Here is a 1,007,522-nt window from a genome sequence, read left to right on the forward strand (position 1 = left end):
TATAAACTGAGTGATATACATTCCAGTACTCAAGCATTTTTTTCCTATCCGTCCTGGTGGCTCACACTCTATTTAATGTACCTGGAGTAATGGGGGATTAAATGACTTGTAAATCAAAAACAATGTATGTAGGATAAAGAGAGATCAATCATAAATCCACAAAAATACCTCCCTTATATTTTTGACTTTGAAATGAGCAACTTTATGGCTAATGACATTTTAACAGTGATCATCAGTTTCCTATTCAAAGAATAGTAGGTGCAAGCCCTTTCAGACTATTGGATGATGCAATTAGGCTCCTCCCATGTGATGTCATATGTTAGTAGTATAAAACTGGGCAGTTCAGAGTGGCGGCCATCTTTGCCATTGTGAGCGTTCATACATTTGCCGAGTAAGTAGAAGTACTTTAATAGCGCTGTTTTTTTGCATTATTTTCACGAGTCCTCTGCCTTGACGCAGCTATATAGCAAAACGCCAGCTAGCTTTACGTTGGCAGGAACAGACCGCAGCAAAAAAACCCAGAAGCTGAGAGATATAAGAACTCCCTGCCTAATTGAAGCTAAGTTCATTATCAGTTTTTTTTAGAGTTTTTGATATACATCATCTTAAAATTAGGCAGGAGGGGAAGAGTGCCGATGAGATTAGTTCCCTATCTAGTGCTGTTGTATAGTTAATTACTGGCCATGCACGGGGATCTGAGGCCTCTCCTCTATAAAGAACTTTAAATGTGTGATTAGTGGAGAAAGTCTGATATGAGCAAACTTCATCACTGTTTCTAATTAAGAATTTGAAAATTGAATAGAAGGGAGGTATTTTTGTGGATTAAATGACTTGCCCAGGGTCAGAAAGGAACAGTGTGCGATTTGAACCCAAAACCTTAGGGTGCAGAGGCTGTAGCTCTAACCACTGTGCCATACACTCCACGTACGTGCATCTCTCTAGCCATTAAACTTAGCTGATCAGCCAATGAATATTGGCGGTGAGTGGGCTAGCTGTTAAGTGCTAATATTCAGCCGCTATCTCACACGGCCAGGAGCCGTTCCTGACTGGTTAAATAGCTTTGAATATTGGGCAGACTGTTTCTTTTTACTGGAGTTTCCTACATGCTAAATTGCATCCTGTCCTACTCCATTCAAATTTGGGTAGTTATTTTGCTCCCAGACTTTCTCAACTCCTTTTTTAAAATAATTCTTTTCAACTTTGGTTGGGGGGGGTGGAAAAAAAAAAAAGAAAGGGATAAGACAGAATCGTGTACACAGCCCTCCACCATTAAGTGAAAAAGACTACGGGCTCCTTTTACTAAGCTGCGTTAGGGCTACATCTTAACGCCAGCATTGAGCTGGCGTTAGTTCTAGAAGCGTAGCGCGCGGTAGTTTCCTGTGCGCGCTAAAAACGCTTGCGCACCTTAGTAAAAAGAGCCCTATGGCTCCCCCCCCCCTCCAACTTTAATGACGTGTTTGGAAATACAAACATTAAGGTTGTCATTATTGTGCTTCTTGCCATACGATTCACTGGGCAATCTTCAGTTTTTCAGGCAGGCAGAGAAAACTGGCTGCAGAATCCAGGCTGCCTAGTTCTCAAACCTAAAGAAAAGGTTTATGGGTTTGTCCTGTTGTGGCCAAATGAATCCGAGCTTTAGTGTTCGATGCCCTGGATCTGACTGAAGACAGACGTAAATAAGCTTTGAAAGGTTGTAATAAGAATGGCTTCTGGGGGTGGGGGTGGAACTGAAGCGCCCGCAGTCCATCAGCAGGCAGGCACTTGCCAGCTCTGTCCTTGAACAGATGCACAGTGACCTTGCCTGGGCCAGAGAATGCACGTTGCATATCAATGGTAACCTAAAGCATCGTTGCCAGACCTTCCAAAATGCCGTTTTGTTTCTCCTTTCGAATTTGGTGTGACCGAATCGCCATCCCTAAAGGGGCATCGTGAAGTGCTTTTTTCCATGCGGGTTGCAGCATTAGCACACCCCAGTCGTGGCTCCTTTCACGCAATCCCCCCCCCCCTCCCCACCTTGGAATCGCCGAGCTGGGACAGACTCGAGCTGCCGGAGGCACCCCGTGTTTCCAGAACTAATCTTTGTGGCATCCCCCCCCCTCCCCCCTTCATCGCAGGAGCCTGGAGCATCACACTGGAATCGGAGGGGAGGGCAGTCGGGGCACAACGATTCTCCAAGCGATCGGGGGGGGGGGAGGCGGAGCGGCTTATTTTAGATGTCAACCCACGTCTCCCGCTCCTGGAAACTTTAGCCTGGGCTATTGGCCGCTGCGCACGCTTCTTGGCAGTCGGGCGGGCTCACTGCGCGGGGGGCGCCGCGTCCTTGGGATCCCCGCGGCCGGGCTCCGGCGTTTCCTGCCGCCGATCTGAAAGGACGGAGGGGCGTCCGCCGGCCACGATGCTGAAGGGATCCGCTGGACTTTGACCTCTTCGAGGATGGGCTACGCTGACCCCTCCGCCGGCCGCGACCTCCTGGGGACCCGAACTTTGTTCTTCATCTTTATCTGCGCCTTCGCCGTGGTCACCTTGCGGCAACAGATCCTGTATGGGGGCAAATACTTGAAGAGGTAAGGCGACCGAGCTGCAGAGGTGGCCCTGAGCCCGGGGAATCCGAGGGCACGTTTCCCCCGGCCAGTTTTAAATAATTGTCTCCCTCTCCCCTCCCCCCCAAGGATTTGTAGAATGACGTTTAGGAAGAGAGCTAGGATATAACCAGCTAAACCCCACACCGAAAGGCTTCAGATCTGGAGTCTAAACTTTGCCTAGAGATCAAATATTTGATTATTAATCGGTGTAGCATTTGCATTTCCAAAACTCCGGCTAAAACAATATTCTATATAAGGCGCCTAAATAATGGGCGGCGTGTGGACGGGGTCCACAATTATGCAGTAAATGATAGTGTACCATTATACATGTGTGAGGTAGCAATTGAGGCATGAGCACATACATCAGGTCCTTGGCTAACCTAAATTACATTTGGACATGTAATCTTTGACACTACTATTTCTATATAAAGAAAAGTAGACGTCTACTGTCCTTTATAGAACTGATGCCACATAGGTGCAGTGTTATAAAATTGCCTTCCATATGCATATATACATTTGTTTTTATAATAATGGAGCATTAATATTACTTGCTGTACCAGAACTGATTTTTCTGACGTCAGATGTAACCATGTGCTTGTGTCCTTTTAAAGGCAATAGTAATATATTCAGTAGAAGCAAGGCAAAATATATTTTTTTTCCCCAGTAAATTAACACAATTAACAAATGTGTACATATGTTTCTATTTCTTTCCAAATCAACAGAAGTTGGAAAGAATTTAACAAAAAGAGTTGAGAATGTCTACATGTTAGTGCAGGAAAAAGGCATGTCTAGTTCAAAAATAGATTTGTTCTGCAGGTTCAAAAGGAATAAGCCCCTCCCCCCCCAAAAAAAAATAAATAAAAATAAACATTGCGTGAAACAGCTACCTCCTTTCACACTAAACTAAACCTTAAGTTTGTATACCGCATCATTTCCATAAAGATAGAGTTTGGCACAGTTTACAGGTAAATTCAATGAGGGGAGGACATAAGAAGAAATTTGAGGTTATGAAGAGGATAGTTAGCTTTACATTTTAAATAGATAGCTTTACGTTTTGGAGAAAATCCATGTTTTCGGAATAATTGGAATGAGCCTAGGTTCCGCAGCGGGGCAGGGAGGTTATTCCAAAGCTCAGTGAATTTGAAGAAAAGGGATTTCCCTAATTTACCTGCATACATGACGCCTTTTAACGAGGGGAAAGAGAGTTTGAGTATGTGGGAAGATTTGGTAATGTCAGGTCCAGGGCAGGATTAATTCGTCGAGGGCCCCTAGGCACACAAGTACACTGGGCCCCCCTGCCCCGCCCCACCCCACCAAGCGCCCAGGCGGAAACAGGAAGTTGCGTCAGAGGGAAGCTTGGGCAAGCAGCACCGCTTGCACAATTACAGTTCCCATTGCCTTTCTTACTCGTGTTGCTTGCTTGTCTTACTTTCCATCGAGGTGGGGCCCGCGTTGCCGATCAATGCTGGAGGGGCCCATTGCTGTTTGGAAAAAACAATGTTGATACCCTCCTTCATCTGGCCCCCTTGACCATTTCAGGCCCTAGGCACGTGCCTACTTGGCCTATTGGTTAATCCTGCCCTGGTCAGGTCTTGAAGAATTCTAGGATAGTGGGATTAGGGGAGGAAGAATGCCATGTAGGATCTTGAATGTTAGGCAGGTACATTTAAAGTGAATCCTAGAAATCACTGGAAGCCGTTGAAGTTTTAACAGAAGCAGGGAAACATGATTGAATTTGCTTTTTGCGAAGATCAACCTAGCCGCATAGAAACATAGAAATAGACGGCAGATAAGGGCCACGGCCCATCTAGTCTGCCCACCCTAATGACCCTCCCCTACCTTTCTCTGTGAATAGATCCCACGTGTCTATCCCATTTGGCCTTAAAATCAGGCACGCTGCTGGCCTCAATCAAGCAGTGTTCTGGATCCGCTGAAGTCTTTGAAGATTTTTCTTGGTTAGACTTAGATAGATGGAATTACAATAGTCCAGTCTGGAAAGAATGATTGATTGTACAAGGACAGCAAAATGTTGTTGGCGGAAGCAGGATCTCACTTTCCTCAACATGTGAAGACTAAAAAAACATTTTTTTTTACCAGAGAGTTGAGATGATCATTAAAGGAAAGTGTAGAGTCAATAATGATGCCCAAAACTTTGCTTGAGAATTCGATCTGCAGTGTGGGTAGTGGAATGAGCATGGGTAACTGATCTAATTTTGGGCCAAGCCAGAGTACACTACCTCACTATATTCTCTATTCTCCCAAACGTCCAAACTGCCCCATGCAAAAATACTCCCTACAACTATCCCTTCACCCTGCAGACTGCCTCACCCCTAAAATCTACTCCCTATAACTGCACCACCTTCTTGCTAACTGTCTTACCCTAAAAATACCCCTCTAATTTCCACACTACCTCAATCAACCTCCCCAAACTACCCTACAACTACGCTGCCATTTTGCAAACTGCATCATACCCAAAGAATATCTCCCCAAATGCCACATATTAAAAAATTACCCCTGCAACTGCCCCATCCACAAAAATAATCCAACTTCTCCACTAATTGCAAACTGTCCCACCCCCAAAAAATATCCCTTTACCACTGCCACACTTCCTCAAAACTATCCCCAGCATATATTTCTTCACACCACAAAAAACCACGTCCTTAAAAGCTCTCTATGCAACTGCTTCACCACCCCGAAAACTCCTCTATTCTCAAAATACCCTGCAAATGCCCAAACGTAATCTATCCAGCCCCAAAATACTACTGCTACAATTGTCCCACAATCCTATAAACGTCCCCAACCCCAGCATATAAGACCCATAACCACTATAAGCCCCAAAACCAGGTCTCTCTCTTACCAAGACACCACAAGCATGTGTTTCTGTGGGACACATCCCAAGGGTATTTGTGAGTTCTGCCTCTGCAGCATCCTTAGCTAAGCTGACTCGGGGAGGGGAGGCTAGCATGTGAGTTAAATCCAGGTCCTTTTCATGCTACTGAGTCAAGTTGCTTGAGATTGAAACCATTTTTCCCTCTTTTTTTTTTTTTGTTTGGTAAATTGATCTATGATTACTGTACATTGAAAATGAGATAGCTTGTAAATTATTTATGAGCCTTTTAATATAATGTAAATGAAATGAAATAAACATATTTAGCCTTAGACATGGTGATGGAAATGCTGATGGTGGCTTAGATCAGTGGCTCCCAAACCCTGTCCTGGGGGACCCCCAGCCAGTCGGGTTTTCAAGATATCCCTAATGAATATGCATGAGAGAGATTTGCATACCTGTCGCTTCCATTATATGCAAATCTCTCTCATGCATATTCATTAGGGATATCTTGAAAACCCGACTGGCTGGGGGTCCCCCAGGACAGGGTTTGGGAACCACTAGCTTAGATTATCAAGGAGATAGTATGTATTAGCTTAATGCTCTGTGGTCCACTTAGCATATCATTTGTCCCCATCCCCACAGGATCTATCTCCACCCCCGTCCTGTCACCGCAAGTTCTGTCCCTGCCCCATCTCTGCAAGCTCTGTCCTCATCTGCACAAGCCTTGACCAGGATGTAACATTAAAAGGAGAGCTGAGGCCAGTTTGAGCGGCAGGTACGAGAATCTACTCGCTGCCGGCAAACATTTGAAGAACTGAGTGGGTGGAAGGGTGCCAGCGCCCCCGCCAAGATGGCTCCCAGGGCGGTCTGCCTCCCACCCCGCCCCTCTCACTATGCCACTACTGGCATGCAAAATTAGGTATGAAATGCATGCTGTAAGGATATTTGGTGCAAAGTGGCCTTCACAGAATACCAGCTTGGTGTCTAATTTGGGGCACCATCCATTGAATCTAGCTTTATGCTTTTAAGTGTTTCTAAAAGCCATTTACTAGGGCAAATAGGCTTATTGAAACCAGTACACCTTCCTTGCAGTTAAAAGTACACATTGATGCTTCTTTCTGTTAGTGCCAGGATGAACTGTTTTGCTTTGGTTATAGCTGCTTTTTGCTGGTCCCAGAAACTTCTACTGTAGGCAACTGCCTAGTATGCATAATAGACATGTTGGTACGGCTGCTGCAAGGTAGTAGACTTGAGCTACGTGCAGAACAGGAGAGAAGCACAGCTTTCATTTGTGAATTTCTCACTGGAGCAGTGAAAGAAAACCACTGATTCTAACAAAACTTTATTTTATTGGTATAAGAAATTGGATCAGCATTCTAAAACGTTTCTTAAGATTCTTAAAACAGTTGTATGTATTCCTCAAAATGTCATGCTGACCGGTGCTAGACTCAGTTACAGTTTTCTCATTTGCTCTTACTGCCTTCTGTTTTGTCAAACGGTGTCACTTCCACAGCAGGACAAGCCCAGATTTTAACCTGGTCAAGGTTTCAGTGGTTTACAGTAAGCCTGTTATTTCTTGTCTGCAGAAATCTGACTCATCCTTCTTGCAACATATTGGCTTAAGGGCAAACTCATGAACCTTCCAGAGTAGTGTTCTTAGAAAGCACCCCCAGGGTATTTTTGCCCATACAGTACGTTACTTTGAATATACAGTACCTTGTTCCGTATTTGCCAGCACACTAGATAAGAACATAATAAGCATTGCCATACTGGGACTCAATTCCCCCCATTGCATGAAATGTTGCTACTCTTTGGGATTCCGGAATCTTGCTATTCTTTAGGATTCTGAATGGAATGTTGCTACTCTTTGGGTTTTGGCCAGGTACTAGGGACCTGGATTGGCCACCGTGAGAATGGGCTACTGGGCTTGATGGAAACATTGGTCTGACCCAGTAAGGCTGTTCTTATGAATGTCCATCAAGCCCAGTATCCTGTTTCCAACTGTGGCCAATCCAGGTCACAAGTTCCTGGTAAGATCCCAGATGAGTAAAACTGATTTTATGCTGTTTATCCTTTTAAAAAAAAATCCAGTGGCTTTCCCAAATCCATCTTAATAATGGCTTATGGACTTTTCATTAACTGCTTTTACCGCATTCTCTGCCAACATATTCCAGAGTTTAATTACACGTTGAGGGAAGAAATATTTTCTCGGGTTTGTTTTAAATTTACTGCTTAGTAGCTTCATCGCTTGAACCCTAGTCCTAGTACTTTTGATTGAGCAAACCTGTGTTCTGAGGCCCATTTTGGCTTCTGGGGGACACATTTTATAATGCCCATCTTGCTGGAAATCATTCAATTGCTTTTCACTCCACAGACTTTTGCAGGATTCTCAAAGTCAAAGTACCTATACACCATGGACTTTGTCCCAGGAAAAGGACCTATTCACATTTACACTTATTAACATGAGAGGGGGGGAGAGTGTAGCGTAGTGCATAAAGCTACAGCCTCCACATCCTGAGATTGTGGGTTCAAACTCACGCTGCTCCTTGTGACCCTGGGCAAGTCACTCAATCCCCCCATTGCCCCAGGTACATTAGGTAGATTGTGAGCCCACCAGGACCAATAGGGGAAAATGCTTGAATACCTGAATAAATTCATGTAAACTGTTCTGAGCTCCCTGGGAGAACAGTATAGATAATTGAATAAATTTGTCTGAGTAAAAATATTGTAATAGAGCAGAATGGGTGATGGGATTTGAAATTGCATGAATTTTTATAAAAGCTCATTTCTGCTTCGAGAAGGATGCCAGTCAAAAATACTCATTTAACTTCTCGTGGGGCCCTTTTACGAAGCTGTGGTAAGCACTAAAGCTTTTTTGCTGCAGCTTAAAATGACACCATGGGGCATGCATCCCGCAGTAAGGTGATCATGTGCGCATACTACCCATGCGCTAAAAAAAATATGTTATTTTTTAGCCGAAGGGACATGTCTGGGGAGTGAAGAGTGAGCATGTCTGCACTAATCTGTACAGCCATGTTGCCATGTACTAACCGATTAGCATATGAATTCTTACCGGCTACAAAATTGGTGGCAGGAGGCTGACACACTTAAGGCACATTAGCATGTGGCTGTTAATTTAGAAAATTGGCCATGTTCCAGCTGCAGTAGAAATGGCCTTAGCATGTGGGAAAGGCACTAAGGCCACTTTTTGCCGCAGCTTTGTGAAAGGATCCCCTGTGCCTTTTATGAGATTTTTCATTTTATTCAAGGTTAAATGTTTTTTTTCTCATTTAATTGCTCAGTTATTGATCAATAGCACATGTTGTGCACTACTGCACTTATTGATAAATAGTGCACATCGTTGAGCAGTAGTGTACACTATCCCCCGAATTCTGTATATGACACCTAAAGTTGTGTGCGTACATCAGTGCACATAGCAATGTGTGCACAAAACTTAATTTATTAATTGGGCTAATTTGCACTAATAATTGACAATTAATGCCTCATAATTGACTTCATGACTTCATGGCTCTGGGAGAGATGGTGAAGCAGACAGCTGCACAGGTAGTCTAGTCAAACCTCAATGTTGAGGGCCAAGGCAGAGAAGCTTGCATCGTGGAGATTAAGCATGTTTTCGAGAGCATTTTGGCTTCCTGGACCGTGGGATGATTTTCCAAGGGTTGCTGAGCAGAGATGGTGGTACACAGGGCTCACTAGTGTGCCTCAAGGTTTGGTTCTTTGGACTGTTCTTTTTACCATATTTTTGTAAGTGATATTGCTGAAGGGATATCTGGTAAGGTTTGCTTCTTTGTGGATGATACCAAAATCTGCAGTAGGGTAAAGTCTCCTGACGGTGTGGTTAACATGAGGAATGACCAACAAAAAGAGGTACTGGAGATGTCTAAACCAACTGAATAGTTACGAGTCCTTTATTAAAAATCAAACATCTAAAAATTAAAACAAAGTCATTCCAACCATGGGATGATGTCCTTAGCTTGTCATTCAGAACGTTAGGAATGGCCTAGTGAAGCTTGAAGAATGGTCTGGAATTTAGAAGAAAAAATTTAATGCTAAGAAATGCAGGGTAATGAATTGGGCTGCAAAAACCTGAGGGAAGGGTACAGTTTAGGGATGAAGAACTTATGTGTATGAAAGAGGAGCAGAAGTTGGGTGTGATCGTAATTGATGATCTTAAGATGGCCAAACAGGTAGAAAAGATGACGGCAAAATCTAGAAGGATGCTTGGGTGCATAGGGAGAGCAATGGCCAGGAAGAAGAAGGAGGTAGTGATGCCCCTGTATAAGATTCTGATGAGACCTCATTTAGGCCCTCTTTTACTAAGCCACAGTAGAAGTTTCTCCGAAAGACAGAGATAGTAGGGAAACTTGGTAAAACTGCCTTAGAGACCCATTAGGAATGCCACCATTTTTAAGTCTCCTATGACCTCCCGTCTGTACTCATCATACTTCAAGGCCCCTAGTACGGTCTTCATACTGTTCTAATTTTTAAAATGCCCTGAGTTGTCCAGTGGAAAAGAGGGGTATTTGTTCCCATTATGGAGCAGCATGGTTTTAATGCTCCTGGATGAGCTGTCAATGAAAAGAACCACTCTTTCAGGTTACAGGCAATTCCAATTGCCTCAAACAGACTAGTTACATTGTGGCAGAAGCAGAGCCCATCTTGATGGGTGAAGAAGGTAGAAAAAGCTTGGTGACGCTTCCTCTGATCTGTGACTTGCACACTTTAAACCAACAAGTTCCACTGCTTGAGCCTAGATGTCAAAAGCTCAACATTGGATTTGATGAGACCAAGATCTCTGATCAAGTCATTGAGGTCTTTTTGGTTTGAATAGTTTGGGTTTCTCTCATCAGCTGCACCACTGATATTTTAAACTGGATCTTCAGTGTCTCCCTCACTCTCTGACTTGCTCCTCTCTTCTGAAGACAGCTGTTCTCTGGGGGAGTAGGTATTGAGGAAGAATCGGGAGTAGGACCTTTATGAAAATGTGGGTGCAGCCTCTGTGAGACCCCAAAAAGTTATATTTTGAAGAGAGACATGCTATTGAATTCTAGTTTCTGAACAATTATATCTTTCCCTGTCAACAAGAGACAATATTCTTATGTGAGAAGTTCATCTCGGCCCCAATAACTGGGAAATATCTGCTGACTAACATCCTTGGATATTTTAGGACTTTCCAGAAGACGACGAACCCAAAACAAGAACAAGAAGATAAGCCCAGGCACCATTTCTACAGGATAAGATGTCCTATCAAAAATTATCTAAACTATTAATGAAGGACAATGAAGCTCAGGAGGGAAGGGGGCCTGCTCTCAGAAATTATTGACCTTAGTATTAAGAATGCATTGTCAGGGAAATAGAGAGGAGTCAGATTTTGATACTGGGTGATATCATGCTTCAGATGGGTCAACCCAATAGAAAGTGGATATGTAATCTGTAACTAGGTGTTACTTTTAGTTACTGAACTAAAGTAAATAAGTAGCAGACTGGCTGCCTTAGACTTTAGGATGGATATATATCAGAGCAGGCCACTTTGTATTTTATCCATTGGCTCAATGTGCTGTACTTTGTTTTCATGAAAAATGACTTTTGTCTATTGCTAATAAATCTATATTATATACAGCAATTGGGTTGTTGCAAGGTTAGTATTATGAGAAGGTGAGCAGCCGCCTTCTCAGTATGGAGAGCTCAGGACAATGTGGCACTGGAGCAATGGATGAAGGAATGTCCATATACTGTATGTGATTACTGATGCATGCTTGCCAGTTTGACATTTGGAAGGGTCCACCATGCAGAAGTAGCAGTTGCTTGAGTGGTCAGTGGGTTCTTGCCATATTCTTGGGATAGCAAATTTCATGGCTCTCTTTTCCCCTCTATACCATCCTGCAGAAGAACAAAATGAAATTGTAGTAATAAAAACAATAAATGTATTTCATTTCTGACTAATGTATATGCGATTCTCACGACATATTTCATATATTTTCAAGTAGCACTGAAAATTTTACAAATTTAAATATAAAAAAAAAATTAAGATTCTAAGAAATGTTATAACAGAAAATTCCACAATCCTAGTGAGAAACAAAATTGTCTTTACCTTCCATAGTGTTTTTTAGGCAGTGCTTGCATGTGAAGTGAGGTGCCTAAAGGTTTGTCTTGATCCCTAACAAGTATGCCGAAATATGCCTTGTAGGCATCGCACATCTTAGCAGATGCTTCTATGGAGTACTTTTTCCCTCTTGTCTTGATAAATTGGCCACATGCAAAATGCATTGGCCGGATGTTTGCCCCTTAGTACAAGGGCCCCTAAGTTTACTCAGCTTGGAATCAATCTGGAATATTCTGCAAAAAAGGTAAATTTCAAAATATCAATGTCCTGGTCACAAACGCAAAGTATGAGGCGAATGATAGCCATTTTCTATACTTTTGTGGCAAAGGCAATTAAGAAAGAATACTTATTACCCAGGAACAAAAAATGAAATAAAATTTTGTTACATAGTGTTAATCAGAGGACCAAACCAAGAACTTATGCCATTGTGACTTCTTAGATTGGGCAGTTGGTCTTTGATGTGGTCTGTAACCCAGCACTCCTTTGAGTTCAAGGATGTCCTCAGAGAGATTGGTTTTAACTTTGGTCTCCAGACTTAGAAGTAACACTATCCCTGAACTGCATGTTGCACCTCTGCAGCCTGCTGTAGGAAGTGGGTGAGCCAGCAAAGCTAGTGGGATTTTGAATTTAGCTCATGCCTTTTTCAGTTTTAGGCTCCAAGTGTGTTACATTCAGATGAAAGAGGTACATCCCTATCTCTGGAGGGTCAACAATCTAAGGGGTTCTTTTATTAACTTGTGGTAAACCCAGCCTGTTAAGTGTTCAAAGTGTGATTAAAAAAAAAAATATGGTGAATGTTTAAATAAAAAAAAAATTATTACAGTAAGACATATTGCCATTAATCCTCCTCAAAATACTCCCTCTTGCTTCCAACACATTTATCCCATCATTCTTGATTCCGTTCAGATATAATTTGGAAACGCATTTCTTAATTGTAGCGCAGCAACCAAAAAGATACAGCCTCGGACAAACAAATATGTTGAAGAGAATGAAGCGTACGAGGTGGTATGTGGGGGAATTAGGTAATTTTCTAAGTAAGAAGGAGATCCATTAACTCGAGTTTTAAAAACTAGAAGTAAGATCTTGTATGTTAATCGGTGTTTGATAGGTAACCAATGTGCTCATTTTAATAATGGTGTGACAGGGTCAAATTTCTTTTTCCCAGTGATCATTTTTATTGCAGAATTTTGTACCAATTGGAGATTATTTAAATCTTTTTGTTTGATACCCTAATAAAAGAATTACAATAATCTAGAGTACTGCATTTTTTGCTCTATAAGACACAATTTTTCCCCCAAAAAAGTGGGTGAAAAAAAGGGTGCATCTTAAGGAGCAAATATAGCCTCCTGTCTCGCTAGACAGCTGCCTCGCTGATCGGTTCCCCTGCTCTCTTCTAGCAGTGGCAGCGGCAGAGCGGTGCACAAGGCAGGTACACACTTTTTGCGTGCCTGCCTGGTCCCATGCCGCACTCCGAATGGCTGCTGTCAGTTATCGCGCCTGCCTCATATACCGCGCTGCCGCTGCCGGAAGAGAGCAGGGGAACCGATCAGTGAGGCAGGAGCGCAGAAAGCGCGCTGGGCCACCGGGTTGAAGAAAAAAGGTACTGGGGGGCTGGCTGGCTGCCACTAGACGTGCCTACCATTAGACGTGCCCTGTACCCTGTCCTGGCCTACCACTAGACCATCAGAGGGGAGATAGGGTACAGGGAACATCATTTGGTTCAGAATTTTTTTTTTCTTGGTTTTTCCTCCTCTACAGGTGGGTGCGTCTTATGGTCGGGTGAGTCTTATAGAGCGAAAAATACGGTACTTATAACAAGAATATTAATAGCAGATGGAAGCAGAAGATGTGATGTTGAGTGTATTAAACATAGTTTGTAATAACTTCTTTGTATTACAAATTTGCGGTTGAAATGACAGTTTTGAATCGAAAATTAATCCTAAGATTTTTATTGTAGTAGACAAGGGTTTCCTCATAAAATAGGGAGTTAGCTGAGTAGGAGAAGCTCCTATCAAGATAACTCCCGCTGATCAGATTTAACCCACATTTTACGTGACACATAACTGGATAGTGTTGTTGAAAATATGATAAATCACTATTTTTTGAAAAAAAATAAATAAATAAAAGCACCTTGTACTGCTAGAGCGAAGTTGGGGCAGAGCCAGGCATTATCAGATATTGCCAGTATCGCATACAGTTCAAGATCTTATTGCTGACCTACAAGTGTATTTATTCTGCTGCCCCTCACCATCTCTCCTCACTTCTCTCTCCTTATACACCTCCCAGAGAGCTCCGTTCCTCAGATAAGTCACTTAGCGTTACCCTTCTCCTCCACTGCCAATTCCAGACTTCGTTCCTTTCATCTAGCTGCCCCCTATGCCTGGAATAAATTACCCAAGTTTGTCCGTCAAGCCCCTTCCCTTGTTTAAAAGCAGATAGCTTTCAACCCTTAACCCTACTCCTCTGCTCTCCAACCCAGCCCGCTGATTAACCTTTCCCCTTAACTGTATCCATGACATCCTGTTTGTCTTGCCTGTTTAGACTGTAAGCTCTTTTGAGCAGGGACTGTTTTCTTATTCTTTGTGACTCTGTACAGTGCTGCGTATTTCTGGGAGCACTATAGAAATGATAGTAGTAGTAATAGTGACAGTAACCAGATAGTTACCCAGTTCATGAAGGATTACCTTTTCTCTGTCCTATCTTAATCGGAAAGCTATCCAGGTACTGCTTCTGACTAATGATGGTACCTGGGCAATTCCCAGCAATTGCCCAGTTCCTGGATATTCAGCACTGGTGCCATAATAGGGGCTGGCATTGAATATTTGGGTCTAATACAGCCAGGGGTGGCCAATTAAAAAAATAAAATAAACATCCCTGATTTCTGCTGGCTGCGTATTGAGCAGATAGTCTCCCTTCCTCTCCTTCACCCCAATTCCTCCTCTTTTCTTTCCCCCACATGTGCAACATCTTTCCTCCCCTCTTACCCATCCCCTTGTGCCTTCCCTCTGCAGCATCTTTCTATCCCTCTATCTCTCCCATCCTCCTTTGCAGCAGAACCCTTGTCCAGCTTCCGTCCTTCCCTCCCTCCCATCCCTCGTGCAGCAGAACCCTTGAGCACCTGCCACCACCACCCCTGCACAGTCGAACCGCCGATGACCCTCCATCCTTCCCTCCCAACCGATCCCCGCTGACCGCAACCATAAATACCTTGCTGCAGAGAAGCATTTGGCCAGCAGCTCTCACAAGTTTCAAGTTTTATTTTAAATCGCTTATTCGAAATTTGCTAAGCGAATTACAATAAAATAAAAATAAACATAAATTTAGACATACTATTTAAAATTTACATATAATGGGCTAGACCGACAAACTTACAGACAAACTTGATACACAAGGAGTGAAGGGATAAAGTTACAAAGTTAGTGCCTTCTCGCTGGGGCTTTCTGTGTACTGATGATATCATCAGTACACAGAGAGCCCCCAACAAGAAGGTTGCGAAACGCCTGTGAGTGCTGCTGTCCCGGCGCTCCTCTGCAGCAAGATATTTATGGTCGCGGTTGGCGGGGATCGGTTGGGAAGGAACGATGGAGGGTCAGCAGGGGTTTGGCTGCGGGGGCAGGGTGAGGGGAAGCCCGGCTGCCTAGGGCTTGTTTTCGGGGGTAGGGCTTAAATGAAGACCTACCCCGAAAATCATGTTAGGGCTTATTTTCAGGGTAGGTCTTATTTTCGGAGAAACACAGTATTTGGGTTTCTGCCAGGTAATTTGTGAACTGGATTAGAGAATGACACGGGGAAAAATTCTGTCCCCATCACTGCCCCGTCCCCGGACCATCATCCTCTTCACTGCCCCGTCCCCTTCACTGCCCCGTCCCCGCCGTCCCCTTCACCGCCCCGTCACCGTCCCCGCTGTCCCTTTCACCGCCCCGTCCCAGTCTTCAGCGTCTTCTCCTCTCCATCCCCCCACCCCCAGCACCCTTCACGCGGTCCAGCAGCTCCCTCCTGCCGGCCAGCCGTGCATTTCTCTTCCTCCCTCCCTCTTACCTTCTCTTGTGGCGAAACTGGCAATTTGTATAAGGCTATGCGCTGTATTACAGCCGAAGCCTTGAAGTTGCGTCGGGTTGCCTGCTAGAAAAGTCTCCTCTGATGCAACCGGAAACAGGAAGTTGCGTCAGAGGAGATTTTTCCAGCAGGCAACGTGACGCAACTTCAAGGCTCCGGCTGTAATACAGCTCATAGCCTTATAGAAATCGCCAGTTTCAACAAGAAAAGGAGGGAGGGAGGGAGATGCATGGCCCGCGGGAGAGAGGGAGCTGCCGGATCGAACGCTCGTTCACTGCGCGTGCTAACCATTCACCGCTCCACGGGGCGGTGAATGACCTTGTCCCCAATCTCGCGGTGACCTTTTTTTTTTTGGTCACTGTTTTGGCGGGTTAACCGCGGCTAGCCGCGGGTAACAACCACCATGTCATTCTCTAACCTGGATTGTCCAGAGCTAGAAGCAGGATACTGGGTTAGATGGGTTTATTATCTCAGTCTTTCAAATTCACTGCTAACTTGACCATAGTATCTGCATTGAGCAAAAGAGAGCCTCTTTTCGGATGGAATATATGTAGGCTCCTATGTGTGTGCTTAGAGATGGATTTTGACCAAACCTTTAGCACCCAGCATAATAGGAAATATTTCTGTATCTTTCTGTCACGTTTTCTTGGTAGCATCTGACCTGTATTTCTTGGTTGCTGAGGATTTTCTCTCTTTCCATGTGAGGTTTTTGATTATTTTCCCCCCACTTTTACAAAACCATAGCGTGTTTTTTTTTTGTGTCAGCCGTGGCGGTAACAGCTCCGATGCTCATAGAATTCCTACGAGCGTCAGAGCTGTTACCGCCATGGCTGGCGCTAAAAATTGCACTATGGTTCTGTAAAAAGGGGGGAGGGGAGTTATGCAGAAGTGCTTTTGTTGTTGATATTTTAGATCTGTACCATGTTTTTGTCTTTTGCTGCTGAAGTGTATTAGAGATGACTAAAGTAAAATAAATTGTTGAGTCAGTAGAATTCCCATATCTGAAGACTGTCTTTAACGGAAGATCACATGAAAAACAATACTGTTATACCACTTATAAAAACTACAAGAAGAGCCTAATAGAGTGGGGGAGAATGTGGCGCAGTGGTTAAAGCTAGAGCCACAGCACCCTGAGGTTGTGGGTTCAAACCCATGCTGCTCCTTGTAGAAAAAGAGAGATTGTACACCCTCTCCAAAGTGAAGAGAACGAGAGGGCACTTGCTAAAGTTAAATGGGGATAGATTCCGTACAAATGTAAGGAAGTTCTTCTTCACCCAGAGAGCGGTAGAAATGTGGAATGCTCTTCCGGAGGCTGTTATAGGGGAAATCACCCTTCAGGTATTCAAGAAAAGTTTGGATAAGTTCCTACTGGAACAGAACATATTAAGGTAAGACTAGACTCAAATAGGGCACTGGTCTTTAACCTAATGGCTGCCGCGTGAGTGGACTGCTGGGCACGATTGATCACTGGTCTGACCCAGCAGCAGCAAATCTTATGTTCTTATGACCCTGGGCAAGTCACTTAATCCCCCCATTGCTCCAGGTACATTAGACAGACTGTGAGCCCACCAGGACAGACAGGGAAAAATGCTTAAGTACCTGAATAAATTCATGTAAACCATTCTGAGCTCCCTGGGGAGGACAGTATAGAAAATTTAATAAATAAATAGTGTGAAAAGGTTCAGCCTCTGATAACCAGAACTGGTGTTGTGACATCACAATGCCTCATTCCACCAATGCCTAAGAGCCAACCTCATCAGTGATGTCACAATACCAGTGATGTCACAATACCCTATCAGTGATTGTCCTATACTTGGCTCACTTTCATTACATTTTGATTTCTAGAGTTAGTGCAGTGGTTAAAGCTACAGCCTCAGCACCATGAGGTTGTGGGTTCAAACCCATGCTGCTCCTTGTGACCCTGCACAAGTCACTTAATTCCCCCATTGCCCCAGGTACATTAGATAGATTGTGAGCCCACCAGGACAGACAGGGAAAATGCTTGAGTACCTGAATAAGTTCATGTAAACCGTTCTGAGCCCCCTGGGAGAACAGTATAGAAAATTAAATAAATATATTTATTTTTTTGTTTATTTTTATTAGGGTTCTATATTTATTTACACACCCAAGGCAGTGCACTGCAAGAATAAGTCAAGCTTAGGCAACGGACAATTACAACAGTAAAAATATTCATATCACAGTACATAGTATGCTACTTTACAAAAAAGATACAAGGATAACAATTAACCCCCCCTTTTTTTTTTTTTTTTTTTACAAAACTGCAGAACCGGTTTTTAGCGCAGGCTGCCACACTGAATGCTCTACGCTGCTCCCAGCGCTCATAGGAACTCTATGATTGTCGGGAGCAGCGTAGAGCAATCATTGCACTGGCCTGCGCTAAAAACCGCTTCTGTGGTATTATAAAAGTTATAAGTTATCAAATAACTATTCAAAAAATATATTATGTCGTGGTCACTGAAAGGCAGATAACAAGGGTTTAAATGGAATGCCTTTCAGTAACCACAACATAACAATATATTTTTTGAATAGTATGCTACTTACAATATCAACACAATACACATTAAAACATTTTAAAATCCAGCAACTGGTTTAAAGTAAAGGTGGAACACATAGAAAAGACAGGCTCACAGGAGTAAAAAAAAAATAATAATAAGGGGACTAATTTAAAGAAAGTTGCACGTGAAATCAGAAAGGTACATGAATGTAATCTCAGCTAGGACAAGAATGGATAAATAAATCCTGCAAGAAAACGATGTCCAAGGTGACGGCTTTATTAAAACAAACACGTAATCCACATAAATACATCTAGGGCCGGAACCTCTAGAAATATATGGACCCTACACGGTCCGTGTTTCGACACTATTGTCTTCTTCAGGGGTCCCTACTAGTCCTAAAAGTAACCTTGTGGATTAAAGCGAGGTTTCCTACGTAAAACTAATGCATGAATCGACAGGGTCCATATGTTTCTAGAGTTTCCGGCCCTAGATGTATTTATGTGGATTACGTGTTGGTTTTAATAAAGCCATCACCTTGGACAATGACTCTCCACAATTTTTTGTTTTCTTATGTGTTTCTTGTGGAGTGAACAGGGTCAATTTCTTTTGTTGCTTAAATAAATCCTGTAACCGTGTGTGCAGCTAATGTTAGTTCTTGTGTATGTGTGACTAATCAAGTTTGTTTCTACTTCCATTAAAAGCTTGGGTAAGGGTTACCAGATTTTTGTCCGGAGAAACCCGGACACATGGCCTCACCCCATTCCGCCTCCACCCCCACCCCCGCAAAGTCTCGTCTTTGTTTTCTGACCTCCAGGCTGTGTCTGGAGGGTCTCCAAGCATGCACAGATGCGTGTGACGTCATCCGTGCATGCTCAGAGGCCCTCCTGACGTGGCCGGGAGGTCGGGGCTTTCCAAAACCCAGACAAACTACCGGGTTTTGTGAAAGTCCATCTGGGCACAGAGACAGTCCTCTAAAGAGAGGACACATCTGGGTTTTCCTGGACATCTGGTAACCCTGGTTCATAGACAAAACCGCGGAAGACAAAGGCGCGCGCCGACAACTGAGCGTAAGACGGAGGCGCGCGCCGAAGAAAATGACAGTTTTTAGGGGCTCTGACGGGGGGTTTTGTTGGGGAGTTCCCCCCCACTTTACTTAATACAGATCGTGGCGGCGTTGTGGGTAGTTTGGGGGGTTGTAACCCCCTCTCATTATACTGTAAATTTAACTTTTCCCCTGTTTTTAGGAAAAAAGTGAAGTTATCAGTAAAATGTGGGGGGTTACAACCCCCCAAACCCCCCACAACGCGGCACGATCTGTATAAAGTAAAGTGGGCACCACACACCCCCATTGGAGCCCCTAAAAACAGTTATTTTCTTCGGCACGCGCCTCCGTGCTGCGCTCAGTTGTCGGTGCGCGCCTTTGTCTTCCACGGTTTTGACCTGACACCGGTAACCCTAAACTTGGGAGAAGAGCCAAGCTTTCACCTGCTTCCTGAAATAGAGATAGTCTTCGTTGAATGAAGCCTTTCAAGGAATACTTCCTGAGGGTTGGCTCTACACTAGAGAGCGCTCACTGGCAGGGTGTGGTTAGCAATGCTCTTTGGGAGGCCCTTACAACTTGCAGGTGTGTTGTAGAAGAAGATTTTGTTCTTCAAGTACTCTGGTCTATTTCCTTTAAAAGTAACCTGCTCTAAGCAGTACTTGGAAAGGCAGGATGTAAATCAATAAAAAATAATTAAGCAATCAGGATTAGTTGATATGGTAGAATCAGCTTTTTTTGTGGATCATGACAGATATCTCTAATTTTGGTGTGAAATAGGAGCTGCCACTGCTTTAATTGATTCAAGAAGTGAATATATTTTTCAACATGCGTTGCATAGTGTTTGAATCAAAATTTTAGGCACAATATTATTCATTTAGGCTGCCATTCAAAGCAATTTAAGTGGGCAGCTAATGCTCCTGTCCACTTAATTTGCTCAGGGCCCCCCAACCACTAATATTCAGCAGCTCTTAACCAGGCAGTGCTGCTGAATATGGGCCTGAGCAGCCAACACAAAGGTGGGTAGGTCAGGGCGGTGCAGAGGATGACATTGGGGAAGAGCCTGCAGTTATGCGGGCACTGGCAATATTCAGTGCCAACACCCACATAACTTTAGCAGCTTGGACGATCAGATCAGCAGGACGTATAATTAGACGATTTTCGAAAGAAAAAAAAAGTTGGATGTATCTTTCGAAAATGTGTCCTAGGCTCTTTTTAACTTCGGACGACTTGCGAGATGGCGTAAACGGACTTAGACGTCCCTTTTGATTATGCCCCTCCACCTATTTTTTTCTGAGGCCCTCCAAGTCCCTACAGATCCAAAATGTGGCCCTGCAAAGGCTTTGAGTTTGAGACCACTGCTCTAAAGCAATTCCGCGTATGTTATGGAGATCTTGACGCGGTGCTGTCTGTGTGTGTGGAAGGTGGGGAGTCTTACATTGCGGCTTTTCCGGCTGCTCAAAAGCTGTCCTAAATTCAGGTGCTTAGCTATTCGGCCTCTGGCTGAATATCATCTGGGACCCACATTAAAAAAAAGTCATAGGCCCTCCCATACCCCCTCCAGTCCTTATCCCCTTTCCATGAAAAACTCCCCCAGCCCCTCCTTTCCCGCCAACATGCAAGATAGTCCCCTCCCCCTGGACCTACCTGCAGTTTTTGGTGGGGGCTGTGGAGGAAGGAGCAGATCCCACTCACTCCTACCCCTAGTGGCTGCCTTTCCAAGATGGGATTGATGATTAGAATGAGAGAAACAGTTTGTTGTTTGAAGTTGTACTGTTTAGTTTTCTTTGGGTTTCAATTCTGCTCTCTTCTGTGTGTGATGGTATTGAACTGCCAGGTGCGATCCCAAAGTGTCAACGATTACCAGGAATATTAACTGTCAGAGTAATTTCACTGCACTCTCTGAAGAGAGTTTTACGCTTTACTTTGTTGCATGCTGCTATAAAGGGATTCACTATGCACCCATGCACTGGCCCTGTCTTACTTTAATACTTGCTGCAGAGACAGATATTGTAGTGTTATTTATTTATTGAAACTCAGTTGCCAAAAGAAGAAGAGGTTCTTATACTAAACTGTGGCAAGCACTAGCATGCGCTTATCACATATTAAGAGGCTTACCAGAGGATGTGTGCTGGCATCTCACAGTAAATTTGCCTCTTTATGCACATACACCGCATGGTAAAATATATTTTCTGTTTTTCACAAAGGGGGATGACATTTAATTTGGACCTATGCAAAGTAATGCACATTGGGAAGAATAACCCAAATCACAGTTACCGGATGCTAGGGTTAGCGCCCAAGAAAAGGATCTGGGTGTCATCATAGACAATACGATGAAACCTTCCGCTCAATGTGTGGCGGTGGTCAAAAAAGCAAACAGGATGACAGGAATTATTAAAAAAGGGATGGTTAAAAGACTAAGAATGTTATAATGCCCCTGTATCGCTCCATGGTGCAACCTCATCTGGAGTATTGGGCTCAATTCTGGTCTCCTTATCTCAAGAAAGATATAGTGGTTCTAGAAAAGGTTCAAAGAAGAGCGACCAAGATGCTAAAAGGGATGGAACTACTCTTGTATGAGGAAAGACTAAAAAGGTTAGGGCTCTTCAGCTTGAAAAAGAGAAGGCTGAGGGAAGATATGATTGAAGTCTACAAAATCCTGAGTGGAGTAGAACAGGTAAAAGTGGATTGATTTTTCACTTCGTCAAAAATTACAAAGACTAGGGGACACTCCTTGAAGTTACAGGGAAATACTTTTAAAACCAATAGGAGGAAATATTTTTTCACTCAGAGAATAGTTAAGCTCTGGGACGCATTGCCAGAGGTTGTGGTAAGAGTGGATAGCGTAGCTGGTTTTAAGAAAGGTTTGGACAATCTCCTGGAGGAAAAGTCCATAGTCTGTTACTGAGAAAGACATGGGGGAGCCACTGCTTGCCCTGTATTGGTAGCATGGAATATTGCTACTCCTTGGGTTTTGGCCAGGTATTAGTGACCTGGATTGGCTACCGTGAGAACGGGCTACTGGGCTTGATGGACCATTGGTCTGACCCAGTAAGTCTATTCTTATGTATTTGTGGGGGTGGAGAGTGAATATGACGGCACTAATCAGTTAGAGTGTGAGGTACTGGCTTGTGCTAATTGATTAGCGTGCGGTTAGCATGTGATCCCCCTACCGCCTATAAAATAGTTATTTGTAGGGGCTCACACAGTAACTTATTTTTAATGGTCATGCACCAATGACGAAATTAGCGCATAATCATTCATTTGGAAAATGAAAAAGACAGTCATTTTCTGGTCGCAGCACAAAGTAGCCTTAGTGCATGAGAGACACATGTAAGCAGTGGGCTAAGGCCATTTTTGCCATGGCTTTAGTAAGAGGCCCCTGAAGTGAGGTAATGACAGAAAACGATGAAAATAGGAACCAAAATCACTTTTTTTTTTGATGGTGAGTATCTGCTAAGGGGAAAAGAAAACTCCACTGGAATATCTTTCCTATTGGCATTCAGATTTGGGAAAAGGTAAAACTTGGTTATTTCATTGTCCTTCTCTTTTACTTTTTTCATTCAGTACTCTGATTTTACAGCAAATTTAGTTTAGGCAATAGTTTAGCCTTTCGGAGCTTCTCTTACCTCTCACGATGCCAACTACTAAGATGGGAAAAATTGAGGCAGCATTTGCAGAATTCCAGCGCTGAATGTTTGAAAGTGGATCCTCCTTCATCAAAATCTTATCCAGAACATGTTGAGGGGGACAATATGGCTGAGATCATGGAGCAATCACGTCACATTACCACTATGCTCTCAGAAAGTAAGGAGGACATTAAATCTATTAAAGTTGAAATGACAACTGTTACTTCTACACTGTCAGACCTGCACACCAGAATAGAAACTCTGGAGAGAAAATCAGATTGCCTTGATGAGGTCTCTGCTAATCAAAAAAGTGGATCGAAAGGCCTTGTCTTCTGTCGAGATGCAGCTGGAGGACTTTGGTAACCGATGTTGCCGTAACAACATAAGCATTGTAGGGCTGCTTGAAGGTGTGGAAGGCACCAATCCCTGCAAATTCTTTGAATCTTGGCTTCCTACGGTTCTCTCCTTGAAGTTTGACCGCCCGCTCGAAATCAAGTGAGTGCACCATGTGCCAGCGAAGCCTCACCCTGGACATGCTAAACCACATCCGATTGTCATGAAGATCTTGTGCTTTCCTCAAGTAGCTTCTATCTTAGACAAGATGAAAATCCTGCATAAAATCACCTGGCAAGGACAATCGATCTTCATCACTGCTGACTTCACCCGGAATACTGTTGTGCTGGTATAACTCTTCCCGGTTATGGTTGTCTTATGTGGCATGAACTCCAGAAACAATAGTCCTTCATCATCCCAGAAGACAGTTGCCATGACTTTTCCTGCAGATATTTCTGTCTTGAACTTTTATGGGGTGGAGGATGACTTGGGCTTCCACTGCATTGACTCCATTTTGGACTCAGGATCTCTGTGAAAGACCCAAGTCTGATCTCCAGTCACCAAACGATGAAAAACATTCACTTGGTCTTCACAGAGCATCTCCAAGTTCTCCTGACAGCACTGGAGCCTCGTGGCCTTCTGACATGGCATCAGCATTCTTAGAAGTAACACAATATAAGCAAAAGGGCAAATCAATTACCATTCAGAATTAAATAAATATATTTGTTCAGCATAAAAATGTGAGACCTAACTCAAACAACCTCATAAAAGCTTCTAAGACATATTGATAGAGATAAATCAATGTCAAAACACTTTCAAAGAGAATTTCAAATTGCGTATATCTGTAAGGATTGTAAGAACTTTATAACAACCACGTGAGATATAAACAACTCTTAACAAAGTGGGTATATCATGCTTATGACACTCAGATCATAGGATCTCTTATAACATATATGTTATTTCAGATCCCCATCCTGGGACCATGGCTTTAATTATGTATACACCACCCTGTCTTCCTCTAAACAAAACAGGTGCTTTGCCAAATACTTATTGCCGTTTATATTTGTGTTAATTAAAACAGCACTAAACCCAGCATTGGCAACACTTAGGGGTCCTTTTATCAAGCTGCTCTAGCGGGGTTAGCGCGTTGGACATTTCATCACGCGCTAACCCCCGCGTCCGGCTAAAAAACTAATGCCTGCTCAATGCAGGTGTTAGCGGCTAGTGCGGCAGGCGGTTTAACATGCGGTATTACACGTATTCAATCCCTACCGCAGCTTGATAAAAGGACCCCTTAGCGCTGGCAAGACTCAAAAGACTCTCAACACTGTCTCTCAAATGAGTGTTTCAATCATAACGATCTTCTTCGGGGGAACTGTGCCTGCGTTGCCAAACTAATGGCTATGTGTAACGCAGCTCATTTGCAAGTGGGGCTTATCACAGGAGTTGGGGAACAACTGTCTCTTTTGATTCATGCTATTCACATTTTAGTTGACACAAGTCTAGGATCCTTGATTCCAGGTTCTGGAGGGCTCAGCTAGAGAAAAAAAAACCCAAAAAACACTCTAGAAGCCTGAACGTGTAAGGGGGATGGTCTCTTTCAGTCAATAAGCACCTACAGGGCAGATAGGGCAGAGTCCACAGTTACACATACTTGTGAGAAGCTTTGATAAAAAGCAAAGACAATTTAAAAATAATATATAATAAAAATATGGCAAGGCCTCCCTAAAGCTCTGTCAGTATTCAGCATGGTATAAGTGGACTGCCATTCGCCAATATTCAGGAGCACTTAACTTGGAAGTGCCACCTGGCAACAGCTGCGGTATTGTCCCACTGGGCAGTTCAGGGACAGATTCAGGGAAGAACCCGCAGTTATGTGGACACTGCCTTATTCAGTGCTGATGCAGTCCTCTCTTTGCCTGCTTAGCTATGTGGCTGCCGGTTAGCCCCTGACCCCGAATATTCAAAAGTGGTGCATGGGTTCACTCTTTTTATTCACTCAAGACCCGTTGAATATCTGGTATTAAATCTGCCTGCAGATTCAGGTGGGGGAGGGGGGTGGGAATTCATTAAAGGGCACTATGGTGTTAGCTCGTGCTAAACACTAAAGATGCCGACAGGAATATAATGGGTGTCTTTAGCTAACGCATTATTGTAAACTAACACAGTATCATCCTCTGATGAATTCCCCTATTAGTGGCTTAAAAACTGCTGACCATTGTACGCTGAATATTAGCTCAACAGAAGAAAAATGATGGTAGATAAAGACCACATAGCAGGCTCATCCAGTCTGCCCATCCACACTAACTATTGAGTCCTATAATCCCTTCTCCCTCAAGGATCTTTTTTATGTATGTAAGTATTTTATTTACAAAATTTATAACCTGCACTTATCACAGATCAAGGCAGGGAACAAAGCAACATGCACAGTAATTGCAATAAAAGCAAGATAATGCAAAACATGCATGGTAATTAATAAACACACACACACAAAAAACATGTTTTTTTTTAAATTCAGATCTGTCCAGAGAGGCACATCTGACCACCACAGACCAAATGAGTATGAGCATAATGGAGAGGAGAAATAGCAGGAGTTATTCATAAATTTATTCAATAAATCCAAGATCAAATAAAGGCGGGAGCCCCACAAAGCAAGTTTCCATTATTTCCTATGGGGAAACTCGCTTTGATAAACAAGCATTTTGGATTACGAGCATGCTCCTGGAACGGATTATGCTCGTAAGAAATAGTCATCTCGTTAGGGTTATATGTTTCTAGCCTCAAAATAATGAGAATACTACAAGGAATACAATTACCAAGATAAAAAAAACCTTTCAGCCATGTGATATGAAAAATTTCAGCTGCCACAAAGTGTAAATATGCCTTTGAAAATATTACTCATTCTCAGGCGATATGGTTCTAGTCTCCAACAAATCGGAAAGAGGTTTAGCGTATAATGATGCAAAAGAAAGCGACAGCTAAAATAAAATAATGAAAAAAAAACTTCTCAGCTGAGCAGTGTAACAAAGTGCAGTCACCGTAAATGGGGGGGGGGGGGAATGGTTGTACATTAATGTCTGTAAGTTAATGTGCATTTCGTGCAAACTTATGTATATTGAAATTGTTTGTTTGCACTATGGTACTTTGGAAATTTAATAAAGATTTATAAAAAAAAAAAAAAAAGTATAATAGGTACCTGAAAAAATAGTCCTGGAGCCAGCCACACCTTGTCACAGATATCAAAGGATTCAACAGCTCCAAAGCCGTGCTGAAAAATGCCCTGCACTGTCCCCAGTGTGGGCCTTTCTTGTACACTGAAGCCATTTTGGGGGGTTCTTTTACTAAAGCTGCAGCAAAAATTGAATCTAAGATTTGTGGATCACTTTATGCCTAAGAAGGAGCAAGGCGATTTACAATGTTAAGAGCCAATGTAGATCATGGGGAGCAAACAGGAGCTAACTTACACGCACACAGCGGTGCACAGAGTCACAAAGGGTAACAAAACAGTCCCTGCTCAAAAGAGCTTACAATCTAAACAGGCAAAACAGACAAACAAGATGTCATGGATACAGTTAAGGGGAACGGTTAATCTGCTGGCTGGGTTGGAGGCCAGAGGGGTGTACAGGACAATCAAGCCATTGTGACATCACTGATGAAGTTGGCTCTTATTGGTGGAATGAGGCATTATGACATCACAATCTTAGCTCTGCTTCCCGAAGACTGAAACTGACAGCACTGTCATTTGCAGCATGTGACAATAAAGTGATCTACAACTCTGGAATTGCCAAACTTCACTTGTCTTTTGCCATTTGTGGGACAAAGACCATAGAAGTTTCTATGGTGTCAGTCTTAGTTCATTAGAACATAAGAATAGCCATATTGGGTCAAATCACTAGTCCATCTAGCCCAGTATCCTTTTTCCAACAGTGACCAATCCAGGTCACAAGTACCCGGCAGAAATCCAAATAGTAGCAATATGCCATGCTGCCAATTCCAGGGAAAGCTGTGGCTTCCCCCCATGTTTGTCTCAATAGCAGACTATGACATTTCTCTCCAGGAAATTATCCAAACCTTTTTTAAACCCAGCTAGGCTAACTGTTGTTACCTTACCTTCTGGCAATGAGTTTCAGAGCTTAAGTATTTGTTGAGTGAAAAAATATAGTGAAAAAATATTTCCTCTTATTTGTAATTTCATTGAGTGTCCCCTAGTCTTGTAATTTTTGAAAGAGTGAAAAAATCAATTCACTTTTATTCGTTCTGCACCACACAGGATTTAATCATCTTCAATCATACCCTCTCCCCCTGGCACCTCTTTTCCAAGTTGAAGAGTCCTAACCTCCATACGAGAGGAGTTCCATTCCCTTTATCGTTTTGGTCACTCGTGCTGCATTTGGCGAATCTTCTTTCAGTCTTTTGCCCTTTGCAGGACACGGACCGCATCGGCCTTAGTTCCACTGTGTCGGATTTGACGTATCTTCTTTCAGTCATCGCCATTTGTAGAGCGGACACAAACTTTGCCGCTAAAAAAAGGAAAACATATTGTCATCCCACATCTCATACCTGGACTACATTTTGGCAATAAGAAAAAGAGGCTTATCTGGGAATAACATAGCTTATCCTATTACACATAGAAGACAGAGGTAGAAGGAGTTAAGTTTTTGGATATCACTTGATCTCTTTAGCAATGTTAAATTTTTTTTTCTCTTGGTCTGCTGGCTGTGAGAGCTTAACACAGAAGCAGTGTAGGTGTGAATATGCTTGTTAGTTTTGAGCTAGCAGGTGATGGATGCTGGGATTGCTAGATGTTGAGGAACGGATCTTTTGTTCTTGCTACTGTTTGGTGTTTACAGTATTGAATACAAAAGGGAAGCAGGGGAAGTAACATTGAATGTATGCAAACCACGGCTTAGATGCACAAAGCTCCAACACTATGGTACAAAATGCTGTGGTGGGAGCGATTTTTCTTTTTCTAGTGATGCTTAGCACCATAGCATGCTATTCATATGGAGAATTGCCGGTAAAAGGGGGAAAGAACTGTGCCTGGCATTTGCTCAGAAGAACAATCTCTCTAACACAGCTCCTCCTCCTACTCACCCTGTCAAAAAACAGCAGCTCTTGCTAAAAAAAAAAGTAGCCCTTGGTCTCCCTGCCTGCTGGTTCAGCTGATTGGGGCAGCTGCAGGCTCAGCTGATCGAGGATTTCCCTGCCCCGATCAGCCGAACCAGCAGTCAGGGAGATCAGGAGCTGCTTTTTTAAATGGGCGCAGCTTTTATTTTTTTTTTTTTTAATGGGCTCCCATTAAAACCTTGTGGCCTGGTGGGCCATATCCCTCCCGTATCTTAAAATTGAAGAGCGGCAGGAGGGATGCCCACTCCTTCCTGCTGGCAGGCCCTCTTCAAAATAGCGGGCATTTTCTTTCCATCCTGGGATGCACTTGGAGGGGCCTTAGGCCTGTGTCATTGCATCCTGGAATACACTGGGAGGGGCCTAAGGCCATGATTGGCTCAGGTACCTAAAACCCCTCTCGGGAAGGGGCCTTAGGCATTTGAGCCAATCGGGGCTTAGGCCCTTCCCAGTTTATCCCAGGATGCAGCGGGAAGGGGAAGGCCCTCAATTTTGAAGAGGCGGGCCTGCCAGCAGGAAGGAGTGGGCATTCCTACTTCCAAACTTAAAAAATAAGGTACTTGGTGAGGTGGGGGTGCCCTGGGGGTCGTATCCCGGCCCTGTGTCAGGAGTGGGCATCCCTCCTGCTGATTTTTTTTTTTTTTTTTAAACTGCAGGGGTCAGGGGGTGGGGACACGGGGAGAAGGTTCTCAGTATGGGGGTCCTGGTGTGATGGGGGGGGGCATGGACAGCTAGAGGGGATCAGAAGGAGGGAGGTTGGGGTCTTTTTTTCTTTTTAATTTGCTGGGTGTGTGGTCTGAGTTGTCAAAGCCTTACCTTCCTGTCAGTGCCTGAGCCATTCGGTGCTCAGTCACTGACAAGAAAGTAAGGCTACGACAGCTCAGATCCTGCTGGAAATGGTTTCCCGTAAAAAGTGAGCCAAAATTATAGAGCACTACACAAGAGTGCTCATTTATAATACTAATGAGATCCTTGTAATGTATTTGCATAGGGTTCTTTGTAGCTGCTATGACGTTCGATAGCAGTCATGGGAAGAGAGCTTCCTTGCAAGTAAGACTGGTTTAAACCAAGTTGCAAGGAGATGCAGCACTGGTGCTGGGCCTTTAAACACAGGTCCAAGATCATGACCTACCATTCCCACTGTCTCCCCAACACTATTCCCTGGCTCTTCTGTGCAGGTACTTGCATAGCCAAGTGGCGAGATAGGATGGCACAAAAGGCTGCCCTACCATCGGTCACTTAGCTATGCAGGTGTTGACCCTGAATATTGGCTGGCACTTACATAACTTCCGAGTTGCAGCTACCAAATGCCAATCCAATCTCCCCCCACCCCCCATAAAACACTCCCTTAATGCTTCCCAAGTGGTATGTGCTAGGGGTCAGCCTTCCATATAAGGGTTTCACCTGACTAGGTAAGTTACACCTTCAACAAGGTACTCCCCGATGCCCTCCTCACCCATCCTGGGGGACTGATCTGGGGGGGGGGTCATTCCTGATGATGTAGTGGTAGGGGCGGGAGCAATCCCCTTCTGCTCCCACCCTTCTAACTTAAGGTGCAAAATGGCAGTAGTGCTGTTGGTTCTCAGAGGCTGGCAGAGATAAAAATATTTTAAATATGGAAAGCTGACTCCCACCGGTAGTACTTTGAGGGTTTCCTGAATGGAAAAATCTTAATAATCAACATAGTTTGGAATTCTTATGCTTTCAGGTGGACTTCCTGGGACATCAGGCCGCTCAGTGGTACAAATTAATATCTGGATTTATGAATAAAAAACCAAATACTGGTCTTCAGGACATTTGGAGTATTGAGATTAAGCATCAAATTACTGCATCTCAATGGCCACAAATTTGGTCTTGGAGGATGAGATGTACAATGTCTGCATCTATGAGACAAACATGGTTTTTCCTGTTGCATAGAGCATTCTGGACCTCTGTTCATTTACAAAAATTAGATTGCTCTAAGTCTGATAGATGATGGCATTGTCATCTCGAAGCTGGGACTTTAGATCATTTATTGTTCTATTGTCCATTTATTATGGATTTTTGGAAATTAATTTGGAGCCAAATTAATAATTTATTAAAAAATCATGTGGCATTATCATATGATACAGTATTATTTGGCATGTCTATGAGAGTTAAGAGTCAAATCTCTTCCACAAATAATAAACTCTTACTTATTTTAACAGGGGTCGCCATACAACAAATAACAATGGGAGGTAGATGATCACATTATATGGTTTAGTTTTTACAATTAGTTAAAATGTTTGTTTATCCTACATTAATGACTGTGACTTTGTAATCCGTATAGATAATATACGGTATATAAATTTTTAAAATATATTTTAATTTTTGAAAATAAACACGCCTTTTTAGGTGAAGGCTGGAAATGAAACCGATATAAGCGAAAATGTCCTCTTGGTGCATAGCATTTTTTATCTAAATCTTATCGACCCTCCTGGTGTGACATTGTGAACTTAGATGACATACGGTATGCTGAAAGAGTTAATAGCTGAGTGACATGAAATATCACCTACCTCATTCTCTTATTAGAGGACTGCAGTTTAGCTGGCAGAGTGGCGAGGAGTTGGGAAATTGGACCGGGACCTTTAATTTCACGGATGAAGGAGCAGTGAAGACTGGCAGTGATGCCGGCAGCAGGTACAGACACACAGAATGATAATGTTGAGGAGATCAAAGTAGCCAATGATGTTTTTCCCCACTACATACTGGGGCTTTTCAAGACATGAAGCATTTATTCTATCCCATCTTTACCCATCTAGAGATCTAACTCTGTGCTTCTATCTACCATGTTTCCCCGAAAATAAGACAGTGTCATATTCATTTGGGGTTCAAAAAATGCACTAGGGCTTATTTTGGGGGATGTCTTATTTTTTTAATGTACAACAATCATCTCTCCCTTCCTCTCCTTCACCCCAATTCTTCTTTTCCTTTCTACCCCCCTATGTGCAACATCATTCCTTCCCTCTCACCCATCCCCCTGTACAGCAGAACCCTCCCAACCCTTCCACTGTGAGACTGGCATGGCTTCGCTCCGAGGCCTCCTAAAGTAGCAGGGGTGGGGTTGCTGAATTGACAAGTCCAATTTTTTCAGCAAATCAGGCAGCACTAGTGTCAGGAATGGAGTCAGGGAGTGTCAGGGACATTCAGGGAGGGGGGGCTTCGGGGGTCGATCTTAACTAGAGCTTATTTTTGGGGTAGGTCTTATTTTCAGGGAAATGGTACATCTCACAAACTCTCAATCTCTCTTATATAAGTATTTTCCTACATTCGTCCACTGAAATACTCGTAAAGAGGGAATGCTGGGAGACCAGAGTAGACCCTGTATCATTTTTTGTTTATAATTATATATGCTTTACATGTTTATATATGGTTATTTGTACGGCTATCTCTTTCTGTAGTTCTATGCCTGTCTTTCACTTCCAGTCCTTGTCCTTACCCATATCTGTATACCTATCTCCTCTATGCCCCTCTGGTCATGTATTTATATTTCTATTTTCATCTCAAAAGTTTGTCTCTTTACAATCTGGTATATTCTCATTCTGAAAGAGGAGAGTATTTTCTTTCAATACGTTATGCACTGTTTGTAGTCAAGCAGGATGTGAGGAACATTGCCAATATTTTTCTCCTGTGATATATTTTTGGCACTACTGTCAATTTGTTGGCACTTGACACAGCTATTTTTTGACTAATTAAAACTCGACATCCATTATAAGGTGATTTAGCTGATCTGATGTATGATGGGTTCATAACATGATGGCTTTTGCAGGTTTCAAAAGCCATTTACCTGGGTACAAGCCAATTTAAATGGGTAAATTATTTTAGAAATTATGCATGGGGATCAAGAATACATGAACTTTTACCAAGGTAATGTAGGGGTGATTCCTTCCTTCCTCACACCTAAGGTTAGGCCTCTCTCACTGATGTCAAGAAGCATGAACCATCTTCTGCAAGAAAAATCATCTCTGCTGCCTGCCAGGTGCATTCTGGGCTTGTTTACAAGAAGTATGTGCATCTGCCCTGCTCAGCTCCTGAGAAAGTTGGAGGAGGCATGAGCTGCTAGGATCGGTATGTGTCTCTCTTGTCTACTGAGACGCCTCTCTTTCAAGGCCAGTGCACGAATATACACAAAAGGGCTATTAATTGGGGTTGTTTCTGGATTGGTCCGAGGGAGGTCATCTGATGAAAACTAAGGAGAAGGTGTCTAATTAATGAGCAGTCTATGCTGGGATGTAAGGAAGCTTGGATCTTCACATAGGTTTCTCTACACACCTTCTAATAATTAGAAATTGATAAGTACCTCTTGTTACTTAGCTCTCAGATAAGATTGTAAACAAAGAACTGCTTTCGAAACAGATCTGGTTTTACATTACATAAGGAACTTTAGCATATATATCTTACAGCTTGCTCCAGTAACAAACTCAAAGGAATTTTCACATCTGCTGCGCTGAAGGAAACGGACAAATTCCATCTCCCTGTTCTGAGGAGGCATAACCTTAAAGGGGTGAGAATAAGGAACTATCTATCTTATCAACTGGGCTAGATAAAATTCTATTGTTTTGGGATAAGGAGAGTTAAGGTCCCATGGGGATAAGCTATTTTTAGATTGCTGCTATAATCGGGAATTTATTATTAGTAGGAATTACCTAGTGTGTAAGAATTAGTTATGCTTACTCATTTACTTATGGATTATTGTGTAATAATTATGTAATGAGATATATATATATATATATAATATGTATTCAGATATTTTGTGAACAATAATTGGTTATTATTTACTGCTGGCTTGTGAATTATATTTTTCTATTTCTAAAATAAAAATATTTCATATAGCTCTGGTCTTTGTATTTGTATAAGTAGGCAAAAATCTGAACCCTGGATGAGGTGTTTATGGGTTGCTCTAGAAACTAGATATGCATGTGACTTGTTTGTGTAGCAATAATTTGTTATACCCATAAATCTACCTACAGTAAGTAGACTTTCCATGGGGTTGTTTACGTCAGGGGCAGGCAATATTACTAATACAGGCAGTCCCTGAGTTTACAGACACCTGACTTAAGTAAGACTCGTACTTAAGAACGCGGTTGCAGATTCATTTGATGTCACTGAGCAGTATTTCCAGTGGCATAGATTCTTACACTTCTGTAGCAGATTCAGGAATCATGCATGGCCACATTAAGAACAGTGTGTGGTTGTGCATGCTGTACCTTAGAGGGAACATTTTTGTCAGCTGTGAGAAGAGGTAAGCAGCAAGAATCTTAAAATCTACAAGTTCTGAATTACATACAAATCTGACTTAAGAACAGCTTTAAAAACTTAACTCGTTCTTAACCCGGGGATTGCCTGTATTACTAATAGCAAATGAACGGTCAACAGTCTAGCATCAATGGTCTAGCACCTGAGGATGCCCAAGTATAAATACTTGGGCATCCTAGAAACATCAAATATTATGTACAACTTGATAAAGGAAAAAATAATGAGACTCTATTGAAAACAATTAAGGAAAATCATAGACTTGGTAGCCTATACAATCAGAGCTATCAGTTCACAGAGAATACCAGTACCAGCCGCTAGCACAGCTTTGTAGAAGAGGGGGTAAGCCTCCTTTAAATTTTGCTAGATTTTGTTTTACTCAAAGATAAATGGGCAAGGCGCTCCAAATTGTGGGGGCAGTAATTGAAAATATTGTTGTTTGGCGAGTGTTTACAATTTTCAATGAGGGGACTCAAAGCAGGTGTTGATTGGAAGATCTTAGGGATCTATTAGATTCATACGGGATCAGATGTTTATCAATAAATACCGGTTCCTTCGATTTGAGCATTTTAAATATTAACATGGCAATCTTATAAGTTATTCTGTGTTGGACGGGGAGCCAGTGAGCTTTCTTTAAGAGGGAGGTAACGTGCTCAAATTTTTTTGTGTTTGTGATGACTTTAATAGCTGTATTTGTATTAGTTGTAGGCGTCTAATGTCTTTCTGACAAATTCCCTTATATAGGGAGTTACAGTAGTCTATCTTTGAAATTATAAGAGAATTAGATCTCTCAGTATTCTTAATACATAATTTGTATTTTTCATAGCATAAGCTTTTGCTAATCTCATTGAACTTACGGCTATGTGGTCTAGAAATTTGTTGTTATGGTATGTTACTTAGAGTCCCCGCCCATTTCTTATCTATTTTCTTTCGGTATCCTCTCTGGGTTTCCAGTCTATCAGAGAACCCACACTGGAAGGGGGGGTGGCAAGGCCTGTGAATGTTCACCGACTCACAGGCCGCATTCTCAAGTCACTACTGGATATAGGTCTTAGAGGAGGTCCAAAGGAAGAGGGAGCACTCATATCTGTGATGCCACTTGGGTTCCTGATTCACAATTTGGGAACCATTGCTGTATAGAGTTTGTGCAGATAAATGTTTTCTTTCAAAGTGCTCATTGAATATCCAGGGATAGGCTCCTGTATTGCAGATCCTGCAGTCAACCTTATTCTGCTATCTGGACATAAGTGTGGGGGGTGGAGGGGGAGGTGAAGCTGTTAAAGTCAATGGAAGCAGAAGTAGACAATTACCTACTAATGTGAAGGTCCTTGTGCTACGGATGATGAGTCCAAAGAGTGAGATTTACCATGCAAAGGAGTGAGATTGAAGGCCCGAAGAGTGAGATTTTTCAGCGAGTACATCAAGGGTATAAATCCTAGAATGATTTAAGTGTAGTATTGCTTTGCAAATAAATTATGATGTTGACTTGTCTTTGGAAGAATCCAGACAAAGTGGTGAACAGTTTGGGTAAATTTTTTTAGATGAAAATTGTCTTCCGCCCAGTAGTTAAAAGTATGTACATCAGTTTCAGAACACATGCAAAGGGAAAAGGGACAGGGCGAGGGGAAGCAGTAAGCAGGAAGATGTGTTCAGGTTTCTTCCCCCTGGTTGGACCACTTGGCTTACTTCTCTAAGGCTTCCCTCTAATGAAAGCAGTGATCTAGATAGTGCACAGGTACTGAAGTTCTGATGAGTGAGAAATGGGGCTCAAAGAGTATGAGAGTAAGAAAATTTTCAAATGAGTATGACCAGGGCCAGTTTAACGGGTAGGCCCAGTAGGCATGTGCCTAGGGCCCAAACTTTTCAGGGGGGCCCGCTGAAGCAACAACAGACGATTCCAACTTTTTTTGTTTTCAAATGGGCCCCTGGGAAAATCGGCAATGCGGCTACCCTCCCCCACCAGCATCAGCGGCGAACGTTCTGTTGCAAGTGGTGTTCAGCCAAAAGCTTTCACTCTGACGCAGTTTCCTATTTCCGCCTGGGTGGTTTGCATCAGAGGGCAGCTTTGGCCGAGCAGCAGCACTGCTTGGAACAGAACGGTTGCTGCCTCATGCTTTCCTAGCTGCACGCGCATAGAACGCCGGCCCATATCATCCATCTGGAGGCAACACACTGTTGCTGCAGCCCCCTGACCTAGCAGTAGCATGTGTGCTGCTCCTCGCTCGTTTTACCCTTAGCCTCTTCCGTCCTGGAGAGCCCTTAAAGTAAGGAAGAGGGGAAATGTACTGCACATGAAGGAAAGGGAAGAAGAAAAGGTAACCAGATTTGAGAAGGAGGCAGAAAAATTGAAGAAAACTGAATGTGAAAGATCCATTTCCACCTTTTGTCTGTCTGTTTGGCACTGAAGAAAAAAAGGGGTGAGAAAAGAAATAGCAGATGGAAAGGAGGCCTAGGGGAAGAGAGATGCCAAGACCATGGGAGGGAGGGACAGGAAGGAAGGAAAGGAGATACCAGACCATGGAGGGAGAAGCAGAGATAGAAGAGAAGAGAGATGCTAGGGAATGAGGGGAGGGAGGGAAAGTAGATAGAGATGCCAGACCAGAAAAATGGAGAGGGAGTGAAGCTGAGATGAATCATGTACAAAAGGGAGAAGGGGCACAGGATAGACAGTTTATTTAAGGGAAATAGAAAGAGGGAAGATGTCATATGGAAGAGAGAGAGGGCAGACAAAGGATGGAAGTAAGAAAATGATGAGAAGATGAGGAAAGCAGAATCCAGACAACAAAGGTAGAAAAAAAATTCTATTTGTTTTATATATTAATTTTTGCTTTAGGATAAAGTATTATTTTAGCTGTGTTGATAATCGTTATTAATAGAAAATGGAAATAAGGTGATCCTGTTTATTGGCCTAATTTTAATACATTTTTTTACTGATTTAGAGACCATAACTCCTTTCCTCAGGTCAGGACAGGGATATACTGTAACTGACCTGAAGAAAGAGGTTTTAACCTCTGAAAGCTAATTGAGAAATATATTAGCCCAATAAAATGGTGGGCACTAAATTTTCTTCCCGCCATGCCCCATGCCTCCTACCCAAATGCAAAATATAAATTGGTGGGCTTCCCAAAGCCCTGCCAGCTGACGATCTCTTCCTCTAGGAAGGAAGGGGGTTGCATAGAAAAAATCTGCACTGGTATGGTAATCTTTGTTATTTGTTTTGAATTTTAAAATAATAGAAATAAAGTGGAAATAAAGAAGTAAATAAGAAAATGGGTAAATAAATGGGGGTGTGGCATGGGGTGTGGAAGGGGGGTGGGGCGTGGCAAGGGGCCCAGTGGACTTGTGTGCCTAGGGGCCCTCGACGAATTAATCCTGCCCTGAGTATGACACACTCCTGTTGAGTGAGAGTTAGCATCTCTGGAACTACTGTATACCTGGAAGTGCAGATAAATCACACAATATTTCATTGGAACTTCCCACCCTGACAACATCATGCTGAACAGTAACATATTCAGATGTGCTCTAGTTTCTTTTGATCATTAGGCAAGATGTTCCTGTGAAGGGTTACCAGATTTTCCTTTCGGAAAATCCAGACACGTGGCCCCACCCCCAGAACCGCCCCAGCCTCGCCCCAGATGACATCCACGCATGCACAGACCCGATTCAATGACTTTGCGCACACGTGATGTCACACTGTTGCATCCACGCGGATGTCCCTTCCTGACGCGATTTTGTTGGGAAGCATCTCAAAACCTGGACAAAGTGCCAGATTTTGAAAAGCCGTCTGGGAAAATCCAGGTAACCCTATTCCTGTGACTGACTCCGTAGCTAGTGTTTTTCATCTGAAGTGAATTCACAAAAGAAATCTTTGTAGTCACCTCAAAGTTATGCAGTCTTATGTTAAACTGAACAAAAAAATCCCTTTTCTTGGCTGAGGTCATTCAAGTGTGACCCTCCTCTCCCAGGTCCAGTGGAAGGTGGAGACGGGATGGGGCTGGAGACTGCTCTGTCGGATGAGAATGTGTTGCAGGCACAAACACCCAAAGGAATGCTCTGGCAGAGTAGTGCTGGCTGGCTGCCTCTTTTTGACAGTCGGGCAAGCATTCATAAACTGCTTCCTCTTGCCTTTGAAATACGATCAGATGTACAACTGTAGCATGGAGTGATTACTGGCATCCTTTGCATAATCATTCAGTCGAAGCAGTTTAATATCTGTGGAGGCTCTAGTGTATGCTATTTTGGGATAACAGACTTTAGTCTTGATATTTGCTTTTCAGTTGGCTAGCACTAATGTCTGTATTAGAGGACTATAAAATACTGAGCAGTGTGTAATAGGTAGAAGGACTAGGGGGGGCGTGCAATTTAAAAACAAATCGGAGAAAATATTTATTCATTCCATGTGTAATTAAACTCTGTTGCCAGAGAATGTATTAAAAGCAGTTAGTTTAGCAGGGTTTTAGAAAGTTTTGAAAATGATTGGGGGTGCTCAACTCAGAACAAGGTTCCCCTTACCTAGCCAAAAATAAAAAGGAAAAACAAAGTGCATCTGGTAATGAATGGTAGTGATGACCAACCTGTATCCAAATGTCAAGAACAGGGGCAGGGAATATGGATGAAATAAAAAGCTAGGTTCCAGCCACTCTCACCTTCCCCACCTAGCGTGTCGGCTCTTTCATTCCTTCCCTCCATTCAAGCCATTTATAGCACTACTAGTGTTTTAGCCTGTTACATTAACGGGTGCTAGACGGAAACCGGCCAGGCAGTGGCGTACCAAGGGGGGGCGGTCCGCCCCAGGTGCAAGGCCCGAGGGGGAAAGAAAGAAGCCGGTGCCGAATTCTCCCTCCCTGCTGCTTCTCCAATCGCTGCCTGGCTGGCCCGGAACGTCCTCTCCGACGTTAGAATTGATGTCGGGCAGCCAGAGTTGGTCAGCCCGCGGGAAAAGAAGGAGGGCAAATTCGGCGCCGGCCTGATTCCGATGGCCAGTGGTAGCCTTTCCCCGGCGGTGATGGCAGCATGGTGGTGGTAGCAGTGGTGGCATGGCGGAGGGAAGGGAGAAAGAAAGAAGGGGGGGGGGAGCCAGGGAGCCAGAAAGAAAGTAAGGGGGCAGGGTAAAAGAAAGAAAAAATGGGGCATGGGGAAAGAGAGAGAAAGACAGACATAGAGAAAGAAAGGGGGCATGGAGAGAGAAAGAAAGAAGGGGCAGGGTGAAAGAAAGAAATGGGGCACGGAGAGAGAGAGAAAGAGACAGACATACAGAAAGAAAGGGGGCATGGAGAGAGAAAGAAAGAAGGGGACAGGATGAAACAAAGAAAAAGTTGGGGGAGGGAATGAAGTCTGGAGGAGAGGAAGCATACAGGAGGCTGAAAGAAGGGAACAAATATTGGATGCACAGTCAGAAGAATAAAGTGCAACCAGAGATTGATGAAATTACCAAACAAAGATAGGAAAAATGATTTTATTTTCAATTTAGTGATCAAAATGTGTCCGTTTTGAGAATTTATATATGCTGTCTATATTTTGCACTATGGGCCCCTTTTACTAAACTGCAATAGCAGTTTTTAGTGCAGGGAGCGCTGAGAGCAGCGTGGGGCATTCAGCACAGCTCCCTACGCTAAAAAATGCTATCACAGTTTAATAAAAAGGGAGGGGGTATATTTGTCTATTTTTGTATAGTTGTTACTGAGGTGACATTGCATAAAGTCATCTGCCTTGACCTCTTTGAAAACCCGCGGAATATAAATGATAATTAACATTTTCTCTGCGTATAATGTGCTTTGTGTTTTTAAAATTTTATTGTTGGTAGATCATTTTGACTTGGCCACGAAGGTAACGGGGAGGGAGGGAGGGGAGCTGCTGAAAGACATCTAGTAATCCTTGCAGGCTTGACTGCAGGGAATTATTTTTGTAAAATCATGTTTTGTTATGTGACTGGCATTATTTAGACTTTAATTTCTATGAATGAATAGAATGAAAATGATATAAAATTACTTGCTTGTTTTTATGTGCGTGCGCTGAAGGAAAGTGGAGAGAGAGTGGGCTGAGGACACTGAAGGGAAATGGGGAAGAGAGAGTGGGGAGAAGCTGATTTATAAATTGACAATTGTACAGAATATTGTTTCTTTTTATACTTTAATATAATAAGTTCAATATAAAACAATTCAAGGTTTGTGTGGATGGAATCAGTTGGTTTGTGGGGATGAGGACCGAGCTTACGGGGATTAGTCCAATAAAATGGTATTTTCATATTTCTCATTATTTGTTTTATTTTTATTTGTTAATTTGTAAAGTGGTGATTGTTATGTATCAGTTTTTCAAATTTACATCTACTATCTTTATATTTTGCACAGTATTAGAGGACATGTATTACTGTTTTTGTGGTGTTGTGGTGTTGCATTGTATGCAAAGTCTGGTTTCTTGGCAGTTCAGTTTAACTTTTGTCTACATATTTCTATTTTTAGTTTGTGATTATTCCATATTGGGCAAAGGTGAATCTGTCTGTGTGTATGAAAGGGACATGGCTTTCTGATAGCATCGACTGTACTGGATCAATTGACTGTGCAGGATCTGGTTTGTTTAGTTTTGCAATGTATGTGTTGGTGTTCTAGTGCTCACTGCAGTGTTTAAGATGCTGCCTTTTCCTAGGTACACTCTTGTTGTGGGATTATGTAGATTGTTACTAAAAATCATATTTTTCATATAGATGGGGGGGGTGTCAAAAAATGATGGGCCCCGGGTGTCACATTTGCTAGGTACGCCACTGCGGCCAGGGCGCCTGGCTGCAACTGTCCCAGTCCACCTTAAAAGGCTACCTTCTTAAAAGCCCACCTCTGCGGCGACGACTCCCGCCTGCGTGCCCAGATGTCAGCCGCGCTCGCACCCTGCGTCTCCTCCTCATCGATATGGCGGGCCGGCCGCCGCCGCCTCTCCCCCTGTCCCTGGCGCCGACCCCCCGCTACCAGGAATGGATCCTAGACACTCGAGTCGCTGACCTGGAGCGCATCTGAACTTTGTCTGGCTATGCGTGGTAAGCGCGCATGCGTACTCTGCCGGCCACGGAACTACAGATCAGGTAACAAGGCGGTGCGACTGCGCATGCGTGCTTAGCGTTTTATTATAAGAGATTCCATAACCAGTCCCTCTTTTTCCTTAGCCCATCTACACCATCCTCTATTCCCCCAATTTCTTTTTTCATTATTCCCTAATTTCATCTCTTCCCTCTGCACCTTTTTTTTATTTTGTCTCCTCTTACAGAGGCATAATTTGATGCTTCATATTTGGAGCCAGGGAATTAACTGCTCTATTCCCTAAAGGCTCCTTTTACGAAGGCGCGTTAGGGCCTTAACGCACGGAATAGTACGCACTAAAATGCCGCAGGCGCTAGCCACTACTGCCTCCTCTTGAGCAGGCGGTAGTTTTTCGGCTAGCGTGCACTAATCCGGTGCGTGCGTTAAAAACGCTAGCGCACCTTCGTAAAAGGAGCCCTAAATCTTTTTACCTGTTCTGTTTCTCATTTTCCCAGACTTCAGTTTCCCTCTTCTCCCCGGTAAGGTCCAATGCACTTTTCCTTAGCTAGTTGCCATTCTGTGCCGGTTTAGCTCACCTATCCCTTTACCGATTCCCACTTCTCACTTTCCTTTGCAGGTGAGACTTCCTTTGGTTTGTAAATTTAACTCATCTTCAATTTGTGACTCCCCTTCAATCCTCTTAGAAAGGGTTACCAGACATGGATTTCCACAGAAATGTCCTCCTTTTGAGGACTTGTCCGGGGGTCCAGATGGCTTTTCAAAACCTGGCACTTTGTCTGCACAAACAGGTTAAGGGGGGGGATGGTGGTGGGCTGGGGAAGGACACAGGGATGGGGTGGGCCTGGGGGCGTGGCCACGAGTCCGGATTTTCCTTTGGGAAAATCTGGTAACCCTACCCTTGGATCATTTCCTTGCTCTGCTCTCCCTGACTCCAGGCACTTTTCTTGTTTTTTTGGGACTGGTTCCTCATCCCTTTTTGCACTGCAGCACTTACCCTGGCACTTAGATTCCAGACCACTGGCCACCTTTCTGCAGAGTCCACATCAGATTCTTTGCCACATGCTCACACCGAGCTTTGGAACCCCAGCAAGGATCATAAGAACATAAGAAAACCCTTGGGTCAGACCAATGGTCCATCAAGCCCAGTAGCCTGTTCTCACAGTGGCCAATCCAGATCACTAGTACCTGGCCAAAACCTAAGGTGTAGCAACATTCCATTCAGAATCCTAAAGAATATCAAGATTCTGGAATCCCAACGAGTAACAAAAGATTCCGGAACCCCAAAGAGAAGCAACATTCCATGCTACCAATACAGGGCAAGCATAGTGAGTGGGAGAACATGTTCTAGCAGCCCAGGGCATAGGAGAAATCACATACTAAACCACTGTGTTCTGGGCTGCCTGCAGAATATTGCTCCGGTGGCCAAGGAACAAACATGCAGCTCAAGGAGCTAAGTTGACATCTGGAATGTGGTTGCAGAGTTTTACCAAGAAAATAAGAGGGAAGCAAGGATTCTGCAATTAAGCAAGAAAAAAACCAGGGAGCCAAACCAGGAAACACACAGTTTGTGAGACACGCTGTTCCTTCCCTCCCCCATCCGCAATATTGCAAATGGTCTCCTGCCACTCTTCCTGCTGCAGCTACTACTATTACTTATCACTTATATTGTGCTGAAAGGAGTACGCAGCGCTGTACATTTTGACATGTATAGACGGTCCCTGCTTGGAAGAGCTTACAATCTAACTTGGACAGACAGACATGACATATAGGGTTCGGGATGCAGAACCCAAGGTGAGAGGAGTTAGGAGTCGATAGCACCCCCATAGGGATTCGGGCAGCTTGATCCAAGCATATGGCGCAGCAAGGCAGACGGGACGGAGTCTGGAGTTGGCAGTTGAAGAGAAGGGCACAGATAGGAGGGACTTACAACTGAGTGGAGTTCATGGGGAGGGTGGGGGGGTGGAACACATCCTTAGACTTGGCGTTAATGTACTTGAGTATATTTAGGCATTCCAATGTTGGTTTATGCTAGTATTCTATACAGACACTTTGGGGCTGATTCTGTAAGTGGCGCTTGCTGCAGGGGGAACCTCAAAAATGAGCATCTGCTACAGGCCTACATTTCCAGCGTCTAGGATCCTTGCAGAATCGCAGCCAGCAGTGCCTTATGGACACCAAAGTCCGACGCCACTCCTAAACACGCCCGCTTTCAGGCTTCGATGTTACTAGGCGCTGGTCCCGGAGAGCACCTAACGATGCGTCATTTATTATTTTTTTTAATGAGTTTTTAATTGTTTTTTTTTAATGGCACGACCAATTATCGCGCCACTTAAAACCAATTAAAACACTACCGGCGCCTAACCTTTGGCAACTTTTTGATAATCTGGCTCTTTGTGCGTAAGCGTTGTTACAGCTTAGGCGCGCTGCCCATATAAATATATCATATACCCATTCAACACCCACTATTACTAAGACTCCAATAAATTAAATTAATAAATGTTTGAAAAATTGGAGTCTTGGTAATAGTGGGTGTTGAATGGGTATATGGTATATATAGATGACGCTATTTATATATTATAATTAGCCCCTCCATTCTCAGGTGATTGGTGTATCCAGAATATTAGGAGGAATGACAGTCCTGGGGTGGGAATCCAAATCAGGGTTATCAATTGATAGAATAGGAGCATTGTTGGGGGGGGGGAATAGATTATTTGAAATGAATGATAATGAAATAGTAGAAGCAATTAATTGGAAAGAAACTGAGAAAAAGAATAAATATTTGATTAGGACTGAATTGCCTTCAGCAACTCTAATTGAATATTGTAAATTACAAAGAGTCCCTAGAGGATTAAGAATAGCAAAAGAACCAAGGTTTTTAGATGAGGGGGAATACGTACAAAGATGGAATGAAGTATTAAGTAGGTGCTCTCTTGATCTGATGTTAACGGTGGACATTTTGGACAAGAAAAGGAAGGAGACTCGTGAAGCAGCAGAAGACTTTGATTCCAGATGAGACCTTTGAAATTCAGCTATTAGAATTTAATCAAAATATGCAAGTGCATAGAACTGACACTAGACAGCAAAAAATTAAAACGTTTAAAAGGGATGAATGTGATTACACTAAAGGCTACATATATACGTGGATGAGTAAAAATCATAGATCATGTAGGATGATTGCTGGAAAGAAAAAGGTCATGTATATTAATTCCTCGAGCGCGTCATCAGCAGAGGATATCAGCACTAATGTAAGCCCTAGTGGGAATACTGAAGGTAATCATATACAAGGTTTAGCAGCAGATTTTTTTTACGTCTCATCCCCCCAAAGCCAGTTATGAAACCTGCCCAGGCAGGGGTGAGACAAATCAAAACCAGGAGGCAGAAAAATTAGTGAATGTGATTAATTTATCTGACCTTAATTTAACTAGAGATGAGATATCTGTTTTATAATTCGGTATGGCCTTTGTGCCTTATGCTGCTTATGATTCCTTCAAAACTAAGAGTGCAGTTATATATAAGGTGCCTATAATTGACTATTTGATTTAGTCCAGCAAATTTGTTAACTTTTCCCTACCCTAATGTACTTTCCTTTTATGTATCTTTCCTTGATAAATATTGTAGTTCTCCCCTCCCTCCCCTCCCACTGTACCACTAAGGTCTTAATAGTTAAATAAGAAAACTGTCTGACTTATTTGTTTGTCTATAAAAGTTTTTATTATCATTGTACAACGCTTAGTATCCTAAGATAAGCGTTTAATCAAATATATGAATAAACTTGAAACTTGATATAAATTTTTTTAGGAAATTGCGTTTACGTGTACATTTTGGAGAGCAATAGCGTCAGGAAAGTGATCATCAAGGGAGAGCTTTTTGTGATAAATATAAAGTTAAATCACGGTGGTTACCACCGGGTCAAAATGATCCGGTTGTAGAGACATTTCAGAAGCTTGTCCTACAGGAAGTAGATTTGATTGAAGATGTACAGGTAAAACCTTCTTATAATTTAACAATTTGTCAGAAACAAGCTTTGGAGAGATTGAAATGTAATGAGTCAATAACTATAACAAAGGCAGATAAGGGAGGTGCGGTGGTGGTCCTCAGGAAGAGCGATTATGAACAAGAAGCTTTTAGACAACTAGGGGATGTGGAATATTACTGTGATTTGGGACATAATGATCCCACTATTGAGTTTAGTCATAAGATTTTACAACAATTGAATGAGGCCAGGGAACAGGAATTGATTACAGCCAGTGGCGTACCTAGGGTATGTGACACCCGGGGCCCATTATTTTTTGACACCTCTGCCATCATTTTTGACCCCCCCCCAATGTAAAAATATATTTTTAGTAATGTTCCCCACAGGTGCAAGCCATGAGGGGGGTGTTCCCAGCCTGGAAGTCATGGTCCGGGAACTTCCCTTCTCACGGCCTGGTGCCAAGGCTCTGGGTAGACCCGTGGCCCAGCATATTCCCAGCCTTCTCTCCTGTCCGATGGCCCTTTACCTTCCGTGAAGCTGAAAAAACTGCCGGCCTCAGCAGTGATTCAGCTACATCACCCGCGGCTCCCTTTCCTTCTTTCCGTGTCTGCCTCTGCTGCAATCAACCCGGGCGGAAACAGGAAGTTGCATCATTGGCAGATGCAGAAAGCAGGAAGGGGAGCCGCGGGCGACGTAGCTGAATCACTGCCGAGGGCAGCAGTTTTTTCAGCTTCATGGAAGGAAAAGGGCCATCGGACCAGACAGGCGACAAGGCTGAGAACATGCTGGGCCACAGGGACTACCCAGAGCCTTGGACTGGGCCGTGAGAAGGGAAGTTCCTGGACTATGACTCCTAGGCCGGAAACACCCCCATCATGGCTTGCACCCAGGGCGGACCTCCCCCTCCCCCCCCCACTTGGTACAACACTGACTACAACAAAAGAGTATAAGTATCTATGGATGGAATAGCCAAAAATACCATTTGTATATATCATCCCCAAGATACACAAGTCTCTAGAAGCTCCCCCTGGCCGTCCAATAGTTAGTAGTAGAGGGTCATTATTTCAGCCACTGTCACAGTATGTGGATTTTCATTTACAGGAAGTAGTACATAGGATTCCATCATTTATAGAGGACGCCACACACTTGATACAAGAATTGGGGAAAATTGAAATAGGTATCCCAATAATATTGGTATCTATGGATGTAAAGAACTTGTATGCCAATATTCCTCAACTTGAGGCAGTAGAAGTAATAAATGAATCACTCAGGGATATATTAAGCCTAAAAGCACTAAACAAATTACAAGAAAATCATATTTATCTCTCTGCCAACATAAGTAGTTTCTGTAAGAAGATCTATCTTTGCCCTAGAAGCTGGTACACAACTTATGACAAAGACAACATTGGACTTTCCGAGAAAAAGGCTTAGGTCATGGAAAGGAAATTAACACACCCCATTCACCCCCCCCCCCAATCAAAGAAGTGAAATGGAAAAAACTATATGATGGCCTCCTAGACACTCAAGCAGTAAAACTAGATAACCAGATCTCCAATCTACTGACAACTACCCCAGACTACAAGATGTTCAGAAAATAAATAAAAACTATACTCTTCAAGAAATTCCTGAAACAGTCCTAACATCACATCCTTCCCCCCTCCCTCTTACCGCCACACTGAAACTACCTGACTTACTCTTTACCTCTCTAGAAATGACAAATGATCTTCCATTGTAACCTACTGTTTATAATTCTTTTGTAATCCGCCTTGAACCGCAAGGTAATGGCGGAATAGAAATCTCTAATGTACTCTAATGTAATGTAACTCCAGGTCAAGTTGACTTACCAGAAATAATATCAACCACAAAGATAAAAATTGATAAATGTGCAATTAAGTTCAGGAATAAGGGTGGGCCTTGCCAGCGATCCTCACCCCAAAGTGTCGCGGTTCGGAGGGCGATCACCATTGCCGGCAGGAGAGATGAACCGTCTCTCCCTTTTGCCCCGATGGTGTCGGAGGTTCTGAGTGTCGCCGGGCAAGAGGGCTTGGGCTCCCTCCTGCCCTATCGTAATCGCCGGGGGAGGGCTTATCGCTGCAGGAGAGAGGGTTCATCTCCGTCCTAGACAGCATCGGGGCTAGAGGGAGCCCAAGCCCTCTTGCCCCGGCGATCCCCAACCCCCCCTCCCCACCCCGCCGATTACGATGGTGCGTCGAGGGCAGGAGGGCCTGGAATCCCTCCTGCCCATATTTTAGTGGGGGTGGGGGATAGTGGGTTCACCTGGGCAGGAGGAGTTGGGCTCCCTCCTGCCCGATCTTGTAGTTGGGCTCCCTCCTGGCCCCATCGTAATCGGCGGGGGGGGGGGGGGTGGGGGGGAGTTGGGGATCGCAGGGGCAAGAGGGCTTAGGTTCCCTCTTGCCCCGATGCTTGTGGGGACGGTGGGGGCTGGCGGGGGCAAGAGGGCTTGGCCTCCCTCTTGCCACGATCGTTGTGTTGGGGGGGGGTGGATTCTGTAACCGGTGTTGTTTTTGACAGACACTGGTTACAGAATCCAGCTTTTAGGTGAAGGACTGGCTCTTCCTTTGCCTAAAAGCCCTTGTTTTGGACGTTTGGGACTTAGACTTTTTTTAGGTTGAATATATGGTGTTAGTGTAGATGTAGTGGTGGTCTGGGTGTTTAAACAGCTGAACGTAGAGGCAGGCCATTATCAAAAAAACCTCCTTTTGGATGTTTTTTTTTTTATAATGGACATTTCCCCTGCTTCTACTTTCAACATTTAAGGCCTTAGGCCAAAAGGGGACTTAGACGTTTTTTTTTATTATTATGCCCCTCCACATGGTTTATATTCAGGTACGCAAGCATATCTTAGTATAAAAAATAATAATCATAAACATCATTTTTATATATTGTCTATAACAGTGGTCTCAAACGTGCAGCCCGCCAGGTCCTATTTTGAGGCCCTCGGTATGTTTATCATAATCACAAAAGTAAAATAAAACAGTTTCTTGATTATATCTCTCTTTAGCTATAAATTACAATATTATTAATAAGACTTAGCCAAAAGGAAAGGTTTATACACTATAAAGAGTTTTACCTCATGCAAAATTGTCATTTCTCTAATAAGACCCACAAATCCAAAATGTGGCCCTGCAAAGGTTTTGGGTTTTAGACCACTGGTCTATAACCATTAGCTGAAAGGTCTGGTAATATGGCCTCATTTAAGGATGTTTGGAGCCCTTTGGAGGGTTTCGTTAAGCAATGTGTGTGATGGAATGATTGACCTGCCAGACAAAGGGAGGGAGGGTAGGGGGTAGGGTGTGGGTTGGGATGAGAAGGGAGGGATGGGTAGAAAATGACATGTTTCTGTTACGAATTTCCTACTGTGTGTTTACATATATTTATAATATATTTGTGTGTGTTGCATTTTTTTTGTAAGATGTTAAACCTTAATAAAGATTGAACTAAAAAAGATGGTTCACAGAGCAGCTAACCTAAAAATAAATGCTAATCACCGCAGGTTGAATATTGGCTGGTATAATTTTAAATGGTAACTCTTCCTTCAGCCCATTAGATGTTCCTGGGCCATTGGTGCATGTGATGAATTCCACGTCCCTTGCTGGAAGAAATACAAATACAGCCCGGTCTTTTCTCTCTCCTTGGTTGTTTCACTGGCTACCATCACCTTTTCTCTCTTCCATCTGCAAAGGGTTGTAAATTTTAAAAAAATTCCAGGAGTGTCTATTGTCTTTTCAAGTGGCCTTATGGGCTAAGGATCTAAATTATGTATTTACATCTTCCAACTCCTACCAACAGTTTCAACATGCTTTAAAAACGCATCATTTTATAGAATCCTTTGGAAGTTAGAACTTTCTTGAGGTACACAGCAGTTAAATTGATTTACGGATTGAAGAAATACGATCGTCTTACGTTATTTTATTGCGAATTGTATTGGTTGCCTGTGGAAGCTCGGGTATTGTCCAAGTTGGGCTGTTTTTGTTACAAGGTTTTATATGGTGCAGCCCCTACTTATCTGGCTAATAGTTTTTCCTTAGCTACGCACAAATGCAGTAGAAAAACTCATGCTCTGTTCAATTTCCCTTCTGTAAAAGGTTGTAAAAGCAAGAAATTCCTAAATCACTCTTTAGCATCTCAGGCAGCTTCTCGTGAAAAAGAATTTCGATCATTGTTGCTCACAGCTGTTTCTTGCAGACATTTTAGACAACTAAAATCCTATCTTTTCTCCAAATGCCTGACTAGCTGACTCATTTAAATATACGATTATGTTTAATGTTTATAATCTTTTGTAAACTGCATAGAACTTTTCGGTAACGTGGTCTATAAGTATTATGTTATGTTATATTATGTTATTCACCTGTATTCTTTATTTTTTGTGAACCGCATAGAATTTAGCGGTATTATTGGAATACAAGCGAGTTTTATTTTATGTTATATGCTCCTGGATCACTCCTCAGTCTTGGTATACCAGCTACAGTGGCACAGCATCCAGTCTGTAGAATGGTTTATAAGACTAAGCTTAGGGTAGGGTCAGCTGTTGAGACAAAGGACTAGATTCACAAAGCAAACCGAGTGTGTACTGCGACCCCTTTGCAACCCGATTTTACTCCGGCCCGATTCACTTACCTCTCTGCTGATCCAATTCGGATCCGCGCATGCAAATGAGGGGAAAGGCATGCATAGTAGGCAGGGACGCGATTCACTAAACAAATTTTGCAAACCGACTGGGCTGGCCGATCAGCCCAAGAAGTGACTGCTGGGGACCAGTCGCAAATGTCCTTTTCCACTCTCCAGCTCCATTGCCGCCCTGCTCTCTGCTGCCCCAATTTGGCTGCCTTTATTCTGCAGAAGCCCCGGGGGGAGGGGAGGGGGGAGAGCAGTGGCTGTTGGCTGCATTGTTTAGCTCCTCTCACTGCCCTGACTCACCGCCCTGCTCTCTGCCCCAAATCCAAACTCCCCCCCGCTCTCTGCCACCCAGACTGATCTCTGCTGCCCCGACTCTCTTGCAGGCTCGCACTGCAGGGAAGGCGGCAGAGAGCAGGAGAGTCAGGGCCAGTGAGTTTTAGCCTTTTAAAGAGGCTGCTGCCGCCGGGGATCGGCCTTCAAGACAACTTTTAGAGAGTTGAAGAGATAGAAGGAGAGTTGGGCCCCCCCATAACAAACAAACAAAAAAAAACCCCACAGCAAAAACGAACACGAACGCATGCGCAGACCATCTACAGGGAAAGCAGATGGTCTGCGCATGCGTCTGGATCACACACTAGCAATCCGTGTCGGTGGATGGGGGCCTTCCTCCAATCGCCCCATTAGAATAGGTTCATAGACAACGGCGTGAAAGACAAAAGCGCGTGCCGACAATTGAGCGCAGCGCGGAGGCGCGCGCCGCACAAAATTACAATTTTTAGGGGCTCCGACGGGGGGTTTTGTTGGGGAACCCCCCCAGTTTACTTAATAGACATCGCGCCGGCGTTTTGGGGGGTTGTAACCCTCCACATTTTACTGTAAACTGAACTTTTTCCCTAAAAACAGGGAAAAAGTTCAGTTTTCAGTAAAATGTGGGGGGTTACAACCCCCCACACCCTCCACAACGCCCCCACAATGACCCCACAATGCGACGCGATGTCTATTAAGTAAAGTGGGGGGGTTCCCCCACACCCCCCCCCGAAGGAGCCCTAAAAACAGTAATTTAGAGCGGCGCGCGCCTCCGCGCTGCGCTCAGTTGTCTGGGCGCGCCTTTGTCGCGGCGCGCTTTTGACCTGACACCTTAGAATATTATTGATTTCTGAATCCATCGGACCTGCCCGGATTGGACACGGATCGGTCACGATCGGGCAGGTTCGTAAATCTAGCCCAAAGTCAGCTAAGCCTAAATGAAACAAGGTTTATTTCTAAGGACACATTTTGGCTGTGCTTTTAATCTGCTCACATATGTTTTTTGCATACGGGAAAGGCAATGTCTCGTACTCTAAAGACAGGAAGCAGGCAAGTAGAGAGAAGGTAACGAAGTACTAATTTAGCCCAGTCTAATTCCTGTACTTTCTGAATTCAGTCTTTGGATTTATTGCATGGGTAAACAGGAAGCTATCAAGTGATGCCTCTGTGACTCTAGAAATTGAATATCTTGGCACCTCCACCTCGGATTGAATATGTTTATTTGAAACCTCTCTCAAAGGTGACCGTAGCCTTTCCATTTGATAGGGAAATGAATTGCATAAGTCACGATTTGTTTCTCTGCATGTGAAACAGTTTTCCTTTAATTTAATAACATTTGGTGAGGGAAGAAGCTAATTATTGTGAAGATTTGGAAAACATGCGCTTTTAAGACTTATAAGATCATGAAGGGCATAGAGAGAGTAGAGAAGGATAGATTCTTCAAACTTTCAGAAAATAAAAAAAACAAGAAGGCATTCGGAAAAGTTGAAAGGGGACAGATTTAAAACGAATGCTAGGAAGTTCTTCTTTACCCAACGTGTGGTGGACACCTGGAATGTGCTTCCAGAGGACGTAATAGGGCAGAGTACGGTACTGGTTTTCAAGAAAGGATTGGACAATTTCCTGCTGGAAAAGGGGATAGAGGGGTATAGATAGAGGATTACTGCACAGGTCCTGGACCTGTTGGGCCGCCGTGTGAGCGGACTGCTGGGCGTGATGGACCTCAGGTCTGACCCAGCGGAGGCATTTCTTATGTTCTTAATATCTTTCAACTCATAACTCATTAAATGCATGGGTCAAGTGATAAAAATGGCATATGTTTATTAAGACTTAGGGCTTTTTAAAAAAATTTAGAAGGGATAGGATAAATGGGCTCCATCTACCGTAAATCGAGAGCAAACTGAACTGCTGGCACACAGATTTAAATATGTTACAGATGAGATTTTAAAATTAAAGTCCGGGAGGTTAGCTGACAAGTGCAGAAGAGCCCATGATCATGATCTGTTAGAGAGGATGTCACAGTAACTCTGCATCTTTTTACAGAGGATTGAAAAGAATTTAAAAATGTCCATAGAGCAAAACCTTGGCATCTTGAGACAAATGGAGGACTTGTTTTGCAGGACACACTAAAATAAGTCACCGGTTAAGGACAAGGGGCGTAATTCTAAATACAGTCGCCTAGTGTTTGGCAGCAAGAATGTGCGTAAATGGTGGTAATCTCATCACTTACATGCGTAAGTGTCCCATCTGCATGTAAATGGCCTGTTACAGAATACTGGAGAGAATGGCACAGTGACAAAATTCATCACCGTTCCTGTCCCCATGGTTAACTGCGGGAAACCCTCCCCATGTCATTCTTTAAGGGGAGAGGGAAGAATCAGAGTATGAATGGTCACAATCAGTGACCCTCAAGCCTTGCATTGAACAATGCTGGTGTAGAAGGACTGAGCTTGAGACAGACACTAAAGAATGACAGTCTCTGGTATCCAGAGCAGATATTGTGATGTCACAATGCCTCATTCCACCAGTGCCTAAAAGCCAATCACATCAGTGATCTCAAAATGGCTTCATTGAATCAGAGTATGAATGGGCTCAGCCACTGACCCTCAAACCTTGCATTGAAGAATGTAAATGTAGAAGGACTGAGGTTGAGATAGACACTAAAGAATGACATTCTCTGGAATCCAGAGTAGATATTGTGATGTCATAATAGTCTCATTCCACCAATAAGAACCAAGCTTATCGGTGATGTCACAATGGCTTCATTATCTTATACTTGGCTCACATAAGAATCAGAAATTAGAAAGTCAAGCACTGGAATCATACAGAAAAAAAAAGAGATAAAAGTGACAGAGGCAATTGGCATCTTATACTGTAAGTCCAAAATATCCTCCTGCCTCTGTCATGTGTGTTACTCCAGACTAATATGGTTGCCCCAGGTAATACGTAGTGATAAATACAACTTACTTCACCGTCCCTTAAGCACCAGGACATTGAAAAGGCTTACAATAAATGAATTAAAAAAAACCAAATTCAGTAAGATATAAAAACATAAGAATTGCCTTACTGGGTCAGTCCAAAGATCCATTTAGCGCAGTATTCTGTTTCCAACAGTGGCTAAACCAGGTCACAAGTACCTTATAGAATCCCAAAAAGTAGAAGGATTCCATGCTACTGACCCCAGGAGTAAGCAGTAGATTTCCTGCATCTGCCTTAATTAGGGTTGCCAGATTTTCCAATCGGGAAATCAGGACCCCTAGACCCTCCCCAGGCCCACCCAGTTCTGCCCATCCCTGCCCTGTAATGCCCTAATCCTGCCCCTAGTCTTGCCCTAGCCCCGCCTCTTGCTGCCTGCTCTTGACAGGCAGGGAAGTCCACGCATGTGTGGATGCCACGCGATGATGTCACGCACGTGTGCATGTGATGTCATCGCATGGCGTCCGCACATGGACTTCCTCCCTGCTCGATGCGATTTGAGGAGGCTTTTCAAAACCCGGACAAAGTGCTGGGTTTTGAAAAGCCGTCCGGACCCCCGGATATATCATCAAAAGGAGGACCTATCCGGGGAAAACCGGACGCCTGGTAGCACTAGCCTTAATAACAGTTTATGGACTTTACCTCCAGGAATTTATCCATCCCTGCTTTGACACGCTGCTGCTGCTGATTGGTAAGGCCCGACTTTAGTGCAAGAAGAGGCGGTCGGAGCATACAGCGAGTAATTTCCTTCATTCGCCGGTGCTCCGGCTGCTCTCTCCTGCCTCTCCAGCTGTCCTCTTCTGGTCGGCAGTCGCGGTTGGAAAATACCGCGAATGACTGGGACCGCGAACCGCCGACCGCGAATGACCGGGGGAACACTGTAGTGGGGGACTAGCCTAACAGAGCAGCAGGCTGAGAACCAGAGAAGCCTGGTTCAAGTCTAATCTAATTTTCCATTTGTGCGTCGCGCAGAGAGAAGAAGGTAGAAAAAGAGCGGAACAGAGTCAGGCAGGAAGGGGAAAAGGAGGAGAATGAAGGGAGAGGTATCAAAGAGAAGGGTTTTCAGTCCCACTTTGACCCCTTGTAACCTTGGGAAAGTCATTGAACTCTCCATTGCTTCGTATACAAACTTAGATTGCAAGCCTTCCACAGACAGGTGCGAGCTAAATCCAGTGGTAATGCATTCCACAATGAGGGTGCCAAGTAAGCAAATGATGACTATCCCGTGCAGTCCAGCCAAATCCTTACTGAAGATGGTACTACCCTTCAAGAGACGTAAGACGAATGCAAAAATCTTACAGGGTTATATGGAATCAGCCAAGTAGCTAAACAATGAGGTATGAGGTTGATTCCCACAAGAGGCAAACTATCCATCTCCCTTTTGATATGACCAAAGATAATATTATAAACTTGCCCTCCCTCTTTTATGAAGATGCCTAAAGGCTTTTTTATCACTGGTCACGGCGGTAAAAGCTCCTACGCTCGTAGACTTCCTATGAGCGTTGGAGCTAATACCACCACGGCCAGCGATAAGAAAGCCTAATGCGGCTTCATAAAAGGGGGCCTTGGTTAGTGATACTATAATGTTAATGGAAAAATGGGCTAAGTTTTGCTTTAGACCAGGGGTGCCCAAATGGTCGATCATGATCGACCAGCAGATCACAAAGGCAACGCGAGTCAATCACATTGCCTTTGCGATCTTGCTCTACCTGCCTCCCCGAGCCAGGCCAGGTGCATACAAGCGCCGGACTCGCAAGTCTTTACCGCCGACGTCAATTCTGACGTCGGAGAGGAAGTTCTGGGCCAGCAAATCGCTGCCTGGCTGACCTGGAACTTCCTCTCCGATGTCAGAATTGACGTCGGAGGTGAAGGTTTGTGGGTTCGGCGCTTGTACGCGCCAGGCCTGGCTCGGGGAAGCAGGGAGAAATCGGCGTGGTGGCTTGGGGGAGGGGGGCAGGGAAAGAGAAAGAATAGGGGAAGTGGAGAAATTGACGTCGTGGCTTGGGGGGTGGAAGGAGAGAGAAAGAAAGAGAGACAGAAAGAAAGAAAAGGGGAGGGGGCAGAAAGAACGAAAGGCAGAACGAAATAAATATTGGATTTACAGAAGAAGGAAGTGCAACTAGAGACTCATGAAATCACCAGACAAAAAGGTTGGAAATGATTTTATTTTCAACTAGCTGATGCCCCGGCATTGCACGGGTATTTAATTATAGCAATAACACTGTAAATGGATTCAAATAAAGATACTTTATAGTGGTGAATGAAATTATTTTTTTACAGCTTTATAAAAAGTACAATATTCAAATTATAATGTGAAATATTTGACAAAATGAATACAATACAACTAACACAAAACTTGATTATAAACAACATTTTTAGTTTCACCTCCAGGAGCAAGAACATATAAATTGTTGGGTGAACCCACCCTTGAGCAAGCAACATAGAGTTGTCCATGGGAAAAACAGGGGGATCTTAAATCCACTCCACAGTATGTAATAGTCTGTCCCTGTGATTTGTTGATTGTGATAGAGAATGCAAGTCTCACTGGAATTTGCAATCTCTTAAACTGAAAAGGAAGATGTGTTGCAAGTTTCGTTCAAATCGGGCAAGACGTTTTTGCGTTGGCAGCTTTTTACATTTTTGCCAGTGACATGAATGGGTGAAATCTGATTTTCAGTTTGTAGCTCCGCCCACGTGTGCAGGTGGGCCGCGAGACCCCCAGAACATATACCCCAGGTAGTGAGGGATCTGCATACCAAGTTTCGTTAAAATCGGTCAAGCCGTTTTTGCGTGATTGCGGCACATACACACACACACACATACATACATACATACACACATACATACCTCCGATTTTATATATATAGATTTAGTGATCAAAATTTATCCATTTTGAGAACTTATATCTTGCTATCTATATTTTGCACTATGGACCCCTTTTAGTAAACTGTGATAGTGGTTTTTAGCGCAGGGAGCCTATGAATGTTGGGAGCTGTGAGGGGCATTCAGCACAGCTCCCTGCGCTAAAAACCTCTATTGTAGTTTAGTTTAAGGGGAGGGGGTATATTTGTCTATTTTTGTATAATTGTTACTGAGGTGCCATTGCATATTTTAAAGTCATCTGCTTTGATCTCTGAAAAAAATCCTGAATGCAAATGATAATTAAAATTTTCTCTGCGTACAGTGTGCTTTGTGTTTTTTAAAATTTTATTGTTGGTAGATCATTTTGACTTGGTCATTTTAAAAGTAGCTCGCAAGCCAAAAAAGTGTAGGCACCCCTGCATTAGAGTCAACCCCACTTAAGAGGTACAATTTAAATTTCAAGATAAACATTTGAAATTAGAATCTGAATGTAAAATATTGAGAATTGTTAATAGTTATTTAACTTTGGAAATTCAGTTGCACGCTTGGTTAAACGAACTTTGAACTGAGAAAATTGAGGAGAATCCATTATTGTTTTAATCGAGATAATTTTATGCTGTTGGTGCAGTCCATTGTACTATCTCAAATAGATTATTGCAACATAGTACACGGAAGAGATTGCAAACTATTCAAAATGTTTCCTCAAGACTCAATTTTTCAGTGTCAAACTATGAGAAGGTAACATTTATTTGAAATTATGATGGGGGTGCTGAAACGTTCTCAGCCCAACCAAACAACTTCCTAAATTCTGAATGTTATGATGCCACTGTAGCTGAAAAGAGTGCCATCTTATTTCATCAAGTGCCAATTTGCAGAAACAAAATTCTATGTGTTGACATTGTTTCGGATCATTGATTGAATCATATCCACATCATTCTCTTCTTAGCTGGGCTGGGGCTGGGCTTGGCTGTGCTGGCAACCAGAGCTGAGATTCTGATGTCATAATGCCTCATTCCACCAATAAGAGCCAACCTCATCAGTGATGTCTCAATGACTTGATTGTCCTATACTTGGTTCAGTTTTATTACATACCAGGAGGTGCATTCAGTGTATCTACTGCGCAGTATTGTCGACAGGAGAATTTTGCTGCCTGTCTCTCAAAACATTCTTATTTGAGGATGTTTTCGGATAAAACTGTCCTTTTTAGGGCTAAGCCAACAATAGTCCCTCTCCCAACCTATTGTTTTAATCCTTAAGTGTGCTTTATTTTAAATATTGTAATTCAACCCTACTTTCCTAACTGTGTGTAGTTTGTATATGTGTCTCATGTCAAAGTCTATTAACCAAATATCATATTGTACTATATTTTAATACCCATTTGTGTTGTTTCTTTTTAAGATATCTTTTTATTAATGCTGTACACCGCTTTGAAACTTGAGTTAGTGGTATAAAAAATGTTTTAATAAACTTGAAACTTCAATTGCTGTACTCCATATGGTTCTCAAATAGAAATGAAATGAGCATCATGGACCCCTGAGGAAGAAATTTTATAACCCACTTGAAACTTAAATGGTTTGGACAAGTTCCTAGAGGAAAAGTTCATAGTCTGTTATTGAGAAAGACATGGGGGAAGCCACCTCTTGCCATGGATTGGTAGCATGGAATGTTGCTACTCTTTGGGGTTCCGGAATCTTTTGTTACTCTTTGGGATTCCAGAATCTTGCTATTCTTTAGGATTCTGAATGGAATGTTGCCACTCCTTGGGTTCCGGAATCTTTTGTTATTCTTTGGGATTCCAGAATCTTGCTATTCTTTAGGATTCTGAATGGAATGTTGCTACTCCTTGGGTTTTGGCCAGGTACTAGTGACCTGGATTGGCCACTGTGAGAACAGGTTACTGGGCTTGATGGACCATTGGTCTGACCCAGTAAGGCTATTCTTATGTGATCCTTCCGACGCGATGGTTTGATTTTTACACGCTTTGGAGAATGGTGCTGACAGCTTCAATCATAGCTTGTCGCCCTTATAAATGTGATCTTCTAGCAATCCCCGCTCCCGAGGAAGGTAGCGAAACAGAGCTCTGTTGAGCGGAGATTCCTACCTACTCGCAACGCACAGAGTGGAGATTTCTATTCATTCTCGACAAACATTGAGCTAAGTAACAGTTCAGGATGAAATTTCACGGATAATTTCATGAATTGCTCTAAAGAATGTGAATTTTCAATTGAATGAACTATTTATTACTCTTATGAATTTCATGAACTTTATTTATGCACTATTTGGATTATATTTGTCTATTTATCGTAGATATTTCTAGCATTCATCTATTTTGATACGGACTGTTTTTTTTTTTATTTATGCACTATTTGGATTATATTTGTCTATTTATCGTAGATTTTTCTAGCATTCATCTATTTTGATACGGACTGTTTTTTTTATATTTATACAATGCACGATAGCAGGGCACAGTCTTTGGTATTGTTTCAATTTGAAAATTTTTTCAACACGATTGCACTTGTGCTTTAACTTAAAAATCTTTTTAAAGTTTTGTAAGACTTGCTATTAACACTTTTATCAGCACTTTACCTCATTACATTTTGAGAGATAACTTATTCACCACTCTTTTGGATTTAGCGTCTTAGTATATAATTTTTTGATATAATTTTTCCTGGAGCAAATGTTTGGCAGTGATTTAAAGTATATATATGTATTTTTTGACTACATGAATCACAGGACAACATGATGTATGAGGCAATCTTTATTTAGACTTGTGTCTGGTGCTAGTCACCTAATAACTACTGCCTGAGCCGCTAATTCCTTCGTGTGTAACCAGAAAGGCTCATACTGATGTCCATTATTTAAAAGTTTATTTAAGTCTTTTGAGCCTTCCTTTTCAAACACTTTCTCCAGGGAAAACACTAGTGTTGTCCAATTCCCCTTTGGATTATTCTTATGTGAACCAAGTATAGGACAATCAAGCCATTGTATGAGGCCTGCTCTGAGGCACTGTGGGATGAGGCATTATGACATCACAATCTCAGCTCTGGAATGTTGCTCTCGTTGGGGTTCCGGAATCTTGCTTTTCTTTGAGATGCTGGAATGTTGCTACTCCTTGGGTTTTGGCCAGGTACTAGTGACCTGGATTGGCCACCGTGAGAACGGGCTACTGGGCTTGATGGACCATTGGTCCGACCCAGTAAGGCTATTCTTATGTTCAAACGTGAACCAAGTATAGGACAATTAAGCCACTGTGACTCACTGATGAGGTTGGCTCTGAGGCACTGAGGGATGAGGCATTATGACATCACAATCTCAGCTTTGGAATGTTGCTCTCATTGGGGTTCCGGAATCTTGCTATTCTTTGAGATGCTGGAATGTTGCTACTCCTTGGGTTTTGGCCAGGTACTAGTGACCTGGATTGGCCACCGTGAGAACGGGCTTGATGGACCATTGGTCTGACCCAGTAAGGCTATTCTTATGTTTCTTAATAAATCATATCCATTACACACATATCTATAACACATGCTTCATTACTCTAAAATATTACATCGCACAAATATCCATAAATAATATTCATTGTTATCAATATCTCTTTAACGCAAGCTTTAACATGAACAGTTCAAACTGGCATGACGGCGGCGTCTCATCTGCTGCTTTCTCTTCAAACTCATCAGCTGATCACATGCCCACCTACGAGCTGGTTACGAGCACCCGACGTCCAATCCACCATTTGTAATTCTACACCAAAGAGCTCATGCCAGCGTCAACCAATCGATTTCTTCATTTAGTCCTGCGGGAATTAGAGCATTCAAGTCGAATATCCATTGCTGTCCCTTCCGATTTAGTTCCCGCTTGACTAAATGAAGAAATCGATTGGATGACGCTGGTATAAGCTCTTTGATGTAGAATTACAAATGCCGGATTGGACGTCGAGTGCTTTTAACCAGCTCATAGGTTGGTCTGTGATTAGCTGAAGAGTTTGAAGAGAAAGTGGCAGATGGGACGCTGCTGTTATGCCAGTTTGAAATGTTCATGTTAAAGCTTGCAGTAAGGAAATATTAACAACATTGAATATTCATTACATTAAAAGATACTACTAAAGCAGTATCTTTCACCAGTGTGATCTCCACTCAAGGCTTTCCACTTTTACATAGGTAATATATAGAAATAAAACAAAACATAAAGGAGATAAGGCGATACCACTTTTATTGGACTAAATGCATTTTTTGATTAGCTTTCAAAGGTAGCCCTTCTTCAGATCAGAAATAAGCAAATGTTGACAAATATCGGTATATATAAGTGAAACATGAGCGCGTTTCAGTGATAGTTTCACAGGAAGATGAAGGCGTGAGCAAGGTGAGAAACAGAGAGGGCTGAGTGGGTGGGAGACAGAGAGATATGGAAGGTGACAATGCAGTTTAAATTCATGGTTTGTAATGCGAAAGAAAACCAAGGTCTTTGTTAAGTTACATTACATTACATTAGGGACTTCTATTCCGCCTATACCTTGCAGTTCAAGGCGGATTACAAAAGAGCTAACTGGACATTTCCAGTGAAGTTACAACAGTTTTGGGGTTTTTTTTTTGGTTACAAGGGAGGAGAGGTACCTGGATTAATTGGATATTAAATTGACTGTACGTTACTGTGTGATATAATAAATAGATTACAGTTAGAGTACAAATAAGATTATGTTACATTTCAGGGATCTGAATACTTGGTTGGTGTTTTGGGGAGGAAGAGATTATTTAAGTGGAGGTTTTGGGGGAGAATTTATCTAGGAGGAGGGGGAAGGGTTGGGTTAAGATATCTGGATAAATTTTTTGAAAAGTAGGGTTTTGATTTCTTTTCGAAAAGTTTTGAAGTCGCCCGTTGCCGTCAACAGGTTGGAGATGGAGTGGTTAAGTTTTGCTGCTTGCGTCGCCAGAAGGTTATCAAACATCTTTTTGCGCTGAGTGCCCTTGAGTGGAGGGAAGGCAAAAGGGTTCGGAGTTCTTCTTTGTCTTGAGGTGAGGATCTGGTTTAGGCGGTTGTTTAGATAGGGAGGGGGGCGGAGCCGTTTAATGCTTTGAATAATAGACAGTAGAATTTGAATTGAATTCGTGCTTGCATAGGTAGCCAGTGAGAGTCTAGGAAGGCAGTTGTAATATGATCATATTTTCTCAGGGAGTAGATCAGTCTGAGGGCAGTGTTTTGTATAGTCTGAAGTTGTTTTATCATGTTAAACATAGAAACATAGAAGATGACGGCAGAAAAGGGCCATAGCCCATCAATTCTGCCCACTCTAACGACCCCACCCCCTTGAATTTAACCCCTCTAGGGATACCACATGTGTATCCCATTTCCATTTTTACCCCCTAGAGATCCCACATGTGTATCCCATTTCCATTTTTACCCCCTAGAGATCCCACATGTGTATCCCATTTCCTTTTAAAATCTGGCACACTGCTGGCCTGAATCACCTTAATTGGAAGTTCATTCAAACGATCGACCACCCTTTCGGTGAAGAAGAACTTCCTGGTGTCGCCATAAAATTTCCCACCTCTGATTTTCAGCGGATGCCCCCTTGTGGCCGAGGGACCCTTAAGATAGAAGATATCATCCTCCACCTCAATACGGCCCGTGATATATTTAAACGTCTCTATCATGTCTCCTCTCTCTCTACGTTCCTTGAGTGAGTATAGCCGCAACTTATTCAGCCTTTCCTCATACGGGAGGTCTTTGAGTCCCGAGACCATCCTGGTGGCCATTCGTTGAACCGACTCAACTCTCAGCACATCTTTTTGGTAATGTGGCCTCCAGAATTGTACACAATACTCCAGATGAGGCCTCACCATGGATCTGTACAACGATATTATAACTTCGGGTTTCCGGCTGATAAAACTACTACGAATACAACCCATCATTTGTCTTGCCTTTGATGAAGCCTTCTCCACTTGATTGGCAGTCTTCATGTCTTCGCTAATGATTACCCCCAAATCACGTTTCGCCTTGGTCCTAACTAAGGTCTCACCATTAAGTGTGTAAGTTTTGCATAGATTCCTGCTGCCAAGGTGCATGACCTTACATTTTCTAGCATTGAAGTTTAGCTGCCAAGTCGAGGACCAGTGTTCCAATAGAAGTAGGTCCTGCGTCTTACTGTCTGGTAAAGTGTTCTCACTTACTATGTTGCATAGTTTGGCGTCATCGGCGAATAATGTGATTTTACCCTGAAGCCCCTGAGTCAGATCTCCCACAAATATGTTTTAGAGGATCGGGCCCAAGACCAAGCCCTGAGGCACTCCACTGATCACCTCTGATGTTTTTGAAGGGGCACCATTTACCACCACTCTCTGAAGTCTACCGTTTAGCCAATCACTGACCCATGTAGTTAATGTCTCTCCCAGTCCCATTGATTTCATCTTGCTTAATAGTCTGCGGTGTGGGACACTATCAAAAGCTTTACTAAAGTCCAAGTACACGACGTCTAGGGACTCACCCACATCCAGTTTCCTTGTTATCCAGTCAAAGAAACTAATCAGATTGGATTGGCAGGACCTGCCCCTGTTAAATCCATGTTGGCGGGGATCCCGTAGATTATTCTCGTCCAGGATCGTATCCAATTTATGCTTAATTAGTGTTTCCATGAGTTTACTCACTATGGATGTGAGACTCACCGGTCTGTAATTCTCAGCCTCTGTCCTGCAGCCCTTTTTGTGGAGTGGGATTACATTGGCTGTTTTCCAGTCCAAGGGGACTCTTCCCACCCTCAAGGAAAGATTGAAGAGCACAGATAACGGCTCTGCCAGGACATCACAGAGCTCTCTAAGCACCCTGGGGTGTAGATTGTCTGGTCCCATGGCTTTGTTCACTTGGAGTCTTGATACTTCACAGTAGACGCTGCTGGGAGTAAACTCGAAATTCCAGAATGAGTCTTCTGATCTTTGCCTTGCTTGCAACTGTGGACCGGACCCCGGTGCCTCGCAGGTAAAGACTGAGCAGAAGTATTCGTTTAGTAGTTCGGCTTTATCGGAATCTGATTCTGCATAAGTCCCGTCTGCTTTCCTAAGACATACTATCCCATTTGTGTTTCTTTTCCTATCACTGATGTACCTGAAGAAGGATTTGTCCCCTTTCTTAATGTCCTTTGCTAGATTCTCTTCTATTCGAAGCTTGGCCTCTCTGACTGCTGTTTTGACAGCTTTGGACCTGGCCAGATAGTCTTCTTTTACTTCTCCTCTTCCTGATTGTTTGTAGGAACAAAGGTTTTTTTTCTTTTTCTTAACGAGGTCCGAGATTTCTGTAGTGAACCATTGGGGTCTGTTATTTCTCCGTCGTTTGCTTACTGTTTTTATATAGCGATTGGTTGCTTCATGTAGGGTAGATTTCAGGTTTGCCCACATAGCCTCTACATTATTGGTTTCGGCATGGTCTTGTAGTGTCTGACGGACGAAATCTCCCATGCGTTTGAAGTCAGTGCCCCGAAAATTAAGGACCTTTGTTGTTGTGGTCGATCTGGTGAAACCTTTCCTAAGGTTGAACCAAACCATGTTATGGTCGCTGGAGGCCAGCGTATCACCAACCGAAACTTCCGATACACTTTCTCCGTTGGTGAGTACCAAGTCTAATAACGCTGGTCCCTAGTGGGCTCCAATACTAATTGTTTGAGCCGTGCACCCTTTATGGAGGTTAACAACCTTCTGCTGCCGCTAGTTTGTGCGGTAAGTGCATTCCAATCTGCATCGGGCATATTGAAGTCCCCTAACAGTACTGTGTCCCCACGCAAGGTGATGTTTTCGATGTCTTCGATTAATTCCACATCCTTGTCCACCTGTTGTCTTGGAGGTCTGTAAATCACACCAAGATACAGGCATTTTTCATTTCCTCTAGCTAGGTTCACCCAGAGGGATTCCCCGGTGTACTTGACATCTGTGATTATGGTAGTTTTGATGTCTTCTCTAGTGTATAGAGCTACCCCTCCTCCTAACTTGCCTTCCCTGTCTCGTCGGAGTAAGTTGTAACCCGGTATAACCATATCCTACCCGTGTGAGTCCGTGAACCAGGTTTCGGATATCGCCACTACGTCTAGGTCAGCGTTCATTATTTCCGTCTCTAAATCCAGAATTTTATTGCCCAAACTGTGTGCATTGACATACATAGCTCTCCATACCTTATGTTTGCTAAGTCCCTGCACAGAGTTCCCCGCCTGAGTTAGTGTGACCCCTAATGTATTGTTTACAGTGTGTGCACTTACCTTGGACTCAGAGTGGCGACTCACCTCCTCAGGATAGTTACTTACTGCTCCAGAGTATGAGTGGGTACCCTCCCCCAACTTACCTAGTTTTAAAGCCCTTCGAAGTAGGCGGGCTAGTCGACTTCCGAAGACGTTCTTACCTCTTCTGGTCAGGTGGAGTCCGTCTGGCCCCTGAAGTCCCTGCAGTGCCTCTCCATGGTCCAGAAATCCAAAGTTCATCTCCTTGCACCATCCATGTAGCTACTCGTTAGTCCTCTACCCTTGCCTCTTACCGGAAGGATTGATGAGAAGACCACCTGCGCTCCCAACTGCCTCAGCTTCTCACCCAGGGCTCCAAAGTCTTTGGGTATGGTCTCCGGGGTGTTCCTGGCAGTGTCATTCGTTCCGACGTGGATGAGAAGCATGGGGAAGTGGTCCTGCGGTTTGAGAAGGCTATCTAGACAGTTGGTGACATCCCGGATTCTTGCTCCAGGCAGACAGCAAACCTCCCTTGATTGTATATCCGGTCTGCAGATTGGTCCCTCGGTGCCCCTTAGCATGGAGTCCCCAATGACCACCACCCTGCGCTTCTTTGGAGGGAGCTGTTCAGTCGTCCCTGGAACTGGGGTCATGTGTCGGACGTCTTCCTGTACCTCATCTGCAGTCCCTTCCTGTAAGATCTGGAATCTGTTCCTCAGGGCGATTTGTGGGGTTGATGAAAAACTGCCATGTTTGAGAGAAAAGGAAGAAGATGAAGAAGAAACTGAGAAAGGGGGGGTCTTCTGTGCTTGCCTGTGGAGGAGGTTACCAGCTGCCAGGAGTCGGCGTCCCCAGCCATTTCCTGTACCCCAGTCGTTGGTTTCAAAGCTGAGGGTTTGGGTGTCACGAGGATGGACTCGTCCGGTGCCTGCTCGGAGATTCGGGACAGCTCCTGGGCGACACCGTCGATGGAGGTCTCATCCTCTCTGATGCTTCTCAATCGCCTCACCTCCTCCCTTAGGCTCATCAGTTCCTGTAATATGTCTTCTTCCAGCTGTCCCACCTCCTCTGTCTGTGTAGAGACCGTAGTGTATTGCTGGGGGGGGATGGCCTCGGTCTGCACACAGGTCTCTGTCCACCGTCCAGGGTCATCCTCCGTCTGTACGTAGGCCATAGCCATCCCCTGGATCCCTCCGGTGACTGGAATGCTGGTCTTGATTGTAGTCCTGATGCTTCTTGTTCTCCCTGCCATTTCAAATTGTTATTTAGGTATGCCTGCCTGTTAGTTAGTTGAAAAAAGCCTGCCTGTGGCAGGACAAGGTAGATAGAGGGAATTGCAATAGTCCAGTAGACCTAAGACTAGGGATTGGACAATTAGCTTGAATTGTGCTGGATCGAAGAATTTTCTTATTTTACATAGATTTCTCATAATTAAAAAAGCTTTCTGGGATGTTTTATTGATTTGGGACTGCATTGTGCAGCATCTGTCTATCGTTACTCCTAGGAGTTTGAGTTCGGGCTGTATTGGGTATTTGGTGTTTTTAATTTTCAGTTCTGTAATGGTGGGAGTTTTGGTCTTTTCGAGCAGAAGGAATTTTGTTTTATCTGAGTTTAGTTTCAGTTTGTGGTCTACCATCCATTTTTCCACTGCATCTAGGGTTATTTCCAGTTTTGCTGTAGTGGTGGGCTTTGATGGGTCGAAGGGGAGGAGTATGGTGATGTCGTCTGCATAGCTGAAGGATGTAACATTTAAGTTATCTAAAGTGGTTCCAAGGGAGGAAATAAAGAGGTTGAAAAGCGTCGGTGATAGAGGTGATCCTTGTGGAACTCCGCATGGGTTGGACCATGGTTCTGATTTGATATTATTGGACTTTACCCTGTAGGATCTTGATATGAGGAATCCTTGGAACCAATTGTAGACCTTGCCTGAGATCCCAATGGCGTCAAGTATCTGTAGCAGTATGGAGCAAATGCTGCGGAGAGGTCAAGTTGGATTAGCATCTTTTTTGTCTTGTGGGTGTCTAAATAGTTTATTATTTTGATTTCAAATGTCTTACGTTCCTGGATTGTCTTAAAATTTTCTTTTAGCATTTTCACCAGAAAATTCTTGATGCAGTGTTCTGTTTTCCAAAGTGTTGTCTGACAGAGGTGACATCCTGGTTGGAATTACAATTTTTAATTTGATGTTTCAAGTTTATTTAAAATTTCTTATACTGCCCAGTCAAGCCTTCTAGGCGGTTTGCAAAAACCTCAAAACAATGTGCCAAATAAAATACAATTTAAACAGAAACAGACAATGGGAAATGACAATATTTAAAGATATTGATGAACGGGAACAAAAGGAAAGAAGAGTTTGACTACAATTGATAGAGAGAAAGAGAACACATAAGGGAAAGAATGACAAAGGGAGGGGGAACTGAAGGTAAAACCTTTCTTGAATCTAAGTCGTCCTTAAAGGACAGTCTAAGTTGCAAAAGCATCAAGGAAGAGAAATGTCTTTAACTTCACCTTAAAATTAGCAAGAGTTGTTTTTTCGCGTAGGTAATTTGGGATACTGTTCCAAAGAGAGGGGGCATTAACAGAGAAAATTTATAGTCCTCATTGTGCTGATATGTTTCAATGAGGGGATGGTAAGGAGGTTGTGAGTTGTAGATCTTAATGTCCTAGTTTGGTTATATGAGATAAGTAGGTTATTAATAAATTCTGGCTGGTTATTTACTCTGGTTTTAAAAGTTGGTAGAAGAATCTTATGGGTGATCCTATGTTCTATTGGTAACCAATGAGCTTTATGTAAAAGAGGAGTAACATGGTCGTATTTTTTTGCATTAAATATAATTTTTACTGCCGTATTTTGTACTGTTTGGAGTCTTCTTATTTCCTTTTTTGTTATGCCTTTGAGGAGGGCATTGCTGTAATCTATGCACGAAATAACAAGGGAATAGATTAAAATGTTCAGGGACGCGGGCTCTAACAATTTTGCTAAAGCTTTAATCATGCGCAATCGATAGAAGCAGCGTTGGACCACAGTACTAATATGTAAATGATAAGTAAGTTTGCAATCGAATGCGACTCCCAATAACTTTAAAGAAGGTACCACTTTGATAGGTAGATTTTTGAGTTTGGAAGGGGTTTGAAGAGAAAGGCCATCTTTGAATGGAAAAATCATTAATTTCGACTTATTTACATTCAAGAAGAGCATATAAATTGATCCAAGTCTTTAGAATCTTTAGAATTGTTTTAGAATTGTCTTTAGAATTGTTTAACGTGACGGCCGCACTTGGGCGGACTTCCTCCCTGCCCGACACAGCTTTTCAAAACTTGGACGAAGTGGCGGGTTTTGAAAAGCTGTCGGGACCCCCGGACATGTCCTCAAAAGAAGGACATGTCTGGGGAAATCCGTACATCTGGTAACCCTAGGCATTGACCTAGCACTGTAAGGCTCCATTCTGTTACTATGTTTCTATGGGTGACTGGTCAAAAGCGCGCGAGGACAAAGGCGCGCAGACAACTGAGCGCAGGGTTTAATCGCGCCAAAGAAAACCCGTATTTTAAAGGGCTCTGACTGGGGGTGTGTGGGGGGGAACCCCCCACTCTACTTAATAGGGATCGCGCTGACTCACGCTGCCATGTTGGGGGGAGGGTGTGGGGGGTGTAACCCCCCACATTATACTGAAAACTTAACTTTTTCCCTAAAAAACAGGGAAAAAGTTAAGTTTCCAGCATAATGAGGGGGGTTATAACCCCCCAAACCCACCACAACGCCAGCGCGATCTCTATTAAGTAAAGGGGGGGGGGGTTTCCCCACCAACACCCCCTTAAAAATACGTTTTTTCTTTGGCGTGATAAAGTACTGCGCTCAGTTGTCCCCGCGCGCTTTAGATTATGAATTGTTTCTATGATCCCTTAAGCAATAAGTCTGTTAGGGTAACTGGCATTCCAGGTTCTGGGACAAACCAGTTCCCTCTTAGTACTTAGGTTCACTTGAGACCCATGGAGACCTCTTACTCTAAAGAACTATCTCCTCCTGCTTCCACAAACAGTCTCTCCTTCCTAGGATCTGGTTCCACACAGGTGCTTACAAGCAGGAATAACCCTCTGTAGTCCAATTCCTGAGCGGGGTTTCTCCTTCCTGGATCCTGCTGGATTGAAGCAGGGCCAAGCAATTGCTCCACTCCTCTAATGAACTTCAGGCAGAGGATTGGGGTAAAACCTTTGACATTCACATCACACTGAACTCAGACTTTAAAAAAGGTCAAGGGATTCTCCACACAAGACCAAACAAAGAGGCCCAGGAGCTGGGTCCTAACATACATAGGCTCCATTAAGGAGTCTTACTCAACAAGAGTGCACGTAGAATAAATCTATTCAACTTTCCCTCTTTAAAATCCTGCCAATATAAGAAGTTTTTTGACAAAATTTTTTCCTTCCAGGCCGTCAAACTGAATATGTGGCTAGGAAAACCTATATTAGAGGCCACTTCATATTTTGATTTTAGGAAAACATTAAAGGCCCGTCTGTTTGACATGTCTATATCCTAGTACTACAACTGTTTAACTCACTTTTGTTTCTTAACTGATGCATTTCAATTCTAACTGATTCTTAATTGAGGAATTCCAATTTTAATTGATAGTTTCTATTATGTCATTTCAATTTTATTGATTGTATGTATTTTATTTTGTTGTGAACCACTTCGAACCTTTTCTGGTATAGCGGTATATAAAAATAAATTATTATTATTCATAGTGTTTGGTTTTTTTAAAAAACTTTCGTTTTTAATGCCAACAAAAAGTGCAATACAATTTATATACAAATAATGATAATCAACCAAACACTTATAATCAATCAGTATCTATACAAAAGATAAAAATGCCCTCCGCCATCCATCATTACCATCAGGAATAATACCAAAACAAAAGATATACCCCCTCCCGCTCCCATCCCCCCCCCCCCCGGATGTGTGGGTGAAAAACAACAGAAAATAAAAATAAAGGACAACTATAGCAAATCTACAGACGTCAATGGACCCCAAACTAATTTAAATATCTTATTATGCCCCAGCATGTCAGCATTCATTTTCTCATATTTATAAGTTAAACATAAGCTCAGCGCCCACCAAAAAGGAAAACTAAAGTGATCCCAATTCTTCCAATTGCGAGTAATCATTTGCATGATTAAACTCCCCCCCTCCCCCCATAGTGTTAATATAAGATGTAAAGATGGAACCTAACTAACGAGTGTATCTTGATAATCAAATCATAAGGGGGGGGGGGGGAACCTCATAGAGTGAAACAACTGCTTATTGCAAAAAAAACTTTCAGCAGTGTTATATTCGCCAACTCTATCTAATCATGGGTCCAAAAATCCTCCATATCAATATAGTTCTTAAATTCCTTAAATATACCATCAATGGCAAGAAATGAAAACTTAATCACAACACTTATCTTGAAAAAATCCCAACGGAGTGCCCGTTTCACCAGCGGCTTCTTCAGGGGAAATAAAGCTGTAAGTGGATAATTATAATGACAGTGAACCTTTCTGAAAAAAACAAAGAAAATCATAAGTGAGGGGTGTGTTGCACAGTGGTTGGAGTTGCAGCCTTAGCACCCGGGGGTTGTGGGTTCAAAGCCCGCGCTGCTCCTTGTGACCCTGGACAACTCACTTAATCTCCCCATTGCCCCCGATACATTAGATAGATTGTGAGCCCACCGGGACAGATAGGGAAAATGCTTGAGTACCTGGTTGTAAAAACCGCTTAGATAACCTTGATAGGCGGTATATAAAAACCGAATAAACTTGAAACTATCATTGATTCTTAATAAGATTTCAGGCTGCTTGTGGTCACTGGTATATTCAGCTAAACAGCACTTACAATTATAATCTCGGCATACAATTCAACACTTCCCAAGCCATGTCTGTAAAATGGCGCTGTGGATTCAAAGGCCAATCAGCAGTGGACACGTCATGCCAATGACATATCGACCTCATTGTATCCTATTAATAGAACGCTGACACACCACTGGAATGTCCTCAACATCACTGGCTTTTTTTTGTACCAACCAGGCATTTTCAGCAGTGATAACCAGTTAAATGCCACTGAAAATGACCGGTTAGCCGCCCAGATGCAAGTTGCTGGTTGGCAGCCATTCCCAACTGGTTAACTCATGCTGAATATCGGCTAGTGGATTTTCTTCATTAGGCCAGTCATGTAGGACTCTAGTAGCTCTGTTGATCTTGGCGCAAACTAGAGTCTTGTAGACTTTGATTGATCCTTTAAAACAGTGGTTCCCAAACCTGTCCTGTGGGACCCCCAGCCAGTCAGGTTTTCAAGATATCCCTAATGAATATGCATGAGAGAGATTTGCATACCTGTCACTTCCATTATATGCAAATCTCTCTCATGCATATTCATTAGGGATATCTTGAAAACCTGACTGGCTGGGGGTCCCTCAGGACAGGTTTGGGAACCACTGCTTTAAAAGGTATTTACAGAAACTCATGTACCCATCACAACAGGTATATATGAGAGCAACTGAAGAACGTACTCAGGTTTTTAAAAAACAAGGGTTGTGGACACAGGGAAAAAATATATTCCTTTCTTCTCCCTCACCTTTGCTTCAGGCTGCCTCTGCTTTAATGGCTGGTAGGGAGGCCATGCCCCGCCAAAGATGTCTCCTGTGCAAGTCTCATCTGTGCCAGCGCCAACTATATTGTGCATGCTAAGTTCAGCAAGTGAACTAAGCATGCATAGGACTGCCAACATCAGCGGCTGAGGTATGCCACCGCTGAGCGCTGCTCTGGCAGCACATGTGGGACTGGCACAGGAGGCATCTTCAGCTGGCAGGGCTTGGCATCCCCACCAGCACCAGTATATTTTAACATGGTGGTGGCAGTAGGGGAAGGAGGGGGGAAGGAGAGAGAATACCTGTCCCCTCCCCCAGCCAAACTTTAGGATCCCTCCTCCTTAAAATGCTCCCCCCCCCCACTAAAAGAAGTGGGGGGAAAAAAATATATTAGGGTAGAAAGTAGAAAGAGAGTGACTGCAGAATAAGAGCCAAAGGCAAGGACTTCTGGTGGAGCCACGGAACTGTGAGGATGTCTCCACAACAGCTCCACACTGAAATCAATCGAATCTAGGATCTCATAAGAGCCAAAGGCAAATCGGTGTTTTATAGGATCTAGCCCAGTCCTCGAGAGCCGAATTCCAGTCGGGTTTTCAGGATTTCCCCAATGAATATGCATTGAAAGCAGTGCATGCAAATAGATCTCATGCATATTCATTGGTGAAATCCTGAAAACCCAACTGGAATACGGCTCTCGAGAACCGGAGCTCCCTACCTCTGATCTAGCCGATACTGTTGCTTTAATGAATGGAATTGATGCTGGTGTGCTTAATATGTAAATTAATGCTTGCATACATTGAATGATAAGTTCTGCTGTTTTCCTTGTCTGAATATGATGATGTAGGACAGTGGTTCTCAAACCAGCCAGTCAGGTTTTCAGGATATCTCTAATGAATATGCATAAAAGAGAGATGTCTAAAATCATGTTTTTTATTTTTATAGTGAATATGCCGACAGTGTAGAATGCAGGCAAATCCTCTATAATAAAACCCTAAGCGCGCATGTGCGCTTAGGGTTTTGTGATCCCTGCCACCGTGCTGTGTGCCTCCATGCCAAATTCAATTGGTGGCAAGTGGGGTGGCTTGTGGAGCAGCTTCGGGTGGTTTGCGGTGCGTGCAGCGATTTCAGCGGCGGTGGTGGTTTGACTCCTGCGCTGCCGCTGCCGGGTCGCCTCTTCTCACCTCCGGACCAGCAAACGCAGCAGCCGTGGGGCATTTGCTAGGCTGGCCCACTTCGATAATGCGAGGTGGGCCAGCCTTGCAAAAGCCCCGAGGCTGCCCGGGCTAGCGGATGCTGGATAGGGGGAGCAGGGGTAGGAGAAGGCCTACTGCTGAATAGCAGGATCAGGTAAAAGGTGCTGCTGGACACGGGGGAGGTAAAAGGAAGGGAGAAGGCCTACTGCTGGCCAAGGGGGAGCAGAGAAGAGGTGCTGCTGGACAGGGGGGAGGTTAAATGAAGAGAGAAGGGCTGCTGCTGGACAGGAGGAGCAGGGAAAGGGTGCTGCTTGACACTGGGGATGTAAAAGGAAGGGAGAAGGGCTACTGCTGGATAGGGGGAGCAGGCAAGGGGTGGTGGTAGACAGCCGAGGAAAGAGAGAGACAGAAAGAAAGAAAGACAGACAGAAAACGACCAAGGAGAGAGAGAGAAAGAAAGACACACACATCTATTCTAGCACCCGTTAATGTAACGGGCTTAAAGAGTAGTAAATAAATAAAAGTATGGAAATCCTGAACACCCAACTGACTGGTGATCTTGCAGGACAAGTTTGGGAACCACTGTTGTAGAATCTTCATAATCTGATAAGTGAATTTGTAGATTTCTTTGGTCTGTTTTAGTCTTGGTTGTTGCCAGAAGGTATTCAAAACAGAAGCCTGAGAAAGATCTTGTCTATTACTTTTCTTCAGGTACTTTGAATTTTATGAAGGTCCTTTTGAATTCAACTCTACAAAATGTCTGGAACTAAGGCGAGACATTATGAATGTCAAAGGGCTTGCCATGTAAGTAAACTGATAAATATATAGTCAAACAATGACAGCTCAAAACAAATGATATTGAAATCAACAAATGATATTGAAACAAATGATATTGGATCAAACACACTAGGTGTACAGCAGTCCCTCAATATTTACGGGGGTTAGGAGCAGATCCGGCTCACGAATAGGGAAAATTGCAAATAATTTTTTTGGGCCGACTCTGACCCACTGCCGCCTCCTTCCTGCCTTCCTCCATCCCTGACCTTTCCTGGTAGGCTAGCAGCGATGCGGGGCAGGAGCGATCTTCCTACGCTCCTGACCCATGCAGAGCCATCATCAAAATGGCTGCCGTGAGTTCCCATTGAGACTACAACGGAAACTCACATCAGCCATTTTGATGACGGCTCTGCACGGTGCAGGAGCGTAGGAAGATCGCTCCTGCCCTGTGTCGCCGCTAGACCATCAGATACGATCTGGGGGATGTCCGGGACAGCGTTTCTGAATTAAAAATCAAGGAGCAAAAAAGTCGCGAATAACCGAATTTGCGATTGGGTAAACCGCAAATCAGGAGGGGGAGAAAAAAAGAGACTTCAGGTGCTCACAGGTTCTGAACGTTTTTTTTTGTCAGATCACCCACTCGTAAACTATCTCTAGTCTCAATAAAACTCCCCTATGGTATTAAATTACACCGCTACTTATCAAATTTTTTCAATTATTTCAGTTATTGTCAACCTTCAGTAGCGAGTAAAGTCCTTAACCATTTTTGGAAATTGCAAGAAAAGTTTATTTAGCTTGAGCAGGAAACAATCAATCCTCAAGCTAAGTAAACTTTTCTTGCAATTTCCAGAAATGGTTATGGACTTTACACACTACTCAAGACTGAAAATAATTGAAATAATTTGATAAGTAGCGGTGTAATTTAATACCATAGAGGAGGTTTTTTTTAGACTAGTGATAGCTCACGAGTGGGTGATCTGACTACAAAACGTTCAGAACTTGTGAGCACCTGAAATCTTTTTTCTCCCTGGTATATGAACTATAGTACTGCATAAGAATGATCTAAGTACACCTAGTGCAGGGATGCCCAGAAGGTTGATCGCGATCAACTGGTAGATAGCGAAGGCAACGCGAGTCGATCGCATTGCCTTCGCGGTCTACTTGCTTCCCGACTCAGAAGCGCCGAGCAGACCAACTTCCCCCACCCGATGTCAATTCTGAAGTCAGAGAGGAAGTTCTGGGCCAGCCAATAGCTGCTTGGCTGGCCCAGAACTTCCTCTCTGACTTCAGAAATGACGTGGGGAGAGGAAATCTGGTCAGCTCGACGCTTCTTTGTGAAGAAGCAGGGAGAGCTTGGGGTGGCGGTGGTTTGGAGACCTGTTCCCCGATGGCAGTGGCAGTGGCTTGGGAGCAGACAGGGAGACAGAAAGAATGGGGAAAAGGGAGACAGAAAGAAAGAAGGGAAAAAAAAAGAAAGAAAGTGGGACAGAAGACAGAAAGAAAGGGGGCATGGAGAGAGAAAGGAAGACAGAAAGAAAGAGGGGCAGGGAGACAGAAAGAAAGAAATGGGAGGGGACAGGGAGAGAGGAAGAAAAAGTTGGCGGAGGACATGAGGTCTGGAAGCATACAGCAGGCTGACAAAAGGGAAGAAATTTTGGATGCACAGTCAGAAGAGTAAAGTGCAACCAGAGATTCATGAAATTACCAGACAACAAAGGTAGGAAAAATGATTGTATTTTCAATTTAGTGATCAAAATGTGTCTGTTTTGAGAATTTATATCTGCTGTCTATATTTTGCACTATGGCCCCCTTTTACTAAATCGCAATAGTGTTTTTTAGTGCAGGGAGCCTATGAGCATCGAGAGCAGCGTAGTGCATTCAGCGCAACTCCCTTCGCTAAAAGCCACTATCGCGGTTTAGTAAAAAGGGATGGGTTATATTTGTCTATTTTTGTATAGTTGTTTCTGAGGTGACATTGCATAAAGTCATCTTCCTTGACCTCTTTGAAAACCCGCAAAATATAAATGATAATTAACATTTTCTCTGCATACAGTGTGCTTTGTGTTTTTTAAAATTTTAGTGTCGGTAGATCATTTTGACTTGGTCATTTTAAAAGAAGCTCGCAAGCCCAAAAAGTGTGGGCACCCCTGACCTAATGGGTTTGATCCAACGATTTTCCATATCATTTGTATTGAGTAAACTGATAAAACCATATTATGGAAAACTGTTGTCTGTATCCAGCTACTAGGATTTTTAGGGCTTAAGGGAGGAAATCAGCAGTTCACTGATTTCATTGGACAGTGAATGCCCTATCTGATGACACAATCAGCTCTGAGCGTTAGATTCTGTGTGGCACACAGGAAGATCGGAGGGTTTCAGCTTTGCATGGTGAAATCTATCAACAAAATAGAAATCTCATGTCATTTTGGGGCTTAGGTGCCAGATTCAGGGGTTTACGATGCTCACTTTTGGCGATGTGTACTTTGATTTCAAATATTTTTATTGAAACTTTTCCAAATAGAACAGAACACGTGACACAGGCACGGTGGATGCCAATGTATGAATACAAAGATGTGCAAATAATATTTTCAGGAAAACATAAACATAACATGTAATCGCACAAGGCAACTCCGTAGGAGTCAAAAGTGAAACCTGGAGATGGAGGGGAGGATACCAGACTCAATCATTAAGGGATAATAACGGAGTGTGTGCATTTTGTAGAACTTTCAGTGTATGTTGGTAGCACACCTTTGCTGTTGATTTTTGGCTAGTTAATGAGGGAAAGGCATTGCAGTCTTTTAATACCTCTTCCTTATAGGAGAAAGGCTTATGGATATTTTCATTTCTTTATCAAGAGTTACATTCTTCAATGATGCTATTAGATGTACATGCGGAACTGTACATGTACCTAGATTTCCATGGAAACAAACCACTTTTTTGTGACTCTTAACAGTAATAACACTGAATGTTAATTGTAGTTTTGTAGCATGCTAAGATGAGAAAAGGATAGACTATTTCTGTAGTAAAGTTATTCAAAAGCACATTTTGTTGAATTAATTTGCTTTGAAATTTGAGAGCATTGTCTTGGTGCATAACAGTTGTTACCGTATACAGTATACTTAAATATAAACCGGGATTTTTGGGCCAAAAAAATTAGCCCAAAAATTGGGGGGGTCCCGGTTTATATTCGAGCCAACGCCCCCTCTCAGAATTATTTCCGGCCGCCGTCGCCAGGCTCTTCACCCTGCCCCCTCCCTGCCTAGCCTCATCCCTCATTTGCCGATCCCAGCAAGCAGCCTGGTGACAGTCGTAATATGGTTGTACGGTACGGATACTATAATTTTCTACGCATCCCACCTCTCGGACCCGCCATTCCCCACGCGTCAGTTGGGACACCATTTTGCAGGCGCTGTTTGGCATCCCTGGCCGGCTTACGGAGATGCGTGCGCTGCGTCGCCACTGCTTCAGCGTGCGAAGTGAGCTGCCGCGCGCCGGGTTACCAGAGAACCATTATTCGGTGCCTCGCCCCCTCACGCTCCAATTCCCATTCTTTGCCGAAGCAGCAGCAGTAGCAAGAAAGGCAGCGTGGCTTCCTCCGGAGGGGAGGCCTTAGCACCTGCGGAGGTGGTAAGAGAAGAATTGGGAGAGGGAAAGTACTATCCAGTCGGTGCATGTTACATTTTTAAAATAGAGAGGTCAGGGGCACTCGCAGCATCTCTCAAAAGGTCGGAAATAGTGCCTTGTTCCCCTCTAAAACCAAAGCTTTCTTTCATCATCTGTATTTATATAGAGAGGACAATTCCTTGCCATTTTGCAAAAGCTCCCATCCCTCACTCCCAACAGTTTTATGCCTTTTGAAAGGCTCATGATGTGCTAGCTCCCCAACTATTGCATTTATAGAGAGGCCAAAGATAGACACTTTTTCCTTAATTTTTGTATTGATAAGCTCAGAACCCTTCTCTCCACCTTCGTCTATAAAGAATAAGAACATAAGAATTGCCGCTGCGGAGTCAGACCAGTGGTCCATCATGCCCAGCAGTCCGCTCACGCGGCGGCCCTCTGGTCTAAGACCAGCACCCTAACTGAGACTAGCCCTACCAGCGCACGTTCTTGTTCAACAGAAACTTTTCTAACTTTGTCTTGAATCCTTGGAGGGTGTTTTCCCCCATAACAGCCTCTGGAAGGGCGTTCCAGCTTTCTACCACTCTCTGGGTGAAGAAGAACTTCCTTACGTTTGTACGGAATCTATCCCCTTTCAACTTTAGAGAGTGCCCTCTTATTCTCCCTACCTTGGAGAGGGTGAACAACCTGTCCTTATCTACTAAAGTCTATCCCCTTAAGTACCTTGAATGTTTCGATCATGTCCCCTCTCAATCTCCTCTGTTTGAGAGAGAAGAGGCCCAGTTTTTCTAATCTTTCGCTGTACGGCAGCTCCTCCAGTCCCTTAACCATCTTAGTCACTCTTCTCTGGACCCTTTCGAGTAGTACCGTGTCCTTCAGGTACGGCGACCAGTGCTGGACGCAGTACTCTAGGTGAGGGCGTACCATGGCCCGGTATAGCCCAGTGCCTCTCAAACTGTGTGCCACAAAAGATTCCAAATTTTCACTTTTATTATTAAAAATTAACTTCATAAGTATACACTAGGATAGATGACATGTACATTGCGTACGCAAGAGTCTGTCAATGTTATAAGCATCTGGGTGCGTAAAGATACAACCACCCAGACAATCATCATTCTTTGATGTGATTGGTCTTTGAAAACTAACTGCAAGTAATTTTATTTTTATTTTTTAAGCAGTAGTTATCCTAACTTGAGCAACAAAACAATCAAGGCTTTGTTAGAGTTCGGATTTTATCTTTGCAAACTTAGATTTTCAGTTCTAACAGAAATTAAATTTAAAAAAAGAACGACGGCAGATAACAGATGATGAAATGTATGTTTGCTTGTTGACTATTGAGCCGGGGATCGGCAGATGAGGTATGAGGCTAGGGTAGGGAGGGGGGTAGGGTGCAGAGCCTGGGAGGGAGGGAGGGTGCAAAGTATGACAGAGAAGGAAGGAAGGGTGCTGGGTGCAGAACCTGACAGGGCAGGGCACTTGAATATTAAGCCGCCCGACTTATATTCGAGTCAACCATTTTTTTTCCTCCTATATGGGAGGAAAAATGGGGTCTCGACTTATATTCAGATTGACTTATATTCAAGTATATACGGTACCCTCTGACCTTTCTAGGAGCGTATCAGACTAATGCTGCAGGGCGTGTGCACCCTTTGATTGACTCTGCCAGAAGCAGGGCAGATCATTGTACGGAAAGTGAGATTTCCAGTCACCTGTCATTGAAGGACTAGATTTAAGATTTTGGAGCCCATAGGCAGGGTTGAAATTGAGGGCAGGGATCTTCTACGGGAACATGTACAGCCCAGAGGAGTAAGGATACCATATTTGTAAAGAAAAAAAAGAGGACACATGGCCCATCCCCTTTTTCTTTCCCCATTTTTCCATTTAGCATGTCGTCCTCTCCCCCTTTTCCATCCAGGCCCCCTTTTTCTCTCCCATCCTTCCATTTAGCATGGCCCCCTCTCTTCCCTCCCCACCATCCTTCTGTAACCAGTGAAAAAAATAAATTTTAAACCCAACTGGGGTCTGGCTGTTGGGGCTGGAGGCTTTCCCACAGTCCTGTCATGGCCCATGGATGGATGTGGCATTGCTGCTTCAGAGGGGTTGGAGCGCAGTAGCAGGAGGCAGGCAGATCAGCTGATCTCTCTCCCGGTTGCAGCACTTGTTGATTTTGCATGCCAGCCGCCAGGGAATGGGAGGAGATGTGCGCTCATTTTGGTGCATGTGTGATAATGAGGAACGGGGCTGGAGAGGAAGCCTAGTACATATGGGAGTGCATCAAAGATTAGGAAGGGGCCAGGAAGAGCAGAGAGGGCTTTCGGACTGCCACTGATAGTGGCTGAAATGTGAATGGACCATGGCTGGATGGAGGCTGGGGTCTGGAAGAGTATTGGGCCCTGGCTGAGGCGGCCATGGCAGGGTCCCAACAGGCATGTCAACGAGGGCTCTGATTGGCTGCTGGCAGTGGTGGAGGTCCTGCAGGACCCTGGCAAGGAGCAGGCCAGAGTTCAAGAGTAGGGTTACCAAATGTCTGGGTTTGCTTGGACAACAATAGTAAGAAAAAAAGCTGTCCAGACTTTTGACAGAGCCCTCAAAACTAGGACATGCCCAGGAATACCTGGACATCTGGTAACCCCACAGGAGTTCCCTGGAAACTGTAAACCAGGGGTGGAGGGTATTGGACCAGAGTGCCATTGTGGTGCCTCTTTGAAGAAACACTAGTGGATGATCCTAAATTAAGCAGGAGAAGACTCCTTTTGGGCCTGGATACTTGGTGTTTTCAATATTTGTCAGTTGTCTGTGTTGGCATATGCTCAGTGGCATACTAAAGGGGGAGGGGTGGTCTGCCCCAGATGCAGCCCATAAGGTGGTGCTGTGACAACTCCTCCGAGGGCCAGTGCCGGTGTCAAGAACCTCTTCCCAACAGCAGCAGCAGCAGCATTCACAATTCACTGCTCTTGTCAGCTTCAGGTCTTCGTCTCTGCTGGGTCCTGCCTTCAAGGAAACAGGAAGTAGGTGCACTGCCGACTAGAGGGTGACAAAGAGAGGGAGGGAGGGGAGGGGGAGAGAAATGCTACACCCAATTGGGGAGAGGGAGGGAGGAAGAAGGAAGACCAAGGAAGGGAGAGACAAATGAAAGAGAGATGCCAGACCATGGGGAAGGAAAGGATGGAGGGAAAAGAAGGAAGGAAGGAAAGGAGATGCCAGGCCAAGGAGAGGGAGGAAGAGATTTCAGGGCATGTGGGGAAGGGAAGGGAATGAGACAGAGATACCAGACCAAGGGGAAAGGAAGGAAGGAGGGAGGGAAAGGAAGGAGAGGAGATGCCAGAGCATGGACTGGGAGGGAGAGATGGAAGGGAAGGAAAGGAGAGATGCCAGGCAATGGGGTGAAGGAAGGGAAGGAGACAGAGATGCCAGACCATCAGGAGGAAAGTGAGGGAGAGAAGAGAAGGAGATGAGATGCCAGAGCATGGAGGGAGAGGGAGAAATGAAAAGAGGAGAGAGATCCCAGGGCATGAGGGAAGGGAAGCAGATACCAGATCATAGGGTGAGTTGGGGTGGGAAGGAAGGAAAGGAGAACAGAGAGATGCCAGAGCATGGGGAAGGGAGTGGAGACAGACAGAGAAAAATGGAAGGGACAGAGAAAGAGGGTGGACACTGGATGGAATGGAAAGGGAAGAGACGATGAGGAAAGCAGAAACCAGAGTTGACAAAAGGTAGAACAAAGATTTTTTTTGTTGCTTTACAATAAAGTAGTATTGTAGCTATATTCATAAACATTTATAAATAGAAAATGGAAATAAGTTAATCTTTTTATTGGAGTAATTTTAATATATGTTTTTACTATCTTTTGAAGACCAAAATCCCCTTCCTCAGGCAGTGGCATACCAAGGGGGTGGCGGTCCACCCTGGGTGCAGATCTTAGGGGTGCTCTTTCGATCCCTTTAATATAGGGGGAGGGGTTAAATAAGATCGGCCCCAGGTGTCACATGCCCTTGCTAAGCCACTGCCTATGCTTAAATCTAGGACTATTGGAAGGTGCCTTAAAGCCAGATGGCCCTGTTTGGAATTCTTTACCTTTCATATGTGCTATCTGGCTTTAATACAGAAGTGCTCAGCAGTGCTTATATTTTGAACTTGCAATGGGCAAGCATTATGGTTGATTCACAGATGTTTTGCCATAGTTGGAGTGATCAGCTGACATCATTTATTTATTTATTGCCAGTAGACTAGTTTGGTCTTGATTTTAGTTCATAGCATGTATAGACTTGTGGTTCTTGCTTTTCTTTGGGGAAATCAGAGCTGCAAATCCATACACGCAGTGTTTTAAAAGTAGAACTGGACCAGACCATTGGTGGAATAAAGGAATTAGCTGGCTCTCCTAGCTACAGTATGTTGAACTGACACTGTAAGTTTCAGTGATTCTATTGGTGCATTTTAGGAAAAAAGTACAGACTCCTAAATTCTATAAAAATTGCACACACAATGTAACTGGAAAACATAGAAACATGATGGCAGATAAAGGCCAAATGGCCCATCTAATCTGCCCATCTGCAGCATCCACTATTTCCTCCTCTCCCTATTGGCTAAGGCTCTTAACATTTGCATCTCCTCTTCCTATAGGCTAAGTCTCTTTACACCTGCATTGTGATGTCATAGAGCTTCATGGTTATAGACACATAGAAACATGATGGCAGATAAAGGCCAAATGGCCAATCCAGTCTGCCCATCGGCAGCATCCATTGTCTCCTCCTCTCCCTATTGACTAAGGCTCTTAACATTTGCATCTTCTTTTCCTATAGGCTAAGGCTCTTTACACCTGCATTTTGATGTCATAGAGCTTCATGGTTATAGACACATAGTAACATGATGGCAGATAAAGGCCGTATGGCCAATCCTTTCTGCCCATCAGCAGTAACCGTAAGCTCTTTCTCTCTCCGAGAGATCCCACGTTTCTATCCCAGGCCCTTTTGAATTCAGACATAGTCTCTGTCTCCACTACCTCTTCTGGGAGACTTTTCCATGCATCTACCACCCTTTCTGTAAAAAAGTACCGTATTTCCATAGATTACTCTGGAGCTTATCACCTCTTAACTTCATCCTATGCCCTCTCATTGCAGAGTTTCCTTTCAAAATCAAGCTAATTAGCATTGAGAATTGGCATTTTAACAATTATTGGTGCTAATTAAAATCAATTTAAAATTATGCATGCAAATTTAGGCATGAGCCAAAGAAAGGGGGAACATAAAAGGGTGGATCATGGGCAGATCGGGGGCTTTAAGTTGCGTGTATAATTTTAGAATAAGGGCATCCATACCTAAATTGAGTTGCAGGCATTTGCATCATGGTTAAGGGGCTGGAGGAGTTGCCGTACAGTGAGAGATTAGAGAAACTGGGCCTCTTCTCCCTTGAAAAGAGGAGACTTGAGAGGGGACATGATCGAAACCTTCAAGATAATGAAGGGAATAGACTTAGTAGATAAAGACAGGTTGTTCACCCTCTCCAAGGAAGAGAGAACGAGAAGGCACTCTCTAACGTTAAAAGGGGATAGATTCCGTACAAACGTAAGGAAGTTCTTCTTCACTCAGAGAGTGGTGGAAAACTGGAACACTCTTCTGGAGGCTGTTATAGGGGAAAACACCCTTCAGGGATTCAAGACAAAGTTAGACAAGTTCATGCTGAACCAGAACGTATGCAGGTAAGGCTAGTCTCAGATAGAGCACTGGTCTTTGATTTAAGGGCCGCCGCGTGAGCGGACTGCTGGGCAGTTCTTATGTTCTTATGTTATGTTTTCGTTGGTACATATGACTGTGCCAAAATTTAGCTGCGGTTCCTGGGCATAAGTGCTATTCTATAAACTGCGCCTAACTTTAAGCCTGGCTTATAGAATAGCACTTTCTTCTATAGAATGCAGCCCAGATTGTTTACAAATGACTTCAAGATGGGGTTTGTGCGTTTTTGGAGGGACACGATGGGGGGACAGGGATGTTTTCTTTGTTAGCTTGCCCACGCTGAAGAACCACAGCGTGTAACATATTGGAAGAATGAACCCTTGAACTTGGTCACTGCATTTGTTTGAAACCCAAAAAAACTAAAAGTTATACACAAAAAGACTCCAAAATGCATATATTATATATCCTTAATTTATTTTCAGGGTGAAGCAATCAGATTTGTTTGACAGGTGGAAAAGTCTAGCGATATGCAAGTGGGAAATGAATGTGACAGAAGCCAATGTCTTCAAGTAAGTCGGACTGTCTGTGAATTTACCGTAATACTGATGGCATCTTTCAGAAGGTCATAAAACGGGTAGAGCAAACCAGAGAGACAATAGTCATATGTGCACATGTTAATGTTCTGGGTCCTTCCGAGCCAATCCCTTTATCTACATTATGCCACTGGGAAGGGGGTGCAGGTTACGTTAGGAAGTCAGTGGTTGGCTGTAGGTAGGTTTTAAAGAACTGTGGAAATAAAACTCAGAGGTGTAAAAACTGTGTTAATGTAACTTGTGAAGGGCAGTTCTATAACCTACGTGGCTGCATTTATGCATGCGTTATCCTCTGGATTCTATAAAAAAATCACCCAAATTTATGCGCCCAAAATTGGGCACAATCCTGACATGCGTGCGCAACTTAATTGGTTAATGAGCCAATGAATGGTAATCATTGGGCGCAAACAATCAAGTAATGATGATTGCACCAATTTGGGATGCTTTTTGATGACATCCACAACTTCTTCCACCTTGTCTCCAAAAAGGATATCGCTACAGCGGGAGATGCCGGTTAGCTTTTCCTGAACATGGAGCCAGGAGAGTCTCCGTATCCTGATATACAAAGCAGAGAGCTTAGATGTCGTATCAAAAAAAAAAAAATTCCCTTAGCTAGATGTTTTCTGTACTCCTGCTGCTTACTGATCAAATAGCAAAGTTGAGCAGCCTGCTCCGAAAGTAGAGTATCCATAAACTCTAGTCCAACTAGGGACCAAGAACTGACAGGCCTGGATACTGGAAAAGAGCATTGAGGCTTGAAAAGCTTTTCTCCCAAAGAATTCAAGGTTGCTGAGACATGGGACTGTGAACTCTGAGTCTTGGTGCACTTCAGATCACATTTGGCCACTATTGGAATGGTGGGACAGCTGCACCTTCTCGAACCCAGGAGCTTTTTGGATGCTCTACATCTGTCTTCTTAGGAATGACCTTCACAAAGAGCAGAGTCTCCCATTGCTTCATCTGTGCATCCTTAAGCATGTTGTGAACAGGAACGTTCACAGCATCCCTAGGTGGAGAATCATAGCCCAGAAGCCCCATCAACTCAGCTCTGGACTCATTCTTCAATTCCAACTTAAATGGACAGGCAACCGCCATCCACCATAGAAAACTAACAAAGGAGAGATCCTGTAAAGAGAATTTATGCCTCTCATGTGGCAGGGAGGGGTCTGGAGATAGACTCAAGGACCTCTCCTTTGGGAAGTCCCCTGGCATCTCCTCAGACATTGAGGAATGATCAGACTCAGACTCGGCAAAGTACTCATCATGAGTCTCTTGAGTCCTTATCTGCCTTGGTCTACTGGCAGCAGCTTCCTCCCCTGATGGGCTGGAAAGTGTGACTGCATCAATTCTGCCAGCTTTTGAGGCACTGGCGTTGATGATTGTCCAACAGGCCAGGCAAGGGCATCCAGAACGAGCTGAAGTGCTTTGAGAGACATCACAGATGCCCACAATATCTTGGCTCTACATAGTCCAAAAATGAGCTCCAACTCCTCCTGGAGCATGGCCTAGATGTGTTCCTTAAGGACCGTATCAGAAAAGACTAGGGAAGCACTAGAGTGGCCACTGCCTGCAAAGGCATCAGCGATGTATTGAGAATGGGGCCCAGATTCGGGGAGACTGGTTGGTTGGCATTGCTTCTATGAATCTGATCATTTCTTGGTCTTCATGGAGCTGATGCTTCTCAGGTGATAATGATTCTTACACCTCAGAGCTCCTGGCATTGTGTTGAGGAGGACTTATGCTGATGCTTCTTTGCCTTCATTCGATGCTTGGCATAGGGATCCTTTGGTGCCAAAGAGAACACTGCTGGATTCAGGTGCTTCCTCAGTGTCAGATCTGAGTGAACTTGACCTGCTGGCCCACTACTGGCACTTAATGTCAGGACAGGCAGAGATCCCCTTGATGCTGGAGCATTGCCAGCGTTTGGTGGAGCTCCAGTGGACCATAGGGACTGAGTTGTCAATACCAATGTGGAGGAATTAGATTTCTGGAGGGCAAAGATCACCTTTCTGAACTTCATGGTCCTCTTGTGCATAAAGAAGAAAAGATAGTGAGTCATGGTCCATTCCCAGACACTTTGGACATTCATCATAGGGTTGGTGACCGTCATGATCTGAGTACAGAAGGAACACTTCTTGAACTCACTGGCAGGTTTCTGGGACATTGTGGGGAAAATAACTGCAGAGAAATCAAACAACTCAATGTCGCAGAAAAGTTAAAATAAAACGGGCTCTGCACCGAAAGAGTACCTGGCCGGGAGCCCAGGCTTAAAATGGCTGAGGGCTGCGGAAAAGAAATTAAATCTAGAGTGCTGAAAAGACTACCAAAGGATTAGGTATAGAGAATAATCACTCAGAAAGGGCAGCAAACTTAGGAAGGCACAGAAAAATAAAGAACGATCAAAAATAAACCTTTCAGGTAATCATGCCGCTAGAAAGACAAGTCTTGTTATCAAGACTGTCATGCCTGTGTGACTCCGGCTAGTGGGAAAGCACTTGTGTATGGCATGCTGCGGGCCTGCTAAAGCAGTGGTTCTCAACCCTGTCCTAGGGGACCCCCCAGCCAGTCTGGTTTTCAAGATATCCCTAATGAATATGCATGAGAGAGATTTGTATATAATGGAAGTGACAGGTATGCAAATCTCTCTCATGCATATTCATTAGGAATATCTTGAAAACCCGACTGTCTGGGGGGGTCCCCTAGGACAGGGTTGAGAACCACTGTGCTAAAGGCTTCTTAAAGTAATAGGAATGCTGGGTAGCATCCATACCAGGGCTCCATTGGAGATGTACCCACAATGTGTGAAACTATGTCCTGCTTGTCCTCGGAGAAAAATATTTGCCAATAGTGCTGATAGGTAGGGTTACCCTATGGCTCCAGAAAAAGGAGGATGGATTGAGACATCCGGGTTTTACTTCCATTGAAAGCAAAACCCGGATGTCTCAATCCACCCTCCTTTTTCTGGAGCCATATAGTAATCCTACTGATAGGGATTGGATATTGCAACAGAACCAAAAGAAAAGGAAGGTCCAACCTTGTCTGCAGTAAAAAACCAACCAGGAACAAACAAACCAAAACTGCAGATGTGTACAACGATGTAGGCAAAATTTATTGTGACAACTAAAGTATATCTAAAAACCTTTTTACCAAACAGGGGACCCAACACGGTCCGTGTTTCGGACAACCTTCATCAGGGGTCCATGGTAGAAAAGGAAAGAAAAATATGTCACAAAAAATTGCAGTAGCAAAAAAACGGATTGTATGTTTCGCCAAGAGTCACCAAATATTTTAGAGATTTCACAATATTTGGTGACTCTTGGCGAAACATACAATCCGTTTTTTTGCTACTGCAATTTTTTGTGACATATTTTTCTTTCCTTTTCTACCATGAACCCTGATGAAGGGTGTCCGAAACACGGACCGTGTTGGGTCCCCTATTTGGTAAAAAGGTTTTTAGATATACTTTAGTTGTCACAATAAATTTTGCCTACATCGTTGTACATATCTGCAGTTTTGGTTTGTTTGTTCAGGGATTGGATATTGAAACTATACTTTTGTAATAGGAAGAAGCAGTCTATGTGGAGTAAGTTAATGGTCTTACCTGATGTTTCTAGGGAGACACAGAAAAGACAAATAGTTTTTACTGCTGCATCTTGGGGTTCTCCAATTGGGAGACTCTTTTCTATTTAAAATTCCCATATAACTGTATAATAATATTTCAATCTGTGAAATGGAGTGCTGAGGTGGCTTAGTGGTTTCTACCATGAACCCTGATGAAGGTTGTCCGAAACACGGACCGTGTTGGGTCCCCTGTTTGGTAAAATAATATTTCAATCTGTGAAATGGAGTGCTGAGGTGGCTTAGTGGTTAGGCTGCAGCCTCAGCACCCTGAGGTTTCAGGTAGAGAATGACACGGGAACAAATTTGTCCCCAACCACTCAGTAACTCAATTTCCCTGCCCCGACCCCAGGAGTTTTGTCGCTGTCCCTGTCCTTGCCCCATTCCTGTAAGCTCTGCCTTAACTGCACAAGCCTCAAACACATAGGATCTTAAAGTGTATGAGACTTGTGCAGGTGAGGACAGAGCTTGCAGGTATGGGGCAGGGACAGGAAAAGAGCTTACCGGGATGGGACGGGAAAATGAGTTCCAGCGGGGACGGGGAAAAATTTGTCCCTCGTGTCATTCTCTAGTTTCAGGTTCAAGCCCAGCACTGCTCCTTCTGACCCCGGCCAAGTCACTTAATACTCCGTTGCCCCAGGTACATTAGTCAGATTGCGAGCCGGCCGGGACAAATGGGGAGAATTACTTAAGCACCACTTAGGGCGTTTTTGGATCCTGGAATTCTGCAGAGCTTGCCTGTCCCTCACTATCAAAAGATTTTAGTCAAGCTATTCATCGTTTGCCTAAAATTATTAAGGGTTATGTCTGGAGGGAATGTACGTATAGAGTTTTGCATAGGGCTTATTTCTCACAGGTACAAGCATTTCATGCAGGATTAGTTAATTCTCCTATTTGCATCAAATGTGAGAAAGATAAGAATATTTTATCTCATGCATTATGGCAGTGTCCTCTTATTAAATCATTCTGGTCTGCCATTTTATTATTTTTAGGTTCATTATGGAATTGTCAATTGGTGGAATCTCCAAGTGGGTGATATTTGGTAAAGCTGCGGCTTGTGGGGTTTTTGATCAGGGAAGAAGTAGTCTATTTCAAAAGGCATGTATGATTGGTTATAAATGCATTTTGCAATATTGGTTACAGAAAGATCCTCCTAGTTATTGGCTTTGGAGGAACCAATTCCATCGTTTAATTTTATTTGAGGTTTGGGAGGTTCATAAATTTCCTAGACGAACTCGACTGAGAGAGGTTCATGGGATACTGAGAGAGGTTCTGGGATGTAACACAGGTATAGAAAGCTAACCAGGTAATAAGTATAGAAATCCAACCAGGTCGTGCATGTGCAAGACCGGAGGGTTAGGACTTCGATGGGAAGATAGGACTCAATGGGAAACCAAGGTGGCAAGGGGGCCCCTTCTGGTGACTCAGACAGGCCGTGACCTGTTCGGGCCGCCGCGGGAGCGGACTGCTGGGCGGGATGGACCTATGGTCTGACCCGGCGGAGGCACTGCTTATGTTCTTATGTTATGTTCTTATGATTCTTTTTGAAAATTTGGGACCCTTATATTCAAAATCTATCCTCTAGAGCAGTGGTTCCCAACCCTGTCCTGGAGGACCACCAAGCCAATCAGGTTTTCAGGCTAGCCCTAATGAATATGCACGAGAGAGATTTGCATATAATGGAAGTGACAGGCATGCAAATCTGCTTCATGCATATTCATTAGGGCTAGCCTGAAAACCCGATTGGCTTGGTGGTCCTCAAGGACAGGGTTGGGAACCACTGCTCTAGAGCACGAAGTATGATTCTTAATGTTTTATATTGACGCTTTGGAAACATTCATTGCTTTTCAACATCTGGTAATTTGTGGCACCTTCCATTCTGGGGGAGGGGAGGGATTAGGAGGGATGATTTGAATTGTATATTTGCTTAATTCATTCATTACAATGTTATTGAAAATAAAAACAATGGGGGGGAAAGGGAGGGGAAAAAAGGGGGAAGGGGAAGGGAGGAAGGGAACAGGGGGAGTGTATAGAGGTATGAAATAGGTAATATGGAAATATATTTTGGAGGAATGATAGAAATATGTATGAAAAATTAGTATTTTGAATATAATTGTAATGAATATCTTATTGTAGATTTATTTGATTCCTTCAATAAAATGTTATAAATTAAAAATGTGATAGTGAAACAGCACCCTCCCCATTTCAGTCCTCAAGAATTAAATTTGAGGACCACTGCTCTAAAGAGTGCTCAGAGTCTCCCTCCAACCTACAGCGGGAAATTAGATTTTAATATCATTGTTTCCGGAACTCTTTCTCCTTAACATTTTTTTCCCAAACTTGGGTTTTTAGGTCCCCTCTAACACTTATTTCTGTTTTTGGTAGGTCTTCTCTCTCCAGATGTTGCAATGCACCTTCTTTTATGTTCACCACCCAAAAAAACACTCCTCTGGGAACAAAGCTGAAGTATGAAGTGGACAGCAGTGGGATATTTCACATCAATTCTGAAGTCTTTCAGATCTTTCCAAAGGTGTTTTGAATGCCTCTTCATGATCCATTATATTATCACATACTGTTTTGTTTAGGGATTGTATACAATCCCCCTAATTGTATAAATTTGTGCGCACAAGAGGGGGTGTGGCTAGGGGAGGAGCATAGGCGGTTCCTAAACGTTAGATGCAGTGTTAAAGAATATGCATGATCCACGCACAACTTACCCCCTCTTTTACTAAGGTGCGTTATGTTTTTTTGCGTGCGATAAATATCGCACGCTAAACGCTAACATGTGCATGTTATCCTATGGACGCGTTAGCGGTTAGCACATGCATTGATTTAGCGTGCGCTAAACACGTGCTAAAACGCTTAGCACACCTTAGTAAAAGTAGGCCTTAGGTGCAGGTATTTAGGCCTGGTTTTCATTGGCCTAAATGGAATACTATGACTTATGCACCTGACAGCATCCATTGAGCTAGCAGAAGTGCTTGCCCGTAAATGAGTGTTATAACTGCCGATGTACCCTAGTATTATAGAATGACAATTATGTGTGTAATTGATGTTATGGAATTCACACTTGGCGTGCACCATCAGGCAACCTGTAGAAAATTACCCTCAAAGGGGACAATTCTGTAAGGGGACAATAGGAAGGAGCATCAGTGGGGCATAGTGTGCTGGTGGGCCTGTGCCCGGGCAGAGTTCGGGCAGAATAAGGGTGGAGTGCACAAGTTCATGCAAAATGCAACAGCTCGTATGCTGAATGGTCAGCAATAGCGGCTATAGGAAAGGATCAAGCCGAGAGCTTAACAAATTCCGCGCGTCCAGTATCCCCGACCCTGAAGAAGAATGAAACGCGGCGGGGGGAACTGGTGCAGCAACGCTAAGAGCTAAGTTTTCCATTTAACTCAGTCTAATGATAAGATTCATACTTTAGGATCAGTCATGAAGTTTTCAAAGAAAATCTAAAAATAAATTTTTTTTTTTAAAGTATATAATGAAAAATTTGTGATAGAGTTATTATAACTCACGCCGTAAAAAAAAAGGGAACCAGTGAGGAGTGCTGCCATGCCAGTCAAGCAGATTTTGGGTGGCGCTCTGAGGTCCCTCGGTGTGAATGAACGATTTATATGCCAGAAGTGCACAGCGCTAGTGATTGTTGTGGTCGCCAAAAGGGTCACATATTTCTCCTGTATCGAAAGAACTTCACTGGCTTCCAGCTGTGCGGTGTGTGAAATTTAATTCACAAGGGGCTGAACAATGAAGCACCTGGTGTTCCGCAGGGCTCGGTGCTCGGGCCGCTGTTATTTAATATATTCATAAATGATCTAGAAACAGGGACGAAGTGTGAGATAATAAAATTTGCAGATGACACCAAACTATTTAGGGGAGCTCGGACTAAAGAGGACTGTGAGGAATTGCAAAGGGACTTGAACAAACTAGGAGAATGGGCGACAAAATGGCAAATGAAGTTCAACGTTGAGAAATGTAAAGTATTGCATGTGGGAAGCAGAAACCTGAGGTACAACTATACGATGGGAGGGATGTTATTGAATGAGAGTACCCAAGAGAGGGACTTGGGGGTAATGGTGGACAGGTCAATGAAGCCGACGGCACAGTGCGCAGTGGCCGCTAAGAGAGTGAATAGAATGCTAGGTATAATCAAGAAGGGTATTACAGCCAGGACGAAAGAAGTTATCCTTCCGCTGTATCGGGCGATGGTGTGCCCACACCTGGAATACTGTGTCTAGTTTTGTTCGCCATACCTTAAGAAGGATATGGCGTTACTCGAGAGAGTTCAGAGAAGAGCAACACGTCTGATAAAAGGGATGGAAAACCTTTCATACGCTGAGAGATTGGAGAAACTGGGTCTCTTTTCCCTGGAGAAGAGGAGACTTAGAGGGGATATGATAGAGACTTATAAGATCATGAGGGGCATAGAGAGAGTAGAGAGGGACAGATTCTTCAAACTTTCAAAAAATAAAAGAACAAGAGGCCATTCGGAAAAGTTGAAAGGGGACAGATTCAATACAAATGCCAGGAAGTTCTTCTTTACCCAAAGTGTGGTGGACACTTGGAATGCGCTTCCAGAGGACGTTATAGGGCAGAATACAGTACTGGGATTTAAGAGAGGATTGGACATTTTCCTGCTGGAAAAGGGAATAGAAGGGTATAAATAGAGAATTACTGCTCAGGTCCTGGACCTGTTGGGCGGCCGCGTGAGCGGACTGCTGGGCAAGATGGACCTCAGGTCTGACCCAGCAGAGGCATTGCTTATGTTCTCATGTTCTGTCAGTTTGGCTCCTCTTTGAGGATATACAGTGGTACCTTGGTTTACGAGCATAATCCGTTCCAGGATCATGCTCGTAATCCAAAATGCTCGTTTTGCAAAGCAGAGTTCCCCATAGGCTTTAATGCAAACTCAGAAGATTCGTTCCACAACCGGTTTGCAATGGTGGCCCAGGGGCGAGTACCTGCCTGCGGGTGCTTCACAGCGATTCGAAAGTGGTGCCTTCCTTGCCTCGGGGTCCCCATGCGGCTGCCCTCCTGCTTCGGCGATGCCTCTGCCGTCCGTCAGCGCTCTCCCGGCTCCCATCTAAGCCGGCCGTCAACCTGAATGAGCATGCGCGACTTCACCTCTCTCCTCTCCTAAGTCAGACGCTGCCCCGACAACACGGCTCACCACGTACAAGCACGCATGACGTGAAGAGGAGAGAGGTGAAGTCGCGCATGCTCATTCAGGAAGGCGGCCGGTTTAGATGGGAGATCCACAGGCTAAAGCTTTTTTTTTTAAATAAATAAATTTGTGCTAACATCTAAAAACATAAGAATAGCCTTACTGGGTCAGACAAATGATCCATCTAGCCTAGACACCCGTCCTCACGGTGGCTAATCCAAGTCACTAGTACCTGGCCAAAACCCAAGGAGTAGCAACATTCCATACAATCTCAAAGAATAGCAAGTTTCCGGAATCCTAGAGAGTAACAAGATTCTAGAATCCCAAAGAGTAGTAACATTCCTTGCTACCAATCCAAGTCAAACAGAGGTTCCCCCCATGTCTGTCTCAATAACCAACTATGTACTTTTCCTCCAGGAAAACCTGTCCAAACCTTTCTTAACACCAGCTACGCTATCTGCTCTTACCATAACCTCTGGCAATGCGTTCCAGAGCTTAACTATTCTCTGAGTGAAAAAATATTTCCTCCTATTGGTTTTAAAAGTATTTCATTGAGTGTCCCCTAGACTTTGTGATTTTTGACGGAGTGAAAAATTGATCCGCTTGTACCCATTCTACTCTCCTCAGGCATTCACATCAGCTAAGGAATTGTGTAAATGATTGTGCCATAATGTATGTGTTTTTCTCCATTTGCCTAGTATTCCATAAAGAAAATTTGGCACCTACTTCTCTGCACGAATAAGCTTTAAATAGGCACCACAACCAGTATCTGTAGTAGGAGCCCTGCTACAGAATTTACCCTCAGTGTGAGCTCTCCTTGTGAATGCTGGACATAAGCGCTTCAAATGGGCACCTACGAGCTCTCCTTGTGAATGTGGGACGTAAGCTCTTCAAAGGCACCATTCCTGAAATGTGGCCTCTGCCTTGTTTTAAAAATAGAACCCCTTGCAGAATTTCAAAGTGGCAGAAGTAGCCTAGCAAGTGGATTTCTCCATGCAGCAGGAAGTTAAATAATAAATAATAATAATAATAATTTTATTCTTATATACCGTCATACTGAAAAAGTTCTAGGCGGTTCACAACAAGGTGAGCTAATACATGGGATACAGATAAAATACAAATTAGAATAATGGACTTAAAAACAGATAAAGACAGAAAGCATTTACAGTATAATGCAGAAAAGAAAACAACAGTTTAAAATTGGGGAAGCATTGTTGACAGTTTAAAAAGAACTGTTAAATGCCAGCCAGAGAGGCAATAAAATACTTGCATGGCAGGGAAAGAAGTAATACATAGAACAGATAAAATACATCAAGTTGAATATAAGGAACTTGAATGAAAAAATGAAGCAGAATGCATTAAGATACCAGCCTATCAAAGAGTTGAGCCTTTAACAATTTTCTAAAATGAAGATAGGAAGAGACATCTAACTTAATTTTTCCAAGCCGTACATTCAATTTAGCGGCTTGAAATGAGAGGGTTCTCTCAAGGAACTTCTTATAACGACAGGATTTTATGGAGGGATATGAAAACAAGTTCATTCTACGTGTGGTCTTTTTGGCGTGACTCAAACAAAAATGAGACACAAGATAACCTGGTAACAAACCCGAAACTGATTTATAACAAATACAAGGAAATCTGAACAGAATTCTTGACTATCGGCAACCAATGGAGTTTCAAATAAAAAGGAGTGATATGCTCCCATTTTTTTAAACCAAAAATGAGGCGAACGGCAGTATTCTGAATCACTCTCAATTTTTTGAAAATTTTCTTGTAAGCACCTAGGTATATAATGTTACAGGAATCAAGAAACCCTGCAGCAGTGCAGACTCTGACCTGCTGAGTATGCGGAAGGAGCGAGATCATTTATTTATCACGTAGATTTGCTGTACAATGCTCGGTCTCAAGGGCACATAGGACGCTGGAGCCTTAAGTGTCAGATGTGCTGTAGTGTGGTAATTGAGCCCTGTGCTGGATGCATCCTAGGGTAAATCTGCAGGGCAGGACGGGATTTTCCTCTGCCATCTCCAGTTACCGTTTGAAGATGGTAATAATATCCATGATTGAATGAGCTCTCGTTTGTAGTAAGCCTCCTGGGAGCTTTCCGAGCTGGGCTGGAGATTTTTTCACTTACTTTATGCTAGATGCTTGAAGAATATTGCATTAACTAATAACAAAGTGGGTCAATATTCAAAGTGATTTAATCAGGCAGGAGAGGCTCTTGCCTGGCTAAATCGCCTGTGCGGAGCGATCCATCGATATTCATCAGCACGGATAGTGTGGATGAATGTTGGCACTAACCATCAAATTCTATAGAGTCCACGTAAAGTAAGGTGCCTAGCCAATGTAGGTGCCCGATAGGCCAAATCTGTGCAGAATAATCGGCACGTAACACCTCATAATTAATGTTAATTGGAATTAATTGACAGGCATCTAGCTTGGTAGGCATGATTCTCTAAAAGATAGACGCCTTGTCTAAAGCCCCTACCCAAAAGTGGATACGGTTAGGATCAGATTGTGGGTGTGTTTCAGACTTGGGTGCACACGCATTTAGGTCAAGAAAACCCTGGCATCAATATGATGCGGCTAAAAGTTAGGATGCCTAGCGATGCCTAACACAGCTTAGGTGGCACTGAGCCTGATTCTGCATAGTATGCAAAACGTTTATGAACGTGCCAATTCTTTAGATGAGTTCCAGTGGCGCAGTGAGGGTAGGAGGTGACCCCTGTGCCATCCTCTCCGCCCTCCATGCCACACTCGCACCCTCCCTTCCCCCGTTCCTCTTTAAATCTTCACCAGTGCGAGCAGCTTCTCCATCCTGCCCTGTGACCAGGAAGTGATTTTAGAGGGGAACCAGGCTGTCCAGAGAAGCTGCTCGCACTGGTGAAGATTTAAAGAGGTGTGGGGGGGAGGGGCAAGTGTGGCATGGAGGGGCGGAAGGGTGCCGGCACCCCAACAAGATGGTGCCCAGGGCAGTCTTCCCCCCCCCCTCTTTACTATGCCACTGATGAGCTAAATAGAATCGGGCTCTAAGCATCTAAGCCAGAACCAGTCTGAGAATGGAGTTAGTACTTAACCAGTTAAGTGCCAAAAATCAGCCCTTAACCTGTTCAGTTAGCTGGCCAAATAGGACAGCCTAAAAAGCTGATTTATGTAACTTAGGGCTAGATACACAAAGCAAACCGATCATGTACCGATCGGTTTGCGACCCCTTTGAGACCAGATTTCCCTCGGGCCCCATTCACTAACCTCTCCAGTGATCCGCTTCGAATCCATGCATGCAAATGAGGAGAAACGCATACAAAGTAGGCAGGGACGCGAGCCACAACACAAATTTGGGACACCGATTGGGCTGGCCGATCAAGAATAGAAGCAACTGTTTGGGACCAGTCGCACAGGTATCTGCCGACTCTCCTGCTCCATTGCCCTGCTCTCTGCCCCGATCTTGCTGTGTAGGAAGAGGTTTCAGGCACCGGGGTAATCGTGCAGCTCCTGTCCATGCTCTGCTCTCTGCCCTGAGCTCTGCTTTGGAGCTGATTTTTAACCAATAGGGAAAGAAAGAAAAGGCAGGAAGTGTGACTCTCTCTGCCGCCTTCCCTGCATTGGGAGCCCGCAGGTTTAAAGCGGGGCTGCCTGTTCTCCGCCCCAACCATGCCTACTTTTCGAGTAGGCTTCGTTAGGTGTCAGAGGGTGCGTTCACTAAGGCATCAGTAGGTGTCCTAAGAGTCCGGCCCCGAACTCTTAATTGCGCATTTTTTTTAAACAAAATTTTTTTTGATTGGCTGAAAACTAGTGTGGTCAATTACCACGCCAATTTAAAAAAAAAAAAAAGAAGTTGAGTGTGGATGTTTAAATTTCTATATTTTACCCTTTTATTTTTAACTACAGGAAATGCCATACTACCGCTCCCAGTTTAAGAAGTGCGCTGTTGTTGGCAACGGAGGAATACTAAAGAACAGTCGATGTGGAAGGGAGATTGACAATGCTGATTTTGTCTTTCGGTAACTCAGCTTGTGCAGTGCTTCTTTTAACATTGGGAATCCTACTAAGATGGTTATTTCTTCAATAGTACTGTAACTTGGAATCGCATATAGCTCATAAATACCTCTTATTCCAAATGATAAATATCCGTTGTGATATATGATTCAACCACTCTTAATAGCTATAAATTTCATAACTTTACTGAAGCTTCGGATTCAGCTAAGTCATAAACCATTCATATGTAAAAGCATTTGACTAGCACTTTAAGGCACTTTTTAAGCACTTTGAAACTGTTGCACTTTAAAAACTGCACTTTAAATATTGAAATCCATTTAGGATAAAAAAAAAGTGGGCCAGTGAGGAGACAACACGTCAAGCTTATCGCTGTGATAAACATTTGAGTGATGAGTGGTGTTTCTGAGGTCTGAAGCTTCAGTAAAGTTATGAAATTTATAGCTATTAAGAGTGGTTGAGTCATATATCACAACGGATATTTATCACGTGAAATAAGAGGTCTTTTAATGTTGGGTCACATCTCTCTACTCTGCTATATGTTCGCAGAGAGAGCGAGGGAGTGTGTGTGTGTGTTTTGAAGTTCCAAGCGACGCAATGCCAGGGATGAACAGTTCTTTTTCCAGTAATTTTTTGCTCAACTGTCATCTTGCTATTATGGTACTATGAATTGTTTTATTGTTTCGTGAGACAGTAATTGGTCTTTGGTTTAGAAGAACAAGCGTGTGATTGTGTGGATGTGAGGAAACACGCAATGTTCCATTCTGCTCGGGTTCACAGAAGCATCGTAGAATGCATCTTGTGTGAGTTGATGTTAGGTCTTCAGCCCCATCTAGTGACTGAAGAGCCATTGTGCATTATATAAATGTTTTCTCATAGGAACCCTTTAATTAATTAATTAATTAACTGCAGCATATAAATTGTTAATTTAAAGTGATCATGGAAACACATATTAAAGCTGAATATTTTTTGATTTTACAAATCGAAGAAGTCGCCCTCTCGGTGGATTGGAAAAACCAACCAACCAAACAAACAAAAAAAAAAACCCAAAACAAAAATGCTGCCAGATAAATATATTTAGGGCTCTTTTTACAAAGGTGCGTTAGGTCCTTAATGCGCAGAATAGCCCGCGCTAGACCTTAATGCCAGCTTTGAGCTGGCATTAGTTCTAGAAGTGTAGCGCGGGTTTAGCGCACGCTAAAATCCTGCGTGCGCTAAAAACGCTAGCGCACCTTAGTAAAAGGAGCCCTTAGTGTTTCCCAAGTCGGTCCTGTAGTCAGGTTTTCATAGAAACATGACGGCAGATAAAAGCCAAATGGCCCATCTAGTCTGCCCATCCGCAGTAACCATTATCTCTTTCTCTCCCCAAGAGATCCCACGTGCCTATCCCAGGCCCTCTTGAATTCAGACACAGTGAATATGCATGAAATCGATATGCATACACTACCTCCATTATATGCAAATCTCTTTCATGCATATTCATTGTGGATATCCTGAAGACCAGACTGGCAATGGGGTATTCCAGGATCAACTTGGGAAAGACTGATATAGATAATTGTCAATGAACACACGATGGGCAGGATTATAAACAGAATCAGTGCAAACGCGAAAGCACTTCTGATTGCTTCTTCCTTTATCTTGTGATTACATTGACTTATAATGATATTTATATCTGAGACTTCAGTACATTTACAAGAGGAAGTTTTTAGCTTACTGTATATACTCAAATATAAACCTAGATTTTTGGGTGAAAAAAATGGCTCCAAAATGGGGGGGTCTCGGTTTATATTCAAGTCTTCACCATCTCAGATCCATTACAGGCCTTTCCTACCGGAAGCCCTGCTTATCCAGTGGTGAGCCAGGGCAAGAGTGGTCCACCATGCCTCTGGCATGACTCAGCAGAATGGGGAGGAGGGACAATAGGCACACTGCCTAGCCCTCCCTCTGACATGACTCAGCAGAATGTGGAAGAGGGACAGTAGGGGCAATGCCTAGCCCTCCCTTTGTCATGACTCAGCAGAATGGGGAGGAGAGACAGTCGGGGCACTGCCTAGCCCTCCCTCTGTCATGACTCAGCAGAATGGGGAAGAGGGACAGTGGGGGCACTGCCTAACCCTCCCTCTGACATGACTCAGCAGAATGGGGAGGAGGGACAATAGGGGCACTGCCTAGCCCTCCTATGCTCCTGCCCCATGCAGTCTCACTACTCAAAATGGCTAATGTGAGTTCCCACAGTGGTTGCTGTGTTTTATTTACCACCTTTTCATGTAGAGATTCAACCAAAGTGGTTACAATACATTAAATAGTAATCAGGTACTCTTAGGTATATTCACCATCTGTCCCTGCAGGGTCACAATCTAACTGTGGTCCCTGGAATAATGAAAGGACTAAGGCCCAAATTCTGTAACCAGCGCCTAAAGTTAGGCACCTATTTCGGAGGCGGCCAACTAGATAGGCGCCTGTCTAAATCGAATAACAAGCTCAATTAAGCTTTTTAATCAGCACTGATTGAAACATAGGCGCCTATCAAGAAAGCGCGATTCTGTAACACGGCGCCTCTAAAAATTTAGGCGGCCTTCAAAAAAATAGGCGCTATGCATGTTAGGCGTGGGCGTGGCTACATGTTGGGCGCCTTGTTACAGAATCACTGCTCTTAAGCGTTACTATGCGCTCAGCTAGGCGCCTAACTTTTAGTTGTGCCTAGAGCTGGCCTATTTCTTGGGCGCCTCCAAAATAGGTTCCGTTAGCGTGATTCATGAAACAGCACCCAATTTTACTTGAATCGCGCTGAACAGTGCCTAACTTTTGGGCGCTTCTTATAGAATTTGCCCTTAAGTGACTTGCCCAGAGTCACAAGGAGTAAGCTAGGCCAAGCTCATCTTCGCTAAAAGTAAATTTGACCATGTCTCCCCGCTCCTGGCCAAGCTCCACTGGCTTCCGATATTCGCCAGGGTCCACTATAAATGCGCCTGTTTAACTTTCAAAATCCTATATGGTATCCTCCCTCCCTTTATCCCTCTTTCTTGGAATTCCTCAAACCCTAATACCACCAGATCCTCCCACAAATTAAAACTATCCTTCCCCTCGCTAAAAGGCATTTCCCACACAGGAAAGCTAGGGACCTCCCTCCACTTCAAAATCACTGAGCTCTGGAACAACCTTACCTCCCCTCTTCGGAACTTGAGCTCTCTCCAAGTTTTCCGCAAACATCTGAAAACCTGGGTTTTCTCAAAAAATGTAAGTCTCCCTCCAACTTAGGAATCAAGGAAACTCTTATATCTTGGCATCCCAAGTCCTCTAAATTTTCTTCACACTTCTACCTCTAACCCTCTGTTGTAGTTCCTTCCTATTTCTCCTACTGTAAACCGCGTTGAGCTCTACGAACGTGGAGATGATGCGGTATACAACCTAAGGATTAGATTAGATTAGGATTGAATTCACAACCACAGGACTCACAGAAGCATTGGGAAGTAAAAAAAAAGTAGTGCTGTATCCCAGAATGCAATAGTCAAAGGCTGCCATTGCTCTTATGCCATTTGGATTTTGTAAATGGTTCGCCAGTAAAGGACTGCTATAGGGTGAACTTCCATGAATACTGAATGTGAGCAGGATTGTGACTTTTCTATTTTTGTGTTTTTTCTATTGTTGATTGAGGCACTTAAAAAATTTTGTTGCGCTGAAGTGGAGGTTTTTTTTCTAACTCATGATGATAAGTGAACTTACTTGCTTTCAGCAGTAGCTGTTATGTTAAGTTCCATGTTATTATGTGAGGTCTTTTTTCTCCACTTAGGTGCTTTGTGTCAATTGCCTCATTCTCAATAGAAGAAGACAGTTATTGTGTATTTTATGACCGTATATCTTCCTAATTTGACTAATATCCAGCTCCACCCTTAGTCTGCCCCAGCATTAGCTGGATTGTGCCATTAAAGATTAAAGGAAAGGGCCCAGTCAGCGTCAATTATCCAGTTTGCTGGTGGTGCTTTATTAAGGTTACCATATTTTGAGCGGTAAAATCCCAGACATATGGGCCCGGCCTGTTGTGCCCTAGCCACGCCCAGTTCCGCCTCCAGCCCCGTCCTGTTCTGCGCTCAGTCCTGCCCCCACAAAGCCTCCTCTCATCATCCTCGACGAGCTCCGACCGCATCCGGAGGGCCTGGAGCAGGGGTGTCAAAGTCCCTTCTCGAGGGCCGCAATCCAGTCGTGTTTTCAGGATTTCCGCAATGAATATGCATGAGATCTATTTGCATGCACTGCTTTCATTGTATGCTAATAGATCTCATGCATATTCTAAACTAAACTAAACTAAACCATTAGGTTTGTATACCGCACCATCTCCGCATGCGCAGAGCTCGGTACGGTTTACAGAGGTTAAGAGGAAAGGAATTACAAAGAAGGGGTATAGGAGAGGGACTGAGAGGATAGAGAGGGGCAGGGTACTAGAGAACGGGAGGAGATTAGATTTTTGAGAAGAGCCAAGTTTTCAAGCGTTTACGGAAGGATTGGAAGGAGCTAGAATTTCTGAGCGGGGATGAGAGGTTGTTCCAGAGTTCATTGGGGAAATCCTGAAAACCCGGCTGGATTGCGGCCCTCAAGGAAGGACTTTGACACCCCTAGCCTGGAGCATGCGCGGATGTGTTTGATGTCATCCGCACATGCTCAGAGGCCCTCTAGATGTGGCCAGAGCTCGTCGGGGCTTTCTAAAACTCGGACAAACTGCCAGGTTTTGGAAAGTCCATCTGGGAACCGGGACAGTCCTCTAAAAAGAAGACATGTCTGGGTTTTCCCGGATGTCTAGTAACCCTATTCTTTTTTGGATAGGTGCATTTGAACATTGGGCCCCTTGTTGACAGGAATCGTTTCCACTCCTTGAGCTGAGATGCTGCAATAGTGAAAGCCCTTTTGTTCTTTTAGGTGCAACTTGCCTCCCATATCTGACAAGTATGTGCTGGATGTTGGCTTAAAGACGGACGTGGTGACAGTCAATCCCAGTATAATCACTGAAAGGTCAGTATTGCTTCTGTTGGGCTTCTGAACTTTGTGGTTAAGATCTGTATGCAGAGTCTCGGCTATTAGCTGAGGATGGCCCCTTCTTGATCTTTTTTTGCTAAAACTGAGAATATGTAAAATGTAGGGAAGGGGTTTGGGGGGGTTAGTACCCTGCTAACAGATTCTCACCGGCGATACATTGTTGTTCTTTTTAAAATAAATTGTTTCTGGGTGGAGTCCTGATTTATTGCAGCTTTTAATCAATTAGATTGAAGATCCCTGACCTCAAGTAAAGTCCACCTAACCACGAAAACAAAGAAAATATAGGTAGATAAAGACAATATGGCCTATCTAGTCTTCAGATCCATACCATCTGTTGGGTGTCAGGTCAAAAGCACGCCGGGACAAAGGCACGCCCAGACAATTGAGCGCAGCGCGGAGGTGCGCGCCATTCTAAATTACTGTTTTTAGGGCTCCGACGGGGGGGCATGGGGGAAACCCCCCCACTTTACTTAATAGACATTGTGCCGCGTTGTGGGGGGTGTGGGGGATTGTAACTCCCACATTTTACTGAAAACTTCACTTTTTCCCTGTTTTTAGGGAAAAAGTTAAGTTCACAGTAAAATGTGGAGGGTTACAACCCCCCAAACCCCCCACAACGTGGCGCAATGTCTATTAAGTAAAGTGGGGGGGTTTCCCCCATGCCCCCCCGTCGGAGCCCTAAAAACAGTAATTTAGAGCGGCGCGCGCCTCCGCGCTGCGCTCAATTGTCCGGGCGCGCCTTTGTCTTTCGCGCCGTTGTCTATGAACCCATCTGTTGTTCCTTCCTCTTTCTTGGAGTGCTGATTTATTTATTTATCGGAATTTATTAATCACCTGTTTAAAGAGATTCAGCTATAGTCTTTTTTTCCACCACCTCTATCGGGAAGCCATTCCGTGTATTCTTCACCCTTTCCATGAGAAGTACGTATTTCCTCGAGTTATTCCTGAGTCTGTTCCCTTTCACTTTCATCCTATGCCCCCTCATTCCAGAGCTTCCTTTCAATCGAAAGAGACTTGCCACGGAGGTATTTAAGCATCTCTATCAAATCTCTCTCCTCCTCCTCTTTCTTCCAAAGTACGTTAAAAATATACAAAAACTCTCCACTTCAAAAAGCCAAATAGCTTCTACACCATTCACACCAATAGCAAAGGAAAAAGCCTCAGATCTTAGGTGAGCCTTCTAAATAGTGCTGTACCTAAAAAAAATGGGTGATGCTGCCACTGAACTTTCCCCTTAGCCCTGATGAAGTGGTGTTGACCACAAAATGCTTGCCAAGGTTCATAGACCACAACGCGGAAGACAAAGATGCGCGCCGAAGATGGAGGTGCGCGCCGAAGAAAATTACTGTTTTTAGGGGCTCCGACGGGGGGTTTTGTTGGGGAGCACCCCCAGTTTACTTAATACAAATCGCGCTGGCGTTGTGGGGGGTTTGGGGGGTTGTAACCCCCCACATTTTACTGTAAACTTAACTTTTTCCCTAAAAACATGGAAAAAGTGAAGTTTTCAGTAAAATTTGGGGGGTTACAGCCCCCCAAACCCCCCACAACGCCCCCACAACGCGGCACGATCTGTATTAAGTAAAGTGGGGGGGTTCCCCCCCCACACCCCCCATCGGATCCCTAAAAACAGTAATTTTCTTCGGCGTGCGCCTCCACACTGCGCTCAATTGTCTGCTCGCGCCTTTGTCCCGGCGCACTTTTGACCTGACACCGCTTGCCAATGTCGGGAGGACTATCTTATGTTTCAGCACACTAAGGGGCACATTCTATAAATGGCATCCTGATTGTAGGTGGCGGTAGGTGTCATACCGCTGTCTAACCAGCCAATTGGGACGCACGTTTTCTAAAAAAAAACCAAAAAAACCTGAGGCAGGTGCCTACACTGTAGGTGTTGATTGCAGTTAAGGGAGATGTATCGGGACACTTAAGCTTGCCCAAGGCAGCCTCAGGGCAATGGGTCCTAGGGCACCAGTAACAAAAGAAAGCTCTTGTGAGCCGCTACAGGCTGCACAAGGAAAGAAAAAAGGCCCTCATAAGAGAACACCACAACACCAGGCAAGTGTATTGCATCAAGCAAGGTCTGGATTTATCCACAAAACAAAATAAAACCATTAAGACCAGCCTGCTTGCCTAGAGTTCAACAGTTCCACATTGGAAGTGAGAAAATCAATCTTGTCAGGATGTTCAGAAATATAAAGTATAGTTCAAAGCAAACAAACTGTAATTCCAAACAGTCCCTGGATTAGTGCCAGCCCATAAAGTTCTTGGAAACCCTTTTCCTTGGATCCCTCGGTATTAGGAACATAATCAAATTCAAAAACTCATAATTCAGGCTTTTCAAAGCTGCCGCTGGTTCTCCAGCAGATTAATGGTTCACAACTTTCAGTCTTTTGGGCTGATATCACTACCTCAGCCTGTGCTAGTAGTACGGCACTAGGCCCCAGCATCTGACTTGCTGGCCAGGAAGTGTGCTCTGTGTGTTCTCAATAATAAATTGTGGTATTGATATATTTCAGATGGATTTTTTTTTTAATGTATACATCTTTATTGATATACAAGTTCTATTCTTTCCCCCAAGTGTTAGAGTAGATTTTCTCTCTTCATTCACTCTTAATTAATAGCTCGTAACATACTGTGGGCTAGATTCACAAAGCAAACCGATCGTGTACCGATCGGTTTGCGACCAGATTTCCCTCCGGCCCGATTCACTAACCTGTCTTGTGATCCGCTTCCAATCCGTGCATGCAAATGAGGGGAAACGCATGCAACGTAGACAGGGACGTGATCGCCAACGAAATTTTTTAAAACCGACTGGGCTGTCCGATCAACCCAAGAAGCAACTGCTGGGGACCAGTCGCAAACGTCTTTCTGACTCTCCAGCTCCATTGAAGCCCTGCTCTCTGCACACCCCGCTCTCTGCTGCCCTGAATCTCTCCTGCCTGCCTCCCTGATGCGCTTCCCCGATCTCCCCTGCCTGCTCTGCCCCAAATCGCCGCCCTGCTCGTCCCCGGATCTCTCCTGCCTGCCATCCCAAATCTCTCGTGCCCTTCCCCACAGTGCGAGCCCATGGTTTTATCCCACGGGTTTAAAGCGGGTTAAAACCACAGTTTCACTGGGCTAAAAAGTTAACCCCCTCCCCCCTCCCGAAAAAAAAGTCTCGGCTCAGACGGGCATGTGCAAACTATCTACAGATGGTCTGCGCATGCGTCGGGATCGCACACCAGCGATCCGTGCCGGCAGATGGTGGCGTTCCTCCGATCGCCCCCCATCTGCATATTGGAGCTTGAAGAATCTATCGGACCTGCCCAGATCGGTCCCGATTGGGCAGGTTTGTGAATCTAGCCCTATATTTTTTCAGATCGCACTTTAATCACGACCTCGGAAACACAACTCGCTGCTCACAGTGTGATCATAGCAGTTAGCTTAACATGTTGCTTCCTCACGGGTCTGTTGTTCCTTATTTTCTATAACTTTGTTTATGAAGCACTTTAACGAAACTATCTTTCCCCTCGTTAAAAGGCGTCATGTATGCAGGTAAATTAGGGAAATCCCTTTTCTTCAAATTCACTGAGCTTTGGAATAATCTCCCTGCCCCGCAGCGGAACCTAGGCTCATTCCAATTATTCCGAAAACATGGATTTTCTCCAAAACGTAAAGCTATCTATTTAAAATGTAAAGCTAGCTATCCTCTTCATAACCTCTAATTTCTTATTATGTCCTTCCCTCATTTATTGAATTACCTGTAAACCGTGTCAAGCTCTATCTTTATGGAGATGATGCGCTATACAAACTTAAGGTTTCGTTTAGTTTAGTTTCTCTTTCTCTCTTATTTTCTCTCTCTTCCTCTCTCTTTTTTTCTCTCTCTTCTCTCTCTCTTCTTTTTTCTCTCTCTTTTCTCCCTCTCTCTCTTTTTTCTCTCTCTTTGTGTCTCTCTTTTTTCTCTCTCTCTTCCTCTCTCTCTTTTTTTTTCTCTCTCTCTCTCTTCCTCTCTTTTTTTTCTCTCTTCCTCTCTCTTTTTCTCTCTCCTTTTCTCTCTCTCTCTCTTCCTCTCTCTTTTTTTTTCTCTCTCTCTTCTTTTTTTCTCTCTTTCTTATTCTCATTAAAAGGCATCATGTATGCAGGTAAATTAGGGAAATCCTTTTTCTTCAAATTCACTAAGCTTTGGAATAACCTCCCTGCCCCGCTGCGGAACCTAGGCTCATTCCAATTATTCCGAAAGCATTTGAAAACCTGGCTTTTCTCCAAAACGTAAAGCTATTTATTTAAAATGTAAAGCTAGCTATCCTCTTCATAACCTCTAATTTCTAATTATTTCCTTCCCTCATTTATTGAATTACCTGTAAACCGTGTCAAGCTCTATCTTTATGGAGATGATGCGCTATACAAACTTAAGGTTTAGTTTAGTTTAGTGAGAAAAGTGTTATCTGAAAAAAATATAGGGCTAGATTCACTAAGCAAATCGATCGTGTACCGATCAGTTTTGCGAGCCCTTTGCGACCCGATTTCCCTCTGACTCGATTCACTAACTTCTCCTCTGATCCGATGCCGATCCGTGCATGCAAATGAGGGAAAACGGCATGCAAAGTAGGCAGGGACGCGATTCACTAAACTTTTCAAGGAGCACCGACTGGGCTGGCCGATCCAAAAAGAAGCGACCGGTGGGGACCAGTCGCTCCCGACCTTTCCTGCTCTCTGCCGACTTCTCCTGCCCTTTTCAGCCCCGACTCTCCTCTTGCCGCACTGCGAGCCCATAGTTTTAACCTGTGGGTTTAAAGCGGGTTAAAACCACGGGCTCGCGGAAAAAAACCCCAAAACAGATTAAAAAAAGCAGCTTGCAGCTCCGTAAGCATACGCAGACCATCTATAGTTGTTCTGCGCATGCTTCTGGATCACTCACTAGCAATCCATGTGGTCAGTAGGGGGCATTCCTCCGATTGCCCCCCTTTGCATGCTGAGCTTTGGCGAATTGATCGGCCTGCTGCAGATCGGACACGAATCAGGCACAGAGAGGCAGGTAAGTGAATCTAGCCCATAGTATGTTACAAGCTATTAATTAAAAATAAAGTTATTATTATTATTAAGAGTGAATGTAGAGAGAAAATCTACTCTAACACTTGGGACTAGTGGAAATGTTATAACAAGTTTATGTGGACCCAAGTTTGAATATCTGATTGGGATTCTTTTCCTTCTTTGTGCATGTTTTCGACTCCTGATGCAGGCCTTGCGAGACAAAACACAGCCTGCGTTGAGTCAACAAGAATCAATAAAGCTGTTTTTCACGCATCTCCACTGGTTTTCTTTTTATGAAATTTACCGCCATAGTGGGCTGTGATGACTGCTATATTCAGTGCCATGCTGATAGTAGTGCAGAATAGAAGTAGTTTGTTTAAATACCACAGCCGACATTTTATAAATATGCTGACTGCAGTGTTTGGGGCTTTGTTTTTTTTTCCAATGTTCCCAATTTAATTTTATGGCATTGACAAGAAACATAATGCTCTCTTAGGCTTCCGCGGCTGGTGTCATGATTATTGAAGTTGTCCAGATCGTGCCACATCTGGGTAGGTACAACTGACATTTTGGCTGAAACCAGTGGCGTAGTAATGGTGGGGGGAAGTGAGTGGGGGTCAGGCGCTGACACCCCTCCTCCTCTCTACCCCACTGTTTCTTCCCATTCCTCCCCTCCACCCACTTGACCCCCTTCCCCCGTACCTCTAGGGGAAGTTGCTGTTCATAGCTGTCAACAATATACTCTTTGCGACCCCGTCGGCTCTCACGTGGGTGCCGCACATAGGACGTGAGGTCAGAGGGAGAGACGACGGGGTCGTGGGGAGCACGTTGTTGACCTCCGCGAGGTAGAACTTCAACTAGAGGTACGGGGGGAAGGAACATGGAAGGTGGGATAGGAAAAGAGCGGGGGGCGGAAGACTCTCACCCTTGCTACGCCATTGGCTGAAACCTTGATTCTACCTACCCAGAAGCGGCGAGACCCAGACAACTGCAACACTCAAGAGACACGATGGCTGCTCTGATGACTTGTTCTTTTTCTTTTGTTGATGTTTTAGATTTCACAAGCTGGAGAAATGGAGGAAACCTTTTTATGAAGCGTTGCAGGTATACGAAAATGCCTCTGTCTTGCTGCCTGCATTCTACAACACTCGTAACACAGACGTCTCCATTCGGGTCAAGTATGTGCTGGATGACTTTGAGTCCCAGCAGGCCGTGTATTACTTTCACCCGCAGTATCTCATCAACGTGTCACGCTTTTGGTTCATTCAGGGAGTGCGGGCCAAGCGGATCAGCAGTGGCCTGATTCTGGTTTCCGCAGCGTTGGAGCTCTGTGAGGAGGTGCACCTCTTTGGTTTCTGGGCGTTCCCCATGAACCCCTCAGGAATTTTTATCACTCATCATTACTACGACAACGTGAAACCCCGGCCTGGTTTTCACTCCATGCCATCAGAGATCTTCAATTTCCTGCACATGCACAGCAAGGGTATCTTACGGGTTCACACAGGTCCTTGCAGCTGATGAGAAGGAGAACTCAGCTGGGAAGGCCTCTGACAGGATACGTTCTTGAAAGAGGTTTGATGGCATTGCCTTCTGACAGAAAATATGCAATAATTGTTGGACTTAATGTTCTCAAGATGTAACTCCCACTCCATGCTGGATTTCCCCCGCTGGACAAGCAGGTGAAATAATTGTGTGGCGCACCGATCAGAGGAATATCAGCACTGCCCTGGAAACTACGAGGAAGGAAGCACATCTGACAAACTCAAGAAACACTCCCGGTTGCAAAACACACATCCACACCGTCCTAACTCCACACGTTCATATGCTCACATACACACACCTCACACCACATCAATCGACACCCCCCCCCCTTCACTTGCATATACTCATATAAATACACACATCTCACTACACCCCCCCCCCAGTGCTTTCCTACACACACACAAACTACACTTTCATATGCTCATATAAATATACACTCCCCAGCACTTTCCTATATTCACATACACACGCACACATACGGATAGCACATTTTGTAGTTTTCATATTTTTAACATTAAGAATAAGCACCAATTAGAACTCATGAGGTAGTTGCTGTAGGTTTTTTGGACTCACGCCTGCACTTTGTTCATTTGCACACACAATGATATTCCCTCGTGAGGGGTACTTTTTAATTACACTTCTACTTCTAAAGGGCAGGCTTGTAACAACGGACGGTTTTCAGCAATACCGTTTTGGCGCTAGTGAAAAGCTTCTTTTATCTGTACTTAAGCTGCTTGCCATTTACTTCAGGTGCCCCCTCCCCCCATTAACTAACTCCTTTAGCACATGCTTTGAAAAGACCAGATGGTCGAAGTCTAATTCCCGGTGGTTTTACTTTTTGTAGCTCAAATGCAGTAAGTCTTAATAGGGTTAGATTATAAGGCAGCCGGTCTTATCACTGGCTTGCTTGACACTGTGAAAATGCTAATTAGCCTTTCCCGTTGCGGTATGGCAAGAGATCTGGCTCTGAGAAAGTAATGTGCTGGAGGGGGCTCCTGGAGGCTCTCTGGAGACCCTGGTAAATTATATTTATGAAAAGAGAGGACAGCCGAGCTGGCAGACCCCTTGATGAGAAATTGGCAGTACCCCATTGCAAAGCATCCAAGTAATGAAGAGCTTGCTGTAGGCGGTTAATAGATTTCACGAGTGATGTATTGCTCGAGGAAGGCACCATTGCAATCTCAGAAGCTTGATTCCTTCTGTGTGCTTTAGGAGTGTTTATCTTTCGAGCTTCCCAAGATAAATTGTCTTGCCCTGCTTGAGTCAAAGCTAGTGTGAAGAGCAAGTGATGTGCCATCTGGAACTAAAGGCTGTGGACCTGATAGTCAGTCTGCGGAGTAGCCAGAATAAGTTAAATGCCAACCCCGGCCCTATCTGGATAAATTTTGCAGCCTGCCTTCGCTAGGGTTATGGGACGTCCGGATTTCCCCGGACATGTCCTCCTTGTCGAGGGGGTCCGGACGGCTTTTCAAAACCCAGCACTTTGTCCGGGTTTGGAAAAGCTCACTCGAAATTGCGTCGGGCAGGAGGGCACCCGCGTGTGCCCGGAGGCTGCGCGATGACATCGTACGCATGTGCGCCTAACTTCATCACGTCGCCTCAGCGCACGCGGAGGCCCTCCTGCCCGACGAGAGCAGGCAGCGGCGGGCAGGGCTAGGGCGGAACTGGGGCATAACAGGGCGGAGATGGGTGAAACTGGGTGGGCCTAGGGGCGGGCCTGGGGGGGGGTCCAGATTTTACTAGAGTAAAATCTGGTAACCCTAGCCTTCGCTCCACCCTCCATCTGCCTCTTTCTTATACGAGTAGTATCAGGCTGCTCTGTTAAGTTTTCAGCTCGATATTTTCTGTACAATGGCTGCAAATTTTTGCAAAAGTCAGTTATAAGTTTAGACCCAAATTCTATAGGGCACACCTAAAACTTTGACGCCGACTAATAATAATAATAACTTTATTTTTGTATACCGCCATACCCCCGAAGAGTTCTAGGCGGTTCACATTGGTTAGACAGAGATTACAAGTGGTTACATATCAAATTGATCGTAGAGTTGCGAATAGCAAGGAGAGAAGAAGGGGGGGGAAGGAGGGAGACGGGGGAGGGGAGTGGGTCAGAAGGGGGGAGGCGGAGGATAGAAAAGGGGAATTAAGGGTCTTGGTCTCGAAATAGGTGAGTTTTGAGTAGTTTTCTAAAGTCAAGGTAGCTGGCGCCGACTAGTGTGGCACTAAATGTGGTTCTGCGTATAAAAGCTATGTGCAAGTTATAGAATCATGCTTAGCGCTGGCTAAGCACGATAACTTTTAGGCGCACCCATCTGTCCCAGCAGGCTGACAATCTGGAGTTCTAAGTGACTTGCCCAGCGCCCCAAGGAACAGGCTGGGATTGGACTCGCGACCTTAGGCTGCTGAGCAGCAGCTCTAACCACTAGATCGCCCTTCCATGTGTAATTGGGCAGTCCTAAGAGTGCCAAGTGATGTGTTTAACTGGAGACAGGACCATGGTTTCAAGTTTTATTTAAAATATTTGATATAATCGCAATATCCAAAATCCAATGCGATTTACAAAAGTTAAAAATAGAAAAGATAGAATATCCGACCAACAGGACATTAAAAACAAATTATGACATAAAAATACAATTGTGAGGGGGGGGGCTAAAAAAAATTGGATTAAATACAATTCCAAAACAAATGAAAAAGGAAACATCCATGTATAAACTCCTATGCCGTTATGTGCTAAGGCCCTCTTTTTCTACGGTGCGTGAAATCAACGCATGCGCTAACCGATAATGCGTCCATAGGATAACATGCACGCATTAGCATTTAGCACGTTTACTGCGTGATAATATTTACTGTGCGCTAAAAAGCATAGCACACCCTAGTAAAAGAGGGGGGTTGGTACTACCTTGTCGAATAATGCACATTTCTTCATAATTACCAATTATTGGCTACTGTGGAATCATATAAGTGGTGGGTACATCTAAGCATCAGTTTACAGTACTCTCCCGATATTCGCGAGGGTTCCGTTCCAAGAACCCCTACGAATCTTGAAAAACGGCGAATATGTTTTTTCGTGGGGGAGACTGGAGAGGGCAGCGGGAGAGGCAGGAGAGAGCAGCCGGAGCGCCGGTGAGTGAAGGAAATCGCTCGCTGTGTGCTCCGACCGCCTCTTCCTGTACTAAACTCGGGTCTCGCCAATCAGGAGCTGGTTGGCGGTTCGTGGTCAGAAAATACCACGAATGACCGGGACCGCCGACCACAAATGACTGGGGGAACACTGTATATAATTACCTTTATTATGGGCAATGGCCTGACCCCCGTCCACTTTGAGTTCATTACCCCCCCCCCAAACTATAGTACACTGGCTGGCTGGTGGGGATGCCCAAACCTCTCCAGCCAAAGAGTTCCGTAGCCCAGACCTCCCCTGGTGTGCTTTTCAGCCTTTGACCCCGACACTCCTTGCACATGCTCAGTTCATGCACATGAGCTGAGCAAGCACCATAAGTGCCGTGTCAACAGCTGGAAAGCATGCTACTGACTACTTCTCGGTCCTTTATAGAATACTAGTTTAGCGCACATTTCATGCCTAACTTGGGCACGAGCGTTTATGCCTGCCAAAAGCTGGTGTAAACGCTCACATACAACTTCTGTAGGTCAGGTGGGCAAATTCAAGTTTTTAACCATGTGCCTAAATCCTGGGAACACCTCTTCTAGTACGACAGAACTTGTGGGTGTTGAATCCCCTCTTGCGAGCATTCTTGTTGGGAGCTTCATTTGCATACTTTTTTGCTTCTCCTCTCTTACCTCTGGGGGCTGTTCTTCAACTCCTTAGTTCTACAAGTGAGACAGTAGGAGCTTGTCTTTTCTGCTGGTGTTTATTTTCTTTAAATCAGAGTCTTTTTCGCTCAGTTCTTTTGAGAGGCTTTTAATGCTGCAAAGAAGTGTGGGATGAACACAGAGGATCTAGAATCAGAGAATAATATTTATTGAACTAAGGTCAGTACTAGGCAGACTTGCACGGTCTATGTCTGTATATAGCCATTTGGTGGAGGATGGGCTGGGAAGGGCTATTAATGTAGAACATAATCTTTTCCAGAGAAAGGAAAATGGTAAAACCAGAGGACACAATTTGAGGTTGAGTGGTGGTAGATTCAAAGGCAATGTTAGGAAATTCTACTTTACGAAGAGGGTGGTGGATGCCTGGAATGCGCTCCCGAGAGAGGTGGTGGAGAGTAAAACTGTGACTGAGTTCAAAGAAGCGTGGGATGAACACAGAGGATTTAGAATCAGAAAATAATATTAAATATTGAACTAGGCCAGTTACTGGGCAGACGGTCTGTGTCTGTGTATGGCCGTTTGGTAGAGGATGGGCTGGGGAGGGCTTCAATGGCTGGGAGGGTGTAGATGGGCTGGAGTAGGTTTTAACGGAGATTTCGGCAGTAGGAACCCAAGAACAGTACAGGGTAGAGCTTTGGATTCTTGCCCAGAAATAGCTAAGAAGAAAAAAATTTAAAAAGTTTAAATTGAATCAGGTTGGGCAGACTGGATGGACCATTTGGGTCTTTATCTGCCATCATCTACTATGTTACTATGTTTATCCCTGGGACACCTCTGGCTGCGGGAGAGCGCAGGCTACAAGGGCTAGAGTCTGCTTCAAAGGGGCAGGCCGCTCTGCAGTGCAACCCACTTGAGCAGCCTGCACTAACAGTTTGAGGGCTCAAGGACCGTTCCCTTGGAAGCACCACTCGCTCCAGGTTCATCCGCAGTGGGCTTGAGCACAGGCTTTAAGGCTCCGTGATGGTTTTCCAGGATCAGGGCCGACTGCTTTCTCCCCCTCCCCCCATTTTGGCATACTTGAGGTCTGTAGTGAGGGTGAGCTCTCTGGCCTGTGGGTTGGGCCTGAGAAGCAGTCAGAAAACAGCAATAAATCGGCAATAAATATAGAAAGGGCAAAACCCTGGGGAGAGTGCAAAAAATACAACAACAACAAAAAAACCCTCAATAACAATAAACAACCTAAATGATCTCACCCCATACATCATAATGTCTCCTCTGTAGTGAAAATTTTTATTTTGTAATGCACTCTAACCCATTGGACTCCCACAGGGACCCTCCTCTAGCCCACGGGACTCCCACGGGGACCTCCCTCTAGCCAACGGGACTCCCACGGGGATGGAAGGCTTTGGAAGCAGGGATCGTCCATATAATATAATGGACATGTCAGCCTTAGTAAAAGAGGGGGTTTATAAGTTAATTACCTGAACAGAAAACAAAAAAAGGGTTCTACCAAAGAGATTCCACATGGAAAACAGCAGCGCAAACACAAAAGAAACTGTGGAATTGATGATCCTGTCAGAAGTAATTGCTGCTTTTTATGGGGACGGGCGGGGATGGAGGTAATTCCTTGCGGGGATGGGTGGGGACGGAGAGGATCCTGGCGGGGACGGGTGGGATTTCTGTCCCCGTGCAACTCTCTAATTTAGACAGGACATTTCGTGGTTGGGGAGATTATGGTAGAGGAAATGATACAGCCTAAGTGGTTTACAGTTAGATACTCAACTATTTCTCCCTATCGGTCCCAGTGGGCTCACAATCTGACTATATTGTATTGTTTTCAGAATTTTGTTTTTAGGATTTGACATTTATGTTTATGTATTAGTTTTTATTAGTTGTTCAATGTATTTTAATGTGTATTGGATGTTTTTAAAATTTTTATTCATGTATACTGTCTTGGTGTGCTGCTCAAAAAGCATAGCAACATAGTAAATGACGGCAGAAAAAGACCTGAATGGTTCAAGCAGTCTGCCCACCAGCCACACTCATTATCCACTCATGATTAAATTGTCTTTCTTTGGCATTTCTGGGACATAGCCCATAAAAGTGCGCCTGGCACTATTGTTAAGGCAGTTAGTTAAATTTTCATAAATGTAACTCATGTAATACTTGAAATTACGATATATGAGAATGGCGTACTAATATAGAAATTGCCTATCACATCATTATTAAATTAAAAGCAAGGAGGAACAATCCACCAAATGCTTAAATGGAGATCTTCTACAACTCAGAGCAGTACTAGAGATTTCATTAACATTAAAAGCTCCAGATGCAGGTGCAAAATTGCTTCCAGCATCACATCCAGTCATGCAGCTCTTAAAGTACTTGAATACCCACTGTAGCCATGGTAACTAGGTTTCTGTGGAGTAACTGGAAGGTAGACAATAGCCTCCATTTTGTTGTTATAGAGGCCCGTGAATAAAAAGGAAACTATTAGGACTCGTAATGTAAACATTACATCTGTAAAAGATAAAATGCTACTTGTTTCTACCTATTTAGTTATACGGTGTAGGTTTTGGCTTCAAAAATACTTTAAACCAAACTGAATTAGCACCAAGACATACCACACTGATCTAATGTGTTGTTTTGGGCCCGGCAGCCTTCTCCGTCACAGTAGGAGTACTTTTTAGAAGTCGTTAGATTCTATTTACTTGCATAAAAAGTGGTTTTGTGTGTGTCTCATTGGCATATAACATAAGAAGTGATTTTAAATAAGGTTTCAAGGAAGCATATGGGAGTAATTTTATAACAAGTCCTTTATGAGTGAAGGCCAGGTCGATGCCTGTTTTATTATGGAGCTACTATGAGTCTCTCAGACTTCTGGCTAACTTCTAGTGTAGGGTGAAACGGACAGCTAGCGTAACGTTGGCGAAGGGACTAGCGCAGAGACAGCAGGAAATATTGAATAACAACGATTTTCACTGCCTATTTTCAACAACACCCTGCCCGGGATCTAAAAGTTAAGTCCTTGTTTAAAAACCATAAGTTTAAGAACTAAAAGTGTTTTTTTTATTAACAGGGCAGGAGGGGAGCATGAGCCAGTGAGGTTAATTCCCTTTCTAGTGTGCTTGTGAAACATATACAACATACGGGGATCTGAGGCTCAGCCCCTTAGATAGTAACCAAAAAGGAATTAAGTTTATGAGCTATTCATAGTGGATTTACACCTCTGGATAACTTTGATTAAGAAAATTGAAATGACATTTGAGAAGGGTATTTTTTGAAATAGATCAGGGGTGTTCCCAGAAATTAGGCACGATGTTAGAATACCCGCATTTGCACGCCTAATTGCCATCAGTTAGGTGCAAGCAATTACGCCAGCTTTTGGCTGGCATAAGTACTTACGCCCAAAGTTAGGCACAAGGGGCCTGATTCTATAAACGGTGCTTAACTCCTAGGCGCCACTCAGCATGGTTGTCAATCAACCGCTAGGTGCCATTTACAGAATCACACCTAGCGGTTCTTAAGCAGGCTTAGACATTGATAGGCATCCTAGCGGCAGGTGCCATTACATTAGGCCAGGGTTTTCCTGGCCTAATTTATCAGCGTCTAACCACACAAGCCTAACGATGCCTACTTTTCAGATAGGCATTGTTAGGCACTGCTAGGCACCGTGACTCGTGCGTTGCTAGGCGCCTTGCGGAATTCTGTAAACGACTTTAATGGTTTAAAAAAAAATTTTTTTTTTGTTAAATTAGTTTTTAATGGTGTGGTCAATTGCCATGCCAATTAAAATCAGAAAAATTAAGTTGCGTGCAAATTTCGGCTAGGCATTGCTAGATGTCACCGATTAGGGCGCCTAGCGGCACCTAACCTAGGTGCCATTTATAAAATTCTCTCCAAGAAGCGTACCAACAAATATTCTGTAAAGGGCACGCTGCGAGAATACTATCTTTATGTGGATCATAACGGGGGCCATTTACTGAATCTGGTCCTTAGAATACTGTGACAAGACTCGGTCATAAAGTCAAGCCTGACTTATCCACAGTGAAAGTTCATAGACATAACCGCGGAAGACAAAGGCGCGCGCCGACAACTGAGCGCAAGACAAAGGCGCGCGCCAAAGAAAATGACTGTTTTTAGGGGCTCCGACGGGGGTTTAGTTTGGGAGCCCCCCCCTACTTTACTTAATACAGATCGCGGCAGCGTTGTGTGTGGTTTGGGGGGTTGTAACCCCCCACATTTTACTGGAAACAACTTTTTCCCTAAAAACAGGGAAAAAGTGAAGTTTTCAGTAAAATGTGGGGGTTTACAAACCCCCCCCAACGCCCCCACAACGCGGCGCGATCTGTATAAAGTAAAGAGGGGGTTCCCCATGCCCCCCCGTCAAAGCCCCTAAAAACAGTAATTTTGTTTGGCGCACGCCTCCGCGCTGCGCCAAATTGTCTGCGCGCACCTTTGTCCCGGCGCGCTTTTGACCTAACACCACAGTGAATATTCATGGCACTAGATAGCACTAGTACATACATCAATTTTCAAAAGAAATTACTTTCTATTCTCTGTTCACTAGTACATCTTTTTTCATATTAGAATGTTTACCTAAAATGATGGCAATACAGGTTGATACAAATCTAAGAGACATATTTATTGAAGTGTGCTAAGCCAGTGGTCCCCAACCTTGTCCCGGAGGACCACCAGCTAGTCAGGTTTTCAGGATAGCCCTAATGAATATGTATGGAGCAGATTTGCTTGCCTTTCACTTTCAATATATGCAAATCTCTCTCATGCATATTCATTAGGGCTATCCTGAAAACCTGACTGGCCGGTGGTTCTCCAGGACAGGGTTGGGAACCACTGTGCTAAGCAAATGCTCAAGGGATTTAGTGTGGGCTTGCATTAATGACTACCACATGCTAAAAGTGGCATGCTAAGAGGCCATTTTACTAAAGGGCAATAAGCCCTAACGCACTTAACGCGTGAAAAACAGGCTACCGCAAAATGCGTTAAAGCATTTCATAGCGGTTTGCTTCTTTGCACAGTATAACCCTTGGGCTAGGTATTTTTGGGAAATATTTTTTGAGGGGGTGAGACTTGGGTGGAGAATGGTCCTGGAAGCATTCATATTACTGTGGGCCGTCTAATGCAGAGTTAATGTGGGAGCAGTTTACCACTTCCTATTTTTTAAGGGGTATGGGATTGGATATGTGCTGCCTTTCTGTGGTTATAATCAAAGTGGTTTACGTATTGGGCCCGATTCGATAAATGGTGCCTAAATCAGTAGACACTGTTGAAAATGGCAGCTACCACTTCAAAGTTGTTAAAACACACTCGGATTAGGAAATTGGAGGACTGGGCGTCCAAGTGGCAGATGAAATTTAATGTGGACAAATGCAAAGTGACGCACTTTGGGAAGAATAACCCAAATCATAATTACCGGATGCTAGGGTCCACCTTGGGGGTTAGCGCCCAAGAAAAGAATCTGGGTGTCATCGTAGACAGTACAATGAAACCTTCCGCCCAATGTGTGGCAGCGGTCAAAAAAGCAAACAGGATGCTGGAAATTATTTTAATAAAGGATGGTTAACAAGATTAAGAATGTTATAATGCCCCTGTATCGCTCCATGGTGCGACCTCATCTGGAATATTGCATTCAGTTCTGGTCTCCTTATCTCAAGAAAGATATAGAGGCGCTAGAAAAGGTTCAAAGAACAGCAACCAAGATGGTAAAGGGGATGGAACTCCTCTCGTATGAGGAAAGACTAAAATGGTTAGAGCTCTTCAGCTTGGAAAAGAGACGGCTGGGGGAGATATGATTGAAGTCTGCAAAATCTTGAGTGGAGTAGAACGAGTACAAGTGGATCGATTTTTCACTCCATCAAAAATTACAAAGGAGGGGACACTCAATGAAGTTATCGAGAAATACTTTTAAAACCAATAGGAGTAAATATTTTTTCACTCAGAGATTAGTTAAGCTCTGGAACGCGTTGCCAGAGGATGTGATAAGAGCGATTAATGTAGCTGATTTTAAGAAAGGTTTGGACAAGTTCCTGGAGGAAAAGTCCATAGTCTGTTATTGAAAAAGACATGGGGGAAGCCACTGCTTGCCCTGGATCGGTAGCATAGAATACTGCTACTCCTTGGGTTTTGGCCAGGTACTAGTGACCTGGACTGGCCACTGTGAGAACGCGCTACGGAGCTGGAGGGACCATGTAAGGCTATTCTTATGTTCTTATTTAAAGTTAGATGCCATTTACTGAATCGTGCCTAGCAATGCCTAACTTGAGTTAGGCCTTTCTAGGTGTGTCTAACTTAGGTGCCAGTATATTAGGCCAGGGTTTTCTTTTCACGCCCAAACTCCACCCTTAACCACATCTACTATTCGGGTAGGCTCTTCACCTATAAGGAGCCTACTGAGTTAGGTACTTAAACTTGAAAAAAAAATAATTCTTAATTGTCTACTGACGCTGGAGTGCACATTGCTTAGCGCAGGATACATACCATATGCTGTCACTTGTGCTGTTATTGTGGGTGCACTTTTTACCTCTTCAAGTTAAAGCGCATCCATGCTAATTGGAAATAAATAGCCCATGATAAAGGGGAAAGGGACTGGGAATTGTATACCGCCTTTTTGTAATTTTACAACCATACTCAAAGCGGTTTACATACAGGTACTTCAGGCAGTTTTCCTGTGTGTCCCAGTGGGCAGCGGAGGATTAAATGACTTGCCCAGGATCACAGGGAGCAGCGCGGGGTTTGAACCCCCAACCTCAGGGTGCCGAGGCTGTATCTCTAACCACTATACCCCACTCTTCTCCGCTAGAGCATATATGTGCAGGGGACCTTCTGGGCATGCTCCTAACAGCACACAATTTGAACTTGCCACGCATTAGTGTTTGCTGTTAAAAAATTAAATTACTTACTGCATTTCAGTTTACGGATTCCTAAAATGTCTGTACGGGTGCTGAGTACTGGGCATCGCAGGCTGTGTCTACAATAGCCCACACTAGCCATTGTTAATTCCACATTTGCCATTGCAAAGGACAATAAAAAAAAAAAAATACTTGTTTATAAAGTCAGAATAGTGAAGTCGTTTATTACTAGTGATGTCAAAGGACCTTGAACTGTGCCATATTGTAATCTCCATGAATCTTTTGCAAGGAAAGTGCTAGATGCAACCTGAAAAAAGCTCAGTTAAGACTACCCTGTGCACCCAATGTCAGTTTTCTAAAGCCTGTAGCCTTTTAATAGCTTGCTTCTTGTTTCTAGACTGTAAGCCTCTCAATGTAAGCCATAACGGAAAGAGTAATCAGGGTTCCTTTATGTCTATGTCACTGTGCTTGAAAGAAAAATTGTGTCTCTTAAATAAAAAGGTCTAACCATTTTCTTGGCAAATAAATTTGTCCTTAAAATGTATTTATTTATTGTGTTTATTGGGATTTATTAACCACCTTTATGAAGAGATTCACCCAAGGTGGTAATTTTAGAGGTTTGCTGTGATCATTTTGTTCTGCTATGCGGTGGCATAGCGAGGGTGAGCAGTGCCCCGGGACGGTGGCATCTCTTCCCATCCACTTCTTCCCCGCCCCCTCCAGCCGCAGGCACACACCCCTTCCCTCGTACCTCTTTAATGTTCCCGGTGCAAGCAGCAACTCCAACGCGCCAGGGTCGGCTCTTCCTCTGACGTCACGTCCTAGGCGCGGGTCCGGGAAGCGATGTCAGAGAAAGCCTACGCTGGTGCGAGCAGCAGGTTGGAGTTGCTGCTCGTGCCAGGAACCTTAAAGAGGTACGAGGGAAAGGGTATGCGCGTGGTGGGGGGGGGGGGGCATAGAGGACGACGAACTTGTGAATTGCTAAACAAAAGACAATTAACACTCCTTGGTACCATGTCCCCAAATCTATTGAAATAGCATTGTTTTCATCGAATTACGAAAAATCTGGAGAGAGAGAAAAGAGTTCTAATATAACTAGGAATTTCATTCCAAATCGTCGTAAAGCTGTACGAAAAGGAGCGAGAGATATTACCTACAAGCTATATCCATTTCACTGAAGGGCATGAAAGTTTGTACTTCTGAGAATGCCTTGAAACAACAGACCGAAGAGAATTCCATGTTAGAGGGACTATAGGCAAAAATAGACCATGGATAATTCTGAATATCATACAGGCACATTTAAATCGGATTCTTAGATGAACAGGGAGCCAGTGAAGATTTCGCAGCAATGGAAGTACATGATCAAATTTCCTTTCACACAGATCGGCCTTGGTTCCCCCTTGCCCTGAATTTCCGTCATGATAAAACACTACCTCTCAAATTCTGTAAATGGTGCCTAAGGTTTACATGTATGAGTGCGTGTAGCCAAAGTACATGCACAACTTAATTGAATAATAGGCCTAATCAGCGCCAATGATTGGTAATTAACGCCTCATAATTGAAATTAATTCGACGTTCCACCTGTAACTTAAACATAGAAACATAGAATATGACGGCAGAAAAGGGCTGTAGCCCATCAAGTCTGCCCACGCTAATGACCCACCCCCAGACTTCACCCGGCTAGAGATCCCACATACATATCCCATTTCTTTTTGAAATCGAGCACGCTGCTTGATAGGTGTGATTCTATAAAAGTTATGCCTGAAAAGGGAACGTGGTTGGGGGCAAATCATGGGCACCATTTTAAATTATGCAAAATTTATAAAATATGTGCCGATGTGTGCACCCAACTTAGGCGCAACCATGTAGGCTTGGTTTTAGCTGGTAAATGACTGCACCTAAGTAATGCGTTACACAGCAGTATTTTGAGCGATTCTATAAAAAGGTACATGCACTTTGTAGAATTGCACTGTTCTAATTGACGCTGATTTTTTAAGGCTATATGTATATATACAGTATCTAATATAATAAAACGGTAAGCCGCGCATGCGCACTTCCTAAGCGTGCGTCCGTTTTCTGTGAGCTGTAGCACACATAGGAAGTGCGCATGCGCGGCTTATGGTTCTTTCAAAGACGCAGCGGTGGCTCCTCTCACGATCCCTGCCTGCGTCGGACTTCCGACGCAGATGGGGATCATGAGAGGAGCCACCGCCGCGTCTTCCAACTTAAAAAACAACAACTCGCTTTTAAAATCTTCAGCCGCGAGCGACAGCTTGCCGCACGTGCCCCAACTTCCCAACGCCAAGCGCCCTTTTAAAATCTTCAGGCGCGAGCGGCAGCTTGCCGCACACGCCCTGACCTCCAAACCCCCCTGCCGGTATCTATTTTTCCTCCTCCTCCATCTCGCATGCTCACAGCGTTTAAATGAAAAGCGCTGCGCTGTGCTGCCACTGGCCTCAACATCTCCTCTCCACTGCGGCCCGCCCTCTCACAACTTCCTGTTTCCGCTAGGGTTGGCCGCACTGTAGAGAAGACACCGAGGCCAGCAACAGTGCGGTGCAGCGCTTTTCTGTGAGGCAAGTAAATTTCTGTGGGGCATATGCACAGGGGGAGCAGGAAATGAATGCTGCTGGACGGGGGAGGGAAAAGGAAGGGAACAGGGGGAGCAGGCAAGGGGTGGGTGCACAGGGAAGAGGGGGAATGCTGCTGCTACACAGGGAAAGGGGGAATGCTGCTGCACAGGGAAGGAGGGAATGCTGCTGCTGTACAGGGAAGTGTGGGTGAATGCTGCTGTACAGGGAAGGGGGGAATGCTGTTGCTGCTACACAGAAGGGGAATGCTGCTGTTGCTGCACAGGGAAGTGGGGGAGGGGGGAAAGGGAAAGCAGGCCAGGGAGCAATCTTGGTTTACTTTGGGGGGAGATAAAAGGGGGCCATGGAGCGAGACAGAAAGATAGGCAGGCAGCGCACGAGAATGAAAAACAGACACACAGAAAGACAGCAGGCAGGGAGAGAAACAGAAAGAAAGAAACACAGACAGGCAAAGGGGGCCAGGAAGAGAAACAGACAGAAAGAGGGAGAGAGACAAAGAAAGGAAGAAAGAGACAGGGGCAGGGAGAGACACAGAAAGAAAGAAAGACAGATAGACATATTCTAGCACCCGTTAATGTAACAGGCTTAATGACTAGTATATATATATATATATATATATATATATATATATATATATATATATATATATATATATATATATATATATATATATATATATACATACAGGCCCTATATGTCTCATGCTAAATATATGAAAGAAGCCAAAAGACCAGGATTCTAGAAACAAAGTTGGAGGGAGACACTTTTAAAGGAACCTATTGAGAGATGCTTGCTTGGAACTGATAATGGACAAAGTACTACACAAGATGAGGGTCAAATTTTGAAGCTATTCACATGGGTAAATAGTTGCTCACCTATGTAAAAAAAATCACATTGAATGTTGTCTACCTCCATTTCTGCTTAAAAAAAACTCATGCTGATCAAAGCATGGGCACCTTTACTAGCTAGGATAAAAAGGGGCAGAGTTGAATGTAAGAAGGTTGGAGGGTCAGATGGAGGGAGGTCTGGGGAAAAAGGAGGCGACTCAGTTGAAAAGAAATTGAAGGCCAAATGGCAAGAGGCCTGGGGAAAAAGGGGGAGTCATATGGAGGGAGGCTGAGGGTCAAATGGAAGGAGATCAGTTATGGAGAGAACTTGGGAATCAAATGGAAGGTCTGGGAAAAAAAAGTGGCTGAATTGGATGCAGGGAGGTTGAGGGTCAGATGGAGTGAAGTCTAGGCAAAAGGAGGGTAAGTCAGATGGAGGGAGGTTTGGGGTCAACTAGAAGGTCTGAGGAAAAGAAGGTAAATCAGATGAAGGGAAGTTGAGGGTCAGATGGGAGGTCTGGGGAAGGAAGTTGATGGTCACTACAAAGAAGCTTAAACTGCTTTATCAACCTCTCTGTGCAATGTGAAACTGGATTAGGCCATGCACGATAATTATTCCCCGCACTATCACAGAAAGTGGTTGTTTGACTGAACTTCAAAGTCTTTGTGGAACTTCTCTCCAGGGCGTCTATACACCAGATGAGCATGATCATCAAGGATTTGCATTATGCTCTCATCCAAAAAGACAACCTGTACAAATACAATAATGGCACAACATGATTTCACTATCACTTGAGCAATTGGAATGCATAATAAAAGTTTTAAAATTAAATATATTAAGTGTTTTTAAATGTTCAATTATTAAACAACATTTCCTGTACTTGATTTTAAGATATGAAATGAATAAAGATTTAAAAAAACCAAGAAAATAAAATTAAGTATTCAAAAGGAAGTGATTCTGAAGCTGTGAAAACTTTAAAAATTTTAAAAATCGCCTTGGCCTAGTCTTCTGCAGTCAAGGATGAATGTTCATTGGTCCAGGATAATCTTTTCTTCTTCATGGCTTCTTTGAGCAATGGCTTTCTCAAAAGAGTGCATGCCTTAAACTCTGCTCAAAAAGGGCAACAATGAATAGTTCTCACACTTGCTGTCACTGCTCGTTATCTCCACTCCTGCTACAAGCGCTGCCAAGTCACACTCCTGTTGACCAATACTTGGTCATCCCTAGCACTGGACAAGGATTTCCGACCACAGGCAGAAATTATTCTTGGCAACAAAGTTTCACCTCTTGCCAACTTTTCTCGACAGAGGAGAGACTAAAAAGGTTAGGGCTCTTTAGCTTGGAAAAGAGAAGGCTGAGGGGAGATATGATTGAAGTCTACAAAATCCTGAGTGGAGTAGAACGGGATCAATTTTTCACTCCATCAAAAATTACAAAGACTCAATGAAATTGCGGGGAAATACTTTTAAAACCAATAGGAGGAAATATTTTTTCACTCGAATAGTTAAGCTCTGGAACGCATTGCCAGAGGTTGTGGTAAAAGCAGATAGCGTAGCTGGTTTTAAAAAGGTTTGGACAAGTTCCTGGTGGTCTAGAAAATGGATTTAGAAATGGTCTTTGTATTTGTGGTCTGTTTCCTTACAGGTCCCAGAAAATGTTCAACTAGTTTGAGATATAAGATGTGAATCTGTCAAGGAGAAGAGGAGAGATGGCTGGTAGAAGAGGTCTGGCCTCTAGCCTGAAGACCACAGGTACGTGAGGAGAAGTGAAGATTCTAAAGAGCTGGAGATACAGGGGAGAATGGACAAGAACCCAGGGGATCTACTGAGCATTCATGTGTTGTTATCTGAGCTGAAGTATATTTTTGATTTTGTGTATTTTTTGAAGAAACTGGTTAGTATGGCATCTACAAATATATTAGGCATATAATAAACTATATTTTTCCAAGGTTTTATTATCAGATATCAAAAAAACCATAAGCAACCTTAGATATTTTCAGTTATAACCCGTTTAAAGACTTCAGCGGTGCAAACTAGAGGTTTGCACAGGAACGTGAATCGCGGTAATCCCCCCTAACCCACGGGACTCCCATGGGGATCCCCCTCTGGCCCACGGGACTCCCACGGGGACCCCCCTCTAGCCAACGGGACTCCCACGGGGATGGAAGGCTTTAGAAGCAAGGTTCGTCCATATAATATAACGGACACATCAGCTTTAGTAAAAGAGGGGGTTTTTAAGTTAATTACCTGAACAGAAAACAAAAAAGGGTTCCATCTGAGAGGAAAAGGAAGATAAAAAGAAGAAGAAAATCATGGAAAATTCTGGTATAAAGTCCTTGTAAGTCCTTGTATGATACAGGTGAAGCAGGATAAGTCCTTTGGATAACAGTAAAGGTGAAGAAACCAGACCACAAAGAAGAAATCCCCCCCCCCCTTTTCTCCCTCCTGCTTTAATAAACTCAGTATATTAACAATGAAAAAAAAAAAACATTTCATAACCCACTTGCCAGCTGGCATATTAAGCGAAACTTGTAAGAAACAAGACTTAACTCTGATGCATGGCAATAGGGCTCGCACCTGGCAAAGATGAACACATCTCATGGTCAGAAAATAGAATTCTCAAGAATATCATTTAGCAAGACATGTCTTGTGATAACACAGCAGGGAGGGGGTTGAGACTCGGAATTGCTTATATGGTAAAGGAAAGGGGCATTTGCGGGAAAAGGTTAGGCCTTACGGTAAACTGAACAGACGTATAGCATGACACAAATGTATAAGCCAATAAATGAATCTACTTATGTAATGACGTATAAGAAAATAACCAATAAAGATGTATCAGGTGATTTAGACCAACGTGGTGTTGACCACCAAGAAATGTATAAAATCAGGCCTGTAAGCGGAAGTAAGCAGAACAGACATCAGAGGATCCTCAGGCCTGAAGATCACATTCTGTTACTCTATATACTGAATGATTTATTCTTGTAAGCTGTTACTGATTGCTAATAAATATATATTTGTTGATTAACACCAGTATATAGTGTGTGAGGTCTCCATTTCGAGGTAGGCCTAGACAGCGGTCTACTTCACATCAAAGAGATTCCACAGGGAAAACAGCAGCGCAAACACAAAAGAAACTGTGGAATTGATCCTGTCAGAAGTAATTGCTGCTTTTTATGGGGACAGGCGGGGATGGAGGTAATTCCTTGCGGGGATGGGTGGGGATGGAAAGGATCCTGATGGGGACGGGCAGGGATGGGTGGGATTTCTGTCCCCGTGCAACTCTCTAGTGCAAACTGTGTGTAGATTTCATTCACAGGTTCACTAGCACCAAAATCTTCATCGGTCTATTTTTTTATAGTTTTTCGTTTTTTTAAATTGAATCCAATTTTCAACAACTATATTTTATTCCAAAACTCATCTCTTTTATGAAGCATTGCAGGGGATCTTCATCCAACATAGGCTATGTTTCGCCCAGGGAGCTTTATCAAGGTATTTCCCCTGACAATAAAAAAAGAGATATCGATAAATATAACTCGACCATAGCTAGTCTTAAAAATTTTTTTGACTACCCCACAGAAGCATAGCTTAAAATCTATTAAGGTAATCTCATTAGATATACTTCAATATACTTAAACCCATGGAGGGACATAATAAAAAAAAGCGTCTAAGTCCCCTTTTGGCCTAAGTCTTTAAACATTCAACCCAGAAGCAGGGAAAGTGTCCATAACCAAAACAAACGTCCTTGTTTTGATTATGGCCTTCCTCTGCCTAAACGCCCAATCACCACTACATCTAAAAGTACACCCACACCACGTCTACACTTTTCAGCCATAATGGAACAAAAAAATGCCTAAGCCACAAATGTCCAACAGAAGGGCTTTTAGGCAAAGGAGGAGCCAGTCCTTCGCCTAAAAGCTGGATTCTGTAACCGGTGTCTGTCAAAACACCAGTTACAGAATCCCCCCCTCCACAACCATCCAGGCAGGAGGGTGCCCAAGCCCTCCTGCCATGTCAAACACGACCCCCCCCCAACAACATCGGGCAGAAGGGAGCCCAAGCCCTCTTGCCCCGCCGATTAACATCGAGCCAGGAAAGAGCCCAAGCTCACCTGGCCCCAGCGACCCCCTTCCCCCCGCAACTGGCTTGGGCCAGGAGGGAGCCCAAGCCTTCCTGGCCCTGGCGACCCCCCCACTGCTACTCGATTGGGCCAGGAGGAAGCCCAAACCCTCCTGGCCCTGGCGACCTCCCCCCCCCCCCGCCGCTACTCGATTGAGCCAGGAGGGAGCCCAAACCCTCCTGGCCCTGGCGACCCCCCTTGCCGCTACTCGATTGGGCCAGGAGGGAGCCCAAGCCCTCCTGGCCCTGGTGACCCCCTACCCCCACCCCCACTACATTATGGGCAGGAGGGATCCCAGGCCCTCCTGCCCTCGATGAACCCCCCTCCCCCCAACGTCCACCCCCCCAGAACCCCCGATCGGCCCCCCCAGCCGACCCGTGACCCCCCGGCCGACCCCGCAACCCCCTACCCCCACCCCCTTCCCTGTACCTTTTTAACGTTGGCCGGACAGATGGGTGCCAAACCTGTCTGTCCGGCAGGCAGCCCACAGCAGAATGGGGCTGGATTGGCCCAGCCCTCCCAAAGCCACGCCTACAGTTGGGGACTAAGGCCTCCTGGCCCAATTGAGTAGCGGTGGCGGGGGGGGGGTCGCCAGGGCTAATTGCGGCAGGGAAATCCCCAATTGGATGAGCCTGCAGGACTTCTTGAAGCCACGCTTGTGGGGAGTCCTGCCAGCTCAGCTGATCAGGAATTCCCCTGCTGCAATCAGCTGATGACTATATTCAGGATACCCGGCAAAGACAGGCGCTGGAAATGTAGGCTAGGGGTTTCCAGGCCTACACTTCCAGCGCTTATATTTGCATAAATCGCATCTAAGTAGGTGCTTTAAGCCACCTAATGCCACTTCCGGTGTTGACCACATCTACTTTGGCATTTGGCAGCCTAAAGCACCTACGTAGACGTGATTCCAGTGCCCTTTATTTGGGTGCTGGTAGGCGCTTCAACCTCACAAATTTTTGCCATTTCTAATGGCGTTCTTACATTAATTTAGGTTTCAGGTTTTATTAAAATTTGATAAAAACGCTTTCAAAAAAATTTCAAAGCGATTTACAACAGAATTGAAATAATCTTTGAAACATAAAACAAAAGACATTACTCATAATGTACTTTGGGGAGGATAGAGGGGAGAACTACAATTTAGACAGGAAAGCACAAAAAAGGGAAAAAAAACAACAGGAAGGGGTCAGCAATTACCTAGAAAGAATTGCGGTTTAAAATGTGCCTGAACTATGAGAGATAACTGGGCTACCCAAGTATTTATTATCTTTCAAAAGCGTCTGTGCAAAGATAACATTGAGTGAACCCTTGAATTTCTCCAGGGTGGATTCTTCTCTAAGGTAAAGAGGTAAATGATTGCAGATTTGAGGAGCGGTGATCGAGAAAATTTCCACACTGGTAGGTTTTAGAATTCCACACCATTCCTCAGGAGTGGGGTGATCACTTAGGGACCCACCCCACAAATTTCTAACTTCAGGAGAACCGTCATATAGCGCATGACATCTCATTCCCTACATTCCTACCAGAACTCACAGATCCATTTATCACAATCAATTAATTTCCCCGTCATACAGTGCACAAACATATCTGTCAATCGATTTTCTCAGTTCACAGCCCCCAATTCTAGAACCCTCTTCCCTTATCCCTAAGACTGCAGACTTCGTTGGAATAAATCAGAGCTAAAGACATTCCTTTTTGTAGATGCCTATTTCTAATCTACCTCTCAGCTCTGTTTTATTCACTTCCTGGTTGAATACAGAATGCAATGCACAAATGCCCTCTTCTTCTATCTCCCCCCTCTTTTCTATCAAAAATTTTAGTTCTACCCCCTGCCCTCACTTTCATGTCAATGTTTTCTCACAGATTCCTCTCCCTTTCCCTAAAGTTAGATTGTAAACTGCTTAGGAGGTAACTACTTTAATGCAGGATAGCAAATACAGTGCTCCCCTGTGAATTCGCGGTCTGCGGTTCACAGTCCCAGTCATTCACAGTATTTTCTGACCACAAAGGGGAGACAGGAGAGGGCAGCTGGAGAGGCAGAAGAGGGCAACCGGAGCGCCGAGTGAAGGAAATCACTCGCGGTATGCTCCGACTGCCTCTTCCTGTACTAAAGTCAGGCCTCACCAATCAGGAGGCGGTCGGAGCATACAGCGAGTGATTTCCTTCACTTGCGGGCGCTTCAGCTGCCCTTTCCTGCCTCTCCAGCTGCCCTCTCCTATCTCCTCTGCCTAAAAACTATATTCGCGATTTTTCAACATTAGCATATCGGGGGAGTACTGTATATAATAAACTTGGAAACCTGGGCTTTTCATTAATACTCGGAGATCATGGGTCCATTATAGTAGGCAGTTGAAAAAGGGCTGGTACTCAATACCTCCAAGTGCTGTATCAGGAAAAGCCCTGTTTTTAGGACTGTTGTTTTGGATTCAGAAGTCCAAAGAACAAAAGAAGGACTGTGGAATGCAATGATCTTGACAAGGCATTTATTAATGAAACACTCAATAACTAAATTAGGCAAAGTCTTCTTTACCAAAAACAAGCACAACAGTCAAAACTGAAGACTAACATCAAGAGGAGTTCTTGCTCTTGTCGCAATACCGCTCTCAGAGACCTGTAATGGTTAAACACAGCTGTGTTTTAAAACCACTTTAACAGGTAATTGGTATCATTCATTGAGCCGGTATATATATATTGTATATTTTTTGTGCACACTACTGCAAACAACTATAAAGCTCTTATAAAGTGCAAAGTGTAATAAATATTTAAAACGTATATCAAAAATTTGTATCAAAATTACTTAGAAATTGCACTTATCTTATAAAAGCTGGTTTGTAGTTAACAAATGGCTAAACGCCCTACGGGACCCATTTCACCATATGTATTGGCTTCTTCAGGGGTCATATCATTGAAAACTACAACAAAAACAGAAAAACAATATTTTAAAAAACTTACTACAACAGTGCTAGAACAGATAATAAGTGAAGGAATGGACATACTCACAGTGCGACGTAGATTTCGTCTGCACATGAAAAAATGGCGCTGGCAATTTTTGAACGCCGCGCATGCGCCCTTTATCCTCTTAATCGCGCATGCGCCTTACTAGAATAACATTCACCAAATTTCCTATTTAGAAAAATATGCTATTTTTAAAAAAAGGATTTAGAAAAATTTAGAAAAACTTTAGAAAAATTTAGAAAAATTATTAGAAAAATTTAGAAAAATGAATACCAGTCTATGTTAGAATTTAACCCCTGTGGTTTTAACGTATTTAACCTAAAAATCCATCGAGATTCTCGCTGGTGTAACCTCCGTTGTCTATCGCCCCCCCCTGATGTTATGTATTTACAATCAAAAATATTATAGACAACGAAAAGGGGTGGCCATGGGGGCAGTATTTGCCCCCTCTATTGCCAATTTATATATGGCAGATTTTGAGGCCCATTGGATAAAACATTCCCCCTTCAAAGAAGTGCTGTATAGCTGGCACAGATATATAGATGACATCTTGGTGTTGTGGAAGGGTGATGTGAGGACCCTTGATGAGTTTTTGCTCTGGCTTAATAGCCGCGATGTGAATTTGCATTTCACTATGAATTGGTCTCATTCTGAAATTGCTTTTTTGGATTTGTTTATTTTGCAGAAGGAAGATCATTTTGTGTATGATGTTTTTACTAAACCAACAGATCGTAATACATTTTTAGATTACCGTAGCTGCCATCCCATCAGTTTGAAAAATAACCTCCCCTTTTCGCAGTTTCTGAGGTTAAAGAGGAATTGTTCTTCGGAAAAAACTTTTAAAACAAGAGCTCAGGAGTTGACAGTTAAACTAGAAGAAAGGGGATATCCGAAAGCTACTTTAAAGAAAGCGCTTAAGCGCACTAAAAATTAGCATAGAGAGTGGTTATTCCTTAAAAAACCTAAAGATTTGTCCTCAGATGATTCGATCATGACCTGTGTATTACGTTATTCAAATGAGGGGAATCCGATCGCGCACATTTTGAAAGAGAATTGGAAAATCTTGAACACCAGTTCTCTTTTTGAAGATGTGCAGTTGAGGATAGCTTTTTCCAGAAATAGGAATTTAAGAGACATTCTTTCTCCAACTAGATGTGGCATTGTCGAAACCCCGAGTCCTTCGCGGGTTGGCTTTGTGGCATGTGGACATTGTAATATTTGTAAACTCACTATTTCGCAATCAGAGTTCACAAACCCTCAGGATGGTAAAATGTATAAAATCAAACATTTTTTAACATGCTCCACCGATTACGTTATCTATGTGATAGTGTGTCCTTGCAACAAGTTTTATGTTGGCATGTCCACAAGATCATTGAAAATCAGGATGGGAGAACATAAATCTAATATTAAGTGTCTCCGACGGAATGCCCCTCTGGCAGAACACTGTATGCAGTTGAAACATGTTTTTTCAGATTTGAAATGTTTTGGGATTGACAGGGAAGTACATAACATCAGGGGGGGCGATAGACAACGGAGGTTACACCAGCGAGAATCTCGATGGATTTTTAGGTTAAATACGTTAAAACCACAGGGGTTAAATTCTAACATAGACTGGTATTCATTTTTCTAAATTTTTCTAAATTTTTCTAATAATTTTTCTAATAATTTTTCTAAATTTTTCTAAAGTTTTTCTAAATTTTTCTAAATTTTTCTAAATCCTTTTTTTAAAAATAGCATATTTTTCTAAATAGGAAATTTGGTGAATGTTATTCTAGTAAGGCGCATGCGCGATTAAGAGGATAAAGGGCGCATGCGCGGCGTTCAAAAATTGCCAGCGCCATTTTTTCATGTGCAGACGAAATCTACATCGCACTGTGAGTATGTCCATTCCTTCACTTATTATCTGTTCTAGCACTGTTGTAGTAAGTTTTTTAAAATATTGTTTTTCTGTTTTTGTTGTAGTTTTCAATGATATGACCCCTGAAGAAGCCAATACATATGGTGAAACGGGTCCCGTAGGGCGTTTAGCCATTTGTTAACTACAAACCAGCTTTTATAAGATAAGTGCAATTTCTAAGTAATTTTGATACACATTTTTGATATACGTTTTAAATATTTATTACACTTTGCACTTTATAAGAGCTTTATAGTTGTTTGCAGTAGTGTGCACAAAAAATATACAATATATATATACCGGCTCAATGAATGATACCAATTACCTGTTAAAGTGGTTTTAAAACACAGCTGTGTTTAACCATTACAGGTCTCTGAGAGCGGTATTGCGACAAGAGCAAGAACTCCTCTTGATGTTAGTCTGTAAGGCATTTATTAAGACAAGTCAATTCACAATAATAACAAAAGATCAAAAATAAAATAATCTCCACTTCATGAGTAACTGTTGTGTGATGTGATGCGGACCCATGTTTCGGCACAAGAGTCTTCTTCAGGGGTCCAGGTCAGTATTCACCCAATGGTATAAAAGATAGAGATTAAATATGGATAGAACCTTGTCCTTGAAGACGTTGAAATCAAACAAAAGCACTTCTGCCATTACTCCTGCCTCGCAGAAGTGCTTTGTTTGATTTCAGCGTCTTCACGGACAAGGTTTTATCCATATTTAATCTCTATCTTTTATACCATCATGATTGAAATAGAGCAATGGACAACCAATTTTAAACTGAAATTGAATACAGAAAAGACAAAAAAATTTTTTTTGCAAATCCAAATGACTAAATAACTAAGACATCGCTTCACCTTAATGGTCATGATTACCCAATTTTAAAAACTATGCAAATATTAGGAGTCACTTTAGACTCCCATCTAACTTTGGATGAACATATGAATTTGGTGGTGAGAAAGTGCTTTTTTGCACTATGGAAATTAAAGACCATCAAAAAATATTTTGACCCTTTATCTTTTAGATTGTTGGTGCAGGCATTGGCACTATCTATATTGGACTACTGTAATATCGTTTATTTGGGCGCACCAAAGAAAGTTGTGAGAAAATTCAGTCCTTATTATCGATTATTACACTGGTTGCCAGTGAAAGCACGAGTAATGTTCAAATTTTCATGCCTTTGTTTCAAGTTGGTCTGGGGATTGGCCCCTACCTTCTTGTTATCTCATATCATGCTATATAACCCCGTAAAAGAAATTAATTTCCCCGTATTATTAGTATTATTTGATAAATTAATCTCTTAATTTGATGTTTTCTTCCCAACATAATAATTTTACTACATGAACTTACATTTTTATTGTCCTTTAGTTAATATGCTGTATTCTTACTATTAATATTTTGTATTTTGCTGATTGTCTAGTTTTTTCTCTTTTGTGTAAACCGCCTAGAATTCTTTTGATTGAGGCGGTATAGAAAGATAAATTTATTTTATATATAATACTGACCTGGCCCCCTGAAGAAGGCTTTTTGCCGAAACACATGTAGGGTCCGCTTCACATCACACGTCAGTTACTCATGAAGTTTAGATTATTTTATTTTTGCTCTTTTATTATTATTTTGAATTGACTTGTCTTAATAAACGCCTTGTCCAAATCATTGCATTCTACAGTCCTTTCTTCTTTTGTTCTTTGGACTTCTGTTCCTTGACTGTGGAACATCTGGGCTCTTGCTTTGTTTGGTTTTGAGGTCAGAGCCAGGATCTGCTGGAGCTGGGAGGCTCAAGGGCACTGTAATCCACTCACTCAGTACTTTCCTTTTCATCCAATAAGTTACTCCAGGCCAGAGGTTGCAGTTCTAAACCACAGGTTTTCTTGAACTTTTATGAGGCAGAAAATATGGGATAATTTTTCAGCATTAAATATATCCAGTCAGTAATAGAATAAAGCAGTACTCGGTCACAAGGGGGCATCCATTCAAACTCAGAGGAGGGAAATTCGATAGTGACATAAGGAAGTATTTCTTCACAGAAAGGGTTGTAGATCACTGGAACAAGCTTCCAGAGCAGGTGATCAAGGCCACCAGCGTTATTGACTTTAAGAATAAATGGGATGCCCTAGTAGGATCCTTACGAGGGTCGAGTTAAGGAACTAGGTCATTAGTACTCAGACTTAATGGGGTGGGTCAGTAGAGTGGGCAGACTTGATGGGCTATAGCCCTTTTCTGCCGTCATCTTTCTATGTTTCTATGTCTTTCTTTTGATTATGAACAACAACCTACAGTATCATCTAGACCTGGGGTCTCAAAGTCCCTCCTTGGGGGGCCGCAATCCAGTCGGGTTTTCAGGATTTCCCCAATGAATATGCATGAGATCTATGTGCATGCAGTGCTTTCAATGCATATTCATTGGGGAAATCCTTAAAATTCGATTGGATTGTGGCCCTTAAGGAGGGACTTTGAGATCCCTGATCTAGACATTTTCCAGGTTCCTGGAAACAGGCTCGTGTTTGTCCCTTTATGAAGAAACCTACTCTTGATTCATCCACTCCACTCATTATTTTGTAGACTTCTATCATATCACCCCTGAGCCGTCTCTTCTCCAAGCTGAAGAGCCCTAGCCGCTGTAGCCTTTCTTTATAGGATAGTTGTCCCATCCCTTTTAACATTTTTGTCACCCTCCTCTGTACCTTTTCTAATTCCACTATATCTTACATTACAGAAGTTCATGTAAACTGCTCTGAATGGACTTCCCAGCCATTAGTAGCGGTATAGAAGCTTTCAACAAATTCTGAGTGTTATTTTGCCACAGTAGCTTAAAAGAGTGATTTCTTAGTTCGTTAAGTGCCAATTTGCGGAAACAAAATTCTATGTTTTGATATTGCTTCTGATCATTGATTGAACCATATCCAAGTCATTCTGTTCTTGGTTGGGCTGAGAATTTTTTAGCACCACCTCATAGTGTAAAGAGGTTCAGTCTCTGGTAACCAGAGCTGAGATTGTGATGTCATTATGCCTCATTCCGCCAATAAGAGCCAACCTCATCAGTGATGTCACAATGGCTTGATTGTCCTATACTTGGCTCGCTTTTATTGCATACCAGGGAGTGCTGAAAAGTTCTCAGTCCAACCAACCAACTTCCTAAATTCTGAGCGTTATTTTGCCACTGTAGCTGAAAAGAGTGTTACCTTATTTTGTTAAGTGCCAATTTGCAGAAACAAAATTCTCTGTTTTGATATTGCTTCTGATCATTGATTGAACCATATCCACGTCATTCTCTTGGTTGGGCTAAGAACCTTTCAGCACCCCCTTGTAAGCTGCTTCCAATTCTTTGCTTTGTCTCGCTACAGCTTGTTACCTGTTTTCTTGCCGTATTTCCCCTGCTTCCTGTCTTTGGTTGTACCTACCTTAAAGACTGGCTGATTCACCTTTTGCCTGGAGCTGTTTAGCAACTCGTGCTTTTGCGTCCTTAGCAACTGCTTTCAACAGGGCAGTTCCCTCCCAGGCTGCAGCAGCACACACATAGCTGTAGGTTCTCACTGACGGTACATCTCACTCAGACTACTCTCACCTTGTTTCACAGGCATAATAACATGTAGAATCACTGTACCAGTCGGAACAAGCGTTAATCCCAGGTATGTGGCAGTCGCTGAGCAAGAAGAGGCGGTGGTGAGAAAGGAACCAGTTCTAGAATTAAGTTGTACTTGGCATAAATACATGCTGGCCATAATCTCCCACAGGTGGGTCAGATGAATGCATCTGAATGCATCTGAATGCAAATGATTTTCCAGGCCTTCCAACCTAATAGACGAAATAGTTTATGCAGCAGCTGTAACATATTCCGTAGCCTATGAACAATTTGGTATCACAGTAATGATATGAGTTGAACTGAATAAGCAACGTGTGTTAATAGATGTTAGTAGATGCCTGGAATGCCCTCCTGAGGGAAGTGGTGGAGATGAAAACAGTGATGAATTTCAAAAACGCGGGCGATAAACATAGAGGATCTCTAATTAGAAAATTAAGAATGTAAATTAAAGAGCAAAGGCTCTACACCAAGGTGTCTACTGGCAACATAAGAACATAAGAAACGCCTTCACCGGATCAGACCTAGGTCCATCTACTCCGGCGATCCGCACACGCGGAGGCCCAGTTAGGTGCTCCCTGTTGGAGACCCGGATTTCCCATATCCCCCGATATGATTTGCAAGAAGGTGTGCATCCAACTTGCGCTTGAAACCCTGAACACTAGTCTCCGCCACAAGCTCCTCTGGGAGAGCATTCCAAGCGCTCACCACTCGCTGTGTGAAAAAGAACTTCCTGACATTTGTCCTGAACCTGCTGCCACACAGTTTCAGGCTATGACCTCTTGTCCGTGTCACATCTGAAAATGTCAGTAACGCTTCTTCCTGGTCTATTATGTCAAATCCTTTTAATATTTTAAAAAGTCTCTATCAAATCCCCTCTCAATCTTCTCTTTTCGAGGGTGAACAGTCCCAGTTTTCTGAGGTGTTCTTTGTAGCTCAAATTCTCCATACCTTTGACTAGTTTCGTGGCTCGCCTCTGCACCCTCTCCAGCAGAGTTATATCCTTCTTGAGGTATGGAGACCAGTGTTGGACACAGTATTCTAAGAAGACATGGCACGCCTAGCCAATCTAAATGCCTAATTTAATTTTTTTAATTGGCACTGATAATAGAAAGTGCCATTATAAACCAATTTCGTTTGAAATAATTAATTAGCTGGTAGGTGCCTATCACGTCAATGTAGGCATCAACATCAAGTCACCTACCAGCAATTAGGCATGGTTAGTGGCAAATTTGGGGCAGAGTTTAGGCATGGATTGAGTTAGGTGCCTATCTTAGGCTCCAGTATTATAGGCCCCGAAAACTCTAGCTTAATCTAGCTGCGTCTAAGGTGTATGCACCCTAACAGTTCCTACATCAGTTGAGGCACCGCTAGGTGCAATTCTACAAATGGTACCTAACTTTGACATACGATAGCTGCTGCTTTTCTAGGCACCTACCGAATTAGGCACTATTTATAGAATCTGGCCCATACAGCCAACAAATCAGCAATTTTCCGGCTACAGTAGAAATGGCCTTAAGTAGGGAAGACCTGCATAAGAGTGTAGGATTGGGCTGGGGAGGGCATCAATGGGAACTCCACTAAATCGGAACATGAGGATGTTACTGGCCAGACTTTATGGTAGATATCCTGTAAACAGGATGGTTGGGTAGGCTGGAGTGAGCTTGGACGGCAACTTCAGCATTTGGAACCTAGGACAATACCAGGTGGACTTTACTGTCTATGACCCAGAAATATCAAAGAAGAGAATTTAATCATGTATTTGTAATGGGTATAACTAATGGGCAGACTGGATGGACCGTTCAGGTCTTTATCTGCTGTCATTTACTATGTTACCTGGCAGAAACCCAAAGAGTAGCAACATTCCAGAGCTGAGATTGTGATGTCATAATGCCTCATTCCACCAATGTCTAAGAGACAGCCTCAGCAGTGATGTCACAATGGCTTGATTAGATGGCAACTTCAGCATTTGGAACCTAGGACAATACCAGGTGGACTTTACTGTCTATGATCCATCGACCCAGGGCAAATAGAGGCTTCCCCCATGTCTTAATAACAGACTACGGACTTTTCCTCCAGGAATTTGTCCAAACCTTTCTTAAAACCAGCTAAGCTATCCGCTTTAACCACAACCTCTGACAACGCGTTCCAGAGCTTAACTAGTCTCTGAGTGAAAAAATATTTCCTCCTATTGGTTTTAAAAGTATTTCCCTGCAATTTCACCTCATGCGCTTTTATGCCTCGTAGATATTTAAACATATCTATCATATCTCCCCTCTCCCGCCTTTCCTCCAGCATATACACATTGAGATGTTTAAGATTGTCCCCATATACCTTATGACGAAGACCACCGATCAATTTAGTAGCCTTCCTTTGGATCAACTCCATTCTGTTTATACAGGGGCATCAATACCTTTTTTCTACTGGCCATTTCTTTTAATTTTCACCGTCACCGTTTCCACTTGTTTGGCCACACTGTTAATGATAGTACCCTGAAACAACCTCCCTCCCTAAAATGACAAATCCTGTAAATGATATGGGTCTCTAAACAAAATACACCCCTAGCCCATGGTTGAATGTTCCACACTGCCATGTGGGCCACAGGTTTTTTTTTGTTTTTTTTAAAAAGTACCCCCATGGATAAGCCCTGCTCCGGTATCTTCTCCTCGCCCTGTTTTCTAAACTGTAGTCTCCCTTCTGAATACCTACCCTGTCAGCCTTCAGGCCACCCTAGTCTCGCTATTTAGTCCCTAGTCTGGGCTATTTAGTGTTCTAGTGGAAATATGAACGGTCCTACCTACTCTCTTTTTACACCGGCATCATTTTTGGAAAATATAGAAACATAGAAACATGATGGCAGATAAAGGCCAAACGGCCCATCTAGTCTGCCCATCTGCAGTAACCATTATCTTTTTCTCTCTCTCTAAGAGATCCCAAGTGCCTATCCCAGGCTTTCTTGAATTCAGACACAGTCTGTCTCCAACACCTCTTCCGGGAGACTGTTCCACGCATCTACCACTCCTGAGCCTGTCACTTCTTAACTTCATCCTATCATTCCAGAGCTTCTTTCAAATGAAAGTGACTCGACTCATGCGCATTTATACCACATAAGTGTTTAAACGTCTTTTATCATATCTCTTCTCTCCCTCCTTTCCTCCAAAGTATACAGATTGAGATCTTTAAGTCTCTCCCCGTACGCCTTATGCTACCATTCTGATTATAACGCTGGTTGGTCCATGTTTGTGGAGAATAGGTCAATATAAAGGAAATGAAGAGACCTAATTCAGAACTTTTAAATGTCCTCTAATGTATCTGCTTGCATTTTTATTTTTTTTTTTTTTTAGGAGCTGGGGAGTTACAAAGTGGAAGCTGGACTTCTGTTCCTCACCACTCATTGGTCTTGCCGCATCATTTTATACATGCCACATTTCTAGCTGATAATGCCCACGCAAATTCAGTATTATAACTCATCTCCCTCGGTCACTGGTATTCTGCAGCCTCAAATTTCACATGGCCACTCTGGAGCCATTAGGCCCATGGACGCCTATCCAGCCAATACTGCGCCACGCATTCGACCCTCCACAGGTAAGTTTATTTATTTGAGTATTTATACACCACATTCAGGTATTTATTTATTTACTTCAATTTCTATCCCGTTCTCCCAGGAGCTCAGAACGGGTTACAAGTAGACATTCAAAATCGTTTGAAAACAGACTAGTCATGACAGCAAATAGGTTTCAGTAGACAATAACAGAGCTTATTCTAGATACCATACTGGTCATAGTGAAGAGTACTATAAAGCTATAAACGGAAACAGCCCTTCCTACTGGAACAATCGACTAACTCACTCCACCTCAATCAGACACAGGAGAACCCACACAATATTCACACACCCGCCAACCAAAAATGTCAAACGAAAAAAAAAACATGACAACCTTCTGGCCACCAGAGCAGCAAAACTGGACCGACAACTCACCTATCTGCTGACTTCAACCACAGACTACAAAACTTTCAAAAAAGAAACAAAAACCTTACTCTTCAAAAAACACATAAAACCAATATAACTTTACCAACAAAGTTCCAAACTCCATCGCCAATCTACTCCTTAGCAAATTAGAAAATGTTCCTATATAATCTTAAGCATTAAGATCATAACAATTCTTATGTAATCCGCCTTGAACTGCAAGGTAAAGGCGGAATAGAAGTCACTAATGTAATATAATGTACAAGGAGAAATATATTAAGGAGGTACTCAGGTATTTCTCCCTATCTGTCCAGGTGGGCTCTGAATCTGACTAAGGTACCTGGAGTGTTAAGTGACTTGCGCAGGGTCACAAGGAGCAGGTGCCCTCTAGTCCTTGCAAAAATGCTTATGTTCTTATGTACAACACTCTGATATAATAATAATAATAAACTTTATTCTTCTATACCGCCACAGTCGAATGACTTCTAGGTGGTTCACAGGCTAAATAACTGCTCCAGGGGTCCTTATACTGAGGCACGCTAGCCGATTTAGCACACATTAAATGCTAACGCGTCCATTATATTCTATGGACGCATTAGCGTTTAGCGCACCTTAGCCCCACCCTCGGCACACCACTGCTATCAGGCCCTCTGAAGCAATCACGGGGGAATCTGGGGTTTCTTTCTATGTATATTAATTACCGTATGTACCTTGTATTCAGCCACCTCAGCTCCATTACTTGCCCAGCGAACGGAGTTCATGAGGGAGCCTAGGAGGAGATAAGTGAGGAGAGATATTGAGGGGCTGTGGGGTAAGTGCACTTGTAAGTCAATAAGAGGAGGCTGAATTGTATGTTATACCTTTTACCGCCTGTTCATACTACTGTTCCAAGCGGTTTGCAATCTTAAAATATAACGACTACAAAAAAAAGAGAAGATGAACTCCATATAAATATAGACTAGACCAGTGTTTTTCAACCTTTTTACACCTATGGATCGGCAGAAATAAAAGAATTATTCTGTGGACTGGCAGTTGAAGAACACTGGGCTAAGTCGTGGGCCAGACTCCGCCCATCTCTACCCAATCTCCACCCCCAGACCCCGCCCCCATAATAGTACTAATTGCACCTTGCACGTCCCGTGCCTCATCTGGAAGCCTTCCCTCTGACTTTGCAATGTCAGAGAGAAGGCTTCCGGTTCAAGCGCAGGACGCCCGTAGGAGCCATTGCCCGTGGCTTTGTGCACCGAATCAGTGAGGAAGAGGGAGCTGGCTCGAAGATAACACCGCATCGATCGCACCGTGGACCGGCGGTTGAAGAACACTGTTTTGGGCCTGATGCACGTAATGGCCCTGTGGACCAGCAGGAAATTTCTGTGGACTGGCACTGGTCCATGGACCGGTGGTTGAAGAACACTGGACTAGACCTTTCCATAAACAGCTCATGAGACAAAATAGCATTCTTTCCAACACCGACTTCCTCCCCAGAACCCCATTTTCACTTTTCTTTAATATACATGAGAATCTTGAACTGGATCAATCCCAAAGGCTTCCTTAAAATGGTTTTAATGGGGGGGGGGGGGGGGGAGAAAGAGAATCACTCTGGCCCCTGCCACCTTTTTCGGTTTCTTCACTGCCAGTTTCTTTTACTCACCAGACTCTTGACGGCCAGCTTCGGACGACTGTCGTTCTTCTCTACATCGTAGCCGGATGCCGCCAGAGTCTTCTTCAGGGTAGCCCCAAGGACATGCCGCTGCGCTCCTTTGATGCCGATACCGCCTTCAGGATCAGCTCGGAGATGCTGGGGCCCAAAGCCTTGCATGCTTTTGCCGCTCTCGCTGGCTTCTTAGCCTTTTTTTGGGCAGTGCCTGGAGCAGGAGGTGGCACAGCGACGGATGCTGCTGCTCAGTCTTACACGAACCCAAGCCCCCCCAAAAACTCCCCACAAGAAAGTTCAGCGGTCCCTAGAACCTAGAAATGAAGCTGCTTCTCCCTCTATTTAGAGTAGATCCCACCCCCTGACTGGCTGCCGGCTCATCGCTTGCCTGCTACAGACACTCTGGGAAAAGGTTCCTCTCTTCCTTGTGTTTCTTACGACCCCTGAATTAACTTTTTATTCTAAACAAACATTAGTTTCCAAGTACGTCGGCGGGGGTGGACCTGCAGCCACACTGAGGTGCAGGTCCCAGGAGGTTCCAGACCCAGCCGACTGTGCACCCTCCTAGGATGTGCACCTGGGGCAGTCTGCCTGCCCGCCCCACCCTTGGTACACCACTGGCTATCTGTATAGCCATCGAGATACTTTTAGGACAGCTTTTGTGCACTCTAGGTGTGCTGAATATTGGCTGGTATACCGTATACGTATTTAACTGGCAGACACATCCATGGCTTGCCCAAACTCCGCCCACTTGAACACTTCCCCTTGCAGTTAGGCACTGTGCTATTTTACAGAATAGCACCTAGGCCCGGATTCTCAAACCGGCGCCGATATCGGCGGCTGCCTTAAAAAGATGCTGCCGATCGTGTTGACAATCGTGCATCAGCACCAGTTTTGGAATCGCGCTAACGTGAAAGATAGTCGCTGGAAATGTAGGCCAGGGTTTTCTGGCCTCCATTTCCGGCCCCTATCTTCATGTGAATCGTGCCTTTGGGCTGCCTAACGCCACTTTTGGCGTTGGCCGCGACTATTTTGGTGTTCGTCAGCCTATGGTACCTACGTAGGTGCGATTCCAGCACTGATTTTCTAGGTGCTGGTATACGCCTCAAATCTCGGTTAAAAACACTGTTTGGATGGCATTTTTAATGGATGTAAGGGCCCCTTCCGATGCCTAGAAAATTGGTGCCGGTTCAAGAACCTGGGCCCTAGTGCATATAGAACTTCGATGCACGTGATGCCTATCTCTAGGAACCAGTTTATAGAATAAGCTCACTTTGGTGGTACCACAGAAAGGTGGTATACCAAATGCATCACCCTGGTTTCCCTGAGTCTCAGCCTGCTTAGGGTTCCAGATGTCCGGATTTCCACGGTCATGTCTTCCTTTGGAGGATATGTCTGGGGGGTCGGACGGCTTGTGAAAACCTGGCACTTTGTCCGGATTTTGAAAAGCCTCCCCTAAATTGCGTCGGGCAGGAGGAAATCCGCGCATGCATGGATGCCACACGATGACATCACATGCATGCATGTGTGCATGTGACATCATCGTATGGCATCCATGCATGTGTAGATTTCCTCCTGCCTGATGAGAGTGGGGGGGGGGCTTGGGTAGAGCTAGGGCGGGACTGGGACATAACAGGGCGAGGCTAGGTAGAACTGGACAGGTCTGGGGGGTCCGGATTTTGCTAGAGTAAAATCTGGCAACCCTAAGCCTGTTGCTCTAATCACTACGTCAGTGTTCTATTTGTTGTCTAAACCATTACATTACATTAGAGATTTCTATTCCGCCATTACCTTGTGGTTCAAGGCGGATTACAAAAGATTTATGAATGGGGGTTACAATGGAAGAACATTTGTCATTTCTAGAGTTGTAAAGAGTAGGTCATTTGTCAGTTCTTGAGTGGTAAAAAGTGTTGAAGAGTAGATATTTATGAGTGTGGGGGGGGGGTAACAAATGAAGATCATTTGTCATTTCTCAGGTTGTACAGAGAAGGCCAGGTAGTTTCAGTGTGGAGGGAGGAGGGAGGGAGGAATGACGGAGTAAGTGAAGTTAGGACTGTTTCAGGAATTTCTTGATCAAACATGCCACTCCTATAATTCAAGAAATGTACAGTAATTATTGATTGTTTTGGAACCATTTTTTCTTCTTACACCATCTCTGCCTGCCCCTTGATGCCACTCTTTGGCCAGCATGAACTTCTTATAGAAGTAGCAACCCTCTCTCTCTCTTTCTAGTGCTCAGGCATATAACTATTATAGAACACCCTTAACCTCTGCTAGTCCCATAAGAAAAGAGACTCAGACATAAATATCCCGTACCAGAGAGCTAACCTAGGGAAGAGCTTTTCAAAATGCAGAAAAAAAAACATTTTACCTTAATAATAATGTCCTCGGATGGCTTGTTAGTGGATTGCTACAAATTCTGACCTTAGTCAAACTTCTTTATTAAAAAAAATATATAAATAAAATCCTTCGTTAGCATATGGGAACCGAACGGAGCTGTGAGGTGTTTGCTTTGACTTTAACTTATTTTGATTTATCGTGACCTATTGTATTTACTTGTTTTTAATTTTTATGTTGAGCAGAGTGTTTCTTGCAATTGTGTTTCTACTTTCCTGTCATACATTGTATGAGTCTTTTCTACTTAATCAAAATTTGGGATATTGCAAGCTGCTTCAACCTGCATGCCATCTAAGGCAGTCTATCAAATATCAATAAACTATAAACCATAAATGTAGCCCCTTTGATTGTCTTGCAGGATTTCAGTTCCGGGATATTTCTCCCCCACGGGGTAAGCCTGATTGGAATGATCCACGTAACAAGCCTGAGGTCTGGAAGAACTCTCTGCGAAGATACAAAGTCAATTTAAACCACAGACCAACTGAAACCAGGTTGAGTAAACGGGCTCCGTTTGCCGGTAAGTATTCCTGTTTTCATAGGGATTTCAGTGATCCTGATCAGGGTAACTTACCAAACCCTGCCCTTAGTTGCCCGGGAATAATGATAATTGCACAAATGTTTCCAAGCCAATGTTATTTTTTATTATTAAAAATTAACAGCAAATCTCGATTCATTAGGCCATTTGTACAATGGGGTTCATATAGCCAGGCATGTCAAAATAAATCTTTCCTGGTGAATATGAACTCCGAAAATCAACGCCTCAAAGTTTACATATATACTTTTGCAGTGCTTAGCATGACATCACACCTGTCAACCAATCAGCCAACAGAGAGGCCATCCATAGGTATGAACAAAGAAATTCATTTTAACATAGTTACCAGGCTTATGAAAAGTTCTACAAATTATACACAGCAATTTTTGAATGCATAACACATTAAAGGAAATGTTTGAATCCAAATCCAGTTCTCTATCAGGAACTCGTGCTTTGGAAAAATCTGACAGCTTCAAATTTCACTGACACACACAACAAAAGAAAAACCCAGACCCCCCCTTACTGAGAATTTCCTAATATGGGCTTAAAGGAGCAATATAACAGACAACAGGCCTCCTGGAATGTCACAGAGTAGAGAGAATTGTCTAGCTTAAAGGTCAGAGAGGTCAAACTGCAGATGTCTTTCAGGATTTCTTCAGGTTTAAAATATATAAAAATACAATTTTCAAAACCAATTCTCATGTTTAAACATACATTCACACACATAATCAAACACGTTCTCACACACATTTTGGGGCCCCAAACATTCATAAACCACATGACATATTTCATTCATAAATTAATACTGTTTTCAAAGCCTATTCAAGAAAGATTTTCTTCTATACCCAGCATTGGAATGTGACATCAGTTATCCTCCTAGCTAACTAGCTCAAAAACATCTGTTATCAATTAGGCCATGAGGATCTTTTGGCGCAAACTCTTTTAACAAAGAAAAAAAGGACAGAAACAAAATGGAGGCAGATTAATACAAAATGGGAGTTATTAATACCTCTATAAGTGTGTTATGTATATCTAATACTGAATTTCCTCTATGATCTGGCTTAATAGCAAAATACATATACTTTTCCCCTCCTAGTAAACCCTAGTGTTTTCCTTTTATTCTCTAATGTCATTTTTCTAGCCTTTGCCACAATCTATATTCAATTTGTTTAAATTTGTGTACCAACGTTTCATAAGTTTCTATTGGGCATGGCCTTAACTATCACATATGCATCTAACTAGATTTACCCAGAACCATATGAAAAGCAGGTGTCATATGTAGAAAAATCTACAACATATTCCGCAAACATATCTTGCACACTATCCATTCCATTTTTTTTCACTCAGAGAATAGTTACGCTCTGGTATGCATTGCCAGAGGATGTGTTAAGAATGGATAGTGTAGCTGGTTTTAAGAAAGGTTTGGACTAATTTCTGGAGGAAAGATTGACAAAGATAGGGGGGAAGCCACTGATTGCCCTGTATCGGTAGCATGGAATATTGCTGCACCTTGGGTTTTGACCAGGCACTAGTGACCTGGGTTGGCCACCTTGAGAATGGGCTACTGGGCTTGATGAACCATTGTTCTGACCCAGTAAAGCTATTTTTATATTCTTATGTTTTTAGAACAATAAAAAAGCTCAAATATTAATACATAGTCATAGTGTGAATTAAATTATATTTGTGAAAATAAACCCCCCCAAAACATTGGTGCCACAATTATTGATGGCACTCTTTAAACATTCATGAATCAAGCACTCCCTCCCCCCCTTTTATCAAGCCATGTTGAGATAAAAACTCTAACACAGCTTGATAAAGGAGGGAGGCATTTTAATTATTTATTCTAATTAGGGGCCCTTTTACGAAACTGTGTTGAGATTTTATATCCCGCTTTAACCCCAAAAAGGGTTCAGAGCAGGTTAACAAAATTAAGGAAGTGATCTCATATACCAAACTGGGAGGGAAACAACAGTAGAAAGCCCCCCCCCCTTAATATAAAATATACTTACAAAGGAAATGTCTTCAGCTGATTGTGAAGCTGCATATAAGAAGAAATTAATTAAATTTCTTGAGGTACTGTTTGATAGAGAGACTTCCCATGAAAACTTATGCATGAAGGACAATTATAGAGACCACCCCCGGCAAAAGAAAAGATGTGATAGTAGTAAAGGCTGCAACATAAGCAATATCAGCAACTCATTTCTTAGTATTGCAACGGAAAGTGAAACGACACAAAAATCCATACGAAAAAGGAGATTATCGCTGAAAAATAGCTGGAAAGCGATGACCACAAATGCTCGCAGTCTAAGCAACAAAGTTCATGATCTGCAAGCCCTGATGTTAGAGGCAGATCTAGATATTGTTGCTATCACAGAGACATGGTTCAGTGAATCACATGGATGGGAGGCAAACATACCGGGATATAATCTTTTTAGGAAGGACAGAGATGGTCATAAAGGTGGAGGAGTAGCTCTCTATGTAAAGATCAATATCCAAGCGACCGAAATGCAAGGGACCTGGGGAGAGGAAGAAGCGATATGGATTGCTCTGAAAAGAGAAGATGGAACTTCTATCTACGTGGGTGTAGTCTATAGACCTCCGACTCAATCGCAGCAAATTGATAAGGATCTGATTGTGGATATCCAAAAGTTTGGAAGGAAAGAGGAGGTTCTGCTGTTGGGAGATTTCAACCTGCCGGATGCGGACTGGAATGTTCCGTCTGCGGAATCGGAAAGAAGTAGGGAGATTGTGGATGCCTTTCAAGAGGCTCTGCTCAGACAAATGGTGACGGAACCCACAAGGGAAAAAGCGATATTGGATCTGGTCCTCACAAATGGAGAGAGTATCTCTAATGTTCGAGTGGGTGCTCACCTGGGAAGTAGCGATCATCATACGGTTTGGTTTGATATAACGGCTAAAGTGGAGAGCGGCTGCACGATACTTAAAGTCCTAGATTTCAAACGTACGGACTTTAATGCAATGGGAAAGTACCTGAAGAAAGAGCTGTTAGGATGGGAGGACATAAGAGAAGTGGAAAGACAGTGGTCTAAGCTGAAAGGAGCGATAAAAATGGCTACGGACCTTTATGTGAAGAAAATCAATAAAAACAAGAGAAAAAGGAAGCCGATATGGTTCTCCAACCTAGTGGCTGAGAAAATAAAGGCGAAAGAGTTGGCGTTCATGAAATATAAAAAAAACCAAGAAGAGGAGAGCAGAAAGGATTACAGGGTGAAACTGAAAGAAGCCAAGAGAGAGATACGTTTGGCGAAGGCACAGGCGGAAGAACAAATGGCTAAAAATGTAAAAAAGGGAGATAAAAATTTTTTCAGATATATTAGTGAAAGGAGGAAGATAAAAAATGGAATTGCTAGGCTAAAAGATGCTGGGAACAAATATGTGGAGAGTGATGATGAGAAAGCAAATGTGCTAAACAAATACTTCTGTTCTGTGTTCACAGAAGAAAATCCTGGAGAAGGACCGAGATTGTTTGGCAAAGTTACACGAGAAAATGGAGTAGATTCTGCGCCGTTCATGGAGGAGGGTGTTTATGAGCAACTTGAAAAACTGAAGGTGAACAAAGCGATGGGACCAGACGGGATCCATCCCAGAATACTAAGGGAGCTCAGAGAGGTTCTGGAGAGTCCTATTAAAGACTTGTTCAACAAATCTCTGGAGACGGGAGTGATTCCTGGGGATTGGAGGAGAGCGGATGTGGTCCTTATTCATAAAAGTGGTCACAGGGATGAAACAGGAAACTACAGGCCGGTGAGCCTCACTTCAGTTGTTGGAAAAATAATGGAAGTGTTGCTGAAAGAAAGGATAGTGTACTTCCTTGAATCTAATGGGTTACAGGATCAGAGGCAACATGGCTTTACAAAAGGTAAATCGTGCCAAACGAACCTGATTACATTTTTTGATTGGGTGACCAGAGAGCTGGATCGAGGACATATGCTAGATGTAATTTACTTGGATTTCAGCAAAGCCTTTGATACAGTTCCTCATAGGAGGCTGTTGAACAAACTTGAAGGGCTGAAGTTAGGACCCAAAGTGGTGAACTGGGTCAGAAACTGGCTGTCGGACAGACGCCAGAGGGTGGTGGTTAATGGAAGTCACTCAAAGGAAGGAAAGGTGACTAGTGGAGTCCCTCAGGGTTCGGTGCTGGAGCCAATCCTGTTCAATATGTATATGAGTGACATTGCTGAAGGGTTAGAAGGAAAAGTGTGCCTTTTTGCAGATGATACCAAGATTTGTAACAGAGTAGACACCGAAGAGGGAGTGGAAAATATGAAAAAGGATCTGCAAAAGTTAGAGGAATGGTCTAATGCCTGGCAACTAAAATTCAATGCAAAGAAATGCAGAGTAATGCATTTGGGGATTAATAATAGGAAGGAACCGTATATGCTGGGAGGAGAGAAGCTGATATGCACGGACGGGGAGAGGGACCTTGGGGGTATAGTGTCCGAAGATCTAAAGGCGAAAAAACAGTGTGACATGGCAGTGGCTGCTGCTAGAAGGATGCTGGGCTGTATAAAGAGAGGCGTAGTCAGTAGAATGAAGAATGTGTTGATGCCCCTGTACAGGTCATTGGTGAGGCCCCACTTGAAGTATTGTGTTCAGTTTTGGAGACCGTATCTGGTGAAAGACGTAAGAAGACTTGAGGCGGTCCAGAGGAGGGCGACGAAAATGATAGGAGGCTTGCGCCAGAAGACGTATGAGGAGAGACTGGAAGCCCTGAATATGTATACCCTAGAGGAAAGGAGAGACAGGGGAGATATGATTCAGACGTTCAAATATTTGAAGGGTATTAACGTAGAACAAAATCTTTTCCAGAGAAAGGAAAATGGTAAAACCAGAGGACATAATTTGAGGTTGAGGGGTGGTAGATTCAGGGGCAATGTTAGGAAATTCTACTTTACGGAGAGGGTAGTGGATGCCTGGAATGCGCTCCCGAGAGAGGTGGTGGAGAGTAAAACTGTGACTGAGTTCAAAGAAGCGTGGGATGAACACAGAAGATTTAGAATCAGAAAATAATATTAAATATTGAACTAGGCCAGTTACTGGGCAGACTTGCACGGTCTGTGTCTGTGTATGGCCGTTTGGTGGAGGATGGGCAGGGGAGGGCTTCAATGGCTGGGAGGGTGTTGATGGGCTGGAGTAAGTCTTAACAGAGATTTTGGCAGTTGGAACCCAAGTACAGTACCGGGTAAAGCTTTGGATTCTTGCCCAGAAATAGCTAAGAAGAAAAAATTTAAATTGAATCAGGTTGGGCAGACTGGATGGACCATTCGGGTTTTTATCTGCCCTCATCTACTATGTTACTATGTTACTATGTTATATTAAACCTTTTACGGAAGAAAAATCCAAAAGCAAAAGATCCCCATTATGATGAGAAGAACCAAAACGTAGCACACTTTAGTTAAAGGACATCTTCATTTATATTCAAATTATTCCCTCATTTTCTTTGTTCAGAATCTACCAACAAGCGATTCTCAAACACAGAGACAGAAAAAACATGCAGTTAGATGAAGACCATATGGCGTATCCAGTATGCGCAACCATACCATCCTTTCCTCTCCCTAAGAGATCCTATGTACTTATCCCAAGTTTGCTTAAATTCAGATACTGTCCTTGTCTCCCTCACTTCCACTGGGAGGTCGTTCCATAAATGCACCACTCTTTCTGTGAAGATGCATTTCTACAGGTTATTCTTAAGAGCTCCTTTTACTAAGGTACGCTTGAGGTTTTAGCGCATGCTACAATACCACATGCGCTAAATGCTAATGCCTCCATAGAGCTTGCCTTAGTATTTTTCATTTAGCGTGTGGTTAGCGCGTGCTAAAATCACTAATGCACCTTAGTAAAAGGAGCCCTAAGTCTTTCCCCTTTCCTCTTAATCCTGTGTCCCCTCATTCCAGAGCTTTGACACGCAGCTCCTGATTGGTGAGGCCCGAATTTAGTGCAGGAAGAGGCGGTTGGAGCATACTGCGAGTGATTTCCTTCACTCGCCGGCGCTCCGGCTGCTCTCTCCTGCCCGGTCATTCGCGGTCGGAAAATACCTTGCATGACCGGGACCGCAAATCGCCGACAGCGAATGACCGGGAAGCACTGTATTATATAAGAACGCAAATAAAAGTATGTCCTAGTTATTGATTAATGCTTCAATTTTTTTTTCTTTTTCCTATGTTCATAGCGCGTACCTCAAGTGCCACTTCAAGGGGTTACCAATACAGAAATGGCCACCTGGATGTGCTCCCACTGTATAACTCAATGAATGACCCTCACATGTATGATTACTTTGCAAGAAAGTTTGGACTGCAAGTGAAACCACAACCTCCCTCAGCTGTATGTAGCACTTTCTATGTCATGATAAAGCCTGGTTGGAATTTAGCAATTTTTCTAAGCTGTTTGCATATCACCACTAAGGTGACGGGACTAAATCGCGCGAGACAACGGCGCGCCGACAACTGAGCGCAGACAACTGAGCGCAAGGTTGATGGGGCGCCGAAGAAAAGCACTATTTTAAAGGGCTCCAACAGGGGGTGTGGGGGGCAGTGTTCCCGCTAAGCTGCGCTGGCGTGCGCTGGCGCACAAAATTGACATCGCTGCGCACAAGTTTCTCGTCACAGCGCACGGCGTACGGCAGATGGCAGGGCGGCTAGAGGAGAATCGGGCGAGTTGGCTCATAACTTGCTGGCTTTTAGCGCACAGCGAAAAAAGTTTGCTCACAACACCCGCCCACTTAGAGGGAGCACTGGTGGGGGGGAACCCCCCCACTTTACTTAACAGACATTGCGCTGGCGTTGTGGGGGGCTTGGGGGGTTGTAACCCCCACATTATACTTAAAAACTGAACTTTTTCCCTAAAAAACAGGCAAAAAGTTCAGTTTCAAGTATAATGAGGGGGGGTTACAACCCCCCAAACCCCCCCCAACGCCAGCGCGATGTCTGTTAAGTAAAATAGGGGGGTTCCCCACCAACACCCCCCGTCGTAACCCTTTAAAATAGTGCTTTTCTTCGGTGCGCCGTCAACCTTGCGCTCAGTTGTCGGCGCGCCGTTGTCTCGCGCGATTTTGTCTATGAACCCACCACTAACTGGCTAACTCCAGGAACTGCTCTAGTTTCACCCACAGACTGCCCCGGTGCTCTCCAGATAGCGCTGGGACAGTCTGCAATGATTTTCAGTGCTATTATCTGAACAATGTTACTGAAAATCAAGGGATGGTCCCAGTCAGCAGCACTTATCTAACATAACATAACATCATTAAGCTTTAGAAAACTATTTAAAACAAACCTGTTCAACCGATTTGTAACCAAGAACTCTTGCCTTATCCCTGTACTCTACTTACATGTACTCGATGTCTCTACACTGTGTCTATTACTCTGACTTTCTTCCTCTCTACTTGTATCCTCCCTCTCTACATGTATTTGACAACTTCATTGTAATTATTTTCGCTGATTGTCCAGCTCTTCTTGTTGTAAACCGCCTCAAACTACTATGTCTTTGGCGGTATATAAGAATAAAATTATTATTATTATTATTATAATTATTTATTTATATATTGCATAAGCCTTACAGTTCTAAGCGGTTTACAAGGATATAGTAAATAAAATTTGTATATATGGAGTAAAAAAAAAAATGGAAGAATTTTTAGTAACAGGAAAAGTTATTTTAAATTAAGATTGTTTATTTTGAGAAAAGAGATGTTTTTAAGGATTTTCTAAAATGCATTGAGGTTGAGGAGCAAACTAAATGGCTCCAGTCTGGGTCTCTTGAAGCAGCTTGATTGGTAATGAGTTTGGACACGAATCGTTTGTGGGTAATACCTTTAACTGGTGGAAAGGAAAAAAAACTGAGTGAGGTCTTGCGGTTCGACCTGGTCTGGAGAAGCAAAATTGGTTTGTAAGGTAGGAGAGTAGTAATCTAGGTAGCATGGCGCTCTCTCGAAGCAAAGAGATGTCTCAAAATGGCCAAAAAGAGCCCATCTGCCGAAAACTTCCAAATTGCGATTTTTGAAAGGCAGAATTTGGACATTTTACACCGCAGTTCACCCAAATAGCAAGTTTCAAGTTTCAAGTTTATTAAATGGCTTGATTAACCGCTTAAACCAAGGGGGGGGCATATTGGAGGCATGCTTTGGGCAGGAATAGGGAGGTTCCAAAATTAGGATATCTTTCACCAATAATAGATGTACCGATCAACAGAAGATAAGTTGAAAGTTTTTTCTCCTATCATCCAGCACTGACAGCCCTGCTCAAGGTTTTTACATTTTGGGAGTGCAATGGAGGTTTTTTGCCAGTGAGGTTATCACCTAACCACCTGTTAACCACCTTTGTGGAGGAGGGAGGGCTCCAGTCTGAGGCTTTTTCCTCCATTTTTCATGGCACATCCCTCTTATACCTATGCAGTACTGTTTATGTTCCATGTGACATTCATATATATTATTTTTGTGAAAGTGTGTTTTGGATTTCACCAATAATGGAACAGGAAGACATGTCCAAGACAAAAAAGAGGAATGTTTTTATCTAGACCTATTTCAATCATGCCCATGATACTAAAAGGTGCCCTGGTTGTGCAGCTGACCTCTAGAGGGATGAAGATATGACTCCCTCCTTCATCTCCCAGGGGTTATTCATCCTCAGCACCGCCCCCACCCCTAAGAAGTAAAAGGTACGGTGGATACCAGGCTCTATGACAGTTTCATGCATTATGGCCATTCCTAACAGAGCAGCCTAGTGGTCACTGCAGTGGACTTTGAACAATGGGACCCAGGTATAACTCCCACTTTAACTCTTATTTCTGTATAGATATATAAACCTTTCTGGAACATATAAATACCTACATTATCCCTGAATTTATAAGACACCTGAAAGCATGATGGCTATTGTAGAGGTGTACCTTTACTTGTTACTGCGATCTCTTGGAGGGCTTACAAAAATGTATAAAAGAATTAAAGGGAGATTTGTACATAGGTCCTGTTTAAAGTTCACTGCACTGACTGACCACTAGGCTGCCCCTCTAGGGATGTCTGTGTGGTCATTTTTACACAAACGATGTCTGACAGATGCTTTTGTGTTTACTTTTTTGGTATTCATATTTTAGACATTTCATTTTGGAAAATGGTGGCTCATTGTGGACATTTTCAGTGCAAGAACTCATTTTCAGCCCAGCGAACCCATGGCTTTAACTCGCTTTAAACCCGTGGGTTAAAACCACGGGCTCGCAGTGTGGAGAAGGTAGGAGAGATTCGGGGCGGCAGGCAGGAGAGATTTGGACATATATTTTTGAACAAGAAATCCTGACCTTTTTCCTGTTCAAAAATGGCTCTGAGATGGATGTTATGAGCAGGACATCTCAATTCTGACTTGGACATTCTTTTGAAAATGTCCCTTGACCAGGGGCTGCCTGACCTGGTGATTGGGATAGGAGGGAAAATTCCCTCCTGCCTTTTTTTCAGGTGGTGGTGGGGGAGGAGGGGAGGGGAGGGAGTTCCTTCAATGGTGGGAGGGTGAACGGTGGCTCGGGGTGCCAGTGCAGGGTGGCAGGGCATGGCATGGGGGGGGGGGGAGGCTTGTGCATGTTTAACTCGCGCACAACATCTGTTCCATTAAAAAAAAAAAAAAGCAGAAGTCCTAACAGCAATGACAGGAGGCTGTCACTACTGTTAGGGCTCTGCGCATGTGTGACTGAATTGGTGCATTTGCACGCAAACTTGATAGTGCATCGATCGCTGTTGGAGAATCGGTCAACAGCGATCGAGTCGCTATCTTTAGTGCATCAAGCCCAAAGTGGCAGTTCTTAGTCTTGGCAGAAAAAATAGTCAACTTCTTAGGACAGACACTATGCTTTATGGTTACCAGCATAAGTAAGAAAACAATTGCAAAACTTTCTTTCAATCTCCAACAGTAAGAACAGCTTTTCACTTGCCTTTAACAACCAACATACGTCCATATCCTGGAGGCTGCTGTTGTATAGCCTCCCAGGAAAATTCCACTTCCATAAGTGAATATAATTAACTCTCTCAGGGTTGCTTCCTTCTCCAATGTCCTTCTCCCATCAGTCTCCAGTCAATGTCCCTGCTTCTCTTTCTCTCTCTCTCCCAGGGTTGCTCGTTCCCTCTTAAGGACCCATAACCCAGCCCCCAAGCTTCAGGTGCGGGCAATTCCTGTAGTGTCTCCTGGCAATCGGAAAAGTTCCTGCAGTGTGCTATGTATGGTGTTGTCTTTAGACTTATTGTATTGTAGTATATTTAGACTCGTTGTATTATATTGTACTGTGTTGTATACACTCATTGTATTGTATTGTACTGTATTGTATTGTTTTGTCTTGTATTGTATGTTGACTTATTGTATTGTATTGTGACCTTGTTATTCGCTGAATGTCCAGCCTTCTTACAGTGTGAACCGCCTAGAAGTCACCTGACTATGGCGGTATAGAAAAATAAAGTTATTATTATTATTATTATTATGTATGGGTGGTCCTAGGTGAGAGAGTAAAGCTGCTCCCCCTAGTGTTCCAGACGTGAACAGCACCAAATTGGTCACAATGTGCTTTTAAATGCGAGGCTAACATTGTGGGAGCTCCTAAATGCCTTGCTATCACTGGGCTACTGCTAGCAGGCATAGGCTACTCACCACAATACGAAGCCATGAAGTCCACCATACACAGGGTACTTTTTGCAGCCTGATAATTCTTAGTTTAGACCTCTGTGAGTAAAACCATGTGTTTTTAGTCTAGACCAGGGGTAGGCAATTCTGGTTCTCGAGAGCCACAGGCAGGTCAGGTTTTCAGGATATTCACAATAAATATGCATTGTATAGATTTGCATTAGAGAATGACACGGTGACAAAATTCATCACCGTCCCCGTCCCCGAGGATAACCGCGGGAAATAATCCCATGTCATTTTCTAGTATCTATTTCAACCTCAGTCCTTCTACACCAGCATTCTTCAAAGCAAAGCTTGCGGTTCAGTGGTTGTGGCCATTCATACACTGATTCTTATGCGAGCCAAGGATAACGAAGCCATTGTGACATCACTGATGTGATTGGCTCTTAGGCACTGGTGGAATGAGGCATTATGACATCACAATATCTGCTCTGGATACCAGAGACTGTGATTCTGTAGTGTCTGTTTCAACCTCAGTCCTTCTGCACCAGCATTCTTCAAAGCAAAGCTTGCGGGTCAGTGGTTGTGGTTATTCGTACTCTGATTCTTCCCTCTCTCCTTAAAGAATGACATGAAGATGGTTTCCCGCGGTTATCCGCGGGGACGTGGACGGTGATGAATTTTGTCACCGTGTCATTCTCTAATTTGCATCTCAAGGAGGCAGTGCCTGCAAATCCATCTCAAACATATTCATTGTGGATATCCTGAAAACCTGATCTACCTGTGGCTTTCAAGGACCGGAATTGCCTACCCCTGGTCTAGACTGAAATCCTAGAGAATTTAAGTTTTTGGGGATCTTGTCAGGTACTTGTAACCTGGATTGGTCAATGTTGGAAACAGGATATTGGGCTTGCTTGATGAACCATCGGTCTGTATGGCAACTCTTATATTCTTAAGGCTTTAATCATATTTCTCCTTGATTAACAGAAGCGTTCCAGAAATGCTCTTTGCAGCCGGTCTAAGAAGTCTGATAGTCGGCCTAATTCTGCGGCTGGTACGAGAGTGCTGTACAAAGTGACTGTGAAGACCGGAGATAAGAAAAGATCGGGGACTGATGCCCGGGTAAGAACCTTCACTCACTCAAGATGGTCATGAATGAGTAAGCGGCCCATTATCAAAAAATATAGACGTCCAAATAGCATCCTAAATCAGCACTTGGATATCCTAATCGCCAGGACGTCCAAGTGCTGATAATCAAAGCCGTCTTTCTATACGTCTAGTGAGGTGTTCCAGCCTCTACTTTCAGAGCACGAGATGGGCGTGGTGGAGGCGTGTTATGGGCGGGCTTTGGGCAGTCTCAAGGTCAGGTTAGACATGGACACCTTGCAGTGATAAACATTTTTCAAAACATCCTGGAACTTATACGTTTGGAATTAGACCTTATTTAAGCGCCAAAAAGGTGTCCATCCACACTGACCAGATGATCACTGCATGTATCTACATAAGACACCCTCACACTCCCTCAGTGTTCACTGACACCCACAAATTTCAGAACATCAGCACCCGGAAAGCTTAGTAAAGCTGCACACAGGTGTCTTAAGTAGCCTGGTGGGTAGGCTAGTGAACCATAGAGAGGAGTAGCAAGTCCCATAAGCATCTAAGCATGACAAACGTCTCTACATTCCGCCTTCACGTGCGCATCATGGCTCTACTCAAAATTTACCAGTCTGTGTTTTAACTCCACTTTTGTGGAATTCATTTCCTAGGTGTGTTTGCCTTAAATCCTCTTTGACAAAATTTAGATCTGGACATATGGCATTTTTCTTCTCTCAGGCCTTTGGTGATTGAATTCTCAAGTGCCGTGGGAGACTACAACTGATCACTTGACTGTTTCAGTTTCTTACTATATAATAGTTGTAATTATCTGGTAAACCCAAAGATACTATTTGGGTTTTGGATTGGCCTCCGTGAAGACGGGCCATTGGTCTGACCCAGTAAGGCTATTCTTAAGTTACTCTAACCACCACATTCATGGTGGAAAATGTAAGCACACCCAACCCTACTCTATTGCCATTTAGGTGCCACCTGCAGCTATAAGGGCTATTGGGGTTGTAGACAGGTGGGTATAGTGGGTTTGGGGAGGGGCTCAGGTGGGTATAGTGGGTTTTGGGGGGGGGCTCAGGTGAGTTGTTTATCTGGCACCCTTTATGTGAAGTTCATAGCAGTTCCTTCTAAGGTGCCTCACTGCTCTGTTGCCATGTCTGGGTGACTACAGGACTGGCCCCTCCCATGTCCAAATGGTCTTGTTCTGAGCATTTGGGACTTGGATGAAATTTTGGTTGAAAATATGGTATAAATATCCAGGCGCTTTGGGCGTCCCAATGGCCTGGAAGTCCAGATAGAGGCTTTTCAAAAAAAATGATTTCTAAACGTATGATGGTTTGTCTTTCGAAAATAGGCATTTTCTTACTACTGACTTTGGATGATTAATGCCATACGTCCAAATCGGACTTAGATTTATGTTTTGAAAATGCCCCTCCATGTCAATTTCAGAAGAACATTAAGGGAGGAAGGTAGTCTTCATGGTGTGATAGCTAAGTTCTAGTAAGATAAGTTCTTTCTCTGTAATCCCTGCAAATCTTACCAGTTTGCAAACTAGCATGGATGAGTTTTTCCTGATTTTTATCAGCTATAATGGAAGATATTTTGATTTTTCCCTCTCTTGTATGTTAATGTAAATCATTTTCCCATTTTATTTACAAATACTATTAAGAACAGTTAACAGGTAAGAAGGAAACAATGTAATGATAACATAATATGATCCCTTCCCTATTCTCTGTCACCTATGAAATATAAATAATTATTTAAAAATTTATATACTGCATAATAACTATGCGGTTTACAAAATTACATGCATGCATATTTAACAAATGCTAAACATGTCTCAACAAGACAAACACAGGAAGACATTAACAAACTGTATCATTATCAAAATCTTTAAATTCATTGTACAAGATGGAAACACAAGATCCCATAAAATCATTTACAGGACAGGAAGGCATTAACAGAGAATAGCATTAGAACAGGAAGGCATCGACAAATAATTGCGTTTTCAACGTTTTCGCAAAGTTCAATCTCCCATCACAGAATCGCAGAATCCCAGGCAGCGCATTCCAGAGCTTTACGCCAGCCACAGACAGCATAGTTGCTCCGATCTTAACATGAGAGACTAACATCTTACCCTCCAAACTCAGTTTTATACTATTTTCAGATCGCAGACATTTTCTGGGTTGATAGATTTTTTTTTTTAAAAAAACACCCTTTAGTACCATTGGAGAAACGTGATATAATATTTGCTGTATGATTGAGAGAATCTTAAATTGTACTCTCTGCTGCATAGGTAACCAATGCAATTGTTTCAACACTGGGGTTATACGAGTCATTCTTGAAACCATCTTACAGCAGAGTTAATTAAAATCTGCAGTGCCCTCATCTTCACTTTAATAACCCCCAAATAAAGAGAATTGCAATAGTCCACTCTACTCAGTATTAATGCTTGCACCACACTATGGAAATCATATGCTGGTAACATAGGTTTTAATCTATATAACAATTGCAATTAACAATAGGTTTTAATCTATATAACAATTGGGAAAAAGAGTTCTGGGCTTGATAAAACCAGTGTTACAACACTGCCAATGAAGCATCTGGCCAACCTAGGAAGTAACAACAAAACAACCCCAAGTCTTCCAGTGTTGAAAATCCTTAGTGCTTATAACATAGCTTAGTTTTGTGTCTTAAAAATAGAAATATAGAAACATGATGGCAGATAAAGGCCAAATGGCCCATCCAGTCTGTCCATCCGGAGCATTCACGACTCCTCTCCTTTCCTCTTGTTGTGCACACAGCTTTTTGTATTGTTTTTGTATTTTTAAGCTTGTGGCTCATAGCAAGACTGGACCCCGTTGTCACAACTGAAACACGGCCCGTATCAGGTCTATGCCACAATTATACTGTGCATTACGTGTCATTGTACATTTCAGTGTGTATACTTCTGCAACATTTTCAAATAAACTGTATATCAAAATATCAGCTCGAAAATGATTGTTTTATATATTACTTGTGTAATTAATAGTGCGCTTTATGTAGTATTTATGTTCAATTAATTGCACTGTCAAAGTTTGAAAATTAATAAAATTAAAAAAAAGAAAAAGATATCAGCTCCACTTTTTCGCCTTTTCGCCCACTGCTACCACTATAGGTAGATCTTTCTTATGCATGTTCATTAGGGATATCCTGAAAACCTGGTCTGTTTGCGGTCCTTGAGGACTGAACTTGAACAAGCTTGCCTTTGCCCCACCATCCCCTTATCAGCATCTTCCCTCTACCATCCTATTTCTTCCCTCTATCATGTCTGGTGCACAGCATTTTCCCTTTGTCATCCTCCTCCTCTGGTGGCTCAACATGTGTCCTCCAGCCGTCCATCTCTTCCCCACTCAGTCTGGTATCAACATTTCCTTCTGGTACCACGGGCCAATTACAGTGCATCAACCCCTCCTCCCTGGAGCAGCAGCTGATGCAGGAAGCTCAGGACCTTTAGCGCCTGGCTGCCTAGAATGTTCAGTCAAGTCCCTCCCCTGTGCAGTCTCTCCATTTCTATGGAGATGGGACGCGACTGAGCCTTCTGCACAGGCTCAAGTTTCAAGTTTTATTTTAGTTTGATGAATCGCTTATTTCGTTTTACTAAGCGAGATACAACATTAATAATAAAAAAGCATATATTTAAACATATCGTTTAAAATTTTTAAAATTTAAAATAATGGGTTAGATCGACAGACTTACAGACTAATCAATACACAAGGTAAAGAAGGACAGAACTACAATTCAATATTTTAAAGTACAGAAGAGAACCATAAAAGGAAAGAATATTAGGGAGGGAAAAATGGAAACCTGAAAGAAACTAATGTAAAATTTGAACATAATTTAAAGATTACCATAGGGGCTGCATGTCCAGGGGAGTGATATGTTGTGATCAGCCCATGGCACTGGAGGTGAAAGTTGATACTGGACTAGGAGGGGAATTTGAAGGCAGAGGAGGCGATAGCCACTGCCATAAAACAGACATTTCCATTGGCCAGTTTTCCACCCTGTCAGTCATGGCCTTCTATGAAGACAACTGGCCAGGCCAACCAAACCCAAACTGGCTGGCGAGTCTAATTCATAGCTCAATAATGTCTGTACAGGTCTATGCGGTTTCTCTGCCTTTCCTAACTTTTTGTAAACCGCATAGATCCTCACGGTTATGCGGTCTATACATTGATTTTATGTTATGTTTCTTCAAACCTCCTGTGTCAGGTGCTGCAGTAGTGCTCTGGTCCAGTGGTATAGCGAGGGTGAGCGGCACCCGGTGCGTGGTGCCCCTCCCCTCCTGCTGTGCATGTACCCCCCCCCCCCATCCCAGCACCTTTTTAACTTTGGCACGAGCAGCCATCAATTTACTGCCCGTGTCAGCTTTGGCGCTCTCTCTAATGCCACGTCCCAGGTGCGGGCCCTAGAAGTGATGGCAGAGAGCACCAAAGCCGACATGGGCAGCAAGTTGTTGGTTGCGCGTGCTGAACTTAAAAAGGGACGGGGAAGGGAAGGGGTGTGGGGGAGGGTGGGAAGGGAGGGGCAGAGAGGAGGAGGGGTGCTGGTGCCTTGAGCAAGATGGCGCCCGATGCGGATCACCCCCCTTACTACACCACTGTTCATGACATCAGTGCTTTAGGTTAACATAACATTATGCTGAGAAGAGTCACTGTGTGTTCTTAGGTGTTTCTTCGGATGAAGGGTTCAAAAGGAAAATTCAATAAGACACGTCTCTACAAGAAATCAGGATCTAATATGTCTGGGAAAAGTGCTGTTTTCACATTCAGCAAAGGGTCTATTCATACTTTTAAGACCTATAGTCCAGAAATTGGAGAAATCAAAAGCATCACATTAGAGGTAAAGCCCCCTTGCTCTTTTTTTTTTTTTTTTTTTTAATTGTATTCTACAATTCTACATGAATATAACTAACTAATACTAAATATATATACACTTCTTCCTCCGTATTCACTGTGATAGGGGATTAACAGATTAACAGGGATTAACTTTTTCATATGTTATTTGCTGTTTTCTATTAAAAACTATCGTGAATATGATGAAACCACAAATAACATGGTGGTAGACCTGGCCTGTTCCTGAAGGAGAGGCAAAACACGGTGAAGAAAGTGCTGGGAATCAGCGATTTTCTCTGTAAACGCTTGGAATCAGCGATTTCTCTATGCAAGCTGATGTAATTTGGGGGAGGGGGGGAGGAACCAGCAAGCTATAAACCGCAAATAATCAAAACCACGATTGCTGAAACCGCAAATACGGAGGGAGAAGTGCATATAATATAAATAGAACTAACCATCTTGGTTCAGTGTTTTTGTTAATTATCACTAACTGTTCATTGTCTATTGTTTCATTTAATGATCGGTGTGTCTGTTGTAATCCGCCTAGAACTTTGGACAGTGCGGAATAGATATGTAGAAATAAAATAAAATAAAAAAAAAGAAATATGTATAGGTACACCAGAGGTTCTCAACCTGATCTCCAGGAGTCACTCAGTCAATCTAGGTTTCAGGATATCCACTACGAAGATATGATGGATTTGTATCTATTGCCTCCGCTGTCTGCAAACATACAGTAAAAACCTGACTAACTGGATTTGTCTCAATGAATGAGTCAAAAAACAACTGGGAAAAAGTTGCTGCGTCAAATTTTGCATCATGTCTTCAATGATGTCGAATCGCTTTCCTTTCAGCACGGATTTAAGTTTAGGAAACAAGAAGAAGTCAGCAGGGACCAAGTTAGGAGAGTAAGGTGGTTGGGGAAGAACTGTCATCATGTTTTTTTGCACAAAATTTGCAGTTGTACTTCCGGTCGTTGGTCGTCAACTGTGGAATAAACTTTGCCGCAACGCAAGGCATCCTCAGCTTCTCTCTTAGAATGTTGTGGCATGAACTAATGGAGATGTTGCTTTCCTCTGCCAATTCTATAACAGACTGAAAAGGATTAGGTCCCAATTCCTGCCCCATACTTTCTCTGTCTCTGTCATTTGAAAGTCAGATGCATCTGGGGACATATTGTAGAGGCAAGAAATGATCTCCAAACATGTCCAAGTTTATTGTCAGCTTCACATCTCTTTTATATTATTCTACATGAATCAGTGTTGTCAGCATGTGTCAGCATGTGACGTAAACACAAACCATATATGGACACAGGTCACATGAAACTTTAAAGACATCAGCATTTTTTCTATCTCTGGCTGAAGTCCAAAAGGTCAGAAGAGCCTTTTTTCTTATCTAAAGCTGTTTGTAAATACGGCTTAACAAAACATTGAATTCACTTCACAACAAGTTAAGAACATATCTTTTCAAACATAAATGTCCTTGTACTATCTTCAAAGAAAGAAAGACAAACAGGGTCTGGATTTACAGCTTTAAACAACATATGCCTAAGGAAAATTACCAAGGTTCATGATACGTGTCCCTTCAATCCCCTCTTACGTCATGAAAATGACGTCATAAATACACAGCATGAGCTGTAAGGGAGTGATACTCTAGATATGTCTCTCGAGGAGGGTTTTTTTTAGGAGCTGTAATACGAATAACACAGTACATGAGCAGTCAAGACAAGAGTGCAAATAATAAGAGATTATAACAATAAAAAGGTCTTTTACCCAACCCTGCATTCAACTAAAGTGCTGATCCCAAGAATTAGATAAATCTGAGTTACATTTGAGCTCAGCAAAGAGGTCTGCTAATTTCTGAATGGCCATAGTAGGACCTATATTGTCAGAAATAAAAATACAACAGCATAAAATACTGGGAAGAATTTTACAGAATTCTTAGCTAGAATCATATCTAGGGCCACACGATTTTGAAAACCATCTGAGAAGTGGAGCCTAATTGATCAGCAATACTCCTTGCAAGGCGTCCCTAGAATAGTTCACAAAGCGTTGCTGATTATAATAAATTTAATTAATCCGATCAACATTCTTATTAATAGTAATAAAGGGAATAAGGAACTCAAACCCAGCCTTAACCTGAGCTCGGGCCTTAAATTCATCTGGGACCCCTCTTGGGACCCCTATAGCATCTATGTATACATGTGATCAGATTTATATCAAGACAGAAAAGAGGAAAAACCATGTGAATAGGAAGGATGCCTTTCAGAAAGAATATGCAGAAGCATGATAACCTTAGCTAAAGTGCACTGGCCTATCCACTGGCTGGGTAGCTTAACAGGGAGCCAAAAGTCTCCATAAAGCCAGTAAATATCAAATCTGATGCAGCAACAATGGGGCATACCTATGAGCCAAGACAGAACAATAACCTGGGGGTAAATTACCTACAAAACTACCCTATGTCAGATAAGAAACATGACATGTGTAATTACCCTTATAGATGGTAACGGCAATATCAAGCTTTTGCTGTCCTGGCAACAAAAGGTATTTAGAACACCACAGTGCACAAAGGGAATAGGTAAAATTAGAGGAGGTAGATAGATCCCATAAGAAAACTGATAGGTCGGATAGCTAGACCCACCCTTAAACCACATGCCCATAATGTACATACCTTCATCAGTAGGTCTAGGGTTGTCAATAGTAAGAAAAAGCTTAATAATTTGTGCAGGAACACTTTTCCTATAACAATTTCCAACCTTATGAAAGGTCATACAAATAAGCAGTGATTTACCATTTTGGTCCACCTTTTTTCAGAGTATTTTCTGATTTATAAGCCCAGTCAGTATCAATATTCCACCCTACCGCTCCTCAGAATGCACACTTATCCCCCCAACGTGAGTCAGTAACATATATATATATATATATATATATATATATATATATATATATATATATATATATATATATATATATATACATATGTCTTTAGTTTTAGGAATCTCTGAGGACCAATGGCACAGCCTTGGGATATCAATTGATGAACAGTCCACAATGTCACAATACTCAAAGGAGAAGGTGGCAACTTGCACACTGCTGGAATTATACCAAAAGGTAGTATACTGTCTGTCTTTCTGGATTCCAATTGAAGGGCAGCACTTGGAAGGGAGTCCAGCTTGATGTCATGTTCACAAAGAGATGCCGGGGGTACTGTTTACAGAAGGCGTGTCATTTACAGATGGGTATGGGCAGAAAGTGTCGTGGACCCAGAACACATCATCTCTGTAGACCCAGTTAGAAATGATCCATACAGGGAGAAAAACTAGCAGCAGTGTTGCCAGTAAGAGAATGATAAAGTTGGTAGAATGCTGCAATGAGATCATCATGTTGTTCCACTGAAGGAGGTGAAATCTGCGCAGGGAAGACTTGCTTCTGGGGTTTTAGGTTAACCCTCTTCAAGCGACTTGCGTGGATCCAAAAGGAAATTCCTCAGTGAGTGCAGCGGGCCTGGTCACAGCGATCACAGTAGTGGGAAGGCCAAAGGAGAAATCCGTCTGCTTCCTATCCTTGGAAAGCTTCTGGACAATCACCAGGCTGGAAAAAATGGGTAGGAATCTGTGGAGAGAAAGGAGAAGTGCAAGACACGTTTCTTTGAACAAGCCCTAATATTTCAATGAGCTTTTGGACGTATTCCTTCTGTATCAAAGGAAAATCACTCCTCTCAACTATTGAGGGTTTGTCTACCCATGGGGCGGGGAAAGGTCATCCCGTGAGAATCTCAAAGGGAGAGCAGCCAGATGTCTGTGCATACAGAAAGAGATACTTGAAAAGAGATGCTTGAAAAGCATTCCAAATATCATTCAGCAGCTGTACTCCAATGTGATCCAAATAAGAGATAGAAAACAAAAGAGAAACCATGTTGCCTGTACTAAATGTGGCAACATGTAACAATACCAATTCATTTACTTGATATAGCTATGGCAAAAGAGAGACAATACTCAGTTATTTAAGGTTCTTAATTGAACAATCCAAAAAGATATGTTTTTGCGTGCTGCATATAACTATTATGCACTTCAGAGAGACCATACTGATGTACTGAATGTATTCAGAAATGTATACTGAATGGATCATATGTAGGGAACACCACGAAATAAATGCTGTATAAAGTAAAGCTTTTTCTTAAACATATAACCCTTAACTAAACTATATTCAGAATACAAAAACTATAAGTAAAAGAACATTGCGCAGTTAGGCTAGTAAGAAGTGGAAAAAGAGCTCTAAAAATGGCCAATATTATGTATCCTGGGGTACCCACTAAACTAAAACAAGTAGACATGACACAGACAAAACATAAAGTTTTAAGCGTGGAGCTATTACTCCATCTGTCAAGTGTGCAGGGCTGAATTTAACTCTGCAAATAAACACATTAATATAAAAAACCAAAACTACAAATAATGTATATCATAACCATCTCATATTTGGAAAAAGGCATAAAGCTAATGTCTCTTTGGAGCGTCTCTATCTCTGCAGTGATAAAGAGGACCCTTGGAAAACATTAGAAATATCTGTGCCAAGACTGATCTGGGATGGCTATGTATACATCCGGAAAAAACATTTTAAATTAGCAACATCCTAGTTTCAGCTAAAACAATAGAAAGGAATTGTGTTTTCCAATTTGTTTTCAATTCACAAATGTGCCAGCTGTAATTATCGAGCTATATATATCTGTATCAAGGAGCAAAAGGTCAAGAATGAAAATATCACTAGCAAGAAGTTAAAATGTCGAGCGAGCACTACGATAACCAATACCATGATATTGGGCAATGAATAAGGGAGAGCTAGCAGCTGGTATCCAGGGTTTCCCCTCTTTGCACCAAAGTCCGTCCATAAGGGCGGCTTTGGGCACCTGCCAAACGCCAGGCATCAAATTCAGAGGGGGGGTAACAAAGGACTGAAGCTGTGAAAAAAGAGAGGAAGAGAATATTCACCCGTGAGACCCAGGAGCCCATTTAAAAGAAGGGCTTGGACATCGTGAAAAGTGTGAAGGGTAATGGGGTGACCAAGGGTCAGAGGAGTAACCATCTCTACCACCATAGCACAAGCAGCCAGGGCATTCTTGAACAGGAGTGACTATAGAAAAAAAGGCAACAGAGCGTAACTTACCGCCATGTTCTCCCTTCATGGTGTTACAATAGTCCCAAACAAAGAGATAAAACATAGGGGCATAAGCAGGAGAACCCAGACTTGAGCTAGAAACCAAAGCACATCTCAAATATCCAACATTTCATGAGTCCATCTGATAAGAGCAGTCATTTCAGAAACCAGGGTCTGTCTCAAAATCTGGTCATAGAAGGAACAAGCAGAGATCCATTGGCGGCAGTGACCAATCATATCAAGAAAAGTAAGCATGTCTTTCTTGGTAGCTGGGCGGGGCAGACCCAGAACAGCAGCAGTGCGGAAAGTGCAGATTTTCCTCTGACCATGAGACAGGACAAAACCCAGGTATTTCACTTCAGATTTACACCAGTGCAGTTTATGTTGTGACACCTTGTGACCACACACAGACAACCATAGTAAAAGGTGCAAACTTTCAGCCTGACAGGTCTCCTGAATTATAGAACACAAAAAGAGGTATAGAATGAGGACAGGACCATGAGGGGCAGTGCATGACTATAGAATAGTCCGAAGGACAATGGAGTCAACATAGCCCTGGGGCATTCCACACCAGGTATACTGTTGTGTAAAGGTGAAGGCAAAAAAGAGCTGAAAAGCCTCACCAACAGGGACTAAAATAAAACATTCTTTAGGACAATGACAGAAAAAAAAACATTGGCTGCCGGTGGAATGGAGGAGAGGAAGAAAAAAACCTCAAGGACAATGGGTGCAATGAGAATTATCAAAACATTAACAGCTCTAAAGTCTGGGATGAAGCGGGGGATGCCATCAGCTTTGACAACAAGAGCGATAGGCGTATTAAGAAGAGATGGTGGTTTTGATAATGCCGGAGAAAAGACAAGTGACAAGCAGTGGAATCTCACCATACTGCTTGATAAAAACAAGAATGAGTAACTTCAAAGAAACACTATAGGGGGTACATGAAATACAACATTGTCAATGAAAGCCCAAAAACCGGGAAGTCTGGGGGGAGGGACAAAAGCATTCATGCACGGACCCTGATAATGAAAGCTGCTTGTGTACAAGCTGCGAAGGAAAGATCTTAGACTGATTCAAACAGCACTTGCAATGCATTCCACATAACAGCATGTCCTACCTCAGTGTTCATATAAACGGGAAAGGATTGATGACACAGAAAGATGTGAGCTGAAGGAAGAATGTCACACACACACAGCCGTACAAGTCTCATCTGTCTAGGAGGGAGAGAATCCTAAGTGCCTTTATGACTCATTACAAAAACAATATAACAATGCAAAAATATTCGCTTATCTTACCTTATAAGCGAGGTACAGTAATAAGAGACAATAAAATCTTATACTCTATAAAAGTTTTAACCTTACAAATGACAGAGTGGGCAGGGGGGTTCTATAAATAATTTCATTCTTCCTGAAAGAATGGCAGCTGCTTATATTCATGAGGGATGCTTACCGAAAGTACCCCGAGATTTTTTCCCAAAAAAACTCCATAATAGAACCCAAAGCTTGAACTTAAAATAAAGGGTGGGTACAGGTCACCACTACCTAGTGAGTATTAAAGAACAGAAAAAATTCAGAAATACTCACAAAATATCGGTGATATCATCTGCCCATCCCAGACAAGCGCCCAACTGAAAAGGATTAGGTCCCAATTCCTGCCCCATACTTTCTCTGTCTCTGTCATTTGAAAGTCAGATGCATCTGGGGACATATTGTAGAGGCAAGAAATGATCTCCAAACATGTCCAAGTTTATTGTCAGCTTCACATCTCTTTTATATTATTCTACATGAATCAGTGTTGTCAGCATGTGTCAGCATGTGACGTAAACACAAACCATATATGGACACAGGTCACATGAAACTTTAAAGACATCAGCATTTTTTCTATCTCTGGCTGAAGTCCAAAAGGTCAGAAGAGCCTTTTTTCTTATCTAAAGCTGTTTGTAAATACGGCTTAACAAAACATTGAATTCACTTCACAACAAGTTAAGAACATATCTTTTCAAACATAAATGTCCTTGTACTATCTTCAAAGAAAGAAAGACAAACAGGGTCTGGATTTACAGCTTTAAACAACATATGCCTAAGGAAAATTACCAAGGTTCATGATGCGTGTCCCTTCACAGTTGATCGCGCACAAGAACCTTCATCAGTTGATGTTGATGGTCTTCCAGTTCGTGAATTGTCTTCCACGGATTCACGACTTTTACAGTGTGAATGCCACTGAAAACACCTTCCACGACTCATGACATGTTCCCCGTAAGCCACTTTCAATATTTCATTAGTTTCTGCAGCGCTCTTACCTAATTTAAAACAGAATTTCACGCTATGGCGCTGCTCATTGAGGTTGCACATGATGAAAAACAGCCGATCACGATAACACACTTTCACAAAAACTGCTGTAGCTCGGAGATGAAAATGGATATCAACAAACAGAAAAAAAGGTTTCAAGCTACTCGACGTCGCCTAGCACGTCTCAAAAGAACTTCCTGTCGGTGCGCAATTCTAACTGTCCTGGATCTTTTTGAACAGACCTTGTATTGTGTCAGGGTGTTTTGGGGATTTGGGGGATAAAGTGCAACCCACCCCCCACCCAATAAAAACCACCCAAAACAACACAAAAACCAGTGACATAAATTCCTTTATAAATAAAAAAAATATATATATACTTTACTGTATATTAACTGAAGGTAATTTCTGAAATGAGCAGTTGGACCATCTAAATCGCTATACTACTCACCATACTCCCCAAAACTAGCACTCACTGAGCGCAGTCAGCAAAATAGCTGTCCTAACTTGTCCAAATAGTTATCCGGATACTTGTGCTGAGGATCGGCAGCATCCAGATAATTTTCAGCGGTCGCCTTATACCCAGCACTGGTATCTGGGTACAGCTGATGCAGAATATCCAGGTAAACAAATTCTATTGTTACCTCAGTATTTATTTTCTACACTATCCAAAGTTCTAATCTAGGCGGATTGCAACATATATACACAGCATTATGTGAAACAACAGGCAATGAACAGTTAGTGATAATTAACAAAAACACCAAACCAAGATGGTTAGACAGGGCACACTCATGAAGACCCCATAGGCAGTAACGGTAAGAGTTCTGGAAAATGGCTAATAAAGTCCCAGGGAGCAGAATCCTATTCCTTATGCCAGGGTAGCTATCATCATTATTAGTGATTATACCACTTTTGTGGATAAGCCCATTCAAAGTGGCCTAGTGGTTTGAGCTGCAGACTCAGGACCCTGAGGTTATGAGTTTAATCCCAGCCTGCTCCCTGTGACTCTCGGCAAGTCACTTAACCCTCCGTTGCCCCAAATACGAAACCACCTTGGGTGAATCTCTTCCTAAAAAAGGCAATATAAGATAGAACAAAAGAAGATACCTTTCAGAAACTTTCAAGCCTCATCCAATCTCTCAGTTAAACAATTAATAAGACAAAAGGGTATCGTGTATTTAAAAAGTATAGGGTCAATAGTCAGCTGCCGGCAGAGGAACCTGTGCGGGTTTTGGTTTGAACATCCAGTTATTTTTAGCCAGCTAACATATAGCTGCTTAAGTTGATATGTAGCGCTTAAGCGGCTTTGGGCTACCGCACATCGATAGTGCCATGATTTATGCAGTCCCATTTATGCTCTAAACCAGGGCCACATAAGTGCTGAATATTGACTCAAGTAGCTATATCAATATCAGAGTTTCAGTGGCCAAATGCTGACCCTGCTCCCGGAACACCCCTAAGACGGCTGGCTTTCTGTTTGGCGCTAATCATGATATTCAGCAGCACTTAGCTGATTAAGTGCTGCTGAACAGGGCTGGTTTAACCTATGAACCAGGTGAGACTCTGGCCCAGGGCACCAAAGGCCGGCGCTGTGATGTCACCAGCCCATAAGTTTATTTATTTATAAAAATTTATATACCGTTTAAAACTAAGCGGTTTACTATGCAGCTTGAACACTTCCTTCCTCCTCCTGATGCTGATGCCTGATCCCACGAGGAAGTGCTATTCTTCCCTCCTTCCTCTTCTGACATTACTGCTTGACACTGACCCTGGCCCTCTCTTCTCGCTACGGCAACTGGTCTATGAAGCTGCATCCTGCCAGGATCGGGCAGTAGCATTTCAGGAGTGAGGAGGGAACTGGGGGAAGGGGGGGGATGGGACACGGCATGGGACAGAGGCACTGTAATCTCTTGAGGCCCCCCCTCCCGATTATTAGCGGCCAGCCCTTACCAAGTGATATAACCAGTCAGTGGCCGGCTAAACCGCTTTGAATATCGGGGGGTCTAGGTTTTTAAAACCTTCCTATAAAAAGCTATCCGTTTTGTCCATAGGTAGAAGCAGCTGTGTGTATTATAGTCAATTGTGTAGTGGTTATGCCACTGATAACACGTTTATACTCACTTAAGATTATTCAGTTCAGTTTATGGCGATGATGGACCACAGCAACTGCAATAATATGCCGTTGTAATTAGTCACTGTTGCCCCTGTCATCTTCTATAATCCATTTTAATGACATTTATTAGCAGACTAGAAGTTTTATAAAAATGAAATAAAACTTTGGTTTCATTGTGCATTATACACCAAGTTTTACCACTCCTCATTTTCCCCAAAGCATGATGGCCTAGAAGAGCAGCAGGCCTGGTACGTAGAGGAGATTGTCGTAACCAACGCAAAGAAAGAGAAGAGCTGGCACTTTCCCTGCCAAAGCTGGCTCTCGCTGTATCACACGGATTGCCAGCTCAGCCGCACTTTCACCCCTGAGAGCAGTCATGCACCATCTGGCCTCCACAGAAGACCTGACTACACTGGTGAGTCGCTGAGTTGTGGTTCTGTAGCTGGGGGGTGGTTTGCACCCTACAGCACAGATATTCTGTTGTGGGGGTTTTGTTTCCATTTGATTATTCTTTTTTTGGAGAAATGTTATTATTTTTGGGGTGCTGTCCCTTTTGAAAGAGTGGATTAGTGATTAAAAAGTTAAATAGTAAGCCTGAAACCATCATCCAATCTAATGCATTATGGGACTCGCAGCACTGATTTTAATGGGCAGGATCAGCACTACAAATCCCACACTGTTTTGGGATGCAAGTTCAAAACCAGGACTGGCCAAAAAGTCTTCATCCTGGAACTGGGTAACATGTCATTTCTGCCTACATACACAGTAGATGAAGGCACAGGCATAGAAATCTGTTTTTCTCTTGAGGAAGAGGGAGGAATATGGAATCAGTGGCGTAGTAAGGGGGGAGGGACAGGTAGTGGCACGACACCTGTCCTCTCCAGTCCTTATGAGGCCTGCGTTTGTATTATCCCGCTTAGACTATTGCAATGCACTACTAGTGGGCTTACCCACAAAAACCCTCTCCCACCTGCAAGGTGTACAAAATGCAGCCATTTGCCTCCTGAAAAACCTAGGCTTCTGAGACCATGTCACCCCAGCACAAACATCAATGCATTGGTTACCTATCCAAAAACGCTGTGCCTTTAAAGCCTTGGTCCTAGCCTTCAAAACCTTCCACAAGCTGACACTGAACTACACTTCCCCCTCCCCATTCGCGGTTTCGGCAAACGCGATTTCACATATTCGCGATTTTTTTGGGAGGGGGAAAAAAGAAAAAAAAAAACCATCGCTAAGTGTTCCCCCGGCATCCCAGCCTTACCTGGTGGTCTAGCGGGCTTTCGGGGCAGGAGCGATCTTCCTACGCTCCTGCCCCGTGCAGATCTCCCCAAAAGCCCGCTAGACCACCAGGTAAGGCCGGGAAGGCGGGGGTGGGTCAGAGCCAGATATTCACGGTTTTTCGCCATTCGCGGTCCAGCTCTGCCCCTATCCCCCGTGAATCCGGAGGGAGAAGTGTACATGACATCAAAACTACAAATTTACATCCCAAACAGAGCACTGAGATCTCAAACAGAAAGATGGCTCACACTACCACCTGGTCATTCATTCAAAACTGAAACAGCCCACAAACGCTCTTATTCAGAGTTTATACCCAGATTCTGTCACACAATCTATGGAACTTCAAGAAAGCCGGGAAAACCTTCCTCTTCACAAATCCAGCTCCTTAATGTCCAACGCTACTCATGAGCTCCATAATGAACGTCGTTACTCATGGGACCTATACTGCCGACCATCAATCATGTACTCGCTTACAACACTAAAACCTTAGTACAATTATGTTCTGTTCTGTTAGTACAGTGAATGCTGTCCTAAATCTATACTATCTGGAATACACTTTCACAAGAGCAATATGCAATGTCAGGTGGAAAATAGACAGCGCAGCTTAGGCTTAATTATAGTGTGCAGTTAAAAAATTGGAGGAAAAAGCCTCAGACTGGGACCTTCCCACCTCCATAAAGGTGGTTGACAGGTGGTTAGGCGTTAACCTCACTGGCAAAAAACCTCCGTAGCACTCCAGAATAAAAAAACTTTAAGCAGAGCTGTAAGTGCTGAACGATAGAAGAAATGACTTTCCAACGTATCTTCTGTTGATTGGTACACCAACGGTGGCCAGTGGTTCACAAGTCTGCTGCCTCAGGGTGTAACATATCCGATCAAACTATGCCATGTAATTTCTTCTACGAATGCCGCAAATTGTTCTAAGCTATGTCTGCCAAAAATGTCTTTAAATAATTTTGTCCTTCTATACTGTGAATGTACCTTTGTAACCCGTTCTGGGATCCTTTGGGAAGACGGGCTAAATAAATAAATAATCAGTTTCCTTAGGGGAAGAGGGGAGGGAACGAATAAGGTAGGCTCTTGGGGTGCATGGAAGCCTGGTTTTGTTTGTCAATGTGGATTGCGGGCATGAGGTCTTCTGTTAAGCGGTTCTGTCACTATGGGCTGATTAATGTGGAGAAACCTGATTACAGATTGGATGAGTGTTTCTTACTTGAAATTGAACAAAGTTAAAACTACATTTTCACTAATTGGTTCTAAAGACATACAAGAGGAAGGTTCTTAAAGTAGATGGAATTCCTTATAAGTTAGAATCATCTTTAAAACTATTAGGAATTATTCTGGATTGCAAATTGACTATAGAAACTTAGATTAATTATCTTGTTAGAAGTACTTTTTGGACTTTAAGAAATCGTAACATACATAGTAACATAGTAGATGACGGCAGATAAAGACCCGAATGGTCCATCCAGTCTGCCCAACCTGATTCAATTTAAATTTTTTTTTTTTTTTTTTTTTCTTCTTAGCTATTTCTGGGCGAGAATCCAAAGCTTTACCCGGTACTGTGCTTGGGTTCCAACTGCCGAAATCTCTGTTAAGACTTACTCCAGCCCATCTACACCCTCCCAGCCATTGAAGCCCTCCCCTGCCCATCCTCCTCCAAACGGCCATACACAGACACAGACCGTACAAGTCTGCCCAGTACAAGTCGTAGCAGTATTAGGAAATATTTGCCAAAAGATTGATTTAGATTCGTTGTGCAAACACTAATATTAAGTAAATTAGATTACTGTAGCATAGTTTATCTAGGAATTCCTAAGTATCTGCTTAGATTTTTGCAGTCAGAACAGAACTCAGCTGTTGAGTTAATTTATAAACTACGAAAATCAGATAGAATTATACCATCGTACTAGTATATAGCTTTACACTGGTTGCCAATTGAAGGCACAGTCTTGTTTAAATTATGCTGTTTGGTGTTTAAAATATTATATGGTTTGACTCTATATATGAACAATTTAATTTGCAGGCCATTGGTTGGACAATATTATAATGTTCGTAATACTTTGACTTTACGTAAGAACATAAGAATTGCCGCTGCTCGGTCAGACCATTGGTCCATCGTGCCCAGCGGTCTGCTCCCACAGCGGCCCCTAGGTCAAGGACCTGAGCCCTAACCGAGTCTAGCCTTACCTGCGTACGTTCTGGTCTAGCAGGAACTTCTCTAACTTTGTCTTAAATCCCTGGAGAGTATTTTCCCCTACAACAGCCTCCGGAGGAACGTTCCAGTTTTCCACCACTCTCTGGGTGAAGAAGAACTTCCTTAGGTTTGTACGGCATCTATCCCCTTTTAACAGTCTGTCTTTATCTACTTTGTCTTGAGTCCCTGGAGGGTGTTTTCCCCTTCAACAGCCTCCGGAGGAACGTTCCAGTTTTCCACCACTCTCTGGGTGAAGAAGAACTTCCTTATGTTTGTACGGCATCTATCCCCTTTTAACTTTAGAGAGTGCCCTCTCGTTCTCCCTACCTTGGAGAGGGTGAACAGTCTGTCTTTATTTACTTTGTCTTGAGTCCCTGGAGGGTGTTTTCCCCTTCAACAGCCTCCGGAGGAACGTTCCAGTTTTCCACCACTCTCTGGGTGAAGAAGAACTTCCTTAGGTTTGTACGGCATCTATCCCCTTTTAACAGTCTGTCTTTATCTACTTTGTCTTGAGTCCCTGGAGGGTGTTTTCCCCTTCAACAGCCTCCGGAGGAACGTTCCAGTTTTCCACCACTCTCTGGGTGAAGAAGAACTTCCTTATGTTTGTACGGCATCTATCCCCTTTTAACTTTAGAGAGTGCCCTCTCGTTCTCCCTACCTTGGAGAGGGTGAACAGTCTGTCTTTATTTACTTTGTCTTGAGTCCCTGGAGGGTGTTTTCCCCTTCAACAGCCTCCGGAGGAACGTTCCAGTTTTCCACCACTCTCTGGGTGAAGAAGAACTTCCTTAGGTTTGTACGGCATCTATCCCCTTTTAACAGTCTGTCTTTATCTACTTTGTCTTGAGTCCCTGGAGGGTGTTTTCCCCTTCAACAGCCTCCGGAGGAACGTTCCAGTTTTCCACCACTCTCTGGGTGAAGAAGAACTTCCTTATGTTTGTACGGCATCTATCCCCTTTTAACTTTAGAGAGTGCCCTCTCGTTCTCCCTACCTTGGAGAGGGTGAACAGTCTGTCTTTATCTACTTTGTCTTGAGTCCCTGGAGGGTGTTTTCCCCTACAACAGCCTCCGGAGGAACGTTCCAGTTTTCCACCACTCTCTGGGTGAAGAAGAACTTCCTTATGTTTGTACGGCATCTATCCCCTTTTAACGTGCCCTCTCGTTCTCCCTACCTTGGAGAGGGTGAATAACCTATCTTGATCTACTAAGTTAAAGGGATTCGTATCTAAAAGATGGTATGCCATCTCCTTTCCTTAACAGGCTGCTTCTGTGTGGTCTCTCTTGCCAGTTCAAATATGATCTATAGTAATGCTTACGATCTTTAAAAAAAAAATCACTCAAAACATCCTTGTTTCAGAAATTCAATCTTAGTAGTTAATGATTAGGATAATATCTTGCTCTATATGGATTGGGACTTGTATATGGCCTTTTTGTAGTTTTACAGCTACACTCAAAATGGTTTGTGTACAGGTACTTCAAGTATTTTCCCTCTCTGTCCCAATGGGCTCACAGTCTACCTAATGTAACTGGGGCAGTGGAGGATTAAGTGACTTGCCCAGGGTCGCAGGGAGCAGCGTGGATTTGAACCCACAACCTCAGGGTGCTGAGGCTGTAGCTCTAACCACTAGACATGAAACAGATCTCAGGATTTCTTCTCAATCCCGACTCTAACCTCTCACCATTAGGCTTTGCCTCCTCTCTTCAGACTATGGAAGCAGTTAATTTCATTTGAGAATGAACTGTAGATCGTTTGCATTCTCCTTCCCCAGTCAGTCTTGGGAACCTCTGACCTTCATCCTCCAGTCAGTCCTGGGAGCTTCTTATATAACCTTACTAGTCTTATAGCCCGTTACATTAACGGGTGCTAGAATATATGTGTGTGTGTGTCTGTCTTTATTTCTATCTCTCTCTCTCTCCTTAGCCTGTTTCTGTATTTCTGTCTTTCTTTTTCCTCGGCTGTCCACCACCACCCCTTGCCTGCTCCCCCTGTCCATTCTCCCTTCCTTTTACCTCCCCTGTGTCCACCACCAACCTCTTCACTGCTCCCCTTATTTACCAAGCCTGAATCATCTTTATCCTGCTACCTGTCAACTTTTTTTTTTTCTCTCTCTCTCTCTCTATATATATATATACATGCAGTTCTTGCCCATTTTTCATTTGCAGGCTTGGCTTTTCCCTGTCCATCATTATACCCCTTTCCCTTGCAAAATCTTATTTTGCAGAGCCAATAGACAGTCCTACCTTCCAGGGTCACTTCTTTGCCGGCTTTCTTCAGCGCCTGACCAGTTTGAGAGCCAACTAAGTGGCTGCTGCTGGCGGGCTGGCATGTGTTCGTGGGCTCACCGTCTCGCGCAGAGGGCAAGGGAGCACGTGCTCGTCGGTTCTCACTCTTGCGCAGGTGCACGCTGGCAGGCCGGCGCACAGCCGACCGCTTGTTCGTTCGGACGGAACGCTGTGACTGACTGTGGTTGTGTGTGAGGAGGAGCAGGGAGGAGACGGAGAAACTGCATTGCCGCCTGGGACCGGGACTGCCAGTGCCTGTTTTTCTGTCTGGGTTGGAGCCGCGCGATCGGGATTTAATCTTATACCAGGGAGGCGAAAACTCAGGAACCACGTCCGCACAGCCAGCCGGGGCCTTGGTGAGGCGGGGAAGGGGGGGGGTCTTGCCTGCCATTCCTATTTAAAATGGCCTGCTGAGGTTCGCGGCTGGCTGTAGCGAACCTCGCAGGCCACTGTTCACCTCAGTAGCATGTTCCCTCTGACGCGATCGCGTCAGAGGGAACGTGCTACCATGTGGAGAGCAGTCTGCGAGATTCGCTACAGCCACTTAGTATAATCTATATTCACTGGGAATCCTCTTTGGCAGCCTTCAGCAGACTTGAAATCCAATCAGCATTTAATTTTCTGATGTTATAGCCACCCTAGATGAAGTAATAACCTGTTCTTTCATTTTTATCTCTTTAGAAAATTAATTATCCCAATAGCCGTTGCTCCGAAAGGGAAGTTTAGATCAGCAGGGAACATAGCATCACTCTTAGTTCTGGCTGTGTAGTATTTGAAAACCTCCGGGTTATATTTATCATTTACATATGTAGCTCAAAATCTACCGGGCTTGTTAATTATTTCATAACGTGCTGGGAGTGGGGGCTTTCTTCTGGAGTCCTAATCAAGCTGTGGTGTTTAGCTAATATTTGATATTTATATAGATGGTTGTGAAGGAAAACCTCTGGGGTGACAAGACTGCAGGATTTTATTTATTTAAATTTAGATCCTATCTATTAACTAGGCGGGTTACAAAAAAATCTCAAGTAACTCAACTATACAAATATACAGTTCTAAAATACTGCCCACACGCACACAAAAATACATCTGAATAACCTATTTCATAAAAATAAACTAAGGGCTCCTTTTACCAAGGTGCGTTAGGACCTTAGCACGCGGAAAAGCATGCGCTAAAATGCCACACACGCTAGCCGCTACTGCCTCCTCTTGAGCAGGCGGTAGTTTTTCGGGTAGCGTGCGCTAATCCGGGGCGTGCGCAAAAAACGCTAGTGCACCTTTGTAAAAGGAGCCCTAAATCCCCAAATACCAGAAGAAACAGAAATGCTTTCAAATGTTTCTTAAAACTGTCCAAACACTGAAGAACATAAGAACATAAATAGTGCCTCCACTGGGTCAGACCTGAGGTCCATCGTGCCCAGCAGTCCGCTCACGCGGCGGCCCAACAGGTCCTGAACCTGTGCAGTAATCCTTTATCTATACCCCTCTATCCCCTTTTCCATCAGGAAATTGTCCAATCCTTTCTTGAAATCCAGTACCGTACTCTGCCCTATTACGTCCTCTGGAAGCGCATTCCAGGTGTCCACCACACGATGGGTAAAGAAGAACTTCCTAGCATTCGTTTTGAATCTGTCCCCTTTCAACTTTTCCGAATGCCCTCTTGTTCTTTTATTTTTTGAAAGTTTGAAGAATCTATCCTTCTCTACTCTCTCTATGCCCTTCATGATCTTGTAAGTCTCTATCATATCCCCTCTAAGTCTCCTCTTCTCCAGGGAAAAGAGTCCCAGTTTCTCCAGTCTTTCTCTATCTCTCTCTCTCTCTCTCTCTCTGTCTCCCTTTCTCTTTCTCTTTCTGTCCCTCTCTACTCTCTCTATGCCCTTCATGATCTTGTATGTCTCTATCATATCCCCTCTAAGTCTCCTCTTCTCCAGGGAAAAGAGTCCCAGTTTCTCCAGTCTTTCTCTCTCTCTCTCTCTCTCTGTCTCCCTTTCTCTTTCTCTTTCTGTCCCTCTCTACTCTCTCTATGCCCTTCATGATCTTGTATGTCTCTATCATATCCCCTCTAAGTCTCCTCTTCTCCAGGGAAAAGAGTCCCAGTTTCTCCAGTCTTTCTCTCTCTCTCTCTCTCTGTCTCCCTTTCTCTTTCTGTCCCTCTCTACTCTCTCTATGCCCTTCATGATCTTGTATGTCTCTATCATATCCCCTCTAAGTCTCCTCTTCTCCAGGGAAAAGAGTCCCAGTTTCTCCAGTCTTTCTCTCTCTCTCTCTCTCTCTCTCTGTCTCCCTTTCTCTTTCTCTTTCTGTCCCTCTCTACTCTCTCTATGCCCTTCATGATCTTGTAGGTCTCTATCATATCCCCTCTAGGTCTCCTCTTCTCCAGGGAAAAGAGTCCCAGTTTCTCCAATCTCTCAGCGTATGAAAGGTTTTCCATCCCTTTTATCAGACGTGTCGCTCTCCTCTGAACCCTCTCAAGTAACGCCATATCCTTCTTAAGGTACGGCGACCAATATTGGACGCAGTATTCCGGTTGCGGGCGCACCATCGCCCGATACAGCGGCAGGATAACTTTTTTCGTCCTGGTTGTAATACCCTTCTTGATTATACCTAGCATTCTATTCGCTCTACAATCGCAGACGCAATTCATTTCCTATATACAGTATACGATTTAAGTGGCTTTTAAGGGAGTATGTGGTGCAGTAGTTAAAGCTACAGCCTCAGCACCCTAGGGTTGTGGGTTCAAACTAGAGAATGACACGGTGACAAAATTCATCACCGTTTCCGTCCCCGCGGATACCTGCGGGAAATAATCCCATGTCATTTTCTAGTGTCTATTTCAGCCTCAGTCCTTCTACACCAGCATTCTTCAAAGCAAAGCTTGAGAGTCAGTGGTTGTGGCCTTTCATACTCTGATTCTTATGTGAGCCAAGGATAATGAAGCCATTGTGACATCACTGATGTGATTGGCTCTTGGGCACTGGTGGAATGAGGCATTATGACATCACAATATCTGCTCTGGATACCAGAGACTGTCATTCTGTAGTGTCTGTTTCAACCTCGATCCTTCTACACCAGCATTCTTCAAAGCAAAGCTTGCGGGTCAGTGGTTGTGGCCATTCATACTCTGATTCTTATGGGAGCCAAGGATAATGAAGCCATTGTGACATCACTGATGTGATTGGCTCTTAGGCACTGGTGGAATGAGGCATTATGACATCACAATATCTGCTCTGGATACCAGAGACTGTCATTCTTTAGTGTCTGTTTCAACCTTGGTCCTTCTACACCAGCATTCTTCAAAGCAAAGCTTGAGGGTCAGTGGTTGTGGCCATTCATACTCCGATTCTTCCCTCTCTCCTTAAAGAATGACATGAAGATGGTTTCCCGCGGTTATCCGCGGGGACGGGGACGGTGATGAATTTTGTCACCGTGTCATTCTCTAGTTCAAACCTATGCTGCACCTTGTGACCCTGGGCAAGTCACTTAATCCCCCATTGCCCCAGGTACATTAGACAGAGTTTGAGCCTGCTGGGACAGACAGAGAAAAATGCTTGAGTACCTGAATAAATTAATGTAAAATGTTCTGAGCTCCCCTGGGAGAACGGGATAGAAAATTGAATGAATAAATAAATACTTATTTATTTATGTGACATTTTCTACTCTTACAAATTCCACAAATAAAAATGACAAAATCAAATATAAAAACTAAGGACTCCTTTTATCAAGCCGCGCTAGCGGTATAACGCGCGTAATAGCGCGCGTTAAAACCACCGGCCGCGCTAGCCGCTCCCGCCTCCTCTTGAGCAAGCGGTAGTTTTTGGCCGGCGCAGGGGTTCGCACGCGATGAAAAGCCACGCCCGTTAACCCCCAGCTTAGCGCGGCATGATAAAAGGAGCCCTAAAAGACTTCAATTTTTTTTAATCAAATTGTCTTATATCACCATTTGCTTCCCTCAAACCAGTACCAAAAAAAATAATTTTGGGTTAGAAACCTCCTAGAAATAAACCCAAAAAAAGGCATCTTAAAAAAAAAAACCAGTTCATGTCGTATAATACAGACCTGAAGAGAATCCTGGTCTCGGCTCACTATATGCCTATAGTGGGAGCCTCATTATAGGGGCCCTGATGCAGCACAGTGAGTGCTTAATCCATCAAAGAAGATATACCATCACTGCTGCACTGGCTCCCATTGATAATCACTTTCAATATGTGGAACTCGAGAAGTGTGGGGGAGAGAGTGATCAAAAGTAGTGGGCAAATGCACAACAGACGAAGATTCAGTGCCCGACAACATGATGCACGACCTACTCCTACTGGAGCGATGGTCTAGGACATGGCAACTCAACTTCAATGCCAAAAAATGCAAAGTTATGCACCTGGGCAGCCAGAATCCATGCAAGTCTTATACCCTTAATGGCGAGATCCTAGCAAAAACGGTAGCAGAACAAGACTTGGGGGTAATTGTCAGTGAGGACATGAAGTCTGCCAATCAAGTGGAGCAGGCTTCGTCCAAGGCAAGACAAATCATGGGCTGCATACGAAGGGGTTTCGTCAGTCGTAAGGCGGAAGTCATTATGCCATTGTATAGATCCATGGTGAGGCCCCACCTGGAATACTGTGTGCAATTCTGGAGGCCGCATTATCGCAAGGATGTGCTGAGACTGGAGTCGGTGCAAAGAATGGCCACCCGGATGGTCTCGGGACTCAAGGATCTACCATACGAAAAACGGCTTGACAAATTACAGCTATACTCGCTCGAGGAGCGCAGAGAGAGGGGGGACACGATCGAGACGTTCAAGTATCTTACGGGCCGCATCGAGGCGGAGGAAGATATCTTCTTTTTCAAGGGTCCCACGACAACAAGAGGGCATCCGTTGAAAATCAGGGGCGGGAAACTACGAGGTGACACCAGGAAATTATTTTTCACTGAAAGAGTGGTTGATCGCTGGAATAGTCTTCCACTACAGGTGATTGAGGCCAGCAGCGTGCCTGATTTTAAGGCCAAATGGGATCGGCACATGGGATCTATTCACAGGGCAAAGGTAGGGGAGGGACATTAAGGTGGGCAGACTAGATGGGCCGTGGGCCCTTATCTGCCGTCTATTTCTATGTTTCTTCTATGTTTCTATGTTTCTAAATGCGAACCCTCGAAAAGAAAACAAATTGTCTTTTTAGAAAGAGAGAAAAATGAAGGCCGATAAAGACCATGTGGGCCTATTCAGTCTGTCCATCTTGCCATCTTTGCTCCTTTTCTCTCCCTTAGAGATCCGATGTACTTGTCCCAAGCTTTCTTGAATTCAGATTCAGTTTTCATCTCCACCGACAGGGCCATTCCATGAATTCACCACACTTTCCATGAAGAAGTTGTTCCTGAAGTGACTTCTGAGTCTGTCCCCTTTCATCTTCATCCTAATGTTTCCTGAAGCCTGTACATAGGCATTTAAACGTCTAGATCAGTGGTCCCCAACCCTGTCCTGGAGGACCAACAGGCCAGTTAGGTTTTCAGGCTAGCCCTAGTGAATATTCATGAGAGAGATTTGCATATAATGGAAGTGACAGGCATGCAAATCTGATTCATGCATATTCATTAGGGCTAGCCTGAAAACCCGATTGGTCTGGTGGTCCTCCAGGACAGGGTTGAGGACCACTGGTCTAGATCACATCTCCCCTCTGCTGCCTTTCTTCCAAAGTGCACATTTTGATATTTTTAAGTCTGAAAACTGACCAGTTTAGTAGCTGCCCCCTGGACCGATTCCATCCTGTTGATATCTTGTTGAAGGTGTGGTCTCCAGAACGGAACCCATCTTTTTTCACAGTTCCCTAAAATTGTATCTTTTTCTTCAGTTACCATGTTAAAGGAGAGATTTCACCTTCTTTTTTGCTACTCTTTTGGATTCTGTCAGGTACTTGTGACCCGGATTGGCCACTGTTGGAAGCAAGATACTCGGCTAGACAGGCCATGGGTCTGACCAGTATGGTTATTCTTATGTTTGTATGACAGATAACAGATTATGGGGTTCTTTTATCAAGCTGTGGTAGGGGTTTAACGCGTGTAATAACGCGCGCTAAACCGCCTGCCATGCTAGCCACTAACGCCTGCATTGAGCAGGCATTCGTTTTTTTAACCGGCCGCGGGGGTTAGCGTGTGATGAAATGTCCATAGCGCTAACCCCACTAGCGCGGCTTGATAAAAGGACCCCTATATTGCAGCAAACATCTGTTTTGTATGTTTTGCAAAGTGTTGTGTTTTCAATTAATTTGATTACAGTTATCCTTTGGGGGGATAATTTTACAAAGGTGTTTTTTTTTTTTAAAGGCAAATGCTGTTGTATGTCATAAAAAGTCTCATAAAAATTACCACAGATTTACAAACTTAGTAACATAGGGGTCCTTCTATGAAAAGGGTTGAGTTTTGGGCTTAATGCATACTAGGCCCAAAACTAAACCATGACGGGACATTCCCATTCTCTTTTACTGAAGGCTGTGTGTTAACATTCAGAGGAACACATAATACAAGGGCTGGTGACTGCTAAGACCTCCTAGTAATTTTCCCAACGTTATATTGAATGCAATTGACCCTCAGAAATGCCACCAACCACTCAAATATGTTTCATTGTGGTTGGATTTATACATTACATCCTCACCGGGTCATTTTTGTTTTGTTGTTAAATTTGTGAATATCTTAGTTTTTCATAAAGTGCAACAGTGCCAAAGTAAAACTTATTGTAAATAAGAGCTAATACTTAGCTTACCTATAATGGTCCATTCTAAGGGATACTATCACCAACATGTTTCACCCAACACGGGTTTCATCAGGGCTGTGATCCCTAGAATTTTAAAAGACATTTAGAAACTGTATTAAACTCTAATATTCTTACAAACACTTTAAAACCATTCACCTCTGAATAACTAAAGTATTTACCTCGATTAGAATGTGTTTCCCACGACGCGACCACTCCATAAGTTTTAAAATGGCCGCGGCGTGTAGTAACTGCTATTTAAATAGCCCCCCACCGGGGAGCCGGAACCGCCCCCAACCCGGGTCAGCAGAAGCCCTGCTGATGTCTGCAAGTGGGCGGGGCGGCTGCCCGGAGGCAGGGCGAAAAGATTTCATAATTTCAAAACCCCATAACGGGATCTTACAAAAATCTTTAAGCACTCCCTCCTTTCTATATTAAAATTGAAATTGAAAATGAAGGGGAAGAAAGCATAATCAGGCAAGACCTCATATAAGCGTTTGCCATTCCAGTTCCAGATTAAGGCCCCAAGGGGTAACTGTATTGAGACGGTATATCCACCTCTGCTCAAGGAAGGTGAGGATGTAATGTATAAATCCAACCACTATGAAACATATTTGAGTGGCTGGTGGCATTTCTGAGGGTCAATTGCATGCAATATAACGTTGGGAAAATTACCAGGGGGTCTTAGCAGTGATCAGCCCTTGTATTATGTGTTGATTTCTACTTTCCCTTATAGACTTTTTCAACTATATAGTTTGCACTAAAACATTCACAGGAAAGCATGATACCTGTTTCTGGTTAACACAAAATCACTTACCGCCTGCTGGGAGGCAGAAGAGTGAGGAACCCCTAACTTGACTGCACAAGACAAGTGCAAGTGAGCCGAGCCATCAGTGAACCATACACCGAGCTTGACCCTGAAGGACGAAAAGGGAATTTCACCCTAAAGCATCCCCCTAGCCAACCACTGCTCCTTCTGCAGTTATCGAAAGATTTGTGGCATCATATGCGTATTGCTCCCAATGGACCACGGAGACTTCTTCATAACCCTTGAGGCAGGCAATTTGCTGAACACAGTAACATAGTAGATGATGGTAGATAGAAAGACCTGTATGGTCCACCCAGTCTGCCCAGGTTTTTGCCATTCTCAGGGGACAGACATAAGAACATAAGAAGTTGCCTCCACTGGGTCAGACCAGAGGTCCATCGCGCCCAGCGGTCCGCTCCCGCGGCGGCCCATCAGGTCCATGACCTGTGAAGTAGTTTCTGTCTAATCCTATAACCTACCTCTACTTCTTTCTGTACCCCTCAATCCCCTTATCTTTTAGGAACCTATCTAGACCTTCCTTGAACCCCTGTAGCGTGCTCTGGCCTATTACAGCCTCCGGGAGCGCGTTCCATGTGTCCACCACCCTCTGAGTGAAAAAGAACTTCCTAGCATTTGTTCTAAACCTGTCCTTTTTCAATTTCTCCGAGTGCCCCCTTGTACTTGTGGCTCCCCACAGCCTGAAGAATTTGTCCCTGTCTACCTTCTCTATGCCCTTCATGATTTTGAAGGTTTCTATCATGTCTCCCCTAAGTCTCCGCTTTTCCAGGGAGAATAGCCCCAGCATTTCCAATCTGTAGAAGTCTGCCTGGCGTTGCCCTGGAACATTGGCTGCGACGGGTTCCTCGTTTTCAATAAACTTTGTCTCCACTACCGGTTCCGGCCTATTCTGACAACTAAGTGTAAGAAAAAAAAACGTGGCTGCAATAATTATCCCATCTCCCTCCTGAACCTGTGCTAAACTTTTTAAAAAAGCCAAAAGAAACCTGGGAAATGTCTAACTGTTCTTGATCCTCACCCTTTTTAGCAAAGGGAGCGAATTAATACATTCCAGCAACAGGAGGAAGGGACGATTCTAATATATATATATATATATATATATATTTTTTTTTTTTTTTTTACAAATCTCAGGCATCTCTGTCCTTAGGAACTCTGAAAGTAGCTGCAGCTAATTTAGGGAAATGTGAACACTTCAGTATAAGAGAACTTGCCTAGACCTATGAGGAGTTAACATCTAAATATCCCCGCTAAGAAAATTGGGCGGAGGAGTGGTGTTTCTGAGGTCTCTGGTGTATGAAATTAGACAAATGAATTGAATGAAAATCTGTTCTAACTTAGAGTGATGATATTAGGTGACTGCATTTACTGCTCTAAGTATAAATAGAGTTTTAGACCATTTCAGAGCACTTCAATATTTGGCATCTAATTACATTTGCTAATTGCTCAGTTTTTAATACACCAATAAAAAGTTTGTTTAAAAAATCCTCTTGCTCTTCAATTTTCTTTCACATTAACTTCCAGGTTAGGATATTTCAACCAAAGAGTTGTGGACAAGGGTTGAAAGGTTGTTAATTTGTGTTACCACAGCCTTCTCTGACCCAGTAATAGCAACTGTGCTTACTTAGAATTGTGATTAAACCAGAAACGATAGCAGAAACCAAGCCTGTCTCCAGCTGACCTGACTTGCTCATTAATTCCTCTTGATCTCCTCCAGCATGAACTCCTGAGGTTGCAGTAACCAGTGCCATTCTTTCTTCCTTCGGTGGAACCAACTCTTCTACTGGGCTACAATAGAGGCAGCTGCTAGGCCCAATCTTTCTACCTCATCTCTCTTGCTGCTCTCTATAGTCCAGAGACACCAGGAAGCAGTCTGGAAGGTTCTGGGGGAGGAGCATACACATGAGATGCATTAGGCAGCTCTGCTCGTAGACTAAAGTTGGATAGTGATAAGAACATGAGAAGCCTTACTGGGTCAGACCAATGGTCCATTAAGATCAGTAGCCTGTTCTCACGGTGGTCAATCCGGGTCACTAGTACTTGTCCAAATCCAAGGAGTATAAAGAAAAAGGAGGTAATAAGATGTTCATACAAGGCTACATGTGCTACTAATATAAATGCCATTCTACACTCATTCCAACAAGTTCTCATTGAAATATCATCTTATATCAATTTTATAAAAGTTTCCATTCAAAAGAATTATGTAAATTTTTCACTTGGGATCTGAGGTGAGCATATCATACTGTACTGGATGATCAGATCATAGGACCTCTTATGATCTATATTTCATTCCAGGTCCACATCCTGGATTGAAATGTTGTAATCATTTATGCTACAATCCTCCTACCTACCACACAAATACTTTATCCACAAGTGCTGAAAAAAAAAAATGTTTTCTGTGTAAATAGTGTAAAACCCTATCTTTCAAAATCCTTCAAATTGCATGACAAGGGTGAAATATACCAAAGAACACCATGATATCATTTAAAACACGCTTAAAGAAAAAGGCAAAACTTATCTGAGTGGAACCAACCACCACCAGCGCTGGTATTAATCAATGCTACTCCCGACGCTCACTGGTAAGGGGATAAATCAAAAGAAAGTGCCTTTCCCTATGAGCAATTCAAATGCAAATCAATGCTTAGTGAAGGGGTCAATGCTGTGACCGAATGGTCTGTGAATCTTAGCAATATTCCATTCAGAATCCAAAAGGATAGCAAGATTCTAGAGTCCCAGAGTAAGAAAAGATTCTGGAACCCCAAACAGTAGCAACATTCCATGCTACCACTCCAGGGCAACCAATGGCTTCCCCCATGTCTTTCTCAATAATAGACTATGGACTTTTCCTCCAGGAAATTGTCCAAACCTTTCTTAAAGCCAGCTACGCTATCCGCTCTTACCACAACCTCTGGCAATGCGTTCCAGAGCTTAACTATTCTTTGAGTGAAAAAAATATTCCCTGTTTTTTATTTAAAAGTACAAGGGGATGCTGAAAAGTTCTCCTTCATGGTTGTAAATGAGCTCTCAGCGAAGAAAGTGGTTGATATCTTCAGTTGGTGTCGGGAATTGTGCTTTATTTGGGTACAAACAAATCTTTCTTTTCCACTTCATCATTGATGACTCATAAATGAAGAAATCAAAAAAGGAATCGGTAGTATTCAAGTATTTCAGTAAACATATACACTTCTTCCTCCATATTCGTGGGGGATGCGGGCACAACATAGCCGTGAATAACAAAAAACCGCAAATAACTTTTTAAAATGTTATTCGCAGTTTTTTGTAAAAGTTAGCATTTTTTTGCATTGAAACCACGAATAACGTTTCAACAGTTATTCGCGGTTTGGGGAAATAGGCACAAAATGAGAAAAATAATTTTAGGAATCAGACTACCTTAAACTCTTTCAAATACTTTTAAAAGTAAAATTGGTATTAAAATAAATAAAAGCACAGCTGCTGCTTCTCATAATTTTCAAGCTTTACGAAACTGTTAAATCCAATATTATTAACAGTATCTATAGCATAGGGAGTGCCATTACGGTGCGATTGAGGAAGTAGGAAGGCACCTCCGATTATCGGGAGCACAAAAGAACCGATCCATGGCAAAATACTGCAAGCGGATGGGCTTTACTGCAGTGAGGGGTACTGCCATCCTCTGCCCCCGTAACAAAGTCCACCATGCCCTTTCTAGCACCGAAGTGCCGTTCGGACCAGCAACACATTCCCCTCCTCCGGCTAACCGAACCAAAGCTTCCCTTCCCCTCCTTCCATTAAGAGTCATGTCTGCCCATGACATACCTCTGTCTCTCTTGGGGCTGGGTTTGCAGCTCTTCCCAGCTCAGCGCCCCCCCCCCCCCCCCCCCCGTCCCTGATCTAAGACGCCTTCGCAGCAGCGATTCTTTACCCAGAGCTGTAAACAGAAAAAGAACTTTAGTGATGATGTAATATATGGGGGCGGAGTCAGCAGCTGAAAAATTGCGAATAAGTGAAACCGCAGATATGGAAACCGTGAATATGGAGGGAGAAGTGTAATATCTGGCTCTGCCCTACCTCCCGTGATTCACTGCTAGGGCTGCAGGACTGGTAAAAGGAACTGATTGCATGCAGATCTGTATTAATCTGCCGTACCCTGGTGTGCCCTGTGCTCCTTTCCTAACAGCCTGGCAGCAGGTGGCACAGCCTGGTACCTCTGACCATGTGCATCCCTGTGGAACAGTCTCCAGTAACGGCAGCCAAGAATCTCCCATTAATAGTCACTGGATAAAGCCAAGCAATTAATTGGAGGACTGAATAAATCAAGCAGCTTTGATGCAATGAATCTCCACAGAGATTCTGAGGCTCTTCTTGATCCACGCCTTAGCGTGATCAGTGTTGGCCCATCTGCTGAAAAAGCAGTTCTGTTCATGGTATATTGGTAGGAAAAAGGCAATTCCTACCAGACTTATAGTACATAGATGATTGGAGCATAACGGTATTGCATTATAAACATAACATAGATTCTATATAAGCAATGACCTCACGGTTCTGTGTGGTTTACAAATCAAGAAATACTAACAGCATGGCAGATCATAATGACTTAATCATAATATTTACCAAAGAGATATGTTTTTACAACATTTTTCTAAAAGCTGAATAGTTGGTGAAGAATGATATATATGCACTAATTTGTTTTTCCCACCGAGCCGCCCGATATGCCAACATTTTACCAAGGAAACGTTTGTAGACACAACCTTTTACTGATGGCAAGGATATTGGTAAACTAGTACGAGCTCTAAGGGAAAACATAGTATTTTTATCTCTTTTGTTGTTTTTTATGTGTTTGTATTGTGGTGTTTTTATGTTATTACTACATATTTTTTTAATCTCAGCCATGAGCTGTGGTATGTGTGGGTTATACATTTTTTGAATATACTATAGAAACAGGATGACAGATATAGGCCAAATAGCCCGTCCAGTCTGCCCATCCACAGCATCCACAATCTCCTCCTCTCCCTAAGAGATCCTACATGTACAGTCTTTGTCTACACCACCTCTACTGGGAGACTATTTCACTCATCTACCACCCTTTCTATAAAAAACTTGTTTCCTTAGATTACTTCTGGGCCTAGAGGTTTCCTTCACTTGAAAAAGACTCACCACCTGTACATTAACATCATGGAGATATTTAAATGTTTCTATCATATCCCCTATCTCCCATCTTTCTTCCAGAGTATACATATTAAGGTCTCTTCGTCTGTCTTTATACATTACATTACATTAGTGATTTCTATTCCGCCATTACCTTGCGGTTCAAAGCGGATTATAAAAGTAGTTATCTGGCCATTTCCAGAGGAATTGAAGAGTAGAGCGAGTTGCTTCAGAGAATTGGGATGAGACTTGCAGTGTTAGTTTGTCTTCAAGGATTTCTTGAATAGCATGGTTTTTATTTCTTTTCTGAACGATTTGTAGTCTGGGGTCATTATCAGTAAATTGGAGAGTTAGTAGTCTAGTTTTGCTGCTTATGTGGCTAGAAGGTCATCGTACAGTTTTTTTCATTTGACGTCTCTGATGGGGGGATGCGTGAACTGTTTGTGGGTTCTCCTATATCTAGTAAGGTAGTTTGGATTAGGCGGTTGTTTAGGTAGGCTGGGCTGTCTCCGTTTATGGTTTTAAATAGTAGGCAGTAGAATTTGAATTGTACTCTTGCTTGTATTGGGAGCCAGTGTGAGTCGAGGTATGCTGCCGTGATGTGGTCGTGTTTCCTCAGTGAATAGATAAGTCTTAGCGCTGTGTTTTGAACTGTTTGAAGTTGTTTTATCATGATTGCGGAGCAGGGGAGATAGAGTATGTTGCAGTAGTCTAGAAGACCTAGGACTAGGGACTGGACCAAGAGCTGGAATTGTGTTCTGTCAAAGAATTTTTGAACTTGCCTTAAGTTTCTCATGACCGCAAATGATTTTTGTATTGTTTTGTTGATTTGTGGTTGCATGGTACAGCATCTGTCTATCGTCATTCCTAGAAGTTTTAGAGTGGGTTGTATGGGGTATGTGATTGAGTTTATTACTAGATTTGTTATGGTTGGGGTTTTATTATTTTTGAGGAGAATGAATTTTGTCTTGTCTGGGTTCAGTTTCAGTTTGTGATTTTTCATTCATGTTGCTACTGTTTCAAGTGTCCTGTGTAATGTGTCTGTCATGGAGGATGTTGGTTGGTAAAAAGGAAGGAGAATGGTGATGTTGTCTGCATAGCTATTAGCTATAGGAGGTTAAGCCTAATTTGTCCAGGCAAGTGCCGAGGGATGCAATGATAGAGATTGAAGAGAGTTGGGGATAGTGGAGATCCTTGGGGTACACCATGGTTCCTTGGGCCATGGTTCTGATTTTTCTTTGTTCAACTTTACTCTGTAAGTTCTGGATTGTAAGAAACCTTGAAACCATGTGTGTACCTTGTCTGTGATTCCTATTGTATCTAGTATTTGTAGTAGGATGTTGTGGTCCACTAGGTCAAATGCTGCGGTGAAATCCAGCTGTATAATCAGCATTTTTCTATCTGTGCTGAGGTGTTGTCTAGCTTTGTCCAGGAAGGAACCTAGTAGTGTCTCTGTGCTGTAGTTAGAAACATAGAAACATAGAAAATGACGGCAGATAAGGGCCGCGGCCCATCTAGTCTGCCCACCCCAATGACCCTCCCCTATCTAACTCAGCGTAGAGATCCCACATGACGATCCCATTTCTTCTTAAAATCAGGCATGCTGCTTGCTTCGATCACCTGAAGTGGAAGTTTATTCCAGCGATCAACTACTCTTTCGGTGAAAAAGTATTTCCTGGTGTCGCCGTGCAATTTACCGCCCCTGATTCTCCATGGATGTCCTCTTGTCGCCATCGGACCTTTGAAAAAGAAGATATCCTCTTCTACCTCGATACGGCCCGTGAGGTATTTGAACGTCTCGATCATGTCTCCCCTCTGCGTTCCTCGAGTGAGTATAGGCGTAATTTATCTAGCCGTTCCTCGTATGGGAGATCCTTGAGTCCCGAGACCATCCGGGTGGCCATCCGCTGGACTGACTCAAGTCTCAGTACATCCTTGCGGTAATGAGGCCTCCAGAATTGTACGCAGTACTCTAGATGGGGCCTCACCATGGATCTATACAACGGCATGATGACTTCAGGCTTACGGCTGACGAAACTCCTACGTATACATCCTATGATCTGCCTAGCCTTAGATGAAGCCTGCTCCACTTGATTGGTAGTCTTCATGTCTTCACTGATGATTACCCCTAAATCCCGTTCCGCAACAGTCCTTACTAGGATCTCGCCATTTAGGGTGTAAGTCTTGCATGGATTTTGATTGCCAAGGTGCATGACTTTGCATTTTTTGGCATTGAAATTCAGTTGCCAGGTCCTAGACCATTGCTCCAATAGGAGTAGGTCGTGTATCATATTGTCCGTTGTGCTCTTACCTATTATATTACATAGTTTGGCGTCATCGGCGAATAACGTTATTTTACCCCGAAGCCCCGAAGCCAAGTCCTTTATAAAGATATTGAAAAGGATCGGGCCCAAGACCGAGCCCTGCGGCACTCCACTGATCACTGCAGTCGTTACGGAGGGGGTGCCGTTCACCACCACCCTCTGAAGTCTACCACCAAGCCAGTCTCCAACCCATTTTGTCAAAGTGTCACCTAATCCTATAGAACTCATTTTGCACAACAATCTGCGGTATGGGACGCTATCAAATGCTTTGCTGAAGTCCAAGTATACAATGTCCAAGGACTCTCCAACATCGAGCTTCCCCGTCACCCAGTCAAAGAAGCTGATCAAGTTGGATTGGCAGGATTTCCCCTTGGTAAATCCATGTTGACGGGAATCCCGTATATTCTCCACGTCCAGGATCTTATCTTATCTAGTTGGTTCTGAAACCAGATTGTGTAGCATGGAGTATGTTGTAGTCTTCTAGGTAGTTGATGAGGAGTTTGGTTACGAGGCTTTCCATTGGTGTGATATAAAGTGGTATTGAGGCTATGGGTCTGTACTTGGATGGTTGATCTGTTGCTCCTTTAGGGTCGTTTAGGATTGGGGTGACGATGATTTTGCTAAGGTCTTGCGGGAAAAGACTATCTGCGAGCATGGTCTGTATCCATTGTAAGAGGAGAGTGCGGAATTTGGTACTGGAGGATTTTAATAGGTATGGAGGGCAGTGGTTGAGGTCGCAGGCTGTGTGGCTGTATTTTTTGTAGAGTTTGTTAAGATTGGACCATTGTATAGTGGGGAAGTGGGACCAAGTTCTGTCTGCCGCAGCTGATTCTTTTTCTGGGGGGGGGGGGGCATTGTGATCTCTTCTATGTGGGTTGGGGGTTCCGGTGAGGGTAGTCCTGGCAGTTGTGATTTTGTTTTTAAAGTATTCGGCTAAAAGGGTGGCTGAGGGGTGGAGGGGTATTGCTATTGGCCATATAGGGTTTGGTGTCTGTGAGTTCTTTTAGTATTTGGAATAGTTTTTTTGTGTCTTGGGCTTCTTTGCCTATTAGGTTGGTGTAGTGTGTCTTTCTTTTTTCTTTTAGTTTTAGCTTGTATTGTTGGTTTAGTTTTCTCCATGCTGTTTTTGTGGGTTCTTAGTTATTCTTTCTCCATTTTCTTTCTAGTCGTCTGCATTGTCTTTTGAGTAGGAGTAGTTCATTATCTAACCATTTGTCTGATCGTCTGCTAATTCTGATGAAGTCCTTGGGGTTGCATTCTTGGATTTTTGTATCTGTTTTAGTCCAGAATATGAAGGGTTCGATGTATTTACGTGAGCTGTAGGTTGATCTTTGGGGTTTTGGTTTGGTTATGTCTTTGGCCCAGTTGATGTTGAAGGAGTATGTGTAGTGGTCTGAACAGAGGGATCGAGACTACTCTCCATTTGATGTTTGAATCTCTGGCAGTAAGGGCTGTTGGGTCATGAAGGCTGCGATGCCTAGTTGGTGACCTTTCTCATGTGTGGTTTGTGGGTCTAAAATCTTGTCTGTTAGGGCTTCGAGGAATGACAGTAGGTTTTCTACTTGTTTGGAGGATTGGTCTTCGAGAAGGAGGTTTAGGTCTCCTAGGATTAGGTTGTAGATTGCCCTTAGTGAGTTTCGGTATATAAAATCTTCAAATTCAGGTCTTGCTGTGTTCCACTTTCCTGGTGTTATGTAGCAGAGCATGCAAGTTAAGGATCCTTTTAGTGTGGTGCATGAAAGTTGGCAGGCTAGTAGATCCATGTAAGGGGTGGATGTATTGTCTAGTATATTCAGGTTTAAGGAGTTTCTGACTAAGATGCTAGACCTCCTCCTCTTTTTTTCCCCCTGCAGACCACTGTTATTTTGCATCCCTTAGGGCAGACTTCTGCTATCCTGGGATCTGAGTCTGCTGTAAGCCAGGTTTCTGTGAGGAAGAAGCATTTTCTAACCGGTCTTTTATATGTTCTGTCTTTGGGCCTAGAGCTCTGATGTTTATGTAGGCACATGTAAGTGTGGTGTATTCTGTTTGTGCACTATTTATTGTTTTTGGGTAGATGAGTGTTCTTGGGTGAGGGTGTGGTTTGGTCTTAGAGGGGTTTGTTGGTCTTCTTCCCCATATTGGTGTGATGGTGTGGTGTGTATAGATCTGGCAATTTATGTTCCTGTCCACTGTGAGTCTCCTGGCTGGGTGGTGAATTTTGATAGTAGTTGAAATAATTGGTATTGGGGAGATGTTGTTTGCTGCTGCCTTTCAGTTGGTTAGGAGCAGGATGATCAGTAGGATAGTTTGCGTTTGTTTTTGTGTTGTAGATTTCATTGTGAAAGATAGGAGGTAGGAGAGGAAGTTCCAGGCCATTCAATCCTGGCGGTAGGCATCAGCAGCAGTGGGGGGCTGGTCCAGGGAGGGGCAGGCTTTGGCGCTGGAGGGAGGCAGGCAGGCTGGCTAGCTTCAGGGGAGGGGGTAGAACAAAGGCTAGAAGACAGTGAGGGGGACATAGGAAGGAGCACTGGGGGCACTAAAGACATGGGAAGGAGGCACTGGGGGCACTAAGAACATAGGAAGGGGCACTAAGGACATGGGAAAGAGGCACTGGGAGCACTAAGGACATAGGAAGGGGCACTAAGGACATAGGAAGGAGCACTTCGGGCACTAAGAATATGGGAAGGAGGCACTGGGGGCACTAAGGACATGGGAAGGAGGCACTTGGGGTACTAAGGACATAGGAAGGGGCACTATGGACATGGGAAGGAGGCACTGGGGACACTAAGGACATAGGAAGGGGCACTAAGGATATAGGAAGGAGCACTGGCGGCACTAAGGACATGAGAAGGAGGCACTGGAGGCACTAAGGACATAGGAAGGGGCACTAAGGATATAGGAAAGAGCACTGAGGGCACCAAGGACATGGGAAGGAGGCACTGGGACACTAAGGACATAGGAAGGAGGCACTGGGGGCACTAAGGACATAGGAAGGGGCACTAAGGACATGGGCAGGAGGCACTGGGGGCACTAAGGACATAGGAAGGGGCACTAAGGATATATGAAGGAGCACTGGGGGCACTAAAAACATAGGAAGGGGCATTAGGGATATGGGAAGAAGGCACTGAGGGCACTAAGGACATAGAAAGGGGTACTAAGGACATAGGAAGGAGGCACTGGGGGCACTAAGGACATAGGAAGGAGGGAGGGAATAGAAAGGGACAATTATTGTGCCTGAGTGCAGAAAGAAATGAAAGAAAGGATGCACAGTTAGAAGAAAACGCAACCAGAGACTCATGAAATCACCAGACAGCAAAGGTAGGAAAAATGATTTTATTTTCAATTTAGTGATCAAAATGTGTCAGTTTTGAGAATTTATATCTGCTGTTTATATTTTGCACTATATTTGTCTATTTTTCTATAGTTACTGAGGTGACATTGCATATTTTAAATCTGCCTTGATATCTTTGAAACCCCCCAAATATAAATGATAATTAACATTTTCTCTGCATATAGTGTGCTTTGTAGTTTTTTAAAATTTTATGGTTACCATTATGAAATAAGATATTTTGTGTACATGAAAAATGAATGGAAGAAATTGGGGGCAGGATTAGGGGCGGGGCTAGGGCGGGATTGGGGGCGGGACTGACCATTAATAGATGTCCCGTTTTGATAAATGGTCACGTTAATAATGACCAGAGAACAAAATGTAGAAAAAATGATTTTATTTTCTGTTTTGTAATTACAATATGTCAGATTCGAAATTCCTGTCAGAGCTGGTTTTAGACGGGGAGGGAAAGGGGGACAGAATACAGAGCCTGGCAGGGAGGGGGGACAGGGTGCAGAGCCTGATATATATTAGTACAGAATTTGGTTCAGAATGGTTTTCCTCCTCTAAATCTAAGGTGCATCTTATGGAGCAGAAAATACAGTACTTGGAGGGCCTCAGAAAAAATAGTTAATATCTTATTAAAGAAATGAGGTAAAACTCATTATAGTTTATAAATCATTCCTTTTGGCTAAGTCTTAATAATAATATTGTAATTTATAGCTAAAGAGATATGATCAAGAAACTGTTTTATTTTACTTTTGTGATTATGATAAACATACTGAGGGCCTCAAAATAGTACCTGGTGGACTGCATGTGGCCCCTGGGCTGCATGTTTGAGACCACTGCTCTAAAGGACTCCAAATGCTGCCATATTCCCTGATCTTTCTATTGGACTAATTCATTTAGGACACAAATTAGAATTATTATGGCTTATTGTCAATACATTTCCCCCTCCGAATCCACGGTTTCAACATCCATGGATTCGGTTATTCGTGATTTTAAACCAAAAAAAACATTTTAATTTTTCAAGTTATTTTAAGACCTGTAAGCTCCCACCCTTAAGCCTTACCTGGTGGTCTAGTGGGTTTTCGGGGCAGGAGCGATCTTCCCACGCTCCTGCCCCGTGCAGATCGCTCACAGGAAATGGCTCGAGAGACTATGGGAGCTCAAGGCAGCCATTTTCTGTGAGCGATCTGCACAGGGCAGGAGCGTGAGAAGATCACTCCTGCCCCGAAAACCCATTAGACCACCAGGTAAGGCTTAAGAGGGAGGGGGGGGGCTTACAGGGCTTAAAATGACTGGGGGGAAGTGGGGGTTAGGGGCAGAACTGGCCCGAATATTATTCGCGTTTTTTAAAATATTCGTGCCCCTGGATACGGAGGGAGAAGTGTAAGAGCTTTCAGAGAAAGTGAGCCCTTTCAGATTATGAGGTTTGTTTATAATTCAGAGGTAGGGAACTCTGGTCCTCGAGAGCCATATTCCAATCGGGTTTGCAAGATTTCCCCAGTGAATATGCATGAGATCTATTTGCATGCACTGCTTTCAATGCGTATTCATTGGGGAAATCCTGAAAACCCGACTGGAATACGGCTCTCGAGGACCGGAGTTCCCTACCCCTGGTTTATATTATCAAGAAGAGGATGTGAGGGAGTTCACTGGTAAGTGTGTCGTGGTGTGTTTGATCAAGATAACCTCAGATTTTGTGCTAATGCTAGTCAGTTTAAAAAACATTTAAAACATTTTTACTTTATGCAACCTTACTCAGCTAAAGCGTCAGAGCTGCCATGTTGCCTGGTTCCAGGAAGAAGACTTTTTGGCCGGTCCTGTTTTTAAATTTATATCCCAAAGCAGTTTGAGATTTGCAGGCCTTGATTCCACTCATTTTAATCCGTGCTGCAGGTCCCACAATGCAACTGATGAGATTGTCAGGAATCTGGAACTGGTCCAAGATCTCCCTCCTGGAGCTGGGTAACTCGGTAGCTTTGTTAAAGTGGGAGTATATAGATTTTAAGATGTTTGCATTGGCTCCTGTCAAATTTAGAATTCGGTACAAAATATTGTGTCTCTTATGTAACAGCGTACGCTGTGAAATGTTGTCTTATTCGTATTTTAAACAAGTGGTAAAGATGTTTGCTTCTAAAAGATCACTATGGATTAATGATAAGAAAGTACTGTAGGAGAGCCTGTTTTATTGTGTTTGTTCTGTCAAAACATGTTTTAGTATTTTTAATATGTATGCATGTAATTTTGTAAACCGCATAGTTTTTTTGCAGTACATAAATTTTTAAATAAATAAATATTTTATTTATTCAGTTTCTATACTGTTCTCCCAGATGAGCTCAGAACGGTTTATATGAATTTATTCAGGCACTCAAGCATTTTCCCTGTCTGTCCTGGTGGGCTCACAGTCTATCTAATGTACCTGGGACAATGGGGGGATTAAGTGACTTGCCCAGGGTCACAAGGAGCAATGTGAGTTTGAACCCACAAACCCAGGGTGATGAGGCTGTAGCTTTAACCACTGTGCCGCACTATTACCATTAATTGCACTTTTTCAATTGTGGGCTCAAAACTATAGGATACTCTCCCAAGTACACTGCGGGGCTATTTATCCTTTCTGCAGGTTAAGAAAAATTTGAAAACATATTTCTTTAAGCAGTCTTTCTTAATTTAAGGGGCAAGACTTTTTGGATGGTGGTGACAGCCACGGTTGAAATATATATATACCGTATTTGCCGGCGTATAAGACGACTTTTCAGTACCTTAAAATCCTCCCCAAAGTCGGGGGTCGTCTTATACGCCGGGTACTGTTTACGTGCCGGTCCGCAGAAAATTCCTGCCGGTCCGCACAGGACCGGCGAGATGGACCCGTTAAATTTTCTGCCCCGATGGTGTTTGCAGAAATCTTCTGTTCCTCCCAGCCTCGGGCGATCAAGACAGGCGGTCATTCCCTCTGTGAGTCTCGCCTATGCGGAAACAGGAAGTTGAAACAAAATAGGCGGGACTCAGAGGGAAGGTCCCGACGTTTGCAGCCTGTCTTGATCGCTGCCCCTGCTGAGTCGCCGAAGAGGGCCGCGGGGAAAGTGCAGGCAGAGAGAAGATGGTCAGCGTGCGCGGGGAGGTCAGCGTGTCGATTGGGGCCATCAGCAGCGTTTGTGCTGAGTCTGCCCACGTGCAGGATGCGGCGGGTAGGGGCCTCCGACTCATCTTGGGCGGCTGGGCCTGCGGTGCAAAGCTGTTTTTGCCGGCTTGGGGAGGGGGGTCGCGAATCGGAAGAAGGGGTAGTCTTATACGGCGAGTATATAACAAACTCTATATTTTAACTGTAAAAGTTGGGGGGTCGTCTTATACGCCCAGTCGTCTTATACGCCGGCAAATACGGTATATATATATATATATATATATATATATATATATATATATATATATATATATATATATAGTTTTTCCTTTTAGTGCTGTTTAATTTGTTGTGTATGTAAAAAAAATTTGTACACCGCTTAGTTGTAGGCAGTTTATAAATGTAGTTAATAAATTAATAACCCCCTCCACCTTTTACATAACTGTAGCGTGGTTTTTAGTGCCTGCTGCGGTGGTAACAGCTCCAAAGCTCAAAGGAATTCTATGAGTGTCAGAGCTGTTACCGCTGTGGCCGGCGCTAAAAACCACGCTACAGTTTTGTAAAAAGGGGGGATAAATAAATATATTCAGCTAAACCCCCCCCCCCACACAAATAAATCATTTTTAGCTTATTTCTGGTAATAAACAAAAAAATTCACTTCCAAAGGTAAACGCTGTGAAAAATCACACAGTAATTTTATGCCATGCCTCAGAGACCAAGTATTCAAGCAGAAACTGCTAGATACAGCTTTCAGTCAAAGTCTCAATCATTGGCCAATGGCATGTACCTGATGGAGACAAAAAGGGAGTGGTAAAGGAGGAAAAAGAGATAGCTGACAGGTTAAATAAGTTCTTCACGCCAGTCTTCACGAGGGAGGACACATCCAATATTCCGGAACCGGAGGACATCGTAAATGGGGATTGGGATGAAAAGCTGGCCCAACTAGAGGTAAGCCAAGAGGATGTCCTCAGGCAGATAGACAGACTAAAGAGCGACAAATCGCCAGGTCCGGACGGCATTCACCCAAGGGTACTCAAGGAACTAAGGAATGAAATAGCAGAGCCACTTCGCCAAATATGTAACCTATCCTTAAAAACTGGAGAGATCCCGGAGGACTGGAAAATTGCAAATGTCACGCCCATCTTCAAGAAGGATTCAAGGGGGGACCCGGGAAACTACAGGCCGGTGAGCTTGACCTCGGTCCCGGGAAAGATGATGGAAGCACTGATTAAGGACAGCATCTGTGAACACATAGAAAACAATGGACAGCTAAAGTCGAGTCAGCACGGCTTCTGCAAGGGTAGGTCATGCCTCACAAACTAATACTGGACCTGATACTTACCAATGGAGAAAGTGTCACAGAGGTCTCGGTGGGCGACACATTGGCCTCCAGTGACCACAACATGGTATGGTTCAATATCAGGAAAGGTTTCACTAAATCTACTACACTAACCAAAGTCCTCAAATTCAAGGACACAAATTTCAAAGAAATGGGAGACTTCGTTCACCAGGCGCTACAAAGCCAAGAAGAAACCGATAACGTGGAAGACATGTGGTTGACTTTGAAAGCAACCATACAAGAAGCAACAAACCGCTATGTAAAATCAGTAAGTAAACGGCGAAGGAACAATAAGCCACAGTGGTTTACTGCGGAGATCTCAGACCTGATCAAGGAGAAGAAAAAAGCATTCATCTCTTACAAACAATCAGGGAAGCAGGACTCTAGAGCAGACTACCTGGCCAAATCAAAAGCCGTCAAAACAGCAGTCAGGGAGGCTAAATTCCTCATGGAGGAGTCTCTAGCAAAGAACATCCAGAAGGGAGATAAATCCTTCTTCAGGTATATCAGTGATAGAAGAAAAAACTCAGGCGGGATTGTACGTCTTAGGAAACCAGACGGAGACTATGTGGAAAAGGATTCGGAAAAAGCCCAACTATTAAATGAATACTTCTGCTCAGTCTTCACCCGAGAAGCGCCAGGGCTCGGCCCTCAGCTACAGACAAGGGTTGGCTCAGTTGACCCGTTTAGTAACTTTGAGTTTACGCCCAGCAGTGTCTACGGTGAGCTGTCAAAGCTCAAGGTTAACAAAGCAATGGGGCCGGACAACCTGCACCCCAGGGTGCTTAGGGAGCTGAGTGATGTCTTGGCGGAGCCACTGTCCGCGCTCTTCAACCTCTCCCTTAGTACAGGCAGCGTCCCGTTGGACTGGAGGACGGCTAACGTCATTCCACTCCACAAGAAAGGCTCAAAGATGGAGACAGCAAACTACAGACCAGTGAGTCTAACATCGATAGTGAGCAAACTAATGGAAACTCTAATCAAATACCAATTAGATAAGATCCTGGATGAGGAGAATCTACGGGATCCCCGACAACATGGATTTACTAAGGGGAGATCCTGCCAATCCAACCTGATCAGCTTCTTTGACTGGGTAACGGGGAAGCTGGATATAGGGGAGTCCCTGGACATCGTGTACCTGGACTTTAGCAAAGCATTCGATAGCGTACCACACCGCAGGTTACTGAGCAAGATGAGTTCTATAGGATTAGGTAACACATTGACGAAATGGGTTGGGAGCTGGCTTGGAGGTAGGCTCCAAAGGGTGGTGGTGAACGGCACCCCCTCCGAAATGACGGAGGTGATTAGTGGAGTACCACAGGGCTCAGTCTTGGGCCCAATCCTATTCAACATCTTTATAAGAGACTTGGCAGAAGGGCTTCGAGGTAAAATAACATTATTCGCCGATGACGCCAAACTGAGTAATGTAGTGGGCAAATGCACAACAGACGAAGATTCAGGGCCCGACAACATGATGCACGACCTACTCCTACTGGAGCAATGGTCTAGGACATGGCAACTCAACTTCAATGCCAAAAAATGCAAAGTTATGCACCTGGGCAGCCAGAATCCATGCAAGTCTTATACCCTTAATGGCAAGATCCTAGCAAAAACGGTAGCAGAACGAGACTTGGGGGTAATCGTCAGTGAGGACATGAAGTCTGCCAATCAAGTGGAGCAGGCTTCGTCCAAGGCAAGACAAATCATGGGCTGCATACGAAGGGGTTTCGTCAGTCGTAAGGCGGAAGTCATTATGCCATTGTATAGATCCATGGTGAGGCCCCACCTGGAATACTGTGTGCAATTCTGGAGGCCGCATTATCGCAAGGATGTGCTGAGACTGGAGTCGGTGCAAAGAATGGCCACCCAGATGGTCTCGGGACTCAAGGATCTACCATACGAAAAACGGCTTGACAAATTTCAGCTATACTCGCTCGAGGAGCGCAGAGAGAGGGGGGCATGATCGAGACGTTCAAGTATCTTACGGGCCGCATCGAGGCGGAGGAAGATATCTTCTTTTTCAAGGGTCCCACGACAACAAGAGGGCATCCGTTGAAAATCAGGGGCGGGAAACTACGAGGTGACACCAGGAAATTCTTTTTCACTGAAAGAGTGGTTGATCGCTGGAATAGTCTTCCACTACAGGTGATTGAGGCCAGCAGCGTGCCTAATTTTAAGGCCAAATGGGATCGGCACATGGGATCTATTCACAGGGCAAAGGTAGGGGAGGGACATTGAGGTGGGCAGACTAGATGGGCCGTGGGCCCTTATCTGCCGTCTATTTCTATGTTTCTATGTTTCTATGTATTGTACTTCTTTGAGGGGGTAAACAGCCAGGTGGATAAAGGGGAATCCATTGACATCATTTACCTTGACTTTCAAAAAGCCTTCGACCAGGTACCGCACGAAAGACTGCTTAAAAAGCTGTGGAAACACGGGGTGCAAGGGGAGGTCCACCGATGGATCAAAAACTGGCTGGCAGGCAGGAAACAGAGGGTTGGCTTAAAGGGCCATTACTCAGACTGGCAATTGGTCACGAGCGGAGTTCCGCAGGGGTCGGTGCTGGGACCGCTCCTGTTCAATATATTTATTAATGACCTGGAGGCGGGAACAAATTGCGAAGTTATTAAATTTGTGGATGACACCAAACTCTACCGCAGGGTTGAAACCATGGAAGACTGCGAAGATCTGCAAAGGGACCTAACGACACTAGAAGAATGGGCCAAAAAGTGGCAAATGAGCTTTAACGTAGGGAAATGCAAGGTCATGCATGTAGGGAAAAAGAACCCGATGTTCAGCTACAAAATGGGGGGGGGATCACTGCTAGGGGTAAGTAACCTTGAAAGAGACCTGGGAGTGATGGTAGACACAACTTTGAAGGCGTCGGTACAGTGTGCCACAGCCTCAAGAAAAGCCAACAGAATGTTGGGTATCATTAAGAAGGGTATCACGACCAGGATGAAGGAGGTCATCCTGCCGCTATATCGTGCAATGGTGCGCCCACATCTGGAATACTGTGTCCAGTACTGGTTGCCGTACCTCAAGAAGGACATGGCGGTACTTGAGGGAGTCCAGAGAAGAGCAACGAAACTGATAAGAGGTATGGAAAACCTCTCATATACTGACAGACTGAAAAAGCTGGGGCTGTTCTCCCTGGAAAAGCGGAGACTTGGAGGAGACATGATAGAAACCTTCAAGATCCTGAAGGGTATAGAAAAGGTAGACAGGGACAGATTTTTCAGATTATGGGGAACAACAAGTACAAGGGGGCACTCGGAGAAATTAAAAGGGGACAGGTTTAGAACAAATGCCAGAAAGTTCTTTTTCACCTAGAGGGTGGTGGATACATGGAACGCGCTTCCGGAGGCTGTGATAGGCCGGAGCACATTACAAGACTTCAAAGAAGGTTTGGATAAGTTCCTAGAGGTTAAAGGAATTGAGGGGTACAGATAGGAGTAGAGGTAGGTTATAGGGATAGTCTGGGACCACTGCTCAGGCAATGGGCCTGATGGGCCGCCGCGGGAGCGGACCGCTGGGCGAGATGGACCTCTGGTCTGCCTCAGCGGAGGCAACTTCTTATGTTCTTACTAATTAAATTTTATACTTTTTCTATTTTTAAATAATTTTTAAATAGATTGTTTAAATATTTTTCTAAGAAAGATGTAAAAAACATCTTGCGTCAGACATCAAACATCATAAAAATTATTTAGATAGTGCACATATTCAAACAAAGCACTTATCTTAATCAGATGCCAGCACTGTATTCAAAACCCGACGGGGCCACCGTTTCACCTGGACTGGCTTCGTCAGGGGAAAACATAAACAGTGCCTGAAAAAGATGACAAATACATAAACATTTTCAAGATATTTGAAATCATAAAGAGATTAAAAATCAGTGTTTAATGCAGCAAACCTACGGAGCCAAAAATTACCTGATTCCTTAGCAGATATTTCTCAAAAATGGCGTCGGTCACTGAAGACGCTAAGCCATTTAAATCACCCAATGAGGGGCTACCGGCAAAAGATGTCATTCACGTAACAACGTGATGACGTGTAAAGGATGACACAACAAAAGGGCACACAAAAGCTTTTGTTGATGTTTGATGTCTGACACAAGATGTTTTTACATCTTTCTTAGAAAAATATTTAAACAATCTATTTAAAAATACAAAAAGTATAAAATTTAATTAGTACTACAGGTGCATGCCATTGGCCAATGATTGAGACTTTGACCGAAAGCTTTATCTAGCAGTTTCTGCTTGAATACTCGGTCTCTGAGGCATGGCATAAAATTACTGTGTGATTTTTCACAGCGTTTACCTTTGGAAGTGAATTTGTTTGTTTATTACTTGATTCACACTTCTTTAGTATTTGATTTTTGGTTTTAGCTTATTTCTGGCCCATACTCTGGACAAGTTCCTGGAGGAAAAGTCCTTAGTCTGTTATTGAGAGAGACATGGGGGAAGCCACTGCTTGCCTTGTATTGGTAGCATGGAATATTGCTATACTTTGGGGTTCCGGAATCTTTTGTTACTCTTTGGGATTCCAGAATCTTGCTATTCTTTAAAATTCTGAATGGAATGTTGCTACTCCTTGGGTTTTGGTGAGGTACTAGTGACCTGGATTGGCCACCGTGAGAACAGGCTACTGGGTTTGATTTACCATTGGTCTGACCCAGTAAGGCTATTCTTATGTTCTTATGTTTATATTTAGGCATAGTGTAATTATTTTTTATATGTATGTGTTGGTTATTGTTATTTTGTGTCGATTTTATGCATGTTTTTATTGCAATCTACTTTGGATTTAAAGCAAAATATAAATGCACATAATTCACAAGCAAGAAAATGCATAAATAACAGGGGCAATTATGCTTTTTCCACCTACATTTGCATATTAGAAAGGATAACTTGGATAGAGAATATGTGAACCAAAAGCTGTATTTCAGAGAGGACATACTATAGCAAAGTGGTTAGAGCAGGAAACTGAAGAGCAGGGAAGCCAGGGTTTGAATCCTGCTGCCAAAACTGATATCCCTTGTACCTTGCTTCTTCTTCAGGTATAGTCTAAGTCAGGGCTACTCAATTTCGGTCCTCAAGGTTCACAGGCAGACCAGGTTTTCAGGATATCCGCTATAATAAAACCCTAAGCGCGCATACGCACTTCAAACTCTGTGTTCCGTGCCTCCGTGGTGCCGTGCCACGCATGCGCAGTAGAAGGAACCAGCAGCGGTTTTCCCATCGCCCTCCCTGGTCGACGCCGGCTCCTTTTACTGCGCATGTGAAGGCACCTTAAGCACGGACGCACAGAGCCGGCGACCATGGCGGCAACTCCCCCCTCCCGCCCTCACTCCATCTAATAGGACCAAGGAAAGCATAAAAATAATGGAAGCAGGCATACTGGATTGTGGTTGGCGGTTATTCAGGCTGGGGAGGAGGCAAAAGGAGTGATTTAAGGGTAGGTGGGAGAAGGGGGCTGGAGCTGAAGCGTCTCAATGCATAAGAACGAAAGACAGACAGACAGGGGGCCAGGAGAGAGACAGACAGAAGGAAAGACAGACAGCAGGAGAGAGACAGAAAGAAAGGTAGACAGTGGGAGGGAGAGAGACAGAAAGAAAGGAATAAATAAAGAGACAGGGACAGGGAGAGAGACAGAAAGAAAGAAAGACAGACAGACATATATTCTAGCACCCGTTAATGTAACGGGCTTAAACACTAGTCCATAATAAATATGCATCCAATAAGCTATCTCGGGAGAGTGTGGCGCAGTGGTTAAAGCTACAGCTCAGTACCCACGCTGCTCCTTATAACCCTGGGCAAGTTGCTTAATCCTTCCATTGCCCCAGGTATATTAGACAGATTGGGAAAAATGCTTGAGTACCTGAATTAATTCATGTAAACCGTTTTGAGATCCCCTGGTAGAACGGTATAGAAAACTGAATAAGTGGTGTGAAAAGTTTCAGCCTCTGCTAACCAGAGCTGGTATTGTGACATCACAATGCCTCATTCCATCAATGCCTAAGAGCCAACCTCATCAGTGATGTCACAATGGCTTGATTGCCCTTTACTTGGCTCACTTCTACTACACTTTGATTTCTAGAGTGGCGCAGTGGTTAAAGCTACAGCCTCAACACCCTGAGGTTGTGGGTTCAAACCCACGCTGCTCCTTGTGACCCCGATATAGTCACTTAATCCCCCCATTGCCCCAGGTACGTTAGATAGATTGTGAGCCCGCCGGGACAGAGAGGGAAAACTGCTTGAGTACCTGAATAAATGCATGTAAACCATTCTGAGCTCCCCTGGGAGAACGGTATAGAAACTTGAATAAATTATTAAACTTTAATAGTTCCAATTATTGCTTACATAATATCATAGAAAGAGAACTAAAATTACAAACACTCTTTATTAAACTTCATCAATATTTTATTTCTAACTTCACTATTTTCATATATAAATGCACTTTACGACTATTAAATCCAAATCTCATTAATAATTTAAACATCAACAAAATCATTCACACCTAATTCATACACAAACCATATTATTACATAGTAACATATACATAGCACCAACACAATATTGATAAAAAAATTTTAAATTTTTTTTTTGTTGTGCAAGACCTGTATGTGCAAGACATATGAACAGCAAACTGTCCTTATCGTGTAATCCACTCTTTCTTTATGTACATTGCATATGTTCAAAGACCTTTTGTAACTCCAATGAGTGTTCAGGGGTATACAAATCTCTCTCATGTATATTCATTGTGGATATTCTGAAAACCTGACCTGCCTGTGGACCTCGAGGACTGGAATTGAGTAGCCCATGTCTAAGTGGACACTTTATAGTGTAAGGCAGTGGTTCTAAACCTGGTCTTGAAGTCACTCCAATCAGTCAGGTTTTCAGGATATCCGCAATGAATATTCATGAGAGATAATTGCATGCACTGCCTCCACTGCATGCAAATCTCTCTTATGAATGCTCATTGTGGATATCCTGAAAACCTGACTGACTGGGGTGTCTTCAGCAAAACAAGGAGAAAAGGGAGGTCCCGACCTAAACGGCAGTAAAAATCAACCGAGAGCAAACAAAACAAAACTGCAGATCTGTACAAGACGTAGGCAAAATTTATTGTGACAAAATAATTATATGCAAACCCTTTTACCAATCAAGGGACCCGACACAGTCCGTGTTTCGGACAAACCTTCGTCAGAGGTCCATGGTAAAAAAGGAAAACAAAAAAAGTCACAAAAAATTGTAGCAGCAAAGTGTCGCACTTTTTGCGACGGTTCATTGCAGTTGGTGAATCTTGACGTCGCTAACACTTTGCTGCTACAATTTTTTGTGACTTTTTTTGTTTTCCTTTTTTACCATGGACCCCTGACGAAGGTTTGTCCGAAACACAGACCGTGTCGGGTCCCTTGATTGGTAAAAGGGTTTGCATATAATTATTTTGTCACAATAAATTTTGCCTACGTCTTGTACAGATCTGCAGTTTTGTTTTGTTTGCTCTGGGGTGTCTTCAGACCAGATTTTGGAACTATTGGTCTAAGGATTTAGGGGTGAGGCAATACTTCCTTTTTAACATGCCTTTGAGAAAGGGAAAAAATTAATAACATATTGGCATGCTTGTATTTTTGACGGTACTTGAAACCAAAGACCATTGAATAAGAAACTGAATTTTTCCAGCAGAGGGCAATCTCTCCTTATATGTGAGCCTGAAGAAACAGTCAGACTGCATTAAAAAAAAAAACAAAAAAAACCCCACAGTCTGAGGCCAATATTAGGAACTGTTTCTGGAATAGACCATGTATACATCATAACTGTGATATACATGTAAAATGTTTTTGTTGGAAATTTACAGAACACAAACACAGGATTGGACACCTGGAATGCACTTCCAGAGGACGTTATAGGGCAGCGTACGGTACTGGGATTTAAGAAAGGATTGGACAATTTCCTGCTGGAAAAGGGGATAGAGGGGTATAGATAGAGGATTACTGCACAGGTCCTGGACCTGGTGGGCTGCCGTGTGAGCGGACTGCTGGGCGCGATGGACCTCACGTCTGACCCAGCGGAGGCATTTCTTATGTTCTTATGATTGTCCAGGATTCGTTAGGTATTAGAGATCAATGTCCAGGGATCCAAGCAACTCTGTAGAAAAAATTCACAGGGAATTCTCAAGATAAGTCCAGATTCATCTAGTTATTTATCAGTTTCTCACTCACTTCCTGTATTCCCGGGGACCACTGTCCAGCCATTACTATGAACAGAAACAACCAACTAGTTTTACAATTTTAAAAATAAATTTTGGAGGGGGGGATTTTTTTTCTAAGGCAGAATAAATGTATCAGCCATTTCCAAAGCCTCTGTTTTCCTGTGATTCTGCAGATGCTACCGGATTTTTACCTTTGCCCCAAACCATAGTAAATTAGCCACCTGCCTGGCAGTTCAAATATGACCTGCCTACAACAGCAGTTACAACTAGAGAATGATACGGGGACAAATTTTTCCCCGTCCTCACGGGAACTCATTCTTCCATCCTGGTGAGTTCTTTTCCTGTCCCTGCCCCATTCCTGCAAGCTCTGTCCTTATCTACACAAGCCTCAAACACTTTCAAATCATAAGTAGCAACATTCTAGAGCTCAGATTGTGATGTCATAAAGCCTCATTCCACCAAAGCCTAAGCTCCGTCCTCATCTGCACAAGCCTCAAACACTTTTAAATCATAAGTGTTCAAAGCTTGTGTGTTTTAGGCAGAAATGTGACAGCGACATAACTCACGGGGATGGGACTGGGAAATTGAGTTCCTGCTGGGATGGGGAAAAATTTGTTCCCGCGTCATTCTCTAGTAGAGAATGACACGGTGACAAAATTCATCAGCGTTCCCGTTCCCGCGGATAACCACGGGAAACCATCTTCATGTCATTCTTTAAGGAGAGAGGGAAGAATCAGAGTATGAATGGCCACAACCACTGACCCGCAAGCTTTGCTTTGAAAAATGCTGGTGTAGAAGGACTGAGGTTGAAACAGACACTACAGAATGACAGTCTCTGGTATCCAGAGCAGATATTGTGATGTCATAATGCCTCATTCCACCAGTGCCTAAGAACCAATCACATCAGTGACGTCACAATGGCTTCATTATCCTTGGCTCACATAAGAATCAGAGTATGAATGGCCACAACCACTGACCCGCAAGCTTTGCTTTGAAGAATGCTGGTGTAGAAGGACTGAGGTTGAAATAGACACTAGAAAATGACATGGGATTATTTCCCGCGGTTATCCACGGGGACGGGAACGGTGATAAATTTTGTCACCGTGTCATTCTCTGTCTCTAGTTACAACCCTAAAGGAAGGTTAATCTATATGAAGTGGCAATTACAATCCTAGCCACCTTACTAAATAGACAGTTGTAGGGTTACCATATGGCTCCAGAAAAAAAGAGGATGGATTGAGATATCTGGATTTTACTGCCATTGGAAGTAAAATCTGGATGTCTCAATCTGTCCTTTTTTCTGAACATGTACAATAAAAGTGAGGTAGCACCAAAGTGAAACTATAGCTATGTTTATATTATTCGCTGACTTTAAACCATGTATTTAGGGGAGGAAAACAGACCTCAGACACCCATTGAACTCTCTCACATTTAGCTATACAAGCCTATTGAGTGGGACATCCTCAATCATTGGTCAAAAAAACCCCTCCATATAATATTAACTGTCATAAATGCACAATTTGCCAAAACAGCATGACGTATCTTAAAGGGTCGTAATCCCAACGGGACCCGTTTCACATTAGGCTTCTTCAGGAGATCAGATAATGAAACTTGCTGTCCTGAGGAACCATCCGTCCAATATGCACCGGCTCAAGCGGTTTCCATTTCTTCATTGAAATCCTCTTTACTTTCCGACTGGCCCATGTCCCTCTCAGGCTCCCATCCCATGCCTTCCTTTTTCTTAAAAAAATTTAAAATGAAATAGAGCAGCAACAGAGATGGTGTAAGAGTTAGAGTGCCTTGGTAGTTAGGGTCTTCTGAAGCAGCAGATAGCGAAATGTGTCAGGACCCCAGACTTGTAACGTACTGCATGAATATCGTGTTGTACTTTTTGTTAGTAATGGAAAATCAATAAAGACTTAAAAAAAAAAAAAGAAATCTTTACCAAGGTGCGCTAATGCATCAATAGACTAACATGCATGCGTTAGTGTTTAGCACGCACTAATTCAATTAGCGTGCACTAATCGGTTAGCGCAGTGGTTCCCAACCCTGTCCTGGAGGACCCCCAGGCCAGTCGAGTTTTCAGGATAGCCCTAATGAATATGCATAAGAGAGATTTGCATATACTGGAGGTACCAGGTATGCAAATCCACTCCATGCATATTCATTAGGGCTATCCTGAAAACCTGATTGGCCTAGGGGTCCTCCAGGACAGGGTTGGGAACCACTGGGTTAGCGCACCTTAGTAAAAGAGGGTCTTAGTCAGTGTTTTCCAACCCTGTCCTGGAGGACCACCAGGCCAATCGGGTTTTCAGGCTAGCCCTAATGAATATGCATGAGAGAGATTTGCATATAATGGAAGTGACAGGCATGCAAATATGCTTCATGCATATTCATTAGGGCTATCCTGAAAACCCGATTGGCCTGGTGGTCCTCCAGGACAGGGTTGGGAACCACTGGTCTAAGTCTTTTCTAATATCATCTAAGTCTAAATGCAAGGCGGACTGGGTCTGATGTCTCAGTGAAAGCACTGTATACTGTGAGGCAGAAGAGCTGAGTCCAGTTTCCATGTCGGGTCTCCCGCTACCTCCAAGCACTGTATATAAGTGAACATTCTAAGTCAGACATGGGCAACTCCGGTCCTCCAGGGCCGGAATCCAATCAGGTTTTCAGGATTTCCCCAATGAATATGCCTGAGTTCTATTTGCATGCACTGCTTTCAATGCATATTCATTGGGGAAATCCTGAAAACCCGATTGGATTTCTGCACCCAAGGACAGGAGTTGCCCATGTCTGTTCTAAGTAATATAGTCCAAAAATATTTGCATTCAAAATATCGCTGATGCAAGAGATAACCACAAAAGGTTAAATTGGTGGAGAAAAAGACCTCAATGGCATGCAGGATATGACAATCAGCATATCCTGGAGACAAACTAACTTCAAAGAAAAATTTGAAGTAGAAGACACATCCCTGGTCATAAAAAAACTCAACTTCAGACTATCAAATCTCTTGTTTTCAAGGCCATCATCTTAATTATTCACATGGCCTTGAAAACTTGAAAGGCAGATCGTTTTTGACGAACTTGCTGCACTTCTTTGAGGGAGTAAACAGACAGAAAGACAAGGGCGACCTGGTCGACATTGTATATCTGGATTTTCAGAAGGCATTTGACAAGGTTCCCCATGGACGATTACTTCGGAAAATTGCAAGCCATGGAATCGAGGGTGAAATACTCACGTGGATTAAAAACTGGCTGAAGCATAGGAAACAGAGAGTGGGGGTAAATGGACAATACTCAGACTGGAAGAGCGTCACCAGTGGGGTGCCGCAGGGCTCGGTGCTTGGACCCGTGCTCTTCTACATCTTCATAAATGATCTGTGAGGTGATTACATTTGCGGCAATACGAAGTTATTCAGAGTAGTAAAGACACAGGCGGATTGCGAAGAACTGCAACGCGACATGATCAAGCTCGAGGAATGGGCATCAACATGGCAGATGAGGTTCAACGTGGATAAGTGTAAAGTGACGCATGTAGTAACAAAAATCTCATGTACGAATACAGGATGTCCGGGTCGGTACTTGGAGAGACCTCCCAGGAAAGACACTTGAGAGTTCTGATGGCCAAGTCAATGAAGCCGTCCATGCAATGTGCGACGGCGGCGAAAAGGGCGAATAGAATGCTAGGAATGATAAAGAAGGGAATCACGAACAGATCGGAGAGGATTATCATGCCGTTGTACCGGGCCATGGTGTGCCCTCACCTGGAGTACTGCGTCCAGCACTTGTCGCCATACATGAAGAAGGACATGGTACTACTCAAAAGGGTCCAGAGAAGAGCGACTAAGATGGTTAATGGGTTGGAGGAGTTGCCGTACAATGAAAGATTAGAGAAACTGGGCCTCTTCTCCTTTGAACAGAGGAGATTGAGAGGGGACATGATCAAAACATTCAAGGTACTGAAGGGAATAGACTTGGTAGATAGGCAAGGTAGGGAGAACAAGAGGGCACTCTCTAAAGTTGAAAGGGGATAGATTCCGTACAAACGTAAGGAAGTTCTTCTTCACCCAGAGAGTGGTAGAAAACTGGAACGCTCTTCCGGAGTCTTTCATAGGTGAAAACACCCTCCAGGGATTCAAGACAAAGTTAGACAAGTTCCTGGTGGACAAGAGTGTACGCAGGTAGGGCTACTCTTAGTTAGGGCGCTGGTCTTTGAACAGAGGACCGCCGTGTGATCTGACTGCTGGGCACGATGGACCAGTGGTCTGACCCAGCAGCGGCAATTCTTATGTTCATATGTTAATTGCAGTCTCCGGTGTACCTCTTATTGCATCCCAACAGACAAAAGTACTTGCTGTTTTGCTTATTTATAAAACTGCTTCAGGGGAACTCCAAAATGTTTCATCCCCAATGATGATATAGTCTCAGGGTTAAATCAGCTATTGAGCCCTTGAGTACTTAATGATTTGAGGTCTTTTTCCCTCCACATTTGTTTAGTTTGGATTGGATAGAATTTACCCTTGCTAGATCTATAATAATAATAATAAATTTTGTTTTTATACCGTAGTACCTCTCAGTTGTATGCGATTAACGATAATGAAAAGCTGAGCAAAAACAGCGATAGTACAGCAGGCGAATTTATCAGAAAGATAAGCTTTAACATTTTTCCTAAAAGTTTGGTAGGAATTAGCAGCCACAATCAAACCACTTAAGAAATCTTGTATACATGCATCCTTTAAAGATGGAAAAGAGAAAAAAAGAACAGCTACGTCTACGGCGTTCATTACCTGAAAGTCTGAAATGTTTCAACATGGTGCATTTCCAAGTAGAGTCTTTTAACTGATACGAGCAAATCTGAAAAGTATTCTTGCTTCAGCAGGAAGCCAATGCAATTTCCTAAACTAACTAAACTAAACTAAACCTTAGGTTTATATACCGCATCATCGGTACGGTTTATAAGAGTTGAGAGAGAAAGGAAACTCCAAAGAGGTTAAAGGGAATAGTGAGAGGGATATTTGGGGGGCTTAGGAGGCCAAAGAAGGGGGTAAGTGTTACATTTTTGAAAAGAGCCAGGTTTTCAGATGTTTGCGGAAGAGTTGGAGGGAGCTCAGGATCCGGAGGGGGGAGGTAAGGTTGTTCCAGAGCTTAGTGAATCTGAAGGGGAGGGAGGTCCCTAGTTTTCCTGCACGGAAAATGCCTTTTAATGAAGGAAAGGATAATTTAAGTTTGTAAGTGGGTCTGGTGGTATAAAGATTTAAGGAGTTCCAGGAGAGTGGGATGAAGGGAGGGAGGATGCCGTGAAGGATTTTGAAAGTTAGACAGGTGCATTTAAAGTGGACCCTGGCAATAATCAAGAGCCAGTGAAGCTTGGACAGGAGCGGTGATACATGGTCGAATTTACTTTTTGCAAAGATGAGCTTGTCCGCGGCATTCTGGATCCGCTGGAGTCTACGAAGGTTTTTCTTGGTAAGGCTTAGATAGATTGAGTTGCAGTAGTCCAGTCTGGACAGGATGATAGATTGGACAAGAACGGTAAAGTGATTTTGATGGAAGTAGGATCTTACTTTCCTCAGCATGTGAAGGCTGAAAAACCATTTTTTTTGCCAAGGAATTGAGGTGATCGTTGAAGGACAAAGTGGAGTCGATGATGATGCCCAGAACACTGATTGAGGACTCCAGCTGCAGAGTGGAGCCAGATGAAAGGAGGATGGAGGTGGGAAGTTGGTCTAGTTTAGGGCCGAGCCAGAGTAGTTTAGTTTTGGACTCGTTCAGTTTCATTTCCTAAGATAAGGTGTTATGTGTACAGATTTCTTCAAATTATAGATCAGACGAACCGCCGTATTCTGGACAACTCTCATCTTCCTAATAGTTTTCTTATAGGAGCTCAAACAGACAATATTACAATAATTTAGTAGGCCCAAAACCAGAGACTGCACCAAGAGTCTGAAAGAGATGAAATCAAAATACGACTTAATAGTATGGAGTTTCCAGAGAACAAAAAAGCTTTTTTTTAAACCAAGGCATCTACTTGAGCATCAAATGTCAGAGCACAATCTAAGATGACTCCCAATATTTTAATATCCACTGTACCTTCATCAGTGCACATCTAATATTTTATTTTCTTTGGATTATTGCACTCAACACATTTATATGTACTACATTTGACATTAAGTATCATCAGTAACTTGTTTGCTGAGCTTTACTGCCACATGAATGAAAAAAAAACCTGGCATTATTATAGCTTTGTGATTTTTCAGTATTCATGTCCTGGAACTTATGGTTTATTAGGATTTAAGGTACCGCCTTTCAAAGCAAGCAAATAGCAAAGCAGTTTACAATAATGCAATTAAAAAAACCCTCCATCATAATGATAGGACCTCACTGACATACAGTAGAGCTGGGGTAGGGAACTCCGGTCCTCGAGAGCCGTATTCCAGTCGGGTTTTCAGGATTTCCCCAATGAATATGCATGAGATCTATTTGCATGCACTGCTTTCAATGCATATTCATTGGGGAAATCCTGAAAACCCGACTGGAATACGGCTCTTGAGGACCGGAGTTCCCTACCCCTGCGGTAGAGGTTAGAGGCCCAGCACAATTCAGTAGCACAGAAACATTGGACAGAACAGCTGGTGTTTATTATCTCCTAGGGCAGCGGTAGGCAATTCCGGTCCTTGAGAGCCGGAGCCAGGTCAGGTTTTCAGGATCTCCACAATGAAGATGTATGAGATGGATTTTCATGCTCTGCCTCCTTGAGATGCAAATCTATCTCATGCATATTTATTGTGGATATCCTGAAAACCTGACCTGGCTCCGGCTCTCGAGGACCGGAATTGCCTGCCCCTGTCCTAGGGGAAAACTGGGGTGAACTGCTTCCTCTGTAATAGGGGAAGGGATTTTGGATTTGGCTCACATCTTTCAAGTTGTAGTTCAAGAGGAATTACGTACTTGCAAGTACAGTATAGTAGAAATTTTCATGTCCCAGGAGGGCTTACAACAATGGTTTTCAAACCTCTCCTGGGGTGGGGAGAAACCCAGCTTGTCAGGTTTTCAAGATATCCACAATGAATATACATGAGATCAATTCGCATAGGCTGCCACCTTGGTATACAAATCGATCTCATGCATATTCATTGTGGATATCCTGAAACCTTGACTGGACAGGTTTGGGAACCCTGGCTCATTTATTTATTTGGTTTTATATTTCGTTCTCCCCAAAGAGCTCAGAATGGGTTACAGTTATACATTCAAGGTGCTACAATGTACCATTACATAAGTTTCAGCTTATCAGCAAGGGTTATGACTTTACAAAATTACAAGATTACAAATGTACAAAAAGGATAATATTCAAACATGGGGTTACAGGTTGTCCTGCATAGGGAATGACTTTAAAATCGAGTGGAAGATACAGGTAAGGTGAGTGGTAAAAGGAGACTGTCTAATAATACGCATGTGAGACATATGCTTCGGCCGCCTTGTTTCCCAGGCTCTGGGCATCGATTGTACATAAATGATCAACATCTTCTAGTATCAGATACCTTAGTCACAATTTGAGGTTAAGGTTTGAGGTTAAGGGATGAGGCTAAGGGTTCCTTTTACTAAGGTGCGCTGGCGTTTTTAGCGTGGGGTTATTGCGCGCTACATTGCCCCGCGCGCTTGATGCTAACGCCTCTACTAAGTCTATTCCCTTCATTATCTTGAACGTTTCGATCGTGTCCCCTCTCAGTCTCCTCTTTTCAAGGGAGAAGATGCCCAGTTTCTCTAATCTCTCACTCCGGTCTATCCAAACCATTTCATTTGCGGGATTCAGACCATGATCTGCCCATGGCTATTCTAATTAGAGATCCTCTGTACTCGCCCCACGTTGGTTTTTTTAAATTCCGTCAGTGTTTTCCTATTGATCGCCTCCTTCAGGAGGACATTTCAGGCATCCAACACCCCAGGGCAGGATTCATTCATCGAGGGCCCCTAGGCACACAAGTACACTGGGTACCCTGCCCCTCCCCACCCAACCCTGCGCCCAGGCAGAAACAGGAAGCTGTGTCAGAGGGAAGCTTTGGACAAGCAGCACCGCTTGCACAATTACAGTTCCCGTTGCCTTTCTTACCCGCGTTGCTTGCTTGTCTTACTTTCCGTCAGTGGGGGGGGGGGGGGCTGTGTTGCCGATCGGGGGGGGGGGGGGAGGCCGCGTTGCTGATCGATGCTGGAGGGGCCCATCGTCATTTGGGAAAAAACAATGTTGATGCCCTCCTTCATCCCTGACCATTTCGGGCCCTAGGCATGTGCCTACTTGGCCTATTGGTTAATCCTGCCCTGCACCACCCTCTCCGTGAAAAAGAATTTCCTAACATTACTCTCAAGTCAGCCTTAATTTATGTCCTCTAGTTTTACCAATTTTCCTTCTCTGGAAAAGATTTGGTTCTACGTTAATACCATTTAACCATTTAATTGTCTGTACTTACCTAATATCCCCCCCCTCCCCTGTTGTACTAAACTGTGATAGCGGTTATTAGAGCAGGGAGCCGCGCTGAATGCTCCATGCCACTCCCAACACTCATAGGAACTCTATGAGTGTCGGGAGCAGTGCGGAGAATTCAACGCGGCTCCCTGTGCTAATAACCGCTATCACGGTTTAGTAAAAGGTGTGTGGGGGGGAGGGGGGGATTATGTTCCATTCTCTGCCTGTAGGAAGAAAAATCCTTAGAAAATAAGGCACTGAAAAGTTAAAGAAAGAGACTGCAGAATTCATTTGTGTTTTTCAGGCTTAATTCTCTACAAACTCAATTCATTGTAAAGGAAACAATGAAGTAATAATATTGGCGATGAAGACTTGAAGTTTGCACTGGTTTTATTGTGCCATAGAAAGCTAGTGAACCGTAGCCATGCTGTAAAATCCAGTAAAGCAGAGACATCCCTTATTTGTAAGTTGATCCTCACGCCATGAATAATGGAAAGGAAATGAAATCCAGTAAGATAAAGTAGCCTGGCAGATCTCCTTTTTCATTCTGCTTCCTCTTCTGTTCATACGAACCAAATAAGGATAAGTAATTTTTCATGAGAGATCAAACTGCAGCAGGTAGTGAGAGAGAGAGAGGATAGACGTTGCGAGGTCTTAAGAGAAGAAAGAGTTTGGCCTATTTAACGAAGAACTATTGCCTTGATTGGCTAGTTCGGGCATTTTAGACCCGACTGTTACTTGATTCTGGTCTAGGGGCAACTGAGAACCTAAAGAAAGAAATCTCTTCATGTACACACCGCATGAATAAATCATGGCGCCCAAAAAGAAGAAAACTCCGGAGCCAGAAGAAATAGAAGACGAGGAAGAGGAGGAAGATGTGGAACAGGCACAAGTGAAGCCAAAGAAGAAAAGCAAAGCCGTTGCTAATGGAGTTGGCAATGAAAAGGGAAAAGGCAAGGGCACGCGAACGCAAAGTGTCTCAGATGGGGAGAATTCAGACCTAGATCCTGAAGAGTTTGAAGAGCCAGTTCAAAATCCCAAAATGAAAAAACAGGATGAGGGTACAGAAACTAAGAAAAAAGGCAAGAATAAGCCATCTAAAGGCGAGAAGGCTGAAGAAGATGTTCCAGCTAAGGATATCAAAAAGAGTAAGGAGAAAAATAACAATGATATGAAAGAGAAAAATAAAAAGAACCGAGCAAGGGAGGTGGAGGAGATTGAACTGGAAGAAGAAGACAAGGAAGTCATTGGGAAGAAAAAGGCAAAATCCTCATCGTCCACGAAAAAGAAATCTAAGTCTAAGGAATGGGTGGAGAATGAGGACAAGGAGGAAGATGAAAAAAAGCAGAAGAAAAAAGAAAAGAAGGGCAACGAAGAGACACTGGACAAAAAGAGGGGTAAAGCTGAAAAACCAAAGAAAGGGAAGAAATCATTGAGTTATCTGGAGATGTACGAGCAGGATCTCCTGCAGTATCAGTCAGCCTCTTCTGATGAGGACGACGAAGAGGAATATAACAAGAAGAAAGGTAAGCTGCAGGCTTTCTGTTTCATTCTTTGGAACCAGACTTTTTTTTTTTTTTTTCTCCATAAATTTTCTTGAAAAGTTTTCCTTTTGAGTACAAATACAATTACAAAAGTGAACAAAATTTTTTATTTACTTGCCCTGTATTGGTAGCATGGAATATTGCTACACCTTGGGTTTTGGCCAGGTACTAGTAACCTGGATTGGTCACCGTGAGAACGGGCTACTGGGCTTGATGGACCATTGGTCTGACCCAGTATGGCTGTTCTTATGCTCTTACGTGTGCCAAGTATAGGATAATCAAGCCATTGTAACATCACTGATGAGGTGGCTCTGAGGCATTGTGGAATGAGGCATTAAGACATCACAATCTCAGCTCTGGAATGTTGCTCTCATTGGGGGTTCCGGAATCTTGCTATTCTTTGAGATGCTGGAATGTTGCTACTCCTTGGGTTTTGACCAGGTACTAGTGACCTGGATTGGCCACCATGAGAATGGGCTACTGGGCCTGATGGACCATTGGTCTGACCCAGTAAGGCTATTCTTTTGTTCTACAATTCTATGCAGATTACAAATTATTCAGGTACTCAAGCATTTTTCCCTATCTGTCCCAGCGGGCTCACACTTTGTCTAATGTACCTGGGGCACTGTGGGATTAAGTGACTTGCCCAGGGTCACAAGGAGCAGTGTGTGGCTTGAACCTATAACCCCAGGGTGATGGGTCTGTAGCTCTAACCACTGCCCCACACAAACCAATAAAAACTGGACAAAGAATGATTTTTAATTGCCATTATTTCTTCATATATTCTAATGAAATAGAGATAATTCCACAATTCAACAGAGGTAAGATGTGAATTGTCTTTCCAGTTACAGATAAGTAGATGGATTTGCCAAGGCCATCATAATGCTGTAAATCTTGACATATGATGGATAAATGACAATATCTGGATGTGAGGAGCGCAGTATGATGATTTTATAAGAAAGATGCGAGGGAGCGTCTGTTTTTAGTATAGCTAAGATTTTGTTCCATATCTCATTCCAATAGGATTGAACATTTGAGCATGAAAAGAGAATATGCATAAAGAGTACCAGGTTCCTTAGAGCAGGACCAGCATAAGTTTGAGGATTTACAAAACCTTCAAGAAAGAAACTAAAACCCTACTCTTCAAAAAATACATAAAACCTATTTAACACGACCAGTTCCTACCCAAACCCCACCAACCCACTCTATACCCTTAACATACTCTAATTTGCTTCTAATTACCCAACAAACTCTAATATGCTTCTAATTACCCAACATCATCACCTCAAGATCTCGACAAATCTTTGGTAATTCTTGTGTAACTCTTATGCCATGTCACTATTCTTGTAACTCTTATGCTATGTAACTCTTATGACATTCTTGTAACTCTTATGACATCTCTTATGCTATAGTCACAATTCTTGTAATCTCCTGAAAACTCTTATGTAACCCACCAAAGTATGGGCGGAATAGAAATCTCCAATATAATGTAATGATTTATTTATATATTTATTGATTTTCAATCTAGATACCAAGCATAACTTATACAGAAAGCATATTTAACCAGTAATTTATACATTACGTAGCATAATATATCCACACTTTAAACAAAGCATAGAAAATGAAGAAATAACATAATTAAATTAGCTCAAGTCCTCTATTATGAATCCAAGAGGTTCTTACAAGCGAGACAAAAGAAAGGTATAATTCTATACATCTAAGATATGCTATAGAATACAGAGCTGAAGCTGGAGTACCAATTTTAACCTATAGAGCTCAAGATTTATCTCTGTCCATACGGGATAAAGCCAAAGTTTTTGGATTTGTTATGAAGAATCTTAGACAGCTTCAAAGGTGGCCAGAAGGCTTTATGCACAATGAAGTAGGTGGATTGACAAATGGAGGCTGACAATGAAGGCCGAGCAGAAATGTTCCAAAAGGATGCCCAGACATTTTCGTGTCCAAGTATATTTGTGGAGGCCCGGGTGATTTTCAGGTTGGGATGTTTATATTATAAAGTTGCTTTTTGGTGTTGCCCCATCATATCTTGTTGATAGATTTGTTATCGTGACACATGAGAGGAGTAGAAAATCTCATGCCCTATTTACGTTTCCTTTAGCAAAGGGCTGCAAAAGTAAGAAACACCATGGGCATTGTCTTTCTTATCAGGCTGCTTCCTATGACAAAGATTTCCGTCCATTACTGATTAGATCTATATCTTATAAACATTACAGAAAACTTTTGAAGACTTTTCTTTTCTCAAAATTTTTGGCTAGCTAAATTTCTGTGCATTACATTATCTCTGTATTTTCCCATATCATAATCTTTTGTTAACCGCATTGAACTAAAGGTTATGTGGTCTAGAAATTTGCTATTATGTTATGTTATGACTACAAAAAAAAAAGACATCAACAATAGAATACATGAAATAACAGGACATTTAATTTAAAACATTTATATTTTACTAATCCTTGTTGTTCTCAGTCTCTGAACAGATTAATGAAAAAGATTTATAGAATTCCTCATCTCTGTTTTAATTTTAATTTTAGGAGTGGTTAGGTAATAGGTTGATTTTGATTAATCTTTTAACAAACCCCCTACTTTAGAAAGCGGCGGCGGTAACAGCTCGGATGCTCATAGGAATTCTGTGAGCATCAGAGCTGTTACTGCGGCGGCCGGCACTAAAAACGCAAGCGCGGCTTTGCAAAGGAGGGGGGAAAGCAATTTAAAGATGCAGCTGGTCAATAAAGTGTCTTCCATTGTCTGAGCAAAGGACCCGAGTAGTCAGGAAAGATTGCCTATTTACACTTTGGTTGACCTTGAAAATGTGATGTTTAACCAATTAATCTAGTTAGTTTTTCATTTAATTTTGGGCCGTTTTACTAAGGGCTACCATGCACCTAACGCAGCTTAAAATGGCATATTGAGGGACGCCAAAAATGTATGTGCTGACCACATGCTATAAATATATTTAGTTCAGTTTTACAAGTGATATATCTGGGGGGTGTAGAGAGAAAGAGTTCCTGTGCTAATAAGAACATAAGAATAGCCTTACTGGGTCAGACCAATGGTCCATCAAGCTCAGTAGCCTGTTCTCACGGTGGCCAATTCAGGTCCCTAGTACCTGGCCAAAACCCAAAGCGTAGCAACATTCCATTCAGAATCCTAAAGAATAGCAAGATTCTGGAATCCCAAAGAGTAACAAAAGATTCCGGAACCCCGAGGAGTAGCAACATTCCATTCAGAATCCTAAAGAATAGCAAGATTCTGGAATCCCAAAGAGTAACAAAAGATTCCGGAACCCCGAGGAGTAGCAACATTCCATTCAGAATCCTAAAGAATAGCAAGATTCTGGAATCCCAAAGAGTAACAAAAGATTCCAGAACCCCAAACAGTAGCAACATTCCATTCAGAATCCCAAAGAATAGCAAGATTCTGGAATCCCAAAGAGTAACAAAAGATTCCGGAACCCCGAGGAGTAGCAACATTCCATTCAGAATCCTAAAGAATAGCAAGATTCTGGAATCCCAAAGAGTAACAAAAGATTCCAGAACCCCAAACAGTAGCAACATTCCATTCAGAATCCCAAAGAATAGCAAGATTCTGGAATCCCAAAGAGTAACAAAAGATTCCGGAACCCCGAGGAGTAGCAACATTCCATTCAGAATCCTAAAGAATAGCAAGATTCTGGAATCCCAAAGAGTAACAAAAGATTCCAGAACCCCAAACAGTAGCAACATTCCATTCAGAATCCCAAAGAATAGCAAGATTCTGGAATCCCAAACAGTAGCAACATTCCATGCTTCCCCTATGTCTTTCTTAATAACAGTTAGTGCAGCTATATTTTTCTTAATGGTTGAACTTTACTCATATCCCCCTCCCACCTCCCCCCACACACACTTAGATCACGGGTAGCCTGTAGAGGATGCATAGGACCTCATTTCTATATGCCAGTAAGGACTGAAAAGTGGGATCATGAGTGAGCGACACAACTGCTCATTGCTAGGCAGGCCCTAACTTAGATGCTCACACATATGCACTCATCCCTCCACATGCACAGATTGTTCCCCCACAACTCTCACACACCCTCTACCATGCAAATCTCCCTTCCCTCTATCCATACCCTCGCCAGACACAGCTGTTGTGCTGCCGTGTGCACTTTCCAATATTTTGATGGTCTGGTCTTTTAAAGTAGAGGTGGGAAGGGCAGGGGGCTGACAGCCTATTTAGAAAAAAATTGAAATGGAAACTGCTCAGTGTATAGTGATCATAAAGCTTCTGGATTTGAAAACTAATAGCTTCCATACTATTCATTTGTGGTTAAGTTCACTTACAAGATAGTCAAACGTTTCAAGTTACACTTTGATTAGGGTTACCAGATGCCTGGATTTCTCCGCACATGTCTTTTTTTGAGGACATGTCCGGGAGTACGGACAACTTTTCAAAACCCGGCACTTTGTTCCGAGGAAGTTCGCCTAGTGGATGATACCGGTGGTTGCGGGAGGACTCTTGAAACAGCCATATGCGAAACATGTCGGGTCCAACCCTCCCGAATCGAGTTACTAAATTAAACAAATGAATAATTGATTGAATCTATCCTACAAAGAACATTTGCTACCAAAGCTAAGTTTATTTATTTGAATATGAAGTGAATATAGTGTGATCAAGCACTAAGCACTTTAAAAGAGGTTCTGAGTTAAGTAGCACGAAGCACGGTGCGCTTTAAAAGAAATTGGTTAAACAGAATGTCAATATAATAGGGAGCCAGTGACGATAATAACACATAAAGCTCACCGCTATGAAAGTTATTTGATGCGGTGGAGTGGTAGGGCTGAGGCTCGGTAAATTATATAAAAAATATTTCAAAAGTGGATGGTTGCTTGGAGTGTGAATTAAAAGTTTTTGATAGATTCCTCCAGAGGCACAAGTCAGATGCCTATATTGTAGGCATCCTCTGTGTGATTTATTTATTTTTTTATTTTTTTTAAACATTCATCCCAGTTGGCTAGTGAGACAGTGGTAGGACAACTAACGCCACCTACAATTGAGACGCTGTCTATAGAATCAGCCCCTGGATTTCAAAGGGAGAGGAAGAGATAGTAGATGACATGAATAAGCACACTACATAGGCCATATGGATTTGCCTTCATTTTTCTCTGTTTTCAAACTTTGTTCTCAATCTCATTGAGGCTGTTTTGATATATTTGCAGCTCTAGGGGTTGGTTTTTTTTTTGTGAATGTTTGTTTGGGTTTTTTTTTGTATGCATGATTATTTATGTTTTCCGTAAACATCTGAAAACTTGACTTTTTTCAAAATTGTGATCTTCGTTTCCTTCTATATTATCCCTTTTCTTATTGTATTTTGTCTTTAATTTTCTGTAAACCGTGTCGAGCTCTAGTCTTTATTTTATTTTATTTATTTATACATTTATAATTGAAATAAAAGGCAAGCAAAAATTCTTGTTTAAGTAAATCAAAAAGAAATAGTCATAAGGAATCACATTTAACAAGTTAGAAATCGATAATTTCTTCTTAGACCTACACATGAAATCTACGGGGAAGTAGCCCATAACCTTAGGGACTTATAGCATAAACAAGAAAATCATCTACTATAATAAAACCCTAAGCGCACATGCGCACTCTTACCTGCGTGTTCCGTGATCTGTATGTCCATGGCTGGCAAGAGTGTGCATGCGCGCTTCGCCCCCCCCCCCTTCACTCACTGTAAGGAAGGAAGGCAGTTCGTCATCGTTGACCCCCCCCACCGCACCCAAACCCCCGTTGAGCCTCACATCCGCTCCTCCCACCACGAAACGACTACAAACCTCTGCATGTTTCCATCTCCCCCACCCCGCCACTACCGCCGCCGTGCAGCCGATCCCACTGACCCTCCCATCCGCCCCTCCCACCGCGAGACAATCTACAAACCTCCCGGCACCAGCAGCGTCTCCAACACTTTAAACACGCTGCTTTGCGGCCTTCTACTGATGATTTCCTCTGCCGTGTCTCTGTCTTGAAGGACAAAATAAGAAATTAGAGGTTATGAAGAGGATAGCTAGCTTTACGTTTTAAATAGATAGCTCAGTATGTAGTGGCAGGTAAAAAAGCAAATAGAATGTTAAGAATTATCAGGAAAGGAATGGAAAACAAAGATGAGAATGTGTGCAATTCTGGTGACTACATTTCAAAAAAGATACACCGGAATTAGAAAGGGTATAGGGAAAGATGATGAAAATGATAAAAGGAATGGAATGACTTCCCTATGAGGAAAGGTTAAAGTGGCTAGGGCTTTTTTAGTCAGGAGAAGAGATGGCTCAGGGAAGATATGATAGAGGTCTATTAAAAAACAGAGGGGAGGGGGTCTTTTACTAAGGCACACTAGCCAATTTAGCATGTACTAAATGCTAACGCATCCATAGAATATAACGGGCGCGTTAGCATATAGCGCGTGCTAATATTTAACACGCACTAAATCAGCTAGCGTGCTTTAGTAAAAGACCCCCAGAGTGGAGTGAAACGGGTAGATGTGAATCACTGGTTTACACTTTTCAAAAATACTAGAACTAGAGGGCATATGACAAAGCTACAAACTAGTAAATTTAAACAAACCAGAGAAAATATTTATTCTCTCAATGTACAATTAAACTCTGGAATTCATTGCTGTAGAATGTGGTAAAAGTGGTTAGCTTAACAGGGTTTAAAAAAGGTTTAGATAATTTCCTAAACAAAACTTCGGAAGCTGCTATTAAGATACACTTGGAACTCTTATGTTCTTATATATGGCTCAGATTTTTGTGCCTAGGAATACACTCACAAATCGAGTAATAAATCCTTAATTATCTTTAATTGGGTGCTAACAACAAATTATTGAAATTAATTGGCATTCGTTAAAATTTGCGTGCACATCTGGCTGTGCGCTATTCTATAAGGTGTGGACCCTAACTCTTCTAGTCCATAACTCATAATGGGTGTGGCCATGGGCATATCAGGAGTGTTATGAAAATCTGGACCCATGGCCACGCCCCCATGCCTGCCCAGTTCTGCCCACGTCCCACCCCGCCCCACCCTTCTTAACCTGTTCATGCATCGGGATGACATCCGCACATGTGCGGAAATGATGCAATGACATCATACGCATGCATGCATGTGCGTGGGACATCACTATATTGCATCCGTGTGGTCGCGGATACCGTCCCGACGTGGGAAGCTTTTCAAAACCCAGACAAATTGCTGGACCCTTGGACGTGTCCTCAAAAGGAAGACATGTCTGAGGAAATCCGGATGTCTGGTAATCCTAGTTTTGGAGCTCCTTTCTAAATTTCTGCCCTGGGCCCCAGCATGTTTAGCCATTGATCTCACCTAATCTGGCAATTTTGGCCCTGATTCTGCAAATTGCCTCCCGATTTTAGGCAGCTGTAGGCGTCCTACAGCTGTCTAATCAGCCAATTGGGATGTACGCTTTTTAAAAAAATGCTCCCCAGGCAAGCCGCCTATATTGAAGGCGCCTCCAGGAGCCTAGGGAGGCCTGCAAGATGCCTAAGCTCGCCTAAGAGCCTTAGGCAAACCTAGGTGGCCCTACGCATCTCCCTAGTAGAGGAAGAGATGCTTACAATGTAGGCCAGCAAAATGCTGGCCTACATTGTAAGTAGACACGGCCGCTATACTTACTGCGGCAAGGGATCTCCCTGCCGCAATAAGTATAGCGGCCGCCTGTCCGATCGCTGGCAGGAGGGTGCCCAGCCCCTTCTGCCAGCAAGCTGAACCCCCTCCAGACCCCCCACGCTAACAACCCCTCCCATGCTACCTCCCCCCAACTAACCTCTACAGTGTTGGCCGGCCAGGCAGGTCTTGCTGCCATCCAGCCAGCAGGCCCGCCTCATCGAAATGAGGCGGGCCCGCCCCTTCCTGGCCCATCCCCACTAAGTCTAAGGCCTGATTGGCCCAGGCTCTAGAAGCCTGGACCAATCAGGCTGTAGACATAGCGGATCCGCCCATCCCCACTAACCCTAAGATCTGATTGGCCCAGGCGCCTAGAGCCTGGGCCAATCAAGCCTTAGGCTAGTTTATTCTTTTCTCTTGGATACAGTTTCTAATTTCTGAGTGTTTCAAGGTTTCTGGCTTGCAGATGTACCACAATTCTGATATTCATTTCTCCGTCCCCAGTTTATGAAGTGGTGACTGTGTCTGGAGACATTCGAGGAGCAGGCACGGATGCTAATGTCTTTGTGACTCTCTTTGGAGACTTTGGGATAACTCCTAAGATCCATCTAACCAGCAAGTAAGCAAAAGATATTTCTTGTGGCTTTACAGCTTTTTTGCACCTGTTATGAATGCATATGTACTGGGCTGAGTGTCTTTACTGACATCAACATATTAGATGCAATTTGATTATGGGGCTCATTTTCAAAAAAGATAGACATTCAAAAGACAGCAAAAATTGGCACTTAGACGTCTTACCAGTCAAAACGGCCAAGTGGGCATTTTCGATACTGACTTTGTAGACATCTTTCTGGTCGTTTTGTTTCCAGTGTGTCTTAAACTTAAGGGTGCATGTTAGAGGTGGGTTTTGAGCAGGATTAGAGCGGGTTTAGCACTTGGACATTTTTCAATGATAATCATTTTACATAACATCCAGGGCACAATTAGGACGTTTTGGGCTAGACTCTCCCACCTAATAAAAGGTGAGAATTCAAGTATTTATAATGCATAGCATATCTACGATAACTCGGAAATAAGGCCCTTATATTAGTTGTTTGGGTTCTTCTTGTTATAGGTTATAAAATGGATCTGAGTGAAAAAATTTAAAATGGAATTTGAATATTAGTTGGCAGAACAAAGGAAACCCAAGGAATCCGCAGTTGGAAAAGGCGAAACCAACAACAAGAAGGAAAAACTGCGGAGTAGGTGTACGTGATGCAGGCTTTTATTCAGTTGATAAGACACATCCATAAGTTTTCCACATCAGTTTTGGGTAAGGAATGTTTATGTAACATTCAAATACGTCACGGGACGAATTGAAGTGGAGGAAGAAATCTTTTTTCTAAAGGGACCCACAGCGACAAGAGGGCATCTGCTGAAACTCATGGGGGGAAGATTTCATGGAGACACCAGGAAATACTTCTTCACCGAGCGGGTGATTGATCTATGGAATGCTCTTCCACGCCAGGTGGTCGAGGCCAGTAGCGTGATCGACTTCAAGAATCGATGGGACAAACAGGTAGGGGTACCACAGAGTTATGCTTAAAAAAATGGATACCCCAGGGAGGGAGGGCTAGTCTTGAGTGGGCAGACTTGTTGGGCCGCCGGCCCTTATCTGCCGTCATACTCTATGTTTCAAGTTTATTCCGGTTTTTGATTAAACGCTTGTTCAAAATGCAAAGCGATTTACAAAATATGAAAAAATAACATATAAACAATTAAATATTAGACATACTGAACATACTTGGCCATGATAACAAATCTACTGGTGATTTGTCAAGTAAGACGTACATGACTAATTACAAGTACATACTGGGTAGGTGGAACTGTTGAGCCCCGAGAAACAAATAGGGAAGGGGGGAGAAATACAATCGTCATAGAAAGAGAGAAAAACAATTAAGGTAAATACAAAAGGGAGATGGGAAGATAAGAATGAGAAGCAGAAAGAAGTAAATTGTGGACAGTTTCCCCGGTGGTGAATGTAACCATTCAACATTATTAAGAATCATATGGTCAGCTGAAGGCATCTTTAAAAATAAAGCACTTTAGGCTGCTTTTAAATTTTTGTAAGTTTTTTTTCGGTTCTTAAGTATAAGGGAAGAGAATTCCAAGTCATAGGAGCGGTCACAGAAAAGATTTCTAACACAGTCCGTGTTTTGAAAAAATATGTTCCTCAGGGGTCCAGAGGAATCTAAGTTTGGATGTAAAAGTCAAAAGTGGATTCAAAAGGGATGATACCTGATTTTGTCGAAATCGATGGATTGTCTTGAAAAAGCCATCCAGCGCACTGCTCCACAGCTTTGCACTGGACGGCTTTTACATCCGAACTTTAGATTCCTCCGGACCGCTGAGGAAGATATTTTTTCGAAACACGGACTGTGTTGGGTCCTTACCCACAACTTGATGTGGAAAACTTATGGATGTGTCATATTAACTGAATAAAAGCCTGCGTCATGAACACCTACTCTGCAATTTCTCCTTGTTGTTATTCGAATATTAGTTGCCAAACTTGTAATTCTGTACGGGTTCAAACAAACCTAACCAGTCTAGTTTTGAGGATTACAAATGAAATTCATGGGATAGGTTTATCTTGCCTACTACTACTACTACAATTAACATTTCTATAGTGCTGATAGACGTACACTGCACTGTTCATCAACAAATTTAAGAGACGGCCCCTGCTCAGTAGAGCTTACAATCTAATTAGCAAACAACAGGACAAGTAGGGGCTTAGGGAGTTTGTCAGGGTTATGAGTTAAATGCATTCTCAAAGAGGTGGGCTTTTGCAGGTAGTCTGGATTTAAATAGTTCCTGAATACCTTGGAGCCCCATTTTATGATAATTTATCTTATACATGTTTATAACCAGCAAGGGGTGAATCACTACTTGCTAGGTGAGCCAGCTTGCCTGACTGACTAGTCACATGACATTCTACGATACTCTCTCTTCTCCCGCCCCAACCATTTCCCTCCAAAGCACGATAGTGCGGACACCTTTTGAAGAACCCTCGTCTATCATGCATTTCAACTGTGGGTGTTCTGTGTATCGGACCAACTGGGAAAGCCAGCAGGATTGGGATCAGAACTAAAGGAAACAAATGCTGGTTAAATAATTTGGAATCGTTAAGAGAGGTTTCTGTTTCTCAGACTTGTATTGCATTACAATACGATACAATCTGCCAACTCCAGACTCCGTCCCTTCTACCATGGGCCGTATGCTTGAAACAAGCTGCCTGAATCTCTATGGTGGGCTCTGTCTCTGGCACTGTTCAAGGCCCAGTTAAAAGCCCACCTCTTTGAGAGCGCTTTCAGTTCCTAACTCCTCTCACCTTGGGCTCTGCTTCCCCAACCCTATATGTCATGTCTGTCTGTCCAAGTTAGATTATAAGCTCTTCAGAGCAGGGACTGTGTATAAATATCAGCCCACCTCTTTGAGAGCACTTTCAGCTCCTGACTCCTCTCACCTTGGGCTCTGCATCCCCAACCCTATATGTCATGTCTGTCTGTTCAAGTTAGATTGTAAGCTCTTCCGAGCAGGGACCGTCTATAAATGTCAGCCCACCTCTTTGAGAGCGCTTTCAGCTCCTGACTCCTCTCACCTTGGGCTCTGCATCCCCAACCCTATATGTCATGTCTGTCTGTCCAAGTTAGATTGTAAGTTCTTCCGAGCAGGGACCGTCTATTAATGTCAAAATGTACAGCGCTGCTTACGCCTTTCAGCGCTATATAAGTGATAAATAATAGTAGCAATTACAATAGTTCTTGTTATTATAATGGTATTTTCTCTCCTTTAGCTCATCTAGCAGTTAATAAAAATGACAATATTTTACCTGCTTGAACTAGGAATGAATTGGTTCTTTTGATGTCGCTACCTCTGGCTATGCTAAATTTTTACAAAGCTCCCATGCTAAGTGGGATGTGATTATAATATTATGGGATGTTACAGCATGTTATCCTTTCTAGTATGCCTTAGATGTGTTTCTCTTAATTGAGGATTGCAGCCGCTGTTTTCGCAATGTCATAACATCATGTTTTGTCCATTTCTACAGCACAGAGAAGAGGTACCTGCGCTAATTTACATTATAACCTCAAAAGACCATTTTCCTCTTCATGAAGCGACTCGTACATGTGATTCTTTAAAGAAAATGGTGTTGGAATGGTAAAGAAAATACATGAAGTTTCAAACCTGTTTTGCCATATCGTAGCATCCTGGAATCACGCTTGAAATTCAGTTGTAGCCATTTTTGGGGGGGACTAATGAGATGTCTATTCTATAAAGCCATGAAACGCAAACTTTGTGCGGCGGCCCACTTGTGGGCTGTGACAGATTCCAGATGTGCCGCGAGACGCCCGAAGAGGAGAGGCACCAGCGCTGTCTGACTGCTTACAAGATGCGCCTCTCGCGGCGAGAGGCACGCCCTATAGGCAGTCAGCCAGCGACGGTGCCTCGCCTGCTATCCGCACCTCTCCCTCTCCAGGACCCCACCACCGGTGGCAATAGGAGTCTCAGGGCCGCGGCTGGAGCTCATCCACGCTTGCACAGACGTCTGTGTGACGATGTCACACGTGCACATGACATCATCACATCAACGTCCACGCACTTCCGGATGGCCTCCAGCTGCGGCCTCACATTTAGTGTGCCGCAGCTTTAAAAAGTTTGCGGCACACTGCTATAAAGGAAAGAAGATACCTACTGCCCTTTTTACAATAGGTAAAATACATGCCTATAATGTAGCCTATAATGTAGCCATAGAGCTGGTGTTGTGTGTTCACACCTAAATGTTAGAGATATGCAAGTGACTTATAGTAGTCCATAGGGATCATGGATTTGATATACAGAAGTGGTCCCAAACTCAAACCCTTTGCAGGACCACATTTTGGATTTGTAGATACTTGGAGCGCCGCAGAAAAAATAGTTAATGTCTTATTAAAGAAATGACAGTTTTGCATAAGGTAAAACTCTTTATAGTTTATACATCCTCCCCCCCCCCCCCCGAAGGCCTGCATGTTCCCCCCTTCTTTGCAGCGTCCTCCAGCTTCCCTCCTGGCCTCCTGGTCTTAGTTTCAGCTAATTACCGCAGGCTGCAGAGAGGATCGCCGGTGCTGTCGCATTCCTTGCAGGCTGCCATCGGCCTCCGCAGAACGTTCCCTCAGCTGCGGTCCTGCCCCTCCTCTGACGTCAGGGGCAGGATCGCGGCAGAGGGAATGTGCTGCTGAGGACGACGGCAGCCTGCAAGGATCGCTACAGCACCGGCGATTCTCTCTGCTGGCTGTGGTAATTATCTGAAGGTAAGAGCGGGAGGCCATGGGGGAAGCCGGAGGACGCTGCAAAGAGCGGGCAGCTCTAGTACAGACAGCACTAGTACAGACAGCACTAGTACAGACCACGGGCCACAAAATAGAACCTGGCGGGCTGCATGTGGCCCCCAGGCCGCGAGTTTGAGACCACTGATATACAGTGGTCCAATATAAGTCCCCAACTTAAGTACAACTTGTACTTAAGAACACGATTGCAGCTTCATTTGATTTCATTGAGCAGTGTTTCCAGTGGCATAGACTCCTACACTTCTCCTGCAGCAGATTCAGGAATGACGCCTGGCCACATTAAGAACAGCGTGTGGTTGTGCATGCTGTACCTTAGAGGGAACACTGGGACTAGGGACAGTTGGCCCTTTTGTCAGCTGGGAGCAGAGGTAAGCAGCAAGAATCTTAAAATCTACAAGTTCTGAGTTACACACAAATCCGACTTAAGAACAGCTGTAAAAACGTAACTTGTTCTTAACCCGGAGACTGCCTGTCAGGGCCGGATTTTCCTATAGGCTAACTAGGCTTCAGCCTAGGGCCTCAAGATCAAGAGGGGCCTACATTCAAATTGTTAGCAAAATTAAAATTACACTATTCTAAAAACAGTGAACACTAAAACACTGAACTATATATGGTGCTGAGAATAAATGTCCAAATAAGTGTTTTCAACTTTTTTAAATTTATTATCCGTGTCACATTTTTTATAAAGGTTAGTACCAATAACAACATGTTTCATTTAACATATTGATATATATCACAGTAATGATGTATTTTATTATCTCTCATGTAATTTACAAACTTAAAAATGGGAGGTGAAAGGGCCTCATAAGTGGAATAGCCTAGGGCCTCTTTTCATCTAAATCTGGCTCTGCTGCCTGTACTGCCTTTATGTGGCATAAGCAAAAGTGTTTATACATTTATTATAGGTAGAAACTTTTATGTGTCCCTAGTAGGCTCACAATCTAAGTTTTGTACACAGAGTCAGAAGGAACCGCAGTGGCAATTGAACCCAGTTCCCTAGATTTTTAGTCCACTGCATTAACCCTTAGGCTACCCCTTCACCCTTATAAGTTATGTGCATGTGTGAATTCTGCCCATGCTCCAGTTAGACTCTGCCTAGGTGTTTGCCCATCTGTCAAATGCATGCTTGGGCAGAATTTAGACATTTATGCACATATGTGCACACATGCCATTATTCTAATTATTTACGCATATATTCAGCATGTAAATGCTACGACCTGCTTTCTCCCCCCGCCCCTTTACAAAACCGTAGCACAGTTTTTAGTGCCAACCTCAGCGGTAATAGCTCTGACGCTCATATGAATTCTGTGAACTCTTACTACCATGGCCAGCGATAAAAACTGCACTACGGTTTTGTAAAAGGTGTGGGGGGGAGGGGTTATAGAATTATCCCTAGGAAACTGCCCTCCTAATTAAAATACTTCCACGTGGGTAAATGAAAAACTCAGCATCATCTCCCTATTGCTCCACTGCCTATAGGTGATCTCTCAACAATTTTCCAAACATTGACTTCCATACCTGGCCCTATGAGTGCTCCAAATCTGTTAAAAATTCAGATTTTCACACCTAAGAACATAAGAAAACCAGCTACTGAGATACCTTCATTGGAAGCTTAATGCTAACTTAACTCCCACTACTTATAGCAGTGGTCTCCAATGCATGGCCCGAGAACCGCATGTGCCTTACCCCCCTCCCCCCCCAGTCCTCCATTGTGGCCCTCAAACAGTTGACTGAAATGATTTATTTCCTGCAAATGCATCATATTGCCCACTCGGAAAAAAAATTGCAATAGTCCAGGCATGGATAGGGTTACTAGACGTTCAAATTTACCCGGACAGGTCCTCCTTTTAGTCGTTACCACCGCGGCCAGCACTAAAAATCGCTCTACGGTGTTGTAACATGGCTTAACAGGTAGGCCACATAGGACAAATTAGTTTTGTGGTGATATTTACCAGTCTTGTTCACTAAGGATCCATAGAATGGGAGAAAACCTTTATGATGAGATTCAGAATCAGATGAAGATGTTGGGCAGTGACAGGGTTTTTATGGATAAATAATTTGATGCCCCCAAACTGAAGGAATCGGACTCTTTTTGCTATAGGCTCTCACAAGGAGCAAAACCATCAGTGAAAAGATCTTTGTTTATTGCCAATTCCCAGCTTGGTAAAAAATATATTCTCTAAATTTTATGATATGGCAAAATGGTGAAATCTCATGTATCTTCCTGATACACGTTGATCTATGTTATTGATGGAATGACTGTGATCGCATAGCATTTTATGCCTTATATCATGATCGATAAAAGCATGATAAAAAGATAAATTGCCATGCATTTTCCAAAGAAGACACTACCGTACCAGCCATTACACTAGGTTTTTGTGCTTGTGTGCTGGTAGTGAAACACATGTCATTATAGGCCTGCTTGTACGATGCCCGTGAGCTGGCACTGAAGCAGTCCAAGCATGGCGAGATATGTCATATGTTTCTAGTGTTTATTTTTTCCCATGCAAGTAGTTCAGTAAAAATACACTCAAGTTTATAATGACTTACCATAAGCAAAATAAACTAGGAATTAGTCTCTAGTTTTTATATATCTACTAGTATTTTAGCCCGTTACATTAACGGGTGCTAGAATATATGTCTGTCTGTCTGTCTTTCTTTCTGTGTCTCTCTCCCTCCCACTGCCTTTCTTTCTGTCTGTCTCTGTCCCTGGCCCCCTTTGTCTGTCTGTCTGTCTTTCTGTGTCTCTCTCTGCCCCTGTGCCTTTCTTCTTTTCTTTCTGTCTCCCTTCCTTTGGCTGTCTGGCTTTCTTTCTATCTATCTGCCTCTCTCTCCCCCCCCTCACTTCCCTGTGCAGCAGCCACAGCAGCATTCCCTCCCCCTCCACTATTTCCCTGTACAGCAGCATTTAGATCCCCCCCTTCTCTGTGCAGCAGCCACAGCAGCAGCATTCCCTCCCACCCCACACCACTTCCCTGTGCAGCAGCGTTTCCCTTACCCCACCTTTCCCTTCCCTCGGTCTTGCCTGCTCCCTTAGTCCCTTGCCGCCCCCACCCTTCCCTTTCCGCGGTACGACAAACCTGCCAATTACAGCAGCATGTGCAGCACTCTACACACACTGCTTCGGGGCCTTTTACAGCCCTGATTTACTCTAGCACGTCCCTGATGACATCTTCAGAGACATGGCAGAGCAAATCAGGGCAGTAAAAGGCCCCGAAGCAGCGTGTGTAGAGTGCTGCACACGCTGCTGGAATCAGCTGGTTTGGAGTCGGGACCGCGGCATCCCTTTGCGGCTGGAGTGTTTTGGGCTTGCCTTCCCACCCCGCGAGGTGTCGCCGCGGCTCCTCTCGATCCCGCCAGCATCGGAAGCCTTCTCCGACGCTGGTGCGGCTGGTGAAAGGAGCCGACACGGAGAACAGGGAGTCCAGCGCTGGCGTCCAGTCTTGCCGGCAAGTGGTAGGTGTTGGGAAGTAAGGTTGGGGACTCGCGCATGCGCACTCCTGCGGCCACAGACCTACAGATCATGGAAGCACGCAGATAAGAGTGCGCATGCGCGAGGTAGGCTTTTATTATATAGGATAAAGATGAAGGCCCTGTCAGCAAAAGGAATAGGCATGAGAGCACAAGAATACCCAGTTAGCCTGTGCTGCTCTGTGTACTGATAAATGCATTATCTAATTGAGTGAATGTGACAGATTTTCAATATGGCAATTTGGCTCTCTTTTTCTATAAGTTCTTCTTGCTGTATAGTTTTGATTGAGGGCAATTTCAAAAGGAAAAGGTAAATATAGTCCCCTGTATGACTTATGACTATTTCTATACCTGCAAGATATTAATTCCTCCACAGAGCAGTTTATGGACTTGCTATAAGCAATTTTTAATTTCTATACACTAAAAAGAGCACTGCGAGTAAAATTATCCTAAAAGATTTTTCACAAGACACTCAAAAAAGCAAGCAAAATACTTAGCAAGACTTAGGGCTCCTTTTATCAAGCCGCGCGTTAAACCACTGGCCGCGCTAACCGCTAACACCTGCCTCAAGCAGGCGGTAGTTTTTTGGCCAGCGCGGAGGTTAGCGCACGATTAAAAGTCGCGCGTGCTAACCCCGCTAGCGCAGCTTGATAAAAGGAGCCCTTAATGATGTACAGGGTGGGCTCATTTAGGTATTTACCTGGTGCTTGTCATCCATTAGTCATCAGCCCGGGGGGAAAAAAACCTGTAAAGTATTTTCCAGTTTTTCCAGTACCGAGGCCTTGCCTAATTAATTAATTGATATATTTTTATACACACAGATGCTTGTTTTTGAGGGCAGAAATTAAATTCGTTTTTTTGCCAATTGTTTTGTTCTTTTGATGTTTTTGGGGGGGCAAATATTAGGTTTTTGTTTTTTGACTTATGGGGTGGGCTTCTCTAGACAGCTAAATAACGTCTTTCAGAAATTGCTAGATTCTATAAACGGCGCCTAACCTTGCCTAACTTTCAAGCAACGATCTATGCGGTGGTCAATCAACTACTAGGCATCCTTTATAGAATGCGGCGGTCAATCAACTACTAGGCATCCTTTATAGAATCATGCTTAGCGGTGCCTGAGCGGACTTAAGCGTCACGAGGCGACTTAGAAGTAGGCACCGGTATGTTAGGCCAGGTTTTACCTATCTTGGATGCCTACTGACGCCTACGTTTACCACAACTATTTTCCGCCCCTAACCACACGTACTTTTCAGATAGACATTGGAGGGCATCTCAACTTAGGCATCGCTAGGCGCCACACGGATATCCACATGTATGTTCAATTAGTATGTTCTTTCATAGACAGATCTTGATCTAAAGTAATTCCAAAGATCTTAATCGTTGAAATTAACGGGTACGAAATTCCATCTAACAATACACTTTGATCAGAGGTCTTTTTACAGGGAGTTGCAGAAAAATTTTTCTTATCCTTATTGAGTTTTAATTTAAATTCCTGCATCCAGCGTTCTAAAACCAACAGTACTGCGGATATCAACTGTGATGTTTGTAGCAGCGTAGATGGAACAGGTACGAGTACAGTTATATCGTCAGCCTAACTGTAGTAACTGATATTAAGGGAAGACAATTTGGAACCAAGAGAACTCAAGTAAACATTAAAAAGTAAAGGAGAGAGGGGGAGCCATGTGGAACTCCACATCGGTTACGTCATATATCAGAATGAGTACAGTGGTGCCTCGCATAACGGACGCCTCACACAGCGAACGCTGCGCACAACGAACTTTATGTCTTGATCCGTACAACGAACTTCGTTTCACACAACGAAGTCGCCCGAGCTGCATCCTTCCGCGCAGGCACTGCGCTTAACTGCCCTCTCTCCGCCTGGCTCCCTCTTGCCCCCCCGACTCCCCGACACGATCGGGGCAAAAAGGAGCCCAAGCCCTCTTGCCCCGCCGATTCCCCAACTCCCCACACAATATCGGGCCAGGAGGGAGCCCAAGTCCTCCTGGCCACGGTGACCCCCTAACCCCACCCTGCACTACATTACGGGCAGGAGGGATCCCAGGCCCTCCTGCCCTCGACGCAAACCCCCCTCCCCCCAACGACCGCCCCCCCCAAGAACCTCCGACCGCCCCCCCAGCCGACCCGCGACCCCCCTGGCCGACCCCCACCCCCCTTCCCCGTACCTTTCTGTAGTTGGCCGGACAGACGGGAGCCAAACCCGCCTGTCCGGTAGGCAGCCAACGACGGAATGAGGCCGGATTGGCCCATCCGTCCCAAAGCTCCGCCTACTGGTGGGGCCTAAGGCGCCTGGGCCAATCATAAGGCTCCCGGGCCTATTCTGATTGGCCCAGGCGCCTTAGGCCCCACCAGTAGGCGGAGCTTTGGGACGGATGGGCCAATCCGGCCTCATTCCGTCGTTGGCTGCCTGCCGGACAGGCGGGTTTGGCTCCCGTCTGTCCGGCCAACTACAGAAAGGTACGGGGAAGGGGGGTGGGGGTCGGCCAGGGGGGTCGCGGGTCGGCTGGGGGGGCGGTCGGAGGTTCTTGGGGGGGGGCGGTCGTTGGGGGGAGGGGGGTTTGCGTCGAGGGCAGGAGGGCCTGGGATCCCTCCTGCCCGTAATGTAGTGCAGGGTGGGGTTAGGGGGTCGCCGTGGCCAGGAGGACTTGGGCTCCCTCCTGGCCCGATATTGTGTGGGGAGTTGGGGAATCGGCGGGGCAAGAGGGATTGGGCTCCTTTTTGCCCCGATCGTGTCGGGGAGTCGGGGGGGCAAGAGGGAGCCAGGCGGAGAGAGGGCAGTTAAGCGCAGTGCCTGCGCGGAAGGATGCAGCTCGGGCGACTTCGTTGTGTGAAACGAAGTCCGTTGTACGGATCAAGACATAAAGTTCGTTGTGCGCAGCGTTCGCTGTGCGAGGCGTCCGTTATGCGAGGCACCACTGTATTACTAAAATGCACTTGATATGTGCGTGTAGTTAAAAAGTCCTGAAACCAATTAAAGACCTTACCAGAAATTCCCATCATCTCAACAATATATCATGGTCCACCAGATCAAATGCACAACTTAAGTCAAACTGCAGTATTAAAGCACCACAGCCCCTACTGAACAAGTTGTGCAGTTGATCTAAGACAGCAGCAAGTAATGTGTCCGTGTTGTATTGTGGTCGAAAACCTGGATTGGGTATCATATAAAAGACAGTTTAGTTCTAGGTATTCCAAAAGTTGGAATTGGACAAGACCTTCCATGATATTAACAAAGAATGGGATGGAGGCTATTGGCCTATAATTTGATGGTGAAGAAGATTCTTTTGGATTTTTAATAGGTGTAATTATAATATGCTCATTGTTCTTTGGGAATTGCCCTGCTCCAAACATAGCAACTAAACAGTCATACAGATCCCTTCAAAAGCATAAGAACATAAGAATTGCCGCTATCGAGTCAGACTAGTGGTCCATCGTGCTCAGCAGTCCGCTCATGCGGCGGCCCTCTGGTTAAATACCAGCGCCCTAACAGAGACTAGCCTTACCTGCATATATTCTGGTTCAGCAGGAATTTGTCTAAGTTTGTCTTGAATCCCTGCAGAGTGTTTTCCCCTAAGAAGACTCTGGAAGAGCTTTCCAGTTTTCTATCACTCTCTGAGTGAAGAAGAACTTCCTTATGTTTGTACGGAATCTATCCCCTTTCAATTTTAGAGAGTTCTTCCTACCTTGGGGAGGGTGAACAACCTGTCCTTATCTACTAAGTCTATTCCCTTCAGTACCTTGAATGTTTCGATCATGTCCCCTCTCAATCTCCTCTGTTCGAGGGAGAAGAGGCCCAGTTTCTCTAATCTTTTGCTGTACGGCAACTCCTCCAGCCCCTTAACCATCTTAGTCTCACATCCATAGTGAGTAAACTCATGGAAACACTAATTAAGCATAAATTAGATACGATCCTGGACGAGAAGAATCTACGGGATCCCCGCCAACATAGATTTACCAAGGGCAGGTCCTGCCAATCCAATCTAATTAGTTTCTTTGACTGGATAACAAGGAAACTGGATGTGGGTGAGTCCCTAGACGTCGTGTACTTGGACTTTAGTAAAGCTTTTGATAGCGTCCCACACCGCAACTATTGAGCAAGATGAAATCAATGGGACTGGGAGAAACATTAACTGCATGGGTCAGTGATTGGCTAAACGGTAGACTTCAGAGAGTGGTGGTGAACGGTGTCCCTTCAAAAACGTCAGAGGTGATCAGTGGAGTGCCGCAGGGCTCGGTCTTGGGCCCGATCCTCTTCAACATATTTGTGGGAGATCTGACTCAGGGGCTTCAGGGTAAAATCACATTATTCGCCGATGACGCCAAACTATGCAACATAGTAAGTGAGAACACTTTACCAGACACTTTACGCAGGACCTACTTCTATTGGAACACTGGTCCTCGACTTGGCAGCTAAACTTCAATGCTAGAAAATGTAAGGTCATGCACCTTGGCAGCAGGAATCCGTGCAAAACTTACACACTTAATGGTGAGACCCTAGTTAGGACCAAGGCGGAACGTGATTTGGGGGTGATCATTAGCGAAGACATGAAGACTGCCAATCAAGTGGAGAAGGCTTCATCAAAGGCAAGACAAATGATGGGTTGTATCTGTAGAAGTTTTATCAGCCAGAAGCCCGAAGTTATAATGCCGTTGTACAGATCCATGATGAGGCCTCATCTGGAATATTGTGTACAATTCTGGAGGCCACATTACCAAAAAGATGTGCTGAGAGTTGAGTCGGTTCAGTGAATGGCCACCAGGATGGTCTCGGGACTCAAATACCTCCCGTATGAAGAAAGGCTGAATAAAGCAGCTATACTCACTCGAGGAATGTAGAGAGAGAGAGAGGAGACATGATAGAGATGTTTAAATATATCACGGGCCGTATTGAGGTGGAGGATGATATCTTCTTTCTTAGAGGTCCCTCGGCCACAAGAGGGCATCCGCTGAAAATCAGGGGTGGGAAATTTCATGGCGACACCAGGAAGTTCTTCTTCACCGAAAGGGTGGTCGATCGTTGGAATGAACTTCCACTTCAGGTGATTGAGGCCAGCAGCGTGCCAGATTTTAAAAAGAAATGGGATACACATGTGGGATCTCTAGGAGGGTAAAAATGGAAATGTGATACACATGTGGTATCTCTAGGGGGGTAAAATCAAGGGGGTGGGGTCGTTAGAGTGGGCAGACTTGATGGGCTATGGCTCTTTTCTGCCGTCATCTTCTATGTTTCTATGTTCTATGTTAGTCGCTCTTCTCTGGACCCTTTCGAGTAGTACTGTGTCCTTCTTCATTTACAGCGACCAGTGCTGTACACAGTACTCCAGGTTAGGGCGCACCATGGCCCGGTACAGTGGCATGATAACCTTCTCCGATCTGTTTGTGATCCCCTTTATCATTCCTAGCATTCTGTTCGCCCTTTTTGCTGCGGCCGCACATTGCAGGGACGACTTCATCGACTTGTCGATCAGAACTCCCAAGTCTCTTTCCTGGGAGGTCTCTCCAAGTACCGCCCCGGACATCCTGTATTCGTGCATGAGATTTTTGTTACTGACATGCTCTTTCTACGATTGATGGTGGACATGGATCAAGAGTACAATGAGACTTTGCATATTTTGAATATAGCCGGTTAAATAAGTCCTAATCAGGGATTTAGAACAAATTCCACAATACATCTGCATGATATGAATTATCAGGTACACTAGTGATTTCTGTACTCAAATTCAGAGAATTTGTACAGAATGATCACATAGTATTAATTTTAGTCTTAAAATGTGAAGCTAGTATTTCCGAGGTGGGGAGAAGATTTTGTAGGGTATGTAATAGGTGACTGTCTTCAGAAAGAGAAGAGACTAGTTTTAATAGTTGTTTAGAATCAATCACTGGAGAACCAACCCTAGCAGAGTAATAAGTTTTCGTTTAACCTTAATTAATTTCTTATAATTATGGACTGCTGATCTCCATGTTAAACGATCTTCAACTACACCCGATTTATTCCATGTTCTTTCTAAGCTCCCGATCTGACATTTCGACTCCATCAGTTCATTATCAAACTGTCCCTCGGTTTTTCTTCTATTTTTATAAGTTAACCGTTTAGGTACAATCTCATCTAGGATAGCTAGACTAGATTTCCGCCAACATAACTGGAAATCTAAACATCAATCTCTATTTTTAAAAATGGTTTTATGTAGAGGTCCTTTTATTAAGGCGCGCTATGGGCGCCTTAGCATTTAGCGTGTGCTAAATCGGTTAGTGCACCTTAATAAAAGGACCCCATAATTAGCTAGATAATGTAAAAAAAGGGTGACTTTCAGTTATGATCACTTTCTCACCTAAAATAGCTTGTGACTTCTCTCCATTACATACATTGTCAGCCCTGTAAATGTGTGCCATATATACTTCTGCTTATGGTAAGCACAATAAAATTGTGTGTATTTATATTTTTATTGAAAATAATTATTTTAATTGTCCTTCAAAACAAAGATGAAGCAGTTGTCACATATCACGTATTAACCAGTTCAGTACTGAGGTCTCTAGAGAGGCAAATACATTTATGAAACTGTGGATTTTAGCTCCTATACAAATGGTTTGAGTGGTGACAAATCTCCTAATTGATCTTGAATTACCTGTCTAGCTTTTATTTTTTTTTTAAACTAATTCCCAAATTATTTGGAGCTCAAGCTACTTTTTATTGAACCAACTATAGGGTTGCCAGATTTTTCCGTAACGAAAATCTGGACTCATGGCCCCGCCCCAGGCCCGCCCCTGCCCCATTCCTCCTGAGTCATGCCCCGTTCCGCCTCCTCTGCCCTGCCCCCAGTCTGCTCCTCCCAACCTGTTTGCTTGTTGGTAGGGCATCTGCGCATGTACTGGTATGATGCGATGATGTTGATGATGTCGATGATGTGCCGGGTTTTGAAAAGCCATCTGGACCCCCAGACATGTCCTCAAAAAGGAGGGCATGTCTGGGGAAATCCGGACTTCTGGTAACCCTACTTTCTACACTAGAATCCCCTAGTGGGAAAATACACAAAATAATATAGATCAAATATTTCCCACTCGTGTGAAAAAGTGCATAATATAAACACTATGAAATATATCTAGTACTGGAGGAGGCCTCAGTAATGGAGCCTACGCATAGTCGTATTCACTGACTAGAGAAATCCGCGTAGTTGCTCAGCTCCTTTGCTCCAATCATTGGCCATACTCCAGTCTCTCCTTCTTCTAAACTATTTATTTCAACCCTTATTTTAAACTGTTTATTTCCTTTTTTTTCTTTTTTTAAGACTTTAATTCTACAATATCTTTTTCTAAAATGATATCTTTTTCAAGTTTTTCTAAAAATTCTATAATAATAATCTTTCTGCTTGTCTTCCGATATTATTGTTTATATCTCCTATTTATTATTCATTCATTCATTCATCTGCACTAATTCATAATTGTGAGACTTTGCTGAAGAACATCTTCACATTTATAGTGGTTTCACTTATATGCTTAAATGCTAATGAAAAATTACTTAGCTTAAATCAGCACTTGTATTTCAAATAGTTCATTCAGTCAGCGCTTGTGTTTCAAACCATGCCAACGTGGCCAGCGTTTCGTGGAGTTTTATTCGTAACCACTGCCTCAGGGCCAAATTATGAACCAAGCCGTATGCTGTGCAAATCTAAGAGCAGTCTCCATAAAGTCACCCTACTTTCTAGCCAGGCCAAACACAACCTACAACTCATGACCACACCCAGGCCTAGTTCCAGCTTGACCTCCAGGGCCAGGTTCTTCACAAATCTATCAAAGTACTTCCTACCTTGGCAGTCTTTTACTATAGACCGTAGAGACCTAAGCTTGAGACTGCTCCTTTCTGCCCTGGATGCCACCTTCCTGGCATTTGCAGCCAGTTTGGGACACACTTAGAAAATTCCTATCTTGGGGGTCTCCCTAAGATTGCCAATTGGATCCAGATTAACTCAACAGGGTCGATCTGGTCCTGAGTTGACCCCCCATTGCTTTCGACAATTTATAGTTGTGAATTTTTTTAAGGGAATGCAATAGGGAAATCGGAACTCCAAGTCCCTGCGTGACGATGACCACCCTTTAAACATTAGGGGGTCCTTTTACTAAGGCGCGCTACCCGTTTTAGTGTGCGCTAAATATTAGCACACGCTAGATGCTAACGCGTCCATATGCTAACGCGCTAACCCCCGTGGAGGACCCTAGCGCTTGGATATCCTGGTGATTAGGACATTCAAGTGCCAATTTAGGATGTTTTTTGAACATTTATATTTTTGGATTATGAGCCCCATGGGCTTCTTAGCACATGCTAAATCCATTAGTGTTCCTTAAAGGACCCCTATATTTGATATACTGTACTAACCAGAGGAAGGTGGTTTTGGCCTCTGAAAGCTAACTGAAAAAGGCATTAACTTAGTCCAATCGAAAGCTATCATCTTGCGCCACAAGTAGTATGAGAAAGAGACTTGATTATCAGAAGTTGTACACCCAAAGGAAAGGAGAGACAGGTGATATGATGCAGACATACAGACATTCAATTCTCTTTATTTAAGGGTCATATTGCAGCTTAAAATAATAATAATAATAATAACAGAACATAAGAAGTTGCCTCCACTGGGTCAGACCAGAGGTCCGTCGCGCCCAGCGGTCCGCTCCTGCGGCAGCCCATCAGGTCTATGACCTATGAAGTGGTTCCTGACCATTTATATAACCTACCTCTGCTTCTATCTGTACCCCTCAATCCCCTTATCCTTCAGGAACCTATCCAAACCTTCCTTGAACCCCCGTATTGTGCTCTGGCCTATCACAACCTCCGGAAGCGCGTTCCGTGTGTCCACCACCCTCTGGGTAAAAAAGAACTTCCTAGCATTTTTCCTAAACCTGTCCCCTTTCAATTTCTCCGAGTGACCCCTAGTACTTGTGGTTCCCTAGTACTTGTGGTCTGAAGAATCTGTCCCTGTCTACCTTCACTATGCCCTTCAGGATTTTGAAGGTTTCTATCATGTCTTCTCTAAGTCTCCTCTTCTCTAGGGAGAACAGCCCCAGCATTTTCAACCTGTCAGCGTATGAAAAGTTTTCCATACCTTTTATCAATTTAGTCGCTCTTCTCTGGACCCCCTCAAGTACTGCCATGTCCTTCTTGAGGTACGGAGACCAGTACTGGACACAGTACTCCAGGTGCGGGCACACCATTGCACGATACAGTGGCATGATGACTTCCTTCGTCCTGGTTGTGATACCGCAATACCGTGAAGTTCTATGCGGTTTACAGAAGATTAAGCAAAGGTAACAAATTGATTGACTTTAAGAGGGGAGGAAGAAAGAGGGTTAATAGGACAAGAAATCCATTTTTGAGGAGAGAGTGATCAATAGAACAAGTTAATCGCTATAGAGGGGAGAGAGAAGAGAGGATCAGTTGTCTAGATACTTTAGGAACAGGTGTGTTTTCAGACGTTTCCTAAATTCCTCATAAGTTGTGGGCGAAAGCAATTGTTCTACCATGGTGTACCATGGAACATGATCAGGTATCCTGTGGTAACTACCAAATTAATGCATGCTATTCAAGGCACTAAAAATATTTATATTTCTTTGGAGGGGGCAGAGAAGCATATCCACATTAGCACATGAGCGGTATACATTGCATTACATTACATTACATTAGTGATTTCTATTCCGCTTGTGCCTTGCGGTTCTAAGCGGATTACAAGTTAGAAGACTGGACATTTCCAGTAGCATTGCAGTACATATAATCAAGAATGCGTTAAGTTACAATTGTTGTTCTGGACTTTTCCAGGATAAATTGGTAGTAGATAGTAGATAGTGATAGGTTGTTTAGGCGAATAGAGATAATATTGTCCGGATTCTGTTGTTTAGACGAGTAGAGATAATACTGTCCGGATTCGGGTGTTGCTGGTGGTGGTGTTTGGGTAGTCATGAGAGTATTTTTTAATACTTTTGTGAGGTTATGATGATGGGAAGTGTTTTTTGAAGAGATGAGTTTTGATTTCTTTTCGGAATGCTTTAATGTCTATTGATTTGGTTAGTAGATTGGTGATGGTAGTATCGATCTTTGCTGCCTGTGTCGCTAAAAGGCTGTCATATAGTTTCTTTCGTCGTGTTCCTTTGAGAGGGGGGTGAGTGAATAGGCTCTGGGTTCTCCTTAATCTGTGTGAGAGGTTACGGTGTAGTCTGTTGTTTAGGTAGCTGGGTGCTGTTCCATGTATTACTTTGTATAGTAGACAGTAGAATTTGAACTGGGATCTTGCTTTTATTGGTAGCCAGTGTGAGTCTAAGTATGCTTTGGTGATGTGGTCATATTTGCCTAGTGAGTAGATGATTCTGAGGGCTGTGTTCTGAACTGTCTGTAATTGTTTTATCATGTAATTTGGGCATGATAGGTATAGGCTGTTACAGTAATCTACAATACTCAGTACTAGGGATTGTACTAATATCTTGTATTGATCTTTGTTGAAGAATTTTCTTATTTTTCTTAGGTTACGTATTGTGAAGAATGCTCTTTGGATGATTTTGTGGATTTGAGACTGCATTGTGCAATTTCTGTCTAGTAGGATTCCCAGGATTTTGAGTGTGCTTTGCATTGGGTACTTGATTGTATTTACTTCTAGTTCTGTGAGAGATGGGTTTTTTTCCCTTTCCAGTAGTAGGAATTTAGTTTTTTCCGAGTTCAGTTTTAGTTTATGACTTGACATCCATTTTTCTACCGTTTCCATTATCATTTTCAGGTGGTTTGTGGATAAGGGGTCTTGAATATTAAAGGGGAGGAGGATAGTTATATCATCTGCGTAGCTGAATGATACTGTGTTTAGGGCGTCTAGGGTTATGCCTAGGGATGCTATGAAGAGGTTAAACAATATGGGTGATAATGGTGATCCTTGTGGTACTCCACATGGGTTTGACCATGGGTCGGATATGTGCTCTTTTGATTTGACTTTGTATGTTCGTGTTTTGAGGAAGCTTTGGAACCATTTGTTAACATTACCTGAGATTCCTATTGCGTCTAATATCTGGAGTAGTGTGTGATGGTCCACTAGGTCGAATGCCGCAGAAAGATCGAGTTGAATGAGAAGCAGCTTGTTTCCTTTGCTGAGGTGTTGTCGGGCAATGTCTAATAGTGATACCAGTAGAGTTTCTGTGCTATGGTTGGATCTGAATCCAGATTGTGATGGATGTAATATGTGATGGTCTTCAAGGTAGTTGGAGAGGTGTTGTGCGACAAGGCCTTCTGTTATTTTAATGTATAGAATGAAGGTGAAGGGAAATAGACTAAGGCCCTCTTTTACGAATGCCCCAGTATGTCAGTTAATTTCTAAGGTGCCACCAGCCTCTGTATCATTTGGGCTGCCCTGCTGGGACTTATAAGGTCACCAAATATATTAACCCATGCAGTGAAATCTGTCTTCATACCTCTATTTTTACATATTTAAGTGCAGTATCAGAGCATGCTCTATTTCGATTGTACTGTGCTATTAAGGTTACTTTAAGGTGACTGTAGAGAGTTTCTGCAACAATCCTTGGACATCCACGACAGTTTGGGAAATTACCTATTGATCTCCAGAGTGAAAGATGGGAGTAATTTTCCATGCTGCCTTCAGTAGTTGCCTCGTGCATGCTGATAGATTCCATTTTCACACCAAGACCAGGGAAGTCAGTTGCATTCGGTATACCAGATGCCGGCAGCAGTTACTTGGAGAGGAAGAAAATGGCCCTTGTCTACAGTATGTAGAGAGGAAATGCAAATTAGAATCATATCTGCAGAGTCCAGAAATATTATTAAAGATGATATTTATATCCTACAAAACAAAATCAGTTTTTCACAGGTTATAATCAAATGAAAAAAGGATGCAAAATGCGGGTAGAAATACAGGAGATGGTCCTTGGGTGGCAGCCTTAGGGTCCTCAATGGTGTGAAGGAGATAAAGGTGCTCTCTGCAAAGACTAGGGTTACCAGATTTGACGTCAGTAATCTCCGTACCCCTAAACCCGCCCCAGGCCCGCCCATGCGCAGATGCGATGCGATGATGTCACGTGCATGCGCACATGCGTGTGACATCACCGCGTTGCATCCATGCATGCGCAGATGGATGCCCCCTCCCGATGCGATTTTTTTTCGAAACCTGGCAAAGACATTTGACCTGGAAAAGCTATAAAAATAAGTTGTATTGTTAGAGTACTCACTACCCTTTACTTCCATCAGAAACCTCAGCCTCTTCGACAAAGCTCCTACGCTGAGACTTCCCAGGCCTGCAATCTCGTAGGCCCTGATACTGTAAGCTATCTCATAGCTGCGGTTAGGCTAAGAAAGCAGATAGAATGTTAGGAATTATCAGGAAAGGAATGGAAAGCAAAGATGAAAATGTTATAATGCCTTTGTGATGCTCTATGGTATGGCGGTACCTTGAATACTGTCTGCAATTCTCATCACTGTATCTCAAGAAAGATATAGCAAAATTAGAAAAGATACAGAGAAGGGCGACAAAAATGATAACAGGAATGGAACGACTTTCCTATGAGGAAAGGCTAAAGCGGCTAGGACTCTTCAACATAGACATGAAAGACATCTATAAAATACTGAGTGGAGTGGAAAGGGTAGATATGAATCACTTGTTTACTCTTTCCAAAATTGTTAGGAGTAGGGGGGCATGCGATGAAGCTACCAAGTAATAGATTTAAAACAAACCAGAGAAAATATTTCTTCACACAAGATGTAACTAAACTCTGGAATTCGTTGCCAGAGAATGTGGTGAAATCAGTTAGCTTAAGTTTAAAAAAGGCTTGGATAAAATCCAGAAAGGGAAGTCCATAGGCCACTATTGAGATGGCTTGGGGAAATCTACTGCTTATTCCTAGGATAACGGCATAAAATCTGTTTTACTACTTGGGATCTAGGTAGGTACTTGGGACCAGCGTTGGCCACTGTTGGAAACAGGATGCTGGGCATGATGGACCTTTGGTCTGTTCCAGTATGACAAGCCATTGTGACATCACTGATGAGGCTGGCTCTTAGGCATTGGTGGAATGAGGCATTATGACATCACAGTTTCAGCTCTGGAATGTTGCTACTCTCTGGGTACTTGGGACCTGGGTTGGCCACTGTTAGAAACAGGATACTAGGCTTGATGGTCCTTCGGTCTGTCCCAGTATGACAAGCCATTGTGACATCACTGATGAGGCTGGCTCTTAGGCATTGGTGGAATGAGGCATTATGACATCACAGTTTCAGCTCTGGAATGTTGCTACTCTCTGGGTACTTGGGACCTGGGTTGGCCCCTGTTGGAAACAGGATACTGGGCTTGGTTTACCTTCGGTCTGTCCCAATAGGGCAGCTCTTATGTGAGTCAAGTATAGGATAATCAAGCCATTGTGACATCACTGATGAGGCTGGCTCTTAGGCATTGGAGCGTGTGGCAAAGAGGAGCGTGTGGCGCAGTGGTTGGATCTACAGCCTCAGCACCCTGGGGTTGTGGGTTCAAACCCCGTGCTGCTCCTTGTGACCCTGGGCAAGTCACTTAATCCTCCATAGCCCCAGGTACGTTAGATAGATTGTGAGCCCACCGGGACAGAGAGGGAAAAATGCTTGAGTACCTGATTGTAAAAACCGCTTAGATAACCTTGATAGGCGGTATATAAAAAATCCTAATCAACTTAATAACTTAATAATAATAATAATAATTGGTGGAATGAGGCATTATGACATCACGATCTAGGCGCCTAACTTTAGGCATCTTTTATTTGATTAGAGCCCGAGTGTCTCATGAAGTTCTCAGCCATCCTATAAGATGCAGCAACAGATTTACCCCATCTCTCCTAAATAATCCTTATACAGATTCCATAACCAGATCAGGCCTGTTAAACAGACATTCAAATGAAAGTGAGTGGATTCTCACTATTCACTCCTATTGTTTGTTCTTGTAATGCAGCTAACTGCCTAAGATCACTGGTGATATATTGCAGATGCTGTATCTAGGGACTCAAAAAAAGATATACAGTGGTACCTCGGTTTGAGAGTGCACCGGTTTGCGAGTGTTTTGCAAGACGAGCAAAACATTCGCAAAATCAGCGCCTCGGAAACCGAGAATCTTGGAGAGAATGGGAACCCGAAGGCTTGAACATGCGCAGATGCTCAAGGCCCAGCGCGAAGGAGGCAGATGTTCGGGCACTGGCACCGGCATGTTCTGTGCGTTGGTACCAGTGCCGGTGCCAAATTGGGGGTAAGAAATGTGATCGGGTGGGTGTCTTTTTGATGCCGGATCGCAGCAAGGGTGTGACGCGAGCGGAGGGTGCCGGATCGCGGGGGGGGAGGGTGCTGGATCGCGGGGGGGCATGAGCGGGGGGGGGGGTGAAACGAGCAGTGAGATGGCGGACCACGCGAGGGGAGGCCTTCATGAGCAGGGGGAGCAATGCCGGTTCTTGGGGGGGGGGGGGTAGAACAGCGCCGCTGGCCTCAGGGGATGGGGGTAGGTGGGAACGAATCAAGCGAGTTTCCCTTAGTTCCTAAAGGGAAATTCGTTTTGATATACGAGTATTTTGGTTTACGAGCATGCTTCTGGAACGAATTATGCTCGTAAAGCAAGGTACCACTGTAATGGAATTAGAAAAGGCTCAAAGAGCGACCAAAATGATAAAGGGGCTGGAACTCCTCTGGTATGAGGAAAGGCTAAAGAGGTTTGTGCTTTTCATCTTGGAAAAAAGATAGTTGAGGGGAGATATGATTGAGGTCTATAAAATCCTGCATGTAGAATGGGTCAAAGTGAATCAATTTTTTACTCTTTAAAGAAGTACAAAGACCAGGGGACAGTCAATGAAATTGCATGGAAATACTTTTTTATTGAGATTTTTATAATATTAACAAATAACAATACAGCAATTTGCACATTATGGAGAACCAATCATGCAATTACAAAGGAATAAATCAAATATAAAATAATTGAATTGCAAGGTAGCAAATTACTTCTTTTAACTCTATAAGGTCAACTGGAAAATAAATATTATCCAGCTTTACTGTGAAGGAAGCTTTCCAGATGAGAAGGATCTAAAAAAAAAAAAATGTATAGGAATTATTTTCATTTGTTGCCAGACATTTGCAAGGAAATTTTAAAAAGAAGGTTCCTCCCACCTCCAAAGGCTTCAGCTGTAGGAAGTCCTTTCATCGTGATTGAGTAGGTCTGGAAACAGCTGGAAATATAGATATAGTCTAACCACAGAAATTTATCGTTATCTTAGTGAAAACATAGAAACATGATGGCTGATAAAGGCCAAATGGCCCATCTAAACTGGTCAGCTGTAGCATCCACTATCTCCTCCCCTCCCTATTGGCTAAGGCTCTTTACACCAGCATTGTGATGTCATAGAACTTTATGGTTATAGAAACATTGTAACATGATGGCAGATAAAGGCCAAATGGCCCATCTAGTCTGCCCATCTGCAGTAACCATTATTCTCTTTTTCTTTCCGAGAGATCCCATGTGCCTATCCCAGGCTCTTTTGAATTCAGACACAGTCTCTGTTCTCCACCACCTCTTCCGGAAGACTGTTCCATACATCTACCACCTTTTCTGTAAAAAAAAGTATTTCCATACATTACTCCGGAGCCTATCACCTCTTAACTTCATCCCATGCCCTCTCATTCCAAAGTTTCCTTTCAAATGAAAGAGACTCGAATCTTGCGCATTTATATTACGTAGTTATTGAAATGTCTCTATTATATCTCCCCTCTCCTACCTTTTCTCCAAAGTATACTTATTGAAATTTTAAGTCTGTCCCCATATGCCTTATGATGAAGACCACACACCATTTTAGTAGCCTTCCCCTGGACAGACTCCATCCTTTTTATATCTTTTTGAAGGTGCGGCCTCCAGAATTGTACACAGCATTCTAAATGAGGTCTCACCAGAGTCTTATACAGAGGCATGAATACCTCCTTTTTCCTACTGACCACACCTCTCCCTATGCACCCTAGCATCCTTCTAGCTTTCACTGTCACCCTTTCAACCTGTTTGGCCACCTTAAGATCATCACATACAATCACACCTAAGTCCCGCTCTTCTGTCGTGCACATAAGTTCTTCACCATCTCTACCAGGAGACTATCGCACGCATCTACCACCCCTTCTGTAAAAATAGAAACATGCATTCAATTATCTGTAGTGAATACTTGCTATTTAGTGCTCAGGCAGCACAAAGTTATTTTTCTGTTAGCATGAGAAATAATTGCATGTATGCTCCATTCTGATTAGTTAGTATATGCAGAAGCAAATGTAATGCAGCATATTTTAATTGGCCTAAATTTTTAATGTACATGTTAAAAATATTCTAGTTCTGGTTTTATTACACTTAGGTCCATTTTTTAAAAGAATAATTAACACATATGATATAAAACAAGTTAACTAATAACTCCTCAATATAGTATTTATTTTATAGATATTATTGACATGATATGCATTGCATTGCACTGTATACAATGTGGCGCAGTGGATAACACTACAGCCTCAGCGCCCTGAGGTTGTGGGTTCAAACCCACGCTGCTCCTTGTGACCCTGGGCAAGTCACTTAATCCCCCCCCCCCCTCCATTGCCCCAGGTACATTAGATAGATTGTGAGCCCACCGGGACTGAAAGGGAAAAATGCTTGAGTACCTGAATAAACCCATGTAAACCATTCTGAGCTCTCCTGGGAGAATGGTATAGAAAACTGAACAAATGAAATAAATAAATAAAGGGTTTGCATTATGTGGAGATTTATTTTCATTCCAATGAACCTGACTACAGCTGAATGTACGGATTTTGTGTATGATTTGTCCTTGTAAATCTATAAATTGTAAATACCATATACGAAGTGTATTCAAGATCAGTAGAGGAGATTTGTCACAAATTCATTAAAATATATATATATAGATTCATAGTACAATGCGCAATATGTATGTTGAATGCACAGACCATCTATCCTCTCAGATCATCTGTAGGGTGATACTGATAATCTGACAATAAATTCTATGTGCAATTTAAACTATTTTTTTTAGTGAAGGCAGCTTTTTTGGAAATTCCGCACCATGGAATGTGGCTCAAGGTTTGCATCCGCTTGGGTCTCTATTCCCCCATTTTCAAAGCTTTGTTGTCTGCCAAATTTCTGGAAGAGGTGCCATCAGACCTGTCAAGAGCTGATGGTATCCCAAAGCAAGGAAAATGCAAAACTGAACGTAGGCTGCTGGGAACCAGAGGATTCCTGTGTCCATGGGTGAAAGTGCTTCCATGCTGTGCTGGCGCCCGTTCGCCCTATGTCGCTAATGCATACGTGCCTCTATGTTACAGGAGTAGGACTGCCTTTGAGAGGGCTAAAACAGACGTGTTCCGGATAAAAACTAACAATGTTGGACCATTGAAGAAGATAAGGTAGCGTATTGGCCTATTCCTAATATGCATCAGGATGCAATTGGGCATTGCTGTATGAAGTTGTGAGGGTGGAGAAGATTTAAGATTGCATTGCAATTTATTTATATATTAAAACATTTATTACTCCTGCCATCCTCTAGTTTGGTGCGAGTTACAGAATAACATTCATAATTAAAACAGAAACCACAAAATATCACAAGTATTGTACCACAGCACTGAAAAATAACTGCTTGCTAAACAGTCAACTTACTATCCGGAACTCGGAAAGAAAAGCTGCGTCTGAATAACTCTGTCTTCAGTAACTTCCTAAAATATGAGTACAGTACTCCACGATATTCGCGGGGGTTCCGTTCCAGGAAGCCCCACGAATGTTGAAAAACCACGAATACGTTTTTTAGCAGGGGGGGGGGAGACAGGAGAGGGCAGACGGAGAGGCAGGAGAAGGCAGCCGGAGCACCGGCGAGTGAAGGAAATCACTCGCGGTATGCTCCAACCGCCTCTTCCTGCACTAAAGTCAGGCCTCACCAATCAGGAGCTGCATGTCAAAGCAGATCCTGATTGGTGAGGCCCGACTTTAGTGTAGGAAGAGGCGGTCGGAGCATACCGTGAGTGATTTCCTTCACTCGCCGGCGCTCCGGCTGCCCTCTCCTGCCTCACCGGCTGCCCTCTCCTGCCCGATCATTCGCAGTCAGAAAATACCGCAAATGACCAGGACCGCAAATCGCCAACCGTGAATGACCGGGGGAACACTGTATAGTAAAGTTGATGCTTTCTTTACTTCAAAAGGTAGATGGTTCCACAATACTGCACCTTGAACTGCTAACATTGTTCATCGACAGACCTCAGATTTCACCTGTTTCAAGAAGCGTACTTCCAAACACAATTGATCCTCTGAACACAATTTCCTCACCGATTGATATTCAGTGAAAATGCCACTTACTGCTGATGGACAATATAAATGAACTAATTTATAGATCAAGCAAAGCACCTAGAATTTAGTTCGGGCTGAATTTTTATATAGGTTGCACGTATTTATATGGCCTGTGTAATACTGCGTATATACGTTGATTTTATTGTAAACACAAAAACCAGAGCCAACAACCCCACAAAGGAAAGAGAGCGGGGACGGAACTGTGCACATCAACCTGTGGCAATGTTGAGTTTCAAGTGAAAACAACCCAAGTATATGAGATAAACAGAAATGCAACAAGCAACAACCTCAAATTCCATAGCACAGTAAACATAGGAAAAAGCCTCAGAGCTCCTTCTCCACCCGCCAACACAGCGGCTATTTAAATGGAGAATATAACGGGGCAGAATCAAGTCACTGGCATAAAAAAATCTCCTCGATGAATATTTTAAGAGCAAAAGCCTTGTGCAATGCAAATCCTTTGGTTTCAAAATAATGCCTCTATATAACTTAGGGAGTAATTAATCTATTATCTGTGATAATCCCAAATAATAATAAATTAAATCACAGATTAAATCCATTAAAAAACATCTGTGATTTAATTTATTACTATTCAAAATAATGCCACTGTGAAAAAATGAAAAAGTGTTTCAGACTTGTGAAAAAGTGTTTCGGCTGTGACACTGAAGCCTGCGTCAGGGGTGTGGGTAAACATCCACTAGATGGCGTTGAAACACATTGCACCTTTGGGAATACTGTGTGGTCACAAATCTAACATATCTATTAATAAAAAAAAAAAAATCCAACGTATCGCTCAAGGAGCCCGTGGCTAGACCTTTCGTTTTGTTGTACTAAGCTTTGGACTATAATAATAATAATAATAATAATAATAACTTTATTTTTATATACCGCCAGCTATCTTGCGACTTCTAGGCGGTTTACAGTAAAAGAGATTGTGAATACAGTAAAAGAAAATGTACATACAATAAAGAGAGGCTTTACGTACAATGAATTAAGGAGTTTAGCAGTGTACATCTCAATACAATAAAGAGAAACTTTATGTACAATGAATTAAAGAGTATAGCAGTATACTTCTCGTACAATGACTTAAAGAGTAAAGCAGGTTACATCTGATAATATTAATAATGTTAACAACAGTTTGTGTGTTGCAAGGCCCGGAAGTGCCAAGCTGTTTGCTCAGAAGTAGAAATATTCCGTGACTTGAATAGAGTGTTCGTAGATAGTGATTAGGGGTTGGGGTTAACAGTTTGCTAGTTTAGTTATGTGATGATGTTACGAGGGGGTTGATGTTCCGGTTCGTTGCCTAGGTGTTTCAAGAATAGGTAAGTTTTTAGGTGTTTCCTGAATTCTTCATAATTGTTTGTGTGTGCAATGAAGTCAGCTACATAAACTAAACTCATAGTAGCTTGGGATGAGAAGGGTACCTTGTTTAAAGGGCAGTTCTTTACGTAACTTGGCACCCTCATTATCACTAGTGTGCATTAGTATATGGAGTACACATGTAAGTGTGCACTTAACAGCAAAAGTGTAAGCAGAATGCCTACGAGGCACTGTTCCCTCTAAGCTGAGTGAGGGACAGGTAAACTCTGCAGGACTCCAGAGAACCTGCCTGTCCCTAACAATTGAAAGCACAATATTGAAGTACCGCCCCCCACTGGCAGTTGGAGGACTCTGGCTCAGAGTGGCGCCTAAAGTGGCCTTAGGCATCGTTAGGTGTCCTAACCTTAGGAGCATCATATTTATAACCAGGGTTTTCTTGGCCTAAATCCAAAACAGGCGTCTACCTGAAAAACACGCCCATGATCCCTACTAGGCGCCTACCTCAAAGTGATAGATGCCTACCAGGTTAGGCATCTACCATCCAATTAAGTGCAATTTTATGTCAATTATGAGGTTCTAATCTAATCTGGAATTTCTGAGTCGCACTATGTCCAAAAGAGATTCAAGGCAACTTAAATACTAATAATTATTTTCTTTGCCTCATAGGACCTATCATAATATTCTCTATGTAGCCTCAGAGATTGCCCTTGAGTAGGTATCTCTTTGGCGGTTCCTACAATTTTCTTTTAGAACATAACATAAGAACATAAGCAGTGCCTCTGCTGGGTCAGACCAGAGGTCCATCATGCCCAGCAGTCCGCTCAAGCGGGGGCCCATCAGGTCCAGGACCTGTAAAGTAATCCTCTATCTATACCCTTCTATCCCCTTTTCCTTCAGGAAATTATCTAATCCTTTCGTGTACTCTGTCCTATCACACCCTCTGGAAGCGCATTCCAGGTGTCCCCCACCCTTTGGGTGAAGAAGAACTTCCTAGCATTGGTTCTGAATCTGTCCCCTTTTAATTTTTCCGAATGCCCTCTCGTTCTTGTAGTTTTCGAAAGTGTGAAGAATCTGTCTCTCTCCACTTTTTCTATGCCCTTCATGATCTTATAGGTCTCTATCATGTCCCCTCTAAGTCTCTGCTTTTCCAGGGAAAAGAGCCCCAGTTTCTCTAATCTTTCAGCATATGAAAGGTTTTCCATACCTTTTATCAACTCATTAGAATGCAAAGTAACCCCAGCTTTAAAATTAATCAAGATTACTGCATTAAGAAATATCAAATTAACGAATATCCTTGTATTGAACATTTTCTAACCTTTGGTAAATCCATTACTTATGTAACATAAGAACATAAGAATAGCCTTACTGGGTCAGACCAATGGTCCATGAAGCCCAGTAGTCCGTTCTCACGGTGGCCAATCCAGGTCACTAGTACCTGGTCAAAACCATGCTACCGACACAGGGCAAGCAGTGGCTTCTCCCGTGTCTTTCTCAATAACAAGACTATGGACTTTTCCTCCAGGAACTTGTCCAACCCTTTCTTAAAACCAGCTACTCAGAGAATAGTTATGCTCTGGAACGCGTTGCCAAAGGATGTGGTAAGAGAGGATAGCGTAGCTGGTTTTAAGAAAGGTTTGGACAAGTTCCTGGAGGAAAAGTCCATAGTCTGTTATTGAGAAAGATACGGGGGAAGCCACTGCTTGCCCTGTATCAGTAGCATGGAATATTGCTACACCTTGGGTTTTGGCCAGGATATTTTTAGGGGTCTCCTTAAATTGTACATAGGTCTAGTATTTTGGAATCTGTAAACTTTTAATTCAAATAAGGAATTATTGATCAGCTGTTTCCTTCAGTTTTCTCCATCTTGTCTACTACTCAGCTGGAGATATTTGAAGTTCATTCTGCAATTTAAGTAGGGCTCTATTGCATATAACATTCAATAAACAGTGCTGTAATTATTGCAATAATGTGTTTGAAATAATTCTGAAATGTTCTTTGGACCTTAGAATCGAACATGACAACACAGGACTCAATGCAAGTTGGTTCCTGGATCGAGTGGTAGTGACCGATATGAACAGACCCCACCTTCGTTTTTATTTTGCCTGCAACAATTGGTTAAGCAAAGAGGAGGGAGATGGACTTTTTGTCAGAGATTTGCTGGGCAGCTTGGATCCCATGGATGTGCCTAAAGGTATGTGTCACCTCAGGAACTGAATGCATAGTTTAACTTACAGGCATCAAGGAAGAAGGTTAGCCTTACTCTGCTCTGGAAAGACAAGGGAATATTCTCTTTTATGGTATACTTTTCTGACTATTGCCTTTTCTCCAAAATGCTTTACTATTCATTAGGAGATTTCCATCCCGAGGGAAATGGGATCATTTTGTGGTCTAGAAAGTTAAGATGTTTTAAAGTAGCCACATGTAGAAGGGGCCAATGAAACAAACACCACAGGAACAAAAATATTGCCTATTATGTACTATATAGGGAATAATGTTTGTTGGTGCCTGGAATGCGCTCCCGAGGGAGGTGGTGGAGAGGAAAACAGTGACAGAGTTCAATAAAGTATGGGATGAACACAGAGGATCACTAATCAGAAAATAATGGTGTATAGAGATAAACTAAGGCCAGTACTGGGCAGACTTGTACGGTCTGTGTTCATATATGGCCATTTGGTTGAGGTTGGGCTGGGAGGGCTTTGACAGCTGGGATGGTTTAAATGGGCTGGAATGAGCTTTGATGGAAAATTGAGTAGATGGAACCTAAGCCCAGTACCGGGTAGAGCTTTGGGTTCTGGCCCAGAAATAGCTAAGAAGGAAAATTTAAATTAAATCAGTAATTTAATGAGATGGTAAAGTTGGGCAGACTGGATGGACCATTCGGGTCTTTATCTGCCGTCATCTCTATAATAAAACCCTAAGTCGCGCATGCGCACTTCTACTTGTGTGTTCCGTATGTCCGTGGCCAGAAGAAGTGCGTATGCGCGCCTACAACTGCCCCACACTTGCGGCCCTGTTTGCATTCCAGTGGCAGCAACTGAGTGGTGGAGAGCAGCCCCGCTCCGGCCGTTGACCCTCCACAAACCTCCCGGCTCCAGCAGCTTAGGCAGCACTTTAAACACGCTGCTTCGTGCCCTTCTACTGCCGATTTCCTCTGCCGCATCTCTGATGATATCATCGGAGACAGACGCGGCAGAGGAAATTGGCAGTAGAAGGCCGCGAAGCAGCGTGTTTAAAGTGCTGCCTACGCGGCTGGAGCCGGGAGGTTTGTCGGCGGTGGGAGGGTCGGATGGGATGTTCAGGAGCAGGCCAGATCGAGCAGCACAACGCAGTAAAAGAAGGGGGAGGGGCCAAACGGAGCAGGCCAGATCGCGGCAAGAGAAGGGAAAGTGAGGTGGTGGAAAATGCTGCTACTGCTACACAGGGACCTGGAGGGGAAGGGAAATACTGCTGCTGCTTCTGCACAGGAAAGGGGGGGGGGGATAGGAGGGAAATGCTGTTGCTGCTGCATAGGGAAATGGAATGGAAATGCTGCTGCACAGGGAAATGGGAAAATATGATAGACAGATAGCGGGAGGGAGAAAGAAAGACACAGGGGCAGGGAGAGGGACAGAAAGACATACAGAGAAAGGAGGCCAGGGAGAGAGAGAGAGAGTCAACGGGAGGGAGACAGACAGACATATATTCTAGCACCCGTTAATGTAACGGGCTTAATGACTAGATAATAAAACCCTAAGCGGCGCATGCGCACTCCTACCTGCGTGTTCCGTATGTCCGTGGCCGGAAGGAGTGCGCATGCGTGCCTACAACTGCCCCACACTCACAAAGGGAGAAGATACAGAAACAAAGAAAGACTGACAGACAGACAGGGAGAGAGACAGTAAGACAGGGGGCCAGGGCAGAGACAGAGACACATAGGGGGATAGAGACAGAAAGAAAGGGGGGCAGGGAGAGAGATAAAAAACATAAAGTAAGAAAGAAAGAAACGCCTCAGCGACCCATTGTGCTAAAAGTCTACACATCTATTCTAGCACCCGTTAATGTAATGGGCTTAAATACTAGTCTACTATATTACTATTACAATTTGCTAAACCGCTAAACTTAATTACATTACATTAGTGTCTTCTATCCCGCCAATACCTTTCAGTTCTAGGCGGTTTACAAGAGTTGGCCTGAGCATTTCCAGGGAGAATACATGGTTAATAGATGTAGTATACGTCGGGGTCTGTGGAGGGTCGATCAGGTTTAGTTAGATCATTTGACAAATTTTTTGAATAGAAAAGTTTTAAGTTCTTTCTCGAATGTTTTGTAGCTGGGCGTCATAGTCAGCAGATTAGAGAGGTGGCAGTCTAGTTTTGCTGCTTTGGTGGCTAATAGTCGTATCTTTTTTTGCTTTGTATACCTTTGATTGGGGGTGGGTGAAATGTGCATGAGTTCTCCTTGGTCTGGATGTGTTTTTCCTGATTAATTAAAAGACCACAGCAGTGTACAGATCAAATATAATAAAAGTTAGAAAAGAATGCCATTAATTAATAGGAAAGCAATACATGCATCATCAAAGAAATTCATAGACACCTACAGGTACCTCCATTATATATTCTGCAGTCTACTTCATCACTCCAAAGGCTAACCTGAAAAAGTGAAACTTCAGATTTTCTTAAATTTCATTAGAGAGGCTTCCTTCTTTAATGCTACTAGCAGCCTATTCCATTGTTCTGGGGGCTTGCCAAAAAACACAATCTCATGTGGAGGCTAGTTGGGTGCTGTATGGATGAGGAATAGTCATCCTATTATCAAATAATGGTCGTCAAGATCTTAACGGTATCTACATATACCCATCGGGGCTCAACATTGAGTGGCATTGTGCCATCTGACTGCTTTGATTATCTTTGTCTGTTTACTTTTTCATTTTCCTGTTTTCTAGCCATGTACCAAGATTTTTTAGGTTTTCTAGTATTACATATATAAAAAATGTTTTGAGGAAGTTTCATTAATTTTTGAATTTTTGTTCCACGTTCCGGATTCTCAGTTCAGAGTATTTTTTCGGAGAGATTTTCAAATCTCCCGAGTTGATCATCACGTGACTGACTGACGTGTGACGTAATGTTTCATCGTAGTTAAAACACTGGAGGCGTTCCTCTCGGTTCAGCGCCATTTTCAACTTTGCTTCATTACCTTTGGTTGGTGTTTGAGAGCCTTTCATGAAAAACAGCATAGCCGGTTCCTGAAGAAGGGGGTTTTCACCCTCGAAACGGAGTCCTGTTGGATGAACTTTATTCTTGCTGGCTAACTTTCTACGGAGAAGCTAAGTACCTCCAGTAGTTGTTCAATTTACTTTATGGCTGCTCAGCTGATTTTGGATGCTCTTATACCCCCGGATAAGGGGCAGAGACAGTCTTAACAATTTTGTGTGTTTATTATTTATTATTCACTTTTTCACTTTTAGCACACCGTTTTGTGCATTGGTTTATCACAAAAAATTTACACGAAGGTAGCCCAGGGATGTTTCACAGATAACAGCCCTTTGGGTGTATGCTTGTGACAGCTGGTGCTCTAGGGGTGTGTCCCCATTGCAAGCTGTGTGACTGAGGGCTTCCTTCCATTACTAATATTCCTTATTGAGGTAGAGTGTTGTTTGGGCTGTCTCTCCCCTAACCCTTCTTTTTTCTTGGGGGTTGGGGAGATTTTCCCTTTGCAGTGTACCGTATTTTCACGCATATAACGCGCGCGCTATACATGATTTTACAAACCGAGCTTAACCATGAGCGTTATATGCTCAGTTTCACAATTTCTCTGCACTAAATCCCTCAATATTCTTATCCACTCTCTCGTGATTTCCAAAATCGATTACTGCAATGCCCTATTCAAGGGAATAGCTCAAAATGAAATCAAGCGTCTACAAATTATTCAGAATGCTTCTATCAAGCTCATATTCAAAGCCAAGAAGTTTGATCACGTAACACCCCTTCTCAATAAAGCGCACTGGCTTCCAGTTGCTCACCGGATAACATATAAACTATGTTTGCTCACATTCAAATCCCTTCTTTACAAAACTCCAGCTTTCATTTATAAGTTATTAATTCCATATACTTCCAATAGAACGTTAAGATCTACTGAACAGCACTTGCTGACGATTCCCTCTCTTAGAATTATTAATACTAGACAGCAATTGATTTTTTTCTGTTACAGCCCCCCAAACTTGGAACTCACTTCCTATTCACTTGAGGGAAGAACACAACTTAGAAAAATTCAAAAGTAAACTAAAGAGCTTTCTTTTTAAAGAAGCCTTTGAAAATTAGCCATTTAGTCTTCCAACCAATTTTACTTTTTCTCTCTAATTTTATTGAAGTAATTTTTAACTTCCCTTTCCTTCTGTATCTCCCTTATATGTCTCTTTAACTTTTAAATAATTTGTAGTTCTTATCCCTCTCTTCCCTTATGTTCTTAGTTTTGTTACGTTTGTCAATAGTCCTGTCAGACCTGATTTTTGTTATTTATTGTATTGTTCCACACATTTTGTAATTTTATTATTATGTACATCGCTTAGAATTATGATTAAGCGATTAATCAAATCTCCATTAAACTTGAAACTTGAAACTATACAATTGTTTTCTGTCTTGCTGGTGCCCTCCTCCATCTTCCTGTAGCGTTCGCTGAAAGCCGCGGGAGCGGCTTCCATGTGCCTCCTGCGGCTGGGAAGTCGTGACGTCAGAGGAACACTTCTGGGTCAGCCGCAAAAGGCACATAGGATCCGCTGCCTGCGGCTTTCAGCAAAAAGGAGTCACACAGGTGGCTGTATTCAGGCTTGGCTCTGAATGGGCCGGTTCCTGAAGGCAGATAAGTTGCAGGGAGCTCCTTTTCATGTGCGTCTGCCTGCTTTTAGAGACGTTAGACTTTTTGAGATGTTAGGATTTCTTTTGAAATATCTGAAAAGACTAATAATTGCCCTTATTTGGTTTCAGAAAAATAGAATTGATCTCTGGGGCTAAGCATGAACATTTTAATTATTATTTATATACATGTTTTAAGAAATCCTTAGATCACTCATACTGTAGGGCTTCATTTTGCATACGAAGCAACAGTTAGATAAATAGGACTTAAACGCTGGCACGGATTATGAAAGTTCAATGAGGAGCATACGCGGTATACGCGTCGGCGCGCTATAAGGTAATTTTTTTACATAAATGCCTTGTTCCCGCGTGCTATACCCGTGTGCACGTTGTACACGTGTGCGCGTTATATGCATGAAAATACAGTATGTATGTTCCAGCATAACTCTGAAATACATGGAGAGATTTCAACCAAACTTGGTATACATATCACTATCTGGGGGAAAATACTGTGGGGGTGGGAAAGGGGTGACATGTAACAATAATCGAAAACAACAGATATTACTGTCTAATCCATAGTTTCCAATGGAGTAATTTCAACAAGACTTGGTATACAGATCACTTACTATACAGTGGATGTAGGAAAGGGGTGGCATGTAACAATACTGTAACAATGCCTCCAAGGAAAAATAAGGCAATTGGCCAAGTGCAATCAAAGGCTAAAAAAATTAAACAACGTCATAGACCAGAAACTCCCCAGGACAAGAATTCAGAGACTGGGATAAATACATACTCGGGGTAAAAGATTTTGTTTTACGTTAATACCCTTCAGACGTTCAAATACTTGAAGGGTATCAACGTAGAACAAAATCTTTTCCAGAGAAAGGAAAATGGTAAAACTAGAGGACATAATTTGAGCTTGAGGGGTGGTAGATTCAGGGGCAATGTTAGGAAATTCTACTTTACGGAGAGGGTAGTGGATGCCTGGAATGCGCTCCCGAGAGAGGTGGTGGAGAGTAAAACTGTGACTGAGTTCAAAGAAGCGTGGGATGAACACAGAGGATCTAGAATCAGAAAATAAGATTAAATATTAAACTAAAGCCAGTACTGGGCAGACTTGCACGGTCTATGTCTGTATATGGCCGTTTGGTGGAGGATGGGCTGGGGAGGGCTTCAATGGCTGGGAGGGTGTAGATGGGCTGGAGTAAGTCTTAACAGAGATTTCGTATGTAAATTAGAGACAGAGACCCCAAATTCTGTAATATTGCACGTATTTTTTGTGAAAAGCCTTGACTTTCCCATGCCCCTCCCACGGTCATGCCTCCTTTTCAGTTATCCACTAAAAGATTTGCACTTAGCAAGAAACATGCGCAAATTAATATCAATCAACACTAATAATTGAATGTTAGCACCTAATTATTGGCAGCAATTGACTTTTTACTCAATCAATTTGCATGCACAAATTGGGTGCCTGCAATATATTGTATATTATATTGTATATATTATATATTTGTGCTATATATAGAATCCAGGGATGGAAGCTTAGCTCAAAATATGCATATAAATATATATTTCATGCATTTTATGGACTGATGAATATTTCTCTTTCATTTGTAAAGAGCAGGACTCTGTGCATACAGTGTGAGCTCCTCTGATGTCCATGCAATTGCATGCATTATATATATATATATATATATATATATACACACAGTATATATATATATATATATATATATATATACACACAGTAAAACCTTGGTTTGTGAGCATAATTCGTTCCAGAAGCATGCTTGTAATCCAAAGCACTCGTATATCAAAGCAAATTTCCCCATAGGAAATAATGGAAACTCAGACGATTCATTCCACAACCCACAAACTTTAAAATATTATACGTACTTCTATTGCAAGACCTCGCTCATTTAGAACAGTCACTACACTCCCTCAGCATCAGAGAAGAACCATCGGCTCAGTTGTGATGGTAGCTGACAGATCTCTAAGTACTTGTATTGCAAGACATTGCTTGTATATCAAGTTAAAATTTAATCAAATGTTTTGCTTGTCTTGCAAAACACTTGCAAACCAAGTTACTTGCAATCCAAGGTTTTACTGTATATATATATTTTTTAAAAAAATTCCTTATCTACACATTTTAACTTTTTGACAAACAAATAATCAAAAAGAGAGAAATAATACAATGCTAGTTTAGCAATCATTCTCAAAAAGCAAATCCTTATTTCCCAAGAAGTAACAGTTGTGCCGTCTTGCATAAATTAGTCCATGCATTATATTAAAGATGAAGCATAACAAAGAACAATATTGTTTTTACAGCGATATATAGGGAGACAAATGCTTGCGGAGCGAACAATATAGAAGCATCAGATGAAGTTTTTCATTGATGAACTGCTTTAATTATTTAGGCTCAGCCATGCTCCTTGGTGGCAGGGTGATTGATTACCACCTCTTACGGCACACTCCGTTAACTGCTGCAGTTATCATACATGCCATCTTATATACCACATGCTGGAAGGATATTCTATTTTTTTAAAAAAAACATGCTTCCCCTCTTCCTCCCACTCCGACTGAATCATGGACTTGAGTGAAATCTTATTACGTGCTGTAATCATTCACTGAATTGTTCCCTGAAGTTCCTCAATCCTGGAGGCTCATTTACAGCATCCTGGCGCTGGTTCACAACACGAGAGGATCAGGCAGTACAACTTTGCCTGCAGTTTCCCCTGAGTCATAATTAATAGTGGATGAAATAGTTGGCAGGTGATGAACAGAACTGTCAGCTGGTCAAACACAAGCAGAAAAATGATCTTGACGCATTGAACATCAAACCCAGTAAGGAGTACCGTATATACTCGAATATAAACCTATCCGAATATTTTTATTTATTTATTTATTCAATTTTCTATACTGTTCTCCCAGGGGAGCTCAGAACGGTTTACATGCATTTATTCAGGTACTAAACCAAGATATCCTTTTTTCCCTCCAAAAAGGGGGAATAAAGTTTGGCTTGAATATAAACCGAGCTTAGAAATTTGGATTGTCATGGTGAACCAATATATAAAGATTGTTCACCCTCCCTCCCTATCAGCTATCTCGTAAGTCACTAAACATAACACAAATATCTGTGATGCATATATCACAAGGCCCCTACATAGGAAAACACAACTACAAGCAACCACAAACTTAAATAAATGTAGACAAAAATCAAACTTAAACCTCAAGAAGCCTTATGCAGTTCAACACCAGAGAAAGAGAAACAGCACTCTACACTTTGGAATATAAAAAGAAAGCAGTGCAAATTTACAGTAAAACTGCAATTTCTGTTCATGAAATTAAAAATAAAATTATTTTTTTCTATTTTGGTTGTCAGGCCATTTCTACTTTCTTCTGTCTTTTCTTAATTTTCTTTCCAGGGTCTGCAGTATATCTGCCTCTTCTCTCATTTCTGTCTTCCCTTCCTCTCCTACATCCATCTCTGATTTTAACCTTTTCCTTTCCGTTTTTCTCCATTTATTTTTATGCATCTCTTATCTGCTTCTGTTTCTCCAGGGTTTGTTTTTTTTTTGCTATCTCTTTCCTCTCTATCCCTCTCTCTTTCCACCTTTATTTTTACTATTCTAACCAGTATCTACTGTCTTGCCCCCTCCATCCAGCATATCTTCTACCCTCTTTCCTTCAACACCTCATCTCTCTCTCTCTCTCTCCCTCTACCTACATTCAAGATCTTTCCCCATCACCTTTTACCCTTTGCTTCTTCCAACAGAGTCGTGGGTCAGGGGCAAGCCCGACATGTGAGGCAGGCAGCTGATTTCTTCTGGTAGCAGCCGTGGCAGTCCTCCATGCTGTTTGCCGGCTGCTGGGAGGAGGGGTCAGCGAGGAGTCAGTGTTCCATATCCCAAACTCCTCCTGAAATACTATCTACTTCTTAGCAAATTAGAAAATGTTCAAACTATTCCTTAAGTACTTCTTATTATCTTAACAATATGTAATTCTTAATATCATAACAATTCTTATGTAATCCGCCTTGAACCGCAAGGTAAAGGCGGAATAGAAATCACTAATGTAATGTAATGTAATTGTGAGCAGCCTTGTCTTCGGTCATGTCCCGGTCCCGCTAAACCGGCTGGCAATAACGAAGCCAGACACCATGGGGGGGGGGAGGGGGCCTTCGCTCTTGCTAAATCCCTTTAGGCTCTACCAGTCTCGATCCCACCCCTCAAAATCAGGAAGTAGCAGAGGGAGCGGGATCGAGACTGGCAGTGCCTTAGCGATTTGGCAAGAGTGTTTGGTTTCATTATTGCCAGCCAGTTTAGTAGGACCGGGGCAGAACTAAAGGGCTGTTCATAATCCGAATGTGCTGCTGACTTCTCACTCTCCCCTCCTCCCGACGGCCGGCAAACAGCATGGAGGAGTGCCGCCAGGAAGAATCAGCTGCCTGCCTCGCATGTCGAGCCTGCCCCTGACTTGCGACTCCGTTCCCCGCAACCCGGTAGGCTTAAATACGGATATTGGTTTTAAACTATGGTAGTAGATTCAAATATAAACCGAGACCCCAATTTTTGGGCCATTTTTGGGGTTTGTATTTGAGTATATTGTATACAGTATATGATAAGTTTTTTTTCCTCTCATATATAGCTAAAATGGCGTGTTGTTCCTTCAAGCCCTGCTTTCCCCTGAAAAACTGATAGATTTCAATTCGGAATGAAAGAGGGCTGTTAATTATTCATGCCACTAACTGCCTCTGATTGTCAACAAACCTATAGGGATTTGACATTCTTGTCGGAGAAGAATGGTTGGCTCCATCTCTTCTGGCTTATCAAAGAAAACACGTGAGCTCAATATATAAATTCTGCCTCTACATCCGCCTTTCAGAGATTTCTCTCAGCCCTATTTTTTGCCCAGGTAACTGGGCAGATTAATTTTAATAAGCCTGTCCTTCTCATGTGTTGCTGTTTCTCCGTGGAACAATTTACTTTTTTTTTTCTTTTGCTATATCAATTTTTATTATTTGTTTCGTAGACTTTTGAAGACACTACTTTTTCAGAGATTTTACGGTGCATGACTTTCATTTTATTTTTTCACAGTTTCAAGTTTAATTAATTTTAATATACCGACCATCGACGTGCACCTGGCCGGTTTACAATGCTAAAAATGAAGGGTTAAAATAATTTTTTTTTTTGGGGGGGGAATGTGAACATTAAATAGGCAAATTACAAATACGAACATGAGCTTGAGGGGAAAGGGGGAGGGGAAAGTTAATAATTACATCATTAAAAAAAATTAATTAAAGGGAAGAGGGGGGGGAGGATAAAACACCAGGAATGGGGATCGTTTCTTAAAAGCGATTCATGTTTATTTTGCAGACTGTTGGAAAGGAAGTATTTAGACGCTATGGTATGCGTCTTGGAATAAGAACGTTTTTAGTTTAGTCTTGAATTTGTTGAGTGAATTTTCGAGGCGGAGTTGAGGTGGCATGGCGTTCCATAAAGTTGGAGCTACAACGGAAAAGTTAGTTTTTCTAGTGTAGTAGAATTCTTTGATAGAAGGTATAGTCAGTAAATTCTGATCAGCCGATCTAAGGGTCCGGGGAGGGCAAAAGGGATGTTTTACCCCCCTATTTTACTACGGTGAATTAACCGATTTAGCATGCGCTAAAGGCTAACACATCCATTATATTCTATGGATGCATTAGTGTTGAGCACGCGCTAAATCAGTTTGCGTGCACTAATCGGTTAGCGCACTTTAGTAAATGAGAGGGTTTGTTTTAGAATTTATTATTTTGCCAACCACATTGAGCTCTATTTTTCAGGGATGATGTGGTATATATGAATGAGGATTAGATTAGATAAGAAAGTTTGTAGGGAGGTCAGGGGCGGGACCAGCTGCTCTGTCCCGCAGTCATGGAGTCCAGGCCAGAATTTGGTGTTCTGAGTCACAGAGTAAGGTATACTTAAAATGAAGCCTTTAAGCAAAAATGGGACAATTCATAACATCCATAAAACAGGCAAAACTAGATTCCAACACTTACAGTCTCTTAGCAGCTTCTTTAGGCTCTCAACCTCCTAAGAAAGTCTTTAGTTACCGTTCCCTTATCTGCTTGCCCTGGATCGGTAGCATGGAATGTTGCTACTCTTTGGGGTTCCGGAATCTTTTGTTATTCATTGGGATTCTAGAATGTTGCTATTCTTCAGGATTCTGAATGGAATGTTGTTACTCTTTGGGGTTCCGGAATCTTTTGTTACTCATTGGGATTCTAGAATGTTGCTATTCTTCAGGATTCTGAATGGAATGTTGTTACTCTTTGGGGTTCCGGAATCTTTTGTTACTCATTGGGATTCCAGAATGTTGCTATTCTTTAGGATTCTGAATGGAATGCTGCTACTCTTTGGGGTTCCGGAATCTTTTGTTACTCTTTGGGATTCCAGAATGTTGCTATTCTTCAGGATTCTGAATGGAATGTTGTTGCTCTTTGGGGTTCCGGAATCTTTTGTTACTCATTGGGATTCTAGAATGTTGCTATTCTTCAGGATTCTGAATGGAATGTTGTTACTCTTTGGGGTTCCGGAATCTTTTGTTACTCATTGGGATTCTAGAATGTTGCTATTCTTCAGGATTCTGAATGGAATGTTGTTACTCTTTGGGGTTCCGGAATCTTTTGTTACTCATTGGGATTCCAGAATGTTGCTATTCTTTAGGATTCTGAATGGAATGCTGCTACTCTTTGGGGTTCCGGAATCTTTTGTTACTCTTTGGGATTCCAGAATGTTGCTATTCTTTAGGATTCTGAATGGAATGTTGCTACTCTTTGGGTTTTGGCCAGGTACTAGGGACCAGGCTGGATTGGCTACCGTAAGGATGGGCTACTGGGCTTGATGGACCATTGGTTTGACCCAGTAAGGCTATTCTTATGTTGACGTGTCTTTGATTTTTGTTTTAATTCTGTATGTTTGGTTGTAACCTGCCTTGGATAAAGGTGGGCTAAAACTTAATAAATACTGCTGTCCACCAGACTTCCCTTACATTCAAAAATACTAAGGGCTCCTTTTACGAAGGCACATTAGAGCCTTAACACGCAGAATAGCGTGCGCTAAAATGCTGCGCGCGATGGCCACTACAGCCTCCTCTTGAGCAGGCGGTAGTTTTTTGGCTAGCGCGCTACAGCACACGGTAATCCGGTGCGTGTGCTAAAAATGCTAGTGCACCTTTGTAAAAGGAGCCCTAAATGTTGCGGTGGCCCAAGAAGTCATTGGCTTCCACCCTGAGCCCCAAAGGAGTCATCATTCTTAAACACTGGACCACTGTCCTCCACGTGACTGTAGCAACTTCAGCGCATCAGATTTTTCACCTTCAAGTCTGGCATCATTTGCAAAGGTCATGATCCCCTTCTTAATCATTCCTAGCATTCTGTTCGCCCTTTTCGTGCCGCTGCATATTGTGCAGACGGCTTCATTGACTTGTCGACCAGTACTCCCAGGTCTCTTTCCTGGGGGGTCTCTCCTAGTACTGCCCCGGACATCTTGTATTCGTGTGTGGGATTTTTGATACCAACATGCATTATCTTACATTTATCCACGTAGAACCTCATTTGCCATGTCGCTGCCCATTTCTCAAGCATGGTTATGTCACGTTGCAGATCTTCACAATTCCCCTGCGTCTTCACTACTCTGTATAACTTTGTATCATCTGCAAATTTAATCACCTCACTTGTCGTACCCATTTCCAGATCGTTTATGAATATGTTGAAGAGCACAGGTCCAAGGACTGAGCCCTGCGGCACCCCACTGGTGACGTTCTTCCAGTTCGAGTATTGTCCAATTACCCCCACTCTCTGTTTCCTATCTGCTAGCCAATTTTTAATCCACGTGAGTATTTCACCCTCTATTCCATGGCTCTCAATTTTTCAAAGTAGTCGTTCGTGCGGAACCTTGTCGAATGCCTTCTGAAAATCCAGATATACAATGTCGACCGGGTCACCCTTGTCTATCTGCTTGTTTACCCCCTCGAAGAAGTGCAGCAAGTTCGTCAAGCAAGATCATCCTTTGCTGAAGCAGTGCTGACTGGTCCTCATCAGTTTGTGTCCGTCAAGGTGATCAATGATGCGGTCTTTTATCAGCGCCTCTACCATCTTTACCGGTACCGAAGTCAGACTCACTGGTCTGTAGTTTCCCGGATCTCCTCTTGAACCTTTTTTGAAGATCGGCGTAACATTCTCCACCTTCCAGTCTTCCGGAATCCTTCCCGATCTAATCGACAGATTGGCTATTAGTTGAAGCAGTTCAGTTATAGTCCCTTTCAGTTCCTTAATGACCCTCGGATGGATGCCATCCGGTCCCGGGGATTTGTCGCTCTTAAGCCTTTCAATCTGCCTGCATACTTCTTCTAGACTGACCGTCAACCTTGTCAGTTTCCCGTCTTTGCCTTCAGTGTATAGCCTTTCGGGTTCCGGTATGTTGTGCATGTCCTCTTTGGTAAATACAGACGCAAAAAATGTGTTTGAGTTTATCGGCGATGGCTTTGTCCTCCTTTAGCACTCTCCTTATTCCATTATCATCCAACGGTTTCCCCTTAATGTATCGAAAGAAAGGCTTGAAGTTTTTCGCCTCCTTGGCTATTTTTTCCTCGTAGTCTCTTTTGGCCCCTTTTACTGCTTTATGGCACTTGCGTTGATGCTGTTTGTGCTTTATCCAGTTTTCATCCGTTTTTGACCTTTTCCATTCCTTAAACAAAGTCTTCTTGTCTCTGATCGCTTCCTTCACCGCTACAGTGAGCCATGCCGGTTCTTTGATCTTTTTCCTCTTGGCTTCCTCTTGCCTCGGTGACTGTTTCCTTAAAAAGGGACCATGCCTGCTCTAGTGTTTTAACAGTGCCTATCCTCTTCTTGATCTTTTTCCCCCACCATGAGTCTCATCCCTTCGTAATTTCCTTTTCGGAAGTTCAGTGTCTTGGCTGTCGTTTTACCCCTGCTACTATGTTGAAGCGGATCATATTGTGATCACTGGTTCCCAGCATCCCCTCTACTTCTACATCTTGCGCCTGTCCTCTTAGTCCATTTTAGAATTAATTAGCAAGACCTGAAAAAAACTTTACAGTTTTTTTTACCCGGGTTGATTTCTCATGGATGACAAGCACCGGGTAAATACCTAAATGAGTCCACCCTCGTACATCATTGAGTCTTGCTAAAGAATATTTTCTTGCTTTTTAAATGTGTCTTTTTTTAATATAGTTTAACTAACAGTGCTCTTTTTTTTGATAGAAAGAAATTAAAATTGCATGTAGCAAATTCACAAACTCCTCGGTAGATGAATATCTTGCAGTTATCTTGCAGTAGTAAATGAAGCAATTGAGCAATGAATAGTTTATCAAAGACTTATCTGGATCCCCAAATAATGCTGCCACTGCTCGACAGAGCTCTTGTTTCGCTTTCCCTAGGAGATACCGGATTGATAGTGGAGTCAGAGCTCAGCAATGCCCTGATTTCAGACTTCGATTAGTGGCTTTCTTACCTCTGTGCAGATGTATGAAAATTGTGTCTTGACAAAATCCTATCATAGCTAGTCCCTTTTTTCTATGCATCAAATACAGGTCCCCAGTTAGAATTAGTTATTTTCTCTCTAAGATGTCGGATGAGGGTCTTCATTTAAAACATTACCTCCGATGAATGGTGGAACACAGTTTGTCTAACTGCAAAATATGAAAGAATCACTGCAGAGCAAAAAAAAAAATGCTTTGAAGTCTTTTAGCAATATGTGAGCCCCTCTTATAGGTTTAACAATAAATACGAAGAGTGGCTAAATTCCATTGTTTGCGCTATAACTTTTTGGAAATCCTTATGTTATTTACTGTGCTCTAGGATACTTTTTTTTACTCTCTGGATACACTCACGACCGATATATATAGGTTGTTATTTTAGGTTTTGTCTTACCTTTGTTTATTGACCGTGTATATTTTTTGTAAGATGTAACCATTTGGAATTGGTCAATGTTACCTTTACGATTATAAATTCCAATAAAAACTATTGAACTTTAAAAAAAAGAAGTTTTTTTTTCTCTGATCTAACTATTTTCACTTCGATTATCGATTTTTATGTGAAAAGTCGAGTTTCTTTTCGGGAGATGACACGGAAAAAAAAATCCAAGATTTAGATTAGATTAGAATTGACATTAAAGTCAAATTCCATTGAGTATCCATATAAAGGATTACAGTGTAGAAAAAGATAAACAAGGCAATGAACCAATGCAATTATACACGTTTCAAGTTTATTGAGGGGTCCTTTTACTAAGGCACGGTAGCTGATTTAGCGCACATTAAAAATTAGCACACGCTAAATGCTAACGCACGCCAATGTGTCCATAGGATATAATGGACGTGTTAGCGTTTAGCGTGTGCTAATTTTTAACATGCCAAAATGACTAGTGTGCCTTAGTAAAAGGACCCCTTAGTTTTGATATATCACTTTTAGAAACATAGAAACATGATGGCAGATAAAGGCCAAATGGCCCATCTAGTCTGCCCATCCGCAGTAACCATTGTCTCCTCCTCTCTCCCTATTGGCTAAGGCTCTTAACATTTGCATCTCCTCTTCCTATAGGCTAAGGCTCTTTATACCTGCATTGTGAGGTCATAGAACTCTATGGTTATAGAAACATAGAAACATGATGGCAGATAAAGGCCAAATGGCCCATCTAGTCTGCCCATCCGCAGTAACCATTATCTCTTTCTCTCTCCGAGAGATCCCACGTGCCTATCCCAGGCCCTTTTGAATTCAGACACAGTCTCTGTCTCCACCACCTTTTCTAGGAGACTGTTCCACGCATCTACCACCCTTTCCGTGAAAAAATATTTCCTCAGATTATTCCAGAGCTTATCACCTCTTAACTTCATCCCATGCCCTCTCATTGCAGAGTTTCCTTTCAAATGAAAGAGACTCGACTCATTAACATTTATATTACGTAGGTATTTAAACATCTCTATCATATCTCCCCTTTCCTGCATTTCCTCCAAAGTATACAGATTGAGATATTTAAGTCTGTCCCCATACGCCTTATGATGAAGACCACATACCATTTTAGTAGCCTTCCTCTGGACCGACTCCATCCTTTTTATATCTTTTTGAAGATGCGGCCTCCAGAATTGTACACAATATTCTAAATGAGGCCTCACCAAAGGCTTATACAGGGGCATCAATAACTCCTTTTTCCTACTAGCCATACCTCTCCCTATGCAACCTAGCATATTACCAAGTGGTTTATAGTTGTACAAAATTTTAAAATATATTAGAAAAATGGGTAAAAAAAGACAAGTTACATGGTCATTACAGACAAAACATATACATACATACACGCACACACACACATGTATAGTATATATATATATATCTTTTTATTTTTAATTCAACACTCTCAGACTTTGCCAGGTCCCAAAAAGGAGATCGCTTTGCTGCAACCTTTTGATGGAGGCATCCTCAGTTTCTAGAAAGCATGACACAAAATTAATTTCCCATATCCTATTTCTACCCAACAAATTTCACTAGGCATTACAATGAAAGAGCAATTTCCCGTTTGGCTCCTCTCCAGCAGTAGGCTATTTTTAATGGGCTTGCGTCATTTTAAACTGAGTTTGCCACCATCTGTTCTGCTTTCCAATTAGAGATGCAGAAAGACCAGAATTCACCACTGCATCATAAACAGTAAAAGATAAGTACTTTAAATGCATATGTGGAGTTTTTAATCATTGCGCCTTGCATCTGTTACATTTTTTTGAGTGTTCAGAAACAAATTATATAGAGGCAGCTATCCTCCCACTGGTATAAATTTTGTAATAATGATATATGTTTTATGACAGTAAAGAGTTCCAGTGTGTAACTTTCGGAGTTGAGGAGTCCAGGGACTAAAATATGGTGCTAGCAAATCCATCTTAAAAGTAACTACATTTAAACTCTTATTGTAATTATGTCGTGCGGAAATCATAACTTGATGAAAATAATTATTTGGATGTATATAGAATTATTATCTAAATGTGCTACGTCAGTATGAATGTAATTCTTTCTGTGTCCTATTTAGTTTTAAGCAACATCTATTTTAAATAATTAAAGAGCTAGTTTGTGAATTGGCATGCAGCAATGGAATTTTAAGAAATTTCAGGATATTTGGGAGCCATTAACAAAATACTGTAATGAATGAATGTTATTTTTTCCCCTTAAATATGCATGTCCAAAGTGGGGGGTATTTTGTTTTTCTTATGAGTGCAAATTGAATATGGGGGAGGGAGGGATATGGATTCTGAATTAGATTTTGATAGGATATTAAGTGATGTATCTAAGTACAAAATGATGTTATATGATGTTACACTTATTGTAAGCTTTAAAAATGAATAAAGAATATTAAAAAAGAGCTAGTTTGTGTAGCATGGGAAAGGGGTGAGAAAGGAGCAATGCCAAGGTATAGGCACCACAGTGGGACATGTTTAGGGGTCCTTTTATAAGGCGCCTTAGCATTTAGCGCTCACTAAATTGATTAGCGCGGGCTAAATCAATTAGCACGCCTTAGTAAAAGGACCCCTTAGTGCCAATTCTGCTGTATAATGACTTCTCAAAATATGGTATGGAGCAAAGGAGTAATCTAATGGTTAGTGCAGTGACCAGATGTTCCCACTGCAGCTCCTTGTGAATTTGGGTAAGTAAATTCTCCATTGCCCCAGATACACAATAAATACTTGTATATAGCATGATTGCAATCAAATCCCATCCTTTGTAGAATACCAGCTTAAAGTTAACTCATTTTGTTTTAATGGCTGGTGTGAGATGCCTTAGAAAAAAAGAACAAGTCTGGGCAATTAAACATGGTTTAATAAGACCCAACACAGGCCGTGTTTCAGCAAGTTTGCCTGCATCAGGGGTCAATTAGTGTGTAGTCACGCGATGCACATTCAAATACATTGAACAACTTAAGTGAGTGTTGAACTGCTGTATGAAGTTCTCCACCAAAAATTTGAATATTCCCCTCCAAAATGACAACAAAACTAAGGTAGTGTCTTCATTTTGCTGAGACTTACAAAAATAGGCCCTGGAAAAAAATCACTGAGTGCTATTTTATAAACAGCAAAGTTATACACTTAAGTCCAGATTAGGCGCCTCTAGGCACGCTAATCATGGAAACCTACTGACGCCTAACTAAATTCCGTGATAATTGGCCATGCCATTGATCTTTAATTAAAAAAAAATTTAAAAACATAGTAACATAGTAAATAATGGCAGATAAAGACAGTCTGTCCATAAGTTATACCCATTAAAAAAATACATGATTTGATTAACTTGTCTCTTCTTTGTTATTTCTGGGCCGTAGACTGTAAAGTCTGGTATTGACCTAGGTTCCAACTGCTGAAGTTGCCATCTAATCAAGCCATTGTGACATCACTGTTGAGGCTGGTTTTTAGGCATTGGTGGAATGAGGCATTATGACATCACAATTTCAGCTCTGGAATGTTGCTACTCTTTGAATTTCTGCCAGGTAACATAGTAAATGACAGCAGATAAAGACCTGAACGGTCCATCCAGTCTGCCCATTAGTTATACTCATTAAAAAATACATGATTAGATTAACTTGTCTCTTCTTTGATATTTCTGGGCCATAGACTGTAAAGTCTGGTATTGTCATAGGTTTCAAATGCTGAAGTTGCCGTGCAAGCTCACTCCAGCCTATCCAACCAATCCGTTGTTTGCAGGACATCTACCATAAAGTCTGTCCAGTAACATCCTCAAATTGTGCGCATAATTTTACATGGCGCCTAGCAATGCGGCCACCAATGCCTAATGACACCTACCTATAAAGTAGGCATGGTTATGGGCGAAGAATAGCCACGGTTAGCATGGTTATGGGTAAGCTTAAGCAATGCTAGGCGTCTGAGATGATTGCAATCAAATCCCATCCATTGTAGAATACTATCATAAGGCAAAACCTGGCCAAATATTGGGCACCTATATCTAGAACACCTAGCAACACTTAAGTTCCCTTAGAAGCTATTAGGGATGATTCTATAAAGGACGTCCAGTGGTTGATTGATAACCGTGCAAACTGACGCCTAAAAATTAGGTGCTGTTTATAAATCTGGCCCTTAGTGCCAGGAAAGATGCCTAACTTTACTGCTACTAATCAATTCTATAGCACTACTAAATATATGCTGGGTAGATGTGAATTACTTGTTTACTCTTTCCAAAAATACTAGGACAAAGGGGCATGTGGTGAAGCTACTAGTAAATTTAAAACAAACTGGAGAAAATATTTCTTCCCAAAAACGTGTAATTCAACTCTGGAATTCATTGCCAGAGAATGTGATGAAATCAGTTAGCTTAGCGGGGTTTAAAAAAGGGTTGGATAATTTCCTAAAAGAGAAGTCCATAGGCCATTATTGAGATGGTTTGGGGAAATCCACTGCTTATTCCTAGGATAAGCAGCATAAAATCTGTTTTCCTACTTGGGATCTAGCTAGGTACTTGGGTCCTGGGTTGACCAATGTTGGCAACAGGATGCTGGGCTTGATGGACCTTTGGTCTGTCCCAGTATGACAGCTTTTATGTTCTTATATGAGTCCAGTATAGGATAATCAAGCCATTATAACATGACTGATGAGGCTGGCTCTTAGGCATTGGTAGAATGAGGCATTATGACATCACAATCTCAGCTTTGGAATGTTGCTACTCTTTGGGTTTCTGCCTGGTACTTGGGACCTGGGTTGGCCACTCCTAGTATTGCAAAGTTCTTATGTTCTTATATGCAGAAACTTTCTCTGTCCCCAGCGGGCTCACAATCTAGATTTTGTACCTGGGGCAATGGAGGATTATATGACTTGCCCAAGGTCCCAAGGAGCTACAGAGGGAATCAAACTCAGCTAGTCAGGATCAAAACCCACTGTATTAACTATTCGGCTGCTACTCCACTCTGGCCATTTATTCCAACTGAAACATGTTGCAATGTAGTGCAAATCCTCATGCCTAAATTTGGGGGACCTTTTATCAAGCCGCGCTAGCGGGGTTAGCGCAGACATTTCATTATGCGTTAACCCCCGCGGCCGGCTAAAAAACTAACGCCTGCTCAATGCAGGCATTAACGGCTAGCGTAGTATTACGCACGTTAAACCCTTACCGCAGCTTGATAAAAGGACCCCAATATCTTTTTTCAGATGCGGTGACCAAAATTGCATAGTATTTGAGGTGTGGCTTGTGACAGGGACCTGCGGCTGGCCGAGCGGAGACCCGTGCTCAGTCCCACAATCACAAAAGTCAAGATGGTTATGTGGTCTTATTCCCAATTTCCCTTCCCCCGGTATCTCCCTAGGCATACCAGAACACTTGGGAAGGAAAATAAGACTGGTTTATTAGCATTAAAAAAACCCAACAAAAAACACTAACAATTTCTCTTTGTCAGGATATCAGGTTTTCAGGATTTTCACACATAAAGGCCAACAAGAAAACAAAGGCCAGCAAAACACTTTCCAAAAGAAATTCACAGAGTCCCTCTCTGCTTTAGCAAAACTACAGTTCTCAACCACCTGAGCAGAGCTCACACTTCTCAGTCCAATTGCCTCTGTTATGGCCGACAGGTTTAAACCAAAGAGAGAAAAAAAAAAAACGTTTCACACACAAAAAAAAGATTCTCTGTCTTTTCCAGCTCTGACTTTAGCAAGGCAGGTTCTTTTGGGCTATGTCATTGTCCATCCCTACAAAGTCCTTACTGGTAACTTTTAAACAGAGCAAAGTTTTCTTCAGAGAAAAAAACCATTTAGCAAAAAGTTCACAGGGAGCACAAAAGTTCCTTCCCTGGGCTTTATCCTTATCAGTTAATTAGCTTTAAACAATCCTTTCCCACAGTAAAGCAACATGAAAAATCATATCAGCTTCAGTCCTTTCACAAAAAAAAAAAAGTTACTCACAGTCCTCCATTTTGTGACACTGTTCAAAAGTCCATACTTTCCTCAGCATTATCCGGCAGTTCAAATGCCAGCTGCCAGTCCATACTTTCCCCTTGTGAGTCACAGACAGCCTTCTCTGAATCCAAGTCCTGCATTTCAATATCAGCAACTTCTACCGGCTCCTGCTTTCTCTCAAGCAATTTTTTTTAGCAATTCCACTTTTGGCATCCTGGGCTGGTTCCTCCCTAGCAAGCAGGGCTGCTTCCTAAAGTTCTGGGCTCCTCCCCCCTCCCTCTGGCTGGGACAGAAGAAGATTTAAAGGGACCTGCACACTTAAACTGGGACTCAGCTTTTGCAGCCTTTAAAGGGGCAGTTTTCCATCCAGCACTTCTAAATAGGTTCTGTCTTTCTCTGAGGGGTTCTAAACCTTCCCTTGCTAAGCTGCCGGTAGGACAAGACTCATATTCCTGAGGTTCAGGCTCAGGGTTGGCAGGGTCCCTGTCACAGGCTGCACCTTGGAGCGATACAAGGGCATTATAACATTCCAATCTATGTTTTCATTCCTTTCCTGATAATTCCTAACATTCTATTTGTTTTCTTTGCTGCTGCCACACATTGAGCTGAGGGTTTCAGTGTATTCTCAATGATTACACCTACCGATAGATCTTTTTCATGAACAGTGACTTCTAACATGGAACCCTGCATCACATAGTTATAGTTTAGTTCCTCTTTCCCACACGCATCACTTTGCACTTGCTCACGTTAAAGGTCATCTGTCATTTTGATGCTCAGTCTCCCAGTCTTGCAAGGCCCTCACAATTTTTTTTACAACCTTCTTGCAATTTAATAACTTTAAACGATTTTGTGTCATCAGCAAATTTAATTATCTCACTAGTTATTCCCATGTCTAGATCATTGATAAATATGTTAAAAGCAGCGTTCCCAGCACAGACCCCTGGGGAACTCCACTATTTACCCTTCTTCATTGAGAATATTGACCATTTAAACCTACTCTCTGTTTTCTGTCTTTTAACCAGTTTTTAATCTATAATAGAACTTTACCTCCTATCCCATGTTTCTCTAATTTCCTCAAGTCTTACATAGGGTTATCATATGGCTCCAGAAAAAAAGAGGACAGATTGAGACATCTGGGTTTTACTTCTATTGAAAGCAATGAAAGTAAGGAGGACAGATTGAGACATGCTTCATTATCCTATACTTGGCTCACATAAGAATCAGAGTATGAATGGGCTCAACCACTGACCCTCAAGCCTTGTATAGAAGGACTGAGGTTTAGATAGACACTAAAGAATGACCGTCTCTGGTATCCAGAGCAGATATTATGATGTCATAATGCCTCATTCCTCTAATGGCTTCATTATCCTAAAGGACTGAGGTTGAGAGAGACACTAAAGAATGACATAGGATGATTTTTGCAGTTATCCACGGGGATGGGGACATTCTGTACAGTGCTTATCAGTAGATCTTTGTAGAAATGCCTACTCTCCACCCCCACCCCCGGATATGCCCCCTCCAAGGAAAATTTTAAAATATTATTTAGCATGTGGTTTGGCTGCACAGTTAGGAACTTACCTCAGGATGCCTGAGCACATTTTATTTATTCATTCAATGTTCTATACTGTTCTCCCAAGGGAGCTCAGAGCAGTTTGTATGCATTTATTGAGCTACTCAAACATCTCCCTGTCTGTCCTGGTAGACTCACAATCTATCTAATGTACCTGGGGCAATAAATGACTTGCCCAGGGTTCACAAGGAGCAGTGTAGGTTTGAATCCACAACCTCAGGGTTCTGAGGCTCCTTTTGAGGACATGTCCGGGGGTCCGTATGTCTTTTCAAAACCCAGCACTTTGTCCAGGTTTTGAAAAGAAATCGCGTCGGGTAGGGGCATCCGCACTTGCGTGGATGCAACGTGGTGACATCACACGCATGCATGCACTTGATGTCATCTCATCACTGGGGCTGGGGGGTGAAGCTGGGGCATAAAGGGACGGGGATGTGTAGAAATTGGTGGGCCTGGGGGGCGGGTCTAGGGGTCTGGATTTTACTGATGCAAAATCTGGTAACATAAGAACATAACGTAAGAATAGCCTCACTGGGTCAAACCAATGGACAATCAAGCACAGTAGCCCGTTCCCATGGTGGCTAATCCAGGTCACCAGTACCTGGCCAAAACCCAAGGTGTAGCAATATTCCATGCTACCGCTATAGGGCAAACAGTGGCTTCCCCCATGTCTTTCTCAATTTCAGATTATGGACTTTTCCTCCAGGAATTTGTCCAAACCTTTGTTAAAACCAGCTACGCTATCCACTCTTACCACATCCTCTGGCAACATGTTCCAGAACTTAACTATTCTAAGAGTGAAAAAAAAAAATTAGTATAAGGACCCCTAAGTGAAGAAATCTTAGAGTGGCTGATGCTCAGTGAGACTGAAGTGAACATGTATTGGGTGAATTATTATTTTGGGGAGGAGTGGAAGGCATTACCAGAGACCTTATAGATATGCTTCCTCTTCCAAGTTCTTTTTAGGTATGCCGGAAATGTTCTCTCCTGGTCAAATGTGTCTCAACCATTTGTGTTTGAAACTGTTCCAATTCAGAGCTACTGTAGATATTTTCCCTCCAGATAGCAAAAAAAAAAAAAAAAAAGAATCAAACCAGTAAAGCACATAATAAAAGACCATTTTCATTTTTTTTTTCTGTGATGAAAAAGTCCTGCATGACAGTGATGTATTTTGTTACTGCTATGAGGCTCCCTAATTGATGTTAGAGAGCAAAACATTAATTTAGACTTTCCAAACTGCTTCAGATGTGCTGGATGTCGGCAATAACATTTTCATGCAACCTTGTCATGTTGGCAGCCAAAATTAATTTCGGGGCCAAGAACTGCTGTTACAGCTAGCCAGCTTGTGTCTTGGCCGTTAACTCGGCAGACCTGTTAAAGATCACCCACAATGGGTTTAGAAATGTCTCGTATAACGGCGGATGTTACTCTCTGACAATGCTACAGAGTCATGCTAGGCCCCCAAAAAACTGTGGCCGTATCTTGCACCTGTCACCAGACTTTGCCGCTGTACAATTCATGATACCTTTTTTTCCGGTGAAGTGTAATTTGCTCTGGTGTATTAATACTAAATCTGATGACAGCAGAGATGTGTGCTTGGATCCAGGGTGTCATTCTTTCTCTTAGAGAATCCATGTACCTTTCCTTGAGGGTAATGTTTTACCCAGCCCCTGGGAGAGAGGCGAAGAATGAGCATTCCAAGCACTGGCATCACTCTTTAAGATTTCAACCAAAAATATGTTCATTAGTTGTCACTGGGGCTCATTTTCAAAAACAAAAAATGTGCAAAAAGTGACATAAAGGGCCAGATGGATGTTTTTCTTGCCAAATTTTCCAAATCACTATATTTGAAACCCATTTTGTAGATAGTTTTCTATGTTGGTTATCTGCAGTGCATCTATATCTCAATGGGACATATTGGAGGCATGGTTTGGGCGGGACCAGGGCGGGCTTATGATTTGGACATTTTTCTGCAATAAAGGAACATTATGGAAACATAGAAACATGATGGCAGATAAAGACCAAATGGCCCATCCAGTTTTCCCTATTGGCTAAGGCTCCTAACATTTGCATCTCCTCTTCCTATAAGCTAAAGCTCTTTACACCTGCATTGTGATGTCATAGAACTTTATGGTTATAGAAACATAGAAACATAATGGCAGATAAAGACCAAATGGCCCATCCAGTTTTCCCTATTGACTAAGGCTCCTAACATTTGCATCTCCTCTTCCTATAAGCTAAAGCTCTTTACACCTGCATTGTGATGTCATAGAACTTTATGGTTATAGAAACATAGAAACATGATGGCAGATAAAGGCCAAATGGCCCATCTAGTCTGCCCATCCACAGTAACCATTATCTCTTCCTCTCCCTATTGGCTAAGGCTCTTAACATTTGCAGTTCCGCTTCCTATAGGCTAAGGCTCTTTACACCTGCATTGTGATGTCATAGAGCTTTATGGTTATAGAAACATGATGACAGATAAAGGCCAAATGGCCCATCCAGTCTGCCCATCCACAATAACCATTATCTCTTCCTCTAAGAGATCCCATGTTCCTATCCCAGGCCCTCTTGAATTCAGACGCAGTCTCTGTCTCCACCACCTTTTCCGGGAGACTGTTCTATGCATCTACCACCCTTTCTGTAAAAAAGTATTTCCTTAGATTACTCCGGAGCCTATCACCTCTTAACTTCATCCTATGCCCTCTCACTGCAGAGTGTCCTTTCAAATGAAAGAAATTTGACTCATGCACATTTACATTACTTAGGTATTTAAACATCTCTATCATATCTCCCCTCTCCCGCCTTTCCTCCAAAGTTTACAGATTGAGATCTTTAAGTCTGTCCCCATAAGCCTTATCACGAAGACCACACACCATTTTAGTAGCCTTCCTCTGGACCGACTCCATCCTCTTTATATCTTTATATCCTCTTTATATCTTTTTGAAGGTGCGGCCTCCAGAATTGTACACAATATTCTAAGTTCTTCACCCCCTAAATTGTACCGTCCCTCGGGTTTTTGCAGCCCAAATGCATGACCTTGCATTTCTTAGCATTAAATTTTAGCTGCCACATTTCAGACCATTTTTCAAGTTTCGCCAGATCATTCATCCCAATAAGAGTTCACCCCCTTCCCCGATCTCGCCTGCCACGTGCCCCCCTTCCCTCCCACTGTACCTCTTGTTGAAATTGTTGCTCGCGGTTTCTCAACAACGTGCTCATCGCGACCCCTTCGGCTCACCCTCTGACGTCACTTCCTATACGCGGCACCCGGAAGTGATGTCAATGGGAGAGCTGACGGGGTCGCGAAAGAGCACGATGTTGACCCACTATGAACAACAACTTCAACTAGAGGTATGGGGGGAAGGGAAAGAGTGCACGTACGGAGGGGAGGAATGGAAGAGGCAGGGGCAGAGAGGAGGAGGAGTGCTGGTACCCCCACCATCATGGCGCCCAGAGAGGACCGCACCCCCTCGTCCTCCCTCACCCCTCTTTACTGTGCCACTGCTGGCAACTGAATGCACAGGTACCCTTATAGAATACTAGCATATGTCCACATTTATGCATTGATCTTTAGGTGCTAGCTCAACGACTGGTATAAATACTTGTGCCTAATTGTAGGCAGTTAGGCACATAACCAATATTCTGTAAGCTGCATGCACAAATGCTAGACATTCCCCTCCTAGGTCTACACTCCCTTTGCAGTCACATGTGATAGATTTTGTATGCACAATTTATAGAATACCAACTAATGGATGTTGCATGCCAATTACTGTGAATTAACACCAAATATAACCAATAATTGGTAGTTAATTCCAATTAGCTGTTAATTATTAAATGTTACATGTGTGACTGAGGGAAAGTGTGGCTTACTGGTAGTGCCGCTGACTCTGTACTCAGAGGTTGCGAGATCAAATCTCAGTGCTGTTCCTCATGACCCTGGACAAGTCACTTAATCCTCCAGTGCCCACCGCTTTGAATGCCAAAGCCACAGAAAGGCAGAACACAGTACCCCCTCCAAATCCGTGATTTCAGTACCCGTGAATTCGGTTATTCACAATTTTTTTTTAAAGAAATGCTGCATCCTGGACCTTCCCCAGACTTTACCTGGTGGTCTAGCAGCGACACGGGGCAGGATCGATCGTCCTACACTCTTGCTCCGTGCAGAGCCGTCATCAAAATGGCTACCATGAGTTCCCATTGTAGTCTCGAGATTACAACGGGAACTCACGGCAGTCATTTTGATGACGGCTCTGCTCTGGGCAGGAGTGTAGGATGATTGATCCTGCTCCATGTCGCTGCTAGACCACCAGGTAAGGTCTGGGGAAGGTCCGGGATGCAGGAGGAAGGCGGGGTGGGTCAAAGCTGGCCCTTAAAGTCATCCGCAATATTTCAATATTCGTTGGCCGGCTCTGCCCCTAACCCCCGCGAATATTGAGGGTCTGCTGTACAAGTCCCCATTCCCTTCCCTTTCCCTATTTGCACTGAATGTAAAACTTATGCTTATGGTATTAGGAGGTTTTTGTAAATGTTCCCAGTGCTCACATGTTGGAATATTGTTTCATTGTGTCTTGCGGGTAAATTTTTTTTTTTTTTTAGGTCTTCCATCCAAGTGCACATTTCGCTACACGTGGCCGGGCAGGAGTCAGGTTCAGGCGAAGGAGGCCGCAGTCCCAATATGTCGTTATCCATGCGCCCCTATTGTTCAGATGGCAGCCGAGCCTCAGACGTCTCTGCTGGTTGATAGGCAAACAACTTCAGATCCGCACACCCTTTTTTACCTGCCATGAGTGCTAAACGGTCCCACGCTCAATAATGCAAAAAAAGTAGAGGAAAGCACCAACTCAATGCACCATTACACTTGGTGACGTCACTTCCTTTCCCCTGTGGGTAAATTTAAGAACATGGGCGCAGCGCTTGAAAAATAATACAGTGCAACAGGATGCACTACACTTATTTTAAAAAACAAATTCTTCAGTCACGTGTGTTACAGCTACATAAGAGACTTTGAGTTCTACTGACAAAGGGCTCTTCCCCAAGGAACGCAGTCTTTATTGTAGACCGTTCTGAGCTACTGGGAGGACGGGATAAAAATCTAAATAAATAAATAAATATTGAAAAACGCCCCTTTTGAGGATCTGCCTGATGTAACAGATCCCTGTAGTTAGCTCAATTTAGCAGAGGGCCATCTAGTGGCAAAAAGATGATTAGTCAACATGTGTGGTTGTCAGGATGAGTAGCAAGAACATTTTTGTGTCTTTTTTTTCCATGTGTTTTTTCCACTCTAAAAGTACTATATTTTTCGCACCATAAAACGCACCCTAGATTTAGAGGAGGAAAGCAAGATAAAAAACATTCTGAACCAAATTGTATATTAATATATAGCAGGCTCTGCATCCAGCCCCCTCACTCCTTTCCAGGCTCTGCTCCCCCCCTCCCTACCCTGTACCCTGTACCCCCCTCTGGTGGTCTAGTGGTAGGCTAGGACAGGGTACAGGGCAGGTCTATGTGGTAGGCAGTCCCAGCCCCTAGGCAGTCCCAACCCCCCCCCCCCCCCAGCACCTTTAAAGTCTGGTGGTCCAGCGGGGTATCGGCAGGAGTGAGCTTTCTGCGCTCCTGCCCCTCCCTCGCTGGACGACTGCCTCATCATCATCTCGGGGCCAGCGGTGCACAAGGCATGAATGAGCTTTTCTTGCTCCAGCCTGGGCCCATGCCACTCCCTGAATGGCTGCCGTCAGTTCTCGCGGGAGAAAGGAGTGGCCCAGTGGTTAGAGCTACAGCCTCAGCACCCTGAGGTTGTGGGTTTGAATCCCACACTGCTCCTTGTGATCCTGGGCAAGTCACTCAATTCTCCATTGCTCCAGGTATGTTAGATAGATTGTGAGCCCACCAAGACAGATAGGGAACATGCTTGTGTACCTAATTGTAAACTGCTTAGATCAGTGGTTCCCAACCCTGTCCTGGATCAATCAGGATTTCAGGCTAATCCAAATGAATATGCATGAGGTAGATTTGCATGCCTGTCACCTCCATTATATGCAAATCTCTCTCATGCATATTCATTAGGGCTATCCCGAAAACCCCACTGGCTGGTGGTCCTCCAGGATAGGGTTGGGAACCACTGGCTTAGATAACTGTTAGGCAGCATATAAACATGTGAAATAAATAGTCCAGATGGAGGTTCTCTTTGGAACTGGGTACCTGGGACCCCATCAGTCAGCCAGTAGGGGTGGAAATGCTGCTTACACTGTCCCAAGATGAACTGCTAGGGCTGGGAACTGAATTTGGATCTCCTACATAGCAATAAATGAATAGACCTGCTGCTAGGCCTTCAGGCCAGGCCCACATACTTGATGCTGAAGAAGATAATCTCTGTCTGCCACAGTAGAAATATGAGATTAGAATCCTATTATAATGCTGCCGAGGCCCCCTAGACGGTTGGGAAGTTCAGTTCCAACAGAATCAAGGTGGTTCTGCTTCAGAGAGTGAGCGTTCCACCATCCCAGACGCCTCCCCCTCTGAAGGCATATAGACCACAGTTCTGAAACCTCTTATCCAATTTGGGACTCTACCTGCATTAATAAATGTATTGGCTGAATCAGTTTCTCAATGGGAGCAGGGCTAGTAGAATTATATTCACTCCACACTCACAAACACAAAGGGACTGTAATAATAAAAAAACTCAAATACCCTTAGTGCAAATCCTGTTCTCAAAAAAAGAGATTTCACTTTGTACTCCTTTACAATAGCATAATTTTAAACCTCTTCCTAAAGCTCAACACCACACTGTGGACTTAAAACTCAAAAAGCCACTACTATGCTTCAGGAATCTTGTAAAGGGGGAGAAAAAGCCTCAGACTCATGCCTGCTGCTAATTTTATAAGCATTACATTACATTGGTGACTTTTATTCCGCCATTACCTTGCGGTTCAATGCGGATTACATTAGGCTATCTGGACAATTCCAGAAGAGATTACATAGTTGAGCGGGTTACTTTGGGGGATTGAGATACTTCCTATGGGGTTAATTTGTCTTGATGGATTTCTTGAATAGCAGGGTTTTAATTTATTTTCTGAAGGTTTTGTAGTCTAGTGTCGTCATCAGTAGATTGGATAATTGGTGGTCAAGTTTCACTGCCTGCGTGGCCAGTAAGCCATCATACATTTTTTGGGGTTTGACGCCTCTGATTGGGGGGTGCGTGAATGGTGTCTGGGTTCTCCTTTGCCTGGTTGTGTCAGTTTGGATAAGGCGGTTGTTCAAGTAGGCTGGGCTGTCTCCATTGATTGCTTTAAATAGTAGACAGTAAAATTTGAATTGTATTCAGGCTACTATTAGAGTTACCTTTAAAATCCGACTATCAAAGGCACCAGAAGTCAACAGTTACTTGCTTACCCAAAAATTTATGGTTGTAAATACAAGACTTTTTTGGACAGGACATTTTCATTCCAAGCAGGTAAACAGTAGTCTTGGTTGGGTAAGTGCATTTGTCAAACTATGTCGTCCTACAGTATTTTTTGGAAATTGATCAAGACAACATTATTTGAAAAATTTGTTTCTTAAAGCAATTGTGTTATTAAGAACTCTTATTCTAACTAAGGGCTCCTTTTACGAAGCCACGTTAGCGGCTTTATCGCACGTTATTTTTTAGCGCGCGCTAACCCCTGCGCTAGCTGAAAAACTATCGCCTGCTCAAGAGGAGGCTAGTGCGGCCGGCAAATTAGCGCACGCTATTACGCGCGTTAAACCGCTCACGTGGCTTCGTAAAAGGAGCCCTAAAAGTTTATACAGTATTTTCTTAAAGAATATTTGTACTTATAAGAAATATTTTGTATCTTCCTATCATCTTGTATTTTACTGATTGTCCAGTCTTCTTTGGTATAAACTGCCTAGAAATCAGTCGGTTATGGAGGTATAGAAGAATAAAGTTACCGTATTTGCCGGCGTATAAGACGACTGGGCGTATAAGACGACCCCCCAACTTTTACAGTTAAAATATAGAGTTTGTTATATACTCGCCATATAAGACTACCCCTTCTTCCGCACACCTTCTGCACAACAAATAAAACTTAAAAGAACATCAGAATTTATTTCAACAATTTTAATTAATTCACTAAAGCTGAATAGAACAATAAACCCATGGGAGCTGCCATGCTATTTGTTTTCTAAACTGTTAACCAAACTGAAACTGCCAATGATAGAAGGAAGATAACACATAGAGGGAGAGAGCAAGTGCCGGGCAAGTCCCTAGCAAGTTTGCTGGCATGACAGTTTCCCTTTAAAAGCCTTCAAAAGCCTCCTGTTCGCCCCCGCAACTTCCTTAAGGGCTAGACTCCACACACGGCCGCATGTGCGAGAGACGTAGTCAAGAGAAAAGGGGTGGGGCCAGAGCGCCGCTGCTTCCCGCTGCGCAGGATGAAGGAGCTGGCACCCTTGTCACACTGATGTCCCGCCATGGCCCCACTGATGTCCCGGCAGGTTTACTAGTACCGTAAGCACCGTAAGGAGGTAAGGAAGGAGATGTTAGGGCATGTAAAGTAAGGGCATGTAAACAGTACCCGGCGTATAAGACGACCCCCGACTTTGGGGAGGATTTTAAGGTACTGAAAAGTCGTCTTATACGCCGGCAAATACGGTATGTTATGACCGTCTTCTTATACCATATACTCCAGTTAGGACACTCAGATCAACAGATCAGCATCTTTTGACGATCCCCTCCCTAAAAGTAATAGGCACTAGGAGATTTACTATTTTTTTCAGTCATAGCTCCTCAGCTCTAGAATAACTTACAAAATTATCTATGTGGGGAATCCTCGTTAGAAAAATTTAAAGGCTTTTAAAAAAGTTTCCTTTACTAGGCTTTTATATACTGCCTATCAAGGTTATCTAAGCGGTTCTACAATCAAGTACTCAAGCATTTTCCCTATCTGTACCGGCGGGCTCTTAAGGGTCACAAGGAGCAGCGCGGGATTTGAACCCACAACCCCAGGGTGCTGAGGCCGTAGCTCCATCCACTGCGCTACACACTCCTCCAAGATAAGACAATCAGTTTATGTGTAAAACTTTATATCTTATACTCCACTCAACTAATTTTAATCAGTCCTTACTTATAGGACTTAATCTTTCTTTTATTCTTCTTTTCCTTTCTCTCTCTTTTGTTTATTTATTTATTTATTATTATTATCATTTTTTTTTTATATTTAATCTACCTTTTTTCTCTCCTTGCACTCCTAATGTGTTACCCGTATATGTTCTCTTTCTATTTTAATGATTGTAGTTCACCCCCCTTTCCTTATGTATCTGTAATGAATTTTGTACGTATATATTATTTGGTAATAAATTGTTGTAAAGTCTTTCCCCTATTTTAATCTGTAATATGCTTTGAAATATTTGACATTGCGTACACATCAAATTTTAATAAAACTTGAAATTACCTCATTGGCATAAAAAAAACCCTCCTCCAAGTATTCCTATCTTCTGTAATAAATATTTTTTCAATAATAAATACTTTTCAAATATTCAAATATTTCAATAAATTTCCATCCACATGCGCTAGGAGCCCTACTCTAAACTCCTAAAGAACAGCTGTGTCGGTAGTGACCATAAAATCGCTTCCCGCTAATATAATTGTGAGCACAGAGAAGCCCTGACGCAGCTTAGCGAAATACTGGCTGGCCATCGTCGGCTTTGGCTGAGCAGACTTGCCACAAGAACAGCAGTGTGGATGAAAGACACGTGGGCCTGATCCAGCACAGCCCTCGGAAAGATAAGTATTTATCATAACAATATTAGTAACATTATATACTGGCACACAATCCGGATGCAGTCCAATTACATTAGTGGGAAGCAATCTTTTTTTGAGAACAGGATTTGCACTAGTGGAATTAAATTCCCTGAACTATCAACCTGTTTTATACCTACATAATTTTTGGATCATAATACATTAAACTGCACAAGGTCTTACTTTGCTATTGGAATAAAAAATGTGTGCCACAAATTATGAAATAGGCCAAAATACAAAACCCTCCATGTAAAAAAATATACTCCTCTAACAATTTATCAGAGTGTGCATTACAAAACATAATCATCAAATATACAAATAGAAGTGAAATTTTTATGTGAAGTGCTCAGACCAACTACCTACGTGCTCAATGGGTTCAAGCAACAGTGGCTCATGGGACCATCACAGCACTCAATACGTCCCGTACTGCCCCAAACCCTCAAATAAAGCCAAGATACTTATCTTTGCCTTATCGGCGGTGTTATTCCATTTCTGCCACTACTTGCTACCCCTTGTATGCTTTTACACCATGCTACACTCCCCTGTGAAGTGACTTCCCAATCTGGACTTCACAAAATGCTTGGTGTGGGTCTGGCTGGTTGTCCTTCCCTGAGATTTTCCCCTCCTGATGAGGCATAAATATAAAAACTCATTTCTATACCGCAAATACTGCTAAGTTCAATGCAGTTCACAAAATATAGAGAATATAGATGAATACAGCACCAAGATATCTAATTTCCAAAAGATTCACTAAAAATATGCGTTTTTAAAGCACATTGAAACTGCTGGTGTTCCTCAGGGCTCTCTACTATCCCCAATTTTATTTAACATCTACATGAGTACAGTACACTGAAATATTACGATTTGAGTATTCAAGAAACCTTATTAACATATGCTGACGACATCTTTATACTACTTGAGGTTGATCCAGATCTTGTTAACCAGACACCCAATAATAACCATTGTAATTTTAAACTTCGGGCAGGGGCGATGATGGTAAAGATGAAATTAAATGCTGCCAAAAATGTTATGGCTAGGCCCAAAATTAGATTCTCTTCCCCCTGCTGTGATTTTAGAGTCAGGAGAATCTCTGAAAATTGAGTTCTCCTCGTTAATATTGGGTATCATCATTGATTCCTCACTTACTTTTAAGGATAAATTAAACACTCGTAAAAAAGTGCTTTTTCAGCCTTCACACTTTGAGAAGAGTAAGAGCACTTTTTCATCAGCACCACTTCTCTGTCTTGGTTCAATCAATCATCCTGTCAAGGCTGGATTATTGCAATTCAATATATCTGGGCCTTTCAAAGATCAGGCTGCAGAGACTTCAGATGATACAAAATACTGCTGCTATGCTTATCTTTGGTAAAATTAAATTTGACCATGTAACTCCTTTGCTTAAGGAATTACATTGGCTTCCTGTGCCTCTCAGAATTCATGTTAAATGCATCTGCATTGCTTTCAAGATCCTATTTGGCATTTTCACTACTTTGGTTCCTTTAGATTGGAAAGTCCATAGATCTCATCTTGCAAGAAGTTCTCAAAAATTATAACTTTTATTCCCTTCCCTTAGGGGAAATAATAGATATACCGGGAGATTCAGTTACTCTTTCGTTTTCAAGTTGACTGAGCTATGGAATAACTTACCACTTGTACTAAGAAGTTTGGGATCCTTCTTTCACTTACGGAAAGCTCTGAAGACTTTCCTGTTTGCTAAACATTTTGAAAACTAGCCCCTTTTGTTAATTTAGATTTTCTGTTCTCTGTTCTCTTAAAGTATTATGTTACCACTTACTGTAAACCGAGTTGAGCTCCATTTGGTTGATGACCTGGTCTATAAAACTAAGTTTTAGTTTAGTTTAGTTTAAATAAGTAATTCAGATCCTTAGCCCATAAATCCACTTGGAAAAGACAACAGACGCTCCTGGAATTTTTTGAATTTACAACCCTTAACAGATGGAAAAGAGAATAACGCATGAGATTTCCTAGAATGTTTGGAGCTGGTGATGATAAAAGATTCTATGAGATATTCTGGGATGAGACCTGCCAATACCTTGAAACAAATACATCCAAACTTAAACTTAATCCGCGCCTCGACCGAGTTAAGTGTGGAGAAGAGATGGCGAGGGATGAATCCAAGAGAATCAATCAAGCAGGCATATGTTATATGATGCCTGCTTGGAATATAATACCATGATACCACTGATATCAACCGTAAGAATGTCTTCCCATCTCGATCCAATTGCTTTCAGCCCTAAAAATGTCTTTCTTTCCCGATATCACTGTTTTCAAGCCTAAGAATGTCTTCCTCTCCCAATACTATTGCTTTCAGTCCTAAAAATGTCTTCCCCTCCCGATACCATTGCTTTCAACCCAAAGAATGTCTATCCCTCCCGATACCATTGCTTTCAACCCTAAAAATTTTCAAACTTAAGAATGTCTTTCCCTCCCAATACCATTGTTTTCAATCCTAAAAATGTCTTCCCTTCCCGATACCATTGCTTTCAATCCTAAAAATGTCTTCCCTTCCCGATACCATTGCTTTCAATCCTAAAAATGTTTTCCCCTCCCAATACCATTGCTTTCAGCCCTAAGAAGTTTTTCCCTTCCCCCACTAACTAGCATCAATTATTCACTAATATATCTTCCCCCATAGAGATATGCAGTATCTGCAATCATAGCATATGATTTGAATGCAATATGATATACACATGCATAATATCCATCTCTCTCTGCCAATTTTAGGTGACAGACTATAAAAGTCTGCCCGGCACTGGTCCTACCTCCCACTTATTGCTATAGAAAGCCCACAATGGCTGATGTTTAAAAAGAAAGGCTGACCTGCTGAAATTTTGCCTTTCTTATGAAATGCAGTAAGAATGTCGGAACTACAAGTCTCTGCATGCACTGAGGCAAATCCAGGAGTGGATCACCCACTCCTGAAAATCTGAAGTCAGCTGGTAACCTTAAGCAAATTGAGAGGGAGGCATAATGGAAAATCCAGAGCTTCTTTCTTGCTGACAACTATATTGTGATATACATTTAAATTGATTTTATTACATTTATTCTTTATAAATCTGCAGGGGCTTTTGAGAAAGATCAGCACAGCAGTGCTCTAATTTACCAAGATTTCTAGCAACAGGAGACATCAATTAGGAGATGTCAAAGACTTGAAGTATTAATACAGTAATGAAATATAAATTTGAGTGGAAAAAGAAAAGGGAGTCTTAATGCATGTTGATTATTTCATCTGACAGTTGAATTATTTCAAATTACTGAGATAGTATTACTATTTTAGCATTTACTGCTGTCTCTGTTTCTGCCACACTAAGGAGCCCTTTTACTAAAGCTAAATACAAATTAACAGAAGTAGTCCATGCTAAATGCTAAGAACCGTATGGGGCTCATAATTGAAACAGAAATACGTCTACAAATCCACCCAAATCGGCACTTGGATGATCTAAAAAACAGGTCATCCAAGTCCTGATAATCAAAACAGATTTTTGGATGTATCCACAAACATTTTAGGCCTCTGAATACCGCTGTGCGTCCGGAGCTGAAAGGGGCGTTTTAGGAGGGTGAGAGCGGGATTTGGGTAGGACCTTGGCCATCCTAGACTTAGTTGTACTACAGGGATAATCGAAAGTTTTACGAGGCTGCCTAGACGGAGCTTATACGTTGTGACTTAGGTGATCTAAAAGCAGGTCTAAGTGCCCAGAAAGAATCCAAACTGATCAGATAACCACTGCAGACACAAAGTACAGACTCCCACATACTCCCCTCACACTGCCATAAAAATCAGAATAAAAATGTATATACCTGTCTCTGGAACATCAGCACATGGCATAGGAAAGCCTAGTAGAGCTGCACATAAGTGGCTTAATTAGTCTGGGGGGTGGGAGGAGAAACCAGGCCCATAAGCCACACTAACCACTGCATTTATGGTGAAAAATGTGAGCCCACCAAAACCCTACTGTACTGCCATATAGGTGTCACCTGCAGTCATAAGGGCTATTGGGGTTGTAGACAGATGGATATAGTAGGTTTTGGGGGTGTTTTGGGGGGGACTCAACATTACTTATATGGGGTGTGTGGTGAGATGTTTATGTGGCACCCTTTTTGTAAAGTTCACAGCAGTGTCCATTGCTGTGTTGCCACGTCTGGATGGCCAGTCCATCACTTTGCTAGCCCTCCCACATCCATAAGGTCTTGTTCTAGGTGTTTGGGACTTGGACAAATTTTTGAATGGGAAAGTGGTATAAACATAGATGTACCAGTGGTCTGGACAATCAAACAGCTGAACATAGAAGTAGACGATTAAAAAAAAAATACATTTTGAACATACTTTTCAAGAATGGACATTTTGCCGTTGCTGACTTTGGGCGACTAGTGCCCTACATCTAAATCGGATTTAGATGTTTCTTTTGATTATGCCCCTCCACGGGTATAAAGAACAAAATTCTACTGTAAATAAGACGCCCCCAAAAAAATCGGTGCTGAAAAAAATAAGTGCCAAGCACTATTCTATAAATCGTACTCTAAGTTGGGGACTTTTTATAGAGTAGCGCCTAGCACCGGGATCCATGCCTGAAAATGAACAAGGATAAAACCAAATTAATTATTGTTAAGTCCGCCTAGAATCACTAGTGATGAAAATCAGTTGGTATTGCATAATACACCACTGCAACTCTAATCAGAATTGAGAATTTGGGGGATTATATTTGATAGGTATCTGACATGGGAAGCACAGGTACGAGCTATAATTGGGAGAGTATTTGTGACATTGAGAAAAATTGGACAAATTTATCACTGATTTGATAGAGAACACTTTCAGCTATTGGTTCAATCGCTTGTATTGTCTCAACTAGATTACTGTAGTGTTTTTAATGTAGGTTGATCAGGGAGCGGACGGAACACCTCTACAAAATATTGAACAAAATCGACAGAAGTAAAGATGGAAGAGATGTATCAACTGGGACTTCATTGCAAAAGAACGAACAACTGATTCAACATGGCCAGTTGTAGGTTATACAGTAACTACAAGGGGTCACTGAAAAGTTCTCAGCCCAACCAAGAAGCCATGGAGCTATGAAATTTACAACTTATTCCACGCTTTTCTTGACACTTGTATCTGCAAATGATATGCTACACAGTATACGCTAAGTTTGATAAAAAGCCATAGTAACATAGTAACATAGTAGATGACGGCAGATAAAGACCCGGATGGTCCATCCAGTCTGCCCAACCTGATTCAATTAAAATTTTTTTTTTTTTTTTAATTTTTTCTTCTTAGCTATTTCTGGGCAAGAATCCAAAGCTTTACCCGGTACTGTGCTTTGGTTCCAACTGCCGAAATCTCTGTTAAGACTTACTCCAGCCCATCTACACCCTCCCAGCCATTGAAGCCCTCCCCTGCCCATCCTCCACCAAACGGCCATACACAGACACAGACCGTACAAGTCTGCCCAGTAACTGGCCTTAGTTCAATATTTAATATTATTTTCTGATTCTAGATCCTCTGTGTTCATCCCACGCTTCTTTGAACTCAGTCACAGTTTTACTCTCCACCACCTCTCTCGGGAGCGCATTCTAGGCATCCACCACCCTCTCCGTAAAGTAGAATTTCCTAACATTGCCCCTGAATCTACCACCCCTCAACCTCAAATTATGTCCTCTGGTTTTACCATTTTCCTTTCTCAGGAAAAGATTTTGTTCTACGTTAATACCCTTTAAGTATTTGAACGTCTGAATTATATCTCCCCTGTCTCTCTTTTCCTCTAGTGTATACATATTCAGGGCTTCCAGTCTCTCCTCATACGCCACATCAAATTTTCAGAGCCCCCGCCCCCCAAAAAAAAATTCTGAACTTTTGTGAGGCCCCCTCATATTTAGCTAATAGGTAAATCCGGCACTAAATACTAGGGGCTCCTTTTACGAAGGGGCGCCAGCGTTTTTAGCGCACGCACCAGATTAGCACGCATAATAATAATAATAATAATAACTTTATTCTTATATACCGCCAACAATCTTGCGACTTCTAGGCGGTTTACAGTGAGGTGAAACTGTACAGTCGGTGAATTACATTATAGCACGCGCTAGCTGAAAAACTACCGCCTGCTCAAGAGGAGGCGGTAGCGGCTAGCACGCGTGGCATATTAGCGCCCGCTATTCTGCGCGTTAAGGCCCTAACATGCCTACGTAAAAGGAGCCCTAGATCAGACTGATGGTACATTTAGCCCAATTTCCTGTTTCCAACAGTGACCTATCAAGGTATTAATAATGTTCCTGTTTATCTTTCTGCCTTTTTATGCAGTTAACAAATATGTGGTCAGAGTGTTCACCGGATCAGCTAATGGCAGCGGGACGGATGCTGATGTTTTTCTTAATATCTTTGGAGAAAATGGAGATACTGGTATGGTATAGTTTTATTTTACTTTCTGAGCAGACCATAGTTTCTGATTTCCTTTGATTCTGTCATGTGGTGCGATAACTCCCACTAGAGCTTTTCCCTCTGCTCTTGGAATCCTCCAGCCCCTTTTAAGGACTGCCTCCAACGAGACACCTATTTGGACTAGGAATATCTGACGTCCAGATTTCCCTGGACGTCCTCCTTTTTGAGGACATGTCTGCGGGTCCGGACAGCTTTTCAAAACCCGGCACTTTGTCTGGGGTTTGAAAAGCTTCCTGTAAAAATCGGGTCAGGAGGGGGCATCCACGCATGCAACACAGTGACGTCATCACATCACATCTGCGCATGCGCAGATGCTGTCTGGGGATGGGGCTGGGGAGTGGAACGGGGCGTGATGCAGTCGGAATGGGGTGAAACTGGGCGGGCCTGTGGGCATGGCCATGGGTCTGGATTTTCCTTCGGGAAAATCTGTTAACCCTAATTTGGGCAAATACTGTACTCTAATTAATAGGTCCTATATAGCTATAGCTGTGAAGCTACCACTCACATACCACTCAAATTTAACAAAATTATTATATCGAGACTTTCAGATATTTACGGCCGTTGGATTTTAAATGCTAGTTAAAATCTTTACCTTTAAAAAAAAAAAAAAAAAATATTAATGGTTACTTATCTTTTCAGATATATTCATTCCCTTCCCGTGTTTCACATAGGTCTTAGAAAATTTTGCTGTTTTGCAGATAACACTAAGGGATCCTTTTACAAAGGTGCGCTAGCGTTTTTAGCGCATGCACCGGATTAGCGCATGCTATAGCGTGCGCCATCCGAAAAACTACCACCTGCTCAACAGGAGGCAGTAGCAGCTAGGGCCCGCGGCATTTTAGCACATGCTATTCCGCGTGTTAAGGACCTAATGCACCTTCGTAAAAAGAGCCCTAAAATCTACAACTGGGTGGCCACTGAAGGAGGAAGCAGAGTAAAAATACTCTAGCTCAAGCTGTGGCTGAGAGCTCAGCAATTAAAGATTAATGCAGAAAAGTGTTGTCATGCATTTAGGGTGGAGAAATCCAACAAAGCATTGTTCAGTGAGGCTGAGATGCTGATGTGAATGAATCAGGAGAGGGAATGACCATGTCTGATGATCTCAATGGAACAAAGTGGTGTAATAAGGCAATAGCCTGAACCAGAGGAATGCTGGGGTTTTGGTGAGATCTTGAGCCTGTACCTCCAAAGGGATATAGGGAAGCTGTGGTCCAGAGATAGGCTACCAGTAAGGTATAGAGCAGAGTTGCCAGATTTTCCAATCGGAAAATCTGGACCTCCCTAGTCCCGCCCTCGGCCCACCCAGCTCCACCCTAGCCCCGCATTTTGTTGCCCTTATCCCACCCCCAGTTCCACCCTAGCCCCGCTCCCGCTGCCCATTCTTGTTTACTGCTCCCCGCTGCCCGCTCTTGTCCTCAAATCGTGTCAGGCAGAGAGGAAGTCTGCGCATGCGTGGATGGCACGTGATGACATCACATGTGCGCGTGACATCCACGCATGTGCGGACTTCCTCCCTGCCTGACGATTTGAGGAGAGTTTTCAAAACCCGGACAAAGTGCTGAGTTGTGAAAAGCCGTCCAGATCCTCAAAAGAGGGACATGTCCGGGGAAGTCCAGACATCTGTTAACCCTAGTATAGAGTCAACAACAAAAGTGATATGAGACTAAAGTATGTATATCTTAGAGCTCAGTTTCTCAAGCTGGTCATGGAATATCCACTAACCAGCCTGGTGTTCAGAGATCTGAATGCAATATCAATAATAACAAACAGTTTATATACCGCAGGACCGTGACGTTCTATGCGGTTTACAATGATTAAAAAATAGTACAAATTGAGTGGAATTGACAAGTTAATACTAGTGAATCATGGCTCTAGGGATCAGTTAAGTGGGAAAGATTGTACAAATCATTTGCCGAAGTAGTTCAGGAACAGAGATGTTTTTAGGTGTTTCCTAAATTCCCCGTAAGTATTAGCTAGCATAAGTAATTGTTCCAGGCCTTTACCCCATAATGCTGCTTGATATGGGAGAAGATGTTGGTGGTGACTTTTGGATTTACATCCTATAACCGGTGGAGATACAAAATTCAAGTGTGAGCTTCTCTTAAGTTTGTTGGTTGGGGAGGAGAAAAGGCCAGTTATATATTTAGGGGCTAAGCCGAACAGTGCCTTAATGCAGAAACATCCAGACTTAAACTTCACACGTGCCTCCATCGGCAACCAATGCAGGACTCGGTAAGAAGGAGATCCATGGCCAAACTTCTTCAACCCAAAAATCAGTCTGACCGCCGCATTTTGCACCAGTTGTAGTACTTGTAGCAGTGTCTGTCTGTCATTCCAACATGGTCATGCTCGCCACCGTTGTCTGAGCTTGTCTTATTAATTGCCAGTGCTACTACTAATTATCATTTCTGTAGAGCTGGTAGACATAAGCGGTGCTGTACATTAACATGTAAGAAACGATCCCTGCTCAATAGAGCTTACAATCTAATTGAAACAGACAACCAGTGCTTTCCAGAAAGCGCCACCTGACCCAGTTGCAGACCCTGGAAGGCCCACTGATGTGTAAATGCTTACTCTGCCAAGCTCACCCTAACCCATCACAATCACATGACTATCCATTGTATCTATTTTCACCTCATCATGAGCCAAATCTCATCGCTAGATTGCCACCACACACAACACTCCTACATTGATTGCCTGGCGCTATCTCCCCCTCATTATCAGACAACTCTCTTTAGCATGGCGCTACTCATATTGAGGCACACCTCTAACCCCCATGGACATGCATCCTATTTCTCTACTGTTTCCCAGAGGACTAATTTTCACAACCTCTGTTGTGATCTACACCGCCTCCTCCATAGCCACCCAAACTTATGCGAAGATGCCTCTTCCTTCTCCTGTTACCATCAAGGTACATTGTAGTTCAGTAGAGTTCTGCTTGCCACTGTCCCATAACCAACATTCCAGCTGACATGTCCCATGCCTTAACTGAGCACTTCTTTGGGTAGCTTAGCTTCTGTGCTGCTATATAAGCTAAGTTATTGCTAAGAATATAACATTGACACAATGCTAGATTGAAATATAAAAATGACAAAAAAAAAAATGGGGATCAATGAAGTATGGAGCTATTGTTGAGTTATGTTACTCGAATGGCAATCTGATGACCTCTAAATATATATATACTAGTGTTACATTAAAGGGTGCTAGAATAGATGTGTAAACTTTTAGCACAATGGGGTGCTGAGGCCATTCTTTCTTTCTTTCCTGCTCCCCCTGTCCAGCAGTAGCCCTTCTCCCTTCCTTTTACCTCCCCCTGTCCAGCATTACCCCTTCCCTGCTCCCCCCTGTCCAACAGCACCCCTTCCCTGTTTCCCCTGTCCAGCAGTAACCCTTATTCCTTCCTTTTACCTCCCCCGTGTCCAGCAGCACCCCTTCCCTGCTTCCCTTGTCCAGCAGTAGCCCTTCTCCCTTCCTTTTACCTCCCCACTGTGAACAGCAGCATTTCTCTTCCCCCCCTCCCCCGGTCGTCCTTCTCCCTCTTTCCCTCTCTCTCCCCAAAAGGGTGCTGCTGCAGCATTTCTCCCGCGGTCTCACACAGCCGTCGTCAGTATTTCTCCCCCCCCACCCACGGTCTCACACAGTCATCGGCAGCATTTCTCATACTCTCTTTCCCCCCCCCCCCCCCCTTCCCGGTTCTCACACAGCTGTCGCCAGCGCAGCATTCACAACTCGCTGATCCTGCTTGCTTCGGGCCTTCATCGCTGCTGGGTCCCACTGGCAGCAAGGAAGGCCCGAAGCAAACAGGAGCAGCAAATTGAAGCCTCCCTCCATGCCCTATCTATCGCCAACACATATTTCCCCCAAAGCAAAAGCATGCTTATCGGAGAAGTATCCCTTGGGAAGCTTTTGCAGGGGCATCGGAATGTTTTTTTTTCTGCTTGGGAAAGCACCTCATGAAAATCTCAAGTGCTGCAGGTTCACAAGAAAATCTCAAGCGCCGCAGGTTCACAGTTTTTTGCAGGGTTTGCTGCAGGCTACTTTTTTTCACCTGGGGAAACCGCCGCACCGCCACAGGTAATAGTTTTGGCAGGACCCGCAGCAGGCTCCTTTTTTAAACTAGAGCCGCAGGTTCAAAGTTTTGGCAGGGTCAGCCGCAGGGTACTTTTTTCAGTTGAGGAAACCACCGCACCACCACAGGTTAACAGTTTTGGCAGGGCCCGTAGTAGACTTATTTTTTAAGTTGGGGAAACCGCCATACGAAAATCCCAGTCACCGCAGGCTCACACAAGCTCCGTTTTAAGCAGGGAAAACCGCCGCACACAAGACACAACCGTCGCTGGGGAAACTGCCGCATGCAAATGTCGCTGGGGATACCGTCACGTGCAAATCATTGTACTGCGCATGCAGGAGCATGGCACCATGGATCAGGGACCCACAGGAACGGAGCTAGCGGCCGAGCCACGGTGAGTGAGCGCAGAACCGAAGCCCTACCTTGGATCCACATTGTCTTCTGGGTGCACTAATGGCACTCTGAGTATGCCAGCTGCCTTCTTCCGTGGAAGCTGGTGAAACCGCCGCAGGCAGAGTTCTACTCTACTGCGCATGCGGGGGCACGGCACCACGGATCATAGACCCATCAATTTTGAAGTGCGCATGCGCGCTAAGGGTATTATTATAGCGGATACGTTAGTTGAGAAAAATACAAATATAAGAAGCAATATATCTGTATTGTTTGTTATACAAAAGATAATTTGAGTTTTTGAAGGTTTTGGATACAATACGACAAGAGGAAGGACATTTTAATAGCATGGGATCACTATCATGGTACCTGCATGTTATCATAACCTTACGAATTTGGCTTTGCTGGCAAAGGAAACTAATGTGCTATTAAAGCACTTTTCTTGCTAGTGACCTCGAAGAATGAGCAGCCAAGAGAAGCACAGGGTAGAGCTGTTGGTGTTCTAGGCAACCGCCTCATTCATTTAGTGGAAATGCTGACCCATTACTGATCAGATCAATATCTTACAAACACTACAGAAAACTTTTGAAAACTTTTCTTTTTTCTAAATTTGTAGCTAGCTAATTCTTGCGTATTGCATTATCTCTGTATTCACTCATAACATAATCTTTTGTAAACCGCATTGAACTAAGGGTTATGCGGTATAGAAATCTGTTATTAGGTTATGTTATGATGCAGATCCTCAGTACCCACTGCAATTTTCAAAGTGAATTTGGGCAGTACTTACCTTTTAAAACCTAGGGCTAGGGTCTGACAGTACAAAGTACCAATGGACTTTGTATTAAGTAGGCTGTTTGAAAACTGTTCTCGTAAATCTTGTGGCCAGCATATATCTCTCACATAAGAACATAAGAATTGCCGCTGCTGGGTCAAACCAGTGGTCCATCGTGCCCAACAGTCCGCTCCTACGGCGGCCCTTAGGTCAAAGACCAGTGGCCTAACTGAGACTAGCCTTACCTGCGTACGTTCTGGTTCAGCAGGAACTTGTCTAACTTTGTCTTGAATCCCTGGAGGGTGTTTTCCCCTATAACAGCCTCCGAAAGAGCGTTCCAGATTTCCACCACTCTCTCGGTGAAGAAGAACTTCCTTACATTTGTACGGAATCTGTCCCCTTTTAACTTTAGAGGTGCCCTCTCGTTCTCTCTACCTTGGAGAGGGTGAACAACCTGTCCTTATCTACAAAGTCTATTCCCTTCAGTACCTTGAATGTTTCGATCATATCAATGCACATGTACAGCTTGAGAAGCTGATGAGAACAATCTAGTCTTCTTACTGTAATTTTGTTTTGTGTTTAGTTATGTATGTTCATTTTTATGGAAACCACCGTGTTTAAAGGCGGTATATAAATTTTTGAAATAAATACTCTCATTTCTAGGGGAACGTAGACTGGACAATGACAAAAACAACTTTGAACGTGGATCAGAAGACAAATTTACTGTTGATGCACCAAATTTGGGGAAAATTCGGAAAATTACCATTGGTCACAACAACAAGGGCTCCTCTGCTGGATGGTTCCTTGAAAAGGTTTGCTTTTTTTGAAGTAACTCCTTCTTCACTTTATCCCTCCGGTGAATAGTTTTCTAAATCATTTAAATAGGGGATTAATAGTTTATTTACCTCTGCTGAAGCTCTATTAAGAGCTTTCAAGTGTTGGCACTAATGAAAAAATGCAGCATTTTGTCTCTATTATAAATGCTGCATCACAAGTAGTGTTGGTTTCTCTAAAAATGATAGTTGTAGTGGGAGGGGTGGGTGGTTAATATATATTAATATAGTTCACTGAAACACTGGGTCTCTGGACATACTATTTGGAGTTATTTGGCTTGTACTATACTGGTCAATACCAGGCATTAAGAATTGACCAGATAAATTAATACAATTGGTCCAACAAAAATTAATCTGATTCCATTCATCTAAGTTCTCTCGGTCATTCATCTCGATCATTCTCTCAGTCATTTATCTCGGTCAAATGCAAGTTTAAACAGGTAAGTCTTCAAGAGGGTACAGAATTTTGGATAAGAAAGTTCTGAGTGAAGTTCAAGTGGAAGAGAATTCCAGAGTGAGAGGACTGTTGCAAAGAATGAAGAGTGGCGTGTGGATTGTATTTGAGTCAAATGAACTGATGAAACCAACAATTGATGATCAGAAATATGCTGTGCCTGGTTGTATTCTGAAGGTCCATATAAAAATTTTAAAAAATTAGCCAGTTGAGTCAATCGTTGTTATATATCCCACATTTAAATGAGAGTGAGTCCAGGATTGAGATTGTATACTAGTACTTGAATTTTGGATTTATAATTTAGTACTAGTTATAGTGGCTTGATTTTGGAGTGTTATTTTTTAAGGACAGCTGATGGTAGACCTATATAACAAACATTACAGTAATCTAATATTAATATGACAAGTGAATACAATAATGTTGTACAATATGATTGATGCAGATATGGACATATGCTAGGAATCAGATGAATAGAGGAGAAACAGGATTTAGTTACTGAGGAACTCTGATAATGAAATGTGAGTGTGCAGTCTAAATGTACTCCAAGATATTTTAAGGCATCGACTAACTTTAGCAGAGTGGATCAGATGCAAGAGTATGTACTGATTTTGTCCCTCTAACCCAAAGGACATGTGATTTTGATGAATTTAAGACCAATTGATTTTCAAAAAGCCATGAATCTACCTTATTGAGATATGATTGTAAAGATATCAGGTTGGGCTTGATAGGATCATGAATGGAAACCAAAAGGATATCATCTGCATATATACAGAATTTTATATGAGATTCCTGAATAATAATAATAATAACTTTATTCTTGTATACTGCCACACCAAGCAGTTCTAGGCGGTTCACAAAAAAGAGAACTGAACAATCAGTGAAAAATACAAGTAAATAACAAGGTATGGAAACAGAAAGAAGTCACGTAACAAATTTATCAAACAAATAGGTCTTCACCCATTTTCTAAAGGAGTAATAGGACATGCTAGTGGGATAAGAAAAATGTTGAATAGGAGAGGTGACAAAATGGAACCCTGCAGTACTCCGCAATTAAGTCTTGAAGGTGCAGGAAACCAGGAAAGATCTGTTAGAAAGAAAAGAAGAGAACCAGTGAAGAACAGTTCCAGAGAGTGCTAGTGATTCAAAAAATGAAATGAGAAGTGAATGGCTAACCAAATTGAAAGCTGCAGAGAGATCCAGTGAAGTAAGAAGAACAGCTTTGCCTTGGTTGATGGAGATCCAATGAAGTGAGAAGAACAGCTTTGCCTTGGTTGATGGAGATCCAATGAAGTGAGAAGAACAGCTTTGCCTTGATTGATGGCCATGTAACAAACATTCAAAAGGGAAATAATAACTGTTTCTATAGAGTGGAGTTTACGAAACCTTGATTGAGAAGGGTGTAAAAAGTTAGAAGATTCTGCATGTTGGGATAGTTGATGAAATACATAAAGTTTAGAAAGAAAAGGAAGATTTGAAATTGGACAGAAATTGAAGGGTTGTGAATGATCCAAGGAATTATTTTTAAGAACTGGGTGGACAATAGCTTGTTCCCACTCATCTGGGATAAGACCTGAAGAAAGGATCTTAACAACCTTAACTCTGACTAATGCTGAAAGTCCATGTTTGGAGTGCAATAGCCTTTGGGATGGAATCGGGTCAAGAGCACAGGTAGTTTTCCTAATGGCAATTAAAGTCTTCTCAAAGGCAGTAAGAGATGGAGCAGAGAATTCTGACCAGCTAGGAATGGATGACAAAGTGCCAGGATAATTAGTAGGGGGCTAAGATGGAAGGAGATAAGCTATCTGAAGAAACCGATGGTGCGGTAGAGGTAGGGTAAAGAGATGGCAAAACAAGATATGACATTTGAAGATCATAAATTTTTGAAACGAAAAAATCTGCAAGTGTTTGGGCTGAAAGTAGAATGTTATTTTCTGGTGCTGGAGAAACACGAGACAATAGTGAGACTAGTGAGAAGAGGTTTTTTTGGTTTATTAGAAGTCTTTGCAATTAAATGAGAATAGTGATTCTACTGAGTGGTTTTTAAAAACAAGAGATAACTGGAATGGCACTTTTGAAAATTTTTTACTTTTATGGTATATAATAAATAGACAAAAAAAAGTCACTACTCTGTGAACTGTCACTGTACACAACAACTTAATCAAAACAAGCCTCAGACACACTGGCCGTGGTTAAGGAAAAGAATGTGCTGTGTGCTTGTGAAGCCCTTTTTTCCTGAGGAAACAATTTGAATGTGAAACAAGACTCTTGTTGAAGAAGGGTTTGCTTTGTTTTGGTTTCTTTATTTTCCATTGGCTGTGAGTACCCTCTGGGAACTCTACAAATATTGTGCTGGGTTTCCTTTGGGCATGGCAGAAGAACTGTTTGCTTGTGGGATCAAGTGTGTGCTACAACTGAAGTTGGCTTCTGTAAGAACTCTGTGTAAGACTGTGTAGAAGCACAGCTATCTTTTTCTGGACTTGCTGTGGGCTGCCAGCCGTTGAGAGACCGGAGTGTGTGCAACTGGAGCTGAGACAGTTCCTGAACAAACCTGGAGGACCCACTACTACTTTTTTTCCCAGCTAAGTACTTGGCTTTTTTGTTGTTGTTTTTTTATGTTTTTGTGTTTTGTGCACTTTTTTGTTTAACTTTGTGGCACACTGCTGTGTGACTATACACTGGTGATTATACCTTACTCTACAGTTGGGTGGGGTTCAGGTTTTTCTTGGACTATGTCTGAGTTTTTTACTGAATTTCCCACCTAACATGTAAGAGGAGCCAATGATTAAGGGCATGTTGCCTTATTGGCTAAAAGCAGGGCAGGATTAATTTGTCGAGGGCTCCTAGGCACACAAGTACACTGGGCCCCTGCCGCGGCCCACCCCACCATGTGCCCAGGTGGAAACAGGAAGCTGCGTCAGAGATAAGCTTTGGGCAAGCAGCACCGCTTGCACAATTACAGTTCTCGTTGCCTTTCTTACCCGCGATGCTTGCTTGTCTTACTTTCCGTTGATGGAGGCCGCGTTGATGATCGGGGTGGGGCCCACATTGCCGATCGATGCTGGAGGGGCCCATCGCCATTTGGAAAAAACAATGTTGATGCCCTCCTTCATCGGGCCCCCTGACCATTTCGGGCCCTAGGCACGTGCCTACTTGACCTATTGGTTAATTCTGCCCTGGCTAAAAGTACCTGACTTGTAATTATATATTCAGTCAGTGTTTCTGAGGTTCGTTTTGATTAAGTTGTTGTGTACAGTGACAGTTCACAGAGTAATGACTTTTTTTGTCTATTTATTACATACCATAAAAGTAAAACCTTTGACAAAAATTCCTTTACAATTGGTGTTTAACTTCTGAAAATTTTCCATATCCTGGGAAGATATAGATTTGTGCCATTTGCATTCATGGGTACATAATTTACATCAAAAGGATCAGCAGTCTGTATTTTACCAGGATTGTTTCTGATGATTACCAGTGGGTTGCGTTTCAGTAAGCAGTTTTTTGGGTGACCTCCTTAAGGGTGGTATTCCCTATAATGGCTTGGGAGTCCAGAAGGAGTAATAGAAAATCCTGTGAGAAATGTGTAAACATTGTTGGGATAGAAGAAGGATCTACAAAATGGTAGATTGGATGTGACTTGATGATGATGACATAAGTCTGGAAGATGGTACCTGAAAATGGATAAATAATTTTATTAGAAAATGAACAGTCCAAAGAAGAGCCATCGAGGCTGAATGTTAATGGTGAAAGATGGTGTGAGATGAGTAAAGGCGAGGTCAATGGTGTGACCAGTTTGATGAGTTCTGTATGTGTTGTGTAAAGTCTAATTCAGAGATGTATGAACAGAATTTTGCATCAAAACTACAACAGGGATCATCATCTATATATATAAAATCGGAGGTATGTATGTGTGTATGTATGTGTGTATGTGCCGCGATCACGCAAAAACGGCTTGACCGATTTGAACGAAACTTGGTATGCAGCTCCCTCACTACCTGGGGTGATATGTTCTGGGGGTCTCGCGGCCCACCTGCACACGTGGGCGGAGCTACAAACAGAAAATCAGATTTCACCCATTCATGTCAATGGAAAAAATGTAAAAAGCTGCCATTCTCACAGTAATTCAAAAACGGCTTGACCAATTTGAACAAAACTTGGTATGCAGCTCCCTCACTACCTGGGGTGATATGTTCTGAGGGTCTCGCGGCCCACCTGCACACGTGGGCGGAGCTACAAACAGAAAATCAGATTTCACCCATTCATGTCAATGGAAAAAATGTAAAAAGCTGCCATTCTCACAGTAATTCAAAAACGGCTTGACCGATTTGAACGAAACTTGGTATGCTGATCCCTCACTACCTGTGGTGATATGTTCTGGGGGTCTCGCGGCCCACCTGCACACGTGGGCGGAGCTACAAACAGAAAATCAGATTTCACCCATTCATGTCAATGGAAAAAATGTAAAAAGCTGCCATTCTCACAGTAATTCAAAAACGGCTTGACCGATTTGAACGAAACTTGGTATGCTGATCCCTCACTACCTGGGGTGATATGTTCTGGGGGTCTCGCGGCCCACCTGCACACATGGGCGGAGCTACAAACAGAAAATCAGATTTCACCCATTCATGTCAATGGAAAAAATGTAAAAAGCTGCCATTCTCACAGTAATTCAAAAACGGCTTGACCGATTTGAACGAAACTTGGTATGCTGATCCCTCACTACCTGGGGTGATATGTTCTGGGGGTCTCGCGGCCCACCTGCACACGTGGGCGGAGCTACAAACAGAAAATCAGATTTCACCCATTCATGTCAATGGAAAAAATGTAAAAAGCTGCCATTCTCACAGTAATTCAAAAACGGCTTGACCGATTTGAACGAAACTTGGTATGCTGATCCCTCACTACCTGGGGTGATATGTTCTGGGGGTCTCGCGGCCCACCTGCACACATGGGCGGAGCTACAAACAGAAAATCAGATTTCACCCATTCATGTCAATGGAAAAAATGTAAAAAGCTGCCATTCTCACAGTAATTCAAAAACGGCTTGACCGATTTGAACGAAACTTGGTATGCTGATCCCTCACTACCTGGGGTGATATGTTCTGGGGGTCTCGCGGCCCACCTGCACACGTGGGCGGAGCTACAAACAGAAAATCAGATTTCACCCATTCATGTCAATGGAAAAAATGTAAATAGCTGCCATTCTCATAGTAATTCAAAAACGGCTTGACCAATTTGAACAAAACTTGGTATGCAGCTCCCTCACTACCTGGGGTGATATGTTCTGGGGGTCTCGCGGCCCACCTGCACACGTGGGCGGAGCTACAAACAGAAAATCAGATTTCACCCATTCATGTCAATGGAAAAAATGTAAAAAGCTGCCATTCTCACAGTAATTCAAAAACGGCTTGACCGATTTGAACGAAACTTGGTATGCTGATCCCTCACTACCTGGGGTGATATGTTCTGGGGGTCTCGCAGCCCACCTGCACACATGGGCGGAGCTACAAACAGAAAATCAGATTTCACCCATTCATGTCAATGGAAAAAATGTAAAAAGCTGCCATTCTCACAGTAATTGAAAAACGGCTTGACCGATTTGAACGAAACTTGGTATGCTGATCCCTCACTACCTGGGGTGATATGTTCTGGGGGTCTTGCGGCCCACCTGCACACGTGGGCGGAGCAACAAACAGAAAATCAGATTTCACCCATTCATGTCAATGGAAAAAATGTAAAAAGCTGCCATTCTCACAGTAATTCAAAAACGGCTTGACCGATTTGAACGAAACTTGGTATGCTGATCCCTCACTACCTGGGGTGATATGTTCTGGGGGTCTCGTGGCCCACCTGCACACATGGGCGGAGCTACAAACAGAAAATCAGATTTCACCCATTCATGTCAATGGAAAAAATGTAAAAAGATGCCATTCTCACAGTAATTCAAAAACGGCTTGACCGATTTGAACGAAACTTGGTATGCTGATCCCTCACTACCTGGGGTGATATGTTCTGGGGGTCTCGCGGCCCACCTGCACACGTGGGCGGAGGTACAAACAGAAAATCAGATTTCACCCATTCATGTCAATGGAAACAATGTAAAAAGCTGCCATTCTCACAGTAATTCAAAAACGGCTTGACCGATATGAATGAAACTTGGTATGCAGATCCCTCACTACCTGGGGTGATATGTTCTGGGGGTCTTGCGGCCCACCTGCACATGTGGGCGGAGCTACAAACAGAAAATCAGATTTCACCCATTCATGTCAATGGAAACAATGTAAAAAGCTGCAATTCTCACAGTAATTCAAAAACGGCTTGACCGATTTGAACGAAACTTGGTATGCAGATCCCTCACTACCTGGGGTGATATGTTCTGGGGGTCTCGCGGCCCACCTGCACACGTGGGAGGAGCTACAAACAGAAAATCATATTTCACCCATTCATGTCAATGGAAAAAATGTAAAAAGCTGCCATTCTCACAGTAATCCCAACTATAAAACACTTTCTATGACACTATATCCACTAGGGACATCGTTTCTATTCTACCACGGACACCATACATATAGAGTTTGTATGTTCTAACTGTGTTTGTAACTGTTTCCTTCATGCACCTCAGTTCATAATGTTATTACATTACATGAGTACTCACATATCCTGAACTAGGAACACAGGTTCCATTCTGAACCGGGAAAAAACTGCATGGAGTTTCTTTTCAGCCTGAGTTTCCACATATTGAGTTGTTTAAATCAATACTGAAACTTTTGTTCGTATTAATTTTGTTGTATATTCTCCAAGTACAATATATTTGCTCACTGATGTATCTTTAACTGGTTGCGAGAGAGGGCCATTCTTACTGCTAAAAATGAAGATGTCCATGGAATAAACAATCAAATACTTGCCAAGTTACCAGGCGCAGTCACTGAATACAAGTCTATTGATACAGTAGTAGATGCTGATGAGGTCATCAATTTCCCAACAAAATTCCTAAACTCACTTGATCCAGCTGGATTACCACCACATCGTCTTTTACTTAAAGTGGGATCTCCAGTTATTTTACTTCGCAACCTTGACCCACCAAAACTTTGCAATGGCACAAGGCTTTGTGTAAAGAGGTTACTGGCCAATGTAATTGAAGCAACTATCTTAACCGGAAAGGGACAAGGTGAAACCGTATTTATCCCGCGAATACCACATATTCCAACAGATCTTCCTTTTCAGTTTAAGAGATTGCAAATTCCAGTGAGACTTGCATTCTCTATCACAATCAACAAATCACAGGGACAGACTATTTCATACTGTGGCGTGGATTTAAGATCCCCCTGTTTTTCCCATGGACAACTCTATGTTGCTTGCTCAAGGGTGGGTTCACCCAAGAATTTATATGTTCTTGCTCCTGGAGGTGAAACTAAAAATGTTGTTTATAATCAAGTTTTGTGTTAGTTGTATTGTATTCATTTTGTCAAATATTTCACATTATAATTTGAATATTGTACTTTTTATAAAGCTGTAAAAAAATAATTTCATTCACCACTATAAAGTATCTTTATTTGAATCCATTTACAGTGTTATTGCTATAATTAAATACCTGTGCAACGCCGGGGCATCAGCTAGTAATGGATATTAAAGTCTCCTCAAATTATTAGATTTGGATAGTTAAGAGCAGTATCAGTAAGAAAGGTAAAAAAAAAAGAGGTCTTATCTGGAATCTTATTATCCTGGAATGTTGCTACTCTTTGGGTTTTGGCCAGGTACTAGTGACCTGGATTGGCCACCATGAGAATGGGCTACTGGGCTTGATGAACCATTGATCTGTCCCAGTAATGTTCTGATCCTTTCTTCAGGTCTTATCCCATATGAGTGGGAACAAGCTAATCCAATCCTTTAATTTTTATACCGAGTCATCTTCTTAAAAAGAAGCTCGACTTGGTTTACACAAATGATAAGGAACATAGACAAAATGAGAGAGAAATCCACACTAAAAATCAGTTATGGGAAATGGAGTGCAATCCTAAATCTTCCAGTAGAACTATTTGTAAAGTATTTTTTGGAAAAAGTGTTGTTTTTAGAGATTTTCTAAAAGTATAAAGAGAAGAATTAGATCTGATCTCTACAGGAAAGTGAAGGTGGAAGATACAGTAACACAACATAAATTAAAGCTGAAGGGAAATTAAGTAAAGGAGCATCAATTGGGTAAGATGAAGATAAAGGTTCAAGTTTCAAGTTTCAAGTTTATTAGAATTTGATTGATCGCTCATTACAAGCTAAGCGATTAACAATTTATATAAAATAAGTAGGATTTTAAAAGTAAAACAGTAAATTAGGTTCAGATACAAACAGACAAAACAGACTAACATGATACATAAGGAAGGAAAAAAATGGGAGGGAATAGTTACAATATTTAATCTTTTTCATAATCGTTTATTGGAATATTGCTGGGAGCTAGAAGAGCTAGACCTCCTCCTTGTTTACCTGAAGAATGAGGCATACAAATTGTGAAGTAGTTTGGGGGAATGAATTGAGAGAGAAAAGTGACACTGACAAACTGTATCTAAACTCATAGAACTGTTCTTAAACTAAACTACTTATATTTAAAGTCTACTCTTAATTTGCTTATTCTCCCTTTATTTAAATTACAACACATTCTTGTAGTCCAAACATTTAAACCTGTTGTACTTCTTATATGTCAAATTACTCTCCATTGTGTATGTTCACTTGTAGACCGTTCTGAGCTACTGGGAGGACGGGATAAAAATCTAAATAAATAAATAAATAAATAAAGTGTCTTCACCCTCTCTAAGCCAAGTTTCTCTATGAAACAAGCAGGAGTTAGAATTAGGGATCAAAGTAGCATGAATCAGGGCTGTCTTAATATGAAGAGATCTACAGTTCAATGTATTTTGAATAGTTAAATTTTTTATTTATAATTTGTAATCACATCATATGTATTATTATATTAAGAATGAAGATGAGGATGGGAGAAAATGATTGTTTAATGTAATAATTGTATACAATCGTGTGTTTTGTGCAGTTTTTCGGATTTACCATTTGTTTTGCACTAACGAAGTTTGAAAATCAATAAAGATTAAAAAAAAAAAAAAAATAATAATTCCTAGCATCTTGTTTGCTTTTTTGGCGGCTGCTGCCCATTGGGCAGAAGGTTTCATCATATTGTCTACAATGACACCCAGGTTCTTTTCTTGGGGTATTTGAGACAAAGCAGGAAGGGAAGGAAAGGAAAAGAGAAAAGAAAAGCATAAGGTGCGGGTCCAGGAAGTGACATCAGAGGAAGAGCCAACTCTGGCGCGACAGCAGGTCGGGGGTTGCTGCTCGTGCTTGGAATGTTACAGAGGTATGGTGGAAGGGATGCGGTGCGCACAAACGGCAGTGGGGGGCAGAGAAAGAATGGGGGGGGGCGGAGAGAAGGATGGGTGCCTGTGCCCTCACCAAGATGGCACCCGGGATGGACCACCCCCTCTCTCCTTACTACGCCACTGGGTGCAATCACTCTTTGTTTTATTGTTCTTAAATCTTTTTATTTTTCTCCCAGGTTATAATTGAAGACATTGGAAATAAAGCAATATATGAATTCCCTGTCTCTCGCTGGTTCGCAATGGATGAAGATGACGGGAAAATTCAAAGAGATATTCTAGTGGGAGGAAGTGAAGCTACAGGTAAAATGTTTGAACGGTTTCATTAATCTCGCTGTAAAAACAGGCCTAAATTTAGGGCTTTTTTTTACAAAGGTGCGCTAGCAGTTTTAGTGCACATGTTAGCCGCTACCGCCTCCTTTTAAGCAGGTGGTAATTTTTCGGCTAGTGTGCGCTAATCCGGTGCGTGCGCTAAAAACGCTAGGGCACCTTTGTAAAAGGAGCCCTTAGTTTCGAATGTATACTTTTTTTTAAAACAAAAATTGTAATGGTTATAAGAATAACTGTCCTTCTTGTTCTGAATGGTTAGTTTTTTGTGTAATTTCCCTTTCGATATGACCTATGGAGATCTAAGAGCAAAATGAGACTGCCAGTGCAACAGCCAAAGTTATGCATCTGTAAAAGGAGCTGGTTTGCGATGAGGGGAGGTAGAAAAACAGTATGGTCAGGATATATAACTGCAGTGACAATATGAGAAATGCCAGTGATTAAAATGAAGCTGGATGTACAGAGCTGTTATCCAGATACCACTCAGTGCTGAGTATCTGGTTTAAGCACCAACTTGACTTGCAGCCATATTTGTCTGATAACCAGATGGCCCAAGGCTGGACAACCATGGTCCTCGAGAGCCATAACAGTTGGGTTTTCAAGATTTCCACTCTGAACGTGCACAAAATTGATTTGCATGTTTTGCTTCCATTATATGCGAATAGAGCTCCCATATTTTCATATTCCTTGTGCAAATCTTGAAAGATTAGAGCAGTTATGTTCAGAATATTGCACGTAACCAGATAAGTATTATCTGGCTGTGTATAACCAGATATTCAATGCACGTGCCTGGACATGGCCTGGCACTGAAAATCCAATCCAATCCTTTAGTTTTTATACAGAGTCATCTTCTTAAAAAGAAGCTCGACTTGGTTTACACAAATGATAAGGAACATAGACAAAATGAGAGAGAAATCCACACTAAAAATCAGTTAGAGGAAATGGAGTGGAATCCTAAATCGTCTAGTAGAACTGTTTGTAAAGTATTTTTTGGAAAAAGTGTTGTTTTTAGAGATTTTCTAAAAGTATAAAGAGAAGAATTAGATCTGATCTCTACAGGAAGTTCATTCCAGATTGAAGTGAAGGTGTATATAAAGGAACAAGAAATATAGCCTGGTACCTTTAGTCCCTTAAATGAAGGAAAAGCAAGTTTATACAATTGAGAAATTCTTGATCTCATAGCTCGTAAAGAGTTAAAGGAAATGGAGATCAAAGGCAAAAAAAATTCCATATAGAATTTTAAATACTACACTTGCACATTTAAACTGGATTCTGAAATGAACTGGAAGCCACTGAAGTGCCTTCAAAAGAGAAGACACGTGATCGTATTTCCTCTTTCTGAAAATCAGTTTGGCTGCCATGTTTTGGATCAACTATAACCTCCTTAAATTGCTCTTGCTCAGACAAATAAAAAGAGAGTTACAGTAATCTAATTGCGCTAGTATGATGGCTTGAACTAGTGTAGCAAAATGTTGTTGATGGAACAAATGATGGACTTTCCTTAACATACAGAGTCTTGGGCCCTCTTTTACTAAGGTGGGCTAACCAATTAGTGTGCGCTAATCGATTTAGCATAAGAACATTCTTACTGGGACAGATCAATGGTCCATCAAGCCCAGTAGCCCATTCTCATGGTGGTCAATCCAGGTCACTAGTACCTGGCCAAAACCCAAAGAGTAGCAACATTCCATTCAGAATCCTAAAGAATAGCAAGATTCTGGAATCCCAAAGAGTAACAAAAGATTCTGGAACCCCAAATAATAGCAACATTCCATCCTATTGATCCAGGTCAAACAGTGGCTTCTCCCATGTCTTTCTCAATAACAGACTATGGACTTTCCCTCCAGTTTGAGATTTCTGCTCTGAACTAACCACTTTAACTATTTTTGTAACTTCCACCAGGTATCGTTTACAATGTTGCCATAACGACAGGTGATATCAGAGGGGCTGGTACCAACTCGAAGATCCACATCATTCTTCATGGGTCCAAAGGCATGAAAAATAGCGGAAAGGTTTTCTTGGAAGGGGGGGAGTTTGAAAGGGGAAGGACAGACATCTTTAATGTGGAGATCGCTGCACTGCTCAGCCCCCTTAGTAGAGTCACCATAGGACATGATAATGATGGTGTCAGTGCTGGATGGTACTGTGAGAAGGTGAGAGATGTCAACAGTATCAAGAATTGTATGATGATGTAGCACAGCCAGGTCTGCTGCTTTTATTGGCAAAATTATTCTCAAACTTTTTACAGAGGCCCCTAATTAGGAGCCAAGAAAAGATAAAAGGCCAAATGGCCCATCCAATCTGCCCATCTGCAGCATCCACTATCTCCTCCTCTCCCTATTGGCTAAGGTTCTTAACATTTGCATTTCCTCTTCCTATAGGCTAAGGCTCTTTACACCTGCATTGTGATGTCATAGAGCTTTATAGTTATAGAAACATAGTAACATGATGGCAGATAAAGGCCAAAAGGCCTATCCAGTCTGCCTATCCATAGTAACCATTATTCTTCCTCTCTCTGAGATCCCACGGGCCTGTCCAAGGCTTTCTTGAAATCAGACACAGTCTCTGTCTCTACCACCTGTTGTCTTCCACAGGAGGAATGACGGTACTTTTAAGATATAATACTCTGAAGTGATGATGTGAAGAAGTGGAGTATGAGAAGGTGAAACATTTCTTGGCTCTGTTATATACAGAGGAAGAAATGTCAAGCCTCTCTTAAATCCATTTTATGTATAATTTGATAAATATAACTTGAACCTGGATGTGTTACTGTACAAAAACAATTTTATCAGAGAAAAAAGAGGGTAGGTCCCATGTTGCTACATGGTTGTCTACAAGGCTGGGTTGTAATGAAATTAAAATACTTCATTAGTTTTTATTTTTGCCTGTAACAATTTGCAATAGGGACGTGGTACTTTGTAATTGTAACTGATTACTTTTCTTAGACATTTCCTATTTTGTAACAAAGCACTCATGTTAAAAGTAGTAGTTACCTGCCCCACCCCCACCCCACCCCCGAGGCCCTGTGATCAACAAAAGCCACGGGGATGAGAATGGTAAATGAGCATCAAATTCAATAAGTCAATGAAAATGGAAATGTTTGTTGTCTTCAGTCTTCATGTTGCGTACAAATGCCACTCTGCCAGACACGCCCCTCCCTAACAGGAAGTTATCGTTGGAGGAAGTGGAGTTGGTAACCATGGGAACAGAGGCCGAGGCTCTTTAATCAGCAGCAGCAGTGGGAGTGAGAATAGTGAATGAGGATAAATTCAATAAACCAAAGAGAATGGAAATATTCACTGTTTTTGGCCTCCATCTTGTGCATGACATCAAATACATACCACCATTGGACTATGTTTACAATTTAACAGGAAGATAAGGCATTGATGGAAAGTAGTTGAATTTGGTTTCAGTTAAAATGTTAATTATTGAAAGAACTATTTTAGAAAATGTTTTAGGGCTCCTTTAACTAAGGTGCTCTAGCGTTTTTAGCGCACGCTAAATGAAAAATACTAACTCAAGCTCTATGGAGGCGTTAATGTTTAGTGCGCTAAAACCGCTAGCGCACCTTAGTAAAAGGAGCCCTCAGTGTTGTAACTTATATTTGTAAGGGCAGGAATGTGTATTTGTAATCATAATAAAGAGTATGCAACACAGGAAATATTTATAGTTATATCTTTGAATTAAATGCTTCATTTGAAGTTACCGGTAAGAAGCTAAATCGATGTGATCCCAAGATAATTAGAAAGATTTTAGTTATCATACATTTTGTAAACCATACTGACCTGCCTGCCAGATAAGGATAGAAACATATAGAAACATAGAAAATGACGGCAGAAAAGGGCCACGGCCCATCTAGTCTGCCCACACTAATGACCCACCCCCTAACTTCCTCGATGAAGAGATCCCACATGCCAATCCCATCTTTTCTTAAAATCTGGCACGCTGCTGGCCTCAATTACCTGTAGTGGAAGAATATTCCAACGATCAACCACCCTTTCGGTGAAGAAATATTTTCTGGTGTCGCCATGAAATTTCCCTCCCCTGATTTTCAACGGATGCCCTCTTGTTGCCGTGGGTCCTTTAAGAAAAAAGAGATCTTCTTCCACCTCGATACGGCCCGTGACATATTTGAATGTCTCGATCATGTCACCCCTCTCTCTGCGTTCCTCGAGTGAGTATAGCTGCAACTTACCCAGCCGTTCCTCATACGGGAAATCCTTGAGTCCTGAGACCATCCTGGTGGCCATTCGCTGAACCGACTCAACTCTCAGCACGTCTTTTTGATAATGTGGCCTCCAGAATTGTACACAATATTCCAGATGGGGACTCACCATGGATCTGTACAACGGCATTATGACCTCGGGCTTACAGCTGACGAAGCTTCTATGGATACAACCTATGATTTGTCTGGCCTTGGATGAAGCTTTCTCCACTTGATTGGCAGTCTTCATGTCTTCGCTAATGATCACCCCAAAGTCACGTTCTGCTACAGTCCTTGCTAGGATTTCACCATTTAGGGTGTAAGTACTGCATGGATTTTTGCCGCCGAGGTGCATGACCTTGCATTTTTTGGCATTGAAACTTAGTTGCCAAGTCTTTGACCAATGCTCCAGCAGGAGTATATAAGCTTCTTTAAAAAAAAACAGCTGGGAACTGATTTTATAAAAAACATCTGTCGTTAGGCACCTGGATGGGCGCACCTAGCCGATCTAGATGCCTAACTTAATTTTTTAATTGATTCAATTGGTGCTGTTAATTGAACAGCTCCAACTCAATAAAGCATAATTATTTTATATATATTCTTCTTTAAAATGTTTGGCAAGTTTAAACATTAAGTCCCGGATTCTGCAAAACGCGTCTAAAGTTAGGCGCTATTTAGACACCAGTATTTTAGGTCAGGAAATTGTGACTCTATAAATAGCGCCCAACTTTGAATGACATGCGGTAGGTGCCATTTCCATAGGCACCTATCAATTTAGGTGCCATATATAGAATCAGGCCCTGTCAATGGCGTCTAAAAAGATAGGTGCCTATAAAATAGGCGCCTATCTCTTGTCAATCACATTTAGGCACCTATTACAGAATTGCGCCTTTCTCTGCCATCGTATTTCTATGGGACAGGCACACGGGATCTCTTAGGGAGAGGAGGAGATAGTAGATGCTGTGGATAGGCAGCCTGGATGGGCCTTTTGGCCTTTATCTGCCATCATATTTCTATATTTCTATGTTAAAACTTAGGTGCCAATCTAATGGTGGCCAAACAGGTTGCAAAGATGACGGCGAAAGCTAGAAGGATGCTACGGTGCATAGGGAGAGGTATTGTCAGTAGGGAAAAGGAGGTATTGATGCCTCTGTATAAGACTTTGGTGAGACTTCATTTAGAATATTGTGTACAATTCTGGAGGCCGCACCTTCAAAAAGATATAAAAAGGATGGAGTCGGTCCAGAGGAAGGCTACTAAAACGGTGTGTGGTCGGCTTCAAAAAGCATAAGGGGACAGACTTAAAGATCTCAATCTGTATACAGTACTTTGGAGGAAAGGCATGAGAGGGGAGATATGATAGAGATGTTTAAATACCTACGTAATGTAAATGTGCATGAGTCGAGTCTCTTTCATGTGAAAGGAAACGCCGCAATGAGAGGGCATAGGTTGAAGTTAAGAGGTGATGGGCTCTGGGGTAATCTAAGGAAATGCTTTTTTAGGGAAAGGGTGTTAGATGCATGGAACAATCTCCCAGAAGAGGTGGTGGAGACAGACACTGTGTTTGAATTCAAAAGGGCCTGGAATAGACACGTGGGATCTCTCAGAGAGAGAAAGAGATAATGGCTACTGCGGATGAGCAGACTAGATGGGCCATTTGGCCTTTATCTGCTGTCATGTTTCTATGTTTCTATAACCATAAAATTCTATGATATCACAATGCAGGTGTAAAGAGCCTTAGCCTATAGGAAGAGGAGATGCAAATGTTAAGAGCCTTAGCCAATAGGGAGAGGAGGAGATAATGGTTACATGTTTCTATATTTCCATGTTAAAACAGGTGCCTGTAATGTAGGTCAGGGTATTAAAGGCCTACGTTATAGGCACCTAAGTCCCTTAGAGAATCACGCATTGCAGCACCTAAGTCTTTCTCCGCCCCTAAACACGCCTACTTTGAAGTTAGTTGCCACTAGGCATCATGCGATAGGCACCTATCTTTTGTAGAATCACACCTAAAAAGATAGGTGCCTATCACTCAATTAATTTTTATTGTTTTCAATTATGAGCTTGTTGTGAGCTAATTAAATTAGGCACCTATTTATGTAGGCTCTTCCTTATAGAATTTCTCCCTGTGTGCCCAACTTGCTGTAGAATTCAAGATTGGGCTACTCGTTACCTTTCAGCACACTTTCCAGAGTGAAGCAGAGGTCTTTTATTAGGGCAGAAGGGTACAGTAGTATGCATATGGATGTCATACGTCTTCTGTGTCAACGTGCTTCATAAATGTCTTTCATTATGGAACCTCTGCCAAACATTAAAATTCATTTTCTATTCAATAAAGACGCATGTCTTACTTCTAAGCGAAAGAAACGTTTTGGGTCCATTTGGAAATATTATATCGAGGTGCATCCTTCCAGATCTCGCAGTCTGATACTTAAGTTAAATTTATGACTTTTCTGAAAATATTGTTTTGTTTTGGCATTCAGCCTCTTCGTGTAGTTTAATCTGCAAGATGTTTTAGAAACATAGAAACATAGAAGATGATGGCAGAAAAGGGCCATGGCCCAACAAGTCTGCCCACTCTAATGACCCACCCCTTAAATTCTTCCCTGAAGTGATCCCACATGCTTATCCCATTTTCTCTTGAAGTCCAGCGTGCTGCCGGCCTGAATTACCTGCAGTGTCACCATAAAATCTCCCACCCTTGAGTTTCAACGGATGTTCTCTTTTCGCCGTAGGTCCTTTAAGAAAAAAGATATCCTCTTCTACCTCAATACGGCCCATGAGATATTTGTACGTTTCAATCATATCTCCCCTCTCTCTACGCTCCTCGAGTGAGTATAGCTGCAGCTTACCCAGCCTTTCCTCATATGGAAGATCCTTGAGTCCTGAGACCATCCTGGTGGCCATTCACTGAATCGACTCCATTCTCTGCACATCTTTTTGATAATGTGGTCTCCAGAATTGTTCACAATATTGCAGATGAGGTATCACCAAGGATCTGTACAACAGCATTATAACTTCGGTCTTCCGGCTGACGAAACTTCTTCGGATACAACCCATCATTTGTCTAGCCTTGGATGAAGCTTTCTCCACTTGGTTGGTAGACTTCATGTCTTCGCTAATTATTACTCCCAAGTCCCGTTTTGCAGTGGTTCTTGCTAAGGTCTCCCCATTTAGGGTGTAAGTTCTGCATGGATCTCTGTTGCCAAGGTGCATGACCTTACACTTTTTGGCATTAAAATTTAGTTTCCAAGTTGAGGACCAATGTTCCAGTAAGTGTAGGTCCTGCGTCATGCAGTCGGGCACTGAGCTGTTGCCTACTATGTTGCATAGTTTGGCGTCATCGGCGAATAATGCAATTTTCCCTCAAAGCCCTTGAGCCAGGTCCCTTATGAAGATATTAAACAGGACCGGACCCAAGGCCGAACCCTGCGGCACACCACTGATCATTTCCGACATTTCGGAGAGAGTGCCGTTCACCGCCACCCTCTGAAGTCTACCACTGAGCCAGTCTTTTACCCATGCAGTTAATGTTTCTCCTAATCCCATCAAACTCATCTTGCTCAATAACCTACGGTGTGGGACACTATCAAAAGCCTTACTGAAGTCCAAGTATACGACGTCCAGGGACTCCCCCATATCCAGCTTTTTCGTTACCCAGTCGAAGAAGCTGATCAGATTGGATTGGCAGGACCTACCCTTTGTAAATCCATGTTGATGGGGGTCTCATAGATTCTCGTCATTCATGATCGTATCTAATTTGTGTTTAATTAGTGTTTCCATAATTTTACACACTATCGATGTGAGACTCACCAGTCTGTAATTTTCAGCTTCCGTCCTGCAACCCTTTTTGTGGAGTGGAATGACGTTAGCTGTTTTACAGCAACTTTTCATTCACTGTTATCTGATTGCATATTGTCGGGGCTGGGGGATTATCTTTCTTAGAATTACTGTTTCTGCTGGGCGTTTGGGGGGGGGGGGTCTGTATATTCTCTTTGATTTGATCTCTTTTGCGGGCAGAGGAGGGTTTGTAGGGTGGGGTATGTAATTGTACTTACAGTGGTACCTCAGAATCCGAATGCCTCAGAATTCTAACAATTTGGAATCTGAACATTTTTTTTCTTAAATTTTGCCCTGGAATCCGAACGCTGCTTTGGAATCTGAATGAACTGCAAGCGTTGCTCAGCCCAAAGCTTCCCCTGTGATGCAGCTTCCTGTTTCCACCTGGGAGGGAAGCTCTGGGCTGAGCACCGCTTGCAGTTCCCATTGCCGATTTTGCTGCCTATGCCGTTGGGGGGCCTGATCTTGCTGCCTATGCCTGCAGGGTTCTGGATCGTGCTATCTCTGCCTTGGGGGGGGGGGGGTGGTGCCTGATCTTACTGTCTATGCTGATGTTGCTGAGTTTGTGGGACCAAGGAACAGATTAATCCAGTTTCTATTATTTTCAATGGGAAAAATTGTCTTGGAACTCAAATGTTTTGGAACTCGAACGGGGTTCTGGAACGGATTAAGTTCAGATTCCGAGGTACCACTGTATTTTCAAAAAAGGGTGAGCTGTACATTGTGTGTTACTTTTGGTTCCATTGCTTGTTTTGTATTTTTACTTTGTTTACCCTTGAAAAGAGGAGACTGAGAGGGGACATGATCGAAGCGTTCAAGATAATGAAGGGAATAGACTTCGTAGATAAAGACAGGTTGTTCACCCTCTCCAAGGTAGATAGAATGAGAGGGCACTCTCTAAAGTTAAAAGAGGATAGATTCCGTACAAATGTAAGGAAGTTCTTCTTCACCCAGAGAGTTGTGGAAAACTGGAACGCTCTTCTGGTGGCTATTATAGGGGGAAACATCCTCCAGGGATTGAAGACAAAGTTAACCTGCTGAACGAGAACGTACACAGGTAAGGCTAGTCTCAGTTAGGGCACCGGTCTTTGACCTAAGGGCTGCCACATGAGCAGACTGCTGGGCATGATAGACCACTGGTCTGACCCAGCAGCAGCAATTCTTATGTTCTTAATAAAACAGTTTTTGATTAAATAAAACCCTAACAATTATGCAGCTTTACAATGCCAGCAGTGGCATAGTAAGGGAGAGGCGGGGGGGAGGGGCGGTCCACCCCAGGCGCCCTCATGGTGAGGACACCAGCACCCGCTTCCTCTCCACCCCCTCCTTCCATGCACCCCCTACTGCATACGCCCACTGCTTCCCTTCCCCCATACCTTTTTAACGTTTGCGGCATGAACAACAACCTCAACCTGCTGCTCGTGCCAGCATCGGCTCTTCTGACATCACTTCCTGGGCCCGCGCCTAGGAAATGACATCAGAGAAAGAACCTCTGCTGGTGTGAGCAGCAGGTTGGGGTTGCTGCTTGCACTGCAAATGTTATAGAGGTCGGGGGAAGGGAACGGGGTGTGCGTATGCGGCAGGAGGGAGTGGGGAAGGAGCAGATGGGGGTGGCGGGGCAGAGAAGAGGTGCGCCACTACCCCGGGTGCCTCTCACCCTTGCTTAAGTTTAAAGCACTCCAAGGAGGGTTTGGGGGAGGGAACCCCCCAGTCTATTTAGAACTGTTGCCGCTGCCATTGTGGGGTTTGGGGGAAAGTGTAATTTTTCCCAGTGTTTTAGTGAAAAATTAGTTTCGTCTGTAATGGAGGGGTCCCCCCACCTCCAACAGCAGCAGCAACTGTTCTAAGTAAAGTCCCCTTCACACCCCCCCCCCATCGGAACACTTTAAACTTACCTTATAATCTGGCACGTTGACGTTCTGCGCGCATTTGTCTTAGCGGGTTTGTCGGCACACGATTGTCCGGCGTGCTTTAGGATAGTACTTCTGAGACCAAATTTACCTGTGTTACAGAACATTTTAAAGGGCTTTTCTTCTTCCTCCTTTCCCAGGTGGTTATTTACTGTCCATTTACTGGCATTGAGCAAACCTTTCCTTGTTCTAAATGGCTGGATGAGGATGAAGGCGATGGGCTGATAGAACGAGAACTCTATGAAATGGTTTCCCTTCGGCAAAAGAGACAGAAAAGTATGTGCAAGCATTCCAACTAGATTCCAGCCAGCACAGTCTCTAGGCAAAGCTTTATACTAACTCAGCTTAGGTTCTGTGGAAATCAAAACTCATTATTCCTCTTGTTCCCCTTAGTCCTCCTCATCAAGATTCATATAGAAAGCCTTTTCAGACAAAAATTTAATCTTTTTAGATTGTTGCAGTTTGTTCGAGTCTCGATTAATCTGGGTAAGTAGAACCATTTCAGCCATCATGCTGTGGCTTCCTTCAGGGTGTGCTGAGAGATTTAGAGATTTATGGGTAAAATTTGAACAACTTTAGACCCATGGTTTACATTTTACTAATGTTTAAAGTTTAGAGCGACTATGATTCAAATGGTCATACAGATGGACATTTGCCTTTGCTTTACCAAAAGCAGGCCATCAGAGACCCTGGAACCTTTAGACCCTCTCATAAAGGCAGCTGATGTTCAAAGCGATTTTAGGGGGGGGCGGGGTGATATATAAATGGTTTAATTCAAGAAAGAGGACTACGCTTTTCCATTGCAGAGATCACTGCATGCCACATTGATTCAAGTGGGCAGTGACAATAAGAAAATCCCAAGGTGATAAGCAAGGTTGTGCAACTGTAACCACCATGCATTCAGTTATACCAGTGTCTCTCAAACTTTCTCTAGCCGGGCACACTAAAGATAGTGGCCATGGCTTGAGGCACCCAGAAGTGTGCGGACGTCACTGTGATGACATCATGCATATGCATGGCATCATCACATTGACGTCCGTGCATGTTTAGAGGCCCTCTTGATGGGCTCTGAGATGCCAGTAGGGGGTGCCAGCAGGGAAGAGGGCTGGATAGAAGGAGAGGCACTGGCACCAGCTGATTGCCTACAGCAGTGTTTCTCAACTACTTCAAGCTAAGTACCCCCTAAGTCTAACAAATATCAACTGAGTACCCCAACCACAGACCTCCCTAGGCCCACCCAAGCTCTGTCCCAGATCCCATCCCCTTTACTAATTGTAATGCATTTTTTTTCATTCATTTTTCATAAACACACAATATACACAGCAGATATAAATTCTCAAAACTGACACATTTCAATCACTCTATTTATTTATTTATTTTAAATAAATTCTTTATTCATTTTCAGACTTACAATAAGTGTGACAATATGTTCAAACAAATTAACAATAAATAAATCACTTAATAATCATCAATGATACAAATAATATGCCCTTATCACTCTATTGAAAATAAAATCATTTTACCTACCAGCGATCCTCTGCAGGCTGCTGTAATTAGCTTTAAAGGTGAGACCAGGAGGCCAGGAGGGAAGCCGGAGGATGCTAGAGAGAAGGGGGAAACATGCAGGCCTTCGGCGAATCGGGCAGCGTTGGCGCTGTACCGCAGTCAGCTGGCAGGTACCTCGCTTCCTCCTCAGTGTGCCGTGGCACACCTGGAATCTCAGGAGCCACACTAGTGGGCCCCGGCACACAATTTGAGATACACTGAGTTATACAATCACTTATTCATGCGGATTCTTTTCTAGCTTTCAATATTCTGGTTCATAGACAATTGCGTGCAAGACAATCGCGCATGGACAAAATCGCGCAGACAACCGTGCGCGAGACAACTGAGCGCAAGACAAATGAGCAGAAGACAATTGAGCGTTAAGACAAGTGAACGCAAAGACAACAGAGCGCGAGACATTTGAGCGCAAGACAATTGAGCGCAAATTATTTTCCGAAATGTGCACGAGCGGGACAACTGAGTGCAAGACAACTCAGTGCAAGACAACTCAGTGCAGGACAACTCAGCGCAAGACAACTCAGCGCCAGCAACTGAGCGCAAGACAACTCAGTGCAGGACAACTCAGCGCAAGACAACTCAGCGCAAGACAACTCGGCGCAAGACAACTCGGCACAAGACAACTCAGCGCCAGCAACTGAGTGCAAGACAACTCAGCGCCAGCAACTGAGCGCAAGACAACTCAGCGCAGGACAACTCAGCGCAAGACAACTCAGCGCAAGACAACTCAGCACCAGCAACTGAGCGCAAGACAACTCAGCGCCAGCAACTGAGCGCAAGACAACTGAGCGCAAGACAACTCAGCGCATGACAACTCAGCGCCAGCAACTGAGCGCAAGACAACTCAGTGCAGGATAACTCAGCGCAAGACAACTCAGCGCCAGCAAGTGAGCGCAAGACAACTGAGCGCCAGCAACTGAGCGCAAGACAACTCAGCGCAGGACAACTCAGCGCAGGACAACTCAGCGCAAGACAACTCAGCGCCAGCAACTCAGCGCAAGACAACTCCACGAGTTGTCGCTGCGCTCAATTGTCTTGCGCTCAAATGTCTTACGCTCGGTTGTCTTTGCGCTTACTTGTCTTGCGCTCAATTGCCTTTGCGCTGAGTTGTCTGCGTGATTTTGTCCGCGCGCGATTGTCTTGCGCGCTTTTGACCTGTCACCCAATATTCTTTACGTTCATTAAAAGTCACTGCAAACTGCAAAAGAATGCCATTTTCATCAAGACCGGTTGGGCTACAAGAACTCAACATTCAGGGCTAAGGAATATCATGTTAGCTATAGCATCTCAGGGTATAGTCAACGTATATACAGTAAGCAGGGGTATTTCTCTGCAGGGAAGTAGAGATAATATTACCTTTTTCTGGATCACTTTAAAACCCCACCTTCAGTGCTGAGTGCTTTGCAAGAACATAAGAGAGGATGTATGTAGTTCAGAGAAAGGATATTAAGATTATACAAGATGTGTATCACAAAATTTACAAAGAAAGCTTAGGACATGTAAGTATTTGCCTAGGCCCTAGAGGAAAAAAAGGAAATGGGAAATATGATAGAGAGGCCAATGTATTCGTTTGGACACATAAAAATGTATATGCACAAACACATTTGTTTGCACACATATAACTATGAATTAATGCATCTATGGTCCATTTGCACATGCATGAAAATTTCAGCATATTCTATAAAGAGGTGTGCATACATTTGGAAAAATTTGAAGGGACCATTGAGATTACTTTCGGACATGCAAAGATTTAAGACAACTTTATTTATGGAAGCATTTCACTGAAAAATAGTAACTTGTTATGAGAACATTGGAACTACTAGGTTTTGCTTGTATTTTTGTTATTTGATGTTTATGACTGTATTTTGTAAGCCGCTTAGGCCAAAGTGGGTAAGAAAAATTGTAAATAAATAAATAAATTTTAGCACGTACTAAACCTGCACTACGCAGCTAGAACTAACGACAGCTCAATGCTGGCGCTAGGGTCTAGCGTGTGTGGCAATTCAGCACACGCTAAGTGCGTGCTAAAACCGGTATTGCAGCTTAGTAAAAGGAACCCTAAATCGATGAATGTCTCTCACATATGAAAATCTCTAAACATTCCATAGCAGAGGAACAAGAGGAGCAAAGATACCATGTCAAATCTTTAAACCAATACATAAACACTTAAACTGAATTCTAAAATAAACCGGGAGCCAATGGAGAGAGAAAAGCAAAGGAGTCACATGCTCAAATTTGCTCTTTCCATAGATAACATAACATAACTTTATACCGTCTCAATCAAAACAATTCTAGGCGGTTTACACGAAAGAGAAAAACTGGACAATCGGTGAAATATAAAATATTAACGGTAAAAATACAGCATATTTACTAAAAAGACAATAAGAATATTTATGCTAACACAGAAAAATTATTATGTTAAGAATAAAACCTCGAATTAGGAGATAAATTTATCAAACAGTACTGTCTTAATTTCTTTTCAGAAGGCGCCATAAGATAGCATGGCTCCGCTAATGTAGTTACCCAACCAGGACTGTTGTTTGCTTGCTTGAAATGCGAGCATCCTGTCTAAGAAAGACCTAAATTTACAGCCTAAAATTTTTGGGTATGCAAATAAGTTGCAGTTCCTGGTTAACCTCATAGGGTTATGTAGCACGAAATGGGATAAAAGGAAGATCAACTTCGTGGCGGTATTCTGAATCAATTGAAGACAGTTCTTAGTGATGCCAAGATAAATGGACAACCAAATCGCCAATCTACTGATGGCATCCCTCGACTACAAGACTTTTAGAAAAGAAATAAAGACCATACTCTTCAAGAAAACTCTGAAAAAAGAAATAATACCGCAAGTCTCAAACTCCACCTCTCACTAAAGCCAACTACCCCAAACAAATAACCTTACCCATTTCTTACTCTTTTTGAAAATGACCAATTTTTTTCTTTTTTTTTTTGTAAGTAATACATCTTGGATAATTCTTTTGTAATCCGCCTTGAACTGCAAGGTAATGGCGGAATAGAAATCCCTAATGTAATGTAATGTAATAATCTAACCGGGATAATATAATAGATTGAACCAAAACAGAAAAATGATGTTGATGGAAAAGAGATCTGACCTTCCTCAACATTCGTAAGCTGAAAAAACGTTTCTTAACCAGAGAGTTTATTTGATCCTTAAAAGTAAGAGAAGAATCAAAAAGTATTCCCAAAATCTTAGAGGAAAACTAAGTTTGTAGGGAGGCTCCAAAATCCAAAAGTACAGTGGAAGGAAGATGATCCAATTTTGGGCCTAACCACCGAAGTTTAGTTTTAGCTGCATTTAGCTTCATCTGGACAGACATAGCCCAAGTTTGAAGTTTAGAGTAGAGAATGACACGGTGGCGGTTTACCCGCGGCCACCGCATTTTAGCCGCGGGTCACCGCCGAAAACGGGGAAGAAAACTAGCAGTCGCTGCGGCGACGGGGACAAGGCCATTCACCGCCCGCGGGGCGGTGAATGGGTCTTGTCCCCGCAGTGAGGCATGAAGGATCGCGCGGTCCCCACAGCTCACACCCGCCTGCCCAATCGATTCTAGTGTTTAGCCAGCTCTCTCCCTTCTCCTCACCTTAGTTTGTAGATTTTCTTTTTCGGAGACCCGCACGCTATCAGAGAGCCGCGCACCCGCTGCTGCTCAGTTTCGATCTTCTGCTCTGACGCAACCGGAAACAGGAAGTTGCAGCAGAGCAGAAGATTGAACACTGAGCAGCCGCGCGTGTGCGGCTCTTTGGGAAAGCGTGCAGGTCGCTGAAAAAGAAAGCCTGCAAATTAAGGTGAGGAGAAGGGAGAGAGCTGGCTAAACACTAGGATCGATTGGGCAGGCGGGTGGGGGCTGCGAGGACCGTGCGATCACTAGTGTTCCCGGCTCAGACTGTAAGGAGGGAGTGAAAGGGAAAAGGATTCTGGGCCAAGGTGATGAAAACGGAAAGAAAAACCCACAGCAGGAAAGAAAGGGAAGGACAGGCAGGTGAGCCAGATGCTAGAAGCAGGGGGTGGAAGAAAGAGGGAAAAAAGCTAGATGGGGTTGAAAAGAAGAGACACACTGGTATGGAAGAGGAAGATAGGGGAAATCTGGACACAGGAAGGTAACAGAAAGAGGGGAAATTATGTGCATTGGGGCATAGGGACAGAGACAAAAAGGGGACATGCCATGTGGATGGAATATGGACACAGGGGGGGGCAATGGCAGATACATAGGGGAGATATTAGAAAAGTATATAAAATCGTACCCGTTTGAGGCTTTTATGTATGCAGCAGTGACGGTGACGGGGCGGTGAATGGGATGGCAGTGGCGGTGACGGGGCGGTGAAGAGGATGGTGGGACGGGGCGGTGACGGGGATGGTGAGACGGGGACGGGGCGGTGACGGGGATGGTGAGACGGGGACGGGGCGGTGACGGGGACCAATTTTTTCACCGTGTCATTCTCTAGTTTAGAGATACAGTGATTTATTTTAAAAGTTAAACTGGTAATATTTGGGTCAATCTCAATCAGTCGCTGGGTATTCCAAACAGTCGGTGCGGTAACTGCAAAATTTGTTGTACGGGTTATGCTCAGAATGTGCATTGATGGAATAGAGAGTAAATTTTGTGACTGGGATCTGAGGATCCTGGTTGGGGTATATGGAAAGAAGTAACCAGAATATTTCTTTACCATAATATTTATGTGTTTTTTCTTTTCTGTTTATACTAAAATAAACATGTCTGCATATTTCATTATAGAAAGCCCATGGTCTCTCTGGATCTTTACGAGTGACATTAAAAGTGCAGGGACAGATGCCAACATCCTCTTGCAGGTATATGGCACTAAGGGGAAATCAGATGAAATGAAGCTGGACAATAACTCTGACAACTTTGAAGCTGGACAAATTGACAAATTTATGGTAAGGCTATCTCAGTACATCCCTCCTTATAGCTTATGTATCCTTTTTAAAATAGAATAAATAGATTTTAGACCTTTAAAAATACTAATAATGTAATGACTGATAATTTTGAAGTTTAAATGAAGCCAATTTCTCAGAGGACAAGCCACATATGTCAATCACACAAGTGGATGATGTCATTTGATGGCCGTGACTACGGAGAATGTCTTGGAAAATTATGGAAAAATCTAAAGGGCTCTCCAAGACTGCACATGAGTCTACCAGGGTCCCTACACTTCTTTTGGTCCACTGATGACAATGGATGTGTTTTCTTCATATTGCTTGATTTTTGTTTTATGGGGGAGGTTTTTTATTTTTATTTATAGTTGAAAGAATCTCTCCAATAAGCTTCCTATCCTTTTTCATATTCTGTTAGCCTCCTCAGAAGACTTTCTTCATTTTAGTGTGTTCCTTTTCTTTTCCACTGAAGGTGCTGTGAAACAAATACATTTTTCTCACTTGAGATCATCTTTCCTTGATCACAGCCAACCTCTTTTGTTCCAAATATTATGTCTATATATTTTGCCACATTTGTTTCTAATTCAGTATTTTTATTGATTTTAAATTAAAGTACAGAAACAGCAACGGCTCAAAATTCAAAAAAAACTCCCACTCTCTTCCCAGGTCACATAAAGGGCCGTTTTTGATAGGACATCTAAGTCTGAATTTGGACGTTTCCTGCAAGACATCCAAAGTAGAGAATGACACGGTGACAAAATTAATCACCGTTCCCGTCCCCGCGGATAACCGCAAGAAATAATCCCTTGTCATTTTCTAGTGTCTATTTCAACCTCGGTCCTTCTACACCAGCATTCTTCAAAGCAAAGCTTGCGGGTCAGTGGTTGTGGCCATTCATACTCTGATTCTTATGTGAGCCAAGGATAATGAAGCCATTGTGACATCACTGATGTGATTGGCTCTTAGGCACTGGTGGAATGAGGCATTATGACATCACAATATCTGCTCTGGATACCAGAGACTGTCATTCTGTAGTGTCTGTTTCAACCTCGGTCCTTCTACACCAGCGTTCTTCAAAGCAAAGCTTGCGGGTCATTGGTTGTGGCCATTCATACTCTGATTCTTCCCTCTCTCCTTAAAGAATGACATGAAGATGGTTTCCCGCGGTTATCCGCGGGGACGGGAACGGTGATGAATTTTGTCACCGTGTCATTCTCTAATCCAAAGTCGATGGTAGAGAAATGCCCATTTTTGAATGGGACGTACACATAATTTTTAAAATTACCAACTTTGACATCTTGGCCACCAAAACGTCTAGACTGCCAGGACGTCTAACTTTAATTGCCCTTTTCAACCACATAACATAACATGGATGCCGGTTAGAGAATCATGGTGTTAGGTGGGCTTAGGCATCTATCTGATTCTATATAGGACGCCCGTATGCAATTCTCAAAAGCTTAGGCGGCTTCTGAGACCGGGCATCCTATACAGAATCTGGCCCTATAGGTTAGATCTGGTTTTTAAATGAATAAGGGCCAAAAAGGTACCCAAACTGACCAGATGACCACTGGAGAGATGAAAAGATAGCCCCCAAATATTCCCCCAGTGGTCACTGAACCCCCTCCCACCCCCCAAATATCTTCATGAAATAGTACATGTCTGTCTCTTTGATAGCTGTAGATACTATGACCAATCCTAGTAGAACTGCAAGCTGGTCCGTGGAGTAGACTGGTAGGCAGTGCAGTGGATTGCAGAGAAGGGTTACCCAGGCCCATATTCTATCCTAACTAGTACACTTGTGGTGGAAAGTGTGAGCTCACCAATACCCATCAAAAACTCACTTTATTGCCATATAGGTGACACCTGCAAGCGAGCTATTGGGGTGGTAGACAGATGGGTAGTTTTAGGGTAGTTTTGGAGTGCTCACCATATAACATATAGGAATTATGGCACCCTTAATGTGAAGTTCACAGCAGTGCCCTCTAGGGTACCCCACTGCTCTACAGGCATATCTGTATGGCCCTTCCATTAAAAATGTTCTGTCAACCTAGCTCTTAACCTATCAATCTCCACCCACATGAACAAATCTACCAACTCTATTCATCGGTCCATGGTGTTCGTTCTTAAACACTTTGACAGTTTGACGAAGAACAAATGGAATGACTCTTCCCGTGTCTCGATATGGCACAATAGCAACATTACCATACAAGATGCTACCCTAGATTGGACACAATGGCAAAACTGTGGAATATGGAAGTTGAAAGATTTGATCATGCACCAAAAATGGATGACCTTTGAGGAACTGCAAAAATCATATGGCCTTCCAGCCAACCAGTACTTCTGATGGCACCAATTACAACACAGCTTACATGTGAATTATCCAGATCCAACCATACTGAAGCCAACCCCTGATCTTCTCTCACACTCCAAACTACTTAACTTTCAAAAAAGTGCAGCCTCCAAATGGTACTCAATACTAAAACAAACTTCTACTTCTATATCACAACTTATGTGCGCTTGGCATTCTGACTTAGAAATGGAGGTGGATGACGATATTTGGAAAGATGCTTGGACCGGGATGTTTAAATCCATACGATCAGCAGCGGTTTCGCAGTTGATTTATTTTCTCCTACATAGAACCCATTGGATCCCAAAGAAACTTGCTAAACTCTTGAAGGATTCATCTAACGTATGCTGGTCTTGCAGTAACACTGAAGGCTTGCTATCTCATATGGTATACTTTTGTTGCCATTTAGCCATATATTGGGGCAAGGTCTGGGACACTATCTTCTCCATCTTGAATATTCACGACACCATACATCTTAAGATGATTATACTGGGTCACCATGGTCTTTCATACACTCTGTCAGAACACAATGCTCGTCTACTTAATATTTTACTATTTCTGGCTATTAAGAACATTTTACACTGCTGGAAAGACTTATCAAAAGTAGAATGCATGCTATGGTGGAATACAGTCTGTATCGCCACCAAATTTGAAAGTGTCATAGCTGAGAAACACAATTCTACCAGTACTTTTCTCAAGGTGTGGGGACCTATACAGTCCTACTGTAACATAGACCAATGACATTTTTCCCTTGCACTCATGTTGTCTGTATATAGCCTAATGTCTTTGTTATATTCTTCATGTCTGAACAGACTGGTAGACGTCGTGTGGCACTCACTGGGAACTCTCTCTTTCTCTGTACCTATATATACAATTTGAAGTCAACGATAAGCGCTGGATTTGTGTTCTGAATTTGACATGATTTGACTAGTTGTACTATGTTTAGTTTATTATTATCTAAACGATTTATGAATATGATTGTACAACCTGTCTATATATATTAAAAAAAAAATGCTAGCTCCTCCTATGTGTAAATGGCTTGTTTTGGATGTTTTTAATTTGGACTTTGCTTTTTAATGGCAAAAAAAAAATTAGACGTCTAGCTGGGCCATTAAAAAAGAAAGAAAAAAAGATAGATGTCTTGCAGGTTTGAAAATGGGCATTTACTCCATCCGATTTTAAGTCGGACTTAGACATCCTGTTGAAAATGTCCTTCTTTTTAACAAGCAATTACTGGTGCTAATTAAAATAAATTACAAGTTATGCACAAAAATTTAGCTGCAGGATCTGCGCCTAAATTTTACACGCAGTCAAAAAAAGGGGGTTCAGAAATGTCCAGATTGGGGGGGTTACTTTAAGTTATGCATGCCTAAATTTAGTGGATAAACCAACACTCACTGGGGAAGTAAATTACTAAATAATCACCAAGGAAAAGTTGATATTAGGTAACAAAATAAACAGTCCCTGATTGTCAAAGAGATTGTATCATCTTCATAAGTGCTCAGAAAAAAAAGTGTTTTAAAGAGACCAGACTTTAGGCACCAGCCCTAGCTGTCTATTTCTCTTCTAGCCCTAGGGTAGCACTGATAGAACCTGCATTTTTGTTTAAAATACTGTGTTTTACGTGGTATAGAGCCTATATTTCTGTCTTACTAGTATTCAGCCATTGTTTTCTGCTGATTAGGTGGAGAAGGGAGGGGCTCTGTTTTACTTCTAAGGTTAATTGCATTATCTTTGGGACATTACTGTGAACAAGGCTGCCCTGGAACTTCAATAAAATAAGTTGCTCTGCATTTCATATTCTGCTCTTTTCACTGGTTTTCAGCATTATATCTGCTTAATTTCTCTTCTCATCCCTGTTTCTTACTACAAAAAAAAAAAAGCACAAAAAAAATAAACCCTTCTCTTTCCTCTGTTAAATCTTATTTCCTCTTTCCCTTTCCCTTCATAGGAATAAGAGTAAGACTTATAGTCCCACCAACCCCAGGGACCACTATTCATATATAGAGACCCATATAATCAGGACTACTCAAATCAAGTCACTTCACAACCAATCAAGATGACCTTTATTCTATGCAATCACTGTGGCGCTTTAATTCCAAGATATACTATTTGGGGGCTTAAGGCTTGCCCCATCTGCCTTCAACTTGCCAGTATTAAGGAGGAGCTCTGCAAACTTAAACAGGAATTGAATACAATTAAAGCAGCTTCTATCACTCCACAAAATCATACCAACTTATGACCTCTACCTCAAAGAATAAAACAGCCCAGGAATAAATGGGTCACAATAGGCTCAGGAAGACTGCGACATGTAACACAGAAACATATACCTTCATTAATATTACCTCTACAGAATTCCTTCGCTCCACTAGTGCACTGCGATACTCAAGAAAACAGAAGGGAGGTGGGACTGGAACCAATGAAGGTAACTCAAGAGAACAAGCGCACCCTAAGTACAAATAAAAAAACCAAAAACAGAAAACTATTACTGTTGGGGGATTCCATCATCAGAGGCATTAACCTTGGAACACAGGGCGAGGAAACCAAAATAGTGAAATGTCTTCCAGGATCCTCAGCTACCAGGAGTTCCAGGCAAATACTGACTATAATTAAGGAAGAAACTAAGGATTTTAACACTGATGTTGTTATCCATCTGGGAACAAATGACCTGGCCAACAACTCCACACTTGCAGCACAGAAAGCTTTTCGGGAGCTTGGTAAGGGCGTGAAACCTTTTGTAAAGACTTTAGCTTTTTCTGAAATACTGCCTGCATATGGAAAGGGAGAGCAAAGAATGAAAAACACAGAGGACTTTAATAGATGGCTCAGAGCCTGGAGTCATCAAGAAGGCTTCAGGTACATAGGAGGATGGGGAAATACATGGAAGGACAAGAAGCTATAATGCACTGATGGGCTACATATTACTACAGCAGGAAAAAGAAACCTTGCAGAGAAATTTAGACAATATTTTTCTAGGCATTTAAACTAGAAGGTGGGGGTGGTGTATGTACGAAGGACAATTATAGAGACCACCCCCGGCAAAAGAAAAGATGTGATAGTAGTAAAGGCTGCAACATAAGCAATATCAGCAACTCATTTCTTAGTATTGCAACGGAAAGTGAAACGACACAAAAATCCATACGAAAAAGGAGATTATCGCTGAAAAATAGCTGGAAAGCGATGACCACAAATGCTCGCAGTCTAAGCAACAAAGTTCATGATCTGCAAGCCCTGATGTTAGAGGCAGATCTAGATATTGTTGCTATCACAGAGACATGGGTCAGTGAATCACATGGATGGGATGCAAACATACCGGGATATAATCTTTTTAGGAAGGACAGAGATGGTCATAAAGGTGGAGGAGTAGCTCTCTATATAAAGATCAATATCCAAGCGACCAAAATGCAAGGGACCTGGGGAGAGGAAGAAGCAATATGGATTGCTCTGAAAAGAGAAGATGGAACTTCTATCTACATGGGTGTAGTCTACAGACCTCCGACTCAATCGCAGCAAATTGATAAGGATCTGATTGTTTCCAAAAGTTTGAAAGAAAAGAGGAGGTTCTGCTGTTGGGAGATTTCAACCTGCCGGATGCGGACTGGAATGTTCCGTCTGCGGAATCGGAAAGAAGTAGGAAGATTGTGGATGCCTTTCAAGAGGCTCTGCTCAGACAAATGGTGATGGAACCCACAAGGGAAAAAGCGATATTGGATCTGGTCCTCACAAATGGAGAGAGTATCTCTAATGTTCGAGTGGGTGCTCATCTGGGAAGTAGTGATCATGAAACGGTTTGGTTTGATATAACGGCTAAAGTGGAGAGCGGCCGCACGATACTTAAAGTCCTAGATTTCAAACGTACGGACTTTAATGCAATGGGAAAGTACCTGAAGAAAGAGCTGTTAGGATGGGAGGACATAAGAGAAGTGGAAAGACAGTGGTCTAAGTGGAAAGGAGCGATAAAAATGGCTACGGACCTTTATGTGAAGAAAATCAATAAAAACAAGAGAAAAAGGAAGCCGATATGGTTCTCCAACCTAGTGGCTGAGAAAATAAAGGCGAAAGAGTTGGCGTTCATGAAATATAAAAAAACCCCAAGAAGAGGAGAGCAGAAAGGACTACAGGGTGAAACTGAAAGAAGCCAAGAGAGAGATACGTTTGGCGAAGGCACAGGCGGAAGAACAAATGGCTAAAAATGTAAAAAAGGGAGATAAAATTTTTTTCAGATATATTAGTGAAAGGAGGAAGATAAAAAATGGAATTGCTAGGCTAAAAGATGCTGGGAATAAATATGTGGAGAGTAATGAGGAGAAAGCAAATGTGCTAAACAAATACTTCTGTTCTGTGTTTACAGAAGAAAATCCTGGAGAAGGACTGAGATTTTCTGGCAAAGTTACACGAGAAAATGGAGTAGATTCTGCGCCGTTCACGGAGGAGGGTGTTTATATGCAACTTGAAAAACTGAAGGTGGACAAAGCGATGGGACCAGACGGGATCCATCCCAGGATACTAAGGGAGCTCAGAGAGGTTCTGGCGAGTCCTATTAAAGACTTGTTCAACAAATCTCTGGAGACGGGAATGATTCCTAGGGATTGGAGGAGAGCGGATGTGGTCCCTATTCATAAAAGTGGTCACAGGGATGAAGCAGGAAACTACAGGCCGGTGAGCCTCACTTCAGTTGTTGGAAAAATAATGGAAGTGTTGCTGAAAGAAAGGATAGTGTACTTCCTTGAATCTAATGGGTTACAGGATCCGAGGCAACATGGCTTTACAAAATGTAAATCGTGCCAAACGAACCTGATTGAATTTTTTGATTGGGTGACCAGAGAGCTGGATCGAGGACATATGCTAGATGTAATTTACTTGGATTTCAGCAAAGCCTTTGATACAGTTCCTCATAGGAGGCTGTTGAACAAACTTGAAGGGCTGAAGTTAGGACCCAAAGTGGTGAACTGGGTCAGAAACTGGCTGTCGGACAGACGCCAGAGGGTGGTGGTTAATGGAAGTCGCTTGAAGGAAGGAAAGGTGACTAGTGGAGTCCCTCAGGGTTCGGTGCTGGGGCCAATCCTGTTCAATATGTTTGTGAGTGACATTGCTGAAGGGTTAGAAAGAAAAGTGTGCCTTTTTGCAGATGATACCAAGATTTGTAACAGAGTAGACACCGAAGAGGGAGTGGAAAATATGAAAAAGGATCTGCAAAAGTTAGAGGAATGGTCTAATGCCTGGCAACTAAAATTCAATGCAAAGAAATGCAGAGTAATGCATTTGGGGATTAATAATAGGAAGGAACCGTATATGCTGGGAGGAGAGAAGCTGATATGCACGGATGGGAGAGGGACCTTGGGGGTATAGTGTCCGAAGATCTAAAGGCGAAAAAACAGTGTGACAAGGCAGTGGCTGCTGCCAGAAGGATGCTGGGCTGTATAAAGAGAGGCGTAGTCAGTAGAAGGAAGAATGTGTTGATGCCCCTGTACAGGTCATTGGTGAGGCCCCACTTGGAGTATTGTGTTCAGTTTTGGAGACCGTATCTGGCGAAAGACGTAAGAAGACTTGAGGCGGTCCAGAGGAGGGCGACGAAAATGATAGGAGGCTTGCACCAGAAGACGTATGAGGAGAGACTGGAAGCCCTGAATATGTATACCCTAGAGGAAAGGAGAGACAGGGGAGATATGATTCAGACGTTCAAATACATAAAGGGTATTAACGTAGAACAAAATCTTTTCCAGAGAAAGGAAAATGGTAAAACCAGAGGACATAATTTGAGGTTGAGGGGTGGTAGATAGAGAATGACACGGTGGCGGTTTACCCGCGGCCACCGCATTTCAGCCGCGGGTCACCGCCGAAAACGGGGAAGAAAACTAGCAGTCGCTGCGGCGACGGGGACAAGGCCATTCACCGCCCGCGGGGCGGTGAATGGGTCTTGTCCCCGCAGTGAGGCATGAAGGATCGCGCGGTCCCCGCAGCTCACACCCGCCTGCCCAATCGATTCTAGTGTTTAGCCAGTGTTTAGCCCTTCTCCTCACCTTAGTTTGTAGATTTTCTTTTTCGGCGACCCGCACGCTATCAGAGAGCCGCGCACCCGCTGCTGCTCAGTTTCGATCTTCTGCTCTGACGCAACCGGAAACAGGAAGTTGCAGCAGAGCAGAAGATTGAACACTGAGCAGCCGCGCGTGTGCGGCTCTTTGGGAAAGCGTGCAGGTCGCTGAAAAAGAAAACCTATAAACTAAGGTGAGGAGAAGGGAGAGAGCTGGCTAAACACTAGGATTGATTGGGCAGGCGGGTGGGGGCTGCGAGGACCGTGCGATCGCTAGTGTTCCCGGCTCAGACTGTAAGGAGGGAGTGAAAGGGAAAAGGATTCTGGGCCAAGGTGATGAAAACGGAAAGAAAAACCCACAGCAGGAAAGAAAGGGAAGGACAGGCAGGTGAGCCAGATGCTAGAAGCAGGGGGGGGGGGAAGAAAGAGGGAAAAAAAGCTAGATGGGGTTGAAAAGAAGAGACACACTGGTATGGAAGAGGAAGATAGGGGAAATCTGGACACAGGAAGGTAACAGAAAGAGGGGAAATTATGTGCATTGGGGCATAGGGACAGAGACAAAAAGGGGACATGCCATGTGGATGGAATATGGACACAGGGGGGGGCAATGGCAGATACATAGGGGAGATATTAGAAAAGTATATAAAATCGTACCCGTTTGAGGCTTTTATGTATGCAGCAGTGACGGTGACGGGGCGGTGAATGGGATGGCAGTGGCGGTGACGGGGCGGTGAAGAGGATGGTGAGACGGGGACGGGGCGGTGACGGGGATGGTGAGACGGGGACGGGGTGGTGACGGGGATGGTGAGACGGGGACGGGGCGGTGACGGGGACCAATTTTTTCACCGTGTCATTCTCTAGTGGTAGATTCAGGGGCAATGTTAGGAAATTCTACTTTACGGAGAGGGTAGTGGATGCCTGGAATGCGCTCCCGAGAGAGGTGGTGGAGAGTAAAACTGTGACTGAGTTCAAAGAAGCGTGGGATGAACACAGAAGATTTAGAATCAGAAAATAATATTAAAGATTGAACTAGGCCAGTTACTGGGCAGACTTGTACGGTCTGTGTCTGTGTATGGCCGTTTGGTGGAGGATGGGCAGGGGAGGGCTTCAATGGCTGGGAGGGTGTAGATGGGCTGGAGTAAGTCTTAACAGAGATTTCGGCAGCTGGAACCCAAGCACAGTACCGAGTAAAGCTTTGGATTCTTGCCCAGAAATAGCTAAGAAGAAAAAATTAAAAAAAAAAAAAAAAAAAATTTTAAATTGAATCAGGTTGGGCAGACTGGATGGACCATTCGGGTCTTTATCTGCCGTCATCTACTATGTTACTATGTTCTTTTTTCAATCACAGCACTTTTTGTAACTTCATATTATAGGTAAAACGTCAGCTGTTGACAAAGCATTTATCAAGATTTTTTTTAAAAAAAGAAACGTATCTTCTGCTGGAGCCGGGCAGCCGTACAGTAGAGAATGACATGGGGAAAAATTCTGTCCCCGTCACTGCCCCGTCCCCGGACCACCATCCTCTTCACCGCCCCATCCCCGCCGTCCCCTTCACCGCCCTGTCCCCGTCTCTGCCGACCCCTTCACCGCCCCGTCACTGTCCCCGCTGTCCCTTTCACCGCCCCGTCCCTGTCTTCAGCGTCTTCTCCTCTCCATCCTCCCACCCCCAACACCCTTCACGCAGTCCAGCAGCTCCCTCCTGCCGGCCAGCTGTGGATTTCCCTCCCTTTCCCTTACCTTCTATTGTTGAAACTGGCGATTTCTATAAGGCTATGCGCTGTATTACAGCCGGAACCTTGAAGTCGCGTCGGGTTGCCTGCTAGAAAAGTCTCCTCCGATACAACCGGAAACAGGAAGTTGTGTCGGAGGAGACTTTTCCAGTAGGCAACGCGATGCAACTTCAAGGCTCCGGCTGTAATACAGCACATAGCCTTATAGAAATCGCCAGTTTCAACAAGAGAAGGTAAGGGAAAAGGAGGGAGGGAGGGAGGGAGGGAGGGAGGGAGATGCATGGCTGGACAGCCGGTGGGAGAGAAGGGGTTGCTGGATCGAACTCTCTTCACCGCGTGTTCATGCTCGTTCACCGTGCGTGCTAACCATTCACCGCTCCACGGGGCGGTGAATGGCTTTGTGCCCAATCTCGCAGTGACCTTTTTTTTTGGTCACCGTTTTGGCGGGTTACCCGAGGCTAGCCGCGGGTAACAACCACCGTGTCATTCTCTACCGTACGGGTTTTGACGCGTTTCACAACAAGGCTGCTTCAGAAAACCCAACGTAGATTTTACATGCACTGGTTTCGCTGTTATCTTGTGCTCTTCAGTGCCCTTTCATTTTTGACAATCAGGGACTGTTTATTTTGTCACCTTAATGTAGTTACGGTTCATGGGCATAAGTGCTATTCTATAAACCATGCCTAACTTTGTGCAGCTTAAGGAATAGCACTTTTGTTGGCCCTGAATTTTGGGCGCAATCTATAGAATTTGGCCCATGGGGGGAATTCTTTAAATAGCGCTCAAAAGATCTTCCCGTCCGGGCTCGAAGTATTGTGCTTACTATGGCGAATTTGTAGTTCCCTATATTACTGCTCTGGCTTGAGCATTCTATACTAGAGAGTTGCGCGGGGACAGAAATCCCACCCGTCCCCACCCGTCCCCGCCAAAGTCCCACCCGTCCCCACCCGTCCCCGTGAGGACTCCCACCCGTCCCCACCCGTCCCCGCGAGGAATCCCTCCGTCCCCACCCGTCCCCGCGAGGAATCCCCTCCGTCCCCACCCGTCCCCGCGAGGAATCCCCTACGTCCCCGCCTGTCCCTATAAACTACAGAAATAGTTATTTCATTTAATTATGCTACTGAATTAAAGGCTCTGGTAGAAACCCATTTAAAAATAAGCAAAAAGACTTTATTAATTTGGAAATATTAATTGGGAAGAATACATACTTTGTAAACGGGTTTCTACCAGAGCCTCTAATGTTTATAAATTTTTATCAACACAACTAATATACTACTTTATCCTTAAGCAAAAAAAAAAAATAATAATAATTTTTTTCCTACCTTTATTGCCTGGTTTCTGCTTTCTTCATGTTCTCATTCAATTCCTTCCATCCACTGCCTCTCTTCTCTCTGTGTCTTCCATTTGCTCTGTTACTGTGCCTCTCCCTTTCTCCCCCCTCCCAAATTGGTCTGGCACCCATCTTTTTCCCTCCGCTCCCCCCATAGTCTGGCACCTCTGTCTTCTTCCCTGCCAGCGTCTTCTTCCCATTCCCTCTTCCCCATTTCCTTTCAGTGTCCTTCTCCCCCACCATCTTTCCCATGTCCTGTCAGGCAGCATCCTTCTCCCCTCTCTGCCTTCCCCATGTCCTTTCAGCAGCCTTCTCCCCCCTCTGTCTTCCCCATGTCCTTTCAGTGGCATTCTCCACCCCTTTGTCTTCCCCAGTGCTTTCAGGGTCCTTCCCCCCCCTTCCTCCCGTTTACCCCATGTCCTTTCAGCGTTCTTTTCCACCCCTTTGTCTTCCCCAGTACTTTCAGCGGCCTTCTCCCCCCTTAAGCGTCTTTTCTTCTCCACTCCACCTTTCCTCCCTCCCTGCCTCCACCTTTGTGGCGCTTTTGCACCCGACCGACAACAGAACAGGCCCGGTCGGACAAATCTCCCTGTCCTGTAGCCGCGAATCTAAATTACCTTCTTACAGCAGCTGGAGTAGTGAAGCTGCTGTAAGAGGTAATTTAGATTCGCGGCTACAGGGCAGGGAGATTTGTCGGCCGGGCCTGTTGTCGGTCGATCGGGGGACCTGACCGGCTGTGCACATTCTCCGGGGCGGACCGCCCCCTCCCCCCTCCCCCCTCTTTCGTACGCCATTGCCTTCTTCCTACCTGCCCTGCCGCACACAGCCGACCGGAAGTCTTCCTGATGTCAGCGCTGACGTCGGAGGAAGGGAGGGCTTTGCTTAAGCCCTCCCTCCGACGTCAGCACTGACATCGGGAAGATTTCCGTTCGGATGTGTGCTGCGACAGGGCAGGTAAGGAGAAGGAGACTACCCTCGCGGCTCGACCAACCCCGCTGCGATCCAACCCCGCAGGAACCCCGCGACCCTCGGAGGCGTCCCCACGGGATCCCCGCGACCCTAGGGGGCGTCCCCACGGGATCCCCGTGACCCAAAGGGGGAACCCGCGGGATCCCCGCAGGTCCCGCGGGATTCCCGTCATCCCCGTTCCCGTGCAGCTCTCTATTCTATACACCTCATTCCGGTTGAGGGCGGGGGGTGGATTGGGGAATGTTTGGGGGGTTTCTGGGAGGGGATACGTCTGTTCTCCAGGGTCTTTAAGAATACAGGGTCTTGGATTTTGAGTTTCTTGGATCATCTTGTGCTGAATCTCTTTTGTGGGGGTAGGGAGGGTTGGGGTTAGGTTTGGGTTTGGGATTTTGTCTCTCTGGAAGGTGGGGGAATGAAAAATGTTTTGTTTGATGAAGGAGTTGTTAGTCTTATTGTATTATTGTAATACTTGCATTGTATCTTTATTTTCCATGGCATTTCACTTGACCTGTATGTTCTTGCTCATTCTGTTCATCAATAAATATTGTTTGAAAAAAAAAAATAGTGTTTAAAATTAGGCACCAAGAAAAATCCACACGAAGTGTTATTCTGTAAAGAGTGCTCCAGGCCAAGTGGTTTTTATAAAATAGGGCAGAGTGCGGATTCCTGCGCTCAGCTTTGAGGTAGGAGGATTTATGCCCGTGAAACCTGGTATAAATCTTGGCAATCAAGTTGGCCATGTTACCCTGGTATTCTATAACACTGCACCTAAATATTTGGAATGCCCTTGACTCGCCTTTGCTCCTCCCATGTCCTTGCCTTTTTGTGGGTTGTGCTTGAAACACTTTGGGCGCGCAGTCTTATAAAATAGTGTGTATGCAGATGTACGCATAAATCCAAAAACAGTGCCAATTGCGTGCTTGCTTAATGCTAATAATTGGTGTTAGCATCCAGTTGACTAATTAGTTTGTGCATGCATCTGGGCTCCGCCCCCAAATTTGGACAAGCTACCATATACAGTATACTCGAATATAAGTTGATCTGAATATAAGTCGAGACCCTCATTTCCCCCCCCCAAAGGAGGAAAAATGGTTGACTCAAATATAAGTCAGGCAGCTTAATATTCAAGTGCCCTGCCCTGTCGGGCTCTGCACCCATCCCCCTCCCTGTCAGGCTCTGCACCCAGCCCCCTTCCTGACAGGTCTGCGCCCAGACTCCTCCCTCCCCCACAAAAGCCAGCCAGGAAGCCACTCAGTGCCTAGCAGCAGTGCCAAAGCGCGCTCATGCTCTGTGCCACTCAGCGGCTGAAGAAACCTGATCTCGCGGCAACCACCACCAACTGGGTTAGCAGCGGGGCAGGAGTGCGGAAAGCTTGCTCCTGCCTGCTGCACCTCTGGACCACCAGGGATCGGCAGAGGAGGTACGAGGACAGGGCAGAGAGGGGGGACAGGGTGCAGAGCCTGGCAGCGGGCTGCAATAATTCTGGAAGGGGGTGCGCTGGCCTGAATATAAACCGGGACCCCCCCCATTTATGGGCCAATTTTTTGGCCCCAAAATCCCAATTTATATTTGAGTATATACGGTATATGGAATTGGGGGAATGAGGCTAGTTTAAATTTGTCCTCTTTCAGCCCAGTTGTATTTTTTGTGTTTTGTAGATTGAACTTCCTGATCTGGGCACGCTGTATAAGTTGAGGATATGGCACGAGAAGCGAAATCCATTTGCAGGCTGGCATCTAGACAAGGTGAGGTAATGACAGGCAACTATGCCCTTGGAAAAACCCATACAAAAGTCAACATTATTTATCCTTTTACAGTCCTTTTTCATTATCCATGCATTCGCGATGCGCAAATTCGCTTATCCGCGGTTGCATCAATTGCGACCAATATTCCCCATTCACGCCACTGTGTTCTGTATTGCGGACCTGTGCTCACAAAACCCTCCCTCTCTTGATGCCTTGCAGGCCTCCCCCTGGGCCAGCCGTAAGCCAGCGGTTAGCCAGGACAGGAGTGATCTTCCTACGCTCCTGCCTCGTGCAGAGATGCTATCTAAAATTGCTGCCGTGAGTTCCTGCGGCAACCTTACATGTTCCCGCGGTCTTGTGAGGTTGCTGTGGGAACTCACGGCAGCCATTTTAGATAGTGTCTCTGCATAGGGAAGGCGAATAGGAAGATCGCTCCTGCCCCAGTTCACTGCTGGACCACCAGGGCTTTTAAAGGTAGGCTTTACAGGTCCAGGAGGTGGGAGGTTTCAGAGTCAGCTGGCACATGATGCAGGAGAGATTTCCCTGGGGGGGAGGCCTGCAACAGGTACGAGGGAGGCAGAACCTAACCCTTTTCTTCCAATAGAATCTGCAGTTCACTTTTTGTGGTTTTGAGGTGCAAGGTGTACCGCTGCAACCTATTTTCCCATAGATTCAGCATTTAGTTGCTCGCAATTTCGCGGTTCGCAAATATTTTCGCAAACCATACTACCGCAAACAGCGAGAATAGACTGTGCATTGCTTTACTGTATTTGGCTGTATTCGGCAACTGAAGCTTCTTTGCTAGCTAACTTCGAGATCAGGTAAGAAGAGAAAGATGGTCATCTCGGGGGGGGGGGGGGGGGGGGATGGAGGGTGGAGGAAGCAATGCCAAGGGTGGGGTGAATTTTGATTTGGTTTTAAAAACGAATTTGATGGTGTTTTATGGGGTCCCAAAGCAGGGGGTAGGCGATTATTGGAGGTGGGCGATTATTTGCTCTGTCGCGGTTAAAGGCTGGGGTTTTGAGGCATTACAAATTGTTTGCTCTAACAGAATTCATTAGAACCTCGTTTTGTTTCTGGTGACTTTAATCACCTTTTTGCAGAGATGGTCACATATGGGCTAGACACTATTCAGCCAGCAGCGCTCAGCATTTTTCTGGCTGCTGCTGACTTAATCCCCAGATTTTTGATGCCGGGCCTAGCATCCTTCTGACTACAGTCACTGCCTTGTCACACTGTTTCATTGTCTTCAGATCCTCAGACACTATAACCTCAAGGTCCCTCTCCCCATCTGTGCATATACTGCCGTGTTTCCCCGAAAATAAGACAGTGCCTTATATTAATTTTGGGTCTAAAAAATGCACTAGGGCTCACTTTCAGGGATGTCTTATTTTTTTCATGTACAACAATGATCTCTCCCTTCCTCTCCTCCACCCCCAATTCTTCCTCTTTCCTTTATCCCCCCCCCCCCACGTGCAGCATCATTCCTCCCCTCTCACCCATCCCTTTGTGTAGCATCTTTCTATCCCTCCCTCCCATCCCCCTGTGCAGCAGAACCCCACCGACCCTCCCACTGAGAGACTGACATACCTCCGCTCCAAGGCCTCCTAAAGCAGCAGGGGTGGTGGCTGCTGAATCAATGAGTTCAATTTTTTCAGCAAATCAGGCAGCACTAGTGTCAGGGATGGAGTCAGGGAGTGTCAGGTACATTCGGGGGGGGAGGGGGCTTCAGGGGTCGATCTTAACTAGGGCTTATTTTGGGGGTAGGGCTTATATTAGGGCTTTAAAAATCATGTTAGGGCTTATTTTCAGGATAGGCCTTATTATCAGGGAAACAGGGTAGGTATGATCTTATCCACTTGATAGCAAAATGAATTGAACTCCAAGACGTTCAAATACTTGAAGGGTATTAACGTAGAACAAAATCTTTTCCAGAGAAAGGAAAATGGTAAAACCAGAGGACATAATTTGAGGTTGAGGGGTGGTAGATTCAAGGGCAATGTTAGGAAATTCTACTTTACGGAGAGGGTAGTGGATGCCTGGAATGCGCTCCCGAGAGAGGTGGTGGAGAGTAAAACTGTGACTGAGTTCAAAGAAGCGTGGGATGAACACAGAAGATTTAGAATCAGAAAATAATATTAAATATTGAACTAGGCCAGTTACTGGGCAGACTTGTACGGTCTGTGTCTGTGCATGGCCGTTTGGTGGAGGATGGGCAGGGGAGGGCTTCAATGGCTAGGAGGGTGTAGATGGGCTGGAGTAAGTCTTAACAGAGATTTCGGCAGCTGGAACCCAAGCACAGTACTGGGTAAAGCTTTGGATTCTTGCCCAGAAATAGCTAAGAAGAAAAAATAAAAAAAAAAAAAAAAAATTTAAATTGAATCAGGTTGGGCAGACTGGATGGACCATTCGGGTCTTTATCTGCCGTCATGTACTATGTTACTATGTAAGCATGCACTGCTCGATAAGCCAGAGAAGAATTAAAAGCCTTTTTTGTATCAAACAACTTAGGGTTGGGAAAGAGATAGTCAAAAGGTTTCCAGATGGTTTACAAATCATCCCCACCTCCCCCCAAGAATGCACAATAGAACCTAAATGTGATGGTGGCAGGCCAAACAAAACTCTATATACCAGAGTACAAATTTCAAATTCTAATGAGATCAGTGGCATAGCGAGGGACGCTGACGCCAGGCATCGCCATGCTGTGCGCCCCTCCCTACTCTTCCCTACCCCCTGAGTGTCCCCTACTCTTCCTCACTGCTCGAGTGCCCTCCCGCTCCCTCTTGAAATGTCTGCTGGTGTGAGCAGCATCTTCAATTGCTGTCTATCGGAAACTACATTGGCTCCCAGTTGAGGCAAGAATATTATTCAAGTTAGGTTGTACCTGTTACAAGACATTGTTTGGCCTTATTCCTAATTAGGGTTACCAGAAAAATTATTCCTAATTAGGGTTACCAGGAAAATCTGGACCCATGGCCCCTCCCCTACCCCCAGGCCTGCCCCGTTCCAGCCGGCCATGCCCCGTTCTGCCCCAGGCACGCCCCATCGACCTGCACGAGCTGACATCGGCTCCCTTCTAACATCGCGTCCTGGTCCCGTGACCAGGAAGTGATGTCAGAAGAGAGCTGAGGCCAGTGTGAACAGCAGGTGGAAGATGCTGCCCACTCTGGCGAATGTTTAAAGAGGTATGTGGAGGGGCGGAGAGGAAAAGGATTCCCCTTTGAAGATGGCGCCTGGGATGGCCCCTGCTTACTACGCCACTGAGTGTGATTATCTTGAGAATGCACTTATAATTGGTTCTGGAGGAACCCACATTCATTGCCTCTTAGTCATAGGTGTTTCTGCAGTAACTGCGCTAGGTAGAAGAAGGCACAGGTAAGAACATAAAAATAGCTTCACTGGGTCAGATCAATGGTCCATCAAGCCCAGTAGCCTGTTCTCACATTAGCCAATCCAGGTCACTAATACCTGGCCAAAGGAGTAGCAATATTCCATGCTACCAATACAGGCCAAGCAATGGCTTCCCCCATGTCTTTCTCAATAACAGACTATGGACTTTTCCTCCAGGAACTTGTCCAAACCTTTCTTAAAACCAGCTACGCTATCCGCTCTTACCACAGTCTCTGGCAACGTGTTCCAGAGCTTAACTATTCTCTGAGTGAAAAATTTTTTTTAAAGTATTTCCCTGTAACTTCATCGAATGTCCCCTAGTCTTTGTAATTTTCGATGGAGCGAAAAGTCGATCCACTTGTACCCGTTCTACTGCATTCAGGATTCTGTAGAGTTCAATCATATCTCCCCTCAGCCATCTCTTTGCCAAGCTGAACAGCTCTAACTGTTTTAGTCGTTCCTCATACGAGAGGAGTTCCATCCCCTTTACCATCTTGGTCACTCTTCTTTGAACCTTTTCTAGCGCCACTATATCTTTCTTGAGATAAGGAGACCAGAACTGAACGCAATACTCCAGATGACATCATACCATGGAGCGATACAGGGGCATTATGACATTCTTAGTCTTGTTAACCATCCCTTTTTTAAATAATTCCCAGCTAATAAAAATGGAGAGGGCTTGTCACTGTATATCCTCATTAGTTAATCAATTCATTTTCAGTTTGCTCGCAGAGGAACCTTAGATGATCCCATGTTCTTTTTATATTTCTGTCTTTTAAGGGCTGCAAATATTACGACTGCACCCTTGCTTTCCAGGTGGCTCTTTATGATAAAGACTTTCGGCATTTGTTATCGACTTCCTATTCCTATTTACATTGTAGAAGGCGATTGAAAACTCTGCTATTCACGAAATTTTTTTTTCGATAACTAGAATTCTATTCTGTTGAGCTCAATCAATTATGTTAATTAACTTAGGAGTTCTTTTATTAAGGTGCACTAACCGATTTAGCGAGCGATAAATGCTAAGGCTCCCATAGAATATAATGGATGCCTTAGCATTTAGAACGCACTAATATGTAGTGTAAGCTAAATCAGTTAGAACACCTTAATAAAAGGATCCCTTACTCTTTTGTAAACTGCATAGAACTCTATGGTTATGCGGTCTAGAAATCCGATGTTATGTCATGTTTATGTTGGGACAGCATCTTAATTAATCCCAAAGCTCAATAGAGCAGGAGGAAACTGCAAGGCAAGAAAAGGAGATAAGACTGCACGTAATCGAGAAGCTCATGTGGTGTTTTAATGTATTTAAGGTGACTTTGCTAAAAACCCTGACCAAAGAGAAATACTTGTTCCGATGTGGCCGCTGGTTGGACCTAAATGAAGATGATAATGAAATTGTCAGGGAACTGCCTGCGGAGGGGGCTTTGGTGGATGAAGTTCTATCAGGTGAGAATCAAAGGCTGGTGGCAGAGGTTGATTTAAGAATTCTGCAGAACAAAATTTCTGCTTTGATCAGGTACAAACCCCCACTATTCAGCCGGCGGTGGTGCACATTTTGCTACCCACTGCTGGCGTTATTCTCAAATATTCCATGCTGGGCCCTGGGCTTTGGCATTGAATATCCTTTTTTTTTTAGCTGGCTATACAGTTAGCAGTAGACATGCACTTTTCACAGTGTGGATTTTTTGATGGATTTTTTTTTTTTTTAATATCTTTATTCGTTTTTACATTATGCAAACAAGTGTACAATAATTCAAGTCATACTATACATTCTTCACTTGAAACTCTACATTCATTTTATACCATAAACTATCTCCCCTCCCTCCCTTTCCATATATTACCCCTCATAATGTCATAAAACCCACCCATCCCTCCTCCCCCCTACATATATTTAATGGGGATAAATATAATTATTTATTTATTATAATACTCAATTAATGGTCTCCACACCTCTTTAAATTTCTTATAATAACCTCTCTTGATTGCCAATGTTTTTTCCATTTCATACACCTGACAAACCGAACTCCACCAGAAACAATAATTCAATCCTCTATAGTCTTTCCAGTTATGTGTTATATGTTGGATGGCAACTCCTGTTAAAATCATTAACAGTTTGTTATTATTTGATGAAATTTGACTTTTGGCCCTCATAGACATTCCAAACAAAACTGTGTCATATGATAGGGCCACAGGATTCTCTAACATACAATTTATTTGACCCCAGATCAATTTCCAAAAATTATTAATAAAAGGACAATAAAATAATAAATGATCTAGAGTTCCAGCCTCAAGATGACAATGCCAACATCTATTAGACTTAGAGCAATCCAATTTTTGTAAGCGAACAGGGGTCCAGAGTGCTCTATGCAACAGGAAAAACCATGTTTGCCTCATAGACGCAGACATTGTACATCTTATCCTCCAAGACCAAATACGTGGCCATTGAGATGCATTAATTTGAATTTTGATGGATTTTTAAAGTGTGTTCACTTTGCAAATTATCCCTGGAAAGTTGACTTGTGCAGAGTTGAAATATGTCAAAACTTTGATAATTCAGAAGTGCGGATACTAGTGGTGTACCTAGTATATGTGACACCCGGGGCCCATCATTTTTTGACCCCCCCTGTATGAAAAACATGATTTTTAGTAACAATCCACACGTCACACATGAATACCTAGGAAAAGGCAGCATCTTACATACTGCAGTGAGCAGTACGTCAATAAACCCATTGTAAAACTAAACAAGCCAGACTAGTACAGATCAGTCCTACACAGTCAATCCTAACAGAAAACTATGACGCTAAAAAAACGCTCTACAGTTTTGTAAATGGGGAGATAGAATAAAAATACTTAGACAAAGGTTAAACTGAAGCACTAAGAAGCTGGACTCTGCATACAATGCAACATCACAGAAACAGCGATGCATCTCCCCTAAAGCAAAAAAAAATAAATAAATATAATTTTTTTCTACCTTGTCTTCTCTGGTTTCTGCTTTCCTCATCTTCTCACTCTCTTCCTTTCATCCACTGTCTACCCTCTCTCTGCCCCTTCTATATGGCATCTTCTCTCCTATTCCCCTTCCAGAAACTTTATGCCTCCCCCCTTCCATCTCTCCCTTCACCTCCTTTGGTCTGGCATCCATCTTCTTCCCTTCCATCCTCCAATGGTCTGGCATCTCTCCTCCCCTTCCCTCTCCCCTGCTTCCATCAGCATCTGCCCCCTTTCTCTCCCAGCAACCCAATTCCATGCAGTATCCTTCCCCCTTATGTCTCTTTCCCCTTTCCCTGCAATTCCATCAGCATCTGCCTTTTCTCTCCCTCCACCACGCTTCCATACCACCCTGACCCCCTTTCTCTCCCTTCATCACTCTTCCTTACCACCCTGACTCCCTATATCATCCTCCACCCCCTTCCTTACCATCCTGACCCCATTTCTCTCCCTTCACCACCCTTCCATACCACCCTGACCCCCTTTTTTTCCTTCTACCACCCTGCTATGCTCCTTTTGTCAGCCTAGAGGCCTATGGGAGATTATATCAATCTGGCTCTGGCATGGGAAGGCAGATAGACCCTTAGTGCAGGGAAACTGTTTTAAGTTTCCCTGATATGGTTTTAAGTTTCCCTGATTGAATCATGACTAGCTAAAAGGTGTTAATGTCTGATTAAGAGGGTGCTTAGGTCCAAGTGCACAGATCAAGAAACAAAGAAGCCAGAGACCTAATCCCATCACCATGCGTGCAGGTATTACACCCTCCTTTGTCAATTAAATTAACCATTGTCTCAAACAGTTTACAACTTCTAAACAGAAAGATACTGGGAGATACAATATTTTCTCTATTCAGAATAAGATTCCAAGGTATAAAAGCCTGCTCTCTGCTCTATCAATAGGTTCTATCTCTCTTTTTCTAACAAGCTATCAGGAGAGGGGTCTTGGCCCTCTCTCTCTCTTTCTTTCTATCTATCTAGCTATCTCTTGGCTCTTGGCTTGGCATTCTGGTTCTCTCTTGGCTCTCCCTCTCTCTGTCTATCCTTCCCTTTATCTATGGAACACGAAGCTTAGACCATCCCCCGTTTCTCTCTCTCTGGCTCTTCCTAGAACTGCAAGCTTCTATGTCCCTCTTTACCTCTGATCTCTGTAAGGCAGGGAAACTGCTATGCTCTCTATTTAATTGTAATGCTTAATTGTAATGATTATAAATATTGCTTTTCTGTAAGACTATTTCTATAATATATTCTTTATGCAAACACCTCTGGCTATGCCTTCTTTATTCTACTTTCTGGTGAGTCATCTGTGAGGGAACTGAACCTGGGACCTGGCGTTGGTCATTGCGCATTTCACTTAACCCCTACCAACCTAACATTGTTGGGGTAGACCATCCTTACATTTTACAAAACTGACATTTTGGTGGCTTTGTCTCGGTACTTCCTGATGATTTCATTTGGGTAAGTAGAATTCAAGTTTTTTTTTTCTCCTCCTTTTTATGCACTGTGCAATAGGATTATGTATAGACAGAGTGATATAGAAATCAAAAGTCCTTGGAAAACCCTTAGATTGATTGTACATTAGACTGGATGACACACTGTTGAAAAGTTCCAGTAATATTGTGGGGTTTTATATTTGGTGAGATTTTACTATCAAAAGTCTTTGTAGTTTACCTGTGCCAGTTTGCATTGTATGATTTGCTATTATATGCTTGCTAGGGTGTTGCATGTAAGAATATTTGAGCTGCTCTGAAGAAAAGCAGGGTTCAAAGTGAAAACAGTCACTCAATTAAGACATGCCACATCTGTATAACTTTTACTTTGCTTACCTTGTGCTTTTAATTCTATTTCTTGTCAGTCTCTGCCCTGGTGAAAGGCCCAGTGCACACTGGACTGGAACTGGCAGCTGACACCTCTTATATTTGTTCCTGCTAAACTTCTGCCTGTAAATTTCAGTTACTAACCAGGGTGGGCAGGTGTGGGCATAAGTGTATTATTTTATGCCAATGACTCTTGCCTAACACACTTTACCTCGCTTTTCTACCTATTAACTAAAGTCTCCCTCCTTCATAAGTGGGAGCATTTCAATCTCAAAGGCTACACACAGACAGGGACATTTAGAAGCCCATTCTCTCTGCCCACGAACCAAGGCAGACTTCTGCAGCCTCAAATATGAACCCTTTTGATTTTCAAGAAAGGTCCCGCGATGACTACTTCTGCTGCCTCTGCTCCGGAAGAGGTAAGTGACGTCGGAGGGGGGCTGAGACGGCAGATGCAGAGATTTGTGGCAAGGTCCCGCGATGACTGCGGCTGCCGTCCACCTCCCCCCCCCCTCCGACGTCACTTACCTCTTCCGGACCAGAGGCGGCAGTAGTCATCGCAGGACCTTGCTGCACTTCAGCGCGGCTGCTGACTCTGCTCTGAAATATATACGGCAGCTATGCTGAAGTGCCGTTTTGAGCAACGCGGGAGCTTCCGGGCCCGGCCAGCTGTGCACACCCTTGAAGCGTGCACCCGGGGCGGACCGCCCATGCCGCCCCCCCCCCCTTTGGTACACCACTGGTGGATGCAAATACTTCCCCACCATGGCCCCTGGAATTTCCTCTTCAAAATATGAGTAAATATACATGTATTCAGATGCTACCTGTACTATATATAGGTCAAGAAATTTTATAAAAGGCCATTTCGTGGCCTCTTTTACAAAGCCGCGCGGCAACAGCCCCGAAGCCCTTTAAATCCCTATGGCTTCAGGGCCGTTAGCGTAGCACAGCTGCTAGTGCGGCTTTATAAAAGAAGCCGTTAATGTGTGCACCTCTTATAGGATTGTTGTAAATATTGATTCCAGAGCTGCAACTGACAAGCAGATTATCTGAGTTATAAAGCTTTTTAAAATCGTCAGTGTTTGAGGCAAATTAAGCCTTATATTCCACAATAAAATTTGTGTCAAGTCATAAAAGTGGTTGTTCTGTGCCATTTTCATTATTGTATGCACTTTAAAATGCTGTGCCTCTGGAGACAATAGCTTCCCTTCTGCTGGTTTAAAATATGGCTGCAAAAATGATCACAGTTTCAAGTTTATTTTGTATTTGCTAAAATCGCTTTTTTCAAAGATTATAAAGCGATGAACAATTAATATTTTTTTTTTAAGGGAGACATACAATATAGGGATAGACAGACGTACATTTCATAGGGAAAAGAGAATATTAGATCAGTACTTGCCTACTTCAATTGGGAATGATAAATCAGCTAAAAAGGCAAATTAACTATGCGAGAAACTTTTTAGTTTTGATTTAAATTTGATTTAGTTTTGATTTAAATTTGATTTAAATTTTCTTTTCTTACCTGACTTGGTACAAGATTCCACATTTGGGGAGAAGAGAGTGGTTCGTCTAGTATTTATAATTCATAGGGTTGGAATAGTATGAAGATTTTTATCCTCGGATCGTAAGGAGCAGAAAGGAGAATACGGAATAGACTCGGTCTAGGAATAACGACATTTTGAATGTGATGAGCGCCTGTTTATAAGTTATTCAATGGTTGATAGGAAGCCAATGCGCATTCTTTAGTAATGGTATGACATGGTCAGATTTTCTTTTACCTGTAATGATTTTTATTGCAGTATTTTGTATTAGTTGTAATTTTCTAATTTCCTTTTGTATAATTCTTTTGTAAAGTGAATTGCAGTAATCCAGTTTTGAAATGATTAATGAGCGAATTAAAATGTTAAGTGAGGGAGAATCCAAAAAGTTAGCTAAGGATCTAATCACACGCAGCCTATGGAAACAACTTTTAACAGGTGAAGAAAGTTGGGGACAGGATCGCTCTATTACTCATTTCCCAGCATCAGTTACCAATTAAGATTAAAATTCTGTTCAAAATACTTATTGCTTTCAATTTACCTAAGATCACAATCAGACCATAGTTTAAAAATTGCCCCAATAGTTGCCATGACTTTTGAATCAACCCTCGGTATAAAAGGGGCATAGGATCTGGGGTGTTGAGAGTTAGGGTGTAGTGGAGGAAAATTTGAAAAATAGTGCTTAGATTTAGTTTCAAGTTTCAAGTTTAGTTTCAAGTTTAATATTTCTCTTGATTAATCGCTTAATCAAATTCTAAGCGATGAACAATTTAAAATACATTCAATGAGAGACAAAACAATACAAACTTTAAATAATAATAACATTGGGTAAATGACTAATACATTATTCTCATTACACAAGGTAATATAGGGGTTTGAAATACAATTCATTAAAGAAAAGCAAAACAAAGGAAAAGTACAACAGGGAAACAAATAACAGCAAAATATAATATAATAAAATCACTGGCCTTAAAATTGTTAAATTAAATATTAAAAGCATCTTTAAAAATAAATGTTTTTAGATTACTTTTAAATTTTCCTAAATCCTGCTCCTTTCGTAAGTAAATTGGGAGGGCGTTCCAAGTCTGTGGAGCAGTTACCGAAAAGATAAACTGCCGTCTAGTATTAATAATCTTAAGTGAAGGAATGGTCAATAAATTTTGCTCATTAGATCTTAAGGTTCTGCTTGGGTGATATGGTATTAATAGTTTATATATAAATGCTGGAGTCTTATAGAAAAGCGACTTAAAGGTAAGCAAACAAAGTTTATATGTTATCCGATGGATAACTGGAAGCCAATGTGCGTTTTTTAAAAGAGGTGTAACATGATCAAATTTTCTAGATTTAGTGATGAGTTTAATGGAAACGTTTTGAATAATTTGAAGGCGTTTAAGTTCGTTTAGTGATATACCCTTAAAGAGAGCATTATAGTAGTCTAATTTAGAAATCACTAAAGAGTGAATAAGAATATTTAACGATTTTGGACATAAAAATTTTGAAATAGATTGAATCCTACGTAATCTATAAAGGTGGCTTTAACAATATTACTGATATGATCATGAAAATTCTGTCATATAAAACAGGGTGCCCACAAAAACACTCCTTGATTTTAAATGGTTACAAAACCAAACTTTATTGGAATATTCTTTCACCTTTGAGGCTACAGTTTCATCAACTCAAAGTTTCATATTGTATCTGTTGATTACATACACTTGGTGTGCGCCCGCCCCCCCCCCCCCCCCCCCGATACTCGGCAAACATCGATGCGATAATCGAGTTCGGACCAGACTCTCCAAAGCATATCTGGCGTGATCGCTTTTATAGCTTCAGTGATGCGTTCCTGCAGATCAGCCATAGTTGCAGGTAGTGGAGGTAAGAACACTGTCTTTCACATATCCCCAAAGGAAAAAGTCACAAACACTAATGTCCAGTGATCTCGGGGGCCAATTGAAGAACACCTGGTCATTTTGTCGGGTTGCATTGTCTGAAGGTTGTAACTTCTGCTCTAATTGCAGCTTATAAGGGTAAAAGTGCATGCCATTGTGTAAGATCTTACTAACCGGGCTTTTGGGGACTTGTATTTGCTGTCATCTTCTTTATCAACATATTCCAATAAGTTTTGATTTTGTAACCATTTAAAACCAAGGAGTGTTTTTGTGGGCACCCTGTATAATAAATGAGAACAGAAAATGAAGATAATATTTGTTTAAACTAAGGAAGCGCACTAATAACAAGCCCAGGTTTAAATATAAATATGAGGTTGATAGCCAACAAAAGTAAAAGATAGAAATCGGCACACTGTCCGCAGGGCTTCCTCTTCTTTCCCGGTCCAGAGGAGATCATGAAACCTGGTTCTATTCAGCAGGCCAAGAGACACATTTGCTTACATTTGCCATATGAAACTGATTTCTTTGCATGCTATGATTTCTATGCTTTGTGGCCATTCAGAACCAGACGGGCATGCACTTGTTTGAACATAAGAATTTCGTCAAAAAATAACAAACTTTTGTTAATAATGACGGGAGTTGCCATGCAGCTTATTTTAAAGAATTGGAAAAATCGGGATAGATTAAATTATTCCTTCTGGTGGGATTCCCTATGTTATATCTTTAAAATGGAAAAGTTTATGGCCATTCAAAAGGGTTAGTATAAAAAATTTATGGAAGTTTGGGAACCATTAACTAAATATTGTAAAGATTGATATATTTGTATAAATTGGGGAAAACATGCACATCTGGGGAGGGGGGAGGGAGATATGTTTTTGGCATTTGTTAATGATTCCATAGACTAGGGAGATAACCAATAATATTCTGTGATGAGCAACTGAACTGACCACTCTTTAATCACAGTTCTAAACTTAACTGACAATGATATAAATAATAATTATCATGTGAAGTGCTCAGACCATATAACCAACAATTCAGTGTCGTCACCAAACTGTGGTTATTAAAAGGGACCATCATTGCCTTCACTGTCCCTAACCCAACCAATAAATATTCATACTACTTAAAAATGATAAACGAATATCACTTATCTGAAGTGGCTGGGAGGATAGATTTTCGGTAACCCCAGTTGTTTTAAAGTGCAGTGCTCTAATATGCTGAAACTTTCAAATAAATTCATTTAATTAGCCATGTCTAATCTAATCTAATCTAATCCTTAGGTTTGTATACCGCATCATCCCCACGTTCGTAAAGCTTGACGCGGTTTACAGTAGGAGAAATAGGAAGGAATTACAGCAGAGGGTTAGAGGTAGAAGTGTGAAGAAAATTTAGAGGACTTGGGATGCCAAGATATAAGAGTTTCCTTGATTCCTAAATTGGAGGGAGACTTACATTTTTTGAGAAAAGCCAGGTTTTCAGATGTTTGCGGAAAACTTGGAGAGAGCTCAAGTTCCGAAGAGGGGAGGTAAGGTTGTTCCAGAGCTCAGTGATGTCATAATCCCTGCCCCCCCTCCCCCCCGACATGATAATTATTATTTATATTATTGTCAGTTAATTTTAGAGCTGTGATTAAAAAGTTGCCATTTGTTAAGTAATATAGAAAGGTTGATTACAAGTATTTGTATGAGGTGTTTGTAAATTGGAAAGTGGGTGGAGAAAATAAGTCTTGTCTTTATTCTATTAAGTAGATTGTGCTGTAATGATATTAATTTATGTAAATGCATCATCTTTTGTGCACAATTGAAGTTTTAAAAATGAATAAAGAATTGAACCCCCCCCCCCCAAAAGAACATAAGAATTGCCGCTGCTGGGTCAGACCAGTGGTCCATCGTGTCCAGCAGTCCGCTCACGCGGCGGCCCTCTGGTCAAAGACCGGCGCCCTAACTGAGACTAGTCCTACCTGCGTATGTTCTGGTGGGGTGATTAGTGGAGAGAGAAAGGCATTGCAACTAAAGTCATCTGCCACTAATAGAGCTTTAATGATGTGTCCCTTTCTTAGTGGTAAAGTACCGCGTGACTGTGTGCACCGGGACTGTGAGTGGAAGTGGAACTGATGCCAATGTGTTCCTCTGCCTCATTGGAGACCTTGGAGACACTGGGGAGCGGCTGCTGGTCAACTGCAAGAATAATATGAACAAGTTTGAGAAGGGCAATGTAAGTCGGCATACTGAAACTAGAGGTCTGCATGGGAACGGGGATCGTGGAAATCCCGCGGGGTTCCTGCGGGAATCCCCTCCTTAACCCATGGGACTCCCACGGGGACCCCCCTCTGGCCCACAGGACTCCCACGGGGACCCCCCTCTAGCCAACGGGCCTCCCACAGGGATGGAAGGCTTTGGAAGCAGGGTTCGTCCATATAATATAATGGACACGTCAGCCTTAGTAAAAGAGGGGGTTTATAAGTTAATTACCTGAACAGAAAACAAAAAAAGGGTTCCACCAAAGAGATTCCACAAGGAAAACAGCAGCGGAAACACAAAAGAAACTGTGGAATTGATGATCCTGTCAGAAGTAATTGTTGCTTTTTATGGGGACGGGCGGGGATGGAGGTAATTCCTTGCGGGGATGGGTGGGGACGGAGATGATCCTGACGGGGACGGGTGGGGACGGAGAGGATCCTGGCGGGGACGGGCGGGGATGGGTTGGATTTCTGTCCCCGTGCAACTCTCTAACTGAAACCTCACAGCAATCAGGAAGGCAGCAGAAAAATAATGTGCGAAAGGGGAACGAGACTAGAGCAAACGGTATTGTGGCGCAGTGGTTAAAGCTACAGCCTCAGCATCCTGCAGTTGTGGGTTCAAACCCACATGGCTCCTTGTTAACCTTGGCAAGTCACTTAATGCCCCTCATTGCCCCAGGTACATTAGATAGATTGTGAGCCCACCAGGGAAAATGTTTGAGTAGCTGAATAAATTCATGCAAACCGTTATGAGCTCCGATGCTGATAGGAACTCTATGACCATTTGAGCAGCACAGAACATTCAGAATGCCGGCCAGTCGCGACCTTAGAATTACAGGGTTCTAAGTGATAATTTTCAGTATTTTTAATTCCGATGACTTCCGGGTTCTATCTGACATGTAGATGTTACAACACTCACGAGGATTTATTGCAACGTAACCGTTCCTTCATTTCATAAGAAATTACATGGTTCTATGTACAGAAATTAGTCTAAGCATGGGATTGCAAGGTTCTAACTGCTGCGGTACAGTTGGAACCGGTTCATAGACAAAACTGCCAAAGACAAAGGCGCGCGCCGACAACTGAGCGCGAGACGGAAATGCGCGCTGAAGAAAAAGAGTGTTTTTAGGGGCTCCGATGGGGGGTTTTGTTGGGGAACCCCCCCCACTTTACTTAATACAGATAGTGGCGGCGTTGTGGGGGGTTTGGGGGGTTGTAACCGCCCTCATACTGGAAACTCAACTTTTTCCCTGTTTTTTAGGGAAAAAGCGAAGTTTTCAGTAAAATGTGGGGGGTTACAACCCCCCAAACCCCCCACAACGCCCCCACAATGTGGCGCGATCTGTATAAAGTAAAGTGGGGGGTTCCCCCCCCACACCCCCCGTCGGAGCCCTTTAAAACTGTCATTTTCTTTGGGGCGCACCTCCGCGTTGTGCTCAGTTGTCTGCACTCGCCTTTGTCCCGGCGCGCTTTTGACCTGACACCATTGGAACCATGTAATTCTAAGGTCGTGCAGTGCTAAAAACCTCTTCTGTAGTTTTGTAAAAGGGTGGGAGGGGGAAGTATTTATTTATTTTTTAAATGTAGTTATCATCTATATCTAGATGGTTTCCATATAAAACACCCACAAAACTAAGGAAAGTTTGGGTAACTCGGCCAGATCTAATCAGTAGTAATTGCACACACCTGGCACGATAGATAATGCTTTCACAATATCACACTAGGCTTCAAGTGCTCCTTTTAAACAGTGCTCAGAGTTTTAAATCTCAAACCAAACTACAAGACAAGGCCGAGCTCTTAAAAGTCTGTGTCTGGACTCTCAGTCATTGCCCTTGTTTAGCGTATTCATAAATATAATGAAACTTCAACTTATCTGATGTCAATGAAATCGCTTTTGCAAATCTTTGGGTTCTGAAGCGTTTCGCAGCGGCTGCCTCAGAGAACCCGTTGTTTGGCACTGGCAAAACTTGCTCTGTCTTTGGTCTGTGAACAAAACACATTAACCACAGTTACAATCTGAAGGGTACAAAGTACAGATGCGTAGAAGCCCCACGTATGACCTTATGTATGGTTTTTAAAGTGCGTCATATGCAGGGCTTCTACGTATTTGTACTTTCGGATTGTTTAGCCTTTCCAGGTATCTTCCACCCTGGGACTAGCAGGGACCCCTGAGGAAGACTCTCTTGTCGAAACATGAACCATGTTGGGTCCAACGTCCCCAGCGAACCAGATCCTTAAAGTTTTGATGTGGATTGCTATGTTGATTTTTTAAAAATATTTTTTAATAAAGTCCATTTCAGGAACATCGTCTCTTGGACTTTTTTCTCTGTGGATTTTCCAGGGTCAATTTCTGTATTACTTTCTTGCATCTCTCTCTTTCTTTTTCCCTCTGTACTTTGACTTTTCTGCCTTCTATCACTACCTGTCTCCATCACTCTCTTCCATTTCCTTCTCGTGTCACCTTTGGGGTGTTTGTTTGTTTTTTCCATCCCTTCTCTGTCTGTCTCTCCCTTGCTTCCTTCTCTCCTCTTTTCCCTTTATGTGCTCCTGCCTCACCCTCTATCTGTCCTTCTGCCTCCTTGGATCCAGGCTGACGAGTTCATCATTGAGGCAGTGACCCTGAAACAGGTCAGAAGGCTGAGGATCGGGCACGATGGCAAAGGAGGAGGCTGTGGCTGGTTCCTTGACAAAGTAGTCGTTAGAGAAGATGGAAAGCCAGAAACCACAGCTGTGGAATTTCCCTGTTCCAGGTATGCCAAACAGAGCATTCAAAATGGTTTGGTTTAGAGACGCAGGCTTCAAAAGTGCACTCTCAAAACTGAAACATGCAAAAATATTTACAAGTATCACAGTTTCACATTTAGGGCTCCTTTTACTAAGCCACGTTAAGGCTTTAACGCACGGAATTGCCACAGGCGCTAGACCATAGCACCAGCATTGAGCTGGCGTTAGTTCTAGCCGCGCAGCACGGGTTTAGCACGCGCTAAAATGCGTGCGCTAAAAACGCTAACGCAGCTTAGTCAAAGGAGCCCTTAACTTTGCAATATGTGAAAGTTTAGCAAAATTGCTAAACTAATGAACTGCAGTGACTCAGTTCTGTGCAAAGCAGCTTATTAACTCTGAATTCAGCAAAGGTTAGCATGCAAAGATGTGTTAATGAGCCATTTTGCACAAGAAAGATAACTTCATCTATAGCAAATCTTTACTGAAACCACACATTGGGCCTGAAGTCATAATGCCGTTGTACAGGGCCATGGTGAGACCTCATCTGGAGTACTGTGTGCAATTCTGGAGGCCACATTACAGTAAAGATGTGCGCAGAATTGAATCGGTTCAACGGACGGCCACCAGGATGATCTCGGGGCTCAAGGGTCTCTCGTACAAAGAGAGACTGAACAAATTGCAGCTCTACACTCTCGAGGAACGTAGGGAGAGGGGAGACATGATTGAAACATTTAAGTACCTCACGGGACGTGTCGAAGTGGAAGATGATATTTTCTTTCTCAAGGGACCCTCGGCCACAAGAGGGCACCCGCTCAAACTCAGGGGCGGAAAATTTCATGGCGACACCAGAAAGTATTTCTTCACAGAGAGAGTGGTTGATCATTGGAACAAGCTTCCAGTGCAGGTGATCGAGGCAGACAGCGTGCCAGACTTTAAGAATAAATGGGATACCCATGTGGGATCCCTACGTGGGTCAAGATAAGGAAATTGGGTCATTAGGGCATAGACAGGGGGTGGGTAAGCAGAGTGGGCAGACTTGATGGGCTGTAGCCCTTTTCTGCCGTCATCTTCTATGTTTCTATGATTCACAAAGCAAACCGACCATGTACCGATCGGTTTGCAACCCCGGCCCGATTCTCTTACCTCTCTTCCAACCATCCTCCGATCCGCGCATGCAAATGAGGTCAACGGCATGCAAAGTAGGCAAAACAAAACCCTGCAACACCGACTGGAATGGCCGATCAAAAAAAAAAAAAAGCGACTGCTGAGGACCAGTCGCTGAAGCCCTTTCCGGCTGCCCTGCCTTCTGCCGCCCTGCTCTCTGCCCTGTCAGCCCCTATCCTGCAGCCCTGAACACGCCTGCCTGCCTCCCTTCCCCGCACTGAAAGCCCGTGGTTTTAACCTGCGGACTTAAGCGGGCTAAAACCATGGGCTCCATTAAAACGATCGCCTATTTTTTTTAAAAAAAAAATCTGTGCTGGGATCGCTATCGAGCGATCTGGGAAGGCAGATGGGGGCATTCCTCCAATCGCCCCATGTGTATATGGGGGCTTCGTGAATTCATTGTACCTGCCTGGATCGGGCCCTATCGGGCAGGTTCGTGAATCTAGCCCATTGACCCATAGGAAACACTGGATGTTAGCACATATGCCCTTTTACTTCTTTTTGCCTTCACAACCTAGTTGAATGCAAGGCAAGAAATGAACAAGACATTTTGGAATTACCGTATTTGCCGGCGTATAAGACGACTTTTCAGTACCTTAAAATCCTCCCCAAAGTCGGGGGTCGTCTTATACGCCGGGTACTGTTTACATGCCCTTACTTTACATTAGAGAGCTGCACGGGGACGCCCCTAGGGTCGCGGGGATCCCGTGGGGACGCCCCCTAGGGTCGCAGGGATCCCATGGGGACGCCTCCGAGGGTCGCAGGGCTGGATGTACTCAGTCTTCTGGATGTACGCGACTCTTCTTCTCCCTACCTTCTCTGCTTGCAGCACAGAGCCGAACGGAAGTCTTCCTGACGTCAGCGCTGACGTCGGAGGGGAGGGAGGGCTTAAACAAAGCTTAAACAAAGCCCTCCCTCCCTCCGACGTCAGCGCTGACGTCGGGAAGACTTCAGTTCGGCTCTGTGCTGCAGGCAGGGCAGATAAGGAGAAGGAGAGTAGCCTCGCGGTTCGAGTGGCTACCAAGGGAGAGGGGCGGCCCGCCCCTTCCCGGTTGCAGCACAGCCGGCCAGGTTCCCTTACTTTTGTGGCACTTCCCCGACCGACCGATAACAGCCTGGGTCCGACAATCCTCCCTGCCCTGTAGCCGCGAATCTAAATTCGGAAGAAGGGGTAGTCTTATATGGCGAGTATATAACAAACTCTATATTTTAACTGTAAAAGTTGGGGGGTCGTCTTATACGCCCAGTCGTCTTATACGCCGGCAAATACGGTATATAAATAAGAGAATGACTAAATGTAGGTAAACCGATGTTTTGAGGAGCTCAAAGAAAATGTGCACTGTCCTCACAAGTGTTCCTTATACTATGCTTGACAATTTAAAGCAGTGGTTCCCAAACCTGTCCTGGGGGACCCCCAGCCAGTCAGGTTTTCAAGATATCCCTAATGAATATGCATGAGAGAGATTTGCATACCTGTCACTTTCATTATATGCAAATCTCTCTCATGCATATTCATTAGGGATATCTTGAAAACCTGACTGGCTGGGGGTCCCCCAGGACAGGTTTGGGAACCACTGATTTAAAGTAACTAAGTATAGAAGATTACGAAGAATAGACTAAAACTCTTGATCCAATTCTTCTCTAATGCATGATATGGTATGATGGCCATCTCCTCTTCGCTCTTCAAGGTAATGTGTAGAAATAAAACATAAAGGGAAAAAATAATACCTTTTATAATTGGACTAACTTAATGAAGTTTATTATTAGCTTTCGAATCAGATCAGAAATAAGCAAATACAGTAAAACCTTGGATTGTAAGTAACTTGGTTTGCAAGACAAGCAAAACATTTGATTAAATTTTAACTTGACATACAAGCAAGGTCTTGCAATACAAGTACGTTTAGTATTTTGCATTAAAGTTTTTGGGTTGTGGAATGAATCGTCTGAGTTTCCATTATTTCCTGTGGGGAAATTCGCTTTGATATACGAGTGCTTTGGATTATAAGCATGCTTCTGGAATGAATTATGCTCGCAAACCAAGGTTTGACTGTATTGACAAAATCAGTATATATAAGGGAAACATAGAAGCATTTACAATGGCAGTTGAAGACAAAGAGGCGACAAAGCAGTTTGAATTTCTTTGTAGTGGGAAAGAAAACCAAAGACCTTGTTAAGTAGGAGAAAGAGAAGTGTGAAAACCGTTTACATTCCTTTGTATTGGGAAAGAAAGCCTAGGTCCTTATGGGGTCCTGTCTGGTGGGTATCAAAATATTTTATCATTTTGATTTCAAAAGTCTTACATTCTTCGGTTGTCTTAAAATTTCCTTTTAGTATTCTCACCATAAAATCATTGGGGCAGTGGTCAGTTTTTCCAAAGTGCTGTCCGACAGAGGTGACTTCCTGGTTGGCATTGTAATTTTTAATATGATATCTATGTAAGTTGATCCTTGTCTTTAGCATCGGGCCTATTTCACCAGTGTAGCACCCTTCTTTGCACTTTTTGCATTGAATGATATATATCACATTGGAGGATGAACATATGAAGGATCCTCTTATGTTGAATGTTTTTCATGGGATCCTTTAAAGATGTGCTCACACAGTTTGTAGCTTGCCATGCTGTGAGGATGAGTGCCATTTTCTTCTTTGCGGGTTTGTGTAGGGAGTTTGCGTTTTACCAGTTTCTGTTTCAGATTAGGTGGCTGACAGAAGGCTGGGAATATTTCTTTTAGTAATTCATCTTGGAGTAGTGTTATAATTTTTCATAACTTTAATCCACTTAGCTTTAACGTTCTGAAGTTTATACCTTCACCCTTGGAGATGTTTTGTCCCGACATGAATTTATGTTTCACTATATTAGCTGAGTCATGAGAGTCTCCTAAAGGATTAGAGAACAGTGAATTATAATATGATTAACCCAGGGGTCTCAAAGTCCCTCCTTGAGGGCTGCAATCCAGTCGGGTTTTCAGGATTTCCCCAATGAATATGCATTGAAAGCAGTGCACGCACGTAGATCTCATGCATATTCATGGGGGAAATCCTGAAAACCCAACTGGATTCCGGCCCTCGAGGACCGGAGTTGCCCACCCCCTGCGTCTAGTCCAGGGATCTCAAAGTCCCTCCTCGAGGGCCGCAATCCAGTCGGGTTTTCAGGATTTCCCCAATGAATATGCATGAGATCTATGTGCATGCACTGCTTTCAATGCATATTCATTGGGGAAATCCTGAAACCCCGACTGGATTGCAGCCCTCAAGGAGGGACTTTGAGATCCCTGGATTAACCTAATCAAAAATCACGTTACTACTACCAAATTAAAGGATCACACCTTAGAGCAGGGGTAGGGAACTCCGGTCCTCGAGAGCCGTATTCTAGTCGGGTTTTCAGGATTTCCCCAATGAATATGCATTGAAAGCAGTGCATGCAAATAGATCTCATGCATATTCATTGGGGAAATCCTGAAAACCCGACTGAAATACGGCTCTCGAGGACCGGAGTTCCCTACCCCTGCCTTAGAGCAGTGGTTCCCAACCCTGTCCTGGAGGAACACCAGGCCAATTGGGTTTTCAGGCTAGCCCTAATGAATATGCATGAAGCAAATTTGCATGCCTATCACTTCCATCATATGCAAATCTCTCTCATGCATATTCATTAGGGCTAGCCTGAAAACCCGATTGGCCTGGTGTTCCTCCAGGACAGGGTTGGGAATCACTGCCTTAGAGCATGTTTCAGAAATTATGCCTCCAGCTTTCTTCAAAATGGCCACGCCGTTTTCTTGCTTTTAATAATGAATGAACATGTGAGCCAGACAGCCTATCACAGGATTCTTTCATACCAACATCATCCATTCGATCTCCCGATTCAGCCCTCTCGGTGTCACCAAATCAAGCAAATAAATCCAGTGGTGTTACTTGTGATTCAAAATTTTCACAAAGTTTCCACCGTCCCATCTTAACAGTGTCAATGATTCTCCAGCAAAAATCAGTTAAAGAATGTTGATAGTCCAACCAATGTTGGACTAATGGTACTTGAATATTAGCATTGTCGATCTTTGACTTGTGCTCGACTTCGATGTGTGTTGAGCTATATTAGTGCCATCCTCTGATATGTGGATGTGAATTTCATAGGTACTTTCCCCTTTGATTGACGTTGACCTCTTGTCTTTTTACTAAACAGATGGTTTGATCAAAGTGAGGATGATGGTCAAATTGTTCGAGAGCTGGTGCCAGTTGGAGAATCATCAATACTGAAAAGTGAGTATTAAACAGTTTCAGGGTACTACAAAAGACAATACTTTATTGAAAGAAATGAATAACATACTCTGGGCCCATAAAGCTGTGGTAGCGAGTCCTGGCATGGCAAATGTGAAATAGCCGATAAGAACTTAATGGGCTGCGTCACAATAGCTGCGCTGGAATTGCTACTGTGGCTTTGTACAAGGGACAAGTGGTATGCTGGGAGCACATGTGAAGAGACAAGAAGGGGGAGAGTGTGGCGCAGTGGTTAAAGACACAGCACCCTGAGGTTGTGGATTCAAACCCACACTACTCCTTGTGACCTTGGGCAAACCACTTAATCCCCCCATTGCCCAAGGTACATTAGGCGGATTGTGAGCCCACCAAGACAGACAGAGAAAATGCTTGAGAACCTGAATAAATAAACCATTCTGAGCTCCCCTGGGAGAACAGTACAGAAAACTGAATCTACTATAATAAAACGCTAAGCGTGCATGCACACTCTTACCTGCATGATCTGTGATCCCTGATCCATAGGTCCGTGGCAGGCAGGAGTGAGCATGCACGCATACAACGGTCCCTTTCTCGCAGACCCCAATGTGATGTGCAGTCTTTCTGGCTCCCTTACACTTCATGCCTGGCGCGGCTCCCCCCTCAATCACTGTAAGGCAGTTAGTCGTTGTCGCACCTCCCCCCCAACACACCCCTCCTCAGCGCACCTGAACCCCCGTTGACCCTACCATCCGACCCTCCCACCGCGAGACAACCACAAACCTCCCAGCTCCAGCAGCGTCCGCAATACTCTAAACATGCTGCTTCACGGCCTTCTACTGCCCTGATTTCCTCTGCCGCATCCCCGATGACATTGAGACAGAGACGCAGCAGAGGAAATCATGGGCAGTAGAAGGCCGCAAAGCAGCGTGTTTAGAGTGCTGCGGACGCTGCTGGAGCCGGGAGGTTTGTAGGTCATCTCGCGGTGGGAGAGTCGGATGGGAGGGCCAGTGAGGTCTGCTGCACGGCAGTGGTAGTGGCGGGGGGGGGGGGAGATGGAAACATGCTGCTCAACGGTTCTACTGCACAGGGGGATGGGAGGGAGGGATAGAAAAATGCCAGGTTCTACTGTACGGGGATTGGGGGGAGGGAGGTAGGCAGGCTGGCTTGTGGGGGTGTGACAAAGTCTGGAAGGCAGTGAGGGTGACCTAGGAAGGAGGCACTGGGGGCACTAAGGACATAGGAGGCACTGAGGGCACTAAGGACACAGGACAGAGGCACTGAGGGCACTAAGGACACCGGAAGGAGGCACTGGGGGCACTAAGGACATGGGAAGGAGGCACTGGGGGCACTAAGGACACAGGACGGAGGCACTGGGGGCACTAAAGACACAGGAAGGAGGCACTGGGGGCACTAAGGACATGGGAAGGAGACACTGGGGGCACTAAGGACATAGGAGGCACTGAGGGCACTAAGGACATAGGAAGGGGCACCAAGGACATAGGATGGAGGCATTGAGGGCACTAAGGACATAGGAGGCACTGAAGGCATTAAAGACATAGGATGGGACACTAAGGACATAGGAAAGCAGCACTGGGGGCACTAAGGACATAGGAAGGAGGCATTATGTACATAAGAAGGGGGCCACGGAGAGACAAGCAGGCAAGGCGCAACAGAGAAATACAGGCAGGCAGGGGGCCAGGGAGACACAGACAGAAAGAATGACAGATAGACAGAGAGTGTCCAAGGAGAGAGAGACAAAGAAAAAAAAAAACCCAAACAAGACAGACATCTACTCTAGGACCCATTAATGTAACGGGCTAAAACACTAGTAAATAAATATTACCATTGATGTTAAACCCAGGCCACATAAAAGACTATGAACAACTGAGAATAGATGATATAAGGGAAATATTTCCACTGCTTATTTCTAGAGTAAGCAACATAAAATCTGTTTTACCCTTTTGGGATCTTGCCAGGTACTTTTGAATTACGTACCGTTGGGAACAGGATACTGGGCTTGATATATCTTTAGTGTGTACCAGAACGGCAGTGCGTATGAGTCCTTTCAGTTCACTGAATATTCTCAACTTAATATCCATTTTAATCAACATAATTGTAACGATCATTAGCACTTTAATATACTGTATGCAGAATTATTGCTGTACCTTCTAAAACAGGGGTAGGGAACTCCGGTCCTCGAGAGCCATATTTCAGTCGGGTTTTCAGGATTTCCCCACTGAATATGCATGAGATCTATTTGCATGCACTGCTTTCAATGCATATTCATTGGGGAAAACCCAACTGGAATACGGCTCTCGAGGACCGGAGTTCCCTACCCCTGTTCTAAAGCTTTGCCATGACAAACCACAGTTCAGGGATCTTCTCTATAATTTGATAACAGATTGGAACCATTGAGATGTAGGGTTGACAACCTACCTCCCAGCTAGACTATCTGATTCCCAGATACCTCAGAAAATTATTTTGCCCTATCAGGGATACCCGCCATCAACAGAGCATTTAATCCCAGTAGTAATTTGCAGGATCACTTTTGGGACAGATAGATGATGAAGAAGGTTAACCACACAATTGTTTCCCACGTACACACCTTTATAGGACCCCCAGGGACCCCTGAAGAAGACTTTTTGTCGAAACGCGGACCGTGTTGGGTCCTGTATCCCTAGCGGACTAGGTCCTTTAAGGCTCTTATGTGGATGATTTACTTTTATATGGATGGAATTATTTTATGTGGATGATTTTAGTGTACCTTTGGCACTTTGATACTTTCAAATAAAGTCCATTTAGGAACATCGTCACTCCACAGAGTTTTTTTGGTTTTCTCTGGATTTTCTTCTTTGTGGATATTTTGGGGTCAATTCCTTTTGGTTTTTTTGTTGTTGTTTTTTTTTAAGTGTTTATATACCACTGATTGCCTAAGTGATTTATATTCAGGTACTCAGCATTTCCCCCTGACTGTCCCAGTGGATGTGGTAAGAGTGGATAGCGTAGCTGGTTTTAAGAATGGTTAGGCCAAGTTCCTGGAGGAAAAGTCCATAGTTTGTTATTGAGAAAGACATGGGGGAAGCCACTGCTTGCCCTGTATTGGTAGCATGGAATATTGCTACACCTTGGGTTTTGGCCAGGTATTAGTGACCTGGATTGGCCACCGTGAGAATAGGCTACTGGGCTTGATGGACCTTTGGTCTGACCCAGTAAGGCTATTCTTATGTTCTTTCTAATGTACCAGGGGCAATGGGGGATTAAAGGACAAATTCTATAAGACGCGCCCAAAAGTTAGGCGCCTAATTAGGGCCCTGTTCAGCGCGATTCAAGTAAAATTGGGTGCTGTTTAATGAATCCCACGGAGCGGACTAAAAGTTAAGCGCCTAGCTGAGCGCTTAAGCACGCTTAAGAGCAGTGATTCTGCAACAAGGCGCCTAACATGTAGCCGCGCCCTGGCCTAACAGGCATAGCGCCTATTTTTACGAAGGCTGCCTAAATTTTTAGAGGCGCCTCGCTGCAGAATCGCGCTGTCTTGATAGGCGCCTACGTTTCAGTCAGTGCTGATTAAAAAGCTTAATTGAGCTTGTGCTTCAATTTAGATAGGCGCCTCCGAAATAGGTGCCTAACTTTAGGCGCTGGTTACAGAATTTTGGGCCTAAGTGACTTGGCCAGGGTCACAAGGAGCAGTGTAGGGTTTGAACCCACAACCTCAGGGTACTGAGGCTGTAGCTGTAGCCACCACACCACACACAGAGCCACAAGCAGACAGTCCTCGTTTGTGCAATTTGATCTCAGTCTGGGCTACAAAACTTAGCCTATCTAAATTGGCATTTTCAGTCTCTGATTTTGGATCTTATGCTATTGAGACTGTTTTTTCAGCCCTTAGACATTCTTTGGGCTTAGCCTAGTTTACTATAAGGAATGTACTCAGGAAGGAAAGGAAAGTATTAATGCCAGAGATTGAGATGGAAGGGAGAGTGATGATGGGACAGTGGTGAGAGCGAAGAGAAGGGAAAATGGTGATGTCGTGGAGGGATGAAAGGAAAGAAAAGGTAGAGATGCCAAGGGGGTGGATGGGAGAGAACAGAAGGGGTTGATTCCGAAGGGGTAAGAAGGAAGGGAAGTTGGTGATGCCTATGGATGTGGGGAGGCTGGAGGGGTAGCTAATGATGCTGAGAGGAAGGTAGAGGGAAGGTAAGGGTGTGCCTTGACAAAATGAACCCAATGTAGCAAGAAGGAAGTAGGAAGTAGGAGTTGTATTGGGGAGGGAGGTGTTAGCTTTGCCCTAGGTCAGGGGTAGGCAATTCCGGTCCTCAAGAGCTGGAGCCAGGTCAGGTTTTCAGGATCTCCACAATCAATATGCATGAGATAGATTTGCATCTCAAGGAGGCAGTGCATGCAAATCCATCTCATACATATTCATGGTGGCGATCCTGAAACCCTGACCTGGCTCTGGCTCTCGAGGACCGGAATTGCCTGCCCCTGCCCTAGGTGATCGCCTAGGGCTGGATTCAGTAAAAGGCACTCAAAATTCAGAGCTGGGAAAAACCATGTTAAATGCGAATCTTATATAGGACGCATGCGTTTTATAGGATCACGCTTGGCAACAATTTCCACATCTAACTTTAGGTACCAGACTTATACCCCTTCAAGTTTATTTAGGGTTTGTTATACCGCTTATCATACATTCTAAGCGGTGTACAATTTATAAAAATGAGAATTGTACAAACTATTAATACAAATGAACATTTATGAGATGTAATTAACGTATAAGAGAGGAGGTAAGTATAGGAAAGCGAGACACTTAAGGATAGCACAAATAGAAGTGGACATCCTCCCAGAAATGAGCCTAGATGGTATTGTTTTTAGATTTCAAAAGCATCGGTGAATAAAAAAAGTTTTCAGCTTTGATTTGAAGTGGTCTAGTTGGGGTTCTTCTCTTATAGGGGTTGGTATAGAATTCCAGATTGAGGGGGCAATTACTGAAATAATTGAAGATTGGATTATATCGCAATTTATGTGGTGTAAGGAAGGTATTATAAGTAGATGCTGGGATTGCAACCGAACTGATCTGGAAAGTGTATATGGGATCAAAAGCCTGTTGATAAAATCGGGAGAGTTCGTTGTTAAAGCCTTGAATGTGAGGAGCCGTATTTTATAAGAACATAAGAACATAAGAAGTTGCCTCCGCTGAGGCAGACCAGAGGTCCATCTCGCCCAGCGGTCCGCTCCCGCGGCGGCCCATTGCCTGAGCAGTGGTCCCAGACTATCCCTATGACCTACCTCTACTCCTATCTATACCCCTCAATTCCTTTATCCTCTAGGAACCTATCCAAATCTTCTTTGAAGCCTTGTAACGTGCTCCGGCCTATCACAGCCTCCGGAAGCGCGTTCCATGTATCCACCACCCTCTGGGCAACCAGTGTCCTTTGATCACATTTCCCTTCTCCTCAAGTCACTTCATTGGTTCCCCGTCCATTTCCGAATACAGTTTAAACTCCTCTTGCTGACTTACAAGTGCATTCACTCTGAAGCCCCCCCCCATATCTCTCTTCACTGACCTCCCCCATGCTCCTCCCCATGATCTTCGTTCGTCAGGCAAGCCCCTCTTATCTGTACCCTTCTCTTCCACTGCCAACTCCAGGCTCCGTCCCTTCTTTCTTGCGGCACTGTATGCCTGGAACAGGCTGCCTGAATCAATACATCGTGCTCCATCCCTGGCAGTGTTCAAATCCAAACTAAAGGCCCAGTTTTTTTTAACTGATTTCAACTCTTAACTCCCACTCACTGCTGTCAGATACTTATACCCACTATAATCTCCCCGACCCTGAACTGTCCTGTTTAAATTAGATTGTAAGCTCTTCTGAGCAGGGACTGTCTTCTGATTGTTAAAATGTACAGCGCTGTGTACACCTTTCAGTGGTTCATAGACAATGGCGCGAAAGACAAAGGCGTGCGCCGACAACTGAGCGCAAGACGGAGGCGCGCGCCGAAGAAAATTAAAGTTTTTAGGGGCTCCGACGGGGGGTTTTGTTGGGAAACCCCCCCGCTTTACTTAATAGACATCGCGCCGGCGTTATGGGGGGTTTGAGGGGTTGTAACCCTCCACATTTTACTGTAAACTTAACTTTTTCCCTAAAAACAGGGAAAAAGTGAAGTTTTCAATAAAATGTGGGGGGTTACAAGCCCCCAAACCCCCCACAACGCCCCTACAACGCGGTGCGATGTCTATTAAGTAAAGTGGGGGGGTTCCCCCCACACACCCCTGTCGGAGGCCTAAAAACAGTAATTTTGAGCGGCGCGCGCCTCCGCACTGCGCTCAATTGTCTGGGCGCGCTTTTGACCTGACACCCCTTTCAGCACTATAGAAATAATAAATAGTAGTAGTAGTGGTGTTACATAGTCAAATTCTCTTGCTGGTGTAAATTCTGGCGATCAAGTTAGATGTGGTGAGGCTGTATCCGATAGCTATAGATGCAAATTTTCAGAATGCCCCTGACACACCCATAGCTACAATCCCTTTTGAGCTACATCCTATTACAATCAGGCATGATGCCTTATAGAATAGCATGCAGCCAGATGCACGCGCAAATTTTAATGAGTGCCAATTAACATCACTAATTGGTTGATACCACCCAATTATTTGATGGTTAAGAGCTCGTTAACCAATTAATTTGCACACACCTCTTAGGCATGTGCACAAATTTGGGCACACAATTTCTGGACACCATATATGGAATCCCTTCCAATTTATTTAAGAGAGGAAAAAAAATTGGAAAAATTTAAGAGCAAACTCAAGGGCTTTCTTTTTAAAGATGCATTCAATGACTAAATGAATTGCTTAGGAGTTTCATTTTACCTTTATATTTTTTGAGAGTTTTTCTCCTTACCCTTCCTATTGTTTTTGACCTTAATTGTCTTTCTTTTTTATTAATTAGATTGTATTTCTTTCCTATTCTTTCCTTGTGTTTTATGATGTTTGTAAAGTTGGTTTTTATTATGTTTCGTAGATTTAGTCTTTTTGTTAGTTATGTTTGTTTCCCCTAACTTTGTAATTTTATCGATTTGTTCATCGCTTAGAATTTGGAATAGGCGATTAATCAAATTTTATAATAAACTTGAAACTTGAATCTGGGGGGGTTAGTTTGTCTCTGGACTCTGAGTAACCTCTGTGCATAAACAATATTTATAGGTTGGGACCAGAGCCAGGACCAGAATCCTTTGGGAGGCTTTAAGCAGCTTCACTTTTTCTGTATACAGTCCACTCTCTCGATAAATTAAGCGATGCCAAAGGCTTTTGTTCTGAACCCTTTGTTTTCTGTAATAAAGTCTCTTCAGGCAAACAAACAGGTACAGCTTGTATAACTACTGGATTATAAGGCTACAGCATGGCTAAAGGGTTCTTCCCTAAGCATATGGTCAGAGGATGTGGAGGCAAAACCCAGAGAATTTTCTTCTGAAAGACATCCCTACCTCTGATTATAATATGTAAATTCTAGCTCCTCCCTCTTTCTGCAATGGACTCGAAAGTCCAAAGGTCAAATATAGCTTCTGCTCTACTCGACAACCCCTGATGTCGGACAAAGATAAAAATCCTGTTGCTTACAGTAAGGGCTGGCACCCCTACTGTCAGATTACCAGCTGCCCTAGTTAAGAATAGATGAGGGGGGGGGGTTAAGAGAGGACTGCTTAAAGAGGGGAGAAATTAACGTGCTTGGAAATCTTTCGTTTGGCCTCCGTAGGTATAAGTTACCACTTCAAGATTAAGACGGGAGATGTCAGCGGTGCCAGCTCCGATTCCAAAGTCTTTGTCAAACTGTATGGTGAGAGGGGGGATACAAACAAGCAATTCCTTTTGGTTTCTGATAACGACCTTGCTGACAGCTTTGAACGTGGGCGAGTCGATGAGTTTACTATTGTTACAATGGACATCGGGAAGGTAAGCAACAGACCAAAATATTTGCCAGTCGTCTTTTATTTTTTTATTTATTTTTAGATGAAGATTACTACTTATCAGCCCCATTTTAGACAGGTCATAGAAGAAAGAATTGAGAGATGGGCATCAAAATGGCAGATGACGTTTAATGTGAGCAGTGCAAAGTGCTGCATAAGGGAAAGAGGAACCCGAACTATACCTATGCGATGCTGGGTTCTGCGATAGGAGTCACTGCCCAGGAAAAGGATCTAGGTGTCATTGTTGAGGATATGTTGGAACCCTCAGCTCAATGTGCGGCGGCTGCTAAAAAAGCAAACAGAAGGTTCAGAATTATCAGGAAAGGAATGGAAAACAAAGATGAAAATGTTATAATGCCCTTGTATCGTTCTATGATATGGCCGCACCTCGAATACTGTGTGCAGTTCTGGTCACCATATCTCAAAAAAGATATAGCAGAATTAGAAAAGGTATAGAGAAGGGCAACAAAAATGATAAAAGGGATGGGACGACTTTCCTATGAGGAAAGGCTAAAGTGGCTAGGGCTCTTCAGCTTGGAGAAGAGACAGCTCAGGGGTGAGGTGACAGAAGTTTATAAAATAATGAGTGGAATGGAAAGGGTAGATGTGAATCGCTTGTTCACTCTGTCCAAAAATACTAGGACTAGAGATTTAAAACAAACCAGAGAAAATATTTCTTCACACGATGTGCAATTAAACTATGGAATTTGTTGCCAGATCAGTTAGCTTAGCGGGGTTTAAAAAAGGTTTCCATAATTTCCTAAAAGAGAGGTCCATAGGCAATTATTGAGATGGCTTGGGGAAATGGATAAGCAGCATAAAATCTGTCTTGCTATTTGGGATCTAGGTACTTGGGACCTGGGTTGGCCACTGTTGGAAACAGGATACTGGGAGTGATGGACCTTCGGTCTGTCCCAGTATGGCAATTTTTATGTTCTTATTCAGGTCAGTGTATTTCAAGTTTCTCCTTTATTTTAGAATAGAATCTGCCAGTGTAGATCCTGTTAAAAAATACGGGAGAAATAGATGTTTATGCACGGGGAACAAGCAGCATAAACATCCATTTTAGAAAAATAATCATATATTTATATATTTTAAAATTTTATACCCCACCTAAAATACCTAAGGGTTTTCCAAGCAACATAAACAGTCCTCTAAAAAAACATTACATGTACATATATTATTAAAGACCCAACTACTTGTCGATGACTATATATAGACAGTAGAAACAATTCTCGTGCCCTGTTGGACATGTGACGGTCATATACATGTATGTCATGAATATTGCCTACGTTTATGTTTTTTATAGATATGCAGATAATGAATGTTGTCTTGTTGATGGTCTTATGAAATTTTATGAATATACTTGATACTGGAAACCGCCTAGATTCTAGGCGATATATAAATCCCCATCTCTCTAAAGAACTGTATCTTATCCTGTTCTGTATGCAATGTACTAAATTTATATACCTACTAGCTGATGCCCCGGCATTGCACGGGTATTTAATTATAGCAATAACACTGTAAATGGATTCAAATAAAGATACTTTATAGTGGTGAATGAAATTATTTTTTTACAGCTTAATAAAAAGTACAATATTCAAATTATAATGGGAAATATTTGACAAAATGAATACAATACAACTAACGCAAAACGTGATTATAAACAACATTTTTAGTTTCACCTCCTGGAGCAAGAACATATAAATTCTTGGGTGAACCCACCGTTGAGCAAGCAACATAGAGTTGTGGGCCGCGAGACCCCCCAGAACATATCATCCCAGGTAGTGAGGGATCTGCATACCAAGTTTCGTTCAAATCGGTCAAGCCGTTTTTGAATTAGTGTGAGAATGGCAGCTTTTTACATTTTTTCCATTGACATGAATGGGTGAAATCTGATTTTATGTTTGTAGCTCCGCCCACGTGTGCAGGTGGGCTGCGAGACCCCCAGAACATATCATCCCAGGTAGTGAGGGATCTGCATACCAAGTTTCGTTCAAATCGGTCAAGCCGTTTTTGCGTGATCGTGGCACATACACACACACATACATACATACACATATACATACCTCTGATTTTATATATATAGATTTCAAATGGTAAGTTGCCTTGAATCTGTTTGGACATAATGTGACTCAGAAATTTCAGATTAGAAACAGAAATATGATGGCAGATAAAGACCAAATGGCTCATCCAGTTTGCCCATCCCCAACATCCACTATCTCCTCCTCTCCCTATTGGCTAAGGCTCTTTACACCTGCATTGAGATGTCATAGAGTGTTATTGTTATAGAAATATGATGACGGATAAAGGCCAAATGGCTCATCCAGTCTGCCCATCCACTATCTCCTCCTCTCCCTATTGGCTAAGGCTCTTTACACCTGCATTGTGATGTCATAGAGTTTTATTGTTATAGAAATATGATGGCAGATAAAGACCAAATGGCTCATCCACTCTGCCCATCTCCAGCATCCACTATCTCCTTCTCTCCCTATTGGCTAAGGCTCTTTACACCTGCATTGTGATGTCATAGAGTGTTATTGTTATAGAAATATGATGACGGATAAAGGCCAAATGGCTCATCCAGTCTGCCCATCCCCAGCATCCACTATCTCCTCCTCTCCCTATTGGCTAAGGCTCTTTACACCTGCATTGTGATGTCATAGAGTTTTATGGTTATATAAATATGATGACGGATAAAGGCCAAATGGCTCATCCAGTCTGCCCATCCCCAGCATCCACTATCTCCTCCTCTCCATATTGGCTAAGGCTCTTTACACCTGCATTGTGATGTCATAGAACTTTATGGTTATAGAGACATAGTACAAAACACAAACTACTGGGAAAAGTAATTAAAACAATACTTCTAATATTTAACTTATTACCATAAAGTAATTTTATCAAAAGTTTTTTTACAAAATATATCGATTATTTATTATAATAGTAAATGCAAATGCAAATACATCCAAATAGAACTTATACATTTAATTTAATACTATAGTCCCGACTACCCTTCTCCATATGAACTAATGAATAAAGTGCATTGCAAACAGACCAAAAGTTCAATCAAATGGTCTAAAAAGTCCAGTTCTTAGACTATATCAAATCACAGTCAGATGGTCAGTAACTTCTCTTAAACGTAACGACAAAGCTTGGCAACTTTGCAATCCATTCTTTAGAACAAACAAATATATCAACTTGCAGTAGCCTTGCTCTACACCAGGGGTCTCAAATAGAGAGTTGCGCGGGGACAGAAATCCGACCCATCCACGCCTGTCCCCGCCAGGATCCTCTCCATCCCCACCCATCCCCGCAAGGAATTACCTCCATCCCCGCCCGTCCCCATAAAAAGCAGCAATTACTTCTGACAGGATCATCCATTCCACAGTTTCTTTTGTGTTTGCACTGCTGTTTTCCTTGTGGAATCTCTTTGGTGGTACCCTTTTTTTGTTTTTTGTTCAGGTAATTAACTTATAAACCCCCTCTTTTACTAAGGCTGACGTGTCCATTATATTATATGGACGAACCCTTCTTCCAAAGCCTTCCATCCTCATGGGAGTCCCGTTGGGCCAGATGGGGGTCCCTGTGGGAGTCCCGTGGGTTAGGGAGGGATTCCCGCGGAACCCCCACGGGAGCCGCGGGATTCCCGCGATCCCCGTTCCCGTGCAGACCTCTAGTCTCAAAGTCCCTCCTTGAGGGCCGCAATCCAGTCGGATTTTCAGGATTTCCCCAATGAATATGCATGAGATCTATATGCATGCACTGCTTTCAATGCATATTCATTGGGAAATCCTTAAAACCCGACTGGATTGCGGCACTCAAGGAGGGACTTTGAGATCCCTACTTACACCGACGGTGTTTCGCTGTAAGCGTCTTCAGGAGTCAAAACTTTCCAAGAGTAATCCACAGGACTATCTACAAATATAATCCAATATAAACAAACTAACATCATACTAACCTAAATTAAACAATTTCTAAAAAATTATGAATTCCTACCTGAACATCAAAAATAAAATGCTCTGACATTTGGAATCTAAGTAGTGGTCCTGGAGTTATTGCAGACAATATTTTAGAAAAGGAATAGGCAAAGGTAGTTTTTACTGTTACATTCTTGGTTTCTGGGAAAGAGTGAAGATCTGAAATACATTTTCCACTATTGTGTGTCTTTCTTTTTCAGATCACCAAACTTCTGATTGGTCATGACAATGTGGGGCTTCGAGCTGGTTGGTTCCTGGCCAGTGTTGTGACTCAAGTGCCCACCCAGGGAAAGCAGTACACCTTTCCATGCAATCGATGGCTCTGCAAGGACGAGGCTGATGGGAAGGTGGAGGTTGAACTGTACCCAAGCGAGATTTTGGATATTGAGAAATGTAAGAAAGAGAGCAATCTGCCAGTGGCGTACCAAGGGGGGGGGGGCGGTCCACCCCGGGTGCAGCCTTAGCAGGGCGGGGGGGGGGGGAACAGCCGGACAGTTCCGGAAAATTCCTGGGCTGCGACGGCACTCAGCGGCATCGGCGTCCCCCTGCCCCGCGACAGCACTCAAGTTCGGCCTCCTTCTCCTGGCATCAGCAGAACTTCAGATCGGCAACAGGTGCTCAATCAAAAGCTTCCCCTGACTCAGCTTCCTGTTTCCGCCAGGCAGTTCAGTCAGGGGAAGCTTTTGACTGAGCACCTGTTGCCGATCTGAAGTTCTGCTGATGCCAAGAGAAGGAGGCCAAACTTGAGTGCTGTTGCGGGGCAGGTGGGGCGCCAATGCCGCTGAGTGCCGTCACAGCCCAGGAATTTTCTGGACCTGTCCGGCTGTGCACTCCCCTAAGGCTGCACCCGGGGTGGACCGCCCCCGCCCGCCCCTTGATACGCCATTGCAATCTGCAGGTCTAAAAGGCTGAGAATTTAGGCAGGCACCCATACAGCCAGATTACGAGCTGCTCTACATAGTTCTAGATAAATCCATGGACAATATTAAGAAGATGGAAAGCGTTGAGATGAGAACAGTCTTTCTGGCAGATGCCTGCTATGATCTCCTCAGAGAATCAGTTAATATCTGGGTAGGAGAACTATATGTTGGAGTGGAGCAATACCTCAACACAAGAAAGCAATACAATCTAGAAAATTAATGCACACTATTTGCCCTATGTTAGTACATTCAGAAATATGCAGCCCTATTAAGACCGTTTAATACAAGTGATGTTTCCTCATCCCTGTCATATGCACCACTATATAACATACGTGATATTGTTACAAGTTCTCAACTTTAATTTGCCCAGAGCACAAGTTTATGTTTGGATCTGTAAGTAGGATACTGGTTTCATGACTCTGGTCTAACCATAAAAGGCTTTAAATAACATAGTCTCCTTCCTGTGTAGGTCCAAGTCATAGGTGTCGGAATGGGGAAGGCCACAGGGGACATGTAAAATTGGTGGTCGCCAATTGGTACCCACCTTCCCACCTGTTTTCCGATGTTGTACATTAAATCTTTGGGGTAGCCACCCTACAGCGTCAATAAGCAGGCCTGCCTCGGAACCCTTCATTCTACTTCTGGAGGGAGGCCTGCTCGTTGATGCTGCGCAGTTGCTAACCCGAAGATTTAAAGCACAATTTTGGGAAGAGCTAGGAAGTGGAGTTTGGAGCTGGTGATGGGCTGTGCTGCAGAATTCCGCTAGGGCGGGGTTCCTGTACACCCACCCACCCCAACCAAACAGCGTTCCGCTGCCTATGGTCCAAGTCATACCTTTATTGAGCCTTCTATGGTATTGAAGCCCTAGAACAAAGGGGCTTTTCATACCTCTTCATTTTGTATTAGGCCGCCTAAGTGTAAGTGCCTTTTGTGCACATAAATTTATAGAATACTGCCATTCACAAGGTTAAGTGTACACTTGTACATTTATGTAAGTCATAGACTTGTCGTAAATGTGCATGCCTAAATTTTGGCACATTGAAGTAGTCTATAAGAATATGTATGCAACTAAAGGCCTGTTTTAGAAAGCCACACTAGCAGCTGCCGTGCAGCAACAGCCCCGACGCCCTTTAATTCTCTATGGGCTCTGGGGCCATTACCGCGCTGCAGCCGCTAGCGTGGCTTTGTAAAACAGGCCCTAAGTTTTCTTACAGAATAGGCTCACTATCCATGGTAATATACTTGTGGGTCTAGATCTCTTTCGTTTTATTATTCATACACTACCTTTCTGTGGTACAAACAAAGTGGCTCACATATTGCATTTAGGCACTCTGGCCCGGATTCTATAAATGGCGTCATGATCGGCAGCCACCCACAAAAGCGATGCCGACTGCGTGTCAATCATGAGATGGCGCCGTATATAAAATTGCAGCTACGTCACAGATAGGTGCCAGACATGTAGGGTTTTCAAGGTCTACATTTACAGTGCTTATCTGTGACGAAAATTGAGACTATGGAAGCGCCTACCGACGCCTAAGGGTTCTTCCAGCATTAACCACATCTATTGTACCCTTATTTATTTATCTTTCTAGCCCGTCCTCCCGTGAGCTCAGAACGGGTTACAAAAGAACATTCATAGTAGATTACAGTAGATACTTGGGCACCAGTAGGCACCTCCATAGTTGCGATTCTGGCACTGTTTGTGGAGGTGCTATCTTTTTTTTAATGACATTATAATTGCTTTTAAATGACGTGATCAGTTATCACGTCGATTAAAGCCAATTAAACCAATTAAAGCTGGTGCCATTAGGGTGCTTAATGGCACTTAACTAGTGACTTATTCTCATTACACTTTCAACCTGGTTTACAGCACAGCACAACTACTCATGAAAGATCAACAGAGTCCACAAAGAGAAGTACTAGACATTCCACAGGTATAGAGTTCCAGAACAAGGCAAAAAAACCTACAATATGCACATCAACAAAGCTTCTTCTATGAAAATTATGCTGTGTTTGGGGAACCATCATGTTTGACCAAGGAGTTGACTTGAGAGATTGACTGTGACTTCACATCCTGAGGCAGCTCATAATTAGCGAAACGCTGGCCACCGTCGATGTGCGGTGTCTCTCTGTGCACTCAATAGAATTTGGCTTTTCAAATCATTCTCAGATCATAGGGTTCCCGATACAAGGCAAGGTATTTCCTACTTGCATTGCACAAGGCTTTTCTTTATTGAAATATTATTGAGGAGGTTTTTTATGCCAGTGACTTTATCACACCCTGTAAAACTCCACCTGTTTTCAACCTGAGTTTCTCGGTTTGGTGGAGGGGGGGGATCTGAGGCTTTTTCCTCCTTTTCATAATTTTCATAGAAGAAGCTTTGTTGATGTGCATATTGTAGGTTTTTTTGCCTTGTTCTGGAACTCTATACCTGTGGAATGTCTAGTACTTCTCTTTGTGGACTCTGTTGATCTTTCATGAGTAGTTGTGCTGTGCTGTAAACCAGGTCGAAAGTGTAGTGAGAATATATTGTTTGTTTTTTCGAGGGGCTTGCGTTGTGTTTACTTAACTAGTGACGCCATTTATAGAATTTGGGCCTTTATTTGTCCCTAGTGGGCTCACAACCTACATTTCTGTACCTGGAGCAAAAGAGGGTTAAGTAACTTGTTGCAGATTTCTTCTTCCCCCTACCCTAATCTTGACTGTGTCCCCACATTTTTAAAAATGGAGTCCTCTTACATGTAATAAAACACATTTTTGGTTTTTTTGTTAAGTGATCAATTACGAGGTGATAGTAGCAACTGGGAAGGTCCGAGGAGCAGGTACCAACGCCAATGTGTTTATGCAACTTTATGGTGAGAATGGAAAATCAGAGGAGACCATCCTAAAAAGTAGATCGAATGACTTTGAAAGAGGAGCAGTCGACATATTTAAGGTTTGCAAAGCACAATTCTAGTATTACATAAAACTGTTCAGAGACAAACTAATGTAATAATTCTGACTACGCTAGAGGATTTTTGTACTCGTGTATATTCTTTGAGTTTCTGTTAAATTGTTAAGATGAACAAATCATCAGTAGAACTTTTTAACATGTGCAAATCAATCGTATACACATTAATTTATGAAGGGCCCCTTCCACAAAGTCGTGGTAGCGATGCTGCCATGATGAATGCACCAAGGCCCATAGGAACTGAATGGGGTTTGGTGCATTTACTGTTGCAGTATCACTACTGTGGCAGTATCGCTACTGCGGCTTTGTAAAAGGAGCCCAAAGTAAATGGCATTAAATCAATTTTCAGTGCATTAAGGGCTGGATTCTACAAATGGCGCCTAACTGCACTTAACTTCTAGGCGCCAGTCGGTATGGTTGTCAGTCAACCACTAGGCCCAGCTTATAGAATCATGCTTAGCGGTGCTTAGGTGTTGCTAGGCATCTTAGAGGTAGGTGCTGGTCGCCTTAACGACACCTAAGTCTGCCACGCCTATTCTCCACCTCTAACCATACCTATTTTTCATGAAGGCATCATTAGGCATTGGAGGGTGTCTCGAGTTAGGTGCTGTGCAGATATCCATGCACAGCCTGAGTTACTAATTTTAAAAAATTGATATTTAATGAGTTTTTAATGGCATGATCAAGTACCACGCCATTGAACCCATTAAAAATCAATTTAATTGTTCACAAATTTTTCCTTCCCTTTTATGAAGCCACGTTAGGGGTTTTTTTAAATCACAGATCGCAGCTGTAAAAGCTCTGACTCTCATAGGAATTCTATGAGCATCAGAATTTTTACCGCCGCGGCCTGTGATTTTAAAAAAAAAACCCTAATGCGGCTTCCTAAAAGGGGGAGTTAGTTCGCTGTCACTAGGAAATTAGTGCACATAAATTGTGAAAAGTGCCACCATTAGCACAGCGCCCACTTTAACTGTTAACACACACTACTGATGAATTTACAGCAAACGCAGCTAAGAAGATGGGATCCTACGTTGCAGCTCACTAATTTTCTCAATTCATGACAATGATAAAAGATTCTTCAATAAAAGCATTTTTTCATGCTAAAAGATGTGGAACCACTCCTAGACTCAACAAAAGCTCACTCTTATCTGTATGATATGAATACCTTCATGTAGTATGCATTCACTATAGAATATATGAGGGCAACCTAACAGGGGTCCATAACGCTCTGTGTAACAGAAAAAACCAAAGTTTGTCTCATAGATGCTGACACCGTACATTTCATCCTCCAAGACCAAATTCGTGGCCATTGAGATGCAGTAATTTCATGCTTAATCTCAATGCTCCAAATATCTCTTAAACCAGTTTTTAATTTCTTCCTAGTAAATCCACTTAATACTTTATACCACTGGGCGGCCTGGTGACCCAAGAAGTCTGTCTGAAAACAAAGAAACTCCATACTATAATGATTATTAAGGTTTTTCCAATCAGGGAACCCTGCCTGAATGGCATGCTTCAATTGCAACCATCTAAGAGCGTTATGGACCCCTGTTAGGTTGCAAAAATTAGATAGTTCTTTGTCTAATAGATGTTAGCATTGTCATTTAGAAGCAGGAACTTTAGATCATTTATTGTTTCATTGCCCATATATTATGAATTTTTGGAAATCAATTTGGGACCAAATTAATAATTTATTAGAGAACCCAGTGGCATTATCCTATGATACTGTGATATTTGGTATGGATATGAGAGCAAAAAGTCAGATTTTTACGAATAACAATAAATTATTACTAATAATGACAGGGGTTGCCATTCAACAAATCACATATAATTGGAAGGACTGGAGGAGATTATATTATAATTTTTGGTGGAGTTCTTTATGCCATATCTATAAAATGGAAAGATTTATTGCTTTACAAAAGGGATATTTTAAGAAATTTCAGGATTAAGTAAAATTATTTCCCTTATGTTTATCAGTTTATGAGGTAGGGAGGGGGGTATTTTATTATTACATATATCATACAACTAGCTGATGCCCCGGCGTTGCACGGGTATTTAATTATAGCAATAACACTGTAAATGGATTCAAATAAAGATACTTTATAGTGGTGAATGAAATTATTTTTTTACAGCTTAATAAAAAGTACAATTTTCAAATTATAATGTGAAATATTTGACAAAATGAATACAATACAACTAACGCAAAACGTGATTATAAACAACATTTTTAGTTTCACCTCCTGGAGCAAGAACATATAAATTCTTGGGTGAACACACCCTTGAGCAAGCAACATAGAGTTGTGGGCCGCGAGACCCCCAGAACATATCACCCCAGGTAGTGAGGGATCTGCATACCAAGTTTCGTTCAAATCGGTCAAGCCGTTTTTGAATTACTGTGAGAATGGCAGCTTTTTACATTTTTTCCATTGATATGAATGGGTGAAATCAGATTTTCTGTTTGTAGCTCTGCCCACGTGTGCAGGTGTGCCGCGAGACCCCCAGAACATATCACCCCAGGTAGTGAGGGATCTGCATACCAAGTTTCGTTCAAATCGGTCAAGCCGTTTTTGAATTACATTGAGAATGGCAGCTTTTTACATTTTTTCCATTGACATGAATGGGTGAAATCAGATTTTCTGTTTGTAGCTCCGCCCACATGTGCAGGTGGGCCGCGAGACCCCCAGAACATATCACCCCAGGTAGTGAGGGATGTGCATACCAAGTTTCGTTCAAATCGGTCAAGCCGTTTTTGAATTACTGTGAGAATGGCAGCTTTTTACATTTTTTCCATTGACATGAATGGGTGAAATCTGATGTTCTGTTTGTAGCTCCGCCCACGTGTGCAGGTGGGCCGCGAGACCCCCAGAACATATCACCCCAGGTAGTGAGGGATGTGCATACCAAGTTTCGTTCAAATCGGTCAAGCCGTTTTTGAATTACTGTGAGAATGGCAGCTTTTTACATTTTTTCCATTGACATGAATGGGTGAAATCTGATGTTCTGTTTGTAGCTCCGCCCACGTGTGCAGGTGGGCCGGGAGACCCCCAGAACATATCACCCCAGGTAGTGAGGGATCTGCATACCAAGTTTCATTCAAATCGGTCAAGCCGTTTTGGAATTACTGTGAGAATGGCATCTTTTTACATTTTTTCCATTGACATGAATGGGTGAAATATGAATTTATGTTTGTAGCTCCGCCCACGTGTGCAGGTGGGCCGCGAGACCCCCAGAACATATCACCCCAGGTAGTTGGAATTACTGTGAGAATGGCAGCTTTTTACATTGTTTCCATTGACATGAATGGGTGAAATCTGATGTTCTGTTTGTAGCTCCGCCCACGTGTGCAGGTGGGCCGCTAGACCCCCAGAACATATCACCCCAGGTAGTGAGGGATCAGCATACCAAGTTTCGTTCAAATCGGTCAAGCCGTTTTTGCGTGATCGCGGCACATACACACACACATACATACATACATACACACATACATACCTCCGATTTTATATATATAGATAAATAATAATGGAGTATATGGTTGGGAGGGATGGGAGAGGGGTAGGGATAAGAATTTATGTAATAAACCAATGATTGTTTATAAGTGATGTATTTATTGTTACTGTGAATGAAAAGATTTAACACTTAATGTAATTTTTAAAAATGAATAAAGAATTATTTTAAAAAAATTAAAAAAAAAAAGAATATATGAGGGCTCTTCAAAATGTTTCCACACTTTTATTTTTTTAAACACTCTTTATTAAATCTCTCAGAAGCAAATTACATCACTTTTCCAACATAAGGTGAGCCTGACTGATTAGTGACAAGACATTCTCCAACACGACCTCATACCACTTCTCCCACCCCAACCATTTCCCATGAAATTATGAAAGTGCGGAAACGTTTTGAACAACCCTCGTAGTTTCGGGCACTGTATAAATACTTAGGGGTCCTTTCACTAAGCTGCCGTGAAAAGTGGCCTTAGCACACCCTTACTTGGGTGTGCTAGCCTGTGTGTTAAGGCACAGTTTCCATTTTCTGAATTAATGGACATTTGCTAATGTTGCCATCAGTGTGAAGTCATTTCCAAAACTTAGCGCATGAGGCCTCACTGCCACCCATTTTGTAGGCGGTAAAAGCTCATGAATAGAGAATGACACGGAGGACTGTTTAACGCGGTAAACCGTGGTCACCGCAGAAAATCCGCAGGAATGGAGACATTTGCAACTGGTTTAATGTGGGAATGGGGACAAGACCTTTTATCGCCCCATGGGAGCGGTGAAAAGTCTTGCTCCTGTGGTAAAAAAAAAATTGCACCCGTGTCAGACTCGGCATCTCCTCCCCAGCTCCTCTTGCGCCTATTTTATCTTCAGGAGCCAGCCATGCTACAATGAAGACAGAAGGAACCCAAAACCAAAGCCTGAGACCAATGTGATTTGAAGAATAAAATTACCAGACAACGAAAGGTAGAAAAAAATTAATTTATTTTATATTTTGTGATTAGAATATTTCAGATATGAAATATGTATCCTGCTAGAGCTGGTATTAGACACAACTAGGAACCGCAAAGTGCAGGCTGTGCTTCTTTAATTTCCAGCTGGCTTAGGGCTCTCTCTATGACCAGAGGGCAATTGCCCTAGTTGCACTCCCGTAACACTCCTGCCATGTGTGACTGAAGTATTCTGTTAGCTTGATTTTTCTATGTAGCATTCTGTAGTAATTTGGTTTGTTCAGTTTTCACAATAGTGAAGAGGATATTTGTTAAAGGGAGGGGAGACAGGGGCTTTGTTGATCCTTGCTCTGTATTATTTGTGTTTATAAAATGACAATTGCACAGAATATTGTCTCTTTTTATACTTTAATAAAATAAGTTCAGTGTAAAATCATAACTATTCGAGGCTTGTATGAATGGGATCTGACAGTTTGCAAGGCGGGGACGGGGACTGAGCTTGCGGGGATGGGGTAGTGACGGGATCTGAGCTCGCGGCGACGGGACAGGGTCGGAGACCGAGCTCACGGGGACGGGGCAGGGCCGGTGATAAATTTTTTTCCCCGTGTCATTCTGTACTCATGAGCTAATCACGTATTAGTCAGTGCGTGGTAATATGACTGTACTAATTGATTTGTGCTGCCACACCCACTATCCACCTCAGACATGCCCCCTCCAAGAAAAATAAAGAAAATTTGTTTAGCATGTGTTTGTGCATGTACATTACATAGAAACATACATAGAAAACATAGAAGGTGACGGCAGATAAGGGCCAAGGCCCATCAAGTCTGCCCACATCAATGACCCTCCCCTACCTCCCTTTGCGAAGAGATCCCACCTTTCGATCCCATTTAGCTTTAAAATCAGGCACACTGCTGGCCTCAATCACCTGCCTCGGAAGACCATTCCATCGATCCACCACCCTCTCGGTGAAGAAGAATTTCCTGATGTCGCCATGTAATGTCCCTCCCCTGATTTTCCATGGATGCCCTCGTGTTGACTTGGGTTCCTTGAAGAAGAAGATATCCTCCCCCACCTCGATACGGCGCGTGAGGTACTTGAATGTCTCGATCATGTCCCCCCTCTCCCTGCGTTCCTCAAGGGAGTAGAGCTGCAGTTTATTCAGCCGTTCCTCATATGGGAGATCCCTGAGCCCCGTGACCATCCGTGTGGCCATTCGCTGGACCGACTCAAGTCTCAGCACATCTTTGCGGTAATGTGGTCTCCAGAATTGTACACAGTATTCCAGATGGGGTCTCACCATGGACCTATATAATGGCATTATGACTTTGGGCTTACGGCTAACGAAACTCCTTCGTATGCAACCCATGATTTGTCTGGCTTTAGATGAAGCTTTCTTCACCTGAGTTGCAGTCTTCATGTCCTCACTGATGATTACCCCTAAGTCTCGTTCCGCTACAGTTCTCTCTAGGATCTCACCATTAAGAGTGTAAGTCTTACATGGATTTTTGTTGCCAAGGTGCATGACCTTGCATTTTTTGGCATTGAAGTTTAGTTGCCAGGTCCTGGACCAATTCTCCAGTAGGAGGAGGTCGTGTGCCATACTATCGGTCTTGGATTTGTTGGGCTTTTACTGAAGGATTCCTCAGTGCTTTCCATGTTAAGCCCTTTTAAGCTATGGTTAAGTGTGCATTGGCACTTACCACGGCTTAGTAAAAGGAGTGGGTGAGGAGAAGGGACCAATAGGGTCAGAGCCTGACACCATGTTACAGAGGAGGTCATAGAAGATAGTCTTTGATTGGAGATAGGTCACACCTCCATCCCACTACCCTCTGGCTCCTCTCTGCAGCTTGAGTTCTCGAGCAAGGTCTTGGGCATCATCATTGATTCCACATTGTCCTTCAATGACCACCTCCAATCCTTGGTAATAAAATGCTTTTTCAGCCTTCACATGCTGAGGAAAGTTAGATCCTGCTTCCATCAAAAACATTTTACCCTCCTTGTCCAATCCATCATCCTCTCCAGATTAGACTACTGCAACTCTATCTACTTAAGCCTAACTAAGAAAAACCTCCACAGACTCCAATGGATTCAGAATGCCGCGGCCAAGCTCATCTTCGCTAAAAGTAAATTTGACCATGTCTCCCCGCTCCTGGCCAAGCTCCACTGGCTTCCGATAATCGCCAGGGTCCACTTATAAATGCACCTGTTTAGCTTTCAAAATCCTATATGGTATCCTCCCTCCCTTTATCCCTCTTTCTTGGAATTCCTCAAACCCTAATACCACCAGATCCTCCCTCAAATTAAAACTTTCCTTCCCCTCCCTAAAAGGCATTTCCCACACAGGAAAGCTAGGGACCTCCCTCCACTTCAAAATCACTGAGCTCTGGAACAACCTTACCTCACCTCTTCGGAACTTGAGCTCTCTCCAAGTTTTCCGCAAACATCTGAAAACCTGGCTTTTCTCAAAAAATGTAAGTCTCCCTCCAACTTAGGAATCAAGGAAACTCTTATATCTGGCATCCCAAGTCCTCTAAATTTTCTTCATACTTCTACCTCTAACCCTCTGTTGTAGTTCCTTCCTATTTCTCCTACTGTAAACCGCGTTGAGCTCTACGAACGTGGAGATGATGCGGTATACAAACCTAAGGATTAGATTAGATTAGATTAGATTAGTAGAGGTGATCAGGAAATAACAGCAGGTAGACAAAGGATTCAAGCTCAGCTGAGAGAGAGAGAGAAGAAGGAGGTCTTTATAGGAGATAAGACCACTAGTAATAAAGCTTATGCAGGTACACATGATGGTTGCATTATGTATGAGACTACATTACACACAATGCATTGCTCACATATCACAGCAGGAAATGAATGCTGACTTCAAATTCTAAGAAGTGAGAATAGCATTAAACATGTTTTAGAGCTATACCATAAAAACTAGTATAAGGCTGCTGGGGCAGAATACCTCCATGGTGAAATCATGGAATATAAATTTTTATATTAAACTAAATTAAATTTAATGCCTATTAACATCTCTTCTCTCATAGATAGAGGCTGCAGATGTAGGCAAGATCATTAAACTCAGGATTGGCCATGATGGCAAAGGTATTGGTGACGGCTGGTACTTAGAAACCGTAACCATCAAGCGACTTAAGTTGACAGTGGAAGAGCCTGACAAGAAGAAGAAGAAAAAGAAGAAGAAATCCAGTGAGGAGGTAGAGGAACTGAAAGAAGAAGAAACTGTAGAAACGTATAACTTTGCATGCCAGCGCTGGCTGGCCAGAGATGAAGGTGACGGGGAGCTGGTTGTGGAGCTACTGCCCGAGGAAGGATCAGAACTTGAAGGTAAATAAATTAAATGAAACAAAGCGATGCTAAAGTAGTTTTGAGCCAAATTGAACAATGCCATTTACTTCTGAAGAGACTTGGATAGCAAGTTGCTCAAAAAAGGAGGACATGTCCGAGGGAATCTCGACATCTGGCAACCCTAAGAATCAGGGCCTTAGCACACTCTATATTTGTTATTGCACCTTAGAAAAAGGACCCCAAAGAGAATTGTGGTTTAAATCCAGAATTCTTAGGGGGTCTGTATACAGCACAGTTTAACCAGACAGGATAGGCATATTCAGTACCAGTACCTGGAAAGTGGCTAGCATCATATTTCCGGAACTAATTCAACTAGCAGCAACCTCATTTTTAATAAAAATCGCTGTCTGCCACCAGCTGATAATTCCCCCTCGATTTCTTATTTCAAGCACTTATGAAGAGATTGCATTCACTCCATTATTAAGGAAAATATTCTCAGAGAATGAATGTCTATACTATGCCTCTGGTAGTTATTTGCAGTGAGGTTTTTTTTTTCTACTGTTCTGTGTCTCTGCAAAAGATCTTAATGAATCAGACCCAGAATCTATCTCTGCTCACTGCTCCTTACAGAGAACACCTACAAAGTTCACGTGTTTACTGGGAGCATGTTGGGGGCCGGCACCGATGCCAATGCCTATGTGAACATCTATGGAGAAAGAGGGGACACTGGTGAGCGCCAGCTGAAAAAGTCAAACCACCTAAATAAGTTTGAGAGGCGACAGGTAGGGATTTTGCTCTCGCTGTGGCTTGTGAAACACAATTGGTTGTTTTTCACATGGGTTAGCAATCTTGTAGGGTAGCTGTATTGTTAAATATTGTGATCTGTTCTGAATTAATTAGAAGGGGGAATAAAAATAATGTAAATTAAAAAAAAAATATATATATATGTCAAGAAGATAAGAAAACTTTAGCAAAGTGTCTTGAAATCAAGTGAACAACAGATGATAAAATCAGCATTGTGAGGTTTCTGTCTCCACCGGGAGCAGTAATTATTCAGATCGTAATTTCCTGCATGAATAACCGGTCTTATACTCATGTCTAACCCTTAGGAAGAATATGACCTCTCTGATTTATTAAATCCTTATTCATTTGATGATTCCTATTCCTCTCATTAACATATTTGAATAACAGTAATATAGTAACATACTTTAGAGCTCCTTTTACTAAGCCGCGTTAGGGCTTTAACGTGTGGAATAGCGCATGCTACATTGCTGCGCGCGCTAGACCTTAACGCCAGCATTGAGCTGGCATTAGTTCTGGAAGCTTAGCGCGCGGTGTAGCGCATGGTAATTTCCTGCGTGCGCTAAAAGCGCTAGCGCACCTCAGTAAAAGGAGCCCTAAGTAAATGACAGCAGATAAAGACCAGAATGGTCCATACGGTCAGCCCATACACTGTAGAAGTCTTCACGGTACCGCCCTGAGGTTCCAACTACTGGAGCTGCCGTTGAAGCTCACTCCAGCCTAGCCAAACCGTCTCGTCGTGTGCTGGATACAGATGGTATAAGTCTGCCCAGCACCATCCTCGTGTTCCAAATTACTGGAGTTTCCATCGAAGCCCTCCCCGCCCCATCCTAAACCGAATTGCCAAATAACGGGACACAGACCGGGCCAATCTGCCCAGTGCAGGCCTCAGTTCTTCAATTTATGTACCTTTCATTTTCTGATTCGAGAGCCTCTGTGTTCATTTCACTCTGATTTTGAATTCCGTCACTTGTTTTCCTCTCCACCAGGTCTAATTTAATTGCTTTTCATGGCAGGCCTAGTGGCTTGAGGGTGGGTTGGGGGGGGATCCTTGTATGGCTTTGTTTCCCAGCTGCCAACGCGTTTCTTTCATGTGTTGGTCCTTCAGGAGGACATATTCACCATCAAGGCCATTGACCTGGGAATCTTGAAGAAGTTACGCATCTGCCATGATAATTCGGGAGTCAACGCAGCCTGGTTCCTGGACCGAGTGGAGATTGTAGATTGCAAAGACAATGTCACGTGAGCAGAATTCTGAATTCCATGTATTCACTTGACTTTTGACCTTTGGAAAAAAAAATAATTTGAAGCTAAGCAAAGCCTGATTTTGCTAGTAACTACTCCCAATTTGATCCAGGCCTGGTTTTACTCCACCACACCTGCTGCTCTTAAACAAACTAGAACAGATCCATTCATGCCATTAGGTACATCCAATCAGTGGCGTAGTAAGGGGGGAGGGGCAATCTGCCTTGGGCGCTGTCTTGGTGAGGACGTGGGCACCCATCCTCCTCTCAGCCCCCCTACGCTCCTTCCCCACCCCCTACTGCTGTGCATTTGGGCCGCCTCCCTTCTCTGTAACGTTCCTGGCATGAGCAGCAACCCCAACCCGCTGTCGCGCCAGCATCAGCTCTTCCTTTGATGTCACTTCATCCTTTACCCGTGCCTAGGAAGTGACATCAGAGGAAGAGCCAATGCTGGCACCTCAGCAGCTATGGGGTTGCTGCTCATTCCAGGAACGTTACAGAGGTAAGGTAGAGGAAGTGGCATGCATGCGGCAGGAGGGGGCGGAGAAGGAATGAGTGGAGGTGGGTGGAAGGAGGGCCTCTCACCCTCACTATACCACTGCATCCAATGCTAAATCAAGCTATCTCATAATTATTATTTTTTTTTTTCTGGGGTATTTTTGCAACTCTAAGCTTAGCAGGAGTGGCCTTTATATCAGTTTTACTTTGCCAGCCGTTACAGATTTCCCTGCTTGAAGTCATATCTCATCAATTTTTCAAATTCACAATTGGCCAGAATATATCTTTATGCCCTTGTACCAAGCTTTCTTGGGCCACGGCACACTAAACTTAGTTCCTGCTGCTTGAGGCATACACAGATGCCTGGATGTCGCCGTGATGACACCATGTGCATGTGTGATGTCATCACGTCGACATCTGCACAAGCACAAAGGCCCTGCAAACGGGCCCTGCGACTCCAGTGCGAGCTGCCAGCAGGGAAGAGAGCCGGAGGGAAGGAGAGGCGCTGGCACCAGCGGATTGCCTACAGGACGTGCCTCTCGTAGCGAGAGGCACGTCCTGTAGGCAGTCAGCCAGCGCCGGTGCCTCGCCTCCTTCCTAGTGTGCCGCGGTACAACAGAAATCTCAAGAGGCACACATTTTGCGATACACTGCACTAGAGCATGCTAATTGTTTTAAATGGTCATGCGCTAATGCCAGCATTAGCATGTGGCCATTAATACAAAAAATAGAAAATCGGCCATTTTACTGCTGTGCTACAAATGGCCTCAACATGTAGGAAAGACCCATATAAGCAATGGCATAGTAAAGGGGAGATGTGGATCTCCCCAGGCACCGTCTTGGTGGGGCCACCGGCACCTCTCCTCCTCTCCGCCCCCCCCCCCCCCATACCTCTTTGGCTCATCGCCGGTGCAAGCAACATTTCCAACCTGCTGCTTGCGCCAACTTTGGCTCTCCCTCTGAATTCGCTTCCAGGTAGGGTCACCAGATTTTTCCAAACGGAAAGTCCGGACTCATGGCTCCGCCCCATTCTTGTCGGCCATACCCCATTCTGCCCTCAGGCCCGCCCACAGCCCCACCCCCTCAACGTGCATTTGTGCATGTGCTGGTGTGAAGCGATGCCATTGCGTACATATGCGTGACATCGCCGCGTTGCAGGTGCGCATGCCATCCTGACGTCGCTCGCTGCCAGAAGCTTTTCAAAACCCAGAGAAAGTGCTGGGTTTTGAAAGCCATCCAGATCCCCGAACACGTCCTCAAAAGGAGAACATGTCTGCAGAAATCCGTACGTCTGGTAACCCTTCTTCCAGGCTATGAAGCCAAGAAGTGACCTTGGAGGGTGAGGCTATCGCAGGCAGTAGGTTGCAGATGTTGCTCGTGCCGACGAATAGTTAAAGAGGTATGGGGGGTTGGGAAGGCGCGTGCACGGAGATGGGTGGGGAAGAGGGCAGGGTTATGCCACCACCCCAAGCGCCTCCTACCCTCGCTACGCCATTGAATGTAAGGGCACACTAAGGTCACACTTTGTAGTGCAGTTTTGTAAAGGACCCTGTAATTGTAAAGCCAATATCACAATATCAATGTCATGATTTATTTGGAGGCTGCAAAATAAACTGAAAGCAGTTAGTGCTATTGATAATTTTCTTTCTTCTTTTTTTTTTTAATGCAATTCAGTTCCCCGTTAAATATTTTCAGTCCAGTCCTCAAAGAGGCATTAGTGTTCAGAGTTTCTGAAAGTCTCTGATTTCTGTCTGCAGAAGCCAAAAGGTTTCCTTAGAAAAAAACAGGGATCATATATAAAGATGGAAGTCAGAAAATAGTAATAATAATAACTTTATTTTGTATACCGCAATACCAGAAGCAGTTCAGAGCGGTTTACAGAGGAAGAGACTGTACATAGATAGCAAATAATGTCAATTACATTGGTGGGGTGATTCAGTTACATTAGTGAGTCGAGAATGGTTAGGTAAGACCGGAAATAGATCGGTTATGCAATAAGTTTATCAGAGATACAACAAGGCAGGGAGGAATCTGAGAAATTTGTCAAAGAGATAGGTTTTGATTGATTTCCTGAAGGCTTGGTAGGAGGGCGTGTTTGAAATGAGGTTGGTTAGACATTTATTCCATTTGCCAGTTTGGAATGACAATGTTCTATGAAGGAATCTCTTGTAGATGCAGCCCTTCGTGGAGGGGAAGGCAAACAGATAGGTATTACGTATGCGGGAGGTGCCTGGAAATATAAAATGGTGCGAAAGGTAGAAACATAGAAAGTGACGGCAGAAAAGGGCCATAGCCCATCAAGTCTGCCCATACCAATGACCCAGCCCCCTGACTTTACTCCCTTAGAGATCCCACGTGAATATCCCATTTTCTCTTAAAATCTGACACACCGTTGGCCTCAATCACCTGCTGAGGTAGTTTGTTCCAATGGAAGGTAGATCGGGCACTAAAAACCTCTTTCACAGTTTTGTAAAAGGGGAGGGGGGCTGGGGCAAAACAGGGCGTGACTTGGGTGGAATGGGGTGGGCCTGGAGGCGAGGCCATGGGTCTGGATTTTCGTTCCCGAAAATCTGGTAAACCCACCCCTACCATCTAACAATTAGGGCCCTTTTTTATCAAACCGCGTTAGGTTTTTTAAAAAAAAATCACCAGCTGCTGTGGTAAAAGCTCTAACACTCGTATGAACTCTATGAGCATCAGAGCTTTTACTGTAGCGGCTGGCGATAAGAAAAAAACCTAACGCGGCTTGATAAAAGGGGGGGGGCCTAGATTTCTAAAGTGGTCTCCTATGGCATGAAAACATTCTATTCTTTTTTACTATTCTATTAGTGATGGTGTGTTTTTGGTTATTTACCTCAAAAATCTTACAAATCCACGACCTGAGATCCCAGTAGATAAACACTCTTATAGGAAGTGAATTGAAGCCAGTGGCTTAGAGATAATACAGTTCACAGCAAGTGTAGAAAAAAAACTGGTAAAAAGACATATGTAGATTCTCTAAAAAGAGCCTGACAAAGTTACTCATCTCACAGCCAGCTTCAAAAGTCTGATGGGAGAACATGTATTTACAGAAAGGCACAAAAAAAGGTAGCACATATCTTCCACTGGAAACTTTGCAACCATTATGACATTGTTGTACCAGAAAAGCATTGGAATCATGACCCTAATAGAAGTATCCAACGTGGAACAAAACAATTGGCAGTCAATCTGGAGATAATATCAGATCCATTCAAGATGCGCCCAAGGCTGCTTCAGGGACATTTTAACTAGCTGGAATCAGGAATGAAAGCCAGCTGATGCAAAGGAACAGCCTACTCCACCAAATCTGGGACTTTGTGCAGGCGTTTCTCCTGGAATAGCAGCTGAGGGTGTGATTTTGTGGCCTTCATAATTTGAAGAACATGCTGGAAAGGAGAATCTTTGCCACTATTGGCCTCTGGGTTTTCTGCGAAGGAATAGGGTGAGATGGAGCTTGGTGTGCACACTCAATCTCTAGCAGTTCCTTCAATTGTATGCTGAGCAGTTTAGGCAAAAAATCATGGAGAAATGTAATGGTGTTCGAGCCTTCAGCAACTTCCGGTAATCCTATTAACCGTATATTATTACGGTGGCTCCAATTCGAAAGATCTTCAACATCTCTTTGCAGAGTGAGTATAGATTTATCATGCTTATCTAGCAAGGCTAGTTTTGATTGTGTCGAAGCAGCCTGTTCCTCCAAGGCATCTAATCTATGCCTCGTGTCTACAAATTGAGCATTTAATGCTTCTAACTCCACCCTGACTAAGAAACATAGAAACATAGAAAAAGACAGCAGAAAAGGGCTATAGCCCACCAAGTCTGCCCATTCCAAATACCCGCCCCCTGGTTTCACTCCCTTAGAGATCCCATGTGAATATCCTATCTTCTCTTAAAATTCAACACGCTGTTGGCCTCAATCACCTGCAGTGGGAGTTTGTTCCAATGATCCACCACTCTTTCAGTGAAGAAGTATTTTCTGGAGTCGCTATGGAACTTCCCTCCCCTGATTTTCAGCGGATGCCCCCTGGTGGTCGAGGGTCCCATGAGGTAGTTTCATTTCTTCCACCTGTGCGTACATGATCGATTCAATTGATCTCACCTCAGCGATAAGGAAATCAAGTTGAGAGTCCGTGAGTCTGGACGCCATTTTTTCAGGTGTGCTGGGTTCAGGCTTAGGCCTTTTCCCACTGAGTTGGGCCGTGGAGGTCTATTCCACCTTATTAGTTTTTGGTGGGGTCATCTGCAGGGTGTTTTCAAACTGGATCGATGAAATCTTAGGGTTAGAGTTGCAAAGGAGTAAAATAATCTACGAATTTGTAAATGTTCAGGAGGAGCTCCTACTCCATGCGTCCGCTTGCTGTGCTTGTCAGGCTCCGCCCCCCTGAACAGCCTACTCCAAACATGCAATAAGTCTCCTAAATCTCTGTCAGCCTTGTTTGGCAAAATGCGTCAGACACTGTTGCTGGGACCACCTTGAATAAATCTGATATTATCTCCAGACTGTCTGCCAGTTGTTTTGTTCCACTGTTGGATTCTTTGGTGGATCACTTGCCTTGTTTCTTTCTTATACCTAATGGAAGTATGAAAAGTGAAGAGGTTATGATTACCTGGGACATTCACATTTCAATGGATAAGAATAGGGTTACCAGATTTTCCATTTGGAAAATCTGGACCCCTAAATATGCCCCCAGGTCTGCCCAGTTCCACCCATTCCCGCCTAGTTCCACCCCAGTGCCCCCCAATCCTGCCATAGCCTCCCCCCCCCCATTGCCTGCTCTCAGGAGCGCAGATGCAATGACCCTTAACTCTACTCCTCTGCCCTCCAACCCAGTCAGCTGATTAACCATTTCCCTTAACTGTATCCATGACATCTTGTTTGTCTGTCTTGATGGTTTAGATTGTAAGCTCATTTGAGCAGGGACTGTTTTCTTACTCTTTGTGACTCTGTGCAATGCTGCGTGCGTCTGGTAGTTCTATAGAAATAATTTATAGTAGTAGTAGTAGTAGGTTTTGGAAATCCGTCCGGACCCCTGGTCATGTCCTCAAAAGCAGATCATGTCCGGTGAAATCCGGACATCTGGTAATCCTAAATAAGCAGCCACAGGTTGATTAAAAGGAATTTTCAAGCATATTCAAGGAGACATGGATAGGTTGCCTATATGTGTTACAGCTTAGGAGCTCCTAAAGGAAGCTCTCTTTGGCACAGTGCAAGTATTATGGCAAGCATCAGCAGTAAATTTGACAGGCTGAGATCATATGCCACCTATCCTGACTTAGGAGTGAGGTTCACTAATGTCAAAACTAGCTCATTTGGAGACATTGCCCCAAAATTGGTTTCATGGAAAGAAAGAGATTCTTAAAAAAACAAACAAAATTCCTCTGATTCTTCTCATGCTATAGGTATTTTTTCCCATGCCAACGATGGTTAGCTGTGGATGAAGATGATGGTCAGATTGTGAGACAACTGGTGCCAGTGGACGAAGCCTTTATGAGGAAGGATGAAGATGGCAGTGATGATGAACAGGGTCTTGCCACCCTGGGTCTGGAGCAGAAAGGTTAATACGGACCTGTTGTTTTGTTTACTTATATGGTTTTATTGCTAAGATTTTGATATGATAAAAGCCTTATTTATTCTAGTAGTGTATTTGAAGCCAACATAGAACTCCGAGGTGGATTTGGTGCTTACGTTTGCTGACCAAATGTCCTCATTTGTCAAGAAGGGCATTTTTATTGCTAGACACCCCCCCCTCTCCCCCTCCCCCCCCCCCCCCCCCCCCATTTTACAAAACTGTAGCGCGGTTTGTAGCACCGGCCGTGACAGAAAGAGCTTCAACGCTCATAGAATTCCTATGAGAGTCGGAGCTGTTACCGCCAAAGCCATCACAAAAGAATCACGCTACAATTTTGTAAAAAAGGGTGGGGGTAGGGATTAATTTAGTTAAAAAAAAGCATTTTAAAGAGTCAGCTTTACAAACACTGTCGTTTGTCCTGTTTATATCCCGATTAGACTATGGAAACGTTGTCTACTTAGGTTTGCTGCAGGCCTTTGTTGAAAGATTACAGACTTTACATAATGCAAGAATTAGGCTCCATGGGAATGCTCAGATTTATGATCACGTAAACCCCACTTTTTTTGAAAATAAAATTTCTTTGGCTGCCCATTGAATTTAAATGCAGATTTTTAAACTGCTTTGTTTAATGCACAAGGCCAATGTTACTTCCCCCACCACCATAACACCATCTTTTCTATCATTTTTTTTTGTTGTTGTTCTATCCCTTGAACTTTAATTTTACATTTTATGTTGGATTATTTTATTTTACTATGTACTGTTATTAAATCCTGTATTAGATTGTCAGCTGCCCTGAAGGTTCTTCCTAGGGCGGGATAGAAATTATAAATAAACTTGGAAACTTGAAGCCTCTTTACCTTAGAAGATGGACATCATTGTATACACCAACTAAGGGCTAGATTCACTAAGCCCACTGATCAACTTCCAACCACTTAATGACCCCTTTACAACCCGATTTCCCTCCAACCCGATTCACTAACCTCTGTCCCACTAATCCTCCGATCCACGCATGCAAATGAGGGGGAATGGCATTCAAATGCAGGCAGGAAGAAATTCACTAAAATAAAAAAGCAACACTGAATGGGCTGGCCGATCCAAAAATAAGCGACTGCTGAGGACCAGTCACTGAGGTCCTCTCCGACTGCCCTGCCTTCAGCCGCCCTGCTCTCTGCCCTGCTCGCCTGCTTCTCTGTTCTTAGCCCAGATCTCCTGCTCTCTCCTGCCTGCCCCAAATCTCCCATTCTTCTCCTGCCTGCCCCAAATCTCCTGTTCTTCTCCTGCCTGCCCCGAATCTCCCATTCTTCTCCTGCCTGCCCCAAATATCCTGTTCTTCTCCTGCCTGCCCCAAATCTCCTGTTCTTCTCCTGCCTACCCCAAATCTCCTGTTCTTCTCCTGCCTGCCCCAAATCTCCCGTTCTTCTCCTGCCTGCCCCAAATCTCCTGTTCTTCTCCTGCCTGCCCCGAATCTCTCATTCTTCTCCTGCCTGCCCCGAATCTCCCATTCTTCTCCTGCCTGCCCCAAATCTCCCATTCTTCTCCTGCCTGCCCCAAATCTCCTGTTCTTCTCCTGCCTGCCCCGAATCTCCCATTCTTCTCCTGCCTGCCCCAAATCTCCCATTCTTCTCCTGCCTGCCCCAAATCTCCTGTTCTTCTCCTGCCTGCCCCGAATCTCCCATTCTTCTCCTGCCTGCCCTGAATCTCCCATTCTTCTCCTGCCTGCCCCAAATCTCCCATTCTTCTCCTGCCTGCCCCAAATCTCCTGTTCTTCTCCTGCCTGCCCCGAATCTCCCATTCTTCTCCTGCCTGCCCTGAATCTCTCCTGCCCTTCCCCACACTACGAGCCCGTGGTTTTAACCCATGGGTTTAAAGCGGGTTAAAACCACGGGCTCACGAAGAAAAAAAGAAACAAAAGTAAATTTTAAAAAAGTAAAAAAAATGGTCGCTGCCCTTAAGCATGCGCAGACCATCTACAGATGGTCTGCGCATGCGTCAGGATCGCTAGAGAGTGATCCTGACAGTTGGATGGGGGTGTGATTCCAATTGCCCTCATTTGAATGAGGGTGATTCGTGAATCAGCCCCCTGGACACGGATTGGATCCCTCACGGATCGGATCGGATCCGTGCCCTTTGTGAATCTAGCCCTAAGCGTCACAGGTCTCTGCAGGATTAAGAATGATGTCTCGTCACATTGGGAGGTTACAAGAGAAAAAAACAACATTTGGGGGGTTGGCTCAACCTACGGAATAGCCTGCCAAAAGAAATTTGGGCCGAAGTCAGCTACAAAAAGTTCAAGTGCATGCTGAAGGCCCCTTTTTTTTTTTTTTTGCAGAAACCATTCGAATTGTCATCCTTATAGTACAGAGATTGACTCATGCTCCAAAAAAATTTCTGTCTGTTGAATTTATTTATTATGTAGAGCGAAAAGGTTCTTAGAATGTTTGTTTTAGGTCTTTTCTGTTTTTTTATGGAGTTCTTTTCTCTCTTCAAGTTTATTTTGTAAAACACCCTGATCTGGGACGGCTGGGAAGTATATCAAGGTTTTAAAAAAAATATATACATAAATTTAGGGCTCCTTTTACAAAAGTGCGCTAGCGTTTTTAGCACACGCACCAGATTAGCGCGCGCTACCTAAAAAACTACCGCCTGCTCAAGAGGAAGCAGTAGCGGCTAGCACGCACAGCATTTTAGCGCTCGCTATTCTTCGCGTTAAGGCCCTACTGCACCTTTGTAAAAGGAGTCCATAATCTTTGTCTTGGATATGTAGCAGGCACTTACAGGGGAACTTTAAAAAAAAAAAAAAAAAAGCACCTATTTCCAGCATAAAGCCAAAAAGGCCTTCCTCCTAAGCTGTGTGGATTTCGCCACATCGGGAAACATCAAAACTGTGTCTCCACAGAATTTCATCTCTCTATTTCAAAAGTAAAGTTTCAAAATAAGAGCTTTTTCTGACTCATTTAAACAAGTAACAGTAACATAGTAACATAGTAGATGACGGCAGATAAAGACCCGAATGGTCCATCCAGTCTGCCCAACCTGATTCAATTTAAATTTTTTAATTTTTTCTTCATAGCTATTTCTGGGCAAGAATCCAAAGCTTTACCCGGTACTGTGCTTGGGTTCCAACTGCCGAAATCTCCATTAAAACCTACTCCAGCCCAACTAAACCCTCCCAGCCATTGAAGCCCTCCCCAGCCCATCCTCCACCAAACAGCCATATACAGACACAGACCGTGCAAGTCTGCCCAGTACTGGCCTTAGTTTAATATTTAATATTATTTTCTGATTCTAAATCCTCTGTTTTCATCCCATGCTTCTTTGAACTCAGTCACCGTTTTACTCTCCACCACCTCTCTCGGGAGCGCATTCCAGGCATCCACTACCCTCTCCGTAAAGTAGAATTTCCTAACATTGCCCCTGAATCTACCACCTCTCAACTTCAAATTATGTCCTCTGGTTTTACCATTTTCCTTTCTCTGGAAAAGATTTTGTTCTACGTTAATACCCTTCAAGTATTTGAACGTCTGAATCATATCTCCCCTGTTCCTCCTTTCCTCTAGGGTATACATATTCAGGGCTTCCACTCTCTCCTTATACGTCTTCTGGCGCAAGCCTCCTATCATTTTCGTCACCCTCCTCTGGACCACCTCAAGTCTTCTTACATCCTTTGCCAGATACGGTCTCCAAAACTGAACACAATACTCCAAGTGGGGCCTCACCAATGACCTGTACAGGGGCATCAACACCTTCTTCCTTCTACTGACTACGCCTCTCTTTATACAGCCCAGAATCCTTCTGGCAGCAGCCACTGCCTTGTCACACTGTTTTTTCGCCTTTAGATCTTCGGACACTATCACCCCAAGGTCCCTTTCCCCGTCCGTGCATATCAGCTTCTCTCCTCCTAGCAAATACGGTTCCTTCCTATTATTAATCCCCAAATGCATTACTCTGCATTTCTTTGCATTGAATTTTAGTTGCCAGGCATTAGACCATTCCTCTAACTTTTGCAGATCCTTTTTCATATTTTCCACTCCCTCTACTCTGTTACAAATCTTAGTATCATCTGCAAAAAGGCACACTTTTTCTTCTATCCCTTCAGCAATGTCACTCACAAACATATTGAACAGCACCGAACCCTGAGGGACTCCACTAGTCACCTTTCCTTCCTTCGAGCGACTTCCATTAACCACCACCCTCTGGCATCTGTCCGACAGCCAGTTTCTGATCCAGTTCACCCCTTTGGGTCCTAACTTCAGCCCTTCAAGTTTGTTCAACAGCCTCCTATGAGGAACTGTATCAAAGTAATTATTAATGTAGCTCAGGTTTGGATCAAGTCATGGGTATCTTCTAATAATTTTGTCAAGTCAAAATCCACTGGACTCATTTGATCCAAACCTCCTTCTACTGGAAATTTTTTCTTTTAAGAACATAAGAATTGCCGCTGCTGGGTCAAACCAGTGGTCCATCCTGCCCAGCAGTCCGTTCACGCGGCAGCCCTCAGATCAAAGACCAGTGCTCTAAATGAGTCCAGCCTCACCTGCGTACGTTCCAATTTAGCAGGAACTTATCCAACTTTGTCATGAAACCCTGGAGGGTGTTTTCCCCTAAACAAACTCCGAAAGGGTAAAAATTTGAAAACATCATTGTGTCTGAATTTGTTATCCCAAGTATCTCAGGAGATAACAAATGAGTTGTAAATTCTTTGCCCTTGCCTGATTTTCTATCATCTCCAACTTATAAAGAATATTCAAAGAATCTTTACTAGTTGCTGTCGAGAAAAGACTGCAAATTATTTTGTCTGTTTTTCCATCAAAAGCTTACGTTTATCTATAATTCCCAATGTTAGCATCTACATTCCCCAACTACTACTTTCTTGGGAAATATCTGTACCTGATTTGTAACTTTTTTTCAACATTACCTCCATCCTCGTATTTAAAGTCCACAAATCTTTTAATTTAACTTCCTTAGGGTTTTCTTCCAAACCCTCCAGCTGGCTAACAGATTCAGCAAAAATTTGCGGCATCTTAGAAAATACAATCTCCGAAGCCAGTTGAGGGTCAGAGGCTTCCAAAGAAGCTGCTTGTGAGCAATTTGGCTCTAAGCCCCCAGGAAGATTAGGAGGGAGGGGAGGGGTACGATCTGGGGAGCTTAATGAAGCTCCTGAAATTGAATCAAATCTGTCCAGATGTTTTAGAGTCCCAGGTAAAGTCAAATGTCTATCCATAGATCCTGTTGTTACCGGGGTTGAGACTCATAACACAACACAATAAATACAGATGAAAATATTTTTGTTAGACTTATCTCAAGTATTTGCTGCTCCAGTAACTCCACTGGCTCCCGAGGGGTTCACATGGGGCATGACCTGCCCCTCAGGGCACTCCCCTCTTGCCACATCCTACAGCCACGCACCTGTGGCCAGGCCACAGGAGTGAGCGCATTCTTATTTCCCAGGCTTAGGACCCGATGATAGTAGGTGTCCTCAATGGTGCCTGTTGGCAATAGGCACTCGAATTATCAAGGAAGCACTCCATAGAAGAAGCAACCATTTACTATGGCAATATTCCAGTGCTTATCGACAAGTAGAAGACATGTTTCATGAAAAGGACATTCCTTCTAAGTGAAGTGGTTCCATGACCCCTTTCAGTGTCTATTAGTGTACATTCTGTTTTGAGTTTACACTTCCCCCTCCGTATTCATCGAGATAGGTGATCATCATGGCCGCAAATACAGAAAAACCGCGAATAACTGTCTGTATGTTATTCATGGGTTTTCTATAACAAGCCAGAAAAAAGATACAAAACCACAAATAACCTGACCTGTTCCTGTGAAGAAAGTGCTGTGATTTTCTCTGTACAACTCTGGGAGGATCGATTTTCTCTGAGCAGCAACTTCCTTTGATGTAAATTTGGGGGCGGAGTCTGCACATGAAAAACCGTGAATACGGAGGGGGAAGTGTGCTTCATTAGCATCAGTGGGGTAGTAAGGGGGGTGGGGGGTGGTATGCCCCAGGCACAGTCTTTGTGAGGGCACTGGCACCTCTCTTCCTTTCTGACCCCCCCCCCCACTCCTCCCTCCGCTGTGCGCACGCCTTCACTTCCCCCCGCCGTATCTCTATCTCTTCGCCGGAGCGAGCAGCAACTCCAACTGCTGCTCGCACCAGTGTTAGCTCTCCCTTTGACATCACTTCCGGGGCCCGCGCCTATAAAGTGACATTAGAGGGAGAACCGACCCGAGGCGAGCTGCAAGTTGGAGATGCCGCTCGCACCGGAGAAGTTAAAAGAGGTACGGGGCAGGGAAGGGGTGCATGCGTGTGGCAGGAAGGGGGGCTGGGAAGGAGCAGGGAGGGGATGAAGAAGAGGGCAGGGGAAGGCTGCCACTGCAATGGGTGCCTCTCACCCTCGCTATGCCACTGATGAGCATGTTTGCAGATGAAGTGTTGCAATAGATCCCATGACCTATTTGACAGATGGGAAACTATTTTACCTTACTCTCCCATAGCCTTTTTTAAGTGCTGCCAAATCCAGATGACACTCTCACATAAGAACTCAGTCATAATCCATGTTTTGTGTTCCCACTGCTTCAATGAACTAGGTCCCTTTCCTATTTTTTTTTTTTTTTAAATTATACTTTATTAACAGTGGTGCGGAGGGGAATGTGTGGTGCAGTGGTTAAAGCTACAGCCTCGCCACCCTGAGATTGTGGGTTTAAACCCACACTGCTCCCTGTGACCCTGGGCAAGTCACTTAATCCCCACATTGCCACAGGCATATTAGATTGATTGTGAGCCCACCAAAACAGACAGGGAAAATTGTTTGAGTACCTGAATAAATTCATGTAAACCATTCTGAGCTCCCTTGGGAGAACAGTATAAAAAAAATTGAATACATAAATAGTGTGAAAAGCTTCAGCCTCTGATAACCACAGCTGGTATTGTGACATCATAATGCCTCATTCCACCAATACCTAAGCGCCAACCTCATCAGTGATGTCACAATGACTTGATTGTCCTATACTTGGCTCACTTCTACTACATTTTGATTTTTAGAGTGAAGCAGTGGTTAAAGCTACAGCCTCAGCACCCTGAGGTTGAGGGTTTAAATCCCTGCTGCTCCTTGTGACCCTGGGCAAGTCACTTAAACCCCCCCATTGCCCCAGGTACATTAGATGGACCGTGAGCCCGCCAGGACAGACAGAGAAAAATGCTTGAGAACCTGAATAAATTCATGTAAACCATTCTGAGCTCCCTTGGGAGAACAGTATAAAAAAATTGAATACATAAATAGTGTGAAAAACTTCAGCCTCTGATAACCACAGCTGGTATTGTGACATCATAATGCCTAATTCCACCAATACCTAAGCGCCAACCTCATCAGTGATGTCACAATGACTTGATTATCCTATACTTGGCTCACTTCTACTACATTTTGATTTTTAGAGTGAAGCAGTGGTTAAAGCTACAGCCTCAGCACCCTGAGGTTGAGGGTTCAAATCCCTGCTGCTCCTTGTGACCCTGGGCAAGTCACTTAAACCCCCCATTGCCCCAGGTACATTAGATGGACTGTGAGCCCGCCAGGACAGACAGAGAAAAATGCTTGAGAACCTGAATAAATTCATGTAAACCATTCTGAGCTCCCTCGGGAGAGCGGAATAGAAAATTAAATAAATTAATTAAGCTACCGTATTTGCCGGCGTATAAGACGACTGGGCGTATAAGACGACCCCCCAACTTTTAGTTAAAATATAGAGTTTTGTTATATACTCGCCGTATAAGACTACCCCTTCTTCCGCACACCTTCTCTACCGCCCCGGGTGCAGCACAGCCGGCCAGGTCCCCTTACTTTTGTGGCACTTCCCCGACCGACCGACAACAGCCCCGGTCCGACAAACCTCCCTGCCCTTAACCGCGAATCTAAATTACCTTCTTACAGCTGCTGTAAGAAGGTAATTTAGATTCGTGGCAACAGGGCAGGGAGGATTGTCGGACCCGGGCTGTTATCGGTCGGTCGGGGAAGTGCCACAAAAGTAAGGGAACCTGGCCGGCTGTGCTGCAACCGGGGCGGGGCGGCCGCCCCTCTCTCTTGGTACCGCGAGGCTACTCTCCTTCTCCTTATCTGCCCTGCCTGCAGCACAGAGCCGAACGGAAGTCTTCCCGACGTCAGCGCTGACGTCGGAGGGAGGGAGGGCTTTGTTTAAGCTTTGTTTAAGCCCTCCCTCCCCTCCGACGTCAGTGCTGACGTCGGGAAGACTTCCGTTCGGCTCTGTGCTGCAAGCAGAGAAGGTAGGGAGAAGAAGAGCCGCGTACATCCAGAAGACTGAGCATCCAGCCCCGCAGGAGCCCCGCGACCCTCGGAGGCGTCCCCATGGGATCCCCGCGACCCTAGGGGGCGTCCCCACGGGATCCCCGCGACCCTAGGGGCGTCCCCGTGCAGCTCTCTAATGTAAAGTAAGGGCATGTAAACAGTACCCGGCGTATAAGACGACCCCCGACTTTGGGGAGGATTTTAAGGTACTGAAAAGTCGTCTTATACGCCGGCAAATACGGTATTTAAAAAAATAAAATTCCATGTGGAATTTGGCTAGGTACCACTTATAGAATCAGGACTTTTGGGCCCAATATTCAAAGCAATTTTTTTTCAACGGGTGGGAGCCTGTTCTGCCTGCTTAAATCGCTTCCCTCCTATAAAATAAGCCAGGTGTATACCTAGCAGGGCCTCCGCGTGTGCGGATCGCCGGACTTGATGGACCGAAGGTCTGATCCGGAGATGGCGCTTCTTATGTTCTTATGTTCTTAAGTGGGGATATTCGACGGCACTAAACTATAGAGTGCTACTGAATATCCCCACAGGACGCCCAACCAACCAGGTCCGGGTCTGGGGAGGAGCCTGAGTTTATGCCTGTGCCAAAAACCTTTAAGAATAATTTTTGAAGAAAAAAAAAAAAACAAGTCCCAGGGGAAAATAACAGAAAATCAAGCCATAGGGAGGTTTGTCTAGCAGCATTCCTAATGAACTGGCCACACAGGCCTCCCACAGTACACAGAATAGCCTAGTGGTCAGTGCAGAGGACTTTACATAAAGGGATCGAGGTACAAATCTTACCTTAATCCCTTCATACTGTATAGTAGGCCATAGAGAAAAACTATTGTTTCAAGTTTATTAGGATTTTATATACCGCCTATCAAGGTTATCTAAGCGGTTTTTACAATCAGGTACTCAAGCATTTTTCCCTCTCTGTCCCGGTGGGCTCACAATCTATCTAACGTACCTGGGGCTATGGAGGACTGAGTGACTTGCCCAGGGTCACAAGGAGCAGCATGGGGTTTGAACCCACAGCCCCAGGATGCTGAGGCTGTAGCTCCAACCACTGCGCCGCACACTTCTATCTATAGGTCCACCACTACAATAGCCTTCAGGCTTGCAGGTCACTTATATATTTAGGTATAGAAAGTATTCCTATGTTCCAGGAGGGCTTACATATTTGTACTACTCCATCCACTTGCTTGCTGCTTTCTTAGGAATGGCCATATTATCTAGAATCGTCTTAGAGCCTGGTGTCTTCTGTATGTTGCTATTACATCTTTGGGAGTAGGAGGGAGAGGTCAGTGACCACAGGTATTAAGGGCAGTCATTCCTTAATCCTTTCAGTGGTCGTCTTGGTCAGTTAGACTGAAACAGGTTTAGATAAGAACATACTTGTTTATTGCCCTGGACCTTTTTCTGTTCCGTTATTGCCGAAAAATGTCCAGATCTAAAGTCCACCCGAGCCCCAACCCAAACAGACCTCGAGCAAGTCCCTTTGCAATATAGACCACCCGCGATGGAAAACGTCCCAATTCTGAATTTCAAAAATCACAAGATTAGTTTTTTTTTGCGAGGAAAACATCCATCTGTTTCTATCTGCCCCGTTTGAGACATTTACTCTTTTGGAAAATGAACGTCATGGATGTCTCAGATAGAGAATGAAATGGAGACAAATTTTTCCCCGTCCTCGCAGGAATTCATTTTCCCGTCCAAGAGAGTTATTTTCCTGTGCCTGCCCCGTCCCATCCCTGCAAGCCTCATCCATTTCCTGTGCCATCCCCATCTGTCCTCATCTGCACAAGCCTCAAACACTTTAAAATCATAAGTGTTTGAGGCTTCTAGTAAAAGTGAGCCAAGTAAAGGACAATCAAGCCATTGTGACATCACTGAGGAGGCTGGCTCTTAGGCATTGGTGGAATGAGACCTTATGATGTCACAATACCTGCTCTGGTCTGGTTATCAAGGCTGAAACTTTTCACACTATTTATTTATTCAATTTTCTATACTCTTCTCCCAAGTAGAGAATGACATGGGGACAAATTTTTCCCCGTCCCTACGGAAACTCATTTTCCCATCCCGTTCCCCACAAGGTCTTTTCCTGTCCCCTCCCCATCCCTGCAAGCTCTGTCCTCATCTGCACAAGCCTCAAACACTTTAAAATCATGTGTTCGAAGCTTGTGCGGTTAAGGCAGAGCTTACAGGAATGGGGCAGGAACAGTGACAAAATTCACGGGGACGGAATGGGGAAATTGAGTTCCTGAGGGGATGGGGACAAATTTGTCCCCGTGTCATTCTCTAGTCTCAGATCCTGCAATCAACTGGATCCCAGAAACTGCATTACCTGCTGCAGAAGTCAGACTAACTGGCTCATAGTTTCCAACCTCCTCCTTGCTTCCCTGAGAACCACCACAGTTCTATGGAAAGGAAAGAAAGTTTGAAACATGCAATCTGGGTCCAGCAACTGAGAATATTGATAGAGAAATGAATAGTATTGAGCTACACTTATCTGATCACATCTACCTACATTATTCCAGGAACCAGTCTGCAACAAAGTAAAGCGGAGGAAAAATGCAAAGAAAATTATGTTCACTATTAATAATACCCAATGAAAACTACTGGGTCAAACTTAAAACTGTGTCTCCCAAAAGAGCAGAATCATACAACAAAACTGGAAAAGAAGAACTAATAAAGTCAACTTCACTTAAATATATAAACTTTCAACCTGAGAGGTGCTCAGAACCTTGAAAAACAAGGTGGAATAAATGCTAATGGGGACAAGCCCCTATAGACATTTCAGTGTTCTATCATTGCATCCTCTCCCGTGTTAGAAAGAATATAGTGAACCAATTTTTCCAAAAATTTAGTTAATGTCCCAAAACAATCATGTGAACAAAATAATAACTTCAGCGTTTTTTCAAAAATGTGAACTTAGCTTGCAGGAAGTGATGTAATCACGGGTGACAAAGAAGGAAGAAGTTTTCACTCAGTTCCAGCTTGTTTGGCGGCTCTCTGAAGAAGCCTTGTGGCGAAACGCGTTAGAGCCCGCTGGAGTGAGACAGCTTCCTAAAGCACCCATGCAAGCTAAGTTCACATTTTTGAAAAAACACTGAAGTTATTATTTTGTTCACATGATTGTTTTGGGACATTAACTAAATTTTTGGAAAAATTGGTTCACTATATTCTTTCTAACACGGGAGAGGATGCAATGATAGAACACTGAAATGTCTATAGGGGCTTGTCCCCATTAGCATTTATTCCACCTTGTTTTTCAAGGTTCTGAGCACCTCTCAGGTTGAAAGTTTATATATTTAAGTGAAGTTGACTTTATTAGTTCTTCTTTTCCAGTTTTGTTGCACTATTAATAATAAACTCGAAGCCAGTTGGATTCAAGAAAATGTTGATAATTTTGTTAGCAGTGAACCTGAATGTAAAGAGAGTGAAGTTATTTGTTGGCACTTACTTAAAATAAACTGCACAAAGAAAGATTTAATTCTGTGCTATGGGAAAGTTTGACAATTGTGTCATGTACTTAATACTTTCAGCTGGAGCTAGAATAAAATGGAATGGTAATTTCTAATGCAAAGTTTATTCTCATATGAATAAGAATTTTCAAGAGAATTATTGTAGAGAGTTGCACTTCCTAATGTCTGATAATGCTATTTTCATTTGTTCATTTATTTTATTTATGGCCTCTTTTACAAAGCCGCGCTAACGGCCCCGAAGCCCATAGAGATTTAAAGGGCTTCGGGGCTGTTGCTGCACGGCTTTGTAAAAGAGGCCGTTAATCTCTGCTCCTCTTTCCTATCTCCAGGAGATGGGGGTTGGGTGGGTTTGGGACCCCTTAATAATAACACCCAACAGAAAAGAGAAGCCTTCAAATATTACCCTCTCAGTGCAAGCAGTGGCTTCCCCCCGTGTCTGTCTCAACAGCAGACTATGGACTTTTCCTCCAGGAACTTGTCCAAACCTTTTTTTAAAACCAGCTACGTAAACCACTGTTACCACATTCTCAGGCAGTTCATTCCAGAACTTAACTAATCTCTAAGTGAAAAAATATTTCCTCCCAATGGTTTTAAAAGTATTTCCCTGTAACTTCATCAATGAATCTACTGAGTTGCTAGCACCATCAACACCCAATTTATTTTGGCCAGTGGGGTAGTTTATATTTTTTCTTCTCTTTCTAATTTGCAATAGTCTTAGGTTTTCTCTCCCTGCCTTCCTCTCTTTCTTTAATTTTGCTACCAGTTTTTCTCAGATCTCCCTCTTTTCTCCATCCTCACCCTCCATGTTCCTCTTGGGTGGTAGTGGAGGGAAAATTGGATCTAGCTTTAGCCTTTTTCAGTAGTAGTTCAAGGTGAGCTAGATTCAGGTATTTATTTATTTATTTCGATTTCTATCCCATCCTCCCAGTAGCTCAGAACGGGTTACAAGCCAACATTCACAATGGAAAACAGTACAAGACTATACAGCAACTTAAGTACATTTTGGATGGTTAAAAGAACAAGAGGGCATCTGGAAAAGTTGAAAGGGGACAGATTCAAAACAAATGCTAGGAAGTTCTTCTTTACCCAACGTGTGGTGGACACCTGGAATGCGCTTCCAGAGAATGTAATAGGGCAGAGTACGGTACTGGGATTTAAGAAAGGATTGGACGGTTTCCTGCTGGAAAAGAGGATAGAGGGGTATAAATAGAGGATTTCTGCACAGGTCCTGGACCTGTTGGGCCGCCGCGTGAGCGGACTGCTGGGCATGATGGACCTCAGGTCTGACCCAGCAGAGGCATTGCTTATGTTCTTATGTTCTTATGTACAGTTTCAAGTTTATTAAAAATTTGTTTGACCGCTTAATCCAACTTTTAAGCGGTTAACATAATAAAATTACACAAAAACAAATTAAATATATTAAAACAGGGGAGACAAATGACTTACTCAAAACATACTGCAACAGTAGGGCAGATGGGGAGGAACTACAATAAGTATAGGATAGATAAGTCATAAGGCTAAAACAGTAGGTTAGGTAAAAAAAGGAAAAGAAAGAAAAGTGGCAATTTAACAAAAGGCGTCTCGGAATAGAAATGTTTTTAATGCTATTTTAAATTGTTTTATATCTAATTCATTGCGGAGATTTATAGGCAGTAGATTCCAAAGTGAAGGGGCAGTGACAGCAAAGTTGTTGGTACGTAAAGTATTTATTGATTTTAATGATGGTATAACTAAAAGATTTTGAGAAGTGGAACGTAGGGATTTAGTTGTTACATACGGGATTAAAAGACTGTTAATGAAATCAGGTTGGTTATTCATTTTAGTGGTAAATGTTAAAAATATAATTTTATAATTGATTCTGTATTCGATTGGCAGCCAATGAGCATCAACTAAAAGTGGGGTGACATGATCATATTTCTTTGCCCCGCTAATGATTTTAATAGCGGTATTTTGAATGATCTGTAATCGCCTGATCTCCTTTTTTGTGATTCCCTTATAGAGGGCATTACAGTAATCTAAACACGAAATAACCAATGAATGAATTAAAGTTTTCAATGCGGCAGCTTCCAGTAAATTAGAAAGGGAACGAATCATTCTTAATCTATAAAAACATTTCTGGATGACTGTGCTGATATGGGAATGATATGAAAATTTGCTGTCTAGAGTAACGCCTAAAAGTTTTAAAAGTTGAAACAGTTTTAATGGGAGTAGATTCAAATTTCAATGGAGCCAGAAGTGTTGTACCTTCTTTTAACGGAAAGATCATTAGCACAGCAACTTATGTACAGGAGAGTGCAGAAAGGAGGGGGAATATAAGGGGGGTCAAGGGATAGTTTGCAGTTAGAAATTCAGTTGAAGAGGAGGGTCTTTACTGCTTTCCGGAAGGTCATCAGAGAGTTCTGTAGTCTGATTTGTGGGGGAGTTGGTTCCATAGATGAGGGATGTAGTGGCTGTAGGAGCGTTTGCGGGCGGTTTCTGACAGTAGAGACCTTCCTCGGGGGATATATAGTCATATCTCCATTTCAGAGCAGAGGAGACCGGTGGGGGTGTACAGGGTTAGCTTGGATCCTATGTATGCTGGGGTGGTGGCATAGATTCTTTTATGTGCTATCAACAGACCTTGAAAGCACAGCGTTGGTTGATCAGGAGCCAATGCTCTGCGCGGAGGGCTGGGGAGATAGGGTCATGGTAGTTGAGGTTGTGTAGGAGGCGGATTGCTGCATTTTGTACTTATGGGTATTTCAAAAGCAAATTGAGAATTATATCTGTTTTGGAATATGAGATAGCTAGGTGTATTTTTGGAAATAAGCTATGGACTCCTATTATAACATTAACTCCCACAAATGACTGCTTCACTTTATCTCCTTATCTTCATTTTCTTTTCTTTCCTTCTGTTCTTGTTCTCTTTCTTTTCGTGTTTTCTATCAGGAGTTGGGAAAAGGAAAGAAGGCGTAAGCCTCGAAGTAAAGCAAAACGAACCAAAAGAGGCACCGGAGATGTCAAATTCAACCTGGGGTGACAAAACGCTTAATTGACAATTCGTATCAAAGTTCAATAATGAGTCCATTGAATGCTACAACTATCAAAGTCCCGGCATGGATCCAAGTTATGGCGACTCCGTCCTCGGAGGACGATAGGGTACTTGTAATATGCTGCGAATAGTGCATGTAAACGCGTTGCCGTCTCTGCTTGGGGAAAAGAAGCGCTTCCTTGTCGGGGCTTTGATAGTTGTAGCATTCAATGGACTCATTATTGAACTTTGATACGAATTGTCAATAAAGCATTTTGTCACCACAGGTTGAATTTGACATCTCCAATGCCTCTTTTGGTTCATTTTTCTCTATCAGGAGTCACCAGGCTGCTACCACAGTCCCAGAAGGTAAGGGAAGAACCATACTTTGCTAAGTAAGTACTTAGAATAGAAATAGTGAGGAAGGAGAAAGAGAAGGAAATGTATAGCTTCCCTGTGCTAACAAAGGGCTGTCTCTTCACAGCTAAATCAACAACATACACCGTGAGGGTGAAAACGGGGGATAAGAAGAATTCCGGTACAGACGCCAATGTGTTTCTTATTCTGTATGGAGAAAAAGACGACACAGGTAAGAGAGAACTGTGTCTTGAGGCCTTGAGGTCCTGATTCTATAAATGGTATCTAACGCCTAGGTGCTGTTCAGCACGGTTGTCAATCCACCGCTAGGTCTTTATTTTATTTAGGGGTCCGTTATATCCTATGGGTGCGTTAGCATTTAGCGCACACTAATTTCTAGCGCGTGCTAAGATGCACTAATGCACCTTAGTAAAAGGTTTATATCCCTTCCTCCCAGAAAGCTCAGAATGGGTTACAAGTTAACATACATAGCATCAAACATACCTGGGCATTACATAGCATCATCAAGGAGGGGAGATGAAATTAACATACTGGGGGGGGGGGACAGAACATATAGGAGGGGTTATCAACTAGAGAATAGACAATTTAATGAATATAGACTGGTACTTACTGGAGGAGTTACAGACTTGGGAGTTAAATGGATATCCGGGTTGCAAATATCGACATAAGAGTGAGGAAATGGGGAGGAGAGACCGAAGTACAGCTTGCGCAACAATTAGCGTGGATTGATGACTAAACATTGGGCTTTGGCTTGTACACTACCGATTCCTTAAGTCAATCTCCACCCCTAACTATGCCTACCTTTCATGTAGGTGCTGGTATATACCTACCAAGTTAGGCACCTAAGGGCAAATTAATTTTTTAAATTGTTTTTTAATTGCGCTTTCAATTATCGGCACCAATTTTTTTTAAAAAAAATTAAGTTAGCCGTCTAGATTATCTAGGTACGCCAATCTAGGTACCCAACTGTAGGCATCTTTTATAGAATCAGGGCCTTACTGCTGTGGAAGAGAGTGAACTTTAAAGATTCATGACATAAAAGACCACAAGAAGTGAATATTTTCTCTATAATATAGGAAAGCACAGCATCCAAATACAGTTCATATTTTACTGTCTTGATCTCACTCTTCTTGAAGCACTTTAGTATAGAAAGCAGGAGGTTGATTATGATCAGTGCATTAAACTGCTTGTGGTATCTACTATGCTAGTGAACCAAAATATGACAATACCTACAATGGTGGAAAAATTTTTTTTACCAGTCGATACTCAGAACAAATCTATACCTACAATGACAAACTCAGGATTGGATCAACCCTACTGGGTGAATCTGGATCCAGATGGCAACCCTATAGTGGAAGGTGGGAGATATTTGAAACAGAACAGGAAGAGTGTAGATATTTCATATGAGAAATAATGACCGTAGCCCAACAGTTCTTTCTCGAGACCGGCGATGCTTGAGTTCTGCTCTACATTCCGTTTGAAATCATATGCTTAACAGGGTTAATCAACCTAAAGGCGTCCAAGACCAACAAGAACAAATTTGAACGAGGGAAGACAGATGTATTTACAGTTGAGGCTGTGGATATTGGGGAGCTGAAGAAAATAATGATTGGACATGACAATCAAGGTAAGTGAGAACAATATCTACTTTATTGATCTTTTGTTGTCTTACTTTCCTCGTTCGTCTCCATTACTTGGTACGGTAGTACATCATAAAAGTAAATATCTGAAGATGTCATATACAAAATCTAAATATTATGACGTCAATGCATTCGATCAACATGAAAAAAAATTCTATAAAGAGAGCGCCAACATTTAGATGCCAAGATTGCGCATAAATTACCAAATACTGGCATGCATGATCTTGACGCAGCACTTCGGGAATTTGGGAAGTTATGATTGTTGAATCACCCTTGAAATAGTGAAATAAGTGACATTTTGGGCCAGTTCCCTTAACCAGCGCCTGTGTCAGTGGCCACCTTTAAAAGCAGCCGCCAATCGTGTGTAAGTCGCTCAACAGCGCCGATTACAGAATCGCGCCTAAATTCAGCCAAGATAGGCAGCTGAAATGTAGATCCAGAAAACCCTGGCCAAATATCAGCTGCCTATCTATGCCGCCATGGGACTCTAAAGTCAGGCCGCAGCAGCTATAAGCTGATTGTGGCAGGGGAAGTTATCTCCGATCAGCTGAGCCAGCAGTGCTCCCCGAAGCCGTGGCTTCAGGGAGTCCTGCTAGCTCAGATGATCGGGGGAATACCCATGCCCACTTCCTCCTGTCAGAACCCCCGAACCCCCCTTTGAAATTCTGTAGCAGGAGGGATGCCCATGCCCTCCTGCCGGAAACCCCAAAAGCACCCAACTGTGATAGGAAGGAGGGATACCCACTCCCTTCCATATGCAGGCTCCCTGAACCCATGACCCGCCCCCAACTGCCAATACCCCTGAACCTCCCACCCCGACAGCCCCACCTTCCTGAACCCATGACCCCTCCCTGGGCCAATCAGGGCCTTCGGGCACTCCCCAGTGTATCCCAGGATGCACTGGGGAGGGGAAGGCCAGGGGGTTGGGGGTGTTGGGGAGGAGGTTTGTGAGTATCAGCAGTTGGGGGTCAAAAGTTCGAGGTGGTTCAGGATGGTGGTTCGGGAGTATTGGTGACTGGAGCAGATCATGGGTTCAGGGAGGTCTGCAGGCAGGAGGGATAATAATCAGAATACCAGTGAATAAACAGCAATGGGTGGAATTGTGAAATGTTATACTCAGTCTGTTACAGAAGGATTTCTATTTAACACGAGAATGAATATTCTTTTCAAATTTATTATCGCTTTTTGCTATGATTTTTTGTGTCTTGCCTGCAGGGCTGCATATTATAACTGTGACTCAGACTTTTTCATGCTCATTTGAAATGTTAAAGTGGAGACATGCCATGGTGTTACTACTATTTGCTTGGCTGTCTTCCTGCAGGTGGTTCTGCCGGCTGGTTTCTGGACTGGGTGGAGATAGATGCTCCATCGCTTGGCAAATGCATACGATTCCCGTGTGGCCGCTGGTTGGACAAATCTGAAGATGACGGTGCCATTGAGAGACACCTCTTTCCTTCACAGCTGCAGATGAAAGAATATGTTCCATGTATGTATACACTGGAAATCAAGCTGAGATTACTACCGTATTTCCCCGAAAATAAGACAGTGTCATATTAATTTTGGTCCAAAAAATGCATATGGGCTTATTTTCGGGGGGATGTCTTATTTTTTTCATGTTCAACAATCATCTCTCCCTTTCTCTTCACCCCATTTCTTCCATGTGCAGCATCTTTCCTCCCCTCTCACCCATCCCCTTGTGCAGCATCTTTCTATCCCTCCTCTCATTCCCCACCGACTCTTTCACCATGAGACTGACATACCTTCGCTCTGAGGCCTCCCAGAGTAGCAGGGGTGGGGATTGCGAAAAACTTATTTAAAACATCTCTTTTTATAGAAGCTTTTTAAGTGGTTAAGAAGCAGTGACTGAAGGAATGAAGTGATTAATGGAAGTGTTATCTGTTTATCGTTTTGTTTTACTGTGTTTTATACTGTTTTTTTGTGTTTTTATTTTATGATTATGGGGTTTTTATCTTATGATTGGGGTTTTATCTTATGATCTTATGGGTGTTTTTATCTTATGATTATGGGTTTTTTTTGTCATCTGCTTAGGTATAAACAGAATCTAAGTTTTTGTAAAAGAAAGAAATAAAAAGGTGTCCTTTTACTAAGGCGCGCTAAGCGATTTAGCATGTGCACTAAGGCCCTGATTCTACATAGTGCGTCCCGATTTTAGGCAGCTGTAGGCGTCCTACAGCTGTCTAATCAGCCAATCGGGATGCACGTTTAAAAAAAAAAAAATGCTCCCCAGGTAGGCTTTCTATATTGAAGGCGAGGCCCGCAAGACACCCAAGCTCGCCTAAGGGCCTTAGGCGGGCCTTAGGTGAACCTAGGCGGCCCTACGCGTCTCCCTAGTAGAGGAAGAGACGCTTACAATGTAGGCCAACAAAATGGAAACATCCACCCCATGAAGGTTCAAAAATTTTTTTCTGCTTTGTTCCTATATTTCCACGTAAGGACTATTCTATACTGTATACTGTATTTCCCCCATATATAGGGCAACGACCTATACATGGGTTTTACAAACCTGCCTATGGGGCACAGCTTACTTAAATGGGGTGGCCTACCTAAACCTTTAAAATCATCCCCCTGGTACCTTTTTAAATCATCTCCCTCCCCCCCATCGTACCTTTTTAAAATCCCCCTTAAATACGTCCCTCGCTGGACGGCTGACGGCTGCCTCCTCGAATCTTGCGGCCAGCGGCGCAGGACATCCAGCCTGGCCCCCACATCCACATAAGAACATAAGCAGTGCCTCTGCTGGGTCAGACCAGAGGTCCACCATGCCCAGCAGTCCGCTCACACGGCGGCCCAACAGGTCCAGGACCTGTATAGTGATCGCAACTGCCCTACACCACTGGAGATTCGAGGAGGCGGCCAGCAACCGTCCAGCAGCTAATACAATGGGGCAGCTTATCTACCAGTTTTAAAACATAGGTTGCTGTTTGCTGCAGCCTATACATGGGGGCAGCCTATATATGGGGAAATACAGTAGTTCCATGTGCTACTGTACTGGTTCAACTCTATTGTGGGGAGACCCCAGCCAGTTGGTTGGTTTTTTTTTAATGTCTGCAATGAATATACGAGAGAAATTTGCATGCAGTGCAAGAATATTCATCACAAATATCCAGAAAACCCAACCGGCTTGGAGGTCCCCCCCCCAGCAGAGGTTTGTGAGCCGCTGTTCTATTCAGTTATTTAAAAGGCACGGTCTCACATCAAAAACGGAAGTGTAAACCCTTCTGAATTTGGAGGTGAACACTTTATGAGCCTCCATGGCCACCCACTGGAGAGACTGCACATTTCATAATCTACTCTGGATGAAATACATGGAACGCGCTACTGGAAGATGTGATAAGCAGGAGCACGCTACAGGGCTTCAAAGAAGGTTTGGATAGGTACCTGGAAGACAAAGAGATTGAGGGGTACAGATAGGAGTGGAGGTAGGTTTAGGGATAGGATTAGAGGTAAGTTACAAAATTAGTCTGGGACCACTGTTCAGGCAATAGGCCTGATGGGCCGCCGTGGGAGCGGACCGCTGGGCGAGACGGACCTCTGGTCTGCCTCAGCGGAGGCAACTTCTTATGTTCTTAAATAAAAAAGATTGGAATTTTTTTTTCCAGCCTGTACAATAAAATGTGAACAAAGAAAGAAAGAGAGAGAGTCGCTGTGTAGACAGAATGAGTGGAAATTAGAAATTAGTACTCATCTGTTCAGCTCTCTGCCTTCTTAAGGCAGCAGACCTTTTTTGCTAGAATATGTTAATTTCCCTCCTGTTAACATGGTAATTCAGCCTGCCAGAGGGAAGCAATGCTGTCTGACAAACTTATGGCCATTTACGCTGCGGTTTAACAGGATGAAATATTCGCTGTGCCAATTAAAACTGCGCCTGCAGATACGACCACACTGTTTAGCTTTCAGTGGGCCAGGTATGAGAGAGGGGGAGTTGGAAGAGCATGTTGACACCCCAAAGGAGCGCTGCTAGTCACAGTGACCTCATTACGCTACTGTTCTTCCATTCAGCTCGAAATGTTCTGTCTGACATATTAAAAAAAAATACCAAAGAACACATTCCTAGAAGTGCACCGATCAAAGTTCTGCTCCCACTGCAGCTGTCTAGAATGATCAGAAAGTCTGAGGCACCTTTTCAAAAGGATGATGTGTCAGAGCTCAGTGTTTGACTGGAAATATTATCATTGGATTCAGTGGCGCCCCGGGTGCCTCTCGCCCTCTCTACGCCACTGATTGGATTCTTTTACTATAAGATAATATACAGAACCTTTTTGGTGGGTTTTTGTCTTGTTTTGCTTCTTCATTTTCCCTTGCAGAGTGTCCCTGCTTATTTATTTTTTTTTGTATTATTTCTTATTAATCATTAAAAAGTCTGGATGCACAGCATCCGGTTGTACTTTTAGGTTTTTGTCCATATAAACCAAGATCAAAGAGGAAGCAATTTATCTCTCTCAAGAGCCATTTTCTTTGGAGACATAACTGCTATTTTTTTTTTTATGCTTCAACTGAGTGAGATGACAGGAGACTATTTTCACATTATGGGAGACCTTTTCCTGCAATCTACAAAAAAAGTCACGGGCTTGTACTGACTGGTTTTAGTTCCGATGCTAATGTGTGGGCATGTGAATGTGTAGATTCCCTGCTGTGAAGGCAGTTTCTCAAGGACACAAAACGGTGCTGAAAAGACAATGAGCAATTTAAAAATGCTGGAAGGAAACGAGCAAGTCAGCAGGACACTCCATATATGGGCACACTGGCTCCGGAAACCTAAGAACTGATAAGAAATGCCAAGCTATGCCAGGCCCCAAAGTTGGGGGCTAGCTGATGAATTAAATGTACCCGTGTGAAGAATATAAAATGCCAGAAGAACAAAGTTCAAGAAGACATTCCTATCCTGCCCCCCCCCCCCCCAGGGAAGAATGGAGGTGTGGTCTGGGGGTGGGTTAGATAGGCAGCAGATTTGCTCCAACAGGGACAGTACATGGACTGAACTAGGGAAAGGTCTTGCAAGACAAATAAACTTTCTGTATAAACCCCCCATGATTGGGCAGAGTATTCAGAGAAGCGTGCCATATTTACAGAAATATGCTGGCATGATTTCTCTCCATTGTGCATCCAGACTGATTTATTTCTGATATGCTAATGCTGCTAACTTTATTCTAATAATAAAAGTATTAACACAGAAGATTTAGAATCAGAAAATAATATTAAATATTGAACTAGGCCAGTTACTAGGCAGACTTGCACGGTCTGTGTCTGTGTATGGCCGTTTGGTGGAGGATGGGCAGGGGAGGGCTTCAATGGCTGGGAGGGTGTAGATGGGCTGGAGTAAGTCTTAACAGAGATTTCAGCAGTTGGAACCCAAGCACAGTACCGGGTAAAGCTTTGGATTCTTGCCCAGAAATAGCTAAGAAGAAAAAAAAAAAAAAAATTTAAATTGAATCAGGTTGGGCAGACTGGATGGACCATTCAGGTCTTTATCTGCCGTCATCTACTATGTTATGTTACTATCTGTTTTGGAATATACAATGTAAGTCCATGGTTTTCCTTCACAAAGGATTTCCAGTGAGGTAAAATAAGCAGCCTATACTGCATGAGCTACAAAGAAAGAACTTGCATTGGAAATTGCTCCAGTGCCTGGACCTTCAGGCCAAAGGAGATGCTACTTTGTGAGCAGAAGTTCTGAAAGCAACCTTGGCCTTCTCCCACACAAATTAAGGATGTATTACATGCTTCTCACATATCTGGATTAGCCTGGCAGGATGAAAAGGATGAAGGCACTTAATTTCCTTCTTTTGAATCCTAGCAGACCAGTCTAGGACCCTCCTGGGAAGTCCACATCTCTTTAATGCTCAAAAGTAGGGTGGTAGAGTAGAATTAAGATTTGATTGGAAACTTGGTTTTCTCAAATTCAAGAGGCTCGAGTCCAAAGCTCATTTTGCCTTTAACCAGATTATCCCTTTACCCTAGGTGCTTGGGGTATGGAATATAGGAGGTAGAAGGATTGAGGTTGAGGTAGACACTAAAGAATGACACAAGGGGAGGAGGACGGTGATGAATTCTGTCACCGTGTGTTTTCTACGGTTCATAGACAGTAATGCGGAAGACAAAGGTGCGCGCCGACAACTGAGCTCAAGATGGAGGCGCGCGCCGAAGAAAAAGACTGTTTTTAGGGGCTGCGACGGTGGGTTTTTGTTGGGGAGCCCCCCCCTTTACTTAATACATATCGCGGCGGCGTTGTGGGGGGTTTGGGGGGTTGTAACCCCCCACATTTTAGTGAAAACGTAACTTTTTCCCTAAAAACAGGGAAAAAGTTAAGTTTTCAGTAAAATGTGGAGGGTTACAACCCCCCAAACCCCCCACAACGCGGCGCGATCTGTATTAAGTAAAATGGGGGGGTTCCCCCCCACACCCTCCATCGTAGCCCCTAAAAGCAGTCTTTTTCTTCAGCGCGCACTTCCGCGCTGCGCTCAGTTGTCTGCTCGCGCCTTTGTCACGGCGCGCTTTTGACCTGACCCCGTTTTCTACTAGATACCACAAGTTGGTGACTTCCATGGGCAGAGTGTGGGGTAGTGGTTAAAGCTACAGCCTCAGCATCCCGAGGCTGTGGGCTCAAACCCACACTGCTCCTTATGACCCTGGGCAAGCCACTTAAACCCCCATTGCCCCCGGGTGTAGATTGCGAGCCCACCAGGTCAGAGAGGGGAAAATGCTTGAGTCCCTGAATAAATTCGCGTAAACCATTCTGAAAATCGAATCAATCAATCAATCACAGGATGGTAAAAGTTCACCTTTTAATGCATCTTGATAATTTCTGCCCTGATTCTTTCTGAGGAGATAAGGGGTGGCTGATTATACAGTACATGGGAACTGCAAGATGGTGCCCATTATATTCTATAGGTGCCTTAACATTTAGCATGCACTACATCAGCTTGTGCGTGCTAAATCGGTTAGCGCACCTTAGTAAAAGGACCCCAAAATGTTCTACCTTACAGAATAGTGTGTAGCACACTTGCATGCGTAAATGACACATAAGGTGCCACTTGTGCACAAGACTCACGCAATCGCATTTGCCCAGCTGCACAATTGCATCCTGTGGTTTTCCTCAGTTGTTTGTATTTGTCAGTGTTTCCCTAAAACGAAATCCTGCCGTCCATTCTACTATAACTGCTTATAAATCCAGTCATTCAGACAGAGCTTTACTATCCCGCTTCGGAGTCTGACCTCCCTCCAACTCTTCCGAAAACATTTAAAAACATGGCTTTTCTCTAAAATGTAACGACCTCTCCCTCTTCGATAAACTAAGTCTCTCTAAACTTCTCTGTACCAAGTTCTTCTACTTCTCTTTGGAGTTCCTTTCTATATCAATTCCTGTAAACCGTGCCGAGCTCTACTTCTGTGGAGATGATGCGGTATACAAACTTAAGGTTTAGTTTAGTTTAGTAAGGTGAGAAAAGAGAGTATGTATTAATTAGCTTACGGAAGTCTAGGATGTTAGAACAGAAAGCGAATAAATGTGATGGGGATATAGAGATGCTTCTTTAGCAATACAATTTACTAATCTTCATGGATCCAAGCACATTTGAATTAGCAGTTTTGGTGTTTTTAAGTTCAATTTATTTGATATACCACAAAATACAAACAGGAGTTTAGGCTACGCGGCTTACAATAAATCAAGGGGGTGGAAATAATTTCTAAAAATAGAAAAATAATAATAAAAAAAAACCCAAGTACATACACAAAAGACATAACATGACCAACAAAACACAAAAGGGTTAGAAGTTTTTTTTTATTCGAAGGAAAAAGATGGGAAGGGAAATTTAAATTCTGTATATCCAATTCTATGCAGATTACAAATTATTCAGCTACACAAACATTTTCCCTAACTGTCCCAGCGGGCTCCCACTCTAATTAATGTGCCTGGGGCCATGGGGATTAAGTGACTTGCTCAGGGTCACAAGGAGCAATGCAGGATTCAAACCCACAATCTCATGGTGCTGAGGCTATAGCTCTAACCACTGCACCACCTATTCCCTAAAACACATAAGGGAAACGCGAGTTAGATAGAACAATTCTAAACCTTAGCTATGAGATTCATGATGTGGTGGATCCAAATGCCAAATTAAAAAGATATGTTTCCACAACAGCAGGGACAATGTATCAGCCAGAGTCAGAAAAAACGTTGGATAGCAAAAAAAGACTGACTCACTCAGTAAAGCCAACAATTGAGAAGGACAAGCGCCACTATCTCAAAGCTCAGAGACTTGTAACTCTGAAGAGGGGAAAATAATCCTCTCTTAGAAAAAGAGTTTTACATCCAATCATAGCTAGAAATGTAGTGAGGGCAAGTCCAACTCAAGAAGGCAACTATTTGAAATGCTTTCAATGATAATGTATAAGTTGATTCATTTTTGAAAAAAATGCAATAGGAGATTGCATTCAGGTTGTACAGAAAGTGAACTTATCTTGTAAGCATAAAGCTATACTCAGGGTCCCGACGCGGCCCCGTTTCGGCGTCTGCTTCAGGAGACCCCGCCACACACACAAAATGCTTGCAAAAGAATCACACTGATAAAGGAGTTCAAACTGTGGTCTGAAATACAAAAACCAAAAAGAAATGCTACAGATACAGACGCAGACACTCAAAAAGCTACTGAACCTGTGCAAGTTTCATAAAAATTAACAGCTGAAACGCATGAGAGGCACACCTGGTTGTGTTGTACGTTTGCTTTTGACAGTTACATCACGTCAGTTACATCACGACAGTTACATCACGTCAGTGCGCACGGGGCCCCCCTCCCCCTCCTGCTTTTATATTTCGGAGCGGGAGTCGGCGTTCCTTGTTGCACAGAATTTTTCTATTGTTTGACTGGTATGTATGATTTATGTGCCTCTCATGCGTTTCAGCTGTTAATTTTTATGAAACTTGCACAGGTTCAGTAGCTTTTTGAGTGTCTGCGTCTGTATCTGTAGCATTTCATTTTGTTTTTTGTTTTTTGTATTTCAGACCACAGTTTGAACTCCTTTATCAGTGTGATTCTTTTGCAAGCATTTTGTGTGTGTGGCGGGGTCTCCTGAAGCAGACGCCGAAACGGGGCCGCGTCGGGACCCTGAGTATAGCTTTATGCTTACAAGATAAGTTCACTTTCTGTACAACCTGAATGCAATCTCCTATTGTATTTTTTTCAAAAATGAATCAACTTATACATTATCATTGAAAGCATTTCAAATAGTTGCCTTCTTGAGTTGGACTTGCCCTCACTACATTTCTAGCTATGATTGGATGTAAAACTCTTTTTCTAAGAGAGGATTATTTTCCCCTCTTCAGAGTTACAAGTCTCTGAGCTTTGAGATAGTGACGCTTGTCCTTCTCAATTGTTGGCTTTACTGAGTGAGTCAGTCTTTTTTTGCTAAATTAAAAAGATAGGCTTTTAATTGAGATTTAAAGTTCTTACAGAATTGTTCGGTCCTAAGGTACAATTGAAGGAATTCCTTTGAATGTCTAAGAATATGTGCCTGAAAGAGGGAATAGTTAGAAGGAGTTGCTGAGTTGAACAAAGTGACCTATGAGGAAAATAAGGAGCAAGGAAACTGGATAGGAATAAAGGAAGACCAGAGGACTGGATCTGAAAAGAGAGGACATTGAATTTATAAGAAATTCTATAGAATATCGGAAGTATGTGTTCAGACTTATAAAGAGGAGTAATGTGCCTTTTACCAGCTGGCTTGCCCCTGGCGCAGTCACATAGGCAAAATGCAGCCACATCGGCGGCGGCCAAAAAAGCAAATAGGATGCTAGGAATTATTTTAAAAAAGGGATGGTTAACAAGATTAAGAATGTTATAATGCCCCTGTATCGCTCCATGGTGTGACCTCAGTATTGCGTTCAATTCGGGTCTCCTTATCTCAAGAAAGATAGTGGCGCTAGAAAATGTTCATAAAAGAACGACCAAGATGATAAAGAGGATGGAATTTCTCTCATATGAGGAAAAACTAAAATGGTTAGGGCTCTTCAGCTTGGAAAAGAGACGGCCGAGGGGAAATATGATTGAAGTCTACAAAATCCCGAGTGGAGTAGAACGGGTACAAGTGGATCGATTTTTCACTCCGTCAAAAATTACAAAGACTAGGGGGACACTCGATGAAGTTACAGGGAAATACTTTTAAAATCAATAGGAGGACATATTTTTTTCGCTCAGAGAATAATTAAGTTCTGGAACGCGTTGCCAGAGGATGTGGTAAGAGTGGATAGTGTAGCTGGTTTTAAGAAAGGTTTGGACAAGTTCCTGGAGGAAAAGTCCTTAGTCTGTTATTGAGAAAGATACAGGTGAAGCCACTGCTTGCCCTGTATCAGTAGCATGGAATATTGCTATACCTTGGGTTTTGGCCAGGTACTAGTGACCTAGATTGGCCACCATGAGAACGGGCTACTGGGCTTGATGGACCATTGGTCTGATCCAGTATGGCTATTCACATGTACCTTAATGAAGACTTTAATATTTGGATTCTGTTTGGTCTGCTTCTTTGTTTTCCCCTGCGTGTAAATTTAGGCACAGGATCTGCACCTAAAATTAACACAAGGTGCCAAAAAAACTGAAGGTCATGTTCAGGTCGGAGGCATTCTTTAAATTTCTGCATGCCAATTGCTGTGCCTGAAATTAGGCATGGGTCCCTGGCCAAAGTGCTATTCTGTAAACTATACCTAGCTTTTGGCGCGGTTTATAGAATATCAGCGTGCTGAGAGTAGAGTCGGTGCAACGGTTGGCCACCAGGATGGTCTCAGGGCTCAAGGATCTATCGTACGAGGAAAGGGTGAAAAATATGCGGCTGTTCTCACTCGAGGAACATAGGGAGAGAGGAGACATGATCGAGACGTTTAAGTATATTACCGGCCGTATCTTTCTCAAAGGACCCTCAGCCACAAGAAGGCATCCGCTCAAACTCAGGGGCGGGAAATTTCATGGCGACACCAGGAAATATTTCTTCACCGAGAGAGTGGTTGATCCTTGGAACGAGCTCCCGATTCAGGTGATCGAGGCAAACAGCGTGCAAGAATTTAAGAGCAAATGGGATGCCCAAGTGGGATCCCTTAGAGGGTTAAGCCAAGGGAACCTGTCACCAGGAGTGGGATCCCTAGGATAGTAGACTTGGGTGGTGGGTCAGTAGTGTGGGCAGACCTGATGGGCTATGGCCCTTTTCTGCCGTCATCTTCTATGTTTCTATTTTTCAGCACCGATTTTGTAGGCACCATATATACAGTAGAATTTATCCCTAAACCCTTTTTTAATTGCCATATCATTATGGTTTTATGTTTGCTGTACCATCGTCTGATGTAGGGGTGGGGAGAAGGCCAAATCACATTAATGTACTGAAAGACATTTGGTTATCAAGACTGCAAAAGTTAGGTTGTCTTTAAAGGCTGGCATGCTTCACTAGAATGTGTACTTGATCTTAAAAAAAATAGATCAGTTCTGTGCCGCTGAAAAGTTCTCAGCCTAACCAACAAACAGTGGCTTAGTAAAGGGGGTGGTAGGGGTGCTGGCACCTCTCTGCCCTGCCCCAACATGTTTGCGCCACCCCCATACCTCTGTATTATCTTCGCTAGCGCAGGCAATTTCTGTTGCTCATGCCGGCCTGGTTCCCCTCTGAATCGCTTCCGGATCATGGGACCAGGAAGTGACGTCAGAGGGTACTCCAATGCTGACGCGAGGAGCATGCTGCCGAAGCCACTCGCGCTGGTGAAGATTTAGAGGTACGGGGGGAGGGCAAACACGAGTGTGGAATGGGGGGCAGGAAGGAGTGGGGGGGGGGCGTAGAAAAAGTAGAGGTCTGGAGAGGAGGGCATGGAGGAGGAGGGGGATGTCACCGCCTCGGGCACCTCCTCCCCTTGCTATCCTCCTGCCAACAAAGTTGGGGCAGTCTCCATCAAGGACTATGCACTTTTACAAAGGTGCGCTAAGCATTTTTAGCGCGCGCCAAACGCTAATGTGTCCATATACTAACATGCACGCGTTAGCGTTTAGCGCATGGTTAGCGTGCGCTAATATTTAGCATGCCCTAAAACGCTTAGCGCACCTTTGGTAAAAGGAGCCCCTCGTCCAGTGATTTTCTACTTTTTTCATTCCGTTGGAAAATTACAGAACCTGCTGTACACTGCCTTGGGTGAATGTCTTCATAATAATCCCGGTAAATAGATGACAGCTCTAGGCTATTTTGCAAGCCTTCGTTTGCTTGCTAATATATTAAGAACGTTGCGGATTGTGCAAGATGTGGTGACTTGTTGGACAGGGGCAGAGCTACGATCATATTTTGTGTTCTTTGCACTGGTTGACAGTATCCAGGTGCATCGTGTTCAATGAAGTGCCTCAATACCTTAACACTGTATAAGATTTATGGGCCACTTAAAAACCTTCTATCTGAAGGGACTCGTAAATAGCTTATGCCACTGGTATGATTGTTTCATCTGGCTGAAACAGCAGAGGGCCTTTTTGGTGGCAACGCTGATGGATTGGAATAAGTTACCATAGATTTAAGGAAATGGAAAACATGTGAAGCATTTAAACCCTCCCCTCCCCCCCCACTGAAAAATCACTTTTTATTTAGGTGTGCAGATCAGTGGTGGCGGTAAGACTGTGTAGCAGCTTGGGCGAGAGCGTGTTACAGAACCCACACATATACAGTCATTTAGAGAAGGGAAAGAACTAAAAATTATGTAAAGCTTGGTCAGTTCATAGACCAAATAAAGTAAGGACAAAAGTCTCTTTAAGTTAGGGTTACTAGATTTTGTGGAGCCAAAAACCGGACATGTGGCCCCACCCCCAGTTCTATCCTGGCCCTGCCCCCACCCAAACCTCTTCTCCTCTCATTCCTTGAACTTGGGGCCGCATCTGGAGGGCCTCCGACCATGCACGGATGTGATGTGATGACATTGTGCACATGTAGGGTTACCAGACATCCGGACCCCCGGACATGTCCTGGGGTCCGGACGGCTTTTCAAAACCCGGCACTTTGTCAAAAAATCAAGAGACGCAGATTGCATGACTATTTTGTCTTCTTCAAAATCTCGCCAGTCTTAACCACCAAGAAGCTATTCCAACTTCTCTATGCGATCTAACTACTACTCAAGACAGAAATATTGTCAGTCTTCTGTGCCTACTTGTTCAGTGACCCAGAGGCACCCTAAACAATAGAGGCAGCAGAAAACCTCTGCACCAACTCGGCCTATGCAACAGTAGTCCTTTTGACTTACTCTAGAGAGCATGGCCAGTATACGAGGGGGTGCTGAAAAATTCTTAGACCAACCAAAAAGGAAATGACGTGAAGCCTTGAAACTTACAAGTTATTCCACATATTTCTTCCTTAAGTTCCGCACACTTGGCAAATCATGTCTGAAGTTTCTATAACCCTTCCAAAAAATAATCTGATGTCTGGTCACGACCCTTAACTATCCCCTCATCCCACAATAACACCTCGCCCACCCCTGCTCCTCTCCTCCTTCACTAGACCTTCCCTTTTTTCCCTACTCTCTACATCCTTTGTCTAGTTCGATCAAAGCTGCAATTCTGATAAATTGTTGTAAATTGTTGTAAATCTGCTTGTCAATGCAGATCATTTTCTAATTGATGTAAACCGCCTAGAACTCGCTGGGTATGGCGGTATATAAGAATAAAATTATTATTATTATTATTAAATATTGCTCCGCTGCTGCAATCACCTCTGAATCACTCGAAAATTGTCACCCTTCCAAATTCTATTTTTAAGGTTTGGAAACAGAAAATAGCCAGATGGAGCAAGATCTGGCGAGTAGGGTGGATGGTCTATGCACTTGAAACCCCACCTGAGTCAAAACATCCGTCGTTTAGCCAGCCTTGTGAGCAGGTGCACTGTCATGCAAAAAAGAGAACTCCTTTCCATAGCTTCCCTCTCCTTTTTTTCTTTCAATGCCTCCTTTAATCAGCACAGCAAGTTACAGTGGTATTCTGCATGAACTGTTTGACCCGTTGGAAGTTAGTCATTACAACACCTTCCTGATCCCAAAACACTGTGGCCATGACCTTTTCTGCTGACTCTTGGGTCTTGAATTTCCTTGACCTTGGAGAACCTGAGTGCCACCATTGCATGGACTGTGGTTTTGTCTCAGGATCATAGTGGTGTAACCATGTTTCATCAACAGTACCTAGTCATTCCAAAAAGTTGGAGGGTTTTGTTGGTTTTTGTGTTTTTTTTATTATTTATTTATACAGTTTTAAAATTTTAACAAGCATACCATCTTGTACAGAAAAGTACAATCAAGAAAACATATCTTTGATTATTCTCAAAATGAAAATAAACCAAAATTACATAAAAAGTAGTAATTCCAACTTAATCATACACTAGTCCTCAATAATGGATCCAAAATTCAGGAATTAGGAGTGAATTTAGTACAATAACAAAATTAACCAAAACACGTCATCTGTGCTGAAAGAGAGCTTAATAATTAAGACACCGATGTTACTCTTTTTCAAGGCGCTTCATGGAGAGGAAAGCAGTCAAATGAGACGGTTCAAAGAAAATATATTTGAGGGAATTATACCTTATTACACACTTACAAGGGTATCTAAGAAAAAATAATCCCCCCATCTGGGTCACACCTGGTTTTAACAATAAAAATTCCCTCCTTCTTTTCTGAGTTTCTCTCGAAACATCAGGAAAAACTTGAATATGGAAGCCAAGGAAATCTCTGGATCTATTTTTAAAAAAAAGTTTAAGAATCCAATCTCTGTCTGGAGCCAAAGCTACAGTCAGTAAGAGAGTGGCTGGACTAGCCACCTCTCTATCAGATTGTTCCAATAAAGCGGTAACATCCAAAAGATTTTCCTGTGGACTACCATCGTCATCTATTTTTTGAGAATCCTGATTTTTATTGGTAGGCAAATAATACACTCTTGACAATGGTGGCAATGAACTCTCAGGAATTTTTAAATTTTCCAGAAAGTACCGTTTTATCATTTCTCCTGGAGGAATTGAGGCAACCTTTGGAAAATTAATCAAACGTAAATTGTTAAACCGACTATTGTTTTCAAGTGCTTCTAATTTTCTTCTCAAATTAAGATTATCTTTCACAATCAAGTCTTGGTTGCTCTTAAACATTTTTAAATCCTTCTTTTCTTCTTGTATCTCAGTTTTTATAACTACAATGTCCTGTTTCACATTTTTAATTTCTTCCTTCTGAAATTCTATTTCTTTTTCCAAATTCTTTATCTGAGGATTGAGGGAATTACCCAGACTAGAAACTAAGTCCCATAAAGATTCCAGTGTAACCTCTGGAGGTCGGATAGGGGTAAAGGAAAATATTTGTGCATTGTTAGTTAGTTCATCCGATTGTTTTACCTCCCCTGTGCCTTGTAAACCCTTAAGCACAGTTGTCCCGGTCGCTGGTTCTTTTACAAGGAGAAGTTCCCCTTGTGCTGTTCCCTGTAGCGAGCCCTCCGCTTCACTGGCCTCTCGAGATGAAAACTCTGCCTCTTCGGACAAGCTCTCATCCCTTGGAGAGCTGGCTCCCAGCAGCAGTGGCTGTAAGGGAGGCGTCCTGACATCGGGGCTCAGCGTGACGTCCAGCCCAGGGGTATCCGCCGAGACACTCCCATCAGCCGGCGCTCCCAACGGGCGATTCCCCAAACGGCTCGACTCACTTTGGAGACGCCGGAAAATGTCGTCGACTGTTAGAACTGCAGTGCTCGAGCGCTGGGAGGTTCCACCAACGCTCCTGCCTCTTCTCTTCGGCATTTTCGGTAAGTTAGGAAAGACACTCTCTAGCGTCTTGTCAGCAGCAGATAGCGGCAGCCATCTTGGATCGGAAAGTTGTTGGTTTTTTTTTATGGAAACCAGTATATAGAAAGTTTATTATTTGGAATTTTTTTTAAAAAAATACCTTTATTGCATTTCCAAACTATCAACAGTGTATTTACAATTATGTGTACATATAATAAATCCAGATAAAACACTTTCAACTTCCAATGAACCTTGAGCAATCATTTTTACCCTTCCGTCCTCCCACCCAAATGACTAAATATTGATTCCATCAATAACCTTCCCCATGTTAGCATCTGTAAAAGTCAAAGAAACCCCCCTCCCTCCCTCCCATCCCTTGGATGTGTAAGTTATAATCGTTCAGTTATTATTGATAAAGTTAGTCAATGGACTCCATATTAATTGAAAAAACTTAAAATTTCCCCTATGATCAGTAATCATTTTTTTCCATCTTATAACAAAGACATAGGGCTCCTTTTACAAAGGTGCGCTAGGGCCTTAACGTGTGCAATGGTGCTTGTTAAATTCCCGAGCGCACTAGCCACTATCGCCTCCTTTTTAGGAGGCTGTAGATTTTCAGCTACCGCGCGCTATAGCGCATGGTAATTATGTGCGTGCGCTAAAAACCTAGCACACCTTCGTAAAAGGAGTCCATAGTTAGTGCCACCAAAAATTAAAATTCAAGCGATCAAAGTTCTTCCAATTTGTTGTGATCATTTGAATGACTATCTCAGTCATGATACCTAACAATCTGTTTTTATGTCTATCTATTGGTGGCTTAGGGGATAATAGTGTCCCACAGATTACTCTTTCATAAGATAATGGAATCACTGTCTCCATAATCTAATCTAATCCTTAGGTTTGTATACCGCATCATCTCCACGTTCGTAGAGCTCGACGCGGTTTACAGTAGGAGAAATAGGAAGGAACTACAACAGAGGGTTAGAGGTAGAAGTGTGAAGAAAATTTAGAGGACTTGGGATGCCAAGATAAGAGTTTCTTTGATTCCTAAGTTGGAGGGAGACTTACATTTTTTGAGAAAAGCCAGGTTCATGTTCCCATATTGGCTTCCAAAGGTTGAGTATCAAAGGACAATAGAATAACAGATGATCCAGCATCCCTATATCAAGATGACAGTGCCAGCATCTATTAGATTTTGAACTATCTAGCTTTTTCAATCAAACGGGAGTCCAAAAATTTCTATGTAACAAAAATAACCAAGTTATAGGCATCATTATTGACTCTACACTTTCATTTAATGACCATCTCAACTCTCTGGTAAAAAAAATGTTTTTTTAGTTTCCACATGTTGAGAAAAATGAGATCCTGCTTCCACCAACAACATTTTGCTGTACAATCAATCATTCTTTCCAGGCTGGACTATTGTAACTCCATTTATTTAAGTCTAACCAAGAAAAGTCTTCAAAGACTTCAGCAGATCCAGAATACTACAGCTAGGTTGATCTTCGCAAAAAGTAAATTTGATTATGTTTCCCCGCTTCTGTCAAAACTTCACTGGCTTCCAGTAATTTCTAGGGTTCACTTTAAATGTGCCTGCCTAACATTCAAGATCTTGCATGGCATTCTTCCTCCTCTAATTCCACTATCTTGGAATTCTACGAGACCTGACACTACCAGATCCATCCGAAAAGTTAAACTATTTTTCCCCTCATTAAAAGGCATTATCTATGCTGGAAAATTAGGGAAATCTCTTTTCTTCAAAATCACTGGAATAACTTTCCTGCCCTGCTGCGGAATCTGGGCTCCTTCCAATTATTCCGAAAGCATCTGAAAACTTGGCTGTTCTCAAATATGTAAATTTCGCTACCCTCTTTATAATCACTAATTCTTATTATGTTTTTCCTTCCTTATATTAAAGCTCCTGTAAACTGTGCCGAGCTCTATCTTTATGGAGAGGATGCGGTATATAAACTTAAGGCTTAGTTTAGTTTAGTTTTCAAAACCTGGACAAAGTGCTGGGTTTTGAAAAGCCATCCGGACCCCTGGACATGTCCTCGAAAAGGAGGATATGCCCGTGGAAATCCACACGTCTGGCAATCCTAGGTTTACAGAATCTGTAGCCTGAAATCTTTTGGTGGCTTTCCAGTATTCACGCTACGGCCCTATACATGAAAAAGGTTGGATTACACATCTCTAGGAGTGCCTACCTTCTTTTGGGATCATTTTATAATAATAATAATAATTTTATTTCTTATATACCACTATACCATAAGTTCAAAGCGGTTTACAACAAGTTACATACAATGAGAGTAAGAGATGTTTACAACAAGAAGTAAGAGATGTTTAAGAACATAAGAAGTTGCCCCCGCTGAGTCAGACCAGAGGTCCACCTTGCTCAGCGGTCCGCTCCCGCGGCGGCCCATCAGGCCTAGTGCCTGAACAGTGGTCCCTGATTAATTTTGTAATTTACCTCTAATCCCATCCCTATAATCTACCTTTACTCTTATCTGTACCCCTCAATCCCTTTGTCTTCCAAGTACCTATCCAAAGCTTCTTTGAACCCCTGTAGCGTGCTCCTGTTTATCACATCCTCTGGTAGCGCGTTCCATGTATCTACCACCCTCTGTGTGAAAAAGAACTTCCTGGCGTTTGTTCTAAACCTCTCCCCTTTCAATTTCTCTGAGTGCCCCCTTGTACTTATTGATCCCCTTAATTTGAAAAATCTGTCCCTGTCTATTTTTTCTATGCCCTTCATGATCTTGAAGGTTTCTATCATGTCTCCTCTAACGAGATACATACAATGAGTGTATGAGATGTAAGAGGAACAGGAAAAGTACTTTCTGGGATACAAATTGCAAATGGAAGAGAACCAAGATGGTTTGAATCAAAAGGAAGTATCTAGTCAGAGATTGGGGTACAGGGGAAAACAATTTGGGTGGAATACCTTTACAAATGGGAAGAAGGATGAGTTAATCTAAAATCGAGAGAATTGGGGAATGGGATGAGGATAGCTGAGGGGGATTGGGCAAGAATTGGGAATTAGAATTAGTTAAAGAGACGATTGTGATTTTATACAGACACATATGTGCATAAGTTGCCTTTTTAAACACCGGTAGGTGCAATATCTGCTCCTTTGTGCCTTGAGAACTTAGATGCCCCTGTCGCGGAATCACCCCACACGTGGATTCTTCTGTGCACATAAATCTTGTAGTCACCTTAAATGGTCATTGCTTGCTCACATAAGGTTTGCTTTCATTACCTAGTTGTGCCTTACGAGATCACAGTTTACACCAGCGACATTTTCGGAGCTGGGACAGACGCCGATGTCTTCATGGTCCTGTACGGAGGAGATGGGGTGTGCACGCAGCAAAAATCACTCTGTGTCAACAAAAGGGAGCGTCGCATGTACTTCGAAAGAAACTCCGTGGATCAGTTCATCGTAGAGGTAAAAATTCAGCAATATTGCTTGTAGAGTTGATCGTTATATTTCTTTATGTTATTTTCCAAATTTTTTTCCCACTCAATCTAATATCCTTGGTGGATGTTTTATTGTCCTCTGGAAGCTGCGCACTATTAGGAAATATTTTGATTTTAGAATAATAATAATAATAATAACTTTATTCTTCTATAAGGCCATATTCGAACGACTTCTAGGCGGTTCACACTAGAGGTCTGCATGGGAACGGGGATCGCGGGAATCCCGCGGGTCCCGCAGGAATCCCCCCTAACCCACGGGACTCCCACGGGGACCCCCCTCTAACCAACGGGACTCCCACGGGGATGGAAGGCTTTGGAAGTAGGGTTCGTCCATATAGTATAATGGACACGTCAGCCTTAGTAAAAGAGGGGGTTTATAAGTTAATTACCTGAACAGAAAACAAAAAAAGGTTCCACCAAAGAGATTCCACAAGGAAAACAGCAGCGCAAACACAAAAGAAACTGTGAAATTCCTGTCAGAAGAAATTGCTGCTTTTTATGGGGACGGGCGGGGATGGAGGTAATTCCTTGTGGGGATGGGTGGGGAAGGAGAGGATCCTGGCGGGGACGGGTGGGGATGGGTGGGATTTCTGTCCCCGTGCAACTCTCTAGTTCACACCGAAGAATAGCTGGACAATCAGCAAATTACAATATGCAGATTATTAGAAATACAACATTATACGCAAGAGTGGACATATTAGAAGTATTAGATTTAGTTTTAGTGTAACTTCCGTTTAGGCGATAAATCTATCAAACAATGCAATCCTGGTCCAATCTTCAATCCTTTCAATATTGGATTATTGTAATGCTATTTATTTGGGATTGTATAAAATAACCACTAGCCGATTAAAAATCATACAAAATACAGCTATTCGTTTGATTTTTAATTTGAAAAAACACGATCATATCAGTGTATATTATCAAAAGCTTCACTGGCTTCCGTTTGAGGCTAGAGTGTTATTTCAAGTTTCAAGTTTAATTAATTTTAATATACCGACCATTGACGTGCACCGGCCGGTTTACAATACTAAAAATGAAAGGTTAAAATAAATTTTTGTAGGGGGTGGAAATGTGAACATTAAATAGAGAAATTACAAATACGAGCATGAGCTTGAGGGGAAAAGGGGGGGGGGGAAAGTTAATAATTACATCATTAAAAACAAATTAATTAAAGGGAAGGTGGGGGAGGATAAAACACCAGGAATGGGGATCGCTTCTTAAATTTGGATGCATTTGTTTTAAAGTTTTATTTGGCTTAGCACCGGCTTACCTTGTTTCTCATTCTAGTTTTTTTATTTTTAAGAAAAATATCTGTAGATCTGGTTGGTTTTATTTTCCTTCAGCAAATGCATGTCGTTACAAAAAAATTTTAGATAGGACCTTAGCATTCCAAGCAAGATTAATTAATTCATGTTTAAATCTTCTTGTTTCTCCATTTCTTACTTACTATTAATTTTGAAAAGATCTTAAAACCTATTTACTTTAGAAAGTTGGTCCTTGATCTGGCAGCTGGGCTTCAACGCCAAGAAATGTAAGGTCATGCATCTCGGAAATGGAAATCCTTGCAGAACTTACACCCTGAATGGAGAAACTTTAGCAAGGACTACGGCAGAACGAGACTTAGGAGTAATCATCAGTGCTGACATGAAAGCAGCCACTCAAGTGGAGAAGGCTTCATCTAAAGCACGGCAAATGATAGGCTGTATCAAGAGAAGCTTCGTCAACAGGAAACCTGAAGTCATGATGCCACTGTACAGAGCCATGGTGAGACCGCATCTGGAATACTGTGTTCAATTCTGGAGGCCACATTACCGTAAGGATGTGCTCAGAGTTGAATCGGTTCAGCGGATGGCCACCAGGATGGTCTCGGGGCTAAAGGGTCTCCCGTACGAAGAAAGACTGAGCAAATTGCAGCTCTACACTCTCGAGGAGCGTAGGGAGAGGGGAGACATGATTGAGACATTTAAGTACATCACGGGACGGGTAGAGGTGGAAGATGATATCTTTCTTCTCAGGGGACCCTCGACCACAAGAGGACATCCGCTCAAGCTCAGGGGAGGGAAGTTTCGTGGAGACACCAGGAAATACTTCTTCACGGAGAGAGTGATTGAGCATTGGAACGAGCTTCCAGTGCAGGTGGTCGAGGCACGCAGCATCTCAGACTTCAAGAACAAATGGGATACCTATGTGGGATCCCTACGAGGTCATGCCAAGGGATAGGGTCACTCGGACTGAATGAGCGGGTCAGTAGAGTGACAGTATAATTACAAGGGATAGGGTCACTAGGACTGAATGAGCGGGTCAGTAGAGTGACAGTATAATTACAATTATTCTTTAGGGGGTCAGTAGATTTAAGAGGGTGGGTAAATAGTGTGGGCAGACTTGATGGGCTATGGCCCTTATCTGCCGTCATCTTTCTATGTTTCTATGTTTCTATGTTTCTATTTATTTAAGCAATATAATATACATTATTGCTTTTCATATTATCATGTAGTTATAATGTACTTTTTATCTTTTTATCTGTACTTATTTTAGTCAATATTATGTTATCCTTATTCATTAGTTTTAATGTTTGTATTAGTTACTCTGATTTTATAATGTATGATGTTATTATTATATTGCAGGGCTGCCCAAGTCCGGTCCTCGAGATCTACTGGCAGGCCAGGTTTTCAGGATATCCACAATGAATATGCATGAGAGAGATTGGCCTGCACTGCCTTCTTGGTATGCAAATCTCTCTCATGCATAGTCATTGTGGATATCCTGAAAACCTGGCCTGCCAGTAGATCTCGAGGACCGGACTTGGGCAGCACTGTTATATTGTATGCTGAGTACCTAATTGTGTAAACCGCTATGAACTGCTGGTTAGGTGGTATATAAAAATAAATTATTATTATTACAACATACATGAGTCTGATTTGCCCACAACAGTTATATCTACTGCAATTATTATATGAAAAGACATCAGTATCGATTACCAGACTGAAATGCCTATTTACTGAATCTTTCAAAGCAAAAACTAGCACTATACATTATCTATAAGGGGCACTCCAGGATGAGCGACCTGTATAGAATAGCGCATAGGGCTGACCTCCACACACTTAGGGCTCCTTTTACTGAGCTGCGCTAGCGTTTTTAGTGAATGCTGCATTGCCACGTGTGCTAGACGCTAACGCCAGCACTGAGCTGGCGTTAATTCTTGGCATGTAGCGCAGGGTTAGCGCACGCGGCAATGCAGCGCGCGCTAAAAACGCTAGCGCACCTTGGTAAAAGGAGCCCTTAAAAGTTGAGCGCCAATATCTCTGCCAGCAGAAACCCAGTGATGCTTTGGCACCTTAGTGGCGCTATTCTATTACAATGCACTCAAATTTGGGGCATAGAAACATAGAAAGATGACGGCAGAAAAGGGCTACAGCCCACCAAGTCTGCCCACTCTACTGACCCACCCCATTAAGTCTGAGTGCTAATGACCCAGCTCCTTAACTCGACCCTCGCAGGGATCCCACGTGGATGTCCCATTTATTCTTAAAGTCGAGCACGCTGGTGGCCCTGATCACCTGCACCGGAAGTTTGTTCCAGTGATCCACCACCCTTTCTGTGAAGAAATACTTCCTGGTGTCACCACTAAATTTCCCTCCTCTGAGTTTGAGAGGGTGCCCCCTTGTGACCGAGGGTCCCTTGGGAAAAAATATGTCATTTTCCACCTCGACACGACCTGTGACGTACTTAAATGTCTCTATCATGTCACCCCTTTCCCTGCGCTCTTCTAGAGTATAGAGCTGCAATTTGCCCAGTCTTTCTTCGTATGAGAGACCCTTGAGTCCGGAGACCATCCTAGTGGCCATCCGCTGGACTGACTCAGCTCGAAGCACATCTTTACGATAATGTGGCCTCCAGAATTGCACACAGTATTCCAGATGAAGTCTCACCATGGTTCTGTAAAGTGGCATTATGACTTCAGGTTTGCGGCTAATGAAGCTTCTATTGATACATCCCATCATTTGCCTTGCCTTGGATGAGGCCTTCTCTACTTGTTTGGCAGCCTTCATGTCTGCATTGATGATTACTCCCAAGTCCCGTTCTTCTGAAGTCCTAGCTAGTGTTTCTCCATTCAAGGTGTATGTTCTGCATGGATTTCTGCTGCCGAGATGCATGACCTTACACTTCTTAGCATTGAAGCCCAGCTGCCATGTCGAGGACCAGTTTTCCAACGTGATCAGATCCTGCGTCATACTATCCTTGAGATTGCTTTCACTTACTGTATTACACAGTTTGGCATCGTCGGCAAACAGTGCTACTTTACCCTGAAGCCCTCGGGTCAAGTCCCTTATGAATATGTTGAAAAGGGATGGTCCCAGGACTGAGCCCTGCGGCACTCCGCTGGTCACCTCTGAAGTCTCAGAGAGGGTGCCGTTGACCATCACCCTCTGAAGTCTTCCACTCAGCCAATCATTGACCCATGCATTTAGTTTCTCACCTAACCCCATCGATTTCATCTTGTTTAATAGTCTACGGTGTAGGACACTGTCAAAAGCTTTACTGAAATCCAAGTACACTATGTCCAGAGACTCTCCCTGTCACCCAATCAAAGAAGCTGATAAGATTGGATTGGCATGACCTGCCCCTAGTGAATCCATGTTGACAGGGATCCCTTAGATTCCCCTCATCCAATATCGTGTCTAATTTACCTTTAAGTAGAGTTTCCATGAGTTTACACACTATTGATGTGAGACTCACCGGTCTGTAATTCGCAGCCTCTGCTCTGCAACCCTTTTTGTGCAGAGGAACGACGTTAGCTGTTTTCCAGTCCAGGGGGACTCTCCCCGTACTTAGGGAGAGATTGAAGAGCATGGCAAACGGTTTTGCCAGAACATCGCATAGCTCTCTGAGCACTCTTGGGTGCAAATTGTCCGGTCCCATGGCTTTGTTCACCTTGAGTCTTGACAGTTCTCTGTAAACATCAGCTGTTGTGAACTCAAAATTCTGAAATGGGTCTTCCATGCTTTGCTTTGTTTCCAGCCGTGGCCCGTGCCCTGGTGCCTCGCAGGTAAAGACTGAACAGAAGTAATCATTCAGTAGTTTGGCTTTATCGGAATCTGTTTCCACATAATTCCCGTCTGGCGTTCTAAGGCGTACTATCCCGTTTGTGTTCTTTTTCCTGTCGCTAATGTACCTGAAGAAGGATTTGTCCCCTTTCTTAATGTTCTTCGCTAGAGTTTATTCCATTTGAAGCTTGGCCTCCCTGACTGCTGTTTTGACCGCTGTAGACTTTGTCCTGTATTCAATGTTTGCTTCCTTTACCCCGGTGCGTTTGTATGAGAGAAATGCTCTTTTCTTCTCCTTGACGAGGTACAAGACCTCATCAGTGAACCATTGGGGTTTCTTTTTCCTTTGTTGTTTAGTTACCGATTTTATGTAGCGGATAGTTGCCTCGTGAAGGGTTGATTTCAAGGTTGACCACATAGCTTCCACATTATCAGTTACTTCTTGAACCTGCAGCGTCTGATGGACGAAATCTCCCATGCGTGCGAAGTCAGTGCCCCGGAAATTGAGTACCCTTGTTTTTGTTTGTGATCTAGGGAAGCCTTTCTTAAGGTTAAACCATACCATGTTATGACCACTGGTGGCTAGCGTTTCTCCCACCGAGACCTCCGAGACGCTTTCCCCGTTCGTAAGTACCAGGTCCAGGATGGCCTGGGCCCTAGTGGGCTCTAGTACCATTTGTTTGAGCCGTACTCCCTTCATGGACGTCAATATCCTCCTGCTATCACAAGTTGTCGCTGAGAGTGTGTTCCAGTCTACATCAGGCATGTTGAAGTCTCCTAACAGAACAACGTCCCCCCATAAGGTGATATTCTCAATGTCCTCAATTAATTCTGCGTCTTTGTCCTCCGATTGTCTTGGAGGTCTGTATACCACACCAAGGTACAGGCATTTTTCTCCGCCTCTGGCCAGGTTTACCCAGATGGATTCCCCAGTATACTTGACATCCGTGATCCTGGTTGTCTTGATGATCTCTTTGATGTAAAGTGCTACCCCTCCTCCTAACTTACCCTCTCTGTCTTGGCGAAACAGGTTGTATCCTGGTATAGTTATATCCCACCCATGAGAGTCTGTGAACTATGTTTCGGATATTGCTACTACGTCAAGGTCTGCATTAACTATTTCTGTTTCCAGTTCTAGAAATTTATTCCCTAGGCTGCGTGCGTTAACATACATAGCTCTCCACTCTTTATGTTTATTAAGCTCCTGTAGAGAGCCACTCATTTGAGTTAAAGTGTCTCCTAGCGATTCTTTTGCAGTAAGGGTACTTACCTCAGACTTAGAAGCGGAGTTTTGGTTCGCCACATCAGGATTGTTACTTACTGCTCCGGTGTAAAAGTGGGTACCCACCCCCGACTTACCTAGTTTAAAGCCCTTCGAAGTAGGCGGGCTAGTCGGTGTCCAAAGACGTTCTTACCTCTGTTGGTCAGGTGGAGTCCGTCTGATCCCTTTAGTCCCTGTAGTGCCTCTCCGTGATTCAGGAATCCGAAGTTCATTTCCCAGCACCATCGTTGTAGCCACTCATTCGTCTTCAGGATACGTTCGTCCCTGTCCCTTCCTCTGCCCCTAACAGGAAGAATCGAAGAGAATACTACCTGTGCTCTTGTCTGCTTCAGCCTCTTTCCCAGAGCTCCGAAGTCTCTGGCTATGTCCTCCAGGGTGTTCTTGGCAGTGTCATTCGTTCCGACGTGGATGAGCAGCATGGGGAAGTGGTCCTGGGGCCTGATAAGTCTATCAAGACAGGTGGTCACATCCCGTATTCTGGCTCCGGGCAGACAGCAGACCTCCCTTGACTGCATATCCGGTCTGCATATTGGTCCCTCGGTGCCCCTCAGCATGGAGTCCCCGATGACTATTACTCTGCGCTTCTTTTCGGGGGGGTCGATCCATTGTCCCTGGAGATGGAGATGTGTGTTGAACCCGGTCCTGCTTCACTTCGGTATCCTCTTCCTGCAAGACCTGGAATCTGTTCCTCAGGTTAAGTTGTGGGGTCGATGTGGAGCTACCCTGGTAAGAGAAAGAATAAGAAGGTGAAGAGTTTGTAAATGGAGGGGGGGGTCTCCTACGTTTACCTCTGGAGGAGGTCACTAACTGCCAGGAGTCAGTGTCCTCAGCTAACTCCTGGATTCCAACAGTTGGTTTCAGCGTAGACGGTCCTGGTGTCTCATTCAGTGATCTGTCATGGGCCTGTTCGGTGATTTGGGACAGTTCCTGCACTATTCCATCGATGTAGGCCTCATCCTCTCTAATGCCCATCCCCTTCCACACCCTCTTTTGAGTTGCACCCTATGGGATTTAAGTGCCCGGTGTTGGGCTTGTGAGCGGAGAAGGAGTGGTTAGTGGTTAGTGCAGTGGTGTGGGGATCTGGGTTCAAGTCCCACTGCAGCTCCCTGTGATTCTGGGCAAAATCATATAACCCTCTAATGCGGTGTACATCCGTACAAGTGGGCTGTGCAGTCCCGCAAACCTTTTGACTCCGTGGCGCATTAAACTCAGTGTCACGGCCGGAGGGCCTCCGGAAGTGCGCGGATGTTGACGCATTGACATCACAAGCATGCATGATGTCATCACGTCAACAGCTACGCATGTGCGGAGGCCCTCCAATGGTGGCCCTGAGCCTATGTCTACGCCGGTAGGGGTTACTGATGGAGCAAAGGTGCAGGGAGAAGAGGAGAGATGCCAGCTGACAGTCAATAGGACATGCCTCTCGCCATGAGAGGCATGTCCTGTAAGCAGTTAGCTGGTGCCGGCGCCTCTCCTCCTCGCCGGTGTCTCGCGGCACACCTGGAATCTGCCGTGGCATACAGTTTGCGATACACTGCTCTAATGCCCCAGGTACAAAATTAGTATCTGTATACCAGCGGTCTCAAACTCAAACCCTTTGCAGGGCCACATTTTGGATTTGTAGGTACTTGGAGGGCCGCAGAAAAAATAGTTAATGTCTTATTAAAGAAATGACAACTTTGCATGAGGTAAAACTCTTTATAGTTTATAAATCTTTTCTTTTGGCTAAGTCTTAATAATAATGTTGTCATTTATAGCTAAAGAGACATATGATCAAGAAACGGTTTTATTTTACTTTTGTGATTACGATAAACATACCGAGGGCCTCAAAATAGTACCTGGCGGGCCGTGAGTTTGAGACCACTGAGTTAAGGTGAACAGTTAATCTGCTGGCTAGGTTGGAGGGCAGAGGGGAGAACAGGACAATCAAGCCATTGTGACATCACTGATGAGGCTGGCTCATTATGACATCACAATCTCATTTCTGCTTCCCAAAGACAAACAGGATGTCATGGTTACAGTTAAGCCAGTGGTCTCAAACTCAAACCCTTTGCAGGGCCACATTGTGGATTTGTCGGTACATGGAGGGCCGCAGAAAAAATAGTTAATGTCTTATTAAAGAAACTAGTGTTTAAGCCCGTTAGATTAACGGGTGCTAGATGTCTCCTGCTTTTGAACCTGGGCAGGGGCAGAGGCAGAGCCGGGGCGGGAGGGAGTGACGGTGGGAGAGCAATTTCAAAGCCTCGGCAGCGGCGGCTCCTTGACCAATCCGCGCTTACAACGTCCCCACACTCGCGGTCTGGCTGGCTCCCCCTCCAAAGCCCTTTGCAGCGGCAGCCCCTACCGCATCCGTCCCCGCGTCCCATGCCTCTCCGAAGGCCGGCTCCCACGAAAATGGTGGCCCTCTGTCCAAAGCCGCAGCGGCAGCCTCCCTCAAGACACATTTCAAATCTGACATATTGTAATCACAAAACAGAAAATAAAATTATTTTTCTTACCTTTTGTTGTCTGGTCATTATTCATACCATGTAGGGGTCCCAGGCTATGGTTGGCTTTTGATAACTCGCTTGCCAGGGCCCCTTCTTTCTTCTTCCCTCCCTCCATCCCTGCAGCTGAAGACAGGCACCTCCCCCCAGTGGTCTGAGACAGGAGGGAGCAGTTAGGAGAGGGTCTGAGGGCAAATAGGGGCTCAACAGTGCACAACCACCTTTCCTTCCCTCCCTCCATCAGGTGCAGTGAATCCACCAATGTTAAAAGGAGCCGCGTCGAAATTGGAGGCCTGCCACTGCCGTAGCACTTTCCCCTCTGCCTTGGTCCCGCCCCTTCTCTGACATATGGGACCAAGGCAGAGGGAACGTGCTATGGTGGCGGCAGGGCTCCAATTTCAAAGCAGCTCCTTTTAACATAGGCGGAGCTGAACTGTACCTGATGGAGGAAGGGAAGGAACGGTGGGGCAAATTTCGGCAACGGCAGGAATTGTTTGGTGGGCCAAGCATCGTGAAACTTTGTTTCTTTAGGCAGCCCTGGTTGTTTTCTTGGATTCAATGTCAGCATTAGGGTTCGCCGGCCGCCAGCCGTGAGAGCCGGGTGAGGAAGGCCGCCGCAGGCTCGCGGCTAGGTAGGGGGACAACAATGGTGCTTATGCTCAAGCCCCCGCCGCAGCTCCTCTCTCGATCCTGGCGCGGTTCGAGAGAGGAGTCGTGGCGGCGGCTTGAACATAAGCGTGATTGTTGTCCCCCTACCTAGCCGCGAGGCTGCGATGGGGTTTCCATGGCAACCCTGATCGTGGATCTCAGTGTAGGGCCGGCTCTGGCGGCGCCGTGTAGGGCGGAAGCGGGAGGCGGGTCCTCAGCACAGCACCGCTGGGCGGCTCGCACCGCCGGCCCCCAGGAGCTCAAGGCCGGCGGCGGACATGCCTGGCATGGTGCAGGAGGAACAGTGATCGGTGGTGCGAGGTGGAGAGCAGGGGATGACAGTGATTGGTGGCGCGAGGTGGAGAGTAGGTGATGACGTAAAACGCGCGCATGCGCACTCGTGTTTTCGCGACGGATCAGGGAACACGTTTTTTTAGTGCGCATGCGCGGCCTAGCATTTTATTATATTAGATGACAACTATGCATGAGGTAAAACTCGTTATAGTTTTTAAATCTTTCCTTAATTGCTTCTGATAGTTTCAGCTATACACAGCTGAAAGCCGTGCAACATGCAGAAAGTGAAGTTTAGTTTTTCACTTTCTTCATGTTACACTGCTTTCTACTGTGTATAGCTGAACCATCAGAAGCAATTAAAGAAAGATTTATAAACTATAAAGAGTTTTATCTCATGCAAAATTGTGATTTAGATTCTAACCAAGTATCAACTGCAAGAGACAAGATTTTGCTGTAGTCCTCTAGGCTTTTTTGTAGGGGGGAGAATCAATATTCGACTTCTGCCTGGAAAACTTGTGCCTTAAGTGGCCAGCAGTCGCTTCCGCAACCGCCTTCAGCTCTCACCTCCTCCAGCACCGGGCACAACCACCATCTTACATCAAGCAGTTATAACAAGATAAAGATTTATAACCTCACGCAAGTGCTCTCCTGCGCCTGTACGCGATTGACCTCTCCACTCCACCTCACAATCGTGCACAGACACAGGAAAGCGCTTGCGTGAGATTACATCAGTGAGGCGGGCAACGTTCCAGAACAATGGTAACATACCAAGGGCCTAAAAATAGTACCTGGCAGGCCACATGTAGCCCATAGGCCGCGAGTTTGAGACCACTGCTGTATCTAATATAATAAAACCCTAAGCCGTGCATGCGCACTCTTACCTGCGTGCTCCCATTTTCCGTGCGCTGTAGGTCCCCGCAGGTAGGAGTGTGCATGCGCGGCTTAGGGTTTTGTTGGCTTCAGGCGGAGCGGAGGCTGTCGGAGCGGCGGCTCTTGGTGCCTGCAGGCCGTGGCGGCTGTCGGCGGAGGGCAGACGTGAGGTAAGGGGTGCTGCAGGGAGGCCTACTGCTGGACGGGGGAGCAGGAAAGAGGTGCTAGGGGGGAAGAAAAAGGAAGGGAGGCCTACTGCTGGACGGGGAGCAGGAAAGAGGTGCTAGGGGGGAAGAAAAAGGAAGGGAGGCCTACTGTTGGACGGGGGAGCAGGAAAGAGGTGCTAGGAGAGAAGAAAAAGGAAGGGAGGCCTACTGCTGGACAGGGGGACAGGAAAGAGGTGCTGCTGGACAGGGGGGAGATTAAAAAAGGGAGAAGGGCTGCTGCTGGATAAGGGGAGCAGTGAAGGGGTGGTGGTGGACACAGGGAAGATAAAAGTAAGGGAGAATGGGTGGACAGCTGAGGAAAAAGAAAGACAGAAATACAGAAAGCGGCTAAGGAGAGAGAGAGAAATAAATAAAGACAGACAGACAGACACACATATATTCTAGCACCCATTAATGTAACGGGCTATAAGACTGGTACAGTATAATATGTAAATTGCATTGTTTGTAGCCTCAGAAAGGTGATATATCAAGTCCTTTCCCTCTAATGTACACATAGTAACATAAGAAATGACAGCAGGCAAAGACCTAAATAACCCAACAAGTTTACCCAGTAAAGCATTTGTTTATCCTCCATTCCTATAACTTTTTGGCAGAACATTACATTCATTTCACTGTATCCTGCTGACCTGCCCCTCCATGCAGGTTATTCCAGCACATTATTATTAGCCTCATCCTGTTGAAAGATATATTTCAATTTAAAACTAATCGCACTATTGAGCTTACAAATACTATTAGCTACCCAAAAGAGAAAAAAAAACCCCACTGAAATTCCTTTGACTAACAGAAACAACAAGAATCAAATTTAGCTTGTCTCAATTTGCAAAATGCACTTGGTTAAATGCAAAAATGTTTTGGGGTTTTTTTTTTTTTCCTCAGGTAAGTTCACTGAAAAGTGAAGGATTGATTACGAGATCCCGGTTTCTATATATGGCGCTAAAATTTAGGCTAGGATCCAAGATGCGCATCAGCTTCAATATGAGAGCTCATGTATGAGTAATGATCTCGTACTGGGCCTTGACAATCAATAATTATACTTAATTGCCACTAATTTGGATATGCGCACATCTACTTACGCACTATTCTATAACCCTGAGCATCTATATCCCATAGCACACAATCCAAAAAGGGGTGGGTCAGAGTTGTTCTGAAAATTTATATTTATATGCCAAAATGACTTATATAGCGCTGAAAGGCATACGCAGCACTGTATATGTTGACATTTATAGACAGTCCCTGCTCTGAAGAGCTTACAATCTAACTTGGACAGACAGACATGACATATAGGGTTGGGGATGCAGAACCCAAGTTGAGAGGAGTTAGGAGTCGAAAGCACTCTCAAAGAGGTGGGCTGACATTTATAGACGGTCCCTGCTCCGAAGAGCTTACAATCTAACTTGGACAGACAGACATGACATATAGGGTAGAGGTCTGCACGGGAACGGGGATCGCGGGAATCCCCCCTAACCCACGGGACTCCCACGGGGACCCCCCTCTAGCCAACAGGACTCTCACGGGGATGGAAGGCTTTGGAAGCAGGGTTCGTCCATATAATATAAAGGACACGTCAGCCTTAGTAAAAGAGGGGGTTTATAAGTTAATTACCTGAACAGAAAACAAAAACATGGTTCCACCAAAGAGATTCCACAAGGAAAACAGCAGCGCAAACACAAAAGAAACTGTGGAATTGATGATCCTGTCAGAAGAAATTGCTGCTTTTTATGGGGACGGGTGGGGATGGAGGTAATTCCTTGCGGGGATGGGTGGGGACGGAGCGGATCCTGACGGGGACGAGTGGGGACGGAGATGATTCTTGTGGAGACGGGTGGGGATGGAGAGGATTCTGGTGGGGACGGGCGGGAATGGGTGGGATTTCTGTCCCCGCGCAACTCTATAATATAGGGTTGGGGATGCAGAACCCAAGATGAGAGGAGTTAGAGTCGAAAGCACTCTCAAAGAGGTGGGCTGACATTTATGCACAGTCCCTGCTCCGAAGAGCTTACAATCTAACTTGGACAGACAGACATGACATATAGGGTTGGGGATGCAGAACCCAAGGTGAGAGGAGTTAGGAATCGAAAGCACTCTCAAAGAGGTGGGCTTTTAAACGGGCCTTGAAACCTGCCAGAGCCGGAGCCTGCCTTGTTCCAAGCATACGGTGCAGCAAGGCAGAAGGGACGGAGTCTGGAGTTGGCAGTTGAAGAGAAGAGCACCGATAGGAGGGACTTACCAGCTGAGCGGACCTCACAGGGGGGGGGGATTTTAGGAAGAGATAATTGAAGAGAGATAGTGAGGGGCAGCTGAATGGAGTTTGAGCTGTATTTTGAAACGGATGGGAAGCCAATGAAGCCCCACTCTCTCCGACCACCAAGTAACACCTCCCCCCAACACACCCTTGGCAGCGGGAGAGAGGCCCACTCACTCCCACCGCCAAGCAACACCTCCCCCCCTCAACACCCCCTGCACAGTGAGAGAGATGCCCACTACTGTGTTTGTAATGGGGAACACTTTTGAAAATGCTACCCTAGAGGTTCTGGATTTTAGCTTCCCATCTAAGAGCCTAAATTTGGCTTTCAGAACTTTTCCTTATGTCATTGTTACCCACATGTACCAAGACAGCAGGTTCTTCCCCAGCACTGTCTACTAGTACCTAAGTTCAAAAGAAGCACCTGCATGAAAAACATGCCCATGATTTGCCTCTTAACCATGCCTACTTTCTGGAAGGTGCCTTGGACTTAGCGCTTACCTCAAAGTGGTAGGCACCTACCATTCAATTAAGTGTCATTTTAAATTATCAGCACCTATTAAGCCTTTTAAATAATTAAGGGCCTCTTTTATCAAGCCGAATAGTGCGGGCCAATATGGTAAATGCACCGAAGCCCGCAGGGATTTAAAGAGCTTCAATGTATTTACCGCACGACACTCGCTAGCATGACTTCATAAAAGAGACCCTAAGTTAGGCACCTAGGCGTCATTTATAGAATCAGGACTTAAGTGCTAGCCTATAAAGAGCACTCGTCTTGAAGTATATTCTTTATTAGGGTTTCCAGACGTTTGGATGTCCCCAGACATGTCCTCCTTTTTAGGACCTGTCCGGGGATCTGGACGGCTTTTCAAAACCCGGTAATTTGTCCGGGTTTTGAAAAGCCTCCTCAAATTGCGGTCAGGCAGGGAGGAAGTCCATGCATGCGCGGATGCCACACGATGATGTTGCATACACGCGACATCTTTGCATGGCATCCATGGACTTCCTTCCTGCCCGACAAGAGCAGGCAGTGGGGGCAGGGCTAAGGCAGGAATGGAGGCGGGATTAGGGCATTACAGGGCGGGGAAGGGTGGAACTGGGCAGGCCTAAGGGTGGGTCTAGGGGTCCAGATTTTCCAGTTGGAAAATCTGATAACCCTATTCTTTTATAGAATACTGCTTAGCACCAATTTTTTCCCCATGCCGATTTTTGAGCTCCGTTTATAGAATTCCCCCCTAATTTACTCTCCTTCTTAAGCAGAACAAGAATTTCATCTTCAGTATTCATGTAGTGTGGAATCTGCCTTCTCGTTTTTCCTATCTCATGGTTTATTTTCTTGCTGGATGCAGCTAGAGGACATCGGTGACACCATTGAAAAGATCCGCATCGGACATAATGACAAAGGTCTCAGCGCTGGGTGGCATCTGGACAGAGTGGAGATCAGAAGACTTTTGCCAAATGGAAAAGTAGGTTGTGTTGTATATCTAGATGGAGTCAGTCTTACTTCTGATTTAGAAAAACAGCACAAATTCTCTTAGTTTGTAAATGAAATTTCATTTTCTGGATGGAATGTTTATTTAAAATTCTAAGTGGGTGGAGTGAGGGAGAATTTAAACTTTTAATAAAGTCTATTACATTAGGTCCCCTTTTATCAAGCTACATTAGGGTTTTTAATCTCCGTCCGCTGCAGTGAAAGCTCCGACGCTCATAGAATTCCTACAAGCGTTGGAGCTTTCATGGCAACGGCCAGCGATAAAAAACCCTAATACGGCTTGATTAAAGAGGGCCTTAATTAAGGTTGTTTTTTAAATTGAATCGATGATGGGTCAATCTCGCTTCATCGAGAATTAATATAATGTGATCGTCCTCTAATCTTGTATATTTTTATTGATTAATTTGAGACTTACTGATCATCCATCATTGCAGGGATACCAGTAACACTTTATGGGATATTTTAAAAAAGCATTTTCAATGGTTAAGTGATACAATGATAAGTTTGCATTTAGAAAATAACTCTTATAAATTTTGCAGCTAGATAAGTATCCTGTTTCCCCAAAAATAAGACCTATCCCGAAAATAAGCCCTAGCATGATTTTTAAAGATGCTCCTAATATAAGGCCTAACCCCAAAATAAGCCCTATTTAAGACTGACCCCTGAAGCCCCTACCCCCCTGAAAGTCCCCGACACTCCCCGACTCCATCCCTGACACTTGTGCTGTCTGATTCAGCGAAAAAAATTTGACTCATCAATTCAGCAACCCCCACCCCGGTGAGACCTGACATAGCTCCACTCCGAGGCCTCCTAAATCAGCTGTGGCAGCAGCGCTCTGAATGGGCTGCTTCGCAGCCTTCCCCGTCACGGTTTTTCCTCTGCTGCATCACTGATGACATCAATAGTGGTGCAGCAGAGGGATGGCCCCAGCGGGGAAGGCCATCAAGCAGCCCGTTGAGAGCGCTGCCACTGCTGCTGTTTTGGAGGTCTCGGAGCGGAGATTTGTCAGTCTCATGGTGGGAGGGTTGGTGGGTTCTGCTGCACAGGGGGATGGGAGAGAAGGATAGAAAAATGCTGCACAAGGGGATGGGTGAGAGGGGAGGAATGATGCTGCACATGGTGGGGGGAATAAAGGAAAGAGGAAGAATTAGGGTGGAGGAGAAGAAAGGAGAGATGATTGTTGTACATGAAGAAAAATAAGACATCCCCCAAAAATAAGCCCGAATGCCATTTTCAGACCACAGACCATAGAACCTGTTGTAGGTTTCCAGGTCTCACTGCGTCTTTGTCAGGTAGAAACTGATGTTTCAGCCACCATGCTATGGCTTTATTCAGGGTATGCTTTGAAGTCCGCAGTGGAGAAGGTGGAGAAGGACAGATTCTTCAGACTAACAGGGCCAACAAAAACAAGAGGGCATTCAGAAAAATTGAAGGGAGACAGATTCAAAATGAATACTAGGAAGTTCTTTTTCATTCAGAGGGTGGTGGACACCTGGAATGCACTCCCAGTGGAGGTGATAGGCCAGAGTACAATATTGGGCTTCAAAAACGGATTGGATGACTTCCTGAAGGAGAAGGGGATTGAAGGGTACAGATAGAGGATACAGATAGAGGATAACTATACAGGTACTAATGAATAGGGAATAAAGAATTTAGGTAAGGACTTACAGGTCACGAACCTGGGGGGCCACCGCGGAAGCGGACTGCTGGGCACGATGGACCCTGGTCTGACCCAGCAGAGGCAATGCTTATGTTCTTATGGAAAGTGGTCTTTCTCATCTCCCTTGCTTCAGCTCAAAGAGTCAGTGAACTTCAAGCACTGGTGGTGGATTCTCCTTTCACAGTGTTCCACCATGACAAAGTGGTACTTCACACCCATTCCAAATTTCTTCCAAAGGTTGCCACTGAATTTCACCTTAATCAATTTATTGTACTTCCAGTATTTTTTTCTAAGCCTCATTCTCATCCTGGGGAAATGGCTCTTCACACTCTGGACTACAAATGGGCATTGGCCTATTATATGCAGAGAACTCAATCTCATAGAATATTTCCTCAACTTTTTGTCTCCTTTGATCCTAACAAGTTGGGACGTCTAGTATGCAAGAAAATGATTTCCACATGGTTGGCCTCTTGTATCTCATTCTGTTATGCTCAGGCTGGGCTACAACTGGAAAGTTGTGTCACAGCCCACAAAGTCAGAGCTTTGGCAGCTTCAGTTGCTTTTCTTCGCTCCACTCCTATTGATGAAATCTGTAAAGCTGCTATTTGGTCCTCGGTTCACCCATTCACATCACACTACTCTCTGGAATCTTATTACAGACGGATTGGTCACTTAAGCCATGCAGTGTTGCAAAATGTATTTTCCTAATTGGCCAACTCTCCCTCCATCCCATTCTAGTAAGCTAGGGAGTCCAACATGTGAGAATATGATGGGATAAAGCACAGTTACTTACCGTAACATCTGCTATCCAGGGACAGCAGGCAGATATTCTCACAACCCACCCACCTACCCTGGTTGGCTTCTTAGCTTGCTTACAGAACTGAGGTACTGCGAGCCTACATCAGGCAGGAAGGCACTTGTGCATATGTGGTACGGGCAGTTTGCAAACTGTCTCAAGTTCTTAAAGTGGTAATGCACTTTTAAAGCTGTCCATACCAGGGCTCCGTGGATGATGTCATCCACATGTGAGAATATCTGCCTGCTGTCCCTGGATAACACTGGTTAAGGTAAGTAACTGTGCTTTCTGAGCCACTTCTTAGGCACCCACCGAGACTGGCGTCCTATACAGAATCAGCCCCTAAAAGTTTACAACACAAACAGCAATGCATAACACAACTCAAGCGTGAGATTGAAGACGCCAATAACAGAGTGTGCCAAAATAATATATGCAGTCTGGGAATACCCAAAGTGAGAGAAGTACAAAACCTTACAAAGTTCCTTGAAGCTCTCATCCTGTTTCTCCTTGATTTGCAATATGATGAAAATTTTGAGATCAAATGATCACACTATGTACCAACATGGCAGAATTACAGAGCCATATTATTAAATGTTTTGATGTGCCTGGCAATTAAAACCATATTACAAAGCAAAGTGCATCATGTGGTGGAATATGCTATGTCTCTTTGCCAAATATGAAAGAGCTGCAGTGGAAAAAAATGGGGCGCTAAGAAAATTTGAGAAAGAGCAGGCTCCCATACCAGTTTACTCCTCTCTACTTTAACCTCCCCTTTTCTTACAATCTCTCTTATATAAAATGTATTGGTGTAATAATTATTTTTCTTCAATTGTGTTATTTGAAGTGTCTGTGATGCTTGTTGTCTGTTCCTTGATACTTTTTTTTTTAAACTGTTTACTCTTTCATCAGACTTTGGGCTCCTTTTATTAAAGTGCACTAACCGATTTAGCGCAACTTAATAAAAGCGCCCCTTAATTAGCCTGAATCATTTTTTGTTATGGTAATTAAATGTTAACATTTCAATAAAAATATTGAACAAAAAAACTTTTCTATCTCAAAAATCTTATAATCTATAGTTAAGAATATTTCCTGTTATTTATCTCCCAGACTATATATATATATAGTCTGGGCCTCTTCTATCAAACTGTGCTAGCAGTGTTTAGTGCAGAGAGCTGTGAAAGAATGGCCACGCTGCTTCCGACGCTCATAGGAACTCTATGAGCGTCGGGAGCAGCGCAGGCCATTCAGCGCGGCTCAATGCACTACAAACTGCTAGCGCAGTTTGATAGAAGAGGCCCTTAGTCATATTGTATTCTGGATAGTTGTCCATCCTCTTCATTTCTGTGATCTGCTTTGAACCTTTTTTAGGTATATGCCGAATATAAGAATTAGTGCTATGCCCTGGTATGCTATGCTATGCTAACTCAATGATGCCACTTCTCTTGTTTTCAGAATTTACAAAATCTGAGTACAACTGATAACACGTCGTGTGGCAGGTACAGTATCTGTGCAGCTCATCACGTTAAATCAGAGCGGTTTCTCTTTCCATTTCTCCAGGGCTCAGAAACGGTGACATTTCCCTGCGAGAGATGGCTTGCAAAATCTGAAGATGATGGAGAAACCGTGAGGGAGCTAGTACCTTCTACCATCTTCACAGAAAAGCTCCTGAAAGACGGGACCTTAAAACAAGTGGAAACAGAGGTGGATGAGCCTCTGGAAAGTAAGATCAATGCAGAGCTAATTGAAACACTGCCTTGTGAACCTATGATAAGAGGTTGATTAAAGATTTTTTTTCTTCTGTTTTCTGGGGTTATTTCTCTTAGAATGTTTCTAAACATTTCAACCCTGATTCTATAAATGTCACCTGGTGACTAGGCGCCACTCAGCATGGTTGTCAATCAACTGGTAGACGCCGTTTATAGAACGTCGCCTAGCGGTGCCTAACTCAACTTAGGTCCTGGTAGGAACCGGTATATTAGGCCAGGGTTTTCTTACCTAATTAACACCCCGCCCGTTTTACAAAACCGTAGCATGGTTTATAGCGCCGGCCGAGGCGGTAACAGCTCTGACACTCATAGAATTCCTATGAGCATTGGAGCTGTTACCGCCGCGGCCAACGCTAAAAACTACGCTACGATTTTGTAAAATGGGTGTGGGGGGGTTAATGGCGCCTCTCAGAGATGCCTTCCGGTACATAATGCTTTCCATACCCAAACTCCACCCTTAACCATGTCTACTTTTAATGTAGTTGAAGGTAGGTGCCTCGGTGTAGATGCCACTAGGCACCATGCCGATTAATTCTGTGTGGAACTTACATTAATTGTTTGTTAATTTTTTAAAATTGGAATTTAATGGCATTTTCAATGATCACACTAAATTTTTTTTAAAAACTGAGTTCTGTGCAGAAATTGGTTAGGTGCCAGTTATAGAATCAGAGCCTTCATGCTCCCAAATATGGAAGCATTATCATATTTTTAATAATGATGATGATAATAATAATAATCTGCTGGCAGGATGCTGGTAGGAAGAACACAAAGTATTTTATTTGCTGGGACCAGTGTTGGGGGCCTTCCTCAGATGCTAGACCCCCCACAGCAAACACGCACCAGACTTCCACTCGCTCACTCAGAAGGAAGGCAGATCACACCAGCAATTTAAGGTCCAAGTCCAACTTTACTTCTCCTTGAAAATACAGAAAAAGGCACTCTCTTGAAAAGGGGAACAGTTACTCAATGAACTATGTACATTTCTCCAATTTCTTTACTCTCCAAGATGTTATCCCATAGGGCAGTTTGTCAGTGGGCATGATGGGACCCAAATCTGCTTGTGCTGGTCAGTTGGTTTGCTCCGACCAAAAGACAATTTACCTGCTCAAGACTAGGTCTTAAATCTCCTCTGGAGTGAGGTCACATTTCCAAGACCACCTTCTAGGAAATGGAAGATCTAGCTTGACTTCTCTATAATTTTGCTTAGGCTTCTGGAAGCTACTAGAACCATTGTGTTGATTTCCTGGCAGTTTCCAGGGATGTCTAACAGTCTGCATGTACCCCCTCGTATTCTGAACATTTGGATCTCAGAAACCACATTTTACATCACTGAAGTTGCAGTTTTTGGAATTCAGGAAAATCCTTGAACTCGGACAAAGTTAAGCTGATCTCCGTACAAAAAGTGCAGGGCACAGTTTGTGCAATAATGACATCAGCTAAGTAGTCCAGTTCCTGCTGATGAGTGAATTCAGGCTAAAGTTCCCTCTGCCTTGGACCTCACCTTTCATCATCAAGTTAGTTCAGTTATGCAGAAATGTTTTCATAAGCTTAGGCTCATTCGTTCTATTTCTTCTTTTCTTGATCCCTCCTCAATTAATATCCTGATTCACTCCCTAGTAATTTCAACTATAGATTACTGTAATACCTTTATCAAGGTATAACCCAGAAAGAAATCCGCCGTCTACAACTATTGCAAAACACTGCTGTTAAACTAATCTATCATGCAGAAAAATTTGACTACCCCTCTCTTCTGCAAAGCACATTGGCTACCTATCACTCGTCTCTCCTATAAAATACTCCTCCTCACTTTTAAAACAAAAAAAACTCTAACCAACCAGCGTTCATAGATAAACTTTTGATCCCTTACTCATCATCTAGGACCCTCCGTTCAAATAATCAAAATTTACTCTCTATACCATCAATACGGGAACTATTTTACGATACTACTCGCAAATCCATCTTTTCAGTTACCGCTCCCTCTCTGTGGAATGCCCTTCCATTAGACGTTCGATTAGAGAACTCGCTTGGAAAATGTAAAGCCAAACTTAAAACTTTCCTCTTTAAAGATGCCTTTATTCCTTAGTATCAGCTTCCGCCTCTTAATTTCTTGATTTATGTGAAGCTTTGAAACATTTAATGCTTTTTTTGAAATGATTTCCCTCCTAATGTTTTTGCTTCTCCCCATTTACCGTCCTTTTTTTAATTCATTTTACTTCAATGTATTTTAAACAACCTTTCCCTCCCCTACTTTCCTTCCATTAAATGTATGTTAATCTGAATTTGTCCAGTATTTTTAATATTTGATAAAATATTGCTTTTATTTACCTATTTTAATTGTTTCTTATAATTTTTTTTAAATATTGTACACCGTCTAGACATTTTTTTTGACAGATGGTGAAAGGATTAGGTCCCAATTACTGCCCCACACTCTCTGTCATTAGCAAGACAGATGCATCTGGGGACAATATCTTAGAGACAACAAATCTCCCAAACATGTCAAGTTTATTGTCAGCTTTACAACACATTTATAACATTTTACATGAATCAGTGTTGTCAGCATATGACGTAAATACAAACCATATATGGACAGAGATCACATGAAACTTTAAAGAAATAACAAACATCTTACTATCTAAAGGCCAAAGTTTAAAGGTGCTTTGGTCAGCAGAGCCTTTTTCTTATCTAAAGCTTCTTGCAAATACGATTATGAAAACAACTGAATTCACTTCACAAGAAGATAAAAACACACATCTTTCAAACATAAAATGGCCTTTGTCACACACCCGGTACTGGCTAGTCAGAATGGCTACCGGGACGTGCGCAAGATATACAATCCAGACGTGCCTTTCCCAAGTGAAAAGCCCTGCTGGTGTTCCAATATCAGCTAATATCCAAAAGAAAACCAGATAGCTGAATGTTCAATGAAAAATAGAACTGCTTTATTTGACAGTAGCGTGGAAACCAACACTGTAGCTACTGTTCTCAAAGTCCACATTCAAAGAATAGCAAGTTCAAAACAAAACCAAAATACAGCTCAAAGGAAATGGCTAATAAGACAGCCAAGGTCTGAGCAGCCCTTTTCTTCAGGGTACAGCCCTAATAGTCTTAACTGGTTTTTAGTCCCAGACAAGGAAAACCATAATTGGTAATTGTAAGTCAATTTGCTTCTTACAGCCCACTGTGTTAGCCTGGAATTGGACAGGCTTTCCCCTGCCAGTTCAGGTAAGCTGGCGGGGGTGGGGAGTTGCTGAATCCACCTTGAAAAAACTTGCCAGAAAATGGCCCCACAATCCCAACCCAGGATCTTTTGTGGATTCAATCCCCACAACTCCCACTAACCTCAATCAGTGGCACAATCTTCTTTTCACATGAGGAAAAACAAAATCCCCACATTCAAAAACACAGTTCACACTCTTTCCCTAGGAGCGCAGAGAGAGGGGGGACATGATCGAGACGTTCAAGTATCTTACGGGCCGCATCGAGGCGGAGGAAGATATCTTCTTTTTTAAGGGTCCCACGACAACAAGAGGGCATCCGTTGAAAATCAGGGGCGGGAAACTACGAAGTGACATCAGGAAATTCTTTTTCACTGAAAGAGTGGTTGATCACTGGAATAGTCTTCCACTACAGGTGATTGAGGCCAGCAGCGTGCCTGATTTTAAGGCCAAATGAGATCGGCACATGGGATCTATTCACAGGGCAAAGGTAGGGGAGGGACATTAAGGTGGGCAGACTAGATGGGCCGTGGGCCCTTATCTGCCGTCTATTTCTATGTTTCTATGTTAATTTAAGAGAGTTCTTCAGGAGTGGAGCCTCTAACAATGCTTCTCACTCACCAGCAGTTAGCACAAGTCCCAAACAAAATGCAGTGCCAAAAGAAAAAACCCAGGAGAAACTTAGCTTTGGTCCATAGCGGTTTCCTCCGGCTCCCAGGACATGTCCAGAGGCTCCTCGGCTTGCACACCATTCAGTAACCTTGGTAGAGAGGGCTCATCCAGATCTCTCATTTCAATCTCGTTCTCAGTTTGGAACCTGGAAGCACCTGGCCATAAGTCTCCTTCCAGAGCTGGATCCAGACTGACTTTACTCAGCCTGCTCTGCTCTATTTGGCCAGCCTTCAGAGAGCCACGCCCTACTCTGAATGGGGGTTGGGCAGCCTGGTTCTGAGCGTTCAGCTGTCTTTCTATTAGCCTAAGCAGATGGGGGCTGGGCTGGATAGGAGCTTGTCTCCTATGGGAAGTTTTAACAGGAGCAACTCTAGGTTTAGAGAACCTTATGTTCTCCTCTGGTTTCCCCTCCTCCCAGCCCTCTTGTTCTAGGGCACCCTTGTCACTGACAGAGCTCTGGGAACTGTTTGTAGGAGGGCTGCTGTACTGGTCTGCTCTCCTAACAGTCAGGGGTTTTTGTCCCTTCTCTGGCACAAACCTAACTCTGGTGCCGAGTTTGTGACATACCTCCACCTTTAAATGCTGGTTGTCTTTTACTTTTACATCTACCTCTGGGTTGTCCTGCATCCTGGACAGACTATCAACATTTGTATTTAACTGTCCTGGTCGATGCAGTACCTTAAACCTAAAGGTCTGAAGGGCCAAATACCAACGCGTAAGTTGAGCGTTATTATTTCTCATGGTATTGAGCCATTTCAGAGCGGCGTGGTCCGTGACCAGGGTGAACTCACGCTCTTGTAAGTAATGCTCAAGGGTCTGCATTGCCCACTTGGCTGCTAAACATTCTAATTCAACGGTCGCATAGTTTCTCTCATTGGGGTATAGTTTACGACTTAGGTATAGAATCGGATGTTCAACCCCCTGCACCTCCTGACTGAGTATTGCTCCTAACCCGCTACACGAAGCATCAGTCTGCAAAATGAGAGGCTTAGTGACGTCAATAGAACTTAGCACCGGGTTTGTACATAGGGCCTCCTTAAGGTCCTCCACAGCCCGTCTCCCCTTGTCCTCCCACCAGAGAATATCTGGCCTGTCCTTCTTTAACATATCAGTGAGAGGGGCCGCCCTCATAGAAAACGCAGGTATGAACCTTCTATAGTAACCAATGAGCCCCAGAAAACCCCGGAGTTGCTTTTTGGTTCTTGGTAAGGGATAGTCCTTCACACACTGTACCTTATTTATCAAAGGTTTGACCTGACCTCTCCCCACCACATAACCCAGGTATTTTACCTCCCTCTGTCCCAAATAACATTTTTTGGGGTTAATAGTGAAACCTGCTTTCCTCAGTGATTTTAGAATAGCTGTCACATGCTCCAGATGCTGAGTCCAACTTGGGGAAAATATGACTATATCATCCAAGTAGGCCTCTGCATACTGGTGGTGTCCCCTTAGGACCTCCGTGACTCCGCGTTAACAAGTCGCGGCAGCGCCATGGAGTCCAAATGGCATCCGCTTAAATTGGTATAAGCCATGCGGGGTACTGAAGGCGGTCTTAGGCTTGGCGCTGGGAGCCAGGGGAATCTGCCAATATCCCTTTGTAAGGTCCAGGGTGGAGAGATACTGAGCTTGGCCCAGCCGATCCAATAGGTCATCCACCCGGGGCATAGGAAAGGCGTCAAATTGGGAGACCTCGTTGAGTTGACGAAAGTCTATGCAAAATCTGGGGGTACCATCAGCTTTGGGCACTATAACAATGGGACTGCACCAAGGACTTTGTGATGGTTCAATTACCCCCAGGGATAGCATTTCGTTAACTAGATCTTGCACCAATTCTTTCCTCCCCTCGGATAACCTATAGGGTTTCACCCTGACTACCTTTCCCGGAGTAGTGATTATATCATGTACCACCACCTCGGTGCGACCGGGTATTGGAGAAAACACGTCCTTGAATTCTTGCACTAAAGTTTCTAACTGCCCCACCTGCCTATCAGATAGTTCGGTCTCTATGTAGACCCCCTCCTCTTGGGCTAAATCAGCAACTTGGGGACCCAGATCATCATCCTGTCTCTGTTCCGCCATCAGGGCCAAAGTCTCCCTTTCCCTCCATGGCTTCAAGAGATTGATGTGGTAGGTCTGGACTCTATTTCTTTCGTCCTTGACCCGATAGTCTACTTGATTTAATTTTTCCACGATAGTGGCGGGGCCTTTCCATTCGGCTTGGAATTTATGTGGGTCAGAGGGTACCAAGATCACTACCTTATCGCCAACCTTCAGGTGGCGGTCTCTGGCCTTCTTATCATAGTACACTTTCTGCCTTTTCTGACTCCATTCCAGGTTATTTTTACCCACTTTGGCTACCTGAGCCAACCTTTTCCTCAATTGGGTCAAGTAGGATATTACATTCTGCTCTTCTCCCCCTTGTGTACCCCAGTGATTCTTTACAATATCAAGTATCCCCCTAGGAGCCCTGCCATATAGCATTTCGAAAGGGCTAACGCCCAGGGAGTCTTGAACTTTTTCCCTTGCTGCAAACAGCACCAGGGGCACCACAAGGTCCCAATCTTTCTTGTCCTGTTCAAGGACATTTTTCAACATCTGTTTCAGTGTCTGGTTGAAACGTTCAACCATTCCATTGGCCTGGGGGTGGTAGGCAGAGGTTTTTATATTCCGAATACCAAACCCCTGCCAGAACCCTTCCATCTCCTTTGAAAGGAAATTGGTCCCCCGGTCGGTTAGGACCTCCCTCGGAAAACCCACTGTGCAAAACAATCCAATCAACTCCCTCATAAGGGCCGCTGAAGATGTTTTCCGCAGAGGAAAGGCCCACGGATATCTTGTGGTCACATCCATGACTACTAGGATAAAGCTATGTCCCCGGGGAGTCCTCTCTAAAGGTCCTACAATATCCATTGCCAACCGTGTCAAAGGCTCCTCTACCTTCGGTATAGAGATGAGCGGGGCCCGGGCAGGCTTGCTCAGGGATAGCTTTTGACAAATGGTACAGGATTTACAAAAATTCTCTATGTCTTGCGACACCCCGGGCCAAAAGAATCTCTTCAGTACCTGTATCGCAGTAGCCCCAGTCCCTTTATGTCCGGATAGGGGGTGATCATGGGCAGTCTGCAATATGACCTTACGAAATCCTTGTGGAACCATTAGCTGCTCCCTCTTAGCATGGGGTACCTCCCCTGGGATCTGCCTATACAACAAACCCTGTTTTACTTTAAAACATACCAAGCCTCTAGAACCTCTGTTGGCCTGTTGCCAAGCTTCCTGTAGCGAGGCATCAGCTTTTTGTTCCACGGGGAAAGTAGGAAAGATTTCCCTCACTCCCTTAGGAAGCCAGGGTATCTCCTTAGTATTGGACACTTGCCTTAGAGCCTGGCTCCTTTGATGCTTTTGCCTCCGCTTCTGGGCCTGAGTTTGCTTGTTTGGTCTCTGGGGATATTTGTGCAGCACCTCCTCCCTAAAGGGAAAAATGTTGCCCAACTCTTCCTCCCCCTCTGCGGTAACCGGACCCTGGGAACGGGTACCCACTAAGCCCTGTTTAGTCCTTAAATACTCCTCCAGTCCTTCCAAGTCACGACCTAATATCAGAGAATAGGGAGCCCTAAGGACTATCGCAAAAGTGACCCTGTAGACCTTATCCCCATACAAAATAGTAGTCGGTCGGAGCGGGTATCTTATCTTGTCCCCATGAATACATCTAATGGTGACCGTGTCCCTTTTCCCCTTCAATTCTTCCATTGGGAATGCCTGCTTCCAATAACTTGTGGACATCATAGATTGGTCCGCTCCTGTATCCACCAAAGCCCATACCTCCTTCCCTGCTAGGGAGACTGACACACGATATTCGCTGGGATGATACTGGGCTGACCCTCGAGTAACTGCCAAGTCCTTCTTCCCCTTGCAAAATCGCTGAGTATGGCCACCTATCCCACCGTGAAAAGAGCGGAAGACCTCCCTCTGGGAGACCTCTCTAAGGTTGTCCCAAATCGGGGCTTTGGGAGTCTGGTTTTGGGGACTAGCAGCCTCACCCTCCCAGACCTGTTCCTCATTTTTTCCCGGGTATGGGAAGGAGCTAATTCTGTCCGGGTCATCCAGGTCCAGATATCCCCTATGTACCTGTCCCTGTGGCCACCCAGCTGCGGAAGCTATCCTTTCAAATGCGCCTAGAAATTCATCTGGGGCATCCTTAGGTGATACTCTGCCTAAGTCCAGCATAGAAAAAGGATTAGCTTCTGCCTCTGACTGCATTACTAGGCTCTGGACTGGCCTACTGGCTGTACTTGAAACTGGGCCCTGTAGCAGCTGAGTTAGCAGCTTTGTGTGCTCACCCCTTGCCATGACCAGTTCATCGTGCTGTTGTCTGGCTTGCTCTTGGCTGCGATCCCACAAGTCCTGGTTTGCCTTTAAGATGGCCTGCAGGTTCTCACTCTGCTTCTGCCTCTCCTCCGCAAGGAACACCAACAGCTGCTCCTGGTTCATCGTCCCGGAGACTGGAACAAAGCAAACACAAAAGAAAACCAAGTGTGGCACCACAGGGCAGCCCAGACAATACTGCAGTTCCCCCTCACCAGCCCCTTAGCTTAGGTACTCTTACCAACGGTACTGGTGAGTCTGCGCCTTTGGGTATTAGGCCTCCTTGGCCCCCAGTCGTTTGGTCTGCGTTTCTGTCCTCTCTGGAACTCGGTCTGGCACTTGTCGGACTCCTTGTAGGACAGCTCATGGCAAGTACGTCCCGGTTCCTCTGGCTCCAGCTCCCGCCGGCTTCCACGAATGTTCCGGATATCTTTTGCTGAAGCTGCGACTCTCCCAACGATCACCAGTAGTGGGGTCTTGCTGTACCAGTCGCTCCAGAGCAGGAACAAACACAACAAACTAACAAAACAAAAAAAAACTGAAACTTTTTTTTTTTTTTCCAAAAGTTCCAAAAACGTTTTGTTTTTTTTTTTCAAAAAAATTCTCAAATGTCACCAGCAGGAGGCACTGTATCCCACTCCTGATACCAATTGTCACACACCCGGTACTGGCTGGTCAGAATGGCTACTGGGACGTGCGCAAGATATACAATCCAGACGTGCCTTTCCCAAGTGAAAAGCCCTGCTGGTGTTCCAATATCAGCTAATATCCAAAAGAAAACCAGATAGCTGAATGTTCAATGAAAAATAGAACTGCTTTATTTGACAGTAGCGTGGAAACCAACACTGTAGCTACTGTTCTCAAAGTCCACATTCAAAGAATAGCAAGTTCAAAACAAAACCAAAATACAGCTCAAAGGAAATGGCTAATAAGACAGCCAAGGTCTGAGCAGCCCTTTTCTTCAGGGTATAGCCCTAATAGTCTTAACTGGTTTTTAGTCCCAGATAAGGAAAACCATAATTGGTAATTGTAAGTCAATTTGCTTCTTACAGCCCACTGTGTTAGCCTGGAATTGGACAGGCTTTCCCCTGCCAGTTCAGGTAAGCTGGCGGGGGAGGGGAGTTGCTGAATCCACCTTGAAAAAACTTGCCAGAAAATGGCCCCACAATCCCAACCCAGGATCTTTTGTGGATTCAATCCCCACAACTCCCACTAACCTCTATCAGTGGCACAATCTTCTTTTCACATGAGGAAAAACAAAATCCCCACATTCAAAAACACAGTTCACACTCTTTCCCTAATTTAAGAGAGTTCTTCAGGAGTGGAGCCTCTAACAATGCTTCTCACTCACCAGCAGTTAGCACAAGTCCCAAACAAAATGCAGTGCCAAAAGAAAAAACCCAGGAGAAACTTAGCTTTGGTCCATAGCGGTTTCCTCCGGCTCCCAGGGCATGTCCATAGGCTCCTCGGCTTGCACACCATTCAGTAACCTTGGTAGAGAGGGCTCATCCAGATCTCTCATTTCAATCTCGTTCTCAGTTTGGAACCTGGAAGCACCTGGCCATAACTCTCCTTCCAGAGCTGGATCCAGACTGACTTTATTCAGCCTGCTCTGCTCTATTTGGCCAGCCTTCAGAGAGCCACGCCCTACTCTGAATGGGGGTTGGGCAGCCTGGTTCTTAGCGTTCAGCTGTCTTTCTATTAGCCTAAGCAGATGGGGGCTGGGCTGGATAGGAGCTTGTCTCCTATGGGAAGTTTTAACAGGAGCAACTCTAGGTTTAGAGAACCTTATGTTCTCCTCTGGTTTCCCCTCCTCCCAGCCCTCTTGTTCTAGGGCACCCTTGTCACTGACAGAGCTCTGGGAACTGTTTGTAGGAGGGCTGCTGTACTGGTCTGCTCTCCTAACAGTCAGGGGTTTTTGTCCCTTCTCTGGCACAAACCTAACTCTGGTGCCGGGTTTGTGACACCTTGCAGTATTTCAGAGAAGGAAAAACAAACAAGGTCTGGTTTTTTTACAGCTTCAAACACAGCCTAAGGAAAACTACAAGGTACATGATACGTATCCCTTTAGATGGTATATCAAAAATAAAGAAACTTGAAACTCCATTCTTGTAGGAGGCTGTCAAGCCAAGCTCTGTATTACAGTTATATAGACGAGGGTCTGCATCGCTTACAATGGAAAAGGAGAAATGAGGCCTGGCTGCCTACATCAAGAACAGTGAAGAGGATGTACTGTTCTGTGGGGTTATTCAAAAACCAGGGTCTAACACTTAAGAACAGCCTTTTTTGAATAACCCCACTTTCTTCTCTTTGTAGGGCTCAGCATTGCTTATCATGACTATGGGCTCCTTTTCCAAAGGTGCGCTAGCGTTTTTAGTGCATGCACCGGATTAGCGCTCGCTACCCGAAAAACTAACGCCTGATCAAGAGGAGATGGCAGCGGCTAGCGCGCGGGGCATTTTAGTGCGCGCTATTCCGCATGTTAAGGCCCTAACGCACCTTTGTAAAAGGAGCCCTATATGTTCGCTGTGATAATATTTTGAGACTGTTGGTGTGTTTAGATATAATACAGCCCATACTTGTGTGGCTGGGATTCACCCTCTAAAAATAGCTGGTTAGGGTTGAAAATCAGAACTGAAGGGCTGCTATAAGGCCCATTGAGGAAAAACTCTTGAGTCACCCTTCTTCACCCTGCTAATTTTGCAGCCATACAGTTGAGGGTAATGTTTAAAACCAGCAATTTTACCAGCTAACAATGGAAGTTAGCTGAATGAGTCTTTATAAATTTGACCCTTTTGTTGTACGGTACACGTCCATTTTCATACACTTGGTGCAAAATCTTTAATTCGCAGTACGATATAAAAGTGTGATTTTGATGATTCATTTTTCTAGCTATCAAGACATAGAGATGATATGGAGGCTGTTAACTTACCCAAGAAGATGGCAAATATATCACTGCTGAGTGAATCCTTTGATTTTCTTTCTCACAGCTCAATCGTACAAGGTATCTGTGTTCACTGGAGACATCTATGGAGCTGGAACTGACGCAAATGTTTTTCTGACAATATACGGAGACTTGGGCGACACAGGAGAGAGGAAGCTCAGCAAGTCAGAAACAAATTCCAACAAGTTTGAACGGGCACAGGTACAAGCCCCATGGATCGGTGTGAATTAGTATATATGTGAACTATGCTGCTTAGCATTCAAAACGCTATATTGTGATGTCCCAAATAGCTTCCCATGATTCACAGAACTATTAGGCCAATCTGTTGATCAACGCAACTCTACTTGATCTTATCATTCTCAACTCTGAAAAATATAACATAAGAGACATCTCTTAGCAAATCTTTCAGCTACCAAAAATGGAGAACTCACTTCCCATCGAAATACGCACAACCATAGGGTTACCAGATTTTACCTCGCCAACTTGCGGTAGAAACCTACTGCAGCTTTGTAAAAGCCAGCGCAACAGTATAAGAAATATAGCAACAAGAGAAACACTACAATCACACTCAAGATCAAATAATTTTTAGCCCACACTAAGAGATAAGGAGTGGAAAAACAGAGGAAAGGAGAAATTAAGGGGGAAACTAAAATCCCCCAACTTAAGGATGCACTAAAATAAGATTCCCTTCAGCTTACTCTTATATTAATCCGGAAATTTTTTTTTGATTCAGTGGAATCAAAGAATATATAAGAAGTACCATGACATGATACCAAACATTTACTTGGGGATTTTTATAAAGAAAGAGGCTTGGTTACTATTGTTTTGCATCACTGCAGTTTGGAATATAACAAATTTGGGAACAACAGTGCAAAGGTAATTCCTCAAGTTGGGTCATAATCATAAGAACATAAGAACAGCATTACTGGGTCAGACCAATGGTCCATCAAGCCCAGTAGCCCGTTCTCACGGTGGCCAATCCAGGTCACTAGTACCTGGCCAAAACCCAAAGTGTAGCAATATTCCATGCTACTGGTACAGGGCAAGCGTGGCTTCACCCAAGTCTTTCTCAATAACAGACTTTTCCTCCAGAAACTTATCCAAACCTTTCTTAAAACCAGCTACGCTATCCGCTCTTACCACAACCTCTAGCAATGCGTTCCAGAGCTATACTATTCTCTGAGTGAAAAAAAATTTCCTCCTATTTGTTTTAAAAGTATTTCCCTGTAACTTCATCAAATGTCCCCTGGTCTTTGTAATTTTTGACTGAGTGAAAAATCGATCCACTTGTACCCATTCTACTCTACTCAGGATTTTGTAGACTTCAATCATATCTCCCCTCAGCCGTCTCTTTTCCAAGCTGAAGAGCCCTAACCATTTTAGCCTTTCCTCATATGAGAGGCATTCCATCCCCTTTACCATCTTGGTCGCTCTTCTTTGAACCTTTTCTAGTGCCGCTCTATCTTTCTTGAGATAAGAAGATCAGAATTGAACGCAATACTCCAGATGAGGTCGCACCATGGAGCGATACAGGGGCATTATAACATTCTTAGTCTTGTTAACCATCCCTTTTTAAATAATTCCTAAATTGAGGTGTCCACATCCACGATCCCTTAAAAAAAAAAACGATCAAAACCATCAAAACCTATCCCACAAACATAAACGCTAATAATAATAAAAAAGGCAATTAGGTACAGATGTGGCAAAAAAAAAGCCAAAAACTAATTAGAAGTCTGTATACAAATCAACAAAGACCATTAGTGGGCCATTTTTAATATGACATCCAAATCTGAGTTTGGATGCTTTGTGGAAGGTATGCAAAAATCCAGTCAAAAATTGCCCATTTTCAAAACTGCAAAATGTCATAAGAACATAAGAATTGCCGCTGCTGGGTCAGACCAGTAATCCATCATGCCCAGCAGTCTGCTCATGCAGCGGCCCTCTGGTCAAAGACCAGTGCCCTAACTGAGACTAGCCCTACCTGCGTACGTTCTGGTTCAGCAGGAACTTGTCTAACTTTGTCTTGAATCCCTGAAGGGTGCTTTTCCCTATAACAGCCTCCGGAAGAGCGTTCCAGTTTTCTACCACTCCCTGGGTGAAGAAGAACTTCCTTATGTTCGTACGGAATCTATCCCCTTTCAACTTTAGAGAGTGCCCTCTCGTTCTCCCTACCTTGGAGAGGGTGAATAACCTATCTTTATCTATTAAGTCTATTCCCTTCAGTATTTTGAATGTTTCGATCATGTCCTCTCTCAGTCTCCTCTGCTCGATGGAGAAGAGGCCCAGTTTCTCTAATCTTTCACTGAACGGCAACTTCTACCATCTATTTTTTTTAAAAATAGACATTTATCAGACATGCACCAATATTTGGGAACCATTTTTAAAAAATGAACACATCCAAAGGAAAAACACACAAAACAAACCATTGGGATGTTGGAGGAGCCAGCATTTTTAATAGATTAGCCACATAAACACCCCAGCAGCGCAGTGGGGCACCTCAGGGAACACTGCATATAAAAGGTCCCAGGTACTCACCTTACCATAACCACCTTATATTGCATGATGGGCCCTCCAAAACCTACCAAATACCAACTGAATACCACACCAATAGCCCTTGCACCTGCAGGTGTCACCTATATGATGGTATGGTAGTTTTTTTGTGCGTTTTGGAGGGTAACCTTCTACCACAAGTTTAGTAGTTAGTATGGGGTATGAGCCTGGGTCCCCTTCTCTGCAGTCCATCGCACTGACCACCAGGCTTCTCCAGAGACCTGTTTGCTGCTCGACAAGGGTCCTGGGAAAAATGCATCTGGTCAGATCACTATATTGGTAAGTTCAGCCTATTCTGGCAAAAAACAGAGTACACAACCAAAACACAAAAGCGACAACACGAAACAATAACCAGTCATGGTACTATAAACCCAACCGAATTCTGGGCTCACTATGAGCTATGTCCCACAACCAAAGAAATTTAGGACTTCTCAACAAGATGGGAAAATTTCAACAAAGAACTTTTAGACCAAATAGCCCCATACCAAACATACCAGCATGTCCTGTGCGTTGGTGCCGGTGCCCGAAAATCTGCTTCCTGTGCCGGGCCTTGAGCATGTGCCGATGCGGAGGCTACACTGGAAGTAAGAAGAGGGTTCGGGTGGGTTGGGGGATCTCAGGTCGCGGCGGGGGGGGGTGCCCGATTGTGGCGGGGGGTGCCGGATCGCGGGGGGGGGGGGGCGCTCGTACAGCGAGGCAAGCTCAGTTTACAAGGCACCAAGTTTGCGAATGTTTTGCTCGTCTTGCAAAACACTCGCAAACCGGTGCACTCGTAAACCGAGGTACCACTGTATTCTTAAGTGTTTGATTATGGCAGAAAAGCATCCAAGTCAAAAGCCTACCCTAGTCCCGCCCACACCACGCCTCTAACATGCCCTCTTGGGGTGTAGACAAACTGCAGATGAACAACTTAGAAATCAATCTAGAAAAACAAAAGCAGATATATGCGGTTACCAGATGTTCAGATTTCTCCAGTCATGTCGTCCTTTTAGAGAACATGTGCGGGCGTCCAGGTGGCCTTTCTGAGCAGTGAGGAAGTCTGCTGGATGTTTCAGCACTTCCACGCATGATCAGTTCAAATTCAGGCCTTTGAGGACCCCTTGTGGCTATGTTCCTGTCCTGAATAATTTAAAAATCTGCCAGCTGTAAATACTACTGGATTAATTGAACAAATGATCATGAAAATCAGGAATTATATTAATAATCATTTGATACCATATATACCATCACCATATACCAGGTGGACTCCTTAATCAGAAAGGTTTTTTTCACTCTCTGGAAACTTAGATCCATCAAATCATATTTTGATACGCCAACATTCAGAATTCTTGTACAATCCCTCGTACTAAGTCAACTTGATTACTGCAACATCGCCTATTTAGGAATTTCTCAAAAGAAAATGTGACTTTTACAATTAATGCAAAATGCAGCGGTCAGACTAATCTTCGGACTAAAGAAATTTGATCAGGTGACACCTTATTACCGGCAGTTGCACTGGCTGCCGATGGACGCATGCGTAAAGTTTAAGTTCGCTTGCCTCTGCTTTAAAGCTCCTAAATACATAACTGACCTTTTCTCCTTCTCAGCCAACAGACACAAGAGAAACTCACACTCGAACTTCGTTTCCCCCCCAAGTTAGAGGATGTAAACTGAAAAAACACCATGAACACCTTCTTTCACATCAGGCAGCATTATGGGGTAAAGATCTAGAACAATTGCTATCGTCCACTACTTATGAGGAATTCAGGAAACGCCTAAAAACATATTTGTTCCTGAAATATCTAGACTGCTGACCCGTACATCTCTTTCTCCTCAATACGGTTCTCCTGACCTATTAACCACTTTCCTTCACCTCTTAAGTTCATTCAATTTGTAACGTCTATTGTAAACCGCATAGAACTTCACGGTACTGCGGTATATAAACTGTTATTATTATTATTATTATTACTAGTCGTTAAGCCCGTTACATTAACGGGTGCTAGAATTTATGTCTGTCTGTATTTTTCTTTCTGTCTCTTTCCTCCCTCCATTTCCCTGTGTAGCGCTGTCTCTGCTTTCTTCCTCAGTCTGCACTCTCAAGGTGTAACATTACTGCTTAGCTTTTTCTCCCTGCAAGCATCTCTGCTCTCTTTCTCATCCCCAGTCTCTTTGCTATTTTTCTCTTCTTGCAGGGGTCTCTGCTCTCCTTTCTCTATATGTTCCTGATTCCTGCAAACTTCTGTTTTCTCTATATGCTCTTGATCCCGTGTTTCCCTGTAGGTGTCTTTTCCTTTTTTTTTTTTTATTCCTTCTTCATGTATGGTTGATTTATTAAAAGTTTTTTTATTTTTCCTATTTGTTGCATGCCTGTCTCCTTGGCCGCTGTATGTTTATATTTTTTTGCTTTGTGTGTTTGTTTGTGTTTTTGTGCTGATTGTCTACTTGGTCGCTGTCAGTCTGTCTGTCTCATTGGCTGCTGTATGTCTGTATGCCTTTTTTCAGTCTAACTCCTTGGCCACTGTATGTCTGGAAGGTTTTTTTTCTTGAATTTATCCTTGGGCATTGTATTTTTTATTTTTTTCTGTTTGTCTCCTTGGCTGTTTGTATTTTTTTGCTGTCTCTCTATCTGTCTACTTGGACGCTGTATGTAAGTATGTCTGTCTCCTTGGCTGCTGTATGTCTGTTTATCATTTTTTTTCCTGTGTCTCTCTCTCCTTGTCCTCTGTGTTTTGTTATTTTTTCAATCTGTGTCTTTAGCCCCCTGTCCTTCTGTGACTGTCTGTGTGTCTCTCTCTACTTGTGCACTGTTTTTTTCAATCTCTCTTTAGCTCCTGATCCCCTCTCACTGACCCTTGCGCAACTGCATGTAATTCCGGTTAGGTTTCCATGGCAACCCTGCTCGTGGGTCTGTGAGTGTAGGGCCGTTTTGTCGGGTCTGGCGGCGCCGGGTGGGGAAGAGTCCTGGCTCCTTTTTTGGTTTGGGCCCGTGCAGAGGGGCTCAACAGCGCACAACCACCTTTCCTTCCCTCCCTCCATCAGGTGCAGTGCAGCTCCACCAATGTTAAAAGCAGCTGCGTCGAAATCGGAGCCCTGCCACTGCCGTAGCACTTTCCCCTCTGCCTTGGTCCCGCCCCTTCTCTGACATATGGTGTTATGGTGGCGGCAGGACTCCAATTTCAAAGCAGCTGCTTTTAACATAGGCGGAGCTGAACTGTACCTGATGGAGGAAGGGAAGGAACGGTGGGGCAAATTTGGTCAACGGCAGGAATTGTTTGGCGGACCAAGCACCGTGAAACCGTGAGGAAGGCCGCCGCAGCCTCGCAGCTAGGTAGGGGGACAAAAATGGCGCTTATGCTCAAGCTCCTCTCTCGATCCTGGTGCGGTTCGAGAGAGGATTCGTGGTGGCGGCTTGAGCATAAGCGCCATTGTTGTCCAAGTTGCCGAGTTTGGTGACGTAAACCCGCGCATGCGCACTAAAAAAAATGCGACGGGATCAGGGAACACATTTTTTTAGTGCGCATGCGCGTCCTACCATTTTATTATATTAGATTATTATCACGTACACTGCGTTCACTTCAACAAAACCTTCTTACTGTTCCATCTGTAAGATATGTTACCTATGCTATTCCTAGAGAACTTTTTTTTTTTTTTTTTGGTTAATGGTCCACAACTCTGGAATTCCCTTCCTGATCACATCATATCTGAAACTAATCTTGAACGGTTCAAATCTCTTTTAAAATCATTTTTATTTTCAGATACATTTACCTAAAAGCCCTCAACTAATCAGCACTTAACTCGTTTCAAACAGAACACCGTGATTTTCGCTAAAGAATCAGAAGCACAAAAAATTACTACTATAATTAAAATTAAAATTAATTTGAATTAAAATTTAAATTTTAATCCTTTTTCCTGTCATTCTTTTAATTGTTTATGATGTAACTTAATTTCCCATGCTATTTTAAATTTTCTTGATTGCAAACCGCATAGATGCATCCACCAATGCAGTATAGCAAATCCGAAATAAACTTGGAAACTTGAACAGTTATGGATATTAATAGGACTGATTTTTTTTTTTTCTCTCGTAGGTAGATAAATTCGCAATAGAAGCTGTAGACCTCGGCGCCATCTTCAAAATCAGAATTCGGCATGATAACACCATGCCTAGTGCAGACTGGTATCTAGAAAAAGTGGAAATCCTGAATGAGGACACAGAAGAGACGTACCAGTTCCTGTGTGAGCGCTGGCTCGCCAAGAAAAAGGAAGACAAGAGGATTGAACGGATACTCTATGTGCAGGTGCAGGAGATAAGTAGAAACCGTCCATAAGGGGCCTGATTCTATAAGTGATGCCTGGGGTAGGCGCTGCTAGGTGCCTAGATTGGGGACGCCTAGCCGAGAATTCAAAATTAATTAATGAGCTTAATTCATTGATTTGTGAGCTTAATTAGCATGGTAATTGACCATTAAAAGCTTATTTTAAAAAATTTTTAAATGGTTGAGTTCTAGGTGGAACTTGGAGTGGTGCCTACCAACACCTACCTGAAAAGTGGGCATGGTTAGGGGCAGAGAATAGGCATGGTATGACTTAGGTACCAATAGGTGCCTTGGTTAGGTGCTGGTAAATTAGGAAAAGCCTGGCCTAATACTTGCACCTAACATTAAGAAGCCTACCAGCACCTAAGTCAAGTTGGGTGGTGATAGGAGTGATTCGGTAGCGGCAACCTAACAGTTGATGATGGCGCCAAAGAGTGCCTAGGACTAGACGTTTATAGAACCGGCCCCAAAATGTTCACTTCTTCCTTCTTTGTCAGAATGACTAAATGAGTCAGCTTTTTAACCCTTCAGATGGCACCTCATTCTCAGTTGATAGTGTCTTCAGTAAATGAACCAATGAAACCTGCGTGTGAAATGCGTCTGTGAATTTGTGCAGGGGAAGAACGAATTAGTTACCTCTGAGCAGAGAAACTTTCCAGTTACGTTCCGCTGAATTATACTGCAAGATACTAAAACTCACATGGGTGTGTAGTACAGTAACGCCCCACGACTTCACGTTTTGCGAATTGCGGACTCAGTCTTTCGTGATATTTTCTGTCTGCCTCTTCCAGGAACTAAAGTCAGGCTACACCAATCAGGAGCTGCTCTGACGCGCCATCTGGCGCGTCAGAGCAGCTCCTGATTGGTGTAGCCTGACTTTGGTTCCCGGAAGAGGTGGTCTGAAAATACGATGAACGATCCCGCACCCGATTTTCTGCACCTGCCACCACCCCTGCAGCCCTCTCCTGCCTCCGATTGCTCCTAAACTGCATTTGTGGTTTATCAAAATTCACGGGGCGCTCCTGGAACGGAACCCCCGTGAATTTGGGGGGAGTACCACATATGTTTTTTTTTACTAAGAAATAGCAAATGAGTCGGAGAAAAGGAATGAATAGGCTTACCAGACGTCCAGATTTACGTCGGTGAGTGTGTTGCGCAGTGGTTAGAGCCACAGCTTCAGCACCCTGAGGTTGTGGGTTCAAATCCCACACTGCTCCTTGTGACTCTGGGCAAGTCATTTAATCCCTTTCTATCAAAATAATGCAGGAGAGAAGGTTTCCTTCAATGCTCCAAAAAAATACTTACTCTATTCTCTTAGAATGATTAAAAAAACAAACAAAAAAAATAATAAATGTATACCAAAACTGTCATTGTTACAAGGAGGAAAAAGACTTGGATCCCCGTCTTCAGCCAGAACAAATCTTGCTGAAAGACTAGAAAGGGTAAGCACCTCACAGGCTTGCCAAAAAACCTCCTATTAGTGAGTTTTTATCAATCTTAGGTGTTCAACAACGTCTGAAGACTCTGGCTTAATCCCACATTGCCCCAGGTACATTAGCGTGTGATCCCACCAGGACAGATAGGGAAAAATGCTTGAGTACCTGAATGTAAACCTCTTAGGCTATACGTGGTATATAAATAAATAAATAGACATATCCTATTTTTATGAGGACTGTCCATGTATCCAGATGGTTTCCTGGACTAGAGGGAGTTTGTCCGAGTTTAGAGAATGACACGGTGACAAAATTCATCACCATTCCCGTCCCCGCGGATAACCGTGGGAAATAATCCCATGTCATCTTCTAGTGTCTATTTCAACCTCAGTCCTTCTACACCAGCATTCTTCAAAGCAAAGCTTGTGGGACAGTGGTTGTGGCCATTCATACTCTGATTCTTATGTGAGCCAAGGATAATGAAGCCATTGTGACATCACTGATGTGATTGGCTCTTAGGCACTGGTGGAATGAGGCATTATGACATCACAATATCTGCTCTGGATACCAGAGACTGTCATCCTGTAGTGTCTGTTTCAACCTCAGTCCTTCTACACCAGCATTCTTCAAAGCAAAGCTTGTGGGTTAATGGTTGTGGCCATTCATACTCTGATTCTTCCCTCTCTCCTTAAAGAATGACATGAAGACGGTTTCCTGCGGTTATCCGCGGGGACGGGGATGGTGATGAATTTTGTCACCGTGTCATTCTCTATCCGAGTTGTAGACTCACTCTCTCCAGTCTAGCCCCCTCCCTGAAAATAAATATGGCTCTCCCATCAGCCTGTCCCCATGTCCACATACCTCTTCCGGTGTCAGGTCAAAAACGCGCCGGGACAAAGGCGCGCCCAGACAATTGAGCGCAGCGCGCGCCGCCGCACCGCTCTAAATTACTGTTTTTAGTGCTCCGACGGGGGAGGTGTGGGGGGAAACCCCCCACTTTACTTAATAGATATCGCGCCGCGTTGTGGGGGCGTTGTGAGGGGTGTGGGGGGTTGTAACCCCCCACATTTTACTGAAAACTTCACTTTTTCCCTGTTTTTAGGGAAAAAGTTCAGTTTACAGTAAAATGTGAAGGGTTACAACCCCCCAAACCCCCCATAACGCCGGCGCAATGTCTATTAAGTAAACTGGGGGGGGGGGGTTCCCCAACAAAAACCCCCGTCGGAGCACCTAAAAACTGTAATTTAGAGCGGCATGGCGGCGCGCACTGTGCTCAATTGTCGGCGCGCGCTTTTGTCTTTCGCGCAGTTGTCTATGAACCCCTCTTCCGGCACAGTGTTGGCAACCTGCCCCAGAAGCCTTCAATCTGCAGGGACTTCCTGTTTTCACATAGGTGGGACTCTGCAGAGCGAAGGATTCTGGGGTAGGATCATGTTGCTGATGCTGTCAGTTGTCAGCTGCCTGAAGTTTGAAAATGCAGTGGCAATGAGGTACCCAACTTGGGTGGGGGGGCTGGAGAGGGATAGAGAGAAGCTGAACTGGAGGGTGGAGCATAGGGTTATCAGATTTTCCTGAAGGAAAATCCGGACTCCCTAGCTACACCCCCAGACCTGTCCAGTTCCGTCCCATTCTGCCTGTGTCGCGCCCCATTCCGCCCCCCCCAGCCCTGCCCCCCAGACGGCATCTGCGCATGTGTGGACACAACACAATGCCATCACGAGCATGCACGCACGCATGTGATGTCACCGTGTTGCATCCGCACATGCGTGGATGCCCCTTCCCAACGCGATTTTGACGGGAAGTTTTTCCCAAAACCCGGACAAAGTGCCGGGCTTTGAAAAGCTGTCTGGTCCCCTGGACATGTCCTCGAAAAGGAGGACATGTCCGGTGAAATCCGGACGTCTGGTAACGCTAGTGGGGCGGGATAGGAGCGAGGCTTCTGGGAGGCAGGAATAGGGGCAGGGCACTTAGGGTGGAGCGCGGCCGGGTCATGGGCAGATCATGGATCATGGGTGGGGCTGGGGGCGAGGCCATGTGTCCTCTTTTTATTTATTTACAAATATGGTAACCCTAGGCATGAACAGTAGAGCAGACCCAGTACACCGACAATTGCGCGCTGGACAATTACGCCCTGACAGTTGCACCCCATCAACTGCACGCACCGACAAGTGCGCACATGGCAATTGCGCCCCGTTAAAACATTCACTTGCTATCTAGTGTTAACACTAGATAGCAAGTGAATGTTTTAAGTGTCGGGGCGCAATTGTCGGGTCACCCCCCATTCAGTGCCCGCATTTGTCACACGCGCAAATATCGAGGTGCAAATGTCGGCACACAATTGTCCTGCCCGAATTTGACGGGTCACCGCAGCCCCATTTGTCTTGATGTGAATTAGGTCTACAGTTGTAGCACCACACATATTCATAAACACGCACACCCCAATTATACGTAACCCACTTACGCAAGTAATACTAATGGACCCGATATTCAAAGCAATTTAACTGGACAAGTGAGCCTCCTAGCCAATAAAATTGATTGCACCTACCTGTCCACAGATATTCAACCACATTTAACCATACGGTACTGCACTATTTATTTATTATGTATGTATTTATTTATTTAGATTTCTATCCCGTTCTCCCAGGAGCTCAGAACGGGTTACAGTTGGCATTCACAGTAGTTACAGGACAATAAAATTATAGGCATTCGAAGAAGAGGCAGGTGAGACGACGTAGAGAGAAAAGGGGAGGGGGAGCATGGGAAGGGAGGAGAGCAGAGATGGAGGAAGGGTAGGAGAGCAAGGAGTTAGAGGAAGGGGAGAAGAGAGGGGAGAGGAGAAAGGAAAGGAAGCTAGGAGGAGGTTGTCCATTAGCCCCGTTCAATTGAAGAGATGGGTCTTCAGTGTTTTTCGAAAGGTCATCAGAGAGTCTTGAAATTGCAGTGCCGAGGAGGTATGTGGGGATACACGGGAGACTTGGGGGGGGGGGCTGGAGAGAGATAGAGCGAAGCTGCACTGGAGGGTGGAGCATAGGGTTACCAGATTTTCCTGAAGTGAAATCCAAACCCATGGCCACACCTCCCAGACCCGCCCAGTTCCATCCCGTTCTGCCTGTGTTATGCACCTCAGACGGCATCCGCACATGAGTAGACACAACGCAATCTGGCACAAGTTAGTGTTGGAGTAGGCTGAGGACAGAACCTGGGCAGGGCTGATTCTTAACCAGCTGGCAGCAACATTCAGACTGCCCGGGTCGGCATTAGGGGCGGGCAAACAGGGCAGCTGCCCTGGGCCTCACAGCTCCAGGGGGCCCCACAGGCCGGGATCTCTTCCCCTTGTCGGGCCATCTCCATTCCTTTCTCTCACCTTCGTGGCGCTGGTCAGAATCAAAGTTTTCTCTGTCATAGGGGCCCTGATGCGGCAATCCTGAAGCTTCTCCTCTGACACGATCCGCCCAGGTGGAAACAGGAAGTTGCATCAGCCGCGTGCAACTAGTGAGAATAGCTGCTGCGTCCGGGCCTTTCTGAGAGAGAAAACTTTGATTTTGATAAGCGCCCGCAAAGGTGAGGAGAAGGGAGGGAGATGACCCAACAAGGGGAAGAGAAAGAATGGCGCTTTAGGTTTATTATGTTCGGTGGCAGCTGAAGGTCTCAGCTGTCATTTTGGTGGTGGAGAGAGCAGGGACAGGAGCAACTGTGAATTGCTCCTGTCCCAGTTGGGTCATTAGATCACTAGGGTATAAAGTAGGCTGAGGGGCTGACAGGTGGATCCAGGAGGGTTCAGGAGGGAGGAAGAGAGGCTGTGTGCAGTGGCGGTAGCGCTGGTGGTGGGGGAAGTGGGTGCAGTTCGGAGAGTGGAGCCTGGCCAGTTTCAATTTTGGTTTTGGCCAAAACCGAGTGGCAGATTTTGGTTGCAGATTCAGTTTCAGCCGAGATAGAAAAGCTTGGGTTTGGTCGGCCTCTAATTCTTGCCATGTGTTCCTTAAGAATGTTTGGAAGTTCTGATCAGTGTATAAGACAGGCTCAGGGACATTTTCCATATGGACTCTCTGGAGTAGCCTAGTGGCTGGTACAGTAGATTATAGAGAAGGGTAGGGTTGCCAGATTTTACATTCTTCCGGGCCTCTCTGAGGAATCAAACTCAAACAGCCAAAAACTGGCCCACAATTTAGCCTCTGATTTCAAAAAAAGAGTTTGTAAAGGAGTAAACATATTCCGCCCTTTAGGGAACATCTACTATTCTTTCTTACAAATAGCCTAGGAGGGGGTGGGTGTCTCTGTGACTTCTGTACTGACCTTGATTTTCCTTGTTATTTTACTTGATCAGGGATATGATGGAGAACGAACGAGCCAAGATAACCTATTCAAGAGTTTGATGGACTCTTCAGTCGGTCTTAGGAGCCAGGATAACAATGCAAATGAGAGGAACGACAAACACAACCAAGAGGATGATACAGAAGATAGAACAAGTAAGACAAGAATCCTTCTGACTGTAATATTTGGTGCTGTTATACTTGTTCAACTTTTGCAGAATATAGAGTCTCTGTAGATAAGTGGCACGATATAAACACTCAGAAATGTCTATAACAGGGGTGCCCAAAAGGTGGATCGCGATCAACCAGTAGACCGCCAAGGCAACGCGAGTCAATCATGTTGCTTTCTCGTTCTACATGCTTCCTGACTCAGAAGCACCGAGTCGACCAACTTCCCCCACCCGACGTCAATTCTGACATCGGAGAGGAAGTTCTGGGCCAGCCCATCGCTGCCTGGCTGACCCGAAACTTCCTCTCCGACTTCAGAAATGACGTGGGGGGGAGAGTAAATCTGGTCGGCCTGACGCTTCTGTGTGGGGAAGCAGGGAGAGCTTGGGATGGCGGTGGTTTGGAGGCCTGTTCCCCGATGGCGGCGGCAGTGGCTTGGGAGCAGGCAGGGAGACAGAAAGAAGGGGGAGCAGGGAGACAGAAAAAAAGAAGGAAAAAAGAAAGAAAGGGGGGACAGGAAGACAGAAAGAAAGGGGGCATGTTGAGAGAAAGACAGACAGACAGAAAGGGGAGGGGGGCAGGGAGAGAGGAAGAAAAAGTTGGCGGAGGGAATGAGGTCTGGAAGCATACAGCAGGCTGAAAGAAGAGAAGAAATATTGAATGCACAGTCAGAAGAATAAAGTGCAACCAGAGACTCATGAAATCACCAGACAACAAAGGTAGGAAAAATGATTTTATTTTCAATTTAGTGATCAAAATGTGTCTGTTTTGAGAATTTATATCTGCTGTCTATATTTTGCACTAAGGCCCCCTTTTACTAAACCGCAATAGCGTTTTTTAGCGCAGGGAGCCTATGAGCATCGAGCGCAGCGCAGGGCATTCAGCGCATCTCCCTGCGCTAAAAACCGCTATCGCGGTTTAGTATAAAGGGAATCCATTTTTGGTGGAGTAAAAAATTGATTCACTCGTACCCATTCTATACCAGTCAAGATTTGTCCATTTTTGTATAGTTGTTCCTGAGGTGACATTGCATAAAGTCATCTGCCTTGGCCTCTTTGAAAACCCGCGGAATATAAATGATAATTAACATTTTCTCTGTGTACAGTGTGCTTTGTGGTTTTTAAAATTGTATTGTTGTAAGATCATTTTGACTTGGTCATTTTAAAGGTAGCTCGCAAGCCCAGAAAGAGTGGGCACCCCTGGTCTATAATGTCTCACCCAATAATCAGGCAATTGTATTTTCTCAAGTCACTGTTCTCTCTTTGTCTTGGTAAGGCTTTTCAGGAATATAATTGTGATATCCATTTTTAAGAACATAAGAATAGACCCAAACAGTAGCAACATTCCATGCTACAAATCTCAGAGAACATAAGAACATAAGAACATAAGCAATGCCTCTGCTGGGTCAGACCTGAGGTCCATCATGCCCAGCAGTCCGCTCAAGCGGCGGCCCAACAGGTCCAGGACCTGTGCAGTAATCCTCTATTTATACCCCTCTATCCCCTTTTCCAGCAGGAAATTGTCCAATCCTTTCTTAAACCCCTGTTCTGTACTCTGCCCTATTACTCCCTCTGGAAGCGCATTCCAGGTGTCTACCACCCGTTGGGTAAAGAAGAACTTCCTAGCATTCGTTTTAAATCTGTCCCCTTTCAACTTTTCCAAGTGTCCTCTTGTTCTTTTATTTTTCGAAAGTTTGAAGAATCTGTCCTTCTCTACTCTCTCTATGCCCTTCATGATCTTATAAGTCTCTATCATATCCCCTCTAAGTCTCCTCTTCTCCAGGGAAAAGAGACCCAGTTTCTCCAATCTCTCAGCGTATGAGAGGTTTTCCATCCCTTTTATCAAGCGTGTCGCTCTCCTCTGAACCCTCTCGAGTAACGCCATATCCTTCCTAAGGTACGGAGACCAATATTGGACGCAGTATTCCAGATGCGGGCGCACCATCGCCTGATACAATGGCAGGATAACTTCTTTTGTCCTTGTTGTAATACCCTTCTTGATTATGCCTAGCATTCTATTTGCTTTCTTAGCGGCTGCTGCGCACTGTGCTGTCGGCTTCATTGTCATGTCCACCATTACCCCCAAGTCCCTTTCTTGGTTGCTCTCATTCAATAATATCCCTCCCATCGTATAGTTGTACCTCGGGTTTCTGTTTCCAACATGCAATACTTTACATTTCTCAACGTTGAACTTCATCTGCCATCTCGCCGCCCATTCCCCCAATTTGTTCAAGTCCCTTTGCAATTCTTCGCATTCCTCTTTAGTCCCAGCTCCACTAAATAGTTTTGTATCGTCCGCAAATTTTATTATCTCACACTTCGTGCCTGTTTCTAGATCATTGCTAGATCAGAGCAAACAGTGGTTTCCCCCATGTCTTTTTTCAATAGCAAATATGGATTTTTTTTTCCCTCTTGGAACTTGTCCAAACCTATTTTTAAAAAATTCTTTATTTATAATTTCAAATATACTTCCACAAATCCCTTTGCTCAAGAAACACAGATGAACACTATAAGAAAATAATAGGGAAAATAGAATTAGAGAATGATGGGGGGAAAAAATGTGTCCCGCGTCTCTGCCCTGACTCCACAAGTTCAGTCCTCATCCCCATCCCCCCACCATCCCCACAAGCTCGGCCCCCATCCCCGTGAGCTTTGTCCCCATCCTTGCCTCGTTCCCGGGAGCTCGGTCCCCGCAAACCGTCTGATCCCATCCGCACAAGTCTCGAATAGTTATGATTTTATATTGAACTTATTTTACTAAAGTACTAGCTGATGACCCGGCGTTGCACGGGTATTTAATTATAGCAATAACACTGTAAATGGATTCAAATAAAGATACTTTATAGTGTGAATGAAATTATTGTTTTACGGCTTAATAAAAAGTACAATATTCAAATTATAATGTGAAATATTTGACAAAATGAATACAATACAACTAACGCAAAACGTGATAATAAACAAAATTTTTAGTTTCACCTCCAGGAGCAAGAACATATAAATTGTTGGGTGAACCCACCCTTCAGCAAGCAACATAGAGTTGTGGGCCGAGAGACCCCCAGAACATATCACCCCAGGTAGTGAGGGATCTGCATACCAAGTTTCGTTCAAATCGGTCAAGCCATTTTTGAATTACTGTGAGAATGGCAGCGTTTTACATTTTTTCCATTGACATGAATGGGTGAAATCTGATGTTCTGTTTGTAGCTCCGCCCACATGTGCAGGTGGGCCGCGAGACCCCCAGAACATATCACCCCAGGTAGTTGGAATTACTGTGAGAATGGCAGCTTTTTACATTTTTTCCATTGACATGAATGGGTGAAATCTGATTTTCTGTTTGTAGCTCCGCCCACGTGTGCAGGTGGGCCGCGAGACCCCCAGAACATATCACCCCAGGTAGTGAGGGATCTGCATACCAAGTTTCGTCCAAATTGGTTACAGTGAGAATGGCAGCTTTTTACATTTTTTTCCATTGACATGAATGGGTGAAATCTGATTTTCTGTTTGTAGCTCCGCCCACATGTGCAGGAGGGCCACGAGACCCCCAGAACATATCACCCCAGGTAGTGAGGGATCTGCATACCAAGTTTCGTTCAAATCGGTCAAGCCGTTTGTGAATTACTGTGAGAATGGCAGCTTTTTACATTTTTTCCATTGACATGAATGGGTGAAATCCGATTTTCTGTTTGTAGCTCCGCCCACGTGTGCAGGAGGGCCATGAGACCCCCAGAACATATCACCCCAGGTAGTTGGAATTACTGTGAGAATGGCAGTTTTTTACATTTTTTCCATTGACATGAATGGGTGAAATCTGATTTTCTGTTTGTAGCTCCGCCCATGTGTGCAGGTGGGCCGCGAGACCCCCAGAACATATCACCCCAGGTAGTGAGGGATCTGCATACCAAGTTTTGTCCAAATTGGTCACAGTGAGAATGGCAGCTTTTTACATTTTTTCCATTGACATGAATGGGTGAAATCTGATGTTCTGTTTGTAGCTCCGCCCATGTGTGCAGGTGGGCCGCGAGACCCCCAGAACATATCACCCCAGGTAGTTGGAATTACTGTGAGAATGGCAGTTTTTTACATTTTTTCCATTGACATGAATGGGTGAAATCTGATTTTCTGTTTGTAGCTCTGCCCATGTGTGCAGGTGGGCCGCGAGACCCCCAGAACATATCACCCCAGGTAGTGAGGGATCAGCATACCAAGTTTAGTTCAAATCGGTCCCACAGCTTTTTACATTTTTCCCATTGACTTGAATGGGTGAAATCTAAAGTTCTGTTTGTAGCTCCGCCCACGTGTGCAGTTGGGCCGCGAGACCCCCAGAACATATCATCCCGGGTAGTGAGGGATCCGCATACCAAGTTTCGTTCAAATCGGGCAAGCCGGTTTTGCGGAGGCAGTTTTTACATTTTTTCCATTGACATGAATGGGTGAAATCTGATTTTCTGTTTGTAGCTCCGCCCAGGTGTACAGGTTGGCCGCGATACCCCCAGAACATATCACCCCAGGTAGTGAGGGATCTGCATACCAAGTTTCGTTCAAATCGGGCAAGCCGTTTTTGCGTTGGCAGCTGTTTTACATTTTTTCCATTGACATGAATGGGTGAAATCTGATTTTATGTTTGTAGCTCCGCCCACGTGTGCAGGTGGGCCGTGAGACCCCCAGAACATATCACCCCAGGTAGTGAGGGATCGGCATACCAAGTTTCGTTCAAATCGGGCAAGCCGTTTTTGCGTTGGCAGCTCTTTACATTTTTTCCATTGACATGAATGGGTGAAATCCGATTATCTGTTTGTAGCTCCGCCCACGTGTGCAGGTGGGCCGCGAGACCCCCAGGACATATCATCCCGGGTAGTGAGGGATCTGCATACCAAGTTTCGTTCAAATCGGTCAAGCCGTTTTTGCGTGATCGCGGCACATACATACATACATCCGATTTTATATATATAGATAAAAAGAAGCAATATTCTGTACAATTGTCATTTTATAAACACAAATAATACAGAGCAAGGATCAACAAAACCCCTATTTTTCCTCCCCTTCGCAAATATCCCCTCGTCTATCGAGAAAACTGAATAAGCCAAATTACTATAGAATGCTACACAGAAAAATCATGTTAACAGAATACTGCAGGAGAGCAATAGTGTTAGGGAAGTGCAATTAGGGCAACTGCCCCCTGGTCAGAGAGAGCCCAAAGCCAGCTGAAAGCTATAGAAGCACAGCCTGGGCTTTGCAGTCCCCAGTTATATCTAACACCAGTTCTAGCAGGATACATATTTCAAATCTGATTTATGCTAATTAAAAAATAGAAAATAAAATTATTATTTTTTTCTACCTTTTGTTGTCTTGTCATTTTCATACTTCAAATCATGTTGGTCTCAGGTGCTGGTATCTGTTTTCTTTTGTCTTCTCTTAACTCACTTGCCAGGGTCTCCTGACCATTTGACATTTCTTCTTTCTCCATGCTCACCATCCATCTTCTAATCTCTGTGTATGTATTGCTCCCCATGTTCAGCATCTCCCTTCTCTATGTCTTCTATACATCCCTTTCCAGTATTTCCCCTGTGTCCATCTCCTTGCCTTCATCATCTCACCATTGCATGATCCCCTCCCCCTGTATACAGTATCACTATGCCCCCCCCTGTCCAGCATCTTCCTTCTGCATTTTTATTCTCCTCCATGTCTAGCCATCTTTCTGTGTCCTTATACCCTTTCATGTCTGGCATTACCCCTCAGTCCATATACCACACCCATGCAGCATTCCCCTTATTTTCCTGTTCCTATGCTCCCAACCATGCCCACCATCTTCCCTCTTTTTGTATATCTCCCTGTGTTCAGCTACTCTACCTCTTACATCACCACTTATATCAATATGTCTCTCACACTCTCTCTTTCCTCCCTCCCTCCCTCCGCAATGTTCAATATTTCACTGACTCATCCCCTTGGTTCAGCTTTTCTCTTTCCCTTCCCTTCACTCTCTTGCTCCCTGCAGCTCCTGTACCTCTCTCCCTTCCCTTTAGCCCCCCAGATCAGATCTAGCACCTGTCTCCCTTCCCTTCAGCTCCAGCCGGTCCAGCAGCACAAGCAACCTTCCCCCTCCCCTTTGCAGATGCAATAGCAGCTCCTCTCGTAAGTCAAGCAGCCCCACCCCCCCCTCCTTCCCAATCACAGGTCAAAACCAGCAGGAAAAAAAACCTGTGACTCCTCTAGGTCTGCCCCTTTGTGCCTCCCGTCCCAGGCCTACTAGCCTCTTAGAAGCTTTATGGCAGCCTTGCACCAGGACCTCCTTCTGATGTAACTTCCTGTGAAACGCAACTTGATAAAAGTGGGCCTAAGTTAGTCAAATAAAAAAGAACATAAGAAAAGCCAGACTGGGTCAGATCAATAATCCATCTAGTCCAGTATCCTGTTTCCACAGTGGCCAATTAAACACCAAAAAGTCCAACAGGACAGAGAACCCACAGTGGCCAATCCAGGTCACAAAATACCTTACAAAAACTCAAATAGTAGCAAAATTCCATGCTACCAATCCCAGGGCAAGCAATGCCTTCCCCTATATCTGTCTCAATAGCAGATTATGGACTTTTTCTCCAGGAACTTGTCCATACCTTTTTTAAAACCAGCTATGTTAATCACTCTTACTACATTCTCTGGCAACACGTTCCAGAGCTTAACTATTCTCGGAGAGAGCTCCCAGGAAAGAGACTTGGGAGTACTTGCAGACAAGTTAATGACACCATCCGCGCAATGCGCGGCGGTGGCAAAAAGGGCAAACAGAATGCTAGGAATTATTAAGAAGGGGATCACAAACAGATCATAGAAGGTTATCATGCTGTTATACCGGGCCATAGTACACCCCCACCTGGAATACTGCGTCCAACACTTGTCGCCGTACATGAAAAAGGACATAGTACTACTCGAAAGGGTCCAGAGAAGAGCGACAAAAATGGTTACGGGACTGGGGGGAGTTGCCATACAATGAGAGGCTAGAAAAACTGGGCCTCTTCTCCCTTGAAAAGAGAAGACTGAGAGAGGACATGATCGAAACATTCAAGATATTGAAAGGAATTGACTTAGTAGAGAAAGAGAGACTGTTCACCTTCTCCAAGGTAAAGAGAACAAAATGGCACTCGCTTAAGTTAGAAGGGAAAAGATTCTGTACAAATGTAAGGAAGTTCTTCTTCACCCAGAGAGTGATAGAAAACTGGAACTCTCTTCTGGAGGCTGTTATAAGGGAAAGCACTCTTCAGGGATTCAAGACAAGGTTGGATAAGTTCATAGAAACATAGAAACATAGAAAGTGACGGCAGAAAAGGGCCAAGGTCCATCAAGTCTGCCCACTCTATTGACCCACCCCCTTAGCTACCCTTTGAGAGAACTGGAACAGAACATACGCAAGTAAGGCTAGACTCAAATAGGGCACTGGTCTTTGATCTAAGGGCCGCCGCATGAGCGGACTGCCTATTGCAGGTTAGTTAAAAAAAAAAAAAGGCCCTGTAGTTTTTTAAAATGCCAATATGATATCCCCAGTATATTGAAGCGTGGAACTTGAAACAGTATCCAGCCTTGAAAGTTTTTTTTTATACATGTTTAAGTGTTATGTCACAAAGGGGAGAGTGTGGCGCAGTGGTTAAAGCTACAGCCTCAGCACCCTGGGGTTGTGGGTTCAAACCCACACTGCTCCTTGTGACCCTGGTCAAGTCACTTAATCCACCGTTGTCCCAGGTACATTCAATAGGTTGTGAGCCAGTACTTGAATAAATTCATGTAAAGTATTCTGAGCTGCCTGGGGAGAACAGTATAGAAAATTAAATAAATAGTGTGAAAAGTATCATCCTCTGCTAACCAGAGGTGGTATTGTGACATCACAATGCCTCATTCACCAATGCCTAAGAACCAACTTCATCAGTGATGTCACAATGGCTTCATTGTCCTTTACTTGGCTCATTTCTACTGCATTTTGATTTCTAGAGTGGCGCAGTGGTTAAAGCTACAGCCTCAACATTTTGAGGTTGTGGGTTCAAACCCACACTGCTCCTTGTGACCCTGGGTAAGTCACTTAATCCCCCATTGGGACAGACAGGGAAAACACTTGAGAACCTGAATAAACTCATGTAAACCATTCTGAGCTCTCCTAGAAGAACGGTATAGAAAATTGAATAATAAAAAGCATATTAAGATTCTTTGGATTAATCTTATTTTTGTAAGTTGGGGGGGCATTATTATTTATTTTTAGCTTTCAGTAAGATTACAAAATTGGACATATTACCACAGTTCATATAATATAAAACAAACATTCTTACCAGGCTACAAAATGCCATGGCGAGCTATTTTCTTAAACGTAAGTATCTATTATATCCTATTCCTTGCTAAGCTTTGAAAAACTGATATTAAAGTCATGCTAGACCATGAAAGCACATTTGCATTTTTACCAGAGAGTTGATTATTGCTAAGTCTATTTGCCTTGACATAAACTCCATAGATTTATGCAGGTTCTAACGCTCTGTATGTGTTCCCTAGTGTTCTGTTCTCTTTCTGATTTATGTGTTCATTATTTCGCTTGATGATTAAAAATGCATTAAATGTATTTGCATGTACAGTAAGCACACGAGTTAATAGAAGAGTTGTTATAGCGATTTCCTGTAATCTGTGATTATGATGAAATACTGTAACACCATTTATGCAATGGATTTATTACACTGGTAGATCATGTTATTACTGCATGTTGAGTCAGAAACATATACCACAGCAACTTATATATTAACTGAAATCACTACTAAACAGAACGCTATTGGAAATATGATAAGGGCAATTAAAGAAGTCATATTAACTAGATTCCTCATAATATCAACATCATCTTTTATTTTTATGAGCGGCAAGGGTCTTGTGGTTTCCTTTTGGCTTTCTGGGCTTCAGGCTTACTTTACAACAGAGAAAAATGAAGGCAAATAAAGACCATGTGGCCTATCTAGTCTGCCCAACCATGCCATCCACTATCCCCTCCTCCCCCTTAGAGATCCAATTTACTTTTCCCAAGCTGCCTTGAATTCAGATACACTCTTCATCTTGACCACCTCCACTGAGAGGCCGTTCAAGCACTCAGCACTCTTTCCATGAAAGTGTACTTCTGAATTTGTTCCCTTTCACCTTCATCCTTTCAAATGAAGGACAACTCCAGTAGAAGAGGGCATAGGATGAAGTTAAGAAGTGATAGACTTAGGAGTAATCTAAGGAAATACACTACTTCTTTATAGAAAGGATGGTTATTGTTGTTAGGTGCCATTGACTCATGTTTAAGTCCTAGAGACTTGATGAATTGCAGATCTAAAAAGAAATTGGTGTTTTGCTAGTCCAGAAAGGTCCTCCAGCTTCATCTTCATGGGTGTTTTCAATCTGTACAGCCATCTGATTTCAGGTCGCCCTCTGCACCTGATTCCTTCGATCTTCCCAAACATGATGTCCTTCTTCAGTGATCTCTTTCTTCTGATGGTGTGACCAAAATAAGACAGTCATAACTTCCGTTATGTGGGCTTCAAGTGACATAGCCAGTTTGATCTCTTCCACAATTGATTTGTTAGCTCTTCCGGCGGTCCAAGACTCGCCTAAAATCCTTCTCCAGCACCAACGCTCAAATGTCAATCTTCTTTCTGTCTTGTTTCCATAGTGTCCAGCTTTCACATCCATGGAATAGTCTGAATTCAAGAAAGTGTGGTACAAGGATGTGGGATCTCTTAGGGAGAAGAGGAGATAGTGGATATTGCGGATGGGCAGACTGGATGAACCATTTGGTCTTTATCCTGTTTCTGTCCTATGCCCCTCATTCCATAGCTTCCTCTCAATTGAAAGAGACCAAATGGCCCATCCAGTATGCCCATCTGCAGCATCCACTATCTCCTCCTCTCCCTAACAGATCCCACATTTCTCTTTCGTGCACAAAAACTCTTCAACCCCTAAACTGTACTGTTCCCTTGGGATTTTGCATTCCCAAATGCATGACCTTGCATTTCTTAGCATTAAATCTTAACTGCCAAATTTTGGACCATTTCTCAAGCTTCACTAGGTCCTTTCTCATGTTAACCACACCTTCAGAGGTATCTAGTTCAGATTTTGGTGGTATCCGCAAAGAGGCAAATACTACCAGACAGCCCTTTATTAATATCACTTACAAAAATGTTAAAAAGAATAAGCCCAAGAACCAAACCTTGAAGGACATCACTGGTAACATCTCTTTCCTGGGAGTGATCTCCATTGACTACTACCCTCTGTTGCCTTCCACTCAACCAATTTGTGACCCATTCCATCACTTTGAGGCCCATGCCAAGGGCACACAGTTTATTTATTAGACGCCTGTGTGCAACACTGTCAAGGGCTTTGCTAAAATCTTAATACATCACATCTATCACTCCCTCTATCCAATTCTCTGGTCACCCAGTCAAAGAAATTGATCAGATTTGTTTGACAAGACCTCCCTCTAGTGAATCCATGTTGCCTCAGATTATGTATTCCACTAGATTCCAGAAATGTTACTATGATCTGTTTTAAAACTGTTTCAATTAATTTACTTACCACCACAGAAGTCCTACCTCTTCCTTACTTCCACTTTTGTGGAGAGGGACCACATCTGCCCTTCTCCAGTTCTCCGGTACCATTCTAGAGAAGCATTGAAAGGCCAGAAAGCAGAGCCGCCAGCACTTCCCTAAGTTTCTTCAGTATCCTCAGATGTAAACTATCTGGCCCCATCACTTTGTCCATCTTTAGTTTATTAGCTCCTCCCAAACACAATCCTTTGAAAATCATTCAGGGTTTACCATACTTCTAGCCCTATTTTCATTTGTCTTCTGTGGTCCTGCTCCTGACACTTCAGCCTTATCTTTATCAGTTCTACATATTTCTCCCCTTTACCTTTGAGTCTCACAATGCCACTTTTGCACGTCCTCCTATCACTATTATATCTAAAACATTGCCCCCCCCCTCGGTTTTACCATATCAACTATTTTTCTTCCATTTGCATCTTTGCTTTCCTGACTATTCAACCAGCCTTTATCAACTTTTCCAGATATTTTTGCCTGTCTGCTTTCTGTGTTCTTTTGCAGTTAACCTCTTAACCACCTTTCTTTACCTTCTCAGCTACTATTTTTGAGAACCAAAGCAGCTTTTTTTTCCTCTTGCATTTACTCACTTTCCTTATAAAAATGGTTTGTTGCCTTTACAATAGCTCCTTTCAGGGTTTCATACCAATAATTTAAACCTAGTCAGGAATTCAGGATATCCACAATGAATATGCATGAGGTAGAGTTGCCCATCAATGATTTGAACCCAGTCAGGTTTTCAAGATATCCACAATGAATATGCATGAGATAGATTTGCCCTGCTTAATAGAATAGTGGCTGTATTTTAGGCGCAGAGACTTATTGCAGCCATAGTGCTGGTATAAATGCAGACATCTAGATTGTTAAAGAATGCATATAATAGTACACCGTGCCCAAATTGAATCACTCTACATCAGGGGTCTCAAAGTCCCTCCTTGAGGGCCGCAATCCAGTCGGGTTTTCAGGATTTCCCCAAAGAATATGCATGAGATCTATGTGCATGCACTGCTTTCAATGCATATTCATTGGGGAAATCCTGAAAACCCGACTGGATTGCGGCCCTCAAGGAGATCCCTGATCTACATGGAACTAGTACAGTGGTGCCTCGCATAACGAACGCCTCACACAACGAACGCTGCACACAACGAACTTCATGTCTTGATTCACACAACGAACTTCGTTTCACACAACAAACTTCACACAACGAACTTCGTTTCACACAACGAACTTCGTTTCCCACAATGAAGTCGCCCGAGCTGCCGATGTATTGCATCCTTCCGCGCAGGCACTGCAGGCAGTCGTTAGTCACTGCGCTTAACTGCCCTCTCTCACTGTATACAGTCGTCCTTTTAAGATAAACTCAATATTTTTTATATATCATGGCTTCTAAAAAAAGCAGGAAGGTGATTTCTGTTGAAATGAAACGGGAAATAATTAGAAGGAGTGAATGTGGGGTAAAACAGTGTGACCTCGTCAAAGAGTTTGGCCTCAGCAAGACCACCATTTTCACCATTTTGACAAATTTATCTTTTTTTATGTCATCTTAGCATATTTTATGCTGCAGAACGAATTATTTTTTTTAACATGTATTGTTATGGGAAAACGCGTTTCACATAACGAACTTTTCGCATAACAAACTTGCTCCTGGAACGAATTAAGTTCGTTGTGTGAGGCACCACTGTATTTCCAGAATACTAGTTGAGCTTGCATTTCAGGTCAGATTAGGCACCTAACTTAATTGGAAAAAATCCCATTAAAAGCCTCAATAATTGGAAAACCAATTTAATTAGGCAATTGGCACCTATCTGATTCTATAAAAGTTAGGTAGCTGTCGCATGGCACATTGCGGCGCCTAACATCTAAGTGGGCATTTCTATGGGCAGAGCATAACTTAGGCACTGCTAAGCGCGATTCTTCAAAAACTGAGGTGCCTGATATGTAGGCCTTTATAAAAACCCTGGCCTACATTTCAGGCGCCTAAGTTTTATACAGAGGCGCCATGAGCCGCGATTCTGTAAACGGTCAATGACTCACAGCCAGTGCCATTTTCTAGGTGCCAGCCAATTTAGGCACCGTTTATAGAATCACCCATTCACGCCTAACTTAGAGCATGAGTATTTGGACAGACTTGTACGGTTTGTGTCTCATATATGGTGACTTGGTGTAGGATGGGCTGGAGAGGGCCTATCAATGGGAACTCCTCTAACTTGGAACGTGAGGACGTTATTTCATTCTCCCAGGGGAGCTCAGAATGGTTTACTGAACAGTCTCTGATAGTCTCTGTGGCAATGGTAGATCCTGTGTGATTTTTCTTTTTCTCTTTTTTTTTTTACAGTGATTCCTTATCATATTAATATCACTACAGGCCAAGAAAAAGATGGAGGCACAGAGAGTCGTGCTTATATCATCATTATGGGACTCCAGAAAGTGCAGACAACCCGGCTCTGGCTAGACCTCCCAAAAGAAAAGAAGGGATTTGCTCCCGGATCTGTGGAAAAGTTCTCCGTAGTTGGATTAGATGTAGGAGAGATTAAAAAGATGGAGGTTAGAATGTGAATTTGTAGTGGATACCACTTGACTATCAAGTTCAATTTTGGTAGGCCAAAGAATTTTTATTTTCCTAGATACAAGCTAAACAAAAATAAGCACAGGACAACCAAATCCACAAACTCAAAGTTGCAAAGCAAAGAATGGATATGTCCTAATAGGATTGGTGAACACTATTTATCATGTAAAAGTCCTTTATTCATCAAATAAATAACAATTCAAACTCAATGACTCAACATGTAATGTTTCGGCCTCATTGACGGGCAGACGGTTGGCGGGCAGAAAGTAGAGGGTAGGAGTGAAGGGCCACTACTTGAACTGGAGGAAGGTCACGAGTGGTGTTCCGCAGGGATCGGTGCTTGGACCGCTGCTATTCAATGTATTTATAAAAGATCTAGAAACAGGGACGAAGAGCGAAGTAATAAAATTTGCAGATGACACCAAGCTATTCAATGGGGCTAGGACTAAAGAGGACTGTAAAGATTTACAAAGGGATCTAAACAAACTAGGGGAGTGGGCGACGAGATGGCAGATGAAGTTCAATGTAGAGAAATGCAAAGTCTTACACGTAGGAAACAGAAACCCGAGGTACAGCTACACAATGGGAGGGCTGTTATTGAGTGAGAGTTCCCAAGAAAGGGACTTGGGGTAATAGTGGACATGACAATGAAGCCATCAGCACAATGCGCAGTGGCTGCTAAGAAAGCAAACAGAATGCTAGGAATAATCAAGAAGGGTATTACAAGCAGAACGAAAGAAGTTATCCTGCCGTTGTATCGGGCGATGGTGCGCCCGCATCTGAAGTATTGCGTCCAATATTGGTCGCTGTACCTAAAAAAGGATATGGCGATACTTGAGAGGGTTCAGAAGAGAGCGACATGTTTGATAAAAGGTATGGAAAACCTTTCATAAGCTGAAAGATTAGAGAGACTGGGGCTTTTTTCGCTGGAGAAGCGGAGACTTAGAGGGGATATGATAGAGACTTATAAGATCATGAAGGGCATAGAGAAAGTGGAGAGGGACAGATTCTTCAAACTTTCGACAACTACAAGAATGAGAGGGCATTCCGTAAAATTAAAAGGAGACAGATTCAGAACCAATGCTAGGAAGTTCTTCTTCACCCAATGGGTGGTGGACCCCTGGACACGCTTCCAGAGGGAGTGATAGGATAGGGTACGGTATTGGAGTTCAAGAAGGGATTGGACAATTTTCTGAAGGAAAGGGGGATAGAAGGGCTAGTATACAGGTCCTGGACTTGATGGGCCGCCACGTGAGCGGACGGTATTGGATTTCAAGAAGGGATTGGACAATTTTCTGAAGGAAAAGGGGATAGGAGGGTATAGATAGAGGGCTAGTATACAGGTCCTGGACCTGATGGGCCACCGCGTGAGCGGACTGTTGGGCATGATGGCCTTAGGTCTGACCCAGCAGAGGCAAGGCTTATGTTCTTATGAGTTTGAATTACAGTATTTATTTGAAGAATAAAGGACTTTTACATGATAAATAGTGTTCACCAATCCTATTAGGACATAACCACTCTTTGCTTTGCGACCCAGACACAAGCTGTCATTTCTTCAAAGGAAATAAGCAAAAAATATGTAGTACACTTATATAGGTAGGGTTACCAAATGTCCGGATTTCCCCGGACGTGTCCTCCTTTTCGAGGACATGTCCAGACGTCCGGACGGCTTTTCAAAACCCGGCACTTTGTCCAGGTTTTGAAAAGCTTGCATGTGACACCATCGTGTCACAAAAGTGCAGGTGCAAATACCATTATGATGAGCAAACGGGTCGAGGGGCTGGGGATGGAACAGGGCATGACTTGGGTAGGACAGGGCATGGCTGGGCAGAACTGGGCGGACCTGGGGGGCGGGGCCATGGGGGCGGATTTTCATTCCCCCAAATCTGGAAACCCTATATATAGGGAAATTCTATACATAAGAACATAAGAAATGCCTTCACCGGATCAGACTCTAGGTCCATCCAGTCCGGTGACCCGCACACGCGGAGGCCAATCCAGGTGTTCCCTGCTGAAGACCTTGTTTACCCGTATCCCTCAATGTGTTTTGCAAGATGTGCATCCAACTTGCCCTTGAATCCCGGAATGGTGGTCTCTGTCACAACCTCCTCCAGGAGAGCATTCCAAGCGTCCACCACTCGCTGTGTGAAACAGAACTTTCTGATATTTGTCCTGGGCCTGTTGCCCCTCAGTTTCAGTCCATGACCCCTTGTCCAAGTCACATTTGACAATGTGAATAACGATGTTTCTTGCTCTATTTTGTCGAATCCTTTTAGTATTTTGAAAGTCTTTATCATATCCCCTCTCAGCCTTCTCTTCTCGAGGGTGAACAATCCCAGTTTTCCGAGGCATTCATTGTAGCTCAAATTCTCGATGCCTTTTACTAGCTTCGTGGCTCGCCTCTGCACCCTCTCCAACAGGGTTATATCCTTCTTCAGGTAGGGAGACCAATGTTGGATAAGTACTTCAAGTGTGGTCTGACCATTGCTCTGTAAAGCGGCATTATGATGTCCGCCGATCTACTCGTGATTCCCTTCTTTATCATGCCCAACATCCTGTTTGATTTCTTTGTCGCCGCTGTACATTGAGCCGACGGCTTCAGGGTCTTGTCTATCAGTACATTAGGTGCTACTTCTGTGGCATATTTTCAGGGCAGAAAAGCGTTCCTGTAAGAGTTTGAAAAGAGGGCAGAAAGAGCAAATAGAATAGCGCCTGTTTCTGTATGGGTCTGCAAAGGGGGGGGAGGGCCATGGGAGGTATATGGGCAGGTCATGGGCATTCCCATTAAATGCGCACAGTATTATTGAACAGTGCAGATCCATGCCCATTATGCATGCCAGGATATACACCTGGTAATTCCTCATACCCAAAGTTGGGAATGGATCTCAATGCAATACATTATTCTATAAAGAATGCCCATCCCAGAACGCCCATTATAGAATGATGATTTTTTTTTTTTCAGCCCTGCATTTTGGGTGTCATTTACTGAATCCAGCCCATGCTACACAGCAGCAGGAGTAGATTTATTAATCTCTTTCTCCTCAACAACGCATTTCCGGTCCTATTAACAATAGTGATTAACAATAGTGATTTACAATAGTGATACAATAGTGATTTACAATAGTGACACCATGAACACCTTCTTTCACATCAAACAGCATTGTGGTGTAAAGACCTAGATCAACTGCTTTTGCTCACTACTTATGAGGAATTCAGAAAACTTCTAAAAACTCAACTGTTCCTAAAGTATCTAGACAACTGACCCACTCATCTTCTTTCTCCTCCATAGTGATTCCTCTGTCCTATTGATCTCTTTCTCCTTAACAACGCATTTCCGGTCCTATTAACAATAGTGATTAACAATAGTGATTTACAATAGTGATACAATAGTGATTTACAATAGTGACACCATGAACACCTTCTTTCACATCAAGCAGCATTGTGGGGTAAAGACCTAGATCAACTGCTTTTGCCCACTACTTATGAGGAATTCAGAAAACTTCTAAAAACTCAACTGTTCCTAAAGTATCTAGACAACTGACCCACTCATCTTCTTTCTACTCCATAGTGATTCCTCTGTCCTATTGATCTCTTTCTCCTCAACAACGCATTTCCGGTCCTATTAACAATAGTGATTAACAATAGTGATTTACAATAGTGATTTACAATAGTGACACCATGAACACCTTCTTTCACATCAAGCAGCATTGTGGGGTAAAGACCTAGATCAACTGCTTTTGCCCACTACTTATGAGGAATTCAGAAAACGTCTGAAAACTCAACTGTTCCTAAAGTATCTAGACAACTGACCCACTCATCTTCTTTCTCCTCCATAGTGATTCCTCTGTCCTATTGATCTCTTTCTCCTCAACAACGCATTTCCGGTCCTATTAACAATAGTGATTAACAATAGTGATTTACAATAGTGACACCATGAACACCTTCTTTCACATCAAGCAGCATTGTGGGGTAAAGACCTAGATCAACTGCTTTTGCCCACTACTTATGAGGAATTCAGAAAACTTCTAAAAACTCAACTGTTCCTAAAGTATCTAGACAACTGACCCACTCATCTTCTTTCTCCTCCATAGTGATTCCTCTTGTCCTATTAATCTCTTTCTCCTCAACAACGCATTTCCGGTCCTATTAACTCTCCTCTTCCCCCCTCTTAAATTCAATCAATTTGTACCTCGCTTAATCTATTGTAAACCGCATAGAACTTAACGGTATTGCGGTATATAAACTGTTATTATTATTATTATTTACAATTAACCCTTTCTGTCAAACTGATCATTTGAAAACTTCTGAACATGCAATTATTGGTGGTAATTAAAATCAATGAAAATTTAGGCATGAGTCCAAAAAGGAGGCGTGGAAATGGGTGGATCATGGGTGGGGCGTGGGCGGATTGGGGTGCATTACTTTCAGTTATACAGATAATTATAGAGTACGGCATCTGCGCCTCAATTTTGGCGCAGGCATTTGTGCAGCGCTTTCGTTGGTGCAAATGGCCATGCCTAATTTTAGCATAACAAAAAGCTTTATTTATGAATCACAGATACCTTGCAGTCCTTTGTGATTTACAAAAGATAAAACCAGCGCATTAAGGGCTCCTTTGACAAAGGTGCGCTAGGGTCTTAATGCGCGCAATAGCCATATCTGAACCAATAACAACATCTGAACCACGCAATAACGCGCGCAATAACGACATCTGAACCGCCAATGCAAAATGATGTTCAAAAAAATAAGATTTCATCTATCTCAACTGTCTCATTACATGCAAGGTTTTTTCTTCCATAAATTTGCAATTTGATCCTTGTATCTCCAGGAGAGATCCAAAATAGTCCCTAATACTTTGGTTGATTTTTCAACTTTAAGAGAAGCTCCAGATTCCAATGTAATCAATGTAGGGAACAAAGATGACTGATTATTAGACCATAAACTTTTACTTGTTGCAGGTTTCCGTGTCTCGCTGCGCCTTGAGACTCAATGCCAGCTGCGGAAACCCTGAGAGAACATAAAACGTTTGTCTTATTTGAATTTAGTTTTAGCCCATCTTTCAAGTTTTCCAATACGACCCCTGATCTTAATATTGACATTTCCAATATCCCTATCCACTGGAATTAACCAAAAAATATCATCAAGAGAGTAAACATAGAAACATAAAAACATAGAAATAGACGGCAGATAAGGGCCACGGCCCATCTAGTCTGCCCACCCCAATGACCCTCCCCTACCTTTCTCTGTGAATAGATCCCACGTGTCTATCCCATTTGGCCTTAAAATCAGGCCCGCTGCTGGCCTCAATCACCTAAAGTGGAAGACTATTCCAGCGATCAACCACCCTTTCAGTGAAAAAGAATTTCCTGGTGTCCCCGTGCAGTTTCCCGCCCCTGATTTTCCACGGGTGCCCCCTTGTTGCCGCGGGACCCTTGAAAAAGAAGATATCTTCTTCCACCTCGATGCGGCCCGTGAGATACTTGAATGTCTCGATCATGTCACCCCTCTCTCTGCGTTCCTCGAGTGAGTACAGCTGCAACTTATCCGACAGATCTTCATCCGACAGAACCAATGTCTGCACAGAACTCAAAGATATTAAAAAGTACAGGAGAAATAGAAGACTCCTGTGGAACTCCACAAAGAGTTCCAACCTTTAGAGGAAACTCCATCCTTGATCATAGAATAGCTACGATTTGTAAGAAATTCCTTAAACCATTTAATAACTGATCTACACAAACCCAAATTACTTTAACCTGAATAGTACGTTGCACTATCAAATTGTAGTATTATAGATTGACGATTCAAACTCAACCAATATTTTACTCTTGGTGTTAACATTAACAATAACAATTTAGTGCTATGTTTAAGTCGAAACCCAAATTGGGTTGGATGTAAACTAGAGAATTGTTCTATGTATTTTGATATAGCTGTTTATTGACCAGAGACTCTAGTAATTTAGCCAACAGAAGAATATTGAATACCGGCCTAGAATTAGATGGTTGAGAAAGATTACTGTTTTGTTGTTTTAGTATAGGTGAAATGACTTTACAAATATTGCTCAACTGGAGGTTTATAAAAATATTTTTGTGTTTGTTTTACTCCAGTTCCTCTATTTTTGTTTTTGGTGATTTGTGATACAAAATATTACAATATTACCCATATTTTGCAGAAGAGAACCTTCAGCTAGCAGTCTATTAATAAATTCAGCTAGCCATGATAAGAGCACTGTCAGAGCCAAAAGGTGCATTTTTTTTCAGAGTTTTCATATTTATTTTTATATAGGCACCATCTAACGAAATAACCCTTTACTGTTTTGCGTTATTCCCTCTTTAATATCCATACTGGATGTATCTATAGATTTCTCCCAGCATCCCCCCTCCAAGGTTATTTAGCATATTTTTACAGCACCCCACATCCTGTGGATACCCATCTGAGTACAGTCAATCGTCAAAGCAGCTGTGCAAAATGCTGCAATAATTCCTTACAAAATAAAAGGTTAGATGCACTCAAAATAAAAAAAAAAACCCAACATGCTGGCTTATTGATGAATCTCCATAATCAAGGGGAAGTGGAGAAAGCATATCAGCAGGCCGAGTGACTTGATAGAAAGCAAATGTTCTGCCCCAGGCATCAATAAGTTTCTTTTTATTCCCTTGATTATGATAGATCATCAATACTCGAGCACAATTTTACCATAAGGGAGTCTAACCTTTCGCTTCTGTGCAGACTGGAGATGGTTGATTAAGTTCATTAAACGCAGTTATCGAACGTCAATTACCGAATGCCTAGGAAATGCAGGGTAACTTCAGGTGAGAGTTGCAGTGCAGACGCCTGCCTTTCTAGACCATGAAATAAGCTTTTCTTCAGTCATCCTTGTGAATTAATTTCAGGCAGGCAGCAGAGTTTTGTGTTAACACAAATTGAACTGAGGCAGCAGCCCTTGCAACTAACCGCAGACATCTTTCTTCGGCATCCATAATTCTATTACCTTAATAAATATAAATATCAGAAGTATATCTTTCGATCATTCGTACCATGCACAAATTAATTTAAGAAAAAAAAATGCTTTCTGTCTTTGCTGGCTTAGGGTCAACTGTATAACTCAGTGAGGTGGGGGGGGGAGGTAGGCTTATGGCAAAATGTGCCCCAGTAGGGTGGCAGGAGTGTATGGATTAAGTGGCATAGCGAGGGCACCTGGGGCAGTGGCACTCCCCCACACCTTTCTCTCTCCCCTCCCCGCTCCTTCTTTGCAACCCCCTCCCCCCCCCCCGTGCTCTCCTCTCAGCCCCACACTCCGTCAGCGCTGACGTCGGGGAAGATTTCCGATCGGCTGTGTGAGCGGCAGGGCAGTCGGAGTAGAAGACGAGCCTCGCGGCTCGAGTTATATTTAACCCCGCGGGTCCCCCATCGTCCCCGTTCAGCTCTCTCTCCTGTGCACCCCCTGGTAGTACTGCCCTGATGGCAGCCCTATGCGTGCCAGCTGCAAGGTCTTCGCGTGCCACAGTTGGCACGCGTGCCATAGGTTAGTGTCAATTAATATACAGTAAAACCTTGGTTTGCGAGCATAATTCGTACCGAAAACGTGCTTGTAATCCAAACACTCGTATATCAAAGCGAAATTCCCCATAAGAAATGATGGAAACTCAGGTGATTTGTTCCACAACCCAAAAACTTTAATACAAAATACCACACGTACTTGTATTGCAAGACCTTGCTTGTTTATCAAGATAAAATTTAATAAAATGTTTTGGTTGTCTTGCAAAACACTTGCATACCAAGTTACTTGCAATCCAAGGTTTTACTGTATAGGATCATTTTGAAAACATTCTTTTTCAAATGCTAGTTGAAAAAAAATGTTTTTATTTTAAACAATTTTTATTGATGATAAACCAAAACAATCAAAAACACACAGCAAGATCATACCATAAGCACCAAAACAGGAGGTCAGCAGAACAGAAAAAAACAGTCATATCTTCATATTTTACAATAGCAAAGGTAACATTAATCCCTACCCCGTGGAATCTTGACCCCCCCAACACAAAGATTTGAGTTCGTAAACATCCAACTCCCCCACAAAACCTCTCAAACTTCCCCTTCCCCCTTCCCTCCCATCCCCCTACCCTCGCAGCTAACCCAACGATCAGGTCCCAGGTAAATGAGGATGAAATACCGCCGGAGCGGGAGGCATGTCAAACATTCCAAGTTTATTGAGAAAATAACAGCCCACACGTGGGGGCAGCCAATGAATATATTGACCCCAAACAGAGTAAAAATATTTCGATCATTTAAAGGTAAAATTCAAAGCACAAAATTCCAATAGCAGCAGTGCATGTAAGCAATTTCTCCAGTGCCCAAAAGTGGGGATTTCCGCCTGAGTCCAAAATTAAAGAATACATTTCTTGCCCAAGAGACATGCTTTCAGGACCCAGAGCCGAGCTTCCCCCTCTAACCAGCAGGGCAGCCACCTGCCTGAGCAAGATCCCACCGAGATGAAGAATAAGCGATTGCCGTTAAACATCTCCCAAATAGTTAAGAATCTCCTTCCAAAAGACTGTTATTGGAGGACAATATCAGAAGGCATGTATAAAAGTATTGGAAGCCTCCTTATAGCGTACGCAAAGAGCCGATGGAATCCCACTCATTAAATAAAGTTAATGCTGAGAAACATAAGCTCAATACATTATACGAAACTGACATTCCTTCAATTCAGCCGAAACCACCCAATGGGGAATTACACGAATAAGACGGAGAAATTCACCCTCTGGCAAGACCGCTCCCAAATCTGCAGACCATCTATCCAGCAGCTCCGGAAACCGCCTCGCGGTTAACCCTTGAACCAATTTTCAATAAAACAAGGAAATGGACAACTGATCCACTTCCTCAAAAGAAAATAACCCTTCCAAACAGGGAACCGCAGGAAAAATAAGTTTTTAATGATGTTTTAAAAACCTTGAAACTAGGTTCAAATCATATAAAATGTGGGACTTTGTTCCACAATGAAGGTGCTAGATTGAAAAGAGAGGCGTAGCCAGTAGAAGGAAGAAGGTGTTGATGCTCCTGTACAGGTCATTGGTGAGGCCCCACTGGAAGTATTGTGTTCAGTTTTGGAGACCGTATCTGGCGAAGGACGTAAGAAGATTTGAAGCGGTCCAGAGGAGGGTGACGAAAATGATAGGAGGTTTGCGCCAGAAGATGTATGAGAAGAGACTGGAAGCCCTGAATATGTATACTCTAGAGGAAAGGAGAGACAGGGGAGATATGATTCAGACGTTCAAATACTTGAAGGGTATTAACGTAGAACAAAATCTTTTCCAGAGAAAGGAAAATGGTAAAACCAGAGGACATAATTGGAGGTTGAGGGGTGGTAGATTCAAGAGCAATGTTAGGAAATTCTACTTTACGGAGAGGGTGGTGGATACCTGAAATGCGCTCCCGAGAGAGGTGGTGGAGAGGAAAACTGTGACTGAGTTCAAAGAAGTGTGGGATGAACACAGAGGATCTAGAATCAGAAAATAATATTAAATATTGAACTAGGCCCGTACTGGGCAGACTTGCACGGTCTGTGTCTGTGTATGGCCGTTTGGTGGGGGATGGGCTGGGGAGGGCTTCAGTGGCTGGGAGGGTGTAGATGGGCTGGAGTAGGTTTTGACGGAGATTTTGGCCCAGAAATAGCTAAGAAGAAAAAATTTAAAAAAAATTTAAATTGAATCAGGTTGGGCAGACTGGATGGACCATTCGGGTCTTTATCTGCCGTCATCTACTATGTTACTATGAATGCTTTTGATTGAATAGTCTCCCAGCTACTGAAGGAATAGCTAGCCTATGATCATGTAATAATCTTAAAATATGTGATAGTGTATATGGAATAGTTTAGTCACCTCTCCTTCATCTTCTAACATACCAGCATATAAATGCATTTAAGAGTCATTATCTAAACAACACATATACCTCCATTTATTTATCATAGCTTTTTCCCATCCCTGTTCTTTCCACTGTCCTCTATAAACACAAGCTATCCCAGAATCAAGTCTTCTTCATGGTGTCAGTCATACTCAGGAAATACGTAGTTGGAAGTTCTGCACAATGTCTTCAGATCTTAGAGCTCTATTTATTTGATTTGTTTTTTTAGCCCATCTTCCCAAAGAAGCTCAGAGCAGGTTACAAATCAGTTACTCAAGCATTTTCCCTATCTGCCCAAGGGGGCTCATATAGTATCTAATGTACCTGGGGCTTTGGGGGGATTAAGTGACTTGCCCAGGGTCACAAGGAATAGTGCAGGGTTTCAACCCACAACCTCGGGGTGCCGAGGCTGTGGCTCTAACCACTATACCACACTCTCCACTCATGCGTTTTTCTTCCTCCGCTGTGTTATAGCCAGAAATCTCCAGATTCTAGGAAAGGGCATAGATCTACCATAAATCTTTCCCTTGCTTTTGTTTATTTTATTTTCCTTTGATTTTTCACAGATGGGCCACGATGGAACCACTCCAGAGAGCTGCTGGCTAGTGGAAGAGATACAGCTTATTGTGCCTACTAAAGGGATAATGTACACCTTTGTTTGTAATTGCTGGTTAGCCAAAGACAGAGGGGATGGTCTTACTACACGTGTCTTCAACATTCTCGATGCCAACTGTATTGCCATTGGCCATAAGGTTTGTCTTAAGAAAACTTAAACATTGCCATCCTCATTTATGCTAATAAGGAAAGCTATTAGGTTGCATTTATTCAGATTTCCCTGCTGCTATTTTAAAAATATCTTGCTGCTCTTATTATCTTCATCATTAAATGCAAAGGTAAGGACCTGAGGAAACATTAACCCCCCCCCCCCCAAAAAAAAAAAAAAAAACAACCCATTTCAGAATGAATTGGGATACCAGTCTATGTAAATTTATCTCATACCTGGGCTGACTAGGGGCTCCCATTACGAATCAGTGGTAGAAAGTTCCGGTGTGCTAAATGCGATGCAGCCCATAGAAATGGAAGAGACTGCATCGCATTTGCCTCATGGGAGCCACTATCGTGGCTTTGTGAAAGAAGCCTTATGAGATCCTGGTTTAAAAGGGGGCCTTAGGTAGGATAGGAGACGTTCTCAGGAAGAAAACAGCACATGGAACGTCTTTGTAAATTCTACCTTCTTCAGGCCCTGTAGACCTTGTTCTGAGCTGGACCAAATATATTTTTATATATCAGGAATTAATTGACCCTTTTATGACTAATTATAGTCAGGAAAATCTAAATTAGAGAATGGCAAATTGTGTCCCCCATCCCCGCCCCATCCACATAGAATGTCTTTGATTCAGCCCTCTTGTTTTCAGTGTTTCTTGATATTCAGGCTAGAGAATGACATGGGGACAGGTACCCACGGGGTGGGGGTGGGGACAGGGATAGAGCCTGCAGAGAGAGGGACAAACTTTGTCCCTATGTCATTCTCTTAAAACTTGAAACTAATATATCTATGTAAAAGCAACACATCTTAGACCAGGGATGTCCAATGTCGGTCCTCGAGGGCCGCAGTCCAGTCGGGTTTTCAGGATTTCCCCAATGAATATGCATTGAAAGCAGTGCATGCAAATAGATCTCATGCATATTCATTGGGGAAATCCTGAAAACCCGACTGGACTGCGGCCCTCGAGGACCGACATTGGACACCCCTGTCTTAGACGATTGGTAACTGAATTCAGTGATTTAAAAAACAAACAAAACAAAACTGCAGAAGCTTCTTTTCGATTTCAATGAACTACTGTTAAACAACATCATTTGTATTTTGTCTGCCATCTGCAACATCCTTCCATCATGTGCCTAGCTGCTCAAGCATCTGACTGTTACTGCAATAAATTCATCCATCATTGCTGGCATCAAGATCATTTCTAATATTTAATAGACACTTATTTTCCTGTTCATCCACTAAATAGTTTAGGTTCTCTTCTAGACCTACGTCTGAAAGACTATCCAATTACTTTCCCAGATATTGTAAAAGCTTAGGCAACTGAATCTTTGGGAAGGTTGTGCCAAAACCAGATAGAAATGAAAGATTTTTTATGTGATTCATAAACAGTTATACAGAATACTGTCCCCTTTAATACTTGAATAAAAAGTTTTAAATATAAAATCATATGTGTTTGTGGCATGTTCAAATGAGGACAGAGTCCACGGGAGTGAGGCAGGGATAGGGACAGAGCTCGCTGGGACAGAGATGGAGCCTGTGGAGACAGGGACAGAGCTTGCAGGGAAGGGGGCGGGGATGGGAACAAACTTTCCCCCTCTTCTACGACACCGCGCTAGCGGTTTTTAATGCAGAGACAGCACAGAGAGCTGCGCTGCATGGCCTACGCAGCTTCTGACGCTCGAGTTCCTATGAGCATCGGGAGCAGTACGGGCCATTCAGCGCGGCTCCCCGTGCTAGAAACTGCTAGCGCAGTTTTGTAGAAGAGTTGGAACATTAACTATACCAGACATGGGCGACTCCGGTCCTCGAGGGCCGGAATCCAGTCAGGTGTTCAGGATTTCCCCAATGAATATGATTTGAAAGCAGTGCATACAAATAGATCTCATGCATATTCATTGGGGAAATCTGAAAACCTGACTGGATTCCGGCCCTCGAGGACCGGAGTTGCCCATTTCTGGTATAGTTAATGTTCCAACTGATGTTTAGCACTATTTGGCCGGACTGGAACGGCTCCTGGCCAGCCAAATAGCCGGTTGGTTATCCTCTGATAATCAGCAGTAGATAGCCAGCTATCTCCCACTGAATTTCCCATTCCTCGGATTGGCCGGTGACTGGTTATGTTGCACGAAACAGCCAGTCACCGCCAATATTCAGCGGCTGTCTGGCTAAGGCTAGCAACTAATAGAGCCACCTATAAAGCAGAACTATCTTTGGCCACTAGGCCTTAGGCAGCCAGCCACTGAATACTGACTGACTGGATAAGTCCGTGGCACCAAACTTTGACCCAATGTTCAATGACGGTGGCTTCAGGCTGCCTTCCACGGTCTCAATATCAGGCCTATTGTCTGTATCAAATTTAGGATCAAGTCCACTAAGAAAAGGCAAAAAGAAAAACTGGAGAATAGCACAAAATGGAGGAATAACACAACTCACGTATACACCCCCACCCCCGTTTTATAAAACCGTAGTGTGTTCTTTAGTTCCGGCCATGGCGGTAACAGCTCTGATGCTCATAGGAATTCTATGAGCGTTGGAGCTGTTACCGCCGTAGCCGGCGTTACAAACCATGCTACAGTTTTGTAAAAAGGAGGGAGGGGTAAATAAATAAATCTAGGAAAAAGAACATGTGCTGATTTAGAAGAGCAGCTCTTAGGTTGCAGATCCCATAGAAGACATTCCCAGCATCATCCCTTTCACAGCTAAGAAAATAGTCAAAGATTGAAATTGTATAAGTTACAGGCAAATACTTTTAAAACCTATAGGAGGAAATATTTTTTCACTCGGAGAATAGTTAAGCTCTGGAACGCGTTGCCAGAGGTCGTAGTAAGAGTGGATAGTATAGCTGGTTTTAAGAAGGGTTTGGACAATTTCCTGGAGGAAAAGTCCATAGTCTTTTATTGAGAAAAACATGGGGGAAGCCACTGCTTGCCCTGGATCGGTAGCATGGAATGTTGCTACTGTTTGGGGTTCCGGAATCTTTTGTTACTCTTTGGGATTCCAGAATCTTGCTATTCTTTAGGATTCTGAATGGAACTCCTTGGGTTTTGACCACCATGGATTGGCCACCATGAGAACAGGCTACTGGACTTGACGGACCATTGGTCTGACCCAGTAAGGCTATTCTTATCTTTTTAAGTTCAGTGCATAAGATTTGCCATATTAATTCAGACCAATGATCAATCAACCCAGCACCCTGTCTCCAAAAGTGGCCAGTTCAGGTCTTAAAAGACCCTAAAAAGGAAATCAATTTCTTGTTTCTAGCGCCCATTGATAAGCTGCAGTTCTTCCAAGTCTAGCTGGTTAATAATGATTTGTGGGCTTTTCCTCCAAGAACTTGACTAAACCCCTTTCACACCCAGCTAAGTTAGATGTCTTGACCACATCCTCTGACAACAGCTTGCTTGCACATTGACTGAAAAAAATGTTTCTCCAGTTTGTTTTAAATCTGGCATCTGTTAGTTTCATAATGTGTCCTCTAGCTTTCCTACTATTTAACAGAATAAATTGCATTTCCATATTCATCCCATCCAGCTTTTGATTTTTATAGAACCTTATCAAATCCCTATCAGTCTTCCATGCTGAAGAGTCAAAATCTGTATAACCTTTCTTAAAGAACACATTCCATCCTGGTTGCATTTCTCTGTAGCTTTTCTAGCTGAGATCTCTTTTTTTGAGATGGGACTACCAAAACTGCATGCAATATGTGAGGTATGATTGCACCATGAATCATTATATAGGAATTACTACAGTACATTCTCTGTTTTATTCTCTATCCCTTTCTGAATAATCCCTAACATTCTCCTCCCTTTTCTGACTGCCATTGACACTAAACTGGATTTCAAGGTATTGCCCACATTGATTCCAATATTTTTTTCCTGAGCGGTGATTACAAGTATGGAACCCGACATTGTGCTCCTATAATTAGAAATATTTTTCCTATTTGCATCACTTTATAGTTGTGTATGGTGCAGTGGTTAAAGCTACAGCCTCAGCACCCTGCGGTTGTGGGTTCAAACCCACTCTGCTCCTTGTCACACAATCCCCCTATTGCCTCAGGTGCAATAGATAGATTGCGAGCATGCTAGGACAGACAGGGAAATGCTTGAGTACCTGAATAAATTAATGTAAGCCATTCTGAGTTCCCCTAGGAGAAAAGTATAGAAAATTGAATAAATCTGTGAAAAGGTTTCAGCCTCTGATAACCAGAGCTGATATTGTGACATCATAATGCCTCATTCCACTAATGCCTAAGAGCCAACCTCATCAATGATGTCACAATGGCTTGATTGTCCTAGATTTGGCTCACTCCCCCTTTTGCCCCAGGTACGATAGATTGTGAGCTCGCCAGGACAGACATTCTGAGCTCCCCTGGGAGAACAGTATAGAAAATTGAATAAATAAATTTAGATATGTTAGTCTTCCACTTTTAATAATTGTATGTCATATTTTCCTCTCTATATTATTTGCAAATATGGTAAACGGCACCAGTCCCAGTGTACTGGGACTGGTGCCGTTTACCATATTTGCAAATAATATCCTGCAAATAAGCCTGCAAATTATCCTGCAAATAAGCCATCCTGTAAGTATTCCGATATTTGTTTAACCACTGCACCATACTTAGAGATCTGACCATTTCCTATTTTCTAACCAGTTATCTATTCACAATAGAACATTGTCCCTATCCCATGACTTTTTAATGTCCTGAGAAGTCTCTCTTGCGGAATTTTGTCAAATGTCTCCTGAATCTCCTCTCGGAGGAAGGATTGGGCCAGGTCGGTGGAGATTAATAAGGGCCAATGCGCAGCCATCATATTTAATGATTTGGCATTGGAATTTTGACATTGCAATTTTGGGAATTTGATTCATTTTATGAAACCTGGACTCCTGATGCAGTCTCATTTGCCGAAACTTGGCCTGTGTCGAGTCCATTCTATGATACTTTATATATGCTATATTGGTTGCCATTAAAGTGTGGTTCGTTTGAAGACCTGGCTTACTCTGCTCCTTTTTTTTTTTTAGACTCCTGAATATCCAGCTACACTGTTTGGTACATCCTCATCTGCATATTTATTAAACCCCCCTCAAAAAAAGTCAAATGGATGGTAAAGCAAAACTTTCCTTTGCTATCTGCAATTTGGCTCTTCCACATTAATGCAAAAGCAATGGTGTCTAGTCCCTATAGTAATACAAGTAACCAAAGCACAACGGACTAGAAAACACTTGGTTATAGAATGAAGCCCTCAGATACCTGTGCTGCAATGTGTTGATTGAAGCTAGAGAATGACACGGGGAAAAAATCTGTCCCCGTCACCGCCCCGTCACCGGCCCACCATCCTCTGCACCGCCCCGTCACCGCCGTTCCCTTCACCGCCCCGTCACCGTCACCGCCATCCCTTTCACCGCCCCGTCACCGCCACTGCCATCCCATTCACCGCCCCGTCACCGTCCCCGCTGCATCCATATAAGCCTTAGTACTGTAATATTTAGCTTATTCCTTTCTTATAAATCAAAGTTCCTGCTGCTGAACTAGAGAAAGAGATGTTCAGCTGGCAGGGCTTTGTTTATAACTTTTTATCAACACAACTAATATACTATTTTATCCTAAAGCAAAAAATAAATAAATAAATATAATTTTTTTTTCTACCTTTGTTGTCTGGTTTCTGCTTTCCACATCTTCTCATTGAATTCCTTCCATCCACTGTGTGTCTTCTCTCCGCGTCTTCCATTTGCTGTTACTGTGCCTCTCCCTTAACCCCCCCCCCCCCCAATTGGTCTAGCACCCATCTTCTTCCCTCCGCTCCCGCATAGTCTGGCATCTGTCTTCTTCCCACTCTGTCTTCCACATTTCCCTTGGGGGTCTGTTCCTCTCCACCCTCCTTCAATGTCTGTTCTATTCCTTTCCACCACCACCCTTCCCTCCCTCCTTTACCATCTGTTCCTTTCTACTACCCTTCAGCTCCTCTCGCGTGGCCTATCTACCTTCCTTCCTCTTATTTTCATGGCACGTTACAATGTAATTTGTGCAAGCCACTGGAGCCTGCAAGCTCGGTCCCTGTCCCATCCCCACAAACCATCTCGCTTCTGTGCTCCTATTTTCTCCATTTCTAATATCTCCCCTATGTATCTGTCATTGCCCCCCCTGTGTCCATATACCATCCCCATGGCATGTCCCCTTTATGTCTCTGTCCCTATGCCCCATGCACATAATTTCCCCTCTTTCTGTTACCTTCCTGTGTCCAGATTTCCCCTATCTTCCTCTTCCATACCAGTGTGTCTCTTCTTTTCAACCCCATCTAGCTTTTTTCCCTCTTTCTTCCCCCCCCTGCTTCTAGCATCTGGCTCATCTGCCAGTCCTTCCCTTTCTTTCCTGCTGTGGGTTTTTCTTTCTGACTTCATCCCCTTGGCCCAGAATCCTTTTCCCTTTCACTATCTCCTTCCAATTTGAGCCGGGAACACTAGCGATCGCACGGTCCCCGCAGCCACTACCTGCCTGCCCAATCGATCCTAGTGTTTAGCCAGCTCTCTCCCTTCTCCTCACCTTAGTTTATAGGTTTTCTTTTTCGGCGACCTGCACGCTTTCCCAAAGAGCCGCGCATGCGCGGCTGCTCAGTGTTCAATCTTCTGCTCTGCTGCAACTTCCTGTTTCCGGTTGCGTCAGAGCAGAAGATCGAAACTGAGCAGCAGCGGGTGTGCGGCTCTCTGATAGCGTGCGGGTCGCCGAAAAAGAAAATCTACAAACTAAGGTGAGAAGAAGGGAGAGAGCTGGCTAAACACTAGAATCGATTGGGCAGGCGGGTGTGAGCTGCGGGGACCGCGCGATCCTTCATGCCTCACTGCGGGGACAAGACCATTCACCGCCCCGCGGGCGGTGAATGGCCTTGTCCCCGTCGCCGCAGCGACTGCTAGTTTTCTTCCCCGTTTTCGGCGGGTGACCCGCGGCTAAAATGCGGTGGCCACGGGTAAACCGCCACCGTGTCATTCTCTAATTGAAGCAACTTAATACAGGTCGGCACTTTATCTTTCATTGGGCATTCAAACCATTTTTTTGGGATATTTTATCAATGCTTTTAAAACTCATTTGATTAAATGTTCAAGCAAAAAAATAATCAGCGACACTTATCTTTTGTTGAAGAGTAGCTTGTGAGTTGAGCTAGAACATTCGGCCCGACGGGACCCGTTTCGCCAAATGTGGCTTCTTCTGGGGTCAGTAGGTTCGAGCGCAAACAGCGTGACCTGCCTTTGCAGATCAAAAAATGGCGTCGGCAGGTCACGCTGTTTGCGCTCAAACCTACTGACCCCAGAAGAAGCCACATTTGGCGAAATGGGTCCCGTCGGGCCGAATGTTCTAGCTCAACTCACAAGCTACTCTTCAACAAAAGATAAGTGTCGCTGATTATTTTTTTGCTTGAACATTTAATCAAATGAGTTTTAAAAGCATTGATAAAATATCCAAAAAAAATGGTTTGAATGCCCAATGAAAGATAAAGTGCCGACCTGTATTAAGTTGCTTCAATCAACACATTGCAGCACAGGTATCTGAGGGCTTCATTCTATAACCAAGTGTTCTCTTCCACATTAAGCTATGGCTATCCATATGGTCAGTAATTTTGTTTTTAAAATAGCTTATACCATTTTGCCTGAATCAACGTGAATGGCCAATGGTTTCCTGGATCAGCTCTGGAGCTCTATATTTGCCACTCTGCAAGTCTCAGGCCCCCTAGCAGACTTTAGGTTGCAGGTTGTGTGTATTTGACTGCTTTTACAATAAAAATTATATTAAAAAAAAAAAAAAAAACAGGTCTGCAATTGCATATTTGAGTTCTTTCGGAAGTCTGCAGTGAATTCCGATTGGGTCTGATTATTTGCGTGCTTTATTTATTTAGCACTGAAACAGTCTTATGCTCACTACTTGCCTCAGGAAAATTCTTGTTAAGTCAAGAACAACAGATGGAGTGGAGTGAAGCAATGTGACTTATCAAGTTCTTTTGATCGTGTTGACCTTTTAATACATATTCTGAGTGACTGGAGTCTGACAGGCATTGTTCTGCAATGGTTTTATGTTGTTGTTTTTTAATCCAAGAGATCCTACCAGGTTAAAATGAATGGTGTTTTTTATCCAAGGAATGGAAGGCTAGATGTGTCCCCTATTTTTGTCTGTGGGTCTTGTCCGTGTTTTGGTTCTTGTTAATTATTTTAATTTTGATCCCCTCAATATAATTGCATTGTAAATGCCTAGAATGTTAATAGGCAAGTACAGTAAAACCTTGGATTGCAAGTAACTTGGTTTGCAAGTGTTCTGCAAGACAAGCAAAACATTTGATGGTTCATAGACAATGGCGCGAAAGACAAAAGCGCGCGCCGACAATTGAGCGCAGCGCACGACGCCGTACCGCTCTAAATTACAGTTTTTAGGTGCTCCGACAGGGGGGTTTTGTTGGGGAACCCCCACAGTTTACTTAATAGACATCGCGCCGGCGTTATGGGGGGTTTGGGGGGTTGTAACCCTCCACATTTTACTGTAAACTGAACTTTTTCCCTAAAAACAGGGAAAAAGTGAAGTTTTCAGTAAAATGTGGGGGGTTACAATCCCCCACGCCCCCCACAACGCGGCGCGATGTCTATTAAGTAAAGTGGGGGGGGTTCCCCCCACACACCCCTGTCGGAGCACTAAAAACAGTAATTTAGAGTGGCGCGGCGGCGCACGCTGCGCTCAATTGTCTGGGCGCGCCTTTGTCCCGGCGCGCTTTTGACCTGACACCCATTTGATTAAATTTTAACTTGACATACAAGCAAGGTCTTGCAATACAAGTACATACAGTATACACACATCACAACTGAGCTGATGGTTCTTCTCTCTCTGTCGCTGCAGGAGTGTAGTGACTGTTCCAAACGAGCGAGGTCTTGCAATACGAGTACGTATAGTATTTTGTATTAAAGTTTTTGGGTTGTGGAACGAATTGTCTGAGTTTCCATTATTTCCTATGGGAAAATTCACCTTGATATAAGAGTGCTTTGGATTACAAGCATGCTTCTGGAACAAATTATGCTCGCAAACCAAGGTTTGACTGTAATCACATTTTTAATAAAACCTTGAAACCTTATTTTAGGGGTCCTTTTATTAGTGCGTGCTAAATGCTAAGGTGCCCATAGGAATATAATGGATGTCTTAGCATTTAGCGCGTGCTAAATCAGTTAGCGCACCTTAATAAAAGGACCCCTTAACTAGGGGTTCTATTACTAAGAAATGTTAAAAAAATGGCCAGCGCTATCACTAATGTGGGTCTTTCCTGTATGCTGAGGGATGGGTAGACTTCCCTATGAGAAAAGACTAAAGTGGCTAAGGCTCTTTAGCCTGGGCGAGAGACGGTTCAGGGGAGATATGATAGAGGTCGACAAAATACTTAGTGGAGAGGAAAGGGTAGATGTGAATCGCTTGTTTACTCTTTCCAAAAATACTAGGATTAGGGGGCATGCAAAGAAGTTACTAAGTAGTAGACTTAAAACAAAACTGAGAAAATATTTCTTCACACAGTGTGTAATTAAACTATGGAATTCATTGCTGGAGAATGTAGTGAAATCAGTTAGCTTAGCAGGGTTTAAAAAAGGTTTGAATAGTTTCCTAAAACAAAAGTCTATGAGCTGTTATTAAGGTGTACTAGCTTATTCCACGGATAAGCAACATAAAATCTGTTTTACTCTTTGGGAACTTACTAGGTACTTGTAACCTGGGTTGATCACTGTTGGAAACAGGATACAGGGCTTGATGGACCATCAATCTGTCCCAGTAATGGCAAATCTTATGTTCTTATCCTAACCACTTGGTGGTTTTTGAATACTGACAGCTGTGTGTTTGTTGTGCTTTTTTGCCAGATCCTGTATGAAGTTACAGTCATTACTGGAGACCTTCAGAATGCTGGTACTGATTCCAGTGTTTACATGACGTGCTTTGGTGCCAGCGGGAGTTCAGAGGAAATACTTTTGCCAAAAAATGGAGACAGGTACGCTGCTCCCTCCCAAACATCCTGTAAGGCTTGCTGAGAAAAACTCAGTGAGCTCAGATGCACCTACTAGTCTTCACTCATGATACCTTTAATTTTATAAACCTTTGTTACAACATTTTACTCTTAGAACTAAATTCTATAAATGGCTCTTAGAACTAAATTCTATAAATGGAGCCTAAAAATCAGCACTGAAAAAAAATAGTGCTTTCACTGGGGACTGTGACTAACTTTAGTTGCAGTACCAAAAAATTCTCTCAAAAATATATAAGACAAATTAATATATAAGAGAAGCTATACTTACATGTATATTTAATAAATATTTTATTATATCAATTCAATTTATCATATAACATGCAAACATCAATATTTAATGAGATGGATCACCAGATATAATAATAATAATAATTTTATTCTTATATACCGCCATACCCGGAGAGTTCTAGGCGGTTTACATCAATTACAATAGTGTCTGCGTTGACACGCAGATTTACAACAATTTATCAGATATAAACAATTTATCAGATATAAACATATTCTCTACTTTACCATATAGGTCCTTTTGAATAAGAACGGAGGCATAATAGACCTGTTGTTGATGTTTTATGATAAATTTAAAGGATTAAAGATGTAGGAATACATGAAAACCTGAGGCAGTTACAGCTCCTGGTGACACTGACTTAGCGAAATGTAGTTCTGGGTCAGGCTGGCTGATGAAACTGTTAATGTGATCAGCGGTGCTTCATCAGACAGAAGAAATATATCCTTGGTACACAGAAAGCACATCTCTAAGACATATTAAAAGGACTATAGTTCAATGAATACCAGTAATTCCAGGTTTTCAATCTTATTAGAGAATTCACTTTTATTAGAGAATCTTTTTAGGTTTATATCTGGTGATCCATCTCATTAAATATTGATGTTGGTATGCTATATGATAAATTGAATCGATATAATAAAATATTTATTAAATCTATATATATAAAATTGGAGGTATGTATGTGTGTATGTATGTGTGTATATGCTGCGATCATGCAAAAACGGCTTGACCGATTTGAACGAAACTTGGTATGCAGATCCCTCACTACCTGGGATGATATGTTCTGGGGGTCTCGCGGCCCACCTGCACACGTGGGCAGAGCTACAAACATATAATCAGATTTCACCCATTCATGTCAATGGAAAAAATGTAAAAAGCTGCCATTCTCACAGTAATTCAAAAACGGCTTGACCGATTTGAACGAAACTTGGTATGCAGATCCCTCACTATCTTTGGTGATATGCTCTGGGGGTCTCGCGGCCCACCTGCACACGTGGGCGGAGCTACAAACATATAATCAGATTTCACCCATTCATGTCAATGGAAAAAATGTAAAAAGCTGCCATTCTCACAGTAATTCAAAAACGGCTTGACCGATTTGAACGAAACTTGGTATGCAGATCCCTCACTACCTGGGGTGATATGTTCTGGGGGTCTCGCGGCCCACCTGCACACGTGGGCGGAGCTACAAACAGAAAATCAGATTTCACCCATTCATGTCAATGGAAAAAAATGTAAAAAGCTGCCATTCTCACTGTAATTCAAAAACGGCTTGACCGATTTGAACGAAACTTGGTATGCAGATCCCTCACTACCTGGGGTGATATGTTCTGGGGGTCTCGCGGCCCACCTGCACACGTGGGCGGAGCTACAAACAGAAAATCAGATTTCACCCATTCATGTCAATGGAAAAAATGTAAAAAGCTGCCATTCTCACGGTAATTCAAAAACGGCTTGACCGATTTGAACGAAACTTGGTATGCAGATCCCTCACTACCTGGGGTGATATGTTCTGGGGGTCTCGCGGCCCACAACTCTATGTTGCTTGCTCAAGGGTGGGTTCACCCAAGAATTTATATGTTCTTGCTCCAGGAGATGAAACTAAAATTGTTGTTTATAATCACGTTTTGCGTTAGTTGTATTGTATTCATTTTGTCAAATATTTCACATTATAATTTGAATATATGTGTGTGTGTGTATGTATGTATGTTCCAGCATAACTCTTCAATGCATGGACAGATTTCAACCAAACTTGACATACACATTACTTACTATCTGAGGACAAACACTGTGGGGGTGGGAAGGGGGGGATATGTAAAAATGATTGAAAATGACAGATTTTAGTATCTACTCCATAGTGTTTTCGGGCTCACAGATGAATACTCAGCATAACTCTGAAACGCATGGAGAGATTTCAACCAAACTTGGTACACATATGACTTACTATCTGGGGAAAAATATTGTGCAGGTGGGACGGGGTAAAATACTGTGGGGTGGGAAGGGGGTTAAAATTATCAAAAGCAACAGATATTAATGTCCAACCCATAGTTTTCGGGCTCGCAGAGATGAATACCGACACTCCCGATGCCGTTTAAGTCTAAGTTCAGCCCCATAGAGAGGGACATTCCTTTGGGACATGTGGAGGGTAGGGGGTTGGGACATGGGGGTGGGGCATATGGGACATGTGGGGGGGGGTAACGTGGGGGGTGGGACATGTGGGACATAGTGGGGTGGGACATGTAGGGGGTTGGAGTTTGTGGGATAAATAAATATCCGGGCAACGCCGGGTAATCAGCTAGTATATATATATAAGTATAGCTTCTCTTATATAATAATTTGCATTATTCAAACTTTATTGGAAGCTATTTTAAGTGTTGTGTATTGATTGGTTAACCCAAAAATATATAAGAGAGATAAAGTGGGACAGCACTGCCAATAAATACTCCAAAAACATTGAGCACGCCTTCAACAACCATTCCAGCCATTGAGCTTTCTTTACTGTTCTTTACTGTTCTTTACTGTTACAGGAGATAAGTACTGTGTTCCTCTCTTTGGAATCTTTATTTCCAGCTTTGCCTTGTTTCAATGGATTTTTAGGCACTGGATTTAAACGCTCAGATATAATTTGACTTTAAGGGCTCCTTTTACGAAGGCATGTTAGCAGTTAAACGTGCGTAATAGCGCGCGCTAAACCGCCGGCCGTGCTAGCTGCTACCACTTCCTTTTAAGCAGGCGGTAGTTTTTCGGCTAGCGCGGGGGTTAGCCCGTGATGGAAAGTCACGCACGTTAAACCTGCTAACCTGCATCTGGAGTACTGCGTCCAATATGGGTCGCCGTACCTAAAGAAGGATATGGCAATACTCAAGAGGGCTCAGAAGAGAGCGACACATTTGATAAAAGGTATGGAAAACCTTTCATACGCTGAAAGATTAGAGAGACTGGGGCTTTTTCGCTGGAGAAGCGGAGACTTAGAGGGGATATGATAGAGACTTACAAGATCACGAAAGGCATAGAGAATGTGGAGATGGACAGATTCTTCAAACTTTCGACAACTACAAGAACGAGAGGGCATTTGGAAAAATTAAAAGGGGACAGATTCAGAACCAATGCTAGGAAGTTCTTTTTCTCCCAACGGGTGGTGGACATCTGGAACGCACTTCCAGAGGGAGTGATAGGACAGGGTACGGTATTGGATTTTAAGAAGGGATTGGACAATTTTCTAAAGGAAAAGGGAATAGAAGGATATAGATAGAGGGCTACTATACAGGTCCTGGACCTGATGGGCCACCGCGTGAGCGGACTGCTGGGCATGATGGACCTCAAGTCTGACCCAGCAGAGGCACGGCTTATGTTCTTATGTTCTTAACGCACCTTCGTAAAAAGCGCCCAAAGTTGGACAGCCACTAGCTTTGTTTACTTTATTTTTGTTTCATTCAGGTGTTGATTCACACTATCGCACATACAGAGAGCGCCGGGGATGTATCACAAATATTACCCCTTTGGGTTTATTATGTGTCGACACTGAGTTAGGGGCTTTCGTTCCCCACATAAGAGTTGTGATAACTGAGGACTCTCCACACACACAATTATGTATTTTGCATTTCGTCATATTTTTGGAATATTTATTGGCTGTGCTGTCTCACTTTATATATTTTTGACTACCAATACATACAAAAAACAGGATTTATCACTATTATTCAATAGTTTCACTAATCAAAAATTGATTAAATATATACTATACCAAGAAAACTATTCAATTAATAAATCATTAAATATTTTATTATTGCTCAAAACCTAATCAATATAAATACTCAATTTCACAAAATATACACAATAATCACACACAAAAGCCTCAAATTCATTCATTCATAAAATCATAATAGTCCAATATTCAATAGAACAATACTTGAAATTCCCACGTCGTTGTTTTTCAAGTCTTGCAGTTCATTTCTATTTAAGTTCCACTTGAAAGTTGCTAAAGCATAACTCCCACAATCCGTTCAAATTATGAGCGAAGATGTAATTCCCCACAACTTGTTCAAATTATGTCCAAGAGGGTAATATCCATGATAATTGCTCAACACGAGACCGTGTTTCGCCTCTTCAGCGTCCTCAGGAGCATAAAGAACAGAGACTCCGTCTGTTACAAACATATACAACAATTATTTTTAAAACTACCCTAACCCTCATTATAACATATTATCATTTTTAAATACATTGTTATCATACCTGTGTACTCATATCACAATCTCATAGGCAGCTATAATGGATAGGTCCCCAAACCGCTCACTCACTACACAGAAGCATTTCCGTTTGATTACCTCACTACTTCCTACTTCATAATATATTATAATGAGGGTTGGGGTAGTTTTTTAATACAGTAATTCCCCGACATTCACGGGGGTTCTGTTCCAGGAACCCCCATGAATCTTGAAAAAAACGCAAATATGGTTTTTTGTGGGGGAGACTGGAGAGGGCAGCGGGAGAGAGCAGCCGGAGCGTGTAGAAAATCACTTGCTGTATGCTCCGGCCACCTCTTTCTGTACTAAAATCAGGCCATACCAATCAGGAGCTGATGAGATTGGCTCTTATGCTCTGATGTCAGAGGAGGGGCGGGACCGTGGCGGAGGAAACAGCCGAAGCAGGCAAAGATCGCTGGCATCGCGATCTTGCTGCAGACTGTTTCCAGACGCGACACCCGGCGCAGTGGGGGGGAACCGGACCGGACCAGGAGCACCCCCTCAGGGCTTGGCACCCGGGGTGGACCGCCCCCCACGCCCCCCCTTGGTACGCCACTGCCACTTAAATTGGGCGGCACAAATAACAGTCCTATCTTTAAGTGGTTCAGCTTATGCAACTAGGCCCTGATTCTGTAAGCGGCACCTGCCATAGCAGGCGCCTAACAGACACCGCTTCCAGAATCGCTGCTCCCAAGGACCCTAGGAACTGGAAATGTAGGCCAGGCCTTCCTGAATCACCGCCAACGGCACATAGTGATGTTGAAGTTTGGTGCTTCCCATAACCACGCCCACTTCCGGGCTTCGGTGTCCCTGTGTGCCACTAGCCACCAGGGACCTAGGTGCCGGTCCCAGAGGCCACATAGCAGCAGCTGTTTCTATTTACTGAGGGTTTAATTGGGTTTTAATGGCGCAACCAATTATAATACCTCTTAAATCCAATTAAACCAATTAAGGGCTAGATTCACTAAGCAAACCGATCGTGTGCCGATCGGTTTGCGAGCCCTTTGCGACCCGATTTCCCCTCCTGCAGTATTCACTAACCTGTTTTGCGATCCGATTCCGATCCACGCATGCTAATGAGGGGAACTGCATGCAAAGTAGGCAGGGGTCGCGATTCACTAAACAAATTTGCCGATTCGACTGTGCTGGCCGATCAACCCAAAAAGCGACTGCTGAGGACCAGTCGCTGAAGCCCTTTCCAACTGCCTTCTGCCGCCCTGCTCTCAGCCACGATCTCCCGCTTCCCCGATCTGCCTGCCTGTCCTGACTGTAGCTGCCCTGATCGCCTGCCTGCCCCGAGCTGCCCTCATCACCTGCCTGCCCTGACTCTCCCACCCTTCCCCGCAGTGTAAGCCCGTGGTTTTAACCCGAAGGCTTTAAAGCGGGTTACAACCACGGGCTGTAAAAAAAGTTTAAAAAAAGAAAAAAGTGCCGGGGATCGCTATAGAGCGATCCATGCCGGCAGATAGAGGCGTTCCTCCAATCGCCCCCCATCTGCATGTTGCAGTTTGGTGAATTCGTCGGACCTGCCCGGATTGGGCCCAATTGGGCAGGTTAGTTCATCTATCCCTAAGTTAGGTAGCAGTAGGGTGACTACTGACGCCCAACTTTCAGCAGCTTTTATAGAATCTGGCCTCTAATGCCTGAATCTTGCACTTAACCACCTAAGTTTTAGTGGCAAACATACAATCTGATATTCAGTGTGGGTGCCTAGACATTGACTATCTGAGAATGCAGCCAGCAGCGCATATAAAAACTTACGTCGTCAGCTAAATAGCTACTCCCTAGTGTTCAGTTGCAAGGGGGAGTGAATGTGGGTTGGGCACAGATATGTCACGGGTGTCTAGTTCTTACATTCAAAGGTTATATACCGTATTTTCACGCATATAACGCGCGTGTTATACACGATTTTACAAACCGTGCATAACCTTGCGCGTTATACGCGTGAGCGCGTTGTACAAATTTTTTTTTACATAGTTCCCCCCCGACGTCCGATTCACCCCCCCCGCAGGACCGCTCTCACCCCCACCCCGAAGGACCGCTCGCACGCACCCGCACCCGCACCCCCATCCTGAAGGACCGATCGCACCCCCACAGCCTCCCGACCCCCCCCCCATCATGTAGACGCTCCTACCGGTGTCCTGCTGCTTCCTCTTGGCGGTCCCGGCCCTTCTGTGAGCCCTGCGCCTGCGCTGCTTCCTCTTCAGGGTGGGGACAGGACTTCAAGGGGGAGAGGAGAGTCGGGGCGGGCGAAAGGAGAGTCGGGCGGCGACGGGAGAGTCGGGGCAGCATGCGCGGTATACAAATTTTTTTTAACGTATTTTCGGTTTCCCGCGCGCTATACCCGTGTGCGTGTTTTACACGGGTGCGCGTTATCTACGTGAAAATACGGTAATACTAACAATTACATGCCTCACTAAAGTAAAGCACGTAACTGTGAACTTATACTTGTATTCTCTAATGGCAGTTGCTCACACAATTAGAAACACAGAAACATGTTGGTGGATAAAGGCCAAATGGTCCATCTAGTCTACCCATCCACAGTAACCATTATCTCTTTTCCTCTCTGAGAGAACCCATGTGCCTATCCCAGGCCCTCTTGAATTCAGACACAGTCTCTGTCTCCACCACCTTCCAGGAGACTACATCTACCACCCTTTCTGTAAAAAAGAATTTCCTTAGATTACTCCTGAGCCTGTCACCTCTTAACTTCATCCTATGCCCTCTCATTCCAGAGCTTCATTTATGCCACTTAGGTATTTAAACGTCTCTATCATATCTCCCCTTTCCCGCCTATCCTCCATGTTGAGATCTTTAAGTCTGTCCCACTACACCTTATGACAAAGATCACGCACCATTTTAGTAGCCTTTCTCTGGACCAACTCCATCCTTTTTATATCTTTTTGAAGGTGCAGCCTCCAGAATTGTACACAATATTCTAAATGAGGTCTCACCAGAGTCTTATACAAGGGCATCAATACCTCCTTTTTCCTACTGGCCATACCTCTTTCTATGCACCCTAGCATCCTTTTAGCTTTTCCCGTCACCTTTTCAATCTGTTTGGCCACCTTAAGATCATCACATACAATCACACCCAAGTCCTGCTCATCTGTCATGCACATAAGTTCTTCATCCCCTAAACCAGCGATGGCGAACCTATAGCACGCGTGCCAACTGTGGCACGCGCAGGACCGCCATCAGGGCAGTACTACCAGGGGGTGCACAGGAGAGAGAGCTGAACGGGGACGATGGGGGACCCGCGGGGTTAAATATAACTCGAGCCGCGAGGCTCATCTTCTACTCCGACTGCCCTGCCGCTCACACAGCCCGCCCTTAAGCAAAGCCCGCCCTCCGACGTCAGCGCTGACGGGGAAGATTTCCGATCGGCTATGTGTGTGCGGCGGGACAGGCAGGAAATAGAAGACAAGCCTACGCGGCTCGAGCTACATTTTGCTGAGAAAGTTGCTAAGATGGGCTGGGAGACAAACGGGGAACACAAAAGGGGGAGGGAGTGCGTTTTGGACACAAGGCATGAACTTGGGAGAAAGGAAGGAAGGGAAAGAGATGCTGAGGTGGGGGAGGGAATGGGTTTTTGGACACAGAAGGCATGGACTTGGGAGAGAGGAAGGGAGGGAAAGAGATGCTGAGGTGGGGGATGGAATGGATTTTTGGACGCAGAAAGCATGAATTTGGGAGAGAGGAAAGGAGGGAAAGAGATGCTGAGGTGGGGGAGGGAATGGGTTTTTGCACACAGAAGGCATGGACTTGGGAGAGAGGAAGGGAGGGAAAGAGATGCTGAGGTGGGGGAGGGAATGGGTTTTTGGACACAGAAGGCATGGACTTGGGAGAGAAGTAGGGAGGGAAAGAGATGCTGAGATGGGGAGGGAATGGGTTTTTGCACACAGAAGGCATGGACTTGGGAGAGAGGAAGGGAGAGAAAGAGATGCTGAGGTGGGGGAGGGAATGGGTTTTTGCACACAGAAAGCATGGACTTGGGAGAGAGGAAGGGAGGGAAAGAGATGCTGAGGTGGGGGAGGGAATGGTTTTTGGACACAGAAAGCATGAATTGGGAGAGAGGAAAGAGATACTGAGGTGGGGAGGGAATGGGTTTTTGGACACAGAAGGCATGGACTTGGGAGAGAGGAAGGGAGGGAAAGAGATGCTGAGGTGGGGGAGGGAATGGGCTTTTGGACACAGAAGGCATGAACTTGGGAGAGAGGGAGGGAAGGAGATGCTGAGGTGGGGGAGGGAATGGGGTTTTGGACACAGAAAGCATGAACTTGGGAGAGAGGAAAGGAGTGAAAGAGATGCTGAGGTGGGGGAGGGAATGGGTTTTTGGACACAAGGCATGGACTTGGGAGAGAGGAAGGGAGGGAAATAGATGCTGAGGTGGGGGAGGGAATGTGTTTTTGGACACAGAAGGCATGGACTTGGGAGAGAGGAAGGGAGGGAAAGAGATGCTGAGGTGGGGGAGGGAATGTGTTTTTGGACACAGAAGGCAAGGACTTGGGAGAGAGGAAGGGAGGGAAAGAGATGGTTGTGTACACGGGGAATAGAAGAAAGGAGAATTTTTGGTCATAGGGAGGGAGTGAGGTACAGACAGTGGCATACCAAGGTGGGGGTGGGGGCGGTCTGCCCCGGTTTTATGCCCCAAGGGGGTGCACAGCTGGCCACCCTCCAGTGTTCTCCCTAGGCTGGCAAACTGCGTCTCTTTAGCCACTTGAGTGCTACCGCCGCCATTGGGAACAGGCCGGTGCCAAGTTCTCCCTGCTTTTCCCTGTGGGGCCGACCAACTCTCTCCACCCGCGTCAATTCTGATGTCGGAGAGGATGTTATGGGCCAGCCAATCGCTGCCTGGCTGGCCAAGAACGTCCTCTCCGATGTTAAAATTGACTTTGAGTGGCGAGAGTTGGTTGGCCCCGTGGGGAAGAGAAGCAGGGCGAACTCGGTGCCGGCCTGTTCCCGATAGCGGCAGTGGCAGCCTATTCCCCAGTGGTGGTGGCAGCATTTTCCCAATGGTGGTGGCATAGGGGAGGGCAAGGAGAAAGAAAGAAAGGGGGGGACAGGGAGCCAAAAAAAAAAAAGAAAGAGGGCTGGGTGAAACAAAGAAAAATGGGGCACGGAGAGAGAGAGAAAGACAGACATACAGAATGAAAGGGTGTATGGAGAGAGAGAAAAAGAAAGAAGGGGGCAGGGTGAAACAAAGAAAAAGTTTGGGGAGGGAATGAGGTCTGGAGGAGAGAAAGCATACAGGAGGCTGAAAGAAGGGAAGAAATATTGGATGCACAGTCAGAAGAATAAAGTGCAACCAGAGACTGATGAAATTACCAAATTTAGGAAAATGATTTTATTTTCAATTTAGTGATCAAAATGTGTCCGTTTTGAGAATTTATATATTCTGTCTATATTTTGCACTATGGCCCCCTTTTACTAAACCGCAATAGCGTTTTTTAGCACAGGGAGCCTATGAACTTCAAGAGCAGCGTGGGGCATTCAGCGCTGATGCTATTGAATTCATACTTAACACGTTCATCCTGGCACCTAACTTTAGGCAATCTGTGGAGAAGGGCTTCTTAATTCACTCCTCTGGACACACTCCGCCAGTTGGGTTTTTAGTTTCTCCATAATGAATATGCATGCAGTGGCATACCTAGCCTATGTGACACCTGGGGCCCATAATTTTTTGATACCCCCCCCCCCCCATCTGTATGAAAACCATGATTTTTAGTAGCAATCCACACATCACAAAAGAGTGTACCTAGGAAAAGGCAACATCTTACATACTGCAGTGAGCAGTACAACATCAATACACCCATTGCAAAACTAAATAAGTCAAACTAGTACAGATCAATCCTGCAGTCAATCCTAACAGAAAACCATGTCTTTCGAACACACAGAACACAGAAAACACCTTTGCCTAGTATGGAATATGTAATCACAAACTAACCCCTCCCTCTTTTACAAAACTGTAGTGTGGTTTTTAGCCATAGTGTTAACAGCTCAGACTCTCATAGAATTCTGAACATCAGAGCTGTTACCACCAAGGCCAGCGCTCAAAAACGCTCTACAGTTTTGTAAAAGGGGGGATAAAATAGAAACAGCGATGCATCTCCCCTAAAGCAAAAAAATAAATAAATATAATTTTTTCTCTACCTTGTCTTCTCTGGTTTCTGCTTTTCTCATGTTCTTGTCACTCTCTTCCTTTCATCCACTGTCTACACTCTCTCTGCCCCTTCTACATGGCATCTTCTTTCTTTCTATTCCCCTTCCAGAAACTTTATCCCTCCCCCTTCCATCTCTCCCTTCACCTCCTTTGGTCTGGCATCCATCTTCTTCCCTTCCCTCCTCCAATGGACTGGCATCTCTCTCCTCTCCCCTTTTTCTCTCTCCCACACACCCTGGTCTGGCATTTCACTCTCTCCTTTCCCTTCCCTCCACTTCCATCAGCATCTGCCCCCTTTCTTTCCCTCCAACCCAATTCTCTCCAGTATCCTTCCCCCTTATGTTTCTCTCCCCTTTCCTGCACACCAATTCTATCAGCATCTGCCTCTTTTCTCTCCATCCTCCACCCTTCCATACCACCCTGACCCCCCTTTCTCTTCCTCCACCACTCCTCTTTCCCTCCAAACTAGCAAGGCTAACTTCTGCTGCATCTACTCCGGAAGACGTAAGTGACCGGCAGATGCAGGGAGTTGCAGCAAGGTCCCATGATGACTGCGGCTGCCGGTCCACCCCCTCCGACGTCACTGACGTCGGAGGGGGAAAGGCAGCAGAAGCAATCATCGCGGGTCCTTCCTGCACTTCAGTGCGGCTGCCGACTCTGCATTGGAAAAAGTATGGCAGCTGCACTGAGGTGCAGTTAAGAGCAGCGCGGGAGGTTCCGGACCCGGCCGACCAGCTGTTTACCCCCTTAGGGCTGGCACCCGGGGCAGTCCACAACCCCCCCCCCGCCCCGCCCTTGGTACGCCACTGCATGCATGAGATATATCTGCATATACTGCCTCCATGCATATTCATTGTGGAGATCCTGAAAACCTGACTGATGGGATAGAAAACAAATTAAATAAATATTGCGCGACAGCAGTATCAGTTCTGTATGCTGGATTTTCTCTGGGGAAGTTCGCAGACAGAATGTTATCATTCCAGGCAGCCAAACTGAACACATGGCTCGTAAAACCCATTCTCGAGGCCACTTCTTACGCCGACTTCAGAAAATCACTGAAGACCCAGCTCTTTAACAAATTCTAATTCCCAATTCTTGCCCAATCCCCCTCAGCTATCCTCATCCCATTCCCCAATTCTCTTGATTTTAGATTAACTCATCCTTCTTCCCATTTGTACAGGTATTCCACCCAAATTGTTTCCCCCTGCACCCCAATCTCTGACTAGATACTTCCTTTTGATTCAAACCATCTTGGTTTTCTTCCATTTGCAATTTGTATCCCAGAAAGTACTTTTTCTGTTCCCCTTACATCTCATATACTCATTGTATGTATCTCGTTGTAAACATCTCTTACTTCTTGTTGTAAACATCTCTTACTTCTTGTAAACATCTCTTACTCTCATTGTATGTAACTTGTTGTAAACCGCTTTGAACTTATGGTATAGCGGTATATAAGAAATAAAATTATTATTATTATTAATTGCACTGCTAATAGGAAATGGAGACAGGAATCATGTCTGTTGGTTGGTATTCGATATGCTGTGACATGCCTTTTCACGTCAGCAGGTTTGAACGGGGACAAACGGACACCTTTGTTATGGAAGTGGCCGATATCGCCACCCTCAAGAAGTTAAGAATTCGGATTGATGGGCAAGGGAATCGCCCTGAATGGTTTCTAGAAACGGTAAGGAAGTGTACCATGAGGTTTCTTGTTAGCTTTGATGTTACCAGATTTCCCCGGATATGTCCTCCTTTTGAGGACATGTCCGGGGGTCTGGACGGCTTTTCAAAATCTGGCATTATGGCCGGATTTTGAAAAGCTTGGAACAAATCTCTGTTGGGCAGGAGCATGACTTCATCGGGTCGCATCCGCGCATGCATGGATGCGCTCCTGCCTGACGAGAGCAGGTAGCGGGGGGGTGGGATTAGGGGTGGGACTGGGGTGTAATGGGCAGGGATGGGTGGAACTAGGCGGGCCTGGGGGTGAGTCTAGGGTTCCGGATTTTCCAAATGGAAAATCTGGTAATCCTATGTAAGAACCTCATTGAAATTTTACCAGTAGAAAACATCTACGTGATCTCCGGCTCTTTGACTTTCCTTCTGTAAAAGGATGTGTATATAAACGCTTCCTTCGTAAAATCTTAGCGTGTCAGGCAGCATTATGGGATAAACAAGTTAGCATGTATCTTTCTATCTCTACTTCATATCTGGCATTTAGAAAATCTATGAAGACTGATCTATTTGGCAAATATTTTGATTAACAGAGAAGAGCGACTAAAATGGTTAAGGGACTGGAGGAGTTGCCGTACAGTGAGAGATTAGAGAAACTGGGCCTCTTCTCCCTTGAAAAGAGGAGACTGAGAGGGGACATGATCGAAACATTCAAGATAATGAAGGGAATAGACTTAGTAGATAAAGACAGGGAGGGATGAAGGGCACTCGCTAAAGTTGAAAGGGGATAGATTCCGTACAAACGTAAGAAAGTTCATCTTCAGCCAGAGAATGGTAGAAATCTGGAACGCTATTCCGGAGGCTGTTATAAGGGAGAACACCCTCCAGGGATTCAAGACAAGGTTGGACAAGTTCCTGCTGAATCAGAACGAACGCAAGTAGGCTGGTCTCGGTTAGGGTGCTGGTCTTTGACCTGAGGGCCATCGCGTGAGCAGACTGCTGGGCGCGATGGACCACTGGTCTGACCCAGCAGCGGCTTTTCTTATGTTCTTATGTGTTTGCTTGTATTTTAATTTATGTTAACCACACAGAACCACAAGGTAGCTGCGGTAGATAAAAAATTTTGATATGTTATTTTAAGAGTCATTTTTATACTTAGGTTTTATTTTTGCAGTTGTTTAGGATTCAGCCTATATGCCTGAGGGCTTTCTTGTTTTATGTACCTAAATTATGAAATTTGCTTCTGAATGCACTAGGGGTGGTGTCTGACATTAGAGTCTATTGACGGAGCCTAAAGACTTGTATATTTATGCAAGCATCCAAGACTGAAGTCTATAAATGGTGCCTAAAACATCAGTCCTTTACCACAACTTGATGCCCTGCGGGATTCAGCAACATGCAGTATCCAATCTTATAGGAATAATACTGCTTGCAAGCCACCTCGCAAGCAGCATTTTTCCTTTGGCCCCTTACCACCCCTTGCCCTCCCCAACACTTCTAGTGGCCAATCAAGAAGCTGGTATAGTTGGCATAACTGAATCCTGGATTCAGGATGATGACTCTCCTATTCTGAATGATATCTGCGCTCTTGGATATAAATAGATACATAACTCTGTTGTTGTTAAGTGCCATCAAATTGTGATCAAGTCCTACTGACTTGATGAATTGCGGATCTAAAAAGAAATAGGTTTTGTGCTAGTCCAGAAAGGTCCTCCAGCTCTAGAAAGTCAAAAAGAGGAGGAGGCCTACTCTTATGGTATAGATCATTTCTTTCTGTAAAGCGAATAGACAACTGCAATGAGCCAAGTCTAGAATATGTGGTCTGTAGCCTAGGCATCCCTGAGGGTGGAAAAGACTACAGGCCATCTAGAATCTTGCAGAAGATAAAATATATAACCTGATCTCATATTACAGCACAGTTTTTGTGGAGCTGGTTATTCTTGGAGATTTGAATCTGAATCTTGAAGAGGATAATGATCCCAAAGTCCATATGTTCAAGAATATACTGTCTCAATTGAACTTTGATAGCTTGTCCCCCAGTACCAACACATAAGGGAGATCTCAGTTTAGATTTCATTGCTGGCATATCTGAGGAACTAAACTATCCCTTAGTTCAGGGGTCTCAAAGTCCCTCCTTGAGGGCCGCAATCCAGTCGGGTTTTCAGGATTTCCCCGAATATGCATGAGATCTATGTGCATGAACTGCTTTCAATGCATATTCATTGGGGAAATCCTGAAAACCCAACTGGATTGCGGCCCTCAAGGAGGGACTTTGAGATCCCTGTCTTAGTTGATCATGCCAGCTGGGAACCAGTCATTTGGTCAGATCATCACTTCCTTACCTTTTACCAGAAAACTAGTAAACATCTGCTGACAATGAGAAAGGAAATTAACATCATGAGAAGGAAATTAACACATAACTCCAGGTCAAGTTGACTTACCAGACATTATATCAACTATAAGGATAAAAATTGATAACTGTGCAATCAAGCTCAGGAATAAGGGAGGACCATGCTCGGAAATTATTGACCTTGATATTAAAAGAGCATTTGTCAGGGTATTAGGAAAGTCACATTTGGCAATAGGACATCATGCTTCAATATGACTCAGAAAAGTATATATGTTGACCAATTAATGAAATGATAATTATGAATATCCAATAGAAATCAAGAACAGAGATTTTACTAACAGGGTCCTAGGTTGTTAAGAATGTATAAAAGAGACAGTTTACTAATGTATACAGACACTAGGTATACAGAAGGCTGGCATTCTGTATATGGCTGGCATTCTGTATATGTTCTGTTAACTCAATTGGCTGTGACTTGTCCTGTAAGCTGACTATTATTGATTGCTAATAAATATATCAATTATACAGCAAATTGGGTTGTTGTGTGAGGTCACTGATTGATGGAAACTTAGCAGCGGTTTTCATTTTGTGACCCCCAACATGCTAAAAAAGGGGGGGGGGGGGTTCCCAAGGCCCTAAGGCCTAGAGGTCTAAGTCTGCTTACTTGCATGATGCCAGTACCCAAAGTAAAAATGTCAGTAGCCAAAATAAGGGCATAAAGGGAGACATGAAGTAAAATACCTGTGGAGAAGTTCTGGGAAGAAATCATGTTCTAGTTGGATCCTGTGGTTCATGATGTAGATGGCAATTATCCCCTGGCAACAACTTACCACAGCTGTTCTTGACAAGATAGCTCCAATTAAACTTGTAAGAATGAAATAGAAAAACAATCCCTAGTTCACGAATAAACTGCTAGACTACAGGAAAAGAGTACAAAAACAAGAACAAGCATGGAAAAAAAGCCAATCATAGTAACATTATGTCAGCTGGAGATGAGAAGTTTTACAAACTGGCAGTAACTGAAGCTAAAAGAGTTTATTATGATACCTTGATTAACCAGTCAAATAACTCTTTCAAAGGTCTATTCAAGATCTTTACCTCATTAATTTCCATTAAAGATGTTACCTCAAATTCCTCCATGCAACATCCTGATGAAGTTAGCCTAGCCAATTACTTCCAGAACAAAATCAAAATCGTAAGAGAATCTTTTTCCCATATACTTGAAAACTATATGGAGATGAACTCAGTAGTCAGTACACATTGACATGAAAGAAGGGATTCCTGCAGATAGGTGTTGGAATACCACGGCTGAGGTCACTAGCTTATTAAAAAAATTACCTAAAATGAGTTGTCACCTTGATATCTGTCCTATTAACTTACTGGACCAAGCACCCGCTGAGTTTATAACTTGACTGATGGAGCTTGTTAACAGGTACCTGTCCAAAGAATTCTATCCTAAGACATTATCGGCCATCTCACTGACACCCATTCCCAAAGCTGCAGGTTTAGATATATCTAAGGTAGAAAACTACAGGCCAGCAGCATGGTTAGCTAAGCTGGTAGAATTTTGTGTTAATCTACAACTTTTTGAATTTCTAAGCCTGGTAGATGGCTATCATAGCTCTCAACATGGCTTCAGGCCAATGCACAGTAACAAATCCCTTCTCCTAGAATTAGCATCAACCGCAAAGACCTATCTTAGCAAAGGCATGCAAACTTTACTGTTGCAGTTCAATATCTCAGCGCCATGTGATACAGTAGATCACTCATTAATACTATTAAACATAACATAACATAATAGCGGATTTCTAGACCACATAGCCATTAGTTCAATGCGGTTAACAAAAGATTATGCTATGGGAAATTGCAGAATTAGTGAGATGCGAAGAAAATTTCGCTGGCTGGAAATTTAGCTAGTCAAAAATTTGGAGAAAAGAAAAGTCTTCAAGAGTTTTCTATACTGCTAATAAGATATAGATCTGAACATAAGAACTGCCATCTCCGGATCAGACCTTCGGTCCATCAAGTCCGGCGATCCGCACACGCGGAGGCCCTGCCAGGTGTACACCTGTCGTAATTTATAGTCCACCATATCCTTATATGCCTCTCTTAAGGAGATATGCATCTAGTTTGCTCTTGAAGCCTAGGACGGTCGATTCCGCAATAATCTCATCTGGGAGGGCATTCCAGGTGTCAACCACTCTCTGAGTGAAGCAGAACTTCCTGACATTAGTCCTGAACCTGTCCCCCCTTAGCTTCATTACATGTCCTCTAGTCCGTGTCAAATTGGACAATGTAAATAATCTTCTCTGCTCTATTTTGTCGATTCCTTTCAGTATTTTGAAGGTCTCGGTCATATCCCCACGCAGTCTCCTTTTCTCAAGGGAGAACAATCCTAGTGTTATAAGTCTGTCCTCGTATTCCAGTTTCTCCATACCCTTCACCAGTTTTGTTGCTCGTCTCTGCACCCTCTCCAGCAGTTTTATATCCTTCTTTAGGTAGGGAGACCAATGTTGGACGCAGTATTCCAAGTGTGGTCTGACCATTGCCCTATAAAGCGGCATTATAACTTTCTCCGATCTACTCGAGATTCCTTTCTTTATCATGCCCAACATTCTATTTGCCTTCTTTGCCGCTGCCGCGCATTGTGCCGACGGCTTCAGGGTCCTATCTATCAGTACACCCAGGTCCTTTTCTTGTTCACTCTTCCCCAGAGTTGCACCTGACATTGTATACTCGTATTCCTTATTCTTATTGCCTAAATGCATTACCTTGCATTTCTCCACATTGAACTTCATCTGCCATTTCTCCGCCCATGTTTCTAACCAACACAAGTCGCTCTGGAGTTTCTCTCTATCCTCCTGCGATCTGTTCGCCCGGCATAGTTTTGTATCGTCTGCAAACTTGATGATCTCACTGGATGTTCCTTCCTCCAGGTCATTGATATAAATATTAAAAAGGATCGGCCCAAGTACCGAGCCCTGGGGTACACCACTAGTCACTTTCTCCCAGTCGTAGAACTTCCCATTTATGCCCACTCTCTGCTTTCGGTTTTCCAGCCATTTGTCTATCCATCTTTGTATATCCCCCTCTATGCCATGGCTTTGTAGTTTCCTGAGAAGTCTTTCGTGTGGAACTTTGTCGAATGCTTTCTGGAAGTCCAAGTATATTATGTCCACCGGCTTCCCACTATCAATTTGCTCGTTCACGGTCTCAAAAAATTGGAGTAAATTCGTCAAACATGATTTCCCTTTCCTGAATCCATGTTGACTGGGTTTCATCAAGTCGTGTGCGTCCAAGTGCCGGACCATACTATCCTTGATCAGTGCTTCAACCATCTTGCCGGGGACAGACGTAAGACTCACATGTCTATAGTTGCCCGGTTCCCCTCTCGATCCTTTTTTGAAAATTGGGGTGACGTTCGCTATCCTCCAGTCGTCCGGTATATGTCCAGTTCTGATTGTCAGGTTTGCAAGTTTTTGCAATAACTCTCCGATTTCAACCTTCAATTCCTTTAAGACTCTCGGGTGAATTCTATCCGGTCCAGGAGATTTGTCACTTTTAAGTTTGTCGATCTGATAGTATATCTGGTCTAAGTCCACTTCAACTGTGGTGAGGCTGTCTTCTATTTCTCCTGCAAACACTTTCTCCGCTTCAGGTATTGTTGAGGTGTCTTCCTTCGTAAAGACAGACGCAAAGAAGGAATTTAGTTTGTCTGCGATTTGTTTATCTTCCTTGATGTACCCTTTTCTTCCCTAGTCGTCCAAGGGTCCCACTGCCTCTTTTGCAGGTTTTTTCCCTTTCACGTATCTAAAGAAGGGCTTGAAGTTTTTGGCCTCCTGGGCTATTTTTTCCTCATATTCTGATCAATAATGGATGGAAATCTTTGTCGTGAGAAGTAGCCTGATAAGAGAGACAATGCCTATGATGTCTCTTACTCTTGCAACCTTTTACAGAAGGGAACGTAAACAGGGCATGAGATTTTCTGCTCCTTTCATGAGTCATGATCACAAATCTTTCAATGAGGTATGAAGGAGCGGCATCAAAAGCTACTTTATAATATAAGCATCCCAACTTGAAAATCACCCAGGCCTTGACTGGGAACCAATGCAACTTACGATAATAAGGAGTAACATGATCGTACTTCTTCAAGCCATAAATCAATCTTACAGCTGTATTTTGGACCAAGGTCAGTCTAGTCAAGTTTTTCTTAGTACTTGTCAAAAATATAACATTACAATAACATTACAATAAAAATATAACATTACAATAATCCAAAAAACACACAACAGACCTGGAAATTAAAGCAATCAAACACCCAATCCAAACCTCCCTCAAAATCCTGGGAGTGCTGATAGATAGATGCTGCACAATGCAGGCTCAAATCAACAAAACTACCCAAAAAGCATTCTTCACAATGCGCAACTTAAGAAAAATAAGGAAATTCTTTGACAAACAACACTACAGGATCATTGTCCAATCCCTGGTACTAGGACTTGTAGACTACTGCAACATCCTATATCTACCATGTCCTACAAACATGATCAAAAAACTACAGACCATTCAGAACACTGCTCTCAGACTAATCTACTCCCTCGGAAAATATGACCACATCACCAACGCCTACCTAGACTCACATTGGCTACCGATTAGAGCCAGAATTCAATTCAAACTATACTGTCTAATCTTCAAAGTATTCAACGGTACTGCACCTGCCTATCTAAACGATCGCCTAAACCGTAACCTTCCACCCAGAATAAGAAGAACACAGACACCATCCTCATACCCACCACTCAACGGCACTCATCGTAAAAAGCTTTATGATAACCTCATAGCAACGCATGCAGCAAAACTCGAACCCTCCATCACTAGATTGTTAACCTCAACATCTGACTTCAAAGCTTTCCGTAAAGAAATCAAAACGCTGCTATTCAAAAAGTATATACAATCTACCTAATCTCCCTCTCCTCTTCCACTACACCGACCAGGTTTTGCTCACTCCCTGGCACCTTACCCTCAATCGACCAAAAAAACAAAACAAAAAAAAACAAAACATGGAACCTAATTCATCCTACCGAAACCGATTACCTACCAACGCATGGAAACAGACTATTGATATGTAATGTAATGTAACTGATCTATCTTCCAACATTACTAAGTCTACACTCATTCTGTTATTAAGTCTTACCCTCAATCTGTTTCTCCAATGTCATGTACCCTCCTGGAAATGTCCAGCTTTCTTCTTATGTAATCCGCTTTGAACCGCAAGGTACAAGCGGAATAAAAATCACTAATGTAATGTAATGTAACAAGTAGTGTCTGAACTAAGAAAGTAAAAGCAGTAGCATCAAAGTAAGATCTGATAGTACGAAGTTTCCACAGCGTATAGTACCGTAACTCTTCTGAACCACTGCATCTATCTGAGCTTTCATAGTCAAACACTGATCAAAAACAACGCCCAGAATTTTAATGGTAGGGCTTATTTTAAATGACACTGAATTGATCTTAATTGTTGGTTCAAAGTCGATCTTTTGAGCGGATACTAAAAAGAATTTGGTCTTTTCCTGATTTAATTTCATCTTAAATTCTTGCATCCAGGATTATTCCTAAACAGAACAAGCAGAAGTATGCAACTTCAAAACAGTTCAGAACACATTCGCAACCATGCGCAACTTAAGACAAATCTGAAAATACTTCAACAACAAACAATTCAAACTCATACTTTACCTGTCATACCCCGCCAACATGCTAAACCAATTACAAACAGTCCAAAATACAGCTTTAAGACTGATATACTCGCTGAAAAAATACAACCACATTACCTCAGCTCTCCAAGACTCACACTGGCTCCCAGTACAAGCACACATATAACACAAATTCTAATGCACCCTTTTCAGAGCCCTTAAATGGAAATGGACCAAGCTATCTGAACTACCTAATCAGGAAAAACACATCCAGACCAAGCAGAACTCAAGCGCACTTTATCCACCCCCCAATCAAAGACATGCAAAGCAAAAAAAATATGACGGAATACTAGCCACCAGAGCAGCGAGAATAGACCGCCACCTCTCAAATCTGCTGACCACAACGCCCAACTACAAAACATTTAGGAAAGAACTGAAAACTGTACTACTCAAGAAATTTGTCAAATGATCTAACAAAACCGTATCGACCCTCCCCAGATCCCGACACATACTATAGCTATCAACCTTGTAATCTCCCTGGGAATGCCCAGGCAAATTTCTTGTTGTAAACCGCCTAGAACTGAAAGATATTGGCAGGATAGAAGACACCAATGTAATGTAATGAATTCTAGAATGGAATGACTCTCCAACATGCTTATTTCTAGATCTATATAGAAAGGATGTTGTGTGTTTCATTATCCAAAGGTACAGGCTGGGTTTGCTCTGGTGTGGTCTCAGAAATGAAAGTTCAAACCTATCTTTAAACAAAAGGGAATAATTGTCTAGCAAAATAATTTTTCATAACATAGATTAAAATTCAGAGACCATTTCAGAAAAAAAAGACAAAACCAAAAACAGGTCTTTCAGGAACATGTCCAATGCAAACCTCCCTGGACTTTCCTCCCCAAATAGACATGCTGTTCTTACTTATTTGTAGTACTCTCCCTTTTCGGGTTTTTGTACTGTTCATCATTTTTATAACATGCAGATATATAAATTCATCTTGTCCTTTGTTGTTGCTTGCTCTGAATTATCAATTTTTAAACTGTTTTCCCAAGGTTATCTCCAGGTAATAACTATGAGTACAGATATAATTAAATACAGAAAGATCCAGTGGCATAGGATTACATGGATCTATACTTTTAACCATGCAAAAATGGATATTTTAGTTTAGAGAAGGTTATCATGCCACTGTTACCGGGCCATGGTACGCCCCCACCTGGAATACTGCATCCAGCACTGGTGGCCGTACATGAAGAAGGAAACAGTACTACTCGAAAGGGTCCAGAGAAGTGCGACTAAAATGGTTAAGGGGCTGGAAGAGTTGCCATACAGTGAGAGATTAGAGAAACGAAACTGGGCCTCTTCTTCCTTGAAAAGAGGAGACTGAGAGGAGACATGATCGAAACATTCAAGATAATGAAGGGAATAGACTTAGTAGATAAAGACAGGTTGTTCACCCTCTCCAAGGTAGGGAGAACGAGAGGGCACTCTCTAAAGTTAAAAGGGGATAGATTCCGTACAAGCGTAAGGAAGTTCTTCTTTACCCAGAGAGTGGTGGAAAACTGGAACGCTCTTCTGGAGGCTGTTATAGAGGAAAACACCGTCCAGGGATTCAAGACAAAGTTAGACAAGTTCCTGCTGAACCAGAACGTACGCAGGTAGGGCTAGTCTCAGTTAGGGCACTGGTCTTTGACTTAAGGGCCGCCGAGTGAGCAGACTGCTGGCACGATGGACCACTTGTCTGATCCAGCAGTGGCAATTCTAATGTTCTGAAGATTTATCTTCCTTATACCACATTTGTTTTTCAAGAGATATAAAGCTCCGTAAATTCACTGATATTCAAGCTGTCACTGCAAAATCAGTAGTGACTGTACTTCTCCCTCATGTGCTCTCTCACAAAAAAAAAAAGGCAAAACCAAAATCCAAACTGTTCAGTGTTATAAACCAACAATCAAAATGGATCTCGGCCCTAGTAACATGGCTCCATAGTACATGACAGCAGATAAAGACCTGAATGGTCCATCCAGTCTGCCCAATAGGTGCACGCATTACAAATTCATGATTAAATTATTTTTTTTTTTCTTTAATATTTCTGGGCCGTAGACCATAGAAACCTGCCTGGTACTGTCCTTAGGTTCGAACTACTGGAGTTGCCATCGAAGCTCACGCCAGCCTATTTAGACCATCTCCAAATTATGTCTGTTCCTGTTGAAGCCCTCCCCAGCCCATCCTCAACCAAATAGCCATATACAGGACACAGACCATGCAAGTCTGCCTAGTACCAGCCTTAGTTCTTCAATTTATATCCTTCATTTTCTGAATAGAGATCCTCTGTGTTCATTAATATTACTAGTACTATTTAACATTTCTATAGTGCTGAAAGGCATACACAGTGCTGTACATTTGACATGTAGTAGACTGTTCCTGCTATGAAGAGCTTACAATCTAGCTTAGACAGACAGACAGGACATATAGGTGTAGAGGAGTTCCTTGCAGAGAAAATGATAGGAAGCCTTGAAAAAGTGGGCTTTTAGTTTGGATTCGAATACTGCAAGATATGGAGCCTGACGTAATGATTCAGTCAGTCTGTTCCATACATATGGCACAGCAAGCTAGAAGGGACAGAGTCTGGAGTTGGCAGTGGAGGAGAAGTGTATGGTTAGGAGGGACTTGCCCTATGAATGGAGATCAAGAGGGATGGGAGCATAGAGGGCGATAAGTGAGGAGAGAGATTGAGGGGCTGCAGAGCAGAGGTGAGAATGGTGTTGTAAGAGAAGACAGCTTCATGGATAGACTTGTGTGACATAGTAGCTGAAGAGAGAGATGAGATAATGGAGAAAAGGGTGCCAGAATCAATAGCCTGAAGGTTCCTAAATGTATAGATAATAATTGGCCAGGTCTGGGGATGTGGGTGATGGGTTTTGAACGTTAACAGAAGATGGTCAGCGACAGGGAGAGTTGAGGTTCAGAATTTGGTGGTAGATCAGTTGGAGGAGAAGACAAGGTCAAGGCAGTGGTCAGTCTGGTGCGTAGGAGTGGTGGAGCAGAGCTGGAGATTCTATGAGAATGTTAGAGTGAGAAGCTTGGAAGTGTAAGAGTTAGAGGGGTCATCGGCATGGATGTGGGTTTGAGAAGAAGGAAAGCCAGGAGTCAAAGTCAATGAGGAAGGAAGAAAGGGACTTATCAGAGGGTCAGAAGATGACTATTACTCGGAGAGGTAGAGGAGCAAATAGATAGATGGAGTAGACTTCAAAGGAAAAAGTGAAGTTTTCAGTAAAATGTGGGGGGTTACAACCCCCCAAACCCCCCACAACGCGGCGCGATCTCTATTAAGTAAATTGGGGGGGTTCCCCCCCCCACACACCCCCGTCGGAGCCCTAATAACAGTAATTTTCTGCGGCATGCGCCTCCACGCTGCGCTCAATTGTCTGCGCGCGCCTTTGTCCCAGCGCACTTTTGACCTGGCACCATTTCAGGGAGATCTCTTGGTCAAGTGACATTGCTTCTGCCTGATAGTGGACTGAATGATCCTCCCCCCCTTTCATACTTCATAACTTTTTTCTTTCTGAAGTAAACTATGCAAGGGGAAAGTTAGACAAGTTCCTGCTAAACCAGAACCTACGCAGGTAAGGCTAGACTCAATTAGGGCACTGGTCTTTGACCTAAGATCCGCCGCGGGAGCGGACTGCTGGGCACGATGGACCACTGGTCTGACCAAGCTGCGGCAATTTTTATGTTCTAATAAAGATGTTTTAATACGTGAGCATTCAGCAGCACTATGGTTTGGAAAGCTTAGATATGGCAAAATCAGCAGCGGCATTTCTTATGTTCTTATGACATGTAGAATAGCAGATATGCTTCTTGCTTGGATAATTCCATTTACATAAAATGTGGGTGAAATGTTTCACGATACAGACAGCCATATTCCTTTTAGTTATTAGTGTGCATTGATCAGTGTTCACCACGATTTTTCAGTCCAGCAAGTCCCTCTTTTATGTGAAGTTTATTCTGAACCAGTGCTTACTTCTTGGCACCAAGAACCTTCGTGTACAACTGTCCAGTGATTACCCCCTCCTCCCCCTCTTTTCTAATGGAACCTTTAGTTGTTCCATTAAGTTGCCCATTCTCTCCTGCTGCCAAGAAACACCTGCTGCCGCCCAGTCACGCGTACCCCCCGCAGCAGGAGAGATGCCGATTCTCTCCCTGTCATGAAACGCCTACTGCCGCCCAGCCGCGTGCATCCCCCCGCAGCAGGAGAGATGCCCACTCTCTCCCGCTGCCAAGTGACCTCCCTGCCGCCGATGTCCTCTCACCCTTACCTCTAAGTAGATGATCTGAGGGACGTGGATTCCCTCCTCCCAGCTGGCCTGGGATCTTGGGATGCACCAGGGAAGGGAAGGCCCATCTTGGATGACGCAGGTCAGCTGGGAGGAGGGAATCTGAATCCCTCAAGTAATCTAATTAGAGGTAAGGGTGAGTTGGCATAGGGGCAGAGGGCGTCGAAGACTGGGGGGAGTGTTGTTTGGCAGGGGGAGGTCACACTTAGCACAGGAGAGATTAGGCATCTCTCCCACAGTGGGGGGTACGCATGGTCCGGGCAGCGGCAGGCGTTTCTTGGCAGCGAGAGAGAATCGGCATCTCTCCCACTGCATGGGGGGGGGGGTGTTTACTGCGTCTGCAGGGGAGGGGTGTTGTGATGCAAGGGGAGAGAATGAGCATGTCTCTCCCTGCATCACAACACGGCTTTCTAGCTGCCTCTGATACTATCCTGCCTGGACCAGCACCCCTGGACCAGTCGCTTGTTTTTGTGGCCAAAAGCCCAACGCCGCTTTTTGAAAATGGCTCAGCATTTTTTTAAGAATCCACCAGAGGGCTCATTTCAATCTTAAGGAGCCCATTTGCATGTCATTGTCTGAGACTGCTAGAAAGCTTGCTATTGACAGAGATAAACCACCGCTAAAATGAATACAGGCTAAACCATTGGTAAACAGTTAAGCGACAGTGTTAAAGTTTTGAGAATCTGGGCCTTAGTTCTTAGCCTACTGCTCTAATCATCAGTCTAGTTCTCCTTTAAGTCTGCAGCTTTAGTAGAAATGCTGCTAGGCAGAAGAGACCTTGCCACAAGCTCAGTATGGCACTGGGAATGCCTGGTACAAGGGGGATCCTCATCATTAATCTAAGAACGTAAGAATAGCCTTACTGGATCAGACCATCTAGCCCGGTATCCCGTCTTCACGGAGGCCAATCCAAGTCACAAGTACCTGGCAGCATTCCATACCACCAATCCAGGACAAGAAGTGGCTTCCCCCAAGTCTGTCTCAACAGCGGACTATGAACTTTTCCTCCAGGAATTTGTTCAAACCTTTTTTTTATGGCATACTAAGCAAGTCCTAAAGCTTACTGCTTTTCTACATGTCATGGCTTTCTCTACATCTGCACAACCCGTATTCTCTGCTCGTTTAATGGAGCAAACGTGCACTGTATACTATGTTAGAAAACATGACCCGAGGTGACAAGATTGAAAATGACATTATGATGGCTACCTTGTTTCAGATAGCTCTTAAGTCATCATGCTACCCTGACGCATGTGTATTTATTAATAAAATGCAGACCTGGCCTTGCGTTACTTCAGAATGGGAATTGGGCCCACATATCGGAAAACTATCCAAGTCAAGAGATGTGAGCATGAAAGTAGCAAATTATTTACCCCTCGCCAGTTGCAGAACACAGAGTCTTTCTTTCTAAATATACCTATTATTAATGCATTACAACCTGTTTTTGCATTAAGCAAAATGTAGTACTTTCACGCTCAGTTCTCGGTAAGGTTTAAGTACTGTATTTAGTATAACCAATTATTTTAATTAAAATCCTAGAGATTTTTTTTTGTGTGTGTGTGTGTGACATGAATGTTGGATTCCTGACCATTTTTCCTTTTACTGGTACATAATGCATTCTATAATGAAGATCTTGTGGGAGCAGTGCTGAAAGCTTACAAAATAGTACAATGGCTGACAGATGGCTCATAGGCAGAGTGGGCTAGCCTGGTAAAATGAAAAACTAGTTCAAGCCGTCAACCCTATCATTAGCCAGTTGTTGCAGTTTCTGCACAGGCCTTCCTGTTTTTTGGGGGTTTTTTTTTTTTTTTTTTTTAGTGTTCTGGGAAAAGGCCATAAAGAATTCTTTAAATCTTTTTGGCTTCTTGCAGACAGCTGCCTGAGAGCAATTTATACTTCTTCAGCTTGCCAGACAGGTGGCAGCAATAAATTCCAATGAAAACAGAGGTTAAAAATGCAAGTCTTCCATGGTAGCATAGAGATGACAGCAGGAAAACGATTCCGTCTGCCCATTTATTCCAAACCATTCTGCAAGTAGAGTTATTGTTGTTTTTTTGTTGAAATATCCAAGCAAGTATACAGGATATGGGAATTTACACAAAAAATATAGAAATATTATTTCTTAATACAACTTAAATCAGTCATAGAAAATCAGAAATCCCATCAAGCCCACATCATTGAGGAGAAAGAATTATATTACATAATAACATAAAATTTAATAATCAATAAGGGATAACACCCTTAGTTTTATAGAGGCATTTAACTATTTAAACTCCTATTTTCATTTGAATTATCATAACCAAGAAAGTAAAATTCTACCCCAACTTAGAAAAGGGGGGGAGGGGGTTACTAAGAATGTTCAAGAAAATACTCTAATTCAGGGATCTCAAAGTCCCTCCTTGAGGGTCACAATCCGGTCGGGTTTTCAGGATTTCCCTAATGAATATGCATTGAAAGCAGTGAATGCACATAGATCTCATGCATATTCATTGGGGAAATCTTGAAAACTCGACTGGACTGCGGCCCTCAAGGAGGGACTTTGAGACCCCTGCTCTAATTGAATAGGATCAAAAAATACGTATTCCTTATCCTGAAAAGTTATCAAACACTTACACGGAAATTTCAGAAAAAATGTGGCACCGGATTCCACTACCTTAGATTTCAAAGCTAAAAAAGCTTTTCGTCTAAGTTGGGTTACTCTTGCCACATCTGGAAATATTTGAATTGTAGCCCCACAAAACATTGCCTGTTTATTTTTAAAATATAGTTTCATTATCAGTACCTTATCACTCTCATTTGTACATGAAACTAAGAAGGTAGACCTGGTTTGTATTGCATCTTGCGAGTCTTCAAGAAATTCCGTCAAATTCATATCAATAGAAGCCAATTGGTCTAGTCTTTGTTCCACTGTAATTTTTTGTTTCTTAGGTATATAATAGAGTGTAGAAATAGGTACTGATTCAGAGTTAGTTAACCCCAAAACCTCTCTGAGATACTTATGAAAAAGAATCTCAGGAGAGATCAAACGTGTTTCAGAAAAATTAATCAGTCGCAGGTTTCTTGCCCTTGTAGCATTTTCCATTATTTCTAGTTTAGAATGTGAATCCTTTATTGCTGACATGGAAGATGCTTGTAGGTTAGAAACTTGCTTCTCTATCTTAATTGTGCGTTCATCCAAAACTTTAATATTAGAATCAACATTCACTAGTTTTCCTACCACCTCCTTTGAAAAATCCTGAGACTGAGTCATGACTAATTTCAAAACAAAAAAGAAAAGTTCCAACCTAAACTGCAGTAAAAAAAACAACCAAGAGCAAACAAGACAAAACTGCAGATCTGTACAAGACGTAGGCTTGATTTATTTGTGACAAAAAATTATCATATGCAAACCCTTTTACCAATCAGGGGACCCGACACGGTCCGTGTTTCGGACAAACCTTCGTCAGGGGTCCATGGTAAAAATAGAGGGGAAAAAACAAAAAAATCACAAAAAAAATTTTGTATAGTGGCAGCAAAGTGTGAGCGACGTCAAAATTCGTCACTGTAATAAGCCTACGTCTTGTATAGATCTGCAGTTTTGTCTTGTTTGCTCATGACTAATTTCAACATTTTCTCCATCCTAATATTAATTTGCCACTTAAGTCTTTTAGAGTCACTTCCTGTTTATTTTCTTCAGAGCCTTCCAGATCCTCAACCATTGGTATGATTTGAGGCATTTTTTCATAGGATACTAAATGGGCAGTCTGGGGCGCTGAAGCTTCCTTAGAAGCACTAGTACCAACTTCGGGTGCCAGTTGAACAGGATTTAAAGGAGGGAGAGGAGGAGTTCTTTCAGGAGAGCTAAGTGAGGCTCCTGAAAATTGTTCTGATCTCTTAGTCTGTTTAGTATTAACCTCCATAGATGTCAAATGTTTATCCATTGGGCCTGAAGATACAGGAGTTGAGACTTTAACTTTTAATTCGCGTTTCCCCATTAGAAGAAAAATTTTACAATATCATTATACAGACATAAATCAAAGGGGAAACCACTCACTAACCTCACTCCAACTGTCTCCAAGTGGCTCCAAGGAGCTCCCAAGGAGCCTGGCGTGCCCCTTAGGGCACGCCCCTTTGGCCACGCCCTGTGGCCACGTGTCTGTGGCCATGTGCCACAGAGGCTGCAGTGTTTTTAAGCCAGATGGCAGAGGCTTCGCTGATGGTATAGGTGCCCCTTTCAGTGCCTGCCTGATTTGCAGCACTGTTTGGATCTTTAAAACGCTGAGAAGACAGGGAAGCAGCAGGTATTAGGCATGAAAAGCCCCTCTCTCCAACTGCAGACACCTCAGAAATATGCTCTCTCTCCCCAGAGTTATTGTTGTTATAGCTTCCTGATGCGGGGTCCCTCACCAATACTTTTCACTCATACACCCTCAGAGCAAGGCTCTAGTGCGTAAATGCCACTTCACATTATGGAAATTGCGAACAATTAGATCTTATTTTGAATTTACTGCTTTTAGATTACTGGTTCAATCGTTACTACTGAGCAGTGGCGTACCAAGGGGGGGCGGGAGGGGCGGTCCGCCCCAGGTGCCAGCCCTGAAGGGGTGCTCCGGGCCTTGCCGTTCAGTTCCCCCCACTCCCGAAGGACCGTTCGCCCTACTGACCTTCCTGCACCATCTGTGAAGCAGCCTGCAGCAGGATCGCGACGTCAGGAATCCCTGAGCTGCTTGGGCGCTGCTTCCTTCGCCGCGGTCCCGCCCCTCCTCTGACATCAGAGGAGGGGCGGACCGCGTTGCAGGAAGCAGCGTCTAAGCAGCGCAGGGATCGCTGATGTCGCAATCCTGCTGGGCTGCTTCATAGGTGGTGCGGGGAGGCCAGGGGGGCGAGCGGTCCTTCGGGGTGGGTTGGGGCATCAGGCCTTCAGGGTGGGGTGGGCGGGCAGGCAGGCAGGCTTTCAAGGGGGAGGGGGGCGACAGGCATGCAGGCAGGCCTTCAAGGGGGGGAGGCAGGCCTTCAAGGGGGGGCAGGCAGGCCTTCAAGGGGGGGGGACAGGCCTACAAGGGGGTGGGACAGGCCTTCAAGGGGGGGACAGACCTTCGGGGGGGTGAAGGCCTTCAGGGGAGGGTGCAGACCTTCGGGGGGGTGCAGACCTTTGGGGGGGTGCAGGCTTTTGGGGGGGTGCAGACCTTCAAGGGGGGGGACAGGCCTTCAAGGGGGGGACAGGCAGGCAGGCCTACAAGGGGGGGGACAGGCCTTCAAGGGGGGGGACAGGCCTACAAGGGGGTGGGTCAGGCCTTCAAGGGGGGACAGGCAGACCTTTAAGGGGGGACAGGCCTTTGGGGGGACCCTGGTTTAGAAGTACACGAAGGGAAGGGGGTGTTCAAAGAGACGTGCATATGCCAAACTTTGGGGGGGGGGGAAGAAATAATGGGTCTGAAAATAGAGGAGAGGGAGTGAGATGATGGACCATGGGATTTAGGGAGGGAAGGAACAGAAAGGGAGAGAAATTGGACACAAGGGATGGTGTAGAGGAGGGACAGAGATACTGGTTAGGAGGGTAATTGGGAAAAGAAAGGGAGAGATGGTGGACTCTGGGGTGGTGGGGAAGGAGGGAAAGATGCTGATGAAAGGGTAGTTAAGAAAAGGTGGATCTGTGGAGGGAGATGAAAAAAAGGAAAGATACCAGACTTCCTGGGGAGGGAAGGGAAATGGAAAGGGAGGACAGAGTTGGCAGATGGATGGTTAGCACGCAGAAAGAAGAAAGAAGGAGACCCTGGAAAGCAAGTTATCAGAAGAAAACCAGAGCCTTGGACCAACAAGATTTGAAATATAACCAGACAACAAAAGGTAGAAAAATTAATTTTATTTTCTGTTTTGTGATTATAATATGTCAGATTTGAAATGTGTATCCTGCCAGAGCTGGTGTTGGACTGCAAATGTGAGCTAAGATTTAACAGAGAGAGGAAAAGTCCTTTTTGTTTCTTTATTTTATTTACATCACAGCGCCAGTGTGGTTAGGAGAAGCCAAAGGGGGTGAAAAAGCTATAAAACCCACCAGGAGTTTTGAAAAAAATCACCCAACTGGGCAGGAAAATCGAATTGAAAAACCAATTCAATAGGCTGAATCGAATCAAAATTTTTTTTCCTGAATCTGGCAGCATTAGCTTGTGCTACTGTCTTAGACTTTAGGACCTGGGATTGGGGAGAGATGGCATCCTTAATACTTTATAATGCAAGTGAAACGAGGATTTGGTCAGACTTTTGAAGGGTCTGAAGAAAAAAAATATTGTATAGGCCGGGGACATGAGACAGCAGGAAATGGGAAGTTTTCTTCCTTCTATTTTTGTGAATGGAAAGGCTGAGGATGTCAGAGAGTTCAGTTAAAATATGTGCTTTATAAGAAAATATAATAATGTGTTTTATAAAGTTTATAGCATAACTGGCCTACCCAGTGAGGTGTTCCTAGTGGTGGTGGTGGTGGCAGCGTGTCAATGTGTTGAGAGGAAGAGGTGGTCTGGGAAATTCTGCACATTTTTGCACTATATGGTGGGTGTATGAGGAGATTCACATTTCCTACACAGCTAAGTCCATGTGAAGTTACCTTGTGCTGTATTTGACATCTAGCAAGGTCTCTGTTTGAAAGGAAAGATCTAAACTTAAAAATGAAGTGGCCAGAAGTTATGGTAAAAGCAGATAGTGTAGCTGGTTTTAAGAAAGATTTGGACAAATTCCTGGAGGAAAAGTCCATAATCTGTTATTAAGACATGGGGGAAGTGTCTGCTTGCCCTGGATCGGTAGCATGGAATGTTGCTACTCTTTGGGTTTTGACCAGGTATTAGTATCCTGGATTGGCTACCATGAGAATGGGCTACTGGGCATGATGGACCATTGGTCTGACCCAGTTAGGCTATTCTTATGTTATGTTCTCATCTGTAGGGGCCTTTGTTTTCACTTCTTATTTTAATGTATTTTTTTTCTGGGAACTTATCAGTGTTTTTTATAATGGGAACAAAAATGGAAGAGAATTAATGTGTGTGGGATGAGGGGGTAACTAATTTCTTCAGCTAAATAATTCAATCCACTTCAAACAGACATAGGAGAACTCACGCACCATTCACACACCCTCCAACCAAAAACGTCAAAAGAAAAAAACTGTTCGACAACCTCCTAGCCATTCGAGCTGCAACACTCGACCCCCAACTCTACAACCAATTGACATCGACCACAGACTGCAAAACCTTCAAAAAGAAATAAAAACCCTTCTATTCAAAAAACACATAAAACCGAACTAACACAATCAGAACTGTCCCAAGTATCACCTGCAACTACTCCATATGTACTTCTGATGTCATGACAATTCAGACATAATTTATGTTATGTTATGTTTGGAATATAAGAAAATTTTCACTGCCTGTTTCTATTCTGACCATTTATTCCATTTCATGGTCATTACAAAAAATATTTTTTTACATGGGGGGGGTGTCAAAAAATGATGGGCCCCGGGTGCCACATACCCTAGGTACGCCACTGCTACTGAGTCTTCTCGACTATTGTAATATTATCTATCTGACAGTCAGCAAGAAAGAATTAGCAAGGCTTACAATAATACAGAATACAGCGGTCAGAATGGTTTGTGGCCTGAAAAAATTTGATCATGTTACACCCTTTTATTGCGAATTGCATTGGCTGCCAATGGAGGCCCGGGTATCGTTTAAACGAGGCTGTTTCTGTTACAAGGATGTTTATGGTACAACTCCTTCTTACTTAGTCAAGAGATTTTCTTTAGCATCATACAGACATAGTAGAAGAACTCATCCTTTGTTTAATTTTCCATCTGTCCAGGGTTGCAGGAGAAAGAAATTTCTAAATCATACTTTGGCATCTCAGGCAGCTCTTTATGACAACGAATTCCGAATATTGTTGCTTACTACCCATTCCTATGGCTATTTTAGAAAACCATTGAAGACCTATCTTTTTTCTAAATATTTGACTGTTTAACGAATCGTCTTATTTCATGTAACATGTTTATAACTTTTTGCAAACCGCGTTGAACTTATGGTTACGCGGTCAATAAGCACAATGCTATGTTATGTTATGTTAAATGGTGTGTGGTCTTCGTCATAAGGCGTATGGGGACAGACTTAAAGATCTCAATCTCTATACTTTGGAGGAAAGACGGGAAAGGGGAGATATGATAGAGACGTTTGTAAATGCATGATGTAAATGCGCATGAGTCGAGTTTCTTTCATTTGAAAGGAAACCTGCAATGAGAGGGCATAGGATGAAGTTAAGAGGTGGTAGGCTCCGGAGTAATCTAAGGAAATACTTTTTTACAGAGAAGGTAGTAGATGTGTGGAACAGTTTCCCGGAAGAGGTGGTGGAGATAGAGACTGTGTCTGAATTCAAGAGGGCATGGGATAGGCATGTGGGATCTCTCGGAGAGAGAAAGAGATATTGGTTACTGCAGATGGGCAGACTAGATGGGCCATTTGGCCTTTATCTGTCATCGTGTTTCTGCGTTTCTCTATGTTTCTATCCTTATGATTAAAGGGTTTCAGGGTGGGACCAGCTTGAGCTAGGAGGCTGTTGACCATTGGGCTCGCTTGCTTCCTGTTTTATAAGTGTCCAGTCCCATCCAGGGATTGTACTGAATCTGAATCATCAAAGTTTATTGAAAGTCTTTAAGTAGCCAAGGCAACAAAAAATCAATTATGTTGGCAGAGCATAACATAGTAAACTAGTCTTATAGCCCGTTACATTAACGGGTGCTAGAATATATGTGTGTGTGTCTCTCTTTATTTCTTTCTCTCTCTCTCTCCTTAGCCGCTTTCTTTCTTTCTTTTTCCTTGGCTGTCCATCACCACCCCTTGCCTGCTCCCCCTGTCCATTCTCCCTTCCTTTTACCTCCCCTGTGTCCACCACCACCCCTCCACAGGTCTCCTTATGCAGCAGCAGCCCTTCTCCCTTTGTTTTACCTTAGGCCTCCGTTCTTTTTCCTTCACCCACCCACCCCCCTGTCCATCAGCACCTCTTTCCTTCTCCCCCTGTCCAGCAATAGGCGTCCCTTCCTTTTTCTCCCCCCCTCCTCCTTCTTATCCCTATGATACACTTACCTTGCTCTGCCCGTGATCAGAGGCTCCCGACAGCCGCCCAGTTGCACCCATTGGAAAAGTTCCCTCTGCGGCATTCCGCACCCCTCCTGACGCGACTCCCGCTGTCCCGCACTTGCCCCTGTGTCTTTCTTCTTGTCTTTCTGTGTCCCTTCCTTCGTCTGTCTGTCCAAAGCAGCATTTCCTCCCCCCACACCATTTCCCTGTGCACCTGCCCCTGTGTCTTTCTTCTTGTCTTTCTGTGTCCCTTCCTCCCTCTGTCTGTCTGTCCAAAGCAGCATTCCCTCCCCCCACACCAGTTCCCTGTGCACCTGCCCCTGTGTCTTTCTTCTTGTCTTTCTGTCTTCCTTCCTCCCTCTGTCTGTCTGTGCAAAGCTGCATTCCCTCCCCCCACACCAGTTCCCTGTGCACCTGCCCCTGTGTCTTTCTTCTTGTCTTTCTGTCTTCCTTCCTCCCTCTGTCTGTCTGTGCAAAGCTGCATTCCCTCCCCCCACACCAGTTCCCTGTGCCTCTACCCTCTTTCCCTTCCCACAGTCGCGACTACAAACGCGGGCCCGAGTCCTTTGCCGCCCCCCCCTTCCCTTCCCGCGGGCCTGACTACACATGGCGATTCAAGCAGCGTGTGCAGCACTCTTCACACGCTGCTTCGGGCCCTTCTACTGCCCTGATTTGCTCCAGACGTGCCAGAGTAAATCAGGGCAGTAGAAGGTCCCGAAGCAGCGTGTGAAGAGTGCTGCACACGCTGCTTGAATCGCCAGTCGGGCCCATGATAAGGGAAGAGGGGGGGGGCAAATGAGTCGGGCTCCTCGGTGTGGCCGCGATCCCTCTCCTCCCAGACCCCCCCCAGAGGAACGGAGATCGATTTGCCGCCATTTTGAAGATCGTTCTGCCCTGCTCCTTGCCTTAGTATATTTTTAAGTTGAAAGACACGGCGGCGGCTCCTCTCAAGATCCCCGACTGCATTGGACTTCCGACGCAGGTGGGGATCCTGAGAGGAGCCGCTGCATGGTCTTTCAACTTAAAAATATAGTAAGGCAAGGAGCAGGGCAGAGCGAAGAACATTGATTCCCATAAGATCATCCGCCTCGGGGGAGACAGCCGCCGCGTCCGACATCAGCCTCGGGGGAGGAGAGAGGACTTCAGGCAAGGAGCAGGGCAGATCAAAAAACAGCACGGGCCGACAGCCGCCATGTCCGACATCCGTCTCGGGGGAGGAGAGAGAGTGTTTCGGGCGCATGCCACTCCTATCTGAGATGCTGTACATCTCACAGAAAACGGACGCACGCGATGGAACTGCGCATGCGCGGCCTAGCGTTTTATTATATTAGATGATACAAATCGTGTTTTCTCAATGCCTCTAACTCTGTGGTGGAGGAACTCATCCTCTCCTCTTTCTGATATTGCCTGCCTAAGTTGAGAACACCGGTGTTCTCAAATCTCTCTTTTCATTTCTTCTTCCACGGAGGCAGATTTAGAGGAACAAGCACTTTTGAACCCCGGGCCCTCCTCAATCCAAATCTTGTCAAATAGATTCTGGATTCTGGCCTACGACGTAGAAGCTTGACCCCATTAACCAGAGGGTAGTGGTTAATGGAATTTACTCGGAGGAAGGAAACGTGAGTAGTGGAGCGCCTCAAGGATCGGTGCTGGGGCCGAGTCTGTTCAGTATATTTCCGAATGACATTGTCGAAGGGTAGAAGATAAGGTTTGCCTTTTTTTTTTTTTTTTTGCGGATGATACCAGGATTTGTAACAGAGTGGACACCCCATAGGAAGTGGAAAACATGAAAAAGGAAATGCAAAAATTAGAAGAATGGTCTAATATTTGGCTATTAAAATTCAATATATCTTAAAACTGCAAGGGAACTTACTTATCCAAGGTGATAACTTATATCAAACACTTTCAATAGTCACCTTGTTTTCTTTATATGATGCTGCTTAGTGAACACTCAGACCCACAGCTTAGGTCTCAGTGAAAATTCACGGAGCAGCTGTGTGAGAGACCATCATTGTTGTTCACAGTCTCACCCACCATATTGCAAATATTAAATAACATAAAATAAAATAAAATGAAACAAAAAACCAACTTAGCTGTAAACTGATGTGGGTAATTCACACAACTGCTCCGGGCTCCTCCTTTAATTCATATTACTGCATACAGATACACAGCCGACCCCCCCAACCTAGGTTTCACCCATTGGCTTCTTCAGGAGGGGTGCGGGACAGGCACTCCATACTGCACACAGACACGCTACTGGCAACCAGCTGCTCCGTGAATTTTCACTGAGACCTAAGCCGTGGGTCTGAGTGTTCACTAAGCAGCATCAGCTGACAGCTGATTTAAGTAAACATTGTTTCATATAAAGAAAACAAGGTGACTATTGAAAGTGTTTATTAAAATTCAATACCAGAAACACTCTACAAGTTAATAATAAATATATACTTTAAAAATACATATAAAGTGCATCAAGTGCAAATAAAGTGCTGAGATCACCAACCAAAAAGTGCTATAAAGTACAAATAACACAAGGATTTATATTGAAAACTCCTTAGTGTACTGTAATTAAAATTCAATGCAAAGAAGTGCAGAGTGATGCATTTATTTATTTATTATATTTATTTATTTATTTGGTTAGTTTTATATCCCGTCCTCCCCAACAAATTCAGAATGGGTAACATGGTTGCAGTGGCGTACCTAGGGTATGTGGCACCCGGGGCCCATCATTTTTTGACACCCCCCCCCCCCCCTCATGTAAAATTTTTTTTTTTTTTTTTTTTTTTTTTGCAATAACCATGAAATGGAATAAATGTTCAGAATAGAAACAGGCAGTTAAAATTTTCTTTTTTTTTTTTTTTTTTTTTTTCCAAAGTATTTTTATTGAGAATGGCAAAAGGTCCAGACAAGCAACCATGGTCTGTACAGAAACTTATACATTATCAAAAAGAACACAGAATGAGAGTAACAGCAACAACAAGCATGAACAAGCCTCTCCCAAGAGAAAATTGCCAATGAGAGGCATAGCAATACACAACAAAAGGCCAAAACTTGGGGCAAGCAAACAAATCCCACCCCAGAACCCACAAGAAAAATAAGCCGGACTAGACCCTCAGCCATATTTTATAATGAAAAAAACCCCCACAAGCAACAACACCCAGACCGCTCACCAGACACACCAATCCGCACAACAAGCACCCAAGAAACACCCAGCCACCACCCAGACAAAACTACCAGACACACCTACCCCACCAAGCCCAGACCCAACCCCCCCTCCCCAGAGAGTGCAAGCGCAAAGTGGACCGTGAAAAGGGCAGCTGCAGAAGTGGAAAGCCCCAGATAAGTAGGTTAGCTAAAGAAAGCCCACAGATAGAAGAAATCAGGATAACAGAAGTTCCAACAAATGCTCCCACAGAAAATTTTCTTTTATTGAACCTCATTTATGTAACCATTATTCCAAACATAACATAACATAAATTATGTCTGAATTGTCATGACATCAGAAGTACATATGGAGTAGTTGCAGGTGATGCTTGGGACAGTTCTGATTATGTTAGTTTGGTTTTATGTGTTTTTTTAATAGAAGGGTTTTTATTTCTTTTTTTAAGGTTTTGTAGTTTGTGGTCGAGGTCAATAGGTTGTAGAGTTGGGGGTCAAGTGTTGCAGCTCGAATGGCTAGGAGGTTGTCGAACAGTTTTTTTCTTTTGACGTTTTTGGTTGGAGGGTGTGTGAATGGTGCGTGAGTTCTCCTATGTCTGTTTGAAGTGGATTGAATTATTTAGCTGAAGAAATTAGTTACCCCCCCCCATTCCACACACATTAATTCTCTTCCATTTTTGTTCCCATTATAAAAAAACACTGATAAGTTCCCAGGAAAAAAATACATTAAAATAAGAAGTGAAAACAAAGGCCCCTACAGATGAGAACATAACATAAGAATAGCCTAACTGGGTCACACCAATGGTCCATCATGCCCAGTAGCCCATTCTCATGGTAGCCAATAGTGCTGCCCGATTCAGAGAAAAATATTTCATTCGATCCGATTCACCCTGTTGAATCGATTTTTCGATTAGATTCACTGTTAATGACACCGCTTTTTAAGTTTAAACAAAGTATAACAATAAATTTCACAACAACAATAAATTTCACAAAGTACTTAAAAAAAAAAAAAATCACATTTTTCCATTAAAGCAGTTCTGGAGACATTTGCTTGAACAGTCTTTTTTCCCAGTCCATAAGCAAGCAATATGAAAAAGATTTCCTTAATTATCTACTCAAACATTTTTGCTATTTACTTTCATTGTACCTATACTATTATTCAGTAGAAAAAATGGACTTAACTGTGCAGGAAATGAATCTCCTCATACACCCACCATATAGTGCAAAAATGTGCAAAGGTCTGTTTTTTTCTTTCGATCACTACATAGCCTAATGCCACACAAGCAGCGCTGTTACAAACATATTCTGAAGGTCAATGCTAAGGTTGACAAAGTTTCCTTCCTTGGACCAGAAGGAGATACTGACAAACCACTGGAAGAGATTCTAAAACAACTACCCAGAAATAACACCCAAAGACCCACTCAGTGTGTGAACCAGTTGAGTGGAGTGGACTAACTGGGGGTGGAAATGGGCCCAGAGTTTGCTCAGCAGAATTTCCCAGACTACCTCTTCCTCTCAACACACTGACATGCTACCACCACCACCAACACTAGGAACACCTCACCGAGTATGCCAGCAATGCTTATAAACTTTATAAAACACATTATTATATTTTCTTATAAAGCATATATTTTAACTGAACTCAGCCTTGCCATTCACAAAAATAGAAAAGTTCCCATTTCAAGCTGTCTCATGTACACTTTTCAAATCTAACATATTGTAATCACAAAACAGAAAATAAAATTATTTTTTCTACCTTTTGTTCTCTGATCAATATTCAAATCTTGTTGGTCCCAGGCTCTTGTTGTCTTGCTTGCCAGGGTCTCCTTTCTCCGTGCTAACCATCCGTCTGCCATCTCTGTTCTCCCCTTCCGTTTCCCTTCCCTCTCCCGGAGATCTGGCATCTTTCCTTTTTTTTGTCTCCATCCACAGATTCACCTTTTCTCAACTCCCCACCACCCCAGGATCCACCATCTCTCCCTTTCTGTTCCCAACTATCCTCCTATCCAGTATCTCTATCCCCCCTCCACACCATCCCCTGTTTCCAAGTTCTCTCCCTTTCTGTTCCTTCCCTCCCTAAATCCCATTATGCACCATCTCTCTCCCACTCCTCTGTTTTTAGACCCATTATTTCTAACCCCCAAAGTCTGGCATATGCATGTATCTTTGAACCCCCCCTTCCCTCTCTCCCTCTGTGTACTTTTACACCAGGACCCCCCTCCCCCGAAGGTCTGTCCCCCCTCCGAAGGGCTACACCCCACCCCTGAAGACCTGCACCCCCCGAAGGACTTTACCTCCCACCCGAAGGTCTGTCCCCCTCTGAAGGCCTAAACCCCACCCCTGAAGGACTGCACCCCCCCCCCGAAGGCCTGCACTCCCTTGAAGGTCTGCACCCCCCCGAAGGCCTGTCCCCCCCTTGAAGGCCTGTCCCACCCCCTTGTAGGCCTGTCCCCCCTTTAAGGCCTGCCTGCCTGCCTTTCCCCCCCTTGAAGGCCTGTCTCCCCCTTGAAGGCCTGCACCCCCCTTGAAGGCCTGCACCCCCCCTTGAAGGCCTGTCCCCCCCCCTTGTAGGCCTGTCCCCCCCCTTGTAGGCCTGTCCCCCCCCTTGTAGGCCTGTCCCCCCCTTGAAGGCCTGCCTGCCTTTCCCCCCTTGAAGGCCTGCACCCCCTTGAAGGTCTGCACCCCCCCAAAGGCCTACACCCCCCCCCGAAGGTCTGCACCCCCCTTGAAGGCCTGCACCCCCCCTTGAAGGCCTGCACCCCCCCTTGAAGGCCTGTCCCCCCCCTTGTAGGCCTGTCCCCCCCCCTTGTAGGCCTGTCCCCCCCCCTTGTAGGCCTGTCCCCCCCTTGAAGGCCTGCCTGCCTTTCCCCCCTTGAAGGCCTGCACCCCCCTTGAAGGCCTGCACCCCCCCTTGAAGGCCTGCACCCCCCCTTGAAGGCCTGTCCCCCCCCTTGTAGGCCTGTCCCCCCCCTTGTAGGCCTGTCCCCCCCCCTTGTAGGCCTGTCCCCCCCTTGAAGGCCTGCCTGCCTTTCCCCCCTTGAAGGCCTGCACTCCCTTGAAGGTCTGCACCCCCCCAAAGGCCTACACCCCCCACCCGAAGGTCTGCACCCCCCTGAAGGCCTGCCTGCCCCCCTTGAAGGCCTGCACCCCTTGAATGTCTGCACCCCCCCCCGAAGGCCTGTCCCCCCTTGAAGGCCTGCCTGCCTGCCTGTCACCCCCCTCCCCCTTGAAAGCCTGCTTGCCTGCCCGCCCGCCCCACCCTGAAGGCCTGATGCCCCGACCCACCCCGAAGGACCGCTCGCCCCCCTGGCCTCCCCGCACCACCTATGAACAGCCGCAGCAGGATCGCGAAGTCAGCGTCGGGTACCAGCCCTAAGGGGGTGTTCCCGGCCTTGCCGTTCAGTCCCCCGCCACCCCCGAAGGACCGCTCGCCCCCCTGGCCTCCCCGCACCACCTATGAACAGCCGCAGCAGGATCGCGAAGTCAGCGTCAGCGATCCCTGCTGCTTCCTGCGCCACGGTCCCGCCCCTCCTCTGACGTCAGAGGAGGGGCGGGATCGCGTCGTAGGAAGCAGCGCAGGGATGCTGACGCTGACTTCGCGATCCTGCTGCGGCTGTTCATAGGTGGTGCGGGGAGGCCAGGGGGGCGAGCGGTCCTTCGGGGGTGGCGGGGGACTGAACGGCAAGGCCGGGAACACCCCCTTAGGGCTGGTACCCGGGGCGGCCCGCCCCCCCCGCCCCCCCCTAGGTACGCCACTGCATGGTTGACAAAGTGCAAAGACAAACAAATTATGAATTTACATATGTAGAGTAACATTAGATGGCGGAATAGAAATCCGTAATGTAATGTAATGTAATATACAGAGTCAAGTTTAACATACAATGTAGTCATTTTTTTTTTTAAATAAATCTTTATTAATTTTCAAATGTTAACAGTGCCATATAATGAATTTAAACATAAACACTACACAGAACGCATATCCCGTCCTCCCCAACAAATTCAGATTGGGTAACATGGTTGACAAAGTGCAAAGACAAACAAATTATGAATTTACATATGTAGAGTAACATTAGATATACAGAGTCAAGTTTAACATACAATGTGGTCATTTTTTTTTTTTAATAAATCTTTATTAATTTTCAAATGTTAACAGTGCCATATAATTAATTTAAACATAAACACTACACAGAATGCACTTTAGATACACAAATAATTCAAAAAACAATCATTTTCTCCCCCCTCCTCCCCATAATTAATAGAAGACGTACATATTTTTTTTCAATAATATAGATAATTAAGTATAGCAAACAATAATACATTCCCCTCCACCCACCCTGGATGTGTAAGGAAGTCAAATAAAAGGAAAGGCACATGACAGTTATTGTAACTCAATAAATGCAGTCAATGGGGTCATTTTAAGTTAACATACGGTTATTTCCATCTTCAGTTAACAAACAGAGTAGATCTAGTTCAGCGTACATTAGAATATATTTGGTTGGAAGGGAGTGACTGGATTTATGGGAAGAGGTATGTTTGTACCTGGAATGTGCTTCCAGAGGGTATGATAGGACAGAGTATGGTATTAGGGTTCAAGAAGGGATTAGATAATTTCCTGAAGGAAAAGGGGATAGAAGGGTATAGGTCAGTGGTTCCCAAACCTGTCCTGGAGGATCCCCAGGCCAGTCGGGTTTTCAAGATAGCCCTAATGAATATGCATCACAGAGATTTGCATATAATGGAGATGCCAGGAATGCAGATCTGCTCCATGCATATTCATTAGGGCTATCTTGAAAACCCGACTGGCCTGGGGGTCCTTCAGGACAGGTTTGGGAACCACTGGTATAGATAGAGGATTACTATACAGGTCCTGGACCTGATGGGCCACCACGTGAGCAGACTGCTGGGCATGATGGACCTCTGGTCTGACCCAGGAGAGGCACTGCTTATGTTCTTATGTATTATGTTCTTGAAGTTCAGAAGCCATTTAAGGGATATGATATATATGATAGAGACATTTAAATACCTATGTGATGTAAATGCGCATGAGTCGAGTCTCTTTCATTTGAAAGGAAGCTCTGGAATGAGAGGGCCTAGGATGAAGTTAAGAGGTGATAGGCTCAGGAGTAATCTAAGGGAATATTTTTTTTACAGAAAGGATGGTAGATGTGTGGAACAGTCTCCCAGAAAAGGTGGTGGAAACAGAGACTGTCTGAATTCAAGAAAGACTGGGAGAGGCATGTGGGATCTCTTAAAGAGAGGAAGAAATAATGGTTATTGCAGATGGCCAGACTGGATGGGCCATTTGGCCTTTATCTGCCATCATGTTTCTACGTTTCCATGATGTGAGGAAGCAATTGATTCCAATAGCTTGGTAGGAAGTGGGAGTAGAAAAGGCATCTGGTGCTCTGGAGTTGGAGGGTGCAACCAAGAGGTATTTGCAGATGTGTTTCCTCCTGGGTGCTGAGTGGTCTGTTTGGGACATATGGAGGAAATTTGATTGATATGAAGCTGGGTGCCATGTTGCATAGAGACTTGTATGTTATTACTAGGCCCTTGAAGATACAACGTTTGTTAATGGGTAACTAGAGGACTGATGATAGTGCTTCTGAGACCGCATCATGGGCATGTAGGTTTTTTAGGAGTCTGCTGCATTTTGTAGGCTCTGGAGATTTTTTGCTGTCAATCCGTTCAATAGTGCATTAAAGTAGTCCATGTGGGACAGGACGAAGGTGGGTGAAGTCAGTTTCAGAGAAGTAGCTTCTTATTTTCCAGAGCTGACAGAGATAGGAGACTACCTGAGAGATATGACAAGAGAGTGAGGTGAGAGGGACCTTGGAGTGATAGTATCTAAAGATTTAAAGGAGATAAAACAGTGCGACAAGTTGGTGGCCATAGCCAGAAGGATACTAGTGAAACCCAGGCAATTTCCAGTTACTCAAGAAATAGCCAAAGCTGCATAAAAAATTATTTCACTCAAATATTTCAAATAAAATAAATTTAATATGCATTTAAAATTAAGAATATATTACAGTTACCACAACTGTAGCTCAGGAGAAGTTTTTTTTATAATGTCCAATCACACACAGGTCCAGGACAGATGACTTCAGGCAAACAGGTGTTTATTTTTCTCTTCTTCTTTCTTTCTTGCGTAGGCTAGCGTTTGATTGCAGTTCTAGTTGATTCCCTACTACTCTATCTATTAACAAATCAATAAAGGAAAACCCTAACTACTCCCCAAGATTCCACTTTAAACTAACTATATAAAAGAATAGATCATTTAGATAGCCCTAAACTATACCCACCCACAATCAACTAATATTTCAATAAACCTCTTATAACCCCAAAACACAAGTGCATGTCACCTGGGTTAAAACTTGAAAAAAAAAAAAAACATTGAATAAATGTTTCAGAAATACTATTGTTACTATACAAATTACCCCAAACCGGATACAGTATTCTAACCAAAACTAAATTACTACTGTTCTTCAATAAATTCAAAATTTACCTTAAAAAACACAGACAACTTCCAACACACAGCTGTCTACACAGAAAACCCACCCAAGCTCAACTGCTCTCCTTGGCAGTTTAGAAAACTAGCCACTTCTGACTTCCTAGAGAAAAAGCTGTGCCGTTCAGAATTCCAAAAGTGACATTTACAGCTCTGAATTTTTAAAGGTACAGAAATATTTTTTATAACCTTGGTTACACTAGGCTTTATAGAGAGAGGCATGACTAGCAGAAAAAAAGATGTTGATGCCCCATACAAGTCCTTGGTGAAGCCTCACTTGGAGCATTGTGTTTGGTTTTGGAAGCCATATCTGGTTATGGATGTAAAAAGACTTGAAGCAGTCCAAAGGAAAGTGACAAAAATGGTATGGGGCCTGCAACAAAAGACATACAGGAAGAGATTGGAAGACCTGAATATGGCTAGAAGAGACATTTAAATATTTGAAAGGGATTACATAGTAACATAGTAAATGACGGCAGATAAAGACCTGAACTGTCCATCCAGTTTACCCATTAAAAATTACATGATTAGATGAACTTGTCTCTTCTTTGATATTTCTGGGCTGTATACTGTAAAGTCTGGTAGTGTCCTAGGTTCCAAATGCTGAAGTTGACGTTCAGTCTCACTCCAGCCTATCCAACCATCCCTTTGTTTGCAGGATATCTGCCATAAAGTCTGGCCGGTAACATCCTCATGTTCCATATTAGTGGAGTTCACATTGCTGCCCACCCCAGCCCATCCTACATCGAATCACCATATATGGGACACAGACCGTGCATATTTGTCCAGAGAAGGGAACATGGTAAAGCTAGAGGACATGTATTGAGGTTGAGGGGTGGTAGACTGAGGAAATTATTTTTCACAGAGGGTGGTTGGTGCCTGGAATGTCCTCTTAAGGGAAGTGGTAGTGCTGGCAGCAGCAGTAACCACTCCAACGCTTATAGAATTCCTAAAACCTGCATTTTTACTATTTGAACTTTTTTTTAAAATTTAGCATATATATAGAAAACAAACCTATTCGCCAAAATAAAACTTTTTTTTCAAAAAAGAAAACTGGACTTAGGGATATTTGGAGTATTGAGATTGGACAGACAATTTCTGCATCTCAATGACCACGATTTTGGTCCTGGAGATTAAGGTCTCAAGGTCAGCATCTATGAGTCAAACGTGGATGTTTTTGTTACATCGAGTTTTATGGACCCCTACACGTTTACAAAAGTTAGATAGCGCTAGATCCAATAGATGCTGGCATTGTAGATTAGAAGTTGGGACGTTAGATCATTTGATTTTTTTTTGTCTTTGTGTAAATGCTTTTTGGAAACTAATTTGGCCCCAAATTAATACATTATTAGAAAATCATGTAGGACTCTCGTATGACACTATATTATTTGGTACAGCAATGAGAACTCAGAGCCCGATTTCTGCAAATAATAACAAGTTATTATTAATATTGACAGGGGTCGCCATGCAACAAATTACTCAAAATTGGAAAGATTATACTAAATTAAACTATACATTTTGGTGGAATTCAGTTTGTCACATATATAAGATGGAAAAGATGATAGCGTTACAACAAGGGAATATTCATAATTTTAAAAAAATATGGGGACCATTGACTATTTATTCTAATGATCATGGGTAGTATATATGTGGGGGTGGGGTGGGGAATGTATATCATTTGGAATAGGATTGATAATAAAAAGGGGATATTTAATTTATCATATAAGAATATTTGATTGTAAAAATAAGTGATATGTGGAAATTGTTTATATTATGTTTAATTCACTTGTTGTGAGATGCAAAAATGAATAAAGAATTATTTAAAAAATACAAACTTTTTTTTCATGAGGTAAGAGATGAGGCAGATAGTTCTGAAAAATATTAGCGTTAATGTTCTTAATATTCTTACTTATCCATATATCACTCACTGCTTTTCCCAGATCACCATGAAAAACCTGTCTACGCACGAGGAGGCCACATTCACCTACAACGACTGGCTGTCCAAGACTCGGGGAGCAAAGAAGTTGTTGACATGTGAGATGACAGCAGTGATAGACGAGGAGGAAATGATGGAGAGCACACTCTACATCATCAACGTTAAAACCACTGACCTTTCAGGTGAGCTCCAATCAGCTGGTTTCTTTCTTTTCACCCAAATGAGGTTTCTTCTTTATTGTTAGCTGTGTCAGCTGTAATCCTTGCTTCTATTTTTTTTTTTTTCTCTCTTAATTTAAGAGGGTCATTATACCCATTGATTTAAGCATGCACGGCTGCAAACTCTTCAAGCCCCAACACCATAGCTGCTTGCAAGACAAGACCGTAATACTTTATTTCTTGATGTTAACTGTTTCCAAGATTGTATCTCTACATTCAAAATTGCCGTATCTGGTTCCTCAGCCTTCAGTGGATTGCATCACTCTTGATGAACCTTACATGAACTATGAGGGCAGAGATAGACAGCATGCGGATGCCCTGTGCTCATTTCCTTTATTTTATGAGGGCATTTTTAGCAAACTGAATTATTTGTTGGTTGATAACTTTTGTCGGAGCAACATATTGCGAGCCATGGAATCGAGGGGTGAAATACTGGCTGGCGTATAGGAAACAGAGAGTGGGGGGTAAATGGACAATACTCGGACTGGAAGAGCATCACCAGTGGGGTACCGCAGGGCTCGGTGCTTGGATCCGTGCTCTTCAACATATAAATGATCTGGATATTGGTACGACAAATGAGGGGCGAACAATGCTAGGAATGATTAAGAAGGGGATGACGAACAGATCAGAGAAGGTTATCGTGCCGCTGTACCGGGTCATGGTGCACCCTCACCTGGAATACTGCGTCCAGCACTGGTCACCATACACGAAGAAAGACACAGTACTACTCGAAAGGGTCCAGAGAAAAGTGATTAAAATGGTTAAGGGGCTGGAGGAGCCGCTGTACAGTGAGCGATTAGAGAAACTGGGTCTCTTCTCCCTTGAAAAGAGGAGACTGAGAGGGGACACGATCGAAACATTCAAGATAATGAAGGGAATAGACTTAGTAGATAAGGACAGGTTGTTCACCCTCTCCAAGGTAGGGAGGACGAGAGGGCACTCTATAAAGTTAAAAGGGGATAGATTCCGTAAAAACATAAGGATGATCTTTGTCACCCAGAGAGTGGTAGAAAACTGGAAGGCTCTTCCGGAGTCTGTTGTAGGGGAAAACACCCTCCAAGGATTAAAGACACAGTTAGACAAGTCCCTGCTGAACCGGAACGTACGCAGGTGAGGCTGGACTCATTTAGAGCACTGGTCTTTGACCTAGGGGCCGTCGCATGAGTGGACTGCTGGGCACGATGGACCACTGGTCTGACCAAGCTGCGGCAATTTTTATGTTCTAATAAAGATGTTTTAATACGTGAGCATTCAGCAGCACTATGGTTTGGAAAGCTTAGATATGGCAAAATCACTGCAGATCCTCAAGTTTGTACTCAGTAGTTTGTATTCATAGGTGACAGTTCATACAGTGCAGTGAAACCTTGAACTTTTCTAACACCGAGCAAACCCTTCACAGTGTCCAAGGAAGGCTAATTAATGATGAAGCTGATACTCAAAAGGTTTGCATCCTTAACTTTTGAGAGTTGGGGGTGGGGGGAATTATTGATGTGGTCTATGGGTTATTTTACTATAACTCATATTTTTTAGCATAAGGCCCATTTTATGCAATGAGATCTACCGTATTTTCACACAGATAACGCGCACCCGTGTAAAACGCGCACACGGGTATAGCGCGCAGAAACCACGATTTTATGTACAAAAACTTTTGTATACCTCGCACACGGGTATACCGCGCATGCAGCCCGACTGTCCTTTCGCCCGCCCCGACTCTCCTCTGGACACCCCGACTCTCCTTTCGCCCTCCCCGCCTCTCCGTGCGCTGTCCCGACTCTCCGTTCACCCTCCCTGACTTTCCGTGCACTGCCCCGACTCTCCGTGCGCTGTCCCGACTCTCCGTTCACCCTCCCTGACTTTCCGTGCACTGCCCCGCCTCTCCGTGCGCTGTCCCGACTCTCCGTTCACCCGCCCTGACTTTCCATGCACTGCCCCGACTCTCTGTGCGCTGTCCCGACTCTCCGTTCACCCGCCCTGACTTTCCGTGCACTGCCCCGCATCTCCGTGCACTGTCCCGACTCTCCTTTCGCCCGCCCGTCGGGTTGGGCCCATGTGCCTCAGGCCGCGCCCCCAGTTGGGACCTAAGGCTCCAGGGCCTATTCTGATTGCCCCACGCGCCTTAGGCCCCACCAGTAGGCGGAGCTTTGGGACGGATGGGCCAATCCGGCCTCATTCCGTCGTTGGCTGCCTGCCGGACAGGCGGGTTTGGCTCTCGTCTGTCCGGCAAACTACCAAAGGTACGGGGAAGTGGGGTGGGGGTGTCGTGGGGGTCGGCCAGGGGGGTCGCGGGTCGGCTGGGGGGGCGGTCGGAGGTTCTTGGGGGGGGGCGGTCGTTGGAGGGATGGGGGTTTGCGTCGAGGGCAGGAGAGCCTGGGATCCCTCCTGCCCGTAATGTAGTGCGGGGTGGCGGTAGGGGGTCGCCGTGGCCAGAAGGGTTTGGGCTCCCTCCTGGCCCGATATTGTCGGGGAGTTGGGGAGTCGGCCGGGCAAGAGGGCTTGGGCTCCCTCTTGCTCCGATCATGGATGCGGGTGCGGGTGGGAGCACGTGCGAGCGGTTGTTCGGGGTGGGGGTGCGAGCGGTCCTGCTGGGGGGGGTGAATCGGGCGTCGGGCGGGGTGGGAACTATGTAAAAAAAATTTTGTATACCGCGCTCACGCGTATAAGGGTATGCGCGGTAGGTAAAAACGCGTATAACGCGCGCGTTATATGCGTGAAAATACGGTAATTACTAATGACCTGGGTTAACAGTAAAATAACAAGTCTTAATGGTAGCCCAGCATTGCTAACTCCCCCCCCCCCCTAAATTGGCCTTTTTGAAAATTTACAAAGGCTGAATTAAAAACATAAGAATAGCCTTACTGGGTCAGACCAATGGTCCATCAAGCCCAGCAGCCCGTTCTCACGGTGGACAATCCAGGTCACTAGTACCTGGCCAAAACCCAAGGTGTAGCAACATTCCATTCAGAATCCTAAAGAATAGCAAGATTCTGGAATCCCAAAGAGTAACAAAAGATTACGGAAACCCAAAGAGTAGCAACATTCCATGCTACCGATCCAGGACAAGCAGTGGCTTCCCCCATGTCTTTTCAATAAGAGACTATGGACTTTTCCTCCAGGAACTTGTCCAAACCTTTCTTAAAACCAGCCATGCTGTCCGCTCTTACCACATCCTCTGGCAACGTGTTCCAGAGCTTAACTATTCTCTGAGTGAAAAAAATATTTCCTCCTATTGGTTTTAAAAATATTTCCCTGTAACTTCATTGAGTGTCCCCTAGTCTTTGTAATTTCTGACGGAGTGAAAAATTGATCCACTTGTACCTGTTCTACTCCACTCAGGATTTTGTAGACTTCAATCATATCTCCCCTCAGCCGTCTCTTTTCCAAGTTGAAGAGTCCTAACCTTTTCAGTCTTTCCTAATACGAGAGGAGTTCCATCCCATTTATCATCTTAGTCGCTCTTCTTTGAACCTTTTCTAGCATTGCTATATCTTTCTTGAGATAAGGAGACTAAATTGAATGCAATACTCCACGTAAGGTCGCACCATGAAGCGATACAGAATCATTATAACATTCTTAGTCCCTTTTTTAATAATTTCTAGCTTTGTTTGTTTTTTTGGCTGCCGCCACACATTGGGTGGAAGTTTTCATCGTATTGTCTACATTGACACCCAGATCCTTGGTAGAGAGAGAGTTGTCACAGAGCTATTTCTCTGTGTCTGCTTTCTGGTGCGTATAAGGAGAAAGAGTAGCTGAGGAGGGGTGTGGGAATGTATCCTATAGAGAGAGCTATATGTGTGTGTGTGCATCCTTGTCTGTATGTATGTACAGTGGCATACTAACGGGAGGGGTGAGGGTAGTCCGCACCCGGGCACTGTCTGGGTGGGGAGCGCCCCCCCCCCCCATTCCTTCCTGAGCCTCCCTGCCATGTGCGTGCGCCCCTTCACTTCCCTCGTATCTCTTTAATTTTCCCGGCGTGAGCAGTATCACGAATTTGCTGCCCACGTTGGTGTCGGCTCTCTCTGACATCACTTCTAGGTCCCGTGCCTCGGAAGCGACGTCAGAGCGACAGCTGACATGACACGGGCAGCAAGTTTGTAATGCTGCTCGTGCTGGGAAAATTAAAAAGGTGCAAAGGTGGGGGCAGGAAGGAGTGGGGGGCGAAGAAGAGTGCGGGGGAGGGGTGCCACCGCCCCAGGCGCTATTCGTGAGGGTTCTGATCCGATCCGTGTCCAGGGGGCTGATTCACGAATCGCCTTCATGCAAATGAGGGCGATCGGAATCACGCCCCCCCAACAACTGCAGGGATCGCTGTAGATCAGGGGTGTCCAACCTGCGGACCGAGGGCTGCATGCAGCCCCGTGAAGTATTTTGTGCGGCCCCGGTCGAGGGCGATGCAGTGTTTTCCTCTGCTGCCCCCTGGTGTTTACTGTCTTGCCGGCTCCCTCCTCTGTCTTGCTGCAGTGTTTGCGCGTTTGTGCGGCCCCAGAAAATTTTTTTTTCGGCCAATGCGGCCCAGGGAAGTCAAAAGGATGGACACCCGTGCTAGTGTAGATGGTGTGCACATGCGCTGGCCCTACGTGCCCGGCAGAGCTTTTTACTTTTTTTCGCGAGCCCGTGGTTTTAACCCGCTTTAAACCTGTGGGTTATAACCATGGGCTTCCACTGCGGGGAAGAGGGCAGATGGGGCAGAGAGCATTTGATCGGGGCAGAGAGCAGGGCGGCAGAAGGCAGGGCAGTCGGAAAGGACCTGAGTGACTGGTCCTCATCAGTTGCTTATTTGGGGATCGGTCAGCCCAGTCCCTCATTTTTTATAGTGAATTGCTGCCTGCTTACATTTGAATGCCGTTCCCCCTCATTTGCATGCTCAGATCGGAGGATGATCGGGACAGAGGTTAGTGAATCGGGTTGGATGGAAATCGGATCGCAAAGGGTCGCTCAGTGGTTGGAACTTGATCAGTGGTCTTCATGAATCTAGCCCATGGTGTTTAGGAGCTAGATTCACTAAAACCCCCTTACCTGTCTGATCCAGTTCCAATCCATGGCCGAGTCTTGCCGGGCGACTGATCCACTAAAGGCTCCGCATGCAAATTACAAAATCGGACACACACCCACAAGCGATCCCATGGATCGCTGAAGACCGATCACGACGCATGCACAGACCATCATTGTTGGCGATCCGCACATGCGCCGTTCTCCTGCACAAGCGAGGTCAAAACAAAGGGGGAGGGGCGGCAAAGTAATGGCAGGCAAAGGTGGACATGATCGAGGGCTGAGCTGGGCCTGATCTCATCTCCACTTCTTCACCGGGACTCGCTGCAGCCTCTTTTTAAAAAGCAAGTTCATGCGCGCCATGAGGGGAGGGGGGAACTGTCCAGTTTACCTGTGGGGCAGCTAGACTACGGAACAGAACACGAAACCCACCCTGACTCTCCTGCTCTCTACCGCCCTCCCTGCAGTGTGGGTTTAAAGCAGGGCTGCACTGCGGGGAAGGGCGGCAGAGAGCAGGAAAGTCAGAGCTGCACTTTTCTCCACAGACGCAAAAGTTTACAACATAAACGGTGTAGTCTAGACTCAGCTTTCAGTTTCAGGTCCCTCGCATGAAAACCCCCTTTCAGAGGTCCTCACAATTATTTTACAGTGAACCTTTGGCCACTGGTGCAGAAAATTCTGCAGTTTTGATACTGATCTTTCTAAACTTGATAGTAGGACGGCCTCGGCGAAAAGGAGGTGGAATTTGGCTAATAGATACAGCTTCTCAGTTTTTCTATTAGTACAAAATGTGTAACTCTGAAACAAGTTCAGAGAGCGTTATACAAATTCAGGAGTTGTATGAAAATCCAAATTATTCTGACCCAAAGAAGGATTGCAAAAAGGCCCTTTAAATGTGAGCCCTGACTCCTTTACCCCTGTGCCCTGAGTACCCTTCAAGTTAGTAGGCAAACCAACTATTTTTAGCGGACGGAGAAGCAGGCTTGTTGCTTGAACAAACAAGGCAGGCGGGGCGGCAGAGAGCAGGGTTTTTTCAGGGCTGAAGGGCTGGTATTTCAGGGCAGGAAAGGTCGAGAGCGACTGTCCTCAGCAGTCACTTGGTTTTGGATCGGCCGGCCCAGTCGGTGTGCCTACATTTTTTTTTTTAGTGAATCGAGGCCCTTCCTACGTTGCATGCCGTTTCCCCTCATCTGCGTGTGCGGATCGGATCGGGTGCGGATACGCTTGGGAGGAAGGTTAGCGAATCGGGTCGAGGTTGCAAAGTGGTCGGGACAGGATCGGTGGGCTTAGTGAATCTAGCCCAAGGGCTAAGCAAAAGGCGGGCCCCCTTTCAGTCTATCTGCAGACATTTCCCAAGGATCAGATACTGTAATGCAATTTCCTAGGATCCTTTGACACCCTAGTCACAGCCAGCATATTAATGCGGACACCATCTAAAACGCAGGTCTATCCTTGGCCGCTGTGACTTAGCCAGCCAGTAATGAATATCAGCTTAGCCGGCTATGTCTTGACTAGCCCCCCAAAAAAGAATATAAATTCAATGCCAGTTGCCAGATATGGTGCTGGCATTGAATTTCCGGGTTCACTATGGCCCGCAGGAGACTGCCAACTATCTCCTGCAGTCTGAATATCAGGCGGAAAGTTCTCAGAATAAATAAGCTAGTTTAGAACTCATCTTAGTGTTATGAGAGGTGAAGGTATGGGGCTCACTTGGCAATCGTAATCAAAATATGACCAAATTTGGGTTAATAGCTAGACAAAATACCCTAGGGCATCTTTTTACTAAAGATTAACGCACTTGTGTCTGCAGCAGGGCCCATGAGAATAAAACGGCTCTTGTTGGCAGATAGTAAGCCCAAGGAAATGTCTGCCTATCTGCAGCATCCACTATCTCCTCCTCTCCCTATTGGCTAAGGCTCTTAACATTTGCATCTCCTCTTCCTATAGGCTAAGGCTCTTTACACCTGCATTGTGATGTCATAGAGCTTTATGGTTATAGAAACATAGAAGTATGATGGCAGATAAAGGCCAAATGGCCCATCCAGTCTTCCCATCTGCAGCATCCACTATCTCCTCCTCTCCCTATTGGCTAAGGCTCTTAACATTTGCATCTCCTCTTCCTATAGGCTAAGGCTCTTTACACCTGCATTGTGATATCATAGAACTTCATGGTTATAGAAACATAGTAACATGATGGCAGATAAAGGCCAAATGGCCCATCCAGTCTTCCCATCTGCAGCATCCACTATCTCCTCCTCTCCCTATTGGCTAAGGCTCTTAACATTTGCATCTCCTCTTCCTATAGGCTAAGGCTATTTACACCTGCTTTGTGAGATCATAGAGCATTATGGTTATAGAAACACAGAAACATGACGGCAGATAAAGACCAAATAGCCCATCCAGTCTGCCCATCCACAGTAACCACTATCTCTTCCTCTCTCCAACAGATCCCACGTGCCTATCCCAGGCTTTCTTGAAATCAGACACAGTCTCTGTCTCCATCACCTCTACTGGGAGACCATTCCACGCCTCTTCCTCCCTTTCTGTAAAAAAAAGTATTTCCTCAGATTACTCTTGAGCCTATCACCTTTTAACTTCATCCTATGCCCTCTCATTTCCTTTCAAATGAAAGAGATTCGACTCATGTACATTTACGCCACATAGGTATTTAAACATCTCTATCATATCTCCCCTCTCCCGCCTTTCCTCTGAAGTATACCTTCTGGTTGCGTCAGAGGAGAAGCTTCCGCCAACACACGCATGCGACTGCACGAACACTCCGGCAGCTTCTAACAAGTCTGAAACCTTAAAAATGCGCTGCGAAGGTAAGGAGGAGGGAGATGCACGGACCGCGCAAGGGGTGCCGAAGCGCAGTGAGGTGCCGAGAGGGAAGGGTGGATGGATGCTGCGGGGACGGGGCGGTGAAGGGGACGGTGGTCCGGTGACAGGGCAGTGACGGCTACAGATTTTTTTCCCCGTGTCATTCTCTAATGGTTTCTAACACACTCTCAATTAACCAAAACAACAGTTATCCGGTATCCACCAAGCCTCATGGGTGTCGGATAACTGAGATTTTACTACACAAGGTTTCAAAGGGTCACACCTGTATTTTTGAAATTACATTGGGTGACTATATCTGAATTCAAAAAAGCTTGAGGCAAGTACATAGGATCTCTAAAGGAGAGGAAGGGTTAGTAAATGACATGGATGGGCGGACTGGATAGGTAATATTGTATCACCTGTCTTCATTTTTTCTTTCTTTCTAGATTATTTGGGGAGAATATGGTAATAACGATATTTTTCTGTGGAAGACGTAACCCCACATGCAGTGGCACAGTGGTGCCCCTTCCTCTCCCTCTTCCCTGTTCGCCCACACACACGCGCCCCCCTTCCCTGTACCTTTTTAACTTCTCCGGCGTAAGCAGCACCCTTTGACGTCACTTCTTAGGTGAGGGTCCCAGAAGTGACGTCAGAAAGAGCGCCGATGCCCACGTCATGCCGGGCATGGTGTCTGCATAAGGCATTGCATGGTGGGAAGGTGTAGTCTGCCTTTAGTTTGGAGGAGGAGAGAGTTGCTATGGAGGTTTTGAACCTCATGCTGCGGCTGTTGTTATATGATAAAATGAACTACGATAAGGTAAATTTCATTTATCTATGTTGAGATAGTTATGTATAAGTTAAACTGTAGAGTATTAGTATAATAAGTAGATGGAACCACGCTAGTAAATTGAAATTTATTGCAGAGGTGAAATAACTCAGTGAAAACCTGAAGACGCCGACTGAGCAACATATCAGAAAGCATAAACTATAATCATTGTGGTAGAGCAACATGAGACTGTGGTAACGATTTACAACACAGCAAGAGACCGTGGGATCATTTTAAAAACGGGACAATGTGGTTTTGAAAGGAACTGAAATGAAAAGGCTTTGTTCCGGTCCAGGTTTTCTGGCCTAACGGGGTATTCCCGTTGAGCTATTTTATAACGAAAGCAGTTGTGTCGTGTGATTTGTTCACAGAGAGTGTGGGTGGGTAATATGTTCTTTAAATCAGTGCGATATAAATATATTCATTATGTGATAATAAAAAATGATAAGGGCAATAGAAGGCTTCTTGAAGTTAGTAGGTGTTGATTATAGGGGATGTAAAAAGGTACGGGAGAAGGCAAGAGGCAAAGAGAGGAGCGAGGGGAAAGAAGGAGGAGTGGTGCACCCTTAGGAAAATTGTGTCTGGGATGGAATCCTCCCCACCCCCACCCTCCCTTCTTTACTACCTTGCTGCCCACATATTTACAATGATGTTCGCGAGACATATTTTACTGCGCGGTGACGTACATTCCAGGTAGCATGCTCATGCACATATGCATGAAAGCTCGCAGGTTTTGAAAACCTTTGACTTTTATTATTTCAGGGGCTGGTACTGACGCCAACGTTTTTCTGATTATCTTTGGAGAGAATGGGAACAGCGGGACCCTGTCTTTGAAAGAGTCTGATAAATCCAACAAATTTGAAAGGAGCCAGATGGATGTCTTCAAGTTCCCCGACATGCTGAGCCTTGGGGATCTCTGCAAGGTGCGAATATGGCACGACAACAAAGGTAACCGGATTCAGTGTACCAGCAGGGGGTCCAGCTGAGCTGGAAAAATGACCATCGCAGTGGTTCAGAAACTGAATTTTGTAGTTTGCAACATGTGTAGGATAGAAGTTAGACGAATACAATAGAGAATGACACGGGAACAAATTTGACCCCGTCCCCACAGAATCTCAATTTCCCCCATCCCCGAAAGTTTTGTCACTGTCCCTGCCCCTGCCCCATTCCTGTAAGCTCTGCCTTAACCGCACAAGCCTTGAACACTTATGATTTTAAAGTGTTTGAGGCTTGTGCAGATGAGGACGGAGCTTAGGCATTGGTGGACTGAGGCATTATGACATCACAATCTGAGCTCTAGATTGTTGCTACTTATGATTTTAAAGTGGTTGAGGCTTCTGTAGATGAGGACAGAGCTTAGGCATTGGTGGAGAGGTATTATGACATCACAATCTGAGCTCTGGAATGTTGCTACTTATGATTTGAAAGTGTTTGAGGCTTGTGAAGATGAGGACAGAGCTTACAGGAATGGGGCAGGGACAGGAAAAGAACTCGCCAGGACGGGACAATGAGTTCCCGTATCATGCTCTAGGATACAAGTAGACAGGTCATAGCTCTAATTAGAAAGTTGAAGCTGGTTACTGCAAATTTGATCATACCATATTGCAAAATATGAAGATGATACCATAGTGCAACATGATATTTTATAAAGTCCATCCAAGTTTCAAGTTTAATTTTAATATACTGACCATTGACGTGCACCTGGCCAGTTTACAATGCTAAAAATGAAAGGTTAAAATAAATTTTTGTAGGGGGGGTGGAATATGAACATTAAATAGCCAAATTACAAATACAAACATGAGCTTGAGGGGAAAGTTAATAATTACATCATTAAAAACAAATTAATTAAAGGGAAGGGGGGACGAGGATAAAATACCAGGAATGGGGATTGCTTCTTAAAAGCGGTTCATGTTTATTTTGCAGACTGTTGGAAAGGAAATATTTAGACGCTATGGTATGCGTCTTGGAATAAGAACGTTTTTAGTTTAGTCTTGAATTTGTCGAGTGAATTTTCGAATTTATATGCCCAGGTCAAGATGACTAAAGTTCCACTATTATCTTAGAATAAGATCTGCTAACATACATTTGGCGAAATGGATGGTCATATGCTAGCCATATGCAGCATGGAACATAGATATCTAAAATATCAACAGGGAGACACAGGAAATTAAACATCTCTGTGGCAGCATATGAACGTCTATGTTATGAATGGCAACACTGACATATGCTGGAACATAAATCGTTATCAGTGGCGTAGTAAAGGGAGAGGGGCAGGGGGTGGACCACCCCGAGTGCCATCTTGGCGGGGGCACTGGCTCCTTTCCGCCCTTCCATGCCATGCTCACACCCTTCCTTTCCCCCCAACTCCGTATCTCTTTTAACCTTCACCAGCATGAGCAACTTTTCCGGTCTGCTGCTCACGCTGGCCTGGCTGACCTCTGAAATCACTTCCGGGTCGGGGACCAGGAAGTAACAGAGGGAAAGCCAACGCTGGCACAAGCAGCAGGCCAGCGAAGCTCCTTGCGCTGGCAAAGATTTAAAAAGGTACTGGGGAGGGAAGGGAGGGCGCAAGTGTGGGGGGGGGGGCGGGGAAGGATCGGTGGGGCAGAGAGGAGGGCATGGGAGTGCCACTGCCCCGTGTACCTCCTATTTCTCCTGAAATTTTCACAGAGCCCAATATGCTTGCCAGTTTTGACTTGGAGGAGGGGGGACACCATCCACTGGGGATGATGAAGGTGGCCTCTCAATCGCTCTAGTGCAGTGATGATCAAAGGAACACTTTTCAGATAACAGGTCCAACTCCTGGCATCCTTTTTTTTTTTTTTTAGAAATAAATGTCTATTTTTTGGATCCACCTTAGTTCTGCCCACAACACAACCAGACCATGCCTTCATGCCATATGGCTATTCTTCAATTTTAAATGTCCATGTTTCAGCTTTATAAAATAGTCCCATCCCTAGTACTAGGTCTACTGGACTACTGCAACTCCCTCTATCTGCCATGCCCTGCCAACATGCTAAAACAGCTTCAGACTATACAGAACACCTCTCTCAGACTGATCTACTCCCTGAGAAAATATGACCACATCACCTCTGCCTACCTAGACTCTCACTGGTTACCAATTCAAGCCCAAATTCAATTCAAACTTTACTGTCTATTTTTCAAAGCATTAAACGGCTCTGCCCCCTCCTACCTAAAGAACCGCCTAAATCAAATCCTCACCACTAGACAAAGAACCCTGACCCCATTTGCCTACCCTCCACTCAAAGGTACTCAGCGCAAGAAAATGTTTTACAGCCTTCTTGCAACGCAAGCAGCGAAAATCGACCACTCCATCTCCAACCTGTTGACAACTACGAGCGACCTCAAAACATTTCGAAAAGAAATCAAAACACTGTTATTCAAAAAAATTTATCCAGATACCTTAACTCTCCCCCTCTTTCCTCCCCTCTCTGGTAAAATTCCTCTCCCAAAACCTCCACTCCTTTGGTAATCTTTTCCTCCTCAAATTATCTACCAAGAATAGTTCCCTAAAATGTAATGCCCCAAGAAATGTACAGCTATCTTAACTGTTATCTTGTTTGTAATTGCCTAGAAATGTCCAATCATCTTTATTATCTAATTCGCAAGTGCTACGGAAATAATCCAGCTATCCTATCTCATTTGTAACCAAAAATAATTTTTACGTCCCTGGAATTATCCAGCTATTTTTACCCAATGTTTAACCAACAAAATTGTAACGTTCCTGGAAATGTCCAGTCAGCTCTTTTGTAATCCGCCTAGAACTGCAAGGTACAGGCGGAATAGAAGTCACTAATGTAATGTAATGTAATGCAATATAACTTAGATGTCTATATGTGAAAGATTTCTAAAAACTATTTTGTGGACGTGCAAGATATGAAAGGCACTTCTCAAATAAGCACTCTAGTATCATCTGATACGTGCCGAACAATTTTCTACATTCAATCTGACACAAATTATTTGGAGCAAAACCCCACATAAAATCCAACAAAGAGAGAACAAGTACGGAGCGGGATAGAACATGTCAACCTTGGGAAAAACAAATTTTTATTTCTATAAAGTCAAAATAAATACAAGAGCACATAAATAAGAACACATATAAAAAGTCATATGGACGTAATGTCTTTATAATGATTCAACATGGTCCGTGTTTCGGCCCCCAGGTGGAGGCCTGCATGGGGGGGGGGGGGGTCTGTTGGTCTGAAAAGGATACACCACTAGGTGTCACTCTAGTACTAGGAATACAAACTTTCAAAATTCTTTAAAAATACTAAGAGCATTTGAAAGGCTCATAGAAAATCCGAAGGACGAAATAAACAGGTACACAATGGAGTGACACCTAGTGGTGTATTTTTCTCAGACCAACAGATACACCCCTAAGGCAGGCCTCCACCTGGGGGCCGAAATACGGACCGTGTCGAGTCATTGGCTGGATCCTATCAGTATAAGGACATTACGTCCATAGGATTTTTTATACATGTGTTCTTATTTCTTGTTGGAGGAGTTTTTTTAGCTCTGTCGTGGACTTTGGAAGCTTGCTGTGAGAAATTGATGAAAAGAGGAAGTTTATACAGCACCAGCGAATCTCTACCAGTAATGTTCTCTGGGCGCCAGAGCTAAGTGTTTTTTGCTTCTGCTTTTTTCAGCTCTTTTGCAATATAAATCTTTATAACTTATAATTTATTTATGAAAAAAGATTTAAAAGATTAAAAAATATATGTATAAATTTACTGTGCACAGTAGTGGGTTTTTCCCTCTTTAGATCTCTTAACATTGTGTTGCGGGTGTGATTTTTTTTGCCAATGACAACAGAATGCCAGCTAGAGGTAGCCCACTGCTGGTGAGTGACATTTTCTTGTAATATTTTGTTTAGTTGTCACTACGATAGTGTTCTTGAGAGATGTTTAAATACCTACATAATATAAATGTGCATGAGTCGAGTCTCTTTCATTTGAAAGGAAGCTCTGCAATGAGAGGGCATAGGATGAAGTTAAGAGGTGACAGGTTCCGGAGTAATCTAAGGAAATACTTTAAACTTCTCCCACGTGAGCAGCAAGCTTACGTCGGTGTCAACTCGCCCTTTGACGTCACTTCTTAGGTGAGGGTCCCAGAAGTGACATCAGAAAGAGTGCCAATGCCGACGTCGCACCGGGGATGGCGTTTACATAAGGCAATGCATGGTGGGAAGGTGTAGTCTGCCTTTAGTTTGGAGGAGGAGAGAGTTGCTACGGAGGTTTTGAACCTGATGCTGCAGCTGTTGTTATATGATAAAATGAACTACGATAAGGTAAATTTCATTCATCTATGTTGAGATAGTTATGTATAAGTTAAACTGTAGAGTATTAGTATAATAAGTAGATGGAACCACGCTAGTAAATTGAAATTTATTGCAGAGGTGAAATAACTCAGTGAAAACCTGAAGACGCCGACTGAGCAACATATCAGAAAGCATAAACTATAATCATTGTGGTAGAGCAACATGAGACTGTGGTAACGATTTACAACACAGCAAGAGAACGTGGGATCATTTTAAAAAACGGGACAATGTGGTTTTGAAAGGAACTGAAATGAAAAGGCTTTGTTCCGGTCCAGGTTTTCTGGCCTAACGGGGTATTCCCGTTGAGCTATTTTATAACGAAAGCAGTTGTGTCGTGTGATTTGTTCACAGAGAGTGTGGGTGGGTAATATGTTCTTTAAATCAGGGCGATATAAATATATTCATTAAGTGATAATAAAAAATGATAAGGGCTTCTTGAAGTTAGTAGGTGTTGATTATAGGGGATGTATAAAAAGGTACGGGAGAAGGCATGGGGCAAAGAGAGGAAGGTGTTAGATGCGTGGAACAGTCTCCTGGCAGAAGTGGTGGAGACAGACACTGTGTCTGAATTCAAGAGGGCCTGGGATAGGCATGTGGGATCTCTCGGAGAGGGAAAGAGATAATGGTTTCTGCGGATGGGCAGACTAGACATCACAATGTGGTTGTAAAGAGCTTTAGCCTATAGGAAGAGGAGATGCAAATGTTAAGAGCCTTAGCCAATAGGGAGAGGAGGAGACAATGGATGCTTCAAATGGGCAGACTAGATGGGCCATTTGGCCTTTATCTGCCGTCATGTTACTATGTTTCTATAACCATAAAGCTCTATGACATCACAATGCGGTTGTAAAGAGCCTTAGCCTATAGGAAGAGGAGATGCAAATGTTAAGAGCCTTAGCCAATAGGGAGAGGAGGAGACAATGGATGCTTCAAATGGGCAGACTAGATGGGCCATTTGGCCTTTATCTGCCGTCATGTTTCTATGCATCTGCAGATTTTTCCAGAATCCATGCCAATTTAGTTGAAAATCTAATTTTAACAGGTTTGCAAGTTCTAGTTCTTTGTACTTGCCAAATAATGACTAATAGAGTTAAGCAGTTGAATGTGATGGGAATGTGATCGTTATGAAAAATACATCAACCCTCCTAAGGCTTTAAGACACAGAGAACACGCAAGTACATATGATCCCTCATATTATAAGAACAAACACTGCCATCGAAAATCTTTGACCTGGGGGGGGCCGCCGCATGAGCAGACTGTTGGGTGTGATGGACCACTGATCTGACCCAGCAGTGGCAATTCTTATGTTGTTATGTTCAAAGAAAGTTTTGTAAAGTTTTTGCTCCAGTAGCCAAATTCATTATAGAACAACTGTTATAAAGTGATATCTCTATACAGGCCTTTTCTTATTAGAAACCACTGCCACTTGCTGTTAAACCATGGCAAGGCAAAGTATGCCAGGGTCATTTTGTAGAATCAAGAATGGAGATGCAGTGTATCAAAAATTCAATGGCAGACGATATGATGCATGACCTACTTCTACTGGAGCACTGGCCTAGGTCCTGGCAACTCAGTTTCAATGCCAAAAAATGCAAAGTCATGCACCTGGGAAACCGAAATCCATGCAGGATTTACACCCTAAATGGCGAGATCTTGACAAGAACTGAAGCAGAAAGTGACTTAGGGGTGATTGTCAGGGAAGACATGAAGTCTGCAAATCAAGTAGAGCAAGCTTCATCTAAAGCAAGGCAAGTCATAGGTTGCATACGCAGGAGTTTCGTCAGCCGTAAACCTGAAGTCATTATGCCACTGTATAGATCCATGGTGAGACCGCACCTGGAGTACTGTGTGCAATTCTGGAGGCCGTATTACCGCAAGGATGTGCTGAGACTGGAATCGGTCCAGAGAATGGCCACCAGGATGGTCTCGGGACTCAAGGAGCTCCCATACGAGGAGCGGTTAGGGAAGTTGCAGCTCTACTCACTCGAGGAACGTAGAGAGAGGGGAGATATGATCGAGACATTCAAGTACCTCACAGGTCGCATCGAGGTGGAAGAGGATATCTTCTTTTTCAAGGGTCCCGCGGCAACAAGGGGGCATCAGTGGAAAATCAGGGGCGGGAAACTGCATGGTGACACTAGGAAGTTCTTCTTCACCGAAAGGGTGGTTGATCGCTGGAATAGTCTTCCACTTCATGTTATTGAGGCCAGCAGCGTGCCAGATTTTAAGGCCAGATGGGACCGACATGTGGGATCTATCCGCAAAGATAGATAGGGAGGGTCATTGGAGTGGGCAGACTTGATGGGCCATGGTCCTTATCTGCCGTCTATTTCTATGTTCTATCTTTCCAGGATTCTAGAAAAGACAGTCCATTATTATCCCAACTTTGCCTCTAAGCATACCATTAAGTTGCCAGCATATAGTAACCTAGGGGCCCTTTTACTAAGATGTACTAAAACGTTGCTTGCACTATGACTAGCGCATATGGGTTTCCTGCAGGCTGAGGCCATTATAAAATGGCTGCATTTTGAATTTTCTCTATTAATGGCCCTTCGCTAATGGCCATTAGCTAAGGAGCCCTTACTGACACCTATTTTCTAGGCAATAAGGACCGGATTCTGTAACTGGCGCAGATAGAGCTAGTCAAGTTTGACCTAGATATATATATATATTTTTTTATTATTATTTATTTAAAAGGATTTCATACCCGCTTATACTTAAGTGGCTTACAACAGTACAATCATAATAATAAGACATCCATACAAGTAACATACAATAATGTCTATCTCCATACAATTAAATTCATATATATATATACTGTATATATATAAGGGTTCTTCAAAAAGTTTCTGCACTGTCGTAATTTCATGGGAAATGGTTGGGCAGAAGAAGTGGTAAGAGAGCGTGTGGTAGAATCCAATGGGGAAAACGTATCACAAAACACTCCTCTTGCTTTCTGAAAAGCCTAGAATACTAATCACTAATTACTAATAGTGTTTAAAAAAAAAAAAGTGTGGAAACCTTTTGAAAACCCCTCAGATATATATGTATATAAAGAGGATAAGGCCTGTGGTAGGATCTCTGGCTACTACTACTATTTATTATTTCTATAGCACTGAAAGGTATATGCAGCGCTGTACATTAACATACAAGACAGACCCTGCTCAGAAGAGCTTACAATCTAATTTAGACAGGACATTACAGGGTTGGGGAGATTATAGTTGAGGGAATGATACAGTGGGTCTAGGGACCTGTCAGCAGTGAGTGGGAGTTAGGAGTTGAAAACAGTTTCAAAAAAGCGGGCCTTTCGCTTGGATTTGAACACTGCCAGGGACGGAGCGTGACATATTGATCCAGGCAGCCAGTTCCAGGCATACGGTGCTGCAAGAAAGAAGGGGCGGAGTCTGGAGTTGGCAGTGGAAGAGAAGGGTGCAGGTAAGAGGGGCTTGCCCGACGAGCGGAGATCATGGGGGAGAGCATAGGAGGAGAGATATCGGAGGGCTTCAGAGCGAATGCACTTGCAAGTCGGCAAGAGGAGTTTAAACTGTATTCGGAAATGGACGGGGAGCCAATGAAGTGACAGAGGCAGAGAAGTGACAGAGGCAGAGAAGGACATTTTGTGCTTCAGCTCAGCTTCTAAGCAGTTAGAAATGAATACTCTCATAGCCCGGTTTACTATAGGGAAACTAATGACCTTATAAGTGCCCGTGTCCATCTGTCTCTCTCATTTCCATCTGTTCCCCCTATTAACTTTTACACCATTCATCCAATTTCATTCAGATTTATGCCATAGAAACAGAAAATGGCTGCAGATAAAGACCATATGGCCCATCCAGTCTGTCCATCCGTATCAACTATAATCTCTACTATTCTTTCTTCTCCATTAGAGATCCTTTGTGCCTGTCCCATGCTTTCTTAATTCAGATACGGTCCTTGACTCCAGTGCCTCCTGAAAGACGCCCCTCTCCTCAGCATTTATGCCACCGGATTATTTAAAATGTTTCTATCTTCCCTCTCCTGCCTTTCTTCTACAATATACACCTTCTGGTCAATATTCAAAACTATTTAACCAGCCAGAAGTGGCCACTGACTGGTTAAATCACTTGTTTGGGGCTATCCACTAATTTGCAGCAGCATTTAACCATTTATTGGCGCTGAAAACTAGCAGTTAGCACCTACAAGAGGGCACCCGCTCAAACTCAGGGGCGGAAAATTTCGTGGCGACACCAGAAAGTATTTCTTCACAGAGAGAGTGGTTGATCATTGGAACAAGCTTCCAGTGCAGGTGATCGAGGCAGACAGCGTGCCAGACTTTAAGAATAAATGGGATACCCATGTGGGATCCCTACGAGGGTCAAGATAAGGGAATTAGGGCATAGACAGGGGGTGGGTAAGCAGAGTGGGCAGACTTGATGGGCTGTAGCCCTTTTCTGCCGTCATCTTCTATGTTTCTATGTTTCTATACATGTAAGCTGGCTATTTTGGGAGAGTTCCAGGGATGGAGTCAGCACTTGACAGGTTAAATGTCAATGTTTAGCACTTAACCGTCCGGCAGGGCTGCCCGATTCACCGATATGAATCGATTCATTTTCCCCTAAAATCAGACTCGCTGATTAAGTGAACAGCTCCCCCCCCCCTCTAAGCGAGGCCTGACATACCTCCAGGGCCTCCTAAACCCACAGCAACAGCAGCGGCAGTGGACAGCTAGCAGATGCAGGTCTTGAACAGGCTTGTTCGCATCCTGCCCCCCACCGGGGCCTTCCGTCTGCCCTGTCACTGATAATGCAGCAGAAGGAAGCCCTGGCGGGGCAGGCTGCGAACAACCCTGTTCAGAGCCTGCGTCTGCCAGACCTCCCCTGCCATTGCTGCTGCTTTAGGAGGCCCAGGAGGTATGTCAGACCTCATTGGGGGGGGGGGGAAGGCTCGGTCCAGAAGTGCTCCACAGGGGAATGGGATGGACAGAGAGCTGCCGCACAGGGGGATAAGAGGGAAAATCAATTCAAATCAAATCTATTCAATAGGCTGAATCAGATTGAAATTTTTTTACCTGAATTGGGCAGCATTACTTGCCAGGGTAACTGCACAAATGGGGGCTGCATAAAACGCAGTCCTATTTTTATGTAGCAACCCATGGCCAGTCAAGTTTAAATATTGTCAACCACTATGGTCCGTATTCTACAAACAGCGCCTTAAGCTGGGTTTTACTAAATGGTGGTAGAGGTTTTTAATGTGGGCTGGTGAGGTAAATGCTCCGACGCTCATGAGAATTCTATGAGTGTCGGAGCATTTACCTCGTTGGCCTGCGCTAAAAACCTCTAGCGCCATTTATTAAAAGGAGCCCTTAATTGGTAAAAGCCATTTACAAAGGTTTTAAACATTGTTTAGAAAAAAAAAAAGTAGGCGCCTACTGGCACCTTGAAAAATGACACCTTCATCGCGTCTACGGAGGTGCCTTAGAACATCTAAGGTCAAAGTAGGCGTGGTTAATGCTGGAAACAACCTTAGGCTTTCTACGGTGCCTCGGTAGATGCGAACCTCATCAAAGGTAGGCGCCGGAAATGCAGGCCTTTAAAATCCTGGTGTACATTTCTGCCGATTCTGTAAACGGCGCCATTGCATGACTGACATGCAATCAGCAGCCATTGTTTAGGTGGCCGCCAATGACGGTGCCGTTTACAGAATCCAGCCAGCACCACATCAATTGAATATTATTCACTGCTGAAGCCCAGACATGGCTCGGCATTGCATATCCAGGACGAATGCTGGTGGGAGGTCAGCAAAACGCTCACCGCTGTCAGCCGACTATTTATGCAATTGAAATCCTTAAATCTGTCCCTGTTAACAGGTCCCGACATGGGCCATGTTTCGAAAGTCTTTATCAAGGAACCCGAAAGTTCAACATTGGACCGATAAACAGCATGCAATTGATGTTCTCCGCTTTTCCATTATAGATGTACCTGTTATGCAGTGGGGGGGGGGAGAGATTTGGCCCACACATTGTGGATCCGGGAACAGCGTTTTCATCTTTAAGTTACACACCTTACATCCCGGAGGATTAAATAGTGAGTTAGAATGGCAGGCATTCTCATCATTTCCACCCCCTCCGCTCATGTCTGACAGTACGGAGGTCTCAGCTGTTCTGCACATCTCCCTTGGCACGACGGGATGACGTCATCATGTCTTTTTAAATCCTTGTCAGCGTCTTTGTAGCCGTTACATGAGGGCAGCAGGAATGCAGCAAAGCAGATTTCATCTTGAAAAATCTACATATGACAGGCGTCCACTCTTCGTTGCCTTTAAAAATCTTTTGTTAGTGTACTATGGTGCACTTTGTACATCAGGGGTGCCCAAAGTCCCTCCTTGAGGGCCGAATCCAGTCGGGTTTTCAGGATTTCCCCAATGAATATGCATTGAAAGCAGTGCATGCACATAGATCTCATGCATATTCATTGGGGAAATCCTGAAAACTCAAGGAGGGACTTTGGGGACCCTTGTTTTACATAATATGGTTGCGCAAACAAGGTCTAAATTTTGGTTTTAAACATTTTTTTGTTTGACAGAACGCCCTCGATCTCACAGCACCTAACCAGCGTGGCAATTTAAGTTACTTTTTGGTTCCTTGATAAAGACTTTCAAAACATGGCCCATATGGGGACCTGTTAACACCCCCCAATCTCCCCATTCCAATCTCCCTTCCCAATTGCAAATCCCACCAACCCCAACCAACCCCTGGAGCATGGACCCTCTACCTGCCAATATCCCCCTCCCCCCAGGATCTACCTGGGGGTCACAGTGCTACCACAAGACTACCACTAGGTGGTATCCACTTGGCACAGTCCCAGTCAAGGGGGTTACTCCCACCATGGATCACTGGACCAACATTGTGATCCCTGAGTAGATTCTGAGGGATTGTGGATGGGAAGGAAGATTAAACAAGGAGCAGGAGGGACCAGAAGAGGGTATGTGTCAGAGGGATTGAAAGATATGAGATGCGTGGGGAGGGATCAGAAAGCAGGGGATGAGTTGGTGGAGGTGCCGCCATGGCAGCTCTTATTAGAACAGTTACACTACCAGCCATGCTATCAGCGGTCATGACAGCAAGATATTTTTCACCACCAGCCACTCCCCTGCTCCGTCTCTGACATGCCTGCCCACCGATAACAAATTAACCTCTTGTAAGAGTAGCCCCCATTGTGTAAAGGATAGTTTCTCTGTGCCAGGAATGTGCAACTTTTCTTCACTGAGTAAGTTAGTTTCTACCATTTGAAGTGCTTGCAAAGTCCTGACGTGAGAATTTCTGCTCAGGTTGCCCTGTTCCAGGCTGGAAATTTTGAGATAGTCCTGGATTTCTGACCACCCCATCCTGGTGCATTATGGGACTTGCAGCATTGATTTTTTGGGATACAAATTCAAAACCAGGACTGTCCAAAATATCCAGCCTGGAATTAGGTAGCATGACATCTCTGCTAAAAAAAAAAAAAAAAAAATTACGAGTGCCCCTCTATATCTCAATGACCCTTCTCCATTTTGTCGCATCCTCTCCCAAGTCTCTCTTTAGCCCTGTTTCCCTGAAATAGTTGTTTGTTTTTTCTTTAAGTCTAAATTTAATATTTAACATGAGCTGTAGCAGTAACCCTTGGAGAAACATTTTACTACATCCTACGATACTTTATAAAAAAAGGTTGTGTGTTGTTATTTCACTAATTAGAACCAAAGGGACAGCAGGTCTCTCATATATCTGTAGCTACTGTGCTGTAATGAAGAGCTTTACAATGAGGGAAAATGTTTTATTGCTTCTGCAAACATGCACCACACAGAGGCAAACACAGTAGGGTGGGAGAGGTGAGATGACTGAGCAGGCAAACTCATTTTAAGGGAGAAAACAGTAGGCATCCCCCCACTCCCCGGGTTGTTGGCCATTTTGTTTTCATCGCATTGTGTAAGGAGGTTGCCAACACTCTTTCTACAGCAGGCTCCCTCTTCTGTGGCTCACATTTCTTTCAGAGAAAATTTGTTAGTTCTGTAGGTTGGAATCTACTATAATAAAATGCTAAGCGCGCATGCGCACTCTTACCGGCGTGTTCCGTGATCCGTAGGTCCGTGGCCGGCAGGAGTGCACTTGCGCGAATCCTCAGGACAGTCTCTTCTGCACCAGTGCTGTGCCAATTGCAGGGTTTAAAAGCCACGGCATTGCCTCCACTCAAGAGCTGCACCAGCGTCGGAGAAGGGTTCCATGCTGGTGGGGATCATGAGAGGAGCCGCTGTGGTACCTGTAAACTTAAAAAAAACAACTTTGGAACGCGGTAAGGGAAGGGGGGGCCGATAACGAAGAGGACTCCAGCCGCGAACCACCGCGGCACCTTTAAACTTTAAAAAAAATTTTAAAAATGGCACGAGCAGACAAGACCGCGGGAAGGGAAGGGAAGGGGGGCCGACAAAGAAGAGGACTCCAGTCGGAGCCACGAGGGAGAAACTGGGCCTGCCTGCCTGCGGGGAACGCTATAAGGAGGGGGCATGAAGCAGGCTAGACCACGGGAAGGAAAGAGGGAGGAGCCTGTGTATGTCCTGTGGGTTGGCGCTTGCTGGTGTCCGCTGCTGGTAAGGGTTTGGGGGTGGGCCGCGGGGAGAGAGAAGCCAGTTCCTGGAGTGGGATGAAGCGAGCAGCCACCAGTGGCCTCGGGCGAGGGGGTGCTGTTTTTGGGATGTGCCGCGGGGGGAGAGAAGCCAGTTCCCGGGGTGGTGTGGTGTGGAAGCCAGCAGCGCCAGTGGCCTCGGGGGGGGGGGGGGTGAAGGGGGTCTGTTTTTGGGATGTGGAGCAAATCATCCGAGTTTCCCTTACTTCTTATGGGGAAACTTGCTTTGATATACGAGCGCTTTGGTTTACGAGCATGCTCCTGGAACGAATTATGCTCGAAAACCAAGGTACCACTGTATTACATTCAATTGTACATGTGCAGGTGTGTTTTTATTCTGCTTTGCAAACTGCATATAACTTAATGGTACTGAGGTATAGAAATGAATTTTTATATTTTGTTATTCTGTCCACTGTTGAAAAGGGAGAACAAAGGAAATATATCCACAGGAAACTGGAATATTTTGGGGCTCATAATCGAAACAGAAAAACGTCTAAAAACCGGCCTAAATCGGTACTTGGATGATCTAAAAGACAAGTCGTCCAAGTGCCGATCATTGAACCAGGTTTTAGACATATTTAAAAATGACCTAGGCCTTCACAGTGCTGCTGAACAACCAGAGCTAAAAGGGGCGTGTGAGGAGGAGTGTCGAGGGCGGGAATTGGGTGGGACGTAGGCCGTCCTAGACTTAGTCGTACTGCATGTATAACCGAAAGTTTTACGACACTGCCTAGACGGAACCTGAACGTTCAAACTTAGGCCATCTAAAACCAGGTCTAAGACACAAGAAGGTATCCAAAGTGACCATATAAGCACTGCTGACACAAAGTACAGACCTTCACACACTGCCGAAGTCATCATTGACTCCCCCACCCCCAAAAAAATCGTAATAACAACTTTACATATCTGCCTCCAGAACATCAGCACCTGGCAGCCTGGCATAGGAAAGCCTAGTAGAGCTGCACAGAGGTGGCTTAAGTGGTCTTCGGGGTGGGTTAGTGAACCATGGAGAGGAGGACCCAGGCCCATAAGCTGCATTCATGGTGAAAAATGAGTACCCCCAAAAACCCCCGAAAACCCTTTTGTACTGCCATATAAGTGGCTCCTGCAGCCATAAGGGCTATTGGGGTGGAAGATAGGTGGGTCTAGTAGATTCTGGGGGTGTATTTGGGGACTCACCATGACCTATAAAGGAGCTGTAGTGAGATGTTTATGTGGGACCCTTTTTGTGAAGTTCACAGCAGTGCCCTGTAAGGTACCCCACTACTCTGGTGCCATGTCTGGGTGTCCAGTCCATCACTTTTCTGGGCCCTCCCGCGCCCAAAAGGTCTTTTTCTAGGCATTTGTGACTTGGATGAATTTTTGAACAAAATTAGGGTATAAAGATGGACAACTTAGCGGTCTGGCCGATCAGATGGCTGGATGTACAGTTGGACGATTTAAAAAAAAAAAATAATAATAAATATGCTGGATGTACTTTTCAAAAATGGACCTTTTCCCGTGTCTGATTATCGATGACAGACCAAAACGGACTTAGACGTTTCTTTTGATTATGCCCCTCCACGGCTTTATGGTGTATTAGTTTTAATATACTGCCTTATGAATCAACATCAAGGAGGTTTACAATAGAGAGTTGCACGGGGACAGAAATCCAACCCATCCCCGCCAGGATCCTCTCTATCCCCACCCGTCCCCGCCAGGATCCTCTCCATCCCCACCCGTTCCCGCTAGGATCCTCTCCGTCCCCACCTGTCCCCGCAAGGAATTACCTCCATCCCTGCCCGTTTCCATAAAAAGCAGCAATTACTTCTGACAGGATCATCAATTCCACAGTTTCTTATGTGTTTGCGCTGCTGTTTTCCTTGTGGAATCTCTTTGGTGGAACCCTTTTTTTATTTTCTGTTCAGATAATTAACTTATAAACCCCCTCTTTTACTGACGTGTCCATTATATTATATGGACGAACCCTGCTTCCAAAGCTTTCCATCCCCGTGGGAGTCCCGTTGGCTAGAAGGGGGTCCCCGTGGGAGTCCCTTGGGTTAGGGGGGGATTCCCGCGGGACCCGCGGGATTCCTGCGATCCCCGTTCCCGTGCAGACAATAAAATAAATAAAAATATTTCACCCATTCAGTTTGCTAAATGGCATTTGAAGATAACTTAGAACATTTAGTAGGCTGTCCTAAGTGGTCTGGATAAGTTATCTGGATAGCAGGCTGATTACCACGATCCAGCTAAGTTATGGCTCTGACCGTCTTAGCCAGATACTCAGCACTGTCACTGTTCAAATAGTGGTGCTGAATATCTAGATTTTTATTTTTTTAAAAATCTCTGCAGCTGGAGTTTAAATAAAACTACAGCCCATAGACACCTTTATACAATCTCAATCTCTATCTCTCCTTTGACTGTTCCGACTTTCGCTGACTCATATACTTCTCACCTACACTTTTCTTCCCCTCTATTTCTTTTCTCTCTTTTCCTTTCACCCTACCTTGCTACTGGGTTATTTGTATACTTTTATTATGGCAGAGCTTTATTCTCTCCCAGATGCATATATACAATCTTGTTCATCTCCATGCATCTTTTGTTTGTTATATTTTGCATTTTACTATAGACCATTGTCTGTACTTTTAAAATTCAATAAAAATTTTGAACTTAAAAAAAAAAAAAGAAGAGAGGAGGCTTGCTGGGGGACGGGGGACGAAATGGGGCAGCAACAGAGGTGGAATGGGGTAAGGCTAGATGCGGAACGGGGTGGGGTTATGTGTCTGGGGTTTTCTTTTTCCAAAATTTGGTAACCCTAGAGAGGAGGAAGGACTGTATTCATGAAAGCGACAAAGATTAACTTTAGCAAACTATCAACAAATTAGTACTAGGCCTGTGGTGGATAAGTTGAAGCACTGCTGAAGACTTGCTGTTCCCCCAGCTTCATCTCTGAACCTGGTAGAAGGTTAAAGTGCTGCTGGGAAGGGAGCATAGAGTTCCATCATGTTCTACCCCAGGGGTGTCAAAGTCCCTCCTCGAGGGCCGGAATCCAGTCGGGTTTTCAGGATTTCCCCAATGAATATGCATGAGATCTATTAGCATACAATGAAAGCAGTGCATGCAAATAGAGGGCCGGAATCCAGTCGGGTTTTCAGGATTTCCCCAATGAATATGCATGAGATCTATTAGCATACAATGAAAGCAGTGCATGCAAATAGAGGGCCGGAATCCAGTCGGGTTTTCAGGATTTCCCCAATGAATATGCATGAGATCTATTAGCATACAATGAAAGCAGTGCATGCAAATAGAGGGCCGGAATCCAGTCGGGTTTTCAGGATTTCCCCAATGAATATGCATGAGATCTATTAGCATACAATGAAAGCAGTGCATGCAAATAGATCTCTTGCATATTCATTGGGGAAATCCTGAAAACCCAACTGGATTGCGGCCCTTGAGGAGGGACATTGACACCCCTGTTCTACCAACTCTATTAAATCATGACAAAAATAAGCTTACCTAATATTTTCTCCTCCATTTCAGCCTTACTAACATTTAAGGGTGACAGAATTCAAGTATAACCTTAAGCAAATGCACCCCTGGTGTGGTAGCTGAACGGTGAAATGGCTCACTTGTTATCAATCATTTCAGCCGCCGATTGTCAGATCTGCTAAGGTCAATTTTCATTTCATTTTTATGCTGACTTATCGTGTTCAGTACTAACAGAGCTTCACTGTCTGAAAGCAAGGTTTACGCTTCACTGACTATTGAACAGGCCTCTCTGTAAGTAAAAGTACATTTTGTATTCCAATCGATTGAGTCACATGTTAGAAACCTCAGCACTTTAATTAACAATGATTAAGAACATCAGCATGCCTGCTTGGTGTGATGTTATGCCGATGTGTACTGTTATTTCTGTGATTTACCGGATGCCTATAATACATCTGGCCACCGACTATCCACTCGCACCTGGACTTTCTTACCACATTCCCTGTAATTTAGACCAGTGGTTCCCAACCCTATCCTCGAGGACCACCAGCCAGTCGGGTTTTCAGAATAACCCTAGTGAATATGCATGAGAGAGATTTGCATATAATGGATGCGACAGGCATGCAAATCTGCTCCATGCATATTCATTAGGGCTATCCTGAAAACCTTGACTGGTTGGTGGTCCTCCAGGACAGGGTTGGGAACCACTGATTTAGACCATTTTGCATAATGTGGTTTAGTTAAAGAGCCTCTAAATTTGTACAATGGAGGGTTCGGTTACTTGGGCCATGATCAGAAGAACATCCCCGGTTCTCAACTCACTGCTTTACCATTATGCTATTCCTGCACATGAAAAAATCATATTCTTCTACTGTACTACTACTATTCATCATTTCTAAAGCGCTGAAAGGCATATGCAGCGCTGTACATGTAACATGTAATAGATGGTCCCTGCTCAGAAGAGTTTACAATCTAATTTAGACAGACAAACAGGACATATATGGGTTGGGGAGTTTCTCACAGAGAGAATGGTAAGGTGGGCATAGGTATCTTATAGTTGTTCTATTGATCACTCTCTCCTCAAAAATGGATTTCCTGTCCTATTAACCCTCTTTCTTCCTCCCCTCTTAAAGTCAATCAATTTGTACCTTTGCTTAATCTTTGTAAACCGCATAGAACTTCACGGTATCGCGATATATAAGCTGTTGTTATTATTATTATTATAGTGAGTGGGAGTTAGGAGTTAAAAGCAGCCTTTGAAATGTGAGCTTTTAGCTTGGATTTGAATACTGCTAGAAATGGAGCTTGATGTAATGACTCAGGCAGTCTGTTCCAGGCATATGGCGCAGCAAGATAGAAGGGATGGAGTCTGGAGTTGGCAGCGGTGGAGAAGGGTATGGATAGGAGTGACTTACCCGATGGAGTTCATGAGAGAGCGCATAGGGGGAGGTAGCTATTTTACTCTTTCGGACACTCAGAACACGGCTTCCAAACAATAGAGAGCAAGCTCTATCTTGACTCACTTCACTGCAGAGAAGTTTGCAGAAGAAACCAGAAACAAAACAGCACTTTATAACATTCATGTAGTATATGATGAACAATGACCATGCATAACCAGCTCCACCACTGACAGATAATGAGGAATGCTGTTACTTACCTATCTTTGGCATGTACCATTCACAAAAGCTAGGCCAGATCAGGATTGTGTTTAACTCCAGTGCTCAATTCCAAGGAGTCTCCCTCAACAATGTGCTACTTTCTGGGCCTGATATGATCAACCGCTTGCTAGGAGTCCTGGTTCGCTTTAGAAAGGAACCTATCGCCATAACAGCAGACATCCAGCAAATGTTCTACAGAAACTATTTGAGATTCCTGTGGCATCGCAATCATGACCTCAATCAGGAGGTTGTAGAATATAGAATGAAAGTTCATGTCTTTGGCTGGCAATAGTCCATCACCTTCAGTGGCAACATATGGGCATAGAAAGACAGCCCAAGAGGGAGTGAGAGCGTATGGCACAGATGCCAGACACGTCATTGAAAAGGACTTTTCTGTAGATGACAGTTTGAAATCTCTGCCCACAGCTGGAGAGGCAATTGATCTAAAATGAAAGCAATGTTAGCAGAAGCCAATCTCAGACTTCACAAAATCGCATCTAACTGTCCAGAAGTAATGGCTGCATTTCCTCAAGAAAATCATGCCAAGGATCTAAAAGATCTAGATCTCAGAGTAGACACCCCTCCACTTCAGAGAAGTCATGGTCTGCATTTGGGACTTAAAAAGAGACATTTTTACATTTCAAGTGTCTACTCAAGAGGTGTCTTATCGACAGTTAATAGTCTGAACGATCTACTGGGCTTTGTAGCTCCAGTCACCATCCAAGGGAGAACCCTATTAAGAAAGCTGACTCAAAGCACTAATAAGTGGGATGATCCATTGCCAACAGAAATGTAACAAGAGTGGGAGAGATCAAAATATTTTTTAAAGACTCTTGAACAACTGCATATCTCACATACTTATGTTTCTACAGCACTGTCAAAAAGAAATCTGCATCTTCTTGAATGCTTCAGAGAAGGCCATAGCAGTGGTAGCCTACTTGAAAACAACAGATGTAAATGGAGTGCCCCAGGTTGAATTCATTTTTGGGAAAGCCAAATTGTTGCCACAACCAAGTCATACCATTCCACATATGGAGCAGTACCATCTGTAGAAATAGCAGATATGGTACTAAAAGTACTTGATAGTCAAGTGAATGCAATCAACTTCTACATTGACAGTAAAGTTGTCCTGGGTTATATCCATAACCAAACCAGGAGATTTTATGTATACGTCAGCAACAGAGTTGAATGAATAAGAAAGTCAACACGACCAGAGCAGTGGCATTACGTGCCAACGAATCAAAATTCAGCTGATTGGACAACCAGAACTGTGCCAAAATCCCAGCTAATAGAAACTACCTGGCTTAAAGGGCCAGAATTTGTCCTGAAACCTGGTCATCCAATGTCAACTGAAGAGAACCCTTTTGAGCTCAAAGACCTTGAGTTTGATGCAGAGATTTGTCCAGATAGGACTGTTCTTGCCACAAGGATTGCAACTGAAAGCAACTTAGGAGCTCACCAGTTTTCTTATTTTTCAAGCTGGTCCACTTAGAACAGTGGTTCCCAACCCTGTCCTGGAGGACCACCAGGCCAATTGGGTTTTCGGGCTAGCCCTAATGAATATGCATGGAGCAGATTTGCATGCCTCTCACTTCCATTACATGCAAATCTCTCTCATGCATATTCATTAGGGCTAGCCTGAAAACCCGATTGGCCTGGTGGTCCTCCAGGACAGGGTTGAGAACCACTGACTTAGAAGAGCCATAGCAAGCTTGATCCACATTGTAACTTCAATGCATCAGCCAGTTAATAAAAAACCTGACACATGCCAGCACTGGTCTGCATAAAACCTCTATCAGTAAATGAGATCATTCAAGCAGAGAGCACCAACATATACTGCGTAAAGCAAAAAATGTATGTGAAAGAGATTACTTGCCTCAGGAAGGGAGTGAACCTTCCAAGAGACAGCTCCCTTCTAAAGTTGAACCCCTTCATTGATAAAGAAGGTCTCCTGAGAGTTGGAGGTCTCCTCACCCAAGCAGAAATAGAAAGGGGTGAGAAGAATCCACTTATTTTTTCCGGGTCGACACCACATTGCAACCTTGCTTGTGTGACGCTATCACGAGCAAGTTAAACACCAAGGCAGACACTTTACGAAAGGATCTGTGAGAGCAGCAGGATTGTGGATCATGGGAGAAAAACGCAGCATTGTTTCTGTAATTCACTGCTGCATAAAGTGTCACAGACTCAGGGGAAAGCTCCAAGAACAAAAGATGGCGGATTTGCCAGCAGATGAACTCGGCACTGAACCACCATTTATGTACATGGGTCTAGATGTTTTTGGGCCATGGACAATAGTAACAAGACATACTACAGAAGGTACAAACACAGGTGTAAATGTTTGCACTTGGATTGCAAAAGACTGTAAGATTTTATAATCTATGTATGTAAGCATGCATCTTGCCCATACGCTGCCCAACCTCAACTCATGTGAATGCCCACCTTTAAAGTACGTACCATTGCATCTTGGCATATACTTACAGGATAACTATAAATCGCTCATTTGCACATATGATTGTTCTTGCTGCCTAAAAGTGGTCAGAGTATTATAGAATTACACCCACCATGTTAAATTTCCCCTAGAGCAGGGGTGTCCAGTGTTGGTTTTTGAGAGCCGCAACCAGTGGTGTAAGAAGAGTAGGAGGCGCCCGATGTGGTGACGCACCCTGCACCCTCCTCTCTCCCCCACTCTCTCTGTGCCCCCTGCTCCCCAAGCCACACTCGTGCCTGCTGCTCACACTGGTGTTGGCTTTCCCTCTGTTGTCACTTCCTGGCCCCACAACCCAGAAGTGATTTCAGAGGGAAGCCAGGCCAGCTCGAGCAACAGGCCGGAGAAATTGCTCACACTGGTGAAGATTTAAATAGATACGGGGAGGGGGGGGAAGAGGGGTGCCAGCGTGGCATGGGGTGAAGAGGTGCCAGCGTCCCCACCAAGATGGCACCCAGGGCAATCCTCCCCCCTCCTCACTACGCCACTGGCTGCAACTCTGTAGGGTTTTCAGGATTTCCCCAATGAATATGCATGAGATCTATTTTCATGCCCAACTGGGCAAGGGCTGAGGTTGGACACCCCTGCCCTAGAGTCTTTGCTAATCTCAAAAGCATGTTTCTCGTTTCATCTGGCACAATAAGGTTCCTCAGATTAACATGCAGTCTCTTTGCCAGCCCAAAGAGTCACATCTTGACTTCCAGTACTACTACTGGGTAGCTAAACTGGCCTTTTTCAAAGGCTGTCTGAGGAATGGTCTTATTGGAAATTGGGTGTTGCTGGAAGTTTTTCAGTCAGAAAGAATGGACCCAGGTACATAAGAACATAAAAATTGCCGCTGCTGGGTCAGACCAGTGGTCCACTGTGCTCAGCAGTCCGCTCACACGGCGGCCCCTAGGTCAAAGACCGGTGCCTTATTTGAGTCTGGTTCAGCAGGAACTTATCTAACCTTTTCTTGAATCCCTGGAGGGTGTTTTCCCCTATAACAGCCTCTGGAAGAGCGTTCCAGATTTCTACCACTCTCTGGGTGAAGAAGAACTTCCTTACATTGCTGACAACTGGCTCAGGAGCTCTTAGGATTCAGAAAATTGCAAGGCAGTATATCAAGTCAATAATCCATAAACCATATAGAGAACAGTTCATAACCAGGAGTTCCAGACAAATACAGACTATAATTAAGGAAGAAACTAAGGATTTTAACACCGATGTTATCCATCTGGGAACAAATGACCTGGCCAACAACTCCACACTTGCAGCACAGAAAGCTTTTTCAGAGCTTGGTGAGGGCTTGAAACCTTTTGTAAAGACTTTAGCTTTTTCTGAAATACTGCTTGTGTGACAAGGCAGTGGCTGCTGCCAGAAGGATGCTGGGCTGTATAAAGAGAGGCGTATTACAGACATGGCATTGTGGGAGGGTAGGAATTTTAAATACCTTTATCAGCTTTGAATGAGGATATCTTGTGATTTTTTTTGTTGTTGTTGATTTGTGAGCAGAATATGAGTTAATGTCATATACTAGATATTTGTATATGCAATTAAGGTTTACAGTGAGTTGCATCCCATAGAAGAAATAGTTAAGGATTTTAGAAGATTCATACATGTCAATGAGAAAATTTACATGTGTACATAACAGACATGAGCAAATAATGCTAGCCCCTCTACACAAAAATTCAAATGAAGTGTGGCAGAGGATGGCAGGGGACATGGTCTGGACACGCCAAAAACTTAGAGGCAGACTTTCCAGTTTACAGTTGGAAGCCATGTCTATGCAAAAATATTAACTTCTACTTTTGCACCTGCCCCAAGATACACCTTCGTTGTTCGGCAGACGGTTCCAGCTCCGAAATCAACAGTAAGACCCACCCCAAAGAAGCGCAGAGTAGTGGTCATCGGAGATTCGCTGCTGAGGGGCACCGAGGGACCAATTTGCAGATCAGACCTACAATCAAGAGAGGTCTGCTGTTTGCCAGGGGCCAGGATCCGGGATGTAACCGCTTGCCTTGACAGACTCATCAAGCCCCGAGACCACTTCCCCATGATTCTAATCCACGTTGGAACCAACGACACCGCCAGGAGCACCCCGGACAGCATATCTGAGGACTTCAAAGCCCTGGGGGAGAAGCTGAGGAGGATGGATGCGCAGGTAGTCTTCTCCTCGATTCTCCCAGTGAGGGGCAAGGGCAGAGCCAGAGAGGATCGAATACAGAAGGCGAACGACTGGCTGCGAGGATGGTGCAAGGAGATGAACTTCGGGTTTCTACACCATGGAGAAGCTTTGCAAGGACTACAGGGACACGACGGGCTACACCTGACCGGAAGAGGAAAGAATGTCCTTGGACACCGTCTAGCCCGCCTACTTCACAGGGCTTTAAACTAGGTAAGTCGGGGGAGGGTACAGGCACATACAACATACCTGGCGAACTAAACTGCCAATACTTTTTTGGGGCTGAAGAAAGTAGTCACCATAATTCTGGGTCAGGGACGAGTACGAAAACTTTCGAATCGGGGGTATGTTCATATGACAATTATGGGTCACATTGTAATTTTGGGTCTAGAGGGAGCACACATTGTAATTCTGGGTCCAAGAGGAGTACACATTGTAGTTATGAGTCTAGGGAGAATAAAAACAATGCTAAAGGTGTTCAAGTAGCTCAAGCAGGAACACCCCCACTGAGTCGTAATAAAAATACAACGTGGAGGGCTATGTACGTCAACGCACACAGTTTGGGAAACAAGATCCTGGAATTAGAAACGGAAATAAGGAATGCCGACCTGGATGTGGTGGCAATATCTGAGACCTGGCTCACAGACTCCCACAGGTGGGACATGGTCTTACCAGGTTACAACTTGCTTCGCCGGGACAGGGAGGGCAGAATAGGGGGAGGTGTAGCATTATATACTAAAGATGACATTATGGTCACAAGAATCGCAGATGTCCAGTACACTGGGGAATCCCTTTGGGTTAATTTGGCCAGAGGGAAGGACAAATGCTTGTATCTTGGCGTAATTTACAGACCCCCAAGACAACATGATGACCTGGATATGGAAATAATCAGTGATATAGAAAATATCACCTTGCGTGGGGACACAGTAGTGTTAGGTGACTTCAACATGCCTGATGTGGATTGGGATAAACTTACCTCTGCTTCCGGCAGCAGCAGGAGGCTATTAAATGCTATGAAGGGAGCTGGTCTCAAGCAACTGGTGTTGGACCCAACAAGGGATCAGGCAATACTGGACCTATTACTTACCAATGGAGAAAGTGTCACAGAGGTCTCGGTGGGCGACACATTGGCCTCCAGTGACCACAACATGGTATGGTTCAATCTTAGGAAAGGTTTCACTAAATCTACCACACTGACCAAGATCCTCAAATTCAAGGACACAAACTTCAAAGAAATGGGAGACTTCGTTCACCAGGCGCTACAAGAACAAGCAGAAACAGATAGCGTGGAAGAAATGTGGTCAACTTTGAAAACCACCATACAGGAAGCGACAAACCGCTATGTTAAATTAGTAAGTAAACAACGAAGGAACAATAAGCCGAAGTGGTTCACTACAGAGATCTCGGCCCTTATCAAGGAGAAGAAAAAAGCATTCATCTCTTACAAACAATCAGGGAAACAGGTCTCTAGAGCAGACTACTTGACCAAATCAAAAGCCGTCAAAACGGCAGTCAGGGAGGCTAAGTTTCTCATGGAGGAGTCTCTGGCAAAAAACATCAAGAAGGGAGATAAATCCTTCTTTAGGTATATCAGTGACCGAAGCAAAAACTCAAGCGGGATTGTACGTCTTAGGAAACCAGACGGAGACTATGTGGAAAAGGATTCGGAAAAAGCCCAACTATTAAATGAATACTTCAGCTCAGTCTTCACCCGAGAAGCGCCGGGGCTTGGCCCTCAGCTACAGACAAGGGTTGACTCAGTTGATCCGTTCAGTAGCTTCGAGTTTACGCCAAGCAGTGTCTACAGTGAGCTATCTAGGATCAAGGTTAACAAGGCAATGGGGCCTGACAACCTACACCCCAGGGTGCTAAGGGAGCTGTGTGATGTCCTGGCGGAGCCACTGTCCAAGCTCTTCAACCTCTCCCTTAGCAAAGGCAGCGTTCCGTCGGACTGGAGGACGGCTAACGTCATTCCACTCCACAAGAAAGGCTCCAAGATGGAGACAGCAAACTACAGACCAGTAAGTCTAACATCGATAGTATGCAAACTAATGGAAACTCTGATAAAACACCAATTGGATAAGATCCTAGATGAGGAGAATCTACGGGATCCCCGTCAACATGGATTTACAAAAGGGAGATCGTGCCAATCCAACTTGATCAGCTTCTTTGACTGGGTGACGGGGAAGCTAGATATTGGGGAGTCCCTGGACATCGTGTACCTGGACTTTAGCAAAGCATTTGATAGCGTACCACACCGCAGGTTGCTGAACAAGATGAGTTCTATAGGATTAGGTGACACATTGACGAAATGGGTTGGGAACTGGCTTGGAGGTAGGCTTCAAAGGGTGGTGGTGAACGGCACACCCTCTAAAATGACGGAGGTGATCAGTGGAGTGCCACAGGGCTCGGTCTTGGGCCCAATCCTATTCAACATCTTTATAAGGGACTTGGCAGAAGGGCTTAGGGGTAAAATAACATTATTCGCCGATGACGCCAAACTAAGTAATGTAGTGGGCAAATGCACAATAGATGATGTTTCAATGCCCGACAACATGATGCACGACCTACTCCTACTGGAGCGCTGGTCTAGGTCCTGGCAACTCAGCTTCAATGCCAAAAAATGCAAAGTTATGCACCTGGGCAGCCAAAATCCATGCAAGACTTACACCCTAAATGGCGAGATCCTTACAAGAACTGAAGCAGAACGTGACCTAGGGGTGATCGTCAGTGAGGACATGAAGGCTGCCAATCAAGTGGAGCAAACTTCATCCAAAGCAAGACAAGTCATGGGTTGCATACGCAGAGGCTTCGTCAGCCGAAAGCCGGAAGTCATTATGCCATTGTATAGATCCATGGTGAGGCCCCACCTGGAATACTGTGTGCAATTCTGGAGACCGCATTATCGTAAGGATGTGCTGAGACTGGAGTCGGTTCAGAGAATGGCCACTCGGATGGTCTCAGGACTCAAGGATCTCCCATACGAGGAACGGTTAAACAAATTGCAGCTATACTCACTCGAGGAGCGCAGAGAGAGGGGGGACATGATCGAGACGTTCAAGTATCTCTCGGGCCGCATAGAGACGGAGGAAGATATCTTCCTCTTCAAGGGTCCCACGATAACAAGAGGGCATCCGTGGAAAATTAGGGGAGGGAAACTACGAGCTGACACCAGGAAATTCTTTTTCACAGAAAGGGTGGTTGATCGCTGGAATAGTCTTCCACTACATGTGATCGAGGCCAGCAGCGTGCCTGATTTTAAGGCCAGATGGGATCGTCACGTGGGATCTATTCACAGGGCAAAAGAAGAGGAGGGATCTATTCACAGGGCAATGGTAGGGGAGGGACATTAGGGTGGGCAGACTGGATGGGCCTTGGCCCTTATCTGCCGTCTATTTCTATGTTTCTATGTTTCTATGTTAAATAATAATAAGAATAAAAAATGCAATGAGAAAAATTCAGCTCCTTTGTGCGCTCTGTTGCTATTTTCTGAACTGCCTTTAATTGTCTGTTCCATTAGAAGCAAATGTGTCCAGAGGACAGGAGAAATAGCCATGCTGGATGGAGTCTCCCACAAAGAAACATCCCAGCATGCTATTCTCTCTCAAATTCCAGGACCATGAGCAATTTTAAAATCATGGACCATCTGTACATTGCTAAATTAGTGCCACTGACCCATGAAACTCGAAAATGCTCATAGGTGGGGCAGTTAGGGAAGAGTGGCATGTCAACTAGGAGAGCTTCATGTGATATCATGTGAAGTACAAACCAGGAAGTTTGTTAACCACGGCCTATACCATTCATGAAAAAAAGCAGAAAAAACCCAAAACAATGGCCTTATGTATGTCCACATAAAAAACAAGAGAAGAGTAGGATCCAGAAGATGACTTTACTTCTGGGTGAAGTATCCAACAATTTAAGTTTATTGTATCATCTTTCCAGTTTAATGTATTATCGTATATAAATCCATAACCCAACATAGTACCACGTTCTGACACTTTTCCAGAGGACGCCAGCTGTAGTTTTGTGGTTGATCATGTCTGATAGATTCATCTAGGCTTATTTGAATATATTCAGTTGTATACCAGTGCAGTCATTGTACATGGGCTTGTCGTGCCACTGGAGCTTCCACGCATCTGAGAAGCTGAAAACTATGCCGTCGGTAGTTTCACTACCAGTGGGGCCTCCCAAGACAGACAGTTTTCAGCAGAGATGTCAGACTAATGATATACCACCCACCTGGGCAGCAGCAGGTGGGCAGTGTTGGAGGCGGAGGATCGCATTTGATACAACAACATCGAATTAATACTGCGCAGAAGGAAGGCCCGACAATCTACTTCTGTATTCAGCCACAAAAACTTGATGATGTTCATGTAGTTGATAGCACCTATCATACAGCATTGGATTATAATTGTTAACCCCTGAAGAAGGTGCACTTTTCTCTGAAACATGGTACTATGTTGAGTTAAGGAAGCACTGGATGAGAGGGCATAGGATGAAATTAAGAGATGATAGGCTCTAGAGTAAATCTTAAGGAAATACTTTATTACAGAAAAGATGGTAGTTGCCAGCGAAACATGTCGGCAAGATAATCCCAATTTACTTTGGACCACATCGTATACTAAGCTAAGTACAACATTTGAAAAAATAAGCTTTATGATTTCAGCTATTGAAGTATCCCCTATAATAATTCCCTTAGTGCGCATGCGCACTTCAATTTTCGTGGCTCCATGCGTCTGTAGCTCAATGGCCAGCAGAATGTTAAAGGAGGCGGCGCGTGCGTGTGCACGTTTGGGGCTGACATCAGGGAGAGAAGGAGGTAGCGGCGACTGAGCTAAGGAGCTAGGGGAGGGAAGGCCACAACCACTGCCGCTCCCTGGTCGCATGGCCTTCTCCTCTGCCTCCACTCTCCCCTCTGGGTCAGAGCATCGTTGCAGCTCGCAGGAGTCGCACTCTCTGCCTGCCTGGCGGCGAACCAACACCCCTTACCTCTGAATTTGTTCGTTGGGCGAGTTGAGGATGAGCATTTATTTATTTGCGCTGGAAGCTGGTGGTGCTGCCGCAGGGGGGGGAGGGAGGGAAAGAGACAGAAAGACAGACAGACACAGACAGCGGCCAAGGGGAGAGACAGAACAAGACAGAAAGACACACAGACAGCGGCCAAGGAGAGAGAGAGACAGACAGAAAGACACACAGACAGCGGCCAAGGAGAGAAAGAGACAGAAAGGCAGACAGAGACACAGACAGCGGCCAAGGAGAGAGCGAAAGAGACAGAAAGACAGACAGACAGCGGCCAACGAGAGAGAGAAAAAGAGACAGAAAGATACATAGACAGCGGGCAAGGAGAAAGAAAGACAGACAGACAGCGGCCAAGGAGAGAGAGAGACAGAAAGAAAGACAGATAGACACATTTATTCTAGCACCCGTTAATGTAACTGGCTTAAAGACTAGTTTATATATAAACATTTTGCACGTTAACAACAGAACCAGTGAGGAACAGACAAATCAAGCTTAAGGCTATGTATCCCATGTACTGACAAAATGAATCTTTAATGTAAACCACTTGCATCCCATGTACTGACTAAACGTATCTTTATTGTAAACCGTTTCTATCCCATGTACTGTCAAATATGTATCTTTATTGTAAACCGCTTCGAACTTCACGGTATAGCGGTATATAAGAAATGAATTATTATTATTATTATGGAGTGGTGTTCTGAGGTTCTGGTCCTAAAAATTCTATCTGCTTTAGAAATTGTATGTATGTTATTACTGAGCATAAATGAGTGGAGGCATTAGTATTGCAAGTCATAGCATCTTGGCTCTATGAATATCTCACCAAATTACCACATCTGTGTTCAAATGCTTTGCTTAGGATATGTGTTCTGTTCTGTTCCCTCCCCCCCCCCCCCCCAAAGGTATTGCACCTGGCTGGCATTTGGAATTTATTGAAATAAAAGATGAGTCTCTGAACAAGACATTCCGATTTGACTGTGACCGGTGGCTTGCGAAGAACAAAGATGATGGCCAGGTCATGAGAGAACTTGCCTGTTCTAACAACGATGTGCTGGAGTTAAAAGATCGCACCTGTAAGTTTATAGTACTTTAGATGTCACAGGTTTTGGAGGGTCATTAAGCCAGGTTATGGGTTTAATGTGGGTTTTAATATGTTTTAACTGCAGAGCTCAAAAAAATTGTTAATGTGTTGTATAAGTAATACTATTGCCTACGATATTAATGTCCGTGACAAACTTCCCTTATATAAAAAATTGATGAATTAGAGAAATGCTTTTCTCGTATTTTTTTTCTTTTGTTTTATTTATTTATTTATTTCGATTTCTCAGAACGGGTTACAAGTAGACATTCACAATCGTTTGAAAACAGACTAGTCATGACAACAAATAGGATACAGTAGACAATAACAGAACTTATTCTAGAGACCAGACTGGTCATAGTGAAGAGTACTAGGAGAAGTATATTGAGGAGGCAGTTTTAATGGCCCGATTGGCAGAAGGTCATTAGTGGCAGAAGGTCATTAGTGAGTCTAGAGACCTGATCTGTGTGGGTAGTCAGTTCCATAGCTGAGGTAGGAAATGGCTGTAGGATCTTTTGTACGCCGTACAACAATAGTGCAAAAGACAAATATATGATAAATTGTAAAATAGAAATTGACTGTTAATTTTCCTCTTAAATATGATAATGGTCATGATAAAGGAGAAGGACATCATAGTGACACGAGAATCAGATCACAGAATCTCTTATCAGTGGTGTACCAACGGGGGGGCGGGGGGGGGCAGTCCGCCCCGGGTGCAGCCTTAGGAGGGGTGCACAGCCGGCCCGGTCCCTATCACACTCCCACCCTCCCAGCGTGAGCAGAAAATCTCCCTCCAGTAGCGTCGGCTACTTCGCGGCTTTCTCCTCCCTCTACCGCGTCATGTTCAATTTTTCCCACAGCCCTAATAGTATATTTGATCAGTAGTGTAATAAGGGGGGAGGCAGGGGGCGGTCCACCCTTCCTTCTCTCTGCCACCCTTCACATTCCTCCTCCTGCCGTGCGCACACCCCTTCCCCTGTATCTTTTTAACTTCAGCGCGAGCAGCCGCCAACTGGCTGGCCGCATCGGCTTCGGTGCCCTTCTGACATCACGTCTGGGAAACTGTGCCTAGAAAGTGACGTCAGAGAGAGCGCCAAGGCCGACGTGGGCAGCAAGTTGGCGGCTGCTCGCGCTCAAGTTAGAAAGGTACGGGGAAGGGGCGTGCACACACGGCAGAGGGGGTGGGGGAAGAGGGCGGGTCAGGGGCGCTCACCCTCGCTCTGCCACTGTATATGATAACGAATTCACTTATCTGCTCCCCTTGTCTTTGAATTCCTTTGAGGTTCTTTTGGGTTCCGACGTGTTTCGCCACTGCTGCTTCAGAGAACCCGTAGCGCAAAGAATCTAAAACTTTCCATTCAATAAGAGATTTGTTAAGAAAAAAATCCAAGTGATCACTCATAATCTGTTATTAACATAGTAACATGCATAGTAAATGATGGCAGATAAAGACCCGAATGGTCCATCCAGTCTGCCCAACCTGATTCAATTTAAATTTTTAAAATTTTTTTCTTCTTAGCTATTTCTGGGCAAGAATCCAAAGCTTTACCCGGTACTGTGCTTGGGTTCCAACTGCCAAAATCTCTGTTAAGACTTACTCCAGCCCATCTACACCCTCCCAGCCATTGAAGTCCTCCCCTGCCCATCCTCCACCAAACGGCCATACACAGACACAGACCGGGCAAGTCTGCCCAGTAACTGGCCTAGTTCAATCTTTAATATTATTTTCTGATTCTAAATCTTCTGTGTTCATCCCACGCTTCTTTGAACTCAGTCACAGTTTTACTCTCCACCACCTCTCTCGGGAGCGCATTCCAGGCATCCACTACCCTCTCCGTAAAGTAGAATTTCCTAACATTGCCCCTGAATCTACCACCCCTCAACCTCAAATTATGTCCTCTGGTTTTACCATTTACATTACAATTTTTACATTAAAATGAAACTTTATTAATTTTTTTTTTTTTTTTAAAGCTCATTTTGGTGACTCCGGAGAAGTACCTTGTTTTAGAATGATTTTGTGCTTTTTCTCAGCAGTCCTGCCGAAACTCCGCCTCTCTTTATTTTTGTTGTCATTCACTGCGAGGCCCTTCTAGTGAGCTGTGTTAGGTGCTAACCCGTGCCTAATGCAGCAAAAAAGGCCCTAACCTGCAGCTCATTCAAAACGCGGCAATTAAGCTTATCTATAAGTTTCAAGTTTCAAGTTTATTATATTATTTGATTAAACGCTTTTCAGCGTTTTACAAAGAAATAAAATTGGATTTCTAAAATCACAAATACATTGTAATTAAAATTACCTACTTTAAATTAAAAAAGCAAAAAAAGAAAAGAAAAACAAACTGGGGTAAACAATCCACATGCAACATTAGGAAAGGGGGAAGAAAGAAAAAATACAATTTTGAAAAAAAAAAAAAAAGGTTGGGAAATATGATCACGTTACTCCTCTTCTGCGAGAAGCTCACTGGCTCCCCATTATCCATCATATCACCTATAAAACTCTACTGCTGGTCTATAAAATCAAACTTTCAGGTCTTCCATCTTTTCTCAATAAACTTTTCATCCCTTCTTGCCCTTGTTGGACTCTTAGATCGGCCGATCAGAATCTACTGACCATCACAGAATTCTATTACACAAGGAAAACTAACTTCTCTGTCATAGCTCCTACTCTATGGAACGCCATGCCACCTCAACTCCGCCTTGAAAAATCACTTGACAAATTTAGGATTAAACTAAAAACATTCCTATTCAAAGACACTTACCATAGCATTTAAATATTTCCTCTCCAACAGCGAGCAAACTAAATACGAACCGCTTTTAAAGAAGCGATCCCCTTTCCTGATATTATGTCCTTCCCCTCTCTTCCGCTCTTTTTAATTTGCTTTTTATTTTTAACGATGTAATTATTAACTTTCCCTTCTCCCTTTACCCCCAAACTCGCATTCGTTTTTGTAATCTGTCCATTTAATGTTTACACTTCCCTTCCCCTCATAATAATTTAATTTTAATTTTTTAATTTTTTTTTAACATTGTAAACCGGCCAGGTATTCTTCGATGGTCGGTATATTAAAATTAATAAACTTGAACTTGAACGTAACCTGTTAGTTTTGCCGTGTTCACGTGCTGCGTGCTAAATTTTTTTGTGGTATTTTTTGAAGGGTCATGTCAGGGGCAGAGAGGGGCATTTCTGTGCTAACTAATTAGTGTATCTACAGTACCAGTGGTGGCAACAGCTGCCATGGTAATTATTTTTTAAACGGCTGTGTGATCAGGGCAATATCAGTGTACAATATAAATATACAACACACTGCGCTCTTCAGGAGATGCGAGAATGAATCTGCTCCAACAACTTTAATAATGTGGAGAAAAAAGACCTCGGTGCTCACAGCGCACCTCTTAAAGAGGCAAAAGCCACTATAGTCACGAGGGCATGCACTAATCCTAGGTCAGAAAAAACTGCACACAACATGACTTTTGGGAACTTAGGCCTAGATTCACTGAACTCACCCATCGTGTCCCGACCAGCTTGCGATCGTTCCCCGACCCCGACCCGATTCACTAACCTTCTGCCCGATTAATCTCCCACCCGATCCGATCCGCCCATGCGAATGAGGGGAAATGGCATTCATAAGTAGGAAGCCATCGATCGATTCACTAAACAGAAGAAGAAACACCGATTGGGTTTGCCGATCCGAAATGAAGAGACTGAGGACCAGTCACTTACTGTCCTTGCCGACTCTATTGCTCTCTGCCGCCCTGAAATCCCAGTTTCGAGGTTACAAAACAACCATCAACATGAAAAATAAAACTGTACATAAGCATAGGAACTCCCTTTTTATATATTCTGCAAAAAGTGCAGTGCGAGCCCGGGGTTCTAATCCGCGGGTTTAAAGTGTGTTCTGTTCCATAATCTGGCTGCACAAAGTGAAATGATTCCCTTTAAAATGTCCACTCGTACGGCCAGCAAGTAAACTGCAGCCCCCCCCTCCCCCATTTATTTTGAGCTCGCTTGTGCAAAGAGCAAGCGCATGCACAAATCGCATCTACAGCCAACATGGATAATCTGCGCATGCGTCTTGATCACTCTACAGGGCGTGCATCCGATCAGATCATTTGCGTGAAGAATCTGTAGTGAATCGGTCGCTTGGCAAAACTTAGCCAAGAATCGCCTCACAACGATCCAGATCGGCAAGTTTAGTGAATCTAGGCCTGTGATGGAAATAATGCGTAGGTGCAGAATTCAAAACTCTAACATGTCCTAACAGCATGGGAATAATTCATAACGTTGCATACAACAAATGTCCCCACAACTGGCGCAAATCTTCATATAAGGACAAAAAAAATATTCATCTGTTCATGAAACTGTATAAGAGAAGTCAAAGATCTCAGCAGATTCAAAAATAATTTAAAAACTTTTCTATTTAGAGATGCATTTAATGTTTAAATAATTCATTTCTAACAATCCTAATCCCATTCCTCATGTTTTTCCCTTATTTGGTTTTTCTTTTCTTCCCAATTATGAAAAATATCAATATTGTAACTGTCTTCTCTTCCTTTCCTTCCCTTATGTATCTGAGTCTGTTTGTTTTGTCAGTTTGTTTTTAACCCCTTTTAAAATTGTATAATTAACTCTTGATCTATCTTATATTTTAATGTTACTCGCTTAGTATGTAATAAGCGATTTATCAAATTTTAATAAACTTGAAACTTGAAACTTGAACTATACAGCCCTACAAACGCAGGACAGGCTCAATGCAGTGCAGTTCAATATCTTTGAAATTCAATCTGTAATTTCCCCACTGTCAGTATCATAAAATGGACAAAGCAATATCCAAAAAATAAAATTTTTTTTTAAAAACCCAGTCCAAAACAGATTGAAAAGGACTTAGCTGTAAGATGCTTCTCCCAGCGGTTGGTCTTTTCCGCTCTCCAGCACTGCAGACACGCCCACTGAATCCTGCTTTTGCTGTAACAAGAGCTCAGACCAGTTGCAAAGGCTTCAGTATCTTTCAGTTAAATCTCTAATTTCCACACTGTCAATATCCATAAAATAAACCAAACAATATGCAAAAAACAAAAGACACAATTTCAAAAAAACAGTCCAAAACAGATTGAAAAAGACTTAGCTGTAAAACGTTGCTCCCAGCGCAACCATTAATGACAAAAATTGAAAATTGAAAACAATCATTCGGTATTTCAAAGTCTCAAAATTATAGGTGGATGCAGTTGAAGCAGGCCATTCAGAGCAGGTCCCCTGAGTGGCGAAACTTAAAAACTCATTATAGCTTGCAGATCCTATACTTCCAGACATATTTTTTAGGACATCAGGCCGCCCGGTGGTATAAATTAATTTCTGAATCTAATATAATAAAACGGTAAGCCGCGCATGCGCACTTCCTATGCGTGCGTCCATTTTCCGTGAGCTGTAGCGACTCATAGGAAGTGCGAATGCGCGGCTTACGGTCTGGCCTCACAAGGCAAGACAAGTTGATATCGGCCGCGGCGGCTGCTGGCCGCCCGAAGCTTGCTCTCTCTCTTCCTCCCCCCTCCAGGTGGATGTCGACCGCGGCGGCTGCTGGCCGCCCGAAGCTTGCTCTCTCTCTTCCTCCCCCCTCCAGGCGGATGTCGACCGCGGCGGCTGCTGGCCGCCCGAAGCTTGCTCTCTCTCTGGCGGCCCGAGGCGGATGTCGGCTGCGGCGGCTGCTGGCCGCCCGAAGCTCGCTCTCTCTCTTCCTACCCCCCCCAGGCGGATGTCGACTGTGGCAGGCCGAGGCGGATGTCAGCCGTGGCGGCTGCTGGCCGCGGCGGCTGTCGGCGGCTGCAGGCCGTTAACATAAGTAGGGCATGGAGTTCAGCAGGAAGGTATGGGGGGGAGGATAATACTACACAGGGAAGTGGGGTGGGAGGGAAATGCTGCAACACACAGAAATGGAGGGGCAGAAAAGAGATTGATGGACAGGGGAACAGGTGCTGATGAACAGGGAGGGGGGCAGAAAAATGAAGACAGGGGGAACAGGAAGGAGGTGATGATGGACAGGGGGAGGTAAAACAAAGGGAGAAGGGCTTCTGCTGGATCAGGTGAGCAGTGATGGGGTGGTGGAGGACACAGGGGAGGTAAAAGGAAGGGAGAATGGACAGGGGGAGCAGGCAAGGGGTGGTAGTGGATGTATTACTATTTAAAAAGGCTTACCAAAGACCTTCAGTCACTTTCCACACTGGACAGAATGCCAGGAAATCAAAATAGTATACAAATTAAGTTTTATTACATATATACAATATTTCTAGCCATAATCATTGATTAAGTACAGAGTTTGAATCAATACATTACCGGTTATCATCACTCCATCGGGGGACCACAATTAGGAGGCTTATTCAGAATGTCATCACATAGCTCGTCAGCAATGGAAATGTCCCCTTTCTTCTTTCTAAGAAGGCAATATTTATATACATCCCCTCCTTGTAACTGAATGCCAGAGGGGGGGGGGAATGTTTACCAATCAGTATGTGTTAGAAACTCCTAGCCTGCTTCGTGAGTTAATTTCCCATCCCCTTCCTTGTGGAGGATATTTACCAATCTGATTACACATCCCCCCTTTATGGATTGAGCTAACTGAATGCTTGTGGATTGAGCTAGAAACTCCTAGCCTGCCTCATGAGCTGATTTCCCATCCCCTTCCTTGTGGAGGATGTTTACCAATCAGTATGTGTTAGAAACTCCTAGCCTGTCTGAGCTGACAATGACCTGCTCTCATAATTATCAGTAGGTGCTGAAAATTCCTGGCCTTGCTCTTCTCATAGTACTTGTGTTTCCCTGTAACAGCTATCATGGATCCTAGGCAGTGTCACTCAATATTAATAATTCTTTCATACCATACGTTTCACATTCGTGTCACAGAGACATTTGGAGCATTGAGATAAAGCAGTATATTTCTGCGTCTCGATGGCCACAAATTTGGACTTGAAGGATGAGGTGTACAGCGTCAGCGTCTATGAGACAAATATGGTTTTTTTTGTTGCATAGGATTTTTTGGACCCCAGTTCATTTGCAAAAGATAGACAGTTCTAAATCTAATAGATGCTGGCATTGTCATCTTGATATAGGTTCTTTGGATCATCTGTTATTCTATTGTCCTTTGATACTTAATTTTTGGAAGTCAATATGGGGTCAAATTAATGTTGTACTTGAGTCATCAATCCCATTGACTTATGAAGTCATAATATGTGAGACACTACTACATGTTATACCCCCTATGGATCGTTATAATTGTTGGCTTTTCTTACTTATGATGGGAATAGCCATGCAGATGATAACATGCAATTGGAAGAACTATGATCAACTTAACTTTCCTTTCTGGTGGGCAAACTTATGCTCTAGCTACAAATATGAATAATGAATGCTGAAATCTTGGGGCATAGTAATGTATTTAACTTGGTGTGGAGCCCATTGGCATCTTTTATTGTTTCTTTATAGTTGTCATTTCTCCTTAATTTTTGTCTGATTTCCTTACACATCCAGGGTGGGAATGTATTGCTACTTTAAATAAAAGTAGGTTATTGGAAGGATAATTGCATTTATATTATTGATTAAGTAAAAGGGGCGGGGGAAAAGATTACTTTCAAATATTTGTAAGTTCAAAGTGCTTTTCTTGATTTGTTATATGTTCAGTTACATGTGTATTGTACTGTCAATATTTGAAAATCAATAAAGATTTAAAAAATAGAAAATAGAAAATTGGGGTTAGCATGCAGGAAAATGGCCTTAGCATGCAGGAAAGACCTGCGTAAGGGAACATTTAATAATAATAATTTTATTTTTATATACCGCCAAAGCCATAGTAGTTTGAGACGGTTTACAACAAGAAGAGCTGGACAGTCAGCGAAAAAAAATAACAATGAAGACTTTGGATACATGAAGTCACAATGTAGAGAAATCAAGTACATGTGATAACCGTACAGGGGAAGGTTTAAGAGCTCTTGGTTACAAATCGGTTAAACAGGTTGGTTTTAACTAGTTTTCTGAAGTTAAGATAGGAAAAGGTGTGTTTTACGATGTTGCCTAGCCAGCCATTCTGTTGACTTGCTTGGAAGGCTAGCGTTCTGTCAAGGAATCTTTTGTATTGGCAGGTTTTTATTGAAGGGTGGCTGAACATATGTATTCTGCGTGTAAGCCTGGTGGAACAATCCAATTTAAAATGGGAGACCAGGTATAGGGGGGCCATGCCAAGAACAGATTTGAAACAAAGGCAGCACTCTTGCTTCTAGTGGCAGCCAATGGAGTTTTTGATAGTAAGAACATAAGAACATAAGCAATGCATCCAGTGGGTCAGACCTGAGGTCCATCGTGCCCAGCAGCCCACTCACGTGGTGGCCCAACAGGTCCAGGACCTGTGCAGTAATCCTCTATCTATACCCCTCTATCCCTTTTTCCAGCAGGAAATTGTCCAGTCCTTTCTTGAACCCCAGTACCGTACTCTGCCCTATTATGCCCTCTGGAAGCGTATTCCAGGTATCCACCACACGTTGGGTAAAGAAAAACTTCCTAGCATTCGTTTTGAATCTGTCCCCTTTCAACTTTTCCAAATGCCCTCTTGTTCTCCTATTTTTCAAAAGTTTGAAGAATCTGTCCCTCTCTACTCTCTCTATGCCCTTCATGATCTTGTAAGTCTCTATCATATCCCCTCTAAGTCTCCTCTTCTCCAGGGAAAAGAGTCCCAGTTTCTCCAATCTCTCAGCATATGAAAGGTTTTCCATACCTTTTATCAGACGGGTTATGTGATCCCATTTTTTAATGCCGAAAATCAGTCGCACTGCTGAATTTTGTATGATATGGAGTCTTTGAATGGTTTTCTTGAGGGACCCCAGATAGATAATATTAAAGTAGTCAAGCAGGCTTAAGATGGAGGATTGTACCAGTAGGTGAAAGGATGCTGCGTCAAAGTACTTTCTGATGATTCTAAGTTTCCATAGTGTCGAGAAGCCTTTTTTGATCAGTGACTCTGTATGAATCTCTAGAGTGAGGTAACAGTCTAGTGTCACTCCCAGGATTTTTATGGAATCAACGATAGGGAAGGTCTGTTCGTTCAGGGAAATTGAAGTGTCTTTGATTTTGTCATTCAGGCAAGAATTTGTTTTTTTCAGAGTTCAGTTTCAGTTTGAACTCGGTCATCCATGACTCAATTTGTTTTAATGTTGATGCTAGATGTTTCTTTGTTTCGGGAGTCAGGTTTGTTAGAGGATGGACTATGGTGATGTCATCAGCATAGATATAAAATTTTATTTTTCATTTTTGTAGTAGGGTCGCCAATGAGGCTAGGTAAATGTTGAACAGGGTGGGGGATAGGGGGGAGTCCTTTGAGACTCCGCATGGGTTTACCCAGCAGGAGGATTGATTGTTATCCCTATGGACTCGGTACGATCGTTTAGTCAGGAAACCTTGGAACCATTTCAATACATTACCGGTGAGTCCGATTGACTCACCGGTAATGTACTTAGGTCATTTGTTACCAAAGCTTAGTAAAAGGATCCCTATGAACATATTACACCTTATCTTTGACAGTATAAAGCAGTGAGGATTTGTCATCAATTCTTATACGGTACAATCCCTGAATTCTTTAAGAACAAGATGACCAGTTACCAACTGAAAAGATCATTGCGCTTGAAAACTCGGCGTTGCTGAAAGCGAATGTTAATCCAAAATACGTGGAAACCAACGTAATGACATTTTGTTGTGCGTAGCGCGGGTTTAGCGTGTGCTAAAATTCTGCGTGCGCTAAAAACGCTATCGCAGCTTAGTAAAAGGAGCCCTTAGAAAACTACTTAAAACACAATTGTTTGTAAACGTGTTTCTTTAAGTAATGATTGTCCCTGTTTGATGATCTTCCGAAGGGTTTGATCATTTGTGTTCATTTATTTTATTTGTCGTAAAATTTTATGTATGGAACATTTTTGTAAACCGTTTTGGATTAAAACAGTATAGAGATTTTAAAAAAAAAAAATTTTTATATTGTAATAAGACTTGACACTGAGCACTTATCCCTCAAAAAAGCTTTACGATGTACACCTTTAGGATATCCCCTCATTAAAAACCTACTATATAGCTCAGGAGCGTGAATGACAAATTGCTCTTCAGCAGAACAAATTCTAAGGATATGTAAGAACTGACTGGTGGGTAAATACAAGCGTTCCATTCACTGTTTGGATTTTATATGGTATTACACTTCCAAATAAACCTGACTAAACTTAACAAGCCAATGTAAATTCGAAAGTTCACTGTAATGACGCTGTCTGTATACAGCCTCTTCCCTTGTAAACCGCTTAGAACTGTTTGTGGTATGGCAGTATATAAAAATAAAGTTATTATTATTATTATTTTTATTCCCCTCGTTACCTTATTATGGAATGTTTACAGATTTTCCTTTGCAAGAGGCATCCAAGAATTCAAACTCTCCCTTCCTTCTAGAAAAGGAGTTAAGATCTTCAGTCAATCTTTGGCTTTTAAACTTTCTCAACTATGGAATGAGCTCCTCTTAATTCTGAGGAGCCCCAGATCTTTCCAATCTTTCCGTAAATTTCTTAAAAACTTTTCTATTTGCCAAACATTTTGAAAACTAATTTCTTTTGAAACCTTTGTTTTTACTTTCCTTAGTTTTTATTTAATTGTTGTAAACCGAGTCGAGCTTCCTTAGGTTGATGACCCGGTATATAAAGTTAAGCTTTAGTTTAAATACGATGAAATTTAGGCTTAGGTGCACAGTGTGCAAGTGAAAGTTTTGAAATGCAGAGATATTCATAGCCAACAATGAGCACCAGCGAGCCACAAGCTGGTGTGCTTGTGAGTGAGGAAGGGGAAATAGACCATTTGGTATCTCCAGATAAAGTCAAACCTCGGTTTACGAGTGCACCGGTTTGCGAGTGTTTTGCAAGACGAGCAAAACATTGGCAAAATCGGCGCCTCGGAAACCGAGTTTGACTCGATTTACAAGTGCCACCCCCCGCGATCCGGCATCCCCCCGGGCTCGTGTCGTCCCCCACCCCCCCTCCGCAAACCTACATCCCACCCCAGCACCAAAACGAAATCCCTTACCCTGATTGGGCACCGGCACCAGCACCAACGCAAGGACATGCCAGTGCCGGTGCCTGAAGATCCTCCCTCTTCTGGGCCGGGCGGTGCGTCGGAGATCCTCCCTCTTGCCTGTGCTGGACTGGACTGGGGCTTGAGCATTTGCACATACTCAAGGCCTTCTGGTCTCGCGCTCTCCGAGATTCTGAGCAATTTGGTTTACGAGCATACTTCTGGAACGAACTATGCTCGTAAACCAAGGTTCCACTGTAGTTGAAATATTTCACAATTTTTGGAATCTTCTAAAGATAATATAGCTAAGAGAGCTACGTTGCTGGTTACCTTTCAAAATGAGTTACAAAAAAGTGATGTTTTGAAGTTATATTTCACAAAGAAGCAGGCATTGTTTTGTGGACAGCAATTGATGATATTCCCTGATGTAGCCAGGCAGACGCAATTACGTAGAAAGCAATTCCTACAGCTGAAGTCTAGAACTTTAGCGATCAGGAGCTTCATTCTTCCTTAAGGGCTCCTTTTACGAAGGCGTGTTAGGGCCTAAACGAGCGGAATAGTATGCGCTAAAATGCTGCGTGCGCTAGCCCCTACCGCCTCCTCTTGAGCAGGCGCTAGTTTTTCGGCTAGCGCGCGCTATAGCACGCGCTAATCCGGTGCGTGCGCTAAAAACGCTAGCGCACCTTCGTAAAAGGAGCCCTAAGTTTCCTTGCAAATGCTTGGTTGACTTCCTACTCAATTTGGAGTTGTTTCCTCAAGATAAAAATGTACTTCAAACAATTTCTGAAAAAGTATTTGTAGAAGTTGAGGATAAAGGTGAATAAAAAGTTTATTTTTGCCTGCTTGTAAGATTTGTTGAAGAGCTAACTTTGATTTCCTAATGGATATATTGGTTACTTATCAAAGCAGCCCCAATAATGTTGGCTTGATTTAATACAATATTGTTTAGAATATATTATTTCCTGTATTCAATTTTATTATTTTTATGTAATAAATGAATAATTATAAATAAAAGAATAAAAAAGCCTGTATGTTTGTGTGAAAAGAGGTGCTGCTAAAGGCTCATTTGTGATATTGAGATATATTTAAAAATTTTGAATTGACGGGTTGGATTTGTACTCATATTACCGTATTTTCACTCATATACCGCGCACCCGTGTAAAACGCGCGCACGGGTATAGCGTGCAGGAAACTGTAATTTATGTAAAGAAATTTTTATATACCGCGCACACCCGTATACCGCGCATGCAGCCCTGACTCTCCCGTCGCCGCCCAACTCTCCTTTCGCCCGCCCCGACTCTCCTCTGGCCACCCCGACTCTCCTTTCGCCCGCCCCGACTCTCCTCTCCCCCTTGAAGTCCTGTCCCCCCTTGAAGTCCTGTCCCCACCCTGAAAGCCTGATGCACCCCCCGTCGTCCGATTCACCCCCCCCCCCCCCGCAGGACCGCTCGCATCCCCACCCCGAAGGACCGCTCGCACCCCCACAGCCTCCCCACCCCCCCCATCAAGGAGAAGCTGCCTACCGTTGTCCTGCTGCTTCCTCTGCCGGCGGTCCCGCCCCTTCTCTGAGCCCTGCGTCTGCGCTGCTTCCTCTTCCGGCGGTCCCGCCCTTTCTCTGATGTCATAATGCGTTATGCACGGTTTGTAAAATCGTGTATAACGCGCGTGTTATATGCGTGAAAATACGGTATTCATGTTTTGTTTCTGATGGAAAAACTACACGAAGGAAAAAAACAGATGCATTCTGTGCATGTAAATTCTCCACGTGCAATAATGAGGGGAAAAAGCCACCCCAAACTGTTGTTTCAATTGTTGGTAGAAACCCTGCAGCAGTGAGGGTAGTTTTGAGTATTTCTCCAATAATGATGCATCGCCACTGTGGTCATATTCCCGAATGTCTTCTGTTGTCCTTAAAGCTTATGAGATCGTGACAGTGACAAGTGACAGAGAGAATGCTGAAACCAAGGAGAATATCTGGATTATTTTAGAAGGAAGAAGGGGTCGATCTAAAGAACTACTCCTGGAGAATTCGTCAAAGAAAAGAAGATTTGCAAGGTAAGTGGGAATGCCCTGCTTACGAGGAAAACCATGCCCCAGTCATAGAAAGGACCAGTTCTGTTCTGGATAAACACGATCTGACCCCCCCCCCAACACAATTGGGCACCCCCCACCCCCGCCGTTTCTTACCCTCATCTGGGCACTCTAGAAGATCGGACTCCTCGTCTGCTGGGCCTTGAGCATCTGAGCATGCTTAAGGCCTGCGAGTTCACGTTCAGAACGTGAACTCGCAGGCCTTGAGCATGCTCAGATGCTCAAGGCCCAGCAGACGAGGGCCTATCTTCAAGAGTGCCCAGATGAGGGTAAGAAACGGCGGGGGGGGTGCCCAATTGTGTTGTGGGGGGGTCGGATCGTGTCGGGGGGTGCCCAATCGTGTCGGGGGGGTCGGATCGTGGCGGGGGGTGCCCAATCGTGTCGGGGGGGGGGGGTTCGGACTGAGGCAAGGGGGTGCCGGATCGCAGGGGGGGTGCCGGATCGCGGGGGGTGGTGCTCGTAAATCGAGCCATGCTCGGTTTCCGAGGCACCGATTTTGCAAATGTTTTGCTCGTCTTGCAAAACACTCGCAAACCGGTGCACTCGTAAACCGAGGTACCACTGTAATTCAAATGAGCATCACTAGCTAAAACTTTGGTCTCCTTATACAAAGGTGCATTAGGGCCTTAATACACAGAATAGCGCGCGCAAAAATGCCGTGCCCGCTAGCTTCCACCGCCTCCTCTTGAGCAGTCGGCAGTTTTTCAAGTAGCGCGCGCTAATCCGGTGCCCTTTGTAATACTTACTGTATAGCTAAGTTTAAAGATAACCCGCATCTCCACTGGCAACCAGTGCAATTCTCGTGAGAAATGAGATACGTGATCGTACTTTTTCATACATAATACACAAAAAAAGAGGTTTTGCATAGATAGTTAATATTTTTAGCACTTGTGGATAATCCACTAAAATGGTGGGAAGGAGGGTCAGAGCAGAAATGATTACAACATCAAACTGATCTGATTATTCAACATGTTTTGATATGCTCACCTCCGTTCCCTGGTGAGAATTTTATATAGACTTCTTAGATGGAAACTTTACTTAATTGATGGATAATGACTTTTTGATAAACTCCGCTAGAATTTGTGTGAAATAGAATCAAAGCTGTCTTTTCAACGGTTCATAGACAATGGCGCGAAAGACAAAAGTGCGCGCCGACAATTGAGCGCAGCGCACGCCGCTGCACCGCTCTAAATTACAGTTTTTAGGGGCTCCGACGGGGGTTTTTGTTGGGGAACCCCCCCCAGTTTACTTAATAGACATCGCGCCGGCGTTTTGGGGGGTTTGGGGGGGGTTGTAACCCTCCACATTTTACTGTAAACTGAACTTTTTCCCTAAAAATAGGGAAAAAGTGAAGTTTTCAGTAAAATGTGGGGGGTTACAACCCCCCCAACCCCCACAATGCCCCCACAACGTGGCGCGATGTCTATTAAGTAAAGTGGGGGGGTTCCCCCCCGCCCCCCCGTCAGAGCACTAAAAACATAGAAACATAGAAACATAGAAATAGACGGCAGATAAGGGCCCACGGCCCATCTAGTCTGCCCACCCTAATGTCCCTCCCCTACCTTTGCCCTGTGAATAGATCCCATGTGCCGATCCCATTTGGCCTTAAAATCAGGCACGCTGCTGGCCTCAATCACCTGTAGTGGAAGACTATTTCAGCGATCAACCACTCTTTCAGTGAAAAAGAATTTCCTGGTGTCACCTCGTAGTTTCCCGCCCCTGATTTTCAACGGATGCCCTCTTGTTGTCGTGGGACCCTTGAAAAAGAAGATATCTTCCTCCGCCTCGATGCGGCCCGTAAGATACTTGAACGTCTCGATCATGTCCCCCCTCTCTCTGCGCTCCTCGAGCGACTATAGCTGTAATTTTTCAAGCCGTTTTTCGTATGGTAGATCCTTGAGTCCCGAGACCATCCGGGTGGCCATTCTTTGCACCGACTCCAGTCTAGAGAATGACACGGTGAAAAAATTGGTCCCCGTCACCGCCCCGTCCCCGTCTCACCATCCTCTGCACCGCCCCGTCACCGCCATTCCCTTCACCGCCCCGTCACCGCCACTGCCACCCCATTCACCGCCCCGTCACCGCCACTGCATCCCCATTCACCGCCCCGTAACCGTCACCGCTGCATACATAAAAGCCTCAAACGGGTACGATTTTATATACTTTTCTTTATTTACGTATAAAGGAAACATTCTTTAAAACTTTAAAACTTTAAAACTTAGTTAAATATTAGTTAATAACTATACAAAAACAAACACGACATGTACTTTTAATGCTTACGGCCCTCCCGACAATCGCAGCAGAAGGGTACCCAACCCCTCCTGCCGGTCCTCCCAATGGCCTCCCCTAAGATCGCCGGCAGGAGGGTACCCAACCCCTCCTGCTGGATCCCCCCCAACGAACCCTCCCACCCCGGAACCCCCTTAGTCTTACTTTCCAAGTTGGACCGGACGGCTCCTCACACATATGGCCAGCAGGCTTGCCTCCGTCCAAATGAGGCGGGCCCGCCCCTACCCTGCCCAACCCACAGGATCCTAGGGCCTGATTGGTCTAGGCACCTAAAGCCACTCCCGCTATAGGAGGGGCCTTAGGTGCTTGGGCCAATCAGGCCCTAGGATCCTGTGGGTTAGGCAGGGGAGGGGAGGGGCGGGCCCGCCTCATTTGGACGGAGGCAGGCCTGCTGGCCAGACGAGCGAGGAGCTGTCCGGTCCAACTTGGAAAGTAAGACTAAGGGTGGTGTTTCGGGATGGCGGGGTTTGTTGGGGGAGGGTCCGGCAGGAGGGGTTGGGCACCCTCCTATTGGCGATATAGGGGGCCGTTGGGGGGGCCGGCAGGAGGGGATGGGTACCCTCCTGCCGCGATCGTTGGGGAGGGCTGGTTCTGTCGGCATGAAGGGCTGAGCACCTTCCTGCCGGCGATCGTCGGGGGGGGGGGGTTCTATTGGCAGGAAGGGTTGATCTGACAAATGAGGAGCCAGTATATTGGGGGGCGGAGTCAATGCGGCAACGTGCAAGTTGGATCGAGAGTTGGAGGAGACAGACAACATGGCGGAGACATCAAACACCCGGTCACGAACACGGTGAAACACAGGTAAATAGCGGTTCCTAGAAGGGGGTACATTGGCCTGTGGGGACAAATCTTTTCACCGTTTTTGCGGGCGGTGAAAACTTTTGTCCCCGTGTCTGCGGTGATTTGGCTTTGGAGTCTCCATAACCCGCAGCCAAACCGCAGCCCCCTGCGGGGATCGCTCCCCGTGTCATTCTCTACTCCAGTCTCAGCACATCCTTGCGATAATGCGGCCTCCAGAATTGCACACAGTATTCCAGGTGGGGCCTCACCATGGATCTATACAATGGCATAATGACTTCCGCCTTATGACTGACGAAACCCCTTCGTATGCAGCCCATGATTTGTCTTGCCTTGGACGAAGCCTGCTCCACTTGATTGGCAGACTTCATGTCCTCACTGACGATTACCCCCAAGTCTCGTTCTGCTACCGTTTTTGCTAGGATCTCGCCATTAATGGTATAAGACTTACATGGATTCTGGCTGCCCAGGTGCATAACTTTGCATTTTTTGGCATTGAAGTTGAGTTGCCATGTCCTAGACCATCGCTCCAGTAGGAGTAGGTCGTGCATCATGTTGTCGGGCACTGAATCTTCGTCTGTTGTGCATTTGCCCACTACATTACTCAGTTTGGCGTCATCGGCGAATAATGTTATTTTACCTCGAAGCCCTTCTGCCAAGTCTCTTATAAAGATGTTGAATAGGATTGGGCCCAAGACTGAGCCCTGTGGTACTCCACTAATCACCTCCGTCATTTCGGAGGGGGTGCCGTTCACCACCACCCTTTGGAGCCTACCTCCAAGCCAGCTCCCAACCCATTTCATCAATGTGTTACCTAATCCTATAGAACTCATCTTGCTCAGTAACCTGAGGTGTGGTACGCTATCGAATGCTTTGCTAAAGTCCAGGTACACGATGTCCAGGGACTCCCCAATATCCAGCTTCCCCGTCACCCAGTCAAAGAAGCTGATCAGGTTGGATTGGCAGGATCTCCCCTTAGTAAATCCATGTTGTCGGGGATCCCGTAGATTCTCCTCATCCAGGATCTTATCTAATTGGTGTTTGATTAGAGTTTCCATTAGTTTGCTCACTATCGATGTTAGACTCACTGGTCTGTAGTTTGCTGTCTCCATCTTTGAGCCTTTCTTGTGGAGTGGAATGACGTTAGCCGTCCTCCAGTCCAACGGGACGCTGCCTTTACTAAGGGAGAGGTTGAAGAGCGCGGACAGTGGCTCCGCCAAGACATCACTCAGCTCCCTAAGCACCCTGGGGTGCAGGTTGTCCGGCCCCATTGCTTTGTTAACCTTGAGCTTTGACAGCTCACCGTAGACACTGCTGGGCGTAAACTCAAAGTTACTAAACGGGTCAACTGAGCCAACCCTTGTCTGTAGCTGAGGGCCGAGCCCTGGCGCTTCTCGGGTGAAGACTGAGCAGAAGTATTCATTTTAATAGTTGGGCTTTTTCCGAATCCTTTTCCACATAGTCTCCATCTGGTTTCCTAAGACGTACAATCCCGCCTGAGTTTTTTCTTCTATCACTGATATACCTGAAGAAGGATTTATCTCCCTTCTGGATGTTCTTTGCTAGAGACTCCTCCATGAGGAATTTAGCCTCCCTGACTGCTGTTTTGACGGCTTTTGATTTGGCCAGGTAGTCTGCTCTAGAGTCCTGCTTCCCTGATTGTTTGTAAGAGATGAATGCTTTTTTCTTCTCCTTGATCAGGTCTGAGATCTCCGCAGTAAACCACTGTGGCTTATTGTTCCTTCGCCGTTTACTTACTGATTTTACATAGCGGTAATTTAGTAAACAGTAATTTAGAGCGGTGCGGCGGCGCACACTGTGCTCAATTGTCTGGGCGCGCCTTTGTCCCGGCGCGCTTTTGACCTGACACCCTTTTCAACTTCTATTTTATTTCTGATGCATTCAATCCTTTATGACTATTATTCCACTATGGATGCACTTCACATTTGTTAATGACATTGTTATAATGTGCTCCTTGTTGGAGCACGCATATTGTTGGCTTTGTATTTCATCTTTTATAAAATCAATAAAACTTCTTGAACTAAAAAAAAAAAAAAAAAAGTTCTTACACATAAAGTCTCACACAGACATCGTGTTACCCATACTTTTTCTATACAAAATAAATAAGCCGTACGGCGGTGCTTTGAATAATTTTCAATCTTGAGAGATTTTTCTTAGTTCCAGCCAAATATACTATATTGCAATAGTCCAAATGGCTCAATACCAAAGATTGTACCAGCAATTTGAAGGCCGAAAAATTGAAATAAGCCCTAAGAATGCACAATTTCCAGAGAATGTGAAAACCTTTATGAACTACCGGAGATACTTGATTACACGTAGGGCTGGATTCACGAACCTGCCTGATCGGGCCCGATCCAGGCAGGTTCGACGAATTCTTCAAATTAAAATATGCAGATGGGGGTGGTTGGAGGAACGCTCCCATCTGCCGGCACGGATCACTGTTGTGCGATCCCCGCACATGAGCAGACCATCTGTAGGTGGTCTGCACATGCCCGTCCGAGCTTCGACCATTTTTAAAAAACTTTTTTTAAATTATAGTTTTTAGCCCTGCGAGCCCATGGTTTTAACCCACGGGTTATAACCACGGGCTCACAGGGCGGGGAAGGGCAGGAGAAAACCGACGTTCGAGCCAGGCAGATCAGGGCAGCAGCAGGCAGATCGGGGCAGCAGCAGGCAGATCAGGGCAGACAGATCAAGGCAGCAGCAAGCAGATCAGCGCAGCGGCAGGCAGATCGGGGCAGCGGCAAGCTGATCGGGGCAGCGGCAGGCAGATCAGGGTAGCGGCAGGCAGATCAGAGCTGCAGGAGATCGGGGTTGACAGGGCAGAGATCAGGGCTTCAATAGAGCAGGAGAGTCAGAAAGACGTTTTCAACTGGTCCCCAGCAGTTGCTTCTTGAGTTGATCGGCCAGCCCAGTCGGTTCGTGAATTTTGTGTTGTGAATCTTGTCTCTGCCTACTTTGCATGCATTTCTCCTCATTTGCATGCACGGATTCGAATCGGATCGCAGGAGAGGTTAGTGAATCAGGCCTGAGGGAAATCTTGTCATAAAGGGGTCGCAAACCGATCGGTACACGATCGGTTTGCTTTATGAATCTAGCCCATAGTTAGGTTTTGATCAATGGTAACCCCCAAAATTTTAACGGTTGGATGAATCGGATATTGTACTGTCTTTAACATAACAGAGGGGTGGGACCTGCGTAGAGTGGCAGATGTCACTCTAGTCACCTTACTGGGTAGACTAGATGATCTATACTGGGCTTTATCTGCTGTGATTTGCTAGGTTACTATCATTTATTTCGTCATTGAAAAAAACCCAAATCTGTTCCAGTACAATAGTGTTAAGTTCAGCTAGTTCAGGTTTAGTTAGAAAGCTGAACTAGGGTATATTTTCAATAGAGCTCCAAACTTTAAACCTAGTCACCTTCTCTTCAGCCTACACAAAACCAATATTCCAGCACAGGATGGTTTTTGGCAAATTCCTACACTGCGCTGCACCATCTTAGGCAGATTAGCTTACAAGAACCTTCTGTTTTTGACCAGCATCCCTCCCCTCCCATGTAGAAACATAGAAATAGACGGCAGATAAGGGCCATGGCCCATCTAGTCTGCCCACCTTAATGACCCTCCCCTACCTTTCTCTGTGAAGAGAACCCACGTGACGATCCCATTTTGTCTTAAAATCGGGCACGCTGCTGGCCTCAATCACCTGAAGTGGAAGACCATTCCAGCGATCTACCACTCTCTCGGTGAAAAAGTACTTTCTGGTGTCACCGTGCAGCTTCCCTCCCCTGATTTTCCACCTCTTGTAGCCGTGGGACCCTTGAAAAAGAAGATATCTTCTTCCACCTTGATACGGCCCGTGAGATATTTGAACGTCTCGATCATGTCTCCCCTCTCTCTGCGTTCCTCGAGAGAGTATAGCCGCAGCTTATCCAGCCGTTCCTCATACGGGAGGTCCTTAAGTCCAGAGACCATCCGGGTGGCCATTCGCTGGACCTACTCCAGTCTCAGCACATCTTTGCGGTAATGAGGCCTCCAGAATTGTACACAGTATTCCAGATGGGGTCTCACCATGGATCTATACAATGGCATAATGACTTCAGGCTTACAACTGACGAAACCCCTACGTATACACCCTATGATTTGTCTAGCCTTAGATGAAGCCTGCTCCACTTGATTGGCAGTCTTCATGTCTTCACTGATGATCACCCCTAAGTCCCGTTCTGCTACAGTCCTTGCTAGGATCTCGCCATTAAGGACTGTAGCAGAACGGGACTTAGGGGTGATCATCAGTGAAGACATGAAGACTGCCAATCAAGTGGAGCAGGCTTCATCTAAGGCTAGACAAATCATAGGGTGTATACGTAGGGGTTTCGTCAATCATAAGCCTGAAGTCATTATGCCATTGTATAGATCCATGGTGAGACCCCCATCTGGAATACTGTGTACAATTCTGGAGGCCTCACAAAGATTTGCAAAGCCTTTCATTTTAAAAACTCAAATGTAATGTCCCCTCGATTCTATATATCTGTAGGTCATCAAAGTTTGGTGCAGAGCCCAAATGCGCATGTAGAGTAATTAGTCAATTATTGGCATTAATTACTGCAAAAGATAAGATTGACTTTTATGCACTGTTCCATAACACTGGTTACCCAAATACCATAGCAAGCTATAGAAAAGAGGGCATGGCCATGGGAGGGGCACAGGAAGGTCAGAGGCATTCCAATAATTTAGGTGCAATCTTATAGAATACTGGGGTTGCGCTCCCAACTTGCATGCCAGTATTTATACCATTCTCCTTCCTTTTGATCAGCCAACGCCCGCCATGACAAACACACGACACAGAACTCTAGAAACAGTGGCAACATGGATGAAAGACCACAAACTAAAACTGAACCCAGACAAAACAAAATTCACACTTCTCAAAAAAAAAATAAAACCCCAACCATAACAAACCTAGTAATAAACTCAATCACATACCCCATTCAACCAACTCTAAAACTTCTGGGAATGACGATAAACAGATGCTGCACCATGCAACCACAAATCAACAAAACAATACAGAAATCATTCGCGGTCATGAGAAACCTCAGGCGAGTTCGAAAATTCTTCAACAGAAAACAATTCCAGCTCATGGTCCAGTCCCTAGTCCTAGGTCTCCTTGACTACTGCAACATCCTATATCTCCCCTGCCCTGAAACAATGATAAAACAACTACAAACAGTACAAAACACAGCCCTGAGACTAATCTATTCACTAAGAAAACACGACCACATCACCAAGGCATACCTTGACTCACACTGGCTCCCAATTCAAACAAGGATACTATTTAAATTCTACTGTCTATTATTTAATAAATGGTGACAGCCCAGCCTACTTGAACAACCGCCTAATCCAAGCTACCACAACCAGACACAGGAGAACCCAGACACCATTTACATACCCTCCAATAAAAGACATCAAACTGTACGATGGCCTTCTAGCCACACAGGCAGCAAAACTAGACCACCAACTCTCCAATCTACTAATCGCAACCCCAGACTACAAAGCTTTCAGAAATGAAATAAAAACCCTGCTATTCATAAAATCCATGAAGACTAACTAACACCGTATGAAACATTTCAATCCTCTGAAGCTCTACTGTGAACACCTCTGGACATGTCCAGAAATCCTCTTCTGTAATCCGCCTTGAACTGTAAGGTAATGGTGGAATAAAAATCACTAATGTAATGTAATGTTTTAGTAGGCGTAAGTCCTCGTGAATAAGTCGGGTGCGGGAATTTACTCTAAGCACTATTCCACAAAGGGTGCTCAGCCCAATGCACCCTGAATTTGGGCACCATATTTATAATTTACCCCTGTATGTGCGTAGCTTGCAGCCAGGTCCCTGAACGGCTCACCCCTTCTCCCTCAGAATGCCTCTTTTTAATGTAGCTCAAAATACGAACATTGTAAAACTAGGCGAACGTTTTCAGATAGCCGCTGCTACGTCAGTCCTAGGCTAATTATGGGTTGGCCTGAATTTATGCGATCGGAGGCTAATTCTATAAATGGCACCTAAATCGGCCAGTGCCGAAAAAAATAGGGGCCGGCCACATGTCAATCACACTTAGGCACCGTTTACAGAATCGTAGCCACCGGCGCCTATGTAAAAACTTAGGCACCTTAAATGTAGACGAGAGTTTTAAAGGCCTACTATTTTCAGGCGCCTACATTTTTTGGAGAATTGCACTTAGCGGCACCTGAGTCACGCCCCACCCATAAAAATGCCCACTTAGGCGTTAGGCGCCGCTAAGCATCATGCGATAGGCACCTATTTTTTATAGAATCAAACAGATGCCTATAGCATTTGCTAGTTTTAGCGAGTATATGTGGAAGTATTAGGCTAGTTTGAGCTATTATCTACGGAAGAATAGGATAGGATGCATATATCATATGGAAATATAGGATAAGATGTATATGTTGAAAGATGTTTGAATATTAATTACAAATGAGAATCCATTATAAAGCACAATTTCTAATAAATGTGGAGGGGCATAATCGAAAGGGACGTCTAAGTCCGTTTACATCCATCTCGCAAGTCGTCCAAAGTTAAAAAGAGCCTAAGACACATTTTCGAAAGATACGTCCAACTTTTTTTACTTTCGAAAATCGTCTAATTATACGTCCTGCCGATCTGATCGTCCAAGCCACTAAATCGTCCATCTTTATACCACATTTCCGTCCAACTTTCCGTCCAAGTCCAAAACGCCTAGAACAAGCCCTGTTGGACGTGGGAGGGGTCTGCAAAGTGATGGACTGCACACCCAGACATGGCACCTAAATAGTGGGGTACCTTACAGGACACTGCTGTGAACTTCACAAAAAGGGTGCCATGGCTTCTCCTCACTACAGCTCCCTTATAGGTGATGGTGAGCCCCCCCAAACCACCTCCAGAATCCCCTAGACCCACTTATCTACCACCCCAATAGCCCTTATGGCTGCAGGAGCCATTTATATGCCAGTAAAAAAGGGTTTAGGGGGTGTATAGGGCAGTGCACATGTTTAATTATCAATGCAATGATTGCAGGGGCTTATGGGCATGGGTCCTCCTCTCTATGGGTCCCTATGGGTCTCTATGGTCCATCCCCAAGACGACTTAAGCTGCCTCTGGGCTGGACGACTAGGCTTTCCTATGCCAGGCGGCCAGGTGATGATGGTCTAGAAGCTGAAATTTAAAGTTGTGAATAAAATTTTTATGGGGGTGGGGGGGAGTTGGTGATCACTGGGGTAGTGTGTGGTGGTCTATGTTATGCGTTTGCAGTGCTTATCTGGTGAGTTTAGGTGGGTTTTTGTGACATGGTCTAAGTCACAATGTCCAAGTTCCGTCGATCCTTGGCTGTATAACTTTCGGTTATACATGCTGTATGACTAAGTCTAAGCCAGCCCACGTCCCGCCCTCGACACGCCTCCTGAAATGCCCCGTTTAGCTTTGGACATTGAGCGGCACTATGAAGGCCTAGGTCGTTTAGAAATACGTCCAAAACCCGTTTTTATTTTCGGCGCTTGGACTTTTTTTGAGAAATGTTCGTCCAAGTGCCGACTTAGGCCGGCTGTTGGACGTTTTTCTCTTTCGATTATGAGCCCCATATTATTCAACAAAAATTTTTTTATTTCTAACATAATAATGATAAATAAAATAAACATACATACATATATGAAATCCAGAGGGCTAAATGTGTAAAATCAGTCTCTAGAGGACTCTGGAAATCCACCCAATCATAAGAACATAAGAAGTTGCCTCCACTGGGTCAGACCAGAGGTCCATCGCGCCCAGCGGTCCACTCCCGTGGCGGCCCATCAGGTCCATGACCTGTGAAGTAGTTCCTGACCATTTTTATAACCTACCTCTACTCCTATCTGTACCCCTCAATCCCCTTAACCTTTAGGAACCTATCTAAACCTTCCTTGAATCCCTGTATTCTGGCCTATCACAACCTCCGGAAGCGCGTTCCATGTGTCCACCACCCTCTGGGTAAAAAAGAACTTCCTAGCATTTGTTTTAAACTTGTCCCCTTTCAGTTTCTCTGAGTGACCCCTAGTACCTGTGAGTAAACAAATATTTCAAAATAGATAAAATATAAACTTATCTGGAACCAGTCCCAGAACCAACAGAAGATCCAATACCCAATATCCGTTGAAGCTGATTAAGATCCAATAGAGGCAGGTAGAAAGTTGATTTCGGTGAAGTCCTTCTGGAAGCTCACGTGCTCATCTGTTCTCATATCTCAGGCGATCAAAAATCAGTCATGAAGTGCAAGTGTAAATCCATTTCAAAAGTGACGAGTGCAAATTCTTAAAATATCAGTTCGTAACATTCAACTCCCTCAACACGAATCGTGTTTCAAACGTCTCCTTATCAAGAGAAAGATAAGCGCGGGTGAGGAGAAGAAACAATCACGATTTCGAGTAGCGGCTGCTAAAACTGGCAGTGAATGAATATGTATGTTTTCTACTGTAACCCGCTTAGGTGGTAAGCGGGGAAGAAATTTTTAAAATAAATAAATTTATTTCAAGTATTGAGCCTATGAAGGGTGTTTTGCCAATTAAGGGCTCCTTTTACTAAGATGCGCTATGCATTTTAGTGTGCGCTAAACACTAGCGCGCCCATTATAAGTCTATGGACACGTTAGCGTTTAGCGTGCACTAAAACAGCTAACGCGCCTTTGTAAAAGAGGGGGTAGGTTAGGCACCTAAGAGGCGCCTAATTGTAGACGCCCTTTGCAGAATTTACCTGTCAATGTTTATCCATAATGTTAACAATTTATTTTAAAGACGGAAAAGTTAAGGCATAATCCATCTCAGATTTAATGAAATTCTCTCCCATTGTTTGTCTCTGGCAGAGGAGCGGCAGACAAATTTCAGTTTCCTTCCAAAAATGTTGGCGATATTGCAGCCATCTGTGTTGGGCACTGTCCAAAAGACGGAAGGAAGTTCTCTCCCAAACCTGATATGTTCTGGCACGTTAAGGAGGTTGTCATTACTGAAATGGAGCTTGGCAACAAGTGAGTGCTCTAAAGTCTATCGGGGTAGGCCCCAAAGTCTCTGTCTGTTCTGATGGTTTCTGTCTGTGAGATCAGGAGCAAAGGATTTTAGGCTGCTTCGTCTAATCTTTTTCTTATCTCCCACTCTCTTTGTTCTTTCTCTAAAAACTTCCTTTCTTTGTAATCATTTTGTAAAGAGTCGGCTGGGTGACAGGAGATGTCTTTTCCGTCTCCCTTCCCCCCCATAGGGGGTTGTGGGGATTGCTGTCTTTCTTCCTACCTTTTCTGTGGTACCGGGGACACTCTATTGCAGCGGTCTCAAACACGCGGCCCACGGGCCACATGTGGCTCTCCAGGTTTTATTTGCAGCCCGCGGTCTGGAGGCATCATTCTCTTCCTTTTGGAGCAGCAGCTGGCTCGTGCGTTCAAAGCCGCGGGTTGGCGGCTCCTTGCGCTATCGACTCCTGCATTGGAAGTCTCTCTGATGTCACAACATCAGAGAGGCTTCAGATGCAGGCACGGATCTCGCAAGGAGCCACCACCCGCAGCTTTGAACGAACGAGCCGGCCAGACACGCTGCTGCTCCAGTGGCGTACCAAGGGGGGAGTGGTCCACTGTTCTCCCTAGAGTGCGGCTTGCGGCTCGTCTAGAGCAGTGGTGCCCAGCCTGCTTCCCTTCCCTTCTCACTGCTGCCATCGGGGATCAGGCCGGCACCTTGTTCTTTGATCTCCCTACTTCTCTTCCCTGCGGGCCGACCAACTCTCGCGGCCCGATGTCAATTCTGACGTCGAGAGGACGTTCTGGCTAGCCAATCGCTGCCTGGCTGCCCGGAACGTCCTTTCCGACGTTAGAATTGACGTCGGGCGGCGAGAGTTGGTCGGCCCGGTACAGAAGAGAAGCAGGGAGATCTCTGCCTGTTCCTGATAGCGGCAGCGGCAGCAGCCTATTCCACGGCGGCGGTGGCATGGGGGAGGGCAGGAAGGAAGGAAGAAAGAAAGAAAGAAGGTGGGGTGGGGACAGGGAGCCAGAAAAAAAAGCAAAAAATGGGGCACGGAGGAAGGAAGAAAGAAGGAGGGGGGACAGGGAACCAGAAACAAAGCAAAAAATGGGGCACGGATTCAGAAAAAGACAGACAGAGAAAGAAAGAAAAAGTTGGGGGAGGGAATGAGGTCTGGAGGAGAGGAAGCATACAGGAGGCTGAAAGAAGGGAAGAAGTATTGGATGCACAGTCAGAAGAATAAAGTGCAACCAGAGACTGATGAAATTACCAAACAAAGGTAGGAAAATGATTTTATTTTCAATTTAGTGATTGAAATGTGCCAGTTTTGAGAAAGAAAAGATATTGAACTTTAAATGTGAGTGCTGCAGAAAAAAATAGAGTTCTTGGAGGTCCGCAGAAAAAATAGTTAATGTCTTATTAAAGAAATGACAATTTTGCATGAGGTAAAACTCTTTATAGTTTATATATCTTTCCTTTTAACTGTTAAAGGAAAGTTTTATAAACTATAAAGAGTTTTACCTCATGCAAAATTGTCATTTCTTTAATAAGACATTAACTATTTTTTCTGCGGCCCTTCAAGTACCTACAAATCCAAAATGTGGCCCCGCAAAGGGTTTGAGTTTGAGACCACTGCTCTATTGCCTCTTTGTTCTAGCTATCTCCTCGCCTTAGCTCGCTGGGGGGTGTCTGTTTTCTTTCTTTGGACTGAGGTGCAATGTGCCCACATTGGAGAGCCAGTACCATAATTATTACCCACCGCAATACAATTCACTATACTGTCAATCAGTGATGTTTCCCCGATCCCACTTTGTAATTCTCAGTGATATTTCCTGAGATATTGTAATGAGTTATGCTGTTTTGCACAGAGGGCTTCAATCATGGTACCACTGCGGGGTTGTCAGTGCATTCATTGTTGGGAAAAAAGTAAATGCTCTACCAATCAAATTTGTAAGAGGCGTCCTCTCCATCAATATGGAGAATCAGGCCTAGCTGATTTAAACTGTTAGATTGATTTGTTTATTTGGATTAGTAGGGGGGGGGAGAATCATTCATCTAATTTGCAATTAGAAAATACACCAAAATAAATTCTTAGGCAAGACAGCAAATAAAAATATTTCCTATTCAGAGTGGGAGAACAGATTATGTACATAAGAACATAAGAAATGCCTTCACCGGATCAGACCATAGGTCCATCTAGTCCGGCAACCCGCACACGCGGAGGCTAAGCTAGGTGTTCCCTGATGAAGACCTTGTTTACCCGTATCCCTCAATGTGATTTGCAAGAAGGTGTGCATCCAACTTGCCCTTGAATCCTAGAATGGTGGTCTCCATCACAACCTCTTCTGGGAGAGCATTCCAAGCATCTACCACTCACTGTGTGAAACAGAACTTCCTGACATTTGTCCTGAGCCTGATGCCCCTCAGTTTCAGTCCATGACCTCTTGTCCATGTCACATTTGACAATGTGAATAACGATGTTTCTTGCTCTATTTTGTCGAATCCTTTTAGTATTTTAAAAGTCTCTATCATATCCCCTCGCAGTCTTCTCTTTTCGAGGGTGAACAAACCCAGTTTTCCGAGTCGTTCCTTGTAGCTCAGATTCTCCATACCTTTTACTAGTTTCGTGGCCCTCTGTACCCTCTCCAGTAGGGTTATATCCTTCTTTAGATAGGGAGACCAGTGTTGGATACAGTATTCCAAGTGTGGTCTGACCATCGCTCTGTAAAGCGGCATTATGACGTCCGCCGATCTGCTAGTGATCCCCTTCTTTATCATGCCCAACATCCTGTTTGCTTTCTTTGCTGCCGCTGTAAGAGCTGAATAGGGAAAGAGGGTGTCTAATGAGGCATTTTCATCGAGCCCTGCTCTGAGGCATTTCCCGATAACCTGAGCCTCATGACTTCTTCTCTAACAGGCAGAGCTGCTTGTGTGACGTCAGTTACTAAACAGTGGGCTCCTTTTGCAAAGGTGCACTAGCGGTTTTAGCACGCACCGAGCTCACGCTAAAATGCCCCGCGCGCTAGCCGCTGCTGCCTACTTTTAAGCAGGCGGTAATTTTTCGGCTAGCGTGCGCTAAAAACGCTAGCGCACCTTTGTAAAAGGAGCCCAGCGTCTCTCAAACGTTTTTAGCTCCGGCATACTAAACGGAGCAAATGTTTTTCGTGGCACATTATCATTTAAATGATAAAATTGCAAAACCAACAAAAATTAAATTGGGGAGTTATTTATTTAAAGTTCTTTAAGCTATGTATGGGTAATTGTAACAACAGTGAAACTATAATTTCTTTTTATATGTTTATTTTATTATATATTGTGCCTTGTGAACCGTCTAGGTAGTTAGGCAATGTGCACATTTTTAAAATAAATAGAAGGATTTTAACACTGATGTTGTTATCCATCTGGGAACAAATGACCTGGCCAACAACTCCACACTTGCAGCACAGAAAGCTTTTCGGGAGCTCGGTAAGGGCTTGAAACCTTTTGTAAAGACTTTAGCTTTTTCTGAAATACTGCCTGCATATGGAAAGGGAGAGCAAAGAGTGAAAAACACAGAGGACTTTAATAGATGGCTCAGAGCCTGGAGTCATCAAGAAGACTTCAGGTACATAGGAGGATGGGGAAATACATGGAAGGACAAGAAGCTATATTGCACTGATGGGCTACATATTACTACAGAAACCTTGCAGAGAAATTTAGGCAATATTTTTCTAGGCATTTAAACTAGAAGGTGAAGGTGGTGCATTTACGAAGGACAATTATAGAGACCACCCCCGGCAAAAGAAAAGATGTGATAGTAGTAAAGACTGCAATATAAACAATATCAGCAACTCATTTCTTAGTATTGCAACGGAAAGTGAAACGAAACAAAAATCCACACAAAAAAGGAGATTATTGCTGAAAAATAGCTGGAAAGCGATGACCACAAATGCTTGCAGTCTAAGCAACAAAGTTCATGATCTGCAAGCCCTGATGTTAGAGGCAGATCTAGATTTTGTCGCTATCACAGAGACATGGTTCAGTGAATCACATGGATGGGATGCAAACATACCGGGATATCATCTTTTTAGGAAGGACAGAGATGGTCAAAAAGGTGGAGTAGCTCTCTATGTAAAGATCAATATCCAAGCAACCGAAATGCAAGGGACTTGGGGAGAGGAAGAAGCAATACGGATTGCTCTAAAAAGAGAAGATGGAACTTCTATCTACGTGGGTGTAGTCTACAGACCTCCGACTCAATCGCAGCAAATTGATAAGGATTTGATTGTGGATATCCAAAAGTTTGGAAGGAAAGAGGAGGTTCTGCTGTTGGGAGATTTCAACCTGCTGGATGCGGACTGGAATGTTCCATCTGCGGAATCGGAAAGAAGTAGGGAGATTGTGGATGCCTTTCAAGAGGCTCTGCTCAGACAAATGGTGATGGAACCCACTAGGGAAAAAGTGATATTGGATCTGGTCCTCACAAATGGAGAGAGTATCTCTAATGATCGAGTGGGTGCTCACCTGGGAAGTAGCGATCATCAAACGGTTTGGTTTGATATAACGGCTAAAGTGGAGAGCGGCTGCACGATACTTAAAGTCCTAGATTTCAAACGTACGGACTTTAATGCAATGGGAGAGTACCTGAAGAAGGGAGCTCAGAGAGGTTCTGGCGAGTCCTATTAAAGACTTGTTCAACAAATCTCTGGAGACGGGAGTGATTCCTGGGGATTGGAGGAGAGCGGATGTGGCCCCTATTCATAAAAGTGGTCACAGGGATGAAGCAGGAAACTACAGGCAGGTGAGCCTCACTTCAGTTGTTGGAAAAATAATGGAAGTGTTGCTGAAAGAAAGGATAGTGTACTTCCTTGAATCTAATGGGTTACAGGATCTGAGACAACATGGCTTTACAAAAGGTAAATCGTGCCAAACGAACCTGATTGAATTTTTTAATTGGGTGACCAAAGACCTGGATCGAGGACATATGCTAGATGTAATTTACTTGGATTTCAGCAAAGCCTTTGATACAGTTCCTCATAGGAGGCTGTTGAACAAACTTGAAGGGCTGAAGTTAGGACCCAAAGTGGTGAACTGGGTCAGAAACTGGCTGTTGGACAGACGCCAGAAGGTCGTGGTTAATGGAAGTCGCTTGAAGGAAGGAAAGGTGACTAGTGGAGTCCCTCAGGGTTCGGTGCTGGGGCCAATCCTGTTTAATATGTTTGTGAGTGACATTGCTGATGGGTTAGAAGGAAAAGTGTGCCTTTTTGCAGATGATACCAAGATTTGTAACAGAGTAGACACCGAAGAGGGAGTGGAAAATATGAAAAAGGATCTGCAAAAGTTAGAGGAATGGTCTAATGCCTGGCAACTAAAATTCAATGCAAAGAAATGCAGAGTAATGCATTTGGGGTTTAATAATAGGAAGGAACTGTATATGCTGGGAGGAGAGAAGCTGATATGCACGGACGGGGAGAGGGACCTTGGAGTGATAGTGTCCGAAGATTTAAAGGCGAAAAAACAGTGTGACAAGGTGGTGGCTGCTGTCAGAAGGATGCTGGGCTGTATAAAGAGAGGCGTAGCCAGTAGAAGGAAGAAGGTGTTGATGCCCCTGTACAGGTCATTGGTAAGGCCCCACTTGGAGTATTGTGTTCAGTTTTGGAGACTGCCAGCAGCTGTTTAAAAATCCGAGGACTGTTTCTAATTCCCACCCTGTGCCGCGAAAGGGGAGAAAGGGAGGGAGGGGGAGGGAGGAAGCTTCGCTGTGTGTTCCAGGAGAAACCTGTCCATCAAGTGGGTTACCATGACAAAGGGGGCGGTGCCAGGGACGGGTGCTGGCCAATCAGAAGAGGTACTTGGCAGGTGCTTGACAATCGGAGCTTTCTGCAAGCCAAAGGCAAGAGTAACGGCATGCCGTCCGACAGCCAGGCCAGGGAAAAGTAAGTTGATTGTTTTGGGCGCAGGACCGGGGCGGGGGAAAGCCACCAAAACAAAAACCGGGGAAAAACATCGAAACAAAAGACGCTAATAATTGAAATCACGAGTGTAGAAACCGTGAATACGGAGGGAGAAGTGTACATAAGAACATAAGCAGTGCCTCTGCTGGGTCAAACCAGGGGTCCATCCTGCCCAGCAGTCTGCTCATGCGGCGGCTCATCGCCCAGCGCTACCAGGCCCAACACTATGGAGCAGGACCTTCTTCTGCTGGAAAAATGGTCCAGTACTTGGCAACTAAACTTTAATGCCAAAAAATGAAAAGTAATGCATCTTGGAAACAGTAATCCATGCAGAACATACACCTTGAATGGTGAAAGCTTAACAAGAACTACTGCAGAAAGGGACTTAGGAGTACTCATCCAGGACGATATGAAAGCTGCAAATCAAGTGGAGAAAGCTTCAGCAAAAGCTAGACAAATGCTGGGTTGCATCAGAAGGAGCTTTATCAGCCGAAAGCCTGAAGTCATACTGCCATTGTACAGATCCAAGGTGAGACCTCACCTGGAGTACTGTGTCCAGTTCTGGAGGCCACATTATCAAAAAGATGTGAAGAGAATGGAGTCGATCCAGAGAACGGCCACTAGGATGGTCTCGGGACTCAGGGATCTCACTTATGAGGAACGTCTGACCAAACTGTGCTTGTATTCTCTCGAGGAGTGCAGAGAAAGGGGGAACATGATAGAAACATTCAAATACATCACGGGCCGCATCGAAGTGGAGGAAGAAATCTTTTTTCTCAAAGGTCCCACGGCGACAAGAGGGCATCCACTATAACTTAAAGGAGGAAGATTTCACGGTGACACCAGGAAATACTTCTTCACCGAAAGGGTGATTGATCGATGGAATGGTCTTCCATGCCAAGTAGTCGAGGCCAGTAACGTGCTCGACTTCAAGAGACATTGGGACAAACAAGTGGAGTTACTACAGAGTTATGCTTAAAAGATGGATTCTAATGGGAGAGGGGATTCTAGAGTGGGAAAATTTGCTGAGGGAGGGTTCTTGAGTGGGCAGACTTGTTGGGCCGCCAGCCCTTTTCTGCTGTCATACTCTATGTTTCTATGTCCAGGACCTGTATAGTGATCTCTATCTATACCCTTCTATCCATTTTTTCTTCAGGAATTCATCCAAACCTTTCTTGAACCCTGATACCGTACCCTGTCCTACCACACTCTCTGGAAGCGCATTCCGGCATCTACCACCCTTTGGGTAAAGAAGAACTTGGTTCTGAATCTGTCCCCTCTTAATTTTTCCGAATGCCCTCTCGTTCTTGTAGTTCTTGAAAGTTTGAAGAATCTGTCCCTCTCCACTTTCTCTATGCCCTTCATGATCTTGTAAGTCTCTATCATGTCCCCTCTAAGTCTCCGCTTTTCCAGAGAAAAAAGCCCCAGTTTCTCCAATCTCTCAGCATATGAAAGGTTTTCCATACCTCTTATCAATCGCGTCACTCTTTTCGGAATCCTCTCGAGTATCGCCATATCCTTCTTAAGGTACGGCGACCAATATTGGACGCAGTACTCCAGATGCGGGTGCACCATTGTCCCATACAATGGCAGGATGACCTCTTTCGATCTTGTTGTAAGTAATAAATAGTAGTAGTGGAATATAAGACAGTTTCTTTCTACTAGAATTTTGGAGAATGAAAGTGCATGAAAGAGCGAGTCAAAATCTACAGACAGAAAAAAAAAGACAAAGTTGTACAGTATTTATTGACTTCTGACCATAAACGGTTTTCTTTTTCAGGTATGTTTTCAACTGCAGTGCAAAAGTTCAGCTCCGCAACAAAAGGGACGATTACAAAGTGTTTGAATGTGCCAAGATCATCGAGAGCTTTGCCAGCAAAGCCCGCAGCTTGGTACCAGTTAAATATGAGGTTATTGTGGTCACCGGGTATGAGAAAGGGTCTGGAACCGATGCCAATGTCTTCATCACTATTTTTGGCTCAAACGGTGACTCTGGCAAGCACGCCCTCAAGCAGAAGGCGAAAAACCTGTTTGAACGAGGGAAAACAAACAGATTTTACTTGGAAACCCTGGACTTGGGAGAACTGAAAAGAGTGAAAGCTGAGCACGACAACAGTGGTTTAGCTCCTGGCTGGCTACTGGAGCGGGTGGAGATTACCAACACTGCCAACGGCGTGACCACTGTGTTCCCTTGTGGCAAGTGGCTGGACAAGAAGAAGGGTGATGGGGAAACCTGGAGAGAGATTTATCCCAAGTATTAAAAAAACTCCTTCCATCGATGCTTCAAAAAATTACCTTAAGAAAACAGCACAGGCCTACTTTTTTCAGATATATTTTCTTATTTACCTGTGATATGATTTTATAAAACTTTGCAGTTGTATTTAAAACAGTGAAAGTTTCTGTGTTTTATAATTAAAAGTTATATATATATATATGATGAGAGAAGAATTATTTTCAGCATTCGTCATTTTATATTAAGAAAAGGAAATTCATGTAATTTTTTTTTAACAGCATAGACACATTTTTTTTTTTCAAGCAACAATGATGGCTCTGTGGACTGAAATAACAAGTCCACTTTCCTTCCTGATGTATGCCTTATTTGCTAATAAACAAACCTTTTTATTTTATTAAAATGTTGTAGTTTTATTCATAGATGAAATTGTTATTGTCCTGCAGAACTTAGGGCTCCGTTTACGAAGCCACGATAGCGATTCTCCCAAGGCAAATGCACCGAAGCCGAAGCTTCATTATATTACATTAGTTTCTTTAATTCCGCCAATACCTTGCGGTTCTAGGCGGATTACAAAAGGAAGAGATTCTGGTCATTTCCAGAAGATTACAGGGAAGCTATTGCTTGAAACATTTGGGGGTCCTTTTATCAAGCTGCGTTAGGGGTTTAGCGCACGTAATACTGCACGTTAAACCGCCTGCCGCGCTAGCCGCTAACGTCTGCATTGAGCAGGTGTTAGTTTTTTAGCCGGCCGCGGGGGTTAGCGCGTGATGAAATGTCCGACGCGCTAACCCGGCTAGCATGGCTTGATAAAAGGACCCCTTGGAGTCTGGTGATGGTGCGAGGATATTGGTTATATCAGGAGCTTGACTTGACATTTCTTGAACCTGGTTTTTATGTCCCTCCTGAAGGTTCTGCAGTTTGGTGCTAAAAATCAGTAAATTGGAGATGAGGCTGTCTAGTTTTGCTGCTTGCATGGCGAGTAGCCCGTCGTGTATTTTTTATGCCGAATGCCTTTGATTGGGGGGTGGGTGAAGGGTGTCCAAGTTCTCCTTGGTCTGAAAGAGTTGTTCCAAGTTAGGTAAGTGTTCAGGTAAGATGGTCCATTGCCAAGTTGGGTTTTGAAGAGCATGCAGTAGAATTTTAAAAGTATTCGTGCTTGTATAGGTAGCCAGTATGTGTCTTGGAATGCGGTAGTGATATAGTCAAACTTCATCGGTGAGTAGATCAGTCTGAGGGCTGTGTTTTGCACTGTTTGTAGTTGTTTTATCATGGTGACAGGGTAAGGTAGGTAAATGATATTGCAGTAGTCTAGTAGGTCTAGTATTAGTGCCTGGACCAGGAGTCTGAATTGTGTTCTATCGAAAATTTTCAGATTTGTCTTATGTTATGCATGATTGTGAAGGCTTTCTGGACTGTTTTGTTGATATGTAGTTGCGTGGTATAGCCTCTGTCTATTGTCACCCCTAGTAATTTTAGATGGGGTTGTATGGGATATGAGATGGAGTTTATTTCAAGGTTCGTTATGGTAGGGGTGCATTTACAGTAGGAGACTCGTTACCATGGCTTTGTAAAAGGGTCCTTAGTCCATAAAACTTTGGAGATGTGCAATCATGCAGCATTGGTAGAAGTATGAAAGAAAGAGGGTCTTTTACTCATTACTATTATAGAAGCAATATTTTATTAAACTGTAATCTTTATTCAAAACCTATACCAACAGTTACAAAGTGGACCTTTCTCTCTAACTTCTAAGGAGGACAAAAACCGAACAATCTTAACAATAACTGTAGTTTTAACTGTCTGATTATGGGTAGGCACTATAACTGTAAATTTGGTGAACATAATTGTGAGTACTTGTACTAGAACATTTTCCAAAATCTTTGAATCTTTTTCTAGTACTGTATGCAGGAGCATTTTTAGATAAGAATCTAAGAATAGCCTTACTGGGTCAGACCAATTGTCCATCTAGATCAGTAGCCCATCCTCACGATGGCCAACCCAGGTCACTAGTACCTGGCAAAACCCCAAAGAGTAGCAACATTCCATTCAGAATCCTAAAGATTCTGGAATCCCAAAGAGTAACAAAAGATTCCGGAACCCAAGGAGTGGCAACATTCCATTCAGAATCCTGTAGAATAGCAAGATTCCGGAACCCCAAAGAGTAGCAACATTCCATGCTACCGATCCAGGGCAAGCAGTGGCTTCCCCCATGTCTGCCTCAATAACAGACTATGGGGGCTCAAAAAATATAAACATCTAAAAAGCATCCTAAATCGGCACTTGGACATCCTATTCACCAGGACGTCCAAGTACCGACAAAACCACTTTTCTGGATATCTTGCGAGGTGTCCCAGCATCTGAGTGTCCAAAGCTCAAAATGGGAGTGGCAGAGGTGGGTTATGGGCAGGTTTTGGGCATGCATACGGGCGGGTTAGACTTGGACGTCTTGCAGTGATAACTGAATGTTTTGCAAGACGTCCTGGACAGAACTTACCGTATTTTCGCGGATATAACGCGCGCGTTATACGCGTTTTTACCTACCGCGCATACCCCTCGCGCGTTATATGCCTGAGCGCGGTATACAAAAGTTTTTAAACATAATTCCCACCCCGCCCGACGCCCGATTCACCCCCCCAGCAGGACCGCTCGCACCCCCACCCCGAACGACCGCTCGCACGCGCTCCCACCCGCACCCGCATCCACGATCGGAGCAAGAGGGAGCCCAAGCCCTCTTGCCCGGCCGACTCCCCGACGTCCGATACATCCCCCCCCCCGGCAGGACCACTCGCACCCCCACCCCGAAGGACCGCCGACTTCCCGACAATATCGGGCCAGAAGGGAGCCCAAACCCTCCTGGCCACGGCCACTTCTCCCTCCGTATTCACGGTTTCAGTATTCACAGTTTCGATTATTCACGGTTGTTAGCTTGCTGGCTCCTCCCCCCAAATTACATCAGCTTGCATAGAGAAATCGCTGATTCCAAGCATTTACAGAGAAAATCACCCATTCCCAGCACTTTCTTCACCGTGTTTTGCCTCTCCTTCAGGAACAGGCCAGGTCTCCCACCATGTTATTCGCGGTTATATTCATGATGGTTTTTAATAGAAAACAGCGAATAACATATGAAAAAGTTATATGCAGTTTTGTTAATCACCTATCACAGCGCATACGGAGGGAGCAGCGTACTAATTTTCTTAAAAGAGTAATAGGACAAAGCTTACGAAATGATTTCACTTAACCAGGCTTCTTTAGCACTCTCCAGACCAGTAGAGGTTAATCTTTACGAATGGGGTATATATCCAATCATGACCAGCAGGTGGAGACTGAAAACAAAACTGTGGGACAGTATATAATATACTCCCTTCTCTATTTACCTCAGTCTGCCGAATAGCCAAGCAGAACCAAGAACTGGAAAACAGAAAGAAAACAATACTCCGAACAGGAGTAACAACTAACATACCCAAATGCTGTTGGAAAATGCAGAGGAGAAATACCAGAAGGAAAATGTCCCCCACAGCTCGCCAGCTAAGCCAGCCGAGCCACAGCCGCTGTTCTTTAATTCTCTCCGGCCCTAGAAAAATACTAGAACCCGCAGCAAAAAACAAAAACTGCCCGCGAAACAGCCCCAACAACACAACAGCGACAACAGACAGGGTGGGGACCTCTATTGTTCTGGAGAAGCTAAAAGAAAGTAAATTAGCAGGTAAGAACCTAATTTCTCCATTCATTTTGCCAGCTTGAAATGAAAGTGTTCTATCCAAGAATCTCTTGTAACGACAAGATTTTAATGTAGGGTAGACTTGATGGTATGAGCCAGCTCAAAGTGAGAGGAAAGGTAGATTGGAGCCAAGCCAGTTACGGTTGTTAAACAGATTCAGGCGAATTTAAACAGAACTTTAGATTAGGACGTTTTGAACATGGACATTTTTGTATTTGAAAATGACCCAAAAAGTTCTACAAAACCGCGCTAATGTTTTTTAGCACGGGGAGCCGCGCTGAATGGCCTGCACTGCTCCCGACGCTCAGCGCAGCTCCTCGTGCTAAATACCGCTAGTGCGGTTTAGTAGAAGAAGGGGCAAGATGTCCAAATAGGTCATTTTATAAAAAAAATTTGGACAACTAGCGGTTTTAAAAATGGATGTTTCTCTGCCCCCATATTTGGGCATCTTGCGGGATATGTGCCAAGTCAAACTTAGACACACTATCGAAAATGCCCCTTCATGAACATTTCCTCCAGGAAATTGTCCAAACCTTTCTAAAAACCAGCTACGCTACCTGCTCTTACCTCAACCTCTGGCAATGCATTCCAGAGCTTAATTATTTTCTCTGAGTGAAAAAATGATTTTCCTTCTATTGGTTTTAAAAGTATTTTCCTGTGTCCCCTAGTCTATGTAATTTTTGATGGAGTAAAAAAAAAAAAAAAAATCGATCCATTTGTACTAATCTAATCTAATACAAGATTTCTGAATCACTCTAACCATTTAGTTATGGCGATTTACATCAAAAAGAAGCCATAATAATTCTATGAAAAAATACAATTCCTTGAATAAAAAGATATCCTTAAAATTCTTTAACTAAAAATACTAAGGGCTCCTTTTACTAAGCTGCGATAGCGTTTTTAGCACGCTAAACCCACGCTATGCGGCTAGAACTAACGCCAGCTCAATGCTGGCGTTAAGGTCTAGCGCAAGTGGCAATTCAGCGCACACAAAGAGTGCACTAAAACTGCTATTACAGCTTAGCAAAAGGAGCCCTAACTTTACAATCTATCATATAAAATGTTTTTTCAACATTCTACAAAATTTCCAATAACTAACTTCTGTCCTTATTTGTATAGGTAAATCATTCCAAATAGCAATAGCAGCATATAGAAAAGAATTAAATTGACGTTTAAAAATATATTGGTATTACTGTTGGTATGTTGTCCTGCCCAGTGCAGCTAAGATATTGTGGAATTCTGCTGTTTGTGGAGATGTCTTTTTGTTGCACCAATAAAGATATTTTTCCAAAAAATCCCCCAAAACTTAAGCACTTCCCCCCTCCGTATTCGTGAATTCCATATCTAAGGATTCGGTTATTTGTGATTTTTGACCAAAAAATAAATATTTACATTTTTCGGGCTATTTTTAGCCCTGTAAGCACCCCCTCCCCCTGCCCCTTAAGCCTTACCTGGTGGTCTAGCAGGTTTTCAGGCAGTAGCGATATTCCCAGGCTCCTGCCCCATGAAGATCGCTGACAGGAAATGGCTCAAGAGACTACGGGAGCTCAAGGTAGCCATTTCCTGTGAGCGATCTGCACGGGGCAGGAGCGTGGGAAGATCGCTCCTACCTGAAAACCCGCTAGACCACCAGGTAAGGCTTAAGGGGGGGGGCTTACAGGGCTAAAAATAGCCGGGGGAAGCAGGGGATAAGGGCAGAACCGGCCCGAACATTATTCACGGTTTTTCCATATTCGCAGGTCGGCTCTGCCTCTAACCCCCGCGAATACGGAGGGGGAAGTGTACCTCTAGAAGGGGAAAACTGCAATAAAAATGTATTACTCAATCTATTAAATGAAAAATTCAAACGTGAAAAGAACACAATGAGATGATCAGAAGCCTCTGCCTGAATCAGACAGTTTTAAATTCTACATTTCTCTATGGGCAACCAATGAAGCTTCTTATAGAATACTAGCTGATGCCCCGGCGTTGCACGGGTATTTAATTATAGCAATAACACTGTAAATGGATTCAAATAAAGATACTTTATAGTGGTGAATGAAATTATTTTTTTACAGCTTTATAAAAAGTGCAATATTCAAATTATAATGTGAAATATTTGACAAAATGAATACAATACAACTAACACAAAACTTGATTATAAACAACATTTTTAGTTTCACCTCCAGGAGCAAGAACATATAAATTCTTGGGTGAAGAGACCCCCAGAACATATCACCCCAGTTAGTGAGGGATCTGCATACCAAGTTTCGTTCAAATCGGTCAAGCCGTTTTAGATTTACTGTGAGAATGGCAGCTTTTTACATTTTTTCCATTGACATGAATGGGTGAAATGTGATTTTCTGTTTGTAGCTCCGCCCACGTGTGCAGGTGGGCCGCGAGACCCCCAGAACATATCACCCCAGGTAGTGAGGGATCTGCATACCAAGTTTCGTTCAAATCAGACAAGCCGTTTTTGCGTGATCGCGGCACATACACACATACACACATACATACCTCCGATTTTATATATATAGATAGAAACACTATCATATCTACACCACTCATAGAGGTAGGAATTGAGACATACAGGATAGTATATCTCATTTTCCACCTGTCTTTAAGAACAGAATCTGCTGACACAGAGCCTGGTCTAAAATACGGGGAAATGGACTTTAGTGGGCCAGGTGCATGCAACATAAATATCCATTAAAACAAACAAACGAATAGAAAATAGATGTTTAGTATGTCAGCACATAACTAGTTATGTTTTTAAGACTGCAAAGATAACTGGCTATGTCCCTTCCAGGCGGCCAAATTATACGTGACGCCCCCATTTACCTGGACTTCAGAAAAAAAACTCAAAACTCACTTATTCCACGGACAGAATCCCTAACACTCCCACTCGCTTCTTCTACTCCCTTCAATACACATGAACCTCCACCTTCCCCCCCCTAATGTACCCTCCAAACCAATTAACTTCACTGACCGGTACTTTTTTCCCTGTTTAAAAAAAAAAAAATAAGCTAGCCTCCTATAGTACACTCTTGTATATTCCTATTGTACCATATTGTATATTCTGTCAACTTCATGGACCTGTACACTTCAAAAATTGTAAATTCCTGTCAACTTCAATGACATGTACATTCCAAAAATTGTTAATTCCAATGTTATCTTCGTTTGTAATCTTATTAACTTTTGTGAACTGCCTAGAACTCTGGGTATGGCGGTATACAAAATAAAGTTATTATTATTATTATCTAATCTAATCTAATCCTTAGGTTTGTATACCGCATCATCTCCACGTTCGTAGAGCTCGACGCGGTTTACAGTAGGAGAAATAGGAAGGAACTACAACAGAGGGTTAGAGGTAGAAGTGTGAAGAAAATTTAGAGGACTTGGGATGCCAAGATATAAGAGTTTCCTTGATTCCTAAGTTGGAGGGAGACTTACATTTTTTGAGAAAAGCCAGGTTTTCAGATGTTTGCGGAAAACTTGGAGAGAGCTCAAGTTCCGAAGAGGGGAGGTAAGGTTGTTCCAGAGCTCAGTGATTTTGAAGTGGAGGGAGGTCCCTAGCTTTCCTGTGTGGGAAATGCCTTTTAGCGAGGGGAAGGATAGTTTTAATTTGTGGGAGGATTTGGTGGTATTAGGGTTTGAGGAATTCCAAGAAAGAGGGATAAAGGGAGGGAGGATACCATATAGGATTTTGAAAGTTAAACAGGCGCATTTATAGTGGACCCTGGCGATTATCAGAAGCCAGTGGAGCTTGGCAGGAGCGGGGAGATAACACGTTATCTTTGCAGTGTTAAAAACACAACCAGTTATGTTCCCGATGCTGTCACAGTGACCTGTTAGCTTTGCCGTTTTGGCATTTCGGAGGCCAAAAACCAGTAAGGGATTAAGGGGGCAACCTTTACCCCACCCCCAATCCCTCCAATAGAGTGCTGCTCAATAGCTGCTGGTCTCTATATCTTAAGGCCCAAATTCTCTACAGTGCGCCCTACCACCGTCTAACTTGTTTGTTTTAATTGGTGATAAATGGCGTGGTAATTGACCACGTTGTTTGAAACCAATTAAAGTCTAATTTTAAAAAAATATAGGCACTTGCAAGCAACTACAAACGACGGAATCCAACTCCCATCCATAGAGGTGCCTATAGAGATACCTGTATCTAAAGTAGGCATGGTATACACTGTAAGTGCATGTAGATGACAATAGGTGCCTCTATGGATGCGATTTTCATCGAACGTAGGCTGCGGATATAAGAACATAAGATTAGGCTTACTGGGTCAGACCAATAGTTCATCAAGCCCAGTAGCCCATTCTCATGGTAGCCAATCCAGGTCTCTAGTACCTGGCCAAAACCCAAGAAGTAGCTACCGATCCAGGGCAAGCAGTGGCTTCCCCCATGTCTTTCTCAATAATAGCCTATGGACTTTTCCTCCAGGCAGTGGCGTACCTAGCATGTGTGACACCCAGGACCCATCATTTTTTGGCACCCTCCTCCCCATCCGTACGAAAAACATGATTTTTAGTAACAAGCCACACGTCACACTTGAGTACTTAGGAAAAGGCAGCATCTTACATACTGCAGTGAGAAGTACAACAGCAATACACCCATTGTAAAAACTAAACAAGCCAGACTAGTACAGATCAATCCTGCAGTTAATCCTAACAGAAAATCATATCTTTCGAACACACAGAGCACAGGAAACACCTTCGCCTAGTATGGAATATGTCATCACAAACTTACCCCTCCCCCTTTTACAAAACTGTAGTGTGGATTTTAGCCACGGTGGTAACAGCTCTGACGCTCATAGAATTCTGAGCTAAAAAACGCTCCACAGTTTTGTAAAAGGGGGGATAAAATAGAAATACATAGACAAAAGTTAAATTGAACCAGCAAGAAGCTGGACTCTGCATACAATGCAATACCACAGAAACAGTGACACATGTCTCCTAAAGCAATAAATAAATAGAAAATTTTTGTTCTAACTTTGTCTTCTCTGGTTTCTGCTTTCCTCATCTTCTTGTTACTCTCTTCCTTCCATCCACTGTCTGCCATCTCTCTGTCCCTATATGGCATTTTCTCTCCTTCTATGCCCCTTCCAGAAACTGTATGCCTCCCCCTTCCATCTCTCCTTTCACCCCCATTGGTCTGGTATCTGTCTCCTCTCCTTCCCCCCTGCTCTGGCATCTCTCTCTCTGCTCCCTTCCTCCTGTTCTTCCCTGGTCTTCCTTCTCAATTTATTTTCTGCCTCTGTCTAAATTCTTTTTTACTATTCAGTCCTCAATTTCCCTCTTTCACTGTGTCCACCTATAGTTTGCCACCTCTTTCCCTCACCCCTTCCAGTAACTAAGTCTATCCTCTTCCCTCAATCCTGCATGTGCCCTTTTTTTTTCTTTCTCCTCCCCACTTCCTTCCAGCATCTGCTCCCCCTTTCCCTCACACTTCCATTCAGCAGCTGTCCTTCCTCTCCCCCACAATTCCATTCAGTGTCTGTTTCCCTCTCTCTACCCCTTTCATCTACTGTTCACCCTCTATCTCGCCCCTTCCATTCACTGCCCTCTATCTCGCCCCTTCCATTCACTGCCCTCTGTGCTCTTTCTATCCAGTGTGCATCCTCTCTCTCTCTTCCATATGGCATCTTCCCTCTTTCTATGCTCCTTCCATAAACTTTCTATCCCGTGCCCCTTCTCTCTTTTGTACATGATTTATTTCAACTCTGTCATCTCTCCGTTTTTCTCTCTCTGTCACCCCCCCCTCCCCTATGTTCTGGCATCTCTCTCTTCTCCTTTCTTTCCTTCCCACCTCACAGTCTGGCATCATCCCTTCCCTGATTTCCGGCATCTCTCTCCTTTCCTTTTCTTCCATCTCTCCCTCCCCCTCCATGCTCTGACATCTCCTCCTTCCTTTCCCCCTTCCTTTTCCCTTGATCTGGCATACCTTCCTCCTTCCCTCCATGCCCTGGCGTTTCTTCTTCCCTCCAAGCCCTGGCATCACCTTTCATTCCCTCCAGTTGGGTACAGCAACACTCTCCCCCAATTCTCTCCCCCTCCCCCAATTCTCTCCCCCTCCCCCAATTCTTTCCCCTTCCCCCAATTCTCCTCCCTTTCCTCCTTCTGTCACCCAAGGCCAGATGTCCTGAATTTCATCGGGCGGCAGCAGCAGCATTCACAATTCACTGCTGTTGCCCGCTTCAGGCCTTCCTTTCTGTTGGGTCCTGCCTACTTCCTGTTTTCATGAAGACAGGACCCAACAGAGAGGAAGGCCTGAAGCGAGCAACAGCAGTGAATTGTGAATGATGCTGCTGCCCGATGAAGTTCTGGACACCAGGCCTTGGGTGACAGAAGGAGGAAAGGGAGCAGAGGGGGAGAGACTCCCCCCCTCCTACCCAGCACACCTGAAACCCCCGTTGACTCTCCCAGCTGACTCTCCCATCGCTAGAGGGACGACAAACCTCCCAGCTCCAGCAGCATCCGAGGCACAGTAAACACGCTGCTTCGGGCCTTCTACTGCCCTAATTTCCTCTGCCACGTCTCTGATGATGTCATCAGGGACGCGGCAGAGGAAATCAGGCCAGTAGAAGGACACGAAGCAGCGTGTTTACTGTGCCTGGACGCTGCTGGAGCCGGGAGGCTTGTGCTCGTCTCGCGGTGGGAGGTGCGGCTGGGAGAGTCAACGGGGGTTTCGTGTGTGCTGGGTAGGGTCGGTGCCGGGGGGGGGAGGAGTCGTGGCATGTTACCTGCTGTGAGTCAGGCCGGAGCCGGGAAGCCCGCTGCGAGAGAAAGAGAGAGATGCATGGTAAGCGCGCATGCGCACTCTTGTGGCCACAGCCCGACAGATCAGGACTCAGGGAACACGGGGTAAGAGTGCGCATGCGCGCTTAGCATTTTATTATTACAGATAATTAAGATGAGGATGGGAGTAAATGATTGTTTAATGTAATAATTTTATAGTTAGTGCGTTCTATGCAATATTTATGATTTACCAATTGTATTGCACTAACAAAGTTTGAAAATCAATAAAGATTTAAACAAAAAAGGAAAAAAAAAGAAAAAAATTCTGGTTCAGGTAGATCCCTTGCATCTTCTTTTGTAAAGACCAAAGCAAAGAATTCATTCAGTCCCTCCACTATGGCCTTATCCTCCCTGAGTACTCCTTGTGCTCCTTGATCATCCAACAGTCTCAAAGATTCCCTCACAGGTTTTCTGCTTCTGATGTTCCTAAAAAAAATTGTTACTATGAATTTTTGCATCTTTGGCAAGTTTCTCTTCATATTCTTTTAAAGTTTTTTTTTTTAATCAATGCTTTGCATCTAACTTGCCAGTGTTTATGTTTCTTCTTATTTTCCTCATTTGGATCCTTTTTCCATTCTTTAAAGGATATTTTTTTGCTCTAGTAGCCTCTTTCACTTTATCCTTTAACCATGGCAGCTCTCTTTTTCTCTTCTTCCACCTTTGTTAATACGCAGAATACACCTTGTCTGGGCTTCCACAATGGTATTTTTAAATAACATCCACACCTGGTTTACACTCATAACATTTGCAATTGATCCTATTAGCTTCTTTTTAACCATTTTCCTCATCTTATTGCAATTGCCCTTTCGAAAATTAAATGCCACTAGAGTAGTTTTCTTTAGCAATGTTGCTCCAGACATCAGCTCAAATTTGATCACATTATGATCACTGTTACCCAGCGGACCCAACACAGTTGCCGCCTGTTGCATTCCACTAAGGACCAAATCTAAAGTAGTTCCCCCTCTTATCAGTTCCTGAAGCAGTTGCTCCAGAAAGCAGTCATTTATGACGTCTAGGAATTTTACCTCCCTAACAAAAGAGACGAGCAACAAAACTGGTGAAGGGTATGGAGAAACTGGAATACGAGGACAGACTTATAACACTAGGATTGTTCTCCCTTGAAAAAAGGAGACTGCGTGGGGATATGATCGAGACCTTCAAAATACTGAAAGGAATCGACAAAATAGAGCAGAGAAGATTATTTACATTGTCCAATTTGACACGGACTAGAGGGCATGTAATGAAGCTAAGGGGGGACAGGTTCAGGACTAATGTCAGGAAGTTCTGCTTCACTCAGAGAGTGGTTGACACCTGGAATGCCCTCCCAGAGGAGATTATGACGGAATCGACCGTCCTAGGCTTCAAGAGCAAACTAGATGCATATCTCCTTAAGAGAGGCATATAAGGATATGGTGGACTATAAATTAAGCCAGGTGTACACCTGGCAGGGCCTCCGCGTGTGCGGATCGCCGGACTTGATGGACCGAAGGTCTGATCCGGAGAAGGCAGTTCTTATGTTCTTATGTTCTTAACACTTCCTGATGTAATATTTTCCAGTCAGTGTTGTGGACAGGGTTTGAGCCACCTGGGCCAATCAGGCCCTAAGGCTCGCCATTCGAGGGATGGCTGGCCTGCCAGATGGACGGGATTGGGACCCGTCTGTTTGGCCAACTTGTTGTACAAGTATGGGGAGGGGGATTGGGAGTGAGGGGGTCGAGGGGTTGGTGGAGATAATCTTGCGGGTCGGCAGGGGGCCGATCGGGGGTTCAAGGGGGCGATTGAGGGAGGGGGGTTCGTCGAGGACAGGAGGGCCTGGGATACTTCCTGCCCGTATCTTAGTGGAGGTGGGGGGTAGGGGGGTCGCCTGGCCAGGAAGGCTTGGGCTCCCTCTTGCCACAATCTTGTTGGGGGGAGGTCATGGCTCGCCGGGGCAAGAGGGCTTGGGCTCCCTCTTGCCCCGATCTTGTCAGGGGGGTCGCTGCTCGCCGGGGCAGGAGGGATTGGGCTCCCTCTTGCCCCGATCTTGTCAGGGGGGGTCATGGCTCACCAGAGCAAGAGAGCTTGGGCTCCCTCTTGCCCCGATCTTGTCGGGGGGGGTCGCGGCTTGCCGGTGCAGGAGGGCTTGGCCTCCCTCTTGCCCGATCTTGTCGAGGGGGGGTAATCACATCGCGGCAGGGAAGATAGCTAATCTCTCTTGCTGCGATAATGATCTGAAGTGCCACGGTTGACGGCACTTCGGGATCGTTATTGCAGCAGGAGAGATTGGCTATCTCCCCTACCGTGATGCGATCACCCCTCTACCCAAACTGCCACAAACCGCGGTAAGAGAGATTGGGCATCTCTCCTGCCGTGGGTCACGGCAGTTCAGGTAGAGGGGTGATCGCATCATGGCAGGGGAGATGAGCCATCTCTCTTGCCATGATGGTTGCGGTGAGGGGGTTGGTTGGTTGTTGGGCTGCTGAGCTGATCGCGCCAGCCTCCATCAGCTCAGCGGGTCCTTTTTAGGAACTTATACCTTTTTTGACTTGGTCTAAGTCAAAACATATAAGTGCCGACTAGGCAACCTATCAAAAGGTTTGGTTATACCTGCTGTACGCCTAGGTGTAGGTCGGCCCACCTCCAGCCCACCTTCCGCCTTTTCCCCTCCTCTAAAAATGCCTCTTTTCACTCTATGCGTTTAGAGGCAGGGGACAGGCCTAAGCTGGTTTTAGATACGTCTAAAACCAGCTTTGGTTATGGGTACTTGGAAGATCAGGCTTTTTGATCGTCCAAGTACTCATTTAGACCACTTTTTAGACTTTTTTTTATTATGAGACCCTTATTATTTTACTGAGGTCGTTCCACAAGTTAGTTATTTTTTTTATTTAGGGGTTTTCTCTTCTTTCACAAGTAGTAGAACATTTTTTATTTTTTTTTTCAGTGATTATTGTCCTGTGCTCTCTTGATATATAAGGTAATTGAAATCACCTATTATACTGTTGCCCAATTTGCCAGCTTTTCTAATCTCTGAAAGCATTTCTTCATCTGTCTACTCATTCTGTCCCAGGGGATGGTAGTATAATCCTATCTTTATAGTTCTTCCCTTCATATATGGGATTTCTATCCATGTGGAATCCAAACTGTTATCTATGTCATGCAAGAATGTTTATTTTGTTTGATTCGATTCCCTCTTTAACATATAGCACAACCCTACTCCAATTTGATCTACCCTATCCTTACAATATAATTTGTACCCAGGTAATTGTCTGTCTTGACTAGATTGTAAGCTCTTTTGAACAGGGACTGTTTCTCTATGTTTTGATGTACAGTGCTGTGTATGTCTCTGAGGTGCTTATTATATCTACCTCATCATTCAGTGCTATATACTCTAGCTCTCCTATTTTATTTTTTAGGCTTCTAGCATTTCTATACAGACACTTCAAATTGTTGTTGGTTTTTTTTTACTTGAAATTTTATTGAGTTTTAGTAAAATACAAAAAGAAAAAAGGTGTACAAGGGTCATAAGAACAATCAAGGACAATCATATAAAGGCAATATCAAAGAAACCAGGGATTAATGATAATAGATAATATAATACAGTACGATGGTCAAGCATGTCCAATTATGTTACATAAAAAGGGAAGGTAAAAGTGGTAGGAAGAGAAGACAAGGGGGGTGAGGGAAAGAAAAGTAAAAGAAGGGAGAGAAAAGAGTAGAAAAGGGAGGGGAGGAGAGGCTCAACAAAGGAAAGAAAGGGGAAGGAAAGGGAAGAAAAGAAGAAAGAAAATCCCTCAGAGGTCAAGGAAAGAAAGGAGAAGAAAGAGAAGAAGAGAAAGCTAGAAGAGAGAATCAAAGAAGGTTAAGATAGTCTATGAAGGCAGACCATTTTAGACGAGCCTTGGAAGACATGGGTGTATAAGTGGAAATCAACATTTCAAGTTTATGTTGAAGAAGCACTGACTGAAACCAAAAATAGATTGTTTGAACCATAGTGAAGTTAAAGAAGAGGTACAAATAGAAATTTCAAGTAGTTTATCTAGCTCAAGTAGACAAGAAACAGATTGGGAGATGATATGGTTGTACTCGTGAAGTTTTTTGAGTGGGATGTCAGCAGTGCAATTAGCGACGGAGAGAAAATACAGAGGAAGTGTTCCAACTGTAGCCAGAGAGGACAATAGTCAGATGACAATGAAAACCATTGGCTAGATTGTTGTAGAATAAAAGCCTTGTGGTATGTCAGAAAATCAGGTAGTAATACACCTGCTGCAGTTTTGGGAGCCTTAAGTTTTTTAAGGGCAATTTTCGGTGGTTTTTGACTCCATAGAAAGGATGAAATATGTTTGTCAATCGTTTTTGTAAAACAAAGTTGGAAATAAACGTGGGATCATACTAAGGATAAAATTTATCTTAGGAAAACTGCGAGCCATGGAATCGAGGGTGAAATACTCACGTGGATTAAAAACTGACTGGAGCATAGGAAACAGAGAGTGGGAGTAAATAGATAATACTCGGACTGGAAGAACATCACTAGTGGGGTGCCGCAGGGCTCGGTGCTTGGACCCGTGCTCTTCAACATCTTTATAAACAATCTGGACATAGATACGACGAGTGAGGTGATTAAATCTGTGGACGATATGAAGTTATTCAGAGTAGTGAAGACACAGGGGGATTGCGAAGATCTGCAACATGACATAATCAGGCTCGAGGAATGGGCATCGGCATGGCAGATGAGGTTCAACGTGGATAAGTGTAAAGTGATGCATGTCGGTAACAAAAATCTCATGCACGAATACAGGATGTCTGGGGCAGTACTTGGAGAGACCTCCCAGGAAAGAGACTTGGGAGTTCTGACCAACAAGTCGATAAAGCCGTCCGCGCAATGTGCGGCGGTGGCGGCAAAAAGGGCGAACAGAATGCTAGGAATGATAAATAAGGGGATTACTAACAGGTCAGAGAGGGTTGTCATGCCGCTGTACGGGGCCATGGTGCGCCCTCACCTGGAATACTACATTCAGCACTGGTCGCCGTACATGAAGAAAGACACGGTACTACTCGAGAGGGTCCAGAGAAGAGCATCTAAAATGGTTAAGGGGCTGGAGGAGTTGCCGTACAGCGAAAGATTAGAGAAACTCTGTCTTCTCCCTCAAACAGAGGAGATTGAGAGGGGACATGATTGAAACATTCAAAGTACTGAAGGGAATAGACTTAGTACATAAGAATTGCCACTGCTGGGTCAAACCAGTGGTCCATCGCGCCCAGCAGTCCACTCACGCGGTGGCCCCCTAACCGAGACCAGCCCTGCCTGCGTTCGTTCCAGTTCAGCAGGAACTTGTCCAACCTTGTCTTGAATCCCCAGAGCGTGTTTTCCCTTATTACAGACTCCGGGAGAGCATTCCAGTTCTCCACCACTCTCTGGGTGAAGAAGAACTTCCTTACGTTGGTACAGTATCTATCCCCTTTTAACTTTAGAGAGTGTTCATTTGTTCTCTCTACCTTGGAGAGGGTGAACAACCTGTCTTTATCCACTAAGTCTATCCCCCTTCATTATCTTGAATGTTTTGATCATGTCTCCTCTCAGTCTCCCCTTTTCAAGGGAGAACAGGCCCAGCTTCTCTAATCTCTCACTGTACGGCAACTCCTCCAACCCCCAAACCATTTTAATCGCTCTTCTCTGGACCCTTTCGAGTAGTACCATGTCCTTCTTCATGTATGGCGACCAGTGCTGGACGCCGTATTCCAGGTAAGGGCGTACCATAGCCCAGTACAGCAGCATGATAACCCTCTCCGAACTGTTCGTGATCCCCTTCTTAATCATTCCTAGCATTCTGTTCGCCCTTTTGACTGCCGCTGCGCATTGGGCAGATGGCTTCATTGACTTGTCAGCCAGTACTCCCAGTTCTCTTTCCTGGGGGGTCTCTCCTAGTACTGCCCCGGACATCTTGTATTCGTGTGTGGGATTTTTGATACCAACATGCATTACCTTACACTTATCCACGTTGAACCTCATTTGCCATGTCGCTGCCCATTTCTCGAGCATGGTTATGTCACGTTGCAGATCTTCACAATCCCCCTGCATCTTCACTACTCTGTATAACTTCGTATCGTCTGCAAATTTAATCACCTCACTTGTACCCATTTCCAGATTGTTTATGAATATGTTGAAGAGCACAGGTCCAAGCACCGAGCCCTGCGGCACCCCACTGGTGATGTTCTTCCAGTCCGAGTATTGTCCATTTACCCCCACTCTCTGTTTCCTATCTGCTAGCCAGTTTTTAATCTACGTGAGTATTTCACCCTCTATTCCATGGCTCTCAAGTTTTCGAAGTAGTCGTTCGTGCGGAACCTTGTCGAATGCCTTCTGAAAATCCAGATATACAATGTCGACTGGGTCACCCTTGTCTATCTGCTTGTTTACCCCATCGAAAAAGTGCAGCAAGTTTGTCAAACAAGATCATCCTTTGCTGAAGCCGTGCTGACTGGTCCTCATCAGTTTGTGTCCGTCAAGGTGATCAATGATGTGGTCTTTTATCAGCGCCTCTACCATCTTTCCCAGTACCGAAGTCAGACTCACTGGTCTGTAGTTTCCCGGATCTCCTCTCGAACCTTTTTTGAAGATCGGCGTAACATTTGCCACCTTCCAGTCTTCCGTAATCCTTCCCGATCTAATCGACAGATTGGCTATTAGTTAAAGCAGTTCAGCTATAGTCCCTTTCAGTTCCTTAATGACCCTCGGATGGATGCCATCCGGTCCTGGGGATTTATCGCTCTTAAGCCTATCAATCTGCCTGCATACTTCTTCTAGACTGACCGTCAACCTTGTCAGTTTCCCGTCTTCGCCTCCAGCATATAGCCTATCGGGTTCCGGTATGTTGTGTATGTCCTCTTTGGTAACATAACGGAACCCGACAGGCTATACGCTGGAGGCGAATATGGGAAACTGACGAGGTTGACGGTCAGTCTAGAAGAAGTATGCAGGCAGATTGATAGGGAGAACGAGGGAACTCTCTAAAATTGAAAGGGGATAGATTCCGTATGAATGTAAGAAAGTTCTTCTTCACCCAGAGATTGGTAGAAAACTGGAACGCTCTTCCGGAGTCTGTCATAGGAGAAAACACCCTCCAGGGATTCAAGACAAAGTTAGACAAGTTCCTGCTGAACCGGAATGCATGCAGGTAGGACTAGTCTTAGGGCGCTAGTCTTTAACCGGAGGGCCGCCGCGTGAGCGGACTGCTGGACACGATGGACCACTGGTCTGACCCAGCAGAGGCAATTCTTATGTTCTTACTGGCTGCCGATCTTCTTTTGTTCCACGTTGAATTCTTTGCTTGCCTTGTTTTGTTACAAATTAACATACACAGAGTGGAACATACTAGAGGAGTTACCCATATGTATGCATTTTTATACATACATATGGGTTACAGTTGGACGACATAGAGTGAGGCAGTTGAGAGGAGTTTCAAACTTGATTATTAATATAGACTTATGTTTCGGATAGTATTATTGCCTTACAATGCATTTGAACACTTTTATATACGTATGGAAAGGGTTTAGAGTTAAAGTCCTGGGCAAGTAGGTGGGAAAGGAAGGAAGGGGGGTTTTGTTCAGAGATGTTTGGGATTTGCATAGAACTAAAACTGTACACTGGCATTGGTATGGTAATCTTTGTTATTTGCTTTGAATTTTATAATAAAAGGAAAAAGAAATAGAAGTGGAAATAAAGAATTAAATAAGAAAACAGGTAAATAAACTTGGGCGGGGCAGGGGGGTGGGGCATGGGTGGGATGTGGGCGGGGCATGGGTGGGATGTGGGCGGGGCAGGGCTAGGGGGCCCAGTATACTTGTGTGCCTAGGGGCCCTCAAAGAATGAATCCTGCCCTGGTTACAAGCTCAGTCTCGTACTTGTGAGCCTGCTGATTGCTGCCCCGACTCTCCTGCTCTCTGCCGCCATTCCCCGCAGTGCAGTCCTGCTTTAAAACCACGGGCTCGCACTGCTGGGAAGGGCAGCAGAGTCAGGGTGGGTTTCGTGTTCAGTTCCGTAGTCTGGCTGTCCCCCCCTCCCCCCTCCTCTGCTTCTAGAGTCTGCAGCGAGTCCGCCTTTGCCTTGCCTGCCTGCCATTACTTCCCCAACTCTTCCCTCTTCTTCCGCTGGCGCAGGATAACGGTGCATGCGGGATCGCACATACAGCCATCAATGATGGTCTGCGCATTTGTCGCAATCAGTCTTCAGTAATCCGTGGGATTGCTTGTGGCCGTATTTACGATTAGGTGGTTTGCATGGGGAGCCTTTAGTGAATGGGTCGCCCAGCAAGGAGAATGGGATAGAAAACGAAATGAATAAATAAATACCTCTGGAAAAACTACCACATTAAAACTATGGCGAAAGATAGGCGTTGGAAATGTGTAGGCCGGGGTTTTTCAGGCCTAAATTTCTGGTGCCTAACTTTGATGTAAATTGCGCTTCCATAGGTGCTTCACGACGTTAGCCATGCCTACATTGGCATTAGATGACGTTAAGTGCCTAAGGAGGTAGGATTCTGGCGCCGAATTTTTAGGCGCCTTGCAAATCTGTGAAAAATGTTGTTTAAACTGCATTTTTCACTGAGCATGGGTACCCACTGGTGTCTATAAACCCAGCGATGTATAAAGAATCCAGGCCATCGTACTTAAAAAAACTAGGAGGTGGTATGTGCTTTTGCGATACCTTTTTAAAAATGGCTGTGCATTAATGGCAACATTCGCACATGCCCATTCGTGAAAAAAGAAAATCAAGGTTCTACCAAATCTGTTCGTTTTAAAAAGATATTTGAACACCACTTCTCATTTATGGCGCTCTCGATCTGGAATCATTTATCAGTGGAAATTCATGGCTTGCGATCTTTTTTTTTAAAATTATTATTTCATCGCTGTCTTTAAACTTTATACATTTCTAGACCTCTGAATTAATATTCACTTTTTAAAATTTTGTTGCGAGATATTGTGAATCCCTTTTGGGTTCTCACTAGAGGACAGAGATGGTAAACAAATATGATAAATAGAATAGAATTTTATGGCCATTGAGAAAACGGCAGACAGATCCTGTTCTTTTTTTTTTTTTTTCTTTTTAATAAATCTTTATTGATTTTCCATAACAACAAAAAGTGCAATACAATATTCTTCAGTAATAACAACAATTAAGCACTTAAATTCAATCAGTAGCAATGCAATAATATAACCAACATTTACATCAAGGAATCCCCTCCCTCCTCCCCTGTTCTTCATGAGGAAGGAGGGCAGCTGTTTGACCTGTGGTTTTCTTCCACTTGGAGTGAGTTCTTCCTCCTAAAGAAGCTGGATGTGAAACACAAAATCATGTACAGGAAGACACATTGAGTAACTTAAGGATCTGTTTGTACTTGGATTGTTTGAATAGTGTTGGTTCTTTGGATTGGGGGGGTCGTGGTTTCACTGGAGATATACACTGACCCCCCACTTCTTTACTAATGCGTAACATGGGTTTTAGCACCGGCAGCAGCGGTAACTGCTCTGACGCTCATAGTATTCCTATGAGCGTCAGAGTAGTTACCGCCACTGCCGGCGCTAAAACCCACGCTACGTGTTGGTAAAGGAGGGGGTTTCAAGTTTATTGGCATTTGATGAATCGCTTATCACAATATCTAAGCGATGTACATAGTAAAAAACCACCAGACGGTGGTTTAACATACAATTTAGACAGGTTAGACATAGAACAAACAATTTACTAATAATATTATTAAAATTGACAGAAAAAGTCAAAGTAACTTAAATTAAGTTAAAAATTGTTAAAATCTAGACAGACATGAATTAGTAGGGAGGAGGGGGAAAAGTTACAATGTCGTTATTTGTTGAAATTTTACATAAAAGGGAAAAAACAATTAGGAGGGAAGGGATTTAATAAGATTTTTTCAAATTATTATATGATGTAGGAAATTTTAGTATGTCATTTCATGTATCAAATGCATCTTGAAATAGAAAAGTTTTTAACATTTTCTTAAATGAAATAAGGTCTTTTTCGCTTCTAATAAAATTTGGTAGGGAATTCCATAACATAGGAGCCACAACAGAGAATATGTCATTTCTTCTTGTGCCGATGATTTTCAAAGAAGGGATTGATAATAAATTTGAGGAGGATGATCGTAGAGAACGTGTAGAGTTATATGGAATTATCATTTTAGATATAAATTGAGGTTCATTGAAGAGTATTGTTTTATAAACCAAAAATATAATTTTAAAAGTAATTCGGTGAGAAACGGGAAGCCAGTGTGATTTGATCAATAATGGGGTGACATGATCGTATTTTCTTGCTTTATGAATTAATTTTATTGCGGTGTTTTGAATTATTTGGAGTCGTCTTTTTTCTTTCTGAGTTGTGTTAATTAAGAGGGAGTTACAATAATCAATTTTAGAAATGATTAGAGAATGAACCAGAATATTAATTGATTTGGGTTCTAGAAAGGTAGAAATCGAACGAATAAGACGTAGTCTATAAAAGCATGATTTGACTATTTCGCTGATATGGCTATGAAATGATAAATCTACGTCAATTGTTACTCCAAGAATTTTCAGTTTGGGTACAGATTCTAGAGGGGTATTATCTAGGGTGAATGGTATATTTGGTATTAAGTTTCCTTTCCAAGTGAAAAGCATTGTTTTTGAGGAACTGATGAATTTGGCAATGGCCACTTCCTGCCGGGACGGCGTAAATGACTGAACAGACTTGGACAACAGTGAGATAAATCAAGATACATAGAAAAAATTATTTTTCATATGCTCTGTTGCTATATTGGTTAGGTAGGCAAGCGGGGCGATGATGTTTGTGATTATACCATTGCCAATAGGGATGGTGGTGATCTTTTGACGGAGCACTTTCACAAATTTTATTATACAGTCAAACCTTGGTTTGCGAGCACAATTTGTTCCGAAAACATGCTTGTAATCCAAAACACTCATATATCAGAGCGAATTTCCCCATAAGAAATAATGGAAACTCAGACAATTCGTTCCACAACCCAAAAACTTTAATACAAAATACTATACGTACTTGTATTGCAAGACCTCGCTCATTGAGAACAGTCACTACACTCTTGCAGCGTCAGAGAGAGAAGAACCATCGGCTCTGTTGTGATGTGTGTATACTGTGTGTACTCGTATTGCAAGACATTGCTTGTTTATCAAGTTAAAAATTAATTCTCCTTTTCTCTGGAACAGTATCCCTAATTACTTGCGGGAAAATACAGCACTTATCAATTTCAAGGTGAAGCTAAAGACATTCCTTTTCCACGATGCCTTTGTCCTTTTAAGGACGACACTTAGATTTAAGATATACTGTATTTCTACTTTCAGTTCCCCAACCTTTTGTTCATCTCCTTAAGTGCTTTCTCTTCTTTTCTTTCTATAAATTGTAGTTCCAATCCCTTCTTTCCTTTTGTACTTTTTCGTCTTTGGCCTTAAATTGTTTTTCCCTTGGTTTGTTTTTAATTAAATTATATTTTAATTGGTATATTGTTATGGCATTTTTGTACACGGTCTAGAAGGCTCAAGTGGGTGGTATATTTTAAATAAACTTGAAACTTAAATAAAATGTTTTGTTTGTCTTGCAAAACACTTGCAAACCAAGTTACTTGCAGTCCAAAGTTTTACTGTATATTCAGTATTGAGGTGAGATTTTTATTTATTTTTTTTTATTTGTATGTGCATTGAGAAAAAGGCCCTAATGCGCTAAGGCCTATTTCTACCGCATCGTAGTAAAGTGACTCCTGAGAGACAGAGAGACTAGGCTCACACCATAAATGTAGTTAGCAATGCAATTCATTTTATTAGTTATAAATAAAGTACAAAAAAAATCCACCAAAAGTGAATCTAAAGCATTTACACAAATTCTAATGTTTCTGTATCTCATCAATGCACTATTGCTTTCATATTAATAATAACGATAATCATAATAAATATTTTCTAGCCTTTTTCTATAAAATAGTCTATGTAGCAAAATGTTGCACAGCACAACATAACAGCAGTAGGATTACCAAAAAAAAAAATAAATAAAAAGGTGAGGATAACCCTTTCACTGATGCATGCTATTAAATAATAAATTTGTTCTTGTTAGTTCACTGCTGCAATGGTTCCCCTCTGCCCTCAGAAAGAGCAGGTTGAGGCGCGGAGCAAAGAGGCAAGAGGGCATTGTGTTGGGCGTGAAGCTGGCAGAAGGTTGAATCCTACATAAGGCAGCGAGAAAGCAAGGCAGCATGCGCAGGCAGAACTAGGCAGTTATGGCAGTCGCCCACTTTTCCACTCACGCTTTGCAGTACGAAAGAAAGAAGCCCAAGAGCAGCTCACGTGCACGTAAATTTCAGAAGGAAATCTCCAGTTGTTTTCGTGTAAATTTTTTGGCTCAGAAGGATAGCAAGGTTGAGGAACCCAGCATAAAGAAGAGAAAACTTGACAGGTTTTTCAACGGTTTTCCACCTCTATTATGTTTGCCTGGGGAATAAGAGCACGTCCAAATAGCCAGCTACAGATATGAGCTTTATGTTGGGGGGGGGGGAGGGGTTGAATGGGCTTACTTGGGGGCTGGGGCTCACTGAAAGGACGGAATTCAGATAATGGCACCCAAGTCTGGGCGCTGGGATGATCCGCTCTAAGCTATGAGGGGCCGCTGAAAGGTTCTGAGCCCAACCATCAAAATTGGGGCAGTCTCCGTCCGTCGGAAAAAAAAAAATACGGAACGAAAAAAGCGGAAAATCGCTGGACTGCGTGTGTAGCCCTCGGCAAAGCCTGCCCCAGCTGTGTTGGTTGGGCTCAGAACTTTTCAGTGGCCCCTCGTAGTATTCTAGAAAGGGCACTCCATGACCTTTGTAGAATATTTATTCATTCATTCAATTCCCAAGGGAGCTTAGAACGGTTTACATGAATTTTTTCAGGTACTCAAGCATTTTTCCCTGTCTGTCCTGGCAGGCTCACAATCTATCTAATGGACCTGGAGCAACAGGGGGATTATGTGACTTGCCCAGGGTCACAAGGAGCAGTGTGGGTTTGAACCCACAACCTCAGGGTACTGAGGCTATAGCTTCAACCACTGCGCCACTCTAAAAACCAAAATGTAGTGAAAGTGAGCCAAGTATAGGACAGTCAAGCCATTGTGACATCACTGATGAGGTTGGCTCTTAGGCATTGGTAGCATGAGGCATTGTGATGTCACAATACCAGCTCTGGTGATCAGAGGCTGAAACTTGTCACACGGTTTATTCTCTATACCGGGGATGTCCAACCTTTTGGCTTCCCTGGGCTGCATTGGCCGAAAAAAAAAATGTTTCTGGGGCCGCACAGCAAGACAGAGGAGGGAGCCGGCAAGACTGTAAACACCCGGGGGTAGCAGAGGAAAACACTGATTCGCCCTCGAACGCACAAAATACTTCACTTGGCCACATGGGCCCTTGGGCTGCAGGTTGGACACCCCTGCTCTATATTGTTCTCCCAGGAGAGCTTAGAACGGTTTACATGAATTTATTCAGGTACTCAAGCATTTTTCCCTGTCTGTCCCGGTGGGCTCACAATCTATCTAATGGACCTGGGGCAATGGGAGGGATGAAGTGACTTGCCCAGGGTCACAGGGAGCAGTGTGGGTTTGAACCCACAACCTCAGGGTGCTGAGGCTGTAGCTTCAACCACTGCGCCACTCTAGAAATCAAAATGTAGTGAAAGTGAGCCAAGTATAGGACAGTCAAGCCATTATGACATCACTGATGAGGTTGGCTCTCAGGCATTGGTGGAATGAGGCATTATGATGTCACAATATCAGCTCTGGTTATCAGAAACTGAAACTTTTCACACTATTTATTCTAATTTCTATACCGTTCTCCCAGGGGAGCCCAGAACAGTTCACACACATTTATTCAGGTACTCAAGCATTTTTTTCCCTATCTGTCTAATATACCTGGGGCAATGGGAGGGATGAAGTGACTTGCCCATGGTCACAAGGAGCAGTGTAGGTTTGAACCCACAACCTCAGGGTGCAAATAAGCTGGGATGCACCCTAACAGCTTTTTAGGACAGCAGACAAATAAGGCAAGTAGCCAAAAAGAATCTCCCATGCATTCTTGTAGAATACGAAAGGGAAGGTTGTATTTGGGGGGTCATGTACCAAGGTGAAATTGAAAAGGTTGATGGAATTGATCTATTTGCGGGCCACAGCACTTTTGTGAGTTCAGTTAGAGTGGAGGAGTGGCCTAGTGGTTAGAGCAGCTGGCCTGGGGTTGTGAGTTTGATTCCCATAGCAGCGCCTTGTAACGCTGGGCAAATCACTTAACACTTCATTGCTTCGTGCAAACCACACAGAAAAAGCAGTATATCAAGTCCCAACCCCCTTTGAGAGCGGCAGAAAGCTTACAGTACCATGTAGAACAAAGCAAAGAAAAAGAACTTTGGTGTCCAGCCATCGGCTCTAGAAAATAGGAGACTGTTATTAAATTCTACAGAAAGGAGTGACCTCATAGTCTGTGCCTTTGGGCTCTTTTTACTAAGGTGCGCTAGCGTTTTTAGTGCACGCAGGAAATTACTGCGTGCTACGCTTCTAGTACTAACGCCAGCTCAATGCTGGCGTTAAGGTCTAGGGCGCGCGGCAATGTAGTGTTAACCCTTTCAGGACCATAAGGATCGTAGGCCAATTTTTGTGGTTTTGACGACATTTTTATGGTAAAAAGGGCTTGCAGATGCCAAAAAATTGATTTTTTTTTGTGAAATATCATTATTTAAAATAAAAAAAATCACACTTCTGGCTTATGGACAGTGTGGCAAGTGAATCTTCTCGTCAATCTGGCAACGACGCTAATGAATGAATGTCGGAACCAGTTTGTTTACATAAAGGCAGTATCATATGGAATCCGTACATATCAAATTTAGAACTGTAGACTATCCCAATCAAAATTTATAGGATTTTAAAGTTATGGGACAAATATGTCCCTTGGTCCTGAAAGGGTTAAAGGCCTAGTAAAAGGAGCCCTTTGGGTTAGCAGCGACGGTGTGTTGGCTCAGTGCCCACAAAACGGTGGATACTCTATGCTCTCATAGAGCAGAGGAGTAGCCTTATTGTTCAGACCCAGAGGTCCCAGGTTGAAATCCCACGGTAGCTCCTTGTGACCTTGGCCAAGTCACTTAAACCCTCCATTCCTTGAGTTTGATACTGGGCAGGTTCTGGCATTATTGCCAGTTTAGGTCATGCAACCTTCTGCTGAGCAGCAGCAACTCAGTGATGCGAAAATACTGCACAGGAGAAATTACAAGAAGGGTCCTTCACTGTGTGGTCAACAGGAAATACCAGTAGATGTGGTCTGTGAAGGAGAAAACAGATCTAATGTGAATGCAAGCTAGGGGGGGAGCACCGGCACGGGCTGTGATCAGTGGCGTACCAAGGACACGATGGGGGAGGGGCAGTCCTCCCCAAGTGTAGGATTCTCAGGGGTGCTGGAGCGGTCGTGGCTCTGCATTCCACCTGTGCACAGCCATCGGCTCCGCTGACTCCCCCCCCCCCCCGATGTCAACTCCTTGGTCCGGGGTGGGGGGGACCGGCAAAGCCAATGGCTGCACACAGGGTGGGGTGCTCCGCCTAGGGTTCCTGCCCAGCCAGGGACGCCACCGGTTGTGACACACAGATAAGTGGGTGAGGGATGGGCTGAAGTTAGAGAAACACGAGGACAGGGAAAAGAACTATGTTGGATTCAAAGAGAGGCTGGGAAAAAGGTTTTGAGAAGAGAAAGAATCAGGTTGGAGGGAAGAAGGTGAAAAAGGGGATGGAAATGGCAGGGCTAGAAAGAAAGAAAAAAAAAATTAAAAATAAGCATAGAAAAGATCATTTTTGTGCTCTTGATTCAAATTTATCAGCCACACTTCACAGCTGAGCGAGCCCAAGGATAGCTGAGTGGGAATTAAAATATTGCTAACTGGGCTGGGTCCACTGTGGCATCTAGTGTTTTTCTTCCAACCAGTCACTGGGGGGTAAATAAGGTATTTCATTAGAAGTATGGGAAAAGGGGGAGGAAATCGTAGATGCATGGAATACCATGAACTAAAAATCTCCCTTTTAAAACTTACTTTTTTTCTTGGCAGTTCTGTCCTTTTTTATTTTTTTTAGAGGACTGTCCAGGCCTAGAGGGATTTCCAAAATCTGGCAGTTTGTCCAGGTTTTGGAAGTCCCCGAGCATGGGGCTGCATCTGGAGGGCCTCTGCTCGTGCATGGACGTCGACGGGATGACATCATACTCACATGCATGTGACATCGGCGTCTGCACCTGTGAGAGACCCTTTAGACGTGGCCTCAAGCTTGGGGAGTTTGTGTTGGGGCAGGGCTGGGGACAGAGCGGGACAGAGCTGGAGGTGGGATGGTGTCCTCTGTTTTTTTTAAGAGGAAATCTGTCAAAGTTGGACAAGTTCCTGCTAAATTGGAACGTACGCAGGTGAGGCTGGACTCATTTAGAGCACTGGTCTTTGACCTGGGGGCCGCCGCGTGAGCGGACTGTTCGGCACAATATACCACTGGTCTGACCCAGCAGCTGCAATTCCTATGTTCTTATTAAGAAAGACCTATCGAAGCTTGAAGAATGGTCTAATATTTGACAGCTAAGATTTAATGCTAAGAAATGTAAGGTCATGAATTTGGAATGCAAAAACCCGAGGGAACAGTACAGTTTAGGGGGTGAAGAACTTTGGGTGCATGAAAGAGGAACAGGACTTGAAAGTGATAATATGCGACTATTTTAAGGTAGCCAAACAGGTCAAAATGCCTGACAGCGAAAGCTAGAAGGATGTTAGGGTGCATAGGGAGAGGTATGGCCAGTAAGAAAAGAAGGTTTTGATGCCCCTGTACAAGACTCTTGTGAGACCTCATTTAGAATATTGTGTACAATTCTGGAGATCGCACCTTCAAAAAGATATAAACAGGATTGAGTCGGTCCAGAGGAAGGCCACTAAAATGGTCAGTGGTCTTCGTCATAAGGCATATGGGGATAGACAAAGATTTCAATATGTATACTTTGGAGGAAAGGCAGGAGAGGGGAAATATGATAGAGACATTTAAATACCTACATGGCATAAATGCACATGAGGTGAGTCTGCCAGATGTCCCCGGACATGTCTTCCAGCAATTCAAGACAAAGTTGGACAAGTTTCCTGCTAAACTGGAACGTACACAGGTAAGGCTAGTCTCAGTTAGGGCGCTGGTCTTTGATTAGAGGGCCGCTGCGTGAGCGGACTTCTGGGCAAGATGGACCACTAGTCTGACCCAGCAGCGGCAGTTCTTATGTTCTTAAAAGTGGTCTAGGAGAACACCAGCATGGATATTTAAATAACAAAAATGTGGGCTCCTTTTTCTAAGGCCCCCCCTTTTCCAAAACGTTTTAGCATAGGGCGGTGCAGTACATGCCCTGAAGCCCACAGGGATTGAAAGGGCATCTCTCCAGCGCCGCTTTGTGAAAGGGGGCCCAAGTGACAGTAAGGGCAGAGCGCAACCTCGACAGATTCAAGAGCAAGTTAAAACGCTTTCTTTTTAAAGACGCATGTGACTGTTAGAAAGATAGATTAGGAGCCTCTATATTTTCGGACTTGTTTCAAGTCTTCCGCTTTTGCCCTTCCTAGACTCAAATAGGGCACTGGTCTTTGACCTAAGGGCCGCCGCGTGAGCGGACTGCTGGGCACGACGGACCACTGGTCTGACCCAGCAGCGGCAAATCTTATGTTCTTGTCTTATTTATTATCAACAATCTGTATTTCTTTCCCATTTGTCTGGTTAGTCCAAAACAAGGGGAAAAAACCCAGGGTCCAACTGTCTGCAGTGAAAAACAATCCAGAACAAACAAACCAAAAACTGCAGACTTTGTACACGATGCAGGCAGACTTTATTATGACAAATGAATCTTTGATTAAAAACCTTTTACCAGGTGGGTCCCTCACCTGGTAAAAGGTTTTTAATCAAAGATTCATTTGTCATAATAAAGTCTGCCTGCATCGTGTACAAAATCTGCAGTTTTTGGTTGGTTTGTTCTGTCTGGTTAGTCAAAATTGCCTGTTTTGTCCCCCCCCCCCCCCTGAAATTTATAATTATACTTTTTGTACATCGCTTAGAATTTTGATTAAGCGATTCATCCAATTTTTAATAAACTTGACTTATAAAAAAAATAATAATTTTGATAACATGCACTAATGTACTTACCGTCACTTAGGGCTTCTTTTACTAAGGTGCGCTAGTGGTATTAGCGCGTGCACAAGATTAGTGTGCGTTATCCGAGAAATTACCGCCTGCTTAAAATGAAGCGGTAGCAGCTAGTGCGCATGGCATTTTAACGCACGCTATTCCGCGCGTTAAGGCCCTAACGCACCTTTGTAAAAGGAGCCCTTAATATCCATGGAAGCAGGCCATGCTTAGGACCCGTGTGCTAGCTGCGGGCTTGACATGCACCAACCACACACTAAAAATACTTTTTTTTTTTTAGCATTGGGGAGTGTTTGGGGCGGAGAGTAGGCATGCCGTGTACTAATCAACTAGTTGCTTGGGCATTGGTGAATTACCAATTAATTAGCACAAGATTGGCATGAGAGTACTTAAGGCCCGATTTAAAAAAATGGTGGTGGTAGGCGCCCTACCGCTGCCTAACTTAATTGGTTTAATTGGCACGCTAATTGGCTGTGCCGATTAAAAACCAATTAAGATGTCATTTTTTAAAAGGGCATCTCCAAAAAGAGCACTGCTCCATGCCCACGAAAGGGTCTTGTGATGCCTAATGCCACGGAAGGGGTTAGATGTCGTAAGTCGCTTCCACGGATGTGATTCTTGTGGAAGGTAGGCATCGGAAATGTAGGCCTTGAAAACCCCGCCCTACATTTCTGGCGCCTACCTTCTGCGTAGCCGCAACTCTGTAAAGGGCACTGTTGCATGAACGATACACAATCGGAGGCTGTTTGTAAGGCGGCAGCTGATAATGGCGCCATTTACGGAATCTGGGCCTTACCGCCTACAAAAAATGGGCTAATGGCCACAGGCTATTTTTGAAATTAGCGCATGGCCAGTAGGGCAGAAAGCCAAAATGCGGCCATTTTAGAGCTGCACTAAAAAAAAAAAAGTGGCCTCGGTGCAGGGGGAAAACCACGAGCTAAAAATAGCACTGAACCCTGAGGGACTCCACTACTCACCTTTCGCTCGGAGGAAGGAAAGGTGAGTAGTGGAGTCCCTCAGGGTTCATTGCTGGGGCCGATCCTGTTCAATATGCTTGTGAGTGACATTGCTGAAGGATTAGAAGGAAAAGTGTGCCTTTTTGCAGATGATACCAAGATTTGTAACAGAGTAGACACCGAAGAGGGAGTGGAAAATATGAAATAGGATCTGCAAAAGTTAGAGGAATGGTCTAATGCAGTGGTCTCAAACTCGCGGCCCGGGGGCCACATGCGGCCCGCCAGGTATTATTTTGAGGCCCACGGTATGTTTATCATAATCACAAAAGTAAAATAAAACAGTTTCTTGATAATATGTCTCTATAGCTATAAATTACAATATTATTATTAAGACTTAGCCAAAAGGAAAAATTTATAAACTATAAAGAGTTTTATCGCATGCAAAATTGTCATTTCTTTAATAAGACATTAACTATTTTTCTGAGGCCCTCCAAGTACCTACAAATCCAAAATGTGGCCCTTCAAAGGGTTTGAGTTTGAGACCACTGGTCTAATGCCTGGCAACTAAAATTCAATGCAAAGAAATGCAGAGTAATGCATTTGTGGATTAATAATCTGAAGGAACCGTATATGCTAGGAGGAGAGAAGCTGATATGCACGGACGGGGAGAGGAACCTTGAGGTGATAATGTCCGAAGATCTAAAGGTGAAAAAACAGTGTGACAAGGCAGTGGCTGCTGCCAGAAGGATGCTGGGCTGTATAAAGAGAGGCGTAGCCAGTAGAAGGAAGAAGGTGTTGATGCCCCTGTACAGGTCATTGGTAAGGCCCCACTTGGAGTATTGTGTTCAGTTTTGGAGACCGTATCTGGCGAAGGACGTAAGAAGACTTGAAGCGGTCCAGAGGAGGGCGACGAAAATGATAGGAGGCTTGCGCCAGAAGACGTATGAGGAGAGACTGGAAGTCCTGAATATGTATACCCTAGACTGGAAAGGAGGGACAGGGGAGATATGATTCAGACATTCAAATACTTGAAGGGTATTAACGTAGAACAAAATATTTTCCAGAGAAAGGAAAATGGTAAAACCAGAGGACATAATTTGAGGTTGAGGGGTGGTAAATTCAAAGGCAATATTAGGAAATTCTACTTTACGGAGAGGGTAGTGGATGCCTGGAATGCGCTCCCGAGAGAGGTGGTGGAGAGTAAAACTGTGACTGAGTTCAAAGAAGCGTGGGATGAACACAAAGGGTCTAGAATCAGAAAATAAGATTAAATATTGAACTAAGGCCAGTACTGGGCAGACTTGACGGTCTGTGTCTGTATATGGCCGTTTGGTGGAGGATGGGCTGGGGAGGGCTTCAATGGGTGGGAGGGTGTAGATGGGCTGGAGTAAGTCTTAACAGAGATTTTGGCAGTTGGAACCCAAGCACAGTACCGGGTAAAGCTTTGGATTCTTGCCCAGAAATAGCTAAGAAGAAAAAATTAAAAAATTTAAATTGAATCAGATTGGGCAGACTGGATGGACCATTCGGGTCTTTATCTGCTGTCATCTACTATGTTACTATGTTATGTCACAGGCCACGTTTTAGTTTGGCTTTGTAAAAAGCCCCTAAATGTTTCATGATTTTGTCTTGTGGATTTAACCTTGGCTTGATATTTTTTTTAGTTTGAGCCTCTGTGGATTGATAGGTTATCATAAAACTGTTACACTTAAATATTTGTTGTGAAAAATCACTGCAGTGCTCTCTCCCTCTTTCCCCTCCACTGCAAGCATGGGACACTTCCAGGTCATCTCTTCCTCCTACATGTTCTAAACCTTTTAAAGCAATAAAGAAATTTTTCCTTTCTGTGCCAAAGAAAATCTTATAGATAGCTGTTAAGAAAATATTGGCTGTGCAGGCCCCACCCCCCACCCGAAAGCCAAAAGAAATTAATTCTGATCAAAGCAATTCGGATACAACATTTGACGTTTTTCATTAACTTGCTCACTTTGTATCCGTACAATATTTAAAAAAAAAAAATCTATGTGTTCTATTTGATGTTATGTTCCTTAAGCCAATTCTCTGCCCCCACCCAACCAGGGAACAGCAATGGTTAAAAAAATTGCACCCTGTATCACTCTTTGCATGCTACATCCACAGGGTGAACTGATTGGTGAGATTCAGAGTTAATCTGGGACATCTGGCTTCTTCCATGGGGTAATAGGGAGTTCTTTTTTTAAAGTTTAACAGTGCACCTTTTCCTGTCCCCGCCCCATTCCTGCAAGCTCTGTCCTCATCTGCACAGGCCTCAAACACTTTAAAATAAATAAGTAGCAAAATTCTAGAGCTCAGATTGTGATGTCATAATGCCTCATTCCACCAATGCCTAAGCTCTGTCCTCATCTGCACAAGCCTCAAACACTCTAAAATCTTAAGTAGTAACATTCCAGAGCTCAGATTGTGATGTCATAATGCCTCATTCCACCAATGCCTAAGCTCCATCCTCATCTGCACAAGCTCAAACACTTTAAAATCATAAGGGTTTGAGGCTTGTGCGGTTAAGGCAGAGCTTACAGGAATTGTGCAGTTACAGCGGCAAAACTCACGGGGACGGGACGGGGAAATTGAGTTTCTGCGGGGACGGGGAAAAATTTGTCCCCGTGTCATTCTCTACTTTCAAGGCTGAGGATACTGCTCTTCTATGATATAGATTTTGCATAGAAACCCCCTCCCCACCCCCATCCCATTACCCTTTTTCTCACATAGACTCCACTAGGATTTTTTTTTTTTCTCTTCAGGAAAGCCGTAGGGACGGCCATATTAAAAAATTTGCAAAGTACTGTAATAATAAAAAGGAAATAGGCACAGGCTGGCGATCAACATTTACAAAAGGAAGACGGAAAGAGCAGCACGTTAAAAGAGGCTAATGAGGTACTTGACCGATCAGGCAGGTGTGACGCAGGCAGGCGGAGATATGGAAGCCACCGACAAACAGAACGCCCTCAAAATCCTCAACAATGGACAAACTTAGGGCTGCTTTTACTAGGCTGCGTTAGGGCTTTAACGTGCAGAGTAGCGCACGCTACAATGCCACGCGCGCTAGACGCTAACGCCAGCGTCGAGCTGGTGTTAGTTCTAGCCGCGCAGCGTGGGGTTAGCACGCGCTGATCTGCTGCGTGCGCTAAAAACACTAGCGCACCTTAGTACAAGGAGCCCTTACATGTTGACAAGCTGAAAATAATACTGCTTCCAGATACGTAGAATTTCCAGCAACAGACGTCTTGATATGAACCCAGAGTTGTAAATTCCAAGCACATTCTGACCCACAGAAGAAGCGGTTGCCCTCAAAAGCTAGTCAAAAGATGCACTAAGTTAGTCCCCCCCCCAAAAAAAAAAAAGTATCATCTTATCATTTTTTTAAATGTTGTTTCATTTCTGTTCCTTGCCTTTAACACAGCCACCACACTATTTCGGCAACACTCATAAAACTGAGCTCCACACCATGCACGAGGGTGCCGCGGTAAAGCTCTCAGCCCAGCCGAGAAGATGATGTGGAGCCGGGAAAACGTACGAGTTTTATTCCGCACTTTTCTTGACACGTTTTCGTTTCGTGCCGTGTCGTTGAAATGAAAAGCGTGGCGTGAGTGCAGGTTTCGTGGCTCCGTATAATTCTCTTCTTGGTTGGGCTGAGAACTTTCCAGCAATCCCTCGTACGGTTAAATGGTTTCTGAAACACAAGGGCAGTGTGAGACCACCGGTAACACAACGGGATGCAGTAGGCCTTAGTTACACAACCTTGTAACGTGTCTATTGGCATGTTATGCATAAAATATGCTACGTGTGGGTAGAACCAATGCACATTGACCATCTTTTTAAAGAAAGGACGTCTACCATTCGTGGAAAAACAATGACATCTTGTCTAGGGTGTCATTACGAATGGATTTCATTAATTATGTTGAATTTCCTTTCCTTTGAAACATATCACCAGTTAGAGACAGTTTGAATGCAAAGTGGTTTCCATTAGCTAGGCCCGAAAACACTGGGTTTTAAAAGAAAGTACTCAAGATTTCTCGTAGGCATGACCTCTGCCCAACAGGTTCCTTCTGAAATAATCATTCTTTGTCGTTTATTTGGTTTGAAGAAGGATTAGGTAATTTTTCTTTCTTTTTAACTGATAGTGAAGCAAGTGAAAGGGTTACCTCAGTTTGATTATGAGTGCAAATAATATTTATATAATTATGTGCTAAACACGTTCACTATATTGCTGTTTTTCCACTATCACAGCATACAGAATCAAAGGTTTGCATTTGTATGGAATGTATCCAAGGTAACAGCACCACAGTAATACATTTTGTAATCACACACCCTGAATTTTTTAAGCAAGATAAGTTTTTTTTTTGTTGGTTTTTTTTTTTTTTTTAATCTTTAAAGTACCAATGCATGCAAAGCATTCCATTCTCAGAAACAATGCAAAAATGAGGTAATAGGAGTTATCAAAAAAATTAGTATCATTTCTAAATAAATAAATTATAATTAAAAATGCAAAAGAAAAAAAAACCAACTATAAAAATAATTAAATAAGAGCTCACAATATCTACAAGTTAGTCATAAATTATGATTGTTAAATATAAGGCATTTAAACTCACAGAACCCTGTAAACTATTAATGGTTTTTTTTTTTTCCTATATTTTAAATCATTCTAGTTCATTTTACTCATACAAGATCGTAAACACAAAAGGGGGGGGGGGGCCTGACATGCTAGTAGAGTTGCAGGCTTTACCAGCTCATCGTTGCAGGGTTTTCGTTCACATGTACCAAGAAATCTGAAAAGAGAATTCGGTGTTTTCTTCATCCTTCAATAATTACTGTGCTTGTTCTTTAAGAAATTAACACTTCAATAAAGGCTGTTTTATAAATAAGAAAAGAAAAAAAAAAAAAGTCTATTGAAAAAGAAGGATGCGTCCTCTTTCCCACAAAGGAGAGAGAGAGACAAAGAAAAAAAAATTGAATTAATATAAGTGCCATGTTGACCCACCCAAAATTAAACCAGCTGAAGTCATTTCCATGGCGGAGCTGGGTAGATGCGCCACCTTTACAAGATTACGGTGTTCAAAAGCTACAAGCCTCTGAAAACTACTTTTTAGATACTTTTCTCACAAAATGTTATTTATAAGCCTGATTAAGGTATGTTCTCCACCCACATGTTCTTCCTTTCATGTTTTGTTTTAAGAAACTTCTTCACAAAGTGGTTTGTTCCAAGGTTCTGCAGTGGCATTGAGATAGGTCATGAGTCCCTTGTTGAATCTGGGGGTTTTCTTTTACTCTTATACAGGGTGGGCCACGAAAAAGTAGCCCGCCTCCAGCGATACTATGACAAGATGAACCAGTCATTTCCGAACAAGACTCTGGATGCAATGTTTAGCTGGTGGTTTTGTCCCCCGGTACTTGTCGGCACCTAGCCTTCCACAATCTCTCTTCGCTGTTCCAGGGAGAACGCCATCTTCCTGGCACCGGTATTAGAGGCGGGCTACTTTTCCGTGGCCCACCCTGTATTATTGATAGTGCATGTCTGCTGCTGCTGGAGGCTGACCCGGGGTTAATTTCTAGGCCTCCTCAGCCTCCATGATACCCACTCTACAAATTCAGCCCAACAAGTTCAGTGAAGAATAGGGAAGAGTAAGAGAGAAATCATTTATGGAAATATTTCCTTGAAGTAAGGTTGCTGGATCTGTGACTGAGGTTGTGGGGACAAGCACAGTGAGTTCAAGAAAGCATGGGAACAAACATAGAGGACCTCTGAGACGGAGCTAAGGATTGTAGAGACTGTACAGTTGGTTTGGATGGAAAACTGCCTATGCTTTCTGTCATCATGTTCTATATTTCTGTTGATGATCCTTTGATTGCCCCTCCGGTGACAAAAGCAGTACTTGTGCAGTATTTTTTTTTTTGCTGTTGTTACGAATAAAGGAAAGTTGTAAATACTTATTGTTTCCACCGGCAAATGAAAGGAAACAATTGACTATTGGGGATGCATTTGATCAAATATTCTGACTGCTAATGAAATCCTTTGTGTCCAAGGGCTTCCTTTGGAAACATTGTCTTGGTTATGATCTAAGTTGGGCTTCCTGCACACCCTAATGATTTGAAACACAAGCACTCTACAACATAGATGCAATCAGATCGTCTTATATAGAAGGCTAATCCCTAGCAGTAGTACAACTTGTGGTCATGGTGGGCCATTTTGAGAGCTACAGCTGGATGGTTGGGAGCAGAAGTAGAACAGTCCACATTACCACTCATGATCACCTCTGAGTAAGGCCTGGAGGTGATGGGGGGGACCAGGAGGCAGAGGAGGGCAGAAAAGAATTGGAAGGCAACATATGGGGGCTTTGAGTAGGGAAAGGCCCTATTGAGTTGTGCTGTTCTGTAGGGGAATTAGAGGGATCAGGGTGGTATGCAATTGGGGGGCTTGAATATTGTAATCCAGGGTGGGTTGGGATGTCAGGAATTTGGATCAGGAGTGTTGAGGATAAAGAAATAGATATGGAGGAGATCAGATGGGGAGGTTGGCAGGAGATATTGGATGGGGGAATGTGTGGGTGGGGTAGTGCTGCAGTGGCATTTGGCTGTGTTATAATCTATTTATTTCAGTTAGGGCTGCATTATATTATCTGCAGTGCCAATAGTGCAAGGCCTATATGGTTAATGCAGGGCAGATGCTGATCCCCCATCCATACTATGAAGCTTTTGTGTGTATTGCAAGTTAACTTTTGCCTAATCTATATTAATAATAATAAACTTTATTCTTGTATACCGCCATACCATTTAGTTCTAGGCGGTTCACATTCAAGAGAGACTGAACAGTTCAGTGACAATACATTCTTAGAGAATACACAGTATCACTGACGTTTAATTTGCAAATTTTTCAAAAAGATATGTTTTCATAGATTTTCGAAAAGTGTAATAAGACTGAGCCCGGGAAATTATTGTACTTAACCAATTGTTCAATTTGCCTGCCCAAAATGCAAACGTTTTATCACAAAATCTTTTATAACGGCAATGTTTTAGTGTAAGAAAGGCAAAGAAATTGATCAACTGCAAAAGCTTACTGCATTTTAGGAAAAGATCTCCATAGACACCTATACAGTATCTTTATAAAACAGCGCCTCAAACCAGGTCCCCTGCGATAACGTTACCCTTGACCTACTGTACTAGTTAGGTATATCAAATCCTCATAATAAACATAAACCATTTGCAACTCTACTTTAAGATTAAATCTTAAGAAGCTGATTCAAACATTCTGGTCTTCCACCTGTACCTTGCCTAGGAGGGATTTATGAGGCAGAAAGGGTAGAAATTGGCCCCTGTTTATTTACAAGGAATTCTATAAATGTCATGTACTTTCTTCATGGCTTTTAGGGCACTATACGCTGTTAACTCAGATTCAAGGTACAGCCAATCACAAACAGCTTGATGGGGTTGTAAATTATACCCCCCTCCCTTTACAAAACCGCGACAGCTGTTTTTAGCGCAGGCCGGCACGCTGAATGTTCTGCGCTGCTCCCGACACTCATAGAGTTTATGAGTGTTGGGAGCAGCGTAGAGCACTCGGTACGCTGGCCTGCGCTAAAAACCGCCATCGCTGTTTTGTAAAAGGGGGGAGGGTGTTGAAATCAAGTTCATTCAATCATCTATAATGTAACTAATCATAATCTGTAATATTACCTGGGCAACCTTAGACTTTGTTGGTTGGATTCATACAATGATGAATCTTTTTTTATTAATTTAAATTTAAAAAAAGTTAGTGGCAAAACAATAATGTACTTTGATTTTGCTGGACAAGTTGTATGAACTGTTTGTAGAATTTGAAATGATGGAATAGTATATTTTTACATTTATTGCCCGAGGTCATGCCATTTCTTTATTAAAGTACTTTACCACTTTACCCTTCTAGTAAGGCGGTTAGATTTTTACACCTGAAAAAGAGAGAGAAAAGCAGAAAAGCAAGTTAGTATCTATGAAACAAGCCATTATGAAGTTGCACTGTGTGAAATTCGGCTCTCAGCACCTGCCCAGACTCTCCTTAGCTAAACCTTGGTAACCAGGGCTGTCCTAGGCTGTGAAAACATTGGATTGAATCCGAGGTCTAGGAAGGGATTGAGGATGCTGGGGCTGGGAGAGACTGAGAGTTCTGGGAATGAGCAGGAAGGGATCAGGGTGCAGTCTTCCATCACAGGACAGGAATTCCAACATTGCATAACAATGATCCTTAGGAGTGAGCTTCAAGGGATATGTATATTGCAGGGGGTAGGCAATTCCAGTCCTCGAGAGCCACAGGCAGGTCAGGTTTTCAGGATATCCACAATGAATATGTATAAGATAGATTTTCCCACACTGTCTCCTTGAAATGCAAATCTATCTCGTGCATATTTAGTGTGGATATCTTAAAACCTGACCTGCCTGTAGCTCTCAAGGACCGGACTTGCCTACCCTGGTTATTGCATTATGAAGGGGACCATGGTCTGCAAACCCCTGCCAAGTATTGTTACTATTCTGGCTGGGTTATAGAGTGGGGAAAAAAGAGAAAATAAAGATGGAAGAAGGGTGTTGCTGTCAGACAAAGGAAAGACTCACGAATGGAATGTCTTTGGCACTTGATTGTATAATTATGAGCTTGGTCAACTGTTGATCTGTTAGTGTATCTTGCAGCACAGTCTAATTTTCAGCTAACTTTCTTCTCCATGAGTTTAAAATTGATTTGTAAGCACAATGTGAATTTGCCCTAATCCACCCTGGAATGAACCTAGACATAGTCTGTAGGAAGTTAAATGAAGTATATACTATACATTATAGGACATTCAACCAGAGACTTTCTTTATGGATAGACACATAGAATGAGAGGTAGTTGGCAACACAGGAAAACAACCCTCGATACAAGAAATTACTCTCGTGATAATAGTGTTTTAGTATAAATTAGAAAGGGTCACAGCCCCTGAGGTGAGTCACAGCACTCACTTATCCCTGGGGATGATCTTAGGGCTCATAATTTCAGGGTTCTGGATGGAGCCCTCTTGTCTGGCCACTGATGGATGACACCTACTGCAATTGAGAGGGTATATAAAAAGGACCGGGAGGGGGGAGGGGGAATAGAACCATATGTAGTTGCAAATGAAGGTTCATGGTGCCAGAAGCCCAACAGAACACGAGGGTATTTCTGAGTAAATTAAAAAAATGGTAAAGAACAGAGTGTGTCACTTTTTTTTTTAAGTAGGAGGACTGGGCCTAGTTCTTTGCTCCGGTCTCTTCTTTAGGATAGTTAAATCTACAAGTACCTCTTAATGAATGGAAAGCCTCTTATGGTGATTAGTAGCACTTGACAGAGCTCCCAGCCCAGAGAAGTTTGCTGTATGGATTGACTTTTTGTATGTGAGACAATGGGGGAGCAAAAGAGAAGGTCTCAAGGAATGAAGAACCCTACGTGAAGCTAGACGGAAACAAAATGAAAGAAGCAAGAGTAATGGCAGTAAATAATTTCCTCTTTCTTAAAACAGGAACATGTCCCTTCGCAAATGCCATACCTATTCAGAGTCACAAAATCCCAGCATGCTCTATTCACAACGTCCAGCAACAGCAGATAGCACAGGTAAGAAGTCCTTTGCCTTCCATGGGTTCGGTCTAGTAGGATTTTGTTCTGACGAGGTCTCTCTCAATTCAACACTTATGTAAACATGATTTAAAAAAGTTTTCAAAAAAATCAAAATAAAATAAAACAAACTATGGTGAAGAGCGCAATCCTTTTAACTGTAAACGAGATTTGGCTTTTTCACCCTTTGTATCTTTTTGAAAGTTGGGAAGATTTGACTTTTCTCTAGAATAGTTCCATTTGGACACCAAAAGCTAAAGAAACTATGAAAGATAGTTGGTGCAAATTAGGTAACAGCAACATGTCCACCACAAGATGACTAGGGCACCAAACACAGAACATTTTAAGCTAACATGCTCCAGTTGCCATCCCATAGAAATAGCTAAAGACCCCTACTTGCTTCTACTTACTTGAGAGGTATATATACAATCCTTTGAAGTGAGGATTGACAGACCAGTCTATCATACTAGTACCTTCGTCATGATCATATCTAAATCGTATGCAGCACGAGCCCTCTAGCTCTGGGAAATCCAGCTCCCATGCATCGGGCCAGTATGGCTGTATGGATCCTTTCCTATCACTACATACCACCAATTCCTTGTTTTGCAAATGTGCTTGCAGGCTTTCCTCTAACTCAAATGGCTCAGAAGGCAAAATTTTGCTGCAAGAGCTATGGCCAAGAAGACCTGATGGGGAAAGTAGTGCGTTCTGGTTGTCCTTTCAGCTGTCAATATCAAGTTGTGTTTCAATGTCCACTCTGCAAATTGGGCATTTCTTGCTAGTCGCGAGCCACTGGTCGACGCAGACTTGGTGGAATAGATGCATACAAGGTAAGCGCCTGTGGAATACAAAAGAGGAGAAAAAAAGTAATAAAGACTAATGTACGGTAAAATGAAATTAGAAACCACATGAAATGAAGAGGAGAGAAGATAAAACAGGTACGTGAGAATAATTCACAGAAATGCATAGGGTTGGAAAGCTTTGGATTACAAAGAAAATATTGAGTCTCTAATGGGGCAGTTCTACAACTACCCGTACATACTTCCTCTTAGGCACCCTAAAGTGAGGTTCTATTTTATAAAGGCATCTAGGCAACCAGATTCCATTATAGAATAGTAACATAAGCAGACTACAGTTCGCCTATGTACCCACAGTTACACCAACCATAGACTTGGTTTCCTTGTGCTCATGTAAATGTGACAAGGATATGCATAGCTTACTGTAGTCTATGAGATTCACGTAGAAGTGGTAGCTTCGCCCATGCCCCTTACATACTCCACCGTTATGAATTCATCCTTGCATTTACACCCTATGTGACTTACAGAATAACTTGTTGCAGGTTTCCGAATCTTGCTGCATCATTGTCAGGTAGAAACCGACATTTCAGCCTTCATGCTGTGGCTTTCTTCAGGGCATGCTCTGAAGTCTACAGTGTGACTTTGGAAATAGTGGGTTCACTGATCTGATTGGGAACAGGGCAGTCCACCAATTGGAATTTTGGTGGGAAAGTCAGTTGGTCAGAAATTTGAATTTTGTTGTGAAAGTCCATAGAGTGGAAAAATCTCTGGTAGGGGAGAGCATCTTTAAACCTACCAGAGACTTTTCCATTCTATGGACTTTCCCGCCATAATTCAAATTTCTGACCAACTGACTTTCCTGCCAAAATTCAAAGAAGAAAGCCACAGCATGATGGCTGAAATGTCGGTTTCTACCTGACAAAGACGCAGCGAGACCCGGAAACCTGCAACAAGCACAATGCCAGCTGTGGAAACCCTGAGAGAACATCTTACAGAATAACGTTCATTTGCTTTGCTGCCATTTATGTACTTAGGTGAACACTTACCTTCAAAATTGCCCTTCATGGGTGCAATTCTATAAGTAGGTGACTAATTGGAGCCAAGTCTATAAAGGAACATAGGCACCTGCTTTCCTTTACAGCAAGGGTGTCAAAGTCCATCCTCGAAAGTCACAATCCAGTCAGGTTTTCAGGATTTCCCCAATGAATATGCATGAGATCTATTTGCTTGCACTGCTTTCATTGTATGCTAATAGATCTCATGCATATTCATTCGGGGAAATCCTGAAAACCCAACTGGATTGCAGCCCTCGAGGAGGGACTTTGACACCCTTGCTTTACAGCAAAAATATGTGCATGTAAGCAGTGGCGTAGTAAGGGGGGGGAGAGGGGAGTGGATCGCACTGGGTGCCTGTCTTGATGGGGGTGCTGGTACCTCTCCACTCCACCCCTCCCCATGCCACGCACATGCCTTTCCTTCCCTGCCCCCCCTCCCCCCGTACCTCTTTAAAATCTTCACCAGTGCGAGCAACTACTCTAGCCTGCTGCTCACACTGGCCTGGCTCCCTCTAAAATCACTTCTGGGTCACAGGGCCAGGAAGTGATGTCATATGGAAAGCCAATGCCAGTGCGAGCAGCAGGCCAGAGATGCTGCTCGCACTGGTGAAGATTTAAAGAGATACGGAAGTGGGGAGGGAGAGCATGAGTGTGGCGTGGGGACCCAGAAGGAGTGGGGGTGCCACCGCCCCGGGCACCTCCTACTTTCACTACACTACAGCATGTAGAGCCATAGAGCTGGCTTAAGTGCATGCGCCTAAATACCAGTGATTCACATAAATTATTCAAATAAGCAGGAGTCCCACCTTTGCAACTGATCCTTTTAGCTTCTTTTTAACCATTTTCCTCATTTTATCATAGCCACCCTTTTGAAAATTAAATGCCTCTTCAGTAAATTTTTTTTGCGACGTCACTCCCAGAATCAGCTCAAATTTGATCACGTTATGATCGCTGTTTCCTGGCGGACCCAACACAGTTAACTCCTGTACTATGTGTTGCATTCCACTAAGGACCAGATCTAAAATAGTTCCCCCTCTTGTCGGTTCCCAGACCAGTTGCTCCAAGAAGCAGTCATTTATGACGTCTAGGAATTTTACTTCCCTAGTACTCCCTGATATAACATTTAACCAGTCAATGTTGGGGTAATTGAAATCAGTAGACATATATATAAGCTCATACTCTAAATACACACATAAGGGAATCATCCATCCATCCAAGCACCCAAACCAAGCACACCTAACATAGCAACAGAGCAGAGAAAGAAAAAAAAGATGTGGAGAAAAAAAACCTCAGTTGGGCTTCATTGGTCAAAAAAACTCCACTTATGATCATACAGTACTTCCCCCCCCCCCTCCCCCAGCACTTTTTGCCGCATCCGGTTATCGCCTGGTGTCATATTGTGAGTGGCAGGCCAGTTTGATGAAGATTGACCAATGACGCAGTACCGGCGAAACAAGAATAGTTCCTGTCGGAACTTGTGGATATTTCTGCCACTACGGGGCGGAGGCGCCGAATCAGTGATTTCGGCAGCTAAGTACTGCTTTTTTGGGGGGGTTTACCTGCTTTATTGACTGCTAGTGGAACTGTGTCTCAGTGCCCCTTCTTCTTGGGGGTTGTGGAATCTCCCTCTGGATTTACAGCATTAGTTTAGTGCATAACTGAGGAGCCTTTAAAGAGCACTGAAGTACTGTATGATCTTAAGTGGAATTTTTTGACCAATGAAGCCCAACTGAGGTTTTCTTCTCCACTTCTTTTTCTTTCTTTCTGTTCCTCTGTTAGTTGTCCTTGGTTTGTGTGCTTGGATGGTTCCCTTAGGTGTGTATTTAGAGTAGGAGCTTCTATATCTAGTGGTTATACATACTCTTTCCTTTTTTGTTTGTAATTGAAATCACCCATTATAATACTGTTGCCCATTTCTCCAGCTTTCCTAATCTCTGAAAACATTTCTTCATCTGTCTGCTAATTTCGTCCCGGGGGACGGTAGTATAACCCAACCATTATATACCTTCCCTTCACACATGGAATTTCTATCCATATGGATTCCACACTGCTATCTATGTCATGCGGATTGTTTATTTTATTTGATTCAATTCCCTCTTTAACATATAGTGCAACCGCTCTCTCCAATTTGATCTGCTCTATCCTTGCGATATAATTTGTACCCAGGTAACACAGTGTCCCATTGAATCTCCTCCTTCCACCAGGTGTCTGAGATGCCTATTATATCTATCTCATCATTCAGTGCTATATATTCTAACTCTCCTATTTTATTTTTTTAGGCTTCTAGCATTTACATTCAGACACTTCAAATTGTGTTTTTTCCTTGCAACTACGGGCTGCTGAGAAGACAGGGAAAATTTGAGTCTTTTAATCTGCCTTCCTCTTAAACCCTCCTAGCTTTCTTTCACCATTATTGGAACCTCTCTACTGGGAATCCCTAAATATCCTGTTTCAATAGTATCCTCCAAGGATATCTCATACCGAACCGCTCCTTGGGGACTGTTGGCTTTTCCCCGCATCTCAGTTTAAAAGCTACTCTATCTCCTACATAAGAACAAAAGAATAGCCCCACTGGGTCATACCAACAGTCCATCAAGCCCAGTAGCCCGTTCTCACGGTGGCCAATCCAGGTCACCAGTACCTGGCCAAAACCCAAGGAGTAGCAACATTCCATGCTATGATACAGGGCAAGCAGTGGCTTCCCCCATGTCTCTCTCAATACCAGACTATGGACTGTTCCTTCAGGAACTTGTCCAAACCATTCTTAAAACCAGCTACACTATCCGCTCTTACCACATCCGCTGGCAACGCGTTCCAGAGCTTAACAATTCTCTGAGTGAAAAAAATTCCCTCCTATTGGTTTTAAAAGTATTTCCCTGTAACTTCATCGAGTGTCCCCTAGTCTTTGTAATTTTTGACGGAGTGAAAAATCGATCCACTTGTACCGTTCCTTTCGGAACAAGCTCCCCCTTTCTCAGAAGGTTACCCAGTTCGTAACAAATCTAAATCCCTCATCCATTATGCAAAGTAGGTATTTCTGGTACTGTTTTAGATTGCCTTGCTTCCTATCTTTTCTGTTGGACCTATACAAACCAATGGAACAATACATATTCTCTTTCTTGCAGTGTTCTTCAAGGCTCACTGATAGTGTCTATCCAGTTGAATATTCTTCTGGCCCTATTCCTTGGTTTATCACAGTCCTTAGACTTAACTTCGTATGTATATGCTGACGACATTCAGATTTTATGTACTATTGACTACACCAGTGTTCAGGAGATTCAGGATCTGGCTAAAGAGCTTGCTAGATTAGCTGATTCCATCTGAATATATTAAAGATGATTCCTGAGAAATCAAGTGGGCTTTTATTTATCAGGAATGGTAACCCTGACCTATGTGCACCTCTGTTAATGGTGGGCACCCCTGATTAAATTCAGTGATACAGTAAAAGTATTGGGAGTGATTCTCGATCGACACCTGACTTTTCAGGCACAGATTGCCAGTTTGATGACATGTGACTTTTTAAGCTCAGGGTTATTATACTTGGTAAGGAATCCTTTATCATTGTAGTCCTCCATTCTTTCATTATTATTATTATTTTTTTTAATTTTAACATAAAATCATTTTTATTAAACATGAGGAAATACAATTAATATGAAGATTAGTTATACAAATATATATAGATATATAAATAAAACAACAAATAATAAATTTAAACAATTTCATTCTTTCATTATTAATCAGCTTGATTATTGCAATGCGCTCTACTCAGACCTATGAGCTACTAATATTAATTGACTTCAGATTAATCCAAAATATGTCTGTAAAGTTGTTGACGAAAGTATGATCATGTGACACCATTTCTTAAAGCAGAACATTGGCTGTATAATGTTTAAGATCCTGTTTCTGGTTTATAAGATTTATCATACAGGGATTCCATCTTATTTGTCTAGCTCAGGGGTGGGCAACTCCGGTTATCGAGGGCCGGAATCCAGTCGGGTTTTCAGGATTTCCCCAATAAATATGCATTGAAAGCCATGCATGCAAATAGATCTGAGAGGGGACATGATAGAAACTTATAAAATCATGAAAGGCATAGAGAAGGTGGAGAGGGACAGATTCTTTAGACTAGCAGGGACAACTAAAACAAGAGGTCATTCAGAAAAACTGAGAGGAGACAGATTCATAACGAATGCAAGGAGGTTCTTCTTCACTCAGAGGGTGGTGGACACCTGGAACGCGCTTCCCGGAGAGGTGATAGGACAGAGTACAATTCTGGGGTTCAAAAAGGGACTGGATGATTTCCTGGAAGCAAAGGGGATAACAGGGTACAGATAGAGGTTTACCTTACAGGACATTGAGCGAATAGGGTATGGATATTTTAGGTTAGGTAGGGAACACTTTCAGGTCATGGACCTGGGGGGCCGCTGCGGGAGCGGACTGCCGGGCACGATGGACCCCTGGTCTGACCCGGCAGAGGCAACGCTTATGTTCTTATGTTCTTATCTCATGCATATTCATTGTCTAAGCAACAACAGGATTTATAATATCAATTCAATAGCTCTCATATATTAAAACATAATTTCATAAACAAAAAGAGCTAGATATCTATTACAGATATTATGATTCCATAAATTATCACAAATCGATCATTCACAATTTTTATTACATTATATTGTTTTTTAAAATATCATCTTATCCACAAGTGTACTTCTAATTCATATATATAAATATATCTGAACCCTTAATAACCTACCCAATCAACCCATTAAAAGTTCATATCAAAAATGCATCACTGTCCGTATAATATGCTAAAAAGTCTTCAATACTGCGCAAAACTTTTCACTTTATAGATTAGTTCTTCCAATAAACTTTCTTCATGCTCCATGCACCATTCTTCTCCACAAACTGACCAAATATATAGTTGTGAGTGAGATAATGTTGGGTGTCTTGAATAAAGATAAAGTGTGAAGAGTTTCAGTCTCTGGTAACCAGAGCTGAGATTGTGATGTCATAATGCCTCATTCCACCAATAAGAGCCAACCTCATCAGTGACGTTACAATGGTTTGATTATCCTATACTTGGCTTGCTTTTTATTACATACCAGGGGATGCTGAAAAGTTCTCAGCCCAACCAACCAATTTCTAGATTCTGAGTGTTATTTTGCCACTATAGCTGAAAAGATGTGTTATCTTATTTTGTTAAGTGACAAAATTTGCAGAAACGAAATTCTATGTTTTAACATTGTTTCAGATCATCGATTGAACCATATCCACATCATTCTCTTCTTGGTTGGTCTGAGAACCTTTCAGCACCTCGTCGTAGACGTCATATTGAAAATGCCCCTGCAAATATCACTCTGAGCGGATCACAGCATCAGCCACTGTAAAAGCAGTTGGAGTGAGCTTGGACGGCAACTTCAGCATTTGGAACCTAGGACAATACCAAGCGGACTTTACAGTCTATGATCTTGAAATATCAAAGAAGAGACAAGTTAATTTAATCATGTATTGTAATGGTTATAACTAATGGGCAGACTGGATGGACTATTCAGGTTTTTATCTGCCATCATTTACTATGTAACTATGTAAGTATATATATCCTATAGCCCCTGACGACGATGACGGGTGAAACACAGACTTTTGTAGGGCGTATTTGGTCAGTTTGTGGAGAAGAATGGTGCATGGAACATGAAGAAAGAGTTTATTGGAAGAACTAATCTATAAAGTGAAAAGTTTTGCACAGTATTGAAGACTTTTTAGCATATATGGACAGTGATACATTTTTGATATGAACTTTTAATGGGTTGGTTGGGTAGGTTATCAAGGGTTCAGATATATTTAGTTTATAACATTTTATTGAAGGAATCACATAAGTATACAATAATATAAACAATAAAATATTCATTACAATTATATTCACAATACTAATTTTCATATAAATATCTATCATTCCTCCAAAATATATTTCCAAATTACCACCTCATACCTCTAAACCTTAACCGCATTCCCAATCCCCTTCTCCCCCTTTCCCTACCCCCCTTATTTATGTTCAAACATTTTATTAAAGAAATAGAATAGAAATACATATAAATATTCCAAAAGATATTTTGTACAAAAATAAACATTAACAATAATTAAAATTCTAATACCATAACCAATTTCCCTACCCTGAATGAAAGTTGACAAAAAATAAAATAAAATGACATTTGAACTACACAACCTTAGCTTCAACGTAAATCATTGAGAATTAAACTTCTTGCTTTAGGTGAAAGGTTTTGAATATATGGATCCCAAACTTCCATAAAAAGATGAGTTTTCCTAGACAAACGCCTAACTTCCCAAATCTCAAACAATAGAAGGGTTCAGGTATATTTATATGATATGAATTAGAAGTACACTTGTGGTTAAGATGATATTTTTTAAAAAACAATATAATGTAATAAAAATTGTGAATGATTGATTTGTGATAATTTATGGAATCATAATATCTGTAATAGATATATAGCTCTTTTTGTTTATGAAATTATGCATATTCATTGGGGAAATCCTGAAAACCCAACTGGATTCCGACACTCGAGGACCGGAGTTGCCCATCCCTGGTCTAGCCTATTGATTCCTTATTTACCAATAAGATCTCTGCAATCTGCGTTGCAGATGCAGCTGATGATTCCATCGCTGCACACGCTCGGGTTGAGCTCAATTCGTCATCAGAGGATTTTTAGAGTTCTAAGGCCTTCACTCTGGAACACTATTCCATTGTCACTTCGTCAGGCTGATTCAGTGATACTTTTTAAGAGATATTTGGGATCATTTTTTAAAATTTTGTCAAGTCTTTAGCAGCTGATTTTCATGTATCGTGATAGGCCTCGATTTTCAGATCTGGGCTTTCAGAATTGGGCTAGGGGCCTGGTTTGATTAACACTAGAGGTGTGTATGTGGTTATCTGTATTTTCTAGTTGTCAGCGTGGGATTGTTTGAGCTGTGATGCTGATTATGTTTGTCTAGATTTGTGTATGGTTTTCCGCTGTAATTCTGTTACTATTCTTTTATGATAGTTTAGGGTTCTTTTCCTTCTTTAGATATTGAAAACTGCTCAGAATTGGGCAGTATATCTAATTGGAAACTTAAAAATGTGGCAAGGAGGCTTGGAAAGGAAAATTCTTACCTCACATCCTCGTCATCTTCAAGCATAGACAGGCAGATTGTACATTTCTCATCGGTGTCCGACTCCTCACCATCTTCCTTCTCATCTTTGCTTTCCTGTGGTCTCCTCTGTGAGAGGAGAAAGACAAAGCAAATACTTCTTCTCAGCTTCTTCAGTTACAATGGAAAGCAAGTATGGTTCTTCACACAAGGAAATAGAAGTAAGTCAGTGGCGTACAGGCCTCTGATATGATACCTAAGAAGATCATACGTTAGCAGATCCCTACAGTATCACATCAGAAGGCAGGAGGAGCCACCTGACTGGAAGCTGCTGTGGCTCAATGGGTAAAAGCCCTATTCTCGTCTTCCAAAGGTCATAGGTTTGAATCCCAGCCAACTCCCCCCCAGCACATGATGTTCAAGTGTAGCCACTGAGGCCATTGGTTAGAAAGTGCAAATATTGAATAATATTATGCTCTTATAGAGTGAAAAGAACAAAAGGATTACTTTATTATACGGGAACAAACAGAAGCAAACAAGCAAGTAAACTTTAGAATACTAAGGTGTTTGAGAGTGTAGCATTTATTTGTGTTTTTTGACCTGATACTGCTTTCACTCAGTAGATTTATTTTTAAGGCCATTGATTTAGTGATTACCTATTTTAATTGTGGCATTCTACCTTCTAGGTGTACCTTGATGATCTCATAATGAGGTCACCATTGTGCAGCTGAAAACTTTCATTTGCAATGAACTAGAAGCCATGCTAAGGTCTGTATCTGGGTTTTTTTTCTTGTTTTAACCCTTTGCAAATGAAGTTATCTATGCAATCTACATATTCATGTCATGTGTTTGCATCTCTTTGAAGAATAAGCTCATTGGAGCAGTCTTTAGTGAAAAAAAAGGGAAGCTTTATAGCAAGAAACATAAGTCTGTGTTTTTCATGTGCTATAATCAGCAAATAACATTGCTGTTTGCCCAGAAAACTAGTAGGTTTTGCATGCACCATCTTTGTATTCATGTGCCCTGTTTATGTGGTACATTATTAAATGTATTATGAGCTTACTAAAATAAAAACTCAGAAACCTATTTAGCAGATCGCATTGAAAACATCCAAAGGATGCCTAAGTCACACCTATCTGAAGCCCAAACCATACTGAAAAGTAGACCTGGTTTTCTTTCGCCTACAATGCAGGCACTATATGGACGCATATTGGTACTCAGCGTTATGTAAATCTGTCAACAGACGTCCATATTGAAGCCTCTCCCATGCCACGCCTACGTCACGCCCATGCTTATCTATTTAAGTGTAGATTTTCCCGATGGGCATGAAATTGTCTCTGAACTCACTATCTTGGATACCCAAGTGCCAATTAGCGCTTGTTAAGATACTTAAATTGCTCTTGATTTGAATGCCTAAGTCTCGCTTGATTTGGATGCCTAAGTCTCGCCTAACTTTAGGCATGACTTAGGCGCCCTTTATAAAATCCGGGTCTAAATCTGCTATAGAATAATAGGATAAGTTGGCGGTTATGTGCCATTTAGGCTAACTCTCTTGCCATGTCAATAGCAAGTGTAAATGTGCATGCCTAAATGTGGCATCCTGCATACACAGCTAACACTATTCTATGAGTTGTGCATGTTGCTTAGTGAAACGCTCATGGCTTACCCAGGCCCCTCCCATGTCAATGTCCCACTTGCAATTATGCACTAAAACACTCAGCGCTCCTTTTACTAGGGTGCGTTAGCATTTTTAGTGTGCGCTGAAGATTAGTGCGTGCAAACTCTGCACTAAACGAAAAATACTAATGCAAGCACTATGGAGGCATTATAAAACCCCTAGCGCACCTTAGTAAAAGGAGCCCTTAGAAGGGCATTTTCAAAAGGTCATCCAAATCAGAATAGAGATATCTAGCGCAGTGTTCTTCAACTTTTTACACCTATGGACCAGCGGAAATAAAATAATTATTTTGTGGACTGGCACCGATCCACGGACCAGAGGTTGAAGAACACTGGGCTAAGTTGTGGGCCAGACTCTGCCCATCTCCGCCCCAGACCCACCCCTATAATAGGACTAATTATAACACAATTTTTTCCATTCATTTTTCATATATACACACACAATATAATTTTATTAACACCTAATGATTAACCACAAAATTAAACTACACAAAACTATATTCCTAAATTTGCCATTAGTGATTATATTTGTTTTTTGCATCAATAAAAAAATTGTTTGATCATAAACTACCAGAAAACAGATAACCCCTCTCTTGGCGTTTACCTGAACAAGCAAGGCCTATCCTCTTATAGCTATGCTGATGACATCACCATCCTCATTCCTTTCGACCAACCAATGCTCTTAATGTCAGACACACTACACAGAACTCTAGCTACAGTTACGACTTGGATGGAAGACCACAAACTGAAACTCAACGCAGACAAAACTAAATTCATCCTCCTAGAAAATAACAAAATCCCAACCATAACCAACTTAGAAATCAACTCTATCAACTACCCTTTGCAAACCACCCTAAAACTTCTAGGTATGACTATTGACAGAGGCTGCACCATGCAACCACAAATTAACAAAACAATACAGAAATCTTTTGCAGTTATGAGAAACCTTAGACAAGTCCGAAAATTATTCAAAAAAACACAATTTCAGCTCCTAGTACAATCTCTAATCCTAAGTATCCTAGACTATTGCAACATCCTCTACCTCCCCTGCCCTGCAATAATGATTAAACAACTACAGACAATTCAGAATACAGCTCTGAGACTCGTCTATTCATTGAAAAAACATGATCACATTACTGAGGCATTCATCAATTCTCATTGGCTTCCAATCCAGGAAAGAATACAATTTAAATTCTACTGTATACTATTTAAAACTATAAATGGAGACAGCCCAACCTACCTAAACGACCGCCTCATCCAAACCACCTCTACCAGGCATAGAAAAACACACACCCCATTCACTTACCCCCCAATCAAAGAAGTAAAACGGAAAAAACTATACAACGGACTACTGGCCACTCAGGCAGCGAAGATAGACAACCAAGTCTCCAACCTATTGACAACAACCCCAGACTACAAGATGTTCAGAAAGGAAATAAAAACTATACTCTTCAAGAAATCCCTTAATAAAGCTTAATACCATGATAAAGCTTAACCCCCCTCTTACCATCCCCTCCCTAACCCCAGATCCTACTTTTCCCTCTCTTGGAAACCTTCTCTGATCTAACGTTGTAACCCTTCTTCCATAACTCTTTTTGTAATCCGCTTTGAACCGAAAGGTAATGGCGGAATAGAAATCTGTAATGTAATGTAATGTAATGTAACCCCTTTGCAAATTCGGGACCAAAAACTAAAAGTACTAATATATACAAACAAACCCTAAGATGCAACACTCTGCAAGCAGTACAACCCCAGAGAAAAAGAAATAAATGTATTTCTTCCTGAACAGGGCAAAATACAGACAGCAGATGTAAATTCTCATAACTGACACAATTCAATCACTAAATTAAAAAATAAAATCATTCCCCCTACCTTTGTCTCCCTCCCTCCATCTAATCTAATCTAATTATTAAGCTTATATACCAGATCATTCCCCTAAGGGACTCAATCCGGTTAACAAAATATTAAGAATGAACAGTAATACGGAAAAATCGATAGACAACAATATAAAATGATCAGCTAAAACATTTTAACAGTTATTTGTAAGATATTTCATTTAAAAAAAGTATATTTTTAAGGTTTTCTAAAGCTGGACAGTGAGGCAAGAGTTCTAATGTCTGGAGGGAGATCATTCCAGATCTTCATCATTGCAAAGGCTAAGGAGTATGAAAATCTGCTTAAGGATTGAATTCCTTTAACAGAAGAGAGTAGGAATTTAAAACTATGTATATATCTCATAGAATCAAAATGGCCTTTTTTTGCCGCCCCCGGTGTTATCTTCGAGCTAGCTCCTCCTTCCTCACTGGCGCAGTGCACAAAGCCGCGGGCAGCGGCTCCTCATATGTCCCGAACCTCATCTGGAAGCCTTCCCTCTGACGTTGCGACATCAGAGCGAAGGCTTCCGGTTCAGGCGTAAGAGCCACTGCCCGCGGCTTTGTGCAATGCTGCAGTGAGGAAGAGGGAGCCGGCCCAAAGATAAGGCCACATCGATCACACTGCGGACCAGCGATTGATGAACACTGCTTCGGGCCCGATGCACTTGCTGGCCCTGTGAAATGGCAGCAAATTTCTGTGGACCGGCACCAGCCCATGGACCGGTGGTTGAAGAACACTGATCTAACGCATAATGTCCATCTCACATGTATTTTCCAACTGGAAATACCCCCAGGATTTCCATGTGCTAAGTACCTCCTGCACTCATGAAACAAAGGCTGGTCTTTTTTATTATTATTATTTAAAGGGGCCCATGCTCTGAAAATCCTGAGAAGAGGGAAAGAGAGAGGGGAGGAAGAAATACATCAAGAGCAGAAGGTCACTACTTGAGCATCTCCTCAGCCATTTACCACCCCTCCCCCCCATACAAGGCATAGGCCAGAATCCCTTAAGACCCTCTCTTCATGACACTAGTCCCCCAGGGAACACCATGACTCACCCTCACAACTGTATGCTATATCCCTTTTTCAACCAGTTGAAGGACCTTGGACCACTTATTCTGAGGCTCAGTTTTCCCAGAGACCAGAACTTTGATCTCCACTTCTGGGGATCAAGCTTGTCTGCTGTACCAATCCAGTCTACAACCACCTGCTGGAGACAGAGAATACTGAAATGAAGCAGTGACATCACTGATCTTCAGCATTCTGTGCCTCCAGCTGCTGGTTGGGAGACACAACCCATTAGTCTGGACTGGTCTAGCAGGAAGTTAGGAATGTCAACTTTTAAATGACCAGATATTATCCACTTTAGAAAGGACCAGACTAAATATCAAACCTACGATATATATATATATATATTAGGTTTGATATATACAGTACATATTACTGTGATAAAATATAGAAATGTGATCCACAGATTTGTAAAGTAGCATCCACAGAGCCAAATCTCACAGCAGATGCTCTTCATCTCACCTTCTTGTACTTATGTGGGAATGTGAACCTTTCGATAATGTTCTGCACAGCCCCACGGTTCACACTTCCTAATCTGTCCTCCAGCTGCAGCAGCTCCTTAAAGAAACATAAAGAAACTTAGTGAGAGGCCTGAGATGCTATGCCTCTGTTTACTAAAGTCATTAAAGAAAACCTGATGGTTAACTATCAATTGAATATAATTTACAAAACCACTGGTATAAGCCAAAATGACACTGAAGGTGATTATTTAACTTTTTTTCTTTTTATACAGCACTTTAAGGCACTAGTACGCTTTTGCACTAAGAAACATAAGAACATAAGAAGTTGCCTTCGCTGAGGCAGACCAGAGGTCCATCTCGCCCAGCGGTCCGCTCCCGCGGCGGCCCATTAGGCCCATTGTCTGAGCAATGGTCCCAGACTATCCCTATAACCTACCACTACTCCTATCTGTACCCCTCAATTCCTTTATCCTCTAGGAACCTATCCAAACCTTCTTTGAAGCCTTGTAACGTGCTCCGGCCTATCACAGCCTCCGGAAGCGCGTTCCATGTGTCCACCACCCTCTGGGTGAAAAAGAACTTTCTGGCATTTGTTTTAAACCTGTCCCCTTTTAATTTCTCCGAGTGCCCCCTTGCACTTGTGGTTCCCTATAATCTGAAAAATCTGTCCCTGTCTACTTTTTCTATACCCTTCAGGATCTTGAAGGGTCTGACCCAGCGGAGGCATTGCTTATGTTCTTATGTTAAATGGCAGTAATGCCGGGCTAGCAGTGCGAGAACACAGTAAGCATGACCTCCAATCACTGCAGCTTCTCTTTCCTCCCCCTTCTATGTTTGCAAATTAAAAGAAGGGTGCTTCAAAGATGAAGAGCAGCAGAAGAGACGCATTGGGGTAATTCTGTAAGGAATCGCCTAGATTTAGGTAGCAATAATGTATGTAAATACCAGTATTCTAGTCATTTATATACTTATGTGAACCCATCCTATATAATAAAACGCTAGACGTGCATGCGCACTCAGACCTGCGTGATCTGTAATCCGTGATCCGTAGGTCCGTGGTCAGAGTGCGTATGCGGCGGTCAGATCGCGAAAGCAAAGCACAGCACAGCCGGCGATTCCCCCCTCACTCACCGTCAAAGATTCATGTCTGTCCAGGTCAGGGAACAGAATATTATAAGAAGAGACAGCCTTACAATGCACAGGGGGTGAGAGGAGAGATGAAACCAACGGTCCCACACTCGAGCGCTGTGGCCGAACTCTGCAGCTCCTCTCAAGAGCCTCACCAGCACTCCAGTGCTGTAGCCGACAAACTCATAGCCACACCTAAGCGCCAGTTCCTCTATGGCAGTTAGCGTAGTGAGGGGCCGGGACTTAGGAGGAGAGCAGACCCGGGATTCGTCCGGCCCCAGCCAGGCAAGACCCACCTTCCTCGCCGCACACAGGCCCCGGCGGTCCATGCCTGCAGGAGGAGGGCTTCGAGGAAGCCGGCTGTCAGCGGAGGGCAGACACGGGCCCAGGACGGATTTTCTCCAGCTCACGCCACCTTCAAAATTACGGCCCCACACCGCCTCCCTGCTCGCGCAGACCTCCAACAACGAAAAATGGCACTACCATTTGAAGTTTATTTTTAAAGTTTAAAGTTGCTGCGGCTCCTCTCAAGAGCCGCACCTGCGTCAGAGAAGGCTTCCGACGCAGGCAGCGATCGTGAGAGGAGCCGCCGCGGCAACTTTAAACTTTAAAAATAAACTTCAAATGGTAGTGCCATTTTTTCATTTCCGGCTGTGCCCTTGCTTTCTCCATAGCCCCCAGTGCCCTACCGGTCTGTACCTTTGTATTTATCCTTTCCAGTACGCTTTTTAATAGTTGAGGCAGCAAAACAGCCATGCAGGTGGTGCCTGAGCAACAAGCCTGAATAAATAGGGAGCCGATGCAGAAGCTATGTGGAGGGAGACAGCAGAAAGGGGAGAGGTAAGTGGTATATGCTGAGAGGGAGACCAAGGCAGGAACTGAGGAACATCCAAATGCAATTGTCTGACTGGTATAAGGAAAAGAAAGAAGGGAACACATGGAAAAGACCAAAAAAATTAGCTATAGGGGCCTCTACAGACGGAGAAAAAAAGAGTAGGGAAGTGAATTAATTAGATTCAGTTCATTTAGACAACTTAAAATGAAGTGGGGGGGGGAGAGAAATGCTGCTGCATAGGGGGCAGGGAGAGAGACAGATAGAAAGAAAGACAGATAGACATAGTCTAGCACCGTTAATGTAACGAGCTTGCTTTGGGGAAGGGGGAGGGAGACAGAAGGGGGCAGATAAATACAGGTAGGCAGGGGGCCAGGGAGAAAGACAGAGAGACATACAGAAAAAAAGACAGGGGGCCAGGGAGAGAGACAGACATAAAGAAAGACAAACAGACAGGGGGCCAGAGAGACAGATAGAATAAACACAGATAGACAGCATGCAAGGAGAGAGACACAAAGAAAAAAAAAGAAACAGACAGCGACCAACCCAGACAAACACTAGCCAAGGAGAGAGAGAGAGAGAAAGAATGACAGACAGGGGGCCAGAAAGACAGACAGACATCTATTCTAGCACCCGTTAATTTAACGGGCTTAAAGACTAGTATGTATATAAATGGTCGTATTCTGGCCTCGCCCATTTCTATAAGTATGTACTCTAATAAGCCCACACGTGGAGTTCACTTATTTACATACCCAACCGTCAAATCGTGTCGTTTTAGGAGATTTCGAGAGAACCCTTGCTTTTAAGGCAGCCCAAATGAATGCTTGGTTTGGTAGCATCATGCCAGGAGTCTCATCCTATTACTTTTTTAGAAAATTATTAAAGACACAACTGTTCGATAAATTTGTAACTTAGGGCTCCTTTTACTAAGGTGCGCTAGTGGTTTTAGCGCGCACTACAATACAAGCTAGACGCTAATGCCTCCATAGAGCTTGCGTTAGTATTTTTCATTTAGCGCATGGTTAGCGCACGCTAAAAACACTAGCGCACCTTAGTAAAAGAAGCCCTTAAACCTAAGCTTATGCTTTTATTATTCTTATGTACTGTTAACATTTTGTACGAAATTGATGTATTTCTTATGAATTGTTTATCTGCTGAATGTTGAGCATTATTTGTTGTGAACTGCCTTGAACCATTCGTGGTCTGGCGGTAGATAAGAATAAATTATTATTATTATTATTATTATACTTTGCAAGTGGTCATCCACAGGGGTAGAGTTTGAACAGAGTCTGGGCAAGGCGCACAGTTTTGTTTCATGTCATTTCTCGTTTTGCTTCCAGGAATGTTTGTCTTATTCACTTTCATTTGGCCGTGTCACTGAGCAAAGTCACTGAGGCCCAAATTATGTAACCAGTGCCTAAAGTTGGAGTGAGCTTAGACGGCAACTTCAGCACCAAGTGTACTTTACAGTTTATTTTCCTGAAATATCAAAGAAGAGACAAGTTAATTTAATCATGTATTGTAATGGTTATAACTAATGGGCAGACTGGATGGACTATTCAGGTCTTTATCTGCCATCATTTATTATGTAAGTATATATATCCTATAGCCCCTGACGACGACGACGGGCGAAACACAGACTTTTGTAGGGCGTATTTGGTCAAGTTTGTGGAGAAGAATGGTGCATGGAACATGAAGAAAGAGTTTATTGGAAGAACTAATCTATAAAGTGAAAAGTTTTGCACAGTATTGAAGACTTTTTAGCATATATGGACAGTGATACATTTTTTATATGAACTTTCAATGGGTTGGTTGGGTAGGTTGTCCTATTTCGGAGGCGTCCATCTAGATAGGCGCCTATCTAAATGGAATAACAAGCCCAATTAAGCTTTTTAATCAAGAAAAACGCGATTCTGTAACAAGGCGCCTCTAAAAATTTAGGCGGCCTTTAAAAAAATAGGCGCTATGCGTGTTAGGCCTGGGCGTGGCTACGTGTTAGGCGCCTTCTTACAGAATCGCTGCTCTTAAGCGCTCAGCTGGGCGCCTAACTTTTAAGTGTCCCTAGAGCTGGCCTATTTAATGGGCGCCTCCATAATAGGTGCCCAAATAGCTGCCGCTCAGCGTGATTCACTAAACAGCACCCACTTTTACTTGAATCACGCCGAACAGTGCCTATGTAGGCGCCTAACTTTTGGGCGCTTCTTGTAGAATTTGCCCTTGAGGGTACACTCTTTTGAAAGAGGGTACACTATTTGCAAAGAGGGTGCACTGCTCTGCATAGGCATGATGATTCACGCCTAGGCAGTGGTTTGAATGGGCCCATGATTAGGAATAGACGGCCGCTCTTTTGAAAGAGTGCGCTGTTTCTTGCAAATAGTAGGCACTATTATCGGCAAATGAAAAAACAATGAAATGTCAAGGGGTTTTTTCTTCCCGTTTTCATCTGTAAACAACATACATTGACACAGGATATGTCGTTCAACATCTCCCTATCCCAGCCTGTCCCTGGTGTAGATTATAAAATACTATACAGTACTCCTCTGAAATTCATGGGGGTTCTGTTCCAGGAACCCTTGTGAATCTTAAAAAACCGCAAATATGTTTTTTTTGGGGGGGGAGACTGGAGAGGGCTGCAGGAGAGGCCGGAGAGAGCAGCCGGAGCGCCGGTGAGTGCAGGAAATCACTCACTGTATGCGCCGAACACCTCTTCCTGCACTAAAGTCGGGCCTCACCAATCAGGAGCTGCGTGTCAAAGCAGCTCCTGATTGGTAAGGCCCAACTGTAGTGCAGGAAGAGGCGGTTGGAGCATACAGCGAGTGATTTCCTTCACTCGCCGGTGCTTCGGCCACTCTCTCCTGCCTCTCCAGCTGTCCTCCCCTGGTCGGCGATGGCAGTAGGAAAATACTGCAAATGACTGGGACCGCGATCCGCCGACCACGAATGACCGGGGGAACGCTGTATCTTGTAATCTGTGTTGTATGAAGTTCAGTCGAAATTATTTTTTCCTATATAAGGGCAAATTGAAAAAAAATAGGATAAAACCAGACACAGGGCAATTTCTTAAAAAAGAAAGTCCTGTCTGATAACAGGACACCTAGCCGCCGCCCTTTTTGAATTAATTTTTTTAAGCTTCAGCCCAGCTTTTAGATTTTGGGCCAGTTAACACAGCAGTGAGGGGAGACCTGTTAGCAAAGGAAAATTACTCCTGACATCATTTGAAAATTCACCCCCTCTTTTGCTAAGGCACGCTAGTCAACTTAGTGCACGCTAAATATTAGTTAAACACTAATGCATCCATAGAATTTAACAGACGCGTTAGCTTGTAGCGCGCACTAAATCGACTCGCGCGCCTTAGTAAAAGGACCCCTAAGTCTTTAGTACCATAGTAAAGACATTCCCTCCTCCACCCCCAGTGCCATGAGAACATGGAAAAGGCAGAACAATTTAACGAAAGAGAAGCTTACTTCATAACTTTCCCTTACAGCTGACGTGTGTCTGGCTGGAGTTAGTCCCTGGAGAGCAAGTAGGTGAAGTTGTGGATAAGGATAGTTTCTGATCTCATGTACAACCTTTAAAAAAAAAAAAAAGCAACAAAGAAAAATCAGATCAATCCACAAAATATTGGTTCTTTGCTTCAGCCGAGTACTATATGGAATTATGGTGTGTTTTTGCAACAATAGAGCCATCAAATTACGCAAAAAGAATTTCAAAATCCATGGCACAAAACGATATCCATTCCTATTTGGAACCACTCACTCTTTAGTGTAAAGCAATTTTTATTAAAGCAAAAATAACACAGCAAAAGATACAATCATGTGGAAAGAGTAACAAGTCCCCCAACACCCACCCACCCCCCAACCAAAACCATCCAAGCTGCTTAAAGAAGAAACAAGAATATGCAAGCCCCAAAACCAGCAACATCCCAGTCCTGTGCCACTGGGGAGGCCCAAACACCAGAGTCCAAAATACCAAGCAAACAGAGCTCTGTACTCTGATGAGCCCTGAGAGGAACACTAGCCCCCCCCCCCCAACCCCTCCCACCACAAGACAGGAGAAAAATAAAGAAACAAGGAAAGAAAAATAAATAAATAAATAAAGTTTCAAGTTTCAAGTTTATTGAGTTTTAATATACTGACCATCAGCAAGTATCTGGCCGGTTTACAATAAAAATTTAAAAAGATAAATAATTAAAAAATAATAATAATAATAATAACTTTATTTTTCTATACTCCATAGTCAGGCAACTTCTAGGCGGTTTACATTGTAAGAAGGCTGGACATTCAGCGAATAACAAAAGGTCTTAATACAATACAATAAGTCTACTTACAATACCGAACAATGAGTCTCAATACAATACAATACAATACATTACTATGAGTCTAAATAAAATAATAAAAGTGCACACCAAGGACATAAACAGGACAGACATGAAAGTGAGGGAAAAAGGGAGATGGGAGGGGAGAGTTACATGTTAAAAGAAGAAGGGAAAGAGAGGGGAGAGGGTAAAACATGTGGGGCGGGATCGCTTTATAAAAGCAGTTTGCTGAATAAGGAAAGAAAAAAATAGAAAAGAATGAGAAGAAAGAGAAAGAAAAAGAAAAAAAAAATAAAATAAAATAAAATAAAATATATAAAACACGTAAGAAAAAGGTGTCTCTAAATACAGGAGAAGGCGTCGCTAAATAAGAAAGTCTTCAGGCTTATCTTGAATTTATCAAGTTGATGTTCGAATCGGAGTTGCTGTGGCAGAGCATTCCACAGAGTTGGAGCTGCTACTGCGAAGCCGGGGAGAGGCACAACCGGGCACCCACCCTCACTGCTCAGAACAGCTCAAAGCCGCAGCTGATTAAGAATTAAGCTCCGACTTCTAGGGGACAATGAATTGATATAGGGCCTCCAAACCCGTAGAAAATTTTTTTTCTGTCGAAAGGAAGCACACACCCGACTCCTCTCAAATAACAGCAAAGCATGCAACCTATTGCGCCATGCCCAGTACGCAGGAGGACTCACTCTTTAAAATACAACAAAAATGCATAAAATGGGACATCTGGAAATCTGCAGGCATATGGATACTACGAGGGGCTGCTGAAACGTTCTCAGCCCAACTAAGAAGAGAATGATGTGGAGCCATGAAACTTACAAGTTAAACCACACTTTTCTTGACATTTCATTTCAATGAGGCAAATGCATCTAGGGAAACCAAGCCATTGTGACATCACCGATGAGGTTGGCTCTTAGGCATTGGTGGAATGAGGCATTATGACATCACAATACGAGGGGCCAATGAACAGTTCTCAGAATGATGTGGAGCCATGAAACTTACAAGTTATTCCATACTTTTCTTGACACTTTTCATTTCGATGATATGAAATGAAAGAAAAAGTGTCAAGAAAATTGTAGGATTACAATTATCAAATAATATTTACACCTGTAATACCTACTGTATAATCCTATGCCATCAATGTAATATTCGTGTTTATATTACAGTTGTTAATGTTCTGTTGTTTAGAATATGGAAGTAACTCTGTTATATTTGCTACCTCTTTTTTCCTACATACCAACTTTCAATTGTAATACATTTTTCTAATACAAAATTTCAATAAAAACTTACTAAACTAAAAAGAATTTCCAAATGGTTATAACAGTTTAAAGTACAAAAATAATCTAAAACTTGAGTGTATAGATATAGAAAAAAAAATCGAAGGCTATAAATTCTATTCTTGAGGACACCAATGCGTACTAAAAAGATAAGGGCAAGAAATATCGAGGGAGAAAAGGGAAATCAAGTGGTTGATATTCATCTGGGCTTTATCTGGATAGGAGAGACTCATTCTTCTCTGAATATGTCCAACTGACTGGGCCAGGGGTGGTGCTTAGTAGAGAATGACACGGTGACAAAATTCATCACCGTTCCCGTCCCCGCGGATAACCGCGGGAAACAATCCTGTGCCATTCTTACATGTCTATCTCAATCTCAGTCCTTCTACATCAACATTCTTTATTGCAAGGCTTCAGGGTCTCTGGTTGGGCCCCATTCATAATCTTGATTCTTCCCTCTCTCCTTGAATAATGACATCAAGATGGTTTCCTGCAGTTATCCACGAGGACAGGAACGGTGATTAAATTTGTCACCGTGTCATTCTCTAGTGCTTAGGTGGACTGCCTCCTTAGCCAGTTAGTGGCTATTTTCAGTCCGCTATCCAGCTAAGTAATTACATAAAGTTAGAACAGCAAAAAGGCTGTCGTAACTTTGGGCTACAGTAGAGAGTCCTCCTCGGCAAATACACCAAAGCACATTCAATTCCTATGGGCTCAGGTGAATTTGCCGTGAGGGAATCGCTACTGCAGCTTTATAAAAGGGGCCCTTTAGACCAGTGTTTTTCAACCTTTTGATACCTATGGACCGGCAGAAATAAAATAATTATTCTGTGGACCGGCATCGGTCCATGGACCAGCGGTTGAGGAACACTGGGCTAAGTCGTGGGCCAGACCCCGCCCATCTCTACCCAATCTACACCCCAGACCCCGCCCCCATAATAGTACTAATTGCACCTTGCACGTCCCGTGCCTCATCTGGAAGCCTTCCCTCTGACGTTGCAACGTCAGAGAGAAGGCTTCCGGTTCAGGCGCAGGATGCCCGTAGGAGCCGCTGCCCATGGCTTCGTGCACTGAATCAGTTAGGAAGAGGGAGCTGGCTCGAAGATAACGCCGCATCGATCGCACCGTGGACCGGCGGTTGAAGAACACTGTTTTGGGCCTGATGCACGTGCTGGCCCTGTGGACCGGCAGGAAATTTCTGTGGACCGGCACTGGTCCATGGACCGGTGGTTGAAGAACACTGCTTTAGACGTTAAGTTAAACTGGCACCGGTCTGAACATTGGTCAGTGCCTGGCTAATTTCCACGTGACCACTGATACCCAAATATTCAATCCCAGGAGCCACGCATGCCCCTGTGTTGAATATCTGGAGTCTGGTCAGATCACATCTGTGAGCAGCTCAGATGATCCATATAGCTACGGGCTGAATATGGGGCCCACAAATACTATGATTAAGTAATTCTTCCAGTTCTATACCAAATACCATTCTGTTGTGTTCTGGTGATCCTCTACCCATTGTTAAAATTGCAGATGTCTCAGGAGTCATCCTGGATTCTACTCTACCTATGGATGGCCAGGTGAATTTACACTTTCTGGATAAGAAAGTCATTTTTAATCTTAAACAACTTAGGGAGCCCATTTGCTAAACTCAGCTAAGAAATATGCTGATGTGCACTTATGCGGGCCTTTCCTGCATACCAAGTGGCTTATTTTCGAAAAATGCAGACATCCAATAAACTAGAAAGAATGTAGCTTAAGGTGATGTTTTGGGTTACCCTAATTACCTTATACCCATACTATTCTCACAATTATTCTCAGCCCTCAGAGATGCCACCAGGGGATCAAGAAATCATATCCTCTGGCTTTATGCACCTAATCGTCATAGGGTTGGTACAATGCTTTAGCTATTATATCTTTTTAAGTATTTTCATAATTTTGTTATTTTTTTCTCTTTATATATATTACTCTTGTGATAATTTTAAAATAATAAATATTACTGAAGAGTATTAGTACTTAGCTTGTACGGAGTGGGTGCTGGTAAGGGATAAACAAGCCAACATGTTTCACCCGTAGAGGGGGTATCCTCAGGGCTACTATCCCTTTTTTTTATATTCGTTTTTCACGACGTGACCACCCGATCTAAGTTCTCACCTCTACGGGTGAAACATGTTGGCTTGTTTATCCCTTACCAGCAACCACTCCGTACAAGCTAAGTACTAATACTCTTCAGTAATATTTATTATTTTAAAATTATCACAAGAGTAATATATATAAAGAGAAAAAAATAACAAAATTATGAAAATACTTAAAAAGATATAATAGCTAAAGCATTGTACCAACCCTATGACAATTAGGTGCATAAAGCCAGAGGATATGATTTCTTGATCCCCTGGTGGCATCTCTGAGGGCTGAGAATAATTGTGAGAATAGTATGGGTATAAGGTAATTAGGGTGACCCAAAACATCACCTTAAGCTACATTCTTTTGAGATTTCATCTTATACAAAATTCATTGTTTAAGCCTATTATCCAAGACATCCAATAAACAGCATAAACTGGCCCTTGGATGTCCTAGTCACCGGGACGTCCAAGTGCAAATTTTCAAAACCATCTTTCTGGACATTTTGCGAGGCGTTCTACCCACTGTGTTTCCAAGAGTAAAGGGGGGGGGGCGTGTTGGAGGCACACTCTGGGTGGGCTTTGGACGGGCGATGTCTTGTGGCGATGATTGAACCGTTCCAAGGTTATACATTTAGAAAATTTTCTAGCCTCTCCTCCCAAAAGAGCCGAGAACATAACATAAGAACATAAGAATTGCCGCTGCTGGGTGATACCAGTGGTCCATCGTGCCCAGCAGTCTGCTCACGCCGGGGCCCTAGATCAAAGACCAGTGCTCTAAATGAGCCCAGCCTCACCTGCGTACTGTCCAGTTTAGCAGGAACTTGTCCAACTTTGTCTTGAATCCCTGGAGGGTGTTTTTCCCTACGACAGACTCCGGAAGAGCGTTCCAGTTTTCCACCACTCTCTGGGTGAAGAAGAACTTCCTTACGTTCGTACGGAATCTATCCCCTTTCAACTTTAGAGAGTGCCCTCTCGTTCTCTCTACCTTGGAGAGGGTGAACAACCTGTCCTTATCTACCAAGTCTATTCCCTTCAGTATCTTGAATGTTTCAATCATGTCCCCTCTCAATCTCCTCTTTTTGAGGGAGAAGAGGCCCAGTTTCTCTAATCTCTCGCTGAAAGGTTAGCAACAAGGTTACAAGTTGACATACAAGCAGACATACATAACAGCGGTTAGTGACATGGTAGGCATATTCTTCATAAAGTAGTGGGACATAGTCATACTTTGAAGGGGGCTAGATGTTTGGCTAGGAGGAAACCTGCTTGGATATGACTAGATGGGCTCAGACCATATATAGTAGTGAGACAATTCCTATATACTGTATGGAAAATTGCATACAGTCTATGTTTTGGGAACTAAGCACAGTGGTATGACAACTGATACAGCACTCAAAGTAAAGCAACAATAAAATACTTTCGATGCACTGCATGAAAGATCGGACATTTGTTTTAGTCACTAAAGGGCTCATAATCAAAACTTTAATATGTCCAAAAAAACAGCCTAAGTCAGCACTTGGACGTCCTAGTGCCGATCATCAAAACCAACTTTCTGGACGTGCAGCAACACTTCTAAGCTGCTGTGCATTCAGAGATCAAAGGGGCGTGTTGGGAGGTGTGTTATGGGCTTTAACCTGGACGCACTACAGCCATAATCAAAGCTTTCCTAGAGGGAACTTAGACGCCGGCAGTTAGACCTGTTTGAGTTGTGTCTAAGTTCCACAAAGGTGCACAAACTGACAAGATGACCACTGGAGGATTTAAGGCATGACTTCCCTCCTCTTACTCCCCTAGTGGTCACGACCCCCCCTCTCACCACCCAAAGAGCGGAAAAAACCCAGAAGCTTCCCATCAACTGATTGCGACAGAGGAATCCCCATCAGCTGAGCTGGTTTCACGGATTCCTGGTGGCTCAGCTGATGGGAAGTCCCTCTGCCAGGATCAGCTGAGCCATGGAGCCCTATACTCCTCCCCCAACATCACCCCTGACATCCCGAACCTCCCCTGACATCTCCACTAAAGGTCTGCATGGGAACGGGGATCGCGGGAATCCCGTGGGTCCCATGGGGTCCCGCAGGAATTCCCCCTAACCCATGGGACTCCCACGGGGACCCCCCTCTGGCCCACGGGACTCCCACGGGGACCCCCTCTAGCCAACGGGACTCCCACGGGGACGAAAGGCTTTGGAAGCAGGGTTCGTCCATATAATATAATGGACACGTCAGCCTTAGTAAAAGAGGGGATTTATAAGTTAATTACCTGAACAGAAAACAAAAAAAGGGTTCCACCACAGAGATCCACAAGGAAAACAGCAGCGCAAACACAAAAGAAACTGGAATTGATGATCCAGTCAGAAGTAATTGCTGCTTTTTATGGGGACGGGCGGGGATGGAGGTAATTCCTTGCAGGGATGGGTGGGGATGGAGAGGATCCTGACGGGGATGGGTGGGGATGGAGAGGATCCTGATGGGGACGGGTGGGGACGGAGAGGATCCTGATGGGGATGGGTGGGGATGGAAAGGATCCTGGCGGGGACGGGCGGGGATGGGTTAAATTTCTGTCCCCATGCAATTTTCTAATCTCCACCCCCCACTCCCCACATTTCATCAACATTCCTGGGCCCCCCTCCCATATCCCCGAACCCCCCGTACCTTTGGATGAGAAAACGTCAGGAAGGAAGCCCACTCCTTCCTGCCTTCAGGACTGCGTGCTGCAAATGAAGGGGGCTTGCTCCTACCAATGTATCTTGGGGTGAAGTCAACACTAATTGGCCAGCTAAGTGCTGATATGCATCGGTAGCATGGAACATTGCTACTTCTTGGGTTTTGGCCAGGGACTAGTGACCTGGATTGGCCACCGTGAGAACGGGATACTGGGCTTGATGGACCATTGGTCTGACCCAGTAAGGCTATTCTTATGTTCTTGTGTTCTTAAGGTAACCATATAAACAGGAGCAAAGAAATGTCAGTGCTATATTTCTGTAGTTCGCCATTGTCAATTAAGTGCAGAACAGCGCACTTAGCTGGCTATAGTTTTGCTGGCTCAATAAACCTAAACTAAACTAAACTAAACCTTAGGTTTGTATACCGCGCCATCTCCACAAGCTCGGCACGGTTTACAGGGTTAGGTTGAAAAGGAGCTGCAATGAAGGGTTATAGGAAAGGAGCTAGGAAGATAAAGAGGGACAGGGTACCAAAGAGCGGGAGGTGTTAGATTTTTGAAAAGAGCCAAGTTTTCAGGTGTTTGCGGAAGGATTGGAGGGAGCTTGAAATTCTGAGCGGGGATGTGAGGTTGTTCCAGAGTTCTGTGGTTCTAAAGGGGAGGGATGTTCCTAGTTTTCCTACGCGGGATATACCTTTTGCAGAGGGGAATGATAGTTTCAGTTTTTGGGAGGATCTAGTGGAATTAGGGTTAGAGGAGTTCCAGAAGAGTGGGATAACGGGAGGGAGGATGCCATGTAGGATCTTGAAAGCTAAACAGGCACATTTAAAGAGGACTCTGGAGTGAACTGGGAGCCAGTGAAGTTTGGACAGGAGTGGGGAGACGTGGTCGAACTTGCCTTTAGCGAAAATAAGCTTGGCCGCGGAGTTCTGGATTAGCTGAAGTCTATGGAGTTTTTTTTTTAGTTAGGCTTAAATAGATGGAGTTGTAATAATCCAGTCTAGAGAGGATGGTGGATTGAACAAGGACGACGAAGTGAGAATGATGAAAGTACGATCTCACTTTCCTCAGCATATGAAACCTGGAAATAAGAACATAAGAAGTTGCCTCCACTGGGTCAGACCAGAGGTCCATCGCGCCCAGCGGCCCGCTCCCGCGGCGGCCCATCAGGTCCATGACCTGTGAAGTGGTTTCTGTCTAATCCTATAACCTACCTCTACTTCTATCTGTACCCCTCAATCCCCTTTTCTTTTAAGAACCTATCTAGACCCTCCTGAAGTCTGGCAATGGTACAGCACTGAATTTCTGACTATAACGCCATCAGCAGTCAGCAAAATGCTGAGCTCCTCTAGCTGATTATCGACCCCTTAGATTTTTGGAAGTTAATGAAAACTTTTCTGTTTTGCAAATAATAGTTACCTAAGATGTGGCTATATATGCAGTTCCTAGTTATATCTAGTCTCTTACGGTGGATGCAGAATATAAGAATGGTAATGGCATGAAATATAATGGTTCCTCCCCCTCCTGCTCAAGCACATTTGGAAACAACTAAAAATTCAGTGCTCTTCTTTAGGATCCCCAGTATTTGGAATTCCCTACCAGGTTCTCTTCATAAAAGAAGTATCACTTGAAAAAAAAAAAGCTTAACTTGGCTTTTCAATTTGACGTTTGGTACCTAGTTTGTCTGGACTCTGGGTCTGAAGGGTTACAAATCTGAATGATTGGCCCAGGCTCGTAGGTACCTGGGCCAATCAGGCCTTAGGATTAGTGGGGATGGGCGGACCCGCTATGCCTAAGGCCTGATTGGTCCAGGCTTCTAGATCCTGGGCCAATCAGGCCTTAGACTTAGCGGGGATGGGCCGGGAAGGGGCGGGCCCGTCTCATTTCGATGAGGCGGGCCTGTCGGCTGGACGGCAGCAAGACCCGTCCAGCCAACCAATATTTAAAGGTTAGTTGGGGGGGGAGGTTAGTTGGGGGGGGAGGTTAGGGGAGTTATTGGGGGGGAGGTCTTTAGCATGGGGGTTCCGGAGGGGGTCCGGCTTTCCGGCAGGAGGGCTTGGGCACCCTCCTGCCGGCGATTGTGAGTTTGGGGGGGCGGCGTTCCGGCAGGAGGGATTTGGCACCCTCCTGCCAGCGATCGGGCAGGTGGCCGCTATACTTATCCCTTGCCGCGATAAGTGTAGTGGCCGCGTTTAATTTAACCCGATTCTCTAACCAGCATCTGTAACATGGACGCCGGTTACAGAATTGAGGTTAGTTTGGCCCGATTCTGTATAGGACACCTCTCCCTGGCGTCCTATACAGAATCAGGGCCTTCATGTCCTTCTTGACTTAGCACAGTCTAATGAAAGTCCTGCTATTGCCATTACTTTGGACCTCTAATAAATTACATAGAGCTCATTTATTGGATTCTAATAAATCTTGGCATTGTGAGGATAATTTAGGTGACCTGAAGCATATGATTTATGATTGCCCCATTGTTCAACCATTTTGGAAATCAGTCTGGAAAATCATATGCACTATATTACCTATTTCATCTTATTATTGTTTGATATTGTTCTTTTTCGATCTCTTGCTTTGTCTGGAGAATTGAATAAATTGCATTATAAATTATTTGATAAACTAATTGCTGTCACTATACAAATGATTCTTTCACGTTGGAAATCAGCTCAATCATTAAATATATCATTCTGGTGGGCAACAATTATGATTTCTAGAGAAGTAAACGATTATGATTTCTAGAGAAATAAAAAGCTTACCGCCACCTGCTCTAATTTCATCTTACCATCTTTGAAAGATATTGAATGTCTAATTAAATCTCTGAGCATCAAGGGAACCAGTACAGAGCCTATTCCACCATTCATTCTATAACATCTTTTCTCAATCTTTGGTCCCTACATTCTCCAAATTATTCACAATTGTCTTGTTTCATCTAGTCTACCTGCAGATTGGAAACATTCCATTCTATATCCAATTATCAAAAACCCCAAAACTGCCGTGAGTTCCCGTAGTCTCTCGAGACTATGACGGGAACTCCCCACAGCCATTTCCTATTGGCGATCTGCACGGGGCAGGAGCGTAGCAAGATCGCTCCTGCCCCGAAAGCCCGATAGACCACCAGGTAAGGCCGGGATGCCGGGGGGAAGGTGGGAGTGAGGCGGGGGTGGGTCAGAGCCGGACCAGAAGATATTTGCGGTATTTCACCATTCGCGGCCCGGCTCTGCCCCTATTCCCCGCGAATCCAGAGGGAGAAGTGTAGTCTGGTCTAAATGGGAGTATTTATAATTGTCTTTGTATAAATGACTTCATACGTGCTTTGTTTAGATCAGTGGTTCTTAACCTGGGTTCGACCGAACCCTAGGGGTTCGGTGAGTCAGTCTCACGGGTTCGGCGGAGGTCAAAACACACCTCCGACTCATATAGCGCTTCGGTCACGTTCAATCATCTATCAGTTATTCAGTGATTTTGATCAAGACTGATCGTGTACTCGGTTTCTTGATCTATCAATCTGTAACTAACGCCTTATATACATCAATCAATCCCTGATCAAAATTTGTGATTTAACTGATAGATGATTGAATGTGACCGAAGCGCTTATGATTCGTGATGATACGCCCCGCTTGTCCATAATTGGCTGCAGGTGATCATGCAACATCGCTTGGCCTATCTGTGCTGCAGGGGATTTGATGCGCACAGTAGTCGAATTGTAACTGTTGTGATGGTACGTCATGTGATACCTATCTTAATATTTTAATCCCTTACTAACTATGTCGAGCAAAATACGAAAGTGGTCGGACGAATATGTACAATATGGATTCACATGTATAACGGAACGTGATGAGAGTCAGCGTCCTAATTGCATGATTTGCAATGCCAAGTTGAGTAATTCTAGTCTAGCTCCGGCAAAACTAAGGGAATAAAGAAGGGTTCGGTGAACACGCACATGAAACTGGTGGGGTTCAGTACCTCCAACAAGGTTAAGAACCACTGGTTTAGATAGCATAGATGCCTTTAGTCTTCATTGCATCTATGATTTGTATGTAAGTAACATTTTAATTGTAAAATTTCCTTGTTTTTAATTTATTCATTTACATTACTTATGTTAAAATTTCAATAAAAATATTTTAAAAATGAAAAAATACACATATATAAAATATCCTAAATCAAAACACTCTCCAGACAAACATATCATACCTCCCCCCACCTCTCACTCCCCCTTCTTTTATCAAGCTGTGTTGCTGAGCAGCGGAAGCTAAATGCCAAGTTGCCCATAGGAAGAGAATGGACAGCTTGGCGTTTAGCTCATGCTGCTCGGTTGAGTCAAAATGGGACGGAAAAAAAAGCCTCAGATGTTTAACAGCCAGCACAGTTCTGTGCAACACTGTGAGATGAACTTTAAAAATGCACACTGCTACAAGCATCCATCACTGGCATAAAAAAAAACCTTCACTTCAATACTTGCTGTGACTCTGTGTGATAAACACAGAAACATGACGGCAGATAAAGGCCAAATGGCCCATCCAGTCTGCCCATCCGCAGTGACCATTATCTCTTCCTCTCTCTGAGAGATCCCAAGTGACTATCCTAGGCTTTCTTGAAATCAGACACAGTCTCTGTCTCCACCACCTCTTCCGGGAGACTGTTCCACACTTCTACCACCCTTTCTGTAAAAAAGTATTTCCTTAGATTACTCCGGAGCCTATCATCTCTTAACTTCATCCTATGCCCTCTCATTCCAAAGTTTCCTGTCAAATGAAAGAGACTCAACTCATGCACATTTGCATTAGGTAAGTATTTAAACATCTCTATTATATCTCCCTTCTCTTGCCTTTCCTCCAAAGTATACAGATTGAGATCTTAAAGTCTGTCCCCATACGCCTTATAACGAGGACCACGCACTATTTTAGTAGCCTTCCTCTGGACCGACTCCATCCTTTTTATATCTTTTTGAAGGTGCGGCCTCCAGAATTGTACACAATATTCTAAATGAGGTCTCATCAAAGTTTTATAAAGGGGCATCAATACCTCCTTTTTCCTACTGGCCATACCTCTCCCTATGCACCCTAGCATCCTTCTAGCTAGATACCCGACTGATAAACGGTATATCAAAAATAAAGAAAACTTGAAACTAGCTATCGCCGTCACTTTTTCAACCTTTTTGACCACCTTAAGATCATCACATACAATCACGCCCAAGTCCCGCTCTTCTGTCGTGCACATAAGCTCTTCACCCCCTAAACTGTACCATTCCTTCGGGTTTTTGTAGCCCCAATGCATGACCTTGCATTTCTTAGCATTAAATTTTAGCTGCCATATTTCAGACCATTCTTCAAGCTTTGCCAGGTTTTTCTTCATGTTATTCACACCATCCTGGGTGTCTACTCTATTGCAGATTTTGGTATCATCCGCAAAGAGGCAAATCTTACCTGACAGCCCTGCAGCAATATCATTTATAAATAAATAATCAATGATCACCGAAACTTAACTAAGTGTTTATCTTAAAATAAAGTCAGAGCCCCTGACGGTGGCCATTGCTTCAAGTTTCAAGTTTATTTAAAATTTCTTATACCGCAGAATCAAACCTTCAAGGCGGTGTACAAAAATGTAAAAACCATCTACTGACTAAAATACGGTTAAAAAAACACACAACACTAGGGCAAATACTAGCTTTTAAGGACTAATAAACTAACAAAAAAATTAAAGAACAGAGACAAGGGAAAGGAGGGCTGGAACTACAATATGTAAAGAAAAAGAGAACATATAAGGGAACAGGTATTAAGATTCCTTCTAAATACTGGGTAGTCCTTAAAAGGACAATTAGGAGTCAAACGTTTCGAGAAAGAGAAATGTCTTTAGTTTTGACTTAAAGTCAGAGAGTGTAAGTTTTTCGCGTAAGTAGTTTGGAATACAGTTCCAAAGAGAAGAGGCGCTAACAGAAAAGATTGTGGTCCTTAATATATTTATATGTTTCAATGATGGGATAACAAGAAGGTTTTGAGCTGTAGATCACAAAGACCTTGTAACGTTGTAAGGTCATGGGATCAACGGGCATATACTTGCTTCAATCTAGACCAGTGGTTCTTAACCTTGTTGGAGGTACTGAACCCCACCAGTTTCATGTGCGTGTTCACCGAACCCTTCTTTATTCCCTTAGTTTTGCCGGAGCTAGACTAGAATTACTCAACTTGGCATTGCAAATCATGCAATTAGGACGCTAACTCCCATCACGTTCCGTTATACATGTGAATCCATATTGTACATATTCGTCTGACCACTTTCGTATTTTGCTCGACATAGTTAGTAAGGGATTAAAATATTAAGATAGGTATCACACGACGTACCATCACAACAGTTACAATTCGACTACTGTGCGCATCAAATCCCCTGCAGCACAGATAGGCCAAGCAATGTTGCGTGATCACCTGCAGCCAATTATGGACAAGCGGGGGCGTATCATCACGAATCATAAGCGCTTCGGTCACATTCAATCATCTATCAGTTAAATCACAAATTTTGATCAGGAATTGATTGATGTATATAAGGCGTTAGTTACAGATTGATAGATCAAGAAACCGAGTACACGATCAGTCTTGATCAAAATCACTGAATTACTGATAGATGATTGAACGTGACCGAAGCGCTATATGAGTCGGAGGTGTGTTTTGACCTCCGCCGAACCCGCAAGACTGACTCACCGAACCCCTGGGATTCGGTCGAACCCAGGTTAAGAACCACTGATCTAGACTCTTGGGATATAATTATACATTTCATACATCAATCTTTAATTTTTCTGTGCTGTGCAGTGTTTGGGCTCCCCTTTTCCATGGGTTCGATCTGTAAAAATTCAAATCGTCATTTGTCCACATTTCTTTCATGAGTGGAAAAGCCTATCTGCATCACTATGTGATTTGAGGGCATGCTTTTATCAGTTTCCTAGTTTTTTGGGATAAGTTAGCGAAGTCTCTATGTCTACCATCCTTCTCTCTTATGAGTCTCTGTCTATCCTATCTATAAGGGGCCACTGAAGAGTTCTTAGCCCAACCAACAAAGTTTGGGCAGTCTCCATCAAGGGATACACATTTAGTCCAGAAATTTTCCCCTTTTTTCATTCTGTATTTTTCCAATGGAATGAGAAAAGTGAATAATCACTGGATTAAGTGTATAGCCCTCGATGGAGACTGCCCCAACTTTGTTGGTTGGGCTAAGAACATTTCAGCGGTCCCTCATAGTGTCCCCTCTGTGACCCTGTCCCTTTGCTCCCTCCAGCATCAGCATCTCTTTTGTGTTCCTGTCCCTCTTCATGTCCAACTTCTCTCCTCTCGCTTCCCTTCCTCCTGCACTCTCTTGACCCTCCCATCACTACCACCTCTATCACCCACCCACCTATCCATTTGCTGTAAACTGGCACATCTCCTCTCTGTCTAGTTTGGCCATTGTCTCTTCCCAAGTCCAGCATCTGCCCTTCTCTTTCTTCCCTCCGCTCCCCCTCCCCGGTCCAACACCTGGTCCCTCACTTCCTTCTCCACTTTGTTCCAGGTCTCTCTCTCTCTCTCTCTTCTCTCAGCCTCCCATCCTCTCCAGGTCCAGCATTTCTCTCCCTCTCTTCCCCTTCTCCTATGATCCCGGCTCTCTTTCCGTCCCTGTAGGTCATGGCAGATGTAGTGCTGAAGGCTGCTCTGCCCTGCAGGACCTTTCCTGCCTCTCTGATACGATTTCCTAAGGGTGGGTCACAGCAGAGGAAAGACCCTGCTGAACAGAGAGCAGCCTTCAGTGCTGCCTCTGTCACAACCCACAAGCCTTTAGAGAACTGGTTAGGAATGGAGGTAGGTAGATGCTGGACCCATATGGATGCATGGGTGCATGAGGGGTGGGAAGGGGGCACCATATTCAGGCAGCCCCTACCATTGGGCAGTGCTGGGCATTTTGACGAGCTCGACCAATGGTATCTATGCCCATGATTAGGATTACCAGATGTCTGAGTGCACAGAGGGATTTCCAAAATCCAGCAGTTTGTCCTGGTTTTGGAAGGGTCCGAGCTCGGGGCCATATCTGGGTGTCCTCTGTGCATGTGCAGATGTCAATGTGATGATGTCACACACATGCACGCATGTTCGTTGTGTCATTGTGTTGACATCTGCGCATGTGCAGAGGACATTCAGACACAGCCCCGAGCTCGGGGAAGGAGACATGCAAATTGTGTGGAGATGGAGCTGAGAGTAGGGTGGGTTGAGGCTGGGGGCGGGGCTGGGGTAGAACAGGGCGGGGCCAGATGTTCTCTTTTTTTTGTTTGTTTTTTTTTTAGGAAATCTGGCAACCCCATCCATGATTATAAGAAAAGAAATTGCATGGTAACAATTCAATTTGAATATTTAAGGCTTAGAAATGATATGGTCTCTTATAGGAGCTAAACTTCAGATAAAGTGGAATTAACTTGTGAAAATTAGGAGCATTTGGTATGAGAATCCTGCACAGCAATCCAGTGCTAAGCCTAGCAGTATGAAAAGAATTGCCAGACTATCTGGTATGGGTACTTGAAAGAAAAAGTTTGCATATGCTTTTTGTTTTCACTTTTTAACTTGCTGCAGATACCCCCCACCCCCTGCCCAGGAGCATCCCATGCCAGAACTGCATCTTGTGCAACACCCCCCCACCATACCCACTGTAACGCAGCTACTACAGGAAAATCAATGGACAGGAAGAGATTTTTGGACTCCTTCTCCCCTGCATCCTGTGTGGCCGCACCACCCACACAGCCCTTGGTACAGTCCTGGGTGCCTCTGTTTTCTGTTCAGTAGGTTTTCCATAGAAAACAATGCATATAGATTGGAAACAGGATCCATTGGGCAATATTCAGCAGTGATTTTTAGGGCTGCCACCAGCAGTATCCCCATTTATTCAATGTCAGGCCACATCCAGGCACCAGCCTAGCACATTCGTTCTCAAGGCAATGTTGAACCAACTAATCAGTAACTATTCATTCTACTTGCTAAGTTCCTGTATAAGATGGCTTCATCTCCCCCCCCCTCCTGCCCCCGCCCCCTCCCCGAGAAACAGTAGGTAAGACCTGTGCTCAAGATGATTTGAATGTAGTATAAAATACGCATAAGTGCTCCTGATCAATCTTGCCACATATGACTCCCCCTATGACCTACTCTTTCCTATTCCTCCTAACCTCAACTTGCAACTTTGATCAATTGGTGTGAACCGCTTGTAACTTTGATTAATTGATGTGAACTGCCTAGAATTCCCTGGGTATGGCGGTATACAAAAATAAAGTTATTATTATATGGGATGGAGACTGTAGAAGTCTGTCCAGCATTAGTGCCCCACACTGCCCCACCGCTGGAGTCACCATCAAAGCTAATTCCAGCCCCTCCTGGTCCATCTTGCCATATATGGGACACAGACCGTAAAAGTCCATCCAGGTTTCAATTTAAGCACCACTGCTGTACATCATAAACAAAGTTATAGCTTTTGATCTGTCAAGTTTTGTGTTCTTTCTATTTAAGGATCCTATGTGTCTATCCCACTCGTTTTTGCACTTAGTAATAGTAAATCTATCTCGGTATGAGATTTAACAGTTAGCCACATAAATTAAACTGGATAAAGGTAGGACTGGGTTCTATGCGGTCCTATTAATCTGCTGAAATTATCGCGTCAAGTGCTAAATATTGGCACTTAACCAGATATGTGCTGCCCCCAGACCACCTACAAAATAGTGCATTTCGGCTTAGGTGCTCACTGGGTATAGTCAGCAGCTGTTATTAAGTGGCATCAACTTGTGCTCGAGTCCTAGCGACTTGATGAATTACAGATCTAAAAAGAGATTGGTTCGGTGCTAGTCCGGTAAAGTCCTCCAGCGTCATCCCCATGGTTGATTTCAACATGTCCAACCATCTGATTGCAGGTCACCCTCTTCGCCTGATTCCTTCGATCTTCCCAAACATGATGTCCTTCTCCAATGATCTTTCCCTTTTGACAGTATGACCAAAATAAGACAGTCGTAACTTCATCATTTGGGCTTCAAGTGACATAGCCGGTTTGATCTCTTCCAGAATCGATTTGTTAATTCTTCTGGCGGCCCAGGGCACACATCCTTCTCCAACACCAAAGCTCAAAAGAGTCAATCTTCTTTCTGTCTTGTTTCTGTACTATCCAGCTTTCGCATCCGGAATTGACCACTGAGAAACTGAGTGCGTGGGCAAGTCTGATCTTCATTTGACGTGTTATTTCCTTGCCTTTGAATACTTTGGAGAGAGCCTTCTTTGATGTGTTAGATATTATAGTGATATATTGGAATTACTTGTATAATGTATTGTTGTGCACTTGTTGTTCAATTTGAAAATGAATAAAGATTTAAAAAAAAAAAAAAAAAAAAGGGCCAAGGAGATTGAAATCCTTTACAACTTCTATTCTATCACCTTCAATCTCAAAATCTTTTTCCCGGGTTTTCGTTTGAATCAGCAGAAGTCGGAGGCTTTGGCGTTCCCGGACTCTTTGCGGGTGGATTGGGGACCGGATTTTCCTTTGCGATGGGCGGGCCACTCTTTTCGGTACCTTGGTATTTTGTTGTCCATGGATGTCTCCGCATTATACCGTTTGAATGTTGATCGTTTGTTGCAGGAGACTAAGGGACTCTTGCGTCACTGGTTGAATCTTCCTCTTTCATTAATGGGCCGTGTTCATCTCTTTCAGATGATTATCTTCCCCAAATGGTTATATGTCTTGCAAACGCTTCCTTTGTTTCTTTTGAAAAAGGATCTCCTGTGTCTCCAGAGATTGGTGTTGTCATTTTGCTGGGGGGGGCAAGAAAGGTAAAATGCATCGTTCTTTTCTTCAAGGGTCCTGGGCAATGGGTGGTTTGGGTCTTCCTTCGGTTCATCTGTATAATTTGGCCTGCTTGCTTTGGCATGTCCGGGATTGGCTTTTTGCCAGTTCTCAGTATACTGATCGGGAGTTGGAAGCTGATTATTTTTTTCTGTGGGCTCTGCCTTATCTTTTACATTGGGATGGAAAGGTGCGGTTGGGCCCTGGGGCCCATAGGTGTTTGGTGGAGCCGCTTCGTCGGGCTTGGCGGTGTGTTTCTCAGTTTTGGGGTCATTCGCCTTTTAGCTCTGTGTTGCTGCCCATAGTGGGCAATGCGAACTTTAGTCCTGGACAGGACAATGTTGTTTTAAACATTGGGCGCGGAAAGGGCTCTGATCTTTGGAGCAGTTTCTACAGATGGATGGCAGTGCTGTTTCCTTTTCGGCTCTCCAGGCGTCCTGGTCCTTGGGTACGACGGATCATTTTGCTTATATGCAGCTTTCTCATTATGTAGCCTCTTTGCCCAGGGAATCTTTGACTCAGTCTTTTGCTGTCACTTTACATGAATTTTTCTTTGATGCTCAGTGGGACTGGCTTTCTATTTCTCAATATCATCATAGATTGGTGGCTTTGCAGCCTCGGCGGGATTATCAGCGGCTCTTGACTTTATGGGCCCGGGACCTGGGGTGTCGACCGCGGGTGGCGTCCTTGGCTCCTTTGGTGCAACAGATTCCTCGGGTGGTGCAGAGCGCTGAGCTCCAGGAATGTCAATTTCGGGTTCTCCATCGGGGTTATGTCTCCCAGCAACAGGCCTTTTATTTTGGGTGTACCCATACCGCTATTTGCCTGAAATGGTGCCGGGTTGCTAACTCTCTGGCGCATGGGGTGTGGTTGTGTGCCTCTATCTCTGCCTTTTGGTTGGAGGTCAGGTGTTATTTGGAATCTTTGGTGGGTTATCCGCTCCCCTCGTCGGTGGAAGGGATTATTTTTTTGGCGGCCGATCACTTGGGAGGCCTTTCTGCAGGCGATAGTTTACTTATTCGTAAGGGTTATATTGTAGGGAAGAAATGTATTCTTAATCATTGGCTTCAGGACTCCCCACCCACCATTTGGTATTGGCGCAATAAATTTCATCTTTTAATGGTCTGGGAGTCCATGTCTGCTCGGTTTTCTAGATTTCGGAGTAAGCTTTTTCTGTCCATTTGGGCCTCCTATTTGGACACTCTGCCCCCCTATGATAAAAAGCCAGGTGGTCAGTCGATTGCGGAAGCCAGTAGTCCCCGTATTGCCAGTGGGTTGAGGGAGGGGTTTCGGGGGTTGGGGTGGGTGGGCGGGTTGCTCTTGGGATTGGATTTGGAAGGGTCCAGGCTATCAGAACACAGGCCTGGACTCTCACTGTTTTCTAGGGTCTCTTGTTGGGTGTTTGATATTTGCTTTGTATTGGAAAAATGTGATTCCTATGTCATGCGTGTCTTTTTTTGCTCTTGTGAATAAACAGTTTATACAAAAAAAAAAAAAAATCTTTTTCCCGAATCACCCCTTTTTGTAATTCATCACTGGAAAAGTTGTTATTGTTTAGTACAATTTTGCTGTAAGTATTAAGTTTGCTCCCTTATATATTATTACATAAGTTGCCTAACTGTGAGCACCATTTGTTTGCTCAGTTTTTGTCGGTGCTGATTTTTCGGTGCATTTTACAGAACTGAGTCCGTAATACACACATTATACCCCTAATTCTTTACATAGCACTAAAAGTGGCACACACGAATTTGATAGCGCCCAAATTAGACACACAATTTAATTGCACAAGCGCTGATGATTGAGCGCTAGCAATCATCGGTGCTAATTGACGATACTTGGAATTTATGCAAACATCTTTATAGTTGCTGTTCTATAAAGATGTAAATGCAAATTTGGGGGGAGTGAATCTGAGAAAGAGGCGTGACCTTGGGAAGGGCATGGGCAGGTCAGAGATGTTTCTAGCATTTGCATTCAGTGTTATTGGATTCAGGAGATTTGCGCCTAATTTAGGTGCAGGGATTTATACCAGAGTTCAGTTGGTGTAAATTCTCGTGCCTAAAATTGGGTGCGGATCCCATTGCTACGCAGAATTCTATAAAAGTGCCCTATTCTGAGTGCCATTTATAGAATGCACTTCTCCCTCCGGATTCTCGGGTTTAGGACTCACGACTTCGGTTATTCACGAGATTCTAAACCTGGAACCACTCCCGCCTCCCTCCTATCTCCCGGACCTCTCCACACCTTACCTGGTGGTCTAGCAGTTAAGTGGGGCAGAAGCGATCATCCTACGCTCCTGCCCCATGCAGAGCCATCCACAAAAGTGACTGCTATGAGTTCCCGTGGTCTCACGAGACTACAGCATGAACTCACAGCAGCCATTTTTGTTGACGGCTCTGCACGGGGTAGGAGTGTAGGAAGACTGATCCTGCCCCGCTTCACCACTAGACCACCATGTAAGGTGTGGAGAGGTCCGGGAGGCAGAGGTGGGTCAGAGTCGGTCCTAAAAGTTATTCACATTTTTCAATATTTGTGGGCCGGCTCTGCCCCTAACCCCTGCAAATATTGACGGGGACGTGTAGTAAAAACATAAGAATAGCCTTAATGGGTTAGACCAATGGTCCATCAAGCCAAGTAGCCCATTCTCATGGTGGCCAAACCAGGTCCCTAATACCTGACCAAATCCCAAAGAGTAGCAACATTCCATGAAACCGATCCAGGGCAAGCAGAGGGTTCCCCATGTCTTAATAACAGACTGTGAACTTTTCCTCCAGGAACTTGTCCAAAGCTTTCTTAAAACCAGCTACACTATCCACTCTTATCACAACCTCTGGCAACGTGTTCCAGAGCTTAACTATTCCCTGAGTGAAAAAATATTTCCTCTTATTGGTTTTAAAAGTATTTCCCTGCAATTTCATTGAATATCCCCCTAGTCTTTGTAATTTTTGATGGAGGAAAAATCGATCCACTTGTACCCCATACTACTAAGGATTTTGTGGACTTCAATCCTATCTCCCCTCAACCGTCTCTTTTCCAAGCTGAAGAGCCCTAACCTTTTTAGTCTTTCTTTATACAAGAGGAGTTCCATCCCCTTTATCATCTTTGTCACTTCTTTGCATCTTTTTAGTGTCTTTTTTTGGCACCCAAATTTGGGCATTATTTATAGAATTGAGTCCTATATATGTAAATATATCATACATGTGCAAATGGCTTGAAAATTGTCCTTTCCTTAAACAATACGAGGGGGATGCTGAAAAGTTCTCAGGCCAACCAACTTCCTAAATTCTGAGCTTCAGTTTGCCCCTGTAGCTGAAAAGAGTGTTCATAAAGTGGCAATTTGCAGAAACGAAATTCTATATTTTGACATTGTTTCAGATCATTGATTGAACAATATCCACATCATTCTTTTCTTGGCTGGGATGAGAACTTTTCATCGCCCCCTTGTAGCATAAAGAGTTTCAGTCTCTGGTAACCAAAGCTGAGATTGTGTTGTCATAATACCTCGGTAATGGTCAATCATGTGCAAGACAATGCCGCTCAGACAATTGTGCGCAGGATGTCTACGTACTGGATTTAAACAGTATTTTAAAGCACTTTGAGCAGGGTGGGGCTTTAGGCATATGGGCCAACCCATCCCATATGTTTAAGGCCCCGCCCATAGGAGGGGCCTCAGTCAACTGAGCCAATTCTGGCCCAGTTGCCTAAGGCCCCTCTTATGGGCTGGCCTTAGGTGCCTGGGCCAACCAGACCCAAGGCCCCTCCCCGGTGCATCCCCGGGAAGGGGCAGGTCCGCCATTTGGTAGACGGCCAGCCAGCCGGACCGGGGTCCTGGCTGGCCAGCCAACTGACAAGTTAGTGTAGGGGGCATTCAGGGGCTCGGGGGGTTTGTGGGGGTGGGAGATCATCTTCGGCAGGAAGGCTTGGGATCCCTCCTGCTGGTATTCGTGAGGGGTGGGGAGTTCAGGGGATTGTCTTTGGCAGGAGGGCTTGGGATCCCTCCTGCCGGTATTGTCGGGAGTGGGGTGTCGGGGGGCCGTCTTCGGCAGGAGGGCCTGGGCTCCCTCCTGCTGCGATAGCGGGTTTATTGGGGGGTTGCCGGCAGGAAGGCTTGGGATCCCTCCTTCCAGCGATCGCCATTTTTTCAGGGGGTGCCAGCAGGAGAGATTGGGCATCTCTCCTGCTGGTTCACGGCAGTTCAGGGGGGATCGCAATCACGGTAGGAGAGATTAGGCATCTCTCCTGCCGCGATCGTTGCGGTGGGGGGGGGGCAGTTACAGGATTCTGTAACCGGCATTGTTTTATGACAGACGCCGGTTACAGAATCCTGCTTTTAGGCGAAGGACTAGCCCCTCCTTCACCTAAAAGGTCTGGGTTTGGGCGTTTGGGATTTCGGCGATTTTTTGGGCGGGAATATGATGTAGGGATAGACGTAGTGGCAGTTTGGGTGAGTAGATTGCTGAACATGCAGGTAGGCCATTCTCAAAAAAAACCCTCAATTTGGATGGTTTTTTTTTGAGAATGGACATTTCCCTGCTGCCAACTTCAGCGTCTACTGACATAGGCCAAAAGGGGGCTTAGATGTTTTTTTATATTATGCTCCTCCATGGTTCCAGTATATCAGCCCCCCTCAGTTTCTTAGAAACAATAATGCATCTCCTAACAGTAATGACAGGCATAAGTGACACATTACAGACCAGCTAATTCATTGGTGCATGAGCTTTCAAGGACAAGAATTTGCTCGATCGGATACTTCTGAGAAAATGAACTTTTGTCCTTGAAAGCTCATGCCTCGGGGATAGGCCCTTTTACGAAGCAGAGGCAAAACTCAGAGCTCCTTTTACTAAGCTGCGATAGCGTTTATAGCGCATGCAGGATTTTAGCGCGCGCTAAACCTCCCGCTACGCAGCTAGAACTAACGCCAGCTCAATGCTGGCATTAAGGTCTAGCGTGCCCTAAAACCGCTATCGCAGCTTAGTAAAAGGAGCCCTAAGGCTTAGTACGTCCTAATGCTGGACTTTCCTGCGCACCAAGCCCATTTTTGCCACAGTGGTAAAATAAGAATTTTTCCATTTTTTTTTTATTGCCAGGTAGTGTGCTAATGTTGGCATTAGCACAAGGCAATTGCAAATAATTAATGTGGGAACACTTGCCACCTTCTATTTAACCAGTTAGGGCCTGATTCTATGAACAGTGCCTAACTCCTTGGTGCGACTTTGGTTCAGTTGTCAATCAACCACTAGGCGCCATTTACAGAATCATATCTAGCAACACATTGGCTTGATTGTCTTATACTTGGCTTACATAAGAACATAATTTAGAGAATGACAAGGAGACAGTTGTCCCCGTCCCCGTGGTTAACTGCTGGAAACCATCTCCATGTCATTCTTTAAGGAGAGAAGGAAGAATCAGAGTATGAATGGGCCCAGCCACTGACCCTCAAGCCTTGCATTGAAGAATGCTGGTGTAGAAGGACTGAGGTTGAGAGAGACACTAAAGAATGACAGTCTCTGGTATCCAGAGCAGATATTGTAATGTCATAATGTCTCATTCTACCAATGAGAGCCAAGCTTATCAGTGATGTCACAATGGCTTCATTATCTTATACTTGGCTCACATAAGAATCAGAGTATGAATGGGCTCAGCCACTGATCCTCAAGCCTTGCATTGACACTAAAGAATGACATGGGGTGGTTTCCTGTGGTTATCTGTGGGGATGGGGACAAATTCTGTCCCCATGTCATTCTCTATGTGAACTCACCAGGACAGTTAGGGTGGGTCAGTAGAGTGGGCAGACCTGATGGGCTATGGCTCTTATCTGCCAACATCTTCTATGTTTCTATGTTTACCTGAATTTAAAACTGCTTAGACAACCTCCATTGATAGGTGGTATATAAATAATAGGTGGTATAATAAATAGGTGGTATATAAATAATAGGTGGTATATAAATAATAGGTGGTCAATGACCACAACAATTAGAGTAGAATTTTGGCTAGGAGTCACTAGGTCAATAAGGGTAGTTAGTGAAGCCTAATGTAGACACTGTTTACAGAATCAGGCCCTTAGTGCACGGAAATATGAACACACTAACTGGTTAATGCTTCCATGCCCACTCTTTTCCCATGACGTGCCCCTTAAAAATGATATCTTAATTGTTTACATGCAATTACCATGTGCAAACAGGAAAACTGCTGCTAGATACTTTAGTGTGTCTAGCAGTAAGAATCTTTTGGCACGCTTAACCCATATTAGGAGTAAGCGCTTCTTAGTAAAAAAAAAAAGCCCCTAAATTAGTCTGTAAGGAGTCACCTGTCTGTCATTTCTGCTACTCCAGGACGAACACAGTGAAAATTCCCAGCTGTAATGCTTCCTGTACAAGTAAAACACCCCATGCATCAAGAACAACCACCCTAAACCTATGACATAAAATCAACAGGTACCAAAATCAGGCCCTTAGTCTGGAGGCTATGGGCTGTTTTGTTTTTCTTTTTTCTTTTTGTGTGTATTTTCAGCTCCCCATGTCGCCTTGATAAAGGACATCGAAACGCGTTGGCGTTCAGGGGAAAGATTTTTTGTCAGCAAGCGAAAGCTAAGTAATGGTTACTAGTTATGCAATGTAGCAACGCAACAGTTATAATAAGTATCAAGAAATGAGCAACACAGTCAAGTAACACTTTATATAAAAAAATAATATTAGGTGGTGGAGGTTCCGTGGGGTTAAATGAGGAATTGCCCCCAGCACTCATTCTTTGTGTGCCGGGTTGTCTGATACCCCTTCCGGTCCTCTTGATCACTTGTTGTTTTTTCTTTTTTTATTTTCTGTCTAGTTTTCTCTGTGGATTTTGGTATCTGATTTTTACTGACAATATCTAAGCAATAAGATTGTGGAGTTGTCATAAAATCAACAGGGGCATCCGTGCTACTGGTATTGATCCTAATTCTGCAGCAGCAGATCGTAAAACAAACCCTGACGGAGCCTTCCTTACCATCTGTGCTGAGGAGGTGTTTCTGGCAAAGTGATGCATTCGAGGAGGCGCTAGGTAATGCTGATAGTGAGGAGGCATGGGCCTGACCTGGAACTGGGCGTGTGTCAGCCCAGCGTCGACGCTGAGATCCCTGCAACGGCAAGACAAAACAGGAAAGCAGGTAAATGTAGCCCTAATGACGCACTGAAGTGCTTCTGCACGTACGAAAGACAGTTCTAAAGTAGGAGACCTAAAATGAGGCACCTACTTTTCTCTAGAATGCTAGCCTAACAGATAGATACATGCTTAGAGGTTAGACATGAGCACTTAACACCTGCCTTAATGCTGGTATATATTTTTCCACTTAAACGCATTTATCAAATGAGGACAGCTTTTTTGTGGACCATCAGATGGTGAGTAATGTGACACAAAAGTACTTATCTATGTACCTCACTTCTTCATCAGTTATATACCCTGTTTCCCCGATGGTAAGACACTGTCTTATTATTTTTGGAAGGCCAAAATATGCTCTAGGGCTTATTTTCGGGGGGATGCCTTATTTACCCATGAAGAAGACTACAGTACACAGTTATTGTTGAAAAAAAACAGAATTTTATTACGTTCGCGAGAGGTACGTTCGCAATGCGTTCGTTGGAGGAAGAAAACGGTCGGCTGAAGAATCGGTCGGCCGAAAAATCGTACCGTGCATGGCCAGCTTTATCCATCATACCATATATTGTACCATTTAATGTCCCCAATGTTCTCCATCAGGGAAACACAGTAAAGAGATTATTCTGTAGTGCAGCATCAGAGGGGACTTGACAATGTGAAACCATTGTTTATATACCGTATGCATTTTAAACAGTAAGTGGTATTGCTCACAGCAAAAGAAACCTGTTTGCGTGTCTCACTTTTGGATGTTCTGGCCGTGAACAAACTCCTGCAGTCTCCGTTAGGGAGGGACGAGGGAAGCTGCCTGTGTTTCCTTGCGCGGAGTCACGTGCGCGCGCTGCAGTCCTGTCACTTCCTCCTCTTCACTTCATGACGAGGCGCGGCACGCAGCCATGGAGGCAAATACGGTAGACGGAGGGACCACACGGAGTCACCCACCGTACCACCCGATTCGGGTAAGCGCAGGTATCGGTGGGTGGCTTATTTGCGGGGGGGGTGCCTTATTTTACATTTTTTTCTAAAAAGGGGGGGCTGTCTTATTTGATGGCCCTGCCTTATCATCGGGGAAACAGGGTATATATATATATATATTCAAATAAAGTATTGCAACATAAAAATATCAATTATGTTTTGCATGCGTAAGAGCTGCCATACTGGGACAGTCCAAAGGTCCATCAAGCCCAGTATCCTATTTTCGACAGTGGCCAACTCAAGTCACAAGTATCTGGCAAGATCCCAAAGAGTAAAACAGATTTTGTGCTGCTTATCCTAGAAATAAACAGTGGATTTCCCCCCATCCGTCTTAATAATGGCCTATGGACTTCTCTTTCAGGAAATTATCCAAACCTTTTTTTAAACCCTGCTAAGCTAACTGCTTTCACCACATTCTCTGGCAACAAATTCCAGCGTTTAATTACACATTGAGTGAAGAAATATTCTCTCCTGTTTGTTTTAAATCTACTACTTATTAGTTTCATTACATGCCTCCTACTCCTAGTAGTTTTGGAAAGAGTAAACAGTACAAGCAACTCACATCACATCGTACAGTACCTGCTCTGCTCCACTCAGTATTTTATAGATCTATATCATATTTCCCCTGAGCCATCTCTTCTTTGGGTTGAAGAGCCCTAACCTCTTTAGCCTTTCTTTACATCCCATTTATAATTTTTCACTCTTCTCTGTACCTTTTCTAATTCCGCTATATTCTTTTTTGAGATGTGGCAACCAGAATTGGGCACAGTATTCAAGGTGCAACATTATTTTCTATTCATTTCCTTTACTTATCTTCATAATATTTTTTGTTGGTATCATCTCTCATGAAAGATGTATTCATTCACCATTGGACATTGCATTGGACAGTGTCAATATTTGTGCTCCTGTAAAGAGACAGAACCTGTGAAACCATCGCTGAAGTTGCCATTAGACCTTTTTGGTAAGGAGGTAATTCTACCAAAGAGAGGAAGGACTGGTAGGCACCCTGATGGTGATCTCTGTGTCTATGCTTTATGTTGGAGCCTTGCCAGTCCACTGACGGTCAGTGATTCACTTCAGGCTGGTTCACTTCCCCAATCTGTTCCCCCCAAGCTATTACTGAACCCAGAATCACACACTTACTGAAAATGAGATTACATAAAAGCCCCAATCCCATCTGCTCAGCTGAACCAGGACCCTTAATGCTGAAGAAACCCTTGACCAAACTGTCACTTTGAATGTGGTTAAGATGTTATTGACAGAATGAGTTATTTGTTGATTTTGTTTCATTTTCTGCCATATCAGATTACAGATTACGATAAAATGGTAGCATATAGACAAGCAAAAGGGAAAAGAATTACATTTGCACATAACCTACCCCTCCCCCCCATTTATTCCTCTCATTATCACAACCCATATAACCACTCCCTATCACCTCTTAATATAAAGGGAAGCAAATACGCTCTGACCCTCTTTAGAGTTCATAATCTCGACAAAGCACCAAGATAAATAGACTACATTGAGGAGAGACTGGAAGCCCTGAATATGTATACCCTAGAGTAAAGGAGAGACAGGGGAGATATGATTCAGACGTTCAAATACTTGAAGGGTATTAAGGTAGAACAAAATATTTTCCAGAGAAAGGAAAATGGTAAAACCAGAGGACATAATTGGAGGTTGAGGGGTGGTAGATTCAGGGGCAATGTTAGGAAATTCTACTTTACGGAGAGGGTAGTGGATGCCTGGAATGCGCTCCCGGAGAGGTGGTGGAGAGTAAAACTGTGACTGAGTTCAAAGAAGCGTGGGATGAACACAGAAGATTTAGAATCAGAAAATAATATTAAATATTGAACTAGGCCAGTTACTGGGCAGACTTGCACGGTCTGTGTCTGTGTATGGCCGTTTGGTGGAGGATGGGCAGGGGAGGGCTTCAATGGCTGGGAGGGTGTAGATGGGCTGGAGTAAGTCTTAACAGAGATTTCGGCAGTTGGAACCCAAGCACAGTACCGGGTAAAGCTTTGGATTCTTGCCCAGAAATAGCTAAGAAGAAAAATAAAAAAAAATTAAATTAAATTTAAAAAAAATTTAAATTGAATCAGGTTTGGCAGACTGGATGGACCATTAGGGTCTTTATCTGCCGTCATCTACTATGTTACTATGTTATATGTTACTATGTTACATGCAAATTACACGGTTGAGTCACATTATTAAGACCACCGCCTACCTCTGATGTCAGAGATGCACAGCCATTGAACCAATGCAAGTGTTGCATGGAGACTTCGTGGGTATGTAAGGTAGGATGTCAGCAAGTTGTCAATATAGCAACTATGGATGTCGTGGGGGGAAACGTGATTTATCAGACATTGAAAAAGGCATGATCATCGGCTACCGGGCCAAGGGCAGCGGCATTTTGGGAACAGCGGAGTTTGTGAACTGCTCATGGACTGCTGTGTTTAAAGTGTACCGTGAGTAGATAAATGGAACCTTTTTGATGATCCGACATGGTAACTGTGGGGCAGCACGAGCCATCGATGTGAGCGGTGAATGTTGGCAGCGCAGGTTGGTACAGGCCAATTGGCATGCTACTGTGGAGCAACTCAGCATCCAAATGAACCAGGGGGTGTCCAGATGTGTGTCCAAAATGACTGTGCAGCGAACCCTGTTGTGAATGGTGTTCCGGAGCAGATGGCTGGTGACTGCACCCATGCTCACGAAGGTTCATCACAAAAAACAGATGCAATTTGCACAGGAGTACCGACGTTGGACTTGCACCGACTGGCATAGGGGTTGCCTTCTCTGATGAGTCACATTTTGAGCTCCATTTAACTGATGTACTTTTGTGTGTCAGGAGTGAAACAATCAAGAACAAACACCCAGCAACCATTGTTGGACGTACACAAGCTGGTGGCAACAGCATTATAGTCTGGGGAATGTTTTCTTGGTATGGTCTAGGTCCTTTGATACCTCTGGAAGGCACTCTCAACCGATCAAGTACACCTAATGTTGATGGTCTTCCCTTTGGCCTATGGGATCTTTCAACAGGACAATGCAACATGTCATACCACCAGAATTGTTTGCGAGTGGTTCACAGAGCATGACCAAGACTTCCAACTATTTCCCTGGCTTCTGTGTTCTTCAGACCTTAACCCAAATGAGCACATTAGGGACTACTGGATCCAACATGCACCCATCAGCAACTGCCAGACACACTGCAGTCTGCATGACTCTAGCTACCTCTGGCAGCCATTCAGCATCTTACTGAGTCACTCCCATGGCATCTGGCTGCCATCAGTACTACTAGAGGTGGTTATTCTGGATATTAATAGGTGGTCATAATAATGTGAGTTGACAGTATATTTGGCTATTCTGTCACCGTACCAAACCTCAACCTAGTCAAGTTCCAGGTATCCGAACTCAATGTCAACTAAAAATGCAATGTGTTTCTAATTAGCCTTCTCTAAGATCATAAGAAAGCCAGAAAGAAGAAACCTTTTCCAGAGAAGCAGAAATAGTAGAACTAGAGGACATGAATTTAGGTTGCCGGGAGGCTGGTTCAGGAATAATATCGGGAAGAAAATTTTCACAGAGAGAATGGTAGATATCTGGAATGCCCTCTCACAGGAAGTGTTAGAGATGAAAATGATCGCATAATTCAAAAATGCATGGGATAAACACAAAGGAATCCTGTATGGAAAGAATGGAACCACCCAAACTTAGAGGCAACTCCAGTAATTGGGAAGCAAAACCAGTGCCTGGCAGATTTCTATGGGCTGTGCCCTGATTATGGCTGGACAGATTTGGATAGGCTGAAGTGGGGCTTCAATGACAGCTTCGGTCGCTAGAGAACAAGGCCAGAGCCTCTATGGTCTGTGCCCTAAAAATGGCAAGAACAAATCAAGGTCAAATACGCATATGTAGTATCACACCATACCTTATGCTATGAGTTTATCTTGTTGGGCAGACTGGATGGACCGTACAGGCCTATATCTGCTGTCACCTACTATCTTATATTATGTTATGTTATGTTATGAAAGAAATCAGGCATTCATAAGAACATAAGCAGTGCCCCTGCTGGATCAGACCAGAGGTCCAGCAGTCCGCTCACACGGTGGCCCATCAGGTCCAGGACCTGTATAGTAATCCTCTACCTATATCCTTCTATCCCTTTTTCCTTCAGGAAATCATCTAATCCCTTCTTGAACCCCGATACCGTTCTCTGTCCTACCACGCCCTCTAGAAGCACATTCCAGGTGTCCACCACCCTTTGGGTAAAGAAGAACTTCCTAGCATTGGTTCTGAATCTTTCCCCTCTCAATTTTTCCGAATGCCCTCTCGTTCTTGTAGTTTTTGAAAGTTTGAAGAATCTGTCCCTCTCCACTTTCTCTATGCCCTTCATGATCTTGTAAGTCTCTATCATGTCCCCTCTAAGCCTCCGCTTTTCCAGGGAAAAGAGCCCCAGTTTCTCTAATCTTTCAGCATATGAAAGGTTTTCCATCCCTTTTATCAATCACGTCGCTCTTCTCTGTACCCTCTTGAGCAGGGGTGCCCAACGCGTCGATCGCGATCGACCAGTAGCTCAGGAAGGCAACTCGAGTCGATCGCACTCGTGTTGCCGTCCTGATCTACGGGCCGATCAGCCTTCCTCTCCAGTGTTCTCCCTAGGGCCTTTTAGCTGGGCGGTCCGCCCAGCTGTCATCTGCCGCTGCTGAACATTAACCCCCCTCCCCCCCCAAAAAAAAAACGGCTTGGAGATTTCAGCCCCTAGCGAACTTATGCTCCGGGCTCTAACGTGTGTGTACAGGCTTCTCTTCTCTTCCCTCCGAAACCGGAAGTTATGTCCGGGGAGGGGGGGGGGGGGGAGAAGGAAAGCCTGCACGCACATGTTGAGAGCCCTGAAGCAAGCGTTTGCTACGGGCTAATACGGGAGACAGGTTAGTGAAGCATTTGTTCTTGTTCCTGCCGGGTCCTACCTACTTTCTGTTTCCGCGAAGGCAGGACCCGGCAGCATTTCCCCCAATAGGTTGATCACGATCTTGGGCTGATCAGCCTTCCTCTTCCCGACGGCAGAATTGACGTCGGGGAGAGGAATGCTGGTTGGCCGAAGCAGGGAGAGCTTGGGGCCTGTTATTGGTGGCGTTTGGGTCCTGGTCCCCAATAGTAATGGCAGTGGCAGTGGCTTGGGGGAGGGCAGGGAGAAAGAAAGAAAAAGGGCAGGCAGGGATACAGAAGGAAAGAAGAGAAACAGAAAAAAATGAAAGGGAGGCAGAGAGAAAGAAAGGGCAGGGAAGAGGAAGGAAAAGTTGGGGGGAAGGAATGAGGTCTGGAGGAGAAGAAGCATACAGGCTAAAAGAAGGAAAGAAAGATTGTATGCACAGTCAGAAGAAGAAAGTGCAACCAGAGACTCATGACACCAGACAAGGTAGGGAAAATGATTTTATTTTAAATTTAGTGATCAAAATGTGTCTGAATTTATATCTGCTGTCTATATTTTACACTAAGGTCCCCTTTTACTAAACCGCAATAGAGGTTTTTAGCGCAGGGAGCCTATGAGTGTCGAGAGCAGCGCTGGGAGGGGGTATATTTGTCTATTTTTGTATGGTTGTTACTGAGGTGATAGTGCTTAGAGTCATCTGCTTTGACCTCTTTGAAAAACCCTGGAATAGGAATGATGATTAACATTTTTTATGCATACAGTGTGCTTTGTGTTTTTTTTAAAAATTTTATTATTGGTAGATCATTTTGACTTGGTCATTTAAAAAGTAGCTCGCAAGCCCAAAAAGTGTGGGCACCCCTGCTCTTGAGTATCGCCATATTCTTCTTAAGGTACAGTGACCAATATTGGGCACAGTACTCCAGATGCGGGCGCACCTTCGCCCGATACAACGCCAGGATTACTTCTTTCGATCTGGTTGTAATACCTTTCCTGATAATACCTAGCATTCTAATCGCCTTCTTAGAGGCCGCTGCGCACTGTGCCGACGGCTTCATTGTCTTGTCCACTATTACCCCCCAAGTCCTTTTCTAGGGTACTTTCATCCATTACCAGCCCTCCCATCGTATAGCTGTACTTCGGGTTTCTGTTTCCCACATGCAAGACTTTACATTTCTCTACATTAAACTTCATCTGCCATCTCGTCGCCCACTCTTCTAGTTTGTTCAGGTCCCTTTGTAAATCCTCACAGTCCTCTTTAGTCCCAACTCCACTAAATAGTTTGGTGTCGTCTACAAATTTTATTACTTCACACTACGTCCCTGTTTTTATAAATACATTAAACGGCGGCGGCCCGAGTACCAACCCCTGCGGAACACCACTTTCAAATGCTTTCAAAACGTAATTACATCAGACTTGGTGAAAATGCTCAAGAGCAATGAATTTCACAGAGCAGAAATCCCACCTTATATCGGGTGTAAGATTTTGCACTTATTGGGGGTAATTTTATCATGGTTTTTCTTCGCGTAAAGCATGGTTTTCACGTGGAAACAAGCTTATAAATTTCTTCATGAGTATATATGCTTTAAAAAGTAGGCATACTACTTGATAGCTCCTATGTATATACAAACTGCACCTAGGAGTGTGGTTTGGATGAAGGAGGAGGAGGAGGAATTATGACGCACAAACTAATTTTAACATCACAACATCATATACATAATTGAAAACAATACAAATCGAAAAAACTCGTACATACATACTGAAAAACTGTCAGTGTAAAATACATCAATGATTACTTCATCCTATTAGGCTTTCAAAAGGGAAGATGAGCTGATTAGCAATCAGTTCAACAACCAAACTCCGCTTCATTAAGAGGCATAGTTCATCTGACAAAAGAGATGTTGCTTCAACAGTTTCTTAAATTCAAGCAGTAATCCATTCTAATCCTTTGTTATATATGCAACTAGCTGATGCCCTGGCGTTGCACTGGTATTTAATTATAGCAATAACACTGTAAATGGATTCAAATAAAGATACTTTATAGTGGTGAATGAAATTATTTTTTACAGCTTAATAAAAAGTACAATATTCAAATTATAATGTGAAATATTTGACAAAATGAATACAATACAACTAACGCAAAACGTGATTATAAACAACATTTTTAGTTTCACCTCCGGAGCAAGAACATATAAATTATTGGGTGAACCCACCCTTGAGCAAGCAACATAGAGTTGTGGGCCGCGAGACCCCCAGAACATATCACCCCAGGTAGTGAGGGATCTGCATACCAAGTTTCGTTCAAATCGGTCAAGCCGTTTTTGAATTACTGTGAGAATGGCAGTTTTTTACATTTTTTCCATTGACATGAATGGGTGAAATCTGATTTTCTGTTTGTAGCTCCGCCCACATGTGCAGGTGGGCCGCGAGACCCCCAGAACATATCACCCCAGGTAGTGAGGGATCTGCATACCAAGTTTCGTCCAAATTGGTCACAGTGAGAATGGCAGCTTTTTACATTTTTTCCATTGACATGAATGGGTTAAATCTGATTTTCTGTTTGTAGCTCCGCCCACGTGTGCAGGTGGGCCGCGAGACCCCCAGAACATATCAGCCCAGGTAGTGAGTGATCTGCATACCAAGTTTCATTCAAATCGGTCAAGCCGTTTTTGAATTACTGTGGGAATGGCAGCTTTTTACATTTTTTCCATTGACATGAATGGGTGAAATCTGATTTTCTGTTTGTAGCTCCGCCCACGTGTGCAGGTGGGCCGGGAAACCTCCAGAACATATCACCCCAGGTAGTTGGAATTACAGTGAGAATGGCAGCTTTTTACATTTTTTCCATTGACATGAATGGGTGAAATCTGATTTTAGGTTTGTAGCTCCGTCCACGTGTGCAGGTGGGCCGCGAGACCCCCAGAACATATCACCCCAGGTAGTGAGGGATCTGCATACCAAGGTTCGTTCAAATCGGTCAAGCCGTTTTTGAATTACTGTGAGAATGGCAGCTTTTTACATTTTTTTCTATTGACATGAATGGGTGAAATCTGATGTTCTGTTAGTAGCTCCGCCCACGTGTGCAGGTGGGCCGCGAGACCCCCAGAACATATCACCCCAGGTAGTGAGTGATCTGCATACCAAGTTTCGTTTAAATCGGTCAAGCCGTTTTTGAATTACTGTGAGAATGGCAGCATTTTACTTTTATTCCATTGACATGAATGGGTGAAATCTGATGTTCTGTTTGTAGCGCCGCCCACATGTGCAGGTGGGCCGCGAGACCCCCAGAACATATCACCCCAGGTAGTTGGAATTACTGTGAGAATGGCAGCTTTATACAATTTTTTCATTGACATGAATGGGTGAAATCTGATTTTATGTTTGTAGCTCCGCCCATGTGTGCAGGTGGGCCGCGAGACCCCCAGAACATATCACCCCAAGTAGTGAGGGATCTGCATACCAAGTTTAGTTCAAATCGGTCAAGCCGTTTTTGAATTACTGTGAGAATGGCAGCTTTTTACATTTTTTCCATTGACATGAATGGGTGAAATCTGATTTTCTGTTTGTAGCTCCGCACACCTGTGCAGGTGGGCCGCGAGACCCCCAGAACATATCACCCCAGGTAGTGAGGGAGCTGCATACCAAGTTTCGTTCAAATCGGTCAAGCCGTTTTTGCGTGATCGCGGCACATATACACATACACACACACATACACACATACATACCTCCGATTTTATATATATAGATAGATAAAGAGTTTTACCTCATGCAAAATTGTCATTTCTTTAATAAGACATTAACTATTTTTTTCTACGGCCCTCCAAGTACTCTATTTTTTCTGCAGCCCTCACATTTAAAGTTTAATATCTTTTCTTTCTCAAAAATGGCACATTTCAATCACTATATTGAAAATAAAATCATTTTCCCTACCTTTGTTGTCTGGTGACTTTATTTTTCTGTGCTTCCAACTATGTTTCCAGGGCCTTCTTGTCCTTTGACTGTTTTTCTCTCTGTCTTCACTTTCTGTCTTGCATCCATCTTTGGCATTAACTTAATGTTCAATTTTTCTGCTTTCTTTTCAAAATTAACGTTTCCATGTCTTACCTTCCCTTCCTATCTCTCTCTTCTTCTGTCCTATTTCCATGGTCTGGCATCTCTTTTCTTCTTTTCTCTCCTTCCCTCCTTCCTTCCTTTCCCCTGGTCTGGCATCTGTCTCCTTCACTTCCTCCATGCCCTGGCATCTCTCCCTCCCCCTCCATGGTCTGATATCTCCTTTCCTTCCCTCCCTCCCATGAACTTGGCTTCTTCTCTTGTTCCTCTCCTCTCCCTTCTCCTTCCTTCCCTCTCTTTTCCCAATTGGGTGCAGCAGCAACAGAAGCAGAATTTCCCTTCCCCTTTTCCTGTGCAGGAGAGGCATTTCTCTTCCCCTTTCCCTCCCTCTCCCTTTCCCTTTACAGCAGCAGCAACAGCATTTCCCTAGGGTCCCCCTTTCCTATGTAGCAGAAGCATTTCTCTTTCCCGTCCCCTTCCGTTCTCTTCCTTGTGGAGCAACAGCGTGTCTGACCATCTCGTTCCGTTCAAATCCGCGGGTGGCACTCCTTGCGAGATTCGCGCCTGCGTCTGAAGCCTCTCTGATGTTGTGACATCAGAGAGGCTTCCGATGCAGGAGTGGATAGCGCGAGGAGCCGCCAACCAGCGGCTTTGAACGGAACGAGCCTGCCAGACACGCTGCTGCTCCAAAAGGAAGGGAAAGGGGAAGAGAAATGCTGTTGATCGCGTCTAGAGCGCGGGCCGCAAATAAAACCTGGAGAGCCATATGCAGCCCGTGGGTCGCATGTTTGAGACCGCTGTCATAGACTGAGGTGATCAGCGTAGTATTATTGCACCTTGCTCTAGTCATCGGCCAAGGGACCTGATATTTTTACTTTTTTTATCAGTTCTTTTTAGATTGTTCTAATTTAATCTTATGTTAGATTTAATATATTTTTTTTCTTTTTTTAACTACTAAATCCCTTCTCCAGTATTCACCATTTTCACCATTTTGTTAGCATGCACTTATCCACCATATTGAAAAAGATTGACATTGAAACTACTTATCTGAAGCAATGTTTGTTCTTAAAAATGCCGATGCGACCAGCGTTTCGCGGAGTTTATTCTTATCCGCTGCTTCAGGGCCAGTGTTAAGGCTAGAATATTGCTAGAATATTGACAGAATAGCATAACAATATTTTTGATGCCTTAACACTGGCCCTGAAGCAGCGGATAAGAATAAACTCTGCGAAACGCTGGCCGCGTCGGCATTTTTAAGAACAAACATTGCTTCAGATAAATAGTTTCAATGTCCATCTTTTTCAATATGGTGGATAAATGCATGCTAACAAAATGGTGAAAATGGTGAATACTGGAGAAGGGATTTAGTAGTTTAAAAAAAAAAAAATTTTTTTTTGAAAAAAATATAGGCTCCAATTCTGAGGCCCTTCCTGAATACTAAAGAGAGTAATAATTGGTTGAAAGATGCTAGATGCATTTCTCTGAATGAGTGGAGTTAAGCACATTTTGGTATTTTGATTGTTCTTACCACTCGGGTTAGTTAATTTAGGTTGTAATCCAAAGCACTGATATATCAAAGCGAATTTCCCCATAAGAAATAATGGAAACTCGGACGATTCGTTCCACAACCTAAAATCTTTAATACAAAATACACCGAAAACATGTTTGTAATCCAAAACACTCATATATCAAAGCGAATTTCCCCATAAGAAATAATGGAAACTCAGTCGATTCGTTCCATATCCCAAAAACTTTAATACAAAATACTATACGTACTTGTATTGCAAGACCTTGCTCGTTTAGAATAGTCACTACACTCTTGCAGTGTCAGAGAGAGAAGAACCATCGGCTCAGTTGTGATGTGTGTATACTGTATGTACTTGTATTGCAAGACATTACTTGTATATCAAGTTAAAATGTAATCAAATGTTTTGCTTGTCTTGCAAAACACTTGCAAACCAAGTTACTTGCAATCCAAGGTTTTATGTATATAGTTTCTGTTGCAGTCCTATTTATTCTGTTTTCCCAGTAGTAGGCACATCGATGCTGTAGGGGAATGTATGCATATTCATTGTGGATATCCTGAAAAACCTGACTAATGAAGTAGTTCAGGATCAGTTTGGGAAACACTGCTATAGGGGCCAGTGTAATATTTACTTATTTATTCAAGTTTCTATACTGATCTCCCAGGGGAACTCAGAACAGTTTACATGAAATTATTCAGGTATTCAAGCATTTTTCCCTGTCTGTCCTGGCAGGCTCACAATCTATCTAATGTACATGGAGCAACGGGGGGATTATGTGACTTGCCCAGGGTCACAAGGAGCAGCATGGGTTTGAACCCACAACCTCAGGGTGCTGAGGCTGTAGCTTTAACCACTGCGCCACTCTAGAAATCGAAGTGTAGGAGAAGTGACCCAAGTAAAGGACAATCAAGCCACTGTGACATCACTGATGAGGTTGGCTCTTAGGCATTGGTGGAATGAGGCATTGTGATGTCACAATACCAGCTCTGGTTCAGAGGCTGAAACTTTTCACACCACTTATTCAATTTTCTATACTGTTCTCCCAGGGGAGCTCAAAACGGTTTACATGAATTAATTCAGGTATTCAAGCATTTTTCCCAATCTGTCTTATATACCTGGGGAATGGGGGGGGAGGGGATTAAGCGACTTGCCCAGGATTATAAGGAGCAGCATGGGTACTGAGGCTGTAGCTTTAACCACTGTGCCATACTCTCCCCATATTTAGCTGCTGCAATTGGAGTCCTGGGAACTGTTATGGTACATTTGCAGCACAGATTTTTGAGTTTCTTTTTGCAGGGTTTTATTTTGCAATATGTCTAATAGTGGAAACAGAATGTGACAACACAATCTGAATATATTTATTTTAGATGGTGAGATGTAAGGGCTTAGATTCATTATTGAGGAATGTGGAATTTATGTTACGGAACTGGAGACACAGGTTTTAAACTGACATTCTCTCCTGTCCTCTATGGCATCCAAATTTCACTCCTAAGAATTTACTGAGCAACGCTATTTATTTTATTTGACTTATTGAATCGCTTAATTTAATTTGCTAAGCGATTTACAGATTAAAAACAAAAAATAGATACATCAGATTAATTATAAAAGGATACATAAGTTTGACACATTATCATTCAGAATCATAAATAAAAACATACAAACTAACAGATACACGGGGAAAGAAAGGGTAGAACTACAATCATATATATAAAAGAAAACATAAATGGTAAAAACAACTGGTAGGGGAAATAACGGGGAAATAAAAAGATAAAAATGCAAAAGTTTGATAATAATCCTTAATTAAGCTTATAAATTAAACGCATCTTTAAAAAGGAAACTCTTTAAACTGCTTTTAAACTGTTTCAGATCATTTTCATCTCTAAGATACTGGGGCAAGCTGTTCCATAATTGTGGGCCTATTACAGAAAAAATGTCAGGGTGACAAGTTCCAATGACTTTTAGTGATGGAACTGTTAGGAGTTTTTGATTGGTGGATCTTAAAGAGCGTGACGTACTATGTGGAATAAGTAATCTGTTAATAAATTGGGGTTCATTTGTAGTCAATGTTTTAAAAACTAAAAGTAAGATTTTAAAAGTAATACGATGGGCAATAGGAAGCCAATGTGACTCAATCAAGAGCGGTGTAACATGGTCAAATTTTTTTGCGGTTGTGTATTAATTTGATAGCAGTATTTTGAACTATTTAAAGACGTTTTTTCTCTTTTTGGGTGACATTTATTAATAAAGAGTTACAGTAATCAAGCTTTGAAATAACTAATGAATTAATTAATATGTTTAGTGATTTTGGCTCTAGAAATTTGGCAATTGAGCGGATCATACGCAATTTGAAAAAACATGTTCTGACAGTGTTAGTAATGTGTTCATGGAAAGATAAACTATCATCTATTGCAGGGGTGTCAAAGTCGATCCTCGAGGGCCGCAATCCAGTCGGGTTTTCAAGATTTCCCCAATGAATATGCATGAGATTTATGTGCATGCACTGCTTTCAATGCATATTCATTGGGGAAATTCTGAAAACCCGACTGGATTGCGGCCCTCGAGGACCGACTTCGACACCTGTGATCTATTGTAACACCTAATATTTTTAGGGATCTTACTGAATTTAGTTGAACGTTGTCTAAAGTAAACGGAGCATTTAAGTTTATATCTTTTTTTCCAAGGGAAAAATAGTGTTTTGGATTTTTGTATGTTTAGGGCTAACATGTTTGAGCTAAGCCATTGTTTAATGTCTCCTAGTTTTCTATTTATTTCAGTTATTTCATTTTTATTGTCTGGATTCAGTGGATGAAGCAGTTGAACATCGTCGGCATAAGTGAAAGTAGTGAAGTCTATTGATTGACATAGGCAGAGTAATGGAGAGAGAAAAATATTGAATAAACGCTATCAATTATAAAGGCTGATACCAGCTGAGGCATTCCTTTAGTCTTTGTCTTGCATACTCTTCAATGGTATCTCTAGTCAGAAGTGTCTGAGTAGGCAATGGGGATGCAAGCTTTGAGTGGAAGAGAGCAAGGCAAAGTGACATTTTGCAAATCATGTCTACCACATTACATAAGAACATAAGAACATAAGAACATAAGCAATGCCTCTGCTGGGTCAGACCAGAGGTCCATCGTGCCCAGCAGTCCGCACACGCGGTGGCCCAACAGGTCCAGGACTTGTGCAGTAATCCTCTATCTATACCCTTCTATCCCCTTTTCCAGCAGGAAAATGTCCAATCCTTTCTTAAACCCCTGTACTGTACTCTGCCCTATTACGCCCTCTGGAAGCGCATTCCAGGTGTCCACCACTCGTTGGGTAAAGAAGAACTTCCTAGCATTCGTTTTAAATCTGTCCCCTTTCAACTTTTCCAAGTGTCCTCTTGTTCTTTTATTTTTCGAAAGTTTGAAGAATCTGTCCTTCTCTACTCTCTCTATGCCCTTCATGATCTTATAAGTCTCTATCATATCCCCTCTAAGTCTCCTCTTCTCCAGGGAAAAGAGACCCAGTTTCTCCAATCTCTCAGCGTATGAGAGGTTTTCCATCCCTTTTATCAAGCGTGTCGCTCTCCTCTGAACCCTCTCGAGTAACGCCATATCCTTCCTAAGGTACGGAGACCAATATTGGACGCAGTATTCCAGATGCGGGCGCACCATCGCCCGATACAATGGCAGGATAACTTCTTTTGTCCTTGTTGTAATACCCTTCTTGATTATGCCTAGCATTCTATTTGCTTTCTTAGCGGCTGTTGCGCACTGTGCCGTCGGCTTCATTGTCATGTCCACCATTACCCCCAAGTCCCTTTCTTGGTTGCTCTCATTCAATAATATCCCTCCCATCGTATAGTTGTACCTCGGGTTTCTGTTTCCAACATGCAATACTTCTTCCCTTTGACTTTGAAAATTGGCTATAAGCTGCAACAGAGTAGACACTCCATGTGATGTGAATAGCATGAAGAAAGATCTAGCGAAGCTTGAAGAATGGTCTGAACGCTAAGAAATGCAAGGTCATACATTGGCCTGCAAAAACCCAAGGGAATGGTACAGTTTAGGGGGTTAAAAACTTATGTGCACGACAGAAGAGCGGGACTTGGGTGTGATTGTATGTGACGATCTTAAGGTGGCCAAACAGGTTGAAAAGTTGACGGCAAAAGCTAGAAGGATGCTAGGTTGCATAGGGACAGGTATGGCCAGTAGGAAAAAGGAGGTATTGATGCCTCTGTATAAGACTCTGGTGAGACCTCATTTAGAATATTGTGTACAATTCTGGAGGCCGCACCTACACAAAGATATAAAAAAGGATGGAGTTGGTCCAGAGGAAGGCTACTAAAATGGTGTGTGGTCTTCATCATAAGGCGTATGGGGACAGACTTAAAGATCTCAATCTGTATACTTTGGAGGAAAGGCGGGATAAGGGAGATATGATAGAGACGTTTAAATACCTACATAATGTAAATACGCATGAGGTGAGTCTCTTTAATTTAAAAAGAAACTCTGGAATGAGAGGGCATTGGATGAAGTTAAGAGGTGATAGGCACCGGAGTAATCTAAGCAAATACATTTTTTACAGAAAGGGTGGTAGAGGCGTGAAACAGGCTCCCAGAAGAGGTGGTGGAGACAGAGACTGTGTCTGAATTCAAGAGAGTGTGGGATAGGCACATGGGATCTCTTAGAGAGAGGAAGAGAATGGTTACTGCAGATGGGCAGCTCTATGACCTCACAATGCAGGTGCACAGAGCCTTAGCCTATAGGAAGAGGAGATGCAAATGTTAAGAGCCTTAGCCAATAGGGAGAGAAGGAGACAGTGGATGCTGCAGATGGGAGACTGGATGGGCCCATTTGGCCTTTATCTGCCATCATGTTTCTCTGTTTCTATAACCATAAAGCTCTATGACCTCACAAAGCAGGTGTAAAGAGCCTTAGCCTATAGGAAGAGGAGATGCAAATGTTAAGAGCCTTAGCCAATAGGGAGAGAAGGAGACAGTGGATGCTGCAGATGGGAGACTGGATGGGCCCATTTGGCCTTTATCTGCCATCATGTTTCTCTGTTTCTATAACCATAAAGCTCTATGACCTCACAAAGCAGGTGTAAAGAGCCTTAGCCTATAGGAAGAGGAGATGCAAATGTTAAGAGCCTTAGCCAATAGGGAGAGAAGGAGACAGTGGATGCTGCAGATGGGAGACTGGATGGGCCCATTTGGCCTTTAACTTTCATTATATTTCTATGTTTCTATGATTCTAAAAAGACACTATGGGCTAGATTCTATAAGAGGCACCTACAGTTAGCACCTAACTTACCTCCCCCCCCCTCCCCTTTACAAAAGCATGGAAGAAAATTTTTGCACCAGCCGGCGCGCTAAATGTTCTGCACTGCTCCGATGGTTATAGAGTTCCGGACGGCACTAAAAACCTCTTCCGCGCTTTTGTTAAAGGAGGGGTTAATTACCAAAATGACCTTAATAGTTTCACTTATAAGACGTCCTAAGGCTTCGCTTCAGCCTATTTCAATCATATATCATTATAATTAATGGATAGGAACATTCAGTGATCCGCCTCCTATATGGCCTCAACTACTGCGACCCCCCCTCCCCCACCACACGGTTCTCCAAGCGGAACACTGGCTGCCTGTCAAAAAACGCTGCGTATTCAAGGCCCTGGTAATAGCTCACAAAAGTTTCCACAACATAACCCGTATCTACATTAAATCCAAACTACACCCCAAACCAACAACTATGCACCCCCCCCCCCCCCCGGGAAGGTCCCTCCTATAGCTCCTCAACTATGGAACCAGCTGTCTGAACAGATATCACAGAAGTCACTGAAGGCAGACCCTCATTCAACTAAACGGAGGCCAGCAGACAGACTCCTCATGTACACTATGGGCTCCTTTTACTAAGCTGCGTTTGCGGCTTTAGCGCACGCAGCATTTTAGCGGGAGCTACACGGCTAGAACTAACGCCAGCTTAGGGTTTTATGTTACTTTATGAAGTGTCTGCAGGTGGAAGCAGAAACATGTTGCTGTTTCTGAGGTGACGCCACAGTTTAGTGTCATCTCAAGAACAGCAACATTTTTTTCTGCTTCATCCTCCAGACACTTATAAGAACATAAGAATTGTCACCCTGGGACAGACCAAAGGTCCATCAAGCCCAGGACAGCAGCCAACCCAGGTCCCAAGTACCTAGCTAGATCCCGAGTAGTAAAACTGATTTTATGCTGCTTATCTTAAGAATAAGCAGTGGATTTCCCACGCCATCTCAATATTGGCCTATGAACTTCTCTTTTAGGAAATTATCCAAACCTTTTTTTTAAACCCTGCTAAGCTAACTGATTTCAGCACATTCTCTGACAATGAATTTCAGAGTTTAATTACACATTGTGCGAAGATATATTTTCTCCGATTTGTTTTAAATCTACTACTTACTAGCTTCATCACATGCCCCCTAGAATTTTTGGAAAAAGTGAACAAGCGATTCACATCTACCCTTTCCAGTCCACTCAGTATTTTATTATTATTTATTTATTATTTTCAACTTAAATTTCAAGTATTACACTTGTACAGAAAGCAAGAATAGGATAGATAATAAATACAAAGCAATATAAATCTTAAATTAAACAAATATACTATTTATGCTCAAGTCCACAATTAGGATCCAAGAATTATTGAAAATTGGCGAAATTATCTAAAAAGAAAATTGTAAAAGAAACTGAGAACTATAGCACTGAGATGAGGTCACAATATCCTAAATATAGGGCTCAAAGATTGTTAACATTCAGGCGAGACATAGCCACAAAGTTTGTCAATTTTGATGGTTCAAAAAACACATATTTAAGAGTACGGTGATATACAATACATTTACATGGATGTCTCAAATAAAAAGTTGCTCCCAAAGATAAAACCCCAGGTTTCAAAAGAAGAAATTCATGGCGACGCCTTTGCGTCTCCCGTGCCAAATCTGGGAACATTTGTATTTTATAACCAAGAAAGCTTTTTTGTCTATTTTTAAAGAAAAGTTTTAACAACCATGTTTTATCAATTGGCAAAGCTAAAGTAATAATCATGGTGGCTGGTGATGCTAGATCCTTCTCAGATGTTTCTAAGATCTGTGATATATTTGGAAGTTCTTGATCTGAAGGTTTTTCTTTTAATTGTTGATTTTGTTTTTTATCAGGCAAATAATAAACCCGTGAAAATGGTGGTAATGAATCTTCGGGTATCTCTAAGTTCTCTACTAGATATCTCTTAAGCATTTCTCTAGGTGTTACTAACTCGAGTCTTGGAAAGTTAATTAACCTTAAGTTATTACCGTGTGAATTGTTCTCAAGCATTTCAGTCTTCTTCCATAGGTTAATATTATCTTTAACTAAGACCTCTTGAACTTGTTTCAATGATACAATTTCTTTTTCCATTTTTTGAACAGATAAATTAGAAATATTCGTTTCTTTTCTTAAATCCTTCAATTCTTTATCATGTTCCTTAATTTTCCCTTCAATTTGTTGAAGTGTAGGAGTAATTTTTTTAACAAAACCAGCCAATAAGTCCCAGATAGAGTCTAAAGTCACTTCTGCAGGTTTAATCAATTCAATTGAGGTTTGTGTAGGTGTAGAGTGCTCACCGTTCTGAAGTCACTCAGTATTTTATAGACCTCTATCACAGTGTTTTTCAACCTTTTTTGGGCAAAGGCACACTTGTTTCATGAAAAAAATCACAAGGCACACCACCATTAGAAAATGTAAAAAAATTTAACTCTGTGCCTATATTGACTATATATAAAGTAATTCTCTTGAATAGGAATCAAATAAACACACAGAAAGTATTTTATAATTACTTTATTATGAAATATTAAGTAAACAGAATAGTGAAAAATTATAAAATACTTTATTCAGTGCGAAACCTGGGCCTGTTTGGCTGAACACAAAGCTGATATTCTGGCTGGAATCGAAGAAAGACACACACGTAGCTCATCGTCAACAGCTCTCAGTCTCTCTCTGTATTTGGTTTTTATAGCATACAAAAATAGACAAATATACCCTCCATCCTTTTTATTAAACCACAATAGCAGTTTTTAGCGCAGGGAGCTGCGCTGAATGCCCAGCGCTGCTCTTGACGCTCATAGGCTCCCAGCGCTAAAAACCACTATTGCGGTTTAGTAAAAGGTGACCATATTGTAAAATATAGACAGCAGATATAAATTCAGAACTGTGCATAGTAAGTGAAGGGAAGTTTTCATCTCTGGGAATTTACCCAGTTAACTATTAAGTTATTTGGGCAAATTCCTTTGAAAACTGTGGTAATACTGCCTCCACTTTGCTAAATTTAAAATAAAATAATTTTTCCTACCTTGTCTGGTGATTTCTGGTTGCACTTTCTTCTTCTGACTGTGCATCCAATCTTTCTTCCCTTCTATCAGCCTGTATGCTTTCTCTCCTCCACACCTCATTCCCTCCCCCAACTTTTTCTTCCTCTCTCCCTGACATTTCTTTCTTTTTTTCTGTTTCTCTTCTTTCCTTCTGTTTCCCTGCCTGCCCCCTTTCTTTCTTTCTCCCTGCCGTTCCCCAAGCCACTGCCACTGCCGCTGCCATCGGGGAACAGGACCCACCAATGGATAACAGGCCCCAAAGCCGACGCCGACGCATGCTCTCCCTGACGTCAATTCTGCAATCGGAGAGGAAGTTCCGCCCAGCCAGGCAGCGATTGGCTGGCCCGAACTTCCTCTCCGACTGCAGAATTGACGTCGGGGAGAAGAAGACTTATCGGCTCGATAGATTAGATCGCCAAGACAAAGTGAGTCCTGGGTGATCGACTCACTTTGCCTTGGCGAGCTACTGGCGCCCCTGCCTCGGGCCCCCTGTCAGCTCCGGGCCCCTGAATGCAGGACTGGTAGTACTGCCCTGATGGCGGCCCTGCGGCACACCAGGCAACATCTCGCGGCACACTAGTGTGCCGCGGAACAGCAGTTGAAAAACACTGCTCTATCATATCACCCCTGAGCCATCTCTTCTCCAAGCTGAAGAGCCCTATCCACTTTAGCCTTTCCTCATAGGGAAGTCGTCCCATCCCTTTTCTCATTTTCGTCACCCTTCTCTATATCTTTTCTAATTCCACTATATCTTTTTTGAGATACAATGATCAGAATTGCAGACACTTGTAACACAAGACCCTGAAAAAAAAAAAAACAGTCAAGAGCCTATATAGCAAACTTACCATATGAGAACAAACCCACCTATGGGTAGGCAACACTATAAATACTACATCAAGTCCTAGAGCACCAATACAGTAAAGGACAATACAACAAAGCCAACTACTACAGATCCCTTCTTGGAAAATAACACTAGCCTTACATTAGGGACTTCTATTCCGCCTATACCTTGCAGTTCAAGGCGGATTACAAAAGAGCTAACTGGACATTTCCAGTGAAGTTACAACAGTTTTGGGGTTTTGGGGTTTTGTGTTTGTTTTTTTTTGGTTACAAGGGAGGAGAGGTACCTGGATTAATTCTGGAAGAACTTGCAAATTGGATATTAAATTGACTGTAAATTGATATTAAATTACTATGTGATATAACAAATAGATTACAGTTAGAGTACAAATAAGATTACGTTACATTTCAGGGATCTGAATACTTGGTTGGTGTTTTGGGGAGGAAGAGATTATTTAAGTGGAGGTTTTGGGGGAGAATTTATCTAGGAGGAGGGGGAAGGGTTGGGTTAAGATATCTGGAAAAATTTTTTGAAAAGTAGGGTTTTGATTTCTTTTCGAAAAGTTTTGAAGTCGCCCGTTGCCGTCAACAGGTTGGAGATGGAGTGGTTAAGTTTTGCTGCTTGCGTCGCCAGAAGGTTATCAAACATCTTTTTGCGCTGAGTGCCATTGAGAGGAGGGAAGGCAAAAGGGTTCGGAGTTCTTCTTTGTCTTGAGGTGAGGCTCTGGTTTAGGCGGTTGTTTAGATAGGGGGGGGGGCGGAGCTGTTTAATGCTTTGAATAATAGACAGTAGAATTTGAATTGAATTCTTGCTTGCATAGGTAGCCAGTGAGAGTCTAGGAAGGCAGTTGTAATATGATCATATTTTCTCAGGGAGTAGATCAGTCTGAGGGCAGTGTTTTGTATAGTCTGAAGTTGTTTTATCATGTTGGCAGGACAAGGTAGATAGAGGGAATTGCAATAGTCCAGTAGACCTAAGACTAGGGATTGGACAATTAGCCTGAATGGACAGACCTTCACCTAATATAAAATGAAGGATGATACATTAGAAATAGAAGACCCTTCCACCCCAAAAAAATCCAGGCGTTACTGGAAGGAGAAAAAAATGCATTTCCTCCTGTACTTTGCAAAACAGAATAGAAGATACATATATTTCTTAAAGCTGACATATTTCAATCCTTAACCATTTAAAAAAAATTATTTTTACCTTTTTTTCTATGGGTATTTTTCTCCCTCTCTCTCTTCCAATTTCCTTGGGTCAGTTGTCTAAGAGTCCTTTGCCATATCTCTCTCTTCCTGCCTTTTTCCTTTACATCTCACACTTTAGTTTCCCTTTCATTTTTTTTCTCCATTTCTCTCTTCTCTGCCTCTGCATTCATAGCTATACGTGTTTTATACCTTATCCTTCCTTTCTGTCATCTTCCAGTTCCCTGTCTCTTCTTTTCATCTCTTATTTACCCACTCTTCCCCCTTCCCTCTCGCCCATTGCCTGTTCTGCCTCTCTCTCCTTTCCTAAACTCTATCATCACTCTCCACCACTTCTCTACTCACCTCTCCCAAGCCCTCATCTACTTTCCTCTGACTCTCATTCCCTCTCTAGCACCAACTCCATCCCTATCATACAAACCCTTTTGACAGGACTGTCTGGAGATGGAAACGCACCCCGCGTGATATGCCCCCTAGGGTTCTTATCCCGCCCACTGCATCGCAGCCAAACAGAGAACGCACTGGACAGTATACAATTTTAAAGTCCCTGTCTCCCTTGTGCGGCCGCGCTATCCACGCTTAGTTCGCGACAGCCCTGCCGCTTGGTATCCAACCCATTTCTTATTAGCCTTTACCCATCTTCCCATTTCCCCCTCTTTTGACTCCTTCAGTCTTTCCACAGTTCATTGTCTCTTCATTTTGCATCTTGACTTCTTCCTAACCCCTTCAGATCTTTCATATTCTCTCCACTCCTCCCTCCACACACTCTGGAACCAGTGGGTAACCATACTCTGGTCTTAGGAGAGAACTGGTTCTTTGTATTAGAGAATGGCATGGGGAAAAAATTTATCACCGTCCCTGGCCCGTCCCCACGAGCTCAGTACCCGTCCCTGCCCCGTTCCCACGAGCTCAGTCCCCATCCTTGCCCCGTCCCCCCAAACTGTCAGATCCCATCCGCACAAGCTTCAAATAGTTATAATTTAATACTGAACTTATTTTATTAAAGTATAAAAAGAGACAATATTCTGTAAAATTGTCATTTTATAAACACAAATAATACAGAGCAAGGATCAACAAAACCCCTGTATCCCCTCCACTATTGTGAAAACTGAACAAACCAAATTAGTATAGAAAGCTTGATTTTTCTATGTAGCAAACAGAATACTTCAGTCACACATGGCAGGAACAGTGTTAGGGGAGAGCAAATAGGGCAACTGCCCACTGGTCAGGGAGAGATCCCTAAGCCAGCTGGAAGCTAAAGAAGCACAGCCTGGGATTTGCAGTCTCCATTTAAATCTAATACCAGCTCTAGCAGGATACATATTTCAAACCTGAAATATTCTAATCACAAAATATATAATAAATTTATTTTTTTCTCTTTTGTTGTCTGGTAATTTTATTCTTCAGATCACATTGGTTCTTAGGCTTTGGTATGGGTTCCTTCTGTCTTCATCGTGGCATGGCTGGCTCTTGAAGGTGAAATAGGTGCAAGAGGAGCTGGGGAGGAAATGCTGAGTCTGACACAGGCGCAATTTTTTTACCACAGGAGAAAGACTTTTCACCGCTCCCATGGGGCGGTGAAAGGTCTTGTCCCCATTCCTGCGGTAAACAAGTTGCAAATGTCTCCATTCCTGCGGATTTACTGCGGTGACCACAGTTTACCACGGTAAACGGTCCCCATGTCATTCTCTACTTTGTATAACTTTGATTCATGTTAAAAAAAATTTTTTTTTTTTAAAACACTGCATGACAAAAATAAACTGTGTGCTTTTAGCCAGTTTTCTGTAGGACAATACACATATTCAACTAAACCAAAACGAAAAGGTTTTAGCTGAATATATTTCTAAATCTAGCTAGCAAAAATTTGACAAATTAGATTTAGGGCTCCTTTTACGAAGCTGCGTTAGGGCATTAACGCGCGGAATAGCGCACAATACATTGCCCCACGTGCTAGACGCTAATGCCAGCATTGAGCTGGTGTTAATTCTAGCCGCGTAGCGTGCAGTATAGCGCATGGTAATATCCTGCGTGCGCTAAAAACGCTAGCGTACCTTAGGGCTCCTTTAACAAAGGTGCACTAGCGGTTTTAGCCCGCACTTAGCGGGCGCTAACGTGCCCCCACGTGCTAACCGCTACCGCCTCCTTTTAAGCAGGTGGTAGTTTTTCAGCTAGCGTGCGCTAATCTTGTGTGTGCCCTAAAAACGCTAGCGCACCTTCGTGAAAGGAGCCCTTAGTGTCACTGGGGATCCTGGCTAAACTTAGCTGGTTAATGCAGAAAATCAAGCACACACCAACTAAATCATCTTTTACAAATAAAATAAAACAAAAAAACAACCAGCTTTGTGAGACTGGGCATCAAAATGGCAGCTGGCGTTTAATGTGAGCAAGGGCAAAGTGATGCATGTGGGAAAGAGGAACCCGAACTATAGCTATGTGATGCTGGGCTCTATGTTAGGAGTCACTGCCCAGGAAAAGGATCTAGGGGTCATTGTTGAGGATATGTTGAAACCCTCGGCTCAATATGTGGCAGCAGCGACAACCTCTCCTGATTGGATTATTGCAATTCTATCTACCTCAGCCTAACCAAGAAAAGCCTCCACAGACTTCAGCGGATTCAGAACGCCGCAGCTAAGCTTGTTTTCGCGAAAAGCAAATTTGATCGCGTCTCACCACTCCTGTCTAAGCTCCATTGGCTCCCAGTAATCCCCAGGATCCACTTCAAATGTGCGTGTCTGGCCTACAAGATCCTACATGGCATCCTTCCTGCCGTTATCCCTCTATCCTGGAACTCCCCAACCCCTACTTCCTCCAGATCCTCCCAAATTTTTAAACTATCTTCCCTTCCATAAAAGGTATTTCCCATGCAGGCAAACTTGGGTCATCCCTCCCCTTTAGAATCACTGAGATCTGGAATAACCTCACCTCCCCTCTCCGAACCTCAAGCTCCCTCCAACTCTTCCGCAAGCACCTAAAAACCTGGCTATTCTCAAAACTGTAACACTTCCCCCCTCTTAGGCCTCTCACCTTCCCCTTTACACCTAACTCTTTAATCTCTCCACTGTAGTTCCTCTCTCATCCTTCTTCCTGTAAACCGTGCCGAGCTCCGCATTCGTGGAGATGGTGCGGTATATAAACCCAAGGTTTAGTTTAGTTTAGTTTAGTTTAACTAAGAAAGCATATAGAATGTTAGGGATTATCAGGAAAGGAATGGAAAACAAAGATGAAAATGTTATAATGCTTTTGTATCGCTCTATGGTATGGCCACACCTCAAATACTGTGTGCAGTTCTAGTCACTATAGCTCAAAAAAGATATGGTAGAATTAGAAAAGGTACAGAAAAGGATGACAAAATGATAAAAAGAATGGGACGACTTCCCTATGAGGAAAGGCTAAAGCGGCTAGGGCTCTACAGGTTGGAGACGAGGTGGCTCAGTAGTGATATGATAGAGGTCTATAAAATAGTGAGTCGAGTGGAAAGGGTAGATGTGAATCACTTGTTCACTCTTTCCAAAAATACTAGGACTATTAGTAATGTGCCCATTGTGTTTAGGGATAACTTGATTTTGAAATATATGCCGTTGATATGGACTGCTTTGATGAAGATGTGGCAAATTAAGGGACTGATTCGCTTCCATTAGTAGGGAATTTGGCATTTCCTCCTGGAATGAATCGGGGGTCCTATTCAAAGATGGGCAGAATCCTTGATGGAATATGTATTTTCTTTTGTGGGGGGAGGACAATAACGTACTTTCATTTGAAGATTTGTTGGCTAATTCGGGAGTGCGGTCTACTGATTCGTTTGCTTATATACAATTGACTCATTATATCAACATATTGGAAAAGGAGGTTTTGGGGTGGGGGGTTATAATTTGGGATGTAACAATTGGATGTAGTTCTTCCCTCAGTTTCCTATTTTAAAAGGACCCTTGACGTTGTTTATCAATGTAAGAGTTATAGAGGGGCATAAGCTAAGTGGACTGAGCAGGAAGTCATAGGAAAGGCTCTTCAATTAGGGGCTTCTTCAATTTTTAGTATTTATTATAAATAATAATAATTTTATTCTTATATACCGCCATACCGAAAAAGTTCTAAGCGGTTCACAACAAGGTGAGCTAATACATGGGACGCAGCTAAAATACAAATTAGAATAATGGACTTAAAAACAGATAAAGACAGAAAGCATTTACAATATAATGCAGAAAATACCGGCATGGCAGGGAAAGAAGTAATACATAGAACAGATCAAATACATCAAGTTGAATATAAGGAACTTGATTGAAAAAATGAAGCAGAATGCATTAAGATACCAGCCTATCAAAGAGCTGAGTCTTTAACAATTTTCTAAAATCAAGATAGGAAGAGACCTCGAACATAAAGAGAGCTTTTTTTCGAGTAGTTATGAGAGCTTATGTTTCTCAAGTTCAGGCTTTTCAATTTGGTTGTGTGGCTTCAAGAATATGCCCAAAATGTCATCAAATGGATCATAATTTGGGCCATGCTTTTTGGATGTGTCTTCGAATTAGGAATTTGGGGGTTATTATTTGTACTTTTCTTTGCATTGTTTTTTCCCGGATCTTGTCTCCTTCTCCTCAGATAATGTTTCTTCAATGGGAAGGAACTTTTAGGAAAGGTGCTAGGGGATTGTGTCATAAGGCCTTTATTGTGGGTCAAAAATGTATCTTGCAACACTGATTAGAAGAAAATCCTCCCTCTTTTTGGCAATGGAGGGCAGCATTTCATGCTCTTATGCTGATGGAAGCTAGAGCGACCTCCCCTTCAAATAAACAACAATGTAGGTTTCGGATGACCTGGGAACCCTTTATCCAGCAGCTATCGGCCAGAGCACATAGTTTTGTTATGAATTCATTGCATTTGTAATCAGGATATGAAGCCATCTGAATAATAGCATTTGGGAATAGGGAGGTGGATGGGTGGGGGAATTGGAGAGATGGGATGGGGTATGGGTGTATTAGGAGATTGTTGGTAGATATACTAATGTTATTATAATTCTTTTTTCTTGTGTTCAATTTGTTATTGTCCTTTATTTTAACTTTGTCAAATAGATTGAAACATAAATACATTATTATATTTTTTATAAAGTTAATGATAGTGTATATTATAATACTTTCTCATTGTACTTGTCTTAATTACTGATTTTTGATTCTTTTCTGTATATTTATATTAATTATGTTGGAATAATATACTCTGTAAGTTTTATTATATGTATGATTTTATTATTATAATTCAATACAAATTATTGAACATAAAACAAACTGGAGAAAATATTTTATCACACAATGTGTAATTAAACTCTGGATTTCATTGCCAGAGAATGTGGTAAAATTAGTTAGCTTAGCGGGGTTTAATAAAGGTTTGGTAATGTCCTAAAAGAGAAGTCCATAGGCCATTATCGAGATGGCTTAGGAAAATCCACTGCTTATTTCTGGGATAAGCAGCATAAAATCTGTTTTACTACTTGGGATTTGGGCTGGCCACTGATGGAAACAGGATACTGGGCTTGATGGACCTTCAGTCTGTCCCAGTATGTCAATTTTTATGTTCTTATCCCAGTTCTGGTCTGGGCACAGTCCAGCCTCTTTCATCCCTCTCACTTTTTCTTAATACTGAACATAAGAATAGCCTTACTGGGTCAGACTAATGGTCCATCAAGCCCAGTAGCCCGTTCCTACGGCGGCCAATCCAAGTCCCTAGTACCTTGCCAAAACCCAAGGAGTAGCAACAAGCAACACTCCATTCAGAATCCTAAAGAATAGCAAGATTCTGGAATCCCAAAGAATAACAAAGATTCCGGAACCCCAAAGAGTAGTAACATTCCATGCCACCGATCCAGGGCAAACAGTGGCTTCCCCCGTGTCTCTCTCAATAACAGACTATGGACTTTTCCTCCACCAAATTGTCCAAACCTTTAAAGTTCACTTCATGCAGTCCAACCTCTTTCTCCTTCCCCCTCCCTCTCTTCATCATTTTAAGGTCAATAAATTCCCCCAGGTGAGCCCAACATCTTTCTTCCCTCTCTCCTTGCTGTATCTGTTTGAAATAATGTTATGAAGAATACTATCCTGACTGACAGCTTCACTCCTACAGGTAGTACTTTGAGACCACTACTAAGGGTCAACTGAAATCATTGTAAACCACAGGGCAGGATCATCCAGGGATCATTCCTGCCCCACTAGCCACCAGGAACATACCCCATAGATTCTAGAGAGGGGGACATAAATAGGGGTTTCTTGCCTATCGGGGAAATGGATTGGGGGCTTGGGTAGAGTTTTGCCTTTTAGAGGATTGAGGGGATAGGGAACTGAGGTGATTGGGGGCATGGGGGGCAGTGGTATGCTGGCAAATTTTTAACAATGGGTTCTTCCTGCAGGCGTAGCCCGCCATGCAATCTGAGGGTGGGGGGCAATGATTCCCCCCTCCCCTGTGCAGGCATACCTCTGCTTGTAAGGATGCCAAACCCCGACAGCCAAATAAATGGATTGCTGCCACTCCCTGTCGCTTGTTTATGGCTCTGAGCAGCATGTTGGGATTTTTGCACGAAGTCCTGGCATGCTGCTCAGAGCCAGAAAAAATCAGCGGGGAGTGGTGGCAGTCTATTTATTTGGCTGGAAGGGCTTGGTATCCCTCACAGCAAAGTGAAAGGGAGATCAGGAGGAGCCCCCAAGCCTAGGCTTATCAGACATCCGGATTTTCCCAGACATGTCCGGGTGTCTGGACGGCTTTTCAAAACCCAGCAGTTTGTCCGGGTTTTGAAAAGAAATTGCATCAGGAGGGGCATTCGTGCATGCGGGGATGCTTTTCTGCCTGACGAATAGGCAGCGAGGGCTGAAGGCGGAGCTGAGGGCAGAGCTGGGGTATAACGGGGCGGGGATGGGTGGAACTGGACGGGCCTGGGGGGGCAGGTCTAGCAGTCCGGATTTTACTGACATAAAATCTGGTAAGCCTACCCAAGCCCAAATTTTGGGAGCCAGTTGTTACAGTAGCCATTGGGGGAGGGGAGCTACTTTAACAACTGGCTCCCAAAACTCTTTAAAACTTTACAAATAGCTCTCGTGAAACTGTGTGAACTAGGTCCAGCACATCACTGGGTGGGGGGGGGGGGGTTAGTTTCTTGCCTATCTATTGTCTATCTGGGGAGTGAGTAGGGTGCATGGGGTGGAAATTTATTTTTTTCCTTGCCTGTCAGGAATAGCAATTTTACAAAGCAGGAGCAAGGAACAATTAGGAACGGCAGGATGTCCTTCTTTCCAATGTGCAGATTTGTAAAACTGCTGCTGTCACTGGACGTCCTTTTTGGTATATTACAAAAGGCTCAGCATTCAGCAGAGCCTTTTGTAAAATACTGGGCGGAGGATGCAATGTGTATATGGCCTTACCTGGACGACTTGGTTCTTTCTCATCTCAACATTCTGTAGAACATGGGCCTTTACATGATCTTATACTCATCAAGTGGCATCAGTATAAGGTATTGACTTACCAATCTGTGCCTTCAGCTAAATACCTCGGCTGGTGGCCAAAGTCAAAGCCTGGACGTAGTCGAGGAGGATGGACAGACATGCGCTCTTGAGTCCGCCTGTGAGAACCATAGGGATAGACTCACCAAAGGAGAAAGCTAAGAGCAATCCAGACATTACTCAGCTTCTACAACTAATAGGCAAACAAGATTTTCAGAGAGACAGCTTAAACTGCCTAATTGTGCAGACATATACAACCTTTCTGATCAGCTTTAAGAGGGGAATTTTTCAATGTGGGCTATTATTGAATCAGCTTGTTTTATCAGAAATTGGGTTACTTTAGCACAGGGTCCCATTAGCCCGTGTTGATAACTTCCCCTCCTAAGTAAACACAGACCAAGTAATTTGTGCCTGAGGGGAATAGTGCACTAGGGTGTGTAGTTTATGGAAATGTTTGTTTTGCTTGGGCTTTACGTTGTCATGGGAGCGATGTCGTTATGAGCACACACTCTTTCAGAAGAGAGTATACCTTTCTCAACACTATTCTTCCTAAGCTGAGTGGGAGTCCTCCACCTGCAGTCCTACCTCTGGGGGTGCTGTTTCAACATCACATTTTCAATAGTGAGGGCTACACAAGCTCTGTAGGACACCAGGAATCCTGCCTGTCTTTAGCTATTGAAAGCACAATATTGAAGCACCATCCCCCTCTGGCAGCTATGCTGTAGAAGGACTCAGTGGCATAGTAAGGGTAGGAGGTGCCCCCCCCCCCCACCGCACCCTCCTTTCTACACTCCCACTCTTTCCACCTCCCTGCTACTTCCCGCCACCCATTCCACACTTGCTCTCTCTCCCTCCCCCCCCCTTTACCTCTAAATCTTCACCAGCACGAGTGGCTTCAGCAGCATGCTCTTCATGCCAGCATTGGATTTCCCTCTGATGTCACTTCCTGGCCCCGTGACCCAGAAGTGGTTCAGAGGGGAACCAGGCTGGTGTGAGCAACAGGTAGAAGTTACTTGCACTAGCAAATATAATACAGAGGTACAAGGTGGGGGGAGGGATGGTGTGAGTGGGGTGGGTTGGGGTAGAGAGGTGTCAGTGCTCCAACTGACTCGGCACCCAGGGATTGTCCACACCCCTTACACCCCCCCTTACTATGCCACTGGGAACATTCCCACTAGGCTTAGAGGGAACAGTGTTTCCCATTTATGCTCTCAAGCACGTTCTATTGGGCAAGAGAGCGCACTTTTCTGAAACAGCATGTACTCTGAGAATAGGCCATGCGCTTTTCAAGTTCAAGTGCGTGCTATTGACGTCACTTTTATTTACCAATTACATGAAACGATATAGGATCTGTCATTTCAAACAAATGTACACACCTACAGTACACAAGGAACTTCCTCTTTGCAGTTCAACTGGTGCCAAATTGTTGATATGAAATTCAACAATTTCCTATACGTCACACACTGGCTTTCATTATTTTACAGTTTAATGTTCTTGAACGTAGCCCCAGACTGAGACAGTGAGAGTAGAGTCTGATGTTCACAGCAGCGTTAACCCCTCCCCCTTTTACAAAACTGCATGCGCTGAATTTTCTGCGCTGCTCCACAAACCTCTTGCGCGGTTTTGTAAAAAAATGGGGGGAGGGGTAAATTAGACAATCTGAAAACCTAGGCAGAAAAAACATACAATATACAGTAATGGTGCGTGAAAAGCCTGTTGGCTCAGTGCCATCGATTTACCCTCTCACATGGAGGACCCAACTCAATTCGTGAGCTAGAACTCTCTTCCCTGATCAGAGTTAGGGATGATGCAGAATACTGGGCTCAATGGACCTTCTGTCTGTTCCAGTATGGCAATCTTAAGTTCTCATGATGTAGATTTGGAACTCCCAAGCCCAAGGGGCTGGGGAGTGGGACAGTCATTAGACCTCTAGGCAAGATTTGGGTTAGACACCTTCATTTATGGCCCCCAACTCATGCTGCTGCAAGGAATGTACTAGATTAGATGAGATGGGAAACAAAATATGGGAGAAATTCCCTGGGAAGGCGGGAAAGGCAGCCCATGATATTGCATCTCAGCCCTGGTTCCAACTGAGCTGGATGCCTGAAAAAAACAAGAGGAAAACTGCTGGGCCAAAATAAAATAAAAGCTTTAAATACAGTATAACAGCAGATAAGGACATAAAGCTTAAGTCTGCATAATATCCTTCTTATTACAATAACAGAAATCCTGACTGATTGCAATCTATCCTTTCACTTGTACATTTCTCCCTCTGTATTCGCGGTTTCAGCAATCGCGACTTCGATTATTCACGATTTTTTACATGCTGGCTCCTCCCCCCTCCAAATTACAGCACGTCATCCATGAGTACGGCACCTTTTAGAATACTAGGCATTTTGCAAGCGCAATCCGTCCGCTGGCAGCTTCAGACCATCAATGTTTCTGGACCCCTCCCCCAACTTTTTTTTTTTTAACTTTCTCCCGTGTTATTCGCGGTTTTATCATATTCTCGATGGTTTTTGACAGAAAACCGCGAATAACACGGGAGAAAGTTATTCACGATTTTTCCGTATTCGCGGGTCTGATCATCCCCAATCACCCCGAATACGGAGGGGGGGGGCTTTATTGTTTATTGGAAGATTCAATACCACTAATAATGGCTGGGGAGTCAATTCTGAGCTTCAGTAAAGGAGTTATAATACATGAGCTAAATATCCCCCTCCTTTACTAACGGGTAGCGCGGGTTTTAGTGCCAGCAGCAGCGGTAACTGCTCTGATGCTCATAGAATTCCTATGAGTGTCGGACCAGTTACCGCCGCTGCTGGCGCTAAAACCCACGCTATGCAATAGTAAAGGAGGGGTATAATGTATGTGAATCTTACCTATTTATACCATCTATATACAAGTATATTGTATATACTATAATTATTGTTTCTGTATACTTGTCTTTTCCCAGGTATACATTTGTGCCTATTCCATGCTTTTTTAAATTCTGTTCTTTGTTTTACCTCCACTGCCTCTAGTAAGAATATGTTCCATGCGTTCACTGTCTGCTCTTTGAAGAAATATTTCCTAATAATTCTTCCCGAATCTACCCTCTCATCACTTGAGATCTTTTCCACTGAAAATAAATGCCCTCTGGTCAGCCTGGTGACTTAGAAATAAGCGCTGCATGCTGCTATGCGGATGAGCTGGTCTTGATTCACAAGCCTGGTTTCTGCTCCTAGAGCCAGCGGTGGCTAGGGATGCTGCTTCTGGTGAGAAGGGGGGTTGGGTGGGGAGGAGAAAGAGTTCAGGCTGTCTGTTCTGTAACCCAGCAGGGTATTTTGAAGTGTCTGCGATAGGTTAACACACTTTTACAAAGGAACTTGAAAAGGACACTCCACGATAAAAATGCTAAGTAGAACTGATCAAGAAGCTGCTGGATGCCGTCACCCCAGGCCTAAAGAGTAAAGCTTTCCAAAAATACTAGGACTAGGGGGCGGAGGCATGTAATGAGTTAAAGCCGATTTAAAAGAAACAGGAGAAAATATTTCTTCCCTCAAATTGTAACTAATTCTGGAATTTGTTGCCAGAGAATGTGGTGAAAGCAGTTAGCTTAACAGGGTTTAAAAAAGGTTTGGATAACTTCCTAAAAGAGATGTCCATAAGGGAAAGGGACTTGTGGGCATTTCAGTAGTTATACAACCATACTCAAAGTGGCTTACATACAGATATTTCAAGCACTTTCTCTATCTGTCCTGGAGGGCTCACAATCTATCTAATGTACCTGGGACAGTGGACAATTTAGTGACTTGCCCAGGGTCACAGGCATTGAACCCACTGCCGCAGGGTGCTGAGGCTGTAACTCTAACCACTGCACCACACTATCCATTACCTACTAGCCAAGATGGACTTGGAGAAATCTACTGCTTATTCTTAGGATAAACAGCATAAAATTTGTTTTATTTTTGGAGATCTTGAATGTATTTGTGACCTGGGTTGGCCATGTTGGAAACAGGATGCTGGGCTTGACGGATCTGTTTGAAAAAGCTTTTGGAATGCACCTTTTTGTGTAGTGACATTGTGCACTTATTTCTCTCTCCCCTTCCCCCCACCCCCCTGTATTTTTTGCACCGGCCATGGAGGTAACAGCTCCGACGTTTATAGAATTCCTACGAGTGTCGGAACTGTTACCACCGCAGCTGGCATTAAAAGTCCCTCTATGGTTTTAGAAAAGGGGGGGATTAATTTTACCTGCAGATAAGTTAGACATTACTGTGGCAGTTTGGGGTAGAGGCTTGTCATTTTTCTTTATTTCCAAAATATGCACATACTTTTACGTGCAAAAAAAGTATCCACATGAACAGCAGATATAAATTTGTGAGCATGATTTTTCCCTAGTCAATTTTCAAAGTGAGCCTTTTATTCCTTTTGAAAATTGGTGTGAAGTATGCAGGAGAGAAATACCCACAGAATTGATATACTTGTTCATGTGTTTTACAAATGTGCATCAAACGGTGTCATTTTTCTACCTAAGCTGGTGCAGTAGCTTTTAAAAACAATATAGAGGTAGTCAAAAGGAGGACAGGCCAGAACAGAGGGTTGGTAAGATTTCCCAGAAGCCACCAATGAAAGAGACAAGTTGAAAAAAAATGCACCATCACAGTGCGCCAAAATGCAGGCTTCCCTTTCCTCCATCTGCAAATATTCATATCTACAAAATCCTCAGTTGTGTAGAATGGGTACATGTGAATTGATTTTTTTACTCGATCAATAATTACAAAGACTAGGGGACACTCAGTGAAGTTTCAGGGAAATATTTTTTCATTCGGAAAACAGTTAAGGTCTGGAGAATGTTGACAGAGGATGTGGTAACAGCGGTTAACAAAGATGGACTTAAAAAACGGTTTGGACAAGTTCCTGGAGCAAAAGTGCATAGTCTGCAATTGAGAAAGACATGGGGGAAGCCACTGCTGCTTCTCTCTTTCACATACACACACAACTATGGATTGAACCATTCATACACACAAAAAATCCAAACCATGGATTGAACCATTCATACATACACACTTCAAAACCATGGATTGAAACATTCACTCACACACACACATACACACAAAACCATGGATTGAAACATTCACACACACACACTTCAAAACCATGGACTGAAACATTCACACACACATACACACAAAACCATGGATTGAAACATTACACACACAAAACCACGGATTGAAACATTACACACACACACACAAAACCATGGATTGAACCATTCACACACACACTTCAAAACCATGGACTGAAACATTCACTCACACACACACAAAACCATGGATTTAAACATTACACACACACACACAAAACCATGGATTGAAACATTACAAATACACACACAAAACCATGGATTGAACCATTCACACACACACTTCAAAACCATGGACTGAAACATTCACTCACACACACACACACACACACACAAAACCATGGATTGAAACATTACACACACACACACAAAATCATGGATTGAAACATCTCACACACACACACACACACAAAACCATGGATTGAAACATTACAAACACACACACAAAACCATGGATTGAAACATTACACACACACACAAAACCATGGATTGAACCATTCACACACACACACACACACGCACACTTCAAAACCAAGGACTGAAACATTCACTCACACACATACATACACACAAAACCATGGATTGAAACATTACACACACACACACATACACATACACACACAAAACCATGGATTGAACCATTCACACACACACTTCAAAACCATGGACTGAAACATTCACTCACACACACACACACACACACACACAAAACCATGGATTGAAACATTACACACACACACAAAACCATGGATTGAACCATTCACACACACACTTCAAAACCATGGACTGGAACATTCACTCACACACACACAAAACCATGGATTGAACACACACACACACACAAAACCATGGATTGAAACATCACACATCACACACACACACACAAAACCATGGATTGAAACATTACACACACACACACACACACACACACACAAATCATGGATTGAAACATCTCACACACACACACACACACACAAAACCATGGATTGAAACATTACACACACACACAAAACCATGGATTGAACCATTCACACACACACACACACGCACACTTCAAAACCAAGGACTGAAACATTCACTCACACACATACATACACACAAAACCATGGATTGAAACATTACACACACACACACACATACACACACAAAACCATGGATTGAAACATTACAAATACACACACAAAACCATGGACTGAAACATTCACTCACACACACACAAAACCATGGATTTAAACATTACACATACACACACACACACACACAAAATCATGGATTGAAACATCTCACACACACACACACACAAAACCATGGATTGAAACATTACAAACACACACACAAAACCATGGATTGAAACATTACACACACACACACACACACAAAATCATGGATTGAAACATCTCACACACACACACACACACACATACACACAAAACCATGGATTGAACCATTCTTCTCCCCTCATCAGATATTCTTACTCATTTGGTCACCTAGCTGCCACAACGGCATGTCTACAACCTCTTCCCATTCGATGACGTAGCTCCTGAAGAATCATTTGTTTATTTTTGACATTCAACTTCTGAGCAACCATTCACATAGACTCATATTTCCCTTTTGCAGCTACTTAATTCCTCTATTGGGAAGTCTTCCCCTGACTGTACAAGTGCTTTTAACACATAAAATTTTATCTGCACTAATTTCAGAGAGAATTTCCCATTACTAAAAGCAAAAATTGCATACTGGAAAGCAGTCCCTTTCTCTGCACCTGCTATTTGTGTGGGCAGCTGAGCGAGGGAAGAATAGCATGCATGTGTTAGGAAATCAGTCTCAGAAGGGGTTACAGTCCATATTAGAGCTGAGTGACAATACAAGAAATCACAAAACCCACAATGGATAAAAAACAAAAATGAACACACAAAAAGGAGGAACGAGAGATTATACAACAGTTTAAATGCCAGAGACATCATATTCAGTAATTGTGGACAAAAAAAACTGGGGAAGGAGGACAATAATTCAGGAAAGGTGAATAAATACAGCAAACAGGTTAGGAACTGAGATAAGACTGTTTATATAGCCAGTTGTGAACAGCCTTAAATCTCGGGATAGAATGCTTGGTCCTGAGATAAACAGGTAAATAGTTCTGCAGAGCAAGAGCCAGACAGGAAAAGCAGGCATGGCACGAATAATTGCATCTTAATACCCGAGGTGAGCTAAAAGCACACACATTGTGGAAGCCCCCACCTACTTTAAACAGTTCAGAAGAAGGCCCTTTTTAGACACTTCACCCAGGTAACTGGGTGGGGAGTGTGTGGCGCAGTGGTTAACGCTATAGCCTCAGCACCCTGAAGTTGTGGGTTCAAACCTATGCTGCTCCTTGTGACCCTGGGCAAGTCACTTAATCCCCCCCCCCTATTGCCCCAGGTACATTAGATTGTGAGCCAATACTTGAATTCTCTCTTTGTGTCTCTTTTTTTTCTCTCTCTCTCTTCCTCTCTCTATTTTTTCTCTATATCTTCTCTTTTTTTCTCTCTTCCTCTCTTTTTTTCTCTTTTTCTCCCTCTCTCTTTTTTTCTCTCTCTCTTCCTCTCTCTTTTCTCTCTCTTCTTTTTTTCTCTCTCTCTTCCTCTCTTTTTTTCTCTCTCTTCCTCTCTCTTTTTTGAATAAATTCATGTCAACTATTCTGAGCTCCCTGAGAAGAACAGTATAGAAAATTGATTAAATAAATAGTGTGAAAAGTTTCAGCCTCTGCTAACCAGAGCTGGTATTGTGACATCACAATGCCTCATTCCACCAATGCCTAAGAGCCAACCTCATCAGTGATGTCACAATGGCTTGATTGTCCTATACTTGGCTCACTTCTAGTACATTTTGATTTCTAGAGTGGCGCAGTGGTTAAAGCTACAGCCTCAGCATCTTGAGGTTGTGGGTTCAAACCCATGCTGCTCCTTGCAACCCTGGGCAAGTCACTTAATCCCCCACCCCCCTCCATTGCCCCAAGTACATTAGATAGATTGTGAGCCCAGCAAGACAGACAGGGACAATGCTCGAGTAACTGAATAAAATTCATGTAAACCGTTCTGAGCTCCTTGGGGAGAACAGTATAGAAAACTGAATTTAAAAAACTGCTGCATAAACAGGCTTAAAAATTGGCCCCTGGTTCAAAATAATTACTAGTAGTAGTATTTTGGATGTCTAACCAGACGATCATTTTTTTCTTTTTCTGTGTTGGCTGGCTTCGCCTCTCGCCCCTGCCCTCTACTCTTTCAAAGCTCGAGAATATCTTGGTATATTTATCTTTTGACCCTCTGTCCACTTTCCATTTTGCTAATTACATTACATTACAGATTTTTTTTCCGCCATTACCTTGCGGTTCAATGCGGATTACAGAAAGAGTTATAGAAGGAGGGTTACAAAGTTAGATCAAAGATCGTTTCCAAGAGTGGGTCAGGTAGGATCAGGGGTTAGGGAGAGGATGGTACGGAGTTCTTTCCTCCCAGCAGTCTCTTACAATTCTCTGCCTCCCAACGACTCCAACCCTATCCCTGCTGATAGATCCTGGACTGCCTTTGAACTCGTATCCGAATCCCAGATCTCTAAACTCTGTCTTACACTGAAATCCTGCAATTGCATCCTGGATCCTTTCCGTTCCTACCTTTACGAAAATATTCCTGCGCAGGCCATCTCCTCCCTTACCAGGCTTATAAATTCTGCTTTACTATTGGGCTTATTCTCCACAGAAATGACTCTACCAGACCCGCCCAAAGGTATAACTATCCTTCCCCTCTCTACAAGGTATTCGCTATGCAGGCAAACTGGGAAAATCCCTTCTCTTCAGAATCACAGGTCTTTGGAACGACCTTGCTACCCCGCTGCGGAACCTGGGCTCCCTCCAATTATTCCGCAAGCAACTGAAAACCTGGCTTTTCACTAAAATGTAATTCTATCCCCCCCTTACTCTTCTCTTATAAATCTTATTTCCTCTTCCTGCAGTTTTGTTTAAAATACTGTGTTTTAGGTGGTATAGAGCTGATATTTGTGGTGCCTGTGGCTCAGGGTGACTAAAGTAGGGAAAATCCTGTTATAAATCCTGTGTTTTAGGGTAGCACTGATAGAACCTGCAGTTTTGTTTAAAATACTGTGTTTTAGGTGGTATAGAGCCTATATTTCTGCCTTACTAGTAGTCTTACTTATAGTCCCACCAACCCCAGGGACCACTATTCATATATAGGACCCATATAATCAGGACTTCACAACCAATCAAGATGACCTTTATTCTATGCAATCACTGTGGTGCTTTAATTCCAAGACATACTATTTGGAGGCTTAAGGCTTGCCCCATCTGTCTTCAACTTGCCAGTATTAAGGAGGAGCTCTGCAAACTTAAACAGGAATTGAATACAATTAAAGCAGCTTCCATCACTCCACAAATCATACCAACTTACCACCTCTACCTCAAAGAATAAAACAGCCCAGGAATAAATGGGTCACAGTAGGCTCAGGAAGACCTGCGACATGTAACACAGAAACATCCACCTTCACTATATTATCTCTACAGAATTCCTTCGCTCCACTAGTGCACTGCGATACTCAGGAAAACAGAAGGGAGGTGGGACTGGAACCAATGAAGGAAACTCAAGAGAACAAGAGCACCCTAAGTACAAATAAAAAAGCCAAAAACAGAAAACTATTACTGTTGGGGGATTCCATCATCAGAGGCATTAACCTTGGAACACAGGGCGAGGAGTCCAAAATAGTGAAATGTCTTCCAGGATCCTCAGCTACCAGGAGTTCCAGGCAAATACTGACTATAATTAAGGAAGAAACTAAGGATTTTAACACTGATGTTGTTATCCATCTGGGAACAAATGACCTGGCCAACAACTCCACACTTGCAGCACAGAAAGCTTTTCGGGAGCTTGGTGAGGGCGTGAAACCTTTTGTAAAGACTTTAGCTTTTTCTGAAATACTGCCTGCATATGGAAAAGGAGAGCAAAGAATGAAAAACACAGAGGACTTTAATAGATGGCTCAGAGCCTGGTGTCATCAAGAAGGCTTCAGGTACATAGGAGGATGGGGAAATACATGGAAGGACAAGAAGCTATATTGCACTGATGGGCTACATATTACTACAGCAGGAAAAAGAAACCTTGCAGAGAAATTTAGACAATATTTTTTCCAGGCATTTAAACTAGAAGGTGGGGGTGGTGTATGTACGAAGGACAATTATAGAGACCACCCCCGGCAAAAGAAAAGATGTGATAGTAGTAAAGGCTGCAACATAAGCAATATCAGCAACTCATTTCTTAGTATTGCAACGGAAAGTGAAACGACACAAAAATCCATACGAAAAAGGAGATTATTGCTGAAAAATAGCTGGAAAGCGATGACCACAAATGCTCGCAGTCTAAGCAACAAAGTTCATGATCTGCAAGCCCTGATATTAGAGGCAGATCTAGATATTGTTGCTATCACAGAGACATGGTTCAGTGAATCACATGGATGGGATGCAAACATACCGGGATATAATCTTTTTAGGAAGGACAGAGATGGTCATAAAGGTGGAGGAGTAGCTCTCTATGTAAAGATCAATATCCAAGCGACCGAAATGCAAGGGACCTGGGGAGAGGAAGAAGCGATATGGATTGCTCTGAAAAGAGAAGATGGAACTTCTATCTACGTGGGTGTAGTCTACAGACCTCCGACTCAATCGCAGCAAATTGATAAGGATCTGATTGTGGATATCCCAAAAGTTTGGAAGGAAAGAGGAGGTTCTGCTGTTGGGAGATTTCAACCTGCCGGATGCGGACTGGAATGTTCCGTCTGCGGAATCGGAAAGAAGTAGGGAGATTGTGGATGCCTTTCAAGAGGCTCTGCTCAGACAAATGGTGACGGAACCCACAAGGGAAAAAGCGATATTGGATCTGGTCCTCACAAATGGAGAGAGTATCTCTAATGTTCGAGTGGGTGCTCACCTGGGTAGTAGCGATCATCAAACGGTTTGGTTTGATATAACGGCTAAAGTGGAGAGCGGCCGCACGATACTTAAAGTCCTAGATTTCAAACGTACGGACTTTAATGCAATGGGAAAGTACCTGAAGAAAGAGCTGTTAGGATGGGAGGACATAAGAGAAGTGGAAAAGACAGTGGTCTAAGCTGAAAGGAGTGATAAAAATGGCTACGGACCTTTATGTGAAGAAAATCAATAAAAAACAAAAGAAAAAGGAAGCCGATATGGTTCTCCAAACTAGTGGCTGAGAAAATAAAGGCGAAGAGTTGGCGTTCATGAAATATAAAAAAACCCAAGAAGAGGAGAGCAGAAAAGACTACAGGGTGAAACTGAAAGAAGCCAAGAGAGAGATACGCTTGGCGAAGGCACAGGCGGAAGAACAAATGGCTAAAAATGTAAAAAAGGGAGATAAAAATTTTTTCAGATATATTAGTGAAAGGAGGAAGATAAAAAATGGAATTGCTAGGCTAAAAGATGCTGGGAACAAATATGTGGAGAGTGATGAGGAGAAAGCAAATGTGCTAAACAAATACTTCTGTTCTGTGTTCACAGAAGAAAATCCTGGAGAAGGACCGAGATTGTCGGCAAAGTTACACGAGAAAATGGAGTAGATTCTGCGCCGTTCACGGAGGAGGGTGTTTATGAGCAACTTGAAAAACTGAAGGTGGACAAAGCGATGGGACCAGACGGGATCCATCCCAGGATACTAAGGGAACTCAGAGAGGTTCTGGCGAAGTCCTATTAAAGACCTTGTTCAACAAATCTCTGGAGACGGGAGTGATTCCTGGGGATTGGAGGAGAGCGGATGTGGTCCCTATTCATAAAGTGGTCACAGGGATGAAGCAGGAAACTACAGGCCGGTGAGCCTCACTTCAGTTGTTGGAAAAAATAATGGAAGTGTTGCTGAAAGAAAGGATAGTGTATTCCTTGAATCTAATGGGTTACAGGATCCGAGGCAACATGGCTTTACAAAAGGTAAATCGTGCCAAACGAACCTGATTGAATTTTTTGATTGGGTGACCAGAGAGCTGGATCGAGGACATATGCTAGATGTAATTTATTTGGATTTCAGCAAAGCCTTTGATACAGTTCCTCATAGGAGGCTGTTGAACAAACTTGAAGGGCTGAAGTTAGGACCAAAGTGGTGAACTGGGTCCAGAAACTGGCTGTCGGACAGACGCCAGAGGGTGGTGGTTAATGGAAGTCGCTCGAAGGAAGGAAAGGTGACTAGTGGAGTCCCTCAGGGTTCGGTGCTGGGGCCAATCCTGTTCAATATGTATGTAAGTGACATTGCTGAAGGGTTAGAAGGAAAAGTGTGCCTTTTTGCAGATGATACCAAGATTTGTAACAGAGTAGACACCGAAGAGGGAGTGGAAAATATGAAAAAGGATCTGCAAAAGTTAGAGGAATGGTCTAATGCCTGGCAACTAAAATTCAATGCAAAGAAATGCAGAGTAATGCATTTGGGGATTAATAATAGGAAGGAACCGTATATGCTGGGAGGAGAAGAAGCTGATATGCCCGGACGGGGAGAGAGGGACCTTGGGGTGATAGTGTCCGAAGATCTAAAGGCGAAAAAACAGTGTGACAAGGCAGTGGCTGCTGCCAGAAGGATTCTGGGCTGTATAAAGAGAGGCGTAGTCAGTAGAAGAAAGAAGGTGTTGATGCCCCTGTACAGGTCATTGGTGAGGCCCCACTTGGAGTATTGTGTTCAGTTTTGGAGACCGTATCTGGCGAAAGACGTAAGAAGACTTGAGGCGGTCCAGAGGAGGGCGACGAAAATGATAGGAGGCTTGCACCATGAAGACATATGAGGAGAGACTGGAAGCCCTGAATATGTATACCCTAGAGGAAAGGAGAGACAGGGGAGATATGATTCAGACGTTCTAATACTTAAGGGTATTAACGTAGAACAAAATCTTTTCCAGAGAAAGGAATAAGGTAAAACCAGAGGACATAATTTGAGGTTGAGGGGTGGTTGATTCAGGGGCAATGTTAGGAAATTCTACTTTACGGAGAGGGTGGTGGATGCCTGGAATGCGCTCCCGAGAGAGGTGGTGGAGAGTAAAACTGTGACTGAGTTCAAAGAAGCGTGGGATGAACACAGAAGATTTAGAATCAGAAAATAATATTAAAGATTGAACTAGGCCAGTTACTGGGCAGACTTGTACGGTCTGTGTCTGTGTATGGCCGTTTGGAGGAGGATGGGCAGGGGAGGGCTTCAATGGCTGGGAGGGTTGTAGATGGGCTGGAGTAAGTCTTAACAGAGATTTCGGCAGTTGGAACCCAAGCACAGTACCGGGTAAAGCTTTGGATTCTCGCCCAGAAATAGCTAAGAAGAAAAAAAAAAAAAAAAATTTTTAAATTGAATCAGGTTGGGCAGACTGGATGGACCATTCGGGTCTTTATCTGCCGTCATCTACTATGTTACTATGTCTTCTATATATAAGTTCATGTAAAACCTTTTTTTTTTTTCCTTCACTTCCTATATTTTAAGTTCTTGTAAACCGTGCCGAGCTCCACATCCGTGGAGATGATGCAGTATATAAACTTAAGGTTTAGTTTATTTGTTATTATGACTATTGCTTTCTGTACAAGTGGTTAGCTTGATTTAAATTGAAAATTAATAAAGAAATATAAACAAGGTTTAGTTTAGTAAGAAGGAAGGTATTCATGGTTTTAAGCCTTATTCAGTGATTTCTTGTGCAATCCCTCTTTTCTGTAAAATCTGTGCCATCTGTCCCTTTACCTGGTGGCAAACTGTACACGGACAGCAACATTTCAAAAGAATTGGGGTCTAAATGACAGGCCACTCCTGAGACCAGCTTACTGTTGGGTTTGTTTGTTTTTTCTTTTATTTCTTTTAGCTTGATTGTAATTATACATTCATTTTGTTATCTACTATTTTTACTTTTTGAAATGTAACCTTTATTTTTCAGTGGAATATAATAATGTTCAGTGTTTATAATCTTTTGTACACCGCATAGAACTTTTTGGTAACGCGGTCTATAAGTATAATGTTATTTTATGTTATTATCATAACAGAACCTTACTTCCCTCTCCAAGAATAAATATACGCACTGAAGCAAGGAATAGCAAAACCAGATACACTGATAAACACCCAACACCCTAAAATTACAGGTGTCTAATAGGGTATGAATATCATCATGAGGTCATCGGTGTCTCAAATAAGACTGTTTAACTGATTAAGGGCTAGATTCACTAAGGGCACGGATCGGATCCAATCCATGAGGGATCCAGTCCATGTCCGGGGGAGGCTGATTCACGAATTGCCCTCATGCAAATGAGGGCGATCGGAATCACACACCCCAAACCGACCGCCGGGATCGCTTTGTAGTGATCCCGATGCATGCGCAGACCATCTGTAGGAAGGAAGTTCTTCACCCAGAGAATGGTAGAAAACTGGAACGCTCTTCCGGAGTCTGTCATAGGGGAAAAGGATTCAAGACAAAGGACGTACGCCGATAGGGCTAGTCTCGGTTAGGGCGCTGGTCTTTGACCGGAGAGCCGCCGCGTGAATGGACTGCTGGGCATGATGGACCACTGGTCTGACCCAGCGGCGGCAATTCTTTTGTTCTTATGTTCTTAAGTTGCATCCACAAGATAATGAGTAATAAGCCAATATTTCTCCAGCATGGTCTATGTTTTGCCTGCTAATGTCTATATCAACATAGTAACATAGTAGATGACGGCAGATAAAGACCCGAATGGTCCATCCAGTCTGCCCAACCTGATTCAATTTAAATTTTTTTTTTTTTAATTTTTTCTTCTTAGCTATTTCTGGGCGAGAATCCAAAGCTTTACCCGGTACTGTGCTTGGGTTCCAACTGCCGAAATCACTGTTAAGACTTACTCCAGCCCATCTACACCCTCCCAGCCATTGAAGCCCTCCCCTGCCCATCCTCCACCAAACGGCCATACACAGACACAGACCGTACAAGTCAAGGGGAGTGGTTGCTTAATTGTACCAGTTCACTGCACTAAAAATTGACTGTGCTTGTTTTATCCTTTAAAATCCTGCCTTATCACTGCTGTAATGTTGTCATGGTTATACTCAGAACCTAAAGAAGTCTCAATGACTTTGAGGTGGTAACATTCATTGGCTGAGCACTTACATGTGGAAGAACTTAATGACTTGATATATGGAAATACCATAGCCTTCGTGTATCTTGAGCTGTATAACAGATGCTTCTCTTTAAAAGGATCCATTTTTTTCATCAGTGAAGATAAGTAAATATGTTTTTTTTCTAGACACTACAATGCTACCAGCGTGGAACTGTGTGGTATTGGCTTTGATTAACTCTTTATTTTCACTCATGTCGCTGTGCCACATAAAGTGCATCCCGGGAGAATTGTGCTCTTCTTAATTAATCCCTGGAGAGCACCATGCCTTCTTCAGCTCTGGGCTGCCAGTAGCAGGCCCCAGGCTCTTTGTGGCAGGACAAATATTTTATTCATCTTTATTCATTACTTTTCCAGCCTCCTTTTTGAGGAATCGTACCATTTTTTTAAAATTCTTGTTTTTATTTACTTTCCTAGCATAATGATCCCTATTTAAAAAAAAAAAAAAAAAAGATATCCCTTATGGGGTGGGTGAAGGTCATACCAGGTGAGAGTAGTTAAAAGATTATACCATTTTGCTATAGCAACCGCTTGGGTATCTTTTTGCTGCGGTGGTCATTTCCAGCTTCTATATTACTCAGTGACCCCAGGATTCAGGGCAGCCATTTTTAATGATCCTTCACAAGTTGGGTAGGTGAGGTGGTGGTATGATAGTGTCTCTGTGCCATCTCCTCTACTTTCTCCTTACCTTTCCAACCTCTGACTGATTGCTTTCCTGTCCGCAAGTTGTACTTCTTTTCCAATGGATTGTGTTTTTAGTATTAACTACAGTGGTGCCTCGCATAACGGACGCCTCGCACAGCGAACGCTGCGCACAACGAACTTTATGTCGTGATTCGTACAACGGACTTCGTTTCACACAACGAAGTCGCCCGAGCTGCATCCTTCCGGGGTTCCTTCTCCTTACCTGCCCTGTCGCAGCACACAGCCGAACGGAAATCTTCCCGATGTCAGCGCTGACGTCGGAGGGAGGGCTTAAGCAAAGCCCTCCCTTCCTCCGACGTCAGCGCTGACATCAGGAAGACTTCATCTCTCGAGGAACCTACAGTTAGAGCGAAACGGAGACGCTCCGTTGAGCGTTTAATCATCAGTTGCCCTGGGCCCCGGATAAAAGCTAAGTACTAATAGCCAAATACTTTTTTGCTTTATAAGAATTGAGAAGTGTCTACGAGTAGGAAGAAGGCAATGGCGAACGAAAGAGGGGGGAGGGGGCGGTCCGCCTCGAAGAATGTGCACAGCTGGTCAGGTCCCCCGAATCGACCGACAACAGGCCCGGCCGACAAACCTCCCTGCCCTGTAGCCGCGAATCTAAATTACCTCTTACAGCAGCTTCAATAATCCAGCTGCTGTAAGAAGGTAATTTAGATTCGCGGCTACAGGACAGGGAGATTTGTACCGACCGGGCCTGTTCTGTTGTCGGTCGGGTGCAAAAGCGCCACAAAGGTGGAGGCAGGGAGGGAGGAAAGGTGGAGTGGAGAAGAAAAGACGCTTAAGGGGGGAGAAGGCCCCTGAAAGCACATGTTGGAGCAGGGGATGAGAGGGAGGGAGAGAAGGGGAAATATTGGACAAGGGCAGAAGGGATGCTAAATCATAGGGTGACAGGCAGAGAGAACAACAGGAAAAAGAGTGGAAGCAATCTTGAACCCTGAGGGTGAGGGCAGAGAGAGGTGGTGAGATGATTGATCATGGGGAGAGGGACAAAAGGGAATAGAGATGGGATAGGAAGATAGTGGAAGTAAAAGGACAGGGAGATGTATGTTTTTAGATGTATCTAAATAAAAATAATAACAAAAAATTTATCTTTTTTTATGTCATCTTAGCATATTTTATGCTGCAGAACGAATTATTTTTTTTTTACATGTATTCCTATGGGAAAACGCGTTTCACATAACGAACGTTTCACATAACAAACTTGCTCCTGGAACCAATTAAGTTCGTTGTGTGAGGCACCACTGTACTCTGATTCAAGTTTTGAAGGGCAGAATGCAAAGACAAACTAAACTTTTAGATGAGCTAAGAAGATACTAGTTTTCCAATATTCAGTGCTATTTAACTGGACAGGAGCGACTTCCAGCTGGTTAAATAGCACTTAGGGCTCCTTTTACAAAGGTGCGCTAGCGTTTTTAGCGTGCGCTATAGCACATGCTAGCCAAAAAAACTACCACCTGTTCAGGAGGAGGCAGTAGCAGTTAGCGCGCGTGGCATTATTGCACGCTATTCCGCACATTAAGGCCCTAACGCGCCTTCGTAAAAGGAGGCCTTAGCTGGCTAAGTGCAAGAAGGCCGCTGTGCAAGTGCAAGAAGGCCGCTGAATATTAGCTCTTAACATCCAGCCCAGTCATTGGCTATGTCAGTAGTTCCCAGCCCTGTCCAGGAGGACCTCCAGGCCAATTGTTTTTTTTGGATAGCCCTAATGAATATGCATGGAGCAGATTTGCATGCCTGTCACCGCCATTATATGCAAATCTCTCTCATGCATATTCATTAGGGCTATCCCAAAAACTCGACTAGCCTGGTGGTCCTCCAGGATAGGGTTGGGAACCACTGGGCTATGTCATGTGACATAACTGGTTAGCGCCAACATTCATTGGCTGATTGGCTAAGTTGAGTGGCCACCTACATAAATAGCAGATCTACCTTTGGCCACTATAATTTAGCCGACCAGCTGAAGAATATCGGCTTAACTGTCTATCTTTTTAGGGAATCTTTCGGAAGTTAGATATTGGATGTTTATTCATTTGTATTACTAGTCTTTGTGAACCGCATAGAACTTAATGGTATTTGCGGTATACAAGTGAGATTTATGTTATGTTGTATGTTATGTTATGGCCAAAAAAACATAGAAATTCCATGCTGGTTGCTAGATACAGCCAGGCATTGAACTGACCATGGAAGATGGCTTGACTGTCTTCCACAGTCTGAATATTGGGCCCTAAATCTTCACCTGTTTCTCAATAGTCATCTTAGCTGGATAAATATTAGAAGTAATAGGACAGTCTGGAGGACTAGAGAGAGACTTATGTTTCTTTCGAAGAACATAAATTGTTAGAATGATAGGATTGCAACCTTTCTCCTTCGATGTGATATATCCTGCATTACTAGCAAATTGTACCATTGTTTGATCTCTTTCAGTAGGGTCTATTCTAAGTAAAACATAATATTGTGTGTCCAAGATTTTGAACATATGCATATCTGTCCAACGCCACAATCCTTCCCCCTTTGTCTGCTAGCTTTATCACGATGTCAGTGTTATGTGAAGGATTTATATTCATCTATGCTTAAATTGTACAATGCCTTACATTGACTACTCTGTTCTAGCTTCAAAATATCTTTACCGAACAAAAAATTGAAAAGGAGGAAATACGCATCAGCAGCGTTATCAAATCAACTTTTTATCGACTACGTCAAATTCGGTCAGTCTCAAAATCTCTAGAGCCCAAATTACTCAATATACTTATTCATTCCCTGGTAATATCCAAAATAGATTACTGCAATGCCTTATTTAAAGGGATTGCACAAAAAGAGATACGACACTTACAGATCATTCAAAATGCATCCATTAAACATATAATGAAAGCCAAAAAATTTGATCATGTTTCGCCTCTCTTAAAGAAAGCCCATTGGCTTCCGGTCGCTCGACGAATAACTTATAAAATATGTTTGCTAACTTTCAAAACACTTCAATCAAAGGCCCCTGTATTCACCGACAGACTCCTTATCCCACATGCCACCACCAGATTACTCAGATCCAATAATCAACATCTATTGACAGTCCCTCTCCCTAAAAATTATCAATACCCGTCAGCAATACATCTTTTCTGACATGGCCCCACAAACCTGGAACTCTCTTCCTTATCATTTAAGAGAAGAGCGCTTCCTAGATAGATCCAAAAGTAATCTAAAATGCTTTCTTTTTAGAGATGCCTCTGATCTTTAAGCTTTTTAAGTCAGGATCTCAATTGCTTACTCTCATCTTCGCTTTTCCGCAGAGCTGCTTCTCTTCTTGTGTTTCCTGTCGTTTTATCTTTCATCGATTTCCCTATTCCTCTCTTATTTCTATTTATCTCACTCTTTACTTTTGCTTCTTCTCTTCAAACCCATCCTGATGTTTTTCCCTTTCCTGTCTTTCTTTCCTATCCATTATTGTATTTCTTACCCTCCTCTCTCACTGGGCGCCGTAAGTCCTGCACGTCTTTTGTAAGTCTGCCAGTTGGTTCCCCTTGACTATTGCAAATATTTTTTAATTATGTTAATCGCTTAGAATTTTGATTAAGCCGATCAATCAAATTTTAAATAAAACTTGAAACTTGAAGCTAAATACCGTTTACAAAATCTCCCCAAAAAGAGAATTGAACATCCAGCAACAACGAAAGAAAAAGGGGGAACCACCCAACCATCCATCCATCATAGGCAGAAAAAACTTTTGTGGCTAGTATATTTATCTAGACAAGTGCAAAAAGAAAAACATGAGAATCAATCGTATGTCTGACTCCACTATGCAAAACTGTGCCAACAGCAGCTACAAACTTAAACTGCGAGCACACATTTACTGAACACCACAATTTGGGTGTCTGGCAGACTTGGAGGTATCCACTTAGGGCTCCTTTTACTAAGGTGCACTAGCGTTTTTAGCACACGCACGAAAAATTACCGCATGCTAAACCACGCGGTACGCTTCTAGAATAACGCCAGCTCAATACTGGCGTTACGGTCTAACACGCGTGGCAATTTAGCGTGCGCTATTCCACGCATTAAGGCCCTAACGCACCTTAGTAAAAGGAGCCCTTAGATTCTGGTCTAATAATTGACTGATCACTATCACAAGTCATATTGGAGGAAAAATATTATCTATATATATAAAATCGGAGGTGTGTATGTGTGTATGTGCCGCGATCACGCAAAAACGGCTTGACCGATTTGAACGAAACTTGGTATGCAGATCCCTCACTACCTGGGACGATATGTTCTGGGGGTCTCGCGGCCCACCTGCACACGTGGGCGGAGCTACAAACATAAAATCAGATTTCACCCATTCATGTCAATGGAAAAAATGTAAAAAGCTGCCATTCTCACAGTAATTCAAAAACGGCTTGACCGATTTGAACGAAACTTGGTATGAAGATCCCTCACTACCTGGGGTGATATGTTCTGGGGGTCTCGCGGCCCACCTGCACACGTGGGCGGAGCTACAAACAGAAAATCAGATTTCACCCATTCATGTCAATGGAAAAAATGTAAAAAGCTGCCATTCTCACTGTAAGTCAAAAACGGCTTGACCGATTTGAACGAAACTTGGTATGCACATCCCTCACTACCTGGGCTGATATGTTCTGGGGGTCTCACGGCCCACCTGCACACGTGGGCGGAGCTACAAACAGAAAATCAGATTTCACCCATTCATGTCAATGGAAAAAATGTAAAAAGCTGCCATTCTCACTGTAAGTCAAAAACGGCTTGACCGATTTGAACGAAACTTGGTATGCAGATCCCTCACTACCTGGGGTGATATGTTCAGGGGGTCTCGCGGCCCACCTGCACATGTGGGCGGAGCTACAAACATAAAATCAGATTTCACCCATTCATGTCAATAGAAAAAATGTAAAAAGCTGCCATTCTCACAGTAATTCAAAAACGGCTTGACCGATTTGAATGAAACTTGGTATGCAGATCCCTCACTACCTGGGGTGATATTTTCTGGGGGTCTCGTGGCCCACAACTCTATGTAAAAAGCTGCCATTCTCACAGTTATTCTAAAACGGCTTGACCGATTTGAACGAAACTTGGTATGCAGATCCCTCATTACCTGGGGTGATATGTTCTGGGGGTCTCGCGGCCCACCTGCACACGTGGGCGGAGCTACAAACAGAAAATCAGATTTCACCCATTTCATGTCAATGGAAAAAAATGTAAAAATGTATGCCATTCTCACAGTAATTCAAAAACGGCTTTGAACGATTTGAACGAAACTTGGTATGCAGATCCCTCACTACCTGGGGTGATATGTTCTGGGTCTCGCGGCCCACCTGCACACAATGGGCGGAGGCTACAATCAGAAAATCAGATTTCACCCATTCATGTCAATGGAAAAAATGTAAAAAGCTGCCATTCTCACTGTAAGTCAAAATGGCTTGACCGATTTGAACGAAACTTGGTATGCAGATCCCTCACTACCTGGGGTGATATGTTCTGGGGGTCTCGCGGCCCACCTGCACACGTGGGCGGAGCTACAAACGGAAAATCAGATTTCACCCATTCATGTCAATGGAAAAAATGTAAAAAGCTGCCATTATCACAGTAATTCAAAAACGGCTTGACCGATTTGAACGAAACTTGGAATGCAGATCCCTCACTACCTGGGGTGATATGTTCTGGGGGTCTCGCGGCCCACAACTCTATGTTGCTTGCTCAAGGGTGGGTTCACCCAAGAATTTATATGTTCTTGCTCCTGGACGTGAAACTAAAAATGTTGTTTATAATCAAGTTTTGCGTTAGTTGTAATGTATTCATTTTGTCAGATATTTCACATTATAATTTGAATATATGTGTGTGTGTGTGTGTATGTATGTTCCAGCATAACTCTTCAATGCATGGACAGATTTCAACCAAACTTGACATACACATTACTTACTATCTGAGGACACACACTGTGGGGGTGGGAAGGGGGGATATGTAAAAATGATTGAAAATGACAGATTTTAGTATCTACCCCATAGTGTTTTCAGGCTCACAGATGAATACTCAGCATAACTCTGAAACGCATGGAGAGATTTCAACCAAACTTGGTACACATATGACTTACTATCTGGGGTAAAATATTGTGCAGGTGGGAAGGGGTAAAATACTGTGGGGGTGGGAAGGGGGTGATATGTTAAAATTATCAAAAGCGACAGATATTAATGTCCAACCCATAGTTTTCGGGCTCGCAGAGATGAATACCGACACTCCCGATGCCGTTTAAGTCTAAGTTCAGCCCCATAGAGAGGGACATTCCTTTGGGACATGTGGAGGGTAGGGGGTTGGGACATGGGGGTGGGGCATATAGGACATGTGGGGGGGGGTAACGTGGGGGGTGGGGACATGTGGGACATAGTGGGGTGGGACATGTAGGGGGTTGGACATTTTGGGATAAATAAATATCTGGGCAACGCCGGGTAATCAGCTAGTTAACTATAATTTTCTATTAATTCAACAATAAAGTCTTTATATAATCTTTATTTTAGTCAAGTGTTCCTTACAGTCATCTCCTTTATCCTTTCAATTGTTATCTGGTCAGTTTGGGCACCTTATTGGCACATAATAATAATAATAATAATAACAGTTTATATACCGCAGGACCATGAAGTTCTATGCAGTTTACAAAGATTAAAAGATGGTACAAATTTATTGAACTTAGAGGTGAAAGATAGTGGTTAACAGCTCAAGGGAACTGTTATTGAAGAGAAAGAATTGTACTGGTCAGCTGACTAGATACTTCAAGAATAGATATGTTGTTATTGAAACAGGTCTAGCCTAAAACATTTTTTTAAATGCCCTGGACATTTTTACAATGTTCCATTATCCCAGAAAATATCTAAATCCTAAACCTGTTCCCCCCCCTTGAGATTTAGATGCACTAAATATGAACTGCATAGAAAACTATCTTAAAAATGGGTTTCAAAAATAGTGATTTGGACATTTTGGTGAAAAAAAGTCCAGCTGCCACTTTCTGCCGCTTTTTTGGATGTTTGTCTGTTTTGAAAATGAGCACCATAATCTATATCTATGAAACCCTTTCCTCCAATTCAGGGAACATACAATCTTGTCATATACTGATTCTTATGTGTGACCTCGTGGGCATGGAGGAGTTTTCTTGATCATACATTAGTTTTTCATTTCTAATTTCCACTATTTGTAAAGTACCCATGTCTGTTTTTATCACTCCTTCTGTGAGAAACGCGCCGTAGTGGAGCCTATAGTCACACTCCATCCATAAGAACATTAGAATATAAGATATAGCCTTATGGGGGTCAAACCAATGGTCCAGCAAGCCCAGTAGCCCATTCTCATGGTGGTCAATCCAGGTCACTAGTACCTGGCCAAAACCCAAACAGTAGCAACATTCCATTCAGAATCCTAAAGAATAGCAAGATTCTGGAATCCCAAAAAGGAACAAAAGATTCTGGAACCCCAAGGAGTAGCAACATTCCATTCAGAATCCTAAAGAATAGCAAGGATTCTGGAATCTCAAAAAGGAACAAAAGATTTCTGGACCCCAAGGAGTAACAAATAGATTCTGGAACCCCAAGGAGTAGCAACATTCCATTACAGAATCCTAAAGAATAGCAAGATTCCGGAATCCCAAAGAGGAATAAAAGATTCTGGAACCCCAAAGAGTAGCAACATTCCATTCTACCGATCCAGGGCAAGCAGAGCCTTCCCCCGTGTCTTAATAACAGACTATGGACTTTTCCTCCGGAATTTGTCCAAACCTTTCTTAAAACCAGCTAGCTATCGGCTCTTGCCACAACCTCTGGCAACATGTTCCAGAGCTTAGCTATTCTCTGAATTTAAAAAATATTTCCTCCTATTGGTTTTAAAAGTATTTCCCTGCAATTTCATCTAGTGTCCCCTAGTCTTTGTAATTTTTGACGGAATGAAAAATCAATCCACTTGTACCCGTTCTACTCCACTCAGGATTTTGTAGACTTCATAGAAATACTCTCATAAATGATTAGATAAGCAGCATTTATGCCCATATATGCCAACTGAATTTATGTGTGCCTTATAGAATTAACTCCAAAATGCATAATGAATCAAATGGGATGAAGTGGCCGAATGTACGGCTCTTCAACTTAAGTAAGGAGTAAATTCTAGATATATTATCTAAAAACAAAATCAGTGACAAAAAAGGTCAGCGTTTAGTGCAATTCTATAAACCAACTCCAGATTTAGGCATGGTTTACAGAATTATGCATAGCACACATCTGTGGGACTAACATTTGGGTGCAGGCATTTATGCCAATGAAAATAAGGCTTAAATTCCTGCGCTTTAGTTGTGCGTGGATCGAGCGTGTTCTATATTAGTGCACCTAACTTCTAGGAATGCCCACAACTCACCCATGCTCCTCCCCTGGTCACGCCCTCTTTTGAAACTTTACAGAATATGATTAGAAAGTTCAGCCATAGTATAGAGCAGTGACTCTCAAATTGTGTGCCAGGGCACAGTGGGGTGCCCCAAGAAATTCTGAATGTGCCACAAGAGATTCCAGAATTTTACTTTATTTAAAAAAATTCCCTTCTTAAGTATATATTAGAATAGATGATGTGTACATCGCATACTCAAGAATCTATCAATGTTATGAGCATCTGTCCTGACAAGCATCATTCTTTGACCTGATTGGTCCTTGAAAATTAATGGCAAGTAATTTTAGCTTTATTTTTATTGAGCAACAAAGCAATCAAGGCTTTATTACCATTTGGAATGCACTCCCGAGAGAGGTGGTGGAGAGTAAAACTGTGACTGAGTTCAAAGAAGCGTGGGATGAACACAGAGGATCTAGAATCAGAAAATAATATTAAAAATTGAACTAAGGCCAGTACTGGGCAGACTTGCATGGTCTGTGTCTGTATATGGCCGTTTGGTGGGAGGATGGGCTGGGGAGGGCTTCAATGGCTGGGAGGTGTAGATGGGCTGGAGTAGGTTTTAGTGGAGATTTCGGCAGTAGGAACCCAAGCACAGTACCGGGTAGAGCTTTGGATTCTTGCCCAGAAATAGTTAAGAAGAAAAAATTAAAAAAAATTTAAATTGAATTAGGTTGGGCAAACTGGATGGACCATTCGGGTCTTTATCTGCCGTCATCTATTATTTGGATCTTCGTATCTTTGCAAACTTGGATTTTCAGCTCTGACAGAAATTAAATTGAAAAAAAAGAGAACGACTCCAAACGGTGGATGATGAAATGCGTGTTTGCTTGTTGCACTCAAAAACAAGCACATCCATTGCATTGATTAGCAATTCTATCTACTTTAGTTTCACCGTTTTTACAATTACCCATACATAGCTTAAAGAACTTTAATAAATCTCAGATTTGGGGAGGGAAGCAAGATGGCGGACGGCTTTGACTGAGCTCCGGACACTCAGTGAAGTTTTTCTTTCAGCCATGCATTAGCCTGACTGCGAGGAGGTTTATACCTGTCTTGAGTCTGCTGCAAGCTTTTTCTTAAAATGCATACTAAACGGAAGGGTACGGTGAGGGCGGTGAAATTACCCGCTCTTACCTCTTCTCTGCATCAATCGATGCTCCAGCAGTTTTTTGAGCGTCATGAGCCGGCCATCCCCTGGAGTGGAAATCGGGGAGCTGATCTCGCTAGGAGCCTGAGCGAGGGAGAGCTTGGTTCCTTGGGGCAGGATACATCTTTGTCGCCCCTGACGATCTCCGCAGCTATCTGTTCAGCAGAAGTGCAGAGTGGAGAATCTAGCCTTGAAGTGGAGGATGAGGAGACCCCGGAGCTGGACAAGGGAGGAGCCTCAGCTGTTGGAGTACAACAGACCCAGAGTAATGCCGGAGGAGCTGGAGAACCGGCAAGAACACCTGGAGTCACACTGGAGACTCTTTCGCGCCATTAAGGAAATGGATGTTACTGTGAAGAAAACTGCTAAAGACCTAGAGGTATTAGTAGGTAAAGTGGATACCTTCTCTAATACAATTGATGTGGTAAAGCAGGAATGCTTCGAGAAGATTCAAACGGAGGCTGGTCTATTAAAAAACTCAAAAGCAGCGAAACTTGACCACTCCATCTCCAACATGCTGACAACAACGAGCGACTTCAAATCATTTCGAAAATAAATCAAAACCCTGCTATTCAAAAAAATTTATCTAGATATCAAAACACATTTTTGTCCATCCCCTCTCTTGTAAATTTCCCCTCAAAGTCTCTACCACTCTTGTAATTTTCCCTTCAAAGTCTCAATCATGTAAACAGCTCCCTAAATTGTAATTTTCCTGGAAATGTCCAGTTATCTTCTTTTGTAATCCGCCTAGAACTGCAAGGTACTGGCGGAATAGAAGTCACTAATGTAATGTAATGTAATTATAAAAGATCAAAATGTAATCCACCGTAAAACTGGGCAAATTGAGAATTTCAATAGACGTCTAAATTTGTGTGTTCTAAATCACAGTTCTTCAACCGCCGGTCCGCAGACCGGTGCCGGTCTGCAAAAAAATGTTGCCGGTCCGCAAAAGATTCGGGTCCCCACCGCAGCAAAAAGTGCCGGCGTAAGCTGACGTGCAACTTCCTGTTGCCGTTGCTATGCCGGCACTCCTGCCTTCCACCTCCTACTCCTGCCGCGTGTCTCCGCACCCCCAGACAAGCAGGGGCAGCTCTGTGTGCTTTTAACTTCGGCACACAGCTGCCCCTAAGCTGTATTTTAGCCGCAGTCTCATGAGGCAGCCTCGGGGCCTTTGGTAGGCTGGCTCGTTTCGATGATGCGATGTGGGCCGGCCTACCAAAGGCCCTGAGGCTGCCTCATGAAACTGCGGCTAAAATACAGCTTAGGGGCAGCTGTGTGCCAAAGTTAAAAGTACACAGAGCTGCCGCTAGCCTACATCGAGGAAACATTTGCTGGAGAGGGAAGGAGTGAAGGGAGTAGGGGTGCTCCTGGACAAGGGAGGGGAAGGGGCTACTGCTGGCAGGGGAGAAGGGAAAGGGAAGGGACAAGAATTACTGTTGGATAAGGGGAGGAGGAAAGGGAGAAGGGGTACTCCTGGACAAGGGAGGGGAAGGGGCTACTGCTGACAGGGGAGAAGGGGAAGGGACTAGAATTACTGTTGGATAAGGGGAGGAAGAAAGGGAGAAGGTACTGCTGGACAGGGGAGGAGGAACATTGGAAGGAAACAGCTGGCAGGGAGATTAGAGGAGGGGAAGGAGTCAGGATGGAATGGAGAGATCAGATGAGAGAAAGGGGAGAGACAGAGGAATGACAAAGTAGAAAGAGATTGATGCTGGGAAGGGAGGGTCAGATGAAAAATAAGGAAAGAGGGACAAAGATGCTAGATCTGGTGTAGGAGAGAGGGGCATAGAAAGAACGCAGATACCATATGGAAAGGGGAGGGGTGGAGGGCAGACAGTGGATGGAAGAGGCAGATGCTGGATTGAAGAGACAGAGGGCAGACTCTGGATGGAAGAGAGTGAAAAGAAGATGAAAGCAGAAACCAGAGACGACAAAAGGTAGAAAAAAATAATTTTATTTCTATCTTGTGATTAGAATATATCAGATTTAAAATATGTATCCTGCTAGAGCTGATGTTAGACATAACTGGGGAGTGCAAAGCCCAGGCAGTGCGTCTTTAGCTTCCAGCTGGCTTAGGGCTCTCTCTGACTAGGAGGCAGTTGCCCTAGTTCCACTCTCCTAACACCATTCCTGCCATGTGTGACTGTGGTATTCTGTTAGCATGATATTTGTGTAGCATTCTGTAATAATTTGGCTTATTCAATTTTCTTGATAGTAGAGGGGATATATGTGAAGGGGAGGGGAGACGGGGGTTTTGTTGATCCTTGCCCTGTATTATTTATATTTATAAAATGACAATTGTACAGAATATTGTTTCTTTTTATACTTTAATAAAATATGTTCAATATAAAATCATAACTATTTGAGGCTTGTGCGGATGGGATCAGATGGTTAACGGGACCGAGCTCGCGGGGATGGGGTGGCAATGGGGTTTTTAAAAATTTCAGTCTTATTAGTTTGCCGGTCCACAAAATAATTATTTTATTTCCGCCGATCCATAGGTGTAAAAAGGTTGAAGAACACTGTTCTAAATTGTCTGATAATTCAAGCCATCTCTCCAATTGAAGTCTTTAAAAAATCCCTTGTAGAAAATTTAAATTTTTCCTTGGACAATATTCCGCCAATAAACAAAGCATATTAACTACCACCTTCAAAAATTTTTTTTTAAAAAGCTACTGTTGGAGAACTGACAGTAAATGAACCAGAGGGAAATAACCTGCAAAACCTCACTGCGATATTGGAAGAGTCAATGTCTGAGGTTAAAGAGAGAGCTACCATGATGATGAATTTTGTCTTTGAACAAGACTTGTCATTGGTTATGAAATTATACTTTAAAAAAGGTGGAACCCCCTTTTGTGGTCAGAAACTTTGGATCTACCCTGATGTTATTAAGAGCTCCTTTTACGAAGGCGTGTTAGGGCCTTAACGCATAGAATATTGCGTGCTAAAATGCCACGCACGCTAGCTGCTACTGCCTCCTCTTGGTTGTGCAATTTTATAAAGCAAAAGTTTGAGAGACACTGGTATAGAGAATCCAGCCCTAAATGTTGCTATGAAAAGGAATTTCGGTTTCATTTGTCCTGACTTGTAGGTATAGTATATGAGAACCAATGAAGCAAACTACAGAAAATATTTTAACCTCATTGCACACATTAGAAACATGGCATAAATAACCAATTAAATAAAACAAGCTTTTCTCCATCAAGTTATTTTGTTATTCTTCATGAAGATGGACTCAATAAGGAACTTATTTATTTATTTATTTATTGCAATTTTTATCGCGTTCTCCCGGTAGCTCAGAACGGCCTACAAGAAAACATTCACAGTGGAGTATATTTGGACAGTACAGCGATTATACAGTGGTTCAAGTACGAGGATTATACAGCAATTTAAGTACAGGTTAAGAATGGACTATACAGTAATTTAAGTAAAGGTTCAGGAAGGAGGAAGGGGGAAGGAAGGGGGAGTTTAAGGGGTAGATCGCAGTTGTAATTTTAGTTGAAGAGGAGGGTCTTTACCACTTTCCGGAAGGTCATCAATGAGTTCTGTAATCTGATTTGTGGGGGGAGTTTGTTCCAGAGTTAGGGGATGAAGTGGCTGTAGGAGCGTTTGCGGGCGGTTTCTGACATGAGAGACCTTCCTGGGGGGGATGCATAGGCGTTTTTCCATTTCCGAGCAGAGGGGGTGGGTGGGGGTATACAGGGTAGGCTTGGATTCTATGTAGGCTGGAGTGGTGGCATAAATTCTTTTATCTGCTATTACCAGGGCCTTGAATGCGCAGCGTTGGTTAATCGGGAGCCAGTGTTCTTTCCCCTCATTAAAAGGAGTCATGTATGCAGGTAAATTAGGGAAATCCCTTTTCTTCAAATTCACTGAGCTTTGGAATAACCTCCCTGCCCCACTGCGGAACCTGGGCTCATTCCAATTATTCCGAAAGCATCCGGCTTTTCTCCAAAACGTAAAGCTATCTATTTAAAATGTAAAGCTAGCTATCCTCTTCATAACTTCTATTTTCTTATTATGTCCTTCCCTCATTTATTGAATTACCTGTAAACCGTGTCAAGCTCTATCTTTATGGAGATGATACAGTATACAAACTTAAGGTTTAGTTTAGTTTAGTTTCTCTTCCTGTCTTTTTTTTCTCTCTCTTCCTCTCTCTTTTTTCTCTCTCTCTTCCTCTCTCTTCTCTCTCTCTCTCTCTCTCTCTCTTTTCTCCCTCTATCTCTTCCCCTCTCTCTTTTTTCTCTCTCTTTGTGTCTCTTTTTTCTCTCTCTCTCTCTTCCTCTCTTTTTTTTCTCTATCTCTTCTCTTTTTTCTCTCTTCTCTCTTTTTTCTCTTTTTCTCCCTCTCTCTTTTTTTCTCTCTCTCTTCCTCTCTCTTTTCTCTCTCTTCTTTTTTTCTCTCTCGCTTCCTCTCTTTTTTTCTCTCTCTTCCTCTCTCTTTTTTTCTCTCTCCCGAACCCCCAATGAAGATCGGGGCAAGAGAGAGCCCAAGCCCTCCTGTCCCGCGATCTCTAATCCCCCCCCCCGAGTCCGATGGGGCCAGGAGGGAGCCCTAGCCCTCCTGCCCTGCTATTTCTAATCCCCCCTAGTCCGATGGTTGGGGTTTCAGCCGCCTGGGACAATCCGGCCCCATTCCGGAGCTGGCTGGCCTACCGGATAGGCGGGCTTAGCACCCGTCCGTCCGGCCAACATTTAACAGGTATGGGGGGTGGGATTGGGGATGGGGGGGGTCATGGGATCGGCGGGGGCCGATCAGGGGTCCAGGGGGCGGTCATTGGGGGGAGGTTGTGTCAAGGGCAGGAGGGCCTGGGATCCCTCCTGCCTGTATTGTAGCGGGGGTGGGGGGTAGGGGGTCCGCCTGGGCAGGAGGGATTGGGCTCCCTCCTGCCCTATCTTGTAGGGGGTAGGGGGACGAGAGGCCAGGAGTGCTTGGGCTCCCTCCTGGCCCCATCGGACTCGGGGGGGATTAGAGATCGCGGGGCAGGAGGGCTTGGGCTCTCTCTTGCCCCAATCTTCATTGGGGGTTCGGGAGAGAGAAAAAAAAGAGAGAGGAAGAGAGAGAAAAAAAGAGAGGAAGCGAGAGAGAAAAAAAGAAGAGAGGAAGAGAGAGAGAAAAAAAGAGAACATAATCGGGGGGGCTGCGGGGCAGGAGGGCTTGGACTCCCTCGTGCCCCGATGTCATAGGAGGGGGTGGATTCTGTAACCGGTGTTGTTTTTGACAGACACCGGTTACAGAATCCAGCTTTTAGGCGAAGGACTGGCTCCTCCTTTGCCTAAAAGCCCTTGTGTTAGACATTTGGGGCTTAGGCGTTTTTTTGGTTCATTATGGGGTATAAGTTTAGACATAGTGTGGTGGTCTGGGCGTTTAAACAGCTGAACGTCAATTCTGATGTCGGAGAGGACGTTCTGGGCCAGCCAATCGCTGCCTGGCTGGCCCGCAACGTCCTCTCCGACGTTAGAATTGACGTCGGACAGCCAGAGTTGGTCGGCCCGCAGGAAACAAAGCAGGGCGAATTCGGTGCCGGCCTGTTTCCGATGGCCAGTGGCAGCCTTTCCCCGGCGGAGGTGGCAGCATGGTGGTGGTGGCAGCGGTGGCATGGGGGAGGGCAGGGAGAAAGAAAGAAAGGGGGGTGGAGACAGGGAGCCAGAAAGAAAGGGGGAGGGACAGGGAGCCAGAAAGAAAGAAAGGGGGCAGGGTGAAAGAAAGAAAAAAATGGGGCATGGGGAGAGAGAGAGAAAGACAGAAATGGAGAGAGAAAGAAGGGGGCAGGGTGAAAGAAAGAAATGGGGCACGGAGAGAGAGAGAGAAAGACAGACATACAGAAAGAAAGGGGGCATGGAGAGAGAAAGAAAGAAGGGGACAGGATGAAACAAATAAAAATTTGGGGGAGGGAATGTGGTCTGGAGGAGAGGAAGCATACAGGAGGCTGAAACAAGGGAAGAAATATTGGATGCACAGTCAGAAGAATAAAGTGCAACCAGAGACTGATGAAATTACCAATCAAAGGTAGGAAAAATGATTTTATTTTCAATTTAGTGATCAAAATGTGTCCGTTTTTGAGAATTTATATATGCTGTCTATATTTTTGCACTATGGGCCCCTTTTACTAAACTGCAATAGCAGTTTTTAGCGCAGGGAACCTATGAGCGTCGAGAGCAGCGTGGGGCATTCAGCGCAGCTCCCTGCGCTAAAAAACGCTATCGCGGTTTAGTAAAAAGGGAGGGAGTATATTTGTCTACTTTTTGTATAGTTGTTACTGAGGTGACATTGCATAAAGTCATCTGTCTTGACCTCTTTGAAAACCCACGGAATATAAATGATAATTAACATTTTCTCTTCATACAGTGTGCTTTGTGTTTTTAAAATTTTATTGTTGGTAGATCATTTTGATTTGGCTACGAAGGCAAGGGGGGGAGGGAGGGGAGCTGCTGAAAGGCATCTAGTAATCCTTGCAGGCTTGACTGTGCAGGGAACTATTTTTGTAAAATCATGTTTTGTTATGTGACTAGCATTATTTAGACTTTAATTTCTATGAATGAATAAAATGAAAATGATATAAAATTACTTACTTGTTTTTATGTGCATGCGCTGAAGGAAAGTGAAGAGAGAGTGGGCTGGGGACGCTGAAGGGAAATGGGGAAGAGAGAGTGGGGAGAAGACGCTGATTTATAAATTGACAATTGTACAGAATATTGTTTCTTTTTATACTTTAATATAATAAGTTCAATATAAAACAATTCAAGCTTGTATGGATGGAATCAGGTGGTTTGTGCGGATGAGGACCGAGCTTGTGGGGATTAGTCCAATAAAATGGTATTTTCTTATTTCTCATTATTTGTTTTATTTTTATTTGTTAATTTGTAAAGTGGTGATTGTTATGTATCAGTTTTTTCAAATTTACATCTACTGTCTTTATATTTTGCACAGTATTAGAGGACATGTATTACTGTTTTTGTGGTGTTGCATTGTATGCAGAGTCTGGTTTCTTGGAAGTTCAGTTTAACTTTTGTCTACATATTTCTATTTTTAGTTTGTGATTATTCTATATTGGGCAAAGGTGTATCTGTCTGTGTGTATGAAAGGGACATGGCTTTCTGATAGCATCGACTGTACAGGATCAATTGACTGTGCAGGATCTGGTTTGTTTAGTTTTACAATGTATGTGTTGGTGTTCTAGTGCTCACTGCAGTGTTTAAGATACTGCCTTTTCCTAGGTACACTCTTGTTGTGCGATATGTAGATTATTACTAAAAATCATATTTTTCATATAGATGGGGGGTGTCAAAAAATGATGGGTCCTGGGTGTCACATATGCTAGGTACGCCACTGGAGGCAGGCCATTATGAAAAAAAACCTCCTTTTGGATATTTTTTTTGATTATGGACATTTTCCCCTGCTTCTGCATTTTGTCTAAGTCCCCTTTTGTCCTTAGGCCAAAAGGGGACTTAGACATTTATTTTTTTTTTTATTATGCCCCTCCACTTATCATCTTCCATTCAGGGGGGGAGAATAAGGGGGTGCAGGGGTAGGATGAAATGTATATTGAAGGAATGATAAATTTCATATTTTATTATAATTTCATTAATTACTTCAATACAATGTGAATAGGAGGGGGGAGGGGAGGTGGAGGGTAGTAGGGGGGTTGATATGGGTCTTATGGAAATATATTTTGGAGGAATGATAGAAATTTGTTTGAAAATATCAGAATTGTGAATCTATTTGAAATGAAATCTATTTGTATTATATTATATTTAATTATTTCCTTCAATAAAATGTTATACATTACCACTATTCAGTTTAACTCCAATACCAATATATTTTATTCTTAATCAATGTGCAAATATTCATCATAATTTATATCATACACACACACGCATCTTAAACGCAATTGCTGGTCGACCCCATAACCCAATGTTCATAATTTCCATGTTCAATGTCTATTTTCCACTTGTCACAAGTTTATCCAATCGTACAACCGAGTGGATTTAATGATCAGCGAATCACATTTTCCAGCACATAAATAACTTGTTCGCAATTAATGGACTGTGTTCAGATCCCAAAATTCGTTCTTTAGGCTTCCAGGAATAATATGCAGCCTAACCCGACGCAAAGCTGTGTTTTGCTACAGAAGCGTCTTCAGGAGCTGAAGCTGAAAGGGGTTTTCCGAATCTTTCTCTTATCAACGCTCAAAATGTTTTGAGCGCTGTTTAGCCCCCTTGTGGTGCTGTCGATAATTTTTTTGGGGGGGCATCTTTCACTAAGGTGCGCTAGCCAATTTAGCGCACGCTACATGCTAACGCGGCCATAGAATATAACGGGAGCATTTAGCGTGCGCTAAATTGGCTGACGCACCTTAGTAAAAGACCCCCTTTGAGCACTATTTCACTAGGACTGTGAGGGAGTGGGGGGTATTCCCTCACTGATACTACAATTATACCACTGGAGAGCAGGGGCTGCTAGCTTAAGAGTAAGACATTCTCATGCTGCCACACAGCCATCCATGTCCCTTGTTTTGCTGCATTTATAATTTAGATCAGTATATCGCAAACTGTGTGCCGCGGCACACCAGTGGGCCTCCTGAGATTTCAGGTGTGCCCCGGTACACTAGGGAAGAGGAGCGGTGCCAGCGCCAGCTGACTGTCTACAGGACGTGCCTCTTGCAAAGAGAGGCAAGTCCTGTACGCAGTCTCCCGACGCCGGCACCTCTTCTCTCTGCCGGCCCTTCTCTCCAGCGCAGGTCCTTCTCTCGGCGCAAGGCCCGTTTGAAGGGCCTTTGCTTATGCGCCGGTGTCGGTGCGCTGACGTCATCACGCAGACGCCGGCGCACTTCCGGGTGTCTCGAACCGGGGACACTAGGTTTAGTGCGCCCCGGCGCGAACAAGTTTGCGAGATACTGGTTTTGACGTTTCAGTTTGTGAAATGGAATAGTCATGCTTGAAGTTGCCAGCACGCGGATGTCCATTTTTTCCACGAATTCTAGAACTGGCTGTATGTCAGCAGATCGTATTCTAAAATACGTGAGAAATGGACGCTCATATCTGGCGGACAGTCTTGGCACACGCACACCCACTCACACACCGTATAGGTTTTTTAAAAATTTAAGTAGATTGGAACTGGCATTGTGATTAATGTCACAAATACTCGGATATTGGGAAAACCATAGAAGTTAACAACACACTTTCACAAAACTGGTAGTTAACAACACACTTTCACAAAAATGGAAAATAATAAATGGTATAACAGTAAGACTGCAGCACAAACCAGCAGACCAGTCTAAGTGGAGGAAAAGCCTCAGACAGGGGCCCGCCCACCTCCACAATGGTGGAATAGCGGTGTTCGAGCGATCACTTCACTGGCTAAAAACCTCCTATTACAGATGGTCCAGGCAATATGCTACTTATAATTGCTTTGAAAAATTGTATGAAAAATAGAAGAAAAACAACTTATCTTCCTTGCTTCGGGATCGGTACACCGACAGTGGCCAGCATTTCACTATTAAGCTGCCTCATGTAACATGTCCGATCGCACTTTAATGCAGACGCCAACCGCGTCTCATACAATTTTTCAAAGCAATTATAAGTAGCATATTGCCTGGACCATCTGTAATAGGAGGTTTTTAGCCAGTGAAGTGATCGCTCGAACACCGCTATTCCACCATTGTGGAGGTGGGCGGGCCCCTGTCTGAGGCTTTTCCTCCACTTAGACTGGTCTGCTGGTTTGTGCTGCAGTCTTACTGTTATACCATTTATTATTTCCATTTTTGTGAAAGTGTGTTATTGTGATTAATGTCTCCATTTCCCCCACCTTGGATTTCTGGGTCTCAGTGGTGATGAATTTTTTTTTCAGGGCATATATGGAATAAGCCACTTTGTTTACGGAACAATGATGAGAACGAGGCAGGAAGTATCATTTTTTTGCTCACAGCAATCTCTCGATGACTCACCTGGGATGTGGCATAAGCCGGCGGTGCTGGGCGTCAAGAAGTTGCTGCTGGAGGAGGTATTGCTGGTGTAGGGCCTGAGGTAGGAAGGAGGGTCCTGTCACATCCTGGAACTGCAGCGCAGGCAGAGGCGGCAGGGGCTGGTGCAACGGGCCGTTATGCTGGTGGGCTGATGCCATGTGAGGATTCAGTCCCTGCTGCGACTGGACAGGGTGAGGGACAGGAAAATCAGCAGCGATTTGAGGCTGAGGGCTCAAGTGAAAGTGTCGGCAGGAGGTAGCATGAGCATGCTGAGACCTTTGAAAAGGGGCACCTAAAAAGAAAAAAAACAAAAAAACAGACAATGGGGATCAAGATATGGATATGAAATTCCACATCAAAAATGTGAGAATTTTCTATGTAGAGAATGACACGGGGACAAATATTTCCCCGTCCCTGCAGGAACTCAATTTCTCCGTCCTGTCCCCACGAGTTTTGTCACTGTCTCTGTCCCTGCCCCATTCCTGTAAGCTCAGCCTTAACTGCACAAACCTCGAACACGTACAATTTTAAAGCGTTTGAGGCTTGTGCAGATGAGGACGGAGCTTAGGCATTGGTGGAATGAGGCATTATGACATCACAATCTGAGCTCTAGAATGTTGCTACTTAGGATTTTAAAGCATTTGAGGCTTGTGCAGATGAGGATGGAGCTTAGGCATTGGTGGAATGAGGCATTATGACATCACAATCTGAGCTCTAGAATGTTGCTACTTACAATTTTAAAGCGTTTGAGGCTTGTGCAGATGAGGACGGAGCTTAGGCATTGGTGGAATGAGGGATTATGACATCACAGTCTGAGCTCTAGAATGTTGCTACTTATAATTTGAAAGCGTTTGAGGCTTGTGCAGATGAGGACGGAGCTTAGGCATTGGTGGAATGAGGGATTATGACATCACAATCTGAGCTCTAGAATGTTGCTACTTACAATTTTAAAGCGTTTGAGGCTTGTGCAGATGAGGACGGAGCTTAGGCATTGGTGGAATGAGGGATTATGACATCACAATCTGAGCTCTAAAATGTTGCTACTTACAATTTTAAAGCGTTTGAGGCTTGTGCAGATGAGGACGGAGCTTAGGCATTGGTGGAATGAGGCATTATGACATCACAATCTGAGCTCTAGAATGTTGCTACTTATGATTTTAAAGTTTTTGAGGTTTGTGCAGATGAAGACAGAGCTTGCAGAAATGGGGCAGGGACAGGAAAAGAACTCGCGGGGGACGGGATGGAAATATGAGTTTCCATGGGGATGGGGAAAAATTTGTCTTCATGTCATTCTCTACTTGAGAGAACAGTATAGAAAATTGAATAAATAAATACAGCAGAACCTCAATATTCACGGGGTTAGGGGCAGAGCCGACCTGCGAATACTGAAAAATAGTGGATAATTTTTAGGGCCGGCTCTGACCCACCCCGCCTACCTCCTGTGTCCCGGACCTTCCCCTGGCCTTACCTGGTAGTCTAGCTGCGATGCAGAGTAGGATTGATTGCCCTACACTCCTGCCCCGTGCAAAGCCGTCATCAAAACTACAACAGGAACTCACAGCAGCCATTTTCATGACGGCTCTGCATGGGGCAGGAACGTAGGATGATCGATCCTGCCCCGCATCGCTGCTAGACCACCAGGTAAAGTCTGGGGAAGGTCCGATGCAAAGTTTTGTTTAAAAAAAAAAAAAATTGCAAATAACCAAATCCACGGATTCGGAGGGGTAACTATAATGTGAAAAGCTTCAGCCTTTGCTAACCAGAGCTGGTATTGTGATATCATAATGCCTCATTCCACCAATGCCTAAGAGCCAACCTCATCATTGATGTCACAATAGCTTGATTGTCCTGTACTTGGGTCACTTTTTACTACAAGCCTCGAACACTTATGATTGTAAAGTGTTTGAAGCTTGTGCAGATGAGGACAGAACTTGCAGGAATGGGGCAGGAACAGGAAAAGAACTCACGGTGATAGGATGGGAAAATGAATTTCTGTGGGGACGGGGAAAAATTTGTCCCCGTGTCATTCTCTATTTCTATGCCTAGAGATAGTAAACTACTATTAAGGGAATTTCAGCTGTCTTTGATCTTATTTCCTTCTTTTGTTATTTCTTTATTTGGATATATTAATCACCTTTATAAAGAGATTCACCCAATGTTTAGCAAGCACATTTCAACATAAAACTTACAATTTTGTTAACAGCTTAAACAGTAGTAAATGTTTCATGACCAGCGATGTGTAGTAGCTAAAACCAAGTAAATATGCAAAACAAAAGAACTAAACTACCGTATATATAAACATAGGCGTCAGAACAGGGGAGGCCACAGGGGTCGTGGCCTCCCCAAAAACTGGTGCCCGCCCTCCCGACTCCCAGGGTTTAACTTAAAATGATCGGGCAGTCACCACCACGCAGCTTCAAGGAGCAAACCTGCCCCCGGAAGTAGAATGGAGACTTCCGGGGGCAGGCCTCCTTCTTGATGCTGCGAGGCGGCTGCCCGATCATTTAAAACTGAAGCTGTTGCACGATTTCGCTGGGCCCAAGGCGGAGTGCCTTGCCCCCCCCCCACCTCCCCCGCCTGGCCCAACTAAGACAGCATTCTGCTGCCCCTTGTATATAAATCACAGAATATCTAAACAAAAAAAATATAGTAGATGACCCGTACAGGAAGATTACAATCAATTCAAAAAAAGTGGAGAAAAAGAGACCTCAGAAAATTGGCCCCCCACTATGTAAAAAGCACATTGAATCATGCAAAGAGGGGCTCTAATCCAGTCATCGGTCTCAAAAAAACTCCAAAGAGAGGCCTCAACGACGAGACAATCAAGGCACAACAAAGGAGACATGAGGATAAGATGTCAATGATTCAGGTGTAAGGCTCAAAGTTCACCTTATCGATAGTAGCACTGCGAGGACCCGAAGACTCAACACTGACAGCGTTTCGGCATCTATGCCTTTGTCAAGATCTCAACGTCTGGTAGTACTCACATAAATAGAGCATTCAATACAGGTCAAATTTAGAAGCGAGCAGCAAAATATCTGGTGTCCAAAGCGAAGCTGAGGGTCACGAGTACTGCAGGACAAATTCAATCAAAAGAAAAAAACATCCATAGTTCATCAACCAGACTCAACAGCGGCCCTGTTTCGCACTCAGCTGTCTCAAGAGTCCTGGCCTTAGCATTAGAAACATGATGGCAGATAAAGACCAAATGGCCCATCCAATCTTCCCTATTGGCTAAGGCTCTTAACATTTGCATCTCCTCTTCCTATAGGCTAAAGCTCTTTACACCTGCATTGTGATGTCATAGAACTTCATGGTTATAGAAACATGATGACAGGTAAAGGCCAAATGGCCCATCTAGTCTTCCCTATTGGCTAAGGCTCTTAACATTTGCATTTCCTCTTCCTATAGGCTAAAGCTCTTTACACCTGCATTGTGATGTCATAGAACTTCATGGTTATAGAAACATGATGACATCTAGTCTGCCCATCCGCAGTAGCCATTATCTCTTTCTCACTCCGAGAGATCCCACGTGCCTATCCCAGGCCCTCTTGAATTTAGACACAGTCTTTGTTTCCACCACGTCTTCTGGGAGACTGTTCCACACATCTACCACCTTTTCCGTAAAAAAGTATTTCCTCAGATTACTCCGGAGCCTACCACCTCTTAACTTCATTCTATGCCCTCTCATTGCAGAATTTCCTATTGTAGGTATTTAAACGTATTCCTTACAAAATAATGAGAAAAGAACAAAAACACAAAAGAAAGAAAGAAAGAAAGAAAATGTCCAATAAGGCTCACCAGCAGACATTTCCATATGGAAGGATATTATTTGCAATCTTGAATGTAGGAAACATTTTGATACTGTATGGTTGGTGGAGTTTTTTGAGACCAATGACTGGATTAGAGCCCTCTTTGCATGATTCAATGTGCTTTTTACATTGTGGGGGTCAATTTTCTGAGATCTCTTTTTCTTAGGGTTGCCCGATTTTATGATTGTAAAATTTGGACACCCCAGACCTGCCCCCAGACCCACCTATCTCCACCCCAGTCCAGCCCTAGCTCCACACCCCGCTGTCTGCTTTGGTCGGGCAGGAGGCAATCCGCACGTGCGCAGATTGCTTCCTGCCCAATGCAAGTGAGAGGAGGCTTTTCAACACCCGGACAAGTGCCCAGTTTTGAAAAGCCATCTGGACCCCCCAGACATGTCCTCAAAAGGAGGACATGTCCAAGGAAATCTGGAAGTCTGGTAACTCTACTTTTTCTCCACTTTTTTGAATTGATTGTAATCTTCCTGTAGGGGTCATCCTATATAATAAAAGCTTACCGGCACATGCGCTGTTAAAACAGCGTGATCCCTGCTGCTGTGGTGTGTGATCCGTGGCAATGTTCCATTTTAGAACCCAGCGGCAGGGAACATTCTGGCCATTCCTCTCCTCCCGCCCTCACTCACCAACCGGAAGCACAGGCAAGTTCTCTCCCTGCCCGCGTCCTCGGCAGGGAACACATCTCCCGCCCTCGCTCACCACTGCCGCTGCCACCGCCGCCGCTGATGATCCTCCTCTTCAGAGCAGCCTGCGATCGTGGCCGGCTTTAAAGAACCTCGCAGGCCGCTCTCCAACCTCAGTAGCACGTTCCTTCTGACGCACGGGATCGCGTCAGAGGGAACGTGCTGCCGAGTTGGAGAGCATGCGAGGTTCGCTAAAGCCGGCCACCAGGATCGCCGGCTGCATTGAAGAGGAGCAGGCCAGAAGAAGCCGGGATGGAGGGAGGGTAAGAAGGGGATCAATACAGGGGGCCAGGGGGAGAGGGAAAGGGGGCTGCTTTGGGGGGGAGAGGGAAAGGGGACAGATAGCTTTGCTCGGGGGGAGGGAAGACAGAAGAGGGCCATGTAGAGACAGTTAGGGAGAGGGAAAGGGGGATTCTTTGAAGGGAGGTGTGTGCTGGGGGCAGACAGCTTTGCTCGGGGGGGGGGAGACAGAAGGACACAGACAGCGGCCAAGGAGAGAGAGATAAAGAAACACAGACAGACAGACACATCTATTCTAGCACCCGTTAATGTAACGGGCTTAAAGACTATTCTATAATAATAATACCTTAGTTAGTGCTTGTGTACTACGATTGAAACTCTGTGCCACATTAAAATACATGCACGTTACAATAGAACTGCCAAGCAGGGAAGCGTTTCAGCACATGATATGCTGTCGGTATTCCAGAGCGAATGGGAACTGATTTCATTGGACCAGGGTCCAAGCCACACTTCAGAAGCACAAGGGGTCAAATCGGAGAAGGGAACTAGGTTCTGAAAAAAAGGGATAGGTGGGATAAGGGGGCTGGAGCTTGGGACTACAAAAGGTGAGTTGTGAGAGAAGGGGTCTGGGTCTGGATTTGGGAACTGATAAGGAAGATAGGTGTGATAAGGAGACTGGGGCTAGAACTGAGAGCTGGAAAAGCAGGTATGAGAAGGGGGTTAGGGTTGGGGGCTATACAAAGGGAATGTGTGAGAGAAGGGAGCTAGGGGATGAAAAAAGGAGAAGGTGGGAGAAGGGGGCTATAAAAGGGGACATGTGAGAGAAAAGGACTGGGACTGAAGCTGGAGGCTAAAAAGGGGCATGTGAGAGAAAGGGGCTGGAAGAATAAGTGAAGGTTGATGGGGAAAGGGGGAATGGAGAGGGAGTTCTATGAAGGTGAAGGACATATTTTTAAGTTGGTGGAAATAGGGAAGTTGAAAGGGAAAATGGGAGCCTGAATATAGGGGTAAGACATAAGAAGAATAGCCATACTGTATCAGACTAATCTATTCTAGCACCCGTTAATGTAATGGGCTTAAACACTAGTCTACTATACTGTATATTCTGTTTAGATAGTAACTAAAATCCCCTTTTATCAAGCTATGGTAGAGCATTTTAACGCTGGCCGGCAAGGTAAATGCCCCGACACTCATTCAATTCCTATGAGCGTCAGAGATTTTACCTTACTGGCCAGCACTAAAATGCTCTACTGTGGCTTGATAAATAGGTGGCCTAAGTAAATATAACTTTTACTTGTCATAAAGTACAGGATAACATTTGCTACTTTTACTGAATAATTTTGCCAATTCTTACTACTTTAACCTACAGTAGTTATATTTGATGCTTGCAGTTAAAAGTAAAATGTAAAAGCAGAAGGAAGATGGAAATGACAATTCCTCAGCAAACCAAATGAAACAGCAAAACTGGGAACAGGATTTTGCTATCGCAAACCTCATCATACAAAGGGCAGATCATGTCATTTTAAAGGTTGCTGTTCAGTGAATATCTATATATATAAAATAGGAGGTATGTATGTGTGTATGTATGTATGTGTGTGTATGTGCCGCGATCACGCAAAAACGGCTTGACCGATTTGAACGTTCCTTGGTATGCAGATCCCTCACTACCTGGGGTGATATGTTCTGGGGGTCTCGTGGCCCACCTGCACACGTGGGCGGAGCTACAAACAGAAATTCACATTTCACCCATTCATGTCAATGGAAAAAATGTAAAAAGCTGCCATTCTCACAGTAATTCAAAAACGGCTTCACCGATTTGAACGAAACTTGGTATGCAGATCCCTCACTACCTGGGGTGATATGTTCTGGGGGTCTCGCGGCCCACCTGCACACGTGGGCGGAGCTACAAACAGAAATTCACATTTCACCCATTCATGTCAATGGAAAAAATGTAAAAAGCTGCCATTCTCACAGTAATTCAAAAACGGCTTGACCAATTTGAACGAAACTTGGTATGCAGATCCCTCACTACCTGGGGTGATATGTTCTGGGGGTCTCGCGGCCCACCTGCACACGTGGGCGGAGCTACAAACAGAAATTCACATTTCACCCATTCATGTCAATGGAAAAAATGTAAAAAGCTGCCATTCTCACAGTAATTCAAAAACGACTTGACCGATTTGAACGTAACTTGGTATGCAGATCCCTCACTACCTGGGGTGATATGTTCTGGGGGTCTCGCGGCCCACCTGCACACGTGGGCGGCGCTACAAACAGAGAATCTTATTTCACCCATTCATGTCAATGGAAAAAATGTAAAAACCTGCCATTCTCACTGTAATTCAAAACCGGCTTGACCGATTTGAACAAAACTTGGTATGCAGATCCCTCACTACCTGGGGTGATATGTTCTGGGGGTCTCGCGGCCCACCTGCACACGTGGGTGGAGCTACAAACAGAAAATCAGATTTCACCCATTCATGTCAATGGAAAAAATGTAAACAGCTGCCATTCTCACAGTAATTCCAACTATAAAACACTTTCTATGACACTATAACCACTAGGGACATCGTTTCTATTCTACCATGGACCCCATACATATAGAGTTTGTATGTTCTAACTGTGTTTGTAACTGTTTCCTTCAATCACCCCAGTTCATAATGTTATTACATTACATGAGTACTCACATATCCTGAACTAGGAACACAGGTTCCATTCTGAACCGGGAACAAACTGCATGGAGTTTCTTTTCAACCTGATTTTCCACATATTGAGTTGTTTAAATCAATACTGAAACTTTTGGATGCCACTTATTCCAACAGATCTTCCTTTTCAGTTTAAGAGATTGCAAATTCCAGTGAGACTTGCATTCTCTATCACAATCAACAAATCACAGGGACAGACTATTACATACTGTGGAGTGGATTTAAGATCCCCCTGTTTTTCCCATGGACAACTCTATGTTGCTTGATCAAGGGTGGGTTCACCCAAGAATTTATATGTTCTTGCTCCTGGAGGTGAAACTAAAATTGTTGTTTATAATCAAGTTTTGTGTTAGTTGTATTGTATTCATTTTGTCAAATATTTCACATTATAATTTGATTATTGTACTTTTTATAAAGCTGTAAAAAAATAATTTCATTCACCACTATAAAGTATCTTTATTTCAATCCATTTACTGTGTTATTGCTATAATTAAATACCCGTGCAACGCTGGGGCATCAGCTAGTAGCCTATAGAAACAGTGGAATTGCCTGTGTTTGAACTGGTTCCTGGTTTCCAGCCAATCAGAACAGTGATGGGTTCGGTCACTTTAAAACATAGTCTATCATTGAGACAGACATGGGGGAAGCCACTGCTTGCACTGGATTGGTAGCATAGAATGCTGCTACTCCTTAAGGTTCTAGAATCTTTTGTTACTTTTTGCCAGAATCTTGCTATTCTTTAGGATTCTGAATGGAATGTTACTACTCTTTGGGGTTCCGGAATCTTTTGTTACTCTTTGGGATTCCAGAATCTTGCTATTCTTTAGAATTCTAAATGGAATGTTGCTACTCTTTGGGGTTCCAGAATCTTTTGTTACTTTTTGGGATTCCAGAATCTTACTATTCTTTAGGATTCTGAATGGAATGTTACTACTCCTTGGGTTTTGGCCAGGTACTAGGGACCTGGATTGGCCACCGTGAGAATGAGCTACTAGGCTTGATGGACCAACAATTTGCTCTGGGGAGGGGGTGGGGAGACAGAAGGGGGCCCATGGAGAGACAGTCATGCATGGCACAACAGATAAATACAAGTAGGCAGGGGGCCAGGGAAAAAGACAGAGAGACATACAGAAATAAAGACAGGGGGCCAGGGAGAGAGACAGAGGAGAGAGACAGACATAAAGAAAGACAAACAGATAGGGGGCCAGAGAGACAGATAGAATAAACACAGACAGCCAGTATGCAAGGAGAGAGAGACAAAGAAAAAAAGACAGAAAGACAGCGGCCAAGGAGAGAGAGAGAAAGAAAAAATGACAAACAGACAGGGGGCCAAGGAGACAGACAGAAAGAAAGGCAGACAGCCAGCATTTAAGGAGAGAGAGAGAGAGAAAGACACCCCCCCCCCCCCACAGACAAACACTAGCCAAGGAGAGAGAGAGAAAGAAAGAAAGAATGACAGGCAGGGGGGCCAGAGAGACAGACAGAAAGACAGACAGACATCTATTCTAGCACCCGTTAATGTAACGGGCTTAAAGACTAGTGTTCTTATAAAGCTGGTTACAATTCTTGGTGAGCCGACATTGTAGTTGCAGTCCTTTTGCTTTTTATTCCAAAAGGGGTCCTTGTATTATGGTGCGCTAAAAATTAATGCACCCTAAATGCTAAGGCATCCATTATATCCTATGGGCATCTTAGCATTTAGCTTGTGCTAAATTGGTTAGCGCAGCTTAATAAACGGATCCCTAAGTATTATGGCCCCTTTTTATCAAGCTGCGCAAGGGCTTCTTTTATCGCAGACCACTGTGGTAAACGCTCCGACGCTCATAGAATTCCTAGAATTCAGAGCTATTAACCGCAGTGACCCGCAATAAAAAAATCCTAACGCCGCTTGATAAAAGGGGGGTCTATATTAGGCAAGAACCTTTTTTACTTTTACTTAAGTATTAAAATATATATTGACTTTGACTTTGACCTAGTACTTTGAACAACACTGTCAGTGACAGGAGATTTTAAACGGTGTTGCTTGAACGCTTATTTGGGGTGAGTTCTGTGACCACTTGAGTGAGGTTCTTCTTTTGTTTGAGGGGGGGGATATCCGGGTTGTGGGAGGATTTTTAGGTTTTTGTAATGATGTTTTACGGCCTCTTATACAAAGCCGCCTAGCGGCTGCTCTGCACTATTGGCCCCGAAGCCCATAGAGATTTAAAGGGCTTCGGGGCCGTTGCCGCGCAAGCATGGCTTTGTAAAAGAGGCCGTTAGTTTTGTGGTGTTGTATTTTAATTGTATGTATTACGTAGTTAGTATGTATGTGGCTTTGTTCCCCACTTAGATTTGTGGATAAGCGGGTTCTAAATATTTTAAATAAATAAATTTATGCCCCTCAAACTGCATTCACCTAAATCTAATGCGTATAACAATATAATAAAACCCTAAGCGCGCATGCGCACTTAGGGTTTCGTGTTCCCTGCCGCCATGTTTTCTGATCCGTGGCCAGATTCTATTTTAGAACCCGGCAGCAGGGAACACTCTGGCCACTCCCCTCCTCCCACCCTGAATCACCGCCAGAGAAACCGCTGCCGCCGCTGATTCGGAACAGGGGGCACAGGCGCCCCTCCCGGCATCTATTTCTCCCTCTCCTCCCTCTCGCCTGCTCACCCGCTCAAGCGTTTAACTGAAAAGCGCTGTGCTATGCTGCCACTGGCCTCGCCTTCTTCTTTCCACTGCGGCCCGCCCTCTGACAACTTCCTGTTCCCGCTAGGGCGGGCCGCAGTGGAGAGAAGACACCGAGGCCAGCAACTGCGCGGCGCAGCGCTTTTCTTTGAGGCAAGTAAATTTCTGGAGGGTGTATGCACAAGGAGAGCAGGAAAGGGGTGCTGCTGGACGGGGGGAGAGAAAAGGAAGGGAACAGGGGAAGCAGGCAAGGGGTGGGTGCACAGGGAAGGGGGGAATGCTGCTGCTACACAGGGAAGGACGGGAATGCTGCTGCTGCACAGGGAAAGGGAGGAATGCTACTGCACAGGGAAGGGGGGAATGCTACTGCACAGGGAAGGGGGGAATGCTGTTGCTGCTACACAGGGAAGGGGGAATGCTGCTGCTGCACAGGGAAGTGGGGGGAGGGGGATAGGGAAAGGGGGCCAGGGACCAATCTTGGTTTGCTTTGGGGGGGGAGACAGAAGGGGGAAATGGAGAGAGACAGAAAGGTAGGCAGGCAGCGCATGAGAATGAAAGACAGACACAAAGAAAGACAACAGGCAGGGAGACAGAAAGAAAGAAAGACAGACAAAGGGGGCCAGGGAGAGAGACAGACAGAAAGACAGACAGTGGGAGGGAGAAAGACAAAGAAAGGAAGAAAGAGACAGGGGCAGGGAGAGACACAGAAAGAAAGAAAGACAGACTGGCATATTTCTAGCACCCGTTAATGTAACGGGCTTAAATACTAGTAACAATATATTCTAGCCCTCACGCTTTCCCTTAAACCTGGGGTGCTGTAGACAATAATGCCAGCTGGCTTAGATCAAAGAAAACATATTTTTTCATATGATATTGTATCACACATTTACAAGGATGTTGGAGAAAAAAGGATGCCCCCAATGCGATAACTCCTGGTTTTGTGTTCAATAATTTTTATTGAGTTTTAAAAATAAAATATACATAATAAAAATCTTACAGAGAATATCATCTCAACTCAGTTAATACATTGTAGATATATAAAATCAAAAAAATCAGCAATCAATTATCATTACAATACAGACACGATAAAGTACCTCCCAACACTCCCTCCTCCCTTCCCATCCCCTCTACCCCCTTCACTCATCCCATTTCCAAATATTACTAATAAATAGTGCTTCACTTTATGATTACAAATGTAATGAGTTCACTACAAAACTGCTTGCTCTGACTGATAATTGCTGTATATAAGGTTCCCAGATCTTCCAAAATTTACTCTGTTTTTTATAAGATGGGGAGGTCACCCTAGCTTCCATAATCATAAGAGCATGAAATGCTGTCCTCTAATGCCAAAATGAGGGTGGACTTTCTTCCAACCAATGTTGTAAAATACATTTTTGACCTATAATAAAGGATTTACAAAATAATTCCCTAACCCCTTTCTTAAAAATCCTGTCCCATTGAAAAAATAATACCATTGGGGGGAGGGGGGGAAGGAACCACAATTCTAGAAATAATTGAGCCAAGAAAAACACAAACAGCATTCCAAAATTTCTGAATTTTGGGACATAACCAAAAAGCATGACCCAATGTATTATCCAATTTTTTACATTTTATGCATATTCTTGCCTCAACATAACCAAAATGTAAAGCCTGAACTTGAGAAACCTAAGCTCTCATAACCATTCAAAATAGACTCTCTCTATAATAAGTGCAAGAAATTGAGGAAATGCCTAATTGAAGAGCCTTTTCTATTACTACCTCACTAATTTCCACTCCCAATTCCTCAGTCCACTTATCTGCAATGCGTTTATACCTCATATGTGGATATACAAAATCTAGGGTCTTTTTAAAGTATGAAATTGAGGGTAGAGCTTCCAGATGTTCAAACAAAGTTCCCAATCTATATCCCACTCCCAATGTCAAACCTTCCTTTTTCAGTGTGGTAATATAATGAACTACCCTGTTTCCCCGATGGTAAGACACTGTCTTATTTTTTTGGGAAGGCCAAAATATGCTCTAGGGCTTATTTTCGGGGGGATGCCTTATTTACCCATGAAGAAGACTACAGTACACAGTTATTGTTGAAAAAAAACAGAATTTTATTACCTGCATTGGATATTCTGGCCGTGAACAAACTCCTGCAGTCTCCGTTAGGGAGGGATGAGGGAAGCTGCCTGTGTTTCCTTGCGCGGAGTCACGTGCGCACGCTGCAGTCCTGTCACTTCCTCCTCTTCACTTCATGACGAGGCACGGCACGCAGCCATGGAGGCAAATACGGTAGACGGAGGGACCACACGGAGTCACCCACCGTACCACCCGATTCGGGTAAGCGCAGGTATCGGTGGGTGGCTTATTTGCGGGGGGGGGTGCCTTATTTTACATTTTTTTCTAAAAAGGGGGGGCTGTCTTATTTGATGGCCCTGCCTTATCATCGGGGAAACACGGTAATTGCGTATAAGCATATATGTCTGTGTGCCTCACACCCGAATTAGTCAATAATATATCAAATGAAATTATATTGTTGTCCTCTCCCACAAAAGAAAATATATGTTCCAACATAGAATCTGCCCATCTACAAATAGGACCCTGGTAAAGCAGTCCATATCATCCTCATATATTTCTTTTTTTTAATAATTCTTTATTGATTTTTAAACAAGAACAGTGTTATATAAATAAAAGAACAGTATATTATTGCATTCAGTCATAACACTAATATCTATATAGATAACAGAACTATCATTCAATAATTACATTATTTTGCATATAGTAATAACATAAGAACCAAGTAAATAATATAATATGAAACCAAGTTACCTAAAATATCATTATCAATATTTCCTCCCAACCACCCAACCCCCCACCCTCCCTGGATGTGTAAAGATAAATAAACCAAGAAAAAAGTAAGACAAAATACAGTATTATATTTGTACAAATGTAGTCAATGGGCACCAAATTTTGTTGAATATTCCACTAAGTCCCCTACACTCTGCATTAATTTGTTCATATTTGTATATAGTATATTTCAATATCGGATGATTCCTATAATCAATGGGTATATTACAAAGAGATGTTTGTAGAAGAAAATGAAGGTTCAAAGGCTGAAAAAGAGAGCGGTCCATCTCACACCATGTATATTCAGAAGTTCCAAGAAACCAATCCCTAAGATGTCTAACTCCTGGTTTTAAAAGAAGAAATTCATGTCTCCTTTTTTGCGTATCTTAAGACCTATAAATTTTTTTTTGTCTATTTTTGAAGAAAAGCCTGAGCAACCAGTTTTTAATCTTTTTATTTGTTATCCTGTCTTAGTATAAAGGGCCTGTTTTTCCTTCATATAGCCACTTAGTTTGTTAAATTTCTTTAAATTTTTCACTATGTATACCTTGGATTAGAGAATGACACGGTGACAAAAATCATCACCGTTCCCGTCCCTGCGGATAACTGCGGGAAATAATCCCATGTCATTTTCTAGTATCTATTTCAACCTCAGTCCTTCTACACCAGCATTCTTCAAAGCAAAGCTTGCGGGTCAGTGGTTGTGGCCATTCATACTCTGATTCTTATGTGAGCCAAGGATAATGAAGCCATTGTGACATCACTGATGTGATTGGTTCTTAGGCGCCGGTGGAATGAGGCATTATGACATCACAATATCTGCTCTGGATACCAGAGACTGTCATTCTGTAGTGTCTGTTTCAACCTCAGTCCTTCTACACCAGCATTCTTCAAAGCAAAGCTTGCGGGTCAGTGGTTGTGGCCATTCATACTCTGATTCTTCCCTCTCTCCTTAAAGAATGACATGAAGATGATTTCTCGCGGTTATCCGCGGGGACGGGAACGGTGATAAAATTTGTCACCGTGTCATTCTCTACCTTGGATCCTAAATTGTGAACTTGAGCTGAAGTTAAGCTGTATTGATTTTCTTTCCTATTGTGATGTTTGAGAGGTTAGAGTGAATACTTTATTGGCTTATCTTTATCTTTCTGTACAAGTGGATACTTGATTTGTAATTTGAAAATGATAAATTAAAAAAAAAACAAAAAAACAATATATTCTGTCAATCAAGAGAACTTATAATTCTCTCTTATCTGACTCTTGCCACACGTCCCTAACGTCTATTTCTACCTCACCAAAATTATTCTGCCACCCTGAATGTGCCCTCCACTTGACTTACAGGCAGAACTAACCCCTTCTTTTACTAAGGTGTGCAAACCGATTTGCACGCGCTAAACGCTAACGCGTGCATGTTAGTCTATAGACGCGTTAGCATTTAGCGCACACTAATTTGATTAGCACGCGCTAATCGGTTAGCGCATCTTAGTAGAAGTTTCAAGTTTATTAATTTTTAATATACCGACTATCAACTGGTATCTAGCCGGTTTACAATAAAATGATAAAATAAGAATGGGAGAAATGCTTATAAAAAATAATATTTAGGAGAAAAAGTGGATGTGTACATAAAAGATTTAGGACAATAACAAACATGATAGTGAGGTTAGAAGGAAGGGGAGGGGAGTTAGAGTACATTTTTAGTGATGATAAGGGGGGGGGAAAAGGTTGAAAGGAAAAGGAGAGGAAGAGGGAGAAAACATTAGGAATGGGATCGCTTCTTAAAAGCGGTTGGCTAACTTGATGATGAGGAGTTCAAGGGCTATGAAAGCATCTTGAAATAAGAATGTTTTTAGTTGTGTCTTGAATTTATCGATGAGTTTTTCGTGATGAAGTTGAGGAGGCGGAGCATTCCATAGAGTTGGAGCGACCACAGAGAAGTTAGATTTCCTGGTATAGAAGAATTCCTTGATTGAGGGGATAGATAGTAGATTCTGATCAGCGGATCTGAGAGTCCGAGAAGGGATAAGAAGTTTGTTGAGGAAAGGTGGTGGATGGGAAGATTTGATTTTAAAAACCAACATTAGTGTTTTGTAGCTGATACGGTGTGTAATAAGTAGCCAATGGGCTTCTTTCAGAAGAGGGGTAACATGATCATATTTCCCTAACTTATAAATAAGTTTTATTGCCGTAGCTGCTTTATATATAGGGCCATCGGTTGCCATGCTACTGTGCTCAGCCCCCAAATCTTGTATTCTCCTCTATATACAGTTAATAAGAATTATCCCTCTGGTGCTTTTCTGCCCTTTAATCTGCTGTTCTGTATATCTTATATGTAAATTTGTATCCTTGTTGCCTGTCATTTGCCAAGTTACTTTGCCCAGTACCCAAAACATGTACATAGGAATTTCTACGTCAAAAATAAGTGGAGGTGAGGATGATTATTCAAAAAGGTTTTTAAGGGCTGAGAGGTCAAAATACGTATATGGAACACAAAAGAAAAGACTTCTCAGGGAAAGGATCACAAAAACAGTTTTGAAATAAAGTTCAATTATTATAGCATACACTCAGAATGTGTGTAATCCGACCAAGAGCCGAAACTCCTATAGCCGAACCCACCGTCCCATCACTGTATATGGCTATTAAGTGATAGAATAAAGTATTCTTCTGAAAGGGACCTTGTAACACGTTCAAGCTAAGTAGGATTTATATATCCTCTTTTGCCATCGAAAAATTCAGTTAGATATTTCAGAAGAATACTTTATTCTATCACTTAATAGCCATACACAGTGATGGGACGGTGGGTTCGGCTATAGGAGTTTCGGCTCTTGGTCGGATTACACACATTCTGAGTGTTTGCTTAAGTGTACTCTATAGTAATTGAACTTTATTTCAAAACTGTTTTTGTGATCCTTTCCCTGAGAAGTCTTTTCTTTTGTGTTCCATAGGAATTTGTACTACCGTATTTTCACGCATATAACGCGCGCGTTATACGCGTTTTTACCTACCGCGCATACCCCTCGCGCGTTATATGCGTGAGCGCGGTATACAAAAGTTTTAAAACATAGTTCCCACCCCGCCCGACGCCCGATTCACCCTCCCAGCAGGACCACTCGCACCCCCACCCCGAACGACCACTCGCACGCGCTCCCACCCGCACCCGCATCCACGATCGGAGCAAGAGGGAGCCCAAGCCCTCTTGCCCGGCCGACTCCCCGACGTCCGATACCCCCCCCCCCCCCCCGGCAGGACCACTCGCACCCCCACCCCGAACGACCGCTCGCACGCGCTCCCACCCGCACCCACGATCGGAGCAAGAGGGAGCCCAAGCCCTCTTGCCCGGCCGACTCCCCGACGTCCGATACACCCCCCCCCCCGGCAGGACCACTCGCACCCCCACCCCGAAGGACCGCCGACTTCCCGACAATATCGGGCCAGAAGGGAGCCCAAACCCTCCTGGCCACGGCGACCCCCTAACCCCACCCCGCACTACATTACGGGCAGGAGGGATCCCAGGCCCTCCTGCCCTCGACGCAAACCCCCCTCCCCCCCAACGACCGTCCCCCCCCAAGAACCTCCGACCGCCCCCCAGCCGACCCGCGATCCCCCTGGCGACCCCCACGACCCCCCCACCCCCCTTCCCCGTACCTTTGGTAGTTGGCCGGACAGACGGGAGCCAAACCCGCCTGTCCGGCAGGCAGCCAACGAAGGAATGAGGCCGGATTGGCCCATCCATCCTAAAGCTCCGCCTACTGGTGGGGCCTAAGGCGCGTGGGCCAATCAGAATAGGCCCTGGAGCCTTAGGTCCCACCTGGGGGCGCGGCCTGAGGCACATGGGCCCAACCCGACCATGTGCCTCAGGCCGCGCCCCCAGGTGGGACCTAAGGCTCCAGGGCCTATTCTGATTGGCCCACGCGCCTTAGGCCCCACCAGTAGGCGGAGCTTTAGGATGGATGGGCCAATCCGGCCTCATTCCTTCGTTGGCTGCCTGCCGGACAGGCGGGTTTGGCTCCCGTCTGTCCGGCCAACTACCAAAGGTACGGGGAAGGGGGGTGGGGGGGGTCGTGGGGGTCGCCAGGGGGGTGGCGGGTCGGCTGGGGGGGCGGTCGGAGGTTCTTGGGGGGGGCGGTCGTTGGGGGGGAGGGGGGTTTGCGTCGAGGGCAGGAGGGCCTGGGATCCCTCCTGCCCGTAATGTAGTGCGGGGTGGGGTTAGGGGGTCGCCGTGGCCAGGAGGGTTTGGGCTCCCTTCTGGCCCAACTACCAAAGGTACGGGGAAGGGGGGTGGGGGGTCGTGGGGGTCGCCAGGGTGGTCGCGGGTCGGCTGGGGGGGCGGTCGTTGGGGGGAGGGGGGTTTGCGTCGAGGGCAGGAGGGCCGGGGATCCCTCCTGCCCGTAATGTAGTGCGGGGTGGGGTTAGGGGGTCGCCGTGGCCAGGAGGATTTGGGCTCCCTCCTGGCCCGATATTGTTGGGGAATCGGCGGTCCTTCGGGGGGAGGGATGTATCGGACGTCGGGGGGGGGGGCATCAGGCTTTCAGGATGGGGACAGACCTTCAAGGGGGGACAGTGCACGGAAGTCAGGGGGGGTGAACGGAGAGTCGGGACAGCGCACGGAAAGTCGGGGCAGTGCACGAAAGTCAGGGGGGGTGAACGGAGAGTCGGGACAGCGCACGGAGAGGCGGGGCAGTGCACGGAAGTCAGGGGGGTGAACGGAGAGTCGGGCAGCATGCGCGGTATAATCGTGAGCGCGTTATACCAAAGTTTTTGTGCTTATCATCGTGATTTCTGCGCGCTATACACGTGTGCGCGTTTTATACGGGTGCGTGTTATTTGCGTGAAAATACGGTACACTTCTCCCTCCGTATTCGCGGTTTCAGCATTTGTGGTTTCGATTATTCACGGTTTTTAGCTTGCTGGCTCCTCCCCCCCCCCCCAATTACATCAGCTTGCATAGAGAAATCGCTGATTCCAAGCGTTTACAGAGAAAATCGCTGATTCCCAGCACTTTGTTCACTGTGTTTTGCCTCTCCTTCAGGAACAGGCCAGGTCTCCCACCATGTTATTCGTGGTTTCACCATATCCACGATGGTTTTTAATAGAAAACAGCAAATAACATATAAAAAAGTTATTCGCGGTTTTTCAGTGCTTGCAGTTCTATTAATCCCCTAATACAGCGAATACGGAGGGAGAAGTGTACTGCTCTTCATCCTTTTGATTAATTGTTCTGTCTATCCTCTGTATATGAAGTTGCAATCTTGGTGCTAAACCTGACGGGCTAGAAATTCGACTAAATAAATAAATAATTAATTACAGAACTTCACTACATGTTGTCTGGTTTAGACTTTAATTTATTGTGATCTCTGGATCACGCCTTTCTATGTGTAAAACACATACTCAATGCATGTTACATAATCAAAACAATGACACATAACTGCAGCAATATGTCAGACAGTATATGTGGTAAAGTATTTCTGGCAAAGCATTTTGTTAGGATATACGGAGCAATGCTACTACAATTACCCAACTATGGCTCAGTAAAAACTATGGCCAAGCTCCACTGGCTTCCGATAATCGCCAGGGTCCACTATAAATGCACCTGTTTAACTTTCAAAATCCTATATGGTATCCTTCCTCCCTTTATCCCTCTTTCTTGGAATTCCTCAAACCCTAATACCACCCTAATACCTCCCACAAATTAAAACTGTCCTTCCCCTCGCTAAAAGGCATTTCCCACACAGGAAAGCTAGGGACCTCCCTCCACTTCAAAATCACTGAGCTCTGGAACAACCTCACCTCCCCTCTTCAGAACTTGAGCTCTCTCCAAGTTTTCCACAAACATCTGAAAACCTGGCTTTTCTCAAAAAAATGTAAGTCTCCCTCCAACTTAGGAATCAAGGAAACTTATATCTTGGCATCCCAAGTCCTCTAAATTTTCTTCACACTTCTACCTCTAACCCTCTGTTGTAGTTCCTTCCTATTTCTCCTACTGTAAACCACGTCGAGCTCTACGAACGTGGAGATGATGCGGTATACAAACCTAAGGATTAGATTAGATTAAAAAGATTTACCCAAAGTCAGAGTCACTTATGCCGCTAGAATTCTATATACTACACGTTCCACACTCTCCACTCTAGTTTCAAGTTTCTGCTGTTCCCCAGTTTCATTTTCATGCCCTCTAGATTCTCTCAGTGCAAGATTAAATCACTGGTTCAGATTGTGTCACACTTTAATATGCACTGGTTGCTGGTCATCTAGACCACTGTTCTTCAACCGCTGGTCTGTGGACCGGTGCCGGTCCGCAGGAAATTTCTGCCAATCCGTGCAGGGCCGGCAAGATTGATTAACTTCAATTTCCTGCCGGTCCGCACAGGGCCGGCAGGATCGATGAGATATTTTCAGCTGGGCCGGAGAGATCATGGGGAGCTTCCAGCAGTGGCTTTCTCCCCTCTCTGCAGCTCTCCTTACTTACCAGCGCAGCGATTCACGAAGGCAGCCTTGGGGCTTTTGCTGAGTCGCGGCCCTCTCTGATGATGCAACTTCCTCTTTCCTCAGAGGTGGCGCGACCCAACCAAGGACCCGAGGCTGCCTTCCTGAATCGCTGCTCTGGCAAGTAAGGAGAGCTGCTGGGAGGGGAGAAAGCCACTGTTGGAGGCTGGGAAGCTGCTGGGCAAGGGAAAATAAAGGGACAGCTGCTACTGGGCCTGGAGAGGGAGAAGGAGAGATACTGCTGGGAGGGGAGGAGGGAAAGCTGTCTGGGAAGCTTCTGGACAAGGGGAAAAAAGGGACAGCTGCTACTGGACCTGGAGGGAAGTAGAAGGAGAGATGCTGCTGGGAGGGGAGAAGGGAAAGGAGTCTGGGAAGCTTCTGGACAAGAGAAAAAAGGGACAGCTGATACTGGTCCTGGAGGGAAGTAGAAGGAGAGATGCTGCTGGGAGGGGAGGAAGGGAAGAGAGTTACTGCTGGACAGGAGGAGGAGGGAAGGGAGAAGGAAAAAAGGAAGGAAACAGCTGGCAGGGAGATTAGAGGAGAAGGGGAGAGACAGGCATGAGAAAGTAGAGAGATCGATGATGGGAAGGGGTCAGCAGAGAGGGACAACGATGCTAGATCTGGTGTAGGAGAGATAAAAATGAAGAGAGCAGTGAAGTTGGAATGAATCATGTAAAAAGGAGAGAGGGGGCGTAGGCTGGATGGAAAGGGGAAAGGGGCATAGAAAGAAGACAGATATCATATGGAAGGGGGAGAGGGCAGACAGTGTATGGAAGAGGCAGATGCTGGATTGAAGAGACAGAGGGCAGACGCTGGAAGGAAGAGAGTGAAAAGAAGATGAAAGCAGAAACCAGAGACAACAAAAGGTAGAAAAAAATAATTTTATTTCTATTTTTTGATTAGAATATATGAGACTTGAAATATATATCCTGCTAGAGCTGGTGTTAGACATAACTGGGAACTGCAAAGCCCAGGCAATGCTTCTTTAGCTTCCAGCTGGCTCTCTCTGACAAGGGGGCAGTTGCCCTAGTTGCACTCCCCTAACACTATTCCTGTTATGTGTGTCTGTGGTATTCTGTTAGCATGATATTTCTGTGTAGCATTCTGTAATAATTTGGCTTGTTCAGTTTTCTTAATAGTAGAGGGGATATATGTGAAGGGGAGGGGAGACAGGGGTTTTGTTGATCCTTGCTCTGTATTTTTTGTATTTATAAAATGGCAATTGTACAGAATATTGTTTCTTTTTATACTTTAATAAAATACATTCAATATAAAATCCTAACTGAGGCTTGTGTGGATGGGATCAGATGATTTGTGGGGACCGAGCTCAAGGAGATGGGGCGGAAACGGGGTTTTTAAATTTTAGTCCTAGAAGTTTGCCGGTCCACAATATAATTTTTTTATTTCTGCCGGTCCACGAGTGTAAAAAGGTTGAAAAACACTGATCTAGAGACTACTGTAATACGATATATGTCGGTATCCTGTTTGTGTGTCTTGTCTGTTTAGATTGTAAGCTCTTTCAAGCAGGGACTGTCTCATTAGTGACTCTGTACAGAGATCTAGAAATAATTAATAGCAGTAGAAACAGTAGTACTTCATCTTTCCTATAAAGACTACAGACGATTCAAAATACTGCTATACAGGCAGTCTCTGGGTTATGAATGAGTTATGTCTTTAAAGCTGTTCTTAAGTCAGATTTGTATGTAACACAGAACTTGTACATTTTAAGATTCTTGCTGCTTACCTCTTCTCCCAGCAGACAAAAGGGCCATCTGTCCCTACCAGTGTTCCCTCTACAGTACAGCATGCACAACCACACCTTGTTCTTAATGTGGCCATGCATCATTCCTGAATCTGCTACATGAGAAGTGTAGGAGCCACTGGCAATACTGCTCAGTGAAATCAAATGAAGCCGCAGCCACGTTCTTAAGTACAAGCCGTAAGTCGGGCATCTATAACTTGGGGACTGCCTGTACTTGACTCACATAAGAATATAAGAGTTGCCGAAAGCCCCTCAATCCCAGTATCCTGTTTCCAACAGTGGCCAACTCAGGTCACAAATGCGTGGCAAGATCCTAAGGAGCAGCAACATTCTAGATCTGACATTGTGATGTCATAGTGCCTCATTCCACCAATGCCTAAGAGCCAACTTCATCAGTGATGTCACAATGGCTTGATTACTCCTATACAGGCAGTGCCCAGGTTAAGAACAAGTTATGTTTTTAAAGCTGTTCTTAAGTCGGATTTATATGTAACTCAGAGCGTGTAGGTTTTAAGATTCTTGCTGCTTACCTCTGCTCCCAGCTGACAAAAGGACCAGCTGTCCCTACCAGTGTTCCCTCTCTAAGGTATAACATGCACAACCACGGTTCATAGACAACCCCGCAAAAGACAAAGGCGCGCGCCGACAACTGAGCGCAAGACGGAGGCACGCGCCAAAGAAAATTACAGTTTGTAGGGGCTCCGACGGGGGGTTTTGTTGGGGAACCCCCCCAGTTTACTTAATAGAGATCACGCCGGCGTTGTAGGGGGTTTGGGGGGTTGTAAACCTTCACATTTTACTGTAAACTTAACTTTTTCCCTAAAAACAGGGAAAAAGTGAAGTTTTCAGTAAAATGTGGGGGGTTACAACCCCCCCAAACCCCCCACAATGCCCCCACAACGCGGCGCGATCTCTATTAAGTAAACTGGGGGGTTCCCTTCCCACGCCCCCCCGTCGGAGCCCTAAAAACAGTAATTTTCTGCAGCGCACACCTCCGTGCTGCGCTCAATTGTCTGCGCGCGCCTTTGTCCCGGCGCGCTTTTGACCTGACACCGATCGAATTGCCCCGTTTTTTTTATTCGTCAGCATCATTGGCTTCCAATCAAATTCAGAATCCAACACAAATACTAACTTTAACCCTGAAGTGCCTGCCTAGTTTGTCTCCATTCTTTCACATTATGTTCCCTTGAGGTCTTTATGGTAATTGACAGCTAATTGTCTCTCCATTCCCTCTCTTTGCTGCACACAATTTTGTCTCCATTAGAGGTAGTGCATTTTGTTCTCTCTCCCCCTCATTATAAATTCTTTACTAATCTCGGTTCATAGTGAACTAGCATTCCTTGCATTTCAGTCATCTCTGAATGCCCATCTTTTCACTCTCGCTTTTCCAGCTGCCATGGGGGATGGGATAACGGTGGCATTAATGCTTGCAGACAGATTTGAGGTGATTTTTTAAATGTTATTTTAAATGTCTTTTTCTGTACTCTGCCTGTTTCTCCTATCCTATGCACTTAGTCTCTTTCCCTTTACTAATTTGCAAGCAAATGTGCTCCGATTGGTGGTATAACAAGTGACTAATAAACATTAACATTGGGGACATTTGCTGACAGTGTCTTCTTGTATCTCCTTCAGCCCAAAGACAAAACTCTACCACATTTATTCACCCCCCCCCCCCTTTTTTTTTTTTTACAAAATCGTAGTGCATTTTTTTAGAGCCAGAATTCTATGAGCATCAGAGCTCTTACCACACTATGGTTTCATTAAAGGGGATTTAGAAAGTATGCTCTGGTACCTATGACTGAGGAGCAGCAGAAAAGGACGCTCAGTGTAAAGCCTTAAGGGAGCACTGAAGACCCAGGAAGGATGAGGATTGGAAGTGCCTTCTCTGCAAGAGATGAGGGAGAAGGTTGGTATTCTACCAGACTTGCAGAATTAGAATTGGATTCCTATGTACGCTCTGCTTCGTAGACACTCCTGTCTTCCCTTCCTTTTCTTCTCTTTTCTTCTTTCTTTCCTTTCTCTTTTTATTTCTATTTCTGTTCTCCCTCATCTTTTTCTCATATAGTCTTCACAAGCAGTTCCAATACTTGGAGCTTTTCTTACTGATATGGTCCTCTACAGTTAAATATATATTTGCAGATTCTTTATACACAAAGCTTTATTTTGTTTTTATGTATTTGAAATGCTCCCTGTATTTTTCTAAATACTCAATAAAAATTATTGAACTAAAAAAAAAGAAAAAAAAAAAAGAAGCTGTGGTGCGGTATGGGCAGGGAGGGAGGTGGTCCGCCCCAGGCGCTGTCTTGGTGGGGGCACCAGCACCCGTCCTCCTCTCTGCCCCCCTCCCTATCACGCACGTAGAGAATGAAATGGGGATAAATTTCTCCCTGTCCTGTCCCCGTGAGTTCTTTTCCTGGCCCTGCAAGCTCCGTCCTCATCTGCACAAGCCTCAAACACTTTCAAATCATAAGTAGCAACATTCTAGAGCTCAGATTGTGATGTCATAATGCCTCATTCCACCAATGCCTAAACTCTGTCCTCATCTACACAAGCCTCAAACACTTTAAAATTATAAGTAGCAGCATTCTAGAGCTCAGATTGTGATGTCATAATGCCTCATTCCACCAATGCCTAAGCTCCGTCCTCATCTGCACAAGCCTCAAACACTTTCAAATCATAAATGTTTGAGGCTTGTGCAGTTAAGGCAGAGCTTACAGGAATGGGGCAGGGACCGCGACAAAACGTACGGGGACGGGACGGGGAAATTGAGTTCCTGTGGGGACGGGGACAAATTTGTCCCCATGTCATTCTCTACACATGTGCACCCCTTCCCTTCCCAGTACCTCTTTAATGGTTCCAGTATGGGGAGCAATCCCAACCTGCTGCTCATGCCAGGGTCGGCTCTTCCTCTGTTACTTGCTACCGCGTCAGAGGAAGAGCTGACGCTGGCGCGAGAATCAGGTTGCGGTTGCTGCTCGTGCCAGAAGCATTAAAGAGGTATGGGGCAAGTGAAGGGGCACGTGCATGTGGCAGGAGAGGATGGGGAAGGAATGGATGGGGGGAGTGGAGGAGTAGGCGGGGGAGGGACGCCTCTCACCCTCGCTACGCCACTGATTAGGAGCTCAGCATTTTCACACCCCAGGTTTGATTTTGCTGGGGGAAGGTTGCCATTTAGGTCTCCACTCACCTGCCTTGGTGCTTTTTACGGAATTTAACTTTGAACCTATTCGGGAACCTGTCATGGGCCATTCGCTCATAGAAAAGACTGGAAATGGTTTTGTATAACAGGAACTTTTACTGCAATAACACTTGTTTTAACACAATCTGACTCTCCAATTTATCCAATAATCTCCTGCTTTTTTTGTCTTACCATCCCCAAAGGCACAGTAAATACACTTATAATTAAAACTCACTCATTTGATTGAAACCACAGAAAGGCAGTTTATCAAATCCCATCAGAGATGTTATTGTCAGTATCGCTAATCTCATTTCTAAATAGACTAAACATATAGAAACATGACGGCAGATAAAGGCCAAATGGCCCATCTAGTCTGCCCATCTGCAGCATCCATTGTCTCCTCCTCTCCCTATTGGCTAAGGCTCTTAACATTTGCATCTCCTCTTCCTATAGGCTAAGGCTCTTTACAACCGCATTGTGATGTCATAGAACTTTATGGTTATAGAAACATGACAGCAGATAAAGGCCAAATGGCCCATCTAGTCTGCCCATCCGCAGTAACCATTATCTCTTTCCCTCTCCGAGAGATCCCACGTGCCTATCTTGAATTCAGACACAGTGTCTGTCTCCACCACTTCTTCCAGGAGACTGTTCCATGCCTCTGCCACCCTTTCTGTAAAAAAGTATTTCCTTAGATTACTCCGGAGCCTATCACCTCTTAACTTAACTTCAAGAAGTCCTAAATATTTCTAATGCCCATGAAATGATAACGTGGCAATAGGATAGACTGCTGCAAATATTCATGATGAGGTGAAAAAAAAATTCAAGCAAAGGAAAGTTTACCAGATATGGATAATTTACTGCCTCTCAAAACACAGTTGAACTTTTTGGGGAACGCAATGAGACACCGTAATCTGTGCCTTATTTTCCAAAGTCTCCATCAGTTAACACAACAGATTTTGCTTCAAAAATGTTTTAGAACCAATAAACGGACCACCAGAGCCTTCTCTTCCCTTTCTCCGGAGCGTATTACGGCACCCGTTACCAAGAAGGAGCAGGATCGACAGCTGCAATCTGAGCAGCTGTTCCGAGGCAATTGGAAAACAGGCCTCATTATATTTATGTTGTTTTACATCCTGTCCTCCCCAAAGAGCTCAGAACGGGTTTCAGCTTAGGATTGTTTTTTCAAAGTATTTGATTAAACGCTTATTCACAGTGTTACAAATATAACGTCGCATAGAGTTACAGTTTGACAAAGAAAAGTCCTGCAGACAGATGTACAAGATGCAGGCAAAGTTTATTTTAAGAAAACAAACAGATTGTTGCGTACAAATGGGCCACTTTTAATAAACTATGGGGCCCAACATGGTCCGTGTTTCAATCAACATTTCTTCTTCTGGGGTCCCATAAAATGGTGGTTTCAGAAGGCGCGTAACAAATAAGCCTGATCTGTATGCTCGCCTACTAAGCTGCTCTCTAAGACAGGGAATTAGAACCTCTACTACTTTATTCTGAGTTTTCTATGATTTTAAGAACATAAGAACATACAAACAGCCTTACTGGGTCAGACCAATGGTCCATCAAGCCCAGTAGCCGGTTCTCACAGCGGCCAATCCAGGTCACAAGTACCTGGCCAAAACCCAAGGAGTAGCAATGTTCCATGTTATCGATACAGGGCAAGCAGTGGCTTCCCCCATGTCCCTCTCAATAACAGACTATGAACTTTTCCTCCAGGAACTTGTCAAAACCTTACTTAAAACCAGCTACACTATCCGCTCATATCACATCCTCTGGCAACATGTTCCAGACCTTAACTATTTTCTAAGTGGAAAAAATATTTCCTCCTATTGATTTTAAATGTATTTCTCTGTAACTTCATCAAGTGTCCCCTAGTCTTTGTAATTTTTGATGGAGTGAAAAATCAATCCACTTGTTCTACCCCACTCAGGATTTTGTAGACTTCAATCATATCTCCCCTCAGCCCCCTCTTTTCCAAGCTGAAGAGCCCTAACCTTTCTAGTCTTTCCTCATACGAGAGGAGTTCCATCCCCTTTACCATCTTGGTCGTTCTTCTTTGAATCTTTTCTAGTACCGCTATATCTTTCTTGAGATAAGGAGACCAGAATTCAACGCAATACTCCAGATGAGGTCGCACCATGGAGCGATACAGAGGCATTATAACATTCTTAGCCTTGTTAACCATCCCTTTTTTAATAAGTCCTAGCATCTAATCTAATCTAATGCTTAGTTTTGTATACTGAGACTTCAATCCAGGAAAGCGCGACTCGGTTTACAATGATTAAGTTAGGCCAATCTATATATATAAAATCGGAGGTATGTATGTGTGTATGTATGTATGTATGTGAACCCACCCTTGAGCAAGCAACATAGAATTGTGGGCCGCGAGACCCCCAGAACATATCACCCCAGGTAGTGAGGGATCTGCATACCAAGTTTCGTTCAAATCGGTCAAGCCGTTTTTGAATTACTGTGAGAATGGCAGCTTTTTACATTTTTTCCATTGACATGAATGGGTGAAATATGATTTTCTGTTTGTAGCTCCGCCCACGTGTGCAGGTGGGCCGCGAGACCCCCAGAACATATCACCCCAGGTAGTGAGGGATCTGCATACCAAGTTTCGTTCAAATCGGTCAAGCCGTTTTTGAATTACTGTGAGAATGGCAGCTTTTTACATTTTTTCCATTGACATGAATGGGTGAAATCCGATTTTCTGTTTGTAGCTCCGCCCATGTGTGCAGGTGGGCCGCGAGACCCCCAGAACATATCACCCCAGGTAGTGAGGGATCTGCATACCAAGTTTCGTTCAAATCGGTCAAGCCGTTTTTGCGTGATCGCGGCACACACACACACATACATACCTCCGATTTTATATATATAGATTCTATTCTTTCAAATTTTGAATGTAATTCTTGTTTTTAGTTTGAATGTAATCCGCCTTGAACCGCAAGGTAATGGCGGAATAGAAATCACTAATGTAATGTAATATAAATGATCAGTGGAATTGGCTGGGACGCTGTTGCGTACATGGGCAGCACTGGCAGGGTTCCACAACCCCACCCCCCGCCATCCAGCACATAGAAGGATGAAAGGTCGTAGTGTAAAGTTTGCTCGAATTGGCCCACCAGATTCTGGGGAGGAGTAGCATTACCAAGCCTCTTATACTGAGTGTCTAGAGTTTGTGTTTTCTTTAGGTTTTGGTGTGTCTATATCAGGCTTGTCCAACCTTTTTCTATCGTGGGCTAAATTTTATATTTTGCAACGACCAGAGGGCCACAATAGAGAATGACACGGTGACAAAATTCATCACCGTTCCCGTCCCCGCGGATAACCGCGGGAAATAATCCCATGTCATTTTCTAGTGTCTATTTCAACCTCAGTCCTTCTACACCAGCATTCTTCAAAGCAAAGCTTGTGGGACAGTAGTTGTGGCCATTCATACTCTGATTCTTATGTGAGCCAAGGATAATGAAGCCATTGTGACATCACTGATGTGATTGGTTCTTAGGCACTGGTGGAATGAGGCATTATGACATCACAATATCTGCTCTGGATACCAGAGACTGTCATTCTGTAGTGTCTGTTTCAACCTCAGTCCTTCTACACCAGCATTCTTCAAAGCAAAGCTTGCGGGTCAGTGGTTGTGGCCATTCATACTCTGATTCTTCCCTCTCTCCTTAAAGAATGACATGAAGATGGTTTCCCGCGGTTATCCGCGGGGACGGGACGGTGATGAATTTTGTCACCGTGTCATTCTCTAGGCCACAACACACACTGTTGTATTATGACGCACGTTTCATCAGATAGAAGCAAAATACAATGGTGCATTGTCCCCTCCTTGTCCTTCACCTAGTCTCCCTCTCTCTCTCTCATGTTACCCCCACCCAGCCTTCACCCAGTTTTCTCTTGCTCTCTCTCATGTACCCCACCCCTACCACCACCAGTTTTCTCCTGGCTTCAGCTGCAGAAGAAACAGGGGGATTCCTGCTTCTCCACTGCGACACGTACTGAGGGCCGAGTCATGGTGAGGAAGGGGGTGTAAGCACCACAAGAATTGCCAAGCTTCCAAGGGCTATAAAAAAAAACAAAAAAAGCACTTGGTGGCTGCTTTACTATATTCTGTGTTAGATGATTTTTCCCTTCTGCATATTTGCAAAAGAAGTCTCCCTTTTGGCTTTTTTGACTTTGGCCTAGATTCACTAAACAAACCGATCGTGTACCGATCGGTTTGCGACCCCTTAACGACCCCGAACCGATTCACTAACCTTCTTGCAGATCCTGTCCACACCCGATCTGATCCACGCATGCAAATTAGGGAAATGGCATGCAAATCTAGCAAGGCAGCGATTCACCAACATTTCTGAGGCACATCAACTGGACTGGCCGATCAGAAACCAAGCGACCGGTTAGGGCCAGTCGCTCACTCCTTTCCTGCTCTCTCCCACGCTGAAATACCAGCCCTGCAACTCCCTGCTTGCAGCTGACCATAGGATACGAGAAACTCCACTTTTTTTGTGTAGTGTGGGGCAGCCATGTGTGCTATGTGGAGGACTGCAACCAAATGGGGAAAGCTTACTTAGCTCTGTGATGAAACTCTTCAATCTCTTAAACAATCACAGCTCTTGTAAGGATATATATTTATAAATTAGTAAAAGTGCTCAGACCACCTAACCCTATGTTTAGTGATGACACCAAACTGCGGGTAGAATCGGGACCATAATAGCATTTTTACTGTCCCTGACCCAACTTTTAACTTTAATTATATTCACTTTATTCTAAAAAAATAGTCACTTATCTGAATATCAGCAGGTTGGGTACTCTATTCACCACAGTATCATCGTGCAAACGTGCAAATGTGTAAACTGTGCATTAAAGTGCTTTTCTACTACTGTGTCAGCCCTGGGGGGTCATGGAGTTTTACCAGAGCTGACACAGTAGTAGAAAAGCACTTTAATGCACAGTTTACACATTTGCACGATGATACTGTGGTGAATAGAGTACCCAACCTGCTGATATTCAGATAAGTGACTATTTTTTTTTTTTTAGAACAAAGTGAATATAATTAACGTTAAAGGTTGGGTCAGGGACAGTAAAAATGCTAGGATGTCCCGATTCTACCCGCAGTTTGGTGTCATCACTAAACATAGGGTTAGGTGGTCTGAGCACCTTTATTAATTTACTAGTTGTTTAGGCCGTTACATTAACGGGTGCTAGCAGCCCTTCTCCCTTACTTTTACCTCCTCCCTGTCCAGCAGCACCCCCACCCATTCCCTGCTCCCCCTATATAGCAGTAGCCCTTTTCCTTTTATCTCCCCCTGTTCAGCATCACCCCATTTCCAGCTCCCCATATCCAGCAGTAGCTATTCTCCTTTGCAGGAGCCCTTCTCCCTTCCTTTTATCCCCCCCCTCCCGGTCTAGCAGTACCTCTTCCCTGCTTCCCCTATCCAGCAGTAGGCCTCCCTTCCTGTTACCTCCCCCCCTGTCCAGAATCACCTCTTCCCCGCTCCTCCTGTACTGCAGCACCCCCTTACCTGCTCCCCCTGTCCAGTCCGGTGATCTCCAGCCAACAGGATGGCTCCTGCAGGGAGTCTAGTTCCTGTCCGGTCCGCGCCAGGCGTGTGAGCCTGCTCCGCCCCCTCCCGATCTGCTGGGAGTATTTGAATTAGACCCGACGGTTCCTGTTGAGGGAAGCACTCCTCACCGGACTCAGCGGTGAACTCCAGCCATCGGGCCGATATCCGCCTTGGTTTTTTGTTTTTTTTTAGTTGAAAGATGCGGCGGTGGCTCCTCTCATGATCCCCGCCTGCGTCGGAAGTCCAACGCAGGCGGGGATCGTGAGATTAGCCACCGCCACGTCTTTCAAAGAATCGTAAGCCGCGCATGCACACTTCCTATGTGTCAAATGCAGGGCTCACGTGACAGTGGATCGCAGGCGCTCCTCTTGCTCTCTGGCTGGTGTTAACGTCTGGGGCATTTTTTATTGTTATGTGTAATCAAGGCAGAGATGAGAAGTGGCTCGAGCCGACGCGCTTCTGCTGGGGACTCGTACAGTGCAGTCCTTCTGGAGAGTGTAGGGCAGTGGGGCCGTAGTAAGAGCGGGGCATGCTGCAGTCTTGGCGGCCACGGACATACGGATCATGGAAGCACGCCGATAAGACTGCGCATGCGCCGCCTACGGTTTTATTATATAGATAAATATATATCCTTACAAGAGCTGTGATTGTTTAAGAGATTGCTACGTGGAGGAGCCATAAGATGCACTTTAAAAAACTGTACTCTCTGCCTTTCCGTTGTTACAAGCTCAGTCTCGTACTTGTGAGCCTGCTGAGTCTGTGGGGGAAAAAAATGCTGCCCCGACTCTCCTGCTCTCTGCTGCCCTTCCCCGTAGCGCAGCCCCGCTTTAAAACCACAGGCTCGCACTGCGGGGATGGGCAGCAGAGAGCAGGAGAGTCAGGGCGGGTTTCGTGTTCAGTTCCGTAGTCTGGCAGTTCCCCCCCTCTGCTTCTAGAGGCTGTCGCCCAGGGGTAGGGAACTCCAGTCCTCAAGAGCCATATTCCAGTCGGGTTTTCAGGATTTCCCCAATGAATATGCATTGAAAGCAGTGCATGCAAATAGATCTCATGCACATTCATTGGGGAAATCCTGAAAACCCGACTGGAATACGGCTCTCGAGGACCGGAGTTCCCTACCCCTGCTGTAGCCAGTCCGCCTTTGCCTTGCTCGCCTGCCATTACTTCCCCAACCCTTCCCCCTTCTCCCGCTGGTGCAGGAGAGCAGCGCATGCGGGATCTCACCGTACAGCCATCAATGATGGTCTGCGCATGCGTCGCAATCGGTCTTCAGCAATCCGTGGGATTGCTTGCGGGGCGTGTTTACGATTAGTTGATGTGCATGGGGAGCCTTTAGTGAATGGGTCGCCCAGCAAGACTCGGAATCGGAGCAGAACAGGATCGGACAGGTAAGAGGGCTTTAGTGAATGTAGACCTTTGTTGGCAACTATAATTTTAACAACCTGTTAGCAAGTAGCACCTTTGTCCCCTAATTCTATAAAAAGTGCTAAAAACTGTTCACGCAAATTTGGGCGCACTCCCAATTTGTATGCACAGTTTACCTGAATAATGAGTCAATTAGTGCCGATAATTAAGATCTTAATAAGCAGTTGTTGGTGCTAAATGGAATTAATTTAAATTTATGAGCATATTCATAGCGCGAGATCCGCCAGCTAGGCCAGCCAGAGGGGCTCTTGGTGCAAGCACGTGGTGAGTGGAGAGAGTGCTTGTGTCCAATTGCTGGATCGGAGGGGGCTGGTACAGCGGTGAGGGCGGGAGGACTGCTAGCACAAGCAGTGAGAGAAGCGGAGAAGTGCACAGGGGAGTCGGAGGAGGAGTAAAAGGGAGCGGAGAAGTGCACAGGAGAGTCGGAGGAGGAGGAGTGAAGGAGAGGCAGTGAAAGGCAGCAGATAGAGCAGCACTGCCATCGGAGTACGCAGCACAGAGAGGCAGACGGGACACAGAGAGGGGAAGAGGCGGGTGGTAGCTCCGCCCACCCCCCGACGTCACAGCCGATCGCCCCCATAAAAAGGGGCGAGTCTACGGAGGGTCTTCAGCGCTAGGCCAGCCAGAGGGGCTCTTGGTGCAAGCACGTGGTGAGTGGAGAGAGTGCTTGTGTCCAATTGCTGGATCGGAGGGGGCTGGTACAGCGGTGAGGGCGGGAGGACTGCTAGCACAAGCAGTGAGAGAAGCGGAGAAGTGCACAGGGGAGTCGGAGGAGGAGTAAAAGGGAGCGGAGAAGTGCACAGGAGAGTCGGAGGAGGAGGAGTGAAGGAGAGGCAGTGAAAGGCAGCAGATAGAGCAGCACTGCCATCGGAGTACGCAGCACAGAGAGGCAGACGGGACACAGAGAGGGGAAGAGGCGGGTGGTAGCTCCGCCCACCCCCCGACGTCACAGCCGATCGCCCCCATAAAAAGGGGCGAGTCTACGGAGGGTCTTCAGCGCTAGGCCAGCCAGAGGGGCTCTTGGTGCAAGCACGTGGTGAGTGGAGAGAGTGCTTGTGTCCAATTGCTGGATCGGAGGGGGCTGGTACAGCGGTGAGGGCGGGAGGACTGCTAGCACAAGCAGTGAGAGAAGCGGAGAAGTGCACAGGGGAGTCGGAGGAGGAGTAAAAGGGAGCGGAGAAGTGCACAGGAGAGTCGGAGGAGGAGGAGTGAAGGAGAGGCAGTGAAAGGCAGCAGATAGAGCAGCACTGCCATCGGAGTACGCAGCACAGAGAGGCAGACGGGACACAGAGAGGGGAAGAGGCGGGTGGTAGCTCCGCCCACCCCCCGACGTCACAGCCGATCGCCCCCATAAAAAGGGGCGAGTCTACGGAGGGTCTTCAGCGCTAGGCCAGCCAGAGGGGCTCTTGGTGCAAGCACGTGGTGAGTGGAGAGAGTGCTTGTGTCCAATTGCTGGATCGGAGGGGGCTGGTACAGCGGTGAGGGCGGGAGGACTGCTAGCACAAGCAGTGAGAGAAGCGGAGAAGTGCACAGGGGAGTCGGAGGAGGAGTAAAAGGGAGCGGAGAAGTGCACAGGAGAGTCGAAGGAGGAGGAGTGAAGGAGAGGCAGTGAAAGGCAGCAGATAGAGCAGCACTGCCATCGGAGTACGCAGCACAGAGAGGCAGACGGGACACAGAGAGGGGAAGAGGCGGGTGGTAGCTCCGCCCACCCCCCGACGTCACAGCCGATCGCCCCCATAAAAAGGGGCGAGCTAACGGCGCGCAGCCGTTCGGCGCGCGGCGAAGGCGAGCGGCAAAGGCGCTCGCCTTAGCGAGAGCGCCTTTGCGAAGGGCCTCAAGAAAGGGCTATCAACTAATAGCCAGTCTCCCAAATTATAAAACCAGCTAACTAATCAATTGTCTTTCTTTAACTTCTACCAAGTCTTTTAACTTCCAAACTTACAACTTCTATCTAACCAACAAGCTCTCTTTAACTTTCTATCAAGTCTTTTAACTTCCAAACTTACAACTTCTATCTAACCAACAAGCTCTCTTTCACTTTCTATCAAGTCTTTTAACTCCCAAACCTACAACTTCTATCTTCAACTAGAACCTTCCTCACTAAACAGGCAGACCTCACCAATCATTCTATTCCCAAACCACTTTGAATAGGCATAACAATTAACAAACTGTTAAATAACTACTACATCCCTCAGACCAAGAACTAACTACCTCTATCCCTCCCTCAACACTTACTGACCAACTTACTGATCAAATATTTAAAAAAAAAAAAAAAAAAAAAAAAAGGGATCAATAAATAAATAATAATAAACCTTTGTAAATGGCAGGCAGGACTAGGAGCAGCAAGACTTCAATCAAAACAGGCACCGAGAGTACCCAGGGGATGGCTATGGACCAAGTACAGATGGAAGGGGAGTCTGGAAGGAGGGCAGAGATCTCTGTACAGACCGAGGCCATCCCCTCAAAGATGTCTACAGCCTCAACGCAGACGGAAGGAATGGATCTACCGGACGAAAGCCTTTTGATGGAGCTGAGGAGCCTGAGAGAGGAGGTTCAGCGCTTAAGGAGCATCCGAGACGACGAGACCTTCATAGATGGAGTCATTCAGGAGCTGTCTCAGATCACTGAACAGGAACCTGTCAAGACCACCCTAGAAACACCCAAGGCATCCAAAACAGCTACCTTGAGACAGTCCGCCGGAATGCAGGAAGTGGCTGAGGACGCTGACTCCTGGCAGCTGGTGACTTCTTCCACAGGAAAACGCAGAGGACCTAACTCTGTCTCTTTTTCTCTCATACAGGACAGCTCTACACCAACACCACAAATCGCCCTGAGGAACAGATATCAGCTGCTACAGGAAGGTCCCGAGAATGAGGAGGAAGTTGTTCAGCAGAAGGTTCCAGCTCCGGAACCAGCAGTACGGCCCACCCCTAAGAAGCGCAGAGTGGTGGTCATCGGAGATTCGCTGCTGAGGGGCACCGAGGGACCAATCTGCAGACCAGACCTACAATCAAGAGAGGTCTGCTGTTTGCCAGGGGCCAGGATCCGGGATGTCACTGCTTGCATTGACAGACTCATCAAGCCCCGAGACCACTTCCCCATGGTTCTAATCCACGTCGGAACCAACGACACCGCAAGGAGCAGCCCGGACAGCATACCTGAAGACTTCAGGGCCCTGGGGGAGAAGCTGAGGAGGATGGAGGCGCAGGTGGTCTTCTCCTCGATTCTCCCAGTAAGGGGCAAGGGCAGAGCCAGAGAGGATCGAATACAAAGGGCGAATGACTGGCTGCGAGGATGGTGCAAGGAGATGAACTTCGGGTTTCTGCACCATGGAGAAGCATTGCAAGGACTACAGGGACACGACGGGCTACACCTAACCAGAAGAGGGAAGAATGTCCTTGGACACCGCCTAGCCCGCCTACTCCACAGGGCTTTAAACTAGGTAAGTTGGGGGAGGGTACAGGCACAAACAATATACCAGGCGAACTAAAATGCCAATACATTTATGAGGCTGAGGAAAGTAGACACCGAAATTCTGGGTCAGGGGTGAGTGCACACACTTTTGAGTCGAGAGTAGGGTCACATCATATTTATGGGTCACATTGTAATTCCGGGTCTAGGGGGAGTACACACTGTAGTTCTGGGTATATGGGGAGTACACATTGTGGTTCTGAGCCTCAGGAAAGCACAAATAACACAGTCAATGCTAAAGGTGTTCAAATAGCTCAAACAGGAATAGCCCCACTGAGATGTAACAAAAATATAACATGGAGGGCTATGTACGTCAACGCACACAGTTTAGGAAACAAGATCCTGGAATTGGAAACAGAAATAAGGAATGCCGACCTGGATGTGGTGGCGATATCCGAAACCTGGCTCACAGACTCCCACGGGTGGGACATGGTCATACCGGGTTACAACTTGCTTCGCCGGGACAGAGAGGGTAGGATGGGAGGGGGTGTAGCACTATATACTAAAGATGACATTAAGGTTACGAGAATCTCAGATGTCCAGTATACTGGGGAATCCCTTTGGGTTAATTTGGCCAGAGGGAAGGACAAATGCTTGTATCTTGGCGTAATTTACAGACCCCCAAGACAACAGGATGACCTGGATATGGAAATAATCGAAGATATAGAAAATATCACCTTGCGTGGGGACACAGTATTGCTAGGTGACTTCAACATGCCTGATGTGGATTGGGTTACACTTACCTCTGCTTCCGGCAGCAGCAGGAGGCTATTAAACTCTATGAAAGGAGCAAGCCTCAGGCAACTGGTGTTGGAACCGACAAGGGATCAGGCAATACTGGACCTGATACTTACCAATGGAGAAAGTGTCACAGAGGTCTCGGTGGGCGACACATTGGCCTCCAGTGACCACAACATGGTATGGTTTAATATCAGGAAAGGTTTCACTAAATCTACTACACTAACCAAAGTCCTCAAATTCAAGGAAACAAATTTCAAAGAAATGGGAGACTTCGTTCACCAGGCGCTACAAAGCCAAGAAGAAACCGATAACGTGGAAGACATGTGGTCGACTTTGAAAGCAACCATACAAGAAGCAACAAACCGCTATGTAAAATCAGTAAGTAAACGGCGAAGGAACAATAAGCCACAGTGGTTTACTGCGGAGATCTCAGACCTGATCAAGGAGAAGAAAAAAGCATTCATCTCTTACAAACAATCGGGGAAGCAGGACTCTAGAGCAGACTACCTGGCCAAATCAAAAGCAGTCAAAACAGCAGTCAGGGAGGCTAAATTCCTCATGGAGGAGTCTCTAGCAAAGAACATCCAGAAGGGAGATAAATCCTTCTTCAGGTATATCGGTGATAGAAGAAAAAACTCAGGCGGGATTGTACGTCTTAGGAAACCAGACGGAGACTATGTGGAAAAGGATTCGGAAAAAGCCCAACTATTAAATGAATACTTCTGCTCAGTCTTCACCCGAGAAGCGCCAGGGCTCGGCCCTCAGCTACAGACAAGGGTTGGCTCAGTTGACCCGTTTAGTAACTTTGAGTTTACGCCCAGCAGTGTCTACGGTGAGCTGTCAAGGCTCAAGGTTAACAAAGCAATGGGGCCGGACAACTTGCACCCCAGGGTGCTTAGGGAGCTGAGTGATGTCTTGGCGGAGCCACTGTCCGCGCTCTTCAACCTCTCCCTTAGTACAGGCAGCGTCCCGTTGGACTGGAGGACGGCTAACGTCATTCCACTCCACAAGAAAGGCTCCAAGATGGAGACAGCAAACTACAGACCAGTGAGTCTAACATCGATAGTGAGCAAACTAATGGAAACTCTAATCAAACACCAATTAGATAAGATCCTGGATGAGGAGAATCTAAGGGATCCCCGACAACATGGATTTACTAAGGGGAGATCCTGCCAATCCAACCTGATCAGCTTCTTTGACTGGGTGACGGGGAAGCTGGATATTGGGGAGTCCCTGGACATCGTGTACCTGGACTTTAGCAAAGCATTCGATAGCGTACCGCACCGCAGGTTACTGAGCAAGATGAGTTCTATAGGATTAGGTAACACATTGACGAAATGGGTTGGGAGCTGGCTTGGAGGTAGGCTCCAAAGGGTGGTGGTGAATGGCACCCCCTCCGAAATGACGGAGGTGATTAGTGGAGTACCACAGGGCTCAGTCTTGGGCCCAATCCTATTCAACATCTTTATAAGAGACTTGGCAGAAGGGCTACGAGGTAAAATAACATTATTCGCCGATGACGCCAAACTGAGTAATGTAGTGGGCAAATGCACAACAGACGAAGATTCAGTGCCCGACAACATGATGCACGACCTACTCCTACTGGAGCGATGGTCTAGGACATGGCAACTCAACTTCAATGCCAAAAAATGCAAAGTTATGCACCTGGGCAGCCAGAATCCATGCAAGTCTTATACCCTTAATGGCGAGATCCTAGCAAAAACGGTAGCAGAACGAGACTTGGGGGTAATCGTCAGTGAGGACATGAAGTCTGCCAATCAAGTGGAGCAGGCTTCGTCCAAGGCAAGACAAATCATGGGCTGCATACGAAGGGGTTTCGTCAGTCGTAAGGCGGACGTCATTATGCCATTGTATAGATCCATGGTGAGGCCCCACCTGGAATACTGTGTGCAATTCTGGAGGCCGCATTATCGCAAAGATGTGCTGAGACTGGAGTCGGTGCAAAGAATGGCCACCCGGATGGTCTCGGGACTCAAGGATCTACCATACGAAAAACGGCTTGACAAATTACAGCTATACTCGCTCGAGGAGCGCAGAGAGAGGGGGGACATGATCGAGACGTTCAAGTATCTTACGGGCCGCATTGAGGCGGAGGAAGATATCTTCTTTTTCAAGGGTCCCACGACAACAAGAGGGCATCCGTTGAAAATCAGGGGCGGGAAACTACGAGGTGATACCAGGAAATTCTTTTTCACTGAAAGAGTGGTTGATCGCTGGAATAGTCTGCCACTACAGGTGATTGAGGCCAGCAGCGTGCCTGATTTTAAGGCAAAATGGGATCGGCACATGGGATCTATTCACAGGGCAAAGGTAGGGGAGGGACATTAAGGTGGGCAGACTGGATGGGCCGTGGGCCCTTATCTGCCGTCTATTTCTATGTTTCTATGTTTCTATGTAAATTTTACATGTGTTTCCAAACAGGGGGCATGGTCATGGGAGAGTAGCCTAATGGGTGACGAAAATGATAGGAGGCTTGCGCCAGAAGACGTATGAGGAGAGACTGGAAGCCCTGAATATGTATACCCTAAAGGAAAGGAGAGACAGGGGAGATATGATTCAGACGTTCAAATACTTGAAGGGTATTAACGTAGAACAAAATCTTTTCCAGAGAAAGGAAAATGGTAAAACCAGAGGACATAATTTGAGGTTGAGGGGTGGTAGATTCAGGGGCAATGTAAGGAAATTCTACTTTACGGAGAGGGTGGTGGATGCCTGGAATGCGCTCCCAAGAGAGGTGGTGGAGAGGAAAACTGTGACTGAGTTCAAAGAAGCGTGGGATGAACACAGAGGATCTAGAATCAGAAAATAATATTAAATATTGAACTAAAGCCAGTACTGGGCAGACTTGCCCGGTCTGTGTCTGTGTATGGCCGTTTGGTGGGGGATGGGCTGGGGAGGGCTTCAATGGCTGGGAGGGTGTAGATGGGCTGGAGTAAGTCTTAACAGAGATTTCGGCAGTTGGAACCCAAGCACAGTACCGGGTAAAGCTTTGGATTCTTGCCCAGAAATAGCTAAGAAAAAAATTAAAAAATTTAAATTGAATCAGGTTGGGCAGACTGGATGGACCATTCGGGTCTTTATCTGCTGTCATCTACTGTACAGCAGACTATCATCCTGGGGAGCTGGGTTCAAATCCCACCTCCCCTCTCCATGCTCAGCTACTTACCCATCCTCCAGATCCTCTACAATGACGTTGGAGACAGTGGTAAAGAACATAAGAATAGCCCTACTGGGTCAGACCAATAGTCCATCAAGCCCTGTAGCCCATTCTCACGGTAGCCAATCCAGGTCACCATTACCTGGTCAAAACCCAAGGAGAAGCAACATTCCATGCTACCGATCCCTCTTAGCCTTTCCCAAACCATCTTCCATGTCTGAAGCCTAACCCCAAAGAGTCTCTTCTACCTTTGCTATTACGGTAATCATGTCCTTCAGCTCTGAACTTGCCATATATACTTGAATATAAACCGAGGTAACCTATTCCCTCCCAAAAAGAGTAGGGAAAAGGTTGACTTGAATGTAAACCGAGGTTAGAAATTTGGGTTTATCACTGTGAGCCAATCTATACATTTTTGCCATAAGTTTTAATACATTATTGAACTTTACAATGCCTCAGTTTAACTTATTTGCTTCTCTGACACAAACCTTAAAAGCATAAACCACCACACAAAAGACAGACATACAAATGAGTAAAAGTCACAAATCAAAGATAAAATCAAGCAATATGGCACGTGATGTATAGCATAGCTGAAACATAAATTAAGAATAATAGTATTACAGTATATAATAAATACAATATAAGAATAACCACAATACGAACAGATAAATACTACAATGTAAGTAATAACAAAAAACCCTAAAAGTATGACTAATAAATAAATGAATAGATCAATAATAAATCCAATAATGAACTCAATATCATACAAAATGTCCAAAGTAAAATATACATATCAATAAATGAAAAGTTAAATAAATCGAAAACCAGAGATCATGCATTGTTAAAAATGAATGAGCTGATAAGATCAATATTGATAACACCATAGGCTGCCTTTCTGACCATAGCGGTATATAAGAAATAAATTATTATTATTATTATTATTATTCCTGTGCCATGTCCCATCCACAGGAAGTTACATCAGCGTGATGGGACACAGCAGAGGCCAGAGAGGCAGGGGCTCATAATCGAAACAGAAAAACGTCTAAAAATCGGCCTAAATTGGCACTTGGACGATAAATAACAAAAGTCATCCAAATGCCGATAATCAAATAGAGTGTTAGACGTATTTAAAAACATAAGAACATAAGCAATGCCTCCACTGGGTCAGACCTGAGGTCCATTGTGCCCAGCAGTCCGCTCACGCGACGGCCCAACAGGTCCAGGACCTGTGCAGTAGCCCTCTATCTATACCCCTCTATCCCTTTTTCCAGCAGGTAATTGTCCAATCCTTTCTTGAACCCCAGTACCGTACTCTGCCCTATTACGTCCTCTGGAAGTGCATTCCAGGTGTCCACCACACGCTGGGTAAAGAAAAACTTCCTAGCATTCGTTAGCATTCGACTTAGGCCTTCACAGTGCTGCTGAACGACCAGAGCTAAAAGGGGTGTTTTAGGAGGAGTGGTGAGGGTGGGATTTGGGCGGCATGTGGGCTGTCCTAGACTTAGTCGTACTGCATGTATAACCGAAGGTTTTACAACACTGCCTAGACGGAACTTGGACGTTGTGACTTAGGCCATCTAAGACCAGGTCTAAGTCCACAAAAGGTATCCAAAGTGACCTGATAAGCACTGCAGACACAAAGTACAGACCCCCATAACCAGCCCCAGTGATCACTGACCTCCCCCATATAAAACGTAATAACAGCTTTACATATCTGCCTCCAAAACATCAGCCCCTGGCAGCCTGGCATAGGAAAGCCTAATAGAGATGCACAGAGGTGGCTTAAGTGGTCTTGGGGGTGGGTTAGTGAACCATGGAGAGGAGGACCCAGGCCCATAAGCCACTCTAATCACTGCATTCATGGAGAAACATGTACACCCCCCCAAAAAAAAATCCAAACCCTTTTGTACTGCCATATAGGTGGCTCCTGCAGCTATAAGGACTATTGGGGTGGTAGATATTTGGGTCTAGTAGATTCTGAGGGTGTTTTGGGGGGGCTCACCATGACCTATAAGGGAGCTGTTGCGAGATGTTTATGTGGCACCCTTTTTGTGAAGTTCACAGTAGTGCCCTGTAAGGTACCCCACTACGTTGTTTCCATATCTGGGTGTCCAGTCCCTTACTTTTCTGGCCCCTCCCATGCCCAAAAGATCTTTTTCTAAGCGTTTTTGCGTTGGACAAATTTTTGGTTGAAAATGGGGTATAAAGATGGACGACTTAGCGGTCTGGATGATCAAACGGCTGGACGTACAGATGGATGATTTTCGACAAAAAAATATGCTGGACGTATTTTTTGAAAATGGACCTTTTCCCGTGTCCAACTTTGGACGACTTATGAGTTAGGCCAAAATGGACTTAAGACGTTTCTTTTGATTATGCCCCTCGCAGCCTTTAGCACTGCTCCTGGCACTGTTGCTGTGGATCACCCGGTGGGCAGGGGTGAAGTTTAGGGGTGGGGATGTGCCGGAACTCGGTGCGTGGAAGGGAGGGTTCAGATGCAGGTGGCCCATACCATTGGGCGGCACTGGGCATTTTACAAGACTCACTCAATGGCGGCTATGCCTCTTTCTACTAGATTATTAGGGATTTTTTTTTTTGGGGGGGGGGTGGAGTCTCCCAGAGATAGGCAGCGGTTTTTGTTAAATGTCTTACTGGAAATGTATAAGCCAATCACTGCTTATCCAAGTTTATCCAAGTTTATTATATAGTTTGATTAATCGCCTATTCAAAATTATAGGCGATGTACAAATTGTTAAAAATATCTAAACTATGGATAACATATTACACAGACATACAGTATATCATATTGAATTAAAAAAAATATGGACATTCTTATACAGAGATTAAATCATTTAAATTAAATAGTTTGTAAAAACATTATCAAAACAAAAGGGAAATTATTTAGTGGTTACAATCAATATTAAATTCAATATATTAAGGTAAAAACATTAGGAGGGGAGACAAAAATGAAAAAAAAAGAGATGTAAGATAAAGAGAGATAAAAGAATTATTTATTCACTAAAAGCATCATTAAAAAGGAAACTTTTAAGTTTGGTCTTGAATTTGTCTAAATTCTTTTCCTCTCTTATATACAGTGGAAGATCATTCCAAGACTGAGGAGCAGTCACTGAAAAAATAGTATGACGCCTCGTATTAACAACTCTCAGTGAGGGAATGGCCAATAAATGTTGATCCTGTGATCTCAGTGTTCTAGAAGTAGTATAAGGAATTAAAACTCTAAAAATAAAAGCGGAAGTTTGGAATACTAAAGATTTAAAAGTAAGTAAGCATAATTTAAATAAAATGCGATGTGCAACAGGTAGCCAGTGTGCCTCCTTAAGTAATGGTGAGACATGATCAAATTTTTTAGCTTTGTGAATAATTTTAATAGAGGCACTGACAGGAAAGGAAAGCAAAAAACACTCCACAAAACACTGCCACAACCTAAACAAGATACTACAAAAAAGGCAGAATAGTCAAAGGTTCAAGAGAGGGGTCGCTCAGAGGAATTGTAAAACCCTACCACTCTAAACAACAAAATATTTTGTAAATGTAAGGAACCCTCAGTGTGAACGAGCAGCCACGGGAGACCAGCTCCAACGCTTCACAAAACAGGCAGAGGTCATGAACCCCCACCCGCACACCATCACTGGGCCCCCGATGTGTGCAATAATTAAATAAAGTGAAAACACTCACAACTCAAATCAAACTATAAACCAAATGAAAACCTCTGAGCGGCCCCTGACAGAACCAATCCAGCCAGCTCCCCAGCGAAACTTAGAGACAATAATGAAAACCCAAACTTAACCGAATACGATAAACATCTGAAGCACAAAAATCAAACGCAACAGAACACCAGGTTCAACCAGCCAGGTTTCGGAGACAAGCCCTTCTTCAGAAACCCATACTGGAAGCTGTGAAGATCCGAGTCAGCTGGAAAGGGGGCGGTGGTAGGGTTTTACAATTCCTCTGAGCGACCCCTCTCTTGAACCTTTGACTATTCTGCCTTTTTTGTAGGATCTGTCAGGAAAGGAAGCATTTCACTCCACAGTGCAGCAAACAGCTGCATTCCACCATAGCAGTGTGCACTGAGTTTTTCCTGAGAATGCACGCTTCATAAAGTGGCAGTAATTTGCATGCCACTACTTTACTGCACTGAGGAGCAAAAACTGCATTGAGCCCTTAGCACGTGGCTCTAACACGAGTTTTCTGCCTCGGCTCCTGAGTAAATTTTGTGTGAACAACTGTTCGCTGACCCTAATTTTACCAATGCAAAAGGAAGCCGTTTGGGAGGTATCCCCAGGGTACAGTGACACTTTATCCAGCTAGCGCATTCCTTTATACTAAGGAATCTGTTTTTGCTGCTATAAATTATTTGACTGCTGTCAGGTTAAACTTTCGCTGTGGAATGTTGCGGTTGCAAATTTGTTGTTGATTCCATAAGTGGTTAAAAATAGCATTTGTGGAACCACCATCTTCTCATAGAAACATGACGGCAGATAAAAGCCAAATGGCCCATCTAGTCTGCCCATCCGCAGTAACCATTATCTCCTCCTCTCCCTATTGGCTAAAGCTCTTAACATTTGCATCTCCTCTTCCTATAGGCTAAGGCTCTGTGCATCTGCATTGTGAGGTCATAGAGCTGCCCATCCGCAGTAACCATTATCTCTTTCTCTCTCCAAGAGATCCCACGTGCCTATCCCAGGCCCTTTTGAATTCAGACAGTCTCTGTCTCCACCACCTCTTCTGGGAGACTGTTCTAAGCATCTACCACCCTTTCCAGACATTGGGCTTGATCGAGGTGCAGGTTGCCAGTCACAGGTGACATAAGAATAGTCTTACTAGCCCTGTAGCCCGTCTTCATGGTGGCCAAGCCAGGTTACTAGTACCTTGCAAAAACCCAAATAGTAGCAACATTCCATGCTACCGATCCAGATCAAGCAGCGACTTCCCCCATGTCTGTCTCAATAGCAAACTATGGACTTTTCCTCCGGGAACTTGTCCATACCTTTTTTTTTAAAGCGGCTATGTTAACCGCTCTTACCACATCCTCTGGCAACGTGTTCCAGAGATTAACTGTCCTCTGAATGAAAAAAAAATATTTCCTCCTTTTGGTTTTAAAATTTATCTTCCTGTAACTTCATCGAGCATCCCCTAGTCTTTGTAAATATGTGAGGAAAGTCAGTCGCTTGGGGGTTGGGGGAGAAGTCTGCGTTAAAGGAACCCTTGTCCAGCAAAATACTGTACATTCGTGCAGGAGTCCTCCAGGTCCACCCCACTATTTCGTCTGCTTGATTAGGGAACAAAACAGAACCCCCAGCATAAGAATGTTACATTTATGAAGGTTTACAACATTGTTGTTTTAAAGTCTGTTTTATGATTTAATGGAGGTGATATCGTACTCCAATCAGATTGTAGGCAGATAAGAAATGAATAAACAAATGAAAACCTGCAGCAGATGAATCTTCCTGTATCAAAGAGAGCTCTTGAAATGTGTGTCCTGGATGCTCTGAAGCAGCAGCAAAGATCCCATTAAGCTCTGTGCCAGGTCTTTATGCAGCTTCTTAGCTACAGTGTATTTGATTGGTTTCCTCGTATAATGGAATAAAGTGTGTGAAAATAAATATACTGACTAGGTACTCATTTCTCTAATTCAGGGCTGCCCAAGTCCGGTCCTCGAGATCTACTGGCAGGACAGGTTTTCAGGATGTCCACAATGAATATGCATGAGAGAGAAATTTGCATACCAAGAAGGCAGTGCAGGCAAATCTTTCTCATGCATATTCATTGTGGATATCCTGAAAACCTGGCCTGCCAGCAGATCTTGAGGACCGGACTTGGGCAGCCCTGCTCTAATTGTTACTGCCCTGTTCTTTTTTCACTTTCTTCTCTTTTTTTAAACTATAATTGATTTACCCCCCCCCACCCCCTTTTACAAAACTGCAGCACGATTTGTAACACCGGCTGCGGCAGTAACAGCTCCGACACTCATAGAATTCCTATGAGCGCCAGAGCTGCTACCGCCATGGCCGGCACTAAAAACCGCACTGATTTTGTAAAAGGGGGGAGTGGGGCTTAATTTTATTTGGTAGAACAAAAAGCATAATTATTAAGATTAAAAATTCCAAATTCAGTCAATATTTATTTTATTTATTTATTTTTTTTTATTATATACCGCCTATACTTCCAAGTATCAAATATTCAGTGGTCCGGTTGACGGAGTAAAGTGTATTAAGGTATGATAAGCCTTGAGAAAACCTTCATGGGTGAAATATGTTGGCGCCTATATCCCTGACAGGAAGACCACTTATAAAAGCTAAGTACAGTACCCTTAAGAATGAAATATGCTATAAAGGGTGTTAAATAAAAAGAGAATTAAAATTAAAAGTTTTACAGAAAATAAATTTTGTGAGCCGCTCCAGTGAGGAGATAGTACATAAAGCCTAGGGCGATGAAAACTTTTTGAGCTCAGGTGGTTCTTCTGAAGAGCTGGGGATCATAAACGAAAGAGAAAAATGTCCAAAAACCGGCCTAAGTCGGCACTTGGACGATCATTGTCAAAATACGTCCAAGTGCCGATAATAAAAACGGGTTCTGGACGTATTTCTAAATGACCTAGGCCTTCTTAGTGCCGCATAGTGGGCGTTTCAGGAGGAGTGTCGAGGGCAGGATTTGGGCGGGACTTGGGCGGGCTTAGACTTAGGGCTCCTTTTATGAAGGCACGCTAGGGCCTTAATGCGCACAATAGCACGCGCTAAAAATCCCACGTGCGCTAGCCGCTACGGCCTCCTCTTGAACAGGTGGTAGTTTTTTGGCTAGCATGCGCTATAGCGTGCGCTAATCCAGTGCGTGCGCTAAAACAGCTAGTGCACCTTTGTAAAAGGACCCCGTAGTCATACTGCATATATAACCGATAGTTATACAGCACAGGATCAAAGGAACTTGGACGTTGTGACTTAGACCATTTAAAACATGGTCTAAGTCACAAAAACCCATCTAAAGTGACCAGATAAGCACTGCAAACACATAATACAGATCCCCCACACACACTACCCCAATGATCACCGACCCCCCCCCCCACCCACCCTCACCCCCATAAAAATATTAATCACAACTTGAAAATTGTGCCTCCAGAACATCATTACCTGGCAGCCTGGCATAGGAAAGCCTAGTCGTGCTGCACAGAGGCGTCTTAAGCCATCTTTGGGGTGGGTTAGGGACTCATGGAGAGGAGGACCCATGCCCAGAAGCCCCTGTAATCACTGCATTGATACTTAAACATGTGCATTCCCCTATACACCTCCAAAACCCTTATTTACTGGCATATAAATGCAGCCATAAGGGCTATTGGGGTGGTAGATAAGTGGATCTAGGGGATTCTGGCAGTGGTTTGGGGGCTCACCATGACCTATAAGGGAGCTGTAGGAAGGAGAAGCCATGGCACCCTTTTTGTGAAGTTCACAGCAGTGTCCTGTAAGGTACCCCACTATTTAGGTGCCATGTCTGGGTGTTCAGTCCATCACTTTGCAGACCCCTCCCACATCCAACAGGGCTTGTTCTAGGCGTTTTTGACTTGGACAAAAAGTTGGAGAAAAAGGTGGTATAAAGATGGACGATTTAGCGACTTGGACAATCAGATCGGCAGGAAGTATAAATTTGGATGTATTTTTCAAAAATGTGTCCTAAGCTGTTTTTTACTTTGGATGACTTGCGACTTGGACGAAAACTCACTTAGACGTTTCTTTCGATTATGCCCCTCCACGGGCTCCTTTCACTAAGCTGTGCTCGCAGTTTTAGCGCGCGTTAGACACTAATGTCTCCATTGAACTGGCGTTAGCTTCTCCGCGTAGCGCAGGGGTTAACATGCGCTAATCTGCAGCGTGCGCTAAAAACGCTACCACGGCTTAATAAAAGGAGCCCTATATGTGAGGTGTTTGGAACTTATACTGATTGTGGTGTAAGTTTGGAGAGATACAGATTAGCATTTACAGTAGCATAGCATGAGCTAAATCGGTTAGTGCATATTAATCAAAGGACCCCTTCGTGAGCAATAATCCATTGTTCAACTGTAGTGAACAAGCATAAGAACATAAGCATCGCCTCTGCTGAGTCAGACCATAGGTCCATTGTGCCCAGCAGCCCGTTCCCGCAGCGGCCCTCCAGGTCAAAGACCTGTTAGTGATCTTTTACATACAACATTTTGCCTTGTATAGTATCCCTCTAACCATACCCCTCAATTCCCCTTTCCTTCAGGAATCCGTCCAATCCCTTTTTGAACCCCAAAATCGTACTCTGCTCTACCACCTCCTCTGGAAGCGCATTTCAGGTATCCACCACCCTCTGAGTGAAGAAGAACTTCCTAGCATTTGTTCTGAATCTGTCTCCCTTCAATTTCCTCGAGTGCCCTCTTGTTATTGTTACCCCAGCAAGTCTGAAGAATCTGTCCCTCTCTACCTCGACTATATCCTTCATGTTCTTGTAAGTTTCTATCATGTCCCCTCTAAGTCTCCGCTTTTCCAAGGAATAAAGCCCCAGCCTCTCCGCATGTGAAAGGTTTTCCATGCCTTGTATCATTTTTGTTGCTCTTCTCTGAGCCCTCTCGAGTATCGCCATATCCTTCTTGAGGTAAGGCGACCAGTATTGAGCGCAGTACTCCAAGTGCGGGCGCACCATCGCCCGATACAGCGGCAGGATAACTTCTTTGGTTCTGATAGTGATACCTTTTTTGATAATGCCCGACATTCTGTTCGCCTTCTTGGAGGCCGCTGCGCATTGTGCCGCCGGCTTCATTGTTTTATCCACCAAGACCCCCAAGTCCTTTTCAAGGTTGCCTTCTCCCAATACCTTCCCCCCCATCGTGTAGTTAGTTATACATCGGGTTTCCTTTCCCTACGTGCAAGACCTTACATTTCTCAACATTGAAGCATCTCAACATCCTCCAATCAGAATCCTTCTTTTCAAAAGGTAAAAAGAATGCTGATTTCATCAGTATAAATAAAACTGGAAACATTATATCTTTCAAGTTCTAAACCTAAGAAATGCGTCATAATATTAAACAGTATTGGGGAGAGCCCTGTGGTATATATTCTGATATGTTATTGATTCAGTTTTCTATACTGTTCTCCCAGAGGAGCTCAGAACAGGTTTCATGAATTTATTCAGGTACGCAAGTATTTTTCCATATCTGTCCTAGCGGGCTCATAATCTAATGTACCTGGGGCAAGGGGAGTGGGGGGAGGGAATAAGTGACTTACCGATGGTCACAAGGAGCTAAGGCTCTATCATTAACCACTGCACCACACATTATTTGCTCATGGTCTGACCCCCAAAATAAGATGTCTTTGAAAGCTATTCAAAAAATGCATTGTTAGTCCAATAAAAAAGGTATTATCTTATTTTCATTTTTTGGTTCTGTTTTATTTCTATGTATCTATATATATAAAATCGGAGGTATGTATGTGTGTATGTATGTATGTGCCGCGATCACGCAAAAACGGCTTGACCTATTTGAACGAAACTTGGTATGCAGATCCCTCACTACCTGGGGTGATATGTTCTGGGGGTCTCGCGGCCCACCTGCACACGTGGGCGGAGCTACAAACAGAACATCAGATTTCACCCATTCATGTTAATGGAAAAAAAGTAAAAAGCTGCCATTCTCACTGTAATTCAAAAACGGCTTGACCGATTTGAACAAAACTTGGTATGCAGATCCCTCACTACCTGGGGTGATATGTTCAGGGAGTCTCGCGGCCCACCTGCACACGTGGGCGGAGCTACAAACAGAACATCAGATTTCACCCATTCATGTTAATGGAAAAAAAGTAAAAAGCTGCCATTCTCACAGTACTTCAAAAACGGCTTGACCGATTTGAACAAAACTTGGTATGCAGATCCCTCACTACCTGGGGTGATATGTTCTGGGGGTCTCGCGGCCCACCTGCACACGTGGGCGGAGCTACAAACAGAACATCAGATTTCACCCATTCATGTCAATGGAAAAAAAGTAAAAAGCTGCCATTCTCACAGTAATTCAAAAACGGCTTGACCGATTTGAACGAAACTTGGTATGCAGATCCCTCACTACCTGGGGTGATATGTTCTGGGGGTCTCGCGGCCCACCTGCACACGTGGGCGGAGCTACAAACAGAAAATCAGTTTTCACCCATTCATGTCAATGGAAAAATTGTACACAGCTGCCATTCTCACAGTAAATAATAAACGGCTTGACCGATTTGATCAAAACTTGGTATGCAGATCCCTCACGACCTGGGGTGATATGTTCTGGGGGTCTCTTCACCCAAGAATTTATATGTTCTTGCTCCTGGAGGTGAAACAAAAAAATGTTGTTTATAATCAAGTTTTGTGTTTGTTGTATTGTATTCATTTTGTCAAATATTTTGCATTATAATTTGATTATTGTACTTTTTATAAAGCTGTAAAAATATAATTTCGTTCACCACTATAAAGTATCTTTATTTGAATCCATTTACTGTGTTATTGCTATAATTAAATACCCGTGCAACGCCGGGTCATCAGCTAGTATGCTATAAAGTAATCACCAAACATTTGAGAAAATCTAACATAGAAACATATTTTACAGCCTAGAGAGCACTGGCTAGATCCACATCTGCATTTTAAACCCTATAGGCCCATAGGGTAAAGAAGTGTAATTCAAAAAGCCAAAACTTCTTCTAGTCACGCCAGTGCGAGATCATTCTCTCCACTCCATAGACTCAAAGACGCTTTCTTAATCACGGAGAATTGAAAACCTTCAAGCCCGTGTCCCATCTCTATAAATTGAGAACTCAACGGAGCTGTACTGATTGTTGCAAATACAGCGTTCTAGCTCAGTCACACGTGTCATCATTCTCTGCTGACTCTTCCCGGTAGAACATTTTCTTGAGCCGACGGAAGAGATCACACCCACATTTATTTATTCATTCAGTTTTCTATACCATTCTCCCAGAGGAGCTCAGAACAGGTATTCAAGCATTTTTTCCTGTCTGTCCAGGCAGGCTCACAATCAGAGACAGGGGTTACGGAAGCCCCTACTGATGCAGCATACAGCCGGCAAATCAGTTCTGTCAGAGGCGGCTGACTGAAGAGGAGTCCTCCTTCTCTCCTCGACCTACTGCCTTCGGCCGTTGGGCCCCTCCTGCCTCTGTAAACTTCTTCAGTTATCCTGCCTTCGGCTGCTCCTGGACCTGGGCACTGGCGCCGTCCCTTGCCATCCTGACTGCAGAAATTGTCCTGCTGTGGAGACCAAATTGCCTTAATGACAGATTTTAAATTACTCCCCATGATTTTTCTTTCTTTTTGTTATATTTGTTTTTGTTATTATTTATTGATTGCGCTGTCCAGTTTATGAGAAAATCTTTATTGTGAACTGCTTAGAACTTGTTATGGTATTAGCGGTATACAAAAATAAAGTTATTATTAATTAAGTGACTTGCCCAGGGTCACAAGGAGCAAAGCAGGGTTTGAGCCCACAACCTCAGGTGCTGAAGCTGTAGCTCTAACCACTGCGCCACTCTAGAAATCAAAATGTAATAGAAGTGAGCCAAGTATAGGACAATGAAGCCATTGTGACATCACTGATTAGGTTGGCTCTTAGGTACTGGTGGAATGAGGCATTGTGATGTCACAATACCAGCTCTGGTTATCAGGGACTGAAACTTTCACACTATTTATTTATTCAATTTTCTATACTGTTCTCCCAGGGGAGCTCAGAACAGTTTTACATGAAATTATTCAGGTACTGAAGCATTTTGCCCTGTCTATCCAGGCAGCAAGGCTGGATTAACCAATAGGCCCAGTAGGCACGTGCCTAGGGCCCAAATGGTCAGGGGGGCCCGATGAAGGAGGCCTCCCCGATCGGCAACGCGGGCCCCCCTGATTGGCAATACGGGCCCCCCCGATCGGCAACACGGGCCCCCCCCATCAATGGAAAGTAATACAAATGAGCAACATGGGTAAGAAAGGTAAGGGGAACTGTAATTTTGCAAGCAGTGCTGCATGCCCAAAGCTTTCCTCTGACGCAGCTTCCTGTTTCCGCCTGGGCGCGTCAGAGGGAAGCTTTGGGCAAGCAGCACCGCTTGCAAAATTATAGTTCCCCTTGCCTTTCTTACCCGCCTTGTTCGTTTGTATTACTTTCCGTCGATGGTGGGGCCCGCATTACCAATTGGGGGGCCCACATTGCTGATCAGGGGGACTGCGTTGCCGATCGGGGGGGCCATGTTGCCAATCAATGCTTTGGGGGGGCGTCGCCATTCTAAAATAAAAAAATAGGAATGAAAGGTGAGTGGTGAGATGGGCCTGTGGTGGAGAGAGAGAGAGAAGGGGGCAAGGCAGAGCAGGGCAGATGATGGATGTGGGGAGAAGGGAGACCGAAGGGAGCAGGGCAGATGATGGAAGTGGGGAGAAGGGAGACAGAAGGTAGCAGGGCAGATGATGGATGTGGGAAGAAAGGGGCAGGGCAGGACAGATGATGGAAGTGGGGAGAAGGGAGACAGAAGGGAGCAGAGCAGATGATGGATGTGGGAAGAAAGGGGCAGGGCAGGACAGATGATGGAAGTGGGGGAGAAGGGAGACAGAAGGGAGCAGGGCAGATGATGGATGTGGGAAGAAAGGGGCAGGACAGATGATGGAAGTGGGGACAACTTGTGCCCAGCCCTCACCTCCTCACCACTGCTACTGCTTTCCCACATGCTGGATAGGGGGAAGAAGACAGAGTTAGTGAGATAGTGGAGGGGTGAAGGAAAGGGGAGTAGACACAGTGAAAAGAGGGAAATTGAGGGATGAATAGTAAGAAAGAATTTAATTTAGACAGAAGCAGAAAATAGAAAAGAAAGACCAGAGAAGAAAAGGAAAAGGAAGAGAGAGATGCCAAAGAACAGGGAAGGACACAGAGATATCACATCCGAGTGAAGGAAATGAGAAGAGAGATGCTAAAAACCACAGGCGGGGAGAGGGAAGGAGAGAGATGCCAGACTATGAGGGGAACAGAGGGAAGGTGATGGATGCCAGACCAAAGGGGGAAGGGGGCAGGAGCAGAGATGGCAGAGGGAGACAAACATTTTCTGGAAGGGGCAGACAGTGGATGGAAGGAAGAGAATGTTGAGAAGATGAGGAAAGCAGAAACCAGACAACAAAGGTAGAAAAAAAATTCTATTTGTTTTATTTATTTATTTTTGCTTTAGGATAAGGTATTATTATAGCTGTGTTGATAATCGTTTATTAATAGAAAATGGAAATAAGATGATACTGTTTATAGAACTAATTTTAATACTTTTTTACAAATTCAGAGACCATAACTCCTTTCCTCAGGTCAGGACAGGGATACTGTAACAGCAGTATAGTTTACTGATCTGAAGAAAGAGGTTTCAACCTCTGAAAGCTAAGAAAGAAATGTATTAGTCAAATAAAATGATGGGCACTAAATCTTCTTCCCGCCATGCCCTATGCCTCCTACCCCCAATGCAAAATATAAATTGGTGGGCTTCCCAAAGCCCTGCCAGCTGAAGATCTCTTCCTCTAGGAAGGAAGGGGAGTTTTGTTCAGAGATGTTTGGAGGTTGCATAGAAGAAAAACTGTACACTGGCACTAGTATGGTAATCTTTGTTTGTTTTGAATTTTAAAATAAAAAAATTAGGTGGAAATAAAAAAGTAAATATATGGGGGCGGGGCATGGTGGGCTGGAGGTAGGGGCGGGGCATGGCATGGTGGGTAGGGGCGGGGCAGGGGGCCCAGTGTACTTGTGTGCCTAGGGGCCCTCGACGAATTAATCCTGCCCTGCCAGGCAGGCTCACAATCTAATGTGCCTAGGGCAGTGGAGGATTAAGTGACTTATCCAGGGTCACAAGGAGCAGTGTGGATTTGAACCAACAACCTCTGGGTGCTGAAACTGTAGCTTTAACCACTGCGTCACACTCTAAATGAGGCAAATATATGCACAACTTAGGTACTCTATAAGTTATGAATGTCAGTTTGGGGGCTGCCCTTGTCCTACCCCTGTGTACGTCTCCATTGGCAAATACACTCAGGGAGGGCAAATCGGTATAGGACGCCCAAATTTAGATGCTCAGTTTTGTGTGTGGATTTTATCAAAGGGCCTAATTGGTGATAAAATAAATAGTTGGCATTAACAAGCATTTAACTGGCAGTCATTAGGAGTTACGTACAGATCAGCCCTACGCTTTTTTCTATAACATGTGCACCTAATTTTCATAGCGTGCAACTCCAAAGGGGGTGTGGCCATGGAAGGAGCATGGATGGGTCAGGGGAATTCCCAGAATTTAACATAAGAATTGCCATACTGGGACAGACCGAATATCCATCAAACCCAATTCCTGTATCCAACAGTGGCCACCCCAGGTCCCAAGAATCTAGTTAGATCCCAAATAGTAAAACAGATTTCATGCTGCTTATCCTAGGAATAAGCAGTGGAGTTCCCCAGGCCATCTCAATAGTGGCCTATGGACTTCTCTTCTAGGAAATTATCCAACCCTTTTTTAAACCCTGCTACGCTCACTGATTTCACCACATTCATCGGCAACGAATTCCAAGGTTTAATTTAGATGCAGTGTTACAGAATACCTGCACTTCCGCACCTAACTCCTATTAGTTTGTTGCGAGCATTTGCACCAGCCTTTAGCAGGCGTAAAGGCTTGTACTCAAAGTTAGGTGTGAATCGGAAAATTCTAATAGTCCACCTAAAGTTAGGCAACCACATTGGCACATCTATCCAATGTAAGTACCTAACTTAATTGGTTAATAGACTTAATCAGTGCCAATGATTGACCATCAGCACCTTGTAATTGCACTTAATTGGATGTTAAGTGCCTAACTTGGTAGACGCCTACCACTTTGAGGTTGGAACCTAGTCCAAGGCACCTACCACAAAGTAGGCATGGTCAGGAGGCAAATCATGGGCATGTTTTTCATGTAGGTGCAAGGGGATGGGTGAGAAAGAAAGAATGATGCTGCATGGGAGGGGAAGAAAGGAAAGAGGAAGAATTGGGGTGGAGGAGAGGAAGGGAGAGATGATCGTTGTACATGAAAAAAATAAGCCACCCTGAAAATAAGTCCTAGTGTGTTTTTTGGACCCAAAATTAATATGATACACTGTCTTATTTTCAGGGAAACACAGTATATCCCTTAAGACTGGGTAATAGACGAGTCCTAGAACAGGGAACAGGTCACTGTGCCCTAAGCTAACACATTGTTACAAAATGTCCAATGTATTGAAATAAATAATGATCTCACCTAGTCTAAATGTAAATGCTGACAGGAGCAAAACCAATAGCACATGATTTATAAGTCATTATAGAGTTGCTAATGTTAGGGAAAAATCACTAATGACAAGATATCACATAACCAATGAACCACATTTAGACCTAGTGGCAAAATGCAATCATATGCAATTTATCATTGAAACTTAATGAAGTAATTGTACTGTAATTGGAAGATGTACTAACTTACGTATGAATAATGATAAATTAAATGATGTCATGAAGCTAATAAAATGTGCTGCAGTCCTTGGCTCAGGGAGACTCTTGGTTTAGATTCTTCCAGTTACGTAGCAGATCACTAAGAGCTCCATAAGAGGAGTAACCAGCAGAAAAAGGGAGGTGTTGATGCCCCTGTATAGGTTGTTGGTGAGGCCACACTTGGAGTATTGTGTTCAGTTTTGGAGGCCGTATCTTGCGAAGGATTTAAAAAGACTTGAAGTGGTCCAGAGGAAGGCGATGAAAATGGTAAGAGGTTTGAACCAAAAGAAGTATGAAAAGAGACTGGAAGACCTAAATATGTATACTCTGGAGGAGAGGAGGGACAGGGGAGATATGATACAGACGTTAAATACTTGAAAGGCATAAATATAGAACCAAATCTTTTCCAGAGAAGAGAAAATGGTAAAACTAGAGGGCATAATTTGAGGTTGCAGGGAGGAAGACTCAGGAGTGATATTAGGAAATTATTTTTCACGGAGAGAGTGGTAGATGCCTGGAATGCCCTGCCGAGGGAAGTGGTGGAGAGGAAAACGGTAATGGAATTCAAAAAAGCATGGGATAAACAGAGGATCTGTAATTAGAAAACGAAGGATATAAATGAAAGAACTAAGGCCGGTATTGGACAGACCTGCACGGTCTGTGTCCCATATATGGTGATTCGGTGTAGGATGGACTGGGGTGGGCATCAATGTGAACTCCACTAATATGGAACATGAGGATGTTACTGGCCAGACTTTACGGTAGATATCCTGCAAACAATGGGATGGTTGGATGAGCTGGAGTAAGCTTGAATGGCAACTTCAGCATTTGAAACCTAGGATAATACCAGACTTTACAGTCTACGGCCTAGAAATATTAAAGAAGAGACAAGTTAATCTAATCAAGTATTTATTTTTTTTTAATGAATATCACTTATGGGCAGATGGGATGGATTGATTGTTCAGGTCTTTATCTGCCATCATTAATTATATTACTATGTTTATTGTTTTAATTTGAATTTAGCTGGTTGCTATTCTTTGGTCTTCCTTAGATAAAGAAAGAGCTGATGGGGGATAGGAAGTTTGTCCATGTAGTCTTTCAAAGCAATCACTTAGGCCCTCACATTAGCAATCACGTACGCCATTGTACAAAAACGTCTACCACTGACAATATTGCCTCCAAATGAAAAAAAAAAAAAGTTTAAAACCACAACGAAAAAAATCCTGCAAGCGACATAGGAAACTAAACAAAATGAAAATTCACATATTCTATAAACGGCGCCTTATCGGTACCTAAGTTAAGAGGGAAATGCCTTTTTTATTGAAATTTTATTGAAATTTTACAAATACAAAAGTATAAGAATAAAACAAAACAATAATACATATATACATAATAATATGCAAAATATAGTATAGTTAATATGCAAATATATTTTATTGAGCTCAACAAAACCATTAAACAAGAAACAAACCAAGTACAAGCAAGCTCAGCATTTTAGATAACAAAAACCGTCCCCTTAGTATAATTAATATACAAAGTAAAGTTAATTAGGATTTACTTGAGTCCTTACATATTCATCAAGAGGGGTCTAAATTTTTGTGAATCTGGCTATGTTATTTTGTTTGAATGTTATTATTTCCTCAGACTTTCTGATGACACAAAGATGATTCCACCATTCGTAAAAATTAAGCCTAGAATTGTCTTTCCAATTGGAACCAATATAGTGGGTAGCTAAGGCATTCATGAAATCAAATATTTTTTTTATATAACGATGGCATTGATATATCTGGATTATAGGAACACAATATGATTGATTTATATGACATGGGCAACTCATTAATAGTCATGTTTAAAACTGAGCAAATGTCTGACCAGTAAACTTGTAAATTAGGGCATTCATATAAGAGGTGTATTAGAGTCCCAGGTTGCTGCTGGCATGACCAACAGAGCTGTGAAGTCGCATGTAACACTTTAGCCATTTTAGCAGGGGTCCAGGAAGCTTTATGCATAATGAAAAATGTAGACTGGCATATGGATGCCGACATAGTAGGGAAATGCCATTTAAGAGGACTTTTAAAAGAGATATCCAGGTGCCTAAAAAATGGTGCCAGAATCATGCCTCCAGAGGTGCCTACCAGTGCCTAATGCCAATGTAGGCATGGCTAATGCCGAAAGTGGCATTAGGCGCTGGTAGGTGCCTCTGCAGGCATGATTTACATCAAAGCTAGGCACTAGAAATGTAGGCCTTCGAAAGCCATGGCCTACATTTCCAGTGCCTGCCTTTGCCGGAGATGCAATTCTCTTAAACAGCGCCATCGCATGATTGACACATGATCGGTGGGCGCTTTTAAGGTGGCCGCCGATAAGAGTGCCATTTAGAGAATCCCGGCCTTAATGCCACTCTTTCGGTTCATAGTACAACCACACCTTGAGTGTTGGCGGAAATTCAATAAACGGCGCTCAAGATTCAGTACTGAAATAAAATTGGCGCTGAATGATATTCTATAATGGGCCTTCTGGGATTAGTGCCCTTTATGGAATTGCGCCAAGCCCAGGAATCATGCCAGGTGTAAATCCTAGCACATACGTTATGCACGGATCCCTGGTATTCAGTAAAACTGTATGAATCTTTAATGAACGCCTCCGACCTCCAATGCTCCTCCCATACTTCATGGCAAAAAAAGTTTGGATTTTCCCTGACATTACCAAACAGACACAGCAGCGGAGGAAGTTATTTCTGGCAATGAGAACTGAAGCAGTAACGTTTCTTTTGGCTTATTACGTTACATTAGTGATTTTTATTCCGCCATTACCTTGAGGTTCAAGGCGGATTACAAAAGAGGATTTCTGGACATGTCCAGAGGTATTAGAGTAAAGCGGCTTGCTTCAGAGGATTGAAATGTTTCATAAGGTGTTAGTTAGTCTTCATGGATTTCTTGAATAGCAGGGTTTTTATTTCTTTTCTGAAAGTTTGTAGTCTGGGGTCGCAAGTAGTAGATTGGAGAGTTTTGCTGCCTGTGTGGCTAGTAGGCCATCGCACAGTTTTTTCCATTTGATGTCTCTGATTGGTGTCTGGGTTCTCCTGTGTCTGGTTGTGGTAGTTTGGGTTAGGCGGTTGTTCAAGTAGGCTGGGCTGTCACCATTTATGGATTTAAATAGTAGACAGTAGAATTTAAATAGTATTCTTGCTTGAATTGGGAGCCAGTATGAGTCAAGGTATGCCTCGGTGATATGGTCGTGTTTTCTTAGTGAATAGATTAGTCTCAGGGCTGTGTTTTGTACTGTTTGTAGTTGTTTTATCATTGTTGCGGGTCTGGGGAGATAGAGGATGTTGCAGTAGTCAAGGAGACCTAGGACTAGGGACTGGACCATGAGCTGGAATTGTTTTCTGTTGAAGAATTTTCGAACCTGCCTTAAATGCATGGCAGATGGAATTTAATGTGGACAAATGCAAAGTGATGCACATTGGGAAGAATAACCTGAATCACAGTTACCAGATGCTAGGGTCCACCTTGGGGATTAGCGCCCAAGAAAAGGATCTGGGTGTCATCGTAGACAATACGATGAAGTCTTCCGCCCAATGTGCAGTGGCGGCCAAAAAAGCAAACAGGATTCTGGGAATTATTAAAAAAGGGATGGTTAACAAGGCTAAGAATGTTATAATGCCCCTGTATTGCTCCATGGTGCGACCTCATCTGGAGTATTGCGTTGAATTCTGGTCTCCTTATCTCAAGAAAGATATAGCATATTCATTAGGGATTTGACTCAAGGGCTTCAAGGTAAGGTAACCTTATTCGCTGATGATGCCAAACTATGCAATATCATAAACGGCTACAATCTGCAGAATACTATGGAACAGGACCTCCGTACTTTAGAAAGTTGGTCCTCTGTCTGGCAGCTGGGCTTCAACGCCAAGAAATGTAAGGTCATGCATCTTGGAAATGGAAATCCATGCAGAACTTACACCTTGAATGGAGAAACTTTGACCAAGACTACAGCAGAACGAGACTTGGGAGTGATCATCAGTGCAGACATGAAGACTGATACTCAAGTGGAGAAGGCTTCATCTAAGGCACGGCAGATGATGGGTTGTATCAAGAGAAGTTTCGTTAACAGGAAGCCTGAGGTCATGATGCCATTATACAGAGCCATGGTGAGACCTCATCTAGAATACTGTGTGCAATTTTGGAGGCCACATTACCGTAAAGATGTGCTCAGAATTGAGTCGGTTCAGCGGATGGCCACCAGGATGGTCTCGGGGCTAAAGGGTCTCTCGTACGAAGAGAGACTGAACAAATTCCAGCTCTATACTCTCGAGGAGGGTAGGGAGAGGGGAGACATGATTGAGACATTTAAGTACATCACGGGACGGGTCGAGGTGGAAGATGATATCTTTCTTCTCAAAGGACCCTCGAACACAAGAGGACATCCGCTCAAACTCAGGGGAGGGAAGTTTCGTGGAGACGTCAGGAAGTATTTCTTCACGGAACGAGTGATAGAGTATTGGAACAAGCTTCCAGTACAGGTGATCGAGGCCCACAGTATCCCAGACTTCAAGAATAAATGGGATACCTATGTGGGATCACTGCGAGAGTCATACCAATGAATAGGGTCGCTAGGATATAGACTTAATAGAGCAGGTCAGTAGAGTTAAGGGGGCCAGTAGACTTAAAAGGGAGTCAATGGTATGGGCAGACTTGATGGGCTGTAGCCCTTATCTGCCGTCATCTTTCTATGTTTCTATGTTTCTAGAAAAGGTTCAAAGATGAACAACCAAGATGATAAAAGGGATGGAACTCGTCTCGTATGAGGAAAGACTAAAACAGTTAGGGCTCTTCAGCTAGGAAAAGAGATGGCTGAGGGGAGATATGATTGAAGTCTACAAAATCCTCTATTTGAGTTTCTCTTCACTCTATCGTGCCCCCCCCCCCCACAATTATTGTGGTCTAAGGAAGATATAATTGAATGCTTCATATTGCAGATTATTTAGGGGTCCTTTTACTAAGGCGCAATAGCTGTTGTAGTGCATGCTAAAGGCTAACGCGTACCAACACATCCATTATAGCCTATGGACGCATTAGCGCACGTGCTAAATTGGCTACTGCACCTTAGCAAAAGGACTACTTAATTTTGCAAATTTCTTGTATGACGTTTCTGTCTACTTTTCTTAAGCAAGAGTTTTCTTGTGAAATATGTTAAAATTGCAATTAATTTTTTTTTAAGTATAAACAAATATTGAAGTATTCTTTTCATTGTCAAGCTGTACAGTTTTGACTTTTTCGCCAATCCTCTTCCTCTTATTTTTTCTTTCACAAAATTTAAAAACTTATTTCAAATATGTTTTGATTAATTGCATCTTGTACTTTAAGAACATAAGGACAATGGTCCATCAAGCCCAGTAGCCCGTTCTCAAGGTGGCCAATCCAGGTCACTAGTACATGGCCAAAACCCAAAGAGTAGCAACATTTCATTCAGAATCCTAAGGAATAGCAAGATTCTGGAATCCCAAAGAGTAACAACATTCCATGCTACCAATCCAGGGCAGGCAGTGGCTTCCCCCATGTCTTTCTCAATAACCGACTATGGACTTTTCCTCCAGGAACTTGTCCAAACCTTTCTTAAAACCAGCTACGCTATCCGCTCTCTTATTTTTTTCTTTCTTGTCTTTTGTTATCTGCTTTGAACCACTGAATGTGGAAGCTGGTGCGATACAAGAGCTATGTAACCTAACATAACATAGAACCCCTTTTAGTATTGTATATCTTTCTGCATTGGCCTCAAGTTGCAGTATGTACCATGTTAATAACTATAGCCCCTGATTCACTAAACACCGATCAGATCATTGTTGGCTGATTCTCTGGCCAATTTTTACCAAGCGACCAATATACAACCGAGTTTACATGCAAATGATCTGATCGGACGCACGCCTTACAGCAATCCAATGGATCGCTGCAAGAGTGATCGAAACGTATGCACAGAGTGCTTTTGTTGGTTCTTGATGCAATGTACATTACATTACATTACATTACATTACTGACTTCTATTCCGCCTGTACCTTACAGTTCTAAGCGGATTACATCAGAAGATGACTGGACATTTCCAGGAACAAAAGTTACAATTAAGAGAACTGGACATTTCCAGGAAAAAGTTACAAATGAGGAGCTGGTTACATTGTACAATTAAGGAGTTGGTTCATAATAAAGTTTTGAGAAGAGGGTACCAGATAGGTAGAGAGAATAGGAAAAGTGTCGGATGATGTTGGAAGAATACGAGGAAGTTAAAGATTAGAAACTTTCACATTGTTGAGTCTTTGGGGGTAATACAGGTAGAGGGTGGGAGGGAGGAGATTGCAAGAGGGGAGGAGAAGGGGTTAAGCTAGCTGGATACATTTTTTGAATAGCAGGGTTTTGATTTCTTTTCGGAACGTTTTGTAGTCAGTTGTTGCTATGAGCAGGTTGGAGATGTAGGGGTCCAATTTTGCTGCCTGTGTTGCTAGTAGGTGGTTGTACATCTTTTTGCGCTGAGTTCCCTTGAAAGGGGGGAAGGTGAATGGAGATTGGGTTCTCCTTTGCCTGGATGAGAGGTTCCGATTTAGACGGTTGTTTAGGTGGGTGGGTGCAGTTCCGTTTACTGCTTTGTATAGTAAGCAGTATAGTTTGAATTGAATGCGGGCTTGTATGGGTAGCCAGTGTGAGTCTAGGAAGGCATTGGTGATGTGATCAAATTTTCCAAGTGAGTAGATCAGTTTGAGGGCTGTGTTCTGTACAGTCTGTAGTTGTTTTATTAAATATGTGGGGCATGGTAGATAGAGGATATTGCAGTAGTCCACTAGACTCAGGACTAGGGCTTGGACTATGAGTCTGTATTTATCTTTGTCGAAAAACTTTCTTATTTTTCGTAGGTTGCGCATGGTAAAGAATGCTTTTTGTGTTGTTTTATTGATTTGGACCTGCAAGGTGCAGCATCTGTCTAGTGTAACTCCGAGGAGTTTAAGAGTGGGCTGTATGGGGTATTTGGTGGCTTTTATTTCTAACTCGGTTATAGATGGGGTTTTGTCCTTTTCAAGCAATAGAAATTTTGTTTTGTCTGGGTTGAGCTTCAGTTTGTGGTCTAGCATCCAATTTTCCACTGCTTCTAGTGTTTTTTTCAGGTTGTCTATTGGAGTGGAGTCTTGTGAGTCGAAGGGGAGGAGTATGGTTATGTCATCTGCGTAGCTGAATGAAGTTACTTCTAGGTTGTCTAGAATAGTACCAAGGGAGGAGATGAATAGGTTGAAGAGCATGGGCGACAGAGGTGAACCTTGAGGTACTCCACAGGGGTTAGACCAGGAATCCGATATAAGATCTTTTGTTTTTACTCTGTATGTTCTTGTTTTGAGGAATCCTTGGAACCAATTGTATACCCCTCCTGAGATCCCTATGGCTTCTAGGATCTGAAGAAGTATGGTGTGATCTACCAGGTCAAATGCGGCAGAGAGGTCGAGTTGGATAATCAGCATCCTTCTTCCTTTGCTAAGATGCTGTCGGGCTATATCTAGTAGAGAAACTAATAGTGTCTCTGTACTGTGGTTGGATCTGAACCCTGATTGTGTGGGGTGAAGTATGTTGTGGTCTTCAAGGTAATTTGTGAGGTATTGTGCTACCAAACCTTCTATTATTTTAGCATATAATGGTATTGAGGCGATGGGTCTGTAGTTGGAAGGGTTGTCTGTTGGGCCTTTGTTGTCTTTCAGGATTGGGGTGATTATGATTTCTCCTTGGTCTTGTGGGTATTGGCCTTCCGTGAGAGTAGTTTGAATCCATTGCATGAGGCTGATTCTGAATTTGGGGGAGGCATTTGTAAGCAGGTACGAGGGGCAGTTGTTCAGGTCGCATGACACTTGGCTATATTTTTTTGTAGAGATCGGACGCACGCCTTACAGCAATCCAATGGATCGCTCTAAGAGTGATCGAAACGCATGCACAGAGTGTTTTTGTTGGTTCTTGATGCAATGTACCCATGCGCTTGTTCTTCCCGCTTTACTACGTAGTTAGTGGGCATGGTTTATTCGCGCACATTATTGGCGGGCGTCAAATGTGTCAGCCGGAAGGCATTGTTGTCATAAAAAATGCAATACAAGGAATTCTAGAAGAGAGCTTTCTGTTGTCTTTGGAGTTTTGGGTGTTAGCTGTCGAAGCTGTGGACGGATTTGTGACCATCGCCGTGCCTTATATTTTTGTGTAGGCAGACTACGGCCATGTGTCGAACAGAACTTCAACACGCTTTAAACCAACACGCTTCAACACGCTTTAAACCCACGCTAGAAACACACATGCTCGCAATGCATATGATACAGAATATAACTCACAAATGAGTTCTTGTGCATATCTAAAGTAGAGAATGACATGGTGACAAAATTCATCACCGTTCCCGTCCCCGCGGATAACCGCGGGAAGCCATCTTCATGTCATTCTTTAAGGAGAGAGGGAAGAATCGGAGTACGAATGGCCACAACCACTGACCCTCAAGCTTTGCTCTGAAGAATGCTGGTGTAGAAGGACTGAGGTTGAAACAGACACTACAGAATGACAGCCTCTGGTATCCAGAGCAGATATTGTGATGTCATAATGCCTCATTCCACCAGTGCCTAAGAGCCAATCACATCAGTGATGTCACAATGGCTTCATTAACCTTGGCTCACATAAGAATCAGAGTATGAATGGCCACAACCACTGACCCGCAAGCTTTGCTTTGAAGAATGCCGGTGTAGAAGGACTGAGGTTGAAATAGACACTAGAAAATGCATGGGATTATTTCCCGCGGTTATCCGCGGGGACAGGAACGGTGATGAATTTTGCCACCGTGTCATTCTCTAATCTAAAGTTATTTTATAGTTATTTTTAATAGTTGTTTTATGCGGGATTGTAACCTCGATACTGATATTTCAGGGCAGAAGAGCCGGCAAGGATTGTGAGCAACTGGTCCTCATGAGTCGCTCTTTTTTGGATTGGCAAACCCGATTGGTATTTCTTCTTCTGCTTTGTGATTCGTTCGCTGCCTACTTTTACATGGCATTTCCCCTCATTAGCATGTTCGGATCGGAGATTGGGTTAGTGCTCGGAAAAGCACATCGGACAGCAGTTTTGTGAATCGGGTCGGGGAACACGAACGATCGCAAAACCAGTCAAACCGGTTTAGAGACGATCGTTACAGGATCAGTGAGTTTAGTGAATAGGGGCCTATATTGTTCAGTCCATTCCCATTCTCTGTCCATATCTCGTCCAGTTCCCACCCTCCACAAAAGCTTGCAGTTAACACTCAAATTAGCAGATCTTGTCATGCCAACCCAGAAACAGTTAACAGCACATGCTAATAGGGTGTTAACTGTTTAACACACTTTAGTTAACATAACATAACACTGTGCTTCTTAACCGCGTAACCATAGGTTCTACACGGTTTACAAAAAATTATAAACTAGAGACAATTTAAGAACGACAGAGAGAAATTATTTAACTAGCAGCATAGACAAATTGATAACCTAGCAGTAATAACAAAGTGAGAAAAGGCGGAGACAAGATTATAAACTAAAGACAATTTCAGAATGACAGAAATAAATTATTTAACCAAGTATTTTGAAAAGAGATAAGTTTTCAGTTGAGTTCTGAAATGTTTATAAGAACAGGCTCCAAGCAATAACAATCGAAATTCTCTGTCATGTGAAGCTCCTTGGAATGCTAAAGTATGGTCCAGTTAAAAGGTCCCTTTGTCTTTTGAGGTCTCCTTTAAACTTGTACCAGAGGAGTAAAACAATTGTGAAAGCATAAGGCTCCACCCCCATACATTTGGCTCTCTTCAAGAAGAGTCCCTTCAAGAGGTGCATTTTCAAGGTGATGAGTAGAAAAGTTGTAATGGAGAGCTGTAGAAAGTCCGACCGATGGGAATGGGCGGAGACTAAAGACTGAGGATTAGGGAGAAGCAGGAGGAAATGGGTAGTGCTCGGGCATGTCCAGTGGGGCCCTGGGCACTGCACGTGCTCAGAGAGAGAAAAAAAATCTCTCTGAGCTATTGGAGAGCTTATCCGCAAATGGGAGCTGATGGGACATCATCCATTTGTGGCTGACTCATTCTGCTTGTCTTAGGAGAACAGTTGTGAAAGCATAAGGCTCCTCCCCATACATTTGGCTCTCTTCAAGAAGAGTCCCTTCAAGAGGTGGTGCCGAGACCAACTTGAATCAAATTTTTATCTCCAATCAAATTTTTAAGAACAAAAAAAATGTTAATACTAATTTCTCTACAGATCTTTTATTTCTTAGTTATCCTGTACACCTAAGAGCCATAGATACAAATAGCCTCACATGCTCTACAGAAGACAAGGCCAAGAAACTTCCCCCCTCTTTTACTAAGGTGTGCTAGCGTTTTTAGCGCATGCTGCAGATTAGCGCACGTTGCCCCTCGCTCTACACGCCATAAACTAATGCCAGCTCAATGCTGGCATTAGAGTCTAGTGCGTGTGGCACCAGTGGCGTACCTAGCATGTGTGACACCCGGGGCCCATCATTTTTTTGGCACTCCTCCCATCTGTACGAAAAACATGATTTTTAGTAACAAGCCACACGTCACACATGAGTACTTAGGAAAAGGCAGCATCTTAATACTGCAGTGAGCAGTACAACAGCAATACACCCCTTGTAAAACTAAACAAGCCAGACTAGAAACATAGAAACACAGAAATAGACGGCAGATAAGGGCCACGGCCCATCCAGTCTGCCCACCCCAATGACCCTCCCCTACCATTCTCTGTGAATAGATCCCACGTGTCTATCCCATTTGGCCTTAAAATCAGGCATGCTGCTGGCCTCAATCACTTGAAGTGGAAGACTATTCCAGCGATCAACCACCCTTTCAGTGAAAAAGAATTTCCTGGTATCCCCGTGCAGTTTCCCGCCCCTGATTTTCCACGGATGCCCCCTTGTTGCCGTGGGACCCTTGAAAAAGAAGAATCTTCTTCCACCTCGATGCGGCCCGTGAGATACTTGAATGTCTCGATCATGTCACCCCTCTCTCTGTGTTCCTCGAGTGAGTACAGCTGCAACTTATCCAGCCGTACAGATTAATCCTGCAGTCAGTCCTAACAGAAAACCATGTCTTTCGAACACACAGAACACAGAAAACACCTTCACCTAGTATGGAATGTCATCACAAACTAACCCCTCCCCCTTTTACAAAACTGTAGTATGGATTTTAGCCACGGTGGTAACAGCTCTGACGCTCATAGAATTCTGAGCATCAGAGCTGCTACCACCACGGCTGGCGCTAAAAAACGCTCCACAGTTTTGTAAAAGGGGGGATACAATAGAAATACATAGACAAAGGTTAAATTGAACTAGCAAGAAGCTGGACTCTGCATACACCACAGAAACAGTGACACATGTCTCCTAAAGCAATAAATAAATGGAAAATTTTTGTTCTACCTTTGTCTTCTCTGGTTTCTGCTTTCCTCATCTTCTTGTTACTCTCTTCCATCCACTGTCTGCCATCTCTCTGCCCCTATATGGCATCTTCTCTCCTTCTATGCCCCTTCCAGAAACTGTATGCCTCCCCCTTCCATCTCTCCTTTCACCTCCATTGGTCTGGTATCTGTCTCCTCTCCTTCCCCCCTGCTCTGGCATCTCTCTCTCCACTCCCTTCCTCCTGTTCTTCTCTGGTCTTCCTTCTCAATTTATTTTCTGCCTCTGTCTAAATTCTTTTTTACTATTCAGTCCTCAATTTCCCTCTTTCACTGTGTCTACCTATAGCTTGCCACCTCTTTCCCTCACCCCTTCCAGAAACTAACTCTATCCTCTTCCCTCAATCCTGCATGTGCCCTTTTTTTCTTTCTCCTCCTCACTTCCGTCCAGCATCTGCTCCCCCTTTCCCTCACACTTCCATTCAGCAGCTATCCCTCCTCTCCCCCACACTTCCATTCAGTGTCTGTTTCCCTCTCTCTACCCTTTCCATCTACTGTTCACCCTCTATTTTGCCCCTTCCATTCACTGCCCTCTTTGCTCTTTCCATCCAGTGTCCACCCTCTCTCTCTTCCATATGGCATCTTCCTTCTTTCTATGCTCCTTCCATAAACTATCTATCCCGTGCCCCTTTTGTCCTTTGTACATGATTGATTTCAACTCTGTCACCTCTCCGTTTTTCTCTCTCTGTCACCATCTCTCTCTTCTCCTTTCTTTCCTTCCCACCTCAAGGTCTGGCATCATCCCTTCCCTGATTCCCGGCATCTCTCTCCTTTCCTTTTCTTCCATCTCTCTCTCCCCCTCTATGCTCTGCCATCTCCTCCTTCCTTTCCCCCTTCCTTTTCCCTTGGTCTGGCATACCTTCTTTCTTCCCTCCATGCCCTGGCGTCTCTTCTTCCCTCCAAGCCCTGGCATCTCCTTTCATTCCCTCCAGTTAGATACAGCAACACTCCCCCTCTGCTCCCTTTCCTCCTTCTGTCACCCAAGGCCTAGTGTCCTGAACTTCATCGGGCAGCAGCAGCATTCACAATTCACTGCTGTTGCCGGCTTCAGGCCTTCCTTTCTGTCGGGTCCTGTCTTCATGAAAACAGGAAGTAGGCAGGACCTGGCAGAGAGGAAGGCCTGAAGCCGGCAACATGAGCGAATTGTAAAAGCTGCTGTTGCCCGAAGAAGGTAATGGCGCCAGGCCTTGGAGCACCAAGGCAGACTGCTTCTCACTCCTCCCAGCCGAACCCCCGCTGACCCTCCTATCTCTCCCCCCAAGTGAACCCTTCCGACCCTCCAAACAAGAGCAACAAACCTCCCTCCAGTAGCGTCGGCAACTGCAGCGCTAAACAGGCTGCTTCGCGGCTTTCTCCTGCCGGTGAAGTGTCACTGATGGCGTCATCAGTGATGCTTCACCGGCAGGAGAAAGCCGCGAAGCAGCCTGTTTAGCGCTTGGGCTGCCGACGCTACTGGAGGGAGATTTGCTGCTCTCGCTGGGAGGGTCAGAAGTGTTCACTCGCTGGTCACCTTAAGTAAGGAGGGAGGAAGCGCGATAGGGACCAGGACGGCTGTGCACCCCCCCTAAGGCTGCACCCGGGGCGGATTTCCCCCCCCCCCCCTTGGTACGCTACTGTGTGGCACTGCAGCGTGCACTAAAACTGCTAACGCAGCTTAGTAAAAGGAGCCCTAAGTATACACTGGTAACACAAATCTTTAGGTTTATAGAAGCTATGCGTTTGAACTAAAAGAAAATGTATTCCTTGGAAAAGACCATGACAAATTTTCTTGGGATTTAGGAACCGGTCCAAAACCTTAGGAGCCAATTGCTGCGGTTTCTCATTCCCCCCCCCTCCCTTCTCCTGTCACCAATGAAATGAGGAATGGTGGAGAATTATAAGGTCTATGTGAAGTTCTTCAGGGCCTGATTTACGAAGGCAGTTTCTTGTCTTCCTTGTCCAATGGAAAACATAAGTTTAGTAAATCAGGCCCTTATTGCATTCCTGAATGTCACTAGTAGTAATACATAGCAGCAGGGCCGGATTAAGAAGTCCAACTGAAGCCCTAAGCACAGCCCAGCAATGATGCCTTTCATCCCCCTTCCATTGCTTAACTGAAAAGGCATTAAGACTTAATAAGTGCTGAGAAATATCATTACTGTACAAAACATCCTAATGATTAGATAATGGGTGTGACTAGGGTTACCAGACTTCTGGATTTCCACGGACATGTCCTCCATTTCAAAGACATGTCCGGGGGTCCGGACGGCTTTTCAAAACCCGGCACTTTGTCCGGGTTTCGGAAAGCCTCCTCTAAATCGTCTCGGGCAGGAGGAAATCCACGCCCTAATCATACGTTTATTTTGCATAATGGTTAATCTAGGCTTGCATAGCATCAATCTTCCTGTGCACCTCATTACTCAGCCCAGCTCGCTGTCTTTATCAAGAGGTTGTGGCACTCTAAGCCAACTTTTGCTTTAGTGCACCCCTCTGCCCCATCTTCAGGCCAATTTTCTAGTATGAACCACACAAATATTGATGGCTCGCGGCCAGGGTTCCCAGATTTACCCGGACATGTCCTCTTTTTAGAAGACGGTCCGGGCATCCGGACAGCTTTTCAAATCCCGGCACTCTGAAAAGCTGGTGAGATGGGGGTCGAGTCTGGAGTGCATCTGTGCATGCGTGGATGCGATGACATCATATGCATGTGCGCATGAATGCAACCTCATTGTGTCGCATCTGCACATGCGCAGGTGCATTCCAGACTCAGCCCGAAGGGACAGGGTTTACGTGGGACTGGTGTTGGGGTTGGAACGGGGTCGGGTCGGGCAGTGGGGCAGTGGCAGGATGGGGTGTGGCCAAACATTCTATTTTTCCAGATGCAAAATCTGGTAGCTCTACTCATGGCAATCTGTGCCTGAGGCTGACATTGGGGGGGGGGTCTTCTCAGAGCTTCAGTCAGTGAGCAGAGGGTGTCTCCATTCGGATCACCAATCAGGTGGTTGTCCCAAGAACAAAGAAAGCAACATATTCCCGAGCTATAATGTACAAGGTAATTTTCAAAAGGCGCTTGGACATTCAGTATAGTTAGGGTTACCAGATTTTCCAAATGGGAAGTCCAGACCTATGGCCATGCCCCCAGGCCCACCCCATTCTGCCCCAGGCCCGCCCCACCCCCCTCGACCTGCATGAGCAATGAGCATGCGCGAATGCCGTCCCGACGTCACTCATTGCCAGAAGCTTTTCAAAACCCGGACAAAGTGCCGGGTTTTGAAAAGACGTCCGAATCTGGTAACCCTAAGTATAGTGCCAAATATCTCTTTGGAACCATTTTCAGGAAAAGCACAAGCATCGTTTCAAATATCACAAAATGGCGCCACCCTGGAACTTCTCTTCCATATCTCAAGGGCGCATACACTCTGCAGGTATAGACCATGATACTCAACTCCTAAACATGTAGGGTCTGATAGCCAGTGGCAGTGAACGATTTGCTTACCGCTGATGGAGCTAGTCCCAAATGTTCAAAGCCGGGCCCTGTCAGAGCTTCTGGCTTTGAATGTCTGGTTATTTTTGAGCCAGCTAACACATATCCACAGTGGCATAACAAGGGTAAGAGGCAGCCAGGGCAGTGGTGCCGCCCCCCTCCTCTTTGCCCCCCCTGTTCCTTCCCCACCCCCATGCCATACTCACACCCTCCCTTCCCCCCCATACCTCTTTAAATCCTCACCAGCACAAAGTTTCTCAAGCCTGCTGCTTGTGTTGGGGTTGGCTTTCCCTCTGGCCCCATGACCCGGAAGTGATTTCAGAGGGGAACCAGGCTGGAAAAGTTGCTCGCGCTGGCAAAGATTTAAAGAGGTACGAGGGGGGGGTTGGCTTGCCAGATTTTCCAATCGGAAAATATGGGCCCCTAGACCTGCCCCCAAGCCTGCCCAGTTCTACCCATTCCCACCCTGTAATGCCCTAATCCCACCCCCAGTCTTGTGTGGATTTCCTCCCTGCCCGACACGATTTGAGGAGGCTTTTCAAAACCCGGACAAAGTGATGGGTTTTGAAAAGCCATTCTTTTGTCCGGGTTTTGAAAAGCCATTCGGACCCCCGGACATGTCCTCACTAGCTAGTGCACTTTCGTCAAAGAGCCCCTTAGTATATTTTCCCCATCTTTTCTTCTTGATTGAATTGTTCTTTCAGAAGTAACCATGAAAAATACCCACATGGCAACATCTAATACATGGTAATGACTTCAGGGTTGAGCTGTATAACTATTTTTATCCATGCGTGGTAGCCTTGATTAAAAAGGAGTTGAAACAAATGAATTCAGACTAAAGGGGTGTGTTCTCTGACTGGGCTGCATATCCATATGTCTATTTCTCTTTCACAGAAGACAGTAAACTGGGATGAGGAGAGGCTCCCTGGTTTGCATTGTGCATGCAAAGTATTCACAGTGTGATTAACAGTGCTTCTCTGTCAGTCTGAAGATGGAATATCTTTCCAGTGAGTGTTAAATGAAAGATTTTATTAATAGAAGCCAGACTGTCTCCTTCACCCACATGCAGAAAAAAAATGAAGGTACCCACAAATGTGTGACACACACATACACAGAGCACTTGTTTAGTCTAAGCTGAGTAGGAGTTCTCCACCTACAGTCCTGCCAGCGAGGGGGGGGGGGGATTGATTTACTATCACATATTCAACAGTAAGAGACAAGCAAGCTCTGAAGGACTCCAGGGTAGAGAATGACACGGTGACAGAATTCATCACCATTCCTGTCCCTGCATATAACCGTGGGAAACCATCCTATGTCATTCTTCAGCGTCTATCTTGACCTCAGTCCTTCTACACCAGTATTCTTCAATACAAGGCTTGAGGGTCAGTGGCTGGGCCCATTCATACTCTGATTCTTATGTGAGCCAAGTATAGGATAATGAAGCCATTGTGACATCACTGATAAGCTTGGCTCTTATTGGTGGAATGAGACATTATGACATCACAATATCTGCTCTGGATACCAGAGACTGTCATTCTCTTGTTAGCTCAACCTCAGTCCTTCTACAGCATTCTTCAATGTAAAGCTTCAGGGTCAGTGGTTGTGCCCATTCATATTCTAATTCTTATGTGAGCCAAGTATAGGACAATGAAGTCATTGTGACATCACTGATGAGGTTGGTTCTTAGGCACTGGTGGAATGAGGCAATATGACATCACAATATCTGCTCTGGATACCAGGGACTAACGTTCTTCAGTGTCTATCTCAACCTTCTACACCAGCATTCTTCAATGCAAGGCTTGGGGGTCAGTGGCTTTGCCCATTCATATTCTGATTCTTATGTGAGCCAAGTATAGGACAATGAAGTCATTGTGACATCACTGATGAGGTTGGCTCTTAGGCACTGGTGGAATGAGGCATTATGACATTACAATATCTGCTCTCTCTCTCTCCCTTCGCTTCTTTCCACTGAGGACCTGAAGAAACAGGTACCTGAGCCACACAAGACCAAAGAGTCCATGCCCAGATGCAGGAGGAAGCAGGTGAGGGAAGGGATTAGGACTTGTTTACCACCTTTTTGTACAAAGCAGTTTTCATGCAGGTACTTTATGCATTTTCCCTGTCTGTCCCTGTGGGCTCACAATCTATCTAATGTCCATGAGGCAGTGGAGGATTAAGTGACTTGCCCAGAGTCACAGGGACGAATCATCCGAGTTTCCATTACTTCCTATGTGAAAATTTGCTTTGATATACGAGCGCTTTGGATTCCGAGCATGCTTCTGTAACAAATTATGTTCGCAAACCAAGGTACCACTCTATAGAAAATTGAAGTTTCAGCTTCTAGTAACCAGAGCTGGTATTGTGATGTCATAATGCCTCAGAGCCAACCTCATCAGTGATGTCACAATGGCTTGATTGTCCTACACTTGGCTCACTTTATTGTACACTAGCTGATGCCCCGGCGTTGCACGGGTATTTAAATATAGCAATAACACTGTAAATGGATTCAAATAAAGATACTTTATAGTGGTGAATGAAATTATTGTTTTACAGCTTAATAAAAAGTACAATATTCAAATTATAATGTGAAATATTTGACAAAATGAATACAATACAACTAACGCAAAACGTGATAATAAACAAAATTTTTAGTTTCACCTCCAGGAGCAAGAACATATAAATTCTTGGGTGAACCCACCCTTGAGCAAGCAACATAGAGTTGTGGGCCACGAGACCCCCAGAACATATCACCCCAGGTAGTGAGGGATCTGCATACCAAGGTTCGTTCAAAGCGGTCAAGCCGTTTTTGAATTACTGTGAGAATGGCAGCTTTTTACATTTTTTCCATTGACATGAATGGGTGAAATCTGATTTTCTGTTTGTAGCTCCGCCCACGTGTGCAGGTGGGCCGCGAGACCCCCAGAACATATCATCCCAGGTAGTGAGGGATCTGCATACCAAGTTTCGTTCAAATCGGTCAAGCCGTTTTTGCGTGATCGCGGCACATACATACATACACACATACATACCTCCGATTTTATATATATAGATTTGATATCCCGCTTAATGCAAGAGTTCATAGCAAGCTTTCAACTTTCACTACATTGTGATTTCTAGAATGGTGCAGTGGTTAAAGCTACAGCCTCAGCACCCCGAGGCTGTGGGTTCAAACCAATGCTACTCCTTGTGACCCTGGGCAAGTCACTTAATCCCCCACTGCCTCAGCTACATTAGATAGGTTGTGAGCCCACCAGGACAGACAGGGAAAATGCTTGAGTACCTGAATAAACTCATGTAAACCATTCTGAGCTCTCCTGGAAGAACAGTATAAAAAACTGAATAAATAAATGTGTGAAAGAGAGAAATTAAATCTTCTTGTCAGGGGCTGAAGAGGGTACTGCTGCTTTGCGTATTATCGTGCCTCTGAGGAAAAAAATATAGCTACTTCACGCGATCTTGATTAATGGCCAATCCTGAAGCTTGATGCCTTTGAGTTACTATTAAATCTGGAATTACAAATTACTTGGCAGTGTAGGGAGTATACTTACAGTAATTCAGAGAACACCCCTAAAGAGCAGGTCAAGGTACAGTAGTCCAGTGGTAAAGAGTGAGGTGTAAGTCCCATTATTTCTTTTGTGTAGACATAGATAACATCCTCAAACTGGGGGCTCCTAGAATATTCAACTTTCAAGTGCCCCTTCAAAAGACATTGTAGGCCTCTTGGTCACAGTACAAAATACATCATACAATCTATTGAAGTAGAGTATATCACGGGGCACATCGAGTCAGAAGATGATATCTTCCGGCTCATGGGACCCTCGACCACCAGAGGGCATCCGCTGAAAATCAGGGGAGGGAAGTTTCATGGCGACTTCAGGAAGTATTTCTTCACCGAGAGAGTTGTGGATCATTGGAACAGACTCCCACTCCAGGTGATAAAGGCCAGCAGCGTGACGGATTTTAAGAGAAAATGGGATACTCACGTGGGATCTTTAAGGGAGTAAATTCAGGGGAGGGGATACTTGGAATGGGCAGACTTGGTGGGCTATAGCCTTTTCTGCCGCTTTTTTCTATGTTTCTAGATTAAGCCTGATTTTTTTATTTATTTATTTATTTATTTTACTTTTGCAGGATAGAGAAAAATATGAAAACAAATTCTTTTTGTTAATCAGCAAGGGGGAAGATTTCTTCAAACTCAGGACAGATGGCAACCCCATCATCCACTTGAAAAAAGGCATTATCGAAAAGCGATCTTCTCCTTAATGACCCTGCCTTCAGTGTATTACCAAATAAAGAGGAGCAGTCAAAAGAATAAAGTCAAGGATTGTGTGAGAGCTGTATACTTTTCCTGCCAGAGCCTTAGGAACAGAAAAAAACGGGCTGAGTGTGCACACGAGAGTCTTAAAGAACGATAGACAAGGGTAAACTGCTAGCAGTTGTCTCAAATAAGAATGACATACCCTAAACTAGAGAATGACACGGGGACTAATTTGTCCCCGTCCCATCCCTGCAGGTTTTGTCGCTGCCCTGTCCCTCCCCCCCATTCCTACAAGCTCTGCCTTAACCACACAACCCTCGAACACTTATGATTGTAAAGTGTTTGAGGCTTGTGCAGATGAGGACGGAGCTTAGGCATTGGTGGAATGAGGCATTATGACATCACAATCTGAGCTCTAGAATGTTGCTACTTAGGATTTTAAAGTGTTTGAGGCTTGTGCAGATGAGGACGGAGCTTAGGCATTGGTGGAATGAGGCATTATGACATCACAATCTGAGCTCTAGAATGTTGCTACTTATGATTTTAAAGTGTTAGAGGCTTGTGCAGATGAGGACGGAGCTTAGACATTGGTGGAATGAGGCATTATGACATCACAATCTGAGCTCTAGACTGTTGCTGCTTATGATATGAAAGTGTTTGAGGCTTGTGGGACAGGAAAAGAACTTATGGGGACAGGATGGGAAAATGAGTTCCGAGGGGATGGGGAGACATTTCTCCCCGTGTCATACTCTACCCTAAACGTCAGTAGTGGTTGTACACTCTTAATTTGTATTAAAAACTTATGGTGTCTTGGGTTAATATGATGTGCTTTTACTGCTGGGATTCATGTTTCCAGTTAACGATGCATCATTAGCCTCTTGAATTTCTCTGATACAGGGCAGAGGATGATAAAGCCAGTGCTGGCCCACTTCACTATGCTAGCACTAGCATCTCGGATATCCTTAAACCTATAAAGCTATTTTTAAAAGATATAAAAGCTATACACATGCAGAAATGTTTAGAAAGTTATAAGGTGACCTCAAGTTCAACTTCCTTTAAATTAGGCCCCTTATTTTCTAACTCCTGTTACTCTTATCTATCCATATGTTCCATCTTTACTTTTTTGACTTGAGGTTTTTACCACAGACGCCCTCATGATTTGGTTATGTTCATTACTTTAGTTGAATTCTCATACAACCATAAGAACATAAGAATAGTCTTACTGGGTCAGACCAATGGTCCATCAAGCCCAGTAGCCCGTTCTCATGGTGGCCAATCCAGGTCCCTAGTATCTAGCCAAAACCCAAGGAGTAGCAATATTCCATGCTACCAATCCAGGGTAAGCAGTAGCTCTTCCGGAGCGGTGGTCGTCGTCGTGGGACCTTGTTGATTTCGATGGAGAGAGAAAGAAGCATAGTAGGGTGGTGGAAGGAGATAAAGGGGGTCAGGGTGGTATGGAAACGTGTGAAGGGTGAGAAAGGGGGTCAGGGTGGTATGGAAGTGTGGTGAAGGGTGAGAAAGGGGGTCAGGGTGGTATGGAAGGGTGGTGAAGGGAGAGAAAGGGGGTCAGGGTGGTATGGAAGGGTGAGAAAGGGGGTCAGGGTGGTATGGAAGTGTGAAGGGTGAGAAAGCGGGTCAGAGTGGTATGAAAGCATGGTGAAGAGTGAGAAAGGAGGCAGATGCTGATGGAAGTGGGGGTAGGGAGAGGAGAGAGTGAAATGCCAGACCACGGGGTGTGGGAGAGATGGAAGGGGGAGGCATAAAGTTTATGGAAGGTGAATAGAAGGAGAGAAGATGCCATATAGAAGGAGCAGAGAGAGGGTAGACAGTGGATGAAAGGAAGAGAGTGACAAGAAGATGAGGAAAGCAGAAACCAGAGAAGACAAGATAGAAAAAAAATTCTTTTTTTTTTCTTTAGGGGAGATGCATTGCTGTTTCTATGGTGTCGCATTGTATGCAGAGTCCAGCTTCTTGGTGCTTCAGTTTAATCTTTGTCTATGTATTTTTATTCTATCTCCCCATTTACAAAACTGTAGAGCGTTTTTTAGCATTGGTATCTGATCTGTTAACACCATGGCTGAAAACCACAATACAGTTTTGTAAAAGGGGAGGGGTTAGTTTGTGATTACATACTAGGCGAAGGTGTTTTCTGTGTGTTCGAAAAGACATGGTTTTCTGTTAGGATTGACTGTGTAGGATTGATCTGTACTAGTCTGGCTTGTTTAGTTTTACAATGGGTTTATTGATGTAGAGCTCATTGTAGTATGTAAGATGCTGCCTTTTCCTAGGTACACTCTTGTGTGATGTGTGGATTGTTACTAAAAATCATGTTTTTCATACAGATGGGGGGGTGTCAAAAAATGATGGGCCCCGGGTGCCACATATGCTAGGTACGCCACTGAGAGAATGTAACCCCAACATTACCCTCTTTACATCTTAATTCCTTCTCTGTGTGCATTAAGGAGAATAAAAAGAGATGCCCAATCATTGAATAGGCCTGTCATCCCCCTCCTTACTCCTAGCTATAGGTAGCTCAAAAACTGAACAGAATGGTACCACAGCACTCTCTTGCCTAATCCAGTGGTCTTCCTCTGGACAATTATACAAGGAGTGTTGCACCATTAACATCACTGCTCTATAATAAACTTTTAACTCTACTACGTTCTTTATTTTGCTGGAGTCTAAGCATCTTACTTTGAGGCATCCCCCACCCCACACCCATGTAAATTAAGAAATCATACTGTTCCAGTTCTTAAAATATTGAGCTGGAAGGCAATTTCACAAATAATAATAGAATTGGGGTTAGATGAACATTTGAACTGCTGCAATTCTGCCTAGCCATGGCAATATCAGATAGTTCTAAACCTCCAGGAGCTCCAATATTATTTTAGAGAGAGGCCCTTACTTTAGTTTAAACAGGTTAACTGAGTTGCTTGTAATCTATATAGGCAGGTATTGCAAAAAGGGAAAATTTTGTGGACCATCCTTTTTAGACATATTAGCTAAACTGAATTATTTTGTCAATGTTAACCATAAACCCTGAGAGTCCAGCAAAGTTACTAATTCTTTTAGGTTCTTCATAATGATCAACATGTCATTTATGTATAGAACAATCCTATGGGGCTCATCCTCCCCTCTGACAAAGGCAATGCTGTCATTACTCTTGAGGCTCCAAAGCCCTACTGAATATTGGCCCTCCTGGATAGTTACTAGGTGCCACCAAAGACCTGGATATTTGGTGCTGGTACTTGGATAGGGCCTGGTACCTAATACCCAAGTCTAATTTAGCCTGTTGTAGTCAGTATTTAAAAAAATCTTTGACAACTACCAGCTGGATAGTCTTTGGGTTCCCCTATTCAGTTCTTTCTAAGGGTTCACATAATTGTACTTCTACATCACTTGCTATAATTCCTTGCCTTCCCCTTTAGAATCATTTTTTTTCTTCTCAGTTTCTGGTATATAGTTCAAGTCTCTTCCAGCCACCCTACTCCCCCCCCCCCCCCCCGAACAACCCTCTCAAATTCTGTCCCCTCTATCTGGAAGAATTTCCTCCTAAGCCTATTTGGCGCATACAGTATAGGATGAGTACTGAAATCTCATCCTGATCTATACTGCTGAGACCCATATCTTTCTCTCTTTATCATCTTTGTATGAGTGATAGTATATAAATGGATATTTTTTTATTTGAAATTGCCTCTTTTCTATGAGCTAAATGCCAAATTTACCCATAGTTCTCCTGACAAGGATTCAAACAGGGATTGGATGGATTCCTGAGGGATAAAGGGATCGTGGGATACTGAGGGAGGAGCTGGGATGTAACACAAGTATAGGAAGTTAATCAGGTAATGAGTATAAACTAACCTGGTCATGCATGTGCAAGACCGGAGGGCTAGGACTTCGATAGGAAGGCAGGACTTAAATGGGAAACCAAGGTGGCAAGGGAGCCCCTTCTGATGATTCAGACAGGTCTTGACCTGTTTTGGGCCGCCGCGGGAGCGGACTGCTGGGCAGGATGGACCTGTGGTCTGACCCGGCAGAGGCACTGCTTATGTTCTTATGTCTTAATAACAGACTATGGACTTTTCCTCCAGGAATTTGTCCAGACCTTTCTTAAAACCAGCTAAGCTATCCGCTTTTACCACAACCTCTGGCAATGCGTTCTAGAGCTTAACTATTCTCTGAGTGAAAAAATATTTCCTCCTATTGGTTTTAAAAGTATTTCCCTGCAATTTCATCAAATGTACCCTGATGAAGGCATTCCAGGTTGCCGAAACTGAGATCCTAGTTGGGACCTCAGCTTTTTAACTGTATTGAGACTTTTTCACTAATAAATATCACTGTTGGTCGATTTCGACATCTCGCTTGCTTTTTTTTGCTTTGTTGCCATCTTTACATTCACCTTGTGCTGTTGTCTATTGTGACCTGGATTGGCCACTGTGGAAAGAGGAATCTGGTCTAGATAGATCTTTGATCTGACCCAGTAAGGCTATTCTTATGTTCTATCTCAGGCCAATATTCAAATGTATGTTGACATTGTACTGCAATGTAACATAGTATGCTATTTGAATATTTTTACTGCTGTAAGTGTCTTTTGCCTATGCATGACTTATTCTTGCTGTACACCATCTTGAGTGAATTCCTTTATAAAGTCGGTAAATAAATCCTAATAAATAAATAAAGATTGCAAATGCAAAATAATCTTTTTTTTTTTTTTTTTAATGTGTCTGTGAGGAAGTCTATAGGACACTGCCACTTCCCATTAAGAATACGTTCTCACAGTGTCAGGGCCACCTTAAAAATCCTAGTCCCGCCCAGAGGGAAGTGACACGGGAGGTGTAGAGCCAGGAGAGCATAGGCCAGGAAGTATAAAACACCAGAACTGAGCTAGGTTAAGGGGGCACAGAGGGAAGCAGCAATGCCTACTGCAGACGCCTCCACTTTAAAGCTTTTAAACTATTACATTTAGGTAGGCCAAATTCAACTTTGGAACCTTGAAGAGTTTGTATTTTGACTTGTCTGGCTGCAGGCCAGCCTTATGTACTTGCTAGAAACTGTTCTGGTACCCTTTGACTTTTTTCACTTATTTTATAGAAAGGTTGACCAATTACTGCATATACGCAAATATAAACCTATCTGAATACAAACTGAGATACCATTTTTGCTCCCCTTTTTAGGGGAAAAATGGCAACTCGGATATAAATTGAAGGTTTATATTCCACCATGCCTCCCTTTACCTTCCCTGTGGTGTCAGGCATTCCTAACACCCTCTGTCCCACTAGTGTCCCACCAAACCAGCAGCATTCTTTCTTTCCCTCCTCCCCCACTCTATGGACAGTATGACTAACCCCCCTCCTGGATCCAGCAAGAGGACTCCCAGGCCTACCGTGCTTCCATTGTGGTCTAGTGGCATACTGGAGCAGGAGCGATTCTCACTCGCTTCTGCCCATGTTCTCTCCGTGGTCAAAATGGCAGCCGAGACTTCCAGCAGCAGACTCTCAGCAGCCATTTTGACCATGGAAAGTACATGGGAATTGCTCCTGCCCTAATGGACCACTAGACCACCAGGGAACCAAAGTAGGCCTGGGGATCCTCTTGCTGGGTCCGGGATAGGGATTATTCATCCTGTCCAGGGAGGAGGGCAGGGAAGGAAGGAAAGGCATGCTGCCAGTTTGGGGGGGGGGGCAGTGGCGGCATATGAAGTCTGCTGGTTTGGGGGGGGGTTGCAGCGACGGTGGTGGAGGAGGAGGAGGAAAACTGAAAGACTCGGATATAAATTTAGACACCCCTCCCCCCCATTTTTGGGCCAATTTTGAGTATATATGGCATTTAGAATATGAAATAAAGTCAGGCTATCTTTCTTAGCTGAATGCTAAAGAGGGCACAGCACAGACATATATAATTGCTTAACTAAAAATAGTCATAAAATCAAAACTTTATCTTGAATATTCGTGTGATGAATCACAATCCACAGATGCAATCCGTAAATAAGATTGCAAATGTTCACATGTCTAATTTGCAACACCTTGGCCATCTCTAACCTTGGCCAAAAAAAGCTTCGCACATTGAAAGGCTTTTTCTTTTATAACTGAATGCTGCCATTTTGTTCTGCTTTCCTCCCTGAAGAAGCCCTTCAGTGGGTAAAATCTCCTGGTTCTATTTTAATGATAGCTGTGTTGGCATATCTGGTTTGACTTATTTATAGACATGAAAATCAATAGTTGCCAAGCTGATCACCAGCCTAAAGAATATATATGAGACATAGGGGTCCTTTTATTAAGGTGCGCAAACCGATTTAGTGCGCACTAAAGATTAGCGCGCTCTATTATTATTATTTTTTAAAAGTCACGGCTCTAGATGGCTCACCTACAGATGGTCTGTGCATGCGTGGGGATTGCACACTAGCGATCCGTGCGGTCAGAGGGGGGCTTTCCTCCGATCGCCCTCATTTAAATTTTTTTTGTTTTGTAAATTTGTCGGGCCTGCACAGATCGGCCATGGATCGGGAACCCTAATGGAGGTTAGTGAATCTAGCCCCTTGTCCCTTCATAGAGAACAAAAAGGCTATCAATAGAGTGGACATCCCTGAAGGAATAGACAGAATGAAAAATAGTCTTAGAATGTTGAAAGAGTGGTTGATGCCTTGGCAGCCACATTCATTTGGGATGCAGAAATCCAGGAGAGCAGTATGAGGAGAAATGACAGACTGACATCTACTAAGCAGTAAAGAGACCTTTGCGTGATTATATTTGATGAATTCCAAGGTACCAAAACAGGTCACCGGCGAGACATCTCTTATATGTTAATGTACAGCGCTACATACATGAAGCAGAATTCTGTGTCCAACTACTACTACAACTATTTATTATTTCTATAGTGCTGAAAAGGCGTACATTTTAACATACAATAGACAGTCCCTTCTCAGAAGAGCTTACAATCTTTTTAAGTTCAATCATCTTTATTAATAATTATAGTATGCATCAGATGAGCATGAATGTCATATGTTGGAGACAATAGTAGTGATACACAAAGAAGTGGTCATCCATGCTCCAATACAAAACAGAAGAAATAGTAACACAGAAACAGAACACAGAACAATAACCAAGATTTCTCAAATGTGTCTCATATTGAATGGTGGAATACTGTCTGCCTCAACGCTAAATATGAAAGAATAGCAGCTAAACGGAGAGGATTCCTGACCAGAAGCGCTTACAATCTAATTTAGACAGGACATTTCAGAGTTAGGGAGATTATAGTGGGTCTAGGTTCAAGGCAGATTACAAAAGAAGTTATCTGGCCATTTCCAGAGGAATTGAAGAGTAGAGCGAGTTGCTTCAGAGAATTGGGATGAGTCTTGCGGTGTTAGTTTGTCTTCAAGGATGTCTTGAATAGGATGGTTTTTATTTCTTTTCTAAACGATTTGTAGTCTGGAATCGTGGTGTGATCATTGATTGTGCCTTTAAAAAAACAATTTTAAATGGATTTAAAAAAAAAAAAAAAATTAGGCCCGTTAGGAGCCCTCCGGGGTTCATAGACAACTCGGCGAAAGACAAAGGCGCGCACTGATAACTGAGCGCAAGACGGAGGCGCGCGCCAAAGAAAATTACAGTTTTTAGGGTCTCCGACGGGGGGTTTTGTTGGGGAGCCCCCCCCCAGTTTACTTAGAAACATAGAAACATAGAAAGATGACGGCAGAAAAGGGCCACAGCCCATCAAGTCTGCCCACTCTATTGACCCACCCCATTGAGTCTGAGTGCTAGTGACCTAGTTCCTTAACTCGACCCTCGTAGGGATCCCACGTGGATGTCCCATTTATTCTTAAAATCGAGCACGCTGGTGGCCTTGATCACCTGCACCGGAAGTTTGTTCCAGTGATCTACCACCCTTTCCGTGAAGAAATACTTCCTGGTGTCACCACTAAATTTCCCCCCTCTGAGTTTGAGCGGGTGCCCCCTTGTGACCGAGGGTCCCTTGGGAAAGAATATATCATTTTCCACCTTAATAGAGATCGTGCCGGTGTTGTGGGGGGTTTGGGGGGTTGTAACCCTCCACATTTTACTGTAAACTTAACTTTTTCCCTAAAAACAGGGAAAAGTGAAGTTTTGAGTAAAATGTGGGGGGTTTACAACCTCCCACATCCCCCACAATGCCCCCACAACGCGGCGCGATCTCTATTAAGTAAAGTGGGGGGGTTCCCCCCACGCTCCCCCGTCGGAGCTCTAAAAACAGTAATTTTGTGCGGCGCATGCCTCCGCGCTGCGCTCAATTGTCTGCGTGCGCCTTTGTCCCGGCGTGCTTTTGACCTGACACCGCCCTCCGGGACTGACACCTGGGTCCATAGTGCCTAGCAGTGCTTAGTGACACCAAAGCCTGGAAGTGGGCATGTTTAAGGGCTGCACCAGAATTCAGTGTCACTAGGCACCGCCGGCTGTGATTCTACAAGGAGCCTAGGTGCCGGACCATGTAGGCCTGTAAAACCCTGGCCTACGTTTTCCGGCATCTAGGATCCCTGGTAGCCACGATTCATAGGGTTACCAAACGTCCGGATTTCCCCGGACATGTCTTCTTTTTGAGGATATGTCCTGGGGTCCAGACGGCTTTTCAAAATCTGGCACTTTCTCTGCCTTTTCAGCACCTCCAAATAGTAAACGTGGTTGGCACAAATTCATAATGAACAATCCCTCTGATATCAAAAAAAGGTTAGCGGCGTCATTTTAACTCTTGATTTGGACGGGCGGAACTTTTTTGGTCATGGAAAATTGGCTGACTTCCATCGTGCACTTGTACGCTTTGTTTCAGGGTCGTTTTGGTACACCCATGTTTTATCATCAGTGATAACGCATACCAAAACATCATCTTGCCTCTCCAAAAGGTCTTTGCAAACATCAACTCACCCTTACTTTGTAGGGAAAGATGATGTAGCTCAATGCACCTGCACTGCCTCTGCACCCAGAAGTTGTGAGGTCAAATCCCAGTGCTGCTTTTTGTGACCCCGCTTGCCACCCTGCTCACTGCCCTGACTTCTGCTCGCCCTGCCCCGCTCTCTCTGCCCCGACTCTTTTATGCTGGCTGCCCCGCTCTCTGCCCAATCTTATGATGAGATATTCTGTGATGTAATTACCTGCAAATGCCTTTTTTATAGCTATTCTGGATTTTAGAGCACCGTTTTAATGTATTGAGCATATACTGTATGTACTGTCTACTATTTATGACTATTGTTATGTAAACCATATAGGATTTATAGGGTATATACATTTATTAATAAATAATATTGTGACAAGAACTGAACCCAGGAGAACACTGCAATTCGATGATCTAATCATGGAATAAGTCAAATCCCACTCAGCACGATAGGTGAAGTCAATGGATCACAAAAACCTCAAACACTGGATAATAGATTATGACCAATAGAATCAAAGTCAGCCAGTGTATTACGAACATCTTTTCTCTACCTCCATTCATATTCCTTTCATTAAGGCAAGTACTGTAATGTAATGTAATGTAATGTAATTTATTTCTTATATACCGCTACTGTGTAGTAATATACTGCTTTTCCAGGGAAGAGGGTAAGTCATTCCAAACTGGCATTCACCATTGAAACTAGACTAGAGGGTCCTTTTAATGGGCGCCTTAGAATTTAACACGCACTAAATTGGTTAGCGCACCTTAGTAAAAGGACTCCTAGATTTGGTTCACAGACCAAGGTGACAAGGCAGTGGCTGCTGCCAGAAGGATTCTGGGCTGTATAAAGAGAGGCATAGTCAGTAGAAGGAAGGAGGTGTTGATGCCCCTGTACAGGTCATTGGTGAGGCCCCACTTGGAGTATTGTGTTCAGTTTTGGAGACCGTATCTGGCGAAAGACGTAAGAAGACTTGAGGCGGTCCAGAGGAGGGCGACGAAAATGATAGGAGGCTTGCGCCAGAAGACATATGAGGAGAGACTGGAAGCCCTGAATATGTATACCCTAGAGGAAAGGAGAGACAGGGGAGATACGATTCAGACGTTCAAATACTTAAAGGGTATTAATGTAGAACAAAATATTTTCCAGAGAAAGGAAAATGGTAAAACCAGAGGACATAATTTGAGGTTGAGGGGTGGTAGATTCAGGGGCAATGTTAGGAAATTCTACTTTACGGAGAGGGTGGTGGATGCCTGGAATGCGCTCCCGAGAGAGGTGGTGGAGAGTAAAACTGTGACTGAAATCAAAGAAGCGTGAGATGAATACAGAAGATTTAGAATCAGAAAATAATATTAAAGATTGAACTAGGCCAGTTACTGGGCAGACTTGTACGGTCTGTGTCTGTGTATGGCTGTTTGGAGGAGGATGGGCAGGGGAGGGCTTCAATGGCTGGGAGGGTGTAGATGAGCTGGAGTAAGTCTTAACAGAGATTTCGGCAGTTGGAAGCACAGTACCGGGTAAAGCTTTGGATTCTCGCCCAGAAATAGCTAAGAAGAAAAAAAAAAAAAATTTAAATTGAATCAGGTTGGGCAGACTGGATGGACCATTCGGGTCTTTATCTGCCGTCATCTACTATGTTACTATGTTACTATGACTTCAGTGCAGTGGGCTGAAAACCAAGGGGAACAGGTTTCGATTCCTACTGCAGCTCCTTCCGACTCTGGGTAAGTCACTTAACTAGATACTCACCTAGCCACGGCTGACCACACAAGCTTACTGGTGGAAACTAAGGACCATTAAAAAATACTTCGGCCCAACATCCTTCAGGTTGCTGGTGCAATCGCTGATCCTATCCATCCTTGACTACTGCAACATCATCTACCTGGCTATCCCACAAAAAAACAGTAAAAAAAACTGAGATTAGTACAAAACACCGCCGTTCACCTAATCTTCGGACTGAGAAAAAATGACCACACCAGCCCCTACTATAAAAGCCTGCACTGGCTACCAATAGAAGCGCAAATACTATTCAAATTGGCTTGCATCTGTTTCAAACAAGTCTGGGGACTAGCACCTTCCTACCTGCAAACTCACTTCGTTCTACACAGCCCCACACGATCAACCAGAAACAAAAACATCTTTGCATACCCAAAGATCACGGGCTGCAGATACAAATCCTTCCTGGATAGAACCTTTATGTTCCAAGCGAATAGACAGCAATTCTGGCTGAGAAACAGCATAAATGAACCCAATCTGACTTACAGTGCATTCCGAAAATCAATTAAAACCGCACTATTCGACAAATTCATTGACTAAAACAGTCCTCTCCCGCTCACTAGGATATCCCCCTGTGTAAACGCCTATTCTTTCTCTCAAGAAGCTCCTTTTCATGTATTCTTTACCCATGGAACTCCAATTAGTATGTAAGCTTTCTATGTAGGTTTATTGTTATTCGCTAACTGTCCAGCCTTCTTTCAATGTGAGCCACCTAGAAGTCGCTTAACATATTTTCATGCATATAACGTGCGCGTTATACACGATTTTACAAACCGTGCATAACCTTGCGCGTTATACGCGTGAGCGCGCTATATAAAATTTTTTTTACATAGTTCCCACCCCGCCCGATTCATCATCCGGAAGGACCGCTCACACCCTCACCGCTCGCACTCCCACCCCGATGGACCGCTCGCACTCCCACCCGAAGAACCGCTCGCACCCCCACAGCCTCCCACCCTCCCCCATGGAGAAGCTGTCTACCTTGTTTCCGGATGCCAGTGAGCCCAGCTGCTTCCTCTGCCGGCGATCCTGCCCCTTCTCTGAGCCCTGCTGCGCTGCTTCCTCTTCCGGCGGTCCCGCCCTTTCTCTGACATGTATTGTTGACTTTACAGTGTGCCTATTCTCGCTGATTGTTCGCTGATTGTTCCAGCCCTTCTTTCTCTGTATCCTGCTTACATGTATTCCATGACTTTACATTGTGCCTATCTTCGCTGATTGTCCAGCTCCTCTTATTGTAAACCGCCTCGAACTACTATGGCTTTGGTGGTATATAAGAATAAAATTATTATTATTATTACAGTACAGTAGAGGGTCTTATATTGGATAATGCAGGATATAAGTTTGAAACCTAAATAACTTCCCATCCCTGTTCCAATTCTTGGAATGGGCACTAGGAGTCTGCAGAGCAAACTGGGGCCTTCACCTATAGCTTTCCTACAAAAACAGTAGCTGAAGAAAAGCCTCCTACCATAACATTCTTTTGCTGAAATTAGCCCAATTATTACCTACGGGGATATACAACAACTTTCTGACACAATACTGTTTTCTTAATCATACTTCCCTGAACGGAACTGAAATGTGTGCGTGATTTATTACTTTCCACAAAGATTCTTTAGCTCAAGTAGGTTTACTGGTTAACAAATCTTTGCAAAAGAAAGTTGCATCATACATTCCTAAGTAATCTATTTTTTTATTTTTTAATTCTTGGTAGAGCTCAGCCCTTTAGAAGTTAAGGGGGCATGGCATTTTGATATACCACTTGTTTTTCGTGGATTTATTGTTATCAAAGTTGGTGCATTGTTTTCAATAAAACATACTTGACTATAAATAATGAAAGACTATATTTTACAGCCCCCCCCAAGCAAATAGCCTCCACACACATAGTTATATAGTAAATGACGGCAGATAAAGACCTGAATGGTCCATCCAGTCTGCCCATTAGTTATAACCATTACAATACATGATTAAATTAACTTGTCTCTTCTTTGATATTTCAGGATCATAGACTGTAAAGTCCGCTTGGTATTGTCCTAGGTTCCAAATGCTGAAGTTGTCGTCCAAGCTCACTCCAACTGCTTTTACAGTGGCTGATGCTGTGACCCGCTCAGAGTGATATTTGCAGGGGCCTTTTCAATATGACGTCTACAAGGAGGTGCTGAAAGGTTCTCAGACCAACCAAGAAGAGAATGATGTGGATATGGTTCAATCGATGATCTGAAACAATGTCAAAACATAGAATTTCGGTTCTGCAAATTTTGTCACTTAACAAAATAAGATAACACATCTTTTCAGCTATAGTGGCAAAATAACGCTCAGAATCCAGGAAGTTGGTTGGTTGGGCTGAGAACTTTTCAGTATCCCCTCGTATATTAGATTTTGATTGTTTGGGGGAAAAAGTTCACATATCTAGTAGAGAAAATGGCCATTTTCAAACCAGAAAAATGACCAACTTTTTGTTTTGAAAATGGTCATTTGCTACACATTTTTGAGCTCACTGGGTCTATCTTTTAGAACCATTTTCAAAACAAGGTAAGGCTAGTCTCAGTTAGGGAGCGGAAGCGGACCACTGGGCACGATGGACCACTGGTCTGACCAAGCAGCGGCAATTCTTATGTTCTTAAGAGAAAAACACACAAAAATAAGTATTAGGTTGTATTTGGGGCCAACATTCTTAGTAGACTGGCCACACAGACATCCCAGCAGAGCAGTGGGGCACCCTAAGGAGCACTGCAGTCAGTGGTGTAGTAATGGGGGGGGGGGGGCAGGAGGCTGGTCTGCCCCTGGCACCTTCTTGCTCTTGGCGCTGGCACTCCTCCTCCTCTCCAGCTCTCCTTAAGCACATAAGAACATAAGAATAGCCTTACTGGGTCAGACCAATAGTCCATCAAGCCCAGTAGTCCGTTCTCACAGTGCCAATCCAGGTCCCTATACCTGGCCAAAACCCAAGGAGTAGCAACATTCCAGCATCTCAAAGAATAGCAAGATTCCAGAACCCCAAAGAGTAGCAACATTCCATTCAGAATCCTAAAGAATAGCAAGATTCTAGAATCCCAAAGAGTAACAAAAGATTGCGGAACCCCAAAGAGTAGCAACATTCCATTCAGAATCCTAAAGAATAGCAAGATTCTAGAATCCCAAAGAGTAACAAAAGATTCCGGAACCCCAAAGAGTAGCAACATTCCATTCAGAATCCTAAAGAATAGCAAGATTCCGGAATCCCAAAGAGTAGCAAAAGATTCTGGAACCCCAAAGAGTAGCAACATTCCATTCAGAATCCTAAAGAATAGCAAGATTCTAGAATCCTAAAGAGTAACAAAAGATTCCAGAACCCCAAAGAGTAGCAACATTCCATTCAGAATCCTAAAGAATAGCAAGATTCTAGAATCCCAAAGAGTAACAAAAGATTCTGGAACCCCAAAGAGTAGCAACATTCCATCTAGAATCCTAAAGAATAGCAAGATTCTAGAATCCCAAAGAGTAACAAAAGATTCCGGAACCCAAGGAGTGGCAACATTCCATTCAGAATCCTAAAGAATAGCAAGATTCTAGAATCCTAAAGAGTAACAAAAGATTCCAGAACCCCAATGAGAGCAACATTCCATCTAGAATCCTAAAGAATAGCAAGATTCTAGAATCCTAAAGAGTAACAAAAGATTCCGGAACCCCAAAGAGTAGCAACATTCCATTCAGAATCCTAAAGAATAGCAAGATTCTAGAATCCTAAAGAGTAACAAAAGATTCTAGAACCCCAAAGAGTAGCAACATTCCATGCTACTGAACCAGAGCAAGCAGAGGCTTCCCCCATGTCTTTCTCAATAACAGACTATGGACTTTTCCTCCAGGAACTTGTCCAAACCTTTCTTAAAACCCCTTCCCACTCCTCCCCCCTGCCACACACGCACCCCTTCCCTTCCCCTGTACCTTTTTTAACTTTGGCACAAGCAGCCACCAACTTCCTGCCAGCATCTGCTTCAGACCTTTCTCTGACATCATTTCCGGGACCCACACTCAGAAAGTGACGCCAGAGAGAGAGAGCGTCGAAGCCAACGTGGGCCGAAAGTTAGTGGCTGCTCGCACCAAAGTTAAAAAGGTACGGGGAAGGGGTGTGTAGCAGTTGGTAGGGAAGAGGGCAGGGGAGGGGCACCATCACCCCAGGCACTGCTCACCCTCCCTACATCACTAACTGCAGTGGACTTCACATAACCTCTTATATTATATGGTGAGCCCTTCAAAACCCTACTGTATCCAACTGTACTCTACAATAATAGCCCTAGGTTTTTGTGGATTATGGAGGGCTCACACATTCCACCAAAAGTATACTGGGTCCCTATCTCTATAGTCCATTGTTCCAACCACTAGGCTACTCCAGAGACCTGCTTGCTGGTCTAGTAAGACTGGCTACAACATCTTAAGCTGTCATAGAGGCTGGTGGGAGGGAGTCAGTGACCACTGGGGGAGTAAGAGGGGTCATGCCTTAATCCCTCCAGTGGTCACCTGGTCAGTCTGGCTACCTTTTGGCACTTATTTGTTACTGAAACAGATCTAGCCTCAAAGATCCAACTTTTGTTCTGGACGTTTTCTATAATATTTGGCTTTCTTCAGGGTATGCTGTAAGGTCTGCAGTTTGTCTTTCTATAGTAGGTCCTCAAACCCGATTGGATGGGGCTAGAGGTGAATGAGACCTCACGGCATACCCTGAAAAGAGCCACAGCATGATGGCCGAAACGTCGATTCTACCTGACAAGACACAGCGAGACCCGGAAACCTATAACAAGCATGATGCCAGCTGTGGAAACCCTGAGAGAACGTATAATCCAGCTTCAAGGGGAGAACAACGTTAAACTCTCCATAGACTTTTCCATTCTGTGGCAAAAAGAGGCCAACTGACATTCCAACCAAAATTCAAATTGGTGACCAACAGACTTTCCTGCCTCATTCACCTCAAGCCCCAACCAATCAGGTTTGAGGACTTACTATATAAAGACAAACTGCAGACCTCACGGCATACCCTGAAAAGAGCCACAGCATGATGGCCGAAACGTCGATTCTACCTGACAAGACACAGCGAGACCCGGAAACCTATAACAAGCATGATGCCAGCTGTGGAAACCCTGAGAGAACGTATAATCCAGCTTCAAGGGGAGAACAACGTTAAACTCTCCATAGACTTTTCCATTCTGTGGCAAAAAGAGGCCAACTGACATTCCAATCAAAATTCAAATTGGTGACCAACAGACTTTCCTGCCTCATTCACCTCAAGCCCCAACCAATCAGGTTTGAGGACTTACTATATAAAGACAAACTGCAGACCTCACAGCATACCCTGAAGAAAGCCACAGCATGATGACTGAAATGTTGGTTCTACCTGACAAGGCGCAGAGAGACCCAGAAACCTGCAAAAAGCAGGACGCCAACTGCAGAAACCCTGAGATAACATTGTACATGCTAATTCAGTAATTTAATGAACCCAATTCAGAAACATCCACATGTCCAGTGACAAAACAACCTTCATTACTGTAGACCAGGGGTGTCAAAGTCCCTCCTCGAGGGCCGTAATCCAGTCGGGTTTTCAGGATTTCCCCAATGAATATGCATTGAAAGCAGTGCATGCACATAGATCTCATGCATATTCATTGGGGAAATCCTGAAAACCCGACTGGATTCCGGCCCTCGAGGACCGACTTTGACACCTGTGCTGTAGACTGTAACTGATGTCTGATCTAATCTTTGATTTGTATATCGGGTCACCTCCCACTGGTGCTTGACTCGGTTCACATGTAGTTAAGACTAGAGTGAACTTTCAGGATCTGGTAACTTCACCACCAGCCACCACTTTGTCAAATCTCACCTTTTTTTTTATTCAGTTTTCTATACTGTTCTCCCAGGGGAGCTCAGAACAGTTTACATGAATTTATTCAGGTACTCAACCATTTTTCCCTGTCTGTCCCAGTGGGCTCACATTCTATCTAATGTACCTGGAGCAATGGGGGGATTAGATGACTTGCCCAGGGTCACAAGGAGCAGTGTGGGTTTGAACCCATAATGTCAGGGTGCTGAGGCTGTAGCTTTAACCACTGCGCCACTCTAGAAATCAAAGTGTAGTAGACGTGAGCCAAGTAAAGGACAATGAAGCCATTGTGACATCACTGATGAGGTTGGCTCCTAGGCATTGGTGGAATGAGGCATTGTGATGTCACAATACCAGCTCTGGTTATCAGAGGCTGAAACTTGTCACACTATTTATTCTCTATACTGTTCTCCCAGGGGAGCTCAGAATGGTTTACATGAATTTATTCAGGTACTCAAGCATTTTCCCCTGTCTTCCTAATGTACCTGGGGCAATGGGGGGATTAGGTGACTTGCCCAGGGTCAAAAGGAGCAGTGTGGGTTTGAACCCACAATGTCAGGGTGCTGAGGCTGTACCACACTTTCCCATACTCTCCACCTTAACATTTACCTCTTCTCTCTAGTCTCTGAGTACTTCTTCAACCGAACAGGTTATGCACTTCAACATGTCTACCTAAAACTTTCCTTCTCTGGCTTCAGCTGAAGGCGTTCTGTTCAGCCTGTGTGACATGCTTTAATTTTGGCTTGTACCGGCAGTTCTCAACTGATTGAATCAGTGCCCGGCGCCTTGTAGGTGAGATTATTCAAATTGCTTTCATGGTGGTTTATTGATTGCGCTGCGGACAGATGCAGTCTTCTCAGGAAAATTAAGGTTTATTCTTCTGGCTGACTTGTAATATTGACTCTGCGAGCAGGCAGGCTGTTCTGGAAAGGACCTCATTTGACATCATTTAAGATTTTATGAGTCCGGACAGCAGCTTCATGATACCCAGCCATGCATAAATACTGCCTGTCTTTCAGAGGAGCACAGTAAATGGTGGCAGATAAAGGCTGTCTGCCCAGAAATTCAATCTAAGGGCGTGTTTATTGAGACACTCACCAACGTTGGAATTGGCGTACAGCCATTTAGATAAATGTTGCTGTTTCTTCTGATACATACCAAAAGTTTTTTCAGTTAGACACAAATAGAGTTCATGTATAAGGGTGGGACGGAGGTTTCACGTAAATGATTATATGGTGATTGATATATCCAGGATAAGGATCTGAAATAACATATATGTTATAAGAGGTGCTATGTAGAGAATGACACGGGGAAAAAATCTGTCCCCATCACCGGATCACCGTCCCCTTCACCGCCCCATCCCTGCTGTCCCCTTCACCACTCCATCCCCGTCATCCCCTTTACCGCCCTGTCCTCATCCCCGCAGCATCCACACTTCCCTCTCACCACCTCACCGCCCTTCAGCAGCCTGAGAATCTCCCTCCCTCCCCCTTACTTTTGCGGCGTAAAGAAACTTAAGGGAGGGAAGGCCATCCCCCTCCCTCCCTCCCCCTTACCTTCGCGGCACTTTAGAAAAGAAACTGAAGCCGGCGAAGACTGCCTGTGCCGCTCTGCAGTCGCATGTCTGTGGACAGAAGCTTGGTCTCTGACGCAACCGCTTCCGCCCACACACACACGACTGTAGGGCGGCACAGGCAGGCTTTGCCGGCTTCAGTTTCTATTCTAAAACGCCGCAAAGGTAGGGGGAGGGAGGGAGGGAGATATATTTGGCCGGAGGTAGGGAGAGGGCCGTGCGCGATCGGTGACCACGCGCCTTCCCTCCCTTAACTGCAGGGACAAGGCCATTCACCGCTCCACAGGGTGGTGGATGGCCTTGTCCCCATGCCCGCAGTAAGCACTTTTCCCCCCCACCGTTTCGGCGGGTTACCCACAGCTAGCCGCGGGTAACTGCCACTGTGTCATTCTCTAGTGCTATGTATTGAGCTGTTAAGCTTTTATACAATACTTCAACCTCCTAGTTAATTAATTATTTGGGAAAGTTTCCTCTAAATTAGGGTATCCGTACTAACGGTTTGAGCAGGATGTCATTTATATTGCATCAATCTGTGCATAAGTTGATATACTTTTATGTGTAATTAAAAATTTGTTAAATAATCCAAAGAAACCCCCTTTTTCTGATGACATAATTTCAATGTGGGTTGGATTAGTTTGAAAGTGATCCGCGTTTTTCGTTTGATGACCAGAAATTCAATCTAGGCAGACATAGACACAAAGCCCCTTATACGACTTTTCACCAATTTCTCTCGCCCCCAAATCTTTGTCTTGTCTTCTCAACCCTTTTCCCGCTATTCACCTCCGTTATGAAAATCTGCCATCCTTTCTCTTGAAAAACGATTTCAGATCCTACCTTCTTGAAGTTTGCTTTTAACGAAACCAAATACCCAAGCTAACACCTAGACCACCAGTGGGTGCTGAGAAGTCTAAGGGGGCATTTTGTGTCTAAGTCATATTGAGGAGGCTTTGAGGACCAGCTGCCACCCCCTTGAGCAATTGGCAAATCCAATGGCCACTGATGGCAGCACTGCCCCAAAGCTTCTCCTCTGACGCAAGCTGCCCAGGCGGAAACAGGAAGCACGTCAGAGGAGAAGCTTTAGGGCAGCCTCGCGGGACTTGGTGAGAATGTTCCTGCTTCCGGACACCTCAAAAAGAGAAAACTGTGAAGAGCGCTCGCGAAGGTGAAGGGAACGGAGGAAGGTGGCCCGATGAGGGGAAGAGGCTGAGTGACACTGAAGGGAAATGAAGGGAGGGGGGAAGGGTAACAGGTGCTGAAGGGAAGTGAGGAGGGGAGAGAGAGGGAAGCAGACGCAGAAGGGAAGTAAGAACATAAGAATAGCCTTACTGGGTCATACCAATGGTCCATCAAGTCCAGTAGCCCCTTCTCACAGTGGCCAATCCAGGTCACTAGTACCTGGCCAAAACCTAAGGAGTAGCAACATTCCATTCAGAATCCTAAAGAATAGCAAGATACTGGAATCCCAAAGAATAACAAAAGATTTCAGAATCCCAGAGTAGCAACATTCCATGCTACCGATCCAGGGCAAGCAGTGACTTCCCCCAGGTCTTTCTCAATAACAGACTATGGACTTTTCCTTCAGGAACTTGTCCAAACCTTTCTTTAAACCAGCTATGCTATCCGCTCTTACCACATCCTCTGGCAAACCGTTCCAGAGCTTAACTATTCTCTGAGTGAAAAAACATTTCCTCCTATTGGTTTTAAAATTATTTCCCTGCAATTTCACTAGTGTCCCCCTAGTCTTTGTAATTTTTGATGGAGTGAAACATCGATCCATTTGTACCCATTCTACTCCACTCAGGATTTTGTAAACTTCAATCATATCGCCCCTCAGCCGTCTTTATTCCAAGCTGAAGAGCCCTAACTGTTTTAGTCTTTTCTCATACAAGAGGCGTTCCATCCCCTTTACCATCTTGGTTGCTCTTCTTTGATCCTTTTCTAGTGCCACTATATAGTTTACCCAAGGGGGACGCTATCGAATCATTCACTGAAAAAGTGGGCGTGATTCAAAAAAGGTTGGGAACCTATGACCTCGACCCTTTTCCTTCTTATTACTTTTGCATTAGTCTATAACCATGGACTCTCAATATTCATTGAAGTCTGGGTTTTAACCATGATCCCTCCATGCATGTCACTCAAGCCTTCTTGGGAGCTTGAGGCCATAATGCCGCAGTTATTTATGGATTATAACTGATGCTCTGAGCAGAATTACCCCAATTCTTCTTTGGATATCCAGTGCACTGGCATAGAATTTCTAATTCTTTGGTAGTGCCCAGAAACTATTCAGGTACAGTGATATTCAGTAGCATACCTGTATAGCAGGGATCTCAAAGACCCTCCTCGAGGGCCGCAATCCAGTCGGGTTTTCAGGATTTCCCCAGTGAATATGCATTGAAAGCAGTGCATGCACATAGATCTCATGCATATTCATTGGCGAAATCCTGAAAACCCGACTGGATTGCGGCCCTCAAGGAGGGACTTTGAGACCCCTGCTGTATAGATAACAATTAAGACTTTTCACTAGTTAATCCAAAAAGTTCAATCATTCAAAAATAGTTGGTAGTTGCCCAGTAGTTACACCACATTTTGAGTAGTTGATTACTAAGTATTTTTACTACATTTTAAATAAAGACAAATATCTCCATTGGGTTTTTAAGTTCTTCTGCATTGCTTGCATACTGACTTATTAGCGCCCCGGCAGAAACAGAAGTTGTGACAGAGGGGGGCGGGACATGGTGGAGGAGAGGATTCTGAGTTAGTGGCAGGGAGCCTGCAGGAATCGCTTCTGCTGATCCATTGAAGCCAGAGATCGAAGGGAGGAAGATGTAGGGACCAAGGGAAACCAACCTGCTTCCCCGATGCTGGCACAAGCGACAATTAGTTGTAAGTGTGATGGGGGAGGGACAGAAGGAAACATGCTGCACGGGGGTTGAGAGTGGCAAGAGAAGGAGGTTTGTCCGACTTGGGGTGGAGGGGAGGAAGAGAGAGATACTGCAAAAGGGTAGAGAGGGACAAGAAAGAGAAAATGTTATTTATGGGGTGGAAGGGCAAGAGAGAGATACTGCATGGGGAGGGGCAAGAGTGGAAGACATGTTGGGAAATAGGGGTGGAGGGGATGGAGAGTTGGTGTATGGAGGGGAGGGGGAGAAATGTTAGACATTATGGTAGAAGGGAAGAAGGGAGAGATGTTTGACCCAGGGCACAAGGGATGGGGAGAGAGATGGTGGATAGTGGGAGAAAAGCAGAAATGCTGGACATGGCAGTGCAAGAGAGAATACTGCATGGGGAAGGGGAAAGGGGTCCGTTCAGCTCAGCCAGTTCAGTACCGCCGTTTCAGCCAGCCCAGTTCAGCATGGCCGTTTAACTACGGCTGTTTTATCGCGGCATTGTAATGGCGAGCGTTTTCCTTGCTGAAGCTGTGCGGTTTGAAAGAAAGGGGGGAATCGCCCCTCTAGTCCCACTGGTGCTTCTTTCCTTTCTTCTCCTGCCTCTGCATCATCTGGTGTCTTCAAGGTTTGAAAGGGGGAGGGGGACATATCCCCCCCTCACCCCCTTTGGTGCTTCATTCCTTTCCCTTCACCCACCTGTGGTGTTCTAGTCCTGGTCAAGGTTTGAAAAGGGGGGGAGGGGGGGAATCATCATCACAGATCAATCAGGCACACCATAAGGTTTCCCTTTATATTGAAACAGAAACTTGGCCAAAGGTAAGACTTCCGGGGTAAACGTTTGACTTGAGTGATTAAACTGCCCGCGCTGAAAGGACCTTGATGAAACGGTTGCGATGAACTGTCCCATGCTGAAAGGACCTCTCTGAAAGGGCCATGCTGAACTGGCTGCGCTGAAACAACCATGCTGAATCATCCCATTCCCCTTTAGTGATCTAGGACAGTGGTTCCCAACCCTGTCCTGGAGGACCACCAGGCCAATCGGGTTTTTGGGATAGCCCTAATGAATATGCATGGGGCAGATTTGCATGCCTGTCACCTCCATTATATGCAAATCTCTCTCATGCATATTCATTAGGTCTATCCCAAAAACCCGATTGGCCTGGTGGTCCTCCAGGACAGGGTTGGGAACCACTGGTCTAGGAGGACCGCTCTGAAAGCCCTATGCTGGACTGGCCATGCTGAATCATCCCATTCCCCTACGACAGGGGTGTCCAAGTCCCTCCTCAAGGGCCGCAATCCAGTCGGGTTTTCAGGATTTCCCCAATGAATATGCATGAGATCTATTTGCATGCACTGCTTTCATTGTATGCTGATAGATCTCATGCATATTCATTGGGGAAATCCTGAAAACCAGACTGGATTGCGGCCCTGGAGGAGGGGCTTTGACACTAGAGAGTTGCGTGGGGACAGAAATCCCACCCGTCCCCACCCGTCCCCGTGAGGAATCCCTCCGTCCCCGCGAGGAATCCCCTCCGTCCCCACCCGTCCCCGTGAGGAATCCCCTCCATCCCCACCCGTCCCCGCGAGGAATCCCCTCCGTCACCATCCTTCCCTATAAACTTCAGAAAGAGTTATTTTATTTAATTATGCTACTGAATTAAAGGCTCTGGTAGAGACCCATTTACAAATAAGCAAAGAGACTTTATTAATTTGGAAATATTAATTGGGAAGAATACATACTTTGTAAATGGGTTTCTACCAGAACCTCTAATGTAAATATAAAATATAAATACTCAGCTGATGAGAACCCACAAACTGTCAGCTGAGGACTTCCTTTGCAGTTGGCCGGGGGTCCCTTTTGCCAAGCTTGGCAGGCAGCAGTAGCGTCCCTGAGTCACAGATGCTGGCACCTCAGTGACTCATGGATGCTGCCAGCGACTGCTGCGCTTGGTGGAGGGGAGTTCTGGCCATCTCTAGAGGAGGTCCTCTGCTGGCGGTGCTTGGGGATCCCCACCAGTCACAGCAAGGGTCAACAAGTACTTCAACACTGTAGAAATAAAACCAGAAATGCATTTCCTTTTCTTTTGAACACAAAACAAAGACATCTGCCATATACATTTCCCAAAGCTAACATATTTTAGTCAATAAATTCCGTTTTATACCTTTGTTGTCTGGAGACTTATTTTTCCATAAAGTTGGTCCCAGTTTCTTTTTTCCGCTTTCCCATCTTCTGTAAATTCTTCTGTTGCTGTCCATTGGTTCCCCCTACCATGGTCCAGCATTTATCTCTTTCTCATCTTTCGTGCCTGCCCACCAGCCCCATGCCCAACATTTCTCCTTCTATCACCCCTTTCCAACACTATGCCACATCTCTCCCTCCATTCCCTTCACCACTGTCCAATATTCCTCCCTCTTGCATCCCTTTCAATCTGTCCCATTGTTCCCTTGCCACATTTCTCACTCTCATCTTTTTCTTCCCTATCACATTCTGTACCTTCCTCCCTACATCCAAAAATTCTCCTCTTTTTTCCATTTGCCGTGTGTGTGCCGTGAGGAAGGTCTGGTGCCCCAGAGTAAGAAGACTTAGAGCAGGGGTGCCCACACTTTATGGGCTTGCGAGCTACTTTATAATGACTAAGTCAAAATGATCTACCAACAATAAAATTTAAAAAAAACACAAAGCACAATGAAAGGCAGAGAAAATGTTAATTATTAATATTCCGGGTTTTTTCAAAGAGGTCACGGCAGATGACTCTATGCAATGTCACCTCGGTAACAAAATACAAAAATAGACAAATACACCCCCTCCCTTTTCACTAAACCACAATAGTAGGTTTTAGCACAGGGAGTTACACTGAATGCCTCGCGCTGCTCTCAATGCTCATAGGCTCCCTGCGCTAAAAAACGATATTGCGGTTTAGTAAAAGGGAGCCATAGTGCAAAATATAGACAGCAGATATAAATTCTCAAAACAGACACATTTTGATCACTAAATTGAAAATAAAATCATTTTTCCTACCTTTGCTGTTTGGTGATTTCATGAGTCTCTGGTTGCACTTTCTTCTTCTGACTGTGCATTCAATCTTTCTTCCTTTCTTTCAGCCTTCTGTATGTTTCCTCTCCTCCAGACCTCATTCTCTCCCCCAACTTTTTCTTTCTGTCTCCCTGTCTGCCCCCTTTCTTTCTTTCTCCGTGCCCTCCCCCAAGCCACTCGGTTTGCTGCCACTGCCATCGGGGAATAGCCCCCAAGCCACCGCTGTCCCAAGCTTTCCCTGCAGAAGCGTCACGCTGACCAGCATTCCGCTCCCTGACGTCAATTCTGATGTAGGAGAGGAAGTTCCGGGCCAACAAGGCATTTCTCCTCATTCCATCCAGCCTGAGCCCCATCTCTCCTTGATCCAGCATTTCCCTTCTGTGTTTGTCAGAATTACCATTCCACCTATTTTCCAGCATCACCCTTCTTTGTGTCCATCTCACCTATATCCCTATCTCACCACTTTTTCAGAATCTTCATTTGTCTCTGTCCTTGTCTTTACCCCATGTTCACCATTTGCCCTTTCAATGTCTTTATCTCCCCCCCCCCCACACACACTTTTTCAGCATTACTTCTATGTCTCTATTTCACCTCCTCTTCATATCCCCTCTGTATCTCTATTCAGTAGGTCCTGCTTACCCTTTCTCTTCTTTGTGTCACTATCTCCATTTTCAGCTTTCCCCCCTTTTCCTTTGTTACTGCACCCGGTAGCCAGAATCTTTCCACCCTCCCTCCACTCCGGTCCAGCCTAGTATGAAATATTTCCTTTTGTTTTCCTCCCCTCTCTCTTTCTCTCTCTCTTCTCCTCCCTCACCTACGAGTCCTGCATCTGGCCCTCTCCCTTCTACCTGCACCTGGCAACACCCCCCTGCTCCGCGGCTCTCTTCAGCAACTCGTCAGCAGCGGTGATCAAGACAAGCTGCCGACATCGAGGCCTTCCCTCTACGAGTCCTGTCTTTGTGGAAAAAGGAAGTTGAAACAAGCGGGACTCGCAGAGGGTAGGCCCCGACATCAGAAGCTTGAGTCGATCGCTGCTGCTGAGTTGCCGAAGAGAGCCGCGGAGCAGGGGGTGTGGCCGGAAGCAGGTAGAAGGGAGAGGGAGATAGGAAAGCTGTAGAAGCTCCGGAACATGACACCGACCCCGACCAAGATGATTTCTTTTTCAGGCTGCTGCTGCTGCTGCCGCTGCCACCCCCCACCCGAAATGACAAAAACAGCCTAATGCCCGCGTCGGCGTCTTTGACGTCGGGGAGAGGAAGGCTGATAGGCCCAGTAGATCGGGACGGCAACACGAGTCTATCACGGAGCCCGGGATGGGCTCTGTTTTCGACTCACGTTGCCTTCCTGAACTACCGGTTGATCGCGATCGACATGTTGGGCACCCCTGACTTAGAGCCATAGCGCACGAGACTCCCACATGGATGAAAACAGCCTACCTAAATTCTGGCGATGCAGGCATGCAGCTTACAAGTCCGGCGTCACGGCGGGAAATAGCCATGCTGAGCAGTGAGCTCAGCACGTACACAGATGAAAGCCTTGCTTGCTGATTGGTCCTGCGGCGGGGCGGGGCCACTGGACCAATCAGCAAACAAGGCTTTCATCTGTGTACGTGCTGAGCTCACTGCTCAGCATGGCTATTTCCCGCCGCGACGCCGGACTTGTAGGCTGCATGCCTGCATCGCCAGAATTTAGGTAGGCTGTTTTCATCCCCGTGGGAGTCCCGTGGGCCAGGGGGCATCCCCGTGGGAGTCTCGTGGGTCAGGGGGGCATCCCCGTGGGAGTCCCGTGGGCCAGGGGGCGTCCCCGTGGGAGTCCCGTGGGCCAGGGGGGAACCCGCGGGATCCCCGCGATCCCCGTTCCCGTGCAGACCTCTATTTGACACCCCTGCCCTAGGACAACTCAGCACAGCCATTTCAGTGCGGCCAGTTCAGCATGGCGTGCAGGGTAAAAGGTTGACTTTGAGAGGGTGTCTTAATATTAAGAGATGAAACGGCCCACGCTGAAAGGACCGCTCTGAAAGGGCCATGCTGAATCTTCCCATTCCCTTCCTAGATGTGTTGGGAAAAAAAATATTTTTAAAATAGCAATTTGAGTAGATAACTATACTATATATGGCTTATATCTCGCAATTTTTCAGCAAGGATTCAATGCGGCTAACAAAAGACTTTGTATAGCGTTTAACAGTAGGAATTGTGAAAGAGGCAAGAGAGATTAGTAGAAACAGATATTGGCTAGAGTCATCTTGCAGTACCACTTTCAACAAGTTAGGAATGTTTGATGGAGATTCCTCAAGAGATGACTTTCTCCACAGAGGATAAGGATAAATATGATATTGCATTAGTAATAACCAGTTAGGTAAAGTAAAGCAGAAGAAAAAGAGGCCCTTTTACTAAATCACATTGGGATCCTTTTACTAAGGCGTGCTAACCGATTTAACATGTGCTAATCAATTTAGTGCATGCTAAAGATTAGCACACACTAAATGCTAAGGCACCCATTATATTCTAAGGGCACCTTAAATTGGTTAACGCTTCATAGTAAAAGGACCTCATTAAGCACTAATACATGATTAATGTGGGGAAAAAGTCGATGCAAAATTTGTTCCAGTGTTTTTCAGTAATTTGCTTGATAGCGCACACTAATCGTACAATTTTTGATAATTGTTTTAGGAAAGGGCATGTCTTGGGCAGGGAATGGGCATAGAGGCATTATCCAGTTCACATTAGTGTGTGCTACCTGGATAACGCAGGGTTAACACCGAAGTTCATTTTTTTTGCAAGTCATGAGCTAATGGAAAAGTGAGCACTGAACCCTGCAAAAATAAAAAAAAAATCTTTAAATTTGTGGTGCCTTAAAAATGGGCTTAGTGTACAGGAAAGTCCTATGAGAAATGAAAAATAACAGAATAATGATTAATAAAGGAATGATGTTAATTGTTGCAGAGTGCAATAACCTCCAAATTCCAGTAGAGGGACTTTGTCTAACTGTGCATTGGCAGTATGAAATATTGCTGAATCAGAAGATGGGAGGGGGGAGGCATTCCTGGGATAGTATTTGTTACTGTATGAACACAATGCCTACAGTCAAGAGAACATGAAATCTGATGTCTCAGAATATCTAGAACAACAAGAAAATTGACCCTGATCTCTCCACAACGAGGACACGACCAAAAAAACAAAAGGCTCGTGGAGAGTTGATGTCCAAGATGAAGGCTTTTTTCTGACTAACTATAAAACCAATGAATGTACTGAACTATATGCGCCTACTTTGTCATTCTTTCGCTGCAAATTGGACACCCTTTCTGGCCAGGAAGAAATAAAAGATTTTCTGGTTTACCAAAGACTTCTGGAGTTTCACTGTGATTGCGTTTCTTACAGTCCCACATTAATATATGCTAAGCCCATAGTGTAACACACTTTAGTAAATGAGCCCTAAAGTGATTTGCCTTAGGTCACAAGAAAGTCAGCTACATTGGTTAGCCTTGAATTCACAATCCAGGACTCATCACTCAATGCTCTAACAATGGGAGGTGTGGCCTAGTGGTTAGAGCTGCTACTAACCTCACACCCTGAGGTTGTGAGTTCTATTCCAGCCTGCTCCCTGTGACTCTGGGCAAGTCACTTAACCCTCCATTGCCCCAAGTACCATAGTCAGATTGTGAGCCTGCTGGGACATAGAAACACGATGGCAGATAAAGGCCAAATGGCCCATCCAGTCTTCCCTATTGGCTAAGGCTCTTTACACCTGCATTGTGATGTCATAGAACTTCATGGTTATAGAAACATAGTCACTATTTATTATTATCACAGCTCTATAAATAATATTATTATAATTATTATATAATAATATTATTATAATTATTATTATAATATTATATTATAATATAATATGGAAATTATATTATAATATAATATGACCCTGATCTCTCACTATTGACCTCCAGCAATAGTGAGAGATCAGGGCCGGAATACGGGGCGCGGGTTAAGGGATTTGCTTGTCTCTTTTCGTGTTCAGGCTGTCTTGAGACCGGTGACGGTTTCAGGAATTGACTGTAGCTGGTCTCTGTTGGCATGCAAATCCCTGAAGAAGCGTGTTAGCGAAACAGGGAGCCCTGCTGGATTATGTGGAAGTGTGGTAATGGTCATGCTTGAATAGCTTTCAGCTTACTTTCCACGGAGCAATTTTTCCTTACTATTAAATATTTAGGCAATTGCAAATTATTCAGAAGTTTAGATTTTTGCACGGAAGCTGTAAAGCATCTTTTTACTCCAGGGACTCTGCGCCACTTTTGTAGGGCGACTCGATGTTCTGTCTCCCAAAGTGCTCTGATGCTATAGCAACTCAAATGGAAAAATCAATCGCTCCTTCCAGGGAAAGTGGCTCAGTTTCATTAGTGGGCAGCTAGCTTCAGCTACAAGGAAGCTAAGAGCTTCTGAATTGAGTGCATTTTACCTCTTCTGTGGAAATAGATTTCATTAAGGAGCAGCACAGGATGGCTAGGATCCCACCGGCATGGAGCATGATTCAGAAGCCCTATTTTTAAACTCTACCAAGGAACCATTGTGAAAATCTTTCTGACCTGTGGCAAATCTACCTGACTTTCATTTCCACGGAGAGCGTGAAACAAGAAGAAGGAAAGGGACAGGAAGAGATTGCTGAAGTGCCTCTAAAGTCCACCTCTCATCGGGAACAACCATTTAGAATTCATTGCGGTTCTATTTTGCAGCGTCCTGTGTTATTTGGACTAAGGCATCTACTTCGGTATACTTCCTCTCTTTGCCTTGCCACAACGAGTTGCCTAGGTTAAGTTCTTCTGTCACTAAGGCCCAGTTGCTCAAAAGCTTGCTGTGGAAGTAAGACAGGTTGTAGCCAGTCTTACTTGCAAAAAACAAAAGGAATTGACCCCAAAATATCCACAAAGAAGAAAATCCAGAGAAAACCAAAAAAACTCTGTGGAGTGACGATGTTCCTAAATGGACTTTATTTGAAAGTATCAACGTTCCAAAGGTACACTAAAATCATCCACATAAAATAATTCCATCCACATAAAAGTAAATCTATATATATATAAAATCGGAGGTATGTATGTGTGTATGTATGTATGTATGTATGTGTGTGTGTGTGTATGTGCCGCGATCACGCAAAAACGGCTTGACCGATTTGAACGAAACTTGGTATGCAGATCCCTCACTATCTGGGGTGATATGTTCTGGGGGTCTCGCGGCCCACCTGCACACGTGGGCGGAGCTACAAACATAAAATCAGATTTCACCCATTCATGTCAATGGAAAAAATGTAAAAAGCTGCCATTCTCACAGTAATTCAAAAACGGCTTGACCGATTTGAACGAAACTTGGTATGCAGATCCCTCACTACCTTGGGTGATATGTTCTGGGGGTCTCGCGGCCCACCTGCACACATGGGCGGAGCTACAAACAGAAAATCAGATTTCACCCATTCATGTCAATGGAAAAAATGTAAAAAGCTGCCATTCTCACAGTAATTCAAAAACGGCTTGACCGATTTGAACGAAACTTGGTATGCAGATCCCTCACTACCTGGGGTGATATGTTCTGGGGGTCTCTTCACCAAAGAATTGATATGTTCTTGCTCCTGGAGGTGAAACTAAAAATGTTGTTTATAATCACGTTTTGCGTTAGTTGTATTGTATTCATTTTGTCAAATATTTCACATTATAATTTGAATATTGTACTTTTTATTAAGTTGTAAAAAAATAATTTCATTCACCACTATAAAGTATCTTTATTTGAATCCATTTACAGTGTTATTGCTATAATTAAATACCCGTGCAACGCCGGGGCATCAGCTAGTCATCCACATAAGAGCCTTAAAGGACCTAGTCCGCTAGGGATACAGGACCCAACACGGTCCGCGTTTCGACAAAAAGTCTTCTTCAGGGGTCCCTGGGGGTCCTATAAAGGTGAGTACGTGGGAAACAATTGTGTGATGAGCCGGAAGTGAGACACTGCTTGCATTTGCAATGGAAAGTCTTACTTGCAAGGCAGCTAAGTCTCGAATGCACAAAAAGGTTCTCGAGGGCTTCTACCAGTCACAGTAGCAACCACCGAGAATCCTATGCAAATGCATTACAAGGAGCTCATTAGTATTAAAATGAGCACTCCTTGTAATTCGCAACGGGGAACGCCCACCTCTTACCACGCAAAAATCTCCAGTAGCTGTTTGTGTGTGGTTTTGTGTGAGTGTGTGTCCCGCACCTATAGTCAGAACACAGCTGTTTGATGTGGGACGCACAGAAAACACGTGCAACAGCTGTGTCCATATTGCATGTGAAAAACAGGAAAAAAAAAAAAAACACAACAAAAATTAACTTGCTCCGGCAATCAGGAAGTATATTTGGCCTGCGCGTAAGAGTTGGGCCTACCGCTCAGCCCTTATGTGCGGTCGTCAGGCACATTCCCTCCTCCTTTCACCAGGATATTCAGCACAAATTAGGGTTATTTCCGGATCTCCGGATTTGTCCAGGCATGTCCTCTTTTTGGTGTCAGGTCAAAAGCGCGCCGGGACAAAGGCACGCCCAGACAATTGAGCGCAGCGCGGAGGCGTGCGCCGCTCAAAATTACTGTTTTTAGGGCTCCGACGGGGAGGCGCGGGGGGGACTTTACTTAATAGACATCGCGCCGCGTTGTCCGGGCGCACCTTTGTCTTTCGCGCCGTTGTCTATGAACCCCTCTTTTTAGAGGACTGGCCAAGCGTTCGGACGGGTTTTCAAAACACAGCAGTTTGTCCGGGTTCTGAAAACCATTGAGCTCAGGACCACGTCTGGAGGGCATCCATGCATGAGGTTTGTGTGGGGCCAAGGTTGGGGTGGGGGGGATGAATGAGGCAGGGCTGTGGGCAGAACAGGGTAGGACGGAACAGGAGAACGGGGCAGGACCGGAAGCAGAATAGGGCGGGGCCACACATCCTCTTTTTTTTTGGGGGGGGGGAAGTAAAAATCTGGTAACCCTAGCACATATAGCATACATATGATTTGCATGCTACTTGTGCTGAGCATAGCTTGCAGAAAGAAAGCACTCCAGGTTGGTAAAATGAATAATAAGGGGTTAATTCAGCTGGAACAGACAGATAGTTTGGGGGCTTGTTTAACAGCCATGACATTCATCACTGTGAATGCACAGATGGCGGAACTGTAGGTGACGCTCTGAAACACTTATGATTTCAAGGGGACCAGACGGTGTCAGGTTAAAAGCGCGCCAGGACAAAGGCGCGTGCAGACAATTGAGCGCAGCGCGGAGGTGCGCGCCGCTCAAAATTACTGGTTTTAGGGCTCCGACGGGGGGGCGTGGGGGGAACCCCCCCACTTTACTTAATAGAGATTGCGCCGCATTGTGGGGGCGTTGGGGGGGGTTTGGGGGGTTGTTTTTAGGGAAAAAGTTAAGTTTACAGTAAAATGTGGGGGGTTACAACCCCCCAAACCCCCCACAATGCCGGCGCAATCTCTATTAAGTAAACTGGGGGGGCTCCACAACAAAAACCCCCATCGGAGCCCCTAAAAACAGTAATTTTCTTCGGTGCGTGCCTCCGTCTTGCACTCAGTTATCGGCGCGTGCCTTTGTCTTTCGCGGTGTTGTCTATGAACCGGACCAGACACACAAAACTGCAGGAGTACAGTCATCACAGACGGACTTCCCAAATAAAGGTAACTTTAAATGTCTGGTCACATGGGCAACAAATTCATATGTCTTTTTGGACCTGATGCATCTAGAGACTTTGCTTGCAAATAAAAAGGATATTGCCTTTAAGTAATGTTTCTATTCAATAAGGTTAGCTTAATCGTCTGCTTCATTTCAGATCATGTGAACTTTTGTGTTATTTTATTCATTTTTTATTTATTTAGATTTTTATCCCGTCTTCCCAGTAGCTCAGAACGGCCTACAAGCAAACATTCACAGTGGAGTATATTTGGGCAATACAAAGACTATACAGTAGTTTAAGTACAGCAATTTAAGTGGTGTCAGGTCAAAAGCGCGCCGGGACAAAGGCGCGCCCAGACAATTGAGCGCAGCGCGGAGGTGCGCGCCGCTCTAAATTACTGTTTTTAGTGCTCTGACGGGGGGCGTGGGGGGGAACCCCCCACTTTACTTAATAGACATCGCGCCGCATTGTGGGGGCGTTGTGGGGGGGTGTGGGGGGTTGTAACCCCCCCCATTTTACTGAAAACTTAACTTTTTCCCTGTTTTTAGGGAAAAAGTTAAGTTTACAGTAAAATGTGGAGGGTTACAACCCCCCAAACCCACCACAACGCTGGCGCGATGTCTATTAAGTAAAGTGGGGGGGTTCCCCAACAAAAACCCCCGTCGGAGCACCTAAAAACAGTAATTTTGAGCGGCGCGCGCCTCCGCACTACGCTCAATTGTCTGGTCGCGCCTTTGTCTTTCGCGCCGTTGTCTATGAACCATTTAAGTAGAGGTTCAGAATGGAGAAGAGAGGGTAGAAGGGAGGGGGAGTTTGGGGTGGGTGAGGGATAGATTGCGGTTGTAATTTTAGTTGAAGAGGAGGGTCTTTACCGCTTTCCGGAAGGTCATCAATGAGTATTGTAATCTGATTTGCGGGGGGAGTTGGCTCCAGAGTTGGGGGATGAAGTGGCTGTAGGAGCATTTGACAGATTGGACCTTCCTGGGGGGATGCATAGGCGTTTCTCTATTTCCGAGAAGAGGGGGCGGATGGGGGTGTACAGGGTTAGCTTGGATTCTATGTAGGCTGGGGTGGTGGCGTAAATTCTTTTATGTGCTAATACCAGGGCCTTGAATGCGTAGCGTTGGTTAATTGGAAGCCAGTGCTCTGAGATCTCACAAACGCTTCTCTAGAGGTGGGCTTGTAGGAAGTGATGTGTTTACGATATTAATTATTTGCTTTAGAAGGTCTTTGTCCTTTTTCTTGCTGTTACTTATATTTGCAACAATTAAAATTTGATTTAAAACCAAAATACAGGCAACTTTCCAAGAGCTGATATTTTTCCAAATCACTTCGAAAGCCTTAGCAATGGGAAGAGAAGATAAACCAGAATCAGGAGGCAGTCCTACAACCCCTGTTCAGAAATGAAGCTCTCATGCAGCTCGGATGGAACGTACAGGTCTGCTATCATAAGGGCACTTATAAACCCTAATATGTGCTTAGCATGTAGGGTTATCTGAAAACCCAACATGGTGAAGGCTGAAATTAGACATCCCTAGCATAGGAGGTTTGCCTCCTTAATTGCCCAGTGTTTTTTGTCCCTTCCCCCCCCATGCCAGTTTGACATGGGGGGGGGGGGGGGCCATGTCAAACTGGCAAGGAAAACCAGTAACAGCTTCAGGATAATACTTATTTTTATACCACCGATATATCCTAAGCAGTTTATATTAAATACAAGTATTTCCCTATCTGTCCCAGGAGCCTCACAATCTAACTATTGTACCTGGGACAATGGATAGCTTGCCCAGGGTCACAAGAAGAGAATGACAGGTGGACAAATATTTCCCCATTCCCGGGGGAACTCATTTTCCCATCCCGTCCCTGGGTTCATAGACAACAACGCGGAAGACAAAGGCGCACGCCGACAACTGAGCGCAAGACGGAGGCGCGCGCCGAAGAAAATTACTGTTTTTAGGGGCTCCGACGGGGGGTTTTGTTGGGGAGCACCACCAGTTTACTTAATAGAAATTGCGCCGGCGTTGTGGGGGGTTTGGGGGGTTGTAACCCCCCCATTTTACTGTAAACTTAACTTTTTCCCTAAAAACAGGGAAAAAGTGAAGTTTTCAGTATAATGTGGGGGGTTACAACACCCCAAAACCCCCACAACACCCCCACAATGCGGCGCGATCTGTATTAAGTAAAGTGGGGGGTTCCCCCCACGCCCCTCCCGTCGGAGCCCTAAAAACAGTAATTTTCTTTGGCGCGCGCCTCCACGCTGCACTCAATTGTCTGCTCGCGCCTTTGTCCTGGCGTGCTTTTGACCTGACACCCCGTCCCTGTGAGTTCCTTTTTTGTCCTTGCCCCATTCCTGCAAGCTCTGTCCTCATCTGCACAGGCCTCAAACACTTTAAAATCATAAGTAGCAACATTCTAGAGCTCAGATTGTGATGTCATAATGCCTCATTTCACCAATGCCTAAGCTCCGTGCCCATCTGCACAAGCCTCTAAAACTTTAAAATCATAAGTAGCAACATTCTAGAGCTCAGATTGTGATGTCATAATGCCTCATTCCACCAATGCCTAAGCTCCGTCCTCATCTGCACAAGCCTCTAACACTTTAAAATCATAAGTGTTCGAGGCTTGTGCAGTTAAGATATAGCTTACAGGAATGGGGTAGGGAGAGCAACAAAACTCACGGGGAAATTGAGTTCCTGCGGGGAAAAATGTGCTCATGTCATTCTCAAGTCGCAATGAGAAGTGCTGGGATCAAACCTGTAACCTCAGGGTTCTGAGGCAGCAGTTCTAACCATCAGGCCACTCTACCACTTACTTCAAAATATGACTAGGGGGATGTTGTTTACTGTTGCTCGGTATTTGACAAAGCGCCTGCAGATGTTACAAATTGCAGGGATTTGATTGTGGGGATTCATAAGAAGCAGCATGTCACAGCATTATTTCTCAGAATATCATGAGCTTATGACTGATTATAGGGTGAAGTTCACAATCTTAGAATTTTATGACAAAGTACCCCCTGATTTGGCAAGCACGATCTGTTCCTATACTCCAGGTAGAGCTTTGCACTCTGCCAATATGTTTAAGCTTGTTATCCCTGCCTCATCTAGGGTTCATCTTATATCAGCACGAGAGAGGGCCTTTTTCTGGGATGCTCCTGTGTTATGGAATTAGCTTCCTGCCAACATATGGGCGGTAGGGTCCTATTGACTCCCCCAGTCATTAGCAGCGGTATCGAAAATCATCTTTTTGATATGGCCTTTAATCCTTAACCCTACTCCTCTGCCCTCCAACCGTTCCCCTTAACTGTATCCAAGACATCCTGTTTGTCTGTTTAGCTTGTAAGCTCATTTGAGCAGGGACTGTCTTCTTTGTGACTCTGTACAGTGCTGCGTGCGTCTGGTAGCCCTATAGAATTAATTCATAGTAGTAGTAGTAGTGTGAAGTTTCAGTCTTTAGGTAGCAGAGCTGAGATTGTGATGTCATAATGCCTCATTCCACCAATAAGAACCAACCTCATCAGTGATGTCACAATGGCTTGATTGTCCTGTACTCCCCTCTGCCCTCCAACCCAGCCAGCAGATTAACCGTTCCCCTTAACTGTATCCATGGCATCCTGTTTGTCTGTCTTGTCTGTTTAGGTTCTAAGCTCTTTCGAGTAGGGACTGTTTTCTTCTTCTTTGTGACTCTGTGCAGTGCTGCGTGCATCTGGTAGCGCTATAGAAATAATTCATAGCAGTAGTAATAAACAATAAGACCCATAAGGTTGAATTGAAAACACAAGCTTTTGGGTTGTAGTCGGACTCTGGGTTGCCTTGCGGGCTCCTGATGAGGATTTCTATGAGGATGGTTCTTTGATTGTGTTTTCTGCTTTTCTGTATCTACTAGTCTTTAAACCCCGTTACATTAAGAACTTTTGAGCAATATTTAATCTCTTCCGGCAAAACAACAAGCTTTATCATCACCCCTGAAGAAGCCCGTTGGAGCAAAACGGATGGGGCCTCCGTTGGGTTATCAAGATAAGTGCTTGACATCATAAAGCCATATCCTATATCAGTGGTTCCCAACCCTGTCCTGGAGGAACACCAGGCCAATCGGGTTTTCAGGCTAGCCCTAATGAATATGCATGAAGCAAATTTGCATGCCTATCACTTCCATCATATGCAAATCTCTCTCATGCATATTCATTAGGGCTAGCCTGAAAACCCGATTGGCCTGGTGTTCCTCCAGGACAGGGTTGGGAACCACTGTCCTATATTATCGAAATTTTCAATATTTAGCTGCTGGTTATTTAATGCTCAATTGAAAAAGAGAGATATTGATATTTAATCACAATATTAATTTATATGTATAAACACACATTGAATTTTGGAAAATTAAATCCTCATAAAAATCAAAAAATTATACAGGGGGTTTTGACCAGTGATGAAACCCAACCCCAATTGGTTATGATCTTTTTGATTGTAGTCCAGGGGTTTTTTGAGGTCTTTTCTCCTCTGTTTTATTTTTTGAGGTCTTTTCTCCTCTGTTTTAATTTTACATTATATGTAATACTGAGTGCTCCATTTCATTTGTTAATCTGGGAACCATTGGCAAAATTCTTTAAAGACTGATAACTGATTTTATTTTATGGTCCTTTTAACATCCACATCCAGGGTGGGAGCGGGGTGGGATTTGCATGGCAATCTTAAAATGGGAAAGTTATTGATTGATTCTATGTATTTCTTTTTCTTGATTATTGGGTGGGAGGGAGGGTTAAAATAGTTGCTTATTTAAGTCTATAGGATCAATGTGCTCTTTTTGTACTATTATATGTATGTATATAGATATAGATATAGATATTTTTTTGTTTTGTTTTGCATAGTTGTAGTTTGGAAAATCAATAAAGATTAAAAAAAAAAAAAAAGAATAGGCTTAGAATACTGAGCATGTAAATTTTAATTAGTGACAACTACTGCCAATTACTTGTTGACTGGCAATTATTTATTTATTTATTCAATTTTCTATATCGTTCTCCCAGGGGAGCTCAGAACGGTTTACATTAATTTATTCAGGTACTCAAAGCATTTTTCCTTGTCTGTCCCGGCGGGCTCACAATCTACCTAATGTACCTGGGGCAAGGGGGGGATTAAGTGACTTGCCCAGGGTCACAAAGAGCAGCATGGGTTTGAACCCACAACCCCAGGGTGCTGAGGCTGTAGCTTTAACCACTGCACCACCCTAGTAGTAAAAGTGAGCCAAGTAAAGGACAATGAAGCCATTGTGACATCACTGATGAGGTTGGCTCTTACGCATTGGTGGAATGAGGCATTGTGATGTCACAATATCAGCTTTGGTTATCAGAGGCTGAATCTTGTCACACTATTTATTCTCTATACTGTTCTCCCAGGAGAGCTAAGAATGGTTTACATGAATTTATTCAGGTACTCAAGCATTTTTCCCGGTCTTCCTAATGTACCTGGGGCAATGGGGGGATTAAGTGACTTGCCCAGGGTTACAAGGAGCAGCATGGGTTTGAACCCACAACCCTAGGGTGCTGAGGCTGTAGCTTTAACCACTGCGCTACACACTCCCCACTACATCAGCAAGCACCAAAATATCTACAGGACTGTTTGACATCTTATTTGCCATCAAGATCTTTGAGGTCTGCCACTCAGTCAGGCCTAGTTGTTCCAATTCAGACAAAATTGTATTTAGAAATAATAAGGAAGCGTCCTTCCTCATGCGCAGGACCAACAGAGTAGATCTGCGCCAATTTAAGAAACTCTTGAAATGCCATCTTCTTTTGTCAGATGAGATATGCACGTTAATATGCTGTACTGGCAGAATGGATTGGTAGCTCATGTCTTTTTTTAAACAGATTTACGAAGAGTTTTGACATGCCATATTTGATAAAGTTTTGATGTATGTGCGATGGATGGCTGATAAGTTTGTTTTGTTTTTATTATGTATGTATTGTTGCAATCCGCTTTGAATAAAAGCGGAATATAAGCAATAGACTATGAACAATGAAGTTGCGCATGCACACTGGCAATGTGCACGCAGATTTGGTCACACTATATAGAATCAGGTCCGTTAGAAATAATGTGCACGCTTTAAGAACAGTGCACAGTCTTTTGGAAGAGTGTTCACTACTGATGTCTCAGGAGAAAGAAAAAAAAAAAAGGTCATAAAACAACGCTAACCACTAACGGGCAGCAAAGTGGAGTCGATGTATTAGATACAGCCAAGTTTCTTGATAAGCAAAAATATTAAAAAATGAATTAAAAACAATTGCAGCTGTGGCTGGTAACACACTGGAATGATGCAATATTGTGCGCTGTATAAATATTACCTTGATTTTAAATGGCATGGCGCACAGATGGACCTCTGTAGATGACTAGAAACCCGGGACCCTACAAGGTCCGTGTTTCGGCTATTTATCTGCTGAGCATTGGTGTTTCAAGCAACCATCGCTCCGAGTGAGCTCTTTATTTTTAATTATTTATTTATCATTTTTCAAAATAAACAGCACTTACACGCATCAGGATTCAATTGCAACAATAAAATTTAACAAGGGAAAAAAATAAATAAATCATTTTTTCCCCCAGAACATTCTGACCTAAATTTAAACAATAGAATTTCCCTATAAGCCCACAAATACAATTTGAGAGAAAATTTAAGGCATCACTAAAGCAAAAATCAATTACAAACTAAATCCGGGAACCTAGACAGAATATCAATTACATCGTCCCAAACAACTAACCCCCCTCTTTTACTAAGGACTCCTTTTACGAAGTCGCGTTAGTGGCTTTATCGCACGTGACTTTTTATCACGCGCTAACACCCCCCCCCCCCCCCGTTAGCCGAAAAACTGCCGCCTGCTCAAGAGGAGGCAGTAGCGGCTAGCGGGTCCGGCAGTATAGCGCGCGCTATTACGCGCGTTAAACCGCTAAAAGGAGCTCTAAGGTGTGCTAACGCGTCCATCGACTCACATGCACGCGTTAGCGTTTAGCGCACGCTAATCGGTTAGCACACCTTAGTAAAAGAGGGCCTAAGTGTCTACATCCAACTCCCTCACATCCTCCCTTGGAACCGTTACCACACGTTCCAAGCTTTTAGCAGTTTCGGGTCACAGAAAAGGTATCTATTCGTTTCAAAAAATAATTAAACATTTACATGGAAAACGCAAATGAAAAAGCGCTCCTATAGATAAAACCTGGGAGCGAAGTAACAAAAACTGTTTTCTTTTTTCTTGTGTGTCAACACACACATCAGGAAAAACCTATACCTTCCCACCCATACGCTCTTTATTTTTTGCTTCATTTTGGCCTTGGACTTCCAGTTAAGGATCCCTGATGAAGGCAGATAAATAGCTGAAACACAGACCTTGTAGGGTCCCAGGTTTCTCTTCATCTACAGAAGTCCATCTGTGTGTCGTATATTTGTCAACCATTTTGAACTGCTGACATAATCATCATCGAGGTGATTATATTACAGCGCACAATATTGCGTCATTCCAGTGTGTTACCAGTGACAGCTGCAATTGTTTTTAATTCATTTTTAATATTTTTGCTTATCAATAAACTTGGCTGTGTCTAGTACATCGACTCCACTTTCCTGCCGTTAGTGGTTAGCATTGTTTTGTGACTTTTATTGTATTCAGTGGAGATAGAGGTTTTCCGTTTGGGCTCCTTTTACTAAGCTGCGATAGCGTTTTTAGCGCAAGCAGCATTTTAGTGCGTGCTAAACCCGCACTAAGCAGCTAGAACTGACGCCGGCTCAATGCTGGTGTTAGCGTCTAGCGCGCATGGCATTTTAACGCGCGCTATCCCGCGCGTTAATGCCCTAACACATATTAGTAAAAGGAACCCTTTGAATTTTGACTGAAGAAAAAAAAAAACCCCACAAGAAATTTCAGCAGCATGTACAAATGAATATACACTCCTAAACAACAAATTAATTAATTTTCTAGCATTATCAGTCTAACACAACAGCTAGGCTCACACACCTTCAGGATTTAGAACAATAGCCTTGGACACTTCTGGAAACAAAAATGCAGAATTACCAAGCTATGCCGCTCCAGCAGTCCTGGATTTCTAACAATCCCAACCTGGTGCATTATGGAACCTGCAGCACTGATTTCAAATGTGTAGAATCAGGGTCTACAAATTCTTCATTGCTTTAGGTTTAGGATATAAGTTAAAAATCCAGGACTGTCCAAAAAGGTCTCCCTCCTGGATCTGGGTAACGTAGCAGTTCTGCAAAAGGCTCCATTGTATTCCTTATTTCTCTTTAATAAAAAATAAATACATGACCAAAACTGGTTGCTACTGTGGTATCTTTGTGGGTACACAGAGATGACCTTTGAGATGAGAGATATACTGTATATTTCAGGTTGCAAGCAGCTGAAGGAAGACAAGATTACCAAGCACGAAAAAGAAGTGGGAGAGAAAGGAGCATTAGGCTCCTGATGCAGTTCTTTACAGCACTGATATTTTTGGAAACTTCATATTACGCTGGGGGGGGGGGGAAGTACCTCTCTATGCTTGATACATTTTCTGAAATGGAAGACTGTGATCCCACATGTAATACAATCTACTGCCGTCAGCAAAAGCAGTGATACAATGCTAGGTTATTTCTGTAATTCTAGAGAGCTTGGGGTCAGTGATACTTTGGTATTACACTGTAAGAAATAGGAACATATGTTTGAGGTTTTTTACTGAGCAAGTGAATGTGGACTAATGGGGAGAAGATCTGGAATGAATGGGAGATTTTTCCCCTCCAAAGAATGATCCCAGAAGACATGAATGCAAATAGAAGCTGAGGTAGATTGCTGTGTAGGGAAATACTGATTATTTTCTTGCAAAGTATAAAAATGGGTTCCAATGGTGCAGTCAGTGAGTAAATAACATTTATGTAGCAGTTCAAAGTAGAGCAATGCCAAGGTTATGTCCATTGCTGTGGAGCAGAACCATGTAGACATGAATCACTTGTTTATACAAGGACTAGGGGGGCACAGAATGAAGCTACTAAGTAGTAAGTTTAAACAAATCAAAGAAAATATTTCTTCACTAAACATTTAAACCCTGGAATTCGTTGTGGTAAAAGCAGTCAGTTTAGCAGGGTTTTAAAAAAAAAAAGAGTTTTGCTAATTTCCTAAAAGAAAAGTCCATAAGCAAGTATTAAGATAAATTTGGGGAAAATCCACTGCTTTATTTCTAGGATAAGCAGCATAAAATTTGTTGTACTCTTTTAGGATCTTGCCAGGTAACTAATAATAATAATAATTTTATTTCTTATATACCACTATACCATAAGTTCAAAGCAGTTTACAAGAAGTTACATACAATGAGAGTAAGAGATGTTTACAACAAGAAGTAAGAGATGTTACAACGAGATACATACAATGAGTGTATGAGATGTAAGGGGAACAGAAAAAGTACTTTCTGGGATACAAATTGCAAATGGAAGAGAACCAAGATGGTTTGAATCAAAAGGAAGTATCTAGTCAGAGATTGGGGTGCAGGGGAAAACAATTTGGGTGGAATACCTTTACAAATGGGAAGAAGAATGGCCTGAATTGGCCACTGTTAGTAACAGGATACTGGGCTTGATGGTCCATCGATCTAGCCCAGTAAGGCAGTGCTTATGCTCTTATGTTTTGACTTCTGCAGGTATTCAAAATTGAAAAAAAAAAAAAGTGATAATGAAATAGCTTTTTGAAACCTATGACAAAGACATGATAATCAGTTTTGTGATTAATGATACATTTTGAGTTCTCTGAGGTTATTTACGTAAATAGTAGATAGATTCATAATATGTCATTTTGCATTTAAATCATATGAGGGATTGAGGGATACAGATAGAAGTAATGATAGGTTTTTTAGGATGAGGCAGGGAACACTTGACAGGTCATGGACCTGATGGGCCGCCGCGGGTGCGGACCGCTGGGCGCGATGGACCTCTGGTCTGATCCCGGTGGAGGCAACTTCTTATGTTCTTATGTACAAAAATGGCTTTGATTTAATTTATAAGTATCTTTGATCAATGTTTGGCTTTAATCAATGATTAGTATAAATGGGTATCTTGTAACAGAAATGTGGTAGTAAGATACAAAGTTTGGAGACCTGTCATACAGTGGCATAGCGAGGGTGAGATGCACCCAGGGCGGTTGGGCCCCTCCTCCGCCCTCTCCTCCACAACTCACCTCCACATGCTCCTTCCCCGCCACCTCCTGCCGAGCACACACAGCTTCCCATCCCCCCGTACCTCTGTAATGTTCCTGGTGCGAGCAGAAACCCCCCAAGCTGCTGTCACGCCAGTGTCAGATCGTCCTATGATGTCACTTCCTAGGGGGCGGGTCCAGGAAGTGAAGTCAGAGGAAGGGCCGACGCTGGCGCGACAGCAGGTTGGGGGTTGCTGATCACACCAGGAACGTTACACAGGGACAGTGGAAGGGAAGCGGCGTGCATATGCGGCAGCGGGGGGGGGGGGCGGGGAAGGAGCGGGTGGGTGAAGAGGAGGACAGTGCCTGCGCCCCCGCCAAGACGGCGCCTGAGGCGAACCGCCCCCCCCCCATTAGTACGCCACTGCTGTCATATCACTTCTGCAGCAGTGCTTGTGAGAGGTGTGTGTTTCCTATATATTTTCTATAACATTGTACCCTAGTAACGTACCCCCTCTTTTACAAAGGTGCGCATATTAACGCGCGTTAAACACACGCTAAATGCTAACGCGTGGATGTTATCCTAAGGATGTGTTAGCGGTTAGCACACATGTTGATTCAGCGCGCTAAATCCACACTAAAACACTTAGCGCGCCTTTGTAAAAGAGGGCTATAGTAGATGATGGCATGATCCATCCAGTCTGCCAAATAAGATAAGCTCAAAGCATGCATTGTAATACAGAATATACATTCTTGACCTTTATCTGTCCTTGCCATTTTCAGAGCACAGACTGTAGAAGTCTGCCTGGCACTGGACATACTTCCTAACTACTGGAGTTATTGTCTGAGCAGTGGCGTACCTAGGGTATGTGGCACCCGGGGCCCATCATTTTTTGACACCCCCCCCCCCCCCCCATGTAAAATTTTTTTTTTTTTTTTTTTTTTTTGCAATAACCATGAAATGGAATAAATGGTCAGAATAGAAACAGGCAGTGAAAATTTTCTTTTTTTTTTTTTTTTTTTTTTTCCAAAGTATTTTTATTGAGAATGGCAAAAGGTCCAGACAAGCAACCATGGTCTGTACAGAAACTTATACATTATCAAAAAGAACACAGAATGAGAGTAACAGCAACAACAAGCATGAACAAGCCTCTCCCAAGAGAAAATTGCCAATGAGAGGCATAGCAATACACAACAAAAGGCCAAAACTTGGGGCAAGCAAACAAATCCCACCCCAGAACCCACAAGAATAATAAGCCGGACTAGACCCTCAGCCATATTTTATAATGAAAAAAACCCCCACAAGCAACAACACCCAGACCGCTCACCAGACACACCAATCCGCACAACAAGCACCCAAGAAACACCCAGCCACCACCCAGACAAAACTACCAGACACACCTACCCCACCAAGCCCAGACCCAACCCCCCCTCCCCAGAGAGTGCAAGCGCAAAGTGGACCGTGAAAAGGGCAGCTGCAGAAGTGGAAAGCCCCAGATAAGTAGGTTAGCTAAAGAAAGCCCACAGATAGAAGAAATCAGGATAACAGAAGTTCCAACAAATGCTCCCACAGAAAATTTTCTTTTATTGAACCTCATTTATGTAACCATTATTCCAAACATAACATAACATAAATTATGTCTGAATTGTCATGACATCAGAAGTACATATGGAGTAGTTGCAGGTGATGCTTGGGACAGTTCTGATTATGTTAGTTTGGTTTTATGTGTTTTTTTAATAGAAGGGTTTTTATTTCTTTTTTTAAGGTTTTGTAGTTTGTGGTCGAGGTCAATAGGTTGTAGAGTTGGGGGTCAAGTGTTGCAGCTCGAATGGCTAGGAGGTTGTCGAACAGTTTTTTTCTTTTGACGTTTTTGGTTGGAGGGTGTGTGAATGGTGCGTGAGTTCTCCTATGTCTGTTTGAAGTGGATTGAATTATTTAGCTGAAGAAATTAGTTACCCCCCCCCATTCCACACACATTAATTCTCTTCCATTTTTGTTCCCATTATAAAAAAACACTGATAAGTTCCCAGGAAAAAAATACATTAAAATAAGAAGTGAAAACAAAGGCCCCTACAGATGAGAACATAACATAAGAATAGCCTAACTGGGTCACACCAATGGTCCATCATGCCCAGTAGCCCATTCTCATGGTAGCCAATAGTGCTGCCCGATTCAGAGAAAAATATTTCATTCGATCCGATTCACCCTGTTGAATCGATTTTTCGATTAGATTCACTGTTAATGACACCCGCTTTTTAAGTTTAAACAAAGTATAACAATAAATTTCACAACAACAATAAATTTCACAAAGTACTTAAAAAAAAAAAATCACATTTTTCCATTAAAGCAGTTCTGGAGACATTTGCTTGAACAGTCTTTTTTCCCAGTCCATAAGCAAGCAATATGAAAAAGATTTCCTTAATTATCTACTCAAACATTTTTGCTATTTACTTTCATTGTACCTATACTATTATTCAGTAGAAAAAATGGACTTAACTGTGCAGGAAATGAATCTCCTCATACACCCACCATATAGTGCAAAAATGTGCAAAGGTCTGTTTTTTTCTTTCGATCACTACATAGCCTAATGCCACACAAGCAGCGCTGTTACAAACATATTCTGAAGGTCAATGCTAAGGTTGACAAAGTTTCCTTCCTTGGACCAGAAGGAGATACTGACAAACCACTGGAAGAGATTCTAAAACAACTACCCAGAAATAACACCCAAAGACCCACTCAGTGTGTGAACCAGTTGAGTGGAGTGGACTAACTGGGGGTGGAAATGGGCCCAGAGTTTGCTCAGCAGAATTTCCCAGACTACCTCTTCCTCTCAACACACTGACATGCTACCACCACCACCAACACTAGGAACACCTCACCGAGTATGCCAGCAATGCTTATAAACTTTATAAAACACATTATTATATTTTCTTATAAAGCATATATTTTAACTGAACTCAGCCTTGCCATTCACAAAAATAGAAAAGTTCCCATTTCAAGCTGTCTCATGTACACTTTTCAAATCTAACATATTGTAATCACAAAACAGAAAATAAAATTATTTTTTCTACCTTTTGTTCTCTGATCAATATTCAAATCTTGTTGGTCCCAGGCTCTTGTTGTCTTGCTTGCCAGGGTCTCCTTTCTCCGTGCTAACCATCCGTCTGCCATCTCTGTTCTCCCCTTCCGTTTCCCTTCCCTCTCCCGGAGATCTGGCATCTTTCCTTTTTTTTTGTCTCCATCCACAGATTCACCTTTTCTCAACTCCCCACCACCCCAGGATCCACCATCTCTCCCTTTCTGTTCCCAACTATCCTCCTATCCAGTATCTCTATCCCCCCTCCACACCATCCCCTGTTTCCAAGTTCTCTCCCTTTCTGTTCCTTCCCTCCCTAAATCCCATTATGCACCATCTCTCTCCCACTCCTCTGTTTTTAGACCCATTATTTCTAACCCCCAAAGTCTGGCATATGCATGTATCTTTGAACCCCCCCTTCCCTCTCTCCCTCTGTGTACTTTTACACCAGGACCCCCCCCCCCCCGAAGGTCTGTCCCCCCTCCGAAGGGCTACACCCCACCCCTGAAGACCTGCACCCCCCGAAGGACTTTACCTCCCACCCGAAGGTCTGTCCCCCTCTGAAGGCCTAAACCCCACCCCTGAAGGACTGCACCCCCCCCCCCCGAAGGCCTGCACTCCCTTGAAGGTCTGCACCCCCCCGAAGGCCTGTCCCCCCCTTGAAGGCCTGTCCCACCCCCCTTGTAGGCCTGTCCCCCCTTTAAGGCCTGCCTGCCTGCCTTTCCCCCCCTTGAAGGCCTGTCTCCCCCTTGAAGGCCTGCACCCCCCTTGAAGGCCTGCACCCCCCCCTTGAAGGCCTGTCCCCCCCTTGTAGGCCTGTCCCCCCCCCTTGTAGGCCTGTCCCCCCCTTGAAGGCCTGCCTGCCTTTCCCCCCTTGAAGGCCTGCACCCCCTTGAAGGTCTGCACCCCCCCAAAGGCCTACACCCCCCCCCCGAAGGTCTGCACCCCCCTGAAGGCCTGCCTGCCCCCCTTGAAGGCCTGCACCCCTTGAATGTCTGCACCCCCCCCCCGAAGGCCTGTCCCCCCTTGAAGGCCTGCCTGCCTGCCTGTCACCCCCTCCCCCTTGAAAGCCTGCTTGCCGGCCCGCCCGCCCCACCCTGAAGGCCTGATGCCCCGACCCACCCCGAAGGACCGCTCGCCCCCCTGGCCTCCCCGCACCACCTATGAACAGCCGCAGCAGGATCGCGAAGTCAGTGTCGGGTACCAGCCCTAAGGGGGTGTTCCCGGCCTTGCCGTTCAGTCCCCCGCCACCCCCGAAGGACCGCTCGCCCCCCTGGCCTCCCCGCACCACCTATGAACAGCCGCAGCAGGATCGCGAAGTCAGCGTCAGCGATCCCTGCTGCTTCCTGCGCCACGGTCCCGCCCCTCCTCTGACGTCAGAGGAGGGGCGGGATCGCGTCGTAGGAAGCAGCGCAGGGATGCTGACGCTGACTTCGCGATCCTGCTGCGGCTGTTCATAGGTGGTGCGGGGAGGCCAGGGGGGCGAGCGGTCCTTCGGGGGTGGCGGGGGACTGAACGGCAAGGCCGGGAACACCCCCTTAGGGCTGGTACCCGGGGCGGCCCCCCCCCCCCCCCCCCCCCCCCCCCCCTAGGTACGCCACTGTGTCTGAGTACCACTAAGCCCCTCTGCAAAAAAGTACTTCCTGATGTTATTCCTAGGTCAACTCCCTTTGCAACTTCAACCCAAACTTCTCTAACTAACAAACAAGCAGACAGACCTCTCTAACTTTATAGCAGGCAGACACCCTAATCTCTCAGACACCCTAATCTCTCAATCTCTCACACTAACTCACAGACAGACTTCTCTAACAGACAGACTTTTTCTAACTTTCTAACTTATTTACAAACAGGTGAGCCTCAATTACCACTTGAAAATGGCAGGGAGAACAAGAAGCACCAAGACTGCAATCAAGACCAGCATTCCAGTCACCGAGGGGATCCAGGAGGTGGTTATGACCTGCGCACAGAAGGATGAAGACCCAGGAAGGTGGACAGAGGTCTCCGTGCAAACCGAGGCTATCCCCCAGTAGCACACTACAGTCTCTACGCAGACAGAGGAGGAGGGCCAGCTGGATGGAGACATCTTGCAGGAACTAAGGAGCCTACGGGAGGAGGTGAAGCGCTTGAGAAGCATCCGAGAGGATGAGGCCTTCATCGACAGCATCATCCAGAAGCTGTCCCAAATCACCGAGCAGGCGCCGGTCAAGTCCATCCTCAAGACGCCCAAGCCTTCAGCTTTGAGTCCAACGATTGGGGTACAGGAAATGGCTGGAGACGCTGAGTCCTGGCAGCTGGTAACCTCCTCCATAGGTAAGCATAGGAGACCCCCCCCCCCTTCTTCAATTTCTTCATCTTCTTTTTCTTATCAACAGTACAGTTTTACATTAACCCAGGAACAGATTCCAGATCTTACATGAGGGGACTGCCGAAGAGGAACAGGATGAGGTCCAACACACAGCTCTAATTCCGGGGACAACTGATCGACTCCCCACGAAGAAGCGCAGAGTAGTAGTCATTGGGGACTCCCTGCTGAGGGGCACCGAGGGACCAATTTGCAGACCTGATCTGCAATCAAGGGAGGTTTGCTGTCTACCTGGAGCCAGGATCCGAGATGTCACCGCCTGTCTAGATAGACTTCTCACGCCCCAGGACCACTTCCCCATGCTTCTCATTCACGTCGGAACGAACAACACTGCCAGGAACACCCTGGAGAATATACCTAAAGACTTTGGAGCCCTGAGTGAGAAGCTGAGGTGGACAGGTGCTCAGGTGGTCTTCTCCTCGATCCTCCCAATTAGAGGCAAGGGAAGAGCCAGGGATGAGCTTATCCAGAGGACTAACGAGTGGCTACACGGATGGTGCAGGGAGATGAACTTCGGTTTCCTAAACCATGGAGAGGCACTGCAGGGACTTCAGGGACCAGACGGAATCCATCTCACCGGTAGAGGTAAGAACGTCTTTGGACACTGACTAGCCCGCCTACTTCATAGGGCTTTAAACTAGGTAAGTTGGGGGAGGGCACCAGTGCAGTAAGAAACTATCCTGAGGAGGGGAGTTGCACTCCACTTCGGAGTCTGATGTAAGTACCTACATAGTAAACCATTCTTTAGGAGCCTCACTAACTGGAATTGAGTAGAAGGTCTTGACGATTGTGCACCAGGTGATCTATGGGGTAGCTCCCTGGTATCTAACTCAAATGTTGGAGCATTACACACCTCTTAGATCCTTGAGATCTCAGTCTGCAATGCGACATACTATAGGACATACTATAGGAAGACCCAAATCTCAGTAGTGGGTCCACATTTGAGGAATGCCAGGATACTTGAGATTATGTAGGGACAAAATGTCTTTTAAAAATCAACTAAAAACCTTTTTATTTGTTAAGGCTTTTATTAGCTTAATATTATGAAAGCTACCTTAGAGCTTGGTAAGTACAACCTTTTATCTGCTGTATGTTACTTTAAGCAGAGATGTTTTAGGATATGTAGGAAGAAGGCTTGTATAGGATTAACAGATATCTGGATTTCCCTGAACATGTCCTCCTTTTCAAGGACACGTCTGGGGGTCCAGACGGCTTTTCAAAACCCGGCACTTTGACGGGTTTTGAAAAGCTTCTCATCAAAATTGCGTTGGGAAGGGACATCCGCGCAGATGCAATGCAATGTCACGCACACGTGCATGTGACATCTTTGTGTGGCGGCTGCGCATGTGTGGATGCCGTCTAGGGGTGGGACTGGGGGCGAAACAGGGCCAAACTGGGCAGGCCTAGGGGCATGGCCATGGATCTGGATTTTCCTTTGGGAAAATCTGGTAATCCTAGGCCTGTATGATACTGTTTTGTTATGTTTGTATGTATCTAAATATGTATGTTTTATTATTTAATATATTCATAAATGATCTAGAAACAGGAACGAAGAGTGAGATAATAAAATTTGCAGACGACACCAAACTATTTAGTGGAGCTCGGACAAAGGAGGACTGCGAAAAATTGCAAAGGGACTTGGACAAATTAGGGGAATGGGCAGAGAGATGGCAGATGAAGTTCAATGTTGAGAAGTGTAAAGTATTACATGTGGGAATCAGAAACCCGAGGTACAGCTATACGATGGGAGGGATGTTATTGAATGAGAGTACCCAAGAAAGGGACTTGGGGGTAATGGTGGACATGACAATGAAGCCGACGGCACAGTGCACAGCGGCCGCTAAGAGAGCGAATAGAATGCTAGGTATAATCAAGAAGGGTATTACAACAAGAACAAAAGAAGTTATCCTGCTGCTGTACCGGGCAATGGTGCGTCCGCATCTTGAGTACTGCGTCCAGTATTGGTCACCATACCTTAAGAAGGATATGGCGTTACTCGAGAGAGTTCAGAGGAGAGCGACATGACTGATTAAGGGGATGGAAAGCCTTTCATACGCTGAGAGATTGGAGAAACTGGGTCTCTTTTCCCTGGAGAAGAGAAGACTTAGAGGGGATATGATAGAGATTTACAAGATCATGAAGGGCATAGAGAGAGTAGAGAAGGACAGATTCTTCAAACTTTCAGAAAATAAAAACACAAGAGGGCATTCGGAAAAGTTGAAAGGAGACAGATTCAAAACAAATGCTAGGAAGTTCTTCTTTACCCAACGTGTGGTGGACACCTGGAATGCACTTCCAGAGGATGTTATAGGGCAGCGTACGGTACTGGGGTTTAAGAAAGGATTGGACAATTTCCTGCTGGAAAAGGGGATAGAGGGGTATAGATAGAGAATTACTGCATAGGTCCTGGACCTGGTGGGCCACCGCGTGAGCGGACTGCTGGGCGCGATGGACCTCAGGTCTGACCCAGCGGAGGCATTTCTTATGTTCTTATGTTCTTATCTGCTTAGTTTTTAAGCGAAGAAGAAATGTTTAAAATAAATAATATTATACCATGTTATAAAGGGATTATTTACATTAAGCTTTACACCTTGAAGGTCAAGCCTTCTCAGGGGTCATTAGAATCCTAACATTGGAGGTCTTCTGGTACACCTGTTTAAATCTTTCCATTGAATGATGCCATTCTAGTTCAAGGAATGTTGCAGAATAACTTACGTGGTGAAAGGGGTGCTGCACCCTGAAAAATATGCCATACTGGGCGGGTCAAACCCAAGACAAATCAAGCCCAGGATCTCTAAACCCAAGGAAACAAGAATTCCGGGGAGCTGCCATCAGCGCAGGTCCTGACAAGGAAGAGCCAGGCTGCTGCCCTCGGCCTTCTGCTGGACACCTGTCACTGATCTTCAGTTGCTCAGGAAGCAGCTGTGAAGAGGGACATGGCATTTGCACACTGGCAATGAGAACTAGATTCTCCTCAGTACGTGAGGGGGGAGGGTTTCGGTCTACTTTCAGCTAGGTCAGGAGCAGAAGCTTTACAAAATGTCATGACTATTTATTGAAGATGTTGCTACTCTGAGCTGTCAATTTTGCTCGAGAAGCTAGGCAAATAGTTTCCTAAGACTCTTTTTTTTGCCCTATTAGTTGCACCTTAGCAATCTCTAGACCAGGGGTGTCAAACTCAATCACATAAGGGGCCAAAATCTTAAACACAGGCTAAGTCATGGGCCGAATTTTTTTATTAAGACACTTAGTCTTAGTACATAAGATTATAAGACTAGCCTTACCGGGTCAAAGCAATGGTCCATCAAGTCCAGTAGCCCGTTCTCACGGTGGCCAATCTAGGTCCTTCCTCAACCTGTGACACCATATCACATGCCACCCTCATGCATTAATCAGGTTCTGACAATAACAACAAGCACAGTCAGGCACTTGTATGGAGCGCCCTACTTTTACACTGGGACTGGGTCTTTCTGTCTGCAAATGGGTACTGAGACAGCACGGTGAGGTGCTTGGAGCGCCATTGGGAGTGGGGCTGCACAGTCAGGTGCTTGGATGTGGCACAGTCACCGTGGGCCACATAAAACAGCCAGGCGGGCCGGATTCGGGCCTTGTGTTTGACATGTGTGCTCTAGACCCTATGCTAACCTGTGGGCTATATTCTATTTATTATAGGTGTTTATATACCACCTATCAAAGGGGTCCTTTTATTAAGGCGCTAAATGCTAAGGCATCAATTACAATCTATGGACGTCTTAGCATTTAGCGTGTGCTAAATCGGTTAGCGCACCTTAATAAAAAGTTATCTAAGCAGTTTACAATCAGGTACTCAAGCATTTTCCCTATCTGTCCCAGTGGGCTCACAATCTATCTAGCATGCCTGGGGCAATGGAAGATTAAGTGACTTGCCCAGGGTCATAAGGAGCAGCACAGGATTTAAACCTCCAACCAGGGCAGGATTAACCAATAGGCCAAGTAAGCACGTGCCTAGGGCCCGAAATGGTCAGGGGGCCCGATGAAGGAGGGCATCGACATTGTTTTTTCCAAACGGCGATAGGCCCCTCCAGCATCAATCAGCAATGCGGGACCCACCCCGATTGGCAACGCGGCCCTCCCCGATCGACGGAAAGTAAGACAAGCAAGCAACGCGGGTAAGAAAGGCAATGAGAACTGTAATTGTGCAAGCGGTGCTGCTTGCCCAAAGCTTCCCTCTGATGCAGCTTCCTGTTTCTCCATGGGCGCATGGTGGGTTGGGACGGGGCAGGTGGCCCAGTGTACTTGTGTGCCTAGGGGCCATCGAAGAATTAATCCTGCCCTGCCTCCAACCTCAGGGTGCTGAGGCTGTAGCTCCAACCACTATGCCACGCCTTCTAGATACTGGTGTTTGAATTTAGCTCATGCCTTTCTCAGTAGATCAAGGTGAGTTACATTCAGCTACAGTAGGTTATCTTATCTCTCACTAATAGACGAGTGGAATTAGAGTCTTATAAAAGGAACTCGTACCAACACCTGCTGCAACTCTACACAAAGGGATATGATGAACTATAAGTGGATCCATCAGTGTAGTTTGCCTACTTATCATGGAGGGGAGCAGAAATAAAGACTCCTATTATCATGGGAAGAGAGGGACTAGAAACATACATAGAAACATGATGGCAGATAAAGGCCAAATGGTCCATCCGCAGCTTCACTATCATCTCCTCTCCCTAAGAGATCCCACGTAACTGTCCCATATTCTCCTGAACTCAGACACAGTCTTTGCTTCCACCACCTCTACCAGGAGACTATTCCGTGCATCTACCACCCCTAAGTATTTCTTACGACTACTCCTGAACCTATCACCTCTTAACTTCATCCTATGCCCTCTCATTCCAGAGTTTCCTTTCAAAAGAGACTCGCCTCACGCACATTTATGCCACGTAGGTATTTAAATGTCTATCATATCTTCCTTCTCCTACCTTTCTTTATGTCTGTCCCCATGCGCCATATAGGTTTTAGCCAGGTACAAGGGACCTGGATTGGAAACCGTGAGAATGGGGTACTGGGTTTGATGGACCATTGGTCTGACCCAGTAAGTTATTCTTATGTTCTTATGACAATTTTAGTAGCTTTCCTCTGGACCGACTCCATCCTATTTATATCTTTTTGAAGGTGGGGGTCTCCAGAATTGTACACAATATTCTAAATGAGGTCTCACCACAATCTTATACAAGGGCATCAATATCTCCTTATTCGTACTGGCCATAGCTCTCCCTATGCACCCTAGCATCCTTCTAGCTTTCAACATTGCCTTTTCAATCATCACATACTTATCATACCCAAGTCCCGCTCCTTTTTCATACACAAGTTCTTCACCCCCCTAAACTGTGCCATTCCCTCAGGTTTTTGAATCATCAGCACCTATAGCATTTGGGGGGGGGGCAACATCAACCCCCCATGCCCATCTAGAACAACCTATGGGCAAATTAGTATGCTGTCAACACTGCCGACAGTTGAGTGCACTCATATCAATCCACATAGCAGCATAGTACATGACAGCAGACGAAGACCTATATCATCTAGCACGCTTGTCCAAAAAGATGGCCAAAGTTGTATCTGCCACTCTGAGCAGATACAAGATTGGCATCTGAAGCAGGGCAGTCAGCAATATATAATTAATCCAACAATATTGCTAACCACATTTTAGTCACTAGTTCCAAACTTAAGATGTCTTTATGTTTTCAGAATCTGTCAGTGAAGTACAATTTAGACGTATCCTAATAGCTCCATTTAAGCAATATCCCTTATGCAGTCACTATGCATTGAAAGTAAATTGCAAGTAAATTCAGGCAATAGGCTTTGCAGTTCCTTAAGAATCGTAATCACATCCTACTGTCTCGCCTCAGTTAATGTGCCTATGTACCACGCAATTTTTTTCTCCGCATGCTGTCTTCCTCTCTTGGAAATAAAGGCAGACAAACTCTGCAAGGCTCATCCAGTCTGTACATTTTCCTTTCCTGTTGAAAGTGGCTGACTTCTTTACCCTTGCTTCCCCACAACTAAGGTTCCCTTTTGTCTGTCCCATTCATGCATTTTTGTATACTACTGTACGACGAATCAAAAATTAAAGGCAATTGTTAAATTATGTGACAACTGGAACAGAGCTAACAAAATGCAACATAAGTACTCAGCCTATACCTTCTTCTCTTCTCTTTCCCAATTCTCTTCTCTTTTCCAGTTCTCTTTTGGAGAGCCGACGGCTGGATGTGTGAGATGTAACTAATTAATTAGCTTCCCCACTCGAAACGCGTTGGCGGTTGAGGGGATCTTTAACAATGGCTGAAAGTTGAAAGCTAAGTACATTAAGTAAAAAAGTATTAATATATAGAAGATAAATAATGAAAAATTAATATGAAAAGTGAAAAATAATTTAAGAAAATATGACAATAGAGGTGCTTTTGGGAAATATGAGGAAGTAATCCTCTCGAGCTAGGTTGCTTGGAGGGTAGTCTGATATCCCTCTGAGCCTCTAAGTAGCAGTGCATTGCTGGTAGTGTGACTGAATTGTGTGTGGACATATGTACTCAGACATTGCCTGTTGGATAGTTTATCTATGCCCAGTGCAGCGCTCGGCCTTTAGTCATGTGGTAGCCATGAGACCAGAAACATGCAAGATTGCACCATCGAAGAACAATGTGCAGTAGTGTGCTTTCTTTGAGTAGAAGTAGGGTTGCCAGATTTTCCTTTCAGAAAATCTGGACCCCCCCAGCCCTGCCCCCAGGCCCACCTAGTTCCCCCCATCTCCACCCTATACCCGCCCCCAATTCCGCCCTAGCCCTGCCCCCGCTGCCTGCTCTTGTTGTGCAGGGGGTAAGTCCACACATGCGTGGACGCTAAGTGATGATGTCATACGCAAGCATGCATACGTATGACATCATCGCATGACAGCCGCACATGCACGGACTTCCTCCAAGCCCGACACAACTTTTCAAAAACCGGACAAAGTGCCGAGTTTTGAAATTCATCCGGACCACTGAACATGTCCTCAAAAGGAGGACATGTCCGGGAAATCCAGATGTCTTATAACCCTAGGTAGAGGAAGTGAACTTGTGGAAATTCACTGTTGGATATTAACCCAGTATGGCCATAGCTCCATGAATCAACAAAAGGTTTCTGTGTGTGTAAAAAGGTTTAAAGTGGGAAGAACAGGTGTAATCGATGAAGGTTGTTCTGGTCGCCCATCAACATTGCACATACAAGAACACATTGACAGAGCAGGGCACATTAGCCAGCGCTGTGCTTTCAAGGCTCTAGCAATAGCCCACAAGAGAATTTATACCACCACCCCCTCCTACATAAAATCCAAGCTTCCCATCTACACCCCCACTCGCACCCTCCGCTCATAATCGGAAATATGCCTACGCATTCCCCCTGGAAGGTCCCTCCTCTCAGAAACTGCCCGCAAATGATCCTACAGCCACTTCATTCCACATCTCTGGAACCAACTCCCCCCTCAACTCAGACAACAGAACTCATTATTGACATTCCGTAAAATGGTAAAGACCCTACTCTTCAACTAAAGGTCACCCTCAGTCCACACCCCCCTTAAGCCCCACCTCTCTCTTCCCTCCCCTGTCTAACTTCTCCCTAAATTTCAGTATAGTCCTCTCTTAGTCTGTACTCGGATAAATTGTATCTAAGCTCAAATAACTTGTACTAAACTAAACTATTCATACTAAACTAAATGACTTATACTAAACTAAACTACTTATACTTAAACTCTACTCTTAATTTGCTGTATACTCCCTGTATTTAACTACTGCACAGTCCTGTATGTCCAAACATTTAACCTATTGTACATCTTATTTGTCTAATTACTCTCCATTGTGTATGTTTATCTGTAGACCGTTCTGAGCTACTGGGAGGACGGGATAAAAATCTAAATAAATAAATAAATGCCTTGATTAGAGAAGACAGATGGATAACGGTGTCTCGATTGGCTGAAAATTTGGATATCAGCTATGGATCTGCATTTGCCATGATGCATGATGTCTTGGGATACAGGAAAGTCTGCGCACGATGGGTTCTCAAACAGCTTACTGATCGGCACAAGCAACAGCATGTGGAGGTTGTGACCCATTTCTGGAGACGGTATGAAGAAGATCCGATTAGTGTGGAGAGAATTGTCAATGGTGATGAGACATGGTTGCATCACTGCGACCCAGAGAGCAAACGACAAAGCATGATGAAGTAAAGGAAGCGGCGCTCACCTGGCTTCGGGAGCAGCCAAAAACTTCTTCTCTGCAGGAATGCAGAAGCTAGTTGGACGATACAACAAATGCGTCGTCTTGCATGGAGATTGTGTGGAAAAGTGATGTGTTCAACTGCTCACAGTGACTTACATTAAAGCCGTTAAATATATTTTGTCTTTTCTTTTTGATTTACCCTCGTATATTCCTCTACCACTACCAGGTGGAGGCAGTTCCATGCACCCACCACATTTTCTGTGATGAAAGGGCCAATGATCTAAACTTAACTACTATCTGTATTAACATGCAGTAGCGCTGGGTTTGCGTGTATATCATTGTGTACCGAAAGCTCAAAGGGTTTGAGCGCTGGTGTTAATGTGCACAGTAAAAAAAGAATAGAAATTGTATTGAAATGTATAAAAGGAATGGTAATGAGGCCAGTAAATATTCCTTCACAATGCACAGAAGGAAATGATGGCCCATAATGCTTAAAATGAATTACTAGGTCAGGGACAGTGTAGATGGTTTTCAGGAGAGGATTTTTTGTCAATTTGTCATAATGAACTGAGGGGTTCTGTCTTCTTTAACAAACAGAGAAGGTTCCTGCAAGTTTGAATGGTAGATAGGAAGGAACAAACGTGTGTTACAGCAAAACTGAAAGCGAAAGCACTCTTCCACACCTGGTTCTTGCCTAAATATGAGTCCTGCAAAAACTCCATGTGATAGCAATTATTTGTGAGGCACTGAAGAAATAAATGCCAGTGTTGTGTGCTTCCTCATATTTGTTCCTCCAGCAAGAGAGCACACCATTAAGGTTCAGATTTCTCCAGATATGTCCTCCTTTTGAGGACATGTCCGGGGGCACTTTGTCCAGGTTTTGAAAAGCCTCCTCTCAATCGTGTTGGGCAGGAGGCAATCCGCGCCTGCGCGGATGCCATGCGATGATGTCACATGCCTCCTGCCTGACCAAAGCAGGTAGCAGGGGCGGAGCTAGTGCGGGACTTGGGCAGAGATGGGGAGGCTTGGGGGCAGGTCTAGGGTGTCCGGACTTTAAAATCGTAAAATCTGGCAACCCTACTTTCTCTAACCCAGAAACATTTACAGATAGTCCCCTCCCCTAGGACAGAAAGGTTGCATCTGAGGGGGAAGGGCACCAAAGTTCGATACCAGTTAAGGCAACAAAATGCTTTCCATGGGCCTTGGGACTAGGCCTAGGCGTCGGAAGGGGGGGAGGGTGCAGGGGCCATGGCCTCCCCAAAAACTGGCAGTCAGAAGAGTCAGTTATGGCTCTACTCCCCCGCTCATCTCCTCCCGGCCATGGTCATTTTAAACCTGCGGGCAGCCACCTCACAGCATCGCTGTAGAATGAAGACTTCCGGGGCAGGCCCGCTCATTGACGCTGTGCGGCGGCTGCCTGAAGATTTAAAATTACAGCAACCAGGGAAGGTAGGTGGGGACGGCATCGTGCCACGTGATCCTTCAGGGGTTAGGGCGGAGCTTTTGGGCCCCCCCCAAAAAAACAACAACAACAACAAAAAAAAAACGTTCTGCTGCCTATGGGGAACAGGACATTGTGATGACATTACTCTGCTTCTCCAGGATAAAATGCCATTTCTCACTAAAATAAACTTCTTATCCAGTCATTTCCTGCAGGAACAACCCAGCCACTAGAACCATATACAACAGGCTATTGAACTAAGAGAGTTTGATCATGAGAACATGAGAAGCTGGTTTGTTTTTTATACCATGGTTGAGGGACATGTGGGATGGAATTTTGAAAAGAAAAAAAAAAAAAAGGATAATGAAAAAGTACTTTCATTATGGCTGAAGAAATGTTGTTCTGTATCTGTTTTTCAGTTGTGGCGTTTAATAAAAAGATTTTGACATAATTGCCTGAGCTTACAAAGAATCCCAAGTCCCGCCATCTGGAAGAGCTCTTCTGGGTGGCCAGAATAGGTCATTTCCCTGCCCCGTCACCATGATAAAACAACTATAAACAGTGCAAAAGACAGCCCCTCAGACTGATCTACTCACTGAAGAAGTACGACCACACACTGGCTACCTGTACAAGCACAAATACTTTTTAAATTCTACTGCATGCTCTACAAAACCGTACATGGCAATGGACCATCCTACCTGAACACTCGCCCAACTCGGAACAACTCTTCCAAACCAAGGAGAACTCAGACTCCCTTTACCCACCCAGTGGCGTACCTAGCATATGTATAACCAACACTTTCAATTGGAGACTATTGTGGTCATAAGATGTTATAGTGAGAAAATATTTTGCAGAAGCACTGTGAAGTAGTAACAGCTCTAAATGCGCTCTAAAAAGAAGGAAAAAGCCTCAGAAAAGGCCCTCCCACCGCCACAAAGGTGGAAATAAAGGTGGTTAAGCGATAACCTCACAGGCAAAACCTTTGTTTCAACATGAGCATTTCGAGCAAAAAACTGTTGCTTCACATATGCAAAAATTCTTGATAGAGGATAAAACCACTTATCTTAAGCTGATCCTAAAAGGTTTTGTTTAAATAAAAACGCATGCATATATATATATTTCCCTTTTTCAAGTTTTGTTGTTTTTCCATCAACAAGAAATCTCTTCTACCATTGTTTTCACATATATCTATTATACACACACATTTTTTGCCGGCTGACCCTGTCAGATTCTTTATCTCAGCTCTCACGTCATCATTTTTTGACTCACTTCCGGTTGTGACGTTGTCCGCCGGGAGGATTTAAACCCAGAATTCCGGAGCTGCCCCATGGAAGCCATTTCCTGGACTTTTTTGAAGCGTTAGTTTTCGCTCTTAATAAGGTACGTTTTAGTATTGTTATAGCAAGAAGTTTAAACTTTATGTGAAACTGCTATAGTTCCTTTTTTTTCTTCTTTGTTTTGTAGACTGATCGGTCGGGTCACACCCTGATGTAGCCTGTCGGTGAAACGCTGGCCTCCGTCGGTGTGCCGATCAGCTTAAGATAAGTGGTTTTATCCTCTATCAAGAATTTTTGCATATGTGAAGCAACAGTTTTTTGCTCGAAATGCTCATGTTGAAACGAAGGTTTTGCCTGTGAGGTTATCGCTTAACCACCTTTATTTCCACCTTTGTGGCGGTGGGAAGGCCTTTTCTGAGGCTTTTTCCTTCTTTTTAGAGCGCATTTAGAGCTGTTACTACTTCACAGTGCTTCTGCAAAATATTTTCTCACTATAACATCTTATGACCACAATAGTCTCCAATTGAAAGTGTTGGTTATACATACATTGGTTTTCAATATATCTGAGTTTTTGTAAGTACCTAGCATATGTGACACCCGGGGCCCATCATTTTTTGGCACCCCCCCATCTGTACGAAAAACATGATTTTTAGTAACAAGCCACACGTCACACATGAGTACCTAGGAAAAGTCAGCATCTTACATACTGCAGTGAGCAGTACAACATCAATACACCCATTGTAAAACTAAACAAGCCAGACTAGTACAGATCAATCCTACACCGTCAATCCTAACAGAAAACCATGTCTTTCGAACACACAGAACACAGAAAACACCTTCGCCTAGTATGGAATATGTCATCACAAACTAACCCCTCCCCCTTTTACAAAACTGTAGTGTGGATTTTAGCCACGGTGGTAACAACTCTGACGCTCATAGAATTCTGAGCATCAGAGCTGCTACCACCACGGCTGGCACTATAAAACGCTCTACAGAAGGGGGTAAAATAGAAATACATAGACAAAGGGTAAATTGAACCAGCAAGAAACAGGACTCTGCATACAATGCAACACTACAGAAACAGTGACACATGTCTCCTAAAGCAATAAATAATTATAAAAAAATTTTCTACCTTTGTCTTCTCTGGTTTCTGCTTTCCTCATCTTCTTGTTATTCTCTTCCTTCCATCCACTGTCTGCCATCTCTCTGCCCCTATATGGCATCTTCTCTCCTTCTATGCCCCTTCCAGAAACTGTATGCCTCCCCCTTCCATCTCTCCTTTCACCCCCATTGGTCTGGCATCTCTCTCCTCTCCAATCCCTTTCTTCCCTCATTTTCCTTTTCAATTTATTTTCTGCATCCATCTAGATTACGTTCTTACTACCCGCTCATCAATTTCCTTTTTTACTGTCTACCTACAGCTCATCAGCTCTTTCCCTCACCCCCTCCAGTATTTCCCTAACTCAATCCTTTTCCCCCATCATGTGCCCTCCTTTTATTTATCCCGTCCTTCCATCATGTGCCCTCTTTCACTACCCCTTCCATCTAGTACCTTCTCCTCTCTCTGTCCACTTCCATTGTCTGCTCCCCTCTTTCTCTCCTCCCATTTCCTTCCTGCATTTGCTCCCTTATCTCTCTCATCTGCACTTCCATCCAGCATAGGCTCCCCCTCTACCCGCCACAATACCATCCAATGTCTGCCCTTTCTCTCTCCATCCACCCCTCTTCAATCAGCATCTGCCCCCTTTCTTTCCCTCCGATCCAATTCCATCCAGTATCATTCCCCCTTATGTCTCTCACCCCTTTCCCTGTACATCAATTCCATCAGCACCACCCATCCATTCCACCCCGCCCCCTTTCTCTCTCTGCACCATTCTTTCATTCCAGCAGTCTTGCTCCTTTCTAGCGATGACTGTAGCTGCCGGTTGCCAGTCCACCTCACTCTGATGTACTAGCTCTGGAGCAGAGTCGGCAGCCGCGTGCTGGAAGGTCCCGTGATGACTCCAGGCTTTGCTCCGGAAGAAGTAAGTTATGTCAGAGGGGGTTGACCCAACAGAAGCAGGGAGTTGCGGCAAGGACCCGCGATGACTGCGTCTGCCGGGTCCACCCCTTCCGACATAACTTACTTCTTCCGGAGCAAAACCAGCAGACGAGTCATCGGGGACCTTCCTGCACCTCAGCACAGCTGCCGACTCTGCTCTAGAGCAGTGTTTTTCAACCTTTTTACACCCGTAGACTGGCAGAAATAAAAGAATTATTTTGTGGACCGGCAAACTACTATGACTGAAATTTAAAAAACACATTTCCGCCCATCTCCGCAAGCTCAGTCCCCACGAACCATCTGATCCCATCCGCATAAGTCTCAGTTATGATTTTATATTGAACATATTTTATTAAAGTATAAAAAGAAATAATATTCAGTACAATTGTCATTTTATAAATATAAATATACAGAGCAAGAACCAACAAATCCCCTGTCTCCCCTCCCCTTCACATATATCCCCTCTACTAACAAGAAAACTGAACAAGCCAAATTATTATAGAATGCTACACAGAAATATCATGCTAACAGAATAGTGTTAGGGGAATGCCCCCTGGTCCGAGAGAGCCCTAAGCCAGCTGGAAGCTAAAGATGCACTGCCTGGTCTTTGCAGTCCCCAGTTATGTCTCTAGCAGGATACATATTTCAAATCTGATATATTCTAATGACAAAATAGAAATAAAATGATTTTTTCTACCTTTTGTTGCCTCTGGTTTCTGCTTTTATCTTCTTTTCACTCTTTTCCTTCCAGCGTCTGCCCTCTCTTCAATCCAGCATCTGCCCATTCCATCCACTGTCTGCCCCTTCCAGAAACTGTCTGTCTCCCACCTGCCATCTCTCCTCTAGACCACCCCCCCCCTTTGGTCTGGCATCTATCATCTTCCCTCTGTTCCCTCATGGTCTGGCATCTTTCTCCTTTCATCTCTCTTTCTCTCCCCCCTGTGGTTTTTAGCATCTCTCTCTTCTCATTTCCTCCGCTCAGATCTGATATCTCTGTCTCCTTCCCTGTTCTCTGGCATCTCTCTCTCTTCCCTTTCCTTCTCTGGTCTTCCTTCTTTATTTTCTGAATCCATCTAAATTAAATTCGTTCTTACTATGCAGTCCTCAAATTCCCTCTTTTCACTATGTCTACCCACAGCATACCACCCCTTTCCTTAACCCCTCCACTATCTCACTAACTCTATCTTCTTCCCCCATCAAGCATATGTCATTTTTCTTTATCCCTCTTTCCATCCAGTATGTGTTCTCTTTCTCCACTTCCATTCAGCATTTGCTCTCCCTTCTCCCCACTTCCATCATCTGCCCTCTTCTCTCCCCACTTCCATCATCTGCCCCTTCTCCCAACTTCCATCATCTGCCCCTTCTCTCTCTTTCCCCCCACTTCCATAGAAACATAGAAACATAGAAGATGACGGCAGAAAAGGGCTACAGCCCATCAAGTCTGCCCACTCTGCTTACCCACCCCCTGTCTATGCCCTAATGACCCAATTTCCTTATCTTGACCCTCGTAGGGATCCCACATGGGTATCCCATTTATTCTTAAAGTCTGGCACGCTGTCTGCCTCGATCACCTGCACTGGAAGCTTGTTCCAATGATCAACCACTCTCTCTGTGAAGAAATACTTTCTGGTGTCGCCATTAAATTTTCCGCCCCTGAGTTTGAGCGGGTGCCCTCTTATGGCCGAGGGTCCCTTGAGAAAGAAAATATCATCTTCCACTTCGACACGTCCCTTGAGGTACTTAAATGTTTCGATCATATCTCCCCTCTCCCTACATTCCTCAAGAGTGTAGAGCTGCAATTTGTTCAGTCTCTCTTCGTACGAGAGACCCTTGAGCCCCGAGATCATCCTATGGCCGTCCGTTGAACCGATTCAATTCTGCGCACATCTTTACTGTAATGTGGCCTCCAGAATTGCACACAGTACTCCAGATGAGGTCTCACCATGGCCCTGTACAACGGCAATATGACTTCAGGCTTTCGGCTGACGAAACTTCTATTGATACAACCCAATATCTGCCTTGCCTTAGATGAAGCCTTCTCCACTTGATTGGCAGTTTTCATGTCTGCACTGATGATTACTCCTAAATCTCGTTCTGCTGAAGTCCTAGTTAAAGTTTCTCCGTTCAAGAAGTACGTCCTGCATGGATTTCTGCTTCCGAGGTGCATGACCTTACATTTCTTAGCATTGAAACCTAGCTGCCAGGTTGAGGACCAACTTTCCAATGTAAGAAGGTCCTGCGCCATATAATTCTGTAAACTGCATTCACTTAGTATATTACATAGTTTGGCGTCATCGGCGAATAGTGTTATTTTACCTTGAAGCCCTTGAGTCAGATCCCCTATGAATATGTTGAAAAGGAGTGGACCCAGGACCGAGCCCTGCGGCACTCTACTGGTCACCTCCGATGTTTTAGAGAGGGTACCATTAACCACCACCCTCTGAAGTCTGCCACTCAGCCAATCATTGACCCATGCAGTTAGTGTCTCTACTAACCCCATCGATTCCATCTTGCTTAGCAGCCTGCGGTGTGGGACACTGTCAAAAGCTTTACTGAAGTCCAGGTACACGACGTCCAAAGACTCTCCCAAGTCCAACTTTCTTGTTACCCAGTCAAAGAAGCTGATGAGATTGGATTGGCAGGACCTACCCTTGGTGAATCCATGCTGACTGGGATCCTGAAGATTCCCTTCATTCAAGATCGTGTCCAATTTGCTTTTAATTAGTGTTTCCATGAGTTTGCACACTATTGATGTGAGACTCACCGGTCTATAATTCGCAGCCTCTGCCCTGCAACCCTTTTTATGCAGAGGAACAACATTAGCTAATTTCCAGTCCAGGGGAACTTTCCCCTTACTTAGGGAGAGATTGAATAGCTCAGCCAACGGTTTCTCTCTCCCCACTTCCATCATCTGCCCCTTCTCCCCACTTCCATCATTTGCCCTCTTCTCTCTCTCCACTTCCATCTTCTGTCCCCTTCTCTCAATCTCTCCATCCACCACAGGCCCATCTTTCTCCCTTCCTTACCTTTCTGATTTTGGCAACAAGATCGGCAAGCCCCCCATCCCTTCTGCGACGGCACTCAGCAGCATCGGCGACCCCCCCCTCCCCTGCGACAGCACTCAAGTTCGGCCTCCTTCTCCCGGCATCAACAGAACTTCAGATCGGCAACAGGTGCTCAGTCAAAAGCTTCCTTCTGACTGAATTGTCTGGGCGGAAACAGGAAGCTGAGTCAGGGGAAGTTTTTGACTGAGAACCTGTTGCCGATCTGAAGTTCTGTTGATGCCGGGAGGAGGCCGAACTTGAGTGCTGTAGCGGGGGGGGGGGCGCTGATGCCGCTGAGTGCCGTCGCCAGGGGGGAGGGTGCTGATGCCGCTGAGTGCTATCGCCGTTGCAGCCCAGGAATTTTCTGGACCTAGCCGGCTGTGCAGCCCCCCTAGGCTCATTCCAATTATTCCGAAAGCATCTGAAAACCTGGCTTTTCTCCAAAACATAAGGCTATCTATTTAAAATGTAAAGCTAGCTATCCTCTAATTTCTTATGTCCTTCCCTCATTTATTGAATTACCTGTAAACCGTGCCAAGCTCTATCTTTATGGAGATGATGCAGTATACAAACTTAAGGTTTAGTTTAGTTTAGGCCCGCAGGCCAAATGCAGCCTGCCATTGAATTTTATGCTGCCTGTGAAACCATGGGAAGTATACATTTAAAAAAAGGTCTTTAACCAGGGTTTGGTTATTTTAAATACTGCATTTTGCAAATATTTTCAGCATAGCTACTCAAGCAGTTTTTCTCCATCATTTCTCGTTCAATTTTTCCTTATCTATTTATCGCAGAAGGCCTATGGGCCTCTGTGCATTTCCAGTTTTGGCATTATGTAATGCTGCAGCCCGCCAGGGATTGTACTGACATTCATACGGCCCTCTGTTTATGAAGGTTGCCCTTGCAGTATTCAAAGCCTGGCTTATTCCAAGGGCCATGGCTCAGTGCATCCTTCCACAAGTTAAGATTCAGAGCCCTGGATCAGTACAAATCGGAGATGGTAGCTCATGCCACCAGTATCACAGCTGTTTTGTTCTCTTGATTTGAACACCTCTAGAAAGAGAGGAGAGAGAGAGACCCATGATTATGGGAAATTTCATTGGAAAAGCACGGAGTAAAGGAAAGCACACTGTGTCCTAACCCTCTGGCTTATTACTTGCTCTAACAGCTATCTTCTCTTGGTGCTGAGCCAGGCTGCATAGAAATCCACAAAATATGCTCAGCTGTCCCCAGCTGCTCTCCTCTGCTATATAAGCTTTTTGCCAATAAAAAGGAACTCACTTCAAGGTTTACATTTTTAGGAGCAAGAGCCTGTGCATACTACTTATGATTTAATTCATTAAAATGACAAACATAAAGGATATACAGTATATTCAAATGATTTGGGTATTAACAGGCCTTCCGCCCTAAGAACTGGAAATTTGCTTACGTGACTACACATTTTGAAATGCAGTTGGAGGTTGGTGATTTGGGCTGATCGGTTTTCACCAGGCATTTATGTCGAAATCTTTTTATTAAATGTCACAACTGTAAAACAGTAGTTGGATGTCATCGGCATAGGAGTGAATTCTGATTTTGTATTTCTGGGCTATATCGAGGACATGTCTGATGCAGAGGTTAAATAGGAGGGGATATAAGGGCGCCTTGGGGAACACCATATTTGATAGATTTGGGGTCTGATTTGTGCGGTCCTAGTAGGACTGTTTGGGTTAAACTAAACTAAACTAAAACTTAACCTTATATACCAGGTCTTCAACCAAAGGAAGCTTGATGCAGTTAACAATACATTTAAAAAAACAAACAAACCTGAAATACAAGAGTTAGTTTTCAAAATGTTTAGCAAATAAAAAGGTTTTTAGAAGTTGGAAGGAACTGGGACACCTCAAAGTGAGGGGATGGGGGAAGGAAGGTGAGGGGTAGTAAGGGGTTGATTGGGGTCATATGAAAATATATTTTGAAGGAATGCTAGAAATATTTATCTAAATATGATATTTATAATTCTATTTCAAATGAAATCTATTTGTATTATATTATTTCCTTCAATAAAATGTTATAAATTAAATCGATGAATGCCTCTCGTATATGAAAATCTATAAACATTCCATAGCAGAGGAACAAGAGGAGCAAAAATGCCCTTTTCTGCCCTCATATTCTATGTTTCTATGTAAAATTTCTGGTGTAGGAAGGTGAACCATTGGAGGGCGGAGTCCTTGATTCTCAGGTCACAGAGTCTTGATAAGAGGAGATGGTGGTCGACCGTGTCAAAGGCAGCGCTGAGGTCTAGTAGCATCGTCGCCTTTGTCGAGTATCGACCAGCTGTCGTCGATGATGTCTAGAAGTACTGACTCTGGCTTGAAGCCAGATTGTGAGGGGGTTAGGGCAGCTTGTTCTTCTACAAAAGGTTGCAAGTGGTGGAGCACTATTCATTCTAGGAGTTTGGAGACAAATGGGAGGTTGGAGATTGGTCGATAGTTGCTGGGGTCGTTAGGGTCAAGGGTGGGTTTCTTGAGGGTGGGTTTGATAATAACGAACTTCCAGCTGAGTGGTACCTCCCCAGTGGAGAGGGAGGAGTTAATGATGGGGAGGTTATGTTTTAGCGTATGTGTATTTTATGCTTTTATGTTTGTGAATTTGTAAACCGCTGAGATTTTGGGTGGTATAAAAAAATTTTTAATAAATAAATAGTTGGGGACAGCACTTACAACCCAACTCAGTTAAGGCCTGCTATGGAAACCATCATGCCTATTTTGGCTTGGTGCTTGGGTGTAAGGGGGAACTACATTACCATTCCATTGCATTTGGCAAGAAGGTATCGCCATTGCCAACCAATCAGAAAACTCACTCAGGAAGCACTCACATTACTGGAAGAGAAGGGGGGGAAGAAAAGTGGATGGGATCAACTGCAAGATGGTCACTGACTGCTATGACCCAAATGAGAAAACTTGGGAAAAGAGACAACAGACAGCAGGAAGAAAACATCGCTGGGTAGGGTGGTGGAGAGGAAAACGGTGACTGAGTTCAAAGAAGCGTGGGATGAACAAAGAGGATCTAGAATCAGAAAATAATATTAAATATTGAACTAAGGCCAGTACTGGGCAAACTTGCACGGTCTGTGTCTGTATATGGCTGTTTGGGGGAAGATTGGGCTGGAGAGGGCTTCAATGACTGGGAGGGTTTAGATGGGATAGAGTAGGTTTTAATGGAGATTTCGGCAGTTGAACCCAAGCACAGTACCGGGTAGAGCTTTGGATTCTTGCCCAGAAATAGTTAAGAATAAAAAATTTAAATTGAATCAGGTTGGGCACACTGGATGGACCATTCAGGTCTTTATCTTCCGTCATCTACTATGTTACTATGACTCAAAAGGCCTGTTGGAGCTAAAAAGGAGCAGGAGAGATCTGTCAAGTCCGAGAAAAAAAAGCTCATGTCATATAAATATCTACAGGGTGTCACTCATTGCATCGTGCCAATTTTTCTTGAGAAATTACACTGCGCAGAATAGACCCTCTAGTCTTTGTTTAATATAAAGTGCATTTTCCAGCACTACCAATTGTGCAGTAACAAACTGCAGTCAGACACACTGCACTGAAATCCTTTCTAAACTGATTACACTTCTCCCTCCGTATTCGCTGTGATAGGGGATTAACAGAACCGCAAATACAGATAAACCGCAAATAACTTTTTCATATGTTATTCGCCGTTTTCTATTAAAAACCATCGTGAATATGGTGAAACCGCGAAGAACATGGTGGCAGACCTGGCCTGTTCCTGAAGGAGAGGCAAAACACGGTGAAGAAAGTGCCAGGAATCGGCGATTTATCTCTGTAAATGCTTGGAATTGGCAATTTCTCTATGCAAGCTGATGTAATGGGGGCGGGGGGCGGGGGGGAGAGCCAGCATGCTAAAAACCGTGAAAAATCGAAACCGCGATTGCTGCAACCGCAAATACGGAGGGAGAAGTGTGCATAGAAAATGTTTGTCCCCCACCACCACCACCATTGATTGAGAACTATCTAATCGTGTGTAAGGAAAGAAATGCAGGACATGGACACCGTTGGCAGTAATAAATTAAATTAGCAGCTGGATCTGCCCGACATGCTGCCGATAACGGCAAACTGCACGGGGACACCAGGAAATTCTTTTTCACTGAAAGGATGGTTGATCGCTGGAATAGTCTTCCACTTCAGGTTATTGAGGCCATCAGCATGCCTGATTTTAAGGCCAAATGGGATAGACACGTGGGATCTATTCACAGAGAAAGGTAGGGGAGGGTCATTGAGGTGGGCAGACTAGATGGGCCTTGGCCCTTATCTGCCGTCTATTTCTATGTTTCTATGTTTAACTGGAGCTACCCAGTTCCAGGAGAGAGATTTTAGCCCAGTTCTGAATTTCTGATAACCCCCTTCGAGGTCCAAACCAGAGTTGTCCAAAGATTCTCTCTAGAACTGAGTAATTTGGCTGCTCTGTCACTGAGTCTGCCTGGCAGACCCCAACACAGAGAACTTAGGAGGCCTGATGAGAGAGAATAAAGCATGGATGCTCTGGTCCCAGTATATAGCGTTCGAGGTCTCATTACCGAGGTAGGCCTGGACAGCGGCCTACATCACTGATGTACAGGAAACAGCTTTGTGGTAGAGGTCTGCACGGGAACGGGAATCCCGGGGGTCCTGCGGGAATCCCCTCCTAACCCACAGGACTCCCAAGGGGACCCCCTCTGGACCATGGGAATCCCACAGGGACCCCCCTCTAGCCAACGGGACTCCCACGGGGATGGAAGACTTTGGAAGCAGGGTTCGTCCATATAATATAATGGACATGTCAGTCTTAGTAAAAGAGGGGGTTTATAAGTTAATTACCTGAACAGAAAACAAAAATAGGGTTCCACCAAAGAGATTCCACAAGGAAAACAGCAGCGCAAACACAAAAGAAACTGTGGAATTGATGATCCTGTCAGAAGTAATTGCTGCTTTTTATAGGGACGGGCGGGGACGGTGGTAATTCCTTGCGGGGACGGGTGGGGACGGAGAGGATCCTGGCGGGGACGGGCGGGGATGGGTGGGATTTCTGTCCCCGTGCAACTCTCTACTTTGTGGTTCGAGAGGGATGTGGAAGGGTGGGAAAGGCTACCGAGTATGAACTAAATTGCGGATCGTGTATGCTGAGCTACCCAAGATACTGGAGTACTATGGAAGAACTACCCTGGATAATGCATATCTTACATGCGAACACACTCTTATGTTTGGCAGCTGAGATATTTCTGTGCAAATGGGCAGAAATAATTTAGCAGATTAGATCAGAATTTCCCAACCCTGTCCTGGAGGACCACCAGCCAATCGGGTTTTTGGAACAACCCTAATGAATATGCATGAAAGAGATTTGCATATAATGGAGGTGCCAGGCAGGCAAATCTGCTCCATGCATATTCATTAGGGCGATCCTGAAAATCTGACTGGCTGGTGGTCCTCCAGGACAGGGTTGGGAACCACTGGATTAGATGATCAATTGGTCTTTTTCTGCCATTCTTCTACTATGTTACTATGATTTACAAAGCAGGATGATGCCTCCCACTTTGCTCTAGGTTTTTACCCTACAAGAGCTGTTTGACATTGCCCAAGCCAATGCCCCTGCTTTTCTCTGACTTGCCTGGTTAAACCAGTGCCCGATAGGTTCAGCCTAGTTATCTATGAGCTCCCTTTCAGTTTCCAAGCTAGACAATGTGAAACCTCATCAGCAAATACTTTCTGTAATCTACCAGTGCTTCGGCAACTCCATTCCACTCAGAGGAACACTCTTTTGATTCTCTTACAATGCTTAAAGAGACCTCTCGGGACCTTCAGAAGATCACTGAATCTGCATATTTAGAATGTGTGTGCATGAATGTAAATAAATTGAATAACCCACAGCTGTAGAGCTGCTCCTACTTAAAGCAGCAGCACTGCCTAGATTTCTATCTGCTCCTTGCATTTGCATCCTCCTCTGTTGTTCCCAGATTTCTGCTTTGTCTGATATCTTACCAACAGGTCTGCTTGTTTTTTGACAGGTCTGCCAGGGTTTTTGGTTTTTTTTTTCCATGGCACAGATATTTTGCGTGTATTACACACGCAAAATATCTGCCCCATATAAAAATAAAAATGAAAAAAATCCCCCACCACTTGCAATGGCCCTCCCCAATGACCCCCGACAATCGTCCACACCCCAAGCCACTGTCCTCCCAAACCCCAAAAAAGATGACAGGAGGGAAACCCACTCCTTCCTGCCAGCCTGCCCGCTCCCCCCAAAAAACCAGCAGGAGGAATGCCCACTGCCTCTTTTCACCGCAGTGCCCCCTCTCCTCGCCCAGGTGTCCATACCTTCTGTTGGGAGCAGGAGGAACCGCAAACACCTCCTGCTCCTCCGCCCAGTCAATTATGCCACTGGGCTTTAGACCCCCTCCCCGGTGCATCATGTGATGCACAGAGAGGGGCCTAAGGCCCCAATTGGCTCAGATGCCTTATGCTCCTCCCAGTATGGACAGATAGAGAAGATGCTTGAGTGCCTGATTTATAACGCGTTCTGAGCTCCTTTGGGAGGATGGGCTAAAAAAATCAAATAAATATACTGTATATATAAAACTCATATGCCCCAGTAGCAAAAGGAGCAAAAGACTGGTTACACAGAAAATAATTTACCCTTGATCCTCCCCCCCTTTTACTAAACCGTGACAGCAGTTAGCGCAGAGAACCGCGCTGAATGCTCATAGAGTTTCTATGAGCGTCGGGAGCAGCGCAGACCATTCAGCGTAGTTCCCTGCGCTAATAACCTCTATCGCGGTTTAGTAAAAGGGGGTGGGTTTGGAACATAGTAAATGACAGCAGATAAAGACCTGAATGGTCCATCCAGTCTGCCCGATAGTTACACTTTCTTTGATATTACTGGGTTATTGACCACAGAAGTGCGCCCAGTACTGTCCTGGAGTTACTGTCGAAGCTCACTCCAGCCTATCCGAATCAACTCATCATTTGAGGGATACAGACTAGAGTGAAGCTCTCCATGCAATGTGCTGCAGCGGTGAAAAGGGCGAACAGAATGCTAGGAATGATTAAGAAGGGGATCACAAACAGATCGGAGAAAGTTATCATGCTGCTGTACCGGGCCATGGTACGCCCCCACCTGAATTACTGCGTCCAGCACTGGTTGCCGTACATGAAGAAGGACACAGTACTACTCGAAAGGTCCAGAGAAGAGTGACTAAAATGGTTAAGGGGCTGGAGGAGTTGCCGTACAGTGAGAGATTAGAGAAACTGGGCCTCTTCTCCCTTGAAAAGAGGAGACACGATCGAAACATTCAAGATAATGAAGGGAATAGACTTAGTAGATAAAGACAGGCTGTTTACCCTTTCCAAGGGCACTCTCTAAAGTTGAAAGGGGATAGATTCCATACAAATGTAAGGAAGTTCTTCTTTACCCAGAAAGTGGTGGAAAACTGGAACGCTCTTCCGAAGGCGGTTATAAGGGAAAACACCTTTCCAGGGATTCAAGACAAAGTTAGACAAGTTCCTGCTGAACCAGAACGTATGCAGGTAAGGCTAGTCTCAGTTAGGGTACTGGTCTTTGACCTAAGGGCCGCCGCGTGAGCGGACTGCTGGGCCCGATGGACCACTGGTCTTACCCAGCAGCGGCAATTCTTATGTTCTTATGTAGATGCTGGTAGGTCCCGAGAGGCTCTTAAAGTCATCCACTACAGGTTTGTGAATGTTCAGTGTTTTGCTGTGTCCACTGGAACAGCCTAACACTGTGGCACTCTATTCACAAGTATGATACGGGGTTACCATATGGCTCCAGATAAAGGAGAAATGTAAGTAAAACCCAGATGTCTCAAACCGTCTTCCTTTTGCTGGAGCCATATGGTAACCGTAAGTATGAAGCAAATAGAGGTTTCTATCGCAATCACACCTGAATCCGGGGTGACCCTTAATGAGAGGCAAACAAGAAGTGAGACACTGCTTGCGTTTGCAATAGAAAGCAGTGTCTCACTTCCGGTTCACCTCACAATTGTTTCCCAAGTATTCACCTTTATAGGACCCCCAAGGATCCTTGAAGAAGACTTTTTGTCGAAACGCTGACCGTGTTGGGTCCTGTATCCCTAGCGGACTAGGTCCTTTAAGGCTTTTATGTGGATAACCTATTTTTATGTGGATGAATTTATTTTTATGTGGATGAAATTATTTTATGTGGATGATTTTGGTGTAACCTTGGAACTTTGACTCTTTCAAATAAAGTCCATTTAGGAACATCGTCACTCCACAGAGTTTCTTTTGGTTTAAACCTAGGACTGGAACAAGTGTGACCGATGAATCTGGTTCCAACTGGCAACCCTAGGTACCAAGTTATTTTGTTCCTCACCTACAGCAAAGTTTTCCAATTACAATTCTGGATTTGATCTTATATCTCAAAAATTCCTGATTCTTCTCATTGAACTCAGTACTCCAGGTTCCATAATACATCATGATAGGCTTAAAATCTCCCTCCTTGAAGTGTCTAACTTAGCAGCACTGCCAGTGATGCTAATGTGTCCCCTAGGCCTCACTCTGCAGCAAGATGAGCTGACATCACTAACACAAGCTGGTACTCCCCAGGAAGAGCACTTGTGGGCACTGCTTCTTGTCCAGCTTAGGAGGCTCACTGGTAGAGCTGCTGCCTCTGAACCCAGAGATTGTGAGATCAAACCCCAGTGCTGTTCCTTGTGACCTTGGACAAGTCATTATATCTAGAGAATGATGCAGAGACAAAATTTATCACTGTTCCCATCCCCACAGATAACAGCGGGAAACAATTTAGTATCTATCTCATCCTCAGTACTTCTACACTAGCATTCTTCAATGCAAGGCTTGAGGGTCAGAATCTGTGCCCATTTATACTCTGATTCTTACATGAGCCAAGTAAAAGATAATGAAGCCATTGTGACATCACTGATAAGCTTGGATCTTTTGGTGTAATGAGACATTATGACATCACAATATCTGCTGTGGATACCATCCCATGTCATTCTTTAGTGTCTTCCCTATCTCAGCCTAAGTCCTTCTACATCAGTATTCTTCAATGCAAGGCCCATTCATACTCTGATTCTTATGTGAAGCCACTGTGACATCACTGATGTGTTTGGCTCTTAGATATTGGTGGAATGAGGCATTATGACATCACAATATCTGCTCTGGATACCATTCTTTAGTGTCTATTTCAACCTCAGTCCTTCCACACCAGCATTCTTCAATGCAAGGCATGAGGGTCAGTGGTTGTGCCCATTTGATTCTTCCCTCTCTCCTTAAAGAATGACACAGAGATGGTTTCCCACAGTTATCCACAGGAACGGTGACAAATTTTGTCACTGTGTCATTCTCTAATTCAATCCTCCAGTACTCACTGCTTTGAATGCCAAAGCCACAAAAAGGCAATATACAAGTCGCCTTTCCCTAATTCAGGGGTGTCAAAGTCCCTCCTTGAGGGCCGCAATCCAGTCAGGTTTTCAGGATTTCCCCAATGAATATGCATGAGATCTATTAGCATACAATGAAAGCAGTGTATGCAAATAGATCTCATGCATATTCATTGGGGAGATCCTAAAAACCCGAATGGATTGTGGCCCTCGAGGAGGGACTTTGACACCCCTGCCCTAATTCAAGCATTTTGCTATTGGTACGGGACAGGTGTGCTTCAGCAGATCTCTGAGAGCCACTTAAGGACATCTGTGGGCAAAAACGGCAAAGAGGGAATAAATTAGACATGTGAGCCCACACTGCAGATCTGTGCAAACATCCATTACTCCGAGGCTCAGAGGTACTATTGTACTAGCGCTGTCACGTGGTTAGATGCACACCAGAGACAGGCAAGCCAGCTCATCCGAGTAAATAATTCAGCTGTTTTTAGCAGTGTTGCTGTGATGCCAACATGAGGCTGCACAAACTTACACCAACCAGCACCAATTTTATTCTCTCTAAAAACCATTGCTTATGTAATCTTCTGCATCCAGGGTATTACATAACTATAACTGTCCTAGTGTTATGCAGGGGGCTTGGGATTTCAAAACTAGTCTGCTCTAGATTATTTGGGAAGACAATGCCACAGCAATGTCACTTTGTTTCCTATAAAAATTCCCAGGAGAATGCTCCGACAATCCTGGTCATCAATGGAGAATCTGTAGGCTTTATCTCCCCTCCCTCCTCGTACTGCTTCACTGCTTAGTCCCATGCAACAATAAAGTGCCTTCTTATCTCCACATTAGGAATCCAGGAGATCTGGGGCACGTCTGCAAGATAAGGCTTTCCCAGCAAAATAAAGAAAATGCAAAATGCTGTTTCACTGGCAAGAGAAGACAAAGAACAGCTGCTCTTAAAGTAAAAGTGCGAGGGACAATGAGATCTTTCACTATGATTCCTTGAAGCCTGCACGTCTTTAATGGGACTGTCTTAAGAGCGGCTAGCGTAGCTGGTTTCAAGAAAGGTTTGGACAATTTCCTGAGGAAAAGTCTATAGTCTATCATTGAGAAAGACATGGGGGAAGCCACTGTTTGCCCTGGATCGGTAGCATGGAACGTTGCTACTCTTTGGGGTTCCAGAATCTTGCTATTCTTTAGGATTCTGAATGGAATGTTGCTACCCATTAGGTTTTGGCCAGGTACTAGAAACCTGGATCGGCCACCATGAGAACGGGCTACTGGGCTTGATGGACCATTGGTCTGACCCAGTAAGGCTATTCTCATGTTCTTAAGTTGTCTAACACATCTAAAGAACAGAAGAGTTGCCATACTGGGATAGACTGAAGATACATCAAGCCCAGTATCTTGTTTCCAACAGTGGCCAATCCAGATCACAAAAGAGTAACGCAGATTCTATGCTGCTTATGCTAGGAATAAGCACTGAATTTTCCCAAGTCCATCTTAATAATGGCTTTTTCTGTTAGGAAATTATCCAAACCTTTTTTAAATCCTGCTAAGCTAACTGCTTTCGCCATGCTTGTTGCAGGTTTCTGGATCTCGCTGCATCTTGTCAAGTAGAACCAACATTTCAGTCATCATTCTTTGGCTTTCTTCAGGGTATGCTGTGAGGTCTGTAATTTGTTTTTAAATAGTAGGTCCTCAAACCCAATTGGTTGGGGATTGAGTTGAATGAGGCAGGAAAGTCCGTTGGTCACCAGTTTGAATTTTGGTGGGAAAATCAATTGGTCTTTTTTTTCCAATAGAATGGAAAAGTCTCTGGTGAGTTTAAAGATGTTCTCCCCGAGAAGCTGGCATTCCCACCAAAATTCAAATTGGTGACCAACGGACTTGCTTGCCTCATCTCAAGCCCAATCAATCAGGTTTGAGGGCCTACTATATAAAGACAAACTGCAGACCTCATGGCATACCCTGAAGAAAGCCACAGCATAATGACTGAAACGTCGGTTCTACCTGACAAGACGCAGAGAGACCCAGAAACCTGCAAAAAGCAGGATGCCAGCTGCAGAAACCCCGAGAGAACATGCTTTCTCTCCTGTGTGTTTTAAATCTACTGCTTAGTAGCTTCATCACATACCCCCTAGTCCTAGTATTTTTGGTAAGAGTAAACAGACAATTCATGTCTACTCTTTCCACTCCACTAAGTATTTTACAGACCTGAATCATATGTCAACTGAGCTATTACATCTCCAAGCTGAAGAGATGTAGCTTTTTTTAGCCTTTCCTCATAAAGAAGTCATTCCATTCCCTTTATTTTCATTGTCCTTCTCTGTAACTTTTCTAGTCCTATATCTTTTTTGAGATGTGAGGAATGGAATGGACCAACGGGGCTATGGTTCTACCAGTATTTTGCTAAGTACATCAGCTACAGAACTTTGTGGTAGGATTGGCCATTGATTTGTTTTAGAGGATGACCAAATATCAGTTTTGGATTTAGTTACAGCACTGAAACCAGTCTAAAATCCCTTTTCTGCCTGGATTTTAGCTTCAGCTGAAAGGTTATTTTAATTTTCGGCCATGTTTTTGGTTTTGGCCATAAATGACCCTCTATTTTCAGTGGGAGCCAAGAGGTTGTGCTTTGTCCCACTTGCCTCCCTCCCACTATCCCCTCCCCTCAAACAGGATTGCCCCTCCTCTTGGTCCCCTCCTCTTAAGAGAGACTCCCCCCTCCCCCGGTTGTGTAGGGGTGTAGTTGAGACAGGAGTGGTCTCCAGTTAAGCCTGCCCATTCCAGTTGCCATGACTGGGACATTGCTCCTGCTCCGACTACACCACTAGAAAACCAGGGAGGGGGGAGGTAGTCATCGGGGGAAGCTACTCTTTGTAGTCTTGTTATTGTACAGCTGCAAGTAATGCAGTTATGATCTTGCACCATAGCTGATATGCTAAATAGAGTGCTCCAAATAAATGCTTTTGATGCAAAAATTTTGCAGGAATATAAAGTCTTTAACCCCCTCCTTTTAACAAGCCGTGGTATAAGTTTCTACCATGGCCTGGAGTGCTAAACTCTCCAACACTCATAGAATTCCTATGAGCGTCGGAGCATTTAGGGGCCTGATTCTTTATAGGACACCGATATCGGCGACTGCCAATCACGTGTCGATCACGCACCAGCATCCTGTGGGTCATGCCAGATTCCATGTACTTCCATCGGTAGGAAGCCTGCCCGAGTCCTGAATAAGGACCAACATTGCTCTGTCTCTGTTGGCTAAATCCTCCAGAGCGAGAGGGTAGGGGAGGGTCATTAGGGTGGGCAGGCTAGATGGGCCGTGGCCCTTATCTGCCATCTATTTCTATGTTTCTATGACATAACAGCAGTCATCAGCTGCCTTTTAAATCTCGTTAGCTCTTCAGGAATAAAGGGGGAAAAAAATCTGACTGTGAGGCCTCCAAGGACAAAAAAGCACACAGCTTCCATAGCTTTTCAGCTTGTAAGCAGTCTATATGAAATAAAAATGTATAAAAATTTAAATTCAGACAGTGGCCTAGAACAGCAGCTTCTGAGAGCTGGCAAAGATCAACTGCAGTAGAAGCAAAAAAGTCGATGCTGACAGACACAAACTCAAAGAACCCTCATTTTGCCCACGGGGAGGGCAGGAAATTTCAAACAGTAAAGGACGTTTATTCAGGTCTTCATATACTGCCTTTCAGCGGGCACAAGCAAAGCGGCTCACGGAATAAAAACAAGTAAAAAAGAAACTACAACAAAATTCAGCAAATCAGGAAGAAGGAAAAAAAATGGAGTGGCCTAGTGGTTACAGCTAAAGCCTCGGCACCCTGAGGGTGTGGGTTCAAACCCCGTGCTGCTCCCTGTGACCCTGGGCAAGTCACTCAATCCTCCATTGCCCCAGGTACATTAGATAGATTGTGAGCCCACCGGGACAGACAGGGAACATGCTGGATTATCTGATTGTAAACTGCTTAGATAACCTTGATAGGCAGTATATAAATACCTAAAGTAAGTAAATAATAGAAAATAGGTCCAGTCAAAGAAGGGGCTAACACCAGAGCATAGCCAGCAGCCTAAATTTTGAGGGGGTCACCCATTCCTCTCTGCTCTTCCACCCCCCCCCCCCCCCGTTACAATTTTACCTTTGCTGGTGAGGACGCCCAAACCCCACCAGCTGAAGAGCCCAAACTAGAAGTCAGTGGCTGTTTTCCAGTCACCAGTGCTGGCACTCCTCGAGCATGCTCAGTTCATGCACACGAACTGAGCATGTGCAAGGAGTACTGGTGTCAGCAGCTTGAAAACGTGCTACTGACGTCCTCACACTGGAGGGGGTTCAGGTCATGGAGTTTTCAGTTGGCGGGGCTTGGGCTTTCCCGCCAGCCATTCAGGGTGCTGAAGTTTGGGGGGCCCCAATCGGAAAATCTGCCTCCCCCCTAGACCTGCCCATAGTCCCGCCCTTCCCTGCCCTGTAATTCCCCAATCCCGCCCCCCAGTCCTGCCCTAGTCTCACCTCCTGCTGTCTGCTTCCTCCCTGCCTGACGCGATTTGAGGAGACTTTTCAAATCCTGAACAAAGTGCCGGGTTTTGAAGAGCCATCAGGACCCCCGGACATGTCCTCAAAAGGAGAACATGCCCGTGGATATCCGGACGTCTGATAATTCTACTCAAGGCCCCTCCCCCCTTTGGTTAGGCCTCTTTGACACAGAACAGGCTGCCAGAATGAATATGTCAATCTCAGTCTCTAGTAATATTCAAATCCAAGCTACAAGCCCACTTTATGAAGCTGTTTTCAACTCTTAATTCCCACTCACCATCAGATACCTTTACCCATCATATCATTCCTTCTACTAGAAACTCCCCAACCCTGAGATGTCCTGTCTGTCTGTCCAAATTAGTAAACTCTTCTGAGAAGGGACTGTCTATTGAATGTTAAATGTGCAGCACCGAGTACACCTTTCAGCGCTATAGAAATTATTAATAGTAGTCGAAAAGCTTGGGCAAAAAAGTGAGGTTTTAGAACAGATTTAAGCAGGACTAAGGCAGTTCCGATCATAACGGCAGAGGAAGGGAATTCCACCCAAAAAGGGCACCAAGGAAAAACATGCAGTTTTCCAAGTGGAAGCAAGTCGATTAGAAAAAAAAATTAGGCTATGGAAAGGTGGCGTTCCTTGGCACAACAGAGAGCATGAGCTGCAATATAAGGAAAGATCAGGGATGAAAGATTGGATGGAGAGCCCTGATGGAGTACTTTATGAGCAAAGAGAAAGGATTTTATGGTGAACCCTGTAAAAGATGGGCAACCAAAAATAAAGGAGGAAAAGGAGCGTAATATACACTTCTCCCTCCATATTCGTGAGGGGTAGGGGCAGAGCCAGCCCGCAAATATGGAAAAATCACAAATAACTTTTAGGGCCGACTGACCCACTCCTGCCTCCTGAACCTGTCCACTGTACTTACTTTTTAAAGCCTGGTGGTCTAGCGGTGAAGTGGGGAAGGAGATCTCCCTATGCTCCTGCCCCATGTAGAACAAGGAACAAAAATGGCCGCCGTGAGTTCCTGTGAGACCATGGGAAGCCATGGCAGTCATTTTTGTTCCTAGTTCTGCACAGGGCAGGAGTGTAGAAAGATCGCTCCTGCCCTGCTTCACTGGTAGACCACCAGGTTTTAAAAAGCAAGTAAGTGGAGAGGTCCAGGGGATGGGGGTGGATCACCTAGAGAAAAACCGTGAATAACTGAAGTCTTGAGTTCTAAACCTGTGAATATGGAGGGGGGGGTGTAGTCCCAACAGCCTACATGTGTGACTAGCCTAATCAAGGTATTCTAGAGAATGATATGGGATGGGTACCCATGGTTAACCACAGGGCGGGGACAGGGACGGAGCCTGCAGGGATGAGGTGGGGATTGGAACAGAGCCCAAGAGGTTGGAAGGGGACAAGGACAGAGTCCACGGAGACAATGAAAAACTTTGTCCCTGTGTCACGCTCTAAAAACTTGTAACTAGTATCAATTTGTAAAAACTTAAACACTTCTTCTTAGACAACTGGCAAGTGTAGAAGCTACTTTTGGATTTAAATGGATTACTGTTAAACGACATCATTTCTGTTTTGTCTGCTTTCAATGTGGTAATAAGAGTCGTGTTGATCAGATTCCTACTATCTGCAACATCTAATCTAATCTGCAATTTCTGGGTCACGCTGTGCTTAACAAGGTTTAAGGTGATTTACAATTTGGAGAATCACAATAAGAATAGGAATCCCGGGGAAGGGGGGGAGGAACTGCTTTCTAGAAGTCAAGGGAAAGAATTTAGAGACATCTGCTGTAGGATTGAATCCCAGTGCTGCTCCTTGTGACCCTGGGCAAGACCCTGGGCAAGATTGACTAAGCCCACCGATCACGTTCGAACCCCTTTGTGACCCAATTTCCCTCTGACCCGATTCATTAACCTCTATCCCGATCATCCTACAATCCGCGCATGCAAATGAGGGGGAACGGCATTCAAATGTAGGCAGGCAGCGATTCACTAAAAAAAAAGCAACACCATCTAGGCTAGCCGATCAGCAAACTAATAACTGCTGGGGACCAGTCGTTCACGTCGTTTCCAACTACTCTGCCCCGAAGCTGCAATTCTCCTGCCGCCCTGCACTGCCCCGAATCTCCTGCTCTCTGCCCCGAAGCCACGATTCTCCTGACACCCTGCTCGGCCCCGAATCTCCTGCCCAATTTTCCTGCCCCGATTCTCCCCGACTCTCCTGCCCTTCCCTGCTGTGCAAGCCCGTGGTTTTAACCTGTGGGTTTAAAGTGGGTTAAAACCACAGGCTCTTGAAAAAGTAAAATTTTGTCTGTGATGCGTTGGGATCGCTATAGAGTGATCCGGGCAGGCGTTTGGGGGCATGATTCCAATTGCCCTCATTTGCATGGTGGAAGCTCCGCCCCAGACCTGCCCAAACTCCGCCTCTGACTCTATTCCCATAATAATAATACTAATTGTAATGCAATTTCTTCTATCCATTTTTCATATACACACATTATAATCTTATTAATACACTAATATTTAAGCCCGTTACATTAACGGGTGCTAGAATATATGTCTGTCTGTCTTTCTTTATTTCTGTCTCTCTTCCTCCCGCTGTCTTTCTTTCTGTCTGTCTGTCTCGCTGGCCCCCTTTGTCTGTCTGTCTTTCTGCGTCTCTCCCTGCCCCTGTATCTTTCTTCTTTTCTTTCTGTCTCTCTCTCTCCCACTGTCTGTCTTTCTTTCTGTCTCTCTCCTTGCCCCCTATGCAGCAACATTTCTCTCCCCCCTCCATTTCCCTGTGCAGCAGAAGCATTTCGATCCCCCCCCACTTCCCTGTGCAGCAGCCGCAGCAGCAACATTCCCTCCCCCTCCATTTTTCTGTGCAGCAGCAACAGCATTTCCCTCCTCCCCACTTCCCTGTACAGCAGCTGCAGCAGCATTCCCTCCCCCTCCATTTCCCTCCCCCCACCCCACTTCCTTGTGCAGCAGCAACAGCATTTCCCTCCCCCCCCCACTTCCCTGTACAGCAGCATTCCCTCTCCCTCCATTTCCCTCCACCCACACCACTTCCCTGTGCAGCAGCAGCATTTTCCCCTACCTCCTTTCCCTTCCCGTGATCTGGACGGCTCCCTTAGTCCCTTGCCGCCCCCCCTTCCCTTCCCACAGTCCCGACAAACTTGCCGACTCCAGCAGCATCCGCAGCACTCTACACACGCTGCTTCGGGGCCTTAAACTGCCCTGATGTACTCTGGCACGTCCATGATGACATCATCAGAGACACGGCAGAGCAAATCAGGGCAGTAGAAGGCCACGAAGCAGCATGTGTAGAGTGCTGCGGACGCTGCTGGAGTTGGCAGGTTTGGAGTCAGCAGGTTTGTCGGGACCCCGGGAAGGGGGGGTGGCGGCAAGGGACTAAGTGAGCTGGTCAGACGGCGGGAAGGGATGGGAGGGTCACACCGCAATGGGAGGATCAACGGGGGTTTGGGTGCGTCGAGGAGGGGTGCGACGGGGGGGGAGGGGGTGCAGACGAAGAAATGACTTACTGTGAGTGAGAGGGGAACCGGCAAGACCGCAGGGACCATTTTATGCTTCAAAAATAACTTGAAAAGCTTTTTATTTAAAGATGCCTACAGCCTATAATTCCTTTTAAACCGATAGTGCTGTATGCTTTCTCGCTTTTTCCCACCACTCTCCTTATCGTGCTCTGCAGATTGTAGTAATACCCTTTCTACCCTTTTGTACCAGTTAATGTGTGCGTTTGTATTGTCCATCAAATGTATTGTTAACAAATCATAATTTGTATGTCTTTTTATGCTTAGTAAAAAAAGATAAGCGATCTAATCAAATTTTAATAAAAACTTGAAACTTGAATGTGTAACTCACAAAAAGGCGGTTTACAGATCCCGCTCCCTTCCCCCCTTCCTCTTCCATCATGTGCCCAGCTGCTCAAGCGTCTTACTGTTACTGCGACAGGTTCATCCATCGTTGCTGGCAATGGCATCCAGTAACATTTCTAACATTTGACCAACATTTTTGTTCCTGTTCATCCACTACACACAGTCTAGGTCCTCTTCCACACCCATGTCTGAAAAACAATCCATTTACATAGGCGTCGAAATGGGGGGAGGGGTGCCACAGGGACCATGGCCTCCCCCCAAATTGCCCATCCTGTAGGTCAGGGGGTACATGGGCTGACTGCCACTGCTGCTGCTCCCTGCCCGCCACCACTGCCGCAGGGCCGCCATCAGGGCAGTACTACCAGTCCTGCATTCAGGGGCCCGGAGCTGACAGGGGGCCCGGGCTCCCCCAGGGTCCTAGGCAGTGTTCTAAGGCAGGGGCGCCAGTAGCTCGCCAAGGCAAAGTGAGTCGATCACCCAGGACTCACTTTGTATTGGCGATCTAATCTATCGGGCCGATCAGTCTTCCTCTCCACTGACGTCAATTTTGCAGTCGGAGAGGAAGTTCGGACCAGCCAATCGCTGCCTGGCTGGGCGGAACTTCCTCTCCGACGGCAAAATTGACGTCAGGGAGAGGAAGACTGATCGGCCCGAAGCAGGGAGAGCATGCGTCGGCTTTGGGGCCTGTTATCCATTGGTGGGTCCTGTTCTCCGATGGCAGCGGCAGTGGCAGTGGCTTGGGGAACGGCAGGGAGAAAGAAAGAAAGGGGGCAGGCAGGGAGACAGAAGGAAAGAAGAGAAACAGAAAAAAAGAAAGGGGGCATGAAGAAAGGAAGAAAAAGTTGGGGGAGGGAATGAGGTGTGGAGGAGAGGAAGCATACAGGCTGAAAGAAGGGAAGAAAGATTGGATGCAGTCAGAAGAAGAAAGTGCAACCAGAGACTCATGAAATCACCAAAGGTAGGAAAAATGATTATATTTTAAATTTAGCAAAGTGGAGGCAATATTACCACAGTTTTCAAAGGAATTTGCCCAAATAACTTAATAGTTAACTGGGTAAATTCCCAGAGATGAAAACTTCCCTTCACTTACTATGCACAGTTCTGAATTTATATCTGCTGTCTATATTTTACAATATGGTCCCCTTTTACTAAACCGCAATAGTGGTTTTTAGCGCAGGGAGCCTATGAGCGTCAAGAGCAGCGCTGGGCATTCAGCGCAGCTCCCTGCACTAAAAACTGCTATTGTGGTTTAATAAAAAGGATGGAGGGTATATTTGTCTATTTTTGTATGGTTGTTACTGAGGTGACAATGCATAGAGTCATCTGCCTTGACCTCTTTGAAAAAAACCCAGAATAGGAATGATAATTAACATTTTCTCAGCGTATAGTGTGCTTTGTGTTTTTTAATTTTATTGTTGGTAGATCATTTTGACTTGGTCATTTTAAAGTAGCTCACAAGCTCAAAAGTTTGGGCACCTCTGAGCTAGAGCATTGAAACTGTGTATTTCTATTTTATCTCCCCTTTTACAAAACTGTGGAGCGTTTTTTAGCACCAGCCATGGTGGTAGCAGCTCTGATGCTCAGAATTCTATGAGCGTCAGGGCTGTTACCACTGTGGCTAAAATCCACACTACAGTTTTGTAAAAGAGTGAGGGGTTAGTTTGTGATGACATATTCCATACTAGGCGAAGGTGTTTTCTGTGTTCTGTGTGTTCGAAAGACATGGTTTTCTGTTAGGATTGATGGTGTAGGATTGATCTGTGCTGGTCTGGCTTGTTTAGTTTTACAATGGGTGTATTGATGTACTGCTCACTGCAATATGTAAGATGCTGCCTTTTCCTAGGTACTCATGTGTGACGTGTGGTTTGTTACTAAAAATCATGTTTTTCTTACAGATGGGGGGTGCCAAAAAATGATGGGCCCCGGGTGTTACATATGCTAAGTACGCCACTGTATGTAAAGATACCAGAAAGCTGGCGTAGCAAAAACTTTAAGTAAATTGTTATTCTTCTAAGTTTTGAGTATTTAACCCTCCCACAATCTCACGGGCACTCGTTTCAAGTTTCAAGTTTATTGAGATTTTGATTTAAACGCAATATCAAATATTTTCAATGCGTATAACAAAAATAAATTTGGGGAAATAAATAAAACCATTTGAACAATAAACATACAAACATATCCATAGATGATTAAAATTACATAAGGAGTACAAGGATAAACTACATTTGTTTAAAAATGCGTTCTCCGCGCCTGCTCATAAATTTGTTGACTGGAAGGATCCAGCAATGTGGCCAGATGCCATTCAGGACAAAGACAGAGAAAGAATTGTGCAATTTGGATTAATGATGGAAGATGATTTAAAGCAAATGGCACAGTCTATGAGTAAAGATCTTGACGGACGTTCTTTTTATGAATATCTCTTCTATGCCAAATCACCCAATGGACGTGAGAAGATTTTAAGGGACTGGCTTAGGTGGAGCATTAGCAGAAAAGTATGTGTGTATTCGGCCCATGGAAGAAGGGGGGGAGGGCGTCGGGGGGGGGGGGAAAGGGGTGCGTGGGGGGCCCAATAGGATTGCTCAGTAAGGGGCCCAGAAATTTCTGATGGCGGCCCTGCACTGCTGTAACTGCCGGAAGGGAAGGGAATGGAAGGACTAGGTGCATGCAGCGAATGCACACTGCCGGCCTACAAGCCTTCCCCTTACGTCAATTCTGATGTCAGAATTTACGTCGGGGGAAGGCTTGTGGGCTGGTGCCACTTGCACGCGCCTGGCTCTTTCCTTCCCTTCTTGGATTTGCTGCAGTGGGCGGCAAGCAGCGGCGGACCGGGGGGGAGGGGGAGGAAGAATCGGCGGCAGGTAGGCCAGGCTTCGGTGCGGGAGGGGGGTGGGACAAAGGCTGGAAGGCAGTGAGGGGGACATAGGAAGACAGAAAGAGAGAGGCAAAGAAAGACCGGGGGGGGGGGGGGAGAGGGGTTGCAAGCAAAAGAAAGACAGAGAGCAGAGAGAGAAAGGCCTGGACCAAAGGGGAAAGACATGAGGCAGATGCTGGACTATGGGAGGTGTAGACACAGGGGGAGAGATCCTGAGGAAGAACAGAGAGATGGAAGATCATAACAGAGGAGGGAGAGAGAGGGGAGTCCTGGAACAAAGGTGGTGGTAGGTACAAAGGAGAACTGATACTGGATCTGGGGAGAGTAAGCAGAGGGGATGGGGCTGGATTGTGAAAGAAATGTTGTATGTGAAAGAGAGAAAGAAATATTGGATGCACAGTCAGAAGGAAGTGCAATCAGAGACTCATGAAATCACCAGACAACAAAGATAGGAAAAATGAGAATTTATATCTGCGGTCTATATTTTGCACTATATTTGTTTATTTTTCTATAGTTATTACTGAGGTGACATTGCATATTTTAAAGTCATCTGCCATGACATCTTTGACCCCCCCCCAAATATAAATGATAATTAACATTTTCTCTGCATACAGTGTGCTTTGTGTTTTTTTTAATTTTGTGGTTACCATTATGTATTAATAAAATAATATATTTTGTATATGAAAAATGGATGGAAGAAATGCATTACAATTAGTATTATTATTATGGGGGTGGAGTCAGGGGCGGAGTTTGGGCGGGTCTGGGTCGGAGCTTAGGCCCCCCCTCCCTCCAACAAAAGAGCATTCCACCGCCTATGATTTACCTTCCCAGATGTTGTAAAAACTCAGGCAACTGCATCTTTGTAAAGGTTGTACTAAAAACCAGATCAAAATGGAAGGTTCTATTTGTGATTTATAAACAATTGTACGGAATATTGTCCCTTTGTATACTTTAATAAAAAGATTTAAATATAAACTCATAAGTACTTGAGGTTTGTGTAAATGAGGACAGAGCTTACAGGAAAGAAGGGGAGACAGAGATGGAGCCTTTGGTAATGGGACAAAAGACAGGGATGGGGATGGAGCCTGTGGGGACAAACTTTCTCCCTATGTCATTCTCGACAGACTGTCATTTGTACAATTATGTGTTTTAACAAAATTGCTGTTGGAAGGATGCTTTGGGGTTGATCCTGATGGTTGAGTTTAATTATAAAAATATTGGAGGGAAATCTGAAATCTGAAAGTAAATTAAGGGTTGCGGCAAAAAATGAAGATTCTTCTAGGGCAGGGATGGGCAACCCAAACAAGTTTTCCCAATCTCCACAATGAATATGCATGAGATATATTTGCATTCCTTTGTTTGCAAATAGATATCATGCATATTCTTCATTGTGGAAATCTTGAAAACCTGACTGGGTTGTGAACCTTTGAAGACTGTGGTTGCCCATCTCTTCTTGCCTAGGACAGAGATATTCAGTTCAGACGTCAGGATATCTACAATGAATATGCATGAGACAGATTTGCATACAATAGAGGCAGGGGGGGTCCTCATGGTATAGTTGCTGCCTTGGTACAAATCCAAGTTAAAAGCCCACTTTCCACTCTTAACTCCCACTCACTGCTGTCAGACACCTATACTCACTGAATCATTTCTTTTACCACATTCTCCCCAACCCCTGAAATGTCCTGTCTAAATTAGATGATAAGCTCTTCTGAGCAGGGACTGTCTATTGTATGTTAAAATGTACAGCGCTGCGTATGCCTTTTAGCGCTAAAGAAATAATATAGTAGTAGTAGTAGTATCTCATGCATGTTCATTGTGGATAGTCTGAAAATCTGGGTGTATCACGAGGACTGGGTTGAGAATGCCTGGTCGAGGGTGGCCCATATCCCGGTCTGTCTCAATTTGCAACTGAGCTGTCCCCGAATAGTGCAATTTTATGTTCAAGAATTTTTATTGAGCCAAATAAAGCAAAGACACAGTAAACACCTTCAGCCAATGAAAAGCTCAGCTTTACAATAAGAAGTCAAGTAGTGCAATGAACAATTCCAAATTCCCCCAATAGTGCAATTTTAAATACATTTCAAAGTGCTGAAAGTGGCAAGGAGACCGTGAAAAGCTAGACCAGTTCCATCCTCGCACTGCCCAACTCACAGAAGTGAAAAAGCACGTTTCCCTGTTCCCACTCCTGCTTCCTTTAGTGGCACATAATGACATCTAAAAATATTCAGCAAAATGCTGGCGACTCCCCCTTCTCCTTGCCTCGTGCGGCTGCGCACACTCGGGATGAATGGAACGCCGTTGCTCTGGGACACGGTGACGTCATTTCTCACTACTTACCACCCCCCGCCCACAGCTCTGACGTCACACTAGAGCCCTGCTGCGGGAAGAGGTGGGGATTGCTGCTTTCTCGTTCTCTCCAGCCCTAAGGGGTGCAACCTCTTGTTCTTTTAACTTCCTTTACTTACAGAATAGTAAAAGCTTCGCAGCTACTCCCTCCTCCTAGCCACTGAAATGTGGCAATTACTGGCTGATCCCCTTAATGATTACATAGAGCTACTGAAGCTCGAGCAGCTATTTCTTTGGTTTATTTGTGCTCCTCGGAATTAGCGGTAGAGAGTAAAGTCAGGTCTCAGCTGGATCGTTTTATTTTACACTTGCAAATTCTTCTCTACATACTACTAATTATAAGCACTTTTTCCAAGCGAGGTTTCAATTGCACAGCAGTGCAGAGCCCAGACCAGACTGCTGCCTTCTGCTCACACACGTAAGAAAACGTTAACTTGTCACACTCCAGCCAGATATGTATTAACCCTTTCAGGACCAAGGGACATATTTGTCCCATAACTTTAAAATCCTATAAATTTTGATTGGGATAGTCTACAGTTCTAAATTTGATATGTACGGATTCCATATGATACTGCCTTTATGTAAACAAACTGGTTCCGACATTCATTCATTAGCGTCGTTGCCAGATTGACGAGAAGATTCACTTGCCACACTGTCCATAAGCCAGAAGTGTGATTTAAAAAAAAAAAAAAAGATATTTCACAAAAAAAATCAATTTTTTGGCATCTGCAAGCCCTTTTTACCATAAAAATGTCGTCAAAACCACAAAAATTGGCCTACGATCCTTATGGTCCTGAAAGGGTTAAACTGTTCTGAGCTTGGGAGAACGGTAGAGAAGGACTTACAATGGTATCAACATTTCGAAATGATGCAAGGGGGAGGGTTTGCCAAACACAATACAAATTACCTCTGGCTGGTCAGTGAATGAGCTTGTTCAGTATTTGGACTGTTCAGCACCCACAGAGCAGGATTCTATGCAGACTGATACTGGAATCATAGCCTACATAGGTGAAGCATTCCCATACTTGCATAGAAAGTTTAAATAAACATAAATAGTATATTATATGAAAAGTTGCCTTATACCATATCTTGCTGGTCAGAGTTCCTTTTGCTCACTGGCCAAATAAATCGGTGTCCACTTCCTTCCCCAGCCCAGGCCCCCTGTCCAGGCTTTCCACATTGCTCTGTGATTGCTCTGAATAGATTTCCTGATTTGGTATTAATACACCCTCTTTGTCCTTATTGCAAACCAGTGTAATAAATAGAAATAAAACATTTTTATTCGTTATAAGTGGACTAACACAGCACCACACCAATTTTGTCCAAGCTAGTTTAAAATCACCTTTCCAAGATTACTTTTAAATCTTAATTGCTATATTTGTAATTGCAACTTTGTTGATTTTTAACCATTTTCACAATAATTGAAATTCCCAAAGTTGTTTTCTTCTGTTTTATTTTTTAACTAGACTGTAAGCTCGATGGAGCAGGAACTGTCTTTTGCATGTGCTTGTTCAGTACAGGTACCTCTAGTCTGCTAAGTACATTGCTGAGTGCAGTGTTCCTGCAATCAATGATGCAGTAAGACAGGGGCGGGGGCAGTCCATGCTGGGCACCTTCTTGGTGAGGCGCAGGCACCCATCCTCCTCTACCCCCCTCTACACTGCCACGCGTGCAAGCCACTTCCTTTCCCCTGTACCTCTGTAACATTCCTGGCGCGAGCAGCAACCCCCAACCTGCTATCGCTCCAACATCAGCTCTTCCTCCGATGTCACTTCCTGGACCTGTGCCTAGGAAATGACATCAGAGGAAGAGCCAACACTGCCGCAACAGCAGGTTGTGGGTTGCTGCTTGCGCCAGGAATGTTACAGAGGTACAGGGGGAGGGAAGCGGTGCACACGAGGCAGGAGGGGGCGGGGAAGGAGTATGTGGCGGTGGGGGTTGGAGAAGATGGCAGGAAGTAAGGTGCCACCACAGCAGGCTCCTCTCACCCTCACTACACCCCTACCTGCAACATCTAGATATGATGCAGGAGTTAGATTTTAAATTCCCAGTACAGTGCCAGTTCCTCATTCTACATGGTGGTTCTGATTAGGGTTACCAGACGTTGGAGAAAACCTGGACATGTCCTCTATATAGAGGATTGTCCCGGTGGACAGGTGGATTTTCAAATCCCAGCAGTTTGTCCAGGTATTGGAAGGCCCCAAACTCAGGGCCGCACCTGGAGAGCCTCCAAGTATGTGCGGATGCAACACAATGATATGACATCATCATGTTACATCTGCACATGCTCAGAGGCCCTCCAGATGCAGCCTGGACTCAGGGAAGGAGAAGGGACAAGAGGCTGGGACAGAGAAGGTGGGGCCACATTTTCTCTTCTTTTTTTTTTTTTTCTCTCTTCAACCAATCTGCTAACTGCAGTTCTGATGGTAAATGACACTGTGGAAAGGTTCAAATCAGGAGTCAGCACAACTGGTCTGAAACCAAGGTTCGCTGTAAGCTGTGCAGCCACGCTCACCTATTTTGAAGATCCCATGCAGCAATTTAGGACTGCCGTACAGCAGTGGCAGCACTTCCCCCATCCACCGCCATCCTGGCTACTTCTGCTGCTTTTCTGAACGAGCAGTAGCAGTGGTAAAACGGGCTGCCTCACTCGCCTGCCAGCCACTCTCGCAGCCTCAATATGAACAGCTGCTGGCTCTGACCTGGAAGAGGACTTCGGAGGGGCATAACCATCAGCTGTGCGTTCTGAGGCTTTGATGGCAGCCCCACAGGAGAGTGAGGAAAGCTGTTTTGCCACTGCTGCTGTTTGTATAGAGAAGTAGTAGAAGTGGCTGGGATGGCCATGGGAGGTAGGGCAGGAAGTGCTGCCCTTGGTGCATGGCCTGAGAAGTAGCAGCCAGATGTCAGGTAAGGAAAAAACCAGGAGGGAGATCTGATGAAAGATGGAAGATGTGGGAGAGAGGAAGACACTGGATGGAAAGAGAGAGGAGGCTGATGCGGTATGGAAGGGAGGAGACGCTAGGAGATACTGATGGAAAGGGAGATTTTTTTATAGATGGGAATGGCGGAGAAAGAGGGGAGAGGAAGTGGGCAGATGGTGTGGGGGAGAGAAAGGTGGGAAAAGATGGAAGGGGGAAGGGGAGATGTTGGATGGAAAGGAGAGAGGAGGCACAGCAGATGGCTCTATGTAAGTGGGGGAGAGACAGAGGTTGCCGACGCTGGATAGTAGACAGACAAGAGAAAGATATGGATGGAAGGGGAGAGGGGGAGGCAGATGTTGTATGGAAGTGGAGAAGACAGATTCTGGCTAGAACAGGGAGACAGAAGGCAGATATAACTTTCAATCCTTATCCCTACTCCTCTGCCCTCCAACCCAGCCAGCTGACTAATCGTTCCCCTGAAAATAGCCCCCCCCCCCTTCAAAGTGGAGCTCTTCAACTGGATCACTCTCTGCCTGTCCATTGGCTACTTCCCGCTGGAACTCGGCCACATCCTCATATCTCCAACCATCAAAAACCCCAAAGAACCACTCTCCACAGCCACCAACTACAGACCTATTGCCAACATACCCTTCTTCCTCAAAATTATGGAAGGCCTTGTAAACCAGGACCTCATGTCTTACCTCGAAAAATTTAACATTCTTCATCACTCCCAGTCTGGATTCCGCACTAACTACAGCACGAAAACCGTCCTAGCATCTCTAACTGACTACCTCCTCCAACTATTCTCACAGGGAAACAGTGCCCTACTACTCCAGTTTGACCTCAGTAGTGCCTTTGACTTGGTAGACCATGACATTCTGTTCAGTTACCTCGATTCCATAGGCATTTCAGGACAGGTACTAACCTGGCTCACAGGCTTCCTAAAAAACCGCACCTATCATGTACACAATGAGGGAACCTACTCCCACACCTGGTCCAACCCCTGTGGAGTTCCACAAGGCTCCCCCCTATCACCTTCCCTATTCAATATCTACATGACTTCACTGGGACACATGTAATCTGACCGAAAGCTGAAATCCTACATCTATGCAGATGACATCACAATTGTCATCCCCATCTCCTCATTATCTCAAGAAACAGAGCAACACATCTCATCAGTACTTACCATGATCGAACACTGGACCACTCAGTCCAAACTGAAACTAAATCCAGAAAAGACTAAACTCTTCCTTGCAAGTCCCAACCACAAATTAACGACCACCACCTTACAACTCAGCGGCCTAACTTACCCTATTAATCCCACCATCAAAATCCTTGGAGTCATCCTAGACCGCTGCCTGACCTTCGAAGACCACACCAATGCCCAGGTCAAAAAATGCTTTTATACCCTCTGGAAACTCCGCACCATCAAACATTACTTCGACTTCCCCTCCTTCAGACTGCTGGTCCAATCCCTAATCCTAAACACACTGGATTACTGTAATATCATATATATGGGCTCCTACAAGAAAACCATCAAACGTCTGAGACTTATCCAAAACACCGCTGTCCGCCTAATCTATGGCCTCAAAAAGTCAGACCATATCAGCCCTTACTACAGAAAACTTCACTGGTTGCCAATAGAAGCGAGAGTCATCTTCAAATTCGCCTGCCTCTGCTTCAAAACCTTAACTGGCTTGTCCCCGATATATCTGTCTCACCACTTTGTGTTCCCTGGAACCACTCTCACGTAATGCCTATCTGTTTACCCAGTGGCGTACCAAGGGAGGGGCGGTCCGCCCGGGTGCCAGCTCTGAAGGGGTGCTCCCGGCCTTGCCGTTCAGTCCCCCCACACCCCCGAAGGACCGCTCGCCCAACTGACCTTCCTGCACCACCTGTGAAGCAGCAAGCAGCAGGATCGCGAGGTCAGCTATCCCTGATCTGCTTGGGCGCTGCTTCCTGCGCCGCGGTCCCGCCCCTCCTCTGACGTCAGAGGAGGGGCGGGAACGCGGCGCAGGAAGCAGCGCCTAAGCAGCGCAGGGATAGCTGACGTCGCGACCCTGCTGCGGCTGCTTCATAGGTGGTGCAGGAAGGTCAGTGGGGCGAGCGGTCCTTCGGGGGTGGTGGGGACTGAACGGCAAGGCCGGGAGCATAGGTAGTGCTGCTTCATAGGTGGTGCGGGGAGGCCAGGGGGGCGAGCGGTCCTTCGGGGTGGGGCAGGTGGTCAGGCAGGCAGGCATTCAAGGGGGGAGGGGGGTGACAGGCAGGCAGGCCTTCAAGGGGGGGGAGGGGCCTTTGGGGGGGGTGCAGACCTTCAAGGGGGGGGCAGGCAGGCCTTCAAGGGGGGACAGGTCTACAAGGGGGTGGGCAGGCCTACAAGGGGTGGGACAGGCCTACAAGGGGTTGGGACAGGCCTTCAGGGGGGGTGCAGGCCTTCAGGGGGGGTGCAGGACTTCGGGGGGGGTGCAGGCCTTCAAGGGGGGGGACAGAGCCTTCAAGAGGGGGGGACAGGCCTACAAGGGGGGGGACAGGCCTACAAGGGGGTGGGGACAGGCCTTCAAGGGGGGGACAGGCCTTCAAGGGGGGGGGACAGGTCTTCAGGGGGGGGTGCAGACCTTCAAGGGGGGGACAGGCAGGCAGGTCTTCAAGGTGGGGGGGGACAGGCCTACAAGGGGGAGGGACAGGCCTTCAAGGGGGGGACAGGCCTACAAGGGAGTGGGACAGGCCTTCAAGGGGGGTGCAGACCTTCAAGGGGGGACAGGCAGACCTTTAAGGGGGGACAGGCCTTTGGGGGGGACCCTGGTTAGAAGTACACGGAGGGAAGGGGGTGTTCAAAGAGACATGCATATGCCAAACTTTGGGGGGGGGATGAAGAAATAATGGGTCTGAAAATAGAGGAGAGGGAGAGAAATGATGGACCATGGGATTTAGGGAGGGAAGGAACAGAAAGGGAGAGAAATTGGACACAAGGGATGGTGTGGAGGAGGGATAGAGATACTGGATAGGAGGGTAATTGGGAAAAGAAAGGGAGAGATGGTGGACTCTGGGGTGGTGGGGAAGGAGGGAGAGATGCCGGATGAAAGGGTAGTTAAGAAAAGGTGGATCTGTGGAGGGAGATGAAAAAAAGGAAAGATACCAGACTTCCTGGGGAGGGAAGGGAAATGGAAAGGGAGGACAGAGTTGGCAGATGGATGGTTAGCACGCAGAAAGAAGAAAGAAGGAGACCCTGGCAAGCAAGTTATCAGAAGAAAACCAGAGCCTTGGACCAACAAGATTTGAAATATAACCAGACAACAAAAGGTAGAAAAATTAATTTTATTTTCTGTTTTGTGATTATAATATGTCAGATTTGAAATGTGTATCCTGACAGAGCTAGTGTTGGACTGCAAACGTGAGCTAGGATTTAACAGAGAGAGGAAAAGTCCTTTTGTTTCTTTATTTTATTTACACCACAGCGCCAGTGTGGTTAGGAGAAGCCAAAGGGGGTGAAAAAGCTATAAAAACCCACCAGGAGTTTTGAAAAAAATCACCCAACTGGGCAGGAAAATCGAATTGAAAAACCAATTCAATAGGCTGAATCGAATCAAAATTTTTTTTCCTGAATCTGGCAGCATTAGTTTGCGCTACTGTCTTAGACTTTAGGACCTGGGATTGGGGAGAGATGGCATCCTCAGTACTTTATAATGCAAGTGAAACGAGGATTTGGTCAGACTTTTGAAGGGTCTGCAGAAAAAAAATATTGTATAGGCCGGGGACATGAAACAGCAGGAAATGGGAACTTTTCTTCCTTCTATTTTTGTGAATGGAAAGGCTGAGGATGTCAGAGAGTTCAGTTAAATATGTGCTTTATAAGAAAATATAATAATGTGTTTTATAAAGTTTATAGCATAGCTGGCCTACCCAGTGAGGTGTTTCTAGTGGTGGTGGTGGCAGCGTGTCAGTGTGTTGAGAGGAAGAGGTGGTCTGGGAAATTCTGCTGAGCAAACTTCGGGCCCATTTCCACCCCCAGTTAGTCCACTCCACTCAACTGGTTCACACACTGAGTGGGTCTTTGGGTGTTGTGTTGGGGATCTCTTCCAGTGGTTTATCAGTATCTCCTTCTGGTCCAAGGAAGGAAACTTTGTTATCCTTAGCATTGACCTACAGAATATGTTTGTAACAGCGCTGCTTGTGTGGCATTAGGCTATGTAGTGATCGAAAGAAAAAAAAACAGACCTTTGCACATTTTTGCACTATATGGTGGGTATATGAGGAGATTCACATTTCCTGCACAGCTAAGTCCATGTGAAGTTACCTTGTGCTGTATTTGACATCTAGCAAGGTCTCTGTTTAAAAGGAAAGATCTAAACTTAAAAATGAAGTGTCCCAGAAGTTAATGGTAAAAGCAGATAGTGTAGCTGGTTTTAAGAAAGATTTGGACAAATTCCTGGAGGAAAAGTCCATAATCTGTTATTAAGACATGGGGGAAGTGTCTGCTTGCCCTGGATTGGTAGCATGGAATGTTGCTACTCTTTGGGTTTTGACCAGGTATTAGTATCCTGGATTGGCTACCATGAGAATGGGCTACTGGGCATGATGGACCATTGGTCTGATCCAGTTAGGCTATTCTTATGTTATGTTCTCATCTGTAGGGGCCTTTGTTTTCACTTCTTATTTTAATGTATTTTTTTTCTGGGAACTTATCAGTGTTATTTTATAATGGGAACAAAAATGGAAGAGAATTAATGTGTATGGGATGAGGGGGTAACTAATTTCTTCAGCTAAATAATTCAATCCACTTCAAACAGACATAGGAGAACTCACGCACCATTCACACACCCTCCAACCAAAAACGTTGAAAGAAAAAAACTGTTCGACAACCTCCTAGCCATTCGAGCTGCAACACTCGACCCCCAACCCTACAACCAATTGACATCGACCACATACTGCAAAACCTTCAAAGAGAAATAAAAACCCTTCTATTCAAAAAACACATAAAACCGAACTAACACAATCAGAACTGTCCCAAACATCACCTGCAACTACTCCATATGTACTTCTGATGTCATGACAATTGAGACATAATTTATGTTATGTTATGTTTGGAATATAAGAAAATTTTCACTGCCTGTTTCTATTCTGACCATTTATTCCGTTTCATGGTCATTACAAAAAATATTTTTTTACATGGGGGGGGGGGGGGTGTCAAAAAATGATGGGCCCCGGGTGCCACATACCCTAGGTACGCCACTGTGTTTACCTACCCTTCCCCAAAGGGATGCACTTACAAAAGATTCCTCAATAGAACTCTCTCTTACCAAGCTGGCAGATGGACAAACTGCCTGACCACCCTCATCTCATCTGCCCCATCTTACTCATCCTTCAGGAAATCTCTCAAATCTTTCCTCTACGACAAATTTCTCGAACCCCCCCATCACCAAATAACCAAATTATACCCCTCAATCAAATACTTCCATTCTGTAATTGATACTGGTTGCTTTTCTTGTCATTCACCACCCTGCATCCTTGCCATATATGTAACTATCATTGCATAGTAAACTGCTTCACCGCATTATTCTGTCCCTTGCATTGCATTTTGCTTTATAAGTCTCTCACACTGTTTTTTTCCACTATATAAATATCTCTGCTGTATATGTACAGTCTCCTGCATGTTAAATCTGAATTGTTCTTTGCTGTATAAACACCTTTACTGAATATGTACAGTCCTCATTGTATCTTCGCTGTAAATGTACAGTCTCTTACACTGTAAACCGCTCTGAACTGTTTGTGGTACTGCGGTATACAAAATGAAGTTGTTATTATTATTATTATCCATGACATCCTGTTTGTCTGTCTTACCTGTTTAGATTGTAAGCTCTTTTGAGCAGAGACTGTTTTCTTACTCTGTGACTCTGCAGCACTGTGTGCGTCTGGTAGTGCTATAGTAATAATTAGTAGTAGTAGATGTTGGGGGAGGGGGAGATAGATTATAGAAGGGTGACAGCAAAAGGAGAGATGCTAGAAACCACTGAAAAAAAAGTACTGTAACTAGGCAGACAACAAAGGTAGAAAAAAGAATTGTATTTTTAGTTTAAGATAAAGTAGTGTGGTAGCTGTTACCTTTTTATTGGATAACTTTAGAGACCAAAACATTGTCCTGACTTGAGGAAGGAGGCTTTGGCCTCTGAAAGCTAATTGAAAAATACTTTGTCTAATAAAATGGTATCATTTTCCATTTTTAAAAAATTTGCATTTGTTAATTTATAATGTAGTGGATGGCATATGTCAGTCTTTCTCTAGTGTTGCACTGTATGAAGAATCTAGCTTTGGGAGCACTGTTTAAATTTTTTTCTATTTTTCTATTGTGGTTACTTATTCTAAACTGGGTGCATGTTTGAAAGAGGCATGGTTTTATGTTAGCATTCATTGTATGATTGATCTGTTTTAATCTGGTTTGTTTAGTTTTCCAATAGGTTTATTAGTGGTCACTACAATGTTTTTTTTTGGTATCGTCCTTTCCTAGGTAGAATCTTCTGTGACTTGTGAAAGTTACTGCTATTATAGTATGTCAAATGTCAAAATTGCTGTATAGGTCCTAAGTGACATTTGCAGTGTTTTGTATTACTTAGGTTCATATATACCTGGTATTGGATTTTGGATTTAGATCATATCTTTCTCAGTAATGACTCATATGCCAGTTACATTCAAGTACAGTATTTTTCATGTCCCTGAAGGGCTTATCATTTTTAAGTTTTGTATCTGAGGTAATGGAGGGTTAAGTGACTTGTCCACGATCTCAAGCAACATCAGTGGGATTTGAGCCCTGGCTTCCCTAGGTCTCAGCTGGCTGCTCTAACCATGTTTGGTAAGCAGTAGAGAATGACACGGTGACGGTTTACCCGCGGCCACCGCATTTAAGCCGCGGGTCACCGCCGAAAACGGGGAAGAAAACTAGCAGTCGCTGCGGTGACGGGGACAAGGCCATTCACCGACCGCGGAAACAGTGAACAGGTTTGTCCCCGCGGGCCAATGTACCCCCTTCTAGGAACCGCTATTTACCTGTGTTTCACCGTGCTCCTCATTTGTCAGATCAACCCTTCCTGCCAATCGCAGCAGAAGGGTACCCAACCCCTCCTGCCGGTCCTCCCAATGGCCTCCCCTAAGATCGCCGGCAGGAGGGTACCCAACCCCTCCTGCTGGACCCCCCCCCCAACGAACCCTCCCACCCCGGAAACCCCCTTAGTCTTACTTTCCAAGTTGGACCGGACAGCTCCTCGCTCGTCTGGCCAGCAGGCCTGCCTCCGTCCAAATGAGGCGGGCCCGCCCCTCCCCTCCCCTGCCTCCCAATGGCCTCCCCTAAGATCGCCGGCAGGAGGGTACCCAACCCCTCCTGCTGGACCCCCCCCAACGAACCCCCCCCCCCCCGGAACCCCCTTAGTCTTACTTTCCAAGTTGGACCGGACAGCTCCTCGCTCGTCTGGCCAGCAGGCCTGCCTAGCAGGCCTGCCTCCGTCCAAATGAGGCGGGCCCGCCCCTCCCCTCCCCTGCCTAACCCACAGGATCCTAGGGCCTGATTGGCCCAAGCACCTAAGGCCCCTCCTATAGCGGGAGTGGCTTTAGGTGCCTAGACCAATCAGGCCCTAGGATCCTGTGGGTTGGGCAGGGTAGGGGCGGGCCCGCCTCATTTGGACGGAGGCAAGCCTGCTGGCCATACGTGTGAGGAGCCGTCCGGTCCAACTTGGAAAGTAAGACTAAGGGGGGTTCCGGGTGGGAGGGTTCGTTGGGGGGGGGGGGTCCAGCAGGAGGGGTTGGGGTACCCTCCTGCCGGCGATCTTAGGGGAGGCCATTGGGAGGACCGGCAGGAGGGGTTTGGGTACCCTTCTGCTGCGATTGTCGGGAGGGCCGTTGGGGGGGTCTACAGGAGGGGTTGGGGTGCCCTCCTGCCGTGATCGCTGGGGGGAGGGGAGACTTGCAGCCGTAGCCGCGGTCACTATGCTAAATCACGGCAGCATTTAAAGTACATGTCGTGTTTGTTTTGCATTGCTAGCCCAGGGGGTGGGTGGAAGATAGTGATTGAAAAACTGTATGAAAAATAACTATTTTAAATTTAGTGATCAAAATGTGTCAGTTTGAGAATTTTATTAATTAATAATTTTTCTCTGCGTGTTTTGTTTTTGTATAGTTATTAACTAATATTTAACTAAGTTTTAAAGTTTTAAAGAATGTTTCCTTTATACGTAAATAAAGAAAAGTGAATGGGATTGCAGTGGCGGTGACGGGGCGGTGAATGGGGTGGCAGTGGCGGTGACGGGGCGGTGAAGAGGATGGTGAGACGGGGACGGGGCGGTGACGGGGATGGTGAGACGGGGACGGGGATGGTGAGACGGGGACGGGGCGGTGACGGGGACCAATTTTTTCACCGTGTCATTCTCTAGTAAGCAGCAAACTAAAAGCTAGTGGAGCTGAAGCCTGGTGGCCCTTTGGCAACCTTCCAAATACATTGCTAGGTAAATTATTTTCCAGTGGAATAGGTGAGACATTGTAGAGTCAGACCATAGGGTTATTTCCCTTTACTCGCATGGACTGCAGAAGAGAACCATTTCAGGTGTTCCACTCGCCTCTAGGGCACTGTTCTTCAACCGCCGGTCCACAGAAAATTCCTGCCAGTCCGACAGGGCTGGCGAGATCGATACGGTTAAATTTCCTGCTCCGGTGGTGTTGGCAGAAATCTTCTGTTCCTCCCAGCCTCGGGCGATCAAGACAGGCTACCGACGTTGGGCATTCCCTCTGTGAGTCTCGCCTAAGTGGAAACAGAAAGTTGAAACAAAATAGGCGGGACTCAGAGAGGGAAGGTCCTGATGTCGGTAGCCTGTCTTGATCACTGCCCCTGCCAAGTTGCCGAAGAGGGCCGCGAGGAAGGTGCAGATGGAAGGAAGAAAGCTGCAGGTGCAGGTAGAAGGGAGATGGTCAGCGTGCGCAGGGGGGGGGGTGTCAGCATGAGGATTGAGGCCATCGGCAGCGTCTGTGCTGAGAGTCTGCCCACGTGCGGGATACGGCGGGTAGGGGCCTCCGGCTCATCTTGGGCGGCAGGGCCTGCGGTGCAACGCTGTTTGTGCTGGCTTGGGGGGGGATCGTGAATGTGCAGGGCGCGTGGGAGCAAGATCATGGGGAGCCTTTGAAAGTGGCTGTCTCCCCTCCCAGCAGTTCTCGTACTTGCCAGGGCAGTGATTCACTTCGGCAACTTCCCCTTTCCTCAGAGGCAGCAACAGACCCAAGGCTGCCTCAGTAAATCACTGCTGCACGCAAGTACTGAGAGCTGCTGGAAGGAGAGGAAGCAACTGTTGGAGGCTGGGAAGCTGCTGGATAAAGGGAGAGCTGCTACTGGACCTGGAGGGAGGTAGAAGGAGAGATGCTACTGGGAGGGGAGGAGGGAAATGGATGGAAAAAGAGTTAATGTTGGATGGGGGGAGGAGAGAAGGGAGAAGGAAAAAAAGGAAGGAAACAGCTGGCAGGGAGATTACAGGAGGGGAAGGGGGTCAGGGGTCAGGGTGGAATGGAGAGATCAGATGAGGGAAAGGGGAGAGACAGAGGAATGATAAAGGAGAGAGAGATTGATGCTGGAAAGGGGGTCAGCAGAGAAATGAGAGAGGGATAAAGATGCTAGATCTGGTGTAGGAGAGATAAAAATGAAGAACGCAGTGAAGCTGAAATGAATGATGTAAAAAGGAGAGGAGGAGGCACAGGCTGGATGGAAGGGGGAGAGGGGGCATAGAAAGAAGTCAGATACATATGGATAGGGGGAGAGAGCAGACAGTGGATGGAACGGGCAGATGCTGGATTGAAGAGACAGGGCAGACGCTGGAAAGAAGAGTACCTGATTGTAAAACCGCTTAGATAACCTTGATAGGCGGTATATAAAATCCTAATAAACTTGAAACTTGAAGAGTGAAAAGAAGATGAAAGCAGAGACCACAAAAGGTAGAAAAAAATAATTTTATTTCTATTTTGTCATTAGAATATATCAGATTTGAAATATATATCCTGCTAGAGACATAACTGGGGACTGTAAAGCCCAGGCCGTGCTTCTTTAGCTTCCAGCTGGCTTAGGGCTCTCTCTGACCAGGGGGAACTCCCCTAACACTATTCCTGTCATGTGTGACTGCAGTATTCTGTTAGCATGATATTTCTGTGTAGCATTCTGTAATAACTTGGCTTGTTCAGTTTTCTTGATAGTAGAGGGGATATATGTGAAGGGGAGGGGAGACAGGGGTTTTGTTGGTCCTTGCTCTGTATATTTATAAAATGAGAATTGTACAGAATATTGTTTCTTTTTATACTTTAATAAAATACGTTTAATATAAAATCATAACTGAGGCTTGTGCGGATGGGATCAGATGGTTTGTGGGGACTGAGCTTGCGGAGATAGGGCAGAAATGTGTTTTTTTAAATTTTCAGTCTTAGTAGTTTGCCGGTCCACAAAATAATTATTTTATTTCTGCCGGTCCACGGGTGTAAAAAGGTTGAAAAACACTGCTCTAGGGTACTTCCAGGCTAGCTTAGCTCCACCCCTCAGTTTTTCTCTTTTGAATGGCTGCAAGTGTTAAAGAGTTCTGCTCTCCCACATTTATTATTTTTAATTCAGTGAAGTTCCTTCCCTGTTAGCCAGCTTAGCCTTCCTTGGGAGTCCAGGACCATCCCTGACCTAGTCTCACTCCCTGTTAGCGGGTGGTAGAGCGCAGACTGTGTAGCGCGCTTTAGGGGGCTTAGCGGTGTTCGGCAGCGTGCTTTGCTGCGTTTTCGCGCCTCCGCCTGTCCAGATGCGCATCTAGTGGTCCGCAGGGGTGGAGGCATAGTTAGACAAGGGTGTTTGACTATCAGCCCGAAGATCAGCTGAACGATGAATTTCCAGTAGTGTGGCAATGGATTCTAGCCCGGCCAGTGCAAAGGCTGGGGGGGGGGGGGGGGGAGAGGAAGCAGCAGGCTGTCTGTGTGTCTCTAACTATGAGTAGAGCTGAGAAGCTCCAAATCGATCTTTTAAACAGTAATTTCGAGGGGTTTTGACGGTTTCCTATTGTTCCTCTATGTTCCCCCACCTGAAATTTATTATTTTTGTAATTTTTAAAGTTTCACAAATGTGGGTTTTTTTTGGCGCGATTTTGAAGTAAATTCGGGTCCGTCGGCCATTTTGAATTTATAATGAGCATTTTAAAACCATTTCCCTACTTCTGAAAATTCAAATTTTTGCCTAGAAATCTGCTTGAATGGAGTCCTTAGGGTCTCCTTGTGTGGATTCATGTCAAATTTGGGAAACAATTGCTGCATTTAGAGCGTTTTGTGGCGCAGTGGGGGGGGGGGGAAGTAGCTACTTGTTCAGCCTCCCCTTCACAGAAGCAGGTGATTTCATGCTCAGCTAGCCCATTGGGGAGGCTGCATTTATTTTTGAGGCTTTGTCCGCTGCAAGATGGATTCTCCGCAGCCTAAGAAGCGCCAGTGGGAGTCATCTAAGGGTGCCTCTAAGCCCCAGGGTACAGCTGCCTTCTTGAAGTTCTTGAAATTTTTATGGTCCAAGTTTCCATCAAGGGGTCTGGCGGCTGGATGTTCAGATGTTGCCCCTCCGCTATCACACAGCGCCGGTATTTCTGTGGGGACGTCAGTTTCTCAGACCGTCCCGGCTGTTTCACAGTCTGTGCAGGAGATTATAGCGGCGGATCCAGACCTCGCTGATCATTTGTTCCCCGGATTGGAGAATCCGGCTTGGGATACTGGGTCCGTGGATCCCTTAGGGGCTCCGGAACCTGTAGAAGACCCGACTGTGGTGTGCTTGTTTAAAGTTGCGGCACTCCCTGACTTGAGGAATTGTGCTTGGATGGCAAGCCCCTTCCTTCCTCTTTTTCCACTTCTTCTCCATGATTCTGCAGTACGCCACACCAACTCTGCCATTTTTCCCTGTGATCCGGATTTGAGTTTTTTAGTCACAGAACAGTTTGACTCTCCGGAAGGTCCCCCGGGTCATGTCTTGTGTATATCCTCTGGCACAGTAGTGTCAGCAGCTGCTGGGACAACCCATGGTGGATTCCTTGGTGGCCCAGGTGACCAGGCACACTTCACTGCCTAGTGACGGGGGCATTGTGTTAAAAGATATGCAGGATCATTTGGTGGACGTGATCCTCAGGAAATTTTTTGAGACAGCAAATTTAGATACAGCCAGCTCCTGTTTGGCTTGGCTGCATACGCTCGAGACTGAGGCAGTAGATCCTCCTCAGCTTCTTATGGCTGGGATGAATTTCTTGGCAGATGGCTTATATAACCTTATGAGGGTAATGGCCAAGGTCTCAGCCTATTCAATATTGGCCCGCCGAATGCTCTGGGTTCGGCTGTGGGCTAGAGATTCCATCTCCAAGGCAACTCTGGCTTGTCTGCCTTTTAAGGGGCAGTTATTGTTTGGCTAAGGGTTGGATGATTTCAGGAATTCTGTGATGGATTGACGCCCTAATAGGTCAGATAGGCGGGCCAGATCTAAGGTGCCTGGGTGTTCTACTTTTCATGGCTCCAGAAAGTTTTCTCCCTCTTCATCGCAGACATCTTCACGGAGCTTCAAAGGTCGATATGCGGACTACAGACGTTCCCAGCCTGCCGCCGCCCATCCTACCTGACCTGCCAGCAAAAGATAGGGGGTCGGCTATCGGAGTTTTCTGCCTGCCTGGATGCGCATTAACACAGATTAGTGGGTCTTGGAAATTGTTTGATTGGGCTACAAGCTGGAGTCAACCAACCCCTGTCCAATTGGTCATGACTTTTCCTGCAGGGGGTCAGGGAAAAGTGCGCAGAGTCTAAGGTACAATTCAGTGCTTCCTGGATATTCAAGCTTTAGAGCCAGTGACAAGCGATTTTTCGTGCTCAGGTAGTTATTCTGTTTATTGTGCCAAAGAAAGGGTCAGTACATTGAAGACCTAATCTAGATCTGAAATGTGATTGCGGCCCTCAAGATTCCTCGGTTCAGGAATGGAGACCGTACAGTTGGTCATTTCGGCGGGGTCTCCAGGGGAGTTTCTGACCTCTTTGGATCTTACAGAGGCGTGCCTGCACATCTCCATATTTCCAGCTCAGCGCAAGTTTCTGAGGTTTCATGTGCTGAGTCAGCATTTTTGATTTTCAGCTCTGCCTTTTGGCATGGGAATGGCACCTCGGATGTTCACTGAAGTGATAGTGGTAGTCGCAGCTCATATGATCTGGTTGATCAGAGCGCCCTCTTTGGACGTTATATGATGGAAAAGGTGCTTCGGGTACTGGAATCCTTGGGCTGGGGTCACCTGTTGCCCAAGCGATCCCTGGAATACCTGGGAATTCTGTTTAATACGGCATAGGGTTGCATTTACCTGCCTGACCCTTGCAGACGAAAACTGTGCACGCAGATTTCAACACTGTTGAAGTAGGCTCCGTCAGCGTGGGACTACTTACAGGTGTTGGGCTCCATGGTAGCCGCGCTGGATGTGGTCCTCTGGGTGAGGGCGTACATGCGTCCACTTCAACATGCCTTGCTTTCTCGGTGGGCGCCATACCGGGATGCCTTGGAGATGCTTCTTCCATGGACATTGGAGGCCAGCGCAAGCATGGTTTGGTGGCTTTGCCTGCAATCTCTCAGCAAGGGCGTCCCATTACAGATTGCCTCCTGGATCGTGGTAACCATGGATACCAGCCTTTGGGGCTGGGGGGCTCACTGTGATCGTCATCCCCTTCAGGGCTGTTGGACCTCGACGCAGAGGAAGTGGCCCATCAACAGGCTGGAGCTGCGGGCCATTCGGCTAGCCCTGATAGTGTGGCAGAATCGTCTGGAGGGGCAACGGCAGTGGTATATGTCATAGAAACATAGAAGATGACGACAGATAAGGGCCATAGCCCATTAAGTCTGCCCACTCTACAGACCCACCCCCAAGTCTACTATCCTAGGGATCCCACTCCCGGTGACAGGTTCCCCTGGCTTAACCCTCTAAGGGATACCACATGGGCATCCCATTTGCTCTTAAATTCTTCACGCTGTTTACCTCGATCACTTGCACCGGGAGTTCGTTCTAAGGATCAACCACTCTCTCGGTGAAGAAATATTTCCTGGTGTCGCCATGAAATTTCCCGCCCCTGAGTTTGAGCGGATGCCCTCTTGTGGCTGAGGGTCCTTTGAGAAAGAGAATCTCTTCTTCCATCTCGATACGGCAGGTAATATACTTAAACGTCTCGATCATGTCTCCTCTCTCCCTACGTTCCTCGAGTGAGTACAGCCGCAAATTTTTCAGCCTTTCCTCGTACGATAGATCCTTGAGCCCCGAGACCATCCTGATGGCCATCCGTTGCACAGACTCTACTCTCAGCACATCTTTTCGGTAGTATGGCCTCCAGAATTGCACACAGTATTTCAAATGAGGTCTCACCATGGTTCTGTATAATGGCATTATGACTTCAGGCTTCCGGCTGATGAAACTCCTGCGGATGCAACCTAACAACTGTCTTGCCTTAGATGAAGCCTTCTCCACATGATCAGCAGTTTTCATGTCTGCGCTGATGATCACTCCCAAGTCTTGTTCTGTTGAAGTTCTAGCTAAGGTCTCACAATTCAAGGTGTAAGTTCTGCACGGATTTCTGCTGCCGAGGTGCATGATCTTGCATTTCTTAGCGTTGAAGTCCAGCTGCCAGGTCGAGAACCAAAGCTCCAACAAATGTAGGTCCTGTGTCATTCTATCAGGTGAATTGCCGTCTCTCACTATATTGCATAGTTTGGCGTCGTCGGCGAATAACGTTATCTTACCTTGAAGCCCCTGAGTTAGGTCCCCTATGAATATGTTGAAAAGGAGCGGGCCCAAGACTGAGCCCTGCGGTACTCCACTGGTCACCTCCGATGTTTTAGGGAGGGTACCGTTAACTACCACCCTCTGAAGTCTGCCACTCAGCCAGTCATTGACCCATGTAGTTAGTGTTTCTCCCAGCCCCATTGATTTCATCTTGCTCAACAGCCTGCGATGCGGGACACTATCGAAAGCTTTGCTGAAGTCTAGGTTTACAACGTCCACGGATTCTCCCAAGTCTAGCTGTTTTGTTACCCAATCAAAGAAGCTGATGAGAGTGGATTGGCAGGACCTACCCTTGGTGAATCCGTGTTGACTGGGATCCCGTAGATTCTCCTCATCCAAGATTGCGTCTAATTTACGTTTGATTAGTGTTTCCATGAGTTTGCATACTATTGATGTAAGACTCACCGGTCTGTAGTTTGCAGCCTCTGCCCTGCAACCTTTTTTGTGCAGTAAGAACGACGTTAGCTGTTTTCCAGTCTATGGGGACTCTCCCCGAACTTAGGGAGAGATTGAGGTGTCCTGATAGCGGTGGAACCGGGAGTTCTCCTCTAGCTAAGGAGGCTCTGCTTCTGCTCATTTGGGTGGAACGTCGTCATCTGGCACTGACTGCGTCCTATGTAGCCAGAGTGGGATCCCGTAGATTCTCCTCATCCAAGATTGCGTCTAATTTACGTTTGATTAGTGTTTCCATGAGTTTGCATACTATTGATGTGAGACTCACCGGTCTGTAGTTTGCAGCCTCTGCCCTGCAACCTTTTTTGTGCAGTAAGAACGACGTTAGCTGTTTTCCAGTCTATGGGGACTCTCCCCGAACTTAGGGAGAGATTGGGAGTGTCATTTCATGCTTGGTGACTGACTGAAGGTGGAGCCAGAGGCGGAGTGGAAAACCTGGAATGGTTCTTTTTTACAATCCATGTGAGTAAAGGGAAATAGCCCTATGGTCTAGAACAGTGTTCTTCAACCACTGGTCCATGGACCAGTGCCGGTCTACAGAAATTTCCTGTCGGTCCACAGGGCTAGCACGTGCATCAGGCCCAAAACAGTGTTCTTCAACCGCCGGTCCACGGTGCGATCGATGCGGTATTATCTTCAAGCCAGCTCCCTCTTTCTAACTGATTCATTACACAAAGCCACAGGCAGTGGCTCCAGTGGGCATCCTGCGCCTGAACCGGAAGCCTTCTCTCCGACGTTGCAACGTCAGAGGGAGGACTTCCAGATGAGGCACGGGATGTGCAAGGTGCAATTAGTACTATTATGGGGGCGGGGTCTGGGGTGGAGATTGGGTAGAGATGGAGGAGTCTGGCCCACAACTTAGCCCAGTGTTCTTCAACCGCTGGTCCACGGACCGATGCCGGTCCACAGAATAATTCTTTTATTTCTGCCGGTCCATAGGTGTAAAAAGGTTGAAAAACACTGGTCTAGAACAGTGTTCTTTAACTGCTGGTCCGCGGACCGGTGTTGGTCCGTAAAAATTTCCTGCCGGTCCGCATAGGGCCGGTGAGAGGGGAGCTCCAACATTTTGCTTCCCAACTCTCAGTACTTGCCTGCAACAGCGCCCGTAGCATCAGCGCAGCAATTCACTTAGGCAGCCTTGGGTCCTTTGATGCGTTGCGCCACCTCTTAGGAAAGAAGAAGTTGCATCATCAGAGGCGGGCCGTGACTTCTCAAAACCCCCAAGGCTGCCTAGATAGGGGGGAGGTAAGGGAGAAGGAAAAAAGGAAGGAACAGCTGGAAGGGAGATTAGAGGAGGGGAAGGGGTCAGGGTGTAATGGAGAGATCAGATGAGGGAAAGAGGGGAGACAGAGGAATGAAAAAGTAGAGAAAGATTAATGCTGGGAAGGGGGTCAGCAGAGAAATAAAGAGACGGACAAATGTTAGATATGGTGTAAGAGAGCTAAAAATGAAGAGAACAGTGAAGCTGGAATGAATCGTGGAAAGGGATGGAAAGGGGAGAGGGCATACCATATGGAAGGGGGAGAGGGCAGACGCTGGAAGGAAGGGACAGATGCTGGATTGAAGAGACAGAGAGGGCAAATGCTGAAAGGAAGAGTGAAAAGAAGATGAAAGCAGAAACCAGAGAACAAAAGGTAGAAAAAAATAATTTTATTTCTATTTTGTAATTAGAATATATCAGATTAAAATATGTATCTGCTAGAGCTGGTGTTAGACATAACTGGGGACTGCAAAGCCCAGGCAGTGCTTCTTTAGCTTCTAGCTGGCTTAGGGCTCTCTCTGATCAGGGGGCAGTTGTCCTAGTTGGACTCCCCTAATACTATTCCCGTAATGTGTGACTGCAATATTCTGTTAGCATGATATTTCTGTGTAGCATTTTGTAATAATTTGGCTTATTCAGTTTTCTTGATAGTAGAGGGGATATATGTGAAGGGAAGGGGAGACAGGGGTTTTGTTGATCCTTGCTCTGTATTATTTGTATCTATAAAATGACAATTGTACAGAATATTGTTTCTTTTTATATTTTGATCCTTTCAATATAAAATCATAACTATTTGAGGCTTATGCGGATGGGATCGGATGGTTTGCCGAGACCAAGCTTGCGAAGACGGGTTTTTAAAAAAAATTTCAGTCTTAGTAGTTTGCATGTCCTCAAAATAATTATTTTATTTATGCGGGTCCATAGGTGTAAAAAGGTTGAAGAACACTGGTCTAGAATGTCTTACCTATCTACTGGAAAAGATCTTACCAGGGTAAGTACATAATCTCCTTTTATGGTTGCAGTGCAGTATGACATATTTAAATAATAGGTGAAATCAGAATGGAGGAGGGGTTAAAACTTTCTCATACCACTGTGTCCTATTGGTTACTTTTTAATATTGTTTTAATATGTATGAGTATACATATATTTTAAGTGGAGCTTTATATTTTCTTTTCAGTTCAATAGAAATAATTTAACTTCTTGATTTTTAATATAATTCTTCATAATTTTCAAAAATTGCTTGTCTTTATGCACCCACCCCTCCACCACCACAACCCACCAGCCCGGTCCAGCCCAAACCAACTGCTGCTTAGAACACATCATCACTTGCACATCTGCTTTCCTGGCTTAGAGGGAATATTGGCCACTTGCCACTTGCTGTTTCCTTCCTTGTGCTCTAAGATCAGATTCTACTGCATTTTTTTTTTTTTTCCGTTCTGTGAAATACTCATACTGAACAGGACTATTAGATAAGGTCTTCATACCAGAGGATTTATTTCACCCATGTGTGTCAATAAATCATGAAAATAGCAGTTATTTGGAAAGAAAATGGATTACAGTGTGCTGACATTTATCTATTAAGGGCTAACCATTATTTGCTTTTTCAAGTTCTCCTTTAACTGGGCACAGACATGAAAAACACACATACCTTACACCTTAGCTGTAGTAGAATTACTGCACTTAAAATGGCCTTTCTCAGGCCAAGAAACTCACTGGATGAACGGCTCAGAGCTTTTATCAAAGTGCACTAGAAAGGTTATCAGAGACTGACAAGTAGAGAAGCAAATGAAGCATCATCTCTCCCTGGGCACTGTTGTATTTGCTATCCTCTGAAGATTAGTAAAATCCAGTTCTTCAATAAAGTGGTCGGACAAGCTCTTAGCATGCTTCCACATAAAGTAATTAGGGAAGTGTACACAGAAAAGGGGATAACCGCTTCTTTTCTGTGATGGCCATTACTCCCTCCTGTTCTGTGACCCAATGGCCATTATTGCAATAGTTCCTTAACCCAGAGCATACACATCGGGGACCATGTTAATATATGCGCAGAAGCACTGTTCGCCAACTCCTCTCACCAACCAAAGAATCATGCACAGGGGGTAGGAAAGACAGACAGACCTCTGTGAACAGTGGTGGCCCTGGCTCCCTGCCCCAATCTTCTTTCTGTCAGCACCTGGCATACCAGGATAAAACTCTGTCTTGAGCCCTTGTATTGGCATATCAGAGAGGGCACCTTCTAAATATTGGGTCCAAGGCACACATCTCATTTACCTATGCTTTAACCCTGCTTTGACTTAGCCTATCACTTTGGCTCTGGATTGCTCCTGGGACTGGATTAATCCTAGCTAACGTCGGCATTGGAGAAAACCAGGATTTGGATTTTGAGCCCGTGGTCTTACTTTCATCCCTTCAGAAACCTGCGCTCGTAGATGCTGACATTTCCAAATGATAAGGGGTGCCAAACAATACAATTACCCATCCCTGAACTTAGTGAAGGAGTTTACTTGGTCCTGGGGGAGTGTGCTCAGCACTTACAGAGATGGATCCTATGTTAACATTGAAAAAGGAAGAAAAGCGGCTGCATTCAGAGAGCAGCACCTGTTTATTATGTTTTCCTGTAAAGCGCTGCCTTTTCCTGGTAGTGCTGTACAAATAATAATTAGCTGGTATGTGCAATAGCCAACCCGAAGACTAATCCACTAAGTAATACAACTGCATCCACAACTGTAATTCATTTAGGGAACATGTGAAAAGTCATTTGTTGATTTCACGCTAGTTTGATCCTCATTTCAACAAAAGTTGCTTGAGAGCGTATTATTTCAGCTTTGAGTGTATCAGGATTCAGTTTTCCATTTCTAGCCAACAGGCTGATTATTAATCAGAGGGGGTGATGCTGATTTCAGTTTTCAATTTCTACCAATCAGAGGGGGTGATGCCTATTTCATATTTCTGTTTCCACCAATCAGAGGGGGTGATGCCTATTTCAGTTGAAGACAGAACACAGCTGAATGGTCATTTTGCTTCTTGACATAGGGAAGGGAACCATAGGCAGGCATGGAGAGGTGGAACATTCTGGAAAGGGGAGGTTATGATAGCCACTTAATGCATGTTGAGACTTGACAGAGAAAGTTTCAGCTACATGGACTGGCATATGCAAGTCACCAGTTTTGAACATGATTTAAGCATCTTTGAAAATGATGTTGGTGAAAAGGAAAAGATGCACGGCATGCCACACTTGCAGACTCCTACGGCCCTCCACACATTGCCAAACTGGTTTAGAACATTGTGTTCAAAAAGCTGATTAGAGAACCCAAATAACCAGAACTACAACTCACCTTTCAGCAGTGGGATTTGAGGCCTGTATGACATTCCCCACTCAATAGAACAAACTATCTGGCACCAAGTTCTTTAACATGGTATAGCTTCTTTTCCTTAAAAATCATCCTTTGAGTAGGTCTCATAAATGATTTTAAATGGCCCTTAACAAGCATGGGTGCCCTCTTTAGGCAAATCAAGGTGAATTTATAATAGACAGGGCCGGGGTTATTTATCATTTTGTTTTGGGCATAGCTATGGGGCCTGAATTTCGTAGATGAGCTGTGAAAATCTGCTTCCCTGTTGGCAAGTGAGGTTATATGAGTATCTACAATTAGAAGGCATCTCTGGAGTAGCACCACCTAGGATAGCTTAGCATGCTGTTGACAGACAAATGCAGCATCTTGCAGTTTTTGAAACTACTGGCCATTACCTAAATGTGTCCAAAAGTAAAACTCTGCATTCTTAAAACACACTTCCACAATTAAATCAGATTGTGTTCCATCATCTGTCTCACTGGCACTATACCATACTTTATACATAGTGATACATTTGCTTCTTTAGACTTTAGATTTTGAAATGGTCAGTCCTTGAGATCATGCATGTTTCTCATCATGCATGACAAAAGCATAGCATCTTCTGCTCCTGCCATGTCTGCGCATACAGCAAACAGCTAAGCTTTCCTGTCTGGTTTAATTGGGAAAAAAAGGAGAGGTGAAAAGGGCAAAGAAGAAAATCAAAGGAAAATGGATTTTTTAAAAAATCATACAAGGAGTTTGGATAGTTACAGACTATTGAAGTGCATGGAAGGAGGGTGGAAGAGAAGCAAGGAAAGGATTTCCTCGCACCCACCCCCCAAAAAAGCATTTTGTAATGAAGGTCTTGCTAGGTGCCTGTACCTTTAATCTCACTTGCCAATTGAACAGGACAGCAGCTGTGTAGAGTCACTAGTTTTATTGGGAATAGTTTAATTGCACTGACTTCTTTTGGTGCCTGGATGTCCATCCATTAACTCTTTAATTCCAGTGGAATTTTGTCTCTTAGCCATTGTTGCACTGTTCACTTATGTGCTTAAAACAAACAAAAAAAATCACACCATAGTGGATAGCTGGTGGCACTTAGGCATTCCAAAATTCAGTAGCTATTACAGCATTAAGGAGGAGGGGACGGAAGCTGCTAATTGTATCCCCTTGAATGGCAGAGAAAGGGAAAATCAGTGCAACTAGTTTTTGGAGCCCGAGAACTTAACAGTGGCTTGGAGAGCTCTTCTTGGTCACCTACCGAGACACTTAAACATAGGCACCAGGGGTGGGGGGCTTGAGGTAGGAAGGTCAGGAGATGAGGGTAATAAGCTGAAGTAAGCAGTGCAGCCAGGAGCTTCCTGCCGCAAAGTGGCAATAGAATTGTTCAAGGGGAAAGTAGTTGTGGATTATGGAAGAGGTATTTAGATTGCTACCTTTGAGGTATAGGGCCTTTTCCTGTTCCTCAGAGGCGGTTTTCCTTCCCACCCACCCCATAGTGTCTGGAGTGTATTTTGAAGGGATGGTGGGATTGAGATTGTCACAATTGAGGTAATCCCAAGCTATAGGGTATTGGCTCATCAGGTGATGAATTGTTCTTCAGGAAGTGAGCTCATAGACTGGTTATACAATGGGCTAGGTGACCTGGAAAGGTGGCATGGTGGTGGTGGTCCATGCCCAAACCCAGGCCATAGCTGACATGTTAGGGCTAGGGAGCAGTTCTTCAGGAGAAGTGAGCTCATAGATCAGTTATACATTGGGTCAGGAGATTCAGAAAGGGGGCATGGTGATCCATGCCTACCCCCAGGACCTAGTTGACATGGCAGGGCTAGGGAGCAGTTCTTCAGGAGAAGTGAGCTCATAGATCAGTTATACAATTGGTCAGGTGATCCAGAAAGGGGGCATGGTGGTCAATGCCTACCCCCAGGACCTAGTTGACATGGCAGGGTCAGGAAATTATAATAATGTATACTTTCAGTCTGTGGTTCTAGGTTTTTAGCTCAGGAGGTTGTTTTTCATTTAATAAACAAAGAAAGCTGTGGCCTGGTTTTTTTTTATCTATATAGAGTCTGGTGTTTTATTATTTATTATTGCATTTACTAAAGTCATAGGAAGTGTATATTTAAGGTTTCATAATGGGAATGTTTTAAGGTGCATAAGCTACTTAATTATACTGGTGGGGGGAACTAGGGGACACAACCGGGCCATTCTACATCCAGGAGTTATGGAATATTGTAAATCCTTTTTTGGTTCACGGAACAGAAGCCATTGCTATGGTTCTGGCTATAAACCAGGGATTTACTTTGTGGTTGTCTAAGCATGTGTTCACATTTTTTCCATAAGAGAAAGTACTCCGAGCACCTTCTGAGTATGGATCAGATCCTAAAGCTCCAGATACATGCAGTGAAATGGAATGGTTGCAAAACCCCTCAAAATTTTGGGAAGACAGTCTTCACTGTGAATGGCATGATCCACCTTGAACAAAGGAAGATCTTTTTAAGACTAACCATGAACGTTTTGGGAGGTAAATTTACACTTTGCTGTCATTTAGGTTTTGCTAAATCCAACTGGCTAATTAAGGTTGATTCTCCCTATTTTCCCCATCACCAGCAATCTGTTAATTCATGTGTATAAAAAGCAATTAAATTATCATATAAATATTCCAAGATCACTTATGGGGAAAGTTTTATTTTCAAGAGCACAGCTTCCGTTCTGCAATCCATTACATAATAGTGCAACAAGGGTGCGTGTTCAAGCTGGCTTGCTAGATATTTATAGCCATATGTTAATAAGCAATGTGGATAACCGGGACACCTAATATTTAATGCTTATCCCCCTCACCCCCCATTTTGCGTGCTGTAAATTCATTCATCCAGACCTTTCAATGAGGGATAAAGCAAGGAAAAAAGATTTTAAGAGGAAGAATACGACAATAAATGGGAAACAGCAACAGAAGAAGCACACTAGGTTAATGTAAGAAAACGAGTTTCTTTATTGAAAGATTGTGTATTAGTAGAAGTGGAACTGTGTGTAACAAATGTTTTTCATGCACACGATACAAAGGCAAAGCCCACCATGCTTTGGAGGGGCAATGGAACAAAAAAGCAGCGTACAATGAGCAGATGTCTAGGCTTACGGCACATTACATTTCAGCAGGGTGTGTTTGTCTCTACAGAGATATACATCAGAAGCTAGGCAATGTCAAATACAGACCATGCTTTTAAAAGTTTTAGTACAAGAAAAAAAGATGGAAGATCCACGATCAAAGGCTATTTGGTACAGGAAAAATTACCCCAACAAGGAAGTAGTTTAGCACAGCAGAAAATGTTATCCTTGTTCAATGGAAATCCATTTTGCTAGTCATCTGGGAATCTCTTTTGAAACATGTTAACAGTTCATACAATTATGGGAGACCATGTCAATTTAATCTCTCAAAACAGATGCCCTTTACCTGGAATCAAGTATCGACTTTTTTTTGTCCCAATGTAACATGTCAACTAACTGCAATTACGTTAGTGGTTTTTCCATAAGAATGGTATCTCTGAGTTAAATGGTGCTGTTCAGGCTGAAATAATGGCGGCTGGTCAATGTAAACAGAAGGCAGTACCCATCTGTTAAGCATTTGCCAGAAGCCTAACCGTAAATCACAGGGAGGGAATAGTCAGTCCTTGCTTGAGGCACTCATTTGTGCACAAATTGTATTCTGTAGCTCCGGTAAAGCCCGTGGCTGAAACAGTGGCAACCTAAACGTCTCTGAATGATTTCACAAAGGACTGATAGCAATATAGTCAGTACATTTAGAATGCAAAGCCAATGTTTTTTGTGGCTGTGGAGGGACAGGTCGAGAAGCAAAGCAAAATGAATCCACTGAACATGAATTTACAATGCAAAATGTACTCGGCTAAAAACAAGATGAAAATACAAACAAACATGGCTGTTATTTTCTACATCTATTTCTGAAATGGTCTAGATAAAAGATTCTAGTCTACTACAATGAGACTAACACAAAATGAAGAAACAGGTTTTTAGGGTTACATTGGCGCTAAGGTATTACAAAGAAGATTGTGATTCCGGGTTTTGGATTTTTAAGCGTTAGTATCCTCTGTCACAAGGTCCTGTCATTTTTTTTTTTTTCCTTTCTTTTTCCAAGGCGTTCAGTATATTGTCGCCCTTTTCAATGTGAAGTGCTCTGGTTGTACCAGAAGCACACAGGAGACCCCCAAAGGGCAGGATCTGTATCATTTTTATTATGACAGGATGCACTGAGGTCACTAAAAAAGCAATATTGCATTTGTAATAGCATCCTGGTGTTAGTGAATTGACGTAGATAATGATGTAATCACTGTAATTAAGCTTCCAAGATATCCATATTTTTAATATCCATATATAGGTACATATTTATTTCTGCTTAGATAGCATCCAAGGACCCTAAATTGCAGAACTGATTGGTAACTGTAGTTACCATTGGTTAGAAAAGAGGGGACTTTGCAGAATGATGTCAAAAACATCACTAAATTAAAGAGCAACCAAGAAATAGGGGATACTGCAGCTTAAAAAAATATAGCAATGCTTTCCTCAGATGGAAACAGGAAATGGTTAAGAGGGGGTGTCACAACACAGCTAAATGCAGAGGCAGAGAGCCACAATATAGGGCAGCATGTTGACCATTCACTGCTATGCAATGAAATAATAAAAAAAAAAGATTTGATAAATGCAAAATTGCCATCCCATAGTCAACAAAAGAAAAAAAAAAAAAAAAGACTGCAGTTAGACACAGCTCTGTACATGCTTCATCAATTTTGAACAGGAGCAAAATTAAATTAAATTTGGTAAAAACCTAATGGCCAACTCCAAAGCGCCCATTGAAGCCAATTTTCGGGGGGGTGGGGGGATGGTGTTTAATCAGATAATTCTCATTGCTGTTGTACCTCTTTTTTCCTGCATCTCAAGTGTGGGTCAGATTGCTACAAGCATGAAAACAGCAATTCTCTACAGACATTGTTTAGAAAGACAACAAAGATTATATATTGGAAATATTAATAGTGAGGAACAGTGCATATTCTTTGATTAAAAAGACTATCAACCACCTTTAATAATTTTTCAGGAAACAATATTGTACACCTAATATTAAATCGTCAGTTGGTTACTGCACTGATCCCAGTAAACAGTAGGAAAAAATAGGGGTAAATGATAAGGGAAAGAGGAGATTAAAATCTAAGCACTGGCCACAGGGTGTCAGACTATGTTTGGGGAAGGGGAGGAGGGAGAGTGGCTGTGTTTCTGCTTTTCATTTGCAGAAGGCTGCAAAGGAAAGAATTTTATTTGGGGGGGAGGCTACAGGAAATTTTAAAAATATAGTTCAGGAAAACATTACAAATTATAGTTTCTTGTGCAGAAGGGAGTTAACATGTTGTTCTTTCATGGAAAGCCCTGCGCATGTGAATACATTTATACAAAAGATTGCTTTTTACAGACATTAATGATTAACATTAATATTTCTATTAGCAAACAAAATAAATCATTTTGCGGTCCTCAAAAAACCCAAGTAACATTGGGGTCTAGAGGGGTCAAATCGGGGAAACCTATTTATGATCCAACTAGGTCCAGCAATAAAAAGGAGGGAAATTTGGGCCACAACCTAGAAAAACAGACCCCAGATTCCCCTGATAAATGCACACACACACACAATATCTTCCAAATCAGACTAAACAAGAGGACAGAAAAATATATATATAACCCCCCCCCAATGCCTCCCCATCGGAGAAAATAGTGTAAGTGATACCTCTGTTTCGTACAGAGCCAAAGACTGGAAGAACGAGATATCCGACGTGAACTAAGACCATCCTGGCAGGGTCTTTGTTAGGGATGGCGGTGGGGGAAGTGAGGCTCCTGCTTGTCCTGCTGCTGTTGTCAGGACTGTGGTTGTAGTTGCTGCTGCTTGCTGGGAGACAGATGGCCCATGGAAAGCTGTCCTTCCCAATCCCCTCTATACATTCAAACGTGGAGCTGGGGCTGCAGCTGCCTCGCACACAAAGGGAGGGAGGGCTCAGGAGGGGCGGCGGCGCTCTTATAGCTTGGCTGCCCCTCGAGGCGGCTGCTGGCCAATCAGCACCGTAGAAAAGGGGGGTAGGGGGAGGCAAGCCCAGGGCTAGGAGAATGCGATCTGTAAATCAGCCCGCCACAACGTGTCCTTTTCCAGGAAAGGGGAAGTTATTGTTCAGGGCCCTGAGGGATTATGAGACGCCCCCTTCCGTGGAGAAGAAAGGGCATGGTTTGGGTTGTTTGCTATGGGGAGGAAGGGGTTAAAATGTAGGCATGTCTCAGTTATAATGGGTGTAACAGCCCTAAACGAATATGCTAAAGGGGTAGAGTGTAGGTGTTGTTTGCAACTTGCCTGCTGCAGTCTGTTTCCATATTACAGGAGCCAGCATTGTATCCTTACTCTGACAGATGGGTCAGGTAATATGGATTAGGGTATTATTATACAATGCAATACAGGATCTTATGCCATTTCTGCAAGGAATCTATGCTGTTTACAATAAGATTTAGATCACTTTTTGAGTTACAGTACAGGAGAGTTGATAAAGAAGGTGGGTATAAAGAGAAGAGGTATGTCCAGCGGCATAGTGAAGGTGAGAAGCACCCCTCTCCCCCCCCCCCCCCGCTCCTTCTCTGATCCCCTCATCCTGCACATACCCTTTTTCTTCCCTGTACCTTTATTTGAAGTTGCTCACGGCGGTCAACCACGTGTTCCTCAGGACCCCACAATGTGGAGGGGAGGATTTGCCAAACACAATACAAATTACCCCTGGCTGGTCAGTGAATGAGCTTGTTCAGTATTTGGAGTGTTCAGCACCCACAGAGCAGGATTCTATGCAGACTTGATACTGGAATCATAGCCTACATAGGTGAAGCATTCCCATACTTGCATAGAAAGTTTAAATAAACATAAATAGTATATTATTTGAAAAGTTGCCTTATACAATATCTTGCTGGTCAGAGTTCATTTTGCTCACTGGCCAAATAAATTGGTGTCCACTTCCTTCCCCAGCCCAGGCCCCTTGTCCAGGCTTTCCACATTACTCTGTGATTGCTCTGAATAGATTTCCTGATTTGGTATTAATACACCCTCTTTGGCCTTATTGCAAACCAGTGTAATAAATAGAAATAAAACATTTCTATTCATTATAAGTGGACTAACACAGCACCACACCAATTTTATCCAAGCTAGTTTAAAATCACCTTTCCAAGATTACTTTTAAATCTTAATTGCTATATTTGTAATTGCAACTTTGTTGATTTTTAACCATTTTCACAATAATTGAAATTCCCAAAGTTGTTTTCTCCTGTTTTATTTTTTAACTAGACTAAGCTCGATGGAGCAGGAACTGTCTTTTGCATGTGCTTGTTCAGTACAGGTACCTCTAGTCTGCTAAGTACATTGCTGAGTGCAGTGTTCCTGCAACCAGTGGTGAGTAAGGGGGGCAGGGGATGGTCCATTCCGGGCACCTTCAGGGTGAGGGCACAGACACCCATCCTCCTCTCCACACACCTCTCCCACACTCCCACGCGTGCCCCTCCCCCTCTAACATTCCTGGCACGAGCAGCAACCCATAAACTTCTATAGCTCCAGCATCAGCTCATCCTCTGATGTCACTTCCTGGACCTGTGCCTAGAAGTGATATCAAAGGAAGAGCCAACGCTGGCATGACAGAAGGTTGGGGGTTGCTGCTTGTGTCAAGAATGTTACAGAGGTACAGGGGGTGGGAATCGGTGCACATGAGGCAGGAGGGGGTCGGGGAAGGAGATTGTGATGGTGGGGGGTTGAGAAGATGGCAGAGGAAGGGTGCCACCACACCAGGCTCCTCTCACCTTCACTACACCACTGCTTGCAACATCTACATAAATCAACCAATGGTGCAGGAGTTAGATTTTAAGTTCCCAGTACAGTGCCATTTCCTCATTCCACATGGTGGTTCTGATTAGGGTTACGAGGTCTCCGGGAAAACCTGGACATGACCTCTATATAGAGGACTGTCCCAGTGGACAGGTGGATTTTTAAATCCCACCAGTTTGAACAGGCTTTGGAAGAACCCAAGCTCAGGGCCACATCTGAAGGGCCTCCAAGCATGTTACATCTGCACATGCTCAGAGGCCCTCCAGATGCAGCCTGGACTTGGGGGAGAAGAGATAAGGGGCTGAGGCAGACAGGGCCGGGGACACGTGTCTTCTGTTTTTTTTTTCTTTAACAAATCTGGTAACTGCAGTTTTGATGGTAAATGACACCATGGAAAGGTTCAAATCGGGAGTTACCACAACTGGTCCGAAACCAATTTTCGCTCTAAGATGTGCAGCCATGCTCACCTCTTTTGAAAACTCCATGCAGCAATTTAGGACTGCTGCACAACAGGAGCAGCACTTCCCCATCCATCGCCATCCTGGCCACTTCTGCTGCTTCTCTGAACGAGCAGTAGCTGTGGTAAAACTGGCTGCCACACTCACCTGCCAGCGAATGAGGCAGCCCCACAGCTGTTGGCTCTGACCCGGAAGCGGAAGAGGACTTTGGAGGGGCGTAACCAGCAGCTGTGCGGACTGAGGCTGCGATGGCAGTCCCACAGGAGAGTGAGGTAAGCTGTTTTGCAACTTCTGCTGCTTGTATAGAGAAGTAGCAGCAGTGGCTGGGGTGGCCATGGGAGGTAGGACAGGAAGTGCTGCTCTTGGTGCATGGCCCGAGAAATATTAGCCAGGTGTCGGGTGAGTCAAAAACAAGAAGGAGGTCTGATGAAAAATTGAGGATGTGAGAGAGAGGAAGACACTGGATGGAAAGAGAGAGAAGGGGGAGACACTAGGAGATAGAAATGGAAAGGGAGAGAGAGGCTGATGCTTTATAGAAGGGGATGGCGGAGACAGGGGAGAGAAAGCGGCAGATGGTGTGTGGAAGAGAAAGGTGGGAAATGATGGAAGGGGGAAGGGGAGATGTTGGATGGAAAGGAGAGAGGAGGCACAGCAGATGGCTCTATGTAAGTGGGGGAGAGACAGGTTGCCGACGCTGGATAGTAGACAGAGAAAGATATGGATGGAAGGGGAGAGGGGAAGGCAGGTGCTGTATGGAAGTGGAGAAGACAGATTTTGGCTGGAACAGGGGAGACAGAAGGCAGATATAGCTTTCAATCCTTAACCCTACTCCTCTGCCCTCCAACTCAGCCAGCTGATTAACCGTTCCCCTTAACTGTATCCATGACATCCTGTTTGTCTGTCTTGCCTGTTTAGATTGTAAGCTCTTTTGAGCAGAGACTGTTTTCTTACTCTTTGTGACTCTGCAGCACTGTGTGCTTCTGGTAGGGCTATAGAAATAATTAGTAGTAGTAAATGTTGGGGGAGGGGGAGAGAGATGATAGAAGGGTGACAGCAAAAGGGGAGATGCTGAAAAAAAGTAAATAGCCAGACAACAAAGGTAGAAAAAATAATTTTATTTTTAGTTTAAGATGTGGTAGCTGTGTAAATGAACAATAAGTAAAAATATGAAGAAAATGGAAATAAAATGTAATCTTTTTATTGGATTAATCATAATACCTTTTTGATTCACTTTAGATACAAAAACATTGTGGTCCTGACCTGAGGAAGGAGGTTTTGGCCTCTGAAAGCTAATTGAAAAAATACTTTAAGTCTAATAAAATGGTATTATTTTCTATTTTTAAAAAATTTGCATTTGTTAATTTGTAATATAGTGAATGGCATATGTCAGTCTTTCTCTGGTGTTGCTCTGTATGAAGAATCTAGATTTGGAGGTTCCGTTTAATTTTTTTTTTCTATTTTTCTATTGTGGTTACTTATTCTAAACTGGATGCATGTTTGAACGAGGCATGGTTTTATGTTAGCATTCATTGTATGATTGATCTGTTTTAATCTGGTTTGTTTAGTTTTCCAATAGGTTTATTGATGTTCTAGTGGTCACTACAATGTTTTTTTGGTATTGTCTTTTCCTAGGTAGATGCTTCTGTGACTTGTGGAAGTTACTGCTATTATAGTATGTCAAAATTGCTGTATAGGTCCTAAGTGACATTTGCAGTGTTTTGTATTACCTAGGTTCATACTATACCTGGTATTGGATTTTGGATTTAGATCATATCTTTCTCAGTAATGACTCCTATGCCAGTTACATTCAAGTACAGTAGGTATTTTTATCCCAGGACAAGCAGGCAGCCTATTCTCACATATGGATAACATCACCAACGGAGGCCTGATGCGGAAGTCTCGCAAGCAGACTTGCTTGAAGAAACCAGAAGTTTCGAGACGACTGCACCGTGCATATGCGAGTGCCTTCCCGTCCAGCGTAGGGCGCGTCTCCTCAGTTCTCAGTTTTCCGCGGAGCCGAGAAGTCCGTCTTTGACTCTGCGTTTAACTTCGTTACTTCGTGCCTTCTCTCAACCGCGGTTTGTGTTTTTTTCTTAATGAATCGCTGTTTTTACTATTTTTATTTCTTTTCTTAATAAGAAAAAAAAAAATTATTTTCTTCTGTTCGGCTATCGGGACAGGCCGTCCGGCCGCAGCCCAGGGGCTTCAATTTTGCAGCAACTATTTCTTTCTCCTATGTCCCGGCCAACTACGGGCTTCAAAAAGTGTATCAAGTACCAGCATGCGATTTCCCTTACGGACCCACACTGTTGGTGCTTCAAGTGTCTTGGGCCGGACCATTAACCGAAGTCGTGCGAGCGCTATGCTACTCTTCAACCTCGAGCCCTTAAACGTCGTCGTCTTTTGGTGGACAAGCTCTTCGGGATGGATTCTTCCTCCGATCCCTCGACTTCGAAGGCGGCCTCGACCTCACCTTCAACTGAGCCTCCTCCTGCTTCGACTACTTCTACCTCGAGCCTCATCAAACCTTCGTTTGCAGCAGCTCTCTCGTCGACGACTCCTGCTGTGTCTTCCCCTGTATCCTCAGGTCAGGTAACTCAGCAGAAAGTTCCAGCAGTGGTTCTTAAGGTGCCTAAGACTTCCAAGTCGAAGCACATTCCCACTGCATCTGTGGAACTTCCAGCCAAGGCAGGTGGGCTGGTTTCAGACGCAGTACCCTCCTTGCCGGCTGCTTTCCAGACCATGTTGGAGAAGCAATTCATGCAGTTCCTTACTAATATGGGACCCTCTTATCCAGCCTGGGCATTCTGCAGACTCTCGCGAGGTTGAGCTGCTTCCTTTGCCTCAGTCTGAGCTTCGACACTCTTTGCAGGGAGCAGAGTCTCTGCGAGTGTCTGGTCTGGCATCCAAGCACGTCATGCAAGGAGCAGATTCTTTGCCAGTGCCTCAACAGAAATCCTCACACTCTATCCAAGGAGCACAGTCTTTGGGATTGTATTGAGGTTCCTCCACCAAGCCTCTGGAGCTTCGCTCTACAGCCTCCAGTCCTATCCATTCATTGGTAGCATTGGCTGCTTCTGTCTCCGAGGCGAAGTCTCCTCGATCATCGAGATCTGCTTCTAAGCACCATTCTCACAGAAGATCGAGATATTCCTCGAGGCATACTTCCAGGCACAGTTCTTCTTCTATAGAACGTCCTTCTTCAAACAAGCCTCGATCTACTCCTACTTCTACTAGACCACCTACTCCTCGATCAAGGTCTCCACTTCCAAACCTCGAGGATGTTGCGGTTTCGATTGCTTCGTCCAAGTCTCCATTTTCATTTGATACTTTTCTTCCCACCGAAGCTTCAAGCTCGACCCAGGCTGCTTTGACAACCTCGAGTCCTTCTTGAGGCAAAGCATTGGCCGATCAGCTATCTTTTCCATCCCTTCTTCGTCAGATGGCTGTTGACCTGGATCTTCAATTAGATGCTGGTTCCAAATACTCTAAGGAGTATCTCGAAGTTATGCATCTTCCTCAACCTCCAGCAGAGTCACTTAAGCTTCCTTTTCACAAGCTCTTGTCTCAGATTTTTGCCAGATGCCTGGAAACTCCTTTTACAATTCCAGCAGTTCCAGGCAAATTGGACTCTAGGTATGCCGAGAGGTTGGATAGGCTGGGGCTCTTCTCTCTGGAAAAAAGGAGGCTCAGGGGTGATATGATAGAGACCTTCAAGATCATGAGGAGCATAGAGAGGGTGGATAGGGACAGATTCTTCAGGCTGAAGGGGACAACAGGTACGAGGGGGCATTCGGAGAAACTGAAGGGAGATAGGTTCAAAACGAATGCAAGGAAGTTTTTTTTCACCCAAAGGGTCGTGGACACTTGGAATGCGCTACCAGAGGACGTGATTGGGCAGAGTACGGTACAAGGATTCAAACAGAGACTGGACGGATTCCTGAGGGATAAAGGGATCGTGGGATACTGAGAAAGCTAACCAGAAAATAAGTATAGAAACCCGACCAGGTCGTGCATGTGCAAGACCGGAGGGCTAGGACTTTGATGGGAAGATAGGACGCAATAGGAAACCAAGGTGGCATGGGGGCCCCTTCTGGTGATTTGGACAGGTCGTGACCTGTTTGGGCCGCCGCGGGAGCGGACTGCTGGGCAGGATGGACCTATGGTCTGACCCGGCGGAGGCACTGCTTATGTTCTTATGTTCTTATAAAACTCTATATCTCAAAGGGTTCGACAACTCAATTATCTCACCAGTCCTTGCTTGTGGAGTCATCCTTAAAGAGGTCCCATCCTTCCAAGGTTTTTACCACTGTACCTCCTGGAAGGGAAGGGAAAACTATGGACAAATTCGGACGTCGCATCTATCAAAATGCTATGATGTCCTCTAAAGTCCTCAATTATAATTTTCATTTTGTTACTTATTTTGAGTTCCTCATTAAGCTTTTGCCAAAATTTTTGAGTTATTTAGACACTCAAAAACATTTTGAATTCCTAGAGGTCATCGCTTCTCTATCTAAGACTACATCTCCTTCAATCATCATATGATGCCTTTGAGTTATCTGCTAGGGCAGCTGCTTGTTCTCTAGCAATGCGCCGCCTTGCCTGGCTTCGTACTATTGACATGGATTCTAATCTTCAGGACCGTTTGGCTAATGTTCCTTGTGAAGGCAATGACCTCTTTGATGAATCCATCAAGGCAGTCACCAAGAAACTGTCTGACCATGAAAAATCCTTTGCTTCTATAGTCAGACCTAAGCAAAGGCCAGCTCCTGCTAAGCCTCCATGTCCTACACCTCTATATCTGAGGCGTTTTGCTCCCAGGATGGCTCCTTACAATCGCCCTCCTCCTAAGCCTCAGAAGCAACAAAAATCTCAGCCTTCTGCTGCACCTAAGGCTACTCAGCCTTTTTGACTGTTTACAACAGAGCATAACCTCCATCGTTCTATCTCTGTCTTCTCTTCTCCCTATAGAAGGTCGTCTCCATCATTTTTACCACCGATGGCTGACGATTACATCTAACCTCTGGGTCCTAACCATCATCAAGGAAGGATACTCTCTTCATTTCACTCAGGTTCCACCAGAGCTTCCTCCAAGAGAATATCCTTCCAGTCCATCCCAGACCGCCCTTCTTCAGGAAGCTCAAGCTCTGCTTCGTCTCCTTGCCATCGAACCAGTCCTTTAGACCAGCAGAACAGGGGATTTTACTCCCGTTACTTCCTTGTTCCGAAGAAGACGGGCGATCTGCGGCCCATTCTGGATTTCAGGGCTCTCAACCAATTTTTGGTTAAAGAAAAATTTCACATGTTGTCCCTGGCATCCCTTTATCCCCTTTTCGAGCAGAACGACTGGTTGTGCTCTCTGGATCTCAAGGAGGCCTACACTCATATTCCCATCCATCCGGCCTCCTGTCAATACTTCAGATTTCGGGAGGGGAATCTGCATTATCAATACAGAGTGCAGCCCTTCGGCCTGGCTTCATCTCCCAGAGTGTTCACGAAGTGCTTAGTAGTGGTAGCAGCAGCTCTACGGAACCATGGTCTTCAGGTATTTCATTACCTCGACGACTGGCTCATCAACGATTCAACTTATCAGGGGGTTATTGTAGCGACCCAATGGACTACGTGGTTCCTACAAAGTTTAGGGTTCGAAATCAACTTTCCCAAATCCCAGCTTCAGCCCTCACAGAATCTACAATTCATCTGAGCTGTTCTGGATACTGTCCAACTCAGAGCATTCCTTCCACAACAATGTCTGGAAGCTCTTCAACTCTGCTACACAGTGTCTTCCCGCTCTTCCATCTCAGCGAGACACATGATGGTACTCCTAGGTCACATGGCCTTCACAGTACACGTGACTCCTTTTGCCAGACTTCACCTCAGAAGTCCTCAGTGGACCCTGGCATCTCAATGGACGCAAGTTTGCGACCCACTTTCTCGACACATATCAGACACTCCTTCATTGAAGCAGTCTCTCTGTTGGTGGATGCTCTTTTCCAATCTCTCCAGAGGTTTGCTGTTCCAATCGCCCCCCCATCCAAAAGTCCTAACGACAGATTCTTCGACCTACGCTTGGAGCGCTCACCTCGATGGTCTCCGTACACAAGGCCACTGGACCAGTACGGATCATCAGTGTCGCATCAATCTGTTGGAACTCAGAGAGATCCTCAAGGCTCTCAATGCTTTTCAACATCTTCACGACCAGGTAGTTCTCATTCGGACGGACAACCAAGTACTATGTCAACAAACAGGGAGGGACGGGATCTGCCTCCCTTTGTCAAGAAGCTCTGAAGGTTTGGGACTGGGCAATCCGCCACAACACCTTCCTCAAAGCTGTCTACATACAAGGGGCGAAAAATTGCTTGTCGGACAACTTGAGTCGTCTTCTGCAACCTCACGAATGGACACTCCATTCCTCTCCTCTTCATCAAAAATTTTTCTCAGTGGGGAACGCCTCAGATAGACCTCTTTGCAGCTCCACACAACTACAAACTGCCTCAGTTCTGCTCCAGGATATACTCTCCTCATCGCCTCGAGGCAGATGCTTTTCTTCTGGAATGGACAAATCTCTTCCTCTATGCATTCCCTCCATTCCCAAGACTCTGGTCAAGTTGAAGAACAATCATGCCACCATGATTCTGATTGCTCCTTGGTACTCCCTTCTACTTCAACTCAGCAGCAGGGAACCATACCTTTACCAGTTTTTTCTTCTCTGCTTACACAAAGTCAAGGGTCTCTTCTTCATCCCAACCTGCAGTCCCTACAACTGACAGCTTGGTACCTCTTAACATGACTCCTTTTCAGTTTTCTCAATCTGTAAGAAACGTTTTAGAGGCTTCTAGGAAACCTACCACTAGACAATGCTATCTCCAAAAATGGACCAGATTTTCTATGTGGTGTTTTTCTCACGACAAGGAGCCTCAACATTCCTCCTTATCTGCTGTTTTGGATTATCTTTTGCACTTATCCACTTCTGGCCTCAAGTCTACATCCATATGAGTCCATCTCAGTGCAATTGCAGCTTTCCATCAGCCTGTTAAAGGAAAGCCACTCTCTGCTCATCCGTTGGTTTCCAGATTCATGAAAGGACTTTTCAATGTCAAACCTCCTCTCAAACCGCCTCCTGTGGTTTGGGACCTCAATGTTGCTCAATTGATGAATCCTCCATTTGAACCAATGTTTACGGCTCATCTCAAGTATCTCACTTGGAAAGTGGTGTTTCTCCTTGCTCTCACTTCTGCTAGAAGAGTCAGTGAACTGCAAGCTTTAGTTGCTGATCCACCTTTCACTGTCTTCCATCAAGACAAGGTGGTCTTCCGTACTCATCTACATTCCTACCTAAAGTGGTTTCAGAATTTCATCTCAACCAATCCATTGTTCTTCCAGTGTTTTTTCTTAAGCCTCATTCTCATCCTGGAGAATAAGCTCTTCATACTCTGGACTGTAAACGTACTTTGGCCTTCTATTTGGACCGCACCAAACCACACAGAACTGCTCCTCAACTTTTTGTCTCCTTCGATCCAAACAAGTTGGGACATCCAATTTCTAAGCGCACCATCTCCAACTGGATGGCGGCTCGTATCTCATTCTGCTATGCCCAGGCTGGATTACCCCTAACCAGTAAAGTCACAGCCCATAAAGTCAGAGCCATGGCAGCTTCAATAGCTTTCCTCAGATCTATACCTATTGAGGAAATTTGTAAGGCTGCTATTTGGTCCTCGGTTCATACTTTCACTTCTCACTATTGTCTGGATGTTTTCTCCAGATGGGATGGACAGTTTGGCCAAACAGTATTTCAAAATTTATTCTCTTAAATTGCCAACACTCCCACCATCCCATTTTGGTTAGCTTGGAGGTCACCCATATGTGAGAATAGGCTGCCTGCTTGTCCTGGGATAAAGCACAGTTACCGTACTTACCGTAACAGGTGTTATCCAGGGACAGCAGGCAGCTATTCTCACAACCCACCCACCTCCCCTGGTTGGCTTCTCTGCTAGCTATCTGAACTGAGGAGAAGTGCCCTACGCTGGGCGGGAAGGCACTCGCGCATGCGCGGTGCGGTCGTCTCGAAACTTCTTGTTTCTTCAAGCAAGTCTGCTTGCGAGGCTTCCACATCCGGGTTCCGTTGATGATGTCACCCATATGTGAGAATTGCTGCCTGCTGTCCTTGGATAACACCTGTTACGGTAAAAGTAACTGTGCTTTCATGTCCCTGGAAGGCTTATCATTTTTAAGTTTTATATCTGAGGTAATGGAGGGTTAAGTGACTTGTCCACGATCTCAAGCAACATCAGTGAGATCTGAGCCCTGGCTTCCCTAGGTGCTGGCTGCTCTAACCATATTTAGTAAGCAGCAAACTAAAATTGTATGTATATGGTTTTAAACTGTTTTATTTGTCCCCCCAAAATTATTATTGTTATACGCATTGAAAATACTTGATATTGCGTTTAAATCAAAATTTCAATAAACTTGAAACTTGAAAAGCTAGTGGAGCTGAAGCCTGGTGGCCCTTTGGCAACCTTCCAAATAAAGGTAAATTATTTTATGATTGTAGTGCAATGTGGCATATTGAAATAATAGGGAAAATGAGTTAATAGGGGAAATCAGAATGGAGGGGGGGGTAAAACTTTTTCATACCACTGTATTCCTATTTGTTACTTTTTAATGTTTCCTACTCCTTACCGAAACATGGCTAATTTCCGATCAGGACACCATCATCAGAGACCTACTCCCTCTAAACTACAAAATCATTCCACTATCAAGAAACTTTAGAAGAGGAGGCGGCCTAGCCATAATCCTCCGTGACCACTTCCAGTTCCAAATCCTCGATTCCAAACTGACCAACGCCCTGGAAATCCTCTCCTCCAAAATCTCCAAAGCTGACTGTAAAGACAATCTAACCGTTACTCTATTCTACACCCCCCCCCCCCCCCCCCCAGCAAATGGAACCAAGCTAAAGAAGATTTCTACGAATTCCTCCTCACAAATTCCGTCGCGGGCACTCACAATCTTCTACACCTTGAACAGGAAGAGAATTCCAACGTGGCCAATCTCCTCTCCTTCCTAACATCCCTAGGTTTCTCTAAACCACCTCCTACAAAAACCCATGACAAAGGCCATCACCTAGATCTGATCTCTTTCCTCCCCAATACTCCTTCAACCTCCAGCATTAGCCTTAAAGAAGAAAACTGGACCACCACCCCCTGGTCTGACCACCTCCGTTGCAATTTCAAATTACACTGGCTTAAAAAACAAACCAAAAAACAACCAAGAACCATCCACAAAGAAAAAACAATATGGTCTAGAGGCCAACTTAACCCAGAAGAATTCTGGTCCCACTACAACCCAACATCCATCCCAGATCTTGACCCTAATTTCATCTCAGACTGGAACAATTTCAGCAATAAGATCCTAAACGATATTGCTCCACTGAAACTTTGCAAGAAAAAACACCGCTCCTCTGCTAAATGGTTCGATGCTGACCTACTTGCCCTCAAACGAGAAGTATGCAAACTGGAAAGAACCTGGTGCAAATCAGGCACAAACACTGACAGACACTCATGGCGAATTAAAGTTACAGAATACAAAAAAATGATCAAAGAAAAGCGCCACAAGCATTACTCCCAATCTATCAACACCCCATCCCTAAACACCAATAAACTCTTCAGACTAGTTAACTCCTTATTTGACACCGTCCCACATAAAAGCTCCCCCACAGATCTACCACCCTCCCTGACAAATCTAGCTGACTACTTCGCCAACAAAATTCTCAACTTGAAAACAACGCTCACAACAACTAGCACCTACCCATATATCCATCCACCTTCTCCAGAAAATGATGGCTCACCTGCTGACATGACCTGGTCTCACTTCAAAAACCCAGACTGGAACCTATTTCTCAAGCTATACTCAAAATATTCCAAATCCAACTGCCTACTAGATAACTGCCCTCCATCCATCATGAAAACTGCCCCCCTCCCCTTCAAAGCTGAACTCTTCAACTGGGTCACCCTCTGCTTGTCAACCGGCCACTTCCCACTGGAACTTGGTCACATCCTCGTATCTCCAATAATCAAAAACCCCAAAGAATCTCCCTCTGTAGCCTCCAACTACAGACCCATCGCCAATATTCCTCTCTTCCTTAAAATCATGGAAGGACTTGTCAATTACAATCTCACGTCATACCTAGAGAAATTTAACATCTTTCACGACTCCCAGTCTGGATTCCGCACTAATTACAGTACGGAAACCGTTCTAGCCTCACTAACCAATCACCTCCTCCAACTAGTCTCACTGGGAAACAGCGCACTGTTACTCCAGTTTGACCTCAGCAGTGCCTTCGACCTAGTAGACCATGACATTCTGATTAGTTGCCTCAACTCCATTGGCTTTTCCGGATAAGTACTAACCTGGCTCACAGGCTTCCTAAAAAACCGAACCTACCAAGTCCATAACGACGGAACCTTCTCCCATACCTGGAGCAACCCCTGCGGAGTTCCCCAAGGCTCCCCCCCTATCCCCGTCACTATTCAATATCTACATGGCATCACTGGGACACATGTTATCGAATCGTAATCTGAAATCCTATATTTACGCAGATGACATTACAATCATCATCCCCATCACCTCACTGTCACATGAGACACAACAATACATCTCAACTGTCCTCACCATGGTAGAAAACTGGACCACACGCTTCAAACTGAAACTAAACCCAGAAAAAACCAAGTTCTTCCTTGCAAGTCCCAACCACAAACTAACGTCCACCACCCTGCAATTTAATGGTTTAACGTATCCAATCAACTCCACTATAAAAATCCTCAGAGTCATCTTGGACCGATGCCTCACTTTGGAAGATCACACTAATGCCCAGGTCAAAAAATGCTTTTCCACCCTTTGGAAACTCCGTTCCATCAAACATTACTTTGATTTCCCCACCTTCAGTTTGCTGGTCCAATCCCTAATCTTAAACTCCCTGGATTACTGCAACATCATACCTGGGCTCCTACAAGAAAACCATTAAACGACTAAGATTCATCCAGAACACCGCCGTCCGCCTCATCTATGTGCTCAAAAAATCAGACCATATCAGCCCTTCTATAGAAAACTTCATTGGCTACCGTTTGAAGCAAGGGTCATCTTCAAATTCGCCTGCCTCTGCTTCAAAACCCTAACTGGCTCAGCCCCGATATACCTGTCACGCCACTTCGCCTTCCCAGGCTCTAACCGTACACGCAATGCCCACCTGTTTGCCTACCCCTCCCCAAAAGGATGCATCTACAAAAGATTCTTCGACAAAACCCTCTCTTTCCAAGCTGGCAAATGGAATGACTGCTTGTCCACCCTCATCTCTCTTGTCCCAACTTATCAATCCTTCAGGAAATCTCTCAAATCATACCTCTTTGATAAATTCCTCTAACCCCCGCAACCAAACTAATAATCCCAACCTCGCCTCCCTCCCTACCCTTCCTCCCCGGTTGTTTTTCCTTTCCCTTTTCTGCACGCCCCTTGCAACAGTTATTGGATCATTTTGTAATTGCCACTGGTTTATACCATACACTTGATAACTAATTCTCTGTACCTTCATTGCATATATACAGTTCTCATCTCCTTGTAAATTGCTCTGAACTGTTTTCTGATACTCTGTAACTTCGCTGTAAATATACAGTCTCTTAACCTGTAAACCACTCTGAACTGTTTTGTGGTATTGCGGTATACAAAAATAAAGTTATTATTATTATTAATATGCATGAGTATACATCGCCTATTTAGCAATTTCCCAAAAGAACATGCAGCGTTTACAATTGATGCAAAATGCAGCGGTCAAACTGTTCTTTGGGCTGAGGAAGTTTGACCACGTGACACCCTACTACTGGCAGCTGCATTGGCTGCCAATGGAGGCGCGCGTTTAAATTTAAATTTGCCTGCTTCTGCTTCAGAGCACTACACGGACTTGCCCCTAAATATATAACTGACCTTTTCGTCTTCTCAGCCAACAGACACAAGAGAAGCTCACATTCCAACTTCGTTTAGCCCCCCAGTGAGAGGTTGTAAACTGAAAAAACACCATGAACATCTTCTCTTGCACCAAGCAGCATCATGGGGTAAAGACCTAGAACAATTGCTTTCGCCCACTACTTATGAGGAATTTAGGAAATGTCTGAAAACATACCTGTTCCTAAAGTATCTAGACAACTGATCCTCTCTTCTCTCTCCCCTCTATAGCGATTAACTTGTTCTATTGATCACTCTCTCCTCAAAAATGGATTTCCTGTCCTATTAACCCTCTTTCTTCCTCCCCTCTTAAAGTCAATCAATTTGTACCTTTGCTTAATCTTTGTAAACCGCATAGAACTTCACGGTATTGCGGTATATAAGCTGTTATTATTATTACTAGTGTTTAAGCCCGTTAGGTTAACGGGTGCTAGATGACCGCCTCTCCTGCTTTTGAACCTGGGCAGGGGCAGAGGCAGAGCCGGGGCGGGAGGGAGTGATGGTGGGAGAGCAATTTCAAAGCCTCAGCAGCGGCGACTCCTTGACCAATCCGCGCTTACAACATCCCCACACTCGCGGTCTGGCTGGCTCCCCACCAAAGCCCTTTGCAGCGGCAGCCCCTCCCGTATCCGTCCCCGCGTCCCAAGCCTCTCTGAAGGCCGGCTACCACGAAAATGGTACCCCTCTGTCCAAAGCTGCGGCGGTAGCCTCCCTCAAGACACATTTCAAATCTGACATATTGTAATCACAAAACAGAAAATAAAATTATTTTTCTTACCTTTTGTTGTCTGGTCATTATTCATATCATGTAGGGGTCCCAGGCTATGGTTGGCTTTTGATAACTCGCTTGCCAGGGCCCCTTCTTTCTTCTTCCCTCCCTCCATCCCGGCAGCTGAAGACAGGCACCTCCCCCCAGTGGTCTGAGACAGGAGGGAGCATCCACAATGCGCAGATAGTGAGTTAGGAGAGGGTCTGAGGGCAAAGAGGGGCTCAACAGCGCACAACCACCTTTCCTTCCCTCCCTCCATCAGGTGCAGTGCAGCTCCACCAATGTTAAAAGGAGCCGCGTCGAAATCGGAGGCCTGCCACTGCCGTAGCACTTTCCCCTCTGCCTTGGTCCCGCCCCTTCTCTGACGTATGGGACCGCAGCAGAGGGAATGTGTTACGGTGGCGGCAGGACTCCAATTTCAAAGCAGCTCCTTTTAACATAGGTGGAGCTGAACTGTACCTTATGGAGGAAGGGAAGGAATGGTGGGGCAAATGTCGACAACGGCAGGAATTGTTTGGCGGGCCCCATTGCGAAAGTATCCTTGCTGGTGTGGCTAAAGCCTTCTCTCGCAGCAGTTCAGTTTTTGTAAAGTTTAAAGTTGCCGCGGCGGCTCCTTGCCCGATCCCCGCTTGCAATGGAGGCCTTCTCCAACGCAGGTGCGTCTCATCAGAGGAGCCGCCGCAGTGGCTTTAAATTTTAAAATAAATTTCAGCCAGTAGTGCCGCTTTTTGTTGATGGAGGTGTGTGAGAGCAGGGAGGCGAGCGCTTTTCAATTTGTCTGCCCAGTGCTTTCCGATTTGTGATTAAGGCTGGGGAGTCGCGCATGCGCACTCCTGCAAGGCCACAGACCTACATGTCGGATCAGGGAAAACGGAAGCACGCAGTTGAGTGCGCATGCGCGGCTAGCGTTTTATTATTTCAGATTATATATTTTATGTACAGCTTTATGTTTTCTTTCCTCTTCAATAGAAATAATTTAACTTCTTGATTTTTAATATAATTTGACATAATTTTCAAAAATTGCTTGTCTTTGTACACCCCTCTCCCCCTCATGCCAGCCTGGTCCAGCCCAGCCCAAACCAACTACTGCGTGACTTGCACATCTGCTTTCTGGCTTAGAGGGAATATTGTCCACTTGCTGTTTCCTTCCTTGTGCTCTAAGATCAAATTCTACGACATGTTTTTTTTTTTTTTTTTTCATTCTGTTAAATACTCATACTGAACAAAACTATTAGATAAGGTCTTCATCCCAGAGAATTTATTTTGCCCATGTGTGTCAATAAATCATGAGAATAGCAGTTATTTGGAGAGAAAAATGGATTACAGTTTGCTGACATCTATTAAGGGCTAAGCATTATTCACATTTTCAAGTTCTCCTATAACTGGGCACAGACAGAAAAAACACACATACCTTACACCTTAGCTGTAGTAGAATTACTGCACTTAAAATGGCCTTTCTCAGGCCAAGAAACTCACTGGATGAACGGCTCAGAGCTTTTATCAAAGTGCACTAGAAAGGTTATCAGAGACTGACAAGTAGAGAAGCAAATGAAGCATCATCTCTCCCTGGGCATGTTGGTATTTGCTAGCCTCTGAAAATCAGTAAAATCCAGTTCTTCAATAAAGTGGTCGGACAAGCTCTTAGCATGCTTCCACATAAAGTAATTAAGGAAGTGTATGCAGAAAAGGGGATGACTGCTCCTTTTCTGTGATGGCCATTACTCCCTCCTGTTCTGTGACCCAATGGCCAATATTGGAGCAGTTCCTTAATCTAGAACAGTGGTCTCAAACTTGCGGCCCAGGGGCCACATGTGGCCCACCAGGTACTATTTTGAGGCCCTCGGTATGTTTATCATAATCACAAAAGTAAAATAAAAGTTTCTTGATCATATGTCTCTTTAGCTATAAATGACAATATTATTATTAAGACTTAACAAAAAGAAAGATTTATAAACTGTAAAGAGCTTTACCTCATGCAAAATTGTCATTTCTTTAATAAGACATTAACTATTTTTTTCTGAGGCCCTTCAAGTACCTACAAATCCAAAATGTGGCCCTGCAAAGGGTTTGAGTTTGAGACCACTGATCTAGAGCAAATGAAGCCTTTGGAAGGTCCTATGCAAACACATCGGGAACCATGTTAATATAAGCGCAGAAGCACTGTTCGCCAACTCCTCTCACCAACCAAAGAATCATGCACAGGCGGTAGGAAGGACAGACAGACCTCTGTGGGCAGGGATGGCCCTGGTTCCATGCCCCAATCTTCTTTCTGTCAGCATCTGGCATACCAGGATAAAACTCTGTCTTGAGCCCTTGTATTGGCATATCAGAGAGGGCACCTTCTAAATATTGGGTCCAAGGCACACATCTCATTTACCTATGCTTTAACCCTGCTTTGATTTAGCCTATCACTTTGGCTCTGGATTGCTCCTGGGACTGAATTAATCCTAGCTAACCAGGATTTGGATTTTGAGCCCATGGTCTTACTTTCATCCCTTCACAAACCTGCGCTCGTAGATGCTGACATTTCCAAATGATAAGGGGTGCCAAACAATACAATTACCCCTCCCTGAACTTAATGAAGGAGTTTACTTGGTCCTGGGGGAGTGTGCTCAGCACTTATAGAGCTGGATCCTATGTTAACATTGAAAAAGAAAGAAATGTGGCTGCATTCAGAGAGCAGCACCTGTTTATTATGTCTGCCTGTAAAGCACTGCCTTTTCCTGGTAGTGCTGTACAAATAATAATTAGCTGGTATGTGCAATAACCAACCCGAAGACTAATCCACTAAGTAATACAACTGCATCCACAACTGTAATTCATTTAGGGAACATGTGAAAAGTCATTTGTTAATTTCACGCTATTTGTTTCTCGTTTCAACAAAAGTTGGTTGAGAGCGTATTATTTCAGCTTTGACTATATCAGGATTCAGTTTTCTATTTCTAGCCAACAGGCTTATTACTAATCAGAGGGGGTGATGCCTATTTCAGTTTTCAATTTCTACCAATCAGAGGGGATGATGCCTATTTCAGTTTTCAATTTCTACCAATTAAAGGGTGATGCCGATTTCAGTTTCTACCAATCAGAGGGGGTGATGCTGATTTCAGTTTTCAGTTTCTACCAATCATAGGGGGTGATGCCTATTTCAATTTTCAATTTCTACCAATCAGAGGGGATGTTGCTGATTTCAGTTTTCAGTTTCTACCAATCAGAGGGGGTGATGCCTATTTCAGTTGAAGACAGAGCACAGCTGAATGGTCATAATGCTTCTGGACATAGGGAAGGGAACCAGAGGCAGGCATGGAGAGGTGGAACATTCTGGAAAGGGGAGGTTATGATAGCCACTTAATGCATGTTGAGACTCGACAGAGAAAGTTTCAGCTACATGGACTGGCATATGCAAGTCACCAGTTTTGCACATGATTTAAGCATCTTTGAAAATGATGTTGGTGAAAAGGAAAAGATGCACGGCATGCCACACTTGCAGACTCCTACGGCCCTCCACACATTGCCAAACTGGTTTAGAACATTGTGTTCAAAAAGCTGATTAGAGAATCCAAATAACCAGAACTACAACTCACCTTTCAGCAGTGGGATTTGAGGCCTGTATGACATTCCCCACTCAATAGAACAAACTATCTGGCACCAAGTTCTTTAACATGGTATAGCTTCTTTTCCTTAAAAATCATCCTTTGAGTAGGTCTCATAAATGATTTTAAATGGCCCTTAACAAGCATGGGTGCCCTCTATAGGCAAATCAAGGTGAATTTCTTTAAACCAAGTATAACAGCTGTAATAGACAGGGCCGAGATTATTTATCATTTTGTTTTGGGCATAGCTATGGGGCCTGAATTGGTAGATGAGCTGTGAAAATCTGCTTCCCTGTTGGCAAGTGAGGTTATATAAGTATCTACAATTAGAAGGCATCTCTGGAGTAGCACCACCCAGGATAGCTTAGCATGCTGTTGACAGACAAATGCAGCATCTTGCAGTTTTTGAAACTACTGGCCATTACCTAAATGTGTCCAAAAGTAAAATTCTGCATTCTTAAAACACACTTCCACAATTAAATCTGATTGTGTTCCATCATCTGTCTCACTGGCATTATACCATACTTTATACATTGTGGTACATTTGCTTCATTAGACTTTCAGCGGAATTCAAATTTCATGTTAGCTAAAATTAGATTTTGAAATGGTCAGTCCTTGAGATCATGCATGTTTCTCATCATGCATGACAAAAGCATAGCATCTTCTGCTCCTGCCATGTCTGCGCATACAGCAAACAGCTAAGCTTTCCTGTCTGGTTTAATTGGGAAAAAAAGGAGAGGTGAAAAGGGCAAAGAAGAAAATCAAAGGAAAATGGATTTTTAAAATAATCATACAAGGAGGTTGGATAGTTACAGACTATTGAAGTGCATGGAAGGAGGGTGGAAGAGAAGCAAGGAAAGGATTTCCTCGCACCCACCCCCCAAAAAAGCATTTTGTAATGAAGGTCTTGCTAGGTGCCTGTACCTTTAATCTCACTTGCCAATTGAACAGGACAGCAGCTGTGTAGAGTCACTAGTTTTATTGGGAATAGTTTAATTGCACTGACTTCTTTTGGTGCTTGGATGTCCATCCATTAACTCTTTAATTCCAGAGGAATTTTGTCATTTAGCCATTGTTGCACTGTTCACTTATGTGCTTAAAACAAAAAAAAAAAAATCACACCACAGTGTATAGCTGGTGGCACTTAGGCATTCCAAACTTCAGTAGCTATTACAGCATTAAGGGGGAGGAGATGGAAGCTGCTAATTGTATCCCCTTGAATGGCAGAAAAAGGGAAAATCAGTGCAACTAGTTTTTGGAGCCTGAGAGCTTAACAGTGGCTTGGAGAGCCCTTCTTGGTCGCCTACCGAGACACTTATACATAGGCACCAGGGGTGGGGGGCTTGAGGAGATGAGGGTAATAAGCTGAAGTAAGCAGTGCAGCCAGGAGCTTCCTGCCGCAAAGTGGCAATAGAATTGTTCAAGGGGAAAGTAGTAGTGGATTATGGAAGAGGTATTTAGACTGCTACCTCTGAGGCACAGGGCCTTTTCCTGTTCCTCAGAGGCGGTTTTCCTTCCCACTCACGTCTGGAGTGTATTTTGATGGGATGGTGGGATTGAGATTGTCACAATTGAGGTAATCCCAAGCTATAGGATATTGGCTCATCAGGTGATGAATTGTTCTTCAGGAAGTGAGCTCATAGACTGGTTATACATTGGGCTAGGTGACCTGGAAAGGGGGCATGGTGGTGGTGGTGGTCCATGCCCAACCCGAGGCCCTAGCTGACATGGCAGGGCTAGGGAGCAGTTCTTCAGGATAAGTGAGCTCATAGATCAGTTATACATTGGGTCAGGTGACCTGGAAAGGGGGCATGGTGGTCCATGCCCAACCCGAGGCCCTAGCTGACATGGCAGGGCTAGGGAGCAGTTCTTCAGGAGAAGTGAGCTCATAGATCAGTTATACATTGGGTCAGGTGACCTGGAAAGGGGGCATGGTGGTCCATGCCCAACCCGAGGCCCTAGCTGACATGGCAGGGCTAGGGAGCAGTTCTTCAGGAGAAGTGAGCTCATAGATCAGTTATACATTAGGTGAGGTGACCTGGAAAGGGGGCATGATGGTCCATGCCCAACCTCAGGCCCTAGCTGACATGGCAGGGCTTGGGAGCAGTTCTTCAGGAGAAGTGAGCTCATAGATCAGTTATACATTGGGTCAGGTGATCCAGAAAGGGGGCATGGTGGTCCATGCCTACCCCCAGGACCTAGCTGACATGGCAGGACTAGGGAGCAGTTCTTCAGGAGAAATGAGCTCATAGATCAGTTATATATTCGGTCAGGTGACCTGGAAAGGGGGCATGGTGGTCCATGCCCAACCCCAGGCCCTAGCTGACATGGCAGGGCTAGGGAGCAGTTCTTCAGGAGAAGTGAGCTCATAGATCAGTTATACATTGGGTCAGGTGATCCAGAAAGGGGACATGGTGGTCCATGCCTACCCCCAGGACCTAGCTGACATGACAGGACTAGGGAGCAGTTCTTCAGGAGAAGTGAGCTCATAGATAATTTATATATTGGGTCAGGTGACCTGGAAAGGGGGCATGGTGGTCCATGCCCAACCCCAGGCCCTAGCTGACATGGCAGGGCTAGGGAGCAGTTCTTCAGGAGAAGTGAGCTCATAGATCAGTTATACATATGGTCAGGTGATCCAGAAAGCGGGCTTGGTGGTCCATGCCTATCCCCAGGACCTAGCTGACATGACAGGGCCAGGAAACTATAATTATGTATACTTTCAGTCTGTGGTTCTATGTTTGTAGCTCGGGAGGTTGTTTTTCATTTAATAAACAAACAAAGCTGTGGCCTGTTTTTTTTTTCATCTATATAGAGTCTGGTGTTTTATTATTTATTATTGCAGTTACTAAAGTCATAGGAAGTGTATATTTAAGGTTTCATAATGGGAATGTTTTAAGGTGCATAAGCTACTTAATTATACTGGTGGGGGGAACTAGGGGACACAACCGGGCCATTCTACATCCAGGAGTTATGGAATATTGTAAATCCTTTTTTAGTTCACGGAACAGAAGCCATTGCTATGGTTCTGGCTATAAACCAGGGATTTACTTTGTGGTTGTCTAAGCATGTGTTCACATTTTTTCCATAAGAGAAAGTACTCCGAGCACCTTCTGAGTATGGATCAGATCCTAAAGCTCCAGATACATGCAGTGAAATGGCATGGTCGCAAAACCCCTCAAAATTTTGGGAAGACGTTCGGACAGTCTCCACCTTGAACAAAGGAAGATCTTTTTAAGATTAACCATGAATGTTTTGGGAGGTAAATTTACACTTTGCTGTCATTTAGGTTTTGCTAAATCCAACTGGCTAATTAAGGTTGATTCTCCCTATTTCCCCCATCACCAGCAATCTGTTAATTCATGTGTATAAAAAGCAATTAAATTATCATATAAATATTCCAAGATCACTTATGGGGAAAGTTTTATTTTCAAGAGCACAGCTTCCGTTCTGCAATCCATTACATAATAGTGCAACAAGGGTGCGTGTTCAAGCTGGCTTGCTAGATATTTATAGCCATATGTTAATAAGCAATGTGGATAACCGGGACACCTAATATTTAATGCTTATCCCCCTCACCCCCATTTTGCGTGTTGTAAATTCATTCATCCAGACCTTTCAATGAGGGATAAAGCAAGGAAAAAAGATTTTAAGAGGAAGAATACGACAATAAATGGGAAACAGCAACAGAAGAAGCACACTAGGTTAATGTAAGAAAACGAGTTTCTTTATTGAAAGATTGTGTATTAGTAGAAGTGGAACTGTATGTAACAAATGTTTTTCATGCACACGATACAAAGGCAAAGCCCACCATGCTTTGGAGGGGCAATGGAACAAAAAAGCAGCGTACAATGAGCAGATGTCTAGGCTTACGGCACATTACATTTCAGCAGGGTGTGTTTGTCTCTACAGAGATATACATCAGAAGCTAGGCAATGTCAAATACAGACCATGCTTTTAAAAGTTTTAGTACAAGAAAAAAAGATGGAAGATCCACGATCAAAGGCTATTTGGTACAGGAAAAATTACCCCAACAAGGAAGTAGTTTAGCACAGCAGAAAATGTTATCCTTGTTCAATGGAAATCCATTTTGCTAGTCATCTGGGAATCTCTTTTGAAACATGTTAACAGTTCATACAATTATGGGAGACCATGTCAATTTAATCTCTCAAAACAGATGCCCTTTACCTGGAATCAAGTATCGACTTTTTTTTGTCCCAATGTAACATGTCAACTAACTGCAATTACGTTAGTGGTTTTTCCATAAGAATGGTATCTCTGAGTTAAATGGTGCTGTTCAGGCTGAAATAATGGCGGCTGGTCAATGTAAACAGAAGGCAGTACCCATCTGTTAAGCATTTGCCAGAAGCCTAACCGTAAATCACAGGGAGGGAATAGTCAGTCCTTGCTTGAGGCACTCATCTGTGCACAAATTATATTCTGTAGCTCCTGTAAAGCCCGTGGCTGAAACAGTGGCAACCTAAACGTCTCTGAATGATTTCACAAAGGACTGATAGCAATACAGTCAGTACATTTAGAATGCAAAGACAATGTTATTTGTGGCTGTGGAGGGACAGGTTGAGAAGCAAAGCAAAATGAATCCACTGAACAGGAATTTACAATGCAAAATGTACTCGGCTAAAAACAAGATGAAAATACAAACAAACATGGCTGTTATTTTCTACATCTATTTCTGAAATGGTCTAGATAAAAGATTCTAGTCTACTACAATGAGACTAACACAAAATGAAGAAACAGGTTTTTAGGGTTACATTCGCGCTAAGGTATTACAAAGAAGATTGTGATTCCGGGTTTTGGATTTTTAAGCGTTAGTATCCTCTGTCACAAGGTCCTGTCATTTTTTTCTTCTTCTTTTTTCAAGGTGTTCAGTATCTTGTTGCCCTTTTCAATGTGAAGTGCTCTGGTTGTACCAGAAGCACACAGGAGACCCCCAAAGGGCAGGATCTGTATCATTTTTATTATGACAGGATGCACTGAGGTCACTAAAAAAGCAATATTGCATTTGTAATAGCATCCTGGTGTTAGTGAATTGCAAGTAGATAGTGATGTAATCACTGTAATTAAGCTTCCAAGATATCCATATTTTTAATATCCATAGTTAGGTACATATTTATTTCTGCTTAGATAACATCCAAGGTCCCTAACTTGCAGAACTGATTGGTAACTGTAGTTACCATTGGTTAGAAAAGAGGGGACTTTGCAGAATGATGTCAAAAACATCACAAAATTAAGGAGCAACCAAGAAATAGGGGATACTGCGGCTTAAAAAAAATATAGCAATGCTTTCCTCAGATGGAAACAGGAAATGGTTAAGAGGGGGTGTCACAACACAGCTAAATGCAGAGGCAGAGAGCCACAATATAGGGCAGCATGTTGACCATTCACTCTGCTATGCAATGAAATTAAAAAAAAGATTTGATAAATGCAAAATTGCCATCCCATAGTCAACAAAAGAAAAAAAAAAAGACTGCAGTTAGACACAGCTCTGTACATGCTTCATCAATTTTGAACAGGAACGAAATGAAATGAAAATTTGGTAAAAATTAATGGCCAATACCACACCAATGTGCCCATTGATGCCAATTTTTTTTAAATCAAATAATTCTCATGGCAGTTGTACCACTTTTTTCCTGCATCTCAAGTGTGGGTCAGATTGTTACAATAATTAAAACAGCATTTCCCTTCAGACATTGTTTAGAAAGACAACAAAGATTATATATTGGAAATATTAATAGTGAGGAGCAGTGCATATTCTTCGATTTAAAAGGACTCAATCAACCAGCTATAATAAGTTTAAAGGAAACAATATTGTACGCCTAATATTAAATCGTCAATTGAATTACTGCACTGATCCCAGTAAACCGTAGGAAAAAAATAGGGGTAAATGATAAGGGAAAGAGGAGATTAAAATCTAAGCACTGGCCACAGGGTGTCAGACTATGTTTGGGGAAGGGGAGGAGGGAGAGTGGCTGTGTTTCTGCTTTTCATTTGCAGAAGGCTGCAAATGAAAGATTTGGGGAGGGGAGGTACTGTTCATCTGAACAGAAAATGTTTAAAAATACAGTACAGAAAAACATTACAAATATAGTTTCTTGGGCAGACAGGAGTTAACATGCTGTTCTTTCATGGAAAGCCCTGCACATGTGAATACATTTATACAAAAGAAAAAGCATAAATCAACGATTGCTTTTTACAGACATATTCATGATTGACATTAATATTTAGTTCTCTTTAGCACACATACAAATCACTTTACGGTCCTCAACAAAACCAAGTAACATCGGGATCTAGAGGGGTCACGTCGGGGGTACCCTATTTATGATCCCACTAGGTCCAGCAATAAAAAGGAGTGAAAATTGGGCCACAACCTAGAAAAAGAGCTCCCAGATCTCCCCTGAAAAATGCACCCCCTCAAAAAAATATTCCAAATCAATTAAAACCAGACTAGAAGACAGGACAGAAAAAGATATATATAACCCCACCTCCCAAACGTCTCCCCATCGGAGAAAATAGTGTAAGCGATACCTCTGTTTCGTACAGAGCCAAAGACTGGAAGAACGAGATATCCGACGTGAACTAAAACCATCCTGGCAGGGTCTTTGTTAGGGATGGCGGTGGGGGAAGTGAGGCTCCTGCTTGTCCTGCTGCTGTTGTCAGGACTGGTTGTAGTTGCTGCTGCTTGCTGGGAGACAGATGGCCCATGGAAAGCTGTCCTTCCCAATCCCCTCTATACATTCAAACGTGGAGCTGGGGCTGCAGCTGCCTCGCACACAAAGGGAGGGAGAGCTCAGGAGGGGCAGCGGCGCTCTTATAGCTCGGCTGCCCCTCGAGGTGGCTGCCGGCCAATCAGCACCGGAGAAAAAGGGGAGCGGGAGAGGGAGGCAAGCCCAGGGCTAGGAGAGTGCGATCTGTAAATCAGCCCGCCACAACGTGTCCTTTTCCAGGAAAGGGGAAGTTATTGTTCAGGGCCCTGGGGGATTATGAGACGCCCCCCTTCCGTGGAGAAGAAAGGGCTTGGTTTGGGTTGGGGGAGGAAGGGGTTAAAATGTAGGCATGTCTCAGTTATAATGGGTGTAACAGCCCTAAACGAATATGCTAAAGGGTAGGGTGAAGGTGTTTGCAACTTGCCTGCTGCAGAGTGTTTCCACATTACAGGAGCCAGCATTGTATCCTTACTCAGACAGATGGGCCAGGTAATATGGATTAGGGTATTATTATACAATGCAATACAGGATCTTATGCCATTTCTGCAAGGAATCTATGCTGTTTACAATAAGATTTAGATCACATTTTGAGTTATGGTACAGGAGAGTTGATAAGAAGGTGGCTATAAAGAGAAGAGGTATGTCCAGTGGTATAGCAAGGGTGATGGGCACTCCCTCCCCCTCGCTCCTTCCATGATCCCCTCACCAGCCCCCCTGCCGATTTCAGCTTCCATCCCCAGCCCCCCTGCCGATTTCAGCTTCCAGCCCCCAAGACTCACCAGCTACCCTGCCGATTTCAGCTTCTATCCCCAGGCCCCAAGATTCACCAGTCCCCCTGCCGATTCTCAGCTTCCATCCCCAGCCCCCCTGCCAATTTCAGCTTCCATCCCCAGCCCCCCTGCCGATTCTCAGTTTCCATCCCCAGCCCCCTTGCCAATTTCAACTTCCATCCCCAGCCTCTAAGATTCACCAGCCCCCATTCTGATTCATTTACTTACTGGACTGGATATTAAATTGCGGGGCAGAGAGGAGAAATGCAGGGAAAGCCAGCCAAAAATAGTATTTGCTGCTCATGCCGAGGTCTGCTGCATGAGGTCCACTCTCTCGCCGATTGACTTTCCCACTACTTTCGTTTCTTCCAATGTAACTTCCGGTTTCGCAAAACCAGAAGTTACATTAGATGGGTACAGTCTGGCGGCCGGTGGCGTGAAAATCGTCTTGCAGCTGAATCGGTGAGTCTGGTTTTTAGCAAAAACGAACCAATTCTAATCGATTCACCTGATTTGAATCGGTGAACTGATTCGAATCGTGAATCGGGCAGCACTACCCCAGAATAACTCAAGTCTGCCCACAAGCATACAAAATTACAGTGGTCTGCAGAGAAAAAAAAAGAGGCGGAGGCCTAGCAATCTTAATCAAACAAGACCTAACTCTTAATATAATTGAAAAAACATCTAACCCTATTAGCTTGCCAACACTCAAGCACCACACTAAAAGACACACAAAACTGCATGCTCTGCTACATAGCGCCGGGAAACGGGTCTTTAGCAAGAACCGAAGTGGAAGACTTCATATACCAAAACTCACTAATAGTAACTTACAACCTACTCCTAGGAGATCTAAATCTACACCTAGAAGATCAATCATCCAAACAAGTAGACAACTTTCTCTCATTTCTCAAAGCCTTATCCTTCCCAATACTAAATCCACAAACAACTCATGAAAAAGGCCACCAACTTGATATCGCAGCCTTCATGACCAGCCAACCATCCTTAACAGAAATTCATACATCTAACGGAACATGGTCCAGATCCATCTGGTCAGATCACTACACTTACACCTTCAACATCAACTGGACCAGAAACAAAAAAACTATAACAAAACTCAATAAAGTAACATACACCTCACGCAAACACATCGAACCCTCCATATTCTGGTCTAAAATAGATGAAACATAGAAACATAGAAATAGACGGCAGATAAGGTCCCACGGCCCATCTAGTCTGCCCACCTTAATGTCCCTCCCCTACCTTTGCCCTGTGAAGAGATCCCATGTGCCGATCCCATTTGGCCTTAAAATCAGGCACGCTGCTGGTCTCAATCACCTGTAGTGGAAGACTATTCCAGCGATCAACCACTCTTTCAGTGAAAAAGAATTTCCTGGTGTCACCTCGTAGTTTCCCGCCCCTGATTTTCAACGGATGCCCTCTTGTTGTCGTGGGACCCTTGAAAAAGAATATATCTTCCTCTGCCTCGATGCGGCCCGTAAGATACTTGAACGTCTCGATCATGTCCCCCCTCTCTCTGCGCTCCTCGAGCGAGTATAGCTGTAATTTGTCAAGCCGTTTTTCGTATGGTAGATCCTTGAGTCCCGAGACCATCCGGGTGGCTATTCTTTGCACCGACTCCAGTCTCAGCACATCCTTGCGATAATGCGGCCTCCAGAATTGCACACAGTATTCCAGGTGGGGCCTCACCATGGATCTATACAATGGCATAATGACTTCCGCCTTACGACTGACGAAACCCCTTCGTATGCAGCCCATGATTTGTCTTGCCTTGGACGAAGCCTGCTCCACTTGATTGGCAGACTTCATGTCCTCACTGACGATTACCCCCAAGTCTCGTTCTGCTACCGTTTTTGCTAGGATCTCGCCATTAAGCGTATAAGACTTGCATGGATTCTGGCTGCCCAGGTGCATAACTTTGCATTTTTTGGCATTGAAGTTGAGTTGCCATGTCCTAGACCATCGCTCCAGTAGGAGTAGGTCGTGCATCATGTTGTCGGGCACTGAATCTTCATCTGTTGTGCATTTGCCCACTACATTACTCAGTTTGGCGTCATCGGCGAATAATGTTATTTTACCTCGAAGCCCTTCTGCCAAGTCTCTTATAAAGATGTTGAATAGGATTGGGCCCAAGACTGAGCCCTGTGGTACTCCACTAATCACCTCCGTCATTTCGGAGGGGGTGCCGTTCACCATCACCCTTTGGAGCCTACCTCCAAGCCAGCTCCCAACCCATTTCGTCAATGTGTTACCTAATCCTATAGAACTCATCTTGCTCAGTAACCTGCGGTGTGGTACGCTATCGAATGCTTTGCTAAAGTCCAGGTACACGATGTCCAGGGACTCCCCAATATCCAGTTTCCCCGTTACCCAGTCAAAGAAGCTGATCAGGTTGGATTGGCAGGATCTCCCCTTAGTAAATCCATATTGTCGGGGATCCCGTAGATTCTCTTCATCCAGGATCTTATCTAATTGGTGTTTGATTAGAGTTTCCATTAGTTTGCTCACTATCGATGTTAGACTCACTGGTCTGTAGTTTGATGTCTCCTTCTTTGAGCCTTTCTTGTGGAGTGGAATGAGGTTAGCCGTCCTCCAGTCCAACTGGACGCTGCCTGTACTAAGGGAGAGGTTGAAGAGCGCGGACAGTGGCTCCGCCAAAACATCACTCAGCTCCCTAAGCACCCTGGGGTGCAGGTTGTCCGGCCCCATTGCTTTGTTAACCTTGAGCTTTGACAGCTCACCGTAGACACTGCTGGGCGTAAACTCAAAGTTACTAAACGGGTCAACTGAGCCAACCCTTGTCTGTAGCTGAGGGCCGAGCCCTGGCGCTTCTCGGGTGAAGACTGAGCAGAAGTATTCATTTAATAGTTGGGCTTTTTTCGAATCCTTTTCACATAGTCTCCGTCTGGTTTCCTAAGACGTACAATCCCGCCTGAGTTTTTTCTTCTATCACTGATATACCTGAAGAAGGATTTATCTCCCTTCTGGATGTTCTTTGCTAGAGACTCCTCCATGAGGAATTTAGCCTCCCTGACTGCTGTTTTGACGGCTTTTGATTTGGCCAGGTAGTCTGCTCTAGAGTCCTGCTTCCCTGATTGTTTGTAAGAGATGAATGCTTTTTTCTTCTCCTTGATCAGGTCTGAGATCTCCGCAGTAAACCACTGTGGCTTATTGTTCCTTCGCCGTTTACTTACTGATTTTACATAGCGGTTTGTTGCTTCTTGTATGGTTGCTTTCAAAGTCGACCACATGTCTTCCACGTTATCGGTTTCTTCTTGGCTTTGTAGCGCCTGGTGAATGAAGTCTCCCATTTCTTTGAAATTTGTGTCCTTGAATTTGAGGACTTTGGTTAGTGTAGTAGATTTAGTGAAACCTTTCCTGATATTGAACCATACCATGTTGTCACTGGAGGCCAATGTGTCGCCCACCGAGACCTCTGTGACACTTTCTCCATTGGTAAGTATCAGGTCCAGTATTGCCTGATCCCTTGTCGGTTCCAACACCAGTTGCCTGAGGCTTGCTCCTTTCATAGAGTTTAATAGCCTCCTGCTGCTGCCGGAAGCAGAGGTAAGTGTAACCCAATCCACATCAGGCATGTTGAAGTCACCTAGCAATACTGTGTCCCCACGCAAGGTGATATTTTCTATATCTTCGATTATTTCCATATCCAGGTCATCCTGTTGTCTTGGGGGTCTGTAAATTATGCCAAGATACAAGCATTTGTCCTTCCCTCTGGCCAAATTAACCCAAAGGGATTCCCCAGTATACTGGACATCTGAGATTCTCGTGACCTTAATGTCATCTTTAGTATATAATGCTACACCCCCTCCCTTCCTACCCTCTCTGTCCCGGCGAAGCAAGTTGTAACCCGGTATGACCATGTCCCACCCGTGGGAGTCTGTGAGCCAGGTTTCGGATATCGCCACCACATCCAGGTCGGCATTCCTTATTTCTGTTTCCAATTCCAGGATCTTGTTTCCTAAACTGTGTGCGTTGACGTACATAGCCCTCCATGTTATATTTATTCTATTCTAGACAACAACCCCGAAGACTTCATCTTACAATGGGAAAGATTATGCTCCAACACCCTTTATGATCTAGCCCCACTTCAAACCAAAACCAGAACCAGCAGGAGATTAGATAAATGGTTCGACTCCGAACTGCTACAACTCAAAAGACAATGTAGATGATTAGAAAGAAAATGGAGAAAATTGAACTTGGATCATACAAAATCCACCTGGAAAAAAATCAACAAACAATACAAATCACAATTAAAGGACAAGAGAAAAGCACATTACACCAACCTAATAGGCACTGAAACCCAAGACACCAAAAAACTATTCCAAATTTAAAAAACCCTAACTGACCCCAAATCCTATCTGACCACTAACAATACTACTCCCCCCCCTCAGCCACTCTATTAGCAGAATACTTCCAAAATAAAATTACTAATACAAGAGCTACCTTCAATGACACCTTTACCCATCCTAACAAATTCACAATTCTCCCCACAGATAGAGATTCTACTTCAGCAGACAGAATATGGTCTCAATTCCCCAACATTCAATGGCCCGAATTCAACAAGTACTACAAAAAATACAGCCATGCATCCAGTGACCTCAACAATTGTCCACCATATCTCCTAAAAACATCCAGCACAAAATTCTGCGCTCTTCTTCTAAATTGGATACAAATCTCGCTAATAAACGGCCACTACCCAACCAACCTCAGTGAAATCATCATTACCCCGATCCTCAAAGACCCCAAAGGACCGATAGACCAAACAGCCAACTACAGACCCATTGCCTCTATTCTACTCTATGTCAAAATAATAGAAGGACTAGTTGCCAAATTCCTCTCCAAAAACATAACATACTCCATCCCACACAATCCGGCTACAGAAACAACTTCAGCACAGAAACACTACTAGGATCTCTCTTGGACACAGCCAGACAACATCTCAGCACAGGAAAAAAAATGATGCTCATACAACTAGACCTGACCGCTGCATTCGACTTGGTAGACCATAACATACTACTACAAATCCTAGATACAATAGGTATCACAGATAAAAAGTATACGCATGGTTTGAAGGATTCCTTAAATCAAGAACCTATAGAGTAAAATCAGACAAGCAAAAATCTGAACCTTGGTCAAACCCCTGCGGAGTTCCCCAAGGATCCCCTCTATCCCTGAATCTCTTCAATCTCTATACAGCCTCCCTCAGCTCTCACCTGGACAAACAAGGCATAACCCCCTAAAGCTATGCAGATGACATTACCATTCTCATACCCTTTGATCAACCAAAACTCTCGATGACAAACACAATATACCAAACACTAAAATCAGTAGCAACCTGGATGAAAGATCACAAACCGAAATTGAATCCAGATAAAACTAAATTCATCCTCCTAGAAAACAAAATACCAACCATAACCAACATTGAAATCAACACAATCAACTACCCCATACAAGCCACTCTAAAACTACTATGAATAACAATTGACAGATGCTGCACCATGCAACCACAAATCAATAAAGCAATACAAAAATCATTCTCAGTCAGGAGAAACTTAAGACAAGTTCAGAAATTCTTCGAGAAAACACAATTCCAGCTCATAGTTCAGGCCTACTTGACTACTGTAACATCCTTTATCTTCCTTGCCCTACAACCATAACAAAACAACTACAAACTATCCAAAACATAGCATTAAGACTCATTTATTCATTAAAGAAACATGACCACATTACAGAAGCATATCTCAAATCATATTGGCTTCCAATCCCAGCAAGAATACAATTTAAATTCTACTGTCTACTATTTAAGACTTTATACGGAGACAGTCCAAACTACCTGAATAACCGCCTCATCCACAACACCTCAACAGACATAGGAAAGCTCACACTCCATTCTCATACCCCCCAATTAAGGAGGTCAAACAGAAAAAACTATATGATGGCCTCCTGGCCACTCAAGCAGCCAAACTAGACAACCAAATCGCCAATCTACTGACAGCATCCGTCGACTACAAGACTTTTAGAAAAGAAATAAAGACCATACTCTTCAACAAAGCCCTGAAAAAAGAAATAATACTGCAAGTTTCAAACACCACCTCTCACTAAAGCGGAGGTGTCCAACCTTTTGGCTTCCCTGGGCCGCATTGACCGAAAAAAAATGTTTCTGAGGCCGCACAAACACGTAAACGCTGCAGCAAGACAGAGGAGGGAGCCAGCAAGAAGGTAAACACCCGGGGGCAGAAGAGGAAAATACTGCATCGCCCTCGACTGGGGCCGCACAAAATACTTCACGTGGCCGCAGGTTGGACACCCCTGCACTAAAGCCAACTACCCCAAACAAATAACCATACTCATTTTTTACTCTCTTTGAAAATGACCAAATTTCTTTTTTTCTGGTAAGTTCTTGTTGTAATACATCCATGATAATTCTTTTGTAATCCGCCATGAACTGCAAGGTAATGGCGGAATAGAAATCCCTAATGTAATGTAATGATTCATTTCAGCTTCACCCTCTCTCCTATGCTCTGGCATCTCTCTCTTCTCCTTTCCTTTCCTTCCTTCCTTACCACTCCACCCCATGGTCTGGCATCTCTATCTCCTTCCCTTCTCTCCCCCCATGCCCTGGCATCTCCCTCCTCTCTCTCCCGTTCCCTCCTTCTCTGGCACCTCCTCTCCTTTCTTTCCCTCTGGTCTGGCATTTTGTCTCCTTTAGTTTCCCTTCCTTCCCCCAATGCCCTGGCATCTCTCTCCTCTCATCTCCCCCTCCCACTCCATTATCTGGCATCTCTTCTCCTTCCTTTCTCTCCTTCCTTCCACCTGGTCTGGCATCTGCCTCCTCCCCCTCCCCCCATATGCCCTGACATCCCCCCCCTCCATGGTCTGGTAGCTCCTTTCCTTTCCCTCCCTCGGTCTTGGCATCTCTTTCCTTTCCCTTTCCCTTTCCTGGTCTTTCTTCCCCCCTCTCTCTCCCCAATTGGGTGCAGCAGCAGCAGACCTTCTCTTCCACTTCCCAATTGGGTGCAGCAGCTTTTCTCTTCCCCCTCCCTTCCTCCCAAAAATGGGTGCAGCAGCAGAACATTTATCTTCCCCCTTCCCTCCCCCATTCGGTGGTGCAGCAGCATTTCTCTTCCCATCCCTCCCAGCTCACACACCCGTCGGCAGAGTCACTAGGCAAGTTGTAAGCTTCCCTCCATCGCTGACCTATCTTCCATAGGTCAGCGACGGAGGGAAGCTTAAACTTGCTGCTCTTCCTTGCTTCGGGCCTTCCTCATTGCCAGGTCCTGCCTTCATAGAAACAGAAAGTAGGCAGGACCCGGCAGCAAGGAAGGCCCGAAGCAAGTTGTAAGCTTCCCTCCGTCATTGACCAGTCTCCTGCCTGTCTCCTACCTTAGCCCGTAGCGAACTCATGCTTTGGGGCTCTAAGGTGTGCGTGCCGGCTTCCCTTCTCTTCTTCCCCTCACCCCAGGACGTAACTTCCGATTTCAGAGGGAAGAGAAGGGAAGCCAGCACGCACACCTTAGAACCTCGAAGCATGAGTTCGCGTTTCCAAGCCGGTGAAAGGTGTTCTTTTTGTTTGTTTCTTTTTTTATGTTGAGCGGCGGCAGCAGCAGGATTCGCTATAGATGACAGCTGGGTGGTCATCTAAATTAGCCGGGCACAGCGCCCGGCTAAAAGGCACTGGGGAGAACACTGATGTCCAACCCTTAAGGTAAGTATTTAATGTTGATAACTGTACGTATCATTAGAGTCAAAGCCGCGCAGCAACAGCCCCGAAGCCCTTTAAATCTCTATGGGCTTCAGGGCCGTTACCATGCTGCAGCCGCTAGAGTGGCTTTGTAAAACAGGCCCTCAGTTTTATTCTTTAGGAAAATTATGTTGGTTTCTTTGCCCACTTATCTTTCTTTGGGCCTATTTGGTTCTTCAGTCTTCTGTACTGTTCCTCTTCCTAAACCTTATCTTAATTAAAATAAATGGGAAAAATACTATCTCTCTGAGTGAATGTGCTGAGTAAGGAACCTGGCAGTCAGGAAGCTTAAACTGTGCAATTTTTGCTTAGAAAATAAAAATAATTATTTCCTATTTCAAAAATAAATCCTAACTATACTAGAACATATCTTCCCTGTTCTCGGCACTGGAGAGGTTTGGAATTCTGCAGTGTTGCTGACTTCAGTTTCTCTGGAACCCACATACAGGCACTCACACTTGCAAACACTTTCATAGAGAAATATGAACAAAACACTTCTTTCCTTTTATTGTTTAAAATCTCAAGGCAACATTACTATTTTTAACCCCTGAGAGAATATTTTCTCCTTTCATTCACAGTGCAGCTGTTATAAGTCTCAGGAACCTTGTTTAGCGCATGCTAATATTTAGAGCGCCTTAGTAAAAGGACCCCTAAATAACTAATGTTTTAATATACGTTTCTTTGGTTCCCATACAATATTGTTCAAAATGTTTCACATCTTAGGAAACCTTTTGCATTATCCTAAAGCTTCCTACCAGTTGTGAGTTTCAAGAAAAACACCCCAAAGTGTCCCACTCACACTACAGACATACAGACTATTTTCTCAGTCATCTGTTTTCTTATAAACCATACATTCTCATTTTCACTCCCTTTACTCGGACTTCAGTATGCTTCTTGTTAATAAAATGAAATTTCTGTTATTAAAAAAGAATCCAAGTGGATACCTCCGGGACTGATGGATCCGATCCTAGCCACCTTCAAAGATTTAGTACTGGATGGTATAACGAAATATGAGAGATCCTGTAAATCTTCACATAATCAGTATAATTTATCGTACCATCAACATCTGGCAATAAGCCAATTAAGGGATATGAATAATATTATAATAACGAAAGCGGATAAGGGGGGTTCTATTGTTATTCAAGATATTTTACAATATCAAGCAGAGGCGGAACGTCAATTGAGCGATGCGAGAGCCTATACCAAGCTATCAGACGACCCCACGGGTCCACTTATGAAAGACATATTTACTTTCATCACTCAACACTATGAACTGGGTCAAATCACTTTAAAAGAATACCAATTTCTGTTGGAAAAACATCCTAGGACCCCAACTATCCGCTTCGTTCCGAAGATCCACAAAAGTCTTGAAAACCCCCCAGGTAGACCCATAGTAAACACGAGAGACAGCTTACTAGAACCTTTGTCCAAATTTTTGGACGTTTTCCTTAGGGATGAAGCGATTAAGGTTCCATCGTACCTCAAAGATTCCTCCCATCTACTTAGGATGCTTCATGACAGCAAAGTTCCACATGGGGTTTTTTTTCTAGTAACCCTGGATGTGGTATCGCTCTACACCAGGATACCCCAGGATGAGGCACTCACTATTGTAGAAGAAGTTATGACTAAGAGAGTACAGCACCTTAGAATATCCAACTCCTTTCTGTGTAAACTAGCCCAATGGGTATTAAAGAGGAGTTTTTTTGAATACAATGGGGATTTTTTTCAACAAGTAGAAGGGGTAGCTATGGGGGCGACTCTTGCCCCCTCAATAGCTACACTCTATATGGGGAAATTTGAGAGTGAATTTATATATCCGTCTGAATTCTTTAAACACATCCCCTTATGGAAACGGTTTTTGGACGATATTTTCTTCCTATGGGAGGGTACGGAAGGGGGGTTGCAGGAATTTTTTATATGGATCAACACGAAGAATCCCAATCTGCAGTTTGTCCCCCAATATGATAAAGCTAAGATCGAGTTTTTGGATATATTGATAAGTATAGAGCAAACAACATTTGAAACAACTCTATATAGAAAGCCGGTGGCTCGTAATACCCTTTTACATTTCAATAGTTTTCATCCGTACCATCTTAAATACAGTTTACCCATCAGCCAGTATTTGAGAGTTAGAAGGATATGCTCCTCTCTAATGGAATTTAAAAAAGTAGCCAGGGATTTGGAGGGGCGGTTTCTGGAGCGGGGATACCCTAAAAGTTCCATTAGGAAAGCTTATTTAAGGGCTCGCTATGCCCAACGGGAACTCCTTCTTATAGACAAGGCCCGGGTACAAGAGGAGGAAAGAATAGTATGTGTGCTCCCCTTTTCTAGAGCTTCAGGGGTATTGATCTCATTCATAAAACAATATTGGCACATACTGAATCTTCATCAAGGGTTTACAGAACTCCCCCTATTTTCTTACCGAAGGGGTCAGACCATTGGCCAAGCCCTTAGGAAATTAGAAAATCAATATGACAGTAGTGTAGGGACAGGACACATCAAATGCCAACATTGCCAATGGTGTGACTCGACATTGGAAGGACTCCAGTGGACAGACCCCAGTTCAGGTTACACGGTGAGAGCTAAGGCAGACACTACCTGTAAAACAATGAGGGTGATATATATCATTGTATGCCCCTGCAACCTTGTCTATGTAGGACGCACCAAAAGAGCTATTAGTGTGCGTCTGAATGAACATAAATCCCGTATCACCACAGGGGCGATACAAGCCCCAATAGTTCAACATTGGCTAGATAAGGGTCACGAGATCCAACATATCAAATGGAGGGTGATTGAGCATATATCTGAACAACAACTGGAAGGGGACTGGGAGAGTAGACTAAACTTCATCGAACAAAGGTGGATTTACCGCCTTAACACAGTGGTCCCTTATGGACTGAATAATGAGCTGGAGTGGGCGTCTCTAATATGAGGAGAAAATAATAACAACAACAAAAAAAAGGGGGGTTCTGAGTGTCATCCTTTATTAAAACATTCTATTAATGAACTTTATACATAAATAGTAATTGTCTAGAGAACCGTTACGTCCACCTCTGACGTCTCTGACCTCTTGGGACGTTACGTCTTGGTGACGTATAAATGGGTTTACTTTGAGCGTGACCGCCATTTCGTCGGAGACGCGATGGTGGAAGCATAATAGTAGAGAACGGTAAGAGAGTTTGATTAATATTTTATTACACACGATTTACATGCTTTATGGTAGTTATGACACTTAGTTTTATGTTTATCATAGGGAGAGGGTGCCTTGACAAAGCCCTTAAATGCTATGGGCGAAACATGTTGGTGACGGATGTTTCTACCCTCCCGGCTAGCGTCAAAACTCTAAGCTAAGTACCTTTAGCATACATACATTAAAACGTAATTTATATATATAAAAAAAATTGAAAGCAAATAGTGGTCCAATGACGAATATGAGCATAAAGCCTCACACTATGAAAATACTTGAGTGTGTGGTGGCCCGCTGAGGACCCAAAAATTGAAAAAATTGAATAAGTAATCACTTGGAATGGTGTATGGGAAGACAGTGGAATAATTTTTCACTGTTGTGTGACTGTCTTGTTAATAACCGTCACTCTCTCAACTGCCACTCCTCAACCAGCTTCCTGGTTTGTTCCAGCCAATCAGTTTCATGCATAGACATTCTATAGGAATGCTTGTACATTTACAATATTACCTTTGCTGGATAATAGAAAATTTAGTCTTTTAAAAAAACTGTCAGGTCTTTTCTATCCCAGGACAGCTATAAAATATATATTTATTTGTAAAGATAAGTTACATTAACTTCATTGGCAAAATACCCTTAATAGGCTCAGTATTTGCTAAAAAAAAATAAAAAAAATAATTGGATGATAGGCAACTATCCGATTCTATATAAGATAGGTGCCTGACGCCTAAGTAGGCATTTCTATGGGCGGAGCATGACTTAAGCACAAGAGAATGACACGGGCATAAATTTGCCCCCGTCCCCACAGGAACTCAGTTTCCCAGTCCTGTTCCTGTGAGTTTTATCGCTGTCCCTGTCCCATTCCTGTAAGCCAGTGTATCGCAAGCTGTGCCGTGGCACACCAGTGTGCCTCCTGAGATTTCATGTGTGCCATGGTACACTGGGGAAGAGGAGAAATGCCGGCCCCAGCTGACTCACGAAGAGAGGCACGTCCTGTAAGCAATCTCCCGACGCCGGCATCTCTTCTCTCTGCTGGCCCTTCTCGCCAGCTCTTCTTTCCTTCTCTCTACTGGCCCTTTGAAGGGCCTTTGCGCATGCGCTGATGTCATGCATGTTTGTGACATCATCACACCGACGCCAGCGCACTTCTGAGTGTCTCAAGCTGGAGACACTACATTTAGTGTGCCCCAGCTCGAAAAAATTTGCAAGACACTGCTGTAAGCTCTGCCTTAACCGCACAAAACTTACGATTTTAAAGTATTTGAGGCTTGTGCAGATAGGGATGGGGCGGGGACAGGAAAAGAACTCACGGGGATGGGACAGGATAATGAGTTCCCACAGGGACAGGGAAAAATTTGTCCCCATGTCATTCTCTAGGTATCACTAAGTGTGATTCTCCAAAAAGTTAGGTGCCTGAAATGTAGGCCTTTAAAACCCTCGCCTACATTTCAGGCACTTGTTTTTACATAGGCCCTGCCAATCGCGATTCTGTAAATAGCGCCTGAAGTGTGATTGACACGCGGCCGGTGCCATTTATACAAGCACCTGTCGATTTAGGCACCATTTATAGAATGAATCCCAATGTGTTGTCCAAAAAAATCTGTTCATTGAACATTATTTCAGAAGGCTTGGGGATCATCCAGGAGTGTTTTTGCAAGTGTGAGATGAGCATTTGTTTTTGCCTTGCTACTCTCCCATTTTCTTATTGTGGAGTCATGAACACTGACCTTCACTGAGGCTAGAAAGGCCTAAAGTTCTTTGGATGATGTTCTGGGAAGTTTTGTGGCTTGTAACACAAATGGAAGAAATCGCTTAAGGCAGGGGTGTCAAAGTCCCTCCTCGAGGGCTGCAATCCTGTCAGGTTTTTAGGATTTCCCCAATGAATATGCATGAGATCTATTAGCATTCAATGAAAGCAGTACATGCAAATATATTTAATGCATATTCATTGGGGAAATCCTGAAAACCCGACTGGATTATGACCTTCTAGGCCTAAGTGACTTGCCCAAGGTCATAAGGAGCAGTACGGGATTTGAACCCACAACCTCAGGGTGCTGAGGTTATAGCTTTAAGTACTGCACCACAGGCATAAGACCGGAGCCCAGAGATGAGTGTGGGACCTGGTATGTACCCTTTACAAAAATAGCGCTATGCACCAATCTTTTCCAGCTCCCATGTTTGAGCACCATTTATAGAATTCCTCCCATGTGGGGTAAATATGAGCCCCGGCTATGTCCCACCTATGCTTTGCCCCTGTGTATGTCCCCTGTGCAAATACATAGTATTTGAGTTAAGCAGACATGTTCAAAATACTACTTAGGTGGCTTGCTAGCATATATGTATGTAAATGTGTACATACAGTGGCGCAGCGAGGGTGAGAGGCACTTGGGCGCTGGTGCACCTCCCCCTGCTCCTCCCCCCGCCACGTGTCCCTTCCCTTCCCCCCCAGTACCTCTTTAACTTTCCTGGCGTGAGCAGCATCACCAACTTGCTGCCCGGATGTCACTTCCTAGGTGCGGGACCTGGAAGTGATGTCAGAGGGACAGCTGACGCTGGTGTGAGCAGCAGGTTGTAGTTGTTGCTTTGGGCAGTGAAGAACTAGAGGTACAGTGGGGAGGGGGGAAATTGAACGCGTGTGGCAGGGGAGGAGTGAGAAGGAGTGGGGGGGCGCAGAGGAGGATAGATGCCGGCGCCCACACCAAGACGACGCCTGGAGCAGACCGCCCACCCTTATTACACCACTGTGTATATACAGCATGCACATATATCCTAGCATTCTAAACATTGACTCTAAAATAAGGCAGTGTTTTGGTATATGAATATAACAATATCACTCCTTATAGATATATACCAGTAATAATAGGAATTATAGAAAAATGACCTTCTAAGGTGTAGCCTTAAAAGATCATATAACTTAACGCTAAACCTTAAAGGGCTTTTCCAACTTTTTCATTAGGTCAGATTTTTAATATCCATGTATTTATTCTCAAGCTTTTAAATATATTTAGAAATTGATTAACTTATCTTTAGCACTTCAGAACTAATGGGTTGGAAACAGTTTCACCCGAGATGAATACATGTTTTGCTATCAAGCAATCCTTTTATTTTAAAAGGTAATCATAAATTACAATTATTTTAAAAAACCCAAAAACAACCCCACTTAATTCTTAAAATTCATTATAAGACTACCACAAAATATGAGGTGCATACCTTAAGGCTTGTTCAAAGATGGCCACAGCGTCTTGTTAAATTTTATGTATACTGTATAGTCACATGAAACAGGCAGCCAATCACAAAGTCTTCTGATACTAAACGTCATCCATTCAAATTCTCGACTTAATCCATTAGGGGTTACTGAGTCAAGTAGATACATCCAGTGCTGTTCTTTATAGTTCAAAATCTTTACAGTATCTATAACACTCCAATGAATATCAGTACCTTATTTCCCCATGTATAGGATGCCCCTTTGTATAGGCCGCAGGAAATGCAGATTTACATTTTAAAACTCTTAGATAAGCCGCCCCATGTTACTAGCCGCGGCCTATCTAAGAGTTTAAAAACATAAATCGGCCTATGTAATGGGGCAGCCTATACATCATCCCCCTCCCCCTGAAATACCTCCCTCGAGTCACCGGTAAATACTTTCTGTACAGCTGCGCTGGCTGCTTTCTTCCAATCACGCTGTGCAGGGCAGGAGCGATGTTTGCAATCTCAAGCCTCACCCCTGCTCCGCTTCCTGACTGGCTACCGTCAGTTCTCGCAACGGCAGCCAATCAGGAAGCGGCGTGTGGCAATGCTTGAGATTGCAAACATTGCTCCTGCCCTGGGTTTTGTGTTCTGATTTATGAAGGTGCGCTAGCGTTTTTAGCGCACGCACAAATTAGCGCACGCAGCATTTTAGTACGCACTAAAACCACTAGCGCACCTTTGTAAAAGGAGCCCTAAGTATGTCCCTATCTGTATTCTTCTCTTGCATGAACAACATTCACAGTTTTTTTTCCTTATCTGCTATTTTAAGTCTCAAATGCTCCCATTTATTTTCAGAGTTAGCCTTCAGACTAATTACAAAGATGTTAGCTCCTGACCCTCTGCCAGAACTCTCATTAATATGGAACTTAAATCCCTGCCCTCGGTTAGCTTCTTGCACACTACATTACCACCACTGATCAGGTCTATTGGTAGCATTGTTCTGTGACCCGCATAACTAGATACACTAAAAAGTCTTTCTCCCCAGGCGGCTCTTCCACACATACAGACCCCGTCACTGATTTGGGCTTAGTTCCAGCAGGAAGTGCTCAGCATGGTACACTTTTGAATAATGTGAACCTGTTACTGCATATTCACAAAAGGACTCGAAGACTGTTTCAGATTTTCTGTCCACTTCTCTGTAAACATGTTTCTCTATGAGATTTTTTTTAAGAATCTCAAACATCTCATTTTATGAAATAGAGCAATCCCACAAAAAAAAGGGAAATTTTACCAATCTCTTCGTAAAATATTTTAATCATCAGATTTTTCTTGATAAATCCTAATTATTCTTTTAATTTTCATTTCAAAGGCTGCCCACCATGGCACACATAGAGGATAAAAAAGAGGAATAGAATGATGGGCTTCTGATAAGCAAAAAACAAAAGGAATTGACCCCTAAATATCCACAAAGAAGAAAATCCAGAGAAAACCAAAAAAACTCTTGTGGAGTGACGATGTTCCTAAATGGACTTTATTTGAAAGTATCAAAGTTCCAAAGATACAATGAAATCATCCACATAAAAATAAATCATCCACATAAGAGCCTTAAAGGACCTAGTCCGCTAGGGATACAGGACCCAACACGGTCCGCGTTTTGACAAAAAGTCTTCTTCAGGGGTCCTATAAATAATGAGGGGTACATTAAGAATGCATGTAAGTTATGAATAGTAGTGGTGATAAAATGTGAAACTGTGAATGATATCTGACATGCAGAGAGTATGAAAGATATGTGATAAAGGACACAGTGATGTAAATTCCACTAATAAAAATGAGTTGGTGAAAAAAGTGATAAATATCATAAATATGTGAAAACAGAAAATATTTGAGTCTATGCAAAATGCAGAGTGAAGTGAAAAACTTAATTATATTATAAAAATGGTGGACGTGCGAAGACCATGCTAAACAAATGATCAGTGAATACTTATGTAGAAAGAGACAAAGGGACTATATAGGACAAAAAAATGAATGGAGAATATATACAATGAGGTTGTAACACTTTTAGGACCCCTAAGGAAGAAGTGTTTTTCGAAACACGGACCATGTCACATCCTGGTTTCTAATTCAAAGTGAACTATATCTTTTGGAGACAAACTGTCCATTGATTCAAATTAAATACTTGGCATTTTGTACATCACCTCTGCAGTTTTTCTGTTTTGTCTGCTAGGTAAGGGAACACAACCCATTTGGTCTGAACTAATCTAGCAGGTCTCGAGGAAAGGCAATAAACAGGGAAGAATAATCTCAACATTTTGGTCAAGAGTTTTTCTTTCATTGCTGTGCCTACTTTGTGCATTTTAGTGAAAGGCAAGTTATATATACTATAATTGTAATACAATTGTTTTCTGTTTCCTCTCACTTGCCTGTCTGTTCTCTTTATCATCTTTGATATATTGTTATTATCCTTTACTGAACACATCTAAAACAGAAGAGATTGTTTCCCCAGAAGATGTTCACTTTGTCTATATTTGTTTGTCTTACATGTTCACTTTGTCTATATTTCATTTTGTGAAAGATGGTTCACTTGTGAAAACTTTGTGAAGATGGTTCACCATGTTCACTTGTAAAAAACCATCTTCATGGTTGTCATTACATGTTCACTTTGTCAATATTTGTTTGTCTTTAAATTAAATAGGAGGAAATATTTTTCACTAAAAGAATAAAGCTCTGGAACTCGTTGCCAGAAGATGTGCTAACAGTAGTTATCTGGATTTAAAAAAAGATTTGGACAAGTTCCTGGAGGAAAACTCCATAGTCCTTTATTGAGAGACACAGATGGGGGAAGCCACTGCTTGCCCTGAGATCAGTGGCATGGAATGTTGCTACTATTTGGGTTTTTATCAGATTCTTGTGACCTAGATTGGCCACTGTGGAAATACAATACTGGGCTAGATGGCTATTCTTATGTTCTTATTGGCTCTTTGTCTCCTTTCATTTTTCTGACTCTGCAAAGAATCTTTGCATCATCATTTCATTTATTAAAACTTATAGCCTGCCTTATTCCAAGGCAGGAAACAAAAAGAACATACATACGAGGGTGGTTTGAAAAGTATGGTAAAAAACAGAAAAGCAAGTTAAACAATGTAGTCTCTATCAAGGGCTATACACTTTTAGGGACTGATTCTGTAAACAAATGTCCTGATTATAGGCAGACAGGACACCTACATTGTAGGCATTTGTTGTGAGTCCAGGGAGAAGCTTAGGAACACTTAAGCATACCCAAGGCTGGGATTGGGCATGGTTTCACCTGGAAATGGCCTTGGACGAGCTTAAGCCGCCCTAGGCATCTCTCTAGGGCCATGTTAGGCGCCTGAAATGTAGGCCAGAAAAATGCTGGCCTACATTTCAAATAGATGTGGCTGCTGAGCTGCGCTGATCATGGCAAGGGAATCTTGGCCTAGCTTATTGGAGGGAAAATACCCCTGCCGCAATCAGCTGAGCAGCTGTGGCAGGGGACTCCCGACATGTATCGTGAAATCATCAGGAGGGATACCCTCTCCCTCCTGCCACCGACACCCCCCCCCCCCAAAAGCAGCCCAGCAGGAGCGATGCTGCTTATCAGTAGAAGCTTTTCAGTGCCTGTTAGAGCCTGATGAGAACTGAGTCCACTGCTGGAATGTAAATGCTTAGCATAGCTGTTGTTTAGACTAAGCAGAGATTTTGGCCAGAACTCTCATGACTTGTTTTTCTCTCTTTATGGGAATGTCTTATTTTTACCCATTATGTAAAACCTACATATAACCTCATATTTTAGAAACATGTATTAGTTTCATATTTTGGGAACATGTATCATCCTGAGTGTGTTTAGAAACATAGAAAGATGACGGCAGATAAGGGCTACAGCCCATCAAGTCTGCCCATACCATTGACCCCCTTTTAAGTCTACTGGCCCCCTTAACTCTACTGACCTGCTCTATTAAGTCTATATCCTAGCGACCCTATTCATTGGTATGACTCTCGCAGTAATCCCACATAGGTATCCCATTTATTCTTGAAGTCTGGGATACTGCGGGCCTCGATCACCTGTACTGGAAGCTTGTTCCAATGCTCTATCACTCGTTCCGTGAAGAAGTACTTCCTGACGTCTCCACGAAACTTCCCTCCCCTGAGTTTGAGCGGATGTCCTCTTGTGTTCGAGGGTCCTTTGAGAAGAAAGATATCATCTTCCACCTCGACCCGTCCCGTGATGTACTTAAATGTCTCAATCATGTCTCCTCTCTCCCTACGCTCCTCGAGAGTATAGAGCTGCAATTTGTTCAGTCTCTCTTCGTACGAGAGACCCTTTAGCCCCGAGACCATCTTGGTGGCCATCCGCTGAACCGACTCAATTCTGAGCACATCTTTACGGTAATGTGGCCTCCAAAATTGCACACAGTATTCTAGATGAGGTCTCACCATGGCTCTGTATAATGGCATCATGACCTCAGGCTTCCTGTTGACGAAACTTCTCTTGATACAACCCATCATCTGCCGTGCCTTAGATGAAGCCTTCACCACTTGAGTAGCAGTCTTCATGTCTGCACTGATGATCACTCCCAAGTCTCGTTCTGCTGTAGTCTTGGTCAAAGTTTCTCCATTCAAGGTGTAAGTTCTGCATGGATTTCCATTTCCGAGATGCATGACCTTACATTTCTTGGCATTGAAGCCCAGCTGCCAGACAGAGGACCAACTTTCTAAAGTACGGAGGTCCTGTTCCATAGTATTCTGCAGATTGTAGCCGTTTATGATATTGCATAGTTTGGCATCATCAGCAAATAAGGTTACCTTACCTTGAAGCCCTTGAGTCAAATCCCTAATGAATATGTTGAAGAGGAGTGGACCCAGGACTGAGCCCTGCGGCACTCCGCTGGTCATTTCCGACGTTTTGGAGAGGGTACCGTTAACCATCACCCTCTGAAGTCTGCCACTTAGCCAATCTTTAACCTATGCAGTTAGTGTTGCTCCTAACCCCATCCATTCCATCTTGTTCAGCAGTCTGCGGTGTGGGACGCTGTCAAAAGCCTTGCTGAAGTCAAGGTATACGACGTCTAAGGACTCTCCCGAGTCCAGCCTTCTTGTTACCCAGTCAAAGAAGCTGATAAGATTGGACTGGCAGGACCTACCCTTGGTGAATCCATGTTGACTGGGGTCCCGGAGATTCCCCTCATTCAAGACCGTATCTAATTTATGCTTAATTAGTGTTTCCATGAGTTTACACGCTATTGAAGTGAGACTCACCGGTCTATAGTTCGCAGCCTCAGCCTTGCAACCCTTTTTATGCAGAGGAATGACGTTGGCTGTTTTCCAGTCCAACGGAACTTTCCCCGTGCTTAGTGAGAGATTGAAGAGCACGGCCAATGGTTCCGCCAGAACATCTCTCAATTCTCTAGGCACTCTTGGGTGTAAATTGTCCGGTCCCATGACCTTGTTCTCCTTGAGCCTTGTCAGCTCGCTGTAGACGTCTTCAGGTGTGAACTCAAAATTCTGAAACGGGTCTTCCGCAATTTGTTTTGCCTTCAACTGTGGTCCGTGTCCCGGTGCCTCACAGGTGAAGACTGAGCAGAAATATTCATTTAGTATTTCGGCTTTTTCAGAATCCGCCACTGCGTAGTTTCCGTCCGGTCTTCTAAGGCGTACTATGCCGTCTGTGTTCCTTTTCCTATCACTAATAGGAAGCATCACGTAAGAATGTTACTATAAGAAAAGCCCCTTAGCACAGTTATGTTTGAAGTTCGTTGGCAGGGTAACGAGCTCTTACAGCTACACAACCTTCCTGTGAGGTCTTCCAGCCAGACCATGTTTTAGGGCTTCTTGGTCTTTGCTAGAGAGGCTAGAACAGTGTCTCAATTTTCTCAAACAGTGTGCCTCCTGAGATTCCAAGTGTGCCGCGGCACACTGAGGAGGAAGAGAGGCGCCTGCCAGCTGACTTCCCTATGCAGTACAGCGCTGCCCGATTAGCCGAAGGCCTGCACTTTTCCCTCTTCTCTCTAGCGTCCTCCGGCTTCCCTCCTGGCCTCCTGCTCTCACCTTTAAAGCTAATTACAGCAGCCTGCAGAGGATCGCCGGTAGGTAAAATGATTTTATTTCCAATATAGTGATTAAAATGTGTCAGTTTTGAGAATTTATATCTGCTGTGTATATTGTGTGTATATGAAAAATGAATGGAAAAAATTGCATTACAATTAGTAAAGGGGATGGGATCTGGGGCAGAGCTTGGGTGGGCCTGGGGAGGTTGGGGTTGGGGTACTCAGTTGATATTTGTTAGACTTAGGAGGTACTTAGTTGAGAAACACTGATGTAGGCGATCAGCTGGCACCAGTGCCTCTCCTCTCCGGCCCTCTTCCCTGCTGGCACCCTCTACTGGTATCTCAGGGCCCATCTGGAGTGCCTCTGCACATGCATGGATGTTAACATGCTGATGCAGGTAGACCCAGAAGCACCAAATTGCAGTAGTCTAAGCATGATAATACCACACTCTGCAAGACAGTCCTAAACATAGAGGCTGACAAATATGGGCGCAAACTGTTCAATAGACGCAATTTAAAAAATACCCTTTTTATCACTGCACATACATGCCCCCTGGTTGTCAGACAAGAATCTAGTAAAACTCCTAAGTATTTTACCTCCCTGGATATTGCAACAGTAGTGCCTAATAGGTCAATTTTATCAGGAAGAGCATATCCCAATGAATCAACAAAACATATCACCTTTGTTTTCTGAACATTCAATTTCAATCTGTTACAATTCATCCAAGTATTAATCCTGTCATCACCTTCTGCAGCCGCTGAACAGCCTTTCCAAAATCCCCATCAATAGGGAGCATAAACGGAACATCATCCGCATAAAGCTGATACGAGACCTGCGCGGACCGCAGCAGTCTACAGAGGGGGATGAGATAGAGATTAAACCCTGCGGCACACCCGTCGTAACTTTACGCCGGTGGGACAATACACCATCCACTAAAACCTCTTGCTGCCTATTCCGCAAGAAGTCGGAGAACCATTTTAAAACTATTCCTCCAATTCCACAACCTTTCAGTCTATCAAGTAAAATAACATGATCCAACGTATCAAATGCTGCCGATACATCAAGAAATATTGCCAGATACTCTTTCCCATTGTCAAAACATTACATTACATTACATTAGGGACTTCTATTCCGCCTATACCTTGCAGTTCAAGGCGGATTACAAAAGAGCTAACTGGACATTTCCAGTGAAGTTACAATAGTTTTGGGGTTTTGTGGGGTTTTTTTGGTTACAAGGGAGGAGAGGTACCACTTTGTACTTCATCCAGCAATGACACCAGTAGGGTCTCAGTGCTGTGATGCTTCCAAAAAGCGTACTGGCAATCATCTAAAATTCCATGGTCCTGAAGATACTTATCCAGCTGCAAATACACAAGTCTCTCCAGAACCTTTCCCAAAAAGGGCAGTGAAGCTACAGGACAGAAATTAATGATCACATTATTTCCAAGTTTCTTATCTTTTACTAAAGGTTTTATAGTTGCAACTTTCAACACCTCCGGTACCTCACCCTCTTGCAACATCAAGTTTATCATTAGTGTCACACTTGGTGCAATCCTACTCCCCAAACTCCTCAACACTTGTACAGGAAAAATGTTACCAGTGGAAATCGTTGGATGACATGTGCCTATGATCTCACCAACAGTCGCTTACTCCACCTGTTCAAACGTAACCCACCTTTCAACCACCCCAAAATCCATCCTCCAATCTGTTCTATTTGCAGGTATTGTCTGCACAATCGGCGCAACCTTTCTTAAAAAGAACAGATTGAGTTCTTCTTTATAAATACTCTGGTATTTCTTTTTCTCATTACTCTTTCATTAATAAATGCTAGTGAGGACTATTCTGTTTTATCCTAAAACATCAGTGAGCTATGGAACTGTTTTACCCTGGCTTGTTGCCCCCCTTACAGGCAGGCCCTGTTACAGCTAGGCAGAACAGCAAGTCATCGAGACTACTGTACCTGTTTACTGGAAAGAAAATTATTGAGGTAAGAACTTGATCTTCCCATCTAGTGCAAAGGGTACAGTACTCAACCATAGGAATGTATCCAAGCAGTCTCCCAAATCTAGGGTGGGGCAGATGAGCCTTCCTGAACCACTGAGGGCCCAAAAGTTGCATCCTTCTGTGTTACTACATCCACTCTGTAAAACTATGTAAAAGTATGAAGTGTGGATCATGTAACTGCACTACAAATCTTGGGCACTACAGCCTGGGACTCTGCCTATGATGAAGCCACACTTCTTGTGGAATATGCTTTCAAAGAAATCAGTGATTGTTTACTACATCCAGTATACGAAGAAACAATAGCCTTGGAGGCTATCT

The 1,007,522-nt window shown here is 43.9% G+C and overlaps 3 protein-coding genes across 6 annotated transcripts; 2 read left to right on the plus strand and 1 right to left on the minus strand.

The window, feature by feature from the left end:
* The first annotated feature begins 364 nt into the window (after positions 1-364).
* ST8SIA5 (ST8 alpha-N-acetyl-neuraminide alpha-2,8-sialyltransferase 5) lies at positions 365-106,630 on the plus strand. 4 transcript variants are annotated; one of them, XM_033934986.1, is made up of 10 exons: positions 365-391; positions 30,784-30,891; positions 32,655-32,755; positions 44,328-44,511; positions 71,997-72,089; positions 81,835-81,921; positions 87,949-88,093; positions 94,619-94,731; positions 99,635-99,727; positions 105,817-106,630. In XM_033934986.1, the coding sequence occupies exons 4-10, from the start codon at positions 44,504-44,506 to the stop codon at positions 106,277-106,279; spliced, it is 1,002 nt and encodes a 333-aa protein (XP_033790877.1). In that variant the 5' UTR covers positions 365-391; positions 30,784-30,891; positions 32,655-32,755; positions 44,328-44,503; the 3' UTR covers positions 106,280-106,630. The 4 variants fall into 4 exon arrangements, with proteins under 4 accessions (XP_033790877.1, XP_033790885.1, XP_033790869.1 ...); XM_033934994.1 differs by lacking the exon at positions 32,655-32,755; XM_033934971.1 differs by lacking the exons at positions 365-391; positions 32,655-32,755; positions 44,328-44,511 and adding an exon at positions 2,186-2,564.
* Positions 106,631-136,341: 29,711 nt separating this feature from the next.
* LOXHD1 (lipoxygenase homology domains 1) lies at positions 136,342-622,064 on the plus strand. The gene is made up of 46 exons (XM_033935008.1): positions 136,342-136,486; positions 141,275-141,433; positions 147,639-147,790; positions 153,040-153,174; positions 157,864-158,037; positions 167,795-167,990; positions 222,483-222,597; positions 248,160-248,240; positions 252,498-252,682; positions 290,907-291,005; positions 296,939-297,087; positions 307,110-307,233; positions 309,160-309,410; positions 317,352-317,487; positions 323,529-323,689; positions 337,752-337,838; positions 342,542-342,677; positions 351,513-351,667; positions 354,282-354,442; positions 359,752-359,828; positions 367,547-367,743; positions 371,935-372,127; positions 375,430-375,590; positions 383,094-383,391; positions 383,983-384,134; positions 385,262-385,395; positions 391,314-391,468; positions 406,757-406,861; positions 408,149-408,277; positions 409,612-409,776; positions 427,313-427,494; positions 441,970-442,086; positions 446,126-446,288; positions 457,574-457,728; positions 464,142-464,351; positions 470,127-470,268; positions 483,204-483,412; positions 493,901-494,086; positions 503,971-504,098; positions 516,388-516,505; positions 549,551-549,728; positions 559,159-559,344; positions 588,061-588,231; positions 601,218-601,356; positions 613,384-613,545; positions 621,236-622,064. The coding sequence occupies exons 1-46, from the start codon at positions 136,342-136,344 to the stop codon at positions 621,714-621,716; spliced, it is 7,494 nt and encodes a 2,497-aa protein (XP_033790899.1). The 3' UTR covers positions 621,717-622,064.
* A 39,101-nt stretch (positions 622,065-661,165) lies between these two features.
* On the minus strand, positions 661,166-958,797 carry RNF165 (ring finger protein 165). Its single transcript, XM_033935022.1, has 8 exons — positions 958,567-958,797; positions 770,165-770,474; positions 734,697-734,792; positions 705,171-705,300; positions 680,451-680,555; positions 675,028-675,123; positions 669,969-670,075; positions 661,166-661,789 (listed from the first exon to the last, which is right to left on the minus strand). The coding sequence occupies exons 1-8, from the start codon at positions 958,625-958,627 to the stop codon at positions 661,672-661,674; spliced, it is 1,023 nt and encodes a 340-aa protein (XP_033790913.1). The 5' UTR covers positions 958,628-958,797; the 3' UTR covers positions 661,166-661,671.
* Between the last annotated feature and the right edge of the window lie 48,725 nt (positions 958,798-1,007,522).

The sequence above is a fragment of the Geotrypetes seraphini genome, chromosome 1 (assembly GCF_902459505.1).
Source record: "Geotrypetes seraphini chromosome 1, aGeoSer1.1, whole genome shotgun sequence".
Lineage (NCBI taxonomy): Eukaryota > Metazoa > Chordata > Amphibia > Gymnophiona > Dermophiidae > Geotrypetes > Geotrypetes seraphini.

Coding starts and splice junctions, on each gene's coding strand:
- ST8SIA5 (XM_033934971.1), top strand. CDS start 2,434: ATGGGCTACGCTGACCCCTCCGCCGGCCGCGACCTCCTGGGGACCCGA. Junction 2,565..30,783: donor GGGGGCAAATACTTGAAGAG/GTAAGGCGACCG, acceptor TTCTCTTATTAG/AGGACTGCAGTTTAGCTGGC. Junction 81,922..87,948: donor ACAGAAGCCAATGTCTTCAA/GTAAGTCGGACT, acceptor TGTTTTTGGTAG/GTCTTCTCTCTCCAGATGTT.
- LOXHD1 (XM_033935008.1), top strand. CDS start 136,342: ATGCCCACGCAAATTCAGTATTATAACTCATCTCCCTCGGTCACTGGT. Junction 375,591..383,093: donor GAGCAGTCGACATATTTAAG/GTTTGCAAAGCA, acceptor CTTCTCTCATAG/ATAGAGGCTGCAGATGTAGG. Junction 408,278..409,611: donor GATTGGACATGACAATCAAG/GTAAGTGAGAAC, acceptor GTCTTCCTGCAG/GTGGTTCTGCCGGCTGGTTT.
- RNF165 (XM_033935022.1), bottom strand. CDS start 958,627: ATGGTCTTAGTTCACGTCGGATATCTCGTTCTTCCAGTCTTTGGCTCT. Junction 675,124..680,450: donor CTGTAAGGGAAAGTTATGAA/GTAAGCTTCTCT, acceptor TGTTTCTTTAAG/GAGCTGCTGCAGCTGGAGGA. Junction 661,790..669,968: donor GAAGATGACGAGGATGTGAG/GTAAGAATTTTC, acceptor TGTATTCCACAG/GCGCTTACCTTGTATGCATC.